The sequence below is a fragment of the Homo sapiens genome, chromosome 6 (assembly GCF_000001405.40).
Source record: "Homo sapiens chromosome 6, GRCh38.p14 Primary Assembly".
Lineage (NCBI taxonomy): Eukaryota > Metazoa > Chordata > Mammalia > Primates > Hominidae > Homo > Homo sapiens.
Window position 1 is genome coordinate 150344524 of NC_000006.12, and position 1148318 is coordinate 151492841.

Here is a 1148318-nt window from a genome sequence, read left to right on the forward strand (position 1 = left end):
TTCTACTGCAGCAGCTGCTAGCTGCCTTTCCTTACCCCAGTGAGATAGATGGCTCTCAGTTAACAATCACTTGAAACCTGCCAGCATTTTTGGAGCGTCCCTGTACTCATGTGTTGGTCCACAAGCATCTACATGGGGAACCACACCACTCCACATAGAAGTGGCTGCCGCCCATGGATTTTCCCCCATGGATACTTCATTCCCTTCACTCATTTCTTGGTCTCTCAGCTCCTGGTTAACTCACCAAATATTCTGCAGTGGCAGATCTCTGCAAAACTAGCACTTAAGGCTGAGGAAGGCCAAGCGTGGTGGCTCATGCCTGTAATCCCAGCACTTTGGGAGGCCAAGGTGGGCGGATCACCTGAGGCCAGGAGTTCAAGACCAGCCTGGCCAACATGGCAAAACTCTGTCTCTACTAAAAATACAAAAATTGGCCAGGCATGGTGGTGCATGTCTGTAGTCTCAGGTACTCCTGAGAGGCTGAGGCGGGAAAATCGCTTGAACCTGGGAGGTGGAGGCTGCAGTGAGCCGAGATTGCACTATTGCATGCCAGCCTGGACAACAAGAGCGAAACTCGGTCTCAAAAAATAATAATAAAAAAACGTCTGAGGAAGCTGAGAGGCTGAAGGAAGAGGCTGACAAATCCAATTTCACAGGAAAAAACAAAACAAAACACTTAATAGGGACTTATGATCAGAAGCCATGTCTTAGGCAGCCAGAAGATGAGATGTCCCTGCACCATCAACCCCCAGGTGCAGGGCTCATATACCATAGGGAATTGGCCTAATGGAAGGACTTCTGATAAATGTGGGTTTCTGGTAACCATCAATGTTGTTTTGACTTAAGGACAGGATTTACGGTAATCACATGGAAATAGAAATCTTAGAGGCATTCCCGAAACTTGGGTTAATCAGAAATCAATATAGTGGCTTAGCATTCACCATGCTAAGTTTCTTTAGCCTTCACATAGAGTAACTCTTCTTTCTCTTACATTTTAGGTTAAGATGCAAGACTGGCTAGAAGGATAAGCAGTGGGAACAACGGCACAGGAGATGTCCTTATGGGTCCCCAACACTTTCTCTTTTGCCCTTTGGCAGGTGCTAGTGACAGGTGAGACCTGACCAGAAGTGGGAAAAAGGAAGTGAGATTTGATTTTCAGGAGATTTGATTGCAAACCTGATTATTATGTAAACTGGAACCAATTCTGACATATCTACTGTCCCAGTCTGACATTCCTAACCCATGCCAAACCCTGCACACGAGGGTATTTTTTAAAAAAGACCCAGAGTTTGTGTATTTTTGTTATTTTCCTGTCAGGCACTCAGGAGCCCTGGGATCTGCCATCTTATTATTCATCATTAGTGAAGGGAAGTCCCAACCACAGAGGAGAATTCCGAATAATATCTTCCCTTTGTAAACATTTCTGCCAATTTCTAAGGACTTTACTCATCTATCCTGAGCTTTGTAACCACTCTGTGAGGCAGGAAGAAAGAAAAGGTTTTGTCATCTTCACTTTATGAGTAAGAAAAATAAGATTGGAGAGGTTAATTGACTTGCCCAAGGCCAAACAGCCTGTAGGTGGTTGAGCAGAAATTTAATCCTGGGTCATCTGACTCCAGGGCTCAGTGCGGAGAACATTGACCTGGGAATCTGGGGATCTGGTTAATGTTTTAGATCTGCAGGTAACTCTCCTGCATCCCATGGTAACCACTTGTCACTGGAAAGTAGGAAGTTGGGGTCACCTGGGGGATCCCTAGGCTCTGTGATTCTCTCTGCTGATGGGAAGTGTGGGTATTCATTTTTCCCTCCCAATGCTCCCCAGTATTACTCAAGCTATGGAAATTAGGAATAGAGGTTAATACATTCCAGAGAGAATTTATTTCTTTCCTATAAGTACAGATATGGTGAAAAATCACTGAGGAATTAGCAAAATCCCTTGACAGCCCCAAACCTCCTGAAGTAACTTGTGCTGCCTGAATCTGAAGTTAAGCTCTGGCTTTGTCCTAAGCTGCTGGCGAGCTGCCCGTCTAATTACAACATGGCAGGAATCTCTGTTATGGCTTGCAGAGCAACAATGTGTTTTACCTGAAATTCACCTATGAAAACTGTCATTTTAGAGTGTGAGCAATGAGAGGCTGTTACAGAGTCTGAATTTGGGGTGTTGTGATTACTTTTTTTTTTTTGAGACAGAGTTTCACTCTTGTTGCCCAGGCTGGAGTGCAGTGGTGCGATCTTGGCTCACTGCAGCCTCCGCCTCCTGTGTTCAAGTGATTCTCCTGCCTCAGCCTCCCGAGTGGCTGGGATTACAGGCACGTGCCACCACGCCCGGCTCATTTTGTATTTTTAGTAGAGATGGGGTTTCTCCATGTTGGTCAGGCTGGTCTTGAACTCCCAACCTCAGGTGATCCGCCTGCCTCGGCCTCCCGAAGTGCTGGGATTATAGGCATGAGCCACTGTGCCCGGCCCTGTTGTGGTTACTTTGAACTTGATGTCACCCACTGAAGCCACCTCTGCATTTCCTTCAGTAGCCTTCCGCCAGTGTTCCTAACTCTACAAACTGAGTTTTTTTCGTTGGTAATGACACTTCAGCCTTCTGAATGCTGAATATTGCCTTGATTTCTATGGTAACATCCCAGAAGGGAGATCAAATGAATAGGTTCACATCATATCACATAAGCTCCATGTCAAATCCATGAGAGGAAATGGGTTTGGGCAAGACCAGCACCATCATCAACTTCCTGGCATCCCTGGCACTCCACCTCTCCTCAGCAACGCCCTCCTCCTCTCCTGGGACAACTTTGCTTTTCACATCACTCAGCTCTTCCTTGTTTTACAGCAGAGTGGTGGTAATTGATGTGAATGTTCTACTAAACAGACAGACGCGTGAGCCAGAGTCCTCTTAGTTAATAGACAGTTCAGTTCTATCAAGCTTGTTGAAATACTTTGCATTCTGATATACTTTTTAATTTTTTAATTTATTTTATTTATTTTTGAGACAAGATCTCAGCTCCGTCACCCAGGCTGGAGTGCAGTGGTGTGATTTCCACTCACTGCAGTCTCTACCTCCCAGGCTCAAGCAATCCTCCCACCTCAGCCTCCCGTGCGGCTGGGACCACAGTCATGTGTCACCATGCCTGACTAATTTTTTTTTTTTTTGTAGACATGGGGCTTCACCATGTTGCCCAGGGCTGTTCTCGACCTCCTGGATTCAAGCAATCCTTCCACCTCGGCCTCCCAAAGTGCTGGGATTACAGGCATGAGCCACCTCGCCACTGGCTGGACTCCTCCGATTGACTTCTATTCACCAGAATGTTGATGGCTCTGGTTCTCACCCTGTTGTTGTTTGCATGGGAATATTCCCTAGAAAAGAGATAAGGCCTCTCTCCTGCCTTTCTTCCACCCAGATTAAGACTGTGAGATGAAGACAGAAACAGCATCCGCTGAGGCACCTTCTCTTGTGAGTTCTCTGCTGCCAACAGACCTGGGGTGGGCACAGCGCGGGAGGCAGGTGATAAGGGGAAGTGAAAGCATCATTACAGCCGAGAGGCCTTAAAATGGTACAGAAGCCTGGCCTGACGCTGTGAGTCCAAACCTCTGGCTTTACAGGGTTTCTCTGAAATCTGGTCTGAGAGTTTAACTTCTTCCTTTCTGGTTGGACCCTTGAAGGTAGCATGATATAAGTAGCACACCAAAGTGTCAAGATTGGGATGAAAGCACATCTTCCTTAGAATAACTTTCTTAAGCACTATTTTAGGTCTCTGTGTCTTAAACCATGGGCTTCTTAGACTTTTGGACGCTATATGTAAGTTGTGACTCTTGAGGTTATATTTGTTTCCTGGGGCTGCCATGACAAAGCACCACAAAGCCAGTGGCTTAAAGAACAGGGATCCTCTCCAAGCTCCAGAGGCCAGAAACCAGACATCAGCTACACTCCCTCTGAACCTCGTAGAGAGAATCTTCCCTTGCCTCTTCTTAGCTGTTGGTGTCAGCCGACAATCCTTGGGTGTTCCTTGGCTTGTAGACACATCACTCCAATCTGCCTCCATCATCACAGAGCTGTTTCCCTGTGTCTGATATGAACACCAGGCCCATTTCCCTGGGTCTCTTATACAGATACCAGTCATGTTGGATTTGGGGCCCACCCTACTCCAGTATGACTTTATCCCAATTTACCTAATTATTTTGTGTTTCGTTTTGTTTGTTTGTTTTGAGACAAGGTCTTGCTCTGTTGCCCAGGATGGAGTGCAGTGGCGTGATCACAGCTCACTGCAGCCTCAACCTCACAGGCTCAAGTGATCCTCCTGACTCAGCCTCCAAAGTAGCTGAGATTACAGGCGCATGCCATGATGCCCAGCTAATTTTTGTACTACTTTTTGGTAGAGATGAGGTCTCCCTATGTTGCCCAGGCCGATCTCGAACTCCTGGGCTCAAGTGACCCACCCACCTTGGCTTCCCAAAGTGCCAGGCTTAAAGGCGTGAGCTACCCTGCCCAGCCTACTTTACCTAGTTACATCTGTAATGACACTGTTTCAAAATAAGTTCACATTCTGAGGTACTGGGGATTAAGACTTCAGCATATTTTTGGGGGGAACAATTTAACACGTAACAAGAAAGAATACAGAATCCAAGATTTCCTAGACATATGTGTCCAGAGGACTTTTTTTTTAAGTTGAGGGTCTCCCTCTGTTGCCCCAGCTGGAGTGCAGTGGCCCCATCACGGCTCACTGCAGCCTCAACTTCCTGGGCTCAAGCAATCCTCCCACCTCAGCCTCCAAAGTAGCTGCAACTACAGACACACACCTCTACGCCTGGCTAATTTTTTATTTTTTTTTATTTTTTGGAGAAATGGAGTCTGGCTATGTTGCCCAGGCTAGTCTCAAACTCCTGGGCTCCTCCTGCCTCAGCCTCCTAAAGCGCTGGGATTACAGGCATGAGCCATGGCACCAGGCCCAGAGATCGAAGATCAAAGAGAATGGTGTGGAACTACAGACCTGTGGAAGCTATTGGTAGAAGGATGCCCTTGGCTCTCCGAAATGCTTGCTCATAGACTTCTCCAGCTCACCTTAAATATTACTGTCAACATCACTGTCTTGTCGTTCAGGCTGTGACACCTTTATTCTTCCATTTCAATTTCCTAGAGGGCCATGGAGCTTGCCACCCACGAGAGGAACTCCTCCCTTTTGAGTGAGGTTGCACAATTGGCCTGTTCCTTCCAAGCTCATGAACTTGCTCTCTCAAACGGAAACTGGGACCCTCTCTAAGTGTGTGCCTGCCAGCTTGTGGTGGAGTCTGTTTTTTTTTTGTTTTTTTAAACAAGAGAGAATATTTTGCTTCTGCCAAGATTGACATGGCTTCAAAAGTGCAAACCATCTCACTGCAGCTGCTCTGCACCCTCCTGGACCCTCTAGTTATGCTCTGGTCTTTCCTCTGGTCTTTTTGAGACTGGCCTATGCACTGTTTCACCTGTTCTGTCCCTACTACTTCTTGAGGTGTCTTTGACTCCGCTGACTACTGTAGGACACCACACTCCCTTTGTCCTTGCAGCCTACTCTTTTGTTGTTGTTGTTGTTGTTGAGATGGAGTCTCGCTCTGTCGCCAGACTGGAGTGCAGTGGTGCAATCTCTGCTCACTGCAACCTCTGCTTCCTGGGTTCAAGCAATTCCCCTTCCTTAGCCTCCCGAGTAGCTAGGACTATAGGCGCGTGCCACTACGCCCAGCTAATTTTTGAATTTTCAGTAGAGACGGGGTTTCACCATGTTGGCCAGGATGGTCTTGATCTCTTGACCTCGTGATCCGCCTGCCTCGGCCTCCCAAAGTGCTGGGATTACAGGCGTGAGCCACTGCACCCGGCCACAGCCTACTCTTAGTTCCTTCTTAAGTCATCTTTTCCTGGCCTTGGTTACATAATGCAACTTGTACACGCCAGTGTGCCTTCCCAATCAAGACCAGTGTCTTTCAACCTTTTGTTACTAAGATCTACAATAAGAAGTTTGCTTTTATTTTATTATTATTATTTTTTTGAGATGGAGTCTCCCTCTGTTGCCCAGGCTGGAGTGCAGTGGTTGATCTTGGCTCACTGCAACCTCCATCTCCCAGGTTCAAGGGATTCTTCTGCCTCAGCCTCCCGAGTAGCTGGGACTATAGGCACACCACCAAGCCTGGCTAATTTTTGTACTTTTAGTAGAGATGAGGTTTCTCCATGTTGGCCAGGCTGGACTTGAACTCCTGACCTCAGATGATCCACTCGCCTCAGCCTCCCAGAGTGCTGGGATTACAGGCATGAGCCACTGTGCCCCACCAAGAAGTTTGCTTTTAATCCTGAAGCAATGCACATAGCCAAGAACATTTTTCACTACAGTAAGAATCATGAAATAGCTTTTACTGTTACAGAATGCCATGCACTCAATTTTCTTTTATAGTCTAGTCCAGCCTATGCTATTTCATTAATAAATGTTTAAGGTCATAAACCATTGTATTTTATTTCACTACCCATGACTGGGCTGCAACTTGCCTTTTGAGAAACAGTGTAGATGTAGGCAGGAATTTCTTGAATAATCTTCCTGCCTCTACTCTTCTCTCTAATTTATTTGTCCCAGTAGCAAGAGTGATCTTTTGCAAACCTAAATTAGATCAGGTCTCTCCAGTACTTAAACCCTTCAGAGTCTTTCATTCACTTAGCATAAAACCCAAACTCTTTATCATAGCCCACAAGCTCCTATCTAGAAAGGCCCTTTTCCAACTTCATTTTCTACTGCACTCAACCTGAACCACCCCACTCCAGCCTCAGCGGCCTTCTCTGTTCTGCCAATGCCTGCTAATCTTGACCATTGACTCTGATGCTTTTTGTCATTCAGTTCTCAGTCCCAAAGTTGTCTCCTCAGAAAGGCCTTTCCTGATCACCCTAGCTATGTCATATCACTGTTTATCAATTTACCCCTTTTCTGTTCCTCTTAGTACTTACTAGCTCCTGAAAGTATTTACTGGTTTGCTTGCTTGTTTGCTTTCCAGCTGTCCCACTAGGATATAACCTCCGCCGGAGGGGACTGTCCTAGACTCTGAGGGGAAGATTATCAACTGCACAGGACTTTATCAGGGAGAATTCTTGGGGTCAACACTGCAGGAGGCAGACGAAGAAGCAGGACTGGGCAGAGGGAGACATTGGGCTGTGATGTCATCACCACAGATGCCACAGCTCAGCCTACAGGGAGTTCTGAAGATAGGATCACCCTTCAGAACTGTCTAGATTTGGCTAGAGAGCCAGACCTTTGGATCCCTTGGTGACCAATAATTGGATGTAGAAAGAGGGAGTGATGCTGAACAAGACCCAGTGTGTCTTCAAATAGGTAAGACCTAGCAGGGATGACAGCTGGACTAGTGAGTGGTGGCTGCACTCCCTGGCTGGAGATGGAGACCCCATCACACCATCAGCCATGAGTTCCAAACCAGCCTTTTCACAACCATCACCCCAGCAAGGCGGACAGTACCAGTGCTCAGTAGTTGCCTCTGTTTTGGTGGCTATTGTTCTCCTGAAACTGCCTTTGCAAAGATTATGACAGCGAGATAATCTAGCCTGGCTGTGTCCACCTTACTTCTAGCCTCACAGGCTGGCTGTCCTCATTCATTCCTGGGTGTGGGCCAAGCTAACCTTGGGAAGCATTTAATTTATAGTTTAACTTTGAAGCAAGGATGATAATAGTCCCTCCCTAAAACTGACACCTTCCTTCTTCAGGGGCTTAAACCCTGACTAATGAAAGGCCACAAGATTAGGATTATGAGAGGGGCCTGCATTCTGCTAAAATGTAGGCATAGTTTCTATAATTTCTTACTGCTCAGGAGTCATATGGCCAGAGGTCACAGAATTTGTGACTTCCTCAATTGCTCTTAGAGATAATATCACTATTGTAGAATCTAAGATTGGTCTTTTGAGATGTTTTTAAAATTTTTGCATTCTGGCAACTCACCAACCCCATCCAGACCCATGACTCATGTCTCAGCCAGTCCTGTGGCCCCACCAAGAGGCAGACTCAGCATGCGAGGACCATTTCCCACACCCATATGATTTTACCCCCAGCTAATCAGCAGCACCCATTTCCTAGCCCCCTGCCTGCCTGCCAAATTATTCATAAAAACCCTAGCTTCCGAGTTCTTGGGAAGGATGTTGTGGGTAATAAACTCTATCTTCTGCGTGGCTAACCTCATGTTAATTTAACTCTTTCTTTACTGCCATACTGCCATCTCAGTGAATTGGTTTTCTCGGTGCAGTGGGCAGGAAGAACCTGTTGGGCAATTACACTCTGACCTCCCCTCTCCCTTCAGCTTCCTACTTAGTTTCCCATTACCAACCTCAAAGTCACTCTGCTTGGATAACTTGATTCTCTCCTGATGTCTACATCTTCCCTTGAATGGGATCCCATTCCCCTACTACTCACCAACTCCTAAAATCAAGATCAGACTCTCCCACCACCTTCTTTGGGCCACATTCTAGGATTCCTTGCCCCTTACCCAAAGGCCAATAGCTCTTCATTCTCAACAGCCACAGGAGGCCCTCAACCACCCAGTTCCTTGTGCTGCCAGAAGGTGTTGTTGTTGCTCTAAGGGCAAAAGTTGTATAGAGCATTTTGATAAAAATCCAAGTGGCTACTTGAGATTTGCTTTCCTTAACATCTCATTGCCTATAATGTTCAATAATGATACTGTGCTTTGGTAATATGATGATGACATTTTTGAAGATAGAGCCATATTTTCACAGTCCGTCCATGCTGGGCAGGTCCCTTCTGACATTTGTAATACTGAAGTAAAATGAATAACAGGAATGGGCAAGAAGGGGCTGGCCTCTTATTTTATAGGCAAGGAACATCACTATTGGCCCAGCACTACTTTTGAGTTTTTTGGGGGGAAGGTGGTAATAAAGATATAAAAGATATAAAAGAGCTAAGAAAAATGGGCCTTGTTTTTAAGAAATGTGCAATCTGGTTGATAACTCTTTCTTTTTATATATAATAATAACATTGCTTTCATAAAACTTGTTCTATGCACTTTACACATATTAATTCAGTTACATCTTATGGGCTGGGTACTGTGATTGTTCCATTTTACAGAGGAGAAAACTGAGGCACAAAGGAGTTAAGTAACCTGCTTAAGTTCACACCACTGGCACGTGGCAAATTCAGGACTGAAACACAGGCAGCTTGACCCAGACCATGCACTACATTACATGATATTATGTTTCTTCACTAATGACTCTAGACCCTTGAACACCAGTAAGGGAGTTTTAATATATTAAATAATATATATTTTTAACTTTTAAAATTTATAGAAATATTATGTATTGATTTTTGAAAATATGAAAAGTGTTGAACAATATAAATAGGAAAATTGAAAATCAAGTATGACTCAGAGATCACCAGTATTAATATTTTGATCCATGCCCTAAGTTGTTCTATGCACATTTCTAATACTCATATAGTCCTTTAAAATTTAATATTGTATTATAGGTTTTATATAAAATTTTGAAATGTAAAGTTTTATGGCTAATGTTATTTTCAATTTACTTTTATAATTTCCCATTTATTTCTTCATATTATTAAATATTTCACAAAACAGTATTTTGCTTTTTAATAGTACATCACAATTTATTTAATCACCTTTTTGGTATTGCTGTTTATTGTTGTTTTCAATTTTGTGCTATTATAAGTAGTGCTGAAATGAGCACTTTTATGCAAAAAGCTTCTTTTGCATTTCAGACTCTTTGAGGTTTATTTCTAAATTTTTTTTTGTTTAAAATTACCTTTCAAATGATATTTAATGAATATTGGCAATTTTCTTTTCACAAAAGCTGTATCAATTTACATACCCCAGATGTGTATGAAATGAGAAAGACTACTTTATCTCACTCTTGCCAAACTTGACTATTATATTTTAATATAATTCCATGAGTCTAGCTGAGTTGGTATACTGATTAGAGTAATTTAACATGGTATTCTGTTGTTAATTTACATTTCTTTGCTGTTGGGTTTGAACATTTTTTTTTCACTAAAAAATGTTGTTTAAGTTTTTTAAGAATAGTAGAGACATGGTCTCACTATGTTACCCAGGCTGGTCTCAAACTCCTGGGCTCAAGCAATCCTCCCACCTCAGCCACTCTCAGAGCTGAGATGTGCTACAGCTATACCTCTTTTAACAAAGACTCATTGACAAAGACTCTCTCCTTGACCACACTCAAGTCAGCTCCTCAGGGCCCCCTTTTCAACTAAGTCCTGACCTTGGACTCTGCCCTTGGCCTACTTAGTCCAGGTTTAGCAAGAATACTGCTGGGTCAGTTTATCTAAGATTCCCCCTACCCTCAATATCTGACCAAATTCCTCAAACTTCACTCTTGGTTTCTGACCATCTTTGATATCTGATCAAATTCCTCTTCCCCACCCTTGATGTCTTATCACCCTGGCCTGCTTTCAGCAATAATCCCCCTAGCCTTGAGGTATCCTCTTAGTAATTTTCCATCTACTGACCCCTTGCTCTACTCCTTGGCTGTAAATCTCCACTTGTCCTTGTTGTATTTGGAGTTGAGCCCAATCTCTCTCCCCTATAGCAAAACCCCCATTGCAATACTTTCTTGTGTGAGACAAAGTAGCAAACATAAGAAACCTTATTTGTTCATTTCTGCTTGCTCACATAATTTCACAAAACCCCTGCCTCTGTGATGATGTGCAGCTTTGAAGACAAACCAAGATAGAGAACACGGCCTCCCACATCTCTTCCCTGACTCACTGTATTCCTTAAAAGATAAATAACCCTAATCCTTGCCTCTTCCTACATAGGAGATAAAAAGTCTGACAGAGTTAGCGATTGTACCTCTGTAATTTATAACCAGATATGCTCTTACACCCAGACTTTGATGTAGTTCTGTGATAATGTGACTTCTGAGCAAGTCTGATGTGCTTTTGCACACTCTGACACCCTGCCATCTCTATGTAAGCAGTGGGTTGAAACACTGTTCTGGGCAGTCTAACAGGAATGCTCCTGGGCTATTGGCCTCAGTCTCTGTCCTCAAGACTTCTGAATAAAACTACTTTAATTCTTTAAAACCTTGATTTTTTTGTTTGTTTAGGTGACACTTGAATAGTCTTTCTTACCATCCAACAAATTTCAGGATGAATTTTTCTGTAATGTTGTAGACTACTGCAGGAGGACTGCAGATTGATGAACAATTTGGAAGCCTGCTTGGTATTACTTTGTAAAGATGAGTGTTTGCCTACCCTATGACCACACTCTCCCACCTAGGACACTCTTCTCAAGGGGTACCAGGACCACTGCAGCCACCACGTGGGGCAGGAAGTTGGGCACTGTGCAACTTCAGGAAGGTGCCTTTTACATCACAGGTGTCTAGCTGGTATGAGCATGGTGGTGATGCAGGATTTTTCTTGGCCCCTTTGCCGGACTCACAGAAGGGGTGCCCATCTACTCAGCCCACTGTGCTCAGCCCCTTGTGGGTAGGTGCATGTGAGCTAGTGAGTGCAAAATCCAGCCCATGGCTCTGGGCACTGACACAGGAGCAAACTCCGTGCAGGGCTTGTGGCCAGACCAGCTGTGTCACCTTGAGGGGAATGCAGCAGCACCCAGGTGAGGGTGCCTGCAACCCTGAGGCCCAAGAGGGGGCGTTACAGTGCTCCTTTAATTCTGCCATCCACAGACAGCAGCATGTTAGTAGATCAATTGGCCCCTTGTATCATTGCATGGGGCAGCTGCCCTCCACCAGTGAGGGCAAAGGGCCAGTGTGACAGCCTTTCTGGGGACTCGCATTTGGTGTGTCCTGAGCTCCTGTCCAGAGTCCAAGAAGAATGTGGTCACACAGATCATTGAAGGATGGTGAAGGCAGAGAATTTTACTGAGTGATGAAAACAACTCTCAATGGAGAGGGGAGCTAGAGAGGGGACAGGAAGAGTAGATCGTCTTCCCCAAAGTCAGGTTGTCTCTTCCCTGAAGTCAGGTCATCTCCTCCTCTACTGACTGAGTCTGGGGTCTTTATAGCCACAGGATGGGAAGAGTGTGCTGATTGGTTTGTGAGTATACAAAAAAGGTTAAAGCAAAGACACCACCCAAAGGTGCACACAATAGCATAGGAAACCAATTAGGAAAGTGTAGGTATATGCAACATAGGTGACGTGTGGGGATCAATCAGAGGAAAGCATGCCAAACAGGAAGACAAGTTCTCAATCTGGTCCGAGGATTTAACTTGTAGCTTGGCTTTCAGGCTTTAGATTGTCTTTGTTTGGAGCTGGGGTTTCACCAGGGCCCCGCCCCCATCTATTTGGCATTTGGCTGCCTCCTGTCTTTCTCAGTGGCCTGTCTTGGAGACATATCAAGACTGCTCATGTATGTTGCTTAACCCCTCTGATATGGTTTGGATGTGTGTCCCCTCCATATCTCATGTTGAAATGTGATCCCCAGTGTTAGAGGTGGGGCTTAGCGGGAGGTATTGGATCATGGGGATGGATCCCTCATGAATGGCTTAGCACCATCACCTTGGTGATGAGTGAGTTCTTGCTCAGTTAGTTCACATGAGATCTGGCTGTTTATGAGTCTGGGACCTCGTCCTTCTTTTTCTTGCTCCTGCTCTCACCACATGACACAGTGGCTCCCCGTCGCCTTCTGCCATGATTGTAAGCTTCCTGAGGCCCTCACCAGAAGCTAAGCAGTTGTTGATGCCATGCTTCTCGTACAGCCTGCAGAACCGTGAGACAATTAAACCTCTTTTATAAATTACCTAGTCTCAGATCTTTCTTTATAGCAACACAAGAACAGCCTAATACACTCTTCAGGCCTCGATTTCTTTAATAAAATAAGGACAGTAAGAGTGCCCGCTGCGGGGCTTGAATGGGATTGTTACCACCTTTCCCTCTGCTCCTCAGAGTTCAGATGTAGACTCAGAAGTTAGATGGATCAACCCAAATCACTAGTTTCATTACTGAGAAAACTCAGTTGAAGAATGCAGGTGGATTTGGGGGTAGAATCGGGCTTTCCACTTCTTCCTCCTCACAACTAACACTGTCTTGTTCCATCTCTCTCACCCGCCAATCCCACAACCAATTCTGTTCCAGTAGGCTTACTCCTGGGAGGAACAAATGATTCGTGCATCTGGGCAGGCCTCAAGGAAATAGAGATGGCAGAGGGGCGAGAGTCCTGCAGGAGTCCTCTGCGAAGCAGTGAGCAAGGGGAGGTTGAGAGAGAGGCCTGGGAGCCAGTGGACATCTCTTTCTTTCTAGGTGGGAATGTAAGGAGTGAGGGAGGAAAATGCTTCTTGACATCTACCTTGTAGATCTGAAGTGAGTATTAAATGCTGTCAAGTGAGTATCACAGTACCTGACAGAGGAAATGCTTATGAAAACATGAGTTATGATTTTATAATTATCATTACAGTTGGCTAAGCAAAGCCAGCCAGTGTCTCTCTCAGTTGACTTTGCAAATCTCTGTTCTAATCCACTTCAAAATGATTTAAAATTAAGATACAGGCCATCTGATTTTTAAAAATGTTCAGTTCTTATAGTGCATTTCATTATAATAGTGGGTCTATTATATACTTCATTCTTAATTTTTTGGCCAGAATTTCAAGAACAAAAATGCTAGGGTGAGCTTTTTTCCCTTTCTTTCTTTCCTTCTTTTGTATGTTGATTTCTGATTTTAATAAAATTGCTTCTTGTGTTTTATCAGTAACAATGTTGATTGAGTTTAAGATAGATTTTTAAAATTACTGGCTTCTAAAGAAGTTTCTAAAAATCAGAGTGGATGTTAAATATCAGATAACTTCTGGAAATCTTTGGATATTATTATATAATTTAAAAATTTGACCAACAGTTGTGATTTATTACAGGTTGAACATCTCTACTGAAATGCCTCTTACCAGAAATGTTCTGGAATTTTTATTTTTGGGGGTTTTGAAAGATTTGTGTTATAGATGAGCACCCTAATCTGAAAGTCTAAACTCTGATATTCTCCAGTGAGCATTCCCTTTGAGTGCCGTGTTGGGTCAAAAAGTTTCAGATTTTGGAGCATTTTGAATTTTGGATTTTCAAATTGGGGATTCTCAACGTGTAACAGGTCTCTTCTTGTTTAATTATCCCGTATCCTTTGGGTAAATCTCATTTGACTATGGAAAATATATTTTAAACATGCTAATAAATTTAAATGGCCAATTCTTTTTGTAAAATTTATGAGTAGGATTCATAAATGAGACTAATTTTATTTTCTGGTCTGCTATCTTTGTTAACATTTTAAAATTAAGATTATACTAATTTTGCTCAATAAATTGGGAAGCTTTTCATGGTTATATATACTCTGAAACTTTTTATTTAGGAGTAATATCTGTTCTTTGAATCTTTAAAAAGTTCACCATCTGAGCTGGGATACTTCTTTTCACATAAAATGATTTGATAATGTTTGTAATTTTTTTAACCATAGTCACTGATTTTTGGTTGGTTTTGGAACTTTGTTTGTTTTAGGGAAATTACTCCAGATTATCTGGGTGGCCCCAGTGTAATCAGGAGAGAGCCCTGCCTCTTAGTTGACACCTCGATTTTGGACTTCCAGCCTCCAGAACTGTGAGAGAATAATACATTTCCGTAGTTTTAAGCTATTTGGACTCTGATACTTTGTTACAGCAACCCTGGGAAACTAATATAATCAGCCATCTCCTTAAATGCCAAGCAACAAGTGCCTTTATTGAGAGACACCCTGTAGTCTCAGCTACTAGGGAGGCTGAAGTGGGAGGACTGCTTGAGCCCAAGAGTTTGAGGCTGCAGCGAGCTATGCTTGCACCACTGTACTCCAGCCTGGGTGACAGAACGAGACCTTATCTCTGTCTTAAAAAAAAAACTATCTTGTTTTGTAAAAATTAAGTCTCCATAAGAAGCGAATATACTATTGATAACTCTTACATAATATTGCTCTGGAACATGACATTTTCCTATTAAAACCATTTGTGACTAATAGCACTACAGAGTTTCTATCCTCTTTTCTTGAATGCATGTCATGTTGTTTGTGGTTAAGCTTTTTTATATAAAGGCATTGATTTCAAAAAATCATGTAATATGGTGGTTGGAGAATTACTATAATTTTTATTTTGTAGGCCCCTACCCAAGACCCAAGCAGCATGTTCAGATATTGTTTGGGTAAGAAAAAGAGACACTTAGAAAACCCCTCAACCTCAAAATTAATGCTTTGATTGGAACAGAGACAGACTCACTTGATGAGTTACGTTCCAGAACCAACTTCAACTTTCTGAGGCCCATATTTTCTTTTGAGCTTTTTTTTTTTTTCCTGAAAGCTCTTTCTATGAAAAGCCTCTCCCCAAACCCATCATGCCTCCACTTAAATGCTCATCAGGTTGAATAGTACATGAAGCTGGGGAAATCCGAAACCCTTTCCCCAGGGAAAGTAAGGAGTAAGGCAAAGGATGGGAATACGTGATTTGCTTGGAGAAGGTGGGATATAACTTTTAATTCCCACCCCATAGTCCTCCACATTGGGACCATGTCACTTCCACCAACACCAATTTTTTTTTTTTAATTTTACTTTAAGTTGTGGGATACATGTGCAGAACATGCAGGTTTGTTACATAGGTATACATGTGCCCTGGTAGTTTGCTCCACCTATCAACCCACCATCTAGGTTTTAAGCCCCACATGCATTAGGTATTTGTCCTAATGCTCTCCCTCCCCTTGTCCCCCACCCACCGACAGGCCCCAGTGTGTGATATTCCCCTCCCTGGGTCCATGTGTTCTCATTGGTCAACTCCCACTTATGAATGAGAACATGCAGTGTTTGGTTTTCTGTTCCTGTGTTATTTTTCTGATAATGATGGTTTCCAGCTTCCATCCATGTCCCTGCAAAGGACATGAACTCATTCTTTTTCGTGGCGGCATAGTATTCCATGGCATCACCGCCAAATTTTATGCAAACAGTTCCTCTTCCCAGTGCCATGGTTTTCTTTCCAAATAAGACCCCTGCTAGCTTTCATTTGAACTGCTGCAATGGTTCTTTGACTCACCTTCCTGCCACAGCTTTTATTGGCCCCTGATTTTGTGACCAGATTATTTTGCCTTAAAATAGTTTTAAAAACATCACTTCCATTCTTTACTGAAGCTTTGAATATCTATTTATTGGGAGTTTATTATGTGCAAGACACTGTACAGTTTTCTGTTGTTTTAAGCCATAGAGGTTACAATACTCTGCCCCAGCAGCTCCAGCAAACTGATGCCACCAGGCATCTTCTTAAATGCCAAGCAGCCATGCCTTTGTCAAGAGCCATCTTGTTTACCAAAAATAGTGTCCCAATAATTTATTCTTAGAGGAAAAATAAGAGTGAGAAATAATTACTAGCTCTGATGATTATTTTTTTATTTGCAGAAAAGCAAAATGGTGCTTTATTAAGACACCATGTAAGAACAATTTTCAATAATTGTTTTATCTTTAGGATAATTTGCTTTTCTGGATAATGCAGGGGCTTGGGTTTGGAGAATCTGAATTTGGAATAAAGCAGGGCATGTGAGAAAGAGCCTTTCATGTAGCCCAGTGGCTCTCAAACTTTAGCCAGCATCAGAATCACTGGAGGGCGGTTAGAACACAGATTGCAGGGCCATGGTCCTAGAGTTTCTGATTCAGTAAGCCTGGAGTGAGGCCTGGGAACCTGCATTTTATCAAGTTCTCAGGTGCTGCCAGTGCTCTAATCCAGGACCATACTCTGAGGACTCCAGCTCTGACTCACTCACTGCGGCTGGGCCGCGGTAGGTAGTTCTTCATTTACTTTTCTTTTCAGAGCAGTGGAGTTTCTCATAGGATGCCTCATCCTGAGAATTCATTGGGGTAATGTAGATAAAGGATTAATACAGTGCTGGCACATAGTAGGTAATACATGATAAATGTCAACATTATAAACCCTCTGAGCAATTAGCTATATGATAAATACCCTTGGTGGGTTGATATTAGTGAGGGTAAGGCCAATTAGGTTTTAAAGCATTTGTGAATTCCTTAAGTTTTTCCAGTTTTGCGTTGGAATAGAGATAAGATCATGGAGTACAACACAGGCATATCCTATTTCAAGTCTTCAACTTGAACTTGCTAAATGAGCAGTTGATTTAAATGCTTGACACCAGTTTGCTTGTGTGAATGGATAGAACAGTTAACTCACTCAATGCCCCAAGAATTCTCTTTTGTGGGAAGTTTTTCAAACACATTTGGCTTCTTTGGTGAATACACATGTAGGATATTCAAAAAGCAAAAAGGAAAATGAACACGGGGATCATTAGATTTAACGTCAGCGTTGAGAGTTAAAAATAACCTGTGTGTCTTGGGGAAATGTGTCTTCTAGAATAGTACTATTCAAAATGTGGTCTGCAGATGGGCTTCTGAATATGACTCTTGGTTGCCAGTCCCCAAATGAGATAAGAAACATGTACTAGAATGTAAATTCAGAGACACCAACCACATCTCTACACACACTGTTTAGTTCCACTGGCCTTTTTGTGGGGGAGAGGGGACAAGACTTTCCTGAGGAAGGAAGCTGCGTTGATTACATTCTGGCACAAGCTCCTTTCTGGACTGGCACCTTGAGCAGCACTGTCCCAGAAGACAATGAGTTCAAGACTACATAAAAGCTTCAGCTCCTCCGTGGGTCCTGTCCCCTCTTAGCCTAAATCAGGGACTCTGTGTGTGTGCGATTCTATTGTCAGCCCACAGTTTAACAAACAAAGAGAGGCTCTCTAAAAAAAATAATTTTTACTTAAGGATTAGGAAATTGCAAGGTAATACGCATGCCGTAATAAGCTATGTTCATATTCAGGGAGGTAAGGGAAAATCATTTCTTTCTTTTATTATTAGTATTTTTAATTTCTAATTTAAATTTTATTATTATTTTCCCTTACCTCCCCAAATATGAACATAGCTTATTAATGGCATGCGTATTTTATTTTGATATAAAATAACTATCTCAAAATTTTGAGATAATTATCCTTGGCTACAAGGACCAATAATAAGAATGATGCCAATTCGAGATTGGACAGGCTGTTGCTGGGCAGATGTCCTCCCAGAAGTATTTTTTTTGTGTAAGGTTGTGATGACCTTTGTGTGAGATTATGGTTTTTGCAATCTTTTGGGAGAGTTCTGACACCTGCTACAACATGGATGAACCTCGAGGCCATTGTGGTAAGTGAAATAAGCTGGTGACAAAAGGACCAATGCTGTGTAGTTTCACATGATACGAGGTGCCTAGAGTCATCAAATTCACAGAGAGAGAAAGCAGTCTGGAGGTTACCTGGGGCTGGGGGAAGGTGAAAGGGGCTATTTAATGGGTCTCGAGTTTCTGGTGGCCTGGTGAAGAAGGTTTGGAAATACTGGTGATGGTTGCACAACATTGTGAATGTAACTGTAATGCCACCAACTGTACCCTTACAAGCGGTTAAGATGATCAACTTAATGCTATATATAGTTTACCACAATAAAAAATACAAAAAGTGCATGTTAATATATACATCTACTAGGTACCCCCAAAAATTTTCAAAATATTTTTTAAAAAAATTTAAGTGCATGCTAGTTGAAAAAAATCAAATTATATATATATGTATGTGTGTGTATATATATGTGTATATATATGTGTATATATGTGTATATATATGTATATATGTATATATATGTGTGTGTGTGTATATATATGTGTATGTATATATAAATAGCAAAGGTGAGAGAGGCCTGAGATAGGCAACAACCCTCCTCCCCTTCCCCTAGTCTCCAAAAATGCAAGGGAACAAATATCCCAAGAGACTTGGAAACTACTCCCAAGGGGCATGGAGATTGGTTGATGATGGACCAGCCAGAAGGGCCCTGTGATCTGGGTTTGGAGGTGGTGGGAGGCAGACTATGTCTGGGTGTAGGTGCAGCCTGCACACTGCCTGTTGCCTAAGACCACCAGGACTAGACCCTTCCGTGGGACCCACCAAGATGGGGCCACACCAAGACCCGCTTCTCTCTCTCTCAGTACCAGGACACTCTGTGGGCACCCGGGGAAATGGAAGGGCAAGAGACAGAATGATATTTGTCTCTGTATTAAAATAGAAGGGGTAAAATGGTCATTTACTTATTTGTTTATTTGTTACTTATTTGAGACAATGTCTTAGTTCATTCTCACACTGCTATAAAGATACTACCTGAGACTGGGTAATTTATGGGGGGAAGTACAACACTTTTAAACCATCAGATCTCATGAGAGCTCACTCACAATGATGAGAACAGCCTGGGGAAACCGCCCCCATGATCCAATCACCTCCCACCACATCCCTCCCTGACACAAGGGGATTACAATTTGAGATAAGATTTGGGTGAGGGCACAGAGCCAAACCATATCAGACAGGATCTTGCTCTGTCACTCAGGCTGGAGTGCAGTGGTGCCATCATAGCTCACTGAAGCCTCAAACACTTGAGCTCAAGTGATCCTCACTTAACCTCCCGAGTAGCTATGGGCCACCATGCCTGGCTAATTTTTTTATTTTTTATTTTGGTAGAGATGAGGTCTTGCTATGTTGACAGGCTGGTCTCAAACTCCTGGCCTCAAGTAATCCTCTTGCCTCGGCCTCCCAAATCACTGGGATTACAGTCATGAGCCACCGTGCCTAGCCAAAATTGTCTTGATAGCAAAATTAAATTTTCTGTCATCAGTGGAAATGAAATGATTAAACCAGACAACCAATCTGAAGTAAATAATGAAACACAACCAGTGTGAAAGTGTTTCATACCATCTTCCAAAGCATCCATCCGTAGCACACCCTTCCTTTTCCTCAGCTGATGAGAAAAACGTATTGGGAAGACAAGTTGACCAGGATGCTTTAGAGCTACTCAGAGTAGAGAGATAGTTGGGCCTTCCACAAGTCAGCAGTGTGGCAACTTACTATGCCCCCAACCACAGCTCTTCTTCTAAGGTAAAACCAAATGGAAACCCTGATATTAGCAGAGGCCTTTACCAATCAAGCTTGGTGGGGACCACAAGGCATTTGCTATCTTGACTTGACCGTGAAAGAGAGGCCTGGCCATGGAGATGGGTTGGATATGGAGAACTAGGGGTCTAGCTCAGGTTAGCATTATGGGAATCCACATCAAGAAGGAGGCAGGGATGGCATCGTGGAAATCCAAGAGCGAGAGTCCTGGGAAGGAAGCACTTCACTGGCCCTGCAGGTGCTTTGGAATATAAAGCAGTGTGGACACCAGAGCTCCGGGGCTGTGTGCCTCCCGTCCTGGCATCACCGTGACCTGCCCTGCCCCTCTCCACTACCTGTTCCTGCTACCCTTTGCCCCCTGGTAGCATCTGCCAATTCTTTTCCTCTATGCTATATGCATTTTAAACCTCTTTTCTGTATTTCTCCTAAGCTAAGCTGGAGCCACACGATGCCAAGTACCTGTACCTCTTGCATCTGTGCAAGAAACCTGCACCTCCCACTTTCCATTCCCCAGCCAGGCCGGTGTGGCACTGACGGGCTCTGGCCAAGGACTCTGGCTTGCTATGAAGAAGTGAACAACGGGGTAGCCATTCCAGGGGGATACACACAGGGGCTATTTCTGCCCATTTATCTGACACTGACCCTAGGCCTATTTGTACTTCATTTTCTTCATTTGAAAAAATGAGGATACTAATGGGATCTATTGCACAGGGTTGTTGTGAGGCACATATGAGATAATATGTAGAAGTACTAAGAAGAGAACCTGGTACCACATGGTGTGTGCTAGATGTGTCCCCAATTCTCAACCTGTCACTGTTCCCTCCCCACATTCCATTTAGGGTGAAGAAAGAATTTACCAGCATGACCTAGAGAGACCTGCCTCATCGGGCATTTTGCTACCTCTCTGGCTTCCTGCATCCCCTGTTTATGCCCTCCTGAAATGCTCAGCTCCTGTCAATCCTCTCCATATGTACCTGTTCCTTCCAAGGCATAGGCCTTTGCCCACACCTGGAACGGAATTAAAAGAAATTTAAAAATGTGTAAGCAAAACTCAATTGTATGTAAGAAAAACCAATTCCCCCTGAGGAAGAGAAAGAGCTGAAATCCTTTAAAAATTGACTGCCTGTTTTTCTGAGGCTAGTGAGCCTTATCTCCCCCTTTCCCAGGCATTGTGAAGACCCTGTTTCTCTAGCTGTGCAGCTGCAAGGTCACTAGACAGATAATCTCAAGTCACAAAACATGCTGTTCCTTGAAAAGTAAGAAATAATGTAATGCATGTCTTAATTGAATAACTGTCTTTGTTTCTCGTTTCTGTAATACACTTCCCCCTGCACAAATCTCCCCCCACCCCACAAAATGCTTAAAAGGTAGCTTGACTCTTTGTTGGGGGCTCAGTCTTTTGGATGTTAATCTGACTGGGTCAGTGCACCTAAATAATTAAATAATTCCTCCTCAACCCATCTCTGATGCCTTAATTATCCTGCTGCACACCATGACCTCTGCCTGGAAGGCTCTCTCCTGCCCCATGACTGATTCCCACTCACAGCTCCGACCTCAACTCAGCCATTCCTTCCTCTGGGAAGCCTCTGATTTCACCAACTCAGCCCAGTCACACTCCAGTCAGCTCCCTAGCAGCTCTTAGGGAAGTTGGAATGTGGCATTAGTATATGAGATTCGATCCGCTTGTCTCTCTGTGGCTCCTGCCTCCATGAGCATGTGCAGCCCCTACTGCCCTCCGTTCTATTTCTGGCCCCAAATGCAATGCCTTTTGCATGGATCCCAAAAAATATATTTTGAATGAATGAGTGAATGAATGAATGAAGGAATGCATGGTCATTTTGCTTTTCTTCTCTATCTTGAACCAAGCAATTCAGAGCAAGAATCTTTTCTTTCCCATTGCAAGTCACCAAACATGATGGAAAGCTGCCTTCTGGCATGGTTGTCCTTATGTTTCAGCTCCTCCGGGGCTCTCAGTGGCTTCAGAATCCCCTACAGACTCATTCTGCTGGGCACATGGTCTGAAACCCAAGAGACTCAGGCAATACTCAATTAGCCAGCCAGCTGCTGCATGCCACAGCTGTTAGCATTCCCTTCTGAGATGGGGGTGCCTCCCAGACTTCACCCACTAGTGCACTAAAACCAATTCCCACCACCCCATTTTTCCTGGGCTTAATCCTGTTCCTGACACTGATATGAATTGTGCTTTTGTAGTTACAGGCACCGAGGATCTTTCTGATTCTTCGAAGGTAAGGAGACACATGGGCTGAAACCGAGGCAGGCCTGGGACCTCCTAGGAGCAGAGGCAGTTGCCACCCATGGCCCTCACCTTGTCCTTCCCCTGAGCTGTGAGGCATTGCTGCCTTGCAGGCCTTGCTTCTCTCTGCACATTTGTCTTGCTCTTCTCTTGCTATGGAGTGGTTTCTTTATTCTGTGTTTTTAGTGGGATGTAAAGAGAAGCTGGGCCCCAACACAGGCTCTGCCATTTTCAGCTGCCTGCGTGGGGTTGGATCACATGGACTGGACATGTCCCCTCTGACACCCTTTCAGCAGGCACAGGGAGGGCACTTTCCTGTACAAAAGCTGTCGGCATGGCAGGCAGCACCACCAAATTCAATGGTCTGTGGAGGCCAGTGCTTCCATAATAAACTTTGTTTATTATCTTCTACAGAGTTCTCTGGAGTTAGAGAACCAATATGATATACATCTTAAAAAACAACTGTCTATCACAAAAAGGAGTATTACAATATATGATACAATAAAACCATCAAAATGAGTATTGAAATAAATAACACATATTCAATTTTTTAAATAGATAATATATTTACAACAGCTCAAAATACTTAAATTATGGAATAGTATTCAGTAGAAATTCTCTCACCCTTGTCCCCCATCTATCCAGTTTCCACACTCCCTCCAAAACAAGTAACCACTGTTTTTTTCACTGTTTATTTTGAAATAATATAGACTCACAAGAAATTGCAAAATTAATAAAGAGAATTCCTGATATAACCGCTCCTTAGAGTATGCTTTTCCAGGAAATACATATATAAGTTTGTATAAATGTATCATATTTTCCACTCTGTTTTATTCAAATGGCATCATGTTATACATACGTTTGCACCTTGATGCTAAAGACTGAATATGTCTTGGCAAAATTCATGTGTTGGAGCCCTAAGCCCCAGTACAATGGTATTTGGAGGTTGGGCCTTTGGGAGGTGAACAGGTGATGAGAGTGGAGCCCTCATTAATGAGATTAGTGGCCTTATAAGAAAAAAGATGATAGAGATGATCTGTTTCCACCATCCACTGTGTGAGGTTACAGCAAGAAGGCACCTGTTGGCAAACCAGGAGGGGAGCCCTCACCAGGAGCTGATTTGCCAGCACCTTAATTATGGACTTCTCAACCTCCAGAACTATGATAAATAAATGATAAATAAATTTCTTTCTTTCTTTCTTTCTTTCTTTCTTTCTTTCTTTCTTTCTTTCTTTCTTTTCTTTTCTTTTTCTTCTTCTTCTTCTTTCTTTCTTTTTTTTTTTTTAGAGGAACTTTCACTCTTGTCGCCCAGGCTGGAGTGCAATGGCACAATTTCGGCTCACTGCAACCTCCACCTCCTGGGTGGAGCTATTTTCCTGCCTCAGCCTCCTGAGTAGCTGTGTTTGCAGGCATGTACCACCAGGCCCAACTAATTTTTGTATTTTTAGTAGAGATGGGGTTTCATCATGTTGGCCAGGCTGGTCTCGAACTCCTGACCTCAAGTGATCTGCCCCTCTCAGCCTCCCAAAGTGCCGGGATTATAGGCATGAGCCACCATACCTGGCTGAGAAATAAATTTATATTGTTTAAGCCACCCGGTCCATAGTATTTTTGTTATTTCAGCCATAACTGACTAAGGCACTTTCTAAAACAGACAGACAAACTAACACATAAAAAGCCCTACTGAAGTAATTACATAATCAAGTTGTCACTTTAATTTTTTGTGTCACTTTTCCTGGATCAAAGTTTTTCTCTGATGCAAAACATGATATTCTCTTTACTCCATATATTGGCTCAGGTATCATAAAAAAAAAATCAAAACCCTAGGGCTGTTTTCACAAATATGCCATTTAAAATGCATGGTGCCAAACCTCTTTCCTGAACATTTTCTTCCAGCAGATCTGAGTTGGTGTGTGGAAATCTATTTAAAAAAAACAAAAACAAAAACAAGTTCTTCAGGTGATCTAGCTAGATCTAGCACATGCAAGTTCTTACTCAGATTCTGGCAATTGTTGTCTAAGAATATATCGACAGAGTACATACTTTTAAAAAGTTAATGGACTGGTGTATAACCAAAGCCACAACACCCCACACATGTGACTGTGATCTTTGCTCCTTTGCAAAGTCCTCACAGAGTTGAAGAGTTCTGCACTTTGTTCCTTCCCTGGCACACCTGTGTCTGCATTCCTTCTATCTCCCGGCATTCTCCACTCCTGTCTCTGTGTGTTTAAAAACCGGTGTGGGAAGTGTGCACGCCTGTGACGTCAGACTCCAGACCATGTATTTCCTGACTCCCATCTTGGTAGCCATTCTCTGCATTTTGGTTGTGTGGATCTTTAAAAATGCCGACAGAAGCATGGAGAAAAAGAAGGGGGAGCCTAGAACCAGGGCCGAAGCTCGCCCCTGGGTGGATGAAGACTTAAAAGACAGCAGTGACCTGCACCAAGCAGAAGAAGGTAAAGACACCAGCTATGCTGCTTAGCTTCGCTGTCGTGTTGTGTTGATGATGAGTGTGAGTCAATGGCAGGGCTTATGGAGAGGAAGAAACACACACAGGCCAGCTTCAACATCAACCTCTATTGTGCTAATGAATCAGTGCTTGGCACAGACAGGTCATCTCTCTCCAGTGATGAGCTTGTCACCTGCTGGGACCAACCCTTTTTTATTTTTGATGCCCAGTGAAAAAGCTGTTGAGAGGCTGAAGTTTTCCCTGGCTACAATTCTGTTCTGGTTGTTAAAATCTTTCTGCAGGAATTCATCCCAGGCTGGCAGTGGGCAGGGACTAAGAGGCCAGGTTTTGATCAGGAACTTTGAAATCTACCAAGTGGCATCACCTAGGAGGCTGCTACCTTTCCCTGTGCCAGGCCCTGGAAGTGAAAGCCTGGGATGGCCTCTGTCCTCAACAAACTGAATGTCCAGTTCAGCTGCCAAGATGATACACTAGAATCAGAGAGAGTAACAAAGAGACAGACCCGGTGGAACTGATTCTAAGGTGTTTAGAGTAGGCCTGGGAGTTTGACGGTGCAGTCAGGGAAAGGACAAACCAGGCTGGGAGGATGAATAGGGTACAAATAGCAAGTGCTGGGAGGCCTGTCAGGCAACAAGGAGCCAAAGGAGCAGAAGCACCTGGAGGCCTGGGGCAGGGGTAAGAGAGGAAGTGGAGAATTGAGGGTGGAGGGAGAGGGTAAGAATGGAAGTAGAGAATTGAGGGCGGGAAGGTTATGGCCACCTTGAGAAGAAGAGGTGATGAAGGAGGCAGGTAGGAAGGGAGAGAGCGTGGAGGAAGCTTGAGCCATCTGTGTTTGAGAAGCTTTGTCTGGGATGGGTTCGATTTGGAAGAGGCTCTGTGATCTTCAGCTGGGCTAATGATGCCCCCATCCCCAAACAGAGGCCACCTGGACATGTGAGTGTGTGTGAGTGTATGTGTGTGAGAGTGTGTGTTTATGAATGTGCATGTGTGTGTGCGCGTGCGTGTGTGTGTGTGCATGAGAGTGGATGTGTGTGCGCGTGCATGTGAGTGTTCATTAATGTGCATGTGTGAGTGTGTGTGCATGAGTGTGTGTGCACGAGTGGGTGAGTGTGCGTGTGAGTGTGCACGTGTGTGCATGAGTGTGTGTGAGCATGCATGAGTTTGTGTGTGCATGCATGAATGTGTGTGTGCGTGCGCATGAGTGTGTTTGTGAGAGAGTGTGTGCATGAGTGTGTGTCCTAATCTCAGGACCGGGGCGCAGGGTGTCCAGCTGGCTCTCAGTGCTAACAGCCTGTAGTGCTGACTGCACCGTACAGGAGTCTAGCCTCTCAGCAGGGCTGCCTCTTGCTCTCCTACATTGAAACCTCTTCCACTCAGAACGTCAATTCTACCCAGCGGAGAAGCACTTCCCTTAATCCAGGGAACATCTGCTGTGAAGCTGGGTAATGGTTTGTGCTGGTAAGGATGGCCTGGATGGTGGGGGCAGGTGGGAATGCAGTGGAAGGCGTGGATCAGAGTAAAGTTAATGGAAGAGCAACAGGGTTTGCTAGTAAATTGGATATTGGGAAAAGGAGGAGAGAGGGAGAGTTGGAGACTGGAAGCTATCATAAGTGGGTGAGGGAATGAGGATCCAGCTTAAAGGGGAAGATGTTGAGTTCCATCGAGGACATGTTTGATTTCAGACGACAGTGACACACCTGAGCAGAAAAGGGAGACAGCAGTCTATGTTAGGGGCCCAGGCCACAGATACTGACTGGAGAGTCACCAGTATGGGGAAGATACTTGGAACCTGGAGAAATAATGAATCCACAAAGTGGGCATTGCTAGAGAGAAGGCTGAGGATAGAACTTGAGGGACACATGCGGTTAAGAGGAACTGTGGAAGAAAAATGTACTAGAGAAAGGGAGGAGCTGTGGGAAAGGGGGCTCTGGGATCATAACAGTAACAAGCCCTTATATATTAATAGCTCTTAATGTATGCAATCACAGCCACATATTATGTGTAGTAAATCATTTCATCTTCATGACAGTACAATGAGGTAGGCACTATTAGAATCCCCATATTACAGATAAGGAAATTGAGGCCCCAATAGGGTAAGCTCAGGAAGGTGATTGCAGAGATAGGACCCAAGCCAGCTGTTTGCTGGGCTGCCTCTCCCCTGGGAGAATGACCTAGAATGGAGGAGGCAGGAGATAGCCAGCAGGGACCAACATTCTCTGAGAGACCAGAAAGAGTGTGCATCAAGGAAAGGCCACTGGATTTGAAGACCCAAGAGGTTTGAGGACACAGGAGAGCTCGGGCAGGCTGTTGAGGGTCAGGTCCTGGGGCTGGGCCTGGAGGCTGGGAACATAGAGCAGAACTGGAGGGCCTTTCTCTGGCTCTCTGCCTGATCACTTACTTTTGCAAAATGCTTTGCCTCTTCATTCTCTGTTCCCTGCCATCCTCATCCTTGTCTTATCTTTATACAGAGGAATGAACAGGACAGCCTTAGTGTCGTCCTTAGCAGCTGGGACAAAGTCTGCCCTGAGTGTGGTGTCCACAGATCTCTTGTATGGGGATTCTAATAGGGCCTACCTCATTGTATTGTCATGAAGATGAAATGATTTACTCCACATCTCTTATGTTGTTTACATAAGTGGTGCATGCCAAGGTCACACAGGTGACCAGTGAGAACCAATGCTTAAACTCAGGCTTCTCAGCCCCCCAAGTCCCTGCTCTCAGTCACAGGGTGGTTGGACATGATCTACGTGGGGATATTACTCTAGGTCCAGAAGGGATTGAGCAGGAGCTAACTGGAGAAGAGAACGGACTCCTTTACTGAAGACACATGGAGTTGGTGTTGTTGACTGCAAATAGATACCAGATTGAAACCATTTTTAATATTAACAAGGTATTAAATGGTAAAATAAGTATTGTAGGCCATTCTAGCATGAGTTAAGGAAAATATGGGTACCCATCCAACCTCCTGCAGCTCTGATTCACAAAGAATTCCTACTGCATGTTCACAGGTCAGAGAATCGGCATGTGTGTGTGTGGGTGGGTTGTGGGGTGGTGAGGGGTCATTGTGTGACCATGCTTATTAGACATGTGTGTGTGGGTGGGGTGGGGGGTGGTGAGGGAACATTGTGTGTCCATGCTTATTAGACATGTGTGTGTGGGGGTGGGGTGGGGAGTGCTGAGGGGTCATGTTGTGTCCATGCTTATTAGACATGTGTGTGTGTGGGTGGGGTGGGGGGTGGTGAGGGAACATTGTGTGTCCATGCTTATTAGACATGTGTGTGGGGGGGTGGGGTGGGGAGTGCTGAGGGGTCATGTTGTGTCCATGCTTATTAGACATGTGTGTGTGTGGGCGGTGTGGGGGGTGGTGAGGGAACATTGTGTTGGTCCATGCTTGTTAGACATGTGTGTGTATGGGTGGGGTGGGGGTGGTGAGGGAACATTGTGTGTCCATGCTTATTAGACATGTGTGTGTGGGGGTGTGTTGGGGGTGGTGAGGGAACATTGTGTGACCATGCTTGTTATACATGTGTATGTGTGTGTGGGTGGGGTGGGGGTGGTGAGGGAACATTGTGTGACCATGCTTATTAGATGTAGGGTACAGTCTCCCTTTGCAAACCAGCCAAGGTTGGTGTCCTGTTAATACCTTGTTTGTCTACAGTTAGGGTCCAAGAAAGAAGAGTTGCTGAAGTTTATCTCAAAGAAATAAGTCTCAGATTGTCCCAGTAAAGTGAACTGAAAATCCTACCCACAAATCCTCTAGTTAGGCTCAGATTCATAGAAGTCCATAGAAATGGGAAAAGAAGAAAAAGATAGGAAACACATCTCATCAAGATGAATCTGTTTTAGTGTTAGTGGGGGATTCTTCTGCACTTAGCTTCACTGGCCATCCAAAAGCTATTATTCTAACTGAAGTCACTAGCTGAATAATAAGTGACCCAACTTGTCCAGTCTTTTCTAAGAAAGGCCTGAGTTAAAATTTTTTATCCAGTGTGAGTAACATCTGAGAACAAAAATGTTCCTACAAACTTGAGAAACAGATTGTTATGTGCCCATAATAACAAGTAGCTTTCAAAACTGGTTCCAAGCCTGAGCAGTGAATCAATGACAACTCATTTCAGAATAAACTTGGCAAGCTAACCAATCAGTGTCAGCCTCATGCTTCTGAAAGCCAGCCAACCAGGGGTGCACTCACTCCAGGGCCAGCTCCTCTGAGTGTCAGAGTCTCAACCAAATGACACTGATCCTACAAATGATGTGTGCCACTTGCAGCTCTGAAAGTCCACCAGTGCCTGAACTTCATGCTCCCCAACCAAGTAGCATACTAGGGCGAGTCTCTGGGGATTAGCAGGAGCCAACTGTTAAATATTTAGGAGTTTTTTGTTAAATCATTAGTGGCTTGAAGTCACGCCATGGTGTGATTATTTACATCAGTGGATACTGGCAAGTGCTATGAATCAGTGCTTTCTCCCTTCCACCCCACAAAGAGTTGGCTTACCAGCCCACCACTGCCAAAAATTCTATATTAAGTCAGCATTCTACTCTGCTCAGAGAGTCGAGCTTGATCAACATAGTTGTCTTTTACTATGGGAAGCAATGCAATCAGCTTTGTCTTAGACACACCTAGACATTAATACTTTCACATGGCTAATTTAAGAGGTTGGTTTGCTAGACTCCTGTAAGACCTTAAGCTTTTAGAATAAGAGACAGGCAAGTTTAGATGAGAGAAGAGTAGGAAAGGAAAAGGACTTGAATGAAGACATTGTTCTTGAGATCAAGTCTGGGTGGGTTCCTACTAGGGGAAAGTTAGGGTCAGCAGGGGACACTGGGGTACCCAAAGAGATAAAGGGTCTCAGAAGACAAATCCTGTCTTCACTCCACTGCTTTGGAGAGGAAGATAAAAATACCTTTTCCTCTACCCAATCTAGGTTCATGGCTGAGGCCCCTGTAACAAAAGACAGAATAACAGAAAAGTATACATGTTTATTTAGCATAAGTTTCATGTGACACAGGAGCCTTCATAGGGAAATGAAGATCCAAAGGAACAGTTAAACCTGTGTGTTTTCATGCTAGGTTTGGCAAAAAGTGAACAGTCGTGGAGACATACAAGAGGACAGAGGGGCTATGGTCTAACGTGGTCTAATGGCAATAAACTGGGGAAACTTAGTGTATTAGTCTGTTTTCACACTGCTGATAAAGACATACCTGAGACTCAGTAATTTATAAAGAAAAAGATTTAATGGACTCACAGTTCCATGTGGCTAGAGATGCCTCGCAATCATGGTAGAAGGTGAAAGGCATAGCCTACGTGGTGGCAGGCAAAGAGGGAATGAGAATCAAGCGAAAGGGGCTTCCCCTTATAAAACCATCAGCTCTCCTGAGACTTATTCACTACCACAAGAACAGTATGGGGGAAACTGCCCCCATGATTCAATTACCTCCCACTAGGTCCCTCCCACAACACATGGGAATTATGGGAGCTACAATTCAAGATGAGATTTGGGTAGCGACACAGCCAAACCATATCACTTTGCAATATGTATTTGTTCAGATTCTTCTCTGTGTCCCTAACATCCTCAGAGATGAGAATGCTCCTTTCCTCTGGGTGGGCACCTCTTACTTGGGTGCCATATGACCTGCCTCAGGGGAGGGTCAGGAAATTCTTCCTAGATTTTATGACCTGCTTCAGGAAAGAAGGGCAGTGGAAGGTCAGAAAGCCCTTTTTGCTCTGAAGTTGGCATGCTTTGGGGTAATATGTTCTGAACCCCACTGGCTTTAGGAAAGCACTTCCCTATTCAAGGTGTCTCTTTCTGGGCACCCTTCAGCCTTCCCAATCCCTACCCACCTCAGTGCTACTAATGAAATAATCCATCTATACAGCAGCCAGATGTCACCTTAATAGTTCTGTTGCTCGATGCACACAGCAAGTCAATACACTGAGACATCAGGTTGCAACAGAGAAAGAGGTTTAATCATAAGGCTGCTGAATGAAGGGACAGGAGGAAACCTTAAATCCATTTCCCTGAGGAGTTTGGAGCTAGGATTTTTTAGAGTTTTGGGGTGGGCCAAAGTGTGGAGGTCACTGATTGGTCAGAGCGCAGGGTGAAGTCATGGGACAGGGAGATGAAGAAACTGTATTCTCATGCTGATTCCACTGCATTATGGGAGTCTTCAAACTGGTTGGCATCAGCTATTTCACTGGAATTCGGATCTGAAAAACATTTTAAGTAGTTTTTAAATAAAAGCCTTATGATCGTGATGGATAGATCCTATCTATCTCAAACAAAAGCCTTGTGACTCTCATGTCAGAAATTCTATGCATAGGAACAGCGGGGATGCAAACGGTCAGTATCTACTAGTGCTATGAGACTTTCAGAACAAGGAAGTGGGTCAAAGCAGCCTGATGAATGCTTGATTATAACTACTTCTGTCCATAATTCTTGTTAGCCCTATGAGGATGGCCTCACAGGAAGTGGGATGACTGAGAGGCCCAGGTAGGGAGCACAGCAATGGTGAAGCAGCTGGGAAAGAGGCATTGTCGGGGCAGATGCTGAGCCCTGAAGTGGCTCCCATCCTCACCTTCAAAATCTGCATCACCCTCCTCCTTAGTAACATCACTCCTCAAGGCTTCCAAAATTGCAAGAAGGGAACAAGGATGATGTGACACAAATTGTCCTTGGTTTCTTGATTAGAAAATAGTGGTCCATTTGCAAAGACTGTGTAGTAGAACTGTAAAAACACTAAAGCAATGTATTTGGAGATGTAACCAGAAAAACACTTCCATGCTAAATGTGAAAAGATAGAAGTGACCTAGAATTACTTGGCTGGCTAAACCTAATTATGGCACAATTAACGGATTCCTTGGCATTAAAGCGATTGTAGGGACCAAGGGACTGATTGCTAGAAAGCTGATAAGGTGTATTACCACTCCCCCTTCACATCTACTTCCTTCTAACTAAAAGTATACAGTTTGGGCCAAAACTGCTCCTGCTAGCGAAATATGAAAAGAAATTTCTCCTCTGCCCTCTGAAGGTTCACTGAAAATGAACTGACAAGAGACAGATTAATAGAAGGAAAGGCATACAGATTTATTTAACATGTATAAGCACTGGGGAATCGCCAATAACCCAGTGGGGTCCAGATGCTTATATATCCTTCTTCATAGGGGATGAGGGGATGGTGGGAGTGTGTAGGAGTAAATGACTTTCAGGGAAAATGAATGGGTCCAAAGAACAATGCCTTGGGATGAAGTTCCTTGAGCTTATGAGAGGCAGTGGGAAGGCGAGGGGTGGAACTTCACTGTGAACAAAAGTCTTCTCATTATGCAGGTAAAGTTCCCCAGGTTGTCTCTGTCTGCCTGGATTCCCAGGCAAGGGATCTTAAGACAATTACATTTCTTCATCTTCTTCTTTTCTTTTCTTAATAGATGGGGTATTGCTTTGTTGCCCAGGCTGGAGTGCAGTGGCATGATCATAGCTCACTGAAACCTCAAACTCCTGGACTCAAGCTATCCTCCCACCTCAGCCTCTTGAGTAGCTAGGACTACAGGCACACACCACCATGCCTAATTTTTAGACTTTTTGTAAAGACAGGGTCTCTCTATGTTGCCCAGGCTGGTCTCGAACTCCTGGGCTCAAGCAATCCTCCTACCTCAGCCTCCCAAAGTGCTGAGATTACAGGCATGAGCCACTGGGCACATCCTAATTACATTTCTTTTGGAAAGAAATGCCCCTAGTCAGATAGCGAAATTCCAGAAAGAGTCTCTCTCAGTGCTTCAGGAAAAAGGATCAGAGAGACCAGAGACCAGGCAGGTCAGAGGGAGACCTGGAGGTGCTTCTTCAGTTCACCAGGTCAAGTGCCAAGTGTCAGTATTTTAGGGTATTGTTTGCAGACCCCCAGTGCAAAGATACAAGGCAAGTTACTGTTGGTATCAATAGCAAGTTCCAAGTGTGGCAGCACAAGATTTCATTCAAAAAGCAGACCATAATAGTATACATTTGCTTTGCACTGTGTGGACCTTCGAGCTTGAATAATCCCTAGTGGCTCCACTGCTCTAGAGTGAAGGCAGGAAAACAAAGGGGTTACACAGTCTGCTCTCTTGCCTCTGGCTGAGGGCCACATTCCTCGGGAGCAGTCAGGAGTTCAAGAGAAGGGGACAAGTGGAAGCTCACTGTGCTCCTAGCCCAGCCCTGCTAGTCTCATTCCCCAGCCATAGTATAGACCTTCTGCCCTGTGAAAGGCTCCAGGAATGGCAGCCCGGCTGTGCACTGCTCCGAGAGTGCACTCAGGACAATCCCATCAGGAGGTGATGAGGATCATTTGTTTGACCATTCCCTAGTCAGGGATAATGGTTAGCACTGATAATGAGGTAACAGTTTGCTTCCTTCTGCTAATTAGGAGAGTCTGCCTTGGACTCTAGAAGCTGTGGAAACTGCCAAGTCATGCATTTAGACTGCTTTCAGTTTTTACAAGTGCTGAATGGGTCTTAAGACTTAGTAACTTACCTTTCAAAGAGTTAAGGAAGCATTTAATGCATTTGCTTATATACCACTTATTAACTACAGAGGCTGCCAGACTTCATCTTAAATGGTGTCAAAAGTATCATTGGTGTTGAAAGTCTTTATTGACACCTTGATAAAGTTCAGAGTTGTCACTGTGACGTTCATGACATTGGCATTTCGCTGGGCCAGGACTGATTGTTAGAAAGTTGATAGATGTTTATTACCACTCCCCCATCACACATACTTTCTTCTAAATAGGCCCAAACTGTCCCTGCTAGAGAAATATAAAAGGAAGTTTCCTCACTAAGAGCTATAAGCCAAAAGTAGCGCCTGCTAACGTTGTTATTGGTGTTCCTCAGAAGGTGAATTCTCTACCTGAATTCCACCTGGAGAATGGCCAAGTCCCTCAGGGCGGGTCTTTGACCTTCTTCCACTCTTCCTTTCTTTTTATTTTATTTTATTTTATTATTATTATACTTTAAGTTTTAGGGTACATGTGCACAATGTGCAGGTTAGTTACATATGTATACATGTGCCATGCTGGTGCGCTGCACCCATTAACTCGTCATTTAGCATTAGGTATATCTCCTAATGCGATCCCTCCCCGCTCCCCCCACCCCACAACAGTCCCCAGAGTGTGATGTTCCCCTTCCTGTGTCCATGTGTTCTCACTGTTCAATTCCCACCTATAAGTGAGAACATGCGGTGTTTGGTTTTTTGTCCTTGCAATAGTTTACTGAGAATAATGATTTCCAATTTCATCCATGTCCCTACAAAGGACATGAACTCATCATTTTTTATGGCTGCATGGTGTATATGTGCTCACCATCACTGGCCATCAGAGAAATGCAAATCAAAACCACAATGAGATACCATCTCACACCAGTTAGGATGGCAATCATCAAAAAGTCAGGAAACAACAGGTGCTGGAGAGGATGTGGAGAAATATGAACACTTTTACACTGCTGGTGGGACTGTAAACTAGTTCAACCATTGTGGAAGTCAGTGTGGCGATTCCTCAGGGATCTAGGACTAGAAATACCATTTGACCCAGCCATCCCATTACTGGGTATATACCCAAAGGACTATAAATCATGCTGCTATAAAGACACATGCACACGTATGTTTATTGTGGCACTATTCACAATAGCAAAGACTTGGAACCAACCCAAATGTCCAACAATGATAGACTGGATTAAGAAAATGTGCCACTCTTCCTTTCATTCCTCCTGGTCATGCTCATCGCTTCCAGAGGGCTCCAAATGGGATCTCACCTTCAAAGCTCACACATTTCCTTTTGTACTTGACACCTGCACTTGAATGGCTTGCAGCATCTGGAATCAGGCAGACTGTTGACTCCTGTTCCTCCTTCCTGCCCACCCCCAATAGTTCATCTCTTAGTCCTCCTGGCTCAGTGGATGGTTCCATCATCTAACCAGGCACTAAAGCCAGAAACCTGGCATTGATTCCTGGTTCCTCCCTCTCTCTCTCAGCCACTCTCAACCACCCATGTTAGCCAGTCTTTCGATTTCTATTTCTAAGGTGTTTCGAGAATCTGCACACCCCTGTCATTCTTTCTGCTTCTCCAAGGGTCCAAGCCAGCATCGTCCCCCAGTCAAGCTATGTCTACAGCGTCTGTATGGATCTGCGTTTTTCACATTGTCTGCTAAATATACTTGAATCCCCAGCCTCTTTCTTATTCCTCAAGTTTCACATTACATGCCATCCCCTTGGGAATCACTTTGTGTCCTCCCTCTTTGTACCATCCCTTCTTATTCTCTGTCACTTCATAGAGAATTAATTGTCCTCATAGGAGTGATTACAGTTTGTAATTCTATGCATACATACATTTGCTGCTTTGTTTAAATATATAAGGAATAAGGTTATTGTTCCAAAGAGGAAAATTGTTACCTTCAATCCTTTCCCTAAAATGTTACTAATCGGAGAAGATTAAAATTCATATCATAGAGGAAGAGAGTGAAAATTAAACACCACACCTAGAGCCCAGGCAAACTTTGTCATAAACCATTGTTTGTTCTCAGGTCCCATTCAATTCCCAAAGGGAATTATTGACTATCCATTATCTGATCATTGGGTCCATTCATTCCCCCTGAAATTCATTACTCCTACACCTCCCATCTCCTCTTCCTCTATAAAGAAGGGTGTATAAGCATTTGGACCCCGTTGGGTTATTGAGTGATCATTCTCTTGCTATTGCCCCATGCTATGCATGTTAGAATAATTTTGTATGGCTTTTTCTCCTATTAATCTGTCTTTTGTGAATTCATTTTCAGTGAATCTTCAGAGAGTGAGGGAGGAAGCTTTCCCCCTTCACCCCTATAGTATAAAAGTCACATCTGTCTTGTTCACTAATATATATATCAAAGGCTCAATAAAAGCCTTGTTGAATGACTTGTATATTTCCATCTTCCAGGAAGATTTTGAGAACTTTACCAAATGTAATTTGCATTATACATAGTATTTGGTGTTTTGCAAATTACAATTGTAACCTGAAAACTTGTTTTTTCCCAACTAATCATACCCACCAGAGATTTTTATTCCACTGTACCACCATTCTCTCCCTAAAACACCACAACTACCACTACCACTACCACAACAACAACCACTGCAAAATCATTGCTATTGGCATTTCCTGAGCAGATGTCTAAAAAAAGAAAGTTGTTTAGTTCCACTAATATAAAACAGATCAACTTTAGGACTTGCGCTGCTTCTTCATGCTTTGTTCTTTTAGCTAATGTGTAATACTTACATAACCCAAGGGTTAGCTGAGCTCATCCTATTTAGAAAAAAATAAATAAACTAAAAATAAGATTTAAAAAAGGCTGAATCCTCAATCCTACATGCTTTGAGGAGGCCAATTCCCTCTCAAAGATTTGACAATCCCCACAGAACCTGTGTCTATGGAGCCACCTCTGGCTCTGAGGTTCATGCCCAAGGGACCCCCGATTTCCTCTATGTGTTTTCTTCTTCCACCTCACACCAATTTATCTGTGGAAATCAACCTTTGTTTCTGTTTGTTTCTTTGGTCTCTCACTTCCCAACTCCTCAAACAGCATGTTAGCATTTGGGGCAGCCCTTCTTCCTTCTAAAGGTCTTTTGAGCCACTGTCATAGGCCTCCCTTTGGGCTCCCCTCCCCAAACTCTGTTCCCCTCACTTGATCATGCTCAGCTCCTCTCCCCCAAAGACTCATGCCTATGCTCTGAAAAAGAGTGGTCCATGGAATCCAGGGACATGGCAGCACAGGAAAATCGTCAGAGGTTTACAATTTTACACTGTCTTCTTCCCTCATCAGCCTGGTGAGGGGATGTGAGCAACAGGAAGTTTATTTTCCACAAATGATGCTACTTTGCTCAAAAGGCAAAAGTACCTATGGCCAGTTTTGTTTACACTTTTAAGTTCTTACTCATTGTATTAAACTCCAAATCTTTCTTGAAAGTATTGATATTTTAAACACGAAACAGAAATTTAAAAATATTGGTTTTGCTATTGTACTTACAGAAATGGTAACATGGCAAGAAATTCATCTCTAAGGATCTAAGTTTCCACTGTATCTAGACTTTACCTACTTTTGCTGAACCTGAACTTTCACTGCATTGAGAAAATGTCAAGTGTCTTTTCTCCTTTTTTAGAAGTTTTGTTTAAAAGTTCTGAACAGTTGACTTATTCCTGATTCCTCTGGTAATTAATCTCTATGGCCTTCTTCTCATTGAAAAAACTCTTAATTGTGAAATGCACTCACTGAAGAAGTGTATAAAACACAGATGAACAGCTTAACAAATAAGTATTAAGCAAAACCTTATACAATTATCACTTAGGTTAAGAAATATACACATCCAACATTTCATAAACACCCATATGTCCTTCCCCAGTCACAACCTCTTCTATTTCCAACAGAAGTAACTTCTATTTTGAATTTTATGAAAATTATTTCTTTGCTTTTCTTCTTAGTTGCATTACTCTTACACAACTAAACATTCCTAAACATTAAAATTATACTGTTTATATTCTTTTGACTTGCTGTTTTATATTTGTAAGGGTCAAATATAATGCAAAGCAGGTTAGGCATGTAACTGAGGCTTATTCATTTTCACTATTGTATAGTATTCTGTTATATGACTATATCACAATTTATTCTACTGTTGATGAACATTTGGTCTATTTCTAGTTTAGGACTATTATCAACTATTTCTGTAAACATTTTAATACTAGTCTTGTACATATGTGCATGGATTTTTCTGGCGTGTGCAAGCAATTGCAGAGTCATGGTGTGAAGGGCCTGATGATGTACCACGCAGATCCCCCCTTGAGGAAGGGCTTGCTGTCTCTATTGCTGCGAGTACTGTCGGCCTCTTGCAGGAATGGCCTCTGCTGTAGATAGCTATCTCTCCCGAGATCCCACCCCTCCCAGGATGGCCCACATCTAATGACTGATTGCAGTGGTCGTATAAAGGTCCAGCCATTATGGCCTAATCTGAGACAACTCTGATGGACAATTTTAGTTTCAAAATAGCCCTTGCTGTGGTTGAGGCCGTCTCTCAGCTTGCATTGCAGCTTGGCTTCTTCTGCCCAATCTTGTTTCTTTCCTCTCCCTTCCATAGGTTTTGATCCCAAAGCTACTTCCTATAAACATTCCACACACGACTCAGTCTCTGAGTCAGCTTCTTGGAGAACCTAAGTAGAGACATGTAGGGTATACCTCTATCCAATTTTACTAGACAATACTGAGTTTTAAAATCTCGGATTGGTATTTTTCAACAATTTTGGAAAAATTTCAGCCATTGCCTTTTCAGATATTGCCTCTGGCCCATTTCCTCTCTCTCTTCTCCTTTCAGGACTCCAATTAAATGGTTAGACCTTCTCACTGTATCCTCTGATGTCTTTTACATTCTCACCTATGTTTTCTGTCTTTCTCTTTCCATGCTACATTTTGGATAGGTTAGAAGAAACTATCTTCCTATTGATTCATTTCCTCTTTAGCTGTGCCTACACTGATGTTAAACCTATTAATTGAATGTTTAATTTAGTTTGTTTTCATTTTTGTTTCTAGAGGATCTTTTTAGTTCTTTTTTCCAAATTTGCTGTCACTTTTTTCTGCCAAAGTCGTGTGTCTTGTATTTCTTTGGACATAGTAAGCATAGTTGTTTCATGATCTGTGGCTGATAACTCCAGTATCATAAGTCATTGTTGGTCTGTTTCTGATGCCCATAGTTTTTTAATGGTTCTTATTCATAACTTTGTGTTTTCCTAAATACATTGTTATTTTTCATTGTTTGCTAGTCATTCTTTTGGAAAAGTACTTATAAAAACTTTGTGAGGTCTAGGATATTGGTACTTATTTCCAGGGAAAATGCACTTTTGTGCTTACATGGTGTGACACTAATACTCTGGGATGACTTTAACCTAAGGTCAAACCCTGTGGTTCCCTGGATCACTCAGATGATATTATCTTAGGCTGCAAGCACATATCAGGGCTGGTTTATTTAAAATCCCCCCTTACTATGAGACTGTAGACCTTCAGGGTCCCAGCTTAAAGTGTAGGGGGCTGTCAAGTCTCCATGGGTAGACCTGGGATTTTGGCTTTTGTCATCATCCTTTATCTCAGATCAACCTCACAGCTGTTTCTTGGTAATTGGAAAATACATAATACTCTGGGCATTTGAATGCTGGTCTACCTCTGTGGTACTAACCTTCAGCTAGATTTTGACCGTCATTTCCTACAATAACAGATGAGCATTCCAATGCATACAAGAAAATGTTTTAAAATATATCTTACAAAGGATTTCAGTTGTTTTGGTTTTCTAGCTTGCGGCGTTCATAAAAATTCTCTAATTAACCACTACTAAAAGTGAAAATCCTTTAACAGATGCCACAACCACAAATTGCAGCAACTATAACCACAGCTGCATCAGCTAATCAATGAGATCAAAATGGATTTATGGTCGGGTGCAGTGGCTCATGCCTGTAATCCCAGCACTTTGGGAGGCTGAGGTGGGAGGATTGCTTGAGCCCAGGAGTTTGAGGCCCATGCAACATAATGAGACCAAGTCTCTAAAAAAAAAAAAAAACAAAAACAAAAACAAAAAAAATTAATGTTTAAAAAAAACCTCCTCCCAAAAAAAACCCTTGAAGTGGATTTGTATCTACTAAAAGAAAAAAGTAACAAGTTATTTTCTTCCATCACACAGCTCAAGGCATGGGATACACATCATATCAAGCACATATAATTGGGTTTTGGGGAGGTTGTCAATGAGGAAGATATATAACAACATTATATTCAGTTTCCTAAAGACACAATTTAGGTAGTACAATAATGATTCAGGTAGGACACAAACACATGCACACACATACATTTTAATGGTTTAAAACATCTTAAATTTGTTATTTTAGGAAAGTGAGTGCTGAGCATTTTCAGCAATATCACAGCAGACTGATGATCTGTTCTTATCTAAGTAGGAGTTGCTTTCTGTGTGATATGGCTTCTCTACACCCATTCCCATCAGGCTGCAAAATATTAGGGCAGGTTTGTTAAAGACTGAATTATTGTGTAAAAGAACCATCTACTCATTAGATCCCAACAATATTTTCAGTGTTTACTCCATGGGCAGCCTTCTCAGTGAAGCTTTCTTTATGCGATTCAAATTTCACTGAAAAAATTCCAACACATAACAATTCATTCTGATTTGATATACTGAGGTTTACTTTCTGTACTGGCCTCATTTTGGTATATTTTGCCTCCTAAGTTCTAGGAATTGATAAAACTCAGCAACAACTGGAAGCCCAAGACCAGCCTAAGACAAGCAAGGAATATCTATTATTATTATTATATTTTTGCCATCCAAACATTTTCCCCTCAATAATTTTAACTGTTTGAAGACAGCATCTTAGAATTTTTTTCTGTTGAAATCTTTGTAGTTCAGAAGTATGTCTTTTCATGAGCTTAAGTGAAATGAAGAAACAGTATTCAGAAAAGCTGTGAAATTTTGGATATATAACGAACAATTTTGAGAATATTGGAATGTAGTATCTGGGAATTTGACAATACAGTCTTCAGAACTCTTGTTTGTAGAGACTATCTTGAACTTCACAAAGTTATTTATTGGAAAATCTTCTTCTAAAATAACATAACTGGGTGTGCCCTTGGTGAAGCTTTTAGTGCACTAGACACATCATCCTTCTTATCTTCTGCCATATCTGTGGGCTCATTTTCTTTCTCCTCAGTTTTGGCATTTTTAGCTCCAGTGATTGACCCTTCTGTTGCATCTTCATCTTCTCTAAGATCTTCAACTACTGATAATGAGCTTGCAGAACTTTCTGAACAGGAGGGTAATGGGGAAAACAGAAGAAGTGGCAGAAGCAGGCAGACATAATGAGAAATTTTATGTAATTAAATGTAACAGTTCTTTTCTCATGTTTAATCTTTTTGTGTCTTATTTAAGAAATCCTTCTCCACTCCAAGGTCGTGAAGACATTCTCTTATATTCTCTTCTAAAAGCTTTAAAAATTAATCTTTCATATTTAGAATTGTGGTGAGAACATCCTATTTGTTCTCAATCACTGATGGAAGGGTTTCAAAGATACATCATTACCATAGCTGGATGTGGTGGGGTTTTTCCCCCCATAGTTAGACTATCAGATTAAGAAAGTTCCTTTCTCCAAATTTACTAAGAGATAAATGTCAAGTTTTACTAAACACCTTTTCTGCATTGTAATGATTTTTGTGGTTTACGTTCTTCAGCTTTTTAATGTGATAAAAAAAAAAAGATTGTTTTTCTAATGTTAAATTAACCTCATATTCCTGGGATAATTCTAACTTGGCCAAGATGTATTTTTTTTTATAAATTGCTGAATTCTGTTATTAATATTTTATTTAGGATTTTTGTACCATGTTTGTGAGGAAGTTGAGCCTGTAGTTTTTTGTTCTCTTAATGCCCTACTTATGTTTGGTATCAAGGTTGTGGTCATTCCATAAAATGAGTTGGAGGGTGTTTACTCTTTTTCTATTGTATCTGGACCTAGAGTTGCTTTCTCTTTTAGGAAAATCTTTGCTTACTAATTCAGCTTATTTAATAGTCAGCAGACTTTTCAGTTTTTCTATTTTGAAGTTAGTTTTAGCAGGTTATATTTTTAAGAAATTTGTCTATTTTATATAAATTTTCTAATATATTGGTATAATAAATATTCTCATACTATTTGTTGAATGACAGTAACATCTGTACTGATGCCTCCTTTTTCATTCCTGATATTTGTTACTTGTGCTTTCTCTTTTCCTTGATCAATCTTGACAGACGATTGCCAATTTAATCAGTTTCTACAGAGAACTAGCTTTGGTTTTGATGTTTCTCCCTATTGCATGTTTGTTGTTGTTTTCCTTAATATGTCATATTTAATATTTACTTTTTCTACTATCTTTGGTTTTATTTGGGTATTTTTTCTAACTTCTTGAAATTGATTTTTAATTCATTAATTTTTAGAGTTTGTTCCTATCTAATGTATGTATGTGTAAGGCTTGGAATCTCCCTCTAAATATAATATGTTAATGTTATTGCATAGATTTTTCAATATGTAATAATTTCATATTTTAATTTTGAAATATTTTCTAATTTTCTTTAAGGTATTTTGTTTGTTTTTTTCAGTTATCTTTTTGTTACTAGTTTAATTGCATTACAGTCAGAGATCATTATCTATTGGGCCATTAAAATGTGTTGAGAGTTATTTTCTGGTCCAATAAGTCTGCTTAAAAAAAAATGTGTTCTGTAGTTGTTTGGTGCAGTGTCCTATGTAAGCCTATTTGGTTATCTTTGTCAATTACCTTGTTAAAATCTTCTGTATCCTTACTGATTTTTTTCTTCTGCTTATTCTATCATTACCGAAAGAGATGCATTAAGATCTTTCACTGTGTTGTGGATTTTTACATTTCTTCTTAAAAGTCTGTCTTGAGGTCATGTAATGTAATTGCATACATATTTAAAATTATGTTTTCCCAGTAAATTAAATTGTATTATTATAAACTGACCCTTTTTATTATCAATAATGCTTTTGGCCTTAATTTTTTTTCAACTAGTATAGTTATGTGATGCATGGTATGACTTTCAACCTTTCTATATGCTTATGTTTTAGGTGTATCCCTTATAAACAACATACTTGGACTTAAAATAATCATTGGCCTTTATCGGGAACATTTAGTTCATTTCTATTCAATGCAACTATTCTTGCCATGGTTAAAAATTCAGTTATTTCTGTGTTCTTCCCGAGGTAAACTTTTTCTCTAGTTGCTTTCAATATTTTTATATTTTATTGTAAAAACTATAGTTTTTAAAAATAACTCTTTGAGTTTACTAGGCCTCAGAGTAAAAAAGTGCCATTTACGTAGCTTACCTGTAGGCAAGAAGCCTGAAATAACTTGTAGTTTTGCAACTAACGCAGCCCCTGATTTACTTTTATTGTTGTCAGGATCAATTATGAACCTGAAGTTTGGCACCTTCTTTATAATCACATTTTTCCCCTTGTAGCAGCTGTGTTTAATGTCATTAAAAATAGTCAGGTGCAATGGTGCACACCTGTACTCCCAGCTACTCAGGAGGCTGAAGCTGGAGGATCCCTTGAGGCCAGGAGTTTGAGTCCAGCCTGGGCAACATAGCAAGACCCCATTTCTAATTTTAAAAGAAGAGAAAGAAAAAAGTTCTTGTAAAAAAAAAAAAAAAAAAAGAATTTACCAGCCCTCTTGAATCTGTAGATCTGGTATTTTTCATGAGTTCTGCAAAAATCTCAGATGCTATCTTTTCAAATATTGCCTCCACCATATACTCTTTGAATCAAATGATCAAATGTATATTAGACATTCTCACTCTTCACTCTGCTCTATTTTTTCTTGCCCTTTCCTCTATATTTTCTATCTTTTTGTCTCTCCTTGCCCAATTCTAAGTGTTTTCTTCTGACTTACCTCCCAGTTCATTAATTTTTCTGTAGCTAGTGTAACCTGCTAGTCAACCATCCTTTTAAGTTCTTAATTCTATTATTTTTCAATTCCAGAAGTTCTCTATTTTTTCAGATTGTTTATATTAGCTTTTATTCTTTATTTTTGCTGTTGTTTTTATTTTTTCTTCTTTTTAATTTTTTTCCTTTTATTCTTTCCTGTACCCTACAGATTTATATAAGCTTGTCTTTTTTCTCTAAATACAGTAATCATAGTTGTTTTATCTTCTGGGTCTGATAATTCCAGTATTTGGAGTCTTTGGGCATCTGACTTTATTTTTTTAAAATTGATTCTGCTGTTTCTTGTCCAATATGTTTTCTTCTTTATGTGCCTGATTGCATTTGATGGGTTGCTGATGATTGTACTTAAAATTATTTGTATATTGGCATTTTCTTCTGCTAGACAACTGGGGTACTTTCAGGCAGGACAAGTTTATTCCAAGTTCAAGTTTGAGGCAAGACTCATCAAACTGATATAAACCGTTGAGGAATAATTTACTTATGATTGACACTTCCCCTAAGGATGTAGTTTTGGGGTCCTAGCTTATTAGACTTCACATTCTGTGTGGGCCTGGGCTTTGATATCTGTCACCCTTAATCCCTGAAGATATAAAAATGGAATTCAAATGTGTAGGGATTGGCAAATACAGTAGAGAAAAAAATGTACCTTCTGCACTTATCTACCTGTGTGAGTTCATATTTTCTCTTCACTTTGGCCTGCAAATTTCTTGCTATGTTGTAGGCTCAACGATTTTAAAAAAGACTTTGAAAAATACTTTATTTAGAGATCTGAGTGGTTTTCAACTGACAGGAGATTGTTTCAAATAACCTAGTCCATCATTAACAGAAATGTGAATTCCTCATCTTTTTTTGGTAAAATTTTTCTTTTTCTAGATTTATAGTCTGGAGTTTTTGCTTTCTTTCTTTCTTTCTTTCTTTCTTTCTTTCTTTCTTTCTTTCTTTCTTTCTTCTTTCCTTCCTTCCTTTCTCTTTTTTTTTTTTTTTTGATGGAGTCTCACTCTGTCACCCAGGCTGGAGTGCAGTGGTGCAATCTCGGCTCACTGCAACTTCTGCCTCCCAGGTTCAAGCGATTCTCATGCCTCAGCCTCCCAAGTAGTTGGGATTACAGGTGTGCACCACAACACCTGGCTAATTTTTGTATTTTTAGTAAAGACGGGGTTTCACCATGTTGACCAGGCTGGTCTCGAACTCCCAACCTCAAGTGATCCGCCTGCCTTGGCCTCCCAAAATGCTGGGATTATAGGCGTAAGCCACCACGCCCGGACTTTTCTTCCTTTTTTTAAAAAGAGACTGGGTCTGTCTCCATTGCCCAGGCTAGAGTGCAGTGGTGTGATGATAGCTCACTGCAGCCTTGAACTCCTGGGCTCAAGCGATCCTCTCACCTCTGTCTCCAGAGCAGCTGGGAATACACATGTGAGCCATTGCACCCAGCTGGAGTTTTAAGGATAGTCAAGATCAGTGGTAAGGATTCTGTAAATCTATTCTTTTTTCATTTTATAGTATTTTTTTGAGTTCATAACCTTACACATTTAAGCACTTTATCTTCTTCTCCCCAGCGGTCACCTTATGACCAAGGGATCATTTAGTTTGTTACCTTTCTTATTCTTATTTGCAGATGCTGATGAATGGCAAGAATCAGAAGAAAATGTTGAACACATCCCCTTCTCTCATAACCACTATCCTGAGAAGGAAATGGTTAAGAGGTCTCAGGAATTTTATGAACTTCTCAATAAGAGACGGTCAGTCAGGTTCATAAGTAATGAGCAAGTCCCAATGGAAGTCATTGATAATGTCATCAGAACGGCAGGTTTGTAATTGCAGATGGGGTCTTTGGAAATGTTAGTCACCTTACTGGTGTGACTCCAACAATGGAAAAATGTCAAAGTTTAAACATAGCGAATAAAGCCTAGAGTGATATGTTTATCTATAAAGTCTTACCCAAATGCTGAGTGAGTGCCAGAAACACAATGACTTCTACTTTCCACATTTTGACTATTACAAGCTTCTTGGAAGAAGATGTGACAATAGTTCAAAACTTCTGAAATTATTCAGTTCATGATCTTTTAATTAAAAACCAAGATTTCTGATCACATCATTATATTAATATATTGGAGGAGATACACCTTCTTTCTTTCCCTCTCCTTAAAACACACCAGACATACACACACTCGCATACTCACAGTTATATTTGTTTTTTTTGGAAGCAAATTTCTTATATTACACACCATGATGCTGTAGTACAGTATTCTCATTAACTAGCAAAGTTTACTTATGTAAATTTGCACAGTAAAACAAAGCAAGAAAAAACCCATTTTTAATGTAAATTAATATTTCCACTGAGGAAAAAAAATCAGAGCTACAGAAAATGGGGAGGAGAAATAAGAGAAAGCTCCCTACTTGAGAATCTCCTGTGATTGGAGTCTTATTCTTACATAAACCATATTTAAGTTTATTTGCAAAAATTATCACATGCCCGTTATTAATCTATTGTCCAATGTGAAAGGAAGCAAGAATAAAATACTTTACTTCAGTTAGAAATACAAATACATTAGATTGTTGAGTCCTTAGCCTAACTAACAGCAGTTACTAAATTTAGCCTTTATCTGTATCTGTATTTGTATATGTATACGTACACATATGCTGTTAAGGTAAATTTGACACAACTAAAAACATTAGGGAAAAATTTATTTCTTATGTTTAGAGATACAAATATTTAGTAAACAAATAAAATGGGTACAAAGTTAACTGGAATCACTCTGTGCAGAAATTTGGGCCTCATGTTTAGCCTTTGACTTGCATTTCCCAAGCCAGCTGTGACTTCTAGTGTTGGGAGTGGTGTGTGGCAAGCAAGAACCCCACCAAGAGTCTGCAGCCCTTCCTCCCTCCATAGGTGCTGCTTATTCCATTAAACTATCCAATGGGAAGGAAGGAACAGTTTCTTCTGAAATATCCCACCCATGAGTCACTGTGGTCTCCCCTTGGGAACAGTGGGCCATCTCTAGGGTTGAGGGACGACACCCAGATCAGAAGCTGGCCCCTACTCTCACCAGAATCCCACAGGAATTGAGGCTCCTTGGACAAAGATGATGCACTGCGAAGCTTTGCCCTGGGACACTGGAACTGATCAAGGTGTGGACTGAGAGTTCCCGAAGTCCCCCCGGGAGTAGAATGACACATGGCCGTGCGTATTGAGTACCCATGTCTAAGAGTTCTCCAACTGGGCCCAGCGTGGTGGTTCACACCTGTAATCCCAGCACTTTGGGAGGCCGAGGCGAGCAGATCACGAGGTCAAGAGATTGAAACCATCCTGGCTAAAATGGTGAAACCCCGTCTCTACTAAGTGTAGAAAAATTAGCTGGATGTGGTGGCAGGTGCCTGTAGTCCCAGCTACTCGGGAGGCTGAGGCAGGAGAATCGCTTGAACCCGGGAGGTGGAAGTTGCACTGAGCTGAGATTGTGACACTGCACTCCAGCCTGGTGACAGAGTGAGACGCCATCAAAAAAAAAAAAAAAAAAAGAATTCCCCAACTGTTGTGTGTCCCCAAGGACAAACCTCACAGTGCCACACTCATAGCTTTGATACAGGGACCAAACACTGTATAGCTAAGTTGCCTTTTGAAGAGTGTTTTTAAAACCATCTTACCATGTACATTTTGCCTCCTTCAATAACCTTCACAACTTTATTCTTTTTCAAGATTACTAAAACAAATGACAGTCTGGAGAATTCTGGCTGTCAAAATTTCCCCTGAGTTTCTTTCCTTAGTAGGCATGGTGCAGTTACTTGGGGACATTTTCTTCCATGTAATTAGAGAAGCAGAGGTGAGTTCCCACAACCCTGGAACTACAGAGCTTGATCATTGATCAGTTGGCCTGACGCTGAACAAAACAAACTTGGCAGCAGCATGACAGGGTTCACTGCCAGGCATTTGTTTTCCAGATTATCTAACTTCATTTTGAGCAAGTATGAATTATTTTTGTTTTTATTTTTTTGAGACAGAGTTTCATTCTCGTCACCCGGGCTGGAGTGCAGTGGCACCATCTTAGCTCACTGCAATCTCTGCCTCCAGGGTTCAAACGATTCTCCTGTCTCAGCCTCCCAAGTAGCTGGGATTACAGGCGCCCACCACCACACCCGGGTAATTTTTCTATTTTTAGTAGAGACAGGGTTTCACCATGTTGGCCAGGCTGGTTTTGAACTCCTGACCTCAGGTGATCCACCCACCTCGGCCTCCCAAAGTGCTGGGATTACAGGCATAGGCCACTGCCCCTGGCCAAGTATGAATTACTACGTTTATCCTTAAAAAAAAAAAAGTTTTTTTAAGAGACAGGATGTCACTCTGTTGCCAGGCTAGAATGCAGTGGTGCAATCATGGCTCACTGCCTCCCGAGCTCAAGCAATCCTCCCACCTCTACCTCCCAAGCAGCTGGGACTATAGGCACACACCAGCACACCCTGCTAGTTAAAAAAAAAAAAATCTGCAAAATTTTGTTTGATCCTCCAGCTCCAGCCTCCCAAAGTGCTTGGACTACAGGGATGAGCCTCTCCTTAATTAGCAGTCTCACACTTTCCTGCAGTTTTAATTTCTGATTTTAATGGAATGGGTGACAGGAACAGCCCCGAGTGGGGCTCACACAGAGCCCTGGACCTTCGTGGTTGTGAAGGACCCAGACGTGAAGCACAAGATTCGAAAGATCATTGAGGAGGAAGAGGAGATCAACTACATGAAAAGGATGGGACATCGCTGGGTCACAGACCTCAAGAAACTGAGGTACAAACAGTGGTGGAACTGGGGATGTTTGCCTTGGCCTCTTAAAATAAAATCACCACCACCACCATGTCCTGGCTTTGTTGTAAGCGTGAAAAAGCTTGATTCTATTCTGCCTCTTGGAGGAATTACGGAAGTTAAGTCCGGGCTCACTCCTGTATTGCCATGTGAGCGTTTGGTAAATAGGCTCTGACTCAATTATTTGCTTAGTAAATAATTGAGGAATTACTTCACTTTTCACTCGTCTGGAACATAAAATGGTAAAATTCTTCTCAAGATCTTGCATGAAGCAAATTACATTTTGCTAAAGTGATCAGGTCTTCCAAATGATTTTACTAAGCAGGTTTTAGTTTTAGGACAAGTTTAACACAAGTGTAGTTATCTGTGAGGCCTTAGTAACTTTTTGGCTTCCTCAACTCCAGGAAAGAAGTGGAGGGGAATTCAGTGTAAGTAGTTTCTCTGTGGTCCCTCAACAAATGCAGCCCTCGGGGTCTGCTCCGGGCGCCGAAGCACAGTCCGCGTGCTCTGTGGAGGGAATGGAGAGTGTTGGTTCATCCAGTGAGTCAGGAAAGTGGATTACAAGTGGCTCCTCTGTGTTGATATTTCCATGATTTGAAATTCTGATGCTTGGCTTTAAGCCACTTTATGTATTTTAACTATTTTCACCCTTGCAATAACCACAGGGGGTGGGTACACAAGAGTACATTTTATAGAGGAGGTAACAGCTCCAGGGGAGGCCAAGTAGCTTGCCCAGTGGCCAAGACAGCCCAGCTCCAGTGCAGATCTTCTAAAGCGTTACCATTTTCCCTCTTTATAGGGAGAAAAGAAATGATAATGGTCAAATGTGACTAAGCTGGTTGAAGTATGGTTAAGTAGCTTTGAAAGTGTAACATACAGATATTCATAGCGTAAGAGGAGCCATGGAGAAATACACAAGTGAGTTTCGTGTGCTTTGGAATGAGGAAGCATAACCAAGCTAGAAATGAAATGAATGGTGATTGTCTCTTGCTAATGAATGATATAAGATATCCTAAGGTAAAATCCCAATATATGGGATTATATGACTCTCTGTCCTTTGACTATCTGTGCTAGAATAAAACTTCTGCCAAAATGTGTGGGCCAGGGTAATGAAATCAAGAAAGATATTCTGAGCTGGAAAACAAAAATTCAGTTCTGCATTTACACCTTACATGAATGATCTCCCTCTCCCACAGAAGTTCCCTTCCTTTTTTCTATAACTGGGTGAACAGCATTGCCATCTGCCCACCTGTGATTTTGGCTAAACCTCACTGCCATCCTTGCCTTCTCCCTTGCTGAATTTTGACCCAGTGCATGCTGGGTAATAGGACCTGCCCTTGTATCTTTCAGCATTTCATATGTCTTGCCATACTAGGCACTTATTAAGACATGTTTATGAAATTGAATGATCCTGGTCAGAAAAAGTGGAATGAGACAAAAACAAAAATTCTGCAGCTTTTCAATTTAAATATAAAAGATGAGTAAATATGTTTTTATTTTTATCATAAAGAAGCTAAGGTAGTAAAAGAGAACAAAAAATATGGGCAAATATTATCCTGAATCTCTTTTCTCTTCACAGAACCAACTGGATTAAAGAGTACTTGGATACTGCCCCTATTTTGATTCTCATTTTCAAACAAGTACATGGTTTCGCCGCAAATGGCAAGAAAAAAGTCCACTACTACAATGAGATCAGTGTTTCCATCGCTTGTGGCATCCTGCTAGCTGCCCTGCAGGTATGTTGAGACATCAAGGGTTACAGGGTGGCCTTATTAGAACATTTCAGCTGAGTTTTCAATTCAGGGACATTTGGAAATTTTTTTTTAATCTAAAGTAGAATTCCTAAGTGAGGTAACTCTGATGTGAAAACTGACTCTGGAAACCTGGATTGGTGACTATGATGGTTCAGCAAGCTGGGAATTCACTTATAACATCATTTCAAGTTAGAAAAATTGGTGTTGTGTTTGCAGTCATCTGTAACAACATGAAGTTTCAAGGGTTTTGGCAGACCCACATGAAGTACTTTGGAGCCTAAAAGTCACAGAGGCTAACTCCCTGGATACGTTTACTGTTGCTCTCAGAGATGATGGAATGACTAAAAAGCCATGAGAAGGGCTCTTCATAGAGGCCCTTTTCTGAGAAGTTTGCGTTGCATGGCATTAGGAAGAAGGTCATGTGCTTTTCAAAAATTCCATCTGCATAGGAACGAGAGCAATGCTAACATGAAATGGAGCAGGATTGCTGTATAGTTTTCAAACTATTCATGCATTCACTCAACAGTGCATTCACTCCACAAATATTTTCTGAGCTCCTTTTTGTTTTGTTTTGAGACAGGGTCTCATTGTGTCACTCAGGCTGGAGTGCAGTGGCACCATCACAGCTCACTGCAGCCTTGACCCCCGGGCTTAAGTGATCCTCCCACCTCAGCCTCCTGAATAGCTGGGACTATAGGCAGGCACCACCATGCTAATTTTTGCATTTTTTGTATAGATGGAGTTTTGCCATATTGCCTAGGCTAGTCTCAACTCCTGAGCTCAAGTGATTCACTCTTCTCAGCTTCCCAAAGTACTGGGATTACAGGCGTAAGCCACCATGCCTGGCCTCTGAGCTCCTTCTACGTGGCAGTTCCTGGGAGCCACTGGGGATAGTTGTCTGATGAACTGTATATTCTAGCAGAGACTGGGGGCTGGGTAGTGGATAGAGAGAGATGGTAAACCCATAAAATAAATGTAGAAAACAAGATTATAAGAGCAAGTAACCATACTTTTGAGAGACAATGGATTAAAAAAAAAAGAGAGCTTCTTCACTATCTCAAAGAAAAACATGTATGTTGAATAACACCTCCCAAAATGTAGTCATTGAAATGTGTTTTAGGTTTTTGGAAAAATTATCCTGAAGGAGCTGGCATTGATTTCCTTCCTGAATCTGTAAGCAGGTAAATAATGGAATCACCATGCGGCATCAGACTGCGAGGCACCGCCACCTGATTGAGGGTCCTGGAAGAAGCAGCGAAGCCTGCAGCAAGCTCAGCTCACAAGGCTGCCCAGGTGCCTCTGCAGCAGGCAGTCTTTTTCACTTTGCCATTGAGTTTGCTGCCCCCTAGCTTTCATAAGGCATAATCCCGAGAGTAGGTTATGATTAGTGATGGAGGAAAGAAAAATCTCCATGAAGCCCGCATCTCCAGTATGGTGACTGGGTCTGATAAGCGCGCCATGCATGTCTTGTAGAGGCAGCTTCCAGAACTTCCTGGTCAGGTTTAGAGGTGGTGATCTGATTGGAAAAGCTGGAGAGGGGCAGGCGGGGAAGTGTCTGGAAGCTACTCATTGCTTTTACTTAGATGTTTGTTATTTGGAGGCTTGGAAAGAGGTCGATGGGGTACCCCTTGGCCACTGAGTCCCCTATCAACGGGCATCAGCATCTCACTGGGTGGGGATGCTCTGCTTCCATGGTTGGCTCTGTAGTCATAGGAACTTGCCGTGGTGGTTGTTGTTTAGAATATAATATACAAGCCTTTATTAATATATTAAATACCAAGAGCTAGTCGTAGCTCTATAATTTTAAAGTAGTGATGAATGTAATGATATTTTAAAATATCTATAACAACTGTAAAATGATATGAAAATAACTGTGGATTTCATTGGTGATAAAGTCATAGATATTGCTAACACTACTGTGGTTTGCTGCCTACATTTATAAAGGAAGAAACTGCTAAATTTCAGTTAGATGTTAGTGAATATGAAAACTTTTTTTTTCAAATTCAAGTTCATGGACCTGCTAAATTCAATCCTTGGCCCTTTGGGGGTCTGAGGATTCCAGTTAAAAAAATCCTGACCTATAATAAGACCAAAGTACTCACATCGAGAGAGTGAAAGATAAAATAATAATAGAAGTCAACTTAACATTAATAATATTAATAAGAGGAATTGTTTAATATGGTCTGTGTATTTGCAGGTTTCTACTGCTAGAGACATACAAAATTCAGTATGGAGTAAAAGCTATGTCTTGAAAAGGACCAAGATATAAAATGACACTAAATTAAGGTGTAAATATTTTCTCAAAAAAGTTTAAGACTTGGCCAGGTGCGGTGGCTCACGCCTCTAATCCCAGCACTTTGGGAGGCCAAGGCGGGCGGATCACGAGGTCAGGAGATCGAGACCATCCTGGCTAACATGGTGAAACCCGGCCTTTACTAAAAATACAAAAAATGAGCCAGGCGTGGTGGCGGGCGCCTGTAGTCCCAGCTACTCGGGAGGCTGAGGCAGGAGAATGGCGTGAACCTGGGAGGCGGAGCTTGCAGTGAGCGGAGATCCCGCCACTGCACTCCAGCCTGGGCGACAGAGCGAGACTCCGTCTCAAAAAAAAAAAAAAAAAATTAAGATTTATCCATTGCAAGTTCAAATACTATGTGAAGATATGATCAAGGAGAAGAAACGCCATGATAAAGTAGAGCTAATGACAGAAAGAAGAAATCAGTTAGGTTTTTTGATGCATGTATTCTTGAGAACAGTCTCTCAGGTATTGTGAAATCTTCGTTAATCAAGGTATAGTATATGATGATGTTGTATAAGAGACCTTCAGCAAGAAACTATATTGAGTCACTCTAGATTCATATATGTGCATGTGTGCATGTATCTATATATGGGTTCATATATATATGGGTTCATAAATATATATGGGTTCAAATGCCAATATTAGAGTTATTGATAACAAATCATAGATTCCAGGCAGATCACTGGAGTTCAGGAAAGAATATTTAGCAGGAAAATTGGCCAGGTATGGTGGCTCACACTTGTAATCCCAGCACTTTGGGAGGCTGAGACGGGCAGATCACTTAAGCTCAGGAGTTTGAGACAAACCTGGGCAATATGGCAAAACCCCATCTCTATAAATAAATACAAAATATAGCCAGGCATGGTGGTGCATGCCTATAGTCTCAGCTACTTAGCAGACTGAGGTGGGAGGATGGCTTGAGCCCAGGAGGCAGAGGTTACAGTGAGCCGAGATCATGCCACTGCACTCCAGCCTGGGTGATAGAGCCATACTTTGTCTCAAAAAAAAAACAAAAAACAAAACCGAATATGTATATTTAGTAGGAAAATTATGTCGCATTTGGGCTAGGACACTGCTTTGGTGGACTCTCTTATCATTTGGTTCTTGTACCAGGACACAGACCAACCCCTTAGCTAAAAGGAACTCCCTGTTGTTTTTGCCTTTCCTCTACTGTAGTTGGATTCCTACAGTATTTTTCTGTAAAATAACCATTCCTATTTCTTAAGCATCAATGAAAAATAATAGTATTTTTCTTCTTCCAAAAGCTTGCCACTGCTTGGTTAAAAGAAGGGAGGGGGTGGGGAGATTGATGGGGGCAGGGAGGTTCACGATGCCATTACTTGAGCTGGCAGCCTCTTTGCTGCCCAACTTCAGGGAAATGATAGGAAGAGCAGGTATAATCAGGACAAGAAGGTCCCCAGGTTAGAGGGAGAGCAGTCATTCTGCCTGCTGACTTTAAAATGCTTTCTTGTCCTCTTATTTTAGAATGCAGGTCTGGTGACTGTCACTACCACTCCTCTCAACTGTGGCCCTCGACTGAGGGTGCTCCTGGGCCGCCCCGCACATGAAAAGCTGCTGATGCTGCTCCCCGTGGGGTACCCCAGCAAGGAGGCCACGGTGCCTGACCTCAAGCGCAAACCTCTGGACCAGATCATGGTGACAGTGTAGGCAGGGCCCCCCAAGGGAGTGGCAGGGAGATGGCGCCCCTGCTTTTCCCTGAGCCTCTCGCCTGCTCCTCTTGGGTCTCTTGGCTGCTCTTTCTCCAGGTGTCAGGTCCCCTCATTGCTCTTCTCAGGTGGCCACACTATGTCAAGAAGCCTCTCCACACTCTGTGGCACTTCCAGTCCCATAAATCCTGTTTCTTATCCACTTTGGAAATGCATGAACACTTTACAAAGAACATGCCCGGGTTTTTACATTTTAAAAGTTATTCTAGACAATCACTATTGGCTTTTTTCTTTTATTTTTAAAAAACTCACATAGAGGAGACAATCAGAAATTTACCATAGTCCCAAGAATTCAGCTACATGATGACTCGAATTTAAATTTAGATTAATCAAATGGTCTCCTGTTCTCTGATTTCTGGTGGCTTTTAGACACTAATTTTTGAGAACTACTTTTTTTTTTTTACCAAACTTCAGGGACACTCTGCTAGTTTTGAATAAGTAACCATCAAAGTTACTAAAACATGGCCAGGCGCAGTGGCTCATGCCTGTAATCCCAGCACTTTGGGAGGCCGAGGTGGGCAGATTGCCTGAGCTCAAGAGTTCGAGACCAGCCTGGCCAACATGGTGAAACCCCATCTCTACTAAAAATACAAAAAATTAGCTGGGCATGCACTTGTAATTCCAGCTACTCAGGAGGCTGAGGCAAGAGAACTGCTTGAATCCGGGAGGTAGAGATTGCAGTGAGTCAAGATGCTGAGATGCCACCACTGCACTCCAGCCTGGGCAACAGAGCGAGAACCTGTCTCAAAAAAAACAAAAACAAAGTTACTAAAATGTCACCTTCACAGAACAGGACAGGGTACCCTTGGGTCGCACGGGCCTGGCTGGCATGTAAACGGTCAGTTGCACTGCCTAGTGGTTTGGTAGATCTGACTTGTAAGCAGTTCATAGAAGCTGCTCAATACTCAAGAATCTTGCAAGACAGTTATTAAACATTCATAGCTTGAAATTGCCCATGGTGGGAGAGTTTACATCACAACCACTACAAATCAGCACTTGCTTTCTTCTTCTTAAAGAGAGCTGCTTACCATACATAGCACCCACAGTGTCTCCCTTCTCTTCTACCCCAACCCCTGAAACACACTGACCCCTATTCTCCAGATGACAGCACAGCTGTTTGGGACTGATAGGGTCACAGTTGCCAGGTTGGGAATGCTAGATGTAGTCTTCACCCATCACCTTCTGTCGTCCTCCCAGGGGTGTCATATTTACAGAGGCAAACTCTTACAGCTTGGATGATTTCTCATCAAGCAACTCTACTCACCTCTTTTTCCCCTTTCCCTGTGCGTTTCTTCTTCTTGTCCTCATTTTCCTTGAGAAAACTCTCTCTATAAAAAATTTCCATAGAGTATGTGGCTGATAAACAACAGAAATTTGTTTCTCACAGTTCTGGAGGCTGGAAGTCCAAGGTCGGGGTGCCCTCATGGTCAGGTGCTGGTGAGGACCCTGATCTGGGTTGCAGACTGCTGACTTCTTATTGTGTCCTCGTGGTAGAAAGAGGGTTAGAGCCTCTGGCATGCCTTTTATAAGGGTACTAATCCCATCATGAGGCCCCGTCCTTATGACCTCATCACCTCCCAAAGGACCCCCTCCTAATACCATCACATTGGGGGTTAGGGTTTCAACATATGAATTGCGGGGGACACAAACATTCCGTCCATGGCACCTACTTCATAGGGTTTGGCATGCTGCTCGGTACATGGTTAACATTCATAAATGGTGGGGGCCCTTACTGTGGTAGAAACCATTGTCACTGCAAGGCAGCCCTGCTTGGGATTCAGGTGAACAAATGTAACGTGGGTGGGTGAGGGACTCCCTCCTCTTCAGAGAAGCCCTCCTGTGGCTCAGGGGCAGCTGCAGGGCCAGATGGAGTTGGCCTGCAGGGAGTCAGCCTTACCCCATCAGAGACCAACTTGAAAGATTTTTTTCTCTGTGTAGTTCGTGTTATCAATCTGATCTGCAGCCAGGTTATTTACTTCTGAAGCATTGGAGTTATCGATTGCCATTGCCCCATGGTTCTCACTCTTTGCAGGCACTCTTCAAATTTTTATTTTAAAAATTATAATGCAAACATCTGGCCATCACCTTAACCAAGTGACAAAGTCCTAGCACACCATTAATGGTAGGATAACTGACATTAAGTGTTCCTGCTGGGATGAATTATGAAGTATTCCTTCCAAAGATGTCAATGGAAACTAATCGAGTCTTACACCTAATTTTCAGTTTACAGTAAATACAGAGGATAAAGAAGTTAATGGCATGGTGGAATAACCAAAATGTGTATCATTCTACAAAAAAATAGGCCTGGACTATTTAAGGAGTGAGTGTCACTGTGGGAAGAATAAGAGGGGGACTGTCTTGTCCTTGCTACTCAAAGAGTGGTCCTGGGCCTGTATCATCATTGGGACCACCTGGGCGCTTGTTAGAATCAAAGACTCTCAGGCCTCACCTAGACATCCAGAATCAAAATCTGCATTTTAACAAGATGCCCAGGTGATCTGCATGCCTGTTAAAGTCTGAGCTCTGTTGCAGATAACCAGAGACCCAACAACCAAAGGCAAAGCGTAAGCCTTGATTGGATTTTGGTTTAGGAAAAATCTCATAGGTATAAAAGACAACTGGGAATGTTGAATGTGGATCTGGTGGTAGGTGATATTGTTAGTGATGTGAGTGATGCCTGCTGAAGTACTGAGAGATGAAGCATCATATTGACAACTTACTCCAGGAAAAAAGGTGTGTGTATAGGTGTGTGTTTGGAGAGTGTGAGCGAGAACTAACATGGTAAAATGTTAGGTGGAGCATATACAGTTCTCATTATACTCTTATTTTAAATTTATATTTGAACACAGTCAAATCTGAATGGAAATACATTTAAATAAGCATTTCTTTCAGTCATATAAGTAATTTGCCTAAAAATGCCCTCTAAGTCCATCATTAGGTTAAGCGATTTACTGAAGGTGCAGATATCATGCTTATTTCATTGGGTTGTTTTGGAATGTCCCCCACTTGGAGAGTTTGAGGAATGGAAATGAGAATCGGAGGAGAAATAAGGCCAGAGGCTCACATTGCTTGCAGGGAACCGACTGAGTAATGAAGAAGAGGAAGGAAGCCCTTGGAAGGAACGTAAAATCCATTTCAGCCTGCCGCCCCTTGGAATGGAGGGTCTTCTAGGGACCAGAAACACCAGACACTTCTTCTGCCCCAAGCACACCCCACACTAATTTCTGCTGCAGCATCACGATCAGGGCAAATCAGCACAGCCCCCCAGCCATCAGTGGTGTCTAGAAAAGTAAGGATAATTTTCTTCCTTCTCACTGCAGCCCCAAGCTCTTATTAACCTTCTTTTATGTGTTCATTAAATGCAGTCATGTGACAACTGTGTTCAAAGTTAGAAATAGTGGTCGGGGAGGCTTATAGATCCTCTTGCTGTTCTGAGGCCTTAAAACCAAAAAAATAATGGAATGATTGCATCACTGCGAGGAAGTATACTTAATTAAGAAAGTTGAAAATGGTTTGTGTCTTACTAATAGGACTCACCTGAAGACTCTACTTTGCCAAGAGGGAATTTTTAACTCAAAGTTGTGTCAGCCAGCACGGGGTAGAGCCATGGTCCTCATACTTGCTGGCATCCCTCATCTGGTGGTCTGTTAAAGCACAGATTGCTGGGCCGCACCCTCAGGGTGTGTGATTGTGTGATTCAGTATTGCTGGGTGGTGCCCAAATGCTCCAGTTCTAATGTATTCCCAGGTGTTGCTGATGCTGGTGATTGGGTACCACATTTTGAGAACCATGGGGCATTGGCAATCAACAAATGCAATGCTTGTGACTTGACGTGATAAAAGTTCATTTATTGGGCAGGCAAAGTCCTCTGCAGGCCTGGAAACCCTCCGAGACAATTACTTGCATGGGGTAACCCAGTAATACTGTGGGATGCAACTTCTAGGGCATGGCTGCCTCCTTCCTAGAGGCAGCAGGGGGAGAAAACACTGGAAGAGGTCACCCCAACAATTCCATCGTACCTTGGCCTAGGAGTGACCTCCTCAGTCTCACAACCCTTTGGCTAGAACTAGTCATGTGACCTCACAGGAGGTGGAGCAGTGTCGTCAATGTTATCATCCCCCTGCACCTGCAAGGAAGGAGGCCCAGATGTGTGTAGGTGCTGGATGTCTCTTCCCCAAAACATATAACTCTGGATTTGGAAAACAAAACTGGATATAACAGAAAAGAAAAGGAGGGGAGAAGGAAAGTTGAAGAAATTGGTGAAATCAGAATAGGACAGTGAAAGGCATAAAGATTTTCTTCTGAAACGCTAAGATCGGTTGATATTTGTCTAATACAGCTTTAAATAGAGTATCACTTTGGGCCAAAGAAAATTGATATAAACATACATAAAGTGGAACTAAGATTGACTTCTTCCTAGACATCTCTGCCTCTGTCCACAAAATGGAAACTTCCATCAAGGAGTACTGGAGGACAGTTCAGTATTTCTTCTTATTTGCTCCTCCCTATGAAAGGAAGAGTGACTTCTCTGCTGCATGATATTGGGGGTAAATAGTTATTGCACATTTGCTCAAACCCCAGCAAAGTGCACCCCATTTTAAGCCAAATTTACAAACTTACAAAGATGATCCACCAATAGTTTTCTCTATTTACTTTATTCTTGCTCTGTCACCCAGGCTAGAATGCAGTGGTGTGATTATAGCTCACTGCAGCCTCCAACTTCTGGACTCAAGTGATCCTCCCACCTTAGCTTCCCAGGTAGCTGGGATACAGGTGCACGCCACCACACCCAGGCTAGTTTTTCTAAATATTGGAGTTCCCAAAGAGTATTCAAACTGATGTGATATTTTAAAAGACATTTTGTAAGCATCTTTTAGGAATATCAGTAAGTGGAAGAAAAACACATAGTTATCAGTGGATATTATGCCAGAGAGGCATGAGAAATATAATTTTATTTTGCTAGGTATCAGCAGAGTGCCCTCTTATAATTTGTGTGAAATGGAAACAAAGGTAACATCGTGTTTTCAATTCACACATATATACAAGTAATGAGAGGTCCAGAAGAAATGTGGCTTCAGCTCTGCTGCTACTGTGCCTCCCTTCTCCTGCCCCACTCAGCCCACAAAATAGGCTGGACACTCAAAAAACGTTGCGTTTATCTACCTTTTAGAGAGGGTGAATAGCAGAGAACTGGAGGTGGGAATGGTAAGGAACTCCCAGCAGGGTAGTGGAGGGAATGGGCTGACGCATCTAAGGCTGATGCCAGGTCTGCTCCCTATCTGGGTGGCCTCAGCAAATGACGTCCAGCACATCCAGGGGCAGGCTCAAGGGAGAACAGCCCCCAAAGCTAAGATCCTGCCAAGCTAAATACAGTAGTTCTAATGAAATGTGAGAGGCTATAATCCCATTTGGGAAATTCCTAAAAAGTCATGAGGCAGGGGATTGGTTTATGTTATTATCATGACCTGAGAGTCATGGCTCAGAGCCAAATGTTCAGGATTGAATTCAACAGCATTTAAATGTCTTTAGAGCAGGATGGAAATATGTTAGCAATGCCTGCAGAGTGCCAAGTAAACGCAAAAGCCAATGAGATCATAAAGGAAGTTGTTAGCTAACCTAGGTGGAGTCGCCAACTTCCTTCTACTCTAATAATTAAAAATAAAAATAATACTTGGGAGGTAACTGGAATAAAGGTTCTAAAATCAAAACCCTCTGAAGGGTGAAAACTGGGAGCCTCCTGTTCCCATAGTAACCACAGCACTCAGGGCACTGTCTCCCAGCGCTGGAGTACTGTCTTATGACCAGAGATCCTAAGCAACCTCTGCTCATCTGAGTTGTCCACCATATTGTGGGCATGAGTCCTTGACAATAGTAAATAGCACCTCTGTTCCCTTATTGGGTAAATGATTTTCCAACTCTGGGAATGTGTAGAATTCATTATGGAAATAATGCAATAATTCAAATCCATAATATTGATACTTTCATGTTAAGTTTAGGACTAATCTTGTGTATGCTCCTTAAGTGATTTGAATCTTTAAAAAGCTTATGATTCCAATTTGAAATGTGAAATTGATTTTACGTTTGTGATTTGAAGTTGAAAGGTATAAGAATATTTAACTTAGCTCATGAAAAGTATTAGACTAGATTTACTATAAGTTTAATGTATTAGATTTACAAGAGATGCTTAAATATATGAGAATGTTTTGTCTTAATTGGTTATAATCTTGTCATATCAATGATTTGAAGTGCTAAAATAGAAAATTAAATATGATAAATTACACAAGAAGTTTAGAATGTTTAAAAGATTTTAATAAACAAAGCCTATAACTAAGACTGATGCTTTAAGGGAGTTTGGCTTATTCAACTTGAGTTAATCAAACATTAATTAAAGCCCCCCTTCCCCAAAGAGATTTGTTTTATTTATTTGTTTACTAGTTTTATAAATAGGATAATAAAATGTGTGTATGAGGTCAGAATGCTTTTGACAGAAGTAATACAAACAAAAAAACCTCACTATAACCCAAACAAATAAGGGATTATTTTTCCCTCCTAGTGAGAAGTCTGGAGGTAGATATTAGATGCTGGTCTATTGCTTCAATGAAGTTAGTGCCAAAGTCTCAGTGGTTCTCTTGGTCTTTCTTCATAACCACCGGATGCTGTTATAGCTTCACCAATCACAACAAGCACAGTGCTTGGAACATAATAGGTGCTCAATAAATATTCAGTACATATTGAATGTGTGCAGAAATATATCTCAATCTAGTCATAAAATTTTAGAATGCAAGATCTGAAAGGGACATGGGAATCTGTGTTTTTAACGTGTTCCAGGTGATTCTGCTGACCAGGTGAGTATGGTAAATGTGGCAAGTATTCTCAAGTGAGCTCATCAGTCCCAGGGCTGTTAGCACCTTCCATCTGCCAGGCCCTCCCTGGTCTAGACCTTCAGCCTTGACCTTGCCCTGAAACGCCAAACTCTTACTCCCAGCTGCTTTCTCTGTCCCTCCACTTAGATGTTAGTAGGCACCACAACCTTTTAATGCTCAAAATACTACTTTTGAGTCCTTTCCACCCCTTACTTGGCCCCTCAATTCATACTTTTTGGGATGGAGCCTCAAATCCAGAAATCTTCTGTATTAGTCCATTCTCACACTGCTAATAAAGAATACCTGAGACTGAGTAATTTATAAAGGAAGGAGGTTTAATTGATTCACAGTTCAGCATGGCTGGGGAGGCCTCAGGAAACTTACAATCATGGCAGAAAGAAAAGCAAACATGCCCTTCTTCACATGGTGACAGGAAGCAGAAGAATGACAACTGAGTGAATGGGGAAACCCCTTATAAAGCCATCAGATCTCATGAGAACTCACTCATTCTCATGAGAATAACATGGGGGAAACTGCCCCCATTATTCAATTATCCCCCATCAGTTCTCTCCCATGACATGTGGGGATTATGGGAACTACAATGCAAGATGAGATTTGGGTGAAGACATAGCCAAACCATATCATCATCTTAAATTTCTGTGATTCTTTTATTCTGCACATCCAAATCCATGAGCAAGTTATACTGACTTTATCTCTGAATATTGACCATGGGAGGGGAACAAGGAGAAGCAGTGTGAACAGGAAAAGCATGCTGCCTGCTGCTGTGAATAATAACATATCTTGCTCTGACCCAGTAGTCTTGTGTCTTCTGTCAGCATCCACACTACTAAGTCAGGCTACCTTGCTATCTTGCGAGGAGGGTAAAATCTTAGGTCCTTTACAATTCACGACCCTTGGCATTAGATGTTCTCTCCACCTGCAATGCTCCTCCCCTAGATACTGTTATGGCTGCTCCCTTCATGTCAGTCATGATTCAGCTCAACCCAGTACCTCTGCTGAGAAACTTTCCTTGACCACCCAATCTCCAGTACCCCCAACCAAACCCCAGTCACTCTCAATCACTTCAGATGTTTATTTTCTTCAGAGCACTTATCATTATTTAATAAATTTTAAAATTTTTATAGGGCAACATTTAAAATATAGACACAAAATCCTAAGAATATTATAATGAAAACTATGTAACCACAATGTAGGTTAAGATACAAAACATTATCAATACAGTTAATACCGCCTATGTATTACTCCCCAGTTCCATCCTCTTTCCTCCCTCCACAGAAGAAAGCACTAATCTAATTTGGTCTTATTAATGCCCATGCATGTAAAAAATACTCTTGCCACTAAATAGTATCTAATATTTGTCCATTTTAACTCTACACAGATGGCATTAAACTTTACATATTTTTCTGCAACATTCTTCAGTTATGCTTATGAGATAGTCCATGTTGAAATGTGCAGCTCTAGGTCATTCATTTTTACTGCTCTATACCATTGTACGAACATATCGCACATTTTTCATTTTCTTATGAGTTGTCATTTAAATTCTTTTACATTCATTCTTTGTCCTGTGGGAATGTTTAAGAATTTCTCTAGGGTATATACCTAAGAGTAGACTTACTGGGTCAAAGAGAAGTCAAATTTCAGCTTTTCTAGATCTTGCCAAATTGTTCTTCAAAGGTTTTCCCCCTCCCCCTGATTTTTAAAAACTCATTTACTGAGTAACTCCCATAATGCAATCATAAATTCTAAGATGATTTATCAATCATGCTCCCCTCTCTATTCCTGGTGCCGGTAGCTGCTATGTGAATATTTGTTGAATGGATGAAGAAATGTAGGCTAAGAGGGGTGCTGTGACTTGTCTAGAGTCACAAAACTATCTTAGTGACCAAGCAGGATTTGAGCCCAGGCTGCTGACTCCCTAAGAGGAAGTGGTTATTGTAAAGACAATTCCCCAAGCTGTGATTGCAAAGGTCCTGTCTCCAGGAGAAAGTCTTACACAATTTCACACTGAATAACTGGGACCCTTCACACAGTGCTTGAGCTGGTGTGGGCCAGACATGCTCCCAGTGCAGATGGGAGTTGCAGTTCTGGAAGATTCTTCAGCAGATGCAGATTTGAACCTCAGAGCGCAGGAATTGAGTCTCTGTGGTGATGGAGTTGAAGTAGCAGGAGGACCCCAGCAGGGTGGGGAATGGCAGGGTAAGTGGGTCACTCAACTGACCCTCAGAGGTTTTCTGTACAAAGCCCTGAGATCATGTCCACCTTAAATTTAAAAAGCAAAGAAGGAAGCACAAAGAGATCTTCTCTCTAACTCACCCATTGTCCTTGGAGAACAGCCCTGGAGATTGCTTTGAGCAGAGTTGGAAGGCCCCATGGGGACAGCGCAGATACATGCACAAGCTTGGACACCGTTGGTTTGGGGTCTTCAGTTTGTGTTTATTCTGGCCCTTCCTTCTAGCCAATTTGCATTTGGTTTTCATTCCACACTGTCTTGGATCCAGCCTGGAATGTATAAATCACTTAACTAGCAAGCAAACATCAGGGCCACCAGAGGATGGAAAAGAAAACCCCCAAAGTGGGTTTGAAGAAGGACAACTGGATAAAGGTGAAGAGGGAGAGAATGGGCGGGCAGGAGGCAGAGAGAAGCTGAGGACGTGAGCTGTGATTGTGCCTCCTCGTCTCCTAAGGATCAGCTCAGCCAACTGGGGTACCTGGAGAGAGAGGCAGAGAGGAGAAGCTATAAGGAGCATGTGTGCAGAAGGAGTATAAAATAGAACAAGCCCATGAACCTAGCTTCAGGGAAACTGACCATCACTCAGAGTGTCTGCTTCCCACCAGGGGGTTCCATTGAATCAACTTGAACCTTCTGTATGCCCGTTGGGCCCCCGGCTTGCCCTTCTTGCTCAGATCAAGAATCCCCTTCCATGTCTTTCTCCCAGATTTACGTCCCCATCCTTGAAGGCCAAGCGTTATGTCACTTTGTCAAAGCTTCCCTGGATTCTCCCATCAGACTTCAGCAGGGAAAGAGGAAGGCTGAGCTCATCTCTTTCCTCTGAGCATCTTGGGCTCCCTGCCTATGACGCTGGCTGCCCTTCTCCTTGGACCAAGCCTTCTGCTAGACTCTCAGCTCTCAGAGAGCAGAGACCAGTCTACCTCAACTCTGTGTCCTGGGGCTCCTGGGGGCCATGGTAGGTATCAGCTGGTAAGGTTGTCATTGCAGAGAATCCTTGCAATTTGAATGACACCACTGGATGGTTACAAGCCTTCAAAAGCTTTTCTGCATTTTTGCTGGAGAACTCTTGGGAAAAAAGAGTGCCTGAATCTCTCTGATTTAGTAGCTGGATGAACCAGTTACAACACAACCCACGTAATTACAGGGAGTGTTGTGGGGTGGGGGGGATGTGAGGAGTTTGGGGCAGCAGGAAGAGGTTACGCTTAGTGTGACCTCTTTACTCTTTGGCGCCCTGTGTTCGTAACATAGTTTTGGTCACGGACTGGTAGCATTGAGCTGACTAAACATTATGCTTTTGTGAAATTCTGGACTGGAAAACGAATTGAAAGGCTATTTCTAAGCCCATCTTCTGCTCTTGGAAGGAATAAATGCACCCCACGCTGCTGCACTCTAAGAGATTACAGGGCCGCTCAGACAAGATCTGGCCAGGTAGAGAGATACCATGCTAATTATTTTCAGAAGGGGAATTTAAAACAAGGAATTGATTGCACTGTGGGGAGAGTGAGGCAAGAGTGATTAGCCCTGACCCCTCCTACCCAGCACTAGAGGGACGGGGCTGGAGGGGCCTCACTAGAGCCCAAGGTCTGGGAGCACCTGGAGGAAGGTGGAACCATAGACAGCTTGCCAAGAAGGGCTGGTGCCAGGGCAATGCAGCCACAGCCAACAACGCCGCCCGAGGCAGAGGCGGAGGAGGCATACCTTAAGTTTTCTCTTCCTCCCACCAGTGCTTCCCATTGACTGAATTAACCCCGTTCCCTCCTTTCCTTTTTTCCCTTCTTTCTTTCTCTGTCTTTGTTTTAAGAAAAACTTTTTTTTAAGAGAAGGGAACATTTTTCTAGAGCTCACCAGTATCTCTAGAAAAGAGAGTAGCACATTTACAATAAAGAAGTAAAAAAGAGAGTGCCCTTGCAGCCCTGACTGCAACGAGGAATGATGTCTTTTCCTCCCGGATTTCAAAGCACCCATGTGAACTGCAGACGAATGAACCCATCTCACTGGAGGTGCGGTGGGACACTGGCACACAGTGACTAGTGGGTAGGAGCATGGGCCCTGGAGCCAGACAACTTGGCCCTACTCCTAAATGGTGATCTTGGGCAAGTGTTTCAACACCTCCATCGAAGATCTACATCTACAAGTAGACAGGGGAAAGTGATCACAATAGTCCCTACTTCATGGAATCAGTGTAAGGATTATGAAGTTAATACATTTAGGGATCTTAGAACAGCACTTGGCAAACAATATGAGGACTGTGATTTTGAAAAGATTCCTAAATGGTCCTGTGTACTCAGCCGTCTTCCAGCAAGGCTCCTCAGAATAGAAAACCTGCTTTGGCATGCCTCCATGGGGCAGTATTTGGACTTAGGGATCAAATATCATCAATTTTTAGCTTTTAATCAAACACACACTATTTCTAGCAGTAAGAGTCAAGTGCTGGCTTGGCATCCTGCCAAGTGTCATCTGGCAAGGACTCAATTAAACTAGAAGGAGGAAGTAGGAAAGACAAAATAAGCCCCCCCACTTTGTCTCAAAATGTCATTTCAAAGACTGCCAGGCTCAGCTGCTGCCCCAGCACAAATCAGGGTTAATGTCCTGCACCTGCAGAATCAGGGCCCTGCCACCAGCTTGTGACATGGCCACCCAGCACCAGGCCAGGGTAGCTTGAAGGGGTTTGAGTGCATTGGCCCAGTCATTTGGTTGGCAGGTCGGGCCAGCTCCTCCAAAGCCCATGACACTACAAATTGGTTTCTCAGGTAGCTTTTTCCCTGGTTCCTGTGTGGTCTCTTCTTTACCTTTCAAAGTTATAGTATTAATTTCTGAAAGAATGAAAATTGGGCTAGTGATCCCATAACAACATATATTCACCATCAAAACAAAAAATGACTCTATGAAATATACGAGATCCCCAACGTATCAAGCAAGGATTCAGTTCATAAAATTGAAATGGGGCCTTATGAAACTTTTATCACAGACTCTTTGTGAACTTAGAAGTTAGGGGACTTCTGATTTTCAGTTAGGTGTTTAAATGTAATTAAATGAACACTTCTGCAATTCCCTTAATTAAGGACTAAGGGAATTAGGTGATTTAACTTATGCCAGTTTTCATCCATGCGTGATTTTTTTCCCACGTTGAAAGCAAAACCCAGAGTTTCCTAGCTTAGAGGCAGAAACTCAACCAGAGCCAGCATGAACTCTGGCAGTGACCTTAGAAGCGGGAAATTGTGGGGGAGGAGCTGGAGAGAAAATATAGCTTAAAAGAGACAGGATGTCCATTAATTAAAACTAATACAGGACATTAAAATGAAAGCTAATGGTGGTAGCTTTAATTCCTTAAGACTTCATTCATATCTAAACATGCGTTTTAATGGCTAAGTCCATACTTGAGGTACTATGAGTATTTGTTAATTGCATGAATATTTCTTATTTTAAAAAATATGTCTACTTTCAAGAATTAAGGGAGGTGGCACTATTAAAACTTGTTTAAAAAACAAAAAACAGGCGAGTTAAAAACAATAAGGAAGGCAAGTTCTAATAAGCTATTTCCCTTTTTCTGGCACTTGTGTGTGTAAATATATAAACCTTAATTCAAGAGGATCACATTTCGTTAAGTTGTCTAAACATAAGCTCACTTGAAAATAGCCTGAGTGTGGAAAGGCTCTTCTAAAGAATATTCCAGTGTTTGTTCTTCATCACTTAAAGCTGCAGTCTTAATTTTAATATGACATGTGGCATTCCAGACATAGAAGAAGCCATAGATCATAGCCATGGAGATAAATGACTCACTTCAAAATGATAAATTATATTGAGGTATTAAAACTTCTCCAAGTCTTACATACAAATAGATATGATTTAAAAATGCCATTTTCCTTTTTATGAACCATATTTCAATGATTGATCACAAAAAGAAAGCTGGAATATTTAGCCAATTTTCAGATCTATCTTTTTCAAAGTCAAGTTTAGAATGGAGAGATTCTGACAGCTCATTGGCTTTCTTCTATATAATAAATTATGTGTGCTCTTCACTGTTTCTCATTTGGAATCATTAATTCATAAAATGAAGCCTTGAAGTGAGACTTCTTTATCAGACCTAAAAATTAGGAAGCAAATACAGATAAAAACTGCTAAGTCAACCTTGGCCAAGATTCTTTAATGAGGGAAAAACCAGCCATCTCAAAGACTAATGCTGTCAGCCACTCAGAGTGGTGAGAAGCCTCCTCTACAGGAGTCAGAAGAAAACCTTTGTGTTCCTCCTCTTTGGGTAACATCAGCCATGCCTGCTTTCTTCATTTAAGAACCAGATGAGATCAGGTATATTTTGAAGCCATAAAGCACCATTTACATATTAGATGTGATAGTCACAGTGGGAACAGAAATATTGGAGATTCAATTCAAACTATTCTTATTCCTAAAAAATAACCCAAAGTATGTTTCTATAAAATGGAGTCAGTGTCATCTCTCTCTAATTCAATGGACAGCAAGGGAAATAAACAGCCACTCTAAAAATGGAATTGAAACAATTCAATAATCTCTGAAAATAAAAAAAAAGCTTTTCCCAATGATCTTCAGTCTCAAAACAACATAGATCTGATTACAGGCTTCTTGGGAGACAATATTAATATAAGCAATCATATAACGTGTGTCTTAAGAACCCAACAACTACAATTATAATATATTAGTTGTAGTTTGTAAAACAGAGCACTCTTCAAAAATCAGTCTATAAGGTTGAATCCAAATGACTTAACCATGGGACACAAATTGTTCTGTGAACTTGCTCTAAAGATAAATTGTTGGACTGAAAAGATCAGAAGATTGACTTTCATCATCTAATAAAGAACAGAAATGGAAAAAAATCTATTTTTTTCACAATGGCTCACGTGTCTTAGTTTTGATTTTCAAGGCACTAGTTTCAGCAGCAAGACATAGTTTATTCATAGGCTTTCTAAGGGTAAAACAAATAGTGTGCAGAGTTTAGATCAATATAAGAATGACTCACTTGACAGATATTTGGATCTGTAGAAACCTCAGCCCTCTGGTTCAGATGCTCCAAACCCCCATGTAATTTTTCCCTCTAAGATCCGTAAAATAACTGTCACGAAACCCATCCTAAAGATGCAGAACAATCCTCCACAACAAAACATTCTTCAAACATTTACTCAGAGTTAGTTTATTCTATTTTACCATCAATTCTAAAAAGCACACTTATTTAATTTCCCAGTGTATAGAAACATAGAAACAGGAATTTAGAAGGTGAGAGAAGAAGAAAAAAACACGAAGAAACAACATTACAAAAGATGTGAGCCCAAGTGGATGATGGCTCACACCTGTAGCCCCAGCTACTCCAGAGACTGAGATGGGAAGATCGCCTGAGTCCATTTCAAGTCCAGCCTCGGCAACATTAGTAAGGCTCCCTCTCTAACAAGTAAATAAAATAAAGAAAGATGTAAAAGCTGACTGTGTACTAGGTAGGCAACAGACAGAACGATAGAAGCCAAGATGCACTCACTGCAATCAGGGCACAGTAAACTTTCAAGGGTACCTGCCAATTGAATAGTGTTTAAGGCTGTCAATGCATTCAGTGATAAACTTCAAAGTGAATTAAAACATTGAAAGACAAAGGAGGATATATTAAAATAATTTCTTTTCCTGTGGAAAATTTGGAACATGTATGAAAAGTATATGAAAAAAAGCCGTCATGATCTTGTATCTTAGAAATAATCAGTCAACAATGGTTTAATTTCCTCCTGCTGCCACCATGTGCAGTAAATTTGCATACATTAAGATCTCATCATTAGGCCATTCCCTAATGCCCTGGCCTTGTTGCTTTTTAAATAGAAGCTAATTGTTGGAGCTACTGAGAGGAATCAGCGGACCTGAAGGGGTTCTGGGTGTTTTCTCCCTAGTGTTGCAAGGTAAATTGATCTTCTAGAAGAAACTATGAAGATTATAACCATTCTAAAGGGATTTCAATTGCATTGTGCTGACATATGTTAAATTTGTTGTGATAAAATGTAAAAATCTGCAGACCTACCTCCTTTAGCTATGTCAAAAAGGCAGCCTCATCAGCAATTTCACATGCGTCAAAATGTCCACACATCTTCAGATTCGCTTTTAAAAATATTATTTCGGTAACTGGAAAAATGAAGGCAAGTATCCAGAACATAACAACACATAGGAATCCAGCACTTGGAATAAATGCATATTTACATTTTGTAATTTTGCATTCTTTTAAAAATAAAAGTGACAAGACATTACATGTGAATGGGTAATACCTCATTAGTTTCTTCTTGGTTTTGATGCAGGGCAGGTGAACCCCCAAACTGGGGCTTAGCCTGGGAGGGTTCTTGGCTTTGCCCAGGAAAAACTTCAGAGATGAGCCAGTGGTGTTAGCAACTCCTACTGAAGCGGCTGTGCACAGCAGCAGCAGAGGGACTGCTCCTTCCAGGGCAGGGCCACCCCATTGGCAGGGTGCCCAGAGTAGCAGGGGCAGTTCTGCAGTCATATTTATACCCACTTTTCATTACATACAGATTAAGGGGCAGGTTATTCAGACATTTCTAGAAAAAGGGTGGTAAATTCCTGGTCATTGCCATGGAAAGGAGTGGTAACTTCTGGGTGTTGCCATAGCAACGATAAATTGACATGGCACTGGTGGACATGTGTGATGGTTAATACTGAGCATCAACTTGATTGGATTGAAGGATACAAAGTAGTGATCCTGGGTGTGTCTGTGAGGGTGTTCCCAAAGGAGATTAACATTTGAGTCAGTGAGCTGGGAAAGGCAGACCCACCCTCAATCTGGGCAGGCACAGTCTAATCAGCTGCTAGCGTGGCTAGAACATAAGCAGACAGAAATATGTGAAAAGAGAGACTGGCCTAGCCTCCTAGCCTACATCTTTCTCTCGTGCTGGATGCTTCCTGACCTTAAACGTTGGACTCCAAGTTCTTCAGTTTTGGAACTTGGATTGGCTCTCCTTGCTCCTCAGCCTGCAGACAGCCTATGGTGGGACCTTGTGATCATGTAAGTTAATACTTAATAAACTCCTCATATATATATATACACACATATATATATATACAGATATATACATATATATACACATATATACATATATACATATATACATATATATACATATATATACATATATATACACATATATATACATATATTCCATTAGTTCTGTCTTCCTAGACAGATCATGTGAGTTAATACTTAATAAACTCCTATATATATATATTCCATTAGTTCTGTCCCTCTAGAGAACCCTGAGTAATACATGTCTTACGGAGAGGTGTTTTCACTTCCTCCCTATTTCAGCCAGCCTTCAACCCAGTTTGGAGTAAAGTCTTGCCTCCTACCTCAGTTTCAATTCATTCCCTCCTCTTTCTGAGGCAACCACTCCCCTGTGGGTCACTTTTGAATGAAAGATGTCAATTACTGGCAGAAATCTTTGGGATGTGGCTAAAAAAGTGAATGCTGTCAGTAGGATATCACCAATAGGAGTTTCTCTCCTTTTTTAGGGGATGGTCACAACTTCATGAAAGGCTTTCTAGCTCTAGCTTGGAACGGACTTGGGTTCAGATTCTGACTCTGCTAAGCAATTGACCATGTGACCCTGGATGATTTACTTAAATTCCCTGTGCCTCAGTTTTCTCATACCTAGAATGAAAATAAAAATGGAACTTACAGGTTCGATGTAAGGATGAAATGAGTTAATTTACATAAAATGCTTGGCATAACTCATGGCACATAAAAAAGCTTGAAAAAATGTAAGTGATTTTTATGAGAACTTGAAAGATGAAGGAGGATATATTAGGAAGTGAATTGTTAGCTGTACAGAAAGTGTCATTGATTTTTTTTTTTAACCATGTCTTAAGATAGCTAAAGAGTGGGATTTTTATCAAGGGACATCAACAAAGCTCTAGGCTGACATTTGAAAGGGAAATTATTCAATTCAATTAAACAAATATTTATTAAGTGACTAGTATTTAACATGGACAGTAAGATTTCAATGTAATAGTAGGCAGACAAGTGAACAGCTATTCTGTCATTGCTGCTGGATGGTGCTGCCTCCTAGAATAGATGCTTATCTGGAGAGGAGGCTTTCCACATGGTTCATAATAAGGAATTGATCAAACATCAATAAAAACATCTTTCTAATTTGTAACTGACATAAAGCTGGCATGGTGAGGTGAATCCAAAAGATTATAACAAGCTGGAATTATAGACTAAAATTTTTAAAATGAGATTTAATATGGAGAAATATAAACTTCAAAAAGCAACTAGCCAAGAGCAGCAGGGTAACAGCAGGTCATTTGAAAAAGTCTTGAGGATTTTAGCAGATTTGGTGGAAGCCCTATTTGAGCTATCTTACATAGTTGCAGAAAATCCTGCAGACTTGCACTGTATTATTAAGAGAAACACAGTACCACAACCGATAAAGGTCTCATGGTATTCCCCACTGGCCACAGCACATTTTGTTCATATTTGAGGATAGCTGCTTAGAAGGATATTGACACATTGTAGTATCTAGAGGAAGGTGTCAGAGATGATATAAGAATGGAAACCATGACTTTATAGAAAAGGTTAATACGTGAAGGTGGCTTCATGGAAAGAAATATTGAGACTGAGGACATGGGAGGTGGCTTCATGGAAAGAAATATTGAGACTGAGGACATGGGAGGTGGCTTGGTATACTTTAAAATTTGTCACTTGGTTTTAAACTTTACAGGAGGTTATAAGATGACAAATTGAAAATGTCAAGAAGGGCATTCTAGAAATTATAAATAAAATGGTAAGAAAAGAGTTTCCTGCCACTGGATAAATCGAATGAAATGATTAACTGTCAGATAAATTGTAGAGAAACTTCTTGCATCAGTGGGATGAATGAAGACAGTTCTGACTCACACCCTCATCCTACAAATGCCCTAGTAGCAAAGTCTGTACCTGAACAGGCTGTGTAATTATTCTCCTCTGTGCTACGTGAGACAGAAGCATGTAGTTGACTTTATTATAATGGGATCTTTTCAATCTCCAAAGGGCATTGATTTGTTTTCTAGTCTGTATTTGCATTAATTTTTGCTCTTTAAAATAAAACCAATGACCACTTTATGTCTACTAAGATGGCTATAATGGTAATATATTTTTTAAACACAGAAAATAACAAGTGTTGGCAAGAATATAGAGAAATTAGAGCCCTCATACATTGCTGGTGGGAATGTAAAATGGTGCAGATGCTGCTGAAAACAACTGGACAGTTTTTCAGAGTTAAAGAATTGTCACATAGAATTCTCAACATGGAATTACCATGTAAACCAGAAATTCCACTCCTAGATATACATACCCAAGAGCATTTGAAAATATTCATGTACAAAAACTGAAAAAAAATTATGTATAAAAAAACTTGTGTAAGAATGTTCATAGTGGGATTATTTATAATAGTAAAAGTAGAAACAACACGTGTCCATCAATTAATGAATGTGTAAAGTTTGGTATACCCATACAACAGAATATCATTCAGCCATAAAAAGAAAGAAAGTACTGTGATGCTACAAGATGGACAAGCTTTGAAAACATGCTGAGTGAAAGAAGTCAGACACCAAAGGCCACATATTGTATGATTCCATTTGTGTAAGATGTCCAGAATAGGCAAATCCATAGAGATAGAAAGTACATTTGTGATTTCCAAGGGCTGGAGCAGGAAGGGAGCATTGGGAGTGATTGCTGTGGATATGGGTTTATTTTAGGAGTAATGAAAATGTTCTAAAATCAGTTTGAGGTGATGGTTACACAGCTTTGCGAATATACTAAAAACCACTCGGCTGCACTCTTTTCAATGGTGAATTTTATGTAATGTAAATTATATCTCAAAATCGTGTCAATGATTTGGAATAAGTAGAATTATGTTTAAAAAATTATGGCACTTTTCCATTTCTCTAACATTTCCAAAGGTTATAGAGGGTTCTGGCCCCGCCTTGCTCCCCTCTTAGCCTAGCTGTTTTACCACTCTGTACATTGACGTTTTTATAGATCTACATGAAGTGTGCAGTTATTCAAAACAACTTGTAACATAAACTATGACTATTCCTTCCCTGGAGATCTGGAGGCTGTTTTCTAATTTTTCTTCCCTGAGTTTCTTGTGGCTCTCGTACTGTGATTGCCATTGAGGTCCCCGCAGTTGAGAATGTGAGTGGCTCAGCAGGGAACTGCACAGAACTGGGGATACTTGCGAGCTGGGAACAACCTTAGGTGGGCACTGGTGGCCTCCAGAACGCAGATGAGAGAGCAGGGGATTCCAGGTAGAGGAAGAGAGATCACAAGCTGGTGTGGCTGGGCTCCAACTTTAAAGCTAAAATGATCAAAGATCCCCAAAATTTCAGAGCAAGAAATATGGGGAAGTCAACGTTATTGTGTGAATAACATCAGCCTTTGGTTGGTTGATGGATGGCTATTGAGTTTGGGGGTTCTTCTGTGATCTTATTAGTTGCTACAGATATTCTCAGTATCTCTTAGCACCTTGTAAACAGAGGAAAGAGAAGCCTGCATCTCCTCTCCTCAGCAGATAAACATCTGGGGACAGTGACAAAGCCCACAGACCCTGATGGTGTCTTTGATATACAGCCACAATACGCATTTTGACACCGAGTAGATGCTTTTAGATGATGAAATCAGTGGTTTGAATTGAGGCATTTGTGTGAAGTTCATGAGCTTTCATGCCATGATTGGCTTAAGTAATTCAGAACTAGCTGCGTGTGGGTGCCGTGGAAATACTCTTTCAATCTCTTTCTTATTGGGCCATTTTTGTGCAAAAGAAATTGCTGTTTTAATGGCAAAACCAGCAATTACTTTTGCACCTACCCAAGAGTTCATGGGATATTCAAAGCAATTTTCCGAACTGTATCCTCCAACTCGAGGCAGTTACTGTGAAACCACTAGATGGCACAGTCATGCTAGATGTAATCAAGACTTCAGCAGAAATGAAAAAGTGAGTCTTGCTAGATTACTTCATCAGATACTTAAGCTGTAGTTTACTTCCCCTCTCCAAAATTTTTCTACGTGTTAGTAATTTATGTCTTCCAGATCGTGTAAATACAGATGTGTTAGACTTAGTCATCTAAATCAATTGTTCAGTGACTACAGCCAAACTATAAAAAATGATTACTTCTCTTTGTTTTCAGTTCAAGTATTTTTACTATTCCTTTGCCACACATTTATTTTTCATACAGTTACATCAGCGCCCTGGGTCCCTTTTCTTTTGTACACATAGTGATAGAGAGGGAAATTACTCATCTCCAACGTCCTGGAAATTGTTTTCCAGCGCATAAATTTCCTAGCCCTCTGAAAGATGTCAATCATTTTCTTTAGCAGGGCATTAGGGAACTCCAGCTTTCCGAAAGATGTTAGGAAAGAAATGTCATGTCCGAAGACACAAAGTAAATGATTACTTTCTTCACCCAGCTTTATTTGTCATTTGTCTTAAAAAAAAAAATAGGAGAAGTGTTTTATTCACAGTCAGAGGCTAGGGCAGCAAGACAAGGCACGTTAGTGAGGCTGTAAATACCACTGTGTCCACGTTCACTTAACACAACGCCATCTCCCAGCGCAGCCCCAGCCCCTCTGCACCCCCCGCCCCACTGCACCCCTTAATGCCAGAAACACTCAGGCCCCCCGAAAGTTTAGTAGGGCTGCATTTAGAACAAGTCCAGAGCCAACAAAGGAAAATAGTGGAAGACACTTAGGAGGGAGAAGAGAGAAATGAAATTTATTTAGCCCGAGGTCCCCACGCCATGAATGTGGCCAGCAGGGGGCTTCTCGTGCGGACGCTCAAAGCCGGAAGAGCCAGCAGGCACGGAAGCCCTCGTGGGAGCCGGGAGTTCCATGGCGAGGCCCCCCGCTGCTGCCCCAAGAAACGCTTGGGTTTGAGATCTCAGGAAACACGGAGAGCCCCCACTGCGATGGTGACGGCCCTGGAGTGGGTGGTGCTAAGGAAAGGGCAGCACACCCTTGAGGGCGGGAAGTGAATGGGGTGAGAGTTGGCACTGCTGGCCATGTTTTCCTCCATTTCCTTATGGGACTCAGTTTCCTCAAAGGAAGAACCAAAATGAATAAAGTCTGATATGGTTTGGCTGTGTCCCCACCCAAATCTCACCTTGAATTGTAGCTCCCATAATTCCCACATGCAGTGGGAGGGACCCCCTAGGAGGTAATTGAATTGGGAGGGTGGGCCTTTTCCGTGCTATTCTTGTGATAGTGAGTAAGTCTTATGAGATCTGATGGTTTTATGAAGGGCAGTTCCCCTCCACACGCTCTCTTGCCTGCCTCCATGTAAGATGTGTCTTGGTTCCTCTTCGTCCTCTGCCATGATTGTGAGGCCTCCCCAGCCACATGGAACTGTGAGTCAATTAAACTTCTTTCCTTTATAAATTACGCAGCCTTGGGTATGTCTTTATTAGCAGCCTGAGAACAGACTAATACAGAATCTAGTTTTTTATACAAAGAGATTGAGAAACAGCCCTTGATTGTGCTGACAAGATTTTAGGAGCTGTTTATAAGCGCCCTACTGAGGACTCTGGAGATGATCCTTCATTCTAGAATTATAAGGTTAAAGTTGTTTGTTTGTTTTTTCTACTTGCCTAGTCCTTGGTGTATATAAAGAATCTTGTGGTACTTTGGTATTTATTAAGAGATAGAGAGTCTTTAATTTTTGAATACATTGGATCAATTTTTATATAGTATTGCATTTTTTATAACCCTTATTTACTTTTTATTTTTAAACCCCACCGTCTTCTCTATTCTCTTGACCCAGATGTCATGTAATAAGTTATGACATTATACATTTTCACCTTAGAGCTATGTTCTGGGGCTTGGCGCTCCTATTATTTAAAAAATGGTATCTTCTATGAGAAAACATGAATATTAAAGTAGACATGAATTTAGTTTTGTATAATTAAATTGAATCCCAGGATGGCAAAGATTTAAATATGATTTATACTTGGCATTAGTAGCAGCAAGTAATACTTGCTGCAGTAACAAAAAACCATTTCAGTGGCTTTGTACAATGAAGGTTTATTTCTCACTCTCATCACCATTCAACAGAGAGAGAGCCCTGCTCCATACATTCATTCAGGGATCCAGGCTCTTTCAAACTGGTTGCTCTGTCATCTTCTAGTACCATGGTTCCCTCTACCAATGCTTTGCATCCTATCAACAGGTGACAAAAGAGAGGGCAAATGGATAAATCACATTCCACTCAACCGCCTCAGTCTGAAGATGACATACATAATTTCTGCTTACATCCCATTCATAAGAACTAGTCCCAAGGACCTATCTCAAGAAGAAGAGAACATGGATATTGTTGCAAAGTATTCTGATATCTACCATACACACACGTTAAATCAAGTTTAGCCTAAAGCTGCCTCCTTACATATTCTAAATTTAGCCTAAAGGTTTCTCCCTATATGGTGAGCTATACATTAAATGGAGGTATAAACAGACTGTAACCTATTTCTGTGACAATCATTGAGTTTTGGCCAATCAAAGGGGGCCAACTGTTCAAGCCATGTTCAAATAAGGTAAATGCCAAGATGTAACCAATCCAGCTGTTTCTGCACCTCACTTCTGTTTTCTGTGTGTCACTTTCCTTTTTCTGACCATAACTTTTCCACCAGATGGCTGCGTTGGAGTCTCTGAGCCTACTCTGGCTTGGGAGGCTGCCCAATTTGCAAATCATTCTTTGTTCAACTAAACCGTGTTAAATTTAATTTGTCTAAGTTTTTTCTTTTAGCACACATGTGCCAGCAATACAAAGTTTGAGAAGATACTAAACTATTTGTTTCAGGGTGAGAAATGCCATGTCTCACTCCTTGATGTACTCCCCCAGAAGAATCCGCCCACTCATACCATACCCAGTCAGGAATAAGCAAAATATGGCCTTGGGAATTAACTTCCTATTTCCAGCATTTGTTTAAACTAAAGAATCTTGGTGAAGTGTTGACCAAGGGAATTTTAAAGTAAAACAGCATATTTTAAAAGTTGATTTAATCTAGTCCTTAAGAAAACAGGCTTTAAGTCCTTTGTAAATGTGGAAGCCAGCCTACAAGATGGCCCCCAATGATTCTGTTGCTGATATTCCACCCTGTGTCATCTCCTCCCACTTTGAATAAGGCTGACTTGTGCAGCCAATAGAATACTGTGAAATGAGAGAGTGTGATTTTTGAGACTGGGTCACTAAAGTCATTGCAGCTTCCCTTGCTTTCTTTTGGATTACTTGCTCTTGGGAAAGCCAGTTGCCACATTGTAAGAACACTCAAGAAGCCATGCAGAGAGGGCCACATGATGAGGAAATGAAGCCTTCTTCCAACAGCCGGCACCGACTTGCCAGCCATGTGAGTGCACCATTTTGGAATCAAATCTTCCACCTCTAATTAGGCCTTCAGATGGCTGCAGCCCTAGATGACTTTTGACTACAATTTCTTGAGACACCCTGAACCAGAACCACTCAGTTAAGCTGCTCCCAATTTCCTGATCCATAGAAATGGTGTAAGATAATAAATGTTTATCGTTGTTTTAAGCCACTAAATTCAGAAGTAATTTATTCCATAGGAACAGCTAAAATAAATACAGTATATCCAGACAATCTGTTCTCCTGTTGTGGGTTTTGGAATGGTGGGTTAACAGCAGACAAAAAGCAAAAGAGGGGACCCCCTGATCTTATCCCACCAATTAGAAATATATATGATTTAAATAGATTCGCTTTCTGCTTTTTAAAATGTTCATAAAAATACTGGCACTTCAACCAGATTAAGTTCATTACCATATAAATAACCCTAGCTAGATTGCTTTTCTTTTTGAGAAGAAAAGATCATTAACTTAAATAGAATATCATTTATTTAAATTTTCACAAGAACCATATGCTGGAGGTTATTGCCATGTTTACAGATAAGAAAATGAAGTCTTATGGAGTTTAAATAGTTTGACTATACTATAAATGGCAGAGTCGGGGTAGTACAATTCTAGAAGCTGCGTTTCATCCATATTGGTTCCTAAGCCTACCTGAAGTCAATCATTTTTCTCTGTGAAGAGTCGAGACCCCAAGAGGAGGGTAGAGTTAGTTTTGGAGCCTGGTACATGCTGGGCAAGGAGAGACCCAGGTTGCAGCTTGACATAGTTCAGTGCAGTTGAACAACTGTTTGCCAAACACTAATTTGGTAGCATAAATGCTTGTTAGGTCCTACTGGCTGTGGATTCTTGATGGTAATAACAATGACAGCAATGACAGCATGATGCCAACTGCATCTCAGATACTGTTCTGATATATTCACATGTGTTAACCCATTTTATCCTACAACAATCCATGGGTAGGAACTGTTATTGTCGCTATTTTACTGATGAGGCACTAAGGCAAAGAGAGATGAAATAACCTGTCCAAGGTCACCCACCCAGCTAGTAAGAAGTGGAGCTAGGACTCAAACCAGAGAGGCTGACTGCAGAGTCTATGTGTCTGACCTTTCCAGGTGGCTCGATTAATGAGTTAGGCCTGTCCTATATCTGCTGGCTTAGTGTCTACCCCACTGCTGTCCCTACTCCTCACATTCCTCATGTCTTGTTCTCCACCGGTGTCTTGCCGCTGCTCCGGCCCTTCCCACCGTTGCTGAGCTCACCTGCATGGATGCACTGTGTTCTACTGCTCTGTGGATGCACACATGGTGGCCAGTGTGTTCTTGGACCCCTGGGAGTCCTTGGGATATCTGTGCTTCCTGCTAGAGCTATAAGAGTGCTGAACAGGCAATTACCCCAATGTCCCTAACTTTGATGCAGCCCGAAGCAATCTTCAGAGACCGCCAAATAGTCTGAACTCAAGCAGGGCAGGGTCATTCTCAAGCTGTGATTTGTAGAAGAATCACCTGGTGTACCTACTTAAAATGCAGATCCCCAGGAACTGTGGGAAATTCTGAGCCTATGGGTTTGGGGTAGTGCTGGTTACTCTGAGGCAGGAAACTACCTCCAAGCCTTAGAAGACTCCCACAACAGGGAAATGCCCTCCTCTTCACATGCCCCCCTTGGAGGACTTACTCTCCTTCCCGGAGTTTTCATGTTTCAAGCATCGTTTTACGCCATCTTAATCCATTCAGGCTCCTATGCTGTAATGCCATAGATTGGATGGCTTATAAACAACAGAAATTTATTTTTCACAGTTCTAGAAGCTGAGAAGTCCAAGATCAAAGTGCTAGAAACTTCTGTGTCTGGTGAAGGCCTACTTTCTAATTCATGGATGGTGACTTCTCATTGTTCCCGCATGGTAGAAGGGGCAGGGTAGCTCTCTGGGGCCTCTAATCCTCCCAAAGGCCCCTTCTCCTAACGCCATCACCTTGGGGATTAGGTTTCAACATGCGAATTTTGGGGAGACACACTCATTCAGACCATGGTACATGTTTTCCATAATGACTGCCTCCTTCTCTCCAGATCAGGTGACTGGGTCTGGCCCCCACTGTGGCCCACATGCCCCTTTCTCACGATCAGTGATCTGTTGTCCTCTAGGGCCCCAGGCGAATCAGAGAAGATGGCTCAGACACCATCCCAGAGTGCCCAATTCCACTCAGTGGCTGCTGGGAGCAGCAGGCCAGGCCTGGATCACCAGCCCTACCCGTAAGGGCCTTAGTTGCTGGTAGACAGTCAGAAATGTAAGCAGATTATCAGTATCGAATGGAAAGAGCTGACAAAGAAGTATGAATTGGGTCCCATTGATGGCAGGGGCAGGCCTTCTGGAGCAGCCGCTGCCATCATGCTGGCTGCAGCAGGGAGGTGCGGCCAGGTATGCACACTCCATGGAGTCAGTGGGAACTGGGGACAAGCAGGTGCCCCACCCCTTCTAAGTTGGGGCAGGAGCTCCCTGGGTGCTGCTGCAGCCACCCAAGCCATGACTGTGGACCTGGGCATCCCTGTGCTCTTGGAGGGGCCAGGAGCAGGCAGGAACCCCACCTTCCCAGGCGCAGCTGCAGTTACCCAAGTTGCAGCTGTAGACCCAGGCCTCCTGCTCCATGGAGCAGGCAGGAGCCCCACCCCTCAGGGTGCAGCTGCAGCCACCCAAATCAATCTGCAGACCCAGACATCTCTGTGCTCTTGGAGGCCCATGAAGGCCAACCCTGCTCTCACAGGCTCCAAAATATCTGCTCCTGCTGCTTGGTTTCTCCCTGTTGTCAGTGCCTGCTCTGATCATGGAGCAAAGTCAGGGCTGAGTCCAGGGCTGTTACAGCCTGGCTGGGTGTGCACACGCTTAGGGCAGTGCTGACACACAAGGCCCCTTCCACCTTGGCCCCCTCTGGACTTTGGGTGCCAACGAGTATAGGTGTGAAGCCAAGGGGTGCTGAGGGCAGCTCGGCACTGGCCTACAGGTGCCCCTTGGCACCTACAGCCTGGCACCATAAAAATCGACAGGAGGCAGACAGGTTCCTTGGCGGAAGGGGGGCAAGTCCCTGGTGAGGCCTTACCTTCACATCAGGGAGGGCCTGAAGGCTGTGGGCTGGGCTGCCAGTCCCGCCAACTGGAGTGGGAACTTGTGGTTCCTTTTCCAGGCCCACCCATGGTCATGGGCCAATTGGCATTCACTTCTTCCCCTCTGTGGCTTATAAAAGCCCCAGGCTCTGCCAAAGCCGAGCAGACATCAGGATGACTTAGCTGTAGAGAGAAGCTACCCACTCAGGACCTCCTCTATGCTGAGAGCTGGGAAGATGATGGGACGACCTGCATGTAGACAGGAATGACCCCATCCAGTGCTGCCTCTGCTGAGAGCTGCAGAGATGATGGGATGACCTGCCTGCAGAGAGGAGCTTCTCACTCCAGGGTCTCCTCTGTGCTAGGAGCTGAACACTCGTTGGGATGCCCTGGCTGTAGAAAGGGCCTAACCCCTGCATGTCACCTCTAAGCTGTTCTATTGCTCAACAAAGCTCCTCTTTGTCTTGCACACCCTCCACTTTTCTGCATCACTCATTCTTCCTGGTTGCAGGACAAGAACTCAGGACCCATCAAATGGCAGGGCTAAAAGAGCTGTAACACACACAGAGTTGAAATATGCCCCTTGCTCACCATGTTGCAAGTGAAGAGAAGGGGAGAAGAGCTGTGGCCCTTCAGGGGGCCCAGACCTGTGAGCTCCCCGAGCCAGGGCTGTGATTCCCTCTCTGGAACCCTGTGGTTCCTGGTATCTCCAAGCTTCTGGGCACCATCGCAATTCCCGGTGCCATCAGGGGAAGCTGCTTGTGGTGTGCCTGGTCCAGCTGCAGCCTTGCAGAGAGCTGGCACCCATGCTGGCACCTGGAGCTGCGCGCATCATGGCAGCAGCCGGTGTGTCCAACTGCACAGTGGCTGGACCCCTCACTTGCTCACACAGCCCTCGCTGCTCCATGCCTGACTCACAGTCTCCCTTGGAGGTGTGGGATCCAGGGCGGTAGCATGAGCTGAGCACAGCCTACATGGCCAAGTGGGTGGAACAAACCCAGCAGGCCCAAAGCAAAACTCGGGCAAAGACACCACCGGCCACAGGTTTCCAGCAAGAAAAGTAACACCCCAAAGATCCCGTAACACCATCAGAGCATAGACAGGGGGCCTTTTGCTTAAAATGCCCAACACTCAGGGAAGTTTACCAAATAAAGTGATATGTGACATGGCTGTGAAACACTAGTAATAGTCTAGGCCACGGGCTGGCAAACTACATCCCCTGGACCACATCCAGCCCACAAGCTAACAATAGTTTTTACGTTTTTGAATAATTGAAAAAAAATCAAGAGAAGAAGAATATTTTACGCCATATGACAACATGAAATTCCAACTCTAGTTTCTATAAATCGAGTTGTATGGGAATACAGCCATGCTCATTTGTTTCTGAATTGTTTGTGGCTGCTTTTGTGAGTTGATTTGTTGCAACAGAGACTGTGTGGCCTGCAAAGCCTCAAATATTTACCGTCTGGCCCTTGACAGCAAAAGTGTGCCAACTTTTGCTCCAGATAGGAAGGTGCTCTGGGCAGAGGCACAAGGTGAGAAGACACATCCGTGGTATGTGCATGGAGCTGCCTGCTTTAAGCAGTGTTCTCAGAGGAAGGAGGGTGAGGAAGAGGACGTTGGACAGCAAGGCCGAGGCAACCAAAGGGGCCATGTGGTCCGGAGAGTGATGGGCCTTGCTTAGATGTCGCTCCTGTGTAATCAGGAGCTCTGGAAAGCAGGGAGACGCAGCAATAAGAACTGAAAGCTAAAGCTGAGGAGGGGAGGGGTGGCAAGTTGGCCATTTAACAGGCTGAGGGGAGGGAGGCCCAGAGGTAGAAGAGAGAAAAGCCAGGAAGGGTGAAGAAGCTCCGCGTGTTGGGTAGTTTTGCAGAGGATGAATATGTAGGTGCAGTTGTGCCAGGCGCTACTGCCATGTCCCCACTGCCATTCCAGTCACTCGGTTCCTATGATGAAGTCTCATCTTCATTATTTATTGTCCAAGTCCACAATGAGGATTTCCAGTGGGAAGTTACCCTTTTGGATTTTCTCAGATCATGAAAAATATGATTGTGTACCTACAAGACACTTATAACCAGTGAAGTGCCATATAAATGTCAGCTGTTACTGATCAACTGAGGCAAAATTAGGGGTAGGTCACTGCAGGACAGTTTAGATGGTTAAATGTTGTCTTTTCTTCAATACTTACTACTATTTGCAGTTTATTCCAGAGGTTATTCTTGATTCATGCTGTGTCACTCCTTATGTGACTTTCCGTATAAAATTGTCGCCATGAGTTATTAGTTAGGCGAGCAGTTTAATCATTTCTCACCATTTGTCTCTGTTCAGGGAGAACTAGCATAACTATCATGCATTTAATGAACTCTCTAGATAATTATACTCAATGTCTTGCAGGAGGTGGGGGAACTAAAGATCCAGGGCTAACTCTATTCTTATATGGTAATTAATCACTTGGACAATCTTCCAGTAAAAGAGGCACGAACTTTAGTTCCTGCAAAGGCCAGGAACTGAGGGAGGGGAATGAGGAAGGATGGAGCACTTTAGAGAATCTTTCTAACCTCAAGTACACCCAGGGAGCACTGAGTCTTGGGCATTACAACGAGAAAAATGATTAAGAAGCCACAGCAAATGCTCTCTCAGCGCTATTTTGCTTTTATTTATATTTGGGGGGAGGAATGAAGTCAGAATTATTTTTAAATAAGAGAGATGATAAAAACCAAACCATTAAAAGTCACTGATTAAATATTCATAACACAGTCCCACATCCTTAGCAGGCATCCTGGGAGGTGGGATGTCTTCCTGTGATTCAGGGACGGGACATCCATCTCACCTGGAGTCAGTTTGCTGGTGGCCATCTCAGGTCCCAGCCACCCCACGTCTCAAATTAACCATCCTTGGGGCTGGACCACTGCCCACCATGTTCATATTCCTTCACTTTTTGGGCTTTCTTTTCAAACCATGGCCACAAATGCAGTCTTAAGTTTGCTGAACTTGTCATTTCCCCTAAAAGAGCAAAATCTCACCGTTTGTTTTATTTCTGGGAGGACAGAGGTGAAAAGCAGGCCTGGAGTGGTGGCCATAAACCCATGGCTGTGGGCTGCTCTGAATAGAGTAGGGGAGGTGGGAGGGAATATTATATTTCCACTGGCCATGAAAAACCACTAAGACAGAGCAACTCCCATGACCCTTCCCACCACAATTAAAAGGGGCAAAGTTTTACAAGCTCAGTTTACTGTGGAAGACGGTTCCAGTCTCAAAGTAGATTCTAGCCATGCATGTGAATTAACAAGAGATTAGACAGAGAGCAAAAGCTATGAAAGTACACTTAGAACCTTTCTCTTCTTAATCGTGACCTAAAAGTAGGAACGGCTGCCTATTTTGAGGGGCCGAGTGCAAAACAAAAATGCAGAGCCCCCCTGTTCAAAATTTAAGAATTCTATACTCAAGAGAGCAGAGCATTAAACCCAAAGCATTAAACCATTCTGGAGCTCTGCGCAGCTACATAGATCACATGCTCATGGAAGTTCAAGGCACCTTTTTTTTTTTTTGAGATGGAATCTTGCTCTGTCACCCAGGCTGGACTGCAGTGGCATGATCTTGGCTCACTGCAACCTCCACCTCCCAGGTTCAAGCAATTCTCCTGTCTCAGCCTCTCAAGTAGCTGGGACTACAGGTGCATGCCATGACGCCTGGCTAATTTTTGTATGTTTAGTAGAGACAGGGTTTCACCATATTGGTCAGGCTGGTCTCGAACTCCTGACCTCAGGTGATCCACCCACCTCGGCCTCCCAAAGTGCTGAGATTACAGGCATGAGCCACTGTGCTTGGCCAAAGCAACTTTCCAAATGTGTCTAATTTACACTAAAAGAGTTCATTCACTTACTAAGAATTTGTCTTGTCTAAGTAGAGCAAGAGTAAACTGTCTATAATTTTTCTTTAAGCTTGCAAAGGAGTGAATTTCCCTAGAACACACATGTCTAATTGGTTCAAACCAGTTCTTGTCAGTGAGCTGCTGGGGGAAGAGTTGTCAGTGCCTAACTGAGTACCACACATGTGTTTGCAAACGTCCTGATGTCAGAAGGATTTAACACTCTTTGGAATTATATTACCTTTGTGTAGAAAAACTGGTATGTGGAGTTTTGAAAATACATATATTTCTTAAAATTTCACTTCCTTTGTTGCTTTCTCCCTTAGTAGGAATCTATTCACTACTGTCTGCTATGACCCTCAAAAGTTTGGTCTGCTTAGGTGCTTCTGTGGAATACTGTCTCACTGAAGTTATTTGACAGGCGAGTAGGAGGGGCAAACAGTGTGATTTTAGCTACAAGACAAAAGTTCAGTAGATAAGGCAAACCTTTCACATTCTGAAAGTCAACATGGATGTGGGATCAGACTTAAAAAGGAAGCAGCAGCCCTGGAAATGGGGAAGGAAGCTACAGAGGAGTCACTCCACAAAGAGAAACAACTCCAAGGAGCTCTACTCTTAGAGGGGGTAGAAGCTGGAGAGGGAGGGTCCAGCGGCAGCCAACTAGAAAATAAGCTGAGGCCCTAAGTGGGCAAACATTCCCACACCTACCTCGACTCCTAGGCCAGGCTATTGCAACAGAGAGGTAGCCTAAGATGAAGAGAAAGAGCAGACCCTGCAATGTGCAAGAGGACAAGTCAATCCCCACAAGCACGTGTAAGTCAAGCCTCTGGTCATGTTGTGCCTGCTAACATCCCATTGGCCAAAGTAATTCAGATGGTCATGCTCAAAGACAGATGTGACAGCAGGTGCTCCACCCCCATCTAGCACACTGTCACATGGCAGAGGAAGAAACGAGAATGATCCAGATTGATGACAGTGCAGCCAGGAGGACAGTGTGTCCCCCGCTCAGGATTGGACTCCCCACCAGAGGCAACACTTCCCTCCCAGCTCATCCTCGCCAACTTGGCCATGAATGTGGCTGATATAAGCCCACCAGTGGGGAGGAAGTACAGGAAGGCCTTAGGCCGTGTTGCCCATCTCAGTGTGGTAGAAGCTGCAGAAGTTGCCCGCGGTGAGCTGGCGCGTGTGGTTCTGGTGGGTTCTGATGCCCAGACACAGTTCCTCTAGTTGTTAGAGCTCTGCTTGCCAAAAAGACCTATTCTACTGCTCCGATCACAGGTCTCATCCCTTGCATCTCCACCCCTGGAGGGCATCTAGGGGAGCAGCAGGACCAGGCCATGGGCCAACCTTGAGCCTGGGAGGCCAGGCTGATTATCTGGGGGCAAAATAGTGCTTCCCTAAGTCTAGCACGTGAGGAGTGAATTGTCTGCCCCACCCCAGGCCAGTGAACTCAGGTCTGGGCTTTGGCCTGGCTGCTGGGCCTAGGAGTGGAAATGGGCCTAGGAGTGAAAGGGGGGAGTTGATCCATCGAGGCTGGGTCATAGGTGGATTCTAAGGGAAAGTTTAGCCACAGAGAAGGAGCAAGTGGGTTTGAGAGACAGGAGCCTCGAACTGCTCTGGGACTCAAGAGCACTGGGCAAGAAGGTTGGCATCTGTGCCAACCCCAGGGAAGAAAAGGAAGCTGTGTGGGCACCCCACCCATTTGGATAACTACTCCATTTTGCCAATAAGAACCATGGAGCTTGTTAAGAATCAATGAAAGGGTCACTTCTGTCATGCCATTAGGATTATACCATCCGCTCATTTGAATTATTTTCTAATTAGATGACCAGCTAATCAATAATGATCCCTTAGTCAATAATGTTTGGATAAAAGGGCTTCTACTATGCGGACTGACAGTCAGGATCTAGGGTTTAAAATTTTTTTTTCCCCAATGAATTGAATGATCAGTTTACATGCACATGGCACCTTTAAATGTTTGGATTAGGCTGTGTAGAGTTAGCAGACATGCCTGCAGGATGTAACCTTGTGGAATTTCTTGCAGGAAGATGCTGCAGCGACAGCAATGACAAGAAGGCCCCTGCCAGTTAGTTGCTGAGCTGGCTGCAAGGGGGCATTGGGCTTGGGTGGGCCAAGCTAGCCCTGGGCCTCATCCCCACCTGCAAAGGAACTGCCAGCAGTGCTGTGAGTGGCCAGAAGCCAGCCCAAGCTGGGAGGTGGTGGTTCTACACAGGCCAGCCGGGTGGGTCGGCATTAATATTTGCATGATGTCATGAAGGGTCTCATTTCACCAGCACGCACTTCCTAGCCTAGAAATTCAAAAGCCTCATTCTTTGCAGCCTGGAGGAATTTTTTTTTTAACGATGTCTCGCTGTTTTTCCCAGGCTGGAGTGAAGTGGCGTGATTTCAGCTCACTGCAACCTCCACCCCCCAGGTTCAAGCGATTCTCCTGCCTCAGCCTCCCGAGTGCCTGGGATTACAGGCACATGCCATCACGCCCGGCTAATTTTTTGTACTTTTATTAGTGATGGGGGTTTCGCCATGTAGGCCGGACTGGTCTCAAATTCCTGACCTCAGGTGATCCGCCTGCCTCGGCTTTCCAAAGTGCTGGAATTACAGGTGTGAGCCACCGCACCCAGCTGAGGATTTTATTTTCCCAGTAAAAATGTAGAACCAGAAGCAGGAGGGGGGAACTACTCATACCTGCCATATACGTTCTTCAGAATATGTATCTTTCACAACTGAAAAAAAAATTAAAGAAGGAAAGATGACAATCAGGGGGTTTTACACAAGATCTCTCTGGGCAGGTTTCTCATTTTTCTCTGCCAGATGCTGCCTTCTGCGGAAGACAGATCATGGGGCAAAGGAGGGCTGAGCTCAGGGCTTCCTGCCCTGGCCCTTGGTTTCTCTCCTGCAGAATATGGGGGCTCGGCTGGATGATTTCTGAGGGCAATCCCCCGCAACCCCGACTAATAGTCTTCTATGATTTGAGGCTCTCAGCTCCTTTTTGGCACTATTTATGTATTTATGCCTTTACTTACTTTTGGCTGAGTTTTCATTTTACTCCTAAATAGTACTTGGGTTTATGCCAGTGTAACTGTGGGACCAGCTGAGACTGATTAGCCATTGCTTAAGTTGTCACAGGTAATGCAGAGCCAAAATTGCCCGGGCATGTGCAATGGGAAAAGTGTTAACCTCCTTATTGTTACCACCACCAGCCTGGCAGACCAGCTGCATTGACATCACCTGGGACCAGTAAGAAAGGCCACAGAAGCTTGACCCACACCTGCAACTGGGGAGACGATTTGAGCATCGCCTCCCCTGTCCTTGCCAGTTGATTCACAAGAAAGCTTTTTCTTTCTCATTAGCCTCTGCATGGTATTGGTTTCCATGTGTGTTAGACAGTGAGCCCATTGCTCAGTAACACTAACAGGGTCAAAGGCACAAAAGTCAGAAGAGTATCCTATTTATATGTCTTTAATTACCTATGTTTGTAAAGAAAGTGTGGGGGACAAGCACCATCTGGGCACAGTGGCTCACACCTGTAATCCCAGCACTTTGGGAGGCCAATATGGTAGGATTATTTGAGGCAGGAGCTCAAGACCAGCCTAGGCAACATAGTGAGACCCCTGTCTCAACAACAACAACAAAAAATTTAAAATTAGCACGACATGGTGGTGCGCATCTGCAGTCCTAGCTACTCAGGAGGCTGAGGCGGGAGGATTGCTTGAGCCCAGGAGTGAAGATTACAGTGAGCTATGATTTTGCCACTGCACTCCAGCCTGAGTGACAGAGTGAGACTCTGTCTCTTTTAAGAAAGAAGAAGAAAAGGAAGGTGTGGGGCAGAGATAGCTCCAGGTGGTCTGCCTTCTGCAGGGGTTCCTGCCAGGTGCCAGGAGCCTTGTCAGTCAAAACCTGAGGATCTCACTTGGGATTGTTGCCTTATCCACAGGAGAGACAGCACTTCAAAAACCCCTAACTCGCCCTGAGCATTCACAGGCTCCTTAAGACTCTATTGTCCTCTTCTGAAGTAGAATGCACAACCAGATTTGTTCCCTATTTCTAGAAGATAAAATCTATAGACTGACTTTATGTTTAGGCATTGCAATGAACTCAACTGTCTACCTCAAACAGAATTTAGGAAAATATTTAAATTCACACAAAATAAAATCTGGCAGTTTATAACACTGCATATATATAATCCAGCCCCATTTTACCTTAGGCCCTGTGATAGGAAGCATGAAAGTGCTCCAGCGTCAAGCTCTGCAGCCAGGCAGGGGATGAACACATAGCCTTGTTCAGGGAGTGTCACAGTGTCCAGATTTCTGTCTAGGGAGGAATTTATTGTTTGGTGTGGATCCAACCTCAAAGATAACCACCAAAAAGAGAGGAATTTCAGAGTGCCTTAATCTATGCTGCAGTACAGACAGAACAGGAGGAAGCTCTTTAGAGAAAATAGTCACTCAGATTTAGACGAGAAAATTAAAGGATCATTCCCCATAAGAGAAGCATCTCCTGGAGGCAGCATCCACTCCACTTTTCACACTTGATGTTTCCAGTTCTTCCTGTCTCATTTGTTCCTCGGCCTATCCCAATCAGGTTTGCACCTGCAACTCTCCACAGACACTACCCTTGACAATGTCCTGGACCATTTTCATCCAAATCCCATGGACAATTCTCAGTCACATCTTACTTGACCTCTTAGTAGCGGTTAACCAGTTGATCACTTCTCCTTAAAACACTTGACTTCCAGGTCCCCACACTTGCACTAATTTCCTTTGATCTCACTGGACTCTCCCTCACAATCTTCTTTGCTGTGTTCCAGGACTCAGTCCTCAGCCTTCCCAAGGCAATTTCAGTCACTGCCATGGGTTCCATGTTATTCGTACATTGATGGTTACCACACTTATAGCTCCTGTCCTGATCTCTCCCTTGATCTTGGATAACTGCCAGCTTGACATCACCTCTCAGATGTCTGACAGGTGTCTCAGATTGAATATGGAAAACCAGAACCCCTGATTCCCTCCCTTATCCTCACCATACCCCTGTCTTCTCCACACCACCAAGTAGTATAGGCATTAATTGCCCTTGAAGGGGATTTAAAAAGGATATGAAAACCGTTTTTCAATCTTTGTGTGTCACTGTCCTAAAATTTCTATCTCATTGCTTTTAAAAGAACCAAAATATGGGGGCCAAACATGGTGCCTCACACCTGTAATCCCAGCACTTTGGGAGGCCAAGGTGGGCAGATCACTAGGTCAGGAGTTCGACACCAGCATGGCCAACATGGTGAAACCCTGTCTCTACTAAAGATACAAAAAATTATCTGGGCGTGGTGGCAGGCACCTGTAATCCCAGCTACTGGGGAGCCTGAGGCAGGAGAATTGCTTGAACCCGGGAGGTGGAGATTACAGTGAGCTGAGATGGCTCCACTGCACTCCAGCCTGGGCAACAGTGCTAGACTCCATCAAAAAAAAAAGAAAGAAGGAAACAAAATATGTTCTGGCTCAGATAAAGCCCATGCCTAATTTTAAGAAATCCTAAAACATAGATCCTCAAGTAGTATATATGGAATGAAAGAACGAATGAATGAATGAGTCGGAGGAGGTAGGGGACTTAAATAACCACCCTAGGTCTTTAGGGCCTCATTTATCTAAGGCATTATCCTCATTTACCAACATGTCAGTTTTTTTAGAGCAGGCATCCCTAACACCCCGCTGCAGACTGGTACCAGTCCGTGGCCTCTTAGGAACCAGGCTGCACAGCAGGAGGTAAGTGGCGGGGGGCAAGCATTACCACCTGAACTCCGCCTCCTGTCAGATCAGCAGCAGCATTAGAGTCTCCTAGGAGCACGAACACTATTGCGAACTGCTGCACATGCGCGGGATCTAGGTTGCGTGCTCCTGATGAGAATCTAATTGATGTAAGGAGGAACAGTTTCATCTCAAAGCCATCCCCCTTCCCTCCCCACCTCCATCCATGGAAATATTGTCTTCCATGAAACTGGTCCCTGGTGCTGAAAAGGTTACGGGACCACTGTTTTAGAGACTTAAGAACCTCTCTCTGGCTGGCTAGAGTTCTCAGCTGTTATCTGTGGGCACTTCTCTGCCCAAACTCCTAGCCCTGAGCACACTTGAACCATTAGGCTATACAACTCTGATATTGAAATAGCAGCTTAAATTTAAAATTCTAGGTAGAATACACTAGGCCCAGCATACACCAGTCTACTCTACACTAATTCAAAAACACTTAAAATTGACCACTTGTTTCTGTTGCTTTTCAGGTGGTTCAAAAATAAGGTGCCAAATGTGGCCAACTGTGGCCTCTGCCAAATGTGGACAACTGTAATCCCAACACATTGGGGAGCCAAGGTGGGCAGATCACAAGGTCTGGAGTTTGAGACCAGCCTGGCCAATATGGTGAAACCCCGTCTCTACTAAAAATACGAAAATTAGCTGAGCGTGGGGGCGTGTGCCTGTAGTCCCAGCTACTCAGGAGGCTGAGGCAGGAGAATTGGTTGAACCCAGGAGGCGGAGGTTGCAGTGAGCAAGATTCTGTCTCAAAAAAAAAGAAAAAAAAGGAAGAAAGTGGACAATATCAGTGTAATACAGATATTCTCTTTTTGCTTTAAAAATTTTCAGTTACTTCCACTCTTGATATCATCTCCCTTTTGAGGACAATCCTCCTTTTACGCACCTTCTAACAGATCTTAATATTAAAAATACTGGTGATGATGGAATGGAAAATGGGGCAACGAAACCAATAATGGAGGGGAAGTGTGATGTCATTAGGTGTAACGTCATTTGTCTGCATCTAAATAAAAACTCTCAGCATGTGCTAGAAAGCTACAGGCTGGCTTTCTTTTCTTTTTTTTTTTTTTTTTTGAGATGGAGTCTTGCTCTGTCACCCAGGCTGGAGTGCAGTGGTGCAATCTTGCCTTACTGCAACCTCTGCCTCCTGGGTTCAGGTGATTCTCCTGCCTCAGCCTCCTGAGCAGCTGAGATTACAGGTGCCTTCCACCACACCTGTCTAACTTCTGTATTTTTAGTAGAGACAGGGTTTCACCATGTTAGCCAGGCTGGTCTCAAACTCCTGACTTCAAGTGATCCATCCACCTCGGCCTCCCGAAGTGCTGGAATTACAGGCATGCCCAGCCGAGAGAGCTACAGACTTTCTTCTGCGGTTTTGTGAGTCAGGCTCTATGAGAATATGTGGATAGGGAAGTCAGCTGCCCCTTCATCTGTGACTTACCGAGGTGAGGGCGGGACCGGATGTGATGAAGGACAAAGAACAAGAGGAGGTGGCCCTGACAGAGCCTCACACCGGCAGCCATCTTTGCTGTGGCCATGGGAGCCGGCCTTGGCGCCTTCTATTCCCCTGGGACTTTTCCTTCTCTTCCTCTTTTTCTTCCTTTTTATGGCTATAATTCTTCCCTGTTCTCCTCTCCAAATTCTTCCTCTCCTCCCTCTTTTGGAGTAGCAGCCTCAGTCCTTACTTCTCGAGGTCAAATGAAGAGGGAAAAAGGGAGGAGAGGCCTCCCCCACGGCCCCCCTTCCGCACCATAGGAAGTCTCTGCTCTGTGAAGGAGGAGGAAGGAGGCAGGGAGGGAGTGGAAATCCTGTTTCGTTCCTGCTGCCCCTGAGATACTTGCCCAGGTGCCCACTCACACCAGGGCTGGTACGGCAGGCAGTGGGAAGGGACCCAGGAACAGCGCCCATCCGCCCTCTCCCCAGCCCCTTTCTAGTTGCTCAGGACTCGGGTGCCTGGCCCAACTCACTCTGTCAGGGCTGCTGAGCTCCTCCTCTCCATGGGACCCCAGTAGGGGCTTGGTGGAAGGGAAGCCCTCCTTCCACCGCCTAACAGGATGAGGTGAGGTACAGAATCAAACCATAGAGTCACTGTCAAGGCTGGTGGCTGGGAGGATGTGATGGGGGAAGCAAGGGAGCAGGGAAGAAAGGAGAATAGCTTCCTGACAGTCTAGGTTGATATTTATTTCTCCATAGAGAAGTCATTGAAAATAGTGCATTGTTTCTTACATGTTTCTATTCTCACATACAGAATATGTCTATGCACACACGTATGTACAGTTGTCTCCTGAACAACTGGGTTTGAACTGTGTGGGTCCACTTATACACAGATTTTTTTCAATAAATATATTGGAAAAAATTTTGGAGGTTTGAAACAATTTGAAAAAATTCAAAGACAAACCTCAGAGCCTCAAAAATATCAAAAAAAAAAAGAAAAAAGGTTAAGTGAAGTTATGTCATGAATGTATAAAATATATGTAAATACTAATCTAATTTTTTATTTACTGCAAAATACACACAAATCTATTATAAAAAGTGAAAATTTATCAGAACGTACACACACACTTACAGATCATACATGGCACCGTTCACATTCAAAAGAAATGTAAGCAAACATAAAGATATTGTATTAAATCATATGGCATAGTCCTAGCTAGAGCAATTAGACAAGAGAAAGAAATAAAGGCATCCAAATTGGAAAAGAGGAAGTCAAACTGTCACTGATTGCCAATGATATGATTGTATACCTGGAAAACTCTAAAGACTCATTCAAAAACTCCTAGATCTGATAAATGAATTCAGTGAAGTTTCAGGATACAAAATCAATGTAAGCAAATCAGTACCACTGCTATACACCAACACGACCAAACTGAGAATCAAATCAAGAACCCAATCCCTTTTGCAACAGCTGCAAAAAAGAAATCATAGATGACACAAACAAATGAAAACACATCCCATGCTCATGGATGGGTAGAATCAATATCATGAAAATGACCATACTGCCAAAAGCAATCTACAGATTCAATGCAATTCCCATCAAAATACCATCACCATTCTTCCCAGAACTAGAAAAAACAATCCTAAAATTCATATGGAACCAAAAAAGAGCCCACTTAGCCAAAGCAATACTAAGCAAAAAGGACAAATCTGGAGGTATCCCATTACCCAACTTCAAGCTATACTACAAGGCTGTAGTTACCAAGACAGCATGGTACTGGTATAAAAATAGGCATGTAGACCAATGGAACAGAGGAGAGAACCCAGAAATAAAGCCAAATACTTACAGTCAACTGATCTTTGACAAAGCAAACAAAAACATCAAGTGGGGAAAGGACACCCTATTCAACAAATGGTACTGGGATAATTGGCAAGCCACATGTAGAATAATAAAACTGGATCTTCATCTCTTACCTTATACGACAATCAATTCAAGATGGATCAGACTTGAATCTAAGACCTGAAGCCATAAAAATTCTAGAAGATAACATCAGAAAAACCCTGCTAGACATTGGCTTAGGCAAAGAATTCATGACCAAGAAACCAAAAGCAAATGAACAAAACCAAAAATAAATAAGGGACTTAATTAAACTAAAAAGCTTTGCACAGCAAAATAATAATAATAATAATAATAATAATAATAATAATAATCAGCAGAGTAAATAGACAACCCACAGAGTGGGAGAAAATATTCACAAACTATGCATCAGACAAAGAACTAACATCTAGAATCTACAAGGAACTCAAACAAAAGAGCAAGGAAAAACAAATAACTCCAGCAAAAAGTGGGCAAAGGACATGAATAGACAATTCTCAAAAGAAGATATACAAATGGCCAACAAACCTATGAAAAAATGTCCAACATCACTGTAAGAGAAGTACAAATTAAAACCAGTGAGGTACCACCTTACTCCTGCAAGAATGGCCATAATTTGAAAATCAAAAAACAACAGATGTTGGCATAGATGTGGTGAAAAGTAACGTTTTACACTGCTGGTGGGAATGTAAACTAGCACAACTACTATGGAAAACAGTATAGAAATTCCTTAAAGAACTGAGGTAGAACTACCATTTGATCCAGCAATCCCACTACTGAGTTTCAATCCAAAGGAAAAGAAGTCATTACATAAAGAAGACACTTGCACATGCATGTTTATAGCAGCACAATTTACAACTGCAAAAATGAAACCAACCTAAATGCCCATCAACCAATGAGTAGATAAAGAAAATGTATACACCATGGAATACTGCTCAGCTATAAAAAGAACGAAATAATGGCGTTGCAGCAAGCTGGATGGAGTTGGAGACCATTATTTTAAATGAAGTAACTCAGGAATGAAAAAATAAGTATTGTATGTTCTCATTTAGCTAAACTATGAGGATGCAAAAGCATAAGAATGATATAATGGACTTTAGGGAGCCAGGGAGAAGGGTGGGAGGTGGGTGAGAAATAAAATACTACACATTAGGTTCAGTGCACACTGCTGGGGTGATGGGTGCACCAAAATCTCAGAAATCATCATTAAAGAAATTTTCCATGTAACCAAAAACCACCTGTTCCCCCAAAACTATTGAAATAAACATTTTAAAGAAAAGAACAATTATAGTAAAAAAAAATCATACAGGCTGGGCGCGGTAGCTTACACCTGTAATCCCAGCACTTTGGGAGACCGAGGCAGGAAGATCACGATGTCAGGAGACCGAGACCAACCTGGCTAACACTGTGAAACCCTGTCTCTACTAAAAATACAAAAAAAAGAAATTAACCTGGAGCGGTGGCAGGCGCCTGTAGTCCCAGCCACTCGGGAGGCTGGGGCAGGAGAATGGCTTGAACCCGGGAGGCAGATCTTGCAGTGAGCCGAGATCGCGCCACTGCACTCTGGCCTGGGCGACAGAGCAAAACTCTGTCTCAAAAAAAAAAAAAAAAAAAAAATCATATAGCATAGAATTAACTATAGTACATACAGCACTACTGTAATAATTTCGTAGCCACTTCCTGTTTTTATTGAGGTGAGCCCAAGTGTTGTGAGTATCCATTTAAAGACTGTATTATGCTAATTATCTCCGTATGATTAGTTCATCTCTCCAGTAGGTTGTGTACACCAGTAAAAAGTGATCTCTCACAGTTCTCTTGCATTTTTCATTGTGTTTATGCAATACCATAAACCTTGAATAACATCATGGGACTCATAGGAAGTGTCACTAGTGATGCTGGAAGTGCTCCCAAGAAGCAAAGTCATGACATTACAAAAAAAAAAAAAAAACTTAATTACTTTATGTATATCATAGGTTGATGTCTGCCATTGCAATTGCCTGCCATTTCAAGACAAATTAATCTGGTGTAAGGATCATTGTAAAAAAAAAAAAAGAAAAAGAAAAGGAAATTTGTGAAACCATCCCTGCATCTGTCAGCAGGCACAAAAACCTTGTACTTTTTGTGAAATACACCTTTTTAATCTTGTATTGAAAATGCAACTTTTGTGTGTGTGGTTGCAGGATTGCTGTAAGAAACGCATACCTACAGACTCTAATATGATTAGAGAAAAAGCTAAGTCACTATATGACACCTTAAAGCAAAGGAAGGTGAAGAATGTAAAGTTGGAGAATTTAATGCCAGCAAAGGATGGTTTGATAATTTTAGAAAGAGGCTTGACTTTTTAAAACATCAAGATAACATGAGAAGCAGCTTCTACTGATGAAGAGGCACCAGATGAGTTCCCAGGCACCATTAAGAAGGTAATTAGGACTTGCCTGAATAAATTTTTAATGCAGATGAAAGTGGCCTATTCTGGGGGAAAAATGCCACAAATGACATTTATTAGTAAGAAGAGAAGCAAGCACCAGGATTTAAGGCAGGAAGGGGTAGCTAACTGTACTGTTCTGTGCAAATTCAGTTGGGTTTGTGATCAGGATTGCCCTTATCTGTAAAGCTGTTAACCACTGAGCCTTAAAGAGAAAGGACACACACCAGCTGCTAGTCTTTTGGTTGTACAACAAGAAGGCCTGGACAAGAAGAACCCTTTTTTCTGGATTGGTTTCATTGATGGTTTGTCACTGAAGTCAGAAAGTACCTTGCCAGTAAGGGATTGCCTTTTAAAGTTCTTTTGATATTAGACAATGCCTCTGGCCACTGAGAACCCCAGAAATTTAAAGGTGAAGTGGTTGAAGTGGTCTACATGCCCCCAAACACAAAGTCTCTAATTCAGCCCCAATATTAGGAGATCATAAGGATCTTTAAGACTCATTACACATGGTACTCTATGGGAAATGTTGTCAATGCTATGGAAGAGATCCCTGATTAGAGAGAACATTATGAAAGTCTGGAAGGTTTACGCCATTGAAGATGCCATCACTGTTACAGAAAAAAAACATGGAAGCCATCAAGCCCAAAACAAGAAATTACTATTGGAGAAAACTGTGTCCACACGTTGTACATGACTTCACAGGATTTACAACAGAGCCAATCAAGGAAATAATGAAAGGGATTATGGAAAAAAAGATAGGGGTAAAGGGTGTCAAGATACGGTTCTTGGAGAAATTAAAGAGCTAAAAGACACCACACCAGAGGAATTAACAAAAGATGACTTGATGGAGAAGAGTGACGCCAAACCAGTGCCAGACTATGAAGAGAAAGACAGATGAAGCAGTGCCAGAAAACATTAGACAATCTGGGAGAAGTCTTCTGATTATTCAAGACTGCTTTGAATTCTTTTATGACATGGACTCTTCCATGATACTGGCACTGAAACTGAAGCAAATGGTTGAAGAATTGGCACTGTAGCATAGAAACACTTTTAGAGAAACAAAAAAGCAAGAAAGTCAAACAGAAATTATGATGTCTTTCTATAAATTTATACTGAGTGCCTGCCTCTCCTGCCCTTCCTGCCTCCACCTCTGCTGCCCCAAGACAGCAAGACTAGCCCCTCCTCATCCACCTTCTCCTAAGCCTACTCAACGTGAAAACAAGGATGAAGACCTTTAGGATAATCCACTTCCACTTAGTAAGCAGTAAATATATTTTCTCTTTCTTATGACTTTCTCAAAACATTTTATTTTCTCTAGTATATTTAATTGTATGGATACAATATATAATACATATAACATATAGAATATGTGTTAATGGACTATTTATATTATCTGTAAGCCTCCTGGTGAACAGGAGGTTATTAGTAATTCAGTTCTGGGGGAGTCAAAGTTAGACCCAAATTTCTGACCTGCACAGGGGGTTGATGCCCCTAACCCTCCATTGTTCAACTGTCAACTATATACATACACAACATGTAGTTTTATACTTCAGAAATATTACAGATGGAACAGGGTTTTTGAGGATAGTCTAGGACCCAATCACCATTTATTTTAAGAAGTGCACACATGCAGGAGATAATTCAATAAACCCTTAAGTCCTTGCATTAATTAAGTACTTATACTTTACTTGTAAAGATAAATACATTGTGTATGAGTTCTGTGCTCATTCCTTTTTTTTTTTTTTCTTTTTCTTTGAGACATAGTCTCACTCTGTCACCCAGGTTGGAGTGCAGTGGCACAATCTTGGATCACTGCAACCTCCACCTCCCAGGTTCAAGCGATTCTCCTGCCTTAGCCTCCCAAGTAGCTGGGATTACAGGTGTGTGCCACCATAGCCAGCTAATTTTTGTGCTTTTAGTAGAGACAGGGTTTCACCATGTTGGCCAATCTAGTCTCAAACTCCCAACCTCAAGTTATCTGCCTGCCTCAGCCTCCCAAAGTGCTGGGATTACAGGCATGAGCCACCATGCTGGCCCTCTGCTCCTATCTTGTTTGGTTTTCCTGAGAATCCATCTTGAGCCTGGAGAACTGCATATGTATGTGCTTCCTGTACCGAGTAAAAGAGAAGCATTCAGTTCCAGCTGAATTTGAAGATTTTGTTTTTGTTTTTTTTCAGGCTTAAACTCTTTTTTTTTTTTTTTTTTTGGTTCACGTGTCCAGCACCATGATGAGATTTTGTTTTTGAGAACATCTTGCAAAGCTCTATTGCATGATCTTATTTTAATGATTCTCACCACAAGATATCCCAGCCACAGGATACTACAGTCTGGTCAATACTTGTCCTTGTTAATCTCTTGTGTATTACCTCATCTCAGTTATGAGACATCAAGGACATGATCATTTTAATCTTTTTGTTTCAGGTAGAAACTCTAAGGTTATATTGGTTTTCCGTGCTCAAAACTTAGGATTATAGGCAAGTAGCATCTCAAGGGTAACTGGGTGAAGTGAAGCAAAAAAGCTTTGGGGCAGGAGTAAAGAGAAAAATTGGTTAAGGCGTAATTGGTATCTTTTTCTCCCCCACTCCCTGGGTACAGAAGTCAGGAGAGAAGGAAAAGGAAGACAGATTTTATTTTCCAGGAAAAGCAAGCACTGGTAATTCCTATACTGACACAATGTATCTCAGCATGGTGTCCAAGAGGGAGTATGGGTTGGTTATGTGACTTTAAATGTGTCGCTTCATCTCTCTGGGCCTCCATTTGGATTGAATTGGCACCCACTAACCGTACTCCTTCCCCTTCATCTATGGAAAACCAGTTTTGTTCAGGCGGTCACTGCTCAGGAAAGTTGTGCCCCACTTTCAGCCTCGGGGGATGAATCTGATTGGTCTGAGCCAATCACAGTAATTTCCCCATGCTAGTGATTGGTTTGGGGTGGCCATGTGTTATGGGTTGAATGGTATCCCCATCCACCCTCAAAAAAAAAATGTTGGAGTCCTAACCCCTAGTATCTTAGAATGTGACCTAATTAAAAATAGGGTCTTTACAGAGACAATTGAGTTAAAAAGAGGCCATTCAGGTGGATTCTAATCCAATATTACTGGTATCCTTATAAAAGGGGAAATTTTGACACAGAGACCTCTCTAGAGGGAAGACCATGTAAAGAGACACAGGGAGAAGATGCCATCTCCAAGCCCAGGAAAGAGTCTGGAATACACCTTTCCCTCAGAGCCCTCAGAAGGAGCTGATCCTGTTGACACCCTGATGCTGAAATTCCAGCCTCCAGAACTGTGAGACCATCAATGTCTGCGGTTTAAGCCATCCAGTCTCTGGTACTTTGCTAAGGCAGCCCTGGAAATTAATACAGAATGTTCTGGTCCATGTGAGTAATGAAGAAATTTGCTTCCTAATGAAAAGAGGAGAGGGTGGGAAGAGAGCCACTTTCCCTTCTTACCGCCTTGCCCATAGCATGTGAAGCCTCGGGCTTGGGGCTCTGGCAGCCATCCTGTGACTGTACCAGGCAAGTCCCAGGACAGATGCTTCTCACGAGGATGGTGCAGCAGAAAGAGGCTGGGCCTGTAGGCACTGCTGAAACACTGACCCCTCCCAGAACCTCCCACTCTCTGGCTTCATGTTTTATGAAGCGCACACACACATCTTTATTGCATCAACCAATGTTAGATATTGGGAAATGGGGTTATTTAAGCTCCAACACAGTATTATTCCAATTATTTATCCTTATATGTCCCCAAAGCTGATCTTTGTAACTCTCTTAGTAAGTGATCCCTGAAAGGAAAGGAGTTATCAGTTATAATATGTTTTCTGCAGATGTGGCTCATTTTTATTTTTGATGTGATGTAGAGACTACCAGGAGAAAGTATTAAAGTTAGAGTGGCATATAATTAATTTCTCTAAGAAATTTTTAAATGAATCATTTATACAGGACACAAAAATGTAAGAAATGGAAGCTTGCACTTTCTAGTAGCTTTTAAATTGCCATTGACCCTGGAAACAGATCACTGGACGGTGAAGACACGTTTTGGAATTGAATGATTTAACTTTCGTATTTGAATTTGGATAGAAGGCTCTGTCTTGAGAACTGTGGCATCTGCGTGTAGTGTCTGGGTGCTGCCCCTGGCTCAGGCAGAGATAGTCGTGTGCCACCCTCTAAGGGGTCATGCCCAGGTAGGCAGGCCCAGGGCCAGGTAGGGCCAGGAAGCTTGAGAAGCACAGAGCTGGGGGAGGAGAGCCAAGGCTCAGGAAGAAAGTGGTATCAGGTGTGAAGAGTGAAGAGATGCTGGAGAAGGGAAAAAAGGAAACTGAGTCTGAAGTGTTAAGGATGAGACACTCCAGGGGGCGGTGCCACAGTGGCAGGCTGAGGTTACCAATGGAAAGGGCCCCACAGTCCCATTTCTATATGGTTACCTGGAATGGGAAAAGTGGTGTCGAATTAAAGAAAACTCTAGGGTTGAACTTCATGGTAGATTGTTCTGATGCTGTGCCCTGAAGGATATCCTTTCAGTCAATGTCATTGCTCTTGCCATAACCCAGCATATGAATACGTACTCGCCTTTGAGATGAGATACCAGTAGCATGGGGAAAACATCTCCTTTCCCGAAACATGTCTCCTGACTCTATCTAGGTGCCTGAAACCCACCACACCAATCCTTTCCTTTGACTATGATATATAAGTACAATTACTCAACTTCTGTCTCTGGTGACACAGTGGACAATGTTATTTAAACCAGTCTTTTTGCTGATAGCTAAAAATTCTGGATAAAAAAATGTTTAAATATCTTCTTAAAAGCATCAAAGCATCGAGAAGATAGTAAGGAATAATCAGGCCCAAATCTAAGGGAAGCTGACGCCTAGAGTGGTAATAAGAAGCACCAAAGTTGCTTTGCTCTGAGGACATTTGCCACCCTAGGTGAACTTGAGCTTCTGATGTGCCATTCAGCTGGGGCATGCAACACAGAAGGGAGTCATCCATGCTGCTGAACATATCACTACTTCATTCCTTTTTATTGCTAAGTAGTATTTCAATGTACAGATGTATCACAGATTCATCATTCATTCACCACTTCGTAGACATTTGGGTTCTTTCAACTTTTTCATAATTACAGATCAAGCTTCCATAGACAGTCACTTACATGAACATAAGATTTCATTTCACTTGGGTGAATACCTAGGAGCTGGATTTCTGGGCTACATGGAAAGTATATGTTTAACTTTACGAGAAACTGCTACACTGTTTTCCAAAGTGGCTGTGCCCTCTGGCACCAACAACGTATGAGAGTTCCAGTTACTCCAAGCACTCAAGAGCACTTTAATATTGTCAGTTTTGTTTTGTTGCCATTCTAATAGCTATATAGTAGTATCTCACTAAATTTGCATTTCCCTAATGACTGATGTTGAGCATCTTTTCATATACTTATTTGCCACCTGTCTATCTGAGTTGATGCAGTGCCTACTCAAAGCTTTTCCTAATTTTTTCATTGAGATGTTTGCTTAATTTTGAGTTTTGAGAATTCTTTCCATATTCTAGACACTTTATCAGATCTGTGATTTTGCAAATATTTTTTCAATTTGTGGCTTGCCTTTTCATTTTCTTAACAGCATCTCTTAAAATTTCAGAACCTTTTAATTTGGATGGAGTTTAATGTTTCCATCTATGGAACATGCTTTTTGTATTAGATTGAGTCCCGTTTGAATCTGTTTTATGTTTCAGTAGCTGGCAGCTCCCAGGCTACTTGGGAGGCTGAGGCAGGAGAATGGCGTGAACCCGGGAGGCGGAGCTTGCAAGTGAGCTGAGATCGCACCACTGCACTCCAGCCTGGGTGACAGAGTGAGACTCCATTTCAAAAAAAAAAAAAAAAAAAAAAGAGGCCATTGAACTCCAGTGAGACAGTATGGTGGCTTGGATTGAAGTGGTGACTATGGAGACAAAGAGGTGTGGAAAGTTTTGTGAGATACAGGTGGGTGGATAGGAATTAGTGGTAAGGACAAGAAGGCTCTATTCTTCCAGCTTGTATGGATGAAAGAGAGTCATTCAGTAAGGTAGGAAACCTTAGTAGAGGAACCAGGCTCAGCAGAAGATCACGCAGTTTTGATCATGTTGAATTTGAAGTCACCCTAAGGAGATGTTGAATAAGCAGTCAGACCCATAGGTCTAGAGTTGAATGAGGGGTCTAGGCTGAAGGTACAAATCTGGAAGACAATGGTATATTGTAATTGAAAACATAGGCACACATGGAATTATCCAGGGGACCTGTGCAAAGAAGGAAAGAGGTCCTAGGCAGTGCCTCTCAATGTTAATAGCCAGTGAGAAGAGGAAAAACTCATAAGGAAAAAGGACGGCCAGAGGTGTATTGGTGAAATAATAGAAGATTTATGGCAGCGCGCAGTCAACTAACTGTGTTGAATGCTGCTGAGAAGTCAAGAGCCTGAAAAATGTACATGGATTTACTAACATGGAGATTATTGCAGCTGGTTTTAATAGGATGATGAGGGCAACAGCCACATGGAATGGGTTGAGTGGTGAACAGGAGGTGGAGACAGCAGGTGAAGACAGGTCTTGAGAAGTCTGGCTCTGAACGAGAGAAAAGAAATGGGATTAGCTGAAGGGATACATGTGGTCAGGGTAAAAATAATAAATCATATAAATAATGACAGGCAAAGATATCAAAAGACTATCATATACAACACTACATGCTTGAAATGTGTTATGTAAAATAATTCAAGTACATGCATTAAAATGCCTCCAACTGCATTTCTGTATTAGAGGGTTTTTTGAACTATTTTTAAGGAAATGGAATCTTTTTATTAAAGGAAGTTCCATCTACAATCCCAATCTGTAAAAGAGATCAAAGTGGAGGTGGTCCTCATGGCACCTGCACGAAGGACTATGCTTCACTCTGTACAAACAAATGTCCTTCGAAAAGGCTGTAGCGAGGTGGCACACCTGTCATTAAATTGTTATTCAACAATGACTTCCTCTTGAAATGTATCTATTTGAGGTAACTGACAAAGATACATAAAATACAAAAGAATAAAAGAGAAAGGAATTAGAGCAAAGTTAGCTGTTTGAATAGCGTATCCAAATCTACACTAGCTAATTCTGTACAGCTGCCAGACAGGTGAGAATTCTGTCTCTAAGCTTCCCAGTAGCCAAAGCAAAGAGATATGCAAGGTTATTCACAGTGTCCTTAAGGTAAGATGCCCAGCTGTTCAGGAAGGTAGCTTTTCACGATAAGGGGGCCCGAGAAAGCTGTCTCATATGGAAAAGCTAGTATAATGGACAACATCCTCAACAATATCTTCTTCAATAGATACAGTGACACATTTTGTGCAACTGTTTCTTATTTTTCTCAAAAGGAAATAATGGTATAATATCAAAGTTTAGTCTAATAAGAGGGATTTTTGTGAGATTAAGGAAATATGGCAGAGAGGGCAAAGAAATTTCTTAATATCCAAGATGCAGCCCTTTAATGATACTGCAAACCTCCCTTTCTCCCCAGTAACACATAGGCTTACCTTCTCTGAAAAAAAAGCCAAAATCTTTAATTTTTTTTCATTTGTACAAAATAATGTACATTTATTATGAAAATGCTAGTAATTCTGAAATGTATAAACACAAAAATATAATATCTAGTAATCCCATCCATCAAGGTAACCACTATTGTCAGTTTCATTATATTCTCTTGAGATTTTTTGATATATGTACAGCACTAGTTTTTGTACATATTTACAAAATGGGATCATACCCTGTCTAATGTATAGAATCTTATCTTTTAGTGACTGTGGATTAGCTCATTACATGAATGTAAAATACTTATTTAATCAACCACCTATTGATGGATATTTGGGTGTTTCCATCTTTCTCACTATTAAAAATAAAGCTTTAATGAATTTTTCATAGGCAAAATTTTAACATCTTACCAGGTTTTTCTCCAGGCCTCTCAGGATGCCCTATCCAAACCTCTTCCTGGTAACAGACTTGATGTTAGCCCATTTTTTTTCTAGCTTTACCTTCATGGAGTTATCTTGTGCTTTGTTTCTTAAGGACCCAACCTCTCTCTGATGACTCATAGCTTAGAAGAAAACAATTCCCTACTGAAAGTCACAGAGCACTGATGGCCTTAGGGTTTATTCTCCCAGTTATTAACACATTTCCATTACAGTAGCGTCCTTCCAGAAGCAATGCTTCCTTCACTTGCAGACAGAAACCCTTTTTTTTTTAATTAAATTTTTTAAAGATGGGGTCTTGCTGTGTTGCCCAGGTTGTTCTCAACTCCTGGGCTCTAATCCTCCTGCCTCAGCCTTCTGAGTAGCTGTGATTACAGGTGTGAGCCACTGTGCCTGGCTAGACAGGAACCTTTTGAAGGTAAGAGTTGGGTGGGCAGGTGAGGTACCTTAGGTCAGATATATTGAGTCAGCCGCCTAGAAATGGAGCCAGTTTTGCAAGTGTTCACAAACATGCAGCTGGCTTACCTGGAAGGCTGCATGGCACAGTGTTGAAAGGTGACAATTCTGGAGCCCAGCTGCCTGCATTTGTAATCCTGACTCCAGTGCTCGCTGTGTGTGACCTTGGACAACTTATCTTCTCTCTGCCTCAGTTTTCTTACCTCTAAACTAGATAAAGGGCTGGGCACGGTGGCTCACACCTGTAATCCCAGAACTTTGGGAGGCTGAGGCAGGTGGATCACCTGAGGTCAGGAGTTTGAGACCAGCCTGGCCAACATGATGAAACCTCGTCTCTACTAAAAATATAAAAATTGGCAGGGCGTGGTGGCGGGAGCCTATAATCCCAGCTACTTGGGGGGCTGAGGCAGGAGAATTGCTTGAACCTGGGAGGCGGAGGTTGCAATGAACTGAGATCATGCCACTGCACTCCAGCCTGGGAAAACAGAGTGAGACTCTGTTCTCAAAATAAATAAATAAATAAATAAATAAATAAATAAATAAAGAGTTATGAGGACAAAATGCATTAATAACTGCGAAGGTTATAGAGCAGAACTGGCATAAAGTCTATGTAAGTGTTTACAAAATAAGTATAATTTATTGTCAACCTGCCACATTCAGACACATCAAGCCCCTCCTACCCTCAGGCTGCTCTTAAACTGGGCCCAGGCTGAGGGCTTGCAGCAATCAAGGCCCAATGTTTCTATGGCTAATCAACCCATAGGCTGCTCAGCCAGTTCTCCATCCATTCACATACCCACCGCTACACCCAATGCTTTATTTCCATTGAACACAGCTTCATAAGGGACATTGAAAGCTCTTTTATTCCATTATTATGAAAATTACTATTCCTTTGGGTGAATTTATAACAGGTTACAAATTAGTCTAAGAAATATTTACTGTTGATAAATTTGTAATAGGTCAAATACTTTGGATGCTAGAGAATGGACACTAGTGAGTTACATTTTTCAATTTACTTATCATATGATTTTTTAATTCCCAATTTAGTTTGAAAACAGACTTGAAGTGGCTTGAAAAATGCCACATGAGGAACAAAACAATACTCCATCAGTGTGCCTGTAAGGACAGAGACACTTTTCAAAGCAAATCCCAATTCTGCAGCGGATTTTACTAGGCTCTTTTCCAAATCAGCCTATTAAATTAGTTTCATTATTTTTTGGTGAAGAAAGACTCAGCAATAACCACCTTTATTCACCTACAGAAGCGTCTTCTAGAAACAGCACAGTGAGTGCTTACAGACAATGATCTTGTCATGCTCCACCTAGTCTTCCACACTGGCCATCACCAGGTGCTTCGGAAAGACTGAAAATACCAAAAATGTTCATAAATATACAAAGTTAGCTCACCAATTTCTTCTGGGAGTGTCTTCTGGGCTATAATGGCTGCCCACTTTGCAACCTGAACTATGAGGCAGTTTTTGCTCATGTAACTAGCTCTAGTTACAGAATTCTTGTCTAGCAATTGCCATTATGCATATGAAATTATGATTTTTAGAAGCCATACTCCAACTCTGTTACACATTGAACAATGAGAACACATGGACACAGGGAGGGGAACATCGCACACTGGGGCCTGTTGGGGGGTGGAGGGCTAGGGGAGGAATAGCATTAGGAGAAATACCTAATGTAGATGATGGGTTGATGGGTGCAGCAAACCACCATGGCACGTGTATACTTATGTAACAAACCTGCAAATTCTGCACATGTATCCCAGAACTTAAAGTATAATAGAAATAAAAACATACCTTGTATTAATGTTTAGTTTTGGTTCTTTTTTTGTGGTCTGATATATGGCAATAGCTCATTATTATCTAAAGCTAATATAACTGTATTGAAACTAAATTACGTTTACTTGTCTTCACAGTGTGAGAAGAAAAGACACTTCTATCCCCTCCTTTGGGAGAAAATATCATGAAGTTTTTCATTAGTTAGGGAGTTAAATGCATGAAGAAATACAGAAAGCATTATCTTGTAAGTGTTGCCATTTTGATAGCCAATTAGTTAGTTTTAAAAATGAGAGTCAAGTCAACATCTCAAGCTCAATTAGAAAAATTTTCTGAAAGTGTTTGTTCTAAAGATTCCCTAAAGAAAAATATTTTTGGCTCAAGTGAAGGTAGGGCTGTAACTTTTTTATATCTGTATTCCCTATCACTGCCAAGACATGATAGATGCTCAGTAACTGCTGAACTCAATAAATTGTTAAGAATTAGTGAAAATCTTGTTTTAGAGACTTGCTCTAAGAGCAAGAACATGGACTTTGAAGTCCAGCATGCCTCAGTTCAAAATAGGTCTCTCTCGCTTGCCATAAGACTGGGCAGCTGAATTATCACGTGACGTCCAGTCTCCTCATCAGTGAAAGGAGAGCAAAAAGATGAATGTCTCTGGGCTTCTGGAGACAACAGTCATAATGGATGTTGGGTACCCAATGCAAAGAAAAGGAGGCTATAGTTAGGAGGATTATAAGATAAGGTCTTGACCATCATCATCAGAAAATGAGTTTTTCTCTAACAATGACAATTAATCCCTCCTTCCTTCCTTTGTTATTCTCTCTGTTGGTATTTATTTCTTGATACTTAGTTCAATTTCCTGCTTTACGGCAAAATATCGAACCTATTGGTCTCTTTCTGATGTTTGATGAGGGGCCCCACAGTAATTATTCATTCTAAACATCACGTAGGATTATTGAGTAAATGTTCATATGGAAAGTGTGAGAAACTGGGTTAAATGTGTTTTGGACCCCATACACTCTGGGAGATGTTTTATTATTTGTTTACTTTTTTTCAAAAGCAACATTATCAGTTTGACTCCTTTAGATTGCCTAACTTCTTTCTTCTAAAAGTAAGGGGCAGAAAACAATTAAGTCAGTGATCTTATTGGTGAGTCTGGGGAGCACAGTGGACATACCAGCTTGACACACTTCTCAGGAATAAGCTGTTGCTTTGTAAGTGGGTGAAAAAGGCTTCAACCTGCCCTGGTGCCTAAGAGGCAGAATCTCAGATAAGGGTGGACGGACCATGCAAACAGGTGCTTCACACACAAATCACAGGAAAAGCCTCTGGATGTGAAGTGTGAAAAGAACCGCTCACCACCCAGTGGCCTTATCAGTGACAGTGGCGCGTGTGCATGCACACAGGGCTCTTTGTGGGCCATCCCGGGGGCGTCTTTGAATTACCAAGGACAGGACACTAGCAGAAGGGGTCGGCAAACAGCTTCTGCGTTCTTGAGCTGAGTTGGAAGGATGAGAGGTTCAGAGGTAGCGGAGGGGAAAAGATGTTCAGCTAGAGAGGAGTTAGGAGGCTTTCAGCACTCTATCCCTTTACGAAGGCTTTGTGCAATATGACTGAGGGACGTTTGCTCGCACAGCTGACTTTCTCATTGCTTGATATACAGTTGCGGATAAACCTGTCATCAGTGAGCTAATGAGCAGGCCCTTGTGCTGCTGCCTAGCACAGACAAGAGCCACAGGCACACCGTGATGCCTTTGGAGCCTGTTTTTTCCAATTGAGGCATTTGAAATATGTCCTGCACCATGGAACATTAGTGATATTTTGAAATGAAAAAAGGAGCTGTTTCTCCAGCTCAGGGCCCAGTATTGGTAGATTGGTAGTAAGGCTGTTTCCTGTGATCCTCAGCAGGCAGGCATGTTGCCTGCTGGGCGTTTTCCTTCATATTTCATTACATCTCCTGGAAACGATCTTGCCCTAGAGGCCTGGTTGTGTTTGAAGAAACATGGTCCTTAGATCTGCAGCTTCAACACCGGGAAGCATCGCTCCAAGTAGTGGGGCTAGAGGAGCGCTCTGGAAAGCCAGCAGTAGAACATTCCTCCGTTTCCACCGAGACAGGCCTCTTAGAAAGGCCAGCCTCCAGGCCACACACTTGCTTGGTCCTGGAGTCACTGAAGGCCTCTCTCACTGGTTCAGTGTTCCTTCCTCTAGGCCAGGCTGTTTCCACACCTATGACCCGGTGTTAAAACCAGGCCCATGTGTGACCGTGTGGGCCACAGAATATAAAGTAGACACCCCGTTTTTTTGGATTGTTTCCTAATGTTCATGATTCCTGGCAACTGAAAAGTGCTTCCAGGGACAGGACTTACGGTGGGGCGGAAGAGGGAGGAGAGGAAAGTGATGTGAATACTGCTGACACCGTGGAAAGGCTGCTGGGAGGGCCCCTGAATCAGCAGGAGTTCACCTTCCTTCCCGTCCCGCTCTCCAGGCCCCAGTGCTGGGGTCAGCAGTTCATGCATAAGAAATCAGGATTCTTTGGAGCAATTCATGCTGCCAAATGCACACTGACATTCCAGGCCAAACCCCACTCCGCATTTGAAGGTCACTTGGCCTGCGTCAAGCACACTTGACAATTGCTCAAAGGGAAATGAGGGAATTGTTTTGTATAAATGAGTCAACTTACCTTCAATGAACACCACTGGAAATGAACCTGGCAATGATAGACGAGTTTGCATGGCTTTACCTAAGCACCGTCATAAATTATGGCATGTATTATGTACCTCTCAGCTTATGCTCTATGTCAAGTATGGGGAAGAAAATAATACAGTCTAGGCAATTTCAGCAAGACTGGGGTCAACTTGTTAGGAGCATGTGTTCACATGTCAGTGACCTGCAGTAAGGAAAAGAGAAATGAACATAGTCCAAGGTGGGAGGTAACCAGCACCAACCTCTTCCTTCCCCCCATATGGCCACCCTTGGTGTCAGCTTCTCCTAGGGGTGGCTGGCCACCTACCTCTCAGGGGGAGGTGGAATTAGACACCCAACGCACAGCACTGTGGACACTGGCAGGAGGCCTGGGACAGGCTGAGGGGATAAAGAGGTACCCTGCAGAGCATGGTTAACCTGCACCAGGGACAATGAAGAGTTGGATATGCAGATACCTGGATAAACATTGGAAAATACACTCAGTTTGAGAAAATATTTACAAGCGATTCAGGGAAGAGGATGAGTCCATGATGCTGTGGGTAGTAAATTAACAACCATATATATTGTATGCTGAGACAAAACAGGATTGGGAGAAGTCATTTTCATATAAGAGAAAAGTGGGTTTTCCCCATCTTTTCCAACTTGTGCTGCAAGCTCCAATGATGCTGCTGGAGAAAAACTTATCTCATGGAGTTGTTGGCTACTTCGTATGGTGATACAAGGTAGAGGTAACCTCAGACACTCTTTCAGCCCTTTTATGATCCATGTTAACTCCCTCCATCATGAAACTGGCAAAGGGATTCACAATCCTCACTGGGTTCTCAAAAACATTTACCACTTAGACATAAATTTTCACCTGAAGTCAGATTACATAGCTATATGCAAAAAGGAAGCAAAAGATCTTTACAGTCAGTTTCCCACTAATCCCCAAGACATGCTCGGTAGGAGGGCAGGAAGAATAAATCCAACCTCGACATCTGCAGAGAAGCCCAAAGCTCTGCCAGAGACCCCTTGGGGTTGGCTGCTGCGGTCACCTGGTGGCCCTTCTGCCTGGCTTGATGGAAACGTGTGCACTCAGTCTTGGGGCTACAGACAACCTGATCCAGAAAAAGAGTTCCTGCCAGCCTCTCCTTCTCTCCTCGTCCAACCTGGATGCACAAGACTCCAAGAAAAAATAAAAATTAAATGTTCTTACCTCACAGCAGTTGAGGATTCGTGGTATAACTTAAACCTCACCTGGAAAACCAGCAGGGAGAGGGTCGGTGAGTGTCTATCTCTTTTGACTTCTAAATCTGTGCCTTACCTTTTAGTCATCCTGCTCGATGCTTGGCACTGGAAATGGATTCCCTCGATTGTGCCAGATACCCACAATGCCATAGGTGTGTGTGTGTGCATGTGTGTGTGTGTGCGTGTGCATGTATGTATGTTTGCATGTGTTATACATGAGTGCATGCATGCATTTGTGTATGTGCACATGACCTTGTGCATGTATGCAAATGTCGGGGAGCCAAGGCCTGGCGCAGAGGCTCATGCCTGTAATCCCAGCACTTTGGGAGGCCGAGGTGGGCAGATCACCTGAGGTCAGGAGTTCGAGACCAGCCTGGCCAACATGTTGAAACCCTGTCTCTATTAAAAACACAAAAAAATTAGCCGGGCATGGTGGTGCACCCATGTAGTCCCAACTACTCAGGAGGCTGAGGCAGGAGAATCACTTGAACCCGGGAGGCAGAGGCTGCAGTGAGCTGAGATTGCACCACTGCACTCCAGCCTGGGTGGTGATTGAAACTTCGTCTAATAATAATAATAATAATAAATTTTTAAAAATTATATATATATATATGTATATATAATCAGGGAGTCAAGTTTGCCTTCGAGATGCTGAGGAGAGAGTGCTCTAATCCCTCCCTGGTGTTGCCCTGCTGGAAAGAACTAGTGAGAGTGTGGGGAGGGGGAGGCTGAGCATCATCAGGGAACCTGAATGAGGCCTGGCAGTGCCAGCCAGCTTGTAGGAGGAGAGACAAATTCCTTCTAGGAGATTGCACTATTGTGGGCATGAGGGGGAGTGTGGACATATACTCTATTGTTCGAAGGGGGCCTGGAGAGTAATTGATCAAAGTCTCTTTGGGTTGAGAAAAAGGCACAGGCTCATGGCTCGTTTGCTTAAAACCACGCTAGGAGAAATCTATGGAAATTAGAGATCACAGATCTGAGGAATTAACAGAAAATGAGAGAAATTCTTGTGGAACTGAAAGCGGCTGTGATCTGCATGTGCTGTATGTGGTGGAGGGTGCCACCTGTGACCAGGGCACGGAGGGCACAGATTCAGTGGGGCAGGGAGACCTTTTATGTTTTGCTCTAACCTCATTTCCTCACTAGGATCTCAAAACACAAGAGATCAGGCACACACACACACACACACACACACACACACACACACACAAAACAGGAAATAGATATGGAATATTTCAAGAATCAGTTATCAAGCTTGAGTTGTGCAGAGCTCTGACGGCTGGTGACCCTGTGCTCTGCCCAGCCTCAGCCACCCACTCCCTGCTCACACCTGTGACCTGACTTCACCACGAGGGCAGTGGCTCCATGACCTGAGGTCTAGGCACCCCACCATCACTCACTACTTCCCAGCATCACTGTCCATGACCATTACACCAACAACCCTTGAGCTTTACCGGGACCCACAATCCAGCATCTTTGCCCTCGTTTCTAGCCCACTCTTCAGCATCCTCCCCTCGTTCTGCCCCAAGCAAAGATCTCATACCTTACCACTGTAATTATCCCCTTTCTTGCATCCCAAACACCCGCTCACCTCTCTCCAGCTTACTCACCTGGAAATACCTCCGCTCCTGGTAACATCCAACTCCCTGCCTTCTCTTAGCCTCACCCAGGCAGCTGATGCAGCTGGAGACAAACACACAATATTGGTCAGCACTGTCTAGCAGTCTTCTCATATCTCCTTAGAAAATTCATTCCCTGACTCTCCCAGACAACTCTCTCTTACCCTCTTCCTTCTCCTCAGTCCTTCAGCATCCCTGCCTTCCCAGCTGGAGGCCTTGTTTTTCATTTGGCTGAGATCACAGAAACCCCCAGAAGGCATGCTTTTCACCTTCCAGTGCTTAGACTCACCCATCTGACCACACACCCTGCCTTCCCTTTTCAGTAGATGAACTCACTAAGGCCAGCTCCCGAGTTCTAGGTTGGGTTCCTCAGACGTGGATCCTGAGATGAGGATTTGGGTGAAGCAATTCTTAAGGAAATGCTCCCAGGAGAAACCAGGAATGGCATGGAGAAAGCACAACAAGGAGAGAGAAGAAGACAAGCAAGGGTGCAATTTCAGACAAAATCCCTTGGGGCGTGGCTTCTGTTGGAGAGGCAGGAAGTCCAGATTTGTCCTGCCTGCAGGCCAGGGGCTGGTCTCTCACGGGCCTGCAGTTATCAGCCACTGGCCAAGGGTCGCCCAGGGGCATACACACCCCCAGGTATTTATGGCTTTGCGGGAGCAGGCAAAGGGCTCTATTAGCCCGAGGGCAGGATCTGAAGAATTGTAGGTACGGGCCGTTGGAAGCAAAAGCACCAAAAGTATATCTATATATGTAATAATTATATTTGGGACATGCAGGAACATAAGTTGTAAAAAAAGAAAAAATGGAGTAAGAGAGATTGGAGGCAGGGGATTTAGGAGAGGAGAGCATGTTCAGTATCAAGTAGGGTGTTCAGGGTAAGCCTCATTCAGAAGGTGACATCTAAGTGAAGACATGAATGAGGCAAAGGAACTAGTGAAGAAGATACCCGGGGAAGAGTGGCTCAGGCAGCAGGACCTGCTACAGCAAAACCCCTCAGGCAGTAACACTCCTGGCAGTAACACTCCTGGCAATTGGGTGACCTGCTCATCCCATCTGCCTGGGACTTTCTGGGTTTACACCAGCAGATTTCAGGTGCAGCATTTTGGCCAGCATAGCTGGGAAAGTAAGAGGAGGAAGTAGGAGAAGAGGTCATAGAGATTACAGGGAGGGTGGCCAGATTAGGTAGGACCTTGTAGAATAAAGTATTTGGCCCGAGTAAAATGCGGAGCAGAGCATTGATGGGACTTGGTGTCTTCTTGCTCTCCATCTCCCTTCCTGCTTTGTTTTTGAAGCACTGATCACGCTGTTTGTCTATTTGCTTGTTTATTTTCTGATTCCCTGACTGAGATACGGGCTCCAGAGGGCAGAGGGTGTCTATGTTGTGTTCATTTCTATGACCTCAATGCTGAGAACAGTACAAGGTGCGTAGCAGCTCGTTAATGAATATTGGTTAAAGTGAACAAATGGGTGAATCTGGTATAAGATCCAGGAATCTGCCTGAACTGCCTCTGCCAACTCCCTACCCCCTCTCAAACCAGGAGCCAGTGACTTGGAAGCTCTTTTCTCTTTGTCGTTGGGAGGCAATGGGACCCCAAAGCACCTGGCACCCTGGTTTCTCCTCCAAGAGTACCTATCTCGATAGATTGATTTTTTTCTGAGTAGTGTCTTTCAAGACAAAATTGCTTCTCTAATGCCCTAGGCAGTTAGACCTGAGCCATTCTCAGTTATGATTGCAGCATAGATTTGTGCTCAAAGAAATATCCAATTCACAAAAACTGTCAGAAATATTGTATGAGGCTCACTTGAATCTCATAGCAGGATACACACTCTTCCAAAATGCCTGTAAGGAAAACATATAAGAGTTTCAAAATCAAACAGAAGTTAAATGTCGAGATATATTATGCCATTTGGTTGAAAACTCTAAAAGAATATTTCTTTTCCCAAACTGAACAGAAGATGCATTTCTAGCCATATTTCTTCAGTCTTTAGGTAGCCAAAACACTAAATATTTGTCAAAGACACTGCTGCTTAAGCAATAAAAAATGGGGCTCTAAGGACTTCTCTTCCATCAAGGACTTCACTGGCAGTTTATTGACCTGACCTCACTGTGGATTCCATAGGAGATACACCAAGGAAAATGGGGTGATTAGTTTAGTCAATCTTATTCCCAACTGTATCTTTACTTCTACAGTAAAATTTGCCCACACTTTACCTTTGCCGCCCACATATTAATTCTAGCCTAATTGCCTGATGGCACATTATTTTCATAATATTGATTTTTCTTCTCATTTTAAAATTAGTGCATACACATTGTAAACATTTTTTTTATTTGCTTGCTCCGATTCATTCCACTTCTCCTGGCCACAGCCACAAGATAGAAGTATGAAGGAACTTCTCAGTTCATTCGTATGGATGATGTTGTTTATAAAAATTTCATCTTTGGCTCTGTGCGGTGGCTCACACTTGTAATCCCAGCACTTTGGGAGGCCAAGGTGGGGGGATTGCTTAAGGCCAGGAATTCAAGGCCAGCCTGGGCAACACAGTGAGACTTCATGTCTTTAAAAAAAAATATTAATTACATTTTAAAAAAAAGAAATTCCATCTGCTTTCACATGTGGCCTTTTCTTATACTTAACGTTCAGGAGACTCACAAGCTTTTATGCTTTTATTATTTGGGGCGTGTGAGGACACAGCAATAGTGTTGTCATGGAAACTGGCAGGAGGTACCTCAGGAATGTCAAGCCGAGCATATAAACCAAAATCCCATGATAATTCCTAGGCCATGGGCATCAGAGTAATAATAAATTCTCGTTTTTAAAAATAGTGAAAACCTACATGTATATATAATAAAAATAGCAAACACATAGTGTTTTATGTGTTAATGCCAGACGCTATCCTAAGTGCTTTAAACTAAACTCATTTAACCCCACAACGTCTCTTGAGGTAAATACCATTCTCTCCAACTTATAGATAATAAAACTGAGGCACAGAGAGGGTAAGTAATTCATCCCAGGTCACACAGCTCCCAGGTGGATAAGCTGGGATTCAAACCTGTAGATCTGGCTGGAGATCTACGCTAGACGTTATGAATTGTACTGTCCACTCTCTGTGAGTGAAGCTCTCAAATACAGTACTTTTCCTACTCTCAGAACGAGTCGCTCTCCACCGATTCTATTTTTTTTCCTGATCTTGGTTATCCAGCTCAATCTAGAAGTCAGTACATTACATTTCTGGAACCTGGCACAACAGCATGGGGGAGACCAGTTCTGTCACTGACTCAGGAAGCCGTAAAAGTGAGGGGAAATCTGTTGTTCTGGGCAAACATAGGCCGTCTAGTATCATTCTTTTTTGTTTTGTTGTTGTTGAATTTTCCCCCCATATCTTCTGCTCTCTGGTTGGTGTAGACAAGCCCCAGGTTTTCCTCTATTTAAAACATTCTGGATGTGAAGTTAGTAAACAATTTAGGTGAGCGAGCATAAGTGAAGGAAGTGGAAACAGCTGGGGCTGCAAGGCTGCACTGGCCTGGGTTGTTTTTATGTGGGGGAGTCATTGGGAAAGCTCTCAAACCCGGCCTGGAGTGTCCCTCTCTGGGTCTTGTGGGACCTGCTGCCTCCTCGCCCTTCCCTGTCCTTCCCCTCCACTCCCCTCAATTCCTCCCTCTCCCTCCTCTCTCCATTCTGTTCCTTCCTCTGCTTGGGCTTCAATGTGAAGAAGTCAGCTAGGCTTGGTGGCTCACACCTGTAATCCCAGCACTTTGGGAGGCCAAGATGGGCGGATCACTTGAGGTCAGGAGTTCAAGACCAGCCTGGCCAACATAGTGACATCCCATCTCTACTAAAAATCCAAAAATTAGCCAGGCGTGGTGGCAGGTGTCTGTAATCCCAGCTACTTGGGAGGCTGAAGCAGAAGAATTGCTTGAACTTAGGCGGCAGAGTTGCAGTGAACCAGGATCGTGCCACCACACTCCAGCCTGGGCAACAGAGCAAGACTCTGTCTCAAAAAAAAAAAAAAAAAAAAAAAAAAAAAAAAAGCACGAAGTATTCCTTCCCAAGATATCCCTCTTCTCCCTCCTCTTTTTTTTTTTTTTTTTTTTTTCTGATGGGAAGGTGGTGACTGTGATTACTGTGTTTGCCTCGAGCCCCACATGACACACAAGGGGCCAGAAGGAATGGGCTCTGTTGCCCATAGCACCTGTAGCCAGGACAGCAGCTGTCTGCAATCTCAGTGAGGGAAACCGCAGCGGACGCCAAGGCTGCAGGACTGGAGTCCCAGAGGGGAAGCCCAGCCAGGGGCTGCGCAGGAGGAAACAGGGCAGAAGGCGAGGAGGAGCCCCTCACAGGCAGCATGCTCACGGGGTCGACTGGAATTATAATGGCGGCATAGAGCCTAACTAAATGACTCCCTTTTCATTAATAATAGTACTGATAATAATGCAATAGTAGCAAACATTTATATGACACTCGTTACATCCCAGGCACTAGCCTAAGTTCTTTTTCTATAAACACATACATATTCTTTTCCTCCTCCTTTGAAGTCTGTCTGTATGTTATTGTTGTTGTTATTTTTATGTTTTACAAACAAGGAAACCGAGGCATAGAGAGCATAGGTACCTTGCCCAATGCCACCTTGCCCATAAGTAGCAGAGCCAGGACTCAAATTGAGGCAATCTGGCCAGAGTTAGAGCTGCGGGTTTTTTTTTCTTTTTTTTTTTTTACTTTAAGTTCTAGGGTACATGTGCACAACATGCAGGTTTGTTACATATGTATACATGTGCCATGTTGGTGTGCTGCACCCATTAACTCATCATTTACATTAGGTATTTCTCTTAATGCTATCCCTCCCCCATCCCCCCACCCCACGACAGGACCCGTGTGTGATGTTCCCCCCTCTTTGTGTCCAAGTGTTCTCATTGTTCAATTCCCACCTATGAGTGAGAACATGCGGTGTTTGGTTTTCTGTCCTTGTGATAGTTAGCTCAGAATGATGGTTTCCAGTTTCATCCATGTCCCCACAAAGGACATGAACTCATCCTTTTTTATGGCTGCATAGTATTCCATGGTGTATATGTGCCACATTTTCTTAATCCAGTCTATCATTGATGGACATTTGGGTTGGTTCCAAGTCTTTGCTATTGTAAATAGTGCTGCAATAAACATACATGTGCATGTGTCTTTATAGTAGCATGATTTATAATCCCTTGGGTACATACCCAGTAATGGGATTGCTGGGTCAAATGGTATTTCTAGTTCTAGATCCTTGAGGAATTGCCACACTGTCTTCCACAATTGTTGAACTAGTTTACACTCCCACCATACAATTGCTTCAAAGATAATAAAATACCTAGGAATCCATCTTACAAGGGTTGTAAAGGACCTCTTCAAAGAGAACTACAAACCAGTGCTCAATGAAATAAAAGAGGACACAAACAAATGGAAGAACATTCCATGCTCATGGATGGGAAGAATCAATATCGTGAAAATGGCCATGCTGCCCAAGTTAATTTATAGATTCAATGCCATCCCCATCAAGCTACCAATGACTTTCTTCACAGAATTGGAAAAAACTACTTTAAAGTTCATATGGAACCAAAATAGAGCCTGCATTGCCAAGACAATCCTAAGCCAAAAGAACAAAGCTGGGGGCATCACGCTATCTGACTTCAAACTATACTACAAGGCTACAGTAACCAAAACAGCATGGTACTGGTACCAAAACACAGATACAGACCAATGGAACAGAACAGAGGCCTCAGAAAATAACACCACACATCTACAACCATCTGATCGTTGACAAACCTGACAAAAACAAGAAATGGGGAAAGGGTTCCCTATTTAATAAGTGGTGCTGGGAAAACTGGCTAGCCATATGTAGAAAGCTGAAACTGGATCCCTTCCTTACACCTTATACAAAAACTAATTCAAGATGGATTAAAGACTTAAATGTTAGACCTAAAACCATAAAAACCCTAGAAGAAAACCTAGGCAATACCATTCAGGACATAGGCATGGGCAAGGACTTCATGACAAAAACACCAAAAGCAATGGCAACAAAAGCCAAAATAGACAAATGGGATCTAATTAAACTAAAGAGCTTCTGCACAGCAAAAGAAACTACTGTCAGAGTGAACAGGCAACCTACAGAATGGGAGAAAATTTTTGCAATCTACCCATCTGACACAGGGCTAACATCCAGAATCTACAAAGAACTTAAACAAATTTACAAGAAAAAATCAAACAACCCCATCAAAAAGTGGGCAAAGGATATGAACAGACACTTCTCAAAAGAAGACATTTATGCAGCCAACAGACACGCAAAAAAATGCTCATCATCACTGGTCATCAGAGAAATGCAAATCAAAATCACAATGAGACACCATCTCACACCAGTTAAAATGGCAATCATTAAAAAGTCTCAGGAAAAAACAGGTGCTGGAGAGGATGTAGAGCTGCAGTTTTAAGGGCCCATTCTCATGCCTGGCTTAACCATGACAGTCAAACAAACGACCTGACCATTTGGCATGGTATAGGAGCGCTTGTGTGTATCAGAGTCGAGCAGTGGTGCGGAACGAGATTTGGATGTTCTCTAATTCTTCCGACAACTTCACAATGATCATGTGGCTGGATGTAGGCCTGTTAGTGAACACATTCTGTCTACACGTGTGTCTTCTCTGGGTGGTCTCAAGTTGAGAAGGAATACTGTAAAGGCAAGTTACCTATTCATTTATTCAATCATGTATTCATTGTCTACATGTGTCAGATGCTGGGACAGACCCTATGGACATGGAAAAGAAGCCCATGGCCTCGTTGAGAAGAGAACCAAGTAGAAATAAAGTATATTCATTGTATCACTATGAGAAGAATTATAAAACCAGACAAACATACTATATATGATTGAAGCTATGAGAACCTCTCCTGCCTCTGGCAGGACACAGCAGAAGTTGGGAAGGGGAGATATCACGGCATCTTTCAGGAAGACATGGTGTATTAGTCAGTTGTCACATTGCTATAAAGAAATACCTGAGACTGGGTCATTTTTATAAAGAAAAGAGGTTTAGTTGGCTCACGATTCTACAGGCTGAACAGGAAGCATAGCATCTTCTGCTTTGGGGGAGGCCTCTGGGAACTTCCAATGATGGCAGAAGACAAAGGCAGATCAGGGTTATTACATGGCAGACGCAGGAGCAAGAGAGTGACAGGGAGGTGCTGCACACTTGCAAAGGACCAGATCTCATGAGAACTCCCTCACCATCTAGAGGACAGTGGGAACGGGATGGTGCTAAACCACCCATGAGAAATCTGCCCTCATGAGCCAGTTACCTGCCACCTGGCCCCACCTCCAGCATTGAGGATTACTGTCTGACATGAGATTTGCTGGGGACACAGATCCAAACCATTTCAGACGGCATTTGCAACTCATCCTAGAGGATGAGTAGGCACTAAATGACCGTGAGCACCATTTCTTCTCTCAGGGTGGAGTTCCAGGACATCCTGTGGTCCTCAAGGTGTACACGTAGTTGATTGTGCTTCCTGGCTTGTCTTCTGTACCATGGGGGAATCAATAGGTTAACTTTTCTTGTCTGGCACAAACTCCCCAGTGTGGCAAGGGAGAAGGGTACGAGTCAGCACTGGGCAATGCTTCTTAGTGTTAGGTGGTGAAAACATCCTAGCCATAATTTCTATGGACTTGTATTTCTCGCCTCTCAATTCATATGTTGAAGTCCTAACACCCAGTACCTCAAAATGGAACTGTGTTTGGAGATTGGGTCTTTAAAGAGGTAATTAAGTTTAAATAAGGTCATTAGGTATATCCTAATCCAATATGATTGGGGTCTTATAAGAAGAGGAGATTAGGACACAGAAACACACAGAGGCACAACCATGTGAAGACACCGGAAGATGACCATTTGCGAGCCAAGGAGAGAGGGCTCAGAATGAAACCAACCCTGCCCACACTTTGGTCTTGGACTTCCAGCCTCCAGAAAGGTGAGTAAATACATTTCTGTTGTTCAAACCACCCAATCCGTGTCACTAATTATGGAAGCCCTGGGAAGCTCACACGCTGTCTTACCCTTATAAATGTCTGTGCAGAACAAATGTGTCCGTCATTGGAGCAATGTCTAAGGAGAAACTCCTGGTTGAAAGCACCAAGGTGGGCAAATGGGGGCTTCAGAGTAAAGACTGTCACCATTCCTTGTCTTAAGGAGCTCTGTGACTTGAAGTGGCACACTGAGAAGGAATGTCTCCCAGCAGACCTGGCTGCCTGGCACGATGCAACCTCCAGAATGCAATAAGCTCGGCCTTCCTCTTAGCCCATATTAGGCCAAAAGTTATAACAAGAAGAGATCTCAAAAACGCACGCACAACACATGTGTACTGTCAAACAGGATTTCATGTGTAGAAGGATTCCAAACCCTTCAATGTGTACATAGTTAAATGTGGTTGATGACATTTAACTTTAATTAACTTTAATTCCACATTCTGCCAAAATATTTTCTTTCAGAATAGGAGTATAATTTACTTACGAAGAGCAGATGAACGGGCACTTGGAATCTTAGATGTTTTCTAAAGTAGTGTTTTTGAGGTAATCCTTGAACAAACTGAGTAACTAAGTCAGCTGAGATTTTTTTTTCTGAAATAGTAAAATAGAAAATTGTGCTATTTTTCCTAATCTAGCATGATTTAGAAGTTAATTATAAGTCATTCCCCCACAACACTCCCCATTTATTTCTAGTAACGAAAAACAAGCAGATGGGACAATGCTGCTTATTAGTTAGAAACCCCTTGTAATTACAGTGGTAATATAATTTATCTTTCAAACTAGGACATTTTTCAGAGTAAAAGAAAGCACTATTAAAAATTATGCCAGGATAAAGTCAGAATCCAGGGTTGTTCTAAGCAAATATATAATCATCGTACTAGGAAAACAAATGTGTTTACCCTCCTTACAGCTGTTATTGAGGAATCTTCCATGCATTGTCTCATTGTGAAATCCTAAAAATCACAAGCACATAGTTTTCTTTAGACAAAGCCATTTAGATAAGCTCAGCATATCATGCATTTTCAGTATTTCTCAAAGTTTTGCCCTGTGAAATAACTGCAAGTTTGGGTACCCGCATCTGGATGCTTCAGATGAGCTGTCATTCTGCTGATTGACATAACACTTTTTTATAAGATTGAGGAAGCAGCAATTGTCCATGTCTGAAAATGAGGACAGGGTGCAGACAGAAAGTGCTGGGGCTAAAGCATCCCTGCAGTGTTATTTCCATGATTCAGCTCTAAAGCTTATAAACCTAGGATTCGGTAAGAATAAACATAATGACAAAAAATGAAAGCTGAACATTAACTGCAAGACTAGAATGCACCTAAAATGTCAAAATTCCTGGAGAAAAGTGGAACATTACGATTCTGGTTGAGAAATGAAAACATGAAGAAGCATAAGTGATCATCCTAACAACTTTCTCATTAGCCACAGCTTCACTGGCAGTAACTTTCAGGATATAACTCTGTAGTTTGGCCTTCTCCATAAATACCTATCGCATAATCAACAGACATTTATCTCAAGGTTGGAAATTACGCTTTTCACCCACTAGAATGGCAAAAGATAAAAATGCAGTAATAACTGGTGACAGGGAGGCTATCAGGAAATGGACATTAAAATGTGCTTGGTGGGCGTATGAACCGCTTCAACCATTTTTTTAAAAAATAACTTTTATTGAGGTATGACTCACTTACAATAAAATGTACCCATTTTAAGTGTGCGTTTTAATGAGTTTGACTAATACACCCATAAATCACCTCCACAAACATGTAACATTTCTATCACCCACAAAATGTTCCTTGTACCCCATTCTAGTTAATCCTCCCCATTCCTTGAACCCCAGCTCTCCATTATCTGTTTTCTGTCACTATAGATTAAATCTATCTTTTCTATGATTGCATATAAATGAAATCATGTGTATGTATGCTTTTGTGTCTGGCTTCTTTCACTATCTCACTATCATGTTTTTAAGATTCATTCATGCTGCTTCATGTAACAGCAGCTCATTCTTTCTATTGAGTTGTACAGAGATGACACAATTTGTTTGTGAACTCACCTGCTGATGGACATTTGGGTTGTGTTCAGTCTTTGGATATTATGAACAAAGCTTCCCCAAACATTCGTGTAGAAGTTTTCATGTGCATACAGATTTTCATTTCTTTTAAGTAAACACCTAAGAGCGGGTTCGCTGAATCGTATGCAAAGTATATATTTATAAGAAGTTGCTAACCATTTTCCACTGTGGTATCTCATTTTACATTCCCACCAGCAATTCTGCTGATGTGTAGTAGCATCCCATTGTAGTTTTAACGTGCATTTCTCTGATGACTAATGGTGTTGAGCATGTTTTCACATGCTTATTACCCATTTATACATCTTCTGTGAAACATCAGTTCAATAAGAGTTCTTCATATATTCTGGATGAAAAATGTTCTGGATGGTATAGAGAGACAGTATGTTCTCTCAGTTTGTGATTTGTGTTTTTATTCTTCATGTTTTTTGAAGAACAGAAATTTTTTGTTTTGACTAATATAATTGTAATTACATTTTTTTCAAATTGTATGGTTTGTGTCCTTTGTTTTCTTTTAAAACCTTTTTTTTTATTTTTACATATAGGATTATGACCACCTGAAACTGATTTTTGTGTAGTGTGAGATAAGGGTCAAAGTCCCTTTTGCGTTGTTGTTTTCTGTCAGGCTATCTAACTAGCTAGAACCTTTTATTGAAAAGATGTTCTTTTCCTCCACTGAATTAGTGTTTGTTTTCTTATTCTTGACTTGTATTCTACTTGCAAATGCTATGTTAGTAGTAGTTTTATGTATTAAGAGCATTTTCTCTTAGTCTGTCATTTATCTTTTCATTTTCTTCTGTTGAAAAGTAAAAGTTTTACATTTTGTTTTGAAAAGTAAAAATTTTAAATTTTGACAGTCCAACGTATCAATTTTTTTTATGATTTATGCTTTCAGTGCCCTAGGAAATCTTTGCGTAACCCATGGTCATAAAGATTTTCTCCTCTGCTTTCTTCTAGAAGTTTTATAGTTTTAATTTTACATTTAGTTCTATCATCCATTTTGAGTTAATTTTGGTATATGTTGTGAAATAAGAGTCAAAGTTCTTTTTTTGTTGTTATGTCATTTTTTATTAATAGACTTTTTTTTTTTTTTTTGAGACAGAGTCTCACTCTGTCACCCAGGCTACAGTGCAGTGGTATGATCTTGGCTCACTGCAACCTCCGCCTCCCGGGTTCAAGTGATTCTCCTGCCTCAGCCTCCCGAGTAGCTGGGATTACAGGCACGTGCCATAATGCAACTAATTTTTGTATTTTTAGTAGAGACGAGGTTTCACCATGTTGGTCAGGCTGGTCTCAAACTCCTGACCTCAGGTAATCCACCCACCTCGGCCTCCCAAAGTTCTGGGATTACAGGAGTGAGCCACCGCGTCTGGCCTATTAAATAGGCTTTTTAAAGAACAGTTTGAGATTGGCAGAAAAATTGAACAAATAGTAAGGAGAGTCCCTGTATATCCCACACCCAGTTTACCCTATTACTAACATCTTACTTTAGTATGTACATTTGTTATAATGAATGAATCAATATTGGCATATTATTATGAACTAAAGTCCACAGTTTATTTAGATATCCTTAGTTTTTACCCAATGTCTTTTTTCTGCTCCAGGATCCCATCCACCCCGTTACCTCTACATGTCATATCTCCTTAGTCTCCTCCTGGCGGTGATAGTTTCTCAGACTTTTCTGTTTTTGATGACCCGAAGAGGTTTGAGGAGTACTGGTCAGGTAGTTTGTAGAATATCCCTATGTTGAAATTTGACTGATGTTTTTCTCAGGATAAGACTGGAGTTAATGTGTTTGGGGAGGAAGATCACAGCGGTAAAGTGTCATTTTATATCATATTATCAATATGATTTATGACTGTTGATGTTGTGACCTTGATTGCCTGGCTGAGGTAGTGTTAGCCAGTCTTCTCCACCATAAAGACACTCTTCTTTCCCCTCCCTTCCCATGCCATACTCTTTGGAGGGAGTCACTGTGCACAGCACACATCTAAGGAGGAGAGCATTATTCCTTCTCTCTTTAGGGTGGATATCTACATAACTTATTTAATTTTTTTTTTTTTTTGGAGACAGGGTCTCACTCTGTCACCCAGGCTGGAGTGCAGTGGCACGATCTTGGCTCACTGCAGCCTCAACCTCCCCAGACTTAAGTGATTCTCCCACCTCAGCCTCATGAGTAGCTGGGACTCTAGGCATTAGCCGCTGTACCTGGCTAATTTTTTGTATTTTTTGTAGAGATAGTATTTCACCATGTTGCCCAGACTGGTCTCGAACTCCTGGGCTCAAGTGATCCACCCACCTTGGCCTCCCAAAGTTCTGGAATTACAGGCGTGAGCACAACTGGCTTAGAATTCTTCTGCATAGGAAAGTTATCTCTTCCCTACTCCATTCGTTAGTTTGTTTAGTCTTTTATTTATATCAGCATAGACTTTTGAACATTTATTTTATACTTCTGATTATAGTTTAATACTACTTTATTTGTTCTTGCTCAAATTACTCCAGCTTTGGCCACTGGGAGCTCTTTCAGCTGGCTCCTGTGTCCCTTTGATATACCCCATAAATGTGGGGTTATTCTTTTGACTTTTTTAAAGGATAGATTTCCAGTTGTTTCAACATTATTTTTGGAAAGACTCTAATTTCTTCCACTGACACATTTCCCATGTTGGCACCTTTGTTGAAAAGCAGTTGACCATCTATGTAGTCACCACATCTTTCTCAGGCCATGGATGCTGTTTTTAACCATTTACCCCCCAAAGTGGGAAGAGGAGTAGCAGGAGACACTCCAGAGGGCCACTTGATGGATACCTGTTTCTTTCTTGTGCCCATTTTGTAACTACAGCCCTGCCTGCTCCTGTGATCAGAATCAATTACCACTGTGAACGTGGGGACTCCTATTCTTGTCGTCTGATCCCTCAGACCAGTAGACTGATTGCCATGGTGTAAAAGGTAAAGGGATTCTTTCTGGTCCCCTGATGGAAATGTCCTCCTACTAATAACGAAGATCCCTAGAGCCACACGGCCTAAAGCTTTCGTAATGGAAAGCACAAATTTCCAATGGGTTCCTGAGAATAGTAAGTGAGCCACTCCTACTTCTACCTGTTGGTTTCTAGACGTTTTATTCAGCATTTCAGGGAAACAGCAGCATATAGTGGTTGTGGATTTAGGAGGTACACTAAATCCTGGAATGTCCCTTCACAGTGTCATGTGTAAGTTGGCACAACAGCTATGCCTTCAAGAGTGTTCTATCCTTATATCAGACCAGCAGCTTCTGGGTGGTGTGTTATGTGAAAGGACCAGTGGATTCTAGAGTCTTGCACCCACTCTCCCACTTTCTTTGCTCTAAAGTGTGTCCTTTGGTCTCAAGGGATAGTATGTGAGATCCAGTGGTGTGCAAGTCCTCTGCTGGTGGTACTAGTAGAAACCCTGAGGGTAGAAAGGCAAACTCACACAGGGACTATGCATAAATCACAGCCCAGATAAATTATTGCTCCTTCCAATGTAATCAATTTCTCACCAAATCGAGGGGTAATATATCAGAGACTTATGAGTCTCTTGCTGGCAAGCTGGATGTTAGCTGGTAAACTAGCTAGATCAGCCTTGGTGAGTGTGAGACTGCGCTAATGTTCTGATGGATATTTTCCATTCGGCCATCGTGGCTGCTGTGTCCATGGACCCATCATCCCATTGCCAGAGTGGGCCATCTCGGGGCCTGGCTGAAATCAGCTGGCTTAGTCATCGGGTCTTCATGGCTGCTCAGGGCATTTTCCATGGTGGGCTCACTCCCGTAGGTCCATCCACACACCTCTTCCAGGACTCTTCTATCTTCCAAACTTTCTCTTTTTAGACCTGGGATCAATAGCAAATGCATTCGCCACTGCCCAAGAGTCCGTTTATCTTCTTATCTCAGGCCGCTTCTCTTTCACAGCAAGTTGAAAACCAGGCACATTGCCCAAAGATCTGCCAGCTGGAAGGATTTCCCCTCACCCCTGTTTCAGGGCTACCCCTGAGTGGGGCAAAGCTGTCTCAGCAGTGCATTTTGGGCTTCTGCCCACATGCCAAGCCAACACACCTCTAATAAAACTCGGGTGTTTCTCTCCTCTATCAGCTGGTGACAAGAACCCTTCCCTCCCCAGACACACATTCCTATGCAGCCACAAGCATGAGCAAAGGGCAAAACGTGTGTAATAGCAGAGGAGGATATGGAGGTCTGGGCTACCTACTTGTGCAGCCTACTTACACCGTTTGGCCCTGCTCATTCCCAGTCCTCAATGCACTACTCTGTCATACTCTGGATTGCAATTGGGCCCACCCAACTTTTAACTTGGTAAGTCTGACAAGTCCTTGCTCATGACGGACAGCTCTAAACATATGGCCACTTAATGTCTCACGGTCAAATGCTCTGTCTTTACCAGAGGCAAGTAGCACACCAAAAGATGGTCTTCAAATGCTATAGAATTCTCTCCTATAGAAGGCATGGTTTTGCTCCATAACTCCAAGGTCTACATTGAGATTCTTCTACTGTGGCTTACCAGGAACTCCACATAGTGACTTTCCCACCATGAACATCTCTGGTACCATAGTGTCTGCTGCATCAAATGGCCTAAGTGGCAGGGAGGCTTGTACTTCTGTCTGACTTATGCAGAACCCTTTCCTGCTCTGGGCCTGATTCAGATCTTGAAGCTCTCCAGAGCATTTAGTAAATGGGTCATTCTCACGTGTAAATAGCATTGTCACTTGTGAAGTATGCAGGTTCTAGAACAAGAAGAGGTCCACTGAGAATTGTGCTACCTTCTTTATGCTAAGAAGCAACAGATGTAATAACTTGTCCTTTAATTTGATGGGATGTGCTGGCATATCCCTAAACACATCACTGACATGACGGGCCCCCGAGTCTTCACAGAGTTTACCTCCCACTTTTATGGAGCATACCGAGGCCTCCAATGTACTAGCCACTTCTTGCTACATAATTAACATAAGGATTAACATAGTATCATCATATGATAATGTAATTGGTATAATGGATTAGTGTGATATTCTACAGGATATCCAGGTGGTGTATAATATATCCAGAGAGTTAACACAGCTCTGGGGCATCATTGTGAATATATACTCTTGTCTATCCCATATGAACAAGAGCTGTTTCTCTGCCTTCTGTCTAATAGGGGTAGAAAAGAAAGTGTTTAGGAAATAAATGGCCACATACCATGGACCTGAGGTGGTGTGAATCTGCTCTTGTAAATAAAACACATCTGGCATTGCAGCTGCAATTGGAGCATGAAGAGAGGGAGTGTGTGAGAAGACGAGACTGGAAATGTAGGTTAGTTGCAAGTTGCTAATGGAACTGAAGGGCTCACTATGGGATTAAACTTGATCCTGAACACAATGGGGAGACCTTACAGGTTTGGAAGCCATGTGTTCTATTCTCTCACTAGCTTCGAACAGAAAACAGTGTTTTCTAACATTTTAAGAGCGAAGGGGCTACTGTGTGCTGAAATGGGCTGTCCAGATCCTAACTTCGGGACTGAAACACGCATTCTCATGGCTGCCAGAAGTGTTGGCTGCTGAAGTCTCATAGCTTGGTCCCAACCACCAGGATTTTCATATTTCCAACTCTTTGCACTTGGTATTCTTTCTCTGGAATATCTCCTCTACTTCTGATGCCTGAAGAAATTCTAGTCATCCTGCAAGACTTCCCTAGGTGTCTCTTCTCATCCCAGGTAGGATTAACTGCTTCTTTCTGTGTTTCTAGAGCATTTTGTTCATTGTATGAGTTTAGAACTGAAAGAATTCTGTGTATCATATCCTGGCCATCCATTTCATTGGCTCCCTAACTGGGCTGTGCATTTCTTGATGTTCAGGCCACGTCTCATTTATCTTCATGTCACCAGAGGTTTGCACGGAGCCTAACAGAGGCAGGCATTCAACAAATGATTACTGAATTAAATTTTTTATTTAATTGAATCTTATTATGCTGTAAAGAAAGGGAAACAAACCCAGGCTGAGATGCACACATTTATTCTCCCATAAAACATGTTTTTGCTGTCACCAAACATGGGGCTCAAACAACTAGATCAGCTGGTATGATTTGCCATTCTGAATTTGTAAAGTAAAACTGTCACAAACCTAAATCTTTTCGTCTTCCTTTTATCTGAATTGGAACTATTTAACCAGGAATACAAATGACCCTAATACCTTTACAAGCTGTTGAAGAGTGTCTGTGAGTGTGTGTGTGTGTGTGTGTGTGTGTGTGTATGTGTAGATGTGAGTTTGTGTTTGGAAACTCTCACTCTTTGATTCATTCATCTTTTGTTTTTGTCTTCAAAGCATTAATTTAATAACAACTAAAGCAACCAGATAGTGCTGAGGGCATAGATGCTTTTGTTTCTATAGTCTCAAAATTACAACCTGTTTTTTATTTTATAAATAGATTGAGGGCATACAAGTGCACTTTTGTTACATGGATATACTGTGTAGTGGCGAGATCTGGGCTTTTAGTTTAGCCATCATCAGAATAGTGTACATTGTACCCTATAGGTAATTTCTCATCCTTCACCCCTCCCACCTTCTTATCTTTAGGAGTCTATAATTCCACTCTGTATGTCCGTGTGTATACACTGTCTAGCTCCCACTTATAAGTGAGAACATGCAGTATTTGGCTTTCTATTCTGCATTGTCACTTAAGATAATGGCCTCCAGTTCCGTCCATGTTGCTACAAAAGACATAATTTCATTATTTTCTATGGATGAGTAGTATTCCATGGTATACATGTACCATATTTTCTTTATCCAATCATCTGTTGATGGATATTTAGGTTGATTTCATGACTTTGCTGTTGTGAATGGTGCTGAGATAAACACATGAGTGCAGGTGTCTTTTTTACATAATGATTTATTTTCCTTTGTGTAGATACCTAGTAGTGAGATTGCTGGATCAAATTACAGTTCTATTTCTAGTTCTTTGAAGAGTCTCCTTGCTGTTTTTCATAAGGTTGTACTCATTTGCATTACTGTATAGGTGGCCCTTTTTCTCCACATCCTCGCCAATATCTGTTGTTTTTTGCCTTTCTAATCACCCCTGACTGGTATAAAATGATATCTCACTGTGGTCTTAATTTTCATTTCTCTGATCACTAGTGATGTTAGACATTTTCTCATATGTATGTTGGCTGCTTGTATGTCCTCTAAAAATGTCTGTTCATGTCCTTTGCCAACTTTTTAATGGGGTTACTTATTTATTTATTTTTCTTGTTGAGTTGTTTTGAGTTCTTTGTAGATTTTAGATACTAGTCTTTTGTCAGATGCATAGTTTACAAATATTTTATCCCATTCTTCATGTTGTCTGTTCGCTCTGTTGATTATTTCTTTTGCTGTGTAGAAGCTTTTTAGTTTAAGTCCCATTTGTCCATTTTTTGTTTTGTTGCATTTGTTTTTGAGGTCTTAGTCATAAGTTCTTTGCCTAGGCCAATGTTCTTCTTGAGTTGACTTTTGTATATCATGAGATATGTGGGTCCCATTTCATCTTCTGCACATGGTTATCCAATTTTCCCAGCACCATTTATTGAATAAAGTGTCCTTTCCCTAGTGTATATTTTTGTTGACTTTGTTGAAGATCAGTTGGTTGTAGGTATGGAGCTTTATCTCTGTATTCTCTATTCTGCTCCATTGATCTATGTGTCTATTTTTGTACCAGTACCATGCTATTTTGGTTACTGTAGCCTTGTAAAATAATTTGAAGTCAAATCAATAAATGTATTCCAGCATATAAACAGAACCAAAGACAAAAACCACATGATTATCTCAATAGATGCAGAAAAGGCCTTTGACACAATTCAACAACTCTTCATGCTAAAAACTCTCAATAAATTAGGTATTGATGGGATGTATCTCAAAATAATAAGAGCTATCTATGACAAACCCACAGCCAATATCATACTGAATGGGCAAAAACTGGAAGCATTCCCTTTGAAAACTGGCACAAGAGAGGGATGCCCTCTCTCACATTCCTATTCAACATAGTGTTGGAAGTTCTGGCCAGGGCAAGTAGGCAGGAGAAGGAAATAAAGGGTATTCAATTAGGAAAAGAGGAAGTCAAATTGTCCCTGTTTGCAGACGACATGATTGTATATCTAGAAAACCCCATTGTCTCAGCCCAAAATCTCCTTAAGCTGATAAGCAACTTCAGCAAAGTCTCAGGATACAAAATCAATGTACAAAAATCACAAGCATTCTTATACACCAACAACAGACAAACAGAGAGCCAAATCATGAGTGAACTCCCATTCAAAATTGCTTCAAAGAGAATAAAATACCTAGGAATACAACTTACAAGGGATGTGAAGGACCTCTTCAAGGAGAACTACAAACCACTGCTCAAGGAAATAAAAGAGGATACACACAAATGGAAGAACATTCCATGCTCATGGGTAGGAAGAATCAATATCGTGAAAATGGCCATACTCCCCAAGGTAATTTACAGATTCAATGCCATCCCCATCAAGCTACCAATGACTTTCTTCACAGAACTGGAAAAAACTACTTTAAAGTTCATATGGAACGAAAAAAGAGCCTGCATCGCCAAGTCAATCCTAAGCCAAAAGAACAAAGCTGGAGGCATCACACTACCTGACTTCAAACTATACTACAAGGCTACGGTAACCAAAACAGCATGGTACTGGTACCAAAACAGAGATGTAGATCAACGGAACAGAACAGAGCCCTCAGAAATAACGCTGCATATCTACAACTATCTGATCTTTGACAAACCTGAGAAAAACAAGAAACGGGGAAAGGATTCCCTATTTAATAAATGGTGCTGGGAAAACTGGCTAGCCATATGTAGAAAGCTGAAACTGGATCCCTTCCTTACATCTTATACAAAAATCAATTCAAGATGGATTAAAGACTTAAACGTTAGACCTAAAACCATAAAAACCCTAGAAGAAAACCTAGGCATTACCATTCAGGACATAGGCATGGGCAAGGACTTCATGTCTAAAACACCAAAAGCAATGGCAACCAAAGCCAAAATTGACAAATGGGATCTAATTAAACTAAAGAGCTTCTGCACAGCAAAAGAAACTACCATCAGAGTGAACAAGCAACCTACAAAATGGGAGAAAATTTTCGCAACCTACTCATCTGACAAAGGGCTAATATCAAGAATCTGCCATGAACTCAAACAAATTTACAAGAAAAAAACAAACAACCCCATCAAAAAGTGGATGAAGGACATGAACAGACACTTCTCAAAAGAAGACATTTATGCAGCCAAAAAACACATGAAAAAATGCTCACCATCCCTGGCCATCAGAGAAATGCAAATCAAAATCACAATGAGATACCATCTCACACCAGTTAGAATGGCAATCATTAAAAAGTCAGGAAACAACAGGCGCTGGAGAGGATGTGGAGAAATAGGAACACTTTTACACTGTTGGTGGGACTGCAAACTAGTTCAACCATTGTGGAAGTCAGTGTGGCAATTCCTCAGGGATCTAGAACTAGAAATACCATTTGACCCAGCCATCCCATTACTGGGTATATACCCAAAGGACTATAAATCATGCTGCTATAAAGACACATGCACACATATGTTTATTGCAGCATTATTCACAATAGCAAAGACTTGGAACCAACCCAAATGTCCAACAATGATAGACTGGATTAAGAAAATGTGGCACATATACACCATGGAATACTACGCAGCCATAAAAAACGCAGCCATAAAAAATGATGAGTTCACGTCCTTTGTAGGGACATGGATGAAATTGGAAATCATCATTCTCAGTAAACTATCGCAAGAACAAAAAACCAAACACCGCATATTCTTACTCATAGGTGGGAATTGAACAATGAGAACACATGGACACAGGAAGGGGAACATCACACTCTGGGACTGTTGTGGGGTGGGGGGAGCGGGGAGGGATAGCATTGGGAGATATACCTAATGCTAGATGACGAGTTAGTGGGTGCAGCACACCAGCATGGCACATGTATACATATGTAACTAACCTGCCCATTGTGCACATGTACCCTAAAACTTAAAGTATAATAATAATAAATTTAAAAAAATAAAAAATAAAAAAATATATAAAAAAAAAATTTGAAGTCAGGTAATGTGATACCTCCAGCTTTGTTCTTTTTGCTTAGTATTGACTTGGCTATTTGGGCTCTTTATTATTTCATATAAATTTTAGAATTTTTTTTCTAATTCTGTGAAAAGTGATGTTGGTAATTTGATAGGAATTGCATTGTATCTGTAGGTTGCTTTAAGCAGTATGATCATTTTAACAATATTGATTTTTCCAATTCTTGAGCATGGGATGTTTTTCTATTTGTTTGTGTCATCTACGATTTCTTTCATCATTGTTTTGTAGTTCTTGTGGAGATCTTTCACCTCCTTGGTTAAATGTATTCCTAAGGTTTTTTTAAAAGCTATTGTAAATGGAATTGAGTTCTTGATTTGGTTCTCAGCTTGATTGTTATTAGTGTATAGAAATGCTACTGATTTTTGCACATTGATTTTGTATCCTGGAACTTTACTGAAGTCATTTATCAAACTTAGGAGTCTTTTGTAGGAGTCTTTAGGATTTTCTAGGCATAAATAAGATCACATCATTAGCAAACAAAGATAACTTAATTTCCTTTGTTTCAATTTAGGTGCCTTTTACTTCTTTCTCTTGCTTGATTGCTCTAGCTGGGACTTCTACTACTATGCTGAATAGGAGTGGTGAAAATGGGCATCCTTGTCTTGCTCTGGTTCTTAGGGGGAATGTTTTCAACTTTTCCCCATTCAGTATGATGTTGGCTATGGGTTTGCTGTATATGGCTTTTATTATTATGAGGTGTGTTCCTTCCATGCCTAGCTCATTGAGGGTTTTTATCATGAAGGGATGCGGAATTTTATCAAGTGTTTTTTATGCATCTATTAGATGAATACATGGTTTTTGGTTTTAATTCAGTTTATGTGGTGAGTCGCAGTGATTGATTTTGCATGTGTTGAACTATCCTCGCATCCCTTGAATAAAACCCACTTTATCATGGTGTATTATCTTTTTGATGTGCTGTTGGATTCAGTTTGTAATATTTTGTTGAGAGTTTTTGCATCTATGTTCATCAGAGATATTGGTCTGTAGTTTTCTTTTTTTGCTGTGTGCTTGCTTAGCTATGGTATCATGGTGATGCTGGCTTTGTAGAATGAGTTAATGAGGACTCCCTCCTTCTCGATTTTTGGAACAGCTTCAGTAAGATTGATACCAGTTCTTCTTTGTATGTCTGGTAGAATTTGGCTGTGAATCTGTCTGGTTCTGGGCATTTTTTTGTTGGGAGATCTTATTCATTACTGATTCAATCTCACTATTCATTACTGGTCTGTTTAGGATTTCTGTTTCTTCCTGGTACAATCTTGGGAGGTTGCAGGTTTCCAGGAATCTATCCAATTCCTCTGGGTTTTCTGGTTTGTGAGCACAGAGATGTTCATAGTAGTCTCTGATAGTCTTATGTATTTCTGTGGCATCAGTTGTAATGTCTTCTTTTTCATTTCTGACTGTGCTTATTTGAGTCTTCTCTCTTTTTTTCCTGGTTAATCTAGCTAGCAGTCTATTAATTTTATCTTTTCAAATAACCAACTTTTTATTTCACTGATTTTTTAATATTGTTTTTTGTCTCAATTTTATTTAGTTCTACTCTAATCTTTGTTATTTCTTTTCTTCTGGTAGCTTTAGCCATGGTTTGTTCTTGTTTTTTCAGTTTGTTGAGGTGTGGCATACAGAACCTTCTACCTAACAACCACTGAATATACATTTTCTCATCAGCATATGGAACATTTTTCAAATAGGCCATGTTAGACCACAAAACAAGTTTCAATAAATTTTAACAAATCAAAATCATATCAAGTATCTTCTCAGACCTCAGTGGAATAAAACTAGAAATCAATACCAGGAGGAAAGCTCAAAACTATGCAAAGACATGGAAATTAAACAACCTGCTCCTGAATGATCTTTGGGTCAATGATGAAATTAAGATGAAAATTAAAAATTTATTTGAAACAAGTGAAAAGAGAGACATAACATACCAAAACCTCTGGAGATACCAAAAGCAGTGTTAAGAGGGAAGTTTACAGCCTACCTCAAAAAGAAAGATCACATATTTATGACCCGATTTTTAGTTTTACACGAACTCCAATTCTTTTAAAATTTTGATTACAGTATAAACTATTTATTTCCATGAAGGATTGTGAGTTTGACATGTGTTTACACCTTTTCAGGTACAAATATTCAGTGGAAGGATTCCTAATACAAAGTTCTCAGCACTTAACAACACCCTCCCACCATGTTTTTAAAATGTGAACCAGATTAACATACATACATCATTTGCCTGTGTCTGCATTATGGACCAAGTGTGTGCGTTTTAGGCAATAAACAACACATTTAAACAAGCTAGAATACTGCACACCATATGAGTTAGACCCAACTCACCACTAACTTTAAAATCTTAAATCATAGTGTCTTAAACATATAGAAGAGCATAGAGTGCACTCTCTGTCATGCAAAAGTCTGGGTGTAGAGCAGTCAAGAGCTTTCACGGCAGCTCCATGATTATCTGAGCCCAGGTGAATCCAGCTTTCTGTTAACCAACCCGAGAGTCTGGTCCTCATTCTCATGGTGCTCCATCATATCTACATTACAATACTGAATGGATAAAGGGGAGGAGAGTGGGCCTCCATCCTCCCCATCCCCCTTTAGAGACCTGTCCTGGAACTTGTATACATCACTTTCTCTTATACTGCATAGGCCAGAACCTAGTTCTGTGACTACAAACAGCTGCAAATGAGACTGGGAAATACAGTTTATTTTTAGAATGGCCACGTGCCCAGCTAAGTATTGATGATCCTGTTACTGAAGCAAAAGGAGAAAATATACATTGGGGACCACTGATATCTCTGCCACATGCACACCTAACGAAGAGAAAACACAATGTTCAGATGACATTTTGCAAAATAATAAGTTGGAGGATTCCAGCTTTGGGGAAGCTCTCTTTGTTTGTCTTCATTCCTTCCACTTGCCCTAGTAAACCTCCTGCTCCATTTCCTGTTTTCGTGTCTGAAGCTATGTGTTCTTCGGAGCCTCTATAGCTTGGCAGGCTCACTACACAGAGAGCCTCCACGCTGGCTTTGCTTATTCAGGAATGTAGCTAATTTATACTCCATTAGCTCAACTCTGAGCATTGGACTCATTTGGCAACAATAATTATTCATAAATAATCATTAACCTTTTCTTACATGTTTTGTTTTGCATTTTGTTTGCTAAAGTTAAAACACTGGTTTTCTGAGGTCTTAGAAAAATAACTCCAGCAAGTTGAGAAAAAGAATGAGGGCCATAAGGTGGGAGTGGGAAATTGAAGTTAAAAACTACTTAGCTGGTTCTCTTGGAGTTGCTTCAACTACCCAGAGTAGTGGAATTTTCTATCTGTTTCTCTTTCAACCTGGAATATCTGTGACTTTCATAAACCACATCAATGCTAAAATATTTTTAAGGGGAAGACTGCTATAAGCTTGACATTATTCTTGTTGCTGCAAGATATACAAAAATGTGTATATATCCTTGACTTCAGTGGATAATCTACTCAAAGGAATTAGACAAGGATATGAATTTAGTTAGGACAAAATAGGCTATGCTGCAGTAACAAATAAATTGTGGAATTGCAGTGATTTAACACAAGAAATTTACATTGCTTACTCATCTTGCAGTCTGAGGCAGGTCTGACTGCCTTATAGGACAGTCTTATAGGACTGCTATCTGGAACTCAGGTCCTTCAAATTTGCCATGAAAGGATGGAGAGGACTACTGCTTACAGCATTCAGCACATTAACATGTTGTACAGGTCTGCAGCCTGGGTGCAATGTCTATACCCTACAGCCTAGGTGTGTAGTAGGCTATGCCAGCTAGGTTTGTGTAAGCACGCTCTGATGTTCGCACCTTGATGAAGTAGCCTGATGATGCAGAATGTATCCCCATTGTTAAGCAACACATGACTATACCTAAATTATATTAGCTTTCAATATTATTTCAAAGACTTTACCTTTTTATCAGTCCAATATACCCTTCTTTTATACTTTCTCTAAATTTTCTATGGCATCCTTCTTAAAATGTCAGAATCTATGCATGGCTATTTCACTTAACATAAGACCTCCAGCTCTATCCAATTTCCTGCAAATGATGGGATTTCATTCTTTATTCGACAAATACTGCATGTTCTCACTCACATGTGAGTGAGGACTCAAAGTTGATCTCAAGGAGGTAGAGAGTAGAATGGGGGTTACCAGAAGCTGGAAAGGGTGAGGAGTGGTATGAAGAGAAGCCAGTGAATGGTATAAACATAGAGTTAGATGGAAAGAATCAGTTCTAGTGTACAATAACATAGTAGGGTGACTACAGCTACAGTTAACAACAACATATTGTATATTTCAAAATAGCTAGAAGAGAAGATTTGAAATCTTCCCAACACAAAGAAATGATACATGTTGGAGGTGATGGATACCCTAAATATCTTGATTTGATCATTGCACATTGTATGCATATATCAAGATATCACATGTACTCCATAAATGTATATAATTATTATGTTACAACAAAAAATTTTAATGTAAGATTCTAAACAATAAGAAACTGACCAGGAGTGGGAATAAAAGGAAAACTGGCTGGACCAACTGGTGTGGGGGGCAGGGGTCAGATCTATCTGGTTCGGTGCTAAATACTATGGCTTTCTCCACACCTGATGGTAGGAGATCAATAAAATAAGCAACACCCTGCTCCACCATCCTTCATCCCAACCTATCAGTTGTTGCTATCATCAGTTCAAAGGAGTAGATGATACTTTGATGAAAGATGACATATCATTGCCTATGGCAGCATTGAAAGTGGTGACCACAGGAAAGAATTTTATCAGAAAGTCTGGATCGGAAGAATATTATCACACCTGCAATAATTGGAGAGTTTAATCATTTAAGAGCCAAAGCAGGGCTAGGAAAACAATGTAGGGATAAAAAGAAAGGGAGAAAGTCAGAAAAGAAAAACGACAACATTAAAAACACAAAATAGACTGGGTGCAGTGGCTCACGCCTATAATCCCAGCACTTTGGGAGGCCGAGGTGGGTGGATCACGAGGTCAGGAGTTCGAGACCAGCCTGACCAACATGGTGAAACCCCATCTCTACTAAAAATACAAAAATTAGCCAGGCATGGTGGCACATGCCTGTAATCCCAGCTACTCAGGAGGCTGAGGCAGGAGAATCACTTGAACCCAGGAGGTGGAGGTTGCAGTGAGCCGAGATTGTGCCATTGCACTCCTGCCTGGGTGACAGAGCGAGACTCCATCTCAAGAAAAAAAACAAAAACAAAAACACTACAGCTGAGGTGGGCAGATCACTTGAGGTCAGGAGTTCGAGGCCAGCCTAGCCAACATGGCAAAACCCCATCTCTACTAAAAAATATATATACAAAAATTAGCCAGGCATGTTGGCATGTGCCTGTAGACCCAGCTACTTGGGCTAGGGCAGGAGAATCGTTTGAACCTGAGAGGCGGAGGTTGCAGTGAGCTGAGATCATGCCCCTGCACTCCAGCCTGGGTGACAGAGCGAGACTCTGCCTCAAAAAACTAACAAACAAATAAACAAACAAAAACAAAAAACAAACAAAAAATACACTAGTTTTTGCCTGGTGACTATATGTCTAGGTGCACTCACATTTGGAATGGCAGCAATTTATCAGGGAGAATTACGCGTTAACTTAGTACTGCTCACAGATGTTTCTTGGACATAACCATCACTAGAAAATATTTTGAAAGTTTATAAGTAAGCAGAACACACGATGTTATGAGATAGACAAGCTAGCCTGCTGACATGACCAGTGTTCTCAGGGCTATACATTTAGTGATTTAAATCATTGACCCGCTTTAACTCCACCAAGCTCCTGAAGGTCTTCAGAGCATGAGGCCACACAAAATCATGTTCATTAATGAGTGCTTACAAGAGGAAAGCAACTAGGAGAAATCAGAGGATCTTGAGAGCCAACTGACACTTCCTGGCTCTGAATGGTGAAGCTCCCATTTGGGCCAATGATAGAAAACGAAGGGCTACGGACTCATTTATGAGCCAAATCAATCCCCCAAAAACGTCGTGGGAATAAAATACCAGGAGACTTGCAAACCCTCTTTTTAAAAATCCAAGATAAGGAGCCGTGGTCCTGGCTGGGCCATGGGCTGCAAAGTCACAGCTAAGACACAACGAGGGACCATCCTTCACATCAAGTGGCAAGAAGCCAAATATCATTCCTGATCCCAAAGGGAATCCTTGAGATCAGAAAAGAGTGCTACTTTCAGCCGGGCACAGTGGCTCATGCCTGTAATTCCAGCACTTTGGGAGGCCGAGCTGGGCAGATCACAAGGTCAAGAGATTGAGACCGTCCTGGCCAACATGGTGAAACCCCGTCTCTACTAAAAACACAAAAATTAGCCGGGTGTGGTGGTATGTACTTATAGTCCCAGCTACTCAGGAGGCTGAGGCAGGAGAATCTCTTGAACTCGGGAGGTGGAGGTTGCAATGAGCCGAGATCGAGCCACTACACTCCAGCCTGGTGACAGAGCAAAACTCCATCTAAAAAAAAAAAAGCGCTACCTTCTACTTTCTTTGATTTCTCAGTCAGGGTTATCTTTGTATTATTGTATTATAAAAGAGAATTATGCAGGTTTGGGGGAGGGTGATATTAGTTTTATGTCAACTCAGCTAGGTTACGGCACCCACTTATTCAATCAATCACTAATCTAGGAGTTGCTTTGTAGATGTGGTTAACACGTACAATCAGTTGACTTTAAGTAAAGGTGATTACCCTTGATAATGTGTGTGGGCCTCATCCAATCAGTTGAAGGCCTTCAGAGCAAAACTGAGGTGTCCTTGATGAAGAAGTAATCCACCTGTGGGACTACAGCATCAAGTCGTGACCAAAACCAAATGCTCCAAAACAAAACCATGCACTCCTGTGATGACTCAGAAAGTTCTGCTCTGATCACTTCAGTTACATGACCTGGTCTGGTGTGATCCTGGCAAATTTCTAAAATACATGGAGTCTTTGTTTCCTTATCCATAATTTTTTAAAAATACGGTGACTATTAGGTGAAATAATTTAAAATATGTAGTAAATAAAAGTAGCACTTGACAAGTATAATAAATAAAATTTCCTTTCCCTTCCCCCTCTAAATTGTTTCTCCCAAAGAAAGGGCTTCAACTCTTTTGCTTTCTAATGATCTTGTGTCAAAATTGAGCCACTAAAATAGGCACCATGGATGTCCTTGGTCCATGGTAACTTTTTTGCTGTTTGCTTGTTCTTTTTCTTGCTTTCTTTTTCTTTTATTTTCTTTTTTCTTTTTTTTTTTTTTTTTGAGACGGGATCTTGCCCTATCACCCAGGCTGGAGTGCAGTGGGGTGATCATAGCTCACTGCAGCCTCAAACTCCTGGGCTCAAGCAATCTTTGCACTTCAGCCTCCTTAGCAACTGGGACTACAGGCACACACCACCATGCCCAGCTAATTTTTTAGTATTTTATTTTATTTTTGGAGAGAAAGGGGTCTTGCTCTGTTGTCCAGGCTAATCTTCAACTCCTGTCTTCAAGCAATCCTCCCACCTTGGCCTCTCGATTTGCTGGGATTACAGGCTCCAGCCACCATGCCCAGCTGTTCATTTGTTTTGAGGTCTTTCTTTGGTACACAACACTTGAGATTAATAAATCAGAGGAATTCAGAAGAAGCCACCGCCCCAGGCATCTCCTCCCATAATTAATAACAAAATCAGGCCTTCGTTGCTCACAGACATACATATGTGAGCACCAAAGTCCAGCTTGTTTATTCTGCGTTGCTGATCTGAACACATTTCTATTAGAAAAGATAATTCTTTTCAAATACACAGTTTCAGCATAACACTGCCAAAGATACAGAAATCTCTGTTACCTGTCAGCTTTGCAATTTTCTCCCCTGTCCTCCCTTGCTTTGTTTCTGAGCCCCAGTCCTGCCTTTGGCCCCATCCTACCAAACTCTCCTAGTTTTTCCCCACATAAATTTTCTGCTCTACTTAGTTCCACCTCATGAACAAGTGTTAGTCCTGCCTCCCTCCAAATCCCAGGTGGAAAGCCAGAGGTCATGAGGTCCATACACGGCCTTAACGCCTGTTTTTTGTTTGCTTGTTTTAATTTTATTTTGTTATTGACAAATCATAATTGTACATATTCATGAGGTACATAGTGATGTTTTGATCATATAATGTGTAGTGATCAGATCAGGGTATTTAGCATATCCATCATCTCAAACATTTATTGTTTCTTTATGTTGGGAACATTCAATATCCTCCTTCTAGCAATCTGAAACTATATGTTATAGTTATAGTGATCCCACAGTACTACAGAACACTAGATCTTATTCCTCCTACCTACCTGTTATTCTGCATCCTTTAACACGGTAGTCCCCAACCTTTTTGGCACCCATGACTGGTTTCGTGGAAGACTATTTTTCCATGGACCAGGATGTGGGGGATGGTTTGGGGATGATTCACGCACATTACATTTATTGTGCACTTTATTTCTATTATTATTACATTGTAATATATAATGGAATAATTATACAACTCACCATAATGTAGAATCAGCGGAAGCCCTGAGTTTGTTTTCCTGCAACTAGACAGTCCCATCTGGGGGTGATGGAGACAGTGACAGATCATCAGGCATTAGATTCTCATAAGGAGCACACAACCTAGATCCCCTGCATGTGCAGTTCACAGTACTGACCTGACAGGAGGCAGAGCTCAGGCAATAATGTGAGCTCACAGGCACTGGCCTCCTGCTGTGTGGCCCAGTTCCTAACAAGCCACAGACCGGGTCCAGGGCCTGGCAGCTGGGGACCCCTGCTTTAATAAATCTCTTCATATCCCCCACCTGCTTCCCTTCCCAGACTCTAGTATCTTCTTTTCTACTTTTTACTTCTATGAGGTCAACTTGTTTGTAGCTTCCACATATGACTGAGAAGATGCAATATGTAACTTTCTGTTCCTGGCTTATTTCACTTACCATAATGTCTTCCAGTTCCATCTGTGTTGCTGCAAATGACGGGATTTCATTCCTTTTTATGGCTGGATAGTATCCCATGGCCAACACCTGCGTTGGTGTGGCCTTTGTGTCAAGCCCACCCAGGAGCTTACAGTGCTAAGCTTGGAAACCATAATGGCAGCCTGTCCGGCTTCCTGTCTGACCAGTAACTGCATTTTCAGACAGGAAGGTTGCTGGTCAGACAGAATTTAAACTCCACAGACTGAGGAGGTTGAGCCCTTTGCCCTCTACCTGTTCAGATCATGCCACTTGCCTGGTCTACTCTTTTCCCCAAAAGTCTATGTGTCTTTCAAAATCCTGTTGCACTTGCCTGCTTTTCCTGATCAACCCTCCATGTCTTAGGTACTATTTTGCCTCATGTTTACTGGGAACAGCCTCAATGGCTTGGCTGTGCACTGATTTTCCCATTTGTTCTTGACACAGATCATTCTTGGCTGGTAGCAATGCTGGCACCATCTCAGGGACAACCAATCATTACAAATTTCAACATACCTAGCCATGCAAAGGTAAGAAGCTGCTTTAAATTCCTTGAACTCACAAGGAGAATATACATATATATGATTACAAACATAAGATTATTATCATTGTGTATCTAGGGATGATTTCAAGCAGTGAGAGGTCCAGAGCCATTCTGACTGAGCCAAGGTGCACAGTTGAGTTTGTAGCCAAATAATTTAATTTGGAATTAAGTTGCTAAAGGAGAAACAACCATAACACAGAGTAGCTCCTTCTACCCAGCGACTCAACTGTCATAAAAGGACACATTCAAGATGCCCCTGCCTCACTGAGTCATATCCCCAGGGACACTCTTTTGTTCAACGTCAGGAATTTGCTCCAGTTTCTGAAATGGTTGCTCACCTCCTTGACAGAAAGCAGAAGGAGTCCTGTTTCCTTGTTGTTTCCTGAAGGAAAAACACTGACCTAAAATCCCTTTTGTCAATAAGTCTGGAAGGAACCCGTCCATGTGAGCGCTTTTTCCGGTCCTGCTGCGGTTGATTATAGCCTCAAAGGCTGTCACAGGATGTTTCTCTCCCAAGTATCTCAGGACCTCTCATCCCTCAGATGTCCTTGAATAACTCAACAGAGATGATGTCATGCTGCAGAAGCCTTCTCACCTGCGTTCAAGGAGAATAACACACCTCCCTACGCCCGACCATGTAGCTTTGTCTTAAGTAGAGGATTCTACGTGTGTGCATATGTACATATACATATATTAGTACATGTGTGTATGTTCGTGTATATGTACACATATAAACAGGTGTGTGTGTGTGTTTGGAGCTTACCTACCACTACAGCCCTACACCAACACTGCAACAAAATTATTCAGCTCACTGCTGCGGGCAACTTAACATTTCTGAGTACTGTGTACCGAGTAGCATGCCTCTGTCATATAATCCTGCATGACAGGTGCTCACTTTACAGAGGAGCAAACTGAAGCTCAGCTCACCTGGCTCACAGGTGTCTGAGCTGCAATGCCAACTCCGCTCCATCTGGGTCCATGACCTTTCTCTGTTTCTTCTCCTGCTTCTCACTCAGGCTGTTTTGCTATGGAAGGCGCTTCTCCTTCCTCCCAATCTGCCCCCTTTTTAGAACCTGCTGAGATTCAGTTTCTTCTTGAACCCCTAATTTCCCCAGCCCTCACCCTTGGTGGGATGCTGGAGCCAGCTTGTACTGGCTCAGACTGACTCGCAGGAGCCAGCTGGTGGCATATCTTCCTACTCTGTGTTCAGTGGCATCACGCTGGGGGCTTGGAATTGGCTGTGGGGGAATATTTACACTTCAGAAATCATTAAGCAATACAAATCAGGGCTTTCTTTTTAGAAAGCCAGTGGTTAAACACTTACCAGTACAATCTGTTCTTCTAAAATTTTAAACTTGCATCCATTTGCAATGTATTGTTTCCTTTCAAGATTGTTCTTCACATGTGCAGGCCCCAGCTCGCAATTATATTACATAAATTTCTCTGGGGGGCGTCGCGGATTTTATTCCTCTACCGCTTAGCATTTTGAGAGACTCAGCAATGTGAAACTAGAAGGCTTTAGTGAGCACTTGGTTAATAGATTTTGTTATGTTTTGTTTTTGAGACTAAGTTTTGCTCTGTGACTCAGGTTAGAGTGTCATGGTGCAATCATAACTCATTGCAGCCTCAGATTCCAAGCTCAATTTATCCTCCTACCTCAGCCTCCTGAGTAGCTGGGATCACAGGTGCAGGTCATCATGCCCGGCTAATTCTTTATTTTTTGTAGAGGCAGGGGTCTCACTACATTTCTCAAACTGGTTTCAAACTCCTGGACTCAAGCAATCCTCCTGCCTTGGCCTCCCAAAATGCTGGGATTACAGGCGTGATAGATGTTGATGCATCAAATCTACGCTGATGCCCTTTGTAACGTCATGAGTATCAACTCAGCGATTCCGCCAGCTCTGACACATCTTCCCTGACACTTCCACTTGTGCCTAAAATTTGAAGAGTTAAAACCGAGTTTCCCATCCTCCCTGACCCCTCCAAACACCCCATCCCACCCGTGGTGTCTCAACCACACCATTCTCCAGCTTCTCAGGCCTGGAGTTACTTGTGTCTTTACTTTTTTCTCTCACTACCTGTATTAGTTTCCCAGGGTTGCCATAACAAGTTACCACATACTAGGTGGCTTAAAACAAGAGAAATTTATTCTCTCACAGTTCTGGAATCTAGAAGTCTGAAATCAAGGTGTCAGCAGGGCCATGTCCCCTCTGAAGGCCCTAAGGAGGGGTCTTCCCTGCCTTTTCCTAGCTTCTGGGGGTTGCTAGCAGTCCTTGGCATTCCTTGGTTGGCAAGTGCGTCACTCCAATCACTGCTCTGTCGTCCCACGGCCTTCTGTCCTGTGTGTCCGTGTGGCTCTGTACTGTTCAAATTTCCCACTTCTCAGACACTGGTCATTGGACTTAGGGCCTACCGTAATCCAGTGTGATCTCATTTCAATTTGATTGCATCAGCAAAGACCCTATTTCCACAAAAGGTCACATACACAGGTACCAAAGGTTAGGACTTGAAGATATCTTTTCAGGAGACACAATTCAATCCCCAACACCATCCCAGCAGTCAACACTTGCTTTTTTGCTAATTTGCCTCAGATCTGCTGCTTCCATAACATTGAGAATGCAGACACTCCCAGGAAACTTTCTCGGACTCTAAGGAGAGATGGTAGCACACATCCCTGTGGACGGTCTACCACTGGGATGACCAACCTGGCCACATGACCACTTTCCAGAAAGGCCTCTGACTTGACTCTACACTGCTGCATGCATCCGCTGATGCCACTATGGTCCTCCCGATCACCTCCATTTGGTCCCCTCTCCAGTCGCTTTTCCTAGAGCCCAGTGTGTCATAAAATAGTTATTAATTCAGCCAAAAGGAATGCTCTGGTGAAAATGTCAATAAAATAATGTAGGAGAAAGAGCACCTCGAGAGACTTTTTCAGCGTGTATTCCTTGGTTCGTTTTCTTCCAAAGCTCTACAAAAGTACGGAATTCTGAGCCTTGCCCTGGAATCGGTAAATTAGAATTCAAGAAAGGGGATTTGGACATCTACATAGTTCTAAACTGTTTTATTGAGTAGCTCATAGTTTACATGGTCTGAAAATCCATGTGTAAAGTATATATACAGCAAAGCATTTAGACAGCATCCTTAAGGTCCTGTCCCCAGTCACCCTCTTCTCCCTTATCCCCTACATTGCTCATTATTTTTTGTTTTTCATGCAAATTCACATAAATATTAATATATATTTTTCCTTGTTTGTTGCAAAAGTATCTATGTATATATATATATATATATATATATATATATATATATATATATACACAACCTGCTATTTAATTTTTTTCATTTAACACTATTTCCTAAAGATCTCTTCATGTTAGTAGTATATAGGTAAATATTCCCATTGCCTTTTTTATACTACACAAAATTCTTTTGTGTGGATCTATAATGGTTTAATTACGTATATCTTACTGCTTTACACTTGGGTTATTTCCTATTCCTTTGCTATTACAAACAATGAGACAAGAAATGATTGCAGCCGGGCGCAGTGGCTCACGCCTGTAATCCCAGCACTTTGGGAGGCCGAGACGGGTGAATCACGAGATCAGGAGATCGAGACCATCCTGGCTAACATGGTGAAACCCCGTCTCTACTAAAAATATTTTAAAAAAAATTAGCTGGGTGTGGTGGCATGTGCCTGTAGTCCCAGCTATTTGGGAGGCTGAGGCAGGAGAATGGTGTGAACCTGGGAGGCGGAGCTTGCAGTGAGCCAAGATCACGCCACTGCACTCCAGCCTGGGTGACAGAGCGTGACTCCGTCTCAAAAAAAAAAAAAAAAAAAAGAAATGATTGTCTGCATGTGTCATTTATTATACGTACAGGTGTATCTCTAGTATAGATGATCAGATGTGGGTTTCTGGATCAGAGGGTAAACGCACCTATAATTGTGTTGGGTATTGCCAGATGCCTCTCCTCAGGGACAAAGCCAACCATGCATAAGAGTGTTGATTTCCACCATAGCATTACCAACAGAAAATATCAGATGTTTTGCTGATTTGACAGGTTAGAAATATTGTCTTGCTATAGTTTTAATTTGTGCTTCTTTTATTATAAGTGAGGTTAGCATCTTTTCAAGTTTAAGAACAGATAAGCTACATTTTTAATAGAATCCTTGGGTGATTTTTATATACATAACTCTCTAAAGCTTCTGGCCTAAAGCTAAAGAATTTGAAGGAAAAAAGGGTGCCATGAATGCTGATGCTGAGAAGCAGATTCCTGTCCAGCCTCCCTCTGAAGATGGTTAACAGCCCCTCTAGGAACCATTTCCCACTGAGCACAAGTTCTCCTGGGACTTTATACCCAGAGAGTTCACCTCACTCCACCCCCAGCAGCTGGACCAGCGGGTTTTGAGATAGGTTTTGTAAACCGTAGCCCATGACCCACTTCCAGGCTAAATAAGGTGTCAGGAGACACTGAGGATTCTGGGAGAGGCAGGCTTGCTTTGGAGCATCAGCCCTCATGTTCTGTTTTCCCCTGACTTCAAGGGTCATAGCCTGTGCACTTCCCCTACCACGCAAGCCTTGAGGAGGGGCTTCACTGGCCATTTGGAAGGCTTTCCATAAGTCGCTGGAGTTTGATGGGCATAAGAAATGCTATTTAATTCACACCTGAAAAGCCTCCTGTGTGACACCGCAGCTGAAGTGCAGAGGTGTGGCTGTTTCAGGTCCATATGTTCTAGGGCGACCCACCACCCTGGTTTGCCAGGACTGAAAGGTTTCCTGGGAAGTGAGACTTTCTGTGCTAAAACCAGGACGGTCCTGGAAAAACCAGCATAGTTGGTCACCGAGAGTGAGACAAAGGTACCTTTTTCCAAGGAGCAGGACATGAACTGTGGGGACATTGTCTAGCCATGAGTCATCTTTAAGGAGCTCCTATGCTAAAGGAGCACCTGGGAGGGGAGGGATCCCACAGAGGAGTGCACACAAAAATCCCAGGCCTGTGTGGGGCCACGGCAGCTGGCCGGAGAAGCACTGTCTGTGCAAGGAACTGCAGTCAGAGGTCCTTGGAGGGATCTTTTGGGAAACCCCAAAAGCTCCTCACTGAAGACGAGCTTGCACTTGCACATCTGCCAGAAGTCTCCGATGGCAGGTTACACCTGTACCAGCTAAGGATTGTGCCCTTTTTCTCCAGTTCCCTGTATGGACACTGGGATGTCCTGAGGCAGGATGAAGGGTTGGTGCCCTGCCGCTAGGACTGCCGCCTGCAGACAGCCCTCAGCTATCAGCTCCCAGAGGCCATGCTGCCTTCCTGGGGAGGCCAGCAGCCATTGGCCAACAGATGTGGGAGAACAAAGGCCTGGGCCCCTTGCCAAATGGGGACATCTCTGAAGGGTCATCCCAACTTCAAAACTCTCTGGGGTCAGCTGAGGCTCCATCGAGACTATATGGCAGCTCAGAGTTCCTTCCTCCCTTCCCCTCCCCAGGTGGTGTGGCCAGGTTTCAGTCCAGAGGCAGGCAGAGCAACTGGTCCAGAGTGAGTTCACTGGGGTCCAGAGGTTTTGGCTGACATCATGCTGAATTCAGCTCATTCAATGTACCACTTACAGTAGCTCCACGACTCTTTCACTATCCCCAAGATGGGTAAAATAGTGCAATATCCGCACCTTATTTTACAAAACCTTCAACGAGAAAAAAAAAGATTCAAACTCTTTGAGATAAAGGTAGTCAAATGTCTAACCACAAGTCAGGATGTGGGGATTTTATCTGAGTCACTTAACCCAGTTAGTCATTAACCCAGTTTGCCAAGCGAGCTTAAACTATCTCCTTAATAGAAATAATATGGACCCTGTGCTAGCCCTGGGCAAATGTGAATACTTGAGCTCTAACCTAGGCTTCTCCTGAACCTTTGAAGACCCCAAGACACATTTGGTCAGGGGACATAAGTGATGTTTGAAAAAGTCCTTCACATGTTTAGTTGAGGTCATGTCACTAATGGCTCCAGAACAGAGACCTCAGCCTGGTTTCTTCCTGGATGTGGAAGGTTGCAGCCCCCTGCCCCCTCCCCACGTTCTCAGCAGGTGTTCCTGCATTGCTCTATTTCAGGAGTTTAGGAAGCCTAAGAAATACGTGTGTATCCAGCTCTGTTTTCACAACAAGGGTCAAACCAAAAAACCACAGGTCAAAAGGAACCAGGAAAAGGAAAAAAAAAATACACTTTATCCATAAAATGTATTTTTAAACATCTGTTTTTCCTGTGCAGCTGTCTGGCCTGATTCCTCTCCATTGAAGAGCAAAATGTTTTGTTCTTTTTAAATGTATAATAATTAAAAATAAATTTTGAAAACTTACCTCAGGACCAGAATTTTTTTTTAGAATTGGAAAAGATCTCATAATTCATTTAATCCAACCCTTATTGTATGTAGGTGAAGAAATGACACCAGGAGGATGACTTGCTGGTTCGTGATGGGACTCACCTCTGCTAATGCAAGGGCTGACTGCCATAATCACCTCGTATGTGGACATTTATGACATCCCAAGACTCATAATTTCCCTTGAGAAGTTCCAAGTTTAGTAGATGGAAAAGATGTTGCCTGCTCCAGGTAATACTGGAGACATTAGGTGATGTGCCTCAAATTTCACAGCTAGTAACCTTACATCCCTGTTCAAAATTCAATGGTTCTTCTACATTAGAGATACAGCCTTTGGCCTGCCCCATCACTCTTCTCACCCCATCACTAGTCCCACCCTCTGCTGGCCCTACCCCTCTCTTGCCCCACCCTCTCTCTCGGGCCCCACCTTCTCACTGACCTGTCTTTTCATTGGCCCTGCCCTTCCAATGGCCCTACCCTCTTCCTGGCCCCACCTTATCACTGACCCGCCTTTTCATTGGACTTGCCCTCTCACTGGCCCCACCCTCTTGCTGGCCCCACCTTCTCACTGACCTGCCTTTTCATTGGCCCTGCCTTCTCACTGGCCCCACCTTCTTGCTGGCCCCTCAGGTCCTTCCATCCTCCCTCCTTGTGGTTGCATGGCTTCCCACATTCTGTGCCTCTGGTGGCACAGGGTTCCAGCACCATCATTAGCTGCGAGGGTGATCCCTGCAAGTCCCCTGAGATTCGAAATTTACCTTCCTCCTCTGTGAAATGAGAAGACTGGACTGGCGCCCTTCTAAGGATGTCTGCTGGAGGTCAGGTCTCTGGCTCGGGACAGACACAGATGTGAGAGAATCGCACCACTCTTGCTGGACTGGCACACCAGGCCCACATAGTGACTCAGCCATGCAGCCCTCGGCCCCACAGGTTTCTTGGCTCACTTCCCTGACTCTCCTTTACTCCCTTTGTCTAATAACGTGTCTGAAAGTAAACCAGTTTCCTGGGGAACATTGTTTTCCCATTATAAATTCCTTTACAGCAAGCACCAAGTGACTGGCTGTGCACTGGTTAAAGCTTAAGGGTATTTCCTGAAGGCTATATTCGGCCTGAGCAGATTTTTGTGTTTTTAATTGTTATTTTCCTAAGAGAAAAGGTCAATGGCTATATTGTTTAGAAAATAGATTCAAACTGGATACATAAATTTCAGTGGGAACGAGAAGGGTCCCAGGAAAGAGGAGTCCCTGACCATGAGCTGGGCATGTTAGGTCCACCGATTCATAAGGTCTCAGACCAGTTGCAATAGATGGTGCTATGGAAAGGCTTCATTTGGGATCAGGTTGGAGAAGGTGTGTGTGTAGAGGGGAGAGGGAATCTCCTCAAGTAAGCTACATGAGAAGGTGCCTAATACGGTATGGTTCTGTGTCCCCACCCAAATCTCATCTTGTAGCTCCCATAATTCCCATGTGTTGTGGGAGGGACCCAGTAGAAGATGATTCAATCATCTTCTTTCCCCTACTGTTCCCATGACAGTGAATGGGTCTCACGAGATCTGATGGTTTTAAAAATGGGAGATCCCCTGCACAAGCTCTCTTTTCACCTGCCACCATCCATGTAAGATGTGACTTGCTCCTCCTTGCCTTCCACCATGATTGTGAGGCCTCCCCAACCATGTAGAACTGTAAGTCCAATAAACCACTTTCTTTTGTAAATTGCCCAGTCTTGGGTATGTCTCTATCAGAAGCATGAAAACAGACTAATACAGTGCCTCAGAACTCCACGTGGCTGATCTCTGAGCTACTGTAGCCTCTGCCTCTCCTCATACCTATGGCCTCCTGGGTGTTCCCTATAACCTGTTAGGTGAGAGGACAGATAATTTAAAATGGACTTGAGGAGCAAAATGCCACATATCAAGTCTTGTTTTTAAGAAATTGTTACCAGCTGATGAAAATACACATGGAGTATCCACAATGCCTTTGGAACTGAACTGCTGTACTTATTCTTCCAGATTATTTCAGACAGTGAGGATGTTCTTTCTGAAATGTTCTTGTCTATTTCCAATGAGTAAAAATAGAAGAGGGGAGAAAAAGCCAGGGCCTGAGCCAGCTTGTGGGCCTTTCTAGGTCACTATTTTATTGGTAATCATTTTTTCATAACTGTGTATTTATTCCCTATGGGTGTGTCCTGGATTCCATGGCAAATATCCTTTGATGACCACAGCAGTGTCTTCCGATGAAGGTCCAGGGCTGCATCCCAAACACCCCCACCGACAGCTCAGCCAACAGGACGGATCACGACTGAAACAGATGTTCTTGCTCCCCCGGCCAAAAAGTTGGAGTCCCTCCCTGGAGATGAGACACTTCCCTTTGACACCAGAAGCACCTTCCTGATTTCATCAGATGAGATACTTGTTTGGGGAATGACCCCAATGTCTTGCCTTAAGCAAACAAATAAAATGTTTGAATTTAGTGAGGGCATGAACCCGATATGTAAAATGTAGAGTTAGGAAAATTATATTGTATAGAAAATAGCACATTATTTCCCTGGTGAGCCAGCAACCTCCCAAAATAATTGTGTAAAACAGAGGATAAAAAGAGCTCAGCAAGAAACCCTTATGTCCTCGAGAAGGCAACCAAATTGGAGAATGAGGTTTAGTATACGGTATTTCTCAACAAGAACTGTAAAACTGAATTAAAACCTGAAAGCAATGATAAAACTCTTACTAAAATATGTAGTCCATGCATTTCTTCTGTGTGATTCTTCCGTGCGATTCTTTAGAACTGAACTGAACACCTTTGGAACTGAAAGACTCTACTTACTCTTCCAGGTTATTTCAGACAATGAGGATGTTCTTTCAAAATTAACGTGCTTCTCAAAACTTAACAGGCACATGAGTCGCCTGGAGATCTTGTTAAAATGTAGGTTCTAATTCAGCAGGTCCTAGGTAAGGCCCCAGATTCTGCATGTCTAATAGGCTCCAAGGTTTACACTATTCTTAAAGCAGTGCAGTCATTTCCAAGTGCAGTCATTGGATCACTTGTATGAGAATCTCCTAAGTGATCTGTTGAAAAACACAGATTCCTGTGCTCCACCACAGACTTACAAAATCCAGTGTTTACAGTGATTGCCCAGGAATCTGTATTTAACACGCTTACCAATGATTCTTATTAAAGCTTGAGAACTGACACTGTCTATGGATAAATGGCTAATTTGGGATAACTAGGAAACTTGTAGGAGATGCCATGAGATTGTTGCACACCATGAAGAAGGTTTGGGCTGTGCTAAGTGGGTTCTTGTACTTTTACAGTAAGGAAAACTGCTAAGCAGTTAAGTGGCTGGGGCATAAATAGCAGGCGCTACCAAGTCAGGCAGTCCAGGTGACAGGGAAGGAGCTTACAGGAGCATTAATGATGATAGGATACTGTACTAATTTCTGTTGCTAAAAGAAACTATAATTTTCAGTATTGAGCAGATGTTCCTTACTTTAAAAAATAGTTATGATTTTGGAAAGTTGCAGAAAATTAAGTTTTTATTCTCTTATCTTCTCATTGACTTCCATTATAATTTTGGAGCAGTTTTGTCATCATTTATGTGAATTCTACAATTGGTGGCGGGTCCTAGCATTTCGTTTTTATCATTTCTAGTCCTCAGTCTCCATTTCTTTGATGGAAGAGAAAAGAATTTGTAAACATATGCTAACTTTCATCAAGTAAGTTGCTTTAAAAAGTACAGTAAGTCTTTGTTCAAGATTACACTTGTTCGGTAATAATGGTAGCTGACATTTGCAATGCATTTATTACGCACAGTACTTGGAACTGTGACAAGTCAATTAAGTTTATAATTTCAACCTATCCTAAAAACAATCATATGAATATGTGCCATTATTATCCCCATTTTCTGTTGCATGAATGAATTGCCCAAGGTCACATAGACCATGAGGGGTCAAGGTCAATAAGGGGCCTGGTGCCGGGGCCTGAGGCCTTAACACTGTACTTCTTAGAGACGCTTATTGATTTAATCTTTAAACATTTTTTATTCAAGAAATAGATGTAATTTACTTAAATGCAGTGTTTTCAAATTTAGTCTTTTTTCTTTACTTTTTTCCTTTGATTCTCCATCCCACCTTTTAACCCATCATCTCATATGAACTACTCAGACAACCTCATAATTATCTTTCCATACTTTTCTAAGTTTATCTAATTCCACACACCCACACACATAAACATGCCTGTATGGATGAAAGGTGACTTGTTATTATAATTTGACTCCCCCTGACAATTAGTGGTTTGATCATTTTCCATATTCATCTTAGCTGTGTGGATTTATTCTTGTGAAGTGATTATTCATCTTCTTTACTCACTTTTCTGTTAGAGTGCATTTCCCTTTTCATCAATTCCTGAGATCTTTTTGTGTATTACAGATATTGTAAGACACTATTCTCTGCCTTAGAAGTATTTTTCCAGATCTGCTGTTTTGTCCGTTTTTAAAAGTGTACAATTTGTATGGGTCAAATATGTGTTTTTAATTTTCTACCTTCTGAGTTTCTAGTCTTTGTTAATAACATCTTCCTCTCCCAATATTAGACAGATTTTCCTAGATTTTTCTGCAGAAATTATTGCTTATTTTATTTATTTACTTCTTTTGGCATTCAGTCTATAAGCCATCTGGAATTTATTTTTTATATGAAGTAAGTAGGCGCCCAATTTTATTTTACAGATAGTAGCAGTGCTTATTTTAAATAATCCATTCTTTTCCCACTAAATTTAAATCTCACTTAAATTATTAGCTATGCTCTATTTATTTGCCTTTATTTTTGCATTCTTCTTTCTGTCTCACTCTTATTTATTTATTCCTAGATGAATACCCTATTGATGCGATTACAATGCTTTAGAGTTTTCCCATATTTGGTAAGGCAATTATTTTTCTAAAGTATCTTGACCACAGATAGTTATTCTCCTCTATAAATTTTAAGATCCTTTAATCTAATTTAAATATTTGATGGAATTCTAACTGGAATTGCATTATGTCCAAATGCTAATTTAGGGATATCAATATTTTTATTGTAGTAAGGCTTCCCACCCAGGAATATGTAACATTTTTCTACTAGTTTGGAAACTCTTTCATGTCCTTTAATAAGATTTTATTGTTTTCTTCTTTGAAATCCAGTGTATTTTTGTTACTCCTCTATGTTTTAGGGTTTCTGTCTGTATGATAAGTGGGATATTTTAGCCATTTCTTTTTGGTGCTTTTTGATTAAATTGGAGGTGGGGGAATATTGATTTTGAATATTTAGGTTATATCTAAAAACCTAACATGATTTTTATTAATTCAATTATTAGTCTCAGATGTTTATAGCTACATGGTAGTATAATCAGTAAGCTCTAGTTTTCAATGTTTATAATGTAATTTCATTTTCTTATCTTACTAAAAATTTCTAAGAACCTTGAGGCAGTGTTGGATCTTTTTGATAAAACGGAGCATTTCTGTTTATTGACCAATTTTAACTGAAATGATTTTATGAATATGCTATTTAGGATTAAATTGTGATTGATTTTTGATAGTCTTCACTATATTTATACAGCATCTGATAGTCCTATAAGACTTTGAGATTTAAATAAAAATAACTGCTATTTTGTAAACTGATTTTCACTTTAACAAGAGACACTCTAAACACCACATGAAAATAGCTATACTTACATGCCTTTTTTTCTTCTCTCTCTCGAGACAGGGTCTTGCTGTGTTTCCCAGAGTGGTCTTGAGCTCTTGGGCTCAAGCAGTCCTCCCAACTCAGCCTCCTAAGTTGCTGGGAGTATGTCCAGCGAATTTTTATGGCTACAGAGGGTTTTATTTGCTGGCTGTACATAATTAATTACTACAAACCATATGGTTAAAGTTTTAGATGGTTTTCAGAGTTCACCAGTATGAAAACCATCACAATAAATATAATTGTAAAATGCCAGCATTTTCAACAGCTTCTATGGCATGGATATGTCCCTGTTTATTCAATCTTTTTCCTATTGATGGGACTTCAACTTTTTGCACTCTTTTGCAACTACAGCTAATGCTTCAACATATTTTCACATATATCCTGGGGGACCTACGTTTATATTCTATAGAGTAATTTCATAAATAAAGAATTGTGTGCTGGTTCAATTATTTTAATTCTATTTGCTTATCTTGCCAGATTGCTTTTCAAAAGAAACGTAACAATTTATACTTTCACCTGCTATGTATGATAATGATTTCTTCCTGATCCTCATCAGCACTGAATACGAGTGGCAATTTTATTACTTGACATATATAAATGAAATATATATGAAATAAAATATTTATTTATTCTTTTTTTTCATATATATGTCTGTCGTGGTCTGTCCTTTAGTAGAATAATTCAGCCCGTTTACATTTAATGGAACTACCAATAAGCTGAATATTATTCCTTCCATTGATTTATGACTTTTATTTATTTCACTTTTTTAGTCTCTCCTTTCTTCCTTTTCTTTCTTTCTTTCCCCTGGATCACTCAAGTTATTATCTCTTTCCCATTTCTTCGTATTTTCAGAAGTTCTTTTCTGCTTTACCATTTGCTAGAGGCTACCTTCACTGTCCCTATAGTCACAATCCAAGCCTTATTTCCTACTATTACCATAAAACTAATGTGGCCAGAAAACATCGATGCCGAAACTTGTTCACACATATGCAGCAGAGAGGGGCTGAGGAGCAGAAAAGGAAAAGGGAGTAAAAATGAATTATTTCTATGCCTTCCAAACATCTTTGTCAGCTGCTTAGGATCTAATGCTTCTTGGATGAAATTCCTTTGTTGATCTGGTTTTGTCCCTATAAAGGTAAGGACTAGAGTCACCCCAAGGTAGGATCCCACGCAGGGGTGCAACGTTTCAGTGCAAAGTGCACATCGGAGGACATGAAGATGCAAGCTGGGTAATAATACGGAAGGATGGAGATTACTCACATGGACCTTTGCTCACTTCTCCTAGCTCGGTGACCCCAACCAAGCCAGGCTAAGTGTGAGAAAGAAAGCTCTGGGGCAAATTTGGACAATAGAAAAAAAGTCCAGAAGAAAACATAGATTGCCGTCATTCCACTGTCCAGAGAAAGCTACTGCTGACCTTTAGAAGTATTTTCTTTCACTGTTATTTTTGTGTGTTTGCTTCTGTGTTAACAGGCATTTATAACATTGACTTTCTCGGCCAGCCACGGTGGCTCACGCCTGTAATCCCATCACTTTGGGAGGCTGAGGCAGGTGGATCTCCTGAGGTCAGAAGTTCGAAACCAGCCTGGCCAACATGGCAAAACCCCATCTCTACAAAAAATGCAAAAATTAGCCGAGTGTGGTTGCAGGTGCCTATAGTCCCAGCTACTCGGGAGGCTGAGGCAGGAGAATGGCATGAACCCGGGAGGCGGAGGTTGCGGTGAGCCGAGATCGAGCTACTGCACTCCAGCCTGGGCAACGGAGTGAGACTCTGTCTCAAAAATAAAAGAATATTGACTCTCTCATTTACTGTGTGTCTTTGGTCTAGTCACTTCTTTTGAATCTCACTTTCTTTTCTGAAAAATGGATATAAAGATGGTACTAACCTCACCTCTCTGTTAAGAGAGTTAAATAAGGTAAGGCATGTACAGTGTTTAGGACCCAACACAGAGTAAACACTCAGTTACGTTAGCTTTCACCTCCTCCTCTTCTTCCTCCTCCATGGTCATGCTGATGTAGCCTTTCTCAGGCTGCTTACCTCATACTTAGAGAGTTGTTGTGAAGATAACAAGAGATAAGAACTATAAATGTCATCCTTGTAAACCGCAAGCCTCCTGGATTTATTTCTAGGATATTGAAGACCAAATGTTTCCTCTTTCAAAAAATATTTGGCAATCGCCACCATGTTCACACAAGTTAGCTGGATTCTGGGGGGAATACAAAACTATTTAAGATGATATCCCTTCCCTTGAATTATAACAATTGGCTTCTTACATTATTCCCTAGGAGGACTCTAGATATCAAGTCATACTCTAAAATTAAGTAATAAGCATTGTGTTATTGGCACAGAAATAAGAAAATAAATCAGTGGAACATATTACAGACTCTAGAAGGAAACCCTTGTGTATATGGGAATTTAGCTCATGAAAACCAAGACATTTCAAATTGGTGGCAGAAGAAACTTCAATCAATAATGTTGAGAAAATTTGCCTTGGGTGACGAAATGGTCTGTACACCAAAACCCTGTGAAACGAGTTTGCCTGTATTTACAAACCTGCATGTGTACTCCTGAACCTAAAATAAAAGTTAAAAAATTTTTTTAAAAATTGAGAGAAAATTGGCTATACATTTAGCAAAAGAAATAAAGACCCCTTAAAACACTGATATGGTTTGGCTGTGTCCCCACCCAAATCTCATCTTGAATTCCCACAAGTGTGGGAGGGACCCAGTTGGAGGTAATTGAATCATGGGGTCAGGTATTTCCCATGCTGTTCTTGTGACAGTGAGTAAGTCTCATGAGATCCAATGGTTTTAAAAACTGGAATTTCCCTGCACAAGCTCTCTCTCTTTGCCTCCTGCCATCCATGTAAGACGTGACTTGCTCCTCCTTGCCTTCTGCCATGATTGTGAGGCCTTGCCAGCCACATGGAACTGTAAGTCCTTTAAATTCTTTTTCCTTTTTCTTTAAATTACCCATTCTCGGGTATGTCTTTATCAGCAGTGTGAAAATGAATTAATACACACATCATGCACAAAAAGTAAACTTCATATGGGTTAAAGAGTTAAGAACCAAAAATCCCAAAATAAAACCTCATGTTAGAAGAAAATATAGATGAATCAGTTTACTGCCTCATAGCAAACTTCCCCTAAAACAGTGCCTTACAATTATAATTATTGTTGCTCACAAGTCTACAGGTCCTCTGGGCAGTTCTGTTGTTCTGGGCCAGATGGGGCTGACCACAGGTGGGCTTGCTCACAAGGCTGTGGTCTGCAGGTGGATGTGGTCAGCAGGCTATCTAGGATGGCCTAACCCACTGTGTCTTCTGGTTGGCTGGATACTGGCATGAGAATGACTGGGCCACATGCCTTTTATTTTCCAATAAGTCAGTCTGCACTGGCCAATGGAAGGTGGTCAAATTGGCAGTGCCTTATGAAAATCTAGGCTGGCTTATTGGAAAGAAGCAAATGGTGCACACTATCTCTTCTACCACAGGCCACTCACTGGCCAATGGAGGCCACATACAGGGAGATGGGTGGCATCTTTTGATGGACAAAGCAGCAAAGTTGTATTACTGGGCATGGATACAGAGAATGAAAAACTATAGCCATTTTTGCAATTTCCCATGGTGAGTAGGTTTTTTTAAAATTATTTAATGCTAACAGAATTGATTTCATAAACATTTTAAATTTAGGCACAGTCAAAAATTCTATAAACAAAATCAAAAGAAAAAGATCAAATTGAAAAAAATATATGAGATTTTTTTCTACCATATATGAGCAGCATATATGGTAGACAAAATATTTCTATTAAACAATCAAAAGATGACATTCTAATTTAAAAATAGACAAAAGTCAAAAATGGTCAGTTCCCTAAAAGAAGTATACCACCGTTCAATAAACATATGAAAAGATGCTCAATCTCAATAGTAATCTAGAAAAACACATTTAAAGAAAAGCAAAATAAAGATCATTATTGAAATGATTGGCAAAGATAAAGGTAGCATTCATAGTGTTGTAGGCATGCAAAGAAACGCTTTCATGTACTACTGAGGGAGGTATAAATTTGTATATCTTTTGTGGAGGCCCGTCAGCAATATATATCAAAATATATTTAGCATGTGGGTACCTTGTGTCTCAGCAATTTCTCTTCCAGGGATGTTTCTTAAATGATCAATTGTTTATAACAATTGAAAACAACCTAAAGTCTAGCCATAGGGAATTGGGCACTCAACTTATGGCAAATCCACATATGTGATAATGTGCGACTATTAAAAAGAAAGAGACAGGTCTATTTGAACTGTTGGAGGAAAGACTGCATGACATACTGTTCAGTGAAAAAAGTGATATTGTGTATCATATAATCCTATTTTGGTGAAGGCCACTTTGTTTCAACCTCTAGGACTTTACCCATGTTATTCCTTCTGAGGGGAAATACAACCACTCATCTTCTAAAATACACTAGAGTCCATCCTCAACAGCCCCCAGATGACACATCTTTCCCTCCCAGGAGAACTGACAATTTCTTCCCTGGCACTCCTTGGACCTGTACACAATTCTACAAGTCCATTTCTGTGTTTATCCTTTCTGATGCCTAATCTCTCTCTCTCTCTCTCTCTCACACACACACACACACACACACACACACACACACACAGAGTAGTTGGTTTAAAGAAAGAGGAAGAAAAATAAATAGAAGTCTTGTTAATGGAGAAGACTGGGACATTCCCCATTCATCTTTGCCTCGTTTAATGTTAATCAGCTCAAAATATACTAACACTATTAACACTAATAGTGTTATGAGTACTATTAATTAGTATTATAATACTATTAATACAAATAGTGTTATTAATACTATTAACAGTGTTATTAATACTATTAATTAATACTAATCATGTTATTAATGCTATTACTAATACTATTAATTATAATAATATAATTATATAATATTTATAATGTTATATAATTATACATAATTATATATTTATAATGTTATATAATTATATATAATTATATAATCAATCTTATATAATAATATATAATTATATGTTAATATTATATAATTAATATATAATTATATAATTAATATATAATATAATTAATATTATATATTAAATATTGTAGTATTAAATATTATTTAATTAACTATTAAATATCATTTAATATTATGATATTAAATATTATTAACACTAACATTCATACTATTAATAATGATACTATTAATGATAATATTAATAGTGTTGCTAATAACGTTAATACTAATAGTGTTAATTAATACTGTTATTAATATTAATAGTGTTAGTATATTTTGAGCTGATTAACATTAAAAGAGATGAGGCTGAATGGTGAATGTCTTCAGTTGTCTACCTGTTTGATGAGGGAGCAATGCCCTGGCTCAGGGCTGCAAGGACAGGGGACCATGTCAGCACATTAGTCTGCCAAATGTGCCCCTTCAGTGTTTCCAGTGCAGAACAAAAATGGGTTTATCCAGTATATGAACTTTACTTGTTAAAAAATGTATGTGTTAATCTACTGAAGCTGTACATAAACTCCCATAGTTCATAAAAAGTGGAAGGCACTTTGAGTTTGAGGGAAAAGAAGTCTGTCTGCTTGAACTGTGCTCAGAACAGTGGCATGGCAGCAAAGTTAAAAATCCACAGGGATGGAGAGAATAAAGCAAGGCACTGCATCAGGCCATTCATTGCTAGAAAGAAAAACACGAGGTTGGGTAATTTATAAAGAAAACAGTTCTGCAGGCTGTATAGGAAGCATAGCGGCATCTACTTCTGAGGAGGCCTCAGGAAGCTTCCAATCTTGGCAGCATGTAAAGGGGAAGCAGGCACGTCACATGATGCAAGCAGGAGCAACAGCGAGACGGGGGTGCCACACACTTTTAAACGAGATCCCCAGAGAATTCACTCACTAGGGCAAGGACAGCATGAAGAGAACAGTGCCAAATCATTCATGAGGTATCTGCCCCATGATCCAATCACCTCCCACCAGGCCCCACCTCCAACAATGGGGATTACATGTCAATCTGAGGTTTGGGCAGGGACACACAACCAAACTATATCAGGCACATTCCCCAAGAAAACCTACTTCAAAAGAAGAGACCATTGTTGCAAGATGAAATCATTTTGTGTGACGAAAGAAAGAAAAAGAGAAAGAAAGAGAGATAGAGAGAAAGAGAGAAAGAGAGGAGGGAGGAAGGAAAGAAGGAAGGAAGGAAGGAAGGAAGGAAGGAAGGAAGGAAGGAAGGAAGGAAGGAAGGGAAGGAAAAAGGACACCACTTACCCTTTTAAGAAAAAAAAAACCTACATATACTCATTATATGTTAAAGTACAGACTTCTTGGTGCATTGCAATGTACAATACTGGATTTGGGGTCTTCATGTATATTTATATTTTGTTAAAGTGTGACCATCTAGGAGTAATCTTTCCATGTTGCCCCACCTTGAAACACACTGTGTGTAATGATTACATTTTAAATCATGCCTTCTCTGTGTTCTCCTAGTGCAAACCCCAAAAAATGGAGTTTAGTGATTTTTTTTTTAATGTGATCATGTAGGAACCTCTGTCAATTACCAGATTCCAGACAATTTTTTTAAAACTACTTCATATATAATAGCTATCAAATATAGAACTGGCTGGGGTTACAATGGGAATAATGACAATACATATAAACCCTAAGTATTTGATATAAAAATTATAGAAGGCTAAAAACTAAAACATGCCAACAGTCTTTAAATTTTCTGAAAGCATGAGATTTTATCTTAACATAGAAATGAACTCTTCTCAGACAAAAGCACCTATACTTTCCCCAAATCTTACACATCAATTAAAATTTATCGGATTACTCATCAAACAGGTTTATTTTACAGTTAAATATTCTAGGTTAACTGTTGACTTACTGCTTTTAGTGATTCTTGAAGCATGGAGTTGGGCTATTTTTTCTTTGCAAAATGCATATTTTTTGAGTATTTCTTCTGAGTGTTCTCCTAGGAGTAGAGTTCCTCTGGGATGGCCAGAGGCTGGCGTTGTTTTTGTTGTTGTTGTTGTTGTTTGAGACGGAGTCTCACTCTGTCGCCCAGGCCGGAGTGCAGTGGCACGATCTCAGCTCACTGCAAGCTCCACCTCCCGTGTCCACAGAGGCTGGTGTTGTTTAAAGAAATAAAACTAACACTGGGGCTGTCCCATCTTGCTGGCCCATGATAAAAGAAGGGTGCTCCTCAGCAAAGGAAGCAATCAACAAAGTGAAGAGACAGCCACAGAAGGAGAGGAAGACTGCAAACCACCCACCTGAAAAAGGATTATTAACCAGAATACGTAAGAGCTCAAACAGCTTTATAGGAAAAAATATAATAATTCAATTTAAAAATAGGCCAAAGAAAAGAATAGACATTTCTCAAAAAAAGACATACAAATGGCAAACAGGTATATGAAAAGGTGCTCAACGTCACTGATCATCAGAGAAATGCAAATCAAAACTACAATGAGATATCATCTCACACCAGTTAAAATGGCTTTTATCCAAAAGTCAGGCAATAACAAATGCTGTTGATGATGTGAAGAAAAGGGAACCCTCATACACTGTTGGTTAAAATGTAAATTAGTACAACCATTATTCAGAACAGTTTGGAATTTCCTCAAAAAACTAAAATTAGAGCTACCATACGATCCAGCAATCCCACTGCTACATATATACCCCAAAGAAAGAAAATCAGAATATCAAAGAGATGTCTGCACTCCCATGTTTATTGCAGCACTATTTACAATAGCTAAGATTTGGAAGCAGCCTAAGTGTCCATCAACAGACTAATGGATAAAGAAAATGTGGTACATATATACAACAGAGTACTATTCAGCCATAAAATGAATGAGATCCTGTCATTTGCAAGAACATGGTTGGAACTGGAGGACATTGTGTTATGTGAAATAAGCCAGGGACAGAAAGTCAAACTTGGCATGTTCTCACTTATTTGTGGGAGCTAAAAATTAAAATAATTGAACTGATGGAGATAGAGAGTGAAAAGATGGTTACCAAAGGCTGGAAAGGGTAGTGAGGGAGGGGAGGGGAAATGGGATGGTTAATAGGTACAAAAATACAGTTAGAAAGAATGAATAAGACCCAGTATTTGCTAGTACAACTGAGTGACTATAGTCAAAAATAATTTAATCGTAGATTTAAAAATAACTAAAAGATAGGTCAGGAACGGTGGCTCATGCCTGTAATCCCAGCATTTTGGGAGGCCAAGCCAGGCGGATCACCTGAGTTCAGGAGTTTGAGACTAGCCTGGCCAACATAGTGAAACCCCATCTCTAATAAAAATACAAAAATTAGCCAGGCATGGTGGTGCATGCCTGTAATCCCAGCTACTCGGGAGGTTGAGGCAGGAGAATCACTTGAACCTGGGAGGCGGAGTTTGCAGTGAGCTGAGATCGAGCCATTGCACTCCAGCCTGGGCGACAGAGCCAAACTTTGTTTCAAAAAAATAAATAATAGTCCTGGCATGGTGGCTCACGCCTGTAATCCCAGCACTTTGGGAGTCAGAGGCGGGTGGATCACGAGGTCAGGAGATCGAGACCATCCTGGCTAACACAATGAAACCCCGTCTCTACTAAAAACACAAAAAATTAGCTGGGCGTGGTGGCGGGTGCCTGTAGTCCCAGCTACTCGGGAGGCTGAGGCAGGAGAATGGCGTGAACCTGGGAGGCAGAGGTTGCAGTGAGCCGAGATAGGGCCACTACACTCCAGCCTGGGTGACACAGCAAGACTCCGTCTCAAAAAATAAATAAATAAATAAAATAAATAGATAAATAAATAAATAAAAATAAATAAATACATAACGAAAAGAGTATAATTAGATTGTTTGTAACACAAAAAAAGAAGTGCTTAAGGTGATGGATACCCCATTTGTACTGATGTAATTATTACACATTACATGCCTGTGCTGAAATATCCCATGTAACCCATAAATATATACACCTATTATGTAGCTACAAAAATAAAAAATTAAAAAAATTTTTTACCTCTCCCTCCCCTCCCCCTCCCCCTCCCCCTCTCCCTCTCCGTCTTTGCACGGTCTCCCTCTGATGCCGAGCCGAGGCTGGACTGTACTGCCGCCATCTCGACTCACTGCAACCTCCCTGCCTGATTCTCCTGCCTCAGCCTGCCGAGTGCCTGGGATTGCAGGCGCACGCCGCCACGCCTGACTGGTTTTCGTATTTTTTGGTGGAGACGGGGTTTCGCCGTGTTGGCCCAGCTGGTCTCCAGCTCCTGACCGCGAGTGATCTGCCAGCCTCGGCCTCCTGAGGTGCCGGGATTGCAGACGGAGTCTCGCTCACTCAGTGCTCAATGTTGCCCAGGCTGGAGTGCAGTGGCGTGATCTTGGCTTGCTACAACCTCCACCTCCCAGCCACCTGCCTTGGCCTCCCAAAGTGCCGAGATTGCAGCCTCTGCCCGGCCGCCATCCCGTCTGGGAGGTGGGGAGCGTCTCTGCCCGGCCGCGACCCCGTCTGGGAACTGAGGAGTGTCTCTGCCCCGCGGCCACCCCATCTGGGAAGTGAGGAGCGTCTCTGACCGGCCGCCCCGTCTGAGAAGTGAGGAGCCCCTCCGCCCGGCAGCCGCCCCGTCTGGGAAGTGAGGAGTGTCTCCGCCCGGCCAGCCGCCCCGTCCGGGAGGTGGGGGGCAGCCCCCACCCGGCCAGCCGCCCCGTCTGGGAGGTGGGGGGCGCCTCTGCCCGGCCGCCCCGTCTGGGAAGTGAGGAGCCCCTCTGCCCGGCTGCCACGCCGTCTGGGAGGTGTACCCAACAGCTCATTGAGAACGGGCCATGATGACGATGGCGGTTTTGTCGAATAGAAAAGGGGGAAATGTGGGGAAAAGAAAGAGATCAGATTGTTACTGTGTCTGTGTAGAAAGAAGTAGACATAGGAGACTCCATTTTGTTCTGTACTAAGAAAAATTCTTCTGCCTTGGGGTGCTGTTAATCTATAACCTTACTCCCAACCCCGTGCTCTCTGAAACATCTTCTGTGTCCACTAAGGGTTAAATGGATTAAGGGCGGTGCAAGATGTGCTTTGTTAAACAGATGCTTGAAGGCAGCATGCTCCTTAAGAGTCATCACCACTCCCTAATCTCAAGTACCCAGGGACACAAACACTGCGGAAGGCGGCAGGGCCCTCTGCCTAGGAAAACCAGAGTCCTTACAGGTTTATCTGCTGACCTTCCCTCCACTATTGTCCTATGACCCTGCCAAATCCCCCTCTCCGAGAAACACCCAAGAATGATCAATAAATACTAAAAAAATTAAAAAAAAAATTTTTTTAAGTGTGCTCCTTATTCTTCAGGAGTTGGGAAATACCATCAAAAGACAGAACAGGTGGCACCCATGCACCCGATTCTCTCTCTCTTTTTTTTTTTTTTTTGAGAGGGAGTGTCACTCTGTCACCCAGACTGGAGTGTAGTGGCATGATCTTGGATCACTGCAACCTCTGCCTCCTAGGTTCAAGTGATTCTCCTTCTTCAGCCTCCCAAGCAGCTGGGATTATAGATGCACACCACCATGCTCGGCTAATTTTTGTATTTTTAGTGAATATAAAAATTCACCGTGTTGGCCAGGCTGGTCTCGAACTTCTGACCTCAGGTGTTCCACCTGCCTTGGCCTCCCAAAGTGCTGGGATTACAGGCATGAGCCACCTCACCCAGGCATCTGATTCTGCAAAGATCTAGCACCATTGTGCACATGTCTTCTTAGAGCCTATGTCCGCACAAAGTGATGCAGCATTGGCCAATCCAGTGAACTCAGGTGTGTAAACCGAAAGTAAAATCTTAAACCCCTTAACCTACTGAAGAGATGCCCCTCTTTGCCAAGGGGACCCCAGAAAAACCTGAAAAACTGAACTCCCAGCCATGACAGGAAGGCAGATCAGACATGTGCTGTTGTACCCCTCCCTTTGGAGAGTAGGCATAACTGACCAGCATTACCATTAACATAGAGGTCATGAGGCTGACAAAACAGACTTTTTAGAAATAAGATGCCACATTCCAACCTGAGTCTGGTGTAACCTTACATGACAGATAGCAGACCCTGAAGCAAATTAAAATATTTTACCCCAAAATATATTCCTGTGACATATTTGAAATGGCCCTGCAACGCCATCTTTTGTGGGGGGAAATTTGCATCTGTTATAGAATCTCCATTAATGCAGCCATATTTCCCCTTTCTAGTCCTTTCCCAGATCTAGGAGATTAAATGAGAGTGTGACACCGTTAAGGTCCAAAAAGAGACACTTACCATCTATTTTCTCTGCAGGTGGCTGCCTGTGAGTTTCATCTACATAACAAGAGCCTTGGGCTCCACAACTCCCCTTATCTTAGCTCAAGAAAAGATATCCTGCCTCTTTAGGCTGAACAAAAATACACCTTCCTCATACTGACTTATGATTTTACCTGTAATTCCTGACTTCCTAAGATGTATAAAGCCAAATTGTAACCCAGTCTCCTCAGGCACACTTTCTCAGGACCTCTTGAGATGGTTCCGTGGGCCATGGTCACTCCTATTGGCTCAGAATAAACCTCTTTAAATATTTTACAAAGCTTTTGGGGTTTTTTATTCCCCTCAGCAGGTGCATGAGAAGTTTCAAAGGGTCAAGATGCAATCTTTCCATAAATGTCTCCTAGATGGGTGCTTCCAAAGCCCCCATAGCCATGAACTTCCCATGAGAGGTATGACACGTTTCCTGAAGGGTACACCACCATGATGTAGATTTTCTCCCTTTGTCTGCATTAAAATTGTCGGCATCCTACCTATACCACAGGCAGAACTATCCTATGCTGTACCTCCCTACCACATTTGCATCCATTGTTTGTCCCTTGGCAGATTGGGCACATTCAAAAACAGCCATTGCTTACCCATTGCCCCAAGAACCCTCCAACCGAAGGAACGAGGACACTTGGAGGTGCATATGGTTTCTTGTGTTTCTAGCCAACACACTAGAAAAGGCCAAAATGTTAATATCATGACTTCACTTTGGAAATATTTACTGGATAAATGCATTCCAGTAGAAACCTAAGCAGAGGTGACTCTTGGATTCTTGTGTAACATCTCCTACGGCAAAAGTTTCCCTTTGCCCCGAGCTAGAGCCCCTCTTGGGAAAGGATCTCTTGGCGTATTGGTCTGTAGGCAAATTTCCTCAAAGACGGCAGCACCTTCTGGAGTTTTCAGGTTTAGAGCCAGTGACTACTTACCAGTTCGTTGACTCAAACATGTCTTTGGTCTCAATCCACGCAAACCACTTGGGCTCCAAAGTCAGCTCAAATCATCTCACAGATAGAAGAAGTAAATTCCTACCAACTCCAGTACCAAGACATTTCTCAAGGCCATGTGACTTTACAAGCAGAGGGAGCTGGGACTAGCTGAGATATATCTGGAAATTTATTTTAAAATCTGAGCTCAGGACTTTCCAAGGAGGAACTTAAAAAGAAAAGAAAAGAAAAGAAAAAAACTCCACCTATTCAAGAGTCAATGAACAACTTTCATTTCATTTATTTCTTTTTGGACAGGGTCTTGCTCTTTCACCCAGGCTGCAGTGCAGTGGTGTGAACTTTTAAAATTTGTTTGTGGGCTGTCTTCCAGCTTCCACTGCTTTAATAGCCTATCTCCTCTCAACTATTAACTATAATTAGTGTATAAGGACAGCTATTTCAACCCTTGAGGTCCTTACTTCAAACCGTCCTAAAGAATTAAAATGTAGTCCTAAGTGGCACTTTTCCAGGATCATAAGAATTCCTTCCCCTTCAAAAGCTTAGAGTAAAGATAAATCAGACAGAAGGAGAATTATCCTTTTATTGGCTCAAAGCAACCACTGGCTCCCTTCTCAGTGGTGTGATGTTCTGGAAGGGAGATTAGTGTCTTCTGAGGGTTGTTGCAATAATGGAGAAACACTTGGCCAAGACTTTCTTCCCCCGCCAGTGTCCTCTACCTAGGATTGTCAAATTTTGGAAATATTCAAAAGTTCTTCAATAGAGGGATACGCAATGAAAAATTTGCTACTGTTTGGGATTCGTTAAGTCAATTTAATTTCTGCTTAATACAAAGTTCTAGTGCCCACAATTTTGTTACTATTATTAACTTTCCAGCACCAGTGATGTGCTGAGATTTCTGCAGTGGTTCCTGAGTGCTGGATTTAAGGTCTGCTGGTGAAAATGATCAGTTACAGTCATATGCTGTAACTGATATGCTATTCCACCAGTCTGAAAGGAGACAATGGCAGCAGGGCCTGCCGTAAAGAGGCCAGGGGATGCTCAGTGAGATGACTTCTCCTGTCTCCCCAGTTGAGTCTCCCACCCTATGGTTGGATGGTGGTGATGGCCACAGTGAGGCCTTGCCCAAACTCAGAAACGTCCAAGACTCTACTATTCCCAACCACATGTCCCTGAACCTTCAGCACACTTACCTTTAGGCAAGCCAGTCTGATGTTGTTTAAAAACAATTTTTTTCTCTGCCACAGCACTGGATGGCCACACATTATGAAAGAATGGCTTATCTTTATTCATGCTCAGTTCCCTTGTGATACCATTGCGGTGGCCCATCTGAGGAGTACAATCCTTTCGAGGCAAAGAAGAAACTGCACTTAAAAGGCCTGGCCAGGACCTACTAGCTTCACAGGGGCAAATCTAGACCATATCCTCCCACAGTTTGTTAGAAATGATGCCAGCCTATTGAGATTGTTTCTGAGTGGTGAGAAACAACGGCAAGAGTTCATGCAAAACACAAGTGTAAATGTCATCATTTTATTCTTTTTGTTGATAAACCGCTGGAGAGCCAAGGTCACATCCTGAATTTCTTTCAGATCTTTTACATATTAGGCATAGAATCCCAAAAGTTGTAAGTTCTAAAGAGTCTTTACAGTATACTGACAAAAATATGAATGACATTTGTTTAAGGCTACTTATTGTAAAACTACCTGTAATAAGGAAAGACTGAAAACAGCCTAAGTCTCATTAGTAGGAAACTGGTTGAAATGGAACACCCACACAATGCAGTATTCTGCAGCTATAAAAATGTATGAAGATATCTATATATTGCAGTTGAGGGATTTCCACATGTATGAAGTTAAAAAGCCAGATGCAGAGCAATACAGCAGCATGCCACCATTTATCTAAGAAGGGAAGGGGAATTAAACAGTTATAAGTATTTGCTTGCCTATTGTTTAAAGTAATGGCAGGATTAAGACATAAAGCTAATGAAAATGTTAACGATATCAGTAATTGTATGTAGTGATTACATGTTGAAATGCTAACATTTTGGGGGCGGGTGCAATGGCCCACGCCTGTAATCCCAGCACTTTGGGAGGCTGACGGGGGCGGATCACGAGGTCAGGAGTTCGAGACCAGCCTAGCCAACGCAGTGAAACCACATCTGTACTAAAAATACAAAAATTAGCTGGGTGTGGTGGCGGGCCCCTATAATCCCAGCTACTCAGGAGGCTGAGACTGGAGAATCGCTTGAACCTGGGAGGCGGATGTTGCAGTGAGCAGAGATCATGCCACTGCACTCCAGCCTGGGTGACAGAACTAGACTCTGTCTCAAAAAAAAAAAAAAAAAAAAAAAAAGCTAACATTTTGGACATACTGGGTTAAATAAAATACAGTATTAAAATCAATTCCATCTATTTCTTTTTATTTATTTTTGTAATGTGGTTCCTGGAAAATTTTGATTACATGTGTGTCTCTCGTATTCCTATTGGAGAGAACTGCCAAGGAGATGCCCTCTCATCAACATATACACCACCTTGCCAGCAGAAAGGGCATGGACTCCCAGATGAGAAAATGTTGGTGATATGGACTAATAAGACTATTTGAGACAAATGCTCATTGACATTCAAAGAGGTTCTCAGCCAGGTGTGGTGGTTCAAGCCTATAAATCCAGCACTTTGGGAGGCTGAGGCGCATGGATAACTTGAGCTTAGGAGTTCAGGACCAGCCTAAACATAACAAGACCCCATCTCTACAAAATACACAAAACTTAGCTGGGTGTGGAGGCATGCACCTGTGGTTCCAGCTACTCGGGAGGCTGAGGTGGGAGGATTGCTGGAGCCCAGTAGATGGAGGCTGCAGCGAACCATGATTGCACTCCAGCTTGAGCAACAAAAGAAACCCTGTTTTTTTTTTTTTTTCTGAGGGGGGGTTTTCGTTTCACAAAAGGTTCTGTCACACTCTTAGATCTACTCAGCCCCCAAATCCCAAGTTAGGCAAACAAAGTCACATGCTGTTAGACTAGAAATTAGGAAATCAGGAATCAAAAAAAAAAAAAAAAAAAAAAAACCAAATTGTTGAGGAAAGAGCTGCCTTTCTTCAGAACTTAGAATTGATGTTTAATGGTATTAAAATCCACAGCGAGCATCCAACCCACAGAGACATTTGGATCTGTGAGAAAATGGAAATACCCGCGGATATCTTCAGAGGTCATTAGAAGTTGTGTTTGGTATAAACCTGTGGTACGATCATTGTTCACTCATGGACTGTCTTCTAGAAGAACATACTCTCTGTCTGTAATGTTTGCATCATGAAAAATGTAGGAAGGTGTCATCATTGCTAATATCAAAGATTAGGGGGTTTCATCTTAAACACTAGTATCTTCCCCAACAAGTGATCATTCCTCCATGTATGTAAATACTTTTGATGCTTCTTTTTTTAGCTAGTTGGTTTTTTCTTTTGAATGTAGCTTTTGTCTGATTACAAAAATAATATAAACTGTCCCAAAATTGTTAGAAAATGCTAAAAAGTATATATAAAGAAAGATCTAAAATCTCAGGACCCAGATGTAGCCTCTGTTAATATTTAGAAATATCTTCTTCCAGGTGATGTTCTCTGCATATTATAATAATTAGATATAGAATCTTATATTTTTGAATAAAGTGATATCATATTATACATACTGTTTTCTGTCTTGCCCTTTTGCTCAACAATATGTTGTGGACAGCTTTTCATGACATGAGATTTAATGCTACATTATTGTCTTAATAGTTATATGCTATTTCATGGAACAGATGACCCTCATTTAAAGTCTCTTGTAGATGAACATTGGAATTAATTCCAACTTTTCCTATCATAAACAACACTGCAATGAATATCCTTTTACACTGATATTTTCATATTGTCTGATGTAAAATTACACTGTAGATTTTTACCCTTCCAAGATTTTGAATGTGATTGCCTTGCAGAAAGCTTTCCACAACTTATACCAGCAGCATATGATTATGTTTGTTTTCTGATGCTTTTACCGAAACTAGGTATTTTAATACTTTTGAGGGACAGAGATGCCTGTCTGTTGTGCCATAACATATTAAATTGCCATTTTTCAACATCTGTTGACCTATAAACGACTATTTCATATGGATAGACTTAATATAAATTTCTTTTCTTTTTTTTTTTTTTTTTGAGACGGTGTCTCACTCTGTCACCCAGGCTGGAGGTCAGTGGCACAATATCAACTCACTGCAACCTCTGCCTCCCAGGTTCAAGCGATTCTCCTGCCTCAGCGTCCCAAGTAGCTGAGATTATAGGTGCCTGCCACCACACCCAGCTAATTTTTGTATTTTTAGTAAAGATATAGTTTCACCATGTTGGCCAGGCTGGTCTCAAACTCCTAACCTCAAGTGATTGGCCCACCTTGGCCTCCCAAAGTGCTGGGATTACAAGTATGAGCCACTGCACCCAGCCAGAAATTTCTATAAACACATTTCATTATCTTATACTTACATATAATTTTTGTTAAGATTTTAAAAAGGCATTCAATCAGTCACAAAGCTTTACAGATTGACCTTCTTACTAACCACCAACTCACTTCTCTCATTTGTGAAAATCCTGATGACGCATTGTTGCCAGGATGATAAATAAATCTGGTCATGTCATTAAAAACTCTTCAATGTCTCCTTGGTGTAGGGTGGTTCAGCTGCTAAAATTAGAAAAAAAATGGGGAGGATCATGTTTATGGAGGGGGAAGAATGAAATCAGAAGTTTCATTTCAAACACATTACATTTTAGGCAGTGTGAAATATCCAAGCAGAGGCATCAAAGAGCCAGCTAGAGATGTGATCCAGAGTTCAGAGCAGAAGACTTAGCTGAAAATTTGCATATCATCTGCCTAAAGATGGCATTTAAACCTGCAACCATCAAACCTGTACCTCCCTCTACAGTGCACTCTGTGTGAACCGGTTTAGTGGCTTTATCCTAAGCAAACTTGTGTAGGATGATGAAAGACTTTCTCTCAGACTGTCAACAAGTATAATTTATTAGGGAATATTTACATGCACAGAGGAAAGGGAACATTAATTCTCCTGTCCCCAAGGAGACACAACAAAGGCAAACGCAAAGATAAGCTAAGATGCTGTTCAAATTTGCAAGAAAAATCCTGGAAGGAATGTCTTGTCTTCTTCAATCTTTGTCACTAACTTCTACATCTTCAGAGTAGCCGTTAGAGTCGCCGTTTGTCCAAGGTGGCTTGAAAATGGCTCCACTCTGATTTATGGGAGGTGAAACAATGTTATGTATCAGGAAAAAGGAAGGTTTCTCAGTCAGAGAGACAGCAATCTGAATTCTCAGTCAGCCCTTTACAATCTTTGTGGCTTTGAGCGTTCTTTCTTAACTTCTCTACACCTCCTCACCTGTAAATTAAGGATACTAATGCCTACTCCTGGGAAATTCAGAGATGAAACGCATTCATAGCATAGCACACTTTCTGGCTCACAGCAGACCTTCAGTGAATACAGAATATTATCACTGAGAAATATATAAATCCCTTTTTAGCTTAGAGTTTTCACCCAGAACATGGCAGCACATTTGTCATGTGTGAAGGGGATTGGGTCTCCACTATGCCTGCACTGGCCATCCACATCAACTCCTTGTTTCTTTGCTGCTGAAATTCAAGACCTATGTATGTTCACCAGAAGTAAACACGCACACCTGCAGCATGATGGAATGGGTAAAATGCTCTGCTTCTGTCTCCTGGTGCTTGGGGTGGTAGGAAAAAAATGCATACAGGAAAGCTTCTGTTTTTGTTTCCAGAGTGAGTATCTTAAAATTGTCAAAGTTGGAAAAACTGTTATTTCAGAGACTGCAAGTGATTCTGCATTTTGGGGTAAAGGCCGAACTAGCTTCCCTCTCTTTGCTCTGGAAGGAAACCTGTTTTCTTTGTCATGAGGGTGTTAGGCAAGAGCCCACTCTGTGGTTGGGAAAGACCTGACCAAGGGGCGCAGGTGTTTGAGACAGCGAGTGCTGACCTGTGGGCAGAGCGGGACATCTGCAGAGATGAGGAGGGTGCTGAGTGTCCCCTCCCCAATCAGACTGGACTCAAGCAGGGCAGAGACTCAGACAGGATGGGGACAAAGGACTTCCACTGGAGAACCTGCCAGCTTTCTCAACTTCAACAATTTTAAGATACTCACTCTGGAAACACAACAGAATGACGGCCAACAGGAGCCCCCTGGGAGAAGCATGGCTCTTGGATTCTGGTAGTGATATCTGATTTTGACCTAAGTTTTCCTGAAATACTACACAATCACCATGAACAACAAGAATAATAAAGGCTAATCCTTATAAAGTGCTGTTAATTTTACATAAATGAGCACATTTAACCCTCACAGCTCTAAGTCCTTTTAGTATATCCACGTTACAGATAAGGAAACTGAGGTACAGAGAGATCAGGTAACTTGCTCAAGGTCACACAGATAATAAGATATGTCTTTCCTGCATCATGTAAGAGCCAAGCCCTTGTTAGACTCTTTTTGAACACTTAAGTCTATTGCTAAGCTGTATTTTATGGAATTGAGGTAGAAGCTGTGTCCATGCTTTGGGTAAATCAAGGAGGGGGAAGGGCAGAACTTGAGGAAGATACACATGATCTAACCAACGGAGGCACAGATGTCTGAGCAAGAGATGACCATGATGACCGGGTAGCTGCTGGGAACATACAGACAGTCCTGGAGGAGGCTCAGGAGCGAGCCGGGAGGGAGCCTCCAGGAAGAGTGGGCTTCCTACTGAGGGGTGCAGTTGGAATTCTGCTGTGAATTTTAAAAAGGATAAGTCCTGCAGGCTGGAGAATATTCAGGTTACATTTATGTTAGAGACATAACATTGAAGACAACTTGACATGAACGGGATTCTGTCTCCCCAGATTCCTATGTTGAAGCCCTAACCCCCAATCTGACTATATTTGGAGAGAGGGTTTTTATGGAGGTGACTAAAGTTAAATGAGGCCATATAGGTGGGCCCTAATTCGTGCATTTGATGATACTGCATTCAAAGAAGTGATTAAATAAAGTGAGGCCTACTGGATGGGGCCCTCAATATGACTCATGTCCTTATAAGAAAAGAAAGAGGCCTCAAGAGGCCATCTGAGGACACAGCGAGAAGGCAGCCACCCACAAGCCAAGGAGAGAGGCCTCTAGATAAACCAAGCCTGCAGCACCTTGATGCTGGACTTCAGCCTCCAGAACTATGACAAACACATTTCTGTTGGTTGAGCCACCCCCTCTGTAGTATTCTGTTACGGCAGCCTGAGTAGACTAAGACATCACTTCAGACAGAAATATTTCAGAAATGCCTTCCAAATTCCCACAGGCCCCATCTTTTCCCCTACTTTTAGAACTATGTCTCAGAATACTTGACGGAAATCTTCACTCATTCATTCTGCTGACCGCTAAAATCCAATCAACCCAAACCAAACCCTTTATCCCTGCCCTCAACCAGTGCCCAAAACAACTCCCCACTCTGACTTTCCAATTGTGGGGAGGTTGTCATCCCTTCAGTCACCTCCTCACCTTGGGCCCCCTTCCCTCTATCACCAAGTCTTCTCAGCCCCTCCCTGGGATATCCCTTGAAATCATTTCCTCTTTTCTCTTCCCACTGCCAAGTTGCATATCCACATACTTAGTACCTCCTCACCTATGCTATCCCCTGGTGGGATTTTTCTTTTTTTTTAAAGACAGGTCTCACTCTGTTGCCCAGGCTGGAGTTCAATGCTGTGATCATGTTTCACTGCAGCTTTGACCTCCTGGGCTCAAGGGGTCCTCCTGCCTCCCCGGTAGCTAAGACCACAGGTACATGCCACCATGCCCAGCTAATTTTTTTTTTTTTCATTTTTAGTAGAGACAGGGTCTCCCCTCTCAGCCTCCCCAATTGCTGGGATTACAGGCATGAGCCACCATGCCTGGCCCCTGGTAGGATTTTTACCTCCCAGTTGCCCTACTCATACTCCACAGGAAGGCACTGATTCTAAGGGTCTCATTGCACCTGTTAGTGTGCGGTAGTGCATGGTGGTGGGGGGTGCTTGGGACAGTATCTAGCAGCCAGATATGATGAGGAAGAGAGACGTCCATACCAACAGTAACAGGGAATGAATGAGATAGCACAGGAAGTTCTTCTGGATTCCAGGTGGAATTCACTCTTAGAGTAGGGGAGACATTCTGAAGGCCCCCCATCCTGAGGTGTGGCCAGTGATGAAGAGGCTCCACTGTGTCCGAGGCCTGGTGAGGACACGGGCCTCTCCTTTCTGCTTCACCACAACCCAGAGAAATAGACACAAGTATCCCCACTTTTATTGATGAAGAAGCTGAGGCTTGGCAGGGCAGTCGAATGGCAAGGATCCCTGATGTTTCTTTCCAAGTGGGTGGGTTAGAATAATATCCTGGGTCTGTCTCCACTTCCTGGGATTGGACCTGCCAGCTCAGTTTGTCTCTCTTTGGGATCAGCCTTGTCTGCATAGATCATCCTGCTCTGTGCCATAAATAGAGGTGGTGGGGCGGGGTGGAGATCCTAGCCCTGGGTGGGGTTATGGTGCAGTGTTACCTGTAACTGTGTGTGTCTGTGTCTGCCTCTTGTTGGAGACTGGAATAAGAAAGCCATTGTTGTGCACACACACACACCCACACCCACACACACACACCCCTACCCTGATCCTTCAAATTAGCGTTTCTCAGTAACAAGGCTGGTATTTTGAGTTCCATCTTCCTGACTTCAGCATCTATTAACTAACTGTCTCCAAATAGGGAACAGGGTGAGCTGACTGAGTCCCATCAAATAGCAGTAGGGGTCTAACCACAGGTCTGACTACAATTTCCCATCTTTTTCCACTCTACTCCTCCCCAGAGCCCACCGGAAGTGGGGATCAAGTTTGGTTCAGGGGTAGAAATTGGGAAGCCCCTGACTCCTTACCCTTAGGATCATGTCCAAAGGTCCCCTGGGTAGAGTCCCAGGTTGAGGCACTAGGAAGAGGACAGATTTCTCCTGGTTCAGCTGTAGCTGCCTTTGCACTATGAGTGTGGGGGCACTCAGGGCCAGTGAGCCTCATGAGTGAGGCAGCAGCCAAGGACTGGGCCAACCGCATGACTTGGAGACTGTTCAGGTCAACAATTACTCTTTGCTGGGTGCAGAGATGCAGTGACAAATAAGACAGAGACCTTGCTCTTGTGGAAACTATACCTTCAGGGAGAAGCTGATACCTCTATATAATTGACAAGTAGGATAGGCACAGAGTACATCACCTATAGAGGAATGCCTGAAGGTCAAACTGGGGGGCAGGAAAGCCCCCTAAGGAGAGGACTCTTGAGCTGAGTCATAAAGCATTGATAGGGACATGCTTGTTGGAGAAAGGTGAGATGAGCTTTTGAGGCAGAGCTGACACCTGAGCAGAGGCACAGGGCTTGCACCAGCTTAGCGTTTGCAGAGACCTGGAGTCATCAGGCTCTACTGACCACACTGTGAGCAAGGGGGTGTGTGGAGTGGTCAAGCTGGGAGCACAGCAACCACAATACATGGTGAACCTCATACCACACCACAAGGAGCTTGCACTACATTGTACAGTGATGGGAGCCTGTAGGAGGTCAGAATGGCTTCTTAATATACAGTCTGTTGTGTGGAAAAACGATTAAAAGGGAGGATGCAGGGTGGTAGTCTGGAGGCTTCTGCAAAAATCTAGATGAGAAATCATGATGACCAGGCAGGGAATCAAGGTAGAGAGGAGAGAGTGGTTTCCTTGATTGGATCAATTATTGATGATTAAGGGGGTGAAAGAGAACTCTGTCTGGGATGCGCTATGGTGATGGGCCTTTAAATGGTTTTGGAGTTTAGAGTGGGCAGAGGAGGCTGGTGCCCCAAAGGAGATAGACACTCTAAGCAGGAGGAAGGAGGGGCGTCAAGAGAGCAGTGTCCCAAGACTCAGGAGAACAGAGTTCAAGAAGCAAGTGGTCACTGGGAGTAAATGTGGCAGAGAAAGCCAGGATGATAGGAGATGGAAAATATCCATTGCTTTTGGAAATTGTTGATGTCTTTTATCAAAGAAATCTCCATGAAGTGATTAGGTGGAACCTAGATTGCAGAGGGTTGAAGAGGAAGAAGATGAGGAAACAAAATCAATGTAGAATATAGAATAGTCTTTCAAGAAACTTGAAATGGGAGACATGGAGCTATAGCTAGAATGATACAAAATGTCACCTAATATCTATTTAGGATAGGAAATCTGCTAGAGTTTGGATGTTTGTCCCCCAAACCTCATGTTGAAATTTGATCCCAATGTTGGAGGCGAGGCCTAATGAGAGGTGTTTGGATCATGGGGGTGGGTCCTTCATAAACGTCTTGGTGCTGTCCTCCAATAATGAGTGAGTTCCTGTTCTATTAGTTCCCACAAGAGCTGGTTGTTAAAAGGAGCCTGGCACCCTCTCCTCCCAATCTCTCTCTCTCTCTCTCTCTCTCTCTCTCTCTCTCTCTCTGTCTCTCTCTCTCTCCTTCTCTGTGTGTGTGTGTGTGTCACTTCCTCTCTGGCCACATGATCTCTGCACAGGCCAGCTCCCCTGCACCTTCTGCCATGAGTAGAAGCAGCCTGAGGCCCCCACTAGAAACTGAACAGATGCCAGTGCCATGCTTCTTATGTGGCCTGCAGAACTGTGAGCCAAATCGACCTCTTTTCTTTATAAATTATCCAGCCTCAGGTATTCCTTTACAGCAACACAAAAGGACTAAGACAAGATCCATGTGCATATTTAAAGGCTGAAAAGAAAGAGATAATAAAATAGAGGGGGAAGGATTAAAGACTTAAGAGAGGAAAGGATAATGACACAATCCTCTATTGGAGAAAATGGTATTAAGAGTGTGGGTGGCTGTGTGGCCCTTGGACCTGAGGCAGCATGCCTCATCCATGTGACATGTGAGAAGCTCCTGATAACAGGCAGCTTAACTCTGCCCAGAATGTCCTGAATTCTTTCATATATTGAAAGTTCTGCTCTTCTATTAAGATCCAGAGCAAATGTCAACTCTTCTCCCTGGTGAGCTCCCATAGCAGGTTCTTTGATTGCATCCTGCAATTGTTATAATTCTGTGTTACAGTTCTTTCTGGACATGTCTTTTACCCCTACCAGATTTACACATTTGTTGAAAAAGGAAAAATAGCTTACCAGTCTATATTTCAACCAAATGATTAATAAATATTTTTTGGATTTTTAAAATTTCCTTCTCAATAGTACTTTAATAATTAAAATTAAAATTATATTATAAAGCCTTATAATTGATCAGAAAACACAAGAACTTTAAAAATTGCTGACAAAAATCTTGGGGCCAAGTACTCTAACACAAAGCCTAAAGACTTGAAGAGAAAGATTGTGAGATCACACCCACGAATTCTAGCCTTTGCTAATTCTTCTGGGATCAAAAGTTTCATGTGAAAAAGTCAGGTCATGAATACCCTTAACTGACAGTAGAAATATGTTCTAAAATCAGTCAGTGCTTTACAATTCAACACATATGTCTTGTTTTTAAGCCAATGCTTTAATTTGTTTTTCATTGTAACTTAAGCTAAAGAGAAATCTCAGTTTGTTTCAGCCAAAGGAGATGTTATAGGATTTTATTCTGCCTTAATAGAATATGCAAGAGTGTTCTGGGAGACTAAAGTCAGATCTTTATTAAAATCTCCCCAGTAGCAAGCAGGTAGCTGCATAAGGTAGCCTTTTCCCCTCTGTATATACATAAACAGCCATAAAAAGGAATGAACTACTAATGAATACAACATGAATTAATCTCAAAAACAGTATATTAAACAAACGAAGCCAGACACAAAGAGTAAATACTCCATGATTGCATTTTTATAAACTTCTAGAAAAGGCAAACCAGTGACAGAAAGCATTGGTTTTCTGGATTCTGGGGAATCATTGCAAGGGGCAAATGCAACATTTTGGGATGATGGAAATGATTTACACCTTGATGGGAGTCCACGCTCCTATCAAATGACCCAGGCACACACTTGTCTAAGCTCATTAAGCTGTACGTTTTGAATGGGTGCATTTTATTTTAGCTAAGTTATACCTCAATAAAGGTGATTTTAAAATGCAAATTTTACTTCTTGGTGTGGTAGCTCATGCCAGGAATCCCAACATTTTGGGGGGTTGAGGAGGAAGGATTGCTTGAGCCCAAGAGTTCAGGACAAGACCAGCCTGGGCAACAAAGCCAAGACTCCGTTTCTAATTCGAAAACAAAACAATAATAACAAAATTAAAATGTGAAAACCCTAATAGAAATCAGTTTATCTGACCAACTCTCTATGTACCAGGACCCTCTGAGAGCCATGGTTAAGGACATGAGCAGTATTTCTAGATAGCTGATGGGATGGAGGAGGCTTACTATGAATTAAGAGGTAAAATGTTTGTTTTGAGTGACAATAACAACAGCAAAATAGATTTTCTTTCCAAGACTGAAATTTTCCTTCCTCTTCCTCTTAGGCCAAAAAAAAAAAAAAAAGAAAGAAAAAGAAAAAAGAAGAAAAAAGCAACTGGGAGTGGATGAGGTCTTTTCCCTGACAAGTCTACACCTATGGTCTTTCGTGACCCATGGCAAATGCAGATGGAAGATTTCTGTGAGTGCTTTGGGAGCCAAATTGCATGGAGGTCCCACAAATTTGGGAGTTAGGAACAAATCCCAGGAAATTCTAGAACCCATTAAACACATTTAAGAGTGGTTATATTGAACAGTAATTGATAACAGCAGAAAATCAGAAAGTTAAACCATAGTTTATCTTTCATGGGTGTTTCTTGTAATTTTTCTATACATACATGATCTAGGTAAATATAATGATTAGAAACTTTAACAAACTTTGTACTTAATTAACATTTTATTGTTTGAAAAATCATATCTCATTGGTGAAAAAATTGTCTAGACCTGCGTCCAGAAGAAGTGTGGATGAAGAGGCTCTTGCATGGGCCCTGCTAGGAGTTGCTGACCTGCTTGTCCATGTCAGGGTGGACAGGCTTTGCAGTGCTAACCCAGCAAGCCTTAAGAAGAAAACAAAACCATAGACACATCATCTGGCACTTAAGAAGAGACTGTGCTCCACGTATGTTTATTGCGGCACTGTTCACAACAGCAAAGACTTGGAACCAACCCAAATGTCCAACCCAAATGTTTATAGACTGGATAAAGAAAATGTGGCACATCATGGAATAGTATGCAGCCACAAAAAGGATGAGTTCATGTCCTTTTCAGGGACATGGGTGAAGCTGGAAACCATCATTCTCAGCAAACTGACACAAGAACAGAAAACCAAACACCGCATGTTCTCACTCATAAGTGGGAGTTGAACAATGAGAACACATGGACACAGGCAGGGGAACATCACACAGCAGGGCCTGTCTGGGGGTGGGGGACAAGGGGAGGGATAGCATTAGGAGAAATACCTAATGTAGATGAGGGGTTGATGGGTGCAGCAAACCACCACGTCATGTGTGTATACCTATGTAACAAACCTACACTTTCTGCACATGTATCCCAGGACTTAAAGTATAATAATAATAAAGAAAGAAGAGACCATGCTCTATGCTCCCAAATATGTCTCATTTGTCTTGTATTAGTTTTGACCCCCACATTACGGGCAAAGGTCCAGTTTCTGTCTCCCAGAGTACCTAGAATACCTACCACACTCAAATTTGGTCCCTGGCACCACAGTGCTCCCTTTTTAATGATTCTTCTATTCATGGTCTCAACTCAGGCCTAAGTTCTGAAGCTTGTTCCCATTTACCTGCTCTACTAACATCCTAGGTCTACACTTCTTTTTGACTAGTCTAGTCCTGAGACCCCATATCTCTTCACAGTCCCCCAAGGAGCACCCACCTTTCCTCTTCTTCCCCAACCCAGCAAGAGGGCCTGAGGCCCCAGACTCTCTTCTTTGAGGCTGCTAATACCCCCCATTAGACATCTTCCATTCTCCAAAGAGATCTTGCTTTGGGAGCCAACACACAGGGCAGGTAGGTTATTCATAGTCAATGCAGGTTTACCTTGGTAACTGCAAATACCAGCAGGGGTCCTAGAATCCAAACATACACATTTCATATAAGAAGTATGCTACTGAGTGTAACAGGTTCCTGTGCCCTCATCTATATCTGGTATACAGACCTAATGGATTCTGTAATTATTTACACCTTAATAATTTCCACTGTGAACTAAACCACACAGGTAGTTCCCTTCTCTCTCTCTCCAAGGAATATAGGAGGTGTGGGGACTTGGAACAGCCCTCAAGTCCCCACACAAGGCAGAGATGCTCTACCTGGATTACTTCTTTCCAAAAGAGCAACTTTCTTTTTTCAAATAAAATCTATTCAGAATATTAACTCTGATTCTTAATTCTATTCTGGTGGTCTTATACTACAAAGCCTGTGTAATCATTTTCTTTCCCCAAGATTCTGATTTCCACTAATTCTAATGCTCAAAAAAAAAAAAAAAATGAAAAACCAGCTATATATGCCATCAGGCATGAGATTCCCCCAGATTTAAGAAGTAGATATGCATTCTGAGAGAAGTCATTTTCCCTTTTGGAAAAAAAAAATTAAAATTATTTCCTTCTATAAAAATAAGAGACCATCAAATAGTCTTCCTATTAAAAATAACACATAAAATAAAATCCAGAAATAGCTGCTACTCTGAAACTGAAGAGACAATAAAGAGTCTCTGACTCTCAAATACAATTGAGAGGCAAAAATAAAATGGGGACATTTCAAAAAGAGCAGGACTGTTTCCCTATAATGTTTGACAATGAGCAATGCTTACAAAAAGAAATGTGTAGAAGAAATTAATCATAAGGGCAGAGACCTTTGCTAAATAATTTAAAACCATCATATTTGGTAGTTAGTTCACAGAAGATTTTAAATAAAATATCACATCATTTTTGATGATCCATTCCTCTAGCAGAGGATGTCCATCTGAGGAATTTTGTGTGGGCTTTTTAGAGCCAATTTAGTCTTTTCATCAGTTCTCTTTACATACGATTTGCCACAAACAAGACAGATGGGACAACTGAACAACTCTTTAATGGAGTAGAAAAGAGAAAATATTTCTCTCTTCATGTGAGATGGCAAAAGCATGTGATGATTTCGAAGGGAAAATGATTTTCCATTGTTTCTATTGCTCTTATGAAGAAAGCATGTGAAGCATCTAAACAAATGCACAGCCAAATCATTTACAATGATTTCCAAAGATGTTTTCTGTCTATATTCAAATAAGGGTTTGTCTTAGTCTCCAGAAATTCACATTTTGAGTTACCATAATAATTTCCATACTTGCATAGAGCTTGTTTCAGCCAGTTCAGGGCTTGGTATCTGACAAAGACTACAAATTACATCTTGTAGAAAGAAATCATTATCATTTCTCAAAAGTTAGGATTATAAAGTGAAAGGGCCCATTTTCCTCAACAAACCAACATGGTCCTGACCTTCTCAATCCCCTGTCCTTTCAGCTACCACATTGTATCACAAAAGAGAATTAGAGCCCATGACCTTAGTGCTGAGCCATTCTTCTTCATCCAAGCCATTCCAACCTTCCTTTGTCCCTTAGCCTTCATTGAGGTTTTCAAGTTTCCATTCCTACTTTCTCTTACCCAATTTGTCTATCCCATGTCTTGTCTCCTTTCCATAGATTCTGGTTCCCCAAATTAGCTACCCTCCCTCAAGAAATCCCTTTCAAGCTGTCTCTGCTTTAGACCTTCCTAACCATATTGTGTATCATTGCCCTTCCTGCAGAAATTAGCCCATACAAATCGTAAAAATGGATTCTGTTATTTCCCGGAGATAATGAGTACAACTTATTCATTGTAGAATTTCAAGTGTGTAGGAAATGATGTAGAATAGAACAATCTTTCTGTTTTTTTTTTAAACACCATTCCTAGAAATGTTTACTATTTGGCTGTTTTTTCTGGTTCCAGCAGGTCAATGGGTTGAACATTTTCTAGGTGATTCCTAAGCCCTCTCCTAGGTTGTGACAATTATTTCAATGTTGGTCATGTGAATGGAAAATAAATCTCGGGACCCTAAAATCACTAAGCCAAAGGGAAAAGTCAAGATGGGCACTGTGTCAGGCAAACCTGCCTCCCATTTCATTCCTACATAAGACAGCTACAAAGATTAAAAAGCCACATGCCTCCCTCACAATTTTTCCACAGGGAAATTCCTTGTGGGCCTCAAGATGGTTACCCTGTAACAGTTCTGTTGAATTTCACCCTGGCAATGTAAATTCATAGCTTATCTTCACAGGTGCGGGACAAAGGACAGAACTCAAAGCCATCCCTCTGCTCACCTGAGACAGACGCATATCTGATTGCTTCCTTTGCCCTATGTTTAGGTTAAAAATGCAGATTCGCTAAGCCAGACTAAGACAAAAGTGACTATTCCTCTAACCCCTACTTCACATGTAAATTGTATATTCAGTGAAAGGTTAATCAGAGACTTGAAAGAATTTGACTGTCTTATCTACCCATGACCTAGGAGCCCCATAGTCCCCCCAAGCTATGCCCCGCTGTGCCTCAACCACTTTGGGCACACATCGTCAGAACATCCTGAAGCTGTGTCACACCACGTCCTCAACTTTGGCAAAATAAACTTTCTAAATTGATTGAGGCCTATCTCAGATACTTTTGGTTCACAGTCATTTACAAGATAGGTTCATTTCCCTTGCATGCACTCACTTGCATCTAACCACATGCAAACTCAATACTACTCCTCCGGCCAATGTTTGAATCCCTGTTGATCTTTTGGTTCAGTACCATCTGACTATATAAACACGATTGGTACCCCCTGCACACTTTGAAAATTCCTGGAGCACTTTTGTTTTTATAGGACAATTTGTTAGGTTGTTCCAATCTTGTTTCAAATTTTAAAATCTAGGCTGAGTGTGAGAAAGATTCCAGTCATTTGGTCAACCAGTCAATCCACGGGAGTTTATTGAGAATGTGCATTAACGTACCGGGGAGTGTGGCGATTGGGGGAGTGTTTATGTCTGTCCGGCTTGTGGAGACTGGAAGTTTGAGTCATCGTTTTTGGCTCACAGGGTGCCCCTGAGTGCCTGCCTGGGGATACAAATAACCCTGACAGTTCAGCAGTTCTCTATGAAGCACAGTGTTCCTATAAAATTAAACTTGCATAATTTGGTCAGTAAGTCCACAATTTCATTCCACCTCTTCCTAATGGCTTGGCTTCACCTCTTCTGTTCACAGGTCTACTATGTTTATCCATCATTTACCCATTTCAAATGACAGTTTAGGAGTTGGAATCTCCCTCTAGCCTTTTCTCCAAGGGTAATTCTAAAGAAGAGCACATTCTTTCCTTAAAAAACAATCAGAAAAGGAAGAATTAGCAATATAATTATCAAGAAGCAGCACTGGGTAGCATCTTTAAACAGCTTCGTGCGGTTGGATTTGGAGGAGCGCTATACTTCTTGGAGCTCTTCCTTTGCTCAGAAGCCAGTTTGAGTTCTGGTTGTTGCTGACCTAAAATATTTTCAGTTCTCCTTCCTGGGGCCAACAAAGCATGGTCCCCAGCCTCCCTCCAGCCCCCGACCCCACCTGGAAAGCTCTGTGGGTCTCCCTAGATAGAGGGGACTCTCCCTTGTCTTCTATCATCGAACCCTCTCCTCAGAAAGTAAAGACAAACTGTGGGTGAGGCAGTGGCTGACAGGGGGCTCCAGGCTTCCCTGGTGTGACTCTGGGTTCCTTGTGACCTGGAGCAGATTACTGATCCTATTTCCGTGTTTCCCTTTCCTTGCCTGTAAAATAGAGACAGCAGGGCTGTTCCCAGGATAAAATGAGTTGATATAGACAGAATGACTGCAGTAGAGTAGAACACAGCAAGTATCAATAATCGCTAGTAAGTAATATTAAGGAAAAAAATAAAATTCTATCAACTGGAAAAATCTCTCGACTCCTGACACCAAACATACACATTAACTTGCATTCATTCATATCATTTCCTCCATCCTCCTATCATGAAAGGAGAGGTTCTTTCAGGCTAAGGCTAGTGCCTCACACTGTGCTTCAGAGACGTCCCATGACCCCTGCTTTCTCAGGTGTCTCCTCTTACCATAACCTCCTGCTCTTTCTCTCCTATATCTTAAGTCCCACCCCAATTTCACTCTAATCCCTCTCATCAGCATTAAGCACACACAAGACTTTCTCATTAAAAACCGACAATACTTTGGGAGGCCAAGGCAGGTGGATCACGAAGTCAGGAGTTTGAGACCAGCCTGGCCAACATGGTGAAACCTCATCTCTACTAAAAATACAAAAATTAGCTGGGCATGGTGGCGGGAGCCTGTATTCCCAGCTACTCAGGAGGGAGGCAGGAGAATCGCTTGAACTCGGGAGGCAGAGGTTGCAGTGAGTCGAGATAGTGCCACTGCACTCCAGCCTGGGCAACAGAGCGAGACTCCGTCTCAAAAAAAAAAAAAAAAAAAAAATCAACAATAATCCCTGCCACTGTAATGATGACTTCGTCTCTCACCACCTCTGCAAAGGCTAAAAGCTTGCAAGCATCGTCTCCACTCTGGGCTCCTCCTCTGCCTGTCTCCGCCCTCAGCCCCTGCAGTCTGCTCTGGGGTTCCTCCTCCACTTCCCTCCGCCTGCTCTCACCAGCGGCCCTTCGTCTCATTAAACCCAGCGGACACATCCCAGACCTCATAGCACTGGAATTCCCCGCAGCATGTGGCCCTGCGAACACCCCCTCCTGACAGCAGTCTCTTCCCTCAGCTTCTCACACTCCCCTTTTTTTAAGGAAACTTTTTTTAAGGAAAGTTGCTTGACTTTTCTCCATACTCTGGTCATTTCTCAGTTAAAACTGCTGCTGCATTTCCTCTGACTTTAATTGTTGTTCACTGGGCCTCTGTCCTGGTTTCTCTTCCTTTTCTATCAATACTCTTTGTACCTAGTGCTTTCGCTGTTCTGTTCAAGAAATTTTTCTTCACCTTGACGTCAAAAAGATATTATTCTATATTATCTTGTAAAGCTCAGTTGTTTTGCCATTCCCATTAAATCTCAATCCAATTGGAACTTCTCTCTCTGGTGAGAGAAATGGATGAATCTGTTTTCCTCCACATGGATATTCATTTGATGCAGTGCTGTTTAGGAAAAGACCATCTTTACCCACTGCTTATGGTATTTATTTGCCATAAATACCATAGTGTAAGCACATGTGTGTCTGCTCCTGGGCTCTGTGCTGTTGCATGCTGTTTGACTACAGTTGTGCCAATGTCAAGCTTTACAACAGGTCTTGGGCCGAGCGCGGTGGCTCACGCCTGTAATCCCAGCACTTTGGGAGGCCGAGGCGGGCAGATCACCTGAGATCAGGAGTTTGAGACCAACCTGGCCAACATGGCGAAACACCATCTCTACTAAAAATTCAAAAATTAGCGGCGCATGGTGGCACGCGCCTGTAATTCCAGCTACTCTGGAGGCTGAGGCAGGAGAATTGCTTGAACCTGGGAGGCAGAGGTTGCAGTGAACCGAGATCGCACCACTACACTCCAGCCTGGGCAACAGAACAAGACTGCTTCTCAGGGGAAAAAAAAAAAAAAAAAGAAAAGAAAAACAGGTCTTGGTAACCACCGAGAGAACAAGTCTTTCCACATTTTTTCTTCTTCATAAATTGTGTTGTTTTAGTGGAACTGAAATTGCATTGAATACATATATCAATTTGGGGAGAGCTTAACACCTTTACAATACTGATAATGTATGAACACAGTATTCCCACCCCCAATAGATTTAGATTTAATTTATCTTATGCTTCTTTATGTGCAAAGAAGTGTTATGCATCTTTGTTAGATTTATTCCTAAGTAATTTATATTTTTGATACAATTTAAATAGAATCTTTAAAATAACATTTTCTGTTTATTTCTGGTTTTTGTAATTTGCCACAAGGTCCTGCTAGTGCTACACTCACTTTATTAATGAGAATATTGTTGAATATTTTCGGACTCCTCCATATATCTGCATATAATCATGTCATCAGTTTTATTTATTTATTTTCTTTTTCTTTCTTTTTTTTTGAGAGCGAGTCTTGCTCTGTCGCCCAGACTGGAGTGCAGTGGCGTGATCTCAGCTCACTGCAACCTCTGCCTCCCGGGTTCAAGCGATTCTCCTGCCTCAGCCTCCCAAGTAGCTGGGATTACAGGTGCCCGCCACCAAGCCCAGCTAATTTTTGTATTTTTAGTAGAGACGGGGTTTCACCATGTTGGCCAGGCTGGTCTCGAAGTCCTGACCCCAGGTGATTCGCCTGCCTCGGCCTCCCAAAGTGCTGGGATTAAAGGAGTGAGCCACCGCACCTGACCTATTTCTTCCTTTTCAGTATTTGTACATTTTGTTTCTTTACCATCCCTTAATGCACCAGCTTGAACCTCCAGGTTAATGTTGGATAGAAATGGTGACAATGGGCGCACTTGCTTCTTTCTCTCATGCTATTTACCTATTATTATTTTCCCTAATATTATTTCTCTGGTTAGCTCAAAGTGTAATAATAGAATTATAGCTGAAAGAAATCTTGAGGGCCATTGGTGGAGATACCAAGAAGTGAATTAAATTCCTTAATGCCACACATTGAAAGCAAAAACAGGGATTAAACCTGAAATATTCTAACTACTAGTTTAGTGCTCTTTCTCCTACAGGAAAGGCTTTCCGAAGAAGGAATACAATTAGGACAAGTTCTTTTTATCTCCAAAAGTTAGGGAGACCATGAAGTTCAGAGCTTTTGGAGTTGAATAACTTGCAGGCCATGCCATTAACAAGGCAACCACAGTCAAGCCAAACACAGGGAGGCCTCACTGGATAAGCCCAACTCATTCCACTAGAGCTTCAGCCTATCACATCTCCAGGGAGCACCCAGAATGGGCACCAGACCTATTCAATTTGGGAATCTCTAGTAATTCCACTGACTGTTCTCCATGGTCCTACATCAACCTATCCTGGTACCACACAAACAGGTGAATAGAACTGTTTCTAGACACCTCTCCTTTAATCTCCTGTAAGATCAAAGGAAATGATTTTACCCTTTCCTCTTTTCTTGGAGTTAAACTATTGGCAGAGCATGCCCAGTGATACGTTTGTCTGTCCTCTTGCCATTGGCAGCACTTTCAATTCCTTTATTTCCTAGCCCCCTCACTGGCCCCTGCCTGCTAAACCTCATCCCAATTTTACAATCTGATTTCACTGCTCCTTATAACTGGGCCGCTGAGCCCTGCTGGGACCTAGTCAGCCTAAAAAAGGATAATCAATTGATTTTCAACAGGGCCCCTCAAAAGACAGTGGAGATACCATACATAGCGCTAGACTATAAAGACCATAATCTGGTTGAGGAGACAAGATTAACACATGGGAATTGGACAGCAGGAAATGATATAATTTCTGTTAGCAAATAATATACAATAGGCCGGTCTCGGTGGCTCATGCCTGTAATCCCAGGACTTTGGGAGGCCGAGGCGGGCGGATCACGAGGTCAGGAGATCAAAACCATCCTGGCTAACACGGTGAAACCCCATCTCTACTAGAAATACAAAAAATTAGCTGGGCGTGGTGCGGGTGCCTGTAGTCCCAGCTACTCAGGAGGCTGAGGCAGGAGAATGGTGTGAACCTGGGAGGCGGAGCTTGCAGTGAGCGGAGATCCCGCCACTGCACTCCAGCCTGGGCGACAGAGTGAGACTCCATCTCAAAACAAAACACAAAACAAAAACAAACAAACAAACAAAATACAATAAATATCTCTAACAAGGGAATAAGTTCAAGAGTACTTAGTCTAGTACCCACAGTCCTGACTTCTGCTTTGTAATTGTTCCTGCTTTCTCACAAGTTACTCCCTGGCATCTTAGCTCTACTCACTGCTTCATTCTTCTCCCTTCCCCCATCTAAGTCATTGAGGGAAATATTTGCTTTGGGTATTCTTGGTTGAAACTTGGCATGCACTTTCCTCTAAGACAGAGTGGTTAGGAATGATGTAAATACTTCAGTCACATTACAGGTTAAATGGGCTTTTGTGAAATGACTATTTATAACTATTTCTTTGGAAGAGTTGTTCTGAATACAAAATGACGTGCTTTCAAATGAAATTTCAGAACACAGACCCTTCTTTTAGCTACAAATACTCAAGACTAAGCACTCAGGAAGTGTGTCCTGCCAGTGCCATGATGTTTTCCTTCATTGGCGATGTTGATTGTCTTGTTATCGTATAAAGGCAAAAGAATAACTATGGAAGTACCCAGCAATAGAGCGTGGTCGGTCACATGCTCTTCGTTTTCATGGAGACAAGCATTCTTCTACTCCTCATGGTCTTCTCCTCTACAAGGACAGGAGAACTAAAAACATTTTAGGAGAATGGACTGGATGTGGCTTTTGTACAACCACAGCACCCAAGTCTGTAAAATGAACCATGAGATCTTGGTTTGCACTCTTGGCCTAACCTGAGGAAGACAGCTTTTAGAACACGTATTATTCATCATTCAGAGGCTGCTAAATAATAAAGTGGAGCTGGATTTAAGGAAGACAATTTCCCAGAGTGTCTATGGCAGTGCCACTCAAAGTGTGGTCCATGGACCTATAGCATCAGCCTCACCTGGAAGGTTATTAGAAATGCAGATTCTTTGGGCCACCAAGAATCTCTGAAGTCCAAGTATCTGGCTTCAACAAGGTTTCCAAGGGATTTTTATGCATACCAAAGAGAACAAACGAGGCTGTCTTCCTTCTCTCGGTCCTGTGGAACCAGCATTGGTGACAATTTGCTGGGACTTGTAAAGGTTGCGTGGCTCCCAAAGTGCCCTGCCTGGCTGTGATGGGGCAGATGGTTGGCTGAGCTCAGGGCCCGGCACAGAGCAGCGCTGTGGAAAGAATGCACCTGGCACAGCCCTGGGTACCTTCTGCATCTGCTTGTACCCTATAAACTTCCTCTTAACTGTTAGGGGCTGAATTGTGTTCCCCAAAATTCATATCTTGAAGTCCTAATCCCCAGTACCTCAGAATGGAATCCTTTTTGGAAATAGGGTCTTTAAAGAGGTAATTAAGTTAAAGTGAAGTTATGAGGGTGGCCTCCTAATCCAATGCCTAGGTCCTTACAAGAAGAGGAGATTAGGAGACAGGCATACACGGAGAAAAGATCAAGTGAAGACAGAGGAAGAAGGTAGCCATCTACGATCTGAGGAGGGAGGTCACAAGAAACCGCCCCTGTCAACACCTTGATCTTGGACTTCTAGACTCCAGAACTGTGAGCAATTAACTTCTGTTTTGAAGCTTCCAGTCTGTGGTACTGGGTTGTGGAAGCCCTAGCACATGACCACCCTCCCCATCTCTGCCCTCAAGTGCCTGAAGTGCTTCACGCAGAGCTCAGCCCAGAGTGATGGCTAGTTCCTGCAGCAGCACACCACTGGCCTTTGCAGTGGGGATGTTCACCAGATTTTCTGCAATGGGCCATTTGTGCAGAACACCTGAGCCCAGTTCTGCCTCTGATGAGAATGTAATCACCTGGGTCCTGATGTCCAACCAGGCCTGACACTCAAGAGTCTAGGCTTCTAGTGTTTACCACTAGCTACAGGTGTATTTTTGGGAAAGGCTCTCACTCTGGGTTTGTTTCTTTATATATAAAACGGAGACATTAGTGACCTTAACATTGACAAGTCTCTTTCTCACCCCTATAGAAAAGATCAAATGAAGCAATATACGTAAAGCATGAAAATACATTGTAAATGGAAGGTGGGGTCATGGACTATTGTTTTCACTTTGCCATTAGGGCTGTGATTAGCAAACGTTTTCTAGGTGTGCAGCTTGGACAGAACAGCAGCTGGGAGCCCAGAAGAGGCATCTGCTTCATGCAGCTCAGTCACCTGGTAGAACTGAAGGGCCCTCAGCTTCAACAGGCAGCCAATCCTTTGGAAACTTGCCAAAAAGTCCTGTATATTTTTGTAATATACACGTTTATATTTAATATACACGTTTATAATAGTCACGTTTATATTTTTGTAATCTGTTTGTTACTAGACACTTTCATCTCCACTTCAGGGCATGTGAGTGAGAGAGACAGAGGATTATGTGTGTGTTCCAACTCTCAGCAGATTGTCTAGAATTTGGGCTCCATCTTGCCTGTCCTTAGTTTAAACATCACATTCCTTCCTGCTCTCATTAAAGAATGCCGGTATCTTGGATCAATATGGGTACAATTAGATTAAAAATAAAGGTCCCCTTATTTCTGAGTTTAAGACATCAGAACAAAGAAGTCATACCAAGGGCTCTGCTCATCCAGGAAACGCAGCAGATTGAGGGCTAAATGACACTAGACAAAACAAGGGAATGTTTTGAGAGATCATTGGTAGGGTTTAGACTCAAAGACTTCTATTTAATTCAAACCACATAACAAATAGTGATGATATCATTAAAATAAATATCCCACATGGGCCATCCTGTCCCTCCCATATCACAGCACTGACATCATTTTTGCATATTCTATCCATGCCATTTTCCATATTCTGCTGAAAGGTCACAATTCTGTCAGTAATGAGATTCAGCCCCTAGTCAAGCCGTTCCAAGACACCACCGCCCATTTCCAAAACAATTTTGAGGGCGGCTTCCCAGCAGTATGAGTTCCAGAGAGCAGATGTCTCCCTGGGTGTGAGCTGCAAGTTGAACTGGGGCAGCACCACGGCCATCGATGCTGTGGCCAGGCCACCTGGGAGGACCATAGTAGCACACAATATCCAGGAGGTGAGAGCTGCCACAAAGCAGGTGGAGGGGGACCAAAAGGGGCCCAGTGGCACCATCTTTCTGGGGCCAACCCTGGAGTCCATGCTAGTGCAGCCACAATTGTCAAATAATAAATCCCTGAAACAAGACTAGGAGCCACAGTTTGTCTAAAGATTTAAAAGCTCTTTGGAGTTAAGTAGTACTGGGACAGGGCCCTGGTTCTGTTTTCTGTGTAGCTGTGTGGCTTTCAGTAAATTGCTTAGGATCTCTGAGCCTCAGTTTCCCCAACAGTAAGACAAGAATGATAACGATCCCTTCCTCATAGGCTTATTGTGAGAATTATGAGGTAATGCATGTAAAGTGCCTAGCACAGCAGCCAGAACATCGTGAGCCCCCCATAAATGCTGACTGCTATTTTTACTGTTAATGAGGATCTTAGGATTATGCTGAACTTGGACATCTGTCGCAATAAGGACTTACCACCTCTCTTGTTGGGGCTGGGATGTAAGGTACATTTGACACTTGAGGAATGTGGTGATTCTCAGAACAGAAAGGGAGAGAAGTACATATCTGTGAGTGTCCTGGAATCCTCAGAGGCTATGTCATTAGTTACACATCTTTTTCTCCATGTAAAATGTGGATCTGTGCATGGGCTCATTCTTGAGCTCATTTACTGAGTCAATAAGACTTGTTTACTTTCCCCATTCTGCTGTGGCTACGTACTTTTTGCCTTTATATTAACAAACCCCCTTCACCTCCCCCAGCATCCAGTAACCTTCCTAGTCCCACCTGAGTCAGATGGAAAGGGCTGTTTTAGGCCACTAACAATTTAGTGTGGATTAATACAACATGTTAGCCTTCCCAGGGGTGTTTACCTTTCAAAAGAGAATGCATGGGAGAGAAATAGAATCTTTTGATTACTGTATCAGGAGAATGATATACACATAGATTATCTGGATTTCAGCAGCGCAGTTGACAAAAGCTCTCAAAATATCCATGTGAAAGAGATGGAGAAATATAGACTGGAAGGAGCCCAGTTCTGCTTATGATCAGTTCAATGCCCTTGACCAAAAAATACTTATTAACAAAATAAAGGTGCAAGAGAGTAGTGTCCTTGGAAAGGGGCACTGGGTCACATCCTGGTCAACACTTTTATCAGTAACATGAATGAAAACACAGATGGCATGCTGAACAAGCTCACAGATGGTGGATTTGTAGCTGGTACATTTTGATGATCAAGACTATTCCATGCTCTTATTTGACATAAGGGTGTGGTTTAATGGGCCAAATCATTCCATGATTGAGTTCCCCCTCAGTCCAGGTGATGTGCCAGGCAATTTGCACATATTCTCTCTAAAGAGATAGATTATTGCCTTCATATTATGAATAAGGAAATTGATGTTCATCCTGGTTAAAAAAACTTGAAGGGGGCCAGGCGTGGTGGCTCATGCCTGTAATCCCTGCACTTTGGGAGGCCGAGGCAGGCAGATCACGAGGTCAGGAAATCGAGACCATCCTGGCCAACGCGGTGAAACCCCGTCTCTACTAAAAATACAAAAATTAGCCAGACATGGTGGCAGACGCCTGTAATCCCAGCTACTCAGGAGGCCGAGGCAGGAGAATCCCTTGAACCTGGGAGGTGGAGGTTGCAGTGAGCCGAGATTGTGCCACTGCACTCCAGCTTGGGTGACAAGAGCGAGACTCAGTCTCAAAACAAAAAAACAAAAAAACAACAAAAAAAAACTTGAAAGGATCCTACAGCTAAAAGGAAGGACATATCATTACATATTGTATGCTTGTATCAAAATATCACATGTACCCCATAAATATGGACAACTATTATGTACCCATAATAACTACAAATAAAGAAAAAACTTTAAGCAAATCAAATCAAAGGAAAGACACACTGAGACTGGAATTGAGATCCTTTAAATCTACATAACTCCGAAGTATGGGCTCTTTCATGACCTCACACAGCTTATGTGTTAGTTCTGTACTTCCCTTTAAAGTGTACATGTTATATGATGGAGGGAAATGATGTCTAACACAGTTTCTGGCGCATGTAGATGCAGAAATACTTGTGGGAATTCAAAGAGGAGCAAGTGGGAGGGAGGAAGAGCGGGAGGACAATATCTGCTTTAATCTGTGCTAGTAATCTTGACCAATGAGAAACAGCTGAAGATATTTAGTTTGGCAAATGGTGACACACTAGTTCTCTTCAAATATTTAAAAAACTGTTATGTGGAAGAAGTATTAGATGCAACCCAGGGAGGTGGATTTTAATTCAGTCATCGCTGGAACTTTCTGAAATAAGGAGCGAGCATTGTTGATTCATGCAGCAGGCTGCCTCCTGGGGTGGCATCCTGTCCTTGAAGGTCTTCAGGCCATATGGGGTCGCCACTCACTGGAGGTGATAGAGAAGGGACCCTAGAGCAGGAGCAGTGGGATCAACAACCTCTGCTTTATAAAAATTTTCTGGGAGGATTTCAGATATGTTAGCCTTTGGGTGGGACTCTTGGTTGTGGAGGGAGTGCTCTCTATCCTTAAAGTATACCTCATGGGTTTCTGCCTCCCCACTGGACATGCAAAAGTTATAAGTATCAAATAGACATCGGCCCTTGTTATGCCAAATGCCAGCTAAACAGTGGCCTAATTTGAAGGAAAGGGCTAAAGGTCCCTAAAGCAGGCGTCTGGGGAAAAGAAAAACCCTCGAAAGTACAGCAGGGTGCTCTGGGAAGCACAAAATAGGCTTTGTTCTGTTGCTGCAAGCCTGTGCCAGCCAAGCAGTGAGCAAATGGAAAACCATCCTGCCAGCCTGCATTGATCATCCAGGCCATCTTGCTTTATTCACAGATTCTTATGGCCCTTCTTGCTGGGACACTTATGCTGATGAGTTTGAGCTGTATGGAGTGTTGCTAGTCTTTTTCTTTTAATTTTCAAGACAGTAAACCGGGAAGAGCTTTAGACATCCTCCCAGTAACTGGAATACTAACAATAAAACACACGAAGACCACAGCCTGCTTGATTATTTCCTAATTTTCTCTTTATGCTGGTTCCAGCCCTGAGACCCTGCCAGATGCAGAAAGCTTCCTTCATGACAGCACAAATAGTTTCCATTTCCCAGCTGAGAGCCAACATCCAAGAGGATCTTCTGATGTGAAACTGAATGAAACAAAAGATGGCCCAGAACCCAGCTGCAGCCAGGAAACAGAGGTTCAGAAGCCAGAAAACCTCTGCAATGTCCCAGAAATCCCCACAGAGCAGAGAGAGGGCACATTGGCTACTCTATGCAAGGAAGCATGCTTGCAGCACAGCCTCCAGCTACTTGTCTAACAAAGATGTTTTCAAGTTCTTCATGAACTTTTGTAAAAATACATTTCACATGATACTTCTAATAGTGAGCTCTCAGTCCTATTCTGTTTTCATTTGTCTATACAGGGTTCCATAAATTTATCCATCTGTCATTTTTTCATTTGTTGTTTTATTCATTTAGCAAACATATTGAGCATCTCATAATTCATTCATTTCTTCAATATGTTTTGAGCACCTATCACAAGCCAAAATAGGGTTGGGTTAAAGAGGTCAATATAATTGGTTTCTGCTCAGTATCATTGCCCCTATTCACTGAGCACATTCTTTTTCTTTTCCTTTTCCTTTTTTTTTTGGAGACAAATCTCACTCTGTCACCCAGGCTGGAGTGCAGTAGCATGATCACTGCTCACTGCAGCCTGAAACCTTCCACATTCAAGCAATCCTCCAACCTCAGACCTCAATCTCCTGAGTAGTTGGGAGCACAGGCATGTACCACCATGCCTGGCTACTTTTTTAAAAAATTTTTTTGTAGAGATGGGGTCTCCCGATGTTGCCCCATCTGGTCTTGTGCTCCTAGCCTCACACAATCCTCCCACCTTGGCCTTCCAAAGTGCTGGGATTACAGGCATGAGCCAGCACCCCAGCCAGAGCTCTGCACTTCCAAAGAGCTTTCACCCACAGGCAAAATGCTCTCAACTATTTATCTCCAACTCTGTTTTCCAGAGCCTTCAGCCAGATGTCAATGCACTGGCTGGATCCAGCCTCTTCTGAATGTCCCACTGACCTTGAAACATCGACTCAGTGAGAACTGAACTCATGTCCTACCCCTCTCAGGCTTCTGAGTCTTCCCCATTGCTTCCCATTTCTCCTTTTCTCATTTTTCATTTTCTCAGTACCTGAGCTCAGGCTCAAAGATAACTTTGATGTTCCTTTCTCCTTTACTCAAGACAATAGCAATGTTCACCTCCAATATGTCAAACAATTGTTTTCTTCCATTTCTGCTGCTATCATCCAAGGACTGGACAGGAGCCCAGCAGTTCTGGACTTTAGAAACAGCCTCTCAACTGTTCTTCTGGCCTTCACGTCACCACACTCTGGTTCATCCTGAACTTTGCCACCAGAATAACCTCCCTAATTCACATTCTCACGATGTCACTTTGCTACCCATTACCTACAAGACATTACACTAGGATGGCATTCACAATCCTCTGCCATATACCTTATCCTCTACTAGTCCCCAGATGTTCCATGTGCCCCTCAAAACTGGAAAATCCCCTTTGCCAGATACTCTCTAGGCTTTCCTGCCTCCATGCCTTTTCTTATGCTATTCCCCTTGGCTGGTGCCCCCTTTCCAATTTCTGCCTTCAGCAATCCTCCCAGACCTAGCCTTCTAGCCCAGGCCCTCCATGAAACCTTTTTACCACCTCTCTGGTGATGAATGCCTTCTTCCCTGAACTCAAGTCACACTGATTGCATCTCTCATGTTCATGCAACACTTACTCATACCTCATCTTTCCTTTCAGTGCCTGAGCTTCCTGAGGTCAGCACTCTGCCATGTCAATCATTGAGAGGGACTGCCTACTCAAGTTCCACGTTATTTTGCACAGGGAGATGAATGGACAAAAGCTTTTTCATGAAAAGGAATGAGTGGATAATGCAAGATTAAAGGTACAGAAAAGGAAATAGAAGGGGAAAATCTTATAAAATAGAAAGGGAAAGAACCGAGGCAAAGGGCGTGGGTCCACTTTAGACTAGTGGTGAAATCTCTCTTTTTTTCTGACTTTTCAGGGAAGGATGGAGAGTGGAGGAAATACTAAGGAGGTGACATGCCTGGTGCTTTCAGAAATCCAGAATGAGGCAGTGCTTCTGCTGCGGTGAGGGAGGGCACAGCAAAATCGACAAATGCCTCACTCTGTGACTTGGGCAAGTCACCCTCCAACCCTGGTTCTTCATTTGTAACACTGGGGAAAGGGCAGCCCCTATCATGCATTTGTTTAATGCATATGAAATAATATAAGCAAAAGGTTTAGCACAATGCCGGGCCCCCATCACATTAATTGATATGGGTGTTTCCTGTGGGTGGCTGCAAAGGGGAGGAGCTGAAAGTCTTGGAGTCTAGAAATGTCAGGAAGTGTGAGAGAGATGTAAGCAACAAGCTGTTGAAGCAGATGTTAAAATTGAGAAAAGATCACAAACAGGAGGAGGCCTGATTAGGTGGCAAAATAAGTGATGAATTAAGAGCTTTTATCAGGATCTTAAAAATAGGGATTGGCTATCTGTAACACTTACCTAGGATCATAGAGGTAGTTTGGGTAGGCATCAGTAACTGGCTATAACAAGAACCTGTTATAGAGAATGGTATAAAAGTGAAATGCTTCTTCCCTCCTAAATGCAATTCCCTTCACTGCATCATCAGTAAACCTTGTCTTAATTCATTCCTTCCTAGGACTCATCTCTCTCCTCTTCAGACTCTAGTACTGTCCCAGGACTTCAAAGTAGGTGAGGGACAAACTTCAATGTCCAGAGCTCCCCAGCCCCCTGAGCTACTTCGCCAACATCTCACATCGGGGCTTACACGTCTCTATGGCATAGTGATTTCTGGAGTGAGAAAAGGAATTAAGGACAACTGCCCACCCAGGGGAGCATATTAAACTAATTTTAATTAGGAACAAGAATACGAGGGCATCTCTATAGAGTTATTTAAACGGCCCTGGAAGAAATCCCTCTCTCAGTTTACATGGCCCTGGCCTCCTTGTTGGGAAGACTTTTAGTGTCTCTATTATGCTAAGGGTTCATCAGGTGGTTTTCCAATCTATCTCAGCACATACAACTGTGATTGCAGGTAAATGCTCTAAACCTGAGACTGTCCCAGAGACCTAAGAAAAATAGCTGGCATGTTCTTAGGGAAATTAAGAAACCTAATTAGAAGACAGAATAACCATAGGTGTGCTGAAACTATACCTATGGGTAAGCTCAAGATTTTTCTGAAAAGACTGTTTTGGACATAGATCAGGAGTTCTAGAACTTTAGCATGAAAAAGAATTGCCCAGCAGATGCCAGGTCCATCTCCTGGTTTAGAGAGCCTAAGGTGGGACCTAGGAATCTGCATTTTTAGCAAGCTTTCCAGGTGATGCTCATCCTAGTGGTCCACAGACCACACTCTGAAAAACATGACCACAGAGTATGGCTGTGATAACTTTGCCAAGAAAATTTTTCAGAGCAAAGCTGTGCATAGATGTGTATGTGTGTGTGTGTGTGTGTGTGTGTGTATACACACACACACATACACACACACACACAAAGGGTCCATAGAAATCTAATTTTAAGCAATGCTACCTCCTGGTTAACCCTCAAACATAAACTAGTTGTAAAATGTATCCATCGGAAGCTAAGTAAGTTGATTTGCTGTACATGGATTTTGGATAGAAGCCAATTAAAACTCTCAGGTCTTTTTGACATAAACTGCACTTGAGTTATTGATTTTCTTTTTTTGAAGCTCAAACACAGGAGTTTACATTTATTCCTGTTTCCACCCCTGGTTTCATCTGAGTGGCTGGCTTGAGTCCATGAAGCTGGCCTCACTTGCCCTATGCTCTCAACAGCTGAATTCATAAGGGACAACCCTGCATTTAAGCTTGTAGAATGTTTATCAAAGTCAGTCTATTTTCTTGAATTGACAATGAACAACGTATTCTATTTAAAGTTTTTCATTTTCTTCCTAAGTTTAATTCCTTATTTGGCAGTTAACTAAAAAAAAAAAATGACTTAATGCTTCTTGAAGTCTTTCAGTACCTAAAGGGCAATAACTATGTTCCATTCATCTTTAGGTGACACCAGTTCTTAATGACAGAGGGTAGCAAATGATTGCTGAATGAGGGAATGAGTGAATTCAGCAGTTTATAAATTACTTTAGAATTTGAACCAAATTTTCCAATGAAACAAGATTTTACCTGATGGTTAAATGTCCATGCTAGCACCAAAAACCAATTAAGTAATTGATTAATATAGATCAGCTGTTCTCAAGCGTGGTTTTCTCCTGCCCGGCAGCAATAGCTTCACCTGGAAACTTGTTAGAAATGCAATTAGGGAGCCCTCACCCCAGATCAACTGAATTGGAAACGCTGGGAGTGGGCCCAGCAATCTATGGTTTAACCTGGTCTCCAGGTGATCCAGGTGCACTAAAGTTTGAGAACCTCTAAGATAGTGTTGGTTCTTTGGAGGCCACACACATTGCTGGCTCGATAAAGTGTTTTGCTCTATAAATGTAATTTGTGATTCAAAACATTTCATTAGCCCTTACTGTATACTAGGAACTGAGCTAAACATTCAGAATAAAGACAATAAAGATGAACTGATATTTTACCATATTATATTTTTCTTCAGCATCAACATACTATATATTCATGGTAAAAATTTTGAAGTTTAAAAATAAGTACATAAGCAGGAGGTGGGGAAACTCACATAATCCCATCACCCAGAGGCGACCTGTGTAATACCAGTGAAGTCTAAAGAGTAGTACCAAGAATGACCCTGAGTCCTGCGTCTGAGGCTGGTTTGAGAAGGTTCCAGAGCTTGGGCAGCCTTACAAGCAGCAGCACAGAAGGCCCTGGAGATGCCAGGGGTTGAAGCAGCCAATTGGTACATGCTGCTGTATTTTCAGCCAGCGTTAGCGTGACCAGCTGTCCTTCTTTGCCCAGTGTTTGGACATAGGACTTGAAGTGCCCAGTGTTAGCACCTCCTGGGGAACCCCTCAGTCCCCAGCAACTCAGGACAGACAGTTGGTGACCCTAAGCAGATGTTTCTTCCTGTTATGAAGAAAAAAGGTCTGAGGACTTCGGACGGCTGCGATGTGATAGAAGTAATGCTGGAGTCAGAAGTCCTGAGTCCAAGCCAAGGTCTGCCACTTACTAGGTGAGCCTGGCAATTTATGGAACTTCCCAGAGGCTGTGAACATTAAATAACCTCAATTTGCTTGCCATGTATCTCAGAGTCAAAGCCAAAGTATTTACAGTGGCCTCCATGGTCCCTCAGAACCCACCCTTTCTCTACCCTCTCAGCTTTCCTCTAGTGTTCCCATGGCACACTCCATTCTAGCTCCACTAGCCTTCTTGCTATTCCCCAGACACACAAGGTGTTTCCACCCCAGGTCCTTTGCACTGGCTCCTCTCTGCCTGGGACAGCAACTCTTCACTCAGACATCCACAGTCTTGCTCCCACACTTCTTCAGGTCATCCAAGAGCCACCTTACCAGTGAGGTTTTCCCCAATCACCCAATATAAAACAGCAATGACCCTCCCCCTTCCCTCCTGGCCTTACCCCTACCCCTCTCACACTCAGCAGTCTCTATCCCTTTCCCTGCTTTATCTTTCATAGCACTTATCACCAGCTGACCTGCACTTTATTTTTTGCTGGTGTATTTTCTGTCATCTCCAACTAGACCATGGGCCCTATTTCAGCAGAGATGTCTGTAACCTTGGTGACTCAAATAGTGCCAAGCACTGTGAGCAATGAATGCTTGATGGAAGAATAAATGAATGAATGGTGGAAATATCATTTGTGAAAGTGCATTAGAAAAGGTGAAAAGCATCACCAAAAACAAGCTCTATAAATATGTGGCAGATTGGGAGATGTTATTTGCAACACATATAATAGAAAAAAAATAGTATCTATACTATATTTTTTAAAAATCCAAGATAGCAATAAGAGAAAGATCAGCAACACAATAGAAGAAATGGGTAATGGACAATAATAGGAAATTTACAGCAGAGGGAATCTGAATGGTCAATGACGTTGGGCAGTTAATTGACTTCAGTGTCTAGTTTTCCTATATATTGTATAATGAGCTAAGACAAGTTAGCTGCTTGAAACAGCAGATAGCATAGGAAGTGCTACACAAATGCTAGCAAGTATCATTATCGGTGGTAATCAGAGAAATAGAACTTAAAAATACCACTTTTCATCCTTCAGATTGGTGAACAAGTTTAAGTCTGAAAACAGAAAACATTAAGGATATGGAAAAAATGTCTATTATACAATGCTGGTGTGATGATTCAGTGGAACAGTGCCTTCAGAGAACAATGAGGTAGTATCTAGTAAAACTGTGTATGTGCCCAGCCTACGATCAAACAATTCCACTTTTGAGTATATGTAACCTAAGGCAACCCTTCCAAAACCTCCTTGACTAAAAGGACACCTGGAATGGTGGTGAAACACGCAGATGCCTGCAGACCCCTAGACTCCCTGACTCAGATGCTCCCAGGAAAAGGCCTGGGAATCTGAATATTTAACCAGTCCTACAATACTACAGGTGATTCTTATTATCAGACAAATTTTGGAAACACTGAAGTAAAGAAATTGTTGGCCCTTAATTCAAGACTTGTAAAAGGAGGCTAAATACAGCATTCTTAGCAAAAATAAAATGATGGAAACAACCTAATGTGTATTAATAGATGAATTAGTTAATAAAATGTGATGTATACGTATAATGGAATAGTCATAGTGGTTTAGAGCCATAGCTCTATATGTCAATATGAATGGGTTATTTTAAAAACTGGGTGAAAGAAACAAGATGCAGACCTATATATGGTACTGTTTCAGATTATAAGCACTGTGCGGTGCTCTTCAGCACATTTCAGAAACAATACAAACTGGTGGAAATATAAATTGGCATTAGCACATTGTAAAATGGTTTGGCAAGTCTTATTGAAGCTCATTATAATCATATCAGATTACCTAGCAATTCCACTCCTTGTTACGTACCCAATAGAAACATATGTGCACACCAAAACATATGCTCAAGAATGTTCATAGTAGCACTACTCATAATAAATGGAAACTTTGGAAATTGGGAAACATCCCAAATGTTCACCTATGGAAGAATGGTTAAATAAATTGTAGTATGTTAATGTTATTGAATACTGTTAAATTAAGTTTAGCCTAAAGCTGCCTCCTTACATATTTTAAGTTCAGGATAAAAGTTTCTCCATACAAAGTGAACTGTAACCTGACTGGATGCATAAGCAGACTGTAACCTACTCTTGTACCAATCACTGAGTTTCAGGTGATCAAAGATGGCCATCGGTTCAAACTGTGCTGTAACCAGCCCAGCAATTTCCATACCTCCCTTTCCTTTTTCTGTCCATAAATCCTCTCCGACCACACAGCAGGAATCACTTTGAACCTATTCTGGTTGGGAGGTGGAGGGCTGCCCAGTTCTTCAATCTTTCTTTTCTCTATTCAACTTGGTTAAATATGATTTGTTTAAAGTTTTTCTTTTAACAATACAGCAATGAAAATGAATGAACTACAGCTATATTCAAAAGCATGTTTGAATTTCACTTAAGTGTTGAGCAAAAGAAGCCAGACACGAAAGATTATATTACCCAGTATAGAATTCAAAATTAAGCAAAATTAACATACAAAGTTACAATATGAGGGTTGAGTGATGGTAATAATTCTGTTTTTTTTATATGGATGTTTGGTTCATAGATATGCTTACTGTATAGTTATTTACTGAGCTGTAACTTTTGAGTATGTATGCTTTTTACATACACATTTTGCTTCAATAAAAAGCAAAACACACATATAAATGTACTCTATATTTCACGGGTATGTATTACATGTAAAATATGGAAATGATCTTAAATTATACACACCAAACTCAACACACTCATGGTATAATTGCATAGTTGGGGTGGTGTGAGGGACCAAGGTTGGTGAGATCAAGGATGAAGTGAACTTAAGCTACCTCTGTGATGCTTTCATTATTTAAAATAGGGGGAAAAAAGGCTAGAAGCAAATATATTAAAAATTAAGTTGATATTTCTGGGTGATAGAAATATGCATAGGGTATTATACTATTCATTATTTTTAGAACTTAAAATGTTTTTAAAAAATAAGAAAACATTCTAAGGATCAAAATTTTAACATCAAAGAACTGCTAAATTTGAGAGAAATATTCATGTATTATAGATGAGCCCTAAGAAAAAGAGGTAATTTTTCTGAGTTGTTTTAATAAGAGTAACATTTCTTTAAAATCTTCATGCAACAACTGAATTTGGAGAATAAAACGAAGCAGTCATGTTAGTTACACCCGTCACCCCTTCCACCCACTGCTACTAGATGCCACAAAAATTCCCTGGACATTCACAGTGTCATTTGTTCTATTGTTAGTAACAAAACTGAGAAAATCTTGTTTGCTTGCAGGGGCACAAATGTCAGCATCCACCCACTTCTGGCTAAGAGAGCCACAGAAACAGAGGCAGATTAAAAGGATATTGAATAAGATGAAGCTTAATCTTCTCATCTGAAGAACAAAACTAATATTTTACAAACAAGGTGGAAGCGTTGTGAGCCATCTGGGCCCCTCAAACATGGACTTTGGTAAAAGCCTGAGCTGGCCCTGGGCAAGTAGTGCACGAGGTGCCAGAGGCTAAGTGGAGCCGTCTGCAGCTTTGAACGAAGCTTGGCCAGGAGGATGCTCTGGCCAACACAATTGACTTCCTGGTCTCTGCATCGAGATAAAGCCATCCTCAAGGAAGAATGCCAAAAATAGGACATCTTAGAATACAAAGGAAACAAACATTGTTTTTTCCTGACATTGATCCTCTTGACGTGCGACGCCAAAAGATAACTTAGCCCCCTTAAGAGAACATCTCCCTCCCAATAGAAAGAAGGGGGAAAAAATGCAGTTCCATCTGTGAGCCATCTGATTTTCAGACTGAACAATTTCTGAGGCTCAGAGGCAGCTTTTTGACCATGGTCAAAAGCTACCAAGCCGCTGGATTTCAGGCATCAGCACATTTTCCGGTGTCTCCAAACACCTCCAAGGCAGCTTTTCGTGTCAGTAATTTACAACCAATAACTAAGCTCTTACTTATTATTCTTTTCCTGTGTCTTTGCTTAGCAGTGAAAACTGTGTGTCTAGTTGTTTATTTCACCTGCCCAGACCTGATGGAGGGTGAAATAAAAGCAAACAGGCAGACTCAACCAGTGGATGAGCAGATTTGTGATCTGGCCCGGAAAATGTCCATTCTGAAGACAAAGTCCCAGCATAAGGGATGAAAAGTGCTATGGTGGGTTGCTGCATGTTTGTTGCCTCATGCTTTGTCCAGGATTCTCTTCTTTCCCTTTGGTCTGGAAGTTGCTTTTTGCAGGCATCTTACAAGTAGAAAGAATGGTCTTCCAGGAGCTCCCTCCTAATGCTCTAAGGATTTGATTTCTTGCTCTCAGACAGTCATTTTCATGCACATTTTGCAAAACATGGAAATAGATGCATCGGTCTGCTTCTGGAAGTGCTGCCCCTTGGGAGGGAGCTGGGAGGGACCTTCAGTCCTGTTCTCAGCATGGACTTTAGTTACATGCCTACATCTGTGGAACGCGTATCTATGACCCTCTTGTCTGTGTCCAGGCAGCTGGCCAAGAGGGAGAGAGACTAAAGGACAAAAAAGAGGGAGGGAGGAAGAGGAAAGGGAGGGAGGAAGAGGAAAGGGAGGGAGGAGGGGGCTGGGTGGATTGAGGAGCATGAAGTCCCTAGAGGTGAAGGAGAGGAAGACCAACAGCGTGTGTCTGTGACTGGAATGCCAGGAACTAGTTTTCTCTGTGGCTGGAAAGTAGCCTTGAAGGCAATCCCTGGGGAAACGTTTGGTAAACTAAACTTCGAACTGGTGTTTTGGTTGGGGGGGAGTGTCATGACATTAGAGGAATGACTCCTCTTCAATCCTTGCGTCTCCTTGACAAGTAGAAAATATACAGCCCTGGCCAAGGTTACGGGTAGGAGGTTCGGTGCAGGAATTGTGTCAGGAATGAATAGACCCTTGATTCTGGGGCTTCGAGCTCAAAGGCCACACCACATGCCTTTGACTATAGTTCCAACTGAAATCAAAATCTGAAGCCCCTTGACAATGGCGCATCCCAGTCAGGTGAAAGATCAAAAGTTGGTCTATTCTGTGTTTGACAAGAAGGCATAGCCAGGGATTGTGACAGGGAGGTCCCCAGAACGACCCACAGCTCTACCTCTGTTGCCTGAAGCACATTGACAGTGGAAAAAAAGTGGGCAGCTAGCACAGGCCCAATAGAATTCTTCAAAGGTGCCTGTCCGAGTCAGTTCAAATCAGCCTTCCTGAATTCCCCGAGTCAATGTTGTAGGTGTCACACATATATATGTAAAAAGAAAATAAAATTTCAGGACCTTCTGAATTTATTACACCAAAGGGAAAAATTAAGACCTGGAAACTGACTCAGGGAACACGGCTGTTTTCCTTCCCTGGTGCATGGCCACCGTTGCTTTCTGACTTTTGTGCTGGGATGTTATACATTAACCAGACTCTATTCTTCATTCAAACCTGGGCTAAATGATGTGGACATGGAGACCCTTGTGATGATTACCTCTTTACAATAAAATGTTAAACAACCCTCTTAGAGTTTACAGTCAACAGTAGCCAATCAAATCTTATATTTGTATGTTAGCTTTTGTATGGAAAATGTGATTCTAGTCAGCACCTCCGTTTTGCCTACATAAATGGTCCTCATTTTACCCAATGTAGGGAACACTGATCACCTATTTCCAGTGTCACTCCACTCCCCAGACAGCCACCTTCATACTTTGCCCTTGAATAAACTCTCTTTAAATTAGATTCTGACCCTTTTGATTAATTTAGGCTGACACATATGTCATTTAGGATGTGTGTGACTGGTTACTATCTAACACTTTAAAGTTGTATTCTGGATCTGGAGGGATAAATGGAAGCTGTTGCATCATAACCAGATCTCACTCTCTACTCTTGCCAGTCTCGCCCATTGACCAGGCCCAGTGGGTATCAGTGAGCAAGGGAGCCCCCCAATGCAACCCATAAGAGTCAGTCCCAGAGGCACAGAGCAGGGTGGACAAGAATGAGAATGCACCTAGAAGAGCAAAGGAAGGTGACCCAGGGCACTGCCTCACTCTCAGTCCTAGGGGAGCCCCCGTTGGTGCCCCCGGAGGCAGAAAAGATCTCTGCTCTTAAGCTACAGAGCAGATGGACATGACATTTAGGCTAATCCCATGGCCTGAATGGAAGGCAGAACAAGCCCCATCCACCCCATGACACCACCTCCAGCCTGCACTGCCGTTCACAGGTGCCGGTGATGTCCCCAGCTGTTATCAGAGAAGGCCAGGGGACCCTCCATGAGTGTCTGAAGGATGTACAGTTCTGCCAGGTCCATAGCCCCTTGCAGCAGACTCCATGCCAGGCATCCATGCCAGGCCCCCTGGGATTTCTACTAGGCAACATTCTCCAAAGCTTTTCTAAGGAAAATGTCCTTTGCCAACAAAGCAGTACCCGTGGCGCTATGTTCGTGCTGCACTAGCTTAGACGGTGTGTCACAGGACTGCCGCATGGCAGGGCCTCTCTCATGCTCCCTCCCACTCCCCTCTGTCTCTTGGCCCGAGTCCTCCTCCTGTTCCTCTCTTTATCCCTCCTTCTCCCATTTTTGTTCATTACTGCCTCGCCTTCTCCCTCAGCTTCTCCCCTTCCAATTGTTTGCAAGAGATTTTGAAAGGGTGGGGAGTAAGAAACAGGCAAAGATCGGGCAAGATTGTAGAGTGGAGAGAGGGAGGAAGGACCTGGAGCTTCTGCTGAGCTGTCTTTGTGTTCTCTTGCTTTCAATAAATGACCTCATTTCCCAGGGCGTCTGTTTATGAGAATTCTTCATGACACTCTATACCACAGTTCTCCATGATTCCATGACCAGAAGCCAGTCCACGAGCTTTCTAATAAAGCTCACCACTCCTGAGCCACCTGCTGCCTTGGAAAATTCTTCTCAAGTGACTGTACCTGTTTGTTGTACACGTCTGGAGGAGTGGGCTGGGAAGGAGGGTTGCGAAGGAAAGTAAAGTTAAACTGCATGCCCCTTCCCTTCCCTTCCTGCCCTGGGCTGACCAGGCTCCCCGGTGAAGCCACACACTACTGGACACATCTCCCAAAACCAGGCCCTGTTACCCAGGCCTGGTGTCCTCTGATGTGACTTGTTCCCAGGGCCTCTTTTTTTCCCACTGCATATGGCCCATTCCCCAAAAGGCTGGCCTTTGACCTCTAACCTGTCCACAGATTGGTGTTTTCAATCTCTAAATCCCTTTTAACTCTCGCATTCTCTGAATCAAAAGTAACAGTTAAGGGTGTGATTTGCCTGCCTGCACATAATCGCCCCAGGGCCTTCTTTACCAAATGTGCATTTGTCACATGGGCATTTTGTTGTTTAACCCAGATAAGTGATTCTGATAGTGCTTCCTGCAAGCCAGACGGGCAGAAGCTAGCGCAGGTAAGAAGCAAGTGTGTTAGGGTAGGTGAAACCTTTCAGTGGGATGTCCTGGGCACCATACCCACCATCCTGTACAGCCACAGTACCCCATAGGGGCCGAGGTGGGCTCTGTACTCCTTCCTGGAGCCTAATTAATATATATATTTTTTGAGACGGAGTTTTGCTTCTGTTGCCCAGGCCAGAGTGCCATGGCACCATCGCTGCTTGCTGCAACCTCCGCCTCCCGGTTCAAGTGATTCTCCTGCCTCAGTCTCCCAAGTAGCTGGGATTACAGGTGTCCATCACCACGCCCGGCTAATTTTTTGTATTTTTAGTAGAGACGGGGTTTCACCATGTTGGCCAGGCTGGTCTGAAACCCCTGACCTCAGGTGATCCACCCACCTCGGCCACCCAAAGTGCTGGGATTACAGGTGTGAGCCACCGAGCCCAGCCCTAATTGATATTAATGACAGCTTCTAATTCGTAAGAATGAGCAATTCAACCAAAGGGCCTCTCAATGGCCTTTAAGGCAAGAAATCTGTCACTCAGCGTCCTCAAGGCAAGAAATTGTTCTTTCTTATTTTTCCTGGTATATCAGTGTGTCCCATGGAGGACAATCCTTGAGATTTTTCTGAAGCTAGAGCAAAATTGCTCCCCAAAAAGTTGCAACCAGATTCTGCTTTTAACGTTAAGGCTTGGTTTTACTTCAGAATGTCCCTTTTATGGGAAAAGCCGCTTGACAGGGCCATTTTAGTTTATTAAGTCAATTGTTCAACAATTACTGAGCATTGATTAAATGTCAAAACTATCCTCATTTCTAGGCTTATCACAAAGCAGAGTCCCTGTGATCCCAAAGCTTGCAATAAGTGAAGTAGAAATACAATCAACAAGCAACCAAACAACAACAATTTATATATATATAAATTTATATATATATTAATTTATATATATATATATTTTTTTGAGACGGAGTCTCGGGCTTTGTTGCTCAGGCTGGAGTGCGGTGGCGCGATCTCAGCTCACTGCAATCTCTGCCTCCCAGATTCAAGCGATTCTCCTACCTCAGCCTCCCAAGTAGCTGGGGCTGCAGGTGTGTGCAGCCACGCCCAGCTAATTTTTGTATTTTTAGTAGAGACGGGTTTTTGCCATGTTGGCCAGGCTTGGAGTGGAGATGCCCAGTGTGATTTGGGGTGTCATACAAGATGGTAGGTTTGATGCTCGTGATGTGTATTATAGGTCCCGACGACCACATGAGTGGTGCTTTGAAGTCACTTTCTCTATTTCTCTTCCATTGTCTTCAAGCCTTCCAGAAAGTCTTGTTAAGTTTTCATCCAGATCTTAGCTGTTCAGTGAGGAATTAGGGAAGGACCTGCTTTGGAAGGAATGACAAGAGAGAGGTGTATGAACTCTCTAAAGCCACAGTGGGAGAACCAGCAGTGGGTACCCACGGAGGTCAACAAGTCCAAAGGCCACAGAAGTCACCCACTCAGAGACAGCAGGGCACATTGACAAGGCCAGGAAAGAAAACGGAAAGGGAAGTAGCCTCGGAAGAATGCACAGTCAGGGGGACTGTGGGGAGGGTGGTAAACAGTGGCCCATGCTGGGCGCTAAGGCCACCCCTCTGTCTATAAAAGGGGATATGGCCGGGGGCTGTGGCTCACGCCTGTAATCCCAGCACTTTGAGAGGCCAAAGCCGGTGGATTACGAGGTCAAGAGATCCAGACCATCCTGGCCAACATGGTGAAACCCCATCTCTACTAAAAATACAAAAATATTAGCTGGGCATGGTGCGCCCTGTAGTCCCAGCTACTCGGGAGGCTGAGGCAGGAGAATCTCTTGAACCCAGGAGGCAGAGGTTGCAGTGAGCCAAGGTGGTGCCACTGTACTCCAACCTGGCGACAGAGCGAGACTCCATCTCAAAAAAAAAAGGTGTGTGGGGGGGTGGGGGGTGGGATATGACAATGTGTAAAGCCAGAGAGACTTGTGTTACTTCAGTGGATTAGGTGACCAATGTGTGACTGGCTTTAGATGCCTCTTCCCCACTTCTCCCACTTTCATGGACCCCCAGGACCAACAGTTACCTGACATGAGAGCCCCTTCTGCTTGTTTTTAGGACCTGAGACAAAGGGAGTTTTATAAGAATTGAGAATAGCAAGGAGCTTTTAGATATGGTTGAGGATGCTTTAGAACTCTTCAAAATCTAATCTTTTATCTATTAATTTTTTAAAATAGACTTGTTTTAAAGAGCAGTTTTAGGATCACAGCAAAATTAAGTGGAAAGTAGAGAAAATTCCCATATCCCCCTCCCCCTGTACATGCACAGCCCCTAAGATCAGCAGCTCCCACCAGAGAGGTCCATCTGTTACAATCAGTGAACCTGCGTTGACATACCATAATCACCCAAAGTCCAGAGTTAACATTAGGGTTCACTTTTGGCATCATGCATTTGATGGGTGTGGCCAAATGTCTACTAACATGCATCCACCATTGTAGCATCATACAGAATGGTTTCACTGCCCTAAAATCCCTGGTGCTCCTCCTATTCATCCTTCCCTCCCCACTAACCCCTGCCAACCACTGATCTTTTTACTGTCTCCATTGCTTTGCCTTTCTCAGAAGGTCATATAGTGGGAATCATTCAGCACATATCCTTTCCAGAATGGCTTCTTTCACTTGGTAATATGCATTTAAGGTTCTTCCACATCTTTTGATGACTTGGTAGCTTATTTCTGTTTAACTCCGATTAATATTCCATTGTCTGGATATATCAAGTTTGTTTATTCATTCACCTACTGAAGGACATTTTGGTTGCTTCCAAGTTTTGGCAATTGTGAATAAAGCTGCTATAAACATCCGTGTAAAGGCTTTTGTGTGGACATAAGTTTTCAGTTCATTTGGGTAAATATCATGGAGTGTGATTGCTGGACCATATGGTAAGAATATGTTGTTTACTTTTGTAAGAAATGCCAAACTGTCTTCCAAAATGTCTATAACATTTTGCGTTCCCACCAGTGAATGAGATTTCCTGTTGCTCTACATCCTTACCAGCATTTGATGTTGTCAGTGTTTTGAATTTTGGCCATTCTGTTGGGTGTGCAGTGGTATCTCATTGTTTTAATTTGTAATTCCCTAACGATGTCATGTGGAACACCTTTTCATATGCTTATTTGCCATCTGTATATTCTCTTTGGTGAGGTATTTTGACCTGTTTCTTAATTGAATGGTAGTTTTCTTATTGTTGAATTTTAAGAGTTTTTTTTTCTTCAGGTATATGGTATTTTATTGTGCTTTGCTTTATTGTGCTTCACAGATACTGCATTTTTTACAAATAGAAGGCTTGTGGCCACACTTCTTTGAGCAAGTCTATTGGTGCCATTTCTCCAACAGCATGTGCTCACTTCTTGTCTCTGTGTCACATTTCGGTAATCTTCACAATATTTCAAAAAAATTATTATTATTTTATTTGTGATGGTGACCTGTATCAGTAGTATCAGTGATCTTTGATGTTACTATTATAATTTTGGGGGAACACCATGAACTGCACCCATATAAGATGATGAACTTTATCAATAAATGTGTATGTTCTGACCACCCCACTGACCATCATTCCCCATCTCTCCCTCTCTCCAGACCTCCCTATTCCCTGAGACATAACACTATTGAAATTAGGCCAATTAATAACCCTACAAAGGCCTCTAAGCGTTCAAATGAAAGGAAGAGTCACATCTCTCACTTTGAACCAAAAGCTAGAAATTGGTACACTTAGTGAAGAAGGCATGTCAAAAGCTGAGATAGGCAAAAAGCTAGGCTTCCTGCACCAAACACGTAGCCAAGTTTTGAATTCAAAGGAAAAGTTTTTGAAGGAAAAGTTTTTGAAGTTTTGAAGGAAATTAGAAGTGCTACTCCAATAAACACATGGATTATAAGAAAGCCAAACAGGCTTCTTGGTGATTTGGAGAAATGTAAGTGGTCTAGATGTAAGATCAAGGCAGCCACAAAGCCACAACATTCCCTTAAGGCGAAAGCCTAATCCAGAGCAAGGCCGGAACTCTCTTCAATTATATGAAAGCTGAGAGAGGTGAGGAAGCTGTAGAGGAAAATTTTGAAGCTAGCAGAGGTGGGTTCATGAGGTTTAAGGAAACAAGCCGTCTCCATAACATAAAACTGCAAGGTGAAGTAACAAGTGCTGATACAGAAGCTGCAAGTTATCCAGAAGATCTAGCTCAGATCACTGATGAAGGTGGCTACACTAAACAACAGATTTTCACTGTGATAAAACAGCCTTCTGTTGGAAGAAAATGCTATCTAGGACTTTCATAGATAGGAGAAGTCAATGCCTGGCTTCAAAGCTTCAAAGGACATGACTCTCTAGTTAGGGGCTAATGTAGCTGGTGACTAAGTTGAAGCCAGTGTTCATTTACCATTCTGAAAATCCCAGGGCTCTTAAGAATTATGCTAAATTGACTCTGCCTGTGTTCTATAAATGGAACACAGCCTGGATGACAGCATATCTCTTTTTTTTGTTTTTGTTTTTTTTTTTTGAGACAGAGTCTCACTCTGTCACCCAGGCTGGAGTGCAGTGACGCAATCTTGGCTCACTGCAATCTCTGCCTCCTGGGTTCAAGCGATTCTCTTGCCGCAACCTACCAAGTAGCTAGGACTACAGGCACCCACAACCACACCCAGCTAATTTTTGCATTTCTAGTAGAGACGAGGTTTCACTGTGTTGGCCAGGCTGGTCTAGAACTCCTGATCTCAAGTAAGCCGCCCACCTTGGCCTCCCAAAGTACTGGGATTAAAGGCGTGAGCCACCGTGCCCAGCCAGCACATCTCTTTATGGCATGATTTACTGAATATTTTTAAGGTCACATTCATTCAGTAGCCCTTAGATTAAGGAGTAATTTTGACTTTCAAGTCTTATTATTTAAGAAATACAGTTTGTAAGGCTATAGCTGCCATAGGTAGTGATTCCTCTGATGGATCTGGACGAACTAAATTGAAAGCTTTCTGGAAAGGAGTTACCATTCTAGATACCATTAAGAACATTTGTGATTCATAGGAGGAAGATAAAATATCAATATCATTAAGAGGAGTTTGGAAGAAGTTGGTTCCAACCCTCATGGATGACTTTGAGGGGCTCAAGACTTCGGTGAAGGAAGTAACTGCAGATATGGTAGAAATAACGAGAGAACTAGAATTAGAACTGGCGCCTGAAGATATGACTGAATTGCTGCAGTCTCATGGTCAAACTTGAACAGATGAGAAGTTGCTTCTTATGGATAAGCAAAGAAAGTGGTTTCTTGAGATGGCACCTACTCCTGCTGAAGATGCTGTGAACACTATTGAAACGACAACAAAGGATATAGAATATTACATAAATTTAGTTGATACAGCAGCAGCAGATTTTGACAAGATTAACTCCAATTTTAAAAGAAATTACTCTGTGGGGAAAAGGCTATCAAACAGCATCACATAAAATAAACCTTTCATGAAAGAAAGGGTTAATTGATGCGGCAAACTTCATTGTTGTCTCATTTTAAGAAATTGCCACAGCAATCCCAATCTTCAGCAACCACCACCCTGATCAGTCAGCAGCCATCAATAACAAGGCAAGACCTTCCACCAGCTTAAAAATTATGACTTACTGAAGACTTTGATGATTGTTAGCATTTTTCAGCAATGAAGTGTTATTGATTAAGTTATGTGCCTTGTTTTTTTTTTTTAGACATGATGCTGTTGCACAATTAATAGACTACAATATAGTATAAACCACTTTTATATGCGCTGGAAAATCAAAATTTTGTATGCCTCACTTTGTTGCACTATTAACTTTATTGTAGTGGTCTGGAACTGAACCTGCAATATCTCCAAGGTATGCCTGTGTATTCTGGATAACAGTCATTCATCAGCCATGTCTTTTGTAAATATTTTCTCCTACTCTGTGGCCTTAGATCTTATTTTGGAAATTCCTTTAACTTACAGAAAGTAGTTGTTTTCACTTACAGAAGGAAAGGAGAGGATTACGCTTTTGAATTTGCATGATAAAGGGCTTAGAGAAGATTAATAATCATGATTAGTAATCATAATCCCAAAGGAGCTGGGTAGTCTGCAATAAGAGTTAAGGAAATTGTGTTTGTCCTATCCTAAACATTTTCAGGCAATTTCATTTTTTAAATTTTTTTATATATGACTATTTTTTAACATAACTACAGTATCATTATCAGACCTCCCAAACCCAAACATGTCCTCAATACCATCAATTTCTGTTCAATCTTTCCTGGTTGTCTCAAAACTGGCGTTTTATTTTTTCTTTTTCAAGAACATCTTGGTTATTCTAGGATATTTGCATTTTCATGTTTATTTTATTTTTTTAAATATATTTGGGGGTGCACATGCATTTTTGTTACATGGATATATTGTGTAGTGGTGAAGTCTGGCTTTTAGTGTAACCATCACCTGAATAGTGAACACTGTACCCAATAGGTAATTTCTCATCCCTCAGCACCCCTACCCTCCCACCTTTTGTACTCCAATGTCTATTATTCTACTCTGTATGCCCATGTATACACATTGTTCAGCTCCCACTTATAAGTGAGAACATGCGGTATTTGACTTTCTGTTTCTGAGCTGTTTCACTTAATATAATGGCCTCCAGTTCTATCCACGTTGCTGCAAAAGACATGATTCCATTCTTTTTTTCTGGCCTAGTAGCATTTCAAAATCAGGCAATTTTAAATGTCTGTACCAGTTCCACAGAGATTTCGTTTTTAGGATAATTGTATTAATTTCCATTTAATACTTTAACTTGCCTCTTATGTTTTATTAATTATGGTACATCAAAATCCTTTGTAGAAGTATGTTTAGGGTTTGGAAAAAGTCCAGATCTTGGGTAGTAGCATTTTCTCAATGTAAACGTTCCACCAAACCAGAGAAAAATGCTCAGCTCCACTCTTGAAACTGCTTGAAACAGAACTGTCCAAATAATTCTGAAGCAGCCATTATTCTTATATCAATGTCATATGCATATAAATACTTACACACAGATACATCATTCATTTGAAGCCAACTCAAGCATATCAACGTGTTTTTAAACTAGAATCTACCCTAAATTATTACTTTAGATATAGTCAGTAAACTTTCACCACTTCAGCCAAACTGGGGGAAATACTACTTTGAATTCATTAACAGCTAAAAATACAAAGACTATTTAAAAGCTTCAATCTTTCACAAGTCATAACTCTAAGTGGATATTTCATTGTGCTATATACAATTCTAAGCAAATATTTCACACAGAAGCCCTTAGTGAATAAACAAACATTATATACAAAGGAACAACCATAAAGATACGGGCTGACTTTTCATCAGTAACAGTGAAAAACAGGAAGCAATAGTACAACATTGTTATAATGTCAGAAGAAGAAGAAAAAAAGCCTGTTATCTTAAATAATACACCCAAAGAAAATATCTATCAAAAATAAGCAATAAGACAGTTTCCGAAAAAAAAAAAGCTGAATGAAATTGTTTCTAGCATAAGTCCACTACAAGAATACTAAAGAAATTTCTTCTAGCTAAAAGTGAATACCATTCGACGGCAATGTGAAGAAACGAAAAGCGCTAGAAAGAGTAACTTTGCTATACCTAATTTTTCTTTTCTCATTTTCCTTAAGAGATAACTGAACTATTTAAAGCAAAAATAATAACAGCATATTGTGGGCTTTATTAAGAAAAATGTAAGACAACAATAGAACAAAAGATGGAGACAGATGGAAATACAGTTTTAAGATTCTTACACATAAAGGCGTGTAGTATTAATTTAATTTAGGGTAGATTGTATGAAGTTGAGGATACATACTGAAATCCTCAGAACAAAAAATCATTTTAAAAAACAAACGGATAAAGCTGATGTTCCAATAGATGAGAATAAAAAAGGCCAGGCATGGTGGCTTACGCCTGTAATCTCAGCACTTTGAGAGGCCGAGGTAAGAGATTCACTTGAGGCCAGGAACTTGAGACCAGCCTGGAAAACATAGTGGGACCCCATTTCTAAAAAAAAAAAAAAAAAATTAAGTCAGCCTGGCATGGTGGCACATGCCTGTAGTCCCAACTACTTGGGAGGATGAAGTAGGAGGATCATTTGAGCCCAGAAGTTTGAGGCTGCAGTGAGCTATTATCACACCACTGTACTCCAGCAGTCTGGGTGACGGTGAGACCCTGTCTCTAATAATAATAATAATAATAATAATAACAATAATAATAATAATCCTACTGAGTATACCATGAATTCAAAAGAAGGAAGAGAAATAAGAAAACAACAACAAAGAAGGTGATGTGATAAATAGAAAACAAATAACAAGACAGCGGTCTTACATATGGGACTTTTCATAATGATATAATAACAATTCATTAAGAAGATATAAAAATTATAAATATGTATGTACTTAGTAACAGAATTTCTAACTCCCTACGCAAAAACTGACAGAGGCAAAAAAAAAAGAAATAGATAAATCAAAATCTATAGTTTGAGATTTTAACACTCCTCCCTCAACAGTCCTAAACAGGATTATTTAGATAAACAGGAAAATTTACTTAGCTAAATCTAAATCCCAAGCAGATTTAGATTTATCTATTTCTAAATTCCTTGAAATACATAAATTATTGATATTGAGTCACAAAGAAATAGAAAACTTGAAAGGCTCTAGATCCATAAAAGAAATTCATTTGGTACTTACATTTCCACAAAGAAAACGCCAGACCTAGATCCTATCTAATATAAGGAAAAAAGTCGAGCACCAGCAGGTTCAATTATCTAGTAAGGGTCTGGTCTCTGCTTCCAAATCAGCACCTTGAACCCTGCATCCTCCAGAAGGCAGAATGGAAAAGGGAAGAAGGGGATGCATTTCCTCCAACAAGCCCTTTTATTACTTTATTTATTTATTTATTTATTTATTTATTTATTTATTGAGACAGAGTCTCACTCTGTCACCCAGACTGGAGTCCAGTGGTTCAATCTCGGCTCATTGCAACCTCTGCCTCCTGGGTTCCAGTGATTCTCCTGCCTCAGCCTCCCGAGTAGCTGGAATTACAGGCACCTGCCACCACACCTGCCTAATTTTTGTATTTTTAGTGGAAACAGGGTTTCACCACATTGGCCAGGCTTGTCTCGAACTCCTGACCTCAAGTGATCCACCTGCCTCAGCCTCCCAAAGTGCTTGGATTACAGATGTGAGCCACCTTGCCCAGCCTAGCAAGCCCTTTTATAGGGGTGCTTAATCCCATTCATGAGGGCAGAGCCCTCATGACTCAATCACCTCCCAAAAGCCACACCCACCAATACTGTTGCATTGGGGATTCAGATCAACATAAATTTTGGACGAGACAAAGACATTCAAATCATAGCAACTTCTAAACTCATTTTATGAAGCCAGTATCGCCACGTTATGGGAGCTAGACAAAAATTTAACAGTGAAAGAAAACTACAAACTGATATCCCTCATAAACATTGTAGTGAATTTCTAAAATCTTATGCTACCCCAGCATCCTTTGGAAAATAGGTTTCACTTTCTCATGCCGGAAGCAGGGCTTAGTCCTCCTAGTTCCTCCATGTGGTCTATCCAGATATCTGCCTTAAACAGCTGCCTCCTGGTGACCACCACCCTGTGGTGACCATCACATACAGATACAACCTACCTGACTCACCCCACTGATCCTCACACTCTTTATGGACTGCATAGATATGCTACAATGACCACTTCTCAGTCACAGCATGACCCTACAGAATGTGCACCTCCTTGCTCTAAACCCACCAATTACAACTCCCTAAGGGAAACCAGCTAGGGTGATACCCCAGACCTCAATAAAGGCGTTGGCCCATAGGTCCATCTCTCTCTCACTGCCTACTTGCTTGTAAGTGCATTGCCCCTGAAACCTTCCCGTCAGCCCCCATCAGTACCCCTCTTCTCCCACAGACCTGTAAGTAATAAACTGCTTCTGTTATTTCAAATATTTTGGTTGTGTTGTCTCCTCTATGTCTCACCCAACCAACACATCTAGTCCTAACTTTTCTCCCAGTCAAAGCTCTTCTAGAGAGTGGCTATCTTGGCAGGAATAAACTGGACACAGGTCAGATAAGAGCCACATGGTATCTGCCAGTATGAACAAGTTTCCTATGAGAGCAATACCTGATCATGAGTCAAACAATTAGGCATTAGGCCATCTACCAAGACAAAGAAGTATTCTGCGAAAGGCACATTGTAAACATACGTGACCAAATTCCCTAGAGCCCTGTCAGGGCAGGGCTAGTTTATAGCCATTCTCCCAAGACAGACCTGAAGACCAAATTAAAGAAAAATACACAGGCTGAGGTGGGCGGATCACGAGGTCAGGAGATCCAGACCATCGTGGCTAACACGGTGAAGCCCCATCTCTACTAAAAATACAAAAAATTAGCCGGGTGTGGTGGCAGTTGCTACTCAGGAGGCTGAGGCAGGAGACAGGCGTGAACCTGGGAGGTGGAGTTTGCAGTGAGCCAACATTGTGTCACTGCACTCCAGCCTGGGCAACTCCATATCAAAAAGGAAAAATACAACAAACATATTTGCAAAAATTCCTTACACAACATTAGCACATCAATTCCCTACAATATGAAAATAATAATATATCGTGACCAATTGAGGTTTATTCCAGAGAATGCAAAGTTGGTTTAACATTTAAAAATCAAGGTAAGTTATCATAGTAACAGAATAAAGGAAAAAAATCATACGATCAATAGATGCAGCAAAATCATTTCACACAATGCAATGCCTATTCATAGTCTTAAAAAATTAAGCAAAGCAGAAATAGAAGGAAACTTCCTTAACCTGATATAGAAAAAAAGCTTGCAATTGCCATCAAATGTAATGGTAGAAACCTGAATACTTCCATCCTATTACTAAGAACAAAGTCAATATGTCTGCTGTCACAGCTGCTATTCAACATTGTACTAGATATTCTAGCCACTGCTGTTAGGCAAGACAAAGAAAGAAAAGTCAATTAGATTGAAAATAAAAAGTTTTAAAACTCTTTTTTTCAAAGATGATATAGAAAATCTTATTAAACCTATAAATAAATAAGATAACTTATAAGGGAATTTCAAAAGGTCATATGAGATATAGTCACTATATCCAGAAAATTGTATTTCTACATTATAGCAACAAACAATTGGAAAATATAATTTAAAAAGCAATACCACGGAGTGCAGTGGCTCATGTCTGTAATCCTAGCACTTTGGGAGGCCAAGGTGGGAGGATCACTGGAGCCCAGGAGTTCAACACCAGCCTGGGCAACATGGCAAAAACCCATCCCTACGAAAAATACAAAAATTAAGCAGAAAATACAAAAATTAGATGGGTGAGGTGGCATGTGCCTGTAGTCCCAGCTACTTGGGAGACTCAGCTGGGAGGATTGTTTGAGCCCAAGAGCTTGAGGCTGCAGTGAGCTGTAATTGTGCCACCACTGCACTTCAGCCTGGGTGACAGAAGGAGATACTGTCTCAAAATAAAGCAATACCAAAAAATAGAATACTTCAGGATAAATTTAACAAAATATGAACAAGACCTGTGCATTGTTAACTGCAACACTTTGCAGAGGGAAATTTTAGAAGACCTAATACGTAGAGAAATATATTCATATATTGAAAGTTTTAATATTTTAACATATCAGTTCTCCTCAAATTAATTTATACATCTAACATTACTGCTTCCAAAATTCCAGCAAAGTTTTTGTAAAATTTATAGGCTCAATCTGAAATGTATATGGAAATGCAAAGGACCTAGAATAAACAAAACATTTTGAAAAACAGAAACATAGGTAGTGGAATTATAATAATGGGTTTTCAAAATTTACCATTAAGCCACAGTAATCAAAGCCATAAACAATTCTGGCATAAGAACAAATAGATTAATGGAATACAACAGAGAGTGTAGGAATATCACACACGCATACGTATTGTCAGTTGATTTTTGACAATTCTACTGAGGGAATCCAATGAGGAAAAAAAAAGTCTTCACAAATGGTGCTGGAAAACCTGAATATTCACAAAGGGGAAAAAATAAATTTTGACACATGTTTCACACCATACACAAAAATTAATTTGAAATGGATTATAGGTCTAAGAGCTAAACTTCTAAAATTCTAGAATAAAACAGAAAAAAATCATTATGTTAAGGAAAGATTTCTTACATAGGACACAAAAACATGACCATAAAAGAAAAAAGAATAATAAATTTGACAATAAAAATTTAAAACTTTTGACTATCCAAATGCATGGTTAAGAAGATAAAAATTCAAGACACAGCCAGGTGCGTTGGCTTATGCCTGTAATTCTAGCATTTTGGAAGGTTGAGGTGGATGGATCGCCTGAGCTCAGGAGTTCAAGACCAGCCTGGGCAACACGGCGAAACCCTGTCTCTACTAAAAATACAAAAAATTAGCTGGGTGTGGTGGCACACACCTGTAGTCCCAGCTACTTGGGAGGCTGAGGCATGACAATCTCTTAAGCCTGGGAGGCAAAGGTTGCAGTGAAGCGAGATAGTGTAACTGCACTCCAGCCTCAGTGACAGAGTGAGACTCTGTCTCAAAAAAAAAAAAAAAAAATTCAAGATAGACTGGAAAAAAAACATTGCAAGGCATGTATCTGATACAAGACTTGTATCCAGAATATGTAAATGACTCTTATAACTCAATAAGAAGAAGATAACCTGGTTTTTAAAAAGGGGACAGAAAATTTGATTAACACGTCACAAAGAAGATAAGCAAATAGCAAATAAGCACATGAAAAGATAAATATTTTTTATCTTTTCACTGGAAAAATGAAAATTAAAAGCACAATGAGATACTATTATATAGCTGGTAAAATGGCTAAAATTTAAAAGGAACACAATACCAAATGTTGGCAAGTATATGAAAGAATTAGGACTTTCATATATTGCCGCTGGTGAGTGCAAGGTGGCACAATCACTTTTGAAAGCAGTTGGTGGTTTCTTAGAAAGTGGAACATACACTTACGTTATACCATAAATCCCATTAGGCATTTACCCAAGATAAATGAAAGCCATGTCTACAACAATACTCGGACGTGAATATTAATAGAAGCCTTGTTTATAATTTCTAAGAAGTGGAAGCAACCCAAATGTCCATGAACAGATGAATAAGAAAACAATATATGATATATTCATACACTGGAACACTATTCGGCACCAAAAAAAATACAATATTGATAGATGCAACAACTTGTATTAGTCTTGCAAATATTATACTGAGCAAAAGAAGCTAGCCATAGGTGAGTATATACTCTGATTTTTACTTTGTGACAACCTTGGACAGGTGAAACTAAGTTATAGAGAGAGAAAGCTGATCAGTGTTTGCCTGGCATCAAGAATGGGGAGAATTCGCTGTGAGGGGATGCAAAAGCAAACAAACAAATGAACAAACTTTGAGGTGATGGAAATATTCTACATCACATCATCGTTGATTAGGGGGTGGTTACACAGGTATACACATTTTGAAACACATGGAACTGAAAATGGGTACATTTTATTGTTGGTAAATTGCAACTCAGTACGGTTGGATTAAAAGGAAGAAAAATACCCAGTGAGATATTGCTACACAACTACTTGAATGGCTAAAATTAAAAGCACTGACACTACCTACTCTTAGCAAGAAAGGATCCTATCCTCTGCTGATTAGTGTATACATTGATAAAAATCACTCTGAAAAGCCATTTGGCATTATTGATCATATGTGTAACCTTTGACACAGAAATTCCTTTTTAAAGTATATACCTAACAGAAATGTGTCCATATGTTCACCAAAAGAATGTTTACAGCAGCATCATGTGCAGTAGCTAAAACCTGGAAGCAACCAAATTGCCCACAAATAGTAGAATGAATTAATAACTGGTAATATATTCATATATTAGAATACAGCAATGGAAATGAATGCTTATATGTGCAAGAAACATGGGTGAGTCTCACAAATCTTAAATTGAGCAAAAGAAAGCAGACACAAAAGTCTACATACTGTATGATTACATTTGTATACAAATTTAAAATATGGAAAACTAATCCATGGTGTTAGAAGTCAAGAGAGAAGAAGAGGGAGGGTTGGAGCTAGGAAAGGGGCATGAAAGGAGCTTCTGGGAGGCTGGGAACTTTCTATTTCATGATCCCTGTTGCTACCAGAGTGTGGTCACTTTGCAATGGCTCATTGAGTCAGACACTTCCGGTTTGTGCATTTTTTTTTGTATGTATGCTTTATGCATGTATATAAAACCTTTTTTAAAATAGCAAGGAACTTATGAGTAAATGGACATCAAGGAAGTAGAAGAAGCCTAGAGCTTTCTGTTGGTAAGTTTGCTGTTGAATGGAAAAATGCAAAAAGAAAGAAAGCGTGTGATGTAGTACTACCACTGAAAGACATATTTTGGATTAGAAAAGATTTGAGCATGCTCATATTCTGATTTTTCAAGCCAGTAAAAAAGAAGAATAACACTATAGTAAATAAATTATTAAAATGATGAATACTGTTTTAAAAAAACTATGAAGCAGGGGGCCAGAGATGGTGGCTCATGCCTGTAATCCTAGCACTTTGGGAGGCCGAAGCAGGCGGATCACCTGAGGTCAGGAGTTCGAGACCAGCCTGGCCAATGTGCTGAAACCCCATCTCAACTAAAAATACAAAAATTAGCCAGACATGGTGGCATGCGCCTGTAATCCCAGCTACTCAGGAGGCTGAGGCAGGAGAATCGCTTGAACCCGGGAGGCAGAGGTTGCAGTGAGCTGAGATCACCCCACCGCACTCCAGCCTGGGTGACAGAGCAAAACTCCGTCTCAAAAAAAAAGAAAAACAAAACAAAACTATGAAGCAGGTGCTCAGACGGGAAAGGAAGAGGGTTTTTGTGGAAGTCCTAATCTTATACAAGATTGGCTTTTTTTCCTCTAAGTCTCAAAAAAAGAACATAATGGTGGGAGCCGCATAGGAAACCGATGAAAACATGAAGGAAGAGTGGGACATTTTGAGAAAAAATGCCGAGGGAGTTTGTGGTCTGATACAAAGCACAGCCACATGCTGAGAGGCTGTGGATCTGGTTTGGAATCTTCAGAAAAGAGTGGCCGAAGGAGGCACATTAACCATAGGAAAGTGAGGGGCAGCTGCTTTCAGATAAATGAAAGAAAAATTCAGTCCTATTGAGGGTTCAATTAAATGTGGAAACTACACACTTCTTACTGTGTTCATTGGCACGATCATTCTCCCGGATACCCGAGCATGAGAATTTAAAGTCACTGTTTTATGACCATGTTTTATTCCTCCTCTCACCATCTTCACGTACCTAACACTCCTTCTCTTTCTGTCTTCTGTAATGGAGGCTCTGGCGGAGAAAATATAACTCCTGGAACATCTTCCCAGTGGGGTCTCTGCCTCTGGTTTCTTCTTTTTATTTCTGTCTCCCTAATAGAACACTTAGATATTGCCATGCCCGTGTTCAATGACCTTCAGTGGCTGCTGGTATTGATTTCCAGTTAAACTAAAAAGCTTAGTTAGCTGAGTTCACCTCTCATTTCAGCCCAGGATGGAATCAAGAGCACATGACACCTTCATAGACCAGACATGAGCTCAGCAGCCCTAGCCCATCCCACAGTCAGGCTCTCACCCAGGCAAGTATAAACTAATCAGAGCTGGCCGGTATTGAGCACTTATTATGTATGAAGCATTGTTCTAAGCACCTGGTGTGTGTTAGCCCATTTGAGACTCACAACAATATCTGGGGTAGGTTTTCATTTTTTCATTTGATAGGCAGGAAAAATGAGATCTGGAGAGGCCAAGTAAGTCACCCCACTTAGAGTTAGAGAGTGAGCACACCAGGATGCAAATCCAGGTAATTGGCCTCCAAAACCACATTTGCAACCATTACCCTAAGAACAGGCATTGGCTTGGCTTCCAGCATCTCTGTCTTTGAGTTTTCCTGTCCAAGTTCAAAATCTTACTTTTGCAAGCCACCTTCAGCATGGCCTGGGATGCTCTGAATGTTGATTTTTCTTCTGGTTCCAGGTGCTACATGCTGTCTGGAAGCAGAATTCTCCCCTCCCCTCAATCTGTTGGTTGGGATCCAACTTCCTGCAACAGCTCCTTGTCCATGAGTCAACCTTCATGCTCCAAACTTGGAAGCTCAATGGTGTGCCAATGTTTCTGTCTCTCCTACTCAGTCTTGAGAAGTGGTTAATCATTTTTAAATGCTAGGAATAAGTATTAGGAAGTTTAAAAAATGGAGAGCAAATTCCATTTTTATAAATAAGTGGTCTCCTGAAATACTATTTTCATCTTCTTCCAGGCTCTATAGTTCTGGTTTTAACACAAAACTATCTTCATGTATTTTACCCTGTTCTGTTGGATTGCTGTATTTCACCTTTATGTATCTTATCTTGCTCTGCTGGATTGATTCTCATTTGCACAAAAAGACTTGTTCTTTTTACCCCTTGCTTTTCTTAAGAAATTCATCATCTGAAGAAAGAAATGTTTAAAGAATTGATTTTCCTGCCCCAGAAGTTTTGTTTTCCCTTTCTAAAGTGTTATTTCCCTTTTTCTTCTGAAAACATTTTTTCCAGGATTTTTTTAAAAACAAGTTAGAGGTTACAACAACCTTTTCTATGCTATCAAGGGACACTCTTAAGATTCCATTGTAGACATAATCCTTATCAGTTTGAATAGTGTTGACCATGTAGGAGAATTTGCCTGTCCGAGTTCAAAATCTTAGTTCAAAGATGAATATACTATCTTTAGTCACAGATTTGTGCTAACATACTACGAACTAAAATGCTGCAATCCTTTGAAAGTTGTTTTATAGGCACTGCTCTTTCACTTAATGTACTTCTTTCTTCTCACAAGACAGAGCTTAAAGGCTTGTCATGAATAGCATGAAATCTCAACTTCCCACGCCTCAGTGTGGAAGCCCTATCATAAAAACATAGTACATTACCCTTAAAACAAATTTCTCTCTGACTTCAGTGACACTGAAATGGACTGCAAACAATGGTACTGGCAGAGTTCCAGGGTTTCTGAACACTGCTTCTTAACATAAAGTGAGTTCACAAAGGCTGGGGTTGCATTTCTGAGGATAACGGATCCTTTAAATACTGCACACTTTTGTGTCTACACATACAAAGTAATGCAGTGAATTGGGGCAATTATCCTTGTAATTCAAGTGCGCCCTTTCCTCCCCACATACATATTTTGGTTTCAATTATCTGAGCATTTCAAACAAAAGCTATCTTTTTCCCCCTTGGATAATTGCTTCATTTCTCTGCTTTTTCTTGTGTATGTAAATTCAAATTATTCCCAAATCTGTACGTATAGGTCAGAGAAACTTTTGCAAATAAATCCTTTTGGAACCAACACTTCTCTGTTTTCTAATGGAGGGCCATATAGCACCTCACATATCAACAAGCAAAAGGGCAGAGTCCTATCCAGGCAGGGACATCCTGTTCCCCCATCTTGCAGCCTGTGGATCAGGGATGATGGCAGAGGCCTTCCCCCCTTGGGGACTTGACAGAAGCTGTCATCCAGTAGGCAGGCACACAATTCACCTGTGGCTTGTTCATTATCATCAGACGTGTTGACAGGCATGGGGCCTGGAAAGGAGGCACAGCAGTCTTTCCATGCCAGCTGGTGAAAGGATGAGAGGCTCCATCTCACAGCAGGAGTGAGTCATGGTGCCAGCGTCATAGACAGGCATAAGTATTCCAAGTCATGGACAGAAAGTCCCTCAATGCCTGTGGACTCTTTTGCAGGGCCTCCTTGTGTGGGGAGGGACTTGCAGAATGGGATTAGAAATTGTAGACTGGTCTGTAGTGTTGGACTGAAATATGATGTGATTAGCTGGTGACCCGAAGTCCCAGAGGAATCAGGCATCTTAATGAGCTCACATCAGTTTAAGGAAAACAGTCTATGGTTTTGTAGGTAAGCAGTGCAGTCCATATTTTTGTTGTCGTTTGTCCTTCTCACTAAGCCATGAAAGGAATGTGTGGCTTTCTTTCAAAATGTGTATAGCTGGGCATGCCAGCTCACACCTGTGATCCCAGCATTTTTGGGAGGCCATGGCTGGAGAATCACTTGAGACCAGGAGTTTGAGACCAGCCTGGACAACATGGCGAGACCTGTCCCTACACATACACAAACATTAGCCAGGCTTGCTGGGGCACACTTATAGTCCTAGCAACTAGTGAGGCTGAGGTGCGAGGATTGTTTGAGCCCAGGAGTTCAAGGTTACAGTGAGCTATGATCATGCCACTGCACTCCAGCCTGGGTAATAGAGCAAGACCCTGCCTTAAAAACAAACAAACAAAAATGTGTAGACATACATATGCACTTCATCTCAGGAATCCTTCGTTGACTACAACTGAGTAAAAGGAATGTATGTTTAAGATACAATAAAGTCCATTCTCGGAACACTTACTGAATCTCTGAAAATCATGGATTTTTCATGTTGTGAAACATAGGTCAGGGGAGGGCACCCCTAAAAGACCTCACATAACCATAGGGAAAAACTGTATGGTTTTTATTGCACTGTGGTTATAGTTTCAAGGTTTTAGACTGCAAGACTCTAAAATGTGATTACTTCCCTTAGCATTGAGCAGGAGAGCTTGTTGATTCCAAATCAACACAGAGTGAGTGTGCGTGGGTATATTCTGCTCGGAAGTCAATTCCTTCATTCATCAGCTGATAATGAAAACAAAATACTTTGTTTCTGGAAGGGGGGGGATCTATGGAGCCATATATCCAAGAGATGTCAAGAGGCCCCAGTTCATTAAAACTATGAGGAATGAGGTGCCAGAATGAGGCTGGAACCATTTAAGATTAGTGGCTGGGATCAAAGGTCTGTGATGAAGTCTTGGGAATTGTCAGCAGCTGATGTAGGCACAAGGATGAAAGAAAGATTATTTCATGATGCTAAGGTTTTCATTTTCTGGTTATAAATCAGTATTTGTTTATGTCAGTTTACCTTAATGGGAACATTTAGTCACATAAGATATTTTAATATAATTTATTACTGCCCCAAGTCGAAAACACCAAGAGATACAAGACCCTGCAGGGAAGGAATCCCTGCTTAGAGTGCAGATGGCCAGTTCCATGCTCAGGACTGCCAGCTGCTGCTGGACGCCTCTAGTCTTTTCTTCTCTTTCTCTGTTGATACATTTAGGGATCCCAAAAGGCGATCCCTTGCTTAAACTTATATCCCTAGCTACTTGCCTTCTGTCCTGCTCTGTCGTTTTCTTGCTCAAGTCTTCAAGCCTGTGTTTGAAGACCCCACTCTTTCACCCATTTATTCCCTTCTTCAATCCCTGAAATTCCCACCACCACCTCTGGATGGGACCTGCACTTTCAAAAGCTTCTCTGATCTCCTTCTCTCTCCTCTTCTTCCTCCTCTCTCTGTCTCTCACTTCCCCCAACTTTCTCCCCTCTACTCTTTGCCTGCCCTCTCTCCCCAATTCGAATTCAGTGGTTTGATTGACCTCTCATTCTTTCCAGCCCTTGTTTGATCTTGGACTTTTTTTTTTTTAGACGGAGTTTTGCTCGTGCTGCCCAGGCTGGAGTGCAATGGCGTGATCTTGGCTCACCACAACCTCCACCTCCCAGGTTCAAGCAAATCTCCTCTCTCAGCTTCCCGAGTAGCTGGGTTTGCTGTCATGCGCCACTATGTCTGGCTAATTTTGTATTCTTAGTAGAGATGGGGTTTCTCCATGTTGGTCAGGCTGGTCTCAAACTCCTGACCTCAGGTGATCCGCCCACCTCAGCCTCCCAAAGCGCTGGGATTACAGGCGTGAGCCACCGCACCTGGCCCTCACGTCTCTATCTTTAGCTCTCTTTCTTCTCCCCCATCTCCTCTGCAGACCCTTCATTTACTCTATGACGCCATCCAAATCGTCATCTCCAGTGTTACTTTCTTATGTGACTACAGTCAATTCAGCTAAACTCAACACAGATTGGGCGCCAACCCCTGTGCCCAGCTGCTTATGAGATCGCTCTCACTATCTGTCCTGGTGGTGCTGTGGGCTGCAAATGCCCAGTGCTTAGTATCTTCCCTCCTAAATGACCTCCCTTCCCATAGGTCCCCTATCTGTCATCACTCATCCTGCTTCCTGTCTTTGAAGTGAAAAACCCTACCGTTTGATTCTTTCCTATTCCTCAGTTATAATATCCAAGCTGTCAGGTTTCTGACTTCAACAGCCCTCTTTGGTATAGCCTTTCTTTGCCCCGTCCCCAACTGCGATATTCATTTGGTTTCTTTCCTTTTGGCAGAGATTTCCATGTCTCCTGTAACAGTGCTCCTTCTACTGCTTCTTCCTGCACCAGGGCAATCTTTCATCTCCCACACCTATCCCTCCTCCTAGCATTGCAGCAGCCTGTAGCAGCATCTATAAGCTCTCCAGAGAACTCACAAGTCTTCCTGTCCAGGCTGCAGGATACAGCAGAGTCCGAGTGGCCAGGATTTGAAGCCTAATTCTGTGCCACAGTTTACCGAAGGCTTGCATGTGTATTCCTACCACATTGTCCTCCTAATAGCCCTGTGCAGTATAACGAGCAAAGGAACAGATGAATTAACCACAGATAATGAAACAAGAGTTTAGGCTGGTTCAATGCTTGCCCAAGGTTTAAGAGCTGATGACTGGTAGAAGCAGGACTCACATCACTCAAGTCTCAGGGGCAGAGCCCAGAGTTCCCTTGTATCTTTCAGAAACTAAACAATGATCGTTTTGTTTTGCTGAAATCTCCCAGTGGACCCTCACTGTCAGTGAAACCAAGTCTAATTTTATTAACCTGGCTCTCAAGATGGAACCCTCATGGTCTGGTTCCAAGTTACTTCTCTAGATTTATTTCCTGGAAAAATAAACTTATATACTGGATTCATGTACCACACTCCAGGAAAAGGTACCCCCTACAACTCATAGCTGATCCCCAGCTTCAACCTATTTTATAGTCAATTCTCCTTGCAGCAGCCAGAGTTGTCCTTCAGTAACGTGAATGAGCTCATGCTTTGCTCTACATTCTCAAGATAAAATCCCAAGTCATTACTGTGGTGCACCAAGCCCCGTATGATCTGGCCCTGAGGGTCTCTTTAACCTCATCTCTATAATTCACCTGCTTGGTAACTTGCCACGTTGGTTCATTTGTGTTCATTGGATACACTCTGCTGTTCCCTCTGCAGGCCCTTTAAGAGTGCTAGTCGCTCCACCTGTGGTGCTACATCCCCCAACACCTGCATGGTGGCCCCTGTCACTTCCAGAAGATTTTTGTTTGTTAGAAGGGCTTCCCTGATGACCCTCTTAAAAATATGTCCTTTGTCACTCTCTGCCCCTTATCCTGCTTTTATTTATTTATTTGTTTTTTTTTTTTTTTTTTTTTTGAGACACAGTCTCACTCTGCTGCCCACGCTGGAGTGCAGTGGCATGATCTCAGCTCACTGCAACCTCCACCTCCTGGGTCCAAGCAACTCTCATGCCTCAGCCTCCCGAGTAGCTGGGATTACAGGCGTGCACCACCACACCTGGCTAACTTTTGTATTTTTAGTAGAGATAGGGTTTCATCATGTTGGTCAGGATGGTCTAGAACTCCTGGACTCAAGTGATCTGCATGCTTCGGTCTCCCAAAGTGCTGGAATTATAGGCGTCAGCCACTGCACCTGGCCAGCTTTAATTTTATTTTCAGTGCCTAACAGCACCTGGCATATTATGGTATTTGTTTCGTGTCTTTCTCCTGCTATTAAAGCACAAGCTCCTTGAGGGCAGGGACTTTGTGTGCTCAGTTTATTCCTGGATTCCTAACACTGAGAACCATGCCTGCTGCACAGTAGCAAACATTTCCCAAACGAATCAGTTCATCAGTAAAAACAAGGCTGCTTGTTGTTTGGTGTCTCTACATTATTACCTATGCTGTCCTTTCTGCCTGGAATTTGTGGAACGTCCACTTTGCACCAGATCCTGCAAAAGACCTCAATGCTGTACTCTCTCTGCCTATTACTACCCAATTCACTGCACAGCTAAAATGTCATATTTTCCTGACCATCTCCAATCACTTCATCTGCTAGTGGTCTACTCTTGTCTACACCCCAATAGCCATGTCTTTGCATCCCTTTTATGACATTTATTGCCCCCTATCTGTAGTGAGGTTATTTGTGTACCAGATCCAATTCTCATTGTATTTGGGACAGTGCCTGGCACAGACTTTAACACATAGTATTTGAATAGAGTAGTATTTAGAGATACACTATGAGAGCATAATTGTGTATTCAATTCAATGTATAAATAGAAAAGTAAATATAAGTGGAAAAGCCTAGAATAGGTGCAAGAGTGTAAGTAACAAAAGGAAGAGAAAAATGGAGGAAAAACCCAAGAGGAGCAGAGATTTATTATCCTTCCAGAAAACACACATCCTTCTTTAGGTTAATCCCTTTCCATGAGAAAATGGCCTGGAGAAGATGACTGGTTAATTTCAGACACCCTTGACTTCCATTTGTCTATTGGAAGTCAGCTGGATGGCTGTGGGAGCTGGAGGGGCGGAGATAAGGACAGATGGCTATCACTGCTTGCAGTCTTCCGAGGGAGGAGCCGGTCCTGCCTGGGCCTACAGTTGTCAGCACTTTCCCCCGCTGGCCCTGCTGACACTGTTCTGACACCCTGTGCACCACCAGAAAGTTCACTGACCCTTCACAAGCAGGGGTCATAGGTCCATTTCCCAGCGTCATCAGGAATCACTCCAGGCTGTGCACTGACCCAGCTCAGGGAGCAGTGGCCAGCGATGTCAGCCAGCAGGAGCAGGGCAGGGCCCCAGGCAGGGGGGCTGGGGGCAATCTCAGACGAAATCAAAACCTTCATTGCAAAGTCCTGGGTGGTGGCTTCTGAGGAGAACATAAGAAACAGGAGGAGGGAGCAGTGGTAGAGGGGCCTCTCTGCAAGGGGTGCTGGAGGCGACTGCAGTGAGGTGTTTCCTGGTGAGTGGGTCAGATCAGCTCACACAGTGGGGATGAGCTCACAGAGAGTGGGCTGAGAGCAGACCAGGAGTGCACAGGTGGCTGCCCTGTCAGCCTTTTCCGGGAGTGGTGGTGGCGCTTGCAACAACTGCTCTGGCTTTGTCCCCTGCTGACCCAGTGCCAGCAGTCTTCTGCATTTACCCCAAGTTCATCTGCACCCCTTTCTTCCCCAGCCTTACCCCTCGCTCCCTTCCACGAGAGGCAGTATGAATAGACACTAAGTGTGGCATCCAAAAAGCCTCAAGCTCTGAAGAAGAGCCATATAACCCCCCTGCACCTTGATTTCTCCATCTGTAGAATGAGTAGGAGAATACTTACCTGCTCTATGCCTCAAATGAAATGCTTATGAAAAATTGCTACTAAACCATCATGCATACGGTACTCATGTTAGTTTTCTTTAGCCTCCCAGCTTATTTATTTCTTGTCTTCCTCATCTTTGCTTACCTGCCCCTTTACAAATCTGCTGTAATATGGGCAAATCATATTTGTAAAAATGCAATTAAGACAAATATAAAGGTTCAACCCCTGAAAAGAGGTAGCTTTGTGCTTATGTGTATAAACCAAAACCAAAATCTTATTTTTGTTCAAAATTTCAGGGCATTACAGATATTTTGCTTTAGGACATAAAAATATTACTTACAACTGATTGAAACAGGTCACACTAATTTTGTGTCAGATCGCCTTTGTTGGGTGCAGGAGATGATGTTTCTTCAACAGATCTAAGCACCGTGGGTGGCTTTTACTAAAGTGGGGTCCGAGGTTGCTTCGTGAGGTGATTCTAAGTGCGAGTGGGAATTGTTCTAGACCAGCTTTACACCTCCTGCCCCCCAAATTTCTCTCTCTTGCCTACTTGTGATCCCTAAAATGTCACCATCAATTAAATAAGGCAAGAGTACCAGGCTAGAATGACAAGCAATGTTCTCTCATGGACATGATTTAACTCTAGCTCATGTCCAACTTAGAACAACTTTCTAGAAGATAGTACAGAAGAGAACAACTATTTATGCATCTGACACAGAAGAGGGAGTGGTTAAAAGATTTTTGTGAACAAAAAGAGGAAGGAAGCAGTTAGACACTGCTTCTGGCCTCAAAGAGTTTCTGAGGTTCGAAGGGGCGCGCTTACTCATGCTTACTCCAGAGTCGGGCTTCTGTCTGGTGTGGGCTTCCCTGGACAGGTACAGTAAGAGTGCCTTACCTGGCCAGCCAAGAAGACAACAGAGGGTGCTGGACATCTGCGTGGGGGAGATGGGTGGGAGAGGTGGAGTCACCTCAAAGGAGGAGAAAGCACTGCCGTGTAAGGCGGGATGTTCTCTAATGCTATCACCACATATGGCTGAACTTGGTCTGTATGTATTAGATAGACAAGTAGGAGGTGCCATCTCCTATTTATTGTGTCCTACTATAATAAAAAAAAACCAGGCTGGGCACGGTGGCTCATGCCTGTAATCACAACACTTTGGGAGGCCAAGGCAGGCAGATCACCTGAGGTCAGGAGTTCGAGACCAGCCTGGCCAACGTGGTGAAACCCTATCTCTATTAAAAATATAAAAATTAGCCAGGTATGGTGGTGCATGCCTGTAATCCCAGCTACTCAGAAGGCTGAGGCGGGAGAATCAGCCTTGAACCTGGGAGGCAGAGGTTGCAGTGAGCCAAGATCACACAATTGCACTCCAGCCTGGACAACAGAGTGAGATTCTGACTCAAAAACAAAACAACAACAACAACAAAACCCAGCTACCTTTTCTTGCATACGTACTCTGTGTCAAGTACTATTCAAAGTCCTTTACATTTAAGCCTTACAGCAACTCTTTGAGGGAGGTCTATTTGCTCTTCCCATTTCACAGATGAGAAAACGGAAGCCTGGAGCCATTAAAGTAGCTGCTGCAGGGCTCTCAGCAAGTAGATAACAGAACCAAGATTTGAACCCAGGCCCTTGGACTCCAGGGGTTCACTCTCTTAGCCAGAAGCTGAGTCCCCTGTGCTGTGGTTTACGTAAGGCCCACAGAATGGTCCCTCTTCTCGGACACTGACACAGCCAGAACTACATCCTGACCCATCTTGTGCTCACCTGCCAGCCCCCGGGATACCGCATGGCTGCGGCTCATTTCTCTTTCATTCTCCCAAAGGCCACAGATGTTTTAGGGAGTGCCCACAGCAAGGAGCTGGCCAGGGGGGACTGGCTTCTCCACTCCCCTCCATCCTGAGATAGGAGCAGTCCTTAAAACCACCAATGGGGAAGGGCCAGCAGGACCCAGTGGCCCTGTGCCCAGAACCAGGCCCTTCTGACCCTCCCAGGGAGGCACACAGGGTGACAATTCATCACACCAAGGCTTTCCAACAGCTGCTTCTCTTCAGACATATGCACCTGTGCACATACACATGTGCCCACACATGCAGACATGCACACACACATAAACACACATGCACGCACCCAGGGAACAGAGTCATGTAGTGACTCAGCCTCTCCCCCAGTGTCTACACGAGGAAGATGGAAGGTGTTCCTTTGTGCTGACGTGACTGAACCGCTCATCTCTGTATAATTTATGGGCCTCCGTTCCCTCTTGCACTGGAAAGGTAGGCTCCCCTCCCACCTTCTACTCAGGGCCCTGGCGCTGTGGAGAATGAGGCTTCCTCTCAGTTTTGAGATATAGTGAATGCAAAGAAGAGGCCGGGCTTGCATGCTCCTCGAGATGCTCAAGTAGGTAGAAGCTGTCAACCTGGAGGCTAGGGGCCCACGGTCCTTCCCTGACTTTGGTAATTATCTGAGTCCCTAAGATGAGCTCCAGGAGAATAGGGGCAATCTTTTGTCCATTTTTACATCTCCAAATCCTGGAATAAGGACTGGCGTATGGGAAGGAGGAAGGATGGATGGATGAGTCACGCACCACCCTGCCTTCACGGGGCTTACACTCTCTCCCCGTGGAGACAGGAGGAGGAGACAAGGGCACTTCTCACGAGACATGGGGGGCCCTCAGGTGGTGAGGGGGGTTGGACCACAAAGAAAGGACATCTGGTGGGCAGGCTAAGGGAGACTAAACATTCTTGGAGACAGCATTAGAGGTGGCCGTGCAGGACTGGTAGGATTACCTTAGGCAGAGGAACAGGCGTGAACAAGACCTGCTGCAGGAAAGCATGCGAACGTTCTGGAAACAGGAGGAACTTTCCTTTGGCTGGAGTACGAGGTGCACACAGAAGAACGACAGGACCCGGAGAAAGTGCGGTGTTGGGGCTGGGCTGGGAGGAGGGTGTGGCCAGGCTGGCGCAGGAAGCAGGAAGGCCGGGGTGAAGGGGTCTCCCTGCCTTCTGTGTTTTGCCTCCTGCCTTTCTCCTCTGGTTCCGAGAATCAATTCCTCTGTGCGAAGTGGATGAGGGGACTTTCCTAGCCTCCGATCTGCACTTGCAACTAGACTGAGTGGAGCCTGGGACAATGGCTTTCCGCTCAGAACCAGAAATCAGGCTCCAGGAAGGCACTCTCCTAGAGGAGGGAGAGAAGGTATTGTTACCTATTTGTGGAAAGACTCCGTGGGGATTGTTACCATCCTAATGACATCAAACTTCAGTGGGCTGCTCTCTTTTGTTAATGGCATAATCCTTTGTTCAGAACACACACACTGCACCCCCAGAACCTGAATGATTCAACTGGATGCGTAAGTGGGGAATGCGAAGTGTAAGAATCACTGGCAAGACCGCAGAGGATTCTGGGAATAAGGCCATTTAGTACAAACTATTCGCCAAGTAAAATATTAAAATGTTACAAATAAGGCCAAAGTCCCCTTTGACGGACCCCTGCTCCAGCCTCGGCCCTCCCCACATCCTCCCCCATCCTCTCTATCGAGTGGACCTTCAATATCAGTCTGTCGTCTATACTTCCAGAATTTATTTCCATATATTTACAAATTTAGAAAATGCATACTTGTGGCTGGGCGCGGTGGCTCACGCCTGTAATCCCAGCACTTTGGAAAGCCAAGGCCAGCGGATCACTTGAGGTCAGGAATTCGAGACCAGCCTAGCCAACATGGTGAAACCCCCGTCTCTACTAAAAATACAAAAATTAGCCAGGCATGGTGGTGCATGCCTGTAATCCCAGCTACTCAGGAGGCTGAGGCAGGAGGATCAGGAGGATCTGAACCCTGGAGGTGGAGGTTGCAGTAAGCCAAGATCACATCACTCCACTCCAGCATTGCACTTGTATTTTTGTACACCTAAATGTATTGCTTATGTGGTTTTGAACTTGTTTTAAAAGCCGGAGGACAGAAAATGAAGAGAACACAGAGTACCTGATGAAGTGGAAATAAGAAGCTCCTGTTTGCATTTTCCTTCCATGCTCAGGAAGATGTGGAAAGAGAAAGTTACACTTTTATTTTCCTGCTTGGATGCCTTAGTGCCTTCTGGAAATCTCTGCTAGATCAACCCTCCTCACACAATCATTCGCAAGTCTACCAGGAATACGTAGACGGAGAAATGCAAGCATGGTAGGCTGTCACCCATTCTGCTCAGCCAGAGGTGGATACCCACCACCCCCTCATACTACCAGAAGGACACTGGCTACTGGGGCCTCCTGACACTTGCATCTACCTTTTCAATTTAAAAAACACGAAACTGTATCCCTCAACCCAAGGATGTGGGAATTCATCCCATAGCTTGCTCAGATCTCTAGTTCTATAGACATTGTGCAAGTTCTCTTGCATTCTTTTAACTCAAAATTCCAGGAAACACAGAGCCTTGCAGATAGAGGCTTTCCACTGAGAAAGAGACAAGCAAGCTGCTTAGATAATTCATAGACTGGAAAAGTCAAGGTGAATTATTAATAAACTTAGCAATAAAGAAGATTTCTGGCTGGCCAGGGTGGCTCATGCCTGTAACCCTGGCACTTTGGGATGCCAAGGCGGGTGGATCGCTTTAGGTCAGGAGTTCGAGACCTGCCTGGCCAACATGGCAAAACCCTGTCTCTCCTAAAAATACAAAAATTAGATGGGTGTGGTGGCACGTGCCTGTGATCCCAGCTACTTAGGAGGCTGGGGCAGGAGAATTGCTTGAACCTGGGAGGCAGAGGTTGCAGTGAGCCGAGATCACGCCACTGCACTCCAGCCTGGGTGACAGAGCTGAACTCCGTCACAAAAAAAAAAAAAAAAAAAAAAAAGTTTCTTCTCTCAGATGATAAAGGACACCTTTTGAGCAGATGAAGTCTTAAGTGTTAACTCCCATGCTGTGAAACTGAGAAAGTTAGACTGCATTTTCATGTCACCTGTTACCAAGGATCAGCTCTCACTCTGGGTGAATTAAGCACTGATTCTTTTTCTGCTTCCTAAAGTGACACAACTGATTTAACCTAATAAGTGATCATTTCATTAGGGCAAACTAAGGCCATGTCATCCTCCTCTGATAATTTGTCTTCCTTTTTATTTCCATGTGGCACTTAGAGGCCATGTTGGTCATTATCAAACATTGCAAAAATTTCTTCTGCCTTCATTGTAAAGACAAATTATAAATTGCTTTGGGGTCAGGTTTTATGAAGATGATGAACGCCTCTAATGGGTTCCAGGTGCTTCTTTTCCACTAGCCATGAGGCCGTCCACAGGTTATTGCACAGATATTATCACAGCTTGGTAATATTGATAGGACAGCTGTGCCTAATGTTTTCCTTCTGCCACCTCTTTTTTTTGTTTTTTGTTTTTTAGCTAGTCTCACTCTGTCTCCCAGAGTGGAGTGCAGTGGCGCAATCTTGGATCACTGCAACCTCAGCCTCCTGGGTTCAAGCAATTCTCCTGCCTCAGCCTCCTGAGTAGCTGGGACTACAGGCACGTGCCACCATGCCCAGCTAATTTTTTGTATTTTTCATAGAGACAGGGTTTCACTGTGTTAGCCAGGCTGGTCTCGAACTCCTGACCTCGTGATCTACCTGCCTCGGCCTCCCAAAGTGTTGGGAGTATAGGCATGAGCCTCTGTGCCCAGCCCTCTACCACCTCTTTTAAAGGATTTCCATTGACATCTGGAGGTCTTAGATGCTGAGATTTTCTATACGAAAGAAAAATGAATTTGCCTTCCAACTTTCCTCAAAGATTTTATTTCTGGAATGATTTTTATAATCCTCAAGAGCAATTTTCTCCACTGTCTTTCTATGCCATGAAGTGACACATCTCTGCCTGCCACCAAGCATGGTTCCTCAGCAATACATTGAGTCATGCCTGGTGACAGTATCCCCAAGGCCTGCCAAAGGCACTGTTGGCTTTGGACGCCAGACGGCTCTTGGCTCCTGGAGCTACTCTTTTACATGCCAGTGAGTGCAAGGCAGCACTTCAGACATGGGATTCTGAGGTCTGATCTAACATGCAGCATCAAGAAAATATATTGTAAAACAGAGGACATAGTGCTACACTAAAATAGCATATTCTGTGAATCCAGTCGTGCAAGTGACAACGTACCAATTACATTCAACTATAGCTTTGCTTACTTTTTAAAGTTTCATGTTAAAATGGTAAAGATTTACATGGAAACAGTTCTCTCCAGTGGACTGTAAGTCCCATGAGTGAAGGAAATGGGCTTGGTGTTCCCTTGATGATGCCTCAGAGTGCATCATAAGCACACCCAGCACAGCTCCGGGAGTGTTCTGGAACGCACCAACAGTGGAACTCTGTGCTGACCCCAGCTGTCATTCTCGGAGCACCAAGAAAGGGCAGTGTGGCAGTGCCTCCAGGAACATCATCCTCACCCTTGGGTTCTACAGCTCCTTCCTAGGCAGCACAGCCAAGCTCTTGCTTGCCCTCCTCCCCAGCTCCCACCCACCCCTCCTCTTGCCTGGCTGAAGGGAAGCATGAGCGCCCTGTTCCCAGCAGCTTCCCCTAAGTGGCTGCCTGACAGCCCCTGTTCAAGCGCCTACAGCCAGGGGTGACAGGGCCTGTGCAGTCACACCCCATCAAGAGCTGGGGGCCCACCCAAGCCCCACCCAAGGGTCTCTGTGTGTCACCTATCCATCTGGTGAGGGTTTCCCACTCCAAAGAAAAGCCCTTTCAGTCCGTTCAGCTTGCCTCTTAAGCACAGCTTCTGTCATACCAAGAGGCTATTAGATGCCATTATGTTACATACCATGGCATAGCACCTAAGTCACAGGCATGATGACATCAGTGTCAAGTAGAACTGTGCTCAAATTTAGTCTCCAGCTAGCTGGACCGGACTGTTCAGATTTCCCAACTTCTCTAGTCCCTAATTTTGTAAATGAGTAAAACAGAGGAGGTGATGATGATGATGTTGATATTATTTTCATAGGGTCCTTTACTGTATTAAATGAAATAATACTAGCAAGCCACTTGGTACTATCTAGCAACACAGAATCTCTCAATACATAGTAGCTGTTATGAAGTTTCCTCTCCACCTCCCATGTTCTCTTACACATCCTGTAGTACAGAGTATGTACTTTTGTGCATTTTTCAAGTTATGAAAATGTGCTAATAGCATGTTAGAGCACATGTCAATCATTCAGATACTAAACAGGTTAATCAGTTAAATAGATTAATTCTAGGTATTCCATTAGTGCAGAAAGCAATAAACTAAAAGAAACCTAATAGAGCAGCAGTATATTTTTAAAAGTGGCTTCCATGTTGAGGCTTGAGTGTCCATCCAACACGATCACCTCCACATTACACAATAAGAACTCATTAATACTCAGAAAGATTAACCTGAGCTACTACAAGGTCTGTATTGGTGAGAAAAAGACCCAATTTTTTTTTTTTTGAGGTGGAGTTTCACTCTTGTTGCCCAGGCTGGAGTGCAATGGCACAATCTCAGCTTACTGCAACCTCCGCCTCCCGGGTTCAAGTGATTCTCCTGCCTCAGCCTCCCAAGTAGCTGGGATTACAGGCATGCGCCACCACGCCCAGCGAATTTTGTATGTTTAGTAGAGACGAGGTTTCTCCATGTTGGTCAGGCTGGTCTCGAGCTCCCGACCTCAGGTGATTTGCCTGCCTCAGCCTCCCAAAGTTCTGGGATTACAGGTGTGAGCCACCACATTTGGCCAAGACCCTATTATTTCAAGAAGACCTTTTAAGGTACAAATATTCTTGATGCTTTTCTATGTGATATATTGCAAAGGAAAGGGGATGCTAGTGACCCCAAAATTCAGCAAGCCAAAATGCCCTATTTTGCAAGGTTTTATTTTATCCAGACTTGATTGAATTGAGTGAGTGAAGAGTGTCTGTGGATTGGAAGATTTCTGGCTATGTGTGGTTGAACTGGCATCCATCACAATTCTTTTTCCTGTGTCCTCCTTCAAGACCATGTCATTAGTCTTTACCTATGGTTTAGGCCTCAGAGTAGGGAACATAAAATATATAATCAAAAGATAACATGCTCCACTAAAAGCATTTTTTCATACTATTACATTAACCCTGAAAATACTTCTATGAAGCAAATATTAATATGCAGAACTTACTAACTTCCTTTGATTGCTGGAGAGATGAGGAGCAGTAAGTAGTTGAAGGGCCACTGAAATTTACAACATGAGCTACTCCTGTCTCATTAATACCAGAATTTGGGTCTGTGGATGCCTCATCGCCTCTTTGCTATCACATTGCCTTTGAAGGTTTGCAAAGAGCTGCAGTTCTGACTTCCCCTTAAGCTGAATATAACTGACTTAGGGGAGAATGACCATTTCAGGGAGGGTGTGCTTCATCTCCCGAGGGGAAAGCACAGTAGCCCATTCACTGTGCTGATCCCTGAGTGACTCATAACGCAGCTGCTTAGATAGATTTATGGCCAGTTGATGGATTTAAGGGCTGTTAGCTCTTTTGTTTAATTCATATTAATAAAGAAGGGGGCTGTATAAAAATTTACTGTTGCATGGAGAGAATCTATGAAGCATCACAGCACAAAGATTATTATGTCTTGACAGCTCAAGAAGTAGAGTAGAACCATGCTTTCTTTAATCAGGTTTTGCAGTCTTAAAAGCAAGCATGCTTTGTTGGAATTTACCCATAAAATTTGCAGGACAAACTAAACTCCAGCAATTATGTTAAAGCCCTGTTCTCTTCTTACCCACCACCACCACCACCACCACCACGAAATTACTTTTACCGCCAAGACATAATGTCTGTGTGTGTGTGTGTGTGTGTGTGTGTGTGTGTGTGAGAGATGTGGCTTTTTTTTTTTTTTAGATCAGACATAAACACTCCAAGGCTGAATTCTGGCAAGTTCTTTTGTCCAAGTTCTTAATTTATGCTGACATACAGTGTGCATACATCAGTTTACAGCTACTATGGAGAAATCAAATCCTGATGATGTCATATAGTGGCATAAAATTCTTAAAGAACATCTGAACTTGCAAGGGACAGGATTCATTCTTATTTTCTACAGAAGCTCTCTTCAAGTATTAGGGGCTAGCTGGGTTCTCAATGCATAACACTGAATATGAGATGCATAGGAAAGGCATCTCGTTTGCTACGTATTTGCCATGTTTTAGGTACAATGTCTATCTTATTTTACTTATCAACACAATGACGGTTCAAGGTATGATTAATGAGGAAAATAAGACCAAGAGAGGTTAAGTAACAATCTCATCAAGGTCACCTTGAGCAATTGTGGTAGGCAGAATTCTGAAAATGACTCCAAAGATTTTATGCTTTAATCCACAGAACTTGTGAATCTAATGCAATATCACTCCCAGGATTATATCATGTGGCTCAGTTGACCTTAAAATAAAGAGACTATCCATGGCTCTAATTTAATCACATACATTCTTAAAAGCAGAAAGTGTTCTCTGCCTGCTACTCAAGAAGTCAGGGAGATTCAAAGCATGAAATGGTTTGATGGATGTCCCTTGCTGGCTCTAGGATAAAGGGTAAAAGGTCTATGTGCCAGAATAAGAGATAGGCCTCTAGGAACTGAAAATGAATGCAAGCAAGGAAACAGGGACCTCGGTCCTACAACCAAAGAAACTGCATTCTGCCAACCACCTGAACGAGCTTGGAAGTGATTCTTTCCCAGAGCTACAGATAGTGAACTCCTTGAGCATGAGGTTGTTGGCAGAGAACCCAGCTGGGCCACACCGGACTTCTGACCTATGGCAATCGTGAGATAGAAAGGGGTGTTTTTTGTTTGTTTGCTTGTTTGTTTTGTTTTTGTTTTTTTGAGATGGAGTTTCACTCTTGTCACCCAGGCTGGAGTGCAATGGCATGATCTTGGCTCACCGCAACCTCCGCCTCCCGGGTTCAAGCGATTCTCCTGCCTCAGCTTCCTGAGCAGCTGGGATTACAGGCACGTGCCACCATGCCTGGCTGATTTTGTATTTTTAGTAGGGACGGGGTTTCTCTATATTTGTCAGGCTGGTTTCGAACTCGCGACTTCAGGTGATCTGCTCACCTCGGCCTCCCAAAGTGCTGGGATTACAGGCATGAGCCACTGCGCACGGCCAGGGGTGTTGTTTTAAACCACTAAATTTGTGGGGATTTGTCATGCAGCAATAGAAAGCAAATATAGCAAGGAAGTGGAAGAGCTGAAATCCAAATGCAGCTCCACTTGGCTTCAACCAAGTGAACAAGAAAACTTCCAGCCTAATCACAAAACTGACGTAAATAGGTTAATACAGAATAAAGAACTAAATCATTTCCAAAGCAGAATAGCACGGTGAGCTCTTAGTTTGGTATTTACCTCCACCCCAATCCTTGATGTCATCCTCTGGAACAGCCGTGCTTCTGCTGCTGAACCTCTACTCACCACGATTGCACTCCTGTCATTACTGTTACCTTCATTAGGTCATGCTTCCCAGTTTTTCAAAACATTTTCAGGTTTGTTATCTCATTTTCTCTTCACAACAACTCTGCAAAGCCGACTAGACAGGAATAATTATCCTTGCTCTCTGGTTGAAAAAGGTGAAGAGCAAGCCATTAACTAATTTTTCTAATAGTCACCAAGTCACTGAATAGGATAGCCAGGAACCAACTCTGGCTTTCCTCCAAGTACAATCTTTCCCTTGAGATTATTAAGAAACCAGGCTGGGTGTGGTGGCTCACGCTTGTAATCCCAGCACTTTAAGAGGCTGAGGTGAGAGAAAGTGAGATCCTGTCTCTACAAAAAATTTAAAAATTAGCTGGATATGGTGGTATACACCTATAGTCCCAGCTACTTGGGAGGCTGAGGCAGGAGGATTGCTTGAGCCTGGGAGGTTGTGGCTGCAGTGAACTGTGATCATGTCCTCCAGCCTGGGTGACACAGCAAGACTGTGTCTCAAGCAAACAAAAAAAAGAGGCCAAAGCTCAGAGGAATGGAGCAGCATGCAGTGGGTCATGTACCTACTGGCCTCATAATTCCTGGTTTCCCCACGCACCAACTTGGAATTCCTCTGTGTCATCTGACCCTACCTTCTCTTCCCCCTGGAGCCCAAGGCTCAACTCCAGCACCACAGCCTTCTTCCAAGCACCAGCCCTCTGGCTGGGGTCCCTCTTCACACAAGCCCCCAGCCACATGAACCGTCTTCGCAGGAGCTTTGCCCTCCCACCTCAGGGCCTCTGACTGGCTGCAAGGTTGTCTGCCTGGAACACTCTGCTTCCTCCCCTTTCTCTTTGCCATCTTAACTCCTACTCATTCTTCTGATCCCAGATCAAAAGACGGTTTTAGAGACAACTCTTCCGATATATTCTCCTTCTAATATATTATATATGTAATATATGTAAATATATTATATATATATTATATATATTTAGTGTTGTTGTTTAAAGGGATCTGTAAAACAGCCTCAGGCAGGTCCTGCAGAAAGTTTTCAGGAAAAGGCATTGTGATCACAGGAGACGACAGCTCCATGCATGTTATTGCCCCTGAGGACCCTCCAGTGGGACAAGATGTGGAGGTGGAAGACAGTGATATTGATGATCCTGACCCTGGGTAGGCCTAGGCTAATGTGTGTGTTTGTGCCTTAGTTTTTAACAAAATAAATGAAAAATAAAATAATTAAAAATTTTAATAATAGAAAAGCTGATAGAATAAGGATATAAAGAAATAAAATATTTTTGTACAGCTGTACAATGTGTGTTTACAATGTGATTACAAAAGTCAAAAGTTTTAAAATAAAATTAAAAGTTGATAAAATTAAAAGGTTACAGTAAGCGGTTAATTTATTATTGAAAAGAGAAAAAAGGTTCGTATAAATTTAGTGTAGCCAAAGTGTCCAGTGTTGACAGAGTCTACAGCGGTGTACAGTCATGTCACAGGTCTTTCCATTCACTCCTCACTCACTCAGTCACTCACTCACCCAGAGCAGCTTCCAGTCCTGCAAGCTCCATTCATGGTGAGTGCCCTATAAAGGTGCACCATGTTTTATTTTTTATATCATATTTTTATGGTAATTTTTCTATGTTTAGAAACAGAAATACTTACCATTATGTTACAATTGCCTATGGCATTCAGTGCGGTAGCATGCTGTAGCCTAGGAGCTAGAACGCTGTACCATATAGGCTGTACCATATAGCCTGGGTGTGTGGTAGGCTATGTCATCTAGGTTTGTGTAAGTGGACTCTGTGATGTTCACACAATGACGAAATCGCATGTACACCCACCGCTAAGCAACGCACAACTGTACTGATTTGGGTATTATGTCATGGACGCTGATTTCCTCCATTATGTGGCAATTCCATGAGGACTGGATCAGTGTTTCTTTGTTCACACTGTGTTCCCTGTGCCTTGCATGGCCTGGCCCAGCAAATAATGGGTGACTTAATGAATGCACTGGGCTGGGTGTGGTGGCTCATGCCTATGATCCCAGCACTTTGAGAGGCCAAGGCGGGTGGATCACCCGAGGTCAGGAGTTCAAGACCAGCCTGACCAACATGGTGAAACCCCCATCTCCACTAAAAATACAAGAATTAGCTGGGCGTGGTGGTGCACGCCTGTAATCCCAGCTACTCCGGAGGGTGAGGCAGGAGAATCGCTTGAACCTGGGAGGCAGAGGTTGCAGTGAGCCAAGATCATGCCATGCACTCCAGCCTGGGCGACAGAGCAAAACCCCATCTCAAAAAAAAAAAAAATATATATATATATATATATATATATATATGTATATATATGTATATGAATGCACTCATGCATTGCGGTATAGCTAGTCTTCTGGTAGGCCGGCCATTACATCAAGGATAGCCTCTCCAAGTGGCCAGCTTGTGGGGGTTCTTTTGGCAACACTAGACCTCCTCTTTCTACCTCCACCATCCCTACACCAAACCCACGAAGTGAGAGCAGGACCTTTCCAGAAAAACGTAACGTCCCCAATCCCTTAAGATCCCTTCACAGGCCTGACTGGAATGCGCCGTGCGCCACCAGAACACTTCTCCTTTCCGCGGACTGGCACAGATGCTGTTTCTCACCTCCTCCCACTAACAGCTCTGTTGCCAGATCTGCTGATGAAGAGCCTCTCCTCTTCCCAGGCGGCTCTAACCAAGACACCCCCTGCAAGCTACTGTGCAGACGCTGCTCCAGTGGCTGAGTCCATCTCCTTCTCACTGCAGAACTCGGTCATAACAGCTGTGTCATGTGTTAGCCACTCACGAATAAATTGGCATTTTTATTTTCCTTTCTTGACAAGCGCTATTTATTTAGAAAATTGTTTGAAAAGTTGCTCTAGGCAGCCTGAGTTCCTTTCCAGTTCTGAAAAATTTTGTCGGTCTGAGATTTGCTGGTTTAGCACTTCAGACGTAGTAAGTGATGCACCAAAGTTCCCTTTAATCTAGTTTCAGCTCATTTGTTCCCTACACTTCTGCCAAGAACTTAGCAGTCCATTAAGAAATACTATAGTAGAGAGGCCATGACTTTAAAGAGCCTGCCAATGAATCATTTTGTTATATGAATAATTACCTTCAATTATATCAATTTTGTTTGCTGACATTAAAAAAAAAAAAGCATGTCCACACCCGTTTGACCATTATGAAATTCAATATATCTCACTGACTCCATTCTATCTTTACCAAAAGTCACACTTTGAGTGCACACTCGGTAAAGTATTTTGGTCCTTGTTGGAGTCGGGGCAGAAGAGGACAGATGGACAATGTGTGGTTTTAGACATTTTGAGGAGGGACATATCCCAGGGATGTTTGGGGCACACCTAACATAGGAAGTGGTGCTGGAACTTCTCCTTGGAGGAAGGGTACATCTCAAAGAACACAGGAAAGCACATTCCCGCCATAAACACAGACATTCACATAGTAGGCTTGAGGAATACTACTTATTGGTAGATTGGGCTAACTGAAAGGTTTGGGTGGAATAAAAATCATAGTGGTGGTGATAGTGACGATGATGATGATGATGGAAGCCAAGGTGGTCAGAGAGGGGCTAGATGAACAGGTCTTGAAGTCAGGCTAAGGAGTTTGAACTTGATTATACGCTAGGGAATCAATGAAGTGTGCTCAAGGGATGGCTGATGTGTGTATACATGAGGTAGAGTCAGGGCTTCTTCTGTGAAGGCCAGGTGTTCCTTACCTTTTCTGCACACTCCGAGTATCAAGCTGAGAGTGAAGTGCCCCTGATTCCAGTATATTTCTTTAACAATCCTTGAGAGACTGTTTGAGCACATTATTTTGTGAAGTCAACTAACAAGAAATTAATTGAAAATTAATGCATCCACCTTATGGGATGACCTATACATAATTTTTAAAGCAATAAATATAACTAAATATATATATAAAAACTTTGGCCAGGCACGGTGGCTCACGCCTGTAATCCCAGCACTTTGGGAGGCCGAGGCGGGCGAATCACCTGAGGTCAGGAGTTCAAGACCAGCCTGGCCAACATGGTGAAACCTCGTCTCTACTAAAAAATGCAAAAATTAGCTGGGCATGGTGGTGAGTGCCTGTAATTCCAGCTACTTGGGAGGCTAAGGCAGGAGAATCACTTGAACATGAGAGGCGGAGGTTGCAGTGAGCCGAGATCCACCACTACACCCCAGCCTGGGTGGCAAGAGCAAAGCTCTGTCTCAAACAAACAAACAAACAAACAAAAACAAAAAAAAACTTCAAATAGTATGCAGATATTCCAATAAGCGTTGAGCCCTTCTTACTTAGAAATTTGTGAAACAAATAAGACTAACTGGTATTGTAAGGACTTACATCCGTCACCCTTTTTTAAGGGAAATATTTTTGTTCCAGGCCTATCAAACTCTTCTCCTTTCATTTTTCTAATTTAGGATAACTTGGTGATCCTTATAGGTATCTAACTGATCCACATTCCATGCTAATCCACAATGGATTGATTGTTTCCTTGCATTGGAGGTAAAACAAGAAAAAATTCAGAGAAGCAATTCTCATTCAAGCTTGCAATTTCTCAAAATTGAGTATGTAAGTAGAGAGTCTTCCTCAACTATGATCCTAAACTCTAGCCACATTGTTTCCACTTAGCCCCTGAGCAAGTCTGGACAAAGCTGACATTTAATTAGATGTGTTCTCCTCCAATGTGCACCCTGCAAAATCACCTGCTCCAGTTCCGTGTGACTGCCTAAGCACCAGCCTGCTTTCTGGACAGCACTGCAGCAGTGGGAAGGGTTATATACGCCAGGGCTCTGGAGAGCAGGGGCCAGGAGTTAGCTGGAGGGAGGATGTGCAGGTTGCAGGCCTCTTGCCCAGTCGCCCCACTACCCGTAAGTCTTTGATTCTTCGCTTACTTTCTGGATCACAGTCACAAAATTCTCTCTGGCCACACAGCTTGGTTGCACTTTTAGCCATTTAGGGGTCCTTTGTGTGCTGTTAGCTAGGCAAACGGTATCCCACTGAGCCCAGGCTGGTAAGAGCACTATGTAGAATGCATAAGAGCCTGAAAGTGGGCATATCCCAGGCGGAGGCTTAAGTGAGGAGGACTTGAACTATAAAGCCAGAGTAGATGAACAGGAAGGAAGGAAATAGACCGTAGACCCCTAGAAGGTATATGGTCATTTCATCTTTATGTATTATATTTTTCGTTATAAGATTACAGAAGATATTTGTTCATTTAGTTAGCCCATATCAAGGCTATCTTCTTTTTTAAATTTTGTTTATTTATTTATTTACCTGAGACAGAGTCTGCTCTGTCGCTCAGGCTGGGATACAGTGGTGTGATCTCGGCTCACTGCAACCTCTGCCTCCCAGGTTCAAGAGATTCTCCTGCCTCAGCCTCCCAAGCGGCTGGGATTACAGGCGCCCTCCACCACGTCCAGCTAAGTTTTGTATTTTTAGTAGAGAGGGGGTTTCACCATGTTGGCCAGGGTGGTCTCAAACTCATGACCTCAGATGATCTGCCCACCTTGGCCTCCCAAAATGCTGAGATTACAGGTGTGAGTCACTGCGCCTGGCCTATCTTCTTTTTTTTTCTTTTTTAACTTGATGAATAGTTTTAAAAGATCCCTTCTGTTCCTAAAGTTGGAAGGATACATTTCCTAAAAGAAATAGGAGCTCAGAACATCTTGCTGAGAATGTGGGAGTCAACTCTCAGGAAGGTATTTGGTTGCTGGAAAGTGACCATGAAGTTGGTTTCTTCCTGGTTGAAGTCCTTCTGTAATTACAGAAATAGTTACTTTGAAACCAGTATACTGAGTGTGTCTGAAGTTAATCACATTACAAAGGACTCCAGTCTACACAGGCTGTTGAGTCCCTGTGATTTGTGGGGCTTCAATCTTCTCTCATATTTCTGTCTAGATATTTGGTAGGCAGTTTTTATCTATACATAAGTCATTTGTTCAACCATGGTGAATAAGCCGAAGGGGAATAACAAAAATGAAGGCATCAATTTTTAGAAGAAAGATTTTTGAAGAGACATTTAGAAAAAAAGGATGACATTTATTTTGGCTCTGATTTAATTTAATTCTATTGCAAAATTCCAAAGAAATGTGGAGCTTGGAATTCATATGTAATGTATTGATATTACATAATCAGGTTTTGCTGAATTAGGCTGCAAGGAAAATGGTAATAGGAACAAGGACTTTGATAATGTGAGTTTTGATAAAGTTGAGTTTTTTGGAGGGAAGGTGACTCGGAAATTAAAAAGAAAAAGAAAGGAAAGCTAGAAGGATAGACCTGTACAGAGACAGGAATACGTATGCAAATGTGATTGTGATGAGGAAGTGGATTTTATTTCTGTTCTGAAGAGAGCGATACACCCAGGTGGAGAAGGTGATCTCATCAGTCTTTGATGCAAAACATGATTCTAAATATTTAGGGTGTATTCACTGAGCAAACACTGAGGAATTAATATCTATTACATGTATTTCACTTATTCTTTTTTTCCCATTTATTCTTAATAACTTCTAAGTTTATCCAGAATATTGTAATAGAGTCTGGGTGCTAAAGGTAATGAATAAAATTTCCTTGAGTTTAGTAACAACGAATTTGGAGAAAAAAATGGGTTTAAGGTATTTTATTATAAATTGGCACATAGGAAAAAAAACTCAGTTCCCCATAATATTTTAGCAAGTCAGAAAGTTTGATCATGCTAACTTGAAGAAAGTATGTTGGGATCATAATGATGTCACCCTCAGTTCTCTCTTCAGGGACCTCCAGAGACAAAGTAGAAATTCAGTTCTCTGAGGAATTTTCTCCATTCCCTGCTCATTTCCCCTCTGCTCCCCAATATTGTCACATTGTTTTTCCAGGACTGAGTTTATGATCCTGCTGATAACTGCCTCCTTCATTATTATAATAAACTCTGCTTAAGGTTCAGGTCTTCAGATTTTCAAATATCAATGTTTCTCCATCCAAAATGAATTTTCATTTTTATTTGTGAGAATTGTATGAGATTTCTTTTTTTTTAAAGTTAGCATTTTTCTTACGGGTGGAACTATATGAAACTATACTTCAAAGTTCATGTTTTAACTTGTTAAACGTGTAATGTGAAAACCCAGGTCTAGATCATTTCATGCCCAATTCCAAACATTTTAGACAACATTTTGCAGTTGATGAGAGAATAACCTTTAAAGCCTGGCTTCATTGCAACCTTTCCTTCTGGAGTTTTTTGCTTGAAATAAGGCATTTTTTATTTTTCGTGAAACATAGCCTGCCACCATTTGACATGGAAATGGAAAAGAAAGAGCGCTGACCATCACACGGCTCCAAATTTGCCAGCAGCTCCTGAAGAGTTGCTATAGATACCTTAGTGATGGCCCTCGGTTATTATTTCTAAGATGATGTAGTGTCTGAAAGAACACTGCCAATTTGCAGTCTCACAGACCTTTATTCGGCATTAATGAATGAGGATAACCGTGGGGCTTTTTTCCGTTCCCCTGATTGCTTTGTTCTCACTCATGATTCAGTCCCCACTTTACTGCTTTTGATCCCATCCTGAATGTAAACTTTCTTTCCTCGTAGGTAGAAAGCCTTATGTGAAGATGCAGAGAAGAAAGGAGAACTAGACAATCACAAAACTTCATCAGATGGTAGCCACATACAAGGGGGAGGGTTTCTGTGGACTAAAACTCTTGTTCCCTCCAATTTGTATTTGTTCCTGCACTGATCAAGCCTGCCCTGCACTCTTCCTTTGGCCCCTGCACTCCAGCTGACGAATAAGGTCCACACATCTTACCAGGGTTGCGTGGGAGCCCCAGATCCCTGTGGTTGGACCACTGACGGTGGCACCATTCACTGGTCCTTTTCTCTGCCTCTGCCCAACATTCCCAAGGGCCTGTGGTTCCAGTATCCTTTGGAGAACCGTCTTTGCACAGTAAAGCTTTAATCTTATTATTTTTCATGTCTTCCTTTAAAAGGGGAGGATGGAAATTCACATCTCAGTCTTTCTTCCTCACAACTCTTGTAAAATTGGGATCATGCCCATCATGGCAGCAAAAATTTTTTGCAACACCCAATTCTAAGAAGAGGACTTGGATGGAGAGTCTAAGGCAATGCCACAGGTCCTATTTTTATTGACGTATCTACACACATACCTCGAATCCATAGCTCCTCATTCTATCCAAATGCCTACACTGCTCCTTACTAATTATCAGACTTTGGCCACATTACCTAAACTCTCTAAGCCTTAGTTTCCTGATAAGCTTAAATGCATCAAACAATCCTGTTCTGGCACTCATGCAATTACCCTCAGGACAAAAAGATAAAAGTCTATAAAAAGTGGTTTGCGCGTCAGTGAAACCAAGCTGACAATTGCTCTTTCTCTGCTTAGACCCTCCCTTAGCACCAATCAGCTCGAGACCTGGCCCTTCCAACTTGCTGGGAAGGGTAAATAGGAAGAGCTCACAAATAACATTTTAAATAAGCAGCTGGGGTGGACTTACAGGAACTGGACACAAGTCCCTGATTTGGAGTGTTTGCCATTTTTTGTGGTGTAAATATCTCCACCATGGCTGATTTCAAGCCACCAATGTGATGTCAGTTAGTTACAAAAGTTCAAAAATGTTAACAATCAACTCTTAAAAACTAGTACAAGCCAGCAGCAACACAGCACTCCTTCTTACCACTCAGAAAACACAGTTTTGATAGTATCCGTTCAGTACAGCATGGGGTCTTTCAAATTTCAGATTCATAATTCCTAATTCAATACTTTATGGGTTTTTTGAAGGGGGATTTTAGAAAGGCCATACAGTGCATATATCATATATTATGCAAAAGTCCTGCAGGAGTCTGGGCCAATACCCCGAAATCAAATACCTTAATATTTCTGCATTTAAATTAGTGGAGATTCAACTAACTAAGATTTTTTTAAAACTATAAATAGTCTCAAATCATTGCAGGTGTGGCTTTATTGCCAAATGAATTCAGGTCAGGGCAGGCTTTGCCACAAACAATTAAAAAAAAAAAAACTTCCCATTTGCAGGGTTGTTGGACTTTAGAATTGAGGATAGAAGACCGTGAATTATTGTATAGAGTATCTTACCAGAGCACATGTGTGCATTTTCCCACGAACTATTGTTCAGAAGAACTCAGGTGGTCATGCAGTCAAAGAAGAAGGTGACCAGGAGAGATGAAGACGGCTGGTTCATGTAGAATCTCACTGTGTACTGAGAAACCTCAATGGCACATGGTACCTGAGGGGACAGCCTGGGGTCACAGAGTTGGTTCCAAATTCCTGCATTGCCCCTTACCAATTATAAAACCTTACCTTGGCCACATTACCTAAACTGTCTAACCCTTAGTAGCCTTATTTATAAAATGGAGAAAAAACATCTACTTGTTAAGATTAAATAAATAAGGCATGCAGAGCACGTAATGTAGAGTTGGGATATGGTAGGTATTCAAAAACCAGTAGCAATCATTATGTCTACTAACTCATAAATATACATGTCCCTCCATATCCACGGGGAATTGGTTCCCCAGAGAACCCCTTCCTGACCAGGATACCAAAATCCTCCAGCCCCTAATATAAAATGGCATAGTATTTGCATATACTACATACATCTTGTGTATACTTTAAATCATCTCTAGATTAGTTATAATACAATGTAAATGCTATGTGAATAGTTGTTATACCAGGCCATGCGCGGTGACTCATGCCTGTTATCCCAGTACTTTGGGATGCCAAGGTGGGGGGATTGCTTGAGGCCAGGAGTTCAAAACCAGCCTGGGTAACATGGCAAAAATCTGTCTCTACAAAAATAAGTAAATAAATAAATACAAGAAATTAGCCAGGTGTGGTGGTGTGCGCCTATAGTCCCAGCTACTCAGGAGGCTAAGGTTGGGGGATCACTGGGGCCTGGTAAGTCAAGGTTGCAGTGAGCCATGATCATGCCACTGCACTCCCTGTCTCAAAAAAAAAAAAAAAAAAAAAAATGGTGGTTATACTGTATCGTTTAGGGAATAATGACAAGAAAAAAAATGTACACTTTTAGTACAGATTCCACTGCTTTTTTCGAATATTTTTTATCCAATGTTGGTTGAATCCCTGGATGTGGAACCCATGGATGCGGAGGGCCAACCGTATTTGTTTTACATCGTTAAAACTGGAAGAGAGAAGAAATACAGCAGAAGAATGAAGGAACATGCTTGAGGCCTCTGCCACCAGTTTATTGCTTAATATTTTTAACAGTTAATTTTTCATGGGTAAAATAGTCCTTTTTACCTCCTGATTATTTTATTACTTTAATTCTAGCATTCATGACATTGAATTTTAAGGGAGGGGGAAAGTATTTTCTATCCATCTTTACTCACACAGCTGACTACAAAAGAAGGGGGAAGAGAAAGAGCAGGGCGTAGCGATTCCTTCTTTCATTTTTGTCTGAAAAGTTATCCAAAAGCAATTGGGAGTGAAACAGGAGCAAGCTGGAAACCCACAAGAAGAATCTGGCTTCAGGGAATATTTGTATTTGGCCAAAACAGTGCTTAAGAAAATTTGAATTCATAGGCCTTCAGGTGTGTACCACATCCTGACAACTTGGAACTGCTGACCACATTATTTTACTGGCCTGGCCTCTGAAAGCATTTAAATTTGAGATACCCTGTCTAAAGGCACTACTCACAGTGTGCACTTAAGGGGATGCTACTGGTATCTAGGATGGGACAACTCGTTGTTGTGCAAGACTGCAGAACAAGTGCATTGCAGAAAGTTTAGCAACCCTAGTAGTCCACCACGAAATACCAGTAGGCTCCCCCTTCCACAGTGACAATCAACACCCTCCTCACCACCTCCACCACACACACACATTTCCTAATGATTCTACTACTTCTGGGGATAACTTCTAAACATAATGTTTTTGAGAAATAAAGTTGGAAGTAGCTCTTCCCTGCGGCACATCCAACATAAAGAAAACGGCTCAAAAAAATACACTAAATTTCAAAAGCATCCAAAGGTATACTCTGTTATCAACTTGAGCATCCAAAAGTATACTCTATTATCAACTTGAAAATGAAGTGAATTTTGAAGCAGAAGCATAAACTGGCCAGTGTTGCCTTACATTTTAGTAGAATACAATTAAAGATGTGCTCGGTTACCAAGAGGTCCAGGCTGTCTGCCTAATATTGGATTTTGTTTGTCTCTAAGATGTATTGCCCCCACGTTTAAAAGTTTCAAGTTCTAGAATTTTTATTTTCGCAAATATCAATATTTGTAAAGCAGGTACACACACAGCTTACTTTAATATATTGGTCAAAATTAAGGTAACATAGGCAGTTAGAGTAATAGGTAAAATGATGATGTCGACCATGAGCTATTTACACTTATTTTCACACGTCTGTTACCTGGCTACATTTCCTTTTTCCATCTCTTGGTCCCTTTGCTGTTTCTTGCCCTGGCCAACACTTGGTGTCCTCCTCCTATGCCAGGGCCTCCTTTGCAGGTGCCGGGGGAGCTGTGCTTTTTAAGAAGATCTGATGCGCTTACTATGCTAGTCTGATAATGCGTGTGATAATCCTTCACTATATTATCTTTGATGGATAATGAATTTGCACTTGCCTCCTGCAGATCAGTCCTTAACCTTCTAAGTCACTAGTGATGGAGATTTTAGGTACTCTTGTTCAAGCAAGCAATGTGGATGCTCTGAAGTGTCAGGATTTCCAGAAGTTCTCAAATTCTTCTACCTACTTTTAGGCCCAACTCAACTAGACACTAATAATCATGAACAGTCCTTAGTGTATCTTTGACTCTTTGGGCTTAGTACAGCTTCTTGATTTTTAAATCTTCTAGCTAATTGGAGGATTGAGAGAAACAGCAGCACCAATGTAGATTTTGCTGGCCACTCCCGGCTCCATAGAATTTGAAGACACATGTCATCCTATATGCACTTACTTATGCTCTTGGTCTTTCATTTTCCCTACGTGAGACTTTTTCCTACGTGAGTCCCTTCTCTTACCCTAATCCCTCTAATAAGTTCAGGACATTCTAGAGAGTATTTTTTAAGCCTCACACATCCAAATTTGAAATTGAAATAGCTTCCCCATCCCCTGCCAGAAAAGGGATAAATGCTACCTGTTTTTTGTCCCTCAAGTTCTCCTACAATCCAGTGGACATATTTCTGATCTTGTGTAATAATAAATTTAGTATAGTCACTATTCGCATCATAAAAGTTATCACCATATGTCATAAAGTTAAGGCAGGGTGTGATCGAGCCTTTTAACTCTGTAAGCTTTGCAAACATTAGCTCCCATATGTGCGTGGATTGGTGACCCTGAAATATGATACTGCACAAAACTGTGCAATTGTGCTGCCTTTCAGGACAAACAGCTGAGTTCGTGAGATGAGAAGAACCGGAAGGCAGAGCTGTCTGCATTCTGCTCTGCCTCGCATAGCTGTGTGGCCTTGAGCAAGTCACCAAACTTTCCTGAATAGCTGTGACCTTATGCATAATTCAGGGATTATAGTATCTACTTTACTGAATCTGTACGAGGAAGAAATAAGACACCATAAGAGGCATTTAATAATCTTTTTAAAGTAAAAGTTGTACAGGTTTGTTACATAGGTAAATGTGTGCCATGGTGGTTTGTTTCACCATCAGCCCATCACTTAGGACGTTCAGTCATCTTAAAAAGCAAGAACTTCTCTTCTACAGAAATCTAATTGATAGACCCACTTTTACTTGAGAAGGAAAAGGTATAATTTGAGGGTGGGCTAAGCCTGGGCCTGTTGCCCTCAGCCTCTTCTTGTGAAGAGAATCACTCAGAATCACAGGGTTATGGGGATGGGTGGGGGAACACTCCTTCAGGCTGTGTCTTCTGAATTCCTCTGTCTAGGAGTGGTAGTGACTTTCTGTTGCTGTTAATTTCTGGGCTGCCTCACTGTCTCTTTTTGGATTCTTGATTCTTCCATCACTTGTAGAGCCAATTTCCTGCATTAAAGTCCCTCTTTTATAAATACTTGAACTGGGTTCTGTTCCCTTTGTTTGACATTGACTGATAGAGCAGTATTAGAAAGACCACTCGCCAAAAGAATTTTCCCAATGCTGGATGCACCATTAGAAAGCCATTCCATTGGGTCCTTTTCCTTAAAGTGGAAGAGTAGACTCTTACTAACAGAATGCTACAGCATCTTCACAACTCTTATGTTGTCCGTTCATCCATCCAACAATCCACACACTGAATATCGTATACCTATTGTGTGTTAGGAGCTGAACTAAGTGCTGGACACACAAACCAGACCCACAATGTGTCAGGCCAGGTGATTTCAAGGAGCTCAAATTCTAAAGATCTAAAGGGCAGAGTTCATTTGCCTGGAAATCAGGAATGATCACAGGACTTAGGTGCTTAGTGCTATACTTGGCATACAGTCTCAACAAAAGAAATTTCTTGTTCCTGTTTCCACTTTCTACCTCCCACCTCATTAATAAACTGAGGTGAAGTGAGCGGGCTGGCCAGGAAATATTATAACCATCCCATAAGCACAGTACCAAATTCAGAAGAGCTATCTGCCTAAGGGTGAGTGCTCTTGAGCAGCAGCATCTGCAGCTGATCCAGTCTTTTCATCAGATCATAGTGCTTCATCCACAGCTTCATTCGAAGCACTTGTGCTAAGAAATGCATAACTGAGGCCAGGCATGGTGGCTCACTCCTGTAATCCCAGTGTTTTGGGAGGCAGAGGCTGGAGGATTGCCTGAGGCCAGAAGTTCGAGGCCAGCCTGGGTAACATAGCGTGACCCCGGTCTCTACAAAAAAAAAATGGTAAGTAAGCCCGGCATGGTGGTGCATACCTGTAGTTCCAGCAACCCAGGAGGCTGAGGCCAGAGGATTTCTTGAGCCCAGGAGTTCCAGGCTACAATGAGCTATGATTGGTGCCACCGCACTCCAGCCTGGGTAACAGAGCGAGATCCCGTCTCAATCAATCAATCAATAAAAGAGGAGACAGCAGAGAACAGGAATCCCCAATTCTCCTCCCTTCCTTTCCAAGTTGTCGGAAACCCTTATCTCTCAGCCACAGACACACTCATCAATGAGCTTCTTTGAATCCTAGATGCTTTGAGTGTCAAATAAAGGCTGGCACCTACCTCACAGGGTTGATGGAAACCATTAATGTGGTACTATTTCACAAACATACTGCACACTTCTAACACAAATCACAACATAGAGAGATGGGGTAACAGGCATGATTTTGTGTGAGCTCCAGAAGCTGGGCAGGGTCTTAATTAAGCTCAGTTTCCTGTCTGTGAAAGGCGACTAGCACCTGTCCTGTCAACCTCACAAGGTTATCGCAAGGCCAACTGAAACAATGCTTTGAAGATGGCAAATGTCTGTTTTAGTCCCATTGCAAATCTACCGTGGTAAATGTATTCCAAGCATAACCCAGTCCCATAGTTTTAGGTAATACAAGTCAGTTGTGGAGACTCAAATTATAAAACAGAACATAAACTCCACGTGGTAGAGAACTGTGATGCTGTGTAGCCTTACTGCACAAACCTTGTTTTGTTCCCAGTCTTTATGATAATTTCCATAATCATGTATATGCATAAAAGCAGATAAAAGGCAAAAATCAACAAGAATAGCTAACATTTATTCAGGCTGTAGAGCATGTGCCAGACAGTCTCCTAAGCCCTTCACGCACATTCTCTTATTTAAATCACATACAGCAACTCTATGAGGTAGGCACTATCATCATCATCATCATCATCATCTCCATTTTACAGATGAGGAAACAGACAGAACACAGAGAGGTTAAAGCGTTCTCTCAAGGCCACACAGCTAGCAAGTGGTAAGGCTGAAGGTCTGTTAACAACTAAGAGTGCAATCAAATCCACCACCAAACCTAAGGGGGTCCACAGGCGACCCTGATACGTCCGACTTTGGCGGGAGATTAGTGTTAAGAAATGACTTCACATGCCTTTAACTGTCGCTGCAGGCACCTTTGATTGGAGTCATAACTTTACTGCAGAGCCGGTGCCTTTAAACATCTCTCTGGCTGTCACCGGTTATTCTTTACCTCCGTTTCCACTTTTACTTTCTCTAGGCAAAGGTCGTTTGGTGCTTTAACCGAGGTGATTAGGGTAATGACGCCTGAAGAACACCGGGCTTCCCCCTCTTTTCACTTGATTACCGGCAAAGCTTCTATGTAAAACTAGAATGTTCACTAAAACCATGATTTTGGGTATTATTTTAAAGGACTCACATAGGAAATTATTACGTCCAAAGGAAAGCTAAACCTGAAGAGCTAGGAAAATGAAAAAAAGTGATGTGTCTGCGAAAACAGTAGCAGAATTAAAAAAAAAAAAAACTTTATTCCCCCCGAAGCTGTAATTTGACTGTTCTCTTTGGCAAGGCTCCAGAGACAAGGCCAAGTGCCTAATTTCTCTTTCTCTTCGCCCCCCTCCTCTCCACCTTTTTCACCCTCAGGGCAGAGGGGAGGCGGGACGAGCGATCCACTGCTCCGGCCGCCGAAGCTGGCGTCTGGGCGCGGGGAGGGGCGGGCCGGGGCGCGGCCGAGCAGTGGGGCCGAGCCCGAGGAAGAGGAAGTCGGAGCCCGAGCCTGAGCCCGAGCCCGAGCCCGACGGCGGCTGCAGGGCGCTCCGGCAGCCCGAGCCGGCGCAGCGCAGCCCGCACCCTCCCCGCCCGACCTGCGAGCGCCGCCCGGGCATGCGAAGCCGTCCCTCCCCGGGTAAGCGCCGGTCGGGCCCGGACGCCCTGGGGACTTTTCCAGGGATGGGAGGGGGGACCCGGGGACCTCCGGCGGGAGCCCCACATCCGCAGGTGGGGCCGGGCGGAGCGTGGTACCCGGGCCCCGCCGGCCCCCTGCGCGCCCCTCCGCAGTGGGGACGGAGGGCCTTGGGGGGCGCCGAGCGGTGGGGACAGAGGGCGCCGGGGGCACCGCGCGGTGGGGACGGAGGGCGCTGGGGGGCGCCGCGTCTCGGGGGTCGGAGTCGGGTCGGGGATGCTGCCCGCCGCCGCCCCGCTTGGGGTTCCGCGCCCCCAAGTTCCCGGTGCTCCCGCCCCTCGCCCCAGCGGCTGCAACATCAGCGCGCAGAGGAGTTTCTGCGAGCACCCGGGAGTTGTAGCCACCGCTTCCCCACCCCCGACTCAGCAGGACAGCCCCAGAACGGGACCCCACAGCCAGTCAGCTGGGTCAGCTCCCCAGCAGCGAAGCCGGGAGCCCGAGGACCCGGGGACGCGCGGTGGGGGCGGCGGCCGAGCTGCTGCGGCGCTCAGGGCTTGGGGGCGCCCCCGTTCTGCAGATGCGCTTTTCAGGGGGTGGGGAGTCAAGAGCCTGTGGCTCTTCCGTCACGGGGTAAACGGTAACACCTGGGCGGCCGCGACTCTGCGAGCGTTCTGGCCTCGGCGGGCGGCGGGGAACCGCAGTGATGCCCGAGCTCGCCCCTTTTGTGTCCTCGCGGTGAGCCCCGTTCCGAAGCCGGAAGCTTGGGAACGCTCTAACTGGGAGAACGGCGCTCGGCTGGTCAATTCATTCCGCTCCTCGGAAACAATGAGCTGGATCCTTGACTTGAATGTGCTGGCGGAGCGGGGTTTGTAAGCCGGCGTTTCATCCAGCTCTGGTCCTCAAGGCGCCCTTTGTACCACCCGCAGGTGGCCGAGGCTACTGCACGTATTTTCGAAATCACCGAGTGTGGGTGTTTGGGGCAGGTATCACCCCGCGAGGACCATCTCAGACTGAGAGTTGGTTTAGGAGTTTTGAACAGATTGGATACAGAACTATATTGTGTTTTGTATTTAGACCGGGGGAAAGACTAGAATGTTAACTCTAGGGTCCAGTTTGTCATCTAACAGAATTCCGGGCTTGGGTAGGTCCTGTAATGCGGTACAATAACAACCAGGTGTTAAAACCGGCATCTTCTGGATTCTCAGATTCTGTAGACAGCATACTTCTAAAAAATGTAGAGATTTTGGATTTTGATTAAATTGCTGTTAAAAACATTTCCAAGCCCATCATTTCAGGAGATCAGAAAATTTTCGAACTTTAATTTTGCCCTGTGGGACCCTGGGCAAGATACTTGCCTCTGGTCGTCTTGGCTGCCTCCCTTATAAAGCAGTGCACACGAACCAGATAGCTTCTACGGCCTCCTGCTCATTCCTCATCCCCCTCCCAAACCCCTACCCCCTGTAATTTGGTCTACAATATTTAAGACAGAGAGAAAAGTAACGGGTTGATGTTTGACTCTCTCAGCATTTTGAGTCTGGCTTCCCAATTCCTGACTTGACTTTTTGTCTCATTTGAGGTCCCAATTCTAAGCCACCAAACCACCTGACTAAAGAAACTTTTTTCTTCAGAGTGCTCCCACCTCCCTGGCTTCATCCTCAAATAGGTCATCAGTAGCAGTCCACAGTCAACAGCAATGGCTGCACGACCTTCCCCATCCTTGTGTAGCAGCCCCCCAAGTCCTCTGCTAAAGGGCAAAGCAAAGTGAGAAACAGTTACCTGGCAATCAGATGCCAGATAACTGCCCCGATTCTGCTCGTCCTTGGTGGCATTTTCCTGCTTCCCCTACTCTAAATGGGCACCCTGAATTAGGGGCACCAGCTTCCTTCAATGCCTTTAATATAGGTGACTGTCACCGAATACAGGCTTAAATATTTCAGTGGGGGATTCAGGCTGTAGTTCAAAGAAGTTAAATGATCATTTTTAAAACAATAGGAAGTGGCAACATAATTTTTCAAAACCAAGAATAACCAGTCCTATGTTGTGTTCCCCCTTTGCGGATATGATTTTTCAGTGATTTAATTAAGATCGAATGGTTCATAGTCTGTCCCATAAATATGGGAAATGCTTGAGTAGCACTAAATCTCTTGAGCCCTTCGTCAACCAAAAGCAATTCCTGAAGCTATTATCTTAATGGCGGCCGTTCACTTTTTTGCAGATTTCTTTTCCTCTCCACTCCTTTCATTGCTGGTGGTTGGTCTTTCAAGCAGTTGTCATCTTTTAATCCTCCTGCAGCATGATTAGGTCCCTGGAATATTAAACCCAGAAGGGCTCTTGGATGACCTAGTCCAGCCCTACATCTTAAAGATTTAGGAAGTCTGGTTAAGATCCAGTGATCTAGAATTAGCCTACTTGTGTGATGCTCACATCTACGTCTCTGTAGCTTTGAGACCTTCACTTCTTTAAGGAAATTACTTAGATATGGATTATTTCATAACCAGGAAAAGTAAAAATCATAGTTGGTGTCTCTCGGTTTTCTCACCTTTCCTCATTTTCACACCTTTCCTCCTTTCTTCTCCGCCCTTGTCTCAAGTTATGCCAAGGATTAAATGAAATGATTCGTATCAGTGTTTGGCACATATGGTGTGCTTTGAAGATGATTGTTGTTGATAAACCAAGTCCCAGGAGTGTATGATTTTGCAGAAGTTTATACATAGCTCTGGACTGTCAGAACTGTGATTTAACCAAGGTTCTCTTCTCTCTCCCCTGCCCCTCTTGAACTGCACTGCCTAAGAAATGTTGGTTGCATGGAGACATATTTTTAATTAAATGTAATGGTTCAGTCTTTAAGAAAAAATTATAGATCGAGACCATCCTGGCTAACACGGTGAAACCCCGTCTCTACTAAAAATACAAAAAATTAGCCGGGCGAGGTGGCGGGCACCTGTAGTCCCAGCTACTCAAAAGGCTGAGGCAGGAGAATGGCGTGAACCCCGGGGGGCGGAGCCTGCAGTGAGCCGAGATCGCGCCACTGCACTCCAACCTGGGCGACAGCGAGACTCCGTCTCAAAAAAAAAAAAAATAAAAAAAAAGAAAAGAAAAAATTATAATCCCTTGTCTCTTTTGACTTAGGAAAAATATGGTTTCTAATGCGAAATGTTGGTGTATTCAGGCAGGGATGGGAAGGAAAACATTTTTTAGACAAAGGGTCTGTAAGCAACCTCATGCTTGTGTGTGGCAAGGCATCTCAGATATTAATGTTTCATCACAGGCTTGCATCAATCTTGCTTGATAAAATTAAAAGCTGATCCCAATCCATTCGGTCATTCAGAGTCACGGGCAGTCTGTGCCAAGTAGAATTTACTGACAGAAGAGTCAGCTTTCAAGTGATTAAGAGATGACTACATCTTCAGCTTTATATTGTCTATGCTGATGAAAAGCAATAAATGCTTTAGCTGAGAAGACAGAAGTATATGGCTAATCACCTAGCGATGGGGCCCAGGTTTGCTGTGGAATACCTGGGCCATAGCGTATCTAATGCTGCAAAACAGCTTCAGGTATGCCTGGGTGATTTCCAGTCCAGTGATTAGGAGTTGACTGTGTATCTAGAATAGTCTTCATGTTTGAGGCTGAGTATCTTTTCAATATGTAAACCTAAGGTTAAAAAAAACAAAAAACAAAACCAAAAACACTTTTTCTGATGAGATACAAGCCAAAGTAAAAATTTCCACATCTAAACATCCTTTGGTAAATATTGAATTACCGTTTGATGGAAAGCTAAATCCTGCTGGATTCGTGGATCCGCAAATCCATAACTCTCCTCTTCTTTTCCCCTCCCTTCGTGGTCCTAGAGGGAAGGCAATTTGAAGAGTGTTAATGGTAGGCTAAGTTTTTTAAAAATTCCATCTACACCCACTTGTAATAACCTGATGGGAGGAGAGTCAGGGCTTTCACTCGGTCTTTAATTAAGAAAGTTGTTTTGGTAAGCTTTAAATACCAGGGTGTTATGGAGGCCTCTTAGCACCAGCACTAGGAAGGGCAAACCCTTTGCCATTATAGCATTTGGCCAAAAGCTAGCAAGCCCATTTATGTATAAGAAGGAAATGTTTTTAAATCATCAAAGAAAAATTTAAGATAAGCATGAGTCTAATAACAGCTAAAACTTTAGTATTCTCATAAGAGGAATTATTAATCCATAAATCATCATAGTATTAAATGAGCTCTAATATTTGAAGTGGTGAATAGATCTAGTTCTCTGGGTCTAGTCACATTGAGCACCAATTTAAATGGCCTGTGACTGTCTAGACATTGAAAAGACACGTAAAGTCCTAGGTGAGGGGATGGCAAGTCTTTTCCTGTAAAAATCCAGGTAGCATTTTAGGCTCCACATGTCTCTGTCATATACTGTTTGATTTGAGATGAGGGTTATTTGTTTACAACCCTTTAAAAATGTAAAAACCAATCTTTGCTCACAGGCCATACAAAAACAGGCTGGATGTAGCCTGCAGCTATAGTTTGCTGGCTCTGTTTTAAATGAACTATTCTGTTTTGTAGTGTCCTTCCGTATTTTCGTTGAGACCCAAGATGACAAGTTTCATTGGCTCTATCTATGTTGACTCATCATAGACGGACTTATAATCAAGATCATTTCGTCACTCGGTTTCCTAGTCACCTTTTTATATTTTATCTTTGCCCTGGGGCTAGAAGTCTCTGTTAAGCATAGCCATCAGTTGACATAGAAATGGCAGTGCCAGACGTCAACATTCTACTTTGAGTTAGATGCTGAATGGGGGAGAGAAGTTGGACTGGATTGGGATAAAGTCCATGGTTGACACAGACCACAGATAACTCCTATGAAATGAGGCCCAAACCTCTGAGCAAGGCACCCACAGCCCTTGTATCTACTCTTCTCCTGATACCTCTTCATGTATACCCTGTGTCCTTGCCATTCAAGTAACTTGCAGAGCCCTGGGTGGGCCGCACTCTCTCTCACCAGTGGTGGGGTCGTTCCACACAAAGTTGAAATATCTGTCTCTTCCCTGCAGCCCTTCCTCATTTATTGGACAGAGATGCCGTCACCTCCATCTCTATGTTTGCACAGGAGTTTATAAATGAAGCATTTAGAGGTCTAGAGAAATGTGGTGATTCCCCATTGGCAAATATTACCTTTCAAAAGTGGGGGAACAGTTGTATTCTTCTTTGTATAATAACTTCATCTTGCCTTACATCTCTAAACCAGCCAGAGAATCAAGCACAAAACAATTCCAGGGCCTTGGATGCGATACACAGTGTAGCAGAGTACATACGTGTATGGGCTTTGAAGTCAGGCTGAGCTGAGCTCTAGTTCTTTGTTTTCCCACTTACCTGCTGCAAGTTCCCCATCTGTAAAGTAGGGAGTAAGAATGACCTTTCAATTATTAGGAATAAATGGGATTTCCCTCTGTAAAGCATTTAGTTCAGAGTCTGACATGTAGTAATTGCTCGATAAATGGTAACTTTTATTCATTCCAGAGCGTTTATTGAGAACCTACTATGCCTAGGATAATTCCTGACCAATACAAGAGAGACAGTTTCCATGGAGATGTGATCGGTAAGGTGGTGGAGACTCAGAGTGATGGATGGGCTCCCTTTGATTGGTGGTCCAGGAAGCCTCTAGGAGGAGGAGGTGGCAACATTTAAACTGAGACCTTAATGATATTGATGAGTTCCTGTTTTATCAGATCTAAGATATCTTTGAAATATTTCAATTTTTAATGAAATATACAGTTTTAAAATGTTCCACTTTAAAATGTACCACAAAGAAAGAAAAACTACTGTCAATAAAATTGGCACCATCTACTGTAAGTTGCATCCATAAGTTGTGAAAAGTGTGTTCTAGCATCAGTGAAGTGTGTTCATTGTATTTGTGCTCAATAAATACCCATTGAATAAATGAGTGTTACTCTTTGATTGCATACAACATTCTGCTACCACACTGTGATTGAATTTCTTTCCTCTGTTTCTTAGCTCTGGGGTGTTGACTTAGACCTGAGAAAAATAATAATATAGTACATAAAAGTATTGCAAGCCATTTATGATCTAATGTATTTTTAAAAATAGTTTAAAACATTTACTTTGGTGAAACCTTCACTTTGATTGCCGAAGTGTGTCAGGGAATCCTGTTTACGTAAAATTGGCCTACACATAACTTGTGTAGGAGTGCAGTTGAGCAGCTCTTGCAGCCGGATAATTCCTTTTGGCAGCTGTCTGCAGAGATGTGTGAAACCTTAATGCACATAAATGCCATCTGAAGGGCAACAAAGGCATTAGCTCCAGCCTTCCTTCTGTTTTATAGATTTAATTTAACATAAATACTCCTTCTCTCCTCCCTATCCCACGAGCTGAGGTCCCTCTGACCCAGTAGGTCCTTTGGAACAGTGAAATGGAGGAGGCTCCATTTAGATCCAACCCCTTCCCAGCTCTGGCAAGCCTCCAGCTTTTCACACTCCAAGCAGGGTTCTCTTCCAATATTTCCCCATCCTCCTCCCTGTTTAGAGAGTAAAATACTGCTGAAGTCTTTGCTTTTTCTGACCACCCTCTAAACTTGAATCCTAGTCAAGACCTGTTTTCTGCGCTCACTTTAGAGCCTGTTGACCCTCTCTAGCTTTTCTCTTCGTATCCAAGTTCCCTTTAACTCCTCAGTTTCTGGATGATTCAGTGGAAGTCTTGACAAAACTTGGCTATTTCTGGCTGTAATCAAGTATGCATTCATGCTGTTTTGATTTTCAGTTCAACATGTCACCCAAGCCCCTGGCACTCAGCAGCACTCAGGGGCATGCTGGCTCACATGGTGATTGGGTCCTTCTGGAATCTGTTCCTTTGGGGCATTCTTCAGCTCCTCCCACCCTCTCCCAACTCTGCTAGGGAAGCCAGAGCAAAGCCCCTTCCTGCACCCTGTCTGACAGGGAGGGTCAGTCAGCACTTGGCCAAGAAAGAAGGAAGCAAAGCATGGACCCGTTTTCCTTCCTGAGCTACCCCCTTCCCTTCCCTCCAACTTCTCGTGTGATTAAAGGCCCTTGTGTTTTAAGAATTCTTCAGAACGGACACCAACTCTGGCTGAAATTGGAGTCTTTGGAAACAAGTAGAAGCAAAGGAGAAGTCATTTGTAAGCATTCCAGGGATGCTGGACCATGGTCCAGCCTTAGCCAGGATGATTTAAGGCCGTCTCTGACCTGTGACTAGCAAGCTGATTGCAGCAGAGGGAGAATGGGGAAGAGGTGAGGACCCATGGAAGAGCTGGTGAGGCTGATCCCCAGCCATCACAGAGCTCAGCTTTCCATGGCTGTGTGATTACAGACAGGCCTCAAACACTGACATCTGCACTTCTCTGATGTGCTGCAGAGAGAGGAAAAGCTGTAATCTGAGGCATAAATATACGATCCTGTGTGTTCCCTCTAACCATGTAACCTGCTATTAGTTTAAGCATCTATGTTGTGCTAAAGTATTAGAGCTGCATCAAAGGGGAGGATATGGTTGTTCTGAAACAGCTTACAGTTTCAGTATTCAGATGTCTCCCACTTTTTAAAATTGGAAACAAGTAAAGGTGAACGATGCCGTGTGAAGGTCAGAGTCAAAGATCTGGGATTACTGAGTGGGTGGTAGGGGTGATATTAGAGGAGATGCAGCCTTTAGAGGTTTATTTTTTAAAGGAAAAGCGTTTCCTTACATTATGCCTTTCCCAACATGTGTGAGAGTTTTTAGGGAATTTCTTGATGAGGAATAGCGAGGGTGGGGCTGCCAGGGTAATGAGATGGTCAGGGAGCAGATGGGAAATGGGTGCATGGATGGGCTGATTAGTACTGGCTCTCTTGAGGAAAGCACTTTGGGAAATATTTGGAAGCTTTGGGAACATAGTTCATGGAGGAAAACCTTGGTGGTCTTGGCTTTTCTCCATTTTTTTTTGTAGCTGTCTATATGAGATAAATGCTATTTCCCCCTTTGACAATTGTTTAGATTCAACTCAAAGGAACATCATTTCATCACAATACTTAGTGATATCTGACCTTGAAGCTGAAACAGCAAGGAAAGAAATGTGAAGATAATGATTTTGTACACATGGAACCCTCATGGTCCACAGGTGTGTCCCATCCCAATGAAGCATTACCTTTAGCCACTTAGAATTCAGATGGCTTCTAAAAAGCATCCTTATTATGAAACACTCTTATTTTTCTTTGTTTCTTTTTAGAACTTATCTGAAAATGGAAGCAAATATTATGAAGTTCTGAGAACTGAGCTGTGATGAGTTCTATCACAGCAATGACTTTTGAAATCCAGAAAGCCCCTGAGGAACAGAAGGAGACTGGTTTTGCCCTATGATCTGTCATGTATCAGAATGTGATACTGTCTAATACTATAGTTTAAGACATTTCTAACTAGGGAGTGAACAGGTATTTATTCTTCTTACAGAAATAAAGAAGAGAATACATTTCTGTACTGGCTAAAGTCATAACAGCTAGCAATAACTATTCTAAAAATCTCCCTGGTTTTGGATTACTAATATATGCAGAAGATATGCTTGGCAAATGTTCAGAAACTATATGCCATATCTTTAATGAGAAAATTATTACTCGATGCTTCAATATGCATAATACAGACAGCAATTGAATCTAATATTTTCTTTATTTGCTTACCTATTATAGTACTAGTTTAAGTTGGTTTTGGGGATATTATGAAAAAAACTGTGTGCATGGAAAAGATAAGTTTGTTTTTCTAAGATCTGAATACTCAGTTGAAATGCGGGAATAGTGTAGAAATTGGGCAGTCTGTATGTTATTTGGAAGTTACTTGAAAATGCCTTCTAAAATGGGGATAAGATGATACAGTAAAGACGTTATGAGGTTTAACTGCATAATATATGTATGGCATCTAGTACAAAGGAAGCCTTTGATAAATAGTGGGTATCTTATTGTGTTTACTGGTTGTCACACATAAGTTTTATTCTGTTACTAGATGGCTGGAATAATAAACCAACATGAAAATAACTGGGGAAAACAGTCTAGGTGTTAGAAGAAGGGCGTTAAGTTTCCTAAGGCAAAAGTCAATGGTGAGAGGGGGCAAAGGGAACACATTTTTGCTTGACTGTAGTAGAGACCCAATGTTCATTACACTTGGGAATTGAGATTAGAATTAGTTTATTCAACACATGTCCCTTTCTAAGTTCTGGAGATTCAATGTTGAACAAAACAGACCAAACCTAGAATGAAGAGGAAACCCTACATAAGACAAGTACTTTGAAGAAAATTACACAGGGAAATGGGGTGGGGCATTGTATTTGCTTGGGTGGTCAGAAAGGCCTATCTGGAGAAGTAACATTTCAGCCAAGGTTTAAATCATAAGGAGTGATCTTGAGAAGATCCGAGGGAATAATATGCTAGACTGGGGAAGAGAGTTAAGTAGGGCAGGCCTTAGAGAGAAATAAGCTCCATGAGTTCTAGAAAAAGCAAGGCAGCCAGTGTGTGTGTGTGGAGGAGGAGCAGTAAGCAGGAGATGAGGTGGGAGAAGCAGGCATGGCTGGGTTATGCAGGTCTTTATAACATCAAAGACCTTTGCCACAGCTTGGCAGTGTGATGCAAAGCTACGGGAGGATTTGAAGCAGGGGAGTAACATAACCTGATGGATGCACAATTACCACTCTGCCTGCTGCGTAGGAAAAGAGCTGTCATGGAAAGTTCTGGAAGCAGGTGGAGCTGTTGGGAATCCATGCAGTGGTACAGAGAAGGAGGATGGTAGCAGAGGAGGTGGTGAAAAATGCATTGGTTCAGAACTGGCATGTCGGCCAAGACAAGGCAGCCACAGGAGAAAGAACGTGTGGGGCTTGGACAGCATAGCTACTGTTGCTGGCTCTGCCCCACCTGTTCACGGTCGCCGTTTCCCACGTCCAGCATCCTCTCTCCTTTAGTTCCCCAAGAAAAGTACCCAAAGCGGCTCATGGCTCCAGGTGATGCTGTGACGCGATGCTGGGTGAACTCCCCTCACCACAAGCACCTACGAAGCAGGTATGCCTTCCTTTCAGCTCCCTGGCATCCTGGGTACCTCTATTTTAGCTCTTTCCTTCTTTCCTTCTTTCTTTCTTTTTTTCTCTCACTCTGTCACCCAGGCTGGAGTGCAGTGGTGCGATCTCAGCTCACTGCAACGTCTGCCTCCTGGGTTCAAGCGATTTTCCTGCCTCAGCCTCCCGAGTAGCTGGGATTACAGGCACCTGCCACCATGCTTGGCTAATTTTTGTATTTTTAGTGGAGATGGGGTTTCACCATATTGGCCAGGCTGGTCCCGAACTCCCGACCTTAAGTGATCCACCTGCTTCGGCCTCCCGAAGTGTTGGGATTACAGGTGTGAGCCACTGCATCTGACCTATTCTAGCACTTTCTATGTGGTATTTTTGGTAACCATTTCGTTGTCCACCTTCCCTCACTAGACTACAAGCTCCTTGATAGCAAGCATTGAAACAAAATAATTTTTCTTTTTACTAGTTGAAATTAGCTTTAAGAAATTTAAGTTTTAAAAAATCACAAATTAATTGAGGAATAGCAATTCTGAGTAGGTAGCTAAATATTTAAATAGGAAAGAAGAGGAAGGAAAAAAAAGAGCAGGAAAAGGAAGGAAAGCAAAGAAAAACCCACTAGAGCAATCCAACAGAGCCCTGGGTTAACTCTTTAAAAAGGTTTCTTTAGAAATTGTTTTTGTTTGAATGATTTTCTGTAATGGGAGTCAAGTAACTCCATTGGTTTAAAGGTTTTATAGGTCTATAATAAATGTGGGGCTCTGTAATATGTATGTTTCTTCCCTTTCACTGGTTTATTGTAGAGTTGCAAACTCAACAGGGATTGTGTTTATTCTGGAACAGACACAGCTATCAGATAAATTGTAGAGGTAAGAAGTCTCCAATATTCCAAACCATTTGAGTGTTAGGCATTTCCAAATAGGATATCAGCCCTATTCCAAGCCTGCAAACGTACCTTCTGATATATGGGGAGGGCATCATAGACCTTTTGGTAAGGTGGGAATCACCTGGGCATATAGATCATGCCATACTCATCCTTCTGTTCCCACTAGAGAGCATGGTAACTGGCACACCATTGACCTTTAATCAGTTGTTTGCCTTGAATTTTGGTCCACTTCTTTATGTCTACTGTATAGTGGAATTTGCAGATCTGATGTTCAATGCTAATTGTGTGGGTTCTGAATGAAAACCTTACTTCTGGTTTACCAGCTTAGAAATGAAAAAACAAGTCTGAGAAGTCTGTGTTTGTTATTCTCATATTCAGAATGTAGCACTCTTGTTGGCAAAAAGACCCAAAACAAGCATACAAACAAAAAAATTAGCTAAACTGCATTGTAGAATGTTAAGTGGTACAACAATTGCTCTGTGATTGTAAATCCAGTTTATTGAGACAGATCTCCAAAGAGCCCCTTCCTATTAAAAAGGGATGGATTCTGATGGCTTACTTTTAGTTGCCGTGCCTATTAGAAAATAAATGGTGGCCGGGCGAGGTGGCTCACGCCTGTAATCCCAACACTTTGGGAGGCCGAGGCAGGTGGATCACCTGAGGTCAGGAGTTCAAGACCAGCCTGGCCAACATGGTGAAACCCTGTCTGTATTAAAAATACAAAAATTAGCCGGGCATGGTGGTGGGTGCCTGTAGTCCCAGCTACTTGGGAGGCTAAGGCAGGAGAGTCGCTTCAACTCGGTAGGCGGAGGTTGCAGTGAGTGGAAATTGCACCACTGCACTCCAGCCTGGGTGACAGAGTGAGACTCCATCTCAAAAAAAAAAAAAAAAGAAAGAAAATAATGACATTTCTCATAGAATATGCTGATTTAACATTTCTGCTCAAATAGTGAGGCTCTATTGTGTTTCAAAATAAGTCAAGAGAAAAACTCTGAAATGGGGTTGGGGATTTATCTTTTTGGCTTTTGCACAATTGACTCAAAGTCACCACCCATAACTGGACTCATAATCTCTATTTCCAGACCTACTTTCAGCTTCCTGGTGTTGTTCCCCCCCCCCCCCCCTTTTCTAGTTCTTAGTTAATAGCACCACAATTCAGTGGTCACAGCAAGCCATTTTCCTTCCCTTTCCTGCCTTGTCCAGTCAGTTAGCAATAACTGCTTGAATAGTTCTCAATCTATGTTCACTTATTCAAGTCCCCTTCCCAGCCTTTTAGACTCTTATCTCTTGCCTAGACTTTTGGAAGAACTGCGAAGCCAGTGTTGATTGATATATTAATAACTAGAACACGAACCTGACATTGAATGTGTGTTTTTTTGTGGGGTTTTGTTTGTTTGTTTTGTTTTGTTTTTGAGACAGAGTCTCTCTCTCTGTTGCCCAGGCTGGAGTGCAGTGGCATGATCTCGGTTCCTTGTAACCTCTGCCTCCCGGATTCCGGCAATTCTCCTGCCTCAGCCTCCCGAATAGCTGGGATTACAGGCGCCTGCCATCACACTTGGCTAATTTTTGTGTTTTTAGTAGAGACGGGGTTTTGCCATGTTGTCCAGGCTGGTCTCAAACTCCTGACCTCAGGTGATTCACCCGCCTCAACTTCCCAAAGTGTTGGGATTACAGGTTTGAGCCACCACGCCCAGCCTGAATGTGTTTTAATGAAGACTTCTTCTAACGGTTCAACCCAAAGGGAAGGGTGAGGGTGCAATTTAAGGCAGATATCAAAGTCCCTTTAGGGCTTCCCTGGTCACATTTGTTTCTCATACCTCAGGTCCAATCCATAGAAAACCTCATAGGCTTTACCTCCAGCATCCAGATTTATATAACTTCTCATGGTCCTTGATCCATGCTCCCTCTTGGTCCAGTCCACTGTCTTTTCCTGGTTATTGCAGTAGGCTCCTAACTGGTCTCCTTGCTTAGACCTCGCCTTCTACCAGCCAGAGCAATCGTTTCATATGTCGGTTAGCTCAATCCACTCTACTAGTTTCTCATCTCAGAGTCAGAAGCAAGTCCATGGGGTAGCCTGTGAGACCCTCCCTAGTCTGGCCCCTGCTCTGCTGTCTTGCTCTTTCTGATCTCATCTCCTGCTCCTCTCCTGATACTCACTCTGCATCAGCCCACTGGCCTCTCTGTGGTTCCTGAGTACTCCAAACAAGCCCCAGCATCAGAGTGTTCTTATTACCTCTACCTGGAATGTTCTTTCCCAGATATCAGAGTCTTGCTGTCTCACTTCTTTCAGTTCCCTGCCCAGGTGTCCCCTTATCAAAGAAGTCCTACTGACCATACTTTATAACATGCAAACGCCTGCACCTTGCAAGTCAGATCCTTCTTACCCCACTCATTTTTATGTATAGCATGTATCAACACCTAACCTAGGATACATCTGCTTAGTGAAAACAGAGACTTTGTGTGGCTATGATATTTCCAGTGCCTTAAAAGAGTGCCCAGTGCAGAGAAATGCTGAAACACTTGTTGACTAAATAAACATCACTTTGGCAATTGCCCTCTCATGCCTCTGAGTACGTTCTGATTGTCTGATTCTGTGATACCAAGTTCTAGAACAGAGAGCAGCAGCCTAAGTGCTGTGGGTGCGAGGGGAAGCAGTAGAAAACATCCACTTTCTTCCTCCATCCTTGCCCATACCCTCCTGGCTTCTGAAGAGGCTTCCATAGGAGGGCCGCCTGGCTTCTTGGCCTCAGAGTCCGCTCTCCAGCACTGTCCTACCCAGAAAGCCTTACTCATCGCTCTCCCCGAATCTTCCCTCCACTCCATTCAGGTTACTCCTTCTTACTGTGCCTTATTCCCCTCTAGTATCCTCCAGCACCAAACAGCATCTCACGAATGGCAGACACCCGAAAACATCAGGCCACTGGTTTATCTAGGTCTGCGTTTTTTCTCGTTTATCCAACTGAGAAATCTTCTTTATAACTACCACACAATTAACACCTCTAATAAAAATAAGTTAGTCAGATTTCCCTGTTAAGCAGAGGGTTTTGGTCTATTTTGTTCACTACCACACCTGAAATGTATAATAGGCACTGCAGTATTTAAATGGATGAATGAATGGGTTGTATTTGGAAAGTTATTTTTGGAAGTCAGCACCACAAAAAATATTATAAATGCTGATTGTGATCTTGAGCTCATAAAAGAAAACCTACTTGACTCACAATGTGGCAGAGACGTACGATAGCTCTAATGTTTATGAGTGCTGTAGAGCTAACACCTTTAGAGCTCTAACTTGGCCTAGGCTATCTTTGAACCTGACTCTATTGCCTCAGAAGGGTCTGAAATCCCACCTCTCCTCCCCTTCTTGAACAGGCAATGAAGGTCACGTAGTTCACACTCACAGAGTTGGATGGACTCTTTTGACTAGGAACCGTACTATTTTCTAGCTAGTTCTTCATGCATAAAATGGGAGATAATTATAACTACTGTACAGGATCATGATGAACATGTAATAATAATGGAGAAAGTGTTACACAGTGCTTGGCCGTTAGCAGCTGTTTTATGGACAGTGGTGGTCTTTCCACTGTCATCAAGCCACTGTTGTTGGCAACCAAATCAAGAGTTCCCAAGACAGAGGGGAAGGCCCCTGACAGTTGATTGGGTCAAAGGGCTACCAAGCAGAAGTTGGTCCTCAACAGTGTCATCTCCCCAGGCCTCCCAGACCCTCCGTCCACACTCCTGGCTCTCCCTCACTCTCCCTCCCTCTCTCTCATTCGCTCTTTAGGGTTGACTCTGCGGCATTCTTCATTTTTGCTGTGGTCTCCTGCGGAGTGGAAAAGTTGTGTTACAGTCTTACTTCTGGTCAGTGCACCACCCTTCTGAGAGTTTTTACTGGATAGTTTTTACTGCTATTGAGGAGACTTAAAGAAACACTTATATATTCTCTTTTGAGTAAACACTAGGGAAAATTAGTCACATGAAAATCAGATTTTATGCTATCCTGTAGGTCTGGAGGATTGTATCACCTCTCTGAAATTAGAGCTGTATTCCTAAAAACCTCCGAATGAATGACCGAATTACCCTTTAGATTCATATCCAGGTGAAATTGTTGTCAGGCACATTGGGCTCCTTAATAAAATTTCAAGGTCACAAGTAGTCATCAGTAACACATTGGCAAATCATTTCTCTAAATCAGTTTAGATAGAAGGTTTGTTTTTCCTCTCTGGCATTCATCTGATGCTTAGAAATGCCTTTGCGACTTCATGGTTTGAAGAAGTTGCTCTGTACTTCCAGGACCACACCTTGGTCTGAGGCAGATTATCCGGTATTTGAGATGAATAAAGCTCTGGATAACCTATAACCTCAGCAGAGCTCAGTCCCCCTCCATAGCACAGAGGGATTCAAAGCATTAGACCAACTCTGATAACTTTCTACTGGAATGTACACCATTGAGCTTTCTTCTCTGATATGTCTGTGGCCCTACCCTCAAATGCACCCCAAAGCCAGAGTTCTCTGTTAACTCTCCCTTGGCCTTCTTTACTCCTCCAAAAGCTGGCACCTGGTTTATTTCTCATTTTCCTGCATTGCAGCCCCTTCATCTTTCTAAATCTCCCGAATATAAATCTTATATATTGATTTAAATTCTCATAACAGAAAATACTATACAGATATAAAATCACATAGGCTAGAATTTCCTGTGAGAAGAATCAGACTGAGGAGGGATTTCAGTGGCCGAGTCTACTAGAAAGAGTAGAATGGAAATTCTACCGAGGAATAAGCAGACCGGATATGAGGACAACGAGGGCAATGGAGAGGGGAGGAGGTGGTTAGGAAGCTTTACCTATGGTTCCCATTGGCCTCCTGCCTTGCAGTTTTCTGTTGTACCAAGAAGTAGCAGATGCTGGATTGATTGGTACAGTGGTGATGATAGCTTATCACCACTAGTCCAGGTGATGACTGAGCACTCACTAGTCCAGGTGATGTTCCAGAGGCTTGTCATATGTTTACTAATTTCATGCTCACAAGAACTTTGAATATATGCAGTTATTTCCACTTCACAGATGAGGAAACTGAGGCAAGCAAAAGATGAGGTAACTTGTCCAAAGACACCCAGCTAATCAATGGCAGTGTTGGGATCAGTGCCCAACAGACTGGCCCCAGATCTGAAGCTCATAGTATGCTTGGTGTTATGAGCTAGGACTGCAAGTGAGAAAAAAAACAAACAGTGGTTGAGAAGAGAAATTCACTTTTTTGCCCCACAGATCTTAGTCACTCCAAGGCTAGTGTAGGTGGCTCTCTGCAATTAGAGACCAAGTTCTCTTATCTTATTGCCCTGAGACATGCCATCTTTGTTATAGGCAGCTACATACCTAGTTAAAATTGAGGATGGTATTGTTGTAGAAGGAAAGAGTAGCTGGCAGACCACTCACTTGGGAAGAGAAAAGGAAGGTACCATTAGAAGATGTGGCAGTTGGGAGGGAGGCAAGGATGCCTTTGGCCAGCATTGCTGAACTGTACTGCTCATGTGCCTTGCAAAGCTGGGGCTCATGTTGGCTATTAAAGTACTTGATCAACTATTGAGGTGTCTTCTCTAGAGAAAAAAAGCCATATTTAAAATGTTCAACTTTTGGTGGGATGCCCCACTTAAGTACAAATAAATACTAGAGCTAGTATTTAATTAACAACTAGGCATTTCCAATGAAGATTTCATTTGGCAAGGGTTGTTTACTGAAAAATTCAGAAGCATTCTCTTCTGGAGAGGAAACGTCTAAAGATGTGAGTCTTCTTGGGTTATCAATCTTTCATGGTGACATCAGGAAACCCTGAAAAGTAATATGCACTACTTGCCTGCTTCAGCTTACTGTCTTGTAAGAACACGTTCATCTCACAAAGAGGTGTACTAATCAGACTCCTGTTTGAAAGACTGAATTTGTTAAAGAAATGATTGAGGTTGCAGTATTCTCAATCTATAAAAATCACTGGTAAATGTTGAAGTTCTAGAATTATGACCTCAATTGAGGGAGATGTGATTTAAATATCAAGAAGATTAAAAAGAAAATCAAGAACTTGGAATATAATGATTTTTACCAACATTAAGAATTTGAAGAAGTGCAATTAATGTAAGTTGTATATTTTCAGATATTTAAATTCTGTGAATTTTCTTGCATTGCATATTCCCAGAGAATTACAGGAAATCCTTTGTAACAGGGTATCCTGAGTTTGGAGGGTTTGTTAAGTTAAAAAAACACTCATTTGGTGGTATGCTTCTGGTGAAGATTATAGAATCCATTATGCTTCACTGAGTTTGAAGAATAACAATCACTTTAATCACACTTGTTTTCATGGTGGCCCAGAGAAGAATTAAGAGACTTCCTTTTTAAAAAGTTTTTGCTAAGACAGCGCTTTTATCCTCCAGTTGAGTCAACGGAATTGTTGTTTCTATTGGAATTTCAAAATCAAACTTGATGCCCTAGTGAAATTTAAAAGTAAATTGATGAGAAGTAATTAACCAGTTAATTACGAGTGTGGCAGAATCCACTTGTACTTTTAAATGTTTTTAATGACCTCAAAAGTCTGGAGGCTTTTAGAAGAAGACTGTTAATGTCATGAACCTTTGGAAGTAGAGACCTCCAAATCTCCTTGTCTCTGTTTCCCATAGAACTCAGTAAGGTTTGGGGCTAATTTGAAGGTGTTTATCTCTTTCCGGCTGCCGAAGAAAGTTGAGAACAGTGATCCTGATGGTGAGCGGTGAATACAGCTGCCAACTGCTCTAAGTCAGCTTGTGAAGCCAGGCAAGAGAGCCTTCACCAGGGCTTAAAATGCAGAGGATTTCCTTCCATTCTTTGAGGACATTTGACAGACAAACCTATTGCAGCTTATTGATGGGTATATCAGCAGCCATTGTTTTGTGTAAGGCCTGGGGTGTGGGAACAGGTCTTAAGGGGAGCAAGAATACATTGAAACACAGGAGCACTGGAAAGCTTATATGGTGTGTGCTGGTTAATGTTTAACAACCTACTGGAATGGAGGTGGGAGACTCAGCATGCGTGTGAGTGTGTATGCACACATGAGCCATTACATATACACACATATACATATAAGTTTATTATAAATTATACTCATAGAATGTGTGATACAATTTGCAAATAGTAATTTATATTGATTCTCATAGAAGCTCTTGTTGATGTTTGCAAACTTTTTATGTTAGTAACTGACCTATTAATAGGTGAATGTAGTTTTGACCTGAATATTGTTTGATATTTTCTTTTACATTAATGAGTAAGACAAAAGTGAAACAATGAAGATGATGTCAGAACTTTACTCATTTGCCAGTGACACGAGTGACTCCTCTGCTGAATTGAATGATTGTTTTTGAATGCTGGATGAATATTTTGGCTTTTTCTGTGTGTGCTATTTATACAACATGGTGGCTACAGACACAGCACATCTTTATGTTTAATCTGTATTATTAACATGTTCTCCAGGCCTGATTCGTAATGTTTGCCAATATCCATGGTGTGGAAATATTCCCACTGTGGCTGATATCAAGCTGCCAGTGTGACATTAAATTCAGAGTGGGGAAGAGATGTGCAGTATTGCACCGTTTGTCTAGTATCTCTACCACATAGATGCAATAGATGTAAATAACCCTAAGAGCATAGATGATAGTAAAATGCAGGGAAATAATTAAGAAGTGATGAGTTTTGGGCATTATACCTTTGTTTTTAATAGGATTTATTTAATTTTAAATGTATATTATTTACTCTTTAATAATGGCTTCAACACCTGGCTTACAAAATTTCTGACATTTAACAGCTGGCTCTTGTGAGTTGGTACAGAAATAAAAGGGAAGAAATGATGGAAAGGGAAAAACAGGCTGGATGCTCAAAATCCCAACACTTTTGGAAGTCAAGATGGGGAGGATAGCTTGAGACCAGGCATTCGAGACTAGCTTGGACAGCATAGCAAGACCCTGTCTCTATAAAGAAAATTTTTTTTAAATTATTTGGGCATGGTGGCAGTATCTGTAGTTCCAGCTACTCCAGAGGCTGAGACTGGAGGATTGCTTGATCCCGGGAAGTCAAGGCTGTGGTTAGCTGTGATTGCACCACGCACTCCAGCCTGGGCAATAGAGTAACATCCTGTCTCTAAAAAAAGAAAAAGAAAAAACAGTTCAGACTTACTTTGGGAACAGATCCTGGACAATTTGACTCAAATGATGGCCCTTTCTCAAAATTCAACGAGAGATCCATTTGAGCTAGAGACGTTTGGGTTTAGGGGAGGGCGTTCAAAGGTCATCTGAGTTTTGCACTCAGTTTCTCCTTCCAGTGGTCTCCTTTGCACTTTAGCACCCCTGCCTGCGTTCGCCTTTCCCACCTCCGCACCTCCCTGCCCTCTGCCCCATAAATGCTGTTGCATTCTTTCATTCTCCCTTCTTCTGCCTTGTAGAGTCTTTTTAAAGCATTCTTCATCCTTGTGTCTTTCTGATGTCCATCATCCAGCTCAGGAAACCAGTGACTCCAAATTCCTGCTGCCTTGGAGGGCAATAGAAACTCATACAACTGGTCATAGATGTTTTTCTGACACAGTTTCATCTGAATTAATTGAGTGTTGACTGCTTTATTCCTGATACCCACTGAGATGCTTCATACCAAGGGAACAGATGATGAAGGGCATAGAAGGCAGTTTGGGAGCAGGGAGCTTTTGCAGACATAAGGCAGCTTTTATGGAGCAGGAGTGAGAGGAAGTACAGGGGTAAAGAAAATAAAATGTGTGCTTCTGGATGCTTTCTTTAGCCAGTCATAAAAGAAAAAAGGTTCTTTTTTCTTTCACCCTTCTACATTATGTTCTTCACAGCTCCAGGGACCAGGGCTTAGGATAGCGCTACTCCACTTCTCATAGGAGCACATGGTAAAAACCAGCTCTCAGTTTTGGCTGAGATGACAGGTCTTTTAGACAACAGCCCATTTACTGCTTGACTGCTTATAGTTTGAGGGCATAAATTGATGTCTTTTTCCTAAAAGGTGTGTTTTGAATTAAGGAGAGTGTTTCCACACGTTTTTGTTATCTCATTAACACCAGCATTTATGATGCTGCATTTTCTGTATATGTATTATCGTTTATTTGGTCACAATCACACAATCATTACACATTTCATATTTTTGTTTTTTGTCTTTGTGTTTATTTTTATTGTGTTTATTTTCTTGTGTATATTTTTTATAACTTTTATTGTGTTTTTAATCTGAAAGGGGATTTTCGTGTGGGTGAATGGAAAGAAAAACAACAATTTCGGTTTGATTGTTAGAAATAATTCTAAGCCTGTATTTCCCAAAGTCCTTCACTGGCCCTGGGCAGGGAGCCCTGAATACTGGGAGGCCTGACAGCGTTTCTCTCCAAGGAAGACACCGCTACTCAGAAGCACCTCAGCTCTGCTGACTCCAGGCTGTGCCCAGGCCAGACCTAGTGGGTCTTGATCAGGGAAGAGATTGCTGCTGCAACCTGGCCTGTCCTTTGTCCCCCCAGACCCCTTCAGTATTTGTGCAAGAGGGGAAGGGCTCTATGTAAACACTGTCACTCCCTCTATGGCCATCGGGCCCTCCACACCCACTTATTCCAACTGGAGGGTAAACAGAGCCAATTGTGTGTTCTGTTTTGCTTGTCTTTTAAATTGCCAGATCTTACTGACTTGACTTACCTATTTTCAAAAATTGGTCTATTTCTGCTGTTAGGAGGACTGTATGTCTATATGTGTGTTCATTCAGCAAATATCTCTATACCCGTTTTGTGCCAGGCATCAATCAGTTGCACCATGCATTTGGGATATAAGGGAGACAGAACGGAGGCTCTGCCCTCGTGGGGTTTGCAATCTCTACAAGAGACATTACAAACAAGGGAACATCAGATATTATGAGAAATGATCAGTGCCATGAAGAATGGGAGAGAGAATGAATTGAGATTGGAGAGAGTCTCTCTTAGGAACACCCAAATAAAACTTGGTTGTTCATAACCTGAAGAAGGAAATAAAACAATGCAATTTATCCTGCCTCTGACAACAAGGGAAAACCTTTGGCCTCTCTTGGATTGAATCTCTAAGTTCCTGACTTTAGTCTCTCTGTGCCTCAGTTTTCTACCTTTAAAATGAATTTAATAATGGTCACAAACTCCTGGAGTTGTTGCAAAGAGTCATTAATACTGGCAATGTGCTTAGAGTGGGGCCTGACAAGTAGAAGTAGTAGGACTTGATATAATTATGTACAGGAATGATGGTTGGTGAGGGTCCAGCATTTGTGCAAGAAGGCCGTGTTCCAGAGTGTCAGACTCTGGGGCTGTTGCTTTGCTAGGAGATAATAAAAGTCACAACCTCTCTGAATATCAGCTTCCCTTTTTGACACATGGGTTCCTATTAGTTTTACCACCTCAGGGGCTTTTGTGGCACAAATCAATTTTTTTTTTTTTTTTTGAGATGGAGTCTCACTCTGTTGCCCAGGCTGGAATACAGTGGCACAATCTCGGCTCACTGCAACCTCCACCTCCTGGGTTCAGGCGGTTCTCCTGCCTCAGCTTCCCGAGTAGCTGGAATTACAGGCCTATGCCACCACACCCAGCTAATTTTTCTATTTTTAGTAGAGTCGGGGTTTCACCATGTTGGCCAGGCTAGTCTTGAACTCCTGACCTCAAGTGATCCTCCAGCCTTAGCCTCCCAAAGTGCTAGGATTACAGGTGTGAGCCACCATGCCTGGCTGGCACAAATCACTTTAAACACTATAAGCCCGCAATTTGAAAACTGGGAAATACTAAATGAGTGTAGATGATGTTATTGAGCAATAACACGGACCATTAGTGACCTATTTGAATATATGGTTATGAGTGCTGTCCAAATGTACATCTGTCATCATTTGTGCTACACATCTTGTTCTGTTTACTTCGATGTCTGTTTTCTGCTAAGGTAACATCTTATGACTTGAACACGTTACAGTTCATTACCTGGTCTTACCGTGTTGCGTCCAGAACTGTTGTGTGAGTTGCAGTTAACCTTGAGCTGTAGGTAAGAGATGCACATTTGAATCCAACTCATATTTGAGGCTCTGATTCCCTTACTTCTCCCTAATACCATTTCCTCCTCCGAGAGCTCTGTCCACACCTGGGGTCAGCTTGGTTGTGCCAGCCAACACTTTGTGTTATATCAGACGGAAGGGAGCAGAGAGCTGAATGAGCCTATCATGCTGTGGGGTCTCAGATGTATATAATTTTGTTAAGTGAATGAATCTCAATAAAAGCCAACATGTTATATGGGCACTCTTCTACATGCTGTGGTGAGGGGTAATTTTGGCCCAAAGGTAAAGAATAATAAATTAGTATGTTATACTACTTTCAGTAACAAAGAGGCAACATTCCCAGCCTTAATTTTTTTTTAAATTTGCAAAAATCAAAATGACTAGAGACACCAGGCTGTGTTTTAGTGTGTGGGCAGCTTGGTGGGTCACCCATCCTGTGCCTGTACCCCATTCCCCATGGGTACTCTTTTGGTGCCAGAGCTTCCCAGGCAGCATAGAGCCACCTCCGGAATTCTCCCCACCCTACCACTGTTCTGAGTTAGGTTACTGGGATGAACCCCAGAGCCCACCCTTCAGTAATAAGACAATACTCAGATGCCATTTCCACCCCTCACCAGCCTCCCCCTCCCAGTGTAGACAGAATTAGTAGGAACCTCTGACGGATCCCCTAATCACCTCCAACAGGTTTTGTTCAAGGACAAGTTACTTCTACAGGATGTGTTCCTCTAGGCATCCTCTGCCCTAGGTTCATTTCGTTGTGTTGATGGTGTTTTGCCACTGCAGGAGATTGGACAATTTTTCTATAAGTTGAAATTTAAAATCAGCAAATGTTTCTCTCAAGATCTCCTGAGTTCGTAATACCATGTAAGACCCTTTTAGAAGATAGAAAAACAAAGAGGGAGTTTTGTAGTGGCATCCCCCCTCTCAGGGAAAAAGACTTGGTCAACTGCATTGTTTGAGCCAGTCTATTAGAGAAGAGGGGAGGCGGCACTTCCTTTTGTGTCCAATAGATATGGGTTCTTAATGAGCATCTTTTTTTTTTTTTTCTCTGTAGGAAATGAGCGCAGAAGCTTGTTGAGGCCACTTCTGCTTCTGTTGTTTGTGTTAAGTATCCTGTATGTCAATGACACATTCTTGAGGTTTCACTTCTCCCTACCCCAGGCCTCACTTGAATATAATTCATCAAATGACACTGAAATCACATCTGATGTTATCATTGCCTTCAACCACACAGGTGCAGCCAGAAAGAGGAAAACAGATGGGAAGTCTTGTTTCATTTCATTTTGCAAGTTAAATAACCTTGGGGAAAAACACTTGACCTGGTTTTGTGAGAGCTTGGCTGTTGGGTTCTTCAGTAGTGTTTTATGAGAAGGTAGCACCTGCGTCCTCCATCAGCACCCTTTTAACGGGCAAGCACATCACGCAAATAACAAATGTCGCATGCCTTTTATGTGTCAGGCGGCCTGTAATGATCAGATGATGAGGCAGGTCAACTGGCATTCTCTGTAGTTTTCCAGTGGGAACTCCAGGTCTCAAACTCACGTATCTATTAAGTAGTAGAAGCAGAACTAGAAATTAGTTCTCTTCCCTTCTAATCCAGTGTTCAGCCCTTGCGCGTACTGCAAACGGACAGCAGAGTTGGCCTCAGGCCCCCCACGTGTGCACTGTACAATTGTGGTGCTCTTTTTCAGCCTATTCACGAGGTTTGTGTTTGGATCGCATGGCCTTGCCACTGCCTCTGTCTTCACCCAGCCAGACCCACACGTTTGTCATGTGCCTCTCTGAGCATCCGAGGCTGCAGCGACCTGTTTACCGTGCTGCCCTGTGGTATTGGGCTTTTGGAGGTCACTGTGCATGTGTATGTATGATGAAGTTTTATATCAACCTAAAAACACCTACTCAAGGAGGAAAACAGAATCTTCAATGTGTCTTAAATCTCCAGTTAAGCTGTGCACAGTGGTTACAGAATGTCACAGCAGTTGAGCTGGATGCAGTAATAACGCCTTATCAGATTAATGTATTAGATTATAGGTTTCTTAAGCTTCTGGAACCATAGCGATGGCTAATTGAAAAGGATCATCTATGTTAGGCACAATCCTCATGTAAGATCCTGCAGTGACTACATGGTGCTGTAGAATTTATTACACATTTCTCATTCTGAGCCTCATCCCTGAATAAGACCCTAACCTCCTGTTCCAGGTCTTTCTCCCAATACTGACCTATTCAAAGCCCTGTGCTCCAGGCAGTCTGGAGGTGCCTGGGCCTTGGGGGTGCTGCTGCCTTCGCTCAGGGGCCCTCACACCCTGCCTATCTCTGCTTCTTGTCTCCAGGATCCTCCCCTCCCCAACAAGGGACTCCCATTGCAGGCAACCTTGCCTCTCCCTCCCACATCCTCAACACTCGAGCCCCATGAGTAAAGGACTCTTACTCTTCATGAGTAAAGGAGGTCTTCCGTCCTATGGAGCACCTAGCAATGTGACTGCTATAGGACAGCCTCTTAAGAAATTCAGCCAGGACGATTTTACTTTGCAAAGTACAGTAGGGTGATGATTATCATCGTGATGGCTCCTGGAGGCATAGCCATCAGTTCTTCATCCTTACTTCCAACAGAAACCTGTGGATTTCTGTTTGGATTAAGGAATGAGAGGGACATTTGCTGAAAACTTTCTATGCACCAACACTTTCATAGAATTTTTTTTTTCTCAGTTGTCACCACAGTCGGCCTCACTTCAACAACAGCAGGCAGTGTTGGCTGGTGTCTCTGATGAGGAAAGTGAAGCCTAGAAATAAGGAATTCACTTCAAAGGCACCTTGTACGAATTTCATACTTGAAATCCAGTTTGGCTGAAATAAAAGCCTGTGATTTTTTTCATAACAACTAAGTATAATGGATAAAATTTGGTTAATTAAAGATTTTTTTAGGCCAGGCGTGGTGGCTCACTTCTGTAATCCCAACACTTTGGGAGGCCAAGGCAGGCAGATCACTTGAGGTCAGAAGTTTGAGATCAGCCTGGCCAACATGGCAAAACCCCGTCTCTATTAAAAATATGAAAATTAGCCAGACTAAAATTGCCTGAACCCAGGAGGCGGAGGTTGCAGTGAGCCAAGATCGTGCCACTGCACTCCAGCCTGAGCTACAGAGTGAGACTCCATCTCAAAAAAAAAAAATGGATTTTTTAAAAACTATAAAATAAGTTTAGAAGAGTATATTTATTTGCTAGGTCTACCATAACAAAGTACCATTGCCTGGGTGGCTTCAATGACAGAAATATATTTTCTCACAGTTCTGGAGGCTGGAATTCCAAGATGAAGGTGTTAGCAGGGTTGTTTCTTCGCAGGGTTGTTTCTTCTGAGGCCTCCTTTGCTTGCAGATACTGTCTTCTCCCTGTGTCGTTACATGGTGGTCCCTCTGTGTGTGTCTGTGTCCTGATCTCCTCTTAGTATGGGAACACCAGTCATAATGGATTAGGGCTCATCCTAAGGACCTCATTTTACCTTAATCATCTCTCTCTTTTTTTTTAAGTGACAGAGTTGCACTCTTGTCACCCAGGCTGGAGTGCAGTGGTGCAATCTTGGCTCACTGCAACCTCTGCCTCCTGGGTTCAAGTGATTCTCCTGCCTCAGCCTCCTGAGTAGCTGGGATTACAGGCATGCACCACCATGCCTGGCTAATTTTTTGTATTTTTAGTAAAGATGGGGTTTCACCATGTTGGCCAGGCTGGTCTCGAACTCCTGACCTCAAGTGATCTGCCCACCTCGGCCCTGCAAAGTGCTGGGATTACAGGCATGAGCCATCATGCCCAGTCTTCAATCATCTCTTTAAAGACCCTAGTTCCAAATAAAGTTACATTCTCATTTACCAGGGGCTAGGACTTCAACATATGAATTTGGGGGAGGCACACTTCAGCCCATGACAGACACAACTGGATATTAGATGATGTTATGGAATTCTTGGTACTTTTTTCAGGTATCATAATGGCTTGTGGTTCTGTAGGAAGATGTCATGGGGGGATGCATGATGAAATATGTTGGGATGAGGAGTGATAGAGAATTGCACATTAATTTCAAAGGTTCCATACCAGCAGAAGTGTTTGTGGGGGTGATGAAAAAACTGCAAAGGCACCACGATGGCAAGTAAGTTATGCAACATAGGCCATTGTGGGGCGGGGGGCGGGGGGTCTGTTGTACAAAATGCATAAGATCTCCTGAGGGCCAGCAAGAAAGACAAAAAGGGTCTGTAAGAAGGCTCATATTTTGTTTCCGTTAAGGAATAGAGAGAGATACTAAGGCACTGTAGATTTGCCTAAAGAAAGGGTGTTATCTTCAGAGGCCTTCAGGCGAAGGCTCAGAGTTCCATGGCCAGCTGAGCTTCAGTGTGGTCTCTCCTGAAGGAGAACTCGCCATGCTGACCTTGGACGTTCCATTGACGCCTCGGGATCAGGAGTCTGTCTCGATCTGTGTGTCTGCCTGCGAAGGGGCGTTGGGGACACCAGAACATGTGCTCTGTCTCTGTTTACTGCCGGGCTCTCCGGAGTGAAGGGTAAATCTCCGGCCTGCTGCACCATGTTGGTTAATTCACATTTTCTGATGCTTTAAGGGCTTCAGATGTACCCTGCTGGCAAGCATTTTTTGTTTCTAAGGTTCATTCATGACACCACCCAAGATAAGTAAAGCTCTTTGGGGAGGTGCGTGTAAATTCCATTTCAGAAGGGCTCAAAGGCACACAAGCAATTCAAGCCCATCGTTTGAGATTCATGAAGGACAATATCCTACCAAGAGTTAAGAGTAGTTCCATTCCATTTGCATACCACACTGTGTGTGTGTATGTGTATGTGTGTGTGCGTGTGTGTGTGTTTTGTATTTTTACCCCCATTGTAGGTCTAGGTTACATGAAACTATAACCTGAAGTTAAATATCTTTGTGCTCAACCATTAGTAAACTCAGGAAAGCTTGTGAAAGAATAGTAGCAACTAAACCATTCTTTATAGTGCATGGGACATGCTGGGAAAAAGGGGCGAGGGAAGGCCACCACTGGGACTCTGGGGTGTGGCGTGATCTCTTGTAATAGATCAAGGGAAGAAGAATTTGCTCGTGAACCCTGTTTCAAGAGATGTGATACAACAAGTTAAATCAGCAAGTCCATATCAGACATGTTTGTTTATACTGTGTCAAATTCTGGACAAAATATTTATTTGAAAGATAAAAAATATTTAGGTCTTAAAAGGCACTTTTTGTGGCAGTCAGAGATGTCAAGTTTTTAATCATTTCTCTTCCTAAGCTGTATTTAAAATCTGCAAAATCTATTCTTAAAATATACTTATGAGTGACTCAAAAGCATCACTTTACTCCTTAATTTTGCTAACACTGCAATATTCTCTGTTCTGATTGAAAATTTTTCTTCAAAAATAAGGTTATCAGGGTTTCTTCCACTCAGAAGGGTGGACATTTCCACAGATTATTGTAGTGCAGATCCCAAGGGTGAAGAGAAACAAAACTTGAGCTTACAAATAGCAGTGGCCTTTAAAAAAAAATCAACACCAACATCATTTTTGAGAATAAAACTTAAACATCTGGTTTTCTTCTGGGAAACTGCACTTCTTTTTTTTAACCGTAATCTTAAAAAAAAGTATTTACTAGTCCGCAAGCAGGAAGTTAAGAGAATGACTGCATACCTGAAAAATCCAACGTTGACACATAGATTTTGTTTTTTAGGATCACAAGTATAATAAAACTGGATATAAATGTATCCTGCCTGGCAGAATTGCATATAAATATCTGTGTCAACATATGTTTGCCACAATTAGGAAAGGTTTCCATCACCCTCTTGCCTTGAGCACTAGTGGAAGAGTTTATTGCCATCTGTGATCATTAGAAACTGAAATCCAAGATTACATAGATAATAATAAACAACTGCTGCCTTGTCTTCCAAACGTGCTGCTGAGTAATATGCAGGGCGTTTTATGGGATGCAGACTTCATTCTGTTTTAAGAACTGATATGGGCCTACATTAATATTTATTTAAATGATATCCTGTAACCACACAATAATGGGATTTTAAAATAGAACCCACTCTTGTACAGAATAAATATTGTGAATTCAATTATTCTTATATCTGGCATATGGGCAACAGATTGAACTCCAAGTGAATGTTTTAAAGGTTTGGTAATACTGACATGATTGTCAGAGGGAAGGCTGTTGCTGCAGTAAAACTGGCAATGAAGCAATGATTTAAGCATGTGAACTCCCACTTCCAGAGCTTTGAAATGTTATATGTTTCTGGTTGTTTTCTGCCCTGAGTGGAATTTTCTGTTTTACTGTAAATTGCTGCTGCTGTTTAATATGTGTATATTTTTCTTGGTATAAATTTCAAAGAGGATGTTGACCCAGTAGAAAACCCCTTCACTGTAAGAAGAGCAGAAAGTGGCAGCATTCCACACATAGGACTGCAGTCCTGGTTTCTCTTTAGATTCCTTTGAGATCAATTTTCAAAGAGTCCTCAGCAAATGGACATTTGTTTTGGGATGGTATGTAGATAGGAAAACACACACACACACACACACACACACACACACACACACACACACACACACCCCGTCCTTGCCCTCCTGCACTGAACCCTCTATATCTGGATTAAGTATTAACTTGACTTGAGTGAAAGGACTCAGGGTTGAATTCATTTAGTTAAATGGAGTTGGTTAATATTCTGCCCGTACTATTAATGATGTTATAATCTAGCAGAGAGGATAAACAATTGCACAAATTACAGTATTCATTGTACTATCCTGTAGAATAAGAACCTGTGTTGTAGTAATAGCCCCAGGTAATTCACTGGTTAGAGAAGCACTACTCCAGGTAAGAATGTAGTGCTGTCATCCACATGCAAAGATAATGAGGCTTTGCAGAGGACTGGAATGCAATGGAAATAGAGAAGTTCATCCACGAGCAAGTGAGTGTGTGCATATGTGGGATTTGGGGAAGGGGACCTGATGAGAGAGAAGAAACTGAGGGTTCTAGCCTGGAAGACTAGACCTCCATTGGCCACAGTGGAATAAACAGCCATGGAGCCTGTTTGGGTGTAAAGGGTAGGATTCGCCAGCAGCAGTTTAGAGTGAGAGATGACTTTGGTACACACAGGTGGTGTGTACTTTGGCCAGTCTGAAATAAAGGATTGGACAGAGGAACACATTGCTGCTTGAAGCGATGCTTCTCACAGCCATTTGACAGTATCTGTCAAGGCCTCGAAGGGACTCTTTGACTCATTTTTCGGATATACCCTAAAGAAATAAACCTTTCTGGACACCAGATTCTACATTGCGGCAACATTTAAACCTAAAGCCTCAACACTAGAGGGTTGGATAAGTTATGGAATATTCATACAAGGAACTATTATATGCAATTAAGATTTCCCTATAGCAATGATAAAATTAAAACCTTTAAGACATGTGACAAAGGAAAGGACAAAACCAACAGAAAACCATCCTTTTTTTTTTTGAGATGGATTCTTGCTCTGTTGCCCAGGCTGGAGTGCAGTGGCGCAATCTCGGCTTACTGCAACCTCCGCCTCCCGGGTTCAAGTGATTCTCCTACCTCAGTCTCCCAAGTAGCTGGGACTACAGGCACGCGGCATCACGCCCAGCTAATTTTTGTATTTTTAGTAGAGAGGAGGTTTCACCATATTGGCCAGGATGGTCTCGATCTCCTGACCTCATGATCCGCCTGCCTCGGTCTCCCAAAGTGCTGGGATTACAGGCGTGAGCCACTGCACCTGGCTGAATCATCCATTTTTTAAAAATCTATACTTCATAGATTTTCTATGATGTATTTCCTTTGATGACAAGAAATCAGACCAAAATAATAATGATAATTAGTTATCTTTGAACTTTCATACTTTGATTTTTATTTTATTTATACTTTTCTGTATTTTGGGAGATTTTCATATTTTTCAAGGTTTCTACAATTAGACAAAGAATATTTTATTTATAAAGTAAAAGTTAAAGATATTTATCTGGGCAGCCTTTTCCTAGCAAGTGTGATGGAGGCCATAGACTATTTCACAGGGGATTACTGGTGATGCCATTCTTTATATTTGAACGGTACTGCCCACAGTGCTCTCTTTAAAGCAGTTTGTACCTTGTTCAGCAGGGAGGCCAGTACATGGAAAGAATGGTACCTGGGGAATAGGTCCTGGTTAAAACATTGACTTTACTCTGGTTGTGATGGGAAGCCCCTGGTGGAATTTGAACCCAGGAGTGCTGTGATATTGTATATGAGCAGAATTACTTTAGCTTCTTTGCGGAGAATCAGTGCTGGGGAGGCATGCATATAGGCAAGGAGATCAGTGGCCAGGAGGTGACTGTACCAGTCCAGCTGAGAGCTGATGGGATCTGGGATCAGGGTGAAAACTGAAGAAGTGGTGAACCATGGTTGAGTGTCTGCTGAGAGTGCAGCCCACAGGGTTTGTGGATGGCTTAGTTGTGGGGCATTGGAAAGAAAAAAGATAAGGGATGAAGCCAAGGATATTATCCTGAATATCTGAGTACAGTTGACACCATTTTCTGAGGTTGTGAATATGGGAAAAGCAGGTTAGCAACGGGGAGAAACTGAGAATTATGCTTTGGCTACGCTAGGTCTGAAAGATGCATCTCAACTTTAAGTGGTGATGCCAGGTAGGTACGTGGATGTGTGAACCTGGTGCTCAGGAGAGGGGGCCGGTGTGGAAATACACACCTGAGAACTATCAGCAAATCAATGATATTTACAATCACCGGGCTAGATGAGGTATCAGAGTGAGATAGAGAAGAGGTCAGGAGGCTGATCTCAGGGCACCCCAGCACTTGGAAGATTCGGCCCAGGAAATGGGGAAGGAGCTGCCAGCAAGGAAGGAAAGCCAGGAGCCCATGGCTTTCCAGAAGCTCAGTGGAGAATGTGCATCCTAGCAGCTGGAAAGTAAAGACAAGGAGAGTCGATCATTGGATTTTGCAGTGAGAAGGTCATTGGTGGCCTTGATAAACCGTTTCGATGGAGTGGAGGGGGCCAAAGTCTGATGATCCTTCTTAGAAGGGAATGCTAAAGCTGAAGCTCTCAAAGATTTGAGCAAATACTGTGGAAGAGTAAGAGAGCCAAGAAAATCTATGCCCAGGAATCCACAAGCTCACTTGTGGAGCAGAGGTTTCTGCATCTTCTGTGGCTGTGTCATCTCAAGGCTTCTAGATCCTCCAGCCTGTTTGAAATAAATATATACAGCAGCTCCAATTTTTCAATTCCTGTCTCTCTCTCTCTCAATCTGTGTCTTTGAATTAAAACCACGAAACCAGTTCCACCTTTTTTCCATCCAGCACCCTCCTCCCCAGGTCTGCGTTTTAGGCAGCTTTTCAGGTGATGGACAGACAGGACTGTGGGGAGTGATGCAATGGGTGCTGCTGTCCTTTGGGGGACACCCCATCCCCTACACACAGGGAGTATTAGGACCTTGAAAGCCCAGCATGACAGCCACACCTTACACCTAGTGGAGTCGGACAGAGTCTTGTGGCTTGGACGCTGATCATAACAGAAGCATCTTTAGGTCAATATGCTGGAAGTAACTGAACAACACTGTGCAGTTCAGTTACCTGTAGGAAAACTTGCAGTAAGACTTGTAGGAAAATAAAAGTTCTAACCTTGCATTTCAGAACTCTTCTTTACCTGCTACAGTGGATTCGGGGGTTCCCCTTCCCCTTGCTGGCAACCGCTCCCCACCTACAGATGCTTCAGAGCATCCGTAGAGCACGGTTGGGTTCCCAAGGAGGGGAACAGAGGGTAGGACAGAGCTGGGGGAGGAGAAGAGGATGTGGGCTAGTGGAGGGCTGCGAGCAAGTAAGGAGAAGCCCCAGGGAACTGGGCATGGGGAACTGGGCATCAGGCTTTCTAGCGGCCTCCTTCCTGCTAGTGCTGTCCTGCCCCGGGGGCTGGCTGGCTGCTTCCTCGGCCACTGCCACCAACCTGTCCACCAGAGCTTCTAGGCTTTCTGGCCTTCTGAGAGAACAGTCTCACAACTTCAGGACTCTGGTTCCTACAACAAGCACGCGGCATTTGGCATTTTCTGAAGAATTTTTGCTACAAGTAGCAAAAGGTCAACAGTTTAAAATTTGCTCCTAAAAATGTGCATGTCGTAATGTTCAGTGAAAAAAGGAAAAGGTCAGAGTACACGAAATTGTTTAATCTCCATTCTCTATTATAAACACACAAGCAAAGCTGGAAGAAATCACCAGGGTATGGGCCACGATTGTCTCTGGCTTACAAGTGATGGTTTTTCCTTGCTTTTCTTTATTCTCTGGACTTTTTTTAACAGTAGGGAGTTGTGATTTTTATAACTTGAAAAGTAAATGTAAAGATTTCTTCCAAAGTTTGTCTTTTTGTCTGCTTTTATCATCGGCCTTGGCCAACCGGACACACCTAGGGCTGCTCTCAGGGCCTTGGGTGTCTATGGAGGACAGTCAGACTTGGTGGCCTGGGCCTTGGTCCTGGGCAAGGTGGGCAGGTTGGAGAGGCCCCCAGGCGAGTGTTGCCTGCATTGGCCATACCCCTCTACCTGGCCTCTCCCGCTTCCTCCATGCCCTGTTCTCAACAGGATGGCAGGAACACATGCAGGCTGGTAACAAATGTCCTAGGGCCATTATTCAGGAGCAAAAAACAAAGGAGAGAATAATTTCACAAACATCTATTCTTACATGGGCAGTCTTGGTGACAGGATACTGATAGTTAAAAGACAAGGAATGGGTAATTGAGGAGAACTTTAACTTCAAGTGATGTTTTAAAGAATACTTTATAAGACCTTCTGCCGTGAAATGATACATGTCACTAATCGCTGGTTTAATTTGCCAAAAAGTTTCTGGGGAAACGAGCTTGAGGATCAAAGACTAAAATTTGCATATATGTCTAGTATGATTTCATTTGAATTTCCCCTTTCTAACTTAGCTGATATTTTGCTAATGACTTCTGTAGTTTCGCTTTTAAAACTGTTCTGTGAAAATACCTTATGCAGTGCTTTCTTAAAAGCCCCATTTGTTTACTTTTACTAAGCTGAAAGCACACTTTACGTCTGGGAGCAACCAAATAACAGATTTGCTCTCCTTTGAGGACTCATCATTCAGTTAAACATTTTTGAATAATGACAGTGGGTCTTGGGTTTCAAAGATGAGACCCAATTTCTGCACTTGAGGAAACCACAGGTCTAATCGGAGGGCAACAGTGTCATCTGGAAGTGCCGGCTCAGGGATGCCGTCCTGACGGAAGTCATGAATGCTGGAAGTGGGTCTCGCAGGGTGAGAGGAGTCACCAGGTAAAGATGGGTTGGAAGGACCTGGCAGGCAGAGCAGGGAGCAGGACCCCAGTCCAGGGCAGCAGGGAAGCGGGAGTCTGGGCAGAGCTGATTCCAGGCAGCTCAGTATTGCTGGCCTGTGCATCCTGAGACTTATCCGAGTCGCAGGTGAAGCTGGTGGGAATCAGGCAGAGTGCAGAGCTTTAGCTGGGGCAGGGTTAGCCAAGAGCCTGTCATGGAGCTGCTCTCTGGGCACTGGGAAACATAAGTCTGGAGGCTTTGGCTGCAGCTGCAGATAAAGATGCAGGGGCCTCTGACGATGGGGGCCTTAGTCATCTCAGAGGTGGTGCAGAGGGTAGAAGCCTGACTGGGGTCAGAGATGAGGAAGGAGAGGGTCAGAAACAGTGATTCTAAACCAATTTGGTTGAGGCAGAAGATACTAATGGCCGAGGGGAGGAGAGAGGGAGCGTAGGCTCTAAAGGGGAAGCTTGTTAGGAATGATCCATTGTATCATCCTCCGTGGAGGCTGAGAGTCAGTGCAGAGGGTGAGTTTGGATGTATGGGAGGCAGCAGTGAATGGCCGAGATGGAGAGTGCTGGTGACCAGGTTGCCCCTCCACAGTTCTGACTGTCCCTTTTCTGTACCTGAGGGAGGAGGGGAAAAAGAGTGAAGTTGAGGCTGGGCGTGGTGGCTCAGGCCTGTAATCCCAGCACTTTGGGAGGCCGAGGCAGGCGAATCACCTGAGATCAGGAGTTGGAGACCAGCCTGACCTACATAGAGAAACCCCGTCTCTACTAACAACAACAAAAAAAAATCCGGGCGTGGTGGCAGGTGCCTGTAATCCCAGCTACTCTGGAGGCTGAGGCAGGAGAATCACTTGAACCCAGGAGGCAGAGGTTGCAGTGAGCTGAGATCGAGCCATTGCACTCCAGCCTGGCCAACAAGAGCAAAACTCGATCTCCCCCCCAAAAAAAAAAAAGAAAAAAAGAGGAAGAAGAAAAAAAAAAGAACTGTGATCAAGCAGCCACATGGGAGGTAGAAAATAATATGAGAATGTAGTAAAATATGTGGCCTAGGGTAGGCTAGGAGAGCTTGATGGAGTTGGAGAAATTTTAAAGCAGTAGTTGGGGAGAAAAAGGATGGGAAGCTCAGGAGGCACATAGTATGCCCTCAGTATGTTATCCAGTGCCACACTGACTTCCACAAGAAAACCACACTCAAGACTAACTTGAAAAGTGCATAGAGGTCAGAAACTCAGCTTTGGGATAAAGCATTTTTTGTAAAGAATTAAGTGAATAAAAATAAACATCTAAAATATTTCAACTGAAAGAAAAAATAGATTCCCCATTATTAGAGCCAATGGTTTAAATTCAGACATATGGAAAAATTTAATTTTCAATTCCAGGCTTTAAGCCTAATTCTGGAAGAAAACCCATTAAAGTAATGAAGTAATAAAACAATTGAACAATAAATCTTGATTTTGTAGAGAACAGAACAAATGCTTGGAGATACGTCATCATTTTCATGCTTGTGGATTCATACAGACACCAGCATCTTTGCCTAAAAGTTACAAGGCTGTGGTTTGTAGCCGACCTCAGAGTAGGAGTGGGTAGGAATTTACAGGATGTTATTCTTCCAAGAAGAGTTGGGAGCATTTTTGGGGGATGTAGAAACTTAAAACAATCCAGGTGTTGAAGTAGTTAAGGGACTCTTTTTCTGGAAAAATAATTAGTTCTCAAACCTGTTTAATTTGAATATTCAATAGAGCTATCACCAGGAACCAAAGGAAATGAAAATGAGGGACAGATATGGTTCCTACCCTTCACGGGCTTATCACAGAATGCTTTGACTTTCACACAAATGTTTTACATCATTTCATTACCTTTACTCCAGCACATTCCAATTAGCCTCCTGGCAAGCAAGTAAATTGCAGCTTTCACAGACTTTTTTTCTTTTTAAATTTTGTTTTTGGAGTTGTGGAGACTGTGCTGCAAATTTTGCTCTTGATAAATGACATTGAAATGTTTTTAATGCCCCGAGATAATGAATGGGAATCTTAATAGTCTTCTAATTAAAATGAAAAATAGAAAAGTCATGAGTGGACATTTTAGGAGTGTAGTTCTGTTGTTTCTTGTTTTGGAATTTGTGGATACACTAAGTGTAATTTGTAATTAAAAACAATTGGGAAACAAGCATCTACTTTGAGCTAATTTTGTTCTTCTTAATGTTTCTAATCTCAGCTGTCTTCACTTATAGGACAATATCTGAGCTTACCTGGAGCCACATTTATAAAACATTATTTTCATAAGTTCAATTATATTAGTTATTATCACATGCATTTCCAGTGAGCTGTGTATGTGGCATTTTTTGGTTTTCTTAGTTGCTAGACTCTGGATTTTTAAGATAATTGATTTAACAACTTTTCAGGGAGCATAAATAAACTGTTAAATGTTCATGTTAATTATAAGCTACATCCTGATTTCAGGTATGTTTTTAAAACACTGTGTATCTTAAAAAAACGAAACCTGATAGAATTGCAGTGATCTGGCCAGGACTCGTCAAGCAGTTAAATATATTAAGGCCCCTGGTTTCATGCACTGTACAACACTCATAATGGGTGTTGATTATATGCTTGGTAACTAGTGGCTTACAGAAAGCAGGACTATGGGCTTTTTGTATTTTGAATTTAAAATAAATATTGTATCTTTTGGGTGTTAACAGAGGCATTTTTGAGTTGAAGGGTATGAAACAATTATTATCTTTATGGTGAGTTACTATTTGCAGATAAGTTAATGGCTTCCTGTGCAAATAACTGTGGAGTCAGCATACCTAAGACTTGAGTTTTCTCTAAAGAAAAAAACATTGTATCTATAGATACCTCTTCAGGGTCATTACACAAACTTCAAAGTATTAATGCTCATGAAAAGACCTCTATTTTGAATTTTTTCTATAAGTAACAGTTTTGCCATAAAATGGCCAGATCATTGTATGTAACTCATGACTTTTTTTAAAAAAAAAAGCTAGTGTAACACATGACACACACAGCCACACCTTTTGAGAGGGAGAGAGAAACAGCATTGTGTCTTTTGAGCCGTTCTGACGTGGATGAACTCTGGTTTCTCCAGCAGTAGCTGTGGTGGCAATGTGGAATATAAATGGCTTATTACTGTAATTAACGTGGCTCAGTTGGTCCCTTTTTTTTTTCTGTTTTTTGGTTCACTAGGGTCTTCTTCTTGTCCTTTTCTGTGATCATTCATCCTTCACAAGAGTACAGACATGGCCCCTGGACAGGAGAGCAGACCTTCCTTTCCTTGGTTTGTTTATACCCTTGCTTTCATATCAGAGTTTAGATAAAAATCTCTTATTTAATTATTTTTAGTTGGCTTCACATGTTTGGAGTTCTAGGTTGTTCTCATTTTGAAATATTCTCTGTTAGAAGTTAGATACCTTGTGAATAAGAGTTGACCCATTGTGCTCTAAGTGGATGTATTGTTTTAAAAATCTAAAGTTTGGAAAGGGTGAAATCAAATATAAAAAACTTATTCCTCAAGTACAGTCACTGCTAACAGTTGCTATATTTGTCTTGTCTCCAACTTATTTCTTTTCTAAAGCATCTATTGAACCTTGGTCTGAAAAATGACATTAGCATCCTTTATTCATTTCTTCTACCCTATGACTAAGATGTCAAACTAGTCCTGGTTTACACAGGACTTTCCCAGTTTTAGCTCTGAAAGTCCCATATGCGGGAACCCCCTTGGTCCCAAGAGGGTCTGTCACCCTACTCATGACCTCCCAATTAGCTAGACTCTGCCTATTACAGTGTCACAGTTAATACACTTATTTCTTATTTCTATAGCCAAACTATGAATATGTTTTTTGTTTTGTCTCTGAGTGGCTTCTGAAAACCTAAAGCCATTATGCAAATATTATTCACTGCGGAGCCGAGTAATAGAATTAGATCCATAGAGAAAGAACTCCCATCGTGGGTCATGAAATTTTGCCACTTGAAGGAGATTTTCCCAGTAGCTTCACTTCTTTATAGACATTTCTCTGCTTTGGGGTTATATTTAGCTTTTACTGTTTTTTGTTTGTTTGTTTGTTTTTGGGTTTTTTTTTTTACTTTTTTAATTTCATGTCATCCTCTTCCTTAGATTCCTTTTTTCATTTGGTAGGCTCCTCCCTTTGAGTAACTTTTGATGTATAATATGCATAGATGGTAAGCACTGTTATTGCATGTTTGAAAATGTCTGATTTTGCTTTCACACTTGATTATTTCAGTCTAGATTCAAAATTATTGTTTCTGAACTTTGAAGGCATTGCACCTCTGATACCTACAATCTAGTGTAGCCAATAAGTCTGATGTTAGACTTACGACATAGTTGATTGTGTGTGTGAGTGTGTGTGTGTCTTTTTACCTCTTTGAACCATATAGGACTTTTTGCTTTATCCTTAGTTCTAAAATTTCACCACTATCTTTTTGTCATCGGTCCTTTTATTTTTGAGCTTTACTATCTGAAGTCTTCTCTAGCTTAGGATATTTTCTCCCCACTAATATTAATGTATCTTCACCTAGAAATCGAGTAGGTGGATTTTAGGCCTCTTGAAAGCGATTCTTTATTATTTTCCTTCTCTTTGTTTTTTATTGTATGTATTAGAGATTTCCTTGGCTTAAATTTTCCAGCCTACTGAATGAGGGCTTAGCCATATAAATGCTATCATTTAGTCCATTAGATTTATATTTTGGCACTTACTTGTTTAAAATCTGAGCGCTTTCTCATTCTTGTTATTCTTTCCAGGAAAGGAGAGTGAATATCTATGGATATTGCCCTGGCCCTTAAGAAGGTATTGTTCTTCAAAGATGATCTTCTTGGATTGCTTAGAATTTTTATTTTCCAGCATCAGAAGCACATACTGAATTTATTAAATTTTAGATAGAATGTATTTCTGTTTTCCACCAAGGCCGCAGCTCCGGCTAAGTTAGGTGTCTTATGGCTCCCTGGAATAATTTAGTCTTTCCTACCTCCTGTGCTCTCATGTCGTTTTTTAATGTGTTTCCTTCCATCTCCCAAGTCTTCTGTAAAAGCTAGTCCAATTGCCCTCCTTCCACCTCAAGTACACAGAAGGTTCTGGAACACCACCCCTCCCCCTACCACTCAGCCAGAAGCTGATTTTTTCCTAACATTCATTGACCCTTGCTTGAACCTTTCTTCTCATTGCCCCTCCCTCTCTTGCCAGGGTCACTCCTGCTAGTGTAGAATTTCTGAAATGAAGGTAAATAAAGGTGTCAAGAGGACAAGAAAATTCCCAAACATGAGAGGGAGAGGATGGAGAGTTCTGGGGGCAGGTAGAAGCCCCCTTGCCAGGTACCCCTTGTGTAACAATTGCTGTTCAGTGGTGGGGAGCTTACATTTCTGCCTCTTACCTAAAAACTTAATTAAACTGAAACTTAATTTCTCAAATTATTTTATGTTCCAAAAATCAGTTCTAAGTCAAAACTGGTGAATAGATGACCAAAATAGAAGCTATTAGAATTCTCTTTATATAGCAGGGAATAGAATTATATAACCTGGATGCATTCCTGAAATTTCTTTGTGGTTTGGCTTCAGTAAATTACTACTTTACCTACAGCTTTAAAAGTATATTTAGACTTAAGTTTAAAGAGTGATAACCACATGTGTAAACATCATTGAATACCATTCTTTTAATGAGTGGGGAATGTTATTTATATTCTGTCTTCACTTCCTCTGGAAAGCCCATTTCTTTTGGGAAGGCTTTAACTTATATTGTACTCACCTTAGAAAGTGAAAAGAATTCACTTTAGTATATTTTAACCCAGCCACAAAATTTTCACTGTTGCTGCTGAGAACCGCTTGGCCCCAATCTCTGAGTACAGTGTTTTAAAATTGAACTGTCTTAAAATAGCAAGACAATATATATGCCACTAGAATAGAGGATGGGTATGTTTAAGGGATTCAAATAACCCTTATTAATGCATTAATTTTTAAAAATGCTATATATTTCTCTATTTTTCTTTTTTAATTTTTAAGAAATTGACAATGAACATATTCATGGAATACATAATGATGTTCATCATCTGCAACATTTATCATTTTTTTGTGTTTGGAATATTCAGTATCCTTCTAGCTATTTGGAACTACGTATTATTGTTAATTACAGTCATCCTCTGGTGATCTAGAACACTAGAATTTATTCATCCTGTCTAGCTGTAATTTTATGTCCTTTAACAAATCTGTTCCTATCCTTTTTTTTTTTTATTTTGAAAAACAATTTTGCAGTTAGTATTTCAATGAGACAATGAAGCAGGCAGGTGAGTGGGAACCGATGACCAAGAGCTTCCTGGGCTGGCCTGAAGAGTCTGGGCTCATCTACATAGTGATGGGGACCATGGGAAGGATTGAAGCAAAGAACTCCATATGATCATGTTTATCGTGTAGCTGTCAGGGTGCAAGTAGACTGGGAGGCAGACCAGAGGGGAGGTCTTGTGTAATGCATGTCGGAAAGCAATGGAGCCATGGACCAGGCAGGAATTATGGTTCCTGTTCAATTCTGAACTTTTATTCTGTATCAATGATGCTGCCATTAGACTAATTTGCTGGTTATTTTATAAAGAGTCCTTTTAGGGCTAGAAGGGACCTCGGAGGTTTCTACGCAACTCTGTCATTTTGTAAATGGAAAAACCCTAAGGCCTAAAGAAGTGAAATGACTCCTCCAAGTCGGACAGCTCCTTAATAGCAGATCTTGGCCTTGGGCCCAAATCTTTCGATTCCAAAGCCACTGCTTTCCCTGTAGGGTTACCCATCTGGCCCTACCTGCTGTCTGCTAAGCACATGCCCAGGCCGGCGTCCCGCCAGTAGGACCGATCACCTGATTGTTGATGGTGCAGAATGTGATATTGACAGACTTTCTATTTTTTTTCTAGTCAGCTCATGACTGACTCTCCTAAATGACTTAATTATAATTTTCCCAACTCTTCCCAAATGCGCAGGCTTGCCCAACTTTTTCAGAAGATGATCTTGACTTTTACTTCTCCGAGCAAATAGAAATCACTTGAGAACACACAGGGCCATGGCCTGCCACCACATCTACCAAGAACCATCATGTTCCTGCCTTTGTCATAACAGCAAACGTGTCCCCATCTTAATTAACACTGGTCCCTGGGTCCTCATTCTTCCTGTATTTTCAGGGATGCTTTGGCTTACTCTTCCTTTTTCAGTATTTTCTACCCCTTCCTCTCTAAAAGATCTATCTTGTCACCATTTATATATCATCCGGACTCTCCCACGCAAAACCCTGCTTGGAATACCCACACCACGCTAGCTCTTTCTACTTCCCTCCTCTCAGGCCTTGTGTAAGATACATGGTGTTTCACTCGTCGCCCTGAACTGTTTCCACTTTAGCCCTTACAATTTCCCAAAACTGCTCTCACTGACCTCATGCCACTAAATCCAGTGAGCACATTCTGCTTGGTTATTCATTTAACAATTATTTGTGAGCATCTGCCATGTGCTGGGCATCGGGCATGCTGTGGTACACAGAGAAATGGGGTCTCCTGTGGTCTAATATTGGGGACAGATGTTAAAGAAATACCTATAGTTGCTGAATATTTAGATCAGAAAGTGCAAATCTAACTAATTTTATGGCAGGAGTACTATATGTCAGTTGTTTAGTGGGCACTAAATGTCAGTTTCATAGTGAAAAACTTGTGGCTAGAGAATGCTCTAGCTTATCTGTGCACTACAAGTGTCCTGCCCTTTGATCTGGGCTTAACTCCACACACAGCCAAATGCCCCCACTATTAGAGGCTCTTTTACGTTTTATGTAGTGAAGATATCTTGGCTGAACATGCACATAAACAGAATCTGGAGAAATATTACTCTGTTCATGGAGTTAGAAACTAGAAACCATACATATCTATATTCTAAATAAAATTATTCTAAAATAAACAAGTTTAATATAGTCTAAACTGGCAAGATAGATTGACGAAAACCCTGATGGTTTCTGTGAAGGAAAGCAAAAATATTGTGCAAAAGAGATGATCTGTGAAGTTCAGACTCTATGAAAGATTTTTGAAATGGTAATCATATTCAGTTTTGAACCATTTTAAGATCAGCAAAATAACCGTGTAAGCACATGTTAGATATGCTAATGAAGGTTTAGTGAAAGTAAAAGTTTTCTCAAGTCCGGATTGAAAATGGCAAGGTGTTTCTGCATATGTCAGTTGTCTCTCTTACTTTCCTCATGGGCTACAATATTCAATATGAACAGTTCCCCTTTTTTTAGAAGTAAAAATGGTCCATGTTAGCAAAACCAAAGATTTCCAGGAAGTGCTGGTGGCTGTGGTGCTGTGGAACGTGTGGATGAATAAATCACTGTTTGGTAGTAAGTGTAAAACGTTTTATTGGAAGCCAGCCCTTCGTATCCATGTTTCCTTTTTCCCTCCCCTGAAACTGAAAGCTCATCTGAAATAGCCTCAGGATAGATGTTAAATAAAAACTCTGTGATATATTTGGAAGTTCTCTTTTTAAAAAACCAATATGTCAAAGCCTGTTTTACTTGACTGATGTGAAAAGGCAAAAAAAAAAAAAAAAAAAAAAAGCAAAAGGAAATTACCTTTCTAAATAGAATATTTTCAAGTGATGTAAGTAACCCTTTTTTTTTTCAAGTGATGTAACACATTTCCCGAATAAAGTATATTTTTACAGAAGCCTGGGTAAAAAAAAACTGTGCTTCACCATTAAATAAATGGGTGAATACAAATTCAGATTTTAAAGTTATCTCCTAAAATATTAGTTTATTAAATAAGTGGCACAAGAAACCTAATGTCCTGTTTCCCCTTATTAAATCTATTTGACTTATGAGATAGTACAACTTTGGAAACCACAGCCAGCTGAATTCTGTTCATTTGAGGGAATTTTATTATTTTAATTAACATTCATTTTCACTGCTTGTTAACACATTCTGAATTGCTTGAAGTTATTGACCTAGATTGAAAGAAGCTCTTGAACTCTATAAAAGGTGGTGCTTATAAAATTTTTCTGCTTAGAAAATGTTGCTCAGTTTCTGTGGCTTCCTCCATTTTATTACGTGTAGAATCTGCCAAAACCTTGCTAACTTTCATAATCACCTTCCTTTTCCTTATTTATGCCTGGACTTGAGTATCTCTGGAAAATCTTGTTTTACCCATAATTTTCCTCCACTGGAATGCTGCCAAGACCAAGATTTTAATATTAAAGTTGTATTTTGTTATGCTTTTAAAAGTTTACTGTATAACTACAGTTGCCTTTGGGCATTGTCTTTAATGCTGTGCCAGCCATCCCACTGGCTAAAGGTCCTGTGATGGTAAGGACTGAATCTGTCCCAATCATGGCTGCATCCTTAGCACCTGCACTGGTATGCTGTTGGTGCTCAAATGTTGGATGCATTCAAGGCATTTTAGGAGTAGCACAGGTTGCTCAACTAAAAGCATTGATAACTGTATTACAGCACTTGTAATATAGCTGCTATCCAGTTTGTCTCCTGGTATGTAACCCTTCAAGAACCTGATGTCTTAGGCAGTGGTTCAGTATTTTTCTATGTAACCCCAGTGCCTATAACAGCACCTGTAATAGTAGCGGTACTTAAGTGAAGCTCATTCATTGAAGAAACATTCCCTACTTTTTGCATTTTTGCCCAGCATCCCCTCCAACTTTAAAAACTTAAGGAAAATAGTGACGGAATCCCCAGTTCTTTGGCCAGCTTTTCTTTATTAAGAGGCCGTCTTTGCTGTAAGTATGAAAAACAGAGAGACATACCAAGGAATATGAGGAAGAGGTCACCTACTGGAATGCCTCATCTCTAATTAAGTATTAGAATTAATTATCCTTTGCCAGGTAACTATGCCAACTTTTAGCCTGTTTAAAAAAAATAAACAGGAAATGGTAAAAATCTAAGGTCTGGACCATCAAAATTTGGTGTTGAGTTCTTGCTGTTTGTCTGCTTTTAGTTTCCTTTTTAAAAGCTCACAGTCAACTTACCATGAAATCTAGCCCAGATTCTGGAAGTATCTGGTATCAGTGTAACACATCTTAATAATGTAGTAAGAACCTCAATCAGTCCTGCCTCATATTGGTGTGTGTCCTGTGGAACCTAGGAATTGATACAAACTGGAAACTGAACTCATCTTAAAAGCTCAACTCATTTCATAAATTGCATTTACATGCAGCATGTGGTGCCTGATGAGACAGGCAAATCTGATATACAATATCTAGATTGGGTGGGGAGAACCTTTCTTTTGACAAATCTTTCCTGATATATCTGTCAAAGCACCACTGAAAACAATTCAATGGATTAAAAACTGCTTGATGTATGTAGCTTTTCCAAAATGTGAGCCGTGTTTCTTGAAGATACCATACTTTATTCACTTTGCAATTCCTCATGCCTGCGTAATGCCCGGCTCATACCAGGCATTCACTACATAATTGAATCAAATGATGAGTAAAACTCATGTATCTACTGGTTAGGAGGCTAAGAAATAGCTACTAAAAGATTTGTACCTCTCCTCTGTGGTTTCCACTTTCAAATTCTAGGATTTTTTCCCCCTAAGTGATTGACACCCACTTTTTTTTTTTTCAAAAGAAGAAATGGCCGTTTGCAAATATCAAATTAGAAATTAAAATTGACTTGAATTTGCAAGGAAAGCTATAGAGCGTGTGTCTGTCTTTGGAGGTCTCTGAGAATAGAAATGGATGTTTGTACATAATCGTAAATATTTGTTAAGTGGATAAACGAATTTTGAGGTATTTAAATAAATTACCTCCATGAATGAAAAATTCAGGTGATTTGTTGAGTTGACATTCTCTCCCTTCCTACTTTGGTCAGCCAGTTTCCATTGTGAATTCTGTAGCTGGTGGATTTTCTTGCTTATAGCCAAAGAATTATATGTGCCTATAGCATGCCAGAACCAGAATTTGGCCCTATTAAAGAACTAATAAAGTCAATAAACATTTGACAAGGAAGAGCTAGGAAAAGAGAGTGGTTTTTTTCTTTTCGTGTTTTTTTTTTTTTTTTTTGTTACAGAGTCTCACTCTGTCACCCAGGCTGGAGTGCAGTGGCGCAATCTTGGCTCACTGCAACCTCTGCCTCCTGGGTTCAAGTGATTTTCCTGCCTCAGCCTCCTGAGTATCTGGGATTACAGGCTACTCCCACACCCGGCTAATTTTTGTATTTTTAGTAGAGTCAGGGCTTCACCACATTGGTCAGGCTGGTCTTGAACTCCTGACCTTGTGATCCACCTACCTTAGCCTCCCAAAGTGCTGGGATTACAGGCATGAGCCACTGTGCCCAGCCGATAGTGTTTTTTGTATTCTTCTTATTTTTACAACTTTTCTTGGTATTTCCAAATATATTTTTTTAAGTTAGTAATATCCTTTCTAGAAAAAAACAGGATATTTTTTAAAAGGTAACTTCTCCAGGAACAACAGAAAGATCCCTAGAAATACATCTAGTGAAAGATATATGAGACCTTTATGTAGAAAATGGAATAATTTTAACATCACTGGAAGTTATTTTTTAAGGCTCTAAATAGTGTGGAGAGGTAACATGTTCATAGACAATATCATTATTATAATATAAAGATGTTGATTTTCTCATATGTAGATCTAGTGTAACCCCAATCAAATTCAACATGTTTTTGGTGGAACTTACATTAATTCTAAAATGTATACAGAACAAAGATTCATAAGTAGCCAAAATAATTCTGAAGAAACACATAGAAGGATTTAGCAATGTTATTTATATTGCTACAAAATCATAGTTATTTAGGCAGTGTGATTTTGGCAATAGGGATGAGCAGTTAGACCAAAAAATAGTAATCTTGAAACAGGCCCACATTTATATAGAATCCTGATATGTAACAGAGGTGCATTGCAAATAAGTGGAAAGAATAAATTAGTAAATGACTCTGGGGTAATTGGTTATCCTTATGGAAAAAATGAAAATGCATCCTTGCCTCACACCATATACAGTCATCAATTTCAACTGGATCGAGGACTTACATGTGAAATTACAAAGTGTTTAAAAGAAATATATAAGAATATTTTCATGTCCTTGGGATAGGAAAAGAATTTCTTAAACAAGACAAAAATCTTTAAACCATAGACATATGTAACTGCATTATATTTAAGATCCTCTGTTGAGAGTGAAGATAAATCATAATCCATAACAGACCTATGGATTTATATATTGAAGAATATATGAAGAACTCCAACAAATTCATAAGCAGAAGACAATTCAGTAGAAAATGGGCAAAATGCATGAACAGATTTTTCACAGGGAAGGAAACATAGATGCATATGAAAATATGCTCAACCTCAGTAATTAGGAAAATGCAAATTTAAACCATAATAATACCATTTCACACCCATGAGAATAGCTATAATTACAATTGTGTAGCACCAAGTGTTGGCCATAGTGTAGTGTAGAGCCAGTGGAACTCTTATACACTATGGGTGGAGTGTAAATTGGTACAATCCTTGAAAAACTTTAGAATTACCAGTAAAGTTCACCATGTGTATGATGAACAGCCTAACACTTTCAATTCAGATAAATACAATGTAGAATCTCCAGCACATGAATACAGAAGAAATGTACAACATTGCTTTTAGTAGGAATAAAACCCAAACTGGATACATATAGTCTACAGGTCTAAACACCAGAGCATATAAATATACCACAAGTTATTCAATAACATACTATCCACCAGTACAAACAGTTGAACTACATAATTAGCAAAATGACACGGGTATATCTCACACAATATTGAATGGGAGAAAGCAAGTTACAATCGTGTATGTACAAGCCTGTTTTACAGTTCAAAAGCACACAAAATTTGTCAGAATGGGGTTTCTACATGTTGGCTTATCCTTGAACCCTACGTGTTTGCAGGATGGCTGCAGCAGCTCTCCCCTCTCTTGTTCTTATCTAATAGTGGGAAAAGTTCTGTTTTATTCTTCATAAAACCCAAAAATTAGGTCTCGGTGGCCCTGATTGGTCTGGTGTGGGCCATGTGCCAATCCATGAACTAATCACAGTAATTAGGGGGATGAAACATGATGAATGGCTTAGCCTAATTAATGTCATTCAGAGCACATGGGCTGGGAGTAGGGCAAGGGAGAGGAAAATGTTGGTGCGAATGCCAGAAGGAGGGTAGATGGATGTCAGGCTTCAAAACCAACAGATGATGTTATTCCACCCACTTCATAGAAGCCAGTTTGTATTACACAGGCCATTGTTACTTGCTGATGTCTATGAATGAAATGAAACAGCTCAAAGAAGGGCAGGTAGAAGCAAGAAAGGGGTTTTTATGTTGCAGTGGATGTAGAGTCACAGGTTACCTAGCTGACATTCCCAGATTGGAATGGACAAATGTGATGTGGCTCTCCAAGATGACAGGTAGGGGCAGCAGCAAGAATCTATTCCAAATAGTGATTCTTTTGAGATTTACGTGATCAGATTTTATATCCCCTCAAAAATATTCCCTTTCTTTTCATGTACTTGACCATCTTCGTTACGGACTTAAATCATATTTTCTGGAAATTCATGGGAGGAACATTGGTAGATTTACCCTTTTGGCATTATTACAATTCGACACTGATCTGAAGTCCTGTCATTTCTGGTAGCCCCTTATATGGATTTCTCCCCTCACTTTGTTTCCTTGTTTCTTTTACAAAGTTCATGTGTTTTACTCAAGAAACAACATATTTTGTGCTTACGAACAAATTTATTGGGCTCCTATATATCAAATAATTGACATTTTAGGGAAAATTTTTATGCTTTGGGTCTTTGTGTAGTCAGTATCGTATATAGAAGTATTATCAGACATGACTTTAAATCATTCCTTGTTTAAGCCATGCCTAACTCAGACCATTAAAAGCCACTTTACCTAGTCACATAGAATAACAATGGCCTTTTATTTTGTCCTGCATATAAAAAGCAAGATTGGTCTCTTTCGTGGGTAATTGTTGTTAACATTCATTCTGGAATAATACAGTTGATCCACAGTTATTGTCAGGGACACATAGCTTTGAGTCTGTTGTCTAAAATTAAAGGTAAGCCTATTTTAGACACTGTAGTTAAAAGGACATGGTGATAGGTTGGTCTCCTTTTTACAAAATCAACCCTGACATTTTATTTATTTTTATGCTCAAATCACGAGTTGTGTTTTGCCTATGTAACTTATTTTAAACATCACCTTGCTTATAGTGTAGACTATAAGTTTAGCATTGTTCTTTGGCCAAAAGCAATAAAATATGACCTGTTTCACCGTGATTCAGTGAAGTGCAGTCAGCATTTTCTTTTCACAAATATAACACTGATGGCTATTTTTAACACTTCCCCAACCTTCAGAAGTGTAATGAAGTTTTGTTTTGACGTAAAATTCTAATTGGATTTTATGTCCTGAGTATAATATATTAGTGGATGTTGTACTTAAGGCCAGACAATCAAATATTCTTAATTTTTTAAAAAATCCTATTTTGAATTTATAGAACAGCCTCTGAGGTTCTCAAGTATTCACCTATAAATAAACATTGCTGATTGTAAAAGCCCTCTTGCTGTTCTCATATTCCTATAATAACTGAAATTATAAACTCATTGGTTTACCTCATATTGAATTTCCTGACTAGATGATGCTTTTTTCTTTTTTTAAAAAAGTACATTTGCATTTTTCATCATTTCTCATGAGGGAATCATTGTCTAAAGATTTCTTTAAATGTCTTCTATATAGATTCTTTAAGCATTATTTTTCTGAATATGATCTATTTTCAGACTGTCTTCATTTTAATTTGTTTGTGACTCATCATTTCTGCCACTGGATAAAAACCAGTGCTTTTTAAATAATTTGTTTTAAATGATCTTAACCTTTACTATTTCTAATAGGTTTTAAAAAGATATTTCTTTTATGGTATCTTTCTAGGTATTCAACCTCGTCACCTGCTGATGGGGATAATTTGGCTGTTTATTTTCTTTCACTGTTGCACAGTGAGACTTTCATTCCTGACTTTTAATAAAAATGTCTATTGATTTCAGGTCTTCTTAAAAATCATGGCAAACTATCCTATTTCTCCATACACTGAGAGATGACCATATGTAGGTGCTGAGTTTACCCCATGCCATTTTGTCATCTTTGAAGATAAGAATAAGTGTTGATCTTTTGTGACCTATTGATAGGGCATAATGGATCTATTTATATAATATTTATAGAATAAACCTTATTTATGGAGATGTGTTGTATACTAGAAATTGAGTTTTCTGAGCACTTTATTGAGGGTTCTTACATCTTATCTAAGTCAAACATGCCTCTTCCTTTTCTCTCTTTGTACCTTATCAGATTTGTGCTGGCTTTATCAAATTGGGGAGCCTCATTTTCCCTCTATCTTGAAAGCTTTTCATATAGTTTGGGAATTATCTAATCCTTGAGGTAAACTGTATGTATTAGTTGTTTAGCCTTTATATTTTTGGTTCAGTGTTGATAATTAAATATCACCTTATAAAACTGTTTCCAATGAAATGTTTGAATTTATTCACAAGGATATTTTTATATAGTATTCATGATTTTTTTCATCTTTTCTGTTTCTGTGATATAGTCCTCTAATAATTCTAGTTTTTGGTTGGATGTTAAGACCAAATTTGTCAGAAATCTGCCCATGAAGTATTTCATTCTGCAATGAACCACCTACTTGTTTTTAAATATTTAAATCACAGAATCCTGCTTTTTTTTTAATTTGTCTTGCCTATATCATATTTATTTCAGACTTAACTGAGCTTAAACATTTAATTTCTTTATTCTCTTCAATGAAAAAGTACTCGTGTTACAAATGAAACTGCATTGTTTTTACTCCTCCTATGCAGAATAAAATTAGCTAATTTTCATTATCCCCACTCATTTCCCCATTTTTGATCATATGAGCTAGGATTTCAGACCTAGGTGGAGCTAATTATAGTAAAGCTTTTTATTAAGTTTTTTTGTTTTTCAAAAATTTTGGAATCCGGCACTCTAGTTGGGCTATTTTTATAATAATAATAATTAGCACATTCTGTGCCTGCCTTTAATGTTCCCCACCAGTGCTATTGTGTATCTACCTTTTCACTCTGAAGTTTTTCTTTTGATTCATCCCTCAATCAACTGGAATATATTCGAGTAACTTTTCTTCATGAAGATACCCAGCTGAGAAATTTCTAGGCACTTTTTTTTAATTTTAAAACTCTGCAAATGTTGAAATGTCTGCGGTTCTTTCTTTTTAAAAACAGTGACCAGGCTGGACGCGGTGGCTTATGCCTGTAATCCCAGCACTTTGGGAGGCCGAGGCGGGCAGATCACCTAAGGTCAGGAGTTCGAGACCAGCCTGGCCAACATGGTGAAACCCTGTCGCTACTAAAAATACAAAAAATGGCCAGGCGCGGTGGCTCATGGCTGTAATCCCAGCACTTTGGGAGGCCGAGGCGGGCGGATCACAAGGTCAGGAGATCGAGACCATCCTGGCTAACACAGTGAAACCCTGTCTCTACTAAAAATACAAAAAAATTAGCCGGGCGTGGCGGCGTGTGCCTGTAGTCCCAGCTGCTGGGGAGGCTGAGGCAGCAGAATGGCGTGAGCCTGGGAGGCGGAGCTTGCAGTAAGCCGAGATGGCGCCACTGCACTCCAGCCTGGGCGACAGAGCGGGACTCCGTCTCAAAAAAATAAATAAATAAAAATAAAGACGAGAGCAAAACTTTGTCTCAAAAAAAAAAAAAAAGAAAGAAAAAAAAAACCAAAACAGTGACCAGAAAAACTGCAGCCCCAAATTTCACCAGATGTAAGCCTCACCCCAATGAGCTCGACCCCTCAACTCTCTTGCACTGATGGAAAGTGAGAAGAACTCAGAGAAGAGTGGCTGTGGCCTTAGGCAATTGTTGGAGGACTTGTGTTTTGGAGCTAGGGATGCTGCGGTGGAGAAGGATTGAAATCAGAGCCTCTCCTTCCATTCCCTGCTTCATGGCCTCGCGTTTTCTCTCTCCTTTGTTGGGGGAAATTCTTCCTGGTTTCTGGCAAGTCACTGAACTCCTCTGTTTACAGAGCTATTGTATGTTCAAGTCTCCTTTTGAATTATCTGAGTATTATTTCAAGGGAAAGGGAAAATCAAGGATGATAGGACTTCAGTAACTTTCTAATACCACATCCTGTGAATTTTTTCATTTTTTAATTAAATGTTTATGATTACTGCTATAGGCCTATTACAGTCCAGTAGCATGATATGGCCTTTTCCTGGGAATATCCTGGCCTTTTGGCATCTAGTCTTCCTTTTAAACAACTTAAAATTAGCCCTGATAGCTCATCCATGTTCCACTAAAAGAATTCTGAGAAAGCAATATTTAAGTAAAAAGCAATTTATTTTTTGTTTTTACTACAGGTGAAGACTGATGAGAAGAGTCTGTGGGTGAAGACATTGAAAAGGTTTCAACTATAAAAGTGAGCTCTTTTCATTTTTTTGCCCCTTGAGTATGAAACATATGTTAAAAGCTGAACGTATTCATAATTTCAGTTTGTTAGTATTTTTGTATAAGTGTACTCTGTAAGTCACATTTTTCGATTTTCAAGTATAGCAGTCCCCCTTATCTGTGGGGAATATGTTCCAAGCGCCCCGTGGATGCCTGAAACCATGGATAGTACTGACTCTATGTGAATTGTTTTTCCTATACATGCATATCTATAATAAGTTTTCATGTCTACATTAGGCACAGTAAAAGATTAGCAACAACGAATAATAAAATAGAACAATTATAACAACACACCGTCATAAAAGTTATGTGAATATAGTTTCTCTGTCTCTCAAAATACTGTAATATTTTCAGACCACAGTTGACTGCAGGTAACTGAAACTGCAGAAAGTGAAATCACCTATTAGAGGAGCTACTGTAGTCAGTTTTTTCTTTTTTTGAGACAGGGTCTCGCTTTGTCACCCAGGCTGGAGTGCAGTGGTGCGATCTGAGCTCACTGCAACCTCCTCCCGATTTGAAGTGATTCTCCTGCCTCAGCCTCCGGAGTAGTTGGGATAACAGGCACGCACCACCATGACTGGCTAATTTTTGTATTTTTAGTAGAGATGGGGTTTCACCACGTTGGCCAGGCTGGTCATGAACTCCTGACCTCAAGTGAGCCATCCACCTCGGCCACCTAAAGTACTGGGATTACAGGTGAGAGCCACCATGCCCAGCCCTGTAGTCTTTTTTAAAACAGAAAAAACTATTCTCAGTCTTTAGACCAGGTACAGTGGCTCACGCCCCTAATCCCAGCACTTTGGGAGGCCAAGGTGGGCAGATCACTTGCGATGAGGAGTTCGAGACCAGCCTGGCCGACACGGTGAAACTCCATCTCTACTAAAAATATAAAAATTAGCTGGGCATGGTGGCACGTGCCTGTAATCCCAACTACTCGGGAGGCTGAGGCAGGAGAATCACTTGAAGCAGGGCGGCAGACGTTGCAGTGAGCGGAGATTGTACCACTGCACTCCAGCCTAGGGGATAGAGTAAGACTCTCTCTCAAAAGAAAAAAAAAAGTCTTTAACTATTTTGTATAGAATAATGACAAATATTGTTACCAAAGGATAAAAATTAAAGAAAATGCGTACTGCAGATTAACATACATAAAGACTCAAAATGGAATCAAGTGTAATCGCACATGACCCATTTCAGAGTCATTTCTTCCCATTGGCTTTCTGGTTTTATTGAATTAGTCTTTAGGTAATATTTTAAATCCTTTTCATTGGCTAGAAAAGTTCTGTGGTATTTTTAACGTATTTTTCTTTAAGATTGAAAATCTCATTTTAACTTGGTGGTGTTGGTTCTTGAAAAACCACAATGACACTAAAAGGGAAAGAAGGAAGAGGAGATATGCCTTTCTGTTAGGTCCAGGCAATTATTTTACTCTGTTTCTTTCCTAAGTACTTTAACTCATCAGGCTCTGACCACATTATGAACTATTTGTCAAGGCCTGCAATGGTAAACTATTTCCACGCTTATGCTTATACGTCAAATGCTTATTAGAGTGTTAGGAATAGATGAAGAAATTTAGTCTGGTAAGCATAGTGGTATCACTTTTTACTGATAAAAAAGTTTATATTTTCGTCTGGGTGCAGTGACTCATGCCTGTAATCCCAGCACTTTGGGAGGCCGAGGGGGGTGGATCACGAGGTCAGGAGTTTGAGACCAGCCTGGCCAACATAGTGAAACCCCGTCGCTATTAAAAATACAAAATTAGCTGGGCGTGGTGGCTCATGCCTGTAATCCCCGCTACTTGGGAGGCTGAGGCAGGAGAATCCCTTGAACCCGGGAGGCAGAGGTTGCAGTGAGCCGAGATCGCACCATTGCACTCCAGCCTGGGCAACAAGAGCAAAACTGTGTCTCAAAAAAAAAAAAAAAGAAAAAAGGAAAAAGGTTTATACTTTCAATTTTATACCAGGTCTTTTTTTTAACCAAGCAATAATCTAAAACAATTAAAAGCTTAAGTGCAACAATGGGTTAGAGCCTTGCCTTTAACTCACAAAATAATAATGCTTTATTGGAGACATAAATATTTAAAACACTGAACTATTCTTGAAGTACTCAAAGTTATTACAAAGACAAACAGTATTTTAGTAGAGTCAAGATTACTTTGCTTGTGTCAGAGTTCATCAGTGTTTTGCTAACTGGTAAAACAATGGTTTTCTTACTGCAGATCTTTATTACTGGCAAGAAAGTCCCAGAAGTTCTTTTCTCTAACTTATGACTAGAATGCTGAGTAGCTTGAAAATCAATAGGTTCTGGTCTGGAGCTGACTTATTCATTAGTCACAGTGCTCAGGGCCCATGATACTTTCAGTGGCCTATGGAATTGTTTTAACTTTACTTTAAAAACAGAAGAAAAAAAATGAACATAGTAATAAGGAACATATAATATGGAACCTAGCTTGTATTATATTTGTCTTTATACCAATGCAGTTGTAAAATTTAATATTTTTTCCTGGAGGAAGAGGCTCACAAAGGCCAAATTGTCCAAGGGCCACAAAAGTCATCATGGGGCCCCACCTGTGTTATAGGTCAGGCTCACCCCCCACGTGTATGTGAGATTCAGTGATTTGAATGCCAAAAAAAAAATAAAAGTAAACAGGCTGGGCGCAGTGGCTCACGACTGTAATCCCAGCACTTTGAAAGACCAAAGCCAGTGGATCGCTTGAGCCTAGGAGTTCGAGACCAGCCTGGGCAATATGGCAACACGGTGAGACCCCATCTCTGCAAAAAATACAAAACTCAGCTGGACGTGGTGGTGAGCTCTGGTAGTCCTAGCTTAGGAGGCTGAGGTGGGGAGATTGCTTGAACTCAGGAGGCAGAGGTTGCAGTGAGCCAAGATTGTGCCAGTGCACTCCAGCCTGGGTGACAGAGTGAGACCCTATCGCAAAAAAAAAAGAGTAAATATTTTCTTTTTTAGAAATGATCTTCTCTGTAAATGAGTCCATAGATATGTCTGCTCATCAGAGAGATGCATGCTTATATCAACAAAGGAAGAAAGAAATGGCATGTTGTTAGGTTAGATGGCCGTAGTTGTTCCTTCTGTTTTCCTAAAATCAAATAAATATTTCCCTTTCCATAATCATTGATATTCTGTTTGCTTTGTAACATGACTAATTTATTCGGTACTACAAAAACTCCTAGATGGATAGATACAGAGATAATTTTCTGAACAAAATTGTCTCTACATTTTGTTCTGTGTGCCTTCTTGTCCAGGGTTTCACCTACCCTGGTTATTTGATGGAAGGGCATCAGGGTAGAGCTGCCACTTAGGGCACACAGCACAGGACTGCCCGGGCGGCAGAAAGATGCACATTCATGTTCCAAGGCACGTCCAGGCACCGGGTGCTGAGGGCGTCCTGATCTTTGCTGTTCTTGCTAGCATTTCCTGAGCCCCTTGCACTGGTGAGTGGGGTAACAGGATAGTAGTGTGCCTTTTATTAGAGACACCAAAGATTAGAAATGGTATGTTTTCCAGCCTAGATTTTGCCATTGCTCAGCACAGCGGTGCTCAGTAATCCGTGGTGCCTTGTGGCCCTACTATGCGGCAGCGCTCTTCCCTGGAGGGTAGGCATCACCCTCCAGTTTCTTCCATCCCCATCTGACTGAGGCACTGTCACTGCCCTCTCATGAGCAGGTGCAGGAGGACCACACTGAGCCCATCCCAGGTCAGTTGCTACTTTTGTGGTACCTTGGTATTGTATAATCTCAACACTGAAGGCTTTGTGGGATTGAAATATGACTGCTTTTTACCTCTAAGACTTAGAAATAATATGGCGAAGGCATGCTCAAGAAGGAAACAACACCGCTCAGCCCTTCACATGTCTTCTAGGTGACCTTGCTACTGTGTCCCAGGGCCTTGTAACTGTTTTCCTCGGGGCTGATGGATTTATTGTAAGGCAGCTAATAGAAGAATGATTGGTGGCTATAGCATAAAGGATTCACATTATGAATAAGTAACTTGTTGTATTGAGCTAGACATTGCTAAGAATATAACCATCCAGGGGGATTCTTGGCAGAATGCCAGAGGACAGGGATGGAAATGCAGTGTTTGATCTTTAGAAAGTCACTGAAGTGCTTTCCTTCAGATTCTTCCATTGCAAAACCTCCTGATTATTGCCTGGCTTGGTGGTGTTATGAAAATGATTTTTAAAAATATGTAAAGTTTAAAATCATTATACAAACCAAATATAGAAGTTATAAAAATATGCACAGAATTACAGCATTCAGAAAATGTGCAGATTAACTCTACCTAAGTATTGAACATCTCTTTTCCTTTAAAAAAGTCTCCTAGAGAAATAGGAATGCTTTTACACTGCTGGTGGGAGTGTAAATTAGTTCAGCCATTGTGGAAGACGATGTAGCGATTCCTCAAGGATCTAGAGCCAGAAATACTATTTGATCCAGCAGTCCCATTACTGGGTATATACCCAAAGGATTATAAATCATTCTACTCTAAAAACACATGCACACGTATATTTATTGCGGCACTGCTCACAATAGTGAAGACTTGGAACCGACCCAAATGCCCATCAGTGATAGACTGGATAAAGAAAATGTGACACATGGCCAGGTGCGGTGGCTCACGCCTGCAATCCCAGCACTTAGGGAGGCCGAGGCGGGTAGATCACAAGGTCAGGAGATCAAGACCATCCTGGCTAACACGATGAAACCCCGTCTGTACTAAAAATACGAAAGATTAGCTGGCCATGGTGGCGGGCGCCTGTAGTCTCAGCTACTCGGGAGGCTGAGGCAGGAGAATGGTGTGAACCTGGGAGGTGGAGCTTGCAGTGAGCTGAGATTGTGCCACTGCACTCCAGCCTGGGTGACAGAGTGAGACTCCATCTCAAAAAAAAAAAAAAAAAAAAAAAGAAAATGTGACAAATATACACCATGGAATACTATGCAGCCATAAGAAAGGATGAGTTCATGTCCTCTGCAGGGACGTGGATGAAGCTGGAAACCACCATTCTCACCAAACTAACACAAGAACAGAAAACCAAACACCACATGTTCTCATAAGTGGGAGTTGAACAATGAGAACACATGGACACAGGGAGGGGAACATCACACACCAGGGCCTGTGGGGGGTTGGGGGGCCAGGAGAGGTATAGCATTAGGAGAAATACCTAATGTAGATGATGGGTTGATGGGTGTAGCAGACCGACATGGCACGTGTATACCTATGTAACAAACCTGCACATTCTGCACATGTATCCCAGAACTTAAAGTATAATAAAAAATAAAAAAAAATCAACCAATAAAAAAAAAACTCTTCTAGAAATTTGAATACCTTAAGGTGGTATAGGGACTAGACATTTTGTGGGGGAGACTTCCTCATTGTAGACCCTTTAGTTATAGCTGGTGAAGAATCTGAGGGGGTCCCTAACTATTCTTGAGAGAAAAAGGATATGAGTTTAAAAAAAAAATACTTGTTTTCTCTCAAAGGGGTGACCTTTGGAACGAGGAAGGAAGTAGCTCCTGTTCCTGTCCTTGGAACTAGGAATTAGGAGCCTCTTGGACAGTCTGTCCTCAGTCTTGTAGAATTATGGTAATAGGTTTCTGTTGAAAATGAGGAGGGGGAAGGGGACATTGTGGTCAAGTAAGTTTGGGATTTCAGTAAGGTTAATTGGTTTCTGTTGCTGTAGACTCTTTACATGCTGCCCTGAATGGCCTCTGTTCAACAAGGAGGTGTTATAGGCAGGGTTTCCCAAACTTCATTAAGCATGGAGCACCTCCTTTCATGCTACCACTCCTTTAATTTTAAACTACTTTACTAGTTTAAACTACTAAAAACTACTTTAAACTACTTTAGTTTTTAAACCTATTACCATATTGTTCTGTGGAAGATAGTTTGGTAAATGCAGATTTAAGGTCAACTATGGCGAAGAGAAGTGGCCAGCACAAACACAGAAATGGGTTACAGGAAGAAATATGAATGGATTGAAGCAATAATTGCATTCTGCCCCTGTTGGAGGAGCTCAGAGAAAGACCATTTGGAGGACAAAGTTCTATACAATATACCATTCACTCTAGCTGGGTAACTTGTAATGGCACCAACCCTCATGTTTGCTAGTTAGGGAGTCTGTGGCCTTTTGCTATCTTGTTGGGCTGACTCTGTGTTCCATGCATAAAAGTGATAGGGTATCCCAAAACATTTAGTTATAGCACTGGCTCCAGGACCAATGAAGAATGACTTTCAGTCATCTCAAATTCTTAGGTGAAAATTTGTTTAGACCTTTTGCTATCAAACTACCTCCAATCTAGTAAGACTTGACAGATCCTGATGGACTCCTTAGGCAACACGTGGTTCAAGGAGAAGTGGCATAAAATTACTTAGCCGAAGTTGTTATTGATAACTTCATTAAAAGTGACCTGTGTGGGATGATCAAGAATTTCTGCTTTGTAGAAAGCACTGAGCTAAGGTACTGTGAAGGATATGAAGGCAAAGATACAAGGCTTCTGCCAATAAATTAGAAATTAATCTGAAATTTAGGGTACCAAAGCAGTTAGAAAGGTGATCAGAAGCAATGGGCTTCGCTTGTGAAAGGGCCATGTCTTTGAAAATACTGCTTATTTTCTGTTGGTTGGTTACAATTATTAATTAAGTCAAAATTGTTTAATTGTTATTCAAATCATCAACATCCTTAACTTTTCGACTTGACCTGTCATTTTCTGAGAGAGCTGCTTTAGAGCTCTCATTGTATTGGTAGATTATCAGTATTTGCTTTTAGTTGTATCAGTTTTCCCTTAATATGTTTCAAGGCTATGTTTCAGATGCATAATGGTTAGCAAGTTATTCACTTGTTATAAAGCTAGGTACAAGATCATTGTTGTACTTTAAAAACCAGATAGAATGTCATAGCCCCATGCAGTACGGAATCATGGATGTCTCATGTTCTTAACATCTGTAGCTGATGATCAACTTGGATAGACCCACCAGAGGCTTGCTCAGGGACCATCTCTAATAGGCACGGAAAGACTGTCACCTAAAATGTCAAAAGGACCAGATGCGCCCAGTAGTGCCAGATCTGCTTTTAGCAGCTGTGGATAAGGAATCCAGTGTCTGGAACAGACATTTAGTTATAATATTTGAAAAACTTGTAGAAGCACTGGACCAGATTCCCCAAGCTTAAGAAGTCAATAAAACAAAATTACCCACCTTTAGGCTTTAGGTAGTCAAAGCCTACATTCATGTTGACTGAGCTACAGCCAACCTTACCTCCCCTCCGCCTTGTCTCCTTTCTTCCTGTCTCATCCCAGATCCCAGTCGTCCTCATTTCAGTTGCATTGTCCAGGGTAGGCATACTTCAGAAGTCTGTGTTTTATTGCATTATACCGTCATGCCTTTTCTGTGCCACAGGAAAGCCTGTTCTAGAGGAAGGTTACATCTGTGATAAAAACTTTTAGAGTTAAGTAGGGTATTAAAGCAATCATTGTGTTTTAAAATAGAAAGACAAGGAATTGCAATTGATCTTAAGTCCTGTATTAAGGCGAGTATTTTCTTTTAATATTCTTTGTCTTAAAAAAAAATGTGAGGCCTGGCTTCTTATAGTGTTGTAACTTCATATACATTCTTTTGATTTCTAAAGCATAGTCATTCAAAGATAAACGGAGTTCAGCAATTTCCCAGGTCCTCATAAATGGAATATAGTAACCAGACTCTTAGTCAAATGCTTGCCAAATCATTTGTCTATGGTTTCCCTTTAATTCCTAAGCCCCTGCCCTCATTTCTAAGTCTTCTCAATTGAGGACTTCCAGTCACCTCTGTGATCACATATTCTTAAAGCTGCCTCTAACTCCTAACTCTCCTCTTTGAGGAAATGAAGGGATTTTAGTACAGCCACATCACTTTGAAGCAGTGTTTGATATCTCTCTCCTTTCCTCCTCCCTGCTCCTCACCCTGCCCTTAATATCAAATTTGTTAGCAAATCTCACTATATTTACCTTACCAGCTGTCTCATCTCTGCTTTTTCATTTCTACTGCCTTCAGAAAGCAAAAAACTAACATTTGCACATTTACGATAAGCTACATGCTATATATTATTTCTTAATTCTTTTAGCCTTGTGCAGTTATCATTAATTGGATTTTACAGATTAGGAGCCTGAAGCTTGCAGAAATCTAAGTCACTGCATAACTCATGCAACTGGCAGTTTTTGAAACAGTTTGAGATCTAAATACCCAACTGCAACCCCAAGCCCAGTGTCATCTTCACAGCCGTCAGATGTGCACGCAGCCCAGCCATGCTGTGTGCACCCGTGTTGGGACTGGGTTCTCTCTCTCTCTCTCTCTTGTTTCTCTGAACTCGTGAACCTCCTGTTCATTCAGTCCACCAGGCTGGTCTACTCAAAGTGCTGAGTTAATTATGTCAGGTGTCTGGTCTAAAACTTACAATGACATGTTGTTGCTTGCTCTGTAAGCTCCAAGGCATTTTTTTTTTCAGTTTTAATTCAAGTGTTCTAAAAAGTATTTTGGGTACAACCAGAACTCTCTCTGCTCCTTGGATTGGAGTCAGTGTGAAAGGAACACAGTGGGCTCTGGGGTCAGCTAGACCTGGATGTGGATCACAGCTCACCTCTTCATTGGGAGGCCTCAGGCAAGTTATTTGCCAACCTCACCTACAAAAGCATGATGCTAAGCTCATTTCAGTTTAGTTGTGGATATCAGAGCATATGTATACAATGCCTGCCATAGTGAGTGCCTGGCCCTTGGCAGACTGTCAAATGGAGCTATGGAGCAGCAGCGGGAGTAATATTATTATCTAGACCTTATCGGTCCTTTTAAACTCAGTTCAGATTCCTTCTCCTTTTTAAATTACTGCAACCTGATTTTACCTGCCCCTGCCTCCAAGTTGCTGTATCAGTTAGCCTCTGAACAATTCATTTAGCAATTTTAATTATATATTGCTTCTTGACACTGCTTTGTGATCTTAAAAACTCTGCTTCAAATACGTACTTGGTTGCTTTTCCTGAGTGCTGTTAATTCCTGCTCTAACGGACTAAAGTAATTTGAAGGCAGGACTAGGTTTTATGCATGGCACACAGTCTGGTGCCTTACATGTAACTACTCACAAACTTTTTTGATCCAAAATTTAGAAACTTCACACGCATTCATAAGAAATCAATAAAAATAAGCTAAGTTGGTTTCAGATACAGAGGGTTCCCAGGAAGGTGTGTACATTGGCAATTAGCCCAAATGTCTTTGTTCATAATTTTTTTTTTTTTTTTTAAGTAGAGACAGGGTTTCACCATATTGGCCAGGCCGGTCTTGAACTCCTGGCCTCAAGTGATCTGCCTGCCTCAGCCTCCCAAAGTGCTGGGATTACAGGCATGAGCCACCATGCCTGGCCTGTTCATAATTCTTAATGTGAAAAATATTACAGGGTAAAATTTTAAAACTAAGTAATTTTACTCTCCAATATGTTTGATAAAACTGTCTTTTAAACTCTGAGAAACCTTAAAACATGGCTGTATATAGAAACATGTTTTATTTTCTTAGAGTTAACCCACTAAATGAGGAAACATTCTAATTTTTTCATGATGATTATCTTCCAGGTGTAAATTTTTCTCAGGTGGATTTACATGTTTCTCTCCAGCCTCTCCAATCCAGATAAATAATTCTTCTCTCCTCCCTACCAAATTTTTCCTTTGGAGAGTCTGATGGAGAGGATGATGCTCTAAAAATATGTCTGAGGAAGGGCTCTTCTAGAGATAAAAATGTGGCATCTTTCAGTTGACAAAATAATTTCATTAAGTATGGGCTTCTTAGTTTATTTAAGCACCTCATACTCAGAGCCAGTTGTTAAAAACTCCAAACTTTATCTATAATTCCAACTGGAGCTTTGAAGGCCTCTTCTTAAACCATAGAGGCATTGGTGAAAGAAAAATTATTTGGAACAAGTTGTAGGTAAGTCTCACCTGCCAACGTGTGTGTTTTATCCTGGTCACATTTCAGTGCATTTGCACAAAGTCTATTTCTAAACAAAAGACATATTATTAATTTTGCCAGTGTTTTGCCTACATAGAAAAAGGTGTTTGTGGAAATACTTACCTAAGGATGAAAGATGTCTTGTTGATCTGCCAAGCTTAATGTTGCTAAATTGAACTGTGCTGGGAGATCCTTTGGATGGGCCCTTTCCAAGGAGAATGGGATTCTTCCTTCGTGGGGTCAAGGAGGGGGAGTGAATAGTGGAAACTGGATCCCTCAGCTGAGGAAAGGTTTCCTCCCCTGGAATAGAATGCATGGTTCTGTGAGCGAATTTGAATGTGTTGCTTTGGGCCCTTGGTCTCACTCGCCTTGTCTACATGGTGATGCTAGAAGAAGCCTTGGCCAGTGTAGGGCATAGGCTGGTCCAGCGCTCACTAACATTAGAATCCACCAAAATATCTCTCTCAACAACATTCCGAAGAAAATCTTCAAAAAGTTTTTAAGAATATTTGAACCTTCAGGATTAGGATTTTTTATAGAGAAAGACTGAGAACAAATCAGGATTCAGTCAGTAAAGCCATGCATATATACAACAGATGTTATATGCAGGCAATCTTCCACTTAAGCCAGGGTTTTTTTTCCCAAAAGTTCATTTGAAAAACATTTTGGAGTGGATTCTTTCCTTGTTAGACATAAAGCTATGCATGTGAAGTCTTCAGGCACACAGAGCCTATTTAACTCATCCTGTGCCTGAAATACAGTTAGGGCCATCTGGGGGCCAGTTCCCATTACTGATGTTCTTCCCATTGTTCCTGTAAACACTGAAATTCCAATATTTGTGGAGAAAAACCATGTTCTGGAGTGGTTCTTGCAACTAGAGAATGTGGTGGAAACATTCTTTATTAGGCCATGTATCTTGATATTAGAGTTTAGAGATACGCCTATTAGCTGTGAAACTATAGTGATATGGAAATCAGTAACCATGTATAAGAATGATTCAGGGGAGCTTCATGTGTATATCAGAGCAATAACAGAAGCACCTTATGATTATGTAGCACTTGAACATTTGAAAAATTTATGTATTGTCCCCATTTTAATTTTGAAACTCTGAGACCCAAGCATTCTTGTTTGTTTTGTGGCAAGAGCTTAGGTGGAATGATTTGAAATAAACAATAAGGTAGAGGCCAGGATCCCGAGAGAAGGATGAGGAGACAGTCAGAATGAGGGCCTGAGGGAGGGGAGGGAGAGGCGGATAGTTCAGAAGAGTGTGTCATGGACCACAGGACCATCCTACCCTCACCGTGTATCCCAAGGCGAGAACCCAAATGTGGATAGTGTTAGGTTGAAGGAGAGAAGGCAGGGGATAAGGAAATGTTTTTCTCCTCCTGTCAGTCAGCTCCTAATCTTCCCAGTATGGTTTCCTTCTGGTGTCTTCAACACATTCTTCTAGAAAACATTGATAACCTTTGGTCAGCTCCTGCATTTGAGGAACATGTTGAGCTAAAAAGCATTTTTAAGCAGGGCTAGGAACCATATATATACCATTGGAACCCGGAACAGATTTTCCTGTAGAAATAAACAACCATTTACAAAGAGTGTTTTGGAACAAGCTCCATCTTCTGTTTTTTGTTTTGTTTTGTTTTGTAGAGACAGAGTCTCACTTTGTCGCCCAGGCTGGAGTACAGTGGCGCCATCTCAGCTCACTGCAACCTCCGCCTCCCAAGCTCAAGTGATTCTCCTGCTTCAGCCTCCCGAGTAGCTGAGATTACAGGTGTGCGCCACCCCACCTGGCTAATTTTTGTGTTTTTAGTAGAGACAGGGTTTCGTCATGTTGGCCAGGCTGGTCTTGAACTCCTGACCGCCCACCTCAGCCTCGGAAAGTGCTAGGATTATAGGCGTGAGCCACCGCGCCCGGCCCAAGCTCCATCTTTAAATGTGTTCTGCCTGTGCTTGCAGGAACCGGTGAGGCTGTGAAGAGAATAGTAAAACGCTGCATTCTCACGGGGGTTCAAAGCTTTTTCCTCTGAAACGCAATGAACTGTTCTACCACTTCCTACACCTCGAGACAAGTGTCAACTATGTATTTTTTAGACAAAAAATTTGAAAGCTTTTTATGTTTTATGATATTTTATGAACATGAGCTTTTCTATCTGAAGAACTTTAAAGCACTTATGAAAAGTATGATGATACTCATGGGGTCACTTTAGAGTACACAAGAAAACAGACGGGAAGAGGTTTGTTGACATGAAATGCTGACCTGCTGACCTGCTGTGAGATATTGAACACGTTATTTTTCTTCCCCCATGGTCGTTCTTCTGACCATCTTGAAAGATAGCCAAGAAAGCTTTTTCTTCTAATTATTTCCAGTTATTGTAGGTTCATTCAGACCTGCAATTAAACAAATTATCCATGTTTTGAGAATATTGATTTTAAACATTAAATGTTTACATTTCTATATAGAGAGAATTCATTCTCTGCCCCCTACCACCAGATTTTAGCCTTAAAGGCAAGTTATTTAGTTTTGCTTATTCTCATACACTGAACAGTTGTTTAGCAAATGGCTTAAATAATGTGGTCTCTTGATTCAGGAAAATGTGGCTCACAAATGAACCATTTAGAGCAAATGGTGCATCTTTTATATCTTAGATTTATAGTGCAATGAAGACATACTCTAAAGTTCATATTTTTATTTTTATGGTTCAGTATATTTGCAGGAAGAAAGGACTAGAGATTTTTCAGGCACTTTCTTTTCTCTCTCTCTCTCTCTCTTTTTTTTTTTTTTTTGAGATGGAGTCTCACTCTGTTGTCCAGGCTGGAGTACAGTGGCATGATCTTGGCTCACTGCAACCTCCACCTCCTGGGTTCGAATGATTCTTCTGCCTCAGTCTCCTGAGCAGCTGGGACTACAGGCACCCGCCACCACGCCTAGCTAGTTTTTGTGTTTTTAGTAGAGACGGGGTTTCACCATATTGGCCAGGCTGGTCTCGAACTCCTGACCTCGTGATCCGCCCGCCTTGGCCTCCCGAAGTACTGGGATTACAGGTGTGAGCCACTGCGCCTGGCGGGCACTTTCTATACTAATGTTCAAAGCACATTCACATCTATTGTACCTTTTATCTCCCACTCTCCATCTCCAGGTTTATATTTTCATTGGTACTTTATCAGAACACTTTGTACTGTGATAGCAACTCTTACTCAAATTTGGTAAAACAAACAGAAATGAGTAAATTGCTCTTGAAGGAGTACAGCCTCTAAGACTCATTGGTTCAGTGACTCAGAAACATCACTGAGGACTCAGTTTCTTCCCATCTCTCTGCTCCACCATCCGTGGGGTTGGCTTCTTTCTCAGGCAGTTTCCCCTAAGTGGTCACAAGATGTCTACTAGCCACAAATGGAATAAGAGGTTCCCTTGTCCATGTGCACCAGGAGACAGAAACCTCTTCACAGCCTTTCAATACATATTGTCCCTTCTTTTGATCTGATGTGGCCACTTACATCATGAAGGGCAGTAACCATACTCAATGCCCGCACTGATGGGCTTACATCCGGCAGGATCCACCTCTAGGGCTGGGGATGGCTTAGCTCCAGCTATGCCATATGACTATGTGTAGAAGAAACAAGGAAGTGGTTACCTTGGGGAGAAGTAGAGAACAAATGCTGGGTAAGAAACCAATAGCACCATTAAAATGGGGCCATTGTACTTCATTGTGTTATTCTTTTTATTCTCTAAATAAAACAAATTCTGAATATAATCTGTGAATCCCTGGCTCTTATCTCTACACACTATTGCAGACTCTCCCTCCTTCTTCAGAGTCCCTCAAGGCATTTCATGGCACTGTGGTGGGGGTGTCTCGTGTTGTGAAGGGCTGTGGTGGTGTCTTCTTCTCTGGTCCAGGTCGCTGAATCTCCTTGACTGGAAGGTGCTGGCAGTTCAGCTGACACCGCCATCTAGAATCACTCAAGCACAAGAGCCCGCCCTGGGCCAACTGGGGCTTTGTTCTTTGGGATACGTGCAAGAATCATACCACATTCATCGCAGAATTGGGGGAGATGCTTCTATCTCGGGGAGTTTTAAGTGACAGTTACTCTATCAGATTACTCTGTTACTTTCTGCTTTCCATTCCTTTGTCTTTAGGATTTAGACATAGGCTGTGGGAACAGAGCCAGATGACAATAAGGCCAATAATTGGGCTGCTGAGAATGGCTTCCAAGCTGCTGGCGAGGACAGCTGGGTAGAGATAGGTTGCAACCGGGAGAACAGGCTCCTTGGGGTATTTAGTGCCCGAGTTAAATAGACCAATATAGGTGATCTGGGAACACATTTATCCTTATGCATGATCTGTGAGAAACTGGGTTCCAGACTTGAAGTCTGGGCTCAGAATGATTTAGAACACAATCTGTTTGCAGGTTGCAAGTTACTTAAATAAATTATCGCTCTTCTTGCCTCTATTGTCACCCACTCTTCCCCAAAACACTACGTCATTAGAAGAGAAAGCTAATATAATAGAAAAAATAGAACTTTTCTTCCTGCCTGTATCAAGGCAGTAATGATTTGATTTAATAATGAATGTCGTGGCTCACGCCTGTAATCCCAACACTTTGGGAGGCCGAGGCAGGTAGATCACGAGGTCAGGAGTTCAAGACCAGCCTGGCTAACACGGTGAAACCCTGTCTCTACAAAAAATACAAAAAATTAGCTGGGCATGGTGGCACGTGCCTGTAGTCCCAGCTACTCAGTAGGCTGAGGCAGGAGAATCGCTTGAACCCAGGAGGCGGAGGTTGCAGTGATCCAAGATCGTACCACTGCACTCTAGCCTGGGCAACAGAGCAAGACTCCATCTCAAAAAATAAAAATAAAAATAAAAATAAAAATAAAAATATTAATATGAAGGCTGAGCAGGGGGACTTTTTTTTTTTCAGTTTCTTTACTGCATCAGCACAGGTTCTTGGGGAAATGCTCTGGTTTCTGTCAACTATAGAATCAGTGGTAAAATTCCCAGCTGCTTCTGGCATTTGTCCCTTTATTCCCTATGATTTGGCCAACCAGGGGAGTTGGTTGGGGTAGCATGGGAAGCCCACAGGAGCTCAGTCATAAGGGGAAGGCACAGTTAAGGCTAAAGGAATCCATAATGTATAAACTTGGCCTCACTGAGCCATCTGCCCATGATGGGGTGGGGCCTTGCCTCCATCTCTCCTGTGTAATGGTTATCCTGTAGGTGGTCTGATGTCCCCCTCATGTCTTTCCACGTTGGAAATGCTCTCGTTTAGACAACAATTTCCTGTTAAAAAACAAAAGCATAGCAACAGAAATATGTGGTTTCTTCTGAGTCCTTCCTCTACCCTGGCAGTACTCTGGATGAAAAGAGTCAAGTTCTATAAATATAATGCAGCTTCCTGGACAAAATGTATTAAAAGGGTCAGATGTTCCACTTTCTGCAATCCAATGGAGTTGTGGTTGTCTGAAGTCAACTGATGCATTCAGGTTGGAATGGCGCCCAGGGAAGAGAGTTTAGGAACAAGCATAAACTTGGCCTTCCTCTCATTACACTGAGTTCGCCACAGGATAACACTGTCTCCCACCCTCAAGGGTTTCCATGGTCTGACCAGCTGCAGCTCCTGTCACTTCCCCATCCCACACTCCCTCTGCTTCGGCTGTGTTGGTCCGTTCATTGCTAACTTGCGTCTGTTTGCCAGCTTGCTCCATCTTCTCTGCTTGGGGCAGGATCAGATAACCAATGAGCCCAGTGTCTCTACCACTCCCTTTGCTCACCTCTGCAGTACCTAGGTGTTCATTGCAGACACAGAAAAGACCTACTCCTAAGTATCTCATGTTATTGATGAGAAAATTGCAGTCTGGAGAGAGCTGGCAATACCATCAAACGTGCACAGCAAGTTCATGTCAGAGACTGAGCTGGAATCAAGATATCTTGCCTTCTAGCTTCATACAGTTGCCATCATACCAGCTGCATTGATAATTTTTTTTTTTTTTTTGAGATGGAGTCTCACTCTGTCGCCCAGGCTGGAGTGCAGTGGCGCAATCTCGGCTCACTGCAATCTCCGCCTCCCGGGTTCACACCATTCTCCTGCCTCAGCCTCCCAAGTAGCTGGGACTACAGGTGCCCACCACCACACCCGGCTAATTTTTTTATATTTTAGTATATGGAGTTTCACCGCGTTAGCCAGGATGGTCTCGATCTCCTGACCTCGTGATCCACCCAACTCGGCCTCCCAAAGTGCTGGGATTACAGGCGTGAGCCACTGCGCCCAGCCTGATAAGATTTTTAAATTTTCTCCAAAAGGGGGTGTGTGTGTGTTTGTGTGTGTGTGTACAATGCTTAGGGATGCCAAGCTATTTAAATCATATAGCATGAAAACTGGGCCTGTCTAAACATATATTAGGGTTGGGTCTGCATCACCTTTAGTTAGCTAACTACTAATATTTCAAGTTTTTAGCATCCCTAAAATGTTTGCTCACCAGTCTTTTTAAATATTATATTGCTGCGGACATAATTTTTTTAAAAAGAGTTTCTACATATGATTTTGTGAATACTTAGCCTTTGACTAAGGATTGACTCTGAAAAGGCTGTTTCTATTATCTGTTCAGCCAAGTCTTGTGTTTTCAACATATATGTACTAAACAGCATTATGTTGTCTTAATATGACACTAAAATGGGGTTCAAGGCAGAACATACTTCTGTTTGTTACAATTTAGGATCATAAGGTATCTTGGAAAATAGTAGTCTGAAGTACAGAATCCAAGGACAGCCTCCTGTGGTTTATTACTTTTATTTATAGCAGTCTACTTTTTCCTATTTGCAACAGATTTGGCTAAACAATGTTTTATTAATTCAAGCAGGAATATTTTCCTGCATTGAATTTGCATTAAAATTGCCTAGGAAATAATATTACCCGGTTTTCCTCACACACCCTCTATGCTGCTAGAGAACTTTTAGAAAAGCTGAATTCAGAAGTCTGCAAATAAATGAAACTGTGAAAAGTAGAGGTGACTCTCCTTTAGAACTACAAGGGATAGTGAATCCATCAGCAGTCACAAGTAAAAATACTGTCTTCTTGTGGTAGAGTGCTACTTATTCCTTTAAAAGCTTTTCCAGCCCATCAGCAGGTATTAAAATGTTCAAGGCCTCTTGTCTTTTTGTAAGATGTGTGTATAAAAAAGAATTCAGAGCAGAAGGTTTGAAGATTATCTTGTATACAAGGGCGGCTAAAATACGTGCAATAGGTCTTTCCAGGAATATGAAAGTGAAGATTGATGCCGAAAGTCTCATTGCTGTTTTTCTAAACTGGTTGCTGTTGGCTGTGAAAGCTTTCTTTGAATTAGTGAAGGTTTCATGTGCCCACACATAGCCTGAAGTGAGAAACTCACTGTTGCTTGTGCTTGCCAAAAGCAGACATAAAGCATTGGCTGCCCTACCTGTAACTTCTGCTAAAAACAGAACACAAAATTATCATGGGAGCCTTCAACAGCTAGAACACCATCTAAACAAAGTAAAAAGTGATTGGATTCTTTATGGCTCCCTCAAAGATTTTTCAACTCCCTGTAGTCCAGTTCCAAAAAAAGGAATGATGGTTTTCTTGGAGAGCCAACAGTTCCCTTTGTAAGTTTCTGGAATTTTTGTACATGATATTTTGAGTTCTTCTACAATAAAATTTAATGGTCCATTTGAGAAAGTGTACTCATATTAAATGTAGTGTCTATTATTGGGTAGTCTGAGACAATTCCTGAGTGCTCAACTCTCCTTTGATCTGTCGAAACATAGTGGTTGCCATGGAGTCTTGCTGGCCGATGACCAAGTAGGAGTTCCACATTCCACTCAGCTGGGCGCAGTGTTCCTAATCAGGCCGGACCTGAAACTCTAGCACAAAGGACTTTAAAACCGGAATGCTTTATGTGTAATCACTGAAAATAAGTTGATTATTTGTAGGGCAGAGTATGGTAAAGGTTAAAAATTTCATGTTTCACTTATTTAAATTTTGATTTGTTTCTGGAAAAATATTTTAGTCTTCTGATGATATGAAATGTAAAATTCTCTCTAGTCCCCCTGCTTTGTACAAAGTAATACAAAACAAGATTTGTCTTATTTGACCTTAAATATAAATAAAATGGCAGCTGAATTATTGTGAGCAATGTAGCTCAAGTATCTGGCCGTCATCTTTGCATTTTATTGCAGTGATGACTCCATGCCATTGTTAATCTGGATTTATTTTTAAACAGTTTAACTAGGGCCTTTTTTTGCAGGCTTTTCTTTGTTTCTCCCCTACTTAGTTCTGAGGAAAGCCTAAAATAAGATCCCTGTAAACACTGATGTTCATTTTTTAACTCAAACATTTGCACAGCCCCACTGTGGGTTCAGGAAAGACAAAAGGAGGCTCCTGACTTAGATCTAGCCCTCAAATAGAGAGGGGAGAAAGCCTTGAAGACACATCACTGTAGATAGCTGGGATGTGTTTTTGCTGTACAGAATGAGTAGGAGTGAGGAGAAAAGATGACTTTTGCCTGGATAGATGGGGGGTTGAAGAGGCTTCTGAGATGGTTTTTGATTGCCTACCGAGGTCATTCTCTGACCTAGTTTGATGTCTAACTCCCTTATAATTGCATCAGCTTGAACCCATAAGGCTTCAGTCTGTGGGGAGAATTAACCCTTTAGCTAATGGATAAAATAACGCGACGTTCTTTGGGGTTAAATTTTTGCCTAAATTACTTTTAATACCTTACTCGATGTCAAAGTTACTGGAACTGTGTATTTAGTCCTTTCGGCATCATCCTATGCTGTGTAAAGAATTATTCTTTTTTTTTTTTTTTTTTTGAGATGGGAGTTTTGCTCTTGTTGCCCAGGCTGGAGTGCAGTTGCGCGATCATGCCTCACTGCAACCTCCACCTCCCAGGTTCAAACGTTTCTCCTGCCTCAGCCTCCCGAGTAGCTGGGATTACAGGCGCCTGCCACCACGCCCAGCTAATTTTTTGTATTTTTAGTAGAGACAGGGTTTCACTATGTTGGCCAGACTGGTCTCGAACTCCTGACCTCAGGCGATCCACCCACCTCGGCCTCCCACAGTGCTGGGATTACAGGCGTGAGCCACCATGCCTGGCCAAGAATGATTTCTTAAACTTCAATCAGGTCCTTACCAAAAATGCTCTTCATGTGGACATTGCCATAACCCAGATTTTGATCCTAAAATGTATTTCTAATTTCCTTTTCAAACCATTCCTGGGATAACTAAGGGATTTTTGTGTTTAAAGAAAACAGTGGCTTTATTAATTTTTACCCTTGGTCCTCAATGAGATAATTGTTTATTTTTCTTCATAAGCCCCATGGATTTTGATAGAAGAAAAATATTGATTATACAGTATTTTCACATATGTTTATGTTTTCAAAGTAAATAAACAATGAGGAATCAATTTTCAAAAATCAGTAACATTGTGGGTTTTTTTCTAATAAAAAATCAACTTACACAGGTTTTTCTTTTCATAGCCTTCCACTGACCTTTATTTCATTGACTTTATAAGGAATATGTTCTATTTTGTTCATATTTGTTCATATTTTTAAAGCCATGTATAAGATAAACGTTGCGTTTGTAATAAAGAGTAAACCTAAGAACAAGGCACAGAGATGGAAGGCTAACCCAGAAGGACAACATCGAAGCCCTGAGCAGGGCAGCCACCTACGCTACACAGCCGCAGCATGCGCTACCAGTACCAGTCACAAATCTGAGCATGGGCGCCCCCTGGAGTTGTACCAACATGTCAGTCCTAGAACTAAGGGTAATAAAAAATGCTTTTGCATTCTTGTGCTCATTCAGCAAAACTTTGGAGTTCCCTATTTATCCTGGGAAGAGTGGGGAAACCCTGGGCCACATGAGCATACATAGATAGCTAAAGGGTCTGTTGGTTGTTGACCCCACATAGTCCATTTGGCTGAGGGAAATGACATAATGTTAACGCTTATGTTGCTTCTTTTTCTGTGTTATTTTATTATTGTTGTTGTTGTTATATGAGTAAGTTCTTTAGTGGTACCCATCACCCATGAATATACTGCACCATATTTATAGGCTTTTATCCCTTGCCCCCCCCTCCCATTCTTTCCCCCAAGTCTCCAAAGTCCATTGTATCATTCTTATGCCTTTGCGTCCTCATAGCTGAGTTCCCACATACCAGTGAGAACATACAATGTTTGGTTTTCCATTCCTGGGTTACATCACTTAGAATAATAGTCTCCAATCTCATCCAGGTCACTGCAAATGCTGTTAATTCACTCCTTTTTATGGTTACATAGTATTCCATCATATATATATATATATATATATACACACACACACCAGTTTATTTATCCACTCATTGATTGATGGGAATTTGGGTTGGTTCCGCAGTTGTGAATTGTTCTGCTATAAACATGCCTGTGTAAGTATCTTTTTTGAATAACGACTTCTTTTCCTCTGGGTAAATACCTGGTAGTGGGATTGCAGGATCACATGGTAGATCTACTTTTAGTTCTTTAAGGAATCTCCACAGTATTTTCAATAGTGGCTGTACTAGTTTATATTCCCACCAGCAGTGTAGAAGTGTTCCCTGTTCACTGCATCCACACCATATGTTGCTTCTTTTTCCTCCGTCCTAGAGTATTCCTTAAAAGAGGAAAGGACAGAGCCATTATGGGTAAGAAGGAACCAGTGCCCCAGACTGTTGAGGAATTGGTCAAGTCAGAAATCACTTGCTCACTCTGAGCCAACATTTATGGAAGGACTCCATATGCCGGGCACTGTAGTAAGTGCTGAGGAGACAGTGCTTACATTGGTAGTGACACCTGCAAGAAGCTTAGAGTCTAGTGGAGCTGAAAGATAACAGTTTAAAAAACCCCAAGTATATTATTTTAAATTGTGGTCAGTGCTATGAATGAAGAGACCAGGATGCTCTAAGAGATCACATTCTAGTCACAGGAAAAGACTAGGGAAGACCTACATGAAGTTGGGACATGAATGAAAGAGTGAATGAATGGAAAACCAGTGAGGCTGGAGGCAGTGAGCAGTGGGGATGGGGTTGGAGAGAGAGATGAGGACTAGCTCTTGCACAGCCTTGCAGACCATGTTAAGGAGTTTGGTTTTTATTCTAAATGCAATGGGACTATATTTATAGGTTTTAAGCAGGAGGGTGATGGAATCCAGTTCAGCTTTCTAAAGATTCACTAGCTATTGGGTGAGAATGAATTACAGAAAGTGGGGTGGTAAAGAGATGACAAGTCAGAAGCCTTGTGCTGCAGGCCAGTCAAGAGCTGGTGGTGGTCCCTTGGGCCAAGGGGTCCCTGATAATAGAGAAGTTATTCTCCAGGACACAAAAAAATATGCAGATGTTATCAAAGAACCCCTCTTTGGGTAATGGAAAAAGAAAATGCTAAGTCTTAATCCCAATATTTCCCCCACCTAACTCACCTTTTATCTGCTGTGCAAGTACTCCCTCCTTCTCTCTATATAGTGGAGAAAATTAGAGCCTGATTCCACGGGTGTTCATATGAATAAATTAATGCTATGAGGTGCTTGGAAGTCCAGTGCAAAGTCTAGCAGTTGCTGCTACCTCCTCTGCTTTCCTCGATGTCCCGTTAAGTTCCCAGGGGAAGCCAGACAGCATTTATATTGTTTGATCATGGAGATGAGTGAAAATTGAGATTAAGGATGATTTCACAATTGTCTTAGAAGTGGAATCCTTTGAAAATATTTCATTAGTTGCTCATTCTAAGTATTAGCCTATATTAAATTGATGCTCTATTTCACCAGTAGGAGCATTTAGGTGAAATCAGAGGATAGAAAAAATTAGTGGATAATTAAAGGAATGGAAAAAGAAAAATATAGTTATCTGTTGTTATTTGTAGATGTTTAATTTCATTTCCAACCAGGTCATTTTATAACGACAGGAAGATGAGAGTCCTCATTTTTCAAGTTTGAGTGAGAAGAAAGTGTACCATTTATAGATAAAAAAGATAAGATTAAATAAAGTAACTGCCACCTTCTGATGCTCTCATTTCTCTCAGTATTTCTGCAGGTAGACTGAAAGCATGAGTGTCTACTTTTGAGCAGAATGAAATAAATAATTCAGCATTTTCTACTGCATATCAACTCTCTGCTTATTTCCCCCTTCAAATTGCATATTCTGGCAAGATTTCTCACTTGTAAAAGCATTTAATTACTGTGTTTGGCAGTCATGGTTGGTTGCATTATATAAACAAACACCTACTTCAAACATTGAAACTGATTTTTTTCATAGTCGGCCGGAAAGCAAGACTATTTGATGTTCAGTTTGGATGCCCTATTTCTGATTATATAATTTAGGTCTGGGAATAGAATTTTGGCATGTATCTGCAGTTCTTATGCCATAGAAAATTAACCTTTAGCATCCTCTCTAAAAGGGCAAATCATCATGCATACAAGTTCCAAAAAAAACTTTTAAGGTAAGCTTCCTTCTAATAAAAGATTTTTCTGTCTTCAAGCAAATGCACATCTCTCTAGTACTGCGTTACTTTCAAATATTCTGTGTAATCTGTGACCTCTGCAGAGCCATAGCTAACTCAGCCCCCAAGCCAGACATGGAAGGATCCCCAGGTGTTTAGCTGAAGATCTTGGTAGACAAAGTTCATTTTCTTTGGCCTGTCTATAGGCAATGCTTGCTTTCGAATCCTTAAATATATTCAAGAACACTTCTCAGCTCACCAGATTCTAGAGCATTGTGTACACTTGTAGTCAAGTACAACTCAGGAAAGCCAAAGCCCTTAATGAACTCTTTCTTTTCTCTTCTCCTTCCTTCCTTCCTCTCTCTTCCTGTCTTTCTTTCCTTCCTTCCTTCTTTCCTTCCTTTCTTTCCCTCTTCCCTCCCCTCCCTCTCCTCCTTTTTCAGGGTCTTACTCTGTCACCCAGGCTGGAGTGCAGTGGCACAATCACGACTCACTGCAGCCTCAACCTCCTTGGCTGAGGTGATTCTCCCATCTCAGTCTCCCAAGTAGCTGGGCCTACAGGCGTAAGCCACCATGCCTGGCTAAATTTTTTTGTATTTTTTGTAGAGATGAGCTTTTGCTATGTTGCTGCGGGCTGGTCTCAAACTCCTGGGCTCAAGCATTCCACCCAACTTGGCCTCCCGAAGTGCTGCAATTATGGGCGTGTGCCACCGCGCTCACCCTATGAACTGTTTTTTTCTAAGCTCAGTTTGTAGAAGAGAGCCTGACCTCCCTCTCCACCACACACCACACACACAAAGTGTGTAGACATGAGGAATTTATTTAAGGAAAAAAAGAATCTTTGAATGTGTATCAGCCTATCAGTGTTTATTAATCCCAGCTCCTCCACCTTCTTCTTAGTCTACTCTCTGTTATAGATTCAACCCTGAGGCAGGGCAACAGTTTGAATCATCGGGGAAGGTTAAATTATAGTTTGTATACTGCCTTTACCTATCAAGTTAGGGATATGCATGACCCAGTTTAGGAAAAAAAAAATGAACAAGCGTTGAAAAAGGTTTTTATTGTTAACTCTAAAGTTAACAGAAAGTTCAGTTAAGCAGAACTTTTCATCTCTTAAGGAATTTGGATAACTGCTCTTTTACTCTACTGTTAATGACAAAGAATGACCTCAGAGTCCAAGCTCTCTTCTCTTTCTGAGAATTAACCTGCAATCAGGAAGTGATATAAACTCTTCTAAGAATTATATCCACCTAAATGAAGAGTAGAGAGCTAGCCAGGTTCAAAGCATTGTTATCAGTTATTATAGACCTACACTTATGGCACCTGAGTTTCACTTTTGTTTCAAGTTACTTAATGCCAGATTACACCTGTAACTTTCTCTCTCTCCTCCCTCTCTCTCTCTCTCTCTCTCTCTCTCTCTCTCTCTCTCTCTCTCTCTCTCCCCCCTCTTCTCTTCTTTCCATGGAGTCTCGCTCTGTCGCTCAGGATGGAGTGCAGTGGCATGATTTCAGCTCACTGCAACCTCCACCTCCTGGATTCAAGAGATTCTCCTGCCTCAGCCTCCTGAGTAGCTGGGATTACAGGCACCTACCACCATGCCTGGCTAATTTTTGTATTTTTAGTAGAGATGGGGTTTCGCCATGTTGGCCAGGCTGGTTTCGAACTCCTGACCTCAAGTAATCTGCCTGCTTCAGCCTCCCAGAGTGCTGGGATTGCAGGTGTGAGCCACCATGCCCGGCCACCTCAAACATTTCTTTAAAAAGACACACACAAATTGCAAACCGTTTGCTATTTAAAAATGTAATAATAAGCTCAAAACTTTGGTATGGATTTATATAGTGACCTAGCCGAGAAATATTTAATAACCACAGGCAGCATTTTGGGAGTTCACCATATGCCAGCAGACAGTATAGGGCAAGTTCTTTGCATGAACACGATCATTTTTCCTATATCACCTATAATCAGCTGCTGATTAGTCTTCCTTCCCCCTTCAGTCCCCTCTCTGTTCACACCATTTATTAATCTGCAGATGGGCAAACTTGCATGATTGAGGAGCTTACCTGAAGACACGCGGCTCATAAGTGGCAGAACCAGGACTCACACCCAGATCTTTTGTACACCAAAGTGTGTGCCCTCAGCTGTGTGCACTGTCTCCTGTGCGTTCATCACACATGCTCATCCATTCTTGCTTTTTCTCTCACGCTTTCTGGATTAGTGGAGAAAGTTAGGCAAAGGGAGATCCTCCCTACAACCTTATCTTTCAGTTATATTTGGAGGGTCTTTTATCCCCTTCCTAAGATAGTTTTATTTTAGCCTCTTGTCTTTAATGATAAAACTTATTTTTGTTTTTGTTTTTGAGACGGAGTCTCCCTCTGTCACCCAGGCTGGAGTGCAGAGGTGTGATTGGCTAATTTCTGTATTTTTGGTAGAGATGGGGTTTCGCCATGTTGGCTAGGCTGGTCTCAAACTTCTGACCTCAAGTGATCCACCTGCCTCGGCTTCCCGAAGTGCTGGGATTACAGGCATGAGCCACCATACCTGGCTGATAAAACTTACTTTTCTTAGTGGGGGGAAAAGCATGAGGATTATTTAAATCTAAGAAGATGAAATTAAGTAGCAAAAAAGAAACTGTATAAACATTTATTGCAGATATCATTAAATACCTACAAAACATAGATGAAACGAGTAAAAAGTGAGTAAAAATAGTTACTAATACAAGATATAATTCAAAAGAAAAAAATTCAAGATTCAGACCACAAGCCATATAATATATCACAGTGAACTCCCAATGAACTAAAGAATTACAGATTTGCAGTAGCACAGTTTCAGCTGTAAAGAAGAAAATTTTTTTGAAGGAGGAGAAAATTGAAAAGGGCAAAGATGCACATATTTATTGATATGAAGTTTAAAACCTTTTAGAACTAGAACGTAATGAAAGCAACAAAATGGGAAAATATGCACAGCAACAATTGGAGACTTAATTCATGTGCCCACACAAGAATTTATATAAATGTGAGCACAACGTCAGATTCTAATTGGATAAGTGGTCCAAGGATAAAACCGGCTATTACACAAAGGAAAACAAATAGGAAACCAAATCTGAAAATAACACTCAAATACATTTTAAAATGGAAACATTTTACACCTATCAAATAAACGGAAGTCAAAAATCAACAAGGGACAGGTTGTGGAGAAACAGGTTATATTCATGCATTACTGTTAACCGTGTAAACTATGTAATCCTTTTGGAGAAAACCTGACAGTATATAATAAGGATGATGACAGTCTTACCCTTTGAACCTGCTGTAGCTCTTCCTTCCTGGCAGTTTATCCCGACGGTGTCATGAGACAAGAACTTATTGAGCAACTGCAGTGCTAGAAGCTGTGAGAAATGGAGATGAAGGAGACAGATTCTACCCTGAAGGTGAAGCTGGTGCAACTTAAAGGCACTAACATAATTCATGTTCAAAAATGTCTTCATGGAATTAATTATAATGAGAAAAAATACTTAGTGACAGCCTACATATCTAAAAATGTAGAACTCATTATTTTCCTGAGTCACCCACCACCCTATAACCAACTCTCTCCCGTTCTTCTATGCATACCCTGGGAGTGAATGGCAATGCCAGCCCCAAGGTGCCTTAACCACAAGCTTCAGCCTTTCCCTCCCTCCTCCCTCTCCTTCATAGCCCAGCCCCATCCAATCAATTCTCAAACTATAGGCATTCTCCCTGCAGCTGCCTTTATCCAGGCTGCCACCACCTCATCAATTCTCAAACTATAGGCATTCTCCCTGCGCTGCCTTTATCCAGGCTGCCACCACCTCTTCCTTAGCAGGTGTCTATCTCCATACTTGCATTGTTTCTTCCTCTGGTCTGTTTTCCAACTTCATTGAGAGTTGTCTTTTCAAAATGCAGATCTGATTGATTATGGTACTCCTCCATTTAAAACATTCAGTCCAAAGTCTTTACTGGATACATAAGACCCTATGTGGCCTGGTGCCTACTAACCTCTACAGTCTTGTCTCTTGTTTCTTCCCCTATACACACACACACACACACGCGCGCGCGCACACACACCACCAGTTTCTACCCTACTGCATTGCTTGGAGTTTCACTGGATAGGCACCATGAGTCTTTGCACATGGCACTCCCTCTCCTTAAAAGCCTACACTGATTTCTCACCCCATCCCATGACTCCAGGCTGGCTGACTCCTATTTATGCCTGTTTGTTCTTCCAGACTCAATTCATATGTCATCCCTTCTAGGGACATCTTTATGATCTAGGTCCCTTCCTGACACATGCAGACACAAGACTCAGTTGGGGGCCCACTTATGTTCACACACCTGATACATACCCCTCATGTAGAATGCTGTCAGTGCTTTGGGAAGCTGAGGCAAGAGGATCACTTGAGGCCAGGAATTCAAGGCCAACCTAGGCAACATAGTGAGATCCCGTCTCTAAAAAAGAAAAAGAAAGTTTAAATTAGCTGGACACGGTGGTGCACACCTGTAGTCCCAGCTACTTGGGAGATTGAGGAGGGCGGGTCACTTGAGCCTGGGAGTTCAGGGTTACAGTGACCTGTAATTATGCCACTGTACTCCAGCCTGGGTGACAGAGTGAGACCCTGTCTCCAAAATAAATAAACAAATAAATAAATAAGTCAGTACAAGTATTATATTATGCATAAAGGCAAAATGCAACAAAATAGGTCATAGGTCAATGTGTTCCCTGACTTTTTGTAGCAAAGTGTTTTTTAGTGTTATTTTTAATTGATAATAATTGTATATATTTATGGGATACAATGTGATGTTTTGATGCATATATATATATATATATATATATATATATATATATATATGTTGTGGAATGATCAAATCAGGCTGTTCTTTGTGGTCAGGACATTTAAAATCCATTCTTTTAGCTCTTTTGAGGTCTACAATACGTTACCATTAACTACAGTCACCATGCTGTGTAATGGATCACCAGAGCCTGTTCCTCCTGTCCCACTGAAACTTCAGACCACTTGAACAACATCTCTCCTTGCCCACCCAGGCCCCTCCACCATAGCTGAGTGTTTTAAAACTATTCCCAATGAACACCTAAATTTAAGCAGTGCCTGAATAGCTTTCACAACTCTACAAAGTGAGCAGGGAGAAATCTAACTCTTTATGCCATTAATATATAAGCAGGAATTGTTTCACTAGATCTGTGTTAACTTCAGATGCCCTAGGAAACAGGAGTTTTTATATTAGGTTCAGCCTGAATTACCCATCTTGACCTAATCTAACTGATGTAAATAGTAGGAATTAATTTTGTGCAGGCAGGGGTAAAGATTAATCCAGGTCAGTCAGCACCTTGTAATTAATCCACATACTCTTTAAAATAGAGAAAGAAATGTTGGCATACTCTCTGGCTTAAGGTTCTGCACCAATCTAATGTAGAGTTCTAAAATTTTATAGTGTTCACATTTCAGGGTTGAATTACAAATAACAAAGGCTTTGCTAAAGATGGTTATTTCCAATGGCCAAATCTTGAGGTGTTGTTAGGAATTGGTTCTAACCAATCATGAGCAAATGAATATGTGAATTAAAGACAAAATATTTCTAGGTGATTTTTAAATATGATTAGAAAACCTGGGTTTTATCATATTAGGTTATCACTGATATTGCAGTTTTAAAACCTGAAATCTCTGAATATCAATTAATTATAAACTAGAAATCAGCCTAAATTCATTAACTTTCATTGCTGAGAAAATAAGTAATAAATCTCTGAAAAAACAATATTAATGAGCAATTTTCTACAAAATCAAAATTTTAAACTCTTATTAAATTGTGTGTGTGAGTGAAAGTGCCATAATGATGTATGGTAGCCTTGCCTTGCTTTGATATAGAGGAGAAAATAAATACAGAAATCATGTTTGTAGGATTTTAAAGGTTTGGCATGAGTAAGCACCATTGCCTTGACTTTTCTGAGTCGCTCTGTTCTTAATAATAGCTTTTAATATAATTTAACGTAAGTTGTAATCATATAATAAATATTAAGCTCCAAAGAGATATTTAGTTATTTGTTAAATTTCTTGAACTTCATGGCTATGTTCAGCAATATAGCATTTCTCAGGGCAGAGAAGATGTGAATATTAAATGTAAGTAAGGGAGAAATACAGGCAGCTCACTTTTCACCAAAGTGTTCTCTTTGAAGAATCCATAAAATAAAGTAGTTATCATAAAGCAAATCATGTTTTCCCATGGGAATGAGTTCATAATTACAGGCTTGCTTCTTTACCTAATTATAAGCAATAGCATACTTTAAAAAATTACAACAGCTGTGATAGAAATATCACCCACACTAATTATACCAAAGTCCTCAGGGCAGTATAGTTGTTCATTCAGTCATTCAGCAAGCATTCGTTGAGTATGTACTCTGTGCCAGGTGCTGTTTCAGGCTGTGGGAATTTGATGCAGGCAAAAAAACACATGCGCTTTCCCTGCCACCCCATCAGTATATTAAACTAGACTAGTAGGAGAGATGGCTGTAAGCCAGATATTCATTGTAATTATAAATGCCATAAAGGAAAAAAAAATACAGGTAGGCATTGTCATGAGGAGGTGATCGCCATGCTGAGGTCTGACAGGTGAGCAGGAACTGAGGCGGGGGCAGAAAAGCAATGTGGAGAGACAGTGAGCTTTGGAGGGACTTAGAGATGAGTGGTGTGTCTGGCATGGTATGGGAGAGAAGGCCAGTAAAGTCAGCAAGGGGGCCAGGATGGGAACATGTGAGTGCTGGAGGCCAGGTTACATACAGGTTGTGATCCTTATTCTAGAAGAAATGAAGAGGCATGGAAGAGTTTTCAGCTGATGGGGTAAGGATAGGGTGACATCAGGTCTGCCATTTGAATGATCATGGCACTATAGTTCTCCCCTCCAGAGAATATTTAGTAGAATGTTATACTAGTACAGATGGAAGATGACCAGGGTAGAGATGGAGAAAAGGAAGTGACATGCAAGTGAATTAAGAAGTAAAGAAATTGACTAGAGGTGGTAATGATTTGAATATGTGGAGTGATGGAAAAAAGGTGGAAAGGATGGCTCTGAAATTTCTGGTTTGCAGAACCCCACAAATGATAGTGACATTCCTTGGAAGAGGGTCCAGTTTGGGAGGGAAGTTGTGTTTCATTTTGGTTATATTACATTTCAGTTTCCTGTGAAATCTCAAAGCTGAGCTATCAAATAGTCACTTGGATATACTGGTCTGGTGCTCAGAAGTTTGGGCTGAAAATATAAATGAGTCATTGGCTGATCCTGCAAAGGAGATTGAAGAGGGATGTTGGTACAGGGAGGTGGAAAACCAGGATTCTAAGGGGCCATGGTCCCCAAAGCGGGACAGTGCTTAGTATGAAAACAGTGGCCAGAAGTGTCAGATGTTTCCAAGATGTTATACGCAGAAGAGACTGATAATTACCAGTTGGGTTAAGCAGCATCATATTACAGGTAACTGTTTTGGTTGGGGATGTGTGCGGTGAAGCGGGGAAGAGACTAGATTGGAGCGAGTTGGGGAAGAGATGAAGACAGTGAGTACAGATAACCCATTTGTAGCTTTTACACTTGAAGGAAGAAGAGGGCTACAGCTGGAGGAGGACACACTGAGAATCATGGGAAAGTTGCCTTAGATGGGCAAGTTGAAGCACATTTTCCCACCATTAGGACAGACAAAGAGGAGGTGCCCTTGGGAAGTAATCTCTAGGCATAATGCTCATATAGAGTCCAAATTCTATATGAATTTACAATTACATTTTTCATGGATTAACTTATTTTAGCAGAAACCATACATGCATTGGTGTTTCCCCTGCTTTTCTCATATATATGGCCACTGCAATGCTGAGGACCGTAAAGACAGCATGGGAGTTAGCGAGTGGTCGGGTGAATTTTGTGCAACATCCAGTTCAGAACAATTCAGCCTGGGTAGTGGTTATCACTTGGAGAAAAGAAAGGATAATAGGCCGGGCGTGGTGGCTCATGCCTGTAATCCCAGCACTTCGGGAGGCTGAGGCGGGTAGATCAAGAGATCAAGACCATCCTGACCAACATGGTGAAAACCCCTCTCTACCGAAAATACAAAATTTAGCTGGGCGTGGTGGCGTGTGCCTGTAGTCCCAGCTGCTCGGGAGGCTGAGACAGAGGAATCACTTGAACCCAGGAGGCAGAGGTGGCAGTGTGCCAAGATTGTGCCACTGCCTGGCGACAGAGCGTGACTCTGTCTCAAAAAAAAAAAAAGAAAGGATAATAGTAGATCGTCTTTTTTTTTATTTCCCTTCTTAAAAAAAGAGTTGTAGAATTTCCTCCATGTTCTTTGTATTGAGAATTCTATATACACAGATGATTCCACATCCTCCAAATTTAGAAAACCTTTTTTCCCCATCCCCTGGAGTAGTCAGCTTTGCACAGCTATCCTTCCCTAAATGCAGCCAGGAGCAGAGTCCCGGTGGTGTCTGAGAGAACCCAGCGATTCGGAGCCAACTTGAGGCCCTGTAGTGCAGGGAGACCCTGAAACCTGTGAATGAGCTTCCTGAACCCAAACTTTGCCGCTCCTCAATTTCTTTTTGGCCTTGAGTACAGAATGGAATTTGCAGCCGCTGATGAAGTATGGCTGAATGCTCCAGGCAGTGATCCTTTAAAGCTAAACCCCACTCTGCAGTGTGCACAGAGCATGGTGCTTTGCAATATGACTCCACCCCGATTCTAAAAAGCCTATTAACACAAAGACTCTGCTTTACCTACAGTTGACTCTGCCTCAGTACATCTGATGAGGGGCAAGCGTGATGCCTGCTCCCTAAATTCCCCCTTCCCCCACAGTTAGGCTAAGACCACCTTGTTGAGGCCATGCAGCCTCTGTGCATGGTGAGGCCTGAGCCTGCATGTCTGGGCCTTGTGCTGGCAGGCCCAGCGACACTCCAGAAAGAGCCACTCACCTGTGGCAAAGTTGTCAGCAGCTGAGTCAGCTGCCAAAGTAAAAAGTGCACTAAAGCTGCTTACCAGGCCACGATAAAGGCCACCTGCAAGACTGCAAAAGCAAAGTGTGGCACAAAACACTGTGCTGCGAGTGGCCACATGAGAAACCAATGGCCCACACCCACAGTGCCGCATCTGTCAGAAGCCACCATCTCCGGGGGTCATTTTGTTCCTCAAGTGCATGTCCCTGAGCCAGTCCACCAGACATGGAGGCTTGGGGAAAGGGCAGTGAAGACCCTTTCCACCCGGCCAGGTTCTGCCCAGTTTGAGAATTTGAAACCAAGCAGGAAGGCAGAGGGAGACTAAACTCTCACCTTTATTGCTGATAAGCTGACATCGGAGATTGTGTCTCATGTCTGGGTGTGCAGCCATCCTAATACCGAACTCAGAATCGGAAACTTCCTAGATGGCAGGCTGACCTGAGCAGCCCTTCACACACGGGAGCAGACCTTGCACCTGCAGGAGGGAGGCAAAGCAGGTGCTACCAGTGGGCAGCTCTGTGCCCTGAAAGCAAGAGTGCAGCCAGATCATGCCTGCCCAGTTTTCCCTTCCTATGCATGCCAGTCTAATTCCTGAGTCCTGCCCCCAAGAGAGGCATATGCGGGTTAAAGAGAGACCAGGAGCTCCTGGAGCACCACCCACATGAGAGAACAGCAGGAGTGAGGATGAAACATGCCACACACAGCCCCACCCTTACCCCAAGACTCCTCCCTGACGTTATAGTAGGAGGTCAAGTATTTGCTACAGGGTTGGATGTCATACTTAATGCTGATGGCTTCGTGCGCATCTTAACAGTTGACAACTACATCATCACAGCTTGACACACGTTTCTTCAATTGGCATGTGTTCTTTGTGCTCAGAACCACATTAGGCCCTAAGAGACTCCAGAGAGACACATGGCCCGAGTCAACCTTATCCTCTGTAGAGGGCAGATGGGGACAGTATTTATATTTATGAAATTTAGAGAATAGTTGTCAACTCGTCATGATAGGACATTAGCAACAAACACCCATGAACGAAAGTTTGTTGTGAGCCACACTGGTCTTTAAACAGCCTTCAGGATGATTCTGGTTTTCTAGATGTGTTTCCTTTCTCAGTGAGTCCCTTTTCTTGAGAGGAGAGGGGGTGTATATTACAATAAGACAGGTTCCGGAGGGAAATGACTTCATGGGCTCACTGTTGAGCTGCTTCCCTTTGCATCTCGGGGGAAGGTGTGGTTCACCCGCAGCAGGTCCGGTGAAGGAAGCACGTGTGTGTGTGTGGAAGGGTGGCGCTGACCTCCCAGACAGGACATTACCCTTCTTCCTCTTCCTGACCACTGCTGTTCCCACAGCAGTCACGGTCATCACTTAGCTTCCTGTTGGGGAAAACCTTGGACACTGTGCATCCACCTGCTATAACTGGCAAACTAAGGATGACAGAGTGTTCAATGATGCTGTTCAACTTGAACCCTGAGTTGACACACGGACCCCTCTGCGCTAGTATCCAGGGCATAGGACGTCTGAAGGAAAGATGGAGCCATTCTTGGTGGGGCGGAAGAGGCAGGAAACTGCTGCCTGGACAAATCGTGTTCTGGGCCAAAGCATCACAGGCGAGTGAAATATGGGAATATTGAAGGGGCCTGGGATGGAGGTAAGATGGAGCGATCCTATGGTTTGGCACCTGCAGCCAGGGTGGTGGCAAGGGCAGTGGCAAGTAGTGGGTTTCATGGAAGGATAAAAGTATCAGGCAGCCTCCTCGGGCGGAGACCGCAGGTAGATGTCCCTGGCCTCTGGGACTGTCTTCACCCAACAGTCTATGTGCTGGGTACATACGCTATGCTGGGCACAAAGAAGGCTGTGGTCCATGACTTCAAGAAGCCCTCAGGCTAGTAAATTGGCATCTTCATATTATCCTTAGATCCAGGCTGACAATGTAAGCAAATGTGGAAAGCGTTAGAAAATGCAGGCTCCCTGGCACTATCTTAGACCTCATAGAACAGCCATTTCAGAGCAAGTCCTGGGAATCTCCATCCCATTAAGTGCCCCCTGAGGCTTGGGGATAGATAGTTGCGTGAGACAAACTGTAGCAAGTAAATCATCGCAACAAAGTGCGAGAAGTACTGTGATTGGCTGTTTCGGGAATGACGAATGCACAAAGGAGGTTCTCCTACGTGGGAAATCCAGGTGCGGCTTGGGGACTAGTATTTGAAATTTCAACTGGCTCCATCTGCCTACTTTCTCACATACCTCCATATGCTGTCTGGTGGCTGATGGCAGCAGCTGTGCAGGGGTTTCAGTGTCTGAATTTGGGCAGTTTGCTGTGCTTCCGAAATGGTTCTGGCCAACCCTGTGTCTCCCCTTGGACTTCTGATTGGCCCATGGGGGATGAGGATTTTTGGATCTGTGGCAGCAGTAATGATCGAGGCCTCCAAGAAGAGCACCACTAGGAGGGTGTTAGTAGATTTTTAATAGCCTTCATACCGAGTCCTTTAGATGTGTTTCTTTTCTCAGTGTGTCCCTTTTCATGGCGGGGGGTTGGGGTGTATCTTACAATAAGACAGGTTTGGGATGGGGGGAAATGACTTCATGGGCTTGCTGTTGAGCTGCTTCCCTTTGCATCTCCGGGAAAGGCGTGGTTCACCCGCAGCAGGTCCGGTTAAGGAAGCACGTGTGTGCTTTCAGCATCGCTGCGTTTTCTCTGCCACTTCACCCTAAGGATGGGGTCAAAGTTGCTTCTGCTTCTCTTGATAGAGGCTCTCTTCAACTCCCTACCACTCCTAATTCTCAGCCCTTGCAGTTTCCTGCAGTGGAACACGAAGTTCCAAAGAGATGGTTCCAGGTGAATGCACAGCTGTGTTCCCACCTCCTGATCCTGTCTCCAATGAGTGACACTGGGCCGTTCTTCAAGATCTCTCCTTAACCCCCTCTTCCAAGACAGGACCAAACCCCACACTTGAGCACTGGGCTCCCCTGCTCTCTTCCCTGATGCCACCCCACTCCCACAGGGCGTGGCCCCAGCAGAAGACAGCTTCAGCCTGTTTTATTGACTCTGGGTGTGACAGGAACAGAGATTTTGAAGGCCTCTTTGCCCTTTTCCCTAGAGAGTAGGTGGCTTTGCCCCTGAGCAGCAATCCGCTGAACCCATCTGAGCCCAGCTCAGCCCTCTGTGGCAGAAGGAGCTTCCCGTGGAAAAGAGGAATCCCACTCCAGTGAGGAAGGAGAGGCACCCAACAAGGAGGCCCAGGACATGTGTCTCTCATCAAGGGCTGCCCCTCTGAGATGGTGCTGCAGGAATCCCGCCCTGAGATTGGGGTGTGGAGAGAATAGAGCCAATAGCTTCCTACTCTTCTACCATTTTAAAATCCCATCCTGCATTTCGACTTTCTCTCTGACCACAGTGATACTAAAGGTTTTCTGAATTTTGGAAAGGTCAAAATAATAAGGTAAATGTCAACAAAATGAATATGTAAGGTGTGTATCCTCAGAATACTCTTTCTTTGGTAAATTGTAGTTTTATTTAAATGTGATCAGTTTTAGGTGATACGGGGAATTTGCCTACCTCCTGCAGAAACTATCTTGATCTTATTAAATTAAATAAGATGTAACTAGGGAAGGGGGGAAAAAAGAGTGAAATCAGGCATGGATCATTCCATCTGTGTAACCCGTAAAAGTCATAACAACAGTAAATGATACCAAAACCTCTCAGGCTGCCTACAGCCAATTCAATCTCAACTTCTACCACCTAGGCTGAATGACTATAGCATACAGAGATGGCCAAGGGATTCTAGAACTTTCTAGAGCTACTTGCTCCTCCCCCTGTTTCAATGCAGTCATTGGTCACTGCCCAGTGTGCACCTGGCACCTGACCAGTAGGGGGCACACGGGAGCAGTGTTGTGTATGAGCTCAGCTCAGGCACCAGCTGGTCAGGATGAGGCACCTCTACCTGGGCTCCACAGGAGAGCTAATTAGGTCATTGGATTCGATTCATCTTTTAAAAGTCTTTGAGAGTTTACTTGATTCGGATTTTTATTAAATCTCTTAACCAACTTTCGTCATTCTCAAATGCCAGTATAATTCTGTGAACACTCCAAACATTAGAAATACTTTTCTTATATTGTAAACAAATTCTGTTTATGTAGAAGATGGTTCTCTTTGGAAAAACAATGCCTGAAAGCTCTTCCAATTTAGCAAGGAAAATAGTCTGAGAAAAGAGAAATAGGTATGCAGGTACATGCCCCGCCTCAGCCCTCCCACACGTGGTCATTTTTGCTTGTTGAAAAATTAGACTTTAAGTAAAAAATGAAGCATCGAGAATGATCACTCATATAAAGGAGACTGTGCTTTTATGATATTGGCCTTTCTCTTCTGTTGATTGACTTTATTCCTATTCTTCATTTTTATGTTTCCTGTTGTCTGTTTTTCTCTTGTCTCACCTCCCAAGCTTTCTTTCCCTGGGCCTCCCGAGGGAGGTCTGATAACGCAAGAAGGATGAGAATGTGGGCGGGAGATGAGGGCGGGAGGAACTGCCCGGACCTGTCAGCCTTGGGTGTAGCACCTGCAAGGAGGACATGATTCTCCTGCGGTGACAGCCTGACCGGGCCCCCCACCCACCAAGGCAGGACCACGGCGACCTGGGGAGCATGCTGCCAGCAGCTATGGTGGGGGCTTTGGTCAGAGGATGGAGGAATCGAAGCTCTCCTCAAAGGGCTGAGTCAAAACTTCTTATCCGACCGAGCCAAGATGGAATTGCAATTCAGGGTATGTTTGACACCTTGATGTGATTGTGTGGCCCTTTGTAAAGGGTTCAGAGGGTGATCATGAGCTTATAAGCTTTTCTCCACCTTCAAATGGAATTGACAAATCCAGAATCTGTTTTTTTCCTCAGGTTATCATAAATTGTGACTAATTTTACTTGTGGGAGGTCTATTTTCCTTTCCTAATCAAAGACTTCAGTAGTCACGTAATACCTTCAGTAGTCACATAGTAAAAGATTATTACTACCTTCTTTTTTTCCAGAGCTTTTACTTTAAGATGGAATTCTTGTTCTGTGGTATTTGTGTTTGCCTAGTAGGATGAAAAAGGTATACTGGCTTTTGGCAAATTTTAGTCTAAATTGCATCACTTTATTATGTCTGGAATGGGAGATGTGGAGAGTACTTAATTTCTGGGTTTTCTCAGTAATTCTTTTTATTTTCTGTTTTGTTACTATCGTTTTGAGGCAACAATAGAACTAGTGACAAAAATATAGCTTTCTTGTTAACTTAGTTCAAAGGGTTATTATGGCCTTTTTCTGAAATAAATTTTCATTAGAATGAAATACTTTGGAAATACCTGACCTCGTTCTCTTCTGTCTGGACCTTGGACTCCTTAATGGTACTTACTAGAAGGGAGCTCTTTGGTCTTGCCGACGATGGACCCATGGGAGGAACACAGTGCCAGCTGAGGAAGCAAGTCTGAGCATAGAAGTCATAGACTCCCAGGGGCTCTCAGAGCTGGCCTGCTGCCCCTCCATGCTCTCATCTGACCCCACGCCCTGAGAGTCTCCTAGGGAGTAAACACGAGTGTTCTTGCATTTCAACAAATATGTATTGAAAGCAAATATATACCAGACATTTTTTTAGGCAGCGGCATGCTCTGATCTATAGCTAATCTACTTTTAAGAGGTATAAAAAACAAATGTTATCATCTGTTTTGTTTGGACAGTGGTTTCCAGCCATACTTTTCAGGCTGGCTATATTCAAGAAGAGTCCAGCCAAGAAACTCTTTTGAAAATAGCCTGATAAGTATTCACTGCAAAATAGTAAATTTGTCATTTAACCAGGTATCCAAACGAGACAAGGCTGTTCTATGTTCTTAACTGCCAAAGGATGAGTGATTATTTGTAAAACCTAGGCATTCCGTAAGAAGTGCGAATCACAGTATTTAAAAAATTAATCATCTGATTTTGCTCCTTTGCTTCTCAGATGAGAAAACAGAGCTCAGGGAAGTTGATTACTGAGCTTCAGGCAGCACAGTCAATAAAGTGGCAAAGCAGGCCTGGAATCACATGTCCCAGACTCTTAATCTTACATTTTCTTCCTTTGTTTTTTTTTTTATTTTATTTTTTGAGAAGGAGTCTCACTCTGTCACCCAGGCTGGAGTGTAGTGGCGTGATCTTGGCTCACCGCAACCTCCGCCTCCCGGGTTCAAGTGATTCTCATACCTCAGCCTCCTGAGTAGCTGAGATTACAGGCATGCTCCACCATGCTTGGCTAATTTTTGTATTTTTTAGTAGAAACAGGGCTTCACCATATTGGCCAGGCTAGTCTTGAACTCCTGACCTCAGGTGATCCACCTGCGTTGGCCTCCCAAAGAGGCCTTCTCTCTTTGGGATTACAGCCATAAGCCACCAAGCCCAACCATTTAATCTAACATTTTCTCTCTTATCTCATACTCTCCTGATAAATTTGACAAATTTCTGTAACAATATTCAGAGCTTTGCAAGGTAACAAAGTAAAAACATAGTAAAAACTATGCTAACATGTAAGAGATTTTTTAAAAAACAGTGTCTTGAGATATAATTCAGGTGCCACACAATTTACCATTTAAAGTGTACAATTCAATGGTTTTTGGTATATTACATTATTTACTTTTTAAGCTGTGGTAAAATATACATAACATAAAATTTGCCATTTTAACCATTTTAAATGTGCAATTCAGTGGCATTAGTTGTATTCACAATGTTATGCAACCATCACCAGTATTTTTATAACTTTTTATCACCCCAAACAAAAATTCTGTAACCATTAAGCAGTAACTCTGTTCTCCTCTTGTCCTGTCTTTGATAACTTCTAATCTGTTTTCTGTCTCTATGAATTTGCCCATTCTCCTCTGGGAATTTACTAGACATTTTGTATGAGTGGAATTATCTAATATTTGTCCTTTTCTGTTTGACTTATTTCACTCAGTATAGTATGTTCAAGACCCATCCATATCAGAAGTTCATTTCATTTTATGACTAATGAGATGGTCTGTTCTAATTCCCTTTTATTTCATTCTCTCTCCTTTTAGTACACTTGAATTTCCAACCTGGTCATGAAATCCTTTAAGTATTTTTCAACCTACTGGTATTTTTATATTTAAGTTATTTAAATATAACTTAAGTGTGAAGAGACTCTTAGGAAGGTATTTCTTTTCAGTTAGTTCTTTAAAGGCAGGAACCATATGTTAATCTTTGTTAAAAAAATCTTTTTGTCTCTAACATTTAGTCCAGGACCTGGCATAGAAAAAATACTTAACAAATTTATCCTGAGATGGACAGATGGATGATTCTTAAGGTTTTACTTTTATGTTTCAGAAAACAGATTTTGGCCGGGCATGGTGGCTCATGCCTGTAATTCCGGCACTTTGGGAGGCCAAGGTGGGTGGGTCACCTGAGGTCAGGAGTTCGAGACCAGCCTGACCAACATGGTGGTCTCTACTAAATGCAAAAGATTAGCCGTGCATGGTGGCACATGCCTGTAATGCCAGCTACACAGGAGGCTGAGGCAGGAGAATCACTTGAACCCGGGAGGCAGAGGTTGCAGTGAGCTGAGATTGTGCCATTGCACTCCAGCCTGGGCAACAAGAGCGAAACTCTGTCTCAAAAAAAAAAAAAAAAAGAAAAACAGAAGAAGAAGAAGTAATATGATCTTTGAGCTTTAGTTCTTTATTCTCTGGAATAATATTTTCTTTTGACATTAAAATTTATAGTTGCAATTGTTTCCCACTCCATAGAATTGGTAAATATAAAATGGCCATGTGTTGAATATTATAAGCATTTTACTGTACCATGTCAGAAGTGAACTCAGGAAATCTGACAATGGCTAGTTCCTGCCTTTAGTGACCTTTTGATGGTGTTTATTACTGAGGGTGATGGGAGTCTCCTGGCTGCTCAACAGTGTGACTTGAGACAGGTTCTTTAAACTCATAACTGTTATTTATTTTATTTTGGATTTTTTTAAATTTTATTTTTCCATAAGTAATTGGGGGTACAGGTGGTATTTGGTTACATGAGTAAGTTCTTTAGTGGAGATGTGTGGGATCCTGGTGCGCCCATCACCCAAGCAGCATACACTGCACCACATCTTGGCCCCACCAACATCGTTACTGTTTCTCGGTGCTGGGCTCAGGAACTGACAGCAGTCAACCGAAACAGAAGCTGCTACTACTTCAAGAAGGCTTTTCATACCTCACTAGAGTGAGGAAACGGAACATAGAGGTTTATTTCAGTGGTTCATAGTTTTCACCTCCAAATATCAAATGTAACTATACTTCTCTAGTGCTTCTGTCCAAATAAAGTAAGCATGCATATATTTGTGTATGAGTAGCCTGCCATTCAGCACACTAAGACATGCCCTTCCTGGGCTTCAGCTATTCCAAAAGGTGTGGAGGATGTGAGAGGAAGGGTGCAAAATGAAACTCTGGATTAGGAGTGAAAATTATCATAGGATGTCTTTACTGGAGATGATTTCCCCACTCACTCTCTCAAAGATCTAATCAGGAACAAACATTTGCACGTTTTATGTTGCAAACAAGTTATTTGGTTTGTTGAGTGAAATCACGGTTATTTTCGTGCCTGTGTGATTTCAGGAATTCTGTTCTCCTGCTTTTGGAAAGCTGCTTCAGCTCACAGATCCCTGCCTCCTGTGAACACTGGAATGTGGGCTGTGTTGCTCTTCCGCAACCCAGCGCATGCATTGTTCACTTTCCCCATAGTCCTCCCTCATCTGGATGATGAACCCAGTTAGATCTCCATGGCCTGATACTCTCTAAATCCACCATGGCGGTTGTCCTACACAGAGTTGGCACACAGTGAATATAGCAGTGACTTCAGAAACCTGAAATACTAATATTTATCCTTTTCTGTTTGACTTATTTCACTTGGTATAGTATTTTCAAGACCTATCCATATCAGAAGTTCATTTCTTTTTATGACTAATGAGATGGTCTGTTCTAATTCCCTTTTATTTCATTCTCTCTCCTTTTAATACACTTGAACTTCCAACCTGGTCATGAAATCCTTTAAGTATTTTTCAATCTACTGGTATTTTTATATTTAAGTTATTTAAATACAACTTAAGTGTGAAGAGACTCTTAGGAAGGTATTTATTTTCAGTTATACTTCAGGGATGAGTGAAATAATGTTATAAAGGACAGAGCCTGGTTTTTATATATGGCCTGTGTAATCTGTCTTGATGCTTTGTAAGCCAAACCAGATACTTAAGTTATTATTGCTTTTTACATTTCAAAGGCCTACAGACTACCATTGGCCTAAATATAAAATAATAATTTCTGTCTGTAGAGCTGTACACCCTGTAGTCGAAAAGAAAGCCCTTCCTTCCTCATTTCTTAATGACAGCCTATAATCATCTCTGAGCAATTTTTAAGATTTTTTCTAAACCACCATTTCCGTCATTATGTCAGCTGGGGAAGAGCCTCTTCTTCTATCAATAGAATGGTTCTCATTCCTTCCCAAGTCCAACCACCCACCTTGTGAGAAGGGGTCATTGTAAATCTCAGCCAACTTTCTTTTTCAACAATGATGTTAGGAGAAATGTCAGATGATAAAATCAGTTAATCACCAAATATTTACTGAGGACTTGGGAAAAGTTTTGGGGAGCCATTGGAGAGAATATGACTGAACCACTGTAAGTTCTACCCAAACTGTGTTTCCTCATTCACTTCCAGCCTAGGCTTGAAGGAACAAGAGACCAGGGGTGGATCCAGGTTCCTGTCCCGCTGGGACATGGCCCATTTCCTTTGTTAGGCCTGGGAGCAGTTTGAGGAAGCCTGGTTAGGCATCTGTCAATCCCAACTGAAGTCACTTTTTATATGGGGTGAGGAATTTTTAACCTCACCCCATATAAGGCCTAGCAACTTCAGGCATGAGTAAAATAAAGACAGAGAAATTGCACATCACAACTTAATGTTTGTTGTGTTTATGTACTGAAAGTATTTTATGTTTGTAAACTCAAAATTAACCCATTTTATAAATAATGGCAATGACTATAATGCTTTAAAATAATTTACTGTATCTGTCACTCTTTTCTGATGGAATTTAATAGACTCTTGTACTCTTAGTTTACTTCAGATCAACAATACAACTCTTTTCCCAGATTTCTTCATAATTAACTATGTAATTATCATTTGATAAAAGCCTCTTATTTTAATTAGAATAATATGATCATGGGCTGATGATTCAATAAATATTCACTGAGCAGCTGCTATGTGGAAAACTAATGGCATGCTGGAAAGAAAAGAATTTTTCCTAAGGCTTGTCCTTGACCTCAAAAAAAGCATATGTGATCTAGAGAAGACAAATTTAAAGAAATGCTGCAAGTATAATATGAATAGGCAGAATTAAATAATTACTAAATGAATATCAGAGGGAAAAAAATGCTAATTTTAAGGGAGAGTATAGAGTAAGCAGAATTTGAATGGAGCCTTCCAAACCATTGAGGATACTTTCAACTCTGAAATTTAGGCCAAGAGAAAGTAAGTACTTGCTTTTGTCACACTTTCAGTCTCTTTTAACTCATGAAGTTTCTACTAAGTCAAACTGAAATTAATTAGTTACACTGTCAGAGCGAGTGCATTGGTGATTTCTCTGTGTAGAAAACAGTAGAAAGGCCATCCAAGGGCAGGCGTTAGCATAAGCAAAGGCACAGAGGAATGAAAGCAAATGACATTTGGGGGAATGTTGAGATGTCCATATGGCTGAAGTTCCAGGTCAGAACATAGAAGGCCTTAAATGTCAAGATAAGGAGCTTGGATTTAATATGTAGACCTCAGGGAACTGTTCCTGCGGTTGGATCACTTGAGGTCAGGAGTTCGAAACCAGCCTGGCCAACGTAGTGAAACACCATCTCTACTAAAAATACAAAAATTAGCCGGGTGTGGTGGTGCACACCTGTAGTCCCAGCTACTCGGGAGGCTGAGACAGGAGAATCACTTGAACCTGGGAGGCGGAGGTTGCAGTGAGCCAAGATCACGCCACTGCACTCCAGCCTGGGTGACAGAGCAGGACTCTGTCTCAAAAAATTAACAAACAAACAAACAAAAAACCTATGTGTGACTTATTTGGTGTCTCTCTGCTTCCTGGAAGTCGCTTCTCAACTTTTGGCTTCTCTCTCTGATCATTCTAACTCTGGGACTTGGAAGCTCTTGTGTCAGCAAACAAAATCCACAGCAGCTTCCTTCTACCCTTTGAATGATCAGCCAGTGATTCAAATTGCCCTTGGAATAATCTCTGAATTCCCTGGGATAGACTCTGAGGTCCTGCATCAGTAACCACCCTCTCTTTGGTCACACTGGAGCACAGCTCCGTGGTTCAGGCTAACCACTCCCCCATGTGTTTCGTCTCTCCTGGCCTGGCTCTGTTCTCCAACACTTGGCTGCTTTCTCACCCGCTCTAAGCACATCCTCACCCATCACCTCCTTCCAGAGCCAGCTCGATACCCAGCCCTTGGGAAAGCATATATGGCCCATGTTGTTATGTTCATAAATCATGCACCAATCATGCATAAATCATACATAAATCTTTGCACAAGGCTATGAGAGGAATGCACAGTCATGAGTGGCCCAGGTCAGGAGGCAGGGACCTCATGACTACCTCGAGAGGCAGAGCAAAATGGCAAAAGATGCAAACAGCGCTTCAAGAGAATGGAAGCTGTGTCGCGTGATAGTTTAGAAGTCATTCCCAGCCAAGTCGGTACAGGCTTTGTGTATAGTTATTGCTTCCCTCATCTTCATCTTTGTATATGCTTCTGGGAGTTTACATGGGAGGCTTTGAATCCTTGACTGTGATCCATTCAAAGACAGGCAGCATGGATCTAGTTTATAAGAACCTTTGCCAATGAACATGGCAGAATTTTCTGTTTTATGTCTGCCATTAGTTGTTAGGTGGGGACTGTCCCTGTCCTGGCATGCAGGACTCTGCTACCGGAAATTATTATAGCATACAGAGTAAGAGTTCCAGTCCCAGACTTAGACTGTCTAGGTTCAAATGCCAGTTTCACTCCTTACTAGTTGTGTGAATTTGAAAATTATTTCATCTCTCAGTGCCTCATTTTTCTCAAGTAGGGATGATAGTAATATCTGCCTTTTAGAATTGTTGTGAGCTTTCAATGAATTAATTTAAAGAGAAAATGTTTCAAATAGTGCCTGGCTGGGCACGGCGGCTCACAGCTATAATCCCAGCACTTTGGGAGGCCGAGGTGGCTGGATCACCTGAGATCCGGAGTTGGAGACCAGCCTTGTCAACATGGTGAAACCCCGTCTCTACTAAAAATACAAAAATTAGCCCAGTGTGGGGGTGGGCGCCTGTAATCCCAGCTACTTGGGAGGATGAGGCGGGAGAATTGCTTGAACCTGGGAGGCAAAGGTTGCAGTGAGCTGAGATGGTACCATTGTACTCCAGCCTGGGCAACAGTGAGACTCTGTCTCAAAAAAAAAAAAAATAAAAATAAAAAATAAAATAGTGCCTGGCACATAGTAAGTACTCAAAAAATGTTAGCTATAATGATTTATATTATTAAGTAGTCCTCATGACTGTGTGATTACCATCTTTTTAAGTGTTTTCTAGTCAATTCCTAGTAACTGGAGCTGTAGTTCTTAGTAGCTGGAGTTATCAACATATCTGCCTTCTGTGCTAGTAAATTTTTATACATCTAAAGTTTTAAAACCTCTGCATAAACATTCCCCCTGGAAAACTAGAATCAATGGTATTTTATTATTCCTACATTGACATTTTAATAGCCAAGAATGGCTTTTAAAAGAATTAGGAAGACACATGGCATCTGTCAGTCTTGATATCATAGTTCCTGTTATGTTTCTGTTTCCATGTGAACCCTGTTTTTTCAAAAGTTTGTAAGTCTTTTGCTCCATGGTGAGATTCAGCAACAAGTTTCTATTCCAAAGAACAATATTTGTCCTACTTAAACCTACTCTGATTTCCATTTTCTTTGCTCAATGGTTTGTGCTTCTAGAACTTGAGTTCTGTTTGATGTTTTTGCAAATACAATTTTTCATATTTGGTAATTTTGAAAAACTTAAAAGCTCCAAGTCTAGCACGTTGTCCTTTGATTTTTAGGTAGTGAGCTGCTTAATTTGGTTTTAATTTAAGATAAGGGTTTAGAAAATATTAGGAATTCACTAGAAATATATCTCTGTTCTACAAACTAGGATCCTAGGCTGTATTGGGTGTTTCTTCCTTATAGAGAAAAGAGCTGATTCTACTTTCCTTGAAAATTTAAAGTATAGGGCAGTGGTTAAGAACACTAAAATCCTGGCTCTTCTACTTAACATTTGTGTGATCTTGGACTTGTGTAGCTTGCCTAAGCCTCGAATTACCCATCTTTCAAACGGGAACAATGGAATTCTCCTGAGGACTGGATGAGACCATGTATGTCAGTTGCTTGCAGCAGTGCCTAACAAATATGCACACCAAAAAAGTCAAAAGAAAAACAAACAACAAACAAAAAAGCCATGCACACCCAAATGGACATTATTATTGTTTCACAGAGGTCTGACTCCAGAGTTTCTCTCATGAGCTGTATTTCTGGTTGCTGATATTTTCTTGTAACAAGATGGGCCCTCCTTGAATGGAGGAGGATTTTGTGTCGTAAATAGCTGTGAAATGACTAAGTAGATGTTGTTAAGTCATACTCGTCAGGAAGAAAGGGCAGGAAAATATAAAAATAATTCAGACCTAGAATCTTTACCTTAAAAATGTTAATTTTTTACTTTCTTGGCCACTTTCACAACAAGTCAAATGAAATGGAGATATTCTTTATAGAAGTTACATGGAGGGGGCAGAAGACTGGTATCCAAAACCCTAGCTCTATATCAATGTTGTAATGAGGAAGAATTCAGATCAAAGAGACTATTTTAGGATGTCTTCCCTCTGTCAATAGTTCTTAAAGTCCACATATCCTTTAAATGATTTATTTGACAGCTTAGGTTGAAAGTCCCTGGGAAGCCTGGCAGAGGAACTCGTCCTTAGGCCAGGAGACCCAGGGTAGAGCTGCAGCCAGGGAGAAGCAGAGGGCTCTTTGAGCGACGTCTGCTTCCCCCTCTCCCTGAAGCCCAAAGCCACTTCAGGGCCTGCAGCGATGGCAGCCTGCCAGCTTCAGAAGAAAATCTGCAGTTTTCCATTTGAAATTAGAGGATGACACTTAGACATTTGATCATCTTGCATTAAACACTGTGAATATCTCATTACACACACACACGGCACGCACGCACTTTCTCCCTTCTTCAAGAATGCATTAGCATTGGTTCTGGTGGTCTGTTCTTCTTCAGCCCCGTTAATCTGACTTTGTGGGTGTGTTTCATAACAACAGCAGCTCCATGCAAACTGCACAAAAGGAATCTTCAACCAACCAGAAGTTGGAAATGAATAATTGGCTCATGAGCATAATTTTACAAGTGATTTTTTTTAAAGTCTAGAGATACCAAAAATTATTTGTGAGAGGGAAAATGTCTCAAGGTAAGTATATTTTAAAAGTATTCCCGTGTGCATGAGACTGAATCCCCTGGTGGTGGTATGGTGGCTTTAGAAATCAAACTATAGGGCCGGGCGCAGTGGCTTATGCCTGTAATCACAGCACTTTGGGAGGCCAAGGCAGGTGGATCACTTGAGGCCAGGAGTTCAAGACCAGCCTGGCCAACATGGTGAAACCCCATCTCTACTAAAAATACAAAAACAGTGGCATACGCCTGTAGTCCCAGCTACTTGGGAGGCTGAGGCACGAGAATTGCCTGAACCTGGGAGGCAGAGGTTGCGGTGAGCCAAGATGGTACCACTGCACTCCAGCCTGGGCAACAGAGTGAGACTCTGTCTAAAGAAAAAAAAAAAGAAGAAGAAGAAGAAGTACTTTTAAATACATGAATGCTTCTGAGCATTTTAAAATTTCCCCAGGAGATAAAATAGAATATATGTGATGATTTGATTCTGAAAGAGTAGAACCATTACAAACAATTTGTAAATTCTCAACCTTTAAGAAGGTGGATAAAATGGTAAAGTTTCCACTGCTGAGTGCTACCAAAGAGCATGTCATGTTGTAGGCAATGGAGAGAGCAGTGAGCTTGGACTCAGTCCTGTGCCTAGGAAGACTATCTTAGCTCTTGAAGCTTCCTTGGAATTTTTGCAAGGTCGTGGAGCTTAAGGCACTAGCCTTAAAGAAGCGAACCCTGAGTGGGGGAGATTTAAGGACAGGCAACTGGGAAGTAAGTCGGGTGCCTGGGAATTGGGCAAGTGGTCCTGGTGTGGTCCTGAACAAGCTTCTCCTAATTGAGAATCTCGCTGAGGGCCGGCCCTGGGAGGGGAGCCCAAACCAGAAGTTTGGTTGGTCATTCAGAATTCAGATGGTCCCAGCAGGGGCATCAGCTTTTTGTGTACAACTGGAAGAGAGTTTGGCTTCTCCATGTATTGAGACATCTGTTTACTCTGGCCAGCCTCCTGCTGGAAGATTGACACAGACAGTCCCATGCTGTGCAAAGGGAAGATGCTGTGTTTTGTTTCCTAATACCAGAGCAGCTTTCTTACAGTGAGGAATCACAAATGTCCCCACATCACTACCTGCTTAAGAAAGTGATTCTGGTCCTCTTTGATAGATCCTGAAGAATCTGCTTAAGAGTTTCTGAAGACATTTTGTTATTCTGGCAGTGGTGTTTTTTTTTTTTTGTTGTTGGGTTTTTTTTTGTTTGTTTTTAAAGAATGTTATGGATAAAGACCAAATGTTGGCTAATGCATCAAACAAGTAGATCAGTTGTAAAGTATGGGTTGAAATGCTTGGGACCACAAGTGTTTTGGGTTTCAGATTTTTTTGGATTTGGGAATATTTGCTTTACATAATGAGATATTTGGGGGATGGGACCCAAGTCTAACCATGAAATTCATTTAGGTTTCCTATATACCTCATTCATGTAGCCTGAAGGTAATTTTATACATATTTTAAATTTGTGCATGAAACAAACTTTTTGTTAAGTACTTACATGTAGTGTTTCCTATGTGTGCAGTTACCCACTTGGGAGTCATGTAGATGCTCAAAAAATTATGGATTTTGGAGCATTTTGGATTTTGGACTTTTGGATTAGGGACGCTCAAGCGGTACCTCAGGTTATATCAATTTTGAAAGATACCAATGTTGATCACGTTATGACAATTTTGTTAGTTAAGGAAGTTGTTAGCATATAAAGGGTTTGACTACCTAACCTGATTGCGTGTGTATACAATACTATATATACACACACACGTACATGAAAAAGTATGCTCAAGGAAGACTATTTTGGCACTTTTAACAAATTGATTACACTATAACAATACAGTAACGGGAGCTGCTAAAGAGTATTTGGGGAAATGAAACAAAACACAAGTACCTCCTGTAACGCAACTGTAGGCCAGACGATACATAAAGTTCTAAAGCTCTCCTTGTGTGTTCTTTTCCAACAGTTGTGCAGGTTGTTTGTATGTCTGGGCAGGGTTAGGTGGGTTTAGAATCTGTGTATTTTAAATTTCCAGTTCACCTCTTTAAAAGACGCTAAGTGTCTTCACTAATAAGCATTTGTATCTGCAAATGATTCAAAAACAGGTTGATTTGATTATAATTGTTAAGCTCAATCTCTGAAAAACAATTAAGTTTGTTTAAGGGAGTTCTATTAATACCAATGCATTTGCTTAATATGTATCGTTTTCTCATAGCTGGTACAAAGGCATATTTCAAAGTAACATTAAATGAGATGAAATTGGTGATCTTGTTTGTTGCTTTTACATTACCTTTTTACGTCTTCACGACCGAAATATAACTGTCCTTAAAACTGGTGAAATCTGAATGTACCCTGTGGACTGGACCAATGTCAGTTTCTGTTATTATACTACAGGTATGCAAGATGTTATTGTCGGGGGAAACTGAGTAAAGGGTACAGGAGGGCCCTTTGTACGTTTTTGGTTTGGTTTTGTTTTTGCAGTTTCTTATAGATTTATACTTATTTCAAAATAAAAAGTGCAAACAACAAAAAGTAACTGTTCTCTAGAACTCTTACCTGAAGTCTCTGGTGCCTGGCAGGGATTCAGAAAAGACACTCTGATTCAACCTTAAGTGACTGCCAAGCATTAAGTCCTGTGAGGTTTCCCTCGTGCAACAGATATTGTCTTGTAGACGTTGATGCTCCGGGAGTGCTCCTTGAGTGCCATTGTCTCCAAACTACCTTGCTAATGGGGAAGAGACATTTTAGACTCTGAGGTCTGTACTTACTCAGGTCACACCCTTTGCCCTGCCTATATGCCCAGGTAGGTGGCCAAGCCCTGGGTTCCCCCAAATATTAGGAACAGTGACATTGAGAACAAGCGATGTTCTATGAGCCCTTAGTATGTGTCTGGCTCAGTCATACCATAGGCCTATTAAATCACTTAAGCCTCAGAACACCCCGCGAGGCCATGAAAATTAAGCCATTTTAAACACAGCAAGTTTAAACAATAATTCGGTGGTGTCTCTACTTTCAAAATAGTTTATTAGGGATCTTAATGAAGGCCATGGATCCTCTTAGCTAAACAAATAAACTAAATTTCTTTTGAATTACAATGTCAACAAAAGAAAACTTTGAAATTGTCTGATCGTCCTTCCCTTCTGAGGATAAAGACTGGCAATTATCCATGGCCCCTGCTATTTTTGCTAACTCCTGCTATGTTTAACATCAATAGAGCCAAATTTTAGATCACTGGTTTTGGTAAATAGCTCATAGTGAGACTAATGTTTACTCAGCAGACAGTGGGTTCCTATTGCTTCAAATTGGTTTTGCGCTGGGGAAGATGGAGAGGGACATATGGAAGGACCCAATATTACAGTGAATCGGGGTGAACCTGCCAGAGAGAAGCCTCCTGTATGTCTCAGCTACAGGGAGAGAAGGAGGCCAGGAGACCCTGCCAGGCTGACCAGCCTCCCTCAGCCCCTTACTGCTACAGAGCAGCGGTGTCTACCATTGATCTGGAAGATGCACAGTGAGGCATGCAGAAGCCTCATTCTGGAGCAGCCACAGACTGAGGAAGTCACTAATTCCCAAAATGTGTCCCCAGGACCAGTAACATCAACCATCTGCGAACTTGCTAGAAATCCTCAGGCCCCACTCCAGCCCCACCAAATCAGAGACCTGGGTCTAGGACCCAGCAGTCTGTGTCTTAGCAAGCCTCTGGGGGGACTCCCATGCTAGCCAAGGTGTGAGAACCCCAGGGCTAAAGAACCTGGGGTGATCCTCTTTCCAGGCTTCAGAGTCTATGAAAGGAAAGATTTTGGTTAAACATATTTACCTCGGGCCCCCCTTCACCCCCAAGTCACATATTCGAGATTCTCTAATTCTGTACATCTGTGATATAAACACACATATCTGGCAGTATTGAAAAGTGATTATGCTCTGAAATCTAACCGCCTGGGTTCAAATTCGGGGGCCTCTACTTCCTAGCATTGCACATCCAAGCCATCTGATGAGCTTGCTGTGCTTTGAGCTCTTCATCCATAAAGTGGAGACGGTAGCACCTCTGTCCTAGGAGAGAGTTGTGAGGAATTAGTCTAATACAGGCAAAACAGCACCTGGCACTTAGAAAGTACTCACACATTAGCTAGGGTTAGGGTTTGGGTACTTCCCTCTCTCTCTAAACAATTCGGAAACTTTGAGGATGGGGGTTATAGCTTGTATAGCTTTATTTCCCATATTTGGGTTATATATTAAAAATGTTCTTAAATACTTGCTAAAGAAATAAGAAATCACTGGTGTTAAAATTTTATATTTAGGCTGGGCACAGTGGCTTATGCCTATAATCCCAGCACTTTGGGAGGTTGAGGTGGGTGGATCACTTGAGGTCAGGAGTTTGAGACCCACGTGGCCAACATGGTGAAACCTTGACTCTACTAAAAATACAAAAATTAGCCAGGTGTGGTGGTGGGCGCCAATAATCCCAGCAACTCGGGAGTCTGAAGCAGGAGAATCACTTGAACCCAGGAGACAGAGTTTGCAGTGAGCCACGATCACACCACTGTGCTCCAGCTTGGGTAACAGAGTGAGACTCTATCTCAAAAAAAAAAAAAAATGTATTGATAGGAAGGCCCTACATTGGGTTATATCTGTAGATGACCTGGAAGCTGGATTTGTAAAGAATAAGCAGTAATTCTTTATATATATATATATATATATATATATATATATATATATATATATATATAATTATACTTTAAGTTCTAGGGTACATGTGCACAATGTGCAGGTTTGTTACATATGTATACATGTGCCATGTTGGTGTGCTGCACCCATTAACTCATCATTTACATTAGGTATATCTCCTAATGCTATCCCTCCCCCCTCCCCTCACCCCACAGTGGCCCCGGTGTATGTTGTTCCCCTTCCTGTGTCCAGGTGTTCTCACTGTTAGGAAGGCATTGAATGTTCATACAAATCTAGTGATGGGGATGTATGTGAGACCTGTGACTGTTTCCATGTTGCAACTTAAAAAACAAAAAAAAGAATAAAATTAGTTTCAACTTACCTGTATTTGGGACTCTTTAAGCCTTTTGAAGCTTGTCTATCCATAATAGGAAGTAAATTAATATGAATGGGTGTCTTTTAGGGGCCATGCATGCACCATGATGAATGTTGACCAAGCATTATGTCATTTAAATCAAAAGGTAACTCTGTCAAATGAGACGGTTCCCCTGATTTTAAAGAGACTGAGATCGACTGAAGTTAAAATCTATGATCATACAGTAAGTCACAAGTCAAAGATTGGAAACTTGTATCTCACTCCATAATTCACCCTTTAGTATCTCACTAGTTGAGCGATTATACTTTTAAAATATAAAACTAAATTTTCAACAAATGAGACATGAACATCTTTTGCCACTTCAGAAATACAACTGGACAACAGAGTGGTTGTTAAAGTTATGTTGTAGGCTGGGCGCAGTGGCTCATGCCTATAATCCCAGCACTTTGGGAGGCTGAGGCAGGCGGATCACGAGGTCAGGAGTTCAAGACCAGCCTGCCCAGCATGGTGAAACCCTGTCTCTACTAAAAATACAAAAATCAGCTGGGTGTGGTAGCACATGCCTGTAATCCCAGCTACTCAGGAGGCTGAGGCAGGAGAATCGCTTGAACCCCAGAGGCAGAGGTTGCAGAGAGCCAAGATCATGCCATTGCACTCCAGCCAGGGTGACAGAGCAAGACTCCGTCTCAAAAAAAAAAAGTTCTGATGTATGGATCACGTTATAAAGGGCATTGGGAACCTCTCACCATCAGCAGTACTTCTCATTTTGTTTTGGGGTGTGTGTGTGTGTGTGTGTGTGTGTGTGTGTGTACTTATATATATGTCATCCAGTACCCAAATTGTACCCTTCTAACAGTTATTTAAATCACCTAGTGTAATCCCTTAACATGTAGTTATATTTTATTTTGTCATAAATAAAAAACATAAGCAAAAGCTGTTGGGGAAATAATAACCCCGAAGATAACCACCAATAACAAACAGACTTTCTAAATCTATCTAGAACCTGGCAGTCTCCATAATGGGTCAACTTCCGACTTGTTCCTTGTTGCCTCAGGGCTGTTCTGAACCCTGAAGTTCCCCCACTCTGTAGCTGATGACCTGCTGCGTTCATTCCTTACGAGGAAGCAGCCACTTCCTCCCGTGGGCTAGCAGCCTCGCACTTCTGCATCTTTAGTGGCATAGCTGAGTGGTACCAATGCTTCTCATTTTATTCCTACAAAACAAAAAACCTCAGCAAGGCCTGTGTTTTCATCTCCATCATTCTCCCTTTATCTGCCTAGGCCTTTAGATGAAAAAATGGCCAAGGTACTTGGAGAGATACAAGCTGTCAGGGAGGCAGGGGAGTCAGACCCAGGTTTTAGCCTCATAATAAAGAAAATCATGAAATCCCTTCCCACTTCTCTCCTTCCTAACTCCTTCTTGTAAGTTTATCAAAATGAAAGCAGATGAGGATGTACAGATTGCCCATCAAGGGTTCTTAGATTCTGACTTGCTTAATACTTAAAATATAATTTTATTCAGTCCGTTAGAAAAGCTCTTGTCTGGCTGGGCATGGTGGCCTGTAATCCCAGCACTTTGGGAGACTGAGGCAGGCAGATCGCTTGAGCTCAGGAGTTAAAGACCAGCCTGGCCAACATGGTGAAACCCCATCTCTACTAAAAATACAAAAATTAGCCAGGCGTGGTGGCACATGCCTGTAATCCTAGCTACTCGTGAGGCTGAGGCAGGAGAATCGCTTGAATCCAGGAAGTGGAGGTTACAGTGAGCCAAGATTGCGCCACTGCACTCTTGCCTGGGCGACAGAGCAAGACTCCATCTTAAAAAAAAAAAAAACAAAACAACTTTTTTCTACTTGAAGAGCTACTTCCTACAGTATTAAAAAAAATCAGTCTAGAATATATTCTGCTTTTCTGTTAAATTGTACCTTAATTTGGAAGCATGGAACATTCTTGTGTCACAGCAGTGTCTCTCTACCCTGGCAATACATATGAATCACAGGAAAAAATACTCTGGTCTTGCCCTCCAGTGAATATGCTGTTTTAAAATAGTGTTTGATTGCTGTTTAGCACCTTGATTTTTGAAAACTTGCAGAATTTCATGTGGCATTTTTACATAGTTGAACGTACTTGGTGACTTTGAATTTGTTTATATATTATTATCCCTGACAATGGAACTAATTTTAAGTCTTTTCAGTTTGACATAGTAGAGCCTTTCACTCTGGTGAAGATCAGGACTTACAAAAAGATTCAAAGTGCAACAATTGCAAATAACAACTTTATCGGTGCTGAGTTTCGGAGTTGAAAGTATCCTCAATGGTTGATGGTCCGACTGACCTGTTAGCATGTTGAGAATGAATCTTAGTTGGTTCTTTGGAGTGAGGGGGGCGATGTTTGCTGGTGCTGTCCTCTGAGGGCAGGGAATAGTCAGCATAAACGCACTCTTCATTAACCTTGGGCTTCAGACATAAACCTTCCTCTGGTCTTCTTCCCATGGAGTTTGGCAGCATTTCACACAGGTCTCAAGGGCCCCTCTTGTCCCTTCTGAACAAGCCCCCTCTGAACTCAGAGACAAAAGGGGCTTTTCCTATAACACACCTCACCCTGGACCCCAGCATGATTCCTGCCTAGTTCTATTCACAATCCTTTATTTCTCCTTTGGAGAGTCTAATCCTTGAAGTCTGTCATCCTTGACCCCATCAAAGCGTTTTTCATTGGGATGATGGACTAGGGGAAGGCTGAGGCAGGTGGAGTAAGGGGCTGCAGGCAGCCTTGAGCTCTCCGTGGAGCACTGGTTCTCAACCTTACATCACCCAAAGAGTTCAGGTACCTTTGCCCATTCCTGGGCCCTGTCCCTGAAAATTCTGATGTTGTGCTCTTGGGCAGGGCCCAGCAATCTGGTTGCTTGTTGAAAATCTTGCTGATGATGATTGTTAGCCAGCTTGGACTGCCATAACAATAACACAGACTGGTGGCTTAAATGACAGACATTTATTTTCTCATAGTCCTGGTGGTTGTAAGTCCAAGATCAAGGTGCTAGTGGGGTTGGTGTCCAGTGAGGCCTTTCTTCCTGGCTTACAGACGGCTGCCTTCTGGCTGTATTCTCACATAGGCTTTTGCATAGAGAGAGAGCAAGATCTCTCGTATTTCCTTCTCTTCCTATAGGGACACCAGTCCTGTTGGACTAGAGCCCCACCCTTATGACCTCATTTAATTCCACCTCCTTAAAGGGCTCGTCTCCAAATACAGTCACTTTGGGGGTTAGGGCTTCAACATCAACATATGTATTTGGGCGGGGGGACAAAATTCAGTCCATAGCAGTAATTTAGGAGGTGTTAGGTAACACCTGGAGAAATAATGGTTTAGGGTGTGTACTAACAATCACCAGTTTTTTGGTTAACAATACCATTATGATAATTGATGTATTAAAATGTCTAAATAGATTAAAATCTCTAAGTGTCTGCAGAAGAATGAAATGTAAAGCATATTTCAAAGATATGCCATCGGAACACTCATTTTTATAAGCTGTAAATGGTTTATCTCATCTTCAGGGAAACTTTTAAAAAATAAAATCCTGGGATGGGATTTATCCATGCAGAAAAGCACAAGAATCCCCTGTTCTCTGACACTGTCTTTGTCATGGGGTTTCCAGAGAGAAACATGGAAAGCGGCGGGGACCGCCTGTCCCACTCAACCCTTGCCCCTCTCCAGCCACCACTGCCCACGCACAGGGCCCCCTGAGCCCAGTCGCCCCACCTGCCAGGAGGTGTGCTGGAAACAAGCACGTGACCTTGCAAACTAAGCATGTTACTAGACTTGCTCAATCCACCTCCAGTCTGGAGTAGCTTTTTCCCTGGGGGAAGCTTTTAGCTTCTGCTTTTTCTTCCTCATGAGGATTAGGGGAAAATGGTTGGTTTTGTTTTTCTATCCCGCTCACCCACTCCCTCCTCCTTATGCTCCTGAGGGAAGATATCACGTATCAGAGGCGATTCTTCTTCAGAAAGACTTGGGTATGTCTACAAATCCTCTTGGAGGCCTCGGTGTGTTAAAAGTTTTATCTCTGGGGTTCAGAAAGAAATAAACACTGGGATGGCATGCAGGGTAGGGCTTCCCCTTTCTAGGAAAAATGCTGCTGATGAACTAATGCCTCTAGGTGCCGTCTTAAATGATCAATGTCAAAATGCACAAATGCTCTTCCAAGTTATTCCTCTTTTTTCCTTGCCCGTAAATCCAGTTTTATAGTCATTGTTTATTTTGATGGGACTAGAATCTCCAATTCTAAGTCTTCACTCCTGTCCTATTATTTTCTAAAAAGGTACAACAAAACAAGTGTTTTATGAGATTAGGATGTGATACGTAAATGTTGGCATTTATAGTAGATCTTGTCTTATTTTTCAGAAGAGCTTGTAAACAAATCCTCACTTCAGTACTTCCATAAGGGTGGGTAAATGTTAGCAACCCCTGAGTCTCGCCAGCGAGCTCAGTATGTCATTCTTTGGGGGCTGTGGTTTGTCTTGATGTTCCATCAAGTTGTCAATTTCAAAAACTATGCCAGGCATGGTGCGGTGGCTTATGCCTGTAATCCCAGCAATTTGGGAGGCCAAGGTGGGAGGATCACTTGAGCCCAGGTGTTTGAGACCAGCTGGGCAACATAGGGAAACCCCATCTCCACATATAATTTAAAAAATTAGCCAGGCATGGTGGTGCACACCTGTGGTCCCAACTACCCAGAAGGCTTAGGCAGGAGGATCACCTGAGCCTGGGAGGTTGAGGCTGCAGTAAGCTGTAATCATGCCACTTTGCTCCAGCCAGGGCAACAGAGCAAGACTCTGTCTCAAAAAAAAAAAAATCAAAAACAAAAACAAAACAGGAACTATGACACCAGTTATCTGTTTGGTTTGGCAGAATTAATTGCTTCTTCTATCTTAATTCCTTCATAGAAACCCTGACCAAATTCTAATGTTTTATTTAAACGGAGGTTTTCAAAAGAACTGATAGGATAAGATACTTTGAATATAAAGAGACCAAAAAAATGAAAATAAGAGCTAATTAGGATAAATGGCAAAGACAATTTACATTTCCTGATCCGTGATGAATTTTTCCCCACCCCTCCACTGTAAACCTTCTTCCCTCCCCTCACCAAATTTTTCCATGATGGGAAGATTGGTCTTCTAGCATATGTTTCATTTTCTTTTTTTCTTTTCTTTTCTTTTTCTTTTTCTTTTTTTTTTTTTTTTTTTTTTTAAGATGGAGTCTTGCTCTGTCACCCAGGGCTGGAGTGCAGTGGCACAATCTCGGCTACCTGCAACCTCTGCCTCCCAGGTTCAAGCGATTCTCCTGCCTCAACCTCCCGAGTAGCTGGGATTACAGGTGCGCGCCACCATGCCTGGCTAATTTTTATATTTTTAGTAGAGACGGGTTTTGCCATGTTGGCCAGGCTGGTCTTGAACTCCTGACCTCAGATGATCCACCTACCTCAGCCTCCCAAAGTGCTGGGATTACAGGTGTGAGCCACCATGCCAGGCCTGTGTTTCATTTTCATGTAGCTTACACATAGGAGGAATAAATTGTTCTTATCAGATCATATAGTCTGGTAATTTCTAGGACTAGTAACCTAATATACAGTACAGTGTCCGGATGTGCCCACGTGTATAATCCAGAGTCATGCACCTCAAGGGCCAGGCAGATCATATAAAGGAGTGGCGGAGGACAGGTGTAATATGAAAGGGGATGGTGAGGACTGTGGCACACTGGGAAGTGCACAGCCAGGGTGACGTGAGCAAGCTTAGCTCTACCCACTGCTGCTGTGCAGGAGCATTAGACTAGTGTTAACTCATGTTGATCCCTTTTTAATTTTTTGGCACCCCAACCCCAAGCCCCCCAAAAATCTGTTTTTTTAATGCAGAGTATCCTGATTGTTTAAACTTGGGTCATCAATACAAAGAAATTAAACCCTGTGTTGACCAAACAACAGGTCCACAGGTCACACTCTGTCTAATCAGCCTCAGCTCCGTCAAGCCTCACCAGCCCTGTGGGTACAGGTAAAGTCACTTTAAAAGATCAGACTTGGCCAGCTCAGCTGTCACTTCACACAGACATAAAGACAGGACCTCCCAGGCAGCACCTCCTGGCTCCCCTTTCCTCTGCCTGACCCGTCACTGCCCTTCCACCCACACTGTACTGATCCTTCCAGGGACCCCTGCCCCGGATATTCAGCATTCCCAGGCTCCCTGTAGGAATTCTCCTAGTGGGCCCCCCAAATCTCTACCCCCAGGCTGCTAAGAAATCCCTGTTCTTTTCCTTATGGGAAAAGGATTCCTCTCCTCTTGTGTTTCCTGCTGTTAGACAGAAGGATCTCACAGCCAAGTTGCCTGGCATATTACATCTCTTGGTTTTGGTTTTTCGGCCACCCAGTCTCTTTTTCAGGTCATTCTCAGGCTGTCCAAATGGCCAGGTGAGGCCAGCCTGAGTACTTGCCACATACTAAATCAGAACTTCCTCTCACCAGAAGAATGGCCTTCTGCTTATTCTACTTGTCCTACCAGACTTCCTTCCCCTTCTCTCTCCCAGGGTCACCAAGGCTTCTGTTGCCATCAGATCTCAGCCCCAGCCCCACCTTCATTCCCCACATAGAATCTGTGATATGTGCCTGAAAATATCTGAATCCTAGTTTTATATATTGTTAGAATACTTTTTCTAGGATCCCCCCTTAGGCCCCTTGTAAATCAGTCAGTCATTCCATAAAAGTAAGTAAATGGGTTAGGGGATAGCTACAAAGACCCTTCTAGTCTCACTCACCCAATTTCTATGGAGGCTCATCCAGGACATCTCACTGCAGTGAATGTGTTCTAATAATCATAATTGTATATAAACTTAAGGTATAAGAGTTCCTTGAATAATTCAGAACTAACTGTACTTTATATTATCTATATATCATAGGAGCATAATTTTTGCAGGTGTACAGTTAGCTCAGCTGCTGTGCTACTGCTATGTCAGGGATATCTTATGGCAGGTGCTTATTTGGGATGCAACCACAAATGATGACAATACCCCTGTGGTAAAATTAGCTGTTTCATAATCTACTTTATAACCTGGTTTCCAGAATGCAATTTTGCAGAAAGTGGAGATGATGTCAGTGAACAGGTAAAAAGCATGACCTGGATGCTAGACATTGGCTTACTGTCAGATGATGTCGTCGAAAAATTTTGCAGGGAGTTTTCTATTGATAATAGTTAAGACATCTTTCACAAATTCTGCCACAGAAGGAATTACAGGGCTGGGCGCGGTGGCTCATGCCTGTAATCCCAACACTTTGGGAAGCCGAGGCGGACGGAACACAAGGTCAGGAGATCGAGATCATCCTGGCTAACACGGTGAAACTCTGTCTCTACTAAAAATACAAAACATTAGCCGGGCATGGTGGTGGGAGCCTGTAGTTCCCAGCTACTTAAGGAGGCTGAGGCAGGAGAATCACTTGAACCCAGGAGGTGGAGGTTTCAGTGAGCCGAGATTGCGCCACTGCACTCCAGCCTGGGCGACAGAGCGAGACTCCATCTCAAAAAACAAAAACGGAATTACAGGGAATAAAAAGCATTTTCCTGCACAAAGGCCACATGCTCCTGGTTTTGCATCAACCTGTGGTTATCTGACCATAATCGTGGGACCATGTTTTACAATTCTAAAGTTATTTGAGAGCCTCAAGAGAGTCTATGGAGTTAAAAAGTGGATTGGTGGGACCCTCACCCCAAATCATGGAACCTTAGATTTTTAGATTTGGAAAGTCTTCTTAAATGTCAGAGACTCCAGAGTTCTCATTTTACTAATCCAGAAGGATTTTGAATCACAGAGAGGTTAGTGCCTTGTCCAAGAAGATAAAATTGTCTGGGAGAGCTGAGATTCTACCCACCTCAACTTCAGATCTTGTGTCCTTTCCACACATCATTTCATGAGCCGTAGGTGATGGTTTAGATTGAACAAAATTAATTTGGCTTTGGGGATGGTGTTTTCGTTTGTTTGTTTGTTTGTTTTTGAGACAGTTTTGTTCTTTTGCCCAGGCTGGACTCCAGTGGTACAACACAGCTCACTGCAGCCTCAACCTCTTGGGTTCAAGTGATCCTCCCACCTCAGCCTCCCATGTAGCTGGGACCACAGGCACATGCCACTACACCCAGCTAATTTTTTTTATTTTTTTGTAGAGATGGGGTCTCACTCTGTTGCCCAGGCTGGTGGGGATGGTTTTTATTATTAAATTACTAGGCTGATAACCAATAGTCATTATGAAAACATAATTCCTCAAAACTCTTAGAGCAGCATAATTCGTTAGGTTTACCATTTTGTTATGCCCTAATTTGTAGAGACTCTTAAACAGATATCTTATGTCTGATCCATACTGGCAACCAGCCAGTTGTCCCTGGTTTTGGGTCCCCCAGGAAATGTATCCAGCTGATCCTGGGAAATACTCAAGGCTCAAATGCACATGGTCAGTTCTTAAGGCCCCTGGAAGTAGCCAGACAAACAGTGGCCTGACCACTGCCCCCAGCCGTCAGTCTGTCCTTTTGTGACCCCTTCTTTTAGGGCTCCTTTGATGTTCATTTTAATCTGATAATACCCAGATGGAAATGCCGGGCAGGGAAGTTTACATTGTGATTTACTATAACCACACCTTTTAAGGACCCAGTCCAAGCGATGAGGCAGGAACAGAGTCATGGTTACCGCCCAAGCAGCTCTGCCCACTGTCTGGAGGAGAAAGAAAAGGTGAGACCAGAGAAGACTGATACATGCAGGTGAGGGGACGGCATTACCCCAGAGTGGAGAAGGAAAGTAGTACCTACTTTAATAAAGGGGCGTTGTTGCAGTAAACATAGTTATTAATTGTGGTATGTAACAATATATTTGCAAACAAGATTGCCCAGAAAAAAAAAATCTAGGTTGGGTGTTCTCTGCGGATATAATGCCAGGTACACCAGCAGTCTATGCCAGTGGGAAGTAAAGCAGCCTGGATGGTCTTTTCTCTTTGGCTGGTTTCCCCTGGTTGACCTCTTCTCAACCTTCAGATGTCAGTCCACACATCCCTCCCTCAGGGAAACCTTCCCAGACCACCCCAAACTAGGCCTGGTCCCCTTTACACGTTTCCATAGTGCCTGTGCCTTCCCAGCCCAGTGTGCACGTCACACAGTCATCAGTCACCTGTTCAGATGATCCTTCAGTGTGTCTGCCTGGCCAAACTCTGTGCCTTTTGAGGACGCAGCGATGTTGATGTACCTGAAAGTCTGACTTGGGAGGAGTGGGGAGAATATTTATTTCCCAGAGGATGTTCTCCAAAAATGATGTCTTTTTAACGTTTTTTAATAGTAAGTTGGCATGAGGACTTAAAATTCTGAAGCCACTTTGGTGGAAGCAGTAGGAAAGTATGTTCTTGACATACAAGGAGAAGGTGATCATAGGGTGGTGACAGTGTTAAGTCCGCTCTACCCTATGCGCCCCACAGCCACAAGGGGCAGCTCTCCCCTTTGACCTCCCTGCACCGCTCCCCATCACTGAACCCTGCCTCCAGGAATCCCTTCAGTTAGGTATTCCATCAGTAGTTGAACAAAGATGCAAATAAATATGGGAAACTGATAGGACAGCTCAAATAATTAAGGAACTACAAAATGGAGGTGAGGTGTGATTTCTCTTGTATTTTCCTAAAGGGGTCTTTAAAGAACTCCAGGGTATGATCGATGATTTGTGCAGGGATGGGATGTCTGGTAACTAACAGTATCTAAGCAGACACTGGACACACTTGGTGAGATGTTGTAAGTGTTAATTGAAACACTGGATTAGAAAGCCCCAGAGTATCTTTGCAATGTTGACATGCTGTTATCATAGGATTATTTTTAGTCCATGCAGCTCCCCCTAGAAAATAAGTGTCATAAAGGCAGGGGTGTTTATCTGTTTTGTTCACTCTTGTGTCTTTAGTGCCCAAGACAGTGCCTGGAACATAGTAGCTGCTCAATAAATATTAAGTAATTGAATATATCAGCAGATATCAAATTCACAATATTTTTCTGGTATAAGATAGGCTCTAATTAAGTGTTTATTTCATTGACCTGGATCAAGCAGGCCATAAGTCAAAACGGGGCTACAATTTGGCATTGTATCACCGTGTAAAAAACTCAGGCCAGTATTCTGACTGCATATGAAGTCAAACTGCTATCACCATTTTAGACCAATGATTCTGGAGTTAGTGTGACATTGCATCAGCCGGGGACCTGGCAAGAAACTGAATTAGCTCAGCTGGTTCAAACGAAGGGTGTATGTGAAGCAAAGAGAGACGACAACAGTGGGAAGCCTTAGCCACTGCTTTTGGGACAATCTATAGGGATCCCTGAGGGATCGGGGACAACATAGAGTTAAGGGAGCGCAAGAAAGGCTGGAACCATGGAGGAGCTGCCCCAAATCAATGAGGGAGTGGAGGAAATGCCCCTATTTCCCTCTCTTTCTGCTTCAAACTATTGATGCCTCTAGCCAAACCTACCTGGAAGGCAGCCAGGCAGGGAGCGGAGTGTGCAGACCTTTAGACAAAGCAAGACTGGGAAAGATTGGGCTGGGGGTGTGGCAGGAACAAGACCTGCCATGTAAATTCATTCTGTTCTTCTTATATTTTAACCACACAAATAATACATATTCATTAAAGAAAATGTAGAGATCAAACCACCAGTCTTCATATTTTAGCTTCTTCCTCTTCCTTTTTCTCTTCTTTCATTTACTTGTAAAGGATTCAGTAATGTTTATTCAGAATAAACAGAAATAAGTTTGGTTACACTTGTTTCTTGACCTAATTCCCATTCAACCTGCAGTGGAACAGAGCTCTCTTTCCTTTCCTTTGTTCTGTTAACATAAACAAGTTACTTCATGTACCTCTGTGGGAACTGGGAATTAGGCAAGTGTTTAGACTCTCAAAAACTTTCAGCAAGTTTGGCTGTCAGCTTGGATACCAAGTAATTAAACATAAGATGAAAGATGAGTCCGACTGGGCTTATTCTCTAAGATTAGAAAGTGAACCATAAGTGAAGGCAGCCTAATGTAGCTTGATTTTACTGTCAACATAAAGTTGCTATCCACTTTTAATTTTAATTGAAGGACAGTTTGAAACTAAGGGGAAAGAGAATTTAGGAAAATAGTGCAAATGCTTATGTACACAATTGTTGGTAGTTTACATCGGCAACGTCCCACGCTGCTTCACAGCACTCATCATACTTGTCATTTTTTGTTTGAAACTTAAAGCCCATGTCCATTCACTGCGCCCAGCATGGGGCCTGATCAGTAGGTCCTGGTACATGAGGGCGAGTAAGAGGTGATTGCCAGTTCAAGTGGAGAGAAGGTTTTGTGAAGGAAGAAAGATCAGCAGGATGTTGCTCTGTGCCTCGAAGTTCAGAACTTTGTGGCAACAGAGGGGTATTTAAGGCCATTGTAATACTGATATACTAAGGTCAGTGGCCTTCATTGCCTTCTTTAGTTGAAAAAAAAAATCCTGGAAAGTAGTAAGTCATCTCAACTCATTTAGAGAGAAGTGAGTTCTGATTTCCTGGGGTGGAATCTATATTTGGCCTTTATAAATATCTCCGTCAATGGGATTGTTCCCATGACTTGGTACAGGAGACCAAGTGAATATCAGTGCAAACCACCCACGTCAGTTCTAGAAAGCATATGGGCTCCCCTGAGATAAATCATTTGCTCACAGGTCTTACTTCTTAGAGGTTAAGCTGTCAACCTTATGATGTTGAACGTAGCCTTAGGAGTGGGGGAAGAAGACTGATTGTGATGACCCCAAGGATGGTAATTGCTGAGGGTCAGGTGTGGGAGTTTGAGCCAGTTCGGAGATTGATTCCTGTTTGCTCCCAGAAGCTTCTCTGTGTCTCCCCTGCAAGCTACACTCCCTCCTCTGCTGCTCTTGAGAATTGTCTCTCAACCTACTACCCCTGGGTCTATGGGAAGGGGTGGGGGGCAGTTGGCAAGGTGGAGCTGAGCCCTCTCCTTCATTCCATTGCAGCTGTGGGTTTGTGTCCAGAAAAGAGGAGGAAAGGCTAGCAACTGGAGTTTGCCTCTCTCCTCTGCCAGGATGAGAAATTCCTTTGCAAGCCTCCGTAAAGGTGATTTAAGTCTCAATGGCTGTTACTCTGAAACTATAAGAGAATCTTGTTTTAATTGGTATTTTGGAAAATACGTACTGCTGTAAGATTTCAACAGAGCTCCCAAGCCTTTTCTTCCAGTACATTTTTTAGAGTGTTTCAAAAGTATAGATTGTGTTGAATGCCTTTACTTATGAATGGATTAGATGTGTGTTATCTCCTGGAGAAAAATGTGTCTGGAAGCCTACTGCATTCTTCCAGGGATAATTAGTTCATTGTGCTGAGCACAGCCAGTCCTCCGATGGTGTCCTTAGAGATGGGACTGATAGATTATCGAAAGCAAGAGGCTTTTTGCAACATATTTGCTTGCTTGATATCTAAAAATTGTTCAAAAATAACTAAGACTTGACTGTATTGTCTCTGGGAAATAAAAACCAAGTATCCTAATCAAAGAAAGGAGTGACAAATTGAGCTAATGATTGTCACAGAAGCAGAAAAATGAACCCAGGGAGGAATGCTTGAAACAGCAAGATTTTAGAGTCTGGAACGTGTGCCCTTCAAGGCCATCTCAGTTCATGTCATGGCCGACTGTTGAAAGGTATACGATGGAGATGTCAAATCATAACTTGGTTGCAAGGGAAAGGCAGGCCATGCACAACAGTGTGGTGAATAATAGGCTTTGTTTGTTCATTTGTTTTCTAAAATTCTTAGGACCATGCCTCAATACTGACATTTAGTTCAGTAGGGGCTGAGAAACTACATTTTCAGTTGGATGACTGAAGTCCTGGTAACTATTTAGTATTTCTAGTTTGGTTTCTATTGTTAGATTCAGTACCCCAGGACTAACGAAAAATGGCTTCATTTAATTTCTTCTATACTTGAGTGCTTTTGTCTGCTTTAGACCTATGTCTTTTGCTGACAGAATTTTTTTCTTTTTTTTTGAGACAGTCTCACTCTGTCGCCCAGGCTGGAGTGCAGTGGTGCCATCTCAGCTCACTGCAACCTCCACCTCCCAGGTTCAAGTGATTCTCGTGCCTCAGCCTCCCAAGTAGCTGGGACTACAGGCGTGCACCACCATTGCCCAGCTAATTTTTTGTGTTTTTAGTAGAGACTGTTGGCCAGGCTGGTCTCGAACTCCTGGCCCCAAATGATCCACCCACCTCAGCCTCCCAAAGTGGTAGAATTACAGGCATGAGCCACCATGCCTGGCCTACTGACAGGTATTTTTTAAATTTGTGAAAACAAACTCACTTGCCACTAAAATTATTTCACTTTGAAAAAAGGCCTTTAGAAATAATTTTTTTTAAAAAAAGAAGTTAGCTTTTTTGTTTGTTTGAACAAGTATGTAATTTGGTTTGTATAACAATAGCAAGGTGGAATTTGTAGTTGGTGATATTTTCCGGGTTTAGAGTAGACAGTCTGGAAGAATGTGTATAGATTTTTAATAAATCACAGCAGCTGCAATGCAGAATGGTGTTAGTACGTTAGCTCTTATTTACAGGAGGAAGGTCAGCGTGTTCTTCTGAGGGACTTCAGTGCGGAAGTGTGACACCTTTTGGCGTGCAATTGACTTTAACGTTCATCACTATTTTTTTTCTTTTTCTTTTTTTTTTTTTTTGAGACGGAATCTTGCTCTGTGGCCCAGGCTGGAGTGCAGTGGCATGATCTCGGCTCACTGCAACTTCTGCCGCCTGAGTTCAAGTGATTCTCCTGCCTCAGTCTCCCGAGTAACTGGGATTACAGGCATGCGCCACCACGCCCAGCTAATTGTTTTGTATTTTTAGGAGAGACAGGGTTTTGCCATGTAGGCTGGTCTCGAACTCCTGACCTCAGGTGATCCACCTGCTCAGCCTCCCAAAGTGCTGGGATTACAGGCGTGAGCCACCATGCCTGGCCCCTCACATTTATGCTGTCATGTGCTCATAGAAAATGTGGCCGCGGCCGGGCGCGGTGGCTCACGCCTGTAATCCCAGCACTTTGGGAGGCAGAGGCGGGCGGATCACGAGGTCAGGAGATCGAGACCATCCTGGCTAACACGGTGAAACCCCGTCTCTACTAAAAATACAAAAAATTAGCCGGGCGTGGTGGCGGGCGCCTGTAGTCCCAGCTACTCGGGAGGCTGAGGCAGGAGAATGGCGTGAACCCGGGAGGCGGAGCTTGCAGTGAGCCGAGATCGCGCCACTGCACTCCAGCCTGGGCGACAGAGCGAGACTCCGTCTCAAAAAAAAAAAAAAAGAAAAGAAAATGTGACCGCATGCCTTGTTCTTTCAAAGAAAAAACTTCTAATAGACTAAAAATACATTAAGAGTCTTTTGTCAATGGCCTGTGCTTCCAAAAATGGTTGGTTTTGCCATTTTCCATGAAAAATGTTCCACAATGGCAAGATCTTAAATTACAAGATAAGTAGGCCACACCTCCTCCAGGGTTTAAATTGTTACGCTCCTTGTGTAAAATACTATTTGTGTTTTCAAATACCCCTTCTCACTTCTAGCACCTTTGCATATGAAAGTCTAAGATTATTTTCTAAACCTGCCTTATCCAATGTTGATTATATGAAGCAAAATATTTCCTTGAACCCAAAAATGTCTGCATGCCTTTGCCCATCCGTCTTCCTGTCTCTGGGCCGCCCTTTCCTTCTTCCTTGCCCAGCTTTTTGAGCTGTTGCCTGGCTGCACAGTTCAGCAAGGTGCCTCAACTAGCTCAGGCCTTGCTGAGTCCCTAGATGTGTGTGTTGTCTGTGCTTCCTGCCCTCATCCCCACCCCAGCCCTCCTAGACAGCCCCATTGTGGTCTCATTCCCAGAAAACCTGGATAGTTCCTTGGAAGGATGGTGAAGCTAATTCACACTACTGTGGCAGTGGCTCCTTCGCCCTTCCCAGAGGAGATCAGGGTTTTAACTGACAACTTTTACCTTAAACCAAAAAGATTTGGAATTCCAGGCCCTATGGCAGACTTCTGGGAAGGGATTTTTTTGTTTTTGTTTGAGACAGGCTCTTGCTCTGTCACCCAGGCTGGAGTGCGGTGGTGCGATCCTAGCTCACTGCAGTCTCAAACTCCTGGGCTCAAGCCATGCTCCGACCTCAGCCTCCCAAGTAACTAGTACTATGGACATACACCACCCTGCCCAGCTAAGTTTTGTATTCATTTATTGATTTATGTTTTTAAGACAGACTCTTACTCTGTTGCCCAGGCTGGAGTGCAGTGGTGCAGTTTTGGCTCACTGCAGCCTCTGCCTTCCAGGTTCAAATGATTCCCCTGCCTCAGCCTCCCAAATAGCTGGAACTACAGACATGTGCCACCACGCCTGGCTAATTTTTGTATTTTTTTTTTTTTAGTAGATTCTGAGTTTTACCATGTTGGGTAGGCTGGTCTTGAACTTCTGACCTCAAGTAATCCGCCCACCTCAGCCTCCCAAAGTGCTGGGATTACAGGCATGAGCCACCACACCTGGCCTAAATTTTGTCTTTTTTGTAGAGATGGAGTCTCGTTAAGTTGCTCACTCTGGTCTCGAACTTCTGGCCTCAAGTGATCCTTCCTTCCATCTCAGCCTCCCAAAGTGCTGGAATTACAGACATGACCCACCACGCCCGGCCTGGGAAGGGATTTTTTTAAGTGGCAGGGACTTTCTGGTCTTCCTTCAATTAGGCCAGAAGGCCACCTGCACCTCCTTGCTGGCTGGTTTGTGTTCTGGTTGCTATAGTTACGTCCTGTGGGTGCTGCTCTTCTGCGCCTTGATTCCCCACTCCAGGTGGGGACACTGGGAATGGAATGCGAACTTCCTGGTTGTGTAACCCGTGCTTGCAGGGAGTAAACAAAGCTGCTTTCCAGCAAGGGTATCTTTATCACCTAACAAGGCACGCGTGTGCATTTTATCTGTGGCCACTCTATCATTTAAAAAGACATTTTGGGCTAGGCACAGTGGCTCACACCTGTAATCCCAGCACTTTGGGAGGCCGAGGAGGGCAGATCACCTGAGATCAGGAGTTGGAGACCCGCCTCGACAATATGGGGAAACCCTGTCTGTACTAAAAATACAAAAAAATTAGCTGGGTGTGGTGGTGCACACCTGTAGTCCCAGCTACTCAGGAGGCTGAGGTGGCAGGATCGCTTGAACCTGGGAGGCAGAGGTTGCAGTAGGCCGAGATAGTGACACTGCATCCAGGCTGGGTGACAGAGCGAGATTCTGTCTCAAAAAAATAAATTAATTAGATAAAAAATTAAATGTTGCTGAGCAAAAATAATCTTTTCACCCAGTGTTAGTATGGGCAAATAAATTATACAGCAAAAAGTGGCAAGGATACCAGCATCTGTGCCTTTTGTGTGTCTTAAGATTGTTCATTTTCCCTGCATGAACAAAAGCCTGGTGGCAAACCAGCAGCGCACCTCCAAGAAATGTTAACGGTTCAGTGTGTCCAGCATGTGGAATATGTGGTGGGGAGCACTGGAACGCAGAACCACTGCAGAGCTAAATGGGGAGAAACCAGGGTCTTAAGAAAATACTGAAGTGTAGAAGGCGCCTCTGCTCTCAGGTGTGAAAGAACCTGGACCATTGCTCAATAAATGGAGGTGTTTCTTCCCTTTACTTTTTTTTTTTTTTTTTTGAGACAGAGTGTCACTCTGTCACCCAGACTGGAGTGCAGAGGCACGATCTCGGCTCACTACAACCTCCACCTCCCTGGTTCAAGTGATTCTCCTGCCTCAGCCTCCCGAGTAGCTGGGATTATAGGCATGCACCACCACGTCTGGCTAATTTTTGTGTTTTTAGTAGAGACGAGGTTTCATCATGTTGGTCAGGCTAGTCTCGAACTTCTGACCTCGTGATCCACCTGCCTTGGCTTCCCAAAGTGCTGGGATTATAGGCGTAAGCCACCGCGCCTGGCCTTTCTTCCCTTTTCTTTTCCTTCCTGCTAGTATGTGAATGTATTATCCCTCCCCAGGCCTCATGCGCTATCCATTGGTTAATTTATTCAAGCAAATACTTGGTACTAGGATCAATATAAAGGCAAAAAAAAAAAAATGTGTTTGTGTGTGTGTGTATTCCCTGCTCTGAAAAAGCTTAATATTTAAAAAATGAAATTCAACATACTTTAAATCTTTGATATTTGTAGATGCAGTTTAGGTGCTTTCACTTATTTGCAAGTTATAGGAGAGGTCTTTACTTACACAAGTTGATGATTTTGCTAAAGCAGAAACCGCGGATGAACTAATAAATGACTGTCCCATAGGACCCAATATGGCCCCCGCTGTCACTTCAAAGCTGTCCTTCAGGACTGTCACTTTTCTGGTGGGTAAGCTTAGCAAACTGCCCACCATCCACACACACAGCAACTTTGCTGTCTTTGTTTACGTTTAACATACATGGAATCTCTCAGAAATAGCACTTTAGAAACATGTTTCTTGGCAAAAAGCAAAAAAAAAAATCCAAGTACAATGTAATTTTATTGGAAGTTAAAAGTAGCTGTGTTGTGATCTGAGGCTGTGCACGATGGATGAGTCATTAGGAAGCCTAGAACCTCTGTGTATTTTATCCCATCTAAGAGTTTAGAGCTTTGTGTCTGCCTCGAGAATATCAAATCTATGGTATAGGAAGGTTCCCTGCCCCCAACAGCTACCATGCAGGGTAGGAGTGAGACACTTAGAAAACGATTAAATATGAGACCACATGATCCTTACTCTAAGTGTAATAAACAGCTGTTAAAGTAATGGAAAGAGCTGTGGGTTGGAGTGGTTGTAGCAGATCAAACGGGAGCTTGATGTGAGCTGGCTCTTCGTTGAGCAGGAGGGAAGAGCCCAGCTTAGGCACTGGTATGGGAGACACAGACATGATGTGGGAAGCCACAGGGGTTGCTGTGGAGGCCAGAATAGAGGATGAAGAGTCTCCACAGCCCAGGGAGGACCCTGCCTCTCAAACTGCCTTCTCAGCATGCTGGATTTACTGATTTCCATCAAACTGGTGAATTTTGTGAGAAATTCCAACAAGTTGTCTTCTGAACTATTTCCTTTAAAAATCACTTATTTAAATAGCCATGTGTAGGTTCAGCCTGATTTGAAAGGAAATCAGCATTAAAACAAATTATCCTATTATGTTGTTAGTTTAAAATCACTTAATAGGCATGACAGAAATAGCTATGTTAAGAATGATCTGCTAGTGGTGTTTTCCATAACCACAAATGAATGCTTTAAATGGAACTTCTATTTAAAGGGTTTTCATCCTTTGAAATAGTTCAGTTTTAGATGTCTATGCAAAGACATAATCCATATTTTGAATTTGAGTTCCACAGTGCAGTGGTATCAGTTTTCAATAGCATTTTTGTGCTTCTGGAGACCTTCGTTTAAAGAACTCAAGATCTTTGTCAAATATACGCCTTCTGAATCTTTCTATAAAAATAGATATAGCATTTTAAGAAGGACTGGTGGTCTTAGAGAAATCAAAAACCCAAAATAATTGGAAGGTCTCACTTACTAAAGTATTGTATGAATACTAGATCATTCTGTCTTTACTACTTAGTATTTATGAATATATAATCACAGAACTTAACTGTTCTCCAAAGAAATGCATGTACATACCAATTTTAGGTATTTGTCTTCAGATACGCTTTTTAAATGTTTTTTAAATGTCAGCCTTAAATGTTTTCTCCTTAAACTTTGTTCACCTAAAATTCTATCAAGTGTCTTGTTAACAGAAACTAATTATCCAAACTGCCTTCCACTGGCTGTTATTCACACCCCACCCCCACCCCAACCTGCATTTTAAAACTTCAGTTTAAAGATGTGTCCGTTTACTTTGAAAGTGAAAAGATGTGTCCCTTTACTTTGAAACAAGCCCATGATTCAGGAAGTGAACTTAAAAATTTCAGAGCTCCAAAGATCTTGCTTATTTTATGGAGTTTAATGAGAACTGTGGCCAGAGCCAGGAAGGTGAAACCCAGCAGCTTTGGGCGAGTGTGGGTTGTATTTGATGTTCACAAAAGAATGGAAGTGGTAGGGTGTTGCTCAGTGAAGTGTGCATTTTCGAGTTACCCACAGTGGTGTCTATTGTCCTGTTTCTCAATTGAATGATGTCATGTTTCATTTAAGGCTCTTAGTGATGCTGAAGTCTGTGGTCTGCACACTAGGGGGAAAAAGGCAGTGAGAAAGTTGCAAATCAGGTTTTTGTAAAGCCTTTGTGTGTTGGGTTTGGGAGATAAAAGCTGACTCATGCAATATTTCTACGGAAGGCGCTGCACAGACTAGCAAAGGCTGTTTCTTTTACCTGACTGAGGTCACTGCATCAGCTGAAGGCAGACGATGTGCTTAAGCCTGAGTGGAGCAGAGGTAGGTGCTAATGTGAGTGTCCCCAAAGAAAGGATGCAGGAACAAACGCTCCTTCCCTCTGGGAGCAGCCAGAGAGGTCCACCGAGGTGAGAAGGGGTCGCAGGGGGGGCTTTCTTCACAAGTGTGCAGGGACGGAAGCTTGGCTGGATCAAGGAAAACTCTCTGTTACAAATGCGATAGACTGAAGTCTGGAAGATGATTTTTTTCTCCCCCTCCATCTGAACTGCAGCCTGTCTTCAATAGTTTTTGTCTTAGTTTCATCTGATTTTGCTCTTTCCTTAAAGTGAGGTTGAAATATCTAGAGAGCTGATGTATCTGACTCTGGGGAGAACTCTAAAATCCTCAGTTGTCACGCGCCGAATGCCCAACATTTTCATATGCTTTCTTTTTGAGGTTCATATGCAGTCAAAGTTGGAGGAACAAAATAAATGTTTGCAAATGTATGCTTAGCAACTGCAGTGATGAAGTTTAGTCTGAGTCTAGTGGCAACCAAAGTTGCCTAAGAAAATGCAGTTTCCATTTTGAGTGTTTCTCGGTAAGAAACACTTTTGTGAGGAACAATGATTGGGGCAAAGGAGGCGTGGATTGTATTCAATGCCGTTGTCCATTGGAATCTGATTTCATTTGGCTTCATTATTTGAATTTAATGATGCATTTTGAAAGATATTTATATTCAGCATTCCTTAATCACATATTGAATATAAAAATTATTTTAATTTAAAATATTTAGATATCTGACACCAATTGACATTGTGATTTTAATTTCCTTAAATAACTTTTTCAGATTATAAAAGTAATACAGCTATTGAAGAAGAGATATTTACAGAGAAATATGAAAGGAACAAAATTATTCGTTTTACTCAGTAAAACCGATGTTAACATTTTATTATATATTCCTTCAATCTATTTCTAATGTAGACAATAAAGAAGCCGCATTTTAAATTCAAAATTAGGATCGTATTATATGTTTTTTAAACTACCCATTTTACTCACTGTATATTATGACCATTTTCTATACTTTTAAAGATTTGAGAAGACGTGACATTTAATCATTTTACATTGTACCTTCTAAATGGCTTTATTTACTTGGATCTCTGTTACTAGTCACTTTAATTTCTCTGCCTCCTTTTCTTTTTTCTTTTTCTTTTCTTTTTTTTTTTTTTTTTTTTTTGAGACTGAGTCTCGCTCTGTCACCCAGGCTGGAGTGCAGTGGCACGATCTTGGCTCACTGCAACCTCCACTTCCTGGGTTCAAGCGATTCTCCTGCCATAGTTTCCTGAGTAGCTGGGATTACAGGCACGCGCCACCATGCCCGGCTAATTTTTGTATTTTTAGTAGAGACAGGGTTTCACCATGTTAGCCAGGCTGGTCTCAAACTCCTGACCTTGTGATCCGCCCGCCTTGGGCTCCCAAAGTGCTGGGATTACAGGCGTGAGCCACTGCGCCCTGCCTCTTCCTCCTTTTTTAAAAGAACATGTCTAATGTACTTCATGGATTTATTTGTTTGGAGTGCTATTGTTAGTCACTTGGAATTTGCCTCTTCTTCCTCCTCCTTTTTCTTTAAGAAAATGTTATTTCTCTTGGTGCCTCCCTCCCAGCTGTGCAGGGATGTTTTGGAACTGAGTGCGTTCCATACAGATGGAGCTTGTATATATAACCATCACTGTTTAGTTACTGCCTTGAGACTGATAATTTTACACTAACAGGAAGGTACTGTTCAAAGCAAAGCTGGAGCATAGATTATTATTTAATCTAAATTACAAATAGAGATTTTTTTAGCCTTTGAAAAACTCGGTGATACACAGTTTTTCATCATCCAAGACCTGGCATTCGTAGGATGTAGAAGAAACTGCTATTAGAGGGCCACTGCTTGTGCTGTGCCTCCAGCTGGGAAGAGGCCGTGCAGTCGTGACAGCCAGTGGTTTGCTGGGTTTTCAGGATTGGAGTCATGGCCCAAAGATTGGATGAGACTTGGAGAAGTCACCTAGTCCAGCTGCCTCACATACAAGGAAACCAGAGATGCAAAGATCAGTACAAACCCCGGGGGGTGCAGAGCCAGGGCAAACATGCAAATCCTCTGACCAAAAGGGAGTATTAGGACATAATTTAATTTCCGGTTGGTTCTCTGAAATGTGTTTATACAGAGGGTTGTGGATATATGCATTCCTGTGCACACATAGCCACACACTGTGTAGTCCCTTTTGGCATATGGTACCATGTGCTTTAGACAAGCAGCTTATGTTGAGTCCTTCATTTCCTGATCTCTAAGTTCCTTTTCTACCCTACTATTTTATGAGTACAAGGAAGGATGGACTAGAAGTTAGAAAATCTAGTCTCTGATTCATAGTTCAACTTTGAGCATGATGTTATATAATCTCTGCTTTTTTTTCCCCATCTATACAGTTTTCAAAAAGTAATGAGACACATGAAAGAGCATTGAGGTTGGTTTTGGGGGCTTTTTAAGGATAATTTTGACATAGAATTGTAGCAGCTGTATCATAATAAGGCTCACCTGTTATAATAGAGACTGTTTGGGTTCTCTCTTATTGCTTAACCAATCACACTGGAACCTAATGGCTTGAAACAACAAACATTTATAATAGCTCAAGGGTTCTGTGAGGCAAGAATTCAGGAAAGGCTGTGCTAGGTGATTCTGGCTTGGGGACCGTCATAAAATTGTACTCAGACATGACAGGGCTGGGGTCATCTGAAAGGCTTCTCATCCACATGTCCAATGTCTTGGCTGGAAACACAGCAGGGGCTGTAACAGCCAGGGTTCCTTGGGCATCCCTCTGTGTATCACTGCGGTCTCATCATGTGGTTTCTGTGGTGTGGCAGAGTCAGGATAACCAGACTTTTAAATGTGGTGCCTCAGGGCATGTCTAGCACCAGTGACTGCAAGGTTTTGCCTGTCTTTGTGCTCTGCCATACCCTAGGGCACTGGTATCCTTCTTAGAGTGGAGGCAAGGTTTCTGCCACATCTGGGTTCCAGCATGAAGAGGAAAGAATGTGGAGTAATAAAATCTAATGTCTTGAGAAATAGACTCCCAAAGGGGCATATATCGTTTCTACTGGTGAGAACTTGACCACATGGCCAATATCTAAAGGCAGAGGAGGCTGGGAAATGTGCTCAGTGAAAACTCCATCACTAAAGAAAAGGGTAGAGTGGATTTTGGTAGACAACTAACAGTCCCTCTCTGAGTGGTAACACAGTGGATGGTTCTGGGTGCCCCAAATAATTTCCTTCATCCCCCACACTAAGTCACCACACACAAAAAAAGCATACAACAAAAGTAAAAACAGCTGCATTTGCATAAAAAGCCTTTAGAGAATTTCTTTCTTTTCTTTTTTCTTTTTCTTTTTTTTTTTTTTTTTTTGAGATGGAGTTTCAGTCTGTCACCCAGGCTGGAGTGAAGTGGTGTGATCTCGGCTCACTGCAACCTCCACTCCCCAGGTTCAAGTGATTCTCCTGCCTCAGCCTCCCAAGTAGCTGGGATTACATGCACCTGCCACTACGCCTGGCTAATTTTTGTATTTTTAGTAGAGACGGGGGTTTCATCATGTTGGCCAGGCTGGTCTCAAACTCCTGACCTCAGGTGATTCACCTGCCTCTGCCTTCCAAAGTGCCAGGATTATAGGCATGGGCCACCGCGCCTGGCCTAGGGAATTTCTTTAGGTTCTTTTTCACCAGACTGCTCCAGAGACACCCCTTAGCTAAGGCAATTTATCTAATGCATTAGCTGCCTTAAGTAGATGCTTAATCCCTACTCAACTGAGGTAGCCATTATACCTCTTAGTTTCCATTGACTAGTGTCTTAGTCCATTTATGCTGCTGTAACAAAATAGCTTAAACTGGGTGACTTACAAGGAACAGAAATTGATTGCTCACAGTTCCAGAGAGTGGGAAGTCCAGGATCAAGGCGCCAACAGATTGTGTGTCTGGTGAGGGCCTGTTCCTCCTAGATGGTGCCCTCCTGTGTATCCTCACATGGCAGAAGGAGCAAACAAGCTCCCTCTGTCCTCTTTTATAAGGGCATTAATCTCATTCATGAGGGTAGAGCCCTCATGACCTAATCATCTCCCAACAGCCCCCCCTCCTAATACCATCACCTTGGTGAGTAAGTTTCAACATATGAATTTTGAGAAGGGCACAGACATTCATACCATAGCAATTAATATAGGAATCAATCGGTAAATTATCTGAGTATTTAGTATCTGACTTTACAGCTTGAAGGAATCTTTGTTCCTCTTCGTTCAACCCCTCACCTCCTGTTTGAATGAAAATATTTTTGCAAAATATCTTTTCTCATTCTTGATCTTCTTGTACAAATATGTGCTTTAACGCCTTGTTGGATGCATGGTTTGCAAATATTTTCTCCCATTCTGTAGGTTATCTCCTTGCTCAGTTGATGATTTCCTTTGCTGTGCAGAAGCTTTCTAGTTTGATGTAGTCTCACTTGTCTGTTTTTGCTTTTTGCTGTTGTTGCCTGTGCTTTTGGTGTCACATCCAAAAAATCATTGCCAAGACCAGTGTCATGAAGCTTTTCTCCCCTATGTTTTTTTTTTCTTTTTTTTTCTTAGAGGCTTTATGGTTTCTAGTCATATTTTTAGGTCTTAATGTATTTTGAGTTTATGTTTGTGTATACTATAAGATAAGGGTTCATTTTTATTCTTTTTGCATGTGATATAAGAACATGTGGCACATACACATAATGGGAAAATTATGTGACCATAAAAAAAAGAAGGAAATCCTGCCACTTGTGACAAGATGGATGAACCTGGAGCCTATTGTGCTAAGTGAAATGAACTGGACATAGAAGGGCAAATGCCACCTGACACCACTCTTACGAAGAATGTAAAATAATCAAACTCATACAAGAAAAGACTAGAGTGGTGCTTGCCAGGGAGTGGGGAGAGGGAGAAACAGGGAGGTAATAGTGAAAGGATACAAATTTTCAGCTATGCAAGATGAGTAAGTCCAAAAAATCTGCACAGCATAGTGCCTATAGCTAACAATACTATATTGTATACTTAAAATACTGCTAAGGAGGTAGATCTTAAGTATTGTTATTGTAAAATGTTTAATAATAATAAAGAGGCATAAGAAAACTTTTGGAGGTGATGGCTATGTTCATGGTATAGATTGTGGTGATAGTTTCACATGTATACTTATCTCCAGATTCAAGTTTTATACATTAAATATGTATAACTTTTTCTATTTAATCATACCCCAATAAAATACATTTTTTAATTTAAAACATTTTTGAGCTATTTATTTTGAAAATTTTTTAAATGTATAAAAAAGTTGCAAAGATTGTGCAAAGTTCCCATATGTCTTTCATCCAGCTTCCCCTAACATTAACATCTTGTGTAATTGTAGTACCTTGTTTAAAACTTATTTAACCTTGGTTAAAGACTAATAGATTTACATGGTAAAACTAAGAAATTAACAGGGTAACAAGATTTTTTTTTCACTCCTTGGTTCCTTCATCACCAAATAACTACAAATAAATATGAAAATCATGTTCCCTGAATTTAACATGCTGAACACTAGAGAACATGAGGAATTCTAGTCCTGGCCCTACCATTAAACAGGAATCAAGTTGATAGTTTAGAAAACCAAGAAGTGAAAATCCATATTGCTGTGAGGGAATAAAAGATGCTCCTCAAATACCTAGTGTCATCTTTGAAATATATAAATGTATATTTTTTAACTTGGACTCTTAAACATTTTTTAAAGCATTAAGTCAGTTGTTTACAACGTTGAGGCTCTAACAAAACTGCGCTGTATATTAAACGAACATCACTAACTGGTAGAGTAACTATTTCTGTATACTTTAGTCTTTCTGTGGCCTCCCCTCTTTGAGTAATTCACAGGAGGTGTAATAAGGAACTACATAATTTCAGCTACTCATTGGTACTGAACACAGCACATTCTCTTGATTTCCATGGTTGTCCTGCCAAGGAACTCAGACTAGGTATTTGATGTCTAGAATAGCAATGAGCAGAATTTGGAAACCCTGATCACCCCTCAATCCCTGCTGTGAGTAGAATTTCTGTCTTGCCTCCTAAGTTTCTCCTTGGGAGTTGTAGGTTGTAGGACCCATCAGATGTCCCCGTTCTCCATGTAAATATGGTCACAGGAAGCCATGGAACGTTCTGCATGAAACCTAAATCAGCCTAAGAAACCAGAGCCAAGAAGCATTGCTTTTGATTCTGGCAGTGATATTCCAAAAGAGAGCAATTAAAATAATGGAAGTTGGAAGAGCAAAGAAGGAAAAGCCATGGAATTCCAATGTTTTCACCCAGAAAAAATTAGAGGGATTTGTCATGAAGTAAAAAGTATGAAAGTCTAGCTACATAGAAGCTGTCTAGGCATCTTTTCCTTTTATTAAGGATGGCACAAAAAAAAAAAGAATATTTTATTTGGTTGGCTTTTAGGCTAACCAGTGCTTTTCATTGTGCGACTCAGTAAGTCTCTAAGGTTCCTCTATGGATACTTCCACCCCCACCACCTCCAGGTTTACCAAAGGTGAGATTGATCACAATCCTCTAAGTGGGTGGAACCAGCTTATTTTAGGGTCAAAAGATATACCTGATATAAGCCATTCGCAAGGTTTGGCCAGAAATTCCCAGAAATTCTTACATTGTTGGCCCTGTGCTTGGGATTTTGGAATAGACAGAAGTTATGAGAAGAAAAGCAGCAACTTACCCAAATGCTAATACAACCTGCTAACATCTTTCACTCAAGGCAAGTGAAAAAGCTTTCTTGCCCTACAGATTTTTATCTGGATGTTTCAGTTTGTCAGGGAAAATCAGTTAGCCCAGTATCTGCTACACAGAGATGACCTCCCAACTCTATTTTTGCTAATTTTTAACAATATTGTGCATTAATAAGTGGAGTAAAAAACAAAAATGCAAACTTTGAGTTGTATGTATCTCTGCATTCACTATTATTTGAACAAAGATTGATAAAGAGGTAAATTTAAATCTTCAAGAATAATGTAATTATATCAAAGACTTCTAGATCAGCATTGTCTGACTAAAATATATATGAACTACTTATGTAATTTTTTATTTTCTAGTAGCAACAGTATAAAAAAGTAAAATGATGCCGGGGCAGTGGCTTACACCTATAATCTCAGCACTTTGGGAGGCCAAGATGGGAGGATCACTTGAGCCCAGGAGTTCAAGACCAGCCTGGGCAACATAGAAAGACTTCATCTCTAGAAAAATTAAAAATAAAATTAGCTTGGTATGGTGGCGTGGTCCCAGCTATTTGGGAGGCTGAGGTGGGAGGATGGCTTGAACCCAGGAGTGAGCCATGATTGTGCCACTGCACTCCAGCCTGGGTGACAGAGTGAGACCCTGTTTCAAAAAATAAAAATAAGAATAAATTTAAAATAAAAAAAGTAGGCCGGGCTCAGTGGCTCACACCTGTAATCCCAGCACTTTGGGAGGCCAAGGCGGGTAGATCACGAGGTCAGGAGTTCGAGACCAGCCTGGCCAACATGGTGAAACCCCATCTCTACTAAAAGTACAAAAATTAGCCAGGCATGGTGGCGGGCGCCTGTAATCCCAGCTACTCAGGAGGCTGAGGCAGGAGAATTGCTTGAACCCAGGAGGTGGAGGTTGCAGTGAGCCGAGATTGCACCATTGCACTCCAGCCTGGGCAACAAGAGCAAAACTCTGTCTCAAAAAAGAAAAAAAAGTAAAATGAAACCAGTGAAAATAATCTCAGTGAGATATTTAACCTAATCCAAAATATTATTTCAATACACAAATACAAAAATTATTAATGAGGTATTTTATTTCATGTTTTTAGTTTTATACTAAGTTACTGAAATCTGGTGTGTATCTTACATCTCAATTCAGACTGACTGTGTTTGTTTGTTTATTTATTTATTTAGGGTCAAGGTCTCACTTTGCCACCCAGGCTGCAGTGCAGTGGCACAATCATGGCTTACCACAGCCTTGACTCCAAGTAGCTGGGACTACAGGCACAGGCCGTCACACCTGGCTAATTTTTTGTATTTTTTGTATTTGAGATGGGGTTTTACTAGGTTGCCCAGGCTAGTCTCGAACTCCTGAGCTCAAGTGATCCGCCTGCCTCAGCCTCCCAAAGTGCTGGAATTACAGGCATGAGCCACTGTGCCCAGCCTGGCTGCGTTTCAAGTTCTCAGTAGCCACATGTGGCCACTGGTTACTGTGTGGAGCAACACAGCTCTAGAGATAAATGTTAATAATTGGTGAGTTGCATTAGAATAGGCCAGACAGGGTGGAAATCTTAAATTATTTTGAGGAAAGTGAGAACAAGACTAGACAGTTTTTATGAGGTGCATTTTCCTACGTGAGGAAACTATAATTATCTTCTAAGCAATGAATCAACATAAAAAATGTTAGCCATTAGCAAGTGTGGTCTCATATTACGTGCCATTATATGACCTGACTTTAAATGTTTCACTTCTGTCATTGGTAATTTTGGAAGGTCTTTAGTTTGGGGTGGTAAGCTTGGCTAAATGCTACGGACACCAAACTTCTGAAATGGTCTATTTTAGAAAATGCCTGGTTGGCAGCCAGGCCTGTACGTGGACTGGCATTGGAACATTTGAAGCTTTCCCCGCAGCGGTGCCCCCTCCATGTTGCTATTTAAGATCTATCCATGAAGGGGTCCCTATTGATCTGAGTTTTATATTCCACTCTTTCCCACCTTTGAAAGTATTTCTAAAGACATTGTCATTTCTAGCAGCCCAACCTAGGATCCTCTAAAAGCAGTTTTTATTCCTCTTTAATCCTTCTGTCCCAATATTGGGTATCTAATATAAAGTGAAAGTAAGTAGAGAAAAGAAATGATGATAAGAAAATAATGTGTCTCTCTGTTGTGTCCATTTTTCTCTAGTCCTGATCATCAATGTAGTGCCAAGAGTTTTGTAACTGTGTGAAAAACAGTTTTCTATTCTGGAGAGATAGATTCTTCTCCGGTTACAAAATCAGAACTTGCCCTAGAGACAGTATGTGCAGATCTGTAGGGGGTAGACCTTTCCAGATGTCTTGGCCTTTCAACTTTTTTGACACCAGGGACTGGTTTCATGGTAGACAATTTTTCAAAGGATGAAGGGTGGGTTGAGGTGGTGGGGGTGTGGGGGTGGGGGAGTGGGGATGCTTTCAGGATGAAACGGTTCCACCTCGGATCATCAGGAATTAGATTCTCATAAGGATCGTGCAACCTAGATCCCTGGCATGCATAGGTCACAATAGGGCTCGTGCTCCTATGAGAATCTAATGCTGCTGCTGATCTGAAAGGAGGCAGAGCCCAGGCAGCAATGCTCGCTTGCCCATCGCTCACTTCCTGCTGTGCTGCTTGGTTCCTGACAGGCCGTGGACCGGTACCGCACCCCTGTTATAGAGAATATCCAACTTGGCCAGAGGCAGTGGCTCACACCTATAAACCCAACACTTTGGGAGGCCGAGGTGGGTGGATCACCTGCGGTCAGGAGTTCGAGACCAGCCTGGCCAACGTGGTGAAACCCCGTCTCTACTAAAAATATAAAAATTAGCTGGGCGTGGTGGCACATGCCTATAATCCCAGCTACTAGGTAGGCTGAGGCAGGAGATCGCTTGAACCTGGGAGGCGGAGGTTGCAATGAGCTGAGATCATACCATTGCACTCCAGCCTGGGTGACAAGAGCAAACTCTGTCTCAAAAAAAAAAAAAGAACATATTCAACTTATGTTTAGTCCCAAATCATAGCCTCATTGGACCCTTGGGATCTCAAAATATCCTCAGATACTTCCCAAGTGAGTGCCCATTTCCTACAGTGAGATCAACCTGATGGTCTAGGTTATGGAGGGTGCGAATGGAAAGGAAACCTTGTTGTGTCCACCCCTACTTTGGACTGCCATGACTTTCTCAACACCAGTCCCAAACGTGAGTAAGCATCCTTTGCTGCAAGCATACCTAAATGCACGGCTGCTGATTGGATTTTTGCCGCACCCAAGTTGGATCAGGCTTTCTAGGTCAAGTGCATCTTAACTACTATAACCAATTCATGTTTTATAGGCCATAAAGTTGTTATAGAACAAGCAGAAAGAATATTGCAAAAGCTTTAAAAATGTGTGGCAAACTCTAGCATGTGGTAGTGGTTATGCAGATAAACTGCTCATTTCCTACATGTCTTACCACTCCTTCTTGACTCGGAATTAGTTCCTTCATTTTATTTTCATAACTTTAATATTTGCATCATTTGTTTGTACTAATACTTGTCATGAATATAAACTAGGTATGTTGAAGGAGAGACTTGTTGGATACTTTATATTCTAAAAATATTAGTACCAACTGTTTAGTGATCTTTATTATAGAATCAAACCAAATTTACATTACTATTGAAAAATGATCATTACTATGTATTCTTTTTACTGTGTTTGTCACATTATAACCTTCCAAACATAAGTTTCCCTCTTCCATTTTTCTAGTAAAACCTGTAAGCATGTTTTTGTGGTAAGGTAACCTAGCAAAATTAAGCAAATTTCTTTATTAATCACCTTCTCTATCACAAGACATTTTGTTTCTATAAACACAATTTCTCTATGAAATAATGAGATGTGGAATCTCGTTATTTGAGGGAGAAATGTTGACCCTGCCTTAGAAATGAGGAAGATTGGAATTTTGAGTGTTTTACCCAAATAGCTTCTGAATGTTTAATTTTCACATGGGTCCTTTTGGGGCCCAACATCATATTTAAATGCTGTGGGTATTAAGTGACTTTTTTTTTTTTTTTTTGAGACGGACTCTCTCTCTGTCGCCCAGTCTGGAGTGCAGTGGCGCGATCTCGGCTCACTGCAAGCTCCGCCTCCCGGGTTCACGCCATTCTCCTGCCTCAGCCTCCCGAGTAGCTGGGACTACAGGCACCCGCCACCACGCCTAGCTAATTTTTTTGTATTTTTTTTAGTAGAGACGAGGTTTCACCATTAAGTGACCTTTTGACTTTGCAGATAGTTTTTATTTTTGGCCTTTTCTAAACAGACAGTGCCATTTTCTCATAATTGTTCTTATAATTTAGTTCCTATATGCGTCATATAATTACATGATTTTATAACTGTACTTGTGGAGAGTTGTAGTTAATCAAGCATGCTCTCTAATAGTATCATAACTCCATATATGCCACAAATGGAATGCCAGTTTCTAAGAAGTGATCTGGAGAAGTGCTGTGTTGAGAGGATAAGTTTTCAATGGGGTGTGAGTCTTAATAATTCAGTCATGCATCACTTCAGCATGAGGGCACATTCTGAGACATGTTGTCGGGCAACTTCATCATTGTATGAACATCACAGAGTATAATCACAAACCTATATGGCATAGCCCTTTACACATCTAGGCTAGACGAGATGGCAGATTGCTCTGACCACTGTCATACATGCTGTTTGTTGTTTTGTTTTGAGATAAAGTCTTGCTCTGTCGCCCAGGCTGGAGTTCAGTGGCAGGATCTCGGCTCACTGCAACCTCTGCCTCCCGGGTTCAAGCAATTCTTGTGCGTCAGCTTCCCGAGTAGCTAATTTTTGTGTTTTTTAGTAGCGACACGGTTTTGCCATGTTGGCCAGGCTTGTCTCAAACGCCTGGCCTCAAGTGATCTGCCCACCCCAGCCTCCCAAAGTGCTGGGATTTACAGGCGTGAGCCACCACGCCCAGTCTGCAGTTCATTGTTGACTGAAACATCATTATGCTGTGTATGACTCTATCTTTTTCTTGCCTAGTATTAGAAAATTATTGTCTATGTGACACTTTCTTTAATGCTGTATGCAAGTAAAATGTAAAGTTGCCAGCATTATTTAAATCAAGTAGTGGTGGCTCCAGGATGCTAGCCTAAAATTTTGTGGAATTATGGTGAAATACTTAAAATCTAGATCAAGGTTTTTCAAAATTCCGTAGGAATCACGTCGGGTCCCTTTTAAGTTCGTTAAGAACCACTTGTGGTGCTTGTTAAAGTGATCAATTCCTGGTGCCCTGACCGCTCAGCCTTTAATTTAGTGAATCTAGACTGATTTGCATATGAGTCATTCCAGGTGGTCACACTTTTGAGACAACAGGTCTAGTGTTTCTCAAACTTTAATGCTTCTAAGTCATTCTGGGATTTTATTAAAGTGCACACTCAAGTTCAGCAGGTCGAGGTCAGAGCCCGAGACACCACATTTCTAACAGGCACCCAGATGATGCTTCAGAAACACTGATTTTGCATCTCACTCCACCACAGGTACCTTTGCATCCCTTCTGTAATTGGCCACCTTGTTATTGACTGTATTTATTTGAGCTAGGTTTTTACTTCCTTTCAACCCTCTGCTTGATAGAATTGCTTATCTTGTCCTTTTTATTTTCTTTAATGCATATAGATGGGCACCAGTTGCGTCTTGAAGTGCCATCAGCTGTAACCAAAGTTCCACATCCCAAGACGACAGCCAGGCGTTCCTGCCCTCAAGAACTGAAGACAATGGAGCTCTCTGATAGTGACCGACCCGTCAGCTTCGGTTCCACATCATCCTCGGCCTCTTCCCGCGACAGCCATGGTTCCTTCGGCAGCAGAATGACCTTAGTTTCAAATAGCCACATGGGCTTGTTTAACCAGGATAAGGAGGTAGGGGCCATAAAACTGGAGCTGATTCCTGCCAGGCCGTTTTCCAGCAGCGAGCTGCAGAGGGACAACCCCGCCACGGGGCAACAGAACGCGGATGAGGGCAGCGAAAGGCCACCCAGAGCGCAGTGGAGAGTGGACTCAAACGGGGCACCCAAGACGATCGCAGACTCGGCCACGAGCCCCAAGCTCCTCTATGTGGATAGAGTTGTTCAGGAAATTCTGGAAACCGAAAGGACTTATGTACAAGATTTAAAAAGCATCGTAGAGGTAAGACCGACTTCGCTTTTAATGTTTGCCATGCAGGAGAAATATGCTTGCAAAAGAAATGACAAAGCCAAGCCAGGTGTAGGGGATGTCTTCTAAGAGGCGGAAGGGATGTGAATGTTTAAAGAGAGAGTAATAAGAGAAACCCTAAGGCCGTAACCCACTGTGTTAACATCCTCTTAATATTTGCGTTAACAAATTAGTTATGAGTGAGGAGCAAGAATGATGATACAGTACCCATACCAAGATGCTGTGTTAATAAATCCTACACCCCAGATGTCAGAGTGACTCACACGCAGTGGGGCAGATAAGGATGGAGGAGGACTCAAGTCTCCTGGAGCATGAGTGTCAGGTGTATGACTAAACCCCTCAGCTGTCCTTACCTTAATCACCACTCGCTACTGGCATCCGGGAGCTTCCAAAACTACTGAGACGTGAATCTCATACTCAGCAACTGTGATTTCATTGGCCTGGGTGGGGCTTGGGTGGTGGAATTGTTGAAGATGCACAGGTGATTTTAATGTGCAGAGAGGTTTGCAGCCGCTGCTGTCTGCTATTCCTGTATTGGTTGGTGTTTGGGGAAAGGATTGAAAGGTAGAGAAAAGTCGTGGGCTTTGTCTTGTCTCGTGTCTCCTTTCTGTTCACTTTTACAGTGAGTAATCCTATATAAATTATTTTGCATATGTTATTATTATGATTATAAATTACTTGCACAAATTATTTCATGTGAATTGAGCTCAGCTTATGTGCCAGGTCACATCCTCTGGAAATTCAATTATTCGATTTTGATTTTCTGGGTCGTTTTAAAGGATAAAGCAAGAATTATCAGAGGAGCTCAGATGTTAACTCACTCTCAATTGTAGTTAAAAATATTACTATCTCAAGGGCAGATTTTTTTTTTTTTTTTTTTTTTTGAGACGGAGTTTAGCTCTTGTTTCCCAGGCTGGAGTGCAATGGTGCGATCTTGGCTTACCACAACCTCCGCCTCCCGGGTTCAAGCAATTCTCCTGCCTCAGCATCCTGAGTAGCTGGAATTATAGGCATGCTCCACCACACCCAGCTAATTTTGTATTTTTAGTAAAGATGGGGTTTCACCATGTTGGTCAGGCTGGTCTCGAACTCCCGACCTCAGGTGATCCTCCTGCCTCGGCCTCCCAAAGTGCTGGGATTACAGGCATGAGCCACCGTGCCTGGCCTCAAGGGCAGATTTATATATTATAAAGCTACACTTGCTTTGCTGCCTACTAATACACCAGATTCTTTCATTTGTTACTACCTGTTTCCTGTTTTAGACATTGACTCTAGAGTATGTTTCAGAGTACAGTAGAATATTGCCAATGAGCATGTTCTTCCCCCAAATACATTCTCATAGCTTTAGAAAAAGAATTCTAAAGCATGACTACGTGTGATCCGCAAATGATAGAACCAGACTGTCTACTAAAAATAGTTATGATGTACCTTCCCAGTAAAAATAGAAAAGTCAATTGATGGTCAACCGAAACAATATGTGGTACCAAATGTAGAATAAAGTAGGCCTGTTTTTTAAAAAGTTCAACAATGATGTCATTTGTACTTGAGAAGAAATACCTGTAAAACAGCCAAAAATTTTACAGCCTCTCAGGAAACATATGGTTATTAAAGCTTTCTTTGGGCTATGCTTTTTTTTCCTTTCTTTCTTGGAAACTAGTCTACCTAATCTAAAACTCACCTTATAGAGAGAAACCTTTAATTACTGAACTAGTATTCCATTAACATTTATTTTTTCCTGAGGCTGGTTGATAAACCTTAGGTGAGAAGAAACAGGTAAGAGATGAATGAAAGAAAACAGATAAAGACAGAATTTATTTTTTCTAAGAAATTTCAATGTAAGTTCTATGTGAAGCTGTCCACGTGTTCTTGCCTTTTTTCTTTATTCATGAATCAACTGTGTTTTACACTAGGGGTTGGTGAGCTTTTTCTAGGCAGGGCCAGATAGTAAATAGTTTTGGCCTTATGGGGCCTAAGGTCTTGGTCACAACTGATGAACTCTGCCACTGAAGCTCAAAAGCAGCCATGTACACTGTGAATAATGGGGCCTGGACATGCCAGTACCTCTTTAGAGTCTCGTTTGACCCAACGGCCACAGTTTGCTCACCCCTGTCTTAGGCTATAAGTTTGTGCCATGTTTCATCAACTGTCAGATGGGACTAATAAGTAGGACCTGCCTCATAGGGTTATTATGAGAATTGGATAAGATAGCATAAAAAGCTCTGCAGCCATGCCTGGCACATAGTAATCAATTAGTAAATGGAAACTACACTTGTCACTATTGCCAGCCTTCTCTAAGTTTGCTAGCTGAGAGTGATCACTGCATACACTATGTTTTACCTGAAGTCTTTCACAAAAATAATCAGATTAGGCTGAATGCGGTGGCTTATGCCTGTAATCCCAGCACTTTGGGAGGCCGAGGCGGGCGGATCACCTGAGGTCGGGAGTTCGAGACCAGCCTGGACAACATGGTGAAAGCCCATCTCTACTAAAAATACAAAAATTAGCCGGGCATGGTGGTGCATGCCTATAATCCCAGCTACTTGGGAGGCTGAGACAGGAGAATCGCTTGAACCTGGGAGGCGAAGGCTGCAGTGAGCCGAGATTGCACCGCTGCACTCCAGCCTGGGTGACAGAACAAGACTCCATCTTTAAAAAACAAAAACAAAAACAAAAAATCAGATTAGCCAATTCACTACAGCAGAAATTTAATTAGAAAAAAAAAACCTTAATGAGTGATTTTACCATTATTGTTTTGGTTATTTCTAATGAACCCACTGGAAATCTGAGATGGAAATTAGGGGAAGGAGAGGCCCAGAAGGGGGTGAGTATTGGAAAGAAGCGTGCCTGGGGAGAAAGAGTCCCAAATGAAGAGGGAGGGACCCAGGCAGGAAGAGCTAGATGCTCCTCTGTTCCAGAAGTCACTAGAATGCTTTGCATCATTTACCCTGTCCTCCTAGAAAACTTTAGAATTGTTTCATATGAGGGATTAGTTGGTTGAAGCCTCTTCATCTGTTTTGGCTATGAGACCACCTCTGTTTCTCCAGATCACAACTTTATCAGAGTGGCTAGACCACTTTTATCGAGTTCTTTTCTTAATGAAAAGTAAACAATTATTGTCAAGCCTGCAGTAACTCTACCCAATAAAAGGCTGTCATATGGGTATTTTTTTTTTTTTTTTTTTTTGAGACGGAGTCTCGCTTTGTCGCCCAGGCTGGAGTGCGGAGTGCAGTGGCGCAATCTCGGCTCACTGCAAGCTCCGCTTCCCGGGTTCACGCCATTCTCCTGCCTCAGCCTCCCGAGTAGCTGGGACTATAGGCGCCCGCCACCGCCCCCGGCTAATTTTTTTGTATTTTTAGTAGAGACGGGGTTTCACCTTGTTAGCCAGGATGGTCTCGATCTCCTGACCTCATGATCCACCCGCCTCGGCCTCCCAAAGTGCTGGGATTACAGGCGTGAGCCACCGCGCCCGGCCTGGGTATTCTTTTAAAACATAGAATATCAACTCCTTTAAAATCTGTTTCCTTGATCTATTTCTAACCTATTTGTATAATGTTGTAAATGACTTCTCTAATGTTCTCCATTTTTCAAATGCAAAATTTTAAATTAAGAAAAGTGCTGCTCATTGACAGCCTACTATGATAAAACTTTTACCCTGCCTAAAAGACGGACTTTTTTTTAGTTGGCTCTTTATTTATCTATTTTGAATAAGCATCTCACCCTATCACCCAGGCTAGAGTGCAGTGGCACGATCATGACTCACTGCAGCCTCGACCTCCTGGGCTCATGCAATCCTCCTGCCTCAGCCTCCCATGTATCTAGGACTACAGGTGCACACCACCACACCTTGCTAAGTTTTTTTTTTTTTTTTAATTTTTGTAGAGACAGGATCTCAATATGTTGTCCAGGCTGGTCTCAAACTGCCAGCCTCAAGAGATCCCTTTGCCTCAGCCTCCCAAAATGGTGAGCTTACAGGTGACAGCCACTGAGCCCAGCCTTAGCTGGCTCTTTCCAAGCAAAAATAATTTCTGGGGGAAAAGAAGCTCGTCTAATTGAAGTCACTTTTAATTTCTACAGTAGCATGATTTCTGACTTTGTACACTCTGCTTTATTGAATCTCCTCCCAACTTAATTACCCCCATTAGTAGTACATTTTATCTGCATGCCGTATAGATACATAATCCTTACCACTCAAGTTTAGATTTCATTTTTACGACTTGTGAACAGCAACATTTTTGTGTATACACCGAGTTAAAAAACATGAGCAGGAATGATGATTTGACATTTCAACACAGTCGCAAATATCAGAGCAGCTTATTTCTGAGAAGAGATCCTCCTAACCCCAGTTGAGCAATAGGATTCCCAGATGTTGGTTACACATGTAAAGAGTGTGTTATGCCCTTCTTTCCCATATGTGGAGACATCGTATTAAAATAATCTCACATATTTAGGTATCTTTCTTTCCTATGCCATTTAGGAATTCAGAAATGAATTCCTAATGCTTTCTGAAAGTTGAACCCCAAAATGTGGTGGTTCTTATTCCTGTTGCTCTTCATTCTTCCCCAGATCCTTCTCTCTCAACCCCTGTCCCCTCCCCAGCCGTGGCTCTTCCGTCCTCTGCTCCTAGTCATTTACTTTTGTACACTTGACATTTTAGAGAAAGAGGTAAGATCTTGACTGTGAACCGTAGTCAAAGGAACAATGGAGCTGTTATTTCTATTTTATATATGCCCCTAACTGCATTCACAGATAAAATGAGATGATAAATATGAAAGCAAGTTTTAAAAGTTAAATTGCCAATGATACAATTTGTGGAGAGATAGAAATCCATAGTTGGAAAGCAGAAAATAAGGGTTTGTTTAATGTTTAATGGGACCTTCGATTGACTGGGCACGGGCTGTCAGGGGTAGGGTGGGTGTCTTTAATCTTTCTAAATGATCTATAAAAGAGCTTTTGAGAACCTCATAAGATTTGGCCTCAGATATAGTTCACGGCCTGTTGTAACCTGTTAGTAAAGTTTTAAAATAGTTCATAATGTTAATGCTGTGTAATTAGAAGTTACATTTCTACTACAGAATGGCATCGTTGAGCTCTGAGAGATACTAAATTAAGCCATATTTGGTGATATTGAGGACATTTAGTGAAAAAAGGGGCTGAATTGTTAATTACAACGTGATTTTATCTCTTTCCATTATATGCCAGAGAGCTAATATCCTTTTCATGGACCTTTATCCATAAAGTGTATTTTAAAAAAAAAGCTAAGTAATGGGGCCAGGAGCAGTGGCTCATGCCTGTAATCCCAGCACTTTGGGAGGCCGAAGTAGGCAGATCACTTGAGGTCAGGAGTTTGAGACCAGCCAGGCCAACATGGTGAAACTCCATCTCTACTAAAAATACAAAAATTAGCTGGGTATGGTGGTGCATGCCTGTAGTCCCAGCCGCTTAGAAGGCTGAGGCAGGAGAATGGCTTGAACCTAGGAGGCGGAGGTTGCAGTGAGCCGAGATCGTGCCATTGCATTCCAGCTGGAGCAACAGAGTGAGACTCTGTCAAAAAAAAAAACAAAAAAACAAAAAAAACCATAAGTATTCTAGCCTTGATGTTCAAAATTTAAACAGCAGAAGCATAAGCATATCTTTATGGGAAGCATTCAGCATTATTCAAAACTGTAGCTAAACAAGGATTAGAATGGTGATCACCAACCCCAAGCTCTGTGTTCGTTAGTCTATGTGGACTCTTTGTTTATTGAGTGATCGTACAGACAGTGTCAGGGAAGATAAAAGAGAGAAGGGTGTTTTTCACACACTTAGTGCCCTGAAACACATTGAAAGCTATTCTCCCCACTGCCATAGCCTAGAAGAGGCTTCTCTTTGTACTGGTGATATCCAATTAATTGAAAACTGTCTTATGCTGGGGAAGCAAACCTTCTCCAAAATTTGTGCAGAATGAAAGAAGGAAATCCAGGATTCAGGCCCAGAGAGCTTGTGCAGTGATTTCAGCACATACTCTGCCTGGACACTTAGCTCTTAGCCCTGTGAGATGTCTGTGACTTGGATGAAATGGAATCTGAGTTGGCTTTTGTCCTGGGGGCACCCCTCCCTTGAGGACAGTACTGTCAAGTGTGGAGGTGGTTTCTGATTAAGCCTGTCTTCCCATTGATCCTGCTAGAGAGACAAAATTGTTTGGTATGGAAAGGGCAGTGTGCATCTTACTCTTTTTCCTTAGCCATAGTGGAATGGTTGTGCATAGGCATTCCCTGGCCCAGCCTTACCTGCTTAGGATGCTGGACTAAAAGAGGCAGGTTTTGCACCAAGAAAGAAGGCTGTTGAGAAGAGGGGAATTGTCGCAGATTTTATTGTCTTTTTACTTAACAGATATCTTCTCTCCATATTTTCCCTCCAATTTAAATAACATTTATTGGACACTTCTTACAAGGTTCACTTAGACTAACGTTTTTTAAATACCGAGGGAGAAAAATGTGTTCCATGCTCAAGCGTAGGAGTTGGTAGGGATTGTTTTAAATGAAGGCTCGTTATGTGGGTGGATTTAATAAGGAACTTACACTGTGGTACTTGGCATCATTTAATGTACTTTTTTATGAGGCATTTGAGCACTTTTATGTGAATGTGTCTATTTTTTTCCTCCAAGGGATTTTATCGTAACGGGTGAATGAGATCTTTCTTAAAACCATTTAATATCTATGATAATTTGGAGACAAACGTGTTAGTTTTCTGCTTATTTCGGAGTCACTCCTTAAATAGTACATCTAATCATTTTACATAATCTCTCAAAAATCTCACTTTGACTACATATTTCCATATCTCTGTGTTATTGTTGTTGTTATTATGACCCCTTATTCCCCACCTTACCTTAACCTTACTCTCGTCTTTCACCACCTCAACAACAGCAGCACAAACCTAGAAGGTGGCAACAGTGAGTGATTTTGAGTGTTCATATCTTCATACTGCAACCTGATCTGGGAAGGAGGGCAGGGAGAACTGATCTTTCACTTCTTTTCATTTCTAATGGGTTTGCCCATTTTGAATGTGATATAAATACCTGCTGATTGATTGCTAATGACCAATGAAAACAGTTCAAGGTGGGCAGCATTCGGTGAGAGCAAAATGAGTTGAGATTTGCAGAGTTGCTCTGCAAAAGTAGCTGTCGGCTGAACACAAGAGTTCATGTGTACTTTGTGACTGATGTCAGGTTGGGTTATTTGCTCCAAACTTTTATGGCTAGATCTTGAGTCAAAATGTAGGCAATGAGTGTCTTGTGACATCTTAAGTTTTGTAACCATCCCCATCACCTCAATAGATTCCCGCAGCTATAAACATACTATTCAGCTACCATTTCTAAATTTTCTAGATAGACGCCTCAATAATACAAAAACACTAAAAAATAACATTAGCAGCAATTAATATTTGAGCACTTACCATGTATCAGGCACTAGGCACTTAATTTGCTCACTCACTGTCCCATCATGTGGGTACTAGTTTAATTCCTATTTTAGCATGAGAATATTGAATGTACAGAGGACAAAGTGACTTATCCCCCAGGTCACATAGTTGGCTAGTGGTTGAGCTGGAACTGAAAAGCAGGCCTTTCTCCGAAACCCACTGCTTTCACTGCATACCTCCCCTTTGACTATAACAGAAGGTTCAAAGTTCAGCCCTCTTCTTAATCTCTCTAGAGCAGGCACCAGCAGTACCATAGACGTTCTGGACTGCATAGTTCTTGGCTATGAGGGAGAGTTGTGTACGTTGTAGGAACGTTTAGCAGCAAGGCTGACTTCTATCCATTAGAAGCTAATAGAACCACCACCGTCCCCACTTGTGACGACCAAAAATGTCTCTAGCCATTGCCAAGTGCCCCCTGGAGGACAAAATTGTCCCTGGTTGAAAATGACAGCTTTAAATATCTGGAACACATAGTGTTTCATTAAGGATAGGCTAAGCCACAGTAACTATATTAGGCCATTCTTGTGTTGCTATAAAGAAATACCTGAGACTGGGTAATTTATGAAGAAAAGAAATGTATTTGGCTGATGGTTCTGCAGGCTTTACAGGAAGCACAGTAGCATCTGCTTCTGATGAGGTCTCAGGAAGCCTCCAACCATGGCAGAAGGCGAACAGGGAGTAGGCATGACACATGTCAGGAGAGAACGTGGTGGCCAGGTGCAGTGGCTCACGCCTGGAATCCAGCACTCGGGGAGGCCGAGGTGGGCGGATCACGATGTCAGGAGTTCAAGACCAGCCTGGCCAACATGGTGAAACCCTGTCTCTACTAAAAGTACAAAAATTAGCCGAGTGTGGTGGTGTGCACCTGTAATCCCAGCTACTGGGGAGACTGAGGCGGGAGAATCAGTTGAACCTGGGAGGCAGAGGTTGCAATGAGCCAAGATAGCGCCATTGCACTCCAGCCTAGGCAATAGAGTGAGACTCCATCTCAAAAAAAAAAAAAAAAAAAAAAAAAAAAGAGCGCAGGGAGGGCCCGCACACTCAACCAGATCTTACGAGAGCTCACTCACTGTCCTGAGAAATCCGCCCCCATGATCCAGTCACCTCCCACCAGGCCCCACCTCCAACACGGGGAATTACATTTCAATATGAGGTTTGGGCGGGGACACAGATCCAAACTATATCAGTAACATACAGATCTCCAAATCTAGTGACTTCACCCAAGTTTCTTTCTTTGTCCTGTAACCATCCTTTGCAAGTGTTCAGGTGAGGAGGAGCAGCACTCCTCCATGCAGTCATTCAAGGACCCAGGCTGAGGAGGCCTTGCTGTCTTCAGGACATGGCTTCTGAGGTTGCCATCCCAGTCAACTAGACGGGCAAGGAGACATGGAGATACATACGGGGAAGGTTTCTGAGACAGACAGAACTGATGCACATCCCTTTTCTCAAACTCCCAATGAGAATCTTGTTACCTGGCTACATCCTATAAGGGAGGATGGGAGGTGCAGTCTAGCCGTGTGTCCAAAGAAGGTAGGAAACAATTTTTGTAAACAACCTGCAGTTTCTGGCATGCATTATGTATAACAAAGCCATTCTCATTGTAAAACCTATCATTTAGTGATGGTGTATCCCCCACCACCCTCACTAAAAATAAAAAGGAAGAGGCTGGGTGTGGCGGCTCATGCCTGTAATCCCAGCACTTTGGGACAGCCAAGGCAGGCAGGTCATTTGAGGTCAGGAGTTCAAGACCAGCCTGACCAGCATGGTGAAACCCTGTCTCTACTAAAAATCCAAAAAAAAAATTAGCCGGAAGTGGTGGTGCATGCCTGTAGTCCCAGCTACTCAGGAGGCTGAGGCAGGAGAATCACTTGAGCCCGGGAGGTGGAGGTTGCAGTAAGCTGAGATTGCATCACTGCACTCCAGCCTGGGCAACGGAGCAAGACTCCATCTCAAAAAATAAATAAATAAGGAAGAAAGTAAGAAAGATTTTGGTGGTGCTTACCTGCTGAGATGAACATTACTGTCTCTACTAAATAACCTCATAAAATGTTTTAAATGCATTCTTTATTTAGGGCTTCAGACCAATGTATCTCCTACTGTTCCTCTCTCCCTTCTTCTATGTCTCCACCCCTATTCCCTACCCTTTCTCCCATCATTCCTGATTACCTCCCACCCCCTCCTTTTTTTTCTACTCATTCCAGTTCATTTGACCTGCCAGTAGGGCTCTGTGAAATTATTTAACACCATAGTTAGTGTTTCAGGCTAATAAATATTGGGTCTAGCCTAGTTCAAAGGCAGGGATTGTGCTTATCTTGGTAGCATTCTGAAAACCTTGTGAGTGGGAGGGAATCAATAAGGGTAATGGACGAAAGCCATCAGATACCTAATAGAACGATGCTTGGAAGCTGAAGGTTCATTGTCACATTGATAAAGTTTGTAAGAAAACTGAATGCCCTCCCTTGTACTGCCTCGCCCTTCATCTTACTTTTTATTTTTTATTTTTGTTGTTGTTGTTGTTGAGATGGAATCTCGCTCTGTCGCCCAGGTTGGAGTGCAGTGGCACAATCTCTGCTCACTGCAAGCCCCGCCTCCCGGGTTCAAGTGATTCTCCTGCCTTAGCCTCCCAAGTAGCTGGGACTACAGGTGCATGCCACCGTGTTCAGCTAATTTTTGGTATTTTTAGTAGAGATGGGGTTTCACCGAGTTAGCCAGGATGGTCTCAATCTCCTAACCTCGTGATCTGCCTGCCTCGGCCTCCCAAAGTGTTGGGATTACAGGTGTGAGCCACCGCGCCTGGCCCCTGCCCTTCTTTTAACCTCATTTCTGTAGCCATTCCAAGAAGCCAAAATGAGAACGTGGGCACCAGAAGAAAAAGTAGGCAGTTAAAAAAAACAAATTATTAAAAAATTTTTACTGCATTTTTAAGACTTGCACTCCCCAAATCAACCCACATTGTTGTGGATGCTTTTCCATAAGAAATTGAAGTCAGCTCACATCTTTTCAGAGGTGGACTTTTAGAGAACAAATTTACATTGTTAACCTTTACTTGTGGTACAGTTTTCAAATTACCAAGAACTTTGTGGCCATAGTGTAATCACTTCTTGGTATGATAATTATGAATGTGGTGACATCCCTCAGTGTCACCCTGAGAAACACTAAATCTCAGATAATGGCAAGGTCACCTTTGAATTCCTGACAATCTTGACTGGCTTCTTGAAACTTGGAGCTGGGACAAATAGTTGAGTCAGTCCAAGGAAATCCGGGATATATGTGGTCCCAATCAGGCTTTGTAGGCCATTCTTCCCCGGTTGCAAGAATGCATGATCTGAAAATATATTATACACAGGGATTGTTTTTACTCCCATATCAAATGTCTAAGACCCAAGAAGGAGAGTATAGATGATAGAGGGAAAGAGCTATGTGAGTTTCAAAGTACCTATGATCAGTCCTGCAGTAATGCAGCCATGTGTCACTTAATGACAGCAATGTGTTCTGAGAAATGTCAGGTGATTTTACCATTATACAGGCATCATAGAGTTTACTTACAAAACCTAGATTGTACAGCCTACCACACACCTAGGCTATATGGTATAACCCTTTGCTTCTAGGCTACAAACCTATACAGCATCTTACTATACTGAATAATGTAGGCAACTAAAACACAATGGCATTTGTGTATCTAAGCACAGAAAAGGTACAGTGAAAATGCAGTATTATAATCACATGGGACCATCATATCTGCAGTCCATCAGTGACCAAAACGTCGTTTTGTGGTGCTTGAACTCTATGACGCATAACATATGTGTTCTCAAAAATCACGCACTTTGGCCAGCCACAGTGGCTCATGCCTGTGGCTCATGCACTGTGGGAGGCCGAGGCAGGTGGTTCACTTCAGGTCAGGAGTTCAAGACCAGCCTGGCCACCATGGTGAAACCCCGGCTCTACTAAAAATACAAAAATTAGCTGGGTGTGGTGGCAGGCACCTGTAATCCCAGCTACTCAGGAGGCTGAGGCAGGAGAATCGCTTGAACCTGGGAGGCAGAGGTTGCAGTGAGCCTAGATCACGCCGCTGCACTCCAGCCTGGGTGACAGAGCGAGACTCCATCTCAAAAAAAAAAAAAAAGCAAAATCACATGCGGAGAAAAATGGGGTACCAAGAACAACACTCAAAAATTCATCCATGACACATATAGAAAAAAAGTCAAAAATGGAGGCATAGTTTTATACATGACAAATGATTAAGACATACATACATGCTATAGTAAATAGGGAACTTCACCTTGAAAAAGATTTGAAGTTTATGGAAGCCACCAGCTGCCCACACCGGCCACCCTGGAGAACAAAAGGAAGCAAGAGAGGGAGAAAAAGATTAAAAGAATAGAGAACAAAGAAGAAAAATATAAGATAGACTGAGAGGAAAGAGAAAATTAAAGAGGGGAGGCTGTGGGCAGAGCTGCAGCTTATGCCTTGTCAACGGGGAGGGTCACCTGCCACGGGCTGGGAGTTGACAGACTGATGTGAATGGGCCAGGTTCCAAATGCACTCAGGGGAGACCAAGATAGCCGCTAGGTTGTCGGGAGCCTTCGTGTTTTGTTCCTATGCTGCTGTCACTAGATGCAATTTTCTGCATTCACCCAGTGTTTCTCATGGGTGAAATCTTGCAAAAGCAAAATTCAGAAATGAGAATTATGTTCAAATTGTTCCCTAACATATTAATCTCGTGGGAACAAATTCATGTTTTCAAAACAAACATCATAGCAGAACTGACTGTACCTATTCTTTGGAGTATTATGACTTGTTACAAATAGGTTTCACCGCTTCTTCCTCCCCTTTACTCAGACTAGAAGATTAAAGAGTTCTATGATAGACCCTTGCCAAAAAAACATGGTCTTCCGTTAGTGTTAAATAAGACTAATAAAAACTGCCACAAATATCCTTAATTCACTTTTAATTTCCATCTTATAAGAAAACAAAATGGCTTGAAAGAATTTTAAACTCTTAGTAGTATGAGAGTTGATTTATATTGTTGAAAACTAGCATGATTACTTGTAAATAGTTGTAGGAAGTTTTTTACTGAAAGGATTTGCATAATTTGGTCAAATATTCTTGCATAAACTATAGCATTTGCTATGAATGTGAAACTCTTAGTATGCCAAGGAGACTTAACATATCAGTGAGTTTCTAATGCTAAAATTTCCACCTACATTTGTAGTTTCAGAGTGAGTGCATTAAAGGAGAGGACAGACAGTGTAATGGGAGGGAAGTAGAATATATAGATAGCTGTTATTTTCATGGACATAACTAGGTGAGTTCAGTTCATTTGCAAGCTCAAACACTTTCAAAAATGCCTGTAACTGCAAAGTTCCTTTTTATTCTCTTAGGCTTTGCTTTTAAGGCAACATTTTGACTTTTAATGAACAGGCATTTTAAAAACTTCAGTTAACTCAGGTGATTGAGTAGCTATTATTACTGGTCTGCTGATATATTGCAAAGACCGCCTGTAGGCAAAATTCTATTGGAGATTTGCTAAAACAGGTCTTGTTCGGTTGGGTTAGAATCATGCTGCATTTTAAGTGTGTGCCATCTTGAATATTCAATTATACTGAGTGGGTAGAAAATTATAGAATTCAGAAAATTATCTTCTAAACACACCAGCCTTCAGTTGGGAGAAGTTTCCCATGGCCAGAAATTTCTTCCAAAGTGAAGTGTTACTTGCACCTTCGAAAACTGATCACATTGAAGATTTACCTGGGTCACGTGATAAGCCGAGAGTTAGTGTGACAGTCCAGGCAGCCCTGTTCTGTAACACGTAGAACAGGAAAGACAGCTTGGACTAACTCATGACTTTTTAACCTACATAACTTAGTAGTTAACTGTTTTCTTATCATTTATGTTTCTGATTTTTCCTCTTCCCACTAAGATTGTTTTGCCACTTAAAGGGAATGGCAATTGTTCTAGATAGCAGCTTTCATGAAATTTTTTAAATCCGTTTTTTAAATTGTGGTAACATATACATCAGAATTAACAACAACTTTTGGCCGGGCGTGGTGGCTCACACCTCTGTAACCTCAGCACTTTGGGAGGCCAAGGTGGGTGGATCCCCTGAGGTCAGGAGTTTAAAACCAGCCTGGCCAACATGGTGAAACCCTGTCTCTACTAATAATACAAAAAATTAGCCAGGCGTGGTGGCGCATGTGTGTAATGCCAGCTACTCGGGAGGCTGAGGCAGGAGAATCGCTTGAACTCAGGAGGTGGGGGTTGCAGTGAGCCAAGATCGCACCATTGCACTCCAGCCTAGGCGACAAGAGCGAAACTCCGTCTCAAAAAAAAAAAAAAAGTTAAGCATGCAGTTCAGTGGTACCAAGTACATCAAGTACATTCACATTGTTGTACAACCATCACCACCATGCATCTCCAGAACTTTTCCATCCTCCAAACTGAAATTCCGCACCCAATAAACAATAACTCCCATTCCCCACCCCAGCCTCAGGGAACCAGCTTTCTACTTTCTGTCACTAGGACTTTGACTAATTGAGGTATCCCATATAAGTGTAATCAAACTATCTGTCTTGTTGTGACTAGCTTACTTCACTTAGCATATTATCTTCAAGGTTCATTCATGTGATAGCAAGTGTCCATTGTTTTCCTTCTTACGGCTGAGTAATATTTCATTGTGTGTGTAGATTGCATTTCGTTTATCCATTCATCCATTGATGCACACTTAGGTTACCTCCAATGGCATGGGATTTTCAATTTACTAGAACCACACCAAGTTTTAGAACTGGAAATAACTCAGTTAAATCTCACCATAAATTCTGAAAGAGTAAGGAGTGTTTTATTTGATATTTTATAAAATTTTATATGTTTTATATTCCTCACACTCAGCACTGTCTGACACTTAATAGGCCATTCGTAAATATTTGCTGAGTAAATTTTCTAGTATTTGCTGTCATTTTTATACACAAGGAAATGGAGATCCAGAGATGCCAGTGATTTCTCCAAATGGAAGCAAATCCTGGCTCTCACTTACTACCTTTGACCTTTTTTTTTTTTTTTTTTTTTGAGACGGAGTCTTGCTCTGTCACCTAGGCTGGAGTGTGCAGTGCCACGATCACGGCTCACTGCAACCTCCACCTCCCCAGTTCAAGTGATTCTCCTGCCTCAGCCTCCCCGAGTAGCTGGGATTACAGACGCACCCCCACCATGCCCGGCTAATTTTTTTTGTATTTTTAGTAGAGACAGGGTTTCACCATGTTGGCCAAGCTGGTCTGGAACTCCTGACCTCAAGTGATTTCACCCACCTTGGCCTCCTGAAGTGCTGGGATTACAGGCGTGAGCCACTGCACCTATCTTTGATGTTGAATAATTCCTTCTATGACCTGCAGTTTCTTCATCTTAAAATGGGGGAGATGTTGTGTTCCTTTTAAAATGGTATGAGGATTCAGTAAGTTAATGCACATGAAGTGATTAGCACCGACCTGGCATAACATAAACACTCAACAGCTGATAGCTGCTCACACCCCAGATCCTGCAGCTAAATATTGGCAGTGCCGGGATGCATCCTAGCCCTGCCTCCCAGCCGTTTCATTTGGAGACAACTGGAAAAAACCTGAAACATTTTATTGAGTGCCTCCTACGTGCCAGTTAAGGCGGGTCCTCAAACATACTTGTCAATGAAATTTTCTGGAAACATACTTGATTGCCCAGTTGTCTACATCTCAGCCACTGACCAGGGTGAGATCCAGCGTGGACAGGTGTGAAGGGAAGAGCTGGCCACTTCATCTACGACCAGCTGCCACGTGGTTCAGACAAAACCAGAGCCTTGAGACAGAGGGAAATCTGAGCTAGGGGAACAATTAAGGTCACTTCCTTGGTAATGTTTTGAGATGAGTCTAAAGCAATCTGTGACATTACCCTTTTTTCCCCTAGCAGAAATATAGGTAGCCTTCTGAGGGTGAGAAATTGGCACCCGCTATCCTGTAAGACCACAGAGACTTTCTAGGCTCATCTGTATGTGATAATTAAAGGACCAGTTGATAGTCTGGGACCTGGTTTTGCCACCTCCTGTTCTAAAGTAGGAGCTGGCTCTGAAGTTTCAGGTCCTATGTGAAAAGGGATGAGGAAAAGAAGACTACTGATAAAATACATAAATTTACTTGTATTCAGATTTATCTAGAATGTTCAAGGACTACTTTTGGTAAGAAAATGCACCCAAAGGGCTGGGAGCGGTGGCTCATGCCTGTAATCCCAGCACTTTGGGAGGCCAGGGTGGGTGGATCACGAGGTCAGGAGTTCGAGAACAGCCTGGCCAACATAGTGAAACCCCGTCTCTACTAAAAAGACAAAAATGAGCCGGGCATGGTGGCAGGTACCTGTAGTCCCAGCTACTTGGGAGGCTGAGGCAGGAGAATCGCTTGAAACCAGGAGGCTGAGGTTGCAGTAAGCTGAGATCATGCCGCTGCACTCCAGCCTGGGTGACAGAGCAAGACTCTGTCTCAAAAAAAAAAGAAAATATCTACTAGAAGAACATTTTTACTTCAAAAGGAGGAATAAAGAAAATATTATAATGTCTTTTGTGAGAAATACACAATTAACTGCATCAGTTATATTAATACCAAGGATAGGAAGCCTACATACACCGGTTTAGAGGGGCTATTACTTAAGCGACTAAAGGCTATTGCCTAAGAAATCTGGTTAGGAGGAACAGCTGAAAACTAGGAATCTTTCTAAAGCCGAGGTTGCACATGGGAGTCACCTGGGGAGCTTGTACAATTCCCTCCACCTAAGCTGCACCCTGGGCTAGCGAAATCCCAGTCTCTGGGGCCGGGGTCCGTTTTCCTTGAAGTTCTGCAGATTCCAGTAGACGATCAGTGTTGAGATTTAGTACCCTAACAGGAATGTTTTTTTAATAAAGCAAACAAACTTTTAAAGGCGGCACACTCACGCCTGTAATCCCAGCACTTTGGGAGGCCGAGGCGGGCGGATCACGAGGTCAGGAGATCGAGACCATCCCGGCTAAAACGGTGAAACCCCGTCTCTACTAAAAATACAAAAAAATTAGCCGGGCGTAGTGGCGGGCGCCTGTAGTCCCAGCTACTCGGGAGGCTGAGGCAGGAGAATGGCGTGAACCCGGGAGGCGGAGCTTGCAGTGAGCCGAGATCCCGCCACTGCACTCCAGCCTGGGCGACAGAGCGAGACTCCATCTCAAAAAAAAAAAAAAAAAAAAAAAGGCGGCACAAATTACCTCCTGATCCCCATGGAAAGTAACAAAATGACAGAAAACAGACTTTAAAATCTCCAAGAACTGAATCCAGATCCTGGCCCAGCCATTTCCCTGTTTGACTGGACAAGTTACTAAACTTTTCAATTTGTCAGTGTCTTCATCTGTAACATGGGAATAATAGGATTGTTGCAAAAATTAGATCATCCGTGTACAATGTTGAGCACAATGCTAGGTATAGTAAGCATTCAAATGAGAGATATTCATATAATAGTTGGACAAGACCAATAATTTCTAGTACGTTCTAAAGTATTGTAATATTGTTATGCTTCCTAATCTATGTTAAGGTATTTCAGAAAATTATTTTAACTTTACAAATAAAAAAGATATTTTGTTGCAATTTTAATTTACCTGACGTGTCTTCATGTAGTTGGAATTCATTTCCACTGTAATAGAGGGCTGCAATGGTGGAATGAATACTTTTTTTTTTTTCAGAATTTTGATCTGAGCTGAGTCAAATTGGAGTTAATTTAATGGACAGAGCACACAGGTCTGGGCTTCAGACCCATGCTGACAGTCAGCTGTATGCCCATGGACAAATAACCATTCTGACCTCAGCTTCATCCTCTGTAAATGAGTCTAATTCAAGAAGCATAAGTCTACTGATGACTAGCGATGGCATCTCCACCAGCCTCAGCCCTCAAAAATGCAACCAGGAAATAAGTAAGTCCTTTGAGCAGCCAAAATAGATATTTCAAATGCCCAACAGTGAGGCCTGTGTCTTTCCCCAGGGAGAGGCCCCGAGCTCTCACTAAGAGCCTATTTACCCTACATGTTTAAAATAAGCTTAATTATTTGGTTTCTTAGCCCATGGCAAATGGACGGGGGTAGGAGGAGGTGGATGTGACAGCACCAAGGAGCCAGAGGAAAGAACTCCTTAGTAGTCCAATTAATATAAGGCCATTTGGAAGGGTGAGGACTCACCTTGATCCTCTTGGTAGTTTTTACTTGTGAATTATGGCCCAGAGCAAAACTGAAATCCTTACCGATGAGCCTAAATAGCAAGGGAAATTTGTATAATGTTTGCTGTAGTATCTCAAATATATTGTAGTGGCCGGGCGAGGTGGCTCACGCCCGTAATCCCAGCACTTTGTGAGGTCAAAGTGGCTGATTCACCTGAGATCAGGAGTTCGAGACTAGCCCAGCCGACATGGTGAAACCCTGTCTCTACTAAAAATACAGAAAGCCGGGCATGGTGGAAGGCACCAGTAATCCCAGCTGCTCGGGAGGCTGAGACAGGAGAATCACTTGAACCTGGGAGGCAGAGGTTGCAGTGAGCCAAGATCACACCAATGCACTCTAGCCTGGGCGACAGAGCGAGACTCTGTCTCAAAAAAAAATAAAATAAAATATATTGTCTGTTGGCTGGCCTTCATAAAACAGTAAGTTTTTAATTATAATGAACTTTGTAAAGGTTTTTCATTGTGGGAAGACATACATAACTTAAAACTTATTTTAACCATTTTTACATACATAATTCAGTGGCATTAAGTATATACACAATGTTGCCCAACTATGGCCACTGTCCATTTCCAGAACTTTTTCATCATCCCAACACAGAAACTCTGTACCTGTTAAACACTGACTCCCCATTCCCCTCTCCCCAGCTCCTGGCAACCTCCAGTCTACTTTCTGTCTCTCTGAATTTGCCCACTCTGGATCCCTCATGTAAGTGAAACCTTACAGGATTTGTCCTTTTGCAGCTGGCTCATTTCACTCAGCATGTTTCCAAGGTTCATTCATGTTGCAACCTGCATCAGGATTTAACTAATTAGAATTACCTTTTAATACTTAGGAAAGATTCCTGTACAATAACTGATCCCTTAACCGAGGTAAGATGACACTTTATAAAAACAAAGAATCCTCCTTACTCTGTAAGGGGAGGAGGTTTTATGAAAATAATGCAGACATGATGAGAAATTGCCAGCCTCCGTCCAACCCAAAGCAAAACTGAGTGTTAAGATTCTTTATTTTAGTCGTGGTACAGTGGCTCGTGCCTGTAATCCCAGCACTTTGGGAGGCCGAGGCAGGCAGATCATTTGAGCTCAGGAGTTAAAAGCCAGCCTCGGCAACATGGCGAAACCCTGTCTCTACAAAAAAATACAAAAATTAGCTAGGCATGATGGTGCCTTCCTGTAGTCCAAGCTACTTGGGAGGCTGAGGTGGGAGGATGGCTTGAGCCCGGGAGGTGGAGGCTGCAGTGAGCTGTGATTATGTCACTGCACTTTAGCCTGGGCAACAGAGCCAGAGCCTGTCTCAAAAAAATAAAATTTTTATGAAAGATTCTTTGTTTTGTTAAACTAATATAAATTAATTCCTAATGACCAACACCCCTCACCCCCACCCCCGTAAAGTAGACCACTTTAAAAATGGAGAGAGTCTGCTGTTTCAAATGGCAGGATCTCGCTGGGGCAGAATCACCCCTGAAGGACATTGTGGGGTGGGTGTGTGTGTGTTGGGAGAGGCAGGGGGAGCCATCCCTTTATACTTTAAAATATTTTCTTTTGAAAAAAGCCTTTATCTCTTTGGATCCACAAGAAATGTTACAAGTGTCCCTTCAGTTTCATAATGGGGCTTACGGTGATGCCCTTAACCTTTCAGAAAGCCCGAAGTGGGTGCCTCGTAAGGAGGGGACCTGCCGAGCTGGCCGCCCAGCAGCTGCCGACCATAAATACACAACTGCTGAAAAGACTGCTGCTTTTGTCTGATTTTCCATAAAGCAGTGGATAAATTACTCAACCCAGGGGTCTGTTTATGGCCTCGTAAATGCTGTTCCAAATGCAAATGCACAGAGAGAAAAGGGTGAGAGTTAATCTACTTTTGATTAGAGAAGCGTTTCTTGTGCAAAGCGGGAGTGAGGTGGGTGGGAAGAGAGTTAAAAACGAAATGCATAGTTTAGGGACCTTTGTCATCTTCAAGAGGTGGTGTTGTAAAAAAATGCTGCCCCTGCGACAAAGGCTGGGAGCAAGGGAGGAATGTTGGGCTGGGTCAAGATTCTGTACAGCCCTCGCCTCTTAGCTAGAGAGGGAGCAGCGGGGGCACCGTTAACCCTTGCCTTCCTGTGCTCTGCACATTGCTCATTTCTGGGAATTCACTCCATGAGGTTGCAGAGTCTACACTCATTAGGTGCTGGGAACACTAAAGCACAGTGCCTACTAACTGTTGATACCAGTTTCAGGGAGAGAAGGAATGACAAAGATATTTTTATAGCACTACATGATGATGACCCTGTGCTTAAAGACTTAGAATACCTGACCCAGACAGGGGACAGGAAGGGTCAGAGGAGGATTCCTGGGAAGAATCTTGAAGGATGAATGAGCCAGGTGGTGATGAGCAGGACAGCCAATACTGGCAGTGAGAAAAGAATAGACAATAATAAAACGACATGAGAGGGCAGGGAACAGGGACATTCCTGAAAGAGCAGTGAGTGAGTGCCTGTGTTGGTAGAGGTGAGGGAGTTGAGGGGGAGCAAGACAGTGGTCAAAGATGAGCCCAGGAAGGTCGGGAGGGATTTAAGAGTCCTTGAAGGATTTTACCCAGGAGGCATGACATCAAATTTGCGTTTTAGAAAATCATGTTAGATAGGTTTGAAAAGTTGTGGGGAATCAGACCCACAGTAGAGAGCTGGGTTAGGATGTCCTTGCAGTAGTCCAGGTGAGAGATGAGAACAAGGTCAAGGCAGCGATGAGAGAGAGGACAAGTCAGTTTCAAAAAAGATATAGGTGGGAGAGGAGAGGCGGGATTTGTTGTTTGGGTGGTCACAGCAAGAGGGCAAGGGTCTTGGAAACTTTTAGATGGCATTAGGACTTTCTTTCTTTTTTTTTTTTTTTTGAGATCGAGTTTCACTGTCATTGCCCAGGCTGGAGGGCAATGGCACAATCTTGGCTCACCGCAACCTCTGCCTCCAGGGTTCAAGCAGTTCTCCTGCCTCAGCCTCCAATGTAGCTGGGATTACAGGCATGCACCACCACACCCGGCTAATTTTTTGTATTATTAGTAGAGACAGGATTTCTCTGTGCTGGTCGGGCTAGTCTCAAACTCCCGACCTCAGGTGATCCACCTGCCTTGGCCTCCCAAAGTGCTGAGATTACAGGCATGAGCCACTGTGCCTGGCCGGCATCAGGACTTTTTGTTTTTTTGAGATAGGATCTCGCTCTGTTACCCAGGCTGTAGTCCTGTGGCGTGATCATACCTCGCTGCAGCCTTGATCTCCTGGGCTCAAGCAACCCTCCCGCCCTAGTTTCCCAAGTAGCTGGGACTACAGATACATGGCACCACGCCTGGCTAGTTTTTTAATTTTTTTGTGGAGACAGGTCTCACTTTGTTGCCCAGACTGGCTTTGAACTCCTGGCCTCAAACAATCCTTCCGCCTAGGCCTCCCAAAGTGCTAGGACTATAGGCATGAGCCACCGCGCCTGGCCGGCATCCAGGACTTTTTATGCACAGGTCTCCCCTGACAATAATCTTCAGACTCTCTGCCAACGTTGATGGTTAGTAATAAGCTGCTTAAGTAAATTAGCCTTCCTACGGCACTGGTATTGCCAGTGGCAGAGAATGGTGGGGGGATAATTCTTTATTATGATTTATCAGCATATAGAGTTCATTTACTTTTGAACCCAAAAAGGCTCCAATCTGACCTACCTTGCTGCTCTGGGAAGGAACCTGGGACCTAGACGGCCACACAGCAGGCACCAACACCTGCACATGTGTGCTGAGCTGCCTTGAATGGACCATGTGTGCAGTTTAACCCCTGGAATGATGAGGAGACACTGGTGGTTGTATTCTTTCTGCTTCACGCTGAAGCTACGGAGCCTCAGCAAGGAAGTAACTCGCCCAGGGCCTGAGTCCTAGACCCAGACTGCCTGACCTTGAGGCCGATGTGTTTCCCACCTCGCTACATCGGGAGCCAGCCCTGCGGCTGAGGCCTTCATGTTGCATCCGGCAGTGCCTTACCCTGTCCTCAGATAAATCCGTCCTGGGAAAGCAAATTTACTTTCCCAGGACAGTAAATTTAATGTTTTTATTAAAGATTTAATTTTTAATTTAAAAAAATTTATTTTTTTCCATCTTGTGGTAGATAGAAGCTGCATTTACTACAAGAAAAAGCAGAGGGCACTTCTGTTCAGATTATAAAATTGCTGCTGTGGAAATTCATATCTCTTGAAAAATCACTTATGGAAACCTCGTCCGTAAGAGTCCACTCTCTTAGGTTAAAGAGGGAAGAAAATTTTCCCCACATCACCTTTTTCACCCTGTGGGGCATGAATTAGGACCAGGCCTCCTGGACAGTATGACAGAAGGACATCTTCGTGTTTACCCCCTGGCCCCATGCTCTTTGAGAAAGTCAAGTTTCTGGGGAACATCCCATCACTTTGGCCCACGCACCTTGCAGACACCCTCCAGCTCCATCTGCACGGTGCCTCTGCCTGCTCCCCTGCAGATCCTCAAGCCTGTGACTGTTTCTGGATCAATACATAACTTTTGGTTAAGATTCTTCTGTGATGAGATCAACAGCAATATAGTCAGCGAGACAATCAGATATATCCTAAGGGCTCCTCATTGTTTTTGATACAATGAGCGGAATAACTTAGCCATGAGTTTCCATATTTAGCAGCAGATTACCTAATGTCGCCAGGGTGTAATCACATTCATCTGCCTTGACAAACCGCCCATAAAGAGGTCGGTCCTTGTGTAGATTCTTTATTTTAATATATACAACTGCATTGCATCGCGACTTTCAAGTAAAATAGCTTGATTTTGAGGGGCATTACCAATCTATGTGACTCAGGAGATGAGAAGTTGAGCTAATGACTTCCAGCCTTTTCCAGTTAATATTGTCCAGGTAACCCCTGCCTTTTTTGGCTGGCTGAAATTTGATTTTGATTGAGGGTTACAGTTTCAAGTCATTTAGCACAAATAAGTCAAGGCTTTTGTCTTTAAGGCCTTGTTATCCACCAAATGAACACTGTTTGAGTACGTACTGTATGCAGACCAGTTGCTGTGAGATAATCTATACTACTGTTCCTGTCTCAGTAAAATTAGATGGGCAAGTGTTCCAACTTATTAAATAAGTCATATAGGTAATTATTGTCCAACACATGTTTAAGTAAAGTATATGATAATTGATCATGTGTATGTGGAAAAGCTGTACCTGTTTTTGTTTATTTGTTTTAAGATGGAGTCTCGCTCTGTCACCCAAGCTGGAGTGCAGTGGCTCACTGTAACCTCTGCCTTCCAGGTTCAAGCGATTCTCGTGTCTCAGCCTTCTGAGTAGCTGGGATTACAGGCGCCCACTACCACGCCGAGCAATTTTGTTTTTGTATTTTTAGTAGAGACGGGGTTTTACCATGTTGGTCAGGCTGGTCTCGAACTTTGACCTCAGGTGATCTGCCCTCCTTGGCCTCCCAAAGTGCTGGGATTACAGGCGTGAGCCACCGCACCCCACCTGCTGTAAATGTTTTAATGGGCCATTATTTGGTGTCCTTATTTCAAAATTTCTTGTTCACTAGAATTAAGAGTCCTCAGGTGAAGTGTGGGTTGTTACTTGATTTCTGAACAGGAAATGTTTTCCTGCAATAATCAATTGCCATTTTGATGTTTGGTGAAGGCTTTTAAGCCATCAGTGTATTAAAATGGCATGCAGAGCTCATGGATGAAGTGAGAACAGCCCTGATAAAAACCCAGATTGTCTGTGGTGCACACAAGTATGTGTGTGTGTGTGTGTGTATGTGTGTGTCAGAAGTTACTCTAAGAAGCTTCTTCCTTACACACACTCCTGTGTGAAGTGTTAGAACACCTGCCACAATCACCTAGCCATAGTGATAGGGATTCTTTTTTTCTTCTTCTTCTTCAACATTTAAGTTCCGGGGTACATGTGCGGGATGTGCAGTTTTATTACGTAGGTAAACATGTCCCATGGTGGTTTGCTGTGCAGATCAACCCATCACCCAGGTATTAAGCCCAATATTCATTAGCTATTCTTCCTGATGCTCTCCCTTCCCTCACCCCCTCCCAACAGGCCCCAGTGTGTGTTGTTCCCCTCCCTGTGTCCATGTGTTGTTCAGCTCCCACTTACAAGTGAGAACATTTGCTGTTTGGTTTTCTGTCCCTGAGTTAGGTTGCTGAGGATAACAGCTTCCGGCTCCATCCATGATTTCATTCCTTTTTATGGCTGTATAGTGTTCCATGGTGTATACGTACCACATTTTCTTTATCCAGTCTATCATTGATGGGCATTTGGGTTGATTCTATGTCTTTGCTATTGTGAATAGCGCTGCATTGAACATACGCACACATGTATCTTTATAATAGAATGATTTATATTCCTTTGGGTATATAGCCAGTAATGGGATTGCTGGGTCAAATGCTATTTCTGCCTCTAGATCTTTGAGGAATCACTACAATGGTTAAACTAATTTATCCCACCAACAGTGGAAAAGTGTTCCTTTTTCTCTGCAACCTTGCTAGCATCTGTTTCTTGACTTTTTTTTTTTTTTTTTGAGACAGAGTTTTACTCTTGTTGCCCAGGTTGGAGTGCAATGGCACGATCTTGGCTCACTGCAACCTCTGCCTCCAGGTTCAAGTGATTCTCCTGCCTCAGCCTCCCGAGTAGCTGGAATTACAGGCACACACCACCACGCCTGGCTAATCTTGTATTTTTAGTAGAGATGGGGTTTCACCATGTTGGTCAGGCTGGTCTCAAACTCCTGACCTCAGGTGATCTGCCTGCCTTGGCCTCCCAAAGTGCTGGGATTACAGGCGTGAGCCACCACACCTGGCCATTTCTTGACTTTTTAACAATCGTCATTCTGACTAAGCATGAGATGGTATCTTATTGTGGTTTTGATTTGCATTTCTCTAATGATCAGTGGTGTTGAGCTTTTTTTCATATGTTGTCTGTGATACGGATGCTCTTCTACACAGCTCCTGAACCTCTTTGTATGTTTCCATTTCAATACGTGAGCATTTTCCTTTGAAGGCTCTCTTCAGAGCTTCCATCTTTCTCTTCATTTCTGATTTGTCTTCATTTCAGAATGATTCCTAATTCTCTAGAGCTAAAACACCCTGCTTTCCAGGCTCCCCATCATGTCATGATTTCATATTACTTGAAAGTAGCATGGTGCTCAGAGAGCTGATCGAATGCGTCTGCCCTGACTCCCTGTGACTGGTTTGGGGAAGGAGTGTGTTTCTGTGGGACGAGGTATATAGAGACTTGTCCATAAAGAGGGATCAAGTGGCCCACCGTGTGGTGGCTGGCAAGAAATGGGATGTCTTAAAGGAGTGTAAAGGCATGCATTAGTGAGAAGGAAGGACGAGAACTCATGAGCCAGTCTTGAACGTGGCAGATGGTTGAAAGCTGGTGTGCTTGGCTGAAGGAAAACATGCCATGGGATGTATACATATGAAAACATGAAGGCAGTGGGTACCGCATGTGAATGGGACTGATCCTAATTCAGATATAGCCTGTGATGATCTTGGCAGGTGGGAGGTGCCTAGTCAATCAGGGTGGCTGTTTTTGGTTGGCTCCTACCTGACACCTGATAAAAATTACCTTTAACTCTCAAAATTAATCATCAGCAAACCCCTCCTCCTGTTTAAATATACTGTGTTAAGGTATAAAACCTTTGAAGTGACCCTGTAGGGTTTCAGTGCCCAGGCTATTGTCAGCAGATCCTGGTTTGAGCATGGCTTGAGGCATTTACTCTCTGTGTGACCTCAGGGGAGTGATGGAGCCTTTCTCAGCTTCCGGGAAAATGGGATGAGTGGGACCCGTCTCCTAGGGTTGCGGTGAAGATGAAATGAGAGAATGCATATAAAGCAGACAGCTCAGTGCTTAGCAATAAACTTTAAAATAACAACAATGATGATTGCCGGGTGTGGTAGCTTATGCCTATAAGCCCAGCACTTTGGGAGGCTGAGGTGGGAGGATCACTTGAGGTCAGGAGTCTCCTGGGCAACATAGTGAGACCCTATCTTTACAAAAAAATAGAAAAGTTAGCCCAGTGTGGTGGTGTGAGCCTATAACCCCAGCTACTGGGAAGGCTGAGGCGGGAGATTGCTTAAGGCAGGATTTCCAGGTTGCAGTGAGCTGTGATCAAGCCACTGCATTCTCACCTGGATGACAGAGCCAGTCTCTAAACAAAAATAAAGAAAAAAGAGAAACCAATAATGATGATAAATAGCAGTGAGGAGTTAAAATTCAGATTATGTAATAATGTACATTTATTTTACTGATTTTTTTCCCCATATTAAAAACCCTTTGGGCTTTACTTAATTTTCCTTAATCACCATGTTTCAAATTACACCAGTAGTCCTCTGATTATAATGAAGATGAATCAGTTTCTTATTTTCAGATGCGTCAAGTGTTGCCAAGACATTGCATTCCTCCACCACCTCACCAGCCATTCCCATTTTCCACTTTAAGGATTATAGCCACATTTAATTGTGTCTGTCTGCTTCCTTACCTGGCCTGGGACCTGGAGAGTAAAAAGGTAGTTTAAAAAAGAAATAAAAAGCGTGTAAAGTTAACCTGATGACAAGGAAGACAAAGTTGTAGGAAAGGAAGTCAACTGGAGGGATCATTCTCAAAGGAGTGGTTAATAAACTTGCTTCAAATTTCTATCTAGTGAATGCCCACAGCAGCCTCATACTGAGCTTTACTCCAGGGGATTCTGGTAAACACGGTGGTGGCCCGTTTTGAAGACTTTAAAATACATAGTCTTCGAAGACTTTGTATTTACATGCATTCAACAGCACATAGATTATTTCAGAAATGCTTTGCTTTTTTTTTTTTTTTTTTGGTAGCTAGAAATAATGATAGGATTTACACTATAGAAAAAACAGTAATGGGAGGTTGCAAATAGGTCTGGAAAGATATTTCAGTATGCAACAGGACTTCATCATGGCCAACTGTCTACCTCTGTCAGTTTTAGAAGCACTTTGGCATATGAGAACGTTGTCAATGTAATTTGGAAACTGCAATTTCGAAAATAAATATTTAACAAGGCAACAAAATTAAGTTTTTCTGCTACGTTATTATTGTAAAAAGGCCTCTTATAAGGACTTTTCTAATTGTTATACCGAAAGGTAATATAAGGAACTGATTTTAGTGTTATGTTTATACCAAACTGCTTTTCCATTATTATAACTTTTTTAGGTTTCAGTACATTTATACACATCCACATGAAGTCAATAAATGACATCACTGTGAAGTAAATGAAAACAATTGATTTCTTTCTTTTTTTCTTTTTTTTTTTTTTTTTTTTTTTTGAGACAAAGTCTCACTCTATTGCCCAGGCTGGAGTGCAGTGGCACAATCATGGCTCACTGCAACCTCCACCTCCTGGGTTCAAGCGATTCTCCTGCCTCGGCCTCCCAAGTAGCTGGGACTACAGGGATGCGCCACCATGCCCAGCAAATTTTTGTATGTTTAGTAGAGACGAGGTTTCACCGTGTCAGCCAGGATGGTCTCGATTACTTGACCTTGTGATCCACCCAGGCTGGAGTGCAGTGGTGCGATCTCGGCTCACTACAACCTCCACCTCCCAGGTTCAAGCGATTGTCCTGCCTCAGCCTCTCGAGTAGCTGATATTACAGGCCTGTGCCACCACACCCAGCTAATTTTTGTATTTTTGTAGAGACGGGGTTTCAGGCTGGTCTCGAACTCCTGACCTCAGGTGATCCACCTGTCTCGGCCTCCCAAAGTGCTGGGATGCAGGGGTGAGCCACCACACCTGGCCTAAGACAATTGATTTCGGTAATGATTGTCAGAAGTGTAGGAAAAGATGGGCGTCCTGTTGCTTTAAGAACTTTAACATATTAATACTAATTCTATTTCTTAATTTCTTGTTCATAGATGTGTTTTTGCTTAAAGTCTTTAAGGGAAAACCAAACAAATATTCCTAATTGTCTTCAAGCAAAGATGTATTTCTCTTTCTACTCATCATTTCTATTTTTAACAGAATTCCTGTTCCAAGTTTCTTTTTCTGGGAAGAGCTGCCACCTCCTGCCCCTTCCTAGGCCCAGCTGGCCCATCTCCTCACTATGAGAAAGCTCACAGCTCTCCCCCTTTCAGGAGGAGGTAGCAAAACAATAGAGGGGACTGAACAGGCGCATGTATCATCTGTCACAGCTTAACAAGAAGGCCATTCCTGACATTTTTTACCAATGGTTTATGTACTGCAAGTATTATAGTTGGTAAATGAGGCTGAAACCACCCGATATTTTATTCTTTTACTCAGGCATCTCAGAGCCGTTAACAGAGTTCCACACATCACATTACCAGTAAGATCAGCCTCTGTCATATCTTTCTTCCCCCTTTGTCTTCCCCTTTCTTTCTCTCTTTTTCTTTTTTTTTTTTGAGTCTCACTCTGTTGCCCAGGCTGGAGTGCAGTGGCGCAATCTCAGCTCACTTCAACCTCTGCCTCCCGGGTTCAAGCGATTCTCCTGCCTCAGCTTCCCAAGTAGCTGGGATTACAGGTGCCCGCCACCAAGCCCGGCTAATTTTTTTTTTTTTTGTATTTTTAGTAGAGACGGGGTTTCGCCATGTTGGCCAGGCTGGTTTCGAGCTGCTGACCTCTGATAACCTGCCTGCCTCGGCCTCAGAAAGTACTGGGATTACAGGCATGAGCCACTGTGCCCGGCCCAACCCTCTCTTTTTCTTTCTTCCCTTTCTTCTCCTTCCTTCCCCCTGCCCAAAGCTATTGCCAGAAAGATTGTGTCCCATTCCTTCTACATTGGATTTTCAGTACATTTCTCTGTGGTGTGGGGTCTAGACTGTATGGACCCAGGGAAAACTCTATCTCCATAGTAAGAGCTTTTGTATCCAGCCTAATGCAGTGGCCGGAGACCACCATTCCCCAGATCCTGTTTCTTTGGCTGTAACTTCCTCCTCCCTAGGTGTTCACAGAGAAAGAAGAGAAAAGAGATTCACTTAAGATTGGACTTCTGATACTTTTATCTATAGGCTACAGCAGGACATTTTATTATACCCTGTTCAGTGGCTTATTTGGAAGAAAGATAAAGGGCTTCTTTCATTTGCAGTGTGTTCTTCTGTACTCTCACAGTACTTTGTAAATAATTCTTGTAGCACTTAAATGGTCAAACTCTGAACTTCTTTTACATGTTCTCCCTCATTCTCCTTTGAGCACCAACAGGAGGGATAAAGCTTCTTTTTTTTTTTTTTTTTTTTGAGACGGAGTTTTGTTCTTGTTGCCCAGGCTGGAGTGCAATGGCACAATCTCAACTCACTGCAACCTCCGCATCCCAGGTTCAAGCAATTCCCCTGCCTCAGCCTCCCAAGTAGCTGGGATTACAGCTGCCCACCACCACACTTGGCTAATATTTTTGTATTTTTAGTAGAGATGGAGTTTCACCATGCTGGGCCAGGCTGTTCTGGAACTCCTGACTTCAGGTGATCCACCTGCCTCAGCCTCCCAAAGTGTGGGGATTACAGGTGTGAGCCACCGTGCCCGGGCCTTAACCAATATCTTATCAGTCACAATGTTCTGTAAGGGCACTCTTTGTGCAAAGGACAATGGCTGGAAAATCAAACCCATGTTTTTTCTTAGAGCTTGGGCCCTAGCAAGAACAAAATGAGCCAGCCTGAGCACATGGAAATCTACGATCTGGATTAACTAGGCCAAAAGTAGGCCTGTCTCCTGTCACCACAAACCCCCAGAGATGCCTTTCAACCTTTCATCTTGGCTTGAAGAAGTCCAGTCCAGGGGGTACCAAACCTCAGAACAGCCCTGCCCAGGCCTCTGCAGATGGGGCCTGCTAGAGCTGGCCCTGGCTTGGTTTTACCTCACCAGCCACCTAGGAAGGAAAATCAGAGGAGAGAAGCCAATGGGTCCTTCTCTGCAGAGGGAGCAGCCCAGCTGTCTCCATGCTACAGCCAAAAGGAAGAGGAGACAGATGGGTCCCCATGTACTCATTGACTTTAACTCACTCATGCCACAGTGGATGAGAAAGCATCCTTCCTGGGAGCTGGTGAAACAGCAGCTTCCTCCTTAAGGTGGGAAGTGACGAAGAGAGAGGAGCCCCAGACTTCCTTCCACTGAAAGCCCACATGGCTGATCAGTCACTTCAACCATGCTGTCACCCTGGACTCCATGCTTTCTATTATTCTCCACATCCCATTAAATACCTCTCCTCTCCACCTGACTCAGGGTTAGGAGTTGGTCTGCACATACCTGTCTGCTGCATGCATCACCTAACCAGCCTCCCCAGCAGCTTTATAGCTTCTCTCCTATTTTCTTTTTCTTTTTCTTTTTTTTTTTAAGACAGAGTTTAGCTCTTGTTGCCCAGGCTGGAGTGCAGTGGTGCAATCTCAGCTCATTGCAACCTTTGCCTCCCGGGTTCAAGCGATTCTCCTGCCTCAGCCTCCCGAGTAGCTGAGATTAACAGGTGCCTGCCACCATGCCCCGCTAAATTTTGTATTTTTAGTAGAGATGGGGTTTCACCACGTTGCCCAGGCTGGTCTTGAACTCCTGACCCTAGATGATCCACCTGTGTTTGCCTCCCAAAGTATTGGGATTACAGGCATGAGCCACTGCACCCGGCCCTGTTTTCTTTATTGATGATGGAACCATCTTTAATCTCACCACACGCTTCAGTGGTTACCACCAGCTATGTAGCGTGGAAGATTCTGCATGACCTGTCCCGGCCCCCATTTAGCCTCATCTAGCAGTGCAGCCCCACCCTCAAGGGTCTGTGTGTTTAGGCGCACGCCCTGCTCTGTCCAGCTGGTCTCAACCCTGACATCTGGCTGGCCTGAAATCTAGCCCTTTTCAACTCCTTTTAGTGTCCTTTTTGTTACCCTGTGCCTTTGTTTACCCATTTCTGGCCTCCTAGATGTTGTCTTCTTCCTCCTTTCGCTGTGTTGAAACTCCATCCTTCAAGATTCAGCTCCACCCTCACCTTCCCTGTGAAGCCTCTCCCCTCCCTGGAACGGACCACTTCCGCCTTTCCTGCCCTCTCTTGTGAACTGAATCTCTATCAGTCTTGCTGCCAAAACACTATTCTATTTATTTGTTTACACTTGGCTCTTCAACTATACCGGGAGCTTGCTGGGGGAAGGGATCATGTTTTATGCATTTTTTTTTAATTCTTATCCTGTAAAACAGCACTTGGCACACATTATTACATCCTCAAAATAAAAAGATGGGAGGAAGGCTTGTATAAATGAATGTTAATGTGCTTTTAAACTGTAAATTACTATACACATGTAAGTTATTCTAGTTTCAGAGGCATCCCAACGTAATACATGAAATTTGAAAGGCAAATTTTTGGGTAAACAGACTACTTTCTAGAAAGGGTAGAGGGATTGGAGAAATGAAAAAAGATTATTTCTCAGGGCCAGGTGCAGTGGCTTACATCTGTAATCCCAGCATTTTGGGAGGCCAAGGCAAGTGGATCACCTGAGGTCAGGAGTTTGAGACCAGCCTAGCCAACATGGTGAAACCCCGTCTCTGCTAAAAATACAAAAATTACCCAGGCATGATGGCACGTGCCTGCAATCTCAGCTACTCGAGGGGGCTGAGTCAGGAGAATCGCTTGAACTTGGGAGGTGGAGGTCGTAGTGAGCCGAGATTGTGCCACTGCACTCCAGCTTGGGTGACAGAGTGAGACTCTGTCTCAAAGAAAAAAAAAAATTTAATGTGATATCAGAAGAAGAAGGGAAGTGCAGGAGCTATTAACTAACCTATTTCCGGGCATCTCATAGAAATAAGGTAAGCTCTGAAGGGCGCTGAATTTGCCTTCAGTCTCAGTTCTTCTTTCTATAGCATGTCCCTGCTGGATGGTTATGTAGATCAGAGCTTCTCAAACTATCCATGGTGAGGGGCAAGTGTGTGTGTTTTCTTTCCATCTATCACACACCGATTCTTTTGTAAAATACAATTTAAAAAAGAATACTAGAAAAGTTAGAAGAAGAATAAGATGTACAAAGTACAAGCACAAATTTATTATTAGATTGATATTAAATCATTCTGTAAACTAGTTTCTGCATGCTTACTTGATGTCTGTACTTATCTCCTTGTAGATCAGCAGCAAACAGTTTGCAAATTGGCTCCTGCCCACTTCCCATACTTTGAATAGGACCAAGTCAGATCTACTTGGATATCTACTTGGATATTTTCAATAACACATATTACAAGGAATGAAAAAGTTAATTAGAGGAGGCTGCTCGTGTGCAAATCTTATAATGGTAGAGATCTTAAGGACATAAACTGATTAGAAAGTAAATAGGAGAAATTTTAAATCACAGAACATCATTCAAATGGTGAAAAGCCCTTTTTTGTGTGTACTCTCTGCTCCTTCCCTCACCAAACTAGGGTAAATTCTTTGATCCTCTTGGAGAATAATTGTTTTCAGTGCAAAAGTTTTAAATTGATCCTTCATAGTTGTTAACAGCAGGGTAACCATAGGTGCTGACATCAAGCCAATAAAATTAATAAGCAGCATGACAGGCTCTAATAAATTTCGTTGGTGTCCTTACACTGTCATTTCGGGCGCAGAATGAACTGTTATTATCACTGAGCTTCAAACCACTCATTTGGCTACAGATGATTACAGCTGTGAATGCAGGGCATGCTGCCTTAGTTTTCAGGAGCTAGTCTAGGGTTAAAGTATTAGATTTAAAAGATGTACTTATGATCAGTGGGGGGGAACAAGTTATGACCATACAACTTTGATCTGTTTTCTAGAGTGGTCTACAAAAATGTGGACTCCTCACGATCTGTTTTCTCAATAATTTCTGAAAACAAGCAACTTTTAAAATTTAGTTTCTCTGCCATGGACTCTGAGGTTTTTGAAACTCTTTGAGCTGGCGATGGGCCATCAGTTGTTGGATGCTGGCCATGGTTCTTTGTCTGTAACCCCAGATGAAATTCTTTAAGCCCCTTAACTCAACCTTTCTCTCACATGAAGAATTTAGTATCAGGTTTCTGCAAATGAGCAAGCTTCGCTCTTGAAGTGAGAGAAAGGATTGTTCATTCTCTCTTTAAGCCCCACTGCAGAGCCTCTGAATTCAGCCAGGTGAATGTGGCTTGCACCCTCCACCCCTGCCCCGCCCCTCATCCTGCCATGCTGTGTGTGGCTCATGCCCATCCACATCCTTCTGTTTTACCTTCTTAATTTTGTGTACAATATGCCCTCCAAAATGTCCAGCAAAGTCTTAAGCTGCTATTAAATACAGACATTCACTGCACATTGAGTATTAGTCCATCCTTTTGGACCATGTGTAATTTAACAGAAATATCAATGAATATATTTCTTTATTTTGAGGGAGTGTAGGTTTTATGTGTTGTTCAAAATGTACCATTCTTTCAATTCTGGCCTCCATTTGTTTTTCTTTTTTGGGCCTTTTTTGGGCCTGTCTGTCCTATGCAGGTACTCAAGCTCTTATGATTGTTCCATTTATAACAGTAAGGAGAATAGGCCAAGCTATTTGGGGATTTTAATGCCAACTACTTTTAAATCTTTTGAATCTAGTTTCTTACCGAGGTGACTACTTTCTTAAGAAGAAAAGTTGTTACCACAAAGCTTGTTTTGAAAAAAGGTTTATGTACATTGGTTTATGCATGACAATGATTTTAGTATGAAAGCACTAGAACGAAACCTAATTTGATGCAAACTGTGAAATGTGCCACTTGAGAAAGTTAATGATGAAAGCCTTGCCTATTTTGCATTGGAGGAACCTAAAGAACATGAGAGAATGAAGGTGGATTAATAAAAGGCGTAAGAAACAATTATCTAATGGATCTTACATTTCAGCTTCTCCTTTCTCTAGCTGCATCTAAACACGACAGTGTTTGCTGTTGGACATTGGAATGCGGCTGCGGTGCTGGGATTTTCATGGTCTGCTTGGCTTTTCACAGGGTTACTTCCTCTAAATGCTGCAGATCGCCATGTTACGTTTGGGAGGGAGCCACACTTCATTGTTCAGCCTAGGGCAAGGACTGTATTTACTTTTTATTTTACGTTATTTCAGCTGTTTTCACTTTTTTCTGTATTGTTTTCCTGCCTCCTACAGAATCCTTTTTCAAGTCTTGCTAGGGAAAGGGGAACACTCAGTTATGAACTCTTTAGCACACAAGGGGCAGAAAGCAGCTTTCCTCTTTCTCAACAGTTCAAATAACTTCTAAGCTATGTCAGTTTAACCCACTATGGGTCTCAATCCACAGCAGATCTGTTTGGGAGCTGTTTCTATGTTAAAACATACAAAATCAATTGAGAGTTTTCTGTGGCTAATTAACACAGCATAGTAAGTTATATGCTTATTTTTTTCACTTAAAAAAATAAGTTGGTATTTGAAAAAGAATTTGGTTCTATAGTTTTAACAACAGATAGTTTTGTGACTTAAGGTTATGTTTAAAACAAATTCTGTCAGTTCAGAATTTTTATTTCTGGTTTTTCACTATATGAATTTTAGAGTATGTTTTAATCATACAAATCAGTCAAAGAAAAAGCAGACGATGTGGTTATACCAAAACTGACGTTATTGGCACTATGGTCATTGTAGCCCCATCTGGGGAAGCTCTAATATATTTAGGGAGTAGACAGAATGTATACCACACTCTTTCTCTTTCCTAAAACTCTTCGTTCTATAAATAGGTGAGTATTAGGGCCAGTAATAAGAGAGCAACTGTGTACTCTCAGAGTTAATGAGCACACTAGTAAAATAATTACTTGAAACAGATATGAAAGATGCACTGGGCATAATTAAAGATGACTTGGAAAGGACAGGAGTGTTTAAGGCATCCTTCTCATTGATCTCACAGGATTACCTTGACTGCATCAGGGACCAAACAAAACTTCCCCTGGGGACCGAAGAAAGATCAGCCCTTTTTGGAAACATACAGGATATCTACCACTTCAATAGGTAAGTTAATATTCAAAAGATTGTTCTCACATACGAGCATTATGAAAATTTCTCAAATGAATGCAGCCTAAGAAACTTTACCTGTAACCCCTGACTCAGCTTCATATATTTTTGTGGGCTGTTGTGCCAAGAAGCTTTCTGCTTGGAAGTATCCTTATTTCCTTATGAGTCTCACATGTATTCCATATTCTCTCTCTCTCCATCCTCCTGGCTCAGAGAAGAAACCTATTTGCCCTGGTGGGGCAATGACATCTTTTCTTCCACAATATGACATGAACATGACATCCAAGAATATGTACTTGCTTAGTCTCCAGGATCCCCAGCTACACTGAATTTTCTATAACTTTTCTTCTACCTGGGGAGTGGGCTGGACACAGTAAACACACAATACATACTTCAAGTCATAACATATTAATTCAATTGAATTGATAATTTTAAATAATCAGTTTAATTAAAAATGTAAGTATGTAGCAGACACTGGGCTAGAAAATTAAAATAGTAAACAAGACAGAGAGTGAATGAATAAGTTATTATATTAATACTTCTTGAAAGTAAAGTTAGGGCCAGACATGGTGGCTCACACCTGTAATCCCAGCACTTTGGTAGGCCGAGGTGGACAGATCACTTGAGGTTAGGAGTTCGAGACCAGCCTGGCCAATATGGTGAAACCCCATCTCTACTAAAAATACAAAAATTAGCCAGGTATGGTGGTGCACACCTGTAACCCCAGCTACCCAGGAGGCTGAGACAGGAGAATTGCTCGAACCCAGGAGGTGGAAGTTGAGTGAGCCAAGACTGCACCACTGCAATCTGTCCAGCCAGGGTGACAGAGCAAGACTCCATCTCAAAAAAAAAAAAAAAAAAAGAAAGAAAAAAGAAAAAGAAAAACATAAGTTCGTAGACTGGTTAACAGCACAGAAGCTGCTGTTCAACATACATGAGTTTGCATCCCAGCAAAGCCCCCTGTATGTGTTGAGTGAATCTTTAAATGGAATGAAACTAACTAACCCCTGTATGTCAAGTCTTTACTCAAATCCTTCTTCTCGCTGAGGCTCCCTGAGTATCCACACATACCTTACCTCCTCCACTTTTCCTTTTTCTCATGGCACTCGTCAATTTTTAACATACTATATGATCGACTTTTATATTATGCCTGTTGTTCCTTTCCTCTCCACCCTGACTCACAAAACATTTGCTCCACAAGGACAGGAGTCTGTTTTGTTATTGTCTATATGTCTAAAATGGTGTCAGGCCCATAGGAGGCATCCAAACTTGTATTGAAGGAAAGAATGGAAATAATAGGAAAATCTCCCTCATATGGTTACAGTGAAGCTCCCGTGAACTGATAAACCTAAAGTGCCGGCACAGAGGAAGTACCAAAATATAAGCCTACGATGCTCTTGATTTTGCGATAGTGAAATCCCATTATAAAATTCTGCAATGCCCTGTCATTTTGTGACTCAGCTATAAATGCAAACTCAGTCCTACCCATCTTGGCTTACTAAAATTGGTAAATGTGAGCTCCTTGAGGGCAGGATTCACATATCCTTTGCCATCCTTGAATCCCAACACCTAGCACAAGCCTGACCTCTGGGAGAAATGTTCCTTGACTTGAAATAGCTTATCCTTTAATTCTGAAAGCCTAGGATGTAGGAAGTGTCAGTGTTACAACAGAACTTTTTTCATTTGACTCAGACTTTGAAAAACAGTTTGTGTATTTTGCATCAGTATTTCTCAACCTGGGCTACCCACTGGAATCACCTGGGAAGCTGGATCCTACCTTCAGAAATTCTGACTCGTTGGTCGAGGTGGGGCCAGAACATCAGAATTTTTCAAAGGTCTTCAGGTGTTTGGAATGTGCAGCCATGGTTGAGATACACAGTCTAGATAAAATGAAAGAAAAAGAAAATAGAGAAAGGGCATAGAAACTGAATTAGAGAATCCAGAGTCTACATGTTCATTAGTAATGTGCTGGTGTGAAAGCCAGCCCTCATTGTGCAATCGCTGATGATAAAATCCTGTGAGCCCCTGCACAGTTTCTCCTTCCAGAGTCCACTAATGGTCCTGTAACCCAGAAAGAGGCAAGAGGGCTAGATCCTGGGAGGCCCCTGGCCTAGGTCTTCTGTGGTTTGGCTGTGAGTTGATGGTAGGGCATATTTATAGAGTGCTTGCTCCATGCCAGAGGCCGTAGAGCTTTAGATACATTTTCATTTCATATGCATTATCTCAGCCTCTCTGACTCCAAACCCCAGGCATTCAGCCACGTGCCCTCCTGCCAGAGTGGAGCCCTGCTTCTCTGGTTCATGAAGTTGTGGCTTACTCCAGGAGGGGCTCTTAATCGCTAGAGTTTAAATCTTTACGTGTCTCCTAATTTAAAGAAAAATAAGAATGAGGGTGGGCATGGTAGCTTACACCTGTAATCCCAGCACTTTGGGAGGCCGAAGTGGGTGGATCACTTGAGGTCAGGAGTTCAAGACCAGCCTGGCCAGCATGGCAAGACCCTATCTCTACTAAAAAATACAAATAAAATTAGCTGGGTGTTGTGGCACATGCCTGTAATCCCAGCTACTTGGGAGGCTGAGGCAGGAGAATCACTTGAACCCGGGAGGTGGAGGTTGCAGTGAGCCGAGATCGCGCCACTGCACTCCAGCCTGGGCAACAGAGTGAGACTCCATCTTGAATGAATGAATGAATGAATGAATGAACGAACGAACGAGTTGGCAAGAAGAGATCTTTGCAGTGGACCCCCGTCTGCAGAAGTTAGATGACTGAGATTTACATTCCTGAATCACATCTCTGTTCTTTTCTTTTTTCTTTTTTCTTTTGAGGCAGAGTTTCACTGTGTCGCCCAGGCTGGAGTGCAGTGGCGCAGTCTCGGCTCATTGCAACCTCCGCCTCCCGGGTTCAACAAATCAATAGGTGTATCGATTTCAAAGATACACCTATCTGGCAAATCTGTGGTTGGGGCTTGAAATAATAACTTTCAGCTCCTATTAGTTCAGGTCCAAGTTTTTCAAAATAATGTATTGTGGCCAACTAGGCAAGACTTAAATCTAAAATTAAAGAGGGCATAAAGAAATGGTATTATGCTGGCCTGAAAAATTCAACTGACTAGGTTTCTTTTTTCAGTAAAGATTTCCAAAATACAGAAAACCACAGAAAGACATTCTGTCAAAGAGTCAGGCGTGGCTCATGGGAGTTTGTCATATTACTCCTTTCTTTGTGTCTTATTTGCTTTAACATTTGTTTGAAGCATAAAGATATTATAAACAATATTGAATCCAGTTATATACCCTTCCCCAGTCACATTCTGCTCTGTGGAGAATGGCACCCTGATGTGTTGGTAAACCAGTTCTCCAGCATGGGGAAAGGGGAGGGAGGATCTGGAATTTATAATGTTTTTTGATTTCTGTGGTATAAACACTCCCATCACAGCAGATTTCAAGTTACTAACACAACATCACTGAACATGGAATTAAGAAGAGATGTGCAGAATTGGCTCAGGGAAGCCAGTGTAACCTGGCTTAGTACACAACTGTGCTGGAACTGCCATCCAAAACTTGTTGTTTCTTTCCCAAGCATGGTTTTGTTGCCATTACTATATATACAAGTATTTATTTAAAATGTGTAACATGCTGTGGGAGGCCCAGGTGGGAGGACTGCTTGAGCCAAGGAGTTTGAGACCAGCCTGGGCAACGTGGCGAAATCCCATCTCTACAAAAAATCAAAAAATTAGCAGGACATGATGGCACATGCCTGTGGTCCTACTGCACAAGAGACTGAGACAGGAGGATCGCTTGAGCCCAGGAGTTTGAGACTGCAGTGAGCTATGATGGCACCACTGCTCTCCAGCCTGGGCAACAGAGTGAGACCCTGTCTCAAAAAATAAGTCATATGCTTTCACCTATTTCAAACATGGCATACATGGTGTCAGCTTACAGGTTATTTTCACTCAACATTGTTTTTGGGATTTATAGCTCTAGTTCATTTAACTGCTGTGTATATTATCCATTGGTGATGATCTATCTCTGTATTTTGCCAATTGCGTTAAGATTGAGCATCTTTTCTTATTGGCCATTTTGATTTCCTCTGCAGTTTTCTGGCTCATATCCATTGCCCATTCTATTAGGATATTTCTTTTTCTTATTGTTGTATAGGAGTTCTTGATGAATTCTGGCCAGTGATCTTTGCAGATTATGTGAGATGTAAATATCTCCTACCGTGAGACATGCCTTTTAACTTTAATTATGGTTTATTTGAAAATAAATTGTATAACGTGTAAGTTTGACTAAGTATACTTTTTATAGTGCGTAGGTTTTGTGTTGTGTTTTTTTAAAAAGTCCTTTCAATCTCAGGTCATAAATATACTCTATTTTTTTCTAAAAGTCTTAAAATTTTGTCTTTCACATTTGTCCTTAATGTGCCTAACATTGATGGAGGCATGGTGTATAGTAAGGAGATCTAAACTCTTATTTTCATATGGCTAGCCACTGATTTGAAAAGTACTTCTCTCGGCTGGGTGCAGTGGCTCACGTCTGTAATCCCCGCACATTGGGAGGCCAAGGCAGGTGGATCACCTGAGGTTAGGAGCTTGAGACCCGCCTGGCTAATACAGTGAAACCCTGTCTCTATCAAAAGTACAAAAATTAGCCAGGCGTGGTGGCGAGTGCCTGTAATCCCAGCTACTCAGGAGGCTGAGGCAGGAGAATTGCTTGAGCCCGGGAGGCAGAGGCTGCAGTGAGCCAAAATGTTGCCACTGCACTTCAGCCTCGGCGACAAAGCGAGACTCCGTCTCAAAAAATAAAAATAAAAATAACAAGACTTACACGGATGTGTGGGTCTGTGTTCTCTTTCACTGGCCCACCCATTCTTGTCCCATACCACACTCCTCTGATGATCAAGCCCACATACATTGCTCTTCTTCAACACTGGCTTAGATTTTCTTGACTCTGCCCTGTCAAGGAATTTTTTTTTTAATTTGTCATTTCTTTGAACTACTCTATTGGGATTTTTATTGAAATTGCATTAAATTTTATAGATTAATTTCAACAGAATTGACATCTTTACATTACTGTCATCCCATCCATAAACATGTCTTCAAGCAAGCTTTTAAAATTTCCTTTAATATTTTCTAATTTCTCCATCAGATTCATACATGTAACTTTTATGTTTTTTTAAATACATGTAACTTTTAAAACTTTATTCCTAGATACTTACAGCTTTTGATGTTATTTGGACTAGAACATTTTCTCTATTGTTTAAATTGGATATTATCCTCATCTAGCAATGCTTTTGATTTTTATATGTCAATACTGTAACAAACTTTCTCAACTTTCCTGTTCTAAGAGTGGTTCATAGATCTCTTGGATTTCTGTGTAGACAATGATGTCTGAAAATGAGGAAGCTTTTTTGTCATCTTTTACAGTTCTTCTACCCTTTATTATCTTTTTCATGTCTTATTGCTTTGGGTAAGTCTTCCTATACAATATTGTTTAGACATTGGCGTCCTTATCTTCTTTTTGGCATTAGCAGGAATGTTTTACCCTTAAGTGTGATGTTTGCTATGGATTTAGACAAACACTTTTTTCCTCTTTTGCTAAAATTTTATTGTGAATATTGAGTTTTATTCATTGCTTAGTATGCCTTTAATAAAGTTAGCATATGATTTTACTCTTTCTATTCATAATGTGGTAAATATTAATAGGGGACCTGATTTGAATCATATGTAACATTACTAGAATAAACCCTACCCAGTCACAATGTTTTGTCTATTTAGGCACTGATTAGTTTGAATTTTTTTTTTTTTTTTTTTTTTTTTTTTGAGACACAGTCTCACTCTGTCATTCAGGCTGGAGGGCAATGGCACGATCTTGGGTCACTGCAGCCTCCATCTCCCGGGTTAAGCGATTCTCCTGCCTCAGCCTCCCAAGTAGCTGGGACTACAGGCACAGGCCACCACGCCCAGCTGATTTTTGTGTTTTTGTAGAGACGGGGTTTCACTGTGTTGGCCAGGCTGGTCACGAACTCCTTAATCCACCCACCTCAGCCTCCCAAAGTGCTGGGATTACAGGGGGGAGCCACTGTGCCATCCCAATTTATTTATATTTTTAAAAGAATTTTTAAAAATTCTTTTTTAAAATTAAAAAAAATTTTTTTTCAGACATGTTCATAAATGACAATAGTATATAATTTCTTTCCTTGTCCTGTCTTTGTTCAGTATTGGTATATGACTAGATTTAAATTGCTGTTTCACAAAATCTTCCATCATGAAATGTTTTGGAATACAATTGAAATTTTATTTTTGTGTTCTTTTTGATACCCAAATATCTCTTTCTCTTACAATCCCTATGATAACCTAGAAATTTAAGTCTCTGATTTGGTGTCTGGAATAAACAACCACAAGGTCAGGAAACTGGGTTAGTCAAAAGAAACCACTTTCCTCATTTGAACCAGCCCCCTAAAATCCAACAGCGTGTTTTACTGCAAACCAAAAAAGAAATGCCAAGTTTTAAAAAGAAAGTACCCCTCTCTTGGAATACAGAAACGTTACCTAAACAGTAATTTGAGCCTTTCTTTAAGAATGAAGAGTGAGGAAATAAAGATCATTCCTCCATATTGAATGTCTGATTTTAGACATTCAATTGTTTCTTAGGAGATTAAAATCATCTAAGCTCTCTCCTTCCCTCAGAAGATCAGAGTAAAACTTTCCTTTTTCCTTCAACTCTTTTCTTTATTCAGTATACCTATGTTGAGTCATTACTCTGTATGAAACCCTGGACTAGTCTAATAGTGTAAGGATGAATGACACCATTGTACAACAGAGGCAATAAGCCACATAATCAAGGAAGGAACAGAATGCTTTGTGAATGCTGAGGAATGTGCAATTAATTTTGTCTGAGGGGGACTTTACAGAGCAACTAACACATGTCTGAAGACAAAAGAAATTCTTTGGGCCACGCTTTTTCTTCTCCTTGCAATGTAATTTAAGTAGTGAAATCATGGGATTCGTACAACAGCAAGGCAAAGGAAGGTGGAATCGTTTTCTTTTTTAGTGCATTTTCATACCACCAAAATGTCTGACTTCTGCACAATGGTAGAGATATTTTTACCCACGCTTTTTTCAACTGGACTTTTCCAGGCCAGTGCCTGGAAAGTATGAGTGAAATTATTGGAGTAATTTCTCTTCCATGCATATGTGTCTCTGTGGATGCAGTGGGTTAAAATGCCAGCTGATTAGGCAACGGGAAAGGGAAGTGCTGCTCAGACCGGAAGGGGAGGGGCCGCATCCTCGAATCTCTCTCAGTGTAAAGCAATAGAAGGTTCAAGGTCATAATACAATTCCTGCCTCAAAGTTCGCATCAGGGGTCAGAAAAGCTTCACATGGGATATGTTCTGTAAAAGAGAACAGTGTTTCCTCTCATTTCCCACCCAACTAAGGGACCTGAGCTCAAGTAGGAAATTTTATAATTGTTTTAACCGTCCTACTCAAAAAGAAGAAAATATTTAAAATACTCAAGGAAACGAGAAAAGATCCAAATCCTGAAGGCAAGATGACTCTAATTTAGCTTAGAATACAAAACACAATCTGTGAGTTATTTCTTACTCCTAGTGTACATGTGCGGTTGCACATCAGCCACACTGATGCAATCCTGGTGCACATGTGCAGTTGCACATTACTCACACTGATGCAATCCTGGTGCACATGTGCAGTTGCACATTACTCACACTGATGCAATCCTGGCGTACATGTGCAGTTGCACATCAGCCACACTGATGCAATCCTGGTGCACATGTGTGGTTGCACATTACTCACACTGATGCAATCCTGGTGCACATGTGCAGTTGCACATTACTCACACTGATGCAGTCCTGGTGCACATGTGCGGTTGCACATTACACTGATGCAATCCTGGTGCACGTGTGGTTGCACATTACTCACACTGATGCAATCCTGGCGTACATGTGCGGTTGCACATCAGCCACACTGATGCAATCCTGGTGCACATGTGCAGTTGCACATTACTCACACTGATGCAATCCTGGTGCACATGTGCGGTTGCACATTACTCACACTGTTGCAATCCTGGCGTACATGTGCGGTTGCACATCAGCCACACTGATGCAATCCTGGTGCACATGTGTGGTTGCACATTACTCACACTGATGCAATCCTGGTGCACATGTGCGGTTTCACATCAGCCACACTGATGCAATCCTGGTGCACATGTGCGGCTGCACATCAGCCACACTGAGGCAATCCTGGTGCACATGTGCAGTTGCACATTACTCACACTGATGCAGTCCTGGTGCACATGTGCAGTTGCACATTACACTGATGCAATCCTGGTGCACATGTGCGGTTGCACATCAGTCACACTGATGCAATCCTGGTGCACATGTGCAGTTGCACATTACTCACACTGATGCAATCCTGGCGTACATGTGCGGTTGCACATCAGCCACACTGATGCAATCCTGGTGCACATGTGTGGTTGCACATTACTCAACACTAATGCAATCCTGGTGCACATGTGCGGTTGCACATCAGCCACACTGATGCAATCCTGGTGCACATGTGCAGTTGCACATTACTCACACTGATGCAGTCCTGGTGCACATGTGCGGTTGCACATTACACTGATGCAATCCTGGTGCACATGTGTGGTTGCACATTACTCACACTGATGCAATCCTGGTGCACATGTGCGGTTGCACATCAGCCACACTGATGCAATCCTGGTGCACATGTGCAGTTGCACATTACTCACACTGATGCAATCCTGGTGCACATGTGCGGTTGCACATTACTCACACTGATGCAATCCTGGTGTACATGTGCGGTTGCACATCAGCCACACTGATGCAATCCTGGTGCACATGTGTGGTTGCACATTACTCACACTGATGCAATCCTGGTGCACATGTGCAGTTGCACATTACTCACACTGATGCAGTCCTGGTGCACATGTGCGGTTGCACATTACACTGATGCAATCCTGGTGCACGTGTGGTTGCACACTACTCACACTGATGCAATCCTGGTGCACATGTGCGGTTGCACATCAGCCACACTGATGCAATCCTGGTGCACATGTGCTGTTGCACGTTAGTTACACTGATTCAATGAGAAATCCGTAGTCTCCACCCCCGAGGCTGTAACTGTAGAATCATCCCGTGTCTGGTATTTAGGAGTGTCTTCAGTGGCTGATGCACTGCATTCCAGGCCCCGACTGTGCTCCCATTGTACTTTGCGTGTTTGCATATCTTTTATAGCGAGATGTCTTCCTCTATCCCACCACACTCTCTGTTGCCCACCAAATTCCAGCCACTGTGGCTTCCTTTGTATACCTCACAGGAGAACCCACCAAGCTCATTCTATCCTGGTTTGCAATTCCATTCTTTTTTTTGAGACGGAGTCTCACTCTGTTGTCCAGGCTGGAGTACAGTAATGCAATCTAGGCTCAGTGTATCCTCCGCCTCCCAGGTTTAAGCAATCCTCCCTCCTCAACCTCCCAAGTAGCTGGAATTACAGGCGCTCACCATCACGCCTGGCTAATTTTTGTATTTTTAGTAGAGAGGGGGCTTCACCATGTTGGCCAGGTTGGTCTCAAACTCCTGGCCTCAGGTGATCCGCCCGCCTCAGCCTCCCAAAGTGTTGGTATTATAGGCATGAGCCACTGTACCCAGCCTGCAATCACATTCTTAAATGACTTTCTCTTCCAAGACTTCCTGCACTCAAATATCACCTCCTCAGAGAACCTTCCCTGACTGTCCCAACCTTCTTTCACCCTCGCCCAGCCTCAGTTGCTCTCTATCGTACTACCCTCTATTTCCTTCATATCACATAATACAATGTGATATTATGTTGTTTATTCACACTTATTAGTACTTTTCACCCCTGGTCAGATCATAAACACATGGGACAGGGCCTTTGTCCACCTTCTTTACCCCTGTAACCTTCTTGCCTGACATCCAGTCTTTTAGCAATTGCTTATTGAATAGCAAGCAGACAAAGTGGATAGGAACAGCTTCATGGGGATGATAGCCCCAGTGACAAGAGGATGAGAGAAATGCCATTACTTTCTCTTTACTAGTACCATTTTTATTGTGTTTATCCTGTTCTAGAAAAAGGTTGTAAAGGAAAGCTGACCAGGTAACTCAAACAAGACTTGTCTAGTAGGCAGTACCATGTTGAAGATATGACAGTGTGGAGTCTGGCCCTCAGCTTTGAGTGGAACAGCAAACAAATCTTTCAATAGATGTGTTTCTAAGAGAGTGCAGGACTGGGATTCAGAAGGCCTGAATCTAACCATGACTGTGGCCATGCATTATTGGCAGTGTGACCTAAGGTAAGCTACATCCTTTAATAAGCCATGGTTTCCTCACCTTAAAATTAGGGATCGGAACTGAAGGTATCTGAGTGCCCTCCCAGCTCTGTGGTTCTTGAGTGCCAGGCATTCATTCACAGATGAGGTACACCTGGAGCCTGGCTGGGTCCCCGAGACACTTCCTCCTACCAGGAAGTCCACTCGTGAGATGAAACTAAAGCTTGGAGGCAATCCGAACATACAATTTAAAACACAGGGGGTTAAATATTGTCAAGAAGTTTTTTTTTTTTTTTTTTTGAGACAGAGTCTCGTTCTGTCGCCTAGGCTGGAGTGCAATGGCGCGATCTCAGCTCTCTGCAACTTCTGCCTCTTGGGTTCACGTGATTCTCCTGCCTCAGTCTCCCGAGTAGCTGGGCTTACAGGCACCTGCCACCACACTCAGCTAATTTATGTATTTTTAGTGGAGACAGGGTTTCACCATGTTAGTCAGGTTGGTCTCAAACTCCTGACCTCAGGTGATCCGCCCGCCTCGGCCTCCTAAAGTGCTAAGATTACAGGCATGAGCCACCATGCCTGGCCTGCCAAGAAGTGTTTCTGTTGTGCTATGAGAAATAACAAGGCCGGGCGTGGTGGCTCACGCCCGTATTCCCAGCACTTTGGGAGGCCGAGGCTGGCAGATCATGAGATCAGGAGATCAAGACCATCCTGGCTAACACAGTGAAACCCTGTCTCTACTAAAAATACAAAAAATTAGTCAGGCATGGTGACACGTGCCTGTAGTCCCAGCTACTCAGGAGGCTGAGGGAGAATTGCTTGAACCCAGAAGGTGGAGGTTGCAGTGAGCCGAGATCACACTACTGCACACCAGCCTGGGTGACAGAGCGAGACTCCGTCTCAAAAAAAAAAGAAAGAAATAACATGATGGAGTCCGCTCACAGTTCTTCTCTGCTCAGAGAGAGGGCCTATACTGAAAGACCAGGACACAATACATCCAGAGCACCCCATCCTCTACTAATGGAAAACACTGGCCCAGAAATGTTTCTCTCTGGCTATTATTTTCCTTTTCTTTAATTTTTTTTTTTTTTTTGAGACAGAGTCTTGCTCTGTTGCCCAGGCTGGAGTGCAGTGGCATGATCTCAGCTCACTGCAACCTCCACCTCATGGGTTCAAGTGATTCTTCCGCCTCGACCTCCCGAGTAGCACCACACCTGGCTAATTTTTGTATTTTTAGTAGAGACAGGGTTTCACCATATTGGCCAGGCTGGTCTTGAACTCCTGACCTCATGATCTGCCCACGTCGGCCTCCCAAAGTGTTGGGATTACAGGCGTGAGCCACTGCACCTGGCCCTCTGGCTTTCATTTCCTCAGACCTTTTCTCTTACCTCATCTGGTATTCAGGTCAGAATGATGTGATTTCGACTCTCCTTAAACTCTTCCTTTTTTCCGTGAGAATACTGGACAGTGGCTCTCACAGGTGTAGCATTTACCCCGAGATAACTTTACCATGACATATCTCACTTTTATTATTATTTTCACATCACTCTAGTATATCGACTTTAAAAACAAAAGACATCATTCTCTTTATAGCATTCTGTTTTTAGTAGTGGTATTTCCATTTACAAAATATAGTAATTCTCAATTGCTGAAAATGTCAAATCTTAGAAAACATAGCATTCCTACGCATGATGTTAACGTCGTTCTTGAATGCTTGTTGGCCGAAGATTCATTTGATGAATCCAATTTTTCTGAAATAGATGATTCTGATGTTCTGTTTAGAGATTACTCCAAAAGCAGGGGGTTTTTTGTTTGTTTGTTTGTTTTTTCTGAGACAGAGTCTCACTCTGTCACCCAGGCTGGAGTGCAGTGGCACTATCTCAGCTCACTGCAACCTCTTCCTCCCGGGTTCAAGCAATTCTCCTGCCTCAGCCTCCTGAGTAGCTAGGATTACAAGCATGCGCCACCACGCCCAGCTAATTTTTGTATTTTTTAATAGAGAAGGGGTGTCACCCTGTTGGTCAGGCTGGTCTCGAACTCCTGACCTCAGGTGATCCACCTGCCTCGGCCTCCCAAAGTGCTGGGATTACAGGTGTAAGCCACCGCGCCCGGCCAAGAACAGTTTTTATATTTTATTTTCACATTGAAAATCAGTCAGATTAGGCTGGGCACGGTGGCTCACACCTGTAATCCCAGCACTTTGGGAGGCCAAGGCAGGTGGATCACCTGAGGTCAAGAGTTCAAGACCAGCCTGACCAACAGGGTGAAACCCCGTCTCTACTAAAAATACAAAAATTAGCCAGACGTGGTGGCACATGCCTGTAATCCCAGCTACTGGGGAGGCTGAGGCAGGAGAATTGCTTGAACCTAGGAAGCGGAGGTTGCAGTGAGCCGAGATCATGCCATTGCACTCCAGCCTGGGAGAAGATGCGAGATTCCATCTCCAAAAAAAAAAGAAAAGAAAAGAAAATCAGTAAGATTAGTTTCAGCCTCAAAGAGCATGTTTATGTAAAATTAAAAGAGCGCTGGCAGAGAGCTGAACTTTTTTTTTAAACGGGAAAAGAGTTAATTTAATCACTCCCATCTTTCTATAAAAGAAAATGATATAAATATCAGAACTATATTTTCTGATCTTTCAAAGGGAGTCTTTTATAGGAATATGGAGAAGAATGTTTGGAATTGGGACTGTTTTAAAAGATCCTTTCTTTTTCTTTTTCTTTTTTTTTTTTGAGATGGAGTCTCACTGTGTCACCCAGGCTGGAGTGCAGTGGCCCGATCTCGGCTCACTGCAAGCTCCACCTCCCGGGTTCACGCCATTCTCCTGCCTCAGCCTCCCAAATAGCTGGGACTACAGGTGCCTGCCACCACGCCCGGCTAATTTTTTTTTTTTTGTATTTTCAGTAGAGACAGGGTTTCGCTGTGTTAGCCAGGATGGTCTCGATCTCCTGACCTCGTGATCCACCCGCCTTGGCCTCCCAAAGTGCTGGGATTACAGGTGTGAACCACCATGCCCGGCCTTAAAAGATCCTTTCTAAGTGCAAGATAGGCCAGTGGATTTTAAAGTAATGGTACAGTAGCCAGGCGTGGGGGCTCACATCTGTAATCCCAGCACTTTGGGAGGCTGAGGCAGGCCCATCACTTGAGGCCAGGAGTTCAAGACCAGCCCAGCCAACATGGTGAAACCCTGTCTCTACTAAAAATAGAAAAGTTAGCTGGGCATGGTGGTGGGAGGCTGAGGTAGGAGAATCGCTTGAACCCAGGAGGCAGAGGTTACAGTGAGCCGAAATCACGTCATTGCACTCCAGCTTGGGCAGCAGAGCGAGACTCTGTCTCAAAAAAATAATAAAATAAAATAAAGTACCAGTATAGTACATTGATATGGTTTCAGACTCAAACAGGCCTTCAACCCATTACCACTTGCTGAGTTTCAGTGTAATATGAAGGATGTTAGTGGGCTATGAAAGATATCCATACTTATTGGAAATGCCATTAAAATACTCCCTCCTTTTCCAGTGACATATCTGTGTGCGACTGGATTTTTTTCCTATATACTTCAACCAAAACAACAGATTGCAACAGATAGAATGCAGAAGCAGATAGGACAATCCAGCTATGTTCTATTAAGTTAGAGATTACAAATTTGCAAAAAGGGGAAATAATGCTACTCTTCTCACTAAATTTTTTAAGAGTATAAACAGGTCCTGATGCCAAAAGTTTCAGAACCACTGCCTTGGAATGAGGAACACCACACAATAAACTCCATCCCTGCGAAGAGTTCATGATTGACGTTGTGGCTCATTTTCAAATATGAAAGGACAAATGAAGATACTCAGAATTTGAGAAGAGCATCTAACATGAATGACAGAAGCTAAAATCATCAAAAAGGGAGCTCAGCAGAAAACAAAGAACAGGAAAGAAAAGTACAAAATCATTATGATCATCATCATGGCGAGTTTGGAAATAAGGGAAGATTTTGCACGCATGAAATAAGAACAAAAGCATAAGCAAGAAACATCCAAAACACATGTTTAAAAAAAAACTTTGAAATTGAAAATCTGATGGTTGAAACAAAACAAAAAAATCAATAAAAGAAATGGGGAAAAAAAACTAAAAAAAAAAAAAAAAAGGGAAATAAAGGGGAGGTCTCCCCCCACAAAAAATGGAGGAATGAAAACAGGAAGATAGAGAGTAGAAGAGGAAGAGTAAGGAAAATTAGCGTATTAGACCAGGAGATCCAATATGTGAGTAATAGGAACTTTAAAACTGCAAGGGAGGAAATATCAAAGACATAATTCACGAGCAGAGATTCTTCTTTTTTTTTTTTTTTTAACGGAGTCTCACTTTTGTCACCCAGGCTGGAGTGCAATGGTGCAATCTCGGCTCACTGCAATCTCTGCCTCCCAGGCTCAAGTGATTCTCCTGCCTCAGCCTCCTGAGTAGCTGGGACTGCAGGTGTGTGCCACCACACCCAGCTAATTTTTGAATTTTTGGTAGAGATGGGGTTTCACTGTGTTGGCCGTGCTGGTCCCGAACTCCTGACCTCAGGTCATCTGCCCACCTTGGCCTCCCAGAGTGCTGGGATTATAGGCATGAGCCACCACATCCAGCCAGGAGCAGAGATTCTCAAGTGTTTTGGTCCAGGATCTCTTACATGCTTAAAAATTACTAAGGACTGAAAAAGCTTTTTTGTTTATGTTTTATTATGTTTTGTTTGCCACATTAGAAATGAAAACCGAGAACCTGTTAAGATGTCTATTTATTTAATACTAAAAAAGAACAAGCCCACATATTTCTAGAAAAATAATTTTACTACTTTTTCTACTAAATTTTTTTGTTTGTTTTGGAGCTGTTTTACATTTTTACAGATCTTGTTACTGCCTGACTTACTAGAAGACAGCTGAATTCTCATATCTGCTTCAACTTTCCATCTGTTGTGATATCACACGTCATGTAGCCTCTGGAAAAGTTCACTGTACTCTCATGAGAGAATGAAAGTTTAAGAATTTCATAATGTCTCAGTATTTTTATGAGGTCCAACCTTGTGGACCTCCTGAAGGGGTCTTGTCTCAGGAACCCCAGAGGTCGTTAGACCACACTTGGAGAACTGCTATCCAGATCATTTCCCAAATTTGTACATTTGCTCAGTGCATGAAAAAGACCCACCCAAAGCCTACTATCACAAAATTTTGTAATTATGTCAACTAAGAGAAAACTTTAAAAGCTTTCAGAATGGGCTGGGGGTCATCAGAATGATACTGGAATCTCAATAGCAGCATTGGAATCTATAAATCACAGGTAGACAAATAGCTCCCTGAGTACTCAGAGAAAATTACTTCCAACCAAGACTTTTATATCTACTGACATCATTAGCCAAGTGCGAAGGGAGAACATTTTTGAAACAGGAAGAGTCTCAGAAAGCATACCTTCTGTTACTCTTACTCAGAAACTATTGCTCGATTTTGTAATCTCCCAAAGGAAGGAATACATTGGAAATAGCAATACAGAAGACCAGCAAAGGCTATCATTAGGATGGTGTTGAAGAAACAACCAGCAGGCCTGGACAGCAGCCTGTCCAGGTTGGAGCAGAGGTCACCAAGAAAGAAATGCAAAGCATAGAATATCTGATATTTGAACACAGTGAGACAAGATTGATACTTCTGGCATACAATTTGCTAATAAATTAATGGTCTTTATCTTGAAAAAAGAAAAAAAAAGAGAAACAATTTTAACTCCAGGGAAAACATGATTCTCTAAGAAAGGAAATGAAATCATAGTATACTCTGAGGCTAACAGGGCATAATACTTACATAGTCTTAAAGATGTAAATTCTGACATTTAATCGAATCAAATTACATAACAGAACTAGTTAAGAAGGCTGGCCACGGTTGCTCACACTACCCAGCGCTTCAGAAAGATCACTTGAGCCCAGGAAGACCTGCCTGGTTGACAGAGTGAGACCCTGTCTCTAAAATTAAAAAAAAAAAAAAGAGAGAGAGAGACATCTTAGAACTAGTTGAGAAGACAGAAGGGTAAGTTTGAGGAAACTGAGAGTAAATAATACCTAAAGTTGAAAAATAATGAAAACACATTATCAGCATGGTTAGAAGCATGGACCTTCTTAGAGCAGAAATAGCCTAAAGAATCAAAAATGCTTCTGGGCAGTGCCCATCGAGAATGAGAATCTGAAAACCAGAAACTGCTTGTTTTTATCATAATTCCTGTAGAACTACTTCACTTTTTATTAAATATATAGCATATGACTCATTAAAATAAATACTTAGCATAGTAAGGTGTATATTAGTATAACTCATGTGGAGTGCAATTTAGAAATGTGTTAACATTTACACTGAGAATGTTCTTTGACCCATCAATTCCATATGTAGAATTTTATCCAACAGTGTGAGATTCATTGAATCAATTATGGTACAGTCACACAATGAAGTATTATGCTGTTACTTAAAATAATGATACTCCTAGTAAAAAAATAACATGAATTTACATTTGAGGAAAGATATTTCCCTTCCCAGCATATCTCTCCTTTAAAGCACTATCTCTATTATAATTTTGTATTCATTAGTGTGATTTTTCATTGAATGCTTGACTCTTCCAATGGATTGGAAGCTCCATAAGACCAGAGCCATGGAGTCCCCAACCCCCAGGTCACAGACAATACCAGTTTGTGACCTGTTAGGAACTGGTCTGCAGAGCAGGAGGTGAGAGCAAGTGAAGCTGAGCTCCACCTCCTGTCAGATCAGTGGCAGCATTAGATTCTCATAGGAGCACACACCCTATTGTGAACTGTGCATGCGTGGGATCTAGGTTATGAGAATCTAATGGTAAGTGTAATGCACTTGAGTCATCCCAAAACCATCCCCACAATCCAGTCTGTGGAAAAGTTGTCTTCCACGAAACTGATCCCTGGTGCCAAAAAGGTTGGGGACCTCCGAGAGCCCATGTCTTACTTTGCTCACTGATGTGTTCCTAGTACAGGTACACTGTACCTGGTACCTAGGCAGCTATTTGATGTCTGAATGAGCATGGGTGAGCATTCAAGTAGATGATGACAAACGTCTGCAAAACTTAAAGATAGGCAGGGCTTAGCTCTGGTGGGAGAGTTATGGGTTCAACCTGGGTTTAATCCCCTGCTCCACCATGACCTTGGGCAAGTCCCTTACCTAAGCCTTGGATACAATGACAGCAGATCCTCAGTTATCCAATTATATGATTCCTTGTAAATGCCATGGAAATGTTTAAACTTTTAAATTATACAAAATGTACTCACCCAGAAGACTACAATCTAATACTTCCTGGCTGTTATTTTTTTATTAGTGAACTTCTGCAAGATTTGGAAAACTGTGAAAATGATCCTGTGGCCATAGCAGAGTGTTTTGTGTCCAAGGTAAGCAGGGTTCATCCTTCTGGGCCAACTGAGACAGATACAGAGTACAGAATTTTTCATTTTAAAGTTAAAATGACTGGTTTGTTTCATATCAGATAGAGTTAGCCACTAATCTTTCTCTGGTTTCTTTGTTTGAGTAGCAAAAATGTATTGTTCCTGGAGCCAGGGAGATGCTAATCTAGTAGTTGTTCTAGAACTTGTACAGTAACTGAATAATGTTACTCTTTGCTGGGAAAAACTTAAAGCTTGGGAGGGGAGAGTCCGGAGTAGAAGAATGTTAGAAAAATGGGCCGGGCATGGTGGCTCACACCTATAATCCCAGCACTTTGGGAAGCCGAGGTGAGTGGATCATCTGAGGTCAGGAGTTTGAGACCAGCCTGGCCAACATGGTGAAACCCCGTCTCTACTAAAAACACAAAAATTAGCCAGGCGTGGTGGTGTGCCTGTAATCCCAGCTACTAGGGTGGCTGAGGCAGGAGAATCACTTGAGCCCAGGAGGCGGAGGTTGCAGTGGGAGCCAAGATAACGCCATTGCACTCCAGCCTGGGTGACAAGAGTGAGACTCTGTCTCAAAAAAAAAAAAAAAAAAAAAGAAGATGAATGTTAGAAAAATATAAAATACCACTGAACTGGTTTAGTTTAGTGAAAGTTTAGTTTTAGTGAAAGTCCAAGAGAATCTAAATATTTTACGTATAATATATGTGGCACTAGCCTAGTCTCTATAATTATCTTTCTTTTGAGGGATAGAGAGAAGCAGAATTAATCTCCTACATTTTAAAAATGTACTCTTCCACTGTTTTCTTAAGCTGCATCAGTGGTTTCGAAAAATACAAGGAAAGGATTTGACTTTCAAAGCTTAAATGACAGTGAGCTCGTGCTCCGAAGTGGAATAGGTGATGGAATTCTGAAACCTACCCTTTCCTACAATGTGGCCTTTCCTACATTGCTTTCTCAGCATGCTGCCTAGTATATAGAGATTTCTGTCTTGTTTAAATTCTCTTAAACATTCAACCGCTTTTGTTTGGAAAGCCTTTAGCAGAAATTGTTTTGCAGCAAACTTTCATGTGGTTTCTGCATTTGTAGTTTGAAATGCACGAAGGTTTAATAAAAGTTCATGATGGCGCTTTGAGACCCACTGGGAATTAGCACACGCGGAGTCCGGTGTGAACTGGGAGATGTCGCTCCAGTCTGACCTGGCTCTGGACTGTTCCACAGGGTCATTTCTGATGGTGGCAGATGCATCCTGATGGCTTCCAAACACAACACCCTGGGTTTTATTGGAGCAAAGTTCCTTAAAGGCACAATCCATGGGCTTATATGTAAAGGCACAATCCATGGGCTCTCCTGACTTTGTGTGTGTGTGTTCACATGTAAAGTGTGCACACACGTTTACCTGTGTGTAAGCTTACACATACAATCCTTTTCACAAGTTGCCTGTGTCAAAATTGAGCAGGGATTTGAAAAAAAGAAGAAAAATGAAAGAAGGCAAAATGGCTAAAAAGATATGCTGGGTATATCAAAGGAGATATGTTAGAATAACCACAGCACATAAACAACGTAGAAGCTTTCGGAAACGTTTGGGCTTTTACTGGTAACTGTAATCACAAGTTGATTAAAGATGTTCCAGCGTATGCTTAGCTCTCGCTTAATTATTCACATAAAAGTTTGTTTATGTGCCACGTTGCCAACTCCCAAATCTTCCTTTTCATTGTAATATTGCCAAGTTTAATTAGAAGACTGACTTGAGCTCTCTGCACTTTCGCATGGAAACAGGGAATCCTGAGGGAGTGCTGGGCTCAGGCACTGCCTGCCTTTCACTCAGCAGCCTGACATTTAGAAGATGTTACGTCTTCTGAAACACAACCAGCTGTTCAACTCTAGGGAGGAATGGAAAATTGCTTTAATTGGGAGGCCGTTAATGAAAGAGGTGAAGCTGACAGTTGACTTCTGCTTTTATCTGAACCACTGGGGCCTGCACAGAGATTCATCTTTGACCTTGCTTACTGTCGTGGTATGTGTAGGTTACAGAAGTCCTTATCGACAGATGGAGAACATGGTTGCTTTTTACCTGATGCTCATGGAAGAATGAACCCACAGTTCTCCTGAAGGACAGAAATTAAAGTTTCGTGCTGGGCAGGCCAAACCTTCTCCCAGTAAACATTTGTCTGTTTTAGGTCTCTGGAAACACCTAGAATGGCTCACTTTGCTGCCTTTACCTCCACCTTCACATCCACCTCTCATCTTGACTGGCAGCAAGGCTGACCCAGGGCAACGTTTAGGAGGGAGACAAAGTCTGTCTTTAGAGCCTCAACCTCCCCTTAGCTGCCTACTCTCCCTCGTTGTGTGGCTCTCTCTCTGTTGGTGCCTTCTTCCTTTTAGAGCCCAGGGAGTGAGTGTGTGTGCACACACACACGCATACACACACACACATGCACACACACAAGCATGCACATGTACCACCCACTTACTGAAATTATCCTCAAGGAAGTGTGGATATTGGATAGTCATATGATTAGAGTGAATTTAAGTCAAAGTTACCCGTATGCTGTTTACATATTAAGTCTTTCTTGTAGTGTCCAGTGAAAACTTCTCAGGAATCAGAGAGGGAGAGGAGGACCCTGGGGCAGAAGAAACCCTAAAATCATACATATTGCTTTACTGTGGCTACCTATTCAATAAATATTTGAGAGACTTAGGTGCTTGATTGGTCAGCACTGATTATATCATATTTTGGCTCTTTCATAATTAAATGTCTCATTTCTATGTCATCTCTGATTACAATTTGAAAGATTTGAAGAACTAGAAGGAAATATCTTTTCTTATGATTTATATATATTTGTATAACACATTCCCTTAAATCCTTCTAAGCCGATTTGGGGTGGCATATTTAATAACTAATGGTATCTAACTAGGAGCTGTTGACTTTTATGTGAAACCATCATTTGTAAGGTCCACAGAGCTTCACAAACCTAAGGGCAAACTTGCATTTAATTCCAGTTAAAGATATATAACTGATTTAAATCACAGCCCTCCAATTTAAAATAGGAATAGAGCCATGATATCACAAAATGCACAGAAATTCAATCGTGCAGAAGTCATGAGGTCTTATGATAGCTGGCTAGGAGTAAGTCACTATATTATGCAATGTCAACCTAATTTCATTGAAACCATTGTTTTCTAATTTGTATTTCAAATGATCCTACAGGTCCAAAATTGTAAGGAAAGTCAACTTGATATTGTTCTATTCCAGGTTGAGTATAGCAAGAGGCAGGAAAGAAAAAGCAAGAAACTCAAAAAGTATGAGCCAATCAGAGAAAAGTCCCCATTTGGTACATTAACTTGCTCACAGACCTTGGGCAAGTCACTCTGGCATTTTCATCCATGGAGCCAGGGCTGGCTTCAAGAACCAATAAGTGAACTCAAGTGCACAAAGGGGCCCAGGTGGAGTCTATAGCAGTCGAGGTGTTTGCCTGGTCTCCTGGGGATGGTCATTGCCATGTGAAACTGCAGGCCCAGGGCTGGTGGGTCTTATACTTCTTCAGGAGAAGCTAGAAATTGAAATATTTTTTTTTCTTCTTGATACAGAGTTTCGCTCTTGTCACCCAGGCTGGGGTGCAGTGGTGCAATCTTGGCTCACCACAACTTCCGCCTCCCAGGTTCAAGCAATTCTCCTGCCTCCGCCCCCACGAGTAGCTGGGATTACAGGCATGTGCCACCACACCCGGCTAATTTTGTATTTATTTTTTTAGTAGAGATGGGGTTTCTCCATGTTGGTCAGGCTGGTCTTGAACTCCTGACCTCAGGTGATCCACCTGCCTTGGCCTCCCAAAGTGCTGGGATTACAGGCGTGAGCCACCGTGCCTGGCCAAAATCAAAATATTTATATCTTTCAACTTTTAAAAGTTGACAACTAATTTAGACTTTTTTAAATACCATGCTTGAAAATTTGGTACAATGCTTGAAATGTTGGCAAGGCCATGGGGAAACAGACACTCATAACTGTAGGAAAAGAAAATGGCACAGCCCCTATGGAGAGGAATTGGGCTGTGTGTCTAGCATCTGAATTCACCCTTTCACCCACCAGTCCTACATCGAGAGATCTATTCCAAGGATACACTTAACAGAAATTCATGTAAGCATAATACTGTTCTTTGCAGTAATGTTTGTTACTGCAAAAGACTAGAAACAGCCAAATGTCCCTAAACAAGAAGCTGTTTGAATCAACTGTAGTATATCCACGTAATGAAGTACTGTGAAGCAGTAACAGTAAAGAATATCTCGGCCGGGCATGGTGGCTCATGCGTGTAATCCCAGCACTTTGGGAGGCCGAAGGGGGCAGATTACCTGAGATCAGGAGTTCAAGATCAGCTTGACCAACGTGATGAAACCCCATCTCTACTAAAAATACAAAAAAATTGCCAGGCATGGTGGCAGGCGCCTGTATTCCCAGCTACTTGGGAGGCTGAGGCGGGAGAATCACTTGAACCCAGGAGGTGGAGGTTGCAGTGAGCCGAGATCGTGCCACTGCACTCCAAGCCTGGGCGACAGAGTGAGACTCCGTCTCAAAAACAAAAGAAAAAAGAATATATACTCCTCTGGGGAGGGAGTGGATAAAAGTGTGTGTACAGCACTGTGGTTCCCAAAGTGTGGTCTTGGACCTGCAGCATCAGCGTCACTTGGGAACTCGTTAGAAATGCAGATTCCTAGGCCCTACTCTAAGACCTACTACATCAGTAACCCAGCAATCTATGTTTTAACAGTCCCTCCAGGTAATTCTGATACTCAAGTTTGAGGATCACTGGTATAACATGATTTGTTTATCTAGGAGAGGAAAACCTGTAAGATTAAAAATTGATTACCAATGGAGGAATGGAGGGAACAGACTAGAAGGGAAAAGAATAGAGGTTCGGCTTCTTTGGAGGCTGGGAGCGGTGGCTCACACCTGTAATCTCAGCACTTTGGGAGGCCAAGGTGGGTGGATCATTTGAGGCCTGGAGCTTGAGACCAGCCTGGCAAATATGGCAAAACCCCATCTCTACTAAAAAATAAAAATAAAAAAATTAGCTGGGCTGTAGTGGAACATGCCTGTAATCCCAGCTACTCAGGAAGCTGAGGCAGGAGAATTGTTTGAACCCGGGAAGCAGAGGTTGCAGTGAGCCAAGATGGTGCCACTGTATTCCAGCCTGGGTGGCAGAGCAAGACTCTGTCTCAAAAAAGAAAAAAAAAAAAAAAAGAGGCTTCTTTGAATATGAATTTCTTTGTAGAATTGACTTTGAAGCCATGTAAATATTTTACATAATTATAGAACAAAACTAAGGTTCCAAAAAGCAGTCTCCACAAACTGAAAGCAAAATTAAACTGTATCCGGTTGGTGGCATAACCATGCAGTAGGAATTTCAGTTGATTTGAAAATATGCTTTAGATGAAACACAGCAAATACATCTCTAACTGTTTAATAATGATACTATTTATGGTGGTGTTGCTATTGTTATTCTGAAATTATTGAGTGTGTTGCAAGATAAAGCAAAGAAGTATTTATGTTAGCATCATTGAGAAATGGAATTGGTAGGAGAAAGAAAACACAGACAAAAGAATGAGTGTAGCTAATCAAAAGTGCTGTAGTCCTGTATCTGAATTATTAATGTAAGTGTTAGTATAAACTAAAGTTGTATTTTATCCTTTAAAAAAAACACCACTTCCTATCCTGGCCAACATGGAGAAACCTCATCTCTACTAAAAATACAAAAATTAGCCGGGCGTGGTGATGCATGCCTGTAGTCCCAGCTACTTGGGAGGCTGAGGCAGGAGAATCACTTGAATCCAGGAGGTAGAGGTTTCATTGAGCTGAGATTGCACCACTGCACTTCAGCCTGGGTGACAGAGCAAGACTCAGTCTCCAAAAAAAAAAAAAACCAAAAAAACACCACTTCCTGGCTGGGCGCGGTGGCTCACACCTGTAATCCCAACACTCTGGGAGGCCAAGGCAGGCGATCACCTGAAGTCGGGAGTTCGAGACCAGCCTGGCCAACATGGCTAAACCCCATCTCTACTAAAGATAGAAATATTTAGCTGGGTGTGGTGGTGAGTGCCTGTAGTCCCAGCTACTCAGGAGGCTGAGGCAGGAGAGTCACTTGAACCCAAGAGGCAAAGGCTGCAGTGAACCGAGATTGCACCACTGCACTCCAGCCTAGGTGACAGAGCAAGACTCCATCTCAAAACAACAACAACAACAAAAAAAAACCACACCACTTCCTAACTCTGTCCACTGAAAAGTCCCAGAAATGATGATTGCCCTACAGCAAGAGTATCCCTGATACCCAGATTGTGGTCTCCAAACACTGTTTCCTGCCAGAAGGAATAGGGGCTCCATGAAGAATGAGTGTGGGGCACAAAATATACAAGATAGTCTGGGACATCTTGTCACACCAGGAAACAAGCTACAAAAGACCATAGGCCAGGTCATGAATGCTCAAGAAGGGGCTCCTACTAGCCAAAAATGGGATAATTTGAACATCAGTGAAGATAATTAACTGAAAACAATGGAAACTCATTAAATAGGCTCATATTAATGAATTTGCAGTGATATTAAAACACCAAATTGATCACCTTTGCATGACGCTGGAGAACCAATACATTATTTTGAAAATTAAAGGCAAGAATTGGCTGGGTGTGGTAGCTTATCCATGTAATCTCCTACACTTTGGGAGGCTGAGGCAGGGGGATCACTTGAGCCCAGAAGTTTGAGACCAGACTGGGCAATATAGCAAGACCCTGTCTCCATAAAAAGTTTTAAACTTAGCCAGAGGTGGTGGCACGCCTGTGGTCCCAGCTACTCTGGAGGTTGAGGTGAGAGGATCACTTGAGCCTGGGAGGTTGAGGCTGAAATGAACTGTGACCACCACTGTACTCCAGAATGGGTGACAGAGCAAGACCCTGTCTTGAAATAAAAAGGAAAGAATTAAACATTTATTCTGCCTTTCCCATACAAATCATAAACTGCAGAGTAACCAAGAGTTCATAGAAGGAGGTTCTTTTTTTGGAAAGATTCTAGCTAATAAATAAAGAAGGAATAAAGTATTAGAAATACCACCATTTTCCAACTCCTAATAAATTAATAGATCTAGCCAATAAGTACCAATGGTTGTTAGCATCACAGAAGAGAGACAACCAGACTTTATGTCCATTGGACTTCCCAATTCCATTAGACTTCCATTGTACTTCCATTAGAGGAAGCACAAAACAGCTGCTAGTGTATTGTGCCAAATTACGGAACCTAAATCTGAGCAAGTCTCTACTAAACCAGTACGAGTATAATGGACAGGGCATATTAAATGAAACCAGGCCAGGCGTGGTGGCTCATGCCTGCAATCCCAGCACTTTGGGATGCCAAGGTGGGTGGATCACTTGAGGTCAGGAATTCAAGACCAGCCTGGCCAACATGGTGAAACCCCATCTCCACTAAAAATGCAAAAATTAGCCAGGCATGGTGACGCATGCCTGTAATCCCTGCTACTTGAGAGGCTAAGGCAGGAGAATCACTTGAACCTGGGAGGCAGAGACTGCAGTGAACCAAGATCGTGCCACTGCACTCCAGCCTGGGCAACAGAGCGAGAATCCATCTCAAAAAAATAAAACAGAAACTCTAGAGATGTCATTGGTAATAGTGGAACTGGGGCTGTGCCGCACAGTGTGGTTTCTTCAACTCACTTGCAAAAGGAAGAAAAATAGGGGAGAACTTAAAGATGAAAAGAGACTACTAAAGAGATATCAACCATTTGCTCTGTGTGATTGTTATTTGCAAATCAAACAGGCAAAAGATTTTAAAAAGAAAAAAAGGAAATATGAATAGTGACTGGTGAAACTTCATGATGTTATTGAATTATTTAAGTGTAACAATGGTATTATGTTTAATGTCCTTATTTTAGTCTGGGCATGGTGGCTCATGCCTATAATCCCAACACTTTGAGAGGCCAAGGCCGGTGGATCACTTGAGGCCAGGAGTTCGAGACCAGCCTGACCAACATGGCGAAACCCTATCTCTACTAAAAATACAAAAAATTAGCTGGGTGTGATAGCGTACACCTGTAGTCCCAGCTACTCAGGAGGCTGAGGCAGGAGAATTGCTTGAACCCAGGAGGCAGAGGTTGCAGTGAGCCGAGGTTGCGCCACTGCACTGCAGCCTGGGCAACAGAGTGAGGCTCCGTCTCAAAAAAATAAAGTCCTTATTTTAGAGATACATGTTAAAATATTTACAAGGAAAATGATGTCTAGAATTTAATTCAGAATGATGGGGAAGCAGGGGAATGGGGGGTGGGGCAGAGACGAGGAGTTAATGATTATTGAGGTTGGACGATGGAAACTTGGGGATTTATTATACCATCCTCTCTACTTTTATATATGCTTGAAACTTTCCATTTTAAAAAAAAGTTTAACCTAATTCCAGTTGAGGTTAACAGGAAGGATTCTAAGTAGAGATTTTAGAATTTAAAAAAATTAAAGCTACCTGAAAAATAGGCACTTAGAGTCACATGTGAATCTTAGACCACATTAAGTGGTCTAAAAAGTAAAAGTAAAAGTTAAAAAAAAATTGGAGAATGTGAAACCCCACCAAAATAATCTGTGGCTCTTTTTCAAAATATAATTTCAAGGCCAGGCATAGTGGCTCATGCCTGTAATCCCAGCACTTTGAGAGGCTGAGGCAGGCGGATAACTTGAGACCAGGAATTGGAGACAAGCCTGGCCAACATAGCAAAACCCCATCTTTACTAAAAATACAAAAAACTAGCTGGGCGCGGTGACGCATGCCTGTAATCCCAGCTACTCAGCAGGCTGAAGCACAAGAATTGCTTGAACCGGGGAGGCAGAGGCAGAGGCTACAGTGAGCAGAGATTGTGCCACTGCACTCCAGCCTAGGCGACAGAGCGAGATTCCATCTCAAAAAAAAAAAAAGTAATTTTATTTTAGATTTTGCAAAAGCTAGTAATTTATTGGCCTTGAATTAATTATTCTGACTGAAAGCCTTATCAAAAGTTCTGGCCACTTCCCCTCCCTGTCTACATACCTCGTTTCTTTGGCAGTCTAGGAAAACATTGTGAAAGACATTGAAATCCACCAAAGCCGGGCATGGTGGCGCATTCCTGTAATCCCAGCTACTCGGGAGGCTGAGGCAGGATAATCGCTTGAACCGGGGAGGCGGAGGTTGCAGTGAGCCGAGATCATGCCATTGTACTCCAGCCTGGCCAACAAGAGCAAAACTCCGCCTAAAAAAAAAAACAAAAAACATATATATATATATATAAATGTCAAGGCCCGAATGCTATTTCTTTTTATTGTTTTCAAATGAATGTTTATGTTTGTGCTTTGTTGCCTATAAAAATTTCTTTTGTTTCCTTGCAGAGTGAAGAGTTCCACATTTATACCCAGTATTGCACTAACTATCCAAGGTATGGATCGAGAATGGGCCAAGAGTACTTTTGTTCACTTTCACATTGTTTCAAGTCAGCTGGTGCAGTACACATGGTTGTTAGGCATTCTGTGCCTGGCCTTGTGCTGAATACTATGGGAAGAATGCAAAACGTGCTGAGAACAGATTACAGGGGCACCCAGATATGGATCCGTCTGGGCTTTGGGGCTCCCTGCAGAGCCAGTGTGGGGAAAAATTGTAAAAGTCTATGGAGAAACCAAAAAGATGACTAGGTATCTCCAAAAGGAAACTAAGCAAGCTATTGCATCAGGCCGCAAGTCTTGCCTGCTCACCCTTTTCTGTGTGTGTCATGTTTTTAAGAATTTAGGAAACACTGCTAATGAGTTTCTATAATCTAGATGGGGAGAGAACAGATTCTATTTTTTTCCAAATAAGTTTTATGAACTATATAAGTTTAATGGAGTTCAGAGGAAGGACAGATCATCATAAGCCTAGATGAGAAGAGGGGCATCGTCATCTCGCCTGGGTTGTTGGTTCAGTTTTCCTTGCATTGGAAATCAATGGCACAAGGGCAGTGTAGGAAGCATCCTTGGACAATGTATTAACCATTTCAGTAAGGGAGTTGGGCCTAAGATGATGGGCTACAACGGTAGGAATTTCTTTTTTTCTCCAGAAGACATTTATTGGGCACTTACTAATTCCTAAGCCCTGTGCTAAATGCTGTAAATACAAAATACTGAATTTAACTTTTCAAAGCAATCCAGAGACATTGAGGGATTTTTTTTAAGCAGAGCACCTATCCCAGTGCCTGGCCCCTCCTAAGTTCTTCATAAGTGCTAGTTCACCATCACCCCTGCCCCTTCCCCATTTCATAGATGAAGTAACTGAGGCTCTGATAGGTAAGGTGATTCTCTGAGGGGTGCATAGCTGATGAATGGCCCAGCTTGGATTTGAACCAAGGTTTCTTCTCTGACTTTTAAGACCTCGTGCTGCTATGAGTATGTCCTTTGAAAAGTTTCTGAAACTTTGTGATTCTCCCCCTGCCTTTTTATTTTCCTTTTTTTCCACATGATTAGCAGACTTTGAGTTATGGGGTTTTTTTGTTTTGTTTTGTTTTGTTTTTTTGAGACAGAGTCTCACTCCGCCACCCAGGCTGGAGTGCAGTGGCGCGATCTCAGCTCACTGCAACCTCTACCTTCTGGTTCAAGTGATTCTCCTACCTCAACCTCCTGAGTAGCTGTAATTACACCGCACCCCACCAGACTTTGAGTTATCTTAAGGACCAGCCAGGAAGAAGAGAGCTAGGGAGACTTTACACACTCTGTAGCCAGTCTTGGTAGACAGGTCCCTGACGATAAAGTGGATGGTGGGATCCACCTAGAAGAGAAGGCAGCACGCTGAGCCCTGAGTGTTACTTCTGGAAGGAAAAACAAATAGGTCCCCTGTTCCCCACTGTCAGGAGTAACCCCAGAAAGCCAGTGTGGATTAAAAGACCCGGGATGTTGCTGCATGTGGTGGTGTGCACCTGTAGTCCTAGAGCTACTCAAGAGGCTGAGGCAGGAGGATAGCTTGAGCCCAGGAGTTTGAGGCTACAGTGAGCTACTGTTGCACCACTGCACTCCAGCCCAGGCAACAGAGCAAGATCCTGTCTCTTAAAGACCCAAGAAGCGGCTGGATACAGAGACTTATGCCTGTAATCCTAGCACTTTGGGAGGCCAAGGCAGGCACATCACCTGAGGTCAGGAGTTTGAGACCAACCCGGGCAATATGGCAAAACCCCGTCTCTACTAAAAATACAAAAATTAGTCAGACGTGGTGGCACATCCCTGTAATCCCAGCTACTTGGGATGCTGAGGCAGGAGAATTCCTTGAACCCAGGAGGCGGAGGTTGCAGTGAACTGAGATAGCACCACTGCACTCCAGCCTTGGCAACAGAGCAAGACTCTGTCTCAAAAAAAAAAAAAAAAAAAAAAAAAAAAAAAAAAAAGACCCAAGAAGCTAGAAGTTTAGAGGCTCAACTTACTCTGGCAAATACTTTTCCTTGGAGGACCCCTGCTTTCCCCAGTTTCCCCTAAAAAAAACAAAACAAAATAAATAAATAGAACCACATGCATATTAGAACATTTATTACACATCCTTATCTGTAGACCCACCCATAGTTAATTTACATGGTTTCACTTAAGCAATTTTCTCTCTTAAAGTATTTGTTTCCATCTTAATGCTGAAAACATCAGGCGATTGCAGGATGCCCCAGCTAAATCCCATGGTTCTAAACCAAAAGCCAGCTTGCCTCACACCCTAATTCAGAGAAATCACAGAATCAGCCCTCATCTTCTCCACAAAACTTCTTCCTTAGGGAAGGAAAAAAAACATTCAGATTCTGAAGAATCATCAAAGTTCCAGATCCAATTATGAGAATCTAAAATGATACAGGAGCTTGTTTGGGGAATTATGTTTCTATAAATCTCATTATAAACATATCATTTAAAGAAATAATTCTTAAACTTCCAAAATTGCAAATTCAGAAGATTTTGTGATTTATTAAGAAGAGTACAAAATAAAAACAGCTTCTTTATATGGCAGGCTGCTTCAGAGCCAGGGGAGAGGCAAATCATTTGTGCAAGGACATTTTTAAGAGCTGGTCATTCATGGAGCACCGTCCCAAGCCTGGTGTATATTGGCAGGAAATAGCAAACAATACCCTTGCCTTCAAGCAGTTTCTGTTCTTTTGAAGGTCAGATGCAACTAAATGCAATGGTGGAAGAGCATGTTCTGGAAGATCAAATAAATATAAATTAACACAGGACAAACTCAGTAATGTGTAGTAAAAGCTGAAGGTTAAGGATAATTTTCTGGAGAAAGTTGTCTTTTTTTAGAGTTAGAGTCTCGCTCTGTTGCCCAGGTTGAAGTGCAGTGGCATGTTCTCACCTCACTGCAACCTCTGCCTCCTGGGTTCAAGCAATTCTCTTGTCTCAGCCTCCCAAGTAGCTGGGATTACCGGCACATGCCACCACACCCATCTAATTTTTGTATTTTTAGGAGAGAGGGGGTTTCACCATGTTGGCCAGGCTGGTCTCGAACTCCTGACCTCAAGTGATCCACCCGCCTCGGCCTTCCAAAGTGCTGGGATTGCAGCCATGAGCCACTGTGCCTGGTGAGAAAGTTGTCTTTAAAAAAAAAAAAAATTGAGTCTGACTTTGAAGAAAAGTGTTAGCAGAGAGGTACTCAAAAGTTGTTCTCAGTGAAGAAGACATGTCCATTTCTTGCCCAATTGTGTGGTTTTCATATTCATAGATAAATATTTTATCTTGTCCACTTGTATCCCATCACTTTACTCTCTGAGACCCAAAGTTCCCTTCTCCCACTTAACAAGCCAAAAATGCCAGGTATTTCAGCCCATCTGACAAATTTTCCTTCCCCCTTTGGATCCTGTCTGGTGATATTAAATGTCACAGGCACATCTTGACAGTGTCCACTATCTTCATACCAGTCACACCTCAGTGATTTTGCTGTGAAGAGCCACAAGCTCCCACACTCTGTTCCCCAGGGAGGGACGCAAACCCAGCCAGGTCCTTGTCCTCAGATGCCTGCCTGTACCCAAGACTTCCGGGAACCTGGAGCTCAGCATGCTCCTAATTTGTTGCAGGTTCTTACCCTTGAGCAAGAACCCAAGCCTTTAGGTGGCCAAAGGGCTACAGAGCAGCCGATTCTGACTCTAAAGAACCTTAGAAATGTTCCTAGGTTACATGATGGAGAGTTTTGAAATCTTGACTCAAGGGGAAAATAAATCAGTGTGAATAGATATTTCTCAAAGTAGATTGGCACAAAAGGGATTCTAATGGTTTAATTACGAAACTTCCATTTAACTTCCTTCCTCACAGCCTTATTTTGTTGTTTGGCTCTGTCTGATTTTCTCAATTAATCCTGAAAATGTCACTGACTTAGGGAGAAAAGGGCTGAAATTATTTCCACCTGCTTCCTTCTACATTTTGCGAACGAAAGATTTTTAATTTACACGCGTGTGACTGCACAAGCCGTTAGCTGGCTTTGTGATACGAGCATTGTTTCAACCATTGCCTTAAGATGTTTTCGTCTGTGCTCATCACCTCGGGGGGATCTGGGTTGCGGAAAGAATTCTAACCCACTTTTGGAACACCCTCATCTGAGGCGCACTCCGTAGGAGCAAGACTATCTGGCTTTCCCAGAAGCTGTATCACTTATAAGGTTAACAATTTGGAGGTAGAAAGGGAGACCTCTTCAAAGATTCTCACAGGGAAGTTACCCAGGGGAAGAGGTCTCTAAGCAAGCCTACCACATAGGGTCACAGTTTGTGCATCATATAAAAGGGGCCAGCAGAGGGGGTGATTAAATGCTCTGACGGGGGGCTGGATCTTCCAGCAGGAAGGAACTCCTTTTTCTTAGTACAAAAAGTGCCTAGTCTTTATAATCTAACGCGTGGAAATGGAATACCGACGTGCTGTGTGAGCACTGCACAGAGATACCCAGATTGGGCGCAGCTAGGGGCTAAAATCCCTCTCCAATAACTTTTGCCAAGCCATGGGCCCTGGCACAAGGCCGCGTCTCCTAGAAGGAAGGAACTTGTTACTTAGAAGCCATGAGCCCAGGGTGCCACTGCCAGTGGGTCCGGTGCCTTTTTCTAATTCACCCTCCCAGAGGGAACCCTTTCTCCAATTTGCCTAAAGGCATGCTGATCTGACCACAGCTCTGGAGCTACCCTACTCATTTTAGGGCATTTACACTTGCAATAGCATTTAAAATTTGAATACCCACATAAAGCATTACAATTTAGATAAAAACATGGACTCTTCCTGCAGGTCCGTGGCTGTGCTAACAGAGTGTATGAGGAACAAGATACTGGCCAAATTCTTCAGGGAGCGTCAGGAAACTCTGAAACACTCGCTGCCTCTGGGGTCCTATCTCTTGAAACCAGTTCAGCGGATTCTCAAGTATCATCTCCTTCTGCATGTAAGTTTCTGCCTGGCATGAGCACTTTCCAGGGGATGGGAGTTTTGTGTGTATATATTAAGTTTGGTGGAAAATACCAGAAAATGCTATGGACATATGGAAACATTTCCCACACTCATATTTCACAACTGACTAATCTGCTTTGAGGATTTGGAGATATTTATATTCTAGGCCCGTAGCCCCATTGACAACAGCCAAGAGAAGAGATTAATCTTAGCTCTGATTCTGATGGGGCTTAGGAGTGCCTCGCCCTGTGCACTGACAGTTTCAGGCAGGGAGCTATCATGCGAATGAAAAACAGATTTTGTAATGTTTCCATCAGCCCCGATTCAGTAGGCAATTGGAAGGGAAAGCTATTTGTCATAGATTGGCTTTTGTATGGAGAGCAAAGAGAAGGGGCTGAAAAGGGAGAAGACAGATGAGCAGAGTGATAAGTGATCTCCAAGCTGGGCTTAGCGTCACTTCAGTTATCTCCTCTTATATTATTTTCCACTACTTTTGCAAAATGCAAGAAGGCTTTAGAAACAACGATAATCATAGCTCTTAAATTCTTTTTTCTTTTCTTTTCTTTTTTTTTTTTTTTTTTGAGACAGGGTCTGGCTCTGTTGCCCAGGCTGGCGTACAGTGGTGTAATCACAGATCACTGCAACCTCCGCCTCCTGGGCTCAAGCAATCCTCCTACCTCAGCATCCTGAGTACCTGGGGCTCTAGGTGTGCACCACCATGCCTGGCTAATTTTTTTGTATTTTTGGTAGAGATAGAGTTTCACCATGTTGCCCAGCCTGGTCTCGAACTCCTGAGCTCAAGCAATCCTCCTGCCTGAGCCTCCCAAAGTGCTGGGATTACAGATGTGAGCCACCACGCCCGTCCTCAAATTCTTATTTCTTACCCTCCAAAAAACTGATGCGAATGGAAAAAAAAAGTATTACCGCAAGTAATTTTCATTCTGTAAGTAGGGCTTGCTTACTTTTGTAGCAGGAGAAAGACAGTACAGCAGAGTGGTTAGAAACAGGGCTCTGGGAAAGACTGCCTGGGTCTAAATCTTATACGTTGCCCACATTCACTGTGGCTCACAAGCACTTGATAAAAGTAAGCTATTGTTTTTTATTATTTTTATGATACATTAAAATCCCCTTTTTAAAGGAATTTTAATTCAGAGTTCCTCTCCACGTCAACAGGCCTGCAGTTTATAGGTATCTCTTTTTAAGTGATTCCAGGTTTCTAATTTGGATAATTATTCCAGATTTGTTTGGTTCATATACATTTAAAATTTTGAAAACTTTGTCCATCTTTACTAGCAATTTCTTAGCTTTGTCTGTTTGCCTGGGTAGCTCATCTTTGGAGAATCTTATGTTCTATGAAGTCACATCAGGGATATTATTTTAATTTTTAAATTGATCCGTATGACCTCTTAGATTTAGTGGGATTTATTTGCTAAATCAGTGTCCAAATAACTCTTAAATAATATTTGTCTCAGGACACATCTCTGCTGAATTCTGTTAATATAATGTCTAAGACTGGTGTGTCCCAAAAATCTCTAATATGGTCTTCTAGACAGTAAGATGGCCTTCAGTCAAAAGGAAAGTTTAAGATCTCGGTTAAGCATATGAAACAAGTCAAGATCCTTACAAAAAGTTAATTAACAGGAAAAACAGCCTTTATCCTACATTTTAAGGGCTGGCAATGAAGAAAAAAAACAGTGGTTGGATTAATCCAAAACTAACTTCTGGTTGCTTTTGAAGTGTTTTCTGCTTTTATAATTGATTAGAGGGCTCCCTCTATGTCATTCACATCATTTTTTTTTTTTTTTGAGATGGAGTTTCACTCTGTTGCCAGGCTGGAGTGAAGTGGCACAATCTCAGCTCACTGCAACCTCCGCCTCCCGGGTTCAAGCGATTCTCCTGCCTCAGCTTCCCGAGTAGCTGGGACTACAGGCGCGCACCACCATGCCTGGCTAATTTTTTGTATTTTTAGTAGAGACGGGGTTTCACCATGTTGGCCAGGATGGTCTCGATCTCTTGACCCCATGATCCACCCACCTCGGCCCCTCAAAGTGCTGGGATTACAGGAGTGAGCCACCGTGCCTGGCCCATTCACATCATTTCAAAGTTATGTAGCTATCCATGAAAATCCCCACAGAAATATCCTCTGTACCTCCCAGTCTGTTTACTGATGAGCACAGTTGTCTCTCAGGCTAAAAGAAGAAATCATTATGTTTTTAAATTTGCCATCTAGGATCTTGTTAACAGCTAGTCCAAGCACGGAAAGAAAATGTAAATTCTTTTACAGTTTCTAGCTAGATGAAAAACTTGAGTACTCAGTAAAAGTAAACAAAGATTTACATTGTTACTACAAAATAATGGAACTAATCTTCAAGTTGCACCATAACATTTAACCTCCACCCGTTAGCTGATTATGTATGATAAATGTCACAAGAACCATCTAATTGATTACAATGTTTTCTTACTGTTTTAGGCACTAATATAGGATTACTGTTATTGTTGTCTTTAAAAAGGCAATAGTTTCAATTTAATAAGCACTTATTCACCACCCAGCTCTCTGCTGGGCACTGAGAAGATAAAGAATCAAAGGAACTATATACAATATTCTCTATCCTTAGACTCTTGAGGATCTAGGAACAAGTGTCTTATGTGCTCAAAAGAACTAGAACAAAGATCCTGTCCCTCTCTCACGTTCCTGGGAGTGTGGGCCTCCAGTGGTAAGATGATTGCTAATCTAACATACTTCTGACCATCAGAGAATTGAGTACTGAAACCATGAGATCCTTCTCAACACTCTCAAGGATTGTCTTTAGTCAACTTCATTTGGCCTTTAAAACCTTGACTACAGGAAAATGTGCTAAAATGTCTACTTGCTATGGAGATAATTTTGTAAAGATAGTTTTCGCTATATTTTTGAGTCTGTTAAATATTAAGGTCCTGTATGAAACATTTTGCTTCCTAAATAAATAAGGGAAAAAAATAAGTATGCATTTTATCTTGTGAGAGTGAGAACTATATTTCTGAGAACTGTATAACATTGGCCACCAGGAAGCTCAGAACTCCAGAGCTATAAGAGCAATTTCCACGTCTGTTATAATAACTATAATATCGCTATGAAACTCAATGGGCTACATGTATGTTGTATTTTATCCTGTTTATCCTGGAATCCTATTCCACTTTTATCTTTCCTATCCTTGTTTTTTTTTTTCCCCTTGTCTTACCATTTTGTTGCAGGTATCTCTGGCCTCAAAATCTTAAAGAATGATGCTGGTGTGTAAATATTTTATATATATATATATATATATTTTTTTTTTTTTTTTTTTTTTTTTTTTCGAGGCAGAGTCTCACTCTGTCAGCCAGGCTGGAGTGCAGTGGCCTGATCTCAGCTCATTGCAACCTCTGTCCCCCAGGTTCAAGTGATTCCCTGCCTCAGCCTCCTAAGTAACTGGGACTATAGGCATGTGCCACCACGCCCAGCTAATTTTTGTATTTTTAGGAGAGACAGGGTTTCACCATGTTGGCCAGACTGGTCTCGAACTCTGGACCTCAGGTGATCCACCCACCTGGCCTCCCAAAGTGCTGGGATTACAGGCATGAGCCACCGCACCCAGCTGATAGTGTGTAAATAAATAAGCAAAAATAAAATATAAGGAACTAATCATAGCGGTGCCATTTGTTTCACTGTCTATATGAAAATAAAATGAAAAAAAAAAAAACCCTCGTTCTTTTTTGTTTAAGGAAATAGAAAACCACCTTGATAAGGACACAGAAGGCTATGATGTGGTGCTTGATGCTATAGACACAATGCAGCGAGTCGCCTGGCATATCAATGACATGAAGCGGAAACACGAGCACGCGGTCCGGTTACAGGTGAGCCCGCGAGGTGTCGGTGCCCGGCAGGGTTGCAGGTGTAGTGACTTACTGTTTTCCCAATAAAATATTAAGGCTGCTCAAGTACTGCACTACACTCATCATCTTCAGTGTAGTTCTCCCTGAAAAAAGTTCAGGACATCAGTAATACCCATCATTGTCTAGTATGGCTATTTAAGAGAAAGGGATATTATAACTTTTTTTTTTTTTTGAGATGGAGTTTCGCTCTTGTTGCCCAGGCTGGAGTGCAATGGCACGATCTCCACTCACCACAACCTCTGCCTCTGGGGTTCAAGCAGTTATTCCCCCTCAGCCTCCCGAGTAGCTGGGATTACAGGCATGTGCCACCACGGCCTGCCAATTTTGTATTTTTAGTAGAGACAGGGTTTCTCCATGTTGGTCAGGCTGGTCTCGAACTCCCGACCTCAGGTGATCCGCCTGCCTTGGCCTCCCAAAGTGCTGGGATTACAGGCATGAGCCACCACACCCGGCCGACATTATAACTTTTAAGCTAATTGTTTGCTTATAGCCCCTTTGATGGTCTAAGTTACAATTTTGAGCCTCCCACTTCTATTAATTGCAAATTTAGTAATTCTTATTGAAAGCAACTTTCCCTAAACTATGTAAAGACTTTTTAAGCCTTTATTCCTCTGCCACCAGTTCCTGCAAAATCATGAGGTGGTGCGTGGGTGGTCTTAGGCAGGGGACGCAGAGTAAGGGGAGCCAAGGCTGAACCAGCTCCTTTACAGTCACTTGGGACCTGACCCTCCAGCATGTCATTTCGGTTTCCTTTTTTTTTTTTGGAGACGAAGTTTCACTCTTGTCGCCCAGGCTGGAATGCAGTGGCACAGTCTCAGCTCACGGCAACCTTCGGCTCCCGGGTTCAAGCGATCCTCCTGCCTCAGCCTCCTTGGTAGTTGGGATTACAGGGGCATACCACCACGCCCGGCTCATTTTGTATTTTTAGTAGAGACGGGGTTTCACCAGGTTGGCCAGGCTTGTCTTGAACTCCTAACCTCTGGTGATCCACCTGCCTCAGCCTCCCAAAGTGCTGGGATTACAGATGTGAGCCACCGCACCTGACAGTTTCCTCATTTTTAAAATAAGACAGAGAAGTTTGCTAAAGGCCTATCCAGCACAAACATTTTGAGCCCTGAATCTTAAGGAACTTTTGACAGCTGTTGGGCCAGTGATCATGCCCTGGGCACCTCAATAGATGCACTATTAAAAACAAAACAAGAGGCTGCATGGGCCCAGAGGCCAGTTCCAGGCTCCTGGCTGTCCCTAGAGTGAGATGGAAAAGCCCAAAGTGACTCCACACTATACAGAGTGGCCTTGCCTAACTCGGGAAAAAAGATACCTTATTTGGCTCATAAGTCAGAATAAACTCTGTAGGTTTCAGGTATAGGCAGCCAGAGTGTGGTGTGATGCCACTGACTATCAAAAATCAGAGGAAGATGACATTCTAATCTTCCAGGCTGCTTTTTTTTTTTTTTTTTTTTTTTTGCAACAGCAACAAAAGTTTAATACTTTATCATACAAGTGTTTTGCAGACATAATGTCGGAATCTATTGAATACAGTCATCCCCCCTATCCGCAGTTTCACTTTCTGCAGTTTCATTTGCCCATGGTCAATCAAGGTTAGAAAATTTTTAAATGAGGGCCAGGAGTGATGGTTCATGCCTGTAATCCCTACACTTTGGGAGGCCGAGGCAGGCGGATCACTTGATGTCAGGAGTTCGAGATCAGCCTGGCCAACATGGTGAAACCCTGTCTCTACTGAAAATATAAAAAATTAGCTGGGCGTGGTGGCACACGCCTGTAATCCCAGCTGTTTGGGAGGCTGAGGCAGGAGAATTGCTTGAACCCGGGAGGTGGATGCCATTGCACTCCAGCCTGGGTGACAGAGCGAGACTGTCTCAAAAAAAAAAAAAAAATTAGCCGGGCGTGGTGGTGCACACCTGTAACCCCAGCTACTTGGGAGGCTGAGGTGGGAGAATCACTGGAACACAGGAGGCAGAGAGGTTGCAGTGAGCTGAGATCACATCACTGCACTCTAGCCTGGGAGACAGAGCAAGACTCCATCTCAAAAAAAAAAAAAAAAAAAAAATGAAATGAAAAATTCTGGAAATAAACAATCTGTAAATTTTAAATTGTGCACCATTCTGAGTAGCATGATGAAATCTCACACTGCCTTTCTCCCTCCCACCTGGGACATGAATCACCCCTTTGTCCAGTGTATCCACACTGCCTACGGCCACTCACCTGTTACTCAGTAGCTGGCTTGGTTATCAGATCGACTGTCATGTTTCTCAATGCTTGTGTTCAAGTCAACCTTATTCTACTTCATTATGGCCCCAAAGCACAGAGTAGTGATGCTGACATATTGTTATAATTCTTCTAATTTATTATCAGTTATTGTTGTTAATATCTTTATGCCTAATTTATAAATTAAACTTTATCATAGGTATGTATTTGTAGGGAAAACATAGTATATTTAGAGGTCAATACTATCCCCAGTTCCGGTAATCCACTGGGGGTCTTGGAACATATCCCCTGCAGATAAGAGGGACTGCTGTATTCAGAAATGTCTGAATGGCTGGTTTTTCATACTGTGTGAAGCTGCTTGATATTCTGAAGTCATTACTAAATCAGACTCTGGCTCAAACTAATACTCCATTTCTGTTCATTTCTGTTTTCAACCAGTAAAGTTTTTTGTTGTCTTGTGGGTTCCTTAATTAAACGGTGCTTGTGAATATTTTCATTTTTCAAATAATAAAATCAGCTTCCTTCAAAACACTGATATTCATATACAATAAATCCCACATAAATGTCAAAGTCATGTTAGTTTATTTATCAATTTCCATTAAAAGCACTAAAACGGGGAGTGGGGCAAGTGGGGGTGGTTAATGAATACAAAACTTTACTTAGAGAGAATGAATAAGATCTAGGCCAGGCGCCGGGGCTCACACCTATAATCCCAGCACTTTGGGAGGCCAAGTGGATCACCCGAGATTGGGAGTTTGAGACCAGCCTGGCCAACATAGTGAAACCCCATCTCTTCTAAAAATACAAAAATTAACCAGGCATGGTGGTGGGTGCCTATAATCCCAGCTACTTGAGAGGCTGAGGCAGGAGAATCGCTTGAACCCAGGAGGGAGAGGTTGCAGTGAGCCGAGATTGTGCCACTGCACTCCAGCCTGGACAACAGAGCGAGACTCTGTCTCAAAAAAGAAAAAAGAAAAAGAATGAATAAGATCTAGCATTTGATAGCACAACAGGAGGATTACAGTCAACAGTAATTTATAAAATAACTGAAAGTATAATTGGAATGTTCGTAACACAAAGAAATGATAAATGCTGGAGGTGACGGAGGCCCATTTACCCTGATGTGTTTATTATGCATTGTATGCCTGTCAAAATATATCACGTACCCCATAAATATATACACCTACTGTGTACCCATAAAATTTTAAAATTTTAACAAAAAAAGCACTAAAACATAAGTTAGGGGCAAAGAAAGGTTCATTTCCTTTCCCTGAGTAAGTAAATTTAAACTCAAGAAATTTCTGAGAAAATGATGTGGGTGATTTTATATAGGCTTTAGTTTTGAATTACTTATGTGTGGTATGAACTTCAGTATCCGGAAGAAAGTCTTCAAGTCAACAGCTCTGAAGGAGTTTTTTTTTTTCCCAGAGAGGAGGGGTGAGAAAAATCAAGGGAAGGGGCCGGGTGCGGTGGCTCACTTCTATAATCCCAGCACTTTCAGAGGTATAGGTGGGCAGATCACTTGAGGTCAGGAGTTGAAGACTAGCCTGGCCAACATGGCAAAACCCCATCTCGACTAAAAATGCAAAAAAATTTAGCCAGGCATGGTGATGGGCACCTGTAATCCCACCTACTCAGGAGGCTGAGGCAGGAGGATCGCTTGAACCGGGAGGTGGAGGTTGCAGTGAGCCCTGATCGCGCCACTTCCCTCCAGCCTGGGTGACAGAGCGAGACTCTGTCTCAAGAAAACAAAACAAAACAAAGAAAATCAAGGGAAAGAGGCCATACTGGTGGCCCCTGGACCTGGCTTTGGAACGATGTAAGGGCTGCTGTGAGCCACAGCATGGCATGATTAAGGAATGGAAATAAGTAATTAGCAGCTTGTCAGCTAACAGCCTGATTCATTGCTGTTAACCCTTAAGTGGCACCACTTGTAAATGCAGATTTATGTCATAGACCATCAGATACCACGTAGATAGTTAGACCCCCTCAGGGACGATTTGGCACCATTCTTGAGGCTCAACAGATGGGCCACCAAGCCCTTGGTGCCTGGCTTCTGCCTCCTGTAAATGCCATGGCCCATTCCCTTTCTCAGGAGATACAGAGTTTGCTCACTAACTGGAAGGGGCCAGACCTGACCAGCTACGGGGAACTGGTGCTTGAGGGAACCTTCCGCATCCAGCGAGCCAAGAATGAGCGGACGCTCTTCCTCTTCGACAAGCTGCTGCTCATCACGAAGAAGAGAGATGACACGTTTACATACAAAGCTCACATCCTGGTAGGTCTGCACGCTGGCCATGGGCAGGGACTCAGATCCCCAGTTCTGTTCCCTCCTGAGTGTGCCTCACCCTCTCTGCTCTCTCTGCTCTAGTGTGGCAACCTCATGCTTGTGGAGGTGATTCCAAAAGAGCCGCTCAGCTTCAGCGTCTTCCACTACAAGAATCCCAAGCTGCAGCACACAGTCCAGGTAGCAGCCGGGCCCTGGCCTCTCCGCAAGGCCCCTTTGTGTAATGATGAGTGCTGTGTACCATGTGGCTTTTTGAGAGCGTTCTGGCCACATGGTCATTTCCCATCTCATCAGAGGGTCCTGTGGGTGGTGGAATCAAGTTGTCTGACTGTCTACATCTCGTCTTGGCAGGCCAAATCCCAGCAAGACAAACGCCTCTGGGTTCTGCACCTAAAGAGACTGATTCTGGAGAACCATGCAGCCAAGATTCCAGCTAAGGTAGGACACTGAATAATGCACAGTGAAATGGGAGAGAGATACAAGAATCATTTGAACCTGGGAGGTGGAGGTTACTGTGAGCCGAGATCACATCATTGAACTCCAGACTGGGCGACAGAGTGAGACTGTCTCAAAATAAAAACAAAGAGACTGGGTCAAAAAAAAAAAAAAGAGTTTAGAATTAGAATCTGGGAGTGACAACGGTTAATCTGATCATTTAATTACTAATGAAGCCCAGCAAGGCATCCTGATAGGATAAATGTTCAACTTCATAATAAAGAGGCTGGCATGTGGCTCATGCCTGTAATCCCAGCACGTTGGGAGGCCAAGGCAGGTGGAACACTTGAGCCTAGGAGTTCGAGACCAGCCTGGGCAACAAAGTGATACCCCCATCTCTACAAAAAATATAAAAGTTAGCACCCGGCATGATGGCACGCACCTGTAGTCCCAGTTACTCTGGGAGACTGAGGTGGGAGGATCACCTGGGTCCGGGAGGCGGAGGTTGCAGTGAGCTGAGATTGCATCACTGCACTCCAGCCTGGGTGACAGGGTCCAGACAGGGTCTCACTCTGTCACCCAGGCTGGAGTGCAGTGGCGCAATCTCCACACAAGAAAAAGCAAACTGCAACCTCTTGTGCCTCAGCCACCCGAGTAGCTGGGACTACAGGTGCGCACCACCACACCTGGCTAAATTTTGTATTTTTAGTAGAGACAGCAAGACCCTGTCTCAAAAAAAAGAAAGAAAGAAAGAAGGAAGGAAGGAGGGAAAGAAAGAAAGAAAAAGAAAGAAAGAAAGAAAGAAAGGAAGAAAGGAAGGAAAGAAAGAAAGAAAATTGAGAGATAGAATATATAGGAACTACATCTCAGCTAAACCAGCCATTAACATCAAAAAGACTCACATGGGGCCAGGCACAGTGGCTCACTTTGGGAGGCACTAGCACCTTGGGAGGCTGAGGTGGGCAGATCACCTCAAGTCAGGAGTTAAAGACCAGCCTGGCCAACATGGTGAATCCCCATCTCTACTACAAATACAAAAATTAGCTGGGTGTGGTAGCACGTGCCTGTAGTCCCAGCTACTCAGGAGGCTGAGGCAGGAGAATCGCTTGAACCCAGGAGGCGGAGGTTGCAGTAAGCCGAGATCGTGCCATTGCACTCCAGCCTGGGTGACAGAGCAAGATCCTGTCTCAAGAAAAAAAAAAAAAGATTCACATGAATTGCAGGCTCTGTGGAGGTGGTGGTGTTTTTCCTTTTGGGGCTTAAAAGAAGATCAAGTTATGAGAATTATTCAAAGGTGCATGAAGCACCTATGGGTGTAAAGCTGTGCTGGGTCCCATGAGGGTGCTCGGGAGACAAGATACAGATTCGGCCAAGAAGGAATCTGTAGATGGGGAGCCAGCTGCCAAGCCATGAACCGTTTGCCAACCATGAAGACATAACAGAGTATAACCCAGGTGTTGTGGAAGAATAAAGTGTTCAATTGCGTTGAGTGGAGAGAGGAAGGAAAACATCTTTTACCTCAGTCTTAAAGGATAGGGAATGTTTTTTTTTTTTTAAAGACAGGATCTTACTCTGTCGCCCAGGCTGGAGCACAGTGGTGCAAACATGGCTCACTGCAGCCTTGACCTCCTGGGCTCAAGACATCCCACCACCTCAGCCTCCCAGAATAGCTGGGACCACAGGCTTGTGCCACCACACCAAGCTAATTTTTGTATTTTTGGTAAAGGTGTAGTCTCATCATCTTGCCCAGGCTGGTTTCAAACTCCTGGGTTCAAGTGATCTGCCTGCCTCAGCCTTTCCAAAGTGTTGGGATGACAGGCATGAGCCACTGTGCCCAGTCTTAGGAATATTTTTATTAAGTGGGAAAAAAGGAATTAAGGAAACCAGACCTAGAGACCTGCATTAAAAAAAAAAAAAAAGAGAGAATGTATGCGCTGTGTTCAGGGCGCACAGACGGTGCCAGGATGGGAGGGCTGAGTTCTCAGGGACTGAGGCAGGGGCTGGGGCAGGGACGGGAAGGGCAGGAGCCCCTGGAGGGCTGTGAGCATGTGCTCTGAGGAATCTGGACGCGTTCACACTGGGAAATTACTGCAGGCTTTGGAGGAAGGGGAGATGGCGCAGTCAGTCCTGTGTTCTGAGAGTGTAACTTTGGGGACAAGGTGACAAATAAGTGGCAGGAGTGAGGTTGGAGGCTGGAGAAGATAGTAACCCACCACCATGGCCTAGAAAGGAGCTGAGCAGTGCTGCCGTGGAGCCACAGCGACAGAGGGAACAAATGCAGAAAGTGCCACTGAGGCAGGAGGCAGGATTTTGCCCACTAAAAGTCAAGGCTGAGTCAGGGGTTGAAGGAGAGCATGGTACTGTGAGTTCTGAGACAGGCAGGGAGAGGAACCTGTGAGATGGGAGTGAGAGAGAGGAGCCCTCTGCTCTCACTGGCACCCGTGCTGCTGGGCAGGGTCAGCCACAGGTGGAAATTCAGGTCTTGGAAGCTAAGGATCAGGAGACTCTTGCTAGAGGCAGTAATTGAAGCCCTAAGGTTTAATAAGATGGCCCACAAAAATGTGCAAAGGAAAGATGAACCCTTGGGAATCCCAACATCTAAGTGATCAGCAAGCGGGTGGGGGGATTTGGAGAACAGCCAAAGAAAGATTGAAAGAGTAGCAGAGGAGGCAGGGAGGATGTCTGAGGAGAAGGCACTGCGCTAACAAGGAAAAAGCACATCTCAGAGATGGGGGAGACACAGTCTCAAAGGCTGCCGAGGTCAAGGAGATTTAAACAGAAAAGCAGATTTTATATTTGGCAACTAAGAGAAAAGGGAGAGATCACAGTGGGTTGCAGAAAAAGGGGGATTAAGAAGGAACGGAATGGGTATAGACTTTTTTATATGTAAAGTTCACAAAAGGAAGAAAAAATGATAGTTTGGAGAGAAAGGCAAGAGCAAAGCAAGACTTCTCGTCTGGCTCGAATGCCGAGTCCATGAGCAGATGGCAGGGAAGGAGGAGGAAGGTGGGAGAGGAGACAGTGGCTCACTTCTTGTTGGAACGGGGCCTGGGGAGGTGGGAAGGAAGAGGATGGGACACACAGGAATAGGGGCTCATCTTGGAAAGGGCTGGAAGCATCTCTCTGAACCAAGGGAGAAAAAGATGAAAGACAGAGGAACTTTGAGGTGGACTTGGGGGAAGACAAAGGGTTCGATTTCACTCGTGCAGATAATAAAGTCATCTGCTGAGTGAGTGAAGCAGAGAGCAGGGGTGTCTGAGGGAAAGTGGAAAGGATCAGAAGAACACTTGCTGGCCGGGCGCGGTGGCTCACACCTGTAATCCCAGCACTTTGGGAGGCGGAGGCGGGCAGATCACGAGGTCAGGAGATCAAGACCATCCTGGCTAACACGGTGAAACCCCATCTCTACTAAAAATACAAAAAATTAGCTAGGCGTGGTGGCGGGTGCCTGTAGTCCCAGCTACGCGGGAGGCTGAGGCAGGAGAATGGCGTGAACCCGGGAGGCGGAGCTTGCATTGAGCCGAGATCACGCCACTGCACTACGGCCTGGGCGACAGAGTGAGACTCTGTCTCAAAAAAAAAAAAAAACAAAATGGACCAGTCACTAGAGATGACTAGAATAGCCTGTGAAAGACATCAAAGACCCAACTGAGGCTGGCCCCCATGAATCAGTGTGATGACGTCATTTCAAAATCTGCTCAGCAGCTTGGAAACTACTGGTGAAAACCGTGGTGTGTGTGGGTTCCTCCAGGTTGGGAACCGGCAGAGCTGGTAGGGGAAGGTTCCCAGGGCGGGGGTGGGGAGGGTGCCAGTGAGCACGCAGTTGCAGTAATTGGGCATGACATTAGGCTGAGTGAAGAGGAAAACCAGCTGGCGACAGAGGCGTGGGGTGAGGGACTGCAGTATTGTCATAAAGCCCGGTTCAGCAGGACTTAATGTGAGAGAGAAGGAAATACCCTAATCTGTAATTGAAGAAGGGACTTTTGGAGTCCTGCCTTAGAGGTGGGACGGTTTTGAGTGTGATCAGGTTCTGGAGGTGGCTCTGATTCTGTGCTGCTGCTCTGGAGTGGAGGAAAAGGTCATTAGAAAGTGGTCAAGGAACTAGGGTGGTGGGTGGATTATTCACATGGATGGTGAAACAGTCCAAGTTGGGGCTGGGAGGAGTGAGGTGGAGCAGACAATGGGATGATGATCATGAAAATTGAACTGGGTGGAAAATAAGGGCTGAGATTTCTGAGAAAGGGGACAGTCTGTTTTGTTCTCTGTATATTTTGACAAGCATTTGAAGCTTGTTCTCAGGACTGCCAGCAATGATTTGGTCCTCAGGAAATGAATGTGCATAGGTGTGGACTTGGACCTAAGCATGAGTTTTCATTTCGTCAGGGTGTTATGAGATGAAAGGGAGCTCATGCAGAGAGGGGACTGCATTTTCTTTATGATTAGTCATTTTGTTGCTGGCCTGGTGCCTTAGAATGCCCTTCTGAGCAATGGCAGAGTATCTTTGATGGGCCCCACCCATTGTTTACCTGTCTGCTGGGAAAATCAAAATTGCTAACAAGATTCTGAAAGGCAGTTACAAAATGAGACCCCCTTACATACCTGTCTTTCTCCCACGCTAGGCGTGTGTGCCTCAGGAAGTTCCCTTTAAGTATTCAAATGGTTAATATAGTCAATATAACATCGTACTTTCTCCCCAAGTTGTCGATCCTTTCTATCTAAAAACATCTTTTCAGTTACAACTTATTGAGCATACACACTGTGCTGAGTACTTTATATTCTTATTTCACCCTCACCAAAATATGTTATGAGGTAGTTCTTATTCTTCCCATTCTAGAAAAAATAAAAACAGAGGCTGAGAGACATTAAATAAACTGCCCAAGTTTATATAACTAGTACATGACCAAGCCTGGATTGGTCTATCTGGCTCCAAAGAGCATCCTAACCACATTATTCCCACTGGCAATAAAAACACCTTTTTTTGTTTTGTTTTGTTTTGAAACAGCGTCTCACTCTGTCACCCAGGCTGGAGTGCAGTGGTGCAATCTCCATACAAGAAAAAGCACACTGCCACCTCCACCTTCTGGGTTCAAGTATTCTTGTGCCTCAGCCACCCGAGTAGCTGGGACTACAGGCGCACACCACCACACCTGGCTAATTTTTGTATTTTTAGTAGAGATGAGGTTTCACCATGTTGGCCAGGCTGGTCTCGAACTCCCGGCCTCAAGTGATCCACCTGCCTCAGCCTCTCCCAAAGTGCTAGGATTACAGGCACAAGCCACCACACCCAGCCTCAAACACGCTTGTCTAATATACTTTATTCACTATAATGTAATCATAATTTTCTATTTAAGCAGGATTATCATTAAAGTGAACTTTCCACATCTTTCCTCGAGATTATTTCTTATTTTCCTAAAGTTTTCAAAATGTATTTCTATTATTTCTGTGAAATGAATGCATAGTGGGAAATTTTAAACATCAAGAAATGTATCACCAGTCTAATAATGTCAACACAGCTGTGGGAAACTCATTAGTTACAGCCTCCCAGCTGCCTTCCGTTCTTTTAATTCAATGATGGTCCTTGGCTGACACCTAGTGGAAATCCTGGAAACAGTACTTTAAAAATTAAATGTCCAGACAAAAAAAAATTCTTGAAGTCAGCTTTACAGATACCAGGGAACTTCTTGGAAATAGCCATATTGCCCATTAGTATATGTGGTAAATAAATTTAACTCTTCTCCAAATTAATTGAAAATAAAGGTGAAGGTATTTTGCATTTTATATATTAGTATGTTTCTGTAATTGCACTTCCCAGAGAGAGACTGAGCTAACATTTGTGTTTGCAAGTAATTTCAACTCATAATCTCAAACTCTGAATGTATGAGAGAGATAGCTATCAGGTTACAAAAATTGAAGCATTTGTTTTCTCTAAGGTGACTGTGTTGAGGCTCCCCCAAGCCCCACACTTTTTCACTAAACGTGATCGCCACTTAGCCGAAATATTTGTACTGGGATATCACAGATGGTAGCAAAATAGAGTAAAATTATTTTAAAAGTTATTTTTAGCATAGTGTTTTGTAGGTTAAATTATACTACCCTTAAAAAATGAAAATAACTTTAAAGAGGCAAGAAAGGCTACAATCCCCTAGGACAGTGGTCTTCAACCTTTTGGGCACCAGGGATTGGTTTTGTGGAAGATAATTTTTCCACGGATGGAGGCAGGGGGAGGCTTTTGGGATGATGAAAGCACATTACGTTTATTGTGCACTTTATTTCTATTACTACATGGTAATATATAATGAAATCGTTCTACAGCTCACCATAATGTGGAATCAGTGGGAGCCCTGAGCTTGTTCTAGCCCTGAGCAACTAGACAGTCCCATCTGGGGGTGATGGGAGACAGCGACACCCCAAGTGTGTTGCTTATGTCCAGTCTGCTCTCATCTTATTTTGGTCACTGTCACTGCAGAAAACCCTGCTTCACAAAGATAGGATGTTGGAAATGGAAGCAGGCTTTTGTGCTTTTGTGGCAATCTCAGGATATTCGCCTGGACTTTAATCCAGAATGTAAGGAGGTTTGAAGTTGTCTCAAACATACTTTTTTTTTTTTTTTTTTTTTTTTTTTTTTTGAGATGGAGTCTCATTCTGTTGCCTAGGCTGGAGTGCAGTGGTGCTGCAACCTCTGCCTTCCCAGGTTCAAGCAATTCTCCTGCCTCAGCCTCCTGAGTAGCTGGGATGTCAGGCACACACCACCACGCACAGCTAATTTTTGTATTTTTAGTAGAGACGGTTTCACCGTGTTGGTCAGGCTGGTCTTGAACTCCTGACCTCGTGATCTGCCCGCCTCAGCCTCTCAAAGTGCTGAGATCATAGGCGTGAGATACCACGCCCGGCCTCAAACATACTTTTAAGGCCACCAGATGCAGCTGTACAATTGAAGTACATCAACTCACTTGCCACGATAAAGCCTGCCACCAGATGCAGCTTAATTGCTCCTTGACACTCACTGACAGGGTTTTGATATGAATCTGCAAGCAATTGATTTATTATGGTCTCTGTGCAGTCAAACCTCTCTGCTAACGTTAATCTGCTCCTCAGTGCTAGCATCACTGCCTCAGCTCCACTTCAGATCATCAGGCATTAGATTCTCACAAGGAGTGCTGCAACCTAGATCCCTCGCATGCATAATTCACAGTAGGGTTCACACTCCTATGAGTATCTAATGCTGCCACTGATCTGATAGGAGGCAGAGCTCAGGCTGTAATGCGAGCCATGAGGAGCCACTGTAAATCCAGACGAAGCTTCTCTCGCTTGCCCACCACTCACCTCCTGCTGTGCGGCCCAGTTCCTAACAGGCTACGAACTAGTACTAGTCTGTGGCTCGGGGGTTGGGGACCCCTGCCCTAGGAGAGTGGGTGGAACTCACCAGTTGAGCTGATCATTGAATCCTAATGACCATTCTGAAAGAGAGGCTCCCTGATCCCACTGTCCAGTTGAGCTCGGAGAGCACCCACCTAGTGAAGTGCCTGAGCTGGGATCACAGACATTGTCCTTCAGGGCCGTCTCACTCTGGGAGATTCTGGGGCACACAGAAGAGATGGGAGGTGCAGGGAGTTGGGGAAACAGAGAGACTTAGCTCATGATAATCACAGCATTCTGCAGGAGGAAAGACAACAATGAGAGGAAACTTCCAGCAGCCATTTTGCAATTAACTCAAAATAGTTACAAGGCCATAGTGTCATGGTGAGGGCTGGTGATAAAGATACCAGGCTCCGTGCCTTGAGCTTTTGAGTCAGTAGATCAGGGTTGGGTGGCAAGAATCTGCATTTTTTTTTTTTTTTTTTTTTGAGACGGAGTCTTGCTCTGTCGCCCAGGCTAGAGTGCAGTGGCTCAATCTCGGCTCACTGCAACCTCCGCTTCCTGGGTTCAAGCGATTCTCCTGCCTCAGCCTCCCTGTTAGCTGGGATTACAGGCACCCGCCACCATGCCTGGCTAATCTTTGTATTTTTAGTAGAGACGGGGTTTCACCATATTGGCCAGGCTGGTCTTGAACTCCTGACCTTGTGATTGTGATCTGCCCGCCTCAGCCTCCCAAAGTGCTGGGATTACAGGCGTGAGCTACCGCGCCCAGCCGAGAATCTGCATTTTTAATAAGCTGGCCAATGAGTGCTGATGATCAGCCAGGCTTCGGAACCAGCCTCCCTCCCTCCTCTTTCACAGGATTGGGGGTGCAGTCTTAGCTCCGGTGCCTTGATGGTGTAGCAGCTATTACCCACTTGAGGGCGCTCATCTGCTTGAATTCCCTGCACTGTGTGTAAATGCTTAACATAAATAGCGAGTTTTTAAACGTTTTTAAAAATCTATTTATTCAGGTGGGATAAGATCTGTGTTGAGATTTGGAGTTTAAAGAAAAAAAAAGCAATTGGAATTACAGCTCTACTTTCTCTCTTTCAGGCCAAGCAAGCAATCCTTGAAATGGATGCCATTCGTAAGTTTTATTTCCTTAAAACAATTTGAAATTTCATTGTCTGTTTGTATCTATCACATTTTCTATCTTAAAGTTCATGAAAATGTCGATTGTTAGAAAATAGTATCTCTCTATTCACTGTTTTCACAAATTGGGTAGACAGTATAATCCCTTCTAAGCACATTGACTTGTTTCTACATTGGTTCTCCCAGGTTTATCTGAGTCCCTTGATGGCTGGCCACTGTTGGGGTTTCTGCATCAACTAACAATGTCAGTTATGTCTCCAGGGTCAACTCTACCCCTACCCCTGCCCCAACCTCTACCACCACCAAAAACCAGAGCTTAACAATGCATTTCTCACTTCATCCCTAACAAAATGTTGATTATCTGCAAGAATCGCAATCACTTCGTAGTATTGGTTTTCCTGATGCAGCAGAAACTTCTAAAATCACAACCACCCCACATATGTGCATATATTTCTAGGCTTACAAAAGCAGGAGAGAATAAATGTTACAGGTCCTTCCTATTAAATAAGACCTTATTCAACAGCAGTTATCACATCTTTGTTATTTTTCAGATTAAATAGAATAAAAAGAGAAAACAGTGGCTTTAAATGCAGTCAGGTCTGCTGGAAACTTGTACTGAAAACACTTCTACTTTACTTAACCCTTTCATAAGACCTTACTTCGAGGAATCAAGTGCAAACGTTGATTCCCTTCCCTCCAGCCTGGCACTTGTTAACTCCCCAGGGGGAAAAGCAGCATCAGCAAAGTGGAAACAGGTGCATTCCCACCATCGCTGCAGCTGAGGCTCCCATCTCGCATCCAACAGACCCGAGAAATGATGCCCAGAGCTCCCCAGCGGAGTGCTAGGCTGTATTCTCTAGACATCAACATTTTACCTGCAGAAATTGCCTTCGGATTTTTTTTTTTTTTTTTTGGCCGGGTGTGGTGGCTCACGCCTGTCATCCCAGCTAATAGACTCCTAGAAGTCCCAATGTAAACAAAAAGCCCTGAGATACATATACAGCAGCAATTATGGGAGGAGGATCATATCCATGTCAGATGAAAAAGAATAAATCCATATAGGCCGGGCATGGTGGCTCACACCTGTAATCCCAGCACTTTGGGAGGCCGAGGTGGGTGGATAACCTGAGGTCAGGAGTTCAAGACCAGCCTGGCCAACATGTTGAAACCCCATCTCTACTAAAAATACAAAAATTAGTCAGGCATGGTGGCACGCGCCTGTAGTCTCAGCTTCTCGGGAGGCTGAGGCAGGAGAATCACTTGAACTTGGGAGGTGGAGGTCAGCAGTGAGCCGAGATCATGCCACCGCACTTCAGCGTGGGTGACAGAGCAAGACTCTGTCTCAAAAATAATAATAATAATAATAATAAATCCATATAAATCTACACTAGCCATAACCATTTTCTGAGAAGCCCCTGACACCACAGTCCCACTGATGCACGTGGTTATCTTTACAGATCATCCAGGCTTCTGTTACAGTCCTGAGGGAGGGACGAAAGCACTGTTCGGCTCTAAAGAAGGTTCTGCTCCATATCGGCTGAGAAGAAAATCTGGTAAGTAAGATGTTGTCATAAAAATTTAATTCTAATGGGGGACTGGCAATGAAAGTCCCTTTGAGTCTGACAAAAGGGAATGTTCTGTCTGGTTTCTCAGCTCACTGCCGGTCTGAATACATTTGCGGCTGCCTTAAGATGGGACTCATGAGCTTTTGATCTAAAACTCTTTTCTCTGTAATCCTAGCACTTTGGGAGGCCGAGGCAGGTGGGTCACCTGAGGTCAGGAGTTCGAAACCAGCCTGGCCAACTGGAGAAACCACATCTCTAGTAAAAATATAAAAGTTAGCCAGGCGTGGTGGTGTGCGCCTATAATCCTAGCTACTTGGGAGGCTGAGGCAGGAGAATCGCTTGAACCCAGGAGACGGAGGTTGCAGTGAGCCAAGATCGTGCCACTGCACTCCAGCATGGGCGACAGAGTGAGACTCTGTCTAAAAAAAAAAAAACCTCTTTTCTACTTAATGTTTCCCAGTGACTATCAAGCATGCCAGTCAACTAATTTTGCTTTGTACATCTTACCATTGACATGCAGATACTTAAGCTGTATTTGCTGTTGCTAATGAAAAATCACGTCCTATGAGTGACACACACAAAAGATTATCCAAAGCTAAAATTTTAATTCATATTTGCTGCACCAGACTCCATGAACTATTGTCTTAGTTCAGACAGGTTTGGGGTTTTATTTGAAGCAGTCTTTATTCATTACCCACTTTATGCTTTGCTAAGGACTAGGAATGCAAGGATAAATAATCCACGTGACTCCTGCTTGCAAGGAGCTCATGGTGCGAGAGACAAAAAATGCAAATAAGGCCGGGCGCGGTGGCTCACACCTGTAATCCCAGCATTTCGGGAGGCTGAGGTGGGAGGATCACCTGAGGTCAGGAGTTTGAGACCTGTCTGGCCAACATGGTGAAACCCTATCTCTACTAAAAATACAAAAATTAGCCTGGCATGTTGGCAGATACCTGTAATCCCAGCTACTCGGGAGGCTGAGGCAGGAGAATTACTTGAACCTGGGAAGCAGAGGTTGCAAGGAGCCGAGATCGTACCATTGCACTCCAACCTGGGAGACAAGAGTGAATCTCAGTCTCCAAAAAAGAATGTACAATTGAACATCATCAGCTTATAGGTGTTAGTGAAGCTGAGGAAGCTGCTCTGCTACTGACAGGACTGAAAAAGTCAGATTTTGCTTTTCTGTTGGGTGACTCCTGATAACACAGCATAACATTTATTCTACCATTTTAGCAGAGTGAATGTCTTGCTCCTGTGTATCTCTGAGCAATGGGGATTTTGTTAAATTTGATACAAAAGTTATAGAGCTCTGTTAATCTGTCAATAGGCTCATAATCCTCTTATAAAGAATAAAGAAAAAGGTTTGATTTGGTTTTGCCAATGATGCTGGCTTTGTTTTGTCTCCCAGAACCTTCCTCACGGTCACATAAAGTTTTGAAGACCAGTGGTAAGTCGTAAAATATATTTTCCTGTTTCATTCTTGTTGATATTCACTAAATCAAACCACACAAAAATAAATAAATACCAGATAAATTACATATTGACAGATTTGATTTGATTACAAAAAGATTAACTTCTGTAAATAAAAGTGTCCCATTATAAAATATATAGTCAAAGCCAGGCACAGTAGCTCACGCCTGTAATCCCAGCACTTTGGGAGGCCGAGGCGGGCGGCTCTGTTGAGGCCAGGACTTCGAGACTAGCCTGGCCAACATGGTGAAACCCCGTCTCTACTAAACATACAAAAATTAGCCAGTCCCAGTGGCTCGTGCCTGTAATCCCAGCTACTTGGGAGGCTGAAGCAGGAGAATCGCCTGAACCTGGGAAGCAGAGGTTGCAGTGAGCCGAGATCACGCCATTGCACTCCAGCCTGGGCAACAGAGTGAGACCGTGTCACAAAAAATAATAATAATAAAATTTAAAATAAAATATACAGTCAAATGACATAAAATACTTGTAATATATTTGACAGGCATAAAAAGATTATTATTCCTATTATATAAAGAAACTCCATACATCAAAAAGAAAAGACAGAGGACTCTTTTATTTTTTTTTTTATTTTTTTATTTTTTGAGACAGAGTCTTGCTCTTGTTGCCCAGGCTAGAGTGCAATAGCGCGATCTCGGCTCACCTCAACCTCTGCCTCCCAGGTTCAAGTGATTCTCCTGCCTCAGCCTCCCGAGTAGCTGGGATTACAAGCATGTGCCACCGCGCCTGGCTAATTTTGTATTTTTAGTAGAGATGGGGTTTCTCCATGTTGGTCAGGCTGGTCTCGAACTCCCAACCTCAGGTGATCCACCCGCCTTGGCCTCCCAAAGTGCTGGGATTACAGGCGTGAGCCACCACGCCCAGCCCAAAGGACTCAAAAAAAAAAAAAAAAAAAAAAAAAAAAGAATAGGGCAGTTTCACAAAAACACACAAACTGGCAATAAAAATTTTAAATGGCCATCCATATTCATAATCAGAAAATCCATACATTTAAATGAAATAAATAGAAGGGAAAAAACTATGAACGTGGCCAAAACATATAGAAAAATAGTCACTCCAAAACTGTTGGTGGGAGTAAGTTTTTGCAACGCTTCAGGGGCAAAATTTGGTAATAGTCGTTTGAATTTAAAAATGTACATATCCTCTTAACCCAACAGTTTCACCTGCAGAGATGTACTTACCCACATGCAGACGGATTTATGTGGGAGTTTGTTCTTTGCAGTATTTGTAGCAGGACACTCTATAAAAATGCCCATGCAGTTGGAAATATACTTAAAGAAATTGTAATACATCCATACACACAATGGAATATTCTACAGCTGTCAAAAATAAAGAAGATCTCTACCTGTTCACAAGAGTGTCCACGTATATTTAGCAGAATATACAAAGTTGCATATTGAATCCTTATTTTAAAAGTGAAACAGGCTGGGCGTGGTGGCTCACGCCTGTAATACCAACACTTTGGGAGGCCGAGGAGGGTGGATCACCTGAGGTCAGGAGTTCGTGACCAACCTGGCCAACATGGCAAGATCCCATCTCTACTAAAAATACAAAAATTCACCAGGCATGGTGGTTTATGCCTGTAATCCCAGCTACTGGGGAGGCTGAGACACAAGAATCGCTTGAACCCGGGAGGCAGAGGCTGCAGTGAGCCGAGATTGTGCCACTGCGCTCCAGCCTGGATGACAGAGCGAGACTCCATCTCAAAAAAAATAAAAAATAAATAAAAGCAAAACAGTTATGGTGGGATGGGAGTAGTGCAGGAGCTGGAACGATAAACATTCAGCTGTTAACTGTTGTTTCCTCGGAGGATGGGATCTGTGGAGAGGGAAGGACTTCATATGCTTCCGTAATCATCTTTAAAGGGGAGACACCCATAATTAGGCTAGCTCTAAGGGTGTCTTCTCTAAGGATGTGGCTATGTAAATCTCTCCCCACAATTCCACTGGCAACACCCCTTCTTTGCAAGAAGGCTGCATCTTTCAGTTAAAACCAATAAAATGTCAAAAAATCAGCAGAAACAATATCATCTTTACATAATTGTCATGGCATGGGGCATGTGCAATTTCTTTTTCAGGAAACAACACATTTTTGTTCGGAAGCTTTTGAAATATCTTGAACATGAATTAGTTAATGGCTGTCAGGGATTAAGGAAGACAACTAGTGCTCAGATGCATGTAAGGTTGTTTGATGTAGTGTGGGGGTATGCAGCTGGGAGAGCTGACAGGGATTTTCTGAAAATTAGATCTATAGGGCCCAGAAGTCACTTGGGCTTCAATTACTAGTAATAAGTTTCTAAGTTCTATAAAATATTAGTGCTTACTTATATAGGAGGTACATTTTCATTCTCAAACTTGAAAAAAAACTTTTATTTTTCAGAAACAGCACAAGACATCCAAAAGGTAAGCTCTATCTCATTTCTTACTTGGAAATGTTCACTTCAGGCACCTTTCATAGGTGTCCCTTCCCCATCTCTGTCATCTCCAGCCCGTATTCCAAGTGTCAACAGTTATTTTACATTTTGGAAATATGGTATTTTACATTTTGAATTATTTACATTTGATTTAAGCAAAGACTCATCCTTATCAACTTCTTCCCTTTCCCCAGCCCACATCTGAGAACCATGGTGATTATTTATTCATCCTCTGCCCCATATCACACCTCAGAGGCTGTAACCTTACCTTAGGGTGTAATACCTGCCCGGTGCTCACGTGAGCCACCTCACATTGTCCTTTGCCACCACCAGTGTAAGACCAATGCCCCTGCCTCCTGGATATAACTCCCTCCTCCAAGCGCGAGCCTTCATTCACAAGGGCGAGGGGCCCCCTTCTAAGAATATGGTTCTGCTGCTGACGTAAGAGGTGATGGCGTATGATCGAATGAGACTTTGTCATATCAAGTTTTGATTTTTCTTCCCCTGAGAAAAGCTTAGGAGAGGGAGAATAAGAATGGTATACTGTATTGGAAGATATTATATCCAACTGTATTGCCTATGAAGAATAGGTATTTTCTCCTGACCTGAGTGGTTTGTCCAGTGTGGCTACTGATCAGTTGGCTTAATTAACAATTCTTAGAGAACTGATCATGGCTCCTTGTTTAATGTTCTGTATCTAGAAGAATATGGCTGTGAAACCTCTCCCTATAATCTCATTTCCACCATGGCTTAGCACAGAACCAAAGCGACCTTGTTGATAAACGTTGTATCTTTCCATTAAAACCAAGAAAATGTCTAAAAATCAACGTAGTCTTTTTTTTTTTTTCTTTTGAGACTGGATCTCGCTCTGTTGCCCAGGCTGGAGTGCAGTGGTGCAATCTCAGTTCACTGCAACCTCTGACTCCCGGGTTCAAGCAATTCTCCTGCCTCAGCCTCCCAAGTAGCCTAGTAGCTTGGACTACAGGCACCCGCCACTAGGCCCAGCTGATTTTTGTATTTTTAGTAGAGACGGGGGTTCACCAAGTTGGCAACGCCAGTCTGGAACTCCAGACCACAGGTGACCCACCCGTCTCAGCCTCCCAAAGTGCTGGGATTACAGGCATGAACCACCACACCCGGCTGAACATAATCTTACCTTTAAGTGATTGTCATGGCTGAGGTGTGCGCATTTTTTTTTCAGGTAGTACATGCTTTTGTTTGGAAACGTGTGAAACTTATTAATTGGTTCATTGTCCTGAAATATGGCATAAGGTTTTGGTTTCATAAGTGGGGTCACTGCAGAGGGCTCCCTGCTCTTCAAAGCAGCCACAGTAGCATTGTGGAGCCATGCCCTCTCAGTGCTAAAAGAAGGAATCTCCCCATCAAAGAGTTCTAGAGATTCAGTCTCAGGAGCTGCTTGAAAACTTTCTACAGCAGTGCTCAAGCCAGGTCCATATGGGCATAACCAAACCTTATGAAATAAAAAGGCAAGAAAGAAAACATCCATGCTTTTTTTGTGATAAAATTCCATCTCCTAATAGTAATGTGCTGAAGGTATATTAAATTCAAGGAGAGCAGATTTACTGATGATTAAAGAGTTTGTAACAGCCAGGTGTGGTGGCACACACCTGTAATCCTAGCACTTTGGGAGGCCAAGGTTGGCAGATCACTTTGAGCTCAGGAATTCAAGATCAGCCTTGGCAACATGGCAAAACCCCCTCTCTACAAAAAAAAAGTACAAAAATGAGCTGGGTGTGGTGGCTTGTGCCTGTGGTCCCAGCTACTTGGGAAGCTGAGGCTGGAGAATCACTTCGGCCGAAGTTGTAATGAGCTGAGATAGTGCCACTGCACTCCAGCCTGGGCAACAGAGTGAGATTCTGTCTCATAAATAAATTAACAAGTAGTTTATAACAGGAACTATTCCTTAATAATAGCTTAATATTTCTCCCAGAATATATATTCTGAGGCTGCGTATATGTGTGTATGAGGTGGTTAAGCTCATGTATAAGCCGTGGATTAAGACATGGATTCAAATCTGTTTCTGCCATTTATAAACTGTGTGACTACAGGCAAATTGCTTAACCTTACCAGGACTTAGTTTCCTAATTTACAGAACTGTTAAAAAGATTAAATGCAACATGTTCTTAAAAGTGCTTATTAATGGAATATTTGGCACAAAGCAAGTGTTCTATAAATGATAGCTAATATCGGCCTGGCATGGTGGCTCACGCCTGTAATCCCAGAACTTTGGGAGGCTGAGGTGGTTGGATCACCTGAGGTCAGGAGTTTGAGACCAGCCTGGCCAACATGGTGAAACCCTGTCTCTACTAAAAATACAAAAAAATCAGCAGGGCGTGGTCGTGGGCGGCTGTAATCCCCAGCCACTCAGGAGGCTGAGGCAGGAGAATTGCTTGAACCCAGGAGGTGGAAGTTACAGTGAGCTGAAATCGTGCCATTGCACTCCAGCCTGGGCAACAAGAGCAAAAAAGGCTGGGCGCGGTGGCTCACACCTGTAATCCCGGCACTTTGGGAGGTCACAGCGGGCGGATTGCCTAAGCTTGGGAGTTCACGATCAGCCTGGCCAACACAGTGAAACCCCGTCTCTACTAAAATACAAAAAATTAGCCGGGCATAGCGGCATGCACCTGTAGTCCCAGCTACTTGGGAGGCTGAGGCAGGAGAATCACTTGAACCCGGGAGGTTGAGGTTGCAGTAAGCCGAGATTGTGCCACTGTACTTTAGCCTGGGCAACAGGGTGAGACTCTGTCTCAAAAAATAAAAACATGATAGCTAATATCATTGTTAAATAGCTCAAATGCTGAGAATGTGGAAGGACAGGAGAAAAGTTCATTCAGGCTGTGGCAAAACTGCCGTATCGAAATTATTAGGTTGGTGCAAAAGTAATTGCACTTTTTACCATGACTTTCAGTATTGTGACCAACATATGCTGATTCTTTCCTATTTTTTTAAACATTTATTTATTTATTTTGAGACAGGGTCTTGCTCTGTCACCCAGGCTGGAATGCAGTGGCACGATCTCAGCTCACTTTAGGCTCAGGAATCCTCCCACCTCAGCCTCCCAAGTAACTGGACTACAGTCATGCGCCACCACGCCCGGCTAACTCATTTTTTGTAGAGACAAGGTCTGACTATGTTGCTCAGGCTGGTCTTAAACTCCTTAACTCAAGTGATCCTCCCACCTTCACCTCCCAAAGTGCTGGGATTACAGGTGTGTATCACCGTGTCCAGCCTGATTCTCTCTCTATCTTTCTTTCTGTTTCTTTCTTCCTTCCTTTCCTTTCCCTTTCTTTCCTTCCTTTCCTTCCTTTATTTCCTTTCTTTCCTTTCTCTTTCTTTTCTTCCTTCTTTCTTTATTAAATTTTTTTGTAGAGATGGGGTGTCTCACCATGTTGCCCAGGCTGGTCTCTAGTTTCTGGGCTCAAGTGATCTGCCTGCCTTGGCCTCCCAAAGTGCTGGGATTACAGACATAAGCCACCGTGCCCAGATGATTACTTCTTAATTTAAGAGTGTCTTCAGTTTTCTTAATGATTAATTTGATGTAAATTTACAGCTTCCAAAAAACTGCTTTCTTTTTTTTTTTTTTTTTGAGATAGAGTTTCGCTCTTGTTGCCCAGGCTGGAGTGCAGTGGCACAATCTCGGCTCACTGCAACCTCCGCCTCCCGGGTTCAAGCGGTTCTCCTGCCTCAGCCTCCCAAGTAGCTGGGATTACAGGCATGCATCACCATGCCCGGCTAATTTTGTATTTATAGTAGAGACGGGTTTCTTCATGTTGGTCAGGCTGGTCTCGAACTCCCGACCTCAGGTGATTCGCCCGCCTCTGCCTTCCAAAGTGCTGGGATTACAGGCGTGAGCCACTGTGCCTGGCCAAAACTGCTATTTTCATTTCAAGTGTAATTACCTTAAAAAGATACTTCAGCGGCACAGCTGGCTTGAGCAACTGAACTGGAAACAAGATGCAGGACCCCAACGCAGACACTGAGTGGAATGACATCTTACGCAAAAAGGGTTTCTTACCCGCCAAGGAAAGAATTGGAAGAATTGGAAGAGGAGGCAGAAGAGGAGCAGCGCATCCTCCAGCAGTCAGTGGTGAAAACATATGAAGATATGACTTTGGAAGAGCTGGAGGATCACGAAGGCGAGTTTAATGAGGAGGATGAATGTGCTATTGAAATGTACAGACAGCAGAGACTGGCTGAGTGGAAAGCAACTAAACTGAAGAATAAATCTGGAAAAGTTTTGGAGATCTCAGGGAAGGATTATGTTCAAGAAGTTACCAAAGCTGGCGAGGGCTTGTGGGTCATCTTGCACCTTTACAAACAAGGAATTCCCCTCTGTGCCCTGATAAATCAGCACCTCAGTGGACTTGCCAGGAAGTTTCCTGATGTCAAATTTATCAAAGCCATTTCAACAACCTGCATACCCAATTATACTGATAGGAATCTGCCCACGATATTTGTTTACCTGGAAGGAGATATCAAGGCTCAGTTTATTGGTCCTCTGAGTGTTTGGCGGCATGAACCTGACAAGAGATGAGTTGGAATGGAAACTGTCTGAATCTGGAGCAATTACGACAGACCTGGAGGAAAACCCTAAGAAGCCGATTGAAGACGTGTTGCTCTCCTCAGTGCGGCGCTCTGTCCTCATGAAGAGGGACAGCGATTCCAAGGGTGACTGAGGCTACAGCTGCTATCCCATGCCGAACTTTCTTGTGACAAATTGTCTGGATTTTTTAAAAAAGGAAAAAGCAAGAATGAATCCTTGTGGTTTTTAGTTTTGTATAAATTATGTTTCAAATCTTTACATTTTGGAAATAATCATTGCTGGAGATTCTGTTAAATATTTTGGAACTCTTTTTTTTAAATTATAGTATTTCCTCTAAAAAAAATTAAAACCAGCCATTTGTATGGCAAAAAAAAAAAAGATACTTCAATATTAACAATTCAGGTTTCCTAATTTTCTAAAACCTATGGGAATTTTCTGGGATGGACGATCTTAGGAAGGATCACTTTTGGCTGTTGTGAGAAACACAAAATAATTTTATTACACTTTAAAAATGTTTTGTCATAATTTAGTTAATATTAACCTTGTTTTACTTTATAAAAAGTAGTTACTGGGTGCCTATATTTTTATAACATTAAACCAGTGCAGTCTGAGTAAGGTGAAGAGAAAGATATATTAAAGAATGTGAAAAACATATATATGAACAAATATTAGGTATAAATATTGTGTGTGTATGTATGTGTGAAAAGAAATAAATGGCTAATTGAATTGCTTAAGTTTTAATAGAAAAATAACATTTAGGATGAAATTCCATTATTGTCTCTCTACTCCTCTCTTCCCTCTCTAATAGATATTCCAATTAACATCTATCCCATTTTCATTGACATGTGATGAAAAGTTCTTGCTTATTTGACATTTCCAATAGGTTACTATAGTGTTTTATTAGAATATATGTCTCTGGTACTAATTAGGTCTTAACCCTTTCAAGCCTTTGAAGTTAATCCTGTCTGCAGAATAGAATCAGAGGGTAATCTGCTCCTGTCTGCACCACTGAGCTCCATCCAGAAGGGTTCCAAGTTATAAAAGACCTCATTGTTTTCTTTGATTAGAAATCACTAATTTGGCTGGGTGCAGTGGCTCAGGCCTATAATCCTAGCACTTTGGGAGGCCAAGGTGGGCGGATCTCTTGAGGCCAGGAGTTTGTCTAAGACCAGCCTGGCCAACACAGCAAAACCCTGTCTCTACTAAAAATACAAAAATTAGCCAGGCGTGGTGGCGGGCACCTATAATCCCAGCTACTCCAGAGGCTGAAGCACGAGAATTGCTTGAACCCAGGAGGCAGAGGTTGCAGTGAGCCAAGATCATGCCAAGGGACCCAGGCTGCATTCCAGCCTGGGCGACAGAGCGAGATTCTGTGTCAAAAAAATAAAAATTAAAAAATTATTAATATTGTTCCTATTTTACTTCCTTATAGGCAACTAAATGTTAATTAAATGTATTTTGAAATAAGTAAAAATGTCATTAAATGAACAGAGGATTAAATTACACTCCTACAATAAAAACTCTTTGCCTAGAGTCTATAAACCAAGGTAATGCTGGCCATGTTCGTGGTGGGTCTGCAGATTTAAGAGAAATCCTTGGAGTGTGTGGTCGGGTCAGCAGAAGGGGCTTTTCGTATACCAGAAACCACGATAAAACTGCTAGGAGACAAGCACTGGCCCTAAAGCTCCTTAGAAAGTCTCAAATAGAACAGATAGCATGGCCCTTAACTTCTATACATATTAATTTATGCAATGAATATTTGCCAAATGTACACCAGACTTACTTGAAGAATCTAAGAATTTTCTGTATTTAGCTTATATCATGCTTTGGGGCAAGGGGTTTGGGGTTAGACCTGGGTTCTAGCAGTAGTCTTACTACTGACTAGATAGAGCAAGTTACTGAACCTTTAGGAACCTAGATTTCCTTACTGTGAAATTGGTACGATCATACCTAATTTCATAAAATGATTGTGAATATTAAGTTTGGAGAATGTCTGCACATTGCCCAGCCTAGTTTCTAAGTATATATTAGTTCCTGTCCTTCCCTTTTTGAAAATATCTGAAGTGCTTTTCAAGTCAGTTAAACACTCAGCCAGGTGTAGTGGTTCACACCTGTAGTGCCAGCTACTTGGGAGGCTGAGGTGGGAGGATTGCTTGAGCCCAGGAGTTTGAGATTAGCCTGGGTAACACAGCAAGACCCTATCTCAGAAAAAAATAAAAGAATATTAAAGCCTAGTGGGGGAGGCAGTGTGTAAACACAGGAGAAATTCCTGAGTTATGTGTCTTCTCCATGGTGCTGTGATTCAGTTGATATGTTTCCATCTTCCTCAGGTTTCTAGAGAGGAAGGATCTCCCCAGCTGTCTTCAGCAAGGCCGTCTCCTGCCCAGAGAAATAGTCAGCCTAGCAGTTCTACCATGATCAGCGTGCTTCGAGCGGGTGGAGCTCTCAGAAACATCTGGACCGATCACCAGATCAGGCAAGCCTTGTTTCCCAGCCGACGGTCCCCGCAGGAGAATGAGGATGATGAAGATGATTATCAGATGTTCGTGCCGTCATTTTCCTCCTCAGATCTGAACTCTACCAGACTATGTGAAGATAGCACTTCTAGTCGCCCTTGCAGCTGGCATATGGGACAGATGGAGTCCACAGAGACCTCCAGCTCTGGTCACAGGATTGTCAGGCGGGCCAGCAGTGCTGGGGAGAGCAACACATGCCCTCCTGAAATAGGAACTAGTGACAGAACTAGGGAACTGCAGAACAGCCCCAAAACAGAAGGGCAGGAGGAGATGACTCCCTTTGGGTCATCCATAGAGTTGACTATTGATGACATAGACCATGTCTATGATAACATCAGTTATGAGGACTTAAAACTAATGGTTGCTAAGCGGGAAGAAGCTGAATCCACTCCCTCTAAATCAGCCAGGGACTCCGTTCGCCCCAAGAGCACCCCAGAGTTAGCCTTCACAAAGAGGCAAGCTGGCCACAGTAAGGGCTCTCTTTACGCACAAACAGATGGCACCCTCTCAGGTGGAGAGGCATCCAGCCAAAGCACGCATGAACTCCAAGCGGTTGAGGAGAACATCTATGACACCATAGGGCTCCCAGATCCTCCGTCGCTGGGTTTTAAGTGCAGCAGCCTAAAGCGTGCAAAGCGGAGCACCTTTTTGGGTCTGGAGGCCGACTTCGTGTGCTGTGACAGCCTGAGGCCATTTGTTTCCCAAGACAGCCTCCAGCTCAGTGAGGACGAAGCCCCTTACCATCAGGCCACTCCCGATCATGGTTATCTGAGTTTGCTGTATGACTCTCCCAGTGGTAACTTGTCTATGCCTCATAAGCCTGTATCTGATAAACTGTCCGAAGAAGTAGATGAAATCTGGAATGACCTGGAAAATTACATCAAGAAAAATGAAGACAAGGCCAGAGACCGTCTCCTGGCAGCGTTTCCTGTGAGCAAGGATGATGTGCCAGACAGGCTGCACGCAGAGAGCACCCCTGAGCTGAGCCGGGACGTGGGGCGCTCTGTGTCCACGCTGTCCCTGCCTGAGAGCCAGGCTCTCCTCACGCCCGTGAAGAGCAGGGCTGGCAGAGCCAGCCGCGCCAACTGCCCCTTTGAGGAAGACCTGATTTCTAAAGAAGGCTCCTTTATGAGCCTTAACCGGCTTTCTCTGGCTAGTGAAATGCCCCTCATGGACAATCCCTACGACCTGGCCAACAGTGGCCTGTCTCAAACAGACCCAGAAAACCCTGACCTGGGGATGGAGGCCACAGATAAGACAAAAAGCAGGGTGTTTATGATGGCTCGGCAGTACAGTCAGAAGATTAAGAAGGCGAATCAACTTTTAAAAGTGAAAAGTCTGGAGCTGGAGCAGCCGCCGGCCAGTCAGCATCAGAAATCCATGCACAAAGACCTGGCTGCCATCTTGGAAGAGAAGAAGCAAGGAGGGCCCGCCATTGGTATGTGCACCCTGCCCTTCTTCCTTCTCCAAAGTAAGAGGGGAGAGCGGTTTTCAGATTTCAGATGTCCTTAAAACGGACACACCTGTGAGAACACTGACACTCAAGCTTTGTCATCTCAAAGTAAGACCACAGACAAAGCCATACTGGCCTTTCTCACATCGCCTCCTGTGAATTATCCACATTGTAGCATGATTTGGCCTCAGAGGGTGGTGGTGTGCATGTAACATCGTAACTGCAGAGATAATATTTTAAGAAAGAGTTTTCTCTAAGGTGATCTGAAGTATGAAAAACGCAATCAGTTTTAACCTGTGCTATCTCCAACTTTTCCAGTATATCAGTAATTTTTTAGGAGGAGGAGGAGTGTGTATGATCTTCTGAGGTTTGGAAGCATATAGAATAACATTGTTTCTGGCTTCAGGATCTCAACAAAAATGCCAACTCGTGCTAACAAAAAGAGGGGTTTTTTTGCATACTTTTTTTTTTTTTTTTTTGAGACAGGATCTCACTGTCACCCAGGCTGGAGTACAGTGACACAATCACAGCTCACTGCAGCCTCAGCCTCCCCAGGCTCAAGCAGTCCTCCCACCTCAGCCTCCTGAGGTGGGACCAGAGGCACTAACCACCATGCCCAGCTACTTTTTACATTTTTTGTAGAGAAGGGGTTTCACCATGTTGCCCAGGCTGGTCTCGACTCCTGGGCTCAAGCAATCCTCTTGCCTCAGCCTCCCAAAGGGCTGGGATTACAGGTGTGAGCCACCACGCCAGCCATTGTACTTTCCTTAGTTGCTCGCACTATAAATCAATGGTTTTCTCACATATCTCCATTACTACTCAATTTTTTTTTTTTTTTTTGAGATAGGGTCTGGCTCTGTCACCCAGGCAGGAGTGCAGTAGCATGAACATGGCTTACTGCAGCCTCTGCCTCCTGGGCTCAGGTGATCCTCCCACCTCAGCCTCTCTAGTAGCTGGGACTACAGGTGTGTACCACCACGCCCCGCTAATTTTTTTGTGTGTGTGGTTTTTTTGTAGAGATGGGATTTTACCGTGTTGCCCAGGCTGCTCTCAAACTCCTGGGCTCAAGTGACTCTCCCACCTTGGCCTCCCAAAGTGCTAGGATTACAGGCGTGAGCCGCCACACCTGGCCTACTGCTCAATTTTTTAAAATAGCTGCTGTAATGCATTCAACACTATCTCATTTAGTATTTTCATATATGCTTCTGAGTTTAATGCTTTAGTTAGACTCCTTTGTGGAGCACAACCAAACCAGAATCTTAGGTGTGATATTGTAGGATCAGGACTATGGGAATGAGATGCTCATGGTTAGACTTTTTTTGAAGGCCAAAATTTAACACTGATCTCTGGGGAAGAGCCTAGCTGTGAATAAAGCCCCTGATTGTCATAGAAAGAAAAGTCCAAAGGTAGTGGCTCTTGCCTGAGGAGCTTTTACCTCCAGGCACAGAGAGATTTCTGGCTATAGGCTCAGGAATATGCCTTTCAAATAGTATGCCCTTTTCATCATATTTTAAGAAATCCTGCCCCAGATTTTCTAACCAAGGACCACCTTAGTATCAAATGAGAGGAGTCTATTCTACAATTAAAAGTGAAAGCTGGGTGATGGCTTAGTATCAGGACAGGCTCTGATCATTAGCTTCATTATCAGCACATTGGGACAGGTTGATGCCACTAACTATTAAATGCTGTCTTTGGGATTGACATTGACATCCATGGAAACTGAAGAATAGGAAGGGCATATCCAAATCTTAAATGAATGCACAAGTTACATAACAAGAATCTGTAGGGAACTTTTTTTTTTAAGTTTGAGAGTATTTAAGAATTGTCTAAAGTTTTAATCTTCAGTACAATTTCTTAACAGATAGGGAAACAAAGTGCTGGAATTGATGCCTGAAGGATTTCACAGACTCTGAGTTCTTCTTTTTAATCAAATGAAGGTTTTGTATGCATGTGAGACTAGAATGCATGTATTTTTCTCCTTGCCATGATGCACTATGAGTAATTCAAGTCCCTATTCTGATGCTAGCGTTGCTAAGCTGGTTTGCTGTTACAGGGAAAGTGACTGAGTTCCCGCTGCAGGAGGACAATTTTGGTGGGGTAGGGGAATATATATGGCCTTAGAAACAGTTGTATATTGGCAATTGCAAGCACTGACTAAGTCTGGGTTGGGGCTCCTCAGCATAAGAGGAAATGTAATGCTGAAGTTTTTGATGATGATGGGTTATGCCCACAGACTACCACTGAAAAAGTAGTAATTCCCTGGGCCAGGTTGTTTTGAATATGGACCATCTGTTAAAATACAAAGCTCCAATCTTGACAGAAGCATGTCCTTTGATACTGAATCATTAGGGCCTACGACTACCTCGAGTAGTCTTCTTTTTTACCCACCTTTTTAAGTATTAAATGATTTCACATTGGGGTTTTCTTTTCACTTTTGGTTGGCTCTCCTTTTTGTTTTGCCTGCTGGTGTTGTCTTGGGATGCCCCAGGATCTTTTCTCAGCTTTGCGTCTGGGTCCTTTCTTGACATGGTGGGCTCCTGTCGACGTTCTCCCCAGCAAGGAGGAGGAAATCTCTCCCGAGTCATCTTCTGAGAGTGCTGTCTTCCCTGCCATCTGGCAGAGGCACGTCCCTAGGACCTGATGAGTTATATCCACACCTCGTCCAGCTGGGTGATCGAGACCACTTCCTGTGCCCACTAGGCTTTCCGTCAGTTGACATGATGACTCCTTTTCTCTTTCTTGTTTATCTGGGCACAGGACGTCGTAATCGAATGGACCGATTCTCCAGACTTCTCCGTGTGGGCCTTGCCGCTTTGCCAGGAGCTTGCTCTCGGTGCTGTGCGGAAGGAGGAGCACCTTATTCACCTGCCGAAACTCTCGAGCATCTTTATTGAACTCTCTAGCCGGGGTCTCCAGGCCCTGGGTCAGATTTCTGCCTATAAATCACCCAACCAGGTCCAGTTGCTCCCATATCTTAGAGCCTGTCATAGCATGCTGGCCATCTTGTTCCATCAGACCTTCCTCCTGATAGTCTTTGAGAGCAAGGAGGCCTTTGGGTTTCTGGGTTTTTTGGTGATGTTTCACATGGGAGAAAACTCCATACAGGCTTGAGAAATTTTCCTCCTTGTGTAGAGTAGGGAAGGCACAATTTTATGCTTTTGTCTGCATCTCGAGCAACATCAGAAACATTTATTTTAATCCTCTGTCTGGAGGATTAAAATGTTGTTTGATATTTCCCTTGGCAAACATTATTCTAAATTTTTGTCTGAGATCATAAGAACTCCAATTTTCAAATCTCAAAAAAGGCAATAAACCAGAGACATTCTTGCGATTGTCATGTAGTCATAATGTATATATTCTATACAACTGTTAATACTAGAACTAAGGATATGGGGGAGCCTCAACTCAGCTGACTAATACTAAGCTTTTTAGGCCAGAGGTGTCATCTCAGGCTGGCTGTTCCCTGTACATCTGGCTAATAGAATCTGTTTAATTACAGCTGGAGCTCTGGAAGCTTGTCTCTTGTTCACATAGATGTCACACAAGCTATAGACTCTCTTAGAAGGTCAAGCTGAAACAAAAAGCCCCTTAGATCAGCAGGTGCAGTGACTCACACCTGTATGGCCAGGCACAGTGACTCACACCTCTATTGCCTACTAGTGAGATACCTTTTATTCAAAATTGATAAATGGTCAACTCTATCATCCAAAGATAAACTGTTCCCATTATGAGTTATCTATAGGAAGCATTTTAGCTGTCTTCTTGCTTCTGCTTTTTCTGCTTATGACCTGATTTCCAGGCCACCTTTCCACTCCCAGTGGTATGGTCTCAGGAAAGTGCATCCCTTTTTAAAAGTAGGCTTAAAATGAAAGGAGTCTGGGTGCAGTGGCTCACATCTATAATCCCAGCACTTTGGGAGGCTGAGGCGGGCAGATCACTTGAGGTCAGGAGTTCAAGACCAGCCTGGTCAACATGGTGAAATCTCGTCTCTACTAAAAATACAAAGAATTAGCCAAGCGTGGTGGCGGGCACCTGTAATCCCAGCTACTCTGGAGGCTGAGGCAGCAGAATCGCTTGAACCTGGGAAGTGGAAGTTGCAGAGAGCCGAGATTGCGCCACTGCATTCCAGCCTGGGCAACAGAGTGAGACTCCATCTCAAAAAGATTAAAAAATAAGTAAAATAAAGAAGGGAGTGAAAAAAATTCTGAGTAATGAATTAGTTATTGAGACCACTTTCTGTCTAAACCATGCTAGGTCCTCTATAGGGAGTTGAACAAAATGTACAGCATTGTTCTCCCAGACCAAAAGCTCAGAGGCCAGGCGAGGTGGCTCACACGTGTAATCCTAGCACTTTGAGAGGCCAAAGCAGGAAGATTGCTTGAGCTCAGGAGTTTGTGACCAGCCTGGGCAACATAGCAAGACTTTCTCTCTACAAAAAATTTAAAAGTTAAAAATTTCCAGGCACAGTGGCTCATGCCTATAGTCCCAGGTACTCAGGAGGCTGAGGCAAGAGGATTATTTGAGCCCAGGAGTCTGAGGCTGCAGTGAGTTATGATTGTACCATTCCACTCTAGCCTGGCCAACAGAATAAGACCCTGTCTCAAAAAAAAAAAAAAGAAAAGAAAAGCTCAGGGACTAATAAAGTAACTTACATAAAATGGCCAGGTGCAGTGACTCACACCTGTAATCCCAGCACTTAGGGAGGCTAAGGCTGGTGGATCACTTGAGATCAGGAGTTCGAGACCAGCTTGGCTAACATGGCAAAACCCTGTCTCTACTATAAATACAAAAATTAGCCAGGCGTGGTGGTGGGTGCCTGTAGTCCCAGCTACTAGGAAGGCTGAGGCAGGAGAATCACTTGAACCCAGGAGGTAGATGTTGCAGTGAGCCAAGATCCTGCCACTGCACTCCAGCCTGGGCAACAGAGTGAGACTTTGTCTCAAAAAAACATAAAATGAAAATAAAGTAACCTACATAAAATAATTAGCAACACAGCAATACAAATTGTGTGTGTCTGCATGTGTGTGTGTGTGCACACACAGGCAACAGCTAGGTACACACTATGTAAGACTTCAGAGAAGAGAAATCAGAAAAGGATTCAAGTAAGGAGAAGATAGGGCTTATGGAGAATCTTGAGAGATGAGTAGGATTTGATTAAGCAAAGGACAAGGAGTGTATAATAAGACAAAGGCATGGGAAATACTGTGGATATTTTGGATGATATGTGATTTCAGATTATCTGGGCTAAAGTCAAGATCTGATTGTTCTTACAAGACTTAATGGTTAAATTTTGATACTGGAATAGTTTGTTTGAATTTTTAAAGTTCTACTACATTTTCCAAAATTGTCATCTTCTTGGAACCTTGTAGAAGTTCAGAGCCTTCCTGATACAGCTGTGGGATCAGGCTCAGGGCTATACTGTATGTGAGAATGGCTTGAGCAGACCATCTGCCTTTCAGGCAGGTCTGCTAACTAATGACTATATTAAAGGTCCAGCTGATTTTGATTGGGTTTCATAGTTAATGAAATATTATAGTTTCAGGATGGCTACCATGGGCACACTGGTGTCTGTGGAGACTTTTACACTCTTTCTCTTAAGATGTTGCTAAACCCTAATTAGTATTAAGAGTCTTTACTGCGCCTTTTATGGAATCATTTCTCAAGTTTTTGTAACTAGAAATTTCAACACTAATAATCTCTGTTCTTCCAAGGAATTTGGAGTTGAAAACTCAAAGGATCTGAGTATAGGTCTGTAATGAGAAGTTAGACTATTTACCTTGATCACAGGGAATAGGGGGTGAGGGATTGGGGTTGCAATTAAAGGTCACACAATAACAGGTTGTTTCTCTCTCCTCATAGAAGATAGACTCAAAAGAAATGACAAAACTCACCTAAATGAGTATTTATTAGTAGTTTAAGTTCAAGAAATAATTTACTGATAACACATCATTAAAAATGTAAATAGCTTAAAGAAGAAGAAGAAAACAGTGTTACCTGCTGGTTGTCATATATAGGATACATTTCCTTCATAAAGATTGTGTCAATATGGTCTGAGCAAGTTATAGGATGCGTTAGAGGAACCTTGTCCAACCTATGGCCCACAGCTGCATGCAGCCCATAACAGCTTTGAATGTGGCCCAACACAAATCTGTAAACTTTCTTAAAACATTAAGGGTTTTTTTTATTTTGAGATTTTTAAAAAGCTCATCAGCTATCACTACTGTTAGTGTATTTTATGTGTGTCCCAAGACAATTATTCTTCCTCCAATGTCTTCTGGGGAAGCCAAAAGATTGGACACCCCTGCATTAGAGTTTTTTGATTCTAGGGTGGTTGTGCAGATACCTGGATTGGGGAGGGTGGCAGATCTTGAAATTGTCATCTCTGGGCTCCCATCTTAAATTTTTGCTAGCCGAAGAGAATCCCCTACCCATAGCATGGTTAATGTATTAATATTTAGAAATATCTGTACTCAGAATCAGGGCAAAGGGGAGAATGGACTTGTGGCTTAATTTTAAGCGGCAAAAGCTTTTGTGGAAGTAACTGTTAGGTCCTATTCTTGAACCAGTAGTAGAGAGCATTAGATTATTGAGTACATGCACAGACGGTTCCTTCTTAATGTCTTGGCGGCCTAGGCTTTAGTGCTCTGCTTCTTGGGGATGTGAAATGAGATGTGAGTTAGTCAATACATGTGGTTTTGAAGCACTTGAGGGGAGAACTTTACTTAGTAGACATTGGTTCCCCAGACAATGGCAGTGGAGGGCTGCCTGGAAGCAAGAAGCGCAGCAACAGCCAGGAGCTGACTCCTCTAGGAGCAGCTGTCTGAGACAAAAAAAGAATGATGGGAAGCCAGGGGTAGCCATTGCATTGTGGATTGTGGCCATGCTGCTTTTTTTGTTTGTTTGTTTTTGTTTTAGATGGAGTCTCACTCTGTCACCCAGGCTAGAGTGCAGTGGCATGATCTTGGCTCACTGCAGCCTCCGCCTCCCAGGTTCAAGCAATTCTCCTGCCTCAGCCTCCCAAGTAGCTGGGACTACAGGTGCACGCCACCATGCCTGGCTAAATTTTTGTAATTTTAGTAGAGATGGGGTTTCACCATGTTGGCCAGGCTGGTCTTGAACTCCTGACCTCAAGTGATCCACCTGGTTTGGCCTCCGAAAGTGCTAGAATTACAGGCGTGAGCTATTACGCCCAGCCCTGCGATGCTGCTTTTAAAGACTGCTTGAATGATTTTTCATTGACCAGGCTGAAGTGCTGACTTTCTTACTTTTATGATGCATGTTTTCAGCACTGACACTGTTTTATGCTTATAAAGAACACTAGAAACTTTCATTATATATAGTGGACACTTGCAGACCTGCTGTTGAAACAAAATAATGGACAATTAGATGAAATTAAATGAACTTTTAGGTGGCATTTTTATTTATATTAAACCATGGATTTGTGTGTGTGTGTTGCTCAGAGTTCAAAGATTACTCATCCTTAGACATCAGTTAGTCTTGTCTACTGTCAAAATTTTAAAATACGTTGGTTAGAATGTTATTCTCTTATTTTTAATCTTCACGTATAGGAATTATCCTGTGTGTATTTACTGTTTCAATATTTGCCTTCCAGGTGCCAGGATTGCTGAGTATTCCCAGTTGTATGACCAGATTGTATTCAGAGAGTCTCCCTTGAAAATTCAGAAGGATGGCTGGGCCAGCCCTCAAGAATCCTCCCTCCTGAGGTCTGTGTCACCTTCCCAGGTCCACCATGGTAGTGGAGACTGGCTTCTGCATTCAACCTATAGTAATGGAGAGTTAGCAGATTTCTGTCTCCCACCAGAGCAAGACTTGAGGTCAAGATATCCCACGTTTGAGATCAATACAAAAAGTACTCCCAGGCAATTGTCCGCAGCTTGCTCTGTGCCTTCTCTTCAAACCTCTGACCCTCTGCCAGGCTCTGTGCAGAGATGCAGCGTGGTAGTAAGTCAGCCCAACAAAGAGAACTGGTGTCAGGACCATCTTTACAACTCCTTGGGTCGGAAAGGGATCAGCGCTAAATCTCAGCCTTATCACAGGTCCCAGTCATCTTCCTCCGTCTTGATCAACAAATCAATGGATTCCATCAACTACCCTAGTGATGTGGGAAAGCAGCAGCTGCTGTCTTTACACAGAAGTTCAAGGTGTGAGAGTCACCAGGACTTGCTGCCAGATATTGCTGACTCGCATCAACAGGGCACTGAAAAACTCTCAGATCTCACACTCCAAGACTCACAGAAAGTTGTGGTGGTCAATAGAAATTTACCCTTAAATGCCCAAATTGCAACACAGAATTATTTTTCCAATTTCAAAGAGACTGATGGAGATGAAGATGACTATGTGGAAATCAAGTCAGAAGAAGATGAGTCGGAGTTGGAGCTATCTCACAATCGTAGAAGGAAATCTGACTCAAAGTTTGTGGATGCTGACTTTTCTGATAATGTCTGCAGCGGCAACACATTGCATTCTTTGAATAGTCCGCGCACTCCAAAAAAGCCGGTTAACAGCAAACTTGGCCTTTCACCATATCTGACACCATATAATGATTCTGACAAACTGAATGACTATCTTTGGAGGGGGCCATCTCCCAATCAACAAAATATTGTCCAGTCTCTAAGGGAAAAATTTCAGTGTCTCAGTTCAAGCAGCTTTGCTTAAGGTTCTTCATAATAACTGCTTGAATCAACTTCTTATTTTGCTCATAAAACGTTACAGATACTGATGAGGTGTTTTATGTATACCAGATTAAAACAATTTTGTAAGAACCAGAGGTGTAAAATATACTTTCTTTTACAGCACAACTTTTGGAAATGGCTGACGATGCAGCCCGGATTGTACTGTAGCACATGTTGGCATCAACAGTATATTTTCTCATGCTGAGTGTCTTCATGTTTCATGTAAGTCAATCTTACTTGAAAGTTTTTAGACTTTTAACACGATGGCCATAACCTGACAATAGTGCCCACACCTTAAGAAATGCAATAATCCTTTCCTGTTATCCAGAAGGCCCAGGTAGTTTTATCCTGTGACTCAAAGGCAGCAAGGAGACTTTTTCACATTTTAAAAGGCAACGAAAGCTGTTGAAAGAATTATGCTTATATCTCACATTTTGGTTATATTTGTGGTAACACCTTAGGATAACGTAAGCCAGAGATCTGTAAATTGGACTGCAGTCTGAGGTGCCCATTTTAGGGTTTTTGTGCTAGTATTCTTTTATGTCATTTTGATGCAGAAATTGTGTGACTGTTGAAAATTAAAATGTAGCGGGACCCATTTTCTGTACGCAGAACCCTTTACCTGTATTCCTGGACAAGGCCTAGAGAACGAGCTGCTCATCATGTTTCTAATATAATTTCTGGGGTGAAATGAATGATTTCCTTACTGGCTTAGAGAAAACCAAGGTCAATAAAATGCAGATTGACTTAACTATTAGAAAAGATGGGATGACTTCTGGGAACCACTTAACTCTTCAAATGACTGTTGAAAGAGAAAAAGCAAAACTGAAATCCCACCAGACCATTTTGTGTGCCTGTTTCTAATCGATACAAAGTTAAGCATGAGCTAAAATCAGACAAAGCACTTTAAATTTATCCTTTCCAGAGCGCTTTGCACATGCACCCTCCTGAGTTTGGGATTCTGCCAAATGACCAACTTGATCCTGGCCCTGAGGAGTCATTGGCTGCAGGAATAGGGCAAGAATCTATTTCCTAAACTACACATAACATGGGAGCCTTTTTTTCGTTGTTTTCAGGTATATTAAAGAATGAAATCTTTGGTTACTAGGTGCTGACTAATAAATAACACCTTTTATATTCTGACCATTTGTCACATTTCATTGTGATACTGTATACTGATCTAACTCCTTATGAAAGGCAACAAACAAAAATAAGACATTGAATAAAAAGCAAAATCAAAGAAGCTAAAGAGAAAAATGAAGGCAGATATATTGCAACTTTATAACATATTCTATTTTATTGAAGACTGCAATTAATGCAGCAAGAATGCTTTCTCAAGCGGTGGCCTTTGTATTCTCATTTTAATCAGGTGTACATTCTATGGCCTCTCCCCCATGCTGTTAGTTTCTATTTTAAAAGATACAATAATATATGTAGGGAAAGGGGCCTGGGCTCTTCATTTAAAGGTAAGCAGTAATATTGAGTAAGTGACATAATTCTTTTTCTCTTTGTTAAGTCCTATGCCTCTTTTTCTTAACTGTAAAACATAGAATATGAGCGTTTTTATCTTACAAATAGGTACCTAAGGCATGTGATTTTATTTTTAAATAACAAAAAATAACCCAAGTTTCTTGCTTCTCCAAAGTATTCTTCTCATAGCTTATAAAAGAAAGTCCACATTGAATAGCATGGTCTGGGAACATTCCTTCTTTATTGTGTTTATTTGAACATGATATGAGTTTCCAAGATGAAATGATCAAAAAAGATAAGTACCACAAGAAAGTTTTTTTGTTTGGTTGGTTTTTTTGTTTGTTTGTTTTTTTCTTGAGACTGAGTCTCTCCCTGTTGCCCAAGTTGGAGTGCAATCTTGGCTCACTGCAGCCTCCACCTCCCCGGTTCCAGCGATTCTCCTGCCTCAGCCTCTTGAATAGCTGGGATTACAGGCGCCCGCCACCACACCTGGCTAATTTTTGTGTTGTTAGTAGAGGCGGGGTTTCATCATGTTGGCCAGGCTGGTCTCGAACTCCTGATCTCATGATCCGTCTGCCTCGGCCTCCCAGAGTGCTGGGATTACAGGCATGAGCCACTGCGCCCGGCCAAGAAAGTATGTTTTTAGAGGTGTGTGTAAGTGCATTTGTATTACCTATGAACAAAATTACCTGACTCTTGTCCCAGGAAAGCTGTTTCGCATTTTCGCTTTTTGATTGGTATTATCCAGTTCTATGTAGTTCATATTATTGTTCTGTCTGACTCTCAGAAATTACTTCTTCACGCCAGTGTCTTGTTGCATGACTTTGATGTCACCTATAGGAATACACCTCACTGCACGTAAGTGGGTATCTTACTGTATAAAAGGTCTACATGGCTTTAGGTTTTAGGACAAATGTGTAGATTTATAGACCATTTCTGTTGGCCAGGACACAGATTTTGAGAGCTGTGTGTATATATATATAATCATGTTTGTATTTTTTTCCTGAAAGTTATCAATTGCTTTTGTTTAAAACAGTTTGTTTTAGAGGTGGGGTGGGGATGTATATAACGAGGAAAAGTTATATGTACTTTAAAGTATGTCAAGTTCTTACTAGTTTCCTGTACTGAAGGTTCAATTTTTTTTATATAAGTTTACTTTTCACCTGCTCTATTCTTTGTGGGGAAAAAATGCATCTAGAAAAACATAGTTTAAATACTGTATATAAGATAATGAAAGTTAGTAACGTCCATTATTTAATAAAGTTTGTAAAGTACAAGGTAATTTATAGTGTGAATTAATGTGTTTATTTTAGAACATCAAGATGTTTCCAAACTACATTTAGCTATAATACTTTTTCTTGCCTTGTGAACCATGGAGAAAATGGTGCAGGGTCACAATGATATAACTATGTCTCAGCGGCCCATGATAGACCATTTTCTACATCTTTGGATTACCTTTGAAACAGTGAATTTGGTGTCTAGGATTTTTGTTGTCTTGAGCGAAAGCTAAATTAGATCAGTTGCTAAATTACCTTTTGAAAAAATTTGCAGTAAGTAACAGAAGACATTCTTTTAACTTTTATTATTGAATCAAAAAATTAATATAGCCGGGCATGGTGGTTCACACCTGTAATCCTAGCACTTTGGGAGGCCAAGGTGAGTGGATCACTTGAGGCCAGGAGTTTGAGACCAGCCTGGCCAACATGGTGAAACCCTGTCTCCACTAAAAATGGATGGTGGTGCATGCCTGTAATCCCAGCTACTCAGGTGGCTGAGGCACGAGAATCACTTGAACTAGGGAGGCAGAGGTTGCAGTGAGCTGAGATCACGTCATTGCGCTCTGGCCTGGGCAACACAGACTCTGTCTCAAAAAAAAAAGAAAATTACTATAGAAGTTTTTGGTACAAATTGAGGGTTTTTTCATGTAACTTCATGTTCTTAATTTTCTTTAATAGAAAGTTTACAGGGAACAAAAATATGCTGCTATTAGTTGATAATTACAGACACTTTCCAAAGCAACTCTTTCCAAATGTAAGCAAAAAGCCCTACCCCATTATAATGAAAATGTGGATTACCTGACTTTCCTCAGACTGAAGAAACAGCCTTCGGCTTTTAGTGTATTTTAGAGAGAAGAGTTTTCCAACTTCACACTGAGGAGCCCTCAGATCTGCCTTATCTTCCTGTTCCACCTTGAGGTGGAAAATGGATGGGTTCGCTCCAAGTTCAGTTTAGAGAAACAAATAACAGGAGAATAACCATGCCCCGTGTAAATGGTAAACATAAATTCAGTCCTTAAAGAAAAATTTTAATGAGCAGGCTTATAATGAGCTATAAATACAGCTGTTGAACATGAATACTTAATAAGATTTGTCTATTAAGGTTTTTTTTAGTAAAAACAATAAAAAATCTCTATTTGAAAGAGCAAATGTTAATACTTCAAGAACTCTGAGATCCTCTAATGCTGTATAACTTTCTCTATCTGGATTGTGATAACTACACTCAATTCTTTTTTTTTTTTTTTTTTTGAGACAGGGTCTCACTCTATCGGCCCAGACTGGAGTGCAGTGGCATGATCTCAGCTCACTGCAACCTCTGTCTCCTGGGGTTCAAGCGATTCTCCTACCTCAGCCTCCCAAGTAGCTGGGATTACAGGTGCATGCCACCATGCCCAGCTAATTTTTGTACTATTAGTAGAGACAGGGTTTCACCATGTTGGCCAGGCTGGTCTCGAACTCCTGACCCCAGGTGATCCTCCCGCCTCGGCCTCCCAAAGTGCTGGGATTAGAGGCATAAGCCACGTGCCTGGCCTTGTTGGTGTTTTTTTTAAAGAGACATGGACTCACCAAGGCTGGTCTTGAGTTCCTGGCCTCAAGTGATCCTCCTGCCTTGGCTTCCCAAACTGCAGGGATTACAGGCATGAGCTATCATACCTACCCTTTTTTTCAATGTTTTCTGTTTAACAAAATCATATATATATGCGCTTATATATATTTATATAGAGAGATACTGTGGAAATTTTGCTGTATTAAAAAGGTTAATGCAAAATATGATTGCACAACCTATATAACTGTAAATTAATAAAATTTGGAATGTCTGGTGTATAGCATATTTGAAAGCTCTTTAACAGAAGATCAAAAATTCCTTTTTGAAAGAATATTCTAGGCCAGGCATGGTGGCTCACGCCTGTAATCCCAACACTTTGGGAGGCGAGGCGGGTGGATAACCTGAGGTCAGGAGTTCGAGACCAGCCTGGCCAACATGGTGAAACCCTGTTTCTACTAACAATACAAAAATTAGCTGGGCATGGTGGTGGGCGCCTGTAATCCCAGCTACTTGGGAGGCTGAGGCAGGAGAATCGCTTGAACCCAGGAGGGGGAGGTTGCAGTGAGCCGAAATCTTGCCATTGCACTCCAGCCTGGGTGACAAGAGCAAGACTCCATCTTAAAAAAAAAGAAAAATATATTCTAAAATTTAGCATGTGCAACCATTGTCTGACCAGTTGAGGTAGAAATGGCTTTACCAGCCCCTCACAGTGCTGGGCAACTTGTAGTGTTCCATACATTTTAATCATTGAATAGAGTTAAAAATTCGTCTGAGCTCAAAGCATGTGAAAAATATTCAAACCAGATACACAAAGGAGGGAAGTCACAACAACAGCAAATAAGTTGCTTTAAAAAGATTCACAGCACACTCAGAAATCTGGTGGTATCAACTTTCTCTAGAGCTCTTATTAGGTAAGTCATGGGAGGTGGCATTTTGGAAAGACTCTCTGCGCCTTTCCCATCTCATGGCTGATAGAATTCCAGAGACATTTACTCTGCAGACTTCCAGTAACCTTTTAGGCTAAGCATCTACATGGGCACAGGAAGGTGTGATTATCAGACCCTCCTCAAAATTCCATGTAGACCACTGCCTGTCCTGATAACTGCTTTTGATCATATTGGATTTCTGAGGGCGCTGTGAATTTTTTTAAAGCAACTTACTTGCTGCTGTTGTTACTTCCCGCCTTTTGATGTGATGAGATCATAGAGCACCCTAGCATGTAGATGTGGGGTTGAAGTCAAATAAGGTGGAAGGAAAAGGCCCAGAATGCCTCGATTTGGGGTGCCAAAAAACACACTTGCCCACTTTACAATTTTGGTACACATCTGTGGATCAAAGTCCACCTTATGTATCTGTGAAAAACAAGAGTCTTATTTTCCTGACAATGGCTTATTCACATGCATCGTACAATAGGAAAGAAAGACAAGCAGGCAGTTCCACCTCATTGGTTCCAAAACCATGTTTATCAAGCTCAATATAAAACAACAGGGCTTGGATGGTGATCAAATCATCTGTTCTAACGGGCAAATATAAGCCCCCAATTTGCCCTCCTGTTTACATAGCAATGTATGCCTCTCCACATAGTTCTCATGGAACCATCAAGACCACAGGGTAAGCAGATTCCTGCTACTAAACCACAGTTAAGTCAGAGGCTGCAAACTGCTGGCCCAGGGGCTCAATCTGGCTTGTGCAATTTTATTTATTTATTTATCTATTTGGAGACAGTCTCGCACTGTTGCCCAGGCTAGAGTGCAGTGGCGTGATATCAGCTCACTGCAACCTCCACGTTCCGGGCTTGAGCAATTCTCTTGCCTCAGCCTCCCAAGTAGCTGGGACTACAGGCACGTGCCATCACACCTGGCTAATTTTTGTATTTTTAGTAGAGACAGGGTTTCACCATGTTGCCCAGGCTGGTCTCAAACTCCTGGGCTCAAGTGATCCACCCACCTCAGCCTCCCAAAGTGCTGGGATTACAGGCGTGAGCCACCACACCCGGCCCTCGGCTTTTACAATTTTAGAAAGGCTTAAGCATAAAATCCAAATTTCCACCTCTTAAAAAAAAAAAAAAAAAAAAAAAAAAAAGATGTGGTCTGTGTGGACCTGGATTCTGGTGAGGCCAATGCTATGAGATCTAAGGAGGGGATCTAAAGGTGAAAGTCACCCTAAAAGGTGGACACTTGCTTTGACCTTTGGGGGAAATGGTTCCTTTATCCTTCATTATGGACTTCGTCAACAAATTTAAAGCAACCGTGGTACACTTGAAATACAGATGCTTTAGGTAGAAAATAAGAAATCTCTCCTTTTAAGATAAAATAAACATACGTCACAAAGATCTCTAGAACGTATAGCTGCTTTGGGGGAAGTTTTATACCTGGTCCACTTCCCTAGTTAATACTGTATTATCTACCCATCCTCTAGAAGCCTCCAGAGGCTTCAGGTCTGTGATACCAAATCATCTCCACTCCATTCTCCTTTAATATGAATTCACCTGAATTCACTACTATATATACTCTGTTTCCCAAAACACCATCTCTAGGGTCAAACTCCCCTCTTCAGTGCAAGATTTTTCCTGCAGGACATCTCTGAGTTGTCCAGAGCCAATGTCATTTTTCCCCATGTACGACTCCTTTCTTCCTCAGAAGCTCCTCCTCTAGTTTGCAGTCTTTTTGTTGGACTACTATAACAGCGTCCTAACTAGTTGTCCTGCCACTGTCTTCCCCACTTCCTGTCTTTTATTCTGTGTTTTAAACACAGAATAAAATCCTCCAGGGCCGAGTGCGGTGGTTCACACCTGTAATTCCAGCACTTTAGGGGACAGAGGCAGGCAGATCACTTAAGGTCAGGAGTTCGAGACCAGCCTGGCCAAAGTGGTGAAAACCCATCTCTACTAAAAATACAAAAATTAGCCAGGTTTAGTGGGCAAGCCGGTAATCCCAGCTACTCGGGACGCTGAGGCAGAAGAATCTCTTGAACCCAGGAGGCGGAGGTTGCAGTGAGCCAAGATCATGCCAGTGCACTCCAGCTTGGGCAACAAAGCGAGACTCCATCTCAAAGAAAAAAAAAATCCTCCACAAAGCCCCCCATAATCTGTCTCTGCCTTTATATGAGGAAGAGCTGCTCCCTCTGCCTGCAATACCCTTCCCCTACTATCCAAAGGGAAACCCGCTAAGTCCTCAAAACCCAGCTCAGAAACGATTGCCAAGAACTGTGAGATTTTACCCAGCTTGCAAGCTAACAAGGTAACCTGCCTCAGTTTCATCAATACTGGCAGAAGACACAAGACTCCTGGGTAAGAGAGGAAGGACATGATTACAGCACAGCCGGTAGCATGAGCTTTACATTTCCATTGCTTCCCCTCACCCCGCTAGTCTCAGAGCAGCCCAGGGGGTTGTTGTACACACAGTGGTTCATTCCACAGCAGAGGAGCCCTGGGCTCAGAAATCCCCAAACTTAAAAGAAGCTACTAGCAAATCTGCCCAACCTTTGCCCCTGGAGGGAGACATTATCTTTATTCTGTGGAGGCAAACAAATCTGCCTTCTGCCCTAAGGGGAGATACTATTTCTATCTTCCAAGGCTGTATGCTCTAAAAATGTCCTTGAATTGATAGTCTGGGGTAAGAGAATAATACAAGACATGAAGAAATACAAAATCATGAGACCCCTAAAGAATGGTCTCAAAACCATGCTAATTTTGTGACATACAAGTTTTTTTTAATTTTTATCCAGTATGATTAAGGATGGAGAAAGACTGTTAATCCCAAATGAATCAGAATACACATTGGTATAGAATATTATAAATGAATTTAGCAATATGAATCAGTAACATTAAAAATTCATCCTCTTTGAGCCATTAATTAGACTTCCGGAAATTTATTCTAAGAGAATAAATTCAACGGCAGTTAAAGATTTATGTATCAAATTGAGAGGTGAATCTGGCTAGTCTTCTGGGTCGGGTGGGGACTTGGAGAACTTTTCTGTCTAGCTAAAGGATTGTAAATGCACTAATCAGTGCTCTGTGTCTAGCTAAAGGTTTGTAAACGCACCAATCAGCACTCTGTAAAATGGACCAATCAGCAGGATGTGGTGGGGCCAAATAAGGGAATAAAATCAGGCCACCTGAGCCAGCAGCGGCAACCCGCTTGGGTCCCCTTCCATGCTGTGGAAGCTTTGTTCTTTCACTCTTCACAATAAATCTTGCTGCTGCTCACTCTTTGGGTCCGCACTGCCTTTATGAGCTGTAACACTCACCACGAAGGTCTGCAGCTTCACTCCTGAAGCCAGCGAGACCACAAACCCACCGGGAGGAACGAACAACTCCGGATGCGCCGCCTTTATGAACTGTAACACTCACTGCGAAGGTCTGCAGCTTCACTCCTGAAGCCAGCGAGACCACGAACCCACCGGGAGGAACGAACAACTCCGGATGCGCCGCCTTTATGAACTGTAACACTCACTGCGAAGGTCTGCAGCTTCACTCCTGAAGTCAGCAAGACCACGAACCCACCGGGAGGAAGAAACTCTGGACACATCTGAACATCTGAAGGAACAAACTCTGGACACACCATCTTTAAGAACTTTAACACTCACCGCAAGGGTCCACGGCTTCATTCTTGAAGTCAGCGAGACCAAGAACCCACCGGAAGGAATCAATTCTGGACACATTTTGGTGACCACGAAGGGACCATTGACTATTGCCAAGCAGTGAGTACCATCGGACCCCTTTTGCTTGCTATTCTGTCCTATTTTTCCTTAGCATTTGAGGGCTAAATATCAGGCACCTGTCGGCCAGTTAAAAGCAACTAGCATGGCCACCAGACTAAAGACATGGATGTCAGGATTTCTGGGAAAGGGCTCTCTAACAAGCCCCCACTCTTTGGAGTTGGGAGCATTGGTTTGCCACTTTTCCTGTACTTCCGGGCTGAGCTGAGGGTTGACAGAGAGGAAAGCCATTCAGCTCCGAGGTCCTGAGAACAAGTTGGTTGACCCTGCAGCCATGAGCGGAACTCTCAAAGTCATGTTGCCCAAGCCAGACTCTCTCATCTATTCTATCTACCTTGACCCTTGCCTCCTGGGTCCTAATGCCTGCCAGACAAACTCCCTCTCACCTCTCTTCTCCGAGGCTAGTCCCGCTTCTAAAAACCACTCCCTGTCTCTGGTGCTTTTCTAGTTTCTCCTATAAGAATGATTTCTAGTTCAAACTCCAGGACTCTGTTACCTTCTTTCGGCACCTGGGCTCACCAATCAGAAAAACATAATTTTTCCCAAAGCCCCATCGTAGGGGATACTATCTGGAATTTTAGGATACCTCCTCAGACAAGTGGGCCTAACAAAAGCTATTCCTGAAGCTAGGATATGGGGAGCCTCAGAAATTGTATCCTTCCTATTCATATAAGTGAGGACAAAAGGCATCACTCTTCCAACTCTAGAGATCACTTCCCTCCCTCAGAGCAAAAAATGCCTGCGCAGTCCAAATCAGGCTAAAAGACCCCATCACTTTTCCTTATCAAAGGCAATATCCCTTAAGGCCTGAAGCTCATAAAGGATTACAGGATATTGTTAAACATTTAAAAGCTCAAGGCTTAGGAAATGCAGCAGTCCCTGCAACACCCCAATTCTAGGAGTACAAAAACCAAACGGTCAGTGGAGACTAGTGCAAGATCTTAGACTCATCAATGAGGCAGTAATTCATCTATATCCAGTTGTACCCAAACCCTATACCCTGCTCTCTCAAATACCAGAGGAAGCAGAATGGTTCACTGTTCTGGACCTCAAGGATGCCTTCTGTATTCCCCTGCACTCTGACTCCCAGTTTCTCTTTGCCTTTGAGGATCCCACAGACCACATGTCCCAACTTACGTGGACGGTCTTGCCCCAAGGTTTTAGGGATAGCCCTCATCTGTTTGGTCAGGCACTGGCCCAAGATCTAGGCCATGTCTCAAGTCCAGGCACTCTGTTCCTTCAGTATCTGGATGATTTACTTTTGGCTACCAGTTCAGAAGCCTCGTGCCAGCAGGCCACTGTAGATCTCTTGAACTTTCTAGCTAATCAAGGGTACAAGGTGTCTAGGTCAAAGGCCCAGCTTTGCCTACAACAGGTCAAATATCTAGGCCTAATCTTAGCCAGAGGGACCAGGGACCTCAGCAAGGAACGAATACAGCCCATACTGGCTCATCCTCACCCTAAGACATTAAAACAGTTGTGGGGGTTCCTTAGAATTACTGGCTTTTGCCAACTATGGATCCCCGGATACAGTGAGATAGTCAGGCCCCTATATACTCTAATCAAGGAGACCCAGAGGGCAAATACTCATCTAGTAGAATGGGAACCAGGGGGAGAAACAGCCTTCAAAACCTTAAAAGGCCCTAGTACAAGCTCCAGCTTTAAGCCTTCCCACAGGACAAAACTTCTCTTTATATGTCACAGAGAGAGCAGGGATAGCTCTTGGAGTCCTTATTCAGACTCGTGGGACAACCCCACAACCAGTGGCATACCTACGTAAGGAAACTGATGTAGTAGCAAAAGGCTGGCCTCACTGTTTAAGGGTAGTTGCAGCGGTGGCTGTCTTAGTGTCAGAGGCTATCAAAATAATACAAGGAAAGGATCTCACTGTCTGGACTACTCATGATGTAAATGGCATACTAGGTGCCAAAGGAAGTTTATGGTTATCAGACAACCGCCTACTTAGATACCAGGCACTACTCTTTGAGGGACCGGTGCTTCAAATACGTACGTGCATGGCCCTGAACCCTGCCACTTTTCTCCCAGAGGATGGGGAACCAATCATGCATGACTGCCGACAAATTATAGTCCAACTTATGCTGCCCAAGATGGTCTCTTAGAGGTCCCCTTAGCTAATCCTGACCTTAACCTATATACCCATGGAAGTTCATTTGTGGAGAACGGGATACGAAGGGCAGGTTATGCCATAGTTAGTGATGTAGCTGTACTTGAAAGTAAGCCTCTTCCCTCAGGGACCAGCGCCCATTTAGCAGAACTAGTGGCACTTACCCGAGCCTTAGAACTGGGAAAGGGAAAAAGAATAAATGTGTATACAGATAGCAAGTATGCTTATCTAATCCTACATGCCCATGCTGCAATATGGGAAGAAAGGGAGCTTCTAACCTCTGGGGGACCCGCATTAAATACCACATGGAAATTATGGAGTTATTGCACACAGTGCAAAAACCCAAGGAGGTGGCAGTCTTACACTGCCAAAGCCATCAGAAAGGTGAAGGAGAAAAGGCAGAAGGAAACCACTGGGCAGATACTGAGGCCAAAATTGCTGCCAGGTGGAATCTCCCATTAGAAATACCTATGGAAGGACCCTTGGTATGGAACAACCCCCTCCAGGAGATTAAGCCCCAGTATTCCCCGATTGAAACAGAATGGGGACTTTCACGGGGACATAGTTTTCTCCCCTCAGGGTGGTTAACGACAGAAGAAGGAAAGGTACTTATTCCCAAAGCAAGCCAGTGGAAAATACTTAAAACTCTCCACCAAACTGTTCATATGGGTATTGAAAACACTCATCAAATGGCCAAATCCCTATTTACAGGGCCAAATCTCCTCCAGACCATGTGACAGGTAGTCAAAGCCTGTGAGGTATGCCAAAGGAATAATCTCTTGGTCCATCATAAGGCCCCTGTGGGGGCACAAAGAATAGGTCACTATCCCGGAGAGGACTGACAGTTAGACTTCACCCATATGCCTAAGTCAAAGGGATTTCAATACTTGTTGGTCTGTGTTGATATCTTTACAAATTGGATAGAAGCTTTCCCCCGCAAGACAGAGAAGGCTCAGGAAGTGATTAAAGTTCTAATTCATGAAATAATTCCTAGATTTGGGCTTCCCCAAAGCTTACAGAGTGACAATGGTCTGACTTTTAAAGACATGATAACTCAGGGAGTTTCCAGGGCACTAGTGATACAACAGCATCTTCACTGCACCTGGAGGCCACAATCCTCAGGGAAGGTCAAGAAGGCAAATGAAACACTCAAGAGGCACTTAAGGAAACTAATACAAGAAACTCATCTCCCATGGCCTACTCTTTTGCCCATGGCCTTGTTGAGAATCCAAAATTCTCCTCACAAAATGGGGCTTAATCCACATGAAATGCTGTAGGGACGACCTTTTCTCACAAATGACCTCCTACTTGATCAGGAAATGGCCAACTTGGTCAAAGATACAACTTATTTGGCAAAATATCAACAAAACCTTAAAAACCTACCTGAAGGATGTCACAGAGAAAAGGGAACAGAGTTGTTTCAACTAGGAGATCTAGTGTTGGTCAAATCTCACCCCTCTACCTCCCCATCTATGAACTCTTTGTGGGAAGGACCATACTCGGTAATCCTCTCTAACCCCACTGCAGTTAAGGTGGCAGGAGTGGAATCTTGGATTCACCACACCCGAGTTACATTTTGGACATCCCCTGAGGAACCTGCAGGACTGTCAGCTCAGGAGTCTCAAGCCAGACCAGCCTCGATACACCTGCGAACCATTGGAGGACTTGCATCTCCTATTTCGGAAGGAAACATCCCAGACTAAAAAGGCTCCTACCGCTGATCCTGAAGAAAAATCCCTTTCTCCTTAAAAAAGATAAGTGAAAACCTACATAATCTTTAACACCTCTCCTTGCCCCTTTAATGGAATCCTTTTACTATTTCATCATATTATTAAGCAGCATACTAACCATACTCTTTGCGATAGGACTGTATACTGTAGCTCCTGCTGGGAGAAAAATCCTAATCACATCAACCTTCTATCTTCCTTCCTTCTGACAGCAATTTACTCCTGCCTTTAACTCAGACTGGATAAAATGGTCTCGTCTTCCAGAGCACCCTCTTTACCTTCCTATTTACTCTTTGCCTATCTATCCCTCCTGCTTCCTTGGATACCTCATACAATTGCCCCTCCCCTTCCACTAGCTCCTAATTACCTCTACAAGTCTCTCAACTTAACCTACTCTCTGTTAAACCAGTCCAATCCTTCCCTGGCAAATGACTGTTGGCTTTGTATCTCTCTATCAACCTCTGCTTACACTGCCACTCCCATTCCTGCAAAAAACTGGGTCTTTACCAAATTAACCTACCACCCTCGTTATGAAGGAAAAGACCCTTTCTGACTTTTAAATATGCAATCATTAGCCAACTTCCCCATCTCTGATAGGAACAAGAATACCCTAACAGGATGTGCAATCCAACTTTTACGTTCTTACATTTCCAACCTCACCTATTACACAAGCAATGAAAAGCCCATACACGGCCCTGTAACTACAAATACTATCTTAACTTTCCAAGCCCCTTTATGCATCCAACGCAACCTGTTATCAGGCCTGCCCCTGGGGCACTTACTACCCCATCAGTGTAATTACACGCTACAACTTCAAGCCCCAACTGATCATAGTAACTTCTGAGTCACCCAAACAGCTCCATTTAGATGGCTTGTCTGCTTCTTGGGGCCCCCAAAAATCATCACCTCCTCCCTGCTTAACAAATAGTCCAGGGTTTGTAATGGCAAACATACTCCCTGCATGACCATTCACCCCTGCACCCCCTGCAGCAGCGCCCCCACCACTAGTGAATGCCTTCTCATCCCCTCTTTCAATCACTCTCTCGAGTGGTTCCTAGTAGATATAAAATGTTTTTTTCTCCAATGGGAAAATAGAACACAGGGAGCCACTCAGTTTGCTCCCAACACCCCTTTCCAGCCGCTCACTGGAGCTACCTTGGCAAGTACTCTAGGAGTATGGGAAAATGAAAACAACAAATTCACACATCTTTTTAACATACACAACCAGTTCTGTCTACCCAGCTAAGGTATACTCTTCTTATGTGGAATGTCGACCTATATCTGCCTCCCCACTAACTGGACAGGCACCTGCACCTTAGTCTTTCTAAGTCCCAACATTAATATTGCCCCGGGAAGTCAGACCTTATCAGTACCCCTCAAAGCTCAAGTCCGTCAGCGCAAAGCCATACAACTAATACCCCTACTTATAGGGTCAGGAATGGCTACTGCTACAGGAACTGGAATAGCCAGTTTATCTACTTCATTATCCTACTACCACACATTCTCAAAGGATTTCTCAGACAGTTTGCAAGAAATCACGAAATCTATCCTTACTCTACAATCCCAAATAGACTCTTTGGCAGCAGTGACTCTCCAAAAGCGCTGAGGCCTAGACCTCCTCACGGCTGAGAAAGGAGGAGTCTGCACCTTCTTAGGGGAAGAGTGTTGTTTTTACCCTAACCAGTCAGGGATAGTACTAAATGCCGCCCGGCATTTACAGGAAAAGGCTTCTGAAATCAGACAACGCCTTTCAAACTCTTATACCAACCTCCGGAGTTGGGCAACATGGCTTCTCCCCTTTCTAGGTCCCGTGGCAGCCATCTTGCTGTTACTCGCCTTTGGGCCCTGTATTTTTAACCTTCTTGTCAAATTTGTTTCCTCTAAAATCAAGGCAATCAAGCTACAGATGGTCTTACAAATGGAACTCCGAATGAGTTCAACTAACAACTTCTACTGAGGACCCCTGGACCGACCCGCTGGCCCTTCCACTGGCCTAAAGAGTTTCCCTCTGGAGGACACCACAACTGCAGGGCCCCTGCTTCACCCCTATCCAGCAGGAAGTAGCTAGAGCAGTCATTGGCCAAATTCCAAACAGCAGTTGGGGTGTCCTGTTTAGAGGGGAAATTGAGAGGTGAAGCCAGCTGGGCTTCTGGGTTGGGTGGGGACTTGGAGAACTTTTCTGTCTAGCTAAAGGATTGTAAATGCACCAGTCAGTGCTCTGTGTCTAGCTAAAGGTTTGTAAATGCACCAATCAGCACTCTATAAAAATGGACCAATCAGCACTCTGTAAAATGGACCAATCAGCTCTCTGCAAAATGGATCACTCAGTAGGATGCAGGTGGGGCCAAATAAGGGAATAAAAGCAGGCCACCTGCACCACCAGCAGCAACCCACTTGGGTCCCCTCCACACAGTGGAAGCTTTGTTCTTTTGCTCTTCACAATAAATCTTGCTGCTGCTCACTCTTTGGGTCCGCACTGCCTTTATCAGCTGTAACACTCACCACGAAGGTCTGCAGCTTCACTCGTGAAGCCAATGAGACCACAAACTCACCGGGAGGAATGAACAACTCTGGATGCGCTGCCTTTATGAGGTGTAACACTCACCACGAAGATCTGCAGCTTCACTCCTGAAGCCAGCGAGACCATGAACCCACCGGGAGGAATGAACAACTCCGGACGCGCCGCCTTTATGAACTGTAACACTCACTGCGAAGGTCTGTGGCTTCACTCCTGAAATCAGCGAGACCACGAACCCACCAGAAGGAAGAAATTCTGGACACATCTGAACATCTGAAGGAACAAACTCCGGACACACCATCTTTAAGAACTTTAACACTCACCGCGAGGGTCCACAGCTTCATTCTTGAAGTCAGTGAGACCAAGAACCCACTGGAAGGAACCAATTCCGGATACAAAATGTCTCCATGCATGCCTCACCTGCAGTGCCATACGCTGGTTGATATTAATAATAAGACAGATTTTGCAGAGCATTGTTGGTGCGTATGCTACCCATACTCCTATCGACCAGGCTTGCACCTTCCAGGGCCATGCTTTCCAGCCTAAACAATCACAGATCAGGCCCAGACTGCACTCCCTGGGAGCTTTGGAAAAAGCTGCATCAAACCAGAGCTTCTCCCCAAGCCCAGCAAACCACTCATGGCTCAGGTAGTCCTTCCTGGAAGACCAAAGTGTTGGAAGTAAATGCTTATTCCCCGATGTTACAGAGAAGAATCCGCAATTAGACAAAATGTTTCCTCAACAGGAAACTCTTTTTACTCTTTGCAGAAAGGGTGGTGCCTGTCAGCAATCCTGCCAGGAGTACCCACAAAGTAAAAAAGATACTAGAATAGTTTTGCCTTACACATGAGGTCCCTATTGCTGTGTCCTGACTCCATTGGCTGGAGCCAGACCTCACAATCTAAACTAAAACCCGATTGGCTAACAGTTCAAAACTTTTTAAAATAGGTAAAGGCAGTGAGGAACAAAGGAAAAAAAGGAAGTTGCTTATGAAAGGACTTAGAAAAGTAATAATATTCCCAAATAAGGGAGGAGGGTAGGCTGCAAGCTGGGACATGCCTGGGCATGTCCAGCACGAATATTCTGACTAAGGTACAAGGACATAGAATGTACTACATGCCTGTGAGCATGTTTAACAGATACTGAAGTCAGAGTATGCTTATTCTGTTACCTTTGCTACATAAGGCTTAACAGAGAGTTATTACTATAAAATAAGAAACTTAAAGTTAGTTTTGAGAAAAGATATCAATAACATTTATGATTTAAAGGGATTTGAAGAGGAACTTTTGCTTTCTACACAAAGCCTCCTCATTCATTGAAGAGGAAAACTCTTGGTGGGGACAAGAGTGAATTTACTTTAAATACCAATCCACTGACTAATCCCAAGTCTGGGAATGCCTCCAAAATGTTGAGTTGATGTATTATTATTTATGTAGAAACACCCATTTACTGTAAGTTTCCTTCAAAACAACCCTCGTTGCTGTTGCAGAAATCATAGGCTGTGACGCTGGTAGCCACCTACACATTCCTTCTAGAACACGTATATTTTTCCCCAAGATATAAGCCCTGGGTCTAGGGGGTTGTGGTGCAGAGATCTACCTATCTTGTAGCCGCCCAAGACCACGTTTCTGTTTGTAAATTTCCCTAATAAATCACCCAGAACCACACATTGGATTTCTCTGCCTCCTTTGGTTTCCAGGCTCCTTCTGCATTTGGGGGTTGCTGTGTAAATACAGCCCTTTCATGGAACAAACTCCCATAGAAGTGCAAACTGTGTTGACCCTTGTTTTATCCAAGTGTCCTGTCTACATTTGTAGCCTTCCAGTATTTGCTGGGTCTGTCTCTTTGGCATTTTGGGAGCCACATAAACCACCAGGCTTCAAGCTGTTACCCCGGGTTGCTGCTCCTCTGACCATCCTTCCTGGTTAGTCTCCCTCCTGACCCACCTTCTCACTGCTGCTGTTCTTCCCACATCTTCTGTCTGCGTGCTCTGGGTCACTTTAAGTTCCATGTTGAACTCCTCTACATTCCCTATATTTTAATGGAAGCAGTTCCCTCCATTCTTTTTTTTTTTTTTTTTGAGATGGAGTTTCGCTGTCGCCAGGCTGGAATTCAGTGGTGTGATCTTGGCTGACTGCAACCTCCAACTCCCTGGTTCAAGCAATTCTCCTGCCTCAGCCTCCCGAGTAGCTGGGATTACAGGCTCGTGCCACCACGCCCAGCTAATTTTTGTATTTTTAGTAGAGACGAGGTTTCACCACGTTGGCCAGGATGATCTCAGTCTGACCTTGTGATCCGCCCACCTCGGCCTCCCAAAGTACTGGGGTTACAGGCGTGAGCCACCGCGCCCGGCCAATTCATTTCTTTTTTAAACTAACACTTAGCTCTTCCTTAAGGATGTTTCTCCTGGGGATCTCTTAAAGGAAGGCTATTCATTCTCCCACAATCCAACACCTCAAGTTCGAGAGGTGGAGTCAGTGCTTCATGGATCCATGCTGTGGCTGGAGACCATTCCTTCTCTGCCCTCATGAATGAATGAACTATTGCATGGTGGCTATTTGGAATGCAATTTTTTTTTTTTTTTTTTAGATGGAGTTTCGCTCTTGTTGTCCAGGCTGGAGTGCAATGGCGCAATCTCGACTCACTGCAACCTCTGTCTCCCAGGTTCAAGTGAATCTCCTGCCTCAGTCTCCCCAGTAGCTGGGATTACAGGCAGATGCCACGATGCCCAGCTAATTTTTGAATTGTTAGTAGAGACGGTGTTCCACCATGTTGGTCAGGCTGGTTTCTAACTTCTGACCTCAGGTGATTCGCCCTCCTCAGCCTCCCAAAGTGCTGGGATTACAGGCATGAGCCACTGTGCCCAGCCTGGAATGCAAATCTTTGTGTCACCTGACTCCTATCATCCATTGACCTTCTTACCAATTGGCCTCATTCAGTGAAGGTGAGCCCACACCTCAGAATCAGTCTCCTTATCATCCTATACTCTCCACCCCTATATACTACCACCACCTTGAAAATATCTAGAAAATCCCTATTTGATGGATATTTCGATGGATGACCTTCTCAACATCCAGCCCTTTATTTTCTTGACTTGCTCATGGCCAGTGACCTTCACCTGCATTCACTTTAACCACTGTACACAACAGAGTGCTTTGTTGTAAATGATAGTAATTGACTCTAGCAAACTTAGATCACCAATTTGAGCTGTTTCTTCACCTCCTTCTTGACTTTTAAGATGGTGGTAAAATGCACATAAAATTTACCATCTTAACCATTTTTAAATATACAGTTCAGTGGCATTAAGTACATTCACAAAGGTGACACAAACTCCAGAGAATATGCTGCTTGCAGCTTTGATGATTGTATCAACGGTGATAAGTCTTCCCATGTCTGCAGGAGCAGCTGCAGCTAATTATGCTTACTGGGCCTATGTGCCTTTCCTGCCCTTAATTCGGGCAGTTACATGGGTGGATAATTCTATTGAAGTATATGTTAATAATAGTGCATGGGTACCTGGCCCCACGGATGATCGTTGCCCTGCCCAACCCAAGGAAGAAGGAATGATGATGATTATTTCCACTGGGTATTGTTATCCTCCTATTTGCCTGGGGAGGGCACCAGGATGCTTAATGCCTACAACCCAAAATTGGTTGGTAGAAGTACCTACTGTCAGTGCCACCAGTGGATTTACTTATCACAGGGTAAGTGGAATGTCACTCAGGCCACAGGTAAATTATTTGCAGGACCCTTCTTATCAAAGATGATTAAAATCTAGGCCTAAGGGGAAGCCTTGCCCCAAAGAAATTCCCAAAGGATCAAAAGGCCCAGAAGTTTTAGTTTGAGAAGAATGTGTGGCTGATAGGACGGTGATATTACAAAACAATGAATTCGGAACCATTATAGATTGGGCACCTCGAGGTCAATTCTACTGCAATTGCACAGGACAAACTCAATCGTGTCCCAGTGCACATGTGAGTCCAACTGTGGACAGTGACTTAACAGAAGGTTTAGATAAAAATAAGTATAAAAGGTTAGAGTCTCTATACCCTTGGGAATGGGGTGAAAAGGGAATCTCATCACCTCGACCAAAGTTAGTTAGTCCTGTTACTGGTCCTAAGCGTCCGGAACTTTGGAAGCTTACTGTGGCCTCGCACCACATTAGAATTTGGTCTGGAAATTAAGCTATAAAAACAAGAGATGGTAAGCCATCTTATACTATCGACCTAAATTCCAGTCTGACAATTCCTTTGCAAATTTGTGTAAAGCCCCCTTATATGCTAGTTGTAGGAAAAATAGTTATTAACCCAGATTCCCAAACTATAACCTGTGAAAATTGTAGATTGTTTACTTGCATTGATTCAACTTTTAATTGGCAGCACTGTATTCTACCAGTGAGAGCAAGAGAGGCCATGTGGATCCCTGTGTCCATGGACCAACTGTAGGAGGCTTCGCCATCCATCCATATTTTAACTGAAGTATTAAAAGGAGTTCTAAATAGATCCAAAAGATTCATTTTTACTTTGATTGCGGTGACTACGGGATTAAGTGCAGTCACAGTTATGGCCGCTGTGGCAGGAGTTGCATTGCACTCTTCTGTTCAGACGGTACACTTTGTTAACAATTGGCAAAAAAAATTCTACAAGATTGTGGAATTCACAATCTGGTATTGATCAAAAATTGGCAAATTAGATTAATGATCTTAGACAAAATGTCATTTGGATGGGAGATAAGCTCGTGAGCTTGGAACATCATTTTCAGTTACAGTGTGACTGGAATACGTCAGATTTTTGTATTACACCCCAAGCCTGTAATGAGTCTGAGCCTCACTGGGACATGGTTAGATGCCATCTACAAGGAAGAGAAGATAATCTTACTTCAGACATTTCAAAATTAAAAGAACAAATTTTTGAGGCATCAAAAGCCCATTTAAATTTGGTGCCAGGAACTGAAGCAATTACGGAAGCTACTGATGGCCTCGCAAATCTTAACCCAGTCACTTGGGTTAAAACCATCAGAAGTTCCATTATTATAAATTTCATATTAATCCTTGTGTGCCTGTTCTGTCTGTTGTTAGTCTGCAGGTGTACCCAGCAGCTCCGAAGAGACAGCGACCATCAAGAACGGGCCATGATGACGATGGCAGTTTTGTCAAAAACAAAAGGGAGAATGTGGGGAAAAGAAAGAGAGATCAGATTGTTACTGTGTCTATGCAGAAAAGGAAGACATAAGAAATTCCATTTTGATCTGTACTAAGAAATATTGTTCTGCTTTGAGATGCTGTTAATCTGTAACTTTAGCCCCAACCATGTGCTCGCAGAAACGTGCTGTATCAAATCAAGGTTTAATGGATTTAGGGCTGTGCAGGCTGTGCCTTGTTAACAATGTGTTTGCAGGCAGTATGCCTGGTAAAAGTCATCGCCATTCTCCATTCTCTATTAACCAGGGACACAATGCACTGCGGAAAGGCGCAGGGACCTCTGCCCAAGAAAGCTTGGGTATTGTCCAAGGTTTCCCCCACTGAGACAGCCTGAGATATGGCCTCATGGGAAAGGAAAGACCTTACATCCCCCAGCCCGACACCCATGAAGGGTCTGTGCTGAGGAGTAGTGAAAGAGGGAGGCCTCTTTGCGGTTGAGATAAGGGGAAGTTTTCTGTCTCCTGCACGTCCCTGGGAATGAAATGTCTCAGGGTAAAGCTGATCATGAGATAGGAGAAAACCACCCTGTGGCTGGAGGCAAGATATGCTGGCAGCAATACTGCTCTGTTACTCTTTGCTACACTGAGATGTTTGTGTAAAGGGAAACATACATCTAGCCTACATGCACATCCAGGCACAGTACTTTTCCTTGGACTTATTCATGATACAGATTCCTTTGCTCACATGTTTCCCCTCTGACCTTCTCCACATCACCCTGTTGCCCTGCCACACTCCCCTCACCAAGATAGTAAAAATAGTGATCAATAAATACTGAGGGAACTCAGAGACTAGCACCGGTGCAGGTCCTCACATGTTGAGCACCGGTCTCCTGGGCCCACTGTCCTTTCTCTGTACTTTGTCTCTGTGTCTTATTTCTTTTCTCAGTCTCTCGTCTCCACCTGACGAGAAATACCCACAGGTGTGGAGGGGCAGGCCCCCTTCACATGTTGGTCAGGCTGGTCTCGAACTCCCGACCTCAGGTGATCTCCCCACCTTGGCCTCCCAAAGTGTTGGGATTACAGGTGTGAGCCATCGCACCCGGCCCACTTTCTAATTTTTTCTCCTACTGTTTTTCCCTCCGTAGTCTCTTTTGTGGCATTGTCTTCCTCTGCTTCTTTCTTGTTTGTGTTTTTTGGTGCTATTGTAGGTCCTCCTGTCTTCTATACACTCTCTCGGTGATCTTACCCATAACCATGGTTATCAAATCTGTATCTCCATTTTTGAACTTTCTCCTGAGCTATACATCCATGGATCCAACATCCTACTCCACATCTCCACTCTGATATCCCATAGGCATGCCAATCTTGATAGGGCTAAGCCTGTTGCTTCTCTCCTCTGGTCTTCCTCTAGGAATAGCACCACCTATACTTCAAGCCAGAAAGTGGGGCTTCATCCTTGACAACTTCCTTCCATATACCCTCTAAATCAATCAAATCCTAAAGGCTACCAATGGTTCCTCTTACTTATCTCATGAATCCATCCACTTTTCACCAATCCATTGGTCAAGGATATACTCAGGAACTTCTCGTTTCTTCTCCTGTTACTGAAACAGTCTTCGGATTTGTCTGCTGCCTTCACTTTCTATTGTCTACGCTGTCGCTGCTGTGATCCTTCTACAACACACATCTGAGATTGCCACTCTCCTAATTCTAAATCCTTCAGTTGTTTTCCACTGCTTTCAAAATGCAATGCAATGGGCTGGGCGCAGAGGCTCACTCCTGTAATCCCAACACTTTGGGAGGAGGCCGAGGAGGGCAAATCACCTGAGGTCAGGAATTTGAGAGCAGCTTGGCCAAGATGGCGAAACCCTGTCTCTGCCAAAAACACAAAATTAGCCAGGCATGGTGGTTGGCTGTAATCCCTGCTACTTGGGAGGCTGAGGCAGGAGAATTGCTTGAACCTGGGAGTGGAGGCTGCAGTGAGACAAGATTGCGCCACTGCACTCCAGCCTGGGCAATAAAGCTAGATTCCATCTCAAAAAAAAAAAAAAAATGCAATGCAATGGTTTCGTGACCTGCCACAACGTGGCCCTGCCCAGCTCTTCTTACTTGCCATTGCTACTCATTTTCCCCTGCCCTCCCCACTCGACTGAACAGCTCTCAGTATCTCAAATTCATCATGCTCTCTTCTACTCCAGACTTTTGCTCATGTTGTTCCTTCATTTCCAACATTCCCACTTTTCCAACACTGACCTTCCCTTAGCTCATTTCCTTCCCTTAGCTGACCTTCCCTTAGCTCAACTGCTAAGGTCTTGCCTCCAGCTGCCACCTCTTTCACTTTCTTCAGGAAGCCTTTTTTTTTTTTTTTTTTTTTTTTTGAGACAGGGTCTCACTCTGTTGCCCAGGTTGGAGTGCAGTGACACGCTCACAGCTCATTGCAGCCTCAATCTCCCAGCTCTGCCAGTAAACAGATGGGCCTCTCTGGACCCCAGTTTCCAAAGGTTGAAGGTCAAGACAATAGCTCTCAATTCCCTACTTTTGTTAGGATTGTATGAAGGGTCCTTCCAGCACTGTCCCAGTATGGTGCTCGGCTAATGGAAAACCAATCTCTGTAACTTGGACTAGTTTTATTCCCACCTTATCTGGGAATTATAAGGGTATAAGGTTGTAAAAATATAAAGTTAACAATCTGACCCTCACTTGGGAATCATAAAATTACAATCTGATATCCACTTTACTTGGAACTTATGGTCAGCCCTCTGTATCCTCAATCAACCTGGGACTGAAAGTATTTGAAAAAATTACAATAACAAAAAATAATAAAAAATCATAGAAATAAAAAAGTACAGTGTAATATCTATTTACATAGCATTTACATTGTATTAGGTATTATAAGTACAGCAGGTCCTGGAATAACATCATTTCATCATTTTGCTCAGTGGTTTTCTTATAATGATGAGAAAAAAATAGATTTCTGGCTGGGTCCACTGTCACGTTTTATCCATGTCTGTGTGGATTTTCTCTGTCTTCTGGTGTCCTGTCACATCCCAAAGCCGTGCAGTGCACTTTAGGTAAATTGGTGCATCTACACGATCCGAGTGTGAGTGTGGGTGTGTGTGAGCACACCCTGTGAGGTGCCCTGAGTTGGAATAAGCCGGTAAAAATGATCTCACTTTTATTAATCTTTATTTTTCTCTAAGCGAGAGGGATAGGGGGTGTTTAAAAAAAACTTTTTCTTTGAGACAGAGCTGTGCTCTGTCGCCCAGGCTAGAGTACAGTGACATGATCTCGGCTCACTGCAACCTCTGGCTCCTGGGTTCAAGCGATTCTCCTGCCTCAGCCTCCCGAGTAGCTGAGAATACAGGCACGCGCCACCACACCCAGCCAATTTTCTGTATTTTTAGTAGAGATGGGGTTTCGCCATGTTGGCCAAGCTGGTCTTGAACTTCTGGCCTCACGTGATCTGCCCACCTCAGCCTCCCAAAGTGTTGGGATTATAGGCGTGAGCTAAAAATCTTCCTTAAATATATGCATGGCTCACACTTATTTCAATGTTTAATATTAGAAGTGTTTTGGTCTTTATTTCGAAGTTTAGGGGCGATTTTGTGACCACAGATATGTTGTAGGAACTTCACTCATATCAATTAGCCTGTGGTCAAACTGTTTTCCTTACAGTCATTTGGCTTAAAGTTTCAGTTTCCAAGAACCCCTCCACGATGTTAGGTGAGGACTTAGGGAATGTGGAGATGACCTAAAGTTTATGATGGGAAGATGTGTGTAGGTGATATGCAAACACTTTTTTTTTTTTTTTTTTTTACCAAGGACTTGAGCATTTGTGGACGTGGGTCCCCTGGAGGGGCCCTGGAACCAATCAGGACTATAAAATCCTTTTAAGGTTTTAAGAAGAGCATTGTTATCTCTGTGGTACTGACGAAGACCCCGCAAGCTCACCGAGATTAAGTGCCCCTGCCTAAGGTTACAAAGCCTCTTATCCTCAGGCCACCTCCAGTACAGCAAATCCAAGCCCTCCCGTCTAAACTTGGCGCCCTGAGTACCAAGGGTCACCTCGGCCTTTCAGGCTGAAGGGAGGGAGGCTGAGTCTCAGGGCAGAGTCTGAGTCCCACTCCGCACCCCACCCTCTGTCTGGTACAGCTTACCAAACCAAAGTGCCCAAAGCCGTGACATCCCGGCCGGCGGCTCGCAGGCCCCCGCCCTCCGCACGTCACGGCCGCCGGGTGCAGTGCCCCCTAGGGGCCCCTGGGACGAGGAGGAAGCGCCAGGTCCTTCCCGCCGCCGCCGCCGCCGCCGCCGCCTGCTCCCCTGGCACGCGCCCCGCCGCCCTCGGCAGCCGCAGCTCCGTGTCCCCTGAGAACCAGCCGTCCCGCGCCATGGGCACGCGTCTGCCGCTCGTCCTGCGCCAGCTCCGCCGCCCGCCCCAGCCCCCGGGCCCTCCGCGCCGCCTCCGTGTGCCCTGTCGCGCTAGCAGCGGCGGCGGCGGAGGCGGCGGCGGTGGCCGGGAGGGCCTGCTTGGACAGCGGCGGCCGCAGGATGGCCAGGCCCGGAGCAGCTGCAGCCCCGGCGGCCGAACGCCCGCGGCGCGGGACTCCATCGTCAGGTGAGTGTCGGGTCTGGCCCTGGCCCAGGTCTCCAGCGGCTGTGGCCCCGACCCAGGGGCGGAGCGCCCGGGACCGCCGTGGGGAGCGGGGCGCGGGGCTGCGAGTGTTTGGTGCCAACTCATTAGGGGGGCCGGGCGGTGTGTCGGGAAACGCGGGCTTGGGCACTGCGGCCGGGAGCGCTGGCGGAGAACGGGGGATCCAGTACCCGACCGGGCCCGCAGCGCAGGTGGGCGTGGGCATCTCCAATGGGCGCCTAGCGGCATGGACCGCACGCCCGGCTCCACGTGCGCAGCCGGCCGCCGGCTCTGATGCAATCGCGCCGGGCGCGACCCAGACGGTAAAGGGGCGGTGCGGCTGGGGCGGAAACCAGGGGAGGGGGCGAGGAGCAGGAGGAGGGCGGGGCTGCGGCTCGGCGCGCCGGCTGGCCCGGGGTTCGGGAAGGGCAAGCGGAGCTCGGGAGAGGCGGGCTCGGGCCCAGCGCCGCCCGCGCGAAGCTCCCTGGTGTTGTGCGCCCTTCCCCGCGCGCGGCCCCTCCTGCTGGGCTGGGGTCTGTGGCTGACGTCCGCTTTTCCCGGAACGGCAAAGGTGGAGCCGGGCCCCCGGGACAGCCGCCGGGGGGAATCCGAGAGGTCTCAGCGCTGGTTTCCAGCTTCGCCGCGCAGCGCCCACGGAGTCCCCGCGCAGCTGGGTTTGCAGGGTTTTCTGCGGGCCCAGAGCGAACTGGGAGCCCCGGGCCCGGCCTTTCCCGTCCCGGTCCCCGCCCCTGGGCTCCAGCCTTCCCCGCCCTCGCCCAGAGGGGCGCACGGGTCTCGGGCCTTGCAGGGCGAGCCCTTCGGGACAACTTGGGGGTGGCAAGAAAGCCCCTTCCGCCTCCCTCGGAACTGGGATTAGGAACGAGTTCCAGGATGCGGTTTCCCCGGCCAGCGGACCACCTCCTCCATTCACATCCTCTTCCCTTTCCTTCTAGCCTTCTTTCTTAGTCATTGCCTGCTTGCCTTTCTCTCTGCCTTTCCTTCCTCCCTCTGCTCTCCCATTTTCCTCCCCACTCCCCTTCTCCCATCTCAGTAAAATACGTTTCCTAGGCTCTTTATTATGTGGCGGATGATTTTAAGGGGCCATTTATTTAGTTTTTCTTGTTCTCTGTCTTCTTTTTCTTTTAGAAATGGAGTCTCGCTTTGTTGCTCAGGCTGGAGTTCAGTGGTGCCATCTCGGCTCAATGCAGCCTCCGCCTCCTGGGCTCAAGCGATTCTCCCGCCTTAGCCTCCAGTGTAACTGGGACCACAGGTGTGCGCTACCATGCCCGGATTATTTTATTTTATTTTCATAGAGACAGAGCACCACTCTGTTACCAGGCTGGTCTGGAACTCCTGGGCGCAAGCCATCATCCCTGCCCCCAAAAGCGCTGGGATTAATTACACGTCAGGTCATTAGGTTTTAACCTGCACGTTGCTGAGACTCATCTTACCGGTTAGAGTCTGAAGCCAGGATAGGCGGCAAAAAAACTTCTCCCGTCATGCTGTTTTATTTTCTAGGTAAACTGATTATTACCTGAAACTTCCTTCTTTGCTCATTTCTTGTCTGTCTCACCCACCTGGAATATGAGCTTCATGAGACAGCCGTCTCTTCGGTGCTATATCCTAGGTCCTGGAGAGAGTGCCCAGCATGTAATAAGCACTTGTGAAATGGTTACAGAAGGAATGCTTCAAGATTTGGGGTCATCTGTGGGTTTTATTCATACATATTCTTTTTTTTTTTTTTTTTTTTTGAGACGGAGTCTTGCTCTGTCACTCAGGCTGGAGTGCAATGGCACGATCTTGGCTCCCTGCAACCTCTGCCTCCCAGGTTCAGGCGATTCCCCTGCCTCAGCCTCCCGAGTAGCTGGGATTACAGGAGCACGCCACCACGCCCGGCTAATTTTTGTATTTTGAGTAAAGACAGGATGTCTCACCATGTTGGCCAGGCTGGTCTTGAACTCCTGACCTCAGGTGATCCGACTGCCTTGGCCTCCCAAAGTGTTGGGATTACAGGCGTGACCCACCGCGCCTGGGCTATTCATGCATACTTTTAGGTTTAAAGCCATGACTGCCTTAGAGATGAGTAAAGAGGTTAGTAGGGGGCTTTAGGGCCTGCACTGGGTTCTCCAAACTCAATTCCTTCAGGAAAATGGGAGGAGTAACAGTACTTACCTCAAGGGGTTATGGAAACAATTATGTGAGAGGACACATGCAAAATACATAGCCCAGGACTGTCACATACAAGACAAGTCCCTCAACAAATGGTGGCTATTAATTTTTTTTTTTTTTTTTTGAGACGGAATCTCACTCTGTCGCACAGGTTGGAGTGCAGTGGCGGGATCTCGGCTCACTGCAACCTCCGCCTCCCGGGTTCAAGCGATTCCCCTGCCTCAGCCTCCTGAGTAGCTGGGATTACAGGCTCGCACTACCACGCCTGGCTTATTTTGTGTTTTTAGTAGAGACGGGGTTTCACCATGTTGGCCAGGCTGGTCTCAAACTCCTGACCTCGTGATCTGCCTGCCTCAGCCTCCCAAAGTGCTGGGATTACAGGTGTGAGCTACCATGCCCAGCAATATTTTTACAATTCACTAAGCCAGGGGTCCACAGACGTTTTATATATAATGGGCCAGATAGTAAATATTTTAGGTTTAGTGATCCTAGAGGCAAATCAAAATTATTAGTAGGTACATTTATAACAAGAGAAAAGACAAATTTAGGCCAGGCACCATGGTTCATGCCTGTAATCCCAGCACTTTGAGAGGCCAAAGTGGGATGATCACATTCCCAGGAGTTCAAGACCAGCCTGGGCAACATAGTGAGACACCCATCTCTGTAAAAAATTTTAAAAAATTAACTGGGCGTGGCGCGTGCCTGTAGTTCCAGCTACTCAGAAGGCTGAGGCAGGAGGATCACTTGAGCCCAGGAGGTCAAGGCTACAGTGAGCGGAGATTGCGCTACTGCACTGCAGCCTGGGCAATGGAGTGAGACCTTATTTTTTATTTTTGCAATTAAGTATTTTTAATTAAGGTATGTACATTTTTTAGACAATGCTTTTGCACACTTAATAGATGGCAGTATAGGGTAACCATAACTTTTATTTTTATTTTCTATTTTACTTTAAGTTCTGGGAAACGTGCCGAACGTGCAGGTTTGTTACATAGGTATACATGCGCCATGGTGGTTTGCTGCACCCATCAACCCGTCATCTAGGTTTTAAGCCCCACATGCATTAGGTATTTGTCCTAATGCTCTCCCTCCTCTTGCCCTCCCACCCCCTGACAGACCCTGGTGTGTGATGTTCCCCTCCCTGGGTCCACGTGTTCTTATTGTTCAACTCCCACTTATGAGTGAGAACATGGGGTGTTTGGTTTCTGTTCCTGTGTTGGTTTGCTGAGGATGATGGTTTCCAGCTTCTTCCATGTCCCTGCAGAGGACATGAACTCATGCTTTCTTATGGCTGCAATTTTATTTTTGTAGAGATGAAGTCTCACTATGTTGGCCAGGCTGGTCTCAAACTCCTGGGTTCAAGTGATCCTGCTGCCTCAGCCTCCCAAAGTGCTGAGATTGCAGGCATGAGCCACCACGCCTGGCTATATTGTACCTTTCAATTGAGTTATGTGCATGGTTTACTGAAACTCTAGCCCTGAATTGATTCTCCGAGGATTGGAGCAAAGTGGGTGGGGGTGTGTGTCAGCTAGAAGTCACCTGGAATAGACATCCAGGAGCGGAAGTGTATTAGTCAGAAAAATTAAAGAATGAGCTCCCTCAAAAGCATAGTGACCTGTTGTTCCTGGTGATGGGACTAGATGACCATAATCCCTCAGCCTCCCAAGTAGCTGGGATTACAGGCAGGCACCACCACACCCAGCTAATTTTTGTATTTTTAGTAGAGACGGGGTTTCACCATGTTGGCCAGGCTAGTCTTGAACTCCTGACCTCAAATGATCCACCCGCCTTGGCCTCCCAAAGTGTTGGGATTACAGGCATGAGCCACTGCCCCTGGCCAGTAATAATACATTCTGTATAATAGTCACAGTAATGGTGAAAATAACAAAGCTGCTGCTGATGGCTTAGTTCTGAGTTTTAGCTACACATGGCAACCTAGCTAGAGAGCTCACATTCCTTCCCACTGTCCTCAACCAAAGTGGAAGCTCACAAGGCCATTTTTCTGCCCCAAGGACATGAAAATCTCTGATTAGAAACATTTATGCTACTTTTTGGATTTATTGAGCCTAATGACTCCTTTTTCTTTCTTGCTTTGTCACTGTAGGAATGAGTAACCCCAAAAAATGAAACATTACACATATAACAAGTTGTAGGGAGCATGAACCTATTTTGTTTTATTAGCTTGGGTGGTAGTAGCGTTGAACTCCTTTACATACCTGTACAGGCACCCCTAAGATATTGTGGGTTCAGTTGCAGACCACTGCAATAAGGGGAATATCGCAGTAAAACGAGTCACACAAATTTTGTAGTTTCCCAGTGCATATAAAAGTTATGTTTAGACAATACTGTAGCCTATTAAGTATGCACTAGCGTTTTGTCTAAAAAAAAACCCATATATAAGGCCGGGCGTGGTAGCTCATGACTGTAATCCCAGCACTTTGGGAGGCTGAAGTGGGTGGATCACGAGGTCAGGAGTTCGAGACCAGCCTGGCCAACATAGTAAAACCCTGTCTCTACTAAAAATACAAAAATTAGCCAGGCATGGTGGTGTGCGCCTGTAGTCCTGGCCACTTGGGAGGCTGAGGCAGGAGAATCGCTTTAACCCGGGAGGTGGAGGTTGTGGGGAGGCGGAGGTTGTGGTAAGCCACTACACTCCAGCCTGGGAAACAGAGCGAGACTCCGTCTCAAAACAAAACAAAACAAAAAAACCCAAAAAACATATATATATATATTATATATATAAAATATATATAATATAATATACCTTAATTATAATATAATATAATTATATATACCTTAATTTATATATATACCTTATAATATATATACCTTAATATATATACCTTAATTATATATATACACACCTTAATATATATATAATATATATTAATATATATCTTAATATATATATATAAGGTAATATATATATACACCTTAATAATAATATATATACCTTAATTTTAAAATACTTTATTACCAAGAAATGCCAGTGATCTGGTGGAGGATTTGCCTAGATGTTGATGGTTATTGACTGATCAGGGTGATTGCTAAAGATTAGGGTGGCTGTGGCAGTTTTTTAAAGTAAGACAATGAGGTTTGCTGTATTGATGGAACTCTTCCTTTCCTGGAAGATTTCTCTGTAGCAGTGCTACAGAGAAAATGGTAACATTTTACCCACAGTAGTAGGACTTCTTTCAAAATGGGCGTCAATCCTCTCAAACCCTGCAACTGCTTTACCAAGTACTTGATATCAACTACTGTAATCTTTTTTTTTTTTTTTTTTTTTTTTGAGATGGAATCTTGCTCTGTCGCCCAGGCTGGACTGCAGTGCTGCGATCTCGGCTCGCTGGAACCTCCGCCTCTCAGGTTCAAGTGATTCTCCTGCCTCAGCCTCCTGAGTAGCTGAGACTACAGGCGCCTGCCACCACGCCTGGCTAATTTTTTTGTATTTTTAGTAGAAACGGGGTTTCACCATATTGGCCAGGCTGGTCTCGAACTCCTGACCTTGTGATCCGCCCACTTCGGCCTCCCAAACTGCTGGGATTACAGGTGTGAGCCACTGTGCCTGCCTAACTACTGTAATCTTATAAATCCTTTGTTGTCATTTTATTTTATTTTAATTTTATTTTATTTTATTTTAATTTAATTTTATTTTATTTTATTTTTTGAGACAGTCTCACTCTTTCACCCAGGCTGGAGTGCAGTGGCGCGATCTCTGCTCACTGCAACCTCTGCCTCCCGGGTTCAATAAATTCTCCTGCTTCAGCCTCCCGAGTAGCTGGGATTATAGGCGTGCACCACCATGCCCTGCTAATTTTTTTATTTTTAGTAGAGACGGGGTTTCACTATGTTGGCCAGGCTGGTCTCCAACTCCTGACCTCGTGATCCGCCCGCCTCGGCCTCCCAAAGTGCTGGGATTACAGGTGTGAGCCACTGCGCCCGGCCTAATAAGGCTGTTTTCTTATCATTTGTGTATCCACGGGAGTAGCACTTTTAAATTTCTTCAATAGCTTTTCCTTTGCATTCACAGCTTGGCTAACTGTTTGGCTCAAGAGGCCTAGCTTTTGACCTATCTTGGCTTTCAATACACCCTCCTCACTAAGTTTAATTATTTCTCGGTTTTTATTTAAAGTGAGAGACCTGCAACTCTTCACTTGAACACTTAGAGGCCACTGTAGTTACTAATTGTCCTAATTTCAATATTGTTGTTTCTCAGGGAATAGGGAAGCCAGAGGAGAGGGAGAGAGAAGGGGGAACAGCCAGTCCAGTGAAGCAGTGAGAACACACACCATCATGAACCATCATGGCCACGGTTTGGCCAACACAATTACAACAGTAACATCAAAGATCGTCAATCACACATCACCAGAACAAACATACTAAAAATGAAAAAGTTTGAAATATTGTAAGAATTATCAAAATGTGACACAAATTGAGCAGATGCCATTGGAAAAATGACTCCCATAGACTTAAAACACAGGTTGCCACAAACTTTCAATTTGTAGAAAAACACAGTATCTGTAAATTGCAGTAAAGCAAAGCACAAAAAATGATGTATGCCTGTATTTTTTTTTCTATCCACATCCACCCCCCAACTTTTTTTTTTTTTTTGGTAGAGACCAGGTCTTGCTATCTTGCCCAGGCTGGCCTTGAACTCCTGAGCTCAAGTGATCCTCTCACCTCAGCCTCCCAAAGTGCTGGGATTACAGGCATGAGCCACTGCGCCCAGCCCCCATCCCCAACTATTTTAAAAGTCTAATTACTTTTTGACGATTGCCGACTTACCTATAGAAGTGTTCCTTTCAGCCCGGCGAGGTGGCTCACCCCTGTAATTCCAGCACTTTGGGAGGCCTAGGTGGGCGGATCACGAGGTCAAGAGATCGAGACCACCCTGGCCAACTTGGTGAAATCCTGTCTCTACTAAAAATACAAAAATTAGTGGGACGTGGTGGCATGCACCAGTAGTCCCAGCTACTCAGGAGACTGAGGCAGGAGAATCGCTTGAACCTGGGAGATGGAGGTTGCAGTGAGCCGAGATCGTGCCACTGCCCTCCAGCCTGGAAACAAAGTGAGACTCCGTCTCAAAAAAATAAAAAGAAGTGTTCCTTTCATCAACTATGAATGGATCAAGACTATGAATGTTTCTGAGAAAATTATTGCTGTTAGTAAGAATGTTTTTAGTGTTTAAGGGTAGCTTTGGGGCACAGAAAAAAACAAACGTACATTTATAAGAAAAAGGGGAAAGAGCCACTGTAGTATACCTGTTTTACAGATGAGGAATCTGAGACTCTTAGAGACTTGTCCACGCTAGTAAATGAAATGCCCAGTACCAATCCTGGGCCGTATTTCCACTTAGTGTCTCAGAATTACCTGGACTCTGTTAAAAATGCACATTTCTGGGCTCCACTGAGACACGTTGAATCAGACTTTCTAGGGCTGGAACTGTTATTTTTTTTGAGACAGAGTCTCGCTCTGTCACCCAGCTGGAGTGCAGTGGCATGATTTTGGCTCACTGCAGCCTCTGCCTCCTGGGTTCAAGTGATTCTCCTGCCTCAGCCTCCTGAGTAGCTCTGGGATTACAGGTGTGCACCACCATGCCTGGCTAATTTTTGTATTTTTACTAGAGATGGGGTTTCACCATGTTGGCCAGGATGGTCTCAAACTCCTGACCTCAAGTGATCCATTTCACCTTGGCCTCCCGAAGTACTGGGATTATAGGTGTGAGCCACTGCACCTGGCCTGGAACCTTTACTTTTACCAAACTCTCCAGTGATCCTTATACCATGAACCGCTTGGGTCCCACACTCCGGTGCTTTCCTGGACCCAGACAAAAATAAGAACCCAGCATAGCCAAATTAACAGTCACGACAGGCTGGAAAGAGTGCGGTATATGGGCCTCAGTCACCCATTATTGGATGGATGGATTTTAGTGCTTATTTATAAGGTGATTTGTAAACTTTCCCATATGGTCACATTTATTCAGCACAATAATACAATTAATTCCCTGGGAATGAAGTAGCTTTATCCCAAGTGTTTCCAAACAAAACTAACTGAAATGTTCCCAGGTTATAGACAGTTGCCTGCACCCAGTCCATCTGTTCCGGCCCAGCTGGCAGTAGAAAGACTGGTCCTGGTTGTGAATCTGAGCAGCTCTCTCCCCTAAAGCCCCGCCTGGGAACTGCAGTGCCTCTGGTTCCATTTGTCAGCTGTGTCTCTCTGAAAACTGGGGAAAGCTTCCCGATGCCTTTCTGCTCTTGGCAGTGTACCGTTGATGGCATTGGCTGGAACTTCTTCACCCCGCATTTTTGTTAGGTGCAGTGCAAGACCCTGTCGGAGACTGAAAACAAAATGTAAAGGTGGTCTTAGCACTGAAGCCTGGGGGCTCCTGTGGCTGCGCCTTTGGTCTATTGTGAGAGGGGGAAAAGCCAGCTCCCAGTGCTCATGTGCTGCTGAGAACATATCATAGGGTGGTGGCGAAGGTAGCCTCTGCAGTCACTCATCCCAGAAGGTTCCATAAAGAGCTGAGCTCCTAACACTTTTTTTTTTTTTTGAGACGGAGTCTTGCTGTGTTGCCCAGGCTGGAGTGCGGTGGCACAATCTCGGCTCACTGCAACCTCTGCCTCCCAGGTTCAAGAGATTCTCCCGAGTAGCTCAGATTATAGGCGCCTGCCACCACACCCAGCTAATTTTTGTATTTCTGGTAGAGACGGGGTTTCACCATATTGGCCACGGTGGTCTTGAACTCCTGACCTTGTGATCCACCCGCCTCAGCTTCCCAAAGTGCTGGGATTACAGGCGTGAGCCACCGCTCCTGGACTTTTTTTTTTTTTCTTTTTTTAAAAAGAAATTGAGTCTTGCTCTGCCACCCAGGCTGGAGTGCAGTGGTGCAGTCATAGCTTACTACAGCCTCAAACTCATGGGCTCAAGCGGTCCTCCAGCTTCAGCCTCCCAAGTATCTGGGACTACAGTCACGTGCCATCACGCCCAGCTAAATTGTTTATAGAGATGGGATCTCGTTATGTTACCCAGGCTGGTCTCAAACTCCTGGTCTCAAGCAGTCCTACCGCCTTGGCCTCTCAAAGTGCTGGGACTACAGGTGCATGCCACCATGCCAGGCCTTCTACCACTTTTACCTAGGCCTGCTCACCCCAGGCTGGCACCTCCCTCAGAGGTGGGAGGTGAAGGTGGCTGCTGCTGGGCATTTAGGAGGTACAGGTGCAGACTATGTTGTGGATTCTCAGAGGACTGAGAAGCTCTCTGTCTCTCTCTCTAGGAGGCTTTGATAGTGTTATCAAAGTGGGTCTCCAGTGTTTCTGGAACTTTCCTCCCCTTCCTTCCTTACCTAATTCCTTCTTTAAATTCCAGGACCTGGAATTTATCCTGTCTCGACACTTCTTGTCCAACAGTGAGCCCCCTGTCTTCACCCCCCTAATCCCCTGTCTTCACATCCCTCTTCCCACTTTATTTGCTTTCCCCATGGACCCATACTCAGGGTTTTGGGAGGATGGCAGCGGAGTATGGTGGAGGAGAGCGATTATTTAAAGTAGAAACCCAAAGCTTTTATTATAGTAAACTTGGAAAATACAAGAGAAAAATTCACCCCTAGAAAATTATTGTAAACATCTAGTTTGTTTCCCTCTGCATATTTTAAAAACTGGATTGCCGCATTTTACCTTGTGTTAGTGTCTTGATTTCATTGTTACGCCGCCTACCCCCTCCACAGTGTACACTTGGAGTGCGTCCTTCTGTGGTCTAGTTATTTTCACTTGGAGGAAGGAACTTTCACAGAAAATGTGTTGTGTCAGTCCTTTCTACTCATTAACCAAGAAATCACAATGTTGTTTTCTTTCTCAATGTAGAGAAGTCATTCAGAATTCAAAAGAAGTTCTAAGTTTATTGCAAGAAAAAAACCCTGCCTTCAAGCCGGTTCTTGCAATTATCCAGGTAAGCCGAGAACAAGGTTCAGTCCTACTATTTTAGGATGCCTTTCAATTTAGAAAATGATTGTATACAAAAGAGCAGCTGCATTTCTTGCCAAAGAGGAGAGGGCTCAGTTGGCAATGCTGTTTTCTTTGGTCTTTTGCTTCTTTGGGGTCACGGGTGAAGTACTGCCCTGCTTGAGTGTGTCTTCTTTTGTGAATTTTCCTCTCTGAGGTATGGGTAGCTTTCAGAGGTCTAGGAGGTAAGCACTTACATGCATTGCATTACACAGGATATATCGTGGTCCATGTGTCCTCACAAATGCTTACCAAATGTGATTTGAAGGTGCTGGGGGAAAAAGTGGCACTTTGTTTCAATGGACACAGATGCTAGATGAAACATGGATATTTGGTAATCTTTTTACTCTATCTTTTAAAACCTGCCATAAACTTAATGGGACAAAAGTCATTACCCTGTCAAAAGGGCTTTGCATTCCACATACTTCTTTTGGCTGCAGGCTCTGGTTCTGAGCCACAGTTGGCCCCAGTTGCCATCCTGCTTGGCACACTTGTGTGATGGCAGGTGCTGAGAAATAAGGAGGTGAGCCAAGCCTGGAAGCAAACACAGCCTGACAGTTGGGCTGCTACCGCAGGGCTTGGCATGCCCTTAGCGTATCAAAATAGCAGCCTCTGGTTCCACCGTGCTGCGTATTTCAGGATTACAGAGCTGTGCTCAAGTTACTTACATTCTCTGGGATCTGTAGCCACATCTTGTTACAAAGAAAGACAAGTTAGAACAATAGAAAGAAAATTAGATTAGGGCTCGGGCCTCCTGGGAATCTGCTTACTCCCTGGCTTTCCATCTAAAGGCAAACCATTTCAACTCCTACCTTTGGTATCCCCATTTTTTGGCTTCTTTTTGTGATGGGGTCTTGCTCTGTTGCCTGAGCTGGAGTGCAGTGGCATGATCTTGGCTCACCGTAGCTTTGACCTTCTGGGCTCAAGTGATCCTCCCACCTCAGCCTCCTGAGTAGCTAGGACTGCAGGCATGCACCATCACGCCGGGCTAATGTTTGTATTTTTTGTAGAGATGGGGTTTCACCATGTTGCCCAGGCTGGTCTCGAACTCCTGGGCTCAAGCAATCCACCGCCTCAGCCTTCTGCAGTGCTGGGATTACAGGCATGAGCCACTGTGCCCAGTCGGTGTCCTCATTTTTAGAGAGGAAAGCTGGCTAGGTTACTATGTCTTCTAATAGGAGGGATATTATTTTCCTTAAAAAAGTGACATAATTTGAAGGCCTGAGGAATTACTCTGTTAAATACTGGCCCCAAGTCCCTTTTTATAAGCAGCAAGATTGTTTTTCTGCACCTTCCATATTATCTTTGTAATTAGATCATCTGTAATCACAAAATTCATCTCTGGATTATCTTTTGTGCCTTTTCAAGCTATTTTTATGTTGTTATGTTGTTTTTACCTTCCTAAGGCAGGTGACGACAACTTGATGCAGGAAATCAACCAGAATTTGGCTGAGGAGGTGAGGACTGCTGCTTTTAAAAAATTCACTATAACTTTTAACAATACATTCTCTTATAGTGACGAATAACCTTGTGTTCCTTTTTCAGGCTGGTCTGAACATCACTCACATTTGCCTCCCTCCAGATAGCAGTGAAGCCGAGGTAATAATGGCAGAGCTCTAAACTCTTGCTTCTTCTTTCCTCTTGAGACTTAATAGGCCCATTGGCGTCTCTTAGTGGTGGCTGGGACAGATCTAAGATTTGCTTGTGACTGAATGTTAGAGGGAAGACTTCACTTCTTTTCTCTAGGGTAAATGCTTCATGATATCCTTGTTTCTTGTCATTTGTATGTTTCTACTGAAGACTTGAGTTGCGACTTGTTGAGTTCGGTTGTGTTTCTTCAGCTGCGGTGGCAGCGTCATCTAGTGGAAATTGTCAGGCCGAGGCGAGGAAACTGGACCTTGGACCACAGATCCCTGTGCCAGGGCCCGGCCCTTCTGTGGTTAGCTTTTCTTCCTACTGGCTTCATGTGACAGAAAACCTCAAATAATGGAATCTTAAATAATGTACAAGTTTATTTCTCTCTCTCTCTCTTTTTTTTTTTGAGATGGAATTTTACTTTTGTTGCCCAGGCTGGAGTGCAATGGTGCCATCTCGGCTCACTGCAACCTCCGCCTCCCAGGTTCAAGCAATTCTCCTGCCTCAGCCTCCTGAGTAGCTGAGATTACAGGTGCGTGCCACCACGCCTGGCTAATTTTTGTATCTTTAGTAGAGATGGGGTTTCACCATTTTGGCCAGGCTGGTCTTGAACTCCTGACCTCAAGTGATCCACCCTCCTTGGCCTCCCAAAGTGCTGGGATTACAAGTGTGAGCTACTGTGCCCGGCCTAGAAGTGTATTTTTCTGGGACATGAATAAAGTTTGGAAGTAGGCAGTCCCTGGTTGGTGATATCACCAAGTCGCAGGAGCTCAGGCTCCTGTCCCTCTGCTCTGCCGCCTTTGTGGTTTGGTTAACAAGCACTTTGTTCTGATTGATCAGTGAGGCCCAGCAGGTCTGCTAGTCATTTGTGAGACAAAGAATGGGAATTTGTAGAGTTTGTATCTGGCCTTGTGCTATGTAAACAAGGGGGCATTGGTGAGTCTTATTTGAGTCCTATGGAGAAGAGCAGTTCTTTGCAGTACACAGAGGCTGCAGGGATTTGTTAACCTTCCCTCTTTTCCAGGATCACAGGGCTCAGGTAAAGTTCGTTGTCACCAAGAAGAAAAAGGAAGGACAAAGACAGGCCCCTGCTGTCTTTAAAGACATTTCCTGAAAGTCACAGTTCTACATCCATCCCGTTGTCCCCTACTTAGTTGCCTGGCCAACTGCAAAGGAGGCTGGGAAGTGTAGTTTTTATACCAGGAAGCCTTAGATCATTTATTAGCAAGCTAAAAACCAAGAGTTTATTACTAAGAAGAGAAAGGAAACTATATACTGGGCGATAAGTGTTTGCCACACTTGCCATTGTAGCGTGGTACAAATATGAAGTGTTAAATATGTAACAAATACCTATGATACCAGCAGTGACAGCATGCAAAGGAAGTTGTTGTTCATTTGCACGATACCCACTGTCTGCAGCAGAATTTGCTTTTCTTTCTTTTTTTTTGAGATGGAGTCTCGCTCTGTCAGGCTGGAGTGCGGTGGTGCAATCTTGGCTCACTGCAACCTCTACCTCCCGGGTTCAAGTCATTCTCCTGCCTCAGCCTCCCAAGTAGCTGGGATTACAGGCGCCCGCCACCATGCCTGGCTAATTTTTTGTGTTTTTAGTAGAGACAGGGTTTCATCATGTTGACCAGGCTGGTCTTGAACTCCTGACCTCAGGTGATGGCCTGCCTCTGCCTCCCAAAGTGCTAGGATTACAGGTGTGAGCCACTGCGCCCAGCTGGAATTTGCTTTTCTTTAGGTTGTTTTGCCACTGGTGTTTTTTTTTTTTTTTTTTTTTCTGAGACGGAGTCTCACTCTGTCACCCAGGCTAGAGTCCAATGGCGCAATCTCCTCTCACTGCAACTTCCACCTCCCATGTTCAAGTGATTCTCCCTGCTCAGCCTCCCAAGTAACTGGGTTTACAGGCACCCGCCATTATGCCCAGCTAATTTTTGCATTTTTGTAGAGACGGGGTTTCACCATGTTAGCCAGGCCGTTCTCGAACTCCTGACCTCAGGTGATCTGCCCTCCCTGGCCTCCCAAAGCGCTGGGATTACAGGTATGAGCCACCTCACCTGGCCTTGACACTGGTATTAATAGCCCTTGATTTTCGTCGTTGTTGTTTATAATTGACACATAATAATTGTGCATGTGTGTGGGGTACAGTGTGGTGTTTCGGTACTTGCATATGTTGTGTAATGATCAAATCAGGTTAGTTACATTCATCACCTAGAACGTTTATCATTTCTTTGTGGTGATAGCTTTCAAGATCTTTTCTAGCTGTCTGGAAATATACAATACATTGTCATTAGCTTTAGTCACTCTACTATGTAAGAGAACACTGGAATTTATTCCTCCTATCTAAGTGTAACTTTATACCTACTGATGGACCAACCTCTCCCCATTTCCCCTCCCCCATCCCTCTCCAGCCTCTGGTAACCACCATTCTATTCTCTATTTCTATGAGATCAGCTTTCCTAGATTGCACATGTAAGTGACATCCTATGATATTTGCCTTTCTGCACCTGGCTTATTTCACTTCATGTTATGTCCTCCAGGTTCATCCATGTTGCCACAAATGACAGGATTTCATTCCTTTTTATGGTTGAATGATACTCCATTGTGTATACACACCACACTTTCTTTATCCTCCATTAATGGGCATTTGGATTGGTTCCATCTCTTGGCTACTGTGAATAGTGCTGTAACAAACATGGGAATGCAGACGGCTTCTCAGCATAGCGGTTTCAGTTCCCATGCGTATATACCTAGTGGTGGGAATGGCTGGGTCATATGGTAGTTGTTTTTTTAATTTTGTGAGAAATCTTCATACTGTTTTCTCTAATGGCTATATTAATCTGCATTCCCACCAACAGTGTACAAGAGCTCCCCTTTCCACATATCCTCGCCAGCATTTGTTATTGTCATTTTTGATAATAGCCATTCTAGCTTGATATCTCATTGTGGTTTTGATTTGCATTTCCCTGATAATTAATGATGTTGAGTGTTTTGTCATATACCTGCAGGCCATTTGTATGTCCTTTGGGAGATGTCTGTTCACGTCTTTTGCACATTTTTTATTTGAATTATTTGTTTTTTTGTTATTAAGTTATTTGAGTTCCTTATATATTCTGGATGTTAACCCCTTGTCGGACGCATACTTTGCAAATATTTTCTCCCATTCTGTAGGTTGTCTCTGCTTTGTTGATTGTTTGCTTTGCTATGAAGAATGTTTTTAGTTTGATATAATCCCACTGATGTATTTTTGCTTTCGTTGCCTATTTTGTTGAGGTCCTATCCAAAAAAACCTTGTCCAGACCAATGTCATGAAGCATTTCCCCTGTGTTTTCTTCTAGTAGTTTTATGGTTTGAGACCTTATATTTAAGTCTTTAATTCCTTTTGAGTTGATTTTTATAGAAGTGAGCGATGAGGGCCTACTTTCATTCTTCTGCATGTGGATATCCAGTTTTCCCAGTGCTATTTATTGAAGAGGCTCTCTTTCCACAATGTGTGTTCTTAGTACCTTTGCCTTGACTTATTTTTTGACAAGGAATCATTTATTCCGTATTTTTCTTTGGGAAAATTCTCATAGAGTGAATTTGTATGGTGTTATATTGAAAAAGAGTAGGTACCTTAATTTATTAGTTAAGATTTGTGTTGGCATTTGTTGCTTCTACCAAATGCTTGGTACAGGTGGCAATAGTTTCCTCGCTTCATTCTGGTCTCTGCTTGGACATCGTGGCCTCTGACCACCCTCCACCCATCATCACTCTGTTAGCCTTTTACCCCACTGAACCTTTATTTTTCTGCATGTCATTTATTCTTTCCAGTGATTTTATTATTATTATTATTTGGAAGGGAGGAACTTCCCTCCTCCACTAGAGTATAAGATCCACGAGGACAGTTTTGTTTATAGCTGTATTTCCTTTACTTAGAACTGATACAGAGTAAGTGCTCAAACCATTTGTTGAATGAATGAAAGAATGCCAAATGAATGAAACAAAGCTTTCTTTCTGATTTTGTACCTCAAATGGTTTCCCCTGCCACTGCACAGGTAGTGATTTTTGCTAGGCAATGAAACAAAAATGGTAAACCAACCCTTCCCCAGAGCCTCTGAGTGAGATCTATATGCAAAGATAAGTATCTTCTCACTTGTGAGCAAATATTTTTGTTAAGTGAGATGAATCAGGATCTTATCTCCTGGCATAAAATAGACAGAGAGGACAAAGCATTGCTTATTTAGAGACACACCCAGACATTTATTAGCTTCCCAAAATGTAGCTTGGTCTTTTTCCTAAATAGTGAATTATTTTAGTGTTTCCCATAAAAGGAGCTGTGCATGCTAAGAATTTTTCTAGCATAAGCCTTTGGAAAGGCTTCTTGTGTGTCATTGAGGTCCAGATAACCCGAGGGCCTCTGTGACTGCTTGGACGTCATGATTAGTGAGCTGTGTTGAACACATTGTGTTTGAAACGCACAGGCTTAGCTGGGCCAGATTGGAATGCTTCAGATTCATGCTTCCTGTCCTTCCTGAAAACTGGCAGTGTGTTTGGCTTAAAGTATGCTTGTTGACAGAGAAGTGTCCTTTGTCTATCTAAACCTTAATAGCTGTTGAGCTTTGGTTTTGTTCTGTTTTGTCTTTTTCTGGCACAGAGTAGAGCCATAGAAAGGCAGAGAAGTCACTAAAAAATTCAGCCAAGCCTTTTAATTTTTTTTTTGAGCCTTGTACACATGATGAAAAGAAAAAAATAGGCTTTTTATTATGCTTTACACCAAGTTTCCAACAAGGAGCAAAACAACAACAAACTATAACAGATGCATTTTCATGAATCCACTTTTTATATAAAGCTTCCTTTGTTGGGTCTCATTTTCACAAAACTAATTTTTATTTTGTTTTTTTGTTTTCTCTTTAGATTATAGATGAAATCTTAAAGATCAATGAAGATACCAGAGTACATGGCCTTGCCCTTCAGATCTCTGAGAACTTGTTTAGCAACAAAGTCCTCAATGCCTTGAAACCAGAAAAAGATGTGGATGGGTAAGAAAATAAAATCAAATAATCAACCTTTATGGCTAAATCACTTTTTCTATTGTGCCTGCTTTTATTTTTCTAAATTTCTTCTATTTATTTCAACTGTGTCAGTAATTGGATAAAAAAATCATTTTAAATATTTCAGGAGTCTATAGGATTTTTTTTTTTTTGAGATGGAGTCTCGCTCTGTTGCCCAGGCTAGAGTGCAGTGGCGTGATCTTGGCTCACCACAACCTCCATCTCCTGGGTTCAAGCGATTTTCCTGCCTCAGCCTCCTGAGTAGCTGGGATTACAGGCATGCGCTACCATGCCTGGCTAATTTTTGTATTTTTAGTAGAGACGGGGTTTTACCATGTTGGCCAGGATGGTGTCTATCTCCTGACCTTGTGATCCACTCACCTCAGCCTCCCAAAATGTTGGGATTACAGGCGTGAGCCACCGTGTCTGGCCATCTGTAGCCTTTTAAAATTCTGCATGCAAAAGTTACATATTTTGGAAAATACATTAGCCCTTTTATAGTGCTTCAATGCCATATGATCTTACACCATCAGATTCATTTAATAAATTCCGGTCTGACTTATACAATCTTTAGCCAGCTCTATTCTTCTAATAGTTTTTTCCTTGGTAATTCTACCAGACCAGAGAAGAAAACTTAGAAACCTGATTCCCCAGCAGTACCATATTCTGTCTTAGTCCCAGGCCAGTTGAGAAAAGCAAAATAAATACTTTTCTTAATGACACAAGGTTTTATTTGAAATTTGGAGGGGAACATCATAACTATTGGGTGCTGTAATGTTGGCCTGTGATTCATGTCATGGAGTGACATAAGCTTCATAGAACAAAGGATACCGGCCGTCTCCAGTGGGGGATAAGCATGCTTCCTGGGGATTAAAACCCCATTTTCCTCCATGGAAATATAGGAAGTGTTTTGTACTGTGGCCAAAAAGAACACAATGTGTTAATGGTTATAGGTTGTAAGCAGATTTATAAAGTTAGATTCCAGATCCGGTAGACCCTGCAGGGGCTGGATGGGGAGGCTACCACCTTCCTGAGACACCCAGCAATCTTCCATTCTAGCCTTTTATTGTGACTTGAGTAGACCCAAACACAGGCTGAAAAGGTGTCATGAACACCTCCAGTCCTGGCTGGGCACAGTGGCTCACACCTGTAATCCTAGCACTTTGGGAGGCCAAGGCAGGAGGATCTCTTGATCTCAGGAGGTCAAGACCAGCCTGGACAACATAGTGAGACCTCATCTCTATTTTTTTTTTTTTTTTTTGAGACAGAGTCTCACTCTGTTGCCCAGGCTGGAGTGCAGTGACACGATCTCGGCTCACTGCAAGCTCTGCCTCCTGGGTTCACACCATTCTCCTGCCTCAGCCTCCCGAGTAGCTGGGACTACAGGTGCCCACCACCACACCTGGCTAATTTTTGTACTTTTAGTAGAGACGAGGTTTCACCGTGTTAGCCAGGATGGTCTCGATCTCCTGACCTCGTGACCCGCCTGCCTCGGCCTCCCAAAGTGCTGGGATTACAGGAGTGAGCCACCGCGCCTGGCCCCTTGTCTCTATTTTTAAGTAAATAATTAAACATTTTTTTAAAAAACGACAATCTCCAGTCCTGTCGTAGACTAACTGTAAAAGGAGAAGAAGCACTAATCCATGAGAAAACTTTCAGAACTTGAAGGTCCTAGGGCATAGTTTCAAGTCTTTCATAAAAGGAGGGGAATTCATGCTGAGGCCCAGCCAGGAAAAACCAACCAAACAAAAACAACAGAGAGTAAAAGGAGAAATTACGAAAATGGTTCTAAATGTCTCCATTCTGTTACTGAGATTGACGTGCTCAGTTTAGGCTAGATAGCTGTGGAATGTTTTGTCCTAGATTTGAACAGGGAAAGGCACAGAACCCTTCAGAAGTGTGTGGTCACTCATTTTTTCCACTGCCCCCCACCCCGACTTCTCAAGGAGATAAATATCGAGGTCAAGTTGAAATCAGACCTGTGACCTGTGCCTCAATCCCAGGTCTTACTGGGTCACTCCAGATTTATAGGATTGGTTCTGGGTTTTGAGTGGACTGCAGGACCATGCTTCTGTGTAACTCTAGGGATGCTAGTCCATTGGGGTCCATTGAAAGGAGCTCCCTGGAGTTGCGAAGTGAAGCCCTGTATGGCTTTAGGCTGTGTCCTGGTATATTGGCAGAACCGGAACACCCAATGTCAGGGCCAGGGTGAAGTTTCCTAAGGTACTGCCTTAGAATTTTCTAAGACCTTTATTGAATGGCCTTTATTGCCTGCTTTCTCTTTAATTCATTTTTTATGGGTTTTTTTTTTTTTTTGAGATGGAGTCTCGCTCTGTTGCCCAGGCTGGAGTGCAGTGGCATGATCTCAACTCACTGCAACCTCTGCCTCCCAGGTTCAAGCGATCCTCCTGCCTCAGCCCCCTAGTAGCTGGGATTACAGGCACGTGCCATCACGCCCAGCTACCTTTTGTATTTTTAGTGGAGTTGAGGTTTCGCCATGTTGGCCAGGCTAGTCTCGAGCTCCTGACCTCATGTGATCCACCCGCCTCAGCCTCCCAAAATGCTGGGATTACAGGCGTGAGCCACCATGCCTGGTCCTCTTTAATTCATTTTTATGTATTCTGTCTATCAAACATTGACTTGGATGTTATTTGGGGTTAATATATGTACATTACACGTGAGTGATTTTTTTGGCTGGGCTTTGACTTAACCTACTTCTTTATTTTCTGATTCAGAGTAACAGACATAAACCTGGGGAAGCTGGTGCGAGGGGATGCCCATGAATGTTTTGTTTCACCTGTTGCCAAAGCTGTAATTGAACTTCTTGAAAAATCAGGTAGGATGCTCCTTGAGAAATGCCGCTGATTTCTATTTATTGGTATTTACATTATTTTTAATAAGGATTTGTTTGGGGAAGAATTAAAAATTTTTTTAAATTATTATTCTGATATCCTTTTAGGATGTTTCTAGAAGATTCTAATTGAACATAGAAGTGATATTTCACGTTGACTTTTTTTATTTTTCTCATCTTTTGGGAGATACAGATGAATACCTAGAAACTTTTTCTAGTAAGACCATCTTATAAATTAAAAGAGAAATTAGTAGAGATAAACGATTAGCCCTGTTTTAAACATGCTCAATTTCTCTCATGAAACAGTCAAAATAACCACAGTAAAATATGCTTCCAGTTTCAGCTTACTAAATCTATCAATATGTAGCCTTAGATAAGACTTACGTTGAAGACTTAAATGAGGCCAGGCACAGCGGCTCATGCCTATAATCTCAGTGCTAGGCGAGGCCAAGGCCAGAGGATCACTTCAGGCCAGGAGTTCGAGACCAGCCTGGGCAAACATACTGAGACCTTGTCTCTACAAAAAAAATTTAAAAATTAGCTGGGTATGGTGGTGTGCACGTGTAGTCCCAGCTATGCTGGAGGCTCAGGCGGGAAGATCGCTTGAGCCCAGGAGTTTGAGGTTACAGTGAGCTGTGATTGCACCACTGCACTCTAGCCTGGGCAATATAGCAAGACCCTGCCTCAAAAAAAAAAAAAAAAAAAAAAAGAGAAGAAGAAGAAGCCGGTAGATGTAGTTTAGGGCACAGGAGCCTAGGTTGGGATTTATTGGTGAGCAGCTTGCTTTTCAGTAGTCAGGACTTAATTTCCATTGTTGTCCCCTTGACTTGGCGTTTTTATGTCAGTGAAATAGAAATGAATATTTTCTCTTTCTTCATTATTAAGTTTAATGAGTAAATTACTACCAAGTATTTATATATTTAAGGGCTTTCTGAGAACATAAAGATTCAACTAATTGGGCCGGCACAGTAGCTCACACCTGTAATCCCAGCACTTTGTGGAGCCAAGATGGGAGGATTGCTTGAGCCCAGGAGTTTGAGACCAGCTTGGGGAACATAGGGAGACTCCATCTCTACCAAAAAAAATTTTTTTTTTAATTAGCCAGGTGTGGTGACTTGTGCCTGTAGTCCCGGCTACTTGGGAGGCTGAGGTAGGAGAATGGCTGGAGCCTGGGAGGTCAAGGCTTCAGTGAGCTGTGATCACACCGCAGCATTCCATCCTGGGCAACAAGCAAGATCCTATCTGAAAAAAAAAAAAAAAGAAAAGAAAAAATTCAACGAACTAAATCTTTTTCTCTACTCCAGTTTGAATAGAAATGAAGCAAATGCCCCTCCCTACCCCTGAACATCCAACAATCAAAGAAAAATTTCAAAAATATATGGCAAAGTTTTATTAAAAGGTTAACATTCAGGATATATATGCTTTTTGGACAGTAATATTAAGCTCAAATCTATGAAATAATCCATATATACAGTGCTTTTTCATTACGTGGATTATCAAGATGAAGATTCTGAGCCACTTCATTAGAAAGTACTCAAAGAAAAGAGTAAATTAGGCTGGTGAGTTATAGTTACATATTGTGGAAAGAAATTCAGCAACAGGAATTGGAACCAAAAGGGTTTGAATAGAGAATTTTTGTTGATTACAACACCCCACTCCTAGTTCCTAGTCATTGTAGGTTGGTGCTGAGAAAGTTCAAGTTTTAAAAGGGTTTTTTGTTGTTGTTGAGACATTCTTGCTCTGTTGCCCAGGCTGGAGTGCAGTGGCGTGATCTTGGCTCACTGCAACCTCTGCCTCCCAGGTTCAAGTGATTTTCCTGCCTCAGCCTTCTAAGTAGCTGGGATTATAGGCATGTGCCATGACGCCTGGCTAATTTTCTATATTTTTAGTGGAGGCGGGGTTTTACCATGTTGGCCAGGCTGATCTTGAACTCGTGACCTGAAGTGATCCGCCTGCCTCAGCCTCCCAAAGTGCTGGAATTATAGGCATGAGCCACCACACCCAGCCTAAAAGGGTCTTTTTTTCTTAAGATAAAGTTCTTAAAGGAAGGATCTGAAGTTTTGAGTATAATATTGAATTTTCATTTGGTTAGTAGGTGTCAACCTAGATGGAAAGAAGATTTTGGTAGTGGGGGCCCATGGGTCTTTGGAAGCTGCTCTACAATGCCTGTTCCAGAGAAAAGGGTCCATGACAATGAGCATCCAGTGGAAAACACGCCAGCTTCAAAGCAAGGTAAATTTCATGTTAGAAACATACATCTTGAAGGCTTCTGTTAGAACAGAAGAAAGTCTAGAAATGTATAAGCTAAGTGCTTAATTCAAGAAATTAGAGGAAGAAAATTGAATAGACCCATATCCATTAAAGACATTGAATGAGTCTACTCACCAGACAAACAAACAAGAAAAGGCAACAGGTGGTTTTACAAATGAGCTCTATCAAACAAAGAACAGATCATTCTAATACAATCCTTTTCTCCAGCAAATGGAAAAAGAAGGAACGTGGCCTAACAGACTTTATGAGTGCCAAAACCAAAGAAGGGTAACATGCTAAAGGAAAATTAACAGGCCAGTTTCAGCTATGAATATAAATGAAATAATCGTGAGCGAAATCTGAGAACACCAAATACAGCAGGAAGTAGGGTTTATTTTAGGATTTCCAGGTGATTGAACATGAGAAAGTCTGTCACTGTAATTCACCACATTGTGATTAAAAACTAAATTCTCACCATAGTAAGTACAGAACAGTCATTTGGTAAATCTAATATGCATTATGACCTTTTGAAAGTAATTATAATTTTGATGAAAATTATTAAGAAGACCCATATAAAAGCAGAGGTATCATCTTCATGGAGAAGATGCAATATCTTAAAGATACTAATTGTCTGCAAATTTTGTAGAATTTGACAGTCTGATTCTGAAATCCAAATGGAAGCATAAAGGACAAAGAGAGTCAAGACAATTTTGTGGAAAAACTAGGTGGGAGACATTCCCAGCCACACAGTGTGAATTATTATGCACTTACAGTAATTAGGATAATATGGTAGACAAACAGACGATCGGAACAGAAGAAAGTGGAAATTTATGCATATATGGAAGCTTGAGAGCAGGTACCACAGATCAGTGGGGAAAAGATTAACTATTAAAGGCCGGGCGTGGTGGCTCATGCCTGTAATCCCAGCACTCTGGGAGGCTGAGGCGGGCAAATCACTTGAGCTCAGGAGTTTCAGACCAGCCTGGCCAATATGGTGAAACACCGTCTCTACTAAAAATACAAAAAAATTAGCCGGGCGTGTCGGCGCAAGCCTGTAATCCCAGCTACTCGGGAAGCTGAGGCAGGAGAATCGCTTGAACCCGGGAGGCAGGGGTTGCAGTGAGCCGCGATCGTGCCACTGCACTCCAGCCTGCGCGACAGAGTGAGACTCCGTCTCAAAAAAAAAAGCTAAAACATTAACTATTAAAAATGGTGCTGACTTAACTAGTTATGTATATGAGTCTAGCATAGGATTACTAACCTGCCACTACATATAAAAATCACTTCTATATTAAAATACCTAAATGTGGAAAGCAAAACTGTAAAACTTATAGAAAAAAATATAGGCGTATGCATTTAAGAGGTTGGCGTTGGAAGGATAGCTTAAGAGACCCCAAAAGCACAGATTGCTAAAGAAAAGGTATATAAATCTGACTGCATCCAAATTTTTAAAAACCCCAAAGTTTTTCTTTCTGAAAAGAAGTTCTTAAAAAAGTGAAAAGACAGCTATAGTGTAGAAGATATTTACAACAAACATTTAGCCAATAATTAGTGTCTTATAAAAGATTCCTACAAATCAGTGAGACAAAGACAATCTGTTAGAAAAATGGACACATGACAGACCACTAACAGGTGAGGAACCCGAGGTTTAAAAGACACGTGAAAAGCTGTCTGGTTTCCTGCTGTTTTTGCTCACCAGTCATATTGGCAGTAGGTAAAAAGTGCCAGTTAGCCATATTGACAAATGTCTGGAGCTATGGGAATTCATATATTGCTGGCGGGAGTTTAAATTTGAAATAGGCATTTCGGAAAGCAGTTTAATGGAGTTTGAGCTACTCTTTGACCCAGGAATTTCACTCTAAATATATATGATATGGCCAGGCATGATAGCTCACCCCTGTAATTCCAGCACTTTGGGAGGCTGAGGCAGGCAGACCACCTGAGGTTGGGGTTTCAAGACCAGCCCGACCAACATGGAGAAACCCCATCTCTACTAAAAATATAAAATTAGCTGGATGTGGTGGCACATGCCTGTAATCCCAGCTATTCAGGAGGCTGAGGCAGGAGAATTGCTTGAACCCGGGAGGCAGAGGTTGCGGTGAGCCGAGATCACACCATTGTACTCCAGCCTGGGCAACAAGAACGAAACTCCGTCTCAAAAAAATAATAATAAAAAGTGTATATATATGTGTGTGTGTATATATATATATAATAGACAAAACTTGCCCATATATATACAAAGGTGTGTTTACAAATGGTCAGAGCAGCATGTTTATAGTGCAAAAAGTTTTGTTTGTTTGTTTAAGACAGAGGGGCAGTGGTGGTTCTGTGGGTCTTGGCCCCTTTCTGCTGTCAGGGCTGAGTTGGCTCCATGAGTTGGTGAAAGCGGTATCTAGCCAGGTTCAAGGGAGACAGGGGCAGGATTTCGCCTTCACTGATGGGCAGGCCAGCGGTCCCCTGTGGAACGGTGACTATTGAATATTGAGAGGACAGTATCCCTCCCTGAGCATCTTCTGGAGCTTGATGACCACTAGGGAATGTATCTGAGTCACGCGCACCAAATATGTTACCGGTGGCAGCTATTCGAGTTATCCCGAGTTCGTGCTGGTGTATCCGTACAGTTCTGCAGCAACTTCAGCTCTTGCCTCCTCGGAAGAAAGAATTGGACTGAGGGCCATAAGGCAGAAGGAGAGACTGAGGCAAGTTTCAGAGCAGGACGGAAAGTCTAGCAAAAAGCTCTAGAACAGTAAGGAAAGGAAAGAAGGAAAGTATAACTTGGAAGAGAGCCAAGCAGGCGACTTGAAAAACCAAGTGCACTGCAACAAGTATTTAAACAGTGATCTAAATGCCCATCAGGGTGAAAGGATAAATCAGTATAGTTGCATGTAGAGTATGCATAGTCATAGTTCATAAAACAATGATATACAAGCAGTGAAAATTAATAAACTAGAGCTGTAGATAGCAACATGTTTTCTTGTTTTGTTTTTTGTTTGTTTGTTTTTTTGAGACGAAGTCTCCCTCTATCCCCCAGGCTGCAGTGCAGTGGCGCGAACTCGGCTCACTGCAACCTCTGTCTCCTGGGTTCAAGTGATTCTTCTGCCTCAGCCTCCTGAGTAGCTGGGACTACAGGTGTGCGCCACCATGCCCAGCTAATTTTTGTATTTTTAGTAGAGACAGGGTTTCACCATGTTGGCCAGGCTGGTCTGGAACTCCTGACCTCAGGTGATCCGCCCACCTCGACCTCCCAAAATGCTGAGATTACAGGCATGAGCTACCGCGCCCGGGCTGGAAGAATTTTTTAAAACACTGTTCAGTGAACAAAAACCCAAGTTGCAGAAGGATGTATTTCATACAACACCATTTATATGTGTCTGAAAGCAACACAACATATATATATATATGTAATCTAATACATACATACATATAATATGTATTACATATAATCCTTATATATATATAGAATCTTAATATATATATTTAGGTCAGGACATTTAGATCACTGTTTAATATATATATTAGGATTATATATAATATATATTATATTATTATGTATTAATTATATAATCCTTATATATATATTAGGATTCCATGCAAATGAAGTAAAAATATAAAGAAATAATGCAAACTACGAACCAAATCCGAAAAGCATTTATTGAGGCAAGGATGTGGATATAGATGGAAAGGAAACCTAGACACCTTCATGCCTTTTTTCTTAAACTGGGCAATAGGTGTTGTCTAGGTATGTTAGGTTATTGTTTTCCATTTCTATGTCTGAAATGATTGTTTTTCATTTTAAAAAATGATGGTACAGCTCACAGATCTAAAGCAAAGTGAAGTTTTAAATGAATGCATTAAGTACAATCAGTAACTACAGAATGTGATCTAAAAATACATGTTCCTCATGTTGCAGGGTGAGAATGGAAATGAGGAGTAAATTGTAATCGTGCCAGGGAAGCCAGGTGTCTCAGCAGATTTGGAATCTTTGCATGGCAGGTGGATCCAATTTATGTAATGCTTGGGTTAAGACAGCTCAGGAAGGCAGCCTTGCAATGAAACGTGAACCTGTGTGCGTTTTTAGCAGTCACCACATGGTGGCAGCCTATCCAAGAAAATTCAAGGGCAATAGTTTGCACTTGAGAGCCCAGAAATTTTGATTTGGAAGCTCAGTGGAAGAGGAAAATAAACCGTGCCCTGCACTGAACAGCTGTGGTGAAGAGAGAAAATACCTTCCTTGGCAATTGAATGTTTTCGCAGCTGTCACAGATACTTTTGCTAGTTGTATCTATATTTTTGAAAAACAAAGACATTTTTCAAAGTACTTTTTTATTACGGGAATAAATCACCTTGTCTCTGTACTTTGGGATGAATCTCATCTGAACTTTGAGAACGATTAAGTGGCTTCACTTTCTGGAGAATCTGGTCATTGGGTAACATTCTTGTTTTCATATGGACCAGAAGGTTCTCTTTCATAGTTGATGTTGCACACACGTTTTTTTCCCTAAGTCCTTGGTATTTATAGTGGCACCATTGCGAATGTTAGAGGCTATCAACTTTCATTCTTATTATTGCTTCATCTTTGTAGCCAAAAATATGGGAAGAAATGTTCATAGCCCCGCCCCATACTTGTCCCCCTCTACCTGGCCTACCTACCTACGTCAGGCTCCTGTCCCACCACAAATGACAGCCTGTGTCTTTCATGTTAGCAGCTAGTCTTTCACTAGCCACATACTTCCCCGTAACCCATATGCCTCCCTGTGTCTGCCTGACGTTTGAATTGTCACTATTCTGTTGTTGTATTTTTACAAGAAGAATGTATGGGGCAGAAAACCCTTGCCATTCATTTCCTGAGTAGGAATTCTAGCCTTCCTTGGAGTCGTGGTAATATGGAGACATGGTAATATGTGGATTGTACCACTCAATGGCTGTCTGGAGGCCACAGTGGTGCAAAAAGCCACCTAGGCATGGGTTAGTGTCCTGGGGCACCCAATCAGGACAGGACACCTGGCACACCCTTGGAAAAGCTTCACTGTGAAAAACACTGGAAGTAAAAATTTTAACAACAGATAGGGATTTTTTTCCCCTTGAGACAGAGGCTCACTCTGTTACCCAGGCTGGAGTGCAGTGGCGCGATCTCGGCTCACTAAAGCCTCTGCCTCATGGGTTCAAGAGATTCTCATGCCTCAGCCACCTGAGTAGCTGGGATTACAGGCGAGCACCACCATGCCTGGCTAATTTTTATATTTTTAGTAGAGATGGAGTTTCGCCATGTTGGCCAGGCTGGTCTCGAACTCCTGACCTCAAGTGATCCACCCACATGGCCCTCTCAAAGTGCTGGAATTAGAGGCCTGAGTCACTGTGCCTGGCCCACATGGGGATTTTTGTTGCCCAGCTTAATCAACCAAGAATAAAAGTGCATTTTAAGATTATAATCTATTTAACTTCTCCTTATTGGCAATGGTAAAAGAGTTAAGGAAAAAAGAGAATAAGCTTAGGATTATGGCTACTAAGTAGAAGGACGTTATCTTTGACGGGCATTTCTGTTGTGCTTATTTGTACCTGACATGGAACAAGACCCCCCCATCCCCTCAACACATACCTGCTGTGGGACATCTGGCTAGAGATTTCCAAAGCTGAGGGTGAAAGGTTTGGGCATCGGTGTGACTGTGTAACACTAGAGTTCTATCTACCATCTCTTAAACTACAGGTAGTCTTACCGGTGTGGGCTGACCTTCCGGTTATCAGGCAGCCTGCTGCAACCACTAGAAACTGCCTTTGAAGGTTTCCAGTCCGGCACAACATTTGTGTTCTCATTAAACAGTAGAGCATAGGCTTTGGGGACACACAGCTCTGGGCTCAAGCCTTAGCTGTTGCTGCTCTGAGCCTGTTCCCTCGCGTAGAAAGGCAATCATAATACTCCCTACTTTATGGGGCAGTTGTGGGAATGGAATTAAATGCTAATGTGGGCCGGGTGCAGTGGTTCACGCCTGTAATCCCAGCACTTTGGGAGGCTGAGGAGGGCAGATTGCTTGAGCCCAGGAGTTTGAGACCAGCCTGGCAACATGGCGAAACTCCATCTCTAAAAAAGTACAAAAATTAGCCAGGCGTGGTGGCTGTAGTCCCAGGTACTTTGGAGGCTGAGGTGGGATGATCACCTGAATCTGGGGAGGTCGAGGTTGCAGTGAGCTGAGATTGCACCACCGCACTGCAACCTGGAGTGCAGGCTGGAGGAAGAGAAATATATGGGTCAATTAGGCAAATCACTCAGATCGTAAGTAGATATACTAGTAAAATAGCGTGACTTAGGGTCCTTCACTGGAAGCCTGGTATTAATGCTTCCATTGTGTGGGTGGGGGAAGGAGAGAGTGTCTCCAGCTCTCTGTCTGTGAGGTCTCCCAGCCGAATATTGGCCAAGGGAGTGAAACCAGAAGCAAGACTACCATGAGACAACGTTCCAGAGAAAGGAGGGACTAACCAGAGCAGGTGCCCAGCTTTGGCCAGTCAGGCTCATCTTCCAGTCCTCAGTAGATTATTATCAACTTTAAGTGATGTCACAGACTCCCTTCCTCCAAAGCTGTGGACCTCTTCCTTCCCATGCCTCTTGTTACTTGGAAGTCACTCTACTTCCAAACATGTCGGCTGGAGATCCCTGATGGGCCAGTTACTACTTTCAGGCTCTGTAGGTTTAAAGAATGGTTATATCCAGTTAGTTACAAATAGAAATCGATCCTTTCTCTGTCCGTCTGTCTAAACGGAAGGATATTCTGTGGACGCTGATTAGGTATAAAATCTCCACGGAGCCTGAGCATGAAGAATTGACCTTCTTAGGGTTCCACAGAAACCAGAATAGACTTCTGTGTTTGGTAGCTTTGTAACTTACGCCCGTTGAGGTGTACGGTTGAAAATTGAGAATAAATTTCCTGTTCTGTTTCTGAGCATCTTTTCCAGGCTTGGAGATGCGTTGAGCATTTCCACGGAGACCCTAGAGGTGGGGAGGGGAAGAACGCCTGGGCATTTGTCCAAATTAGCCATATGCTGTGGAGTGTCACATGTCAGGAAGCCAAGGCACTGGAGCTAGTGTTTTTGGGCAGGGCTAGGGAACCCCCCGCCTTTCCTCCACCCAAACGCAGGCCCCCACACCCAGCGTCCTGGGCCCTGCAGGGGAATGACACTGTTGGTTTCACTCTCAGGAATGAGCCTAGATTTGGAGGTAACCTCTTCCTGACCCCGATGATTTCACTCTGATGCCAAAACCAGTCTGAAGTGGGTGTGGTTTTGCATTTGGTGTTTACAAGGTGGAGTGGTGCCCTCTGCACGGAAGGGAGAGGTGGGCAGGTACGGCAGGGCCCTGCTCCCTCGGGAGTCTCCTCTGAACCTGTGGTTAGGGCACAGCTGGACAATGCTGAAATGGTCTCCAGCTGGGAGATGAGGTAAACCTCAGCTGCATGCCGAAGAAATAACCTAGAAATCAGAGAACCGTTTTATTTTGTTTTTCTCAGAGGATCTCATTTCTCCCTCTCCTCCTGAGCACAGAGACCCTCAAAACTGGTATTCACAGAAGGAAAAAATATAGGTCTTTCACCTTTGAAGGATCAAAGTGTCTAGGGTTTTTTGTGGTTTTTTTTTTTTTTTTTTGAACAAAGCTGAACTATTACAAAGTCCTTTTCAGTTTAAATTTAGTGCATGGCATGGCTCATGAAAGACTTTTAAAAGTGAATTGGAAAATTCTAAATGTACTTGTATTATACATGTGAAAGGATGACTTCTTAAAAAAAGAATAATGTCTGTCCCAAACGGGAGAAGGAAGGAACTCTAGCTTTTAAACTGCACTACATTAGTGAGTTACATGACAATTCTCCTTTTAACAGGATGGAATGCACTTAAAGCAGTAATGTGCTATGGTGACAGTAATGACAGACAATGTTAATTGACAGAATGGCTACTCTGAACCAGGCACTGTCTTGTACTCCTGTTATCTCAGTGGTCTTCACACTTATTCTGTTAGGCAGGACTGTCATCCTCCCCACATTACAGATGAGGAAACTGACTGAGGCTTAGAGAGGAGACTTTGCAAAGATCATGTGATTAAAAAATGGTAGAGGTGGCAAAACAGCCTGTGTTTTTAACACTGTCCCATGTCAGCTCTTATTCCAGATCATCACATAAAGTCTAATCTCTAATCTTGAAAACCGAAAAGCACCTGCCACCTCAGATAAGAGAGACCAAGACCCTAGACATTCGACTTGTGTTGAATTCACTCTTATTTTGTTTTGATGTTTGTAATCCCAGAGCCATACTTGTTAATGAGCTGAAGTAGAGTGAATGCTGTCCCCTCCCTGAGGCCTGGGGCTCATCATCAGCTCTCCAGGCTCCCCTTTCAGAGGGGATGGTGAGCACCTTCGGAGAGGGCAGGGATGGACACACAAGACAGCCTCAGTTATGTGAGTTCATCCCCTCCCCTGCCTGCTGTGGGTGAGATGGAGAAAAAAGCACTGGACCCTCCTGGGCATCACAGCCTTGTACTTAGCGAGTGGCTGAGGTCATCAGTAGCCCAGGTCATCAGTAGTGTGGAATTAAGTGCACTGAATAGTGTTGGCCCCTGAGCTTTGTTTGACAGATTTAGGGGGTCAGCTCACCACTTTCCCCTCTTGCTTCTGTCTGATCATTGCTCTGTTTGTTAATACCAAGGAAGAAAGTGAATAGAACTTTTTAGAGAGCCAAAAAAACTTTATTAGACTTTATGCCATTCATTATACTTAGCAGTGTTGAGGGAAGGATTTGTGAGACGATATATTCAAACTAATGGGCATGAGACCAAGAAGGGGCTGTGTGGCGGGCGCGGTGGCTCACACCTGTAACCCCAGCACTTTGGGAGGCCGAGGCAGGTGGATCATGAGGTCAGGAATCGAGACCATCCTGGCTAACACGGTGAAACCCTGTCTCTACTAAAAAAAAAAATACAAAAACAAAATTAGCAGGGTGTGGTGGCAGGCACCTGAAGTCTCTGCTACTCGGGAGGCTGAGGCAGAAGAATAGCATGAACCCGGGAGGTGGAGCTTGCAGTGAGCCGAGATCGCGCCACTGCACTCCAGCCTGGGCAATAGAGTGAGACTCCATCTAAAAAAAAGCCGGTTGGGGTGGGGGCATGTAATTAACAGACTGATTGGTCTTAGGTGGCTCAGAATTTAAGCTGAGAAATTAAGATTGAGAAGAAATGATGTATTGTCGTTATATCAAATATGTGAGTAAAAACATAATTAAAACACCATCTATCTCCAGTTTTCCCAACATTACCTCCCTTTTATGATGCCCTTCCTGTACCTTATTAGGCAAAATATTCTAATTTCAGTCTCATTGGATTATGTTCTAAATGTTTGAAGGTTGGTCTGAACATGGAATGTATTTTCTCATAGATATAATAGTATAAATGGTGTTAGGGTCATGGGATTGCGAAGCCAGTTCCACTGCAGTAGAATCATATTGACTTGCTTTCCGATTTTTCTGTGGGAAACTTCATCTGGAGCTTTAATGCACTTCTTAGCTGTGGGGTAAGTTTCAGCCTCCATGACGCTTGTGTTACTTTGTAGTCACCTGTGGCCAACCACAAATAAATCTTTGTGGTCATCAGGGGCCAGTGAAGTGTATACTGCACAAAAGAGAGCCTACCCCAATTCTGGAAGAAGGGCTGCAGGCCTGTGTCCCACAAAGAACAGGCAGGAAGCATCACCTTCAGCCCACTGGCAGCAGGTCATCTCCCATTTGCTTTTCTGCACTATCAGCAGAGTCTGGCTTCCTTTTCCACCCCCTCTCCAATGTGAATGCTTTTTAAGGTCGTGGAATTAGAATTTAAAAAAAAAATTTTTTTGAGACAGAGTTTTGCTCTTCTCGCCCAGGCTGGAGTGCAATGGTGCAATCTCAGCTCACCGCAGTCTCCGCCTCCCAGGTTCAAATGATTCTCCTGCCTCAGCCTCCTGAGTAGCTGGGATTACAAGCATGCGCCACCACGCCCAGCTAATTTTGTATTTTTAGTAGGGACAGAGTTTCTCCATGTTGGTCAGGCTGGTCTCGAACTCCTGACCTCAGGTGATCCACCCACCTCGGCCTCCCAAAGTGCAGGGATTACAGGCATGAGCCACCGCGCCTGGCCAGTATTAGAATCTTTTAATGGGAACGTCTTAAACATAACCTATAACAATGAAGCACCTTATAAGTGTGTGGAGATTTCCTTTTCATGGCTTTTCATATATGCCTCGCACTCACCCAGCAACCCTGCAAACTGGATGTTATACTCACCAGAGAGCCTTGACCCTGATTGTCACTGGCAAGGAGCAGTGTCTGGACTTGAACGCAGGTCGCAGGACTCCACTCATGGTGCTCTCCCCACTGCACCTCAATTCCTCACTTTTCAAAGGAGGCAGCGGAAGCCTGGAGAGTTTCTCAAAGGAAACGGAATGCAGAAATCTGTCTGTGTGCAATGTGAGGCTCAGAACTGAAAACCATAAATGTCAGGAAATGCAAAGCAGAATTTTCCCCTGCAACGGCAGTTTGCATGAATATGAAGACGCTGTATGGATGAAAGTTTGTGGCTGCAGCATGAGCATAAATCCTCGGGGCTGCTGTTCGTCTAGGAGCCTGACTTGCCTGGTGTTGCCCTGAGAACTGCAACTTGAGCATTTCCTTAATTTTGTACTAAAGGAACCAAAATGAGGTATTTTGGTTCTAAGTCTTTGTCATGTGAAGGAAGCTTCCTGTTACCACCCCCCATCTACATACACATTCTCTTTCTTAGCCCCACGTTTGAATTTTATGTTTTTCCTAAAGTATAGGGAAGATTATTATTATTATTATTATTTTCTTTTTCAGACGGAGTCTCGTTCTGTCACCAGGCTGGAGTGCAGGCGCGTGATCTAGGCTCACTGCAAGCTCTGCCTCCCAGGTTGAAGTGATTCTCCTGTGAAAGGGAATTATTTTTGATGAGTCATTAAAGTATATCCATTCCCAGAATGGTGCTGCATTTTTCCTTTTATCATCTGTCATGACTTTTTTAAGTGTGAAGCTTACTTCCAGAGGAATTGTCTTTTCTAGCATTTTGGACACAACTAAATATCTTTGATATTTTCTTCTCATATGTTGAGCAGTAAATTAAGTTGAATGGTGAAGTCAGAGGTGAACTTAGGAACATTTAGAAAAAGGAAGGTCATTTATTATTTTTCAGGGGAAAAGTTTGGTAGAAAAATGCTGTAATCCTAATTCCCAGATGTCCATTTGGCTTGTAGTCATTTTGATTTATGAAATAATCATAAGAAATGTCTTCAAATTTTAAAAGCCAATAATTTGTTCTACTAATCACAGATGAGAGTAGAAATAAAAGAAACACACCCAATTCCTGAAAGGAAAAAAATTCTCCCAGGATGAGATCACTGGGTGGACGTGAAGTGGGTAAAATACCTTTTGCTGCAATTGTCATCCCCTTATCTTGCCAAAGTACGACAACATCTGAATGAAGATGGTTTGATGTTCTTAGTTTAGAGTAGTTATACTATTATTTTAACATTCCTATTTAATGATATGTTTTAATACTGCAGGGGAAAGGTAGATACAGATTCATAGCTACAAAGCAATACTCTTATGATCAATGTTCATTTAATTTCAAATACAAAGTTAGACATTCAGAGTTAAAAAAAATTAATGCATAGGCTGGGTGCAGTGGCTCACGCCTGTAATCCCAGCACTTTGGGAGGCCGAGGCAGGCGGATCATGAGGTCAGGAGTGTGAGACCAGCCTGACCAACATGGGGAAACTCCATCTCTACTAAAAATACAAAAATTAGCTGGGTGTGGTGGCATGCGCCTGTAATCCTAGCTACTCAGGAGGCTGAGACAGGAGAATCGTTGAACCCAGGAGGCAGAGGTTGCAGCGAGCTGAGATTGCACCACTGCACTCCAGCCTGGGCCACAGAGTGAGATTCCATCTCAAAAAAAAATAGATATATATATATTTTTTATATTATATTATATATTATATATTTATATTTTTATATATATAAATGAATAAACAAGGCATCTGCTTATGAAACAGTCTGCCTGAATGAAATCTCCATTTGCAGGCAACACAGTCTACAGTAATGGCAGGACTGTATTAGGCATGGTTCCTAATGCCCATTTCTGTAGCAAAGTCACCAGTAGTTCCTAATTGCCAAAAGTGAGTCACCGGTAGTTCCTAATTGCCAAAAGTGTATTTTTTGCTTTTATCTTGCTTGACCACAGCTGTCATATAAACCTGTTGGCCACACCCTTTTCCCTTAGCCTGAATGAAAATGCCCCTTCCTGCCCTTCGTAGCTCCTGAGCCACCAGGACATGGTGGTCTCCATCATCTGTTCGTTATCTCTAACCATTTAAGATTAGTGCTCCCCAAGGATGTCTGTTAACCTGCTTTCCTTCCCATTCTGCCAGTTTCCCCTGGGGAATCCACACTTCTGGTTTTAACCATCACCTAAATGCTGTGTGTCCCGACCCGCATCCGCATGCTCCCAGGCCATTCTCAGTTCCAGACCCGGGCCCCCAGCTTCCTGCAGACGCCTCCTCCAGGAGATCTCAGTATCTTGCTTTTCCTCCTACCCCTTCTAAGGCATTCTCAATCCAGCTTCCAGAGGAATCTTCCTAAAACACATCTGACTGTGTGAGCCACATACTGTAGCCCAACCTGACAGCTTCTTTTCTATATTAAGAAAAAGTGCGGCCGGGCGCGGTGGCTCACGCCTGTAATCCCAGCTCTTTGGGAGGCTGAGGCGGGCAGATCACGAGGTCAGGAGATCGAGACCATCCTGGATAACATGGTGAAACCCTGTCTCTACTGAAAATACAAAAAATTAGCCGGGCATGGTGGCAGGTGCCTGTAGTCCCAGCTACTCGGGAGGCTGAGGCAGGAGAATGGCATGAACCCAGGAGGCGGAGCTTGCAGTGAGCCGGGATCGCGCCACTGCACTCCAGCCTGGACGACAGAGTGAGACTCGTCTCAAAAAAAAAAAAGAAAAGAAAAGAAAAAGTGCACACATTTTGACATCTGAGAAAAGTGATGTTTTTCTTAGAAAAGTGACATCTAACTCTTTATAGAAACTTTGCCACAAGGTAGTCTAGGAGTCCCCTTACTACCTAAGATTTTCATGGACATGCCCTGTCTGATCATAAAGCATGTGGCACAGTGGCTCACGCCTGTAATCCCAACACTTTGGAAGGCCCAGGCGGGCAGATCACTTGAGCCCAGGAATTCAAGACCAGCCTGGGCAACATGGTGAAACCCTGTCTCTACAAAAAATATTTAAAAAACAAAATGAACTGAGCATGGTGAAGCACATCTATAGTCCCAGCTACTTAGAGGCTGAGGTAGGAGGATCGCTTAAGCCCAGAAGTCAGGGCTGCAGTGAGCTGAGACTGCAGTGCCACTGCATTCCAGCCTAGAGGACAGAGTGAGACCCCGTCTCCAAAAATAAATAAATTAATTAAATAAAGCCTTGTGAAGAATCTGCCGTGGAGCATAATGTAACCCATAAAGCCACTTAACTGGGCGCACATAAACTACATAAACTACAGTGTGTCCCAGTTCATTGAGAGTGAAAATCAAGCAAGGGACCACCTCAGTGTGGTAGAGCCCCCTCCCTGCCCTCCAGACCCTGCTCTGTTCTCTGTGTCTGACCATTGACTGGCCATCACTCAGGCACTAGTTGAGAATGCCAATGTCTTTAGTTATTGTAATTTCAGAAGCACATCCTTGCTGGACAAAGAACCTACCTGTTAATTTTTTAAAGTAATGTTCATCATTTTGAACATTGTTTTCTTTCTTTTTTATTCAGCTGACCCTCATGAGGAATTTAACTTGGTTTTCTGAACTGTGTTGGTAACATTTGAAGGACATAGAAACAGTTTTCATAGGTCTCAAGTGATATAAACCACAATTCTTTAGAAAATATCTTTTTTTTTTTACCCATTCTGGATTTTGAAATATATACAGATCTCATACCTCAGATTCTCATATGATATGAACTGTTTCAAAACACATTGATAGCAGAAGATACATACTGTCTTCTAGTCAAGAGGGTAGCGCTGTATTTAGTTTAAAACATTTTAATGCATTTTATTTGCTAAATACAAAATTATAATATTCTGTATAACTTTCCAAATCTCATCTGTCCTCCCTTTCCCCCATCTCTTTATATTCAGATGCTTGTCCCTCCAGCTTAAAAATTCATGACTTTGAGAAAATTCGTCTTCATGTTATCTAAACTACTGCACCCCCACACGCTCCCTGTTAAGTGTCTGCATATCTGTGTCTTACTGTTGTTTAAAATTCACTTGTCTGCCTGGGGAGTGGGGTGGTTTGCTTTAAGCTGCTCCACTCAAGTCTCAGCAGAGAAAGCAATAATTTGTTATGAGATAGAGTTTTAAGCCAAGCTTTGGCCAGGGTCTCTCCCATTTGGGAGGAGGAAAATAGGAACAAGTGAGATGATAATTTTCCTTGAATTTTAGCTCATTAAAATCTTCCCTTGTCCTGGGCAGGCTATTTACTGATTTAAGCATCTAGCACTTTTCCTTTCCAGAAAGAATTAACATCTATGATGCAATCATTGCTAAGGGAGGAGGTTTTTGTGTTTTCTCTGTGGAATTAGCTGTTCTCCAGTTGCAGATGAGCACAGCCCACTTTAGAGTTGTGTGTAGGTATGGAGTTGAGGGGTCGGAATGAGATTTCCAAGATTTATAGGTAATGAAAAGAACAGGTTGTATCAAAGACACCACGTGTAGGAAACTAACTGTTCTTAGGGGACTTGTGTGAACCTGTGATCCTTGGCTTTCTCCAAAATGAACATTTCAGCCTTGTTCATATTAACCTCCTTTTTACAGTTGTTTTACCGTGTTCTGGTTTTGCTGCTATTCTGCCTGAAAATCTAGCAAAATGGCGTTTCTTATCTGCAGAACTGCGACAAAGCTTAAACATTTGTATTTCTCTTGAGGATTACTGTGGTTGAATTTTTGACAGTACTATATATAAATGAAGAAATAAAATTTTTTATACAGATGTTTAAAATCCTCTTTCCACTAGAACATTTCTTTCTCCCTAAATATACTATTACCTGGAACTCTAGCTGTTTTTCAGATCTGTAGAGATCATAGGTGGCTTAAGGGACTAGATTGCTGGTGATATTGGCTGCAAAATTTTTTTTTTTTTTTTTTTTTTTTTTTTTTTTGAGACAGAGTCTTGCTCCATCGCCCAGGCTGGAGTGCAGTGGTGCAATCTTGGCTTCACTGCAACCTCTGCCTCCCAGGTTCAAGTGATTCTCATTTGGCTGCAAAGTTCTTAGTGAGGTTTAGTGGTATTTTGGCCCTGTGGCACAGAAGAATGGTTATTTAGCAAATGTGTTTTGCTTTTGATTTTGTTTTGTTTTTGAGACAGGGTCTTGCCCTGTTGCCCAGGCTGGAGTGAAGTGGCTCGATCACAGCTCACTGCAGCCATGACCTCCTGGGCTCAAGCGATCCTTCCACCTCAACCTCCCAAGTAGCTAGGACCACAGGCATGCCTCACCACACCTGGCTAATTTTTATTTTATTTTATTTTTGTAGAGACAGGGCCTTACTATGTTGCCCAAGCTGTTCTCAAACTTTTGGGCTCAAGCAGTCTTCCCACCCTGGCCTCCCAAAGTGCTGGGATTACCCAGCATGGCAGCATGAGCCAACAGGTCTGGCCTCGGCAAAGGTTTTAGTAGGGCTTTCTCTTTTCTTTTGAAGATGATTAATACAGTAGATTCATACAGCCAGAAGCTGAAAAGCAGGGAATACTGTTTGGCTTATTAATGGATAATCAATCAGTGTTAATACACTTTTCCCTATTTACATGGTCAAATTGATCAAATATTTCCAAGGTATTAGCTTTTAAAAGTTGACTTTGTCAGCTCTATGAAAAGACATGCATTTACATTTTTATCGTGCTCCTCCTCTGTCAGGGGACTTGGATCTGTCCTTGATCTTGGCTTTTCTGTTCATAAACCAGGTAGGACTGTCATGGGTTTGCTCCCATTACCATCTCTTGTCCCAAGATTTCTAAAAGGCATCACCTGATGCACCCTTTTGCCCAAATAGTGTTAAAAGTCCTCAGGCTGAGGAGCTGTCCTGGTTCTTCTACAGGATCTTTAATGATCAGCCTGTCTAAGCTGAGAATGGATAAGGGTGTCCCCAACACGTTTATTTGGTGGTTTGGTGGGGGTAGTGACACTGGGGATGCTTTTGTGTGTTGTAATCTGCCCCTCTGTCTGTTTGACCCCAGAGACTCTGTGGTTAGTTGCAGGACATCAAAATACGCAGGAAAGACAGTGGGGGAAGAGACCATCAGTCGCCCTCTTGCTGCCTAGGTTCACTAGAATCTCTAAGACTGAATTCACTAGGAGACACAGGACATACCGTAGAGCTGTTTATGTCTTGAGAGCCCCAGTTTCCTAGTCTGTTAAATGAGCATAGTAACACCAATCTCACTCCTTTGGAATATTCAATGGTGTAATACTTACAACATCTAGCTGACCTGTACAATTATAGCTATTCTCTTCTGCAAGTCTAATATTCCTATTCACCCCTCCCTCTGCATAGGGATCCAGTTTGAAATCATCAGTTGCTCAGTAGGGCCTGGGGAGCTAGCTGGTCATTCTTTGGTTAAAGTCAAAGCCAACCTCTTTGCCTACCTTTTTGTCTTAATGTCAACTTCCTACCAGACATGTTCCTCCCGCACTGGATGATCAAAATGCAAATAGGATGGACACGATCAATGCATTTTGTTGGAGTGGTTGCATTCTTTCTACTTTCTTAGGGCAAAAAAATGAATGGTTGGACAAGAGACTAACCAAGGCCTCAAAGAAAGTGAAATTCTTTCTCAAGCTCCTGAAAGTCCTTTCATGGGTATAGTAACAGTTCTATAGGGGTCTCATTGTGATGGTGCCATTATACAGGCCAGCAAGCCCCCTGTGTGAGCCAGACCTCATGGCCTTAGCCCTTGTTTTCCTCTTTTTTTTTTTTTTTTTTTTTGAGACAGGGTCTCGCTCTGTTGTTGGAGTGCAGTGGTGTGATCTCGGCTCACTGCAACCTCTGCCTCCTGGGTTCAAGTGATTCTCGTGCTGTAGCCTCCTGAGTAGCTGAGATTACAGGCCCCCACCAGCACGCCTGGCTAATTTTTGTATTTTTAGTAGAGACAGGGTTTTACCATGTTGGCCAGTCTGGTCTCGAACTCCTGACCTCGTGATCCACCTGCCTCAGCCTCCCTAAGTGCTGGGATTACAGGTGTGAGCCACTATGCCCGGCTGCCCCATCCTTTTTCTTGATATTATAGTTAGTGGTGAAAACATGTAAATGATAATACTCCATGCAGTATGTATGCTGAAGTGACTACCCTGAAGACATTTTTTAAGTCCTATTTTCTTTTCTTTCTAGGATATGATAATCATTTTCTGTTTGTATTAATACATGCTTGAAAGGAATTAGTAAAGCGATTCCATCCTTGTCAGCAGCTTGGAACAAAGCTGTGGATCTGGGATTGTGTAGAACTCATTTGACATCAGTAGTTACTTGTGTCTTTATGCCTCAGATCAAGATGTGCGTGTTTTTTTCTTTCTCCTTTTAGCTTCACGAGGCTGACATTGTGGTCCTAGGCTCACCTAAGCCAGAAGAGATTCCCCTTACTTGGATACAACCAGGAACTACTGTTCTCAACTGCTCCCATGACTTCCTGTCAGGTAAATGTCTTCACATTGGTGTTGAGCCACTGATTAGGTCAGATAGTTCAAAGAAATGTTAACCTTTTCCTAAGAGGTTATGTTTCTGAAATGTTAGCAGTCGTCAACATTAATATATAGGGTAGGAAACTTAGACTGTGGGCTACCTGATAGAACCATGCTGTTGAGCAAAGAGAGACCAAGATGGCGGTTGAGGTGTCTGCTCCCACAGTGAAGTGCCCCCTACTGGCCTCTAGCAGTCAGGTCAGTTGTGACCTCAAGTAGATGATTTGTATGTGTGTGAGGTAAACTAGAAATAGCGGTTTTCACAGTTTCTTAAAAATTAGTAAAACCCTTTCTTCCAAAGAAATCTTCGTGGAATCTCACTATGTAAAAGCAGATGAGCGCCGGATTGTTGGGAGGGATGGGAATAGGATCAGCCTGTGTGTCTCCCTGATTTCCTCTTGCATTGACCCATGAAGCACATCCTTGGAGCCCCAGAGTCATCTCAGAACAGTATGAAAATCACCACTAGATGCAGAAACTGTTGTAGGATTGGTCCTGCTATTTGATGGCATTTTGCCAAGGTATCCAGGAATACTCAAGACCACACCAGGCCCACTTTGGGGGCAGCCCAAGCAGTGCCCGCAACAGGGCAGCCAGCAGCCCCGGGTCCAGCAGGAGCCGGCCCAGAGTGGGTTCCTTTTTCCAGTTCGTAGAAGGACTGAGGCTAAGAAAGCCTTGGAGCACACCCAGGCCCTCAGCAAGTCCCTGAGTAGCACAGGTGAGCCAGAGACGATGGCACAGGGAGGCAGAGGAGAGCCCCTCTTCCTGATTCCTTCTGGCTTTGGCCTCCAAATGTTTGTGTGGAAGAGAGGACTGTGCTGAGCTGGGCTGGAGGACAGGGGCAGCTTTTATCCCTAAAGCTGGGCAGAACATGCACCAAGGTTGGCAGCCTCTGCTCTCCTTCTCCTCCACCAGGACCATACTTGAGGTTGAAATCTTGAAACCTTGTAGGCAGCTCCATAAAAGCATGAGCCCTAGCCAGAGGTTGTTACTGACCCTCCTCTCTAGGAAATGTAGCTCCTGCCAGAATTGACCGATCAGATTAAAAACCCCTTGGGGGCTGGAGAGGGTGGAATGGAACAGAGTCCAAGGAAAGAGGCATTAAGAGCTGTGGCCCTAATGGCTCTTTTTAACAAACAGAAAGCATGTACTAAATAACATTTTAAAAATATGTGTAATTTATTCATATAACTTTTTTTCCCCTGAAAAAAAAAAAAAACAAAGCCTAACCTATTAATAGTGGACAGGGCTTCCTCTGTTCAGCATCCCAGTCAGATTAGGAAAATCAGTTCCAACATTTGTTTCTTGTAAATGAATGCTGCTTTGCTGTAATATTTACTTGCTGTGTTTTATTAAAGTTTTCATGTAGGACAGTTTTGGCAGTCATGGCTGGAGATAGGAGTCTACTTTGATGTTCTGGAATCTCTTTGAGCTCTGTGGTTATATGACAGTGACATATATTTTGTTAGTGAAAGTGCTTTATTTTTAATAAGGTTTCCTTTTAGGACCCTTATTTTTGAAAAAAAGTATTCCCTGAAATATTAGATATCAATGTAATGATTCTCTGGGGGAAAAAAAGACCAAGGCGTTACAGATGTTCCTCGACTGACCATGGGGTTATGCACAGATAAACCCATCAGAAGTTGAAAATATCATTAGTAAAAAATGGGCATTTGTAGCCAGGATGGGATGTGAAAACAGAAAACAACGTCCAAAAATGCTGGCAGCACAGTACGCTGTAGAGTATTGGTTGTTTGGCCTCGTGATTGCATGGCTGACCGGAAACCACGATTTGCTGTCACTGCTGCCCAGCGCCTCAAGACAGCCTTGTTCTTTGTATAGCTGGCCTGGGAAAAGATCAAAATTTAAAGCACAGTTTCTACTGAATGCATGTCCCTTTCCCACCATCATAAAGTGGAAAAATAGTAAGTGAAAAGGTTGTAAATCAGGGATGGTCTGTGTATTTCAAAATGATTCTATAAGTAGAATTTATTTGAAATTTATCTGGCCCAACTGTAATAGTTTTCTTGTTGGTTTTTGAATGCCCAGTGTCCAGAATAGTACCTGACGCTTAGTAACCGCTCTGTGAAATTTTTTTTTTTTTTTTGGAGACAGAGTCTTGCTCTGTCACCCTGGCTTTAGTGCAGTGGGTGTGATCTTGGCTCACTGCAACCTCCACCTTCTGGGTTCAGGTGATTCTCCTACCTCAGCCTCCCAAGTAGCTAGGATTACAGGTCCCTGTCACCACGCCTGGCCAATTTTTTTTTTTTTTTGTATTTTTAGTAGAAGTGTGGATGCACCATGTTTGCCAGGTTGGTTTCGAACTCCTGACCTCAAGTGATCCACCCACCTCGGCCTCCCAGAGTGCTAGGATTACGGGCATGAGCCACTGGGCCTGGCTAACTCTGTGAATATTGAGTGTTTGACAAGTTAATAAGCATGAATCAAAATTCTACTCTGCTTGTAGTTTTAAGTTAGTGGCATGTTTAGAAACATTTCCTTGAATTTGTCTCCCACTTAAAGATGGGGCTGATGGCCAGGCACAGTGGCTCACGCCTGTAATCCTAACACTTTGGGAGGCCGAGGCAGGTGGATCACCTGAGGTCGGGAGTTTGAGACCTAGCCTGGCCAACATGGTGAAACTCTTGTCTCTATTAAAAATACAAAAAAATTAGCTGGGCTTGGTGGCAGGTGCCTGTAATACCAGCTACTCGGGAAGCTGAGGCAGGAGAATGGCTTGAACCCAGGAGGTGGAGGTTGCAGTGAGCCGAGATTGCACCATTGCACTCCAGCCTGGATGACAAGAGCTTTTTTTTTTTTCTCAAAAAAAAAGAAAAGAAAAAAAAATGGGCTCAACTAGGCAGTCATTGAGATAAAGATGAGGAATGCTATGTTGATGAAACAGATGAACAGTTTCGGGGTGGTGCTACCCATAATAGCACATTTCTAAATAGTCTACAAGTTTTAATTTTAGCAACTTTGTTTAGTATGAAAATTTGATCTAGGAATAATGGAGAAAGGTTTTTTTTCCCCTCTTTTTTTCATAATCCCACTACTGTAAAGAAATGAATAAACTTTTTGAAATATTAAAAAGAAAAGAGCTCTTATTTAAACTTAAGATGAGAAGAACTTTTAATAAACTTGTGGCTGGGTGAAGACAGAGTTTTATAATGAAATTTTTATTCTTACCTTCATGGTACAGAGTCCCTCCTCCTTACCCCCGTAAAAATAGATGGGATGTTGTGATTTATGATGAGGCAATTCTGTAGAGACATTTTATGGAATACGTAATCCTAGGAGAGATTTTCCTGATGGCTAATATCCCAGACACAGAGCTCAGAAAACAATTATACCCAGCTAGTTGGTTCTGTTCACTCTACTATTGCATGAGTCCAATGTTTAGATTTTAAAACAAGGAAATTTCAACATTCTGTTTTCTAGCTGTAAGAGTAACTACTTTAAAAAAAAAAAAAAAGACAACCAAAAAAACCTATTTCTTAGAAAAAGTCTTGCTCTGTTGCCCAGGCTAGAGTACAGTGGCACGATCACAGCCTCAAACTCCTGGGCTCCAGCAATCCTCCCTCCTCAGCTAATTAAAACAATTTTTTTTGTTGTTGTTGAGGCAGGGTTCTCACTGTGTTGCCCAGGCTGGTCTTGAACTCCCGGCCTCAAATAGTCCTCCCGCCTCCACCTCCAAAAAGTGCTGAGATTACTGGTGTAAACCACCATGTCTGGCCTAAAAAAATTATTTCAAATGAAAAAACTACGCACTGCTCTTGTAGTGCCCTGCTTGCTAAACAGCAGATTTCATCATAAGCAAAATCATTTTGTACCCTAAATATTAGGACTTATTTACTGATGTAACAAATGGGACCAAGGAGAAGCTGGTCTTCCGTCTTAGGCTCAGAAAACAGTATCAAAACAGCAACTCTGTGGCTCAGAGTAATTTATAGCATCATTTTAAGCTAATGTAATTCTATTTAGTGTGGAAGAGGGGAAGAGCCCTGGGATGCTGATGTGCTGGGGGTCCCGAGGGACCTTGAGACTTTCTCTCGTATGGCTCTGAAGGGAGACATTAGAACTTACTGGAGGCTGGGCGTGGTGTGGCTCATGCCTGTAATCCCAGCACTTTGGGAGGCCGAGGCCAGTGGATCACTTGAAGTCAGGAGTTCGAGACCAGCCTGAGCAACATAGTGAAACCTCATCTCTATTAAAAATACAAAAGTTAGCCGGGCATGGTGGCAGGCACCTGTAATCCCAGCTACTTGGGAGGCTGGGGCAGGAGAATCGCTTGAATCCAAGAGGCAGAGGTTGCAGTGAGCCGAGATCACGCCATTGCACTCCAGCCTGGGCAGCAAGAGCAAAGCTCCATCTCAAAAAATTAAAAAAAAAATGTAGTGGAAAGAACATGGACTTTGGAGTCAGGATTAACCTAACTCAAGGACAAGGGAGCTGTTTTTGTAAAAAAAATTCTTGGCCGGATGCGGTGGCTCACGCCTGTAATCCTAGCACTTTGGGAGGCTGAGGCAGGCGGATCACCTGCGGTGGGGAGTTCGAGACCAGCCTGACCAACGTGGAGAAACCCCATCTCTACTAAAAATACAAAATTAGCCGGGCATGGTGGCGCATGCCTGTAATCCCAGCTACTCAGGAGGCTGAGGCAGGAGAATCGCTTGAACCCAGGAGGTGGAGGTTACGGTGAGCTGAGATCGCGCTCCAGCCTGGGCACCAAGAGCGAAACTCCATCTCAAAAAAAAAAAAAAAAGAAATTCTTAATTGCATTGCACTTACAGGCTGTGTGACTTTGAGGAAATAAGCTCTCTGATTAATTAATAAGATTCCCAATTTCTTTGTGGGTAAATTGGGAGCAAGGCTGTTGGGAGGAATGACTGAGATGATACCTCGGGGCAGTGCCTCTTTGATGGTAGCTGCCAATAAATGCTGGTCCACTTCCTGCATTCCTCCCTCCACTTCCTTGTTGCCATGTCACCTGCACACAAAACAGCTTTCAGACTCCATCTTGGCACAATATACATTTATATTTGAAAAATCAAACCCAAGAAAGGAAGAAGTCCAATGAAATTCTGAACATGTAAGAAAAGTCAGCTTTAGAGAAATTGGACATCCGTGTAATTTTCATTATGCCAAAGCAATTGATATAAAATTAGGATCTTTGCTTGTGACTCTTGAACTTTAGTAATTCCAAAATCCATTGTACCTATCACTGTTTTCTTTTATTTATTTTTTCCTGTAAATTCTGGATATTCTAGATCTATCCCTGAAGTATATTGCCAGTTTTCCATTTCAAATTTTAATTAGTTCTCAATACAATGTATTTAATATTTTGCTTTTTTTAAAAAAAGTAAAGGTTCATGTCATTTAGAATATGCAGCACTGTATAAATTTCCTTGTTAATTTGGTTTCAGTGGTCCAAATTAAGTTATTACTAATAGCTTATTAGTATCAGTTTACTAATATTTTAATTTTTTTAATCATGTCTTACATTGCATTCTTTTAAAAACTAGTGATATGCTGTCATTTGACAGTAAGAATTCAAATAATTTAAACTAGGATTGCAACTCTCAAGAACACTGTCACAAAAATTTTACCAAATGATATGTATTAGTCCATTCTCACACTGCTATAAAGAAATACCTGAGACTGGGTAATTTATAAAGAAAAGAAGTTTAATTGTCTCACACTTCCACGGACTGTACAGGTAGTATGATGCTGGCATTTGCTTGGAAGGCCTTCTGGAAGGCCTCAGGAAACTTACAATTATAGTAGAAGGGGAAGGGGAATCACATATATCTTACATGGCCAGAGCAGGAGCAAGAGAGAGGGAGGGCGTATTAGTCCATTTTCGCACTGCTGATAAAGACATACACGAGACGGGGAAGAAAAAGAGGTTTAATTGGACTTACAGTTCCACATGGCTGGGGAGGCCTCAAAATCATGGCGGGAGGTGAAAAGCACTTCTTACATGGCAGCAGCAAGAGAAAATCAGGAAGATGCAAAAGCGGAAACCCCTGATAAAACCATCTGATCTCATGAGACGTATTTACTACCATGAGAAGAGTATGGGGAAAACCACCCCCATGATTCAAATTATCTCCCACTGGGTCCCTCCTACAACACGTGGGAATTATGGGAGTACAATTCAAGATGAGATTTGGGTGGGGACACAGCCAAACCATATCAGAGGAGGAGGTGCATACTACATACTTTTAAAAACCAGATCTCAGGATAACTCACTCACTATCATGAGAACAGCACCAATGGGATGGCGCTAAGCCTTTCATGAAGGGCCACCCCCATGATCCTGTCACCTCCCACCAGGCCCCACCCCCAACACTGGGGATTACAATTGAACATGAGATTTGGTGGAGACACAGAACCAAACCATATCATGATACTCATTTTATTTATTGCATTTTACTTTATATCCTACAAAGTCAATATATTTAACTGAAAAACTGGCTACCAGTGTTTTTGTTTTTTTTTTTCAAGTTCTACCTGTACTGATTTCTAATTTTTAGCCATTCCTGATTTTAAAACCTCGCATACATTTTGGGGATAATTTGTTCTCCTAGATGGCGAGAAAATATTTAAGTCTGTGGGCTTGGAGAATGCTTTTTTGATAAGAAGGATGCCCTTGGCCAGACTGCATAGAAGCTGAGATGTTTCCGCAGAGCCGAGATGGCATGAAGGCTGAAGAATTTTCCTGCATCCCTCCCACTGCAGTGATTGTTCTGGCAAAGTTCCCAGGGTGGTCTCTGCACTGCTCATATTAGTGAAAGGGTGGTTCTGATTTCTGAGGAAGGCATGATAACACTTTGGCCTTAAATTTTCTTTTTGCAGAAAGTTTGATTATCATTAGAAGAATGGCCATCTTTTAAAGTGATTCATTGACTTGTCCCTGGAGAAATCATGAGTTAGATGAGAGTGTTTAGTGGGAAGTGAAAAGACCCGTCCACGGTTTCGGATGAGATCCTCGTTGGACTGTGATCCCAGGATATTACCCAGGCCCAGATCGTAGACAACCTCCCAATGGAGTCCTGCCCCTACACGGGCAGGGGGTGAAATAATGATTCCCTTTCTTAATTTTCTTTAGCCATGAAATTTATTAAAAATGTATGTCTGATTCTGAGTTGCCAGTCTTAATTGCTTGAGATTCTCTGGATTCAGAACTTATTTTTATTTTTTTTATTTTTATTTTTTGAGACAGAGTCTCGCTCTGTCATCCAGGCAGGAATGCAGTGGCGCAACTGCAGGCCCACTGCATCCTGAGCTCAAGCGATCCTCCTGCCCCAGCCCCCAGGTAGCTGGGACTACAGACATATGCCACCATGCCCAACTAATTTTTTTTTTTGAGGCAGAGTCTCGCTCCCTCCCCCAGGCTGGAGTGCAGTGGCATGAGCTCGGCTCACTGCAAGCTCCGCCTCCCGGGTTCACGCCATTCTCCTGCTTCAGCCTCCCGAGTATCTGGGACTAAAGGCGCCCGCCACCACGCCCGGCTAGTTTTTTTTTTTGTATTTTTAGTAGAGACGGGGTTTCACCGTGTTAGCCAGGATGGTCTCGATCTCCTGACCTGGTCATCCGCCCGACTCGGCCTCCCAAAGTGCTGGGATTACAGGCGTGAGCCACCGCGCCCAGTCCCAACTGATTTTTGTACCTTTTCTAGAGACGAGGTTTCACCAGGTTGCTCAGGCTGCTCTCGAACTCCTGGACTTAAGCAATCCTCCTGCCTTGGCCTCTGAAAGTGCTGGGATTACAGGTGTGAGCTACTGCGCCCAGCCTGAATGCAGTCTTAAAACTGAATTAGAAAATCTGAGTGCAGGCTAGAGTTATATATAATTAAGAGAGTGTGGGTTTTAAGTTGTGTCTTAAAATTGTGTTGTTTTTGGTCGAGTCTGGTGGCTCACACTTGTAATCCCAGCACTTTGGGGGGCCTAAGTGGGCTGATTGCTTGAGCTCACGAGTTCGAGACCAGCCTGGGCAACATAGTGAAACTCTGCCTCTACAAAAAATACAAAAATTAAGCCCAGGTGCTGTGGCTCATGCCTGTAATCCTAGCACTTTGGGAGGCCAAGGCTGGTGGATCATCTGAGGTCAGGAGTTTGAGACCAGCCTGGCCGTGGTGAAACCCTGCCTCTACTAAAAAAATACAAAAACTAACCAGGCGTGGTGGCACATGCCTGTAGTCCCAGCTACATGGGAGGCAGAGGCAGAAGAGTCCCTTGAACCCAGGAGGCGGAGGCTGCAGTGAGCCAAGATCGCACCACTGCACTCCAGCCTGGGCGACAGAGCAACAGTCCGTCTCAAAAACAAAAAACAAAAATTAGCCAGGCATTGTGGCATGCGCCTGTAGTCCCAGCTACTTGGGAGGCTGAGGTGGGAAGATGGCTTGAGCCTGGGAGGCGGGGGTTACAGGGAGCTGAGATGGTGCCACTGTACTCCAGCCTGGGTGATCGGGCCAGACCTTATCTCAAAAAAAAGTGTTTTTAATTACTTGTAATTTTAATTGCTTGTAATTAAAAAACAGTAATTAAAAGGACCAAAAGTTAATTTTGCAGGTAGTAAACCTTAGCCTACTGTACGTAAAAATCAGAAGGCCAAGGCAGGAGGATTGCCTGAGTCCAGGAGCTCAAGACCAGCTTGGGCAACATAGTGAGACCCCGTCTCTATAAAACAACTTAACAATGTGCCAGGTGTGGTGGCACACCCTTGCAATCCCAACTACTCAGGAGGCTGAGGTGGACGGATTGCTTGAGCCTGGGAGGTCAAGGCTGCAATGATCGTGATCACATCACTGCACTCCAGCCTGGGCAACAGAGCAAGACCCTCTGTAAATAATAACAGTAATAATCAGAAAGCAACACTGTATGTGAATAAAGTCACCTTACCTAGCTGCCGGTGGACAGCCTTTGGTGTTTCAAGGACTTAGTTTTTATGCGTTCCTGCTTTCGATATTTGTTGACTGTGAGCTTTGGGCTTATCCAGGGTCCATGAAGAAGAAATGGCTCTTCCTTATCTCAGGCTTTTGTTATTTTGGGGTGTTTTAAATTCCTCTCCTGTGGTTACTCAATCCGACCCTACTTGCCTCTCTCTTCCACAAATTTCTCAAATGTCATTCATGGTACCCTTTTAACTCTTACGGACTTACTTGTTTTTAACATATCTTTTATTCACTTTGAATGGAGTTTCGACTGGAAATAGAGGGTAGTGTTGTGTGTACCACCTACCATCTTCAGCTAGACACTTTCAAAGAGTTTGTTTTGTTAATTATATCTTCTTACATGGCTCATTATGCTTGTTGAAATTTGCAAGATGCTTTAAACCAATCCTGTCCAAACCACAGCCTGTGGGCCGCATGTAGCCCAGGATAGCTTTGAATGCAGCCCAACACAAATTCATAAACTTTCTTAAAACACGAAATTTTTTTTGCAATTTTTTTTTTCCTTAGCTCATCAGCTATCATAGTGTTAGTGTATTTTATGTGTGGCTATGGCCCAAGACAATTCTTCTTCCAGTGTGGCCCAGGGAAGCCAAAAGATTACACATTGCTGAAAACTTTAGATGTATCAGGAATCATATAGCTTTTCAAAATAAAATATCCACACTTTTGCTAAGTTCTATGCTATGCAAGTGACTGAACTATACCAGGACTTATCTTGTAAACTTGGAAGTGAAATATTCTTCACTCGCAAGGGTATTTTGTGATTAAATTCTGGAAATATGCATTTATAAGTTGATACCAGCTCCTGGAATGTAACTTTTTCTTTTTTCTTTTTTTCTTTTTTAGATTTTTTGAGATGAAGTCTCACTCTGTTGCCCAGGGTGGAGTGCAGTGGCACAATCTTGGCTCACTGCAGCCTCTGGGTCCCGAGGTCAAGCAATTCGCTGGCCTCAGCCTCTGAGTAGGTGGGACTACAGGCATCTGCCACCACAGCTGGCTAACTTTTTTTTGTATTTTTAGTAGAGACAGGGTTTCACCTTGTTGGCCAGGCTGGTCTTGAACTCCTGACCTCAAGTGATCCACCCACCTCGGCCTCCCAAAGTGCTGGGATTACAGGCGTGAGCCACCGCACCCGGATGCTTTTTCTCATTTCTCCATCGCTTAAAGATAGAGGATTGAGAGAGGCCCGTTTGTGGACACGATCTTAAGTACAGATCTCTAGTGGTTAAAACGAAACACAACAATTCTCTCTCATCCTCTAGACTCTTGGCTTTTGCCTAAATATGATTCATAAAGCTGAAGTGTTGCTAATCTTTAAATAACACCCAAGGGATATGATTATATGATTACCCAACACCCTAATACAGTTTAAGAATAGAGTGATCCAAAGAAGGAGAAAATAGTGTCTTCAAAAATGTTGCTATTAGAAATATTTCTTTTCTCTAAGGGAGGATGCAGGCTAAAGTATTTAGCATGTGTGTTTACTTTTATAAATTTTCTAAGTGATGAAGGAAGGAAGGTAGAATCTTTTTTTTTTTTTTTTTTTTTTTTTTTCAGATAGAGTTTCACTCTTGTTGCCCAGGCTGGAGTGAGTGGTGTGATCTCGGCTCACCGCAATCTCCGCCTCCCAGGTTCAAGCGATTCTCTGCTTCAGCCTCCCTAGTAGCTGGGATCACAGGTGTGCACCACCACGCCCAGCTAATTTTTTTTTTTTTTTTTTTTTTTTTTTTTTTTGGTATTTTTAGTAGAGATGGGGTTGCACCATGTTGGCCAGGCTGGTCTCAAACTCCTGACCTCAGGTGATCCACCCTACTCGGCCTCCTAGAGTCCTGGGATTACAGGCGTGAGCCACTATGCCCTGCCAGAAGTAGAATTCTTATCAACATCTTTCTAGGTTGATAATCAGGTAATCCCTAAAGTTAATACCCTAAAATGCAATTTTTTAGTTTTGATGGAAAATTGATTCTATCCCTTTTTTTTTTTTTTTTTTTTTTTTTTTTTTTTTTTTTTTTTTGAGGTGGAGTTTTGCTCTTGTTGCCCAGGCTGGAGAGCAATGGCACGATCTCAGCTCACTGCAACCTCGGCCTCCCGGTTCAAGCGATTCTCCTGCCTCAGCCTCCTGAGTAGCTGGGATTACAGGCATGTGCCACCACGCCTGGCTAATTTTGTATTTTTAGTAGAGATGGGGTTTCTCCATGTTGGTCAGGCTGTTCTCAAACCCCCGACCTCAGATGATCCACCCGGCTTGGCCTCCCAAATTGCTGGGATTACAGGCGTGAGCCACCATGCCTGGCCGGTTCTATAACTTCTATGATAGAGAATTTTTAAATTATCAAAAAAGCCTGATCTTTCATGTAACACTTTGACCAGTCTTACCCTGTGAGTGTTTTCATCTGCCTTCTCACGCTTTGCATCCACAAGTGAAAGTGCTTCTATTTTTCTATGTATTGTACAGTAAAGATTTTAGAGCTTTCTAGGCCAGGCATGGTGGCTCGCACCTATAACCCCAGCACTTTGGGAGGCCGAGGTGGGCAGATCACTGAGGCCAGGAGTTTGAGACCAGCCTGGCCAACATGGTGAAACCCTGTGTCTACTAAAAATACAAAAATTAGCCGGGAGTGTTGGCAGGTGCCGTAATCCCAGCTGCTAATAAGGTGGAGGTTGCGGTGAGCTGAGATCGTGCCATTGCACTCCAGCCTGGGTGACAGAGAGAGACTCTATCTCAAAAATAAAAAAAAAAAATTTTTTTAGATCCTTCTAATAAGATGAAGCCCACTGTGTCAAAAAAAAATCTAAAGGTTAGGATATGAAGTCATTCTGACAGATTATGCTGTGGAAGAATATATATCCCTGTTCCTTTCTTCTGAGCCTTACTTTCATGTTAATAGTTTAAACTACATACTATATGCCAAGAACTTTATATACCTTATCATATTTCATTTTCACAAAATTTTAGGAGGTTGATATTACTCACATTAATTAACAGGCCCAACATCACAATTTCTAGCAAGAGGAAGAGGTATGCTTTTAATGCAAGTCTGACTCTGAATTCTGTGGCCTAATCTGCAGTCTATGTTGCATCCACATGTTTTAAATGTTCGCTATGAATTCTCTTGAGCTATTATTTCTATCTCTAATTATGCCATAATTTAAAAATCAGAATACTTGGGCTCGTGTGAAGAGATGGTGTGCCTAGATGTTTCTTCCTGGCTCAGTGTGAGATATGATTTTGAAAGCACATGATGTGCTTCATTACATTTTTTAAATCCATTTATCCCAGGTTAATAGCTTAGATGGCCTTTTTTTTTTTTTTTTTTTGAGATGGAATCTTGCTATGTCGCCCAGGTTGCAGTGCAGTGGCGTGATCTTGGCTCACTGCAACCTCCACCTTCCAGCTTCAAGCGATTCTCCTGCCTCAGCCTCCCAAGTAGCTGGGACTACGGGTACACGCCACCATGTCCAGCTGATTTTTATATTTTTAGTAGAGATGGGGTTTTGCCATGTTGGCCAGGCTGGTCTTGAACTGACCTCAGGTGATCCACCTGCCTCGGCCTCCCAAAGTGCTGGGATTACAGGTGTGAGCCACTGCACCCGGCCAGATGGCCATTTCTCTAATGTAAAATGTGAAGCAGGCCCAATGGAGGGCCCCAAGCCTGTGCCAGAGGTGACCAGTCTGCAGCCGTGCCCCGACATCCTAACTTCCTTGGTGAAAAATGAGACCACTATTCAGTGTGCTAGCTGTTTACAAGGAGCAATTGGTTAGAAATGACAGTGTACTGAAAGTCTTTTTTTTCCCTCCAATTTTTTACAGGGAAGGTTGGGTGTGGCTCTCCAAGAATACATTTTGGTGGACTCATTGAGGAAGATGATGTGATTCTCCTTGCTGCAGCTCTGCGAATTCAGGTTTGTTCAACATAGCTGTCTGAGAATCTTGAGTTTGGAAGTTTGATTAATAGTTGCTAACATTTTGCAAGTGGTTTCTGTTTACCAGGTACAGTGTTAAACACTTCACACACAGTGTTAGGCCCATTTGATAAGTGAAGAAATGGTGATTTTGAAAAATGAAGTGAGTTGCCTATGATCACATGGCAGTGTGGGGCAGGGACCCATCCTGGGGACTGTGTATGTTATCTTGTGCTGTGTAATAAATTATCCCAAAATTTAGCAACTGAAGCAACAAGGCATTTATTATCTCACAGTTTCTTCAAGTCAGAGATTTGGTAGTAGATTAGCAGATTAGGTGGTATGTTAGTCCATTCTTGCATTGCTATAAAGAAATACCAGCTACTCAGGAGGCTAAAGCAGGAGGATCGCTTGAACCCAGGAGACAGAGGTTGTGGTGAGCTGAGATTGCACCACTGAACTCCAACCTGGGTGACAGAGGGAGACTGAAAAAAAAAAAAAAGAAATACCTGAGACTGGTTAACTTAGAAAGAAAACAGATTTAATTGGCTCACGGTTCTTTTTTTTCCCCTTGGGACAGAGTCTCACTTTGTCACCCAGGCTGGAGTGCAGTGGTGCGATCTTGGCTCACTGCAACCTCCACCTCCTGGGTTTAAGAGATTCTCATGCCTCAGCCTCCTGAGTAGCCGGGACTGCAGGCACACACCACCACGCCTGGCTAATTTTTTGTATTTTTAGTAGAGACAGGGTTTCACCATGTCGGCCAGGCTGGTCTCAAACTCCTGGCCTCATGTGATCCACCCGCCTTGGCCTCCCAAAGTGCTGGGATTACAGGCATGAGCCACCGCGCCTGACCTGGCTCACAGTTCTGCAGGCCTTACAGGAAGCATAACACAGGCATCTGCTTCTGGAGAGGCCTCACCAAGCTTCCAAGAATGGCAGAAAGTGAAGGGAAAGCAGGCATCTCACAAGGCGGGAACAGGAGCAGAGAGTGAGGGATGGTGCTATATACTTTTAAATGACCAGATCTCATGAGAACTCATTCACTATCACAAGGACGCTACCGAGGGAGATGATGCTAAACCATCATGAGAAACTAGCCCCTGTGATCCCATCACCCTCCACCAGGCCCCACCTCTAACACTGGGGATTACATTTCAAGATGGGATTTGGGCAGGGACACACATCCAAACTATATCAAATTGTTTAGGCTCAGGATCTCTCATGCATTTGAAGTGAAGATGTCAGCTGGGGCTGCAGTCATCTGAGGCATTAACTGGGGCTGGAGGATCTGTTTCCAAGATGGCATACTCACATGGCTGTGGGCATGTGTATTTCATTCCTCACTGGCCATCAGCAGGATGCCTTGGTTCCTCATCATGTCCACCTCTCTGTAGGGCTGCTCACAGTGTGGCAGCTAACTTCCCCCAGTGTGAGCAATCCAAGGGAGGCAACCAGGAGGAGTCTGCAGTGTGGATGACCTGGGCTCTAACCTCATGTGCCGCCACTTCCTTTTATCCTGTTTGTTAGAAGTAGATCACTAAGTCCAGTTCACATTCAAGAGAAGGAGAATTGTCCTCACTTCTTCAAGACAGGAGTATTAAAGTATTTGGAGGCATTTTTTCAAACCACCACCACCTGTGTGACCTAAAGGCGAAGGTCATCAGTGTTCCACCATATAAGCTGAGTGTTCTCATGGTGCTGGAGCCTGCAGCAGTGGTGGCCTCTGGCAGTGACATTTAGTTCATTTCTTTCTTATGTACAGGGTAATACACAATTGAAACTCTTTACCTCAAAATGGGTCATTAGACATTTTTGTAAGGATTATAAGTTACATTTCCATCAAAGCCAAATTTTATTTTTATTTATTTTTATTTCATTTACTTATAATTTATATGCATACATAACACTACTCAGTAGTTCAATTTGCTTGCTCTTTTATACCAACTATGGAAGGATGGTATTTGGAAGCTGGGCATCCAAGCTGATCATTCACGCAGTCCTATATTTTCTTCATTTTTCTTTTCTAAATTGGATGACGAACCTATTCAGTATAAGTTTATCCATGTACATGATGTCTTTTGTGAACACTTAATCTATTTATTTATTTATTTATTTATTTGAGACGGGGTCTCACTGTGTCACCCAGGCTGGAATGCAGTGGCACGATCTCAGCTCACTGCAGCCTCCACCTCCCAGGTTCAAGTGATTCTCCTGCCTCAGCCTCCTGGGTAGCTGGGATTACAGGCACATGCCACCACACCCAGATAATTTTTTTTTTTTTTTTTTTTTTTTTTTTTGAGACAGAGTTTAGCTCTTGTTGCCCAGGCTAGAGTGTAATGTCGCAAACTCGGCTCACTGCAACCTCCATCTCCCGGGCTCAAGTGATTCTCCCGCCTCAGCCTCCTGAGTAGTTGGGATTACAGGCACATGCCACCACCACGCCCGGCTAATTTTTTGTATTTTTTGAGATGGAGTTTTGCTCTTGTTGCCCAGGCTGGGGTGCAATGGCACGATCTCAGCTCACTGCAACCTCCACCTCCCGGGTTCAAGTGATTCTCCTGCCTCAGCCTCCCGAGTAGCTGGGATTACAGGCGTGTGCCACCACACCCAGCTAATTTTGTATTTTTAGTAGAGACGGGGTTTCTCCATGTTGGTCAGGCTGGTCTCGAACTCCCGACCTCAGTTGATCCCGCCTACCTCAGCCTCCCAAAGAGGATTACAGGCGTGAGCCACTGCACCTGGCCTAATTTTTGTATTTTTAGTAGAGACAGGGTTTCACCATGTTGCCCAGGCTGGTCTTGAATTCCTGACCTCAAGTGATCTGCCCACCTCGGCCTCCCAAAGTGCTGGGATTACAGGCATGAGCCACCTCACCTGGCCTATTTATTCATTTATTTTTAAAGAGACAGAATCTCAGCTAGGATGAAGTACAGTGGTGTGATCTTGACTCACTGCAGCCTCAAACTTCTGGGCTCAAACAATCCTCCCACCTCAGCCTCCCGAGTAGCTGGGATTATAGGTGCGCATCACCACACCTGGATTTTTTAATAGTGTATTTTCTCACATTTTCCTGTTTTTCTTTTTAAAATTTAACAAAAACAATGAACATAGTCAGAAGTTCTGGCCTGTGACTTGAAATAACCCTGGATGTACATTTTTAAAAACATTCTCAGATTCATTGCTGTAAGTATGAAGAGCTAATAGTCTGCAAGGGAACTATAGAATTAAGCTGGATCATCAAGTTCATGCATGCATATTTAAGAAACAGAGCAGCTTCTTTTAATACTATCAAACTCTTCAGTGCGATATTGAATAGTTGTATATCTAACTAGTGGTTTTCACGTTTTCCTTTTTAAGAAAAACCTACAAACCTAGTTACACGTGAATAAAAATATTCCTAATATCCTCCTGGCTTATTGTGCGACTCGATAATCTTGTTTTGTAACATCCACAAACAATATTTCCATGGTTTAAGTGTGTGCCCTGTCAGCTTTTACCATTCTAACATGTTTTCCCCTCTATCCCTGCTGAAGAACATGGTCAGTAGTGGAAGGAGATGGCTTCGTGAACAGCAGCACAGGCGGTGGAGACTTCACTGCTTGAAACTTCAGCCTCTCTCCCCTGTGCCAAGGTAACACTGGTGTTTTATTTACACTGATGTCAGCTCAGCACAGTGCCTTAGCCCTAGTTAGTCATGGGGGAGAAGCACAACTCATGGTACTGTGGTTTTGATGGTAGATAAGTTTCTCTATTCATTAAATTGCCACCCTATTTTCTCTATTGTAAATTCTCCAAAATTAAATCATAATGAATGTATTACTGTGTTCTGTCAATTCTAAGAAGGCATATTTTTTTATTTCAATGATGTTTTCTATATTAAATGGCAGTTTTTTAATGATGTTTTAAAATTAATTTATATTAATTTAATTTCAATGATGTTTCCTATATTTAATGGCAGTGTTTTCCCCCCCCACCCTTTTTTTTTTTTTTGAGATGGAGTCTTGCTCTGTTGCCCAGGCTAGAGTGCAATGGTGCGATCTCGGCTCACTGCAACCTCTACCTCCCAGGTTCAAGCGATTCTCCTGCCTCAGCCTCCCGGGTAGCTGAGATTACAGGTGCACGCCACCACACCCAGCTAATTTTTGTATTTTTAGTAGAGATGGGGGTTTCACCATTTTGGCCAGCCGGTCTCAAACTCCTGACCTCAGGTGATCTGCCCACCTTGGCCTCCCAAAGTGCTGGGATTACAGGCGTGAGCGACCACGCCTGGCCTGGCAGTGGTTTTTCTTCTTAGTGGTCCATGAAGTAATGGTTTTAAATTTGACAAAATATGGTAATGTAATATTTGGAATATGCTTTTCAATGTCAGAAATGCCCAACACGTATATATCCGCCTGGTGTTAAGGGCCATATAGGTTTCTACTCTGGGGATAAAGGACCGTCCAAACCAAACATTATTCCACGTGGGAACTGAGCTCAGCTTTCTTCAGAACGATCTGATAGAATAGTCTGTGCTCGTCAAGGTGGATATTTTCCTCAGAGTGCTCTCTGATGAGGTCTGAGCTACATATTCTATCTATAAATTTGGAAATATAAACTGTAGGTCATAGTCTCAGCTTGTGGTTTAGAATGATTGGGTAGGGATGATGTCTGAATCAGACAGCTGCATTTTCCAGCCTGATGATGAGTCATCTGTGTCTGTCCCACTCCAAGGAATTGGCCCCACCCCCATTATCCAGGTGTGCATAATACTAGGTGTGCATCCCCAGGTAATCTCATCCAGCAACGTTGGAATGCACACAGTGCCGAGGAGATAAAATCCCTCTAGTAACTGACACTTTATTTATTTATTTATTTATTTATTTATTTTTTCTTTTTTTTTTTTTTTTTTTTGAGACAGAGTCTTGCTCTGGTCTTGAACTCTTGACCTCAGGTGTTCCACCTGCCTCGGCCTACCAAAGTGCTGGGATTACAAGCATGAGCCACCGCACCGGGGCTGACTCATTTTTTACCTGATAACCAGTTGCTTTATAGAATTGAACTCCATTTCCTTGGACAGTCAGATGAACACCCTGGTTCAGTTCTACCCACTAGGAGGGTGTGACCCTCCTGGACATGTTTTCATCCCTGCAATAGACGAAACATCTCAGTTATGCTCTCTGTTCATTAATTATATAAGTTGCAATGAGGAATGTTATTCTTTGTAATATCATCCCTGGGCTTGTGCAATCTGTTTCATAAAATATCTTATTTTAGAGTTATTTTTGTTGTTATAAGACCTTAGATTTTAAAAGTAAATCAATAATTTCTACTTACAAAGTGCTAAAAAAGATTAAGATAGATTCCACCAAATTGTGTACCAAAGTTTCAAAGTAAATTCTTCTTGTTAAATAATTAAATCCTTTTCTCCCCCAAGAAGAATTTACTTTGAAATCATTGATTTCTAGACCCACTGGGCAAAGAGAAGCAGGCTGAGTAGTTTATAAATCACCCCAAAAATCGGATGATGTCTCTGTGACTAGCTAGTAAAGAGAAAACCTTACAGGTGTTTGTTTTGTTTTGTTTTTGAGACAGAGCCTTGCTCTGTTGCCCAGGCTGGAGTGCAGTGGCTTCATCTCTGCTCATTGTAACCTTCACTTCCTGAGTTCAAGCGAGGACATCTGGCTAATTTTTGTATTTTTAGTAGAGACAGGGTTTCACCATGTTTGCCAGGCTGGTCTTGAACTCCTGACCTCAAGTGATCTGCCCTCCTGTGCTCCCAAAGTGCTGGGCTTACAGGCATGAGCCACCATGCCAGGCCTGTTTTGTTTGCTTGTTTGTTTTTTGAGACAGTCTTATTCTGTTGCCCAGGCTGGAGTGCAGTGGTGCAATCTCAGCTCACCTCAACCTCCGCCTCCCAGGTTCAAGTGATTGTCCTGCCTCGGCCTCCCGAGTAGCTGGGACTACAGGTGCCACCACCACACCTGGCTAATTTGTTTGTATTTTTAGTAGAGACGGGATTTTGCTATGTTGGCCAGGCTGGTCTCAAACTCATGGACTCAAGTGATCCTCCCGCCTTGGCCTCCCAAAGTGCTGGGATTACAGGCGTGAGCCTCTGCAGCCTGCCAAAAGCTTACACATTGTTCAAGATTAAGCTCTTCAATTTAGGAGATTGTGGGAAGAGAGAGACAGAAAAAAACTATGGCCAGGAAGGCAAAACAAAGTAGGAGGCTAGAAAGGAAAGGTCGGATAGGTGGAGGCCTGGAAAGGAATACTCAGCGGTACTTGAGGGGGGTAACCTGAACTCCTAGTTTCTCTGGTGCCCTTTGGAGAAGTCTGGGTGGAGGTGTGTTTGCTGTTGCCTCTTACCCCCGGGTCAGGCCCCTACAGGATCCTGGAGGAGAGTCTAGGGTGGTCTGAACACTGAGGGTAGATTACCTGCAGTAGCTACAGAAACAGTCAGGGCCAAGGGGCTGACTAAAGTCCACTGAGGGGGTTGATCTGCCCACCGCAAGGAGGCAGACCACAACAAAAATAAGTGTTCTGGGGTGAGTGAAGGAATAGCTGTCCTCTCTGATGCAACCTTTAAGGGTAGTCCCCCGCCGCGTGGTCTCCCGGGGTTAGTCTTGCTGCTGGGGGAACAGGTGTGCCTTCCATCTCTCACTCTCAGACACATGAAGGGCCTGACTGCCCAGCAAAGAAATGACTGAGCACATGAGCCCCAGAGGAAAGAGTCCAGCATTACACATGCTGGTATCCAGACCACTCCTGTAAGACGAGCAGTGGTGGCCAGTAAAATAGAAGAGTTCAGTTACGTGCCCAATGACTCTCTGGAGTTCCTACAATTTCCTGTCTGAACTTGGGCTCAGGGCACTAGGTCCTTTTACCGACAGTTATGTAATTAATAAAACATTTTGAAATATGATTTTAGACTGTAAATAGAGAGGGGGAAGTGTGGACACAGATAAAACGAAATAGCATTTCCACATTTTTTCTTTTTTTTTGTACTTAATCTCTAATGTGATAGTAATGTTCACATTTTTGAATAGCCAAGAGAAACATGTGGCCAGCCCGATCGGAGATTATTATGCAATGACCCTCTATTCATCGCTAATGAATACCATGATGGCCCATACAGAGCATTTTGCTCTGTAGTCGAATCACACTTGCAGGAGGGTTTTGGACACATTATAATATGCTGTTCTTGTCTCTATGCCATAGGTGTTATACTTCCACCTGGACACAATTCTAGGATCTTTGTGAGTTTTTTGGAGTTGCATTTCTAAAATGATACACCATTTTCTCATACACGTTAATTATTAGCAGTTGTGCTTATTACTGCCTGGGAGAAAGGACCCCAAAGTAATTGCATTGATTTCATCGTTGGCGTGATGTGTGGCTGTTTTCACTCCAGTTGTGACCACCTAAGCTGAGAAGCCTTTTCTCTCTTTCGTATTGTCTTTCCCCTCAGTGACATTGAGATTTCAAGAGGACAAACTCCAAAAGCTGTGGATGTCCTTGCCAAGGAGATTGGATTGCTTGCAGATGAAATTGAAATCTATGGCAAAAGCAAAGCCAAAGTACGTTTGTCCGTGCTAGAAAGGTTAAAGGATCAAGCAGATGGAAAATACGTCTTAGTTGCTGGGTAAGACACCATCTAACATCTACTTGATCAAGCAGACATATTTACAAAACTCTTCCCTATTTATCTCTCTCCTCGTACCCCTCAATCCATCCTATTCTCACATTTGACATTTCGTCCATTTCATTTGGCATTTCTTTATTTGGTGTGAGATAAGTTTTTATTTTCAGTGCAGAGCAAACTAGTCGACTCTACACAAGATAAAGTCAAACAAGTTGCAGTGCTTTATCTTTTGTTTCTCATATTATGTTGTTATTACCCCTGCTCCTCCTTGACTTTTTGAATTTCATTTTTCATTATAAAAATCAAAATAGGAATTGAAAGTAAACTATTTTGAACTGAGCAGTTTGTTTTGTGCGTTCTACTTGAAATATTTTCGTGGAAAAGGTACAGATAATCATATGAAACATGTTTTCCTGTTAATATCCTTGATCTTACCTACATATTCACATTTCAAAAGCTCATTATTTCCCTTTTTCTGCATTTCAAAACTAATGTTGGGCCATTTTCATTTGTGTTGGTTATTTTATAAAAGACAAATTCATAGTTTTTGTGAAAAGGAGTGTTTGCCTTTTTCCCCTTCTTTTTAAAAAAAGAAGTACATTCACTAGCTGAAAAGATGATAGAAAGCAAGGGATTTCAAATATTTATTCAGTGTGACCTGAGGGAACATCATGAGACCATATAAATTCCTTTGCTGCCTTGAAATTTCATTTCAGTGACTATTGCTTATGATGTATACAAAGCTTCAGGCACAAAACCTATTTGTCAGGCAGAGACATTTCTTGTAATTGGAATTGACTCCTAGGTAACTTTGTTTTTACGTATTTAATTATTAATGTAAGTGCTTTTTTCTTTATTTCTTTTTCTGGTTATAAAAAGAATGTAGTTTCATTGTAGAAATATTCTAAAAATTCAGAAAACAGAAGTGAAAAAGTAAAACATCCCAAACCCAAGCACTCAGAGGAAACAACTGTTGACCTGCGAGGACTGTTTTGACGCTGATAGAGTCTCTCAGCCATGAGGTCACACTCACATGCTATTGTGTAAGCAACCTGATTATTCAAGCATATGTGGCATACTGAGCTCCATGTGAGTGAATATTGAGCTATGTCACCATTTTTCATGACAACATAACATTCCATCACTCACATCCCAGATTCTTTTTTTTTTTTTTTTTTTGAGACAGAGTCTTGCTCTGTTGCCAAGACTGGGGTGCAGTGGTGTGATCTCAGCTCACTGCAAACTCTGCCTCCCGGGTTCAAGCGATTCTCCTGCCTCAGCCTCCCGAGTAGCTGGGATTACAGGCATGCGCCACCATGCCCAGCTAATTTTTGTATTTTTAGTCGAGATGGGGTTTCACCATGTTGGCCAGGCTTTTCTCGAACTCCTGACCTCAAGTGATCCACCCACCTTGGCATCCCAAAGTGCTGGGATTACAGGTGTGAGCCACCGCACCTGGCCACATCCCAGATTCTTAAACATGTTGGGGAAGCAGGGGCTGGGGGAGTAGCAAAATGCCCAGGATGAGGGTGGAGATCCCATCTTACACATCTTCTGGCACCTCTAGTTCCATCAATAAGTGCTACCCTGGTAGTTCTGAGTGTTTCTAATTGTCCAAGTGCACTGATGCAGAAAAATAATTTGAACATAGAATAGGGATGTTCCACAACTTACTTGACCAATTTTCTATTGATGGGCAATCAAAGTGTTCCCAATTTTTGCCATTTTAAACTGCTAGAATTAACAACCTTGGGCATGTGGATTTGTGCATCTGTTTAATTATCTCCTTAGGAAAAATCCCCGGAAGTGAGTTCAATTATTTATAACCACAAATAAAGCAAAAATATTATCCAAAACAGGCCAAGCGCGGTGGCTCACACCTGTAATCCCAGCTCTTTGGGAGGCCGAGGCAGGTGGATCACAAGGTCAGGAGATCGAGACCATCCTGGCTAACATGGTGAAACCCCGTCTCTACTAAAAATACCAAAAAATTAGCCAGGCGTGGTGGCAGGCACCTGTAGTCCCAGCTACTCAGGAGGCTGAGGCAGGAGAATGGCGTGAACCTGGGAGGCGGAGCTTGCGGTGAGCCAAGATCACGCCACTGCACTCCAGCCTAGGTGACAGAGCAAGACTGTCTCAAAAAAAAAAAAAAAAAAAAAAAATCACCTCTTTAATGATATAGTGATTTCTTCAAATCCTTTTTCCCTCCTCCTGTCCCACTTTCCTGTCCTCCTCTTTCTCCTTCTCTTTGTGTAGCTTTTCTTTTTTTTTTTTGAGATGAAGTCACCCAGGCTGGAGTGCACTGGTGCGATTTTGGCTCGCTGCAACCTCTGCCCCCTGGGTTCAAGCAATTCTTGTGCCTCAGCTTCCCAAGTAGCTGGGATTCCAGGCATGCACCCCCACGCCTGGCTAACTGTTTTTGTATTTTTATAGAGACGGGGTTTCGCCACATTAGCCAGGCTGGCCTTGAACTCCTGGCCTCAAGTGGTCCGCCCGCCTCCTCCTTCCAAAGTGCTAGGATTACAGGTGTGAGCCATCATGCCCAGCTTCTGTAGCTTTTTTGTAAGAGGGACAGACAGCCAGGGCCTCTCTGAATCCCTCAGCAGTTGGCATTGTAAGGAATTCATCCTTTGCTCCACACCTTGGTTGCCTGTGGCTTCACCCTTCTCCCGCAGGCTTCCAGGCTCACTGCAGTTAGATTCCTGAGCCCCTTTCCAACCTAGAACCCCAAACTTAATGTCCCCATAATCGAGTGTGGGAAAGTTCCTGGCTGAGGGGAGGGGTTGGCTCCACCTGCAGGCACCCTCTGGGCCCACACCCTGCAAGGAGCTGCCTCTGGTTAGATTGGCTCCGGGGTCTCTGAGTTTAGGGCACAGTTTAGTCAGGGTTGTTTTATGGCAGTATGCTTGATGCATATTTGTCTGCAATTAATAAACAAACTCTTGGCCATTAAGACCTTGAAAAAGCATTTGATTTGTGAAATTGGTTCCTTTCTTCCAGGCTTCAGATGATCTTGGTAGGTGGGTTTGCAGGCTTTCTCACCCTGTTCAGATAGGAACACTTAAGGAAAACTTGGTAGGATGTGTTGTCTGTTTATGAAGGAAGAATCCTGCAGCAGATTTTCTTATCCAGTCCTTGTGCTTTACTCCATTTTGGGCTTGTCAATAAAATCAGAAATCCAGATATGGATGGCTCTGACCTTAGCTTGGAACACAAAACTGATACTTCTAAAACAAAGCTGTGATGATACTGTTTTCAGGTTCCTTACTTGTAAACAAAGCTGGGCCTCCAGCCTCATGCTGGAGAATGCTAGCTAGCACGACTGCCTGGGGTTACAGCCAATGCAGTCCATGGCCAGTAGAACATTTCTCCACGCTGGCTTTTTGCTAGCATTAATATGTATAATCAAGCTGAAATTGGCCTGCCATGTTGTAAATAGAAAAGAAGACTAAAGATGAATTTTCAAGAACAGATTAAACACCAAGGGATCAACAATTCTTTTTCTGAAATTCTAAGTTTCTTTACCTAACAAAGACCTTTGAAGGAACAAAAATTAAATGGCCTGTCTCTTTTTTAACTGTAGTGGAAAAAAATAACCGTGCTGGTAAGATTATGATATATGTATGCATTTGTGGCACAGCTTGAAGATTTTTAGGAAATAGCCACACTGGATTCTATAAGGGAAGAATGAACAGCCCCTTCTCCCCAACACAACAAATGATATATTTTTTAGGGCTGTAAACTGTCATCAGTATCTAATCCCTTAATAGCTGAATATTGATATCAGTTTAGATCACAGGCAACTATTTTATCGATAGCCTAAAGTGGGCCTGGCATGACGGGTTGTGCCTATAACCCAATTACTCTGGAGACTGTGGGTGGATCACTTGAGGCCAGGAGTTCAAGACCAGCCTGAGCTGCATAGCAAGACCCCATCTTTAAAAAATACAAACAAACAGCAAAAAGCAGCACTGGTTTAAAGCAACATTTGTAATCTAAAGTGAAAAGTCAATTTGAAATAAAAATCATCTTCATATTTTTACATTTGACCAGGTCAAGCGTTAGGGGGAAATGACTGTTATCAAACCATTATATGCACTGTTGCAACTTCTTTAAAAATATAAATGACCCCTCCATTAAATGGAGAATTATTTCCTTTTTCTAAAAGTCTTTTCTAATTCTGAAAATAATATTAGCTTATTGTAAAAAATTTAACATAAAGTAAAAAGGAGATAACTAGGTCTCTCATAACTCAATATTTTATTTATATATTCATCTTTTTACACATTGAGATCATGCTATAAATATCATTTTTGTCCTGCCTTTTTCTCTGAACACTGTAACATAAATCTTTTTCCATGCTTTAGAAGAATTCAAATACCCAAGTAATTTTTAAATAATACTAAATAACAATATATTTGTTATTACATATTTTAATTTATATAGAAATGTGATTTAAATATATCAGCAATGGGATTAAAATATAAAACAATGAGATTTTTTTAAATCTTCTATTATTAATAACTCAAATGCAGAACAGATTAATTCTTTTAAAAAGCCATTCTTCAAACTTTAGGATTTCTTATTCAGTCAGAATCATCTGCATTTCATCAACTACATATCGCATGGTATTTACACCTACACATCACTTTATTTGCTTTGCCTGACAAAATGAAAAGTATTGGGAATTGTTCAGGGAAATATGCCAAAAGAATCTTAGGGACTCATGAGTTTTACATATTTTCCCAGTTACACTAATGAAAAGGAATTTTGTTTGAGAACTTGACTTGGAGTGCAGCTGCAGGGCATTTGAATCTCAGTCTCCATCAGGCCTGCACCCATTTCTGTGCAGAAGTTTCTAGAATTTCCCTGAATTGGTTGGACAGAGCAGCTAAAAAAGCAGCCCAAACTGATCTGGGAATAGACTGAATTTCACATTAAAGAAAAATTTGAATCATTCACATCATTTCATCTTTTTTTTTTTTTTTTTTTTTTTCTGCAGAGGGCCAAATACCCGATTGGATTTTTTAAAAATGTTTCAACCCTTTATTTCGGTACAATGTTAAAATAATCTGACTTTTCTATGATTTGGCTTTTCTGCCTTGAGTAACTATTTAAATATCTGTGTGATTTTCTTTTATTTGTGCTACTTCTAGAACAAAACAGAGGTATTTAGAAGAAACCACTTCCCACAGGGCCTTTGAACCGTTTACCTAAGTCAAGTGTAATGAGAAACATAACCAAATGCACCATGGGGTTTATTGTTAGATAATAAAAGGCTTAAAAAGCCCCTAGACCCTAAAGATGCCTGGGATGGATGATTTATGTTCATATGCTACTTGAGCATGTAGTTTTGGAGTGCATGGTGAGGCCCATGGCTAATGGCAGTGGTGCTATTCAACAAGATTCTGGGTCTTTAGAATAGTTCAAAGTTTTACCACTTCTCTCTGGATAAGCCATCTTTTTGACCTTTGAGTAAATTATAAACTTCTTTTCAGATTGTGTCCAAATGGTCACAGGTACTTTGACAGTTTTTACTGTAACTGCCAATAAGTAATACTCATCTTTAAAAAGACATCATTCTGGCAGGGCATGGTGGCTCACGCCTGTAATGCCAGCCCTTTGGGAGGCCGAGGCGGGCGGATCATTTGAGGTCAGGAGTTCGAGACCAGCCTGGCCAACATGGTGAAACCCTGTTTCTATTAAAAATACAAAAATTAGCTGGGCATGGTGATGGGTGCCTGTAATCCCAGCTACTCAAGAGGGTGAGGCAAGAGAATTGCTTGAGCCCGGGAGGTGGAGGTTGCAATGAGCAGAGATCACACCATTGCAGTCCAGCCTGGGCAACAGAGTGAGACTCCATCTCAAAAAAAAAAAAAAAAAAAAAAAAGCATCATTCCATTGTCAACCCTTTTTTGCTGTTCTGTGCCCTGAACAGGTGATGTGATAGCGGTGCAAAGAGGGTGAGCATTGTCCTTTACCTCAACAAGTGTGTGGCCTGGTAGGCGAGACAGGCATGTCAGAATGCTTATCATGAAGCCATCTGAAAAATTCTAGAATAATCATATAATCAATGCTCTAGATATCAGAGAGGGGGTACAGAAATCTGCCGGGAGAAGTGGAGGAATGTAATGAACAAAAATCACAGTTCCATCTCTATGAACTCTAAGCTCCCATAGAAAAAGAAATTAGAGGGCTGGGCGTGGTGGCTCACGCCTGTAATCCCAGCACTTTGGGAGGCTGAGGTGGGCGGATCACAAGGTCAGGAGTTTGAGACCAGCCTGGCCAACAAGGTGAAACCCCGTCTCTACTAAAAATACAAAAATTAGCCAGGTGTGATGACGTGCCTGTAGTCCCAGCTACTCAGGAGGCCGAGGCAGGAGAATTGCTTGAACCTGGGAGGCAGAGATTGCAGTGAGCTGAGATTGTGCCACTGCACTCCAGCCTGGGCAACAAGAGCGAAACTCCATGTGTCTCCAAAAAAAAAAGAGAAAGGAAGAAAGGGAGGAAGAGAGGGAGGGAGGAAGGAAGGAAGGAAGGAAGGAAGGGAGAGAGAGTAATTAGATTACCTTAAGGAAAGAAGGAAGGAAGGAAGGAAGGAAAAGAGAGAAAGAAAGAGAAATTAGATTACCTTGGTGCTCATTCTTTCGTATATCCCCGTTGATGATTTGGAATCTGAGCTAAAGATACTGGGGGGAAAACTAAACCAAATTTTGATACCAAATACAGGAAGGAGGTGAAATAAGCTTTTTTATTGTAGCTCTCCTTTTATTGCTCACAATAAATACTTCCTACTTTGTGATTTTCCCGAACTGTATTAGTTGGCAGAAAGCTGAGCAGTCCTGTGTTTCTAATTAAGAATTGGATGGTTAGCTGGAGTTTTGAGGAGGTCATCTCTGGGCGTGTCTGCTTTTGGCTTTCTTGGGCAGCTATGCTAGCATATCCTTGGGAATGAAAATGTAATCCTTCATGTGACACAGTTTAGGTAAACCACTTAGTCCTTTGCAAACACCAAATGCTCAGTGCGGTACTTAAATGACACCATATTTGATGCCACAGTTTCTTTACAGGCTCTTCTAAGATTGTAATGCCTGTGGGCTTTTAACTGCCCTTATTGATGTTGTATCCAAGAAAACAGAAAGTTGACTCCAAGCAGAAGTATTAATATCTTTGTATAACTTTCAGTCTTCACGTTGACCCCACTGCAGATCTGCTGTTTAGACAGATGCAGAGGTGACTGATAAGCCGGGGTCATGTGGCTTCAGGAGTCTTAGGTTTCTCCATGCAGCGGTGTCAGGATAGGCTCACCAGCTCCTGGCCACAGTGGGTACCAGCGACCTCCTTGTTGCTGAATCCACCGACCACTCTCGGTCCTCATCCTGCTTCCTGCCTCAGTGGCGTTTGACTTTCCTGTTCTGGAAACAGTCTCATCCTTGGCCTCCTTCTGAGACTTCCTGTCATGTTCTGCCTTCTTCTCCAGGGTCCTCTTATTTTTTGTGTTTTTAGAGACAGGGTCTCACTATATTGCCCAGGCTGGTCTCAAACTCCCTAGCTCAAGCAGTCCTTTTACCTTGGCCTCCCAAAGTGCTAGGATTACAAGCATGAACCACTGCACACAGCCGGGTTCTCTTATTTTATACTACGCCTTCTTAGTTTCCTTTTGGACTCTCTTCTTCTGACAACTCATTACAAGCAAATGTGCTTAACTCTTCTGTCCTTATCCCTTTTCTCACTCGGTGCACTGTCCTTGGGTGATCTTACCCATTCCATGCTTTAAATGGCTATAGTTATGATTTCCATCCATGGAGAACCTGGTTAAGTCAGATGGCTGGCTTTGCCTCCCAGCTCTACTGCTTACTAGCTGTGTGACTGTCGGCAAGTTGCTTACACTCTGTGCCTCAGTTTCCTCATCTATCAAGTGAGCGTACAAATAATTAACCCCATAAATATGAAGCATAGCACCTCTCCTATTAACTGCCCCAATCCACTCTCAGTTTTATCTAGTTAACATTTATTAATTTGCCGGGTCTCACCTAAGATGTTACTTCCTACAGGAAACATTCCCAGATGTTCAAATCTAGTTAGATCCTTTTTCCATGTACCCTCATAATTCAGTCTGACTGCCCTATTTCCCTGTCTTAGTGTTTGTCACATTTATCGTAATTGCTGATATATTCAGATCAGCTGGAAGCTCGTGAGGATAGAGATGAAGTCTGACTGGATCATCATTTTGTCCCCAGCGTCTAGCTCAGTGCCTGGTACATAGCAGTACTTGACAAATATTTGCTGAATGAATGACTCATGGAATTGTAGGGTATGATGACGCCTCTAAAGACATTCTTTCTTTGTGGTTACATCCTTAGGTTTTGTAGATCAGAAAACTCTATTAGATTGGTTGTGGTTGAGTATCCTTGACAACATGGCTGACAGTAACTCATGGAAGACCAAACTGTAAACCCTAATGACAGCCTTTAAATTTTTTAACGATGCTTGAGAGCTAAGCTGGAAGGACGTGGGGTGCTTATCCCTCGTAGAAATGCCTGCCAATGCTTTCTCATTTGGACCCAAACTCCAGATCGGGAGCAGTCTTATAGCTGGATCAGCTACCAAGAGAAATTCTAAAGCAAGAAGAGAAAAGCATTTCAATTTGGGACATTTATTTGCACCTGGAAATGGGGAATGGGCTATCAGACCAGACTTCTATCCTGTCCAACCTGCCTTCATTCAGTCCTTCCACATTGTTATTCTGGGTTTGGACTGTGCTGGAAAGACAACTGTCTTATACAGGCTGCAGTTCAATGAATTTGTAAATACCATACCTACCAAAGGATTTAACACTGAGAAAATTAAGGTAAGCTTGGGAAATTCTAAAACAGTCACTTTTCACTTCTGGGATGTAGGTGGTCAGGAGAAATTAAGGCCACTGTGGAAGTCATATACCAGATGCACAGATGGCATTGTATTTGTTGTGGACTCTGTTGATGTCGAAAGGATGGAAGAAGCCAAAACTGAACTTCACAAAATAACTAGGATATCAGAAAATCAAGGAGTCCCTGTACTTATAGTTGCTAACAAACAAGACTTGAGGAACTCATTGTCTCTTTCAGAAATTGAGAAATTGTTAGCAATGGGTGAACTGAGCTCATCAGCTCCTTGGCATTTGTAGCCTACCTGTGCAATCATAGGAGATGGCCTAAAGGAAGGACTTGAGAAACTACATGATATGATCATTAAAAGAAAAATTTTGCGGCAACAGAAAAAGAAAAGATGAATATCAATATCTATTATATCTGTGTGGAGTAGGTTTTCTCTGGTCTGATTTTGACAAATAGAAGAGTGTCTACAGCGTGGTTTGCCTGTCTGCCCTCCTGGATGCTATTAAAGCTTTGTTTTGTTGAACAATCAGATGCCCAACTCTGTTGCCTTGTGGAAGATGAGTAAATGCAGTGCTTCTTAAAGTGGTTTCTTCTCCCTACCCCACACATCTTTTGGTACTACCATTTGGGGAAGCCAAGCAAGGATAGTAAATTGATCAGAACACAGTTGTGGGAATTTGGCCTGAAGTTAGTGAAATAAAACTTTAAAGAGTGGAAAAAAAAAATTTTTAACAATGCTTGTGATGTACTAAAGAACAATTTTATGAGGCCTTACTTGGTAATGTAATAGGCTCTCTTCAATACCTAATACTGTGATGTTATGAACATGGGAACATTTGGTTTTGCAAAGTGTTGTCATCAACAATAAGATTCTCAAGAGCAGAAGTTTCCGCCATAGTATGCACAGGGCCTGTGGACTTTTTGAATATTTGAAGGACTGTCATATGGAAAGGGATCAGGCTTAGTGTGTAGGACTCCAAGAGCTAGGACACAACATGAATGCAGATGCCTTCTCTCTAGAACAAAGAACTTTTGAACTGTAACAGCTGTCTGTAAATGAGTGGGCCACCCCAGAGGTCATGACCTTATCACCATCTGTGTTCAAGCATGGCAGGGAGAAGCCCTGGGCAGGGATATCTGGAAGGAGAAGGACAAGTGGGGACTTTAGGGTCCCTTCTAATCCTGAGAGTCTGGCAGTGCCCTACTCACCCAAGGACCGTTGAGCTAGGCCCTGTCCCCAAACCATAGGCCCTGTGCCCACACCCTGCCCCAATAAATGGCTCAGGAAGAACAACTGCTATATACTCATCAGCAAGAAATGCCCCACCATCAGCTGAATTATTTAAACCATTTTGATGAGTGGTTTTATGGCCTTTCTTGAAACTGATGTTGTTATTAGCACTGCCTAATACCTTTTCCTTTTTTGGTTTCTTGGTAAAGGTGTGTCTGTATCTTGACTTTAGCTTATGCCTGTCCTGTGTGATGTGAGTAGACCATAATAGCCCGAGAAAATTAAATTATGGAGTGCATTTTGAAATGAGCACCCTCAGATTTGATTCTGGTGTCTTCGGCTGGTTTTGCATAGGTTGTCTGGGAAATATTATAAAATTCACTTTCTCCCCCCGAACTCAGGATCACACCCACCCCTCTTGGAGAAGGGAAGAGCACAGTCACCATCGGGCTTGTGCAGGCTCTGACCGCACACCTGAATGTCAACTCCTTTGCCTGCTTGAGGCAGCCTTCCCAAGGACCGACGTTTGGAGTGAAAGGTACTGTCTTTAACAACTAGTGTACTTTTCAGGGCAAAGTTGGGGGGAGAGAATTGTAAAAAGAACATTGTCAACAGATAAAGAGTTAAGACTTTTCAGGGGACTTGGTACATTTCTTCACTGCACACTCAGTACATAGTGGTCGCCCCATGTTGGTTCCCCCGGGCATGAAAAAGAGCAGTGGGAGCCGCCAGGGCTTCACTGGATGCCTCAGGAGCCTGTTCCTGGGGCTGCGTTGCTCAAGGCTCCCGCCTCGAGTGCGGTCTCCCATTTCATCAGGGCCTTCTTTGCCAAGTGATCTTGAAACACGGCCATCCATATCGGTGTTTGATCATCCCAGTCCCGGGGAAAGGTCTTTCCCTCTGCTTTAGTCTCGGCTCATTGGAGTTGCTGTGTGGGGCCCGCAGAGCTCTCTGGAGACGGACTGGCTGTGGACAGCGAGTCGTGATGAAATTCCTCCTTGGCCGTGGTCGGGCTGATATCTGGCACTTCCCCATTCATTACTCTTTCTTCCCTGATTTATCATGAAATCATTCCTTAGCTCACTTTACAGTGGTGGTTATTGCTGCAATTACAGTTTGTCCTTGGCACTTCGTGATTTTTTAAGAATATTGCATTTGTATTACTGTTAAACATATTAATAACGTATCTCATAAAGTACTGATAACGCACAGAGTGTCATGCATCGTGTAGTGGAATGAACACTAGGGTTGGAGCGAGAAAGCCAAGGTTTTGGTCACAGCTGTGTTTCCTACCGCCATGTGACCCTTGGCCACTTGAGCCAGTCACAACCTCTCGGAGCCGCATCTCTAAAAGTCCAAAATGCTGAGAGCGGCACCAGGCTCACCCAGTTGTTGTGAGGATCAAATGAGAAAGCACGTAAAGAACGAGGGCTACTGTCAAATGATACACACATGGGCGGTGTTGTTCTGCTTTAGGAAAGAGCAGTCCTTTTACTCTAACAACCAACATTTTGAGGGATACGCAGCATGACAAATCTCACATACTATTATCTGAAATAAATTGAAGTTTATAATTTACTCATTTGAGGTGGTTATGCGGTGGTTTTTTTGTTTTTGTTTTTGTTTTTGTTTTGAGACAGAGTCTCACTTGGTTGCCCAGGCTGGAATGCAGTGGTGCAATCTCGGCTCACTCCAATCTCCGCCTCCCAGTTTCAAGTGATTCTCCTGCCTCAGCCTCCCAAGTAGCTGGGATTACAGGCACCCGCCACCATGCCTAGCTAATTTTTATATTTTTAATAGAGATAGGGTTTCATCATGTTGGCCAGGCCGGTCTCGAACTCCTGACCTCAAGTGATCCGCCTGCCTCAGCCTCCCAAAGTGCTGGGTTTACAGGCATGAGCCACCTCGCCCAGCCACAGTGTATTTTTTTTAAACAAAGTTTGCTCAGATATGAAATCATATACAATTGATTTAGATAAAGTATAGTCACAGAGATCTAATAATAAATTATCAAAATATTCTCATATCCTGGTATGTTTTACAGTAATGACATCTGCTCTATTTTTACCTTTTTTTTTTAAGCAAAGAAACAGAGGTATAGTTAGACAAAGTGTCAACTTTTTTTGTTGTTGTTCTGCTTGGATATAACCATTAGTGTCTCTCACTGCCTTTTGTTACTTCATCTTGGGTGTGACGCCTCTCTGTTGGGTTTGGGGAGCTGTGTCCCTTGGCCTGTGTCCATCGTGGCAGCTGTACTTGGTGACCCGTTTGAAATGCCTCTTGCTCTGTTGTTTAGGAGGAGCCGCGGGTGGTGGATATGCCCAGGTCATCCCCATGGAGGAGGTAAGACCTTGAAGAGATGCGGGTCAGCTATCACTGTGTTTCCTTCCTGACATCTTGTCTCTGCTCCCATCCACACAGGCCCACAGACCCTCATCCATAATCCCAAAGTCATTAAGGCTCTGAAACCCCAAAATGTTTGCATAACTCATGCAGTGACAAACCCTAGTATTTACTGTGATGAGCTATAATTATATGGATTTTGTACGTGCTACTTGGCGTGAATATTCATATACATTGCTGTGGAAAAATTATTTTTGATTAACAGGTGCTGACCTAGCCCCTGCTTGGGGTGTTTTACAAATAAACTACATGTAAATCACACTGCCTTCCTAAACTTCAAAAAATTCAGAATCTTGAAACCCTGCTGGCCTTGCGGGTCTGGATGAGAGAATGTGGGTCTGTGCCTCCCTTGATCATCTGCTGTACTGCCAAGTTCACGAAGACTTGACGCTTCCCCTCTGTCAATTCAGGCTCTAGTGCGTGCCTCGGCAGCATAGATACTAAAACTGGAATGACACAGAGAGGATTAGCATGGTCCCTGCACGAGGATGACACACAAATTTGTGAAGTGTCCCATTAAAAATAAAAGACCCCAAAATAAAAGAGTTCCAGAGGAAAATGGGCAAAAAGAACTGACGTTGTTAATTCTCACTTCTGTAAGAACTCCACCTTTGTTCCACATAACCTCTTTGTTGCCTGTAACTAACCAGTGACCAGCTCTTTTCAGTTTCACTCTCTGCATCAGCCTTATCATTCAGGGCCTGGACAATCTTCCAAAACCCAAATCTGAGCAGGTCACTTTCCTGTTCTGTCATTTCCGCCGTTGCCTGTCACCCTCCAGCACAGCACAGGAGGTCCTCGTGGGTGGCTGCTCCTGCTTCCCTGTCCACAAGTCCCCACCTGCCTTCTCTCTACTGCGTCAAGCTCCTTGCAGACTCTTTTTTTTTTTTTTTTTTTGAGACAGAGTTTTGCTTTGTTGCTCAGGCTGGAGTGCAGTGGCACAGTCTCGGCTCACTGCAACCTCTGCCTCCCAGGTTCAAGCAATTCTCATGCCTCAGCCTCCTGAGTAGCTGGGATTACAGGCAACTGCCATTGTGCCTGACTGATTTTTTGTATTTTAGTAGAGACGGGGTTTCACCATGTTGGCCAGGCTTGTCTGGAACTCGTGAGCTCAGACAATCCACTGGTCTCAGCCTCCCAAAGTGTTAGGATTACAGGCGTGAGCCACTGTGCCCAGCCCTTGCAGACTCTTTTCCTGTTCTCTCTTGGTTCCAGGATTTTCCCATGCCTGGAACATTCTTCCTTTTCTGTCCTCTTTACCCAGTTTAGTCAAGGTTTTTTGTCAAGGTTCTTCTCTACCCCACAGACTCCCTCTGTGTTTACGGCTATCTGGTTCAGTTGGCTGTGGCGAGTTGCGGGCCTTTCTTGAGGTCTCAGGTCCCAGCATTGAGCAGAGTGCCCAGCACATAGTAGGAACTCACTAGAAAGTACTTGTTGACTTTGTTAAAGGAATAGAAGTGTTTACCCATGGAGGTCTGAGTGTCAGGGAAGCTAAAGAGAAAATCTGTAGGAACTTCAAGTACTGGGAGTGGGGGTGAGAAAGAGTAGTCCAAGGCACTGCTGAAAAAAATCGTCCCAGGCCTCAGGTCAGAATGGGGATGGGTACCATTCATGAGCCAGCAAGACCCAGAACCAGGAGGCCAAATTAGAGGTGGTGTACAAGGGGCATACACAGGGGAATGGCTCGGGTTTAGCCAGCAAATTGGAAGGACATTGGTGTCCCGCTGGTTTAGGGCATCAGCTGCGTGGCTTGGAGGAGAGAGCTACTTTTATTTTATTTTATTTTATTTTTTGAGATGGAGTCTCGCTCTGTCACCCAGGCTGGAGTGCAATGGTGCAATCTCGGCTCGCTGCAACCTCTGCCTCCCAGGTTCAAGTGATTCTCCTGCCTCAGCCTCCCGAGAAGCTGGGATTACAGGCACCTGCCACCATGCCCAGCTAATTTTTATATTTTAATACAGATGGGGTTTCACCATGTTGGTCAGGCCGGTCTTGAACTCCTGACCTCAGGTGACCCACCCACCTCGGTCTTCAAAAGTGCTAGGATTACAGGCGTGAGCCACCGCGCCCAGCCAAGAAGACTACCTTATGAGGGTAGAGTGGGCCAGACACACTCAGGCAATTTGTTCCTTGAAGTTGAGTGCCTCCAGTCTTTTCTTCATCTGTATCCTCCCAGCTCTGAGCACCGTGCCTGACACTTGGTGGATGTTTGTTGACTGTGTGCCAGGCACAGACAATATGTACTGGACGGAACATAATAAATCACCATAGGGGAAAATGTTAGAATAAATTCCAGATGGGCTGAGGAATTGAAAGTGAAAACACTATGACTGGAAGGATGGGAAGGAGCCGGCCTTGTGAAGAATGAGGGAGAGCATTCAGCCAGTGGGAACTGCTGGTGGGAAAGTCCTGAGGCAGGAAAGGGTGTGGCCTGTTCAGGGAACTGGAGGACACCAGGGTGGCTGGAGCCCCGTGGGCCAGCGGGAGTTGGGGGGGTTGAGGTAGAGAAGTGTGCAGGCGCCAGCTCTGTCGAGCGATTGCAATTTGTAGCCAAGAACCTGGATTTTATTTGAAGTGCCAAGGTCAGCCATTGAAGGGATCTTGACAGATAACACAATGCAGATTGAGTTTTATTAAAATCACCCTGTCTTCTGTGTGATGAAAGGACCAGGGGCCTCTCAGTAGACACGATGAATCCAGGAGGAAGACTATGGAAGTAGCCTAGGGAAAGATGTCAGTGACTTGGCCCAGGATGGGGGCAGTGAGGATGGAAAAGAGGAAAAAACAGTTTAAGATTTGTTTGCTGATGTTTGCAGGATTAGATGTTGGGGGTTAGAAAAGAGGAGGATTCAAGGACGACATCCAGGGTACTGGCTTGAGCAACTCAGTAGACTCATTTGTTGAGGCAGAGAACAGGGGAGTGATGGTATGAGGTTTGAACTGTGTGGTGTGGGGTGTGGTGGAGGGTGGTAGTCAGAAGGAGGGAGTCAGTTTAGAGGCCTATGAAACATGCAGGTGGACATCAAGTAGACGGCTGGAAAGAAAAACTTACATTCCAGTTGTGAAATGGCCAAAGAGTTCAATAGAAACATCGAAAAAGAAATATTAACTAAATGCATATTCATCTTCACCAATAATCAAGTAAATAAATCTACATTAAAACCACTATCAGGCCGGGCACGGTGGCTCATGCCTGTAATCCCAGCACTTTGGGAGGCTGAGGCGAGTGGATCACCTGAGGTCAGGAGTTTGAGACCAGCCTGGCCAACATGGGGAAACCCTGTCTCTACTAAAAATACAAAAAGTAGCTGGGCGTGGTGGCAGGCGCCTGTAATCCCAGCTCCTTGGGAGGCGGAGGCAGGAGGATCACTCAAACCTGGGAGGCAGAGGTTGCAGTGAGCCGAGATCATGCCACTGCACTCCAGCCCAGGCAACAAGAGCGAGACTCCGTCTCCAAATAAATAAATAAATAAAAATAAAACCACTATCAGTTACCATTTTACTTGTCAAATTGACAAAATTGGATTTTTCAAAATAGTTATGATACCAAATTTTGGCAAAGAAATTGAAATGGACTCCCACACACTGCTGGAAAGTGTATGTTGATAAAAACACTTCAGGAAGAAGAGTAGAAATACATATTAAGTGTTTTACCGTGCATATCCTTTGGCCCAAATAAATTCATTTTTAGTGTACCCTAAGGAAAAAATGAATGTATGGGAATATAGATCATTTTAAATTAAATATACCCTCACATAGTTTATAACATTAAAAAATGGGGGGATAATAATAGGACATCAGGTTAACTGTATTTTGAAGAATCTTTAATGATGTAAAAATGCTTGCTATGTTGAGAGTGTAAGAGCTAAAGTATAAACTGTTACGATGTTATGATTCCAATATTTAAAAGTACAAATATATATTTATAAAATATATATACATATGTAATTTTTCATGTTTTCTCCAGTTAACATTATTTTATGTTATAAAGTAAAATTTTAACAAGAAAATATTTAACCTTCCAAGAAATTAAGGAAATGCAGCTTTAAAAAGAATAACACTTTCTCAACTATTAAATTATTTCTTAGTCTAAAAGTTACTTTATTTCTGAAGTAACTGATCTACTACTAGTGTTTTGCAGATGACACTTCATCTCTTTCAAAAAGCAATTTGGTGATATTATCAAGATCTCAAAGGCCGGATGTGGTGGCTCATGCCTGTAATCCCAGCACTTTGGGAGTCTGAGGTGGGCAGATCACAAGGTCAGGAGTTTGAGACCAGCCTGGCCAACATGGTGAAACCACATCTCTACTAAAAATACAAAAATTAACCAGGTGTGGTGGCAGGCGCCTATAGTCCCAGCTACTTGGGAGGCAGGAGAATCCCTTGAACCTGGGAGGCGGAGGTTGCATTGAGCTGAGATCATGCCACTGCACACCAGCCTAGGTGAAAGAGCGAAACTCCGTCTCAAAAAAAAATAAATAAAATAAAAATACTTCATCCCTTTCAAAAAGCAATTTGGTGATATTATCAAGATCCCAAGGGCTGGGCGTGGTGGCTCATGCCTGGAATCCTAGCACTTTGCGGGGCTGAAGCGAGAGGATCACTTGAGTCCAGGAATCTGAGACCAACCTGTGCAACATAGTGAGACTGTGTCTCTACAGAAAAAAAAAGAAAAAAAAGAAAAGAAAGAGAGCTCATTTAACCTAGTAACTACCTCCTGAAAATATATTACTCATTAGCAATTAATTTTTTTAATAAAAGGAAAAGCTATTTGTGTATATTCTTTATAACTGTGGCCTTTCTTGTAAAAGTGAACATTTGGTAGTAGCGTATATATCCAGCCTGAAACTTTTGGTACATCTACCGTATACAGCTTCTATAAACTATACAAAAGATTATTATAGAAAAAGTTTTGTGAAAAACGAAACTTGGAAGTTTGTAGGAAGATGATTCTACAAATGATAATCGAGTGTGCTCATGAGACTGGAAGGAAAATAACAGAATGAGTAGAGTCATGAGGGTAAAATACTCTATTTCTCCAAAGTTCTGTAATATTTCATATTATTTTATTGTTACTGTTTATTTTATGCCCTGCCTCACTCCAAAGTATATTTGATATGATACTGTTTTCTAGATAATAAAACAATGAATAAACGTAGTGAGTGACTATAAGGAGATTCATTATTAAATGCATCAGAATGTTTTGCCTTAACCTGAGGATGGAAGAATTTATGATCTGAGTAATTGCTCAAAGGTTCTTTGTTGTCACGTGGAAGGCTTTGACCTTGATTTTCTGATTTAGGCATTCCTATAGACTCAGCTCATTATAAGGATATGTAATTTGCATGCTATTTTATTTATTCAGTCCTTAAATTCCATAGTTGTTTAAAACAAATAGGAAGATGTCTTAGCCGAGCACAGTGGCCCAAGAGCTCATAACCAGCCTAGGCAACATAGCAAGACCCCCATCTCCACAGAAAATTCAAAAATTAGCCAGGCACAATGGTGTGCACCTATAGTCCCAGCCTACTCAGTAGGCTTAGGTGAGAGGATTGCTTGAGCCCAAGAGTTTGAGAATACAGTGAGCTATGATCATGCCACTGCACTCCAGCCTGGGCAACAAAGCGAGACCCTATTTCTGAAAATAAATAAATAGAAAGATATCTTATTTCTCTAGTTCAACCTTCACTTGACTGGAGACATCCACGCCATCACCGCTGCCAATAACTTGCTGGCTGCCGCCATCGACACGAGGATTCTTCATGAAAACACGCAAACAGATAAGGTGAGAAGGATGCCTTGCTAGCCATTTTGGGTATTGTATCCTGGAATTCCTGGATTCTTAAGGAGTTTGTGGAAAGAATTCTGGTGTCTGCAAACTCTGAAATGTTATTCAATTCAATTTTGTGATTTTTACATATGTCCCTGTTTCCCAAGGAGAAGGAGCCATCCTTTGATCAGATTCTCAAATGGGTTTATGAGCACTGCCAAGTTATTGGGAGAATTGTAGTATGTTGTAAAAGCCAAATATTCTCTAAGATGAGTCTTTAGTTTTAAAGATGGTAGGTAGACCAGTTCTCTTCATTCTGGTCATAGGTCCAATCTCTGATCTGTTCTAAGGGGATTGGACAGATGTCGTTTTAAGACTAATGTTATGTGGAGCTATTTTAGATGTGCTGAAAAGATGTCAGAGACCCTTATTGGGCTTCATGTGCTTGTAGGTTAAGAGTTAAACCACACCCCCAAAGGGGACAGCCCACCAGAAGCTAATTCCTCACAGATATAGGACATAGATAAAAGGGGTACCTTCTGGCACATTTTACAACAAGGGTCCTCACTTTCTTTAATTAAAGTAGTTCCTTAGTGAGTCTTTGCTACATAATCCAGATACATCTTCATATGGTAGTTGTAGCGATATAGATCAAGAAATATATTTATGCAAACTCTTTGCAATGTGTATTATTTCAGATCTTGTCAGTTTTATGAAAATGACAGAATTTAAGTCAACATTGTTTATATTAGCCCACAAATTTTAATAGGGTCTTTTATCTAAATAGTTCGGTTATAAATGCAATGAATTTTTGTCATATCCTGTGAATTGTCCAAGTTCATGGACAACTAACTTTTGTGTGGTCTCATTTTTGTTTTGTGTTTTTAGGCTCTGTATAATCGGCTGGTTCCTTTAGTGAATGGTGTCAGAGAATTTTCAGAAATTCAGCTTGCTCGGCTAAAAGTAAGTTTCCAGTTAGCAATTCTTTAAAAAGAAAATATCGTAGAAACGCATCAGAAAGATTGTCAAAGCCTGAAATTTTCAACTTGGTTTGATTTTGGTTTTCAGATATCCTTTTGGGTATTAAACTCTATAGAGACCGAACACTGGAGCAGAGAGAGCACAGTGTTGGAAGCCTGAACCCTGGTTCTACACGAAAGAGCCAGGTGGACAAATTAATTAACCTTTTTTGGTCTCAGTTTCTTCGTCTATGAAATGAGAGGACTGTTTTGCTAATTTATGAGTACTCTAGTCAACTGACAAGTTAGCTGGGCACAGGAGCACATACATACCTGTAGTCCGAGCTACTCATGATGCTGATGTGAGAGGTTTGCTTGAGCCAAGGAGTTCAAGGTTTATAGTGCACCATGATGGCCCCTGTGAATAGCCACTGCATGCCAGCCTGAGCAACACAGCAAGAGCCCATCTCTTAAAAAAAAATAACAAATTAGAATTTTTGGTGAGTCCTTCTCTTTCTAAAGTGAAATATTTTTATGAAATTTGTTAAATTTCTAGGAAATTATAGGATAACCTTTGAAAACTCATCTATCTCATTTGTGGTTTTCTGTTTTGTTTTGTTTTGTTTTTTGAGACAGAGTTTTACTCTTGTTGCCCAGGCTGGAGTGCAGTGGCATGATCTTGGCTCACTGCAACCTCTGCCTTCCTGGTTCAAGTGATTCTCCTGCCTCAGCCTCCCAAGTAGCTGTGATTACAGACACGCACCACCGCACCTGGCTAATTTTTGTATTTTCAGTACAGATGGGATTTCACCATGTTGGCCAGGCTGGTCTCAAACGCCTGACCTCAAGTGATCCATCCACCTTGGCCTCCCAAAGTGCTGGGATTACAGGTGTGAGCTACTGCGCCCAGCCTCATCTACGTTTTTGTTGCAGCAAACACTACAATTATACTTGCGTATGCCATCTTAATTCTTAAAACCTGTCTTATCTTTTTTCTGATGCCATTTGCTGCCTCTGGTCTTCTAATCATATTGCTTGCTACTAGCCCTGTTTCAGAGACTAAAAAATAACCCTAAATGGTATAACTTAACAACCTTACTGGTTGGTATTAAGTGGTTTTAAAAATTCACCTCCTGCCTCTTACTGAACCAAGTTCAGTGTGTTGAATTAGTGAGTAATTCCATCCTCGGCAGCTATAACAACATGCAGTTTCTGTTTCCCAGATCTTTTTTATGCTTCATTAAAAATCACTATTTTGCCAGGCACAGTGGCTCACGCCTGTAATCCCAGCACTTTGGGAGGCCGAGGCAGGCAGATCCTGAGGTCAGGAGATTGAGACCATCCTGGCTAACACGGTGAAACCCCATCTCTACTAAAAATACAAAAAATTAGCCGGGCGTGGTGGCAGGCGCCTGTAGTCCCAGCTTCTCGGGAGGCTGGGGCAGGAGAATGGCGTGAACCCAGGAGGCGGAGCTTGCAGTGAGCCGAGATCGTGCCATTGCACTCCAGCCTGGGCAACAGAGCAAGACTCCATCTCAAAAAAGAAAAAAAAAAAAGAAAAATCACTATTTTGTGTGTGTGTGACAGTCTTGCTCTGTTGCTCAGGCTGGAGTGCAATGGCACGATCTCGGCTCGCTGCAACCTCCGCCTCCTAGGTTCAAGCAGTTCTGCCTCGGCCTTCTGAGTAGCTGGGATTACAGGTGCCCACCACCATGCCAGCGAATTTTTTGTATTTTTAGTAGAGAAGGGGCTTCACCATGTTGGCCAGGCTGGTCTCGAACTCCTGACCTCAGGTGATCCACCTGCTTCAGCCTCCCAAAGTGCTGGGATTACAGGCATGAGCCACCACACCCAGCCAAAAATCACTTTCTTAAGATGTTTTATTTACACAAAATAAATAGGAAGATTTCTTGGCTTGGTGTGGTGGCTCACCCCTGTAATCTCAGCACTTTGGGAGGCCAAGACAAGAGGATTGCTTGAGCCCAGGAGTTCATGACCAGCCCAGGCAACATAGCAAGACCCCCGTCTCTACAAAAAATTTAAAAATTGGCTGGGCATTAAAAGTTTTAATTTTTTTTTTTCTCCTCCATAAATTAGGAATAACTTACTTTGAAACATAGGAATAAACTTAACTTGAATTACTGGTATTTGTATTTGAAAAACTAAAGAACTGCGGCATCAATTATATGGACAGACAGCAGTTTATGTCTCTTCTGAGCAGCGTACATGGTGGCCACATAGAGCAGCCCAAGGAGCCCCTGGCTAACGCAGCCAGCAGCAGGCACAAGTGGTAGTTAGCTGTATGCTGTCCACTGCAGGACATCTTCAGATCAATCCTTTTCAGAGTCTATTACGAACTCACAGTATCTTACTCGTAGAAGAAATCTGGCCATAGGTATTTGTCTGACTTGGCCTAACCTATAATTCACTCAAAGTTCAGTTTAGTTTAGTTTTTTTTTGTTTGTTTTTTGTTTTTTGTTTTTTTTTGAGACGGAGTTTCACTCTTGTTGCCCAGGCTGGAGTGCAATGGCGCAATCTTGGCTCACTGCAACTTCTGCCTCCCAGGTTAAAGCGATTCTCCTGCCTCAGCCTCCCAAGTAGCTGGGATTACAGGCATGTGCCACCACGCCAGGCTAATTTTGTATTTTTAGTAGAGACAGAGTTTCTCCATGTTGGTCAGGCTGGTCTCGAACTCCTGACCTCAGGTGATCTGCCCACCTCCGCCTCCCAAAGCGCTGGGATTACAGGCGTGAGCCACCACGCCCAGCTTAGTTTTGATTTTTGTTTTTTGGTTTTTTTGGAGACAGAGTCTTGCTCTGTCACTCAGGCTGGAGTGCAGTGGCAGGATCTCAGCTCATTGCAACCTCTGCCTCCCAGGTTCAAGTGATTCTTCTGCCTCAGCCTCCCAAGTAGCTGGGATTACAGGTGCTCTCCACCATACCTGGCTAATTTTTTTATGTATTTTTAGTAGAGACGGGGATTCACCATGTTGGCCAGTCTGGTCTCGAACTCCTGACCTTAGGTGATCCACCTGCCTCCACCTTCCAAAGTGCTGGGATTACGGGCATGAGCCACCGCACCTGGCCCAGTTTAGTGTTTTTTTTGTTTTGTTTTGTTTTTGAGATGGAGTTTCGCTCTTGTTGCCCAGGCTGGAGTGCAATGGCACGATTTTGGCTCACCGCAACCTCCGCCTCCCAGGTTACAGCGATTCTCCTGCCTCAGTTTCCCAAGTAGCTGGGATTACAGGCATGCGCCACCATGCCCAGCTAATTTTTGCATTTTTAGTAGAGATGGGGTTTCTCCATGTTGGTCAGGCTGGTCTCGAACTCCTGACCTCAGGTGATCTGCCCACCTTGGCTTCCCAAAGTGCCAGTTTAGTTTTTTAAAAGGCTTTACCAATCATGGAGAAAATAAAATTAGAGGGATAATTTTGGTGACCCTTTGCTTTCTGTTTCTTCTCAAACTTCTCACCTTTTTTCTTCTTAATCATTAGAAACTGGGAATAAATAAGACTGATCCGAGCACACTGACAGAAGAGGAAGTGAGTAAATTTGCCCGTCTCGACATCGACCCATCTACCATCACGTGGCAGAGAGGTGGGTGCTGGGGAGATGCCAGCAGGCTGATGGCCAGGTGGGGAGGCGTGTTCGAGCCGAAGCGCTTAAATTCAGAAACTTACAGTTTGATCCTGTCCAGTGATCTTCCCAGCCTGTGCTTCATATTCCCACCATTTATTTCAGTTACTATTATCGTACCACCCTCCCTTATCCTTGCCTCCAATTAAAACAAAAATTCTGTCCAGGGTCAATCCCATCTACTCCTGTGTCTTCTAAATTTCCAAGGAAAATTACCTAATTTTCTCTTCTGTTTCTCTCTCCTTTGGCCTCTTGTATCTATATTAAGAAAAAAAAAAAGAAACTTTTTTTAAAGACCACGCCTCCCTGGCTTTGTCCTGCTCCTCCTCCACCCACCATCCCACCTTCTTCTGTTCACTTCCTTACCACTGGCTCTCGGCAGCTCTCTGTGTGTTTCCAGTGCTGGATTTTCCTCCAAGTCTGATATGTGCTTTCACCCACTTAACGAGGCATCGCTCCACTGCTTCACATGCATCCAGGTGGAGTCCCCGTGAGCTCCCCACCACCTCGACTTCCCTGCTTCCCTCTCAGTTGTGAAGTCCCCTTCCTTCTCCCACACTGCCCTCAGTCTCATCGCTCACTATGGGATGAGACAGAGGGAAATGCACTAAACAGGAAGTTAGGAGCCCTGAGTGTGTGTCTCCCCTGCCACTGACTCACTGCATGATCTCGAGCAGGTCGCATGCATGTTCTTGGCGTTGGAGATGGAGATGGTCACATACGCTGCACAGAAACACGGCAACCACATTTTATGAACCCTGTGCAACTGCAGAAATGTTCAATGGCATGGATCCCTGATTCTTCCTGGATTATTCTTCTCATACTTGTGCCCTCATTTACCTCTTTATGCTCACATTTGGAACATATTTATCAGATGCGCATTTTATAGCAGTTCCCGACTAATAGATTATCTTGCTTCCGTTTCCATCCCCCAGTTCAGAGGGTTCACATTAACAGAGATATCCCGTTGTGATCAGAGGCCTCCAGTGGCTCCCCACATCCTGGGTGATACAGTTGCCATCGCAGAGCTTGGTCTTCAGGACACCCGCAGTGGCTTCCCTCACTCTGCTCCCTGCCTGCTTTCTAGTCAGCAGTGCCGACCTCCATCCTCCTGCCAGCCCTAGCTGGGCCATCTCCATCCTGTCTCCTGCCTAGGCCAGTGTTGCCCTCTAAGATGCACCCAGGTCTCGTCCCTTCAGGGAGCTTCCCTTCTGGGAATCCACCCAGCCAGTCCATTAAGAATTTAGTGTAGTCCCACAAACCATGAGGTAGAGAGACAAAGACCAGAGACTGAGCGTTGGCTCTGCGGTTTATGGGCTGCACAACTTTGGACAGACTGCTCACTCAGTTTCCTCATCTTTAAAATGGAATCATAATTCCAGCTGCCTTGCTGGGAGGCTTCACTGAAACATAAGCATCCTTTCCAGACCCAAAAGCTCTGCCCACACGATCATCAGAAGTCACTGTGGTGATAGCTGTATTGAGTAGAGTTTTTTGTTTGTTGTTATTTTGAGACAGAGTCTCACTTGCCCTGTCACCTAGGCTGAAGTGCAGTGGTGCGATCTAGGCTCACTGCAACCTCTGCATCACTGGCTCAGTCGATTCTCTTGCCTCATCCTTACGAGTAGCTGGGATTACAGGCACACACCACCACACGTGGCTAATTTTTGTATTTTACTAGAGATGGGGTTTCACCATGTTGGCCAGGCTGGTCTGGAACTCCTGACCTCAAACGATCCGCCCACCTCAGCCTCCCAAAGTGCTGGGATTACATGCGTGAGCCACTGTGCCTGGCTTGGGTAGTTTTTTTGAGTGTCTTTGTCTCCCAAACTAAACTAAAATCTCCTTGGAAACTTTATGGTTTTTTTTTTGTTTTTTTTTTGAGACAGGGCCTCATTCTGTCACCCAGGTTGGAGTGCAGTAGTGCAATCTCCACTCACTGCAAGCTCTGCCTCCCAGGCTCAAGCAATTCTCCTGCCTCAGCCTCCTGAGTAGCTGGAGGCTGTGCGCCACAACACTCAGCTAATTTTCGTATTTTTAGTAGAGATGGGGTTTCATCATGCTGCCCAGGCTGGTCTCAAACTCCTGAGCTCAGGTGATCTTCCTGCCTCGGCCTCCCAAAGTGCTGGGATTACAGACATGAACCACTGCACCCAGCCTAGAAACTTTCAAGGATACATTTTTCATTTTGAAATAAGTAATAACATTATAGAGATTTTGGAAATGTCTCAAAAGAATTTTAAAAACCTTGCTATACTAATAAAACTACTATTCATAGTTTTTTGTGTGCATCTAGTTTTTTGGTATAACTCTAGTTATAACTTTAGTGTATAGATTTTATATCCTACGAGTTTCATTCATTTATATCATAAGCATTTTGTATTTTGTTAGCTCTTTGTTGTAATGGCCATTTTAAATACTCTAGAATATTCCTTTGTGGATGAACCACAACTTACTTAAGCAAGGCTCAGTTCTTGAAAACACCAACAGCATTTTAAATAATGGACATGAATACTTTAAGCATTTTATTGAGAAGCCTACATATTTTCTTTGAAAATTTTTTTTATAACTAGGAAGATTTATTATTAAAATGTCATCATGTCCAAAATGTATTGTCATCTTTTTTTTTTTCAAAGCATTTGTGATTTTGTGTTACTCTTCAAAACTTTTTTGGAGGTTTACTGATGATAGGAAAATCAGGAAGGTGGAAATTAGTGTATTTTAAACCAAGCATATGGATGTGCTAAAAGAGAAAGTTTTATGCCAATTGGTATTCTTTGGTGTCTGCTTTGGGGTTCCAGCCTGAGCAGCCATCAGAAACAGGGCAATGGCTTAGACATGGATCTTGGAAGAGAAAGGCTACATCATCTTTTATACCTGGGTCTGGTCTGCAATTGGTTTCTCTCTGGAGCCAGGAAGGACTGAAGTGTTTTGTGGTTGTGAATCACTTTTAATGGAAGTGACAACTTTACAAAATTCTTCCGGAAAAAAATTTGAATTCCATTATTGTTCAGGGCACTGAAGTAAAGAAAACTTTATTGCTGTGGACAAGCTACCTGGGTCAGAGGAATTTGGAATGACATTTGATAAGTAGTTTGGCTCTTATGACCATGAATTAATAACAGAAATAGGACTCTTCATCAAAAGAATTGAGAACATTTGCTAGTAGGGTTTTTTGGCTTAAACCTAGAACTAATGTAACCCTTGTGATGAAATTGGATCCTTATTTGATTTGACAACTAGAGCAGGACAGTCAGGGTGCACGGTGGTGGGAGTGAGACCCTCTTCTCAGGCCATATGGATGTTGCGCCATTTAATGACCACCCCTTCCTTTCAGCCTGTGTACAAAATCTGATGATTGTTTCATCTTTTTTTTTGAGACAGAGTCTCACTCTCTTGCCAGGCTGGAGTGCAGTGTGCGATCTCGGCTCACCGCAACCTCCAACTCCCTGGATCAAGCAATTATCCTGCCTCAGCCTCCCGAGTAGCTGGGACTACAGGCATGCGCCACCATGCCCAGCTAATTTTTGTATTTTTAGTAGAGACGGGGTTTCATCGTGTTGGCCAGGATGGTCTCGATTTCCTGACCTCGTGATCCGCCTGCCTTGGCCTCCCGAAGTGCTGCGATTACAGGCGTGAGCCACCGCGTCCAGCAGATTGTTTCATCTTATGCCTCATACCGAAAGTTTAAAGGCCTCATGTTCCTGGACCCAGAGTGGAACAAGGAACCCACAGACCTTTCCAGAAATACTTAACATAAGCAGAAGAAAATATAGACATACAGCCATTTTGTTACAGAGCATAATTTTGCACAGATGAGCCTCTGCCTGTCCGAGCCCCGGGGCCTCACAGGCTTGCCGTCTCTCCATCTCCCTCGCATGCCCAACTCCTGGCCATGGACCAAGGGCCCACAAGCCTCCCTCAGCCTCAGGGAATCAACCATCAAGTGGCTGGTTCCTTGCCCCAACAACACTCTAGGGAATCAGTACCGTGTCTTCCACTGGGGCCGAAACAGTGGACCTGCCCCTGATTGAACACCTTGTACTGCCAGGCTCTTGGCCAATATTGGCTGTTTCATCAGCCATTAGGCATACTGTGGATGTTCCTTAGGACATAGTCAGCACTGTAGTATAGTCAGCACTGTAGTACTAAAAGGGATGGTCCAGAGCAAAAAATAAGCAAACAGATCTCCCCCGGCTGCCTCCACCCCCACACCCACTGGCATTGTCCTAGCATGCCTTACATAAGAGGCTGGCACTGTCTTCACTATATCTCTGTACAGCTGGCTCGGGACTAGGCACAAGTAGCCCCTCAATACATACTCCAGGAGTGAATAAGTGTTTCTTATTCCACCTTTAGTTCTATCATTCAGAGACCAGGAATTCCATTTTGGATCACTAACTTAGGGTTACTTTCTAGTATCTTTCTTGTGGGCTGGAATTTAACCTTCACATTTCTTATGTATCACTGATGCATCACTTACCGGGCCATGTTAAAGGCAGAGGTGGGCTTTGGAGGCCACTGATTCTAGTTGATCTTGCCAGACATTTTTTTTTCTTGTTTTCTCTTTGCTAGATAAAAAACAGCTGAATTTCTCTTGTTGATTTTAAAGAAATTTGATAAAAAGATTCCCTCAATCTGGTGCCAAGATCGTGTATACTACAGAGCAGGAAAGAGGTTTTTAGTTGATTGACTTTGCACCCCATGTACATCTTGGGAAGAACAGTGGTGGCTGAGGATACTATTGAAAAGCAGGCCTTTCATTTTGTATATGCTCTGCTTATAGCTGAAAAACTCATAAAGAAGGTTTCTGTGTGTTTATATGAGTGTCAGTTGGTGTTTGTGTGAGGGTGTGAGTGTGTCTGAGAGAGAGGGAGCTTGTTATAAAGACTAACAACAGCCGAGTCAGGGAACAGCCATAGGCCAAGAGGGCAAGCTGGCCTGCTGGTGCTTTGCGTATGAAAGAAAAGGTTAACTTTCTTCATCCTACGGATGCCTATAGTACCAAATACGTAATTTCCATCACCATTTTCATAAGTGCTGTATCGTATACATTGAGTAAAGTGGATCTAAATTGTCAATGTGGACAGCTTGTTATTTGAAGCTGCATAAATTAACAAAGTCAGTGTACTGGCTTTGTTTTGTTGCATTGGTATTCACTAAACCAAACCTAATTTTCACAAAATGTAAATAACTGCAATTCTTGTTTTGTTTTGTTTTGAGACAGGGTCTTGGCTGGGTGCAGTGGCTCACGCCAGTTATCCCAGCACTTTGGGAGGCCGAGGCAGGTGGATCACATGAGGTCAGGAGTTCAAGACCAGCCTGGCCAAAATGGCAAAACCCCATCTCTTCTAAAAATACAAAAAATTAGCCAGGCATGGTGGCAGGCGCCTGTAATCCCAGCTACTTGGGAGGCTGAGACAGGAGAATCGCTTGATCCCAGGAGGCGAAGGTTGTAGTGAGCCAAGATCACGCCACTGCACTCCAGCCTGCATGACAAAAAAAAAAAGAGAGACAAGGTCTCACTTCCATCTCCCAAATGGGAGTGCAGAGACACAATCATGGTCATTGCAGCCTCAACCCCCAAGACTCAAGCAATCCTCCCACCTCATTTTTGTATTCTTTGTAGAGACAAGGTCTCACTGTGTTGCCCAGGCTGTTCTCAAATTCCTAGGTGACCCTCCCGCCTCAGCCTCCCAAAGTGCTGGGAGGTGTGTGCCACCACACCCAGCCAATAACTGAAATTCTAATAAGCCAGTGAAGAAAATAAAGAGAACTGGTACTTGCTCTATTCACCATTCACCCCCGCCACCCCCCACAATTCTACTTTATTTACTTTTGCTTTTTAAAATTGTGGTAAAATATACATAACGAAATATTTTTCCCCATTTGTAAGCACACAATTCATGGCATTAAATACATTCACAATGATTGCACTATCATCACTATCTATACCCAGAACCTTTTCATTATCCCCAACAAAAACTCCTTATCCATTAAATAATTACTCCCCTCTTCTGCCCCTGCCTATTCTAGGTGCCTGATATAAGTGGACTCATATAGTACTTGCCTTTCTGTGTCTGGCATATTTCACTATGCACCATGTTTTCAACATCCATTCATGTATCAACATGACCTTCTTTTATAGCCGTCTAATATTCCATTGCCTGTCTGTGCCACATTTTGTTTATCCATTCACCTGTTGGTCGCTTCCTCCTTTTGACTATTTTGAATAGTGCTGCTATGAACATGGGTGTACAGATATCTGAGTGTCTCCTTTTGGTTCTTTCGGGTAATGCCAAGAAGGGAAGTTGCTGGTTGGGTTTTTTTTTTTTTTTTTTTTTTTAGAGGGGGTCTCACTCTGTCGCCCAGGCTGGAGTGCAGTGGTGCAATCTCAGCTCACTGCAACCTCCGCCTCCCAGGTTCAAGTAATTCTCCTGCCTCAGCCTCCTGAGTAGCTGGGACTACAGGCACACACAACCATGCCTGGCAAATTTTTATATTTTTAGTAGAGATGGGGTTTCACCATGTTGGCCAGGCTGGTCTGGAACTCCTGACCTCAAACGATCCACCCACCTCAGCCTCCCAAAGTGCTGGGATTACAGGCGTGAGCCACTGTGCTTGGCCTCTAGTGGATTTTTTTGTTTGTTTGTTGTTTATTTGATTCTTTCTCTATGTCTACCCACTAGATGGTCAGCTTGGGGGAGCCTGACCTTTTCTCTTTCACCCTCTGCAACTTCCTGAGCATCAGAACAATGCCAGACACACACCAGGTGGCTGGTCCATATTTGTCGACTGAATGACTAATCTGTTCTCTTTCAGTATTGGATACAAATGACCGATTTCTACGAAAAATAACCATCGGGCAGGGAAACACAGAGAAGGGCCATTACCGGCAGGTAGGTGGTGCTTTCTTCCCGGGTGTGGCTCTGTTCTTACGTTCATTTCTACTGGCCTGGGAGCTCACTCTTTGCCTTTCTTGTCTCATCCCCAACCTGTTGTGGCCAGTGGTTCTCTCACTGTTTTGGGTGCTCAGCAGGGCTGGGAGAGGATCAGAAGACATAGAGGCTCCAGTGTCTTTTTACCATCTTTTCTATGTATGTTTATTTCATTTTCTTTTTTTCATGTATGTTTCCAATTGTGTTTCCAGGAAGAGCCACTCAGGGTATTCTTTGAATATAAATTCTCACTTATTTTATTGGGAACCATCCAGGTAATACTACATCTGCATAACTGATAAATGAAAATCTCAGACACATTACTCAAATTTCATATATCAAAGAACAAACACCTAGTTATTAGACTTAATAGCATGAGGATTTTTTAAAGGATAATGGCTTATTAATACAAAAATGGCTTATTAATAAAATACAGAGAATGCAGAAGAAAAATTATGTCTGACTTCATTGTAATAGATATTGGATGTGCGTCAATGGCACTTAGGGAATACAAATTAATTCCTATGATTTTTCATCCAGGCACAGTGGGCTTCTAAATTGTGTTGTGTTTTTTTTTCTTTTGAATTGATTATAAACTGTACATTTAAGAACAGTTTTAGATTTCTGTCCTTTATGTTAAGTTTTTATTAGTGAAAAAAGAGTCACCTTACTATAATAACCAATCCTTACGCCAAATAGACTTGTGACCTTTTGAAGTGTCTTGAATTAAAAAGTGAATGTAGGTATTGGATTAAGAAGAGAAACTTAAGTTCGTGGACCTCGTCTCCTCCCAGTCCTGTAACTTACACACACACACACAAACAGATTTCAAATATCCATGCTAGCAAACTGGAATCATTGCCATGAAGTTTTAGATAGTTCTGAAAAATAGGAAGATGGAATTAGATTGATGATTAAAAGGACAGCCCAAAATATGGTGGACTTCCATCCTTAACAAGCATTCTTGCTTTTCATGTTCTTAGCCTCTCCTGCTAAAGTGGGAGCTTTATAAAAGCAGAGGTTATTCCCCTTTTTATTTGCTGCTGTGTTCCCTATGTTCAGAACAGAACTTTGTTACATATAGTCGTAAGTGTTCAGTAAATATCTGTTGAACAAATGAGTAGAATAAGTAAAAGACAATTTATGGATACAGAACTAAAATGCCAACATAAAAAGATGTTCATGAATAATCATAAAACTGCAAATTGAAACAATGGAGTATCATTTACCTAGGAGCTTGTCAAGTGAAAATAGTAGGTACTAAATGCTAGTGAGGATGCAATGAAATGGGGGCATTTATGCAGCGTTAGTGGGAGTAGAAATCCTTTTTGGATGAGTTTGTTATTACTAAAATTTGAAATGACCCAACAATTACAACTTTGGAACTAAAAATATTTTAATGAAAAGAACAAGAAAATGTGTAACGTACAGGAAAAAATTCTGTGTATTAGGATATTTGTTGTGCCATTATTTGCAGCGGTGAAAATTGGAAACAATCCAAATGTCCAACAGTAGAGATGGTTGCATATATTTGGTCCGCCATTTTGTCCCATGGGAGAGTTGAAATTAATAAATGTGCGTATGGGTGTCTTGACATGAGTAGAGAGCTCTCATACACCATTGGAAAGGTTGTAAAAACCATTTTAAAACTTTGAAGTAAAATACTGATATTGTAAACCTGTTTATGTTAAGAAAAACCCAGCGTGTTTACTTACATTATAGGCACTTACAACTTATTTGTGTATATAAGTGCCTAGAATGAAAAGTAGAAAGATGTATGCCAACTGTTGGCATTAGTTGCCTGTGTAATAAAAGCGAGTATTGAAAAGGCCCTTTCTCTGCATAGTTTTTTACTGTTTAGGTACTGGAGAGATGGAAGATTCACAGTGGCCTTGATTTCAGTGCCTACTCTGTGCATTGTATTGATAGTTCCATTACATATATTAGCACAGTTCATTTGTAAAGCTGATTTGCAAATGAGGAAATTGGGATGTTATGTTAAAAAAACTTGCCCAAGGTTATATCTTGTGTTGCTTCGTGCATAGATATTTTTAAGTAAAAAGGGGTTATAGTGTATTTAAGAGCTTTAACTGCTTTTTATTTATCATAAGACTGTAGTGAAGACATCTTTTTATGTCGATAAAGGTAGACCTGTATCTTCATTTTTAATGACCACATCATATCTCATAGAGGTACCATAGTAGATTCAGCCATTTCCCTGTTAATGAACATGTAGAGTGTTTGCAGTTTCAGGCTATCACAAGTAAGCTGTAGTAAGTATACACATATATTTGTGTGTATACTTGATACTATCCTTAGGATATTATTCCAGATGTGTGATTGCAGAGTCCAAGAGGATACAAATTTCCAATGTTGACATATGTTTTGACATTAACTTCCAGGAAATTCATACCAATTCACATCCTTGCCAATATCCCATATTGGCCTTTGTTTAAATGTGTGCTAAATCCCTCATTTGCCCTATCGTGATTATTACACATTGCATACCTGTATCAGAATAGTTCATGCAATCCACAAATATATACACCTACTATATACCTAAAAAAATGAAAAGGTAAATACTAAATCAATAAATGTGTGATAAGCTGATGAACAATAACGTTTTCATTGGCATCTTTATATGATTTTGAAATATTTTATTTGCAAAACAGAAATGAGCAGCCTTCCGCTATGCACGTCATTTAGTCATTAAAGTGAATGACAGTGATACTTTAATTGACCCAGTGTGTTTCATTTTTTTTATGCTCAAGATGTGAAATTTTGTAATTGTAACAATTACAAATGAAGAGCTTGAATATCGATTATATATTATTCTTATTTACACAGCTAATATTTCAAGAATGTTTCTAGTCTCATGTTTTGTACAGAAAATCTCCATATTTTTTAGTCATTTTCTCATATGCACTGTTTATAATAGAATGGTAGTATAGAGAACCCTAAATTTCATACAATGAAAGACCACTTATGTTTGGAATGAGTTATATTGAGAATGTAATAATTGAATATAGTTGTATTTGACTTTCAGGTAATATTTTTTCACTAAATCAGTGACTAATGCAATCTCAACCAGGAAGTAGCCAGAAAGCTCCTTATTTCCTTCCTTTCCTTACTTGTCAGTGATGGAAATGGATAATAAAATGTCTCATAAGGTGATCCCACCAGGGCACAGCCATTCTCTCTCTGCGTAAGCTTGAACTTGTCTGGCTCACACTCCCCTTGGGAAGAAGAGAATTAAGCTGGGGCGTAATGAAGTGGTTCTGTCCAGAGAAACATTCCTAGTGGCTGAATTATGAGGAGGAGGAAGTACACATTCCTGTGTCCCTTTTATTCCATGTTGGACTTCGTACAACGTGGAGCCACAGCCAAGAGATGGGAATAGGAAGTCCTAGAACTTTTTGCAAAAAGTCTGTGCTCTCTAGCTTTCACTACTGAAAGCTTCAAGATCTGATGTGGCCATATCCTCCTGGGCAGCTGAAAATTGAGTCTGTGCCACCAGTTGACTGGGTTGCCCTCCCTGCTGTGTTGAGATCCAGCTCTGGGAAAGTAGCCTCACATGCAGGAAGCCAGCATCTTTCACTGCCCCTTATCTCTGTGCCAGACAGACAATGCAGCCTTCTTGACAGACCTATTACTAACAAGGGAGGTGGCCCGTAGGCTAGTCATTAATTCATCTGATGCATATTGTATGCCTACTGGGTCTCATGCTCCGTGCTGGGGATTCAGAAGTGAACCTGCCTAATATAGTCCCTGCCGTCATGGCACTTACGGTCCAGTGGTAGACTGATAATGACCACACTAGACTGATAATGACATTAGTAATCAATTAAGTCTGAGACATGCTACAACAGCAAACCATGTGGTAGTGCTGTGAGCGGGTGTAACAGGGGTCCTAACTCAGCCCACCCTTTGCTGAGCAGAGCATGGCAAAGAGCACATTCCGCCTGGGAGGCCACCCTAGGGAGCACCAGGCACAAACCCTGCATGGTCCAGACACGCAGAAAACTGATGGGATTGCATGCATGGCCTTTTGAGGGTAGACTCTCTGGGCCTGTGGTTGCTTCATGGCTGAAGTCCAGCTCCTTGTGGGAATGGCCATCCCACTGGCACTGTCGCTGACCACTACCTGTGTTTGGGCTGGTTCAGGCGCAGTTTGACATCGCAGTGGCCAGCGAGATCATGGCGGTGCTGGCCCTGACGGACAGCCTCGCAGACATGAAGGCACGGCTGGGAAGGATGGTGGTGGCCAGTGACAAAAGCGGGCAGCCTGTGACAGCAGATGATTTGGTGAGTGTTTCCAACTCGGAAGCTTCAGGGAGTGGACGGTCCTCGTTCTTCGTTACCAGAAAAAGAAAGGTTTTCTTCCTTTTATCAGTGAGTGTAATGAGGATACAGAAAAAGTTTCCACACACACATTTCTTCCCCGACAAGCATGTTTGCCTAACTGCTTCCTAATGTTCTCATAGTCATATATGACGTGCTTATGCCTGGCTGCAACAAAAACATGTGAAATTTATTTCAGGAGCTTTCCACCATCCTTGCCAATCCTGATCTCTGCTTCTGCCTGGGCTGGGGAGGAGTCACCCCCCTGCAGTCACTTGGTGACTTTTAAAAAATGTACCTTCTATGCCTGCCTGAAATTGAGGGCAAATCACCTTTCCAAGGAACAGAAGGAAGTGGCTCTGCTTCCATGAACAGGAAGATAAAGTTAAAATTGGCACATTTCTGGCACCAGCCTGGCTTATTATTTAATTTGGGGCCTTAGATTTGGGTTTTGTATTATAAAAGCAAATCTCTGCCTCAATCAGTCTTGCTTTTCTAGTTCCCCTTTGAGTAGTTGTGGTGCTTTCTGTAAAGCTTCCATGGAACACCATTTCCTTTTTTAGTGCTTTTTCTAATTGGCATGCTAGTCTTCTTTTCTTCTTCGTCTTTCTGGTATAATAACAACCTTTCCTGTTAACTTTTTTTTTTTTTTTTTTTTTTCTGAGACAGTCTGGCTCTGTTGCCCAGGCTGGAGTGCAATGGCACGATCTCAGCTCACTGCAGCCCCTGCCTCCCGGATTCAAGCGATTCTCCTGCCTCCGCCTCCTGAGTAGCTGAGATTACAGGCGCACGCCACCACGCCCAGTTAATTTTTGTATTTTTAGTAGAGATGGGGTTTCACCAGGTTGTCCAGGCTGGTCTCGAACTCCTGACCTCAGGTGATCCACCCAACTTGGCCTCCCAAAATGCTGGGATTACAGGCATGAGCCACCACACCTGGCCTTTTCCAGTTAACTTAAACTCCACATATTCCATAGGTGTTTTGTTTGCTTGCATTTTTGTATATAAGTGCATGGGTGTGGACACAGGCCTCTAAGATAGCCATTACTCCAAATTTAAGTTTACTTTCCCATATACTGAATCTCCTACAATAATGGAACTTAAAATGCACACTGGTGATTGGTAAGCAGTTGTGAACAGAGAGAGGCAAAGTCATATTTTATTAATTTCAAGGGCTTAGGGTATAATTTGAATTCTTTTTCAAAGTGTCCGGATTGTTTTTCAGCTGCTTTTGAAGAAATGAATCTAACTCATCTCAGAAGTCTTGTCAAGTAAATTCAATAGATCAACGTATGTCGCAGCCTATGGAATACTTAGTATAAAAATTGAAGAGAAAACCCTCAGGTTGCTATAAAAGTGCTGCTTTATTAAAATTACCAAAATCTCACTATTTCTATCTAAACTGACATACTACAGTTTCTGTCTAAATACATTGCTCTGTATTTTATTAATTTGTATGGCAATAAATATGTGTCAGGAACAGTTTTAAAACTTAATCCTCAAATACTGCTTCCTTAAATCTATTTATTTATTTTTATTTATTTATTTTGTTTTTGAGATGGAGTTTCGCTCTTGTTGCCCAGGCTGGAGTACAATGCCGTGATCTTGGCTCACTGCAACCTCTGCCTCCCAGATTCAAGTGATTCTCCTGCCTCAGCCTCCCAAGTAGCTGGGATTATGGGTGCCCACTGCCACACCCGGCTAATTTTTGTATTTTTAGTAGAGATGGGGTTTCACCATTTTGGCCAGGCTGGTCTCGAACTCCTCAGGTGATCTGCCCACCTCGACCTCCCAAAGTGCTGGGATTGCAGGCATGAGCCACCACACCCAGCCCTTAAATGTATTTTTGTGTGAGTGTATGATAAAAATCTTGGATCTGGAACAAACCCAAAGATTACTCTTTTTAGTTACCTTTTTAAATAAACTCTTTATTTATCTTTTTAATAAACTCTTTTTAGTTATCTTTTGTGTTTCTTGTTTGCAAAAAGTAACTAATTTATTAAATTGTGCTTCATCCAGTGGGAGCTATTGAGAGTTGGCCACCCATAGAAAATTGAGGGAGGATTTTAGGAACTGCTGAAGGTTTCTGCCACATGCATGATTCTGATATACCCTGGAAGAATCCATCTGAGCCTTCCCCACATGGACACAGAGTGTGGAATGCTAGCAGCACACAGAGGGTGGCAGAGCTTGCCCTGCACGTGACAGCACAGGCGCTGAGATGTGTCCCAGAAAAATGAGCAGGTAGAAGCCTACCTGAGACATCCAACAGAAACATCCCTCTTAACTTCCTTCCTCCTTTAGTGTTTTGAATCAGTTTATTTGGTTGGGAAGTGTAAGCAAGGATAGTGTACAGAGAAGTAGGAAAACTACTCCTCTTCTTCCACCTGCTCTGCATTAGCACAACAGGACAACTCTCACTGAGCCTTCCTGTCCTGAAGATTTCTTTTTTCTTTTCTTTTCTTTTTTTTTTTTTTTTTTTGAGATGGAGTCTTGCTCTATTGCCCAGGCTGGAATGCAATGGTGCAATCTAAGCTCACTGCAACCTCCAACTCCCAGGTTCAAGTGATTCTCCTGCCTCAGCCTCTCGAGTTGCTGGGATGACAGGCACCTGCCACCATGCCTGGCTAATTTTTGTATTTTTAGTAGAGATGGGGTTTTGCTATGTTGGCCAGGCTGGTCTCGAACTCCTGACCCCAGGTGATCCACCCGCCTTGGCCTCCCAACGTGTTGGGATTACAGGTGTGTGCCACCATGCCCAGCCTGTCCTGCAGCTTTCAAAGTGAACCATCTTCGTGTATGTATAATGAGTGGGTTGCATTCATATCATGTGTGTTTTATACACTGAGGTAGATTCCAGTTACGTAGGAATATAGTTAGTAATAGTGTATTCCTGAAAATTGCTAAGAGTGGTTATAAAGTATTCTCACCACCAAAATGATAACTGTGAGGTAATGCATATGTTAATTAACTAGGTTTAATCATTCCACAGCATATACTTCAAAACATCATGTTATACACAATAAATACATACAGTTTTATCTGTCAATTTGAAGTTAAGGAAGAAAATAGATTGGATTTTCTTACACCTTTTAAATGATTAAATATTATAAAAATAGAAACCAATCACATGAGAGAAACATTTACTACTGTTGTTGATAAAAGTACGGGGAGAATGTAACGCACTTTAGAGTGAGGAAGATTCTCTGGATTCTACCACTGCATCTGTTAGCGCCATGGCATACTGTGGTAAAATGGCACTGTTTTCCGATGCTATGTACAGCAAGGGATAGCGCCCTGTTTTCCCCCCCTAGAGCTACCGTTACAAGCATTTGCTTATGTTATAGCCTTCCAATAACTAATATGTTGAAAACACCAAGACACCACTTAAGGTCTTTACAAAGTGAGAAGGAATTGGGAAAAAAAGAAACAAAGGCCGGGCACGGTGGCTCACGCCTGTAATGCTAGCACTTTGAGAGGCCGAGGCAGGCAGATCATGAAGTCAGGAGTTCGCGACCAGCCTGGCCAATATGGTGAAACCCCATCTCTGCTAAAAATACAAAAAAAATTAGCCGTGTGTGGTGGTGCATGCCTGTAGTCCCAGCTACTGGGGAGGCTGAGGCAGAAGAATCGCTTGAACCCTGGAGGCAGAGGTTGCAGTGAGCCTCCAGCCTGGGCAACAGAGAGAGATTCCGTTCTCAAAAAAAGAAAGAAAAGAATGTGAATATTGACATCACATTAAAAAATAATAACAAACTTTAGCCTTGTGGCCTTTTTTTGGCACATGTTTTCCGCTAGTTCTCATGCATCATCCCTATTCTCTCTCTTCTCTGTCTTTTCTTCATCCAGGAACAGAGAAAGAGGACTTAGAAGGAACTCAACCCAGTACTTCCTAGGATTGGAAGGAAGCTGCCTTATTTCATGTATAAGTGGCACCAGCTTGACTGTAGGAAGAGAGATAGCGTGAAGCCTTTCACATCTAAACTAGAAAGCTTTTAAACGTGGTAGTTTGTTGAGTTATTCTCTCTCTGTGGAATGAATGATGTAGAGATGGTGAGAAATCAGAGTGGGTGATTTTAGACATTTCCCTTTACCCTACTTCATTCCTGCTCTGTACAGAGCCTTGTTTCTGTTCTTCACCTTATTTCTTTGAGCAAGAGTAAAGCCTCTGATTATGAAAATACACTGTGCATAAATAGCCAGAAAACACATTTTCTTGCAATGAAAGATTTGTTTTATGGAAAATCTCATAAACACCATCAAGGAAGGTTTTGGAAGAAGGTCAAATGTCCTTCAAAATGCTATTACCCCATCACCATTCACATCTTAGTGTGACTGACATCCGTTCTCAGCTCTGGTGGGGAGAGGTGGACAGAGACAGCAGCACTGTCCCCTGTGGCCCAGGGTTGCCTGTGGGGACGCCCACCCAAGAAGCAGGCTGGAGAGAAGTGCCAAGGGGTTAACCATTGCCTGGATGATATTTTGTCAGGAATCTAATGTTTTTCTCTCTCCTGTAGGGGGTGACAGGTGCTTTGACAGTTTTGATGAAAGATGCAATAAAACCAAACCTGATGCAGACCCTGGAAGTAAGTGGTTTTCTTCTTATAGTAATTGTTTGCATTAACTGGATTGCCACACAATGTGAACATTTTTAGCCAATATGAGGCAGGCATAGAGCATGCCTGGGGCAGCAGTGTGCTTTGCAATCTCAGGCAGAAAGAGTGAGGATCTGGTTAGGAACCTGTATTAGTCCATTTTGACATTGCTACAAGGAACTACCTGAGACTGGGTAATTTATGAAGAAGCATCAGAATAACTTCTTGGCCAACCAAAAAAAAAAATTTTTAAGTGTATTCATAGCTTCTTTAATATAAGTCATGTCTTGGCTTAATTGACCCGAGTAGAAACTTAGAAAGTCAATGTCTGAGGCCAGGCGCGGCGGCTCATGCCTGTAATCCCAGCACTTTGTGAGGCCGAGGTGGGCGGATTATGAGGTCAGGAGTTCAAGACCGGCCTGACCAATATGGTGAAACCCCATCTCTACTAAAAATACAAAAAAATTAGCCGGGCATTGTGGCACACACCTGTAGTCCCAGCTATTTGGGAGGCTGAGGCAGGAGAATCGCTTGAACCCGGGAGGCAGAGGTTGCAGTGAGCTGAGATCGCACCACCGCACTCCAGCCTGGGCGACAGAGCGAGACTCCGTCTGAAAAAAAAAAAAAGAGAAAGTCAATGTCTAACATTTCAATAGGTTGTATGGCCATGTTTACAATTTATTTTCTGTGTTCCCTTAATCTCTCATAATCATTGAGTTGTGGATTTTTTGGTTTGCTTTTTTATTGTTGTTTGTTTGTTTCCAAGCAAAATACAATAAATGCCAAGACTTTCCAGGAAAGCATTTGCCAAAGGCAAGTCAATAAACACACAGCATGTTAGTTGGTGGTAAGGTCTGGAGAAGAAAAATCAGAGGTCATGAGGGGCAGAGTGATGTGGGGTATGTGTGTCTGTGCCTGCCCGCCTGTTAAAGCAGTACCAGCACAGAGCTGAGTAAACCAAGGGGGTGAGCCATGCACGTGTCTTGAAGAACATTTGGACAGAGGGTTACCTTTAGTGCAGGGGCCTTGGGCAGCAAGGTGTTTTGCAATTTCAGACAGCAAGAGCGAGGATCTGGTTAGGAACCTGTATTAGTTTGTTCTCGCATTGCCGTAAGGAACTACCTGAGACTGGGTAATTTAAGAAGAAAATTGGTTTAATTGGCTCACAGTTCTGCAGGCTGTACAGGAAGCATGGCTGGGGAGGCCTCAGGAAACTTATCATGGTGGAAGGCGAAGGGGAAGCAGACAAGTCTTCACATGGCAGAACAGGAGAGAGAGGGCGAAGGAGGAAGTGCTACACACTTTTAAACAACTAGATCTCATGAGGACTCACTCACAATCATGAGAACAGCAAGGGGGAAATTCACTCCCAGAATCCAGTCACCTCTCCCCAGGCCCCTCCTCCAACATTGAAGGTTATAATTCGACATGAGATGTGGGTGGGGACACAGAGCCAAACCATATCAGAACCAATATGACAGAAATGGGGGGATTGGCCAGGCACGGTGGCTCAAGCCTGTAATCCCAGCACTTTGGGAGGCCAAGGCGGGCAGATCCCTTGAGGTCAGGAACCTCGAGACCAGCCTGGCCAACATAGTGAATCCCATGTCTACTAAAAATACAAAATAAATTAGCTGGGCATGGTGGCACGTGCCTGAAATCCCAGCTCCTTGGGAGGCTGAGGCAGGAGAATCACTTGAACAGGAGGCGAAGATTACAGTGAACTGAGATTGCACCACTGCACTCCAGCCTGGGCGACAGAGTGAGCCTCTTATCTTTTAAAAAAAGGGAATAGAAAAAAATGGGGGGACCATTTCTGAAGGTGCCCAGTGAGGATGCAGACTGCAGGTGTCCCCTGAGCTGAGGAAGGGAGGACTGAACGCCTTTGAACAGGTGTCTGCAGCCCCGGGGGAGGGGTGCAGGATGCACAGGTGCCAAGGCCACACCCTTCTGCGGCAGGTTGTCCTTCCCGTCTTTCCTCTCCCCTGATCATTCTGCCAGCATGCACGTATCCTCAGAGGTAGGCCATCTTAAAAAGCAAACAAAAACATTTCAAAAACCTCCTGCCCCCACCTGCATCCTCATCTAGCTTCTGCCCAGCTCTTGTCTGTCACTGGGGTCTCCATGTTAACTGACCTCGGGTTCCACCTCTCCTGACTGCCCTTGTCCAGGTCACTTTTCCCTTGGAGACACCAAGTCTTTGTTGCTGTGCCCTCCTCAGAGAAGCTCAGCAGAGTTTGACACAGCTGCCCTTGTCTTCCTTCAGGAGCACCTGGTTCCTCTGGCGTCTGGGGTCCCCCCCTCCCCAGGCCTGCTCGCTGCTCCTCCTCCGCTTTGCTGGCTTCTCTGATGACCCCTCACCTTTTTTGCCCCGTTCTCCTCCAGAATTAGCCAGGTGATGACTCCCAAACTCTTGTTTGGAATATCATGCACCTGGAATTTCAGACTTGCAGGTATAGTTACCAGGAGCCACGTGGGTGGGGAAAAGCCATTTCAAACTGATACATAAACCAGGACCCACCTCCTACCTACTTCCTTCCAGCTCGCTGCTTCCCTGAAACCTTCCCAGTCATTCAAGGCAGAAACCCGAGGATGATCCTAGAGGCCTGTTTTCCCTTCCCCTCTTCCTGTGTCCATCCCTGCAGAGTTGTCCTTGGTTACATGACTCTGCCCTGTCCACGATGCTCAATGCCTCCCTCCTTCCTGCTTTAGCTGCCAGCACGCCCCACCTGCACGAGTGCAGCAGCCTCCCAACCAGTCTCTCTGCTGCTACTCTTTTCTTCCAAAATACTCTCTCCTCAGCAGCCATAGAGACTGAAACCTAATGAAGCCCTGTTGCCTTCCTACTTAGAGTTCTTCCATGATTTACCCATGTTTCCACCCCGGTCTGAAAAGCCCTAGGGATCTGGCTCTCACCCCTTCCCGCTCCTTGTCCCTTATCCTCATCTCTCATCCTCTGGGGGACCTTTGCACGGCTAACACCACTACCTGGGCCACTTCCTGATATTCTCATGTCCAGCTCCTTCGCCTCCCTCTGTTCTCATGTCATGTAAGCATCAGCTGCTCAGAGAAGCCACAGGAATGTGCAGCCCCCGTCCCTCTGCTGTCATTGCAGTACATGGCACAGAATGCTGAGAGCTTCCTATTTCCTTATCTGTTTTCTGTATTTCTCCTCCCACCGAGATGACAGCAAGACCTTTTCCATCCTGTTCACCACCGTATCTCCAGCTTCTAGAAAGTGCCCGACACCTATTAGAGGTTCAGTAAAGACTTGTTGAATAATTAAGTGAATGTTTATTATTTTTACTACATTCTCCTAAAAATACACATTTATTAATAAATAACTGAATAAGAGAAAAAATACGAAGTGATGTGATATTCCTTCATAACACTTCTCCCTCAAAGATGAATACTTATTATTAGGGATAATCATTTTCTTTATTGTTGTTGTTTGTTTTGTTTTGTTTTGTTTTGTTTTTTTGAGACGGAGTCTCTCCCTGTCGCCCAGCCTGGAGTGCAATGGTGGGATCTCGGCTCACTGCAACCTCTGCCTCCCAGGTTCAAGCGATTCTCTTGCCTCAGCCTCCCAGGTAGCTGGGATTATAGGCGCCTGCCACCACACCCGGCTAATTTTTGTATTTTTTTTTTAAGTAGAGATGGGGTTTCACCACGTTGGCCAGGCTGGTCTCAAACTCCTGACCTCAGGTGATCTGCCCGCCTGAGCCCCCAAAGTGCTGGAATTACAGGCGTGAGCCACCATGCCCCAGCCAGGATAATCATTTTCTTGTTTTAAATAATTCTTTTTTTTTTTTTTTTTTTGAAACGGAGTTTTGCTCTTGTTGCCCAGGCTGGAGTGCAATGGTGTGATCTTGGCTCACTGCAACCTCTGCCTTCCGGTTTCAAGCGATTCTCCTGCCTCAGCCTCCTGAGCATCTGGGATTACAGGCGCCCGCTACCATGCCTGGCTAATTTTTGTATTTTTAGTAGAGACAGGGTTTTACCATGTTGGCCAGGCTGGTCTCGAACTCCTGACCTCATGATCCACCCACCTCGGCCTCCCAAAGTGCTGGGATTACAGGCGTGGGCCACCACGCCCAGCAAATTTTTGTATTTTTAGTAGAGGCAGGGTTTCACCATGTTGGCCAGGCCAGTCTCAAACTCCTGACCTCAGGTGATCCGTCTGCCTCTGCCTCTCAAAGTACTGGGATTATAGGTGTGAGCCACCGTGCCCGGCCTGAGCACTTTTTAAAACATAATCTAAACCTGTTATTTCTTTGCTGCCTAATAAATCAGAGATTCAGAACCCTTAAAAAGCAAATAAAAGTAAGGGCAATAAGACCTGCTGAGGCTGAGGCAGGAGAATAGCTTGAACCGGGGAGGTGGAGGTTGCAGTGAGCAGAGATCATGCCACTGCACTCCAGCCTGGGCGACAGATTGAGACATAAAATAGACTGAGACCCTGCCTCAAAAAAAAAAAAAAAGAGTCCTCAAACTGTTCATATACAGGACTGGGCTTGCTAGGGAAAGAAGGGGGAATTCTTCAGACTACTTTACAAGGACACAAGAACTCCTCAACCTAAACAAAGTATGAAGGTACATAGACAAGTTTCTTGTAAGTCGGAAAACAGAGAAATCCACAGTAACTATAATACATCCCTTAAAGGATAAGCATGCATTTGTAGGAAGCAAACAAAGCTTTCCATAGAGAAACCACTTCCACCAGATGATTATATGGACTTGGGTTTTGTTTCTGCATCTGTCACTTGGCAAATGAAGATACCATCTTCAGGATGTTCCGTGTCATCGATTTCATTTAAGGCATAGGCTGTTTTAAGATTACTTTAAAAGATATGGACCTTTTTACAAAATAAAACACTGCATTCACTTAAAATATTTGCAGACGTGAACTCTTGTACCCTGATCCTATGTTGTCACTCTGGGTTTTATGTATCTAATCATTGACTAGGAATCTATCTCAGCAGATAATCCAAAAATCTAGTTTGACTAGTTGGTAGATTATGCTTTCCCGCTCACATCTGAACACACCTGGTTGTTAGTCTGGTAGGAGGTCATCAAGGGCCACATCCTTACAGGTTGCCAGGAGACCAGTAGTTCTTAATCCTGACTGCACTTGAGAAGCTCCTGGGAAGGTTTAAGAATATTGATTGATTGATGCCGGGCTCCCCATCAGACCCAGTGAACGTAATGTCTGAGGATAAGGCTTGGGTATCATGTATTGCCAGACTGAGGAAGACTTAAGACAAGAAAACAGTGAGAGCTGTTAACATTTTCCCACAGGTTAGCCGTGTGTGGTGTTGATGGAAACTTCACATGCGAGAGCACACTGTCCAATATGGCGGCCACTGGACATGTGGCCATTTCAATCTAAATTACCTAAACTTCAATAAAATTTGGAATTCAGTTCTTCAGTCATTTTAGCCACATTTCCATTTATGCATTTATTTGTTTATATTTTACTGTTCATATTTAAGTGCTTAGAACTCTGGTAAGCTAACAATTACTTGAAATTACTTGAAATATTAATCTTATGAAATGTTTGAAAGGGCCATTATGGAGAATATTCATAGCAAGATAGTTCCTGCCTTATTTTCCTGAGTGTTCTGCATGTAAAATAAAACCCAGAACTCAAGATAAATGTGTGTATGCCTTTGAGTTAGTCATAGAATTTTTTAAGCAACATGTTTAATTTGATGTACTGTATCTTATAGCTATATCCATGTTTGAGTGTGCAAGTGTGTGTGTACCTGTGTTTGGAAGTCTAACAATGACATTCCAATATTTTTTTCTCACCAACTCCATACTGGGAGTTTTAAAACCAGAGCCCTAATCTTGACTTAATTATTAATTTCCTCCGTGGCCCTGAAGAATTCCCTTAGCCTCTCTGGGCCTTAAATTTCTGGATAAAGAAGTTGGCTGCTTCGTGCTCTCAACATTATCTGATTCTGTGATTTCTAGCTAAAGCTACATTTATACAAAAATATAAAGTGCTTTTGCAAAGTAAAGAGTAGAATAGTGGTTATCAGAGGCAGTGGGGGATGGAGAAGTTGACCAAATAATACAAAATTCCAGTTAGACACCACCTGTGTATTCATAAACATGTGTCCCTAGGTTTTATTTATTTATTTTTATTTATTATTTTTTTCATTTTTGAGTCAGAGTCGGTCTGTCACCCACACTGGAGTGCAGTGGTGCGATCTCAGCTCACTGCAACCTCCACCTCCCAGGTTCAAGCTGTTCTTGTGCTTCAGCCTCCCGAGTAGCTGAGCTGGGTTTACAGGAGCACACCACCACACCCTGCTAAATTTTGTATTTTTAGTAGAGACGGGTTTCACTGTTGGCCAGGCCAGTCTTGAACTCCTGACCTCAGGCGATCCGCCCATCTTGGCCTCCCAAAGTACGGGGATTACAGGCGTGAGTCACTGTGCCCAGCCAATTGTAATGATTTTTATGGTTACCTTTTCTTGAATGGAATCATTTCTTAATTAAAAAAATAAATATACCTTTTATACCATCAGGGTTTAATTTCATTCTTTTAAAAAAATATAGTGCATGGCAACATAAAATAAGGTAAATAATTTATTTCATGGTCATTGAGGCAACTAACAAAATGGTTTAACAATATTTTGGAAGGAAGTGACTGTATTCTCACAGTTTTGTCTCTCAGGTTCAGCATTAAATGTAGAATAACATTTTTCTAGAATCCGGAGGGAATTTGGTCCTTTGATTGAGTCAGGGTGTTTTGACTGTCTTTGAAATATTTTATGCATTAAATATGCAGTATTCATAAAAGCTTTCCTACCCCATTTGCCCCAAATTGATCTTGGTTTCCATGCTTCTGTTTGTCTTTTGGGATTTTGATTTGCTTTTTCACTTCTCTAGGGGACACCTGTGTTCGTGCATGCGGGCCCTTTTGCTAACATTGCTCACGGCAACTCTTCAGTGTTGGCTGATAAAATTGCCCTGAAACTGGTTGGTGAAGAAGGATTTGTAGGTAAGTTATTTCTTTTAAATTTAGTTGTTGTAGAATATTGAAGAAATCTAAAAGCTGATGACTGGAATGGAGTGATATCCATCCTGACATGAAACATATTCTTTCAGGCACCCTCTTTCATAGAGGGTCTCAATAATGGAAAAGCCCTAAGGTCTGGTCTATACTCGTGAAATTATGCTTGTGCTTGAATCATAGAGTCTGGTATCAAGTACATATGGGTTTGAGTATAAACTCTGACTCTTGCAAACTGAGTGACATTGGACACATTTTAATTACTACTGAGCTTCGGTTTTCTTGTGTGTAAAATAGTGATAACAATACTGTATCAAACCTTTTAGGGTTGTTATGAAAACTGAATGAGATATTTTAGTCATTCAGCAAATGTTTTTTGAGAACCTACCACTTAGAAGGCATGTTAGCTAGGGATCCAGTGGTAAGCAAAACAGATAGGCGCAGTGGCACATGCCTCGCTACTCAGGAAGCCGAGGCAGGAGGATTGCTCGAGCCCAGGAGTTTGTGTCCAGCCTGGGCAGCATAGAAGACCCTGCCTCTGTGAAAAAATTAAAATTAAAACAACCAGCCTTAGCCCCTGCTCCTGTGGAGCGTACTGTCTAATGGTAATTGAATAAGAGAAAGTGCTCATTGACTGTCAGCCATTACTACCCTTACTATGTAGTACTGATAACTTGAAGTCGTGGGTTTATTTCCATGTACAGTTTCTCCTTGTTTTTTGTGAGCTAATATAGGAGAGATTCCCAACCAGTAGACTTAGAAATGTTAATTGGTAGTACTGCACACCTTTTGCTGCTGTCAAGTTCTTTGCAGAACCTGTTCCTCTTTGGCTTTTCTTGCATATTCCAGCTAGAAAGAAGGGGCAACTCTCATAGAGTTTACTAAGTCAGTGCCAGCCCCAGTCTCACCCACAATACTAAGGCAGCAAGGAAACAAAAGACAAAACCAAAACACAGGCATTCATGGAGGAGTCCCTTAATCTGACATATGAGGGACTGCATTGGCAGATTTCCCATGCTAACAGGTAATTCCCATTAACCACACGTATACCTATAATCGGAGACAGCAATCTCTTCTTTCACTCTTATCATCAGCTTTGGATCAAACTCAAAAGAGTTATTTTATTAGAAGAGAGTGTGCTGGACAAAAGAACTTGGCACTGCATTTTATGCTCAGACATCACAAAGTTCATTCAGTGTTATTGAGACTCTTTTAAGAATTCCTTGTGGACTGGCAGTCAGGATCAGATGAGGCTTGGTGGAGCTCCACTCCTCCATGATCTGTTTTCTGCAGCTCTCATGTACTTTGCTCCTTCGGTAGCAAATCCACTGCAAGAGTGGCTAGACATACTGTCTAAGTGGATTTGCTCAATTGATCGCTGCCTAATTGTAGAGCTAATGGACGAGGAGGCTGGGTCAGGGCGGGCACTGGAAAGTTGGGTGCTTAAGTGAAGTGGTGGTTCTGATGCATCAGCTCTGCAAATAAAGTAGCTTCTAGAAGGAAGCACTCTATTTTATGCTGACAGAGATCTCTGCCCATACCAGTTCTTACTTTGTCAAACACATATTTATAAAATACATGTTATCATGGCAGAATACTTTCAAAGATATAAACTGATGATGTATGCAAAGCAAACGAGCCCTCTGTGTGACCTTGAACAAGCCATTAGCCTCTCTGGGTGTGTCCCCTGTAGACATTCTCATCTGAAAAATGAGAAGTTGGACCAGATGAGGAGTTGGATGTGGATGTGTAGCCGTGGACTCAGAGTTAGACACTGTGGAATTGGAGCCCTGACTGGTAGTGTGTTTTCATTTCTCTAGGGCTCAATTTTTTATTTAATAAAAAGAATACTTCTGTATTTTAATGAATAGGATCAAGTGAGAAACTGCTTTGTAAAATATGAACTATGTTCAGGTCAGCAATTATACTAATTCTTTCTATGATCTCATCTAGTCTAAGATGCCGTAAGTGGGGGGGTTTTTCATGAGGATGAAATCTGTCCGTTGCCAGATGGTTCAAAGGGCAAGCCCTAAGTCAGAGGTTTTACCTCAACTGCTTTCAAGTCACAGATAACCTTGGGCACATGAACCCTTCTCTTCCTTGGTTTCCCTACCTGTAAAATAGGGCTTTGGATAGGGCTTCCCTCTCGAAAGGACTTGGTAGGTTTGAAATGAGGCATCAATGAGATCATGGGGTTGAGTCCTGGCACCTGACACATGGTAAGACTCAATCCTTCTTGGCCACTCCTGGCTGTCATTGTTACCCCCACTATTGATACACTACTGATGAAGGTTACATTTTCTTTTTTCTTTGGATCTTTTTATTTTTTGGATGATTTTATTTATAGTTGTTATAAAATACACGTAACATGAAAGTTACCATCTTCACCATTTTTGAGTGTACGTTCATTAGTGAAGTACACCTTCATTGTTGTGCAACCAAGCTGCAGAACCGAAGTCCCATGCCCATTAAATATTCCTCATTCTCCAGCCCCTGGCAGTGCCCTTCTACTTTCTGTCTCAATGAAGTTGACTCCTGGATACCCCATGTGAGTGGAATCATGTAGTATTTGTCCTTCTGTGACTGACTTATTTCACTTAGCATAATGTCCTCAAGGTTCATCCATGTTGCAGCAGGCGTCAGAATTCTCTTCCTTTTTTTTTTTTTTTTTTTTATTTTTTGTGAGATGGAGTTTCGCTCTTGTTGCCCAGGCTGGAGCGCAATGGCACAATCTCAGCTCACTGCAACCTCCGCCTCCCAGGTTCAAGCGATCCTCCTACCTCAGCCTCCCGAGTAGCTGGGATTACAAACATGCACCACCACGCCCAGCTAATTTTTGTATTTTTTAGTAGAGATGGGGTTTCTCCATGTTGGTCAGTCTGGTCTCAAACTCCTGACCTCAGGTGATCCACCCATATCAGCCTCCCAAAGTGCTGGGATTACAGGTGTGAGCCACCACACCCGGCTAGAATTCTCTTCCTTTTTAAGGCGGAATAATATTCCATCGTATGGATAGACCATACTTTGTTTATCCACTCATCCTACATTGGACATTTGACTTGTTTCCACCTTTGGCTCTTATGAATAATGCTGCTATGAACATAGATGTACAAATATATTTTAATGTCTAAAAATCGTGCTCTATGATGTCTAAATATGTGATGGCAATGACTTATATTCACAAATACGTACCACGGAACTCTAGCCCTGTAATGTTGAACTCTCCCGAAGGTGGTGTGTCCATGCTGTGGCTCTGTTGGAATGCTGGTGGCAAAGCCAGTGTATTGCACAGTGGGAACGGGGTGTGGTCAGGAGACAGTGTTCCTTGCCCATTGCTTGGTCAAGCCTGCACTGTGGGGCTCGTTCATTCCTTGCCCTTGGATGAAGTTTATAATAGTTCCCTCTCATTCTCAGTTAATATCTAGTCCCTCTAACACATATATTTTTTAATTCCTCTGGTCACTTTCAATCATAAGAATAGCCCCTAAAATTAAAAATGCATATCCAGTTGTATATCAAAACCAAAAACTCCAAATGTCACTCAGACTTGAGCTCCTCTCCTCCCCTGTCTGGGCCTCCTCTGGCTGACAGTGGGAAGGGGAAGGTGGCTGCTTGCTTCTCTGCCACCCTTGTCTTGCACTTGGGCTCGCCCTGGCCCCTCCTAGGTTGAAGCTTTGGCATGAAATGGTGCCCATGTAGCCTCTACCAGCAGACGTCCTCACACTTTTGGCAGAAGCCCCCTGAGCAGTACCTCATTTAGACTTTCCTACCTCTGATTCCACACCTGGTCTCGGGTACCACAGACCTCTGACCTCTGGCTGGGGACACGCCCTGAGCCTTGCCAACTGGTCTTCTGGTCCTCACTTGTGGCTTAAGGGGGAAGCGGGGACGCCAAGGCGGGTGGATCACCTGAGGTCAGGTGTTCAAAACCAGCCTGGCCAACATGGTGAAACCCCGTCTCTACTAAAAATACAAAAAAATTTAGCGGGGCTTGGTGGCGCATGATGTAATATCAGCTACTCAGGAGGCTGAGGCAGGAGAATCGCTTGAACCCCAGGAGGCAGAGGTTGCAGTGAGCTGAGATCACACCATTGCACTCCAGCCTAGGCAACAGAGACAGACTCTGTCTCAAAAAATAAAAATAAGGGGGAAGCAGCTTCGCATGCTCTTCACTGGGAGCTGGGAGGGGAGCTGGATGTGGCACACTGATAACTTTCTTTGAAGAAATTCTTTCCCAGGTTCTAACCCGTCAACCCTTTTGAAGCCTCAATGGGCTAAGGCATACAAAATCTATTTCAAACTGCTTTGCAAACCCTCCCAGGTCAGCCAGCACCATCCTTTGGCATGTGAGCAAATTGACACCAATTTGAGGCCCGAAACAAAAGTGAGACAAAAAGACGTTCATTTCAACATCCTTCTACAGAAGTTAAATAGAGTAGGCACATCTGAGGTGTATCTGAAGTCTGAGCAGGAATTCATGTTCTTCAAAAAGTTGTCGTTTATAGTAGACTATCTTTATGACCTCATAATAGGGAAGGATCTCTTAAAATATGAAAAGCTCAAACCATAGAGAAAAATGTCGATAATTTGGCCTGCATTAAGAAGTAAACTGTATGTGATAAAAGATACAAGGATAAAAAACAAGTGACAGATTGGAAAGAAACGTTTGCAAAGATAGTAGACAATGATTAGCATTGAGAATATGTAAAACACTAAAGACTAAAGACTGATAAGAGAAAGACAAATAATCCAATACAAAAATAGAGAATTTGAAAAGGTGATTCGCAGCAAATGAGCAATTTGGTGGAATTTCTAGGTAGAACTGAAAATGAACAAATGATTTAGCAATTTCACTTCTATGTATACTCTGGAAAAGAAGTAGTCAAAAATATATTTAAGTCCTTTGAAATAATTGACTTCAGTACCCCTTTAATGAGCATTTATTAAGCTTCTGCTATATGTCAAGTACTATCTGCTAGGAGCTGGGAATCAAATATGAATAAGACAGGTTTCTTGCCCTCCAGTAATTGATGATGTGCTGTGAGAGACAAGAACTTCAATGGTAAGTACAATGCACTTGATTAAGTACTATATTAGTTAAGGTTCTTAACTAAGAATTTCAAGGGATGATGGGCATCTCTTAGATAGAACTGTCTCCATATTACTGGTTTTGCTGATTTAGTCTAATTTTTGTTCTAACAAAAAGCATACACAAGGAAGGAATTATTTTGTCTATTCTGAATAATTAGTCTAAGATAATAGAATCAGTAGTCCATTTAGACTTAAAACAGAGTGACATTTATTTTAAAAAAGCATGAATTTGCAAAACACTTTATGAGAATTTTTCAAAAACTGCTGTGATCACTGTTGTGGCTGTTTCTTCCGTTAGTCAGCAGTCCTCATGGGAGTTCACCTAACTTCCATTTACATGCTGTAAAGGCAAACAGATATTTGGCATCGAATTCTAATCATGTATTACATTTAAAAAATAAAGCAAAAGGAAAGAAAGAAAGGAAAAAGCAGTATTGAGTTCCTGGATTTTAAAAACATTATTATCTCATCTTTAAACTATTTGTAGGAATTTCAAACTTACCCATTAACTTAGGATTTTTTAATTTGTTTTCTGCTCTCTCAGTTGGTTTTGATTCCAGTTTTCAGATAAAGATCTTGTCTTTGCAGAGGAGTGCAGAATGCAATTGTGTATCCTTATAGGCAGGTGTCATTAACTGAGGGTCACCAGCCACTGGTGGACTCCTGGATAGACTTCGATCTACAACTCTGTCCCATAATTAAATATAGGTTCGTGCATATGGAGACATATATATATACACCTTTTTTTTTTTTTTTTGAGATGGAGTCCCACTCTGTCTTCCAGGCTGGAGTGCAGTGGCGTGACCTCAGCTCACGGTGACCTCCACCTCCCAGGTTCAAGCGATTCTCCTACCTCAGCCTCTTGAGTAGCTTGGATTACAGGCGCATGCCACCACACTCGGCTAATTTTTGTATTTTCAGTAGAGACCTGGTTTCACCATGTTAGCCAGGCTGGTCTCGAACTGACCTCAGGTGTTCCACCCGCCTCGGCCTCCCAAAGTGCTAGGATTACAGGTGTGAGCTGCCGCACCTGGCCACCTTTTTTTTTTAACCTGGAGAAAATTACACAATTCTTGGATTCTCACAGGGGACCATGACATAAGAGAGAGAAAGAACTGTTGGTGCATATCTCAAAGCCTAGCTCTACTTTTGACGGTAGCTTTCGATGTCCCATACACATTTGGCATTTATTATCCTTATCCAGAGGTGCTTGTCAAGAAGCTACCTAATTGATTGCAACTCTGCTGCTTGCTCTCTGTAGAGAATCACACAGACCTGGCTGTGTTCCCCAGGTGCTTCCTGGGTACATGAGCATAAACACTCATGCAGCAGAGGAGAAATATGAGACAAGTGCCCAATTAAAACACAGGGTGATCTTTGCCTCAGACATTTCAGGATTAGGATTTAGAAATCAGAATGAATCGACTTAGCAGTTCCAAGACAAATTGAATGGGATTGGGAAACAAAGCCTTGTTAATATTTTCATTAAAAACGCCCCCGTTTCTGAGCCATTCCTGAGCATTAGACCGGTGCTGAGACTATCATATACCTTCTCACTCAATCCTTAAAACCGTCTGTGGGATCAGTGTTACTATCCTCATCTTACAGATGATGTAACAGAAGCTTAGCAAGATGATGATACATGTCCACGATCAATCAGAGAGTAAGTGACAGAGGACGTGACCTGAGGGCTCCTCCTCGCCAAAGCTTGTGGGTGATCAGGCGGCTATTGTGCTCAGTGTTTTTCTCAATGCTCTTTACCTGGTTGCCACCCTCTCCCATTAAAAAATAATTTTAGCTGGGCGCAGTGGCTCACTCCTGTAATCCTAGCACTTTGGGAGGCCGAGGTGGGTGGATCACTTGAGGTCAGGAGTTCGAGACTAGCCTGACCAACATGGTGAAACCCTGTCTCTGCTGAAAATACAAAATTAGCCGAGCGTGGTTGTGGGCCCTGTAATCCCAGCTACTTGGGAGGGTGAGGCAGGAGAATCGCTTGAACCTGGGAGGCAGAGGCTGCAGTGAGCTGAGATTGTGCCATCGCACTCCAGCCTGGGCAACAAGAGCAAAACTCTGTCTCAAAAAAATAAGAAGAATTTTGGGTGAGCTGTCTACAGCAGATGGTCACAGTTACAGGAAGTACCAATATAACTATATTGTACCAATATATCGTAATGTGCGCCAACAGTGGTGGTCCTTTTTGGTCCTTTTTTTCTTTTCTGTGTTCTACTTTAACATTTCTTCCTCCCAAGTAGGTTACTGATTGAAGATGACCTTATCGAGTCCCACTGTTTCCTTGCTCTACCTCTCAACCTGTATTTTTGGGGGACAGTTTTTTAATTTTTTTATTTTCCTTTTTTGAGACGGAGTCTCACTCTGTCTCCTAGGCTTGAGTTCAGTGGCACGATCTTGGCTCACTGCAACCTCCGCCTCCCGGGTTCAAGCGATTCTACTGCCTTAGCCTCCCAAGTAGCTGGGATTACAGGCACGCACCACCATGCCCGGCTAGTTTTGTATTTTTAGTAGAGATGGAGTTTCTCCATGTTAGCCAGGCTAGTCTCAAATTCCTGACCTCAGGCGATCCACTCACCCCTGCCTCCCAAAGTGTAGAGATTATAGCTGTGCACCACTGCACCCAGCCTAGGGGACAGTTTTATAATCAGTCTTCTTGGCCTTCAGAGGACTCTGCTGGTGGCTATACCCAGCTAGTGGCTTGTTCTCTCTTTCCACTTTTATTGCCCTGAAATTCTAAATATTCCATCATTTTGGTAGAAGAAAACCAGACCAAACTAAACATTCTCATGATTTCATCCACCTTTAAAAAAAAAAAAAAATCTGACGTCAAGTGATCCTGCAGCTCTAAGCTGTAATTCTCCCAGACCTTGCCCTGTTTACATTATTTAAAAACACTGATCTCAGCCTGGGCTCCACTTTTGTTATTATGATGCTTCCAGGTTTTTTGTCTTTAGTAAATTTATTCATAATTAAATCAAGGTTGAGAAGTGCTGGCTTATTAGAGACTCTGGCTGAAGGTCATGTGCGAACTCAGGAAACTGCTAATCACAGGTCGTGTTTTTCAGCCCCTGTCTTCAGGAAGGCTTAACTCTAAGGGAGGGTTGTTTTGTGTCATCTCCAGAGCTCTCATTTCTCCTGTGTGGCTTGGTGCCGAAGCTCATTCGTCCCCTCGCTGTCTGTTCGGCCCTTGTCCTACCTCCCCTTTCTCTTTCCACGCTTTTGTGTAAAGTAGCCCTCTTTCAAGCTGCTCCTCTGTCCTTTGAAAACAAATGAAAAAGCAAAATGTTCTTCATATACACTAAACAGGAAAGTATGCAAAGTAATGTTACAAACACCCATGTTCCCACCACTCTGTTTCATCAAAATCTTAACATGTCGCTGTGTGTCCTTTAGTTTTTTTGTTTTTTTAAAGAGATACGTTTAGCTGGGCATGGTGGCGCATGCCTATAGTCCTAGCTACTTGGGAGTCTGAGGCAGGAGGATCAATTATGCCCAGCAGTTTAATTCTCCTGGGCAACAGAGTGAGACCCTGTCTCTAAAAAAAAAAAAAAAAGAAAGAAAGAAAAGAAAAGAGAGAAGAGAAGAAATCAGATATTAGAGACACAGTTGAAGTTCCCGTGGACCCTCCTGATCCCGTTCTTTTTTCTGCTTCTCTCCTGATTTGAGTGATTATCGTTTCCGGGTGTGTGTTTCTACTTTGACCACACACATATATGTACACTAGAGATCTGTAGCGGAGGTTCTCAGACTTTCTCTGCTCGTGACCATTAATGGCCCAGCAATTTTTTTCATGGTACCGCCCGGGCAAGAGAAATACCTAACATGTCCATTTATTAAATAGGTCCAAACAACTTAATGAGTATTTATGTCCTTACAACTAAGTGGCCACCTGAAAAAAAAATACATATGAATTCGAAGGAAAAAATAACATCATTTCATTTTTAAATTACCACCATATGTTATGAATGAGATGTGTGTCCTTGTCAGGCACCAGACAACTTCTGACCCTTTGTAACCAGTTGACACCCGCACCTCATTTCCTGTTCCACGTTGATTTTCACACGATTTTTGCATTTTGCTGCGGTACCTGCCAAAAACTTTGCTTTGCAAATATATGATGTCATGGAAAGGGATGTAGAGCACTATTGTTGAAGCAGTGAAAAACCTCACATGAGTAGTATTTGCAGTGTCCAACGGATGTCCTGTATTACCGCGTTTCCGTCAAAAATTTAAAATACCCCACGGTGCCTCTGAGTTTGCTGCAATGCCTCACGGCACCTCATTGCACATTAGAATCACAGATGTGCGGCTTTTCTTGGTATTTTTTATGTGTTTTCAAATTTTATATATTAATAGATATTAACTGACTGCATTGTTCTCTAATGAGGTCACTGCACTTTTTCTGTAAATGGCAAGATCATAAATAGTTTGGGTCACAGAGTCTCTGTCCCAAGTACTCAATTTAGAAAGCAGCCATAGGTAAAGCATGAATTCATAAACTAGTCCATGTTTAGGAATGAGTCTGGCTGTGTTCCAACAGATGTTATTATTGGTTCCTAACATTTGAATTTCATATAATTTTCACGTGTAATAATACTCTTCTGATATTGTTGGCAACATTTTAAAAGGTGGCCAGGCACAGTGGCTCATGCCTGTAATTCCACTGCTTTTGGAGGCCAAGGTGGGAGGATTGCTTGAGCCCAGGGGTTCAAGACCAGACTGGGCAACATAGCAAGATCCCATCTCTATAAAAAAAATTTTTAATTAGCCAGGTTTGGTGGCACATGCCTGTAGTTCCAGCTACTCGGGAGGCTGAGGTGGGAAGATCACTTGAGTCCAAAAGTTTAAGGCTGCAGCAAGCTATGATCACACCTAGCTACTTGGTAAGCTACTATGGACAACATGGTGAAACCCTGTCTTGAAAGAAAGAGAGAGAGAGAGGGAGAGGGGGAGAGAGAGAGATAATACTTTTTAAAAGAGAAAGAAAGAAAAGAAAGAAAGAGAACACTTTTTAAAAGGATAAATAATTTTTAAAAACTTAATAATTTAACATGTAAAAAAAAAAAGATGTAGACCATATACAAAACCCAGAGGCACCTGGATTTGTCCTGCTAGCCATACTGGCCAACCCCTGCTCTATAACTTGATATTTTTGTGCAACATAACAGTTTTGCATTTCTCTATGTCACTGTGATCCAAAAAGCCTCATTTTGCCTGCAGTTTAGCCTTCTGTGCGTGCATGTAGCACGTGCATTTGTGCATTATTTGTCAAGGGGCTTTCAGATTGCTTCCAGTGTTCTGCTGTTACAAATAATGCTACGGGGGACATTCTTGTCCATGTCTCTGAGATTTAGTCTAAAAGGTCTTCTAGGGACTATATACAGGAGTGAGATTTGGGGGGTTAAAAGTACGCTTAGCAACAACTTAATAGATAAAGCCAAATTGTTCTGCAACGTAATACCAATTTATATCACTACCAATTGTGTGTGTGAGATTTCTGACCTCTCCACGTTTGTCCTGACACTTCTTTTTTTTTTTTTTCTTGAGACAGAGTCTCTCTCTGTTGCCCAGGCTGGCGTGCAGTGGCATGATCTCAGCTCATTGCAACCTCCACCTCCCAGGTTCAAGCAATTCTCCTGCCTCAGCCTCCCAAGTAGCTGGGCTTACAGGTGCACACCATCACACGTGGCTAAGTTTTGTATTTTTAGTAGAGATGGGGTTTCGCCAAGTTGACCAGGTTGGTTTCAAACTCCTGACCTCAGGTGATCCACCCACCTTGGCCTCCCAAAGTACTGGGATTACAGGCATGAGCCACTATGACCGGCTGAACGCTTCTATTGTTAGATTTTTTTAGCTCTTGCTAATCTGATGGTAGTTCATTATAGTTGTGAGATTTAGCATCTTTATGGCTGTTTCTGGGCATTTGTGAATTGTCTATTTTGTATTGTGCTATTTACCTTTTTCTTACTAATTAATGGAAATCCTTTATAGATTCCGAATACGAATACTTTGCCATTATGAGTTACAAATATCTTCTCCCCTGTATGGCTTATCTTTTAAATATGCTTGTTGTACCTTTTCTTGTCCACCCTTTTCTTTATGATTTCTGCTTTTGGAGGTTATAAAGATAATCATTTGTATTGCCTTATAACTGTTGTCTCTTGCATTGAGGCCTTTAATCATCTTAGAATTTGTTTGTGTAATGGTGTCTTTTTTCCTTAACTCTTACAGTTTGTGAGACTTTTCTGCCCTGGTGATATGTGCATCAGTGGTTGTTAGCCCAGCCCTATGAAAAGGGCCAGCTGGCCTCCATAGATCTAAGGCAGCCGAGAGTGCTGTCCCCTTTGTCCCAGGCTCTGCAGCATCCAAGGCGAGTGCAGATGGGGCCAGCTGTTCTTCCAAAACCATCATCTCTTCTTTACCTGCTCCTTCTGAGCTTCACCTGACATGGCTGTGCAGTCCCCAGGAAAAAGAAAGTCTCTCTTGTCTTCCTACTTCCTAAGTCAATCCTAGGAACTGTTACGTTCAATTCCAAGCAGTTGTCATAAAAGAAGTTTCCTTGGAACTTTGAAAACAAAAGAAAGGGTTTAATTTTCTTCTTTTCGTTTTGTTTTGTTTTGTTTTTAATTTTTTGAGACAGAGTCTCGTTCTATCCCCCAGGCTAACAGCTCACTGCAACCTCTACCTCCTGGGCTCGAGCGATCCTCCCACCTCTGCCTCCTGAGTAGCTGAGACTGCAGGCACAATCCACTACACCCAGCCAATTGTTCAATTTTTTTCTGGAGATGAGGTCTCACTACGTTGCCCAGGCTGGTCTTAAACTCCTGAGCTCAAGTGATCGCCTGCCTCAGCCTCCCAAAATGCTGGGATTACAGGCATGAACCACTGCGCCCATCCAAAAGGATTTAATTTTATGGTCAAATTCTACATTGTCTATTGACTTTAATATTTTTATAAAATTCTTTAAATAAAATGTCTTTACCTGGAATACCTTCAATGTACTTACTGGATTAGAGGCAGGTAGGTCCTGTTTGTATGGCTAGTATGTTCATTAAATATGAAAGTAATGGAAAGATGTTTATGACATAAGGAGAGAGGAACCTTCGCCTGTCAGGATAATAGAAATTGAAAGATTTTTATGACCTGGCTCAGCAGAAAAAGGAGTATATGATGTTAGCAATTTTTTAGAATTGATTTTTCAGAAGAAACATGCAAAACAAATGAGAATTAAGTAGCTAGAAAGCCTTTTTCCCCCCTTTATTCAGATAAAGTAACTGAAGACTTTTAATGAGAAGCCTGGTTTCTGTCTTTCTACACGGTGCACTGGGAATAGTAAGCTGTTAGAAGTCAGTGCTTAGAAGTACCTACCATCCTAAACACAGGAACCAAAAACAAGGGAAAAAAAAAAAAAAAGGAAGATAAATAAAGTAAAAGTAAAAAAGTACCTACCGTCCCAAATTTTGTATATGATGATGTTCACGTTTTTGAACTTACACATATTCTTCTGTATAAGTAAAATATTTCATAAAATTAAAAATGTTTTATAAAATTAGGAACAGAATTTCTTAAAGATCAACATGGTACTAATACATCTTACAATCTGTCTTTCAAAGTTTCAATAGACTTAACTTAGAGTCATTTTTTAAATTGCATTTTGATGCCAATATAATTCATGTGTCATTTTCCGCTATAATACAATGAAAATCCAGATAATGGAGATGGATTTTCTTCTGAGTAGCCACGCATATTAGGTTTCAGGCTCCAATTGCCTGGTTTTGAATTGCTCTTTGCCATGTGCTGTCTGTGACCTTGGGTGGGTCACTTCACCTCCCCCAAATCTAGGTTTCTCCAATACCTACCTCCAGGCTTGTTCTAGGCATGAAGTGCAGTGATGATGGAGAAGGCATGGACTGTGGCACAAATAGAAGAGTCAGGGGTTGGCAGCTCCTATTCCCACTGTACGATGCCAAGGATCTTTACCTATAGGATAAGCCTTCAGAAACATAATTTGGTCTTTCAAGTGCTGAATACCTCTGTGAGTATACTTTTTTCCATCTTTTTTCTTTTGGTAAATGAAACTCACTGAGAAATTTGACTTCTGATAATGGGAAACAGTGCTGCTTATGTGTTCTCCTTGTACAAAGGTGTCTGGGACCATTATACTTAGAGGTGATCTGAGAAATCGGAGGGGCTCTGATTGTTTTGAAAACTCTCCTTTGAGGTCGGGCACAGTGGCTCATGCCTGTAATCCCAGCACTTTGGGAGGCCGAGGCGGGTGGATCACTTGAGACCAGCTTGGCCAACATGATGAAACCTGTCTCTACTAAAAATACAAAAATTAGCCGGGCTTGGTAGCATGCATTTGTAATCCCAGCTACTTGGGGGGCTGAGGAAAGAGAATTGCTTGAACCTGGAAGGTGGAGGTTGCGGTGAGCCAAGATCACACCATTGCACTCCAGCCTGGGTGACAGAGTGAGACTCTGTCTCAAAAAAAAAAAAAAAAAAAAAGAAAGAAAGAAAAAGAAAACTCTCCTTTGAATTAAGGTAATCCTTCTTGAAAGGCTTGTTTAAAATGTTTCCTTGTTACCTGGGAGAGAGCAGGAAGCACTGGGAAATAGCACGTCACTGGTGCCTCGTGCCATTTCCGTGCCTTTCCCTGTCTTGCCTCAGCCTTGCACTGTGGAATGCAAAAGAGTAGAAGAAACTCCAACGTGAAAATTGTCGACAAACAATGCAGAGAATCTTCGGTGGCATTAAACATTAAAATTAAAGACACATGGTCTTAAATTCAGCTGATATACTTGACACCTCAGATATACTCTTGGTGCCAAAAGGGATGTTAAGCAAAATTTGAGGGATTTGACTCCTTATTTGGGAAAGACCATGACTACCAAGGGGAGAGAAACCAGAGGCAAACCTTATTGAAAAATGGAGTAGCTAAGTCATTTTGTATATGTTACTTTTACCCAGCCAAGTACAGTCTGTAGTTTTACACAGTGAATTTGATCTTTACTCTAAATTCTTTTCCTTTAATGAAAGTGCTAGTCAGTAATGCAGAACTTGGGCAAGTTTTATAAATATGTTTGCTTTACAACCAGTCTTATTAAGTCAGGGTATCATCTAAGGGCCCAATCAAGGACTTTTCATTTAAAAAAGAAAAACTCTAAATTGCATTGTGATATAACCCTTAAATTCCAACTGTCATGGGGAATCCCAAGACCTACATCTGTATGTATGTGCTGTGTTCTAAACACTGCTCCCCAACCTTTTTGGCACCAGGGACCGGTGTCTTGGAAGACAACATTTCCGTGGTTTTGGGATTAAACGGTTCCACCTCAGATCATAAGGCGTGGGTCCTAGATCCCTTACATGCGCAGTTCACAGTAGCATTCACACTCCTATGAGAATCTAATGCCACTGCTGATCTGACAGGAGGTGGAGCTCAGGCAGTAATGCTCACTTGCCCGCTGCTCACCTCCTGCTGTGCGACCCAGTTCCTTACAGGGGCTGCAGACCAGGGGGTTAGGGGTCTCTGTTTTTGTTTTTTTGGAGATCAAGTCTCACTCTGTCGCCCAGGCTGAAGTGCAGTGGCACAATATCGGCTCACCACACTCTTCACCTCCCAGGTTCAAGTGATTCTCCTGTTTCAGCCTCCCAAGTAGCTGGGACTACAGGCATCTACCATGCCCAGTTAATTTTTGTCATTTTAGTAGAGACTGAGTTTCACCATGTTGGCCAGGCTGGTCTCGAACTCCTGACCTCAAGTGATCTGCCCCCCTCAGCCTCTCAAAGTGCTGGGATTACAGACGTGAGCCACCGCGCCTGGCTGGGGACCTCTGTTCTAATATGCTTACCATGCCAAATGCATTATGAAGAAAAACAGAAACAAGGCTTTTAATGTTAAAGTCTTATTTTCTCGCTACTGAAATAGGCAAAATGTTTCAATTTTGCAAAAATAATATAGTATTGTGTATAGGATCTTCCCTAACCTGCTTTTTACATTTAATTAGGCTTCTACGAGTCATTCGGGTAGTTGCATCTAGCAGGCTATTTATCCATTCTTTATAGACCCTTTAGAGGTTTGAGACCCCTTTATAGAGGTTTGAGAGCCCTTTCTTGCCCCAGTTCTCTTGTCTGTAAAGCTGTAGGAAATAATATGACCTAACATACAAGGCAGTGTGAGGACAGCAGAAGTGACTTCTGTAATGCATATGGTGCTGTTCCAGGCATGGATAAATCTTTGCTAACAGTCGTAAGAGTTTACCTCCTGTGAGGACCTGGCTACGTGCTGAGCACCCTGCTTGGTGCTTTGTACATTGTGACTCATTCAGTTGCTCAAACAACACCATGAGTAGTTTACCAGAATTACCCCCATCTTGCAGGTGAGAAAACTGAGCATCCGAGTGAGTTAGTAGTTTGCTCAAAGGCAGGCAGCTAGCGCAAGGGGGAGCAGGAATTTGAACCTGAGTGTCGGCCCCACAGCCTTTGCTTTTACCACCGTGCTTTGCCACCTCTGAATGTTCACTTTCATTCCATAGCAGCATCATACAGCCCTGTGCATAACAGGAAGTGCACGTTTGTTAAATGAGAAACTAGTAACACTTCTGGTAGCTGAATGACTTAACTACTGGTAAACCTGTCTGCATGGCCACTAGGCTTTTTATGGTGAACACAGGCATATTTTCCATGTGCTGTGTTGAAGCAGCAATTAAATAAATCAGGTAAAAGAGTAATTAAATTTAAAAGGTAAAACGTTTTGGAAGGAGTTTTGAGGTTTAGGGCTGTCTAACCTGACCTTGACTGTTTCTCTATGTGCTGTAAGATGCAGATTGATTTTCAATGAGATATTCAGCCCATCCCTGCTTATGATTTATATATATTCTAAGTAATATGCTTAGAATGTAGTTCTGCTTACCATCATAAAATGTGGAGTTAAAATAAGATCCTTGTCAAAACATTGTCATGCAGAGATTAGTGCTATGAAAGTTAACATTAAATGATTTTAAAATGTGATCCAGAGGTTAAACTGAAGTTTTGAAATTCATAAAATGCATAAGCTTTTTGAGAATTTTTAAAAATATCCGTTACATAATAACTTTAAAATTACGTTATATGATTGCTATCTTACCCCATCTTAGCCAAGAGCATTCAGCCTGAGGATACTCAAAAAGAGTCAAATTACCCCTTCCTTGTATAAGCTATAGTTTAGGATATTGCAATTATATGAGGTCGTTTTAAAGTTTTTAGCAACGTTTGGTATAATTACAATATTGTGCTGTTCTTACACAAAGAAAACATAACAGAATTTTGAGCTAGGAATATTGGGAAACCAGCCATTGCTAAAGGAAGATGCATTTAGTGTATCTTTCTATGTACCTCTTAACATCTTTTGTGGGGTGTAGAAAAACAGATTATTAGGGCTTTCTTTTTTTGTGGGGGGGGCGGGAGCGGGGATGGAGTTTCACTCTTGTTGCCCAGGCTGGAGTGCAATGATGTAATCTCGGCTCACCACAACCTCCTCCTCCCAGGTTTAAGTGATTCTTCTGCCTCAGCCTCCCAAGTAGCTGGGATTACAGGCATGTGCCACCACACCCGGCTAATTTTGTATTTTTAGTAGAGGTGGGGTTTCTCCATGTTGGTCAGGCTGGTCTCGAACTCCTGACCTCAGGTGATCTGCCCACCTTGGCCTCCCAAAGCGCTGGGATTACAGGCATGTGCCACCATACCCAGCTAATTTTGTATTTTTAGTAGAGATGGGGTTTCTCCATGTTGGTCAGGCTGGTGTCGAACTCCTGACCTCAGGTGATCTGCCCACCTCAGCTTCCCAAAGTGCTGGGATTACAGGCGTGAGCCACCACGCCTGGCCTATTAGGGATCTCTAAAAGCCGCAAGCCTCTTGCTAGCCATAGCTGTGAATGTTGTCTTAACCATTAATGCTTCAGTATAAATAATATCAATTTAAAAGCTGCCTAAGATTTAAAAGTACTATGCAAATTACAAACTGCTTGGGTATCTAGATCAAAATAAAGCAGAGCAAAGAAGTAACTTTAGGAATGAAAGGGTATCTAAGTGGAATGATAAAGGAAGACTTCATGCAACAGAAGAATTTAAGTAAAACTGAAAAACTGAAACTAATGTGATCATGGCATTAAATAGTGTAACCCTGAAGACGCATCCAGTATATAAGGAACACCACAGCAGTGCCTATACTCACCGTTATTATTCATCATTATTCTGAAGCATGAATAAGAACAATTTCAAAAATTATAAATATTGGAAAGGAAGAGACACATTTTATTATTTATGTACAGAATAATTATATAACTAGAAAATTCAAGAGAGGCAACTGACAACTTATTTTAAGTAATAAAAGTTTTAGTTTGCTAGTGGATGCAATGTAAATATGTAAATGTCAATAGTTTTCTTTTTTTGTTAGCCATAAATACATACTGTAATAGAGAAAATGTCCTACTTATACATGTCCCCCAAAGGATAGAATACTTAGGAAATAAGTTTAGCAAGAAATGAGCACATAGAATAAAACTATAAAACTTTATTGAAAGACAAACAACAAGACCTGAATAAATGGTAAGACACATGACATACTCTTAGATGGGAATAACTGGTATTAATCATCCTTCCTCTGTCAAACTAACACCTAAATTACTATAAAATTACTATACTATATCATGCCACACTATACTATACTGTATTTACTGTAAAAACTGCAGAGGAAAATGAACTTCGTGGTTAAATTAATCACAGCATTTGTCTAGATTCTGCAAGAATGAATTCATGAGGATGGATTTAAAAGCTTTTTCAAGGCCGGGCGCAGTGGCTCACGCCTGTAATCTCAGCACTTTGGGAGGCCAAGGTGGGCAGATCACTTGAGGTCAGGAGTTCGAGACCAGCTTGGCCAACATGGTGAAACCCTGTCTCTACTAAAAATACAAAAATTAGCCAGGTGAGGTGGTGCGTGCCTGTAGTCCCAGCTACTTGGGAGGCTGAGGCAGGAGAATCGCTTGAACCAGGGAGGCAGAGGTTGCAGTGAGCCTAGATTGTACCACTGCACTCCAGCCCGGCGACGGAGTGAGATTCTGTCTCAAAAAAAAAAAAGGCTTTTTCAAGAACCATGATGGATGATTAAACTAATTGTAAGTATCAGAACAAGATAACCCTATAGCAAAACAGTTAATAGCAGAGGAATACCCTGGAGTGTCCTGAGATAGATTTCTTCCAGTAGTAATTTGATAAGATGACATTTTATTTTTATTTTTATTTTTTTCTTTTCTTTTATTTTTTTGAGACAGAGTTTCACTCTTCTTGCCCAGGCTGGAGTGCAATGGCGTGATCTTAGCTCACTGCAACCTCCACCTCCCAGGTTCAAGTGATTCTCCTGCCTCAGCCTCCCGAGTAGCCGGGATTACAGGCATGCGCCACCATGCCCAGCTATTTTTTTGTATTTTTTAGTAGAGACAGGGCTTCACCAGGTTGGCCAGCCTGGTCTTGAACTCCCAACCTCAGGTGATCCATCTGCCTTGGCCTTCCAACGTGCTGGGATTACAGGCATGAGCCACTGCACCTGGCCAGATGACATTTTAAATTAGTGGTGAATGGATGGGATACTGATTAAATGATGTTGGAACATTTGACTAATAATTTTAAAACATAAACCATAGAGTTTGTTGTTGTTGTTGTTTGAAATGTAGTCTCGCTCTGTCACCCAGGCTGGAGCGCAGTGGTGCGATCTCAGCTCACTGCAACCTCCGCCTCCTGCGTTCAAGTGATTTTCCTGCCTCAGCCTCCCTGAGTAGCTGGGATTACAGGCACATGCCACCATGCCTGGCTAATTTTTGTATTTTTAGTAGAGACGGAGTTTCGCCATGTTGTCCAGGCTGCTCTTGAACTCGTGACCTCAGGTGATCCATCTGCCTCTGCTTCCCAAAGTGCTGGGATTACAGGCATGAGCTGCCATGCCCTGCCAAAATATAAACCATAGAGCTTTGTATCACAATATATTCAAAATAAAGATAGAGTGACTTTTTACTTTTTAGTGTGCAAATTAAACATAAAGCTTCCAGGAAAAAGCAAAAAAAAAAAATTATTGTTGGTATCCTATCAAGGCTAGTAAAAAGAATAGATAAATGTATACATGGAACATGGGAAAACATTCACAAAATATAAAGTTAAAAAAATCAGGTTGTAAAATAATATATCTCCAATTTGTATGAGATTTATATCTATATATGGAATGAAGAGATATAGAAGTATATCAAATGATTATTTTTGTTTGCCTGGAGGTAATGGAATCATGGTGATTTTCACTTCACACTTTGTGATTTGGCATTCTCAAATTTTTACAATTACTGTGTATTACTTTTGTAGTAGTTTTTTTTATAAAAGGAAAAAATGACTTGAAAAATCAAGTAATTTGACATGTAGACACAGGGAAATTACATTCGAGGCAGAGAGCAAACGACAGGCATGTGACTGTAGCTGACAAGTGTCAGCAGATTGTGGGCATAGTTTAGAGTCTAAGACATCTGGGGGAGATGAGTTTCATCATTAGATGAAGTCATATTCTGGAGGGGAATAAATGCTAATCTGAAATACTATGCTTTCAATTGCCAGTGAGGAGAAATTGACAGTTTTGAAATAGTGGTTTCAGGAAGGCTCTCCTGAGAAGATGGCACTGAGGCGAGCCTTGAAGAAGGTGAGAGGGGAGAAAGATTGGCCTGTGTTCAAGGAATCAAAATAGTTCGCTAGTTCAGAGACAGGGTAAAGCAAATAGACTGGAGTCTCATTCAATGTCTTTAAAAGTCATGGAGAAGAGTTAGTATAGTTTCTAATCCATGAGGACTTCCTGAATGATTTTGCCAGGACTGTACTTTAAGATACTGTTTCTTTCCAACCCCCCATCAGATAAGTCATACCACTTTTCTGAAGTCGAATAAGTGAAGGGAAAGAGTGGACAAATTGTTATCTAACAGGGCTCCCTCCCCAGGAAAGGACTCCTTCGTCAGTAAGAGATGTGCACGTGGTATAACCAACAATGCTACTTCTGGGTATGTCCACACTGCTGGAGCTCAGAAATGCACAATGAAAAAACAAAACGGGTTGTGGAAGTGTGTATACAATCTGTTACATTTTTGAAAAACACATAACACAATGCTATATTCTGTTTATGCATGTGTGCTTATGTAGAAAAAGTCTGAAAACCTGATCTGCATAAGCTCTGAGTTCATAGGAGTTATGACCATGGGAAGAAGTAGAGGGGTGGGATGAGCGCATGGGATACTGAACTCAGCTATGCTGCTTTACTTCTCTGAAAGAGGAACAATCTTAAGTAATCATGGTAAAATGTTAATGTTTGTCCATTTCAGGGTGGGGAAGGAAATTTAGGTCTGTAATTTAGGAGAGAGGTTGAGGCCAGAGCCAAGATTGGCAGTTGTGATGAGTATGTGGTTACATCTTCACTTTTTTTAGAACTAAATCTGGATGTCAATGGCCATGTTTAGTGGGCCAGGGGCCTTACATTACTTTCTTGCAGCACTGATGGCTTTTGTTTGAGGCTGCACAAATTCCTGCATTTCCCTTGGGTTGAATGGTAGGGATGCGGGCAGTTGGTGACTGGGTGAACCACCTGACTTGAGCAGGGCTACGACTCTCTCTGCAAACGAAACCCAGAGACATGAACAGTGCTGAGATTTCTCAGTGGTTTCCCATGTAGGCTGCTTTCCAAGGGCAGCAAGCATGGCTTCATCACTCACCCAGTGCTTCTGATTCAGCACTGTGATGCTCGGTTAAGTTTTAATGAGGTTTTAAATTTTTTCGTATGTTTGAGTGTTTATGCAAACAAAGATGCTGAATTGTAAACACCAGCAATCTGAGTACCTTCTTTTGATTTCTCTCTCCATATTGTTTAGTCCCTTTTTCTTTGTTTGTTTTATGAAATTGCATAGATGTTTTGGTTGAGAGTAGATTGTTTTTACTTTTCAGGGACAGGCAACAATTTCATGATATAACTTCTAAAAATATTTTAAACAAGTATGAAAATAGTTTTTTCTTCCAAAAAACCATTTCTTCATTTGGCACATACACAAACAAATGAGCAGAATTTAGAGTAATTTAGAGACAGAATTTAGATAATTTGGGTGGGTTTTTTTTTGGACAGTCTTGCCCTGTTGTCCAGGCTGGAGTGCAGTGATGTGATCTCGGCGCACCACAGCCTCCTCCTCCCAGGCTCAAGCGATTCTTGTGCCTTAGCCTCTCAAGCTACAGGCACACACCACCACGTCCAGCTAATTTTTGTATTTTTATTAGAGACGAGTTTTTGCCATGTTGCCCAGGCTGGTCTTGAACTCCTGGCCTTAAGTGATCCTCCTGCCTCGGCCTCCTTAAGGGCTGGGATTACAGGCATGAGCCACCACAGCCGGCCTAGTGTGAAAGCAGTTTTTAAGGACAGTTGAACAGGAAAGCTCCTGGATTCCTGCACATAGATCTTGTGCCCCTCCAAAGTGCCGTAAGTACCGATTTCTGCTGTCTTGATTTAACTCAGTGTCTGGAGCTTACGATCCTTCCTCTCTGTTTCCTTCAGTGGCGTAGCTTGGGGGTGTCAATTAAAGAGTTATTGCAAGATCTCAGCCTCTGAAAGTTTAGCTTATTCATCAGCAAAACTTTAAGCAAGTCTCACCTCTTCTAAATTAGAATTGTAACCTTGACTTTAGTCTCAGAGTTAACATTGTGCAGAAAAAGAAAACACTGCGCAGTGTTGAAGCAGTTTGCAAACTGAAATGATACAAATGAAAAATGCTATGATGTTTCTCAGTAGTCTCTGTATTTGCAAATGAGTCAGTTAGGATTAGTTTTACCCACAAATAACAACAACAGTAAAAAAAAAAAAAAAAGAAAGAAAGAAAGAAAGTGACCCAGCACTATAATACAAGTTTATTTCTCTCTCACATCAAGGAAGTTCAGGGTAGCCAGTCTGGGCTGGTTTAGCAACTCCTTGATCATCATGGGTTCTGTGCTACCTGGTAGTCCAGGATGGTTGCACAAGCTCCAGCCATTGCATCTGTATCCCAATCAGCAAGAAAAAGGAAGAAAGGCATACCCCCTTTTCAGGAGGCTTCCTGGAAATCACATACAACATACCTGGTTACATCTCATCAGTGACCTTAGTCACACAGCCATACTTAGCTGCAAGACAAGCGAAGACATTCAGATTCTACCTCTTCTTCTTGAAATAGAAAGGTGAGTTGCCAATCCACTGTCAGCGTGACGACAGTTCAAGAGGTTTTCCTAGACACAGAGTTGAGTTAATCCCGTCATCTGTGTCATCGTCTCTATTTTGACAGCATCTGTCAGGTGGTCAACCAGAGTTTAGGCAAGAAGACCTATGACTTCTCTACACAGACATGATTAGGATTATCTTCTAAATCAACCAAACTGACCAGCCCACCCTTTCATTCTTCTGTGCATCACAGATCATTTTTGAAAAAGAGTTTAGGACACATCCAATAGTAAGAGTGTAGTTTTATAAATCAGGACTCAGTCTTACAGTGGAAGATTATATGGTAGTTAGTGTCATGGAGAAAAGCTTCATATTAGATTAGTTGAATCGATTGGGATACAGAACCGTCTTTAGAGCATGGCATCGTTACATTGCAGATAAAGCATGTAGGTAGAGAATGATATCTTTGTTGGGGAGAGCCCCAAACTGCTCTTCAGGAACCTTTCTCCGAGATTTGCAAGCCAATTAGGCATAATGAAACCTTGTTTTTAATGCATATCTTTTGCCAGTATAATAAACATAATAATTAAATGTTTATATATCTTTCGTATTTTCCTGTATAATACAACTAATCATATTTTTGTCAGGCTGAGGACATCTCAAGAGGAGGGAAAGGTGGCAAATTGAGGGTCTGTTCTTCTTTTATACCAGATGGCAATTATAACAAATTACTTCTGGACTTAGGGATGGGGGAGGGGTGGGGAGATGGGAACATGAGAATTATTCCTGATTTTTGTTACTTTTTGTCCTGTAAAATATGCTTACCAGGCCGGGCACGGTGGCTCACGCCTGTATCCCAGCACTTTGGGAGGCCGAGGCAGGCAGATCGCCTGAGGTCGGGAGTTCGAGACCAGCCTGACCAACATGGAGAAACACTGTCTCTACTAAAAATACAAAATTAGCCAGGCGTGGTGGCACATGCCTGTAATCCCAGCTACTAGGAAGGGTGAGGCAGGAGAATCACTTGAACCTGGGAGGCGGAGGTGGCGGTGAGCTGAGATCACGCCATTGCATTCCAGCCTGGGCAACAAGAGCGAAACTCCGTCTCAAAAAAAAAAAAAAAAATGCTTACCGGGACATCTCAAGGACATCATTCCTTTGTCAACGGTACAAAGATAACCTGAGACATAAAGTGAAAATGATTTATGGTTTTTTGTTTTCTTCCTTACATTAAATTTTCCAATAACATATCGCTAATAACATATTTCTTTTGTTTTGAGACGGAGTTTTGCTCTTGTTGCCCAGGCTGGAGTGCAGTGGTGCAATCTCGACTCACCGCAACCTCCGCCTCCCAGGTTCAAGTGATTTCTCCTGCCTCAGCCTCCCAAGTAGCTGGGATTACCTGCCACCACATCAGGCTAATTTTTTGTATTTTTAGTAGAGACGGGGTTTCACCATGTTGGCCAGGCTGGTTTTGAACTCCTGACTTTGTGATCCACCTGCCTTGGCCTCCCAAAGTGCTGGGATTACAGGCGTGAGCCACGGTGCCTGGCCAACATATTTCTAATAATATATTAATTTGATAAACAGAAGTTATTTTGGAAATAAGCCAAAACAACAAAAAATGCTCATCCCTGCTTTTCAAGGCTATTATCTGTAGTTTGAGGTTTTATCAAATGTAGATATGAACTGCGGGCCTCTTCAGGATGTCCTCATTGCTTCTGTTAATGCTTTTACCATCCAGTACCACTGAACAGGCAGCAGGGTGCCTTCTTGGGCACACCGGAAGGACCCAGGAAAAGGAAGATAGTGTGGCCTGTTCTTGTCTCCATGCCCCAAAATGGACCACTACACCAGTGGGGTAGGAAATAGCAGGTGTGTTATGGGTTGAGTTTGGAGACCTTGACTTGATCAACCATCTGCTCACCCAGGTCATCTTTCCTTTTTTTGCAGAGGTGAGGTCTCACTATCTTGCCCAGGCTGGTCTCCTGGGCTCAAGTGATCTTACCGCCTTTACCTCCCAAAGTGCTGGTATTACAGGTGTGAGCCACCATGCCTGGTTCTTGTCACCATTCTTAACATCAGCAGCAGCAGAAAAACCCCCTGTTTAGCCTTCAATGTTAATTTCCTCCTTGATCTATGTGTTCTACACAAACCACTCCCTTGTTGTCCCCCATATATTACATTTGTGGACTCTTCTCAAACTCTGCAGCTCAGCCCTGGTTCCTGCTGAGCCTACAGCCCCAGGCCTGAGCAGCCGGCTGGGCCAAGTTACCCTCAGTCTCAAGATGACTTCCTCACAAGGCAAAACATTTCTCCAGCTGGGTTGGAGACCTAAGCTGGGGAACTGGGCTCTCACATTCCAAGATAGAGGTTTGCCTATGGACCCCTGAAAGTAGGCGTGTAGAAGCAGGTTCCTCTGATGGCAGAGGCCCTCTGTTTATCTCTGAAAGATCCTGAATGCTATGCTTCTTTCATCCCCTCTGCCTTGAATTCGCCTGCTTTCTAGGTGCGGTGGAGAAAGCTGGGAAAAGAGCCACCTCTGCTCCCAGGGGCCACTGAGAGGGTAGAACACTGACCGAATCCCAGACTCACTACCTCAGGGGCTGAGATGGGTCCAAAGGGGCCCTTAACCTCTCACTTGATCACCTGACTCTTACCGCTGTCATTGATCTGACATGTTCTCCTGGGCGCTGTCCCAGCTCTGTCCCAGCTTCTCAGCACTGTGTCCTGGTCAGCCCTGAGGGCTCATTTCCTTTATCCATACTGAGGACCAAGACCTGTCTTTCCTGTAGGGCAGTGAGGGCCACGGGCTAGTGCCTGAGCCGATGAGTGCACTGCTGGTACTGTGCTGAGCCCTGGACAAGGGTGTAGGTTGCTCTAAAAAACAACTTCCCAATATTCTACAAAATAACGTTCAAACTGAACAGAGCTTGACTGAAGATTCTTCTTACTTCATTTGTTTTCATGCTACATTTTTGCTGTCCGGCTCCAAGTCTGTGACAATGGGTCACGGGATCAGTGCGAGTAACAGTGAAGATGTTTTTCTTCATCTTTGGGCTATGATTGTGCTTTGTGATCCTAAGTATAAATACATTGAGGCTGGGCACGGTGTCTCACACCTGTAATCCCAGCACTTTGGGAGGCCAAGGCAGGTGGATGCCTCGAGCCCAGGAGTTCGAGACCAGCCTGGGCAACATGTCAAAACCCCATCTCTACAAAAAAAATACAAAAATTAGCCAGGTGTGGTGGTGTGCACCTGTGGTCCCAGCTGCTCAGGAGGCTGAGGTGGGAGGATCACCTGAGCCCTGGAGATCAAGGCTGAAGTGAGTTATGATCGTACCACTGCACTCCAGCCTGTCTCAAAAAACAAAACAAAAAAAATACATACACTGACTAATAACACCAGCAATATTGTTTCATGGGAGCTGCCTCTGCTGTTTGTACCAAAACTGAGCAGATTCTTTAGGCCAGGCCCGAGTAATCATTAAATCGATCTGCTTGTGAGAAACCGGTAGGTCTAGGCATGAGCACAAAGTGGCAGGTCCGTCTCTTCCCTTCTTAAATAAGGAATCACCAGAGGTAGACTCTGTGCCTGTGACTCTTGAATGTTTAACTGAAATCCAGAGCAGCAATTGCATTTTATATGACACCATGTGTGTGCAAAAACTGAATCAAAATCTTGTGAAACAGTGCTACTTTCACTTACTATATATGATGTAGTCTAATAATTTTCTATCCTATTTTATTTCCTTTTTTTAAATGCTGGTTGAAATTCTGTAAATTTATATAATGACAAACTACTGGGACTCTATCTTGGTTCAAAAGTCCATGATCAGCCTGCTTGTATTGAGTTACTACATTGTACGATCTTATAATTGTAAAGTTTAAGATATTTTCCTTCTGTCTGTCTTAATTTATTCTGTAATCTAAGTTGTCCTGCCAGGAATGCTGGCATATTTACTTTGTTTTTGAATTCAATAATCATAGTTTCTCTTGCTAAGTTACATTAATGGTACCAAAAAAAAGTTACTGCATGGTTTTTGAAACTGTTCTTTCCTAGGAAGTTTTAAAGTAAAATGTTTTTACCTTTTATTGTTTACACAGGTTAAGCATCCCTAATTCAAAAATCCAAAATCCAAAGAAGTGCTCAAAAATCCAAAGTTTTTTGAGTGACAACATGATGCCACCAGTGGAAAATTCCACACCTGATCTCGTGTGGCGGGTTGCAGTCAGCATGCAGTTAAATCTTTCATATATGCACAAAATTATTAAAACTATTGTCCAGGGCCAGGCACAGTGGCTCACACCTGTAATCCCAGCATTTTGGGAGGCCAGGGCAGGCAGATCACTTGAGCTCAGGAGTTCGAGACCAGCCTAGGCAAGGTGATGAAACCCTGTCTCCTCTAAAAATACAAAAAAAAAAAAAAAACATTAGCTGGGCACGGTGGCACACACCTGTAGTCCCAGCTATTTGGGAGGCTGAGGTGGGAGAATCACTTGAACTGGGTGGCAGAGGTTGCAGTGAGCCAAGATCATGTCACTGCACTCCAGCCTGGGCAAACAGAGGGAGACCCTGTCTTAAAAAAATATATATACATATATATATATAGTTTAGGCTATGTCTATAAGGAGTATATGAAATATAAATGAATTTCATGTTTAGACAGGGGTCCCAACCCCAAGATATCTCGTTATGTATATGCAAATATTACAAAATCTGAAAAAATTTAAAAGCCAAAAATCACTTCAGTCTGGTGCCAACCATTTTTGCATAATTGCATTTTCCATGTTGCATTTTGCAACCATTTTGCATAATTCTGTACTTCTTTCCCTTTTGGGTTTGTTTTCATAACTGCTCAGTAAAAAGTGTTCTGTGTCATCTTTCCATTATTTTGGGCTAAATCATGTTAATGGCCAAGCCTGTCAGAATTCATTTGTTTTGAGTTAACTTCCTGGTGTCCAGTTCTCAGGAGTTGCAAGAATAGAGCTCTTCCCTCATGCAATCATCCAAAATCCCAGGCCTCTAACCAGGATTGGGGAACACCACTGTTGGCCAAGAGCAGAAGGCTTAAAGCTCTGGTCATAGTCATGGCACTGTACAAACTGTTCTTGTTCCCTACAAGAACATGGGAACTATTTGGATAATGGATTTATGAATTTAATTCTGATGGATTTTTATAAAGGAGCTAAAAATAAGCCTATATAATTTATTACATGTATAATCATATAATTTTAAATGTGTATAATTTATAATATTCATCGAAACATTTCTTTTTGGAAATTAAATTTCACTTTGGTCAAAATCATCTTACAAAACAAGATGACTCATGATGGTTCTAAATAATGTAAACCGGTGTCTGTAACTAATTAATGCTCTGGAGGAAGGAAATTCTGAGTTCTGACACAAAAGCACGTCTAAGTGGTATTGGTATTTTCAAAGCTTTTACTACAACCAAAAATATGTTCACGTGTACCTGTCTCCTCTTTACACTGCTTACTTTCTCTATCGCTTTTCCCAAATACGTCCCCAGTAACTTCCTCATGTTCTGTGCACCACCTCCAATCTTCCCCTAATGTGTATGAACTTGGTCATCACCAAAGAGGTGGAAAGGAAGAAGGGCATGTGCTAATATTAATATTGAGGTTTGGGCTGGGTGTGGTGGCTCATGCCTGTAATCCCAGAATTTTGGGAAGCCGAGGCAGGTGGATCACGAGGTCAAGACATTGAGACCATCCTGGCCACATGGTGAAACCCCGTCTCTACTAAAAATACAAAAATTAGCTGAGTGTGATGGTGCACAACTGTAGTCCCAGCTACTCGGGAGGCTGAGGCAGGAGAATTGCTTGAACCAGGGAGGTGGAGGTTGCAGTGAGCCGAGATCGTGCCACTGCACTCCAGCCTGGCAACAGGGAGAGACTCTGTCTCAAAAAAAAAAAAAAAAAGAAAAAAATTGAGGTTTGTGCCAGTTTCTTTTTCCTTTAGGTCTCCTGATATGTGTCTAGTTAGTTCTATATACTTCCTGGAAATTCGACTCCAAGATATTTAATAAAACTAAACAGGGTTATATGTTGAATAGACAAATCCTAAAGAGCAGAAAGGATTTAGTGGTTAGTGAAATTTCATTGACTTAAGATGAGTTGGATCCTCAAAATTAATATATTCTAAACAAAGTTCTATTTTTAAGCTGCAGTAATAATGCCGAATTTCTCTTATAGTTAATTGAATGATTTATCCTGGTGTTGTCTCCTGGTAGTCACTGAAAAAGTCATTACAATCCTCACTTTCTCCCCTTTAATTCAAGTTCAGAATTCATGTGTTGCTGTGACTTTTTTTGAGTTTATCTGCAGACAGCTGCCATTGAATAAACATGTTTATATAGGGCAGAAAAAGGCAGCCTGAAGATTCTACTTTCTATTTCTTTTAGCACTGTTTGGCAGTTAACACCAACAGCGCTTCAGAATGAGGTACTGTCCAGCATACACCTTGCTTGTTCCTCTACAAAGCTTCTATTTTTGTTTTTGATTTGTTGTGAGGAAGCAAAGTGTAGCCTTTACTTGAATGAAAGCTACAGTTTTATTTTTCTTTCTTATTTACAAGAAATTCTTTTGATGATTAAGTTAGCCAGATACGCCCCGTGCGCTCATATTTCTTAACCTATTTTGAGCTGAGCTAGTTGCAAGGACTAGTTCTTCTGTGAAACCTCTGGCAGTCCATAAATTCAAGTTCGTGTCCAGACGTAATGGTGAACTCAATATGTTGTATATTTGATATATGTTTGTTGCACACATGGAGAGAAAAGTTGCTACCATTGTGAAGTAGCCATGAAATCCGACAGTTCTAATTTCTTTATCTTCTGAGTACCCATGGAATAAAGGACCTCTTAGTGCCATAGCAAGGCAGAAGTTTAATTTGCAATTCTGGTGGCAACATCCAGGTATTTCAAGTAGAAATTAAGAAAACTTTACGGAAAAACTATCTCAGCACTTCAGTTTAACTATTTTTCAAAGTCCAAGGAGGGTTTTCCCCAGTGTAAAAGCAGAAATGAGAATTTCAGATCTAAAGCGGTTCTTGCCTTTTCTTTTCCCTCCATGCACATGTGCTGACAACAGAAAGTAAAATTTGAAAAGAAAACCCAGGCTAGAGCATTGGGGTCACTCATTTCCCATCCAGCGAAGGGAGAGCTGGTGCCTGGCTGGGGGAGGTTAGGAAGGCAAGTCTTGGGATCTGATCACTCGGCTGGGAGTGGGTAAAATACCTGGACCTCAGGAGGCCGGATTGCAGCGCCAGTGTTCTCTACCTGTGTGGCCTGTTCCTGCCTGGGGTTGGGTACCAAGTCCAGGTGGAAGTGGTCCCTGGAGCATCCTCTCTCTGAAGTGTTTCTTTGTCAAACAGAATACTCCCTGCTGCTGCCCCAGAACTCATCACTGTTGACACATGGACCAAGAACTAGCAGAGGAGGTGATTTATAATCTCTAAATGAATTGCTCTAAAAGAGACAACAAGCACTCTGACTTAAGTAAAGGAAGGGAGGGTGGGTGGAAAGGAAGGAGGATCATAAAGAACATTCTAGATTGCATACTTTGGTAATCACAGCAGGGCCTTATTGCAGTTAGAACAAAAGCCTGGACACACTTACCTCTCAGTTCAGGAAAATAATTTAGAGCTACTTGTTAAATGCTGGAGTATTATTGAAGTACCAAGTGTTAAGATTTTCACTGAAAGCAAAACTGACCAAGCAGCTCAGCTAGGGAAATGCTATGTGATCAGTTGATTGTTTGATGAGGAGTATGGAGCAGGGACTTTGGCAGAGGTTGCTAGCAGACAGGCCTTGGTTTTAGTCCAAGCTCTATCGCTTAATAGCTGTGTGACCTTGGGGAAAATTATAAAATTTTCCAGTCCTTAGTATCATAAACTGTAAATGGAGGAGAAAGATGCCTCACAGATGTTGAAGGTGAAGTGAGACAGGACACCTAGTACATTGCCTGGCTACATAGAAAATGTTTCACAAATGTTAACTTGAGGCCCTCTCCCCATGCCTCGGTCTCTTAGAATGGTTTTTCCCCATCGTGTGCACATTGAGCGGTAAGGCGGACAGCTGCCGCCGCCCATGCTGCCCCATGTTGAGAGCATTTCTGTTGACCTTCCCTTCTTCCCTGTGAAGCTGGTTCAGCAGTCACCTCATCACTGTTTTTCTTCTCCAGAGAGTGCTGGGTTGTAGCGACCATACTGTTGACGCAACACATCCCAACCACGCTGGACGGAATTTTTACTGCGATAATTCATATTCCAGGATCTTACAGTGCACAGGGTTACAACGATTAGCATAATGATCTTGCACAATCTTTCTGCCTAGCATGTAGTGCATTCGTAATATTCTCAGAGGAGGCGTCTAGAAAGCGCCAGGCTCCTTCCTCCTGCGTGAGCCACTGCAAGCTGTCGGCGCCTCAGTGCTATGGAGACCTTGGGTGGATTATTCCTTGTTGGCGGGGGGAGGGTCCCAGCTGTCCTGTGCATTATAGGATATTTAGCAGCATCCTTGCTAGATGCCATTTACAACAATCAAAAATGTCTCCAGGCATTGCTAAGTGTCCAGGTGGGGAGCGGAATAGGCAGAACCGCCTCCAGTCGAGAAGGGCTGAACTGTACTTAGGATTTGTGATTCTGCAGAAATGGGTTCTGTGAATGCACTAAAGCATGAGAACATCCAAAAATCAGTGTGGCACAGAACTGAATTCAAATTTACCTGGATCCAGGTAAATAAGCACAATTTTGAAAGTACCAAACAGAATTCAAGAAAAACAACAACAACAACAAAAAACACATTAAAAACAGAAAAGTTGGCCGGGCGCCGTGGCTCACGCCTGTAATCCCAACACTTTGGGAGGCCGAGGTGGGCGGATCACCTGAGGTCAGAAGTTCGAGACCAGCCCGACCAACATGGTGAAACCCTGACTCTACAAAAAATACAAAAATTAGCCGAGCGTGGTGGTGGGTGCCTGTAGTCCCACCTACTCGGGAGGCTGAGGCAGGAGAATCGCTCGAACCTGGAGGGCGGAGGTTGCAGTAAGCCGAGATCGCACCATTGCATTCCAGCCTGGGCAAAAAGAGTGAAACTCCATATCCAAAAAAAAAGGGGGGAAAGGTCAGAAAGACGTTCTTTTTCACTAGGTGATGAATTAATCTTTCCCATCTTTGTCATGTTAAAAATGTGCCTGTGGCTGTTTCTCCACTAAATGAAGACACTGGCACACAGATGATTGTGTGTAAACACTAGGCAAGACACTAGGCACAATCGTAGGGGTTCAGTAATTATTGAATGAGAAGAAAGAAAGGTTGTTCTTGAATTCTGTGATGTGAGTGTTTAATGATGTTTTTGAGGAGAATGCCATATGTAGCAGACAGAACCCTGGGCTGGGCATCAGAGGGACCGGGGGCACCACACTGGGCTTTGTGTCATTATCTCCAGAAAGTAACTGGCCTGGTGCACAGGAGAAAGTTAGAGTACATTGTCCATACAGTTCCCACATAGCTGTAGGGTTTTATGAACCCATATTTTAAAGGGCCTTCTAATGAAGTGAGGATGTTAATGCTTTTTTTTAAAAAAAAAAAAAAAAAAAGAGAGAGAGAGATTGGTGATTACTTTAAAATCTGAGTCCTGGCCAGGACTCACGCCTGTAATCCCAGCACTTTGGGAGGCTGAGACGGGCAGATCATTTGAGGTCAGGAGTTCGAGACCAGCCTGGCCAACATGGTGAAATCCTGTCTCTACTAAATACAAAAATCACGCTCCTGTAATCCCAGTTACTTGGGAGGCTGAGGCAGAAGAATCACTTGAACGTGGGAGGCGGAGGTTGCAGTGAGCCAAGATCACACCACTGCACTCCAGCCTGGGCAACAGAATGAGACTCCATCTCAAAACAAACAAAAAAATCCAAGTCCTAATTATCGCTGCAGCTTTCTTTAATGTGTGCAGTAAGGTGGGGACATACAGAATAACTTAAGATGTAGAAATCGTCTCTCCCTCCCTGAAGAATATCATGGATACTACATTTGCCTGCCAGGAATGTTGTGTTGTTCTGGTGTTCTCGTTTCTGCCGTTATCATTGTTTCTGCTTAATTTTTACAACACAACTCTGGCCGCACCCGTGGATGATCATGGAAAGGCAGCTGCCTGGCTTTCCAGAATTGTTTTGACTCTCCATCTGAACCCAGAGCTCTGTTTCCTGTACAGGTTGCTAGCAGTATTTACCCAAATTGTCCCTTCCCAACTCAGACCCACTGACCCTTCCTTTCTCAGCTGATTACGGGTTTAAGTTTGAATCAAACCATGCTATAGAATCACTATCTAGCAGCTTCTGTGCTTGCACAATAAGAGTATTAGTCAGCGTTTCCTGTTTTCATTCATATTGTAAGTTGAATAGCTGTAACAAAAGGGAAAGAGATTGCCAAGACAAATAATTCTTATGGCTTGTGCAAACAATTTATTACAAGCCTTATTAAATATGCAGCTTTCAGAAGTCTACGTGATATGCCTTTCAGCAAAGCTAAATCCTACTATGTGGACTTGCTTCATGACTTAAGAACAAGTCTATATTGAATTTAACATTAAATAATTATTTGGCCTGTATCTCTTTTAAGCTTTGTTAAGAACTGCAAATATGATAAGGGAATAAATTGCTCATTTCAAGTCACTAAGAAAACCTAACCTATAGGTTATATATGTTGGCAGTTCCCAAGAAGTACCTAGGAAATGGAACCTTCCTATAAGAGTGGTTTGTCCCCTTCTCACGAGATGGGTCTTCATATCAAGGCCCCCTAAGGCACAGATACACAGCACTCCACAGTGTCCAAGTTCGTAGTAATTGGTGGCACCTTATTAAAGTAGTTTTTACTTTCATAATTACTGATTACACATCAGCATACCTTTTCCATGTTCTGTTTCCTTGGCAGCCTGATATTTGAATACAAACGACATAAAAGTGATTACATGCAGCATTTCAGGACAGTTTTCAAACTGAGAGAATTTGGCACTTTCTTTTATTTTCTTCCCATTCTTCGTCTATTTCCTTTGCATTTGGAAGCCAAACTCCTCGAACCTTTACTTCTGCATGTTGTTTTCGTCCCCTAGCTAGAGTTCTCTTTATTACTACTTTTTTGTTTCCAATTGGTCTCTTTTTAAAAATAAAACATGGTGAAACCCCATCAATACAAAAATTAGCCGGGCATGATGGCGGGTGCCTGTGATCCCAGCTACTCGGGAGACTGAGGTGGGAGAATCAATTGAACCCAGGAGACGGAGGTTGCAGTGAGCTGTGATCGTGCCATTGCACTCCAGCCTGGGCGACAAGAGTGAAACTCCGTTTCAAAAATAAATGAATAAGTAAATTAAAATATGAAATTAAGCTTAGCTAGCCTGTGTAGATGTTTTAGATGGTCATATCTTTATCGGATATGACATTTATGCCTTTCAGTAAAACCATTGTAGTATTGTAAGAAAAAAAGGGAAGTATGATAGGGAGGACTAAGAACATATTTGTACTTCTATGTAATGCTATTTTATGTGTCTATTTCCATTGAAGTGTGGCCTTGACATCACTGGCTCCCAAGTCCCATCCTGTTTTTTCATTGACCTGCTTGTGCCAGGTACTGCGTTAGGAAGTGGAGCTACCAGATGAATAAGGCGTGGTCCCGCCCTCCATGTGGGAGACGGCACGTCAGTGTACTTAGGATGCTGCATGTGGTGACAGATGAGGGCCCTGCAAGGGAGCACACCACAGGGCCGGGAGGGTGGGATGGGCGGGAGGAGTAGCCAACTTTGCCCGAAAGCATCAGGACAAGCTTCCAGGAAATGGCACATCCAAGCTGAGTCTTGGACAGCGGGTTAAAGAGGCAGAGAGGGGAGAGAGGAATGTTCCACATGGGAAAAGAGGTCTGGAGGTGACAACAAGTAACATAGAGTATGTGGGCTGTGCCGGAAGCTTGATATTACAGAGGCACGAAGTCTGAGGCAGGGAGTGTGAAGGAAGATGAAGGTAGGGGAAGGAAGTTTACACAAGGGTGGCCTTGACTTTTATATTAAGGCACTTTAGGGAAGCAGGAACCACTGAAGACAGGAGAACATGGTGACTACACGGGCGCATTGAAGGGGGGAGGAGCTAGGTTTTTGAAGGGAATTTGAGCTTGCAATTTTTCAAGGGCATTCAATGGTTATAAATGAAACTTTTCATTAATATATTTGTGTCCAAGTGTTTTTAGATGTGCTTTTCTGCTACTCTCTTTTTATTTGGTTTGGAGATAGATGGTGACTTTCCTTCAGTGCCTTCTATGTGTCTTGACATGTTAATGTCTCAAACACATGGTCCGTATCATCATGGAGCTTGCAATCTAACAGGGTAGTTTAACACATAAATATGCATCCAGTTGGAAAGAACTTAGAGATCACTTGATCAGCCCCCGTTATGTAAAATGTATGCAACAATCTACCTCCAACTATAGGGCGACATTAAACAGTTTTTCAAAATACCATGGCATTGAAAAAAATGCGTAACATTTGGGTTACTTCAGTCCCACTCCCCGGTACTAATCAGGCCAGTGAACCAGTCTTGCTGGTGAAATAATGACTTCTCCAGTCATGATGGATGATTTCCCTTCATCATGACCATTTCTTCCCTGGCTCTGCCTTTACCTATGAATCTCTTCTTTCCTCCCTCTCCTTCCTCCTCTTGGTCTCTGCCTGCCATACCCAACTCCACATTTCTCTGCTTGGAAAAATCCTACTTGATTCTCAGAGCCTGACTCCATCACCCCCTCTCTCCAACCCTCCCAGGCAAACTCCGTCCCTCCCAGTGTGCCGCCCTCCAGCTCTCTCTAGTTGAATAGCAGATGTTCTCTCTCCCACTTCCCTGCAGGGCTTCAGGGTAGTGACCCTAAGAGTGAGCTTCTACCAGTGAGAAAAACGCCTGGATGGAGCAGGAATTCCCACAAATGCTTAGGAATTCAATATGATTTTTAGCAAGTGGGAGAATTATCCTTTTGGTTACAAAGATGTGAACTATTTTTGTGAGTTCTCAGTATGCACCAAGAAAAACCCCAGTGACTCAGTAATGTACCTGTGCCGTCTCACTTAACCCTTCCAACAAGGAACTTGCCAAGGTGCACAGCTGGGAGGGATCCGGGGTCCCGTCCGTGTGCTAACCTGCAGGACAGCGCCGCATAATCCAGTACTGGGGCCTTATTGTCCAGCCTTCCACCTCCAGGAGCCCACTCAGTGATGACTTTTGACAAAAGTCACCCGGATTATCCCTCTTTTGGGGTCCATGATGCCACCAACGGCTAAAGTTAACAAATGCATTACCAGGAGGTACCACTGAGGTAAGGATTGTTACTGTAAGTGATTTTCTCTGATTTTGACCACTACAAGTAAAATCACAAGATTTGTCCCAAATACTATATAAAGAGGAATGTCTTTTATTTCTCGAAATTGTTCTGCCACTTTGTTTGTTCAAATAACACATAATAAAGGATAAATGGCTTGTAGCTATATTTATCCAAATTGAACATTTTTGATGTAATTTTTTTAATTTGTCAAAAGCATATCAATGGTCATAAAAATTTTTTATGTCCTCTGGCCCTATTACCTTACCCTTGGGAATTTATTCCAAGAACGTAATTTGAAAGAGATTAAAGCACATAGGCACAAATATTTTCAGTGCAGTATTGTTTATATTGGAAACAACCCAAATGTTCAGTAACAGGGGGAACAATTTTGTAAATCTTGCTACAGCAACTTAACAAAATTATAAGCTGCCACTTATAATTGTAAATTTTGAAAGTTTGTAGCACAGCAAGGAAACTGATCATGTTAAATGTTTCTGATATCTTAGTTAATTTTTCTCCCGCCAGTTCCGATCGGTGTCCTGGTCATACCGTCAGCATATAAGTATGTATTTCATAAACATTTACTTTGTATTAACTCAGTAGTATTCCCTTCCTAGAGTGGTTTGCTTCCCAGATTGTAATGGACAATCATCTCACCTGGGGATCTTGTAACAATGTGATTCTGATTCTGTAAACTTTGTGGGGAGCCCAAGATTCCACATGTCTTAGAGGCTCTCAGATACTGCTGATGCTGTTGATCACGAATCACGCATTGAGCAGCAAGGTCCTAGAGCTCTTTGTGTATGAAGAAGATACTACTGACCCAGTGCCTCGCTATCTTGAAAGGCAGCTGTGACCTTTCTAGCAACTGAGGGGGTGGGGACTAGAAACGAGTGTTTTCTGGTGTTTCTCTAATAAAGCTGCTGTCTTGTATCCAGATTGACCATCAGTATCCTTATGCCCTTCAACTAACTTGAAATTTGTCAGTTAACAGAAATTACTGGGTGGCACTAAAATAAATTATTCTTAATATAAAGGGTAAGAAAGGGTCGGGTGTGGTGGCTCATGCCTGTAATCCCAGCACTTTGGGAGGCCAAGGTGGGCAGATCACCTGAGATCAGGACTTTGAGACCAGCCTGGCCAACATGGCAAAAACCCGTCTCTACTAACAATAAAAAAAAAAAATTAGCCGGGTGTGGTGGTGGGTTCCTGTAATCCCAGCTACTTGGGAAGCTGAGGCAGGAGAATCGCTTGAACCCGGGAGGCGGAGGTTGCAGTGAGCTGAGATTGTGCCATTGCACTCCAGCCTGGGGGACAAGAGCGAAACTCCATCTCAAAAAAAAAAAAAAAAAAAAGAGTAAGAAAGGATCTTCCATTGTAATCATACTATCATTGCCTTTTGAAACAATTTGGAACCTGATTACAAAGTTGAAAATCCCCATCTGTATGAAGAAAAGCTTCACTGGCTGGTCACCTTGGCTCAACGCCTGTAATCCCAGCACTTTGTGAGGCTGAGGCGGGTGGATCACAAGGTCAGGAGTTTGAGACCAGTCTGGCCAACATGGTGAAACCCCATCTCTACTAAAAATACAAAAATAAAAAATTAGCCAGGTGTGGTGGCAAACACCTGTAGCTACTCAGGAGGCTGAGTCAGGAGAATCGCTTGTGCCCGGGAGGCAGAGGTTGCAGTGAGCCGAGATCATGCCGCTGTACTCCAGCCTGTGCGACAGGGCAAGACACCATCTCCAAAAAAAAAAGCTTCACTGTGAGTTATGATATGGGAAGAAAAGTCTTGGCCTGGCCACCACAAGGAATCCCTCAGGCCTGGCGGTGGGAAGCAGAGGAGGGCGCAGTCTCTTTAGGGCAGAAAGTGAAGAACATTTCTATGACAATGGGGAAATCAGTTCACCTTTGTGTTGGTAAACAAAAGGAATGTAAGCTGTCCTTTGAGCTCGAATCATAGTGGTGATTGCCAAAACCTACCTTTGTTTTTAGAAGATAATAGCACATATTCCACTTGCTTCCCCACAGTGACCGAAGCTGGCTTTGGTGCTGACATCGGAATGGAGAAATTCTTCAACATCAAGTGCCGAGCTTCCGGCTTGGTGCCCAACGTGGTTGTGTTAGTGGCAACGGTGCGAGCTCTGAAGATGCATGGAGGCGGGCCAAGTGTAAGTGCCCACACCGCCTTCCTAATACCAAAGAAATTTCATTATGTTAAAACAGAATTGAGCATTTGAAAAATTCCTGCCCATTTAATGACTATAGTTTTCTAGAGTATTTTTCTTAAAACTTTTTTTTTCCTGTAGACCTCCCTCGTGGACATCTAAAACGTTTTTTGTTTTGTGTTGTTTTTTGTTTTTTCCCAACACCACCATAGGGCACTTTGAGTTTAGTAAGTTCGAGTAAACAGTAACACCCACAGTTCTTTCTAAACAATATTTTGGAAAGGAGCATAATGCAACCACTTTTTAGTCTCAAGCTTCACATCTGATACTCAGGCCAAGATTGTATAACCATATGGTAATGGGAGGTTAGAGGCTCTTGTCCCTGAACGAAGAACAAGAGGATTAGAGTGAGTTCTTTGATGACAGAGATTTTTCATTGTTTGTACAGATAGTTTTTCGGTTCACTGATGCTGCAACTCATCAGATTTCATCTAAAACTATTTTCCTTCTCTTTCTGTTTATTATGATTTCTCCTCACAACTCTGTTATAATACTGGATTGTTTCTAAGAGCTTTGCTTGGAAAACACAAATTCGATTTTAACTTCTTTAAAGACTTTTTATATTTACCTATCCTAATATATATAGAAATTACAGACATTATAAAGGAAATATATTCCTTTCCACAGAAAACCTGTGCATAGATTTTTGGGGGTTTTTTTGTTGTTGTTTGCTTGTTTGTTGTTTTTTTGTTTCATTTTTAGGAATTTCCAAGTGGAGAATAAGACATTTTATACTGATTAATCATTTTGAAATAAAATAAAATTTCTCTATCATAATATTCACATATGAGACGAACTGCCAAATCTGATTTCTTAATTGGTATACTGTACTGTGTATGTGACAAAAGTCATATATTCAATGATTATTGCATAGTCAAAACAAGTAGCAGGTTTGCCATCATGAAACGCTGTAAAGCAATTCTTTCTCCTGGGAGAGGTGGACATGATTTTTATACCATTTTACAGATAAGGAAGCTGAGTTTTGATAGGCTTAGGGAATATGGACAATGTCAGCAGGCCAGCAGAGAGCCGAGAACTTCAGATCTAAATCTCCTACTATGTCCACCATGCAGAGCTGGATGTTAATGAAGGGCAGAAGTTTTCTAAATCCAAATCCACTCCTAATACCCGACACTTAAGCACTTCATTTTTGCCTAAAGCTTCATCATCATTTCAAATGCAAGAATGATATAATACAGATTAAAAGTAGTAAATCATAAAGAATTCTGACTTCACTCAAAACACCCCTTGTTGCTACAGTCCTTCCTGGATTTTAGACATTGAATCTGTATAACAACTTCTATTTTTAAAAACTACTTCCGCCCATGTAGGATGCATTTGGAATTCTCCCTCCCTGCCCTGCCACCCTGAAAATTATAGAAAGGGCTTAGAGATTGTCTGATCTCATTCAGTCTTTATAAAGAGAAAATCTCTGAGGCACAGGGAGACGCAGTGACTTGAGTGGTGTCACACATCTATTTCAGGGACTGATCAGATCTACAGTCCTGGTCTCTTGACATCAGTCCCATAGTTTTCCAGACTCTGGTCTCTGTCCTGTAAAAATTCTCTACATGGTTTACAATCCTATTTCATTCATCTTAACATATGTGCTCTGTTATTCAGTGGTTGCACTTTCGTGCCACATTAATCCTTTGTGTCTCTTCCACTGCTGCTTAATGTCATGGTTCTCAGCCAGTGATCATGGTAACATGGAACAGGGTTAGTAGGCACAGATATGGGTGGAGGATAAGAAAAGGTGGGGACCAGCCAGGCGTGGTGGCTCATGCCTGTAATCCCAGCACTTTGGAGGCTGAGGCAGGTGGATCACCTGAGGAGTTCAAGACCAGTGGTGGCGGGCGCCTGTAATTCCCACTACTCAGGAGGCTGAGGCAAGAGAATCGCTTGAACTTGGGAGGCAGAGGTTGCAGTGATCTGAGATTGCACCATTGCACTCCAGCCTGGGTGACAAGAACAAAAGTCCATCTCAACAACAACAACAACAACAAAAAAAAAAAAAAAAAAAAAAAAAAAAAAAACCAGCAGGGACCAGGAAGCCCTGTGAAGCTAGGCATCCCTCTCCTGGGCTCCAGTAGTACCTTCTGCCTCACATTGTTTCATGAATGCCTTGTTCTGTGTCTCCCTATGTAATTCTCAATTCCTTGAGTTTAGGGACTGTGTCTTATTAATTGGTATGGTCCAAGTGTCTGGCATGGTCTATATGCAGGGAGTGTTTTCAATAATGGCAAGATAAATGAACTTTCATCCTCTTAATCCTCTATTCCATAGTGCTCATCTCGGTGTCCTTCCTTCATATTGAATAGCTCTGTATTTTTGAACCATGATTATTCATTTCTACTTCTGTTTTCTTTTTTCTTTTTTGCTACAAATACTGCGCTGGGATCGACTTCCTTTTGATCATTACACAAATAACCATGGCTGCCTCTTATGTTTATTCAGCTTGTTTTTTTTCCATAATTTGTACAGTGGAAAATCTTGTGGCCCTTGAATTTGCCCATTTTAAATTTGCCCTCAGTCATTTTAAACTCACATCCTGTCCCCCAGAGTGCTCGGCCATTCCCAGTGCAATCCAATAACTAATATTGTGCTATGCTTTGGGATCCACAGATTCTTTCACAATTAGATCTTTAAACTAACCATTGTATGAATCAGCATTCTTCACACATAGAACCAATAAGGATGTGTGTATATATAGAGAAAGATATTTATTGTAAGGAATTGGGTCACATGATTACAGAAGCTGGCAAGTCCAAAATCTGCACTGTGGGCTGGCAAGCTGAAGACCCAGGAGAGGCAGTGGTGCTAATGCAGTCTGAAGGCAGCAGTCTGCTGGAGAATTCTCCTGCTCTCAGGGGAGGCCAGTCTTTTTGTTGTACTCAAAAAGGCCTTTGACTGGTCAGTTGAGACCCACCCACATTATGTAGGACAACTTGCCTACTCAGAGGCTGCTGATTTCCATATCAATTTCATCATAGACACCCTCACAGAAACACGCAAAATAATGTTTGAACAAATACTGGACACCCTATGGCCCCAGCAAAGTTGACACATAAGATTAACCACAAGGCCAGGCACAGTGTTTCACCCTGTAATGCCAGCACTTTGAGAGGCCGAGGTGGGAGGACTGCTTGAGCCCAAGAGTTCGAGACCAGCCTGGGGAAGATAGCAAGACCTCGTCTCTACAAAATAATAAAAAATTATCTGGGTGTGGTGGTACACACCTGTATTCCTAGCTACTGGGGAGGCTGAGGCAGGAGGATCACTTGAGCCCAGGAGTTTGAGACCGCAGTGAGCTGTGATTGTGCCACTGCCCTCCAGCCTGGACAACAGAACTTTATGGCAATTACCGTAAAATGATTTCGAATGGTGATGTACTCTGTATAAATCAAGTATTAAACATATTATTAGTTTTATGTTCTAATTTGAACCAATGTTTGAGAAGTTTCATACTGTTCCATTGGCTCAAATTAGAATCATCCAGGGAGATTTTAAACATTACTGATCCCAGGTTCCCCTCCCAGAACTTCTGCTTTCATTGGTCTGGGTGGAGCCCAGGGATCAGTGTTTTCTAAAAGCTTCCCGCAGGAGTTTAGGTTTAGCCAGTGCTGCCAGCTACTGTTTTAAAAGCACAAAACATAGAGGTACATTTCTAAAAATTGAATGTGATTATGTTGTTCTTTCTTTCAGATCGGTTGTGTAAGCATTTTTATAGGATTATTCTTCATGTTTTCTCTCCTTATTTCAGGTAACGGCTGGTGTTCCTCTTAAGAAAGAATATACAGAGGAGGTAAGAGGAGCTGTTTAGATGCTTATGTGAAGAATCTCTTAAATCCAGTGACTCGTTGGCTTTCAGTGAATGAGCCCTCCTTCAGTGGCCTCTTAGAAAAGTGCTGTTCTGTCCGGGCGCAGTGACTCACACCTGTAATTTCAGCACTTTGGGAGGCCAAGGCGACCGGATCACATGAGGCCAGGAGTTCAAGACCAGCCAGGCAAAACCCATGGCCAACATGGCAAAACCTCATCTCTACTAAAAATACAAAAATTAGCTGGGCATGGTGGCTCACGCCTGTAGTCCCAGCATGAGAATCGCTTGAACCTGGGAGGCAGAGGTTGCAGTGAGCTGCGATCGCACCACTGTACTCCAGCCTGGACGACAGAGTGAGACTCTGTCTCAAAAAAAAGAAAAGAAAAGTGCCGTTCTAAGAATCCGAGAGGAAATGGATGGGATGAAAGGATAAAATTCATTCAGTTAACTCTTAAATATCAAGAAAAGATGGATATAGGCTTTGTCTACTATTGTGTACTCCCAGGGTAGCCATCAGAGCAGGAACTCAAGGTCTCCAGGTCAGAAACAAATATGAAGCTTACACTTCTGTATTCTTTTGTCATGGAAGGTCTATATACAGTTGGCTTTATGATTTACAGGAGTGGCTTACTCTTTTCTGTAAATAGACTTTGATTTGCTGGCAGCAGTACCTCTTAGCTCCTACAGGTGGCGCCAGGGATCTGAGCCAGGAATACCTGGTCAGAGCTCCTCACCCACCTGGGGCCTTGTGCCTGTCAGGCCTCAACCTGCAGAGCATGGGCGCATTGCATAGACCCTGCAGCCTGTCCTCAGCAGGGTGAGCTGCCAGGCTTCAGACCCACCCATATGCCATTGGATCCAGAATCATTTTAGAAATTATTTTGAAGACGAACCTCTTTATTCTTGCAGCCATCTTTCTTGGAGGAAAAAGTGAAAAAAGATGTAGCAAATCCTGCCAGAGAGGTGCTGGCAGTTTAGCTTGGCAGGTTTGGTGGGAGACAATACACAGGGGTCTGGGTTTTGCTTTTTTCTTTTTTACAGAACATCCAGCTGGTGGCAGACGGCTGCTGTAACCTCCAGAAGCAAATTCAGATCACTCAGCTCTTTGGGGTTCCCGTTGTGGTGGCTCTGAATGTCTTCAAGTAAGTCCAGCCTCCTCCTTTAAATGTGGGCATTATCACTAGGCCACCCTGTGAACGATATTTGTGTCTTGGGGTATTTGGTCTTTCTGTGCTTCATCTAAAAGTATACAGAAATACCCAGTTCTTTCTGTTTGTTTATTTGGTTTGGTTTCATTTTAGCAAATGTGTTCTCACAATGTTATTAAGGAAGTGAAATTTATATATAGTGAGTTACTATCTCCTTGGCTTTTTTTTTTTTTTTTTTTTTTAATTCTACCCAGCATTTTTGTCTGAAACAAACTGTGAATGATCAAAGGGATATGTTATGGAATTTTCTTGATAACACCCTTAACGACTTGAAATATTTGAGTCACTTTAGAGAGGACTTTTTTTTTCCATGCTTTAAGTCTGATTTATTTAAACACGATGTGACCACTTTTGATGTTTAAAATGTATTCAGTGTTAGGGAGCGAAGTTCTGTATAAATGGTGAGTCTTTCTTTGAAAACATAGCTAAATGGATACAGATGCAAAACCACAAACATTTTCTTCACTAGGACCGACACCCGCGCTGAGATTGACTTGGTGTGTGAGCTTGCAAAGCGGGCTGGTGCCTTTGATGCAGTCCCCTGCTATCACTGGTCCGTTGGTGGAAAAGGATCGGTGGACTTGGCTCGGGCTGTGAGAGAGGCTGCGAGTAAAAGAAGCCGATTCCAGTTCCTGTATGATGTTCAGGTAAGATCTAGTAAAAACAATGGCTCACATTTCTTACACCTTAGCATGGGTTGTCCCATTCTGTTGTCACCACAACCCTACAGATAAGAAAACTAAAGATAGAAGAGTTTAGGCCCGGTGCAGTGGCTCACGCCTGTAATCCCAACACTTTGGGAGGCTAGGGCGGGCAGATCACTTGAGGTCAGGAGTTCGAGACCAGCCTGGCCAACATAGAGAAACCCCATCTCTACTAAAAATACAAAAATTAGGTGGGCATGGTGGCGTGCACCTATAGTCCCAGCTACTCGGGAGGCTGAGGTGGGAGAATTGCTTGAACCCAGGAGGTGGAGGCTGCAGTGAGCCAAGATCGAGATCACACCACTGCACTCCAGCCTGGGCGACAGAGTGAGACCCTGTCTCAAACAAACAAACAAAAAGGTAGAAGAGTTTAAGCCATATGACAAAGTCACATTTCCAAGTACAGACCCTAGCTCCTTGTCCCAAAGCCTGTGCTTTTGAAGACTCCCAAATCGCAGTCCTAAGTGAGGAGGTACTTTAGCGAACAGGATTTGACAGCTGACGCTTTCAGGAGTTGCACAGGAACAAGAGCAATTTCGTGAGGATTGGGAAACCATGGGAGGTATTTTCCTTGTTCATTTCTCTTTTTTTTTTTTGAGACAGTCTCTGTTGCTCAGGCTGGAGTACAGTGGTGCAATCTCGGCTTACTGCAACCTCTGCCTCCCAGGTTCAAGCACTTCTCTGCCTCAGCCTCCTGACTAGCTGGGATTACAGGCACCTGCCAACACGTCTGGCTAAGTTTTTGTATTTTTAGTAGAGACGGGGTTTCACCATCTTGGGCAGGCTGGTCTCAAACTCCTGATCTCATGGTTCACCCACCTCGGCCTCCCAAAGTGCTGGGATTATAGGCATGAGCCACCACACCTGGCCTCTGCTTGTTCATTTCTGTTATGGTTCTTTTCTCTTGTGGTTTTATTGAACTATGTCTAGTGTATGTGTGTGTATATATACATACATAATATATTTATTTATTTTCATTGTGGTAAATATATATATAACAAAATTTACTATCTTAGCCTTTTTTTTTTTTTTTTTTTTTTGAGACAGAGCCTTGCTCTGTTGCCCAGGCTGGAGTGCAATGGCGTGATCTCGGCTCACTGCAACCTCCACCTCCCGGGTTCAAGCAATTCTTCTGCCTCAGCCTCCCAAGTAGCTGGGACTACAGGCGCAAGCAAGCGTGCCTGGCTAATTTCTTTTTTATTTTAGTAGAGTCGGGGTTTCACCGTGTTGCCCGGGCTGGTCTCGAACTCCTGAGCTCCGGCAGTCCACCCGCCTCGGCCTCCCAGAGTGCTAGGGTTGCAGGCGTGAGCCACCACACCTGGCCCATCTTAACCATTTTTAAGTGCACGTCAGTAGTGTTAAGTACATTCACATTGTCATGCAGCCAATCTCCAGAACGCTTTTCATCTTGCAAAACTGAAACTGTACCCACTGAACAACTCCCCATGCCCCTCCCTACAGTCCCTGCCAGCTACCATTCTCCTTCATTTCCATGAATGTAACAACTCCAGGGACCTCATGTAAGTAGCATCATACTGTGGCTGGCTTATTTCACTTAGCATAATGTGCGTGCATGTTGTAGAGTGTCAGAATTTCCCTTCTTTTTTTTTTTTGAGATGGAGTTTCGCTTTTGTTGCCCGGGCTGGAGTGCAGAGGCACCATCTCAGCTCACCGCAACCTTCTGCTCTCGGGTTCAAGCAATTCTCCTGCCTCAGGCTCCCGAGTAGCTGGGATTACAGGCGTGCACCACCACGCCCAGCTAATTTTTGTATTTTTAGCAGAGACAGGGTTTCACCATGTTCGTCAGGCTGGTCTCAAACTCCTGACCTTGTGATCCACCCACCTCGGCTTCCCAAAGTGCTGGGATTACAGGTGTGAGCCACCGCGCCCGGCCAGAATTTCCTTTATTTTTCGGGCTGAATACGCTCCCATTCTTTGGATATCCCACATTTTGTTTCTTTGTCCATCTGTGGATGGACACTTGAGCTCCCCCTCACAGCTATTGTAAGTAATGCTGTATGAGCATGCGTGTTTATGGCATATGGCATATGTACAAGTATCCCTTCAAGACCGTGTTTTCTTTTTTTTTTTTTTTTTTTTTTGAGACGGAGTCTTGCTCTGTCGCCCAGGCTGGAGTGCAGTGGCGCAATCTCGGCTCACTGCAAGCTCCGCCTCCCGGGTTCATGCCATGTTTTCAATTCTTTTGGAAATGTATTCCCAGAAGTGGGATTGCTGGGTCCTCTAGGATATTTTTAAGCACATGTCGATGGTTCAGTCAGAAGACCTGAGCTTCCCAGGGCTCACTCTCCTCCTCAGATCGTCTGTCTTTGCACCCGTCTGACATCTCCATTCTGAATTTTGTGGTTCCGATTCTGGCTGATGGATTTGTCTTCAGGGGTAGTGCATGATTGTGGAGTGCCCAGGCTTCAAGCTGATTGCTGCTTCTCCTGTTCCTTCATCCCTCACATATTCTATTGTTGAGTCACTCAGATGTCACAGACACTCTTCTTTCCTGTTCAGTGGCATAAATCAATAGCATAAGTGAAGAAGAAATCCGTGAAGCAAGAGCTTAGCAGCGTTGTTGATAAGCCTGGAGTCACAGTGGTGAGAGAACGGGGCTGATGTATTAATATTTAATATTACCACAGCTCTCGCTTTTAAGGAGTTGTTTGTGAGCTGGGTATATGGGCGCTTTGCACATGTTCACCTCTTTGGTCCTAACATCCCTCTTAGGTGGAAACTGGTGATATCTTCCCATTTTACAGACAAGAAAACTAAAGCACGAAGAGACTAAGTCAACTGCTCAGTGTCCCATAGCTAGGAAGAGGCAGAGCTGGGAGAAAGAATATCCAGATGGTTGAGGTCATCACCCTGCTCTGTTCTTCAGAGCTAAGTACTGTGCTCAAAAGTGTGTGTGTATTGGAGGTCTGGGGGGAGACATAGTTAAAGGGGACAGTGACTGAGTGACCCCCCTGAAGAGAAAGGGTGACAGTGATGGGCATAGGCACAGATTCCATGCCACACAGGGGACATCATCGCTGGCACGCAGTCAGTGTTTACGGAAGGAAGGACACAGGGAATTAATTGGAGGCTAGCTCATAAAAGGTTTTTCATTTTTATGAGGCCATTTTGTGAATGAGGAACTAGAATATTCTGGACTACAGAGGCGGTAGAGATCAATTGAGGGAGAAGATTTTGGATGAGTGAAAAGAAAAATGTTCCAGTTGGAAGCTTTGAGTTCTCAGACCTAGAGGTGTTCAGCGCAAAATAGATGTAGCCCTGCTGTGGGCAAGTCAGAGGCATTGAAGCCAACTCAGATGGCAGGTGGCCAAGGAGACCCTGGGTTCCTGTTCTTTGGTCCTGGGTAAGGCTTGCCAGGGTACCTACAACCCTTGGCACATGCCAGAGCCTTTCTACATAAACCACTGTAGGGAGAGTCACCCCCAGATCCTGCTGTGAGTGTGCCTCTGATCATGCCATCTGATCATGCCATCTTGCCGTCTGATCATGAACCACCCCACTCTGCATAGCAAAGGCAGTTATTTTCATGAATGATTTCACAAAGTGCGGCTCTTTTCAAGGAAAACATCCCAGGTGAAAAAGAGGTCAGTAATCAGAAGAAATGCTTCTGAGTTATGCTGTCTCAGACATGCACTAACCCTAACATGAACCCTTTTCCTTTCCACTGATATTTCAATTTTTTTTTCTGAATTCCCATTCTTCATGCAGATAATGCTGCTAAAATGTCAGCTCTCTTCTGAAAGGAGGAAAATGTTTAATAATAATGTGGTCTAAAGTCCTCTATTGATAGGCGACCTCAAGGCCAGGATCCCTGCCTCCTTTGCCAACACACTTCTCGCTTTTCTTGTAACAGAAATTCGATTTGAGCTGCATAATTGTTTGTTAGATAATCAGCCTCCCAGCCTACTGCAGCATGACAGTTCATGAAAAGAGCTGCTGCTGCTGCTGGCTCTCTTTGTACTGTCTGCCTGTTAGCTGTGTTCCTCACACCAGCAAGATTTAGATCATCTAAGACCATTTACAGTCTTGTCTTGTCACCATGTAAAAATCTGAATTCATTGGTGCAGTCAGTAATAGAGCTCAAGCCTTCTTTGCCCCGGATTTCTTGCATTGATTGGTGCTGGTAAAACTTTAGTAACTTAAGTAATGGTTTTCTGGAAGCCCTTTTTACCTCCCCTACAACCCCACACCCTCACAACCAACCCTTGGGTGCTGGGCAGTGAGAAAGATATGGCATTGCTCTATAGGAGAAAGAAGTTATAAATGCTTTGCATATGACACTCTCCCACCTTTGCTTCTCAAAGCAAACTGGGTTTCTGTGTGCCCCTTGGTGTCTCCCCAGACTTTATATCCCCAAGAATGTATTCAGTACAAGACTAATGGCATCTTGTGTGCTATTCTTTCTCCACCCCAGTCTTGTGGAAGGAAAACACCGGAGATGATTTAGGGTAATGGGAAATAGTGCTAGAGCCCAGGGCATGACTGCATTTGAATGTGAAGTAGAAATTGTCTCGGAACCCCACTGGAGAGTGATTCAGCTGGAGAGAGTGGGGCACCTGGCTCTCAGAGGCACTGTGCGGCCAGACAGCAGTGTGCTGGACTTCCTAATGGCGAGCTCACAGGTTAAGTGAGAAACAGGCTGCACTTCTGACTTGGGAGTCTCTGCTGAACTTTATAGAAAACTGACTTCAGCAGCAACTGCTGTCTAGAGAACAATTTGGCATCTCTTTTTGCCAGAGTAACTTCTAACTCAAGAGTAGGCAACTTTTAATTATGGTACCGGATGGAGGCAGCAATGAATAATTTAGAATAAAGATTGAAAAATATGGAATAAGGTGTAGTAGACTAATTGCTCAGAAGAAGTTTTATTGTGTGAAAATGAATGTGTTTAAACTTGAAATACAGAGGATCATTTCCTCTCTACCCTTGAGGGTGATTGCAGTCCCTTTTAAGAAGCTGTTAAAAGTCCCCCTCAAGATCATCTTCTCTTTGAATTTTCCTTTCTAATGTGACTTTTGACAATTATATCTTTATCGTTCACTAAGAGAATATCTCCATGTCTGCAGGGATGCAGGGAAATATGATGGCTGAAAGAAACGCTAATCTACATGCGCACTTTATTAGCTAAGAAATCCCTCCTCCATACGTTCTTCCAGGCATGCCTCCGCACATCCCATCTGCTATGTGGGCTCAACTCTGCATTATAGATGGGAAGGTGATGGACTTGTCCATAAGAAATGGACGCTTGATAGGAGAAGGAACATATTACATAGAGCTAACAGGCTAAAGCTTTGGGATCATGCAAATTAAGTTTAAACCTTGAGTAGGCCTCCTACTGTGGACACAATTTGGGGAAGCTGACTAATCTCTCGAGCCTCAGCATCCTCATTTGTACAATGGTGTCTGACAGTGACACCAACTTCACCAAGTTGCTGTGAGACCCAAATGAAATGCCCCAGAGTAAAATGCTGGAACATAGAAAGCAGGCAATGAAGGCCAGGAGTGGTGGCTCTCGCCTGTAATCCCAGCACCTTGGGAGGCTGAGGCAGGTGGATCACCTGAGGCCAGGAGTTCGAGACCAGCCTGGGAAACATGGTGAAACCCCATCTCTACTAAAAATACAAAAACTAGACAGGTGTGGTGTCACGCACCTGTAGTCCCAGCTACTCGGGAGGCTGAGGCAGGAGAATCGCTTGAACCTGGGAGGTAGAGGTTGCAGTGAGCTGAGATCACACCACTGCACTCCAGCCTGGGCAACAGAGTTAGACTCTGTCTCAAAAAGAAAAAAATGGAGGAAAGTAGTCAATCAATGCTGGTTCTTCCTCCTGTCATGTTCACTTGGAAAGAGAGTGGGCCTCCTGAATTCACCTTCAAGAATTCTCCTGTAACTCAAGGTAACTTTGTCAAACTCCAAGATTGGTTTATTTTGCTCTGGGTTAAAACCAGGAATTAGAAGTCAAGTCTCCTAAAGCACTACTGAACTAAACCAAGACACTGACGTTTTTCCTTCTCCGTGAGAATTGGGAGCCCTTAGTGATATCATAAAACATCAGTCATTTTTGCAAAGAAGGAGGTATGACCCGGAGAAGTCAGCTTGACATTCAGTCGGAATATTGTTTGTTAAATGAGGAGTTAAGGTTGAAAATCATCTCTGTATCCTTCCTCTAGCCTTGCAAACATTTTAAGGTGTAGCCTTGACAGCAAGACAGGATAGTGTTTGTTTTTATTAAAAGGTCTTTCCTGTTCCTTGCGTGAAGCCATTCTCTTGATCCCAGTGGGGGCTGGATGAAGGAAGAGCAAAACAAACCACGAAGACAGCCTGGAGCCGCAGCCAGCTCTGCTGACTTCTGAACTTCACGCTCTCACTGCCCAGATGGCCAGGGGTGTTTCCTCCTCTGCTGGTCTTTTTTAAGGCAGGATGTTTGTTGTTATTGTTGTTGTTTTTCTGGTTGGTTCTTAAGAAATTATTTTCTACATCTTGAAAATGCCAGCTGGAACCTACACCAGTTGTTGGTGGGGTGTGAGAACTATCCTTTACATGGACTTGGAGCATTTGCAACTAGAGCCTCCACATTGAAATAAACATTTAAAAATGCATATCTATGGATATACAGTGGGGGATCTTCCATTGTGGTAAAAATATGTATAACATACAATTTCCCCTTTAATCGCTTTTACATGTATAGTCTGTGGCATTAAGTACATTCACATTGTACATACAGGGTTTAATTAATAGGATCTTAAAACTTAAAAGGGTATTGATGCACATCTCTGTTGCCTTTTACATTTCACAGTAATTAGAAGGGAAAAAACACACTCTAGGTTGAAAGGCTGTCCTTTCTTTTGGTTGTCCTTGTCCCTGGAAAAGCTGTCTTCCCCCTCAGGGCCTTTGACCTCCCCCGGCTCTCCCTCCCATCTTCAGACACGCCCAGGGCCAGCCTGAGTCAGTAGCCCTTTCTTCAGCGCTCCCTCTTCTCCTGTTGTGCATTAGAATGTTTGGAGTGTTCTGTGGAAAGCTGGTCCTTACATTTTCCAGTCAGTTATGCATCTCACTCATAAACCTGTTTCTTCCCCCATGCTCTTTAATATTCTGCTTTCTTAATTATGGTTGAGCTGCCTTTAAACAGTCTTAGATTGTTCAATGTGAGTGGCTTCAACAAGCCTCCCATAAGCCTCTTATCCCCTGGCCCCCTTTCCATGATCCAACCCCAAATCTCCAGATACCCCCTGCTTTTTTTATGTTTTTTTGTTTGTTGGTTGGTTGGTTGGTTTTTGGGTTTTTTTTTTTTTTTTGAGGCAGAGTCTCGCTCTGTCACCCAGGCTGGAGTGCATTGGCACGATCTCGGCTCACTGCAACCTCCACCTCCCGGTTTCAAGCAATTCTTCTGCCTCAGCCTCCTGAGTAGCTGGGATTACAGGTGTGGGCCACTATGCCCAGCAAATTTTTGTATTTTTAGTAAAGGCAGAGTTTCACCATGTTGGCTGGGCTGGTCTCGAACTCCTGACCTCAAGTGATCTGTCCTCCTCAGCCTCCCAAAGTGCCGGGATTACAGGCATGAGCCACTGCACCAAGCCCCGGATACCTCCTGCTTGACCAGACCTTCTGCAAACACACCTTAGATCCCTCTCAAATCTAGATGCTTCTCCAACACTGGCTTCTAGGTTCTTTATGAAACCTCTGCTGGCCGGCAGTATATAACCCACCACCCAGCCTGCCAGGCACGTCATTCAGCTGTGTTAGACAGTTTCGAGGGATCTGCACCTGTCATGAGCACTGGCCCAACCTTCTCAAAGCATCCCACTCATCCCTGTGATTCTGGCAAAGCTTGCCCCAGCTTTCTTTCCTCGATGGTTGAAATAGCACCCAATGAGAAAAAAACAGTGGCCTGTATTTATTATACTTACACATGTCACAAGAATCCCTGTAGTGTCATTGAAAGCTTTCTTCTAGCATGCAAAATGATTGTCACTATGATGTAAGTTTCTAGAAATGCCTTATTTCATCTAAAATTATGAGAGAAGGTAAAATGATGAACTATCAAAGTCACACTACATGTTGGCCGGCTGCCTTCTACCACTCACTCCATCCCTCCCCAGGCTTTCTGACTTAAATTTAGATCACATGAGACCATTGCAGTGGAGAGAGTGTCCACTTTCTCAATCTAAAAGCAAGCTCGTGAAGACCATTAAATATGATCACAGGAACAAACATTAAAGGTACCACACGTAATGGACCACTTAAGACAGAAAACTACGATCTTAGGGTTTAGGGGAAAAAAACACTCAAACAGCACAGGCTTCCAGTCTCCCCAGTCTCTGAGAGGTTGGGATTTTTTTTTTTAATAAAGTACAAGGGCTCCTTGAACATGAACACGGAACGAGCGTTGCACCTGTATTCATTCATTTCGCTCTTGTAACACATTGATGTTCCTAAGTCAGATTTGTAGAAGAGGAACGAGCAGATGCATCATGAGAACACTGTGCTTGGCCAGGCGCGGCGGCTCATGCCTGTAATCCTAGCACTTAGGGAGGCCAAGGTAGGAGGATCGCTAGAATCGAGGAGTTCAAGACTAACCTGGGTGACATGGCAGATCCTGTCTCTACTAAAAATATTTTAAAAATTAGCCAGGCATAGTGGCACATGCACTGTAGTCTCAGCTACTCAGGAGGCTGAGGTGGGAGGATTGCTTGAGCTTGGGAGGCAGAGGTTGCAGTGAGCCAAGATCACCCCACTGCATTCCAGCCTAAGCAACAGAGCCAAGCTCAAAAAAAAAAGGCCAGGCACGATGGCTCCCTCCTATAATCTCAACCCTTTGGGAGACTGAGGCGGGCAGATCACTTGAAGTCAGGAGTTGGAGACCAGCCTGGCCAACATGGCAAAACCCCATCTGTACTAAAAATACAAAAATGAGCCGGGCATCGTGGTGCGTGCCTGTAATTCCAGCTACTCTGGAGGCTAAGGCCCAAGAATCACTTGAACCTGGGAAGTGGAGGTTGCGGTGAGCCAAGAACATGCCACTACACACCATCATGCCCGGCCTGTTTTTTTTGTGTGTGTTTGTTTTGGGTTTTTTTTGAGCCTGGGCAACAGAACAAGACTCTGTCTCAAAGAAAACAAAACAGAACACTGTACATGAGTGTTCCTGGGCCCAGCAGAGTGCTCGAACCAGTCAGCACTTTGCCCTCTTTTGGGTGAGATGAGATCTTTAAAATCACTTATTCCCATATATTCCGTTTTTTGGCATTGCTACACTATTCTATTTGAGAGTAATAAAAGATTACCCATGTGGATTTCTTACTATTTCATGTGGAGAAATGCAGCTTTTCTAGCGGCGAGCCTTTCTTCCATTTCCCAGAGTCCGGTTACCCTCACCGCACCCCAGGTTTGCCGTAGAAGGATGAGATTCCCTACATGTAGGCGTCTTCAGAGTGAACCTGTTGCTCAGGGCCCGCGAGCCCACAGGGCTCCATGCCCACTGAGCAGGCTCGTGGACGTCGGCACGTAGCTCAGATGTGCTGATTTCCAGCCAAGGACATGCTTTGTGTCAACGATACAGGGGCCTGTTGTTCTCAGTAACAAGGGCAGAGCCGCTCCCGGGACTCCAGTTGGTATTGGTAATGCAAGCCCTTGCACCTAGTGTGGTGTGGTCAGTATAAATTAATATCGACAGCTTCATGTTGTACTTTAATTTGAAGTACAGGAAAGGCTGCTTGCCAAACTGTATTTGTAGATCATTTAAAATTTATGCTTCATTTAAAATGCAAAATACGAATGGAAATAATTACTGTGTATCCGGAAATGTCTATTCAACTTACAAGTTTATTAATTGATCCTTCTCTTTACATGTTTTACGGGACTTGGAATACACTTTGCTAATATCACAGCATAGGAAGATTTAACCCATATGAATTCAACTCTGTAGCCTTGGTGAAAGAAAAGAACCATGTATTTGTCATTCACTGTGGCCCCCGATGTATGCCAACGACTTCATTTGGTGCAGGGCTGAAGAAATGGCAGTGTGTTCCAATACTTCACAACAGTGGGGCCTCATTAAGAGATGCTAGGGTATTGAGAGTGGAGTGTTACATAGTGTTTTTCATAGGTCTTCTAAAAGATTTTTCAGAGTTGCTGACTTAAGAATTTGGCCTCTGAGTAAGATGAGACGCCCCTACTACGTTATAAAGCCTTCATGGATCTTTATTTCTAACAGTTCATTTTTAAACTTTTGTTCCATTTCATTTTATTTTGTCCATTTTTTGTCATCAAAAAATTATTTTAAAATGTAACAGCTCTTCTAGAATGTACAGATCAATTTTATTCCACTAAAAAACAGGACTTCAATAATTTAATTGAAGAATTCTAGTGAGCATTTCCAGAGCCTTTCCAAGAAAGCTATACTGTTTAACTTTGAGTGACTCAGCTTCTAGGACCCTGGTCCACCACACCTACAAAATGAATTTAATAAAGCATGAAGGTCACCAAATCCTCTACTATTTCTTCGTGGAGTCATTCAGCTAGTGTTTATGTTGTGCCTGCTCTGTGCGAGAGACTGTGCCACCAATATAACCACTGGTCACAGTTATTTTCTAGAGCCATACTGCCTGATATCCCATGTGGCTAAGATTGACAGTTCAGTTTCTGGATTGTTCCAGTCCCATTTCCAGTGCTTTTAATAGCCACATGAGGCCAGTGAACACACGATACATCTTCCATTGTGATAGAAAGTGGCAGTGGACAGCTTTGTTCTAGAGTATTTCCGTTTCTGAAATACATGTTTAAGAAGTTTGGAAAGGAATTAGTGTAGAGTATGAGAAGGGTTACATTTTTGGTGAATATGAAGATTTAACATAATGTTAGTTCAAAAATGACCAAAGACACAAGTGTAGACACCAGGCTTTTGAAGTAGCTAATATGTTAAGCAGCTGTGCATTATATAGACAGAATATTCACTATGTCCCACTCAGCCCTGTGTTTGACACCATTTCACCTTGGCTTCTGCCTTTCTTTCCCTTCTTTGCCTATTGAGATTTTTCCTGTCCTTTCTATCCTTTTTTTTTTTTTTTTTTTTTTTTTTTGAGGCAGAGTCTTGCTGTGTCACCAGGCTGGAGTCCAGTGGCACGATCTCAGCTCACTGCAGTCTCCACCTCCCGGGTTCAAGTGATTCTCCTGCCTCACCCTCCCAAGTAGCTTTGACTACAGGAATGCGCCACCACTCCCAGCTAATTTTTGTATTATTTAAATAGAGATGGGGTTTCACCATGTTGGCCAGGATGGTCTCGATCTCTTAACCTCATGATCCGCCCACCTTGGCCTCCCAAAGTGCTGGGATTACAGGTGTGAGCCACCGCACCAGGCCTCCTGTCCTTTCTTTAATGCACTATTCCAGCTTTTTTTTTAATATCTTGCCAGCTTTTGCTGATTTTCATGCCTCCCTCTGCAACCTGTGATCTCTTGACTTTAATAGTAATGTTTATACAGAGTCTTGACTGCACACTCTCTTCTGTCATCGTTGTTTGTTGTGTCTCATTGTCCCCAATCCATCAGAAGTTCTTGGTACACAAAGTCCCTGAAGCTGTATGAACAATGCCCTGACGTCTTGAAAGGACTTGCCATAGGTGGTTATTTGATCACTTAGCAGATGCCTTTGGGATCCTACTTTGTGCAGGCCACTCTCCAAGGCACAATGTGGCAAGTAAATATATTAGTCAATATTTACAGAACCAAGAGAAAGCCAGCAATGATTAATGCATAAACAGTCATAAATTGGCCATTTTATTTGTTTATAAAAGCTATCATTTACTACAGAGAAGTACAAGTGAATATCAAGCTCAGATCAAGACCTTTGGACTGAGCTTGGCTTTTTTTTTTTTTTTCTTTAAAGATTACACTTCTCCCCCAAATCAAGCAGATTAACCATAGGAAGTTCCTTGCCTGCTAACAGAATATAAATAGATTGCATGCAAGGGGAAGGACCTTATCAGGGCAGATTTTAGTATTTACACTAAACCCAAAAGATTATTTCCTTAATTGTACTTGTGAGTGAAAAACAAAAATTGTAGCAGGAGTCCCAAGAGCACTCTGGCCATGGGCTTTTGAGCTGTGAGTTGAAGCACTTTATTCAGCATGTGGCTGCAGGGTTGTAGCTCAGGTTGTAGACAGTGCATTCTCTTCAGGTCCCAGGAAACAGTGTCATACCTGTGGAAGCCACCAGAATGCACCTTCATCTTCTCCAGTGGTGGCGAGGTTGAGGCCAAGCATCAGAAGTGCTGAGTGCTGGGAAACTGTGGGGCTGGATAGATGGCAGTGCCTGCTGGGAAGCACACAGCCCTGGGTTGAGGCAGGGAAGCAGGGCCGCCCAGTTGGGATTCATTCGTACTACTGGCCCCTCACAGTACCGTCATGTGTGGGTGGTCGCGCTTGTCCTACAGGAAGTAAACCACAACTACTCATCTCACACAGTCAGCCCGGCACCTCCTTGGAATTCCCAAAACACTTTCCAATAAACATTGGAAAGGAAGAAAGTTTAGTTGGTAACAAAAAAATGTATGTTGCCTTACGCCCAAAAGCATTGAAAGCAGGGACTCAAGCAGGTACTCATGCAGCCCTGTTGATAGCAGCATTGTTCCCAGTAGCTGAAAGGTGGGAACCCCCTTGTCTGTCAGCGGGGATCAGCTAAATATGGCACACACATACTATGGAACATTATTCAGCCTTGGGAAGGACACCTCCTATCACACGGATGAACCTTGAGAACATTATGCTAAATGAAATACACCAGACACGGAAGGACAGATACTGCTTGATTCCACTTGTAGGGGCCTGTAGAGCCGTCACATTCATAGACAGGAAGTAGAATGGTGGTTGTCAGGGGCCAAGGGGAGGGGCATGGAAAGTTGCTGCTTAATGGGTACAGTTTCAGTTTTGCTAAATACAGAGAGTTCTGGAGGTTGGTTGCCCGACACCATAAATGGACTTAACGCTACTGAACTGTACACTTAGAAATGGTTAAAATGGTAAATTAGGCCAGGCATGGTAGCTTGCGGCTGTAATCCCAGCACTTTGGAAGTCTGAGGCAGGCAGATCACTTGAGCCCAGGAGTTCAAGACCAGCCTGGACAACATAGCAAGACCCCCATCTCTACAACAATTTTAGAAATTAGCTGGTGGCTTACACCTGTAGTCATAGCTACACAGTATGCTGAGGTAAGAGGATCACTTGAGCCCAGGAAGTTGAGGCTGCAGTGAGCCGTGATCACATCACCGAACTCCAGAATGAGACCCTGGGTCACAAAAAAAGAAAAGAAGATGGTAAATTATATGTTATGTGTACGTTACCAAAATTAAAGTTCTTAAAAATATATATTTTAGGCCAGACACAGTGGCTCACACCTGAAATCCCAGCACTTTGGGAGGCCGAGGCAGGCAGATCACCTGAGGTCAGGAGTTCAAGACCAGCCTGGCCAACATAGTGAAACCCCATCTCTACTAAAAATACAAAAATTAGCCAGGCGTGGTGGCGGGAGCCTGTAATCCCAGCTGTTCGGGAGGCTGAGGCAGAAAGAATTGCTTGACCCAGAAGGCAGAGGTTACCGTGAGCCAAGATCGCGCCACTACACTACCAGCCTGGGTAACAGAGTGAGACTCTGTCTCAAATAAATAAATAAATAATATATATATACATATTATATAGATAGATAGATAGATTTCTTACAAAACATTTTCGTGTTTAAAAATAACAAATCAGGCCAGGCACAGTGGCTCACGCCTGTAATCCCAGCACTTTGGGAGGCCGAGGCAAGCGGATCACCTGAGGTCAGGAGTTTGAGACCAGCCTGACCAACATGGTGAAACCCTGTCTCTACTAAAAATACAAAATTAGCCGGGCGTGGTGGCACATGCCTGTAATCCCAGCTACTTGGGAGGCTGAGGCAGGAGAATCACTTGAACCCAGGAGGCAGAGGTTGCAGTCAGCCAAGATCTCGCCATTCCACTCCACCCTGGGTGACAGAGTGAGTCTCTGTATAAAAAAAATTTTTTTAAATAACAACTCAGCCATCCACTCGCATCAATTTATTCACTAGTCATTCGATTGCTATTACTTTGCTCCCATGTGAGTTTTTTAAATTATTAACAGAAAAATCACACTCTTTATTTTTGAATTATGATCTTGAGTTCAGTAAAGAATGCATTCTGTTGATTAAATGTGTTATGAGTAACAGTATCTTGTTTTGCTGTACTTCCAAGCAAAATGTAATTCTTTCAGTCCTCCCTACCGTTCTCACTCCATAATAATATGACTTAAGGTTTGTATAGCATGACGTTTACAACGTGCTTGCGTTTTACACTGACTCAACGTGTGCAGTACAGTGATGTATAGTGAAGTATTCACATCCTCATCTTAGAAATGAGGAAATAAATTCAGGGAGGTTACATGATTTAACCACACATAAGGAGGGGCTGCATTCTCTCTGAGCCCTTCTACCTCACACAGCCACCAAGCTCCTTTGTGCAGAGCCCATGGAGGGTTGGAGTGGCCACACTGGGGTAGGTGCAGGCCAGAGACTGGATGCAACAGGAACATTGCCTGCTTCCCAAAACCACTGTTCTACTGCCCGGAGAACACACCCTTCTGGGAGCTGACTTCTAACAAAGCAAGGTCCTTGGACTTGCCCTGCGGCTTCTTTCCTGCAAGAAGTATCTTCCAGCATCCTACCAACTTTTATTTCTTAAAAAAGGTTGTTCCTTGCCAGGCATTGGTTGATCAGCAGAGGAGCTCGCATTAGTTTCAGTGCAGTGTTGGGAGCAAGCACTTGAGTGCCCAGCAACATAGGCTGCTCATGATCTAAGATTCATGGAAAAAGTCTTCTGCGCTGTTGCCTGCAGCACATCAACACCTGAATTTTCTTATCATCTTGTGTGGCTATTGAACCACAGGGAACCCAAGCTTAGTCAATAGGAAATATAGAAATATTCATTGGTTCAACTGTATAGGGAGGGCCTTGTATATATTCCAGGGGCTGTATCCTATCTTGCCTCTAGGTAAATAAGAGATGGTCCCGAGGCTCAAAGAGTTTATCAACCATTCTTTATTCTTCAGCTAATATGAACATTGAATCTTTTACATTAGAAGTTGCCCATGCAGGGCACGCCTGTAATCCCAGCAACCTGGGAGGCCAATGCAGGAAAATCACTTGAGGCCGGGAGTTTGAGACCAGCCTGGGCAACATGGTGAGACCTCATCTCTACCAAAAATAAATTTTAAAAAAAGTTACCCTTAAATTTCTTTCTCTAACCCAGCCTCAACTTTGTACTCAGGCAGTAACTCTTTGTACAACATTCCTGGCACCATATTCAGCTTATACAGAACCCTCCAGGCAAGGACAGGTCACTGCTAAGTGAGAGAGCTCTGGTTATTATAGTTCTTCCTTAAACACTGCACTCAAAACGACTTCCTTCTAACGTTTGTCCCTTGGTTCACATTCTGCCCTCCTTTCGATTTTTTGTATGGCATGGCCCTCCAAGAGATTTCAGTGTCAGTGTGGTGCTGCCAAGTCTGTGTGACTGTTCACACACTCGGGCTCCATTCACACACCCCAAGATTGCATGAGCTTTTGCTGCAGCCACTCACAGTCAGGCCCCAGTGAATCCCTGTCCTCTGAAGCTGCAGGTAGGAGCGCCCCAAGGGCATCTAGATGTCAAAGAAGAGGATGCTCACATGTGCCTAAGGTTCATCCATGAAGGCTTCGTGGAGGAGGTGGCTTTTGGGATAGATCTTAGAAAGCTCAGAGAGTTTTAACAAAGATTGGTCCTTGAAGATTACTAATCTTTTGACTTTATAAATACTTGCATATATCTTCTTCCAGTCTGTCTCTTATTTTTTGACCTTATTTATAATGTCTTCTTAAAACAAGTTTTAAATTTTGCTGTAGTGAAATCTATATATCATTTCCTTTATGGGTTATTCTATTGTTACCTCATTTAAGAAATCCTTCTCTACTTCAGAATAATAGAGTTCCCACTGTTTTCTTCCAATATGTAGAGTTATAATTTTCAAGTTTATGCCTTTGTTCCATATTGGGTTTATTTGGAGGCCTGGTATGTGGTAGGAATATAATTTTATTTCTCTCCAGCCAAAAGTCAGATGGTAGTCAGCCTTTCTCTGTTGATTTGTGTCACCTCTGTTATATACTATCCTGCACATGCTGAGTGTCTTTGTGGGTTCTTTCTTCTTTTCCGTTGATTAATTTGTCTATACTTGTGCCAGTACCCATGGAATTTATTAGCATAGTTTTGTGGTATGATTGATAGCTAGTAGAAAAGTCCTCTTTCTTTGTTCTTTTGGTTTTGTTTTATTTTTAAAGTTATCTGACTATTTATGCCATTACCCTGTGTTAGTTCACTCTCGAGTTGCTATAAAGGCATCCCTGAGACTGGTTAATGGATAAAGAAAAGTAGTTTATTTTGGCTCATGGTTCTGAAGGCTGTGCAAGCATGGCACCAACATCTGCTGGGCTTCTGGTGAGGGCCTCAGGAAGCTTCCACTCAGGGCAGAAGGTGAAGGCGGGGGGAGCCAGTGCATCACATGGCAAGAGCGGGAGCAAGAGATGGGGTGGGAGGTGCCAACAAGCAGACCTCCTGAGAACTCAGAGTGAGAACTCACTCATTATCGTGAGGACAGTACCAAGCCATTCATGAGGGATCCGCCCCCGTGATCCAAACACCTCCCACCTGGCCCCACCTCCAACATTGAGGATTACATTTCACCATGAGATTTGGAGGGGACCACCATCCAAACCACATCAACCCTTTATTGTAAGTTTCAGAACTAATTGGCCAAGTAACCAAAAATGAGCTTGGGATTTTTATTGGACTTGCATTGAACTGAGTAAGTTTCAGAGAAGTGACGTCTGTACAGTGTTAAGTCTCCTCATCCATGAGCAAACTATTTTCCTCCATTGACTCAGACTCTTTTTATGTCCCTCAGTGAAAGGTTATAAGGCTTGCACCTTCATTTCTTTTTATTTGTTAGAATATTCAATATTTATGTTCCAGACCACAGAACACCTCTACAGTAATAAAAACTGTAGTAATGAAAAACACGTTTTAAAGCAGTTTTGGGTTCTATCAGGGTTGGGAGGGGAAGAGTGCTAGCTTTTATTTATTTTCTCTTGGGTAACTCTTGTATCAATAGTATTTCATACAAATGTGACACTAGCTGTTGCCAAGCAAAGTCCTTGAGGCACATCACGGGAGACTTGTGCCCCTTGGTTGACATCTGTTCCATCAGCATTTGGTTCAGCAGTTGTTCACCAAACAGTAAATCCACTAATTGCATCATGCATATGCTTTCTTTTTTTTTTTTTTTGAGACAGAGTCTTGCTCTGTCACCCAGGCTTGAAGTGCAGTGGCGCGATCTTGGCTCACTGCAACCTCTGCCTCCCAGGGTCAAGCGATTCTCCTGCCTCAGCCTCCTGAGTAGCTGGGATTACAGAAGTGCGCTGCCACACCCAGCTGATTTTTGTACTTTTAGCAGAGACGGGGTTTCACCATGTTGGCCACGCTGATCTTGAACACCTGACCTCAAGTGATCCACCCACCTCAGCCTCCCAAAGTGCTGGGATTACAGGTGTGAGCCACTGCACCTGGCCACATATGCATCTTTACCCACAGGAGGATTGTAGATAATTTTGCCAAATGTGTTTCTTAAATTTAGAATTACTTTATCTGTGGAATATTATTTTCCTAATGAATCATTCTTGTTTCTGAAGATCCCTTGCCGTATGCTATCAATAGTCTGTGTCCTGGTTTTCAATCTAACATTATGGAAATCTTCTCCTCCAACACACTTATTTGCCTGTATCTAGTCTTCTCACATTTCTTCCATGCCACATGACTTCTCATAATTTGCTTAAGTGACAGTAGGTTCAACCTCTGATTTTCCAATATAGTGTTTGATCACATCAGCATTTATGTTAAAATCTCAATCCATTACTGCTCATGAAAAAATACTTGTTTTTAATACTATGAACCCGTATTCAGACCCACTTAAAAACCAGCACTCACAATTTCGTTGGGAGACTCCTGTCCTGACATATATGATTATTTGAAAATTATAGTAAACAGGCCAGGCGTGATGGCTCATGCCTGTAATCCCAGTACTTTGGGAGGCCGAGGTGGACAGTTTGCTTGAGCCCAGGAGTTCAAGACCAACCTGGGCAACGTGGTGAAACCCAGTCTCTACAAAAAATGCAGAAAAAAAATTAGCTTGGAGTCATGGTGCACCCCTGTAGTCGCAGCTACTCAGGAGGCTGAGATGGGAGGATCACTTGAGCCTGGGAGGTTGAGGCTGCAGTGGGCTGAGATTGTGCCACTGCACGACAGAGTGATACTGTCTTAAAAAAAAAAAAGAAATTATAGTAAACTATATTTTTTTAATGCTACAATGGATAAAAATGGTTACAACTAGATAAGAAGCCTCTAAATTGCCTGAACACCTAAGACTTATTTGCTAGTTGACATCTGATCTATTTCTGACACTGAAAATTTCAGTGCTTTAGGGTGCTAAAAGGAAAAAAGAGGGTTTGCTAGGAATCCTGCAGTTGCTGAGGGGGTACTCTGATAAGGGAATTTTAAGCAATTACAGAACATCTCACTAAAGTTTTTAAAAAATCTTTAACCAGATTAAACTTATACAATTTTGTTATAATTTGTGTTTCTCCAGGTTCCAATTGTGGACAAGATAAGGACCATTGCTCAGGCTGTCTATGGAGCCAAAGATATTGAACTCTCTCCTGAGGCACAAGCCAAAATAGATCGTTACACTCAACAGGTAAAAGTTCTACTTTTAGGGGAAAAGAAAAAATTCACCTTAGGCTCTCAGAATACTCAGCTTGACTTGAGGATTTGTACATATCGCACCAGCTAACCTTTGCTTAATCTATTGTATGGTTAACAAAGATGAAGGTAATATCCTCGGGTAGAGTGTAGACTATATTTAGAACTTTATGGTGAGGCATATATCCTCTGATCCATGCATCATTTACTTCTGTGACTATAAATGTGTCTGATATGGGTGGTATCCCTGTTTTTAGGTGATGTGTGATCTTTCATCCCTCCCACTCAGCCCTGAATGTTGAAGCTATCCTTTGGAGTAGAGCTGCGGAGTCAGATTTAGATGAATTGCAATGCTTCCTCTTCCTTACAGGCCTCTTACTTACTACCTTAAAAATGCTAGCGTGGTGCCAGGGTAGGCAGATAGGAGTGCAGCCTATAAAGATGGGAATGTTTGCTGTTCTTCTTATGCAAGCGGTTCACTGGCTTTTTACTGAGCTTGTCCGCTGAGATTGAAGGCTCCATCATCTTCTACCTCTAGCCACTGACAAAGGCAAGTAGGCAAACAGCTGGGAAGGTGGCTGTGATCTGACAGCATGCATCACCATCTAGTCCAGTGACAGTCATGATCAATCAACTCCACTACAGGAGGCTCAGCCACCTTCACCAAAAGGACCGTATGCCTCGAGTGTCCCTCCTACTTTGGTGTAGTCGGATAGATAGCAGTCAGAACACTTTAAGAGCCTGCTGGCTAAAGAACTTCATGATGGGTAGCGTTGACCTTTTCTTTAAAAAAAATCTCCAACTCCTTATTCTTTTTTGTAAACCCATTTGAAATTTTGTTAAATGCTGCCGTTGCCAGCCAGGGTATTTGTTCTCCTAGGTTTGGTAAAATAGTCAGCAACTCAGGAAGTTCTAAATTCTTAGAATTTTCCCTGTATGTTCTTGGCTTATCCTTTACAAAAAGGATTCCCAAGCACTGCTCTGTGCACAGGCATTGTGGTGAAATTTTCATTCATGTGCAATGAACCAAGTAAAATAAGGTCATTCTCATAAGGTTGGTTTGTTTTTTTTTCCGTGAGTTTTTAATAATGATATTTAAGACTATCATTTATTCTAATATTAAGTCTTTTCTCCTTTCAGTGTTAAAATGGTATTTCTTTTATGAAGTAATCTGGTGAGAGTATATGGCATATTGGTTGGTTTTTTTCTTTTTAATATGCCTACTGACAAAATTTTTACATTAGCAAACCTGTATTAGTTCATAGAAATTACTTCAATATTTAACCATGTCTGAAATTTAAAATTCTGGCACCATTTCTGAAAGACAGTTGTGATTGTCACTCAGCAAAATTCTTATCGGTATAGAAGAGTGGAGATTTCAAAAAGAAAATGGCCCCAAGTCCAAGTCCTCCCTGAGTTGATAAGACTCTAAGATCTTCCAAATAGTTTTAGGCTAAGTCTTATGAAAATTTAACTAAAGATTTCATTCCCTTTATCTCTATCAAGGAAATATTCCTTAAAAGTGATGTCAACCGGGCACGGTGCTCACACCTGTAATCCCAGCACTTTGTGGGGTCAAGGCAGAGGATCAGTTGAAGCCAGGAGTTTGAGACCACTCTGGGCAACATAGCAAAACCTCCATCTCTATTTTTATTTTTTTTTTAAAGTTAGTGTCAAGTATGTGGTTGCAATGAATTAGCAAAGCCTCTAAAGGAACACTGTGTGCCATTTAATCAGAACCAGGCTTTGAGGACACTGTGCTTTTTGTGAGACACCACATGTGACTTCCTGCTCTTTCACCTTTGGAACTCTGGGTCAGACATAGACTTTGGTCCTTAAAAACAAGAAGCTTAAATAGTGACCTCATCTTAGTTCTTATAATGTAATTGCAGATCAAATAGCCATGATTCATAAACCAACACAAAGGAACCCTTTGCTTCCTGACTGACTCCAGAATGAGTGAACAACATGAGTAAGAGCCTCGTCGCAGAGCCTTTCTCCAGACTACCTTGCTGGGTCCCGGATATTAATAGTCTTGGAAAGTGGTTTCTACAGCTGCTGCTTTGCCTGAAAATAGCCATGCTTTCCCCAAACATGCACATAACACTGCCTTCTCTTAAAGAGAGCCTCCAAAATAAACAATAGTCACCCTTGACCTGCTAAACAGTCATCACATGGAGATGAGTTTTTATCCTCACCTTCTTGCTTCTTCAGTGAACAAGTAGTAACAAGCAGCTCCTGCGTGTGCCTCGATCTGAGCCGGCATACCATTGCTGCCGAGACTGTATAAAGTGCAAATTGAAAAGCACAGGAGACTAACATCTGTATCAGTGAACACATTTTCTTTCCTTTCTCACAGGGTTTTGGAAATTTGCCCATCTGCATGGCAAAGACCCACCTTTCTCTATCTCACCAACCTGACAAAAAAGGTGTGCCAAGGGACTTCATCTTACCTATCAGTGACGTCCGGGCCAGCATAGGCGCTGGGTTCATTTACCCTTTGGTCGGAACGGTGAGTGAGTCACATTTTCCAAAAACCCTCCCCATTCTGCATTGCTGTGGTGCCTCAAATCGTTATGCTCCGCCCGCTCTTTAAAAATCATGGATTAGGGAAAATTGGGAGTAATTAATAGTACAGTATTCGCTATTTTTCTAAACACTGTGTCTCACCTACTTTTGCCATTGTGGTTTGGATTTTTCTTTTTTTAGATCATGTGTTCAGGGTCCTTAGAGTCATAATACTAATTTCCTTCCTAAGGTGAGTAAGAACATAACTTGGGAGAATTCAGTCTGTTATTTAAATGGTAGAATGGCTTAAGACAGTGGTTGTCAACCTTTATCACACATAGCACCCAAAATGATGTCATCACGGTGGGGTTGACTGCTCACACCAGACAGGATCTGCCCAGTCACCCCAAGGGCTGGGGAAAGCAGTCCTCACCCTCTCTCACTTCCCCAGCACGTCAGGTGGGAAGCTCTGGCTTAGGAAATTACTGAATCATAGGAGTTCTCATTTTTGATGTTGTTGTGATGGGATCATGTTGCTATTGGATGATTATTCTGTTATTTTGTGTTATCTATGGGGGTAAAGGAGATGGGCAGATAAATAAAAGCTTATCAAAGTGCTTAAAATCCATGAAGATGGGCTTCATTTGGTACAGCTACACAGTGATAGCCTTCCGTTGGTACCGTCAGTGGCCTAAATTTGACTTCTTGTCTTTGGGAGTGCTCCTAAATTTGGTTTAGAACAAAAAAGAATTCTTACAACCTAGCAGATCCCATGGCAAGCAAAGAAAAAAATATTCTAACCCATCATTATCGTCATCATTAGTGCAAAGTGATCTGAGCTTAAACAGCATACATTATCATAATTTTTTATAATAAACCATGTTGCTTTATTGTGCAAACAAGCAATAGATAGATAAAAAGTGCAGATTCTTGCCTTGATATTTACATACTTCATCTAATATTGGACACAATGTTTTTTCAATCAGCATTTTTTGAATTCTTCCTGCATGTGAGGCACAGAGATTTTAGGATGAGCAGGTGTGAGACGCATGGGTTTGAATAGCACAGAGGTATCTGGAGAGCACTGTGTTGGTATTCTGAATGCCCTCAGAGCCCAGGGGGATAACAGCTCATTATGCCTGGGGTAGAACTTACCCAGGATGTGGAAGAAGAGGGGATTCTTCAAAAAGAGCTCAGCCTCTGAACTGGCAAAACAGTGAGTTTTGACTCAAAGGCACCAAAGTACTAATACATGACATCCTCTCCTGGGGTGATCCGATGTGGCTGGAGTTGGATGAGGGGGGGTGGCTGGGGATGGGAATGGGAATGGGATTGGGATAGCAGGACAGGGTCACATGGCCAAGGATCTTGAAGACCATCTCATGGAACTTGAATCTGATCTCTACACACTGGGGAGCCACGGTAGGGTGGGTTTTTTGTTTGTTTGTTTCTTGGTTTTTTGTTTTTTTGGTTTTAAATAAGGAGGAGAAGAATGTGGTCTGATGTGTATTTTAGAAAAATAGCTCTGGCAGCAATATGGAGAATGTTTAGTGAAAAGAGAACCAGGCCCAGAGAGGTGGGTTAATTCAGCTCGGGCCAGAGGCAATCAAGGTCCGCACTTTGGCCACAGAAGTAGATACAGAGAGTGGGGGTGAATTGCAGACATACTCTAAAAGTATCCTCCTACCGTGGGGGCCGGGGGAAGGGACCGTTCTAGCTTGGTGACTCTGGCTAGTGATGCCATCGGTCATGGAAAGGACACGGGAGAAGGCAGATTGGCAGAGCCAGAAATGAGCCTGGCTTGAACAGAGAGAGCTCAGAGGGTTAATAGGATCTAAGGAATAGTCTGTGTCTCCACTGGAAATACAGACACAGTGCTTCAAAGAAAGAGGCAGGAAGGTCACCCTGGTGGGTTTAAGGATATGGGTGAAGGCAGTCGTTAAACAAGAGACACAGGGATAGCTGGAAATCAGTGAGAAGACAGTGAAGGAAGACACCCCTGAAACACCCACGTTAATGCAGCCGACTCCTAGCAGGGGTGCCTTCCAGGAGGCGGGAAGGAAGGAGCAGCGGCATGGCAGAGAACGTCCAGAAAAATCCCACAGACACCGCTCGTAGCAGTGTTGGCACAGGGAGAAGGGCCTGGATGAAATGGGTTCTGAATGACATTTTCAGGTCTACAGTTCAGATCAGTGGTTGCCAGGAGTTGGGGGAGGGGAAGCGTTTGACTGCAGAGGGGCAGGAGGGAACTTTTTGGGATAATGCAAATACCCTATGTTTTGACGTGGTAGTGATTCCATGGCTATATACATTCTTCCAGACTCATAGACCTATTCACGTGTGTTGCCCAGGCTGGACTCAAACTCCTGGGCTCAAGCAATCCTCCCACCTCAGCTTCCCAAGTAGCTGTGACTACAGGCTCATGCCACTGTGCCAGGCCTGTGTATAATTTAATTATACCTCAGTTAACAAAAATGGGTGCTGAAGAGCTTGCTTTATATTCGTTAGAATGGCCTCAGTCAGCCGGGTGCGGTGGCTCACGCCTGTAATCCCAGCACTTTGGGAGGCCGAGGCGGGCGGATCACAAGGTCAGGAGTTCGAGACCTGCCTGGCCAAAATGGTGAAACCCCATCACTACTAAAAATACAAAAATTTGCCGGGCGGGGTGGTGGGCACCTATAATCCCAGCTGCTCAGGAGGCTGAGGCAGGAGAATCGCTTGAACCCGGGAGGCAGAAGTTGCAGTAAGCCAAGATTGCGCCATTGCACTTCAGCCTGGGTGACAGAGCAAGACTTCATCTCTAAATACATACATACATACATACATACATACATGCATACATGCATACATGCATACATAGAATGGCCTCAGTGATGGCCACTTTACTCCTGAGCTTTAGCTGGTGAAAGCCTTGGCTTAGGGATAAGAGGGCGGCTGGACAGTGCAGGCCCAGAGAGACTGGACCATCAGGGGAGGTGAGGGGTGACGGAGGTGCCCAAACAGAGCATGAAATGGTAGAGTAGCTGAGAAGGTTAGCCTCAGTCACGATCTGTCCTGTCCTACCCTCTGAGGACTCTAAACCCCGCAGTAGTTCACCCAACAAATTCATTCACTCGGCCAATGCTGCATAAGGCACTCAGCTCGGGGCTACAGGGAGCCCCAACTTTAAGAAGCTTTCTCTGCTTCAGGTAGTTTACAGGTGGTAGACGCAGATAGAAGTGAATTAGTAAAGAGAATAGTTTGGTGTAAAAATTGTGCATTTAACTGAAACCTTAATTCACTACTGAGCATTTAATAGCCATTAAATAAAAACCAGGGCCCGCACAGTGGCTCACACTTACAATCCGAGCACTTTTGGAAGCCAAGGTAGAAGGATTGCTTCAGGCCAGGAGTTTGAGACGCCTGGGCAACATAGCCAGACTTTGTCTCTACTTAAACAAAAATTAGCCAGGAGTCATGGCACGCACCTGGAGTCCCAGCTACTCAGGAGGCTGAAATGGGAGGATTACTTGAGCCCAGGAGTTTGAGGCTACAGTGAGCTATGATCATATCATTGCACTCCAGCCTGGGAGATAGAGTGAGATCTCTGTCTCTAAAAAAATGAAATAAAATAATAAAAAACACAATATAATTTAAAATCTTTGGAGTCACTAAACAAATATACAATGTGAATCTCCTCTCACTCCAGCTAACGCCACCATATCCAACACTAGGTAAAGACCAAAGCCGTTCTGGAAAATCAGAATCTGTTGCCATGGCTCATGCCTGGACACCAGGCTGTCCGCTCCTGACGTCACTCTTTCACTTACGACTTGTTAGAAAATGAATGTGTGGAATGGCCCTGGATAGCTGCTGCAGCTCCCTGGTTTCCTGAAGTGAGCCCTCTGTGTCATTATCTGGTCTTCTCAGCCCTCAGCCGAGTTCCTCCTGTGGCCACACACGGGGTCGCAGTGAGCGTCAGTGCACAGTGATGAAATCTCCTGGAACAGTCGGGTGTGGGGCATGAGGAAGGGAGTGGTGCCTGACTACAGAAGTTCCTGGAGGTCAGGAAACTCTCACTGGAGGCGGTGGCCCTAGAGGGCTGCTTTCTATGACAGAGCAGGAAGCTGCATGTGTAGTGGGACACACGCACCAGAGGGGCCAGGATCTCCTAATAAGGACTGGTATTTATTTTTACTTGACCCCATTCTGGGCCTTGCCACAGTCTGCTGAAATGCCTTGAACATTCATCACCCGTGTGGGAGACAGGATAGTAATTTCCTGCTGAGATGACTGAGGGGACGGGGAATGGGGACACCAGGGGGACTGGCTCCTGCAGGTGGGAAAATTCTAGCAAAATGAATCACTCTTCTGCTTAGTCACCCAATGTGCACTTATTAGGGTGCTGCTGAAATACATATTCATCTATCCACTCCAGAAAGATAGTCCAAACTGAGACCTCAGGATCAGAAAGCCTCCCATTCTCCTGCAGGGTTCATTCATTTACTCAGTGAATTATTAAATGCCTACAGCACGCAGGGCCATCAGCCCCACAGCTATGAGAAAGATTCAGTCCTTCCCTCACAGGCCTTATGATAGACTCCAGTAAATAAAACCATACAGGCACAGAATGCGGCGGGCTTTATAACAAAGGCAGAAAGCCCCTCTTGTTGTGTCCTCAAGGGAGGCAGAGAAGCTCCCCTCTGGCTCTAGTTGGAGAATCCCAACCCAAGCAAGTCCATCCTTAAACAATAAACATCTCCAGCATTGCTGGCTTTGGAAGACCCCATGGTGAGATGCTGGAGCTTTTTTCCGCTCCAGATTTCGCTTCTAAATATTTACTTTTACTTTCCATGTTCACTTATAGGCCAGGGTTTTTTTTTCCTACCATTGAATTATTTCGTCATGTTCTATTTAATTATTGCTTTAATTGGCATTGGTGACCACAAATAATAATAAATACTATTAACTGGTGTAACAGCTTCACTAGTCTATTTCACTGCCCCATGCTGTTGTAACTGAAGCCCCCAGCACAAGCATTCCCAGCTCGTGGTCATCTAAGACCTTTGAGGTCATTCTTACATGCATTGCTAGTGTTTTCCATATTCCTTGATGGTAGCCAATTTTTCCTTCTTAAAATAACTTTCTTCATTCCTAGTAAGCTTCATATGTATTTTATGTATTCTTCCCTCTTTTTTATGACATGATACATATTATTGAAAGCTAGGAAATAATGCAAGATTCTTGAACGACATAATACCACTTAGTACATCTTTTTGTAAGAGATAGTTTTTCTAATACAAATCTTTGATATGGGAAGAAACAAGCAAGTTGTTTTTTAAGGTTTTCCAACCCTATATTCTACTACAAATTACCCTGTTATGGTATGCTTCCAAAATTCTTTCAAGGATTATGGTTTATAGAGTTCAATAAACCTAATAGTTTATAAAACTTCTCAAAAAATAATCTCATGCCAAAAATAATTTAGTAGTAGGTGGTCTTTGTCTTGTGGTCACATGGTTTTGATATTGTCTTTAAGTTTCTATAATTTACAAGGGCTGTTTAATCAGTTGGCATAAATTTCATGACAAAAATACTAATATGTAAGCAAAGTATATGAAACAATATTATTGAGAAGTAAATTACATTCCATGTAGAAAAAGACTAGAAAGACAACACCAAAACCTTAAATTAGACAGTGTTATTATGAGTAGCTTTTTTTCTTCTCTTTTTCCATATAGATCAAATTACTACATTGGGCGTATATCACTTTTATAACATGAAAATACAGTAAATAGGGCGATGATAAACTGCAAGTGCTTGGGGAGAATGCTTAACTCAGGCCAGTTGCAAGAGAGTGAGAACACACACGCAGCCTGTGGGAGCGGGCTCCATGCCATCACCTGGCCGGTCCTGGCTGTGTTGCTGTGTTTTCGCACCTCAAAAGTTGGGACAGCAAAGAAAGGCCATAAGAGCTAGAACGTTTCCATAAGAAGTGTATTCAGTATGATTTGTCTAGCTCTGACTAATGTGTGCAAACCCCACATTCCACTAAGCAAATGCAAGATTGTTTTTCCCTGTTCATTTGTTCCTGGGCCCTTCTTGCTTACTGTGTTGGGAGTTGGAGAGGGGATAATTGACTTCTTTCTTCTCACAGTGTTTTCTCTTTTTTTTTTTTTTTTTTTTTTTTGAGACAGAGTATTGCTCTGTCGCCCAGGCTGGAGTGCAGTAGCATGATCTCGGCTCACTGCAACCTCCGCCTTCCAGGTTCAAGTGATACTCCTGCCTCAGCCTCCCAAGTAGCTGGGACTACAGGTATATGCCACCACATCTGGCTCATTTTTTGTATTTTTCAAAGAGACTGGGGTCTCACCATGTTGGCCAGGCTGGTCTCAAACTCCTGACCTCAAGTAAGCCACTGCGCCCGGCCATCTCTCACAGTGTTTTTTAAAACAACAATGCATTTTCATAACAGTTGGCCTGGAGAGGTGTCCGACCAAGTTGGAATTCATAGTAGAATCCATTGGAAGTTAATTTTTGATGTATTTGACTGTTTTCCATTGACTTCGCATTGAGGCAGTGAGAGAGACTTGAAGAACTTAGAATACGCACCCTTTTGTCACTGGCAAACATGGGACATAGAGGCGTGTCTTGACAGCAATTTGTGGCAACACTCTGGGCTGGAATCTAGGGGTTAGACAGCCTGGCCGGTTTTGTAAATTAGATAGCCAGGCCACCCTCAGAGTCAGTTTGAGGGTTGAGTGGGAAGCCTGAATAAAAAGAGAAGTTAAACTTTTAAGAAAAGGGTCAAGCTTTAAAACTGGAATTGGGTTTTCAAATTTAATGAGGAAAAAGAAACCCCAAAACTGGAATTGTAATTGTGGAGAAATACAACTGATAATATTTGGAATATCATCTACAAGGAATGAAACTATCCAGAAGCATTTAGATGGTAGTCAGTGCCATGTAGGGCACCTCTGGGGGCAGGGTGGCTCCTGGCACTGTGGAGAAAGACGACTGGTGCTTCCTTCTCCCAATCGGAGGAAAGGGATACACTGTGGAGGTCCCAGCAGCTTAGGGCCTGCCCCCCATGTGGTTATCTCTGTGCCGTTTCCTTCCCTCTGTCTTCCTGTAACTCCTTCACTTTGGCCCCTCTGCCCTTTCTGGGCAGAGGGTGACAGGAGGCACCGCATGGGTACATTCTTTTTTTTTTTTTTTCTTTTTTTTGAGACAGAGTCTCACTCTGTCACCTGGGCTGGAGTGCAGTGGCGCAATCTCGACTCACTGCAACCTCCATCTCCGGGTTTCAAGCGATTCTCCTGCCTCAGCCTCCCGAGTAGCTGGGATTACAGGTGGCCGCCACTACGCCCCGCTAGTTTTTTGTATTTTTAATAGAGATGGCATTTCACTATGTTGTTCAGGCTGGTCTCAAACTCCTGACCTCGTGATTCACCTGCCTCAGCCTCCCAAAGTGCTGGGATTACAGGAGTGAGCCACTGCGCCCGGCCAACTACATGCTTTTTTCCTCCTGTCGGGATTGGCCTGGGCTGTACCTATCTCATGGTGGAAACCTGCCCAGGGACCAGGCCCTAGAAGACCAGCAGTTTATTTAACTGGGTTGGCCTTTGTCCCCACTCCCTGTGACCCGGCCCTGCCACATCTTTACCCAGGTGCACCACTGACATCATCGCTTGGCTGGACTCTGGAAAGCAGGAAACTGCTGGAGCGTGTTTGGGGCATCAGTGATGTCACCCGCTACAAATGCTGGGTGGGGTTACTGGACTGAGGGCCATGAAAAAAGAAAGCTGCGGCCCCGGCCCGTGGACTCACTGCCATTCTGCTCTTTCTCACGTTTCAGTTCAGCTCGGTTTGTTTTCCGTCCCCCTCCCTCTACTGTAAAAGTATGTACTCAGTGTTTCGTTTCCTGCTGGATCTGATTCAGGTCAGTGATGAAGTTATTTGTGAACTCAGTGGGGAGGTGTTTCCTCCCCTTTGTACCGGCCCTACTTAGGGATGCACGGTTGGTTATACGCTTGCTTCACTCGGTTAGGCATGGAGGAGAATTCATTCAGCCCTCATAGGTTTAAATCAAATGCATGACCCTTCACATTTTCCAGAGATTTACGGCCAGTTACAATGAGACAATTAAACATTCACCCCCCCGCCAAGCTGCACTTGGAGATGTGTAAGCAGTAATGTAGTCATGCGCTCCCCATGATGTGAGAGCGTGCAGAACGCCACTCCCCCCAGCAGGTCCGCCAGGACCTCCGCAGGGAGCATCTTGCCTGCAAAATCACACATCCCTTTTTCCCCCTCTCTCCACTTTCCCTACTACTTTTCCACTCCCACACCCACAAATAAACAAAGAAACCTTGAGCTTATTTTACAAAAGTCTTTGAAATGGCCCTCGTCTCTCCAATGCTCCTGGGTCCTGGTTTGGCCCCATCTGTGCAATCTCTCTGATGAGTGTGAAATAAGCCAGGTTTGGCTCATGCTCTGCCGGTGAGCTTGCCCTCCCCATGAGCCTGTCCTCTCCATCTGGCCTCACTTTGTTTGTGTCCCTGTGTCCTTTGTCTCCCATCCTGGGATCCTGGTGGTTTCCTCCTCCCCTCCCAGCATGAGTCCTTTTCCCCAGGGTTCTTCCCTATCTCTACATCAGAATTTCCTGCTTTCTCCCAAATATGCATTTCCCTGGCCCAGGCATCCACTGCTTCCTCTCATCGTGAGGTCCCTGCCGCAGGCTGCTGATGGTATTGTGGCCGTGCCTTCCTCCACAACCCAGGGAAAGCTACGTGTGTGTCTGTCCCATAGGGAAGGAGTCATCCCTGTCTCCTCAGTGTGGTGTGTTCAGGAGGAAGGAAAGTAACCAGCGTCGTTCTCAATTTCCAGAAACTGTTTATCATATTGACAAGAAGAAGAAAGCTTTGTGACTCATGAGAATGATGTTTTCCTCTCTGGTACATAAGGTTATCTAGGTCCAATCCATTTGTGTAGAGGATCTTCTCTCCCCTAGTGTGATATGCACTTATTTTTAGCACAAGTATAAAACTACTTTAAATGAAATCAGCCTCAGCCAGGGAAATATGCTGAGTAATAATGTTGCCAGGTACTATACCACTGAGTTGAGTTTGTAATTCACTGCTATTAATCCCTGTGTATTAGTTCTGATTTTTTACTCTTTGCATACATAGAAAAATGGTGTTTCTCTTCAGAGTCAAGGAGGGAAAAAAAGAAAAGATAAAAGATGCTTATAACACTTTTGTGTCCACCCCTAAAATCAGCATATTGATCTATTATTTTTTCTAGGTATTGATGAGATGTTGACTCATATACTTTCATACAACTGGTAATATATATATATATATAATATGTGTGTGTGTATATATATATATATATATATATATATATATATATATATATATAGACTCATTTTTCTTCCACTTTCATCTACAGCCTACTTGTTTTCTTCCCCCCATTTTTCGTATGGATTCATAGCATAAATTGACAACAAAGATACATCTCAATTTAGAGCTTCCAAAAGGCACCCATAAAAGTATCTGGTGCTCATGGAATTGCTCTTTCTTCTATGTCTCTTAGTTACACTTTTCTCTTATTACACTTTTCTATCCCAGCCATGGCTAAGAGGCGTATAATCAGAAGCAGCTAAGCAATATATGCAAGGGAAATAAAATGAATGCAAACCAAGATACCGGTTTTGTAAATTAGATAGCCAGGCCACCCTCAGAGTCAGTTTGAGGGTATAGTGGGAAGCCTGAATAAAAAGAGAAGTTAAACTTTTAAGAAAAGGGTCAAGCTTTAAAACTGGAATTGGGTTTTCAAATCTAATGAGTAAAAAGAAACCCCAAAACTGGAATTGTAATTGTGGAGAAATATAACGGATAATATCTGGAACTCGCGGCAGTTTACAGGCTTAACTATGTATGTGTTCCTTAAATTATCCACCCGCAGATATCAGATTACAATAAGTCCTCACTTAATGTCATTGATAGGTTCTTGGAAACTACCACTTTAAGCAAAAAGACATGATGCATATGAAACCAGTTTTCCCATAGTCTAATTGATAGGAAAAAGAGTTAAGTTATGCAGCCACACAGTACCTCGTTTGGCTTAAAGTCACTGTTTCCAAGAACCTATCCACAATGTTAAGTAAGGACTTACCGTATATGAAAATATTTGCAGTAAATTGCTTTTGAGAGAATTGGTTATCACACTCTTCTCTGGGTATCATTGAAAATTCAGAATGTTTAATTACATCAGGCTATACTCACTGGTATAAAATCAGGGAGCAAGTATAAAGTAGGTGTAGGGAAATAATTTATGTTGGATTAAATGATCCAATGAAGGGATTTTATTAAGCCCCTAGAAGTCCCAGAATGAAAATGTATAACTGCATGACTAACCCCTAAGAATTTGCTGGGGTTTCTGCATTAAGTACGCTTCCCAGGCCATTTGTAATGAAGGTACCGTGATCTGTTAAGGAAGAGACCTACAGCTGGGAACAAAAAGAGCCAATTCCATCCTAGACATCAGTCTCCTGTTTGACTCATTCCAACCCCAAGAATATGTTGTAGAGTGTAGGACCCATGAAAGTTACTTACTGTGCTTCCCTGTACCTTCCGTCATCCAGTTCCCAGACATATCTGTGTTTCTTCTCTGAATGCCTAGTTACTTGGGATCCCATGCTGTATTGGTCTGTTCTCACACTGCTGTAAAGAACTACCTGAGACTGGATAGTTTATAAAGAAAAGAGGTTTAATTGACTCAGTTTTACAGGCTATACGGGAAGCATGGCTGGGGAGGCCTCAGGAAACTTACAATCATGGTGGAAGGCAAAGGGGAAGCAAGCACATCTTCACATGGCGGCAGGAAAGAGAGAGAGTGAAGGGGCAGTGCCACACACTTTTAAACAACCAGATCTCATGAGAACTCACTATCACGAGAACAACAAGGGGGAAATTCACCCCCATGATCCAGTCACCTCCCACCAGGCCCCTCCTCCAACACTGAAGATCATAATTCATCATGAGATTTGGCTGGGGATACAGCGCCAAACCATAGCACATGCCTTTCCCAGGACTGGTGATGGAGGAACGGTGCCCTTGTCACACCTACCAGAATATACTCACCCACCTCCAGACACTCCATTTCTCTTTCAAGCACACCTCTTCACTTGTGCCGCCAGCTAAGGTTTACTGCAGTTACTTCCTTTGTGTGTCCTCTTACCTTACCAAGTCGCCTCACCCACCATCTACTGTTAATTAAATTACCACCTCCCCCACTTCCCACCTCCAGAGTAGAGACTGTGTCTTCAGTTCTCTTGGCCTTCCCACAATGGGAAGTCCAGTGTAGAACATACCCTAGGAGCCAACTAAATGTGCTAGTGGCCTGCCAACCCTGCAGAGGGCTAGGGAATCTTCAAGGAGTCTGCTGCCAGTGAAACTCACCAGTACTAGAATCCCAGGCTCCAAAGAAGTCTAGAAAAGTACATCTTTTAAGGAGGTAATAAGAGGCTCAAGTGCCCACAAATCCTATCTGCTCTTGGCCTAGTTCTTTTGGGATCAATGTGCTAGTCTCTCTTGTCGAACCAGTTACTGACCAGCAAGACTAAAAAACCAGGCCCAAACACATTCTATTCATGTGCTTAGATATGGACCTACGGATCAAATATCCCACTGTAAAGCAAAACAGCAAACTGTTTTTCCCTTGTACTTTCACACTCAACAATAGCACGCTTCTGTGGCTGGCTGTGTGGGGGCTTTTCCTTACACACCAAATATTTCTCACAAACACCAACCAGGTGTCCTCTTATTCAATTCAATCCTGACACTGTCTACCTGGAGATGGTGTCGGATCCCACAGATTGACGGCTCAGTCCCATGAGACCAGCCCCACTTCAGGCACTAATTGCAAATCCAGGCCATGCATACTTCTCTGACTGCCTGGCTAAAAACCGCATTCACAGCCGGGCACGGTGGCTCATGCCTGTAATGCCAACACTTTGGGAGACCAAGGTAGGTGGATCACTTGAGGTCGGAGGTTCGAGACCAGCCTGGCCAACATGGTGAAACCCCATCTCTATTAAAAATACAAAGATTAGGCCGGGCACAGTGGCTGACGCCAGTAATCCCGGCACTTTGGGAGGCCGAGGCAGGCAGATCACGAGGTCAGGAGATTGAGACCATCCTGGCTAACACAGTGAAACCCTGTCTCTACTAAAAATACAAAAAAATTAGCCAGGTGTGGTGGCAGACGCCTGTAGTCCCAGCTACTCAGGAGGCTGAGGCAGGAGAATGGCGTGAACCCGGGAGGCGGAGCTTGCAGTGAGCGGAGATCGCGCCACTGCACTCCAGCCTGGGCAAGACAGCGAGACTCCGTCTCAAAAAAAAAAAAAAAAAAAAATTAGCTGGGTGTGGTGGCGGGCTCCTGTAAGCCAAGCTACTAGGGAGGCTGAGGCAGGAGAATCGCTTGAACCCAGGAGGCGGAAGTTGCAGTGAGTTGAGATCCTGCCACTGCACTCCAGCCTGGGAGACAGAGTGAGACTCCATCTCAAAAAAAAAAAAAAAAAATGGGTTCGCATGAGCCCCCTCCTTGGGTTCAATTAAGTTCCTAGGATGGCTCACAGAACTGAGAGAAACACTTATTTACAGAGGTGTTATGATATATATTGATTTTCGTCCATGGTTCCTGGTTCCTGAATCCCATAAACCTTCTTACAGCCTTTTGTTATAATGTTGGGGGTGTCACGCCTCAGGGGCAGGCCTCTGACCTTCCCTGCCCTCCTTGCACTGTAATGTTTCCCCCATTTCTGATTGTGAGTCTTAAGACCCTCCCATGAGAGGGTCCCACCCTACACCTTGTGGGAAGGAATGTGGATGTCATGAAGTGTCCATAAAAACCCAAGAGGACAGGGTTCAAGGGGATTCCAGATAGCCAGACATGTGGAGCTTCCTGGAAGGCAGGGCACCCAGGTCGGGCATGGAAGTTCTGCACCTCTTCCCCCATACCTCGCCCTACACACCTCTTCATATGTGTCCTTTGCAATATCTTTTTGTTGTTGTTGTTTGTTTGAGACAGAGTCTCGCTCTGCTGCCCAGGCTGGAATACAATGGCATGATCTTGGCTCCCTGCTACCTCCGCCTCCTGGGTTCAAGCGACTCTCCCACCTCAGCCTCCTGAGTAGCTGGGATTACAGGCATCCACCATCATGCCTGGCTAGTTTTTGTATTTTTGTAGAGACGGGGTTTCACCATGTTGGCCAGGCTGGTCTTGAACTCCTGACCTTAGGTGACCCGCCCGCCTTGGCCTCCCAAAGTGCTGGGATTACAGGCGTGAGCCACCGTGCCTGGCCTGTAGTATCCTTTATAATAAACTGGAAATGTTAAGCATGTGTTTCCTTTAGTTCTGTTAGCTGCTCCAGCAAATTAATCAAACCCAAAGAGGGGAGTCCTAGGAACTCCAATTTGAAACCAGTTGGTCAGAAGTTCCAGAGGCCCAGACTTGCGACTGGTATGGTGGGGGGCACTCGGCCCTGTGGGATCTGACACTATCTCTGGGTAGACAGGGTCGGAACTGAACTGGAAGCCACCCCACCTGGTGTCTGCTGCTTGGTGTATGGGGAAACCCCATACACATTTGGTCACAGAAGTCTTCTATGTTGATGACTGTTGTGGTGCGACAGCAGAGGAAAACACGGTTTGAGGAGAGCTTTTCCCAACACGCTTATGTGTGCCAGTTTATTATAGAAGACACAGATGAACACCAGATGAAGAGATGCATAGGGCATGGTCTGTGGAGTTGGGGTTCACCTCCCTCCTGGCACAAGGATGCCTTCACCAACCCAGAAACTCATCAAGTCTTGTTCAAGGATTTTTGTAGAGCTTAATCTCCACTCCCCGCCCTCCACCCTTCCTGGAGGTTGATGGGTGGGGCTGAAAGTTCCAGCCCTCCAATCTTCTACTTACTTGGTCTTTCCATCCTGAGGCTAGCTGGAGGCCCACCCCGTCACTCCATTACCTTAAGCTCAGGTGTTATTGAAGGAGCTCCTTATGAATAGAGCAAAATCACCCCTATCAGAAATTTCAAGAGTTTTAGGAAACCTGTGACTGGAACCAAGGACAAAGATGAAATATATTTTGTATGATAGCACACCCACCAGATTGGATCGTGGGGCCATATGGCCTTTAGTGTGGAAGCTGCTTGACCACATTTTCCGCCCATGCACTGCCATTCTCATTTCAGGCTGCGTCATCATCATCATCACCATCACCTGTTCTTAGCAAAGGTCGCACACCTTCCAAATGCTTTGTATAGATTAGCTCATCACTCCCCATACTCACCCTGGGAGCATAGTCAGGGATAAGAGGTAGAGTTCTAGCGCTCTGTGGCTACTATGGTTTATGGGATCTTTGCGCAGGAATAACTGGACTTTAAACATCTTGGCTTTTCTTTTCAGTAGGTCAGTCGGCATGTACTCACAGGGCCGTGCATGCTGAGCATTGAGACACATCACAAGGGAGTGAAAACCTGCTGCCATACCCCCCCAGAGGCAGCAGGATGTTTGGATAAATAAGGCATAAACACCTGGAGAATTAAAGCAAGTACAATTAGTGCAGCCTTTGCCAAGAGAAAGGTGTAAGTGCTAAATGCAGTAGATGTTCAAATACGGCAGAGACCACAGTGGGCAGGGTAGGCCAAGAATGCTGCCTAAGGAGTGGGGCTTGGGGTGAAACTGGGGCATTTGAGACACTGCAGGCCCATCACCCTGGCTGCGCCCTCCTGAGGGAGGCAGGGACTGAGGCGGGAGGCCTGGAGAGGTCTGTGCGTGAGCCTGGGGGCTCATTGATAAGGAGCTTCCAGTGGGGGCAATAACATTGGAAGTGGAGAGGATGGCATGTGTGCCGGGAGACGCAGTGGAGTGGAAGTCGCCGGAACTGACAAGGGATGGGATGTGAGCAAGGAGTCCAGGTGAGTCCTGGGGACCTGAAAGGATGGACCCAGAGAGATAAACGACTTCAAACCGGCACGGCAGTGAAGTGACTGACCCGCGAGTGCCCTGCACCGAGGCTGACATTTGACTTCCTGCCAAGTTGGCCATCAGACAGTTAGAAATCAATTTTGGAGTTCAGGAGAGAGGCCAGAGCTGAAAATTGGGGAGTTGTTTACATTGGGAGTGATATACAGTCTCTACATTTCCATCCAGTTCAAAACATTCTTGCGTGTCTGCTATGCACTGTGCACTGAGGTTACCAAGACTGGAAAGACCCAATCCCTGTCCTGGAAGCTTAGTGTTGGCAGGAGGCAGACAAGCTGATACATGCAAACAAAGGGCTCACAGGTGCCAGGATGCCAAGGGATACAGAAGAAGGATGGTTGCTTCTCTACCCAGGAGTGCCCTGAGGTGTCTTAAAAAGAGGAGCATTTATGACTCAGGCAGGGTGGCACATTCCAGACGGCAGTGGGCAGGAGCCTGACTCCAGAGCGCCTTAGAGGCTGCCGCTGGGAGTTGAGCTGGACCCTGAAGGCAGTAGGGTAAGCCATAAATTAGGGTTAAGGAACCAAGGGAATAAGGGGATCAGACCATTGCATAGCTCCAGCAGCACCATTACTAGCAGCCTGTGTGAATGATGGTCCCCTCTTACATGCCCACCATGCAAGGGCTCTAGGCCATTCTTCACTCTTTAATGCAGAAAAGCAAAACTTCCAGCTGTTTTCCCCTACCCAAAATGTGTGAGCCTGAGCCCAGCCCCAGGATGGATCTTGTCCTAGGTAACCAAGAAGGCCTTAAGTGTCAGAAGAGGTAGCTCCAGGCTGAATAAAGGGACAAATGAAGCATTACTGCACTGAGATCGCCCGTCGTGGGGTGGGTCTATACCCATCTAGTCATTAAGCCTCAATAATTTGGTTTCTAAATGGACTATTATTTGCTACAGATCAAAAGTTGTTGGAAACTATATTACACAGATAAATAGAATTGTCCTGCAAATAAAGGAAGTAATCTCTTCTCTGTTTGAGATACCATGCAGTATTTGTCCAACTTGTACAAATAGTTCTGATCCATGAGAATCCTCCACTTTCAACTTACTTGCTGCTATATCCCAACTATTATAAGGCCATGGAGACCAGTAGCCTGGTTTCCATTATCTTTGCTCTGTTTTTTTTTATGGCATGGTTGACACTACCTCCAGTAGCAAAGAGTTAACTTGTCATCAGAGCTATAAAATCACAATGATAAGTGAAAAGTTCTCTTTTGTACTTTAGCATCCAAGAGAAGTGTAATTCCCAACTACAATGCTCAAAATAATAGAGAGTTTTTACTTTGGGCCTGAAAATACTTATAGGTCAGGTCTCCTAGTTGGGTCCATGCTGTTGTTGGTGTTCCCTCCCAAGTAAATACATACTGAATTTAGCAAATTATTCATTTGTGATCCTCTGTGCCATCTAAAAATATATATAGTTTAAAACGCTGGCCAGGCGCAGTGGCTCATGCCTATAATCTCAGCACTTTGGGAGGCTGAGGCAGGTGGATCACCTGAGGTCGGGAATTGAAGACCAAACTGGCCAACATGGTGAAACCCCCTCTCTACTAAAAATACAAAAATTAGCTGGGCATGGTGTTGGACTCCTATAATCCCAGCTACTAGGGAGGCTGAGGCAGGAGAATCTCTTGAACCCGGGAGGTGGAGGTTGCAGTGAGCCGAGATTGTGGCACTGTACTCCAGCCTGGGTGACAGAGTGAGACTCCATCTCAAAAAAAAAAAAAAAAATGCTTATCATTGCACAGATAGCTGTACAGTTTTTTATTATTTATGATAACGGTAACTGACTTTTTGTTAAAGCTGGTTTGGAATCTGGAGGTTATTTTAATTTTGATAACTTTATGATTTTAACTTTTAATTTTAACTTTATGATGTTTGTCATAAAAGAGTGGAATGTGCTCCTATTTTGAGATGGAAACATTTCGGCAGGGAGAGAGAAGAGAGACACCAAACCACCTAACAGCCAGGTTCCAAGGGGAGATTCATTCAGCGTCTTTGAAGCATTGTTAGTTTTCATTTGAGGCATAAATTGGAAACTTATATCTTTCTTTGGAGTAGGAAGTATTTCAGACAGAAAAAAAATGATTGCTACAACAACATCACGAAAAAGAACAGAAGGTTTCATGAAGAGTAATAAAGTTAAGTTTATGAATTAGAGCTTCAGATGGGAAATCTTATTTGGACAGTAAATGGTTAATGGTACAGGGACACCATGATGGGGGATCTTTGCAGCATTGAAAAAACACGCGTCCATAAATCCTTCTCTAGCACTTCTTTGTGATCACAGAGTCAAGCTGAGGACAATGATGGAGTGCTCCAGTTCATCCGAAGTGCACGAGTCCCCTTTGCAGCAGACTCTGACATTCCCGGCCCCTCTCCGGAGTGTTATCAACATGCAGTCAGTGCTCTCTACGTCATTACTTTAAAAACAAAAACTCGGCCAGCAGCAGTTCAGTACATCTTCAAAGATCTTGACTTGTAATTTTTTCCCCTGCATCTTCTCTATTGAGCACATGAACTGACATCTTTCTACCCCCAAATAATCAGTTCTTTCCCCCTAAATAAAATGGGTAATCCAAAAAAGACCCATCAAAAGGAAGCTAAAGATAGTAATGCCTAGGTAGTTTCGGGACCAGAATGATTGTCTCTAAATATGTACATGTACAGTGATTACGTGTTTAAAATGTTTAATGACTTGGAGAAATAGTGTGTTGAGTGGAGAAAAATGAGATTTAGTAGAGCATAACGTCAACAGTGTAAAAATACATAGAAAAGCAAGCAGGAATAAAGGAATGTTTAAATAAATTACAAAGATAAAAATTAAAACCGTAATTCAGCCGAGCCTGGTGGGTCATGCCTGTAATCCCAGCACTTTGAGAGGCTGAGGCAGGCAGATCACTTGAGGTCAGGATTTTGAGACCAGCCTGGCCAACGTGGTGAAACCTCATTTCTACTAAAAATACAAAAATTAGCCGGGCATGGTGTTGGGTGCCTGTAATCCCAGCTACTCAGAAGGCTGAGGCAGAAGAATCGCTTAAACCCAGGAGATGGAGTTTGCAGTGAGCCTAGTTCGCGCCACTGGACTAGACTAGGTGACAGAGGGAGACTCCGTCTCAAGGAAAAAAAAAAAACTTAACTAGAACATTTATTGAGCACTTACTAGGTGCCAGCTAGTGCTCTGAGTGCTTTGTGTGTATTAACTCATTAATGCCCCCAGCACCTCTTGAGGTAGATTAAAATCTCCATCTCGGTTTTACATGCAAGGAAACCAGAGCAGGAAGAGCTTCAGGAACTTGCCCTCCTAGTAAAGATAGAAAGTAGCAAACCCAGGATTCAACCCCAGAAATATTATATACTATGTTTGTGCTGAATCTTTTTTTTTTTTTTTTGTTTTTGGAGATGGAGTTTTGCTCTTGTTGCCCAGGCTGGAGTGCAGTGGCGCGATCTCGGCTCACCGCAACCTCCGCCTCCCAGGTTCAAGTGATTCTCCTGCCTCAGCCTCCCAAGTAGCTGGGATTGCAGGTGCTCACTACCACGCCGGCTAATTTTGTATTTTTAGTAGAGACAGAGTTTCTCCATGTTGGTCAGGCTGTTCTCAAGCTCCCGACCTCGGGTGATCTGCCTGCCTCGGCCTCCCAAAGTGTTGGGATTACAGGCGAGAGCCACCGCACCTGGCCTTTGTGCTGATTCTATAGTCTTATTTTCACATCCTATCAGTTACTGTAAGTAACTCTTGATTCCAAGAACTGTATAATAGGAAAGGGTAGCTTCCAATTATCTACTCTTGCTTGATAATGCATTAATTCCACATAGCCTTTAAAAGTTTAGTAAATTTTAGGATAAATTTTCGAACTGTTATTTCCTATTGGCTGTTAGAAAATTGTGTTGCTCAAAGGGGAACATGTCTATTGTGCCTTGTGGAGATTTTCCTACAGCTTTTCTGGCTGACCCGTCACTTGCACTCTGGAACTCTCCTAAACCAGATACGGCCCACCACGTGGCATGGTGTGGATCCTGGACTTTCTGTCATCCGTTAGGTTCATATTCTTGAAGCAAGTCTAGAACTATTTTCTGAGAGATTCCCTGGCTGTTGTTCTGTGTTTGGGTGGGTTAGTCACCTTTTTAGGTGAGAGACTTGATTTGGGTACACAGTTTCACAAAAGTATTGTCAACCCTGCTGGCCAAGTGACTGACGTGCTGGGCATGGGAGCACACTCCATCGGCATGGCAGAGTGGATTCACTCCATGCCATTGCCAGAGAATAGGACTTTGAACCACAGCCACCCGGCTTTTTCTGAAAGGCCTGCTTGGGCAATGATGCCTGGAGAATTATCTGAAGAATGCAGTCTGTCCATTCCTCTGGAGATGGTCTAGTTTTTATCCCCAGACCAAGCTGAACCTCTTAGAGCTGTGCATTTATATTGTGTGGAATTGCCTTCAGCGACGTGTTCTATAACGTCGTGTTCTTGTCACCTTTTGAGGGACACTGGTGCTGTGGGGAAGATCCTCACCAATACGCAACAGCAGGGCCCTGTTCTCTCACCTGCCATCCCCTCTGGAAAGCTCACAGAGAGGGTTTCCTGGGTTGCTCCTTTTCCAAGCAGGACTTCTACTGTAGACTTACAGCTCCAGTTACAAGCCTGTGTGCTTGTCTGTTTCCCCACAAGGTGTTCTGACCTGGGAGGGAAGGGACGGAATCCTATTCATCTCTGAATCCTAAATGCCAGGCCTAGCACTTGGCACACAGTGGGTTCCAGTTGTGGAATGAATTTTTTTCAGTCCTGACAATAAATGTTGGGGTTCTTTAGTTTGTTTGTTGTTATTGTCTGTTTTATTTGTATTTTGGGGTTTTTTGCTTTTTCCCCCAGGGAATGAAAATGCCTTCTCCATATGAACCAGACATATCCTGGGGCTGGGGCTGAGTGTCCTTTGTTGTTTGCTCTAATTATAACTAATGAACAGTTCAGCTCTGGTAATTGTAGGCTTGCTGGACCCAGTGCCTGCCTTCTAACTGAATCTTGACTCTGCTCCATTATGTATTTTCCATGATCCTGATTTCTGTCAATCTAATTTTTAAATTTCATTCTAAGGCAAACCTGCTCATGTTCTTCGCTGAAATCAACCTCCCCTTTCTGGAATGGACATATGGAAAATTGGAGGCAAAATATAATAATGGTGGTGACTCAGACTGCTTTAAGGCCTGAGAGACCGGCCAGGTACTGTGGCTCACGTCTGTAATCCCAACATTTTGGGAGGCTGAGGTGGGTGGATTGCTTGAGCCCAGGAGTTTGAGACCAGCCTGGGCAACATAATGAAAACTCATCTCTACAAAAAGTTACTGGGCTCAGTGGTGTGCACCTGTAGTCCCAGCTACTCAGGAGGCTGGGGTGGGACCATCGCTTGGGCCCAGGAGGTAAAGGCTGAAGTGAGCTGTGATTGCGCCACTGCACTCCAGCCTGGGCAACAGAGTGAGACCCTGTCTTAAAAAAACAAAAAGACCCATGAGACCTAGACTCCCCCTGTCAAAAATACTCACACACACACATATACGATAAGATAGTATTTCTACCTTTTCTTTCTCAAAACATTCCACAGAACAGTCTTACCTTCGAGGAGAGCCGTATGCATGACCTTTTGTTTGTTTGTTTGAGACGGAGTCTGGCTCTGTGGCCCAGGCTGGAGTGCAGTGGTGCCATCTCGGCTCACTGCAACCTCCGCCTCCCAGGCTCAAGTGATTTTCCTGCCTCAGCCTCCCAAGTAGCTGGGATTACAGGCGCGTGCCACCATGCCCAGCTAATTTTTGTATTTTTAGAAGAGACAGTTTCACCATATTGGCCAGACTGGTCTCAAACTCCTGACCGCACATTATCTGCCTGCCACCACCTCCCAAAGTGCTAGGATTTCAGGCATAAGCCACCATGCCCAGCTGGAGGCCTTATTTTTACTGCTATTCAGAGAACCTGTGGCTTATCCATGGAGGGCTTAAGCTTTGCCTTTTCTCTTGCTCATTTCCATACCTAGCAAGAGCTTAAGCTGGTTTATTGCACTGACATTCTAATGAAATATAAATAGCTTCTCAACAGAGAGATAAGAAAGAGGAGTATCTAGTACAGCAAGACCCTCTGGGTGGGTCAGGGCCAGCTGGGGCCGTGCCGGGGCTCTGAGTGGAGGAGGTGGCGTGGGAGCACTGATGCTCGGGCTCTGTCACATCCGTTTTTGGCATTTGTCCTGGCAAAGGCTGCATTTCTGATCTTTCAGAAAGCTGTGGGTACACTGTACAGAAATGTGTTTTGCTTGCTTTGAAGGATGACCTACTGGCTGACAGCCAGCCAGAATTAATTCCATATACATTTGCAGATTTTCAGTATGAGAGACGGCAATTAGCCTACAGAAACCCATTTAACCCCCGAGGTGGAGCTGTATGGTGAAGACTGTTATTTATGGGAGTCTGTGTAATTTGCCTCTGTGACAAGGGACAGCCATGGCTCAGGAGGGCCCACGCCACCCTCCTTTTCAAGGACTCCTGCCCCTGCCTGAGTGGCTTGGCCTGGCCTGGCCATGTGAGTCTTGTGGACACGTGCACATCAGTCAGGGACCCCTGTGGTATGGACCAAAGGGTTGTTTTTTACTGTTTTAACTTATTTAATAGCATCTCATCAGTATTACAGGCATGTGCCGCCACGCCAGGCTAATTTTTTTTGTATTTTTAATAGAGACGGGGTTTCACCATATTGGCCAGGCTGGTCTTGAACTCCTGACCTCAGGTGATCACCCCGTGTCAGCTTCCAAAGTGCTGGGAGTACAGGCGTGAGCCACCGCACCTGGCCCACAGAGCTTCTAAAGGAAATGTGTTGGTTTTTTAATCAAAGTTGAGGCAGTGCCTCAGTGAGGGGCAGGCTGGAGCAGTGGTAAGCGCGCTGAAGGAGTCGGGCTCTCTGGGCCCAAAGTCCTGCCCTGGCCACAGAGTGGCTCCCTTCCCCCTGAGGTGGGATGATGTTCTCCAGGGCCTTTTAGCTCCAGGCTGCTACAGTTCTAAACTGGTGGTGGTGGTGGTGGTGGTGGTGGTTGTGGTGGTTGTTTTAGATGCAGTCTCACTCTTTTCCCCAGGCTGGGATGCAGTGGCATGATCTCGGCTCACTGCAACCTTCGCCTCCTGGGTTCAAGCGATTTTCCTGCCTGCGCCACCACGCACAGCTAATTTTTGTATTAGTAGAGTTGGGGTTTTGCCATGTTGGCCAGGCTGCTCTCGAACTCCTGACCTCAGGTGATCCGCTCACCTCAGCCTCCCAAAGTGCTGGGATTACAGATACGAGCCACCGCACCTGGCCATGATTGTTGTTTTTATAAAATCAGAATATAAAATTTGAAAATGTTCTTTTTTGGTGAGAAATGAGAACTACCAAAGGAGTAAAATGCTCTAAAAGCCATCAGGTCCTTCCCACAGTATTGAGGCTCTGCTCTTACCATTTTGTTAAATAAGTTTTGTTCCTAACACTCTTTGTGATATGAAGTATTCTTGCTAATCAAGCTGCCCGGAGACTGGCGTTTCCCAGAGCAGTTTCGAAAGTGGAAATGATGCTGCATTTCCTACCCACAGTCTGGAGGGTGGCTGTGCTCTCTGCACGGTGGGTCTGTGCTGCTCAGTTACGGGATGGTAAGGGAAGGCTCTAACTCGGTGTCTTACACCATGCACTAGGGAGTCGCCCGCTTTATTTACGAGCGAGTTGATGCTTTCAGTGGGTTTTGGCTTTGCCTGGTTCCAGACTCAAGCCCTTCCTCTAATGTAGGGCGGGTACAAGAGAGACTTGAGCAAGGATATTGGGATTTAAGGGAAGGGCAGTGCAGGCCAAGGTCAGCAAGAGGACATCTCTAAGATGAACAGCACTGCATTTGTGGGAAGCAACCCTGCCATAAACAACTCAGTTAACGTTTACATAGTAAATAATTGCATTGCCTTGGGCTGGAATAGGGACGCCAGAAGGTATAGGACCATGTGGAATTCAGAAAAGGGAGCCCTGAAGAATGAGATTTTATTGTTCTTACCAGGAGAGTCCAGGTGCTAGAGTTCTCTCCTTGTAAGTGACTAACCTTCTCCCTTTTGGTACACAATCCTCAGATGAACGGAGATGATTCATTAGGCCATTCTAGCTTAATGGATGCATCACTGTGCAACCACGCAAATGCCTCATTTCTGATTCACTCATTTAATATTTATTGAGGAGTGCTGGGTACTAGGCCATTAGAAGAACAAACAACAACAACATAGGCCTGGACCTTGCACTTGCAGAGTTCACAGGCTAGAGAGGCACACAAGTTAAATATAGAGACAGCTGAAAGAGCTGACGTCTGGGACAGAGGGAGCCCCCTGCTCCAGGAGCCAGGGAGCAGATGCCATGGGGGGCTGGCAGGGATAGGGAAGTCAGGCCAGGAATGGGGTTACCTAAGCCGGATCATGAAGGACGAGAACAGACTCACCAGGGGTCGAGGGACAAGGAGGCAGCAAGTCCGCAGCATGAAGGCAGGAGAGAACATTGCTGTAAGCCTTTACCATGGCCACTGCATGGGGAGGAAACAGGAGATTTGGAATGAGCTGTGACACTGGGCAGGAAAGCAAGACCCAGGTCTTGTGAGGCCTTGAGCGTCAAGCTTAGGAGTCAGGACCTGGGGATTTTAAGTACAGCAATATCATAATTACATTCATGTTTCAGAGAGATCACTCAGGCAGCAGTCTGGAAGGTGGAGTGGAAAACGGAGAAATTAGTCATGAAGACCTATTTAGAAAGTAGTAGGCAAGAAATACCCAGGGCCTAACCTGAGGTGTAGGCAGGGGATGGGAATGAGAGCAATTACCGAACTAGAATGAACTAAACTCAATGAACAGGAGCGGGGAAGAGGGAATGCAGAAATGGCTCTCAGATTTCTGACTTGTTCGCTTAATGACTGGGGTTGTCATTTGTTTAGATAAGCAATAAAGAACCTAGAAACAATTTTAGGCGGAAGATAGTTGTGTTGGGAGCCCCTAAGACCATGATTTATTACAGCACAAGGATACAAAGCAAAATTAGCAAAAGGAAACAGCACGTGGGGTCAAGTCCAGGGGAGCTCAGGCGCAAGCTTCCAGAGTACTCTCCCCATAGAGTCACACAAGATACACTTAGTTCCTCCAGCATTGAACTATGACGACACCTGAAATATTGTCTGCAGAAGAGGCTCATTAGAGACTCAGTCCCCAAGGTTTTTATTGGGTAATGGTCACGTACCAAATTTCAGTCTCTCAGAACAAAAGCAAATGTTCAGCATAGACCATTTTGTTTGTGAAATTTAGGCACAGTGAGCCCCTCTTGTCAGTTAGAGGATAGTTGAAACCCTCCCACAATCCAAGTTCTCAGACTCAGGCCTGCTACATTATTTCTTTCCTACACAGTAGTGGATTTGGTTACTAACATGTTGGATCTGAAGCATTTGTTGTAATTTACAGTGAAGATGTCCACTGCACAGTTCCGTATTGAGTCTGAGGTTCACTGGAGACATCTGTGCTATCAATGAAAGTTTCTGGAGTCATTAGCCCCTCAAAGGGTCATTAAAACCAGGTCTTCTAGAGAGAAAGTCTAACCCTGTATTCCTTTAAACCACCATAGAGACCATCTAGTTCTTCACATTATAAAAATGAGAAAACTGAGTCCCCAGCGATGTGGCTTGGTTGCACATTTTTCTATTTCAAGTCTGTTACTCCTTCCATCATACCAGACTGCCTCACAAAATGACAAAGTCAGGCATTGTTCATAAAAGAACAAAATGGCATTTAGGTTATAAATCAGGCCCTTGTAAGTTTGGTTAATACAACTTATTTCCCAAAGATCCTGGTCCTCAGACCCTCAAAAGGAGAGCTGATCACATCAAGGCCTCTACCTGGAAGGAATTTCTAAGCAGCCTCTAAGTCAACTGTTCATGTTCAGTCCACCTTGATTTACAAAGAACAGTGAATCATTAAGACCTTTCTCTCCAAGGCCGGGTGCGGTGGCTCACGCCTGTAATCCCAGCACTTTGGAAGGCCGAGGCGAGCGGATCACGAGGTCAGGAGATCGAGACCATTCTAGCTAATACGATGAAACCCCGTCTCTACTAAAAATACAAAAAAAATTAGCCAGGCTTGGTGGCGTGCACCTGTAGTCCCAGCTACTCGGGAGGCTGAGGTAGGAGAATGGCGTGAATCCGGGGGGCAGAGCTTGCAGTGAGCCAAGATCGCGCCACTGCACTCCAGCCTGGAGAACAGAGACTCCATCTCAAAAAAAAAGACCTTTTGCTCCTCTTTGCTCTTGTGTCTGTTTAACAGATTTTTATGTTAACAGGCACTCTGTTTGCCACTAGGAATAAAAAGATAAATGGGACAAAGTCTTTGCCCTCAAGTTACTTATATTCTAGAGCCAAGAAAGAGATAGATGAAGAACACATCTTATATATTAGGACTGTGTTGGGGGCAGGAGTAGGCAGAGTAACCCTTTGGATATGGGAAATGAAAATAAATCAAACTCAAAACAAGTTTATTATTTGCTTGAAGCTCTGGTAAAAGATAAAGTGAAACCTGCAAACTGTAAAATGAAGTTGCTGCTACACATTTCTCCAGTTTTGGATTTCATTCTTGGATGGCCTTTAACTTGGATAGAAGGATACAAGACAGCCATATATATATATATATACAGCTGTTGCTCTTTAAGATATCCACTTCACCCTGTTGTGGGGTGGGAGGAGGGGGGAGGGATAGCATTAGGAGATATACCTAATGTAAATGTCGAGTTAATGGGTGCAGCACACCAACATGGCACATGTATACATATGTAACAAACCTGCACCTTGTGCGCATGTACCCTAGAACTTAAAGTACAATAAAAAAAAAAATTAAAGAAAAGAGATCCACTTCGCTCAGCACATGTGATTTGGCTTTGGTCTTTGGTGTTAATTTGGATGCCTAAAGAACTGACTTTCCTTGATGCTCACTCCAGCCTTTTTAGGACTAGATTGGATACATTTACATGTTTGCTGGCTGTTTTTTCTACAGTCACACATCCTACCCATAATAATATTGCAATATTCTAAGTTGTCTTGGAGGATATCATCAAGTAGGTGTCAAGTAAAACTTAATGGTAGACTGTAAATTTTAAAACAAGTTACAGGTCATTTGTGTAGTCTCTCTCTCTATATATATTAAAAGAAACAAAACTTTTCCCTCTTGAATCTTTATTCCTATCTCAGCTTCATTTATTGCCTCGTTTGTCATCTAAATGGTCTTTGTTCTTTCAGCTTTCAAACATGATTAATTGACATTGTGCAGCATAGCACAGGGAAAAGGCTGAATATTTTGTATGATGAGTAATCTAGTTAAACGCCCATCTTTCTTTTCAACTTTACCAACAAATGTGTCTTATGCAGATGTAAGGGCGGTTTGCTTATTTCCCTGTTCAAAATTTTATGCTATTAGCCTAGCATAGCATGTTTCTTTTCCATTGAGCTAGCCAAAAATAATATTGACAAATTCATGAAGCCTTCCATCTGATACTGTTGCAAACTTATGCAAATGTATTTTAGACTGTTAAGGGAATGTAAGAATTAAATAATTAAACATCCAAATGTCAAGAATGGGATAGGAAGAAGTAACTGGCCTCATGTTGGAAGTTAATGAAATATTTGAAAATATACCTTTAAAATCAAAGACATGAATTTGTGTTTTGGGTTTTTTTTTTTCAGATTTGAATAAAGCAGAGTATAATATTATAGTTGCTGCAGGAAGTTATGAGCATTTCTGGAAGTGCTTATTTTCAGCACATGCTACTTAGAATTTTAAAGGACATTCAGTGTATCTTTGTCATGAATCTTTCTACTGGGACCAGGCCACTCCTGGATGAACTCACAGATTGAGAGCTTCTCAAAATGTAAAATCAAATTGTCTTTTAAAATATGCTATTTTAAAGTTCTGGAGAATCAATGAACTTTAAATGAAAATCGGCCAATACTTGGCAAAAAGTCAATTTGAAGAGTTGTCTCTTTATAATCTCTGATTTCACTTATAGAGCTTGCTTCCAAAAAAAGTACTACGTATGTCATAAATCTGAAATGTTTTGCTTTTATGCCATTTTTAAGTCCTGATAAATATTCTTGAAGTGTTAAATTATTATTATTATTATTATTTGAGATGGAGTCACTCTGTCGCCCAGGCTGGAGTACAGTGGTGTGATCTTGGCTCATTGCAACCTCCGCCCCCCCGGATTCGAGTGATTCTCCTGCCTCAGCCTCCCGAGTATCTGGGATTACAGGTGCCTGCCACTGCATCCGGCTAATGTTTTGTATTTTTAGTAGAGACAGGGTTTTACCATCTTGGCCAGGCTGTTCTTGAACTCCTGACCTTGTGATCCGCCTGCCTCGGCCTCCCAAAGTGCTGGAATTATAGGCATGAGCCGCCGTGCCCAGCCAGTGTTAAATTATTTTTAACTTGTTAGAAATAATTGTCCCACAACTTACTGAAGGTTGGTTTAATATTCACTATTGTTCCCAAAAAACTCTTAAAATATTAAACCAACTCATAGCTCATAACTTTTCAAGGTAGCAAGTGTTTGCTAATCTTAAAATGTGTTACTATTCTTTTTTTGTTTTTTTTTTGTTTTTTTGTTTTTTTGTTTTGAGATGGAGTCTCCCTCTGTCACCCAGGCTGGAGTGCAGTGGTGTGATCTTGGATCACTGCAACCTCCACCTCCTGGGTTCAAGTGATTCTCCTGCCTCAGCCTCCCCAAGTAGCTGGGATTACAGGCGTGCCACTACGCCCAGCTAATTTGCTTGTATTTTTAGTAGAGATGAGGTTTCACCATGTTGGCCAGACTGGTCTCGAACCCTTGACCTCAGGTGATCCACCCGCCTTGGACTCCCAAAGTGCTGGGATTACAGGTGTGAGCCACCATGCCCGGCCACTATTCTTAAGTGACCTTCTGCACATCTCTGTAGTTTTATGCCTGGTGATGGCGTTTAATTTAGGAGTATCTGGCATGCCACTCCAGTCTGACAGCTAGGGGCATGTTAGCAAAGGGGGCATTTTTCAGGTGAGTGGGTGAGCATAGCCGTGCTGACCATCTTTCCTATCCAGAGGGAAGGCCTAGCAGGGACTCACGCCATCTTGACTTGCCTGCCCCAGGCTCCCTCTCACTGCTCCCCTGGCCTCTTCCTCTTCTCCAGACAATGGGGCCTTATGCTCGCTGTGTTTGTCAGAACTCTCTTGTGGTTGTGGCTGCAAGTAAGAGAAACTCAACTCGAGCTTATTCAGAAAGAGGGGATGGATTGACCCAGATAACAGAAAAGTGCTAGGCTAGATCTGGCCTTAGCCACAGCTGGATCCAGCCTTCTGGCATTTGTGCTCCGTTCCTCAGCCCTGCCCCACTGGGAGTGATGCCTTCTGTTCACAGTGTGATCTGCTTCATACTCAAAACTCCCTATCCAGAGGAAGAGGAATCTTTTCTCTCCCACCATCTGCACAGCAGTATTCAGGAATCCCCTGCCAGGCTCTGTTGGCCTCATGTGCCCTGTCCTAATCCACCACTGTGCCCAGCCAGGGTGTGGCCATACATGCCCATCCTGTGCATAGGGCAGGAGCAGACCCACCTGCACCACATGCGGTGGCCGCCATGACCACAAGACCAGGATAGGAGTGCTGATCAGGCCAGACCCCAAGGGCTGTTGCTCAGACCATACCTGGCCTGTAGAGTAGAAGAACTAAATGTCTCACACAGGCAAAGACTACTCTTCAATTCCTTTAATTGCAGGTGTATGTTGGAGTCCATGAAATACAAAGTTATTGAGAAGCATAACTAAATTTATAGTAGCTCCTCATTATATATTTTCATGTTGATAGGATTCTGCCCCCATGGGAATTAATTTTCTTCATCAAAAGTGATCTCCATACTCACAAACACTGAATAGCTTTGGGCTTTTAAAAACAATGTTTTGGCTTTAAAAGAACCACAGGAGGCTGGGCGCGGTGGCTTACGCCTGTAATCCCAGCACTTTGGGAGGCCGAGGCGGGCGGATCATGAGGTCAGAAGATTGAGACCATCCTAGCTAACATGGTGAAACCCTGTCTCTACTAAAAATACAAAAAAATCAGCCTGGCGTGGTGGCAGGCACCTGTAGTCCCAGCTATTCAGGAGGCTGAGGCAGGGGAATGGTGTGAACCCAGGAGGCAGAGCTTGCAAGTGAGCTGAGATCATGCCACTGCACTCCAGCCTGGGCGACAGAGCAAGACTCCATCTCAAAAAAAAAAAAAAAAAAAAAAAGAACCATGGCAAAAGTGTCCTTTAGCCGGGTGCGGTGGCTCACACCTGTAATCCCAGCACTTTGGGAGGCCGAGGCGGGTGGATCACGAGGTCAGGAGATTGAGACCATCCTGGCTGATACAGTGAAACCCCGTCTCTACTAAACATACAAAAAATTAGCCAGGCGTGGTGGCAGGCGCCTGTTGTCCCAGCTACTCAGGAGGCTGAGGCAGGAGAATGGCGTGAACCCGGGAGGCGGAGCTTGCAGTGAGCCAAGATTGCGCCATTGCATTCCAGCCTGGGCAATAGAGCAAAACTCCGTCTCAAAAAAAAAAAAAAAAGTGTCCTTTAGTCTACTGTTGGTTCTTCCAAAGAGCCATCCTTTCGCTGATGCTTTAGGAACTCCCAACCTGGGTCCTGTCAAGGATAAGCTCTCATCTTATTCCCACAAAATTCCTAGAGTTACTCATCATTTTCCTTTCATATTCAGCTCATTAAAGCAGTTTGTAGGTCTCTGTAGTCCATATTAGTAAGTGTTAAAAATGTATCAATTTGATTTTTTTTTTTTTTTTGAGACAGAGTCTTGCTCTGTAGCCCAGGCTGGAGTGCAGTGTTGCAATCATGGCTCACTGCAACCTCTGCCTCCTGGGTTTAAGGGATTCTCCTGCCTCAGCCTCCTGAGTAGCTGGGATTATAGGCGTGCACCACCACGCCTGGCTAATTTTTGCATTTTTAGTAGAAACGGGGTTTCACCACGTTGGTCAGGCTGGTCTTGAACTCCTGACCTCATGAGCCACCGCTCCCGGCCATCGATTTGATTATTATAAAATCAGGTTATATTGGTTTGACCAGTTAAAAACATCACAGGTTATTTAATCTTTTTATTTATTTATTTATTTATTGAGACAGAGTCTGGCTCTGTCACCCAGGCTGGTGTACAGTGGTGCAATCTCAGCTCACTGCAGCTTCGACCTCCTACGTCCAAGCAATTATCGTGCCTCAGCCTCCTGTGTAGCTGGGATTCCAGGTGTGCGCCACCACACCCAGCTAATTTTTGTATTTTTAGTAGAGACCAGGCTTCACCACGTTGGCCAGGCTGGTCTCGAACTCCTGGCCTCAAGTGATCCACCCGCCTTGGCCTCCCAAAGTGCTGGGATTACAGGTGTGAGCCACTGTGGCCAGCTAATCACTTTTTTAAATCACAATTTGTGTTACGTTCATGAGTAATGGGTGCCAGAAATAATGTTGTGTGTTAAACATAAATGTAGATGGGTAACCATGTATACAAATGCATATCTCCTCAACCCAGAGAGTGAAATTTCCCCACCCCAGTGACCCTGCCTCGCTGTATGGTTCATTCTTCTCCAGGAATTGAAACATGGTGGCAGCCTGCCAGCTTGGCGTTACCATTAATTCTTATTCTCTTCCCCTGCCGATGTCATGGGGACACCAGCCAAATGAACTCTGATGTGTCTCACGTAATGCATGTGGACTTCTGGTGCATGTAAACAGAGGGTGGTTATTCTTGATTGCACATTTGTGATTTTTAGTGAGGCTCTAAGGGAGAAGCAAGAGGACTTGAATAACAGATTTATTCTCGGGCACTGGTACATGAAAGAGATGAGTAATGCCAAACAAATAACACAATTCTGATTCACGCCATTGGTAATGGAGGAGACTTCTGGGTAAACAAACCAAAGTAACAGCTAGAATGCAGATCTGATCACAGCAGTGTGTTTTGATTCAGTCTAAAGATGACAAAGAAAAGTTTCTGCTGGTCCTATCTGTAGCAACAAGGGCCTGCCCGCCTGACCACACTGCAGTGGAACAGCCACATTGTGATTTTGCGGGCCTGAAGCCTTTCGTCTGGTGACCCTTTAAGAGGAACTTGAGCCAAGATCTTATCAGTGATGGAGATGGAGACACCTCAGGATTTTCCAGTATCGTTTTTCACTTTTTGTTCTTGGACATAGTTAATAACGCTGCCAGGTCTTTCAAATGCTGAGGCATTTCCTCATAGCTCCAAGTAGCTGCTGCGGGTCAGATTCTGCTTGAACCGAGGGTTCAATTACAACATCCGTATGCTTTCCAGCCCACTCTCTGACCTTTGTTCTTTTTTTCAGTACTTTTTCAGGCTCTTAATGTTTCCATCCACTAATCTCAGGAGACTCTGTAAATATTCTGAGTATACATAGCCCAATTACTTTTGAAAAGCTAATTTAATAGAAACTTCTTGATATGAATTGAATAAATTTTTTAACTTAAAAATCATTTACTTACAACTTAAGACAGTTAAACTTGAGAGTATTTGAAAGCTAGTAAACTTCAGAGCTTTCTTCAGTAGGCACGAACTTTACCATTTTTCTGACACTCAGCACGGTCAGCAATGACACATTCATTGGAGGACTCATCAATATCCCTAAAAATAGTAGCAGTACTCGTGCACAGCCTGATTTCTTTTGAACTTGGCTCAATTTCTTGGAAGCATTGATCATGGGATCCCGCTTTGATTCCTTTTCTGTAGACTAGTGCCAGTTTGCCCAGTTTCATTACATTTTTGGAAAGAGCTAAAACTATGGTATCGTTTTATTGCAGTCCTCACATCAATCATAATTTGGAGCAGTCTTGGTGAAAGATGAGGAATTCAGACTGGGATCCTGGGCAAGGCAGGTCCAGGGGGCAAGAGGGATGGAATGCAGTGAGTACTTATTTTATATCATAAGTACAGCCACCTCAGCCTCATGACTTTTTAGCCACGGCTTCATTCCAAAGTGACCACAGTCATAAGGCCCAAAACTATCTTCTCTCTCTTTCTCTCTCTCTCTCTCTCTCTCTCTCTCTCCCTCCCTCTCTCTGTCATAGGGACCTCCCTAATCCTCCAGGTTGTACAGCCAGGAAGGGTAAGGTATTGTCAAAAACAAGTGAGGTACCCCCTTGATAGCTCAGTGGGCCAGAGGGCCTCTGGATGCTGGCTGATCATGGCAAAAACTAAATACAGAATCCATACAGTGGATTCTCTGTGCTTTTTCTCTTCACCCCTCCTTACCCTTGACCAAATTTCTGACTGTGTTATTTTCTTATTGCAGTCCTCCCTGCTAGATATACAACTTTGACTTTCATCAGAAGAAAGTGCTCCCATTGCATTATTAGCTAAACCATGTTGCAGTGGCAACGCTCCTTCTTCCAGCTTGCCTCGGTGTTTCTGTAGTTAGCATCAGGTGTCCTTGGTTCTGTTTACCAGCCTGTCCAGGGATCACTTCCCTGGTGGGATCTCTCTGGTGACCCTCATCTCAGAGCTCAGCGGTGCCTTTGGGGCTACTTGCCAGACAACTCCATGTGACAGAGGGCCAGGTCCAAGTGCTCGATCACCCCAGCCACCATTTCAGAGTTCTCGGATTATAGATCCCTCAACGAGTCCCAGTGAGACACCGAACATGCCATAGAAGCTATGTTTTTCTATTTCAGCACACAGTAAAACACTACCTCTTAGATGTCGATGAGTACATGCTGCTTTTATGTTGACGCAGAGGACCTGTGTTGACTCTTCATCGGCAAGGTGTCTTTTTTTTAAGTTTCAATTGACACATACCACCTCTGGCCCAAGTGGACCACACAGTTATGCATGCCCTTTGGTGCAAGATACATCACGTCTCCAAGAACTCGGGTGTTTTTCTGATCATGGAGAATTAGATTCCACATATAGCTTGTATTTAGGATCTGCAGATTAGGTTTTATAAATTATGTTTGGCAAATGATAATCCACAAAGTAGATTCTAAGTTAAAATACTATAAAGTACTATAATTTATGTTTAAATGTCTTTCAACCTGAGAGTTACTCTCCCTTAGAAGTCCCCAAAAATGCTGAAACCACACCAGGTTGATATCTGACCTTTCACTTTTGGAAAATGTGTATATTGTTGAACCTCTAATCTAGATTCGGACACCATCACCAACCAGCTTCTCTCTTTCAGTTGCCATCTGCACTTTACTGTTTAGTTTTTGTTGTCTTTAGGGAAAGTTGTAAAATACCCACATTCTTCTCAAGTTCTTCAAGTCTTTTGGTTTTTAGTAAACCCTTTTGTGACATTGTCTTTGAGAACAGAGGTCAACAAACATTTCCTTAATGGACTAGATAGTAGATATATCAGGACTTGCAGACCACATGGTCTCTGTCCTAACTACTCAACTCTGCCGTTATAGCACAAAACCAGCCGTACTCAATATATAAATGAATGACCCTGTGGCTGTGTTCCACTAAAACTTCATAAAAATAAGCAGCTGGCCAGATTTGCTGTGTGGGTCTTAGTTTGCCAACCCCTGATCTAGAAGAAAAGAGTTTTGTGTAATGTTTGGGTAATAAAATAAACATACCAAACCATCTCAGGAATCCCTAACCTTTTCCTCATTGGGAACTATTTTCCCAGTATCCCCAAGTACTGGTGGGAATGAGATAAAAAGGGCCAGGCATGCCATTCCCTAAAGCAGATAGCCAACCCTCTTTCTTTCCCTGTGGAAATCCCCTCTGCCTACAGGGAGGAGAAGCAACTGGTTTGGAAGCTGCCAGCCAGTCCGTTTATTTAGAAAATTCTAAGCCCAGTTCCAGATCACTTTGCGTCAACTCTAAAATACAGCCACAAATGAAATAAATGTTGTTTATAATCCTACCAAGTCTAGTAGGTGTGTATGTGCTTGAGGTTAAACTTTTGTGTAAGCTCCAGACTTACTTTAGGTTTATAGAAAATTACATCGCAATTGATACAATGGTTGTGTTGGGTGATGGAGATAGAAAGAGGGAGAAGAAGTGAAAGTGAAATTTTGGTCAAAATTGGATACCACCCTAATAAGCCGGGAGATAAGGGGTGCTGCAGAACTGTTTTCTGTGATACAGTGCATCTACATTGATAATTTGTGTTTTATGTACTTTTAAAATGAGGCTTTATTGGCTTGATTTCTGTGAGAAAAATCACTAATGGGCTGATCGTACTGCTCTACTTCAACATGCAAGAGAATTGCTCAGACGCTTGTCAGATGCCTGAACCACATACTTATTTGAGAATGTGCCATCATAGGAAGCTTTCATTCACCAAGGTCACCGAGAGGGCAGCCCAGGGAAGCACGTTGAACTTCGCATGGTTCTGGCCACTCGTGTCAGTAGCAAAGCAAGGAAATAAGGAGCTGACTTGCCCAAAAATTACAAGTTCAGAGAAAACGGACTTGTTTTGTTTGGAAAAGGCAGATAACGGAGCAGTAACTAAAGAATCCTCTTTTTTTATTATTATTGTTGTTGCTCAATTTATAAACCTAAACAGAAAATGTGTGTTGCCTTATTTCCTCTTCTTTTCTACAGATAACTTTCTTTTAAAACATTCTAAATATTAAGCAACATTGTAAGTACAGATTTTTTTTTTTTTTTTTTTTTTGAGTTGGAGTCTCACTCCGATCATCCAGACTGGAGTGCAATGGCGCGATCTTGGCTCACTGCAACCTCTGCCTCCTGGGTTCAAGCAGTTCTCCTGCCTCGGCCTCCTGAGTAGCTGGGATTCCAGGCACCCACCACCACATTTGGTTAATTTTTGTATTTTTAGTAGAGATGGGGTTTCCCCATGTTGGCCAGGCTAGTCTCGAACTCCTGACTCACCTCAGCCTCCCAAAGTGCTGAGAGTACAGGCGTGAGCCACCACGCCCGGCTAGTACAGAATTTTTTATGGCCCCTTTTAAAGACTGCAAACCTTTTTATACCAAAAAAAAATTATTTTTCCTGTATTTATTTTACACATTAGTAAATGAATGAAATTTTGGCTCTAGGTTTAGAAAGCAATTTCATTTTAAGCTCATTTTACTGTGTCATTGGACTTTTTATTAATTTTATTCTTGAACTACTTAGCTGAAAATCGAATTCTGTCATTATATGTAATCATATAATGCTTCTCATAATGTTACACTTTAATTAGATGCAGTTGAATAATAACCTAAAAAATCTTCATAGTCTATAAAATTCACACTTATATTTATAAGACAATATTATCTCACCCATTGATACATAATGTTATGTTAAAAGTACACAATATGGCCAGGTGTGGTGGCTCACACCTGGAATCCCAGTACTTTGGGAGGCTGAGGCGGCAGATCACTTGAGCCCAGGAGTTCGACATCAGCATGAGCAACATGTTGAAACCCCGTCTCTACCAAAAATACAAAAATTAGCCAGGCATGGTGGCGCACATCTGTAATCCCAGCAACTTGGGAGGCTGAGGCAGGAGGATCACTTGAACCCAGGGGACAGAGGTTGCAGTGAACAGAGGTTGCAGTGAGCGGAGATTGTGCCTCCTCTGCACTCCAGCCTGGATGACAGAGTGATACTCTGTCTCAAAAAATAAAAAGAGTACACAATATTATCTCACCCATTGATACATAATGTTATGTTAAAAGCACACTGCATTCTAGAGAAGGTAGAGTAACAGGGTCTTACTTTACCCTCCCACTTGAAACAAGTAAAAAACTGGACAAAGTATATGAAAAATACATCACTCAGGGCATTGGACACCAGGCAGCAAAAAACAGTGGCCCCTGAGAAATTGGAAACAAAGTGAGTCCTATAATTGTCCTTATCTAGAAAAAGTTTCCTGGCTACTGTGTAGAGAGAAGGAACCCAGGAGAAAGAGCTCAACTGTCTCCCTGAGTTGAAGACAGAGCTGGGGATACATCAAGGGAAACCAAGGCAGCTAGTTTGCAGAGGTGGAGGACCGGAGAGGAGAGAACTGCATAGAGAGAGCTTTGCGGATGTACAGAGTCCTCCTTGAGCATGCAAGTGCGTACTGATCAAAGTGTGGTTGTGAGAAAACTACCCATCACCAGAGAAAGGATCACCCGAAAGAATGAGGGAACAGTGCCTGCCTCCCACACAGTAGCCAAGAAGAGGTGCCTGTTGCCAACAGCTAGAGTGAAAACCTCTGAATGCAGGGGCACTGGTTAGAATACTAAGAAGGGTCTTGCCAGACATCCAATCCAAAATTAGCAGGCATGCAAAGATCTAGGAAAATACCACCTAAAATGAGAAAAGTCAATCAAAACTAACCCATTATACAGATGATAGAATTCATAGACACGGACATTAAAGTAGTTGTTGTGACTGTAGTTTGCATGTTTAAGAAACTAGAAGAAGGATTTAACATGTTAAATAGAGACAAAGAAGATATAACAAAGATATAAATCAAACTGAAGAGATGAAAACTGCAGTGCCTGAAATGATAAAAAAAAAAAACTCTTAATTAATAGCAGATTAGACATTGCAAAAGAAAAGCCTAGTTAACTTAAAGACATGCAGTAGAAACTATCTGAAATGAAACAGAAAAAGGCTGAAAAGAAGCAAGAGAGCAACATTGAGCTTTGGGATCATTTTAAGTAGCCAAAAATATGTAAAACTAGAGTCCCACAGGAGTGGAAAAAAGGAACTGAAAAATATTTGAAGAAATAATGGGCAAAACGTTTTCAAATTTGATAGAAACTATAAACTCATACATTCAAAAAAATGAGAACATTTTAAAAAGAGAGGATAAATGACACATTATGTAGAGAGGAACAAAGATAAATTGGCTGATGATTTCTTGTTGGAAACAACACAAACTAGAAGGTGGTAGGTCAATATTTTTAAAGCAGTGAAAGAAAATTCACAGCCTAGAGTTTTTTACCTGGTTAAAATATCTTTCCAAAACAAAGCTGAAATAAAGACTATTTTAGACACGTAAAAGCTGAAAAAATTCATCACTAGCTAACCTGAAGTACAAAAAGTGTTACAGAAATTCCTGCTGGCAGAAAGAAAATGATACCAGTTGGAAACCTGAATCTACCCAAAGGAATGAAGAACACCAAAAATAGTAACCGCATGGATAGAAAGACTTGTTCTTACTGTTTATCTTAAAAGCTATTACTGTATACAGTAATTACTGCATAAAGCAAAAATAATAAAAATGTAGTATAGCGTTAAAAACATTTAGAAGCTAAATATATGGCAACAATAACACAAAGTCTAAGAGGAGAGAAATAGAAGCATGCTTTTGTAAAATTCTTAGGCTATATGTGAAGTAGTATAACTATATGTGGTGTGGTAGTATAATTATATGTGAAGGTAGACTGTGCAAAGTGAAATGTGTATGTAGTCATGTGCTGTATAATAACGTTTTGGTCAAAAACAAACCGTGTATACAACAGCAGTTCCATCAGATTATAATACTGTATTTTTTACTGTACCCTTTCTATTGTATGTTTGCATGTATAAATACTTACCATTCTGTTACAGCCACCTACTGTATTCAGAACAATAACATGCTATGCAGGCTTGTAGCCCTGGTGCAGTAGGCTGTACCATACAGCCAAGGTGTGTAGGAGGCTATACCATCTAGGTTTGCAAGTACACTGTATGATGTTCACACAGTGACAAAATCACCCAGTGATGTGTTTCTCAGAATGTACCCGTCTTTAAGCAACACAGGACTGTGCTGTAAATGCAAGGTAACCATTTCAGTAATTCAACAACGTTATAGTTAAAGAGTTGTAACCTTGTTATAGTTAACAAAGTTAATATATAGTTATCTACAAAGTAGATAAAATGAAATCATTAAAAATAATCCAGAGGAAGCAGAAAAGGGAAAAAGGAACAAAGAACAGATAGGACAATAAGAAAAAGAATAGCAAAATAGTAGATTTAAACTCAACTATATCGATAATCACACTAGATATAAATGTCCTAAATACACTAATTAAAATGCAAAGAATGTCAGATTGGCTAAAAATGCAAGAGCCGACTATTACTGTCAACAAGAAACCCTTTTTAAATCTAAAGACATAAGTAGGTTAAAGGTAAAAGGATGGAAAAGCGCTAATACTAATCAAAAGAAAATTGAATTGGTATATCAATATCAAAGTAGAACTAGAGCAAAGAGTAGTACCAAGGATATAAAAGAGGCTTGTTTCATTATGACAAAGGGGCCGTTTCACGAACAGGACATAGCAGTTCTAAGTGTTTAAGCATATAATAACAGAGCATCAACATAAATGAAGAAAAAAAAAGATAAAATTATAGGGAAAAATAGAAAATCCACAAATATAGTCAGAATTTTTTAAACCCCTCTCAGAACAAGTAGAGTAAAAATCAATAAGGATTTAGAAGACTTAAACAATGCTACAATTCAGCTTGACTCCACCCAACAACAGCAGATTACGCATTCTTTTCAAACGTACACAGAACATTTGCCAAAATAGACCATATTCTGAGTCACAAAATGTCTTAATAAATTTGTAAGGGCTCAAATCATACAAAATATGTTCTCTAACCACAGTGGGATTAAATTAGAAATCAACACTGAAAGACATCTGGAAACACTCCAAATATTTGGAAATAAGCTACAGAGTGGGAGAAAATATTTGCAAGTTATCTATTTGATATAAGGATTTGTATATGGAATACTAAAACTCAAAACTCAATGAGAAAATAACGCTTTTAAAAGATGACTGAAAGATTTGAACACATATTTCACCCAAGAAAATACATGAAAATATGCTTACCATCACAGGCATTAGGGAAATGGAAATTTAAACCACAGTGAATACCGCTGCATAGCTATTAGAATGTCTACAATTAAAAAGATTGACCAGCTAAGCACAGTAGCTCATGCCTGTAATCCCAACACTTTGACAGGCAGAGGCAGGAGGATGGCTTGAGCCCAGCCTGGACAACATAGGGAGGAGACTCTGTGTCTACAATAAAAGAAAAAGAAAATTAGCCAGTTGTGGTGGCCTAGCTGCTCACTTGGGAGGATGAGGTGGGAGGATTGCTTGAGCCCAGGTTGAGGCTGTAGTAAGCTGTGATTGCACCACTGCACTCCAGCCTGCAAGACAGAGCAAGACCCTGTCCCAAAGAAAAAAAAGATTGGGCTGGGCACGGTGGCTCACAGCTGTAATTGCATCACTTTGGGAGGCTGAGGCAGGTGGATCACTTGAGGTCAGGAGTTCAAGACCAGCCTGGGCAACATGGGGAAACCCCAACTCTACTAAAAATACAAAAAATTAATTGGGCATGGTGGCACACGCCTGTAATCCCAGCTACTCGGGAGGCTGAGGCCCGAGAATTGCTTGAACCCAGGAAACAGAGGTTGCAGTGAGCCAAGATTGTACCACTGCACTCCAGCCTGGGTGACAGAGTGATACTCTGTCTAAAAAAAAAAAAAAAAAAGACTGACCATACCAAATGTTGGCAAGGATGTGGAACAACTGGAACCCTCATACACTGCTGGTAGGAATATATAACAGTACCACCCCCTTGGAAATCAATTTGGGGTCGTTTCTTAAAAAGTTAAAGTGCACCTGCCATATAGTCAAGACATTCTCTTTCTAAATATTTACCCAAGAGAAATGCAGTATATGTCCATGTAAAGATCCGTGCATGAATGTTCGTAGCAGCTTTTTTGTAATAATATACAGTAAGCTTTACACTTTGACATGTGCAGTTTATTGTATGTAATTTGCCTCAATAAAAGTTTTAAATAATACAATTTTATCCAAAATAAAGTTGTGAAAAGTAGAAAAATGAGGAAAAAGTTTCAAAGGTTAGAGGGGTCAGTCCAGGAGACCTAACATCTAACTAATGGGAATTCCAATAAGACAGAAGAAACCAGAAGGGAAGAAATTATCAGAGAAATAATCCTCAGCCTTCCACCCAAAATTTTCTCTCCTAGAACTGAAGGACTCCCAAATCAAAAGGGTCAGCAAAATAAATGTATAGACTCACACCAACACACTTCATCATAATAGTAAAAAGAACAGTAGAGTCAAAAAGAGGATACTAAAAGCTTTCAGAGGGGGAAAAAACAAAACATGCAAATAATCTGGAACCCGAATGGCATCAGACTTTTCAACGGTAATACTGGGCTGGGTGCAGTGGCTCACGCCTGTAATCCCAGCACTTTGGGAGGCCAAGGCAGGTGAATCACCTGAGGTCAGGAATTCAAGACCAGCCTGGTCAACCTGATGAAACCCCATCTCTATTAATAGTACAAAAATTAGCTTATTTCTTAAAAGCCAGCAAGGGGGATGGTTTTTTCCTTGGGCTGGTGGCACGCATCTGTAATCCTAGCTACTCGGGAAGCTGAGGCATGAGAATTGCTTGAACTTGGGAGGTAGAGGTTGCAGTGAGCCAAGATCGTGCCACTATACTCTAGCCTGGGCGGCAGAGTGAAACTGTGTCTTAAAAGAAAAAAATAAATAAAAGTTATCAAAAAACAAAAACAAAACCATAATACTGGAGGCTAGATTACAATAGAGCAATATCTTCAAAATTCAAGGAAAATGGCCAGGCGCGGTGGCTCACGCTTGTAATCCCAGCACTTTGGAAGGCCGAGGCGGGCGGAGCACGAGGTCAGGAGATCCAGACCACGGTGAAACCCTGTCTCTACTAAAAATACAAAAAATTAGCCGGGCGTGGTGGCAGGCGCCTGTAGCCCCAGCTACTCCGGAGAGGCTGAGGCAGGAGAATGGCATGAACCCAGGAGGTGGAGCTTGCAGTGAGCCAAGATCGCGCCACTGCACTCCAGCCTGGGCGACAGAGCAAGACTCTGTCTCAAAAAAAAAAAAAAAAAAAAAATCAAGGAAAATAATATACCCAGCTAAACCATCATGAAGTGTGATAAGAATAATGACGAAGCCAGACATTTTAGAAAAATCTACCCCTAGCGCCCTTTTTCTCAAGAAGCCACTAGAGGAGTATTTCACTCAAATGAGCAAGCAGAGGAAGGAGGATTGCTTGAGCCCAGCCTGGGCAATGTACAGAGACCCCATGTCTACAAAGAAATAAAAGAAGAAAATTAGCCAGGTGTGGTGGCCTGTAGTCCTAGCTACTCACTCAGGAGGATGAGGTAGGAGAATTGCAAGTAAATGAGCAAGTAAACCACAGAAGAATATTAATTTTCTCTTTTTTCTGCTGCATAACAAATGAGCACACATTTAGTGGCTTAAAACAGCTCACATGTATTATCTTCCATTTCTCTGGGTCAGCTTAGCTGGGTTCTCTGCTTCAGACTGCGAAAATTGTCTCATCTGAGGCCTGGGTTCCTCATCAAAGCTCATTTGGCAGAATTCCATTCCTTGAAGTTGTGGGACTGAGGGCCCAGCTTTTTGCTGGCTGTCAGCTGGAGGCCACACCCAGGTCCCAGAGGCCATGTGGGTTTTTGCCATGAGACCTTCTCCTTCGTCCATTCACAGCATGGCAGCTTATTTCTTGAAAGCCAGCAGGGGGGATGGGTTTTCTCTGGAATCTGTTAGATGAAGTGACCTCCCTTCACTGTCACTCGTGCCATATTCTGCTGGTGAGAAGCAAGTCACAGGCCTCACCTGCACTCAGGGAGGGACTCACTGGGAGTCGCCGCCACAGTGTGGCTCCAGGAATGGAAACTACCACACTGCAGAGGTGCAGGGAATCCCCAGGATTATGGTCAAGAAAGAGCCCACTAAGTGTTTTGTTCAGTAGGCCTGCAGGATGAAGGGTGCCAGGAGGATGGCTCCATGAAAGACTGAGCCTATACGTGAACGTACTGAAAGCTGACTTACAGTTCAGCCAGTGTGGTGGTATGTGATTGACAGCGCCCTAGCAAGATGAGCAACAAAGATACAAGACTCCAGCAGAAACAAGCTGCAGAAGAACAGGAGTGTAATCAATAAATCAGATGGCCTTGCTGTGAACGGTTACATAGCTCTGATAAATCCTGATCTAACCAAAAGTCATGACAGCTCGATATTTGGGAGCTGGAGGGGGTGGGGAGTAGGGGTAGTAGGATATGAAGGAGCTAAGTCCCCATTGTTGATATTAGAAATCCAGTGGGTAACATCTGAACGGCAAGACCAGGACAGCAGCGAAAGGCAAAAAGACACCACTGAGTGTTGACAGTGGCTGCCTTTCAGGAGTGGGAATGCCACTGGGGGCAGGGCAGTGGGGGGCAGGGAACAGGTTTTTCTGTTTGTTTTTTGTTTGTTTGTTTGTTTTGTTTTGAGATGGAGTTTCACTCTTGTTGCCCAGGCTGGAGTGCGATGGCATGATCTCGGCTCACAGCTGGAGTGCGATGGCGTGATCTCGGCTCACCGCAACCTCCGCCCCCCGGATTCAAGCAATTCTCCTGCTTCAGCCTCTCAAGTAGCTAGGATTACAGGCATGCACCACCACGCCCAGCTAATTTTGTATTTTTAGTAGAGACGGAGTTTCACCATGTTGGTCACGCTGGTCTCAAACTCCCGACCTCATGTGATCTGCCCACCTCGGCCTCCCAAAGTGCTGGGATTACAGGTGTGAGCCACTTCGCCTGGCCATGGGAACAGTCATGTTGCATAGTAAGCCCTAAAGAGCAGTGTGATCTCTTAAGCCAGCACGTGATTTACTTTGGTAAAAATTAAATTAAAAAAAAAGAAATTAGGCCAGGCGTGGTGGCTCACACCTGTAATCCCAGGACTTTGGAGAGCCGAGGTAGGCGGTTCACCTAAGGTCAGGAGTTCAAGACCAGCCTGGCCAACGTGGTGAAACCCCGTCTCTACTTAAAATACAAAAAAAATAGCTGGGCGTGGTAGTGCACATCCATAAATCCCAGCCACTCGGGAGGCTGAGGCAGGAGAATTGCTTGAACCTGGGAGGTGGAGATTTCAGTGAGCCGAGATTGCGCCATTGCACTCCAGCCTGGATGACGGAGTGAGACTCTGGCCCAAAAAAGAAAAAAATAATCCTATTGGTCTCATAGTGTTTCTCTGTATTTTTAATATACTGTGTATGTGCTTATGAGAAACCGAAAGAGAAGTGATTTGTGAACGATTTGAGGACTTTTGGTCCACGTTTTTTTCTCCCACTTATACTTGTGGCATAATCCAGAGGAAGAAGGGCAGCTGCGGAGTCCCAGCAGTGTTGCGGGTATCAGGGCAGCCAGTGAGAGGATGGAGGAGAAACCCAGGAGAGGGCAGAGGAGGAGGGACAGCTGTGCCCACCTGGTCCTTTCATTGTTGTCTGCCTCTGCCCTTGCAGTTAGAAAAAGAGTGTTCTGTGTATAGAAGCCTTTGCAAGTAGCATAGTTAGGAGTCTTTCGGTCCAGGAATTGAAGGTGCTAAAGCAGGAGGAAAACATACATAGAAGAAAGGAAATGTCCACATAAGTAAGTGTATTAGTCTGCTAGGGCTGCCGTAACAAAAGACCATAGACTGGGTGGCTTCAACAACAGAAGTTTATTTTATTTTCTCACAGTTCTGGAGGCGGGAAGTCCAAGATCAGGGTGCTGGCAGGGCTGGTTTCTGCTGAGGCCTCTCTTCTTGGCTTGCAGACAGCTGTCTTCCCTGTATGTCGTCTTCTCTGTACACAAACATCCCTGTGACCTCTTCCTCTTCTTTTAAGGACACTCAGTCCTATTGGATTAGGGCCCCATGCTTATGACCTTTTTGGGTTGTTTTTTGTGTTTGTTTTGAGATGGGGTCTTGCTCTGTCACCCAGGATGGAGTGCAGTGGCACGATCATGGCTCCCTACAGCCTCGACTTCCTGTCTCCAAATGTAGTCGTATTGGGGGATTAGGATGTCAATATAGGGGTTTTGAGGGGATGCAGTTCAGTCCATTATATACAGTAAGCCACTTCTAGACCCAGTCTGAAGTCCTGAGCATTCAGCTGGTATCTGGAGTGGATCACCTAAGAAACATTACAGAACAATATAGGCCTCTGGTATTTAAAATAGTTTAATTACGTCACAGGGTAGTCCTGAATTCTTTCCTACTTCAGCCAGTCTTGGCCAGCCGAGTTTCAGGGTAGTGATGAGCACTGATGAGGTGACTCCCCCTTCTCCAAACTCTTCCTTTGCCACTGTCCCAAGAAAACCATAAAGGGGAAGTTTAAATGATGGATGTAATTTTCCTGACTTGGGCTGGGCGCAGTGGCTCACACCTGTAATTCCAGCACTTTGGGAGGCTGCGGTGCGCAGATCACCTGAGGTCAGGAGTTCCAGACCAGGCTGGCCAACATGGTGAAACGCTGCCTCTACTAAAAATGCAAAAAAAAAAAAAAAAAAAAAAAAATAGCCAGGCATGGTGGCACACGCCAGTAATCCCAGCTACTTGGGAGGCTGAGGCAGGAGAATTACTTGAACCTGGGAGGCAGAGGTTGCAGTGAGCTGAGATCTTGCCACTGCACCCCAGCCTGGGTGACAGAGACTGTCTCAAAAATAATAATGATTTCCCTGTCTTATGTTTTTCTACTACACAGCTTATTATCTCTGGGCAGGAGCTTTCCCAGGGTCGGAGGGGCAAGGGTCTAGTTGTGAGGGAGAGAGGTGAAAGCAAAAGGGAAATGCTAAATGACATGGCACAGCAAGCAAGGTCTAGGCAGCTGCGCCTTTGATAACAAGCTGCTTGAAGAGAAAGACCAGATCGGCTGAGTGAAAGCACTGTCCATCCTCCCCACCCCTTCCTTCCTGCTTCCTCCTCTTCCCATCTCCTCCAGCTTCTCCTTAAAGGGACTACCGAATGATGATTTCCTTGCCAGTAGGACCTTGACATAAAACCCAGCCCACAACATCACAGTTGATTTTCAAGGGATGAGCTTCTCAGAAACCAGAATTTAATTACTTAATTTTGAGTTTCCAAACAATAAAATATATTATTAAATTGATTTGTTTTCCACACGTAGTGGAGATTTTCATGGTGTGCTACCTGTCGGTCAAACGGCTGATGAATGAGTATGTCGCAAAAACTCTAGGTGGGAATATGACACATGAGGAATGGAATTTGTGCTTCAGCTCTTCCCAGCATCTTCTTGGGCTGCACAAGAGTTGGTAGTCTTTCATCTCCTAAGGACTGAAGGGCCATTTAGAATCACACCTGTTTTGAGTTTATAGTCACGCTTCTGAAACTTTCTCTCTTACAGCCTTATCTGACCTCAATCAAGCTACCCCTGTTCATTTAAATACTTTAGGTCTTGGCTATTGGTTTAGCTTAACATTTGATTGCCATAAATAAGAACTACAGAAAGCGTGACTTGTAAAATTGTAGACCCAGAAAAATTAGGGAACAATCTCATAATACTAATGAAACCTTTTTTCCCATAAAATAAATACATAATTAGATATAGAAGATTTTTTTTTTGGTTTAAGCTATCTTTTCCTATTTCTATCTTAAATAATTTACAACTCTCCTTTAATCCAGGCAATTATCAATTCTATAATAAAATAACAACAATGGGTACTGTGTATTAAACTCTAAACTAGGGTCCTTCATCTCATTTGAATTTTGAAATGACTCCATAATATATTGTTATACTCATGCTGTAGTTATAGATAAAGAACGAGGGCTGACCTTTGACAATCACAATCAAAAAAAACAAAACAAAAGAAGTGAAGGCTGAGCGAAGTAACTCACCCAGCAAGATGCAATTCGTATAGGGTAGAGTCCCCTGTCTCCCGATAATGCTTTGCCCCACACCTGAAAGTCTTGATCTGGTTCCCATTACCCCTCAGACTTTGGGTCCCCAGTAGAACCTTTGCACTTGCAGTTCTCCTTCCTAATGGGCTCAGGGAAACTCACATGACTGCCTGGAGGCTGTTTCTGCACCTGTAGATGGGAATGGGCAAGTCTCTCCCGACTCACTTGTCTCATAGTGTTGTTGAAAGGCTCAGGTGTGATCATTACAGTGAAATAAGGAAAGGCAGGGAAGAATCTCCATCGTTCTCCAAATACGAAGAATGAAATGCAATTTTTTTTTTTTTCTTTTTGAGACGAAGTCTCACTCTTGTCACCCAGGCTGGAGTGCAGTGGTGCCATCTCGGCTCACTGCAACCTCTGCCTCCCAGGTTCAAGCGATTCTCCTGCCTCAACCTCCCGAGTAGCTGAGATTACAGGCACCTGCCACCATGCCCAGCTAATTTGTGTATTTTTAGTAGAGATGGAGTTTCACCATGTTGGCCAGGATGGTCTCGATTTCTTGACCTCGTGATCTGCCCACCTCGGCCTCTCAAAGTGCTGGGATTACAGGCGTGAGCCACAGCGCCCGGCCACAAATAAGTTTATACCCTTGTAGTCATGGCCTTTCTTTTATCTTTCTGGTAATGAATAAAAATGAAGCATATAAGTGACAGAGAAACCAGCTACTTGATCAATAGTGGCATTGTTTCACAATTGTCTGTATTGGATTTTGCCAACCCACTAGAGAGTTACCAAAGCACATTTCTGACATAACTATGATTGATTTTTTTTTAATTTTTGACTAAATATGTTACTTTGACTAAATTGGTTACTTCATTGCATAATGGTGACCATTTACACTTTTCAGATAGGTACAAAAAATCTGTGTATTCTAGCTGGCCATGAAAGAGTAGCAAGCCTGTTATTTTTAAGAAAAAAGCTCGAGTAGTTACTGTATTTGTATCATTTTGGAAATCTCTCATTTTTCTAATCAGCAAAATGGGGATAATGTAAATAACAATAACCCTGACCTCACAGGGTTCTTGGGATTAAATGAGATATGGTGCATACAACGTGCTTAGCATGGCGCCTGGAGTATGGTCAGAACTTAACAAACACAAGTTATAAATGAGGTCCCGAAATACAAGAAATTCACTTCCTCAGAAACCTTCCTTGAGCCTGGCTACATCTATAGCTACATTTTCTACATGTTAAATGCCTCCCTCAGAAGTGTCACTGTTGGAGTTGCCAGGGCACCAATTTATTACTTTGAAAATAGATAAATAAAAGAATCAAGACAAAAGAAAAAGGTGCTACCAAAGAAGACATTCTGTCTTACACTGGATCACACGAGATGTGGATATTTGGCCCGGAACTGCTCACATGGGTCAGCAAGCCTGAGAATGACCGTGGAGAGAAATGGCTGGGGCTGCAGGACTCAGCCAAGCCTGGCACGCGTGTCTTCCGGGCACCGGAGCAGGACGTTGTCTGAAAACATGAAGAATGAAATGGAAGTAATGTAATACCTGGGGTCGGGGCTGGGGGAAGCTTTCTAAGTACAGGCAGGGTCTTTCTATGTTGCCCAGGGTGGTCTTGAACTCCTGGCCCCAAGCGATCCTCCCACCTCGGCTTCCCAAAGTGTGGGGATTGCGAGTGTGGGCCACTGTGCCTGGCCTAATTACTGATTTTAAATATTAATCTTTCTAAAAGTCAAACTCCAGAACTGTGCATGTAGAACTATTCAATTTCTGTATATAACTATAGAAATATATATTAGACGGGCCGGGCGTGGTGGCTCATGCCTGTAATCCCAGCACTTTGGGAGGCCGAGGCGGGCAGATCACGAGGTCAGGAGATCGAGACCATCCTGGCTAACACACGGTGAAACCCCGTCTCTACTAAAAATACAAAAAATTAGCCAGGCGTGGTGGCGGGTGCCTGTAGTCCCAGCTACTCGGGAGGCTGAGGCAGGAGAATCGCTTGAACCCGGGAGGTGGAGCTTGCAGTGAGCCGAGATCGCGCCACTGCACTCCAGCCTGGGTGACAGAGTGAGACTCCATCTCAAAGAAAAAAAAAAAAAAATATATATATATATATATATGTATATATTTATATATGTATATACACACACACACACATTAGATAAGCACATTGTTTATATAGGAATCAAAAATTACCTGTGAGTAATTTTTATTTATGTAATTTAATAATTACATAAAAATTATTTGCAGAGGTTACCTCTGGAAGCAGTATTAGAAGTGGAGGACTTTTTTCTTCTATGTTGAAAATATTTTAAGTAAATTTTTAAAAACGAATAGAAATTTAATCAGGAACAGGCTTTCTACCATTAAAAAACTTTATAGTCTTCTTTACAAAAGAAGAGAAATAATTGTACTTGTTCAGTCATTCAAGGCCACTGAAATAATTGGCATAGCTTGAGCTCTGTAGTACTGTCACAATATGCAAACACAGTGTGGTAATTTTTATAGTAATTGAACATGACTTACGTCTTAGAAAGTCATAAGTTAGGAATTTATTCTGTTCGTTCTTTTGAAGTGAAAAGTAAAGAAAGCAAAACATTTTTTGGCCGGGCGCGTTGTCTCACGCCTGTAATCCCAGCACTTTGGGAAGCCGAGGCGGGTGGATCACCTGAGGTCAGGAGTTTGAGACCAGCCTGGCCAACATGGCAAAACCCCATCTCTACTAAAAATTCAAAAATTACCTGGCCATGGTGGTGGGTGCCTGTAATCCCAGCTACTCGGGAGGCTGAAGCAGGAGAATCACTTGAGGCCAGGAGGCAGAGGTTGCAGTGAGCAGAGATTGTGCTACTACACTTCAGCCTGGGCGACAGAGCGAGACTCTGTCTCAAAAAAAAAAACAATGACTTTGACCTGAATGTCCCAAGGGTCTGCTTTGTGTAGTCTGCCCCTCTACAAGCAGGGACCAGGTCTTGGTCACCTGGTGTCCTTGTAGTAAGCTCTTAGCAGGGACTGGGTCCTGGTCACCTGGGTGTCCTGGTAGTAAGCTCTTAGCAGGGACTGGGTCCTGGTCACCTGGGTGTCCTTGTAGTAAGCTCTTAGCAAAGGTTGCTGAGTCGAATGAACTTCACCGTTTCGGTCCTTTGGTACAGTAACAGGCACTCAAGAGAGTCCACGCTGTAGGGTTGATCAGCCACCATGAGAGAGAAGTATACTCTAAGAGCACACACCATCAACCCCAGAGCATCCCTGCCGACCAGGAATGTAGTTACAGCGGTGCAGGTTCCCAGCTACCCCAAAGAAATCCCAGGAGAGTCCATCTCTACTAAGTCAAGCAAATAGAAATTGCAACTGTAGCAGCACAATCTATTTTCATTATATAGTGTGTGTCTCTCTCTCCCCTCATCTCTCTCTCTCTCTCCTTTCCCCTCGGTCACTTGACATTGATACTGGGCCATTTATCCTCGTGCATCATCTTAGAGTTACATTTGTATAATTATCAACATGGCCATTTGATATAAACAATTCCGTCCCTCACATCCAAAGAAAAGGGAAGAGACAGAAAGAAAAGGCCTAATTTCTGAGCAATTTTTGTTGTTTGTTTCCCATTTTGTAATTGTCCTCCATCTTTACTCATCTGTTTTTTTAAATATTAATTATTTTTTTGAGACAGGGTCTGGCTCTGTTGCTCAGGCTGGAGTACAGTGGTGCACATGGCTTACTGTAGCCTCGACCTCCTGGGCTCAAGAGATCCTCCCACCTCAGCCCCCTAAGTAACTGGGACCACAATTGTGCACCACCACACCTGGCTAATTTTTGTTTGTTTTTTGTAGAGATGGGGCTTTGCCATATTGCCCAGGCTGGTCTTGAACTCCTGGGCTCAATCCATCCTCCTACCTGAGCCTCTCAAAGTGTCAGGATTACAGGCGTGAACCACCATGCCTGACCAAAAATACTTTCTGAGGGTCTAATATTGCCAGGCACCGTGTTAACAATTCAGAAAATACTCCTGCTTAATAAATAAAGACTTGAATTTTTTTAGTTACTTCATTGAAAAGAAAATCTTTTTATTTAAATTGTATCGTCAGCCAGGCGCAATTGCTCACCCCTATAATCCCAGCACTTTGGGAGGCCGAGGCAGACGAATCATTTGAGTCAGGAGTTCAAGACTAGTCTGGCCACCGTGGTGAAACCTTGTCTCTACCAAAAATACAAAAATTAGCCAGGCATGGCGGCGGGCACCTGTAATCCCAGCTATTTGGGAGGCTGAGACAGGAGAATTGCTTGAACCCACGAGGCGGAGGCTGCAGTGAGCTGAGATCACGCTGCTGCAGTCCAGCCTGGGCGACAGAGCCAGAGGCCATCTCAAAAATAAATAAATAAATAAATAAATAAATAAATAAATAAATAAATAATAAAATTGTGATGTAGTTAACTGGTATAATCTTTTCAGTTATTTTTAAATTTTTGAAACAACACGCTGTATATCAGCCATCCATCAGAGAAGGAAAGAAATATGTAGAAGGACTGTCTTCTGCTTCAGATCATGAACTGTAGGAACAAAATAGATATGTGTAAAAATGCTGCTCCTTTTCTGAACCAAAATAAAATTAGATTTTTGTTGTTGTGGTTGTTGTTGGAAAAGGTAGTAGATTTCAGGCAAAATCAGAAAATAAATTATTTCAGAAACACAACAAAACTAAGTACAACGATATTTTGGTTAAGAAAATTATGGTTAGAAATTATGATTCTATCACTTTATGAAACAGAATCTTTAATAATTTTTCAGCTTATACCAAGGATATTCTTTTATTTCTTAATGACTAGTTTTAAATATATGACTATTCTCTCTGTACAGATTTTTAATTAATGCTCATAAAGGCTATTGATAGAACTCATTCTTTCTCCAAAATGGAGTTAACCCGAAATGGGTAGAGATTCAGAAGCTTCATTGTAGTTAAAATTAGGGTCATGAAGGGCAAAAGCCCAGGTATTTCAGCCTTTGTAGAAGAATCCATTAATGCAGCATTACAAGTAAGTGTAATTTAGTGGCTCCTTAGTTATTTTAAGCAAGAGGCCTCCTTAAAGGGCACACAGATAAAGTCAACATAGATCTCCACTGACCCCAGGCGTGCGGCCAGAGGTCAACTCCCAACGGCTGTCTGGGCTCCTTTTTCCCTGCAGTGCTGTATGTCTGGGGGGGTGACAATCCTTTGATAACAGTTTTTTTTATTGGGAGAAAATTTGTGGGAATGCATAAGGTCTTGCTAACATAATTCCACATTATGCTTGCTCAACAGGAGAAGTTTTAGTTTAAATGTAGACTTATTGGAGATGGCTGTATATCTGCAGGTCAGGGAGTCTCGCGTCTGCAGATTCTTTGTGGTTTCTCGTCTGTCGTCGCTTATCCCAAATAAGTAGCTGCACTTCTTGGAAGAGATGATTGCGTCACTTGAAGGGGTCATGGGAGTCTACTGATTGAACTCATTTTTCTCCCATCTGAAAGAAAGAAAAGTTGAAACAAGAGGAAAGACATTTCACACTTTCTGGCATTTAATATTTCGGCTAGTTTTTGTTTGTTTGTTTCTTTTTTGAGACAGATTCTCTCTCTGTTGCCCAGGCTGGAGTGCATTGGTGCACTCTCGGCTCACTGCAACCTCTGCCTCCCGAGTTCAAACGATTCTCCTTCCTCGGCCTCCCAAGTAGCTAAAACGACGGGTGCTCATTACCACACCCAGCTAATTTTTTTTTTTTTTTTTTTGTATTTGTAGAAGAGACAGAGTTTCGCCATGTTGGCCAGGCTGACTTCAAGTGATCCGCCCGCCTCGGCCTCCCAAAATGCTGGGATTACAGGCATGAGCCACTGCGCCCGGCCTGGCCAGGTTTAGATCCTGGTTTTGTGAAAGAATCAGAATGACTAGAAGATTCATGTTCCGATCCACTGCAGCTAACAAATACAGCTCCAGGAACCGCACAAATCCTGCATCGCCTTTCATCAGCAGATAGTTAAAGGCGGAGAATTGGGTTTTCTTGTTTGTAAAGATAGTGCGTGTAAACAAGCATGCAGTAAATTATGTTATCTGCAGTAGAGTCTTCCATTGGTAGCTTTGGTCAGACGAGCTGAAATACACTGCCTTCAGGGTTCTTCTTGGTTTGTCACCGTGAGTAGAGATTTGAATTTACACTGCCTCATCTGTACTGAATTCTGCCCTTGCTGTGAATCATGTCACAGTCTCAGAAGCAGCAGCAGCCATAGAGTCCAGTGACATCCTTACCAGTAAGATACCTTTGACCTAGAGAGTTCATTTCAGGGGTGGGGCAGCATCAGTGTGGCTAAATGTGAATATTCATTTCTTTTTCTTAAACTATAAAATGCTTGTTCTTTTCCAAATCCATAGCTAGGCACAGATTATAGAGGCATCTTAAAAAGCCTTCTATAGCTGGGTGCAGTGGCTCACGCCTGTAATCCCAGCACTTTGGGAGGCTGAGGCGGGTGGATCACTTGAGGTCAGGAGTTTGAGACCAGCCTAGCCAACATGGTCAAACCCTGTCTCTACCAAAAATACAAAAAATTAGCCGGGCATGGTGGCAGGTGCCTATAATCCCAGCTACTCGGGAGGCCGAAGCAGGAGAATCGCTTGAACCCGGGAGGTGGAGATTGCAGTGAGCCGAGATCGTGCCACTGCACTCCAGCCTGGGTGAGAGTGAGACTCTGTCTCAAAAACAAAAACCTCCTATAAATGCCATAAGATGCCGGCAAATGCCATCTCAAAATGCAGTTAGGCAGGAAAATTACCTGGTATGAGTTGTAACCTAGGCAACTGGAAAAAAATATGTGTCCACCAGTTACCCTTGTGTTTGATGTTTCAAGTAGTAGAACAGTATAAGTGTGGTTTTCTTTCTGGGGTCTCCCCCATTGTATGCACTCACTGTAGTAACCAGAGGAAAATGTTACCTTCCTGCTGGGAACCTTAACTTCCGAGGCTGTGATACCCATCTTCATACCTAAAGTTTTAACATATAGCAAGTCCCCACCTACAAGCAGGTCTTATGTCAAAAGTGTAGTTGCAGTTTATTGCCTGGAACCCGGAATGGATTTTCCCATAGGCGTGTTATGAACGGCAGCTGTATTCCAGGCAGCTGTGGAAGCCTTTTTAGCCCATTTATATACCTGAAGTGCAGTCATGTGCAATTAGCAAGACAAGAACCAGCCATCATCCATCACAATGTTTTATGTGTTCCCCCAGCCTCCCCACTCCCACTCTCAGTTGGCCCAGCTAGGCAGGGAAGGGGGTGTTAATGAGGCCTGCAGGTGCACAGATTTACTCCCCACCTGCTGCATCTGCAGGGGTTAAACCGGCTTTTCCCTCCCCTTCGCTCTCACCATTCCTTCTCTCCCTCTCCCCACCCCCAGTCTCCCTTTCCCTGTGCTGAAGGGGCTGGGCAGTGAAGTGAGGAAGGGTGGCTGGAGCTGTTGGGGGCTGAGGCCACATTGTGCAGTTCACATCAGAACCCCCTGGGGACTTGCTCCAGTTGCAGATTCAAATGCAGCAGGTCTGGGGTGGGCTCTGAAATTCCGAATATCTAACAGGCTCCCAGGTAATGCCCATGCACAGGCCCACAGGCCCCATTTGAGTAACAGGAGTCTCTAAACACCATGCAGGGAGGAGAGGCTGGTGAAGAGGGAAACCTCGAGTCACGACTGAAAGGCAGTGGAGGGTGAGAGCTGAGTTCTATTCTCTAGGCCTTAGGGAGGTCCCTTTTACACTGAGAACTTTTTGCCACATGGGAAGAAGCAGGCAAACCCTGGATGCCATCAGGTGCTGGCACATCGCAGCCTCATCTCATGCAAGGTGTTCTTGGCCAGGGCCTGTGGAGGTTCTACATGATATGGCATTAACCCTCGGGAGAGCAGGCACAGTAGAACCTGAATGTCTCCTCCAAGCGACTGGGTGCAGCATCGCTCCATGTGACTGGGTGCAGCATCGCCCCATGCGACTGGGTGCAGCATTGCCCCATGCGACTGGGTGCAGCATCGTTCCATGCGACTGGGTGCAGCATCGTTCCATGCGACTGGGTGCAGCATCGCCCCATGCGACTGGGTGCAGCATCGTTCCATGCGACTGGGTGCAGCATCGTTCCATGCGACTGGGTGCAGCATCGCCCCATGCGACTGGGTGCAGCATCGTTCCATGCGACTGGGTGCAGCATCGTTCCATGCGACTGGGTACAGCATCGTTCTATGTGACTGGGTGCAGCATCGCCCCATGTGACTGGGTGCAGCATCGTTCCATGCGACTGGGTGCAGCATCGTTCCATGCGACTGGGTGCAGCATTGCCCCATGTGACTGGGTGCAGCATCGTTCCATGCGACTGGGTGCAGCATTGCTCCATGTGACTGGGTGCATATTGCTCCATGGGCATGGTTTGTATGAAACACTCACTATTAAAGCACAGTAGGAAATGCTGAAATGGAAAAGGAATGGGTCATCCGGGAGCCCCAGGATCTAGACCCTGGAGCAGTGTTTCAGGGCCTGAGGATCCGTCAAGGGGGCCAGCATCAGAAGCCCCAGCACACAGGGGGCTTCTGATGCAGGAGGAGAGTGTGCGGTTTGAAGATCTTTCATCCCAACACAGCAAGGCGGTGAAGAACCAGTTTTCATCCTGTCTCCACCACTAACTAGCCATGTGTCCTTGAGCTCATACCCTCATGCCTAAGTGTCCTCTGTCCTCATCCGTAAAGTAAGGCTAAAATGAGTACCTACCTCATTAGGGTGCTGGGAAGCTCAATGAGATTATTTCTGTAAAACCCTTAGACTGTCCATTAAGTGTCACAAAAGCAGTCGTAGGGGTGGCTGTGGCGGTATGGTAGTGGTGAAATGAGTAATTTGAGATTATAGGCCTAAAGTCAAATTTCTGGTTTTGCAACTTTTTACTAGTGTGACCTGGGCAAGTGACTTAGCCTCTCCAAACCTCAGTTTCTTCCCTTGTAAAATGGAAATAATAAAAGTTCCTACCTGCTATATTATTGAGAGGATAAAATGAGGAAAGCACGTAGCACAGTGCCCATCACAAAGCAAGCTCTCAGTAGATATCAGTTACTGTTATTGAGGGAGACCGGGGTGACGACTGGCATCTGAACAGGAGTTTTCCAGCTGTGCTCCAGGAGCTATAGGTTTTACAAAAATGTGTCTTGGGGGTGAGAAGGAGGCCATTATTCACCCTGCCCACACCTGCTGCCCCCTTCAACCTGATGGGCTTGTCTTTGTTGGCGTTCAGCATGAAGATTTTATTGAGAAGAAAAGGTTTGGAGTTTGGAAGATCACTGTTTTGTAGTTCGGGTGTGTTATGGGGCCACAGGGAAGGTAAATGGTCTCAATTTTCAGGAAGTTGACATTTGCCTTTTCTACTTCATTTCCTTAAACAAAAATTGAAATATCAGATGACAAATTTAAAGAGATATATCCCATATAAAACCTAAAGTTCTATGAGGCTGTATTGAACGATAGAGTTAATTTGCATCATCAGATGTTGTGGCCGCTTTGTAGCATTTGCTAATCTGTAACGCTTGGTTTTCTCCCCCAGATGAGCACCATGCCAGGACTGCCCACCCGGCCCTGCTTTTATGACATAGATCTTGATACCGAAACAGAACAAGTTAAAGGCTTGTTCTAAGTGGACAAGGCTCTCACAGGACCCGATGCAGGTAGGCTGATGTGCTTCAACTTTTTCTCTCTTTGTTTTTTTCCAGTTCATATCCTTTTTTTGTCATTTTTTTTTTCTGATACCACAGAAGTGATCTGATAAATCCTTTCCTTCCTTTGTTACTCAAATTCCTACCAAATGATTTTCCGTGACTGGAGTTCACTCCTGGGTGTGGCTGTGAGTTACATGCTCAGATGCTCAGTACACAACCCTTAGTGTCCTGCGCTCGAGTCCAGTGAAAGCCAAGTTATGTCATCCCTGAATATAGATGTGTTTAGAGCATCTCTGACCATAACAGAACTCTGTAAACTCATTGTTCTTTTCCAGGATTAAAACCAGCGTCTGTTATAATTTTAAAAGAGTAACTTCCTACCTTCCTGCCACGTATCTCTTGGTACAGAGCTAGAATCATGTGAAAGAGGAATCTTGGTGTATCCGTTTCCTGGGGCTGCCATGACAAAGTATCGCAAACTGGGTGGCTTAAAACAGTGGAAAGTTTGAAACAGTTCTGGAGGCTAGAAGTCCAAAGTCAAGGTGTCAGCCAGGCCATACGCCACCTCGAGACTCTGGGTGGAATCCTTGCTGGCCTCTTCCTAGCATCCAGTGGTGGCTGTCACTCCCTGGCGTTCCCACCTTGCAGCTGCGTCACTCCCGTCTCAGCCTCTGTGGTCCCACCACGTTCTCCCTGTGTCTGTGTCTTCACATGATGTTCACCTCTTATAAGGACCCCAGTCCTATTGGATTAGGGCCCACCCTAAGAACCTCCTTTTAACTTGATTACTCTGCAAAGACCCTCCTTCCAAATAAGATCACTCTCAGCCAAGCACTTTGGGAGGCCGAGGTGGGTGGATCACGAAGTCAGGAGTTCAAGACCAGCCTGGCCAAGATGGTGAAACCCCGTCTCTACTAAAAATACGAAAATTAGCTGGGCGTGTTGGTGGGCACCTGTAATCCCAGCTACTCGGGAGGCTGAGGCAGAGAATTGCTTGAACCCGGGAGGCGGAGGTTGCAGTGAGCTGAGATTGCGCCACTGCACTCCAGCCTGGGCGACAGAGCAAGACTCTCCTTCTAAAAAAAAAAAAATCACTCTCACAGGTGCTCAGGGTTAGGACTTAAGCATATCTTTTAGGGGACACAGTTCAACCCAGAACACTCAACTGTGTGGCACAACAGGTGTGTTCGGCTCTCTTGTCCCTGGACAGACACATAGCCATGGGACAGACCATTTAACTAGAGGGCCCCATGGGTTCCAGGAAGGGCAGGGCAGCAGAAAGTAGGCCACTTGATGACTTCGGGTTTGCACAGTCTCAGGTTGGGCTTTGACTCTGAGCTGTCTTAGGCAGCCCAGACCTGGGGACTCTCGGTCTTATTCATGTCCACGCCACAGCACTGCAGCCATACCTGCTGGCTTCTATCCTGACTCCCCATCGTGAAGAAAAATGACCACATTCCTAAACCTCTTCCCTGGGAGACAACTCCTAATCAGAAGCTTGAAAGGCTCAGGGCTGCTTCTCCTACCCCAGGGATCAAACATGTCCTCACCATATTCTAAAGACACATTCTTTCCCCGCAAGCACCCCGCCTCCTTCTCCCCACTGACTCCTGTTCCTGAGCCCAGAACCTCTCCCTCTTGCCAGCATATTCTCGGCCTTTGCAGATGAGCTTTTGTGGCCTAAAGACCTTCTTCTTCAACCATCTCTGAGTTACGGCTCCAAGCCAGGCACCCAGGATTCTCATTTCATTTGTTTCACTACCAGGAGTCCACTTGAGGACTTGTTGTTGTTGTTGTTGTTTGAGACAGAGTCTCGCGCTATCACCTAGGCTGGAGTTCAGTGGCGTGATCTCTGCTCACTGCAACCTCCGCCTCCCGGGTTCAAGCAATTCTCTTGCCTCACCCTCCCAAGTAGCTGGGATTACAGGTGTGTGCCACCACGCCCCGCTGATTTTTGTATTTTATTTATGTATTTATTTATTTGCGACAGAGTCTTACTCTGTTGCCAAGGCTGGAGTGCAGCGGCACTGTGTGGGCTCACTACAACCTCTGTCTCCTGGGTTCAAGCAATTCTCCTGCCTCAGCCTCCCAAGCAGTTGGGATTACAGGCGTCCACCACCATGCCCAGCTAGTTTTTTTATTTTTAGTAGAGACAGGGTTTCACCATGTTGGCCAGGCTGGTCTCGAACTCCTGACCTCAGGTGATCCACCCGCCTCAGCCTCCCAAAGTGCTGAGATTACAGGCGGGAGCCACCACGCCCAGCCTAATTTTTGTATTTTAATAGAGATGGGGTTTTACCGTGTTGGCCAGGCTGGTCTCAAACTCCTGACCTCAAGTGAGCCACCTCGTCTGGCCAAGTTTTTTTGTTGAGGCTTTGTTGCTAAAACACTAAAGACCTAGGCTATGGTGAGAAAGATAAGGGAACCATAAATGAAATTACATTAAAACAAAGTGTGAAATTGTTTGTTTTGAGTTGTGGATGTTGTTTGGGGGTGTTTGTATGTGTTTTTTGCTGAGGAGCGGGAGCTGTGTTAAGTTTGAGCCATAACTGCATCTTTGATCTTTGTTATTTCAGAAAAAATAAAACTCTAGAAAATGAAGTAAGGGAGACTAGTTTAACAAAGAAACCCATAAACTCAAGTGTTGATAAAATGTTGTTTCATCTTTTGGTGTGAGCTTGTGTGTTGCCAATGTCTTCCATTCCCCAGTAAGGCTGTGGGGAAATAATTGCTATTTCCCCAATTGCTAGTTGGCCTAGCAATTCTCTTTTTATGTCAGGAACCCATTATGTTACATTTCTGCCATTTGTCATTTTTCTCCAGAATAAGTGTGTTTGATTCTCCCATCTCTCTTGGACAGTATTTTTCCAGCTTTTGGTGAGTTTTCACATGCTCTCCAAGTAGGTCATATAAGTCCAATTATACCTTAATCACTGTAGTTAGGACTCAGGTCCTACTCAGGGATACATCCTTAGCATTATTAATGCATACCCTTAAATCCTTTATTACCTACTCCCTAACAAGAATTCCTCCAGATCTTATATACGGGGCCTGCAGGGCAGGACACAGGCCTATGGTAATTACTTCCAATGTATCGGGCATTGTGCTAAGCACTTTGCATGGGTGGTCACAGCACCTCTGGAGCCAAGTGTTGTCCCATAAGGGCCACAAGGCTTCAAGAGGACGGAGCCTACCCCTTGGTCACTGAGGGGTGGCCCTGGTCTGCAAGGCTACAGAACTGCCTTGCCACCCTGTGGCACTGCCTCTCATTTCATAGCTGGCACATGTCATTTTGCCACCCCCATCACATGTCATGCTGGCATCAACCCAGGGAGGTGGGTAGTATTTTTGTTGAAGAGCTGCAAGAACTCTGCCCAGAGAAGTCGACAACCTGCTCAAGTTGTGCAGCTAATAACTACAAAAGCCAAGACTCAACTCAGATCTGTTGACTCTCAGTATTACCCCAACCTTTATGCCCCAAACCAAAGGATGCCCTTTTCATTTCAGTCACGGGTAAAATGAACTTTGGCCCATTCCGAAAGATGATACCAGCTATTTGAACAGACAGGTACTTGAGGATAATGAGGTAATTTTTTCTAATAAGTAAAGATAATTGTTTGGGTATTAAAAGCTATGATTTTGTCATAATTCTTTTTAGTCCAAGTATAATAGAGCCAGCTCTTTCCTAATTCTCTAATGGAATGGCATTTCTACCCCTTACCCACCCCCCAATCCAAGGCCTCTTTCTTCTTTGTGAATTGCTAAATACAGTTCTGGGCTAGTGGGCAGTGGTTCAAAACCCATCGTTTGACCCTGCTTGAACAATCAAAAACAGATCCAGTGTCCTAAGATAAAACCACTATACAAAGCAAACATTCCCTCTCAGTGGCTCCTCGGTAATGACCCAGCAAGTATTGTCTGTTTCCCGTGCCTCTCACTATAGCCATCAGGGACCACTTCTACTAATAATCAGAGGTCTGCGGCTATTCAAAATGCATAAAATAAAAATGTTAAAGCTTAGGTGACAGCTTGGACAAACGTGGGCATCTGAAAGGAAATGTCTGGCTTGCTGACGTTGCTCCTTCAGGGATCACACCGTAGATGGTGTGCATACCCAGGTGCGGAGCAGCACACTCATTATTCCCCCAGGAAAGTGTTGAAGGCGCGTTCCACTCAGGAAGAAGATTGTGCTTGGTTGATGACAACTTTCTGTCCTTCCCTTCCTCACCTTTCTAGCCTGTCTCACCTCCTAGGAAACCGTGTGAAACCAAAGGTGAACATTATATGCCAAAAAACATCAGAATTGGAGCTCTCCTTGCTCCCTCTTCCCAAGACTTCTCTGTAGTGCCTTCACTGTGGTTAGAATAAGGGCATGACTCATTCTTTTGGATGTCACTAAATAGAACTAATTAAAATAGATTTTTTGTCCCAGTGAAATTGATCCGGCTGTTGAGTCTTTTGTTTAAAGATTATTGGAATGAAGGATTTGATACTTTTCCCCCCATTCTTTTTTCTCACTTGGAAACTTTATCATATTTCTGAGCTTTGGCAAGATTCATTCAAATGAACACACAATAAAGTCTGGCAAATTTCCTGAAGAATTCAAGGACTCCCTTACTTCTTTATTGTACTGTGCAAAGTTACGTTGAGTACGGAATCAGATTCACTCCAGTCCTGCTACAAATGTTTGTTATTTACAAAAGAATTGCTTTTTCTTGAATTACATACACAGAAATAAGTTCAGGAAAGAAATTAGTTTCTTTCCTAAACTGGCTTTAGGGCATCTACAGACAAATGGTTAAAGAAAATGTGGTATGTATAGAGAGTGGAATACTACTTAGCCATTAAAAAAGAATGAAATAATGTCATTTACAGCAGCATGGATGGAAGTGGAAGTTATTATGTGAAATAAGCTGGGCACGGAAAGACTAATGCTGCATGTTCTCACTCTCATGTGGAAGCTAAAAAGCTTACCCTCATAGACAGAATAAATGGTAGATACCAGAGGCTGGGAAGGATGGGTGGCTGGGAGGAGGTTATGAAGAAAGGTTGGTTATGGGTACAAACATACAGTTAGACGAAGAAATAAGCTCTAATGTTTGATAGCAAACTAGGATGACTATACTCAGCAACAATATTTTGTATACTTCAAAGTAACAGGAAGAGAGTGGGGTGTACTTGAAATGATACCAACATACAGTAGTAATGATAAATACTCAAGATAATGGACACCCCAGGTACCCTGACTTGATCACTACACATTCCAGGCACATAATAAACACTCATATATACCCCATAAGAATATAAAATATTAGGCCAGGTGTGGTGGCTCATGCTTCTAATCTCAGCAGTTTGGGAGTCCGAGTGGGTGGATCACTTGAGCCCAGGAATTCGAGACCAGCCTGGGAAACATGGCAAAACCCTGTCCCTACTAAAAATAGAAAAATTAGCCAGGCGTCATGGCACGCACCTGTAATCTCAGCTACTCAGGAGGCTGAGGCAGGCAAATCTCTTGAACCCAGGAGGTGGAGGCTGCAGTGAGCTGAGATCATGCCACTGCACTCTAGCCTGGGTGACAGAGCAAGACTCGGTCTCAAAAATATATATAATGTATCAATACAAGGGAAAAATGGGCAGAAATTTTCAATGATATTTAATAACCATAAATTAATCTTGAGTTGGGTTGCTGCCTGCCAGCCCTTCTGTGAACATGATTTGTTCAGTCCCAAGTCACAAACCACAGGGTTACAAAGTACCCTGGGAGGGTGCCTGAGCTCTGTGGTTTTAGTCTTGAAACTTTATCTTTTCACAAAGCAATTCAAAAATTGCTCATCACCATTGTGTTCCGAGAAAAGGGGCGCCAAGGCATCACCCTGAGCCATCCGAGGAGTGCTGTGTGCCTTCTTCCTTTCTGCTTCCAAGTAGGATGGAAGCTCCAGCTTTATACTTAAATAATCCTCATCAACATCTAAAAGATAGTGATAATTAAATCTCTCCTATCTAACTAAAATGGAATGTTTTAAAGCTTAGGTAACAATTCTGAAATTCTTAATTCCCCCCAAAACAAACTTTTTCTGAGCACATTTTGATTTCTTATTCCCATGCCAGAATAGACTGTTTTGTATATGGTATCTTCCAAGATATTTTCCCACTGAGTTAACTTCTGAAATTGCTTCTTCCAACGCATAAGCAATAAACAACAGATTCGTTTTTACATTCTCACCTTAGCTATTGCATCTCTGATTGTTTTCATCTATAATGAGACTTTCTATACTTTGGCCAGTCCTTCTGTTTTTCTTAAAATGTGGGACCACAGGCCAGGCACGGTAGCTCGCATCTGTAATCCCAGCAATTTGGGAGGCCGAGGCAGGCGGATCACCTGAGGTCAGGAGTTCAAGACCAGCCTGGCCAACATGGTGAAACCCCATCTCTACTAAAAATACAAAAATTAGTCGGGCATGGTGGCGGGTACCTGTAATCCCAGCTACTTGGGAAGCTGAACCCTGAGAATTGCTTGGACCCAGGAGGCGAAGGTTGCAGTGAGCTGATATCGCATCGCTGCACTCCAGTGTGGGCAACAGAGCAAGACTCCATCTCAAAAAAAAAAAAAAAAAGTGGGACCACATACTCTAAGCACCTTTAGACAAAACCACAGGATACAAATGTAATGTGGCTAATCAGCTGGTCTTCCACCACCCACCTCTGGAGCATGGAAGGCCTTGTCCAGCCTTGCCTTGCCAAGCCAAGGGTCATCTCTAGTCCACTGAGCCCACCCTCTACCCTAGCACCCCTCCTGTCCCAAGAGTCATTGACCCTCAGGTCAAGGGATACCAGAGCCACTACAGTGAGGCTGGCCGTGTCTCTGAAATATTTTCTTTTTTTTTTTTTGCCCTTCTCTCTTCCTCGGCGCTGCCTATGGAGGTGGCAGCCATCTCCTCCTCGGCATCTTGGCCGCCCTCAGACCCCTTGTGAAGCCCAAGATCGTCAAAAAGAGAACCAAGAAGTTCATCCGGCACCAGTCAGACCATTATGTCAAAATTAAGCGTAACTGGTGGAAACCCAGAGGCATTGACAACAGGGTTCGTAGAAGATTCAGGGTCCAGATCTTGATGCCCAACACTGGTTATGGGAGCAACAAAAAAACAAAGCACATGCTGCCCAGTGGCTTCCGGAAGTTCCTGGTCCACAACGTCAAGGAGCTGGAAGTGCTGCTGATGTGCAACAATCGTACTTGTGCCGAGATCGCTCACAATGTTTCCTCCAAGAACCGCAAAGCCATCGTGGAAAGAGCTGCCCAACTGGCCATCACAGTCACCAACCCCAGTGCCAGGCTGTGCAGCGAAGAAAATGAGTAGACAGCTCGTGTGCACATTTTCTGTTTAAATAAATGTAAAAACAGCCATCTGGCATCTTCCTTTAAAAAAAAAGAAAAGAAAGAAATATTTTCTTTCTTTTCTTTTTTTTTTTTTTTTTGAGACGCAGTCTCGCTCTGTCACCCAGGCTGAAGTGCAGTGGCACGATCTCGGCTCACTGCAAGCTCCGCCTCCCGGGTTCACGCCATTCTCCTGCCTCAACCTCCAGAGTAGCTGGGACTACAGGCACCTGCCACCACGCCCAGCTAATTTTTTTGTATTTTTTTAATAGACACGGGGTTTCACCGTGTTAGACAGGATGGTCTTGATCTCCTGACCTCGTGATCCACCCGTGAGCCACCGCGCCTGGCCTGAAATATTTTATTTTTGTTCATCTTTGTTGTGCTTATAATACTCCTGTTTTCTGTTTATTCCCCTGACTTGAACCAGATGTTAGGGGAGTATTTGAAGCTCCTCGTTCCCTCTCTTCATCAATATCTTCTGTCTAGAAACTAACCAAGCACCTTATCTGGCTCCAGACCTCTCAGTGATCTGTGGGAGGCCAACTCGCAGGATTTCAGCAGAGTTTGCACTTTCTAGGCCTAAAAGATAAGTCCTTCCATGTGTAAGTTCAGATTAAAGGCAACATATTGCATTTACATTTTAGAGAGGTGAACACATTATTTTCTGGGACTTAAGTGTTGTTTTGTTTCTTTTTTTTTTTTTTAATGTAGTTTATTTCTCTTTCTAAGAGATTACAGGATTCAAGAATGGCAATGAATCTTAATAGCCTTTGGGAGAAAGCAGCAAAGCTTTAATACTAAGTTCCAGGACCATGAACTTCCATGTTGTCCTAAATGCATTTTTCAAACATTGCTTTCTGTGCCTACTCTATAAAACCTAAAAATCCAAGGTGACAGTATTCCTTATCTAAAATCCTAAACAAGGCTGGGCGTGGTGGTTCATACCTGTAATCCCAGCACTTTGGGAGGACAAGGCAGGCGGATCACTTGAGCCCAGGAGTTCAAGACCAGCCTGGCCAACGTGGTGAAACCTCGTCTTTACTAAAAATACAAAAATTAGCCGGGCATGGTGGTGCACACTTGTAATCCCAGCTACTCCGGAGGCTGTGGCGGGAGGATTGCTTGAACCCGGGAGACGGAGGTTGCAGTGAGCCGAGATCTCGCCACTACACTCCAGCCTGGGCGACAAAGTGAGACTCTGTCTCAAAAAATTAAAAAAAAATTTTTTTAAATCCTAAATATTCTCATTCCACAGGATCCTGCAAACTGTAGATCCCAAACTTGGAAGTTCTGGGAATTCTGCCAGTATCCCCAAGTAAATCTCTTGGGAAGTTTAGAATGCTGCATGGCGTAGCTGTGCCTGCTCTTATAGAGTGGTGCAGACTCTGCTTCTCCACGTCTGCTAAGTAAAATATTCCAAACACAGATCAGCCTTATCTAGCGAACCATCACTCTGCTCTTGAATTTTCTTTTGGCCTCAAACTCTAGAGCTATAACATGTTAACGGTTTAACACCAGAGGAGAAAGCTATTCTTAAACTACTCAAACATGGTTTTTTTTTCTATTTTTCAGACTCCTGAAACAGACTACTCTTTGCCTTTTTGCTGCAGTTGGAGAAGAAACTGAATTTGAAAAATGTCTGTTATGCAATGCTGGAGACATGGTGAAATAGGCCAAAGATTTCTTCTTCGTTCAAGATGAATTCTGTTCACAGTGGAGTATGGTGTTCGGCAAAAGGACCTCCACCAAGACTGAAAGAAACTAATTTATTTCTGTTTCTGTGGAGTTTCCATTATTTCTACTGCTTACACTTTAGAATGTTTATTTTATGGGGACTAAGGGATTAGGAGTGTGAACTAAAAGGTAACATTTTCCACTCTCAAGTTTTCTACTTTGTCTTTGAACTGAAAATAAACATGGATCTAGAAAACCAACCAGCAAGTTTTCAGTGCCAGATAAAACTCTGCGCTCTAGAGGTAACTCCTCATGGGAGGCAGCTAGGAGTGTTACCTGACACCAGTTTCCTAGAAAACTGTGACAAGCAAAGCAATAACACACGTCGAGAAATATCTGATCAAGCGGGAAATCTTCTGACTGTCGGGGATCTCTAGTAAGATCTCTTGGAATGAAGTGCACTGTGTATCCAAAACTATTTTCCAGCGCCAGTGAAGTTGCTCTTACCTAAAACAAATGGGTTTATGCTAGTTTCCACCAAGGAATGAGTCTCGATGGCCATTAAACTTTCTAAGGCCCACAGGGCTAGGAAAAGTCGCTCTTAAAGGTCAGGTGTTTGGAAAATGTTTTTCCTTTTGCCCAACCCTTAATTAGTAGTAGAGAATGTTCTGTGGCCTATTCCCCTCTCTGGGAGTTCCTGACCCTTCTTTGTTTTCCAGTTTTTCCTACAATAATATAAAATTACGTAAAAGTTAAAACAAAACCAAGGATTCAGGAAGAAACAAGCAGTGATTGTCCTCTAGGCAGCGTAAGGAAAATAGTCACCATAAATATCTTAGATGCCCCCCAGGCACATCCTGCAGGATCTTTTCTGCATCCTCTTGTCCTACACCCTCCAGTGACCCTGCTCAGCCATTGCTCAGCCCATAATGCACCTTTATGCACAATTTGTCCCAAAACACTGTTTAGTAACTCAAAAGCCTCCCACTCAAAAGCTGTCTGTCCCAAGAATAATTTCACTTGGCAATTCTGAAGTGTCCTTCCCCATCCCTGCCCTTTATTTGGGAGTACACCTCTCCAAATATACAGTTAACTGATGTTTTACTGTTTATTTGGAGAGGTGTACTCCCAAATAAAGGGCATACCCTCTCCCTTTACAGTAAATTTGTAAACCCTTATAATCTTCCAATAGATTTATACATTGAAAACCCTATATATTCCACTCAGAAAGCTGTCTTTTTTTTTTTTTTTTTTTTTTTTTTTTTAAGATAGGGGCTCACTCTGTTGCCTAGGTGGAGTGCAGTGGTACAATCATGGCCCACTACAGCCTTGACCTCCCAGGCTCAGGTGAAGCCCCCACCTCAGCCTCCTGAGAAGCTGGGACTATAGGCACGCACCACCCCACCCAGCTAATTTTTGTATTTTGGTAGGGACAGGGTTTCACCATGTTACCCAGGCTGGTCTCAAAGTCCGGGACTCAAGCGATCCGCCCGCCTCAGCCTCCCATAGTGCTGCGATTAGAGGCGTGAGCCACCGTGCCTGGCCGTGAATTGATTTTTAAGCAGTTGTCTTCTGCTACTCATGTTTTTATTCTTTTCCTCTGCATTGAAAGGTTAAGTTTCTATTTTTGAAAACATTTTTTAAATAAATATTTTAGGAGTCTCCATTCAAAAAGCTTTAGCCTAGGGACTCCTTTCCTTACCTACTTTTACCAGACAACTCCTCAACTCAAAATGTAAGTAAACATCCTGCACACCAGTGTGGGAGAGTTTTCCACTGCTCACTTTGGAAGGACTATCATCCAGGTGCTGCTGGAAACCGCAAACTGTTTCCCATCATGTAGGCTCATTCGAAGTCCTCTGGGTGTCATAACTCGGGCTCTGATGGAGTTGTTTTTGCTCATTCACTACCCTACTGATGGTAGAGTGTATTTGACTCCAGCTGAGTGATATGCAGTCTCCACTAAGAAGAAACGTTAATTAATGGGCTCATCAACTCCTGATGACTTGAGGCATTCATAGAGAAAAAGAAGTATTATTATGGGGAGTACTGGGAGGAGCCAGTTATCAACCATCTTTTCTGAGGCCACAGCATGAGAAAAGAAAAATCACATAACCTTTGGCATGGTGGGTTTCAGTTAGAAATCTTCCCAAGAAGAGTGGATATTGATTTCTTTCTGCCTTTAATTGAAATGTAAAAAACGAATAGGCCAGAGATGGTGAGTGGCTCCAATTACCCACTGTGGCACAGAAATGTGTGATCATGCCCCCTCTCTGCTTGAGGACTGGCAGTAGTGACACCTGCCAAGGTGAAGTCCCAGACCAGAAGAATCCTCTGTGAAAGCTGCCTGAAGAACACACTATAGGAATTAACTGGAGAAGAGATGCATAGGAACTTCGGAAAACATCAGCAAGGCAATGAGCCAACCCATTCATTCGTATTTTTTTTTTTTGTCTTTTTTTTTTTTTTTTTCCGAGACCGAGTCTTGCTCTGTCGCCCAGGCTGGAATGCAGTGGTATGATCTCGGCTCACTGCAACCTCCACCTCCCAGGTTCAAATGATTCTCCTGCCTCAGCCTCCGAAGTAGCTGGGATTATAGGCATGCACCACCACACCCAGCTAATGTTTGCATTTTTAGTAGAGACTAGGTTTCGCCATGTTGGCCAGGCTGGTCTCAAACTCCTGGCCTCAAGCCATCCACCTGCCTTGGCCTCCCAAAGTGCTGGGATTACAGGCGTGAGCCACCACTCCCAGCCTCATTAATATTCTTTTTATTCCTCTATTGTCAAGGTTATTTTGTTTAACTAGAGTGTGTATGTTTAATACACTTAAAGCTATAAGGAGTATTTTTCACAATAGATATTTAAAGAGAATCCTAGTTCCCTCCCATCTGAGAGTAGCCACGGTTTCGTTTGTTTAACTACAATGTGCCCAGCCTGTTTTTAATCATAATTTACACATGCCCACAAATAAGATTGTGGCATGTGTAAATTATGATAATTTACCGTATATATTCCCAGAAAATCCACATACTACATATTTGTAGATTGCTTTTTCATAAATGTGTTCGCACAAGGGAATAAAAATTCAGTAACAAGTGCATTCTTTTTTTTTTTTTTTTTTTTTGAGGAGTCTCGCTCTGTCGCCAGGCTGGAGTGCAATGGTGGGATCTCGGCTCACTGTAACCTCCACCTCCCGAGTTCAAGCAATTCTCTGCCTCAGCCTCCTGAGTAGCTGGGATTACAGGTGCCTGCCACCATGCCCGGCTAATTTTTATATTTTTAGTAGAGACGGGTTTTCACCATCTTGGCCAGGCTGGTCTTGAACTCCTGATCTCGTGATCCACCCACCTCAGCCTCCCAAAGTGCTGGGATTACAGGCATGAGCCACCACACCTGGCCAACAAGTGCATTCTTACAGCATTTGTTACAAACCTATAATCCATATCCTCTGAAAAAGTCAAGCATTATGACAAAACCACTGGTCAATCAACAGATCTTCATGTAGCACCGTAAACTCTAATGCAGCCAGAGACAGACCCAAAACTCTAACAGCGACTTCAGAACAGCAGAATGGACTAGAATTCAGGGGTCTGAATTTGAGGGAAAAAATGTAACATCTTTATGGCTATAATGTAGCATTTCCTTCCCTATGAGTGTCAGCAACAAAACACAGCACTATCGACAGTGCTGTGTCTTTTTTGTTTGTTTTGAGATAGGGGTCTCATTCTGTTGCCCAGACTGGAGCGCAGTGGCACAATCACAGCTCACTGCAGCCTCCACCTCCCAGGCTCAAGCAATCCTCCCACCTCAGCTTCCCCAGTAGCTGGGACCACAGGCACACCACCACACACAGCTAATTTTTTATTTTTTGTAGATACAAAGTCTTGCCACGTTGTCCAGGCTGGTTTCGAACTCCTGGGCTCAAGTGATCATCCCACTTCAGCCTCCCAAAGTGTTGGGATTACAAGCATGAGCCACCGTGTGTGGCTTTTTTTTCTTCCCTAGCCACTAGACCTCCAGGGAAACAGTAGCTATGTCTTTGTCGTAGATATTTTAATATTACATGACAGTTTCTACAAATACAGTAGCATTTATGCTTCTCACTGCATCAAAATTATAGTAGTTATTAGATCTCCCACTGTCTTTGTATCCATGTAAATAAAGAGGCACCTACATTGCTATAACCAAATGTGGTACCTTTTCTATACTTTAATAATTGCATTTCAGGCTGGGCACGGTGGCTCATGCCTGTAATCAAGGCGGGTGGATCACTTGAGGTTAGGGGTTCGAGACCAGCCTGGCCAACATGGTGAAATCCAATCTTTACTAAAAATACAAAAATTAGCCGGGCGTGGTGGCACACACCTGTAGTTCCAACTACTCGGGAGGTTGAGGCAGGAGAATCGCTTGAGCCAGGGAGGCGGAGGTGGCAGTGAGCCAAGATCATGCCATTGCACTCCAGCTGTGCAACAAGAGCAAAACTCCATCTCAAAGAAAAAAACAAGCATTTTACTATCATTGGTTTGTTTTATAATCATAAGTGTTTTCATTTAAGCATTTAAAAAATATTATTCTAAGAAGGGGGTCCATGGGCTTCACCACTTTGTCCATGGGCATCCAAGGCACATAAAAGGTTAGAATCCCCTGGACTAGATGAGATGCTAACAGCCTAGGTCCTGGTTCTGTGGCAGCATTACCTGGTCTCCGATGTTGCTACCTCTACATCTGCGCCTCAGTCTATCCCTACAGGTCCCCTGATCCAGGGTGCCTAGTGTGCCTATAATAGAGTCTTGGTATGTATGTAATGGTAACACAGGCAGCGGCTGTCACCAAAGTTTCTCCAGCCTGATTCAGAGGATACACAAGAAGCTCTGGACGCTGGAGTGCCTAAGCCTTGGTTAGCAACTCCACCCCCGAGCCAGCCCCTGAGCTCCCACCCCACCCTGATCTAAGGCCAGGCTTCTGCACATGGTTTTAGATGCTGCCCAGCAATGGAGTTCTCACCTGACCTGGTTCCTCCCCGTAGCTCACACAGGGCCACAGCTTGCATATTGGTGGTCAGATGCCATTGCTCACGGTAGATGGGACAGAGCTGAATAGCCAGTGTCCATTCCTGAAAGGCTAGAGTCCAACTACTTGGCAACTGTGGGTGGAATGCTGCCTACGAGAGCACCATGTCCTAAACATGCATGTACATAACCATGGAGTCAGTGGATTGTCCAGGGAACTGCAATTGATAAGTGCTGGGCCTTCCTAAAGGTCTTGGTAAAACAGTTGGTTTCTAGGACAAAAGGCATATCATGAACCACAAAGGATGGGGAAAATACTTCACGAATTGGAGTAGGACCATATAGTTAAGCCTTCAATATGAGTAAGAAAGAATGAATTTCTTTTATTATTATTATCTTTTTTTTTTTGAGATGGAGTCTCTGTCACCCAGGCTGGAGTGCAGTGGCGCGATCTTGGGTCACTGCAACCTCTGCCTCCCAGGTTCAAGTGATTCTCCTGCCTCAGCCTCCCGAGTAGCTGGGATTACAGGCATGTGCCACCACACCCGGCTAATTTTCATATTTTTAGTAGAGACGGGGTTTTACCATGTTGGTCAGGCTGGTCTCGAACTCCTGACTTCCGGTGATCTGCCTTCCTCGGCCTCCCAGAGTGCTGGGATTACAGGCATGAGCCACTGCACCTGGCCAAAGAATGAAATTCTTAACTGCACCACCCTCCTGTGATCTCAGCCTTGTCAATGTAGGTCATCACCTTAGGTATTTTTTATTGTTCTTTTTTGGGGGGTGTTGGGGGACCAGGTCTCACTTTGTCACTCAGGCTGGAGTGCAGTGGCATAATCTTGACTCACTGCAACCTCCGCCATCCAGACTCAAGTGATCCTCCCACTTCAGCCCCCTGAGTAGCTGGGACTACAGGCAGGCACCATCACACCTGGCTAGTTTTTTATATTTTTTGTAGAGACAGGGTTTTGCCATGCTGCCGAGGCTGGTCTCGAAATCCTCAGCCCAAGCAATCCTCCACCTCTGCCTCCCAAAGTGCTGGGATTACAGGCATGAGCCACCACACCCAGCCACCCTAGGTATTTTAATCCTTATTCTTTTGTGCTACTTAAGCTCTGGGATAGCAACCTCCCCAGGTCCAAAGTGTGGCCACCTAACTTAGGTGCTTTCCTGTGTCCGAGGCTGTAGGTGCCCTGTTTCAACTACAATGGACAGTTTTCATGAGGCAGCACCCGTAACTGGCCACATCCAGCGTATTCAAGTTAAGCAAAACCACAGGAGGCAGGTGCCCATAGAAATCCTCTCTGGGCAATTAATAGCAGGTCCCCAGGCATTTAGGGTAGCTTTTACTCATAGGTTTTAGAATTGCAACTTTAAAAAAAAAAAAAAAGTCCCAGGAGCTGGACATGGTGGCACGTGCCTGTAGTCCCAGCTACTCTGGAGCTGAAGCAGGAGGATCGCTTGTGGCCAGGAGTTCAAGGCTGCAGTGAACTGTGATTGTGCCATTGCACTCCAGCCTGGGTAACAGAGCAAGACCCTGTGTCTTAAAACAAATCAAAAACAAACAAACCAACAAAAAACTGGCCCTGGGATCATCTTCATTAGAATCACCCGAGAGAGTTGTTTACAAAATGCAGCTTCCTGTCTCCATTTAGATCTAATCAATTGGACTCTCTGGCGATAATCCTGGGAATCTGTGTTTTAACAAATTCACAAGGTCATTCTGCATACTGAAGTTTAGGAGTTAACCTAAACTCCACTTTTGTATCACCATTTGCCTAGCACAATGCTAAACACATGGGAGGTGCTAGAGAAATCCTCCTGGAAAGGATGAAGAGATGTTGAGAGCTGTCAACTTTCCGGCCCAGTGTGCCCCACCCACTGCGTATTTATGCACCGCATCCCAACCCCCCCCCCCATTAACGCCCCTTCAATTCCTTGTATTCCTTTGGAGACAAGTCGTTTAAATTTTTTCTCATGGCATTTCGCCCCTACCTTTCTCAGCTAAGGCTTTGCTAGGCTCCCAAGCTCCCCAACTTTAATTCTTACGCCAGCTCAGCAACCACAGTCCTCTTAGGAAGGTGCAATTGGCAGCAGAGGAGGGAAGTGTCATCTGAGCTCAGAAGCTCCCATTCCAGGATCTTGTCTAACAATCCTTTAAGAGTTGAGTGCCTCCCAGGCCAGGCATCACACTAGGCTCAGTGGATGAAGAAAGATGAACAAGTTTGGGAAGGGGTGCTTCTAAAATGGTCTCAGAACCCACTGAGAGGATCAGTGGGTGGGGGTCGGAGGGGGTGGCGGTGAGACTGGGCTGGCAGGAGCTCCTGCAAGCAGCCTGAGGCCAGCCCTGGGGGATGGCTTTTCACCTGCCTGCCAGAGGCCTTGTATCCACGCTTTGATTCTTTTTTTTTTTTTTTTTTTTTTTTTTGAGATGGAGTCTCACTCTGTCACCAGACTGGAGTGCAGTGGTGCAATCTTGGCTCACTGCAACCTCCGCCTCCCGGGTTCAAGCGATTCCCCTGCCTCAGCCTCCAGAGTAGCTAGGATTACAGGTGCACCACCAGCATGCCCAGCTAATTTTTGTATTTTTAGTAGTGACGGGTTTTCACCATGTTGGCCAGGATGGTCTCGATCTCTTGACCTTGTGATCCGCCCGCCTCCTCCTCCCAAAGTGCTGGGATTACAGGCGTGAGTCACCGCATTCAGCCGATTCATTTTATAAAATCACAAGCAGTGGTTAGGCTTCTCTTCTCCTTAGCGCCCTAGGTTTGCATTTTAGTCTCCTGAAATGCTTTAAAAATACAAACTTTCCGATACATTATTAACTATATTTCATCCCAGGATTAAAAGGAGACTCCAGACAGGTTTGTGCCTGTGCCCCTCTGTTTTGGTGTGGCGGGCCTCCGAGGAGGGCAGTGTAATTGCAGAGACTGAGTTTGAGGTTAGAGTGTTTATGTAAGAAATCAGCTCAACTTAAATATTTCTTGTGGTGCGGTCAGGGCTGCAAACATTCGCCCAGCACAGCAGCATGAATGTCATCTGTTTATTCAACCCTGTGTGGGCATCGATGTTTATGTGAAAGGACCCTGATCGTTTAAAGCCAGTTAATATTTTCAATCATACATCGTGTTGCTTACGCATCTTACAATCGGGATTGTGAAGAGACAAGTTTTCCAAAAAATCAGACTGGTTGCATTTGTATATGTGCTTATGAGCAGACACATTTAATGAATGTTCATTTGGCAAAGTCTTACAATTAAGGATTTTTTTCTTCCAGAGATAATTACATGAGCCCTGATAATTTTCCTCTAAGTCAGCCTCTGATTACCTCCCCGCTTGATAGAGACAACATGTACCAGACAAACAGCGGAGACAGACTCCCTGAAAGAACTGCAAGCGCTCTCTGGGGTTCAGAACAAGCCAACTATATGAGAAGTGATACTTTCCAACTTCATGTCTTCATGGAGTTGGACACCAAAGGATTTTGGGGACCAGGGGAAAGTAAATGGTGAATAGCTTCCCTACTCCTCCCAAGACATTTTAGATTGTGGCTTCATTACTTAGTTTGAAATTTAAATTCCCGGAATATCGGACACCCCCAAACTCAAATGTGAGTACAGAAATGCATTCCAAAGCCAAATGTAAATTCTTTTTAAATTATTCATTCACCTAGCTCCCCATTAGAACAGATAATTGAAGTAGCTATAAATATGCATAAACAGAAGTGACAGAAACAGAAACATCCACATCAAATTACAGATGGACAGAAAAATCCACTTAAGCGCTAAATAATTAGGGAGGAGAGAAGCCAAGGAAGGCGGGAGGCGATAGCTCCGGAGTGATGGGCGAGTTGGGACTATTCTGCAAACAGCCAGAGAGATGGGAGCCAATTTGGAGGGGAGGGAGGGGACCTGGCTGAGAGGAAGGGGCTTGGCGAGGGCTGAGGGGCAAAGCTTGTATAGGGAAAGATAAATCCGTGGTGGGTTCTGGTTTCTGACAAGTCTGAACTCAGAGAGGCAAAAGTGACAGATGGAACCCTGGTCAACATGAAAAAAAGAAAGCACGCTACAGATGAGATGGTGGGAGTCTTCTGGGAACCAACAATCAGAGCACAGGGAAGTGACATCACATCTGCAGCTTCCCACCCCAGGGCTGGGCCCCTTCGCTTCTCTGCGGATGAGCAGGGGGTCAAAATGTTCTTAGAAGCAACTCTCCTGTAGTGGATGGCAATTTGGGAATAAGAATATGCTAACTGGAGGTGGGCAGATCACCCGAGGTCAGGAGTTTGAGACTAGCCTGGCCAACATGGTGAAACCCTGTCTCTACTAAAAATATAAAAATTAGCTGGGCATGGTGGCACACACCTGTAATCCCAGCTACTCAGGAGGCTGAGACATATTTATAGAATCTCTTGAACCTGGGAGGCAGAGGTTGCAGTGAGCTGAGATCACACCACCGCACTCCAGCCTGGGGGACAAAGGGAGACTCTGTCTCAAAAAAAAAAAAAAAAAAAAAAGAATATGCTAATTGGCAAATGGTTTGAGGTTCCCCTATTTAAAAAAAAATAGGGGTTCAAAGCAGCTATTTAGAACCCAGAAGGTTTTAAGGGTTAAGGAATATGATGTTCTCCCAGGCCCCCCCAGTCCTTATTTGCCACCGCAGTGTGTTCCCTTTCAATTGCTCAAAGGTAACCGACAAAAAGAAACTCTATGGAAACCCTAATGAAGTCAGCAAAGCAACCTGAGAATGAAAGTCCAATACTGGCTGCAATATTGATCATTCCTAAGTTAACGTACCTAAGTTACTCATGAAAAGTTCAGCTCTTAGCATAATTTTTTTTTCTTTTGAGACAGTCTCTATTGCCTAAGCTGGAATGCAGTGGTGCGATCATGGCTCACTGCAGCTTCGACCTTCCTGGGCTCAGGTGATCCTTCCCACTGAGCCTCCTGAGTAGCTGGGACTACAGGCATGCACTACCATGCCCAGTTACAATTTTTAAAATTGTTTGTAGAGATGGGATTTCACTATGTTGCCCAGGGTGGTCCCAAACTCCTGAACTAAAGCGATCCTCCCAACCTTGGCCTCCCAAAGTGCTGGGATTGCAGGCATGAGCCACCGTCCCAGCCTCTTAGCAGAGTTTGAAATGGGAGCAGAGATTTGAGCACGTGTCCCCCGTATGTACAGACATCTGGTGGCGGCTGGCAGCTTCTGTTCCAAGCCCAGGTCAGCTGCCTGGTGAGGACTGAGAGTGGAGACTAGATTCTTCAAAAAGCCATCTAAATGAAGGCTCACAGCAATCAGATAACAGTAGCAACAGGAAGTAAGCCAGTCAAGATGGGCATCCAGTTATTTAACATCTGATTCTAACAGTGAACATTGACTGAAAGATTAACATTTGCCAGGGACTATCCCAATCATCTTGCACAGATTCTTTTATTTAATCCTACAACAACCTTAGAAAGTAGGTACGTAGTTGCTTTTTAAAATTTTCCTTCCCCATTTTGTAATTAAGGAAACAGAGACTCAACAAGGTAAGGGAACATGCCCCAGATGCCACCATCCACAAGTGACGGCTGGGACTCAGCCTGGTCCGCCTGACTGCAGAGCCATGCGCAATGCACTGAGCACTTCTGCCTGAATCCAGTGGGGGCTGTCCAGGTTGGGATGAAGCTGTATGCAGAGGAATGAAAGCTTTGAGAGGCTCTGAGGGTTCTTGGACTAGAGCCAACCAAGCTGTATGGTGGGAATTCGAAAGCTCAAAGAGTGAAGAAGCCACTTCTGTAGCAGGTGATTTGGGAAGAGTAAGTAAAGAAACATAGAGTCTGCATACCCCTGAGTGGGGATGACAGTACTAACCCAGACAGACTGCCTGGAACCTCCAGATTGTGTCCAACATGTGTAAGAAGACAGGGACTTTAACATGGAGCTTGTGTCCTCTCATACATGAGCACCAGCCTTGTCACACGGGGGCTTACCTCCATGTCACCATGGGGCAAGTGTCCTGGGAGGCCAGCCTCCCCTCAGCCTCACAGTGACCAATGGACCCACACCAGGCACTGGCATGCAGTGAGCCTACCCCACACACCCCACCTAGAAACCACAGCCCCAATGCTGGTCCTAGAACTGAGGCGTGGGATCAAAGCAGAAAAATCAGTCAACTTTAAAATTGCTAATATTGCCATCCAGACATTTTTTTTAGGAGAATCTTGTTTAAAAATCTGGCAGAGGCCAGGCGCAGTGGCTCATGTCTGTAATCCCAGCACTTTGGGAGGCCAAGACAGGTGGATCACTTGAGGCCAGGAGTTCAAGACCAGCCTGGCCAACAGGGTAAAACCCTGTGTCTACTAAAAATACAAAAATTAGCCAAGTGTGGTGACGCATTCCTGTAATCCTAACTACTGGGGAGGCTAAGGCATGAGAATCACTTGAGCCCTGGAGGCGGAAGTTGGTTGCAGTGAGCCGAGATTACATCACTGCACTCCAGCCTGGGCAGCAGAGCAAGACCCTGTCTCAAAAAAATAAATGAATAAATAAAAATTAAAATGTGGTGGTATTATGAAATCATCTCTGAGTTATTACATCTGAGAGATGAATAGATGTCTTATGGGGTGTGTGATTCAAATTATGACACTTTTAAGCACTTGCCCTATGTATGATACTGAGCCTGGTTCTAGGAGTAAGGACTCCTCGCTGCAGGCAGATAAGCACACAACTTCCATGGAATGCAGAATGGTGATTCCTCCTGTCTTTGTTTCCACAGTTTATAGAGCACCACGATGTGGCAGACCCTGCACCCAGCCCTGAGAATGCAAAGATGATGGGCGAGGTGTCTGCTCTCAGGAGGTTCACTATTGAGTAGGCAAAAGAGCGTCATAGGACCCAAGACAGAGGTGGAGGCAGGGAGGTAGCAGAAGGGAGGAGCCTGGAGCAGAGTCAGAAAAAGCTTCTCAAAGGAAGTGATGCTGCAGAAATGTGCAAGAACCAGACTGGAGGGTGAGGGAGGTGGTGGATGGAGAGACCGTGACCATGTGGATTAGGGAAAGATTCACACAGCTGGGTTCAATCGACACTGGGACGCTAGGTAAATCACCACCTTCCTTCTTCGTGATGGAGTGTAGTATAGAATAATGGATCAGAGTTCAGGTTGAATCCTGGCTCTAACCTTCACTAGCTGTGTGACATTGGGCAAAATACTTAACCTCTCTGGGCCTTATTTGCCTTATCTGTACAATGGGGATAACAACAGCACCAGCCTCACAGCGTTGTTATGAAGGAAGAACTTTGTGAATAAAGTGCTCAGTACTGGGTTTCAGATATGGTACTCATTGAGTGTTAGTATCATCATTATCATGATTACTAATAGTAGTGTTATTTATATTCCTGCTTAGCAGCCTTTAGGAGCTGCTCAATAATTCTTTCATGGGATGAATGAGTTCACCAATTCATTATCAACATGGACATTACCGTTGCCCAAGATGGCAGCAGGAAACAGCACAAAGAGAACCCATGAGCCAGGTGCCATTAAGGAAAGTGAAACTTTGTCCTGAGGTTGGTAGAAAATGGCAATGAAGGATGGGTATGGTCACTTCACATTTGCTGAAACAGGCCCAGGGTTCAATAGTAATGCAGAATTAACAATCTATAAAGTGAAAGGAATAAGGTTTTTTCCTTAAAGACTTGTTCCACCTGCTTGAATGCAGTTGAGACTTGCAAGCCCAAGGGGCTGAATCCAACAAGCTCCAAAGTCTTCAAGGTGGGGAGAAGGGAGTTGGGTGGTGAAACCGAGCCCAGAAAGCTGTAAAAACTTCCTGCCTGGTCTGGGGGTCTCCACCAAAAGCTCCCAGGAGCTATGAGTACAGGCGTGAGCCAAGGCCTCGGTGGGCAGGACACCCCCATGCGCACAATGATTGTGAGGAAAAACCCATGGCGGCTCCCACAGAGGCCCCACCCTGCGGACTCGAAGCCCAACATGAGGGCCAGGCCTGGGCTCCGTGGAACACTGATGAGCATGGCGCCCTGCCTGAGGGCACCCTGACTCTAGAACAATCTCTTCCTCTTTCTCCACCCAAGGTGCCCTTAGAAAAGAGTTGGAGAGAAAACTCATTCCCTGGGGTACTTTATTAAGAAATTGAATCCAGTGTAACTCTATTATTCATTTGCTTAGGATGCTTCTGTTTTAACGGGACCCCGTAGCAGTCACTCTAGGGCAGAGGGGAGGTCATCAGGCCGGCCAGGAGAGCAATGTCAAAGTCACAGCCATTCCCCCACGGCCCACACCACCAGCCTCCCTCCTCAGAGAGACACTCCCACCCAGGCACTGACCCTGCCGTGGTGCAAGCAGAAAAAGGTGTATTGAACTTAGCAAAAAGAACAGCCAGGCGCGGTGGCTCACGCCTGTAATCCCAGCACTTTGGGAGGCCGAGGCAGGCGGATCACGAGGTCAGGAGATCGAGACCATCCTGGCTAACACAGTGAAACCTCGTCTCTACTAAAAGTACAAAAAATTAGCCGGGTGTGGTGGCGGGCGCCTGTAGTCCCAGCTACTCGGGAGGCTGAGGCAGGAGAATGGCGTGAACCCGGGAGGCGGAGCTTGCAGTGAGCCAAGATGACGCCACTGCACTCCAGCTTGGGCGACAGAGCGAGACTCCATCTCAAAAACAACAACAACAACAACAACAACAACAACAACAAAGCTCTGACGAGGTGTTCCAGAGGAAACGAGGAATGTGAGGCACCTTTCGCCTTCCTGGTTTGGCCAAGACTTCTCTTAGTCGCCTTCAGAGTGAAACTCAGGGTTTTCATAACAGCTTTGCTCTCTCAAACCCTAGACCACCTGCAACTCTGAACTATGTCTCCTCTGATCCACTGGTGGCCAAGGAGTAAATTCCGACAGAAGCTGGTGTTTCTGCTGCTCCAAACCCCCAACCCCAAATTGGCATCTGGAAGTGCCCCTTCCCGCGGCTCTCTCTGCCCAGCACCGTGCCCTCCCTCAGCCGGGCCCCTGGCCTCCCAAGCATAAAGGTCCCATGCCAGACCCAGCACCTCCGTATAGACACTGCTCATGGCAGAGGTGGCCAGCTCTTCCAGCCTGTGTTTCAAACATCACCCCAAGAATGCAGAGACTCTGATCCTTGGAATGCAAGCACAAATTCACTCTCATTAGGCTGAATTTGTATTATGGTTTTCACAATTCAAGTGTTTCTTGCGTTTGTGTTATAAAATTAAAAATATATTGTCAAGAATATCATTATCAGCTGAGCACAGTGGGCCACGCCTGTAGTTCTAGCTACTCAGGAGACTGAGCTGGGAGGATCACTTGAGCCCAGGAATTCGAGGCTGCAGTGAGCTATGATGACGACGTCTGTGAATAACCACTGCACTCCAGCCTGAGCAACATAGTGAGATCCTGTTGCTTAAAAAAAAGTAAGTAAAATAATACAATAAAATAAGAATATCATTGTCATTCTCAACCACAAATGGAATCATTTATTTGGATTTCAATTGTATCAATGAAGTTTACTTCATACAATTGCAGTCTAGCTCCTTTTTTAAAAGCTCTTTATTTCCATAGCAAAAAAAAATGTGTAAAAAGTTAAATATAGAATTACCATATGACCCAGCAATTCTACTCCTAGGTATATACCCCAAAGAATTGAAAACAGGGACTCAAACAGACACTTGAACACTCGCGTTCATAGCAACATTACTCACAGTAGCCAAAAGCTAGAAACAACTCAGGTGTCCCTCAACAGATGAATGGATAAACCAAACGGGGGACAGATAGACAATGGGTAAAATTCTGACATGTATTACAATGTAGATGGGCCTTGAAAACATGCTCAGTGAAATAAGCCAGATACAAATGGACAAATAGAATATGATTCCACTTACATAAAACGTCTATAATTTAGGCAAATGAATAGAGATAAAAAGGAGATTGAAAGTTATCAGAGGGGGCTAATGGGGAGTTATTGCTTAAAGGGTACAGAGTTTCTGTTTAGGGAGATGAAAAGGTTTTGGGATTACATGGTGGTGATGGCTATGCAATGTCATGAATGTATTTAAATACTTTGGGTTGGGCCGGGACGGAGGCTCACGCCTGTAATCCCAGTGCTTTGGGAGGCCAAGGTGGGTGGATCGCTTGAGGTCGGGAGTTCAAGACCAGCCGGGCCAACATGGTGAAACCACGTATCTATTAAAAATACAAAAATTAACCAGGTGTGGTGGCAGGTGCCTGTAATCCCAGCTACTAGGGAGGCTGAGGCAGAATTGCTTGAACCTGGGAGGCAGAGGTTGCAGTGCGCTGAATCGTGCCACTGCACTCCTACCTGGGCAACGGAACAAAACTCCATCTCAAAAAAAAGAAAAATACTTTGAGTCGTACATTTAAAAATGGTTAAAACAAGCTGAGCATGGTGGCATGTGCCTGTACTTCCAGCTACACAGGAGGCTGAGGCAGGAGGGTGTCTTGAGCCCAGGAGTTTGATGCTACAGTGTGCTATGATTATGCCACTGCACTCTAGCCTGGGTGACAGAGTGAGACCCTGTCTCTAAAAATAAATAAACAAATAAATAAATAATGTTTTAAACTGGTTAAAACAGTGCATTTTATGTTACATATATTTTTGCTCAAAAATTGAAAAAATAAGGATTTTTGTTAGTATTTCAATTTTTGGCTACTAGAATGATTAACATTTTTATTGGCTATGTTTAAAGGCATTATAATATCATTTATTTTCAACATACTGCCCCAAATTTGAACATCTTTCAAACGTAGCTGGGCAATGGCAGACTGGCTAGAATTGCCCTTTTTGGGGAGAGCAGATTCAGAAGGAGTGAGGGTAGAGCCTCAACAGCCTGGCCTTCTAGCCAACTCTCTGCTTCCTGCCCATACAACCTCAGTCACTTATCCTCACGATGCCTTGGTTTCCATGTCATATAATAATAATTGTGGCCGGGTGCAGTGGCTCATGCCTGTAATCCCAGCACTTTGGGCAGCAAAGATGGGAGGATCACTTGAGCCCAGGAGTTCAAAACCAGCCTGGGCAACAAAGCAAGACACTATTTCTGCAAAAAAATAAAAAAATTAGCTGGACGTGGTAGCACACACCTGCGGTCCCAGTTACTCAGGAGGCTGAAATGGGAGGATCATGTGAGCCCAGGAATTTGAGGCTACAGTGAGCTATGACCACGCCACTGCACTCCAACCTGAATGAAAGGGGGAGACCCTGTCTTCTTAATAATAATAGTAATAGTAATAATAATATAGTTTTATAGGGTTACCATGAACATATTAATAAAATGTGTTACAAATGTAATGTGTTTAATACAGTGCCTGGCAGGTATTAAGTGCTTATAGTTAAGCTATTCTTAATATTATTATTACAGAATTTAGTTTTTTTAGTGAGTGATTGGGATTTTTTTTTTTTTTTTAGATGGAGTCTCCCTCTGTCACCCAGGCTGGAGTGAAGTGGCATGATCTCGGCTCATTGCAACCTCCACTTCCCAGGTTCAAGGGATTCTCCTGCCTCAGCCTCCCAAGTAGCTGGGATTACAGGTACGTGCCACCACGCCCAGCTAATTTTTGTATTTTTAGTAGAGACAGGGTTTCACCATATTGGCCAGGCTGGTCTCGAACTCCTGACCTCAAGTGATCCACCTGTCTCGGCCTCCCAAAGTGCTGGGATTACAGGTATGAACCACCGCTCCTGGCCTGATTTAACAGAGAAAAAATGATTAAGAAGCACTGATAATTCCAAAGGAAAGAACTATAGGGAATGGCTTAAAGGCCTACAAGGAAACTCTGTACTGGGAAGTGAGAAAGAGCATGAGGCTCTCCTGAATATACCCCAGTGGCATGTTGAAGGTGTCAGGTCTGAGATGAAATCATTCTGCGAGAGAAGAGTGTGCTGAGCATAGAAACAGTCTCTCCACATGAACAGACCTCTCAGCCTGTGCAGCTTCTGCTTCCCAGGAGCTCAGCCCGTGGCAGAAGTTTTCCTGATGCAAAGATTTCACTTTCACTATTAGGCTGTCACTATGCCCTGACAGCTTCCCAGGTGTGAGTTACAGCTACTGGTTTGAGGTTATTTTTTTTTTTTCTCTACGTATCGTATAGGACTCGGCCCATTCCTGTGAAGAGAGCACATTTCTTGCTTCCCTTAGTCACTACATTGGTGTCAATGTCAGACACTCTGTATTAGGGACCAAGGTTCCTGAAGAATCCTGGAAAAATGGGGTGGGGGTGGAGAAGGCAGTGGCTGGGAGTGAGAATACATGCTCTAAGGCCAAGAGTCCAAGAGGACACGGACGTCCTCTCCAGCCAGGCCCTGGTCAGACCAAGGACACATCCAGGGGTGGAGAGTGGAAGACCAAGAGCTCCCCATGAGCCAAAAATGAATAAATTGTTTCTAAGTAAAAGTGATAAAAAATGATGTGATGATACACTGATCATTGAAGGCGAAGAGGAGAACTTAGGAGATTTTTAAGTCATAACTATATGCTAGGACACCCTGGAAATTAATTTTCCAATTCAAAATATTTTAATTCTGGTATAAACGTTCATGAATTATTATTTACTGGGTACAGAGTTTCAGTTGGAAAGGATGGAAAAAGTTCTGGAGATGGATGGTGGTGACGGTCACACAACAGTGTAAATGAGCTTAATGCCACTGAACTGTGCACTTAAAAATGGTTAAAATGGTAAGTTTTATGTTGCATATATTTTGCCATATTACAGTTTTGGGTCTCGTTCTCTTGGCCTGGGCTCAAATGACCCTTCCGCCTCAGCCTCCTGAGTAGCTGGGACCGCAGGTGTGCACCACCTTGCCCAGCTAATTTTTAAAATTTTTTGTAGAGATGGGGTCTTATTATGTTGCCCAAGCTGGTCTCGAACTCCTGGGTTTAAATGATCCTCGCACCTTGGCCTCCCAAAGTGCTGGGATTACAGATGGGAGCCACCGCACCTTGCCAAAAAAAAAAAATGTTTTTAAGTACATTCGTTAGCACACCTACAAAACTTTTGACTCATCTGACACAAATTTGTCACTTCATTCTTAACCATATTATCTCTGCTGCTTAAGTGAGCCCTGGTTCTGACGACCTGAATTCTACTCAAACTAGTTATGCGACCTTGAATAAGTCATCTCACCTTTCGCTAATCTTTGTATTTTTAGTAGAAACAGGGTTTCACCATGTAGGCCAGGCTGGTGTCGAACTCCTGACCTCAAGTGATCCACCCACCTCAGCCTCCCAAAGTGATGGGATTACAGGCATGAGCCACCACGCCTGGCCTACAAAATGAAACTTTTGAAAAAAAAAAAAAAAAAGTCTGTTACCATCTTTTGCAGTTCTGATATTCTAGGTTTAATAACAACTGCCATTTATGAGAGCTTACAGGCTCTCTGCTGCACATCTTATAAGCATTACCTCATTCACTACTCTTGAGGAGGCCATGAGGGTGGTGTGATTACCCTCATCTGAGAGAGAGACTGAGCCTTACAGAGATCCAGGGACTTGTCCTTGACCAGTGAGCAAGTGGGTGGAGTGGGCTATGGACTCTGGACTGGAGGAGCCCCGAGCCCGTGCTCTCAGCCGCTGCTCAGCCCTGCAGCAGGAAGAACATCTGAAGCAAACTACAAAGAACTTTTCTCCCTGAAAAAGCGATTAGCCCATAATAGAAGACCTAAGTCCAGCAAAAAGAGCCGCCGTTTCTGCTGCACTTTGTTTCCTACTGGGTGACGGATGGCGCTGTCATCTCTTCAGGGAGGGAGGCTTACAGACAGGCCAGCTCGTCAGCCTGCTGGCTCCTTCAAAGTCAGGTCTTCACAGTAGGTTCCTTTATTTCTGTCTCAACAAGTTGAAATCCCCTCAAATTAGACACACACTTTTCTTATGTAATTAAAGTACAGTGAGAAGACAGGCATCATTTTAGATTGTGCTGACTCCTATTTCTCATCATTAATACAATCAAGAGTTGACTCTCCTGCGCTTCCAGACCTTGAAGCAGACATCAGCTAACTCTCAGGATGCAATGAAGGTTCACTGACCTTCAAATATTCTCTAAGTCTGTTTTTAACCACTATTCGTTCTGTCTCTCTAAGCCACGGCAAAAATCAGGGCTCTGCCCAGTGACCGTCAGCCAGAGAAGCAGGAAGAAATGCAAGAAGAGGCAGCAAGAGTACAATTGAGCCTTGGCTGCCCATGGGGTATTTACCTTCCTTGACTAAAATTGTTGAAAATCAACCTAGATATTGATAACAACAACAATAAAACCACCTTAGAACATTCGTACAATGACATTATGTGGCCATTAAGAATGAAGGAGATCGCTAATGGAATAAATCATTGTCTAAATCAATGACAGAGCTTTGCAACTTGAAGCCAAATAGAGCAATCATCTTGCAGAGATAGAGATGGATTTGAAAATAATATTAGGTCTTTAAACAAGGAGCATCCAATGCCACAACTAACAACCTGGGAAAATAATGGCGTAGGACTCAATAGGGGAGTAGCTCAAGTGCAAATAACAGAAATCTAAACCCAAGCTCACCTTTCCGCTCAATGCCACATTGGCTAAAGCTCCTTACCAGAACTCACAGAGGTGGAACTGATAGTTGTAATCAGAACTCCACTGACTAGCATTCGTATCATTATGTATTTATGCATAAGATACACACACGCACATGCACACATGTATAGCCTTCATTTTCTCATCAGGATTCAAATATTCACTCTCTTTTTTCCCTATAAATTCCAATTTTTTTTTTTTGAGACGGAGTCTTGCTCTGTCGCCCAGGCTAGAGTGCAGTGGTGCCATCTTAGCTCACTGCAACCTCTGCCTTCCGGGTTCAAGAGATCCTCCTGCCTCAGCTTCCTGAGTAGGTGGGATTACAGGCACGTGCCACCATGCCTGGCTAATTTCTGTATTTCTGGTAGAGACAGGGTTGCACAATGTTGGCCGGGCTGGTCTTGAACACCTAACCTCAAGTGATTCACCCACATTGGCCTCCCAAAGTGCTGGGATTACAGGCGTGAGCCACCACGCCCGGCCAAAATCCAAAATTTGAAAGGCCTTTTGCTGGTAACGTTAAACGTAGATTTCTGCATTGGATACTATCTATTGATAACGAAGATCTGTTACCTGGAGTGGGTAAAACCAGGTAAGTAACACTGTATCGGTTAGCTATTACTGCAGGACAAATTACTCCAAACCTTGGTGACTTACAGCAGCAACAGTCACTTATTATTTTTCATAGTTTCTGTAGATCAGAAATTTGGAGAGGCCCAGAGGGAGAACAGTTTTATTTCTGCGCCACAATGTCTGGGGGCTCAGCTGGAAGTCTGACAGGTGGGAACTGGAATCCTCTGAAGGCTCATTCCCTCACTTGTCTGACCACTGATGCCATCTGTCAACTGAGAGACTAATAGGGTTGTTGGTTGGAACACTCACATATGGCTTCTCCATGTGGTCTGGTGGCTGGGATCCAAGGGCAAGCATCCAAAGATGGAGAGAGCCAGACAGAAGCTGTATCCTTGTTATGACCTAACCTGGAGGTCACCCAGCACTGTTTCCACCAAACTTCACTGACCAAGCTGATCACAAGCCTCTACTCAGTTTTAAAGGGAAGGAACATCAACCCACATCTTTGTGGGATGAACATCAATCACACCCTAAGAAGAGCACATAGATGGGGATACATCTATAGGTAAGACCTTCTTTGGAAAATACAACCTTCCCATACAGAAAGCTGCCTTCTGTAGGGATGTCCATGATGCAATAAGTTATAAACAAGAGTCTTAGGTGGATCCTAACAGATGAATGGAAGAATATTTGGTTTCTGGTAACGTGGTGGGAGACGAGATTAGAAAGGTATGTAAGGGGCCAGGAGCAGTGGCTTAGGCCTGTGATCCCAGCAATTTGGGAGGCCAAGGTGGGGGGATCGCACAAGCTCAGCTTGGGCAACATGGCAAGGCCCTGTCTTTACCAAAAATTAAAAAATTAGCTGGGCATGGTAGCATGCTCCTATAGTCCTAGCTACTTGGGAGGCTGAGGCAGAAGGATTGCTTGAGCCCAGGAGTTTGAGGCTACAGTGAGCTATAATCATACCACTGCCCTCCAGCCTGGGCGGCAGAGCCAGACCCGGTCTCTAAAAAAAGAAAAAGAAAAATATTACGATATGAATGTGGATCATGAAAAAAAAAATTTAAGAAAAGAAAAATACGGTAGCACCAGGTTTCAGAAAGTCCAGAATGACACATTAGAAGTGTGGGCTTTATTCCGGGGGCACTAGCGATCCATAAAAGTGTTTCTAGCAAAGATTGCCTCATGGCCCTAGAGAAAATGGATTAGAGAAAGGAGAACCAAGAGTCAGGGAAACCAATTGGGAGTTATTTAAAGTGGTCTAGGTGAGGGCCGGGTGCCGTGGCTCGTGCCTCTAATACCAACAGTTTGGGAGGCCGAGGTGGACGGATCATTTGAGGCCAGGAGTTTGAGACCAGCCTGGCCAACATGGCAAAACCTCATCTCTACTAAAAATACAAAAATCAGCCAGGCGCGGTGGCTCACACCTGTTATCCCAGCACTTTGGGAGGCTGAGGTGGGCGGATTACGAGGTCAGGAGATCGAGACCATCCTGGCTAACATGGTGAAACCCCGTCTCTACTAAAAATTAAAAAAAAATTAGCTGGGCATGCTGGTGGGCACCTGTAGTCCCAGCTACTAGGGAGGCTGAGGCAGGAGAATGGCGTGAACCCGAGAGGTGGAGCTTGAAGGGAGCCAAGATCGCACCACTGCACTCCAGCCTGGGCAACAGAGCAAGACTCTGTCTCAAAAAAAAAAAAAAAATTTAAAAATAGAAAACAGTTTATAAAATAAGGAGTTAAAGATAGAAAATGTTTTTGTACAGCTGTACAGTGTGTTCATATTTTAAACTAAGCGTTACTACAAAAGGGTCAAGAAGTTAAAAAAATTAAAAGTTTATAGAGGCCAACTCTGGGCATGCTGCCTATGGGTTAGCCCTGCTCTGCAAGGAGCAGTACCAGAAAAAAAAAAAAAGTTTATAGAGTTAAAAAGGTACAGTAAGGTAAGGTTAATTTATTGCAAAAGAAAGAAAATATTTTTAATAAACTTATTGCGGCCTAAGTGTACAGTGTTTATGAAGTCTCCGGTAGTGTACGGTCACGTCCTAGGCCCTCACATTCACTCCCCACTCATCACTGACTCACCCAGGCAACTTCCAGTCCTGCAAGCTCCATTCATGGTGAGTGCCATGTACAGGTGGACCATATTTTACCTTTTTTTTTTTTTTTTGAGATGGCGTTTCACTCCTCTTGCCCAGGCTGGAGTACCGTGGTGCAATCCCGGCTCACTGCAACCTCCACCTCCCGAGTTCAAGTGATTCTCCTGCCTCAGCCTCCTAGGTAGCTGGGATTACAGGTGTGCACCACCACACCCGGCTAATTTTTGTATTTTTAGTAGAGATGGGGTTTCACAATGTTAGCCAGGCTGGTCTTGAACTCCTGACCTCAGGTGATCTGTCCATCTCGGCCTCCCGAAATGCTGGGATTACTGGTGTGAGCCACCATGCCTGGCCTTATTTTACCTTTTATATTGTATTTTTACTGTACCTTTTCTATGTTTAGATACACAAGTACTTACCATTGTGTTCCGATTGCCTACAGTATTCAGTTCAGTCACACGCTGTGTAGGTGTGTAGCCTAGGAGCAATAGACTATACTGTATAGCCTAGGTGTTTAGTAGGTTATACTGTCTGGGATTGTGTAAGTACATCCTACGGTGTTTGCACAGAAATGCCTAGCGATGTGTTTCTCCGAACATATCCCTGTCATTAAGTGATATATGATTGTATAGTTTTGTATCTGTAACCGTACACATACAGTATAAAGCAGTTTGCCTTAAAATTACACTTACTTAACACATGGCTATACAATTTTATAAAGCATTGATTTTGCTTATAAACCCCACAAGCGGTCGGGCGTGGTGGCTCACGCCTGTAATCCCAGCACTTTGGGAGGCCAAGGCAGGCAGATCACAAGGTCAGGAAATCGAGACCATCCTGGCTAACATGGTGAAACCCTGCCTCTACTAAAAATACAAAAAATTAGCCGGGCATGGTGGCGGGCACCTGTAATCCCAGCTACTCGGGAGGCTGAGGCAGGAGAATGGAGTGAACCCGGGAGGTGGAGCTTACAGTGAGCTGAGATTGCACCACTGCACTCCAGCCTGGGCGAAGGGCAAGACTCCGTCTCAAATAAATAAATAAATAAATAAAAATAAACCCCACAAACTTCCTCCTTCAGCTTCTTCTTCGACTGGTTTTGAGTATATTGCTTGAATATATTACTTTGGTCCCTCTGTTTTTCTTTTCTGACTGACTTAACCCTTAGCATAAGCCAAAATCACTGAGCAAATTATATCCCTGGTTCTCTAGAAAACTTGATTGATAGTTGAACTATGATTCAAGAGTTCTAAATATTGATGGGAGGAGAAGGCAGAAAGTCGCAGGCATCTCTAAGAATCTGATGAAAATTCACAGCTAGTATGGCACTCTCAGGTGAGATTTTTGTCTCATTAAATGGGAAATAGCTTTGGGGTACTGGCTTGAGTCACCAGGGTCATATGAATCAGCTGTAAATTGTCACCTGGATTAGGTCAGAGGGGTCATAGGTATCCCTGGCCCTTGAAATAAGGGCTCTGTCTGACTTAGGGCAGTCACCCATCTCTTTGAACTTCAGTTTCTCAAAATGAGAATGACAATGATGAAAACTGCCCTCTGGAAGCAGTGTCCTGAGGTGCTAGCCATCCGTTTGGAAATCAGTATTCCCTTGTGTGCACAATCAAAACAAGTGTAACCTGTCTGTTCCACTGACTCTTCAGAGGTTGCTTTTACCACTAGGACTTGTAGTTTAGTTTACCGTTGAATTGCTTTATTTAAACTCTAATCTAGTTATATAAACACACTTCAGCACAATTTATAGGCTTGCGATTCTTTCTATCATGGCTGGCTCTTTTTTTTCTTCCTGAAACAAACTCTTGAGTCTAGACTTTGTCAGGTTGATACATGAGTTTGGGGACTGTTTATACGGAAACCATATACACATTCCAGAAACCTGCCTTGTTACTGATCTGCAATAAAGATGATAAGCCTTTGACTCATAAAAAGACACCCACGATATCCTTTGAAGTGCAAACCCTGATCTACTACTGAAAAGGGGCACAAAGAGATTCCTCAAAACTGGCCTTGTTGCTTTAAGAAGAGGTGACTATTAACGAGAGAGCAACTCTATGGGCGAGAACTTTCTCATGATACAAACTGTTAGCAATGCAAGGGGCTGGGGAATCTGTAAATAGTGATTTTCCTCCTGGGGGAAGTTCTTAAGCAAGACTGATTGACCATCCTCAAGAAACAGTATGAAAGGGATTCAATCAATCAGTGGCAAAGAAGATGGATTTGTAGGTACCTTTCAATTCAAATATCCTGTCTTCGATTTCTCTAATAAGCCTAGGAAGACAGGATTGTGCTAATGACTCAGTCCTAAACAATAGATCCTTGTAAACAGTGGATGTGGCCACCCTACCATTGGTGACGTAGGGCAAGTGGTGGGGGTATATGTGTGGTAATCCACTGGGTGTTTTAGGCCAAGTGTGTAGTCCAAAGAACACATTTCTAAACTTTTAAAACACAGACAAATTATACTCAATAAATCAATGTTCAGTGACTGTTTCTTGCCAGTGCAGAAAAAAACAAACATAGAAATGGCCAAAGTTTACTTTGCCAATCTGTCGTAGACTACAGACTATTAGGAGGGGGATCTCAGTAAAGGTCAGGCCTAAAGCAATGAGGAGAGAAGGGGAGCTCTTGGTCCTTCAGAGAGGACCGATGTCACAGAGTGATGACAGTCAGACTAGTACCAATGCGCATGAGAAGCAAATCAGTTCCTGAAGCTCGGTGCTATATATTCATCACAAATAAACCTGAAATGCATTACCTGGTCTCTTCTGAATCTCATATGGATCAGTATCTAAAGAGCAATAAAGTTCAGGAGCTGTATCTTCTAATACAAATGACTATATGACTATAGATATAGTTATAGATAGACATAGATATAGATCTAAGGATATATGTATGTATATTATTTTGGCCAACAATTTCTTCTCTTTCAACTACCAGAAAGTAAAAATACAGAGATGAAACAGTAGTGCTTTTGTTACTTCTTTCTGGGTTTTTTTGTTGTTATCATTTTTCTTTTCTTTTGTTTTTTTGAGACAGGGTCTCACTTTGTCACCCAGGCCAGAGTGCAGTGGCATGATCACGACTCACTGCAGCCTTGACCTCCCTGGGCTCAAGCAATCCTCCCACCTCAGCCTCCTGAGTAGCTGGGACTACAGGTGTACGCCACCATGCCCAGCTGATTTTTGTATTGTTTTTGTAGAGACAAGGCCTTGCCATGTTGCCCACGCTGGTCTTGAATTCCTGGACTCAAGCAATCCACCTGCCTTGGCCTCCCAAAATGCTGGGATTACAGGTGTCAGCCACTGCTCCTAGCCTTCTTACTACCTCCTGTGTACTGATGACTCACATCCTACTGTGGAATAGATATACTGCTTTTGCCTTCCTAGCATTGAATCCTCTTTGTCTAGAAATGACACCTTAGTTTTCCTTTGGGGAACCTCATCACTCTACGCTTGAGTGATTCTGGTGGGACAAACGCCATCGCTGGCTCCGGATATGAGCTAGTAACCTAGGTATGCTGATATGGTTTGGCTGTGTCCCCACCCAAATCTCATCCTGAATTGCAATCCCCTTAATCCCCATATGTTGAGGAAAGGACCTGGTGGGAGGTGAGTGGATCATGGGGGCAGTTTCCTCATGCTGTTCTCATCAGACTGGGTGAGTTCTCATGAAATCTAATAGTTTTATAACCATCTGGCATTTCCCCTGCTTGCTCCTCTCTCTCGCTTGCTGCCATGTAAGATGTGCCTGCTTCCCCTTCTGCCATGATTGTAAGTTTCCTGAGGTGTCCCCAGCCATGCCAAACTGAGTCAATTAAATCTCTCTTCTTTATAAATTACCCAGTCTCAGGCATTTCTTGATAGCAGTGTGAAAATGAACTAATACAGTAAATTGGTACCAGGCATAGGGTACTGTATAAAGATACTTGAAAATGTGGAAGCAACTTTGGAACTGGGTAACAGGCAGAGGGTGGAATAGTTTGGAGGGCTCAGAAGAAGAAGGAAGATGTGGGAAAGTTTATTGCTTCCTAGAGACTTGTTGAATGGTTTTGATCAAAATGCTGATAGTGATATGAACAATGAAGTCCAGGCTGAGGTGGTCTCAGAAGGAGATGAGGAACTTGTTGGGAAATGGAGCAAAGGTCACTCTTGCTATACTTTGCAAAGAGATGTGTTAGATAGGAGTTCTAAATTTCTTTTCAAAGAATCAATGTCAGTATGTTCAATTCTTTGCATTCTACTTTTAAACTTAACTACCTTGTAAGGCAACCTTTTTTGATTACCTGCTCCACCCTGACTCATTTCAATCACCTGCTCCACCCTGATTCATTCAGATTACCTGCTCTGTCATAACCATTTTTCCCACCAAACCACTCACCCGTCACTCTCTTTAAATTAGCCAATCAGAATCAGTTTAGCCTGTGCGGTCTAACCCTAGCCAATAGGGGAACGACACAGCAGCAGGGGCCACGTGGGTCAGGGATAAGAACCCCTTCCCCTCCCTTGTCCAAGTGTGCGCTCATCATTGCTTCATCTGTAAGGACACACCCCTCTATAGAAGTAACTTGCCTTGCTGAGAATTAAAAAGAAAATTTTATATTTGAGTGGTATTTCTTTTGTGGCACTTTTATTTATAACAGATGGGTGGCATTTTGCCCCTGCCCTAGAGATCTGTGAAACTTTGAACTTGAGAGAGATGATTTAAGATATCTGGCGGAAGAAATTTCTAGGTAGCAAAGCATTTAAGATGTGATCTGGGTGCTCTTACAATCATTCAGTTATATGCATTCGCAAAGAGATGGTTTGAATTTAGAACTTGCGTTTAAAAGGGAGGCAGAGCATCAAAGTTTAGAAAATGTTCAGCCTGATAATGCAATAGAAAAGAAAAACTCATTTTCTAGAAAGAAATTCAAGCCAGCTGCAGAAATTTGCATAAGTAACAAGGAGCCAAATGTTAATCACCAAGACAATGGGGAAAATGTCTCCAGGGCATGTCAGAGGTCTTCACAGCAGCCCCTCCCATTGCAGGCCCAGAGGCCTAGCAGGAGGAAAAAACAAACAAACAAACAAACAAACCAGGGCCTTGCTGCTTTGTGCAGTCTGGAGACTTGGTGCCCTGCATCCCAGCTGTGACTAAAAGGAGCTGATGTACAGTGCAGACCATTGCTTCAAAGGGTGCAAGCCCCAAGCCTTGGCAGCTTCCACATGGTGTTGGTCCTGTGGGTGCACAGAAGACAAGAATCGACGTTTGGAAACCTCCACCCAGATTTCAGAGGATACATGGAAGTGCCTGGATGACCCGGCAGAGGTGTGCTGCAGGAGCGGAACCTTCATGAATAACCTTTGCTAGGGCAGTGCAGAAGGGAAAAGGGGGGTTGGAGCCCCCAGACTGAGTCCCCACTGGGGCACTGCCTAGTGAAGGTGTGAGAAGAGGGCCACTGTCCTCCACACCCCAGAATAGTAGGTCCGCTGATAGTTTGCACCATGTGTCAGGCCTCTGAGCCCAAGCTAAGCCATCATATCCCCTGTGACCTGCACATATACATCCAGATGGCCTGAAGCAACTGAAGATCCACAAAGGAAGTGAAAATAGCCTTAACTGATGACATTCCACCATTGTGATTTGTTTCTGCCCCACCCTAACTGATCAATGTACTTTGTAATCTCCCCCACCCTTAAGAAGGTTCTTTGTAATTCTCCCCACCCTTGAGAATGTACTTTGTGAGATCCACCCCTGCCCGCAAAACATTGCTCCTAACTCCACCGCCTATCCCAAAACCTATATGAACTAATGATAATCCCACCACCCTTTGCTGACTCTCTTTTCGGACTTAGCCCGCCTGCACCCAGGTGAAATAAACAGCCTTGTTGCTCACACAAAGCCTGTTTGGTAGTCTCTTCACTCGGACGCCATGTGCCTGGAAAAGCCACAGACACTGAACACCAGCCATGAAAGCAGCCAGGGTGGGAGGCTGCCTTCTGCAAAGCCACAGGGGTGGAGATGCCCAAGGCCATGGGAGCCCACCTTTGCATCAGCATGACCTGGATGTGAGACATGGAATCAAAGGAGATTATTTTGGCGCTAAGATTTAATGATTTCCCTGCTGCATTTTGGACTTGCACGGGGCCTGTAGTCCCTTTGTTCTGGCCAATTTCTCTCATCGGGAATGGGAGCATTTATTCAATGCCTGTACCCCCATTGCATCTAGGAAGTAACTAACTTGCTTTTGATTTTACAGGCTCCTAGGTGGAAGGGACTTGCCTTGTCTCAAATGAGATTTTGGACTTGGACTTTTGGGTGAATGCTGGAGTGACTTAAGACTTTGGGGGACTGTTGGGAAGGCATGATTGTGTTTTGAAATGTGAGGACATGAGATTTGGGAGGGGCCAGGGAATGATATGGTTTGCCTGTGTTCCCACCCAAATCTCATCTTGAATTGCAATCTTCATAATCCCCACATGTCAAGGGAGGGGGACCCAGTGGGAGGTGATTGAATCATGGGGGCTGTTTCCCCCATGCTGTTCTCATCGTAGTGAGTGAGTTCTCGTGAGTCTGATGGTTTTATAAGTGTCTGGCATCATCCCTGCTTGCTCTTCTCTCTCACTTGCCGCTTGCCGCCATTGTAACATGAGCCGGCTTCCCCTTTCACTATGATTGTAAGTTTCCTGAGGCCTCTCAAGCCATGCCGAACTGTGAATCAAACCTCTTTCCTTTATAAATTACTCAGTCTTGGGCAGTTCTTTATAGCATTGTGAAAATGAACTAATACATATGCCAATGGTTTATGGATGGAAATGTAACCCAAATTAGGCTGGTGGAAGCCAATCCTAGGACTTTTCTGGGGATAGCAGGAGGTTTTGGAGAAACAAAGTACTAGTTCTTCAACTCAAGTTGCTGAGTTAGTAGGAAGTAAGCCTGGACCTACTACGGTACCACCTAGAGAGAGATGTCTTGAGAATGAAGCCGACAAAAAAGAAAGGATAGTGAATGATGAAGAAAGGAACCACGTCCTGATGACATTTGTTAAGCCCCTGGATTCAGTGATGACTCAAGCCAAACCATTCCCCAAACTCTTCAGTCTGAGCCAATAGAAACACTTTTTTATGTTACACCCATTTGCGTTAAATTTCTGTCATTTGCTCTCTCAAGTGACAAGAAATCAAAGCAAAAGCCAAGCTGTGATGGCACATTATAAAGAACCCAATCCTAATCCATATAGTGGCACATGCAAGGGGTCTGGCTGGGCTGCCTTGAATAGACCCAGTGAGAACAGCTCAACTTAGTGACACTTTTGAGACCTAATCATGTCTTAAACCTGTATTGTCTAGACTTCGGAGATAAATTTTTTTTTTTTAATATGATTTGTGTTCCAATGGGGAAGGCTCATAAGTCATTAGGAGTTTAGACTGTGTAGTGATTTTGGAAATCTAAGTGCTCCTGCGGGTGACTCCCAGTGCGTTCTTGGAGATTAGCATTTTATAAGGAGCACCAAGACATCTTTAAATAGTTTTGTCCATTTTAACTTGACTTTTTTGCATGTGTTGAAGTAAAGCAGATTTGCAAGGTCTCAAGGGAATTAGGTTGGGGCCTGCGCTCACCATTTCTTCATCCTTTGCTAGCTCATGTGTAATGGGAATTCTATGTTCTCAATTCATGATGAAGTGTGAGATGCTTAAGAAAATTATCTTATGCTAAGTCTAAGGGAACTGGTTGGCCATACTGAACATTTGTAAGTTTGTTTCCTCTGAAGGACTGTGGAGTTTCCAAATTCACTTTACTAAGTATGCATATTTAATTTGCATCCAATTAGATAAAGCAGCTGGGCAGAAACTACAGCCCCTATATTAATGCACTCATTTGGGCATCAGACTGGGAGCTTTATATGCAGGCATCATCCAGATGAATGCATTTAAATTGTTCTAATTTACAAATTGAAGCAAAGTCTCTGCAGTTTGAAATCTTGGCAATGCTTCCATTACAACATATTTTCTGAAGCATTCAGAATTATAGTGCTGATGCAGTCTCACTTTCTAGAAGCATGCTTTTTAAGCAGGAGAATGATGTGATCAGTTTCCCATTATAGGGAAGATCATTTTGATGCTAACCAGAGGAGGGCCTAGAAGAGAGCAGGTGGCCGGGCGTGGTGGCTCATGCGTATAATCCCAGCACTTTGGGAGGCCGAGGCGGGCAGATCACCTGAGGTCAGGAGTTCGAGACCAGCCTGGCCAACATGGTGAAACCCCATCTCTACAAAAATACGAAAATTAGCTGGGCATGATGGCAGGTGCCTGTAATCCCAGCTACTCAGGGTGCTGAGGCGGGAGAGTCTCTTGAACCCGGGAGGCAGAGGTTGCAGTGAGTTGAGATCATGCCACTGCACTCCAGCCTGGGCGACAGAGCAAGACTCCATCTAAAAAAAAAAAAAAAAAAAAAAAAAAAAAGACCGCTTGTGGGCAGGAAGGCAACTTTTATGATAAGCTGGCCAAGAAATGACCAGGAGGTGATCCAAGACAGTGTCAGACAGTTTCCAAGGCACATTAGTAGGGTGCCTGTGGTGGATAGAATCGTGCCTTTCCCCACAAAAGGTATGACCACCCAGAACCTGTGAATGTGAACTTATTTGGATAAAGGTCTTTGCAGATGCAATGAAGGATCTCAACATTAGATCATCCCTGGATTAACCAGGTCAGACTTGAGTCCAATGATAGATGTCCTTATAAGACACAGAAGGGGAGAAGACACAGAGACACACGCAAAGAAGAAGCCAGGAAAGGATGGAGGCAGAGATTGGAGTGATGCAGCCACAAGCCAAGGAATGCCTGGAGCCACCAGCAGCAGAAGAGGCAAGTGTGGATTCTCTGCTAGAACATTTGGAGGAAACTTAGCCATGTCCACAAGCTCCATTTCAGACTTCTGGCCTCCAGGTCTATGAGAAAATGCATTCTTGCTATTTGAAGCCTGATATGGTTTGTCTGTGTCCTCACCAAGATCTCATCTTGAATCGCAGCTCCCATAATTCTCACATGTTGTGAGAGGGATCTGGTGGGAGATAATTGAATCATGGGGGTGGTTTCCCCCAGACTGTTCTCATGGTAGTGAATAAGTCTCATGAGATCTGACGGTTTTATAAGGGGAAACCCCTTTTGCTTGGCTCTCATTCCCTCTTTGCGGGCTGCCGTGTAAGATGTGCCTTTCGCCTTCCGCCATAACTGTGAGGCCTCCCCAGTCACGTGGAAGTATGAGTCCATTAAACCTCTTTCCTTTATAAATTACCCAGTCGCAGGTAGGCCTTTATCAGCAGCATGAAAAATGGACGAATACAAAGCCACTAAATGTGTTGCTTAAATTCCTGTTGCAGCAGCCAGAGGAAACTCAGATGGCCCCTGCCAAGAGGCACTCCCAGCAATCACGTTTTGTTTTTTCTCATCTCACCACCTGTTTTAGGGACTAAAGATGACCACCTTAAAGCAAATATGCCTTCTTCTATAAAGAATTACTCTAAGCTAAAGCTCCTCCCACTGACCTAGAAGAAGAAAGCAATACAACTTTTAGGGGGTGCGGGGAGAATAGCTTTAATAAAAATGCCTCTCTTGGCCAGGCATGATGGCTCACACCTATAACCCCAGCACTCTGGGAGGCTGACGTGGGTGGATTGCTTGAGCCCAGGAGTTTGACACCAGCCTGGGCAACATGGCAAAAACCTCATCTCTATAAAAAAATACAAAAAAATTGCTGGATGTTGTGGCACATACCTATAGTCCCAGCTACTTGGGAGGCTGAGGCGGGAGGATCACCTGAGCTGGGGAGATCAAGACTGCAGTGAGCTGTGATCACACCACTGCACTCCAGCCTGAGCAATAAAGGAAGACCCTCGTCTCAATAATAATAATAATAATTAATAATAAATAAAAAGAAAAATGCCTCTCCCCTTTAGGAGCAGGAAGGATGGGAATGCAGAGATTAGGAAAGACAGGGAGATGGTGGTTCTGAGTTACATGTAGAACACAAAATTAACTAGACTAGGTCAGTGTATCAAGACGCTTGGCTACAAGACACAGAAAGCTCATTTTAAACAGGCCGAAACAACAAAGGAAACTGATTGGCTTACGTATTTGAAAAGACCCAAGGAAGGGCTGATGTGATCCAGCAGCTCAGGCCTGAAGACCCTGCTTCCCTCCACGTCTCTGCCCTGCCTTGCACCATATAGGGGGTAGTTCTAACTGTGGGTATGAGATTGCCCACAAGACTATAGACTGGAAAGAAAAAGGGTGAAACCACGAGAAACACCAGCATGGAATTATAGATAGAGGTAGACGAATCAGCAAAGGAAACTAGGATAAACCAGGCGTGTGTCTCCGAGGCGAAGAAAGGAAGGGTTCCAGAAGAAGGGAATGGTTAGCAAAGGCAAATGCCACTGGGAGTCCAGTAAGAGAACCACAGCAAATGTTCGTTGGGTTTGGTAGTTTGGTGTTTACTGATGACCTTGGCAGTAGCCGGTTGCTGAAGCAATGAAGACAGAAGACAGATCATATGGGATGCAGACTGCATGGAAGGGGCTAGAGGGACAGAGCATTTATGAACTGAGAAATAAGCCAGGGAGAGACAGAGAGAGAGACTGAAAGAGTAAGGCCTTGGGAGGAGCTGGAAAGGCCACTTGAGAATAACAGAAGGGAAGGATTAACCTTGAATAGGAAAAATGTCTCTTCCTCCCAGTCCCTGAGACCGGAGAGAAATTGTAAGGATGATGTGGATGTAAACAAGTTGGCCCAGGTGTGGTGGCTCACGCCTGTAATCCCAGCACTCTGGGAGGCCAAGACAGGTGGATCACTTGAGGTCAGGAGTTCAAGACCAGCCTAGCCAACATGGTGAAACCCCATCTCTACTAAAAATACAAAAATTAGCCAGGCGTGGTGGCCCATGCCTGTAGTCCCAGTTACTCTGGAGGCTGAGGTGGGAGGATCGCTTGAACTCAGGAGATGGAGGCTGCAGTGAGCCAAGATCGCACCACCATACTCCAGCCTGAGTGACAGAATAAGACTCCACCTCAGAAAAAAAAGTTAGGGAGTGTGCTTATGGGTAAGTGTAAGAGGACACTGTGGGAAATTGAGAGAATTCACAACCAATGGTCTCTATTTTCACCCACTGAATAAGAATGTATTCGTTTCCTGTGGCTGCAGTAAAAAAATAGCACAAACACACTGGGTGGCTTAAAACAAGACACTTATCCTCTCACAGTTCTAAAGGCTCAAAGACAGAAATCAGGGCTATGCACCCTTTGCAACCAGCAAGGGAGAGTCAGTCCTTCCTCGTCTCTTTCAGCCTCTGGCGGCCTCAGGCATTCCTTGGCTTGTGGCTGCATCACTCCAATACCTGCCTCCTTCTCATATGACCACCTATCCTCTGTGTCTCTCTGTCTTCTCTTCTTTTAAATTGACCAGTCTTTCTTTCTTTTCTTTTTTCTTTTTCTTTTTTTTTTTTGAGATGGAGTCTTACTCTGTTCCCCGGGCTGGAGTGCAATGGCGAGATCTCAGCTCACTACAATCTCTGCCTCCCTGGTTCAAGCGATTCTCCTGCCTCAGCCTCCTGAGTAGCTGGGATTACAGGCCCCTGCCATCATGCCCGGCTAATTTTTGTATTTTTAGTAGAGACAGGGTTTTGCCATATTGGCCAGGCAGGTCTCCAACTCCTGACCTCAGGCGATCTGCCTGCCTTGGCCTCCCCCAAAAGTTGACATGCTTAAATGCTAATCCCAGGACTTGTGAATGTGACTTTTTATGGAGACAAAGTTTTGGAGATATAATCAAGTTAACATAAGGTCATTAGGGTGACTGGTGTCCTTATAAAAAGGGAAAAATTGGCCGGCGTGGTGGCTTATGCCTGTAATCCCAGCACTTTGGGAGGCCGAGGTGGGTGGATCACCTGAGGTCGGGAGTTCGAGACCAGCCTGACCAACATGGAGAAACCACGTCTCTACTAAAAATACAAAATTAGCTGGGCATGGTGGTGCATGCCTGTAATCCCAGCTACTCGGGAGGCTGAGGGAGGAGAATCGCTTGAACCTGGTAGGTGGAGGTTGCAGTGAGCCGAGATTGTGCCACTGCACTCCAGCCTGGGCAACAAGAGCGAAACTCCATCTCAAAAAAAAAAAAAAAAAAAAAAAAAAAAAGGAAAATTTGGAAACAGACACGAAGGGAAAAAGGAAAATTTGGAAACAGACACGAAGGGAAGAAGTGAAGAGACACAAGGAGAAGACGGCCTCTACACACCTTGGAGAGAGGCTGGAGCAGAGCTTTCCCTTACAGCCCTGAGAAGACACCGACCTTGCCAGCAGCTGGATTTTTGGACTCCTAGCCTCTAGAACTGTGAGACAATACATTTCTGTTGTTTAAGTCATCTAGTTTGTTTAAGGCTGCCCTCGCAAACTAATACAGGGACCACAGAGCCGTCCTCTGTCTATCCCTGGGATTCTCTTACTAACAGGGCGCTGCTGCTCACAGAGTTAAAAGAATTCACTCCAGGCTAACCATTGATCTGGTTCTCACACTTCAACGTTTCCTTTCTTCCACCTGGCACATAAAGAATCGTTTGCCAGCAGCCAGCAGTCTAATCATTAAGCGGCTGGGAAGGGAGACATCAAAGCAGTAAACAACACACAGAACAGTGTTACTTGAGCAATTTGCCTAAGAAACCACTTTATCTTCTCGGAGAGCTAGATGCATAAATTGTCTGCAGTTGTCTTTGGGGAGAGTTGACGAGGTCCGCAGGGGAGGAGTTACTGGTATGGCCAGTGAGTGTACTGAATACTGATTCCAGGAAAATTAGGAAAACACTTCTGGTGTGTTTGCTCCTGTAACCCCGGCTGCTGCACCAAGCTTCTAGTGTGTTGTTTTTCTTCTATTCTCTGACCCCCTCCTCTCAAGTAAGCCATATTTTGTGCAGATCTTCGGTCTTTGGGGAATGTGTCTCTTCCATTTTCTCCCTCCCAGCCCTGCCCCTCCTCTCTTTCCGACCTTTGGGTCCTCCACTTCAGCTGAGGGACCCTAAAAACTTGGCTACCACTTTCCCAAATCTCAAAGGAAGATAACAGTGATGGCCATTAAAATACTGTTCAGCTGGGCATAGTGGCTCCTGCCTGTAATCCCAGCACTGTGGGAGGTCCAGGCGGGTGGATCCATTGAGGCCAGGAGTTCGAGACCAGCCTGGGCAACATGGCGAAACCCCGTCTCTATTAAAAATACAAACATTAGCCAGGCATGGTGGCCCATGCTTGTAATCCCAGCTTCTCACGAGGCTGAGGCAGGAGAATCACTTGAACTCAGGAGACAGAGGTTGCAGTGAGCTGAGATCCTGCCATTGCACTCTAGCCTGGGCGGCAGAGTAAGTGAAACTCTGTCTCGAAAAAAAAAATACTGTTCAATTACCTCTAGAGGAAAGCAGGAATAGTTAAAATTGGTATTGCTATGACACCAGAAAACAAATTTTAGACTGACAGATCACAGCCTAGTGTCTACTTAGACTATTATTTTTGCATTGATTTGTCTACAGTTAACATCATACAGACCATCTAGGAGTTACTGCAAAATTGATACCAGGGAATTAAAATACACTTTAAAATACAAAGTTCTATATAAATTGTAAATCATCTTTCCTAGCGGAGGTTGCTCTTCTATATCAGCTTTCTTCCTCTGAGCCTCTCATCATGTCTCATTACCTTTTGCTGAATGCAGCAGGCTGTTCAATGCTGTTCTCACTGTCAACTTTTAAGCCGTGGGTGCCATGATTATATAGCTGAAGGAGCTTATTTTCCGGAAGATTTATGAAACCTTTGGGAGTCATCTGCTTTGACAGAACCCTTTGTGGAATGAGGGAGGGGATAAATAAATATACAGTCATGCATCACTTAACCTAAAAAATGCGTTCAGAGAAATGCAACATTAGACAATTTTGTCATTGTGTGAACATCATAGAGCAAACCCACGCAAACCTAGATGGAATAACCGGCTACACACCTAGGCTACAAGCCTGAACAGCATGTTACTGCACTGAATACTGTAGGCAACTATAACATGGTGGTAAGATTTAATAAGATTTAATATCTGTGTATGAAAACATAGAAAAGGTAGAGTGAAAATGTGGTACTATAATCTTCTGAGGCCACTGTCATACATGCAGTCTGTTGTTGACCAAAACATTGTTGTGTGGCACATGACTGTAGAGATAAATGCTAGGATTTCAGGCCCAAAGGTTTTATATATATGTATACATACATATATGTATAGACATGCAAAGGTTTTATATATATGTGTACACATATATAACCTTTGGGTTATATATACATATGTATGTATGTACATATACCTTTGTATATACCCCAAAGGTTATATATGTATATATGTGTATATAAAACCTTTGTATGTCTATACATATATATAAAACCTTTGGGCCAGAAATATACGCATATATATGTACACATATATACAGATATCTATCTATCACAGATAGATAGAGATAGAGAGAGAGAGAGATCTGTATCATGTGTACACATTTGAATACAGACCAGGGCTCAACAAACTCTTTCAGTAAATATTTTAGGCTTTGCAAGCCACATATCGTCTCTGTGGTATATTCTTCATTTTTATTATAATCTTGTAAACGTAATAACCAGGCCAGGCATGGTGGCTCACCCCGTGCTGTAATCCCAACACTTTGGAAAGCCAAGGTTTCCAAGTGTTGGAAGGTTCCAAGCCAAGGTTCCAAGCCAAGGAGGATCTCTTGAGACCAGAAGTTTGAGACCACCCTGAGTAATATAGTGAGACCTTGCCTCTAAGAAAAAAATTTTTTTTTAAATTACGCACCTGTAATCCCAGCTAACAGGCTGAGGTGGGAGAATCACTTGAGTTAGGGAAGTTGAGGCTGCAGTGAGCAGTGAGCATGCCATTGTACTCCAACCTGGGTGACACAGTGAGACTGTCTCTAAAAAACATAAACATTAAAAATGAATACATGTAGGGCTGGGCGCGGTGGCTCACGCCTGTAATCCCAGCACTTTGGGAGGCCGAGGAGGGTGGATTGCCTGAGGTTAGGAGTTTGAGACCAATCTGGCCAACATGTTGAAACCCTGTCTCTACTAAAAATACAAAAAAATTAGCTGAGTGTGGTGGCGTGCGCCTGTAATCCCAGCAACTCAGGAGGCTGAGGCAGGGGAATTGCTTGAACCAGGGAGGTGGAGGTTGCAGTGAGCCGAGATCACCCCACTGCACTCATTATTTTATTTGAATTTCACCACAAGTTTGTTAATTCCTTGTATTATCCTCATTTAAAAGCTGAAAAAGCCCAGACACTTTGGTTTACACCTGTAATCCCAGCACTTTGGGAGGCCAACGCAGGAGGATCACTTGAGCCTGGGAGTTTGAGACCAGCCTGGGCAACAGAGCAAGATTCCATCTCTACAAAAAATTTAAAAATTGGCCGGGCATGGTGGCATGTACCTTTAGTCCCAGCTACTCAGGAGGCTGAAGCAGAAGGATCGCTTGAGCCCAGGAGGCTGAGGCTGCAATGAGCTGTGATTGCACCACTGCACTCCAGCCTGGGCACTCTTTCTTTAAATAGCCAGGTTGTTGAGTGATAGCGGAGTGATCATGGGTGAAATAAAATGGAGTCCCAGCTTTGATCCTTTGTCTTTAGTCACTGTCATCTCCTCTTCCTCCTTTCCTTTTCATGGAACTGATATTTACTGAGTGACTGTGACATGCTGAGGCCCTGTGCGAAGCTGGAGATCCGGTGGAGCGCCACAGGCACGGTCCAGCCTGCCTGATGGCGCCCCGTTAGCTGGCAGGCAGGCAGGAAGCTAGCAATCAGAGCACCGTGTGCTCAGGGGTGTGACGGGGTGAGCGCAGGGGGCCGAGGGGGCACCAGGCAGCGCAGCCAACCCAAACCTGGACAGGCAGAAAAGGCTTCCATGAGAAGTATTGTCTGCATTGAAGGGTCAACAATGAGGAGTGTCAGCTGGGGGGAGAGCTTTGCAGAGCCTCAGACACCCCTGTTTCAGGACCCCACAGCGCAGATCTGCAGGGGCAGGGTTTTATCCAGCCTCTGCCTCAGGCAGCTCGTCTCCCAGGCTCCGGACTCATGAACCACTTCTTAGGGGAGTATGCAAACCAGGAGAACCAGAGGCCCAGATCTGTAGTACCTGTGTGGTTGGTTATTTAGTGCATCTCTACCTGCCCAGAAGGGCAGAAACAAGAGGTTTGGAGAGCATGTGCCTTGTTCACGGCTGCATCCCCAGTGCCTAGAACAGTGCCTGGCTGAGACAAAATTCCAATTATTTAGAGGGTAGAGGAAACAGGTGGATGCACGGTCCTTTTCACACTGACCATTGCTACTTGCGGGCAGGGAGACCAGGGAGGAGCCCAGGGCAAGGGAGGCCCCCACACCTAGGAGATTTTTGAAGTCAGAAACACACCCTAAAGATGCTCATGGCCTCTCATCTGCCTTTCTCCACCAGCCCTCACGTTGTACTTGGTGAATACGCTGCTCCGACTTTAAAGTTTCTTCCTAATAAGAGAGATCTAGGTTTAATTAAACCCAAGTAATAGAAAACAAGGGCATTTGGGCACATTCGGCTCACACAACAGGATTCCCTACTTAGCCTGTCCACTAAAGGGAGTTTCTACTGTCAAAGTTATTATTGCCCTCTGTGTGAAAGAAGAAATGTGTACAAAGCACTATGAGTTAATTAATAATTGTTGATTGACAGTGATTGGCATGTAATATTGGTGCCCCAAAAGAAATTTTAAAAACAGGTTTCTTTAATCTTTGAAAAATGCCACGTGAAGAGGGTCTTCATTCTCGGTGTTACTCTCCCCACCATGCCAGCTCCCCCTATATTCCTGTTGATTTGAGGGATTGTTCTTAACAGAAATAAGTTGATTTATTCCTGTTGATTACAGGGATTCCTGTAATCCCTGATGTATTCCTATTGGTTTTGTCCCAAGTTCAGTGCCAAAATTGCTCTGGTTGGGAGAAAACTTGAAAATGGCCATTATCCAAACCTAAAGCTGTTCCCAGCTGGTCCTAAGGCTACAGATGTTTCTCTACAACAGCCCAAATCACAGAGACAGGGGATTGGCCTACACACGGTGCTTCAGAGGCTCCCCTGAAGCCGACCCAAGGGGAGTCTACTCTACATGCTTGGGACCCTGCAGGAACCAGATAAAGATGTAGTCTTTGGACCATCGCATCTAGTGGCAGTAATATTTATTGAGCACTTACTATGTGCCGGGCACAGTTACTCATTTAATACTCACATGATCCCCAAGGAAGAAGTTACCATCATCATCCCCATATTATAGATGCAAAAACTGAAGCCCAGAAAGATTAAGTCACTTGTGAAAAATATGGCAGGGCCCAGACTTGCTGCCAGGCAGGCAGGCAGCAGAGGCGGCATGCTTAGCTGCAAGGCTATGTTGCTTTTGTCCAACTCTTGCCTTTTTTGCTGTTGTAGCCATTTTTGTTTTGCCAACATACAAAAAGAGTTTAATACATGAAAGTTATCTAAAGCCATTCAGTCTCTTCTTTCCCTCTAGAAGCCAAAGCTGGAGAGATTCCAATCACGGCATCACTGCGCATAGACATTCTCCTTTTAAATGCAAACACCTTTGATAAGAGTAACTCAGGCCTGAAAAGAGAGCTCCCAGAGGACCAGGACCTTCTTTATCTGCATGCCCAGGACTAAGCAGGGTATCGGGTAGTGGGTGCTCAGTAAGTATTTCTTGAATGAACCTTGGTGAGTATTTAATGGTTTCATGTACCTTGTTTTATGAGAACAAACTTTTGTTGAGTGATTGCTTTAGCCTCCTAGTCTGTTAGGCTCTAAATATAGCAAAGAATGTAATCTAGTTCCTGTCCTAAAGGAGCTTCCGGCCTACTGGGAGAAGAAAGAGACTAGTAAGCAAATAATTACAGAAAAATAAAGCCACAGTGGGTGTGTATAGCATTGCCCTATGGGAACACGGGGCAGGACAGCCTAAGACAATCTGGGCGTGTGCGTGGGAGGATTAAAGGAATTTCCAGTAGTGCGGGGAGGCTGGAATCTACAGTAGTCCCAGGAATGGCCCCAGGAGGAGTGCCTTCAGTGGAGGCTGGGAAGGGAAGGAGGCCAGATCACAGAGGGTTTGTATACAGACAGGGTCCAGGTGGGCCAGGCCACGCCCTACATTTTGGCATAGCTATTAATAGTCTCCCATTACTCACTAGAGCATCCCAATCAATTATGCAGACATCCTATTTATATTTATGTAATATGTACCATATATATACATATATATATGTATATATATATAGACTAAGGACTTGAACTTCATCCAACCACTTGCATTGCAAATGTAGAGGAATGTTAAGATAATAAGATAGGCCAGGCGCGGTGGTTCATGCCTGTAATCCCAGCACTTTGGGAGGCCGAGGCCGGTGGATCACGAGGTCAGGAGATTGAGACCATTCTGGCTAACATGGTGAAACACCATCTCTACTAAAAATACAAAAAATTAGCCGGGTGTGGTGGCGGGCGCCTGTAGTCCCAGCTACTCGGGAGGCTGAGGCAGGAGAATGGTGTGAACCCGGGAGGCGGAGCTGCAGTGAGCCAAGATCCTGCCACTGCACTCCAGCCTGGGCGATAAAACGAGACTCCATCTCAGAAAAAAAAAAGATGATAAGATCAATAGAATGTAGATTTGACCTGGGAAGAGGAGGAATAATCAGAGTCCAGTTGTGCACATATGTAACTGCCCACACCCGGCTTCAGGGGTTCTGCGTCAGAATCACTTGGGGTTTCATAAAATGGACAGTCACCCTAACTCAGTCAGACTCTCTAGAGGAGAAGCTGCGGAAACTGTAGGGTTAACAAGCCACCCAGATCATTTTCATGCGCTCCAAAGTATGGAAACCACAGACTGAAACATCACCAAGCTAACAGGTGCCTGAATGAGGTAGGAGGAGGGGGGCATAGCAGCTCTGCTCCAATGCTGTGTCTGCTGAGGGACAGGCCCGCAGGCCCCACAGAGTCTGCTCTGAGTATCCAGGGGCAGAGGAGGACATCTGCTCCTGGGAGTGGGGAGAGAAAATAAAGTAAGAACTATAACTAATCACCAGGCCAGGCAAGGTGGCTCATGCCTGTAATGCCAGCACTTTGGGAGGGCGAGGTGGGTGGATTGCTTGAGGCCAGGAGTTCAAGACCAACCGGGCCAACATGGTGAAACCCTGTCTCTACGAAAAATACAAAAATTAGCTGGGCATGATGGTGTGTGCCTTTAGTCCCAGCTACATAGGAGGCTGAGGCAGGAGAATCCCTTGAACCGAGGAGATGGAGGTTGCAGTGAGCCATGATTGTGCCACTGCACTCCAGCCTGGGCAACAGAGTGAGACACTGTCCCCCCTCCAAAAAAACGAAACAAAAAACCACACACACACAAAAACTAATCACCACCTTCATAAAAGCATCCAGGGCTGCCCTCATATTCAAGGCTTGTGCAGAGATAGAGAAAGAACAGGCAGTAGAGGAAAGGACGGCAGGAAGAAGGAGCCAGCAAAGCCAGGACTCTGCTGGGAACAGAGGGCATTGGGCTGTGGGGCAGGAAGTTAAAATCCAGGAGTGTCCTACCCGTGCAGGATGTCCCATCACATTCTTTTCGTAAAGGGCCCCCTGCGTCCTGTGCAGGCTGTGAATTGACATCAGCCCCTGCCTGACCTCCACCCCCAGCAAGCTTGCAGCCAAGCTGCAAACAGAATTCATGTCTCCTGATTCCTAAAGGTTCATTCTGAAAAAAGAAGGAAATAAAGAGAGAGAAAAAGAAAGAGAAAGAAAGAGAGAGGGGCTGGATGTGGTGGCTCATGCCTGTAATCCCAGCACTTTGGGAAGCTGAGGTGGGCAGATTGCTTGAGCCAAGTAGGTCAAGGCTGCAGTGAGCCGTAATCGTGCCACCGTACTCCAGTCTGGGTGACAGATTGAGATCCTGTCTCAAAAAAAAGAAAAGGAAAGACAGAAGAAAGGAAGAAAACAGAGAAAGAGAGGGAAAAATAGAGAGAGAAGAGAGTAGAAAAGATAGAAAGAAAAGGAAGGAAGGAAAAGAAAAAGGAAGAAAGAAAGAGAGAAAGAAAAAAGGACCAAACTTAGAACTGTTGTGAGTTTGGGCAGGAAAGAGAAGGCCAGCTGAGTCACCGTCATCAAGCAACGACACTTGGAACATCTCCTGGCATCAGGGTTTTCAGGAAAGGGCCCATTTTCTAACCTACCAGCGAGCACAAGGAAGATACCTGTTGGCAGGTAGCTTTCATGTACACTGACACTTTCCACCGTGTTCAAACTATCAGCTAAACCTGTCAATATTTTCCTTCTCCTCAGCTCTCCCTCTCCTCTTTGGCCGCCTATCCTTTTTTTTTTTTTTTTTTTTTTTTTTTTTTTTTTTTGAGATGGAGTCTTGCTCTGTCACCCAGGCTGGAGTGCAGTGGTGCCATCTCAGCTCACTGCAAGCTCTGCCTCCCGGGTTCACACCATTCTCCTGCCTCAGCCTCCCGAGTAGCTGGGACTACAGGCACCTGCCACCACGCCCAGCTAATTTTTTGTTTTCTCTTTTTTTTTTTAGTAGAGACGGGGTTTCACCATGTTGGCCAGGATGGTCTCGATCTCCTGACCTCGTGATCTGCCCGCCTCGGCCTCCCAAAGTGTTGGGATTATAGGCGTGAGCCACCGCACCTAGCCTGCTCCTATCCTTATTGATTGCCACCCTTCTCAAGACCCTCTGTAAAATTTCTGCATTCCTTCTAAACACAGAGCCCAAACAGCAAAAAGGATCTAATCAACAACAAACTCCCTGTTCTTATTTGCCAGACTTTTAATATTGTTTTAAGACACAGTTAACTTGCATTCAGTTTACAGCTCACTGTTGCTTATGTTCACTTCAGAGAAGTCTGTCTTTCTCAGCAATATAAAAACTGAAAACATTCTTCCTTAATTTGTATCTGGGTAGTTTTACTCTTAACTCAGTTGAGCTGCTTTAGGTCAAATGGTATCCCAAAATTTCCTAAAGTATGTTTCTCAGAGCAGGAGTATTAGATTATGTTCCTGGCTTAGGGATCAAATTAGGTGGAAGGGAGGTGGTAATGCAGACATCTCTTGGAGATTTACAATGATGGTAGCATGTAGAAGGCTGCGAGAAGTCTGCATTTTTCTAATTAAGTATTGCCCTGCTTACTAGCCTACTCCTGACACTGCAACCTCTAGCATCTCTTTCTGACTTCCCGGGAGCAAGGGCTTTCCTGGTGCTGGACCAACATGTCTCCCTAAATCCTCCACGTGGCAAAATGATATTCCTCACTATGTTGCTGATGACAAGTTTCAGGGTTTTTTCTTTCCCCAAATGAAATAAATGTCTTTGATTGCTTTTTATTATTATTACAACTATTTTTCATATTACTATATATTATATAATTTATTATTATATTATATATTAATAACAAGCAATACAGAGCAGCAAAAGAATGTAAAACATCTACGCTCTCAACAAAAACCACCGTCAACATTTCTTTCTAGATTTTTCTTTTTTTTTTTTTTGAGACAGAGTCTGGCTCTATCGCCCAGGCTGGAGTGCAGTGGCGCTATCTCAGCTCACTGCCAGCTCCACCTCCCAGGTTCATGCCATTCTCCTGCCTCCGTCTCCCAAGTAGCTGGGACTACAGGCACCCGCCACCACGCCTGGCTATTTTTTGTATTTTTAGTAGACACGGGGTTTCACCGTGTTAGCCAGGATGGTCTCAATCTCCTGACCTCGTGATCCGCCCGCCTCAGCCTCCCAAAGTGCTGGGATTACAGGCGTGAGCCACCGCGCCCAGCCGTTCTTTCTAGATTTTTCTAGGTATAATGTGTAATACATGTGCTTACGTATTTTTTTATGAGTTCATACCGTAATGTATTTTTTTAACTTATCAGTGATTTGAAGCTCACCATAATGTATTTTTATACAAGTAAATTAGTAACATCTTTCCACATCGAGAGTTCCATTTCTGTAATGTTATTTTAACAGCTACATAGGATTGTTTTGTATGACTGCAGCATAATTAATTAATTGATCCCCTATGGTGAGACATGTGGATTGTTTTCAGCTTTCCTTTATTCCAAGCAGAACTGTGATGAACATTTTTAGAGTTACAGCCTTGCACGTTTTCTCAGTTATTTCCTCAGGGTAGATTCCCGGAAGTAGAATTACAATGTTCCTTTTGACATGGTGCTGAGATCACGGGTAAGCACCAAGTGTGTGCAGGTAGGTCCCAGTGGTGGGTTAGGAACAGGCAGGATCCCCTGTTCCCTTCTCACAGGGACGGCACATTCACGTGCCCCACAATGCTTCTGCTAGTCTCCTTGACAAAGTACCACCAACGTGGTGGCTTCAAACAACAGAAATTTCTCTTAGTTCTGGAGGCCAGAAGTTTGAAATCAGACTGGGCATGGTGGCTTATGCCTGTAATCCCAGCACTTTGGGCGGCCAAGGCCAGTGGATAGCCTGAAGTCAGGAGTTTGAGACCAGCCTGGCCAACATGGCAAAACCCCATCTCTACTAAAAATACAAAAAATTAGCTGGGCATGGTGGCCAGCGCCTGTAATTCCAGCTACTCAAGAGGCTGAGGCAGGAGAATCGCTTGAGCCCAGGAGGCGGAGGTTGCAGTGAGCTGAGATTGGGCCACTGCACTCCAGCCTGGGCAACAGAGCGAGACTCCATCCAAAAAAAAAAAAAGTTAGAAATCAAAGGATTGGCAGGGCCACACTCCCTCTGAAGGCTCCACGGGAGAATCCTACCTCATCTCTTCCAGCTTCTGGTGGTCCCAGGCATTCCTTGGCTTGTGGCTGCATCACTCCAATCTCTGCCTCTGTCTTCACAAGACTTCCTCCTCTTCTCTCTCGATCTGTGTTTTCTTCTCTTCTCTCTCTTATAAGGACTCTTGTCATTGGATTTACAGCCCACCACATAAGTCAGGATGATCTCAGCTCAAGATCTTTAACTTAATTACATCTGCAAAGATCCTTTTTCCAAAGAACATCACCTTATGGGCTCCAGGGATTAAGGCAAGGCATGTCTTTGCAGGGGCCACCATGAAACCCATTGAGATGTGCTTCCAGGCTAGAAAGAGTGGCCTTCAAACTGGTACACACATGCATACATATGTGAGCAGGGGACATTCTTACCAAGTACAATCTTATGTGACACCCCAATATATAAAGGGGGTAAGTGGAGCTGTTTGGCTGAGGTGGAATGCAGGGAGAGCAGCATCACTCCATCAAGGACACACTGGATTGTAGGGGACGCAAGGACTCCAAGCCCTCGATGTCTTTCAAAGGAGGTCAGAGGGAGGGCCACATTGTACTTGCTGTCCTTGGGAGAACGCCCCAAACCCTCCCTCTCTGGCTCTGCGCCTTGGCCCACACAGGCCCCGTCTCTTTGCCACCACAGAGAGAATCAGGCACCCAGAGAAGTTCTGCACATGATAAGAAGGACTTGGGTGAGAATCACACGGAGGTCCTGACTTACAGTTTTTTTGAAAAGCAAATCATTCGCATATCTCAGCAAAAGTCCTCAAAGGACATTCCTGAGTTTCAGTGGGAGGAAAAATGAGTTGCTTTCTGAGCCCTCTCAGCACCTTTCTGGACTGGTGAATGTTACAATATGCTGTGTTGCTACAACTTTATCTACAAACTGGGCCCGAGCGTCCGACACAGACTGTTCCTGCACTCACAAATGACGGTGTATTCCAGAAGTTCATTTGTAGGTGAGTTGTTTGCATCTCAGAAAGCCTTTTCCCTCTGTCGGGGGCTAGAGATCTCAATGTCTATTGATTGTTACAGACAGCAAGACAGAGCTCTTGTAGCTGGCTGGCCTCCACCGTGGGCCTCGCAGAGCCCCCAGACTCAGAGCCCTGGGCAACACTGGGCTTGAAAGCAGGGCTAGAAGGGAAGGGCAAAATGGGGCACAGGGTCTCCCAGGCACTCAGCAGTCATGGGCATTGCTGAGGGGGTGCCAAGGACAAGAGGGTTGAGGGGCAAGACGGTCACCATGGGGGTGGCTGCAGAAGGCCGGAGCAATCTGTATGTCAGATAACTTGGTGGGGCAGGCCTGCCTGTATTGTTGCCATCTGGCTAATAAGGATTTGAAGGCTGTGAAAGGGAAGGGGTTTTGCTGTAATCGTTTCCTAGGGCTGCTAGGAAAACCAAGTGCCACCAACTGAGTGGCTTAAAGCAACAGAAATGTATTCTCTCGCAGTTCTGGAGGCTGCAAGTCTGAGATCAAGGTGTCAGCAGAGCTGTGCTCTCTCTCCCGCCTTCTGGTTGTTGCCAGCAATGCTTGGCGTTCCTGGCCTGCGGCTGCATGACACATTTCTCTGCCTCCGGTGCTCCATGGCCACCTCCCCTCTGCACGCCTGTCTCCACATGGCCTTCTCCCTGTCCATGTGTCTCTTCTCATAAGGACACCAGTCTTACTGGATCCTAATGACCCTATCGTAATATGATCACATCTGCAAAGCACCTATTTCCAAATAAAGTTACATTTACAGGTACTAGAGGTTAGGACTTCAACCTATCTTTTTTTGGAGAAACAATTTAACCCGTAACAGAGGCATATAATCTGTCATCCCACCTAAAATAAAAATACAATCTATAATGGCCATGATGTGTAGCCACAGAGCCTCTGCTAAATACTGCCAGCAACAGGCAGGGAATCCATTCCATTTTTAGGTAGCCCCAGTCATGAGCTACCTCATTCCTTAAAATGGCCCAAAATACGCTTCTCCAGACTTTCACCTGTTGAACTGTTTTCCTTTATTGAACTACATAGAATAAATCCAATCACTCTTGACAAAATCTTTTCAAATATGTGAAGCCCTCCCAGCCAGCCTCCAAATATTTTCTTAAAGCTAAAAATTCTCCAGATCTTTATATGATTGACATGAGGGTTTTTTGTTTTGTTTTTTGTTTTGTTTTGTTTGAGACAGAGTCTCGCTCTGTTGCACAGGCTGGAGTGCAGTGGCACGATCTCAGCTCACTACAACCTCCGCCTCCCAGGCTCAAGCGATTCTTGTGCCTCAGCCACTGGAGTAGCTGGAATTACAGGTGTGAGCCAACAACACCCAGCTAATTTTTGTATTTCTAGTAGAGACAGGGTTTTGCTATGTTGGCCAGGCTGATCTCGAACTCCTAGCCTCAAGTGATCTGCCCGCCTTGGCCTCCCAAAGTGCTGTGATTACAGGTGTGAGCCACTGTGCCCAGCCATGGTTTTAAGATCTCTCAGGATTCTAGTCACTGAACTCTGGACATGGTCAATGGTCTAGGCCCATCCTAAGAAGAGGCTTCCATGACTGAAAGCCTACAATGTAGATATGATCTGATGGATGAAGAAATCAATGGGTGTATTTATTTCTAGGATTTGAGCATTACCCCACTACAGAAACCTAACCTTGTATTGAGATTTCTGTTTTGGTTTGGTTACAGTTTGGGTTTATCCGCTTGCTTGTTTTGCAGAGGGTCGCAGAGTTTAGTGGCAAAGCTGGGCTGTTGACTCAGATTACGTTTGCGTCAGTTAAAATCTCTGAGCTTTTTCATAATTCCTCTTAAATCACATCTTCCACTCATTACTTGTGCTGTTTCTTTTTGAACCTCCTGCATGTTGGTTCCTATTAAATTTCATCTTACTGCTCTTTGTACTTCAATGTAACAGCACATTCCACCTCTTGCAAATGTTGGCATGTCATTCCTGCATTAGCCATCCAACCCAGCTCTGGTAATCTGCTTCCAACAGGAAAAAACAAGGAGGAAAGAGAACCAATATCTAGAACATTTATTAAGACGCCAGCAAGCTAGACAATTGTTAATTGACATCTTTTTAATTGACATCAACACACAAACAGAAAAGTGCACAAAAAAACATACAATTCAATGAATTCTCACAAAGCAGATGCCTGTGTAGCCACCCATGTCAAGAAAGAGAACATTAGGCTGGGAATGTTTTAATAAGCATTTTTCTCTTTAAATCCTCAAGCCTACTTGGTAATTATTATTAAACCTGGTTTACAAGATGATAAAACAGATTCAGAAAGGTTAAGTGGCTTGCCTAGCTGACTGCCACAGCTGGGAGTTGTAAAGCACGGAATGGGCCCCATGTGGTGGCTCATTCCTGTAATCCCAGCACTTTGGGAGGCCAAGGCGGGTGGATCACTTGAGGTCAGGAGTTCGAGACCAGCCAGGCCAACATGGTAAAACCCCATCTTTTTTTTTTTTTTTTTTTTTTTAAGGCAGAGTCTCACTCTGTTGCCCAGGCTGGAGTGCAATGGCTTGATCTCGGCTCACTGCAAGCTCCGCCTCCTGGGTTCATGCCATTCTCCTGCCTCAGCCTCCTGAGTAGCTGGGACTACAGACGCCTACCACCACGCCTGGCTAGTTTTTTGTATTTTTAGTAGAGATGGGGTTTCACCGTGTTAGCCAGGATGGTCTCGATCTCCTGACCTTGTGATCCGCCCACCTGGGCCTCCCAAAGTGCTGGGATTACAGGTGTGAGCCACTGCGCTAGGACTGAAACCCCATCTCTACTAAAAATACAAAAATTAGCTGGGCATGGTGGCACACACCTGGTAGTCCCAGGTACTTGGGAGGCTGAGGCAGGGGAATCGCTTGAACCTGGGAGGCGGAGACTGCAGTGAGCTGAGATTGCACCACTGCACTCCAGCCTGGGCGATGGAGTAAGACCCTGTCTCAAAAAAAAATCTAATATACCCCATAAAAATATAGACCTATTATGTATCCACAAAAACAAAAAGAAAAAGAAAGAAGGAACCCAACATTTGCCTATAAGAACAGAAACTACGCTTACTACAAGTCAACAAAGAAAAAAAACCAGTGTAGTCCTATTACCCCCATGCTTAGCACTGTCTGAAATGTCCTCTCCCTCCCTCCCATCCTTACTTTTTTTCTGATCAACACCTCTTCATCCCCACTTCAGCATTCCTTCCGCTGTGAAGCTTTGGGAGACTTTCTCAGGTTGAGCTAATCAGCTCCTCTTTTGTGACCTTCTGGTACTTCCTATTCTTCTAGTTAGAGCAGCGGTCTCATGAATAGACTCCTATTTCCTGGGTTATCTCCCTCACGAAAGAGTTGTCTTGAGGGGAGGAGTATGGTTTGTTCATCTTTGTGCTTCCACTGGTTAACAAAGTACCTGGAAAAAAATAGGCATTCAATGTGTGTGCTGTGGTATTGTTGAATGCGGTAGAGGATGGCTGAGAGAATGCAGAGCCTGAGTGCAGAAGCGGGGCTGCAGGTGCTGGGGGCTGAACCAGGGCAGCAGTAGTGGGGATGGAGATGCTTAGGACAGCTGGTCCTAAATCCTGGTCATTATTAAATCGCCTTAGGAGGCTGGGGAGGACTTTAAAATGCAGATGCTCAGGCTACTTCCAGATGTACTGACTCAGTCTCTAGGGAGGGGACTCCACATCTGAATTCATTAGAAGTCCTTTAGCAGGGCCGGGTGCGGTGGCTCACACCTGTAATCCCAGCATTTTGGGAGGCTGAGCGTGTGGATCACCTGAGGTCAGGAGTTCAAGACCAGTCTGGCCAACATGGTGAAACCCCATCTCTACAAAAAATACAAAAATTAGCCAGGCATGGTGGCATGTGCCTGTAATCCCAGCTGCTCGGGAGGCTGAGGCAGGAGAATTGCTTGAACCCAGGAGGCGGAGGTTGCAGTGAGCCAACGTCACAGCTCTGCACTCCAGCTATCTCAAGAAAAAAAAAAAAGTCTTTCAGGGGATTCGGATCCTCAGACAAGTTTGGAAACCACTGACATAGGTAGTGTCCTGAGTCAAACTTGGAGGACACATGGAAGGCAGGGAAAGGGGGGAAAAGAAAGAGGAGTCTGGGTCCTAGGTTTGCCCAGCATGGATGATGATGATGGCATTGACGGAGCGAGTGCTGGAGGAGCCTTGGGGTGAAGTTGTTCTGCACGAGCTGAGTGTGCGGTGTCCGCACATATCCCGATGAAGATGGCCTTTTGGCAACTGGGAGCCAAGCCGGGGACTCAGGAGAGCAATCTGTCATTTAGGACCTTGAGAATTTGCCGTTTTGCTAGGAAAAAGGTCATCTTCCCATACTCACTCTGTCCTCTAGTTTAGCAGAAAGAGGTAAAAATTACTTTTACTTTCTAACTGATTAAGCCTGACAATCAGTAGTGATAATCCAGAAATAAGTACATTTAATTCATTTATGACAGTCCTAGAGTTTGCATAGTTACCTGTTTCTCATAAACAAATGCTTTAAAAGAAATTAAAAGAAGGATATTTTTGAGAAAATATGCACTTTAAAAATGGTCATGTTTAAACTCCAGTGGATGTTAGTAATTGACTTGAAAGTCTGTTTTTACAAATAAATCCTGGACCCATAAATGGATATTTGACCCCCTATAGCATAAAAGGGCAAAAACATGTCTGTAGAAACATCTGACCTAATCAATTTTCAAATTAATCTAAAATTACTATTTGAATTCAAATGTAGTAAATGTCATGGGTCCTTTCCCTGGGGCACAGACATAAACCTGATCTCCTAAATGACATAAAATAGAGAACGGAGCAATTTCTTTGGTGAATATGAATAAGCATTGGAGCCCATCTGGATAATTTACATAAAAATTGGATTTTCGCCCTTGAATTATCTTTTTATAGTGGACATCTCTCATATTGTCTCCTCAGCCTCCTGTTCCCCTTGTCTTCCCCTGTGAGACTCCTGCAGAAACTGCCCTTTTTTTAATTTGTTTATTTTTGAGACAGAGCCTCGCTCAGTCGCCCAGGCTGGAGTGCAGTGACGCCATCTCGGCTCACTGCAACCTCCACCTCCTGGGTTCAAGTGATTCTCCTGCCTCAGCCTCCCGAGTAGCTGGGATTACAGGTATGCACCACCATGCCTGGCTACTTTTTGTATTTTTGGTAGAGACAGGGTTTCACCATGTTGTCCAGGCTGGTCTCAAATTCCTGACCTCAAGTGATCCGCCCGCCTCATCCTCCCAAAGTACTGGGATTACAGGCGTGAGCCACTGTGCCTGGTCAGAAACTGGCCTGTTTTTATGGTGCTCCCTTCCTCTGGTGGAAGTTCACTGGTCCAAGATCAAGCTCGCCTATCCCCATGGGCCACCAGCTCTCTCCCCAAGGGCATCTGCCTTTGGGATCCAGCCTTGAAGGCAATCCTTTTCTAGAACTAAGAACTCCCAGGATAAAACTTGGGAACTGACTACGTTACCTACCATTAAAAGAAATCCTTTCAAAAGAGAATGAAGCCCAAATAAGAGAATAAGAAACATCCTGACCCACTGGCGCCCCTAGTTCTAGTAGCTTCGGAAGCCAGGCTGGAATGAGGACCTCTCACAGTCGGATGGTTCATTCTTCTTTAGGTTCTGTGATCCAAGAACTCCTTTCAGCCTACTCTAGAGCAAGATGGGTTTCCAGTCTCCTGAAACTAGGACTGCCAAGAATAATAATGTACCATTTCATACAGATTGACTCTCCAACTCAACCTCTGAGATCCTAACTTTCCTCAAAACCAAACGAAAAGGAATGAGCGGAAGAAGATGCTCTCTCTTACCGGTTGAATTGTGTCCCCTCCCTGCAAGAGATATATTAAAAGTTCTGGCCCTGGTGCAGTGGCTCACGCCTATAATCCCGGCACTTTGGGAGCCCGAGGTGGGCAGATCACTTGAGCTCAGGAGTTCAAGACCAGCCTGGCCAACATAGCGAAACCCTGTCTCTAAGAAAAACACAAAAATTAGCTGGGCGTGGTGGCGCACGCTTGTAATCCCAGCGACTCGGGAGTCTGAGGCAGGAGAATCGCTTGAACCCTGGAGGCGGAGGTTGCAGCAAGCTGTGATCACACCACTGCACTCCAGCCTGGGTGGCAGAGCAAGACTCTGCCTCAAAAAAAAAAAAAAAAAAAAAAAAAAAAAAAAAGAAGAAGAAGAAGAGAAGAGACACAGAGACAGAGACAGGGAAACAAGAGAGAAGATGACCATGTGGTGACAGGTGCAGAGAGTGGAGTGATACAGCTGCAAGCCGAAAAACATCAAGGATTGCTGGAAAACACCAGAAACTAGAAGAGGCAAGGAAAGGTTTTTCCCTACAGGTTTCAGAGAGAACATGGGTAAAACCTTGACTTCAGTCTTCTGGCCTCCAGAGCTCTGAGACAATGTGTTTGTGTTATTTTAAGCCACCCAGTTTGGCATACATTATTTGGTAGCCCTGGCAAACTAGTAGTTTCTAAGATACTTTCTATCCCTACATTGTCCTGCTTTGGTGCTTTTATATGGTTGAGAAGGGGCCAAAGGTACCAAGTTCTTTTCCTTGTGAAGTTCAGATGGATGCCCTGATAAATGGGGCAAGAGGGATGAGGGAGGGGATTACAGACTGTGGGATTATAGACTTTTAGCCTAAGGCTTTGTATCCAACAGTTGTCAAATTGAGGTTACACACTGAGACTTGGTTAGGGGGGCACTTCAGACATACAGCAGACCCTCAAAAAAGGTTGCTTTTCTTTATATCTTATATTAATACAAAGAAGAGCTGAAAAAATACCTTCAAAAGCTGTTTGCTGTGAGCTCAACTGCTGACTCCACCCCCCAGCCCAGTTCCATGCTGCTCCTGTCCACTCCTTCTTTTTTTTTTTTTTTTTTTTTTGGATTTTTGCCAAAGTTCCAGGCCAAAGTTTGTAAAAGTCCCCTCTTCAAGGAACATTTATTTAGAATGTCTTGCTACACGGGAAAACACAAATCTCTCTTGGTTTGTACCATGCGGTCTTAACCAGAGCAAAATCTAGTTGGTAAACAAACCAAAAAAAAAACCCACTTTGGCCTCCACAGCTGCCACCCCTTACCTCCATCTCTCACACATTTTCTAGTATGTAAAGAACTTGTGACTGTGAGGACGAGTAGATTTTCACACAGATAGAAACTGAGAGTACAGCCATTCATCACTCTGTGGACAAATCTTCAAATCCATGCCTTTTCACTCACTGGAATATAAGAAGTTAACTGTATTTTCACAGGATAAATCTGGATGTTTCAGTAAATCTTAAGTTGTTCATGCTAACCACGAGTGTGTCTGTCAGTAATACATGAAATCTCCAAAAGATTTAGGAGCGACATTGATGAAGGTGTTTATTTTTATTTATTTTTTTTATTTATATATTTTATTTATTATTATTTTGAGTTAAATTAAATTAAATTTTCATAGAGTCTTGCTGTGTTGCCCAGGCTGGTCCTGTTGTTTCTTTTTCCCTTCCTTCCTTCCTTTTTCTTTCTCTCTCTCTCTTTCTTTCTTTCTTTCTTTCTTCTCTCTCTCTTTCTTTCTTTCTCTCTTTCTCTCTTTCTTTCTTTGTGTTTCTCTCTTTCTTTCTCTTTCTTTCTTTCTTCTTAAGACAGAGTCTCACTCTGTTGCCCAGGCTGGAGTGCAGGCTGGAGGGCTCACTGCAGCCTCTACCTCTGCAGGATCAGGCAATCCTCCTGCCTCAGCCTCCCAAATAGCTGGGGATATGTAGATTTGGAGTGGGTATCCACTTCAGGTAGGAGGAAGAACAATATTAGCAAAGGCAGAGGCAAGAAAGCACCCTGCATTTTGGAGACAATAGAATCAAGCTTTTCTGAGTGGAAGGGATTTTAACACATTGGTTAGTCCAGTGATTTTTCACATCATGTTAAATTGCATAACTCTAAAAGATGATTTAGAGACAATATATAAAGCAGACAAAAGTGGAGCTGATCTGAGTAGATCAGGGTGGATCTAGTGGGACCCAGCCATGATGGTATGAGAGACCCATGTGTAACCTTCATAAGAGAAATGTAAACTGAAATCAAGATAAGGTTTGGTTAACAAATATAGATAGGAGGAGAATTGAATAAATAGAGACATTCATGTCCCTGGGTGGAGAAGTGTCCATTGTTATCTAATTAATGTATACCTTTACTGCTATTCCAACTCAAATCCCCATGGAAGTTTTGTAGAACTTAATATTTTTTTCAGAAAGAAGACTCTAGAATTAGGAGAATTACTCTAACATTTAACAGTATATTGTAAAACTGTAATAATTTGCATTCTGTATACTTTATCATATAATACTATAATACTTTCTAATACTATGCTATTAGATTTCATAATAAAGAACAGTGTGATAATGGTATACAAGGCTTATCCAAAGATAAGCCTTATTATACAATAAAATTAAATACATGAGAAAAAGCCATTATAAAAGTCAAAGGGAAAGAAAGAAAAATGCAGTTTTCTTTGGGAATAATATATAGGTCATCTGGAATAAAAATCCTATTGTTATTCACTACAAACCTATACCAAAATAAGTTCCAGATGATTTAAGGTTTTAATATATTTTAAAATATAAAAAAGAATAAAATAAATTAAATAGGTGGTAAACATCTAGATAGAAAAATGACATTCTATACTAAGAAACACTTGAAATCAAAAGATGAACAGATTTTAATAGATACAATGTTAAATTGCCCTAAGTAAAAAATAAAAATAAAATCAATAACCAAAAATAAGGCACCAATAGGCTGAAAAGTGCAAAAATAAATATTATACAAACTTAATAGCCTTTTTATATGATTTCATAAAGTAAGAAACATCACCAAGACCTTCCCCACAAAATGAGTAGACAACCCGCCAAATAAAATTTGTGAACACATATATGGAAAGATAATTAAACGTATTTGCAGGCAAAGAAATATAGACTTTGGCCGGATGCAGTGGCTCACGTCTGTAATCCCAACACTCTGGGAGGATGAGCTGGGTGGATTGCTTCAGCCCAGGAGTTTGAGAATAGCCTGGCAACACGGTGAAACCCTGTCTCTACCAAAAATACAAAAAAACTATCCAGGTGTGGTGGCGCACACCTGTAGTCCCAGCTACTTGGGAGGCTGAGGCAGGAGGATCACTTGAGCCTGGGGGGCTGAGGCTGCAGTGAGCCAAGATGGCACCTGCACTCCAGCCTGGGCAATAGAATGAGACCTTGTCTCAAAAAAATAAAATAAAAATAAAAATAAAGTAAAAGGAAATATATAGGCTTTGATTCTTTTTGTCATTCTGGCCAATTAACCTTTTCTAAAGAAATTATTATGAAATTCCAACTAGCCTAAAAATAATTTTTTTTTTTTTTTTAATTTTCTTGAGACAATCTCACTCTTGCCCAGGCTGGAGTGCAGTGGTGCGATCTTGGCTCAATGCAACCTCCACCTCCTGGGTTCATGATGCAATTCTCCTGCCTCAGCCTCCTGAGTAGCTGGGATTACAGGCATGCGCCACCACGCCAGGCTAATTTTTGTATTTTTAGTAGAGACGGGGTTTCACCATGTTGTCCAGGCTGGTCTCGAACTCCTGACCTCAGGCGATCCAGCTGCCTCCCCATCCCAAAGTGCCAGGATTACAGGTGTGAGCCACTGTGCCCCGCCTAAAATAGTATTTTTAAGTGTCTATCCTTAAAATAAAATAATTCAAAAACATGAGAAAACTCGATGTACAAATCCATTCAGGGCACTATTATTTACAACAGCAAAAAGCTAATATGCAAACAAATGAATAAATTAAGCCACAATGGAAGATTGGTTAAGTAAAATGGAATATAATAACTTGATAGCAGATTATGCATCCATTTAAAGTTTTTAATGCAAAAACTGTGCAAAATGATTTTATGTTGAGTAGAGGCAACAGCAAACCTGTGTTACTCCTACTGTATCCCCAGTGCTTAGCACAGCGCCTGGTCCCCAATAGGGAACCAATATGACTTGTTAAGTGAATGAAAACTGCACACACAAGGTATGACTCCAGACCATGTAAAACCTACTTACAGAGAAAAGAATGAGAAGAAATATAAATAATGGTAGAAGTGTAGAAGAAGTTATACTCCTACTTTACATTTCTTTTCATTTTTTGGAGAAAAAAAAAAGAGGCAATGCCCAAAATATTATATGGGGCCATACTTACAATTGTTTATCAAACTTTAACTAGGTGTCCTGTATTGTTATTTGCTAAGTCTAGAAAACCTACTAGACAACAGATTTCAAATCCTTATGGTTAATGTTTGCTTGTTTTATATAGATATATATTTTTGAGACAGGATCTGGCTATATGACCCAGGCTAGATGGCAGTGGCACAAACACAGCTCACTGCAGCCTCACCTCCTGGGCTCAAGTAATCCTTCTGCCTCAGCCTCCCAAGTAGCTGGGACTGCAGATGTGTGCCACCACGCCTGGCTAATTTTGAAATTTTTTGTAGAGGTAGGGGGTAGCACTTTGTTGCCCAGGCCGGTCTTGAACTCCTGGGCTCAAGTGATCTTCTCGCCTTAGCCTCCCAAAATGCTGGGATTACAGGCGTCAGCCACTGCGCCCAGCCCCTTACAGTTAATTTTTGAAGTCTATTGAACAAATCAGTTCCCTTGATGCATGATTATTTTTTTCTTCCTCATATATAATCATGTGTATTTTTTCTGTATAGAAAAAGTATAAACAAAGAGAAAAAACTGCACTAAATCCCACTACCAAAGATAACTACCATTTGTATTTGAAGACATTCCCTACGTATATGCATATAAGATTTATATATGTAGTTTTACATGCATATGAAATCATACCATAAATGCTTTCTTGTAATCGTGTTTTTTGCTGTTTATGTTTTCCATGACTGCCAATTTCACTGCCTGTTCAGAGGTCTGACTTCCATAAAAATCCCATTTACTTACCATTCCCGGGGGCCAGCAGTACATGGGCCACATATGCAGATGATTAACTGGTAGTTTGTTTGTTGTTTTTATGGCAAATCACATAGCACAGGCTTACAGAGGGTCCTCCCTTGAGAGCACAAGCCCAGAACCTGTTATCTAAGCCCTCCACAGTCTTGAAAAAGAGACACAATTTTGTGAGGGATATGTTCATGTGAATTGGTACTTACTAGGCTTTATTTCATCTCATACCAATTTTGTTCCAGAAACTTCCTAGAAAGCTATGAAAACATGAGACAATGACCATGGATATGGTATCTGGGAGAAGTACTGATTACGTAATGCAGTCTTTATTTTTTATTTTTTATTTTTTTTTGAGGCAGAGTGTCACTCTTGTCACCCAGGCTGGAGTGCAGTGGTGCAATCTTGGCTCACTGCAAGCTCCACCTCTCAGGTTCAAGCAATTCTCCTGCCTCAGTCTCCTGAGTAGCTGGGATTACAGGCGTGCGCCACCACGCCCAGGTAATTTTTGTATTTTTTGTAGAGACGGGGTTTCACCGCGTTGGTTAGGCTGGTCTCAAATTCCTGAGCTCAAGTGATCCACCCACCTCAGCCTCCCAAAGTGCTGGGAATTATAGGCATGAGCCACCACACCTGGCCCATGCAATGCAATCTTAGCAGCTGAGTTCAACATTTATTGAGCAGCTACTATCAGCCAGACACAGGGTTAAGCACACAAAGCATAGGAAGACCAAGAAAATGTACCCCAGCCAGGGGAAGCTTCAATTTACCAAACATAATATGAAGTAGACATTCATCTATGATTCTACCACTCAGAAATACTATTATTAACATCGATCCAGATATAAGAATTATAATACCCAGCACTTACAGAGTTTTTCTTCTTTCTTTCTTTTTTTTTTAATAGAGACAGCCTCTCACTAGGTTGTCCAGGTTGGTCTCAAAGTCCTGGGCTCAAATAATCCTCCCACCTCGGCCTCTCAAAGTGCTGGGATTACAAGAGTGAGCCACCACACCCAGCCTGCAGCTCTTATTTTATAGAGACTTTAAGAGTTTAAATAGTCACTTATGAAATCCTCAAAATATTATTGCAATGTACAATTTGTATTTCTATTGCACAGATGAAGAAACTGAGGCAAAGAAAGATTATTTAACCTGCCTTAAATTGCATAGTTGCAATGTGGTAGGGCCTCGATTCAAAACCAATGTCTCTCCATAGATGAGACAGAGAGAGAGAGAGAGAGAGAGAAGAGGAGAGAGATGACATTGCTTTGGAAACCAGACTTTGAAACAAATAGCATACAACACTATGTGTCAATCACTATCCTGAGTATTTTAAATATTATGATTTATTTTATCCATAAAGTTAGCAGGTACTGCTTATTTCATCCAGACAACTTAGTGACCACAAGTGACTTTAAGAACTTTAACAAGAGCTAGACTGCCACGACAACCGGGGTTGCCCTGCATTTCATCAGAGCTTCTCTACATTAGGGGGTTCTGCCTCACCTGAAAATCAAGATCCCTTAAATGAAACTTTTCAAGTCTGCTTTCCCAGCCTTGAATGTCATGGTCACACCTGAAGTCGTTTATCTCTGGACCCATCTCCTGGAAGGTTTAGGCATGATTGATAAATGCCTATGCACAGGTGAGCAACAGCCCCAGATTGTTAGCTGTATAATTGCATCCATACACCTGAAAAACGTGAGCAATTTCGCTCCGAGCTCTGAGGTGGTTTCGTATGAGCAGATTTTCAAGTGATGCCTGGGAAACTTTGAGAACACAATTGTCAGCCCCGGGAGAACTGAGCACCACCCAAAGGGAGGTAGTCCCGGGAAGGGGCGCTGTGCAGACCTCCAGGACCCAGCGGTATCAGCTGCCTTGAGCGGGTGAAGCTCCATGGTGAGTGTGCCAGAGCACAGCTTTAATTTCCTCTCATCCGTCCCTTTCTCTTGGGCAAAATGAACCATAAAGTTTATATTCACTTTAGTGTATACATTTTAAATATACCCTATAAACCACAGGAGTAATGAATTCAAGATGCCCACATCATAGTAATTCTGCATGCAAGCTGTGTTTTATGATTTGTATCCAGCCTTTTTAGGATTTTTCAATAGGACCAGACTCCAGACTGCAGGGAAATGAAAAGAAGGATAATGATGTGAAGTTTCACGTCACCGCTAAGTTTCCAGCACTGTTGTCCTGTAGTCACCAAGCGGGTGCATTTTTTGTGTGCGGTGAAGTGAGTGGATTGTCCCAGGCTGAGAGATGCCCAGGTAGGAGGGACACTTGGCCTTCCTGTGCTCCTTCCATTGGCTCTAGGTGTCCCCTGTGGGTTGCGATTGGTCATGTGAGCAAGCGAGCACGTGGGCTTGTGTACATTTCTGCATTTCTGGGATAGCCCTGCCTTGCAGGTGCCAGAGAAACACGTGCTTCAGAAGGGTCAGATTGGTCATGCATCTGTGCTCAGATTGAAGGAGTGGCCTCCCTGAAGAATTCCAGCTTGCAGAGGCACTTTCAAAATGCAGTGAGCTCAGGTTCCAGGAGCTGTTACGGCAGTTTTTGTCTCGACACTCCGTTCCCCTGAATTCCACTTTGGGAAGAAGGGAAGAAGCCACCATGGGCCAGGCAGGCGACAGAGCAAGCCCTAGCCAGATCGCAAGCCATCAGAGCCCTGTTCCTTCTCTCCAAAGTGGGCTTCATTTACCCCTCTTCAAGCAGCAGGACAGTCTGTTCAATGCAGGGGAGGCTTTAAGACATGGGGGCAGGGAGGGGTCATATTTTTGGCCTCGCTCCTGCTCTGCGGGCTTTCTCATGAATGCAGACCAGTGTGCACGAATGTGGCCAGGACACATGCTTTTCGCTCAGAATGCTCACTTGAAATGTAAGGATCTCTTGTTCCCTGTAACTTTAGATGAGGTTTCAAAACACAGAATCCATGCTGGAACCGCCAGGCCAGCAGCGGGAGGTGGGCTGTCTTCAGAGCAGATGGAACAAAGGATTGGGTTCCCAAGTTCTTATGGTAAGACAAAAGGGCAAGATGTCAACCCAGGACCACCCAAGGAAAATTAAATACAGATCGACTTTTGATGGTTTATGTTAACAGAGGGGAGATGGGGTTTTGATCTTGAGAAAAACAAACATCACAAACTCTACCGTAATCACTGTTTCTCACACCCTACAATAGAGTAGCAAGAACTGCTAGGTAGCCACAAACACACAAGTGGGGTGGGAGCTTCTGTTTCTTCTGCTGTTTAGTGTGCCTTCCATGGGCTAGCGAGCGCGGGGCAACATCAAGAAAAGGCACCCCAGGTTTCCCAGCCAGCCACTGATATAAGAGAAAAAAATGGGTCCTCCAGCAGTCAACTCCCCTTTCTCAACTCCAGATCTGGGATCAGAGGCCCTCCTGGCTCAGTCCTGGATCAGGGGCAGCCCACCCACCGACACCTCTCTCTCAGCCACAGCAGCGTCCATCACATCGGAGCTCCTACGCAGCCTGGGATTACAGGTGGAATGAACATCGCTAACTCTATTCTCAACCCAAATCTTTTTCTAGCTTTTTAAAAAAATGCATTATGAGGCTGGCACAGTGGCCCACGCCTGTGATCCCAGCACTTTGGGAGGCCGAGGCGGATGGATCACCTGAGGTCAGGACCAGCCTGGCTAATATGGTGAAACCCCATCTCTACTAAAAATACAACAAAATTAGCTGGGCTCAGGGGTGGGCGCCTGTAATCTCAGCTACTCAGGGGGCTGAGACAGGAGAATCACTTGAACCTGGGAGACGGAGGTTGCAGTGAGCCGAGATCAAGCCATTACACTCCAGCCTGGGTGACAGAGCAAGACTCTGTCTCAAAAAAAAAGAAATGCGCTAATGAAAAATTTCAAGCATCCTCAGAAGCAGAGGACATTCTACAATGAACCCGAGATTCAGCAGTTACCAAGATTTGCCACACTTCTTCATCTATCCCAATTTTCCCCTTTCTTTACAGCAAATTCCAGATATCATGTCATTTTAGCCCCTCATCCTTCGGGACGCATCTCTAAAAATATAGACATTTTCTTAATTTCAATGTCATTGTCACTCCTAAAAAATTAACAGTAATTCCTTGATATTATCTAGATCACAGTCCATATCAGATTTCCTGTATTTCATAAAATTGTCTCGATTAGTTGGTTAAGTTTCCTTAGTAGCCAAGAAAGATCTGCACATTTCATGTAGTTGTGATGCCTCCAGGTTCATCTTTCCTGCCCCACTCCTTGAATCAGCCATTTCTCTAAGAGTCCTTGGTTCCTTTTATTGGAAAATGGTGTTAGAAACTGAGCCACTGTGTCTGGCTCTTTCATTTTTATAATCCCAGCACTTTGGGAGGCTGAGGCAGACGGATCACCTGAGGTCAGGGGTTCGAGACCAGCCTGGCCAAAATGGCAAAACCTCGTCTCTAGTAAAAACACAAAAAATTAGACAGACATGGTGGTAGGCGCCTGTACTTGGAAGCCTGAGATGGGAGAATTGCTTGAACCTGGGAGGCAGAGGTTGCATTGAGCCGAGATCGTGCCATTGCTCTCCAACCTGGGCAACAGAGAGAGACTCTGTCTTAAGAAAAAAAGAAAAGAAAAGAAAAGAAAGAAACTAAGATCTAGTCCTGTTGCTATTGCTCAGTTATTGGGGTGCTTGTTGCTATTGGGGTGTTATTGCCTCTAAGCCTTTCAGCTGAGAGAGCAAGGAAATATATGTCCATGTACTATATTTGCCTATGTATATCCATATATCTAAAAATAGTTCTGTATGTACATCTATATCAGTATTAAGCTAAACATGAGTTATACTGATGTCTCCAATGCTAATCCAGTGCCATCTGGATCATTCTAACACCCTCCCTTGCTTACCTGTAATCTCCCACTCCAACAGTGAGAAAACTGGCTTCCAACAACCGTATTTACCCTTGACTTTTTTTTTTTTTTTTAAGATGGGGTATCGCTCTGTCTCCCAGGCTAGAGTGCAGTGGTGTGATATAGCTCACTATAGCCTCCAACTTCTGGGCTGAAGTGATCCTCCCAGCTCAGCCTCCCAAGTAGCTGAGACTACTACTACACACCATCAAGCCCAGCAAATTTTTATTTTTTGTAGAGATGAAGTGTTTCTTTGTTGCCCAGGCTGCTTGATGTCTTTCTAACCTACATCCGCCCTCCAAAAAAAATCACTACAAAATCCATTGTAAGTTATTTAAAACAAAAAAGGAATTTATTGAGTTTCTTTTTTTTTTTTTTTTTGCAGTGGAGTCTCACTTCGTTGCCTAGGCTGGAGTGCAGTGGCGTGATCTTGGCTCACTGCAATCTCCACCTCCTGAGTTCAAGGGATTCTCCTGCCTCAGACTCCTGAATAGCTGGGAATACAGGTGCCCACCACCACACCCAGCTAATTTTTTTTTTGGAATTTTTAGCAGACATGGGTTTCACCATGTTGGTCAGGCTGGTCTCGATCTTCTGACCTCAGGTGATTCACCCACCTCGGCCTCCCAAAGTGCTGGGATTACAGGCGTGAGCCACCACCTGTATATTTTAAAATATACTACCAAGATTTCCGTGGGAGTCCAAGAATCAGGTGTGGGGCTTTGCAGCTAGCACCACTCCGGACCAATTATGCACAAATGTGGCAGGCCATGTGTTTTTCATTCAGAATGCTTAGATGAAATGCCGTGCCAGGCCCGGGCACTGCCAGTGTGTGCCAGAATCTCCACCGCCACTGCCCCAAAGCCAGGCACCCACACCACCCTCTCACAAGAGCTGTTTCCTTGCATTACCCTCTTTCTAAATGAAGTCTCGGCTGGGCTCGTCTCATTGACAGAGCCTGTGTCAATGACAAAGCCCTAACCCCAAGGGAAAGTGAGTTTCCTGTTTCCTCCAAGGGAAGTCAAGATTCACAGTGCATGAAATTCCCCAAAGAGAGGAAAACTGTCCAAAAGATGTTGGGTGGCTATTTTAAAAATTGTACAGCCAGAGGGCTGGGTGCGGTGGCTTATGCCTATAATCCCAGCACTTTGGGAGGCCGAGGTGGGCAGATCACCTGAGGTCAGGAGTTCGAGACCAGCCTGGCCAACATGGTGAAACCCTGTCTCTACTAAAAATACAAAAATTAGCTGGGCATGGTGGTGCATGCCTGTAATCCCAGCTACTTGGGAGGCTGAGGCAGGGGAATTGCTTGAACCCGGGTGGTGGAGGTTGCAGTGAGCCGAGATTGTGCCACTGTACTCCAGCCTGGGTGACAGAGCGAGACTCTGTCTCAAAAATAAGTAAATAAATAAGTAATAAAAATAAAAATTACAGAGTAGGATTTTGTGTCAACCAAAATCATTCCTAAGAATCTGCACGGGAATCACCAAGCCCAGAGGGTACTCTTCAGGCTTTATCCTCTTGGCCTCATTGTGCTATCTATGGGTGGGCTCAGGGTTCCTACAGGAAACTTGTTGGAAGTCTCACCCCTGACTACAGCTACAATTCTCTCGCCTTTCCTCTTACTTTGCAGGTCATTGTTTCTCAGCCTCTCATGGACCCTTCTTCTTACACACCTTTTATATATATTTTTTCAATTATTTATTAATTGAATAGGTAATACACACATGGTACAAAACAAAAGGTAAAAAGGGGTGTATAGGCCGGGCATGGTGGCTCACACCTGTAATCCCAGCACTTTGGGAGGTTGAGGCGGGCGGCTCAAGAGGTCAGGAGATCGAGATCAACCTGACCGACATAGTGAAACCTTGTCTCTACTAAAAATACAAAAAATTAGCTGGGCGTGGTAGCGGGCGTCTGTAGTCCCAGCTACTCAGGAGGCTGAGGCAGGAGAATGGCGTGAACCCAGGAGGTGGAGCTTGCAGTGAGCCAAGATCGCGTCACTGCAATCCAGCCTGGGTGACAGAGCAAGACTCTGTCTCAAAAAAAAAACAAACAAAAGGGTTTATAGTAAAAGTTAAGACTCTCTTCCTTACCATCCATGTTATTTCTCTCCCCAAAGACTGTTACTTTCCTATATTTTCTTCCAGAGATATTTTATGCATATATAATCAAAAATATTCGGCTGGGTGCGGTGGCTCATGTCTGTAATCCCAGCACTTTGGGAGGCCAAGGCAGGCAGATCACGAGGTCAGGAGATTGAGACCATCCTGGCCAACATGGTGAAACCCCGTCTCTACTAAAAATACAAAAATTAGCTGGGCCTGGTGGCATGTGCCTGTAATCCCAGCTACTCGGGAGGCTGAGGCAGGAGAGTCACTTGAACCAGGGAGTCGGAGGTTGCAGTGAGCCGAGATTGTACCACTGCACTCCAGCCTGGCAACAGAGCAAGACTCCATGTCAAAAAAAAAAAAAAAAAATTCATAATTTTTCCATCCAGCTTCCAGAATGAAGGTATATCATGCTTTACACCTTCAGTCTGTATTTTGCTTCTTTTATTTAATTATATATCCTGGAGATGTTTTAATAGCAAAGCATGTAGAACAGCTTAGTTTTTGTAAAGACTGCCTTGTAGTCCATTGTATTATTAATTAGTTATGAATTAAACTAGTCCTATATTAATGGATGATTGTTTCAAATCTTTTACTTATTACAAACAAAGCTGCAATGAAGAAACTTGTATATCCACAATCTTGTACATGTGCCAGCACATCTGCAGGAAAATTCCTAGAAATAACATTTCTGGGGCAAGGGGTATGCACATTGCAAATTTTGATGAATACCATCAATTACTTTCCATAAATGTACTAATGTGTATTCCCACTAACAAAACATGTGATAGTGTCTCTTCCCCAACCTCTTGCCAACACAGTCGTTACCAGCTTTTTACCTTTGCCAATCTAATAGGTAACCCATGTGACCTCATTTTAGTTTTGTGCCTTTGTATATCTTGTGTTATAAATCAGGTAAAGCGTCATGTTAGGCCAGGCATGGTGGCTTAACGCCTGTAATCCCAGCACTTTTGGAGGCCGAGGTGGGTGGATCACTTGAGGTCAGGAGTTTGAGACCAGCCTGACCGACGTGGTGAAACCCCGTCTCTACTAAAAATACAAAAATTGGCGGGGTGTGGTGGCGGGCGCCTGTAATCCCAGCTACTTGGGAGGCTGAGGCAGGAGAATCACTTGAACCCAGGAGGCGGAGGTTGCATTGAGCCCAGATCACACCACTGCTCTCCAGCCTGGGCAACAGAGCAAGTCTTCGTCTCAAAAATAAATAAATAAATAAATAAATAAAAAGCATCATTTTACCTGACTTCAGCCACAGAAGAGGAGATACACTGGTTTTCCTCTTCTGTGGTTTGTCTCTTTGTATCCTTTGCCACCTTTTCACTGGGAAGTTAGTAATTTATATTGATTTATAAGAATTCTTTATAAATTAAGGAGATTGTGCTAGGTGAAGATCTGGAAAAAGGGCCTTCCGGGGAGGGGAGACAGCCAGCACAAACCCAGGACCAAGCAAAATGTGTCCTGGGAGCAGGAAAGACTCATGATGTAGCACACCGAGAGAAGCCAAATGACGTCCCAGGGTGGAGGCCACGTCACACTGTGCCTGATCACACCGTGCTGTTTTTCTAACTGCAATGGGAAGCTGTTAGAGAATTTTAAGCAGAATCCGCTCAGGAGGATTTGGATCTGGCCACCTGCCAGATGGTAACATTTATTAAGATGGGGAAGATGAAGAAGAGGATGATTATGACGGGAAAGCCTAGGGAGGGATAAAAAGTTCTACTTTCAATGTTTTAACCTGGAGATGCCTGTCAATCTGCCTTGGAGAAGTCCAGCAGACTGGTGGATTTCTGAGTTTCGCATTCAAGAGAATGGTCAGTGCTACAGATAAAATTTGGAGTCATCAGCATCTGAATGGCATTGACAGCCTTGAGGCAGGATGAAATCACCAAGGGTGAAAGTACTGAGACAAGGGACTTCAACCAGAGGAGGAACCAGCAAAAGAGGCAATGAGATAGGAGTAAAGCCGGGAGAGAGTGGTGCCCACGGAGCCAAGAAAAGGTCATGCGTCTAGAGGAAGGGGTCAGCCACTGAATGCCATAGTGAAACCAAGTCGATGAGGATTGACCACTGGTTTAGGCAAATGGGGATCAGTGGTAACCTTGACGATGGTAATTTCAGTTCTCTGGTGGAGATGGAAGCCAAAGGGCAGTGAGTTGAGGATGGAGTTGAGTAGAAACAGCACAGATAATTCTCAAGAACTCTTGCTGTGCAGAAGAGCAAGGGCAAAGGATTGGGGCAGTTGCTACAGGGGAATATGGGTTCAGGGCTTTTTGGTTTTTGTTTGGTTGGTTTCTTTTTGTCTTTTTTTTTTTTTTTTTTTTTTTTTGAGACAAAGTCTCACTCTGTTACCCAGGCCGGAATGCAATGGCGCAATCTCGGCTTACTGCAACCTTTGCTGCCCGGGTTCAAGCAATTCTCCTGTCTCAGCCGCCCGAGTAGCTGGGATTACAGGCACCTGCCTCCATGCCTGGCTAATTTTTGTACTTTTAGTAGAAACTGGGTTTCGCCATGTTGGCCAGGATGGTCTTGAACTCCTAACCTCAGGTGATCTACCTGCCTCAGCCTGTTGGTTGGCCCAAAGTGCTGGGATTACAGGCGTGAGCCACCACACCCGGCCGGTTGGTTGTTTTTAATTATGGGATACTCATGGGTCTATCGATCAGAATGACCCAGTGGAGAGGGAAAAATTGATGACACCAGATACAGGAAGGAAATTGCTGGAATGAAGTCCTGTAATAACTTGCAACCTCTTTCAGGGATGTTAAGCGCAGCCTCCTCTGAAGTAAGAAGTGAGTGAGTAGGGTGTGGAGTGGCCCGGAGTCCTAATGGCACACTGAAAGCTGAATGTGATGAATGTGGAGTGGTTAGGGAAGGTGGGAGGAGAAGCAGCAAGATAAAAGGAAGAGGAACTAGGATGTATTGGGCAGTAACCCTGTGCCAGGCAGACATAGGAACTTTGAAGTACCTTTTGAGGAACGTTTTGAATATTTATATCCTTTGTTTTGGTTTTTCATTGTGGTAAACTATACAAAATCTAAAATTTCAGAGTGGGAGACAATCTTCACAATCTATACATCTGACACAGGACTTATATCCAGAATCTGCAACGAACTCAAACAAATTAGCAAGAAAAAAATGAACAATCCCATCGAAAAGCGGGCTAAGGATATGAATAGACAATTCTCAAAAGAAGATACACAAATGACCAACAAGCATGTGGAAAAATGCTCAACATCATTAATGATCAGGGAAATGCAAATCAAAACCACAATGCGATATCACCTTACTCCTGCAAGAACGGCCATAATCAAAAAATCAAAAAATAATAGATGTTGGCATGGATGCAGTGAAAAGGGAACACTTCTACACTGCTGTTGGGAATGTAAACTAGCACAACCACTCTGGAAAACAGTGTAGAGATTCCTTGAAGAACTAGAAGTAGAACTACCATTTGATTCAGCAATCCCACTACTGGGTATCTACCCAGAGGAAAATAAGTCATTACACGAAAAAGATACTTTCACACACATGCTTATAGCAGCACAATTCACAATTGCACAAATGTGGAACCAACCCAAATCCCAGTTAATCAATGAGTGGATAAAGAAACTGTGGTATATACATATGATGGAATACTACTCAGCCATAAAAGGGAATGAATTAATGGCATTCACAGCAACCTGGATGGGATTGGAGACTATTACTCTAAGTGAAGTCACTCAGGAATGGGAAACCAAACATCGTATGTTCTCACTCATAAGAGGGAGCTAAGCTATGAGGATGCAAAGGCATAAGAATGACACAGTAGACTTTGGGGACTCAGGGGGAAAGGGTAGGACGGGGGTGAGGGATAAAAGACTACAAATTGGGTTCAGTGTATACTGCTCAGGTAATGGACGCACCATAATCTCACAAATCACCACTGAAGAACTTACTCATATAACCAAATAGACCTGTTCCCCAAAAACCTGTGGAAATAAAAAGTTAAAGAAAAAAACAAAATAAAGTGAAGAAGTATAAAATAAAATAAAAAAACACAAAAACTCTAAAATTTACCATTTTTAGGTACACAACTCAGTGGCGGTAAATACGGCCACAGTGTTGTACGACCATCACCACTATCCACCTCCAGAACTTTATCATCCCAAACTGAAACCGTATCCATTAAACAATATTCCCCTTTCCCCTCCTCCTAGCCCCTACTAAGCTCTATTCTACTTTCTGCCACTATGAATTTGCCTATTATAGGTACCTCATGTAAGTGAAATCATACAATATTTTGTGCCTGGCTTATTTCACTTAGCATAATATTTTCAAGGTTCATCCATGTTGCGGCTTGTATCAGAATTTCATTCCCTTTTATTATGGCTGAATAATATCCCACTATCTGTATAGACCACACTTCGTTTATGCATTCCTCTGCTGATGAACACTTGGGTGTTTCCACCTTTGGCTATTGTGAATGATACTGCTACGAACATGGCTGTTTGAGTACCTGTTTGAGTCCTTGTTTTCAATTATTTGGGGCATGTATCTAAAAGTGGCACCCTTTATTTTTTTGGTTAATGCTCACAGCAGCCCTCAGACAGATGTTCTTCAGGCTGGGGCCCCTTCTTTATTCCTTCAGTGGGAGGCCGTATGCTCCCAGGTCCCAACACAATTCCTCAGACTGAATTCCCCTTCTTTATTCCTTCAGTGGGAGCTTCCAACACAATTCCTCAAACTGGATATTGTCCATTGGTTTTGTTCTCAAACAGATTGAGGTTCCTCACCAGCCTCTGGTCCTCAGCCTCTTAGTCCTACAGCTCCTGTGTTTGCGGAAGAGAATCCCATCACAGGCTCTCGTGGGGAAGGTAGGCCACACCTCTTGGTCCCATGGCTGTCTGCGGTGAGAAAAGGGTGGGCGTGAGGAGGCTGCCTTATTGATATAAGGTGCTTGGTTATAGACGCCTCATGTATATGTCTGTAGGTAGACTTCTGCCTCATTTTTTGGATCCTTTTGAGTTGCAAAAGAGCTTTCTCTCCTGAAGTCACGCTGCTTCTGGGAAGAGCTAAAACCTGACTTTTCCAGGCAAAAAACAGTCACCTGAAAGCAAGTCATGATAACGTCATCACTTGAATATTTTGGCCGTGCTAAAACATAACACTTTAAACACTAGAAGATAAGTTATCATGATAGTAGATTGAGCTAGGAAAGTTATTTATAGAAAACAAGTAAAACAATAGAATTGCAACAATTTTTAACGCTAAGATTTCCTGTAAACCGCTATAGTCACAGGATAGTCTCTCCCTTAAGATATAAAATTATCTTGTGATCCAAAAAATAGCTGGTGTCAGCATTGTTTCAGCAAAGTTTCCCTTAAAATATAATTTTGCTTTCCTTTTATGATGTTATGATCTGCACGATTCTATAGAACTTCCTTGTCTTTACAAAGACATTCCTGGAATAAAAACCAATTTCGTGGCCCGTGGGGGGAAAAAAGGTAAGTTCTGAGTGAATATTTCTGGCTCCTTTCTGGATTGCAAGAAGCCAGTGAGTTGAGTACCCCAAAATAAATCCCGTTGGTGGGTGGGGCAAGGGTCAGAATTGGGGACTTGAATTACAGAATGACAGGATATCCAGGATCATAGCTTTTTTTTTTTTTTTAGACAGAGTCTCACTCTGCAACCTCTGCCTCCTGGGTTCGAGCAAACCGGGATCATAGCTCTTGCACTGCCATGCGTAGATAATTGCAGCACACTTGTCTGTGATGTATGTACAAGTCATTATTTTTTGGATGGTGGGGTGCATTTTTCTTATTTTCTCTATCTTTCCTCTTTCTTTCTTTTTCTTTCTTTCTTCTGTCTTTTCTTTCTCTCTTTTTCTTTCACTCTCTTTTCCTTCTCCCTTCCTTCTTTTCTTTTCTTTTCTTTCTCTCCCTATGCTGCCCAGGCTAGTCTTGAGCTCCTGGGCTCAAGTGATCCTCCCTCCTCAGCCTCCGCCTCCCAAGTATCTGGGATTACAGGCACAAACGACCGCTCCTGGTTGTCTTTCTTTCTTTCTTTCTCTCTCTCTTTCCTTCTTTCCCCCTTTCTCTCTCTTTCCTTCTTTCCCCCTTTCTCTCTCCCTCTCTCTTTCTTTCCTTCCCTCTTTCTCTCTTTCCTTCTTTCCCTCTTTCTCTTTCTTTCCTTCTTTCCCTTTCTCTCTCTCTCTTTCCCTTCCCCTCCCTTCCCCTCCCTTCCCCTCCCTTCCCCTCCCTTCCTCCCTTCCTCTCTCTTTTTCTCTCTTTCTCTCTTTCTTTCCTTCTTTCCTTCTTTCCTTCTTTCTTTCTTTCTTTCTTTCTGATGGGGTCTCCCTATGCTGCCCAGGCTAGTCTTCAGCTCCTGGGCTCAAGTGATCCTCCCTCCTCAGCCTCCGCCTCCCAAGTATCTGGGATTACAGACACAAACGACCATGCCTGGTTGTCTGTCTTTCTTTCTTTCTTTCTTTCTTTCTTTCTTTCTTTCTTTCTTTCTTTCTTTCTCTCTTTCTTTCTTTCTCTCTTTCTCTCCTTCCTTCCTTCCTCCCTTCCCTCCCTCCCTCCCTCCCCCTCCTTCGTTCCTTCCTTCCTTCCTTTCTTTCTTTCTCTTTCTTTTTTTTTTTTTTTCAAGATGGAGTCTTGCTCTGTCGCCCAGGCTGGAGTGCAGTGGCGCGATCTCGGCTCATTGTAACCTCTGCCTCCCAGGTTCAAGCGATTCTCCTGTCTCAGCCTCCCAAGTAGCTTTTCAATTTGGTCTTATCAACTTTAAACTGATCTCAGATGTGTCTTACTTCCCTAATACAGTTTTCATATCTGTTCCTTAGTCATTAATACCTAAGATATTTTTCCAGCTGGGTGCGGTGGCTCACGCCTGTAATCCCAGCACTTTGGGAGGTTGAGGTGGGTGGATCACCTGAGGTCAGGAGTTTGAGACCAGCCTGGCCAACAAGGTGAAACCCCGCCTCTACTAAAAATACAAAAATTAGCTGGGCATGGTGGTGGGCGCCTGTAGTCCCAGCTACTCAGGAGGCTGAGGCAGGAGAATCACTTGAACCCAGGAAGCAGAGGTTGCCAGTCTTGGAGCCAGGATTGTGCCACTGCATTCTAGCCTAGGCAACAGAGCGAGATTCTGTCTCAAAAAAAAAAAAAAAAAAAAAAAAAAAGATATTTTTCCTAGAGCTTTTTGTTTGTTTTGTGCTTTTTGGCTTGGTTTTTGGTGACTCTTGTTTGACTCTGTCTAGATCTTTTTCCACTTCAGAGTTTTGTTGTTGTTTTACGATTTCCCAGTTCTCTTTCTGGAGTACATTATTGCAGCTATTTGCTTTTTTTTTTTTTTCCCCATTCCTTTTAGACACGTGTCTTCATTTTAGCTTTCAGATTATATTTTCTTGAATTTACTTGAAAAAATACTTCTTCAATATATAGTTAAATAAAGAATAAATCAGTGTTTGGATGACTACTGACCTATTTCCATTTTTAATTTTCAATCCTCTAGAGAATCAGTGATAAAGATTGTATTTGTAGGGATAGCATTCGGAGATATACCTAATGCTAAATGACGAGTTAATGGGTGCAGCACACCAGCATGGCACATGTATACATACGTAACTAACCTGCGCATTGTGCACATGTACCCTAAAACTTAAAGTATAATAATAAAAAAAAAAAGATTGTATTTGTGAAATTCCTTATGGCACACACTTGTTTGGATCCTTTTATGTGAAAAGATCCTTTTTCTATTCCATTTATATTTCTTATATGGTATAAATCAAAATTATGAAAGCTTTTAAAAATGATGTTTATTTAATAGTTAATTCTGGCCCAGTGCAGTGGCTCACACCTGTAATCCCAGCACTTTGGGAGGCCAAGGTGGGAGGATCATTTGAGGCCAGGAGTTCCAGACTAGCTTGGGCAACACAGCAAGACACTGTTTCTATTTTTAAAAAATTGTTAACTCTAAAAATATGTTCTTTCCTATTTAAGTCAGGAATAAGAAAAGAATAGTCCCTGTCACATTACTCCTGAATATCCTTCTGGAATCTTGGCCAATAAAATCAGACTAGGAAAACAAAGACACACAAGTATTAGGAAGGAAGGAACAAAAAAGCAATTTAAAGATGGTATGTTTGACTACCTAGAAAATCCAAGAGAAGCATTCTATTTTAAAAAGACATGCTTAAGGGGAAAACATCAAAAACACAGAACATCAGTAAGAAAATAATGCGAATCATCCATAATCCCTCTAGCCAGAGGAAACCACTGTTAAAAATGAACAATTTGGAGCCAGTCACGGTAGCATGCACTTGTAATTCTAGCTACTCAGGAGGCTGAGACAGGAGGATCTCTTGAGGCCAGGAGTTCAAGACCAGCCTGGGCAACATAGTGAGACCCCCCCCCAGCCCCCATCTCTTAAAAATTTTTAAAGTAAAAAAAATGACAATTTGGTCTATATCTTTCCTTATGTTTTTGCACATATGTGTGTATGTTTATGTGTTTGTACACATAATATATTTATTCCAAACATCTTACATCTAATTATATGGCCATTGACTGTTATGTAAAGTGATCCTACAGAGGGAATTCCTGTATTACTGTGGCAGAAGTTTAGTCCCTGCTGTGAGAATGGTGATAGAGCATTTCACCTGGGTCAGAGGACAGAGACTCAAGCCTGACCATAAAAAGTTCCAAAACACAAAAATGTTTTAAAACTAATTTGGTAACAAACCTTAACCTAAAATGATATAAGGCTATTCAGCCTTTATTCACCCCAATTAGGATTAACATTCATATCATATGAAAATATGTTATTGCATTACATTACAGGGATCTTCCAGAGGACCCCTGGGTTTTGGTTTTTGTTTTTTTTTTGAGATGAAGTTTCATTCACTCTTGTCACCCAGGCTGGAGTGCAATGGCGCCATCTCAGCTCACTGCAACCTCCGCCTTCCAGGTTCAAGCAATTCTCCTGCCTCAGCCTCCCAAGTAGCTGGGATTACAGGCATGTGCCACCACACCTACCTAATTTTTGTATTTTTAGTAGAGACGGGGTTTCACCATGTTGGCCAGGATGGTCTCAAACTCCTGACCTCAGCTGATCCACCCACCTTGGTCTCCCAAAGTGCTGGGATTACAGGCGTGAGCCACCGCTCCCGGCCACTCCTGGTGGTTTTATGCTCTGTGTTACCTTTCAAAAATCCAAAATATTATGAATTCTGAAACAGTCCCCAAGGCTTTGGGCAAGAGATTATGTATCTGTAATATACTGAGCAGCAGCCAGGGATGCCAAAAATATAGAAATATGTGTGCTACAGCACAGGAACTCACAACCAAAGTTGAAATGGCAAGATATGTGCACAGGAAAAGCTTTAAACCTTTCAAATACACCATTAAGCCAATATGCATATAGTCCTAGTCTATATTGACGTGAATGGCTCTACAGCACTGCCTATGAATGTTTACTTAATATGCGAGTGCCCCAAATCATACAGAATCACGTTTGATGGATAGCGTCCTGACCTAAAATACAGAAGAGATGTGTCTGACCAGAGGGGAGGAAAAGATTCTTTTTTTTTTTTTTTTTTTTGAGACAGATGGAGTCTCGCCCTCTGGCCCAGGCTGGAGTGCAGTGGTGCAATCTCAGCTCAGCGCAACCTCTGCCTCCCGGGTTCAAGCGATTTTCCTCCCTCAGCCTCCCGAGTAGCTGGGATTACAGGTGGGTGCCACCACACCCGGCTAATTTTTGTAGTTTTAGTAGAGATGGGGTTTTGCCATGTTGGCCAGGATGATCAGGAGGAAAATATTCTTTATCATCCCTGTGTATTTGAGTCTTCTAGTGGCAAGCATCAGAAACCTGACTTCAAATGAATGAAGCAAAAAAGGAAACTCTTGGCTCCTGCTTGGATGAAGCCCCTGTGTTGATCACCACCACCCCCTCAGTCCCACTTTCTTCTCTGTTGTTTCTTTCTCTGTCAGGCACTTTCCACATCGTGGGAAAGATGGCCACTGCCGGTGCTCAGTCTCCAGTCCCTGCAGACTGCAATCCCAGGAGGGAAAAAAAAGAAAAGTCTCTTGCCCTGTATCCATCTCAGTCTCTCAGAATGACCCAGCCTGGCCTTGCCGGTGTCTTGGCCCCTAGCTGGTCTGATGACTGTACCTTGAGGGGATGGGGGACGCTGACCCACACGAGTCACATCTTGGTGGGAGGGAATGCAGGACTTTGTAATTGACAGCCATGCTCTAGTCACATGGAAAGGAGATGGGCGATTTCAAATCCAAAGGGTGCTGGGACAATTAAAAAAAAAAAAAAAAAGAGGGCCCTCTTTGCAGAAGTGGTCACAGGGTGAGAGCAGAGGATGACGACAGTCGAAAGGACCCCAGTTGCTCTTTGGTCACAGTGCTGACGTTCCTGCATATGCAATAGGCACGGCATTCACAGGAGAGCAGTGGCATAAGAAAGCTTTGGAAGTGCCTTGTGCTAAATTAGATGAGTCTTAAGAAGATGCTTAAAGGAAAGACGGGAAGTGCGTTGGTGGGAGGAATGGAAGAGAGTATCATAGGTAGGAGTGCAGCATTTATCTGCTTAAATGATTTTGCTCCTGGCTGAGTCTAAATAAGAATATTCTTGTGAGTAGTTTTTTTTTCCTTCTATACATGAGAAATTTCTGACTCCTTTCTGCATTGAGACAAACTTGTGAGGACAGGCTCATGTTTGATGGATGGAGCCCTGACCTAAAATACAGAAGAGATGTGCTTGACAAGGGAAAAAAAGAGATCAGTTATAATCCCTATGCATTAGATTTTTCCAGTTGCAAGCACTGGCAACCTGACTTAATATGAATTTAACAAAATTTATGCTGGGCGCAGTGGCTCATGCCTATAATCCCAGCACTTTGGGAGGCTGAGGCTGGTGGATCACCTGAGGTCAGGAGTTCGAGACCAACCTGACCAGCATGGTGAAACTCCATCTCTATGGAAAATACAAAAATTAGCCCGGTGTGGTAGTGCAGGCCTGTAATCCCTGCTACCCAGGAGACTGATGCAGAATTATCACTGGAACCCAGGAGGCAGAGGCTGAAGTGAACCAAGATCATGCCACTGCACTCCAGCCTGGGTGACAGAGCGAGACACTTTTGCAAATAATAATAATAATAATAATAATAAATCTGTTGGCTCTTTTGGAGAAATGTTAAGGAGCAGCAGACAACAATTTTATGACTGGGGCTGGTTCTATTATAATTCTGATATTATATATCAGAGTCTCCTACATTCAAGCTGCAATAACTTTCTAAACAGCTTGCTGAAAGTCACCCAGGGAATTATTTGTTGATGTTCCAGAAGAGGGAGATACAAAGGCAAAGGGATTGTTCCCGGAATTTTTCTGAGTAATTAAGTTACAGTTGCTATTTGCAAGTCACTGCAAAGGAAATCTTCCAGTAGATGCTACTTATTCAGCCATGTGTGCAAAACTAGATATTTCTTACATTAACATTGTAATTATATTTGGCATCATTTTTTGTTTTGCTTTAGATGGACAAAGATTAAGTCTTAAGTGTACAAGTCAGAGAAGGAGAAGACACATTTCTGATGCCTTTGAGTAATTCTGATCTGCTAAATTAGACACACAGCCTGGCATAGACCAACCCCAGTCCATTATCACAGACTGAAGACCAAAGAAAGGAATAAATGAAACCTGTAATGTGCTGAGCATTTTACATAAATCATCTTTGGAATTCTCACAATGCAAGGAAGATACCATTATCCCTATCTTAGCAGATAAAGAAAGCAAATCTCAGAGAGCTTTTACTCACTTTTCCAGGACCAGTCAGCTCTTAAGATGTAAAGCCAGGATTCTAGAACTGAATCATCTGATTTCAAAGCCTGAGCAAGGGGGAAGTGGTGCACGCCTGTAGTCCCAGCTACTAAAGAGGCTGAGGTGGGAGGATCCCTTAATCCTAGGAGTTTGAGTCCAGCCTGGGCAACATAGCAAGAACCAATCTCAAGAAAAAAATTAGCAATGCAAGACCATGAGCCCAGCTTCATACTGGTGGTATTTTTGGGGGATAATTAAGCTGTGTAACATGTAGCTTTTGATTTCCTTTTACAACTTCTCTCCTTAACACCTATAGATTTATTATCATCAAAATACAATGTAGTCTGGGCACAGCGGCTCACGCCTATAATCCCAGCACTCTGGGAGGCCGAGGCAGGTGGATCACCTGAGGTCAAGAGTTCGAGACCAGCCTGGCCAACATGGTGAAACCCTGTCTCTACCTGAAAATACAAAAATTAGTCAGGCATGGTGGCAGGCGCCTGTAATCCCAGCTACTCGGTAGGCTGAGGCATGAGAATCACTTGAACCAGGGAGGTGGAGATTGCAGTGAGCCAAGATCATGCCATTGCACTCCAGCCTGGGCGACAGAGCAAGACTCAGTCCCAAAGAAAAGGAAAAACATACAATGTAAAAAGCACAATCCAAGGAGCTGAAAACGCAAGAGAGAACTGCCTACCACCTTTGCTTGCCAGGAATTCACAGACTATTGGGAGAGAGAACACAAATATGAAACAATAAACAACCTATGGGTGGAATTGGGCTGAGCAACCAGGACCAGAAGCTTCTAGTGATGCCCCAATGCCCATTTCCCTTCTTCAGTAAGACAACCCTCCTGCCTCCTTCCACTAGATAAGACTGTAGCCATGTGGAACAGAGACTGTACTTATGGAATCCTTTATGGCAGTTTCATGTAAGTAAATTCTGTCTAGTGGGATGCAAGCAGAAAGGACAAGTGCAGTTTCTGACAGGGAGTCTTAAAGGAAAAGGACAATCCATTCCTCTTCCCTGCCTGTTAGAGCCTTGGCAGCCATCTTGAATCAGGAGGTGAGTTTGGAAGTGGAAGTCGCTCGTGGCAGAACTACCCATGGGAGAATCCCGGGGATCTGACTCTGAGGGGTGCAGCTCCTACCCTGGACTGCCCACCTCCATTCTTTTATGTGAAAGAGAAGTAAACTTCAATCTAACTTAAGCCATTGTTATTTTGGGTTTTTGTCATTGTAAGCAAGTTTAATCCTAACTATTAAAAAGGTACAGTTCTATAAGCACTCGCCACCTCCCCCAAATCCTACCAGGTGACCTTCATTCAGCAAGTGACTTAACCTTCCCCAGGGTGGCTGTGAGAACCCAGTGAGATCAACCCATGAGAGACCAGGAAAAAGCTCGCGGGGTTTTGAGTTGGCCTGTGTGATGCAGTGTGACTGGGGGAAACAAAGGAAGAAAACTAATACCCAGGACTCATCAATTCACAATTTCCTGAAGTGCTTCACGGTCAGCATGTGCAGAATAATTTCTAAAACTGTGTAGCCTTAGTCCCAGGGAGGCTGAGCTGGGAGGATCACCTGAGCCCAGGAGGTCGAGGCTGCAGTGAGCCGTGATCATGCCACTGCACTCCAGCCTGGATGACAGGGTGAGACCCTGTCTCAAAAATTTATTTATTTATTTGTTTGTTTATTTATTTATTTAATTAAATAAAACCATGTAGCACAGACATTAAGTTCTTTGTAGATTCAGAGCTGATAAAATTTGTGTGCTGCAGTAAATGATTAAAGGTTTGATGAGGGAGATGAAGTATGAGTGGGGTGTTAAGAAATGAATCCGATTTGGTATGCAAGTCATGACTCCTAACTACAAGTTATGGAAAATCAACCCTGTTTGGAAAAACAAAAAAAAAGTGGGTGGGGAGGAGGTTGGTGGTTGAATCATGTAATTAAAAAGGCAAGAAGTAAGCTCAGGGAAGGCTGGATGGAGACCAAATGATGTCATTAGGATGCGGTCTCAGCTCTGCTTTCCTGAGTTCATTGCATTTTCATAAGGCAAGGAGTGGTGTCTGGCAGCTGTGGATGTACATCCTATCAGCTCAGCAACCCAGGTGGAAAATACCTTCTTCCTTAGGGCTGCAGAGAAACCCTCAACCTACCTGACTCCCTGTGCCTCTGATTCTGCAGACCTGGGTCATGTTCCCACCCCTGGAGTGGATAGGGGCAGAAGAATGTAGCCTCAGCCCCATCCAAACTGCAAGAATTAAGAGTTCCAAAAGGGTGGTTTTCCAAAAGGAAAAGTGAGGTGCTATTGGCAGGAGAAGGGGAGTTGATGCTGGGAGGAATGTTATTCGAGTGTTATGGCAGAGGAGAGAAAAAGCAAAGAAAGAAAGTCTAGAATGAGTGGAATAACATGAGCTGAATGGAAGAGAAAACTCAAGTAGGCAAGACAAGTGCTGGCAAGGGACCACCTTCCTTTGTATTATTTCTCTCTCTCTCTCTCGTTTTTTTTTTTTTTTTTGAGCCGGAGTCTCACTCTGTCACCCAAGCTGGAGTGAAGTGGCGCAATATCGGCTCACTTTAACCTCTGCCTCCCGGGTTCAAGTGATTCTCCTGCCTCAACCTCCCGAGTAGCTAGGATTACCACATGGTGGGAGTAGCCACCATGCCCGGCTAATTTTTGTATTTTTTGTAGAGACGTGGTTTAATCATGTTGACCAGGCTGGTCTCGAACTCCTGACCTCAGGTGATCCACCCGCCTCGGCCTCCCAGAGTGCTGAGATGACAGGCATGAGCCCCGCCAGGGGATCCCCTTCTTCTTTGCTGCACTAGTTTGCTTGGACTCTCATAACAAAATAAGCGGCATCAACAACGGAAATTTATCGTGGAGACTGGAATTCTGGAGTTCCAAGTTTCCTCTGAGGCCGCTCTCCTTGGCTTGCAGATGGCCTCCCTCTTGCTGCCCTGCTCTGCTCATGTGTCCCCGGTATCACTTCCTCTTTTTTATAAGGACACCAGTCACATTGGATTAGGGCCCACCCATAGGACCGTATTTAATCTTGATTACCTCTACAAAGGCCCTATCTCTAACTATAGTAACAGTCTGAGGTACTGGGGATTAGGACTTCAACATGTGAATTAGGTGGGGGGACCCAGTTCAGCCCATGTCACTCACTGTTGTCCAAAGGGCAGTAATGAAATGCATGGATTGGGGATTTCTTATACATTTATAAAAAATGCAGTAGTTACAGCTGGATGGTGTGAGCAGCCAGTTCTCAGCAAATCTTCCTTATGATCCTTGTCAAAAGACAAAATTACAACAAATTTAGTTTAAAGATCTCTAGTGGCTTTATTTGCGATTCGAGAATCGTGCAACACTTCATTCCATAAAATAGAATGAGTGTTCTGATGAGCTGAGCAGAGAAGGGTGGATTTATAGGCAGAAAAAGTGCTGAAGAAAGCAGAAACAAAGAACAAAAAGCAGATTGGTCATTTCAAAGTTATTTCCCTTGTAAGGTGGGGACAGAACAATAGAAAAATTACTGACTGGGTATGATCAGTTTACTTCAGATTAAGGGTTAAAAGAGGGGCATTCATTATCATGCCGATCGAAGACAGAAACTGGCCTGGTTGGGAGGGAGATTGCCAGTTATCTCTCTCTCCTGATTTCTCAGAAGATCAGCTTGACAGTTTTAGTTTGGTGCCTGGGAACCTCAGCATTAGTGACATCATTTTGATCTTTAGTCTGGTCTGGTGGGGGCTTTTGCAGGAGCTCAGTCCAAAACAATGGACTCCGATAATTTTTTTTTTTTTTTTTTGAGACGGAGTCTTGCTCTCTCGCCCAGGCTGGAGTGCAATGGCAGGATCTGGACTCACTGTAACCTCCGCCTCCTGGGTTCAAGTGATTCTCCTGCCTCAGCTTCCCAAGTAGCTGGGATTACAGGCACCTGCCACCACACACAGCTAATTTCTATATTTTTAGTAGAGACGGGCTGGTCTCATGTTGGCCAGGCTCGTCTCAAACTCCCGACCTCAGGTGATCCACCTGCCTCGGCCTCCCAAAGTGCTGGGATTACAGGAGTGAGCCACCGCGCCCGGCCTGCTAATTTTTATATAACACTCTAAATCAGTGAAACCTGCCATCATGAAAATTAAATCCGTCTTCTAGAGAAACTAGGCTTCCAGAAAGCTCAGCCCACTGGAATGGCAGTGCATAGCCAAAACCAAGCAAATAAACAAAAGGAAGAATTGCAACCAAGGAACCCACAAATCAAAGGTGCAGTTACACAAAGGCTCTGCAACTTGTCAGTTATCTATGGGAAGGCCAGTGACACTCCAAGTAGCCAGCCTTATTGGGCAAAGCTAAGACATGTAGGGTCAGGATGGATGGAAGGCACATTGCCTAATGCAGTGTTCTGTTCTGTTCATAGCAGACACACAGGAAGCAGTGGCTAGATGAATTTATCAAAAATGAGCAGAAGGAAGAAGAAAGAATCTCTGTGGTATTGGTGAGTTGTTTGTTCTGACAATAGACATAGAGCAAAAAACTCCTGACTTCCAGGGCAGGGAGATGAGAGTGGAGAGGCAAAGGCCACTTGAGCTTTGATTCAGAAGCACTTGAAGCCTTAAGTATGAGATAAGTTACCTCCAGAATGTGTGTGTGGAAGGGAGGGGAGGTAAGAGGAGGGGCAAGCAACGTGTTACGTTCCTGGATCACCTAACCAAAAATAGAGACACTCCCCACCCCCAGCACTAGAGACACCCCCATCCCCAGCACTAGAGACATCCCCCACCCCCAGCACTAGAGACACCCCCCACCCCCAGCACTTTGGGAGGCCAAGACGGGAGGATTGTTTGAACCTAGGAGTTCAAGACCAGCCTGGGCAAGATGGTGAGATCCTGTCTCTACAAAAAAAAAAATTTTTTATTAGCCAGGGAGGGTGGCACGTGACTGTAGTCCCAACTACTTGGGATGCTAAAGAGGACTGCTTGAGCCTCGGAATTCAAGGCAACATCGAGCTATGATGATGCCACTGCCCTCCAGCTTCGGCAGCAAAGTGAGACCCTGTCTCTAAGAAAAAAGAGAGATTCCCTCTAGCCCCCACCAGCCTCATCCTATGTCATCTACCATCTGTCCACTCTATTTCCTAGCACTTATCAATATATGAAATCATCTTATATAATTGTTTAATTACTTTAATATTCCATCCCCACCACCTCCAGATTATAAGTGCTATGAAGGGGCCTTCAGGTGGTTCCTCACCATGTCTTAGTAGCCAGAACAGGACCTACCTAGCATATACTCGGTGCCCAGAAACATTGTTTAATGAATAAAAGAGAAAGAGCAAAGGATATCAGAGATTTCTGTAATAAAATAAAGGTAACCATGTGTTGGGAACAGGCCCCCCAAAATCTGGCCATAAACTGGCCCCAAAACTGGCCATAACCAAAATATCTGCGGCACTGTGACATGTTCATGATGGCCATGACGCCTATGCTGGAAGGTTGTGGGTTTACTGGAATGAGGGCAAGGAATACCTGGCCCACCCAGGGTGGAAAACTGCTTAAAGGCGTTCTTAAACCCCAAACAATAGCATGAGTGATCTGTGTCTTAAGGACGTGCTCCTGCTGCAGATAACTAGCCAGAGCCCATCCCTTTATTTCGGCCCATCCCTTTATTTCCCATAAGGAATTCTTTTAGTTAATCTATAATCTATAGAAACAATGCTTATCACTGGCTTGCTGTCAATAAATACATGGGTAAATCTCTGTTCGAGGCTCTCAGCTCTGAAGGCTGTGAGACCCCTGATTTTCCACTCCACACCTTTATACTTCTGTGTGTGTGTCTTTAATTCCTCTAGCACCACTGGGTTAGGGTCTCCCTGACCGAGCTTGTCTCGGCAACCATGTCCAAGTAATTAATCATTCTGTGGGGAGCTTGGGGATCCTGAATGCTTCATTCCCTGAAATTGATGCATAGTCAGTGTATACATTTTGGTTAGAAAATCTGTGATGACATCATGAAAAATCAGCATTGTTTTCCTGTTCCTTTTGCAATATTAATAGTAAAAACATGATCTCCTAGGAGCGTTATTGAACTTTTATGTACGTATGTATGTATCTAGAGATGGGGTTCTTGCTATGTTGCCCAGGCTGGCCTCGAGCTCCTAGGCTCAAGGGATTCTGCTGCCTCAGCCTCCCAAGTAGCTGGGACTACAGGCACACACCACTGCCCCTGGCCTAAACTTTTAGTGAATTTATCTATTAACCATGTCTTCTTTTCTGTAATCTGATGCTTTGACATCTGGGGCCTTGCTGACCCTGGAAGGGTCAATTCCTAGAGATACTAAACAACTCAGTGGTAAGCATATTTCTCAAATGTAAACCAAAAACTCCAGAGCCCAAACCTAACCACCTCCTTTATGGAGCCCTCATACTCTAGGCCACCACCCACCTGCCCTTACCACCCCAGGGCTGGGTACCAGACAGCTAGGGACAGCCCATGTGCTCCATAGCTCACAGAGTTTACTCAAACTGGGCTGGGTGCGGTGGCTCACGCCTGTAATCCCAGCACTTTGGGAGACCAAGGCGGGCGGATCACGAGGTCAGGAGATCGAGACCATCCTGGCTAACAACATGAAACCCTATCTCTACTAAAAGTACAAAAAATTAGCCGGGCGTGGTGGCGGGTGACTGTAGTCCCAGCTACTCGGGAGGCTGAGGCAGGAGAATGGCGTGAACCTGGGAGGCAGAGCTTGCAGTGAGCTGAGATCACGCCACTGTACTCCAGCCTGGCCAACAGAGCCAGACTCCGTCTCAAAAAAAAAAAAAAAAAAGAATTTACTTAAACTGGCCAATCCTAAATTGCCTGCTCTGCCTCATCTGTTTCTTCCTTTGGAAACCACAATAAAGGCTCTTGCTACCCACAGTTTCTATCATCACTCCCCCACTCCCCCAGCCCCCTACCTCTAGCCTTCTGACCAACCCTGGCATTTCCCTGTGTGGCCCCCAATGGCACGATGTGCCCCTTTCTCTTGGGAACTGTGAGTATCAAACTGTCTTTTCAATGGCAGTCATCTCCTGATCTGTTGGCCTTAGTATACCTAAGATTTTCTATTACTACATTATATTTTAATAACAATATACCAATTAAGGCCGGGCTCAGTGGCTCACACCTATAATCCCAGCACTTTGGGAGGCCAAGGTGGGCAGATCACCTGAGGTCAGGAGTTCAAGACCAGCCTGGTCAACATGGTGAAACCCATCTCTACTAAAAATACAAAACATGAGCCAGGTGTGGTGGCCCACGCTTGTAGTCCCAGCTACTGTGGAGGCTGAGGTGGGAGAATCGCTTAAACCGGGAGGTAGAAGTTGCAGTGAGCAATCACGCCACTGCACTCCAGCCTGGGTGATGGAGCAAGATTGCATCTCAAAAACAAACAAAAAACAAAACACAGACAATATACCAAAACACAGACAATATACAGTGACATGTTCAACTGTAAATAACAGAAAACCCAATTCAAACTGCCTTAAGCCATAAAGGAGACAGGATGTGGATTGAGAGTTGGGGCAGCCTCCAGGGTTCGTTTATTTCAGTCTCTGGTGATGTCTTCAAGGCCCTACTGTCCATCTGTCATCTGGGTTCTGGAACAGCAGATTGATCCTTTACTCCCAGGCCCACGTGCATCTCCTTCCAAGCCTAGGGAGAGAGACCAGGGCTCCTCTGGAAGCTGTCTGAGAAGAATGGGCAGCTTCATTCCCAAGAGCTCCTGCAAGTACCTTTGCAAAATTGGAGTATGTGCTCATCCCTGGCTAAGAAAAGAATTATGTTGATGAATTTGGGCCTGAGCCAAATGACTTCCCTGGAATCACAAGGGCAGTCAGTCAACTTTCCAAGAAGCTCGTGAGCTGAGAGGAGTCGTGGACACCAAGTCAAGAAAAGGGAAAACTCATGCTCAGTGACACCACAATGTCCAGTGCAATAATATAATAGCAGAGAGGGACAAAACATAAGAAACGGCACAGGACAATAATCTGTGTTGAGGAAGGTGGTGGTACCACATAGCTGCTCTAGGTACCATATTTGCAAGTAAAATTCTCTATCTTTATTGTTTATTTATTTATTTATCTTATTTTTTGAGATGGAGTCTCTCTCTGTTGCCCGGGCTGGAGTGCAGTGGCACCATCTCTGCTCACTGCAAGCTCTGCCTCCCGGGTTCATGCCATTCTCCTGCCTCAGCCTCCCGAGTACCTGGGACTACAGGCGCCCGCCACCATGCCCGGCTAATTTTTTGTATTTTTAGCAGAGACAGGGTTTCTCCGTGTTAGCCAGGATGGTCTCGATCTCCTGACCTCATGATCGGCCTGCCTCGGTCTCCCAAAGTGCTGGGTTTACAGGCGTGAGCCACTGCACCCAGCGAAATTCTCTATCTTTAGTGGCTTTTACTAGAATTACAAGGAGACAACTTCACTTCTTCTGAGATATGGTTCTAATTTTGAGATAGCCATGGGAAAAAAAAGTCATTAAATTTATATTTTATTTCTATCTTACATTTGCCTGCCTGATCTTTGAGGGTTGTAAACCTGATGGGAAAGAGGTCATATATTTTAATAGCATGTTGGCATTTAAAATGCCAAGAAGTGAAAAAAAAATCAGGATTCCTTTTAGCCTGAGAATTTTAATGCATGTTCGTTGCTTTTCTTCAATAATTCCTCTCATTTCACACGTACACAAAGACATGACCTCCCCCCTCCACCCCCGCCACCATCGGACACACATATTTAGTCCTGGGAGAGATGTGGCATCAAATCAGAAGCAGTTTTTCTCTAAAGAACCAGAGTAAAGAGGCTAATTTAATTAGCGTCCAGTCTGGAAGGAATGAAAACAGCATAGCATCTGTAATGCAGAAAGGTTATTTGCTATCTGCCTCTTGAAAAGATGTCTGCTTGATTTGTGTCATTCTGCTGCCCTCAACAATAGAGATTTGCTCTCCTCTCTGCAACAGACATATTTCCAATCACCAAGCTCTTGTGGATTTATGCTCTCTTCCTGATTTAAACAGCAACTCCCAGAAGGCAGTCTACATTTCAGCATCAGAGGATGGAGGGTTCCTTAGACATTCTGCAAGCATGTATTGCATTTATCACCAAATTAGAGGTAATTGTGAGCACAGAAGAAAAATGATCAAATTCACAAATTACACTGCTAATTTACCCAACTACAATTATGTTGAATATATGCATTTTGCCTTGATTTTTGCATTTGGTGAAAGTCATATCTGCTATGAAAACAAGACTAGCAAGCAATATTTCACGTGTTACTTCTAATAAAAACAGAATGAGAAAATGGAGAGGAAAGCACTTTGTAAATCCTAAAGCACTATATAGAAGTGAGTTACTCTCAGTGATTCCATTGTTTGCTAAGCTTTACTTAAAGAAAAAAAGGTTGCCTAGAGAACTGCATAAGTGAGCTCATTTTCTTCCTTTACTGACATTCTAAACGCATTAGAATGATCTGTTTTTTCTACATATTTTAACATGTTCAGATGGAAAGTCTCACCCAGATAAATATTTTCACAGTCTAAAAAGCTGTCTGCTCCCAACTCAGTTTTTTTTAATGGGCAAAAGACTTGAACAAGGACTTCACAAAAGAGGTCATATAAATGACAAACAACATTTAAAAGTGCTCATGGTTAATCACCAAGGAAATGCAAATTCAATCCACATTTATTGACCACTACATGCTCAACTGAATGGCTAACATTGATAAAAGCTGCCAATACTGGGGATCAGGCTGGGCGCGGTCGCTCACGTCTGTAATCCCAGCACTTTGAGAGGCTGAGGCAGGCCCACTTGAGGCAGAAGTTTGAGACCAGCCTGGGCAACATGGCAAAACCCCATCTCTACTGAAAATACAAAACTTAGCTGGGCGTGGTAGTGTGTGCCTATAATCCCAGCTACTCGGGTGGGTTAGGCACAAGAATCAGTTGAACCCGGGAGGCAGAGGCTGCAGTGAGCCAAGATGGTGCCACTGTACTCCAGCAACAGAGCAAGACTGGGCAACAGAGCAAGACTCTGTCTCCAAAAAGAAAAGAAAAACAAACAAACAATACTGGGAATTGGCAAGGGTGTGGATAAACTGGACTCTCCCGCAGTGCCAGTGAGAGTGTAAATTGGCCCACTGTAAAAACTGTTGGCAGTATTGATTATACTGCTTGAATTCATGCACGCCGTATGACCCAACCCTCCCAGGTATACACCTGTGGCAGGCACAATGCAGTGAGCCCTCTGTATTCATGGGTTCTGCATCCTCAGATTCAACCAAACTCCATCGAAAATACAGTCACAGCATCACTTAATGATGAGGATAATCGTTAGCCAATTTCATCATCCTGTGAGCACCGTAGAGTGTACTTACATAAACCTGGTTGGTACAGCCTACTATATACCTAGGCTATGCGGTATAGCCTATTGCCCATAGGCAACAAGTCTGCACAGCGTGTGACTGCACTGAATACAGTAGGCAATTGTAACACAATGGTGTTTGTGTATCTAAAACTATCTAAACATAGAAAGGTACATTAAAAATACAGTTTATAATCTTATGGGATCACCATATATATGTAGCACATTGTTAACCAAAAAGATATGTTCATCACATGACTATACTGGAAAAAAAGAAACTAACAATAACAATACAACAATAAAAGTAATGCAAAATTTAAAATACAGTATAACAACTTTTTCTTTTTGAGACAGAGTCTCACTGTCACTCAGGCTGGAATGCAGAGGCAGGATCTCAGCTCACTGCAACTTCCATCTCCTGGGTTCAAGAGATTCTTCTGCCTCAGCCTCCCCAGTAGCAGGGATTACAGGTGTGCACCACCACACCTGGCTAATTTTTTTGTATTATTAGTAGAGATGGGGTTTCACCATGTTGGCCAGGCTGGTCTCGAACGCCTTACCTCAAGTGATCCACCTGCCTTGGCCTCCCAAAATGCTGGGATCACAGGAGTGAGTCACCATGCCTGGCCAAAATACAAAATAACTATTTACATAGCATTTACATTGTATTAGGTATTATAAGTAATCTAGGAATGATCTAAAGTATATGGGAGGGCCAGACACAGTGGCTCATGCCTGTAATCCCAGCACTTTGAGAGGCTGAGGCAGGCAGATCATTTGAGGTCAGGAGTTCGTGACCAGCCTGGCCAACATGGCAAAGCCTTGTCTCTACTAAAAGTACAAAAATTAGCAACGGGTATTGTGGCAGGTACCTGTAATCCCAGCCACCTCCACCTCCCAGGCTCAAGTGATTCTCCTGCCTCAGACTCCCAAGTGTCTGGGATAACAGGCACATGCCACCATGCCCAGCTAATTTTTTTTGTATTTTTAGTAGAGACGGGGTTTCACCCTGTTGGCCAGACTGATCTCGAACACCCGACCTCAGGTGATCCACCCACCTCAGCCTCCTAAGGTGCTGGGATTACAGGCATGAGCCACCACACCCAGCCTCTATTTTTTTTAAGTATAAAAATAATTTAAATTTTTTAAAAAGAAGCTCTCTGTTTTTATTATTAAACTTTAAAAAATTTAAACTAAAGCCACTTTATATTAATAACAGTGAATTTTTTTTTTTTTTTTTTTTTTTTTTTTTTTTTTTGTTGGAGTCTTGCTCTGTCACCCAGGCTGGAGTGAAGTGGCCCAACTTGGCACACTGCAACCTCTGCCTCCCGGGTTCCACTGCAATCTCTGCCTCCCAGATTCAAGCAATTCTCCTGCCTCAGCCTCCCAAGTAGCTGGTATTACAGGCGCCTACCATCATGCCTGGCTAATTTTTGTATTTTTAGTAGAGACGGGGTTTCACCATGTTGGCCAGGCTGGTCTCAAACTCCTGACCTCAAGTGATCCGCCCGCCTTGGCCTCCCAAAGTGCTGGGATTATAGGCATGAACCACCTCACCCGGCCTAATAATAGTGATTTTTTTTTCCTTTTACTGTTTAGCTACCCTTTGAATTTTCTTTTTTCTTTTTTTTTTTTTGATAGGGTCTCACTTTGTCAACCAGACTGGAGTGCAGTGGTGCAATCTCAGCTCACTGCAGCCTTGACTTCCTGAGCTCAAGCGATTTTCCTGCCTTGGCCTCCCGAGTAGCTGGGGCTACAGGCACACACGCCACCATGCCCTGCTAATTTTTGTATTTTTTGTAGAGATGAGGTTTTGCCGTGTTGCCAAGACTGGTCTCGAGCTCCTGAGCTCAAGTGATCCACCTGCCTCTGCCTCCCAAAATGCTGGGATTACAGGTGTGAGCCACTGCACCCAACCCTGATTTTTCATCACAGACTGTTCCCCTTAGGCCAGAATAGAAACATCTAGTGAAAGACCACCAAACATCATGGTACATTTTAATAAATTTAAACATATACCCTTTCACAGACTCTACTTTTAAATTTTAGGTATTATTATTTATTTTGAGACAGGGTTTCACTCTGTCGCCCAGGCTAGAGTACAGTGGCATGATCTTGGCTCCCTCTAGCCGTGACCTCCTGGACTCAGGTGATCCTTCCACCTCAGCCTCCCAAGTAGCTGGGACTACAGGTGCACACCACCACATCTGGCTAATTTTTTGAATTTTTTAATAAGAGATGGAGTTTCACCATATTGCCCCAGCTGGTCTTGAACTCTTGGGCTCAAGAGTTAAATTTTATTTATTATTTACTTATTTATTTAATGACTATCAGATTCTTCTCCCCAAAAGCAATTAATTGCATTTTCTTCTGTTTCCTTTCAGAGATTTTCTATAATTATAAATTACAGAAAATAAAGAATATATATATATATATATTAAAAAAAGGGCTGGGCATGGTGGCCCACATCCGTAATCCCAGCACTTTGGGAGGCCAAGGCAGGCAGATCACTTGAGGTCAGGAGTTCGAGGTCAGCCTGGCCAACATGGTGAAATCTCTACTAAAAATACAGAAATTAGCCAGACGTGGTGGACCGTATCTGTACTCCCAGCTACTTGGGAGGCTGAGGCAGGAGAATCACTTGAACCCAGGAGGCAGAGGTTGCAGTGAGCCAAGATTGCGCCACTGCACTTCAGCCTGGGTGACAGACTGAGACTCCGTCTCAAAAGAGCAATTGAGCCCGGGTGCGGTGGCTCACGCCTATAATCCTAGCAGTTTGGGAGGCCAAGGCGGGCGGATCACTTAAGGTCAGGAGTTCAAAACCAGCCTGGCCAACATGGTGAAATGCCGTATCTACTAAAAATACAAAAATTAGTCGGGTGTGGTGGCATGCGCCTGTAATCCCAGCCACTTGGGAGGCTGAGGCAGGAGAATTGCTTGAACTGGGGAGGCAGAGGTTGCATGAGCTGAGATCATGTCACTGCACTCCAGCCTGGGTGATAGAATGAGACTCCATCTCAAAAAAAAAAAAAAAAAGCAATTGGATGTAAAACCATCCCTCATTTAATTAGTTCCTCTATTGACAGACATTTGGGTTGTTGCCAGTCCTTTGCTATTATAAACAATGCTGCAATAAATATCCTTAAATATCCATTATTTTGCACAATCACAAGTTACTTTTCAGTAAATTTACTTCAATAAATATTGATTTAAAGGTCAGTGGTAGATGCTAACATTTGTTTCCTAAAATAGACAGACCATCTACTGAGAAGAATACACTTGTTAATGAATGTATTCCTCCAATAGATACTTCAGTGCCTAACTCTGGTTAGACAAGGCTGAACATGGGGGAAAAAAATCTTACACCTGTAAATGATTTTTGAAATGATGTTTTAGTTTTTTAGGGCTGCCGTAACAAAGTAGCACAAATGAGGTGGCTTAAAACAACAGAAATTTATGGTCTCAAAATTCTTGAAACTAGAGAGGAGAGGACAGGTGGCTAGGACAAAGGGGTGTCGCAGATGCTGGGATGGGTGGTGGAGGGAGTTTCAAGGAGGAGAATAATCACATATAATACAAAAGGTAAGTGGGATGCAAGCTTAGTAGGAGCCACTGGATTTGGTAATGAGAAGGTTTCTGTTGACCTTAGCAGTCAGATTGCAGTGGATGGAGGAAAGAATGGGAAGTTAGTAAGTAGGGTGATATTATCTGAAAGGAAAACAACTCCATCTTCTGACTTAATAATACGTTTGAGGTTGATAAATCACGGTGCTGACCTCTTTTCCCTCCTCCTGTTGGGGGATGTCTGGGACCTCATTTAGTGCTTCCTTCTGGAGGGAACTGGCCTTCCAGGTCTGTCTGACATGCGCAGCACTGATGCTGACATCAGCCCTTGTCCTTCAGGGGTTCAAATGCTACCCATGGCTCAGATTCTAGCTCAAAGGGCATCTCTTCTCGAAAGTCTTCCCCAGTCTCCCCAGCTCTAAGTCATCTTTTTGTCCTCTGAATCTCTACAATATTCATCTCTACATCTCTTAAAGTATACTTTACTTTAAATGTTTATTCCTTTTATTATAATTTTTAGTGCTTTTCATCTTTTCTTCTTAACTAGAGTAAGAGTTCTAGACAAGATTCATGGATGATTCACCTTGATATTCCCAAAGATATCATATTTCTTCACATTTGCACCAGATATTAACATCAAATGCATGCTGGCTATTCCATAAATATTTATTAAGTAAATTAATAAAGGGAGATAACTGGACCCAACAAGACAACATAAAATAGAGTCCAACAGGCCGGGCACCGTGGCTAATGCCTGTAGTTCCAGCACTTTGGGAGGCTGAGACAGGTGGATCACTTTAGGTCAGGAGTTCAAGACCAGCCTGGCCAACATGGCGAAACCTGTCTCTACTAAAAATACACCAATTAGCTGGACATGGTGGCAGGCCCCTGCAATCCCAGCTACTCGGGAGGCTGAGGCAAGAGAATCGCTTGACTCCGGGAGGCGGAGGTTGCAGTCAGCCTAGATTGCACCACTGCACTCCAGCCTGAGCAACAGAATGAGGCTCTGTCTCAAAAAAAAAAAAAAAACTAGAGTCCAACAACCTCACACGGTGTGTATATCTTTAGGTTAAATGCTCTTTGCAGTTAAAAACAGCAATTTTGAAGTCAGCAGAAGCAAACAATTAGATGCCAAACGTCTAACCCAATCTGAAGTATCCAAAATCCAGGAAGTAACACAGATGTCAACCAAGGGTGAAATTGCTATAGTAAACCACGGTAATAGGGAGCCAGGTTGCATGGGAGAGATGGGTTTGGAAGGGCACAGCCAAAACGTAGCCTATAACTTTCTGTGATTTTGAGGAAGTACGCTTGCCTCTCAAAGCCAGTCGTCACATCACTACCCTGAAGACAGTAATTCCCCTATGATTGTTATGGGGTATATATATATATGCTATATACAGGGTACCCGAAACAGAAGAAGCCCTCAATAAAAAATAACTTTTAACTGTTATAGCAATAAGATGAAATATTATGCAAACATTAAAATGATTACTCTGAAGACCATGTAGCAACACGTCTTGTTATATATCAGTAAATGTATTTTGCTGATTCATTATTGTTAGTATATAATTTAAGATATTTGGCTGGGCGAGGTGGCTCACGCCTGTAATTCCAACACTTTGGGAGGCCAAGGTGTGCGGGTTGCTTTGAGCTCAGGAGTTCAAGACCAGCCTGGGCAACATGGTAAAACCCTGTCTCTACAAAAAATACAAAAACTTAGTCAAGCGTGGTGGTGCATGCCTGTAGTCCCAGCTACTCAGGAGGCTGAGGTAGGAGAACCACTTGAGCCCAGGAGGTCAAGGCTGCAGTGAGCTGAGATCACGCCACTGCACTACGGCCTGGGTGACAAAGTGAGACCCCGTCCCCCAAAAAAAGAAAAAAAATTTAACATACCAATTATAATAAAATTATAAATGTATTACATATTAATAATACACCATTAAATTAGAGAAAGCAGAATAAAAATTATATAAAACTGCTAGTTATACAACAATATAAGAAATTATGCATACTTGTTAACAAGATCAAAATGCAATCTGCCTGGGCGAGGTGGCTCAAGCCTGTAATCCCAGCACTTTAGGAGACCGACGCAGGTGGATCAGTTGAGCCCAGAAGTTTAAGACCAGTCTGACCAACACGGTGAAACCCTGTCTCTATTAAAAATACAAAAATTAGCCAGGCATGGTGGCATACGCCTGTAATCATAGCTACTCAGGAGGCTGAGGCATGAGAAACACTTGAACTCGGGAGGCAGAAGTTGCAGTAAGCTGTGATTATGCCACTGCACTTCAGTCTGGGCAGCAGAGCAAGACCCTACCTAAAAAAAAAAAAAAAATGATTGAAGGCATTATAAAGATAAGAATATCATTATTCATTACTACAGATGCCTCAGAAAGAAAAAGGATTGATCACAAGTTATAATGAACTAGTATGAACAATTATATGCCAACAAATTTGATAATCTAGAAGAAATTGATAAATTCCTAGAAGCATGTATACAACCTATCAAAACTGAATCAGGAAAAAGTAGCCAAAACCGACAATTCACAAATAAGACTAAATCAGTAATCAAAAACCTTCCAACAGGCTGGGTGCAGTGGCTCATGCCTGTATTCCCAGGCATGTATTCCTAGCACTCTGGGAGGTTGAGGCGGGCAGATTGCTTGAGTTCAGGAGTTCAAGACCAGCCTGAACAACGTAGCAAAACCCCATCCCTACTAAAAACACAAAAAAATTAGCTGGGCATGGTGTGCATCTGTAGTCCCAGCTACTCAGGAGGCTGAGGTAGGAGAATCACCTGAGCCTGGGAGGTTGATCCTACAATGAGCTGAGATCATGCCACTGCACTACTGGGCATGATTAGGCGACATAGTGAGACCCTGTCTGAAAAACAAAAAACCTTCCAACAAAGAAAAGCCTAGGACCAGATGGCTTCACAGGTGAATCCTAACAAACATTCAAAAAAAGAATTACTATCAATCCTTCTTAAACTCTTCTGAAAAATAAAAGAGAGACAACCTCCAAGACCATTTTATGAGGTTCACATCACCTTAATATCAAAGACAAAGAATAACACTAAGAAGAAAACCACAGGCCAATATACCTGGTGAACAGAGATGCAAAACTCCTCAAAAAAATACTAGCAAACTGAATTCAACAGCACATTAAAAGGATCATACACTACAATCAAGTGGGATTTATCCCTAGGATGCAAGGATGGTTCAACATATGCAAGTCAATGTGATATACCACATTAACAGATTGAAATATAAAAACTACATGATCTACTATAAAAACTACATGTTCTACTATAAAAACAGATTGAAATATAAAAACTACATGATCTACAAAAACTACTGCATCATTTCAATAGGTGCAGAAATAGCATTCGACAAAATTCAACATCCATTCATGATAAAAGCTCTTAACAAAATAAGTATAGAGGGGACATACTTCAACATAATAAAGATCACATATGTATTTCCATGAACAGTTCACAAAAATAAAAAAAAAATATATGAAAGGCCATAGCTAACATTGTAATCAATACGGAGAAACTGAAAGGTTTTTCTCTAATATCTTATCTTAGCTACAAATGCCCACTAACACCACTTCTATTCAGCATAGTACTAGAAATCCTAACCAGAACAATTAGACAAGAAAAAGAAATAAAAGCCACTGAAATCAGAAAAGAAGAGGTATAATTACCTCTGTCTGCAGACCAGCCTGGGCAACATATCTCCCCCAATCTCTACAGTAAAAAAAATTTTTAGTTAGCTAAGCGTGGTGGTATGTGCCTAAAGTCCTAGCTATTTGGGAGGCTGAAACGGGAGGATCACTTAAGCACAGGAGTTAGACGTTGCAGTGAGCTGTGGTCATGCCACTGCACTCTAGACTGGGCAACAGAGCAAGACCCTCAAGAAATCAAAAAGAAAATGAAGGGTGTGTGTGTATGTGCATATATATATATATGTAATATTCAATGGACTATTATTTAGCCTTAAAAGAAAATGAGGGCTGTGTGTGCGTATGTGCATATATATATATATATATATATATACATATATACATATATATATACACATATATGTACACGTAATATTCAGTGGACTATTATTTAGCCTTAAAAAAAGAAGGAAATTCTGCCACTTGCAACGTGGGTGAACCTGAAGGACATTATGCTAAGTAAAATAAGCCAGACATAGAAAGACAAATAGTGCATGATCTCACTTATGTAGATTTTAAAATAGTTGAACTCACAGAAGCACACAGTAGAGTGGTGGTTGTCAGGGGTTGGAGGATGGGGGAAGTGGGGAAATGTTGGTCAAAGGGTACAAAGTTTCCATTATGCAGGATGAATAAATTCTGTGAATCTAATGTACGGCATGGTGACTATAGTTAACACTGTATTGTATACTTGAAATTTGCTGAGAGTAGATCTTGTCTTCTCACCACACACACACACGCCTACACACACACAGAGGTAACTACGTGAAGTGATGGATATGTTAACTAGCTTGATGTGATGATCATTTCACAATGTACACGCATATCAAACCATCAAGTTACACCTGTTAATTATATACAGTTTCTATTTGTCAATTATACTCCACTAAGCTTTTTTTTTTTTCCTTTAAAGTAGAGACAGGGGTTTCATTGTTTTGCCCAGGGTGGTTTCTAACTCCTAGATTCAAGGAATTCTCCCACTTTGGCCTCCCAAAGCGCTGGGATTACAAGTGTGAGCCACCGTGCCTGGCTTTTTTACAAAGCTTTATTGGGCAGGACGAGGTGGCTCATGCCTGTGATCCCAACTGCTCAGAAGGCTGAGATGGGAGGATTGCTTGAGGCCAGGAGTTTGAGACAAGCCTGAGCAACATCCCAAAACCTTGTCTCCAAAAAAATTTGTAAAAACATTTAGCTGGTTACGGTGCATGCCTGTAGTCCCAACTACTGGGGAAACTAAGGAAGGAGGATCCCTTGCACCCGGAAGTTCCAGCTGCAGTAAACTGTGATACTGCCACCGTACTCCAGCCTGGGTAACAGAGCAAGACCCCATCTCTAAAACAAACAAACAAAAAAGCTTTTAAAAAAAGAATACAGTTTAATGTTGAATCAGTTAGGACTCTTTGTTACTGTTATGGGGGAAAAGAATCTGAACTTGAACTAACTTGGGCCAAAAATGAAATTTATTTTCTCCCAGATCCCAGGAAAGGATTGAGCAATACAGCTATAGAAGGGCAGGAATCCAGCTGGCCCACAGAACAGCTGGGACCAGGGGTTTCAACATCTTCAGGAGCTTCTTCCATCTCCAGATCTTGCCGTTGGCCTCATTCCTATTCACCACAATGAGATTTGTCTACAGGAAGAAAACAGGGCTCCCCAATGCACAGTTTCCAACTTCTGCCCCCAAAGAGGGAATCCCTATGTTCCTTCTTCTCAAACAAGGGTGCTCTTCAGCCTGCGTGCACTGCTGCACCCATATCAATTGTTTTTCAGCCAATGTCTGTCCTAATTGGTGGGTACCCGGATCTCCCTGATTGTTGCAGATATTGATAATCACCCCTGGAATCAGGTTCAAATATCCCAGAGAAGAGGATCATTGGTACTGTTTTTCTCTAATCAGCCCTAGGCAGGGCCAGGCCATGTCAGAGCACAGCTGCTCCCACAGGAATCATCAGGTTAAAGGAACAGAAAGAGCGATTCCCAAATGAGGGTTGGTACTGGGCAGATCAAAAAAAGACATGCTGGCTGGTCACAGTGGCTCACAGCTGCCCTCTCAGCATTTTGGGAGGCTGAGATGGGAGGATCACCTGAAGCCAGGAGCTCGAGACCAGCTGGCAACAAAGTGAGGCCTCCATCCCTACAAAAAAAAAAAAAAAAAAAAAAAATATATATATATATATATATATATATATGTATATATATATATATATATATGTATATATATATATATATATATATATATATATATATATGCACACACACACATATTGTCTGGGCACAGTGGTACATACCTATAGTGCCAGCTACTTGGGAGGCTGAGATGAGAGATTGTTTGAGCCCAGGAGGTCAAGGATGTAGCGGGCCCTGATACTGCCACTGCACTCCAGCTTAGGCCACAGAGTGGGACCCTGAAAAGAGAGAAAGAGAAAAAGAAAGAAAGAAAGGAAGAAAGGAAGGAAGGAAGGAAGGAAGGAAGAGAGAAAGAAAGAAAAGAAAGAAAGAAAGAGAAAAGAAAAGGAAAGAAAGAAGAAAGAAAAGAGAAAGAAAGAAAGAAAGGAAAGAAAAGAAAAAAGAAAAAAGAAAGAAAGGAAGAAAAAGAAAAGAGAGAAAGAAAGGAAGGGAGAGATGGGAGGAAGGGAGGGAGGGAAGGAAGGAAGGAAGGAAGTCTACTATAAGTGTACTTGTAGTTTTTATTTTCCAAAATTTTAAATTTCCAAAATTTAAAAATTACTATAACTTTTAAAAGGAAAAAAATAATTGTAGGTACCAGAAGCCCCATCTTTCTTCGTTTTACTTCTACTCTGTCTTAGAATGCCATCAGCAGCTCTGTCCCATCTACGAATAAACATGGTCACACCGTATTAGAAATTCCCTAAGAAACAGGGGGCTATTGATAGCCAGCTTAGTGTTACCTACCCTGGTTAAGCAAGAAAATAAGTCACTCATTTGATGTTAGAACAGGTTCCTGTTTGATGTATCCAGTTTCCTCTAAAAGTTTCAGCATTTGGGTTAAATTTTATTCAGTGATAGCCACACTTAATCTCCCCAAGGCACTAACCAGAAAAAAATCAGGCCCTGACTTTGCTATCCAGGCCCATCTAGACATCCTAATCTTTTCCCTCAGCATATGTAGAGAATTCAAAAATTAACTTGCATACAAATGCAGAGAATCTATTTCCAGGTTCTGTCTAAAGCCTTTTAGTAAGATCTTCCAAATTCTTACTTTTGAATATCCCCTAGCAGTGAAAGATAACTTGACTGCTGAGATATCATTCACAGAAGAGATGAGAAAAATGATTAATTTCTGAACATGTTCAATTTCATACATTCTTGAGCTCATAATTGAGTGGTTGAGTTCTAGTTCTTCCAGGTACAATCACACCACAGAGACATGATTTTAAAGATGAAGTTTTAGTGAGGGACTAATAAATTTTTCAGGCCAGCTCTCAAGGCTTTCTCAATTTTCTACATACTATTAAAGAGCAATACATGCCCAGTGATTAGAATGCATGCTAGTGCCCCTGGGCATAGAAACATCTGGATAACAAAATGGAATCCACCTTAAGTGTCTAAACAGCAAGCTAACAAAAATGAAAACAGCAAGCAGGTGAACAGAACAATCCCGGGGCAGCAGCCTAATCCAGAGTAATCCATTGCCATGACAGCAAACATCACAGAAACTTCCAGAGGGTGTTCAGGGCACATGTTCCATGAGAAATCCTTGATCCCTTTGTGGTTTGCTTCTTTCCTTAGTGTTTGCAGTGGGACCGTATTCCCAGGTTATGGGCCTTTTCAAAAATGCACCAGAAAAGCTCTCTGCCAGGCCACGTGCATAGCATGGTAGAGAAAACACCCTATTGCAGATTGCTAGTTTAAATGAAGGCTAACCAAATAAAGAATCAAACTAAGATGCAAAAGTTAGAAGTATGCCCAATCCAACCTGCTGGAGAAGTAGGATCATAAATGTTAATAAAGAATTGTAGACTGGGATCGTTTTATAAAAATAAATTTTAAAGGCCGGGTGCGGTGGTTCATGCCTGTAATCTCAGCACTTTGGGAGGCCGAGGTGGGTGGATCCCTTGAAGTCAGGAGTTCGAGACCACCTGGCCAACATGCTGAAACCCCTGCCTCTACTGAAAACACAAAAACTAGCCAGATGTGGTGGTGCATGCCTGTAATTCCAGCTACTCAGAAGCTGAGGCAGGAGAATTGCCTGAACCCGGGAGGTGGAGGTTGCAGTGAGCCGAGATCATGCCACTGCACTCCACCCTGGGTGACAGAGTGAGACTCTGTCTCAAAACACACACACACACACACACACACACACAATTAATTTAAAATTTCATGCATAGGCCCAGACATGATGGCTCATGCCTATAATCCCAGCACTTTTGAGGCCAAGGCAGGAGGATCACTTGAGGCCAGAAGTTTGAGACCAACCTAAACAACACAGCGAGATCCTATATCTCTACAAAAACATTTACAAAAATTAGCTGGTTATGATGGCACGCATCTTTAATCTTAGCCACTCGGGAGGCTGAGGCGGGATGATTGCTTGAGCCCAAGAGTTCGTGGTTGCAGTGAGCTATGATCATGCCACTGCACTCCAGCCTGTGTGACAGAGCAAGACCCTGTCTGAAAAAAAAGTTATGCATAATCAACTAATTCTAGAGTTCGTAACTTTCTTCAATACTGTTTTTTTTTTTTAATATTACAATGGCATCTGTCCAATTCTCCACAGGGAAAAGTGTCATGGTCTTTCATCAGATGAAAGGTGCAGTCTGGATTTCAGTCAACATGATAGAACATTGTACCCCTCCAGATTCACACCCTAAGTGTTTGGGAATTAAAGTCCCCCAATCTTTTTCTTCTTATTAAATCACAAGGGCCGTACTGGCATGGTGATTAGCAATTCTGGCCTGGAAAAAAAAAATTCTAGCACAGCTGCAAGAAAACAGACAAAAAGAACAGCTGGGAAGACCTGGCCTATTTTTGCTTTGCATTTAGTTGGCAAAACAAAACTCCCTTCTGGAGGAATTCCCACTTTATTCCACCACATTTATCATCTCCTTTTTTCTATTTCTTTTTATTCATTTTTTCTTTCCTTAATATTGCTGTCTTTTTCTTCACAGAGTATTTCCTTATTTTTTCATTCATTTAACAAATATCCATTGCATGCCTAGTATAGGTGAGAAACTCTGCCAGGCACTGTAGGATGTAGAAAGATAAGTTAAACATGAGCACTGACATCCAAAACCTTATTATCCTAATAGACGGTGTGACTGGTATGTAAATAAGTCAAATCAAAAGTAAAAGGTGGCCAGGTGCCGTGGCTCACACCTGTAATCCCAGCACTTTGGGAGGCTGAGGCAGGTGGATCACTTGAGGTCAGAAGTTCGAGACCAGCCTGGCCAACATGGTGAAACCCCATCTCTACTAAAAATACAAAAATCAGCCAGGCATGGTGGCAGGTGCCTGTAGTCTCAGCTACTTGGGAGGCTGAAGCACGAGAATCGCTGGAACCCAGAAGGCAGAGGTTGAAGTGAGCTGAGATCACGCCACTGCACTCCAGCCTGGGTAACAGAGCAAGGCTCTGTCTCAATAAAAATTAAAAAAAGTAAAAGGTAGGTGATAAGAGAAAAAATAAATATAAAGTGACATAGAAACTCAGGAGAGCAATTCATTCCAGTTGGAGGGCTTAGTGAAAGCCTGTAGAGGAGGTGTCTGAATAAAGGGCATTCTGGGCAGAAAACAAAACAAACAAACCAAAAAAAGCCCAGCATGAGCAAAGGCAATAATCTCTAAAAAACATGGAGCGATTGAATTTGACTAGAGCATCAGTGCTCAAGGTGTGGTCCTGGACCATCAGGACCAGCATCATTTGATATCTTGTTACACATGTAAATCCTTAAACCCCACCCCAGGTCTACTCAATCAAAGACTCTGTGGTAGGACCCAGCAATTTATGATGTAACAAGCCCTCCAAGAGATTCTGGTGCATATTCAAGTTTGGAAGTCACTGAATCAAGGTATAGGATACCTGGCGTCAGAAATCTGCTTGAAAAGTAAGATTGGAATAAATAAAAGAAAATCAACTTTAAAAGGATAGTTAGGTGCTAGCTTTGACAGCATACACACTAAAGTTAGAATGACACAGAGATTAGCATGCCCTCTGCAAAAGGATGAGATGCAATTTTGTGAAGCATTCTAATATTTTTTTAAAAGGAAGGTGGAAAAAATAGACAAATAGGACTACATAAAACTTAAAAACCTTTGTGTGTCAAAGAACATAATCAATGAAGTAAAAAGGGAACCTATAGAATGGGTTGAAATAGTAGCAAGTCATATCTGAAAAGGGGTTAATGTGCAGAATGTATAAAGAACTCCTAAAACTCAACAAAAAAAATCCCCAGTTTTTAAAAGGGCAAACGACTTGAACAGACATCATAGACATCTCTAAAGATGCTATACAAGGCTGGCTGTGGTGGCTCACACCTGTAATCCCAGTACTTTTGGAGGCCAAATCAGGTGGATCACTTGAGATCAGGAGTTTGAGACCAGCCTGGCCAACATGGTGAAACCCTGCCTCTACTAAAAATACAAAAATTAGCCCGGCATGGTGGCACATGCCTGTGGTCCCAGCTACCTGGGAGGCTGAGGTAGGAGAATCGCTTGAACTCAGGAGGTGGAGGTCGCAGTGGGCTGATATCACACCATTGCACTCCAGCCTAGGTGACAGAGTGAGACCGTGTCTCAAAAAAAACACACAAAAATGATACACAAATAGCCAACAAACATATGGAAAGATGCTCAATGTCACTAGTCACCAGGGAAATGCAAATCAAAACCTCAATGAGATATCACCTCACACTCATTAGGACAAGTACAATTAAAAACAAATTAAAAACCCAGAAAATAACAAGGCCAAGATGTGGAGAAATCAGCATCCTTGCACACTGTTGGTGGGATTATAAAATGTTGCAACCTCTATGGAAAACAGTAGGCAGCTTCTCAAAAAATTAAAAATAGCACTATTATGATTCAGCAATTCCACTTCTGGGTATACATCCAAAAGAATTGAAAGAGGAGTCTCAAAAAGATATTTGCATACCCATGTTCACAGCAGCATTTATTCATGGTACCCAAGAGGTGAAAGCAATCCAAGCGTCTACCAAAGGATGACTGGAGAAACAAAATGTGGTCTATGCATACAATGGAATATTATTCAGCCTTAGAAAGGAAGACAATCCAGCTGGGCACGGTAGGTAGCTCACACTGGTAATCCCAGCACTTTGAGAGGCCAAGGTGGGCGGATCACCTGAGGTCGGGAGTTCAAGACCAGCCTGACCAACATGGAAAAACCCCATCTCTACTAAAAATACAAAATTAGCTGGGCGTGGTGGCACACGCCTGTAATCCCAGCTAACTCGGGAGGCTGAGGCAGGAGAATCACTTGAACCCGGGAGGTGGAGGTTGCTGTGAGCCGAGATTGCGCCATCGCAGTCCAGCCTGGGAAAACAATAGCGAAACTTTGTCTCAAAACAAAAACAAAAACAAAAACAAAGCAAAACAAAAAAAAAGGAAGAAAATCCTGTTACATGCTGCAACATGATGAACTTTGAGAATATTACGGTAAGTGAAATAAGCAAATCGCAAAAAGATGAATACTGTATGATTCCACTAATATGAAGTAGTCATCAAATTTATAGAAACAAAAAGTAGAATGGTGGGTACCAAAGGATGAGGAGGAGGAAAGGGGAAGTTATTATTGAATGGGTATAAAGTTTTGAATTTGCAAGATGAAAAAGACTGGGAGATCTGTTTCACAACAATGTGAATACACTTAACAATATTAAACTGCACACTTAAAAATGGCTAAGATGGTATAATTTATGCTATGTGATTTTTTAGCATCAGTGTTTTTTTTTAACAGGAAGGTGGGATAATTGAGGGCTTGAAATTCTAACACCTTTTCCTTCCATTGGTCAATCCTTCCATTGGTCTATTAATCCTTTCTTTTCTTACATTTGATCTTGAGCTCTTATGTGTTGGAAGTATTTTTTTTTTATTTTTGCTTTTGTTTTTACTATTACTTCAATCTCTTTGTGATAGGTCTCTTCAGATTTCCATTTCTTCTTGGATCAGTTTACATAGTTTGTGTCTCTTTAGAAATTTGTCTATTTCATATCTGCTGTCTGATTTGTTTGCATACAATTGTTCAAAATATCCCCTCATAATTTTTTTTTATTTCTGTAGAGTCGGAAGTAATCAAGTCTTCTTTTTTTCTTGGTTAGTTTAGCTAATATTTTGTCAATTTTGTTGGTCTTTCCAAAGATTAACATTTTGTTTTGTTGATTTTCTCTCTTGTTTTTCTATTCTGTATTTCACTTATTTCCATTAGAGTCTTTATTCTATCCTTCCTTCTACTTGTTTTTGGGTTTAGTTTTCCCTTCCTTTTCCAGTGTCTTAAGGTGAAAGTTTAGATTATTGATTTTAGCTCTTTCTTCTTCATTAATATTGGCATTTACAGCTATAAATTTCCCTCTAAGCAGCAGGTTAGCTGCATCCCGTAAGTTTGGGTATACTGTGTTTTTATTTTCACTCATCTCAAACTATTTTCTAATTTCTCTAATTACTGAGATTCAGCCATTTTTCTTGAATGCATACTTCCTGAATTCCTGCCAGAATTTGATTAATTTCTAGAGCCCTAAAAAAGTTGATTCTTCCCTTTTTTGCCAGTTTTCTCATTATTTTCATAGAGGAGAAATTTTTCAGAGGTCCTTTCTCTGACATTTTTGCTGACATCTTCCTTCCTTCCTTTCTCTCTTTCTCTCTTTCTTTTTCTGAGACAGAATCTCACTCTGTCACCCAGGTTGGAGTGCAGTGGCATGATCTCAGCTCACTGCAACCTCTGCCTCCCAGGTTCAAGCGATTCTCCTGCCTCAGCCTCCGGAGTAGCTGGGATTACAGGCACCTGGCACCACGCCCGGCTAATTTTTATATTTTTAGTAGAGACAGGGTTTCATCATGTTGGCCAGGCTGGTCTCAAACTCCTGACCTCAAGTGAGGAGTTCATTTGGCCTCCCGCCTTGGCCTCCCAAAGTGCAGGGATTACAGGTGTGAGCCACTGCGCCCTGCCAGACATCATTTTTTCTTGCATTTCAAACCTTGGTGGGAGCTTTCCTCCCTCAGCTCAGTGGTATCCTCATGGCCTGGGACAAGGCCTCTGGCCTCTTTTCTCTGAACATCACTGTCCTAGTCTGCTGGGACTGCTGTAACAAAATATTATAGACTGGGTGGCTCATACAACAGACATTTAGTTCTCACAGTTCTGGCAGCTGGGAAGTTGCCCTCACTGAGGAACTAAATAGGCAGGCACCCTGATCTTGGACTTCTTACATCATTAATTCAAATGCAAAGGGATTTACTCTGAGGGAAACTGATGAAAGTTTTTCTTGGCTTTATGCTGGGGGCGGTACTAGGAGACGTCACCCTGTGAGGTCACTCTCAGTTCCTCCCTCCTCCTTTCTCTTACCTTTCACCCAGTCCCTGAGATAAGGCAGGTTTGGAGCCCACCAAGATGATTTGATCATTCCTTGGGCTTAGTCTGAAGCGATTCAAGACCATGGTTCCTGCTGATCGAGTGGCAAGAGCATTGGCTTTAGAGTCCAATGTAAATTGGCCTAAACTCAGCTGTGCCACCCACTGCATAGGTCCCTGGTAAGTCCCTTACCATCCTTGAGCCTCAGTTTACTTTTCCGTAAAATGGGGGTAATACTATTCACTTTAGGGAGTTCCTAAAAAGATTAAATTAAGTAATGTATGCATTTGAAGTGCCCAAGAGACTGCCAAACTTCTAGATAGGGCTTGATCATAATTATGCCTCAGTATTATGCAGTAAGGGTGACTTACATAGCCTTGTCAATAATCTTTTCCTTTATTAAATAAATAGTTCTCTCTGAAAGTTATTTCTTATATTTAATCTCAATTCCAGATTGTATTTATTTATTTTTTATTTTATTTATTTATTTTTTTTCTGAGATGGAGTCTTGCTCTGTCAACCAGGCTGGAGTGCAGTAGCATGATCTTGGCTCACTGCAATCTCCGCCTCTTGGGTTCAAGTGATTCTCCTGCCTCAGCCTCCCAAGAAGCTGGGATTACAGGCGCCCGCCACCATGCCTGGCTAATTTTTTTTGTATTTTTAGTTGAGACGAGGTTTCATTGGCCAGGCTGGTATCAAACGCCTGACCTCAGGTGATCCGCCCACCTCGGCCTCCCAAAGTGCTGGGATTACAGGTGTGAGCCACTGCACCCCAGATTGTATTTAACGCCTTTCCTTCAGTCTTAGCTAGAAAAATAGAAAAGAAAAAGGAAAAGAAATGGCTGCTAACACTGCCTCCAGAACCCTTCCCAGCCTGCATTAAAGCTGTCCCTTGGTCGCCTTATCATTAATCTAGATGTCTTTGCTCAGCCTCTCTGCTCTCCGTCTCTTTACTCCTCCTTTGATAATCCTTTACCCACTTTCATGTTGCTCTTTCTTGCATCTCTTCCTATGTGTATTAACTGATGTATTCTGCAGGTCAGTGGACTGCAAAGGTCAAAGTCTGTGTGTCTGAGACTTGGATTCAGCTGTCAGCCCCCAGCCTCTTAGACAATTCAAGACAGGGTTAAAGTTGCAATCAGAGACAATGAGGCTGCAAGAGAAACAAAGGCTGGATTTGATGGGCAACTGGGACAGCTGGAGATGACAAAATCTCTTTAGACTGATTTTTCCTGAGGTCAAAAGACTTGGGAGGGTGGGGTAGAGCAAGGAGTGTTCAAGAATAACTGTAAACATGAGCCTTGCACACATATAAAACACGGGTCAGAAAATGCTAGGCCTATTTCATTAATTTTCACAAAAGATTCCCTCAGACTTTTCAGTCTCTTTTTTAAGTAATCGATGCATGCCCTAAATCCCATTCATTCATTCTTCTTTTATTTGTTTATTTTTCATTATCTGCCCTACCCGATTTATTATGCACTTAATTGTCATATTCCCTTTTGTTACTGGTTTCTTTGCCACTTTTCTGACTGGTCACTCTTGTCCTCATTACAGATCTTTCAAGGCCATTTATTTGATATAATGAAAAGAATGAAGTTTGGAATCTGATGGTTCAGCCACTAGGAGTTGCACAACCTTCAACAAGTGACAATAGGCCTGTTTCACAATGACCTCCCAGAACTGTTAGAGCTCTAAAGCACAACCAACCTTTACTTAGCAAAGCCTGCTCTTGGAGTTGGTGTTATGGTTTGAGTTCTGCCCTCCCCAAATTTATATTCCTAAAATTTCTAACCCCCAATGTGGAATGTGATGGCATTTGGAGATGGGCGTTTGTGAGGTGTTAATAATTAGGTTTAGATGCAGACGTGAAGGTGGGGCGCTCATGATGGGATTAGTGCCCTTATAAGAAGAGACACAAGACAGCTTGGTCTCTCTCTCCCTCTCTTCCTCTCCACGTGAGGAAACAAAGGGACGGGGCCATCTGCAAGCCAAAAGAGAACCTTCACCAGGAACCATATAGGCCAGCACCTTGGTCTTAGACTTCCCAGCCCCTAGAATTATGAGAAATAAATGACTGTAGTTTAAGCCACCCAGCCTGTGGTATTTTTTCATGGCAGCGCCAGCTGACTAAGAAAATGGATTTTCAGGAATAAAGATGAGCTTGATTTTCCTCATGACCAATGGCTGGCATTTGTGAGTAAGAGAACTTACACTCTATGTCTGTGGTGAAAATAGAGGTAGGTAGCACTGGGTGTGGTGGCTTACACCTCTAATTCCAGCTATTCTGGAGGCTGAATTCGGAGGATCGCTTGAGCCCAGGAGTTTGAGTCCAGCCTGGGCAACATAGCGAGACCTTGTTTCAAAAGAAGAAAAATAGAAGTAGATAAGTTTCACTGTCCCAGGATCTACCATCAAACCTCTAGACAATGTAGGGTCTTACCCTGATTTCATTCACATCAGAATCATCGGGGGAGTTGTTTTTTGTTTTTTGGCTTTTTTTTTTTTTTTTTGGAGTTTCACTCTTGTGGCCCAGGCTGGAGGGCAGTGGTGCGATCTCAGCTCATTGCAACCTCTGCCTCCCAGGTTCAAGTGATTCTCCTGCCTCAGCCGCCCAAGTAGCTGGGATTACAGGTGCCTGCCACCACGCCTGGCTAATTTTTTGTATTTTTTTTAGTAGAGGTGGGGTTTTGCCATGTTGGGCAGGCTGGTCTTGAACTCCTGACCTCAGATGATCTGCTCGCCTTGGTCTCTCAAAGTGTTGGGATTACAGGCGTGAGCCACCATGCCCTGATTTTTGGCTTTCATCATAGTACCTCACATCCAGAGCGTCTATGATTTCGGCCTGTGGTCTCTCCATGAAGGGGTCAGGAGTGAGAAGGGGGCCCTGAAATTGATTGACTGCATGCACTCTGCCAGGCACTGTCTGTGTCAGGCATTCTTCACACACATCATTCTGTCTGTTCATTCTCACAGTAATCCCATCAAGAAGATGTTAACAGCCCCATTTTAGAAAGGAAGAACCAGGTTTCAGCAGTCCTGCCCAAGCTTCCACAGTCATAAGGTAGAGCTAGGATTAGAACAGTAACAAAATAAATTAGCATACTCTTGAAGGAAAAGAAAAAAAATGGCAACAGCTAATGTTTCTCTCCTGGGCTTAATGCCTTGCATCTTTTATCTCATGGAATCCTTTCAACAATCTTTTGTACATTGGCTTTTTTTTTTTTTTTTGAGATGGAGCCTCGCTCTGTCACCCAGGCTGGAGTGCAGTGGTGTGATCTCGGCTCCCTGCAACCTCCACCTCCCAGGTTCAAGCAATCCTCCTGCCTCAGCCTTTCAAGTAGCTGGAACCACAGACGCCTGCCACCATGCCTGGCTAATTTTTTTGTATTTTTAGTAGAGACGGGGTTTTGTCATATTGGCCAGGCTGGTCTCGAACTCCTGAACTCCTGACCCATCTGCCTCAGACTTCCAAAGTGCTGGGATTACAGGCATGAGCCACCGCGCCCGGCCTAGATTGTCTTTTATATCCCCACTTCACACATGATAAAACAGAAATGAAAGTGTAGAGACATTAAGCAATCCATCCAAGGTCACACAGCAGTAGAGTCGGATCTGTCTGGCAGTAAAGGCTGTGATCTTGGCCACAGTATGACACACTCTCATCCTTCCCTTCACAAAGTCCACACCCATTGTATATGTGCCACCCCTGTGACTCAGGTGCTCCTGTCACTTGCAATTTCTCTCTTTACGTTTCAATTAATCTTTTTTTGTTTGTTTTTTGTTTTGAGACAAAGTCTTGCTCTGTCACCCAGACTGGAGTGCAGTGGCGTGATCCCGGCTCACTGCAACCTCCGCCTCTGGGTTCAAGTCATTCTCCTGCCTCAGCCTTCCCAGTAGCTGGGACTATAGACGCATGTCACCATGCCCCGCTAATTTTTGTATTTTTTGTAGAGACAGGGTTTTGCCATGTTGTCTAGGCTGGTCTCAAACTCCTGACCTCAAGTGATCCACCCACCTGGGCCTCCCAAAGTGCTGGGATTACAGGCATGGGCCACCATGCCCAGCCCTTTCAACTAATTTTATGAGACATACCCAACCTGACAAGGAAGATCCAGGCAAGCCTCACTGATGCGCATTGCTCATCTCTAACACAACCCAGCCAAAGTCACTGATGGAGAGAGAATCTCTTCCATAAATTAGAGCACAAAGTTGTTGAATCATAGTTAATTTATCCAAGAATAAACATTTCTGTTGGTTTCTGAACATTTGATTTAGAAATTACACAGACTTAAAGGAAGCATTTATAGTCACTGCAATGACACAGTGAATGTCAGATGCAGGTCCTAGTTATTAAGCACATTTGAAAGAAAGAAAGCTTTATCCAGTTTGAATTCAAGAGGCTTTACAAAAAAATGCATAGCTAAGATAATCAGTAAAAAGAGGAGTTAGGATTTTTGAATACAAGGCAAGCCAGTTTCAACCTCATTTTATCCTCTGCCTGTCCTCCCATTCATCTTGATAATGCTTTGCCAAGTCACTGCAAGCTTTTGCTTGAATTAACTAGCCATATTTTATTATGTCCAGAACACACACTAACAGAGACTGCAGAACAAAGGGTAAAAATCAAGGATAAAGGGAGGAAGGACAGCTCTGTATTACAGGTAGAAGAGTCTCTTCACTTCTACTGCAGATTGAGTCGGGAGAAACTGTGACTAAGAATAGCTACACGGCCGGGATTGGTCATACGAGCCCACAGGCACTAGCAGCTGAGGTGGCTGCTGTCTGTTTAAATTGCTTTCCGGTGGCAAACACTTAATTGTAATCGAGACAGAGTTCAGGTTTATTTTCTGCTCGTTCCCTGCATCCTGCTCTTGTTCTCGATAAGCTTTTCCCCTGCCCTGGCGCCCACTGCACCCTCCATTTCCCAAGGAGCCCAGCTAGCCCCGACAATGTGATTAAGTGTTCTCTGTAGACGTGAGTCCTTGCTTCTGCTGGGTGCCTCTCTGTGTCAGCAGCAAATCAGCCTGCAGACCAGGGGTAGTGTTTCTGGAGGATCAGGTGAGAATGCCTGGACTCTGCACAGTTGGAAGCTGTTCATGAGATAATGGTACCTCTTGTTTTCATGTGCAGCTTTATATCAACAGTCCCTCGGTTTCTCCCATTGGAAATCAGCTACAGATATGAGCCGTGTAAGAATATAAGTACTGTAGGCTGGGTGAGGTGGCTCACACCTGTAATCCTAGCACTTTGGGAGGCCAAGGCAGGCAGATCACTTGAGGTCAGGAGTTCGAGACCAGCTTGGCCAACATGATGAAAACCCATCTCTACTAAAAATACAAAAATTAGCTGGGCATGGTGGTGTACACCTGTAGTCCCAGCTACCTGGGAGGCTGAGGTAGGAGAATCACGTGAGCCGGGGAGGCAGAGGTTGCAGTGATCCAAGATCACGCCACTGCACTGCAGCCTGGGAGACAGAGGGAGACTCTGTCTCAAAAAAAAAAAAAAAAAAAAAAAAAAAGAATGTAAGTATTGGATGTCCTGGCCAGAGCAATAAGGCAAGAGAAATAAATAAAAGGCGTCCAAATTAGAAAAGAGAAAGTCAAATTGTCCCTCTTTACTGCTAATATGATCTTATATCTAGAAAAACGCAGACTCCACCAAAAAACTCTTAAATCTAATAAATAAATTAAGTAACATTGTAGGATACAAAATTGATGTACAAAATCGGTAGCATTTCTATACACCAATAATGAACTAGCTGAGAAAAAAATCAAGAAAGCAATCCTATTTATAGTAGCTATAAAAAAAGAATAAAACACTCAGGAATATACATTCAACAAAGGAGGTGAAAGAGCTCTACAAAGAGAACTACAAAACACTGATGACAGAAACTGAAGTGGACACATACAAATGGACTGACATCCCATGCTCATAAGCTGGAAGAAATAATATCATTAAAATTATCATATTGGCCAGGCGTGGTGGCTCACGCACGCCTGTAATCCCAGCACTTTGGGAGGCCGAGGCAGGTGGATCACTTGAGGTCAGGAGTTTAAGACCAGCCTAGACAAACACAGTGAAACCCCATCTCTACTAAAAATACAAAAATTAGCTAAGCATAGTGGCAGGCGCCTGTAATCCCAGCTACTTGGGAGGCTGAGGCATGAGAATCACTTGAACCCAAGAGCTGGAGGCTGCAGTGAGCTGAGATAGCACCACTGTACCCCAGCCTGGGAAAAAGTGAGACCGTCAAAAAAAAAAAAAAAAAAAAAGACCACATTGCCCATAGCAATCTACAGATTCAATGCAATCCCTATCAAAATACCAATATCATTTTTCACAGAATTAGAAAAAAAAATCATAAAATTCTTATGGAACCAAAAAAGAGCCTGAATAGCCAATGCAATTCTGAGAAAAAAGAACAAAGCTGGAGGTATCACACTACCTGACTTCAAAATATGTTACAAAGCTATAGTAAACAAAACAGCATGGTATTAGTATAAAAGACACATACATTGATGGAACAGAATACAGAATACAGAAATAAATACATGTATTTATAGCCAACTGATTTTCAATAAAAGTGCCAAGAAGATACACTGAGGGAAGGACACTCTCTTCAATAAACGGTGCTGAGGAATGAAAGTGGACCCTATCTCTCACCATATACAAAAATCAACTCAAGATGGATTGGAGACTTAAATATAAGACCCAGAACTAATAGAAGAAAACACAGGGAAAATACTTCAGGACATTAGTCTAGGCAGATTTTATGGCTAAGATCTCAAAACAACAAAAAACTAAAACAAAAATAGACAAATAGAACTATATTAAATGAAAAAGCTTCTGCACAGCAAAGGGAACAATAGAGTGAAGAGACAACCTGTCGAATGGGAGAAATTATTTGCAAACATTCACCCTGCAAGGGATTAATATCCTGAATACACAAGGAACTCAAATGAGTCAACAATAAAATGTTTAAAATGAGCGCGGTGGCTCATGCCTGTAATCCCAGCACTTTGGGAGGCCAAGGCAGGCAGATCATGAGGTCATGAGTTCGAGACCAGCCTGGCCAATGTGGCGAAACCCTGTCTCTACTAAAAATACAAAAATTAGCCAGGTGTGGTGGCGGGCGCCTGTAATCCCAGCTACTTGGGAGGCTGAGGCAGGAGAATCACTAGAACCCAGGAGGCGGAGGTTGTAGTGAGCTGAGATTGTGCGATTGCACTCCAGCCTGGGCAACAAGAGCAAGACTCCATCTAAAAAAAAAAAAAAAAAGTCCCATTAAAAAGTGGGCAAATGGCCAGGCGTGAGGGCTCATGCCTGTAATCCTAGCACTTTGGGAGGCTGAGGTGAGTGGATTGCTTGAGTCTAGAAGTTCAAGACCAGCCTGGGCAACATGGTGAAACCCTGTGTCTACTAAAAATACAAAAAATTAGCTGGGCATGGTGGCACATGCCTGTAGTCCCAGCTACTCAGAGGGCTGAGGTGGGAGGATCACCTGAGCTCAGGAGATCAAGACTGTAGTGAGCCCTGATAGTACCACTGCACTCCAGCCTGGACAACAGAGTAAGACCTTGTTTAAAAAAAAAAAAAGTGGGCGAATGACAACATATTTCTCAAAAGAGGACATACAAATGGCCAATAGGTACATGAAGAAACTTCTAGACTCAAGCAATCCACTCACCTCAGCCTCCCAAAGTGCTAGGATTACAGGCATAAGCCCTCATGCCTGGCCATTTGCCCACTTTTTAACGGGACCTTTTTTTTTTTTTTTTTTTTTTGAGATGGAGTCTTGCTCTTGTTGCCCAGGCTGGAGTGCAATGGCACAATCTCAGCTCACTGCAACCTCCAACTCCTGGGTTCAAGCGATTCTCTGCCTCAGCCTCCCGAGTAGCTAGGATTACAGGCGCTCATTATCACTAATCATCAGAGAAATGTAAATCAAAGCCACAATGAGATAATCACATTACCCCAGTTAGAATGGCTATTAATGAGACCGCTTTTGCAAAGATTCTGACAGTGAGAGAATCTAGCATGGCTGACTCGACCTTCCTTCTAGCCTCGCAAGCTGGCTGTCTTTGCTGATTCCTGGTCACAGGCCAAGCTAACCATAGGAGGAATTTAGTTTACATTTAACTTGGAAGCAAAGATGATAATAGTCCCTCCTTAAAACTGACACCCTCTTTGCTCAGGGGCCAAAACTCACCTTTGTGAAAGGTGATTAGGATTGACCGGGCGCGGTGGCTCACGCCTGTAATCCCAGCACTTTGGGAGGCAGAGGTGGGCGGATCATGAGGTCAGGAGATCAAGACCATCCTGGCTAACACAGTGAAACCCCGCCTCTACTAAAAATACAAAAAAAAAATTAGCCGGATGAGGTGGCGGGCACCTGTAGTCCCAGCTACTCGGGAGGCTGAGGCAGGAGAATGGCGTGAACCCGGGAGGCGGAGCTTGCAGTGAGCCGAGATTGTGCCACTGCACTCCAGCCTGGGCGACAGAGCGAGACTCCGTTTCAAAAAAAAAAAAAGGTGATTAGGATTAAAGGAGGGGCCTGAATTCCGCTAAAATGTAGACATAGTTTCTACAATTGCTTACTGTGAGAAGCCATGTGGCCAGAGGTCACAAAATTTATGAACTTCCCCAATTGCTTCTATAGGTAACATAATTATCGTAGAACCTAAGATTGGTCTTTTAAGATGTTTTTCGGACTTTGGTGTTCTGGCAACCGACTGACCCAACCTGGACCTGTGACTCATGACTCAACCAGTCCTGTGGCCCCACCCAGAAGCAGACTCAGTACAGGACAATTTTCCACACCCCTCGGACTTCATCCTTAACCAATCAGCAGCACCCATTCCCTAGGTCTTTGCCCACCAAATTATTCATTAAAACTCTAGCCTCTGAGTTCTCAGGGAGATCAATGTGAGTGGTAACTAGTTCTTTCACGTGACTGGCCTTGTGTTAATTAAACTCTTACTTTACTGTAACACCACAGTCTCAGCAATTGGTTTTGTCTGTGCAGCAGACAGGAAGAATCTGTCAGGTAATCACATTATTAAAAAGACCAAAAATAACAGATGCTGGTGAGGATGCTGAGAAAAAGAAACTGTACACAGTTGGTGGGAATGTAAAGTTGTACAACCATTATGGAAAACAGTATACAGATTTCTCCAAAAACAAAAACAAAACCACTATTCAATCCAGCAATCCCATTACTGAATATTTTACCCAAAGGAAAATAAATCGGTATATCAAAGGGATACCTGTACTTGCATGTTTATTGCAGCACTATTCACAATAGCCAAGAGATGGAATCAACCTAAGTATCCATCAGTGGATGAACAAATAAAGGAAATGTGGTACATATACACAATGAAATACTATTGGTTTATGAAGAAGAATAAAATCATATCATTTGTGGCTGGGGTCAGTGGCTCACTCCTATAATCCCAGCACTTTGGGAGGCTGAGGAGGGCAGATCTTTTGAGGTCAGGAGTTCGAGACTAGCCTGCGCAACACGGCGAAACCCTGTCTCTACTAAAAATACAAAAAAATTAGCCAGGCATGGTGGTGCGCGCCTGTAATCCCAGCTACTCGCCCAGCTACTCAGGAGGCTGAGGCAGGGGAACTGCTTGAACCTGGGAGGTGGAGGTTGCAGTGAGTGGCGATCGTGCCACTACACTCCAGCCTGGGCAACAGAGCGAGGCTTTGTCTCAAAAAAAAAAAAAAAAAAAAAAAAAATATATATATATATATATATATATATATATACATACATAAATCATATCATTTGCAGTAACATGGATGGAACTGGATGTCATTATGCTAAGTAATATAAGCCAGGCATAGAAAGACACAAATTGCATGTTCTCACTCATATGTTGGAGCTAAAAAACTTGATCTCGTGGAAGAAGAGAGTAGAACGATAGATACCAGACGCTGGGAAGGGTATGCAGGTGGAAAAGGGTAGATGAAGAGAGGCTGGTTAATGGGTACAAACATACAGTTAGATAAAAGAAGTAAGTTATAATGGTCAATAGCAGATGATGGTAACTATAGTTAGCAACAATTTATTGTATATTTCAAAGTACCTAGAAGAGAGGACTTAAAGTATTACCAACACATAGAAATAATAAATACTCTACAGTATCTACTTCCCAAAAAAAGAAAAAATAAATAATCATCATGGGGTGATGGATACCACAAATACCCTGACTTGATCATTACACATTCTATGTGTGTAACAAATACTCACATGTACCCCATAAGTATGTAAAATACTATAAAAGAAAAAAAGAATATAATTATTGACTTCAAGATCCCATTTTGGGGCCGAGCAATGTGGCTCATGCCTGTAATCCCAGCACTTTGGAGGCCGAGGCAGGAGGATCATTTGAGCCCAGGAGTTTGAGGCCAGACTGGGCAACATAGTGAAATCTCATCTCTACAAATAATTTAAAAATTAGCCAGGTGTGGTGGCACACACCTGTGGTCCCAGCTACTCAGGAGGCTGAGGTGAGAGGATCACTTGAGCCCAGGAGGCCAAGGTTGCAGTGAGCTGGGATGGTGCCAGTGCACTCCAGCCTGGGCAACAGAGAGAGACCCTGTTTCAAAAAAAAAAAAGAAAATCCTATTTGGGTCTTTCTTGCTGTTATTAACTTAAAAACTTAAAAAGTGTGAGTATAGCTTACTCACACTTCCCATTTTACCTAAGCTCCTAAGGAGAGCCTCAGGTTGGAGCATATGCAGGTGAAGAATCTAGGACAAAACACTTTTCTGTAACTTACCCAAGGAAATGCCATATTAATATTAGCTTTGAGTTTCAGTGTAACCTGTCCCTGGCAAACATTTCTTATGGTTTCTGCTGTTACATTGGGTACCCTTCCTTCTTGTCTTTTGAGGTTAGATATGTTCCTCCTGACGAAATTGTTAGTAATTTCTTTTAACGCTCTTTTAACGTTCTTTCTTTTTTTTTTGAGACAGGATCTTGCTCTGTCGCCCAGGCTGGAGTGCAGTGGCACGATCTCAGCTCACTGCAACCTCTGCCTCCCGTGTTCAAGTGATTCTCCTGCCTCAGCCTCCCGAGTAGCTGGGATTACAGGTGTGCACCACCACATCTGGCTAATCTTTTTATTTTTAGCAGAGATGGAGTTTCACCATGTTTTCCCTCCTGGTCTTGAACTCCTGGCCTCAGGTGATCCACCTGCTTCGGCCTCTCACAGTGCTGGAATTACAGGCATGAGCCACTGCCTGGCCTTTTACATTATTTCTTGATGATCAATTGAGTGGACTTGAAAGTCAAATTACCTAATTTGACTTTAAGATACCAGATTGCTAAACCAGTTCTTCCAAAAGCAGAGAGCTCAGGCTGCCCCAGGTGGCCAGCCCTGGGAGAGTGGGGAGCAGCCACAGCTCCCCCTGTAGCCCACCCCCAGCAGGTCTTCCAGGGTGGCTTGTGGCTGGCCTCACCACCAGGAAAGGGATAAGTCTGCAGACCTGTATCCTGGTCAAGACTCAACTGGCTACAAAAGAGCTTCCCAACCAGCTCCCAGAACCCAAGGACGGGAGGCTCAGATGCCTCCCAGAAGGAAAGGAACCCAGGAACTGGACCGGTTTATGAACAAAGGCAGCTGCCCCCTGGGTTTCTCTCTTCCCTCTTCTGAGAAGTCATCTGTTTCTCTCTACTGTGTCTACTTCACTCTTCTTTCTATGCAGACTGGATTCTTTCATTGCTGCTGAAAGTGTGCTGAAAAAAAAAGGAAAATTCCAGGCACAGATGATATCCTTCTAGGCAAGGACTTGGCATCCCTGAATTCAGCTGTGTTCCCTGAAACCAAAGAGTGTAGGGAGAGGAAGAGCTTTGTAGGCAGAACAAATGGCATGCGCAGAGGTATGGAGGTGAGAGAGGTGTGGACAGATTCAAGGGCTTCCACACTGGAGTGAAGAAGGGAGAGGAAGGTAGGTGCAGATCCTGGAGGGCAGGAGTTGGGATTTTACTCTGAATGTAATGGGAGGGAGCGGAGGGGTCTACTGAAGAATTCGGAGTGAGAAATTGACATGACCTGATTTGCATTGTAGGGGGATGACAGGAGAAATTCAGCAGCCTCTCAGGATTAGAGGCAGCCAAGAGGTCCCCAGGGTTTTAAGCAGATACAAACGTCAGGAGCAAGCAGGCACAGAAACAGTCATACATGCTGTTGTGTGAGCAAGACCGGTGAAATCCTAGCTCTCTAGCCTGTTGGAGCAGAGATAGCTCACACAAAAGACCCAACCCATGACAAATATGACAACGCTCTGAGGACAGGTTGTCAGCAAGCCTTCTCTAACAAAAATCCTTCATTAAATGTGACTGAGTGGGGATGGGAATGGAGGGGACACGCTACCGGATTTCTAGAATTTCTATACTAAGGAATCACTCTGAAGGTGTTGGGCTACTGCGTTCATCTGTGCACACATTTGTACAAGAGGGTAAGTGCTTATGTAGCTTTCTAGCAGGCACTGTCTTTATCACTTCGTTTGCCAATTGAAAATGATCTTTGCACTCCAGCCTGGGTGACAGAACGAGACCCCATCTCTTAAAAAATGGGGTCAGCGGTGGCAGTTCATGCCTGTAATCCTAGCAATTTGAGAGGCTGAGGCAGGGGAGGATCACTTGAAGCCAGGAGTTGAAGGCTAGCCTGGCAACAAAGTGAGGCCCTATTTCTTCAGTCAATCAAATAAAAAGAAAATGATCTTTGGCAGCTGAACCCAACCTCTCTACCCCACTGCAAGGCCCCATTGCAGTGGTCCCTATACAAAAAATATTTACATATATATATATATGTAAAAGAAAATGTTCTTTAACACCCTTCTGCTGATCAGTGAATCCTCTAGTACAGATTTTTTTTTTGAGATAGAGTCTTGTTCTGTCCCCCAGGCTGGACTGTAGTGGCACGATCTTAACTCACTGCAACCTCCACCTCCTGGGTTCAAGCAATTCTCCTGTCTCAGCCTCCCAAGTAGCTGGGACTACAGGCGCACGCCACCACGCCCAGCTAATTTTTGTATTTTTAGTAGAGACAAGGTTTCACCATATTGGTCAGACTGGTCTCGAACTCCTGACCTCAGGTGATCCACCCGCCTCAGCCTCCCAAAGTGCTGGAATTACAGGTGCAAGCCACTGTGCCCAGCCCCTCTAGTACAGATTAAATGAGGTATCTGAAGTACCTTCTGTGGGTGGAGTTTTGATTAGGGCCTGGGCTTGTTGTTGTTGTTGTTGTTTTTGAGACAGTCTCTCTCTGTCACCCAGGCTGGAGTGCAATGGCGCGATCTCAGCTCACTGCAGCCTCTGCCTCACGGGTTCAAGTGATTCTCGAGCCTCATCTCCTGAGTAGCTGGGACTACAGGTGCACTCCACCACACCCGGCTAATTTTTGCATTTTTAGTAGAAACAAGGTTTTGCCATGTTGCCCAGGCTGATTTTAAACTCCTGAACTCAAGTGACCCGTCCACCTCAACCTCCCAAAGTGCTGGGATTACAGGTGTGAGCCGCCGCACCTAGCCTTCACTCTTTTTTTTATTGTGGTAAATATGCTAATAAAATTTATCATTTTAATCCTTTTAAGTGTGCAATTCAGCCGTATTAAGTACATGAATATTATTGTGTAATCATCATCACTACCATCCATCTTCAGAACTTTTTCATCTTTCCAAACTAAATCTCTGTACCTATAAAACACAAATGCCCCATTATCCCCTCCTCCCAAACCCTGGGAAACACCAGTCTACTTCCTGTCTCTATGAATTTGACTATTCTAAATACCTCATATAAGTAGAATCATACAATATTTGTCCTCTTGTGTCTGGCTTATTTCACTTAGCATGCTTTCAAGCTTCATCTAGGTTGTAACCTGTATCAGAATTGTATTCTTTGTAAAGGTTGAAAAATATCAGGATCAGGGTCTTGGAAATGTTAACTAACAGCTCCTAGAATGTAGATTAAAGTTAACCTGCACAAACATACATATGTCACACTGGACATCTGTGCTGTAATGTAAATTAGGACAATATAATAAGGGGGAGATTGTAAGGGCCTAATGATAACAGTCTGCCGCGGTGACAATGGTGGGAGAGAAACAAGTACCAAAAGCTCTCAGGAGACAGAATGAATCAGGTTTCATTACTGGATGAGGGAGATGTGGAGTTTGGCATGACTTGAAGTTTTCTGGCTTGATGAACTAGCATGATATGAAATACAAGAGAAAAAATAGGTTTATAGGAAAAGGAGGTGAATGCACTTTGATGTTCTTGTTGATGTGCGCTGAGGCAACTGGATAGTGTGTTCTGGATCACAGAAAAGAGACTGGGCTAAGGTACACTTTCGGGCATTCTCAGCAAGTAAGTGGCTACTGGAAGATTCCAGATTTTGCCACTTTGGCAAATAAAGGTTATTTCGAACTGAAGGCATTTGAGAATAGATTTTTTTCCAAACTCCTTTACCTGCCTAAAAGCAAAGCTTCCCAAAAGAGGTCATAAATTCCCTGTCCTGGAGCAGAGAAGGGATGTCAGCACCACACCCAGACAGACGTTGTTGCAAAATGATCACATCTTACATCTAGTCTTCTAAGGGCAGTTTATCTTTCCTAAGAGTCATAGATTTTTCTACAAGTATCCCTAAACCTCCTCCCTCCTTCTATTAAGGGAATACACAAGCCCGCAATTCTAATAGCCTCCTTGAGTCACATTTTTCTGGGCATTCCCATACATATGTGAATAAAAATCTGTCTTTTCTCTTGCAGATCTGTCTTTTGTCTGTTTAACTCACAGACCTCAATAAAGGTAAGATAAATAAATAAAGGGCAAAATAAATTTTTTTCCTCCCAAACACTGCTAAAGTTGTAAAAGGGGCTGAGTTCACTTAAGAAGGAGATAGATGGGCAGGCGCGGTGGCTCACGCCTGTAATCCCAACAATTTGGGAGGCCGAGGTGGGCAGATCATTTGAGGTCAGGAGTTCGAGACCAGCCTGGACAACATGGTGAAACCCTGTCTCTACAAAAATACAAAAAATTAACTGGGTGTGGTGGTACACACCTGTAATCCCAGTTACTCGGGAGGCTGTAGCAGGAGAATCGCTTGAGCCCAGGAGTCAGAGACTGCAGTGAGCCGAGATTGCACCACTGCACTCCAACCTGGGTGACAGAGCAAGACTCTGTCTCTAAATAAATAAATAAATAAATAAATAAATAAATAAATAAATGGAGATAGAGAATGAGAGAAAGGAGAAGGCCTAGGATGGGGCCTTGAGGAAGAGCCATATTAACAAAAAATCAAAAATAAGTCTGCAAAACAGTCCAAAGGGCAGTGGCCTAGAGATAGACAAAACTGGGAAGAAGAGATTTCCCAAGGGAAGTGGTCAACAGCGTCAAATGCTGCGGGGTATGAACAAAGATAGAGGCAGAGACGTGTTCTCCGTATGTGGCAGCCGGGACAGACAGCAGCCTTCTGGAGTGGCAGGCACAGACACCATATGGCAGAGCATTGGGGAATGAGGCAGAGGTGAAAACCTAGTGCTATATAGACTGTTCTTTCAAGAATCTGGATTGTAAAAGAAAAGCAATCTCTTTGGTCACTGAGCAAAGTCTTGCGGTTAATTTTTTTTTTTAATGTATGTGTGTGGTAACAAAATGTATAACACAAAATTTATCATCTTAAACCATTTCTAAGCGTATAGGTCAGTTGTGTCAAGTACATTCACATGGTTGTGCAACCAACTTCCAGAACTTCTTTTTTTTTAATTAAAAATAAATAAATAAGGCTGGGTGTGGTGGCTCACGCTGTAATCCCAGCACTTTGGGAGGCTGAGGCGGGCAGATCACAAAGTCAGGAGATCAAAACCATCCTGGCTAACGCAGTGAAACCCCGTCTCTACTGAAAATACACACACACACACACAAAATTGGCCAGGCGTGATGGCAGGCGCCTGTGGTCCCAGCTACTCTGGAGGCTGCGGCAGCAGAATTGCTTGAACCCCGGAGGCGGAGGTTGCAGTGAGCTGAGATTGGGCCACTGCACTCCAGCCTGGGCAACAGAGTAAGATTCCATCTTAAAAAAAAAAAAAGATGTTAGACAAAAAGCAAATTCGAGTTCAAAATAGGTCATAAAGCAGCACAGGCAACTTGCACCATCAACAATGCATTTGGCCCAGGAACTGCAAATGAACATACAGTGTAGTGATGGTTCAAGAAGTTTTGTAAAGGAGACGAGAATCTTGAAGATGAGGAGGGTAGCGGACAGCCATCAGAAGCTGACGACGACCAACTGAGAGCAATCATCAAAGGTGATCTTCTTACAACTACCCGAGAAGTTGCCAAGGAACTCACTGTCGACCATTCTATGGTCGTTTGGCATTTGAAGCAAATGGGAAAGGTGAAAAAAGCTCCATAAGTGGGTGCCTCATGAGCTGAGCAAAAATTTTAAAAAATCGTCATTTTGAAGTGTCATCTTCTCTTATTCTACACAACAACAACGAACCATTTCTCAATCGGATTGTGACATGAGACGAAAAGTGGATTTTATACAACAACCAGTGATTGGACTGAGAAGAAACTCCAAAGCAGTTCCCAAAGCCAAATTTTCACCAAAAAAAGGTCATGGTCACTGTTTGGTGGTCTGCTGCTGGTCTGATCCGCCACAGCTTTCTGAATCCTGACGAAACCATTACATCTGAGAAGTATGCTTAGCAAATCAGTGAGATGCACCAAAAACTGCAATACCTGCAGCTGGCATTGGTCAACAGAAAGGGCTCAGTTCTTCTTCACAATAACATAGGATTGCATGTCGCACAACCAATGCTTCAAAAGTTGAAAGAATTGGGCTACGAAGTTTTGCCTCATCCGTCATATTCACCTGACCTCTCACCAATTGACTACCAGGCGTCTTGACAACTTTTTGCAAGGAAAATGCTTCCACAACCAGCGGGGTTCAGAAAATGCTTTCCAAGAGTTCGTTGAATCCCAAAGTACAGATTTTTATGCTACAGGAATAAACAAACTTATTTCTTGTTGGCAAAAATGTGTTGATTGTAGTGGTTCCTATTTTGATTAATAAAGATGTGTCTGGGCCTAGTTATAATGATTTAAAATTCATGGGCCAAACCCACAATTACTTTTGCGCAATCCCACCAACAGTGCACTAGAGTTCAAATTTCTCCACATCCTCACCAACATTTTTTATTTTCTGTTGTTTTGAAAGTAGCCAGGCTGGGCGTGGTGGCTCACACCTGTAATCCCAGCACTTTGGGAGGCCAAGACGGGCGGATCACGAGGTCAGGAGATCGAGACCATCCTGGCTAACACGGTGAAACCCCATCTCTACTAAACAAAATACAAAAAATTAGCCGGGCGTGGTGGCGGGTGCCTGTAGTCCCAGCTACTCGGGAGGCTGAGGCAGGAGAATGGCATGAACCCAGGAGGTGGAGCTTGCAGTGAGCCAAGATCGCGCCACTGCACTCCAGCCTGGGTGACAGACAGAGTGAGGCTCCGTCTCAAAAAAAAAAAAAAAAAAAAAAAAAAGGAGCCATCCTAGTGGTTGTGAGGTGAGTCATTTGAATATCATTTCTATTTATTGAAGAAATGTCTATTCAAGTCCTTTGCCCTTTTACATCGGGTCATTTGACTTTTTTGTTGTTGAGTTGCAGGAGTTCTTTCTGTATTCTGGATAGTAACTCCTTTTCAGGTATATGATTTGTACATATTTTCTGCCACTCCGTCAGTTACCTTTTCAGTCTTTTGATTGTGTTCTTTAATGCAAAGAAATTTGTAGTTTTTTTTTGTTGTTTTTTTGAGACAAAGTCTCGTCCTGTTGCCCAGGATGGAGTGCAGTGGTGCAGTCTTGGCTCACTGCAACCTCTACCTCCTGGGTTCAAGCAATTCTCCTGCTTCAGCCTCCTGTGTAGCTGGGACTACAGGCACGTGCCACCACACCCGGCTAATTTTTGCACTTTTAGTAGACATGGGGTTTCACCATTTTGCCTAGGCTGGTCTCGAACTCCTGACCTCAGGTGATCCACTGGCCTCTGCCTCCCAAAGTGCTGAGGTTACAGGTGTGAGCCACCATGCCCAGCCAGTTTATAGTTTTGATGCTGTCTGATTTACGCATTTTTACCATTGTTACCTATGCTTTTTGTATCATATCTGGGAAACACTTGCCAAATCCAACGTCAGCTTTTCCCCTGTTTTCATCTAGGAGTTTAATAGTTCTAAGTTTTATATTTAGTTCTTTGATCCATTTTAAGTTGCTTTTCATGTATGGTATAAAGAAGGACTCAATTTCATTTGTTTGCATATGGAAATACAGTTTTTCCAACACCATTTTTTGAAAGGCTGTTCTTTCTTCCTTGAACGGTCTTGGCATCTTTGTCAAAAGCCATTTAGCTGGGTGAAGTGGCAGACATATGTAGTCCTCACTACTCAGGAGGTGGGGGTAGGAGAATTGCTTGAGGCCAGGAATTCAAGGCCAGCAAGACCCCATTTCAAAAAAATAATAAGAATTTAAACAAATCATTTGGCCGTACATGCATGGGTCTATTTCTGAGTTCTCTATTATATTCCACTGGTTTATATGCCTGTCTGTATGCATACCATATTCTTTTGATTACTGTAGTTTTATAATAAGTTTTGAAATCAAGAAGTGTAACACCTCCAACTTTGTTCTTTTTCAAGATTATTTTAGCTATTCAGGGTCCCTTGAGAGTTTATATAAATTTGGGAATAGACTTTTCTGCCATTGGGATTTTGATAGGGGTTGCATTGAATCTGTTGATCTATTTGTGTGTGTGGTTTTTTGTTTGTTTGTTTTTTTAAGATGGAGTCTTACTCTTGTTGCCCAGGCTGGAGTGCAATAGCACAATCTCGGCTCACTGCAACCTCCTCCTCCTGGGTTCAAGTGATCTCCTGCCTCAGCCTCCCGAGTAGCTGGGATTACAGGCACCTGCCACCACACCCAGCTAATTTTTGTATTTTTAGTAGAGACAGGGTTTCACCATGTTGGCCAGGCTGGTCTCAAACTCCTGACCTCAGGTGATCCATCTACCTCAGCCTCCCAAAGTGCTGAGATTATAGGTGTGAGCCACCACGCCCAGCCTATTTGTGTAGTATTGATATTTTAACAATATCATGTCTTTCAATCCATGAACATGAGAAGTCTTTTCATTTATTTGTGTCTTCTTTCATTTATTTCAGCCATGTTTTCAATGCACAAGTTTTTTGCCTCATTGGTTAAGTAAATTCTGAAATATTTCATTCTTTTTCATAATAATTTTGCTGTTAATTTCCTATTCAGATTGTTCATTGTTAGCATATAAAAATGCAACTAATTTTTGTATGACTTTATATCCTACAACTTTACTAAACACATTCATTCTAACTGTGTATGTGTGTTTGTATGTGTGTAATCATTAGGGCTTGCTGCATGTAAGCCCAGATGATCTATGAACACTTCCTTTCCAATTTGGATGCCTCTGTCTGTTTATTTTTAAACCTAAAATAGATTTCAACATTTCTATAAAAGATAAAGTCAATAGAGGAAGTGATTAAAGATGGGGGTGGGTGAAACTATCCATGGAACCCATGTACTGGCATTAGCCTAGTATTCAAATAGCAGCTTCTGTTACCTCCATCCACCAGGATGCTCCAATAAAGATACAAGAGTTACCTGTATGGTTGAGTTTGAGAATTAATGAGATCCCAGTGGAGCAGAAAGACAGGAAATGCTCTGTTTGGGGCTAAAAAGTTGGAAAACCCAAAGTGACTCTTTTCCAGTGTGTTAACAGTTCCTACCTGCAGAGATGCTACCTGGACACACAGACAGAGGCACAAACCTCCCGGAGTGGATGAGAAATCTGCGTGATGGGCATGCAGTGCACAGAGGACAACATGACCAATGACCTCTTCATCACAGCTATCTACTATAGAGGGCACAAAAATGAAATGGTGGACAAAAATACAAGGCCCAACATTACAAACTAAACAATGGTTTCATATGAGAGATCTACTATTTAATTACGATATGAGGGAAAAAAAGGAGACCACCTATTATTAAAGATCAAAGTGTCAGCAGAGGTCATATTCTACAGGCATTGTGTCTTCACTAAATTGGAGCTGAATATGATTAAACTCTTGCATTTAAAAGTGGAAGTGTTTTAAAGCATTTCCTTTCTTCCTTCCTTCCTTCTTTCCTTCCTTCCTCTCTCCCTCCCTCCCTCCTTTCTCTTTTCTTTCTTTCTTTCTTTCTTTCTTTCTTTCTTTCTTTCTTTCTTTCTTTCTTTCTTTCTTTCTTTTCTTTCTTTCTTCCTTTCTTCCTTCCTTCCTTCCTACCTTCCTTCCTTCCTTCCTTCCTTCCTTTCTTTCTTTCCTAGACAGAGTCTTCCTGTCACCCAGGCTAGAGTGCAGTGGCACGGTCTCTGCTCACTGCAGCCTCTGCCTCCTGGGTTCAAGCAATTATCCTGCCTCAGCCTCCAGAGTAGCTGAGACTACAGGTGTGCACCACCACGTCTGGCTAATTTTTGTATTTTTAGTAGAGAACAGGGTTTCACCATGTTGACCAGGCTGATCTTGAACTCCTGACCTCAGGTGGTCCACCCGCCTTGGCCTCCCAAAGTGCTGGGATTACAGGTGTGAGCCATTGTGCCTGGCCAAAGCATTTACTTCAGTGAAATGATGGGGCCTCAAAAGTTCTAAAAATGTGTGGCCCCTCAAATTCTTTTTGTGTATGTGTGTGTGAGCCAAAGATTTATTTCTTCATTTCTTGCATTTGAAGTACTCTTGGATGACATCCTTGGCCTGAGACTCCTTGCCATAGTCCTTAACTACTACACAACTGCAACCAACCACTTTACAGGGTTTCCCTTCTCTGTTAATTTTACAGAGGCCTATCCTTTCCCCTAGTTTCTTGTTGTCATCAACCTTAATTAGGTTGATTTGGTGTTCATGGCAAAGGGCCTCCACGACTTGACATACATGGGCTCATCACAGTTGGGTACAAGCACACAAAGATGGGCTTGGCACTTGTCTAAGGCTTCGGCAGCTTCGTGAATTCCACGTGCTAGGCCATCGTGGATGAGGGCGGTCTTCAGCACCTCTTGTAAAGCAGTATTAACGTCCATTACACCTCCAGCAGCAATGCCTTCCTTGGCCATGGCGGTGGATTACGGGTGAAGCTGAATCTTGAAGGCACCCAAGCCTCCGCCTCCGCACGACTCGGCAGAGGCAGGGAAAGAGCCTCAAATTCTTAGCGCGTTAAAAATTTCTGCCTAGATCTGAGAGACCTCCTCTTACCATTGCCAAGCCAACCTATTGTGTCTTTTACAAATATTGACTTTTACAATATTGACTTTAGTTACTGCATTGACTTTAGTTACTGCACTGACTTTAGTTACTGCTTCGACATTCCATCTAAGTGGAATTAACTGGAAACTTCTCTTCGGCCTCCCTTGCAAAGTCGTTCTTTCCACAATGGGCTATTTACCTCTCTCTGTTTCTGATGCAAAAGCCTCTTGGGCCTCTAGGGAAACATCTTTCAGATCCGAGGACTATTCTTTTTTTTTTTTTTTTTTTTTTAATTTTGAGACAGAGTTTTGCTCTTGTCGCCCAGATTGGAATGCAATGGTGTGGTCTCGATTCACTCCAACTCCGCCTCCCAGGTTCAAGTGATTCTCCTGCCTCAGCCTCCCAAGTAGCTGGGATTACAGGGGCCCGCCACCATGCTTGGCTAATTTTTGTATTTTTAGTAGAGATGGAGTTTCACCATGTTGGCCAGGCTGGTCTCGAACTCCTGACCTCACGTAATCCACCCATCTCAGCCTCCCACAGTGCTGAGATTACAGGCATGAACCACCGTGCCCAGCCAAAGACTGTCCTATATTGAAGTTGGACATTTAAATGTACATCTAATTTGCCACTCCAAAAAATAACTTGAAATTTTCATTCAGAACTATTAGGTCTGAATGTAGGTAGTGTTTTAGTGTCATTGTCTAAAATTCTGGATCCTCTCAGCCCCAAGCATGAAAAAAAGGCCATTGTACCTACAGTTCAATTTCAGTTGTTTTTGGTTGAGCACCTCTTGGTTTTTTTATTTGCAGATGAGATGATCATAGCTGATTCTGCCTCTGTGGTCACAGTACAGGTTCTCCTTGTAGCACCGTCTTCGTTGTGAAGTTGTTCTGTGACTCTGCCTGCCGTTAAATGAACTCATTTCCCACTCACACACCTGCCTCTGAGAGCTTGATGCTGATCCTATTCGGAAACCAAGCAGTGCAGCAGCCTCACAGAATAGGGCTTCAGCCAAACTCGGACATGAGAAACACTGAGGCCTCAGCTCAGATAGGAACAGTAACCACTGAGAATTTGTATTTGCTAAAGTCAAGAAGAATCTACCACAGTCCTCTTTATAAAACATCTGAAAATCCTTAGACTTGCAAATTTACATGTAATTTATTCATCCTTTAAACACAAACACATAGCATTTTTTTAAACACCAAAACCCCCAAATATTTATTATTTCACATTTTCTGAGGATCAGGAACCCAGAAATGGCTTAGCTGGTTGGTCCTGACTCAGGGACTCTCATGAGATTGCATTTAAGCTGTCGGCCAGGGGCTGTCATCTCAAGGATCATTTGACACTGGACTTTACTTCCAAATTCACTGTCGTAGTTGTTCATAGGTATTGGTTCTCAACTCGCTAGGGCAGGAGGCTTCAGCCCCTTACCACACAGGCCTCTCCACTGGGTGGCTTACAAGATGGCAGCCTGCTTTCCTCAGACTGAGAGATGAGAGGGAGGATCCAAGGTGGTAGCCCAAGTCTTTAACCTCAAAAGTGATACCAGGGTTGGGCACACAGTCCAACCCTGGTAAAATATGATACGTAGCATTTTACTTCATAGCACTAATGCTCAAAGTTGTGGATTAATAGGAAGAACATGCTCTAAATAAATGTATATGAATATACTGGGGCCAGGTACTGTGGCTCACGCCTGTAATCCCAGCCAAGGTGAGTGGATCACCTGACGTCAGGAGTTCAAGACCAGCCTGGCCAAAATGGTGATACCCTGTCTCTACTAAAAATACGAAAAGTGGCCAGGTGTGGTGGCAGTCGCCTGTAATCCCAGCTACTCCGGAGGCTGAGGCACGAGAATCACTTGAACCCAGGAAGCAGAAGTTGCAGTGAGCCAAGATCGCGCCATTGCAGAGTGAGACTCTGCCTCAAAAAAAAAGTATATATATATTTTTGGTAGAGACGGGGTTTTGCCATGTTGCCCAGGCTGGTCTCGAACTCCTGATCTCCTCAGCCTCCCACAGTGCTAGGATTATAGGTGTGAGCTACTGCGCCCGGCCTGTACTAGACTTTTATATGACCGGTGTGTTGACACCAGCATCACCACAGACACATGCGTAATGTGTGACAATGGCTCTTACATCTCCAGGCAATAGGAATTTCTCAGCTCCATTATCATCTTATGGGACCACCATCATATATGTGGCCCTTCATTGTGCACCATCTTACCTGGTGCAGACTGTACTCAAATTAGTAATTAAAATAGAATGAGATGAAACACATATAAATGGAAGTTACCTGTTTTCATTTCCACCTCAAGAGTCCTCTGAGAGCCTGCTGGTTGGGCATGGCCCTGTGTGCAGCACCTTTGTCATTACTTAGAATTGTTGCTCATGGAAAATTCTAGAGAATCTCAGTCTCAGGATTCTTGCATTCTTGGGAAATCATGATAGGCTTAGAGTGCAACCAGAAGAGAGAATCTGAATTAAGGGGGCTTTAATGATCATACCCAATGATTATTTTCAAGATAAATAGTTTTCCTCATTTTCTAGGTCCTAAGGACAGATTAATGGGTTGTAATTCCTGTTGTTTCCATCAATTTGTCCTCTAGAAAATAAGTTCCCCAAGTGGCTAAGTCTGTCATGTTAATTGATCTCATCTCTTGTTCATCAGCTATTGATTCACAGACAAAACTCGCACTTTGAATTGGTGGAAGCTTTTGATTCCACAATGACCAGTGAGATAGATTACATTGTTTAATGTTGGTTTTTCGTAGTTGTTGTTATTGTTTTTGTTTGTTTGTTTTTGCTGTGTTTTTTTTAGACAGAGTCTCCTTCTGTTTACCAGGCTGGAGTGCAGTGGTGCTATCATGGCTCACTGCAGCCTCAACCTCTCAGGCTCAAGGGATCCTCCCACATCAGCCTCCCCAGCAGCTGGAACTACAGGTGTGGACAACTACTTCCGGCTAATTTTTTTTTTTTTTTTTTTTTTTGTAGAGATGGGGTTTCACCATCCTGTCAGAGGTGTTTGAACCAGAGCAACTCCAATTTGAATAGGAGCTGGGTAAAATAAGGCTGAGCTCTACTGGGCTGCATTCCCAGGAGGTTAGGCATTCTAAGTCACAGGATCAGACAGGAGGTTGGCACAAGGTGCAAGTCACAAAGACCTTGCTAATAAAACAGGTTGTGGTAAAGAACCTGGTCAAAACCCACCAAAACCAAGATGGCGATGAAAGTGACCTCTGGTCATCCTCACTGCTCATTATATGTTAATCATAATGCATTAGCATGATAATAGACACTCCCACCAGCACCATGACAGCTTTCAAATGCCATGGCAATGTCAGGAAGTTACCCTATATGGTCTAAAAGGGGAAGAACCCTCAGTTCCTGGAACTGCCCACACCTTTCCCAGAAAAACGCATGAATAATCCACTCCTTGTTAAGCAGATAATCAAGAAATGACATAGCCAACGAGGAGCCCATGCTGCTGCTCTGTCTGTGGACTAGCTATTCTTTTATTCCTTTACTTTCCTAATAAACTTGCTTTCACTGTCTGATATGGACTCGCCCCAAATTCTTTCTTGTGCAAGGTCCAAGAATCCTCTCTTGGGGTCTGGATCAGGACCCCTCTGGGTAACAATGCTGCTCAGGCTGGTCTTGAACTCCAGGGCTCAAGCAATCTTCCTGCTTCAGCCCTCGAGTAGCTAGGACTACTAGAGGCGTGCGCCACCCTATCTGGTTTAAATCACATTGATTAGTTTTCCTATTTTGTGGCCAACCCCTTGCCCCACCGAAACAAACAAACAAAACAAAAAAGACAATGCACTGGTTTAAAATACGTCCAGTTTATCAAGAGAGTAACTTCATTGTTCTTGGGGCCTGTTCCCAGGCAGGCCCCCCTCACCCCCACCCCACAAAGGGATGAATAATTGTGCCAGTTTCTCCAAGGGTCTAGGGGTTCCAGGACACATAACTTAGGCTGCTAGAGGCTCCAGGAAGACCAAGGAAGCCCTGGGGCAAGTTTCCTCGCAGCGAACTGCCTCCATTATCCTGAGATTCCCGGGGCTACAGAGGAATTGAGGAGAATGCATGAGAAGGGAGCAGGAGTGGGTGTCTGGAAAGGGTGGGGCAGATAAGGGACTTCAAATCAGATCAGCAGCTCCTATGATGAATATATGACAAATAAGTAGTATATGGGCAGTGACTGAAACATTTGCAGCTTTAAGAAAGAACTCAAATGAGAGCCAAGCCCAAACATTTTTACCTGCTCCAAACAATTTCCGGAATCCCACTATGGCTTGGGTGGGAGGGAAGAGACTCCCACTTAATTATCTACATGGTTTTAAGGTTTTGGATGACAATATATTTAAAGAAAGTTGCTCTAGGCTGAGCTCAGTGGCTCAGGCCTATAATCCCAGCACTTTGAGAGGCCAAGGTGGGCAGATCCCTTGAGCCCACGAGTTCGAGACCAGCTTGGGCAACATGGCGAAACTCCGTGACTACAAAAAATTAGCTGGGCATGCAGATCACGAGGTCAGGAGATTGAGACCATCCTGGCTAACACGGTGAAACCCCGTCTCTACTAAAAATACAAAAAATTAGCCAGGCGTGGTGGTGGGCGCCTGTAGTCCCAGCTACTCGGGAGGCTGAGGCAGGAGAATGGCGTGAACCCGGGAGGCGGAGCTTGCAGTGAGCTGAGATTGTGCCACTGCACTCCAGCCTGGGCAACAGCAAGGCTCTGTCTCAAAAAAAAAAAAAAAAATTAGCTGGGCATGGTATAGTGTCACATGCTTTAGTCCCAGCTACTGGGGAGGCTGAGGCAGGAGGATCAATTGATTCCAGGATGTTGAGGCTGCAGGGAGCCATAACCATGCCACTGCACTCTGGCCTGGGTGACAGAGCAAGACTCTGTCTCTAAAATAAAGAAATAAAGGAAGTTGCTCTTGCAACTTATACTGAGAAAAACAGTGTTAGAATTGGGGGGAAATTATTCTTCAACTTAATTGCTAGTTTTTTCAAACCAAGCCCATCTCATAGATCTCAAAGGATCTCATAGAGGTCAGCAGTTTGAGACCAGCCAGGCCAACATGGTAAAACCCCGTCGCTACTAAAAATACAAAAATTAGCTGGGGCTTGGTGGCATGCGCCTGTAATCCCAGCTGCTCAGGTGGCTGAGGCAGGAGAATTGCCTGAACCTGGGAGGCAGAGGTTGCAGTGAGCCAAGATCATACCACTGCACTCCAGCCTGGGCGACAGAGCCAGGCACCATCTCAAAAAAAAAAAAAACAACAAAAAAAAAAACAAAAAAAATTCAGCTTCTGGCCTGGTATGGTGGCTTATGCCTCTGATCCCTGTGCTTTGAGAGGCTGAGGTGGGAGGATTGCTTGAGGCCAGGAGTTTGAGACGAGCCTGGGCAACATAGGGAGACCCTGTCTCTACAAAAATGAAAAAAATTAGCTGGGTGTGATGGTGCACACCTGCAGTCTCATCTACTCAGGAGGCTGAGGTGGGAGAATCACTTGAGCCTAGGAAGTCAAGGCTGCAATGAGATGTGATCCCACTACTGCACTCCAGCCTGGGTGAGACCCAGTGAGACCTTGCCTCTAAAAAAGAAAAAGAAAAAAAATAGCTTCTAATGTTGGTGAACACTATGTGCTGACAGCTTTAATCATTATTGAAGCTTTTAAAAAATATAATTAGAGAATAGTTATATTAGGAGGCTGAGGCAGGAGGATTGCTTGAGCCCAGGAGTTCTAGACCAGCCTGGGCAACATAGTGAGACCCCAACTCTAAAAAGAAAAAAAGTTTACTTATGTGTTAATCTTGGAGAGCATCTTGCTGCATTACCTTGAGTGTTGCAAATGTTTACAGGCAAGTGAATATATAATAGTTGTTATTAAATATAGGCCATAAGAATGATATGGATTTTCTAAATTCAGAAAGTATGAACCATGCTCAATTTTGTTCAAATTAAATTTAGTCTAGAAAATGAACATTTAAAACCCCAAAGTCATCCCTTTTTTAATTTTCTTTTCTTTCTTTTTTTTTTTGTGTGTGTGTGCGTGGGTTTTTTTTGAGATAGAGTCTCGCTCTTGTTGCCCAGGCTGGAGTGCAGTGGCACGGTGCGATCTCAGCTCACTGCAACCTCTACCTCCTGGCTTCAAGTGATTCTCCTGCCCCAGTCTCCCAAGTAGCTGGGACTACAGGTGTGCGCCACCACACTCGGCTAATTTTTGTATTTTTAGTAGAAATGGGGTTTCACTATGTTGGTCAGGCTGTTCTCGAACTCCTGACCTCTGGTGATCCACCCGCCTCAGCCTCCCAAAGTGCTGGGATTACAGGCGTGAGCCACCGCACCTGGCCCTTTTTTTCTTTATCTGACTCTGAACACATCTTCATGATCCATTAGATTCCAACATGCATTTTACAAACTAGAGCCATGCTACACATTGGTGAGGAGAGAAACAGAGAGGTGAGAGACTCTTGCAGGAGCATTTGGAAATGATATCAGCCAGGAAGATTATAGTTGTGTCCACTACTTCTTCACTGGCAAGATGAAGCCAAGGAGTGAAAGGAGCTTTGTACAAAGCACTGCAGAGTCAGGAAATCTATTGTTTCTGTATTTTATCAAGTCTGATTGTTTCAGAGTTAACAAGCTTACAAGCAAAACAAAATACCAACCTGTTAATAAGGTGTTGATCTCTATCTTGGCTTATTTTAATATTAAAAGGGTATTTCAAATATACTGGAAAGTGAAGGAGGTTGTAAGTTGAACATAAACAGGTACCTTGGACCTTTATTTTAGCCCGTCTGAAAATACATATTTTATCATTCTTTTTCAGAAATTAAAATTTTCATTTTGAGTTAATTGTGGATTACCATGCAGTTGTGAGAAATAATACAGAGAGATCCCGTATACCCTTCACCCAGTTTTCCCCAATAGTAACATCTTGCAAAAATAGAGTGCAATATCACAACCAAGATATTGACATTGATACAGTCAAGGAACAGAACATTCCCATCCCATAAAAATCCCTCTTGTTGCATTCTTACAGCAACACCCAGTTCTCTCCACCCTCTACCCTTCTTTAACCCTTAGCTACCACTGACTTCTTCATTTCTGTAATTTTGCCATTTCAAGTCTGTCATATAAATGGGATCATTTGTATGTAACCTTTGGGGATTGACAGGTTTCTTTCAGCAGAATTCTCTGGAGATTCATGCAGGTTGTTGCATATATTAATAGTTTGTTTCTTTTTATTGTTGACTAGTATTTCATGGTATGGGCAGATCAGTTTGTTTAACTAACATGTTGAAGGGCATCTAGGTTTTCCATTTTGGGGCTATTTCAAGTAAAGCTGGTATAAACTGCATGTTCAAGTTGTTACGTGAAGCTCCAGGAGTGTAACTGTAAGGTCATATGGTATGGTAGTTGCATGTTTCTTGTCTTTTTTGTTTTTTGGCTTCTTAGTTTTTTAAGAAGCTGCCGGCTAGGCACAGTGGCTCACACCTGTAATCCCAGCACTTTGGGAGGCCGAGGCAGGCAGAACACTTGAGGTTAGGTGTTCGAGACCAGCTTGGCCAACATGGTGAAACCCTGTCTCTACTAAAAATACAAAAATTAGCTGGGCGTGATTTGCGCCTGTAATCCCAGCTGCTTGGGAGGCTGAGGCACAAGAATCGCTTGAACCTCGGAGGTGGCGGTTGCAGTGAGCCAAGATCGCACACCACACTCCAGCCTGGACGACAGAGTGAGACTCAGTTTAAAAAAAAAAAAGAAGCCGCCAAACTGTCTTCCAGAGTGACTATGCTATATTACATTCCCACCAGCAGTGTATGAGTGATCCAGTTTCTCTGCAGCCTCATCAGCATTTGGCGTTGTCACTATTGTTTTCACTTTAGCCACCCTGATCATTGTGTAGTGATATCTCACTGTGGTTTTAATTTGCTTTTCCCAAATTGCACACAATTTATTTGCCACCTGTAGATCCTCTTTGATAAAATGTTGCTTCAAGTATTTTACCTGTGTTCTTGTTGATTTTTTGTTTGTTTGCTTGTTTTTTTACTGCTGAGTTTTAAGGATTCTTTCTATATTTAGATACTAGTCCCTTGTGGGATATGTGGTTTGCAAACATTTTCTCCCAATCTGTAGCTTTTCTTTTCATCTTTTCAACTGGGTCTTATGTAGGACAAAAGTTTTAAATTTTGGTGAAGTCCAATTTATAGTTTTTCCTCTTATGGATCATGCTTTTTGTATCAAGTCTAAGAACTATCCTGCTTAGCCTTAGCTTCCTAAGATTTTCTCCTGTCTTTTCATTTTTTTTGTTTTGAGACGGAGTCTCGCTCTGTCTCCCAGGCTGGAGTGCAGTGGGGAGATCTTGGCTCACTGCAAGCTCCGCCTCCCGGGTTCACGCCATTCTCCTGCCTCAGCCTCCTGAGTAGCTGGGACTACAGGCTTCCGCCACCATGCCCGGCTAATTTTTTGTATTTTTAGTAGAGACTGGGTTTCACCTTGTTAGCCAGGATGGTCTCGATCTCCTGACCTTGTGATCCGCCCACCTCAGCCTCCCAAAGTGCTGGGATTACAGGCGTGAGCCACCGCGCCTGGCCTTCTCCTGTCTTTTCTAAAAGTTTTACAGTTTTGTGTTTTACGTGTAAGTCTGTGATCCATTTGTAGTTAATTATTTTATCAGATGTGTGACATAAGTCAAGGTTAACTTTTTGCCCATGAATGTCCAATTGCTTCAGCACCATTTGTTGAAAGGCTGTCATCCACCATTGAATTACTTTTGCACCTTTGTCTTTTTAAAAAATACATTTATTTATTTATTTATTTATTTATTTACTAGTGACATCTCCATGTGAATACTTTTGAGCCTTTGTCAAAAATCATTTGGGCATGTTTATATAGGTTTATTGCTATTGTTATGATTTTAAAAGCATTTAGCAAGCTAACTTAAAGGAATACAAAATAAACATTAGATCAGGTTATCCACCTTTCCTTTGTGTATTGCTAGTTGAGATGTTTATCAATTCACAACCTAATCTTTTTTTCTTTTTTATTTTTTTTGAGACAGAGTCTTACTCTTTCGCCCAGGCTGGAGTGCAGTGGCGCGATCTTGGCTCACTGCAACCTCCATCTCCCAGGTTCAAGCAATTCTCCTGCCTCAGCCTCCCAAGTAGCTGGGATTACAGGCGCACACCACCACGCTTGGCTAATTTTTGTATCTTTTTAAAGTAGAGACGGGGTTTCACCATGTTGGCCAGGCTGGTCTCAAACTCCTGACCTCAGGTGATCCACCCGCCTCCGCCTCCCAAAGTGCTGGGATTATAGATGTGAGCCACCGCACCAGGCCACAAAGGGATTTAAGTTGGTAGAGGAACATAAAATCTACAGTTCACATCGTATAATATATTGTATAATAGCTTTGTTTTGAGTGCGCAATGTTGACTTATTGAAGCAAAGTTTCCAACTTTGAAAAGTCCTCTGCATTTTGCCTGGCACTCAACTCAGTGAAAGTTTATTTAATTAATATGTGAAAAATATATATTTTAATGTTGGATACTTATAGGGTCCTTTGTAGAAGGGATTTGAAATTGTGAGGATTACAGCCACTTGATCTACCCTGGAATGTAGACACCTTCCACATACCTTCTGGTATCTTCTAACAGTGCATCCTGAGAAATTCTTTCTCCATATTGGACACATCATTTACTCTATCTTGGTTCCAGTCCCTCCTTTGTTACTTGAGAGTAATCCTGAATTTGAGTCAGGCACCAATCTTAAACCTTGGTAAATGAAACTGAGATCCAAATAGCTGGCTTTATACTTAACTCCAAAGCAATAAATTCCTTAAGAGTTACAAGGATAGCATTTGCCTATATATATATACGTGATGTATGTCTACAAGCGGCTGAGCTTTAAACTTCATCTGTAAATTGAACATTTTCTGTAGCTTCCATATGAATTTTAGATTATTAAGTACTCATGAATTGAATACAACTGTTAATTCTTCTAGTTTATAATTAGCAAATTATAATTAATGCTCTAAAATAATCCGTCTCAAATCCTCACATAGAAAGTAAAATTCAAATAATTTACTCACAGTTTCTTCCATAGACTTCTCAACAGGGTAATAACATTATTCTTGGTTATTTATTTTCCAGGCCATGTAAATGTTAATATTCTTATTTGTAAAAAGTAAAATCATATCTTAAGAGATGCATGCGCACATTCTAGTACTCTCTATTCTGCCTGAAACAGCTCTGTGATAAGGGAGTATTAAGAATAACAAATTCACACGAGCACAAGATAGAGTGGGAATTAGGTTCTTAGATGACTGGATATCTCTGTGGGAACAACTGGTTTAGAAAGAAGTAGGTGTTTTATCCAGGGAAAACAAAGAAGTTATAATCAAGAGAGAAGCAGTTTCAAAGGTGAAGGTGAAGAGTTGCCAGTCTCAGCGAAGGCTTTGTAACTAGAGAATGAATCTTTAGGGTAGAGTTAACGGTAGATTTTAAACTGTTTTAATAATTAAAATTATTATTGCACTTTGAAGGGGGTGTCTGAACTCAGTTGTAAAATGTTTGACATTTGTGAATTCCTTTAATGTTATATTTGAAACTGTTTTGGTGCATGCACAAGGTGCCCAACTATGACTCTACATTTTATTGTTAAACCTCATGTGACCCGTCTTTCTGGAGAAGTATGTGTGCGAAGTACAGGTTCAGCCTGCTACACAGGCAACATGTATTTGTTTTTGAGAAATCTCAAACTGTGTTTATGAGAGAATTAACCCTCTCAGGGAAACAGCTCTACCAACGACTGCCCCATGGGAGAGGATGTGTGGGGACACCTGCATCCTGCTATTTGGAGAAAAATTGAGCTGCTGGTGAGACATTGAACCAACAGCCTTGGACTGAGAAGTGAAAAATAGAGAACACCTGCCTCCCCTCTACTCTGATGCCAATCCAAGCAATTCCGAAGGCATCTTGGAAGCCCTAGAAAAGAAAACCTCAGTGACTCGATTTAGAACCTTGGAAACTAGAGTGGTAACTTTGTGCTTGGCACATAATAGGTACTTGATAGAAATTTATTGAAAGAAAGAAAGAGAAGAAGGAAAGAAAGAAAAAGAAAGAAAGAACAGAGAAGAAGGAAAGAAAGAAAAAGAAAGAAAGAAAGAAAAGTAAAAAAAGTAACAAACTTTGTAGCATTCTGAAGCACTAAGTGGCATACCCAAAAGGTTGGGCTATTTCATCGCTAGAGGTCATTAATAACACAACCACTTTTCTTTTCTTCTCTTTTTTTTTTTTGAGACAGGGTCTCACTATGTCATCCAGGCTGCAGTCTGGAACTCCTGGGCTCAAGTGATCCTCCCGCCTCAGCCTCCCAAGTAGCTAGGACTACAGGCATGCACCACCACTCCTGGCTAAATTTTTTTTTATTTTTTGTAGAGATGGGAGTTTCACTGTGTTGCCCAGGCTGGTCTTGAACCCCTGGTGTCAAGCAATCCTTCCACTTCAACCTCCCAAAGTGCTGGGATTACAGGCGTGAGCCACCGCGCCCAGCGCAATGATTTTACTTTTTACAAATAAGAGTATGAACATTTACATGGCCTGGAAAATAAACAAAAAGCAAGTAACTGCTAATCTAAGCAGATGCTGATATCTTCCTCAGCACGTAGGTTGTACACTGTTGGCTTGACCCTGCAATCCTTTCTGAAAATTTAAAGGGTAGTAGATGTGAAAAGCTTTGCTAAGAATTTCCCAGGAACAAAGTAAATATAATCTCACAGAATGTGAAAATGTTGATAGTATTTGTGCTACTTACTGATACATTTTCAAATGTGCTGACGTTAATCATTCTCAAATAGTTTTTTTTTTCTTCTTCTTTTTTTTTTTTTGGGACGGAGTCTTAATCTGTCATCCAGGCTGGCGTGCAATGGCATGATCTCAGCTCACTGCAACCTCCACCTCCCAGGTTCAAGCAGTTCTCGTGTCTTGGCCTCCTGAGTAGCTGGGATTACAGACACGCGCCACCATGCCTGGCTAATTTTTGTACTTTTAGTAGAGACGGGGTTTCACCATGTTGCCCAGGCTGGTCTTGAACTACTGTCCTCAGGTGATCCACCCACCTCGGCCTCCCAAAGTGCTGGGATTACAGGTGTAAGCCACCACACCTGGCCTCAAGTAGGTTTTAACAGTGCTTTTTGCTCTTAAAATCCTAAGTGAGGTCCAAATGCCACGTTTCAGTAACACCTCTGAGAGGAGAGAACACAGTTGATTGAAAGGGAAGGGGAGTGCCATGCGGTGGTGAAGCGTGGACCCTGAAAGCAGATGCCAGTTGGACTTCCTGCTCTTCCAACTCCTGGCTGTGAAACCTGAAGCACACAATTTAATTTCTCCGGGCCTACTCCTCCCCCTCCTGCCAATGGTAAAATGAGAATAATACTATCTATCCCATGGGGTTATTGTAAAGATTATTATGTAAAGTGCATTGAACAGTGCCTGGTACAGAGTAAGAATTCTAATGTTTCCTAAATAGTCAAAATTTAAGTCAAAATGGGGGAAATGTGTATAAATTCCTAAAACTAAGCATTTTGCAAATATACTGTTTCTTAAGAGATAAACTCCAGAGAAATTGGCCTTCGTGTAGTCCTTTAAATAAAAATAATTAATTCAGAAAACAGGCCCAGTGTGGTGGTTCACACCTATAATCCCAGCACTTTGAGAGGCCAAGGCAGGAGGATCGCTTGAGCTCAGGAGTTCAACACTAGCCTGGGCAACACAGCGAGACCTTGTCTCAAAAAAAGAAAAAGAAAAAAAATTAATTCAGAAAACAAATTTGATGGTGAGTAACTAACCTATGGTTCCCAGGGTACCATTCGATTCATGCAATTCATTAGGCATGAAACATCCTAGTGCTGAACTACTGCTTACACCCTTTCTACAAAATTGTACTAAATCTGAGTATGAGATATTTATCTGGAATTTGGTGTGAATATTCCGAAAGTTTCTTCCTTCTTTCTTTCTTTTTTTTTTTTGACAGAATCTTGCTCTGTCGACTAGGATGGAGTGCAGAGGCACAGTCATAGCTCACTGCAGCCTCGAATTCCTGGGCTGAAGTCATCCTTCTACCCCAGCGTCCCCAGCCTCCTGAGTAGCTAGGACTACAGGTGCACCACTGCGCCTGGCTAATTTTTTTATTTTTTGTAGAGACAAGGTCTCGCTATGTTAACCAGGCTGGTTTCTTCATTCTTAATGGAGATTCAAAGTATTTGTGAAAACTGGGGCACTCGGTTGCTAGTTACAACTGGAATAAATTTTGTCTTTCAGCCCCAAAGCCTTAATGCTTTGCGCCAAGCAATCCAGCTACAAATTTAATTTAGTTCAAATACTTATTGATTGGCTGCCATGCTCATGTAATACATATTATATTCAAGGGTCGGAAATGAAAGGATGCAAGCCACTTGTGCTGGTATTATTTAAAGTCTTCATCTTTTGAGAAAGGCTGACGGCAAAGGAACAGATCTATGCTGTCATGTGTCGGCATCGCGCGGAGCAGAGGTGGCCTGGATGGGTAACTTCCAGCACAGGCCCTCAAAGAAGGACGGGCACATTTCCGGTAACAGCCTCATTTCCCCCCGTTCCCCGGGGGAAGGGGGGCGGCTAGCACTGCTGATGGCATCGCCTGACATCACTTGTTCCGGAGGATAGGAGAGCGTGGGCCTGCGTGGCCCACCTCATCCGTGGCCTGACTGCGTTAACCTCTCGGTTCCCTGCTCTTGCCACGTGAGGTGCCCAAATATGGTCGGACTCAGGAGGAGCCAGGGAGCGCTTGCCTTTCTCCTGCTAATGGGGAGGAGGCTGGAACAAATGTTTGGAGTTAAACACAATCTGCAGGAAAGCAAATGGGGACTCGGACTCGCTCCTGGGCGAGCTGAAAGTCGGCTGCAGCAGAAGCTCCTGCCTTGGGTGATCCATCATTTAATAAACCCCAGAGAATCCAGTGTCCCCGGCAGGCTTTTTGCTCCCCTGCTCTCTTGCCTTCTGAGGCCCTGGGTCGTCCCCGCAGCTCTAGTCGCCCTGTTAGAAACGGGAGGCGCCCGAGGGCCGGGTGGGCGGCTGCCTGGACCTGGGCTGGCGCGTCGCAGCGCCTCTGGTCCCGGCAGCCTGGGGGCAGATGCTGCTGCAGGGCGTGTCTGGGGCTGTGCTCATGTGATGAAGCGAGGGAAAAACCGGGGGGAGGGGGGCGGAGGCTAAGAGGTGGCCTTTTTTTTTTTTTCCTTTTCTTTTAAGGAGTTTGCCGCGAGCGCGTCTCCTTCATTCGCAGGCTGGGCGCGTTCGCAGTCGGCTGGCGGCGAAGGAAGGCGCTCTCGGGACCTCGCGGGCGCGCGTCTTTTGGCTCTTGCCCCTGTCCCTGCGGCTTGGGGAAGGCGTAACCCGGCGGCTAGGCGCGGGAGAAGTGCGGAGGAGCCATGGGCGCCGGGAGCTCCACCGAGCAGCGCAGCCCGGAGCAGCCGCCCGAGGGGAGCTCCACGCCGGCTGAGCCCGAGCCCAGCGGCGGCGGCCCCTCGGCCGAGGCGGCGCCAGACACCACCGCGGACCCCGCCATCGCTGCCTCGGACCCCGCCACCAAGGTACGGGCGTGCCGGGCCACCTGCGCCGGGAGGCGCGGGTCTTTGGGGGTGGGGGTGGGGGTGGGGGGGTCCCTCCGATTTCCGCCGAGAGAACTTCCCAGCCCATCCAGCCGCATCTGCAAACTCAGGAGTGCGAACCCCTCTTTGGAGGCTTTTCAGGGTCTTTCGCGCCGGGGCGGGGCCAGAGCAGCGGCGAGCGCGGCGGGGGGCTTGCATCTTTGTCGCGGGTCTCCAGGGGAGGCGACTGCGCCATGCGCAATAATAAAACCCGCGCCCTGCCCACGGCGGCTGAGCCTTTCTGCGCACTCTTCCGGTGGGAGCCATGCAGCCCGAGGCGGAGGAGCTGCGCGGAGGGGGATCCGTGGAGAATGGACCCCGGGCCGGGCCTCCGGAGCTCCGAGATGCGGAAAGTCAGCTGTGAGGCCAGGACTCGTGGTGGAGCCCGCCGGGGAGCCCAGCCACCCTCGGGTTCCCCGTCGCGTACCGCCCTGGATGCCAGCGGTGCCTGGAGCGAGCGGGTTTGGTACCCAGTCCTCCTGCGGCAGCGGCCCGAGCAGGCACCGCCTTCCCGAGGCAGAGAAAGCCTGGGGTGTAGCTCGCTCAGAGCCAGGAAAAACCTGGGCAGGCGCTGCGTTTCCAGAAGGAATGACAGGTTTCGCAAACCAGCCAGCGCCCTCGCGTTCGCTCAGCGCTTTGCCTGCAGACTCAGTTGGCCAAACACACGCTAGAGTGGCTAGAAGTTCTCAAAGGATGGGGTCAGTGTAACGAGCATTCCGGGTACTCTTCCCTGGACGCAGTGCTGAAACGACTGCATTTTATCGGCTTCAGTCTTCAAGGCTGGAATATTTCTTGTGGGCCAGGACAGCCGCCAAGACTGTGGCTTGTTCTGGTCGTGGTATTTTAGATCTATTTTCCAGCGCATGTGTTCATTAGCAAGGCTTCACTCTACTGATTTTGTGATACCCTTGTATCACAAAGGTACCCTTGTGATACCTTGTAGAAAGATGTGGATAACCATGTTTAATAGTTAAATTTGCGGTATGTCAAATTTGAGGATAGAGTACGTGAGTTATCGCAGGAGGTGTAGATGTTTACAATATGCAAAAAAAAAAAAAAAAAGGAACCTACAACCATGACCTAATTGCCTTGACCTCCTTAGCTGCCCTAGTCTCTTTTGGGCTGAGAGACTGCTGTTAATAATATAGTTTTTACCGCCAGTCTTTGATTCATAACTACTTGTAAAATCCATGGTCCCTAGATATTAAGTACTAACTGTGTCTCTGTGCTATGTAGGTTTTTCTAAGAGATGCTTAAGCTTCTGGCCTGAGGAATGTACTGTCCTTTTGAGATTCAAGTCGCATTTTAATACTTACTGTATGCACATAATGTTTTGATGCCAGCTACTGTCAAAGTGGCTCTGTAACCAGTGGTCAGAGTCTAGCGATGAAAATAATTTTAAGGTATAATTGCTAAAAACTTGCAGTTGGGTGACATTCCCCCCACCGCCCCGGCTTTTATACTCCTTCAGATCTTACTAACTGTTCACCCTGAAATATGGGATTTAATCCCTTCCCAGTAAACTTGAATTTGTTTATTTAAAAATATTCCTTCCATTCTCTTTTTCCGTCTTCCATAACCTTATCCTTTTCCTCTTTCCAAGTTGCCAACCGTCTTGAAGCAACCAAACAACCTCCTTTTAAAAAATCACTTAAATGACATCCAGAATATCATTGAACTTGTTGGCATAATGCCCAGTTATCAATTTGGAGACAAATCAGTGCACTTACATGTATCCTTGGAATGTATTTAGTTTTCATTTGAACTAGCCAAATTTATCACTCAGGCTTTGAACACAAATGTCTTTTCAAAAGGACTCCCCAATTAAGAATGACTCAGCACCATGGCCCTTGCCTCCCCTCTTCTTGTTAAGCTCCAATTCCTGACCTCCAAGTAATCCCATCTCCCACTCTAGGCTCCGTGGCACCATGGACCCGTCCCAGCAGTTTTCACATGTGTGGGTTTAGTGTTCTTGCTGTTGTGAATACTTCGCAGGGGCAGGGAACACGCCTGGTTGTGCCGACCAACGGTGTTCCTTCATGCGTGCCATGTTGCCTGGCACAGAGGCAGCTCTCAGGAATACTTGTGGAAAGAGGAAGGGGTGATATTGGCTCCTTGGTTTTGATTGGAAAATATCAAGTTGGAGAATACCTTGACCTATCTGATTTTACTACAATTTAACCCTTGATCATTTCATTATCACGTGAGACTGATTATGATAGTGACTAAGGCAAGTCAGTCTGTTCGGTTATTAATAGATCAAGTGAATAGTTTGACCAAAAACTTCAGATTTGGGGGCTTTGGATTCTGTTTCTCTAGATATAGAGTGACTTGTTAGCATTGCAATTTCAAATTGCGTTTTATCTTAAATAGACAAATATATGAAGTGCATATGGCTCAAATGAGTCCATTTCATACCCTGAGTTACTTAGGATTACATCTTGAACTTCCTTGATGTGTCTGTGGACGGTTGGGGAGGTTTAGGCTAATACATCATTTTTCCCTCCTTGGATAGAATGTGGTCATTAATTAAAGGTTGTAGGCAGATCTTTTTCTATCTAATAGCTGACATTTATATCACATGCATGCTATCTATTTAGCAATTGGATTTACTTTCCTTTTTTTCTGCTAGTTTTAGTTACCAGTTATTCACTAAGTGCCCTTATCTGAACAGACATTACACTGGTTGAATTATCACTTGTATTAGGTCAAATGGAGAGTTAAACAAGCTTTTGATTACTCAGGCTTAACGTTTAGATGCACTAAAGCAGAAGTCTTGGTTTTATCTATGGTTCATTTCTGTAAAATGGAAGGAGTCTTTATCTTCTATTCAATCTTTTGTAATCTTTATTTTTTCCGTTAGATCCAGAGATAGACTGGAAATCTTTTACAGTCTTTATATGTAAGATCCAGGCGGGGGCAGGGGGAATGGCTTGGTCTGTTATCTGCCAGGGTTTAATTTTGAGACATGGCCGTTTCACAACTGCAGGGTGCGGGAAGATTAGATGACCTGAATGCTGGTGGTAAGTAAAGCCTCACACTTCACATTATTCCTTAATTGTCTGTTTTTAAAAATTTGTCTTAAAAAAATATTAAGGTGGCAACATATTCAGGTGGCAACAGAGGGTGGGGTGACCAGTGACAAACTGACTTCCATGTCTCTGGCTAATCTTGATTTCTGGAGCCAGGCTCCAGACTAAGTCTGGACAATCAATTAATTAGCCTTTCTATATGTATTGCCTGATGAATGATTTCAATGCTGGACATTGAACAATGGTCTGTTGCAACAGGGTGAGGCCATTGTCTCTGGCAGGTGGGGAGATGGGGGCTCTTGTTAGCTCCATTTGATTACAAGAGCCTTGAATCACCAAAACATAAAGATGTACTCGAATAGAAGAGTCCGTTGTCTGACTGGTAAATTTAAGGATGTGTTTGACCCTCGTGCATTAAAACAGACAATTGGCCGGGTGCGGTGGCTCACGCCTGTAATCCCAGCACTTTGGGAGGCTGAGGCAGGCAGATCACAAAGTCAGGAGATCCAGACCATCCTGGCTAACACGGTGAAACCCCATCTCTACTAAAAATACAAAAAATTAGCCAGGCGTGGTGGCGGGCGCCTGTAGTCCCAGCCACTCGGGAGGCTGGGACAGGAGAATGGCGTGAACTCGGGAAGCGGAGTTTGCAATGAGCCGAGTTGGCGCCACTGCACTCCAATCTGGGCAACAGAGCGAGACTCTGTCTCAAAGAAACAAACAAACAAACAAACAAAACCAGACAATTGAGGCGGCCAGCTGCATTTCATAATTCCTCCCATAAGCTTCCTCCTATTTGCCACTTGTTTAGCAATGGAAATGGAGAACGAAGATGGCCTCAAAGTGACTACATCACCAGTGTTACAAAAATGGGCCAGAATTTAAGGCAAGAATTATATGTTTCTTAATAGAGGGATGTTTCTCTGTGTGTGGCTACTTGTATTCCTGTGGATTTTTACCAGATTATAAGAGCTGCTAATTTCTGATCAGAACAGAGACCAAAAATTGGAGATATGGATGTGGGGATGATTCTTTTGGGTACCGATAGACTGCAGGAATCGCAGGGCTTCCTTTAAATCCATTACAGCTTATAGGCTAGTGGATGAATAAGATAAGTGGAGATTTTCTCTTGAAATATTTCCTTCTATGAAGAAAAGGCCTTGAAATGTGCATCCTCTTTGGGTTGACTAATTTCTATGCCTTTACAGCTTTAAGCTGACATTATAAGATTATTCTAGTTTGGATCTTGTAAGATAATTAACAAAATGGAAATAAAATGTTTTGTTTTTAAAAATGCTAATAAATTATTTATTTTCCTTTGTCTTAGTTAGTTTTAATACATATTCAGTGCTTAAAGAACACCAGTGCAGGAAAACTCAAACTAAATGGCATCATCCCCCATCTCTATAATTCTATATGCAGTAGCCATTCATGCGAAGTTAGAAATTAGAATTTATAGCACTAAGCATTCTAAGAAAAATTAAGCCAGTACGTTTATCTCTTGAAAAAAAAAAAAGCAACTAAATTTCCTTGAACCGAATTCTTTTTTTTGGCTCACTGCAACCTTTGCCTCCCAGGTTCAAGCGATTCTCCTGCCTCAGCTTTCCGAGTCGCTGGGATTACAGGCACCCACCACCACGCCCAGCTAAGTTTCTGTATTTTTAGTAGAGATGGGGTTTCACCATGTTGGCCAGGCTGGTCTCAAACTCCTGACCTCGTGATCCACCCGGCTAAGGCAGGAGAATGGCGTGAACCCGGGAGGTGGAGCTTGCAGGGAGCCGAGATGGCACCACTGCAGTCACCACTGCAGTCCAGCCTGGGCGACAGAGAGAGACTCCGTCTCAAAAAAAAAAAAAAAAAAAATCAAAAGCATGTGTTTACCCTTATTAATGATTTTTATTTAAAGTCATTGCATAGCAATATTCATTTAATGTTTATTTTTTAAAAAAATTAATGATTGAGAACTTAAATTTATAAGTAGGGTAAATTACTCACAAATTTAAGTAAAATTTGAAGCCAATATGATGGCTTCTTACATATTCTTTCGAAAACTTCATGCACATGAAAGTAGATAAAAATGGCACAGTCTTTTCCATTTAAGAAAAAGATCATATCACATATAGATTTAGGTTTTGGATGTCTTTTCATATCAGGACATAAATAACTGCCCCCATTCTTATTAATTTGGGTGCATAAATTTCCCTTTTGTGGGTTGAAGCCCTGTAACGATTTAACCAATTCCTTGGGTTTATATTTAGATTGTCCTCGTCCATAAGTGTAATTGCTGAATTGCAAGCTTTATATGCATTTAAAAATTTAACCCGGCAAGGTGCGGTGGCTCACGCCTGTAATCCCAGCACTTTGGGAGGCCGAGGCAGGTGAATCACAAGGTCAGGAGTTCGAGACCAGCCTGGCCAACATGGCGAAACCTCGTCTCTACTAAAAACACAAAAAATTAGCTGGGTGTGGTGGCAGGTGCCTGTAATCCCAGCTACTTGGGAAGCTGAGGCAGGAGAATCTCTTGAACCTGGGAGGGGGAGGTTGCAGTGAGCTGAGATCTCACCACTGCATTCCAGCCTGGGTGACAGTGCAAGACTCCGTCTCAAAAACAAAAACAAAAACAAAAACAAAAAATTTAACCCTTCCTAAATTGACTTTCCAAAGAGGTTCTACCACTTTGCAGTTCCACCGTGGAGATCAGCACTCGTTTTCCCATGCTTTGCCTTCATGGGTATCAGATTTTCCAATACTTGCCAATGTGCTAGGTGAAGAATGGTACCTCAGTTTCCTTGGTGCATTTTTAACTGTGAAGTTGAATGCCTCATCATGTTTCTCTGCCATGTGCTTGCCATCTGATCATGCACTGGTCTGGCTGTCAGAGCATGAAAGGCTATGGTTTGTTTCACTGTTAATTAATTTTCATTTTCATTTTCATTTAACTTTAATTTTATTTATTTATTGTTTTTGAGATAGGCTCTCATTCTGTTGCCCAGTGTGGAATGCAGTGGTGCAATCTTGGTTTACTGCAGCCTCGACCTCCTGGGCTCAAATGACCCTCCTACTTCAGCCTCCTGAGTAGCTGGGACTACAGGCACACACCACCAGGTAGCTGGGACTACAAGTGCACACCACCATGCCTGGCTAATTTTGTTTATTTTTGGTAGAGACAAGGTCTCACTGTGTTGCCCAGGCTGGTCTGGACCTCCTGGACTGAAGTGATCCTCCCACCTCTGCCTCCCAAAGTGCTGAGATTACAGGTGTGAGCCCCCATGCCCTGCCCAATTAATTTTTAAAGATTTTTTTTTCTAGCCAGGTGTGGGGGCTCACACCTGTAATCTCAGCACTTTGAGAGGCCAAGAAGGGAGGATCACTTGAGAGAAAGTTCAAGAGTGGCCTGGGCAACATAGCAAGACCCCATCTCTACAAAAAATAAAAAATTTAGCTGGGTGCGGTGACGTGTACCTGTAGTCCTAGCTACTTGGAAGGCTGAGGTGAGAGGATTGCTTCCACCCAGGAGTATGAGGCTGCAGTGAGCTATGATCATGCTACTGCACTACAGCCTGGGTGGCAGAGCAAGACCCTATCTCTATTTAAAAAAACAAAACAAAACAAAAAAACAAAAAAACTTTTTCCCCAGAAATTAATCAAATTGGAAAAAAGCAAGTTCAAGAATAAAAACGCAGCTGAGGTAGAGCAGTCTTACTCTCCTTTGCTCCTTTTCCTTTCCAAATTAATGAACCATCTTTAAATTTATTTGCTTGGAGGATGACCTACTTCTTTAGCTATCACTTTTAAAATTTCTTCTCTTGGAACAATCTAAAATCATTTAGTTGCCAGAAATTACTTTGTGGTCATGATCCGTGAAATGTTGAGATCAGGGATTGGAAGCAGCAGAAATCCACCTCTTGGGAAAACAATAGAGTGAAGGCTTACCCGGGATCCTCTCCCGTTCTCACGGCAAACAGCCTGGCTCTGTTAACTGGATGGTATACATGGATTTTCTGAGAAAAATGTAGGTGTTCAAAGCACAGGAAACCATCTGGGACACCGGGACACCATTAGGCACCTCTTAATACAAGTATTCATTTCAGGTTCAAAGCTTTTTGTCTTCCCTGTGATTTCTCTGTGATGTTTTTTAAATGGGGGAAACCCTGTAGTTTCTCTCTGCCTAATCTTAATCCCAGTTGTAGTAGCATGTCAGTTTCATGTTTGATTTCAAAACGAAATAAACCAAAATTTAAGAAGGAGAGATTACTGCAGTTTATTGGCTGACCATCTATTTGTTATATGCAAATACTGCAAACTGGGAGTATTGAAGGATTAAATTTTTCCTAATTCCCAAACCTGGTGGTGCTATTGAATCACCTAGAGAGCTTTTCAAAGACACCCCTACACCTCATCCTGGATTTATTGAATTAGAATCCCAGGCAATCTCAGGGTCTGGGATTCTGTGATTTTTTTTTTTTTTTTTGAGAGACAGGGTCTCACTGTGTTTCCCAGGCTAGTCTTGAACTCCCGGACTCAGGCCATCCTTTGGCCTCAGCCTCCTGAGTAACTGAGACTACCAGCTCCTGCCACTGTGCTGGGATTCTGTAGTCTTAAAATGCTCATCAGATATTCTAATGTGTGGGGTGTGGGCTCCATTACCTTAAGGGAGGGGAAGGAGTAGGCGTAAGAGCTGAATAAGGGCCAGGGAGAGGTTCAGGTCTAGGTGACACTGGGTGATAGCATGTGCAGATTTCACTGAGATTGGAACTTGTGTGGGTGAGAGGGACGGTTTCACATGATGAAAGAGTAGCATTTTCCTTCACACATCTGGAGGATAAAATAAAGGAAAATATTTCTTCCACATAATTTCATTCCTTTGTTTGACTATATTAAAAAGTGGGTTGCTGGCCGGGCATGGTGGCTCACGCCTGTAATCCCAGCACTTTGGGAGGCCGAGGCGGGCGGATCACGAGGTCAGCAGTTCAAGACCAGCCTGGCCAACATGGTGAAACCCCATCTCTATTAAAAATACAAAAATTAGCCAGTATGGTGGTGTGTACCTGTAATCCCAGCTACTCGGGAGGCTGAGGCAGGAGAATCGCTTGAACCTAGGAGGTGGAGGTTGCAGTGAGCCGAGACCGCATCATTGCACTCCAGCCTGGGCGACAGAGCAAGACTCTGTCTCAAAAAAAAAAAAGTGGATTGCTAACGGAGGCTTTTTAAAATAGATTGTGCCATTCAAGGTAAGTAGGTGTTCAGTGAAATGCCCGTATCCCTACTGAGCCAGAAGCTGTGACTTTTCGGTGTTCCCCTTCCATCTCATTGCCTCCTAAGCCCTCTTCCCTTATTTATCATTTTAAAACTTCCCTTGTGCTGAATAAGTAGACAGTAGCTAAGGGCTTAGTTTATGGCATTTGACTGGTCCAAAAATCTGTAAAGAAATTTTAAAACCTACCAAGTTGTTGAAGAATAGAGTTCTGGCTTTCTCAGCCACTTACTATTCAATCTTGATTTCATAAATATTTCTGTTTTAATTTCTTCCATTTATTTTTTAATATAATAGAGACAAGGTCTCACTGTGTTGCCAAGGCTGGTCTCGAACTCCTGAGCTCAAGTGATCCTCTTGCCTTGGCCTCCCAAAGTGCTGGGTTACAGGGTGAGCCACCTACGCCTGGCCATTTCATAAATACTTCTTTACTAGCTTCTGTACTCCAGGAACTGTGCTAGGAACTGGGGAAACAGAAGTTCAGTTCTAAAAAAGTTAAAGTTCTCTCTTTCATATATTTAGATCTTTATTCCACTAGCTACTGATGATGTCTAGAAGGAGAAATCTTAAATTCATTTTTATATGGGTTACCTATTGCTCCAGTACCATTGATTAAAAAGTTACCTCTTGTTAAAACTCAAGTTTCCATATATGCATAAACCTGTTTATTGATTTCCTTTTACTTTTAAATTTTTTCTGCTGTGTCTATTTGTGCAATAAACTGAAAGCATTGTGGGAGTGGCTAAACATCTGATCAATTATAATAGCAAGCCCATGGTTTAAAATAGTTTTATATTCTACATCTCAAGTGTTACCCTTGTCTCTTTCATGGCTATGGTGAGTTCATACATACATAAATACCAACATGTGGCTCGTGGGCATGGTGGCTCACACCTGGTGGGCATGGTGGCTCATGCCTATAATCCCAGCACTTCGGGAGGTGAGGGTGGGAGGATCACTTGAGCCTAGGAGTTCAAGATCAGCCTAGGCAGCATAGTGAGACCCCACTGCTACAAAAAATTTAAAAATTAGCCGGGTGTGGTGGCACATGCCTGTAATTCCAGCTAGTTGGGAGGCTGAGGTGGGAAGATCACTAGAGCCCGGGAAGTTGAAGCTGCAGAGACCCTGTCTCAAAAAAATAAATAAATAGGCTGGGCGTTGTGGCTCACGCGTGTAATCCCAGCATTTGGGAGGCTGAGGCAGGTGGATCATTTGAGGTCAGGAGTTTGAGACCAGTCTGACCAACATGGTGAAACTCCGCTTTACTAAAAATACAAAAAAGTTAGCCGGGTGTGGTGGCGCCTGCCTGTAGTCCCAGCTACTCTAGAGGCTGAGGCAGGAGAATCGCTTGAACACGGGAGGCGGAGCTTGCAGTGAAGCCGAGATTGCACCACTGCACTCCAGCCTGGGTGACAGAGTGAGACTCCATCTTAAAATAAATAAATAAATAAATAAAATAAGAAAATGGGAATCGTGTGTTCTTTTAAGCTTAGCTTGTTTTCTTGGTATGTAATAGCATTCATTAAAAATGGTCAGATATTTTCCTTTTTTTTTTTGAGACGGAGTCTCGCTCTGTTGCCCAGGCTGGAGTGCAGTGGCGCGATCTCGGCTCACTGCAAACTCCGCCTCCCGGGTTCACGCCATTCTCCTGCCTCAGCCTCCCGAGTAGCTGGGACTACAGGCGCCCGCCACCACGCCCGGCTAATTTTTTGTATTTTTAGTAGAGATGGGGGTTTCACCGTGTTAGCCAGGATGGTCTCAATCTCCTGACCTCGTGATCCACCCGCCTCGGCCTCCCAAAGTGCTGGGATTACAGGCGTGAGCCACTGCGCCCGGCCAAAAATGGTCAGATATTTTCTAACCACATACTTATGTTCTAGATGCTTTGGGAGATAAAGAAATAAAAACATTACCCTTGAACACCTCATAATTGAGATGAGGTAAGGCCTTTCTAGATGAAATATTCAACAGCAAAGATTCCAATAAGTTGGCTAGGTAATAGAAGAATTGCCATTAGTACTACTGTAAAAAAAAGAATTTTTGGGAAAGTGTTCTAGGCAGATAAGAGGCCATTAGTCAGGAGGCCTTCTGGTACAAGACGTATTGAGTTGGTAGTTCTTAAGGAAACAATGAAAGAGGATAAGTTGCAGCCCGTCGATGTTAAGAGCTGCAGAGGCAATAGAGAGCCACTGCCGGCTTTTGACAATGAACAAAACAAAGTTTCAGAAATACCAGGTGAGTGCGTCGTGAACCCCTGGGAGACCCTCTTGTATAAGGCAGAGATAACATCCGCACAGTAAAGTGGTGGGAAGTGTGACTAGAAAGGGTGACTTCAGGGAGATTATGTTGGCAAGCATTTTCACAGTGTGGTAGTGACATCTCAGATATCAGTGGGGCAGTGAGATTTGGCACAGGGTAGAGGCTTGGCATGGGGGTAAGTCACAAACAATGAGATTTTAAGAGTTGGAAGATGGAGTACCTCTATTTCTCCAATAGTCTGACAAGAACATCTACTCCATGATGTTGGTTTCAGTTATCTACTGGTGTGTAACAAACCATGCCAAAAAATTTATACTAAGGGTACCTTTAGAACAGAGAACATCACTTGATAATAACAACTTGGGACTTTAAAGTAATGCAGAGGTTTGGCCGGGCACAGTGGCGCACGCCTGTAATCCCAATACTTTGGGAGGCCGAGGCGGGCAGATCCCCTGAAGTCAGGAGTTCAAGATTAGCCTGGCCAACATGGTGAAACCCTGTCTTTACTAAAAATACAAAAATTAGCCAGGCATGGTGGCACGCGCCTGTAGTCCCACCTACCTGGGAAGCTGAGGCACGAGAAACCCTTGAACCCGGGAGGCGGAGGCTGCATTGAGTTGAGATCGCTCTGCTGCACTTCAGCCCGGGCAACAGCGTGAGTGAGACTCTGCCTCAATAAACAAATAAATAAATAAATAGAAGTAAAGCAGAGGTTTGAGGCAGACTCTCTAGATAATGACAGAGGGCTTCCGTGAACTCAAAGCATTTCTCTAATAGTGGTCTGCGTCACAGCAGAGACCACTGGCATTGGAGGCCATCGAGGCTTTTGGAGTATTGGGCAAGGGAGGCACAGCTGAAGGTCAAGTTTCTTTCTTTTTTTTTTTTTTTCTGAGATGGAGTCTCGCTCTGTCACTCAGGCTGGAGTGCAGCAGCGCGATCTCAGCTTACTGCACCCCCGCCTCCCGGGTTCAAGATTCTCATGCCTCAGCCTCTCGAGTAGCTGGGACTACAGGTGCAGGCCACCATGCCTGGCTAATTTTTCTATTTTTAGTAAAGACAGAGTTTCAGTATGTTGGCCAGGCTGGTCTCAAAATCCTGACCTCAGGTGATCCACCTGTTTTGGCCTCCCAAAGTGCTGGGATTACAGGCATGAGCCACCGTGCCTGGCCAGAAAGTCAAGTTTTTTAGGAAAAGAGATGATCAACACTGAAGGCCCCGATAGTGGCTATGGAGAAGTGCAGGTGGAACCAAAGTGAGTCTTAGTAGAAGAGAGGACTAGAGGTGAGCATGGTGGCTCATGGTGGACCTGGTATTCCCAGTACTTTGGGAGGCCAAGGTGGGAAGATCATTTGACTACAGGCATTTGAGACCAGCCTGGACAAGATACCAAGACCCCTGTCTCTGGGAAAAAAAAAAAAAAAAAAAAAAGATGAGAAAACGAGATAAAAGAGATGCCGCCGGATGAGCAGTTGGCAGATCGTGATGGCATCATGCCACAGTGACTGTTCTATCCCAGCATGGCTGGGTGCACCTAAAAAATGAAAGAGCCTGGTCATTGACTGTATTCCTTCCATTTGTAGGCAAAGAAATGAGGTTGCTTGGGGAATGCGTGTCTTTCCCTCCAGAGAAGACATTTTCGCTTTGTAATTTTTCCATCCCCAGTGTCTGCCCTTTGGTTTGTTGTTCAGAAAACAATTTATGATTTATTTTTCTTTGTGTCTGAGCCTATGATTTTTTTATTGAATTGAGCCATTACAGGCCCTGGGTTTTACCTGCCACAATGATGAATTTCTATTGTCACTCCCTGATATTGACCACTTTTAGTGAAGACATGCTTCATTGGCTCCTAGTTTTCTTCACTCTGTAAAGTATATTTTGTTGTGATACGTAAGACAAGATTGTTGATGCATTTCACAGTTTTTAACCTCTTTATGTTTTCAGTTCTTGGTGATAATTTTTCACAAAGTTATAGGAAATTACTCAAAGAATATGTCTTTAGAAACTTTCGTTTGAAATTGTTTTTCATTTGGATACATATGTAAAAGTCTTTTGTTCGTTTTAATTTTTTTTTCTTTTAAAATAAAAAGAGACAGGTCTTGCTGTGTTGCCCAGGCTGGTCTCGAATTCTTGGGCTGAAAGGATAGTCCCACCTGGGCCTCCTGAAATTAAAATTACAGGCATGAGCCACTGCACCCGGCCAAAACAGTCTTATTCAACATCAATAATATATTGAATCCTATAGAAACTTCAACCTTAGGTGGCCTATCTACTTTGAACTTACACTTGATATGCACTGCAGTACAAACTGGGAGGGAGAGGGGGAATAGGATTGTAGTCTACAAGAGATTGCTAAGAATTAGCCAATTTTGCTATGATGATTTTTTTCACAAATGACTTTTTTTTTTGAGGCAGAGTCCTGCTCTGTTACCCAGGCTGGAGAGTGCAGTGGTGCTCACTGTGACCTCTGCCTCCTGGGTTCAAACAATTCTCTTGCCTCAGCCTCTTGAGTAGCTGGAATTACAGGTGTGAGCCACCACACCTGGCTAATTTTTTTGTATTTTTAGTAGAGACGGGGTTTTACCATGTTGGCCTGGCTGGTCTCCAACTCCTGACCTCAGGTAATCTGCCTCCCTGGGCCTCCCAAAGTGCTGGGACTACAGGTGTGAACCACTGTGCCCGGCCAGAAATGACGTATTTATCCAATACTTAGACATGAGTTCCTGATTCCTATATTGTTAACCTAAATATTTAAATGGAAATTTTTGTTCTTGTTCTGCTCTGTTTTACATGAAATAAGCTATTGAAAAGCAGTGGAACATGTCACTACAAAAGTTTACTAAATTAGTCTTGACCATTACAATCTTTGTATTCCACTGACAAAAGCAGTGGAATAAAATTTAAACAAAAAATAGTTGACCTTAATGTGGGCAAAAACCCAGTTGATTGGTTTTATAGCTGATTTATTTTCTTTGTAAAACCTTCAGGAACTAAAGTTTAGTCTGAACTCAGTTTGATGGCAGTTTTAGATTAGTCTTTTTTGTTTGAGACGGAGTTTCACTCTGTTGCCCAGGCTGGAGTGCAGTTGTGTGATCTCTGCTTACTGCAACCTCCGCCTCCCAGGTTCAAGAGATTCTCCTGCCTCAGTCTTGCAAGTAGCTGGGATTACAGGCATGCGCCACCACACTCGGCTAATTTTGTATTTTTAGTAGAGACCGGGTTTCGCCAAGTTGGTCAGACTGATGTCGAACTCTTGATCCACCCACCTCGGCCTTCCAAAGTGCTGGGATCAAAGGTGTGAACCACTGCGCCTGGCCTTAGATCAGTCTTCATTTTGTTGATAATACAGAAAGCTCATTTAGCCTTGATTAAGACAACGATCGGTTATTCGTTTGATATTCGTTAAAGACTTACTGAGGTTTTTGAATTTTTGTCCTAAACTGAGAATCTGGTGACTGAAGAGGGCTTACAATTTTATCTTGAATCGCAACAATGACAGAGATTTCAAGTCACTTCTGGAACTGTGCCTGATAAACAATCTCTGCATGACAGGGAGGAATGCAAAGAATGCTTAAGTATTCAGGGAAGTAGGTCATGTTAAAGTATTACATTTGTCAGAGAAAGTTTCTCAAGCAGTCCCTGTGATCTTCAGAACCCAGCTTGTTCTTCGCCCAGAATGCTTTAGTTGTAGGCAAATTTGGGGGCTGAATTAACTTCCCAGCCGCTAGGAGGGCTGGACTGAAAGTCACAGATTCAGCACATGTGCCTGCACCCTTGTCAACAAAAATGAAGTTACAGTTATAGGCAGGTGACTGGAAAAACAGTAGATGGGATTGATAAATGTTTTTGTTTTTTTTTTGAGACGGAGTTTCGCTCTTGTTGCCCAGGCTGGAGTGCAGTGGCACGATCTCGGCTCACGGCAACCTCTGCCTCCCGGGTTCAAGCAGTTCTCCTGCCTCAGCCTCCTGAGTAGCTGGGATTACAGGCATGCACCACCACGCCGGCTGATTTTGTATTTTTAGTAGAGACGAGGCTTCTCCATGTTGAGGGTGGTCTCGAACTCCTGACATCAGGTGATCCACCTGCCTCGGCTTCCCAAAGTGCTGGGATTACAGGCGTGAGCCACCGCGCCTGGCTGGGATTGATAAATGTTGTTTCTTTATTGTGGGATCCTGGAATAAAAATTGTTTAGAGTCAGGCGTAGTGGCTCATGCCTGTAATCCCAGTGCTTTGAGAAGCCGAGGCAGGAGGGTCACTCAAGCCCAGGAGTTAAACACCAGCCTGGCCAACATACTGGGACCCTGCCTCTACAAGAAATTAGCCAAGCATGGTGGCATGTGCCTATAGTCCCAGCTACTCAGGAGGCTGAGGTGGGAGGATTGCTTGAGCCAGGGAGGTCTGGGCTACAGTGAGTCGTGGTTGAACCACTGCACTCCAGCCTGGATGACAGGTTATCCAAAAACAAAACAAAAAAATTATTTAAAGAGCAAAAAGCAAGCGCTAATGGACAATTGATGTGTAAATAAATTTAGGAAGAAGGGAAAACCAGAGAGAGCCTTTTAACTGAACTTGAACTTGGGGTCTTTCTTTGCTGCCAGTGTTCAGCACTGCAGGGGACCCAGCTGAGCATGTACCCAGCCATTTGTGGACTTAAACATGCTCATGTACCAGGTTTTGCCCTGAATTGCATCCAAGTGCTGGACAAGAGGCACCAATCCGACAGTGCTCAGAGATACTGAGTACCAGGAAAGGTGGCATAGAGAAATTTGTGCTGAGTCTTTGCAGAATGGAGATGCACGAGAGAAAGAACCACTGAATAATGAGGCAGGAAGGAACCTCAGCCTGTTGGAAGAAATACTGATTGAAAAATAGTCTAGGAAAAGTTGAGTTAAAGCTTGGATTTTCCAGACTGCAGAACTTTCCAGAACCCTTAATATGTTAATATTATTAATTATTAATCTTCAAAAGGGGAAATGGAATGTGCATCTTTACCCAAATACAGTTTGGAAAGGCCAGGCTAGAGAAGAGAGCACAATTAGAATAGCAATTCAGAAGGCTTTAGTAGTATTTTGTGGCTCTGCTGTGGAGAATTTTGAACAGTAGGGTGTGACTTCTGCATTTATTATGATCTGCAATATAAAGCCAATAATTACCTAACTTTATATTCTAATCTGGGACTGAGAAAATAATCTTAAGATATTAAAGAAAATTTTCTCTTCTTTAGGAAGGGGAAAGGGTGGAATTTCATTTTCTTCCTATAAAGATGATTGTATTTTTTATATATGTGTGTGTGTGTATATACACATGTATAAATTTTATTTTATTTTATTTTTTATTTCTTTTTTAGATGAAGTCTCACTCTGTCACCCAGCCTGGAGTGCAGTGACGCGATCTCGGCTCACTGCAACCTCCACCTCCCAGGTTCAAGAGATTCTCCTGCCTCATCCTTTCAAGTATCTGGAACTACAGGCGTGTGCCACCATGCCTGCCTAATTTTTGTATTTTTAGTAGAGACGGGTTTTACCATATTGGCCAGGCTCGTCTCAAACTCCTGACTTCAGGTGATCTGCCTGCCTCGGCCTCCCAACGTGTTGGGATTACAGGCGTGAGCCACCGCGCCCGGCCTATATATATATATAAACTTTAAATTAACCAAATATAGAGAGATTCTTATTCTTTAATCTTTGGTTAAATGGAAAGATATGAAATATGCCACAACTTTTTAAAAAATAATTTCGCTTTTATTTTAGATTCAGGGGATGCATGTGCAGGTTTGTTAGCTAGGTATATAGTGTGGTGCTGAGGTTTGGGGTACAATTGATCCCATCCCCCAGGTGCTGAGCGTAGTACCTAATAGGTAGTTTTTCAACTCTTGCCCCCTCCCTCTCTCCCTTGTCTAGTAGTTCCCAGTGTCTACTGTTGCCATCTTTCTGTCCACGAGCACTTAATGTTTAGCTCCTATTTATTTATTCATTTATTTGTATTTTATTTTTGAGACAGTCTTGCTCTGTCGCCCAGGCTGGAGTGCAGCGGCGTGATCTCAACTCACTGAAACCTCTGCCTCCCAGGTTCAAGCGATTCTCCTGCCTCAGCCTCCTGAGTAGCTGGGATTACAGTTGTGCACCACCACGCCTGGCTAATTTTTGTATTTTTAGTAGAGACAGGGTTTCACTATGTTGGCCAGACTGGTCTTGAACTCCTGACCTCAAGCGATCCACCCACCCCAGCTTCCCAAAATGCTGAGATTATAGGCGTGAGCCACTGCACCCAGCCTAGCTCCCACTTACAAGTGATAACATGCAGTATTTGTTTTTCTGTTCCTGGCTTAATTCGCATAGGATAATGGCCTCCAGCTGCATCCATGTTGCTGCAAAGGACATGATTTTATTCTTTTTTATGGCTGCATGTCACAACTTTTAAATTTACAGTATGTGGGAAGTGCCTTAGATTATCCTGATGAAAGATTTCATATTTTTAATCTCCTTATTAAGTTACATCTGTCTAGACTTGCTGATACTTTGGGGATTGGGTGGAAGAGAAAGAGGAGTAGAAAATGAGGATAAGTAAAATTTTTTTGCATTGAGCACACTTTGGATGGATTTCATTGTTCAAATAATTCTGATAATTTGCATTAGATTTAGTTTTTATTTTTTGGTCTCCAGTAACAACTGTTTGTAGAACTAATTTCTATGGCACGTAATTGCATGTGGAGCTAACCCTCCTGGGGCAAGCCACTTATGCCTACAAACTCTCCCTTAACCATATTTTCTGGGGCCAGAGACAATTGGACTACTGTGGAGTGAAAAGCTGTAGATTATTGTGTCCTCAAACTCTCTGCCGCTCCTGCAATGAATACTGGAGGTATTGTAACTGTATGTGAACTTGAACGAAGATCAGGGGAAGGTCACACAGAGCCTTCTTGAATGGAGTTGCAAATTCTTCCTCTGGCAAATACAAGTAAAGGGAAATGTCACGAGTTTGTTGCTTTTTATGGTCATGAAGAGGGAAAAATCCCCAAAGCTTGTGATTCCTTTGCTGTGAGCTGACCAGCTGGCTTTTTTCAGCATTGGAGAAGAACTTGAGAAGGACACTGATTTATTTTTTCCTTGAGTCTGATCACTGACAGTCTCATAGAAAAGCAAATAACTATATTCTGAGACTGTAACTAAACTAAACTTTTAAGAAGGTTGTTTCTTTGTAAAACCTAAAAATCAACATAGGGCTATTCTTGTAAGATTACTTTTGGCCACATAAAGAGGAAGAGCTCATTCTACTGATTCCTGCTTCTTAATAAATATCTACTAAACTATATGTATTTTATTTTATTAATTTATTTATTTGAGACAGGGTCTTGCTCTGTTGCCCAGGCTGGAGTGCAGTGGCACTATCTTGGCTCCTGGGTTCAAGTGATCCTCCTGCCTCAACCTCCTGAGTAGCTGGGCTTACAGGTGTGTGCTGCTACACCAGCTAATTTTTGTATTTTTAGTAGAGACAGGGTTTCACCATGTTAGTCAGGCTGGTCTTGAACTCCTGACCTCAAGTGATCTGCCCACCTCAGCCTCCCCAAGTGCTGAATTATAGGTATGAGCCACTGTGCCCAGCCTGTGTGTGTGTGTGTGTGTGTGTTTATATACACACTATATATATATGTATATATACACATAATGTATCTATATATGTGTGTGTGTATATATATATATTTATACAAAATAAATATATGTGTGTATATATATATATTGGAGACGGAGTCTTGCTCTGTCACCCAGGCTGGAGTGCAGTGGCACAATCTTGGCTCACTGCAACCTCCACCTCCTGGGTTCAAGCAATTCTTGTGCCTCAGCTTCCCAAGTAGCTGGGATTACAGGCGCCTGCCACCACGCCCCGTTAATTTTTTGAATTTTTAGTAGAGATGGGGTTTCACCATGTTGGCTGGGCTGATCTCAAATTCCTGACCTCAGGTAATCCACCCACCTTGGCCTTCCAAAGTGCTGGGATTACAGGTGTGAGCCACGGCGCCCGGCCTATATTTTTTAAAATAACATATTTTCCTAGGTACTCCTTCTTTTAAAAAATAGCATATATATTTATATATGTATATATATATGTGTGTGTATATATGTGTATATATATACACACATATATACATGTATATATATATATACACACACATATACATGTATATATATATACACACACACACACACACACACACACACACACACGTTTAATATGCCCACTTATTGGCCCTTTTTTTCCTTTTTTTTTTTTTTTTGAGATTGGAGTCTCACTCTGTTGCCCAGGCTGGAGTGCAGTGGCACTGTCAAGACTCATTGCAACCTCCACCTGCCAGGTTCAAGCTATTCTTGTGCCTCATCCTCGAGTTCCTGGGACTACAGTTGCATGCCACCATGCCCAGCTAATTTTTGTTTTTTTAGTAGACATGGGGTTTCAGCATGTTGCCCAGGCTGGTCTTGAACTCCTGGCCTCAAGTGATCCACCTGCCTCAGCCTCCCAAAGCGCCGGGATTACAGGCATGAGCCACTGCACCCAGCCGACCCTTTTCTTCAATGTAACTTTCTCTTTTTTTTTTTCCTTGCACAAAGCATTAACAATGTGAATGAAGGACATGGGATTGGATGAGCCAATTTGGGGCATTCCACCTGTGTCTGAGGGTTCCTAACACAGTTGTTTTACTGTGTATTTTTGTGTTAATTACAAGGTTGAAACTTGTAGAGAATCAACTAATAAAGAATCAGGTGCATATAGAAATATAAACATACAGTCTCTTTTCTTACTGTCAGTTCGCTAACGTTTATTGGGTTTGAGTGCTTATTAGGTACCAAGCAGTTGTTTTTGGGCACTTACACATGCTATTCCCTATGTTACCAACAGTTTATGACTTTTGTGAGGTGACTGGTATCATTCCCGTTTTTAAAATGAGCCAGTAGAGTGGAAATTTAACTAGGAGTTGGAGCTTTTGATTCGATCGCTCTTGAGTTCAATGCTAGAGGTCTCACTCCTGTTTGGGCAGCTCTCAGACTTGGAGCTCATGGGTATGATGAGATCACTGCAGTGTGACAGGGGCCTTGGCTATGCTGCCGAATAGGAGATGTCTCTCATTATTAACTTCTGGGATGTCAGACAGCTCCTAAGATCCCTGTGCACTCTGCCTTCCTAGGTATTTCAGGATGTATTACTAAGATCTGCTGTCAAGTAAATGGTGAATGATGATCTAATAAGGCCAGCCCCTTGTTTCAGACCCTGTCCTCACTTCTCCCAGCCCGTCATGGTTTAGAGGTGGCTAATGCCAGGCTGTAAGAGCTCTTTGAGTTTGGATGCAGATCGTACGTCTGAAACGAGAATTGATACTGCACATTTTTCTCTTTATTTTGGGTGCAGTGACTCATGCCTGTAATCCCAGCACTTTGGGAGGCCCCCAGTGGGCGGATCACCTGAGGTCAGGAGTTCGAGACCAACCTAGCCAATATGTGAAACCTGTCTCTACTAAAAATACAAAAATTAGCTGAGTGTGGTGGTGCGCACCTGTAGTCCCAGCTGCTCGGGAGGCTGACACAGGAGAATCGCTTGAACCGGGGAGGTGGAGGTTGCAGTGAGCCGAGATCGTGCCACTGCACCCTGGAGCCCTGTGACTCAGGACCCTCTGTTTATATTCCTCCATACTTTTCCTAAACTCTTTTTCTTCCAGCATGCACCTGTGCATTCCCTTATCCTTCACTCCTCAGGTTGCATCTTGAGGGTTGGCATCTAAAAACCAATGGTTTGGCCGGCTTCAGTGGCTCATGCTTGTAATCCCAGCACTCTGGGAGACCAGCGTGGGTGGGTCACCTGAGGTCAGGAGTTCGAGGCCAGCCTGGTTAACATGGCGAAACCCCATCTCTACTAAAAATTAGCTGGGCGTGGTGGTGGGCGCCTGCAATCTCAGGAGGCTGAGGCAGGAGAATCGTTTGAACCGGGAGGCAGAGGTTGCAGTGATCCGAGATTGTGCCACTGCACTACAGCCTGGATGACAGAATGAGACTCCATCTAAAAAAAAACCCATAAAATAAAATAAAAACCAATGGTTTGGCTGGGCACAGTGGCTCACTCCTGTAATCCCAGCACTTTGGGAGGCAGAGGCGGGTGGATCAACTGAGGTCGGGAGTTCGAGACCACGCAAAAATACAACCCGTCTCTAAAAAATACAAACCCCGTCTTTAAAATACAAAAATTAGCCGAGCATTATGGCGGGTGCCTGTAAGCCCAGCTGCTTAGGAGGCTGAGTCAGGAGAATCACTTGAACCCGGGAGGTGGAGGTTGCAGTGAGCCGTGATCATGCCATTGCACTCCAGCCTGTCGACAGAGCCAGACTCCATCTCAAAAACAAACAAGAACAACAGTGGTTTTTATTATTTTATTTATTTATTTATTTATTTATTTATTTATTTATTTATGAGATGGAGTTTCACTCTTGTTCCCCAGGGTGGAGTGCAATGGCGTGAGCTCGGCTCACTGCAACCTCCTGTTAAGATAGCAATTTAGCCTGTTAAGATAATAATTTAAAAAACTCACATGGGAGCAAAGTAATAGCAAATGAATGACTAGTGAATAAATTAATGCAAGTGGGTGGCTGAGTTGTTATTTTTAAAAATTTTTTTTGATACAGAGACTCACTCTGTCAGCCAGGCTGGAGTGGAATGGCGAGATCTTGAACCGCCTCCCAGGTTCAAGAGATTCTCCTTCCTCAGCCTCCCGAGTAGCTGGGATTATAGGCATGTGCCACCATGCCCGGCTAATTTTTTGTATTTTTAGTAGAGATGGGGTTTCTCCATGTTGGTCACACTGGTCTCAGGTGATCCACCCGCCTCAGGTGATCCACCCGCCTCGGCCTCCCAAAGTGCTGGGATAACAGGCATGAGCCACTGCGCCCGGCCCAAAACAATGGTTTTTAGATGTTTTCTTGCTGGTCTGCTACACGTTCTTCTTCTGTTCAGTCAGTGCATGTAGTAATAAATAAAAGCTCTGCTCATTGCTTTTGTTTATTTTAAGTACTTTTTCACGTAGTGCGGTGTCATGGCCTCAGATAAATGTCTACATAATGCAGTCAACTTTCCCACACCTTGGGTGTCCTCTAAGAAATGCAGACTACAGAATCTTGATCATATTTATATATGATTGTCCTTTGGCTCTAAATTTATCCCATTATCAGGTTGGCTTTTATTTTGGGAATTCTGTCTGCATCAGAAACATGGCTAAATGACTTCAACTTCAAGTTCAAACACTTGAAGTTCAAAAACTTCAAGTTCAAACACTTCATTTGTTGGCATTTTCATTTTTAGCAAGTGAATATCTGGCATGAATTAACTAAAGTTTAGAAGATCTTTGTTTTTCTTCTTCCCTCCCCACCCCCAAAAAGAAGAAAATTCCTAAAGCTTTTTGTAATTTTTATCACAAAATAATAGACTTAGTACAGGGAGCATCATGCTGAAGCCTTCCTTAGGACTGTTTCACCAGTGAAGACCATCTCACAGGCCTGCTTGGTCCCTCCTGCTGTTCTTTTTTCAAAGCTAAGAGAGACATTCTACAACTTCAAATCTAAGGTTTTCTGGGTCTCAATTCCCTTATACTCCAGAGTTCAAGCACATTTTCTTTGCCTGCATGTAAAAGGTAGTTGATTAGCTGAAGTTAAGTTAACCTTTGGATTTCTTTCCTTTTCGGGGGTTATTTTGTTTTTTATAGATGGGTGTCACTCTTGCCCAGGCTGGAGTGCAGTAGTGCAATCCTAGCTTACTGCAGCCTCAATCTCCTGATCTCAAGCAATCCTCCCACCTCAGCCTCCTGAGTAGCTGGGACTATGGGCATGTACCACCATGCCTGGCTAATTTATACATTTTTTGAGAGATAGGGTCTTGCTATGTTGCCCAGGCTGGCCTCCAACTCTTGGGCTCAAGCAATCCCCCTGCCTTGGCCTCCCAAAATGCTGGGATTACAGGCATGAGTCACCACTTCTGGGCCTTAATTTTTCTCTTTGACTCTCACTATGATTTTGTGAGAGTCTAGGTAACTTAGTGGCAGGAGAATTACCACTTAACTTCCTGAAAGCTTTGCTTTTCCACTAACTCAGAACTCTTCCTCTAACTCTGTATCCATGCAAAACTGGTTGTTGAAACATCCATTCAACAGATAATAATAAATTCCTTCTTCAGTTCACATTCTTCATTTTTACTCACTATACTCTCTTGAGAGATTTTCTTTTCTTTTCTTTTTTATTTTTATTTTTTTGAGTTTCACTCTGTTGCCCAGGCTGGAGTGCAATGGCGTGATCTCTGCTCACTGCAACTTCCGCCTCCTGGGTTCAAGCAATTTTCCTGTCTCAGCCTCCTGAGTAACTGTGATTACAGGCATCCGCACCCACACCTGGCTAATTTTTGTATTTTTAGTAGAGACAGGGTTTCACCATGTTGGCCAGGCTAGTCTCGAACTCCTGACCTCAGGTGATCCTCCTGCCTCAGCCTCCCAAAGTGCTGGGATTACAGGCATGAGCCAACACGCCCAGCTCTTGAGAGATCTTACCGATGTTCTTGGCTTCCATTACATCTATGTGCTGATGAATCCCAAACCTCTGCATCTCTCCACCTAGGATGCCTCTACTTCATTGTCTTGCCCCTTTAAGCTGAGCCCACCCAGCTCAAATCTACACTGTCTGTTCTCATCCCTGTCAATGCACTCTCCAGCTTGGGGCAGGTGGAGGGGGCACTGTTTCATGAGGAAAGCTAATGGTATGCAGAAGGGATTGAATAAAAGAAAGGAAGAGAATGGAGAACATCCGCTTGGCTGGGGCTCAATATCCAAGCATGCCAAGATGAAAGTGGAGCAGGGTGCGGCCTTGGGAAGGAGACGTGAATGAACTGCTGACATTCCTTGAGGACAAGAGGCCAAAGCCTGCTGGCTCTAAAACTAGTATGTTTAAAGCAAATTATTAGTTTTGCTCAAAGTGCCACTGACATCATAAAAGAATAAGATATACCTGGCCAAGACCCCACCTCTTAAAAAAAAAAAAAAAAAAAAGCTTGGGCATAGTGGCTCACACCTGTAATCCCAGCACTTTGGGAGGCCGAGGTGGGTGGATCACCTGAGGTCAGGAGTTTGAGACCAGCTTGACCAACATGGAGAAACCCCGTCTCTACTAAAAATAGAAAAATTAGCCAGGTGTGGTGGCAGGCATCTGTAATCCCAGCTACTCAGGAGGCTGAGGCAGGAGAATCGCTTGAACCCGGGAGGCAGAGGTTGCAGTGAGCCAAGATCGTATCACTGAACTCCAGCCTGGGTGAGAGTGTGAGACTTCATCTCAAAAAAAAAAAAAAAGAATTAAAGATAAATAGTATGATGTAAAAATTCATATTAGAGGTACATTTTTAGGTAATATATCTGTAATGTTTTTGACAAAAATAAATTAATTTAGCTTCAAACATCTCATTCATTTGCAAAGGATGATTTTGTTGAAAGCTTAAATCTGTGGGAAAATAATTTTTGTCTAAAAGTTTATGTTGGCCGGGCGCAGTGGCTCTCGCTTGTAATCCCAGCACTTTCGGAGGCTGAGGTGGGCAGATCACCTGAGGTCAGGAGTTCAAGAGCAGCCTGACCAACTGGTGAAACCCTTTCTTGACAAAAAGACAAAAAATTAGCCGGGCATGATGGTGGGTGCCTATAATCCCAGCTACTCGAGAGGCTGAGACGGGAGAATTGCTTGAACCCAGGAGGTGGAGGTTGCAGTGAGCCAAGATCACGCCATTGCACTCCAGCCTGGGCAACAGAGCGAGACTCCGTCTCAAAAAAAAAAAAAAAGTTTATATCTTAGGGACAAAGTTAAATTTATACATGTAAATCAAGCCTCTTTTTTTTTTTTTTGCAATAGCTTTACTGAGATACTGTAACTCACATACCATATAGTTTACCCCTTTAAAGTGTACAGGTCAGTGGGTTTTAGTAATCAAAGCATTCTTAGTTGAAAAGTGTTATTGAACAACTGGAAGCAGATATTTGTTAACTGGTCTGACTTATGTTCATATGACTGCTTAAAACTTTTCCTTTGCAGGAATTCAGCTAGCCCATTCTAAAAATGGTCCAAAAATCAGAATGTAGGAAGGGAACTGCTATTGCTCTTTGAACTTTAAATAGTCACTGTAGGGATATAGTGACCCAGGAAATCAATTAGCTAAACTGACTTCAATCCAGTAGATTTAAAACATAACAGAAGAAAACCAACTTGAAAAAAGAAAATAAACATACAGTATTATACCTTTAGGGAAAAAGGACCACTTAGTTTAAATTCAATATTTTAAAAGTCAAGAATAATAATGCTTGTTAAAAATCTAACAGTACATGCAAAGGTATATAAAAGCTGCTCTTTGTCCTTTCCCATCCATCCCTCATCAGTCTGTCACCAGAGGAACCATAGTTAATGATGATTATAATAACCTTCCTGGGCTTCAGTGGATTACTCAACAACTGTGTGAGAAAAGAAATTGGTGATCGTTAGGAGTCAGTGTGGGTTCACTAAGGATGAGCCCAACAATGACATTTATGTAATATTCTTTTCGTTCTTCCTTTAGTTGGTCTTTTTGTTGTTGTTTTCAGGTTCCTGGACTCCAGGATTTGGGGGACTGGACTGATGATGGTGATTCTGCATTTCACCAAAGTGATTTGACAAAATTGAGTCATTCAGCAGCTCTGTCTAAATGTGGGCTGATCAAAATATCTGGAATAAATGTAATTGATCATCCTGGTCAGAGCTGTCTGCTGTAAAACTCTCCTTGGCCTTGCCAGGGTTAATTCTTTATCAACTTGCATGAGAAGTGAAGACGGACATCTCAAAGTGACAAATGATTTAAAAAGTTAAAAGTTAGGATAGATAGCTGATGCTGGATCACATATTTTTCTCTTCTTTCTTTTTTAAATTTTTTGATCTTTACTTCAATTATCTTCTGTCATTGCTTATTTCTTTCACTACTCCTATTTAAATATTTTTCAAACTTAGATATGGTGCCAGCATTTTGGTATAAAGAGGAAAGACAGTGTTAGCTCTCAGTGCAGCAGAGCAGTCAGACTTGAAGATGGCGTAAGGAGGAAGGCACTGGATCTGTGGAAGGACAGAGGAGGGAGGAGTCTAGGTAGAATAGAAGAAAAACACCCTGATGAAATGCATCAATTCCTGTGCATTTTAGAAGATCGAATTATAAAGCAATTTGGCAACATGTCTCACCATATAAGTGTTCATATCCTTTGCTCCAGTGCTGCTAATTCTGGAAATTCAACAAATAAATAACACAGGGGAAGGAAAACTGTATTCCATAAAATGTTTGTTACAAATGTTTGCCATAGCCTTGTCGAAGATGTTGAAAGATCAGTTCAGTGAATCATGTATGGTACATATACCTGATCATTGTCATTCAGGGGCACAGGAGAAATTTTAGCTACTAGGAGAAATGTTTATGGCTGTGAAATGGGAAAATATGCAAAACTGTATTCCACAATAGTAATTGTATTTAAAAAACGCATGTATGTGGCTGAAGGTTGAAAGGAGATACTCAGGAGGCTGAGGCAGGAGAATGGCGTGAACCCGGGAGGTGGAGCCTGCCGTGAGCCGAGATCGCGCCACTGCACCAGCCTGGCGGACAGAGCGAGACTCCATCTCAAAAAAAAAAAAAAAAAAAAAAAAAAGGAGAACATGAAAATCACAAAGTGTTGGAATGATAGGGTTTTAGATTGTTTCATCTTTTCAAAACTTTCATTTCTCTTTCTTGAGATTTTGTAAAAAAAAACCAGCAGACAGATCAACGGGAAGGAATTGAGGATGAGGGAGAATATAGCTTATAAGTAGGGGAGAAGGTTAAAAATTAGCTGGGAGTTTAATTGATTTTATATTCACTGTAATCTCAACTGTGAGAAGGTGGTTAATATAGAGCATTTTGAATAGACTCTTATGCCATATTAATAGAAATAACACCATACTGTTGTTTGCACCAGTCAGCATCTATTTGGACTATTGTACTTAATTGACATAGTCACATTTTAATGTCAGGCATTGCTGCATTAAAGTCAGACATGTAGATTTTGGACCTTAAAAGACTCATTCAGTTTTCAGCTGTTTGAGAGACAGTTGTCAAAGCATCAGTAGACACATCACAGTGTGGAAGAGTCCACAGAATGCCAAACCCTGGCCAACAGAGAGAGGGTGGGGTGTGGAGTAGGGCTATTGGGTGGTTTTCAGAGCACCAATCCATTTCCTCTGACGATTTTTGCAAAGACAGTCATAGATATGTAGAACAAACAACAAGATTTTGTGTCTATAGTTATTATTTACCATTTCTGATCCCTGTTTTCAGGACCTATTACATTTCTAGAATGTAGCCATAAAAAGACACCATCGCTATGTATCACTATGGTTAATGAAGGCTTTTCATAGGCAAAAAATAGCAGGGATAATGGCAGGAAGTTACAGTGTGAAAGGTTCCATGGAAGGTGGATGTGGTTTCTTCACCGGATTTTTCCATTGCCGGGAGACAGACATCGTTCCTCAGGCACCCAAACCTGTCTCTCTCGGCGTTTGCTGATAGAGTGGGCTGAATGGTCATCGTCCTTGTGCCCTCTTCAGTTGCCCTGACTCCTATGCATGCTCCTTGAGTGTCACCTTCCTACCTGACAGATGCCATACCCTTCCATCCCCAACTCCCATTTTATCTTTTCCTTCTAAGCTGGATCTAGGAACCCTCACGGGACCCACAAGTAACCGTTATTAAAACAGTGTGACTGCTGGGTGGGGTGGCTCATGCCTGTAATCCCAGCACTTCGGGAAGCGAAGGCAGGCGGATCACCTGAGGTCGGGAGTTCGAGACCAGCCTGACCAACATGGAGATGTATTTTTGTATTTCTACTAGAAATACAAAATTAGCCAGGCGTGGTGGCACGTGCCTGTAATCCCAGCTACTTGGGAGGCTGAGGCAGAAGAATTGCTTGAACCCGGGAGGCAGAGGTTGCGGTGAGCTGAGATCACGCCATTGCACTCCAGCCTGAGCAACAAGAGTGAAACTCCGTCTCAAAACAAACAAACAAAAAAATAGTGTGACTATATGTTCTCAAATATATGTATTTAAGGCAAAAATAACACTTGGCAGCTATATAAAACTAGATTTAGCATGAATCTGTTCTTTTTGCTTACAAGGGAAGATAAGACTTCTAACCAAATACCCATATTATATGGAAACTTCCAATTCTATGTAACGTTTCCATTTTGGAAAAGACTTGTGGTTTTTTGTTTGTTTGAGTTTTTTTAAATTCTTTAAGACAGATTCTCACTGTGTCACCCACACTGGAGTGCAGCAGCCTGATCTCAGTTCACTGCAACCTCTGCCTCCTGGGTTCAAGTGATTCTCCTGCCTCAGCCTCCTGAGTTAGTTGGGACTACAGGCATGTGCCACCATGCCCAGCTAATTTTTGTATTTTTTGTAGAGACGGGGTTTCACCATGATGGCCAGGCTGATCTGGGACTCCTGTCCTCAAGCGATCCACCCGCCTTGGCTTCCCAAATTTCTGGGATTACAGGCATGAGCCACCGTGCTCGGCCTGTTTTTTTTTTTTTTTTTTTTTTTTTTTTTTTTTTAATCAACATCTAAACCCTTACTTTAATATTACAGAGGGAAAGTTGAAAATTGGGCTTAAACCAGGTGTGAGAAACATTTAATATCTAATGATTAAATCTCATGGTCAAGATGAAAGATGTTCAGTCTTAGGTGAAATCTTTCTCACAAAAGTTTTCTGTGGACAGTTGAATGTAGACAGTACAAGTGGCTTTTTTAAAATTTTGAGGCAGGTCTTTTTGAAGACAGCTGTAGCCCATTAGTAACGGTCCCATTCAAGGATGGATGATAATCCCAAAATGTCAGTGGCATTTTCAGTTTTTTTGTGTGTATTTCAATTTTATATTTTTTTCTAAAATTTTTTATTATTCAGTGCAGAATTTTTCTCAATAGCATTTTAGACTTGTTTGTCATCCTGTTTGTCTTCTCCAAATTTAGTGGAAAAGGAACTTCTTTCTTTCATAGAACTTGCCAAGACATCTGGGGAGGATTTCATAATTAAAGAATGTATTTTATTTCCTTTAGGAATCAACAGCACTTGAATCTGATTTGCCATGACACTTCAGTGTTGCTCAACTCAAGAGGCATTGTAGTTCCATTGTAGTTCTTGTTTATGATTAATAGGAAATGAATACTCTGGAGCAGATACATTTACCCCAGGAAGATATCTCTGGATCACTTTGCCTCCGAGCACTCTTCCTCTGAGATATTTTCCTAGTCTCAATTGCTGGAAAAGTATTAATTCTTCCAGGTTTTTCAGATAACTTTGTTAAGATAATAATTCACGTACTGTACAATTCACCATTTAAAGAGTACAACTCAGTGGTTTTTAGCATGTTTACAGAGTTGCATAACTGTCATGATCTTCGAACATTTTCACTCCCCAAAGAAACCCCATACCCAGTAGCCGTCACTCTGCATTTCCCACTCCCCTCATTCCCAGTAACCACAGAGCCAAATCTGTCTCTCTATGGATTTGCCTATTTTGGACATTTTGTATCAATGGAATCATACAATATGTGGCCTTTTGTGTCTGGCTTTCATTTATTATGGTGTTTGCAAGATTCATCCATGTTATAGCGTACATCAGTACTTCCTGTTTTGTTGTTGTTGTTGTTTGAGACAGTCTCGCTCTTGTTGCCCAGGCTGGAGTGCAGTGGCGAGATCTTGGCTCACTGCAACCTCCGCCTCCTGGGTTCAAGTGATTCTCCTGCCTCAGCCTCCCGAGTAGCTGGGATTACAGGCATGCACCACCACGCTGGGCTAATTTTTTGTATTTTTAGTAGAGATGGAATTTCTCCATGTTGGTCAGGCTGGTCTTGAACTCGCAACCTCAGGTGATCTGCCCGCCTCGGCCTCCCAAAGTGCTGGGATTACAGGCGTGAGCCTCTGAGCCCAGCTGGTTTTTTAAACTGCTGTATAATATTCCGTTGTATGGATATATCCTACGTTTTATTTATCCATGCAGCAGTTGATAGACATTGGCATTGGGGTTGCTTCCACCTTTTGGCTGTCATGAATAATATTGCTATGAACACTAATGTACAATTCTTTGCCTGAACGTAAATGTTTTCATTTCTCTTGGGTATTTATCTAGAAATGAAATTGCTGTATGTTAACCCTTTGTTTAACCTCTTGAGGAACTGGCAGACTTTTCCAAAGCAGCTGCACCATTTTAAATTCTAACCAGCAGTGTTTGAGGGTTCCAATTTCTCTATATCCTTGGTAACACTTGTTATCTGCCCTTTTGGTTAGAGACATCCTAGTGAGTGTGAAGTGGCATCTCACTGTGGTTTTGATGTGCATTTCCCTGATAGCTAATTGTGTGGATCCCTTTTGCTTTTAGTGAATGAAATATCTGGTAGTCTCGTATGCCAAACTAAAGCTAAAAATTAAAAATGACTTCTGAAATGAATGTGTATATGACAGACATCATGATGAATCCAAGTGAGCATTATGCACTCGTAGCAATCGAAGCAGACTTCTCTGGCTTCTGAATAACAGTTCTTAGAGTTCTAATTTAGTATTTGGATAGAGTTACTGCTTCTAGTTTGGGGAGTTAGTTGCTAAAATAATAAAATGTCTCCATGGTAGGGAGGGGTGATGGTGAGGAGGTTTGCTGGTGGTTGGTTAAGTATGTTTCCCACCAAATATGCCGAAGCAGTTTCTTCTGTTAGTTACAGGTCAGAATCTTTTTGCCATCTTTGCTTTCTTTCTCCTGTTTGCATCCTTTTTGTTGTTGCTGAACTTTTTTAGAGTAAGTTTTAGATATCAGACACTTCACTCCCAGATAGTTCAGCATCGTCTCCTGGGAATATATCCCTACATTCTTCTGCTTACCCCCAGTGCCATTATCACAACGAAGAAACTTTTTTTTTTTTTTTTGAGAGGTTCTCATTCTGTCGCCCAGGCTACAGTAAAATGGAATGATCTCAGCTCACTGCAGCCTCTGCCTGCCAGTCTCATGTGATCCTCCCACCTCAGCCTCCGGAGTAGCTGGGACTACAGGCCTGTGCCACCAAGTCCAGCTAATTTTTGTATTTTTTGTAGAGATGGGGTCTCACTATATTGCCCAGACTGGTCTTGAACTCCTGAGGTCAAGCAATCCGCCCACCTCGGCCTCCCAAAGTGCTGGGATTACATGTGCGAGCCACTACACGCCCCCAGCCCACAACTGAAAAACTTTAACATTAATTGATTTTATTTATTTGTGTATTTTTGAGACAGAGTCTCAGCTCTGTCGCCCAGGCTGGAGTGCAGTGGTGCGATTTCGGCTCACTGCAACCTCTGCCTCCCGGGTTCAAGTGATTCTCATGTCTCAGCCTCCTGAGTAGCTGTGATTACAGGCGCTTGCCACCACGCCCAGCTAATTTTTGTATTTTTAGTAGAGACGGGGTTTTACCATGTTGGCCAGGTTGGTCTCGAACTCCTGACTGCAAATGATCCACCCACCTCGGCCTCCCAAAGTGCTGGGGTTACAGGCGTGAGCCACCACACCCAGCCCAACGTTAATTTAATGATATCATCTAAGATAGAGTTCGTATTCAAACTTCCTCTGTTAACCTTAAATATATTTTATACCTGCTTTAAAAATTGGGTCCTGGCCAGGCATGGTGGCTCATGCTGTAATCCCTGCGCTGTGGGAGGCTGAGGTGGGATGATCACTTGAGGTGAGGAGTCCAAGACTAGCCTGGGCAACGTAATGAGACTTCAGCTCTATAAAAATAAAATACAAGAAATTAGCCCAGTGTGGTGGTGCAGGCCTGTAGTCCTAGCTACTTAGGAGGACTAGGTGGAAGGATCCCTTGAGCCAAGGAGTTTGAAGCTGCAGTGAGCTATGATTGCATCACTGCACTCCAGCCTGAGTGACACAGTGAGACCCTGTTTCAAAAAAAAAAAAAAACAAAAAAAACAGTGGGGTCCAGCATATAACCAAATTGCATTTGGTCATGTTTCTTTTCTAGTTTCTTAAACTAGAATACTCCCTTTGCCTTTCTGTTTTTCGTACTCCCTTTGCCTTCCTGTTTTTCATGAGATGATAGATAGATAGATAGATAGATAGATAGATAGATAGATAGATAGAGATGGAGTCTCACTCTGTCTCCCAGGCTGGAGTGCAGTTGTATGATCTCGGCTCACTGCAACCTCGGCTCACTGCAACCTCTGCCTCCTGGGTTTGAGTGATTTTCCTGCCTCAGCCTCCCCAGTAGCTGGGATTACAGGCATGTGCTGCCACGCCCTGTTCATTTTTGTATTTTTAGTAGAGACAGGGTTTTACCATGCCAGGCTGGTCTCAAACTCCTGGCCTCAAGTGATCCACCCGCCTTGGCCTCCCAAAGTGCTGGGATTACAGGTGTAAGGCACCGCACCCAACCCATGAGATTTATTTTTATAAAGAGCCCAGGCCAGTTGTCTTATGTAGTGGATTTGTCAGATTTATCTATGATTAGATTCAGGCTGGACATTGTTTTATTTTTGAGACAGAGTCTTGCTCTGGCTGGAGTGCAGTGGTGCAATCTCAACTCACTGCAAGCTCCGCTTCCCGGGTTCACACCATTCTTCTGCCTCAGCCTCCTGAGTAGCTGGGACTATAGGCGCCTGCCACCACACCTGGCTAATTTTTTGTATTTTTAGTAGAGATGGGGTTTCACCGTGGTAGCCAGGATGGTCTGGATCTCCTGACCTTGTGATCCGCCTGCCTCGGCCTCCCAAAGTGCTGAGATTATAGGCGTGAGCCACCGCGCCCCGCCCAGGCTGGACATTCTTAGCAAGAATACCACTTAGGTGATGCTGTCGTGATGGTGCGGTGATAGTGAGTCTTTACTGTTGTATCACACCAGCAATCACAGACAATGCCTGTCCCTCCTGTTATTGCTGATACTGAGTTTGACTGTTAGATGCTAGTAAGGGCTGAGTTTCCCTGTGGGGTACTATGGTAGTTTCATACCGGTGATTCCATTGCCAGTATATTCACATCCAGTGATGACTCTCGCGTAAATCACTGTGAAATGGTGACTTTCTCATCTGTTATTCTTTTCTATATTTCTCCATCTGGCATTCTTCCATATAGGTGAGCTTTTTCCTTTTACCCTCATCTCTCCCTTTGTTTTCCCTTAAAAGTTAAACATCTTTTTTCCAACAATGAAGTTATTGAACGTATTTCCAACTTTTATGTCAAACTTAAGGAAAGAGACCTCCAGCAGGCCAGTTCAAAGACTCTTTTGGTAGACATATTTAATGGAAAAAGAATGGCTAGGTGGTTACTTTTAGACTAGTTAAAAGAATGAGGCCAGTTGGGCGCAGTGGCTCACGCCTGTAATCCCAGCACTTTGGGAGGCTGAGGCGGGTGGATCATGAGGTCAGGAGTTCAAGACCAGCCTGACCAACATGGTGAAAACTCCGTCTCTACTAAAAATATGAAAATTAGCCGGGTATGGTGGCGTGCGCCTGTAATCCCAGCTACTCGGGAAACTGAGGCAGGAGACTCGCATGAACCCAGGAGGTGGAGGTTGCAGTGAGCCGAGATTGCACCACTGCACTCCAGCCTGGGCGACAGAGCAAGACTCTGTCTCAAAAACAAAAACAAAAAAGAATGAGGTCAAAATGGTTTCCCTCAGTTCTTTTTTTTTTTTTGAGACAGGATCTTGCTCTTTTGCCCAGGGTGGAGGGCAGTGGCGCAATCTCGGCTCACTGCAACCTCTGCCTCTTGGGCTTAGGCAATCCTGTCACCTCAGCCTCCCAAGTAGCTGGGACTACAGGGGCAGGGGCATGCCACTACGCCCTGCTGATTTTTGTATTCTTTTTGTAGAGATGGGTTCTACCATTTTGCCCATGCTGGTCTGGAACTCCTGGGCTCAAGCAATCCACCTGCCTTGGTCTTCCAAAGTGCTGGGACTACAGGCGTGAGCCACTGCACCCGGCCTACCTTCAGTTCTTGAAGATCACCTGGGGGTGTGGTGATGGTGGAGGAGGTGGGGGGGTTGGGTAGTAGGGAAGTGGTTTAAAATTATAGATCATGATTTCGTTAAAGTGTATCAGAAACATTTTGTTGGGAATGTTTTCCTGAAGAAAGTCATGAATTAAATCATGCAAAAAAGTTCTGTCCTTGAGAAGGTAGGGATCTTTAAGCATTGTAAGTATGGAAATTAGAAATTATAGAAAGATTTAAAAATATAACAAAAAATAGAAGTTCCTATTTAACACAACCATTATCACTTTTGTGTGTTCTTAGAAAAAAGGAGTGTTTGTGAGTTGGGGGCATCTCACAATTTTATAGGCAGTTTCTAACTTCAAAGGCATTTTTGAGAAAACCTCAAGGTCATAGAAACAGTAGTATAAAAATGGAGGTAAGAATTTCTAATTGTCACTGGGCTAGGTAACTCATTCCTGTAATCCCAGCACTTTGGGAGGCCGAGGCAGATGGATCACTTGAGCTGAGGAGTTGGAGACCAGCCTCGGCAACATGGGTGAAACCCCACCTCTACAAAAAATATAAAAATTAACCAGGCCTGATGGCACATTCCTGAAGTCCCAGCTACTTGGGAGGCTGAGGCGGGAGGATCGATTGAGCCTGGGAGGTCGAGGCTGCAGTGAGCCGTGATCGCGCCACTGCACTTCAGCCTGGGTGACAGAGCAAGACCCTGTCTCAAAAAAAAAATTTTTTTTTAATTGTAATTTTTCTCACAAACATGTTTGACCCATATGTGATAACGTGGTGACACTGGTTGTACTCCCCAACCACTGTTTCTGTTCCCCAGCAAGGGGATCTAAACCGTTTTTCTTCCCAGCTCTTGCTTGCTGTGTCTGGAAAACACATTTGAAAGGCGAGAGGTTTGCATTCGAGAGAGGCTGGGGCTTGATGGTGTCCCTGGAGTTTAAAAGGCTGAGGTTTCCAATGCTATTTGCTTTCGGGATGTTGAGCCCTCAGAGTAACAGATGCCCTAAAATTGTACATTTTCCATCTAGAAAAGGGGAAAAAAAATCTGTAGAAGAATGGATTATGAAAAACAAATCTACCCTCCAAGAAGGTGGTCAACAAAACAGCGTGACTGAGACCTTCACTCAGAAATTCCACGATAGCAGACGTCACCTTTCTCATGTTCGTATTTTGTTGTAGAAGACATTTGGGTGAATCATTGACAGTCTTTTTTTATCAGAATACTTTAATACATTTTACATTGATTTAGGAATTTGGATGTTAAAAATGAGAAATCTTTTACGATGGCATGATCACTGGAAGGAGTAAGGTTTTTTGGGATTATTTTCCTACCATCTGTTGTCAGCAGGACCACCTGCGTATCATTTTCCTTCCATCAAATGTATGACTTAGCCGCCAAGTGGTGCCTTTGTATTTTCCACTCCAGTGTGGGATTGCAGAAAGGCTGTTTTTATGCTTATTTTTGTTGAATGGTTTTATGCTGATGAAATCAATTGAATACCTCGTTGATCTGGAAAGTTGTTCTTATCATCTGGACATCCAGACTGGTTCCATTTAATTGGTTAGCATTTATCTTTGCAGAAAGAAAATCGCTGGTAAATAAAAATTAGACTGAACATAATTATTAATAGATGTCACCACTAAGCATTTGTTTGCCTTGGTCTAACAGTTGTTGGTTAACACATTGATCAGATTGGAGTTTTGTGTGTAAACATACTTTTGGTGTAGTTTTGAGCCTAAGGAGACCTTGAAATGCAATTTTCAGTGTAGAACAAAAAATCTTGTACTTAAATAAAAAATCTTTCCATGTTCCTGAACACCCTTTAAAAAAAAATCTTGAATAAAATTTAAATGTAGCAAAGCTAAAATTGTGTAAAAGTTCATTTTAATAGCAAGGTGTCCTGGTGGTTATAGTCACTGATTGCAAGTGCTTGCTAATAGAGCCAGGAATGAGTGGCAAATTTAGATTCCTTCCTCCAGGAATTTGCTTCATGTTTGAAAGTGATTAAGACATTTTCATAGCTGCCAGTACATTCAGTTGCATCAGACATTTGCTCTACCCATCAAAACATGTCTGTAGTTTTTGCTTAGGGCTGTAATGGAATTGAGAAAGGATGGCTAATTAGAGTAACTTTGCTTAGTCAACGGTCTGGCTGTTGAAGGGATTTGGTTCCTCCAGTGCTGACCAGCCTTGCAGTCACTGCAGAGCAATCTCCCAGTGGACGGAGCCTCCCTGAGCCTCGCACAAAGAGAAGCCAGCGCAGCTGGGAGTGGCTCCAGGAGCACAAAACACTAGGGGATCCAAGACTTGAAGAAACTTATGTATTTATTATTTATTTATTTGCCTGTTCCCCCTAGCAAGTCACTGATTGTGCTTTATCACGATCGTATGCTTTTATGAATGCTTTAGATCACCCATTGATGCCTCTGTCCCTTTTTCTTGATTTATCTGTTTAGTAGTAAGAATACAAGGGGACTTGTCCTCTAAGTCTATCTTTTATGGAATGGTATGGAAGGATTGAGTTTTTCTTGGCAGTTTGAGGTGGAATTCTTTGTGTATGCATCTCCACGGGCACATAATCAATTGAAGCAATTTAAGTCAAATCTTGCTCTTGGTCATTTAGTTAACAAGAAAACAAACAAACCTAAAAACAAATACAACAACCTGTGCAATCTTGAAGATACCGAAGAAAATGAATAGGAATCCATCCTTTCCTAGGTGTCATTACTTCTGCAGCTGTTTAAAGGTGGGTTTCTACACACTGGGGCTCCAGATGTCCACCGTAGCAGATGGAGAGATTGAGCAAATGTCTGAAAATGGCTATTAATTAATGAGGTTGCAAGATACTTTTGTCAGTTATGAATGTCACGTAGACTGGGATGCTTTAGTAAGCAATATGTATGCTCTTGATTTAAAAGACAGCCTGGATTTTATCTTTTGGGGGAGAGGAGTACTCGTATGATAACCACACCTATAGACAAAAATCCTGGTTCCTGTCTCTACTCCTCTTTAAGAAGTGTTTTTTAAGTGCAAAATGGATGGTAAGGCGTATTGTTTCTAAACATCTAGATGTTTCCAATAGGAGAACTTTGTAGAACTGAAATAATTTGAAACAATACATGCTAAATTCCTTTACCTCAAAATTTGGTGCTTGGTAAATGATAGATGTTTAATAGATATTTATTGAATGAGTTAACTATTAGGGCTTACAAAATGATCAGGTTTAAACCTGCAAGCAGACTCTTGCCTCCTATTTTGTATTTTCTTTGGTAATCTTTTATTTTAACAGGAATATAAATCCCATTTTTTATTTAGTTTTTTCTTTTGTTCTTCAACAAATATAAAAGACACTTTCAATGTGAATAAGAATATAATCAGGAACAAATTTTAAGAGTAATATGTGGATTTTGTAAGGATTTACTCTTCAACTGTATTGGTTCTTCTGGTGCTGATGTTTTTCCTAATGTTAAATACAGCATTAATCATTGAAATACGTAAGACATGTTACGTCTTCCCTTTTCAGATCCTTAGGCAATAGCTAATAGGTTTATGTGTGTGTGTGTGTGTGTGTGTGTGTGTCTGTCTGTTTATTTTTTTCTACCTTTGTCTTACTATTGTGGAAGGGAAATAATAGAATTTGTCCTCTTTTATATTTTATTTAAAATCTACAATGATGAAAATGTATCACTTAAGGTAGTAGGTAAAAAGTTTATGGATTAATTTTGTATTAACTTTCTTTGAGGTCTATAATTTATTAATGTGGATGGATTTACAATGAAGGGGAATTCAGATGTTGTGTTTTTTTTGGTTTTTTGTTTGTTTGTTTTGTTTTGTTTTTTGAGACGGAGTCTCACTCTGTCACTCAGGTTGGAGTAAAGTGGTGCGATCTCGGCTCACTGCAGGCTTCGCCTCCTGGGTTCAAGCGATTATCCTGCCTTAGCCTCCCAAGTAGCTGGGATTGCAGGCGCCCACCACCATGCCCAGCTAATTTTTGTGTCTTTAGTAGAGACAGGGTTTTGCCATGTTGGCCAGACTGGTCTCGAACTCCTTACCTCAGGTGATCCTCCCTCCTTGGCCTACCAAAGGGCTGGGATTACAGGCTTGAGCCACCGCACCTGGCTGTGTCATGTGTTTTTATCAAAGAAGAATCATAGCATCGTAAATCCAGTTGGAGGTCAGTTTCTGGGAAGTTCTGTTCTTTGACTACTGTTGTATTGGAGATCACTTTCTCTCTGAGATGATGTTATTGGTACTGCAATTAATGAACGGTAGTGTCTAGTTTTTTTTTTTTGAGACAGAGTCTCGCTCTGTCACCCAGGCTGGAGTGCAGTGGCGCGATCTCCGCTCACTGCAAGCTCTGCCTCCCGGGTTCACGCCATTCTCCTGCCTCAGCCTCCCGAGTAGCTGGGAGTACAGGCACCTGCCACCATGCCCGGCTAATTTTTTGTATTTTTAGTAGAGACAGGGTTTCACCGTGTTAGCCAGGATGGTCTCGATCTCCTGACCTTGTGATCCGCCTGCCCCGGCCTCCCAAAGTGCTGGGATTACAGGCATGAGCCACCGCGCCCGGCGGTAGTATCTAGTTCTTAACTTAGCATAGAACAATGGTTTTTAAAGTGTTCTTCATTAAAACTTACTTCATTTCTGTTTTCTAAAATTCCTAAAATAAATTGTTCAATAAGCAGTTATAGTGGATTTGAAATAGAGAACACACCTGGAGTGTCATTACTGCCTACACTGCTTGAGTGGCCTGGAGGGCTCACACCCAGAACCTGAGTCGGACTTACTTAGGAAGACATTCTCTGTTGTTTTAGTGTTTTAAAAGATTGTATTCCCTGGTCTCATCAAAATGTTATCTTTTTTTAAGAAAGTAGGGATAGAGAAGGAATTTCTCTGGCATGGTTTCTAATCCTAACAAGGTCTGTGATGCTTGGCAAGTAACATTCTTTCAGGATTTGGTTCTCGTCAGTGTCATGGAAGGGACTGTTTTAGGTGATCTTGAAGAACAGCTCTTCAGGTTTTAAATTTTTGTGTGTGTGTGATTAACTTAAGAATGGTGAGTGTATTTATATACAACTCTCCTTGACTTAGGAAAAAATGTACAGCAGTTTTTAATATGTATGCAAGAAGAAACGAGAAATATACGATAAAGGATAAAGGTGGGAAAAATCTGACCATGGAGAAGGCATTCTATAACATTTTAAAAATTTACTTTCTCTCTGTTTCTTTTAAAATTGACCCTTAACACTGCTCGGTGAGGCATTTAAATAATAGAAACGGGCTGGAGACAATAAGCAAGCAAAAGCCGGCGAGGTGGCAGGCGCCTGTAGTCCTAGCTACTGGGGGGAGGCTGAAGTGGGAGGATTGCTTGAGCCCAGGAGGTTGAGTCTGCAGTGAGCTAACGATTGCACCACTGCACTCCATCCTGGGTGATGGAGTGAGACCTGGTCTCTTTAAAAAAGTAAATAAATAAGCAAGTGAAATCAAACTTGAAAAAATTTTAAATAAATATCTTTTTTTAAGCATAAAAGTGGTATATTGTCATTGTGCAAATGCCACCATATAAGAAAAAAGTTCCTTCATTCCCTCTTGTCTTCTGAGATTTTTCTTACATACACAAACAAACATATCCTTTCGGTTGTTGTTTTTTTTTTTTAAATATGCATATAGATAATACTGTTGCGTAACTTGCCTTTTTCACTCAATAGGAAATCATAAGCACCTTTTGGTTCAGTATACACAGATCTGGCTCACTGCTTAATGGCTATATGTTCAGTGACATGGATATACTCTATATTTTTAACCAGTCTCTTTACTGATTGACATTTAAGTTGATTCTGATGATCTCCTATTACAAGTAATGCTGAAATGAACATCCTTTCATATATAATATAATTTTGATATATAAAATGAAAATTATGTATAATATACATATTCATTTATGCTTGTGCAAATATTTCTATAGGACTAATTCCTGGATGAAAGGGAATGCCCCACCCTTCCACCCTTTTCTATATGATAAATTTCTGACACATTTACTTGTTAACCAAGGAATGACTTAAGTTTCAAAATATGCTTAATGCATTCAGCTTTCAATAGCTCACAGCACACACTGTATATAAAAATATGGAACGCTTTACAAATTTGGGTCTCATCTTTGAGTAGGGGCCATGTATCGTTTCCATTTTAGTGTCTGTGCTGCCAAACCAAACGAGCGCTCTTTTCTTTTCTTTCTTTTTCTTTTTCATTTTCTTTTTTTTTTTTTTTTTGAGAAAGGACCTTCCTCTTGTTGCCCAGGCTGGAGGGACACAATCACACCTCACTGTAACCCCAAAGTCTGGGCTCAAGCGACCCTCCCACTTCAGCCCCCCGAGTAGCTAGGACTACAGTTGTAGGCCATCACGCCCAGCTCTTTTCTTTTTGAAAATATTGTAATATTAGATACTTTACGGAATACTCACAATGCCCCATTTTGGCAATCATATTTCACAAACCTTTGACTTTTGACTGAGTTGCAGTTAGCTTGAAACACTCGCGTTTTGCTTTCACTTAGAGAATTACCATTTCTTATGTGTAATTCTAAAGATATATACAGTTAACAAGGTCATGTTTAAATTTACCAGTAAACACATTGGCAGCTTCTTTCCATTCTGCAGGAAGTGGCTGTGTTTCTGTGCTTTCATCCTGTTATTTCCTTAGGGTAAACATCTAGGCTTCATGCAAAGTAGAAGGGGCATGTGCGTGGTGTTCAGGATGTGGATTTGAATCCCCAACTCAGCCACTTACATTAGATAAGTGACTTAACTTGCGAGCCTCCCTCTACAAACTGGATGAAGGTTGCTAAAGAATATGTTTTTACAAGTTGTGCTAATTTTAATGCTACTGAGAACAAATGAGTGCTCAGATTTGGCCACGTCAGTGATATTGGTAGTGTTACTTTGACAGGTGAAGGATGGTGTTTTAAGTTTGCCTTGACTTTTGCATTTCTGTAACGTATGGGAAGAGATAACTGTAATTCTGTAGGTCTATGTATTGGTTCGCTATTTTAATTTCAGGTTATGAGCAGATTTAGTGCCCACTTTATCTTTTGAGGTCTTCTTATATGCTTCAGATCTCATGGTTGATACTTCACATTTGCAAGAATTTCTCCTACACATAGGGAATAGCCTCCCAAATCCTAACTCAACCCATTGTATTTTGATGATGCTATATAGAATTTTAAGTCTTGGAATTGGGGCATTCTATGTGAGGCTAGGACCCAATTTCCTGCGGCTTCATTCTTTTCTCCACACACGTTTGTTTTATTTATTTGTTTATTGAGACAAGGTCTTGCTCTGTCACCCAGGCTGGAGTGCAGTGGTGCTCACTGCAGCCTTGACTTCCTGGGCTCAGGAGATCTTCCTGCCTCAGCCTTCTGAGTAGCTAGGAATACAGGCCTACACCATACCCTCCCTTCCCCAACACCCAGCTAATTTTAAATTTTGATGTAGGGATGAGGTCTCCCTGTGTTGCCCAAGCTTGTCAAACACCTGGCTTCAAGAGATCCTCCCACCTTGGCCTCCCAAAGCACTGGGTTTATAGGCGTGACCCACCAAGTGCAGTCTGGCATGACCTCCCATGCCAGAATGTGTGATGCAGGAGCGGGCTGTCCTCTTCCCCCTCCTGTTCCCGCTCTCAGCTGCCCATACATCTATTTTTATTTTTTCTGAGATGGAGTCTTGCTCTGTCGCCCAGGCTGGAATGCAGTGGTGCTATCTCGGCTCACTGCACCCTCCGCCTCCCAGGTTCGAGCGGGAGGCAGAGGTTGCAGTGAGCCGAGTAGTAGCTGCCTCAGCCTCCTGAATAGCTGGGACTACAGGCGCGTGCCACCACGCCCAGCTAATTTTTGTATTTTTAGTAGAGACAGGGTTTTGCCATGTTGGCCAGGCTGGTCTTGATTTCCTGACCTCAGGTGATCCACCCACCTCGGCCTCCCAAAGTGCTGGGATTACAGGTGTGAGCCACCGTGCCCAGCCTGCCCATACATCTTAAGGGACCTCCAGCTCACGCATGGGGGTTTTCCAGCCCACATGCCCAACCTTCACCAAAACAAATGTGCTGTAGCCCTTTGGTCTAGAGGTGCCCAGGGAAGAGGCTTGCATAGGTTCTGAGAATTCCAAATCTTGGGCCCCCAGGACAGGTGGATGTTAATTTCAGGAAGGTTTGCCCTTTTGGTTGCTGCGGGGGAAGGATGTAGCCAGAGGAGGGCCAGAATGGGGCTCTCCGCAGTGAGGGGCTCTGCCTGGGTCTGATGGTGTTACTGCTCACAGGGATTCTTTGAAGCAGCTGCTGATTCCCCGACTTCTCTTGTCTATTGGTTGAATAATGTTTTCCCTGCTGTCTACCTATCAGGTTATTCATTCCTGATTACTGTCAATGTTCAGGCTGGTCAAACTTGAAATCATTAACTATATAAAGTGTATTATGTATAAAGTGCTAGATTTGTAAGAAAGTTGCTATCTTCATCTTCATGGAGTTTAGTTTTTATCTTGGCTAAGCTCTTGCTAATTTCCCACAGTATAGCCTGCACTCATGTTATGAAAAAATTTAGATGACTGTTGAAGAGTATTCAGGATTTCTTTCTTACTTCTCGGCCCAGGACTGAGCCTTTATGAAAGTGGGTAGCAGGAGATTTTAGAAAAGTGGAGGCCCTTGTATAAGGAGGCTGGGCTCCATTTAATGACGGTGAGGAGGCACACTTTAGGAACTAAAGGAGACCAGCATGACAGATTGAGCGTTAAGGTAGAACTAAACAAGAGGCACTCAAAGGCAGGGAGATCAGCTCTTAGGATATTGCATTAAATCAACCATGAAATGCTAAAGCTTGAACTAGGGCAGAAATCAAGCAATGGGTACAGACAGCATTGAACACAAAAGAAATGGTAGGATTTGAGGGAGCATGAGGATGACCAAGATGCAGAAAAGCCCAAGATGGTCTCCAGGTTTCTAGGCTTTTCCAACGAGGATGCTAATTCTTTGCCTGAAAAAGAGTATTATCAAGTAAAGACATGGTCTCACTGTTGACCCAGAAAATAGAGGGACAGGGTAACAAAAGCAGTGATTTGTTTTCTGTAATACTAATGGCTGACACTGACTAGTGCTTACTGTGTCAGGTGCTGTCTGTCCTACGCGCTTGGTACACTTGTGATAGACACTTATAAATCCCCATTGTACCAATGAGGAAGCAGGCACCTAGAGGTGAAGGAACCTTACAGGTAGGGCCTCTTCTCAAGGCGAGGCATTCTGATCAGAGAATGCCTAAGAGAGGGAGAGACAGAGACAGAATTCAGTATAAAGACAGAAAGCCCACTGTTAAAAGCAATGTCAGGTGTTTTTCTGAGAGCTCAGAAGCTGTCACTGACATAACCAAACCTCAAATCCGGGAGTCATTCTTTTTCCGTTGGCAAGTCCCGCAGGCCTCATCTCCAAAGACATTTCACATCGACCCATTCTGTCCACAGGGCCTTCCCTGGCTTCATTTCTCCCCTGAATGGACACAGCAGCAGCCTTCCTGCCTCCAGCTTGCTCTCCTTCAGCTCCTCTCTGCAGGCAGATTGCTGGTTTGGGGGTTTTTAGGGTTTGTCTGTGGTCAATTTATATCTGATAAAGCGAGCAAGTCTTAAGCGTATAGCTTGGTGAGTTCTTACAAGGTGAACGCACGAGTAACCCTCTCCCAGGTCAGGTTGGAGAACCTCGCCAGTGCCCCAGAAGCCTCCCTTGCATCTCCTCCTGGTTATTGCTCCATTACATTCTGACTTCTGTCTGCACAGATCAGTGTCACACATCGTTCACCAGGTATGCAGTGATCTTTGAAACCTGCACGTTGAGTCATGTCGTTACCAGAACTCCTGGCATCACTTCCACATTGCACTCTTTGCCATTGCCTGACATGAGATAAATAAGAATGCATGGCTGGGTGTGGTGGCTAACACCTGTAATCCCGGCACTTTGGGAAGCCGAGGTGGAAGGATCGCTTGAGCCCAGGAGTTTGAGACCAGCCTGGGCAACATGGCGAAACCCTGTCTCTACAAAAAATACAAAAAAATTAGCTGGGTGTGGCAGTGTGCGCCTGTAGTCCCAGCTACTTGGGGGGCTGAGGCTGGAGTATTGCTTGAGCCTGAGAGGTCAGAGCTGCAGTGAGCCATAACTGAGCTACTGCACTCCAGTCTGGGCAACAGAGCAAGACCCTGTCTCAAACAAAACCGAAACCAAAAACAAAGAATGAACACATGTCGATGTCTTATTTCTCTCTTCCCTGCCATTGGTACTTTTTGCCTATTCAGATCCAGCTCAAAACTCAACTTTTTCTGGTACACTTTCTCTTATCAACAGAACTGAAAGAGACCCCTCCCTGTTAGTACTATGTGTCTTAGTACTCTGTCTTTGATGTGTGGCACTTCCTTTTGACTTGACGCATCCAGATGACATAGGAACCCATCACAGGGATTAATCAAATGTTGACTAACGCATGGGGACCCAGGGTGGAACCAAAGCTTTTGCAAAATGATGAACATTCAGAGGCTTTGGAGAGTGAACTTGGAGGTCAACAAAGAGAATGAAATGCAAGATGCAGTATGAGCATGTGGTGGGTCTGGACTGCAAGATTCAGGCACTTTATTTTAGGAATAGTTAATGTGAAGAACATGATTTATGAACGACAGAGTGGGGAGTGTATTGAGACCAAGTAAGACTAATGCTCCATTGTGAAAACTTACATATCAAAGCAAATATATTGTCCCCTCTGTCCCCAGAAGCAATAACTGGAAACAGTTTTAGAGGACATAACCTAATTGGTATAAAAACTTTTCACTCTCAGAACTATTTTTCCCATTGTCATAGGAGTGGATACCAAATAATGTTTTCCTGTCTTGGCAGTGATTCACATTACTGAGTTTGCTATTGAACTATTTTTTCCTTGCCAGGAAGTACACATCAGAGAGCTGCATTTCACTGTGTGTGTGTGTGTGTGTGTGTGTGTGTGTGTGTATCTATTTCAATCTACTGATTACCAAAGAGCTTATAATTCTTAATGGAGAGTTTGTGGAAAAGATGAAAAAAGGATTTTTTTAAAGAACAATAACCAGAAAGTTTGAGACAATTGAGTATTATAGCAAAGTCCTTTCTTGCGGTGACTTCTCTGGTTGTAATGTCTTGGGTTAAAAAAAAAAATCAATTTCATGCAAAAAAGGGGGGAGGATTATGTAAACAAAAACAAAAAAATTTAAAGTATCACAGTCTATCATTTGGGTGAGTTGTGGAGGGGAAAAGAAGTCATTTGTACAGTTTGATGAAGAAATAAATGTATTTTCTAGTTTCTAAGATAATCTGTGTATGCTCTAAACTTAAAGCACATCATTTCCTGTAAGTCAGTATTTGGTTCAAAAGTGCAAAGGCTTTATGATTGATCATCTACATCTATCACATGATTATCTTCTGGAGGTGATAATTTTTTTTTTTTTTTGAGACGGAATTTTGCGCTTATCACCCAGGCTGGAGTGAAATGGCGCAATCTCCGTTCTCTGCAACCTTCGCCTCCTGAGTTCAAGCGATTCTTCTGCCTCAGCCTCCCAAGTAGCTGAGATTACAGGGGCACCACCATGCCTGGGTAATTTTTTTGTATTTTTAGTAGGGACGAGGTTTCACCATGTTGGCCAGGCTGGTCTTGAACTCCTGGCCTCAGGTGATCCACCTGCTTTGGCCTCCCAAAGTGCTGGGATTACAGCCATGGAGGTGATAATTTTTTTAAAAGATTAAGGCAACAGCAATTTGAGAGTGAGTCATTGATGGGACACTTGTTTAGGGAAAGCCCTTTTTCCTGCAGAAGCAAACTTGCTTCAGGAATGGCATCAGGCTGAAAGCATTTTCTTTGCATTTCAAATAAAGTTGGCAAGAAAGCTGGCACCTGTCTGCTCCATTTCTGTGCTGTTACTACACACATACGTTCTACTTTGCTTGCTGTCAAGGTTCAAGATCAGTAACAGCAGGGAGGGGGCATTTCCCAGAAGCCCACACGACTTCATGAGGAAGCGCCAACCCTCGCTGGATGGGGCGTCGGCTTGCATTCTTCGGAAACAGAAAACAAAACAAAGAAACTCTCCCTTTCTAGTCACTCACATGTGAATATTGGAGACTGTTTCACTAGCAGTTATAGTCTATACTTCTTGAAATCATTTAGTTTGCTTACAGATCTTGAACCAAGTGGTTAAGGAATGAATCCTTTCCATTGAGGTATCCGTTATCTATTATTATTTATTTAAGCGCATATGAACCAAACGAGCCACTTTGTACTCTGTCTTTCCAGGCGTCAAAGCAGGGTAAGTTGCCCCTCTTGACTGAGTCCCGAATGTGGTCTGAGTCAGAGAAGGTTAGAGCTCAGAGCTCGAGAGAGTTCAGGTCTTTTACAAAACAAAACAAGTCAGGTGAGAACCAAAGCTACTGCTGTTGACTTGACCAAGGTCCCACAGTTGTTGGGGTGGCAGCGATGGGGTAAGCATATTTTCTTTTTCTTTCTTTTTTTTTTTTTGAGACGGAGTCTCGCTCTGTTGCCCAGGCTGGAGTGCAGTGGCGTGATCTCGGCTCACTGCTCACCTCTGCCTCCCGGGTTCACACCATTCTCCTGCCTCAGCCTCCCGAGAAGCTGGGACTACAGGCGCCCGCCACCATGCCCGGCTAATTTTTTATATTTTTAGTAGAGATGGGGTTTCACCGTGTTATCCAGGATGGTCTCGATCTCCTGACCTTGTGATCCACCCGCCTCGGCCTCCCAGAGTGCTGGGATTACAGGTGTGAACCACCACGCCCGGTCTATTTTCTTTTTTTTATTTTGATTTCATTTTATTTTTCTGAGACGGGGTGTTGCTCTGTTGCCCAGGCTGGAGTACAGTGGCACAATCATGGCTCACTGTGGCCTCAACTTCCTTGGTCTCAGGTGATCCTCCCACCTTAGCCTCCTGAGTAGCTGGGACCACAGACACAAGTCAGCACGCCCAGCCAATTTTTGCATTTTTTGTAGAGTTGGGATTTCACCATGTTGCTCAGGCTAGTGTCTAACTCTTGGACTCCAGCGATCTGCCCACCTCGGCCTTGGAAAGTGCTAGGATTACAGGCGTGAGCCATCAGGCCCGGCCATGTTTACTTATTAATATTTTAAAGAATTATGAGGAATGCTTTTACACCGTTGGTCGGAGTATAAATTAGTCAACCATTGTGGAAGACAGTGTGGCGATTCCTCAAGGATCTAGAACCAGAAATACCATTTGATCCAGCAATCCTGTTACTGGGTATATACCCAAAGGATTATAAATCATTCTACTATAAAGACACATGCATACGTATGTTTATTGCAGCACTGTTCACAATAGCAAAGACTTGGAACCAACCCAAATGCCCATCAATGATAGACTGGATAAAGGAAATGTGGCACATATACACCACGGAATACTATGCAGCCATAAGAAAGGACGAGTTCATGTCCTTTGCAGGGACATGGATAAAGCTGGAAACCATCATTCTCAGCAAACTAACACAGGAACAGAAAACCAAACACCACATGTTCTCACTCATACGTAGGAGTTGAACAAGGAGAACACCTGGACACAGGGAGGGGAACATCACACACCGGGGCCTGTTGGGGAGTGGGGGGCTAGGGGAGGGATGGCATTAGGAGAAATACCTAATGTAGTTGACGGGTTGATGGGTGCAGCAAATCACCATGGCACGTGTATACCTCTCTAACAAACCTGCGTGTTCTGGACATGTATCCCAGAACTTAAAGTATTTAAAAAAAAAAAAAGAATTATGGCTGGGTGCAGTGGCCCATGCTGGTAATCCCAACACTTTGGAAAGCCGAGGTGGGTGGATCACTTGAGGTCAGGAGTTTGAAACCAGCCTGGACAACATGGAGAAACCCTGACTCTACGAAAAATACAAAAAAATTAGCTGGGCATGGTGGCAGGCACCTGTAATTTTAGCTACTCAGGAGGCTGAGAGGCAGGTTGAACCCCGGGAGGCGGAGGCTACAGTGAGCTGAGATCGCGCCGCTGTACTCCAGCCTGGGGGACAGAGCAAGACATCGTCTCAAAAGAAAGAAAGAAAGAAAAAGAGTCACGAGCACATTGGTTAAATGGACTTTCCAAACAATAGGTGCTAAAATAAAATTGATAGAGTTATAGTGAAGGATTACAGAGAGCCCCTGAAGTATTTAATTAATATTTTGTGGGATTTGGGGTACAGCTGAACTGCCTGTCACTCTTCCCACTCCCACCCTACCCCCGTTCAGAAGTCACAACTCATGCTTTTGGAGGACAGAGTGAATTTCTCCCAAATTACTGTCTTCTGCCTCCTAAATCAGGACCACATTTTTCAGGTGTGCTTATTTGGGGAACGAGGCCTGGTCTGTGTTCCGCTGTATTGCTGATGAAGCTAAAAATTAAGGGATTAATGGCATCGCTAGATGCGCCCTGTAGCGGCTGGCAGCTCTAAAAGCTCTTCTGACAGCTATAACTTATGATTTATAAATGAGGTTAATGGATTCCTGTTAGAATGGAAAATGCACTTGTGTAAGATCACTTATTCAAGCCGTAATCAGTACCTACTGCAAGTGCTTTCTCCTGAGGCTTGTATTTTTTGCTGGAGGATTTTTGTTTTTAGTAGATATTGCTGGACATAGGTTTTTCTTTTCTTTTTAAAATTTGCAACAAATCCCAAATCACCAGAATTGCTGAAAACATGCTGTGAGAGATGAATGTCAAGTTCACAGTCACTGCCCTTCTCCGACAGAACCAACACCAGCCAGCCCTCGAGCGCAGACGGGGAAATTCAAACTGATACTCTCCACCCCTAATGTTGAGAGAGATGGTTATGCAGCTTCAAGGTCCTCTGCAAATTCACCATACTTGGATAGACTGTGAATGTATTTTTAATTAGGCACTGATTTTTAGAGCATTGGGTTATGTAGTAGTGAATATTCTGACCAGCCTGCATGTTTCAGAAGCAGAAGTATGAAAAAATAGATTTGGTAGCAAACACCAACCAGCCAAACAAAAAAGCAAAAAGCCAAAAACCCATCTTGTGGTTGATGTGGTTTCCATAGGGCTTTGCCTCTCGTACATAGTCACTTCTTAAGAAACACTCTCCCTTTTTTTCTCAGTAGAGTAAGGTCTTGATAAGAAGGTTGCAAGATGTGCAATATAACTGTTTTATTGAGTAATTTTGTTAAACCAGGAAAATAAGAAAGAAAAGAAACTAGAGCTGTTATTTGTCTTTCTTAGAATGTCTTGATCAATACATTCTAGGCTGGCCTGTAAGAAAAAGAAGCACAGGGATTTTGAATAGAGACACTGTCACCAGGTTAACTTTGTAAAGGGAGGGTGGTGGGCTTTCCCAGATGTACTTTCCCTTGTGAGGTTTTAGCTTGGCTCTTAGCTCATTCAAAGCAAAGACTGAGAGATGTTTAATTTGCAAATCCTTCAGGTGTGGAACTTGGATTGTAATTCTTTCCTCCTTGGGTAACATGATGACTAGCATGGTTATGGCTGGCATTTTGCTTTTGTTGTGTTTTGATACACTTTCGTGTTTAGAAGGTAACGCATCCGATGGGACGAGGCATCTGAACAAGATGGTTTGGAAGCTTCCTTTTGAGACTGGAGAAATGTGTGGACTAACACAAATGTGTTCTTAGAATAGTCATCATTTCTTTGTGGGAAACATTATTCTGGCACCTATTAATGCTTATAGGGACTAGAATTGTTGAATTCCTTCTCCACTGAATTCAGGTAGCTTGATTGGGGCCATTTTGGAGGATAGGAAAACTGGGCAGTGTCTGGAAAGGCCAACATCTTCACTGCACACCCTACAGGGAGGGTGGGTGGAAGTTCCCACAGTGGCATCAGTTGGACACCATGACGAGCTCAGTCCCAGGTGACTGAGACAGACAGAATGGAGAAGCACTCACCGTTATCTCATTCTCCTAGCACATCCCTCACCCAACTACAGTCTTTCTCCACTTAGACATCCATGCCACTGGGTGTTACCCCAAAAATCTGAAGCCAAGCAGATTGACCCCTGACAATGAGGCCCTGAAGTTCAGTTACGACTCCTTGAAGACCTCTTACCTCTCACAGGCCAGCTTCCTCTCCCATCCCCCTCACTGATGGTTCCCAGCCTTCACCAGATTCTTTTTTTTTTTTTTGAGATGGAGTTTCACTCTTGTTGCCCAGGCTGGAGTGCAGTGGCATGATCTTGGCTCACTGCAACCTCTGCCTCCCAGGTTCAAGCGATTCTTCTGCCTCAGTCTCCCGAGTAGCTGGGATTACAGGCATGCGCCACCATGCCAGGCTAATTTTGTATTTTATTTTTAGTAGAGACGGGGTTTCTCCATGTTGGTCAGGCTGGTCTTGAACTCCTGACCTCAGATGATCCGCCCGCCTCGGCCTACCGAAGTGCTGGGATTACAGGCGTGAGCCACCTTGCCCAGCCTGGATTCTTGTTTTTCCTTCTCACCCTCTCCCCTACTAAATCCCCTTCTCTTCCTCAGAAGTTAGTCCTTCTAGGTTCTCCCTGTAACCTTACCTGCATAGAAACTCCCCCTCTCTGCACATAAACGGAGCTGCTTTCTGATTTACTTTCCTTTTGAGAGCTGGTCTCCAGTTGCTGCAGATCACCTCATCCAGTGTCCCCTTCACCACCTGTCAGGTTCCCTTGGTCAGTATCATGCCTCTGAGACAGCAGCTGCCCATTGGAATCACCTGGGGGAGCCTTGGAAACTACTAATATGTGGGTCCTTTCCCAGAGATTCTGACTTAATTGGGTTAGGATATAACCACAACAACAGCCCCACAAAAGTATTACCCCTCGTTCTATAGGCTCAGAGGGTGAGAAATTTGCCCACATGTCTCACAGCTGATGAGTGGCTTAGCTGAGATTTCCTTTCATGGGTGAGCTTGCAGATTGTGCTCTTTCTGTTGACTGTCCTGGGCTATGCCAGATCCAGAGAAGCACGGCAGGATCATTACCAGCTAAGAAGGGGTCTTACCATTGCCTGCCCCTTAGGAATCAGTTGCCCTAGGCGAAGTCCCTGTTTTCCTCCAAGCAGACTGATAAACACTGGCTGTGCTCAAGCAGCAGCAGGGCTGGATTCGCGTCACTTACTTTGGTATGCAGGAGGCTGCTTGTATTCCGTGGCGCAGGGAGCTAAGCACACACGTCAGAGAAAGCCATTTCAATTTATCATTTTAATTTTGCTATTAAGCATCCACGGACCCTAAATGGATTCTCCACAATGGCATCTGCAAGTCCATTATCAGCTAAATGTTTAATGAGTTTTTTAAGTAACCGATGGATGCCACAGTGTATAGGAAACTTTCTTGAGTTTTTTTCACATATAAGGAGGCATTTCTCGAAGTCACTTGGGATGGCTTAACATAGCTCATCCCTGCCAGCTGACTTGTGGCCTCTTTCCCTTCCTTCCATGTGCAGTGCCTTCTATCTTGAATGCTGCAGCCAGCAGAGGTTCTGGCAGTGGAACCCTCTGCCTAGTGGGCTTCAGAAAGGAGCCTGTGAGGCAGAGACATTTCAATTGAAAAGCAGTTTAGAATTCAGCCTCCATTTGCTAATTCCCATAGATGCTCGTCAGCAAACACAGGACAGTTGTTTGTGGATTTGAAATTTGCTACTTTTTCATTCTGTATCTTACATTTTGGTGATTGTGCTACAAATATTTGGAGTTGAACATAATAGGATAATCACTGTTGATTCTTGGCTAAATCACATTATCTTAGGCCATCTTTGCAAATCAAGTGCATTCTACTGAAAAGGAGACAAGCAATTTTGCTTGTTCTTTTTCTCTTTCAGTCGAATGGAGCATGGACTTAGAATTGAAGTTGCAATGGGGTGGGCAATACATTCTAACTGGGTTTTTAGTTAAAAATCAGCAATCAGTTTAAGCAATCTGGTTCAAAGGCAGTATAGCTACAAATTTGCAGACAGTGTGTAGTACAGTTGTCCTTCAGTATCTTAGACGAATTGGTTCCAGGACCCTCCCACCCCTGTTGGTACCAAAATACAAGGATGCTCAAGTCCCACAGTTTGCCCTCTGGATCCAGGGGTTCCCAACCTCAGATTCAACCAACCAAGGATTGAAAAGATAGTTTTTGCCGGATGAGGAACTGCAGATACGGAAGGCTGACTGTATTTCATTTCAACAGGGGTCTCGATTATCCTCCTCATTGAATGGTAATATGTTACCTGTTTTGGCAAAGTTTGGAGTAAACTTCTGTCTCCACCTCCCTGTATTGCAGCTGTCAGCATGGTGAAGAGCCTGCAAGGCGTGTTGATGTGTGCTGCCTAGGGCTGCCTAACACAAACCAAACAAACATCCCTTCTCAGGATGGGAGAAGAGCTTTTTATGAGACCTTCTTCTGTCTTCCTCTTGCCCGTCTCTGCCTTTGCCCCCATAAGCAAGTGACAGTTGTGTAGTGTTTAGCCACTACGTATTTCTCATATCTGTCTTCATGGTGGAGCTTCTGATACTCCTATCTTAGGGACACACCTTTGATTAGAAGAAGTAATATTAGCCTCTAAAATTTTTTGAACTTTAAAATCAAGACCTTACTTGGGATAACGCTGGTTTCCTCCTCTGTTGAAATTGTTTATCTCTTGGACTCAGAAACTATTTAGCCTTTCTGTGGCACACAGTGGATTTCAAAACATTTGGTATTATCAGATTTCTAAGCAAGGATGTGATGTAATTATTTTACTACCAAATGAGGATTCTTTTGAGAGAAGCAGCCACTTAACGTGAGAGTAATTGCTTGAATATGAAGTGGTGTGTAGGAATTGAGTGAGAACTGAGATCTTGACTTGCACGTATGCTGTAGATAAAACCTACTATGAATTTGCTGGTGCAGGGCCACAGAAAAAACTAGTCATGAGAATTGCCAGAATTGTCAGAAATGTGTTTTGAGATGATTTATATTCATTATTCTAACTCTTCACAATAACATTTTGCTTATTTTGCAATTGGAATTTGTGGAGGTCCAAGAAGTCAAGATGGTAATTAATTTGCCCAGGACAGCTGGTAGGTGCATCAGCTCAGAGCAGCGGGTGGTGGGGAACTTGTCTTAGACATTCACGATGCAGGTCATGACACTGGACTATAAAGCTGTAGCTCTAGGGGTCTGTATTCTGTGCTCTGTAACTTGACATGATCTGGGACCCAAAGTTAAATAACTAATCAAGAGAAGTCAGGTGCTTTTTTGTTAAACACGGAACTCCAGTATTCCTCTGAAGCTTAAGGAGAGAGTAAGTAACATGGTATTGGGCTTGTTCCCTGTCCTTAACACAAGAATTCTTGGAATTGCCGGATTACATATTCTTCTCCCCTGAGAGGACACCCAGTGCAAGCATGGCTCACATGCCTAAGGTCTGTGTTAGATAGATCATATCATGGATCCAGCATAATTAAGTAGAGATGCATTTTCTTGGTTTAAGTTACCTTAGGGGAAAAAAAGAATAAAATTCTTCAGGTTCAACCTTGGAGTTCTTCTTCTTTTTTTTTTTTTGAGGCGAGGTCTTGCTCTGTTGCCGGGCTGGAGCACAGGGGCGCAATCTCGACTCACCGCAACCTCCTCCTCCCAGGTTCAAGCAATTCTCCTGCCTCAGCCTCCCGAGTAGCTGGGACTACAGGCGAGTGCCACCATGCCCAGCTAATTTTTGTATTTTTAGTAGAGACGGGGTTTCACCATGTTGGCCAGGATGGTCTGGAGCTCTTGACCTCATGATCCACCCGCCTCGGCCTCCCAAAGTGCTGGGATTACAGGCGTGAGCCACCATGTTCAGCCTGGAGTTCTTTCCTGATTCTATGAGGCTGTGAGTAGTGGTTCTTAACCAGGAATGTTATCACCACCACCTCAGGGGAGGTGCACATTTCTTGATATGGGGGGTCGGGGTTGGGGGCACCAGGGATGCCCCATGTCCTGTAATTACTGTCCACAGTGTCCACACAGGAAGATACCGGTTGTATCAGAGACTTGGTCTAGGATTCACAGGTTTTTCTTCCAGTTGGATTTAATGAGCTTCTCTCTGTCCTAAGACCCAAATGCTGTGGGGTTTGCCAACATTACAAGGTAGGCATTTCACAGAACGGAATTCTGGCAGGCCATCTTCATGCAGTGAATTGCTGTCATTGGTAGGTGGTGCTTTTTATTGCCCCCATCTCCAGCAGAGATCTTATAAATTCCCTTTGCCTGAAATCAGCATGGTTGATCTCCCACCTAACCAGATTTAGAGTGCTTTGTTTTCTTTAACATACTTTCCCAGAGAACTCGGGAGTTTTAATACTTTTAAAAACAACTATAACTTTTTATAAAGTAGGGAATACTTGACTGAAGTGTTGTGTGTTAAAACATACTGCATGCATCCGTGGTGTCTTTAGTTATGGGGAATGTTAGTAGATGTGACTCAGAGAGGGTTCCTTGAGGAACTCATTTTAGAAAATGCAGTGATTTCCTCCTTAGTGGTTCAGAATGCACATTAAAGAGTCTTTAAATTCTAAGTAAATCTGCTTAACTCTGTCTGCGTCAGAGTTTCCCAAGCTAACCTGGAGCACAGAACACTTCTGAGATAATGCGTGGTATGTTGGTGTTGATACACGCAGTATACTCATGCTCTCAGAGACCGGTTTGATAAATGCCGATCTTTGAGAATTTAGAGGCCTAATTTGTAGACAACATTCCTGATAAAATGAGTTCACCTGTAGTGGCCAGTCCTTTGGGGTTTCCATAAGCAATGTGAGATACATTATTTTCTAATAAGACATCCAACAATTTGAATATTAATGTTCAATGGAATTAATTTTGCATGCTAAAAGCCAACTGATGATTTTAGTGGATCTCTCTTAACAATCATTCTTTCTCATGTCTAAAGATGAGTTTGGGTTATTTCTCCTGAAATTATGGTTAACTAACTTTCATGAATTTTACTGAAAATGATGAGAAACAGAAAAATCTGGGATTTGTAGACAGTGGCGAGAAACTCTCTGTCTAGTATTTATACCCCTCACCAAGCAGCACTCCTGGGCCCTCAAGCTCTGCTGCTGTGCAGAAACCGTTCCAGCCGCCTTCCTTAAATAGCAAGCACTGCCATTTCAAACACAAGATAAAATTAATATTGGCATTCTGGAAATTAGCATTTTTGCACTAGGATTAAATTAAATTAGTTAAACGAATGTGACAGCATGACAAAGCTGGTCTAACCAAGCCAATCAGGTATTGAAAGTGGATAAATGTTGCTGTTGGGTGAATAGCTCCTACTCGGCAGTTGGTGGGATGATGTAGCGTAGGCTGTAAACCCCATCTTGGAATAAAGACCTGCAGGATAAAGTGCAGTAGGACACGTGGGGTTCAGACAGCTGGGCCCTGTTTTCGTCCTGTGGAGCTGGAGGGAAGGGGCCACAGGGACTCTGGGTGATGGTGAGGAGATGTTCACCCCCTTTTCTGAGTCCTTCAGATGAACTCAGTCGAGCTTAAAGTGATGTCACCAAGCAGTAAGGGAACTTTTTTGGCTTGTTGGTTTTGTTTGCTGAATATATGGATGGAAAGAAATATCATGAAATTTATAACGAGCAGTGGCTTTATTTAAAGATCAGAGACTTCATAGCATCTGTAGGTTAAGACCTGGGACCTGCTGCCACCCTCAAGAGGATCTGCTGCCTCTTCCCTGAGGAAAACTGGCAGCAGGAAGAGAGCTCTGGAGGCCAATTTCTCAGAGATAAGGGCTTCTTATTTTTAGAGATCACTACAATCATGCCCACCCCGGGATGCATCCTCTTCTCAATTTCATGTGGTTGGAGAGAGCTTTTGACTCTATGCTTTGATAATAGCTCTGAAACCCGATAAGCAGTTCATTTTCTCTCTTTTAAAAACCTTGCTAGTTAAAAGGCCTCCTCATATTTTTCTTTTGCAGATTGCCTTAAATCTTTTTTTAAATTCATGGAATATAAATGTATACTCCTGATTGCCTTAGCAGTGCTTACTATATATCTTGAGATAATTAAAAATCACATCAGCCAGGTGCGGTGGCTCATGCCTGAAATCCCAACACCTTAGGAGGCTGAGGTGGGCGGATCACCTGAGGTCAGGAGCTTGAGACTAGCCTGGCCAATGTGGCGAAACCACATCTTTACTAAAAATACAAAAATTAGCCGAGTGTGGTGGCACATGCCTGTAATCCCAGCTACTCAGGAGGCTGAAACGGGAGAATCTCTGGACCCCGGGAGGTGGAGGTTGCAGTGAGCCGAGATCACGCCACTGCACTCTAGCCTGCACTCTAGCCTGCAGCTGAGATGCAGCATCCTCAGGCTGAACTTCTTGGAAAGCATGACTGTCGGGGAAGGAATGGAGAGACTAAAGAATTTGATCCAGTTCCCTCACAAAAATTAGGGCTATTGTTCATCTAAACTTCTCATAAATCTGGATCACCAGTGGAATAATCCATTTCTGCATTTAGCCTCCGTCTTATTTTCAGCCTACTTCTAGAAATTTAAATATACATTGGAAAATATATTGTATGCCTAGGTTGAAATAAAAGGGTTTTTTTTTTTTTTTTTGCCAGTCTGGATTGCTGTTTGAAGTATTCAATTTTAGAGTGAATACACCAAGAGCTACAGCTATTGACTTGTATGAAATAAATCATCAGTCTTAATGATAGCTCTTTGAGTTACATTGATGGGTGGGCTCACTGATACACACCACACAACTCTGGGTGTATGTGTATGTGTGTGTGTGTTGTGGGGGCAGGATCACTTGCCCTCGCAACCTGAGGATCTGAACCAACCAGGAACCTCAGGAAAAAAAGGGCTGCTATGGGCTGGGCGCAGTGGCTCACACCTGTAATCCCAGCACTTTGGGAGGCCGAGGCGGGTGGATCACGAGGTCAGGAGTTTGAGACCAGCCTGACCAACATGATGAAACCGTCTCTACTAAAAATACAAAAATTAGCCGGGTGTGGTGGTGCGCACCTGTAATCCCAGCTACTCAGGAGGCTGAGGCAGGAGAATCGCTTGAACCCAGGAGATGGAAGTTGCAGTGAGCCAAGATCGTGCCACTGTACTCCAGCCTGGAGGACAGAGCATGAGTTCGTCTCAAAAAAAAAAAAAAAAAAGGCTACTGTGTCTTCTTTTCTCTTCCTGTGTGCAAGTCTGTGATTTCAAGGCTATGGCCATGTTACGTGTAGCCGTACCCATGTCTTGAGGTGCAGCCCCGTGTGAATGTGTGTCCTGGGATGTAGTGAGATGTGTCGCCTCTACCGAGCTGTTTCTAATTTTGTTGGATTCCCTTTTCATTTCACATCTCAGACTCAAGCCAAATGCTGCCTCCTTTGAAACCCTCCTTAACAGAAACATGAGGACCATTTATAAAAGGTGACCGTAGTGTGAGATAAGGGGTGGAAAGTACTGGGATAGCACGTGGACCTTGATTTGATCAAATGGACCAAGTCTCATAAAATGGCTGCTGAGTGCTTTTCTATTTAGAAAGAGAATTTCCCCCAATACGGTTTCATTTGAATCTCACACAATCCAAAAACAGAGATAGTATTAGTCTCAGTTTGTAACTGGGAAGATGAGCTCAGAGTAAAGTTCCATAGCTGAGAGGAGCTTGGACTCTAACCAAGACGTTGTATGTGCTGTGCTGTCTTCTGTTTCCCCCATGCTTTCTATAGTTTAAAAAAGAAAAGAAAAGAAAAATCACAGGCGGCCCTCGTCCATTTAGATCTTTATATAAACCACCTTTACCCGCTTTGTCCTGCCCAGTCCTAGAAAATCAGAAGGATTAGATGCCTTTGCCATTTGCCAGGTGTTATTGTTGAGTGCAGAGCAGGAAGGACACAGGTAATAACTCCCAGAGCTTTCATTTTAGAGAAGAACGCAGGCATGGAACAAGTAATTCCCAAGACCACAATTATTGAGAACAAATAGTATAACAAAGACAGCTAAAATTTATGTTAATAGTTGACTTATTAAGAACTTAATATGTTCCTGGTGATGTTTCCAATATTCTTTGAGGTATATAAAAATGAATTCTTGGCCAGGCGAGGTGGCTCACACCTGTAATCCCAACACTTTGGGAAGCCAATGCGGGTGGATCACTTAAGGTCAGGAGTTCGAGACCAACCTGACCAACATGGTGAAACCCCGTCTCTACTAAAAATACAAAAAAATTAGCCAGGCGTGGTGGCACTTGACTGTGATCCCAACTACTTGGGAGGCTGAGGCAGGAGAATCACTTGAACCCAGGAGGCGGAGGTTGCAGTGAGCCGAGATGGCACCACTATGCTGCAGCCTGGGCAACAGAGTGAGACTCCATCTCAAAAAAAAAAAACAAGAGAGAAAAATGAAAAAATTTTTTTCTTTTTAAAAGCCAGTCAAGTTTAGCAGTGTAGGGTTGTATACCGACTTTAGTAACACTGATGTTAATTTCTGATAACCCACTACCATCGGACCAGCCTAAAAATGAATTCTTAACTCCATTTTACAGAGAATGGGGAAGATATGAGGGAGGTAAGAAATGTGCTCAAGGTCGTGAAAGTAACTTCCTTAAGGCGGAAGCAAATGTATATGAAACACACTTGTGAAATGGGTACATAATGCATAGGATACATGTGTTCTCTGTCAGGAGCCTGTAGTGGCCTGCTGTAGAACTGTGATATGCTTGGCTCCGTCCCGTTCAATGTTTTTGATGAATGGCTTAGCTGAGGACATTAATATGTTATTTACATTTGGAGATGATATAAACAGAGGAGTTAAAGCTCCAGCAGTGTGGCCTGTTGGCCTAGATGATCTTAAAAGATTTATGAACCCTGGCAAGCAAGGTTATTAACATGCTTGAAGCCTAAGAATCTATGAGTTTTAGGGTTCAATGTATTTTCACTTCTACAGTGATAAAGTGAGTAAAAAGGAAACCGTGTCTGTTCTCCCAATTTCCCTCTAAGAGGATAAAACCAAACAACAACAATGCCATAGAGGTAACCATTATTAAAGATTTGGTACATATTGTTCCAGACTTTAAAAAAAATGCTTACACAAACATTGACTCCTTTTCTCTCTCCCTTTTCCTCTTCCTCTCCCTCTTTGTCAGTGGGTTATTTTTGTTTAGTTTGGTTTTAAACACATAAAAGAATCATTCTCAGCAACTTGCTTCTTTTCCCCCTTAAGCCAGGGACATCTTCACACATGAGTGTGTCTAAATCTACCTCATAGCTTTTGATGTTGTCTATTGCATGAACATTTCATAATTTAACTACTCCCCTCTACTGATAGACATTTAAGGGTTTTTTTTTTTTTTGCTATTATGAAGTATTTATTACTTATTTATTTTTCCTTTGTAGAGACTGGGTTTCAGTTTGTTGCCCAGGCTGGTCTCAAACTCCTGGCTTAAAGCCATCCTCCTGCCTCAGCCTCCCAAAGTGCTGGAATTATAGGCATGAGGCACCACGCCCAACCCTATTATAAGTTATTATGTGTTGCACCTCATAAATATGTAATGCCATATCTATTAGAATGGCATGGTGTAGCTAATGGGTTTGCGTATTTAAAATTCTATCCCTATTTCCAAATTGCCTTCCAGGGATATTGTTTACTGATTTGTACTCTGGTTTTTATTTTTTTTGTTTGACATTTTTAAAGATTTACTTTCAAAACACTTTCTATTAGAATGAAGGAGAAAACACAATGAAGAGGTTTCTTTACAAGTTTTGTCGTGGGATTTAAAATTCCTTCCAGATAATCTTTAAGTCTGATGATTTGATCATTTGTGGGTGTGTCCTGGTTATATTGGCTTCTGGTTCCTTCCCACGAAGGCCACTTACAGGTTTGCTTCTTGGTCATACTGCCCGGGGTGGGACGAATTGCCCCTTTGGAGCCTCGTCTACTGTGTGAACTGCAGGAGTGCTGGGCCACTTGCACCCGGTCGTCCAATGAGGATGTAGATCTGGGAGTATCACTTCTGCAGTGAAAAGGGTTGCTTTGGTTGGCTTACCTCCTCTGCCCCTGGCATCCTGACAGCTGTCAAGGGCTCATCATTTCACAACTTCATTAAACAGCCTGGTACTCCTGTTTCTTACTCTGCAAAGGAGGTCCCTAGCACGTTGTGGACTCCTGTGGAGAAGGAAGTGGATGGAGAAGTCTCCTAGTTTTTCTGTGGTGCCTTGGCTACCACTTGGACATTCTTGGTTGTTGTTCTTACAGAAATGAGAGGAAAACACTGTTGCTGGAAACATTTGAGGTTTTTAGGGTCTTTTTTTTTTTTAACAGCTTGTTTAGTTGTAATGTGGTAATACTTCATGGGAATAAACTCTGGCTGACCCACTCAAAGGATATAAGCTTGAAAACATTTAGGGTTTTGATTTGTTCAAAGGAGGCATTTGTGCTTTTTGAAGCACAAATCCAGTGGGAAAATAGGTTTTCTGGTGCTTACCATGTTTAAGTGTAAGGAGCGTGTCTTTCAAGTCTAGTTCTCATCTCAAAAGAAATAACTATTTATAAAACTAAGTTCAGGGTGGAGGGATAAAGCTATGCGAGGAAGCTTCGGAGTGGAAAAAGTGAAATATACATTTCCTCCTTCTTTCTTGTTTGGTAACAGTTAAGTCCCAGTATTACTTTCCTCCCTGAAATGGGTGGTCCTCGAATCCCATCTGGCTCCAATGAATCCCATCTGGTTCCACCGCCTCCTGTCCCATGTGCCACTATGTTGTGTCTGCATCTTTCAGGGTCTCTCTGGGCAGAGCTGTGTGTAAATCCTGTCTTCTGTGGCCATTTGAGTTGCAGACAGGAGAGACTGATTGAAGTTAAGCAAGGTGCGTGTTTATTAATAAAGAAATGTACCCACAATGTATGAAACCATCAGGTCATAAAATAACACGTGTTCCCCATTATTTTTTAAGTGAATGCTTGTGCCTGTATATATACACACGTAGAAAACACAGAAAAGACTTAAATGAATGTAGGTTTGATTTCCTCTATTTGAGGTGACTTTAACTTATTGATAACTCTCAGAAGTCCGTGAATTTTTAACAACGGTATGACTTATTTAGACGGTTTGGGGATGGAAGAAAAAACAAAAACACTTTTGATTTGGAGTGAAATAAAGGGAATTATCCATCTTTAACAACACGTGGGATTTGCAAAAGTGTGGACATGTCTGAATGTGACAATCTGACTAGGAATGAAGTCCCATTTTGTGCGGATGTTGGTGCCTCATAGGCTCTGAAAGCTCACCTGAGACATCACCCTTGAGGTCAAAGCTTGGGTACCCTGGCGGGACGCAAGCTATTCACATAGTAAAATAGACTCAAAACTCAGGTTCAGTAACGTCACTGTCATAAATCGTTTTCTACCGAAGTTAATAATGTATCTACGGCCTTTCTCAAGTAGGGACAGTTACCCTGTGGTTACTGAAAATTAGTATCTCATAATGTATTCATTATCATACTTAGGATGTAAGGATGTGTAGCATTTGACCTCAGTTTTTAAGGGTCCTTCTTTTTATCATCTAATGTACTTTGCTATGTGTGTGTAACATCTCTTTTTTTTTTCTTTTTTTTTTTTTAAGAGACGGAGTCTCCCTCTGTTGCCCAGGCTGGAGTGCGTGATCTCAGCTCGCTGCAACCTCCGCCTCCCAGGTTCAAGTGATTCTCCTGCCTCAGCTTCCCTAGTAGCTGGGATTATAGGCGCACACCACCACACTTGGCTAATTTTTTGCATTTTTAGTAGAGACGGGGTTTCACCATGTTAGCCAGGATGGTCTCGATCTCCTGCCCTCATGATCTGCCTGCCTCGGCCTCCCAAAGTGCTGGGATTAAAGGCATGAGCCACTGCGCCTGGTGTAACATCTCTTTTTTAAATGATGTTTTTATTTGGAGACGAGGGTCTCTCTATGTTGTCCAGGCTGGCCTCAAACTTTTGGGCTCAAGCAATCCTCCTGCCTCAGTCTCCTAAGTGCTGGGACTACAGCGCACGTCACAGTGCCCGGCTCAGTAACATTTCTAAAAGAGTAGACGGAAATTTGTGCCTGTGTGCTATAGTCTTCATGTTTAAAGAGACTCAGTTTGGCTCCAACTAAAGATACCTTGGATTGGGCAATTCACAGAGGATTATAAGAATTTTTTCAATAATTTTAGGTACTTGGTAGAACCCTAAACTCTATAGAACTTCAGAGTTCTGGTTCCTAAATAAGAGGCACAATTGACCGAAGTTTATTGCATTGAAATTGAGGTATTAAGATGGCTTTTTTATGTTCCCTGTTTAGTTTGCCATATCATGAAACTGTGTATGTCAACAGTTTCTAGGTTTAAGATTCACTGGGTTACCATGTAGCCCACGATAATATGTGATTCCTGCTTTCCTCCCCCAACTTTTCTTCCTGTTACTAATCAAATCTAAGTCCTGTGTACATACTCAATGATATTTAGTTAGAATACTCTGACATTTGGCTGGGCGCAGTGGCTCATGCCTGTAATCCCAGCACTTTGGGAGGCTGAGGCGGGCGGATCAGCTGAGATCAGGAGTTGGAGACCAGCCTGGCCAACACGAAATCCCGTCTCTACTAAAAATACAAAAATTAGCTGGGCGCAGTGGCAGGCACCTGTAATCCCAGCTACTCGGGAGGCTGAGGCAGAAGAATCACTTGAACCCAAAAGGCGGATGTTGCAGTGAGCCAAGATCATGCCATTGGACTACCTGGGGGACAAGAGCGAAAATCCATCTCAAAAATAAAAATAAAAAAAAGAAATACTCTGACATTTTTGCAGATGGGCTTTGTGGAGACACACTGCCCCCTTCTCCATTCCCTACCCCCTGCTTTTGTCTTTAGGTTTCATTTAAAATGCCCATCTTTCATATTTTGGTAAGAGAAGACTTTAAGTGGAAATGTAATCTGAGTATTCTGTTTAATAAATGGACTCAGCATGGGCATTTTGAAGCCAACAATCCCATCTGTAGTGTAAGTATTAAACTACAGTGGTATTATTTCAGGAGGAAGCTCATGCAGTTGAAGGACAGCCTTGCTGGGAGCCGAGAACAGCCAGGTGAAATCAATTTAGCACAACTTAAGGCTTCTGGATTGCGTGTCTTGAACCCACTGTCCCTTCAGCGTTCAGGGTCTAAGTCAGTGGTGAGTCCAGAGTCATTCATTGGCCTGGAAGCAGGATGGAATGATGTCAGATGGAGTGCAGAGTTGAGATTGCTTTGTAGCATGCAGGTCTGTACCAGACCTTTTCCAGACCGGTTCCAGACCTGGAATACCCTTTAAGTCATTTTATAATTGTGTGTAGTAACAGGACCTTCAAAGCATGGCACGTATCTTTGTAATTGTGTGTAGTAACAGGACCTTCAAAACATGGCACCTATCTTTATAATTGTGTGTAGTAACAGGACCTTCAAAACATGGCACCTATCTTTATGTTGAGAGCCTCAAACAGAAAAACGCTGGAAATAGTTGGTGGCAAGAGTTGGCTTCGGGCCATGATGCCCCCATTCCTGAGCTGTGTGACCTGGGGCAAGACAACCCCACCCCACCAGAATTGCTTTGAGTCCCGGTGTCATTATTATAAAATGGAAATAATAGCAGCTGCCTATGTTGGTTTTAAGATAAATGAGATATCTGTATATATAACATTGCTGTATATTACATTGTTGAAACATTTAGGTTCCTAATGGTTATTGTTTCTATTGGCTTAAAATTTTTTTACCTATATTCTCAGGATTAAAAATACGACCAAGAGCAAGCCGGGCACAGTGGCTCACACCTGTAATCCTAGCACTTTGGGAGGCAGAGGTGGGTGGATCACTTGAGGTCAGGAGTCTGAGACCAGCCTGGCCAACATGGCAAACCACGTCTCTACTAAAAATACAAAAATTAGCCAGGCATGGTGGTGCACGCCTGTAATCCCTGCTATGTGGGAGGCTGAGGCAGGAAGATCACTTGAACCTGGGAACTGGAGGTTGCAGTGAACCGAGATCACGCCACTGCACTTCAGCCTGGGTGAAACAGTGACACTCCATCTCAAAAAAAAAAAAAAAAAAAAAAAAAAAAAAAGGATTATATGACCAAGGGCATGCCTACATGCCTGCTGATTTTGTGGGTTTTTTCATTTTTGTTTTTTGTTTTTCTCGCTCCGTCACCCAGGCTGGAGTGCTGTGGCTCAATCTCTGCTCGCTGTAACCTCCACCTCCCACATCCACCTCCAGGTTCAAGTGATTCTCCTTCTGCAGCCTCCCAGGTAGCTGGGACTACAGGCATGCACCACCATGCCTGGCTAATTTTTTTGTATTATTAGTAGAGACGGGGTTTCACTATGTTGGCCAGGCTGGTCTTGAACTCCTCGTGATCTGCCCGCCTCGGCCTCCCAAAGTGCTGGGATTACAAACATGAGCCACCACGCCCGGCCATGCCTGCTGATTTTGAAACTGATGCCATCAGTTGCACAGGGCATCCTATGGGGAGGATTGCAAATGACCATTGTAGTAATATTTTTAAGGAAAAAACAATGACCCAAATGGACATGTTATATGTGTCTTGTTTGCTTGCTGGGCTCTGGGAGCACTGGCCTTCGCGCCAAGCGGCCTCCCTTCTCTGCACCCCGTTTATCCTTTTCTTACACAGCCCTTGCCTGTGGAAATGAGATCTCAGCTTTACCATTGCTTCCTCAGAGAAGTCCTGGACACCCCCAGCCTCAGTCAGGGCTGTTTTTTTTTTTTTTTTTAAAACCTACTTGATTCATTCTCAAGGGCTCTGTTTATTGTTATTTGTTCTATGTATGCCTCCTTCATGACAGTTTCCACAGCTGCAGTTTAGTAATTATTTGTTTAAAAGTCTGCCTTCTGACTTGTTCAGTCAATTATGCTTAACCTGCATCTAATCACAAGGAAACATTATTTATTATTTTAAAGTAAAAAAGAGGTTTTTAAGTCTGCCTTCCATAGTAATTTGTAAGCTCAAAGCTCTGGGAAACACATCTGATTTTTTCATGGTTATATTTGAAATAGGTCTGGAAAGGTGAATGTATGTATCTGGTGTTCCAATGAATGAATTAATGAGTGGATGAATGGCTGATGGGCACACTTACCCAGATACAAGGCCCTATCTGCTTGTAAGGTAGCTGGATCTTTCAGACAAATATAAGACTTAACTCTTCATTGTTTTTGAACTTCCTTTTCTCTGTATTTCTTCTTTCACTGGTTTGTATTCTGGAAGTTAATGCCTTGTTTCTGACTTGGTCATGAGGACTGAAATTAAGTTTCTATGGCTTTGTCTTTTCCATAGCTCCTACAGAAGAATGGTCAGCTGTCCACCATCAATGGCGTAGCTGAGCAAGATGAGCTCAGCCTCCAGGAGGGTGACCTAAATGGCCAGAAAGGAGCCCTGAACGGTCAAGGAGCCCTAAACAGCCAGGAGGAAGAAGAAGTCATTGTCACAGAGGGTAAGCCGCCCCTCCAGGAACTGGAAGGCACACAGCACTTGCAACAAACTTTGGACTCAGCAGAAAATACTCTGTCATACTGCCTGGTGGTGGATTGGTGTTAACAGCAAAAACAATCAATTGGTTACAAAAGGAAGTATTTATCTGACCATTTGGATACCCCCTATACTTAGACCTTGAAGTTATGTTTCCTTTTTCTTATCTGGAACTTGATGCTTTTTAAATTATTGTTGCTTTGTCCCAACTGCTTGTCTGGAGTTGAATGTGAATTCTTGTTGGAAACAGAAGTCATGGTTGCTTTAAAAGAGTCATTATCTCTCCCTCTAGAGAGGAGCCTGCTATACTTGTACAACTCTTTCTGATAGGCGCATTGCAAGGCACGTACCCCTCTTTGCTTAAACTATGATGTGCTGCGTGTTTTATAGCTCTTGAGCCTAGAGATCTTCGAGGAATGGTTATTGAAGAGTGACCGTTTGGACACAGTATTGGGATTTGATTTTTACCCATATAGGGGGTGAGGAACCGTATCTTGAGGTCAGAATTGAGAGCATGTGGCCCAGTAAGTCTCTTGTGAAAAGCGAAAGGCTGCATGTTGAAGAAGGACCTTGAGCTCGTTGTTCCATTTAATTATAAATAAAGGGATAACCAATAACTGCTATCAAATATATGTAAAATGATGATTCGGCATACGGTAAATTGATTCGTGTAATATGAATAAGAGAGACAAATGAAGGGAAAAGTCCTTTCACAGGAGATTCAACATCGCCTCACTTAGATGAGATTCTTCAAACATGTGGAACCTGTTTTTCTTCTTGTTTGATGCCCCCACAGAGCTGCTTCAAGCAGGGAGCTGCTTTTGAAGTTGGTGGGAATACTTATCTGTATATAGCACCACAGGCACAATATAAAGTTAGAAATATACACAGTCTCACAGGCGGAGTATTTGCATGACCTAGTGTGAGAGTTTCAAATAATTTTCACCCAAATGATTGGAATGGACCCAACTCAAATTCCCAAGTCCAAAGCTTTGTCTTTCCCATGTTAACTTTTGAATCAAGTCAAGCACCAGCAACATGTGAGCTTACTATGACCAAGTCTGTAAGGTTAAGACAAGGCAACTTGGTGACTACCAAATGAATTGTGCAAGGGATGAGAGCTGCAGGGTTCAGGTGGAGCAGTCACTTGAGGTGAGAGGGGAGATTAGGGGGAGGCTGGATTTAGATGTGTGTAAACAAGGAATGTCAGCAAAAGTGAGGAGAATAATAACAGCCAACACTTTATGTGCTTTTATTATAGGGCCCAGAGAGGTGCCTTTTGTGCGTTATCACCTTTAATAGTTACAGCAACCCTATGAAGTAGGTGATATTGTTCCCAAGATGCAAATCCAGATCAGCAGATTCCAAAACCACTTAACCACTGTGCTCTCACTGTGCCGGGCAGGTTCGGAGGCTGGTGTGTTGGAACAGCCTAGCCCCTGCAAAGAGTTTTTATTGAAGGGTGTAGAATGAAAGCCCAGAAGGGAAAAGGGGCCAGATAACAGGGCCCTGAAAGCAGAGTGGAGTTTAGAAAGTATTTAGTGGACAACGTGTGATCACTGAACTATGCCACCAAAGGGGTGCCGGAGGCTTCTTGTCTGACTTAGGTGATCTGTAGGATGTATAAGAGGAGGGAGGGATGGGGCAGGGACACAGTTTTTTTCATAGAATCCCAAATAGCCTGGAAATTCTTTTTTAATCTGTGGCATGTTTACTGGAGGTCTTAAGGTTATCTTACCATAGTCCAGATGTGATTTCTTTTACATTTCAGCCACGTGGGTAAACACTGATTTTCACAGTGAGTGATTCAGTCCCTCCCCTGTGACTATTCCATCGTCTCCCTGAGGTGACCTAGGCTTCTGACCATGGCCTCGGAGGTCTGAGCAAATATCAAATCCCCCATGCAGGAAGGGTGGTGATTTTTATTTTTTATTTTTTGAGATGGTGTCTCAGTCTCACTCTGTCGCCCAGGCTGGAGTGCAGTGGCTTGAGCTCGGCTTACTGCAACATCTGCCTCCCCGCGCACATCCCCCGCCTCCGGCTCCAGTGATTCTCCTGCCTCAGCCTCCTGAGTAGCTGGGACGTGCCACCACACCTGGCTAATTTTTGTATTTTTAGTAGAAATGGGGTTTCACCATGTTGGCCAGGCTGGTTTCGAACTTCTGACCTCAAGTGATATGCCTGCCTCAGTCCCCCAAAGTGGTGGGATTACAGGTGTGAGCCGCCACGCCCAGCTGTGGAAGAGTGGTAATTACTATACATTTTTTGTTATTGTTGTTGTTTGTTTATTTTGAGACAGGGTCTTGCTGTATCACCCAGGCTAGAGTGCAGTGGCATGATTTCGGCTCACTGCAACCTCTGTCTTCCAGGTTCAAGTGATTCTCCTGCCTCAGACTCCTGAGTAGCTGGGACTACAGGTGCCTGCCATCATGCCCAGCTAACTTTTGTATTTTCAGTAGAGACAAGGTTTCACCATGTTGGCCAGTATGGTCTTGAACTCCTGACCTCAAGTGATCCGCCCGCCTCAGCCTCCCAGAGTGCTGGAATTACAGACGTGAGCCACCGTGACCAGCCAATTAATATACCTTGTCCTTCCCAAGATCTTGAAAAGGCCTTGACCTCTAGGAAAAAAGAACTAGATGTGCCTCCATACCATAGCCCAGGGCTACAGAGGCTACCCACCAGAGGTGTTTCTGGAGGCCTTACTTTTGGGGTGAGCTTTTGCTGTTTTAGGTCCAACTGCTATTCTCTTGGTTTATTAGGTTCTCTGTGGCAACTTGGCATACTCCTTCTGTTTTTTTCTTTCTCTATTTTTTTCTGCCTGGCAGATGATAATTAATAGCCTGACAATGTAAATACAGACAGAATCTTCGTGTTAACTTATTAAACAGCATTTTTCCGTGCTTTTGACATCAGTGACAGCTCATGGTTAGGTTTTTGTTTAGTTTTGTTTTGAGACGGAGTCTTGCTCTGTCACCCAAGCTGGAGTACAGTGGCGTGATCTTGGCTCACTGCAGTTTCCATCTCCCGGGTTCAAGCAATTGTCCTGCCTTAGCCTCTCAGGTATCTGGGATTACAGGCATGCACCACCACGCCTGGCTAATTTTTGTATTTTTAGTAGAGATGGGGTTTCACCATGCTGGCCAGGCTGGTCTCGAACTCCTGACCTCAGGTGATCCGCCTGCCTCGGCCTCCCAAAGTGCTGGGATTACAGGCTTGAGTCACCGTGCCCGGCTCGCTCATGATTAGGCTTTATGGTTGCTTCCAGAAATCAGAATTCTATATGACAGTTTGCTGTAGGATAGACAAAGGCATAATTTGGCATGTGACACTGACCTGTAGGATTTGGGACACCTTTGTTTCTACCACTGTCCACTTAAATAAGAAGAGAACTGACCCATTTTGGTCCCTGGGAGGACTGGCCCACAGTGGAATTTGGTCCTGCTGTAGATAAAATAGCAAGATCAACTGATGGGAGAAAATAATGAACAAGGGCCATTCCTACTGGAGGGTTTTTACTTTACAGTGGCAGACAAAGCTAGAGGTGAAATTTTTTTTCCCATTTTGATTCACTTGCTCTTTCTAAAACTGGAAATACTGGTAGTTCAGAACCAACCCTCCTCCTATAATGAAAACAGAATTCTGCTTCTTTGTAAACTTTCTTAAATGTTAGAAAGAAGGAACCGCATATAAATATTGTCTAAACTCTACAGCAGGGTCTGATATATGTAGATTTGGGGAGGGGGCTTGATTATGTCATTTGGTGGACTTCTATAAGAGCATACACAATGAGGCATGGACACAAACATTTATTTATAATGAAAATAAACACAACTAATTACCTTAGCCTTGGCGAGCAGTCCCTTTCTTCTGAGCTTTGGGATTTTCAGTTTATACAAACAGCTTATATAGAAATGCAACTGGGCTTCCTCTCCCTAACTAAAAAGTGCTGTCATGCTGTGCTGTTCCCAGCATTCACAGAGACTGCACAAGTGCCATTGGTTTGGGGCAAATCTGCTTCTACCGAAAAGATGAAAAAAAAAAAAAGAAAAAGAAAAGCTCCCTTTCCGCAACCCAAATTATCAATCGTTTTATAGTCTATGGCTTGTACGGTCTTCTCTTTGTTAAAAACCCAAACAAGAGCCTGGGTGCAGTGGCTCACACCTGTAATCCCAGCACTTTGGGGGGCCGAGGCGAGTGGATCACCTCAGGCCAGGAGGTCCAGACCAGCCTGGCCAACATGGTGAAACCCCGTCTCTACTAAAAATACAAAAAATTAGCTGGGCGTGGATGGCAGATGCCTGATATCCCAGCTACTCATGAGGCTGAGGCAGGAGAATCGCTTGAACCCGGAGGCGGAGGGTGCAGTGAGCTGAGATCACGCCACTGCACTCCAGCCTGGGCAACAAGAGCGAAACTCCATCTCAAAAAAAAAACAAAAACAAAACAGAAACCCAAACAGGAATGATTTTTAAAACATTGTATCTTGGGCTGAGACCAATTTTAGATTTAAAAGTTTTGCAGGCTGGGGGCGGTGGCTCACGCCTGTAATCACAGCCCTTGGGGAGGTCGAGGCTGGGGTCCAGGATTTTGAGATCAGCCAACGTGGCGAAACCCTGTCTCTATATTTTTTTTAACTTTTGGTAATTAGAACAACTTTGAAATTTAAACGTGAAATTCAATCTTAGTATCTGTTAGGCAGATGATTTTTTTTTCCCCGAACAGTTGAGGAAAATCAGTTACTCAAAAAGCAACACCTTATTTATTTTGATAATAGCATATTTGATTTTGAAATAAAGTGTCTGCAAAACTCATTGCCATATACAAGTAATCCAGTGATTATCTCAGGTCTTCATCCATTTGAATTAATCACTTACAATGCAGTTATTTGTTTTCTTTTTGAGATTTGCGTCTCTGCAGAGTACGTACAGCAAACATTTTAAAGCATGTGAAAACCAGCTTTTCTCCAACCTTCACAGGTCACATTTGTTTCTGTGAGCAAACAGACAATGGCAATCTTTTCCTTAGCTTTAGAAAGTTTTTTTTTTAAAGAGGCCCTTGCTCTGTCACCCAGGTCAGAGTGCAGTAGTGCAATCATGGTTCGACGTAGCCTCAAACTTCTGGGCACATGTGATCCTCCTGGCTCAGCCTTCCCAGTAGTTAAGACTAGAGGCATGTGCCACTGCGCCAGATAGTTCTTTAAAATGCTTTTGTAGAAACAGGTTCTTGCCATGTTGCCCAGGCTGGTCTCAAATTCTTGGCTTCAAGCTTCCTTCCACGTCAGCCTCCCAAAGTCTTGGGACTACAGAAGTGAGCCACCACAGCCAGCCTTAAGTAATTTCTGTTCACACCTCTTGTGTACCCAGAGTTGAGGATATTTACACCAGCAGCAATGGAGCAGGAAGCAGCTGGGTGCTCTGACCTTGGCATTTGCCACTCTGGGGCTAGCTGCTTTAAAACTGTCAGCCAGTGACCAGATGAACCAGGCCTTGTTACACTAATCAGATAACGGTATAGAGGCGGCTCCCGGTGTGTGCACGTGGACCGCCACTGTGACACCAGCTGTGATCACACCCCCCACCCCCGGGGAAAAATGAGAAACAAAAACCCTCAAAATGCTGTCACTTAAAGCAGAAGTCTTTGAGGGGATGTATTTCTTAACGTTTTACAGGATTCCACTTTTCTACATCTGAGTATTTTCCCCCAGATATAGTAACAAATACAACACTTTAGAGAATTTCATTTTTCTAATGGCGCTTAATGTCATCGTCTGCTTTTATTAAATTTGCCATTTGAACCCACCAGCTCCTGGTGTACAGTTCCTCTGGGAAACAGAAAGGCCGAAAGATTACCGCCAGATAATCCCAGCCCTCCCTAAAGATCTTGTTACCTTACAGAAAATCCATTCTGAGTTAAAAGTCGTTCTTCTTTGCTTTGAACATTTAATAACTTTATCTGTATAGTAGGCACCCTAAGACCTGCTCTGAGCCTCTTCAAAGATGACTCCCCCACCCCATACCTGTTTCCTCTGCAAGAGGCTGCTTTCTCTGCCCAGAAGGAATATTTTTATGATTTGATTCCTTTTCTATTTCAGTTTTCAAATTGTGACATCATTGGTATCTTGTTAGAAGTGCCTGTCACCCACATTACAGCCCTCCACTCCTCCTTTCCTTTTCTCTACACCAGTTGTTAACATCTGGCATTTGACATCTGTCTCTCACCCACACTTTGGCTAAAATATAAGAATCAAGCCCAGGTGCGGTGACTTACAACGGTAATCCCAGCACTTTGGGAGGCCGAGGAGGGCGGATCACTTGAGCCCAGGAGTTCGAGACCAATCTGGGAAGCATAGTGAGACCCTTGTCTCTACGAACGTTTAAAAAAATTAGCTGGACGTGGTGGTGCACGCCTGTATTCCTAGTTGCTTGGGAGGCTAAGGTGGGAGGATCGCTTGACTTGAGCCCAGGAGTTTGAGGCTGCAGTGAGCCATGATTGCACCACTGTACCAGCCTGGGCAACAGATTGAGACCCTGTCTCAAAAAATAAAATAAAATATAAGAATCATGAGGACGGCCGGGCACGGTGGCTCACGCCTGTAATCCCCACACTTTGGGAGGCCGAGGTGGGCGGATCACGAGGTCAGGAGATCCAGACCATCCAGGCTAACACGGTGAAACTCCGTCTCTACTAAAAATACAAAAAAATTAGCCGGGCGTGGTGGCGGGCGCCTGTAGTCCCAGCCACTTGGGAGGCTGAAGCAGGAGAATCGCTTGAATCCGGGAGCTGGAGGTTGTAGTAAGCCGAGATCGTGCCACTGCACTCCAGCCTAGGCTACAAGAGGGAGACTCTGTCTCCAAAAAAAAAAAAAAAAAAGAATCATGAGGGCAGAGTTTTCTTGGGATGGGGATTCGGAGGGTGGTCCATGGCAGGAGATGGGGTGAGGGGGGCTGTTTAGTTCAGTGCTGAATCCTCTGAGCCTGGACCAGTAGCTGGAACAGAGGTAGCGCTCAGCAAATATATGAATAAATGAAGACACAGTTTTCAGTTGGAGTTCACAGTATTACATTTATAATCATCTAGGTGAGGAGGAGCTGTTGGCTTTAACTCTGTATCAATTCATTTCCTGCTTAAAGACTGCGGCTTTGTACATTTTATCCAAGGCTCTCTTTCCTTTGTTGCATCAGCACTGACAAAGCCAGACCCTTTCCAGGATCGCACCATGCTGGGTTCTCACAGGTGCTTGCTGTTGGTTAGCCAGGTGTTGCCTGGAAACATGAAATAGGACCCTGACCTGCACGTGATTAAATGTGGATTCCTAGTAACGCTATCAAACACAAGTGCCCAATAGATAAAGAGAGGGGTCCCCTTGCACACACTTTGGTATTTCAAATACAATATTATTGCATGACATTTTCTCAAGCTGTATCCTGTTTTGTAATGTTTTGAAGACTGGAGGGAACACACACAAAATAGGCCTTGAACTTAGGTAAAAGTACTATGCTATGCGATTTCTGGGAACTGGTTTTAATTCATTCTCCTGCTCTGCAGCAATTGTTTTTAGTGTGGCTGCACTGAAATTACTTATGTCATTGACAAATTTCTGGTCCAAATATTTCACTGCCTTCATCCTTAAAGAAACAGAGATTTATTTTCCTGTAATCAGCAGTCAAGATGTTTTTCTCTGAACTATATTCAAGTCTGACAGTGCAGTGAACTTTTTTTCCTTCTGACTTAACAAAAGGAGTGAGGAAGAAGGACAGCAAGACTTCTGTTCACCCTTTCTCCCCTTCGTAAATCAACTAATTCTAGGGCGCTAGACACGGCTAAGACTGCTTTAATTACTACTTTTTGCGTGATCTTGATTTGAATACATTTCTTTATCTCATTGCAAGTCAGTTTTCATCTATGAAATGAGCATCCCCACCCATCTCCGAAATTCTGTGGCTAATATCAATATGACTAGTTATATGGGTACTAAAAATGAAATAGTGGATTAGCTAATGAAGACACCCAAGCGACCTGAAGCAGGCAGCAATCCACTTGGTAATTCCGTTATGCCTTTTTATAAAAATACTTTTATGGCTTTTCTAATTTTTTTTTTTTTTTCGGAGACAGAGTCTCCGAACTCTCCCAGGCTGAAGTACAGTGGTGCAGTCTCAGCTCACTGCAACCTCTGCCTCCTGGGTTCAAGCAATTCTCATGCCTCAGGCTCCTGAGTAGCTGGAATTACAGGCGTGCACCACCACGCCCAGCTAATTTTTGTATTTTAGTAGAGATGGGGTTTTGCCATGTTGACCATGGCTGGTCTCAAACTCGTAACCTCAAGTCATCCACCCACTTCAGCCTCCCAAGTGCTGGGATTACAGGCATGAGCCACCGCACCCGGCCTCTAATCTGATCTTAAAAGCCATTTTCTATATTTGAAGTTTTAATTTAATTAAACAAAAAGTTCAAGGGGGGAATTTTATTCAAAAATATCTTGAAACATAATCCTCTTGGTGTCAAAGAATAAGATAAATCCCTTCACAAATGTGGCCACTAAACGTCATCCTCTCATCCCCCCATATGTGTTCTGCTGAATGACTGGCGGTCAGGACTATGTAATAGGGATTGGTTATAGCCAGGGATGGGGGAAAGAAGTTGGTAAATGCCATAGCTGCTTGCCCTAAAGATTTTCAGTCAGCCTTGGAGATGTTACCTATAAATCTCTATAGTTCGGAGGCCACTCAAGTCCACTTTCAAATTGGGTCCATGTTCTGGCCCATTTGAGAAGGAGCCAGGCAAGTCAGCCTGTAGGCTTGCCCAAGTAACAGTCTAAGAATTAGGCCCTTTTCTGCTGGGCACAGTGGCTCACGCCTGTAATCCCAGCACTTTGGGAGGCTGAGGTGGGTGGATCACAAGGTCAGGAGTTCGAGACCAGCCTGGGCAACATAGTGAAACCCCGTCCTACTAAAAATACAAAAATTAGCCCGGCATGGTGGCATGCAGCTGTAGTCCCAGCTATTCGGGAGGCTGAGGCAGGAGAATCGCTTGAACCCGGTAGGCGAGGGTTGCAATGAGCCGAGATCACACCATTGCACTCCACCCTGGGCAACAGAGTGAGACTCTGTCTCAAGAAAAAAAAAAAAAAAGATTTAGGCCCTTTTCCTTGAAGGGACTGAGGTGGTCCACAAGGAGTGGCTCTCTGATTGTAACTAAGCCACTAATGGAGACATGCAATTATTTTAGCTGTGTCTTAGTCCGTTCAGGCTGTTGTAACAAAATACCTTAGACCAGGTAATTTATAAGCAACAGAAATTTATTACTTATAGTTCTGGAGGCTGGGAAGTCCCAGATCAAGGCACCAACAGAATCAGAGTCTTGTGAGGTCCCACTTTCTCTGGATGGTGCCACCTATGTGTTCTCATGTGGCAGAAGGGCAGAGGGGACAAACAAACACCCTTAAGCCTCTTATATGAGGGCACTAATCCCATTCATGAGTGCTCCATCCTGAGGCTGATCACCTCCCAAAGGCCCCACCCTCTAATATCATCACCTTGGTGATTAGGTTTCAACATATGAAATTTTTTGTGGGGAGGGACACAAACATTCAGACTGTAGTGGCTGTTTTATTTATGGAATGAAAATCTTTTAGGCATTTTCTCAAGGACTGACTCACCTTGAGTGTAAAACAATTTCAGTGTCACCTAATTTATAGTAACTTTTACATGATTAAGGCAATGATATAGTCTAGAGCATGATGTCCCTGTATTATAGTGTATTGGTCCATTCTCACACTGTTATAAAGAACTGCCCAAGACTGGGTAGTTTATAAAGGAAAGAGGTTTAATTGACTCACAGTTCTGCAGGGGCGGGGAGGCCTCAGGAAACTTAACAATAATGGCGGAAGGGGAAGCAAACACATCCTTCTTCACATGGCAGCAGGAAGGAGAAGTGGCGAGCAAAAGGGGGAAGAACCCCTTATAAAACCACCAGATCTCATGAGAACTCACTCACTATCATGAGAACAGCATGAGGGTAACTGCCCCCATGATTAAATTTCCTCCCACTGAGTTCCTCCCATTAAACATGGGGATTATGGGAACTACAAGTCAAGATGAGATTTGGGTGGGGACACAGACAAACCATATCATATAGAAAAGGATGCTTTGATAATGTCTGAAGATATATTCTCTGGGCTTAAAATTCAACAACTGTTTAGCCTGTTAATCAAGATTTATTCCTGCATATCATGCTTCGAATTGTTTTCAAATTGCTCTTTACTTCAAGTATCAGTATAGCCTGATATCAGGTAGTTTTCCTCCGACCTCTAGTGTTAACCAGTGCATGCATTAGTCATTCAGGTGAAAAGTGCTATGTGCTAGATTGAATTAATTGAGTGAACTGGTTGCTTTCATGTGTCTTAACATGGACGTGCAATATTTAGACCAACCGCAGGCATAAGGTCATTATCCCCCTGTATTAATTTGCTAAGGTTGTCATGACAAAATACTCGACTGGTGGTTCAAACAACAGAAATTTATTTTCTCACAGTTCTGGAGGCTGGAGGTCCGAGATCTTGGTGTTGCAGGTTTGGTTCCTCCTGAGGCCTCTCTCTTTTGCTCGCAGACGGCCGCCTTCTCACTGTATCGTCACATGGTCTTTCCTCTGTGCACATGCACATTCCTGGTCTCTTGGTGTGTCCAAATTTCCTGTTCTTATAATTTTTTTGAGACACGGTATCGCTCTGTCACCCAGGCTGGAGTGCAGTGGCGCGATCTCGGCTCGCTGCAACCTCCACCTCTGGGTTTCAAGCAATTCTCCTGCCTCAGCCTCCTGAGTAGCTGGGATTACAGGCTTGCACCACCACACCTGGCTAATTTTTGTATTTTTAGTAGAGACGGGGTTCTACTCTTCACCATGTTGGCCAGGATGGTCTCGAACTCCTGACCTCAAGTGATCAGCCCGCCTTGGCCTCTCAAAGTGCTGGGATTACAGGCGTGAGCCACCACACCCGGCCAGGACTCCTGTTCTTATTAGGGCCCAGGCTAATGGCCTCATTTTAACTTAGTCACTTCGTTAAAGGCCCTGTCTCCAAATGCAGTAACTTTCTCAAGTACTGGGAGTTAGGACTTCAAATGTGAATTTTGTGGGGGACACAGTTCAGCTCATAACACCGCCTCCATGAGTGATCCACTGGAAATTCACATTTGGGAACAGAGAAATGTTAGTAGAAGGGAGCTTTGAGGCTCTGAACCAGGAGCCTACCCCTGTGCAGGAGGCTCTTCTGCTTAACCACTTGAAGGTTTGCGGAGTTTTCTCCATAAAAGGAAGCCATTTATTCCTCTGGAGCTAAAATATGCCTCCCTCCAACTGCTCTTCTCTGTTCCCAGGGCTGCCTTGTGGAACTACAGAGAATAAACTCACCTCCTTTTTCCACATGGCAGCCCTCTAAGTATTTGAAAACATTTATCATGTCTTTCCTTTAATCTTTTCTTCTCTAGGCAAAACATCTCCCGAGAAAATAACCTGTCTCACATTAAAAGAAAAACTCCAGGGCTTATATATATTTCAGACAGGAATGTGCTTGATGGAAGCTTGCCAAACATCACTGGGTTTCAATTTCAGTATCCCCAGTTTTAAGAACCATTTCTTTCTCAGACTCTTTAAAACATGAGAACAACTTAGTTTGCTTTAAGCCAAATATTATATACTGAAAGAATTGACTGGAGGACATGAGTCATTGATACTGAAGTATGTGACTGCTGGTATAAGGGAATCCCTTACCTCAAGGATGTTGCAAAATGAGCTGAAGTCAAATAAAGTGAAGAAAACATCAATATATGTTGACATGGATTCCTAACCCTGGAATGATCAGTCACCCTTCTGGTACTTCACTCAACAAGATGATTAGCATACAGCCTTACACAAAGCAGTAGCTAGAGATTAGAGCAAGAGAATTCCTGCTTTCCAGATAACTGTTAGCTGTAAATAAAGTGGCAGATTGATAGTGTCCAACCAAATAGTCAGGGAGCAGAGCCAAGGTTTGCTCTCAAGCAGCCTCCTGCCAAGCCCTGTGACCTCACCGTGTAAGCTTAGCATTATGGACTGAAGGTTTGTGTCCCCCTAAACGTACATGTCGAAATCCTAACTCTAAGGTGATGTGGTATTTGGAGGGAAAGCCTTTGTGAGGTACTTAGGTCATGAGGGTGGAGCCCTCATGAATGGGATTAGTGTCCTTCCCTTTCACCATGTGAGGTTACAGGGAGCAGTCTGCAGTCCAGAAGAATCCAGGACTACCAGATCCCAACCACACTGGCCTCCTGATCTCTGACTTTCAGCCTGCAGGATTGTGGAAAATAAAAGTGTTCCTTGTTTATAAGCCACCTGGTTTATATGGTGCTTTTATAGCAGCCCAAATGGACTAGGACAATGAACAAAAAGTATGATGTCTTCTCATGCTTGTCAAAATCCTGGTCCTAAGTATTCCCCTAATCAAGTCCATTTCTGTTGAGTATGTTCAAATACCTTAGGATTCTTTGTCAGTGTTATCTTGATAGATGTCTGGCCATTGGAATCTGATGCTGTTTCGAGTCTTCATCCCTTATGTAGCTCATGGACTCCTTTTGGTCTTCAGTTTTCTGAATATCTTGTAATGAGGACTCTCCACGTGAATCCGTTTCCATTCAATGTGCGGGGTTCTTTGAGCTCTTTCGGTCTAGAAACTCATACACTTGGCTGGATGCAGTGGCTCATGCCTGTAATTCCAGTGCTCTGGGAGGCCAAGGTGGGAGGATCACTTGAGCCCAGGGGTTTGAGACTAGCCTGGGCAACACAGCAAGACCCCGTCTCTACAAAAAAATAAAAATAAAAAAATTATCTAGGTGTGGTGTTGCATGCCTGTAGTTCCAGCTACTCCAGAGGCTCAGGCAGGAGAATCGCTTGAGCCCAGGAGGTTGAGGTTACAATGAATCTCACCATTTACACTGTAGCCTGGGTGACAGAGTGAGACCCTGTCTCTAAGAAAAGAAAAGAAAAATTCATGTACCTCATTTCTGGGAAATTTTTTTACATATATCTATACCTTTTCATTTGGTCTATTTCATAGAGTTGCCTAGGTAAAGAAATAAATATATGTGGACTCAAGGAGAGAAATAATATTTATTCTACATCACTTTTATTATTTGAGTTTTTAATGTTTATTTTCCCGTTGCTTTTTAAAGTGATTTTAAAATTCTCTTTTAGTGTTTCTGTTGTATCATAACAATTCCTTTGAGGAACTATTCTTCAGAGTATTTATCTTGGATTTTGAATAGCAATAACCATGTCTATACAAACATGTCCAGTTCAACTGGACCATAAAACTCAATTAGTTGATATTTATCTATGTGCATAGCATGCAGCAGAGAGCCTGCCCATCCTGTAGATAACCTGACAGTGTCATTTAGATTCAGGGTGTGTATAGATAGATAGATACAGACAGATATCTATCTATACACACCCTGAATCTAAAAGACAGGTGTCTGTCTATCTATCTATCTATCTATCTATCTATCTATCTATCTATCTACTATCTATAACTATCTAGATATAGATATATCTCTATATAGATATATATATATAGATATAGATATATATATCTATATAGAGATATATCTCCTCTTTTACAGTTATCCAATTTGGAGCTGTATTTCACTCAACTTTAAATTATCTTGGAGCATTTCAAAGGAATAACAGGAGGTGAGGTCACCCCACTGATTGCCAGGGTTGACTTGGCTGATCGGGCTGGCTAGGCGGGTGTCCCCTTCCTCCCTCACCACTCCATGGGCGTCCCTCCCGAAGCTGCACACTTGGTTGAAGAGGATGACCATCCCTGATAGAGGAGGACTGGTCTTCGGTCAAGGGTGTACAAGTAGCTGCGCTCCCCTGCTAGAACCTCCAAACACGCGCTCAAGGTCCATTTAAAGGAATAACAGTGGCATCGATTCTCTGTTCTATTTCATCTGTCCTTTTCCAGCAAGAAGAAAAGAGACCCTACTGGTTTTTGGCTTCTTTTCCTCCAAGGGCGATGCCAGGTTAAAGAGAAAATGAGAGGAGAGGAGGCCAGGGAGGGTTGAATTTAGTGTGCAAGTCCATTCTTCCATTCCGTGACACTCATATTTGGGTTAAATACCTAAGCATCCTTGGAGGAAGTTGGAGAGCCTAATATTGGTTTTAATTCTGAGTGTAGTGGTCCCTGTCCCCTCCCTTTCAGGAAAAATAGAGGAAAGTAGCCTGCTTTATTGCAGCCATCTGTCCACTGGTCCCGCCTCCAGACTGCCCACTCCGAGGCCTCTCCCGTTCTCTTCCTGTGTCACTGCTTGGTTTTTTGTTTTTGTTTTTTATAGAGATGGGATCTTGCTGTGTTGCCCAGGCTGGTCTCGCACTCCTGGCCTCAAGCAATCCTCCCATCTCGGCCTCCCCAAGTGCTGGGATTACAGGCATGAGCCACCTCGCCCGGCCTGTGTCACTACTTTGTGCTGTCACACTGTGGACCACTGTTTCCATGTTTTAATCCTCTCCACATGTGGCTTTGCTGCCACTTTCTCCCTCATTGCCCCTAATCCCTGTCCATTCCCAGGGTCCTTTTTCAGATTCCTCTTCCTCAGGGTTCCAGGCCATTCTTATTTCATGGACATCATTCCGTTCGGGTGATCCCACAGATTCGCACTGCATCTTTCATCTTGTGGGCACCGTGACTTTGGACTCCTCCCTCACCTTCGTCACTACTGCATCCATCTGTTTTGTTGCTTCAGTCTCTTCCTCCCGTCATCACAGCCTGGTTGCCTTTTCTAAATCACAGTCAAATTCGGTGCCACCATCCCCTGCCTCAAGCCTCCAATGGCTCCCTATAGTCTTCAGAACCAGCAGCACAAAGTTCTTTTTTAAAGAAACAAACCAGCTTTTGTGAGCTGTAATTCACATACTATGCAGTTGACCCATTTAAAGTACACAGTTCAGTGGTTTTTGCTATATTCACAGAGTTGTATAACCACCCCCACAATCAACTGTGGGACATTTTCTTTTCTTTCTTTCTTTTTTTTTTTTGAGAGGGAGTCTTGCTCTGTTGCCCAGGCTGGAGTGCAATGACGCGATCTCAGCTCACTGCAACCTTCACCTCCTGGGTTCAAGTGATTCTCATGCCTCAGCCTCCCGAGTAGCTGGGATTACAGGCGTGCGCCACAATGTCTGGCTAAATTTTGTATTTTTAATAGAGATGGGATTTCACCATGTTGACCAGGCTGGTCTTGAACTCCTGACCTCAAGTGATCTGCCCGCCTCGGCCTCCCAAAGTGTTGGGATTATAGGTGTGAGCCACCACACCTGGCCAGGACATTTTCATTACCTCATAAAGAAACTCCATCCTGGTTAGCTGTCACTCCCTCTCCCGCCAAAACCCCCAGTCTTAGGTAACCACTAACTACTTTATGTCTATGGATTCGCCTCTTGTAGACATTTCAAATAAATGGAATTAAACCGTGTATGCTCTTTGGTGACTAGCTTCTTTCACTTAAAGTTTTTTCAATATTCATCTATGTTATGGCATGTTTCAGTACTTTATTTCTTATTACTTTTTATTACTAACCCATTTCCATTAAACAAGCTCAATTTTATTTATCCCTGCATGAGCTGATAGATATTTAGGTTGCTTCCACTTTTGGCTACTAGGAATATTATGCTGTAATGAACATTGATGGACAAGTTTTTCTGTGGGTGTGTATTTCCATTGCTCTTGGTTATATGTCTAGGAGAATTGCTGGGTCATATAATAAATTTATGTTTAACATTCTGAGGAACTACCAGCCTATTTTCCAAAGTGGCTGTACCATTTTACCTTCCCAATAGCGATGTGTGAGGGTTCCACCTTCTCCATTCCTTGTTATTGTGGTCTTCCTTGCCCCCCGCCACCTGCCCCTGTTTTTTAAACCAGGCACATCAGCTTTATGTTTTTTTTTTTTTTTTTTTTTTTTTGACACAGTCTCACTTTGTCGCCCAGGCTGGAGTGCAGTGGTGCGATACCATCTTACTGCAACCTCCACCCCTCTGGGTTCAAGCAATTCTTGTGCTTCAGCCTCCTGAGTAGCTGGGATTACAGGCGCCCGCCACCACGCCCGGCTAATTTTTGTATTTTTAGTAGAGACGGGGTTTCATCATGTTGGCCAGGCTGGTCTCGAACTCCTGATCTCGTGATCTGCCCACCTCAGCCTCCCAAAGTGCTGGGATCACAGGTGTGAGCCACCGCGCCCAACCTGTTGTCTTTTTTCTTTTTTATTATAGTCATCCTAGTGGGTGTGAGGTGGTTTTGATTTGCATTTTTCTAAGGGCTAATAACGTTGGACGTATTTTCATGTGCTCATTGGTCATTTGTATATTTTCTTTAGAGAAATGGCTACTCAGATTCTTTGCTCACTTTTAATGGATAATTTGTTACAAAGTCTTTAACATGTCATTCAAGACCCTTTATAAATATTTTTAGTTTCATCTCCAGTGTTGTCTTCCCCGCCAAGCCCCCAACTCCCGGACCTCCCTAAGTAAACTCCGAACCTCATAGCTGTGAGGAACCCACTCATGATTGCCCAAATGTCCTGCTCTTGGCATCTCTGCCTCTGCCCATGCTCGTCTGTCCCTATGGACCGCCTTCCTTTGTGCCCCAGGTAGGGAGTGTCCCCTCATCCCTTCAGAGACCAGCTCCAAGGCTACCTCAGAGGTGAGCCAAACTAGAGCTGCCCACTCCCGCCACTGGGCGTGTCCACCACCCACTCCCGCCACTGGGCGTGTCCACCACCCACTCCTGCCACTGGGTGTGTGCACCATCCATGACTGAGCTCCCGAGGCCAGGGATAGTATCTCATTTAGATCCCTGGGTGTTTTGCGTAATAAATATGGAGCAACAACTTGGTAAATATTTGTTGAGTGAACCATTCTGATTTGGGAAAACACGTTTTCTATCATCCATCTATGTATTATACAGCAAAATGTTTCCTATAATTCTTGCTTTGGGTGGTGATGTCTTCCTCTAAAAATCCTAATTTAACAAAAACAGAGAATGGAAATGATAAAAGAAAGTCTCCTGCATTGGACAGTGACCTTAGGTCTCATCTTTACTCCTGCTTTTATCCTAATTGATGACTTTTCTTTGTAAATGCAGACACACAGAGGCTCGCTGGGCAGCTGGGCCGTGCACCCTGTCCTTGATCATTCTTAGAGGTAGAGATCAAAGGAGACCCATTGGCTGAGAGAGTCTACAACTTGCCACATGATCTATTGCTCTGCCTTGTGATTTTAATTGCCTCTTTAAGAATATCAAATCAGGCCGGACGCAGTGGCTCATGCCTGTAGTCCCAGCGCTTTGGGAGGCCGAGGCGGGTGGATCACCTGAGGTCAGGAGTTCAAGACCAGCCTGGCCAACACGGTGAAACCCCGTCTCCACTAAAAATACAAAAATTAGCCGAGCATGGTGGCATGCGCCTGTAATCCCAGCTACTTTTGGGAGGCTGAGGCAGGAGAATCACTTGAACCCGGGGGTCAGAGGTTGCAATGAGCCGAGATCGCGTCATTGCACCCCAGCCTGGGTGACAAGAGCGAGACTCCATCTCAAAAAAAAAAAAAATCAAATCAGATGTGTTAGCGTCTTCATGAATGTCATAAAAAGAAATGTTTCAGTGCCAAAACTGAACAGCAGTACAGTGACCTTTGAAAATGTTGTTTAGGGTATTAAATGTGTAACTAGTGACATTTTGTGTGTTTTTCTTTTTCTTCCTATCCAGCTCAGTGGAATAGCTGTTGCTTGTCCCAGTGTTAGAATTTGGACTGATAGAAAGGAGAGGAGCTGGAGATTCATTCTGCTCTGCAAGGGCAGACTCGATTTCAGAAGTGGCACCAGATGATAGCCTTGTGTTGTCCCCAACCACTGGTGCTGAGAAATGATGCAGAACCAAGCCCTCAGATCCCAGATCACCCACGGCTCCTGGGACATCTCTGGGGAAGGGACTTATTAATGTAGACCCTGATGCAACATCCCAAGTCGTCTTTATCCATGATTTGCACAGCCAGGACACTCTGGGGCTGGGATTGGGAGGAGAGGAATGGCCAAGTTGCCCTGCCCCCTTGGCTCTGTGGACTCCAGAAGGATGGTCAGTACCAGCAGCATTTCACACACACCAGCCTCATTATTAAAATTGGAGCAATTTGTGAAATAGAGTTGAGACTTCTCTAGAGAAAAAAGGTTGGGAAGCAGCTCAGTGGCTGGGTCTGGGAGTCAGCTTCCAGGCAATATCTCACTGAGTCAGGACAAGGCCCATCATTCCCTGTTCCCGCCAGGCCGGGTATTTGCCAGGATGTGAAACGGAAGCCAGGCTTTTGGAGAGGCTGAAGCTGATTTTTGTAACAAGGTCTGGTTACCAGCAAGGAAGCGGTTTTCACGTTGCTCACTCTGGGCCCGAGTGTGGTGCATCGCGCCCCCTGGTGCCCAAAAAGTGCAACTACGTGCCATGCCAGCCAGCTCTCCTGGACTTCCATTTTTCCCTGATTCTCCTGTTCCTCGCCCACCCTTCTCTTTGCTGTGCCCACTGTGGTCTACGCCGAGGCTCCCCTCCCTCCTCCCTGCCCCAAGCAATAATGAACAAGATCTTCATTCTCTGAAGAGAAGTGCAATAGTAAAACTTTCCTTTTTGTTTGTGTAGGGGAAGAGCTGGTGTTAATGGGTCAGGCAGGCAAGGCATGAAGTGATAAATAGGGAAAGGATGAAAGAAGGGAACAAACCCAGGGGACCTAACGGACCCACCCTAACAAAAAATTGGAGTACAAAAAAAGTGTATTAAAATTGTGAGACCACACCAACTCATTCGTCACTCGTGTCTTTACAAAGAACAAACCTGAAGCTTCAATGAGAAAGAATTGAAGTATTCTAGGGCTGCCTGAAATCTTCTGAACTTTTAACATAGGCTTTGATTTCCGAGTTGTGTGCTTGCATGTTAGAGATATGATAGTGTCTAAAAATTGGAACATGGCATAGTTTGATCTAAAAAGTTAGCTAACTTCTGCCATTTAGAAAAAGACCCCATGCTCAAGTCTGCTTTTGAAAAGTTGCCTTGGTCAAGTGTTGAAGACAGCACTTGTTAGAAGGAACAAGTTCACTTCTGAGAGCCCTTCTCAAAGAGTTTAGGAAACAGCACTACTGAGAGTTGCCAGTCTTCAGAGCAGTGCAACGTGTGTGTATGCGTAAGACACAGATGGTGAAAATATCAAATGCTACAGATGCCAAGAAGGGAGGTGTTGGCACCACACCAACCTTTAAACAAACATAAGGATGCAGAATGCAGTCTTTAAAATGGAGGGAGAATTTACTGTCTGTGTGGCTATTTCCTTGAAATGACTTAAAAAGCTGAGATACAGAAGTATTAGTAAATCGGTGCCAGGAATGAAGTAACCGTTTAGATCCAATGCGCCGGCTCCAGCATCGAACTCATGCCCAGCACCCTTTAAACCCTCCCGGGACTCTGCAGAACCCGCTGACCACTCACAGAGCCCAGCTCGGGGGAGGGCTTTAAGGTGAAGCACGTGACCCCCTGCTTGTGCGGCCCGGGCGGGGAAGTTTGCGCTCCCGAAGTCCTGGAGCTCAGCAAGGGAGGGGCCAGCGCCAGCCCGCGTGTGGGTGGCTGGGTGGGGGCGTGGGTGGGGGTCCGCCTATAATTATCTGGGGAAATGCATCCGCGCTCTGCTTTTCGCTGCGGCAGCTCCGAGGGCACCTCCGGTTCTCCCCCATCCTCCGGGAGTGTCTGGGCGCTCAGTCCGCTCTGATCCCGCCGAAACCACCTGCGGTTGGCAGGCAGGAGACTAGGCGTCTGCCGGGGAGGGCAGGGACCCGCTAAGCTGATCTCCTGTACAGTAGTGCTACTTAAAATATGCTGGGGACCATCACCATCACAGGTAAGGCACAAGCCAGGTCGCTTTTGTCCTCCCTGGACGGCAGGCACGGGGCACGAAAAGGGGCTTTCTTCCGTTGAATGAGCGTTTGGTGGGGAGCCCGGGAGGTCAGTGGCGGGACCGTTATTGGCATTTATTTCTCTCCGTGTACTGAGTTTTTCTTCAGAAGAACATTCTCCCTTGGGCTCAGCAAGAATCAGACAACCTCAGTGTTTCATTTTTGGCTGAGCTGGAATCTTCTTGACTGTGCCTATGGGAGACCTTTAGTATATTTTGTTCGGGGTTGTACCCTTCCCCTTAGGGAGAGAGGGATGTGGAGAGGAACAACAGCAGCCGACTGAATAGAAATATGTCAGATTTGTGTGAATTTGAAAATAAGCTGTGAAAGCTTAATCTCTTGCCGTAGTCATAGACAGAATACATTCCTCTTCTGGGCAAATTACAAGTGTTTGCATTTTGACTTGTTTACTAGGAACTTTGAATAAAGGTACACTTGGTGGTTTAGGGGACTAACATTTAAGCTCTGCTTTAAGTGGTGGTTTTAATAAAGCCATAGTTATTATAAAATCGGTGGCTAGGAAGCAACACTATTTAGGCAACAAATAGTAAAAAAAAAAAAAAAAAGAAAAAAAGAAAAAAGTATGTTTCTTTAGCTTACTTTCTAGGAATCTGGCCGTGAGTATGAATTATAATATTTACTGCCTACTTCTAGCAAATAACTTACACGCATCAAACTTTTAGAATGCTCTTACAGCTCCTCTAACTTGACATTTGATAGTCTTATGCCATTGTACTGTGGCCTAACCTGCGTATTTTCTCTTCCTGTCATCAAGAAAATTAAATTCCGTTTGTGAATTTAACTTTATAGGAACAGGACTTCTTTATTCTTTAAATATTTGAGATCATTGCTGCCAAATCTTTTTTTTTGTTTGTTTGTTTTTTGTTTGTTTTTTGAGATGGAGTCTTGCTCTTTCGCCAGACTGAAGTGCAATGGTGTGATCTTGGCTTACTGCAACCTCCACCTCCTGGGTTCAAGCGATTCTCCTGCCTCAGCCTCCCGAGTAGCTGGGGTTACAGGCACGTGCCACCACGCCCAGATAATTTTTGTATTTTTAGTAGAGCCGGGGTTTCACCAAGTTGGCCAGGATGGTCTCGATCTCTTGACCTTGTGATCTGCCCGCCTTGGTCTCCCAAAGTGCTAGGATTATAGACGTGAGCCACCGCACCTGGCCTACATTTTTTTTTTTTTTTTAATCAACTGTAGAATTTCTAGGACTTAAAATTTTCTCAATGCAACTGCTCCTGCAAAGCCATGCGCTCCAGTGGAATTTACAAGAATGTGAAAGTTCAGCAATACTAAAATTATCTCTCACTTCCTATAGATTAGCTTGTTTACTTTGAGATTTCCTTAAAATTCGACCCCCAAGTTGACTTGGCTAACCTTTCTACCATTTACTCAGCTTGAAAGTTTATGCCATATCTCGAAACTATTAATAAATAGACTGTACAAAATGAAAAAAATTTAAAACACAAAAATCTCCATTTTTTCCCCCAGATCATTAACTTTTCTATGAATGAAATATGCAAATGTGTATTGTAGGGAGTCACAGCTGGGGTGGTGCTTCTGAGATCATGACTTTTTTCTGAGTACTTTTTGGGTACAATATGATTTTTATTATATTCACTATTCAATTAGTCGCATACTGAGATTCCTATGGTAAAAGGAGGTGGTCTAAAGTTTTAGCAGTAATTAAAGGTTAATAAACTGGGAGCACTTGAGGGGGCTTGTAATAGTTGGCTCAGATAATCCCAATGGAGTGATAAATGAATGGAAATAGTGGGAAGGACTAACTTTTAAGGCAAAATCAGGTAATTGGCTCTATTGCTTTCTAAATTTACTTTTCTTACAATGTGGGTGTGGAGGATATGGCAAAATTTTGCACTTTTTCCTGGTAAGAAGAAAGTGCACAGAAAATCTTAACTCCAAAAATTTACCAGCAAGAAATCTTACGTAGTGGAAAAAGTAAAAATGAAAGGGAGTTTCAGCTGTCATTTGGTTTTTGCTCCGCAAGTTATTCTGATGGGGAAGATTCATAATCATCATCTTTAAATAGTTGCTCAGAATCTTGAAAAGCCATGAGAGCTTTAAAAATTGACAGTAACAACCGGGCGCGGTGGCTCACGCCTGTAATCCCAGGACTTTGGGAGGCCGAGGTGGGCGGATCACGAGGTCAGGAGATCGAGACCATCCTGGCTAACACGGTGAAACCCCGTCTCTAGTAAAAATACAAAAAAATTAGCCGGGTGTGGTGGCGGGTGCCTGTAGTCCCAGCTACTTGGGAGGCTGAGGCAGGAGAATGGCGTGAACTCGGGAGGCAGAGCTTGCAGTGAGCCGAGATCGCGCCTCTGCACTCCAGCCTGGGCGACAGAGCGAGACTCCATCTCAAAAAAAAAAAAAAAATTGACAGTAAGGTGGCCGGGCGCGGCGGCTCACGCCTGTGATTCCAGCACTTTGGGAGGCGGAGGCGGGCGGATCACGAGGTCAGGAGTACAAGACTAGCCTGACCAACATGGTGAAACCCCGTCTCTACTAAAAATACAAAAATTAGCTGGACGTGGTAGTGTGCACCTGTGATCCCAGCTACTCGGGAGGCTGAGGCAGGAGAATTGCTTGAACCTGGGAGGCAGAGGTTGCAGTGAGTCAAGATTGTGCCACTGCACTCCAGCCTGGGTGACAGAGCAAGACTCCGTCTCAAAAAAAAAAAAAAAAATTAAATTGACAGTAAGGTTTAATGAAATCTTAAAGGTCTTTGCATCTTTGGGATTATTCACTTAAATACTATAGAAGGTTATTGTAGTTATCTTTAGTACTATGTTATTTTAGGAGGCCTGTGTTTAAATTTTACAATTCATTAACAGGACTGATGGCATTTTGTAGGAACTACTTAGGAACAAGTTTGCATTTCTGAAAGTAAGGAAAAGCTGTCACTTAATACTATTATCCCCCTCCCCCCTGCCACACACACAACCCAGTTTACACAAACCACTAAAATGAATGCAGTGGAAATTGAATTATGAAATGATTGCTTATTCACATTACATACTGTTGCCATTCTTGGGGTCTCTTTCTCTCACATCTCATTTGCAATAAGTTAGCTTTGAGACAAGAAATAAGTGATGTGACACGATGATCATCCCCTTCCCCACTCAACTGTAAATGGCGTGCCAGCATAAAAATGCCTTTTTTTTTGAGATGAAGTCTCACTCTGTCACCCAGGCTGGAGTGCAGTGGCGCGATCTCAGCTCACTGCAACCTCCACCTCCCGGGTTCAAGCAGTTCTCCCTGCCTCAGCCTCCCAAGCAGCTGGGATTACAGGCACCTGCCACCACGCCCCGCTAATGTTTGTATTTTTAGTAGAGACGAGGTTTCGCCATGTTGGCCAGGCTGGTCTTGAACTCCTGACCTCAGGTGATCCACCCGCCTCAGCCTCCCAAAGTGGTGTGAGCCACCACGCCCGGCCAAAAAAATGCTTTTTGAATTAAGCAAGTATCTTTTCGCTTTTCTCTAACACCCACATTACTGAAACTGATAATATTGATACATTGCAAACTGTGAAGTATCATGAGAAACAGGGACATTATTCTTTAAAGTAGAAACTGGGGAAGAATCAATCCTCCAACGTTCATGTTAGTTCTAGATTATTTATAATGCACTTTCCGATGCAAATAATTTTTACAAGAGAAAAAAATACCTTGCACATGGGTGTTTCACATCTGCTATGGAGACAGATTCCTTGTCAAGAGACTTTGGAGACACGAAATTGATACTTTCACAACTGCTGGATTAATAACTACCACTTCCTGAGTGCCTAGTCTGGCAGGTGTTGTTCAGCACTTTGTGGACATTATCATGTATTCCTCACAATAATCCTGCAAAAAGTGGTTCTGTAACCCCATTTCTATCATAAAAGTAAGTTTCTCATGATTTGATAATTACCCAAGGTTTCACAGCTAGAAAGAGCATAACTGTAGAGTACCTTGCAAAAGACCTCTTTCTCGTTGTGAAGATGCTAATACTTGTTTAGTGACCCACATTCTTACATGCCTGCCCAGATGTTTAAGGGATCGTGAAACATCAATATCAAGACCAGGGATTGGGACTGGGCACGGTGGCTTATGCCTGTAATCCCAGCACTTTGGGAGGCCAAGGCAGGTGGATCGCTTGAGTCCAGGAGTTTGAGACCAGCATGGTCAACGTAGGGGAGACCTCCTCTCTACAACAAATTAAAGATTTAGCTGTGCATGGTGGCACATGCCTGTAGTCCCAGTCACTTGGGAAGCTGAGGTAGGAGAATCACTTGCACCACTGAATTCCAGCCTGAGCAACAGAGCAAGACCCTGTCCCTACCCCACCCCCCAAAAAACACACCAGGTCCAATGATGATGTCACCTATATGCTCCAGTATGGGATCCTTGCTTTTATGAATTTGCATATATCTCCGCTTGGAGGTTTTCTGGTTAATGAGCTTTAGAACAAGGGAGATTGGGTGTGTAGCCTATAAGGGATGGACTTAGAATGCAGAGAATTCCTGGAAAAATTCCAGGACAATGCTACGAATCTTGGGGGAAAGATAACTAGTTCCAGATGTTACTGTAAGCCGTCCTGATGTGCCTGGGGATGGGGAGCACTGGTGATTCTCAGCCTGAAAAATGAACATGTCGTTTCTGCAGTATCGTACTTCTTTTTCTCAACCAAAAATGATGGTGCTGGTGTCACTGAAACCTGATAGCTAAGTTTTGGATAAAAACATTAATATTTTGTAGTATATAATCAACATATTCCTTTAAAGTTTTTTTTTCTTTTAAGCCTCTAAAAGAAAACAATTTATAATTTATCTCTTAATCGCTAAGTATTTGGAAAAGTGAGAAAAAAAAGATGATGCTCCAGGTTTTGAACACACGGGCTGTCTCTACATTATATGGAGCTTGCGGATGGGGAACACATAGCCAGCAGGGACCACTGTAGCTTAGCCCTTCTTGGGATCATGGAGCGTTTGCAGCTTTGGGGACGGGGAGATTATGGAGATTTTCGAAAGGAAAATGTGTATTTGCACATACACGTTATAGACCTGGAGACTGATTTTATAAATCGGGATTCACAGAACATTTATCTGGAGATAAACCCAGGTTAATAGCAGGTAACAACACCTCAGTGTGAAACACTTCAGTAATTCTTGGCCCAAGTGAGGTTTTTGTACATGAAATGATTTCAAGTTTTGATTTCTTACTACATCACTAAAGATGTAACTTTTCATATATTTTCACATTTATTTGACTCCGTTAATATTCCATAGGACTTTTTTTTTTAACCTTGAAGGGGCTTGTTATGACAAAGCTGTTTAAAATATTAAAAAGCACCTAGTTTGTTATTATTGAATAAGTGTTATAATTTTTTTTATAATGTTGTAATTGAGAATAGTTTATACTCTTAAAAATAGGGTGAGAGGTGTTCAGTCCAGGAAGTATCTCCTCTATTTCACTTTCCACACTTATTATTAAGGATAACTTTCATTTATCTTAGAAAAACATAAAGCAAAAGCCTACCCAAGGTCTCGCTTGGCAGTGATAACTTCAAGTTATTTTTCCTTCCGGAATGTTGTAGCATGAAGTAGCTTCATCCATATCCAGCCTTTATTTTTACTGCATCTTTTTAAAAGTTTTGGCCGGGTGCGGTGGCTCACGCCTGTAATCCCAGCACTTTGGGAGGCCGAGGTGGGTAGATCACGAGGTAAGGAGATCGAGACCATCCTGGCTAACATGGTGAAACCCCATCTCTACTAAAAATACAAAAAATTAGCCGGGCGTGGTGGCAGGCACCTGTAGTCCCAGCTACTCGGGAGGCTGAGGCAGGAGAATGGCATGAACCTGGGAGGTGGAGCTGGCAGTAAGCCAAGATTGCACCAACGCACTCCAGCCTGGACGACAGAGCGAGACTCCGTCTCAAAAAAAAAAAAAAAAAGTTTTGTTTTGGAGTACTAGTAGCACGATCATAGCTCACTGCAGCCTGGAACTCCTGGGCTCAACGATCCTCCTGTCTCAGCCTCCCAAGTAGCTGGGACCCTACTGAGTAGCACGTCCAGTTCTGGGTCTGTTTTTTTTTTTTTTTTTTTTTGAGACAGTCTCGCTCTGTTGCCAGGCTGCTGGAGTGCAGTGGCATGATCTCAGCTCACTGCAGCCTCCGCCTCCCAGGTTCAAATGATTCTCCTGCCTCAGCCTCCTGAGTAGCTGGGATTACAGGCGCCCGCCACCACATCTGGCTAAATTTTTGTATTTTTAGTAGAGATGGGGTTTCACCGTGTTAGCCAGGATGGTCTCGATCTCCTGACCTCGTGATCCGCCCGCCTCGGCCTCCCAAAGTGCTGGGATTACAGACGTGAGCCACCGCGCCCGGCCCAGCCCTGCATCTTATATGCACTATATCCATGCAGAGATCCCTCCTTCTTGGGTATATTCAGAAAATTAAGTGAATGAAAGCTTTCTCTACATCTTCTTTAAAATTATCATATCTTTTCCAAGTAATGTTTTCAGCATATTGACCCTGTCTCACACAAGCATGTGATTAGGTGTCTCCACCCAGAAGAAGGGTATAGAAATATTTGGTTTCTGTAGTAATATTCTCTTGAGAAACAAGGCATGGATGATGTTGTTTCACTAATGGTTGATGTCGAAAGCCCTGTCAATACAAGACTGTATCACACATGGGTATGTGGCCTGTTGGAAGGATTAGTCTTTTTCCTGCGCTTTGAAGTGTCTACAGGGTGGGAAAAGACCAGTGACTAGCAGGACAGTACGAAGACGGAGGTGCCTGTGAATTCGGGCTCCAGAGGCTTCTACGGGGGACACACCGACCACTCCCTTTAACATTTTGGCCATCTTTGTGACCTAGTGGGATGCTGGAATTGTTTCTGGCCGAACCTCAGCACCAGTGAGTACGTGAGCACCACGACTGGGCTTTCTGGGCATGGGAGAGACTTGGGCGGATAGCAGCGTGTTTAAAAATGGCGGGGTCATTCAATCACACATGAGTTAAAAAACTATACATTGTGTGGAAAAGACCACTCCAAAATCAGAGGAGGTTTTAGGGGCACCAAAAAGTACATCCACATATCAGTGATCCCAAATCAAAGATGGAGCTTTTTGGTTTTCCTCTTTGTAGCCAGTCGGACAAATCTAAGGCAGATGAAAATTCCATAGGAGTTTTGAATTAAAAGAAGCGCCCTAACGGAAAGCTGTGATGAAGGGTGGTTGTGAATGGATTCCACTGTGCCAGGCCTGCACGGGTTAGCACTGGCTGCCTGTCCTGGAAGCCCCCTCCATTATTTTTAGAGGCCTCTTATCAATCACTCCCTTCACTCCCAGCAGTGGGAGTGGGTTGAGCCTCTGGTCTGAGCCTCTCCTGCCTGCCGCCCCCACATCTTTTAGGCTATTTTATAATGCATTTAACAGCCTCCCGCTGTGTTCACTAAGCTACAGTCTTTAACTCATTCACAACCAGCATGCAGGGAGCATGTAAAAATACTTTCTCAGGCCGGGCGCAGTGGCTCACGCCTGTAATCCCAGCACTTTGGGAGGCCGACATGAGCGGATCACCTGAGGTCAGGAGTTTGAGACCAATCTGGCCAACATGGCGAAACTCTGTTTCTACTAAAAATTAGCTGGGCATGGTGGCGGGCGCCTGTGGTCCCAGCTACTCGGGAGGCTGAGGCAGGAAAATTGCTTGAACCCGGGAGGTGGAGGCTGCAGTCGAGATCGCACCACTGCACTCTAGCCTGGGCAACAGAGCAAGACTGTGACTTCAAAAAAAAAAAAAAAAATGAAAGGTTTCTGCTCACCACAAACTAGAAGGGAATGATGGTGGTCTTGTTTGGGACTCTTTACCTGCAGCAAGAACCTGGGAAATGTGGGGGTGATTTTGGTGTGTCATGTACAGTTGGGCTGGGGAAAGCGAAAAAAGTGAAGAAGAGGAGGTGAGGAGGGGGAGGTCAGCACAGGAAGAAGGGTCCTGGCCACCTTTGACCCATACTTGGGGTAAAGGACCTGCATCTGGCCAGGCTCTGTGGCTTATGTCTGTAATCCCAGCACTTTGGGAGGCTGAGGTGGGAGGATCACTTGAAGCCAGGAGTTCAAGACCAGCCTGGGCAACATAGCCAGTTCCTCCATCTCTACAAAAACAAACACAAAACAAAAACAGAAAAGGGATCTGCATCTTTACATGGTGCAAATAAAGAAAACTAGAAGATAGGGAGTTAACTTGAGACATACTATTATGTGCTCCTTTTCTCCCCTTGAAATGTTGATGCAGGAAGTCAGGGTGGTAAAAAATAGGCACAATGTCACATTCAGCTTCACAAGATTTGAAAGTGCATCTCAGCTGGGAGCGGTGGCTCACGCCTGTAATCCCAACACTTTCAGAGGCCGAGGCAGGTGGATCACCTGAGGTCAGGAGTTCGAGACCAGCCTGGCCAACATGGCTAAACCCCATCTCTACTAAAGATAGAAATATTTAGCGGGGCGTGGTGGTGAGTGCCTGTAGTCCCAGCTACTCAGGAGGCTGAGGCAGGAGAATCGCTGGAACCCTGGAGGCAGAGGCTGCAGAGAGCTGACATCATGCCACTGTACTCCAGCCTGGGCGACAGAGCAAGACTCCGTCTCAAAAAAATAAAAAAGAGTGCATCTCAACTTTTTTTTTTTTTCTTTGAGACGGAGTCTTGCTCTGTCGCCCAGGCTGGAGTGCAGTGGCGCGATCTCGGCTCACGGCAAGCTCCGCCTCCCGGGTTCACGCCATTCTCCTGCCTCAGCCTCCCGAGTAGCTGGGACTACAGGCGCCCGCCACCATGTTCGGCTGATTTTTTGTATTTTTTTAGTAGAGACGGGGTTTCTCCGTGGTAGCCAGGATGGTCTTGATCTCCTGACCTCGTGATCTGCCCGCCTCGGCCTCCTAGAGTGCTGGGATTACAGGCGTGAACCGCCGCGCCCGGCCTTCAACATTTTGTATTGGCGATTTTCAGTGACTTCTGGTCCTGAAAATCAAGAGCTTTCTGGTTCAGCAGAGCTGAAAGCTGTTCAATACTGCCCTCTTCTGTCCAAAACTCATTCAGGCATTTGGACAATGATTTTATACTCGGGAATGTTTTTGACAAAGCGTGATGGTGAAAATTGGACATTATCTAACCATGGGGACAGAAAAACAAATTGTGCAGCCATTAGGTCTTAGTTTTGAAGACTTTATTCAGAAAACAACACAAATAGTGATTATCTGGATGTTGTACTTATGAAAAATTTTCCCTATTCTCTGTATTTTAAAGTCTTCTACAATTTATACTGATTATGTTTGGAATTGGCAAAAAGTAAAATAAGTCGTTCTATTCTGAAGAAAACAAGCAAAAATATTAAAGTTTTTGTTATTTTTATAGAAAGCCAACTGATACTTCATCCTCATAACCAGCCTTAGTGTCCTCACCTATAATGTAAGTGACTTATGTTATAGGTGAGGACACTAAGAACAGAGATTTTCATTTTATTTTTATTTTTACTGTTGTTTGTTTGTTTGTTTTTGAGATGGAGACTCACTCTGTCACCTGTGCAGTGGCACGATCTCCACTCATTGCCACCTCCACCTCGAAAGTTCAAGCAATCCTCCTGCCTCAGCCTCTCAAGTAGCTGGGATTATAAGATGCACCACCACGCCCAGCTAACTTTTGTATTTTTAGTAGAGACGGGGTTTGACTGTGTTGCCCAAAGCTGGTCTCAGACTCCTGACCCCAAAGCGATCCTCCTGCCTCGGCCTCCCAAAGTGCTGGGATTACAGCCCCGTGAGCCACTGCACCTGGCCTTATTTTTCGTTTAGATTCAGGGGATACATATATAGGTTTGTTACCTGGATATATTGCATAATGGTGAGGTTTGGGCTCTAGTGTACCCGTCACCGGAGTGGTGAACATTGTACTCAATACTATTTTTCAACTCTCACTTCCCTTCCACCCTCCCTCCCTTTTAGAGTACCCAGTGTCTATTATTTCCATCTTTATGTCCCTGTGTACTCATTGGTTAGCTACCATTTATGAGAATATGCAGCATTTTACTTTCTGTTTCTGAGTTATTTTACTTAGGATAATGGCCTCCAGATCCTTCCATGTTGCTGCAAAGGACATGATTTCCTTCTTTTTCATGGCTGCATAGTATTCCATGGTGTATATGGACCACATTTTCTTTATCCAGTCAAACTTTGATGGACACTTGGGTTGGTTCCATGACTTTGCTAGTGTGAATAGTGCTGCAAGAAACATACAAGTGCAGGCATCTTTTTGATAAACTGATTTTATCTCTCTTGGGTAGATGCCAAATAATGGGATTGCTGTGTGGAATGGTAGTTCTGTTTTTTGTTCCTTGAGAAATCTCCATATTGTTTTCTATAGCTCTCTTACTAATTTACATTCCCACTGGCAATGTATAAATATTCCCTTTTCTCCACATCTGTGCGAACATCTGTTGTTTTTTGACTTTTTAATAATAGCTATTTTGGCTAGGCACAGTGGCTCACATCTATAATCCCAGCACTTTGGGAGGCTGAGGCAGGTGGATCACCTGAAGTCAGCAGTTCAAGACCAACATGGCCAACATGGTGAAACCCCGTCTCTACTAAAAATATAAAAATTAGCCAGGCGCGGTGGCATGTGGCTGTAATCCTAGCTACTCGGGAGGCTGAGACAGAATTGCTTGAACCCAGGAGGTGGAGGTTGCAGTGGAACTGAGATCACACCACTGCACTCCAGCCTGGGCGACAGAGCGAGACTCTGTCTCAAAATAAATAAATAATAAATAGCCATTCTGACTGGTGCAAGATTGTGGTTTTAATTTGCATTTCTCTGATAATTAGTGATGCTGAGAATGTTTTTGTATGTTTCTTTGCCGTTTGTATGTCTTCTTTTGAGAAATGTCTAAGAACAGAGATTTTGCCCAAGGACCCGGTGCTAGTAAGTGGTACAGCTAAAATTTAAACACCAGTCTGTCCCCAGAACTTCTGCTCTTTAATTTTCTTCCCCTCTGCCTGAATTTTTTTTCTCTCTTTGGTGGGGGAAAGTTAAGTCGTTTTCTTGTTGTTTAATACGTAGATAAAATTTATATTATGGTATGTAATGTGAAGCAAATATCGGATAGCCTCCTCTAAAATCAGGTTGGGTAAATCATCACTCTATATTTTGTTGTTTTCTATAATTTTTAGTAGTTACCTGCAATTCCGAGTGCATTCTTCCAAGTGATTTTTTAAAAAAAATAACTTCAGGCCAGGTCCGGTGGCTCACACCTGTAATCCCAGCACTTTGAGAGGCCAAGGTGGGTAGATCACCTGAGGTCAGGAGTTCGAGACCAGTCTCTACAGTTTAGTAGAGATGTGGAAACCCCGTCTCTACTAAAAATACAAAAAATTAGCCGGGCGTCGCGGCGGGCGCCTGTAATCCCAGCTACTTGGGAGGCTAGGACAGAAGAATCGCTTGAACCCAGGAGGCGGAGGTTGCAGTGAGCCGAGATCGCGCCATTGCACTCCAGGCTGGGCAATAAGAGTTTCCGTCTCGAAAAAAAAAAAAAAAGAAAGAAAGAAAGATAACTGTAAACATACAGAAAGTTGGAAAACTAAAATGAATACAGAGAACACCCATACCCTTTACTCAGATTCACCTATCCCAAATAGTGGGATATTGTCAACATTTTCCCTCGCTTGCTATATTTACTTTCTTTTTGTTGGGAAAACAAAACAAACATCAGTCCACGGGTTTCTGTTATAAGTCATGTAGGTATGAGATATATTAATAAATTCACTGGAGAAGGCTGGGCACAGTGGCTCACACCTGTAATCCCAGCACTTTGGGAGACTGAGGCGGATTGCTTTGAGCTCAGGAGTTCAAGGCCAGCCATGGCAAAATCCCTGTGTCTACTAAAAATACAAAAACTAGCCAGGAGTTGGTGGCTCACACCTGTAGTCCCAGCTACTCGGGAGGCTGAGGCTGGAGAATCGCTTGAGCCCTGGAAGCGGAGGCTGCAGTGAGCCAAGATGACGCCATGGTACTCCTGCTTGGGCGATAGAGGGACACCTTGTCTCAAAAAATTAGGGAAGCATTTGAAAGTAAGTTATATACATCATGGTCCTTTACTCCTAAATATTTCAGTGTGTATTCTCCAAGAATAGGGATATTCCCTTTCATAACCACAGTACAGTTATTGACAGTTATCAATATCATACATTTACGTTATTACAGAACTTTTCTATAATCTGCTTCTAATTTTGTCAGCTAATCTAATTATGTCCATTTTAAAGCATTCCTCTTTGCATTACAATATCCACCCTAGGGTCAGAGATTTTGTGTTGTCGTGTCTTTTTAGCTTCTTTTAATCTGGAAGACTTCTATAGCTTTTGTCTTTTAGACTTTGATATGTTCAAAGTATAAGTTCCCTCCCCGTTTCTACTCATTCCTTATTTGATGTTTCTTTTGCCTATATCAATTTAGGTTAGGTTACTCATTTTTTTTTTTTTTCCCCGAGATGGAGTCTTGCTCTGTTGCCCAGGATGGAGTGTAGTGGCGTGATCTGGGTTTACTGCAACCTCCGCCTCCCGGGTTTAAGCGATTCTCCCACCTCAGCTTCCTGAGTAGCTGGGACTACAGGCACCCACCACCACGCCCGGCTAATTTTTGTGTTTAGAGACTGGGTTTCACCATATTGGCCAGGCTGGTCTCGAACTCCTGACTCCAGGTGATCCGTCTACCTTGCACTCCCAAAGTGCTGGGATTACAGGCGTGAGCCGCTGCACCCGGCCATAGGTTACTCATTCTAAGCCAGAATCCTGCAGAGGTGATGTTGTGTCCTTCTCAGGGTATTGCACGCGGTGTCCATCTGTCCCTTGTAGGCTGATGTTAAGGTGTTTTCCAATTTCTCCACTGTAGAATTGGGCTTTTCTCCCTCCCTTTCAACAATAAGCATGTAAATATCCTCTCCTCTCCTCCATTTAGCACTTTAGCACCCATTGATTCTTGCTTTATCCAGCTTTCACTTTGATGGATGCTCGGGCCGATCTTTTGAATCACTATCTGTGAGTGGGTGGGTAGGATTTATGCACTCTTTTCAAAACGATGCATGACTGTAACTGTGAATAAACTCTGCCTTTCACACTGAAATAGAATTCAAATTGCTGTCCACATTAGACATAAAGCAGTTTTTCCATCTAAGTGTAGGAGTTGACATATCGAAATACTTGTTCTTGCCATAAGTGGCGCTTATGAACTATAAAAAGTTGTAATGATTTATGGAAAATAAGAATGTTTATGCTTTAAAAGTGTATGAAATTGACTTTTCTTTCAAAAAGACAAACTGTGTATTTTGCTCCTTTAGTGCCTTCACTCTAAGCACTACCCAGCCAGCCTTTGGCCCTCCTGAGATACCACACACCTATATGACGTTGGTCAAGTCATATGACCGTTTTTAAAAAGACTGTTTTTAAGAGCAGTTTCAGGTTCACAGCAAAATTGAGTGGAGAGTTCGGAGAATTCCCATGTGTCCCTTGCCCCAACGTCTGCATAGCCTCCCCCAACCCTTATCAACATTCCCCACCAGAATGGGTCATTTGTTACAATCAATGAACCTGCACTGACACATGGTTATCACCCAAAGTCCATAGTTTACATTAGGGCTCACTCTTGGTGGTGTACATTCTGTGGATTTGGGCCAATACATAATGATGTGTACCCACCATTACAGTGTCATGCAAAATGGCTTCACTGCCATAAAAATCATCTGTGCTTCATGTATTCATCCCTTCCTCCCCCAACCCCTGGCAGCCACTGCTCTTTTTACTGTCTCCAAAGTTTTGTCTTTTTCAGAATGTCATATAGTTGGAATCATACATTGTGTATCTTCCTCAGAGCGTCTTCTTTTGCTTAGCTATATACATTTAAGTTCCCTCCGTGTATTTTCATGGCCTGATAACTAATTTTTCTTTTTTTTTTTCTTTTTTGAGACAGAGTCTCGCTCTGTTGCCCAGGCTGGAGTGCAGTGGCGCGATCTCAGCTCACTGCGAGCCCCGTCTCCCGGGTTCAAGCAATTCTCTGCCTCAGCCTCCCGAGTAGCTGGGATTACAGGTGCCCACCACAATGCCCGGCTAATTTTTGTTTGTTTGTTTGTTTTAGTAGAGACGGGGTTTCACCATCTTGGCCAGGCTGGTCTTGAACTCATGATCTCATGATCCACCCACCTCGGCCTCCCAAAGTGCTGGGTTACAGTCATGAGCCACCGCGCCCAGCGGTGGTTTTTTTTTTTTTTTTTAGTGCTGAATAGTATTATGTTGTCTGGATATACCATACTTTATCCACTCACTTATTGAAGGACATCTGATTGCTTCCAAGTTTTGGCAATTATGCATAAAGTTGCTGTAAACATCTGTGTGCAGATGTTTTGTGTGGACATAAATTTTCAACTCATTTGGGTGAATACCAAGGAGCATGATTGCCAGATCATATGGTAAGAGTATGTTCAGTATGAAAACAAACCGCAGACTGTCCTCCCAAGTGGCTGTCCATTTGCGTTCTCACAGATGACTATTTTTGAAGTCCCAGTTGGAGGGAGCAGGTGAGCTCCACCTTCTAGCCCATAAGGCTCTGTAAGTGATGGCTTTGTGATGGGAACTTGACTGATAGCCTCATGGGCGAATGTGATGGGAACTTGACTGATAGCCTCATGGGCGAATACTCAAGAACTTAAAGCTCTTTACAACCAAGCCAAACCCACGAGCAGGTTCCACCATGCCTTGGCCATTGCCAGACAAAACCCCATTGTGTTTTTGCTTGATTTTCGTCCTGTGACACTGACATTTCAGGCCAGGCTAGTTGTTTTGCAGAACGTCCTTCATTGTGGATTCATCTGATTGTTTCCTCGTGATTAGATGCCGTTAAACATTTTGATCAGCAGAGCTGCAAAGATGAATTCTTGTCCTTCTGAGTGCCTCACATCAGGAAGCGCGATGACATCTGTTCCATTATCGAGGATAAGTCTGATCACTTGGTTAAAGTGGTGCCTGCCAGATTTCTCCATTGTCGAGGTCCTTTTTGTTTGTTTTTGTTTCTTTTTTTTCTTTTTTTTTTTTTTGACACAGTCTTGCCCTGTCTCCCAGGCTGGAATGCAGTGGCACGATCTCGGCTCACTGCAACCTCCGCCTCCCTGGTTCAACCGATTCTCCTGCCTCAGCCTCCCGAGTAGCTGGGATTACAGACATGTGCCACCACGCCCGGCTAATTTGTTTGTATTTTTAGTAGAGATGAGGTTTCACCATGTTGGCCAGGCTGGTCTCTAACTCCTGATCTCAGGTGATCCGCCCGCTTTGGCCTCCCAAAGTGCTGGGATTACAGGCGTGAGCCACCGCGCCAGGCCTCGAGGCCCTTTTTCTTTTAAATTAAGTGTCAGGGAAGTTCAGCGGCGGCTTGGCAGTTGGTTAGCAGGATGGTTTTCGGCCTCAGCAGGCTTGGGTTTGAAGAGACCCCACTGGGGCGGTCCGCAGGACCCCCGGGGGTTTCCTGGGAGGTCGAGGGCTGGCGCCGGGCGCGGGGAGGCTGCGTCTTTTGTGATGTTCGCGGCTGGCTTCCCGGGCCCAGGCTTTCGCGAGCTATGGCAGCCGGCAGGGGCGCGCTGGGCCTCACGGGCGGCTGTTGGGCTGCCCCTGCCGGCGGGCTGCGCGCGCCATGCCCTGGTGGAGTAAACTCTGCAGTGAGTAGCACGTGCACCCAAGCGGCAGTTCGCCCCGCAGCGATGGCGGACACGGAATCCCGAGGGCCACCAACTGTCCCTTAGGACCGGCCCGAGATGGGTGTGTGTGGGTTTTCCAGCCTCCTTCCTTCCCGTCCCAGGCTTGGGAAAGCCTCTCTACTGGCCAAGGCGCGCAGGGACAGGTCGGGAAGGGCCTGCGCCCGTGGCATCCCAGCCCAGGCTGTAGAGCCGCCCGCTGCCCTTGATCTTGCCCCAGCCCCCAGCCCTAGAAAGGAAAGGCCTCGTTCTGGGTCCCGTGACAGGTGCCAAAACGCTCTGCGCCAGCAGCCTACCTCCCCGAAGACTCTGGCTTGAAAGGGGAGTCGGGGGGTTGGAATGGACATGGCTGTGGCTGCGGTCAGCTGGGGAGGTGGGCGGCAGGGCAGGTCGAGGATGACCCAGGCCTCAAAAAGTCACCAGGATTTAGCGAAGTTGCCCTCACTGTAAGGCCTGGAGGCCGGCAAAGTGTGGGACGCAGAACAGAATGGAACAGGCCTCAACACTTGGGCTGCGCCATGGGGAGTGTGAAGCCCAGTGATGGGGCAGGCTGGAAAGTACGGTCTAGGCTTCAATGCGGGTTCCAAGCCCAGTGGGTGGCCACACGATCGCATGTGTTTTGGGGTCAGGATCTCAACAGCGCGGGTACAGATATAGGTACCTGCCAGACTAGGTAGGTTAGAAGACTATTCTCTAGGCCCTAAAGCCATTAGGAGTCCACAGCCTGTTGATGTGATAGAAGCGGTATTTTAGGAGGCTTTGCTTAGCAGGTACCTTGTATGGAGTGAGTAGATTGCCCCAGCACAGAGGGTACGTGGAGGCCGAAATCAGGCTGAAGCACAAAGCATGGAGGCGCCCGAAGATTGTTCTGACAATTGTAGCTCTTAGGATTACTTATGTTAAAAGAGACTGCAGACTAGTTGACCAGCTACAACTTAAAATTTTTCTATATACATTTTATTATGTGTTCAACTCATAACTCACTTACTCTATATAAAGAGAGCATTTGATTATTGTTAAGCTGTACTGAACTATCAATAGCTGTTCAGTAACAGCTACCTTAGATACTGATGGCAGTCGCCCAGGCTGGAGTGCAGTAGTGTGATCTCGGCTCACTGCAACCTCCACCTCCCGGGTTCAAGTGATTCTCCTGCCTCAGCCTCCCAAGTAGCTGAGACTACAGGCATGCGCCACCATGCACGACTGATTTTTGTATTTTTAGTAGAGATGGGGTTTCACCACTTTGGCCAGCGTGGTCTTGAACTCCTGACCTCAAGTAAACCGCCTGCCTCAGCCTCCCAAAGTGCTGGGATTACAGGTGTGAGCCATAGTGCCCGGCCCAATAGCTGTTTTGTTCTGCCTGCTGGCAGCTGGTTCACGAACCTTTATCTCCCTAGTTTTGACTATAAACATGTCGGCCCTTTCAGAATGAAGCAGAAGTGTTTCCAATGGAAACACAGATTTAAGAGTGGAGGGAAAATAGTGAGGGGGAAATGGTTGTGTGACACCAGCTTTCTACTCCTATATTAGCAACATGTCTCTGCATTTTCTGATTCCAGGGAGGTTGATGAGTGTTTGTTTTTAATCACATGCTTGCTGGCAGGATATGTAATTTATGTTTGTATTCTGTACTAGTGAAATCATACTAGAATAGAGTTTGTTACTGGAATTTTTCTTTTTTCTCTAGTATATTTCCAATTATTTTATCCAACTTTTTCAAAAGGAAAGTCACATCTCTTAAATGGCATTAGAAGTGTTTGCAAAAAGTTCTTTTGTGACCGCCAGGCACGGTGGCTCACGCCTGTAATCACAGCACTTTGGGAGGCTGAGGCAGGCGGATCACCTGAGGTCAGGAGTTTGAAACCAGCCTGGCCAACATGGTGAAACCTTATCTGTACAAAAAATACAAAAATTAGCCGAGCGTGGTGGCAGCCACCTGTAATCCCAGCTACTTGGGAAGCTGAGGCAGGAGAATCGCTTGAACCCAGGAGGCGGAGGTTGCAGTGAGCTGAGATCGAGCCACTGCACTCCAGCGTGGGTGACAGAGCGAAGACTGGTTCAAAAAAAGAAAAAAAGAAAAAAGAAATAGTTCATGGAAATACACTTAAGGAAGCCTTTGGATTTAACTATAAACAAATTCATCACAGTGTCAGTTTATAATAGGAACAAATAGAAACTTAAAGCATTTTCTTATTTCAGAATACTATACATGCTTTAAAAAATAATGGGAAGAGTGTATATATCTAAAATGTAGAAGTAGTTTAAATCGTCGATGTCTGGACTTTCTCTTTGAATATTTGCTTCAAAGTTTAATATGAGTGTTTAATTTTTCCTTATTGTTTGTTAAGTCTAATGTTGGTCACAAATGTGTATTTTATAAAGAGAAAAGGGAAATCCTTTAGGAATGCGCCTCAGATCAAAATAATGAGATTCTTGGGTTTTTCTTGAAATCTTCTTCGCTATCTGAAATGTTTAGTTCTCAGAGGTAAAACTAAAATGTTTTGTTTTAAATGCTATCTTAGATACTGATGGCAGAAAAAATGAGCCTTGCTGATTATCGAAGCTGTTACAGATGGTGAGTCTATGGCATCACCACTGAAGCAAAGGCCCTTATTGAGTCTCTGAAGAATAAGAGGCCCAGATAACCTATTCATCTATGAATATCCAAAAAATCTAGCAATATTTGAAAAGAAAAAAAGAACTTTAGCATAACTTAGAGAATAACAAGGTACAAGGACAAAAAAAAACTCTAGGTCACACTCTTGCCCTGACTTGGTTGGGTACCTCAGGCAGTTTTGTTGTTGTTGTTGTTGTCTGTTCATTTGTTTTTTGAGTCAGTCTCGCTCGGTCACCCAGGCTGGAGTGCAATGGCATGATCTTGGCTCACTGCAACCTCTGCCTCCCATGTTCAAGAGATTCTCCTGCCTCAGCCTCCCGAGTAGCTAGGGCTACAGGCACCCGCCACTACGCCTGGCTGGTTTTTGTATTTTTAGTAGAGACGGGGTTTCACCATGTTGGCCAGCCTGCTCTCAAACTCCTGACCTTAAATGATCCACCTGCCTGGACCTCCCAAAGTGCTGGCATTACAGGGATGAGCCACCTCGCCCAGCCTAGTTTTTTATTTAACTTTCTGGGGTTCAGTTTCAAAATAAAACCAAATAAGTAGTATGATGGCAATTTGTAGACATAGATTTGTAATATTTCATAAATAAGAAAATTAAATTGTTTTCAGAGTAATAAGATTATATAATTGGAAGGAATGTATGGATTTGGGGAAGCATTCTATATTTCTAAATATTTCTGCATTTCAAGTATTTATTGCTGTGTTCTAAGTCTTGTTGTATGTACTAGTTATAATTTTTTTTTTGGGGGGGACAGAGTCTTGCTGTGTCACCCAGGCTGGAGTGCAGTGGTGCGATCTCAGCTCACTGCAACCTCCACCTCCCGGCTTCACACCATTCTCCTTCCTCAGTCTCCTGAGTAGCTGGGATTACAGGCGCCTGCCACCACGCCTGGCTAATTTTTTGTATTTTTAGTAGAGACGGGGTTTCACCGTGTTAGCCAGGATGGTCTCGATCTCCTGACCTTGTGATCCGCCCGCCTCAGCCTCCCAGAGTGCTGGGATTACAGGCGTGAGCCACCGCGCCTGGCTAGTTATAATTATTAACCTTCAATTTGTGCTTAAAACATTAAGTATATTTTTTCAGGTTTTGTTAAGATCTTTTTGGTGTCCATTTTAATTGACCTGTTTAGTACAAAAATCGATATATGTCCTATATAGAAAATTAGAGGCTGGGGGCAGTGGCTCACACCTGTAATCCCAGCACTTTGGGAGGCTGAGGTGGGCGGATCACCTGAGGCCAGGAGTTCTCGAGACCAGCCTGGCCAACATGGTGAAACCCCATCTCTACTAAAAATACAAACATCAGCCAGGTGTGGTGACACATGCCACTAGTCCCAGCTACTCGGGAGGCTGAGGCAGGAGAATCGCTTGAACCCGGGAGGTGGAGGTTGCAGTGAGCCCAGATCACATCACTGCAGCCTGGGTGACAGAGTGAGACTCTGTCTTAAAAAAAAAAAAAAGAAAAGAAAAAAGAAAATTCAGACAAGCAAAACTAAAATAAATGACATTCGCATCCCCCAGAGATCATATGTGAAGGATGTGTGTGTATATGTGTGTGTGTGTGTGTGTGTGTGTGTGTGTGTGTGTGAGAGAGAGAGAGAGAGAGAGAGAGAGAGAGAAAGGAGAGACAGTTGTTTTTAAGCCAGAATGAGGTCATTGTATATACTGTTTGGTAACCTGCTTTTTGCAGTCAAATCTCTACCCTTTTATGTCAATTAAAATTCATCTCATCTAATCCCAAATCTCATACTCAGTATTTTCCAAGAAGACCCAAAAATGTCCTTTTGCTGTTTTTCCCTAACAAATATCCAATTCAGGATCATGCCAGGTACCTCTGGTTGTTGTGTTCCTTAAATCTCTTAATTTAACACAATACATCTCCCTCCTACTTCCCCCCATTAAATCACATTGACTTGACTTTTCCCCTCAGTGATTTTAAAATTACAAACCCGGAAAAATATAGTAAACACTTATATACACTTGACCTATTCGCCATTTATGGAAAGCCACATCATCCGCCCCACCACCCACTAAGCTATTTGGAAGTTACTTGCAGACAATCCTTTTGTGTTTCTGCTGGATTTTCATCCTTCTGTGACATTGACATTTCAGGCCAGGCTAGTTGTTTTGCAGAATGCCCTTCGCTGTGGATTTGTCTGGTTGTGTCGTTGTGATTAGATACCATTAAACCTTTTGGTCAGGAATGCCACGTAGATGAATTCTTGTCCTTCTCAGTGCTTCACACCAGGAAGCGCGATGGCATCTGTCCCATTATTGAGGATGTTAAATGTGATCACTTGGTTAAGGTGGTGCCTGTCAGATTTCTCCATTGCCAAGGTCATTTTTTTGAAATTAAGTAATGTGTATGTTGGTATTCTGAATGTACGTTTCCTGACAGCCTTTTACCCGATGGTTTTAGCAGTTTATGATACTTGACTGAATGAGTTATTACAATGGTGTCTGTAAATTGTGATTTTCTAAATCTAAAATTCTAACAATAATGACTTTGAGGATCAAAGTGGAAGTTATATCTATATTTATTGACATTTCTTTTTTCCTTAAAGAAGCGCTCCCTTCTCCTCATTTACCTTTTTTAGTATCACTCTCGATTCATGGATTCTTTTTTTATTCAATGTGTTGTAACCCATCAATGTCATCATTCTCTTTCTTTTTCTTTTTCACATCAGACGAGTAATGTGCCATCGTGGTGACAATGCACACATTGCACATGAACACCCAATCGTCACTCTCATAAAATACAAAGGATCCATTATTCTTTTCTATGCTTCAAAGTTTGGGCATTGGGAGCCCCTTCAAGCCAGTTCTTGTGTCCTTTTGACACCTCCATCAGCTTTTGAGCATCTCCTTTCTGTTACAACAAAATATTCTTCATACGTCCTCTGACCCAGCCTGGAATTTCTCCAAAGAGCTCTGGTCCCTTTTGGGGACCTGTTGAGGTCGGACTTAGTTACCACATAGAATGTCCCCTTCTTTAGATTTGTGTAGATACTTGTTTGTTCTTTAGCTTGTTCCTCAAACCCTATATTTCCTGTTAAGTGGGAAGTTACATCTAAAACTTGATGGATTCTTGTTTAAAATATGGGTGTGATGTGGGATTCCATCTTACATTGCAACAGAAGATGCACTACCTCGTTGACTCACTCTTAGAGGTGCCGTGACTACTTATGTGGAACTAATTTTTTGATAGTTAAGTTTGTCAACTTTCCCTTTAACAAGCAACAGAAAGAGCAGATAATTCTCTTTGAACCTGAATTTTTGAAGGTCATTGGAAAGAAGTAGACATTAATCTATTAAGATTTGCAAATCTCTGTAAGATCTCACTTTATCCTTGAATTGCCTCGCATTAAAGAAAGTATTAATTGGTCATATTTTTAAAATATTTAATTTTCACTGGGTGCAGTGGCTCACGCCTGTAATCCCAGCACTTTGGGAGGCCGAGGTGGGTGGATCACTAGAGGTCAGGAGCTCAAGACCAGCCTGGCCAGCATGGTGAAACCCCTCCCATACTAAAAATACAAAAATTGACTGGGCGTGTTGGCTCACGCCTGTAATCCCAGCACTTTGGGAGGCAGAGGTGGGTGGATCACGAGGTCAGAAGATCGAGACCATTCTGGCTAACACGGTGAAACCCCGTCTCTATACTAAAAATACAAAAAAAAAAAAATTAGCCTCCCTACTCGGGAGGCTGAGACAGGAGAATGGCGTGAACCCAGGAGGCGGAGCTTGCAGTGAGCCACGATCGTGCCTCTGCACTCCAGCCTGGGTGACAGAGTGAGACTCCATCTCAAAAAAAACAAACAAAAAAAACAAATTAGCTGGGCATGGTGACAGACGCCTGTAATCCCAGCTAATCAGGAGGCTGAGGTGGGAGAATCACTTGAACCTAGGACAGAGGTTGCAGTGAACCGAGATCGTGCCACTGTGCTCCAGCCTGGGCGACAGAGTGAGACTCTGTCTCAAAAAAAAAAAAAAAAAAAGTTAATTTTCTTGGGCTAGGCACTATAGCTCACACTTGTAATCCCACTGCTTTGAGAAGCTGAGACAGGAGGGTCACTTGAGCCCAGCAGTTGGAGAGCAGCCTGGACAACATAGTGAGATCTCATCTCTACAGAAAATAAAAAACTTAGCTGGACATGGTGGCATGTGCCTGTAGTCCCAGCTACTCGGGATGCTGAGGTGGGAGGATTCCTTGAGCCTGGGAGGTTGAGGCTGCAGTGAGCCGAGACCACACCACTGCCCTCCAGCCGGGGCAAGAGAGTGAGGCCCTGTCGGAGAAAAACAATTTTCTTGTATTGTAATCACCTTTTCTCTTCTCCCCACCCCCCCGCCCCTTTTTGTTAATAGTTGGACAGAGAGACTCTGAAGATGTGAGCAAAAGAGACTCCGATAAAGAGATGGCTACTAAGTCAGCGGTTGTTCACGACATCACAGATGATGGGCAGGAGGAGACACCCGAAATAATCGAACAGATTCCTTCTTCAGAAAGCAATTTAGAAGAGCTAACACAACCCACTGAGTCCCAGGCTAATGATATTGGATTTAAGAAGGTGTTTAAGTTTGTTGGCTTTAAATTCACTGTGAAAAAGGATAAGACAGAGAAGCCTGACACTGTCCAGCTACTCACTGTGAAGAAAGATGAAGGGGAGGGAGCAGCAGGGGCTGGCGACCACAAGGACCCCAGCCTTGGGGCTGGAGAAGCAGCATCCAAAGAAAGCGAACCCAAACAATCTACAGAGAAACCCGAAGAGACCCTGAAGCGTGAGCAAAGCCACGCAGAAATTTCTCCCCCAGCCGAATCTGGCCAAGCAGTGGAGGAATGCAAAGAGGAAGGAGAAGAGAAACAAGAAAAAGAACCTAGCAAGTCTGCAGAATCTCCGACTAGTCCCGTGACCAGTGAAACAGGATCAACCTTCAAAAAATTCTTCACTCAAGGTTGGGCCGGCTGGCGCAAAAAGACCAGTTTCAGGAAGCCGAAGGAGGATGAAGTGGAAGCTTCAGAGAAGAAAAAGGAACAAGAGCCAGAAAAAGTAGACACAGAAGAAGACGGAAAGGCAGAGGTTGCCTCCGAGAAACTGACCGCCTCCGAGCAAGCCCACCCACAGGAGCCGGCAGAAAGTGCCCACGAGCCCCGGTTATCAGCTGAATATGAGAAAGTTGAGCTGCCCTCAGAGGAGCAAGTCAGTGGCTCGCAGGGACCTTCTGAAGAGAAACCTGCTCCGTTGGCGACAGAAGTGTTTGATGAGAAAATAGAAGTCCACCAAGAAGAGGTTGTGGCCGAAGTCCACGTCAGCACCGTGGAGGAGAGAACCGAAGAGCAGAAAACGGAGGTGGAAGAAACAGCAGGGTCTGTGCCAGCTGAAGAATTGGTTGAAATGGATGCAGAACCTCAGGAAGCTGAACCTGCCAAGGAGCTGGTGAAGCTCAAAGAAACGTGTGTTTCCGGAGAGGACCCTACACAGGGAGCTGACCTCAGTCCTGATGAGAAGGTGCTGTCCAAACCCCCCGAAGGCGTTGTGAGTGAGGTGGAAATGCTGTCATCACAGGAGAGAATGAAGGTGCAGGGAAGTCCACTAAAGAAGCTTTTTACCAGCACTGGCTTAAAAAAGCTTTCTGGAAAGAAACAGAAAGGGAAAAGAGGAGGAGGAGACGAGGAATCAGGGGAGCACACTCAGGTTCCAGCCGATTCTCCGGACAGCCAGGAGGAGCAAAAGGGCGAGAGCTCTGCCTCATCCCCTGAGGAGCCCGAGGAGATCACGTGTCTGGAAAAGGGCTTAGCCGAGGTGCAGCAGGATGGGGAAGCTGAAGAAGGAGCTACTTCCGATGGAGAGAAAAAAAGAGAAGGTGTCACTCCCTGGGCATCATTCAAAAAGATGGTGACGCCCAAGAAGCGTGTTAGACGGCCTTCGGAAAGTGATAAAGAAGATGAGCTGGACAAGGTCAAGAGCGCTACCTTGTCTTCCACCGAGAGCACAGCCTCTGAAATGCAAGAAGAAATGAAAGGGAGCGTGGAAGAGCCAAAGCCGGAAGAACCAAAGCGCAAGGTGGATACCTCAGTATCTTGGGAAGCTTTAATTTGTGTGGGATCATCCAAGAAAAGAGCAAGGAGAGGGTCCTCTTCTGATGAGGAAGGGGGACCAAAAGCAATGGGAGGAGACCACCAGAAAGCTGATGAGGCCGGAAAAGACAAAGAGACGGGGACAGACGGGATCCTTGCTGGTTCCCAAGAACATGATCCAGGGCAGGGAAGTTCCTCCCCGGAGCAAGCTGGAAGCCCTACCGAAGGGGAGGGCGTTTCCACCTGGGAGTCATTTAAAAGGTTAGTCACGCCAAGAAAAAAATCAAAGTCCAAGCTGGAAGAGAAAAGCGAAGACTCCATAGCTGGGTCTGGTGTAGAACATTCCACTCCAGACACTGAACCCGGTAAAGAAGAATCCTGGGTCTCAATCAAGAAGTTTATTCCTGGACGAAGGAAGAAAAGGCCAGATGGGAAACAAGAACAAGCCCCTGTTGAAGACGCAGGGCCAACAGGGGCCAACGAAGATGACTCTGATGTCCCGGCCGTGGTCCCTCTGTCTGAGTATGATGCTGTAGAAAGGGAGAAAATGGAGGCACAGCAAGCCCAAAAAAGCGCAGAGCAGCCCGAGCAGAAGGCAGCCACTGAGGTGTCCAAGGAGCTCAGCGAGAGTCAGGTTCATATGATGGCAGCAGCTGTCGCTGACGGGACGAGGGCAGCTACCATTATTGAAGAAAGGTCTCCTTCTTGGATATCTGCTTCAGTGACAGAACCTCTTGAACAAGTAGAAGCTGAAGCCGCACTGTTAACTGAGGAGGTATTGGAAAGAGAAGTAATTGCAGAAGAAGAACCCCCCACGGTTACTGAACCTCTGCCAGAGAACAGAGAGGCCCGGGGCGACACGGTCGTTAGTGAGGCGGAATTGACCCCCGAAGCTGTGACAGCTGCAGAAACTGCAGGGCCATTGGGTGCCGAAGAAGGAACCGAAGCATCTGCTGCTGAAGAGACCACAGAAATGGTGTCAGCAGTCTCCCAGTTAACCGACTCCCCAGACACCACAGAGGAGGCCACTCCGGTGCAGGAGGTGGAAGGTGGCGTACCTGACATAGAAGAGCAAGAGAGGCGGACTCAAGAGGTCCTCCAGGCAGTGGCAGAAAAAGTGAAAGAGGAATCCCAGCTGCCTGGCACCGGTGGGCCAGAAGATGTGCTTCAGCCTGTGCAGAGAGCAGAGGCAGAAAGACCAGAAGAGCAGGCTGAAGCGTCGGGTCTGAAGAAAGAGACGGATGTAGTGTTGAAAGTAGATGCTCAGGAGGCAAAAACTGAGCCTTTTACACAAGGGAAGGTGGTGGGGCAGACCACCCCAGAAAGCTTTGAAAAAGCTCCTCAAGTCACAGAGAGCATAGAGTCCAGTGAGCTTGTAACCACTTGTCAAGCCGAAACCTTAGCTGGGGTAAAATCACAGGAGATGGTGATGGAACAGGCTATCCCCCCTGACTCGGTGGAAACCCCTACAGACAGTGAGACTGATGGAAGCACCCCCGTAGCCGACTTTGACGCACCAGGCACAACCCAGAAAGACGAGATTGTGGAAATCCATGAGGAGAATGAGGTCGCATCTGGTACCCAGTCAGGGGGCACAGAAGCAGAGGCAGTTCCTGCACAGAAAGAGAGGCCTCCAGCACCTTCCAGTTTTGTGTTCCAGGAAGAAACTAAAGAACAATCAAAGATGGAAGACACTCTAGAGCATACAGATAAAGAGGTGTCAGTGGAAACTGTATCCATTCTGTCAAAGACTGAGGGGACTCAAGAGGCTGACCAGTATGCTGATGAGAAAACCAAAGACGTACCATTTTTCGAAGGACTTGAGGGGTCTATAGACACAGGCATAACAGTCAGTCGGGAAAAGGTCACTGAAGTTGCCCTTAAAGGTGAAGGGACAGAAGAAGCTGAATGTAAAAAGGATGATGCTCTTGAACTGCAGAGTCACGCTAAGTCTCCTCCATCCCCCGTGGAGAGAGAGATGGTAGTTCAAGTCGAAAGGGAGAAAACAGAAGCAGAGCCAACCCATGTGAATGAAGAGAAGCTTGAGCACGAAACAGCTGTTACCGTATCTGAAGAGGTCAGTAAGCAGCTCCTCCAGACAGTGAATGTGCCCATCATAGATGGGGCAAAGGAAGTCAGCAGTTTGGAAGGAAGCCCTCCTCCCTGCCTAGGTCAAGAGGAGGCAGTATGCACCAAAATTCAAGTTCAGAGCTCTGAGGCATCATTCACTCTAACAGCGGCTGCAGAGGAGGAAAAGGTCTTAGGAGAAACTGCCAACATTTTAGAAACAGGTGAAACGTTGGAGCCTGCAGGTGCACATTTAGTTCTGGAAGAGAAATCCTCTGAAAAAAATGAAGACTTTGCCGCTCATCCAGGGGAAGATGCTGTGCCCACAGGGCCCGACTGTCAGGCAAAATCGACACCAGTGATAGTATCTGCTACTACCAAGAAAGGCTTAAGTTCCGACCTGGAAGGAGAGAAAACCACATCACTGAAGTGGAAGTCAGATGAAGTCGATGAGCAGGTTGCTTGCCAGGAGGTCAAAGTGAGTGTAGCAATTGAGGATTTAGAGCCTGAAAATGGGATTTTGGAACTTGAGACCAAAAGCAGTAAACTTGTCCAAAACATCATCCAGACAGCCGTTGACCAGTTTGTACGTACAGAAGAAACAGCCACCGAAATGTTGACGTCTGAGTTACAGACACAAGCTCACGTGATAAAAGCTGACAGCCAGGACGCTGGACAGGAAACGGAGAAAGAAGGAGAGGAACCTCAGGCCTCTGCACAGGATGAAACACCAATTACTTCAGCCAAAGAGGAGTCAGAGTCAACCGCAGTGGGACAAGCACATTCTGATATTTCCAAAGACATGAGTGAAGCCTCAGAAAAGACCATGACTGTTGAGGTAGAAGGTTCCACTGTAAATGATCAGCAGCTGGAAGAGGTCGTCCTCCCATCTGAGGAAGAGGGAGGTGGAGCTGGAACAAAGTCTGTGCCAGAAGATGATGGTCATGCCTTGTTAGCAGAAAGAATAGAGAAGTCACTAGTTGAACCGAAAGAAGATGAAAAAGGTGATGATGTTGATGACCCTGAAAACCAGAACTCAGCCCTGGCTGATACTGATGCCTCAGGAGGCTTAACCAAAGAGTCCCCAGATACAAATGGACCAAAACAAAAAGAGAAGGAGGATGCCCAGGAAGTAGAATTGCAGGAAGGAAAAGTGCACAGTGAATCAGATAAAGCGATCACACCCCAAGCACAGGAGGAGTTACAGAAACAAGAGAGAGAATCTGCAAAGTCAGAACTTACAGAATCTTAAAACATCATGCAGGTAAGCTTCCTTGTCTTCTAAGATAATTTTTCTCTTTTATGCCAATAGATGGCAAATTTGTTACATAAGGAATCGGGAGCAAATAATTAATGCCTTCGTGTAGAACCTTCAGTTGAGGAAAATAACTATCAACTAGATTCAAAGATCTAGGATAGTTTCATGGTTTTTGGTGATTGAAATGCCATTTAGTCTTATCGATGTTATGAAAAGAACGACTTCGTTTTACCTCCTAATGTGACTGCTTTAGAATAAAATAAAACGGCATGTGTGTGTGCACATGTGCGTGTTTGACCCAAAGGCATAAGAAATACATTGTGTTCACTCAACTATCTTGTTGAGTTTTTTTAAAAATAACTAGTGCTCCAATGGCTGGGCGTGGTGCCTCACGACTCCGTCTCAAAAAAAAAAAACAAACAAAAAAAACTAGTGCCCCCAAATGGGCTAATATTAAACTGCCTGAAATATAGCTGATGATAGCTCTTTCAGAAAAAATGGATTTTTTTTCCCCTAGCAGTAGTAACAAGTATTTTTAAAAATTTTCCAGCGCATATAATGACCGACCCTCACTGTGTTAGTTACTTGCAGTTGCTAGTAACTCCCCATCTTTGTGGTTTTTGTTTTGTTTTGTTTTGTTTTCTTGAGACGGAGTCTCGCTCTGTCATCCAGGCTGGAATGCAGTGGCGCGATCTCGGCTCACTGCAAGCTCCGCCTCCCAGGTTCACGCCATTCTCCTGCCTCAGCCTCCCGAGTAGCTGGGACTACAGGTGCCCGCCACCATACCCAGCTAATTTTTTGTATTTTTAGTAGAGATGGGTTTTCACCGTGTTAGCCAGGAGGTCTCGATCTCCTGACCTCGTGATCCGCCCGCCTTGGCCTCCCAAAGTGCTGGGATTACAGGTGTGAGCCACCACGCCCAGCCCTATCTTTGTTTTGTTTTTTGAGAGAGCCTTGCTGTGTCACCCAGGCTGGAATGCCGTGGTGCAATCATGGATTGCTGCAACCTTGACTTCCTGGGCTAAAGCAAATCGCCTGCCTCTGCCTCTGTCTCCTGAATAGCTGCTGGGACCACAGGCACATGTCATTACTCCGAGCTAATTGTTAAATTTTTTTGCAGACAGGGGTCTTGCTATGTTGCCCAGGCTGGTCTCAAACTCCTGGCCTCAAGAAATCCTCCTGCCTCACCCTCCCAAAGTGCTAGGATTACAGTCGTGAGCCACTGTGCTCAACCCATCTTCGTTTTCTTTTGTTTTGTTTTGTTTTTGAGACAGAGTCTCACTCTGTCACCCCGACTGGAGTGCAGTGGCGCAATCTCAGCTCACTGCAACCTCAGTCTCCCAGGTTCAAGCGATCCTCCTGCCTCAGCCTCCTGAGTAGCTGGGATTACAGATAACACACCACCATGCCCAGCTTAGTTTTGTATTTTTAGTAGAGACGGAGTTTCCCCCAGGATGGTCTTGAACTCCTGACCTCAAGTGATCTGCCCGCCTCGGCCTCCTAAAGTGCTGGGATTACAGGCATGAGCCACCGCACCCAGCCCTATCTTTGTTTTTTGTTTGTTTGTTTGTTTTTGAGACAGAATCTCGCTCTGTCGCCAGGCTGGAGTGCAGTGGCACAATCTCAGCTTACTGCAACCTCCACCTCCTGGGTTCAAGCGATTCTCCTGCCTCAGCCTCCCGAATAGCAGGGACTATAGGTGCATGCCACCATGCCCAGCTTATTTTTGTATTTTTAGTGGAGACAGGGTTTCAACATGTTGGCCAGGATGGTCTCGATCTCTTTACCTCATGATCTGCCCTCCTCAGCTTCACAAAGTGCTGGGATTACAGGCATGAGGCACCGCGCCCGGCCCCATCTTTGTTTTTTTAATGGAGTTAAACTATGGTATTATTAGGTCACTTTGACAACTATCCTGTTGTTAATAAATGAGAGAGAAAAAGGAGATTTTATTTACGCTGATTCTTCCTCCTCCTACAGTTAAACTCATTGTCTGTTTGGAAGACCAGAATGTGAAGACAAGTAGTAGAAGAAAATGAATGCTGCTGCTGAGACTGAAGACCAGTATTTCAGAACTTTGAGAATTGGAGAGCAGGCACATCAACTGATCTCATTTCTAGAGAGCCCCTGACAATCCTGAGGCTTCATCAGGAGCTAGAGCCATTTAACATTTCCTCTTTCCAAGACCAACCTACAATTTTCCCTTGATAACCATATAAATTCTGATTTAAGGTCCTAAATTCTTAACCTGGAACTGGAGTTGGCAATACCTAGTTCTGCTTCTGAAACTGGAGTATCATTCTTTACATATTTATATGTATGTTTTAAGTAGTCCTCCTGTATCTATTGTATATTTTTTTCTTAATGTTTAAGGAAATGTGCAGGATACTACATGCTTTTTGTATCACACAGTATATGATGGGGCATGTGCCATAGTGCAGGCTTGGGGAGCTTTAAGCCTCAGTTATATAACCCACGAAAAACAGAGCCTCCTAGATGTAACATTCCTGATCAAGGTACAATTCTTTAAAATTCACTAATGATTGAGGTCCATATTTAGTGGTACTCTGAAATTGGTCACTTTCCTATTACACGGAGTGTGCTAAAACTAAAAAGCATTTTGAAACATACAGAATGTTCTATTGTCATTGGGAAATTTTTCTTTCTAACCCAGTGGAGGTTAGAAAGAAGTTATATTCTGGTAGCAAATTAACTTTACATCCTTTTTCCTACTTGTTATGGTTGTTTGGACCGATAAGTGTGCTTAATCCTGAGGCAAAGTAGTGAATATGTTTTATATGTTATGAAGAAAAGAATTGTTGTAAGTTTTTGATTCTACTCTTATATGCTGGACTGCATTCACACATGGCATGAAATAAGTCAGGTTCTTTACAAATGGTATTTTGATAGATACTGGATTGTGTTTGTGCCATATTTGTGCCATTCTTTTAAGAACAATGTTGCAACACATTCATTTGGATAAGTTGTGATTTGACGACTGATTTAAATAAAATATTTGCTTCACTTAGATTTGCTGGTTTTATTAGATACCAGGAAGCCTGGGACATATGTGTACCACATTAGAATTCTAAAGATAATGATTGATAAGCTAGAACTTTCTGATGTAGTCATTACATGAAACCCCTTGTCACTGGTTTGTGTGTTCAGAGGAAGCCATGGCCGAGATAGCTTTCCTGAAATAAACCAGTAGCTTTTCAGATTGACGTTCTTGCTACAATTGTACCATCTGGTAATTCCTGAAAATGTCAATTTTTTTGTGTTAATATTTTTGGTTTCAAACAATAACAAATGTCTCTAGAAAGAAATTTTAAGAAAGCTTAATTAATAGTAAAAATGCCTTTCCTGAAATAATCTTGGAAAATTTTTTAAATGTCAAAATGATGAGTCATGCTAATACATTGAGGGTTTGTTTTTTTGTTTGTTTGTTTGTTTGTTTTTGAGACAGAGTTTCGCTCTTGTTGCCCAGGCTGGAGTGCAATGGCACGATCTCAGCTCACCGCAACCTCCACCTCCCGGATTCCAGCGATTCTCCTGCCTCAGCCTACATTAAGGGTTTTGTCAGACAATTGTCACACGAAGAATAGTGTCACTTATCTACTCTTGACACACAGAACTGGCCTGGCATATAGCTTTCCAGATTTTACTCAAACTTGGTACTCCAGTTTGAAAATTTAAATTTTGACTGCTGATTAGCTGGAAAGCCTAGTTTTAATGGAAAGAAAGTTTGCTTTTAAAACTGAAAGTAGTTTCTTTTTGCTAACAAATCTAACTTCATACATAATTGGCCATATTAGTAAAACACCTCATGATAGCAGTGTATATATAGTCTTGTTTGTAGTTGGAAGTCATCTTTTAGGAGTTATTCTCAAATATATATAATAGCTACCCATGCATCATTATTAAAATCCCCAAATTCAAAAAACCTCTGATATATATATATAATTTTTTTTTTTTTTTTTTTTTGGCCAACTGAGATTGAAATCCAAGTGCTGGTTTCTAGTTCTGAACATCAACTAAAGAGTTTTGGAAATGACAGCAATTTATAACAAGTTCATATTGACTTCCTCTCTATGGCAGGAAGACATTCTGTGCTGTTTTGAACAGATTAAAGATTTGTGTAGTTTGTGGGAAATTGACGTTTTTGTTTAAATTCCACCCGCGTTTGTCTTTTCCTACCACCTGTGGCCAGGTGCTCGCTGGCCATCACAGTTGCGATTCCATGAGTAGCTGCTTTATGACTGCTTTTTGTACTATCTGGATGTGCCCAGAGTTACTTCTGTACAAGCTCTGTATCTATGTCCGTTGAGAACATTATTTTAACAAGAAGAACACCAACAGTAGCATGAAATATAATACTGTTTTATAATTCTAAAGCTGCTGTTAATTTATGAAGTACATAATAATCTAATGTAAACTGCAGAAGTCAGAGCAAGTGCCTACATTTTGTTATTTTTGGCATTACTACAGAGCCATGTACAATAGAAAGCAATGCAAGACTTGTAAACTCTCACCACTTCTTGTAATATCAAATGTTCCCCCTCAGGTTATTTTGCTTATGGTACCCATGAGTTGCCTCTCTCTGTACATAGATAAATTGTTCCAATATTTTCCTTTGATGTTTGGAACTACAGATAGTCAAGGGCTGGAAATTTTAGTTTTCAATATAAGCTTCCAGCTTAGCAATTACCTCTAGTCGAAGACAATATTTGATTCCTAGTTCTGTTTGGGGCAAATTTTCATTTATCTAAATAAAATGCAATCTAATTAAATGCCATGGATTTTCTTTCTGTAATTTCACTGTGATTCAGTTTCCATTGCTTTTCTCTTGTCTGTTGTGATATTCGTCATACATTTAAGCTCTGCTTTTAACTACTTAGCACCCTTTGTTCATAGAGCATCATGAGAGTTTGGAATGAATGTATCTAGGATAGGCGTGAGTCCACAAAGATCTCTATTCATGATCATAACCTTTTTGGGTCCTGGGCTCCTTTAATTAGAATCTCATTAAGCTTCTAGCTGACCTCGGACTCCCCAATATAAAGTTTTATGTACAGTTTTTGGATAGTCACACAAACCTTCTCTGAAATGCCAACCAATAACCAGAACCAGAGTTAGAACCTCTTTCTCCAACCCTGTAAGAAAGGAAATGGACGCAGTCCAAGGATTCCCAGATAGTAGCAGAGCTCGGAACCGGAACACAAAATCAGTGTCACATAAATTCAAATCTACATGACTATTTCTTTTAAACATTTATTTGTATTTTGATTTCATATTTTGTAGAGATGGGGTCTGGCTCTGTCACACAGGCCGGAAGGCAGTGATGCCATCAGAGCTCAGTGTAACCTTGAACCCCTGGACTCAAGGGATCCTCCCATCTCCTGAGTAGCTGGGACTACAGGCATGTGCCACCATGAGATGGGGTCTTGCCATGTTGCCCAGGCTGGTCTCAAACTCCTGGGCTAAAACAATTCTGTCTCGGCCCCCCAAAGTGTATTCTATTTTTTTTTGTTTTGAAATCCTAGTCAAGAATAGAGAATTATATACATCCATGTTTAATAGAGATGGGGTTTTGGTATGTTGCTTGGGCTGGTCTCAAAATCCTGGACTCAAGCAATCCACCCACCTCAGCCTCCCAGAGTGCTCAGATAACAGGCATGCGCCACCACACCTGGCCCTATTCTTTTTTAAATGAAAGTCATACAAATTTTATTAATGTGTACCTGGGAGCCTTCAGAATGAAGACCCAAAAATGCAGGGGAAATTGTCCATTTTAATATAGGTTCAACAAAGTATGGACGTGGAGAAATATGACTGGACAAAAGGGATATGATCTAATGCTAACAGACTGAGTGGGGAAACACAGCAAGGCCTGTCTGTCTAGATTCTTCTTGGTCTCTCTGAGCACGCATTCCTTCCTTCCGGGCATGGGGCATGGGGCAGGACGCTCTCTGGAATCAGAGACTTGTGACTTCAGTTAAACAACATGACCATTTTTTTCTTTTTCTTTTTCTCTTTTTTTTTTGAGACAGAGTCTCACTCCATCACCCAGGCTAGAGTGCAGTAGTGCAATTGAGGCTCACTGCAACCTCCGCCTCCCAGGTTCAAGCAATTCTCATGCCTCAGCCTCCTGAGTAGCTGGGACTGTAGGTGCCCACCACTATGCCCAGCTAATTTTTGCATTTTTAGTAGAGACGGAGTTTTTCCATGTTAGCCAAGCTAGTCTTGAACTGGCATCAACTGATCACCCGCCACAGCCTCCCAAAGTGCTGGAATTAGAGGCATGAGCCACTGTGCCCGGCCATGACTATTCATTTCTTTTTTTTTTTTTTTCAAGACGGAGTCTTACTCTGTCACCCAGGCTGGAGTGCAGTGGTGCGATCTCGGCTCACTGCAACCTCCGCCTACCGGGTTCATGCCATTCTCCTGCCTCAGCCTCCCGAGTAGCTGGGACTACAGGCGCCTGCCACCATGCCTGGCTAATTTTTTTATTTTTAGTAGAGACGGGGTTTCACCGTGTTAGCCAGGATGATCTTGATCTCCTGACCTTGTGATCCACCCGCCTTGGCCTCCCAGAGTGCTGGGATTACAGGCGTGAGCCACCGTGCCTGGCCGACTATTCATTTCTAATGAGATTCTGGAAATGGATCTGCTGGTCACAGACAACCTGGTATAACTTTGATACAAATGCGAGCTTCTCCTAACAGATTGCTTATTGTCTCCAACCTATATAATTGGAATTAGGAAAACAAGCTGAGCCCTTCTTTTAATATGAGAAAGCTGAGACTTTGAAGTGATAACACAGGTTGGGCTAAGCTAACCAGGATCTGAAGATAGCATGGTGGTGAAAATCATCATGATTTATTTATTTGAGAAAGGGTCTCACTCTATCACCCAGGCTGGAGTGCAGTCATGCAATCGTGGCTCACTGCAGCCTCAACCTCCTTGGCTCAAGCAATCCTCCCACCTCAGCCTCTACAACACCCACAGGTGTGCCCCACCATGCCCAGATAATTTTTTATATTTTGTAAAGACGGGGTCTCCCTATGTTGCTTAGGCTAGTGGTCTCCAACTCCTGGACTCTAGCCATCCTCCTGCCTTAGGCTCCCAAAGTGTTGGGATTACAGGTGTGAGACATCTTTACTGTAGTATTCTACAGTTATGAGTGAGGTCTTCTTGCAACTGTGCATATTCTTCTTCTATCACCTGTCGACATTAAAAGTTTTAACAGGAGAAGGGTAGTTTAACATGTAACCTTCAAGAGAGGCTTCACTGAGTATAACACCTATGTTTAGAGACCAGAGGTAGAATAACAATACCTAAATGATGAAATGAGGACCTAAGTCTAATGTGCCCACAAAAGAATATTGAGTACTAAAGCCCAGTGCTTAGTCTTAACCCTGTGTTTTTTTATTTGTTTTAATAATCTCAAATAACTAGGTATAATTAATGAACAAAGAGGCAATACTCTAAATAAGGCTAATTTTAAAACCACATTGTGCTTGATTCTACTTATCCCTGTGACCCTCAGGGGCTTACCTAATTCTTGGAAAAGTAGATGGAATTGCCTCTAGAATCTGAAATCTAAACATAACTAGGGTCCTTCTTAAAGACTATAGAAATAATACTGCAGAGATGGCCAGGGGGCCATTTCAAGATATGAGATTTATCCTACAAAGTCATTGAAATAGTTTGGCAGGGAAAAGATGCAATCCTCTTACCGTAGTGATCCGCAGTGTTGGGCTAGTGAAAGGTCCCACTCTCCACCCTGGTTTGTGCTGCCACGTGTCTGGTTACCACAACGGCTAGGATGTTACGGTATGTAATGAGTTACGGCCACAGATGTTTGACATCCTGCATGGCACAGAAAAACCCTGCATAAGACAGATGTTTCTACCTAAAATGTCAGTGGCATCTATCTTGCAGAGAATTGAGGCCTGGAGGTTGAGAGGAGGTCAGTTTACATGCTGTTAGAATAATCCAGGCAAGCTGGGTGTGGTGGGATGCAGCTGTAGTCCCAGGTAGGAGGCTGAGGTGGGAGGATCGCTTGAGCCTAGGAGTTCAAGATCAGCCTAACCAACACAGGGAGACTCCTGTCTCTTAAAAAAAAATAAAAAATACAATTAATAAAAGTTTAAAAAAAGAGAATAATCCAGACAAGAACTGATAATGGCCTATATTAAAGTAGGTGCAGTTTGGCTGGAGATCCGTGGGTGAGATCAAGAGCTGTTAGGAGGCAGATCGACAGGGCACGGTACCTGATTATCTTCTGTGGGAACTGTGGGGTGAAGAATGAAGTTTCTAGATTGCCAACCTGGATGTGGAGGCACATACTGACATGAGCGTGGAGGCAATTTGAGAAACCTAAGAGATATCCAAGAGTCAGTGGAGTTGGCAGCTCAGTATATGGGTCTCACAAACAATTCGGGACAGAGAGACAACTCTTTTGCCTCCTCTGTGTCCTTAGAAACACATAGAAGACAATCTACAAGATGCTTGCATCGCTTCTTAATAGCTCATGTGCAAACTTCAGCTTGGTGACTGAGAAAGAGTTCACCTGCCCTGTCTCAGCCATTCCTCATTTCAGAATGTGTAACTAAAGACTGTTCTTCACAAGATTTTCCCATTGTGAAAGTGCTTTATAAACGAGGAAGCAAATGTACCGTAAAGCATTAATATCGGTAACTGCAAGAGAAAGACAGATTTTGATAAAACTTTCCTCCAGAAGCAACTTAGTGACTGCTGATGACTGCTACTGTCTCCCTGAATATTTTGGTAGATTCAGAATAATGGGACTGATCTTCCCTAAAATGGCGCAAGACGGCCGGGCGCGGTGGCTCACGTCTGTAATCCCAGCACTTTGGGAGGCCAAGGTGGGTGGATCACCTGAGGTCAGGAGTTTGAGACCAGCTTGACCAACATGGAGAAACCCCATCTCTACTAAAAATACAAAATTAGCCGGGCGTGATGACGCACGCCTGTAATCCCAGCTCCTCGGGAAGCTGAGGCAGGAGAATCGCTTGAACCCGGGAGGCGGAGGTCGCAGTGAGCCGAGATCGGACCTTTGCACTCCAGCCTGGGCAACAAGAGCGAAACTCTGTCTCAAAACAAACAAACAAACAAACAAACAAAAACTGCACAAGTCTACATTGTATTCAGACATGCTCTTATTTAGAAGCTAAAGTCTACTTTGTGTGTGATACACATTCCTTTCCTCTCCCTGTTGCCTTTTGGGCATTGTTGCCTGCTAGCACATCTCCAGAGGGAGGGACGGAGGGACAAGTGGGGAGGAGGGACTGGAGTTGCGAGAGGGTCAAACCTGCAGTCTCTTCCCGGTCACTCCTGTCTCCCCAGGTTGTGTATGTTTCAGTATCTTGGCTCTCTCTGGCTGGCTGCTTTCAGACCTTTCCTTGTGGGTATCTCTTATCTAACTGGAAAGAGAAAAAAATTCTTTAGTCCATTTTCATTTGTTAAAAAAAAAAAAGACAGAAAAAAAAATAGAAACGGCAAAACACTAGGAAGAGTTTCTTACACAGTGTGATGGTATTTTTGAGACAGAGTCTTGCTCTGTCACCCAGGCTGGAGTGCAGTGGCACAATCTCGGCTCATTGCAACATCTGCCTCCCAGATTCAAGCGATTCTTGTGCTTCAGCCTCCTGAGTAGCTGGGATTACCGGCGTGCACCACCATGCCCAGCTAATTTTTGTATTTTTAGTAGAGATAGGGTTTCACCATGTTAGCCAGGCTGGTCTCAAAAATAAAATAAAATAAAAAGTTGGGGCAAGATGATCACAGCATCTTCAGAGAGTTCACTCATTTGATTCTCACAATCTTATGACCCAAAGCGGTTTTCAACATCTTCATTTTATAAGCATGGAAAATGCCACTCAGGTTAGAGCAATTGCCCAAAGTTCTGCAGACGAGAAGACACAGCAAGAAAACGACTCCTTGCCAGGCGCGGTGGCTCACGCCTGTAATCCCAGCACTTTGGGAGGCTGAGGCAGGTGGATACCTGAGGTCAGAAGTTCGAGACCAGCCTGACCAACATGGTGAAACCCTGTCTCTACTAAAAAATACAAAAATTAGCCTGGCATGGTGGCAGGCGCCTGTAATCCCAGCTACTCAGGAGGCTGAGGCAGGAGAATCTCTTGAATACGGGAGGTGGAGGTTGCAGTGAGCGGAGATCACGCCATTGCACTCCAGCCTGGGCAACAGAGCAAGACTCCATCTCAAAAAAAAAAAAAAAAAAAAAAAAAAAGAGAAAACGACTTCTCAAGCACTGCTCCACTACACATCCCCTTCCTGTATCTCTTTGGGTAGACAAAGACGCAGAGATGACATGACATCATATACTCATTTAATTAAACGTTTATTCAATGAAAGGATGTATAAAAACTTACAAATTTGAGAACTCAACTATACATGAAATAGGATGATGGGATATTCAGTTTTTAACATATACATATACTATAGCTATTAGCTATTCTCCCCTTCTCCTTCAGTCCTTACTTCTGGCTCCTGTTTTGTCTTGTGAGGCCCTTCTTTTATTGGCCTAACGGAAGATTAATGAACAATTTTTACTGCTTTCGGGCCAATGGAGAAAATTTCAGGCATTAAGAAAGAAGAAAGAAAAAAAAACAACCAAAAACCTGGAGAATAAACATCAAAATCAAGTTTTTTCCCAAACAGCAATTAGATTTTTTGTCCTGATTTCTCTTTGCCATTTATTTTTGATGCTTCAATTAATGTTGCCAGTAAACTATCAGCATTGACTTTCAGTCATTGAAGTTACTACATCTTCTGGTCACAAATTCCCCTGTAAGATGAGTATTCCTATATCCTTTTCCCTGCAGTACACACACTGATTTAAAAGTTAGTGTAAAACAAATTATCACTGGCAGCTGCTAGAAAATGGCATGTCATGTTCTATTCAGAAAGGCAATTTATAGAATAGTACATTCAAATTTGATTTTTAAAACAAATTTGTCAGAAACTCAAATACAGCATTTTGTTGTTGCTCAACTTGGAAAGAAGCCAGCAATGAGATAAGGATGTGCATTAATTCACCTGTTTATTAGCAAGTACCCACACATTTTTCTCTTACAAACACACAAACTCACAGCTTGTCATGTTGTACCCAAAAATTAAGATTGCCATCACATTATTACTTTTTCTCCTTTTTGTTTTGTTAAAGTAGATTTCTTAACTGATGATTTCTCTTAAGTGGACATAATCTCAAAGGATGCATTCTGAAGTAAGACACCTGGAGGATGAATACTAAGAACGTTTTCTTGGGTTTAAAGTTTCCCCACACTTTCTAGATTTTGCATAGTACAGAGCCCAGCCGTATTTCTAAGCAGCACGCTGTTATTTTCTGACATTGTTTTTCTGAGAAGACTTTTTACCCAGGGAAAGTCATAATTTTAGCTTACCAAATTGGATTCCAGTTGTTTTATTATATACCCTTCATTAGTTCCAAGTATGCTTCTGAATAATCTAAAACCTCTCAAAATTTGAGTTTATAAGTATAATGACCATTATCTTTCCAATATCCCCTGAAAGAAAGTCGATACATTCCAGGTTTATAATGCACAAAGCCTTTACAGAGGTGGGGCTGGGATGTGGAAAAGGGGAAGAGGAGAAGAGAACAAGGACCTGTTTGTATCATGCCATGGAGAACTACAGTTCTGAATTCAGGGAAGGGAGGGAAGATAGTCTTTGTAAAAATGAGAGTTTTTTAAAAAGATAAGTGACATTCAGTCTAGTAAGACGGTTTCTTGTTCCTTTTTGATGGAAGCTAACACTGGGTGGTCAGGCTCCGTTACTTCCGAGTCCCCACTGCCCAGGAGAATGGATCGCCCTTCGTCTAGGGCAAAAACATCCGAGTTCTGGTTTTGGCATGAATGTTTAACAACCTCATTGGGAGTGGAGAATGTTTTGTCACACAAGTTGCATTTGTAGGGTTTGTTTGTTTGCACCAGCATGTTGTCCATCTGACTCCCTTCCTCAAATGTGCAGAGTTCCAGAGTCTGTTTGTCCACCATGGTGTAAGTGTCGATGCTCTGGTTGAGGCACACGTGGCGGGCAGCCTGGTTGGCCCTGCAAAAGCTTTTGTCACAAGTGCTGCACTTGAAAGGCTTCCCGGTGTGTATGTACATGTGTTCCCTCCAGTGGCTTTTCTGGATAAATTTGCGTCCACATATTGTGCACTCGTACTTCCGCCTCTTCACCTCCCTCTCCTGGTCGGCCTGCTCCAGGTTGTCAATGTCAGCAATGTCTGAGGGGGGTGGGGTTTCCGACTGCTGCTGCCCATCGATGATGGGAGAATCAGAGATGTGCTGCAGCTCACTGTCACTTATCATCCCGGCTTCAGGCACTTCCATGGCATCTTTCCCGAGGTCAGCTGCATTGCTACAGAGAGTCAGGGGGACGCGACTTTCTCCCTGTTGGCTAGATGTGAAAGGTACTCCTGTGTGGATCTGGAGGTGTTCACGTAAGCTGCTCCGGAGAGTGAAGCGCCGTCCACACAGGTGGCAGGCATAGTACTTTGGAAAGCTCCCATTCCTCTTCATGATGCTTGGCTTGACGTGGGCTATTGTGAGGGACGCAGGCTGCTCATCGGAGGAAGATGCTTCCAGATTGGTCTCCTCCCCGGGAGGAGGGGGAGGAACAGGAGTGGAAACAAGTTCTGGAGACAGCGAGGTCTGCAGGGGGTCTGAGGGAGTCATATTTGTCCGATTCACCTGGGCCAGATTTGAAGTCAGCTGGGAGAGCTGTGAGGCCTCAGGGACCTGCTCCTGGCTTATCCTGGAGGTCTGTGGCCGTGGATCTCGCCCGAGTTTTTCAGGTGCTGAAGCAATCTTGGTGGCTTGTCTCAACTGATGATCTGCAATCTGAATGCCATACAATGAAGAAGCCAGTGGGAAAACTTGGTCAGGGTGAGAAAAGGCTCCCTGGCTGGCGAGGCTGGCTTCCTGAATGAGCGGGTAGGCGTGCAGAAACTTGATGCCCTGTTCTAATCGAACCGGGTCGATGAGCTGAGGCGCCATCTTCCCAGTGTACATCAAGTGTAAGAGATAGCTGAAGATGTCGGGCTGTATGTCAGTTGGTTTCAAGCGGACACACTCACTGAAAGAAACAAGTAAAAAAATACGTGAGTAAATGCCAGTCTAGGTGTTAACATAAAGCCTGAAGAAAAAAATGAATGCTTAAAAACAAAGGAAACAACATTTCCTATCCTTGATTTTTAGTAAGTTTCATGAAAATGGGATGAAATAATCAAGAGACGAAGTTCACGTTAAAGAAATGTGATATCTTAATCCACAGATTCTTAGAGCAGTTTTTCTCCTAGTAAGTTAATTTTTTTTTTTTTTTGAGGCGGAGTCTCACTCTGTCACCCAGGCTGGAATGCAATGGCACAATCTCGGCTCACTGCAAGCTCCGCCTCCCAGGTTCAAGTGATTCTCCTGCCTCAGCCTCCCGAGTAGCTGGGATTACAGGCGCTCACTACCACGCCCAGTTAATTTTTGTATTTTTAATAGAGACGGGGATTCACCATGTTGGCCAGGGTGGTCTCCAATTCCTGACCTCAAGTGATCAGCCCTCCTTGGCCTCCCAAAGTGCTGGGATTATAGGCGTGAGCCACCACGCCTGGCCAAGTTAAATTAAATATTATGTATTCTATTTTTATACAGAACTCCAGGAGTTCCTTATCAAATGCCACCATCAACATCAGCACTGCTCCTGGGCTTTACAGGGATGCCTTCTCACTTGATTGTCATTCATTCTCATTTTACAGGAAAGGATTGAGGATTAGAGGGTTAATAACCTGCTCAATATCATGTAGTTGGTAAGAGGTGGAGCTGGTATTTGAAACAATGTTTGTCTAAGTCCAAAGCCACCACAGCAAGATCCTTTAGAGAATCAAAACAATCCTGTATGGTAGATAAAGTGGATTTATTTAGTCCGATTTGACAGATATGGAAACTGAGGTCCCAAAAAGTTAAGTGATTTATCTAAGGCACCTAAAGCCGTTGAAGATGCTATTAATTTTATAACTTTAGATTCTACTCCTTTTATCATTTCAGAAACATCATTCCTGATCAAGCAGTAATAATGAAGAGGTTCCCAAGAACTCTTCCCAGACCATCGGTAGTAACAAATTCTAAAGCATCATTAGAAATTAGTGAGATCTATATCCACATATCACAAGGTATATATTATATTCCACTGAGTGGATATTCTATAGACAATGCATTTCAAATTCAAAGACAGCTTCCTTGAATGCTTTTAGAATTTATAATTTTCTTTTATTATACTTTTTGTATTGTAATCTTCTTTGGCCCTTTTAGCAATCATGTTCATTTGATTAACAAATATTTTCTTTTCTTTTCTTTTTTTGAGACGGAGTCTTGCTCTGTCACCCAGGCTGGACTGCAGTGGTGCGATCTCGGCTCACTGCAAGCTCCGCCTCCCGGGTTCACACCATTCTCCTGCCTCAGCCTCCAGAGTAGCTGGGACTACAGGTGTCCGCCACCACACCCGGCTAATTTCTTTTTGTATTTTTAGTAGAGACGGGGTTTCACCATGTTAGCCAGGATGGTCTTGATCTGCTGAACTCGTGATCTGCCCGCCTCGGCCTCCCAAAGTGCTGGGATTACAGGTGTGAGCCACCGCGCCTGGCAACTTTGTTGTTTTTTGTTTTGTTTTGAGACAGAGTCTCACTCTGTCACCAGGCTGGAGTGCAGTGGCACAATCTCAGCTCACTGCACCCTCCATCCCCTCGTCCAAGTGATTCTCCTTCCTCAGCCTCCCGAGTAGCTGGGATTACAGGCGTGTGCCACCAGTCCCGGCTAGTTTTTGTGTATTTAGTAGGGATGGGGTTTTGCCATGTTGGCCAGGCTGGTCTCGAACTCCTGACCTCAGGTGATCTGCCCACCTCGGCCTCCCAAAGTGATGGGATTACAGGCGTGAGCTACTGCGCCTGGTCATTTTTCTTTCTTTTTTTTTTTAATTTTGAGACGAAGTCTTGCTCTGCTGCCCAGGCTGGAGTGCAGTGGCATGATTTTGGCTCACTGCAATCTCCGCCTCCCAGGTTCAAGTGATTCTTCTGCTTCGCCTCCCAAGTTGGGATTACAGGTGCCCGCCACCAGGCCCAGCTAATTTTTGTATTTTTTTTAGTAGAGACAGGATTTCACTGTGTTGGCCAGGCTGGTCTTGAACTCCTGACCTCAAGTGATCTGCCCATCTCGGCCTCCCAAAGTGCTAGGATTACAGGCATGAACCACCGCGCCTGGCTGACTTTGGTGTAAATTTTGTAATTCTTTTCTCATTCATTGTTGGATAGGCTGTCTTATCTATCACTTATGAATGGTGACTCAACGGTAAGCCTCTCAAATTTGAAAGAACTATGTACAGTCTCAGATGGCAAAAAAGGGACACAGCTGGGGACACCTTGGCCCACACTTTAGGCAGGCCTGGAGGGAGGACTCCAAGGGGCCAGGGAAAAGAAAGCGGCGAGTCCCTGGGGTTTACAGCCAGGGATGCGAGGGCCCAAGGAGGTCTCCAAACACCAATTTATTTTGATTAAAAACAATTTTTTTTGAGAGAGGGGGTCTTGCTCTGTAGGCCCAGGCTGGAGTGCAGTGGCATGATCATAGCTGACTGCAGCCTCAGCCTCCTGAGTAGCTCAGACTATAGGCACATGCCACTACACCCAGCTAATTTTTAAACTTTTATAGAGACAGGGCCTCACCATCTTGCCCAGGTTGGTCTTGAACTCCTGGGCTCAAGAAATCCTCCTGCCTCAGCCTTGGGATTACAGCATTGGGATTACAGGCGTGAACCACTGCACGCAGCCTTAAAAAAAAATTTTTTTTTTTAAAGCAGAAGCACATGTGCACACATACACTTAAAAAACAGGTGGAGGCTGGGCGCAGTGGCTAATGCCTATAATCCCAGCACTTTGGGAGGCCGAGGTGGGTGGATCACCTGGGGTCAGGTGTTCAAGACCAGCCTGGCCAACATGGCAAAACCCTGTCTCTATTAAAAATACAAAAATTAGCCGGGCGTGGTGGTGCGCAGCTGTAACCCCAGCTACTGGGATCGCACTCCAGCCTGGGCGACAAGAGCGAGACTCCATCTCAAAACAAACAAACAAACAAACAAAAAACAGGTAGAATTTTTCAAAGTTCCTTAATGTACATTTCAGCCATCTCCATCCCTGACTGCTTTTATTTCCAGGCAGCTTGACCTCTGTCAATCACTCAGCTCACTATGCGCCAGACTTTGGTCTTTTCCCAGTCCTGTGGAAAGGACATAGTTCTCTACAATATACTTACATCTAAGTAGTTTCCAGATATGTTTGACATAACATTTTTTTTTGTTTTGAAATGGAGTTTCACTCTTGTTGCCCAGGCTGGAGTGCAGTGACACGATCTCGGCTTACTGCAACCTCCGCCTCCCGGGTTCAAGCAATTCTCCTGCCTCAGTCTCCCGAGTAGCTGGGATTACAGGTGCACGCCACGATGCCCGGCTAATTTTTCTATTTTTAGTAGAGATGGGGTTTCACCATGTTGGCCAGGCTGGTTGACATACTTTCATGTAGGAAAAAGATGAATATAGTTTTACTACAGCTATAAGCCCTTTCGTATAAACTTCCATAGTAATTTCCGTTTTCAATTATTCCTTCACTAGAATTTTAAAAGAAATGATAGGCTTAAACAACTTTAAAAGTAAGGATTTTTGAATAACATTAGCATTGTCAGAAGGTTGTACTTAGAAAGGCCTCTCCCTCAGTGGTTTTATTTTTGATAGCTGAAAGTCTGTAGTTGTCTGTGATTTAAACATACCACTCGGAGTAGTAGACATAAGACAGGGACATCTAGTGGTAACTACAGCCAGAAATCTCCCTTGGAGCCAAACTTGAAAAAACTGACCGTATTCTCAGTCTATGTCTGAGTAGCCAGGCAGCAGTGTGTCATGCCCCACAGAGGAGGTGCTGGTTGAAAAGTACGCCCCTGGCCTTCACCCTGAGTTTGCCTTGCCTCGAGGAGCTTGAATTCTGCACTAGGAGGCAGGCAAAGCTGGCCACTAGGCATGTGTCACCTCTGGTGCAGTAATACACCTGTTGCTTTACACTGTTGTATTACACAAATATCACACCTCCTTGTTAGAAAGGCATTTATTTACTGCCCTATACTTAAAGGTGGGTTTCTTGCATCGAATTAAAACTCATTACGTAGTATTTTTGCACTCCTCAAGATTAAAATTGCCTCCTTTTCAATACCATTGAATTCACTGTGTTGAGACTGCCCAGTACAAAACCCCTACTAGGCCTTAAGTCTCTGACACACTGGAGTTAAAGGGAGCATCCTTAGTATTGCCAGAGGAGCCAACCCTCCTGGGTTATTCTGCAGTTGTCCCATCTGCTCCTCCAGACATTGATCAAGTGGCTATTCTATTGTGTGCAAATACTTCAGTCATACTGGGTGGTGGCGGCAAAGATTTGTAAAACCCAGTCCCTGCCCTCAAGAAACTTACAAGTGAAGAAGGGGGTAGGTACACACATAACAACATAGGGGAAAGGTGCACATTTGCACTCTTGTACACATATGCACTCTTATAAAGGAGCACAATTAAAGTGTTATGAGCCATAAGCGAGGACGTGGTCACTGTCGTTTGTTTTGTTTCACTTGACTGGGAGGGGTCCTGCATGAGCTGGGACTCAGGGAGTGGGCAGGATACCAGCAAAATGCGGTCCAGGTGAGCTGAAGCCATGAAAGCAGATCTGGTTAAGGTGAAGATGAGGGGTGGTGTGTCCCAGAGGGCCCAGTCGCAGATGAGACTAGAAGGAGGTTGGGCTCCAAGCCTGTGGGGCCTTGGATGACAGAATAAGGAGCCTGTGTGTTATTTTAATATGCACTGGGCATCCCCGGGGTTTCTGATCCAACGAATAACCCAGTATAGTAGGTTTCTCATCAAACACTACAGTCAAAGCAGTGTTTGGAAATACGAATCCAATAGTAATGTGGAGAATGGGTGATGAGGTAATGGAAGTGAGAAAGGAAAAGAAGTGACAAATGTGAAAGGTAATTTGAAGAAAACATGATTTGGGGACTGAGTTAAGCTTGGGATACTTGAAGATAAGAAAATAGGCAGGAGGAACTTCGGAGAAGGCCTAATTCAGTACATCCTCAAAGACACAAAAGGAGATACTCAACTCTAAATGCCCAGCACACAGCCTGAGGCCTTGGGAATAGAGTTCTGGAGACAGAACAGTCAAGGCCAGAGTTATAAACTGAAGTTTCCAGCAGAGGCGAGATCTAGGAAAAAGACACACACCCATAGGAAGGGTGCAAAAGACAAAATTTACCAAAGGCCCAGGTTTAGAGGGCAGAAAAACAAGAGATATTCAGCTATAAAAATGCAGATGACAACCACTTAAGAAGGAAGCAAACAACAGCAGATGCTGGAGGACAGGATGCTAGAAGGCTGAGAGAAGGGCAGTGGTTTTGATGAGGGGTGACCTTTGAGAAAAGACTGCAGCAGAATGAAGGAGGGGAGGAAACCACAGCGCGCACTGATAGGAAGAGTGTGGGATGAGGAGAGTGCAGGCGAGGACCTCGATTACCCTTTTAAGGGCTTTCATAGTAAAGTGAAGGAGAAGCAGCACCGTAACTCAGGCAGACAGCAGTGTCCAGGATGTGCTGATCCCACATGGGCTGGGGGCAGGGTGGGGGGTGTATGAAAACAGATAAAAAGAACAGAATAAAAATAGAGGAGTGGGAACTCCCAGCATGAGGGAAGAAGGGAGATCATTTTCCAGAGACACTGAGATGCCCTTTTCTCAAGACAGGAGAGATGAGAAGAAAGAAACTGAGCAAAGATAGAGCTGTTTTAAGATAGAAAAGAGGGAAACTGGAGAAATTCATGCCCTCGAGCTTCTTGTTAGAGGAGGAGACAAGAATAAATGCTGAAAGTCAGGGGGATACTCAGGGGACTGGGGCTGGAGGAATGAGAGATAGGGCTTAGATAATGAGTCCAGGAAAGATTACTGCTGGAAGGGTTCGCTGAGGTTGGGTGGCTGGCTTTATAATGGACCTGATCTTGCCGGGTGTGGTGGCTCACGCCTGTAATCCCAGCACTTTGGGAGGCCGAGGCGGGCAGATCACGAGGTCAGGAGATCGAGACCGTCCTGGCTAACACAGTGAAACCCCGTCTCTACTAAAAATACAAAAATATTAGCCGGGCGTGGCGGCGGGTGCCTGTAGTCCCAGCTACTCGGGAGGCTGAAGCAGGAGAATGGCGTGAACCCGGGAGGCGGAGCTTGCAGTGAGCCGAGATTGCACCACTGCACTCCAGCCTAGGCGACAGAGAGAGACTCCGTCTCAAAAAAAAAAAAAAAAAAAAAAAAAAAAAAAAAAAAATGGACCTGATTTTGCAGATCCTGACCATGCAGGTGACACCCAGCGAGGGCATCTGGAGGTGGAAGGGCTGCATAGAGCTGGCAGGTCCAGTGATTCTCAAGTGCTACTGAAAGCACCTGTAACAAGAAGGGTAGTGGGGGCGAGTGAGGCCACAAGGGAGCAGGTCACCTAGGAGCTAGGAGACGTAGAGAGACCCATGGTCTTGATGAGGGCCAGGGACATGGAGGTTAAGAAGTCTACAGTCATTAGGTTATTAGCAACCACTTTAGTTACCTGGTCTGATGGACAAACAACATCTTAAAGTAATTGGAGAATGAAGCAAGAACTGATTTGTGTGCCTTGAAGTATACATCGCCGATTGCAACCGTGCAGTCACACAGGAAACCAAACTCTCGCTGAGCGTTTAACTGTTGCAGTAGAATAAGTCCATGGTTGGCCAAATCCATTTTTTAAAAAATCTGCAAAGCAAACAATTTTATTTTTAAGAAGGTGATTCACAAATAAGAATGTGTCCTTTATAGTCACCAACAGTCATGATCATAGCTAACATGTCATCATAGCTAACGTGTCAGGCACTGCTAAAAACGTTACACAGATTAACTCATTTAGTCTTCCTAACAGTCCTCTGAAGTAGTTATGTCATTATGCCTTTAAAAAAAAAAAAAAAAAAAAAAAAAAAAAAAAAACCAGATGATGCCATTTAAAGTAAATTAGGGAGTTATGTGATTTGCCCAAGCTCACACAGATGGTAATGGAGAAGCCAGGAAATGAACTCAGGTGGTCTGCCTTTAAGCATCACGTCCTGGAGACAGACAGCAAATATCTTGGACCATCGAGTCTTTTAGTTTAAAATTCCAAATGCAAATGGAGTCTTTTAGTTTAAGATTCCAAATGGAAATTCTAATGATGCATCAGAGTTTGTCAATTCTTCCACAGAGATAGATAAATTAAGGTGTTGGGGCGGGGTCCCAGCAGGGCAGGGTGAGAATCAATAAGTCTGAGGGCCAATAGTCCAGCTCCTGCTGTGTGCTCCTGCTGGTGATGTAACAGCCCCATCACCCCTGACCCTTAACACTTACGGAGGAAGTGGGGTTGGAGCTCTGCTTCCTTCCTTGTGGAGGGAGGAAACCGGTCTTGAGAAGTATAAGTAATTTGCCCCAGGCCTTCTAGCCAAAAGGTGGGAGGGTCAAAATTTAAATGTGAATGTACTGATTCCAAATTCTATGATTTTCATTATTCACACTTGACCCTGGCAAACCCCGCTGGCCTGAGTCTATTTATAATAGAGAGGCTGCCTGACATTGCCTGGTTCATCAAATCACTAGTCTGCTCCTTTTCCACAAAGAGCATTTATAAAAGCCCATTACACACAGACCAACATTATATTTAACATTATACTTAATGGTAAGAAAGGGTGAATGCCTTCTCCATAAGATTGGGAACAAGGCAAAGATGTCCCCTCTCGATATTCAACACAGCACTGGAAGTTCTAGCTCACGCAACAAAGCAAGACAGGAAATAAAAAGCATATAGAAGAAAAAGAAAAAAATAAAATTGTCACTATTTGCAGATGACACGATTGTAACACAGAAAGTCCCAAGGCATCTATTAAAAAAAAAAAAAAAAAGGCCAGACATGTTGGCTCACGCCTGTAATCCCAGCACTTTCGGAGGTGGGCGGATCACGAGGTCAGGAGATCAAGACCATCCTGGCCAACATGGTGAAACCCCGTCTCTACTAAAAAAAAAAAAAAAAAAAAAAAACAACAAAAACAAAAAATTAGCTGGGCGTGGTGGCAGGCGCCTGTAGTCCCAGCTACTCCGGAGGCTGAGGCAGGAGAATGGCATGAACCCAGGAGGCGGAGCTTGCGGTGAGCCGAGCTCACACCACTGCACTCCAGCCTGGGTGACACAGCGAGACTCCATCTCAAAAAAACAAAACAAAACAAAACAAAAAAGACCTTGTAGAACTAATAAACGAGTTTGGCAAGTCATAAACATACAAAAAAAAATCAGCTGTAATTCTATATGCTAGCAATGAACATGTGGACTGAATTAAAAAGATAATACCATTTAAAATCACTCAAAAAATGAAATACATGGGTGTAAATCTAACAAAACATGTGCAGGACTTGCATGTTGAAAACTATAAAACACTGGTGAAAGAAATAAAGGATCTAAATAAACAAACAGATATACTATGATTATGGACAGGAAGACTCAACATGGTAAAGATACCAATTTTCCCAAACTGACATATAGGTTTGATGCCATTCCTATAAAAATCCCAGCAACATTTTTTTGTAGATATAGACAAAATTATTCTAAAATGTACATGTAAAGGCAAAGGAACTAGAATAGCTAAAATTATATATGTATATATTTAGACAAAGTTCTCACTCTTGTTGCAGGTAGCAGTGCAGTGGCACAATCTCAGCTCACTGCAACCTCCATCTCCTGGGTTCAAGCAATTCTCCTGCCTCAGCCTCCCTGGGGTAGCTGGGATTACAGGCACAGGCACGCACCACCAAACCTGGCTAAGTTTTTTTTGTATTTTTAGTAGAGATGGGGTTTCACCATGTTGGCTATGCTGGCCTCGAACTCCTGACCTCAGATGATCCACCCGCCTCGGCCTCCCAAAGTGCTGGGATTACAGGTGTGAGCCAACACGCCTGGCCTAAAATAATTTTTAAAAAAGAACCATAAAGTGGGAGAAACCAGTCTACCCAATTTCAAGATGTAGTACATTGCTATAGTATTCAAGACTGTGTGGTATTGGCAGAGGGACAGAGAAGTGAATTAATAGAACAAAACTGTGAACCCAGAAGTAGACACACATAAATATGCACAACTGATTACTGACAAAGGCACAAAAGCAATTCAGTGGAGGAAGAATAAGCTTTTCAACAAATGGTGCACGATCTACTGGACTTCCACAGGCAAAAAAGAAAAAAGACAAAGAACTTTGACACTTAAGTCTCATACTTTATATAAAAATCAACTCAAAATGGATAACAAACTTAAATGTAAAACACAAAACTATAAAACTTTTGGGAAAAAAAGTAAGAAAATCTAAAATCTAGGGCTAGTCAAAGAGTTTTTACACTTGACATCAAAAGCAGAATCCATAATGAGAACTTGATAAACTGGACTTCATCAAAATTAAAAACTTTTGCTCTCCGAAAGACCTCATTGAGAGGATGAAAACACAAGCTCAAAGACTAGGAGTCAATATTTGAAAACTTTTGCAAACTAGTCCTTTGACAAAGGATTAGTAACTGGAATATATAAAGAACTTTCAAAACTCAACAGTAAAAAAAAATCAAATCAGAAAATATGTAATAGACTTGAAGAGACATTTCACCAAAGAGGATATACAGATGACAAGGCAAATAAAACACATGAAAAGATGTTCGAAACCACTAGCCACTAGGGAAAAGCAAATTAAAACCACAGTATCACTGTGCACCTATTAGAATGGCTAAAATAAGAAACAGTCACAACACATGGTGGCAAGAGTGTGGAGAAGCTGGATCATTCATACACTGCTGGTAGGAATGTAAAATGGTACAGCCACTCTGGAAAAGAGTTAGCAGTTTCTTAAAAAACTAAAAATGCAACTACCACATGACCCAGCAACTGCACTCCTGGACGTTTATCCCAGAGGAATGAAAACTTATGTTCACACAAAAACCTGTACAGGAATGTCCATAGCAGCTTAATTCCTAATAATCAAAAACTGGAAACAACTCAGATGTCCTTCAATGACTAAATAAACACACTATGGTATGCCCACACAGAGGAAAACTACTCAGCCATAAGAAGAAACGACCTACTGATAACGTACAACAACTTGGGTGAATTACACTCAGTGAAAAAAGCCAATCCCAAAATATCATATACTGTATGATAACACTGATATAATATGTGTGAAAATTATGGAAAGGGAGAACAGATTAGTGGTGGGGGGGGTGTGGGGTAGTGGGTGGGCATGGCTATGGAAGGGCAACATGAGGGATCCTTGTGGTGATGGGAATGTTCTGCATGTCAAAATCCCAGCTGTGATACTGTACTATAGTTTGCAAGATGTTTCCATTAGGGGAAACTGGGTAAAGGGTATATGGGATCTCTATTTCTTGCAGCCGCATGACTCTGTAATGCTCTCAAAATAAAGTTCAATTTTTTTTTTTTTTTTGAGACAGAGTTTCGCTCTTGTTGCCCAGGCTGGAGTGCAATGGCACCATCTTAACTCACTGCAACCTCTGCCTCCCGGGTTCAAGCTATTCTCCTGCCTCAGCCTCCTGAGTAGCTGGGATTACAGGTGCCCGCGACCATGTCTGGCTAATTTTTTTTTTTTTTTTTTTTTTTGAGATCGAGTCTCGCTCTGTTGCCCAGGCTGGAGTGCAGTGGTGTGATCTCGGCACACTGACACCTCCGTTGCTGGGTTCAAGCGATTCTCCCGCCTCAGCCTCCCGAGTAGTTGGGACTACAAGCGCCCACCACCATGCCCAGCTTATTTTTTAGTAGAGATGGGGTTTCACCATGTTGTTAGCCAGGACAGTCTTGATCTCCTGACCTTGTGATCCGCCCACCTTGGCCTCCCAAAGTGCTGGGATTACGGACGTGAGCCACCGTGCCCGGGCAAGTTAAATTTTTAAAAGCCTACTACACATTAATTGACTAAATTTTTAAAAAGTGAGTATGCTAAACTTCAGAGTTAAGAATGCACTGTAGATAATGCACTATCAATAAGCTTTAAAAAAAATCAAAGTAGACTCAGCAATTTTTAAAATTATTTATTTATTTATTTTTAGACTAGTCAAGTGCAGTAGTAAGGGGGAATAAAGTAGAACAAGGCATTTGATCTGTAACCAAACAATCGCAATAACTCACTATCTTCGCACCAGCCATCCACAGCAATTCTTAATCAGCAGGTGCTGGACTCCCTACTCTCCCTTCCTGCTCTAGGGATGTTCAGGCAGATTCAGAAATTAACAAATATACCCTAAAATAGACAAATGTAATGGAATAATACTTTAAGAGACTGATCAGGTCACAAATCAAGAATCCAGAATGTCAAATTTCATATTTTCTGCCACGAGTCATATCTAAGCACGAGATAGGAGAGTCATCCAATTTTGCACATCATTTGGGTATAAAGACCTAGACTGTTGTCTCATGCAAACAGATGGTATGGATCAGTTTCCCCACTACTTTCTGTGTATGCCAGAGAAGGTGAAAGCACTCAGGTTAGGAAGGAGAGGCACAGAAAAGGCATGGGGTTCATGATGAAAGCCAGAGAACTGCTGGGTTGCAAAAGTAACCTGGATTACAGAGAAACATCACTCTAACCTGACCTCCACCAAGGCATAACTTAGAAGCTTGTCTTCAAGGTTATTCTCCGTAAAGTGCCAGAATACTTCCTTTTGCATCTTACTAACCTGCTTTTCTCATTAAAAAAGTATCCTCTGAGACCCAACTGTGATATGCTCCCTGCCATGTCCTCTGACTCTGATCATGCTGATCATATTTAGGCAGCTTGAGGTCCCACAGCTTCAGGTGTCACGCTCATCAACAGTAGCTTCAAGTACAGGAAAACATTACTATTTATCCCTTGATGATAATGATAAGAATTGTTTCTTATGGAGTGCTACTATTGGCCATCATTTACATATGCTATTAATTTAATTTCACATCAACTTGAGATATTTGAAGTATTGCTGCCCACATTTATAAACGAGGAAATAGGGTTAGAGAGGGTAGGTGGCTTGCCCAAGCTTATAGAACCAGTACATTCAATAAGTAGGCTTTAAACTGGGATTCACTTGGTTAGTTGGAATGTGCTACATGACAGTGTGTTTGTTTTAAATTAATATTATTATTTGCTGCTGCTTTTAAGTACATATACTTATTATAAAAGATTCAAATATTATGGACACACAAAATGTGAGATTTTTCTATCCACCTCTACCGTAACTCTTTTCTCCGTACTCTAGTTAATACTTGGTATTCTTTGCCAATATGGCTTTTTTACTTTGTATGCCTTTAATAATGAAGTAAAGCTTATTTTTACATTTATTGACCATTTGTATTTCCTTTAGTATCTTTTCATGAGCTCTGCCCATTTTCCTATTCGATTGTCTTTTTCTTACCAATTTAATAAAACCAGGCCAGGTGTGGTGGCTTATGCCTCTAATCCTAGCACTTGGGGAGGCCAAGGTGGGAGGACTGCTTAAGCTCAGGAGTTCAAGACCAGCCTGGGCAACATGGAGAGACCCCCATCTCTATAAAAAATTTAAAAAATAGCCAGGGATGGTGGCACACACCTGTGGTCCCAGCTACTCTGGAAGCTGAAGTGGGAGGATCACTTGAGCCCAGAGGGTTGAGGCTGCAGTGAGCCATGTTAGCGTGCACTCTAGCCTGGGAAACAGAGTGAGACCCTGTCTGAAAAAAAAAAAAAAAAAAAAAAAGAAAAAAAGAAATCTATAAAACTCTTTGTATATAAGGAAAATAGGCCCTGTGTCACATATGTTCTAATAATTTTCTCACTTTCTTTGCATTTGTTTATAGAGATTTTGACAAACACAATTTTATGTTTTAATGCCATCAAATTTGTCAATATTTTATAGGAGGATTTTGAGGTTTTGGTTTTTACATGAATGGGTGTATATTATTTCCTTCAATATAGCAAACTATATGGCTCCCTCTCTTTCCACAAACGGACTAACATAAGCATTCTATTCAGACCATAAGAATGAAGTCATGATAGAAACGCTCAATATTTTTTAAGGGAGTCTACCAGTTATTTTAGAATCTCAATTTAGGAATTTAAGAGAGTCTACTAGTTATTTTAGAATGTCAATTTAGGAACATCCCCTAGATCAGGAAACACACTGAACATAAGCATTCAAATACAGAGGAAAGAATACATGCGCATGACCAGAGAAATGAAAAAAAAAAATGAAAAAGCAGAAAAACAGAACAAGTCGCATGTTCAAAATTCACGAGGGGGAAAATTCACACAGATCAACTTGAAAAAAATCTTCTTTTGGAGACCAAAAAACCTTTCTCAAAAAGAAAACCAAAACCAAAACCCCTAGACTGTTCCATATGTGAACTGCCTGAGGAAATGGGGCAAAAGGGTGGAGAAGGTACTATGGGCTCCACCCTGGCCCCTGCCCAGTGACAGTACTGACTTCTCTTAAATCTTTCTTTCCTCTTTTCTCATCACGGCTTCCCTTCATACTCATTTCCATGAGGCTTAACTGGCCCAAAATACGCCAGCTAGGGCCCTGGCATCCTCGTGGATGGCTTGGCTGAGGCCGCCCCTCTTTTGTGGGAATGGCTGTCTGCTCTTCCCACCTCCAGGCCAGCTCCCGCCCGGCTCTGCTCACCAAGATCACCAAGGACCTTGTTCCCCAGCCTCAGGGACTCAGTGGCTTACTCAGCCTCTTGGCGGCATTTTGTACTCTTCCTCCCGCTCTGATAAATCTTTGGTCTCTGGTTTTCAGGCTGCAGCTCTCTGGTTTTCGACTCACCACAGGCTGTTCTATTTTAATCCCCATCCAGGGGTTCCACTTGCTGGTCTCCTCTGCGCCTGGTCCCCAGCCTACTCCTCATTCTGTAGCCTCTTTGGTGATCTCTTTCACTTCTCCTTGGCTGTCCCCCAGGAACCTTAAACTTGATTTAGGTAAAACTCAACTCAATACCTCCCTGTCCTCTCACTGCCATTTACCCCAAAGGACAATAAAAACCAGGTACACAAATCTGCTCCCTCTTTATTTCCTGGCTCAGTGCAGGGCCCTGCTTCCACCCTCTGGCCAAACCAGAAATCTCAATTCATCCTCAGGGCTCCATTCTCTTACTCCTCACATCAGCCCCCAATTGCCATTAATTGAAACTTTACCCTCCTGCCACACCTTTAGCCTCACCTCCCAACTCATCTCTCCATCTCCAGTTTTGGCCTCCTTCATGCATCCACCACACAACAGCCAGAATGACCTTGCGAAAGGGCAAACCTGATGTCACCTGCTTAAAATCCTCCTGTGGGCCGGGCACAGTGGCTCACGCCTGTAATCCCAGCACTTTGGGAGGCTGAGGCGGGCAGATCACCTGACGTCAGGAGTTTGAGGCCAGCCTGGCCAACATGGTGAAACCCCGTCTCTACTAAAAATACAAAAATTAGCCTGGCATGGTGGCGAGTGCCTGTAATCCCAGCTACTCAAGAGGCTGAGGCAGAAGAATCACTTAAACTTGGGAAGTGGAGGTTGCAGTGAGCCAAGATCATGCCACTGCACTCTAGCCTGGGTGACACAGAGAGACTCCATCTAAAAAAAATAAAAAATAAAAATAAAAATAAAAATAAAATAAATAAATAAAATCCTTCTGTGGTTCCTTACTGCCACTAGGATAAAATCCCAGTGCCGCTGCACCTCTTCCAGGGTCCTGCACCATCTAATAGTTGCTTACTCTGCATCCCATACTCTGGTGCTAACCTAAACTAATGCTTTCCAGGCTTTCTGATTTCACAGACGTACTAAAAACAACAAACCTCTAAACTAGGGTCCAACAGAGTGTTGCTCCCTCTTTATTTTGCCAGCAAAGACACAAAACATTCACAAACCTGGTAGGCTCTTACACATAAATACACAGAAATGACACAGTATCAGTATTATCCTCCCAGAGGAAGGGCAGGTGGCACTATATTCAATGCAGTCATACCTTGCTTAACAACAGAGATACGTTCTGAGAAATGCATCGTCAGGCAATTTTGTCATTGTGCGAACATCCTAAAGGTACTTCCACAAATCTAGTTGGTATAGCCTACTACACAGGCCTAGGCTATATGGTAATCTACTGCTCCTAGGCTACAAACCTGGACAGCATGTTACTGTACTGTAGGCAATTATAATCCAATGGTAAGTATTTGTGTATCTAAACAGCTAAACACAAAAAACTTACGTAAAAATATGGTATTATAATCTTATGGGACCATTGTTGTACATGTGGTCTTTCATTCACTGAAATCTTATTATGGGTACATGACTATGTATGAAAAAATACTTTTCTTTTTCCTTTTTTTTAGATGGAGTTTCGCTCTTGTTGCCCAGGCTGGAATGCAATGGTGCAATCTCAGCTCACCACAACCTCCGCCTCCCGGGTTCAAGCAATTCTCCTGCCTCAGCCTCTAGAGTAGCTGGGATTACAGGAATGTGCCACCACCCCTGGCTAATTTTGTATTTTTAGTAGAGAGGGGGTTTCTCCATGTTGGTCAGGCTGGTTTCGAACTCCCGACCTCAGATGATCCACCCGCCTCGGCCTCCCAAAGTGCTGGGATTACAGGCATGAGCCACTGCGCCTGGTCTTTTTTTTTTTTTGAGACAGAGTTTCGCTCTTGTTGCCCAGGCTGGAGTGAAATGGCGCGCAATCTTGGCTCACTGCATCCTCCACCTACCCGCTTCCCCCAGCGATTCTCCTGCCTCAGCTTTCCGGGTAGCTGGGATTACAGGCGCCTGCCACCATGCCCAGCTAATTTTTGTACTTTTAGTAGAGACGGGATTTTACCATGTTGGCCAGGTTGGTCTCGAATTCCTGACCTCAGGTGATCCACCCGCTCGGCCTCCCAAAGTGCTGGGACTATGGGCGTGAGCCACTGGACCTTGCCCTGAAAAAATATTTTTCTAATGCAAACAAATTACAACATAAAATGTTACTTTAATACATTAAGTTGTATCTAATTTTTTTTTTTTTTTTTAGATTGAGTCTCACTCTGTTGCTCTGGCTGGAGTGCAGTGGTGTGATCTCAGCTCACTTCAACCTCTGCCTCCTGGGTTCAAGCAATTCTCTGCCTCAGTCTCTCAAGTAGTTGGGATTATAGGCACCCACCACACCTGGCTAATTTTTGTATTTTTAGTAGAGACGGGGTTTCACCATGTTGGCCAGGCTGGTCTTGAACTCCTGACTTCGTGATCCACCCGCCTCGGCCTCCCAAAGTGCTGGGATTACATGCGTGAGCCACCGCACCAGGCCTGTATCTAATTTTTTATATGGGGTCTTGCTATGTTGCCCAGGCTGGTCTTGAACTCCTGGGTTCAAGTGATCCTCCTGCCTCAGCCTCCTGAGTAGCTGGGACTAGAAGTGCATGCCACCTTGCCCAGCTAATTATATGCAATTGTCAGTTTGGTGAGCTCTACGAATGGATCATCAAGGGTCCAGCTTGTTTTGAAATACAAGGATTATTAAAAATTCAGTTTTATTTGAATATATTGATAATGGAGACAAAATGATGTTATTTCACTCACTTTGGGACTTCTGGATAAGCTAAGCTAAGCCAAGGAATGGCAGTTTCGTCTCCCAGAAGGTCCTGAACACCCTGGTGATGATTTGGCTCCTGACAGCGTACAATACTTACTGCTCAAAGGCTTCACTCTCGAGGCTGGGCAGCTTGGCAGCCTGAACTCTAAAGGGTTAGGGGAGAGGGGTCCCATCTGCACACAGGCTTAGAACCTCTGCTCCAGGATTTTGAATATGCTGCTTTCAGAGGAACTGACCATGAGACAGACAGACAGACAGGCAGACACACACACACACATACCCCTGCCCCTGCCCCTGCCCCTCATAATCTCCTTGCCCTGGTGCATGTGTGAACGAGCCAGTTTATACACCTTGCCTGATGCTTCTGGAAAGCTGGCAACAAATCTTCCTCATCATTTACTATTTTATCCCAGTGCCTTGTATATGGCCTAGGGTTTAGTATTTGTTAAGTAAATTAATAAGCAGATGCTCCGGGAGAAGAAGAGTGCTGAGTTCCAGTCAAGGCTCAGCCTCTTACCAGCTGGGTGACTGAGGGTAGAAGTTGAGTTTCTAGTTATCCTAGATTGACCTAAAAAATTCTCATCAATTTAACACCTGCTGTTTTGGAATAATTTTTCCATTTAAAAATACTACCTTGTGTTTCTTCATGCTAATAATTAATTTCTGAATAGTGCTTTATAATTCACAATAACCCGGAAGGGTAGAGAGCCAGAGAATAACGAGGATGGAGACAGACGTCATGTTAAGGATTTTGGTCCATATCTTAAAAGCAATGGGAAGCCACCCAAGAGGATTTTAAGCAGGATGACTTGATAAGATCTCTACAATGTAGAGACTGCGGAACTAATCAAGCTGGGGAGGAGGGGGTAACAAGCGGGCAAGTGAAGACCTGCTGGAAAGTGGTCTAGAGGAGACAACTGCTAGTGGTCTACAAAAGAGATGATGGACCCAGGTGGTACTGAGAAAGATGGAGGAAATTGACAGGATTCAAAAGATATTTAGAAGGTAAAAAATCAACAGACCTGGTTGAGTCAGATGAAGGAGAATGGAGCAGATCAAAGTGTCCAAGATGACTTCCTAGACTTCTTATTTGTATAACCGCATAGATCTTGGTGCCCTCCAACAGGAGGGAACACAGGGCAAATAATAATTTGGCGGGAAGAGCAAGAGGTTAGGTTCACACATGTTGGGTTTGAGATACTTTTGAGATAACCAAGTGGAGATGCAGAGTATATGTTGGTTACACTGGTCTGGAGCTTGGAAGTCCTGACTGTGAATTGTCTGCGTCTTCAGAAAAACCATGTCCTTAAATCACTACACTGTAGTTGAGAGAGGTTAAAATTATCAACAAATAAGAGTCAGGATTGAACTCTGGTCTTCTGGGCATACAGTTCATGTTGTCTCCACTCTACTACCTTGCCCTACAGAGCATTCCTAAAAGTTCTTACTGATCGCAGTCACAAAGGGCCGACAATCAAGACATGAAACTGAAGACCTATGTAAAATCCCTAACCATTTAACACTGTATATGAACTTAAAAAAAACCCAACTAAATAAAAAACAAGTCATTTGTCTTTTCTAAATTAGAATAGTGAGCTGAGAGGAACTGAAGAAAAGTAGCACAGGAGAGAGGAGGCAGTGCCTATAAATGGGTTTTCATGGAATGCCTTCTTTCTGTATATGTATGTGTACAAAGCTTTTACTTTTCTTAAGTAAATTCAGAGACTATAAGACATACTCATGTTGAAAAAATAAAAAACACTTCCTAGAGCCAAATACAAATGACCTTTCAGATTATTTAATGCTTTGGTTTTCATTGCCACTGTTTCCTCCTTGATAACAGGACATTGACCACCTAGCTGTCACTTGCTTTCAGTTTTCATCACAGAGCACATGTGGGCTGATCCGTAAGCAACTCACTCATCCTTTTAGAAGTGCAGAAGAATGGGGCACATACAATTATGTTGTATTTTGACAACCTAAGTTCCTCCTTCATTTTCAGTGTAAGAATAGGAGATCAAAACAGCTTGTGGAAATTGTTGATTCAGTTTTTAAAGATAATAGCTGTTCTAAGACACTAAACACCACTTACACTACCCATTTCAAGGGCACTAAAAGGGTCCTCTGAAGTCCTTGATTTTATTTAAGTGAAGCATAAATGAATATTGTAATTCAAAGGACAATCAGTAACAGCAGAGGCATTACCCACAAGTAAGATTGATTCTTTCAAGTAGTTTAGACCACTTACTAGGATGAAAAGCTGATTTTTCAATTACTATTATTAATAATTAATATTGGAGGGCCCATGAAGTAAACCTGAAGGCTGGTCATTTGAATTTTAATACATTTTAAAACTGTATTTTGAAGGTAGAAAATGCATCTTATTTAGTTGTGATAATGGAGTGGCATTTTTTTCTTAACATTTCCTTAGTCAACCTTCTTCCATAGTAATTAGAAAAGAGAGAGGCATAAACAGCACTTATTTTCATATTAAAAAGCACTGCATTTGTAAAATACTCCTGTTTTCAATTATATTTTCCCTATGTTTACACTTAAATTAGTTTTTAGTTTCCAAATGTAAGTTGGGGTCATAAGGAGGCAATTCAGGGACATCTTAGGTGTCAAACAGAAGTAGATCAGAGATTTATGGCTAATAACGAGTTCATATTAAAGTAATAATTCTAAAGGCATTATGCTACAATCAACCTGAAGGAAACTTACAGATGATTACACACGGCAAAATTAAAAAATTAATCTGGGCTTGGGACAGTGGCTCACCCCTGTAATCTCAGCACTTTGGGAGGCCAAGGCGGGCAGATCACTTGAGCCCCGGAGACCAGCCTGCGCAACATGACGAGACCCTGTCTCTATAAAAAGAAAATTAGCTGAATGTGGTGGCATGTGCCCATGGTCCCAGCTACCAGAAGGCTGAGGTGGGAGGATTGCTTGAGCCAGGGAGGCTGAGGCTGCTGTGAGCCATGGTCATGCCACTGCACTCTAGCCTGCATGAAAGAGTGAGACCCTGTCTCAAAACAACAACAACAAAAAACTGATCTGCTTCTAATAATCCACCAGAGTGGAGATTGCCTTTGTTTTTTATATACCATAAAATGATTAGTAAAATTAATCTGAAGAAAATATAATCACCTAAATGTGTAGTTCAGGGTATATAACACAGGTGAGTTTCAAATGTGTTTAACTCAAAGTCTTAATAATATGTTTCAATATTTTAGAGCAGAGCTTCTGAAACTTTTTGGTGTTGGGATCCCTTAATGGTCTTAAAAATTATTAAGAACATCAATTATATGTTTATATGGATTTTAACTACTGATAATTACCAAAATGGAGAAATTTTAGAAATATTTAATTCAATTAAAAACAATAAGGCCATTACATGTTAAAGTACAGAACATTTTTATGAAAAAATAATTGTATTTTCTAAAATAACAAAGTGGTGTCTTTTTATATTTTTGCAATTCTCTTTAACAGAAGACAACTGGATTTTGCATTTACTCCTCAATTAACTCTGTTTTGGTTGAGTAGTGAAGAAAATCCAGCCTCACCCACCTATGTAGTTGGAAAAAGGAGATATATTTGAATAGCCTTTTCAGGTAATTGTGGACAGTCCTCTTTTATATTATACCAACACTTGACAAGTCTACTTTCTTAAAAGTTGGTTGTGTAATATAAAACTACATAACTGAATTAACTTTTCCTACTCTATTATAGTAATATTCATTGGTCTATCCACTTTCAACGGATCATTTACCCACTCATGATTTTTAACATCATCTGTTGGTCATTTGGAAAATATCGGCTCACTGAATTAAGCAGATCTTCTCAGTGTCAACACTGAGAAGACATTTTGTCAACACAGCGGAAAAGGCCATAACAACTTAGTATTACTGTGACAACAGTTTTGACTTCATTGAATCCTGAAAGGATCCTGGGGCTTCAAAAGGATCTGCAGACCACACTTAGACAAGCGCCGTTCAGAATCACTTTGGGGACTCAGAGAACCTAAATGACTCTCCCGGTGCAGGAGAACATGCGCACTTCATTCCAGAGGATTCTGACGCTTACCCTGCTTGGTGCAGAACTTAGCGAGTGCCCCCTGTTTAAGAGAACAGTACACTAAAATCTCTAACAAAAGTAAAAAAGTAGTTTCCCTAAGTACTTAGCCAGATACATAAAAGTATTTTTCAAATTCCTATCTTTGAATACTGAACTTTCTTAAAGTGACACTCAAAGGCATGTGATGCATACCTCAAGCATGTGAACTGGGGGTTATGAGTTTGAGCATAAATATGAGCCTCCAAGTTGGCTTCTAAAATGGATCTACATATGTTGGGCTGCCAACTCCTTGTAAGGGTTCTGTGGCTACTGATTCCATATCTTAATGGCTCTATCGGCATTGTAAAAATACTGAATCTTATTTACTATCAATTCGAAGTAATATTTTAATTATTTAATAGTTTAATTTGCTAGCACAAATTATAACCTACTTGAGCATAAAGAACGTTTTAGAAATATTCTTAGTCTAATGCTTAGAATGTTTACATTTTTTTTTTTTCTTCAGGGAAATAAAAATGTTCAGTTCCCTTTTAGGTTTTCAGTCATGTTTGGAGAGCCAAAGAGCATAAGAAAATAGGAAAAGTGATGATAAATGACCTTTCCCAGGTGCATTTGGTATTTTATGGTAAAAAAATTACCAGCAAACCAGTTCTTTCAATCTTCCTCTCCTGTGCAGGCTGGTGCCACGGGACTTGCCCAGCTTTTCCAAGTTCCTACAGGGAAAGGTGAGTGGGGCTAGGAATGAAGCACCAAGAAACAGTAAGAGCTGGAAGGGCAGTTCCCACCTCTAAAGCTGCTGATCCCAGGCCGATGCTACAGATGAGCTTTAGATATTTCCTTCTCTATTTTGTAAGTCTCAAATTGGGGAAAGCACATCCACTTACTCATGGGCATGCTGTGGGTACTTGAAATCACAGGATTGCAAAGTATATCTATGGGGTTGGGGTGAATACATTTTCTTTTCTTTTTTAATAGAGATGTGGGATCTATGTTACCCAGGTTGGTTTTGAACTCTTGGCTTCAAGCAATCCTCCAGCCTTGGCCTCCCAAAGTGCTGGGATTATAGGCGTGAGCCACTTTCCCTGGCCATGAACACATTTTTCTATTATTTTATATTATCTTATAAAAGTGCAGATTTTGGAGGTTACTGAAAAGTTGATATTAAAGTTTAAGATATAAAAGCAGGTGTCACCGTGGCAGCTTTTATTCTATAACTTAAAACATGATTAGCGTTTATTCTCTGCTGCTAGTGGTAGAGATTGCTCAGCATCAACGTATTTACATCCCCTTTGAAGAGAAGCTTTAAAACTGGCAAGTATGCACTGGGACTGTAGGACAAAGTTTTAGGGGCGTAGACTACACTCCACTGTAGTGTAGACTGCTCCTCCACTGTTGACCATCAGTGGCACCGGCGTATCACTTCTTGTACTTACGATGGCTTCAATAACTGGACAATTCTTTGTCTAGCAAACAAACCACAAGTTTATTAAATGAGAAATGCCCAGTTTAAAAGGATGTCCTATTAGTGGTAAATTACTATGCCTTTAAAAACTGCCTTCTTGTCCAGGAGCGGTGGCTCACCCCTGTAATCCCAGCACTTTGGGAGGCCAAGGCGGGAGGATCACTTGAGCCCAGAAGTTCAAGACCGTCTCGGGCAACATAGCGAGATCCCTGCCTCTTACTAAAAGGAAAAAAGAAAAAAGAAAAAAATGACCTTTTAACAGTTTGAAAACATCCTGGATACACAACAAGATCATTCAAAATGCAGTGGAATTTACCTTACCAATTTATAATTTTGGTTTGTGATAAATCAGTCAAATGAGAATTAAAATGGCACAGTCCCAATTCTCTATTAAACGTTCAGGGTACTCCCACACTAAAACGCTAGTGGTGTGTACAACTCGCCCTGGTGCTCCAACGGGGTTGGCATAGATGGATGATTTACATTAGCAAGGACAGGGCAGCGCGTTTAAGCAAACCCAGAGACCCCCTGGAGTTCTGATAATTCTGACCTTCTTTATGCTTTATTTTACTAAAACAATACCCTGATAAAATGAATAGAATCAAGGCTCACAAACTCAGTGGACCCATTGTATGATGAAAGAGCTAATGAACAATGCAGCTGGGGGAGGCGGGGAGCGAGAGCCGGGTTATATCCCCAAGGCATAATTAGGAGTTCACGTATTCGGGTGGAAGTTCCTGCAGTAAAAGGCGTAGCTGCAGCTTCTCCCGGCCCAGGCACTCGCCTGCTCTGCTACCCTCGCTTCTTTATTGCCTCTTTTACTACCAGCTAAAAGCGGCAAAACCCAGCTTCCTTTGCAGCTTCTGGCTAAAAAGTTCTCTCTTGCGGCTTTGTTTAAACAAGAAGGGTTTAGAGGTTTCGCTACACCGAGAAAACGACGCCGGCCCCGGGAAGCAGCCTCCCCGCCTTGGAGTCCGGTTGGGGCGTGAGGGCCGCGCGGGTCCCACGCCCCAAGGCTAAGCAGCCGAAAGCACAGCGCGCTCGGGGCCAAACCGGGCTGTATCGCAGGCGCAGATGGCGCGTCGGGCGGAAGCTGGAGGCCGCCGGCTCAACACGCTCCGTACCCGGGACTGGGGCCCGGCCTGCAGCCTCAGCGAGCAGGCGACAAGGGCGGCGCCACAGAGGCCGACGCGTCCCCCGCCCGCCTGAGCGCGCCGCAACAGCCACCTCGTCCCACCCGCCCCGGGGCGGGGCCGGGGGCGCGGCGCCGGGGCCCTCTGGCCCCCTCCGGTCTCGCCGGCCCCGCCCCCTCCCTGTCCCCGTCCCCGAGGGGCTGAGGGGGAGGGAGGGGCGACGCACTCCGGCCGCGTTGCACGCTCGCCGCTTCCCTCAGTCCCGCGTGCGCGCGCGCGCTCGCCCCAAGTCCCGCGGAGTTTAACACAATGCCGACGCCTACGCCGTGCGCAACGCCCCGGCCGGCGCAACAGCCCCGGCGCCGGGGGCGGGGGTGGCCCAGACAGGGAGAGAGGGAGAGGGATGAGCGCGCGCGAGAGCCGGAGACAGCGCGAGACCCGAGGAGGCCGGAAGCGCGCGTGCGCGCCCCCGCCCGCGAGCGGGAGGCGGAGCCGCAGCAGTAGCGGCAGCAGCTGTAGGAGCCGCTGCAGCTGGGAGAAGCGCCAGAGAGGCCGGGCCTGCTCCGGTCGGACCGGATCCCTCCCCTCCCCCTCCCTCCTCCCTCCCCTCCCCCAAACCCACTTCCGCAGCTCGCGGCCTTGCCGCCGAAGCAGCAGCGGCGGCAGCAGCAGGAGGCGGCGGCGAGGCGTCGGAAGGATTACGCACCTGACGGGCCCGCCTCTGAGGGCTCCAGCGCGGGACGCTCACCGGCCGCCGCCGCCCAGGGCGCACTTCGCGGTGGCGGCGGGAAGGGAGGGACCGGCCACGGGGAACCGAACGCGAATCGCCCCCCTCCCCTTCCTCCCTCCCACCCTCCCTCCGATCCGCCGCCCGCCCTCTCGGCTTCCGTCCCCTCCCCCTCCCACAAAACCCCGGATGGAGGCGCCGCCGACTCGCCGCCGCCTGGCTCCGGGGGATGGTTTTGTCAAGCGGCCAGAGCCCCGGCGCCAGGCGCAGCCGCCGCCGCCCCCGCGAGGCGCCCCTGCCCTCGCTTCCCAGAACCGGGTCCCCGAGTGGCCCGGGCCTTCCGCCTGCCTGCACCCGTAGCCCTGGTACGAGGGTCATTCGTCGTCTTTGTTGCCACCGCCTCTGCCGGAACCGTTTGCGAGCTCCGGTGGCCCCCGCCCCCCCACCGCCTTCCCGGACCCTGGGCTGGGGGTGGCACGTGGGCACCGGCCCCGGGAGGCGGAGGCGGTGCGCGCTTACCTGTCGCCGGTGCTGCTGCGGCGGGGGGTGTGGAGGAGGCGCCTCTGGGCAGCCTCGGCCGTGCTGTCCTCCCCGCCGCCGCCGCCTCTGCCTCTCGCTGCTGCTGCTGCTGCTGCCGCCGCGGTCGGTGTCTCCGGCGCGGCGGCGGCGGCGGCGGCGGGGCTTTTCCTGTCCGGTTACGTTAAGGTCACATGACCGAGAGAGCGGAGAGACTAGTGCAAAGAGGCTGCGAGCGGCTCCCGCCGGGGGGGAGAGGCGGCGAGAGAGCAGTGGCGGCAAGAGCCCCCTCCGCCCCCCCCCCAGCCGCTCCCCTCCCCCCGCCCGCCTCCGCCTCCTGCTGCTCTGCCGCCGCCGCCGCCGCCTGCAGCACTCCACTGCCGCTCCCACCCAGGCTCCGCGCTCTGCTCCAGCCAAACTTCTGCAGACCATGTGCAGCCGAGGCGAGGAAACTTCTCTCCACCTATTGGGGCTGGAGGCCTGAGTCACAAGCCCCTTGTTTACATAAAGTGTTTAGGTAGCACAAGTCCTTGAGATGCTCGGGGTAGAGATGGAGAGCCACTGCTCGTATCCTTCTGCCGGCTTCTGCTTGAGATCTCTTGGCCTTTACCCTTGTCCCTTGACTTTTCGTGTTTGTTTTAATCTTTAAGACTTGAAATGGAGTGGCCTTTAGAACCGGGGAGATACTGTAAACCAGCAGTATCTTTGTGTCACCAATGGTAACTGAAAGTCATGCTGAAGTACAGATTCCTGTAGCGTGCACAGAGGCAGAGGTGCTTCCTTTACCTTGCAGATGAGTTGAGCGGCGTAAGATGTTTCTGTTAGGGTTGAATTTCATGGTTATTTCAGCAACGATTTTCGTTTTTGAAGTTTTGGCCCCCCCAAAAATGAAAGTCTGCAACGCATGTTTGTTAAGAGAACAGTTTATTCTCCTGTTAGGTTTTGGTCTTTGAGGTATGGATTCCAGAGTTGGCTATTCTGTTAGATTTAGAGGTGTGGAAAATCTTTTAACGGGGAGATCCTGAAACACGGAAACATGGCAGGGAAGTTAGAATTTCCTGATGGTCATTTTTAACATTTTAAAGTTTACTTTTTGGTTGTTGCCATTTTTCTAGAATCCGTGTCTTTTTTGGGGAAATACAGTCCTTTGAGGACTAGAATTTAATGATTTCTTTACACATCTAGGATTTTTTGAGATTTAGAAAGGATATGGCTTTATTCCTAAGGAAGTGGAGGCAGCAGTTTCTAGGATACTCTGGTTTCAAGGCATGCTAACTTGGTTGTGATGTCTAACCCATTTTGGTTTACACAGTCTGACCACTAGCACAATGCCTGGCACATAGTTTACAAATCATTTAAGGCAAGCTTACCATCTTAAGACAATTTAATACATAGAAGTGTCCCTCCTAAAAATCTGAGTTTGATTTAGAAATCCAGTTATACCTGCAGGTACTGATGACTAATTCCTTCTTTGAAGACAAAATAAGCAGCTGTGTAGCTTCAGTGGCTCTCAAATGGATAATAGATTCAGTGTATACTCGCTTTGAACTTTCCTGTTTTTTGATCAGCTAGATAAATGACTTTAGTGGGTAAATGTCTGCCTCCAAAACCAAATTCTGACCCTGATCTAAGTATTCTACTGCACCGCTGTCACTGGAATATCAAAGTTGGCCTTCAGACTGGTGCCTGGTTCCTTGGATTGGCTTGAGTATTGAGGTCTGTCTCATCTTACTAGGGAACTAAAATGATGTTGATTGTTTTGTAGAGAATTGTAATTAGAGATCTGTAGGTTCTTAATTCTTTTGGAATTCCATTCTGAAAATTTTCAACCTTATGGTGTTGGTGGAGTGCTCATGTGAAGAGTGAAACTGACTTAAGAATAAAAGAAAAAGTGGGCAAAACTAATGCTAAACTTGAGACCATTGGGCAGAAATTTGCCTGTGTGTGTAGAGTAATTGGTCTTGAGTCAAAGTAACTATGCTTATTTTTAACATCACTGAATATTTTCTAGCGTTACACTCTATATAGGCTTGTAGAAATAAACCCAGGGGTAAGCCCAGAAATTGAATATCAGTCCTAAAGAAAGCCTATCAAGAGCATCCTATTCTCTTTAAGAGCTGCTATTCGAATTTAGGACTGGGCTGGTTTGCTGCTCATTCTCTCGAGGCATAGGCAGCCACACTTGAATTTTGCCAAGTATGCAGATAATTCCAACTTGTAGTCAGGATCATCAGGTAATAGCATTATAAGGGGAGCTGTACAGACTGTATACTTTCTACAGTTTGTTGAAATAGAAACATTTATATGGATACATACATCTGCAAAGGTTAGGGAGAAAACGGTAGCCCTGGCAGAGAAGAGCTAGTTAGTGTATTTCAGGATAGGGCCAAGGGAAGCTGTCATTTCTCTACTAAGTCTCATTGTGGAAAAGCCACAAATGTCCCTAGTACAGTAATAAGGAAAAAAAGGCTGAGCGTGGTGGCTCACACCTGTAGTCCCAGGACTTTCGGAAGGATTGCTTGAGCCCAGGAGTTGCAGATCGGCCAGGACAATGTAAGAAAACCCCATGTATTAGAAAAAAAGAATTAGCCAGGCGTGATGGTGTGGGTCTATAGTCTCAGCTTGGGAGGCTGAGGTGGCAGGATCGCATATAGCCCAGGAGTTCGAGGCTGCAGTGAGCCATGATCGCATCACTGCACCCTAGTCTGGGCAACAGAGTCTCTAAAAAGGAAAAAAAAAAAAAAAGTTAAATCGCTGTTTAATTATGTGCCAATTTATTTTGGTATTTTGAGAATCTGGTAAATTAGGAATTCAAAAATAGTTTTAACACTTTTTACTTCAAAGAAAATCACAGTGCAAGCAATCTGAGTGGATTCATCAAAAGTTATACATGAATATTCTGCAGAGTCTGGTGTTGCTGAAAGTTTTGATTTGTGTTCTGCTGAGACACAACCATGAAAATATGCACTTGCTTGTATTCCGAAGAGGATAGTTCCAGTGAGACTTGGACAATGAGCAGAAAAAATTTTTTTTTGAGACGAGGTGTCGCTGTGTCGCCCAGGCTGGAGTGCAGCGGCGCGATATCTGCTCACTGCAACCTCTGCCTCCTGGGTTCAAGCGATTCTCATGCCTCAGCCTCCCAAGTAGCTGGGACTACAGGTGCCCGCCACCACACCCGGCTAATTTTTTGTATTTTTTTTTTTTTAGTAGAGACGGGGTTTCGCAGTGTTAGCCAGGATGGTCTCGATCTCCTGACCTCGTGATCCACCCGCCTCGGCCTTCCAAAGTGCTGGGATTACAGGTGTGAGCCATTGTGCCCAGCTCAGAAAATTTAATAGTACTAGATCTCGTGTGTGTGTGTGTGTGTGTGTGCGCGCGCTTAGGTTGAAGGTGGAATTTAACATTGATTTAAAAAAAATAATAGTAGGAAAAAATAAATGCGGTTTGAGTCCAAAGCAGCATTTTTCACTAATTTTATGAAGGAAGTCCTTTTGAGTAATGTCTTAAATTAGGAAAATGGCGTACTTTTACATGTTAGACATTAAACTCTAGGGCAGATAACCATGCCCTGTGTGTTGTGTATCAAGCTTAGCATATACATAGGAAAAGATGTATTGTGAGAGTGTCTTACATTTCGTTGGTTTGGTCATAAAGTTTATAGAAAATGCTTGTTTTATAGTTGGTTGTTATTGAGATGAGAGTCCCTCAAGGAACTCCCTATGCTTTAGGGAGCTTTTTGTTTTAAACCTACTGGTTAGACTTGTGGGTTTTAATGTTTTCAGCTGTGGTTGTAAGAAACACATTTTAAATTGCACCTAGTATAGACATACATGTAAAACAAACAAAATTTTTACGAAGTAGTACTTGTATTAAGAGTGATGTACTCTGCTATCTTCTATTTCATTTTTTTAAAGTTGATATTGCTGCCTTAAATTGATTTTTTCAACCACTAATGAGTCAGGACCCACTATTTAAAAAATACTGGTGTGTTCTCTTGCTGTTACGAATTAACCCAAAACTTAGTGGTTTAAAGCAATAAACTTGTGTTTATCTCATGTAGGTTCTGTGGGTCAGGAATCTGGGAGTAGCTTACTTAGGTGGTTCTGGGTCAGGGTTTTTCATGAGGTTCCAAGGTGGCTCTCATTTGGCAAGTCAGCTATGGCTGATGGTGGAAGTTCTTCATTGGACTGCTTGAGTGTCCTCAAGCAGTGGCGAAGGCTAGCTACCCGCAGAGTAGGTGATTCAAGCAAGAGCAGAGAGGAGGCCACACACCATCACTTCTGCCATATTCTATTAAAAAGAAGTCACTTAAGTCCAGCCCAAACTCAGGGGATGAGTATCAAAGAATTATGGACATAGTTTAATAGCTGCCACATTTATATGTTTTTCCACTTTATATTTTATTTATTTATTTATTTAGAGATGGAGTCTTGCTCTGTCGCCCAGGCTGGAGTGCAGTGGCGTCATCTCAGCTCACTGCAGCCTCTGCCTCCCGGGTTCAAGTGATTGTCCTGCCTCAGCCTCCCTAGTAGCTGGAATTATAGGTGCCCCCTACCACGTCCGGCTAATTTTGTATTTTTAGTAGAGATGGGGTTTCACTATATTGGCCAGGCTGGTCTCGAACTCTTGAACTCAGGTGATCCACCTGCCTCAGCCTCCCAAAGTGCTGGGATTTCAGGCATGAGCCACCACCCTGGCCTGTTTTTCCATTTTAAAGATGAGTTAGGATTGCACCAAAAGCCATGCTGAAATCAACCTATAAGTAATTATCTTAGTTAATTAAGTCAGTTTTTTTCTCTGAGGGCATCTAGTCACACTTCCTTCTCAGTCTTCAATTTGAAAAAGCAGGCTCAAAGAATTTAAGTAATTAAGCAGCCCAAGGTCATTCAGTCTAGGAAAACCTCACAAATTTTCTCTGACCTTTGTCATGAATAACATGTGAGCTGATAAAGATGAGAAAATTAAGAAGTTACACTGTAGAACTGTTCGCCAGTCTTCTAGTTTGCAGACCTCCATATTATAATACACTTTAAAATTCAGATAATGCTTGGTGTCTAGATTCCTCATACTAGCACCCCTCCTGTTCATTTTTAGAGGAAACAGGAAATGTACTTATTAAATGAATTCAAACTACTTTGAATAGACCATTCCAGATGCTGCCTGTATACTCACTATGAGATGTACTGTGCAAACTAATTCCAATTAGCACATTTTGAGAACCCAAAAGGATGTTGTGACTTAAAGATGATGAGAATTTAAGTGTAAAGAAGACTACACTTCTTTATGCTGTGAAATTTTCATAGAAATTTTGGATCTGGAAGGATTTTGTTCTAAGACTAGTTTTAGCTTAGTGATAAAAGGAATAGGATGACATTGGTAGTGAGCGAAGGCAGGATAAATTTCTAAAGACTTCCTTAAAAATTTTTTTAATCCATTAGGCTTTTCTAAATTATAGGTTGGGATACAATAAGTTATCTTACACCTTTGCTTCACGGAATGGGCTAATGGCTACTTTTTTTTTTTTTTTTTTTTTTTTTTTTGAGATGGAGTCTTACTCCCATCTCACAGGCTGGAGTGTAGTGGCACAATCTTGGCTTACTGCAACCTCCACCTCCCGGGTTCAAGTGATTCTCCTTCCTCAGCCTCCTGAGTAGCTGGGATTATAGGCGTGCACCACCACACCCGGCTAATTTTTGTATTTTTAGTAGAGATGGGGTTTCACCATGTTGGCCAGGCTGGTCTCGAACTCCTGACCTCAGGTGTGCCACCTGCCTTGGCCTCCCAAAGTGCTAGGATTACAGGCATGAGCCACTGCGCCTGGCCGGATAATGGCTACTTAAATCATTTTTCAGTTTTCCCTTACCACTATGATTCCTGACTGTTTCTATTCTGACCTAAAGTACTGTTTGTACACAATTAATTTTGATTACCCTTTTTGCTTGTTACTTGTCTCCCTATATCTTGTATCTCTCACTCTCACTGTAAGCTCCCTGAGGGCAGGTACTTCTTTTTATGTACACTCCTGGTACTCAATTGCTTGCAGAATTGAGTTGAATTTGTAGTTAAAGGATCTAAGATGATCATTTTCCCACTCGAACTGAGTGAAAAAGGTGTTTATTGTTGCAGAAAACATCTGCGTATAGGTATTGGATGCTAGTGGTGCATATATGAATACCTATCTCTGCTCTTCAGGTGGTCACAGTCCACTGGGGGAGAAAAACACAGATACTTAGTACAATTTATTCTATACTGCAGATGTGCAGAGTGCTGTGGGTATGTAGATAACTTTAAGCTGAATCTTGGTCGGTGAGCAGGTGTTCAGAAGATAGACTTAGTGGCCAAGTGCGGTGGCTCACGCCTGTAACCCCAGCACTTTGGGAGGCCGAGGCGGGTGGATCACTTGAGGTAAGGAGATCGAGACCATCCTGGCCAACATGGTGAAACCCCGTCTCTACTAAAAATACAAAAATTAGCTGGGCGTGGTGGTGCATGCCTGTAATCCCAGCTACTCGGGAGGCTGAGGCAGGAGAAGCGTTTGAACCAGGGAGTTGGAGGGTTGCAGTGAGCCGAGATGTTGCCACTGCACTCTAGCCTGGTGACAGAGCGAGGCTCTGTATCAAAAAAAAAAAAAAAAAAAAAGATAGACTTAGTTTTGTGATGTGCTTTGGGGGTGGTGCATTTCTTAGCTTCATTCCTTTACTATACATCTCCCTTGAATTATTTTCCTTTTATCGTTGGTGAGTTACCATCATAATTTAATAAATTGTTTCCTTCTGTGACATGTACATTCTTGTCACATCATTTCTCTAGAACTGTGCTGTCCAGTTCAACTCAGTGTCACACTAGCCATGTGTGCTGAGTAGCCACCTGTGGCTAGAGGCTACCATATTTGGGCAGCACAGATAATATAAAACATTTCTATTATTGGAGAAAGTTCAGTTGGACATCACTGCTCTAGAATCATGTTTTGCTTCTCCCTATTTTCACGTTATCAATAGTGTATTGAGTTCAGAATAGAATTAGGAAACAATAGCCTCCTGATATTGTCATTGGGAGGGATAGAGTGGTTGATATTTATGAACAGAGGGGGGAGAGTGTAGTGTTTGGTAGTGGTTGAGAATATAGCCTTTGGAATCAGATCTGGGTTGGAATTATGGTCCGTCCCTTACACACTGTATGGCTTCGGGCATGTTACTGAACCTCTGAGCCTCAAGTTTTCCTTCTCAAATAGGGTTAATAGTAATTATCTCATAACATTGGGTGAACATAAAAACAGGAGGGGGGCCGTAGCACAGTACCTCAGTAAATGATAAAATCGGTATATTTTTGAAATCATCACTGATTTAAAAAAAAACCTTAGAATTATGTAGTAAAAGTGACTTTTTTTTTTCAGTATACCGTTCTGTGATTTTTAACATAGTATTTATTTGTTGTAATCACCAACACGAGAATATAGGCCAGGTCTATCACTTTATTTTGCTGTCTTTATAGACCTGTGCTGTTTCCACCCCTAACCCCTGGCTGTCACCGATCTGTTGTCCATCACTATAGTTTTACCTTTTCTAGGATGTTACATAAATGGAATTACACAGTATGTCGCCTTTGCACACTGGCTTCCTTTACCCAGCCAGATTGGGTTGAGAGCGATTTGTCCAAGTTGTTACATCTATCAGTCGTTGAAAACTGATCTTTAAAGACATTTTAATTTTGAATCATTATTTCCTAAACGTGAATCTGAATTCCTTAACAGTTCTTCAAGTAGTGTTTGGCTCAGGATTTTTGTGTTTAAAAGTAAAATAAATGGTAAAATATATAGGGAAAAATTACTGCTTCCACCTGATTGGTAAAAACCATGTGTGACATTAACATGCTTTTCTTTAGGGAAGGTTCTTGTTTTTAGTAGTTGATCCATATTAAAGCTCTGTAGAGTTGCCACAAAGTCCAGAGTTGAAAAAGGTGGCTGTTAAAATATCAGTTTCTAAAATGTGGCCGAAGATAGCGTGACCAGTCCTGGTTTGCCCAGGACTTTGCCAGTATTAGCAGTGAAAGTCTGGCCGCTCTCAGGAAACCCCTTGGTCCCAGTCAAACCCAGAATGGGACCAAGCGCCGTGGCTCATTCCTGTAATCCCAGCACTTTGGAAGGCTGAAGTGGGCAGATCACGAGGTCAGGAGTTTGAGAACAGCCTGGCCAAAATGGTGAAACCCCGTCTCTAATAATAGCCTGACATGGTGATGCACGCCTGTAATCCCAGCTGCTTGGGAGGCTGAGGCAGGAGAATCGCTTGAACCCAGGAGGTAGAGCTTGCAGTGAGCCAAGATTGTGCCAATGCACTGCAGCCTGGGTGACAGACTGAGACTGTGTCTGAAAAACAAACAAACAAACAAAACCCCAGAATGGTTGGTCACCCTATCTGAAAAGAGACACACAAAATCAGAGGATTCCAGTTCATCAGGTTTCAGTAGTGAACCATCGGCCAAGTATTTCATCTAATCTTAATTGCCTTTGGGTGCTTAGAGTCAAATCTCTAAGGTAACCAGAACCCAAACCACATGAGGTTTTTTAGATTAAGATCAGCACCTTGAATTTAAGGTTTTGTGGCTAGAGGTTTAGATTTGATTGGAATTACATCGTTAATTTTTGTTAAATTGTTGAATAAGCAACTTCCCAAGCCTTGTGTGTAGAAGCTAGATTAAAAGTCAAGTTTCTACTTAACCAGAATCTCTGTTTTGAGTTTTTAAATTCAACTGGTGATGTCTAAATCTTAAGGATATTGTAAGTTCCTTAACTAGTCTGTTCCATTTTCCTGAGTTTTCACATCACCTCTCTACCTCTTGTGTAGATTTTATTTTTTATTTTGAAACGGATTTTCGCTCTTGTTGCCCAGGCTGGAGTGCAGTGGCACCATCTCGGCTCCGCAACCTCTGCCTCCTGGGTTCAAGCGATTCTCCTCCCTCAGCCTCCTGAGTAGCTGGGTTTACAGGCACATGCCAGCGCACCTGGCTAATTTAGTATTTTTAGTAGAGACGGGGTTTCTCCATGTTGGTCAGGCTGGTCTCAATTTCCGGACCTCAGGTGATTTACCCGCCTCTGCCTCCCAAAGTGCTGGAATTACAGGCATAAGCCACCACGCCCAGCCCTAGATTTCTTTATAGAGCATCTGTCTATAAGCAGATTACTTAGTTTTCCTGATGTCTTCGTTGGAATGTAAGCTTTGTGAAAGCCAGGGGCCCTATGTGTCATCTTTACCACTATGTCTTAGATCTTAGAGCAGCCCATCATAAGTTCTAATAAGTAATTGTGGAATTGGATGAGAAAATGAATATGAGTCAGTTTTACAATGCTGCATGCTTCCCAGATTATTTTAACAGTCTAGGGGATGTGGAAAGATTTTGTTTTAAAAACGTTTAAAAGTCCACGTTTTGTTTGATATTGTTCAGAGGAAGTGAAAATGTGGTCTTTAAAAAATTTTGTTGCCCGGGTGTGGTGACTCACGCCTGTAATCCCAGCACTTTGGGAGGCTGAGGCGGGTGGATCACCTGAGGTCAGGAGTTCAAGACCAGCCTGGCCAACATAGTGAAACCCCGCCTCTACTAAAAATATCAAAAATTAGCTGGGCATGGGGGTGGGCACCTGTAATCCCAGCTGCTCGGGAGGCTGAGGCAGGAGAATCGCTTGAACCCGGGAGGCGGAGGTTGCAGTGAGCGGAGATCGCGCCATTGCACTCCAGCCTGGGCCACAGAGCAAAACTCTGTCTTAAAAAAAAAAAAAAAAGGCTGGGCGCGGTGGCTCACGCCTGTAATCCTAGCACTTTGGGAGGCCGAGGTGGGCAGATCACGAGGTCAGGAGATCGAGACCATCCTGGCTAACACGGTGAAACCCCGTCTCTACTAAAAATACAAAAAATTAGCTGGGTGTGGTGGCAGGCACCTGTAATCCCAGCTACTCGGGAGGCTGAGGCAGGAGAATGGCGTGAACCTGGGAGGCAGGCGGAGCTTGCAGTGAGCCGAGATCGTGCCACTGCACTCCAGCCTGGGTGAAAGTGTGAGACTCTCAAAAAAAAAAATTGTTTCATTAACCCTCTATGAGGGAAGGGAATTTAGAATGGTGACATTAAACCTTCCTTTAAAATGGCAATTCAGAACCAGTGGAGAGAGCTGAAAGTGAGAGTAGATTTGGATTTGGAAAAATTCCCTCTACTTCTCATACACATCACCTTCTCCCAACACAGGCACTTTGTAAAGGCATAGAGCAGGGTCTGAGGAGATTGGGTTGGTGAAAGAGAGAACTGAGTCACTTGAGATTAGTACTTGGTAAGCAAGAGAGTGCTAATGAATTATTTAAAATCTGTGTAACCTGAGTGTAAACCAATACATAGACTAAGTTAGTGCTTCTCAGAGCTTAGGGAGCATAGGAGTCTCCTGGAGAATTAGAAGAAACAGATTTTCCTAGCTCCGGCCCCAGACGTTCTGATTTAGTGTGGTGTAGAACTCAGGAGTTAGTAATATTAATGGACAGTCTTGAGTATTTGCTGATGCAACTGGTCTGAGGACCATACTTTGGAAGACCTGCTTTAGATAGTAGACAGGACAGTAATTTAAAATAGGCAAATATGGTTTATTTTTAAAATGGTAAAACTAGAAAGATACTGATTTTATGTGTTTAAAAAAAAAAGTCTGCATCTGACTGCTATGGTTATCCAAGAAGGCACCCCAGAATACCTGTTGGCCACCGCTGTTTGGTATATGCAAAAATGTGTAGTTTTTAAAAGAGTCTTTTTGGGCTTGCACTGAGGAGCCACCCTATTTTATACAGTCAAAATATTGCTATATTTAAGTTAACCATTCTGTTCCAGTGCAGGATTCAGTAACATCTATTCTGTAAGTTTCAGTTGTGATATTTCTTAAAGATTCAAAGATGGATCCTGGGAATTTGATTTAGCCTCCATTTCATCTGGGAGTTAATCCTCACAGCAACCCTGTGAGATAGGTTAATAATTAAACCCTCCTATTCACACATATTTCATTAATCCTTACAGCAACCTGAGAGATAGTTTAATAATTAAACCTACTCCACAGATGAGGAAACTGAGGCCCAAGAGGTTCAGTGATTCGCCCAAGGTTATAACAGCAAGAATTGGTGGTGAAACAAGAATTCAAATCCAGATTGGTCTTAATAGTGAGCTCTCATGTGTGATAGAAATTAGATACCACTTTGAGGACTTTGGGAGCCAGTGGTGAATGTACTTACTTTAGGCTCTAAATACTCTGTGTAATTTCTTGGTCATTTTGTTCTTAGAGAGGTGGTGATCTTAATAAAGTTTTGACTTTATTAAGTAATTAAAAGTTTTTACTTATGTTACAACTAAAACAATTCTTTAAAACTTTCATAACTTGAAGTTTTAAATCCTAAAATTAGTTGAAAAAGATGTAATTGCCAGTGTATCGTAAATACTGGTATTTTAAAATAAAGCTGCTTTATCACTTTTAAGGAAAGCCCTTGTAATTTAGTGCATTGTAATAGTGTATTGAGCTGATGTCCACCATGATCCATGTAAACATAGGTGAACTATGCAAATACAAGTTTTTCTTCTTGAAAATGTTACATTTCCTCTACAACACTTTATGCTAATAAATGTTTATGAACCTCTTTTGATGATCCTTTCATTTCTTGTAAATTTTTGTATATAACTTGAAATGTTTAATTTGCTGTAATCATAAGGCATCAAATGTTCATGGTTTTTTTCTGGACTATTTTCACATTGTTAGTACTGATTAGTTGACCAAAACAGCAAATTGCATACATTGATACTTGCAGTAAAATTTCACTGGAATTGTACCTCCTAAAAAAAATGGGAGAAAACATAATGGCTTCAATTAAAGGAGGCTGCATTTACCAATCTTCCAAATTGTCCTTTTTTGTTTTTGTGGCTTCCCAAAAGTGTTGACAAATAGGTTTAATGTATTTAAAGGTTATTGAATGTAGTGGACCAAACTATTGAGGATAGGTGAGAGACGCCGCTTCTGTAAGTGTGATAAGGGAAGATGGGAAGAGCAGGATACACTGCAGGTGTGCACACAGGTATGTTGATTTTATGAAAATTGGAACTTGATCTAGGAAGCAATTTTTAAAGTTATTTTGAGACAGGGTTGCTGGCCTCAAGCAGTGCTCCCACCCTGACCTCCCAAAGTGCTGGGATTACAGGCGTGAGCCACCATGCACATCCTAAAAAGCAATTCTTGGACTATCTGTGCCTATATGCTCCTTGGAGAGTTTTTGTGGGTACCCTTGGCATACAGGTAGGTACCTCAAATGGAAGACAGCTACTGAAGAACTCTCGCTGGAAGACATCAGATGTTTATCCTAGCACTGTTAACTGCAGATAAATATGTCCATCAGTTAGTACAGATGAATGTATTCTCTTGGTATAATACTGTGTAGCAGTTAAGTGAGTTGCAAAACGAAAGGATATGTGTGAAAAAAAAGTTGACAGGTGAGGACTATAGTGGGGCATCGGGTTATGCATAAAAGTAAGGCAATGAAGGTAAAGATTTGATTTTTAAATGTTGTCAACCCAAGGAGGTAAATATGTAGATGTTAAATTCTTTGTGCTTGGTATTTTTTAAATTTCCCCAAAATATCTCTGGAACAAACATCTGTGGGAAGAATATTGTGACTAACTTGGTGAAAGGACAAAGTATTAATAAAAGGTGCCGGTGAACAGCCATACTCAAATCATGCCATCGAAAATAGGTATTTAAGATTTCATTTCTGCCACCAGAAGCCTGTCTTGTTATTGTATATATTGATTTCTCTCTTTTTTTTTTTTTTTTTTTTTTTTGAGACGGGAGTCTTTCTCTGATGCCCAGGCTGGAGTGCAGTGGCATGATCTCAGCTCACTGCAAGCTCCGCCTCCCGGGTTCATGCCATTCTCCTGCCTCAGCCTCCTGAGTAGCTGGGACTGCAGGCGCCTGCCACCACACCCAGCTAATTTTTTGTATTTTTAGTAGAGACGGGATTTCACCGTGTAATGTTAGCCAGGATGGTCTCGATCTCCTGACCTTGTGATCCACTCGCCTCGGCCTCCCAAAGTGGGATTACAGGCGTGAGCCACCGCGCCCGGCCTGTATATATTGATTTAAACACTTCAGTTCCTGTATGATTCTCTTAGCCAGGGCCATGATGGGATTCCCTGGGGATAGGTTAAGTTGTGGTGTCTAAAACCTAAGTCCTGTGACTTTAAGAAGTATCTGCCAAGATTTGCCAAGATTTCCTAGATGCTAGTTTTCCAAAGTTCTTAACTGAAATATTTACCTTTTGAATTGTCAGTGATGTAGATACAAACACTAGATTCTTCATAATTTTATTCACACGATATACTGGGCTGAAAAAGATAATTTCTTGATTAAAAAAACACCTATTAAATGATCACCCAGTAGTGAACATTTATTTATTTATTTTATTGTTTATTTTTGAGACTGAGTCTCACTGTTGCCCTGGCTGGAGTGCAGTGGTGTGATCTTAGCTCACTGCAACCTCCGCCTCCCAAGTTCAAGAGATTCTCCTGCCTCAGCCTCCTGAGTAGCTGAGATGACGGGCGTGTGCCAACACACCTGGCTAATTTTGGTATTTTTAGTAGAGATGGGGTTTCACCATGTTGGCCAGGCTTGTCTTGAGCTCCTGATCTCATCTCAAGCCACCCTTCTTGGCCTCCGAAAGTGCTGGGATTACAGGCATGAGGCACCGCGCCGGGCCGAACATTTAATTTTTGATTGTAGAACTTGAATATCTCTTGCAGTGACACTTTGGTTATCACTTGATCAGAAAAATACTCGTCCCAGCTCAAACATTACCTTAGAATAGAAAGTGAGAATTATTTCATGACGGGCAAATTATGGGTACAAACTAAAATGACTTCCAAGATTGTGATTAATGAGAAATGCTCCTGAAGTAAGGTAAATGTTTGCCCTTTCTCACGTGGCAACCTATGAATTGGAGGTACGGGTGCTTGATTTGATGTTGAGCTGTACATTATAAATTTACAGCTAGAACTTTTTCCAAATGCTGTCTTTAAAAGCAGAACCTTGAGGTCTACTCTCAAATTTTAAAAAGTGGAACCTTTTCAAGAATTACTTTTAATGCATTTGCAAATAGTAATTTGAAACTTCCAAATAGAGTTAGTAATGATAACAAAGTCAGCCTCTTTTCTGCTAATAATTTTCTATCTCAAACTATCTTATTAGCATAGCCCCTGTATTTGTGAAAAGATGGTAACTGATCATAGTACAGAGCATTTCCATCTTACCTCTATGGTAATGAGGATGACAATCATCCACTCCAAGCGGAGTGCCCTCTTCTCATTCAGGTGATTCCGCATTAGATCTGTTAGTTCCATGCAGTGCTGAAGTTTTTCATTCATGACCTATGTAAGAAAAATTTCAGTAACATGTATTTAAACAATTTAATACGGTCATACACATAAAAATTCTATAGCTATACAGTGAAAAATCCTGCTCCTCAGTCCTCTCCCCAAAGGCAGCCACCAACATTATCAGTTTCTTGTGAATCCGTCCAGAGACATTTTGTAATGTACAAATTTAACTGCAAGAAATACTTTGCATACTGAAGCTCTTCTATTTGTAAGATTTTGATGGAAGAACTAAAAATAGGTTTTTGAGTCCTAGTTTTTAGTAGCTGCCCTTTTTAGCAGTTAAAAGAGGCAAACTTGAAACATAATGTTTTTTAGCAAGACCTAAAGATAATTTACTTTCTACTAGAAAATCTACGCTTAACATTTGACCTGCTGTACACACACCACTAGATGGCATTGCTTTCAACTGAACTGCAACAGTTCTGCATTCCGATGCCTCCAAACAAGCTGGCTGTGGGGGTTCAAAGAAAATAAAGTCCCTGAATTCAAAATTTGGATGTGACAACTTTTTTTTTTGTTGTTGTTGTTGTTTTTTGGGATGGAGTCTCCCTCTGTCGCCCAGGCCGGAGTGTAATGGCGGATCTCGGCTCACTGCAAGCTCTGCCTCCTGGGATCACGCCATTCTCCTGCCTCAGCCTCCCAAATAGCTGGGACTACAGGTGCCCGCCACCACGCCCGGCTAATTTTTGTATTTTTAGTAGAGATGATGTTAGCCAGGATGGTCTCGATCTCCTGACCTTGTGATCCGCCCGCCTCGGCCTCCCAAAGTGCTGGGATTACAGGCGTGAGCCACCGTGCCAGGCCTGGATGTGATAACTGTTAAATACCTACCTAATATCTTTATATATCACTTGCTACTGGAAATCCTGAAAGCAAAATTTTAAAACAGTTTGTCTCATGGGTATGCTGAAGTTACAGGTTTGGTCAGTGAACATTAAGAGATGAATCACAGGTACGTGTTCAGGGGTTGATTGGAATGCGTTAACTGCACCATGTTACGATTTTTGCACATAGCATTAAACTGCCTTACTAGGCTGGGCTCGGTGGCTTATGCCTGTAATCCTAGCATTTTGGGAGGCTGAGGCAGGAGGCGCACTTGAGCTCAGGAGTTGGAGACCAGCCTGGGCAACACAGTGAAACCCTGTCTCTACAAAAAAATTAGCCAGGCATGGTGGTGTGTGCCTGTAGTTCTAGCTACTTGGCAGGGATGAGGTGGGAGGATTGCTTGAGCTCAGGTGGTCAAGGCTGCAATGAGCCAAGATCATGCCACTGCACTCCAGCCTGGGTGCCAAAGTGAGATCCTGTCTCCAAAAAAAAACTGTCTTACTCACAGAACCACAGGACTAACTGACTGAACCACACTCCACCATTTGCCCCTATTTCCAGGCGTTATGGTCACCCTGTAGTTTCTAATCTGTATAGATGTGTAGAGCATGCCTCTTCCCTCTTCCTTTCCCCTCCCTGTTTTCCTTTCCTCTTGCCCTTTCTTAATGTCTGTTTCTATTGGCTGCTTGATCTTGGTCTTTAATGTTCATCCTTAAGCTTGCTTCTCTCTTCAGACTACTGATTCAGCCTCTTGCATTTTCTTTCAACTTGGGCCAAAAAACAGGCAACATTTTCTTCCTCCACTACCTCATCATCATCCAATTTATTCCTTTAGTTTATATTACCACAACTCTCCTAAACGTCCCAAAGTCTATTATTAAGTCTAACAACTTAGCTTCGAACCTCAATCCAAGCATCTGACAACACACTGAAATGTGCAAGCAAGAGTCCCTATGGCCGGGTGCAGTGGCTCTTGCCTATAATCACAACACTTCGGGAGGCTGGGGCAGGAGGATCACGAGGTCAGGAGATCAAGACCATCCTGGCTAACAGGGTAAAACCCCATCTCTACTAAAAATACAAAAAAATTATCCGGGTGTTGTGGCGGCCCCTGTTGTCCCAGCCAGTCAGGAGGCTGAGGCAGGAGAATAGTGTGAACCCAGCCGGGAGGTGGAGCTTGCAGTGAGCCAAGATCGCGCCACTGCACTCCAGCCTGGGCGACAGAGCGAGACTCCGTCACACACACAAAAAAAAGTCACTATTACCACAGCATGCTTTCTATTTATTTAGGTATAGAGGCATGTACGCGTCGAGCATGCAGATTAAGGGAGCAAAGAAAAAACCAGGAGAGGCTTCACAGAGGTAGGAAATGTGAATTAGGCTTTAAAAGGCAGTGGACATGAAGAAAAGGTGGGATGCTGGTGGGGTTATTGGGGGATGAAGGGAGCATGTCAAGCATAGGAAACAGCATACAGACAAGCATAGCTAGATTGTGGACAACCTAGAAGAAAGTGCTTGGAAGTGAGGTTAAGAAGGTAAGTCAGCTGGGGGCGGTGGCTCCCATCTGTAATCTCAGCATTTTGGGAGGCCAAGGCAGGCGGATCACTTGAGGTCAGTTTAAGACCAGCATGGCCAACATAGCGAAACCCCGTCTCTACTAAAAATAGAAAAATTAGCTGGGTGTGGTGGCAGGCACCTGTAATCCCAGCTATTTGGGAGGCTGAGGCAGGAGAATCACTTGAACCCAGGAGTCGGTGGTTGCAGTGAGCCAAGACCACGGCATTGAACTCCATCTCAGAAAAAAAGAAGTTAGTACCAGATTGTGAGAGGTACTGTGTACTACATATGGTATAGGCAGAACCATGTCCCCCACCCCAAAGAGATTTATGTCCTAATTCTTGGAACCTGTGAATATAATATGGCAAAGGAGAATTAAGATTGTATAAGAAATTAAAGTTATTAATTAGCTGACCTTAAGATGAGATAATCCTAGATTATCTGGGTAAGCCCAATGTAATCACAAGGGTCCTTAAAAGTGGAAATGCGGGGCAGAAGAGTTCAGAATGATACAATATGAGGATTCCACAGGCCTTTGCTAGATGGAGGAGGGGGCCATGAGCAAGGAATATGGGTGGCCTCCAGTCACTGGAAAAGGTGAGGAAATGGATTCCACTCGCAGTCTCCAAAGAGGAATCAACATCTTAACTTTAGGCCATGCCAGACTTCTGACCTACAGAACAGTAAGATGACAAATTTCTGTTAAGCAGCAGTAGGAAAGTAGCATGTCATGCTAGAATATCTGAACTTCATTCTGCAGGTAATGGGGAGGCCTTTGTTCAGTCTGGAAGTACTTGTTTTAACATTTACTGTACTACGCTGGGCAGAGGAGACAGAATGGTGAAATAGACATGTGTCTGTCTTGCAGCCAAAGGGTGCAGAGAGACTGGGAAAAGGTCCAGTCTGGAGACTGAGAGAGTCAAGAAGGAATCAGACAAGTCCAGGTGGGAAAGGAAGATGAGGGGCTGTGTGGATGAACATTAATAGTTGGGGGCTTGAAGACGGGTCAGTATGGTATTCCCCTGTTTCACCAGCCTAGGGCCTATCATACAGGCTTTCAATAAATGTTTGCTAATGAATCCATGATACTTAGAGGGAACTAAAAAGATTGTTTGACTGGATATGGAAGGTGAAGGAGAAAAAGGACACCCAGATGACTTTTAAGTTTCTGGTTGAATGACTAGATAGGTGAGGCTAGAAGGTCCTCCCATGAGCTGAAATAGAGAACTGAAAAGGTTTACCATTTTCTGGGGTGGGGGGGAATTTCAAAAGTTTCATTTTGAAATTTTAATCATTGACTAATTCTACAAATATTTCTTGCGGACATACTGTATGTGAGGCCTTTGCCAAGAACAGGCAAGAAAATAATCATGGTCTCCGATCTCATGGGGCTTACATTCTAGTGGAAAATGGTACACACAATTTTTAAAAGGATGCGACGAGATATGTAAATGAGGAAGATCTGTGAGATTGAGGGGCAACTGGAAAAGTCTGGAAGGCAGACAAGAGACTGGGATGAGAGAGACATTTGAAAATCCCCAGGAGAAGGTGGGATTAGAAGTCACGACAACAAACAAGTGTTCACGGAGAAGGTGGCATGGGGACAGAAGCCTCAGCGACAGGACTTCAGGGGATACTGACGTGAGAAAATGGAGCGAGGGATCCACTGCCAACTAGTTTCTGTCCCATGACACTGTGTAACTGCTCTCTGCATCTGGACCTCTGTACTCAACTTTTTAGCATGTCTTATGCCTACTCACCCCTATTTTCTCAAGACCCTTTCTTCTACTTTTTGAGGGGGAATAAAAAACCCCGCTACTCTTTGTTCCATTTTTTTTTTTTTTTGAGGCGGAGTCTTGCTCTGTCACCCAGGCTGGACTGCAGTGGCACAATCTCCGCTCACTGCAAGCTCTCCCTCCCGGGTTCACGCCATTCTCCTGCCTCAGCCTCCCGAGTAGCTGGGACTACAGACGCCCGCCACCACGCCCAGCTAATTTTTTTGTATTTTTAGTAGAGACGGGGTCTCACCATGTTAGCCAGGATGGTCTGGATCTCCTGACCTTGTGATCCGCCCTCCTTGGCCTCCCAAAATGCTGGGATTACAGGCATGAGCCACCGCACCCGGCCTGTTCCATCTGTTTTCTTAGAAGACTGTAAAGCTGGCTGAAGGGCAGGACCAATTCTTACTTTTCTTTTGTATTATGTATAATGCCAGCACTATGCTGAGCCTAAGGCAGGGTGAACTCTCAACCCCTTCTAAATAACCTTGACATAATCCAACGAGTCTGAACTGCCTTCGGGATGCTGAGAAAAAACTCTGAGAAAGGTAGTTTGAGACCTTTTAGGTATGCTTCATAACTCATGCAGAAGACTTAACACCAAAAAAGATGTCCCACAGTGAGACTGGGGAATGAAATAAAGAACAATTACTTGCTCAGATTACTCCAATTGATTAATTAATATTATTCTGGAATAGTTGAATCACTCAATTCAAACCTGAGTAATTCAAGTTTTGGGTGCTACTATAAACAGAAGTTTTAAAATTTCATTTTCCAATTGTGTATTTGCAGTATAACGAAAGATAACCGTTTTTATACATTGATCTTGAGACCTTGATAAACTCACTTATTCTGGTAGCTTCTTTGTAGATTCTTCCAGGTCTTCTACATACAAGATCATACTGCCTGTAAATAAATTCAGTTCTAGTTCTTCCTGTAGGAGACTTTATCTTATTTATTAATTATTTTTTTGGAGATAAGTCTCACTCTGTCACCCAGGCTGGAGTGCAGTGGTGCAATCTCAGCTCATCGGAACCTTTGCCTCCCAAGTTCAAGTGATTCTAGTGCCTCAGCCCCTCAAGTACCTGGGATCACAGGCATGCACCACCAGGCCCGGCTAATTTTTGTATTTTTAGTAGAGACAGGTTTCACCATGTTGGCCAGGCTGGTCTTGAACTCCTGGCCTCAAGCGATCCTCCCACCTTGGCCTCCCAAAGTGCTGGGATTACAGGTGTGAGCCACCATGCCCGGCCCTATAAGAGATTTTAAATCTTGGGGATATAAATAGAGCCACCCGTGAAGGACTGGTGATATGTCTGGGTGACATTGCTTATGGCTTTCTCCACAGGTGTAGGGTGCCAGGGACTGGGGTGGCTTTTGATTCTTCCAGCTGCTCATGTGCACAGAGGTATAGATGTGAACCCCTTCATGGAGGGACTCAATCTCAAATTGGCCTCGATACCAGAATGAAGAGCACATTCAGTAGAGGCAGAAGGGGCTTGGGCAGCCTGCTTGTTCTCAACGGGTGTCCTTTCTATAACTGCAGTTGATCTCAGCCATGAAACAGCTGACCACTTAGTTGTCAAGGTACTCTTCACTCAGGTGGGTATCCTCAGTTGCAGACTTGACTTCAGTAATTCCATCTTGAATACTGAGGATGGACAGATAAAAAATGCCACCCAGGTAAAAGATCAGATCATTAAATTTGGCATTAACGTTCTCGTCTAAGCTGAGACCAGCGGCATTTGGCTTGCTGACAATTCAGAACACAATGAGATCAGTAATGGTTCCACCAACTTTGATGGCCTGAAGCTGGCAACCATTAAAGTAACTGGTAGTATGAGGATCGTGTAGGTCAGGGGTCATAAAGTAGGTTTCCAGAATTTTCTCCATCTTTTTCAAAACCAATGTGGTAGGCAGATTTCTAAGATGCCACCCAAAGACTCCCCACCTCCTGGTGTTCACTTTTGTGTCATCCCCTACCCTCGAGCGTAGGCTCAGTCTAATAACTTGCCTTTTTTTTTCTTGAGACGAAGTTTTGCTGTTTCATCCAGGCTGATCTTGGCTCACTGCAACCTCTGCCCCCCTTAGGTTCAAGCGATTTTCCTGCCTCAGCCTCCCAAGTGACTGGGATTACAGGCGTCCACCACCATGCCCAGCTAATTTTTGTATTTTTAGTAGAGACAGGGTTTCACCATGTTAGCCACGCTGGCCTTGAACTCCTGACCTCAGGTGATCCACTCACCTCGGCCTCCCGAAGTGCTGGGATTACAGGTGTGAGCCACCACGACTGGCCATAACTTGCTTTTTAATTTTTTTTTTTTTTTAAAGAGATGGGCGGGGGTATCACTATGTTGACCAGGCTGGTCTTGAACTCCTGGCCTCAAGTGACCCTCCCATCTCAGCCTCCCAAAGGGCTAGGATTATAAGCATGAGCCACTGTGCCTGGCCCTAACTTGTTTTTAACAAAGAGAGCACAGCAAAAATCACTTCTGTGATTAGGTTGCAAAAGACTGTGACTTCTGTTTTACTAGCATTCTCTTCCTGACAGTCTCTCTTGCTCTCTGTATTAGTCCAGTCTCTCACTGCTATAAAGAAATACCTGAGACGGGGTAATTTATAAAGAAAAGAGGCCTAATTGGCTCATGGTTCTGCACTGTTCTACAGGAAGCATGATGCTGGCATGTGCTTGGCTTCTGGGGAAGCCTCCAGAAACTTACAATCATAGTGGAAGGTGAAGGGAGAGCAGGTACCTTACATGGCAGAAGCGAAGAAGAGCGAACAAGGGGAGATGCAGGTGCTACACACTTTTAAACAACCTCACGAGAACTCACTGTCACAAGAACAGCACCAAGGGGATGGTGCCAAACCACTCATGAGAAATCTACCCTGATGATCCAGTCACCCCCCCACCAGGACCCACCTCCAACACGGGCATTACCATTCGACACAAGATTTGGGCAGGGATACAGATCTAAACCATATCACTCCCCTACTTGTTCATCTGATGAAGCACACTGCCATGTTGTGAGATGCTCTATGGAGAAGCTTCTGGACATCAGCTTATGAGGAACTGAGGCCTCAATCTAATAGCCTGAGAGGAACCAAATCCAGCCAATAACCACGAGTGAACTAGGAAGTGAATCTCTGAGATGACTGCAGCCTTGTGAGAAACACAGAATCAGAGGACCCAGCTAAGCTGCACTGATTCCTGACCCACAAAAACTTAAATAGTAAGTGGTGTTTCTTTTTTCTTTTTATTTTTTGAGACAGTCTCACTCTGTCACCCAGGCTGGAGTGCAGTGGTGCAGTCTCAGCTCAGTCCAACCTCTGCCTCCTGGGTTCAAGTGATTCTCATGCCTCAGCCTCCAGAGTCAGCTACTTGGGACTACAGGTGCATGCCACCATGCCCGACTAATTTATGGGGTTTCACCATGTTGGCCAGGCTGGTCTTGAACTCCTGGCCTCATGTGACCTGCCTGCCTTGGCCTACCAAAGTGCTGGGGTAACAGGCGTGAGCCACCGTGCCCAGCCAGTAAGTGGTGTTTCAGTCCACCAAGTTTTGGGGTAATTTGTTACACAGCAATAGCTAACACAACCACAGGAAATACCTCAACTGTATAAAGCTTTTAGTATCCCTCCCTTTCCTCCTCTGGATCTTCAGCCTGTGTGCACAGTCGACAACCAGGAAAGTCCAGTGCTTTTCATGTTTGACCAGACAGTTGGACTGTCAAATCGGTGTCTAATTACACCTCTGTTATCTAAAACTGTGTTGATGGAGTCCACTGAATTTGATTCCTAAACCATCACTAATCAATCTTTCTGTGTCAGCTAAAAGCAACATAGCTTGGTTTTCTTGCCGAGTGGTGATGATCTCTACTGTCCTGTGCTGGAAGACACCTACAGAGGAATAGGTGGTGCCAAGATCAGTGACAACTGCAGATAGCTTTGATGTGGTTTTGCAAGGGGCGGTGTCTAGCTTAGAGGAAAAAAATGTAGACACTAAAGTGGAACATAGCATTCAATAAGCCATGGTAGGTTTTTGAAATTATAAATCATGTATTTTTTATTTTTATTTTTTTGAGACAGGGTCTCACTCTGTCACCTAGACTGGGATGTAGTGGCGTGATCATGGCTCACTGCAGCCTCAAACTCCTGGGCTAAAGCAATCCTCCTGCCTCAACCTCCCAGGGTAGCTGAGACTACAGGCACATGCCATTATACCTGGCTAATTTTTTTAAAAAAAAGGTTAGTAGAAATGAGGTCTCATTGTGTTTCCCAGGCTAATCACTTATTTTTGATGTGATACAAGGTGAATGTGGGGATTGGTAGGAAATATGATTGAAAAACAGAAACAATAGGAAGGACCTTGTATATCAAGCCAGAACACTTGAGGCAATGAGGGAAACTGGAGGTATTAAAATTAGTTGGAGGGAATCAGAAAAGACAATCAGTAGACACTAATATCAAGAGGTATCTGAGGTTAGGTATTATTAGATGATGTTAGAGCAACCATCATAAAAATGATTCAACAAGCAATTCTGAACACATTTGAAACAAACGAAAAAGCAGGAAGTCTCTGCAAAGAAACAGAAGATACAAATAAAAAAACATGGAAATTTTAGAACTGAAAAATATAATAAATGAAATAAACTCAATGTTGGGCAGCAGAACGAATGTAACAGAGGAAGGAATCAATCAACTAGAAGATGAAACAAAGGACATTACCCAATCTTAACAGAGACAAAATATACTGGAAAAGAAGTGAACAGAGCCTCAAAGACCTTGTGAAATGATAATAAAAGATAAAATGTAGATGTCATAGAATTATGGCAGATTTCCGTCAGAAACCATGGAGGTCAGAAGGAAGTGGCATGGCATTTTTCAGGTGCTGAAAGAAAGAAAACTGTCTACCTAGAATCCTATTTCTAGGAAAATATCCTGCAAGAATGAAGAGAAAATTAATACACTCTCAGATGAAGACAAACTAAGAGAATTTGTCTCACTAGACTTACCTTAAAAGAATGGCTAAATAAAGTTCTTGAAAAAAAAAAACAGTAAAAGAAATCTTAGAAGATCAGAAGGAGAAAAGAACAGAAAGAATAAAAACATGGGCACATACAACAGACTTTGCTTTTCTTAGTTTTCTAAATTATGTTTGATGGTTGAAGCAAAAATTATAACATTATCTGATGAAGTTTTCTATGTCTGCAGAAGAATAGTTAAGAAAATTATAAATACGGAAGGGTAAAGGAATATAAAAGAAATAAGAATTCTTTTTTTTTTTCTGCATCCAATCATCCATTAGGGAAATAAAGATTCTATACTTCATTTAATCTGCAAGATGTTGAAATCAGTAGATTGTAATAAGTTATATACGTAAGATGTAATAACCAGAGCAACTACTAAATATCTATGCAACGAGATATATTAAAAAGTAACATCAAAATGAAATACCAAAAAATTGTTTCAGTAACCACAGGAAGACAGGAACTTTGATACAAGCAACAATTTGGATGGATCCAAGTTGAGGGCATTATGCTCTGTGAAAAAAGCCAGTTAAAAAGTCACATACAGATCGAGACCATCCTGGCTAAACACAGTGAAACCCCATCTCTACTAAAAATACAAAAAAAAATTAGCTGGGCTTGGTGGCGGGTGCCTGTAGTCCCACCTACTCAGGAGGCTGAGGCAGGAGAATGGCGTGAACCCGGGAGGCAGAGCTTGCAATGAGCCAAGATTGAGCCACTGCACTCCAGCCTGGGCAACAGAGCAAGACTCCGTCTCAAAAAAAAAAAAAAAAAAAAAGTCACATACTGTATGACTATCTATATAACATCCTCAAAATGACAAAATTATGGAGATGGAGAAGAGATTACTCACTGCCAGGGGTTAGGGACAGTCCGGGTAGGGGGAGGGCAGTGTGACTATACAGGGTAGCATGAGGAAAAGTGATAAAACAGTTTTGTGTCTTTTTGTTTTGTTTTTTTTGAGATGGAGTCTCGCTGCAACGCCCAGGCTGGAGTGCAATGGCATGACCTCAGCTCACTGCAACCTCCACTTCCTGGGTTCAAGCGATTCTGCTGCCTCAGCCTCCCGAGTAGCTGGGACTACAGGCACGCGCCACCACACCCAGCTAATTTTTGTATTTTTAGTAGAGACAGCGTTTTACCATATTGGCCAGGCAGGTCTCGAACTCTTGACCTCAAGTGATCTGCCCACCTCTAGCCTCACAAAGTGCTGGGGTTACAGGCATGAGCCACCGCACCTGGCACAGTTTTGTGTCTTGATCATGTGGTTGCATGGATCTATAGATGTGGCAAAATGTCACAGAACTATGTGCACACATTGTACTAATGTCAATTTTCTGTTTTCTATGCTCTTTCCCCATGTGGTCTACCTCCATCACTACAGCTTTTTTTTTTTTTTTTTTTTTGAGACGGAGTCTCACTCTGTCATCCAGGCTGGAGTGCACTGGCTCGACCTTGGCTCACTGCAACCTCCACCTCCTGGGTTCAAGTGATTCTCCTGCCTCAGCCTCTCGAGTAGCTCGGACTATAGGAGAATGCCACCATGCCTGGCTAATTTTTGTATTTTTAGTAGAGACAGGGTTTCGCCATGTTGGCCAGGCTGGTCTCAAACTCCCAACCTCAGGTGATCCATCCGCCTCAGCCTCCCAAAGTGCTGGGATTTCTTAATACACGTCTCTTTTCCCGACTTTGCTTCTGCCCTTCTAAATGCCTGCATGACGGAGCTAATTGGATATCTTGTTGCTACTCTAATCTCAGCATATCTTAGATTTAGTCTGTCACCTCCCCTCTCTGACCTCTCATTATTGTTTTTCCACCTTTCTACTTGTCACCTCCAGGCAAACATCAGTCATCCTTTATTCTTTCTTCTCCATGGCCTCTTATTACCCATCACTTGATTTGTCTTACATGATTCTTTCTTAAATTTATTTCTATTCTCACTGTCACCATGACAGATCAGAAGCAGTCATGAACTCTTGCTTGAAACTTGACAAGAACTTACTGATGGACCATTAGGCTTCCAAACTCTCATCTTATTCACCAACCTTATCTAGTCTGTAGAGCTAATATCAGAAGATCCTTTGACACAAAAAATTGAAGTGACTGTACAGAGGACAAGAAGGGGAAATATAAAGAGATTTGAATGGAAGTCAAACAAGATATTTCTCTGCAAGCAGTTAAACATATTCAACTTATAGGCGACAACGTGTCTTTTTCTCTCATTAGAAGTGCAAAATACGTACCTTAACTCTTCGGCCAATGCTAAGGAATTGACACGTTTTATCGTAAAGTCCTTCCAGGTTTTCTCTGTCCCAGTAGAAATCAGGAGTAATCAGGAAGTCTGAACTCAAGTTTATACGGTGCCTTTAAAAAGGAAAATTATAACTTTTTATTTATCTTGAATTAAAAATCATTGTTTCTATTGTATTTAATATTTACATAGTGCTTTATGAAAACTTTTTTTTTTTTGGTAAGAGAGAGGGTCTTGCTATGTTACCCGGGATGGAGTGCAGTGGTGTGATCACAACTCACTGCAAACTGAACTCCTGGGCTCAAGCTGTTCTCCTGCCTCAGCCTCCCATGTAGCTGGAACTACAGGCATGTGGCATTGCATGTGGCTGAAAACATTTGTTAATGCTGACCTTTGCAAAATACTGCCAACAAACATGTAAATAAAATTTACAAATGAGTTTCAAACTTCTGAACCAAATTAATTCAATCTTTAATACCAACATTATTTATGAAGTACACAGAAAAAAACTCATTTTGTTTTCAATTTTTTTTTTTTTTTTGAGACAGAGTCACTCTTGTCACCCAGGCTGGAGTACAATGGCATGATCTCAGCTCACTGCAACCTCTGCCTCCCAGATTTAAGCAATTCTCCTGCCTCAGCCTCCCAAGTAGCTGGGATTACAGGTGCCTACCATCACACCTGGCTAATTTTTTGTATTTTTAGTAAAGGGTTTTACCAAGTTGGCCAGGCTGGTCTCGAACTCCTGACCTCACGTGATCTGCCTACCTCAGCCTCCCAAAGTGCTGGGATTACAGGTGTGAGCCACCATTCCCAGCCTAAACTTTTTTTATTAAAAATTTTAGGGCCAGGCATGGTGGTTCATGCCTGTAATCCCAGCACTTTGGAAGGCCAAGGCGGGCAGATTGCTCGAGTCTGTGAGTTCAAGACCAACCTGGACAGCACAGCGAAACCCTATCTCTACAAAAAATACAAGAACTAGCCAGGTGTGGTGGTGTATGCCTGTAGTCCCAGCTACTTGGGAGGCTGAGGTGGGAGGATCATGTGAACCTCGGAGGCAGAGGCTGCAGTGAGCCAAGACTGTGACACTGTACTCCAGCCTAGGCAACATAGTGAGACCCCATCTCAAATAAAAAAAAAATTTAATATGTCCACACTTTTTTGTTTTTTATTTAAAAAATTTTTTTAGAGATAATGTCTTCATATGTCACCCAGTTTGGGGTGCAGTGACACAATCATAGCTTACCGCAGCCTCAAACTCCTGGGCTCAAGTGATCTTCCTGCCTCAGCCTCCTGAGCAGATCAAGATATAAACAGGTAAAAATTGATAAATCTTAACTCTTATTCTTATCTGTATCTTTCCCTATCAGTAATCCCTTCTAGTTTCCGCTGTATCCTTCCAGTGTTTATGCAAACACTAGACAAGCAAGCATAAACATACACACTCTCTCTCTTAATTTCTACATTTTAATATAAGAAGTCTGTGCTTACTTTTTTTTCTGAGACAGAGTTTTGTTCTTGTTGCCCAGGCTGGAGTGTATTGGCGCGATCTTGGCTCACCACAACCTCCACCTCTTGGGTTCAAGCAATTCTCCTGCCTCAGCCTCCCGAGTAGCTAGGATTACAGGCATGTGCCACCACGCCCGGCTAATTTTGTATTTTTAGTAAAGATGGGGTTTCTCCATGTTGGTCAGGCTGGTCTTGAACTCCTGACCTCAGATGATCCACTGGCCTCGGCCTCCCAAAGTGTTGGGATTACAGATGTGAGCCACCGTGCCCAGCCTTTTTCTTTTTTGAGACAGAATCTTGCTCTGTCGCCCAGGCTGGAGTGCAGTGGCATGATCCTGGCTCCACTGCAACCTTCGCCTCCTGGGTTCAACCAATTCTCATGCCTCAGCCTCCCAAGAAGCTGGGATTACAGGCGCACACCACCATTCCTGGCTAATTTTTGTATTTTTGGTAGAGATGGGGTTTCATCATGTTAGCCAGGCTGGTCTCGAGCTCCCAGCCTCAAGCAATCCACCTGTCTCAGCCTCCCAAAGTGCTGGCATTACAGGTGTGAGCCACCGTGCCTGGCCTTACACTTAGATGTTTAACTAAATAAAAATCTAAGTTATGAAAGTACACATAAACTGATGTGGTGGCTCACACCTGTAATCCCAGCACTTTGGGAGGCCTAGGGAGGAGGATTGCTTGAGCAAGGGTTTGAGACCCTGTCTCTACAAATTATTTTTAAAATTAGCTGGGTGTGGTGGAGCACTCCTGTGGTCCCAGCTACCCAGGAGGGTGAGGCAGGAGGAATCCCTGAGCCCAGGAGATCAAGGCTTTGGTGAGCTATGATCATGCCACTGCACTCTAGTCTGGGTGACAAGCAAGACCCTGTTTAAAAAAAAAAAAAAAAAAAGTAACACATACATACCTGTTCACGATTAAAAAAAAAAGGAAAATATCCTAGAGAAGGATTCAGAAAAATGGTAGGCTCTCTTATGCTACCACACTACTTAAATCCTTTATTCTCCCCAAGGACAGGCCTGTAGAGACACTTTGCTGTGTACTTCCAGATCTTTCTGTATTCATACATGCATGTGTGTGCAAGCAAACACATGTACATGTGTATGCATATAAAGATAAACATGAATATTTTTATTTGCTTACACAAATGGGATCATACCCTATATAAATTTAGATTTAGTTTTTTAATCTAATATTATCTGCCATGTTTATTTTCACAGATGTATCACATTCCTTATATTAACAAATAAGCATTTTTATTGTACAGGTAAGGAAACAGGATAGTAAAAGTAAGCCTTTATAGAAACTATTCACAAACCTACGTATATTTAGTCCTAACTATTCAGTTTGGATATTATAATTCACTACATCAATTTCTGCTTGCATGACCAAGAGAACAGGAGAGAAGAATCTCTCTACCCTACTTCTCAGAGAATTTGAGGCTTCAGATATGCTGCAGGATGCTCCTGATGGATGGGTTTTTAAGTTTTGTTGGTACCCTGAACTATAGGTCCTGAGCTATGAGAGATACACAGACAATGAAACACTGTATCACTTCTCTCCAGGCAGAGCATCTAAGGAGAATATGGAAAAACAAGTCTTAGGTGAACATTTGCAGTGAGCTCTGGTAACTCATTCCACATGCTAGAAGGGATAAACTGGACAATGCTGCCTGTGAGAAAAACACCAACATCCGGGATGTTTCATTCCGTAAATCCTGGGACAACTACAAGAATAATAAAAGCTGAAAACCTTTCCAGATACTTATTTAAAATGATTCATCAGTTTTTAGACATAGTTATTCCCATTTTAACATCTCGAGGCATCTTAAAATTAATGGTGTCTGACAGGTGGCACTTGAGACTTACTTGTCTTTGCCTTAAATAATTTATTTTCTTATGCTTTCCTTTTCATATATGCCCAAGAGGGAATGTGATATAATTTATATCCAGCTAAGATTAAAAGATATTTCAGTAAGTGTAAAATTTTAATCCTCTGATAAAAAAAGTATTGTCATAGTTTAACTGGCAGCAGTTTTTCTCTCCAGTGGCATCTTGGTGTCTCAGATTCAAAGAAACTTTTCTGTAGCAATTAAGCCTATTTAGCATTATGATGCAGTGATATATTTTTACAGAGAATTCCCATTAACCAAATTCAGGAATATGTCTTTCTACCTTCAAAGAACACCTACTGTGCTCCTTAATGTGGGTTTAATGTAGATGAATCGTGATCTCTTTTGCACATGCGTGATTTCTTTCAGTACAGTCTTAACACAGCCCAACTACTTCTAATGGGTAAGAGTTCTCCCTGCTTATAATCAATGAAATGAAAACAGCTACAGTTCCCATAAACGTGTAAATGTTTGCTCTTCACCACAGAACTATGGGAATGTTTTCTTGAGATTGTTAAATATATGAAATATTTTATTTAGAGAGAAAACTTTTACCTTAGAGCAAAGAGTTCACCGATTTTCTGCATAACTTCTTCATGAGATAGTTTCACTTTCTTCCCAGCTTTTAAAGCCTAGTTGAGAGGGAATCGGAAAAACCAAAAAACCATGTATCTCTCTTTCTAATAAGCATTAGGTCAACAGGGCAAAATCTGAAGTGGCATAATTTGGATCCTATGTAAATATTTTTTAGGATGGCTGTCTCCCAGATTAATGTCTTAACTCACCTTGAAATTTCATAATTTTATTAGGTAGAAATTGTATATTCTCTTTTTTCATTTCCCTTCTCATCAGCATTTTCAATGATATATACATTCCTAATCTCTTAGTAGAAAAGCAGGGCCTCCTTTCCGAAGTATAATTAGATTACTCTTTCACAATAAAGACACAGTTAATTACAATATGATGATTTTTAATGTATACTGAAATTTCAATATAACTTTATATGTATTTTTCATACCACTATTTTTCTCATAATTTAGCAAAACACTTTCTTAAATCAGGAAAAGTGGTCATAATTTCCATTCTCAGAGAGAAACATTTCACTTTTTTCTTTAATTCAGTTACATTAAAAATACTGCAACTGACGGGCATGGTGGCTCGTGGCCTGTAATGCTAGAACTTTGGGAGGCCGAGGCAGGAGGATCGCTTGAGCCCAGGAGTTCAAGACCAGCCTGGGCAACATGGCCAGACCCCATTTCAATTATATTAATATTAAAAAAAAAATACTGCACCAACAGAGGAAACAATTTGAAGTTTTAAAAAGTAAAAAGTAATCAATATGAAGTTTCTTAATTTGTCATTTTATATGTAACTGGGAGTTCTTAAGTTTACTGTAGTTTTCTTATTGTTTGTAATAATGTTGTTGTACTCCTAAACAATCGGCCCTCTATAAGTTCTGCAACTGCAGATTCAACCAACTGCAAATTGACAGTATTTTGAGAAAAAAGAATGGTTGCATCTGTACCGAACATGTACAAACTGTTTTTTCTTGTTATTATTTCCTAAATAATACAGTATAACAACTATTTACATAGTATTTACATTATATTAGGTATTTTAGGTAATCTAGAGATGGTTGAAAGTATACATGAGGATATGCATAGGTTATATGCAAATATATACCATTTTATATCAGGGATTTGGACACTGGTAGATTCTGGTATCCAGTGGGGTCTTGGAACAAATCTCCCATGGATACTGATGGATAGCTATATATTGTTATATTGGGAAATTCATATTTTTTACATATAAAAATCAATCCTTGAATAAGCATAAAATTGATATAATTACCTCAGGAATTGACTGAATAGATTCAATAAATTTATCCAGTGATGCTTCCCAAATTGCCAGTTTTACTGGGAAAAAAATTAATAATGGAACATTTCTTTATCATCATATTCACATGTATATAAAATACATAATTGCACAGCATCTTCACTACTATTTCAGTAATAGTTTAAGAAAAAGTACTAAAACCTTGAAAATATAATTTAAGAATAGTTAATTATCATAAAGGACAGAATTAAAGTGGATAGAGGAAACTGAATCGCTTTCCATGCCCTATTGGAAGACCAAAGCTACATTTAGTAGAACTCTTGATTTTCTAGTATTACATCTTGGAAACTGAGGAGGGTAGGGTACACCTTGATACCATGGGTAGCTCTGCAGATAGGGCGCGACTAAGACTTTCCTGGCCTCCCCTTCACTCCTCAGGACTAAGAGTAAACCTCAGAAATCTCCGAAGCCCCTCAGAGTGGGATGGACAGGACGCTGCAGCAGCCACCTAAGGTAGACTGCTGGCAAAAGAAATTCTTAAAGAACTTGTATAGTTTTATTCGGGATGTGGATCTTTCAGAACAAACTTATAGCCACTGTGACTCTGGGTCCCATTCCTATGGAACACTAGAGTATGTTTTTCTACACTGGGACCTGTGCCCAGTCACACAAGGCTGGGCTTCTCTGTCTGGATTAGAGACTATCTAAGAATAACAATCGCATAGAGAGAAGAGAAAAAAACAAAGGCTAATATAATCATCATCTAAAAAATACTTTTGGAGAGGTTAAGCTTTATTAATACAATTAATAAGGAATGAGTAACTTCAGCACAGTACTATCTTTTATACTAGATATTTTTTCTGATGGAGGGAAAAAAAGGAAAAGGAATGCTAAGGCTTTGTTGAGTATTCTGAAAATATACCAAAATCGTGACTATTTAAACTTCCCTCAGTGAAATGACAACTGTAGTACCCTATCCCATAAGCAGTAGTAACTTACCAGAAAGGCATAGAGCATTGGAGAAAGCAAACTTCTCTAGAATGGCATCATCTAAATCCAGCTCTGAATTTAACTTGATTTCCCCCCTGTGAAGTTTTGACTGTCCCCTGTGAAAAGCAAAAAGATAATACCTTCTAAATCTTAAAAAGCACTTTAACTTTTCCTTTGAAAAAGACACCATATCATCTTTCTGGAGGTCATTTTGACAATTTGTATCAAGAGTGTTACAAATGTTCTCATATCCTTTGGTCCAGGTAATTCCCTTTCTAGGAGTTTATCCTAAGGAAATAATCTAAGATGCAAAGAAAAATTTGTATACAAGAAAACTTTTTTTTTTTTTTTTGAGACAGTCTCACTCTGCCGCCCAGGCTAGAGTGCAGTGGTGCGATCTCAGCTCACTGCAACCTCAGTCTCCTAGGTTCAAGCGATTCTCCTGCCTCAGCCTCCCTAGTAGCTGGGATTACAGGCATGCGTAACCACACCCAGCTAATTTTTTTTGTATTTTTAATAGAGATAGAGTTTCACCATGTTGGCCAGGCTGGTCTTGAATTCCTGACCTCAAATGATCCACCCACCTCGGCCTCCCAAAGTGGTGCGACTACAGGTGCGAGCCACCTTGCCCAGCTGAAAACTTTTAAAAAAATGGTCAGTGTTGGCTGGGCACGGTGGCTCACGCCTGTAACCCCAGCACTCCGGGAGGCCGAGGCAGGTGGATCACGAGGTCAGGAGATTGAGACCATCCTGGCTAACATGGTGAAACCCCGTCTCTACTCAAAACACAAAATAAAATTAGCCGGGTGTGGTGGCGGGCGCCTGTAGTCCCAGCTACTCGGGAGGCTGAGGCAGGAGAATGGAGTGAACCCGGGAGGCGGAGCTTGCAGTAAGCCGAAATCACGCCACTGCACTCCAGCCTGGGAGACTGAGCAAGACTCTGTCTCCAAAAAAAAAAAAAAGGTCAGTGTTTAAGAGTAAAAAATTAGGAAATAAACCAAATGTTCAGTAGGGGTTGGCTCAGTAATAGTCACTCCACACAAGAAAAACTTAAAAGTGTGTTTTGGAAGGATAGTTAATAAAAAGGAGAACGTTCACAGTAAATTTCTATGTGAAAAAATGCTGCATATAAAACTATATATGGAGTGTAATCTAAAATCACACTGACATGATGGGGTTGGGGAGGGAGGCAAGGAAGTTGTGAAAAATGAGTATGTGACTGTGGAGAATCCTAGACAGGGGACAGGGGAAGAGCGGAATGTGTGAATATAAACATCACAAGCAAATGGAAAAAAGACAGGGTAAACCTTCACAAAAGATGTCAGACAAGAAGTGACGGCCAAAGGGAGGGGGACAAGGGGCCTGATGGAGGGCGGCATCTGCTATGACAGCCTCAGATGGAGGAAGGAAAGCAAAGACAGCAGTCACAAGAGGTCTTTTTTTTTGAGACGGAGTCTTGCTCTGTCACCCAGACTGGAGTGTAGTGGCGTGATCTTCGCTCACTGCAACCTCCGCCTCCTGGGTTCCAGCGATTCTCCTGCCTCAGCCTCCTGAGTAGCTGGGATTACAGGAGTGCACCACCACATCCAGCTAATTTTTATATTTGTAGTACAGACAGGGCTTCACCATGTTGGCCAGGCTGGTCTTGAACTCCTGACCTCAAGTGATCTGCCCGCCTTGGCCTCTCAAAGTGTTGGGATTACAGGCATGAGCCACTGTGCTTGGTCACAAGATGCTTTATGAGTAAACTGGGCCCATGCCACAGAGCTGAGCAGATCCCTGGAATCATGGCAGAACTCACATAATAACCATGTAGGTGGCAGCCAGGACAGTCTTTCTGACGAAACAAAATAACTGACTCTGGGATCCTAAGCACTGAGGATTTTACTCCTCACAGACTGTACAGTAACGTGTGTGTGTGTGTGTGGATAAGCGTACACACACACACACACAAGGGTCTAGCAGTAGTTGGATATGGAAGTATTTGGTTGGTGCAAAAGTAATCGCGGTTTTTGCCATTTTAATGTAAACCTAATAGAACACAGAAAGGGGATTCACAGGAGCTGTATCTGCAGGCCAAGGGCTGAGTAACTACTAAAGATAATAAAACTACAGGCTGCTCATTTGCTGTCTCTCTCAGGTTTATATCCTTACCTCTGACTGCAGCCACCACTGGGCTCAGGCTGACTCACAGTCAGGTGCCCTTTGGCAAGACAGGATTCAATAAATCTCATCGGAAAGCCAGTTAGCTGCAATTATAGGGTTTTCCCCAGGATTAAATGAAATAATACATGGAAGGCACTTACTTAGAAAACCGTGACTGGCCCTATTGGTGGTGAGCGCTGATTACTCAGCTCTTATCCCCATCTGGTCTTTCTATAGCTAGTCTCTGTCTCTCTTCCAAGTCTTCCCAAAGCTCTGCTTTTAACGCTTTTTTTTTTTTTTTGAGACAGAGTCTCACTCTGTTGCACAGGCTGGAGTGCAGTGGTGCGATCTCAGGTCATGGCAACCTCTGCCTCCCAGGTTCAAGCAATTCTCTGCCTCCGCCTCCGCCTCCCAAGTAGCTGGGATCACAGACACTCGCCACTATGCCCGGGTAATTTTTGTATTTTTAGTAGAGATGGGGTTTCGCCATGTTGGCCAAGCTGTCTTGAACTCCTGACTCAGTTGATCCTCCCACCCTGGCCTCCCAAAGTGCTGAGATTACAGGTGTGAGCCACCAAATCTGGCTAACACTACCTTTCTTAAGAACCTGCAAAGACTCATATTTCACTAGACAGGTAACTCCATGAGGAAAAAGACACTACCATCTTGTTCATACTGCCTCTGTCTCGGCCCTAACATCTCTTCATTTTTTCCCTCTGGCTGAGTCAGGAAAATCAGCTAGTCTGTTGCCTACCCATTTATCTTAGTGAAACTGGTACACCAGGTCCCACTTCTTCCAGCACCCACACTTCTACAAGTGGGTCTCTTAGATTGACCCCTCACTATACTTCCTTTTCATACCCCCACCCCCCAAAATCAATAGGAAAAAACTGGATTAAGAGAAAAATTTACTGGAATAATTTGATAGGTTCATTTGATAAATGCATACTATTTTATTGGATTAGGCTGATTAGAAACTTAACATTTCCATTTTGGGGCTATACTACTGACTTGTTTTAACTTGTGGATAGCCTGAGAAGTTCAAAAAATTATGTTTATCTTCTAATATTTATTATATGGTTTAGACTTTGTATTTGTACCAGTAATCTTTTTCCTCTTTTTTTTTGAGACGGAGTTTCACTCTTGTCACCCTGGCTGGAGTGCAATGGCGTGATCTCGGCTCACTGCAACCTCCGCCTCCCAGGTTCAAGCAATTCTCCTGTCTCAGCCTCCCGAGTAGCTGGGATTACAAGCACCCGCCACCATAACCAGCTAATTTTTGTATTTTTTAGTAGAGATGGGGTTTCACCATGTTGGCCAGGCTGGTCCTGAACTCCTGACCTCAGGTAATCCACCTGCCTCAGCCTCCCAAAGTGCTGGGATTACAGGTGTGAGCTACCACGCCTGGCCACTTTTTTCTTAAAAGTAAGTTTCCAGGCCAGGTCCAGTGGCTCACGCCTGTAATCCCAGCACTTTGAGAGGCTGAGGTGGGCGGATCACCAGGTCGAGATCCAGACCATCCTGGCCAACATGGTGAAACCCTGTCTCTACTAAAAATACAAAAAATTAGCTGGGCGTGGTGGTGCACACCTGTAGTCCCACTTACTCAGGAGGCTGAGGCAGGAGAATTGCTTGAACCCGGGAGGCAGAGGTTGCAGTGAGCCGAGATTGTGCCACTGCACTCCATCCTGGGCGACAGAGTGAGACTCCGTCTCAAAAAAAAAAAAAAAGTTTCCATATGCATAATAATTTGTCTCCTCTATTGCTTTACCTAATTTATTCCAAGTGCCCCTTTCATAAATTTGATGAAAAGTTGCTTACTCTATTTTTATGTAGTTAAGTTCTTCATTTTCCCAGTGTACCAGTGCGATTTCATAGGGCTGAATTTCATGTTTTTCTAGAACTTTCATCACATGCTTCATCTAGAAGAAAAGGAAGATTAATCTGAAATCATAACTGACTCCCTCAGTTCAAGTATGTTATGATTTTAATGCTTATAACAGTCTTCATTACACTTACAGGCATTATTTCTGTTGCATGTTTTTAAGGAAAAGGCAAATCAAATCCATTGTGATATTAAAGTAATCAGGATGACATGTTCATTTGTTTTTACATTTGGAAAACACAGATGAGAATGGAGAAGAAAATCAAGGTTATCATTATCCCACAACCCAAGGAAAATCACTAGTAATATTATAATTTGTATTCTTTAAATCTCTTTAATAATCCCAGCATTTTGGGAGGCAGAGGCGGGTGGATCCTTGAGCTCAAAAGTTCAAGACCAGCCTGGGCAACGTGGCAAAATCCTGTCTCTACAAAAAAATACAAAAATTATCTGGGTGTGGTGATGTACACCTGTAGTCCCAGCTACCTGAGAGGCTGGCTTGAGCCTGGGAGGTGGCGGTTGCAGTGAGCCAATGTCAGCCGGTGTGACAGAGCAAGACCCTATCTCAAAAAAATAAATAAATAAAAAATAAAAAGTAAAGCCCAACATACTAATAAAAAATTAAGCCACACAGGTGTGGGAGGTGATCATCTCTTTCTCTCTTCTGTACTGAAATCCTAATCCCCAGAGGCAACCATGATTAAACTTGGTGCATATCCTTCCAGACTTTTTATGTGTATATATGTACATATTTATGCTGCTTTTTATGTAAAATAGGATCATATTATGCACATGACATTTTCAACACTATTTTCCTTTACAGACGAACTGCAATTTATTTAACCAACCTAGGTGTGTCCTCCATGGGGAATTTTTTCTACTCTCCATTACAATGTTGCGATGTGCCACACTTGTGCAAAGGTCTTCATGGCTTTGTGGGAATACTTCTTTAGGAATTGCTAGATCAAAAGATATGTGGACTTACACAATATGTATATATGTAACAGACAGGGTCTCACCTTGTCACCCAGGCTGGAGTGCAGTGATGCAATCATAGCTCATTGCAGCCTCAAACTCCTGGGTTCGAGCGATCCCCCTGCCTTAGCCTCCCAAGTAGCTGGGACTACAGGTACACACTACCACACCTGGCTAACTTCTAAAAACTTTTTGTAGAGATGGGATCTCACTGTGTTGTTCAGGCTGGTCTGGAACTCCTGAGCTTAAGTGATCCTCCCACCCCAGACTCCCAAAGTGATACGATTACAGGTATGAGTTACCACACCTGGCCCACACTTATAATATTGCTAGCCTGCTCTCCAAAGTAGTTTTTCCAAATGTAGAATCTCAACATTTATGAAACTACTCTTAAGAAATGGGGTTTATCAGCCTTTTACATCTTTGCAACTTCAAATAGCCAACTTGTATTTTCTTAAATTTATTGGTCATTTATATTTTCTTTTCTCTAAGTTCCCTTCCCGACCACCTACTGTGTGTGTTTCCTTTTCGTAAAATTGGGATTGTATAAAGCATGTTTTTTAACCAGTTCTGAGATTATATTGGTTATATTTTGTAACCCGCTTTTTTTTTTTTTTGAAGACAAGAGTATGCCTCTGTCTCCCAGGCTGGAGTGCAATGGTCTGACCTTGGCTCACTGCAACCTCTGCCTCCAAGGTTTAAGCGATTCTTGTGCCTCAGCTACCCGAGTAGCTGGGATTACAGGTGTGCACCACCACGCCCAGCTAATTTTTGTATTTTTAGTAGACATGGGGTTCACCATGTTGGCCAGGCTGGTCTCGAACTCCTGGCCTCAAGATACCTGCCGGCCTTGGTCTCCCAAAGTGCTGGGATTACAGGCGTGAGCCACCATGCCTGGCCGTATAATCTGCTCTTTTAATGTAACTGTATTATATATATAGGCAATCTCCCAGAAATAGATATTTTTTTACATGATTTCTAAGGGGATCTATAGTATATCTGTAGTATATGGATGATTTAACAAACTATTATTGTGTATTTTGGTAATTTCTAATTTTTGCCATTATAAATATTGCTCTGATGAACATTTTTGTACAAAAATCATCACGAATAGTTATGATTATTTCCTTTGGATAAATTTCTAGGTGTAAAATTACTGGGTTAAATATAAAGCTTTAATGTAGATTACCAATTTGCCTCTAAAATGGTTGTATTAAACAAATCTTGATTTGGATCTTGAAAAAATTATTTCCCATGAGTAGTAAGTTCTAGACAACTTGACTTAAAAGAACACTCAATGCAACCAGCTTCCAATTAACTGCATACATTTTGTATAGTACAACATGCAAAGTCTACAGTACTTCTGTCTGCAGTATAGTTAGGATGGTTCTGATTCTCCACAAATTAGTGTGTGTCTAGAGAAAGGAAAAAGCAGGAAATCTTAACCCAAAATACAATATATTTTGGAAGATGAAACTGATAAGTATCATGTAATGCAGAGCAAATAAGTTGTGCATAATCTATTAATTTCCCTTCTAATGTTTCAGTATGTGCTAATTAACAATTCATTCTCACAAAACTAAATTTTTATATTTTCACATTTTTATTTACACTTACAGTTTTGTCTTTCACATTCCAAAACACAGCAGCTCCTTCCCTGATTTAAAAAAATAAAAGAAACAACTAAGATACAGATGGAATACATTCTTTAGGGTCGTATATAAAACCATGTAACTTCTAGAATGTATACAGGATGCGATTTTTCAAAATATGATGGTACTTACTAATTTGATATTATGGTCCTTAGGTGAACTTCCTACAATAAGAGCTAAAATAAAATTCTTGATAAAACCTGACCTCCTCAAAATTTATGATTTCTCACATGGTTTGCCAAACAAATAGCCATTATTGTAATACTATATAACTTCACGTATGTAGACTCTTTCATACCTGGTTCAATTCTGATCCACAGAAATCAGAATAAGGAAATTTTTTGAGACCTTGTCTTAGCTCTCATTAGGCAGACTCTACTATGTGCAAGGAATAAAGGGCTATGCCTGGATTTTTGTGGAATAAAGAGATGGTGGTTAATTTAAGCATCAGATGGTTAAAGGCCTCTATGGAATAATGCTCCCCACGCTCACAGTGCTTGGAACAGAACTACAGTGACACCACAGGAGGCCCTCTGAATCCGATTATGGCTTTAACATTATTTAGGGTCTAAAACTACGAATGCATTTGTTTTGATTTCTCAAGTTTGACGTGTTGAAGCTGTTTCAGGTAGTAAATAAAAACAGGAGCTATAGCTCAGGGTCAGTGCACTGGAGGAAGGAAAGGAGGAAATAAAAGAAAGGTAAAAATATTAATGGCTCCACGTTATTCTTGAAACATTTCTAAAGTACTTAGTATATGTGTGGGTCCATGCTTAGTATTTGTGATAGAAACATAAGTATGATTTCATTCCTATCCTCAATCTAGAAAAGACTGGGACTGACACTTAGACCACCAATTACAATAGTGTGTGATCAGTGCTACAAGAGTATGCAGAGTATACCATGAGATGTACACCAGAGGGACCCCTTTGCTAAAGGACTAGCAGAGGCAGCCAAATGAGAAAACAAGAGGAGACAACATAGCAGAGGGGACACACAGGCTCAGAGAGGAGGTGGGACGGAGCAGAGCAGCATCTCAGAATAAACAGCCAGTAGCTGCGTGGCTGCAGATGTGGTCAAGCAGTGGGCAAGCAGGATAAAGAGGCAAGCAGGGGACAATCCAGAAGGGAACTTTATGCAGTGATAGAGAATTTGTTCATAGTCCGTGGAAATTTAGGCAGGAGAGTGTAGTGGTCAGAAATGGCCACTGAAGAATGACCCTGCTTACAATAGACAAACAGACTGGTGGTGGGTGAGCAGGCAGGCAGGGAGACAATAAGCTGTTACAATAGGCAGGGATAAGGTTTCAGGATACGGATTTGAGAGGTATTTCAAGCCACAGCCACAGTATCAGTTCAGAGAATCCCTTCCAGGCAGAAGAGAGGTCTGGTGAACTGCATATTCCTCCAACCAGAGGAATGCACTGTGCTGTGCAATGTGGTACTCAGAGGCCACATGTGGCTATTGAGTGCTTGAAACATGCCTGGTGCAAACTGAGATGCGCTGTAAGTGTACAATACACAGCAAAATTCAAAGACTTAGTATGACAAGTGAAAAAATATCATTATTAATTACATGTTGAAATGATAATATTTTAGATATGCTGGGTTGAATAAAATACATTGTTAAATTAATTTCATGTTAATATGTTAAGAAACATATTTGTGTTGTTCAAAATTAATTTTATCTTTTTAAAAATATTTAAAATGTGGTTACTGGAAAATGTATCATTACATATGAGGCTTGCATTATATTTCTTTCTTTCTTTTTTTTTTTTTCTTTGAGGCAGAGTCTCACTCTGTCACTAGGCTGGAGTGCAATGGCACGATCTCAGCTGACCACAACCATCGCCTCCCGCATTCAAGTGAATCTCCTGCCTCAGCCTCCTGAGTAGCTGGGATTACAGGCACCCTCCACCATGTGCCTGGCTAATTTTTTGTATTTTTAGTAGAGACAGGGTTTCACCATGTTGGCCAGGCTGGTCTCAAACTCCTGACCTTGTGATCTGCCTGCCTCAGCCTCCCAAAGTGCTGGGATTACAGGCATAAGCCACCGTGCCCAGCCGAGGCTTGCACTGTATTTCTGCTAGACAGTGCTGATGTAGAGTCCCTCACAAATCTAAATTCCTCACTCGGAACAACAGGGATGCTATTACTCTACTTGAATTAAATGTTGGAATCTTGATTCTCTCTAAAGATGGGGTCAAAAGGAAGGTAGGCATTGAAAGGAAAAAAGAACTTCCACTTATCATCAACTATAAGGATTATGACCACAAGAACTTTACTCAACTTTGGATTCCTACAGATGGTCCATGTGTTTCTGTTCTGTCACGTATTAGTCTCATGACTATGGGTAACTCAATCCCTATGACCCTCAGTTTCCTCAGGTGCAAAATAGACCTTCATCGGTGTGCTGAGGATAAATGAGATTATTTCACACGGTTCTATCATGTTATCATTCCCAGGCAGCTACTGTGGAGTATTTAGTATTGAGTCGGCCTTTAGATAAAAGGAATAAGTGTGTATGTGAGTCTCCTAGTCTAAAACCTCTGGAGAGGTAAGCTAAAACTTTAAAGAGCTACCAAAGGGGAAGGGAGAAAAAAAAGAAAATGGCAAGAAGAGACAGCAGGGAGGTAGCGGGAGTTTCCCTGGGGCAGGAGTCTGACAAGGGGCACTAAAGATGAATGGGAAATTGGCTGCTTTCCAGAAATTTAGTCCATGAAAATCCGAATTTACAAAGAAAGACACCCCGGGGAAGATCATTCACTTGTTTGAAATATTCTTTACTTTATAAGAGGGTTTACCAGAGAATTCCTAAAAGTGACAAACTCTCCTAGATTAAATAAGAATTAAATGATAAATTTAAATCACAAATACATTTTGAACACATTTACTGTTAAGAAAGGTATGCCTGCACCTTTAAAGACCACAATTACTTGACCCAAACCCATCATCACCTAATGGGGTTTCTTTCCTGTCTTACCTGAAGAAGAATATTGTTCCAGGATCACCTTCTTTTGCAGAATTTTCCACACCCATCACCAAAATATTTGCTGCATCTGTGATTTAAAATAAACGAACAAAAAAGCTATGTCAAGGTAACACAAGTTGTAAGAGTCACCTATAAACACTGTAATAAAGTACTTAAGATCATTTCTTTATATACCATGGAGTGCTCTGTAACACAATCACCATCTTTCTACTAAGGCCTCTGAAAGGATTTAATATATAAAAATGCAAATACGACCACCAAAAAAAGATCAGCAATTACTTTTATAAAACATTCAACAACCTGTGATATTAATATTAGAGCTCATTCATGCCCATTTTGATTCAATAATCACTAGTCCAGATAATTAATAAAGTCTTAGGTTCCATACAACTAAGTGTCAAGAATTAAACTTCTTTCTACAAAATTAAAAATAAAATTTGAAGAAGTATTAATATATTCTCTTCCTATAAATACCATTTCATTAATAATGCAATTTTAACATTCCCAAACTACTACTCCTGCTGAATTTTAAAGTATAAAAAGTAGGGCAATAGAAAATACACAGAAATAAAGATACTGACCACTTCAAAACATATGTGATTTCAAGGTTAATCACTACAGGGGCTACCACTGCAGCCACCTGCAACTATTTAAAAAAAAAGTTTTTTTTTTGTTTGTTTGTTTTTTTTGAGACAGGGTCTTGCTCTGTCTCCCAGGCTGAAGCGCAGTGCCATGATCTCAGCTCAATGCAGCCTCAACCTCCTGAACTCAAGGGACCCCCCCCCGCCCCACCCACCTCAGCCTCCCAAGTAGCTTAGACTACAGGCATGTGCCACCGCACCTGGCTAAGTTTTTGTTTATGTTTTGTAGAGATGAGGTCTCACTATGTTGCCCAGGCTGGTCGTGAACTCCTCAGCTCAAGCCATCTGCCTGCCTTGGCCTCCCAAAGTGCATTACAAGCATGAGCCACGGGGCCTGGCCTAAGTATTGTTAAAACATATACTAATATACCAATATTCATCATAAGAAGTTGCTTTATATATTAGTATAGTGATATTTATCATAAGCATATATTCCATAATATAAATTACAACCAATGTTAATATATCAATTAAAAAATATACTATTAATTTGCAAAAGGTTGTATGTCTTAACGGAATTAACATAAAATTAGGATCCTCAAAGCTTCAGAAATTTCTGGTAAAGGCTGGGTGATGGGCAATTCAGACACAGACCAAAACTGTGATTTTTTTTTTTTTTCTAAATTGTTAATTACTACATCCTACATAGGACAGAGTTTGCCTACACAGCCAAAAGCAAAATAAAATCGACTGAAACAACCCAGGGCAGTGAAGCCTGCAATTCTGTGAAGCACAGACCACACAGCTGGCAGCCTTCAGCATCAGCCAACAATACCTCCAGGCAAATTTTCATACCAAGGGGCTCTAGACATAGCTCTGTCTTTCTAAGTCAACTATGCTTGTTTTTGTCACCTAATCACACAAACGGTCTGTTTGGATTATCACAATGATATTTCAACTATCTTCTATGGGATTGAGTCTTAAGAATTTCCACTGTTATAGGAAGGCTTTCAACCTATTTTTGCTACTCTTAGGTAAATTAATAAATGTTCTGGGTATTGAGCTATCCTGAGTTTCACTGTAAAAGTTTATCAAAATGTTCTAAGTAACTTATTTATTTTTGAGACAGAGTCTCGCTCTGTCACCCAGGCTGGAGTGCAGTGGCACGATCTTGGCTCATTGCAACCTCCACCTCCCAGGTTCAAGTGATTGTCCTGCCTCAGCCTCCTGAGTAGCTGGGATTACAGGCACGTACCACCACGCCCAGCTAATTTTTGTATTTTTAGTAAAGGTGGGGTTTCACCATGTTGGACAGGCTGGTCTGAAACTCCTGACCTCAGGTGATCTGCCTGTCTCAGTCTCCCAGAGTGCAGGATTACAGGTATGAGGCATCACGCCCGGCCTATTTATTTATTTTTTAAGACAGAGTCTCACTCTGTCGCCCAGGTTGGAGTGCAGTGGCATGATCTCAGCTCACTGCAACCTCCACCCTCCAGGTTCAAGCAATTCTTGTGTCTCAGTCTCCCAAGTAGCTGGGACTACAGGCTCGTGCCACCATACCTGGCTAATTTTTGTATTTTTAGTAGAGATGGGGTTTCACCATGTTGGCCAGGCTGGTCTCGAACTCCTGACCTCAAATGATCCACCCACCTCAGCCTCCCAAAGTGCTGGGATTACAGGCCTGAGCCACCATGGCTGGCCTAAATTATTTTTAATTAATGTAAAGCAAGCCATTTCTCAAGAATCCTTCCTGATTTCACCATAAAAATCCTCAATTAAGTTCATTTTAATTTTCTTCTTTTTCATTTTTATCTTCTAACTAATCGTTTTATTATTATTATTATTTGTATTTTTAGTAGAGACAGGGGTTTCTCTATGTTGGTCAGGTTGGTCTCAAACTCCCAACCTCAGGTGATCTGCCCGCCTCGGCCTCCCAAAGTGCTGCAATTACAGGCGTGAGCTACTGCACCCGGCTAACTAATTGTTTTAAAGTATTAGATTGAGCTGGTAAATTTTTTTTTTAAAGGCTCTCCCCATGTCTATCAACTTCATGGTTCTTCTATAAGACTAAAATAACGGGCTGGGTGTGGTGGCTCAAACCTGTAATCCCAGCACTTTGGGAGGCCGAGGCGGGAGGATTAGATGAGGTTGGGAGTTCGAGGCCAGCCTGACCAACATGGAGAAACACCATCTCTACTAAAAATACAAAAATTAGCCAGGTGTGGTGGCGCATGCCTGTAATCCTAGCTACTCCGGAGGCTGAGGCAGGAAAATCGCTTGAACCTGGGAGGCGGAAGTTGTAGTGAGCTGAGATCGCGCCATTGCACTCCAGCCTGGGCAACAAGAGTGAAACTCCATCCCAAAAAACAAAAAAAAAAAAAACACAAAACACACACAGACACACACAAACTAAAATAACTTCTTAATGTGCTAGAAATGAAGTAGTATGACCTCTGACCACCTCAAGTAATAATGATCCTATAAATAATCTTAATAAATCATACTGATTTTAATGAGTTCTCTGTAAATACATTTTAATTCTTAACTTTGTCATCTTTATAAAGAGATTCAACATCCACTTTTATGATACAATCCTTTCAAAAGAAAATGAATTGCAAACAAATACATACTTAAGATAGTATCATAGGAAAATTATCCAATACATTTTAACATACTTGGCCCCAGGTTCAAGAAGAAGTACCTCTAGGCAAGCTTGTTACTTCAACATATCCGTGGGAGGCCAGATCTTGAGACAGATTTCCCAGATGATACTCATCTGCCGTTGCAAATGCTGTGCAGTGCATTAGGTCCTGTTCCAGGGAAATGAGCATAACATGGGTTACCAAGAGGCTGAAGCATCTGTGACGGCTGCTGAGCACCCTACTGGACTCCATTCTGCAAAGCTAGAACTCCAGAATTTTCTTCAAACATCTCCAAGGGTGATACAAGGGATGGGATGAAGATGAAGAGAATGAAGTTACTGGGAGGCAAATTTCAGCTCAATCTTGAAAAGAACTTGCTCCCTCCCGCCAGGCAAAAAGATGGAATGGATTATTCTGAAAGGGAAGCCACACTCAACTGGTAGTATCTCAAGCACAGATTGAATGCAAAATAGAGATGATTAAGGCATCACATGGGTGACTGGATGGAATGTTTAAGTCTCTCCAACCCTGAGTTTCCATGACTCTTTTTCAAAGCAACATTAGTATTTGAGGTCATTTCCTAATTTGTAACTACTCTTGTACAGGCAGATTCCTTTAAATCCCCAAAGGAATTACAGTATTTTTACACTGGTTAACATTTAACAAAAAGGTCTGTAAATCTGAGCATGTGTCTTGGTTTGGTTTGTACTTTGTCTCATGCCCCATCTTGCCTTTGCACACATGAGGAAAGTCATCTTGTGTCTATATAAAATACAGATGGTAAGCACTATGGCTCAATGCTGTGTTTTTTCAAACTGTAAGTCACAACACATTAGTGAGTTCTGATACCAATTTAGTTGGCCCAAAACAGCTTTTTTAATAAAACTAAATAGAAAATATTACAGTGCATTATTCACAGGAAATGCTATTTTATGAAGTTTTCTGTCACTTACATGTATCTATGTATCTACTCTAGGTCGCTATGTATGTAAAATGTTAAATATATTTCTCACTATAAGATGTGGTCAATAAAGTTTGAAAGCTATTGGCATAAGAGTTAAGATTTTAGGCACAGAAGTTGGTTACAATTTTAAAAGAGTATCAGAATAACAATAATGCCTACTTTATGGGGTTGTTGTAAAGTTTAAATAAGCTAATAAACAAAGTGCTCAGGACTGTGGCTAACACAACTGTTCAGTAGTTGTTAGATTCTAGTTGGCCAAAACAAGTTTATGAGTCACTAAATCAACATTTATTCTTAGGATTTACTCCTCTCAGCTCCCCAATTCTTTCCCATTCTGTATATTCCTGGTATGAAATTCTAGAGAAGTATATATTAATTCATTCCTTCCTCCCACCTCCATTCTGTATCTCCTGGCTCTTTCTCATGAAATGGCCTGACCCCATTTGCCCTTCCTCAATCTGTTCCACAGCTCTGATGCGTGGTTTAAAGGTAGAGGAATAACAGAGAACCTGAGGATCCATGCAAACTGAAAAATCCAAAATCAATAAAGTATCTACTCATAAACAAAATGAGACTAATCCAATTAGAAAAAAAGTCAGACAAGCTGAAATTACTGGGGAATGTGGGGATAAATGGATGTAGTACCCTAATTATGAGCAGATAACTGCTAATTCCTTCCAAATTAGCTAATTCCCATAGTCACATATGAAAGTAGGAACACGGGGATATACAAATAAAAATGTATCAGGAGTTACCAGAGTACAGGGAACAGGCACGTGCTTAAGGTTTAGACCTGTGAGCACTAGTTCTTTTTAAGGCTTCATGGAGTTAAAACTAGCTGATGTACGATGTGTGTAAAGATTCGGCCAGCTGAAAGAAAGGAATCCTAGCAAGGGGCATCAGGCGAGACATCGGGTAGGCTCCACTCTGCAAGACCTGGCAAATTCACTCAAGCTTGCTAGGTGAAATCACAGTACATTAGGTTGGATGTCAGAATTACTTCTGTGATGGCTACAGCTCATGTGCTTAGTTTGGGCTGAAGTGGGAAGAGCAAGAGGCACAAAAAGGAGATAAGCAGGTCACAAGCTAGTCCACTGAAGGATCTTCCTGTAGCTGTACTGAAAATGGCAGAGGCTGTCTCTTTTGCTAGAATCGGAGTTGTAAACTGGCAGCTCGGAGAACCATCCAACTCAAGAGTTGACCTACATCACGTTTCTAAAATTCAAATTGACTTGTCAACAATAAACTGAGAGATTTCACACAAAATCCAGATTTCCATCATCATCTGACCGAGTGGAAGATCTGGCTATAATAATGGACTAGGATAGAGTAGGGGGGCCCAGGGTCTCCAGCCCACACTGTCCCTGCCTCTCCCTGTTGTCTCACGTCTGCTTCACCATCATGTGGTACTGGCCAAGCCCATCTGCACTAAGAATGTGTACTACTTTTTTTTTTTTTTCCAAAAAAAACCCAAAAACCTTGGCAAGGCCCAATGACTCACGTCTGTAATCCCAGAACTTTGGGAGGCTGAGGCGGATGGATCACTTGAGGTCAGGAGTTCGAGACGAGCCTGGTCAACGTGGTGAAACCCTGGCTCTATTAAAAATACAAAAATTAGCCAGGCGTGGTGGCACACACCTGTAATCCCAGCTACTTGGGAGGCCAAGGCAGGAGAATCCCTTGAATCCAGGAGGCCGAGGTTGCAGTGAGCCAAAATTGCACCACTGCACTCTGGGCGACACAGCAAGACTCCGTTTCAAACAAAAACAAAACCAAAACACAACTTTATGTTCCTTTATTGGAGCAAGATTCTAGATTGATATACAGTGATGTATTAACTAAACAGAGACCTGTGCAGAAATTACATACTATCTATGTAGACAGGTTGTTATACTTCGCCTATTGATGGAATAGTTCCATTTATCAAGTTTTATACATCAAAAAGCTTTGAATTTCACCAGGCTCTCCATTAATTCACCTCTGAAAAAGTGGCATTTAATTTCAGCTACTATAGTTTACAGCATAAAAAGCTTATGCATGAGAGTGCTTCTCTGCACAGTGGCATGTTGCAGACAGAGCTGAGTCCATTATCCCACCCGGATTTACATTTGAGAGCTTTATACCAGAGAGCCAGGACAAAATTACTCCTAACCAACACAGACTTCTTACTCTCAGAGCCTATCTTCTTGGCTATATTTTATAGTGCCAGTGAAGACATGCTGGCAACTGTCCCATATACAGCTTGGCATTAGAGTACAAGGTCTGTTAATGGCGGTGGCAGGCATTATTATTTTATTCTGTTTTTTACTTTATTATTATTATATTTTTGAGACAGTTTCACTCTTGTTGCCCAGGCTGGAGTGCAATGGTGCAATCTTGGCTCATCACAACCTCTGCCTCCCCGGTTCAAGCGATTCTCCTGCCGCAGCCTCTCGAGTTGCTGGGATCACAGGCATGCGCCACCACGCCCAGCTAATTTTTGTATTTTTAGTAGAGACGGGGTTTCTCCATGTTGGTCAGGCTGGCCTCAAACTCCCGACCTCATCTGATCCTCCCGCCTCGGCCTCCCACAGTGCTGGGATTACAGGCATCAGTGACCGCACCCGGCCTATTTATTATTTTTTGAGACGGAGTCTTCCTCTGTCGCCCAGGCGTGAGGGCAGTGGTGCGATCTCAGCTCACTGCAACCTCTACCCCCTGGATTCAAGTGATTATCCCGCCTCAACCTCCCGAGTAGCTAGGATTACAGGCATGCACCACCACACCTGGCTAATTTTTGTATTTTTAGTAGAGACGGTGTTTCTTCATGTTGGCCAGGCTGGTCTCAAACTCCTGACCTCTGGTAATCTGCCCACCTCGGCCTCAAGTGCTGGGATTACAGGCGTGAGCCACCATGCCCAGCCAGGCACTATTATTTTAAATCAAGGTAAAAGGTCAGTTTTAAAAACCGCCACTTGGAGATAAAAATAAAAGGCTCAATATATTCAGAACTGAGTTTTGGGCAATCTGGTATCCCAAATTATGTGAATATTCCGACACTAACGGCAAATTGAGAATGTGTACTATTTTCAACTCTCAAGGACAGGACAAGTCAATCACTATTTTTATGAGAAAATATATTCTAAGCTCCAAATAAATTATGAATAAATCTTTAAACACAATCTGTTTTCACTTGGCCATCCTAAGGATCTTTGTTGTAGGTTTTCCAGACTGTCAACTGTCCCCTTTCCTTCTCTTGGGATCTCCCATTTAGTTTGGCTCAAAGTTCTATCCAATGTCACTCAGCTTATATGGTTTGCTACACTACTTTCTGTATTCTCCTTAAACTTCTTAGCTCTGAGTCTTAGTTGTGGGTTTCTTCTATTAATAGATGAACTTGACGTTTTAGACACTTTGTTTTGGTTTTGTTTTCTTTGCTTTTTTTATTTTAGCCTATTTGGTAAAAGGAAAGAGAATCATGGAATGTCTTGTCTGCTTTTTTTTCTTTATTAAAGATGCTGTTGTTTTCTGAGCAGCTTTCATTTTTATACATCCTTTTCTGGATTTTTACAGTGAATCCTTATTAAGCATTAGCTACATATATATGTAAAGCATATTTTGGGTTTCAGGATGGGGATCTACACCTTCCTGTTAAATAGATGTGTCAAACCAACCGATAATAGTTATGATATTCAGGGCTTTTCTACTTCAAAATGTTTTAAAAAACCCAAAAAGCAAAAACCCCAAACCACTGTATTTTAGTATGTTTTGTTTTTCTGGCCAAAGAAGACATGTTCCAGCAGATGGGGCTAGAAATCTACATATGATTCTTGTTTTAGGAGCATCGCATGCTCTGATCAGAACATTTTTTTAAAAATTATACTTTCATTTACACTGTATTACTGAAGAAAATTAGTGTGTTACAGCAATGTTGCTTCTATAGTGATATAATACATTTACATTTGGTCTTTGTCCTTGGTTCCCAGTACAGACTCCTAAAAACCCCTGTAATTTTCTAAGTGACAGGGGCATTTTTGGTTGTAGTATTTGCTCTTTGCCTTCAGTTACTAACACAGAGCTTCTAAAAATCCCTTGGAATTTCACGAGTGATGGGAACATCTTTTGTTTTAATGAGGTGACTCTCAGTGGGTCCTGGACAGCTTCAGGATGGGGGGTGGTTACCAGAAAGACCAAACTTTGATTAGAAGCTTAGAACTTTCAGCCTCACCCTTAACTTCTGGTGGACGGAGAGGGGCTGGAGATTGAGTTAATCATTAATCATGGCTTACACAATGAAACCTCCATTAAAAACACCCAGATGATGGGGTCTGGAGAACTCCTGGGTTGATCAATGCATCCATGTGCCAGGAGGGTGGCACAGCCCAGTTCTATGAGGAACAGAAGCTCCTAAGTTCCAGGCCCTTCTTGACTTCACTCTGTGCACCTCTACATCTGGTTGTTCATTTGCATACTTTATATAAAAAACCCAGTAAACATAAATAAAATGATTCCCTGAGTTCTGTGGGCCATTCTAGCAAATAATCAAACCTGAAGAGGGGATGGTTGTCATAGAGCTGGTTGGTCAGAAGCACAGGTGTCAACTGGGAGGGCAGTCTTGTGGGGCTGAGCTTAACTAACTGGCGTCTGCACTAACTCTGGCTAGTGCTGGAATTGAACTGAATTGCAGGACACCTTGTTAGTGTCTGGAGAATTGGAGAACTGGCTGGTAGGAGGAGGAAGAGGTCCCCATATATTTGATGTCAGAAGTACTGTGAGTAGATAGATCATACTAAGGAAAAATGCCTTTTCTCCTGTAACATACTGATTGGAGATTAAAGCTATAAAAACACAGATACATTTTACGTTACCAAGATCACGCTTTATCCTGTAAGTTTTTCTGACTACAACCTATAAATCATTAAACATAGTACATATACACATATATGCTTACACACCAATTGCCACAAAAGCTTCACAAACCAGTATTTACGTTTATCATGAGCAATGTATTCTGTTATTTTCTATTCTATTTCATTTTTCAAAAAAATGGTTAACAGTCCACCAGTGATTCTGTAACACAGTGCTATTAGCCTGAAAACATTCTCCCTGGTGTCGGGCTCCATGCCACTCAGACCTGCCGTTCCCATCCTCTGCTGTTCTCTTCAAAGACTGGACATTAACAAGAAGCACTGCTATTATTGTTTTCTTGTTTGTTTAGTGACAGGGCCTCACTCTGTCGCCCAGGCTGGACGGAGCGAGGTGCAGTCACGACTCACTGCAGCCTGGAACCCTGGAGCTCAAGCGATCCTCCCACCTCAGCCTCTTGAGTAGCTAGGACTACAGCTGCGCACCAGCAAGCCCGGCTTTTTTTTTTTTTTTTTTCCAAGTCTTTTAGAAATGGGAGTCTTGCTATGTTGCCAGGCTGGTCTTCAACTCCTGGCCTCAAGTGGTCTTTCTGTGTCAGCCTCCCAAAGCACTGAAATTATAGGCATAAGCCACTGGATCCACTATTGCTTTTAGGAATTGTAAGCCAAAGGGATGTGGGTTGAGTATCTCAGATTATGATCTCTGAAAATGAGACCAGGTAAAGATTTAATTCCAACAGACAGGGTGACTGAAACCTCATTCAGCCAACTCCAGATGCACGCTGTTCTGCAGAGCTGAAAAGATGAGCTGGGTGCAACTATGGGAACAAAATAAAGTCCACATGCTTTCTGACACAAAGCAGAGTCTTTTCCTTGTCTCAGTCAAGAATGGTATAAAGGGTTTACCATTTTGATGGTATAAAGTGGTATAAAGGGTTTACCACTATGATGGCCGTATAAAAATGGAGTGGCCCTCAATTTCGGGCAGAGGAAAGTCAGTCTTTGGTCCTGGGGACATATTACCTAGTCATGCCAAGACTGCTTTCTCTATGAAAAGTAAAATCTTCAAAAAATGATGTTCCAAAATTACATTATCTCAGACCACTTTAGAAACATGATTTTCTTCTCTTTTTTTGAGACAGAGTCTCACTCTGTCACCCAGGCTGGAGTGCAGTGGCATGATCTCAGCTCACTGCAACCTCCACCTCCCGAGTTCAAGAGATTCTCCTGCCTCAGCCTCCCGAGCCGCTGGGATTACAGGTGTGCACCACTACGCCTGGCTAATTTTTGTATATTTGTAGAGACAGGGTTTCACCATATTGGCTAGGCTGGTCTCGAACTCCTGACCTCAAGTAATCGCCTGCCTGGGCCTCCCAAAGTGTTGGGATTACAGCTGTGAGCCACCGCCCAGCCAGAAACATCTGATTTTCTATTATTTCCCTGTGCTTTCAGAAAGACAGCATGCGACTTGCTCTTGCCAAACTCCAACTGAAGTCATTGTCTATCATGTTACATAATGTCTCCTATAACAGAATCCATGAAATAACTAACTCCTTAATTTCAGTGCTGGAAAAAGTTATTTCTCTGAAGATATTTTTATGTTTTTACTCTGCCCTCTCCCACAACAATAAACAACAAACACTAAATCCCAGGAGGAGTTCCTCTTTTAATTACTGCGCTTCTCAAAACAAAATGTTCAACTAGATTATTCATTTCAGGTACTTCATAACATTTCTCTGTTCATGTCAACTATTTGCTCTAATATGTGAAAGTATTTATTATCTCATTTGAAACTATGTTGAATGTTGAAAATCTACTTCAAATTCTTTCCTGGAAGGAAGTAGAAAAAAAAATCTAAAGAAAAATAGATACGGTATTTAGGAAAATTGCTTCCAAGTCTAAGGATGGCCCAAAGAAATAGCCTAGGGACATCTCTGACCTATCAGCTTCTTCCTAAGAAACCTGATGCACTGTGCTGCTAGACGTTACAAATGAACAAAGTGAGTTGAGCTTTCTCTTTTTTGGAGCTGCCATGAATTCAGGTTTTTACACTTAATGCCATCTCGGACACTTAAATACTGAATTTCCCAGGTTACCCCAAAGCTCCAGCAAAAGGAAAGGGGAAACAGTAGCTGCACAACACTTCATCCTTCACGTCCTGAGTTCAGAGTAACCACACAAGAATTGAAAGCATTCCAGAATCCAACACAAAAACCATTCATTCATTGCTAGATTCAGAATCAGAGGATGAGTAAAGGTATGTATGTATACCTTTCCAAGGGGTGTCAGCTGCACAGTAATAAAAACACAGCCAAAATGAAACAGGCTCAGGGGCTACTTTTCAGAATCAAGACTTGAAGACAGACATTCTAACCTGTTTTCTGATAGATTCAGAAGTCTTCATCAAGTTTAAAATATCTTTAAAGTTGATGACTATCGGCATTAAAGATCCTCTTATAAACATTTAAGTACAAGGTACAGTTCTAGGTATTATGCAAGATACAAAGGTTATCAAGGGCTTGATCTTGACCCTTAAGTTGTTACTGAAGGAGAAATGCAAATTGTAGCAGAAAAATTCCCAGAAACCCCTTAAGGATGAATAAAAAATACCCCCTTAAACCTTAAGAGGATAAAAAAGCTGGGCCCTCCTCTCCTGCTGCTTTTGGAGTCCACCCTACCGTGTCATTTCACCGCCCCATGCAACTGCCACAGCCTAATAAAGGCTTATCTGTCTGCAGAGTTACAATTTTTTTTAACTTGATGAAGAATTTCTAGTTTGTTTTTTTTTATTTTATTTTTTTTTACAGTCCCATTCTTAGACTGGACTTAATATTGGTCCTCTTTTTCAGTTTCCTTAGACCAATAACCAAATCTTTTATAAACTCTATTTTCATGTGTTATCACCTGTATTTTGTTTTTATATGTATCATTAATTGTTAAAAATTAAGATTCTGAATCCCTTTGGATATTTATTAGGCTTCAAAGACCTTGATGAAGAAGTCTGAGTGACTGCTAGTTCTCTTACGTTGGCGGTAAGGCTGGGGTGCAACGCACACTGGTTTAGCATGAGCAATGATCACTAAGCACGAGAGCCACGGCCACCCCTACTTTACCTCGTTCACAGACAGAACTGGAAGGTTGGTCCTGGATGGCTGTCTGGTCCTGGATGCTTTTAGTGGTCTCTTCACCTGTGGGAAGTCTTGTTTTGGAACAAATGTTTCCGTTGATACAGATGAGAAATGCCTCTTTAATATTTTTATAAACCATTTAGAACCCAACAGATTTGGTTTGTGGGTCACTCTCCTGTGAGTACCAAAGGATTTCATGGTTGGAAGGTGTGCCTTTTCATCTTGGCAACGAGCAGCATTTAATGGAGACAGCATGCTGGTATCTGACTTTTTTTGGTTCATTTCCAGGATCTGAGACTTATTCAAACCACTAGCTGTTTTATCAGGAAGGAACAAATCCAAGCTTTGACGTATTGTCAGTGTGCTGCATGTTGTATTTTCAAATTCCTTAAGTGGTTTTAACATTAGATGACCGATTCTTCGGCACTGATGTGCTTTTGATAATATATGATGAGATCTGGCCACGGCTCTGAGGAGTGTGGCTGGCATTACCACATCCCAAGCTAAAAGAAAAGGAATTCAAAGTTCAAGTTTTTAAATTAATGTTTAAAACATATATAATATTTCCCTAGGTAGCAGGCATATTTCTGTTAGAAAAATTTGTAAAACAGATACATTCTAAGTTAATTCTAGTAAAAGAACAAGGTTAAAAATATAAGTACAGTGTTTCTGCCACTTTGCCTTTAGCAACATTTGGCCTTCTTCCTGGAAGATTACAAGATTATAAAGCTACTGACATAACAAGAACCTTAAAAAAAATAGTGATGGGACCACTTCATTTACTTCATTAGCATATCAAGTATATAAAAATCTGTGCTGGCCAGGCACTGTAGCTCACACTTGTAATCCCAGCACACTGGGAGGCTGAGGCAGGTGGATCGCTTGAGTCCAAGAGTTCCAGACCAGCTGAGGCAACATGGTGAAACCTCATCTCTACAAAAATGACAAAAATTTAAAAATTAGCTGGGTGTGATGGCAGCTCATGCCTGTAGTCCCAGCTACTCACAGGCTGAGGTGGGAGGATCACTTGAGCCCAGAAGACTGAGGCTGCAGTGAGTCATGATTGTACCACTGCATTCCAGCCCTTTTTCTGTCTCAGGAAAAAAAAAAAAAAAATCAGGAAAGGTTCCCAGAAAGATCTAAGCTGATTCTAGAAGGCGAAGGTGCTTTTCAGCTTGGGGCTGGGCATGGGAGTGCGAGGCATGTCAGATACACACATGAACATTCCAGACAAGGTAAACAGAATTTCCCCCTTATTTACAGTATGAAATGTGTTATTTTAAAGTTAGCCTATAGTAGGCCACACATGGTGGCTCACGCCTGTAATCCCAGCACTCTGGGAGGCTAAAGGCTGGGGGGATCACTTGAGGCCAGGAGTTCAAAACCAGCCTGGCCAACATGGCAAAACCCCATCTCTACTAAAAATACAAAAAAAAATTAGCCAAGCATAGTGGCTTTAATCCCAGCTACTCAGGTGGCTGAGATATAGAATCGTTCAAACCAGGGAGGGAGAGGTTGCAGTGAGCCAGGATTGCCCCACTGCACTCCAGCCTGGGCGACAGAATGAGACTCTGTCTCAAAAAAAAAAAAAAGTTAGACCGTAGTAATCAATAATTCTTTTTTTAAAAATAATATGTTAGGTGCTAGAGATAGATGAATCAATGATCTCAGAATTCAAAGTCTAGCAGAGGAAAATGAACGAGATGCACAAATTGCTCTAGTCCAGAGAAAGGAGCATGTGAAGAGTGTGGCATTGTCACAGAGGTGACATTTGAACTGAGTCTTGAAAGGGCAGAAGGATCAGCAAGTTAAACACCCCAGGCATGGAGTCCTATTCATCTCCCCATCTCGGGGAGGTAGGAGTGAGCTGCAGGAGGTAAGGACCAAAAGAGCCGATGGCCAGATCACCAAAGGATATATAAAGTCATCCTAAAAAGTTTCTACAGGTGGGGAGAAAGCTGAGCTTTTAACTCAGAGTCACACGGTCAAATGCATGTTCATGAAACAAATTTTTGGTGATGATATGTAGGAGGAAACAAGACAGACTCTGACATCACTCTGAGCGCTTTCTACATGCTAAGTGCTCGGCTTCACCTCATAATGATCCCATTTCACTGATTAGGAAACTGAGGTTTAAAGAGGCTAAGTGCTCACCGTTAAGAAGCTGCAGAGATGTAACTAAAATAAAACCCAGGCTTTCCCAATTCCAAAGTCAACACTCTTACCCACTACCTTGTATTTACTACCTCTCTTCAGGATAAGGACAAAGATGATTCACAGTGATATTTAGGAGGTAGAACCTGCTGCTTCCAAAATCCCTTCAAAAGCTCGCATTCTGTGCTTCATTCTAGTCCAATTGGCTACTGTAGTTCACCTTTAATTAGTACTATGCCATGCCAGTTGAACCACTTAATTTTGAAGAAACTATAAAATATTTTAGAAGTTTGTCTACAGTCCTGGATTCTTTTTATTCTCTTTGAGTAAATTCTTTTTTTTTTTTTTTTTTTTGAGATGGGAGTCTCGCTCTGTCACTCAGGCTGGAGTGCAGTGGTGCCACCTCAGCTCACTGCAACCTCCGCCTCCCCGGTTCAAGCGATTCTCCTGCCTCAGCCTCCCGAGTAGCTGGGATTACAGGTGTCTGCCACCATGCCTAGTTAATTTTTTTGTATTTTTAGTAGAGACGGGGTTTCATTATGTTGGCCAGGCTGGTCTTGAAATCCTGACCTCAGGTGATCCACCTGCCTTGGCCTCCTAAAGTGTTGGGATTACAGGCGTGAGCCACCGGACCCAGCCCATTTTTATCACTGCACCTTCTAGAAAGCCTAAGATTACATTTGTGCCTTACACTGTTTTTCTATCAGACAGGGCCCTATTGTCATTATCAATACATCGGACCTCCTCATCTCAGTTTCATCCATTTTACTCTCTAAGCACCACCTCCTATCTTTGCATCTCACTCCTTCTATTACCCAATTCCAATAATTCTTCAACCCCAACAGGACCCACAAGTCAATGATCCAACCACCTTTTCACTGTCTCTCACTCCCCATGACTTCACTTCCTCCATATCCAGTTTACACTCCATGGTCTACCATTCTAACCTCTCCCTTATACCCCTAGAATCCCTTGCATCCCTTTCTTCCCAGTCTTTCCCATTCATGAGCAGTAATAAGTATCTTTATAACTGCTAAGCCAAAAACGTGGGGTCCAGCTTGACTCTTTATTCTCCATATCCAACTTCTCAGTAAATCCCAAGGGCCTTCTAGGGACCACTGCTCATCATCAGTAATAATACTACCTGATCCAAACTGCTATCCTTCCCATGGATTATTATAATAGCTTCTTAACCAGTTTTCCTGATTCTGTTTTGGGCCCCCTACAGTTTCTTCTCAACACAGCAACCAAAGTGATCCTTTGAAGTTGAATCTCAACGCGAAATCTAGCTGTGGCTTCACGGTTCACTTAATAAAAGCCAAAGCCCTCCAACCAGGCATGGCGGCTCACGCCTGTAATCTCAGCACTTTGGGAGGGATCACTTGGGGTCAGGAGTTCCAGACCAGCCTGGCCAACACGGCGAAACCCCGTGTCTACTAAAAATACAAAAATCAGCCGGGCATGGTGGCATGGGCCTATAATCCCAGTTACTTGGGAGGCTGAGGCACGAGAATGGCTTGAATCTGGGAGGCGGAGATTGCGCCACTGCACTCCAGAATGAGCAACAAAGCGAGACTCTGTCTCAAAAAAAAAAAAAAAAAAAAAAAAAAAGCCTGGCGCGGTGGCTCACGCCTGTAACCCCAGCATTTTGGGAGGCCGAGGCGGGTGATTCACAAGGTCAGATGTTCGAGGCCAGCCTGGCCAACATGGTGAAACCTCGTCTCTACTAAAAATACAAAAAAATTAGCTGAGCGTGGCGGCGGGTGCCTGTAATCCCAGTTACTCGGGAGGCCAAGGCAGGAGAATCGCCTGAACCCGGGAGGTGGAGGTTGCAGTGAGCCGAGATCGCGCCACTGCACTAAAGTCTGGGCGACAGAGTGAGATTCTGTAACGAAAAAAAAAAAAAAAAGCTAAACCCCTCAGAATGGCCTGCATGGCACTACATTATCTGTCCTTTATCACCACTTTGACAGCACTCTCCTTTGCTTATTTTGCTCCTCATTCTGGTCTCTGGATCTGTGCACTTGCTGTTCCTTACGCTCTTCTCCCAGGGATCTGAAAGGCTCACACCCTCACCTCCTTCAGATGTTTGCTAAAATGTCTTCTACCCAGTGAAGCCTTCCCCAACCACTACATTAAAAACACACAACCAGCCCTCTCCCTCTCCCTCCTCTCCCTCTCCCCACGGTCCCCCTCTCCCCACGGTCTCCCTCTGATGCCGAGCCGAAGCTGGACTGTACTGCTGCCATCTCGGCTCACTGCAACCTCCCTGCCTGATTCTCCTGCCTCAGCCTGCCGAGTGCCTGCGATTACAGGCGCATGCCGCCACGCCTGACTGGTTTTCGTACTTTTTTGGTGGAGACGGGGTTTCGCTGTGTTGGCCGGGCTGGTCTGCAGCTCCTAACCGCGAGTGATCTGCCAGCCTCGGCCTCCCGAGGTGCCGGGTTTGCAGACGGAGTCTGGTTCACTCAGTGCTCAATGGTGCACAGGCTGGAGTGCAGTGGCGTGATCGAGGCTCGCTACAACCTCCACCTCCCAGCCGCCTGCCTTGGCCTCCCAAAGTGCCGAGATTGCAGCCTCTGCCTGGCCCCCCATCGTCTGGGACGTGAGGAGCCCCTCTGCCTGGCTGCCCAGTCTGGAAAGTGAGGAGCGTCTCTGCCCGGCCGCCATCCCATCTAGGAAGTGAGGAGCACCTCTTCCCGGCCGCCATCCCATCTAGGAAGTGAGGGGAGTCTCTGCCCGGCCGCCCATCGTCTGAGATGTGGGGAGCACCTCTGCCCCGCCGCCCCGTCTGGGATGTGAGGAGCGCCTCTGCCCGGCCGCCCCATCTGAGAAGTGAGGAGACCCTCCGCCCGGCAGCCACCCCATCCGGGAGGGAGGTGGGGGTCAGCCCCCGCCAGGCCAGCCACCCCATCCGGGAGGGAGGTGGGGGTCAGCCCCCCGCCCGGCCAGCCACCCCGTCTGGGAGGGAGGTGGGGGGGCCAGCCCCCGTCCGGGAGGAAGGTGGGGTGTCAGCCCCCCGCCCGGCCAGCCGCCCCGTCCGGGAGGGAGGTGGGGGGTCAGCCCCCCGCCCGGCCAGCCGCCCCGTCCGGGAGGGAGGTGGGGGGGTCAGCCCCCCGCCCGGCCAGCCGCCCCGTCCGGGAGGTGAGGGGCGCCTCTGCCCGGCCGCCCCTACTGGGATGTGAGGAGCCCCTCTGCCCGGCCACCACCCCGTCTGGGAGGTGTACTCAACAGCTCATTGAGAACGGGACGGGATGACAATGGCGGTTTTGTGTAATAGAAAGGGGGGAAAGGGGGGGAAAAGATTGAGAAATCGGATGGTTGCCGTGTCTGTGTAGAAAGAAGTAGACATGGGAGACTTTTCATTTTGTTCCATACTAAGAAAAATTCTTCTGCCTTGGGATCCTGCTAATCGGTGACCTTACCCCCAACCCTGTGCTCTCTGAAACATGTGCTGTGTCCACTCAGAGTTGAATGGATTAAGGGCGGTGCAAGATGTGCTTTGTTAAACAGATGCTTGAAGGCAGCGTGCTGGTTAAGAGTCATCACCACTCCCTAATCTCAAGTACCCAGGGACACAAACACTGCGGAAGGCCGCAGGGTCCTCTGCCTAGGAAAACCAGAGACCTTTGTGCACTTGTTTATCTGCTGACCTTCCCTCCACTATTGTCCTATGACCCTGCCAAATCCCCCTCTGCGAGAAACACCCAAGAATGATCAATAAAAAAAAAAAAAAAAAAAAACACAACCAGCATCCATTCTCTTATCTTCCTCCACTTTGCATTTCTCCATTGTTTAACATCACTTGCACACCTTTAATTTTTAGTTTATTAATTCATACTGCAAACGAACTCAGTTCTTATCATGTGCCAGGTATTGTCCTAGTTGCTGACAATACAGCTGAAAATAAAATAGACAAAAATCCTATCTTTTGAATCTTTTGAACCTTGCATTGGGAGTGACAGACAAAACGAGGTAAATCAGTAAAATACGTGAGACACAAAGCTAAAGGAAAAAAATAAGAGGAAAGGGCAGATTTTTGTGTCTTCCTTCCAGAATGGAAGCTCCCTGAGGATACGGATTTGTGTTTTTTCCTATTATATCTCCTGACAATAGCGCCCAGCACATAGTAGGCATTCGATCGAATTTTTAAAATGAAATACAAGGCAGTTACTCAGTTCCCGGGCACATTTCAACTTTTAGAGAACAATTACACCAATTAAGAAAATCGATTACAGCTAGGCTACGATTCGAGAGCTAAGTGGCGCTCATCTTTGGGAGTATGCCGTTCAATTCCTCAAACTCAAAATTATTTTATCGATTTCTACAGTTACCGCGGTGCACTGGCTCAAAAAAAGGGTTCATTAATTGAGTGCTTTTTACTCCCAGCTAAGCTGACCAAAGATCACGGTAAGAGGCAAAGGGTCACAGCCGCACTGGCGTAACCCGTAACTGTACACGTTCCGGGCGGCCAGGAGCCAGGGCGCAGACCTCCAAGCCGGACCACTCGAGCTGCTAAAGAAAAGGCAATACACTAACCTCTCCGCCGGAAGAGAAGAAGGAAGCGCCAGGGACGCACGCTTCCTCGGCAGGACTGCAGGGAAAGAGCCGCACCCCCAGCCTCTCACTACTGCAGCCAACCCATCTCCTGGAAGGGCGCTCCCGCCCACCCCCGCTACTGCGCAGCCGCACTGAACTCTGGTCCCACTTAGCGGGAGAAACTCGGGCCACGTGACTGTCTGACCACGTGAGCCGCGTCGCCGCGACCTCTTCCGCTCCCTAGGCCCTGGGACCTCCCGGTCCCTTGCCTGCTTCCGGCTTTCGCTCGCTTCCATATCCGCTCCTCTAGTCGCCCTCCGCTGGCCCCGCCTTCGTCCCCGGAAGATTGGGTCTTCTGGCGAGCCACTGTTTGCCGTTTGATCGGGCACCAAATAAAGTTTCTTTATTCAAAAGCACTTTTTTTTTAAAGCCACACCACCCCCATTCTCAGCTCCTCCTTCGCGGCGGTACCGCCTCTGTTTCTGCGGCGATTGAACAGCCGAGCTTTGCGGCCGGGATCGCGGAAAGTGATGGCTGTCGTCCCGGCGTCTCTCTCAGGACAGGACGTGGGGTTAGTCTAGCTTTTCTCCTCCCCACTTTTGCGGAAAGCCGGGCCTCGCCGGGAGCCTGTGGGGACTAAGCGGAGGGCGCCCGCTCCCCGGTGGGCTGCGTTCGAGTCCCGCCGCCGGGCGCGGCTTTCCGGGGCGCCTTTGCGGGTTTCGCGGACTGGCTCGGAGGCGAAGGGAGGCGGCCCCGGGGAGGGAGCCTGCCCGCGGCGGCTGCTCGTAAGGATCAGGACAGGGGTCAGCTTCGCGGTCTGTTCCTGGCGGTCACTTTTTATTTATTCACTTTAATAGACGCGCTTTGGGGGCGTTAAAATTCTGCGTAAGAGTTGGGGATCTCAGCGCTATTAAGAAACGGGTTTCTCCCTGTTGTTGATCAAATCGTAATCTCACAGTAAGAACTGTCTAGTTTTTTGCTTTATAGTCGTCACGCTACTGATTCTTGGGTAAAGTTGTGGGTGACCGTGCAAATAACATCCATTTGCATAAATCGAATGGCCAAATTTATATTTGAAATTTGTCCTTACTTCAAAATATTGCAAAAGACGAGAACACTTTGAAGAAAATAAACCTGGGCAGAAAGTAGGTTGAGGCCAACAAAGTGGCGCCAATGGCCCCAAATTGAGGCAGTCACTGTTTCAGGTCATGCAAGTATAGAGAGTATCTCCTTCAATTTTGCGCCCTAGGGCTTCTGGCCTCACTCCAGTCCTGGCCAGAGACTTTGTTCCAGAGGTGCAGGAAATGTAGTAGTTAGGAAAACAGTAATACTTTCCAATTAAAGTAAAATCTCAAAAAAGGACTTACTATACCTACTGCCTGGGAAAATTCAAGTGACAGTTGATTTAATGTTCCTGCTCACCCTCTGAGGTATTAGTGATTTCTTTTATTAATGATTTTTAAAAATTAAATTCTGATCAACGTAGTTATTATGCGCATTAAAACCTAATCACTGTTTTGGGTGGTACTGAAAGCACCACAGAGTCGGAAAGTGTGTGCAGTTTTTTTCTTAAAGTTCTATAGCTATCATTTGAGGAAACCTTTTGAAGAAATACCCAAGTTACAATCTAGTAATTTAACAATTGTCTCCTGTGATCTGGAGATAAAAACACTAGTCAGCTAAGCTCTGTGCTCTATATTTAAAACTGCACAGAATTTCTCCACCAAATAAAGCTTTTTTTCTACCTGTATCATGTATTTCCTTAGAATGATATAAAATGATAATCTGTAAATCTTGGGTTTTGTATGAATAAAATCAAGAATATCTTTAATTTTTTAATGCAGGTATAAGTTTTTCTTCATCTCCAGCTTGCTTCATTCTTGAACACTTCTATAAAATCTCTGATTTTTTGAGTGGGAAGAGACAGTAGCACGCCTTCATTTGCTTAGGGGCAGAATAGGATGGAAGGAGTCCATTGTGCAGATAGAGAAGGCAGAGAAGGGGAAAATTTTTGAAAATAATTAAAATTGACTTAGAAAATAGACAGAATGGAGAGAAACAGGCTTAAAAGTACCTTTAATTCTTTATGTTGTTCAAGCACATTAGACCCTTTAGGTGGTTTTAGATGCATTGCTTCATTCATCTTTCTAAGCAGGTGACTTAGCAGATAGTAGACCTGGGACAAGAGCCTGTTTGATTTCTAAGCTAATCCATTCCCTATCCTATCACTTTGCTAAGCGAGTTTCTGATTTAGGAAAATAAAAGCAATAGAATAGGAAAGATAAGAATGATTAAACAGACTCCATGGGAGAATCTGGGATTAGAGGCACCAAGACAGTTTGGCTTCCATGACATACCAGCGAATTTTCCAGGTTTTCTTATGTCTTAATATAGTAATCATACAATACTTGTCTATCTTTTAATAGTTGTATGAGGAGTTTAATATACATGAAGTGTTCCAGAAACTAAAAGATAGCCAGTCTTCTAGTATTGATGCTGCTAAGTTATATATTGCATGTGACTCTTTTCTAGATCATTTGCATATCTTACAATTAAAGACAGAATACCACAGATCTTAACTAAGGTTATTGATACATTGCATCGACATAAAAGTGAATTTTTTGAGAAACACGGAGAGGTAAGAATTGTTTTAACTTTTAATTTTTTGTTAATTTCTCAACAGAAACATAATAAATAGTTCTTGAAGGTATCAATTTTCCTTTAAATGTAAAAATCAATAGATGGGCCAAGTATTTATTTGTTTTTAAGGTAATACATTGAAATGAAGATAGAACAGCCAATCTTCAATTTAGAAAATGATTGTGTTCCAATAATTAATTCTGTCAGTTATTTAGACTTCAGAATGTATTTTCTAATATATGCAATGTTGTAATTGGTGACTGGGCAACAGACTTGCAATTGACTTAGTCAAGTGACTAAGCAATTGAGTTGCTTAGAAGAGCTTTTTAAATTTCAAGTTTAATTTGAGTTGCAGTATTTATATTACTAATTTGAGATCTTGAGTCCTGGAAGTTCAAGCTGCTATGCAAAGCTCAGTGATATGAATTATAATTGATTGACACATTGTACTGATTCAAGTTGGGACTCATTAGCATTCAGTGCAGAATAGGACTTTAGAAATCACTTTGTCCATTCAATTAATGGATGAGGAAAAATCCAAATAACTATGTTATTGAAGGGGTGGGTTGCCCCTCCACACCTGTGGGTGTTTCTCGTAAGGTGGAACGAGAGACTTGGAAAAGAAAAAGACACAGAGACAAAGTATAGAGAAAGAAATAAGGGGACCTGGGGAACCAGCGTTCAGCATATGGAGGATCCCGCCAGCCTCTGAGTTCCCTTAGTATTTATTGATCATTCGTGGGTGTTTCTCCGAGAGAGGGATGTGTCAGGGTCACAAGACAATTGTGGGGAGAGGGTCAGCAGACAAACACGTGAACAAAGGTCTTTGCATCATAGACAATGTAAAGGATTAAGTGCTGTGCTTTTAGATATGCATACACATAAACATCTCAATGCTTTACAAAGCAGTATTGCTGCCCGCATGTCCCACCTCCAGCCCTAAGGCGGTTTTTCCCTATCTCAGTAGATGGAACATACAATTGGGTTTTATACCGAGACATTCCATTGCCCAGGGACGGGCAGGAGACAGATGCCTTCCTCTTGTCTCAACTGCAAGAGGCATGCCTTCCTCTTACACTAATCCTCCTCAGCACAGACCCTTTACGGGTGTCGGGCTGGGGGACGGTCAGGTCTTTCCCTTCCCACGAGGCCATATTTCAGACTATCACATGGGGAGAAACCTTGGACAATACCTGGCTTTCCTAGGCAGAGGTCCCTGCGGCCTTCCGGCCTTCCGCAGTTTTTGTGCCCCTGGGTACTTGAGATTAGGGAGTGGTGATGACTCTCAAGGAGTATGCTGCCTTCAAGCATCTGTTTAACAAAGCACATCTTGCACCGCCCTTAATCCATTTAACTCCGAGTTGACACAGCACATGTTTCAGAGAGCACGGGGTTGGGGGTAAGGTTATAGATTAACAGAATCTCAAGGCAGAAGAATTTTTCTTAGTACAGAACAAAATGGAGTCTCCTATGTCTACTTCTTTCTACACAGACACAGTAACAATCTGATCTCTCTTGCTTTTCCCCACATGTTATGTTAGACATAGGTCTTTAAACTTGTAGGTTCAGTAATCTTTCTATTACACAATAGACTGTAAAAGAGCATACATATACCAGTACATTTTTTTTGAGAGTTGAAAACAAAAATTTAGAGAAATGGTTGGTGATCTTTTCTCCTTGGCCAAATTGAAATGGAGCAAGATAACACACATGCAGTTTGAGTGTAATGTTCTACTTCTTTCAACTTCTTTTATATTGTCTTGTTTAAAACTAATCCTGGCATAACACAGGGATTACCTGTTGTTCCTTGTTGCTAAAATCCGGCTTAATTTAGACACTGACAATTATATTGCTGAATGGTTTTAATGTTTATCACATAAACATAATTTTGGTAACTGACATATCTTTATCACACAAGTATAATTTAGCCAAATTTGGATAGTTCACTTTAGTATTTGGTCATATACGCAAGCAAATTACCATAATACTTTTGTTTTTCTTGTTGTTGTTTTTTGAGACAGGGTCTTGTTCTGTCTACTAGGCAGAGTGCAGTGGTGCAGTCATAGCTCACTGCAGCCTCAAACTCCTAGATTCCAGCAATTCTCCCAGTTCAGCATCCTAAAGTGCTGGCATTACAGGCGTGAGCCACTGTGCCTGGCCCCATAATGCTTTTGTAATTTCAGTTTTTTCGGCCAGAGTGATCTAAAATGTAGTAATTAATGAAGTCCTAGTATATTGCTACTTGGCCTGTATGCCCGTAATCACCAGGTGACTGAAGGCAGAGTTTATTGTCTCTCCAGCCCTCCCCCATTTCACACTCTACTGAGCACAGAACAAGATGTAAATTGACACAGATAAAGTCTGCTTTTGGTAGCCTTTCTGTCCCTTTTTCATGCCTCTGTTATACCTATGGCCACTCTCCTTGGGCCTCATGTGTTCTAGCTTCCTAAGCCCCCACCTATAGCAGGGCCAGGCTTATCTCCGAAGGAGCCATGCCACACAGTTTTCTATCTTCCCCCACCTCAGCGGTCAAACGTCCGTGCCCTTAGACTACCTGGTTTGGCAGATGTGTGTCTCTTGGAGACAGGACCAGGCTTTATTCATCTTTCTCTGGCCCTGAGGTTAGTGTCAGGCACATACAGGGTTCAGTAAATGTTTGAATTCAATTCAAGTAAGTGAACAAAGTGGCAGTGACATCACTATTAATCCATTAGCCTTTTTAGGTATATGCTTCTGTAAAAGGGTGCCTGACACCCTGTAAAACCTCAGTTGTTGGAATTTATAGTTAAAGAGTTGAAGTTTAAGACTTTAGGGAAGAGATTTGGAGGAGGGGGAGTTCCTCTCAAAACAGTCAGCTACAACTTCTTTTCTTCTATTTCTGAACCTGCAGAATCTCGAAAGCTTCAATCTTTTTTTCTAGCAGCAAAATAAATTGTACTTGGAACAAAAGAAAGATTGGAGAGATGTTTATATTGAGAAAATTACAGATCTGAAAGTAGGGACTAAATATCAACATGATAAAAATGATCTTATAAAAATACTCAGGCTTGATGTTTATTCTCTACATTTTATTATATACGTGTCTTATTAGGCTTACATTTTCTTTTTTTTTAATGGAGCAGGAATCTTGCTAATGTAAAACCAAGGTGTGAAGTCATTTTCACTTCATTCTGATCCCATTACATTTGTCCCCACTCCAATTGGCCTGTTATGTGAGATAATATTGTAGTGCCTTGTTTGTCAGCATATGTCATCTCTCACCTAGCTAGAACTTGGTGGAAAACAAGTTAAAAAAAATTTGAGCTACCAAAAGAAACCTCAGAAAGCCCACAGTTTCTTTTCTAGTGGTGTCAATGGTGAAAGAAGAATATGTATGGAAGCATGAAAGACATGGAAAATCTGGCAGGGGTTCCTTTCCCTCTGTGGTAATGGTCATCCCACCGAAGATACAGAAAGGCCAGAACTTAGGTAGATAAGGCATGATTATGTTCATATGAGATCTGTGTGTGTTTTTTGATTTTCAGTTTAAGAGTTCTAAATGTAATGTTTAAAGAAATAAAATGTAGTTTTGAACATTTTTCTTTTCTTCTTAAGTCTGTAAAAATATGTTACCCTAGAGGAATTGCACAGACACACACACACACACAATTTATTTTTCTTGTATTTTTGCAGGAAGGCGTGGAAGCTGAAAAGAAAGCTATCTCTCTCCTTTCTAAATTACGGAATGAATTGCAAACAGATAAACCATTTATCCCCTTGGTTGAGAAATTTGTTGATACTGATATATGGAATCAGTACCTAGAATATCAACAGAGTCTTTTAAATGAAAGTGATGGAAAATCAAGATGGTTCTACTCACCGTGGTTGTTGGTAGAATGTTACATGTATCGAAGAATTCATGAAGCAATTATCCAGAGGTACGTGTGTAATCATCAACTATCAAATGTTTAGATAATTTATACTTTTTCTGAAATTGTAAAAGGATAAGTTTAAAAATAAGCACCAGTGGAAGCTTGAATTTGGTTGAGTTTAGCAAATCTTAATAGCATTGTTGGACATTTCTACAAATGTTACTGATGGACATTTCTACAAATGTTACTGATGGACATTTCTATAGCTGTTACCAATTTAACAGATTCTTGGCAATTATAATCTACTTGCCTAGAATAGACATAAGAGTAAATATCTAAAGTACGAATTGGCCAGGCCCTGAGGTTCATGCTTGTAATCCCAGCACTTTGGGAGGCTGAGGTGGGCAGATTGCTTGAGGTCAGGAGTTCGAGACCAGCCTGGCCAGCATAACGAAACCCGTCTCTACTAAAAATAAAAAAATTAGCGAGGCATGGTGGCACGGGCCTGTAATCCCAGGTACCTGGGAGGCTGAGGAATGGGAATTGCTTGAACCTGGGAGGCAGAGGTTGCAGTGTGCCAAAATTGCACCACTGCACTGCAGCCTGAGCACCGGAGTGAAACTCTGTCTCAATAAAATAGATAAATAAAGCGTGAATTAATTAAAGATTCCAACAAAGACTTCTAGAATAAAAGAAGTTTTGCTTATTGAGTAAAAAATGTAAATTTGAAATAGTTACATTTATATAAATAAGGATGGGACAAAGTAAGCATATGTTTTGTTTATTGAAATAGATAATAAACGTTACAACTTACTTGGTTTAAGGAGTCATGAGAACAGTGAATCATACTATTGTATTATAGTCTTAATCTTTCATCTTTTTTTAAAAAGGCTAGTTTAGAAAAAGATTTTAAAAGTACACATGTTTCAAAGTAACTTTTTCTAGGCTTGTTTATATTATTTAATTTTTCCTAGGAAAACATCTGATAGAGAACTAGTTTTTAGACCAGGCGTGGTGGCTCATGCCTGGAATCCCAACACTTTGGGAGGCTAAGGCAGGTGGATCACTCGAGGTCAGGAATTTGAGACCAGCCTGGTGAGCGTGGCGAAACCCCGTCTCTACAAAAAATATATAATTACCCAGGTGTGGTGGCACATGCCTGTTGTCCCAGCTACCCCGGAGGCTGAGGCATGAGAATCACTTGAACCTGGGAGGCGGAGGTTCCAGTAGCCAAGATTACACCACCGCACTCCAGCCTGGGCGACAGAGCGAGACTGTTTAAAAAAACCAAAAAACAAAAAACTGTTATTTATAGTGCCAAAGAAAAGTTAATGGGGATGATTGGATTATCCTTAATAAGCACAGGTTCCAAAAATACAGGTTTGTTAAGAGGAATCCTTTGGTATCTGTTCCTAAACATAGCATAGGACAATTTAAAGTGACCTATCAAGTCAGCACTAATTGTAAAATAAAATTATTTTGGGAAACATATGGAACTTTAAAATCTGTTCATTAGCTTTTTTGTCTTAATCTTACACACACACGTATATATTTTGTTGTTGTTGTTGTTCTTGTTGTTGTTTGTTTGTTTAAGATGGAGTCTCGCTCTGTCGCCCAGGCTGGAGTACAGTGGCGCGATCTTGGCTTACTACAACCTCTGCCTTCCGGGTTCAAGCAGTTCTCTTGCCTCAGCCTCCCGAGTAGCTGGGATTACAGGCACCTCCCACCATGCCTGGCTAACTTTTTTTGTTTTTGTATTTTTTGTAGAGATGGGGTTTCGTTATGTTGGCCAGGCTGGCCTTGAACTCCTGACCTCGAACTCCTGACCTCAGGTGATCTGCCCTCCTCGTCCTCCCAAAGTGCTGGGATTACAGGCATGAGCCACCACGCCCAGCCTATATATTTTTTTTTCATATCACAATTTGTTGTTTTTTCTGATAGGTAGGTTTTAGAACTTCTGATCTAAAAGCAAAATACACTATTAAAACTCTGGTGCAGGCCGGGTGCGGTGGCTCACACCTGTAATCCCAGCACTTTGGGAGGCCGAGGCAGGCAGATCAAAAGGTCAAGAGGTCGAGACCATCCTGGCCAACATGCTGAAACCCCGTCTCTACTAAAAATACAAAAATTAGCTGGGCGCGGTGGTGCGCACCTGTAGTCCCAGCTACTCAGGAGGCTGAGGCAGGAGAATCACTTGAACCCAGGAGGCGGAGGTTGCAGTGAGCCGAAATCACACCACTGCACTCCAGCCTGGGTGAAAGAGCAAGACTCTGTCTCAAAAAAAAAACAAAAAAACAACAAAAAAAACTCCGGTGCACTGCTTGGCATGGAGAAGGCACCCCAGCAGAACAGCAGAAGATGTAAGGAGCTGTCAGTAACTAGCAATGTTCTAGTGACTGTGCAACCCAGTGAAATGTAGGCGTTGTTATGGTTTCCATTTTAACAGTTTAGGTGATTGGGCTCAGAGAGATTTCTAACATGCCCAAGGTGACATGGCTAGTAGGTGGTGGAACCAGGATTTGAGCCTGGTCTGTGTGAATCAGATTAGTGTCCTTATTCAGCCATTCTTCCCAAATAGTAGATTTAGATGCCTGTCAAGGACTGAGAGTAGTCTGAAATTCGGGGTGATGGTTTCCTAATTTTGGAAAATATCTGTGGTAGGAGCCAAAGCTGCCAAAGTGTTGAAAGACTGGGTGGCATCTTGAGTGGGGTTGGTGGAGTTTGTGTGTTTAAGGCAAGAGGAATGCTGTTTCTGAGTTTGATTTTAGAGGTTGATCAGGTTCAGAGACTAAAAATACCTAGAGCAGATTTTCACAAACCTGGCTGCACATTTATGACCCAGTTGGGGAAAAGGAAGGTGGCTTCAAAAATGCGTATTTTTAGGCCAGGCACAGTGGCTTACGCCTGTGATCTCAGCACTTTGGGAGCCTGAGGCAGGTGGATCTCCCGAGGTCAGGAGTGTGAGATCAGCCTGGCCAACATGGTGAAACCCTGTCTCTACTAAAAATACAAAAATTAGTCAGGCATGGTAATGGGCACCTGTAATCCCAGCTACTCAGGAGGCTGAGGCAGGAGAATCACTTGAACCCAGGAGGTGGAGGTTGCAGTGAGCCGAGATTGTGCCGTTGTACTCCAGCCTGGGCGACAAGAGCGAAACTCCGTCTCAAAAAAAACACCACATAGTTTTAGATTATTGTGTTGGAATAAATACAAATTGCTTAATTTATCTGGGGTGGGGCCTGGGTATCAGTTTTTCTTTCGGAAGCTCAGGGAGTGATGATATCCACTGGTTCAGCGAACAGATTGTTAAATGGGATAGAGGGAACATGCATCTTTAAGTTCAAGAAACTAGAATGTTGCACAATCACGGATGTAGAACTCTTCCCAAAGCGGTTTCTGTGGCAGATAAAGAGCCATCTTACAATGGAGCCAGCACTGAAGTAATTCTTAAATGTCTAATTTTTAGGTTCTTCTATGGGGGATCCCTATCCTAGGTCAATGGCAACTCCAGACTGACCAGCTTTTATAAAAGACATGTTTATATTGATTTACCATTTTACACTGAAACATGCAATAGTCTGCCAGTCTAAATTAAGATTCAAAGTTTTAGCCATATGTGAAATTTAAACATATTAGGTAAATACACTTCAGATATTGAAAGATGAAAGTACAGAGAAAATATTAGATTTTTAGAAAAACTTTTTAATAAAGTGTAATATACATATAGAAAAATGTGCATGTCTTATGTGTTCAAGAACATACTTGTGTACCCAGTGCCCAGATCAAGAGACGGAACCTTACAGACCCCAAAAGTCCACTTTGAGTCCCTTTCCAGTCACTGCCTTCATTACTCCTCAAGGATAACCATTGTTCTGACCTGTGTTAGTTTTGCCTGTTTTTTAACTTTACTGAAATGAAATGATACAGTGTATAGTTTTGTGTCTGGCTTCTTTCACTCATTTTTATGTTTGTGAGACTCATCCATATGTTACAATATAATTATAGATCATTCATTCTCATTGCTTTATAATATTGCATTTTATGAGCATATTACAATCTGTTTACTTCGTTGTGATGGATATTTGAGTACTTTTCAGTTTGGAGTTGTTAGGAAGAATGCTGCTATAAACATTCTGACACTTTTTTGCTGAACATATGTATGAATACATCTGTTGGATATATCCCTCCCTAGAAGTGAATCACTGGGTCATAGTGTGTGTACATACACAGCTTTAGTAGATTCTAAAATAGAAAACATTCTAAAATGAGAATTTATATATAGTTATGTGAGTTTACTCTCTTAAATACGAAAATAAGGCTCATTCTTAATATGAGATGTGACTTTAATGAATGGTTTGTTAATAAAACATTAGAACATGTTTTATTAGAACTTTCTGTAAAGGGCCAGGTAGTAAATCTTTTAGGCATAGGGGCCATGTGGTCTCTGTTGCAGCTGCCGAACCTGCCATTGTCGTGTGAATGCAACCTTAAATAATATGTAAGAATGAGCATGGCTGTGTTCTAAAGAAACTTTATTCAGCGGACACCGAAATTTGAATTTCATGTGTTACAAAATACTACTTTTCTTTCACTTTGTTTTCAGCCATTCAAAAATATAAAAACCACTCTTAGCATGTGAGTCAGACAGAACAGGTGGTGGGCCGGATTGGGTCTGTGCATCCGAATGATTTTTATCCTTTTAAGTCACCTTGAGAGACTGACTGATTTCAGCGGTGCTGCCATTGCTAAAACCATCTTTGAATTATTTGGAACTTCTTTCAGAGCCAGTTTACATGCCTCAAAATGAAAATTAGTCTTCCTGTATTTTTACTCATTTTTGATTAAAAAAAAAGTTTTTATCCAATTTGATCACACACCTCATTCTACTGAAATCACTCCGAGTGACTTTTGGCTGTTTCCAAAAATAAATTGACTCCAAAGGATGAAGATATGTGATCACTGACAGGAGGTTTAATGATGTGCCATAGGTTCTGAAGAAAATTCCTAAAGAGGAATTCCAAAAGTGCTCTGAGCAATGGCAGCGCCCTTGGAATAAGGGTGTAGCTTCCCGAGGTGACTGACTGGCTGGAAGGAGGCAGCCATCATTTGGATGTTTAAATACTGGTATGTTATTTAAAAAAACAAAACAAAACAAATCAAGCCGATTACATCAGTGTTAGATTGTTTTTACCCTAACATGAATGACCCATGGAAAAAGTAGCTAATTTGGAAGACCCAATAATCTGAATGTCTTTTATATTCAATTCAGTAAAGATTATTATATTAGTATTTATATCTCCTTAGTTATGATTTTCTTAGGCCAATATAATATGATTTAATCTCTCACTGGAAAACATGAAGGTGTAGCCATGCCACATATATCACCTTTGGTTAAAGTTGCCCAAAAATACCTAAAATTAGTGATAAAAAATTATCATTCTTCTAAAACTTACAATAGTATTGTCTGATTTATCTTAAGTACTCATTGTATTTCCATCATACTCTGTGTTTCATTCTGTTAATGATTGCTGCATTGTATTCAAATATTCTGTTTATATTCTATACATTTGTTACTGGAACTCTGCCACATCGGTGGTTAAAAAATGTTTGTTGAACTAAAGCAGTTGTCTTGAAATTTATCTTTCTCCTTCTTGTGCCCTGGAATCCCTGCTAGGTAGATAATTATGAGCATAGTCACTATCACTATTTAATATGTCCAGAAAAATACTTGATTTGGGAACTTTTTTGACAATTAAAATGAGTTTGAGAGATTTTTGTGTAATTTGATTATTTAGTATTAAGTTTTTCTAGTTAATTAGATAAATGTTATATCTAGTTTCTGTTAGCACTGATTATTGAGACTGTATGGTGCTATTTTCTTTCAAGAACTGCAGTTATCCAAATGTACAAACTAAAATGTTTCACTTTGTTTTTCTCCTACTTTAGTCCACCAATCGATTACTTTGATGTATTTAAAGAATCAAAAGAGCAAAATTTCTATGGGTCACAGGAATCCATCATTGCTTTATGTACTCACCTGCAACAATTGATAAGAACTATTGAAGACCTAGATGAAAATCAGCTGAAAGATGAGTTTTTTAAACTTCTGCAGGTAAATGTGATCATTAATCTTCTGAGTATGTTTTATTTAAACAGAAAATAAACTGCTATACAGTTAACAAAACATGTAAATATTTTTCTTTGCTATAATTGATGATTTTTTATCTAGTGGTGTTAAAAGATGAAAATCCATTTAATTGCTAGAAATGGGTTTGAAATATTTTTCTGCTCTCACTGGCTATGATTTTAGTGGCAAAGAAGTTATCTGACTTCCTAGCTTCTGTCATACTTGAGAGAATACTTCATAGTAATTTGCTTAGCTTTTGTCATGCTTGAAAGAATTCTTAATAGTAATTTGGTCTCCCAGCTGACTTGGGTGTGTGTTGGCTCTGTGGCTAATTTGTGTTTGGACCTGAGGCCTGTCACTTAATTTCTCTGGGCCTCAGTTTCCTCCTCTGTTCAGTGAGGATAATGTGTACTGTGTAATTTGATGTGAGAATTCAACTAGATGCTTGCATGTGAAGTGCTGAGCACAGAGCCTGGGATACAGCCTGCTGTTAGCATCGGTAGGTGATAATACTCGGGTATTCAGTTGGCCCATTAATACAGTTTCATTACATTTCTTTATCTTGTATTCAGTTTAGTTTTTAATTCATGCAAACATCCTGAAATTTACAACACATTATTAGAATCAGAACTATTAGGAGACGTGGTACACAGCAGTATCCCCAGCCCTCACATTTTCCAGAAAAAGTGAGGAAGACTTTCAAAAAGAAATGTTAGAAAGTGCTATGAAGAGAAATAAAGCAGGAAAAGGGCGTTGGGAATGTTGGAGAAGGGATCAGGGCTGCCAGGGAAGGGTCCATGGAGGCTGAGGCCACAGACCTGAAGGCAGGGAAGGAGTAAGTCAGGTGTATGTCTGCGGAGTACATGGAGAGGTGAGAAAAATTGCAAGGAAACCCTGTAGTTACTGAGAGGTAGCGGGGTGGAAGGGACACAGAACGGCTTGTATTAAATAAATTTTTACTAAAAGTGAAACAGAAGCCATCAGAGGGTTTTGAACAGAGAGGTAATGCTATTTGACTATTTCAAGGAATGTTTCTGAGAATAGACTGCAGGGGCTGAAGGTGGAAATGGGGAGAGCTGGTCTGAAAATGACTTGGGGAGGGAGGTTGGGGCCAAGTTGGTAGCATAAGAGTTAGTGACATCACCAGAGCCTGGGTGTTCTTTGAACATAGAAGCTACAGAACTTGCTAACAGATTATACCTGGAGACGAAGCCCTGGTGAGACCCCGAGGGCAAGCAAAGTCACAAATAAAGGCATATTTTGAGTTCAAAACAAAAATTGTCAGGACATTGTTTTGTTTTTTGAGACAGAGTCTCGCTCTGTTGCCCAGGTTGTAGTGCAGTGGCACGATCTCAGCTCACTGCAACCTCCGTCTCCCGGGTTTAAGCAATTCTCCTGCCTCAGCCTCCTGAGTAGCTGGAATTACAGGCGTATGCCACCACACCTGGCTAATTTTTGTATTTTTAGTAGAGACTGGGTTTCGCCATGTTGGCCAGGCTGGTCTTGAACTCCTGACCTCAGGTGATCTGCCCACCTTGGCCTCCCAAAGTGCTGGGATTATAGGCATGAGCCACCTTGCCTGGCCCAGGACATTGTTAACTAATAAACCTTGTTTTTTGTTTTTTCCTGTTAACTCTGCCTTATGCTTAGCCTTGGAATTAAAAAAAAAAAGACTGGCATGCTAGTTCTTGACTCCTAGCTAGCCCATTCTTTCAGGGAATCATCTTCTTTGAATGTGTTCTTTGTCCCATAGTATAATAAACTATGAAGAAGAATGAGCATGCATCTATTTTCTGTCATCTGATTTAGCTAACAACTTCTTCACACTGTCACTGTGCTCCCAAGTGAAGGGGGCCAGAGTTGCCTCCATTTGGTGTCCGCAGTGAGCAACAGGTTAACGTTTCAAGGGAAGCTTGAAAACATTCTCGTTTTCAGAGAATGTTGATCTCTTTCAAAAGTCATAGCACTCTCCCACTGTCGACACACACATTTCTGGGGCTACTGTGTCAAATGCCATTCTAGGTGCTGGGCACGTAGTGGTAAAACAAGAACAGGCTGATCCTCCCTATCAAAACTTGTAATCTTGAGGGAATATAGACAATGAAGTAATTGCACAAAGAGCTATGCCATTACAAACTGGAAGACGGTGTGAAGGGAAAGTGCAGGAGGCTAGCACAGAACCTGCTCTCAGTCGCTGAAGGCCATCGTGGACACCATTGTATGAATTTCTTCAGGAAACTCTAGAAAAAGGTGACCTTGGACACTTTAGTTATTATTTAAGCCTTTTTTTTAAAAAAAATTTATTCATTTATCTCTTTTTAAAATAATACTGTTCGGCCGGGCATGGTGGCTCACACCTGTAATCCCAGCACTCTGGGAGGCCGAGGTGGGCAGATCACCTGAGGCCAGGAGTTTGAGACCAGCCTGGCTAACATGGTAAAACCCCATCTCTACTAAAAATACAAAAAATTAGCCAGGCGTGGTGGTGGGCGGCTGTAATCCCAGCTACTTGGGAGGCTGAGGCAGGAGAAAAGCTTGAACCCGTGAGGCAGAGGTGCAGTGAGCCAAGATCGCACCACCGCACTCCAGCCTCGGTGACAGAGGAGACTCTATCTCAAAAAAAAAAAAAACAAAACCCTATTGGTTGGAACATGCATTCTCCTTATTTTAAATCACAAATGAGGGCCTGACAAGGTGGCTCATGCTTATAATCTCAGCATTTTGGGAGGCCACGGCAGGAGGATTGCTGGAGGCCAGGAGATGGAAATTAGCCTGGTCAACATAGTGAGACCCCATCTTTATTAAAAAAAAAATCACAAATGAGAGTAGAGTCTGTTTTGGCTAGTGTTTATTGAGTACTTCTATATGCCAGGTATTTGGTACATTATTTACATGCATTATATCAATTCTCACAATAATTCTGTGAGGTAAGTACTAGTATCTCGTTTTTCAGTTGCAGGACTTGAGCCTTAGAGAGCTTAAGTAATTTGTTGATGATCATAAACTGAAGATGCTGAGTTTGAACCCAGGTCGAGCTGGAAGTCCTAAACGTGTAATTTTATGGCTTAAAAAAAAATAGGCCTACATACTGTTTTTCTACAAAATGTAATTGAGTATTAATTCAATTTAAAGCTGAATAAGATAATTGATTACAATGGGTCTTTAGTTAACATGACCTTGTTTAAAAAGTAGCGTCTTTAGATATCACTTTGTTCAGTTTTTTAAATTTTACAAATGAGAGAACCAAATCCCAGAGAGGTGTCACGTCCTAAGGTTATGCAATTAGTGAAAGAAACTGGACAGTTCTGCAGGGCCAAGGAGGAAAAAATAAACTTTTATTTCTTCTCTTGACTCTGGATTATATGGGCAACTTTGAGCCTCTCTTCACACATCCGATGATGTTCTAATATCTGCAAGCTGCAAAAACTTTTATTCTGAATAAACAATGTGAGTGCTGAAATAATTGAAACCAGTTTTTTTAAGTCCATTACATACTGATGAATTAAAAATTTCAGTTTTATCTTGTTAATACAGCATCATGTGAAATAATTTTTGTGCATTGTTAGAGAAAGTATAGATTTGATGGTCATGTAAAGAGTTTTGTAGATATTTAGTAGTTTTTTAGCAATGTCCCCCCATCCCGCTACATAATGGAGTTTTGTTGGCTATTCAGAAGAAGGGTGAATATTTTGTACTTTTTCTTTTTCAGATTTCACTGTGGGGAAATAAGTGTGATCTGTCTCTCTCAGGTGGAGAAAGTAGTTCTCAGAATACCAATGTACTAAATTCATTGGAAGACCTAAAACCTTTCATTTTATTGAATGATATGGAACATCTTTGGTCATTGCTTAGCAATTGCAAGAAAACAAGAGAAAAAGCTTCTGCTACTAGAGTGTATATTGTTCTCGATAATTCTGGATTTGAGCTTGTTACAGATTTAATATTAGCCGACTTCTTGTTGTCCTCTGAACTGGCTACTGAGGTTCATTTTTATGGAAAAACAATTCCATGGTTTGTTTCTGATACTACTATACATGATTTTAATTGGTTAATTGAACAGGTAAAACACAGTAATCATAAGTGGATGTCCAAGTGTGGGGCTGACTGGGAAGAGTATATTAAAATGGGTAAATGGGTTTACCACAATCATATATTTTGGACTCTGCCTCATGAGTACTGTGCAATGCCTCAGGTTGCACCTGACTTATATGCTGAACTACAGAAGGCACATTTAATTTTATTCAAGGGTGATTTGAATTACAGGAAGTTGACAGGTGACAGAAAATGGGAGTTTTCTGTTCCATTTCATCAGGCTCTGAATGGCTTCCATCCTGCACCACTCTGTACCATAAGAACATTAAAAGCTGAAATTCAGGTTGGTCTGCAGCCTGGGCAAGGGGAACAGCTCCTGGCCTCTGAGCCCAGCTGGTGGACCACTGGAAAATATGGAATATTTCAGTACGATGGTCCCCTTTGACTTGATTTAGGAGCTCTCAGTTGCATAGAAAGATCTGGTGAGCACCTTTTCATCCCCAGAAAAGGAGCACGTGAATTGAGTCGCCTGGCGGCTCTGTACGCGCTCAGGGAAGCTTAGCTTCTTGGTGCCCATCTACGTGCACTGGATGATTTTTCTTTTGAACATTTTGCCCCACTACACTGTTTTGGGGATAGCTGGGTTAAGCAAGTTAAAGATATTTACATTTATATTGGAATTTTAGCAACTTTTTTTCAGGTTAAATATATAATTTCAAGTGCTTTTAATGAACTTATTTTTAATTGGCTAGGGAGCAAAAAATAAGTGAGTTCTGCTTTTAGTTAGTTAACCTTGTTCTTTTCTTAAATAGTACACTGCATGGTATTTAATATTCCAGGAAGCATGGGATTTTATTTTGCTTGATTTTGGGCACATGAAATAATAGCTCTAGGAAAATGCGCATCTTAATGACTCTTTGTAAAGAGAGGCATTTCTTACAACTGTGATGTTTGCTTACATAAAAGTTACCTCATAAGTTAATTCTAACTTTTATTCTTGAATTTTATTTCATTTCAATAGCTTGTTTCATTTGCACGCCTTTGTATTTTGATTGACCTGTAGAATGGATGTTAGGAAACTCAAAATTGAACACAGTGAAACAAATGGTATTTGAAGAAATGTAATATCTTTTATATTCTATTTATGATATCCATAATCAAATGAGATTATTTTACCACATAAATGTTTTAAATATCAGATTTTTAGTTTGCAGTTTTAGGAAAATGCTTTAGATAGAAAAGGTTCTTATGCATTGAATTTGGAGTACTACCAACAATGAATGAATTTATTTTTTATATTCTTACACATTTTATTGGTCATTGTCACAGATAGTAAATACTAAAAATTTCAGGTCAGTTTGTTTTGAAACTGAAATTGGAAATAAATCTGGAAATGTTTTGTTGCACTAAAATAATAAAATGAATTGTACTGAAAATCTCCTTGGTTTTATTTTCTAGTGGGGAAAAGTCAAGAAAGGAAGATTAAAAATGAGATTTATATAAAAAGAGACATAATATATATTCTAGATGTTGCCAAAAGCAGTTATTAAATATCATTTATAAAAGGTTATTAGTCTATGCTCTTGCTAAGTATTAAAAAAGATTTTTGCAAAATGTTTATATAAAGCTGTACATTTTGAATCTACTGTGTTTCTTTATCCACATGTGTGCCTATTTTAAAGAGTAAGTTTGTAAAATGCTTCCATATTAGAATTATTTGTAGGCATTTGACATAATTTAGAACACAGTTGTATATTTAGGTTGACTTCATAGCCACCGTGTGAGCTCCAGCACTGGAAGTAGTTCAGCACCCCCACTCCCCCATGAAAAAGAGCAAGGAAGCAAACTAGTGCGAGAAAGGTGGCACTGAGGAAGAGGAAGTCAGGTCAAGGTGGAATTTTTTTTAATGCTTAGCAGGAGGAAGGGCCTACCTATGTTTTCACCAGTTAATTTTTAAGTTTTAATGTTAGTTTAGTGTTGTTTTATTTTTAAGACAGGGTCTCGCCCTGTTTTCCTGGCTGGAGTGCAGGGCATGATCACAGCTCACTGTAGTCTTGACCTCCCGGACTTAGGCGATCCTCTCACCCCAGCCTCTTCAGTAGCTGAAAATATGGGTGTGTGCCACCATGCCCAGCTAATTTTTTTTATTTTGTAGCGATGAGGTCTCACTATGTTGCCCAGAACTGGTCTCAAACTATTGGCTTCAGCCTCCCGAAGTGCTAGGATTATAGGCAAGGCCACCGTGCCCAGCCTCACCAGTTGATTTTTTTTTTTTTTTTGAGACGGAGTCTCACTCTGTTGCCAGGCTGGAGTCCAGTGGCGCAATCTCAGCTCACTGCAATCTCCGCCTTCCAGGTTCAAGTGGTTCTCCTGCCTCAGTCTCCCAAGTAGCTGGGATTACAGGTGCGGGCCACCACCCCAGCTAATTTTTGTAGTTTTAGTAGAGACGGGGTTTCACCATGTTGGCCAGGATGGTCTCTATCTCCTGACCTCGTGATCTGCCCGCCTCGACCTCCCAAAGTGCTGGGATTACAGGTGTGAGCCACCGCACCTGGCCCAGTTGATTTTTTAAAACAGCTTTACTGAAATATAAATACAATTCATCCATTTAAAGGGTACGGTATTTCAGTATATTCACAGGGTTGTTTTTGTCACAGCTAAAACAAACTAGTACCCATTGATAGTCATTCCCCTTTGCCCTCTCCTTAGCACTTGGCGACCACAAATCTTTCTGTCTATATGAATTTAAATGTTCTGGACATTACATATAAATAGAATCAAAATAGGCGGTCTTTTGTGACTAGCTTATTTTGAAGGTTCATCAGTTGTATGTGTCAGTCAGTCCCAACACTTCTCTAATTAGGACTCTACAAGTACTTCATCTTTTTTGATGGCTGAATACTTTTTTTTTTTTTTTTAAGAGATGAGGTTTTGCCATGTTGCCCAGCCTGGTCCCCAACTCCTGGGCTCAAGCAATCCACCGGTCTAGGCCTCCCAAAGTGCTGGGATTACAGTTGTGAGCCACTGCGCCCGGCCCAAATACTATTCCATTGTATGGACATATACCACGTTTTATTCATTTGTCAGGTGATGGGCATTTGGGTTGTTTCCACTTTTTGACTATTATGAATAATGCTGCTATGACATTCATGTACAAGACTTGTGTATGTTTTCACTTCTTTTGGGTATATATGTAGGGGTGAAAGTGTTCCATCATATGGTAACTGTAATGTTTTGTGTGTCTGTCAAATACTTTCCCCGAAGTGTTTGCATCATTTCACATTCCTTCCAACAATGCACGACGGCTCCAACTTCACATTTTTGTCAGCACTTGTTACTCTTTTTTTTTTTTTTTTTTTGAGACAGAGTCTTGCTCTGTCACCCAGGCTGGAATGCAGTGGCATGATCTCGGCTCACTGCAACCTTGCCTCCTGGGTTCAAGTGATCCTCTTGCCTCAGTTTCCCAAGTAACGGGGATTACAGGCACGCACAACCATGCACCAGTTAATTTTTGTATTTTTTTTAGTAGAGACTGGGTTTCACCATGTTGGCCAGGCTGGTCTTGAACTCCTGACCTCAAGTAATCCACCCGCCTCAGTCTCCCAAAGTGCTGGGATTACAGGCGTGAGCCACTGTGCCTGGCCTGTTATTAATAGTATCCGTGTTTTTGACTATAGCTGAACTGTTGGGTGCAAAGTGGGAATCTCATGCTTTTGAATGGCATTTCCCTAATGAATAATGTTGAGCATATTTTCATGTGCTTATTGGCCATTTGTGTATCTTCTTTGGGAAGATGTCTTCAATTCCTTTGCCCATTTAAACATTATCTTCTTATTGAGTTATAAGGTTTAAAAGATATATTCTGGGCTGGGCGCAGTGGCTAACGCCTGTAATCCCAGCACTTTGGGAGGCCGAGGCGGGCAGATCACAAGGTCAAGAGATCAAGACCATCCTGGCCAACGTGCTGAAACCCTGTCTCTACTAAAAATACAAAAAATTAGCTGGGCATGGTGGCTCATGCCTGTAATCCCAGCTACTTGGGAGGCTGAGGCAGGAGAATCGCTTGAACCAGGGTGGTGGAGGTCGCAGTGAGCCGAGGTCATGCCACTGCATGCCAGCCTGGTGACAAAGTGAGACTCTGTCTCAAAAAAAAAAAAAAAAAAGATATATATATATATATTCTGGCCAGGCGTGGTGGCTCATGCCTGTAATCCCAGCACTTTAGGAGGCCGAGGTGGGCAGATCATGAGATCAGGAGTTCGAGGACAGGCTGGCCAATATGGAGAAACCCCTTCTCTACTAAAAAATACAAAAATTAGCTGGGCGCGGTGGCGCATGCCTATAGTCCCAGCTACTCAGGAGGCTGAGGCAAGAGAATCGCTGGAACCTGGGAGGCCGAGGCTGCAGTGAGCCAAGATCATGCCACTGCACTCCAGCCTGGGCGATAAGAGCGAGACTCCGTTTCAACAACAACAACTATATGTATAAATAATATATATATATATTTTCTGGATACAGGTCTCTTATTGGACATATGACTTATAAATATTTTCTCCAATTCTGTGTGTTGTCTTATCAATTTCTTGATGGTATCAGTTTGCAGCACAAACGTTTTAAATTTGGATAAATACTTTTATTGCAAAACATTGGTGTTGGAGCTGCTTAAACTCCTCTTAAGGGTCTCTAAAGTGAGGGACTGCCAACCTTCTCTCAACCCCCGTCAACACTCCCCCCATCCTGCTTCCAACACTCTTGTTTCCACCTGAGCAAATGTGGCCTACACATGTTTAGTATGGGTGTAGACGAGCACAGTGAGAAAGCTGAGGTTCTGCAATGGGGTGTGAATGGGTTTTCCACTGAAGAGCTGAGTAGCCTTCCCAAAATAGCATCTTTAATTGTTTCTTAACTGCTACCACACCTACATATGAAGTAAGTGTAGCTTATAAATTTCATGCAATACATTTTTATCAAGACGTAGATCCAGTATTGTAGGTATATTAGGATGAAAATGTAGATGAAGGGCAGGTAAATAATTATGCAGAGAATGGTGTTTTTATTTAACAGCAAGTGGACAAGATTTGTTGGCATGATCCAGCTTTTCTTTTCTTTTCCTTTTTTTTTTTTTTTTGAGAAGGAGTCTTGCTCTGTCACCTAGGCTGGAGTGCAGTGGCATAATCTCGGCTCACTGCAACCTCTGCCTCTGGGTTCAAGTGATTCTCCTGCTTCAGCCTCCCCAAATAGCTGGGACTACAGGTGCACGCCACCACGCTCCGCTAATTTTTTTTTTGTATTTTTAGTAGAAACAGGGTTTCACCACGTTGGCCAGGCTGGTCTAGAACTCCTGATCTCAGGTGATCTGCCCACCTTGGCCTCCCAAAGTGCTGGGATTACAGCCGTGAGCCACCGCGCCCAGCCATGGTCCAACTTTTCGTACTAATTTGAGGCAGTGTTTGTGTTTGATAAAATGCAGTAATGTTTTTGAACCTTTATAAAGCCAAAATCCGAGTTGCTTATTCTCAAGGTCATGTTTCTATAAAAGAAAACGCACCAGCCACAAAAAGCAACACAGTTTAAACCTTTATTTGCATTTTAAGAAAACCCCAGAGTGTATTGAAAATGTAGTTCAAAGTTGCTGTTAAAATTTCCTCTCCCAATCATTTTTCTAACACAGCCCTCTGCCCAAACTCCCACTAAGCCTTATTCCAGAACATCTGCCACAAAATGTCTTTTTTCCTCTTTTTGTCTCTACCCTCTTTTTTTTTTTGCTAGATTGAGAGTGGAGAAGACTTTGAACACTTCTATGCATTCATGTCATTACCTAGATAAAGTGCTCATGCCATGTCTGACACTCCTGGTAAGTATTAAGTGATATCTTGAAATTGCAGCAAATGAATACAGCAGAGGAAAAGAAAACTCAGAAAAACAACAACAGTGGTAACACCATCTCCAAATACCCCTGTTAAGATTTGATGTATATATTGCTAAGTTCTTCTTTATGTATAGACATACTTTTTTTTTTTACATTTCTAAGATAAAAAAGCAGAATCATATCATTAAAACTTTTTTTTTTTTTTTTTTTTGAGACGAGGTCTCGCTCTCTCGCTCAGGCACTCACAGCAGCCTCGACCTCCTAGGCTCAAGTGATCTTCCCACCTCAGCCTTCCAAGTAGCTGAGACTACAAGTGTGCACCACAATGCCTGGCTAATTTAAAATTTTTTTTGTAGAGATGAGGTCTCACTTCGTTGCCCAGGCTGGTCTCAAACTACTGGGCTCAAACGAGACTACTGCCTCAACCTCCCAAAGTGCTGGGATTACAGGCATGTGCCTATATCCAGCCTTTTTTTTTTTTTTTTTTTTTAATTCTTAAGTATTTTTCGAACTTCTAAGTTTTGTTTGGTTGGTTGGTTTTGTTCTTGTTGTCGTTTTACTTTTTGTGGGGTTTTTGTTTGTTTAGTTTACTAATTGGTTCCTGTTAGATGGATAGGAGGTTTTTTTGTTTTGTTTTGTTTTGTTTTGAGACGGAGTTTCCCTCTTGTCCCCCAGGCTGGAGTGCAATGGCACAATCTCGGTTCATTGCAACCTCTGCCTCCCAGGTTCAAGCGATTCTCCTGCCTCAGCCTCCCGAGTAGCTGGGATTACAGGTGCCTGCCACTATGCCCGGCTAATTTTTGTATTTTAGTAGAGACAGGGTTTCGCCATGTTGGCCAGGCTGGTCTCGAACTCCTGACCTCAGGTAATCTACCCTCCTCGGCCTCCCAAAGTGCTGGGATTACAGGCGTGAGCCACTGTGCCCCGCCAGGAGATTTTTTTTTTTTCTGCATAGCAATATGACCCTGGTACTAAATAATGGCGTGAGACTCATAAATACTTGATTTCTAATTCTTGATTGTCTTAGTCCATTGGTGCCACTATAACAAAATACCTGAGACTAGGTAGTTTAAAAACGACAGAAATTTATTTCTCATAGTTCTGGAGGCTGGGAGTCCAAGATCAAGGTGCCAGCAGGTTTGTGGACTGGTGAGGTCCTGGTCTCAGCTTCCAAGATGGTGCCTTCTTGCTGCATCTTCTGGAGGAGGGGAGGAACACAGTGTCCTCACGTGGAGAAGGCGGACGGGCAAGGGAGCTGAATGCCGCGTGACGAGTCTGAAACCCATCTGTGAAGGAGGATCCCTCCTGACCTAATCACCTCTTAAAGGCCCCGCCTATTAATATCACCCTATTGGCCACCAGTTTCAACACATGAATTTTGGAGGGGATAGATTCAAATCATAGCACCAGTCTACTGTGAACTATGTGACCTGAGTCACATTCTTACCATTTTGCTGGAAAAAGAAACGTTAATTCCGGTCAATTTAAACTACATTGAATCCCAAACTCAAATTACCCGAGGGAAACTGGAAACTTGCTGAAAGGTATTAACATTCTGGCACCCCCTAGTGGCCACCTGAATATTCTGTAAAACCCGATTTTTTTTCCCATTTTGCTTTTCTTTGGTGTGGCACGTTTTTCGTTTTCAGTTTATTTACTATTACTTCACCCCATTTTTAAACCTTTTAGAAAATAAAAGGGAACATCAGTTCATACAGAAGACACTTCTAACTTGTCGATTCCCACTAATCTTACATTTCTTGGGGCAGCCACCACCTGTATCTTCTGTGTATTTGTCCTACACACAATTGAACACAGTAGTTGCTCAATGAATGACTGATTGATAGGTAATGCAGTCCAGTGTTTGAAATATTTCTTGTTTTGTTTTGCTTTGTTTTTTGAGATGGAGTCTAGCTTTGTCACCCAGGCTGGAGTGCAATGGTGTGATTTAGGCTCATTGCAACCTCTGCCTCCCGGGTTCAAGCGATTCTCCTGCCTCAGCCCCCCGAGTAGCTGGGATTACAGGCATGCGCCACCACACTTGGCTAATTTTTTTTTTTTTTTTGTATTTTTAGTAGAGACGGGGTTTCACCATGTTGGTGAGGCTGGTCTCGAACCCCTGAACTCAAGTGATCCACCCACCTCGGCCTCCCAAAGTGCTGGGATTACAGGCATGAGCCATCATGCCTGGCCTTGAAATATTTCTTTAAAACTCTGTGCTGATGCTATTTAAATTGAACTCTGAAGGATAAAGTGGATCTGTTGGAAAGCCTGACATATATAAGGAGATCAATAGTACTTGTTGAATGAACAAAGGAATATATATTTTATATAATTGAGGGTTTTCTTTTTTCTTTTTTCCTTTTTTTTTTTTTTTTTTTTTTGAGATGGAGTTTCACTCTTGTTGCCCAGGCTGGAGTGCAGTGGCGCAGTCTTGGCACACTGCAACCTCCACCTCCTGGGTTCAAACGATTCTCCTGCCTCAGCCTCCTGAGTAGCTGGGATTACAGGCATGCGCCACTGTGCCCAGCTAATTGTGTATTTTTAGTAGAGATGGGGTTTCACCATGTTGGTCAGGCTGTTCTTGAACGCCTAACCTCAGGTGATCCACCCGCCTCAGCCTCCCAAAGTGCTGGAGTTACAGGCGTGAGCCACCGCGCCCGGCCCGAGAGTTTTTGATAAGTGTATGCTTCTTTAAAGACTGCTTTGTTCCTTCAATATTATAATCAATTTTCCATTTGTTAAAAATTCTTCAAAAATGTATTTATTTATTTATTTTTTTTTTGAGACAGGTCCTGGCTCTGTTGCCCAGGCTGGAGTGCAGTAGCACGATCATGGCTCTCTGCAACTACCACCTCCCAGGCTCAAGAGATCCTCCCACCTCAGCCTCCCGAGTAGCTGGGACTACAGACACCTGCCACTACACCTGGCTAATTTTTGTATTTTTGGCAAATACGGCGTCTTCCTATGTTGCCCAGACTTGTCTCTAACTCCTGGGCTCAAGCGATCCTCCTGCCTTAGCCTCCCAAAGTGCTAGGATTACAGGCATGAGCCACCGTGCCCAGGCCAAGAATGTGATTTTTAAATGGCTACATTCATCATATGACTAGATCATAGTTTATTTTGCTATATAGATTATTCAAAAATTTTGGTATTAGAAAAAAAACTGAAACGAACATCTTCGGACAACTAAAGTCTTCAGATACTGCTAATTATTAAGAGCCACCCGGTTACTCTAGTCCACCTAGAATAGTGTTTGCATTAGACTCATAGCCCCAAGTTGTCAATATCAAGTAACTGTTTATCATGGGGAGGGAAACTGCTTTTTCCTCTCGTTTTTATTTATTTATTTATTTATTTTGAGACAAAGTCTCGTTCTGTCGCTCCGGCTGGGGTGCAGCGGCGCGATCTCGGCTCACTGCAACTTCTGCCTCCTGGTTCAAGCAATTCTCCTGCCTGAGCCTCTCGAGTAGCTGGGATTACAGGTGCTGGCCACCATGCCCGGCTAATTTTGTATTTTTAGTTGAGACAGGGTTTTACCGTGCTGGCCAGGCTGGTCTCAAGCTCCTGGCTTCAGGTGGATCCACTTGCCTCGGCCTACCAAAGTGCTGGATTACAGGTGTGAGCCACCACACCTGGCCACAGATTTTTGTTTTTAATGTTTTGTTAACTATTTCTATGTAAAATTTCCCTTTGCGTTGTTTATTTAAGGCATTTACACACTTTATTTGGAGGAGTCCATGGCACAAAAACAGTTATGAACATGTGCTCTGTTTTTTTTTTTCCTTTTCCCCCAATTCTCTTTCCTTTTCACAAAGTTGATGAAAGGCATGACTGATTTTATTTATTTATTTATTTATTTATTTATGAGACGGAGTCTTGCTTTGTCACCCAGGCTGGAGTGCAGTGGCGCGATCTCGGCTCACTGCAACCTCCGCCTCCTGGGTTCAAGCGATTATTCTGCCTCAGCCCCCTGAGTAGCTGGGGCTACAGGCAAGCGCCACCACATCTGGCTAATTTTTGTATTTTTAGTAGAGACGGGGTTTCACCATGTTGGTCAGGCTTGTCTTGAACTTCTGACCTCGTGATCCACCTGCCTCGGCCTCCCAAAGTGTTGGGATTACAGGAGTGAGCCACTGCGCCCATCCCATTTATTTAATTTTTTGAATCAAAGAGGAGATGCATTATAGTGTACTTTTTTCTTTCCATCTCAAATTTCACTTAATGCGAAGCCTTTCTTGTCCAGCTCCATGCCGTCAAAAGATCTTTAAAAGAAACAGAAGATTTCACATGTGTACAAGGATTGAGTCATCCTTAACCTATTATTAAGAGGATTTTTACAATTGAAAAGGACGTTTCGGGCCACCAAGCAGCTGGAAGCCAGTGAGTAAGATTTTGGAGGGAAATGGTTTTTGTGAACAGGTGGAAATGATTTGACCAGGACGCACTGGCTCACTCTTCTAACCAAATGGATGATAGAAAATTTGTGTTTTGCTCTCAACTTGAAATCCAAAATTCTACTTGTATAAATCAATCTAATTCCTGCCTTATCTTTGATAACATTACTGATAAACTGTTTAAAACTAAATGAGGTCCAACTTCACATGAATCTGTAAAAGTATGCATTAATTTTCCATTTTTATTTTTTATTTTTTCTCATCATTTCTCAAATGGAATGTGATTTGAACCACTGAAATCCAAATAATTGTGGTCTTGGAGAAGACTCATCAGCCACTTCCATTATTGAGATGAATTCAAAGAGTCAATAACTTGGGCAAGCGTCCTTCCAGTCCCAGCTCTGTTACTAAATAAGTATGTAATTTGAAGATAGGTCACAAAATCTAGCTAGCTTTTCATTCATTTTGCTACTTAATGTTCTTATATATAAGCAGAAAACTCACTTTTAGCTCTGTGTGTGATTTTAGGATCTAATTGCTTGTGCTTTTTGCCATGCACCAAGCAATCCTATTTGACCTTGCACAAAAGTTGGCACTTTATCTTTGTAGAAAATTCTACTTCCTTCTTCCTACTTAGCTTATGTCATTTTTTTTCTTCATGGAAAACTCTACTTTTTCTCTCTGCTAATCTGTTGAACTCATTGAAGTATTGGCTAAGTCCCATCTTGACTTCCATCCATAAAGTGATGACTCCCACCTCCACATTGGGCAGGTTGGTGGTATCTCTCTCTCTCCTTTTTTTTTTCCCCAAGATGGAGTCTCGCTTTGTCGCCCAGGCTGGAGTGCAGTGGCACAATCTCCACTCACTGCAACGTCTGCCTCCCAGGTCCAAGAGATTCTCCTGCCTCAGCCTCCTGAGTAGCTGGGATTACAGGCGCGCGCCACCACGCCCAGCTAATTTTTGTATTTTTAGTAAAGACAGGGTTTCACCATGTTGGTCAGGCTGGTCTTGAACTCCTGATCTTGTGATCTGCCCGTCTTGGCCTCCCAAAGTGCTGGGATTACAGGCGTGAGCCACTGCGCCCGGCCAGTTGGTGGTATCTCTTATACAACAACACACTTTTGCAAGTTTACTGCTTTTATGGGAAGTTTAAAATGGTTTCTATAAGACAAATCGTGAAGATATAATTAAATGTATTAGTAAGGAAGAACCAAAGGCTAGAACTTATTTTCAGGTAAAAGAATCCATTGGCCGGGCATGGTGGCTCACGCCTGTAATCCCAGCACTTTGGAAGGCTAAGGCGAATGGATCACGAGGTCAGGAGTTTGAGACCAGACTGGCCAACATGATGAAAGCCCGTCTCTACTAAAAATACAAAAATTAGCCAGGTGTGGTGGTGTGCGCCTGGAATCCCAGCTACTGGGGAGGCTGAGGCAGGAGAATCACTTGAACCTGGGAGGCAGAGGTTGCAGTGAGCTGAGATTGCGCCATTGCACTCCAGCCTGGGCGACAGAGTGAGACTCTGTCTCAAAAAAAAAATAAAATAATAATCCATTGAAAAAATTTCACATTGTAGACTGTTGACACTATATATAGAAATTCTTCATGGAATGGAGGAGTATTTTGTAGCATTGAGGGGTCTGGCCTAGCAGCAGGACTCCAAGGGTAGAAATTGAAGCGAACATTGTTGAATGACTATACAAAAGTCTTTTTCTTTGTCTTTTGCTGGCGCAGACACCATCTTGTCTGGGGATCCTTCCCCGTGTTGATACCACCCCCGCTTCCCAATGATTGCTTTACGGGTGGGATGCAGTTCTAGCCAAGGTGAGGCAAGGTCACTGGATGCTTCTGGGAAACATCATCTTGCTCTTACAAAACAGCTTATGAAGAGACATCCCCCTTCTTCCTTTGGAGGTTTTCGTGTCTGGATGCAATGCTCTATTTACTGCATTTTACACATGAAATAACACGACTCAGAATAAGACACTTGCCAGTGGTAACAAATGGCAGAACCTGTATTTGAACAAGGTCAAGGGGTCCCAGCCTATTGTTTTTGCCACCACCTACGTCACCTCCCATAAAAATAGCACTCTATCATACGTTTTGCAAAGTATTTCATACTTTATTAAAAAATTCATATGTATACCATAAGAACACTATGACATAGGTATTATTACACTTACTTGATCTGTGAGGCAATAGAGCTTCAATCAGGTCCACACAGCTAGTAAGTGGCTGGGTTGGCACTTGAACCCAATGACTTCCAAGTCTTCTGCCCTTTCTGTGGTCCCAGAGATTACTATTTAAGGACGAATAATAAGATCTCCCAGAGATCAGAAATGCAACTCTGAAAACATAGACTTTGTCCTATCGGTTGTTGGTTTTCAACCTGTGCTTTTCTGAGCACTAAGCGTTCTGTGGAGGTACTTTGGGGACTTTGGGTGGCATGGACAATGGAGGTCATGGAGAAGGATGTTAGTGGGACTCTAGAGCCTCACCCTTTGTTTACAAGGTCAACAGAGGGATCTCCAAATTGATCTGTTCTAAATACTGGGCTCCTGAAAAAGACTCCAATTGAACAAAGTTTCATTGGCTTTAAAAGGAGTAAGGGCTAGGCTGGGCACAGTGGCTAATGCCAGCACTTTGGGAGGCCAAGGTGGGAAGATTGCTTGGAGCCAGAAGTTTGAGACAAGCCTGGGCAACATAGTGAGATCCTGTCTCTACAAAAAATTAAGAAGTCAGCTGGGCGAGGTGGCTCATGCCTGTAATCCCAGCACTTTGGGAGGCCAAGGTGAGAGGATTTTGTTTTTTCTCTTTTATGAATCTCATCATTCCTCGTTAATCTGAACATCCTTGAAGACAGAGTTGAGTACCTTTTACTCTCTCTTTAACTCACTGTACACTCTGATCAGTGGTCTGTATTCAGCAGGCTGATTTATCAGATGAAATAGAAGCAGTTGATGGTCTTAAATCAGTGTTTTGTATCTAGTGATAACACTTTTAGGAGCTATCTCAAGGGACATCTGTCTCTGGGAAGGCTGAGGTGTTCATTTTTTAAAAAAAATCATTAGCTGATTGCTCAGCTTCCTGTGTCTTGCTTCCTTCTCTCTTTTATAAGAGGAAGTTTTACAGACCAAATACATTTATGGCCAGTAATGCAAGTTTATAAATAGGGTATTTTAATTGAGGTTAAATCTGTGAAATCAGCAGAAGATAAAACATCTTTCCAAAAGTTAGACTAATTTATGATGATGATGTTTCTGAGAGGGGCAGATGAGAATCACTTTATATATACATACATACATATATATATATATATATATATATATATATATATATATATATATATATATATATACACACACATATATATATATATATAGGATTGGCTAAACTTCAACTGGTAATAAAAATCCAGCCTGGTCTGAATCAGAAAACTTACTGAAATGTTTTTGAATGCTTTTGTGAAACCTCAGCAGGAAGTTAGAATCAACACGGGGAATCCAGGGCAGTAAGTACATATGAGAAACAGTCGTTGCTCTCAGCTTTTAAAAACAAGAAGTATTTGTTGCTTTTTGAAAGAAAGTTGGCGCAATTTTAAAAGAAATCTGACACATGTCTAAAATGGGGTCAGGAAAATCCCACACTAACCCCTCCCACCACCCAAAGCCATAAGATTTTCCAAACTAATAAGGGCATTTTAAAGATCCGGAAGAAGCTGTCTTTTTTCTTTCGTTTAGAAACCATGTTTACTTTTGAGGTTGATTTTAACGGAATGTTAGTCAAGTTATCATCTTTTTGGAGGAATTTTACCGTTGGTCTTTCTAGAACTTCAACGTGTGGGAGCAATATCATTTTCTCATTGCTACCTTAGAATAATCCTGAGTAACCTCGCTTTGGTGGTTGTGTTAGTCAGGGTCCCCTAGAGGGACAGAACTAATAGGATATATACATATATGTATGGAGTTTATTAAGGAGTATTAACTCACACGATCACAAGGTCCCACAACAGGCCATCTGCAAGCTGAGGAGCAAGGAAGCCAGTCCAAGTCTCAAGGCTGAAGAACTTGGGAGTGCGATGTTTGAGTGCAGGAAGCATCCAGCACAGGAGAAAGATGTAGGCTGTGAGGCTAAGCCAGTCTAGCCTTTTCATGTTTTTCTGCCTGCTTTATATTTGCTGGCAGCTGATTAGATGGTGCCCACCCAGGTTAAGGGTAGGTCTGCCTTCCCTAGCCCACTGACTCAAATGTTAATCTCCTTTGGCAACACCCTCACAGACACATCGGGCTCAATACTTTGCGTCCTTCAATCCCATCAAGTTGACACTCAGTATTAACCATCACAATGGTCATAACGGCAACCTTAACGTCCTGTTCTATTGACGGCTCACGGGCACATCCTGTGAATGGACAGGGATCCTGAGGGAAGACGAGTCCTGGGGAGGGCTTTGTAGCCACAGGCTTGCAGGCTTTGAGGGTGAAATCTTGATTTTTATGAATTTAGATGAGAAACTGAGCTATTAAATGGACAAGACATTGGCATTTGAGGTCCACTATCTTCTCAGCCTTCCCCGCTCCCCAAACAGTTTCCATTGTGAAATAATCTGTCTTGTGATTATCATATGCTTTTCTTATACGTATTCATATATTTAGTTAAATTTCTGTCTTGGCTGGGGAGATAGCGTGTCTTTATAAGATGTTTGGGATACCTCTGCTTTGGTTTAACCATATGAGGCCAATTGATTGATTGATTTTATTTCATTTATTTATTTATTTGAGACAGGGTCTCGCTCTGTCACCAAGGCTGGAGTGCACTGGCCTGTCATAGTTCACTGCAGTCTCAAACTCCTGGACTCAGGTGATCCTCCCACTTCGGCCTCTCAAAGTGCTGGGATTTCAGGCGTAAGCCATCACGCCTGGCCCATAGTCCAATTGATAGTTCTAAGTTCCTGGAGGCAAGGCATCTCTTTGTTGCTCCAACCCCTTTCTAAAATTCCTATTTTCCAAAAGTAAAGAAAATGCTTCAAAAATGTATTCTTACATACTGAGTAGTTAAAAAAAATTAAGCCAAAGATCTTCCAAATTTCAGAATAATTTAGAGTAAGAGTAAACACTTTGCTTTGCTAGCCCTTCTTTGTGGTGTCTTATGGGAGAATTCTCTGCTCTGTGTTTTAGAAGAGCAATGCTAATAGCTCATACTTATTTTGTACTTTGTCCTAGGTTCTGCAGACTAAGCATTTTACATACATTACATAACTTAATCTTCAAAGCAACCACATGGATTATGCACTGCTATTACTTCTATGTTACAGATGAGGGATAGGCCCTAGGAGGTTGAGAAGCTTATCCAAGATCAGGGAATTCAGAAATGGCAAAGACAGGATTTGAACCCAGACACCCTTACTCCAGGGTGTGTCTACTTAACCACTGTTAGAGGGCCTTCAAGTCCAGGGGTAAATCCAAGGACTTTCAGTTTTTTAATTTTTATTTTTAGAGATAGTCTCCGTGTGTCACCTAGGCTGGAGTGCAGTGGCACGATCTTGGCTCACTGTAACCTCGAACTACTGGGCTCAAGCCACCCTCCCACCTGAGCCTCTTAAAGCACTGAGATTACTGGTGTGAGCAACCACACCTCGCCAGCTTTCAGTATTTTTTTAAAAGGACATTGTAGTTCTTGAGCAAAAAAAAGAAAAGAGATCTCTCGTATACTTTCTGTATTTTTGGTTTTCGTTTTCATATATATGAAACCAGATCTCATTTATAATACATTTTAAATTAAGGGTTAATCTACTGTTTGGCAACTTGGTTAAAGCAGGGAAAATGTTTTACACCACAACAATTTCACTGGGCAATCTGTTATTTCCAGCTACCAAAAAGGAAGGCTAGTTTTTGTGTAGGAAAAAGCTGCCAACTCCATGGATCAGCTCTAATTGTTTTTTTTTTTTTTCTGAGGCAGAGTTTCAGTCTTGTCACCCAGGCTGGAGTTCAGTGGCACAATCTTAGCTCGCTGCAACCTCTGCCTCTTGGGCTCAAGCAATTCTCCTGCCTCAGCCTCCCACGTAGCTGGGAATACAGGTGCCTGCCACCACACCTGGCTAATTTTTTTGTATTTTTAGTAGAGATGGGGTTTCACCATTTTGGCCAGACTGGTTTTGAACTCCTGACCTCAGGTGATCTGCCCGCCTTGGCCTCCCAAAGTGCTGGGATTACAGGCATAAGCCACCGTGCCCAGCCTCTAATTTTTAAGTACTACATCTATTGAAGACTTTTGCTCTTAGCTGTCTTCCTCTGTCAACATCCTTGGTGACATCAGCATCCAGCTATGCGACCCATCCAAAATCTTGGCCATTCAGTTCGTTGATGACATGCCTCAGAATCAATGATTTTTTTTTGCAATATTTCAACTGAGCCACCTATTCCCATGGTTACAGCCTAGGCCAGGAACTGCACTATCTCTGGTTTTAAGCATCCTACTCTGCCCACCACCGACTCTCCTTTCAATTCCCTTAACTGGAATAGCCCCATTGCAACAATGCTCTGACCTCATCAGGACCTCTCAGTCATTGATCCTGTTCTATTTTTTCAAACTCCTATATTCCTTTATTTTCTTCCTCTCTTCATTTTCTTGACTATCCAGCTTAAATTCTATGATCCATCATTATAATGACTCCCTTGTAAATACAATCAATTACCTTGTTCCTCTCTCTATCTTACTTTCCTGGCATAACCCTGACCTTGGCTGAAGGTAACTATGTTCCATTTTCTCAAACAATGGAAACATATAGGAGAAAAATCATACAATTGAGCTGACTGGTTTCATTTTAAAATCATTACCATAAACCTCAAGGGCTCACTCAGCACTGCTGGGTAATTCCATTGTTTCCCTGTATGGTGTTCTCCAAGTGTTAGTCATTCCTCTATCATCTGTATGACTTTTGCTGTATCTGAATACTACCTATGCAATCATTTACTAAATAATTTAGCTTAAGTTGATTCCAATTGAAAAATGTACCCATATCCTAAACTTTGACCTAGACCAGGGGTTGGCAAACTATGGCCCATAGTTACCTGTTTTTATATGGCCCATAAGCTAAGAGTCAGTTTTAAATTTTTGGTTGGTTTTTAAAAAAAAGAATAATAATATCTTGTGACACATGAAGATAAGTGACATAAAATTCAAATTTTGGGGTCTATAGGTAGTTTTATAGGAACATAGCCACATTTGTTTATGTTTTGTCTCTGGTTACTTTCACACTCAAACAGCAGGATTGAGGGGCTGCAAAAGAGACTACATGTGGTGCTCTTATCATTTTGCCCTGCTCATCCACAAATCACAAATAATAGGGGTACAGTTATAACTCTACCGTGTTTGGTAAAGTACCGTATGTATTGTACTATGGTGACATTTACTTTACTTTTAAAATTACCAGAGCTTACTCATCATGTTAATACAAGAAACGTGGATTTTGGATGTCATGCTTTTAAGACAGTGGATAGTAGATTATATTTGTAGAATTAAATGCCAAAGCATTATGTTTACTATAAACATGACACTATAGATGTGCTAAAAGAATACTTAGACATTGACATAACTAGACTAAGCACTTGTTATAATATCCTTAACTCACAGAAAAGTAACAGTTAGAAAAATTAGAAAATTTAAAATGGAATATCTGACCACAGCAGAACTGTCTCACAAAAATAAAAGATAAAATGAGGCCGCAACCAAAGTCAGTTTCTGAGTGGTTAATTTATTAGCCAGGCAAAGAGAGCCATTTACCAATGTTGAGTTCATTAAATCATGTTTAATTGCTGCAGCCAAAGAAACGTGCTCTTAGAGAAGATAAACTTGCCTTTCAGTGAGACTGGTTGTTCAGGGTTGAGGATGTTGGGAGCAACATGAACATATTTTTGCCTTAAAAACAAGGCAAATGATTTTCTTTGGCTCTTGACAAGTTCACAAATGTTAACAATACTGAGCAGTTGTTATTTGAAATATCAGTGCTAAGACTGAAGTAATCAAAAAAAGCCTGTGTGGAGAGAATACAGGTGAGAATATTTTAATAGAAACAGAAAACACGAACTCAGTACAATCTGAAGTAGAATCTGATAAGATGTGTTAAAACTGATGACGGTAAAAATATGTGTTCACCAGAAAAGGGTTTAATTGGGTACATTTACAAAGCTTTTGAAAATGAAAAGCCTGTGGTTTTTCATGATATTATTCATCAGCAAACACATCACAGAAAATATTTGTATTTATCAGGCATTATTAAGTCAGTAGTGTAAATGTTGAACTTCATCGCTCTTGTGGACTTAACCATTGTCACTTCTACAAGTTTTTGCTGGAAATAGAAACCATATATCCTGACTTGCTCTGATGCACAGAAATTTGATGGATCAGTGGTGACAATGTTTCATTTCAATTTTTTGAACTCAGGGCTGAGATGGAAAGTTTTTCCAAATAAGAAACACAGCCTTCAGTCAGTATTATTGAATACTGAATGGCTTTGGAAATTAGCTTTTGCTGTAGAGTTGGTAATATTTATTAATCAACTCAAGGTATAATTACAAGGTAAGACAGTACTATATGCAATAACTGCTAATGTTGTTCTAAGTACAGGCTGTCAAGCTGTCCTATATCCTTTCTATGCTGATGAAATTTAAAACAAGATGTGAAATCTTCATTCTCACACAAATATTCAGCCCTCAATGCACATGCAAAGGAAATTCCCATATTTCAAAAATATATTAATATTCAACTGTAGTTGAGGAGCTTCCATCTAACCTTCAACTGGAGGCTTTTAATCTGCAGCGTAATGACATGCTAAAAGATAAATATCAACATAAAAATCTAAGGTAATTTTATAGATGCCTTCTGAGTGATTAATATGCTCAATTTAAATCACATGCTTATGAAATGAAAGCAATAGTTAGCAGTACCCATCTGTGTGAATGACATTTTTAAAGATGAAACATGTAAATTTTCATTCCAGATAAGCATTAAGAAGTGGAAATTTGGCCAGGTGTGGTGGCTCATGCCTGTAATCCCAGCACTTTGGGAGGCCGAGGCAGGTGGATCACCTGAGGTTGGAAGTTCGAGACCAGCCTGACCAACGTGGAGAAACCCCGTCTCTACTAAAAATACAAAATTAGCCAGGCATGGTGGCGCATGCCTGTAATCCCAGCTACTCGGGAGGCTGAGTCAGGAGAATCACTTGAACCCAGGAGGTGGAGGTTGCGGTGAGCTGAGATTGTGCCACTGCACTCCAGCCTGGGCAACAACAACAACAAAAAGTGGAAATTAGGAATAAATTTTGATGATAGGAAACACTAACTTTGAGCCTTAGTGAAGAAAAATGTTATTCATCCCCCAAACTAATTATGTTCTTATTAGTAGTAGACTTCAGCTCTTCTAGGGAAACCCCCAAAGGGAAAAAAACTTTAGGAATAATTGGCTGCCAGGTGATTCAGAGGACAGAGGATTCAAAGAAGGCTCGTGGAGCTCTTGCTTCACCCCAGACTTTCCATAATCCTCCCGATTGGTTGACACTTTTCCTATAAAAAAAACATGTGATGTGGTCCTTCTGGCAGTCCTTTGCTAGAAAGTGCTTTCTCCTCCTAGAACAGAAAAATGTTAACATTGATTGCCCAGTTTATCCCTCTAAATTTTTCCAAGAATATTAAAGTATTTTAAACTTGCAATTTCACAACTGAAAGATCACTTCAGTAAGACCATGAATGGTGGTATTATATTATATACAACAAATCTTTTTGACTAGTTAAGAAAATACCAATTAAAACAGAATTCAAATGTATTGAATTTACAGTCAAATAAACATCATATAGGACCAGAAAAATATGTTTATTGTAGGTGTTTTTTAGAACCTTATATTTACCCAACTAAAATGTCTTGAAATGTACTTTACATTTTTGATAAGATGTTTTTTAAAAGAACAATTGTGATTTACCTTAATAGTGAAACTGAAGGTCTTTCAGTTTATTTTTCATAAAGTGAGCTCTCAGTGGTTCTCTAAGCTTAGCGTATAATAAAGTTATAAGATGGATCACATTTATTTTAGGTGTAAAAATATATTGGAAACAGTCATATGTATGGGGAAAGATAGAAAATGGACCTTAAAATAAATGAAATGAAATGTATGAAAATCTTTGGAAATGACACTGACAAATTGTTTGACAACCAACTTTATGTCACAATAGAACAAATAAGGGACGGGGATCTGTTTTAGGATGAATTAAAGTCATTGCTGAAGAGTGTTCATTTATTAGATAAATCAGGATCAGCAAACAAGTGAAACAAGTCTAGGAAAGGACTGAGAATGGCTTTAAAGACCTTTAAGAGCTGCCACTCGCTTGGAATAGCAGGTTTCAGTGGTCTGTACTTCACCAAGTAATCTTCTGGTAGATGACTGAAGGAGCTGCTTGCAGGTTTTGAGAACATTTCGTTCAGCTAGGACTTAGTCCATTCAGGCTGCTATAACAAAAATACCTTAGACTGGGGAATTTATAAACAATAGACATTTATTTCTCACAGTTCTGGAGGCCAGAAAGCCCAAGATCAAGGAGCCAACAGATTGGTGCCTGGTGAGCTCCTCCTGTTCCTTATGGATGGATGGCACCTTCTTGCGGTGTCCTCTTTTTTTTTTTTGAGACGGAGTCTAGCTTTGTCACTTAGCTAGAGTGCAGTGGCGCAATCTTGGCTCACTACAGCCTCTGCCTCCCGGGTTCAAGTGATTCTCGTGTATCATCCTTCCTGAGTAGCTGGGATTATAGGCAGCCGCCACCACGCCTGGCTAATTTTTTGTAGAGATGGGGTTTCAGGCTGGTCTTGAACTCCCGACCTCAGGTGATCTGGCCACCTTGGCCTCCCAAAGTGCTGAAATTACAAGCCTGAGCCACCATGCCCGGCCTGTCTTGCTATATCCTCACATGGAGGAAGAAGCAAGGGAGCTCACTCAAGCCACATTTTTTAAGTTTCAGAAATGTTGCTTTATATATAGATATAGATAGATATGTCTTTTTAAGAAAGAATTTTGCTTTTGAAAATTTTTTCTTCATTTAAAAATTTTAATTTTTTTTTTTTTTTTTTTGAGATGGCGTCTCACTCTGTCGCCCAGGCTGCAGTGCAGTGGTGCAATCTCGGCTCACTACAAGCTCTACCTCCCAGGATCACACCATTCTCCTGCCTCAGCCTCCCAAGCAGCTGGGACTACAGGCGCCTGCCACCACACCCGGCTAATTTTTTGTATTTTTAGTAGAGACGGGGTTTCACCGTGTTAGCCAGGATGGTCTTGATCTCCTGACCTCATGATCCGCCTGCCTTGTCCTCCCAAAGTGCTGGGATTACAGGCGTGAGCCACTGCGCCGGCTAAAAATTTTAATGTGTTTTTTAAATTGACATATGATTGTATATATTTATGGGATTCATAGTGAAGTTTTGATACAAATAATATATAGTGACCAGGATAATTAGCAGATCCATCATCTCAAACATTTATTATTTCTTTGTATTAGGAACATTCAATATCCTCCTTCTAGCTATGTGAAACTATATAATGTACTATAGTGAACAGTAGTCATCAAACAGTGGTATGGAACACTAGAACTGATTCCCCTTGTCTAGCTGTCACTTTGTATCCTTTAACAAATCCGAGCCACTTTTAGAAGGGCTAATGTCAATCATGAGGGTGGTGCCCCCATGACTTCATCATTTCCCAAAGGCCCCACTTCTTAGCACTATCACAATGGGTATTAGGTTCCAACAAATGAATTTGGGGTGGCGAGCACCAACATTTAGATCACAGCAAGTGTTTAGGAAAATACTAAAATTAAGCCTACTCTTTTAAACAACCTTTAGACAATTAAAATGTCATAGGAGTGATTTCAGTGACAAGTTTTCAATCGGAAGTCAAAAGCTCCAAAAGTTATCATATTACAAATGTTCCCGTGAGAAACATGTACATCTGTAAAACAAACAAGCAAACAAGCAAAAGGAGGAAACCAGAGTTCTAAACTTACGACACCACAAGAAAACTCCAAAACAGAGGTCTGTACGGAGGTATTGTGGGCCACACGGTGCTGCCCACACACGGGGTTTTGTGAGAGGTCTGGACTGGAACTTGTTTGTACATTTTTTCTTCCCTCCTTTGCTTAAACTGTTATCAGACCTAGAGACCGCCCCCCTCCAACTCCCAGCCTGAAATGTTCTACCACCATGGTCCCAGCTAGCCCAAATCGTCATCTCCTCCAAGGTCCAGACCTCGGGGTCCCCCCAGCTCAACTTCTTTGACGTCATCACATCATCAGATGCTGCTTGAAGAGTCACTTGGCTCATGTCTTGATATCCCAGAAATCTCAAAGGCATCTGGGGAGGGCTGAGCCAAGTACTTTTTCTGCCTCCAGTTACCACAAAATCACATTGTTTTATACAGAGAAAAATCTGTTTCATGCTGATTTTTAAAGACTGCAAATTTATATCTTCTATTCTCATGAATAAGAGCTACAAGGTTGACCAAACTGAGCAGAATTAGGCTTTATGACATGGGATTCTTAAACAATTGGATTAGAGTTAATGGAGAAGGATTTCCATCTGGTTCTCTTCCAGGTGTCTTGAGTTTTCATCAATTTTGTGTTTCCTCTGGCAGTGTTGGTTCATTGAAAATTTAACAAGTTTGGCCGGGCGCAGTGGCTCACGCCTGTAATCCCAGCACTTTGAGAGGTGGAGGCAGGTAGATCACCTGAGGTCAGGACTTCGAGACCAGCTTGGCCAACATGGTGAAACCCTGTCTCTACTAAAAATACAAAATTAGCAGGGTGTGGTGGCACATGCCTGTAATCCCAGCTAGTCGGGAGGCTGAGGCAGGAGAATCGCTTGAATCCAGGGGGCGGAGTTTGCAGTGAGCAGAGATCGCTCCATTGAACTCCAGCCTAGGTAACGAGCGAAACTCTGTTTGAAAAAAAAAAAGAAAAGAAAATTTGACAAGTTTGTAGTGGTTCTACTGCAAGGAAAAACTACAACTTAAAAATGTGTTTACTCCAAATTGTACTATTAATAGGAGATTTCTGAAAGCCTAAGTTTTCATTAAGAACTTTTTCTTTAACGGTGCATCAAGTGAAAGCCTTGAGATGATTCTGGATTAGATATATGGCAAAGTTACCGTGAGCTCAAAAGCCATTGTCCAGATGAAGAAATCCTCAGGGTCAATATGAATGCACATAGGATGACTGATGGAATCCAAGAAAAGCTGCCATAGCTCTGATTTTGCCTTTTTGTGTTGTCTTTAGAGACATGCTCTTGCTCTGTCGCCCAGGCTGGAGTGCAGTGGTGATCATAGCTCACTGCAGCCTTGACCTCCTGGGCTCAAAGCTATCCTCCTGCTTTAGCTTTCTTTTTTTTTTTTTTTTTTAAGATGGCGTCTTGCTCTGTCACCCAGGCTGGAGTACAGTGGTGCTATCTCAGCTTATTGCAACCTCCGCCTCCCAGGTTCAAGCGATTCTCCTGCCTCAGCCTCCCAAGTAGCTGGGATTACAGGCATGTGCCACCACACCTAGCTAATTTTTGTATTTTTAGTAGAGACAGGGTTTCACTATGTTGGCCAGGCTGGTCTCGAACTCCTGACCTCAGGTGATCCACCTGCCTCAGCCTCCCAAAGTACTGGGATTATAGGTATGAGCCACCTCACCTGGCCCCGCCTTAGCCTTCTGAGTAGCTAGGACTACAGGTGTGCACCACCATGCCTGGCTAATTTAAAAAAAAAAAAAAAAAACTTGTAGAGATAGAGTCTTGCTGTATTGCCCAGGCTGGTCTCAAACTCCTGGCCTCAAGCAATCCTCCCACCTGTTTGATTTCATGTGTCTCAAACAGCATAGGAGTCTACTAAAGGCTTTTT

The 1148318-nt window shown here is 42.9% G+C and overlaps 8 protein-coding genes, 7 long non-coding RNA genes, 1 other non-coding gene and 13 pseudogenes across 85 annotated transcripts, besides 64 other annotated features; 15 read left to right on the forward strand and 14 right to left on the reverse strand.

Moving 5' to 3' along the window:
• Positions 10816-11016: a silencer, noted in NCBI's record as "peak6214 fragment used in MPRA reporter construct". NCBI's record gives its function as "represses an SCP1 promoter by STARR-seq MPRAs in K562 erythroleukemia cells {active_cell/tissue: K562}" and the evidence as "EXISTENCE:reporter gene assay evidence [ECO:0000049][PMID:32103011]".
• On the forward strand, positions 24489-61446 carry IYD (iodotyrosine deiodinase). 5 transcript variants are annotated; one of them, NR_134655.2, is made up of 6 exons: positions 24489-24686; positions 44829-45020; positions 47822-47981; positions 49576-49732; positions 50871-51043; positions 53532-61446. NR_134655.2 is itself a non-coding variant. In NM_001164695.2 (6 exons), exons 1-5 carry the CDS (start codon positions 24509-24511, stop codon positions 50925-50927), a joined length of 744 nt encoding a protein of 247 aa, NP_001158167.1. In that variant the 5' UTR covers positions 24489-24508; the 3' UTR covers positions 50928-50931; positions 53532-61446. The 5 variants fall into 5 exon arrangements, 4 of the variants coding, with proteins under 4 accessions (NP_001158167.1, NP_001158166.1, NP_981932.1 ...); NM_001164695.2 differs by having other exon boundaries at positions 50871-50931; NM_001164694.2 differs by having other exon boundaries at positions 50932-51043.
• SSR1P1 (signal sequence receptor subunit 1 pseudogene 1) lies at positions 39811-40577 on the reverse strand (annotated as a pseudogene).
• Positions 59090-59384: a silencer, noted in NCBI's record as "tiled region #14815; HepG2 Repressive non-DNase unmatched - State 22:ReprW". NCBI's record gives its function as "represses a minimal TATA promoter and a strong SV40 promoter by Sharpr-MPRA in HepG2 cells {active_cell/tissue: HepG2}" and the evidence as "EXISTENCE:reporter gene assay evidence [ECO:0000049][PMID:27701403]".
• Positions 74309-74877: an enhancer, noted in NCBI's record as "H3K4me1 hESC enhancer chr6:150739968-150740536 (GRCh37/hg19 assembly coordinates)". NCBI's record gives its function as "activates a minimal SCP1, AML or CMV promoter by ChIP-STARR-seq in primed H9 embryonic stem cells {active_cell/tissue: H9 hESC(primed)}" and the evidence as "EXISTENCE:reporter gene assay evidence [ECO:0000049][PMID:30033119]".
• Positions 74570-74864: an enhancer, noted in NCBI's record as "tiled region #9409; HepG2 Activating non-DNase unmatched - State 4:PromP, and K562 Activating DNase unmatched - State 4:PromP". NCBI's record gives its function as "activates a minimal TATA promoter and a strong SV40 promoter by Sharpr-MPRA in HepG2 and K562 cells {active_cell/tissue: HepG2 | K562}" and the evidence as "EXISTENCE:reporter gene assay evidence [ECO:0000049][PMID:27701403]".
• Positions 74878-75444: an enhancer, noted in NCBI's record as "NANOG-H3K4me1 hESC enhancer chr6:150740537-150741103 (GRCh37/hg19 assembly coordinates)". NCBI's record gives its function as "activates a minimal SCP1, AML or CMV promoter by ChIP-STARR-seq in primed H9 embryonic stem cells {active_cell/tissue: H9 hESC(primed)}" and the evidence as "EXISTENCE:reporter gene assay evidence [ECO:0000049][PMID:30033119]".
• LOC100420304 (alpha-methylacyl-CoA racemase pseudogene) lies at positions 165077-165777 on the reverse strand (annotated as a pseudogene).
• On the reverse strand, positions 228394-232512 carry LOC124901429 (uncharacterized). The gene is made up of 2 exons (XR_007059810.1): positions 232134-232512; positions 228394-228914 (listed from the first exon to the last, which is right to left on the reverse strand). It is a non-coding gene; the product is annotated as an uncharacterized LOC124901429 (long non-coding RNA).
• Positions 254850-254909: a silencer, noted in NCBI's record as "silent region_17677". NCBI's record gives its function as "represses an Ori minimal core promoter by ATAC-STARR-seq in GM12878 lymphoblastoid cells {active_cell/tissue: GM12878}" and the evidence as "EXISTENCE:reporter gene assay evidence [ECO:0000049][PMID:35858748]".
• Positions 255090-255384: a silencer, noted in NCBI's record as "tiled region #13910; K562 Repressive non-DNase unmatched - State 20:ReprD". NCBI's record gives its function as "represses a minimal TATA promoter and a strong SV40 promoter by Sharpr-MPRA in K562 cells {active_cell/tissue: K562}" and the evidence as "EXISTENCE:reporter gene assay evidence [ECO:0000049][PMID:27701403]".
• Positions 255090-255659: a biological region, named in NCBI's record as "Sharpr-MPRA regulatory region 13910".
• Positions 255180-255659: a silencer, noted in NCBI's record as "silent region_17678". NCBI's record gives its function as "represses an Ori minimal core promoter by ATAC-STARR-seq in GM12878 lymphoblastoid cells {active_cell/tissue: GM12878}" and the evidence as "EXISTENCE:reporter gene assay evidence [ECO:0000049][PMID:35858748]".
• Positions 255362-499142, forward strand: PLEKHG1 (pleckstrin homology and RhoGEF domain containing G1). Of its 15 annotated transcripts, NM_001329804.2 has the most exons (18): positions 255362-255494; positions 293557-293602; positions 306205-306263; positions 389061-389569; positions 424115-424215; positions 441867-441936; positions 451333-451379; positions 456196-456346; positions 460087-460218; positions 464582-464764; positions 464858-464953; positions 465125-465211; positions 473660-473693; positions 475156-475251; positions 476672-476710; positions 479131-479153; positions 486059-486204; positions 496512-499142. In NM_001329804.2, exons 4-18 carry the CDS (start codon positions 389159-389161, stop codon positions 496531-496533), a joined length of 1638 nt encoding a protein of 545 aa, NP_001316733.1. In that variant the 5' UTR covers positions 255362-255494; positions 293557-293602; positions 306205-306263; positions 389061-389158; the 3' UTR covers positions 496534-499142. The 15 variants fall into 15 exon arrangements, 10 of the variants coding, with proteins under 10 accessions (NP_001316733.1, NP_001025055.1, NP_001316734.1 ...); NM_001029884.3 differs by lacking the exon at positions 293557-293602 and having other exon boundaries at positions 486059-487682; positions 495310-499142; NM_001329805.2 differs by lacking the exon at positions 293557-293602.
• Positions 255870-256039: a silencer, noted in NCBI's record as "silent region_17679". NCBI's record gives its function as "represses an Ori minimal core promoter by ATAC-STARR-seq in GM12878 lymphoblastoid cells {active_cell/tissue: GM12878}" and the evidence as "EXISTENCE:reporter gene assay evidence [ECO:0000049][PMID:35858748]".
• Positions 278155-279184: an enhancer, noted in NCBI's record as "amplified fragment containing the chr6:150943814-150944844 (GRCh37) CAGE-defined region". NCBI's record gives its function as "transcribed enhancer in B cells {active_cell/tissue: B cell}" and the evidence as "EXISTENCE:reporter gene assay evidence [ECO:0000049][PMID:24670763]".
• Positions 287409-287488: an enhancer, noted in NCBI's record as "active region_25273". NCBI's record gives its function as "activates an Ori minimal core promoter by ATAC-STARR-seq in GM12878 lymphoblastoid cells {active_cell/tissue: GM12878}" and the evidence as "EXISTENCE:reporter gene assay evidence [ECO:0000049][PMID:35858748]".
• Positions 288796-288925: an enhancer, noted in NCBI's record as "active region_25274". NCBI's record gives its function as "activates an Ori minimal core promoter by ATAC-STARR-seq in GM12878 lymphoblastoid cells {active_cell/tissue: GM12878}" and the evidence as "EXISTENCE:reporter gene assay evidence [ECO:0000049][PMID:35858748]".
• Positions 288956-289005: an enhancer, noted in NCBI's record as "active region_25275". NCBI's record gives its function as "activates an Ori minimal core promoter by ATAC-STARR-seq in GM12878 lymphoblastoid cells {active_cell/tissue: GM12878}" and the evidence as "EXISTENCE:reporter gene assay evidence [ECO:0000049][PMID:35858748]".
• Positions 292371-292590: an enhancer, noted in NCBI's record as "active region_25276". NCBI's record gives its function as "activates an Ori minimal core promoter by ATAC-STARR-seq in GM12878 lymphoblastoid cells {active_cell/tissue: GM12878}" and the evidence as "EXISTENCE:reporter gene assay evidence [ECO:0000049][PMID:35858748]".
• Positions 345859-345958: a silencer, noted in NCBI's record as "silent region_17680". NCBI's record gives its function as "represses an Ori minimal core promoter by ATAC-STARR-seq in GM12878 lymphoblastoid cells {active_cell/tissue: GM12878}" and the evidence as "EXISTENCE:reporter gene assay evidence [ECO:0000049][PMID:35858748]".
• Positions 372282-373057: an enhancer, noted in NCBI's record as "H3K27ac-H3K4me1 hESC enhancer chr6:151037941-151038716 (GRCh37/hg19 assembly coordinates)". NCBI's record gives its function as "activates a minimal SCP1, AML or CMV promoter by ChIP-STARR-seq in naive H9 embryonic stem cells {active_cell/tissue: H9 hESC(naive)}" and the evidence as "EXISTENCE:reporter gene assay evidence [ECO:0000049][PMID:30033119]".
• Positions 373058-373833: an enhancer, noted in NCBI's record as "H3K4me1 hESC enhancer chr6:151038717-151039492 (GRCh37/hg19 assembly coordinates)". NCBI's record gives its function as "activates a minimal SCP1, AML or CMV promoter by ChIP-STARR-seq in naive H9 embryonic stem cells {active_cell/tissue: H9 hESC(naive)}" and the evidence as "EXISTENCE:reporter gene assay evidence [ECO:0000049][PMID:30033119]".
• LOC124901430 (uncharacterized) lies at positions 395142-401453 on the reverse strand. The gene is made up of 3 exons (XR_007059811.1): positions 401331-401453; positions 400234-400376; positions 395142-398419 (listed from the first exon to the last, which is right to left on the reverse strand). It is a non-coding gene; the product is annotated as an uncharacterized LOC124901430 (long non-coding RNA).
• Positions 397469-397969: an enhancer, noted in NCBI's record as "H3K4me1 hESC enhancer chr6:151063128-151063628 (GRCh37/hg19 assembly coordinates)". NCBI's record gives its function as "activates a minimal SCP1, AML or CMV promoter by ChIP-STARR-seq in primed H9 embryonic stem cells {active_cell/tissue: H9 hESC(primed)}" and the evidence as "EXISTENCE:reporter gene assay evidence [ECO:0000049][PMID:30033119]".
• Positions 397970-398470: an enhancer, noted in NCBI's record as "H3K4me1 hESC enhancer chr6:151063629-151064129 (GRCh37/hg19 assembly coordinates)". NCBI's record gives its function as "activates a minimal SCP1, AML or CMV promoter by ChIP-STARR-seq in primed H9 embryonic stem cells {active_cell/tissue: H9 hESC(primed)}" and the evidence as "EXISTENCE:reporter gene assay evidence [ECO:0000049][PMID:30033119]".
• Positions 408538-409039: an enhancer, noted in NCBI's record as "NANOG-H3K27ac hESC enhancer chr6:151074197-151074698 (GRCh37/hg19 assembly coordinates)". NCBI's record gives its function as "activates a minimal SCP1, AML or CMV promoter by ChIP-STARR-seq in naive H9 embryonic stem cells {active_cell/tissue: H9 hESC(naive)}" and the evidence as "EXISTENCE:reporter gene assay evidence [ECO:0000049][PMID:30033119]".
• Positions 468837-468936: an enhancer, noted in NCBI's record as "active region_25277". NCBI's record gives its function as "activates an Ori minimal core promoter by ATAC-STARR-seq in GM12878 lymphoblastoid cells {active_cell/tissue: GM12878}" and the evidence as "EXISTENCE:reporter gene assay evidence [ECO:0000049][PMID:35858748]".
• Positions 469177-469326: an enhancer, noted in NCBI's record as "active region_25278". NCBI's record gives its function as "activates an Ori minimal core promoter by ATAC-STARR-seq in GM12878 lymphoblastoid cells {active_cell/tissue: GM12878}" and the evidence as "EXISTENCE:reporter gene assay evidence [ECO:0000049][PMID:35858748]".
• On the forward strand, positions 483102-484097 carry PDCL3P5 (PDCL3 pseudogene 5; annotated as a pseudogene).
• Positions 504321-505520: an enhancer, noted in NCBI's record as "BRD4-independent group 4 enhancer chr6:151169980-151171179 (GRCh37/hg19 assembly coordinates)". NCBI's record gives its function as "activates an origin of replication core promoter dependent on BRD2, P300/CBP, MED14 and CDK7 cofactors, and independent of BRD4, by STARR-seq in HCT116 cells {active_cell/tissue: HCT116}" and the evidence as "EXISTENCE:reporter gene assay evidence [ECO:0000049][PMID:35650434]".
• Positions 504788-513439, forward strand: LOC124901431 (uncharacterized). Its single transcript, XR_007059812.1, has 2 exons — positions 504788-505384; positions 509055-513439. It is a non-coding gene; the product is annotated as an uncharacterized LOC124901431 (long non-coding RNA).
• Positions 512016-513215: an enhancer, noted in NCBI's record as "MED14-independent group 3 enhancer chr6:151177675-151178874 (GRCh37/hg19 assembly coordinates)". NCBI's record gives its function as "activates an origin of replication core promoter dependent on BRD2, BRD4, P300/CBP and CDK7 cofactors, and independent of MED14, by STARR-seq in HCT116 cells {active_cell/tissue: HCT116}" and the evidence as "EXISTENCE:reporter gene assay evidence [ECO:0000049][PMID:35650434]".
• Positions 521021-521250: a silencer, noted in NCBI's record as "silent region_17681". NCBI's record gives its function as "represses an Ori minimal core promoter by ATAC-STARR-seq in GM12878 lymphoblastoid cells {active_cell/tissue: GM12878}" and the evidence as "EXISTENCE:reporter gene assay evidence [ECO:0000049][PMID:35858748]".
• Positions 521179-757364, forward strand: MTHFD1L (methylenetetrahydrofolate dehydrogenase (NADP+ dependent) 1 like). Of its 38 annotated transcripts, none has more exons than NR_146719.2 (29): positions 521179-521526; positions 531567-531651; positions 533111-533161; positions 533250-533303; positions 538239-538363; positions 541111-541211; positions 543322-543458; positions 561127-561238; positions 574054-574145; positions 577682-577779; positions 581599-581772; positions 592281-592417; positions 594176-594222; positions 599963-600070; positions 600944-601018; positions 604508-604610; positions 611472-611548; positions 615752-615892; positions 620446-620514; positions 627424-627535; positions 665296-665435; positions 669256-669297; positions 670357-670457; positions 670993-671170; positions 689970-690077; positions 692442-692594; positions 724512-724614; positions 747944-748064; positions 757003-757364. NR_146719.2 is itself a non-coding variant. In NM_001242767.2 (28 exons), exons 1-27 carry the CDS (start codon positions 521300-521302, stop codon positions 748031-748033), a joined length of 2940 nt encoding a protein of 979 aa, NP_001229696.1. In that variant the 5' UTR covers positions 521179-521299; the 3' UTR covers positions 748034-748064; positions 757003-757364. The 38 variants fall into 38 exon arrangements, 36 of the variants coding, with proteins under 36 accessions (NP_001229696.1, NP_056255.2, XP_016866191.1 ...); NR_146720.2 differs by lacking the exons at positions 521179-521526; positions 724512-724614 and adding exons at positions 521963-523059; positions 640527-640685; NM_001242767.2 differs by lacking the exon at positions 724512-724614 and having other exon boundaries at positions 543319-543458.
• Positions 521311-521720: a silencer, noted in NCBI's record as "silent region_17682". NCBI's record gives its function as "represses an Ori minimal core promoter by ATAC-STARR-seq in GM12878 lymphoblastoid cells {active_cell/tissue: GM12878}" and the evidence as "EXISTENCE:reporter gene assay evidence [ECO:0000049][PMID:35858748]".
• Positions 521881-522080: a silencer, noted in NCBI's record as "silent region_17683". NCBI's record gives its function as "represses an Ori minimal core promoter by ATAC-STARR-seq in GM12878 lymphoblastoid cells {active_cell/tissue: GM12878}" and the evidence as "EXISTENCE:reporter gene assay evidence [ECO:0000049][PMID:35858748]".
• Positions 522201-522350: a silencer, noted in NCBI's record as "silent region_17684". NCBI's record gives its function as "represses an Ori minimal core promoter by ATAC-STARR-seq in GM12878 lymphoblastoid cells {active_cell/tissue: GM12878}" and the evidence as "EXISTENCE:reporter gene assay evidence [ECO:0000049][PMID:35858748]".
• Positions 561918-562423: an enhancer, noted in NCBI's record as "H3K27ac-H3K4me1 hESC enhancer chr6:151227577-151228082 (GRCh37/hg19 assembly coordinates)". NCBI's record gives its function as "activates a minimal SCP1, AML or CMV promoter by ChIP-STARR-seq in primed H9 embryonic stem cells {active_cell/tissue: H9 hESC(primed)}" and the evidence as "EXISTENCE:reporter gene assay evidence [ECO:0000049][PMID:30033119]".
• Positions 578228-578476: a silencer, noted in NCBI's record as "fragment chr6:151243887-151244135 (GRCh37/hg19 assembly coordinates)". NCBI's record gives its function as "represses an EF-1alpha promoter that drives an FKBP-Casp9 reporter gene in an ReSE screen in HepG2 liver carcinoma cells {active_cell/tissue: HepG2}" and the evidence as "EXISTENCE:reporter gene assay evidence [ECO:0000049][PMID:32094911]".
• Positions 590255-591350, forward strand: ARL4AP5 (ARF like GTPase 4A pseudogene 5; annotated as a pseudogene). The gene has a single exon (NR_199143.1). The product of NR_199143.1 is annotated as an ARF like GTPase 4A pseudogene 5 (transcript).
• RNU6-302P (RNA, U6 small nuclear 302, pseudogene) lies at positions 594699-594805 on the forward strand (annotated as a pseudogene).
• Positions 664433-665171: an enhancer, noted in NCBI's record as "OCT4-NANOG-H3K27ac-H3K4me1 hESC enhancer chr6:151330092-151330830 (GRCh37/hg19 assembly coordinates)". NCBI's record gives its function as "activates a minimal SCP1, AML or CMV promoter by ChIP-STARR-seq in naive and primed H9 embryonic stem cells {active_cell/tissue: H9 hESC(naive and primed)}" and the evidence as "EXISTENCE:reporter gene assay evidence [ECO:0000049][PMID:30033119]".
• Positions 665172-665908: an enhancer, noted in NCBI's record as "OCT4-NANOG-H3K27ac-H3K4me1 hESC enhancer chr6:151330831-151331567 (GRCh37/hg19 assembly coordinates)". NCBI's record gives its function as "activates a minimal SCP1, AML or CMV promoter by ChIP-STARR-seq in naive and primed H9 embryonic stem cells {active_cell/tissue: H9 hESC(naive and primed)}" and the evidence as "EXISTENCE:reporter gene assay evidence [ECO:0000049][PMID:30033119]".
• Positions 691532-692731: an enhancer, noted in NCBI's record as "P300/CBP strongly-dependent group 1 enhancer chr6:151357191-151358390 (GRCh37/hg19 assembly coordinates)". NCBI's record gives its function as "activates an origin of replication core promoter dependent on BRD2, BRD4, P300/CBP, MED14 and CDK7 cofactors, with strong dependence on P300/CBP, by STARR-seq in HCT116 cells {active_cell/tissue: HCT116}" and the evidence as "EXISTENCE:reporter gene assay evidence [ECO:0000049][PMID:35650434]".
• Positions 715543-716742: an enhancer, noted in NCBI's record as "P300/CBP strongly-dependent group 1 enhancer chr6:151381202-151382401 (GRCh37/hg19 assembly coordinates)". NCBI's record gives its function as "activates an origin of replication core promoter dependent on BRD2, BRD4, P300/CBP, MED14 and CDK7 cofactors, with strong dependence on P300/CBP, by STARR-seq in HCT116 cells {active_cell/tissue: HCT116}" and the evidence as "EXISTENCE:reporter gene assay evidence [ECO:0000049][PMID:35650434]".
• Positions 716990-717159: an enhancer, noted in NCBI's record as "experimental_90950 CRE fragment used in MPRA reporter constructs". NCBI's record gives its function as "activates a minimal promoter by MPRAs in K562 erythroleukemia cells, with activity observed for the non-introgressed 6:151382734 or rs77396312 variant allele {active_cell/tissue: K562}" and the evidence as "EXISTENCE:reporter gene assay evidence [ECO:0000049][PMID:34662402]".
• Position 717075: a transcriptional cis regulatory region, noted in NCBI's record as "Neanderthal adaptively introgressed variant 6:151382734 (GRCh37/hg19 assembly coordinates) or rs77396312 in the experimental_90950 CRE". NCBI's record gives its function as "modulates activity of the experimental_90950 enhancer by MPRAs in K562 erythroleukemia cells {active_cell/tissue: K562}" and the evidence as "EXISTENCE:reporter gene assay evidence [ECO:0000049][PMID:34662402]".
• Positions 743571-806447, reverse strand: LOC124901432 (uncharacterized). Its single transcript, XR_007059813.1, has 4 exons — positions 806366-806447; positions 794226-794343; positions 793082-793222; positions 743571-743857 (listed from the first exon to the last, which is right to left on the reverse strand). It is a non-coding gene; the product is annotated as an uncharacterized LOC124901432 (long non-coding RNA).
• Positions 745316-746149: an enhancer, noted in NCBI's record as "OCT4-NANOG-H3K27ac-H3K4me1 hESC enhancer chr6:151410975-151411808 (GRCh37/hg19 assembly coordinates)". NCBI's record gives its function as "activates a minimal SCP1, AML or CMV promoter by ChIP-STARR-seq in primed H9 embryonic stem cells {active_cell/tissue: H9 hESC(primed)}" and the evidence as "EXISTENCE:reporter gene assay evidence [ECO:0000049][PMID:30033119]".
• Positions 747365-748564: an enhancer, noted in NCBI's record as "MED14-independent group 3 enhancer chr6:151413024-151414223 (GRCh37/hg19 assembly coordinates)". NCBI's record gives its function as "activates an origin of replication core promoter dependent on BRD2, BRD4, P300/CBP and CDK7 cofactors, and independent of MED14, by STARR-seq in HCT116 cells {active_cell/tissue: HCT116}" and the evidence as "EXISTENCE:reporter gene assay evidence [ECO:0000049][PMID:35650434]".
• Positions 754945-755472, forward strand: RPL32P16 (ribosomal protein L32 pseudogene 16; annotated as a pseudogene).
• Positions 758152-758253, forward strand: MIR12131 (microRNA 12131). The gene has a single exon (NR_162145.1). It is a non-coding gene; the product is annotated as a microRNA 12131 (primary transcript).
• Positions 774210-774504: a silencer, noted in NCBI's record as "tiled region #10334; K562 Repressive non-DNase unmatched - State 21:Repr". NCBI's record gives its function as "represses a minimal TATA promoter and a strong SV40 promoter by Sharpr-MPRA in K562 cells {active_cell/tissue: K562}" and the evidence as "EXISTENCE:reporter gene assay evidence [ECO:0000049][PMID:27701403]".
• Positions 784748-785739: an enhancer, noted in NCBI's record as "H3K27ac-H3K4me1 hESC enhancer chr6:151450407-151451398 (GRCh37/hg19 assembly coordinates)". NCBI's record gives its function as "activates a minimal SCP1, AML or CMV promoter by ChIP-STARR-seq in naive H9 embryonic stem cells {active_cell/tissue: H9 hESC(naive)}" and the evidence as "EXISTENCE:reporter gene assay evidence [ECO:0000049][PMID:30033119]".
• Positions 819376-819876: an enhancer, noted in NCBI's record as "H3K4me1 hESC enhancer chr6:151485034-151485534 (GRCh37/hg19 assembly coordinates)". NCBI's record gives its function as "activates a minimal SCP1, AML or CMV promoter by ChIP-STARR-seq in primed H9 embryonic stem cells {active_cell/tissue: H9 hESC(primed)}" and the evidence as "EXISTENCE:reporter gene assay evidence [ECO:0000049][PMID:30033119]".
• Positions 819877-820377: an enhancer, noted in NCBI's record as "H3K4me1 hESC enhancer chr6:151485535-151486035 (GRCh37/hg19 assembly coordinates)". NCBI's record gives its function as "activates a minimal SCP1, AML or CMV promoter by ChIP-STARR-seq in primed H9 embryonic stem cells {active_cell/tissue: H9 hESC(primed)}" and the evidence as "EXISTENCE:reporter gene assay evidence [ECO:0000049][PMID:30033119]".
• Positions 852150-883934, reverse strand: LOC102723831 (uncharacterized). The gene is made up of 3 exons (NR_125868.1): positions 883859-883934; positions 852996-853112; positions 852150-852841 (listed from the first exon to the last, which is right to left on the reverse strand). It is a non-coding gene; the product is annotated as an uncharacterized LOC102723831 (long non-coding RNA).
• RNU6-300P (RNA, U6 small nuclear 300, pseudogene) lies at positions 856818-856921 on the forward strand (annotated as a pseudogene).
• Positions 863553-864052: an enhancer, noted in NCBI's record as "H3K4me1 hESC enhancer chr6:151529211-151529710 (GRCh37/hg19 assembly coordinates)". NCBI's record gives its function as "activates a minimal SCP1, AML or CMV promoter by ChIP-STARR-seq in naive H9 embryonic stem cells {active_cell/tissue: H9 hESC(naive)}" and the evidence as "EXISTENCE:reporter gene assay evidence [ECO:0000049][PMID:30033119]".
• RPS12P11 (ribosomal protein S12 pseudogene 11) lies at positions 881005-881506 on the reverse strand (annotated as a pseudogene).
• Positions 884787-884992: a silencer, noted in NCBI's record as "fragment chr6:151550445-151550650 (GRCh37/hg19 assembly coordinates)". NCBI's record gives its function as "represses an EF-1alpha promoter that drives an FKBP-Casp9 reporter gene in an ReSE screen in HepG2 liver carcinoma cells and K562 erythroleukemia cells {active_cell/tissue: HepG2 | K562}" and the evidence as "EXISTENCE:reporter gene assay evidence [ECO:0000049][PMID:32094911]".
• Positions 895247-895756: an enhancer, noted in NCBI's record as "H3K27ac-H3K4me1 hESC enhancer chr6:151560905-151561414 (GRCh37/hg19 assembly coordinates)". NCBI's record gives its function as "activates a minimal SCP1, AML or CMV promoter by ChIP-STARR-seq in naive H9 embryonic stem cells {active_cell/tissue: H9 hESC(naive)}" and the evidence as "EXISTENCE:reporter gene assay evidence [ECO:0000049][PMID:30033119]".
• Positions 895444-1014036, forward strand: AKAP12 (A-kinase anchoring protein 12). 5 transcript variants are annotated; one of them, NM_005100.4, is made up of 5 exons: positions 895444-895536; positions 895861-896201; positions 961224-961380; positions 1004188-1009229; positions 1011204-1014036. In NM_005100.4, exons 2-4 carry the CDS (start codon positions 896040-896042, stop codon positions 1009215-1009217), a joined length of 5349 nt encoding a protein of 1782 aa, NP_005091.2. In that variant the 5' UTR covers positions 895444-895536; positions 895861-896039; the 3' UTR covers positions 1009218-1009229; positions 1011204-1014036. The 5 variants fall into 5 exon arrangements, with proteins under 5 accessions (NP_005091.2, XP_016867006.1, NP_653080.1 ...); XM_017011517.3 differs by having other exon boundaries at positions 895895-896201; XM_047419579.1 differs by lacking the exons at positions 895444-895536; positions 895861-896201; positions 961224-961380 and adding exons at positions 997183-997263; positions 999722-999774.
• Positions 895834-896411: an enhancer, noted in NCBI's record as "H3K27ac-H3K4me1 hESC enhancer chr6:151561492-151562069 (GRCh37/hg19 assembly coordinates)". NCBI's record gives its function as "activates a minimal SCP1, AML or CMV promoter by ChIP-STARR-seq in primed H9 embryonic stem cells {active_cell/tissue: H9 hESC(primed)}" and the evidence as "EXISTENCE:reporter gene assay evidence [ECO:0000049][PMID:30033119]".
• RNU6-1247P (RNA, U6 small nuclear 1247, pseudogene) lies at positions 935992-936089 on the reverse strand (annotated as a pseudogene).
• Positions 939579-939628: an enhancer, noted in NCBI's record as "active region_25279". NCBI's record gives its function as "activates an Ori minimal core promoter by ATAC-STARR-seq in GM12878 lymphoblastoid cells {active_cell/tissue: GM12878}" and the evidence as "EXISTENCE:reporter gene assay evidence [ECO:0000049][PMID:35858748]".
• Positions 939639-939688: an enhancer, noted in NCBI's record as "active region_25280". NCBI's record gives its function as "activates an Ori minimal core promoter by ATAC-STARR-seq in GM12878 lymphoblastoid cells {active_cell/tissue: GM12878}" and the evidence as "EXISTENCE:reporter gene assay evidence [ECO:0000049][PMID:35858748]".
• Positions 946394-946894: an enhancer, noted in NCBI's record as "H3K4me1 hESC enhancer chr6:151612052-151612552 (GRCh37/hg19 assembly coordinates)". NCBI's record gives its function as "activates a minimal SCP1, AML or CMV promoter by ChIP-STARR-seq in naive H9 embryonic stem cells {active_cell/tissue: H9 hESC(naive)}" and the evidence as "EXISTENCE:reporter gene assay evidence [ECO:0000049][PMID:30033119]".
• On the reverse strand, positions 954319-954410 carry RNY4P20 (RNY4 pseudogene 20; annotated as a pseudogene).
• Positions 968264-968903: an enhancer, noted in NCBI's record as "NANOG-H3K27ac hESC enhancer chr6:151633922-151634561 (GRCh37/hg19 assembly coordinates)". NCBI's record gives its function as "activates a minimal SCP1, AML or CMV promoter by ChIP-STARR-seq in primed H9 embryonic stem cells {active_cell/tissue: H9 hESC(primed)}" and the evidence as "EXISTENCE:reporter gene assay evidence [ECO:0000049][PMID:30033119]".
• RN7SKP268 (RN7SK pseudogene 268) lies at positions 975140-975363 on the forward strand (annotated as a pseudogene).
• Positions 979796-979996: a silencer, noted in NCBI's record as "fragment chr6:151645454-151645654 (GRCh37/hg19 assembly coordinates)". NCBI's record gives its function as "represses an EF-1alpha promoter that drives an FKBP-Casp9 reporter gene in an ReSE screen in phorbol 12-myristate 13-acetate-treated (for megakaryocytic differentiation) K562 erythroleukemia cells {active_cell/tissue: K562(+PMA)}" and the evidence as "EXISTENCE:reporter gene assay evidence [ECO:0000049][PMID:32094911]".
• Positions 996839-997356: an enhancer, noted in NCBI's record as "H3K27ac-H3K4me1 hESC enhancer chr6:151662497-151663014 (GRCh37/hg19 assembly coordinates)". NCBI's record gives its function as "activates a minimal SCP1, AML or CMV promoter by ChIP-STARR-seq in naive H9 embryonic stem cells {active_cell/tissue: H9 hESC(naive)}" and the evidence as "EXISTENCE:reporter gene assay evidence [ECO:0000049][PMID:30033119]".
• LOC124901550 (uncharacterized) lies at positions 1002504-1002589 on the reverse strand (annotated as a pseudogene).
• Positions 1010265-1010766: an enhancer, noted in NCBI's record as "H3K27ac hESC enhancer chr6:151675923-151676424 (GRCh37/hg19 assembly coordinates)". NCBI's record gives its function as "activates a minimal SCP1, AML or CMV promoter by ChIP-STARR-seq in primed H9 embryonic stem cells {active_cell/tissue: H9 hESC(primed)}" and the evidence as "EXISTENCE:reporter gene assay evidence [ECO:0000049][PMID:30033119]".
• Positions 1019592-1047036, reverse strand: ZBTB2 (zinc finger and BTB domain containing 2). Of its 5 annotated transcripts, none has more exons than NM_020861.3 (3): positions 1046897-1047036; positions 1028942-1029126; positions 1019592-1022369 (listed from the first exon to the last, which is right to left on the reverse strand). In NM_020861.3, exons 2-3 carry the CDS (start codon positions 1029112-1029114, stop codon positions 1020998-1021000), a joined length of 1545 nt encoding a protein of 514 aa, NP_065912.1. In that variant the 5' UTR covers positions 1029115-1029126; positions 1046897-1047036; the 3' UTR covers positions 1019592-1020997. The 5 variants fall into 5 exon arrangements, with proteins under 5 accessions (NP_065912.1, XP_005267133.1, XP_011534306.1 ...); XM_005267076.4 differs by lacking the exon at positions 1046897-1047036 and adding an exon at positions 1046357-1046511; XM_011536004.3 differs by lacking the exon at positions 1046897-1047036 and adding an exon at positions 1043694-1045649.
• Positions 1040939-1041098: an enhancer, noted in NCBI's record as "active region_25281". NCBI's record gives its function as "activates an Ori minimal core promoter by ATAC-STARR-seq in GM12878 lymphoblastoid cells {active_cell/tissue: GM12878}" and the evidence as "EXISTENCE:reporter gene assay evidence [ECO:0000049][PMID:35858748]".
• LOC124901232 (translation initiation factor IF-2-like) lies at positions 1043797-1058794 on the forward strand. Its single transcript, XM_047419613.1, has 3 exons — positions 1043797-1043814; positions 1045431-1045949; positions 1046182-1058794. Exons 1-3 carry the CDS (start codon positions 1043797-1043799, stop codon positions 1047079-1047081), a joined length of 1437 nt encoding a protein of 478 aa, XP_047275569.1. The 3' UTR covers positions 1047082-1058794.
• Positions 1045598-1046527: a silencer, noted in NCBI's record as "silent region_17685". NCBI's record gives its function as "represses an Ori minimal core promoter by ATAC-STARR-seq in GM12878 lymphoblastoid cells {active_cell/tissue: GM12878}" and the evidence as "EXISTENCE:reporter gene assay evidence [ECO:0000049][PMID:35858748]".
• Positions 1046608-1046997: a silencer, noted in NCBI's record as "silent region_17686". NCBI's record gives its function as "represses an Ori minimal core promoter by ATAC-STARR-seq in GM12878 lymphoblastoid cells {active_cell/tissue: GM12878}" and the evidence as "EXISTENCE:reporter gene assay evidence [ECO:0000049][PMID:35858748]".
• Positions 1047008-1047067: a silencer, noted in NCBI's record as "silent region_17687". NCBI's record gives its function as "represses an Ori minimal core promoter by ATAC-STARR-seq in GM12878 lymphoblastoid cells {active_cell/tissue: GM12878}" and the evidence as "EXISTENCE:reporter gene assay evidence [ECO:0000049][PMID:35858748]".
• Positions 1047049-1047921: an enhancer, noted in NCBI's record as "H3K27ac hESC enhancer chr6:151712707-151713579 (GRCh37/hg19 assembly coordinates)". NCBI's record gives its function as "activates a minimal SCP1, AML or CMV promoter by ChIP-STARR-seq in primed H9 embryonic stem cells {active_cell/tissue: H9 hESC(primed)}" and the evidence as "EXISTENCE:reporter gene assay evidence [ECO:0000049][PMID:30033119]".
• Positions 1060239-1107603, reverse strand: RMND1 (required for meiotic nuclear division 1 homolog). 5 transcript variants are annotated; one of them, XM_047418959.1, is made up of 13 exons: positions 1107493-1107603; positions 1100785-1101302; positions 1091923-1092031; positions 1088632-1088707; positions 1085615-1085654; positions 1082959-1083059; positions 1079002-1079108; positions 1078018-1078082; positions 1076722-1076798; positions 1072756-1072876; positions 1061197-1061313; positions 1060505-1060744; positions 1060239-1060275 (listed from the first exon to the last, which is right to left on the reverse strand). In XM_047418959.1, the coding sequence occupies exons 2-12, from the start codon at positions 1101286-1101288 to the stop codon at positions 1060712-1060714; spliced, it is 1350 nt and encodes a 449-aa protein (XP_047274915.1). In that variant the 5' UTR covers positions 1101289-1101302; positions 1107493-1107603; the 3' UTR covers positions 1060239-1060275; positions 1060505-1060711. The 5 variants fall into 5 exon arrangements, with proteins under 5 accessions (XP_047274915.1, NP_060379.2, NP_001258866.1 ...); NM_017909.4 differs by having other exon boundaries at positions 1060239-1060744; XM_047418960.1 differs by lacking the exons at positions 1060239-1060275; positions 1060505-1060744 and adding an exon at positions 1064120-1064377 and having other exon boundaries at positions 1061231-1061313.
• HSPA8P15 (heat shock protein family A (Hsp70) member 8 pseudogene 15) lies at positions 1066739-1069434 on the reverse strand (annotated as a pseudogene).
• LOC124901433 (uncharacterized) lies at positions 1070895-1072748 on the reverse strand. Its single transcript, XR_007059814.1, has 2 exons — positions 1072558-1072748; positions 1070895-1071025 (listed from the first exon to the last, which is right to left on the reverse strand). It is a non-coding gene; the product is annotated as an uncharacterized LOC124901433 (long non-coding RNA).
• Positions 1107331-1107380: an enhancer, noted in NCBI's record as "active region_25282". NCBI's record gives its function as "activates an Ori minimal core promoter by ATAC-STARR-seq in GM12878 lymphoblastoid cells {active_cell/tissue: GM12878}" and the evidence as "EXISTENCE:reporter gene assay evidence [ECO:0000049][PMID:35858748]".
• Positions 1107571-1108020: an enhancer, noted in NCBI's record as "active region_25283". NCBI's record gives its function as "activates an Ori minimal core promoter by ATAC-STARR-seq in GM12878 lymphoblastoid cells {active_cell/tissue: GM12878}" and the evidence as "EXISTENCE:reporter gene assay evidence [ECO:0000049][PMID:35858748]".
• Positions 1107943-1125578, forward strand: DCPH1 (damage control phosphatase 1). 2 transcript variants are annotated; one of them, NM_024573.3, is made up of 5 exons: positions 1107943-1108063; positions 1110025-1110130; positions 1113805-1114049; positions 1119930-1120095; positions 1123820-1125578. In NM_024573.3, the coding sequence occupies exons 1-5, from the start codon at positions 1108023-1108025 to the stop codon at positions 1124585-1124587; spliced, it is 1326 nt and encodes a 441-aa protein (NP_078849.1). In that variant the 5' UTR covers positions 1107943-1108022; the 3' UTR covers positions 1124588-1125578. The 2 variants fall into 2 exon arrangements, with proteins under 2 accessions (NP_078849.1, NP_001273491.1); NM_001286562.2 differs by lacking the exon at positions 1110025-1110130.
• Positions 1108181-1108300: a silencer, noted in NCBI's record as "silent region_17688". NCBI's record gives its function as "represses an Ori minimal core promoter by ATAC-STARR-seq in GM12878 lymphoblastoid cells {active_cell/tissue: GM12878}" and the evidence as "EXISTENCE:reporter gene assay evidence [ECO:0000049][PMID:35858748]".
• Positions 1110879-1111636: an enhancer, noted in NCBI's record as "OCT4-NANOG-H3K27ac hESC enhancer chr6:151776537-151777294 (GRCh37/hg19 assembly coordinates)". NCBI's record gives its function as "activates a minimal SCP1, AML or CMV promoter by ChIP-STARR-seq in primed H9 embryonic stem cells {active_cell/tissue: H9 hESC(primed)}" and the evidence as "EXISTENCE:reporter gene assay evidence [ECO:0000049][PMID:30033119]".
• Positions 1111271-1111565: a silencer, noted in NCBI's record as "tiled region #1820; K562 Repressive non-DNase unmatched - State 16:ElonW". NCBI's record gives its function as "represses a minimal TATA promoter and a strong SV40 promoter by Sharpr-MPRA in K562 cells {active_cell/tissue: K562}" and the evidence as "EXISTENCE:reporter gene assay evidence [ECO:0000049][PMID:27701403]".
• A 3925-nt stretch (positions 1125579-1129503) lies between the features above and the next one.
• LOC124901434 (uncharacterized) lies at positions 1129504-1134599 on the forward strand. Its single transcript, XR_007059815.1, has 2 exons — positions 1129504-1129996; positions 1132800-1134599. It is a non-coding gene; the product is annotated as an uncharacterized LOC124901434 (long non-coding RNA).

Excerpts from the sequence above, each read along its gene's own strand:
- ZBTB2 (NM_020861.3), bottom strand. The coding sequence starts at position 1,029,114 with ATGGATTTGGCCAACCATGGACTTATTCTACTGCAACAGTTAAACGCT. Across the intron at positions 1,022,370-1,028,941 it reads TTGTTTGTCCATCAGACCAG|TGAGTGTGTCCGCTTGAAAC; the intron begins GTAACTAAAGTG and ends TGTTTCTTTCAG.
- RMND1 (XM_047418959.1), bottom strand. The coding sequence starts at position 1,101,288 with ATGCCAGCCACACTCCTCAGAGCCGTGGCCAGATCTCATCATATATTA. Across the intron at positions 1,088,708-1,091,922 it reads AGTAACAAGCTTGCCTAGAG|ATGCAGCAAATATTTTGGTG; the intron begins GTACTTCTTCTT and ends TTTAAATCACAG. Across the intron at positions 1,079,109-1,082,958 it reads CTTAACTACATAAAAATAGA|GGGACAGTCAAAACTTCACA; the intron begins GTAAGCAACTTT and ends TGCTTTTCACAG.
- LOC124901232 (XM_047419613.1), top strand. Across the intron at positions 1,045,950-1,046,181 it reads CTCGCCCCAAGTCCCGCGGA|CTGGGAGAAGCGCCAGAGAG; the intron begins GTTTAACACAAT and ends GAGCCGCTGCAG.
- DCPH1 (NM_024573.3), top strand. The coding sequence starts at position 1,108,023 with ATGGCTGTCGTCCCGGCGTCTCTCTCAGGACAGGACGTGGG. Across the intron at positions 1,110,131-1,113,804 it reads TTTTTGAGAAACACGGAGAG|GAAGGCGTGGAAGCTGAAAA; the intron begins GTAAGAATTGTT and ends GTATTTTTGCAG. Across the intron at positions 1,120,096-1,123,819 it reads AGTTTTTTAAACTTCTGCAG|ATTTCACTGTGGGGAAATAA; the intron begins GTAAATGTGATC and ends TTTCTTTTTCAG.
- MTHFD1L (XM_047418609.1), top strand. The coding sequence starts at position 521,300 with ATGGGCACGCGTCTGCCGCTCGTCCTGCGCCAGCTCCGCCGCCCGCCC. Across the intron at positions 521,527-531,566 it reads GCGCGGGACTCCATCGTCAG|AGAAGTCATTCAGAATTCAA; the intron begins GTGAGTGTCGGG and ends TTCTCAATGTAG. Across the intron at positions 627,536-665,295 it reads TGGTGAAGAAGGATTTGTAG|TGACCGAAGCTGGCTTTGGT; the intron begins GTAAGTTATTTC and ends GCTTCCCCACAG.
- IYD (NM_001164694.2), top strand. The coding sequence starts at position 24,509 with ATGTATTTCCTGACTCCCATCTTGGTAGCCATTCTCTGCATTTTGGTT. Across the intron at positions 24,687-44,828 it reads CCTGCACCAAGCAGAAGAAG|ATGCTGATGAATGGCAAGAA; the intron begins GTAAAGACACCA and ends TCTTATTTGCAG. Across the intron at positions 45,021-47,821 it reads TAATGTCATCAGAACGGCAG|GAACAGCCCCGAGTGGGGCT; the intron begins GTTTGTAATTGC and ends AATGGGTGACAG.
- PLEKHG1 (NM_001329798.2), top strand. The coding sequence starts at position 339,240 with ATGGAGCCATTCTTGGTGGGGCGGAAGAGGCAGGAAACTGCTGCCTGG. Across the intron at positions 424,216-441,866 it reads GATATCTACCACTTCAATAG|TGAACTTCTGCAAGATTTGG; the intron begins GTAAGTTAATAT and ends TTTTTTTATTAG. Across the intron at positions 441,937-451,332 it reads CAGAGTGTTTTGTGTCCAAG|AGTGAAGAGTTCCACATTTA; the intron begins GTAAGCAGGGTT and ends GTTTCCTTGCAG.
- AKAP12 (NM_005100.4), top strand. The coding sequence starts at position 896,040 with ATGGGCGCCGGGAGCTCCACCGAGCAGCGCAGCCCGGAGCAGCCGCCC. Across the intron at positions 896,202-961,223 it reads CCTCGGACCCCGCCACCAAG|CTCCTACAGAAGAATGGTCA; the intron begins GTACGGGCGTGC and ends TCTTTTCCATAG. Across the intron at positions 961,381-1,004,187 it reads AGAAGTCATTGTCACAGAGG|TTGGACAGAGAGACTCTGAA; the intron begins GTAAGCCGCCCC and ends TTTTGTTAATAG.